We start from the raw sequence: 956,126 nt of genomic DNA on the forward strand, positions 1-956,126 counted from the left end.
GTTTTCAGAATGGGGCATTAACCAACCCCATTAAAGCTAGAGTGTGGGTAAAATTCCTGAAAAATCGAAATGCAGAGGACGATAAACTAACAGTATTGGACAGTCCCCCACTAGTGGCTCCAATTGATATATCACATGAACTTATTTTTAATAAAATTAAAGAGATAAAATCCTCACGAGCACACGGGCCCTAATGGACTGGCCAACATTGGTATAAAATCGCACCCCGAGTTTTGGGCCAGCCTGCTGGGAATATTATTTGAGAAGATCTTAAAATCTGTAAAATACCTTGTTCATGGCAAATGGCAATATTAATCCCTGTGTTTAAAAAGGGAAATAGACTCGACCCTAGCAACTATAGGTTGCTTTCAATGTTAGATGCCACGGGGAAGATATTTGCCTCACTTCAGCTAAAAGAGCTAACATTATGGGCAGAGGGTTCTGGTGTACTGTCCAAATTAGGGGTACTCCACCCCCCATAACATCATGATTATAGACATTTTACGGTCTAGAGCACTAAGAAGGGGGGGGCTGCTCTACTGCATGCCTTATATATAGACTTCACAGCGGCTTTCAATTCCATCCCTAGAAGCCGCTTGTGGTGGAATCTGAATCCAATGGGCTGTCCGTAAGGTTTACTATATTACCTAAGACTCCTGCATCAAAATAACTCAGTCAAATTGAAGTTAGACCAGGAAGGTCACACAACTGTTAACGTTGCCCAAAACAGGGGAGTAAAACAAGACTTTGTCACAGCACCTTTAATCTACAATGTGTATCTGTATGACATCCCTGAAGCAATATCTGCTGCAAGCAACTGCCCCCCTAAAATGAGTAAAGTCACTTGTCCCGTATTAGCGTACTCTGATGATTTGGTGATCTTCGATTACACCATCAGTGGGATACATAGATCAGCGGCTGCACTGTGGGAGTACGCAGAGGTTTATGGCCTTAGTATCAATTTAGGGAAAACTGAGGTTATGAGATACACAAATAAGAAAATATCCTGTGTACTACTTACAGTAGGCCTGGTGAATATCTCCTACGTTCCCCAATAGGGATATCTGGGTATTGATTTTGAAGTCACTGGTGATTATGTAGCTTGTAAACAGACGCGTACCATTAGAGCGGCGCAACTGACTGCCCTGTTCTATAGGTTCACTGTTAAACAGTGTGGTTTCACTCTGTGGGGACCTCGCCAACTTTATATACAAGCTTTTTCTCCGGCCTTAATATACGGGATGGAAGCCCTTTTGGAGATGGATCTAAAGTGGTTACAGGTGATTGAAGGTAGATTTTGGCGCTGTATTCTTGGCCTACCTCCCTGTATCCCAATGGCCATTATTAGACTAGAACTAGGCTTGATTTCTCTAAAGGCATTAGTACTGAAGAAGCGGGCCTCATTATACCTAAAAATGACTCGAGATTCTAGCAATGGATTGTTAACAGCTGTCCATCAGGGAATGGCTAGGGAGAATTTGGTTTGCACAACTATTGATCAGATGGCTAAATTGTTCCATGAAATAGGTTGGCAATCCAGGGCTGGTGGTCAGTCAGAAGAAGTACAAAGGGCTCTGTCCAAACGAATAGAGCTCTGGGAATGGATAGAGAACTTTGAACACCTAAGGAGCTTGAGAAGCTATCAATTTGTGCAACACAGACTATACGCGTTTAAGAAACCGCAGAGATATTTGAACATCTGTCCATCAGCCAGACTCAGACGGTTCATCTTATTACTCAGATTGGAGCAACTACCCACGATTATGATCATGGGAAGAAAAGATAAGATTGCTGTCGAGCTGTGAATATGCTGCCTATGCAAAGCTCAAGATCAGCTGAAAACGGCAAAGCACCTTTTGACTGAATGCCCTGAAATGGCTAGTACATTTAATCCCCTTTTGGGCAGTTATGTCCATGACAATAAGCATATTAAGGACAACCTTTTTTGGCATCATTGTATCAATTCCAATAGCATGCGCCTGCTGACGGCCTTATATACCATCTGGCTGAGAGTTGAAGTTAGTCTGGGCATTACACTTTAGGTCACTGATCAAGTAATTACATTCCAATTTTGTATAGATAACTGTGAGTTGTACATATGAACATATGAGGATGGATTTTATATGTTTTATTTTTATGTTATGATTTTTGTATTTGTATTCAGACTATGTAGTATTATTTTGTTATTCTAAAGGTTTTGTGTGAAGTTTATAATTTAAACTATATCACAATAAATAAATAATAAACTAATGTAGAGACCAGTTTACAAGAGCATATGCTGATAGCCTTGATTGAAACAAGTGGTTACAAAGGATACCACAGACATTCTGCCAAACAGGCGATGGCTACCTACCAACTAACAGTCCTCTGAATTCCCAGTACCCACACACCCTCGAATTCCGCATTCCATCATTGAAAGTTACAGAACTAAAGACATATATTAGCATCTTGTCAAAGAAGTGATAACGTTGTACAGAAGAGAGAAAACAGTATAATCGATAGAAGAAATTAATAGAACAGGGAATGGGAGCAATGGAGAGGAGGGCATATTGGTGATAGAAAATGTGTGTATACTCTTTGTTATTGGTGATAGAAAATGTGTGTATACTCTTTGTTATTGGGGCTTCAGAAGAAGAACCGCAAATCTGCCTGAAAAACTTTCAAATTTAAACTATTCAAGTAGGTCCTAAAATAGCTGAAAAATTCCGAAAATAACTCCACTAAAATAACTCTAACGATAACTCGTCTATGGGGGTACATGATTTTCAGTTACCCGGACCGATGCATTAGCAGATCTGTCTATTTTGTCTATGTCAAACATGAGTAATAAACAGTACAGTTGATCTTTTTGCCTACTGGTAAGTGTAGTATTTTCCCATTATAGAAGATCACGCATCCAAAAATGCAAAGTACATTTCGGACTGGTTGAGATTTGTATCTCTTTCTGGACAACTTGAGATCCCCCTCTCAGCCTCAGTCTATTTAATTCCTCCACGTGGTACTGTACATTTCTCTGTCCACATCTCTCCACATGTATTGAACTGCAAGTATGATCTCAGTATCTTTATGTTACAAAGAACAGACTTTTCAAAATATCAAAATGGCCAGTCGTGTCAGTGTCCACTTTTTAAGAGGCCGGCCCACCCGAACTGGTTTAATGAGAACATTCTGCAAGGAAACTACCAACAACACCAGTGTGGGTGAGAAAGGTCATCTAAATGTGTGCCTCTGTGATGCACATATTCAGATGACGTTTGAGAATAGGGTGAACCTTTTCTTGGCTCGAGTCAGGGGTGGGTTTGCACATCTAATGACCTACAATAGAAAAGGGGTTTTAGAATCTGCCCCAGCGTTTACAAAGCATCTGTAATGGAGATTCAGTTCAAAGCTAATATCAACAAGTGCAAAGAAGCTGTCTGATGTAAAGTAAATGAGTATGTCGTCCCTTCTTTTACCATGGGGCCAGGGCGGTGCATCACAGTACAATAGTCCCCCTGGGGGCGGTGCACCAAGAGAGGATCACACGGGGGATGAAAACCCCCTTATGGTATTAGGGACAACCATGTTCAGAAAACGCAGTATCCCTCTGCATTAGTACAACCCCTCTCCAATATTCAATCCTCCCCTCCTTCCTTTTGATTAAAACCCCAATATCTGTTATTGTGAAGTTAGTCAACCTAATATACTTGACAAGATTCAAACCTTAGAAAATCCAAAGTATCTTACATCTGACTCTAGGAGATGTACTGAGAAGAAGAAGATTATCAGGAGTCTAAGGATCACTACGGAGAAGTAGTTTGAGTGCTCTAGCTTCACAACGAATGTGATTGGACCAGAGCAACTGCCTTTCCCAGCACGAGAGTTTAAAAAACAGACAACTGAGATGAGAAAAGAAGAACGATCCTCCAAGGAGGAAACCAGCAAGCTTTGCAGGGGTGAACAGGATGAGAGCCAGCTGGAGGGAAGCTGAGGAAGGTCCCAGAAGCAGGACTGCTCACGTTACTGCTGTGTGGAACCTCCGGCCATTCAGAGCATCGGCAAGCACCCAGCTGACAGAACGCACAACCGGGAACAAGCAGACATCAGGAAAGCTGCTGCCGACAGCAACGAAAACCCGGACATGATCAGAGCCTCCAGAGATGGTGCTTTTGCTCGGGAAACGCTGCTACCTTTCAGAGGGAAGCAAACAGGTATGCGGGTTACCAGAGTGGTGCAGGAGGACCGGGGGAGCAAGAGGGTGAAAGCGAAGCCAGAGCTTGAGGGTCCCAGCCCCTGGGAACCAAGTACAAGTCTGTAACACGCACCCATATGAAAAACAGAAACAAAAACTAATTCAAATATTGCGAGTTGGGGACTCGCACCCATATGAGAAACTGAACAAAAGCCAAACTGAATATTGCAAGTATGTGACCCGTACCCAAAAAGAGATAGTCCACGTTGGGACTCTTGCTTGGCAGGAGAGTAAACAAAACAACTGTGAATGTTATGAGTCTGGGACTCGCACCCAAAGGGGAGAGTCCTTGAAAGGACGAAATCTTGGCAGGAGAGTATACTAAGCCGCAATGTATGTTGTGAGTCTGGGACCCGCATCCAAATGAGACATTTCATGAAAGGATAATTGCTTGGCAGGAGAGTGCACCAAGCAGTTATACTGCAAGTCTGGGACTCATACCCAAATGAGGGCAGTCCATGAAAGGACCATTGCTTGGCAAGGAAGTAAACCAACCCTTACTGAATACTGCAAGTCTGAGACTCTGAGCCAAATTAGATGAAGAAATTACAGCGCAACAAATAGCACACTTGGCAAAAGGAGTGTGCCAGGTTGGTACGATACAAAGGAAAAACATAAGGAAGGTATTCTTTTGGACTGCCTATTGACATTTGTAGAATCAACTATAGGACTGAGAGGCCCCAAACAAAAGGAGAAGAATGCTATAAGGAATTAAGGGAAAAGATAACGACCCTAAACCTTGGAGGCCTAAAGATTTGAACACTTCTTTATTTTGCCACTTTTTACCAAAGAGACTGGGAACTTTTCGAATGATTGGATATACAAAGAATATTTTACTTTAGGAAGAGATCATCCTTGCACAATTGGTTTATGTTATTAGTGTTAGGGTTAGAAGTAGGCTCTTTGAGATTAGAAGTAGGCTTTTTGAGATATGACAGTGACAGTCTTTATCATTTTGACATTCTGACAATTTCCTTAGTTTTCTTAGAGGCAGTAACCCCCATCTTAATTTTAGGGACAGTGCGGCCCAAAAACATGCCAACAGGGCCTCACAACGAGTTGGCCGGCGCTAATAGCACTACCGCCCAACCCCCCTGCTCTATTAGCGCCGGATCACAGGTTTGGCGGAAGGGTTATTGCCCATTCCCTATTGGGCCCATTCGGGAATTCCTCATTCCCCATTGGGCCCAATGGGGAAAATTTGCGCTATTACCGCCGGCGGATTTCCCGCCGGCGGCAATCGTGCCAAAAATCGGCAATTTTGCCACAGATTTCCACCCAGCTAAGAGCTGGGGGAAAATCCGCCAAAGCCATGACCTGGCGGACCCTTAAATGCAGCGATAATAGCGCTACCGCCACAGTTAAGGGTTACCGCCAGACTCGTGATGAGGCCCTGTGTCTGAGCCTTACTTCTGCACCCTGACACTGCAAACTGCATTGTCAGAGGCTCATTTATTATTAAGTGCATTTAAAAATGTTGTTACTACAAAAATTCTGCTGCTGCATTTTAACTTTGTAAGGGTGCAGAAGTAAGGCTCGGACACAATGGTGGAATATTTTTGGGTATAGAGTTTTATTAATCAAGAATGGTTGGAAAAACGTACTCCTATCCTGAAAGCCAAGAGGGGTTTTCCTGCCTCAAAGAAAACTAGTGTAATTGTCAGGATGTCCAAAACTAAAACGTCTGTCTCAAACCCTACCTCTGTCCCTAACACTCATAACCTAAATTAACTGTGCAAGGATATCTTCCCTAAGAAAAAGTGTTTGTTGTGGTTTCAACCAACAGAAGAGTTCCTAGTCTCTCTGGTAGCCAAAAATTATATAAAATAAACAATATTTTGAAATGCAAGATTCCAAATGCTAGAGTAGTGCTCCTTCCCCCTAGATTTATTCTTATCGTATTTCCCTTTGTTTAGGCATCCTAAACAATTTTCCCCTTTTGATCAAATGTGAGTAGAGGATTTGCTTCTTCGATTCACAGATATTTATCCCACCAATTGGCACACTGCAGTACCAAGCGTAGGATTCCTTTTATCATTTCCCGGATTCTTGAACCTTTTTTAATAAGATTTATTTATTTTAATTGTCATCACCTTACAGAATCAAGAGAGCAGTGGCGGCCGCTTACATAGGGCGGGGGGGCGCCGCCCCCCACCCCAGGGAAGCACGGCGTGTGCAGGGAACAGATGTTCACGTTCTGTTCTCTAGCTCTGCTATGCATCCTTTTTCAGCAGCGCTGCCTGCCGTGAAATCAAGGTAATAAATAAATAAACAATCGGCTGCTCCCAGGCTCTCTGCCGTCTTCATGGCTGGCTGGGCCTGCAGTAGAGGGGCGCGTCCCCTTTTACGCATTTATTTCCACTGTAGAGTGCCTGGAGCTCGTAGCTCCACGCACTCTACGTAACACCAAAGCAATGTAGATGCTGGCGGGGCGCTCGAGGGGTGGCCCCGCCAGTATTATTCTGTGCGCAAACAGCGCACCTGTCAGGACCTCCTTGGCAATGGGCACAGCAACAGGTTATACTGGAATGCCATTGGCTGCTTGTCAGCCAATGACATTCATCATGGCTGTGTGGCTGGGCGCAAGCGTGTGGTGACGCCATTAAGCTGCCCACCCAGACCAGAGAACAGAAAAGCAGAGCAGGGTCCACGTCAGACGGCCTACCTCTGCCTCCTGTAAGTAAGTGAGCTAACTTAACATGATGCCCACCCGGCCTTCATTCCCCCGGACAGTACTCCCAGCCCAGGGCCGTCCTAGTCTTCCTCTGGAGCCCTGCCCTGGGGAATGCAGGGGCCGGGCCTAGTTAAAGTTCGAAATGTTTGTGCCCACAGCCCGCCATTCCCCAGGACAGTGCTCCCACTCACAGACCGTCCTGGTCCTGGAGCCGTGCCCTGGGGTATGCAGGGCCTTGTTCCCCATGTCGACGCCATCGACGGTCTGGCACCTTTACTCCCATGCCCAAAGTGTTGTTTTTTAAGTGGGCTGATTGCCGCTCCTGCGTTAAGGCGCACCCCTGCCGTTTGCACGACCTCCAGCCTGATCTGAATGGGAGGGGGTCGGAGTCCCCCTCTCTTTCAGATCAGGCTGGAGGTCGTGCAAACGGTGGTGGGTTAGGTTTGTGGGGAGCGGGGGAACATGCTGGATAGGTTTGCGAATGGTGTGTTATCCTTTTGATCACAACAGTGTGCCATTGTGCGCAACTAGACCGAGGCACAGAAACACATAATTCTCGCCTTTACCCGGAGACCTGCCTTGACACATAATACATATCATGGTCTTAAAAAATAAATGTTAAGGTGATTTCTTTCACTGGCATGTATTACAGGAAAACACACATGAAAGAAATCACCTTGACATTTATTTTTTAAGACCATGATATGTATTATGTGTCAAGGCAGGTCAATAAACTGTTATTCCTCAGTCGCATGTAGACCAAAAGGTCAATTAAAATTGCCCTTTTAGCAATAAAAAAGGCAAATTTCCAGTGAAATGCAATAGCCAAATAACTAGTGATTAACATGCGGCCCCTTGATGCACGTACGCATTTAAAATACAAACCTTAAAATCTGCAATGGTTTTAAGAATGAATTTTGTGATGTGCTTTATCATCTATTTTATGCAGTGAGTACTAGTTTGTGGTTGCATATTAATTAATCATACAGGCTTCACATTATAATTCCCTCGAAAATGATGTGCATACATAGCATTATATTTAATATGCCCTTTCTGAGGAAGCCAGCTAGGGGAAGGCGTGGCGGTAGAATGGGCCATTTGCGAGTGTTTTAGATGTGACTCGATATGACTGGCCCATCCCTTATATATAAAAGAAAAACTCGTGCTAAATGTTGGCAACATGGTGGATCCCGTGAGATTTGGAATGTTGTATGGCATGCTTGGAGTATTGGCTCTGGACAATGCGTGATAACAATAACTGGCCCGTTTGATCTTCAGCAATCCTCAGTCTTTCTAAGAGCAATAATCAGGCAAAAGGGAATTAGCATGATAAGCAAGAACACAAATCAATCGCAGTCCTTGTAAGGCCGCCTTTGATTCCTTTGAACTGTCAAAAGATGGCAGAATCAAATCAAAAGTGCTTGAGGTTACGGGGTGATTTGTTCAAGAAGACATCACTCGAACAATTGACGCTGCTCGAGACAATAATTGGGTATTCAAAGAGAAAACAGTTCAAGTACCTGGGTGCTCATATTGACTCTTATGTCTCACATCCCTGCGCACCGATCCTTGCTGTTCCTCAACCAGCTCTTGTTTCTTGTATGCGTGTAGTGTCTCGGAGAGCTGCAAACCACCTTAAGGCGCCCTGTTATTGAAATTTGAACACAGTGGAATAATAAACCCATCTGGACTTCACAGTGCACCCACCTCTCCTGGGTTTTCCCTTTCACTAGGTTTTCTTCAGAGCTTCAGCTCAGCTGACAACTTAATATGTAACGTCCCATTGTTATATCGCGCTGCGCTCCATGCCAGGTTCTTCACGCTTCTAAGCATTGTAAAATGCCATCGGGCGATTGGAGGGCTGAGTTGGCCCTGCTGAAATGCAATCTTCTGTCTAGGCCGGGTGTTAGGTATTTGAGGCTGTGGATTGCAGGCTTTATGTTTGGGATGGGTGCTGTAGGCACGTGAGTTTTCTATTTATGCGCTATGCATTGACTTCTTAAGAATTTCTTTTGCTAAATTTGAAAGCCAGTAACAGAGTTACAAAATTATATTTTTCTATCATTACTGGATATGCCTACACCATAGTACCAGCTATTCTCAATACAAGCTGCTGTGAAATACACCATCACACGTGCACACGTAAGAATAATGTACCACCATTAGTATGTAAAACGTAATGCTTTTTTTGTCCTTTTTCTGTGGGTTTGAACAGTAAATTGTACATTTTGGAAGCCATTTTTCAAATATTTTCACGGGGGTGACCCCCCCGCACCACTCTTCATGTGGGTTGGGCTCGCTCGCTCACTAATTCGCCAGGAGAAATTTACGCCCCACCACCTTTCAAAGTCACCAGCCGCCACTGCAAGAGAGTACAACCAGAGAACAACATTAACAGTGCATGTGACATATTTCCCCCCTCCCCACTCTCCCAAACAAACAAAAGAGAGAAAATTAAATTGAATCGAATTCTAACAGTGGCACTTCGATACTGGGTACAAAGTACTACTCTCATAATCCATATCTCTGCATGACATATCACATTCTAAATAGCTCCTCTTTGTCCATCCCATCCTCATAGGCCCAGCTACCCCAACAACCCAACTCCTGCCCCCTGCTTCCATACCATTTCTCCTCTAATACGTCACAAGAGGCTTAGGCTCTGCATAAGTCGTGGCCCAAAATACAGCGCCTTCCAAAAGCAGGCTCTAGTTATCTTAACCGCGAGCCACAGTTGTGTACGACCCTTTTCTCAACCTCTCATGTGGGTGCGGGTCCAAGACTTGCAATGCTTTATACAGCTTGATCACCCACCTGCCGAATAAGTGTCCTCTCATGGACAGTCTCTCTTTCTCTCACAGGATCCCAGTCCCTCTTAATCTTTGTCACTTTAAACTTTGGTTTTCTCATATGGATCATGTTCGCAGACTCGCACTGGAGCTTATTGGTGGTCAGTCAAAAGGCCGAAAAAAAAATATCGAATGACAAAAATCTCGAAAAAAAATCTAATTTTTTATTTATTTATTTATATGTATTTTTGGGATCAGGTAAGTAAAAAAAAGGGGTAAAATAAAAAAAATGAAAAAAGGAGGTTGGGGGAACCCCCCATTTCGAAAAAAAAAGTATTGAAAAAAAAATGCGATTTTTTTTTAGAGATTTTTTGGTTCAACCTTTTTTTTCAATTTTTTTTTCTCGGTCTTTTGACTATAAACCGATCTTATTGTCTGCTTGGTTTACTTCCCTGCCAAGCTTAATACTTTTTCTTGTTGGCTTCTTTTATCCTGCGCGTCCCAGACACTGTTATTCTTGACTTCTTATTTGGGTGCAGGTCCCAGACTCGCACTGTACCGTTGTATCTACTGGGTTTGCTCTCCTGCTAAGATAACAACTGGCTCCCCTGACATCCCCCAACACTCCAATTTTACACAGAATCCCCTTTCCCCTCCCCAACGCTACACTGGTGCAATTTCCTCCTTTTTACTCCTCCAAATGGCTTTAGTTGCCCTTTTTGTTTTTGCATTCCCCGATATTATCGCGGTAATCGGTTGCATCAAGCAAAAAAAGAATGGCAGATTTTCATTTCAGAAAAGCCTCTCTGCTGCAAACCACCAAAGTTATAAGCCAACCAAAACATGGTGTTCCTGTGGGAAAGTCAACTTAACTCCAACTATGAGGGTCGCTACCGCAGACCAGACCTGCCAGGTCTCTGAGTTTAGCGCAGAGACTCTGGATTTCCACACTCTTCTTCGGGTCTCCGGAGAGGAGCATGCAGCCTCCTCGACTTCTGAGTGTCCCAGTAACTCCACCAATACCTCTATGTGGTTGGCTATAAAATGACCATTAGTGGCCAAATACATGGACGTGTGGGCCGAGACACTGTATGGTGCGGATATCCCACCCATATCTGGTGCTGCATCAACACACTGCAGTGTTTCGCTTTTTTTTCTACAACATGTGGGCAGGGGAATGTGGGTGGACTTTCACGCAGGTGTAGGCATGGCATCCTGTGACATATATCTCTGGGATTTTGGCTTTCAAATGTAGGCAGGTTTGCAGCAGACCCTGTGTCATATTCTATGTATAGGTTGGATAAAGGTACAGCATTATGATCTTTGATACCTCTTGGAAGGTGTGTTCAGTGGGGGTCTTTGTTGGTACGTGCACTGCATACATGCCAAGCCTCCCGATTTAAGTGGGAGTCTCCCGATTTTAAACTGAATAATATTGCACAATATTGCTATTTTTCACATTCTCCCGCCTAAAATAATTCTAGCCCCAATGCATGCCTATGGGGAAATTAATATCTCCCGAAATCTCTCATGAAATCTCCCTCCTAGGTGCCTCAGAATATTGGCATGTATGGTACCATGTGATGGAACAAACAATTTTGGCATTTATGTACGGTAGCAAAATGTAGCAATCTGGAATGACCCATTGGAGCTTCTATGAGCTGTGAATGTGGATATTTCCTGATAGTTGAGCACCTCAACCTCCTGATAGTTAGGGTTAGAAAAGGATGCACATTCTTAACCCATGGTCAAAGAGAGCCTGTCATATAGCTAGACAAAGACACAGTGAATACAAATACATACAGGGATTAAAAGAGGCAGAAAGTCCACACCATACCTCCACCGTCTTGCTGGGCCTTTGCCATCATGGAACAGAGACTACCAGTGAAATGGAGGAGCAGCACGAGTTTGAGCGACAGAGCAGTTCACTTCCGGTCATGCGCCAGAAAACAGGAAGTGCACTATCGTGCTGCATGCTGGGAAACAGATATTTTGTCAGGAAAGCGATGAATAGTTTAATCGATTTGTAGCACTGTCCCCATTTAATTTGCGTTCAGAATGTTAGATGTTTATTGTAATATCTGTTTAATTAATGACAATAAGGCGGCGTTAAGGGGCGTGTGTACTTTTACGTAATTTTGTCATTTGTTTTTACTTCTTACTACCGGCGTCCTCATTAAGGTTGCCTGCCTGCTTTTGTGATTTGAGTTGAGGCGGTTGTATGGTTGTGTTTGCGTGTGTGCCCTGGTACTAGCTTTTAACGGCAGCTTTTTTAAAATTAACTCCAGCTTGTGGAAAGGTTATACTATGCGTACATCCACAAGGCTTCTCTTCACCTATTTGTTTTTGAGTCACGAACACGAGATACTTTAAATTTAAGAACGGTGGTAAGGGCAATTAAATGCGTTGTTGGGGGAAATAATATTTTTTTTTATAAAGTTCTTTCTGGAATTCGATCTGCTTATATCAAATCACAATAGTCACTTTGTTATTTGTGGCATTTCGTTTTTTGCAAAATATTTTCAAGTGATACTTTATGTTGGTCCCTGAATCCGGCCGAGGCGTTGGCGGGAAACAGGGAGAAGTAGGCCCGCGTGTGTGGGCCTCGCTGCGCGGTTCCGGCAGGAGCAATGAAAGACACGAACACCTTTGTGTTGCTGCCTTGCCCCAGAACTTCCTCCGCGGCTCGGGGGCAGGACCTTTATTTGGGCGCCTTGCGTCACCGCGTAGCAGGACGCAAGGCGGATCTAACATTCCTACTTTATTATAACTGAACAATAAACACATTTTTTTTATTGTAACAATTAGTTATTTACACAACTTTAATTACAAAAATATTATAAACAGTTTCTTCATTATCTTCTCCGAACTAAGAACTTGTTGCCTCATCAATAAATTACATTTTGAAATTCCTCCAAATTGAAGTTCATTTTAACAAGGTTCGGCATGTAAAATATTTTCGAGAAAATGCACCACAGCGCAAGTTAATCTAACATTATTTCCAGCTATTAATGTATGCCACAGATTTTCAGTTTGTTGGACAGTTGATGTTAGGTGCTGAAGAAAAAATGATTGCTTGGGTTGACACATAGCTGCATTCAGTGATTGAATGTTTGAGCGATTCTGGTGCGTTTTTGCAGAACCTGCAACTGGCATCTGTTATTTCTTTTTGGTGTCTCCATCTCTTTTGTTTTGTAGATGTTAAGTCGTAGCCTTAGAAATGTATTTCGATGTGGTCTTGACGAAAATCTTGCTAAATATTTGGGCAGCTTGTCTAGATTATTGCATGTTGTTCCCAGATTGAGCGAAGTTGGCATAGCCTTGCCTTGCGCATTTCGCTATTTTTTATCCAAAGCCATCTTCTGAACTTCTTTTTAGCAATCTGTGGGGTATTTCGTACTGTTGCCCAAGAAATGTCAGTAATTGCTAATAGCTTTTTGATTTTCGTTGCCCAGATAGCTAAAATTCCTGCATATGGTTGTTCGCCAGATTCTTTCAGTATTTCATAGGCCGGTGCAGCGCTGTTCAGGTTCATTTTACGTAAAAGGGCAATAGATTTCCATTGAATCAGGCCGGCTAATGGATCTAAGCCGAGTTCATGCCTTATCGCCACCATTGAAACGTACATCGGAAGCGCCAACACTCCTCTCCAGAATTGTCCTTCCAGGGTTGCCCAAATGCGGTTGTCAATATTCAAGCCTGTCTCTGCCCCATATGTCAGAGCTGGGATGACTTTCTGACGATAGAAGGTCATGATAGGGATCAGAGTAAATTTGCCGTATTCATTATGCAAACTTTTGCCTTGTAGGGTGAATGCTGACATACGCTGCTTCAAGTCTACAATCCAGGCCTGTTATCTGATCGATTTATTTATTTGGACCCCTAAATATCGTATCATTTGTACAGAGTCAATCTTTTCACCTGCCGCTGACCATCCAAAACTCTTGTGCGATATTTTGTGCGCGGTGCCAAACGACATGATCTTCGATTTACTGGCGTTGATTTCAAGGTCGTTTGCTTGTAGATATGAGACCAAAGCCCGTAAGAGCCGCTGCAGACCAATTTTGGTTTGGTCAAATAGGACGATATCATCAGCATATATTGCATAACTTATCGGTTGCTTATTCAGTTTTGGTGGAAAACAGCGAATGTTGTCTAGCGCCTCAGGTAAGTCCGCAATATACAGCTTAAACAGCAGCGCTGCTAACGGGCAGCCTTGCTTGACTCCTTGAGATGTCAGAACCTTGTTCGTCAAGGTGCCAATGTTGTCAGTGCAAACTTTTATTGATGTTCCATTGTGGAGGGCCATGAGTGGCTGAAGTAGAGATGATGGACAGGACCATGCTCTTAATTTCCTCCATAATATTGTACGATTAATTTGGTCAAAAGCTTGACGCATATCTATGATGGCAACAAATATTTTCTTCTTATGCATCAGGGTTTCGAGCTTTAATGTGTTCACTATGAGAAGGTTGACTTCGGTACCAACATCTTTGGTAAAGCCGGTTTGCCGGTTGTCTAGTAGATTATTAGTTGACGCCCATGTGGCAAGTTTCAATTGTAAACAGGTGGCAAATATTTTGCCTATTATATCCAAGAGGGCGATAGTTGGCAGGATTGTTCCTATTGTCCTTCTTGAAAATCGGCACAATAACCGCGGCCTTCCAAGAGCTCGAAATTGCCTTAGCTACTGAGATTTCTTTAAATAGTTCCACAATGAAGTCAGCCCAGAGCTCCATTTTCTCTTTTATCATTATGTTCGTGAGCCCATCAAGGCCTGCTGCACGTGAGTTCTTTAGTTGTTTTATGCGTGAAATGATATTAGCTCTAGATTCGCACACATCCCAAGGTTCTGTTAATATCATAGGCTCTAATTTGACGTGTGACTATGTGTCTGCAAATACTTTTCTGAAATGATTTTCCCAAGTTAATATGGAAATACCATTTGCCAGACTTGAGTCTTGGGTATAATTTTTGTTTAAGATCTTCCATATGTCTCTGGATTTGCGTTGAATGATAAGACCGAGCATTAATTCTGCACGTTCTTGGTCTCTAATTATTTTAAAGGATTTTAGCCAATTTCGATATTTCATTTTACAGCAGTTGATGGCTCCTTTTTTATCGACAATTGCGCTATCTTTCCTTTTTATTTGTCTGATGTTCTTATGCATTTGTTTCTTTCGCTGATTTACCTGGGCACGAAACACATATTTTTTCTGTTGTTGCTGACACTTGTTTTTTTTCTTCTTTTAGAACCAAATTGTATCAGTAGAGGTGCATAATTAACTTTTTCGGTGAGGTTTTTTACATCATCCTTTAGACGATCGCTCAGCTGACAGATGTGCTGGTCTTTGATTCGAAGACGGTTCAATCCCTCATTCACCTCAATTGGACAGCTATATTGATACGATGTTGGTAACCGTTCCAATGCGCATATTAGTTCTATTAGGTTATGATCGCTGACTGTTTTGATTATAGACATGCTTTCCACTTTCGGCCAGAATGACGAGGAAATCCAGATATAATCGAGTGTTTTTTGACTTGTATCTCGTTGCCAGGTGGGTTTTGGGGGAATGTCCCAGCGGATGGTGCCATTGACCATCTCGCAATTTCTCATTTTCATTGCATCCATCCATTTGTCTCCTCTCGTGGATATCACACTGGATTGTGATCTTCTTCTAAGGGAGGTCTCAAACCATGAGAAGTTAAAGTCCCCACATATTAGAATTGTTATATCATGGTGAGATGTTAAACATGGGTCCATGATTGCGTCACTGATTTGATAAAACTTGCTGATGAAATCATTGCCGGATTCCAATAGAGGTTAATGACTAGTAAATGAGGGGGACGTTCCTTAACAGTAGATCTTAACTGTAGTTAGCCTTGTACAAAAATATTCGGAGTGAATGATTGTACCAGTTCCCAACCATAGGTGTTATTTATCATTGTGATCAGGCCGGAAAAAGGTCTCCCACGCTGATTTTTCCCTGCTTTATTTAACACAATAGTATAGCCATCTTTTGTCGGAGTCTCTCGGAGCCACGTCTCTTGGAGACAGATTATGAATTTATTTGATATAGGCGTTGGAAAGTCATTAAACAGATGGTGAAAACCTCTGGTGTTCCTGGAAGGTATCAAACATGTCTCTGAGCCAGGATTTGATGATGATTATGCTTATCGGGCTTTGTGAGATAAACTCGTCTTGCGATTTCCTCTTTCTGAGTAAATTTTGTTACAGACCCGGACTCTCTTACGGAGAAGTGACTTCTTAGCTCATCACGTCGATGTTCATTTGATGTATTGGGTTCCTTAATTTTGGGAGAATATTTAGAACTTCTCTCTGATCACACTTCGAAGCCATAGGATAGTAGCTCGTCCTTTGCCGCTAAAAGAGTTTTTTCCACTGCAACTGATCTAATATGCAAGAAAACCTTGTCAGCCGACTTTTCTGAGATGTATTCGACAATTAATATGTCTTCTGTGGTGATGGTACGTAATGTTGGAATGTTATGGAGTAATTTCATCACGTTACTTCTATTTAAATTTACATCACTGTCGTCGGGGAACAGATTTTCCACTCTTATTTTCCAGGCTTGTTGTACTGACTCAGTCTGGCGATTTTCATGCACCTTGGTGCTCGTTGATTTCTGTTTGTTCCGCTGTGCGGTAGTCATTTTGTGGTTAAAATTTTGAGGTGATTTACAGCCTCTCTTTGTAGGTGGGGTCTGCCTAGCATTAGACTGTTTAGGTAAAGGGCCCTTGCTGGACTCAACTGAGGGAAACATGGAGACTTTTCTTGTATTACACAGCTTTGGTTGGTTTGTTGTTTGTTCAACCAAGCTTTCTCTGGATTTGGACTCCTTCGTGCCTTGTGGCATGGCTACACTCCTTGACTTTCCATTCGAGGCAGGTGACTCGTCGAAATCGATGGAATATATGGAGAGATCGCATAGATCCACAGACGTCTCATCGTCTTCTGTTTGTTGGAAATCATGGTCTATTCTTGCCCGCTTGTTTGGATTTTGCTACTGATTTAAAGCTGACTTTGCATCATTGGACTGCCTCTGGGCTCTTTTTGATGTGCAATAACTGATTTGTTTGATGGGTGGCCTTGGGGTGCGCGTTCAAATAGAGAAAGCTTTTGAGGAGTCGATAAATTCCTGACAAATTGTTTGACATTAGTGGAACGTTTTCTGGTTAAATTGTTTGCTGTTTTTTTTAATCCAGATCGAGATTTTTTTGTGGTCAGCTTTGGTGCCATTGTGCTGTCGGCAGGGAAATTCTTTGCCGCGCCTGTGAATATATCGAAAGATATTTTTATACCAGTCGCCGGGGTAGCCAATGCAGCTGGAACCATGGTCGATGCTTCAGGCATATGTGGCGTGTGATGCGGCTTTGACTATATCAGATGCCTGCAGCACTTGTGTTGAATCAGTTGCAGGGATAATGTTATTTGTAATATCCCCACCATTGTTTGTATCTGAAGGGAGCAGCGAAGCTGTGGGAACACTCCTCGCGGCTCTTGTCAAAGCAGGGCATCCTTGGAGGTCTACGCTTTCCAATGTTCCAATCGAGAATTCCGACTGGGGCATCTTCGGTGGAGATTGCGCTGGAGCTAGCACAGGTAAGGCGATTTTCAAGGGAACGCTGTTCTTACTGCCAGCAGCTTTGCCGGTTTGTTGCTCATGAAATGGTTCCCTATTGGACTGGATATTGTGTCTCAACCATTTCATGCATTCCAACGTAACAGCCATGTGAGTCGAGTTATCCGTATGGGTACTTGTCATTAAATCTCCAAGGCGATATTGCCATTGTGATGAGGTCGCTAATTCTCTTTCGAGTCTTTGAGTAAGGACACCATTAAGGTGCTCCATCATGTCCACTTTGGAGATAAGGTTGTTTATTAGTACACCCTGATCTTTTATAGACTCATTTAAACTTTCTTACAATTTCACGAAAGGTATGAGGGCTAAAGAAGTGGCTGCTAAAACATTATTGTGGATTTGAATACCCGTAGCCACTGACAGGTTCGTTTTGTTCAGTTGTTCCTGTGCTGACTTTACAGATGCTGAGGGCAGCATTGTTTCATGCATCTGTTCACCCGAGGGCTCTTGCCTCATGTCTTGTTGCGGCAGAATCGCATCTTCTAAGGCGCTCTTGTGCATGTGTTTTGGTCTCACTGCTCCAGAGGCTTACAACGCATTGTCGCTGACTGCAGAGCTGCTCTGATTTTCTAGACTGTGCTGCGATGAATTTAGTAATAGAGCCCACTGTGTCGCGGGAAAACCAAACTTTGTCCGGAAAGGCGTTTCCACTGTAATGCGTCCATTCAACACTGTTTTAAAAAGTTTCTCGTTAGGTGTGTCCCCAAAGCTTTGTATGAGCTTTTCTTTGATGGAATGAAAATCTGCAGTTAGCCGCTCAGTCAGGCGAGCCTCACGTCCGACGAGGTCAAGGACTCTTGGTGAATTGCCAGATGGCATATACGACTTTTTTCCTTTTTGTATCTGTTGAAGCTGGGGCACTGCACAGTTTGTAAATTTAAGTGGCGTTCGCACCCTGTGTACTTTTCCGCTGCTGCCTATAATTGTATTGCCAGGAGGGCATAACAGAATGGGCTTTTCGGGGGTCGCTCTTCGGGCGTCGAGACGAGCGCTTCATGTCACTGAAGGAACCTGTGGTTTCACCGTTGTCTTGTGTCGATGGGTAGATGTGGACACCACATTTGACTGCAGACCTTTATTTGTTACTAGTATGTATTCTGGCTCAAGAAGCTTAGTTGGTGTATTCTCGTCCTGCACAATCTCATTTAGGATAATTGGGGGCACAAATATAAGATTAGCCTCATTTGAATTATCAGCAGACACTTGAATCTGCAGTAGCTCAGTGTCCGTGATATCAAACGGAGACCGAAACGAGGATCACGTTAGCCTCCAGTTGCATTTCCGTGTCCATTGTCGGTGGAACTGCTGAGAGGTTGAAGGATTGTGCTTGTGTCTTTTCGCACTTTGTGCAGTATGCAGACAATGTCATGGGATCGGAGGCATCAGAACCTTCGTATGCTCGAACATTTTTGCTAAAGGCAGCACACTCTGATAGGGCTTAAAATCGAGTCGGCGAGCACAGTAAACAGGGCTGAGAGAATTTTGGACGCCGACAAGCGCCGAATTCAGGATTTAATCCATAGCGTGCAAGCAGCTTTTTTCCTGCAATGAAAGTTTTAGTCATGTTAAATAAAGTTGACATATTATGTGTCATCGTCGCTGGGAGCGCTTGTTCAGAATATATAGAATATATAGCCTGAAACTGAGACTGGGACTGGGAAAGCTGTGGTAGCAGGATTGACGAGCCAGGTCTTACCTCGTCATCTTCGCTGTTCGCCGCAGCTGTGTCAGGACCAGAGCTGCTCAACGGCACTTGAGAGGAGCAGCCTAGCCGTTCATACTCGAGCCTGGATTTCTGCTTCAGCCGTGTTTGCGGACCCATCATGCGATGATTGCTGCTTCCACTCAAAGGGTGTCCGACTTCCACCCTGCCGGAGGGCCGTGGGCCTAGGGTGGACTGGGGTAGACTGGGACTCTCCTCGGGACACCGCGCGGCGCTCAGCGCACGCGTACACCTTTTAAGGTGGAATCACCCAGAGGGAGAAACCTCAGTTAAAGTGACAGTAATTAGAAACAGTCGTAGCACGTCTCTGCAGCTCCTCACTCGCACAGAGACTGGGGTAGACTGGGACTCTCCTCGGGATTCCGCGTGGCACTCCGCGCACGCGTACACCTTTTAAGGTGGAGTCACCCAGAGGGAGAAACCTCAGTTAAAGTGACAGTAATTAGAAACAGTCGTAGCACGTCGCTGCAGCTCCTCACTCGCACAGAGACTGGGGTAGACTAGGACTCTCCTTGGGACTCCACAATAAAAAAATATACACATCTCAGCCAACGGGCTGGCCCCCTTTCATTTAGTCACTAGTGGGGCTTTTTTCTACCACTCATAGTCTCTGAGTCTGGCTGGAGGCCGAGTAGTAGTTCTTAACCCATATCTTCCACCCCTGGGTATGGCCCCCTGTGTCACCTTGGGTGGCTCACCTTCATTGTCCTGCTCACCTGGTTCTGGTTCGCCCCACAGTTCATCGGCTCCTTCGGCGAAGCTTCCTTCATCACGTGGGATTTCCTGTCCATCATCCCTCGGCGGATCCTCTTCTTCTTCCGGGGGACATTCGCCGTCTGTCCACAAATTCCTTGGCACTACTTTGAACCATGACGCATTTCTCGTCACTTCTCTTTGCCCCCTTCTTGCAGTTATCATGGTGCCATGGTGTCTACTTATCGTCCACGGGGCTGCGTCATAGCGGGTGTCCAGTTTGGATTTGCAAGGGTTCCTCACCATAACCACTTGATCACCGACTCGGTGGTCAGACTGCCTGGCCCGCCTCTTGTTGCTCATGTGGGCGTTAGCTCCTGTCCTCCTTGTTTCGGTGCGCTCGTAGTTGAATGTGTCTGGGCTCCTGCTCGGGTGATATGGTATGGATGAGTTGATCATTGTGCCATACATCAGGTCGGCTGGCGGCATTCCTGTCGTGCTGTGTGGCGTGACCCTGTAATTCCATAGTAATCGGAATAAGTCCACCTGCCATGGGCTGGCGTTGACGCGCGACAGGCGTAGTACCTTATTGATTGTCTGCATGAAGCGTTCCACATCGCCGTTTGCCTGCGGCCATCGCGGCATTATGTGGTGGTATTGGATGTTGAGTTCCTTAAGGTATTTTTTTAACTCCTCCCCTGTGAAGGGTGGGCCGTTGTCGTTCCTGATTCTTCTTGGTAGTCCATGTGTCGCAAACATTTTCTCGATCGTGGGTATTACGACCTCTGCTGCCGTGGAGTTGGGTTTAAAGTGAAAAGACCAAAAAAAAAAAATCGAAAAAAAAGGTCAAACCAAAAAATCTAAAAAACAAAAAAAAATCGAATTTTTTCTTCAATACTTTTTCCCCCCTTTTTTAATTTTTTTTAATTTTACCCCTTTTTTTTACTTACCTGACCCCAAAAATACATATAAATAAATAAATAAATAAAAAATTCTGCCTTTTGACTGACCACCGTGGAGTTGACAATCTCGACCTCCGGGTACCTGGAGTGGTCGTCAATTGCCACCAGTAGGTGTGTGCCTTCCTGTATTTTGCAAAAGTATATGCTTATGGCGTCGCATCTAGCGGATCCTCGCACCGCCGACTAGATGGGCTCCGGAAATGCCCTGGAGACATAGGCAATCAGCATTTGTTCTCCCGCGTTTGTCACCTGCATGAGAATGGCCCCTAGGCCCACGGGGCTGGCGTCCACGTACAGTTCAGTTGGAAGTGCTGGGTCATAATAGGCCATGGTAGTGTCAGCTGATAGTGACCTTTTGATGTGCTCAAACACCTCTTGGCAAGCGGGTCCCCACTCACACTTCGTGCTGGCTTTTGTGAGTTCCCGAAGAGGTTCCGAGAGCGTGGCCAGGTTTGGGATAAACCTCCCACAGTAGGTGGCCATTCCTAAGAAACTGTGCACTTCCGTTGGCGTGGTGGGGGGTGTAGCAGCTTGGATGTCCGCCACTTTTTGGGGGTCCACTGAGATGCCTGTGCCATTGAACGTCTACGCAAAGAATAAGATTTTATCCCTCAGGAATTCACATTTTTCTTTGTGTATTGTCAGGCCTGCGCTTTCCAACCTGCCGAGTAGCATGTGGAGCCTTCTCATGTGTTCCTCTTTGTTGCTGACATTAATCAAGATGTTGTCGCTGACATTTAAGACTCCCGGTATGTCTCGGATCACCTCCTGTATTGTTTGCTGGAAGACCTCGGCAGCTGAGGAGATTCCAAAACTCAGGCACTTGTACCTGCGTAGACCAATACGAGTTGAAAATGTCGTTATGTACCGGGAGTCCCGGTGCAGTTTCAGCCGGTTAACACCGGCGTTCAGGTCGACTTTTGAAAATAGCTTGGACCCGGTTAGGTCTGCCACTATCTCATCCAAGGTCGGGGTGATATGGCCCTCCCGCTTGATTGATGCGTTGGGTAGCCGCATGTCTATGGATATTCGGACCTTCCCGGGTTGTTTTGGCTTTTTCGTGACAACCATGGGAGAGACCCATGGCGTGGGCCCCATCACTTCCTTGATGATGCCCGCTTTCTCCAGCGCCCTTAGCTCCTTTTCCACTTGGTTGCAGAAGTGGAACAACGTCCTTCTGTCTCGCACTGCTCTTGGTTGGACTGACTCATCGATGTGTAGTTTGATCGATTTTCCCTTCAGGCATCCTATGCCCTTGAGTAGGTTTGGGTATTTCTCCAGCACGTTCTCAACTTCTTGTGAGTCGTTCACTTCGCAGATAAAGTTTACCAGCCCTAAGTCCTCTGCTGTATCTCCACTCAGGAGGCATTCGATGCCCACATTTCATTTACCACATAGATTTTCGATTGCAGTGACTTTTCTCCGTGGCTGATGGTGGTTCGGAACCTGCCTACGATGGGCAGTGGGGTCTGGCACCCGTATGCAAATAGTAGCGTGTCTGTTGCCTTGATGTCCGGTGGGGGCAGTAGTGTCTTGAACGTGGTTAGTGGCATCACATTCACAGGCGCTCCGGTGTCTATGGTCATCAGTGTGTTTTGGCCCTGGACCGCCACCTGGCATTTTCGTCTTCTCAGCTTCCTCTTTGACGTGGTTTTTCCGTGGTTGAGGGCTGACACCAGGTAGACTTTCCTTCCTTTCTTCCACTTCTCATTCGCAACGTCCTGTTGGACCTGTGCTGCGTCATCTCCTTCTTCCTCTATGGAAGAGTTTTTGGTTTCGATCCGCCGGGCGTTGGGCTGTTTCTTCTTCTTTCCCCCACTCCTGTCCTGGGGTGGTTGCGGTGTCTGCTGTTGCATGCCTGACGATCTGATACCTTGGCATAGTGGTCTCTCCTGCCACATGCGCCGCATGGGGTGCCTTTAGCTGGGCAGTTGCATCTTCCGTGGCGAGGCCCTCCACACCACCCTCATTCTGTGGGTACCGGGGTTTGGGGTTGCCATCTGGGGTGCGTGTAGTTACCACCGGTCTCCTCCCTCTTGGGCTGGCAATTTGTCATCTGGGCCACGGTGGCCGATGTGAGGGCCGGCTGTAGTTTCTAGAGGTTTGTACCCATGTGTGCTGCCCTGGCGTGTGCTAGTTCTCTCTGACGGCTCAGTTCAAGGATTCGGGTGAGGGAAATGCCCTTCTCGCTCAGCACCATTCTCCTCAGTTTTTCTGATTGGATTCCGTTTATAAGTTGTCGTTTGATCTCCTTCTCTATGTCCGTGAACTTGCACGAGATTGCCAGCTTCCGGAGCCTGGTGTGATAGGCATCCAACGTCTCTTCCTCCAGCTGGATGGTTGTGCAGAATATGAATGTCTTGTAATCTGGATTGAGCTGGGGCAGAAAATGGGCCGTTAGGGCGTCCTTCGTTTGCTGGTAGGCATCAAGGCTGTCATTGATAGTCAGTGAATTGAAGATGCGTAATACTTCGTCACCCACATTTAAAAATAGGTGTGACCTCATTTTCCTCGCGGTGGTAATGTCTTTACACTCTATTGCCATCTCAAACTTTTGTAGCCACAATTGCCATCTAGGGCCAACTGATGATGGGTCAGTGTAGGGGTCACACGGATGGAGTGCCACCGATGATCCTCCTTGTGGGCGAGCTTGTGGCGTGGACAACGACAGGTTCGCGGCCAGTCTGAATGGTGTGCCGGGCCTGGGGGTAGATGTGCCTGTTGCCATGTTTTGAGAGTCACTTGCGCACTTGTGGGGATAGCTGTCTCACCTTGGTGTGCCCCTGTGGGAGTCCTCGGCTTTCCACGCATGTGTCCACGTGCTGGGCTTGGTGGGGTGCCTCTTCTCCCTTTTGATTCCCACTGCGTGGTGCAGGTGGACTCTGGCTCTGTGTAGCTGTGTCGTGGGGCCAGTCCGACGTTGCATTTGGAGGATGTAGGAGGAATGATGAAGAGTCCCCGAAAGAAGATATTTTTTTTTGGGGTGGCCGGGTTCCGTGTGCCCCCCACCGTGTTTCCAAAATTGTTTCCGTTGATCGCGGCTTCAAACGAAGCTGGGCGGCGGCGGCACTTGTGCCGTTAAGTTCACTTCCTCGTCGCCAATGTTGGATCCCTGAATGCGGCCCAGGCGTTGGCGGGAACCAGGGAGAAGTAGGCCCGTGTGGGTGGGCCTCGCTGCGCGGCTCCGGCAGGAGCAATGAAAGACACGGACACCTTTGTGTTGCTGTCTTGCCCCGGAACCGCCTCCGCGGCACGGGCGGGTCCTTTATTTGGGTGCCTATCATCACTGCGTAGCGGGGCGCAAGGCGGAACTAACACTTTATTTGACCCCCCATAGTTCAAATGCAGCCTAGGATATACATTTGACCAATACAGCACTTACTGATATAATTTGAAAACGCACACGATACTGTGCTACGTCTTAGCTACTCAGAGCTATCTAGTTAACAGATCTGAGGTGCTGCTTGGGCCATGTTGTGAGCGGTCCGGTATTTTCTGGCAGCCCCCGTAGTCCCGACCTCGCACAGAGCAACACACACACGTGTGCTTAGTTCGGGCTCCCCGGTCGGTCTGACGCGGCCGGGAACGCCCCATATTTTTATGCGGCACGCGGCCGAGTGCCACATCACTTGGCCGTTTGCATGTGTCCTTAAAGGGGCAGCACCACACTCCTTTTTCATAACAAAGCAAATATAGGTCAAATATGCACACAATATAGCATCACATTGCACACCACCAAAGGACACCTTTAATCACAACCACCACAGTCCCACGAGTCATTTCCAGCCCATGGGCTGGTCCCACAAGTTCAGGGGTCCAAAGCATAGTCAATCAGGTGGGCAGGCATCCCCCCCTCAACCCTCTGGGGATACCTCCTGCCCGCTTCCCGAGCCGGGTAGCTTTGCGGATGGGCCAGGCCACCGCCCTCGGCCAGCATATCATTGATGTCCCTTCGCTGCAACCCCTCCGACCTGGCTTCTCCAAATGTCTTGAAGACGCTGGCGTTGCGGGTGACAGAGGCAGTCCCATCTGAGGCTGTTACCATCGGGCCGCGAACCGCCACCACGTCCAACAAACCAGGCTCGTACATCAAGGACAACTTTCCTTGAGGATGTCTGTTCTTTACGAGTACTTCATCGCTGAGGACGAAGTGCTGGGGACAGAGTCCTCTTCTGACATTTTCCTGCTCCATCCTGATACTCCTCTCCCTTTCCATCTGCTCGTTGTCGATGAGTGCCAGCTCTCTCTCACCCACCTCCGGGATAAGACCCCTGGGACACCGCCTGCACATCGCCTCCACCGGGGCCACACCAGTGGATGTGTGTGGGGTGGCCCGGTACTCCTGCAGGAATTGATATAAAGTCCTCTGCAGGCCGTGCCCCTGACTGTGAGCGATGCGGAAAACCTTGTTTAGCATTCTCATTAACCGCTCCACTTTGCTGTTCGCCCTGGGCCACAGAGGAGTGACTTTGCAGTAATGGACATCATACTCCTCCATCAACTGGGCGAAATGATCCCCTTGGAAGGGTGGACCATTGTCCAAGCACAGCACTTGGGGAATGCCGTGGGTGGCGAAGATCTTTTCCATCGCGACGGCTACATTCTCAAACGCCACTAACTCGACTAACTCCATGATTGGCTCCCTCTGGGCTGGGGACATTGCTTGACACAGGCCGTAATGAACTCCTCGACCCCCCTATCCAGGTCTGGAAACCACACATTCTGTCGCAGGCAGGCCTTGGCCTTGGCTGTGCCCTGATGCCCCTTGTGCACCAGCTCAATTACCCGGGCAATCTTGCACTGGGGAGCCGCAATCCTGTCCCCTAGTAAGAGCAGTCCTGACTGCGAATGCCAGCTCGTCCTTAACCCTCCATAATTGTTTTAGTGCCGACTTCGCTTCCTGGGTCCTCAGAGGCGGCGTCTCGACCACAGACTTCAAGTAACCCTGTTGAAGAGCTGCCTTCAGCACGATGAAGCACTCATCTTCAGCTGCCGCCTCTCCAGCTCGTGAATCGGCACCAAGTCAGGAGTAGCCACTTCCACCACCAGTCTGACATGCTCATCAGCCTCCTCCAAACTGACGTTATTCTGTCCTGCAAGTTCTCCATGCGGATGTCTGGACAGATAGTCGGCTGCATTGTTGTTGCCTAACCGATATACCAGGGAGACAACATACTCAAGTAGTCCCAGCATCCAACTCTCAATCCTTGCGGGTGGCTTAGATGATAACCCCGCCAATATGGGCAGCAGGAGATTGTGATCCGTGACCACCGTCACCGGTCTCCCCAATACATAGAGTCTGAAGTGACGACACCCCCACAGGACCGGCAGGGCCTCCCTTTCAATTTGCGAGTACCGTTGTTCCCCCCCGGACCGTGCCTTCCTGGCATAAGCGACTGGCCGGACCTCACCGTGGGCATCAGACTGTGTGAGCACTGCACCAAGTCCAAATGGGCTGGCTTCCACCACGATTTCCGATTATAAGGACATGTCGAAAAAGGCCATGGTGTCATACATCTTCAAACGCGGCTTGCTCGAAGGGTACCCACTACCAGGCAACATCCTTTTTATTCATAGCCTACAATGGCTCTGACAGAGATGCAAGTTTCTTGATGAACCGGCCACAATATGTGACCATTCCCAAAAAGCTCCTGACTTCCGACACATTCTCAGGGGGTCATGCCTCGATGATGTCCTTTACTTTACAATTGTCTGGTGACACACCCAGCTCCTTGAACACAAAGTCAAAGAACTTGATCTTCTTCATCAGGAATTCCCATTTTTCCCTGTTCAGCGTTAGCCCCAACGATTGGAGTCGCTCGAGTGTCCTGGTCAGCCTGCCCAGATGCTCCGCCTCCGACCTTGCAAATACCAGAATGTCATCACTTATGTTCAACACACCCTCTGATTCAGCAAGTGCCTCGCAAACAATGTTCTGGAATACTTCATCCGCCGACGATACCCCAAAACCCAACCATTTGGAGCGGTAGAGGCCGCGGTAGGTGGTAAATGTAGTTAAGTATCGTGATTCGGGGTGTAGCACCACCTGATGGTATCCAGCCCTTAAATCAAGTTTGGAAAAATAACCGGCCCTATTGTGGGGGTGATGTGCCGCTCCCTCTTGATGGCTTTGTTTGGAAGACGCATGTCCACACATATCCGCACGGAGTACGGTTGTTTGGGTTTTCTGGCAATGACAATAGGAGATATCCAGGACATCGAGCCCTCCACCTTTTCAATAATATCCAGAGCAACCAGGCTGTACAGTTCCTTATTGACCAGTTTCCTCCGGTGGAATGGAACCCGGCAGTGCTTCAAAGAAATTGGTTGAATCAATTCATCAATGTGGAGCCTCAAAGGATCACCTGTCATGCGACCAATGCCCTCAAACATCCGACTGAATTTTGCTAGGAGCTCCTGCACATCTTCCACGTAGAAAGAGTAAGCAAAACTCACAATGCACAGTGCCTCTGCAGCTGCGCAGATCAGCAAGATGCTGCTGACTGTTGTGACATAGAAGCGGGCCCTGATGGACGACCCTCCGTGCTCCACATCAGCCAATAACGCCCCATCTAGCGGAATAGGCTGCTCACCACCAAATCCAAAAATTATGGTTGAATCAGGCACACAGGCACTCTTAATAAGAGCCGCAACCCTTCGATCATTTATCAAAGATGGCCGCCAAACCTCACGGTCATCGCCGTCCCCGCGGCATTCAGGATCAGAAAGAAATTTTAAAAAATGTCCCGCCGCTCACCGCCTGTCCCGGCTCGATATCCCACTCCGTCGCCACCGTTATGAGTGGTCCGGTATGTTCTGGCACCCCCCGTTACCTCCAACTTCGCACTTGTTAGAAAGGATATCCCTAGAAACAACCTTTCCTCTATAGTCCATGGAACCCCACATCTTTTGCATTTGATTCTGTAGCCTAATCTGACTTTATACAGTGGAGCACAGCCTTCAGCTAAACTCCACTGGGCTTTAGCTCATAGTTACAGAGGGCATGCCTCTCTTCAGATTCTTTCCCCAGTGGGATCCAATCTGAACTAGTCTTAGTTTCCGGGGATCCTGGGAACCTAGAGTAGCTGAGGCATATGTATCCATCCCTGATAATACAAAGCATTACTTTAAGAATAGTGTACTGGTAGATGGCCTAGACACCCCTGTCATTAGGGACACTGGAACCAGCAGAACTGTGGTATATTGCATATTGGTAAACCCAGACAAACTAGCCAGAGCTCCTCTGATGCCCACCATGTTGGCTGATGGACCCCCTCTCAAGTTCCCAGTTATGCCTGTAACTCTAGCTGTGAATAGTGGAGGAGTTAGGATACATGTGAAGGTGCAGAGGCAAGTCCCTGGGGTTTCTGCTGGGAAATGACCTCAGAGACTTAGGTCATGAGGGGGATACAGTAGAACAACCCAGCCTAAGGCTGCCCTGGTCTAGTCCAAGGCTGGGCCAAAGCCAAAGGGTAAGGGGCAAGGCTAAGGGAGTCAAAAAGCAGAAAGGAGGGAAAGAGAACGTTCCCCTTAACTCATCTACCACTAAGGTGGGGTAGTTGGCCAAGCCCCTGTACCTGGCGAGGAAGAGGAGTGCCTGAAATTCTCAAACCACGTAACCACCCTGAGTTGCAGATTTTACTTGCAGAAGGAGGTACTGATAGGGAAGAGTTTAGTAAGGGCCAACATGAGTGCCCATCTTTTGAAGCCCTCAGGAGACAGGCCTGGTCCCAGTTTAAGGGTGAGCCTCCTGGAAAACATTGAATGTATTAAGAAGGTGGGCTACTGTAGAGTGACCCTAAAGAATCCAGCGAAGGAGACCATAGGAGGTTAGTGGTTCCTCTTCAAGTGAGACCCTTTCTCCTGTAGTTGGCACATGAAGTTCCCCCTTGCAGGTCATCTTGGGATCAAGAAGACCAAGGAGATATTATCTATGCATTTGTACTGGCCCAAGATGGGTTTTCAGATAGAAAGTCACTGTCAACACAGCAACTGTGGGTCAGTTGCTGAAGAATTATGTGGCATATTCACTAGGGTTGACTTCCCTAAAGAAGCTGTGTCTGACATATGCAGCAACTGTATCTCTAAGTACATGCAAGCCATGTGGAAAGAGTGTGGGGTCTCCTATACGTTTTCATTTGCTTATCATCCATAGACAAATGGCTTAGTTGAGAGATTCAAGAGAACTATTGAGTATGATTGGAGATCTTGAGGAGCCCCAGATGAGAAAGTGATATCTCCTTTTACCATGCTTACTCTTTCCCTACAGAGAGGTCCCTCAAAAAGGTGTTGGCTACAGCCCCTTTGAGCTTCTCTTTGGTCACCCTGTGAGTGGACCACTAGCTTTAGTCAAGGAAGGACTCCAACGGTCAATACTAACATGGTAGACTATGTGCTAGGGTTGAGAAAGAGGATGTCCTTGCTGATGGCTCAGGGCAGTGACAAGTTGAAGGCTGGTCAGGCTTTGTATAAACTGGTATGACCAGAAGGCTTCACTTGTTCATTTTCTTTCAGGCCAAGAAGTCCTGATTATGAATACTCTAAGGCTAAAGCTTTACAGGATAAATGGCCAGGCCTTTACAAAGTTGCGTAGCAACTTGGTGAGGTAAGCTATTTAGTGGGTCTTGGGAGACCTGGTCAAGCCCCCAAAGTATTTCACATATATCGGCTAAGGCATTCATCCATAGGATTAATATGGCTGTTCTGCTCATGGCCTCTGTCCTCACCCACAGTGCCTGTGCACCTGGGCCTTACCTCTGACGACTACCTCTAGACCAGTGGTCTTCAAACTTGTTATGCCAAGCCCCCCCTGAGCAAACAATAAAATGTTCGGGACCCCCCGACCCCGCCCCTCTGTGTTGATGTTCTTTTTTTTATAGAGATAGCTGCGAATTATGTGATGTCCATACATGAGCACACTGGATTGTTTTGTATATGAGACTCTGACGAGCATGCCAATCAAAGAAGTTGCCTCACATTGTAAATCCACTAGGCCAGTGGTCTTCAAAAACTTTTAGCCTGGACCCCCTTGAGCAAAATTTGGGCAGGCCGGGCCCCCAAAAAAATGCCAAATGGACAGTATGTATTGCGCACCATCACTGCACCCTACTCCCAGTATAGTCCCTTGGCTCCCCCACCTGCTCCCATCACAGTGGCTGGGCTCCCTCATCCCACTCCTACCCAGTCCCTGGGCTCTCCACACACCATCACACACCCTGCGCTCTTCCCACCCTGCTCCCACCACTATCCCATGGTTCCCACCCATCCTGCTCCCACCACAGTCCGAGAGCCAGTGGCGGCTGGTGAATTTTTTAAGTGGAGGGGCATAACTATTTCCCCCAAAAATGCCATAGCGACTGAGCGCAGTGAGGGAGTCCGAACCAATGAAGGGGAGTTCGGGGGTTTTCCCCCTGTGAATTTTTTAAATAAAATAATGGGTTAAAATGTTGCATTGTAGAGCATTCTTTAATAAAAATGGGTAAATATCCAAACAGTTTGCAATTGCTGCTGGGGGGGGTTAGGGGGGAGGCATGACATGTTTTACTGGACATCTATGATAGATGTCCAGCTAAAATATATAGGGGTGTACCGAACTTCGGCTTCGAGTAAGTATTCGGCCGAATTCCGGCTGAAAAAAAGCTATTCAGCTCCGGCCGAATAGTTTCGTACTATTCGGCTCTTGCCGAATACTTTGACATTCTCATTTGAATACAATGCAACATGAACTCAGAAAGGCAAATATAGACTTCAGTTTGCAAAACTGAATAGAATTAGACCAGACAAATTGCTATCACACAGCTAAAAAATATGTTATATTGTAATCTGCTCTTTAGGACATGTTTTGTTACAGATTCTTAGACATAAAAGGTGCGCATCTTTTATACATAGCCTGCAACAATACAGGAAAATCTTTTCTTATGGCAAATGTTTATATGCAATGTGCACTTATTTCAGTTGGAAAAGACAAACTGAAATAAATGTGCATAGATACTTTCAGTACCTGTCATGTCACTTCCCATTGCATATGTCATAGTCCCCCCTTTTCTTTTTTTCAGGACTTGAGTCCTGAGTTTAACATTATCTGATATTTTATCAGCAATGATAAGTTGCATATGTTTGTGTATTGTCGAGAAGGCGTGGCTAGGATAAGTGAAAAGTGAGCAGCATTTGGTTGGGTGGGATGAATAGTTATGAGATGGAGTTCACGCATTTAAGATTTCCTCTTGATTTGTGCCCTGCATGAGCCGACATGAACCATTTTATAAATTTCTATGTGAGCTGCAAAGAAGTTTCTAAACTAGACTGCATCGACTTTGCAACTGGACAGAGAATGCAATGCATCTGATTCACAAAGGCAGTCCTTTTGCATTTGTGAAGCCTCCTACTTTAACTGGCACTGAATATGCAACAATCTTCAGTACATTTGGTCTCTTCATTTTGGTTAAATTTGCTTTTTTCTGGCTTTTATACTTTAAATAAAGATGCTACATTAATTACAATGAAGAGAAATAAAAGTATACAACACATTTAAAATGGTGCTTTATTTGTTTTTTTAATAGGTGTGTTTTTTGAAGTTTGGAACATGATTTACTAAATAAAGCAACTATTCGGCTTCATATTCGGCCGAATACTAAATATGCTATTCGGTACAGCCCTAAAAATATACCATCCCTGTCCCCTGGGCCCCACTAGGCCTAACACAGTCAACATGGTTATGTGTGAATGCAAGGCAATGGGATGCCAGGGGGGAAAGCATGGTATTTTGACTGGGCATCTATGAGAGAAATCCAGTAAAAAAATACCATCCCTGTCCCCTGGGCTCTGCAGCGCCTCAGAAGGAGAGCTGATTTTAGCATGTGGGTAGGGGGATTGTGAAACAAAGGCATTTAGGCATTTTTAAAATGCCTTTGTTGTGCAACCCTCCTTACCCCTCTATCCACCACTTGCCAAAATCATCTCAACGGACCAAAACAAACTAACACACACATTCATACAGCAATCACTCTATCATTCACACGAGCATCCATCACCATACACTCACACATAACACAAGCATTCACGCATCCATACACATGATTCAATAAAATAAATGAACAGAAACATACCTTCTGCATTGGCTTGCATGTGGATGCTGAAACTCCCTGTTCCAGGCTGCTCTATCCGTATGTGCGAAGAGGCGCAGCAGCTCCCCCTCGCACATATAGACATGCAATGCCCCAGCCAGCATTTCCAAGGAGTTATGCAATGCTGGCGAAGCAAAATGCCCCAGCTTTGCATAGCTCAGTGAGCATGTGCGGCTGGGGAATGAACTGAACTGTCAAAGGGAAATAGGGTTTCCCTTTGACAGTTCAGCCAGCCCAGGAGCACTCCCTCAGCTTGAAAAAGCAGCTAAGGGAGTGCTCATTGTTTCACTAGGCTGGCTCCTTAGCTCCTCCATATTGGGTGAGGGGGCCACTGGGTGGGCACCCCCTCGTCATTATGGATGAGCTGCCAGGCTCGGACTGGCCTACTGGCCTGTTCCCTTTCCCTTTGCCTGGTCGTGCTCTGAAACACCTGTGTACGAGCGCAATACAAATAAAATATCATATATCATATCATAGGGCAATGCCTGTACCAAAAAGACTAAATGCTAGTGTGGGCCAGTCAAAATGGGCCACCTTTTTGGCCAATGTGGGCCAGTTTGATTTGTTACTTCCCTACGAAGTTAGTAATTTTGACCATTGTTGCTGAATAAATATTCTATTAATATAACAATGTACTTACATTTTAACACAAAGCACCCCCTTGGGTACTATTCAGTCTATTAATGAATATCCATGTACAACTGCGGGCCACTTTTTCATTGGTGCCTGAGACAGTGCCATGCTTCAGCCCGAGCATGTGAGCCGCCCCTGCCAAATATTTTGTTTTTTAACATTTCATGCTGGACTATCACGGCCCCCCAGGGATGATGCCGCGGCCCCCCACGGGAATGCGCACCACAGTTTGAATACCGCTGCTCTAGACCAACCAAGTCTGGGCCAAAACCGAGATACGGGCAGTGAGTAGCAAAGTCACTTACCGTGGCCCTTTGTTCCTCCAAATGCATTTACGCTTTGAAGGTTCTTTTTGGCCTTCTTGTTGGCTTGTGTGGTATTTGCTTCCTAAAGCCCTCCGAACGTTGGGAACAGCTTTGTTCATCGTAGCAGATCCTGACCTAACTTTTGGAATCTGTTCACCCTGTCAGTTCTCTTTTCCTACGTTTTTCCTGCTCTGTAAGTACTTTGTGAACTGTACACACGACCGTGCACTTTTACATGCGCACTGAACATTGCTCACAAGTCTCTATTCATCTTAGGCCTGGACTTAAAAAGTTAGGGTTGCCATCTCTGAAGATTTCTGGTGCTACTAAAGTTATTCACCCTTTTCCTTAGCAGGTACTGGTGGAGTTATTAACTTTCTCGAAGGGACTCCAGTGACTGTATATAGATTACATAATGTGTTACTTGTGTGATGTTTTACTATTGCATTTCATGATTCATTTGTGTTTTATATTGGGCCTATAATGAATAGTTTATTTGTGTACACTACTGTCTAATTGTAATTCTTGGTGTTTCACTGTGTGTGATCATTGGAGACCCCTGATCACCTTCACTCTGATCTAGCTATCTTTCCAGAAGTGTCCCCCCGTTCATCTAACAAGTGTGGCCTCCGAAACATCTGTCCACCAGGGCAGAGTTTAGAAATCCTTTCTAACAGCACTCTATAGTTGTATGAGGTAATGAGAAGCCAAGTTTCTGGCAATACCTAGTATGAAGGATTAGCACTCGTTCAGTATGTGTGGACATTTGGGAAAAGGGAAATCTATACTTAGATTTGCACAGAGTAACTGTAGAGACCACTAGGCCCATCTTGCTTGAGAGGTTAGTAACGGGTGCCATACTTGATGTTTAGCTTTATGCAGCTCTCCTGCTACCCTTAGACTTGGGGCGCCTTGAAGCAATTATAATGTGGCAAGTGTAATAGAAACACTTGTGTATAGTCGTGTTATAAATGTCATATCATATCAAGTGCATTATTAATTAACAATGCATGCATGCTATAGCTGACACCTGCTTGCAATGCACCTTCTACTACAGCAGGGTGTTCCAGGGGCACAGGAGGTACTGCTAACCTAACACTGATTACAGCAGAATGCTTTGCAATCTAACTGCAGATGTAAGTGGCTACCTATTTATTCGACATTGCACAGGGAGATCAGATACCTTGACCAGAATCCCTCTGTGTGGTCCATATTCATGTGTACATATATAGCCCTTCATGCCTCTCCAATGCGCTGCAATAGGAGGTGTTTAAAGGCTTTACATTTATCGACCGCAGAAAGATAAAGGGCTGATTTAGCCCAGCCACAGGATTAGACCATTCAAAGTGCAGGCCAGCCACCAGGCCAGTGTAGCGGGTTGCATAGTCTAAAGTAGCTAGTATGTACGTGTTTGCCAGCCGGGAAGATTCAAGGAGACGCACGATATATACCCCAATATGGGAAAAGTGTACCTCTCTGATGGGTAGGGGTTGAAGGGGAGCTGGATCGGGAAGGTGTTGGGTAGTTTTCTGACATAATGTGCATGTTACCACAAAATTATTTTCTCTGCAATAATCCCTGGCCACTAGAATCTACTGACGACCTGTGCCTGGGTCTTAGCTGCCCCTAGGTTTCCCACGGTAAAGTGTACAATAACCCCTGTTTGAGGAAAAGGAAGGGGCTCTCTCCTGTCCTTCCTTCCTCTTCCAACACTACCATTTGAAAGGCCTCGTTTAAAATGACCTCAACTTCTTCAGCTTCTTCTTAGTCCGAGCCCGGTTGAGGGAGACTAGTTGAACGTGAATAGGGATCTCAACCTTGCTGAGGGTGATCCGGAGTGAACCGTGAGTCACCCGAGAAGGAATAGTTTTGGAAATACAACAAAAGGGGATCTGAGTCCGGCTGAGGGGGATCAAGGAAGAAACCTCCAAAATCGTTTAGTTACAAAAAGAAAGTAACTTTCTATGTTTTTGTTTTGCACGTCAGGCCCTCTAAAACAAGAGACTTTGATGGAAAAAGAGACCTGAACACACAAGGTCCTGATATTGGAATTGCCATTATATCCTCTTACCGCGGACACCAGAGTGTGGGTGCTTTTCTCAGAGTGAACCGCCTTGCCCATGCTGAAAACATGGGGAAGGAAGGCCAATGTGCCAAGTATCCTGATTATCATTTTGTGAACACTTCCTATTTTTTCATGAACTATACCCCTCACTATTTGTAGCTAGTATTAAGGATTGGCAATAGTTTATTTTAGTAGAGGCTCTTTTTTTGTTTGATATGACTCCACTAGGACTGTATTCTTTATTATTTGATTGTCGTAACTTGCTCCCATCTTAGATATAGGTTTAGATCAATAACACCCTTGGGATGTGATTAAACTGATAACAATTGAAATCCATGCTGATAATCTTTGCACCACCAGAAGAGGAAAATAGAACTGTTGAACTCCTATACTCTGACCGCGTATCAACGCTAAAAGAGGTTTTGCTCTCCTAACTACATATCCTGACTGGTCGACAGGATCTGTTCTTTAAATTTAAAACTCAAGTATTATTAGACACCCATCCTCTTTCCAATTAAAATATACAACAGTGGGATTGGATAATACTGAGAGTACGGCCGGCCCTTACCTTTATTAGACCCAGTGCTCTAAGACCCCCTGCCCCGGAACCCTTTTTGTTTGGTACCCAATTGTCTTCCATAGCAGGGCCATCAGGGTTAGAGATTAACCTACCAAAGTCCACTCCTTTGACCGAATCAGAATCAGACGACTTCGAAACCTTATCCGAGGGAGTCGAAACTTTTCTGTCTCCTTACACCCCCAGCAGAAATGGCCCCACAAACTCATGGGTACTAAAAACCTCTGTTTTGCCAGACAAATCAGTACCCCTCAGAAAATTCACTAAGTACTCATTTAGGCATTGGATGTTATTCACCGACCACCCTATTCTGTTTCCTCTTACATTTGTTCTAAGGTTACAAGGACCACCTGTTATCCCATTATTTCTTTTTACATCAAAATCTGCTATTATGATTTTTGTGGTCAGTTCACCCCTTATCTACAATTTGGAAGTTCACATATTTTCCCAAAACATGTTGGTCAATAAAGATGTAGTCTAGGGTGGACCTGCTTACACCCCTATGCCATGTGGCAGTATCTGTTGCATCCCCTATATGTATGTCATTTAAAGCAGTGTATCCCAATGCTCCCAACATAAAATTCGACTTCCTGCCTGCCCAGGCCTTGGTGTTATAAGATTTTGAATCCATAATAAGATCCCACGGGCCCTGCTCGCTTTCCACCTGTAGACAATTAGCATTCAAGTCTCCCGACAACACTATGTTCCCTGGTGCTGCACCTGCCTGCCAGTTCTCTATATAGTGCCAGATTTGGGACAACAAAATATCCAGAACAGCCACCCCCAAATGCCAATATATATCAGTCAGCAAAAGATTACATTACAGGTCTTTGTTACAAGCTGCAACGGCCAAAACACCAAAACGAAGATTTAAAATGTGCACCGCAGTGAAACCCATGGGGGATTTAATTGCAAATATCAAGGCCCCAGAGGGCCGACCCCCCACCCCCGACTGGGCTTGGCGGCATGAGAAAATACCTGGAACCGATCAAGGACAGGAGTGTTTGTTAGCCAAGTCTCCTGTAGCATAATGCAAGCTGCATTCCGTAATAGTAATACCAACTTCTCATTTGATTGCAGGTGGGAGTTTCCCCTAGTGTTCCATGATATAAGCTTCAGACATCCATCTGGCCCATCTACCGTGCAAAACATCTTTTTCCCACACTCCTTCTGCGTTGGTGGATAAATCACATATTCATCATGCAGCTTGCTTTCATCACAGGGAAGACATGACAGTAGACCAGTCGATATTATTGCAAATTTTCAATTGAGGACCATTCTTAATATTCCGGTGACACTGACCCTGCGTGTCAACTGTAATCATGAAATCTTTCCCAATTCCTTCTACAAATTATGAGGCCTCATTATCCTCAAAGTGTGATATGTTGAATCCCAACAAGTTTAATTCAGCCCTTTCTTGAGACCACAAGGTCAAAAACTATCCTTGATCCAAACTGCAAAATACAACTATCAACCGTATGGCAATCTAAAAACTCCACACTGGCAAAATCAAATGAAGACTTAAAGATGGATTTCAGAAATAATCATCAAAACTTTCCCACGATTCAGATAGATGGCAGACCTATCACCCAAAAAGCTCTTTAACCAGAGCCTGTAGTCACCCCCCAATCTCACAAATGCCCCCTTAGAGGCCCCACCCTATGTTTTCCCTTCCACCAAAATTCAACAATTGAGAGATTTTTCTAGGACTTTAGATGGTTTCATCACATGTCTTACACCCCCCACCCTAACCCTAAAATGCCCCATCGGCACACAGATCAATTCCTCGATCATTGAAATCAATTAGGGTATCATGTTCTGCTTCATTAACATTATGAATCCTCAGGTAGTAGCGGTAAAGAGAGACCTTAGGTGAGGCTGATATCACTTTGATTTCAACACTATCATCAAAGTAGGGCCCTCGCTCTATTGTAGCATCCATATACTCTACCAATATTCCCTTCCTGTTTCCACCAACCGGCCTCAATGCCTGGATTATCTGGGCTCCCAAGTCTTCAACCTTAACATTAATATCGGCCAAAATCAATGTATGTGCTTTCACTTCTGCCCAGATGTCATCATAAAAAGTTACAAATGAACTGAGAACCATATTAAGGGCGGACAGCGTGGGGTGTGACAAACATATTCGCTTGTCCACCTCTCTTAATGTGAAGTGCATCGCAGACCTACTTAACTCATTGAGTGACGTTAATGAGGGCACAGAGGGTGGATTTATAGGTATTCTATTGGTCTCGGCCATTAAGTTATTCTCAATTTAATGTGTTAATTCTGTAGGGAAACCTATACAGGAAGCATCACATGTCTGCTGGATTACACTGTTCATAATTAAACCTCTTGAATTGGCAGTAAATATCTCCCCATTGGATGCAGGCCCATTCTTCGAGCATGATTCGATCCGCTCTCATTTCCGACTCCCTCTGTTAGTATGAAGTCTGCATACTCAATCATGCTTAAATCATTAACATCCATTAAGCAAACCAGGTCCCTTTCTTTCTCTGAGAAATCCCGGGCTCTTTATCCGTGATCGCAAGACCGTTCTCGTAGGAGCAGCAACTCGGGAAGCAGTGCTCGCCATATTTATTTCTTAAAAAAAAGAAATCTATAATCCTATGGTCTGCTCCTGGTATTTTCAACATTGCGTTTGAAGTGCCACAAGATGATGCAAGTGGGGTAATGGGGTAGCCAACACCTGGCCCATCCTCTGCCTCTCCACAGAAGTAGGGTTCTCCTGTATTGCCAAAGAGGTAGTAGGCACATTTCCCAACTGGTGCCCCCCTTAGTGCCTTCACATGCTTAATGACCCATATCCCCAAGATTCAGTCTTAAGGTGGGCACAAGCTGGTCTTCTTCTAAGGACATCTTATTCAAAGTCACAAGAGCTGCCAAATTCTTGGTTGCTGACTGGGCGCTTTCATTGTCCTTGCATTTGCCTACCAGGACAGACAGGCTTCTCAAACCCTTGCGTTTCATTTCAGGTGTCTCCTAAGGATCCCTGTAGCAGATCAAAGGCGATTGCCGGCAGTTTCTGCCACAAAGTCTCCCCGTAGCAAATCAAAGGAAACTGCCCACAGTCTCTGCCACAAAGTCTTCTTGTAGCAGATCAAATGCAACTACCCACAGTCTCTAATTAGTCACAAGGCTAATTCAACAAATCAAACAGTGCAAACACAGGACTTGAGACAACTCGCCCAGTCAGAGCAGTTTTAACAATTGCTACGATCTTTACGAACGTAACAGCAGATCACAGGACCCTATATGAGTTCTTCCCTTAATGCAGCAGGACTTTATTCAGAAGCAGAGCAAATTGACCGCAGCTGTACACAATCATGGCAGGCCAAACCATCCTAGTTGATGTATTAATAAGTAGTAAGCACTTACTGCAGAAAACAGGGAGATTACCGCCACTGCCACTAGCACATCCCCCTTCCTGCTTTCTGCTGATTTCTGCCCACTGCTACTGCTACTTGATGCCACACCTCGTAGTTATAGTACAGATCCTTCCATGGAAAGTCGACTGCGCTGTTATGAGCATACTTACAATCATTCACGTCATGGGCGGTCTGCGCTAACTGCTAAAACTCTGCTGAACTCTGCAACGCTCTGCGCTATGCCAGGGTTTTTAAAGGTAGGCTCTGCCCCCCGTACGAGCGTCCAACATAGTAACAAAGCTGGAGATAATAGGCTAGAAAGACTGTGCTGACTGCTAAAACTCTGCTGAACTCTGTGGAATTTAATTTGTGTTGGAAATTTACCAGACTTACAGTGGGGATGGAATTATCTCAGGTGGGGGCACCCAAGGACAGCCTGGGCATCACATCCCCAAGGACGTAGTCCATCCACCTAAGGAGGAGAGTAAAACTTTTGAAGTGTTTACACATCAGCCCTTACAGTCACTGCGTGGATGGGCCACAGGTAACAAAACTGATACACCTCAGGGCACCTCTAATTTGTACGCATGTGAGAATACCCTTGAAAACTGTGAGATGGAGTTAGACAAGCGTTTAGGGGAAATGAGTGACACCAAGCCCGTGGAGCTTGAGAAGGCTGCAGGCAGGAAGGTGACCACTCAAGTCCACAAGAAAGCTAAGGCATTTGCACCCAAATCAGTGGCAACTGATTATGATAAACACAAGGAGAGAAGGTGCAGAGGTTCTGACCCTCCACCCAAGAAAGCACCCAAGAAATCCAAACCCAGACCTGTGGTAGGTCAACTCCCACCGGAACACAGAGTGTGGGCGCATCTAACACTGAGGTCCCCGCACCGTCCACAACCAGGGGTTATTTCCAGTTTGGAGATTTGACACAGAGAGATGGGGATCCTGCCTGCAAGTGGAAAACCCTAACAGTTTTTTTCAGACTGATAGTCCCCTAGTGGAGAAGGCCACAGTTAGAGTGGGTATCATAACGGGTGAAGTCCTACTAGGCCATGGAGTGGCTGAAAGTTCCTTCACTCTGAGACTCTGAGTGGGAACAGTACTGGGTCCTTTGAGGAGGCGTACGTTTCCGCCAAGACTCAGATATTTCTGGACAGTACATCCAGAAATAGGGACATGTCTTGCACCTTGACTGGCACTGCTTCTAGTGTCACAACCGTCATGTGAGTGGTGAAGTCAGGGCAGTACACCCAAAGACTAACTCTGCAGGTAAGAGGGTTTGATAGGCTGAATGACTATCTCTTGGAAACCGTAGTACTTAGATGGAGGAATGAAACCTCTCTGCACTGTGTTGCAGTCTAGAACTACATCCCAGTTGGGTGTCTGTTGGGTAATATCTTCCCTGACCCAGTAATGGCAGTCACTGGTGCAGCACCTGGCGAAGTGCTTGAGGGAAGTGACCCTGAGACATCCTCAAACAAGGAGTAGGTACAGGGTGGAGGTCCTAAACCGCTCCAACAAAGGGAACAGGTGAATAGTGAAAGCCCTTGCCTGTTCCACAAACAGAAGGTTTCCTCTGTTCAAGAAAGCCAGAGACTGGTCTCCCTGGTACCTCTTAGTTCAGGCCTGAAGTCCCCTGAGGCACCTACTCTTGTGGGAGATTACTCCATGGCCACAGAGGTGCCTATGGAGTTAGCACAGGATTCAGTGATCTCACCTCTGCCTACCGATATAGAGGAGATACCTGAGATGACATACAGGGAAGCTTCAGAGCTGAATTGCCTGCCAGAGCTGGAGGAGTTGTCTTCAGCTGGAGGCCCAGATCAGGTTGACTTTTGCCAGGAATAGCGACACTGTCCCACTCTGGAAAGTGTGTTGAGGTAGACAGATGAGCAGGTGCATAGCAGGTGCAGGGCAGAGGTCCTAAACCACTCCTAAAATAGGAACATGCAAAGACCAAAAGCCTTGGCCTATTCCAAAACCAGATACCGGTGCAAGATGAAAGTCCATGCCAGTTCAAAAATAAGGATCCCAGGAATTCTGGGGCAGGGCGTAGCCAGGAGTTGGTTGTTCACACAGGCACCAGGAGTCCCCTTCTCCTAAGTTTGTCGGGTGTCCATTTGTCACTCTCCCCGTAACTCCATTGGTCTCGTAATAACCCTTCCTCTGCAGCTGCATCTTCCTCATGCCCCACATTGTCTTTTTTCATTTTTTCCTCTTCGCCCTCCCAATCTAATTTGAATTTTATTCTTCCCAATAGTCATTCTCCCTTGTCTCCATTTGCTTTTCCTCCTCACCTCCTCCTCTACCAATCACTGAATAACACGCCCACCTGTTGGCACGTATTCTTTTGATGTCTGCTATATAGTTTCTTTCAGGCTGTGTGTGCAACTCCTCTCTTTGTGCCTCTTTCACCTTCTCCCAATTGCTTTCCCCTCTTCTTCCTTTTAAGTTTCCCGCCACAGGTTAGTATACCCTGCAACTGGTCGCAAGCTGCGACATAACCCATAGGGCGGGCGGTGAGCTCAGCCCGCCCCTTCCTACTGTCTCTTCTTCTTTCTTCAATGTTTCCCCTTTAGTCTCCTCATATAGTTTCCAGAGACCCAATATGTTTTGTCTGCTTTTTAGGTTACATACTTTATATTTAGTTAATTGGTACCAGAGCATATTTTTTTTTATCTTCCTGTCAAACGTCCCTTCCGATTGCCATGCATGGAAGCACTGTCCTGCAGTCTCCCCGGACCACTGGAAATTGTATTTTAATATTTTATCACGATGCTGGGCATTTTGCGACACATGTGGTCTAGGAGGCTGACCACATAAACCATTATTTTCTTTTTATTCTAATACCCTGTGTTCCCCCCTCCTCCTATTCTCACAAATCTTCCCTTTTTTTTATTCCCAATCACACCTCTAAACATTCACTCTGGCCCTCTCCACAGGCCCTAACAGACACTCCTCTTGTTCGCAATGGCCCTCTCCACATGCCCAACCATTCATTCAATGTTAGTACTTGATAGCCCTCTCCACACGCTCACTGTTCCTTAAGTTAATGCAAGAATGTCCAGTGTCTAACCATGCATCACTGGCACACTCCTGCTGTTGAAATGCAAAAGCCTGCTATTTTATACAAGATACCTCTTGGTGCTGACTCATCCACCACAAGCCCTCACCAATGAATGATTCTAACTACTACATGTGCGTCCCACTCTACAAAAGGAAACAACACTTGTACACCAATGACGCAACTTTACAATCACCTGCACTACGCACCACTCCTGTCTAACAGAGTTCGCCACACACTACCCACGCCTCCTGCTCTAACACAGGCGTGCCCACACCAGCGCCCACTCTCTATCGGGGGTACGCTTTAATATCTACACTACTATGGCCGATCATCATCCCTTCTCTGAGGATGCGTCCTATACACCATAAAAAGAATATATCCCTCTCTCTCCGAATGCATGCACTATTGTTCAGCATCTTCTTGCACCGTTATACTCACGGCCTGGATACTCTCAAGTGTCCCCTCTGTACTGAGCCTTCACCACAGGCTCACCCTTCCATGGGACGGCGCTCGGGACCTGGCATACCTTTTGTGAACTTGGCGTCTGCAGAGCCTCCTCAGTGATGCTCTGTGAACATTTATGGGTGTGCCGAACTTCGGCTTCGAGTAAGTATTCAGCTGAATTCCGACTGAAAAAAAGCTATTAGTCTCCGGCCAAATAGTTTCCTGCTATTTGGCTCTTGCCGAATCCTTTGTCATTCTCATTTGAATACAATGCAACAAGAACTCAGAAAGGCAAATATAGACTTCAGTTTGCAAAACTGAATAGAATTAGACCAGACACTTAGCCACAAGACTAGACAAATTGTTATCACACAGCTGTAAAATATCTTATATTGTAATCTGCTCTTTAGGGCATGTTTTGTTATGGAAGTTTAGAGATAAAAGATGCTCACCTTTTATACTTAGCCAGCAACAATACTGGAACATCTTTTCTTTTGGCGAATCTTTATATGCAATGTGCACTTTTTTCAGTTGGAAAAGACAAACTGAAAAATCTGCATATTGCATTTTACGATACATTCAGTTCCTGTCATGTCACTTCCCATTGCGTACGTCATAGTCCCCCCTTTCTTTTTATAAGGACTTGAGTCCTGAGTAACTTGATCTGATATTTTATCAGGAATGATAAGGTGTATATGTTTGTGTATTGGCGAGAAGGAGTGGCAATGATAAGTGAAAAGTGACCAGCATTTGTTCCTATAGGTCATGCCCATGGAGACACACTAAGAATTCACAATAGGTAGTGGAGACTAGTAGGCTCGGTTATGTCAGGCAGAGTAATAAGACCCCACCTAACATGCCTCCCAGAGGAATTTATGTTGGGTAATCTATCCAGTTCCAAAGTGGGCCAGTGCGTGAAAGCGGGTAAAGATAGGTGTGAGGACTCTGTATGAGACAGTCAGAGAGCTATACTCTGTTGGTGGAATTTGTAGGATGTAGAGTTGGGATAGTCAGAGAATTACTGGGATGGGCCAAGTCACGGCCGAGCCTTGAAGTCTGGCTTGGCTCCAAGTGGCAAACGTGGGCTGAACCGGAAAAATAAGCATGTAAGTCTTGCAAACAAAGACACCATTGCAAACACTCTGCTGGCATACAGTGCAAGCCCAGAAACAACAGGGAGAGCTTATAAAGCTAAGCACGGTACAACCTTGTTTGTCCTTTTAACCGTTAACAAAATCACATAGGGTAACACAAAAACAACGGTTTTATAGGAAAAAATGGTATTCAAGGTGCATCAAATGTATGCCAAACAAATAAGTGAGTTGAAGTGCTCACACTCAATTACATGAAAAGAAGGGCCACCTGACTCGGCGTACCTAGCCCTAAGGAAGAACACCCTGACCCTGACGGGGTGCCTCTCCCTGGGTTACGCGTGATGTATCGCCTACTAAAAAGATATAGAGGAGAGTACAGTCCCTCAACCTTCTATACTGGTGGCGGTGTCTGAGAACAGACACGAGTAGTCCAACAGGGACATCTAAAAAGTGGTAGACTTCAGCAGGTTAGGCAGCGTGCAACAAAACTGTATATTAGATCTTGAGGCTGCTAAAATGTGTGGATACAACCTGCGAAAAAAGGTCAACTGCTTATATTCCATCCAGAATGTATAACTTTAATGATTCCCGTAGGACATTGTGGTTGGAGTGTAAAGCAGTACTGCTGGAGACACCACTAGAGGGTGCAATAAAAACAAACCCAGCCTAAGGGCTGTAGGGCTAAAAATGGCTCTTGTAAAAAGGTGTAGCTCGCTCTGTGAGGGTGAGTGTGCTACAGTAAGCAATTTTTTAAAGAATACAGTCTCTTAAGTTGGTGTGGAAGAGATCACGGGTAGGTCATGAGAGCCCTCATGACCGAAAAAGGTCGACCGGTTTCGATGGCATGGGAGACCTTTTTACAAGAGCCATTTTTTAGCCCTACAGCCCTTAGGCTGGGTTTGTTTCCATACAGTGCAAGCCAACATTACTGGCATCCCCAACACCCCCCACAAGCATCCTCTTTGGGGCCTGCCACCCCCTAACACAAATACCATACATGGCATTCTGCCTCCCACTCCAACAACACAAATCCCCTACCTGGAATTCTGCTTGCCCATCCCTACCATAATAAAATGATATAAGTTATAAATCCCTGCATGGTCTCCCACCACCCCAGACCACAAAGAGAGATAACACCCTACACCTACTTGGAGCAATCAGACAATGAAGGCAACCAGAGCCAGAAACGGATTCTTCTTTAAAGAGAAATACAAAAATAAACTATCAGATAGTAGTGATTAAATTGCCTTTTTGTTCTGCAAAATATAGGACCATTCCTCTGAGATGGTTCCTTTAAAGCGTTTTATAATTTGGTTTGGCTAGTGGCAGTGGGCTGAACTCTGACTTAAAGCAATTCTCTAATCAGCGGATACAGTGGTAGGCCAGATTCTCGTAATGCAAGTATAGGAAAAGAAAGGATCATGTACTATATATAAAGGATCGTGTACTATATATGAAGAAGAAACAATGCATTAACTGGTACCAAGCGGTAAAGTGCATAGTGGTGACGTGGCCAAGTTGTGTTTTACAGTTTGTACGGCTCAGGTGTAAGGTAGTTTGACAGTCGGGTAAGACTATCCATATAGATACAGTGTAGGTCTACTGCAATGTACATACGTGATCCTCCTGGCCGTAGGTAGTGTGGCTCAAGCTCGTACAGCCACGGACAGGCACAGACAGGGGCCTAAGCGATGAGGCCTTGGCTAGGAGGGCCGGCTTTCGCCTGCCAGCTTCAAGTATTGGCAGAAGTTGAACTGGTGCAGGCCAGTAACAACGGTTGAGGTGGGTCAACTGGTCCGGTAACCCAAACAATACGGTTGCTACGATACTAGACCGGCGGCCATTTTAGCAAATGCAAAGGTGCTCTTATTTGGGGAATAAGTGTGGATTTTGGGGTGCTTACACGGCAGATGCGCACGATGCAGTCGGATTTGGGACCAGCAGAGGAGTCACATTTAGATGCGCATTATTTCCACAAATGAGAAGGAAATAAGTAGCGGACTCAGATAGCACGCGGCTTAGCTCCGGTGCTCACTTCAGGCTTACCTAGAGTGATAGGTGTGTGTTTGCTGCTCCTGCAGCAGCGGAGGGGATTACAATGTACGCACTCCTTGCCAACCGTCATTGGTATTAACCGTAACCATCTTGCATCGACTGGAAAGTATACTGTTCTGGTCACGTATGCCAGCCAGCCTGCAGCAGTAGTTGTTTGCCCCCTGCGCTGTTGACAAAATGTCAATGTCATTCAAACTTATCCCTAATCATGTTGTCTTAACCCTAACCTGATCTTTTGGTAAATCATTGTTGTATCTCACTGTAGCTCCCATTGTGCATGATAAGTTCAATTGGTACATTATTACTGTATGTTGTTGTAGTTCACTGCCCTCATTGTGTATGATAAGCTCAACCTGTACAATATTACAGCATGTCATAGTAGTTACTGCCCTTACTGTACATGAAAGGTACGCTGCCCTAGAGCCGCAACAGTAGACAGACACTCCAAGATGGACTCCCAAACAGTTGAGGCTAGCACAACCCCTCACCAAAACAGATTAGGCTCCCTACCAATCACGTTGTTAAGCTAAAAATGTCGACCCACCTACTGGACGCGCATACCATACCACCTTCCTGTTTCCTACCCTCGCTAGAGTATACATATATCCTAAGTAACATACAACCTAAAATTGCCCACGATATTAATAAAGGTAACGTTCCGACTCCTTCCATCAGAGTCATTACTCGACCGTGTCCGCTGACACACAAACAGTACCGACTAAGGTCTAGGTTTGTTAATTTCCTACATCAGTCGGCTACTCGGCTAGCTAAGCCAGCCCAAGACAGCATTCTCCCTAGACTTATAGCCACCCCACCTGAACAACCTCTACGATAGTCACACCCCACCACAAGTTGATCAGACTAATTCCATGAACCAACTGAGTCACCTCAAGGTTACCCCTAGCTGCCACCCCAACCTATTAGCCAAAATCTATGTTACCACAACCCCATCAACATCATGGCTGGAACAAACCACCTTGGCTACACCTACCACTATCACCAACAACCCTACTCCACAACACGTATGACCAACTCCTTTGCCTCTGGATCCTTCCCCTCCCCTCTGAAGCACTCCTTTGTGCATCCTCTTCTCAAGAAACCCACATCTGATCCTTCTTGTCCAGCTAACTATCGCCCAATTTCCATTACTCCCTTTCTTGGCAAACCCCTGGAAAAGTTGGCCATCTCTCAGCTTAACCTTCATTCCAATTCTGTTGGCTGTCTCCATGACCACCAGTCTGGCTTCAGAGCTGCCAGACGCACGGAAACTGCTCTCCTAAGCATCCGTGAAGATCTGCTCACCAACCTTGACTCTAACATTCCCTCTGTCCTCATCCTCCTCGATCTCTCTTCTGCCTTCAACACAGTCAACCATACCATCCTGCTCAACCGTCTCCGTGAAAACTTGGGTATCACTGATCAGGCTCTTGCCTGGCTGACCTCTTTCCTCTCAGATCGACCCTCCCAGGTCCAACTTGGGTCCTTCCTTTCATCTATCTTCCTCTCTACCTGTGGTGTTCCCCAGGGGCCTAACATCTCACCCTGGCTTTTCAACCAATTCCTGGCAACTCTCGCCCACTGCATTGCCATTTTCTGCTCAAATTTCCAGTGCTACGCTGACGACACTCAACTCATTTTCAGGCTGCCCTCTGCCACCTCCTCTCCCTCTCTCATCTCTGATTGCCTAACTGCCATTCAAGATTGGTGTGCCGCCAATGATCTTTGTCTGAATGCCAGCAAGACGGAAATCCTCCTCATCGGCACACCTTCACCATCCTTTCCCCTCACTCTCTGGCCGGCCTCCCTTGGCCCTCCTCCTACCCCCACCTGCGAGGCTAAGAACCTCGGGGTCATCTTTGACTCCACCCTTTCCTTCTCCGCCCACATCTCTGAGGTCTCTAAAAAGTCAAATTTCCGAATCCACCTCCTCAGAGGTACTCTGCCTTTCCTCTCCTTCCCCCAGAAGCTCATGGTATCTCAAGCTCTGGTTCTCTCTAGCTTGGACTATTGTAACAGCCTCTTTCTAAATCTACCTGCCTCTACTCTCCGCCCTCTGCAACTAATCGAGAACAGGAATGCAAGACTTGTCCTTGGCCTCTAGCCCTGGGATCGTATCTCTCCAGCTCTGAAATCTCTTCACTGGCTCCCAGTGGATGCAAGGATTAAATTCAAAACCCTCTGCATTGTCCACAAGGCTTTCTGGGGCCTGGGTCCAAAATACCTTCAGCTATCCCTCCGCAAATACTTCCCCTCTCGAGCTCTTCGCTCCTCTACTTCCAACTCACACAGGGTCAGTCGTTTGTCTAAGAAACGAGCTGGGGGTAGATCGCTGTCTTCGGCTGGGGCCTACCTCTGGAACTGCCTCCCTGCCACTCTAAAACTTGAGGAGAACCATCTCCGGTTCCGGAAGCACCTCAAGACCTTCCTCTTTTCTTCTGCCTTCGCTCCCCCTCTCCCCTGCTGATCTGTTCTCTCTTGGCACCGTGCACCTGGCCACCCTCTGTCTTTTGGGCCCAGGTACCTGCTCATCCTGTCACCCTCCCGCACTGCCTCCGGGCCACCCCTTGCACTGGGGTCTGTATCTGTACCCATACAGCACCCCCTTTTTCTTCCTGCACTTATCGGACCTACCCTGTCTGCTGCCTTAAACCTAGCACTTGCAAATTGCTGACTGCATTACCACTGTGTGTTGCCTTTATTATTTATTTATTGTTATTTATCTATTTCTCCTCTGCTTCGCACTTTCCACCTCTCCCCCTTCCATGCACTTTTCCCCTCCCCCCTCTCCCATGCACTTGCGCGTTCTCAATGTCACTGGGCCTAGTAAGTTCTCTGTTTTGTTCTCCCCTGCTCCCCTCCCTTGCCTTGTCGCGCTCTGAAACACTTGTGTACAAGCGCGATAGAAATAAAATATCAATCAATACCCAAAATACTCTATCGGTTAGAGTTAAACACAATACTGAAATGCCCCCCATCAAGGCACTCATTAATGCTAGATCAATCCTAGCCCATGCCCCAGACTTCACAGACCTCATCACATCAGAACCCCTAGACTTCCTATCGATTACTGAAACGTGGCTCTACTCAGCCACAGGTCCTGCTCTATCCCTGACCATACCTGACCACTATACGATCTATAGGACAGACCGAACTGGTTTCAAGGGAGGCGGTGTAGCCTTCATCACCACAAACCAACTACAAATAAGAGAATTACCAACACAATCATTCCCCTCATGGGAACTCCTCTCCATCAAGGTCTCACTGACAGCTAGTAGCACACTAACCATCCATCTCATATGCAGACCCACAAACCCAACAACTATCTTTGATGAAGATGTCATACAGCTTCTCATGTGTAACACCAAGCTTGGCTCCCAAATTATACTGATGGGTGACTTAAACTTAGGACTTAATGATCCCCTTAATGACAATGCCTTAGCCTCCTCCATCACAGCATTAGGCTTCCTGCTCAGAATCAATAATCCTACACATATCAAAAGTAGATTGGATTGGCTGTCAGACTTAAATTGCAACATCAAGATCCTATCTAACACACCACGACCCTGGACAGACCATCATGCCATCGTCTTCTCCATCCAGCAAAACACCCCGTCGGTCATATTGCCTCCCCTTGCTCCAGCCTCTCTTACTAGAGATAGACAAAATATCACTGCTGAGAAACTACTGCCCCTCCTGCACCCCATCATAGACTACCCTCATAACTCGAGCCTAGACCCAGCACCTCTGGTTGAGGCATGCAACCAAACACTACTAGTGGCTATCGACAAAGTGGCTCCATTGAGCATGTGTAAAGTCAAGCCTCTTAGCCATCTCAACTCATGGTACACACCAAACCTCAAAATCATGCGCAATAATAAAAGATCAGCCGAGACAACTTGGAAGAAAAAAAAATTCAATATTCAACAAAGAGTGTTTTGCCATAGCATCTAAAACATACAAACAAGTCATCCACCTAACCAAAAGTGAGACCTAAAATGACAGAATCAGTAAAGCTAGCTCGGGGACTAAAGATCTCTTTAGCATCCTACAAGAATTATAATCATATAATCACTACTGCCGCCCAAAGAATCCTGTAGCAAAGACACTGCCTGGTGCACAAATATAGAGAAAAATCTACTGGACAAAATAACCCTATTACAAGCCAAAATTGAATCAGAAGAAGATAACTTAAGGCCCAACAAAGACAATCAAAAGTGCCCTGCTACTCCTGTGAAACCATATAAGCTTTTTGAATTCACATCCATATCCATACCTGAAGTAACTAAAATCATCAAGAGTCTTAAAACGTCCAGATGCCAAGGGGATATCTGCCTGGTCACAGTGATGAAAGAGGTAGCAACTGAGGTTGCTCCCCTCATCACGTGAATAATAAACACCTTATTTGCATCTAGCACTCTCCCCTCCAACCTTATTGATGCAAGGGCCTTACCACTGCTCAAAAAACAAAACTCAATCCTAACATCCCGAATAGCTATCGCCCTATAACCAAACTACCGTTCCTGCTAAAAATACTGGACCGGACAGCCTACCTGTAAATTCAAAACCACATAGAATCTAACAACCATCTGTGTCTCCGCCAGTCAGGCTTCAGGCCTGGCCATGGAACGGAATCAGCCTTAGTCAATCTAAAAATTCAAATGAATGAGATTTAAGATAATGCTAACCTAGCGCTCCTTTTATTAGACCTTTCAGCGGCCTTCGACCTTGTCAACCATAATGTTCTCTGCAAACATCTTGCATCAGCAGCTCACTTCTCCACCAAAGCTGTACATTGGACTAAATCCTTCCTCTCTGACAGAACCATGAGAGTATTTGCCCCATCAGCAGCAGCAGATCCTGCCCCAGTCTCTTGTGGAGTCCCATATGGATCTTGCGTTTCCCCTACACTCTACAATATTTAAAATCACTTTTTGACCACCTGGATAATGATCAAGAAGCCAACAATCGCTAGAGGAAAACCATATCAGTAACCAAATTAGTCCCATGTCAGCAATAAAACACTTGGGTATTATTATCTATGCCAGCTGTGGTGAGATGGCTTGGATCTCAAACTTGATCTTGAAAACAAAGCAGTTAGCCCAAGGCTTGGTGATCATGAGAAAATATGGCAAATTTTCTCTACTGCCAGTCATTAACATTTACAATCAGAAGGTGGTTCCGACACTGACTTATGCAGGAGAAGCCGGGCTAGGGTTACCTTGGGAAATCTGGGAGAAACTGGAGAGCACATTTTGGAAGCAAATCCTAAGTTTCCCCAACGCAATCCCGATGGTCATGATAAGACATGAATTGGGCCTCTTTTCTCTATATGTGAGGATTGTCTAGAAAACATTAACCGACTTTGGTAAACTCAACTCTCCGTACTGCCCTCCACAATATCACATCATAAAAATGAAGCAACTGGGTATGAACGATCGGGTTCTAAATCAATGGAGCGATAAATGCACAGAAATCTTTGCCTCTTTACATCTCTCGGTGGATACTTTGTGCCACAATCCTCTTCAAGGTTAAAAGGGCCCTGTGGGCTGCAGACTCGTCAGATACAGAAGCAAAGAGATCTTCCTCCAGGATCCATACGCTATTGAGATTTCTCACTAGTCTTGTCAACCCCGGCCGGAGTACCTAAGAACATTTCTGAATCCTAGATACCGAGATCTCTTCTTGAGATGCCGCCTCAATGTATTACATATAAAGATTACACTATACTGATATGGCAGAATGGTCAAAGATGATAAATTCCGCTTATCTAATACCCAGGAGGAAACACTGCAATATTTAGTTCTTTTCTGCCCGGAATTAAGAACAGAGAGAACATTACTGCTGTATGAGAGGTTAAATAAGACTCTATGCTTGGACGCTGATGTGTGTTGGGAGAGCCTCTACGGGTGCGGGGGGCAAGTTCAGCAGTAACCAGGCACCTAGTGGTCTTTTTAGAGAGTGTTTTTGGTAGAAAACTGAAAGAATGTGCTCTTGACTAACTTCTAATAATGCGCCCGACTATTGTAAATAATGTTAAGAATTGACCTTCTTAGTATCGGAAATTTAACTGCAGACTAAAAACTCATTTGGAACTGGAAGGGAGAGAGGAGAGGAGAGGAGAGGAGGGGAGGGGAGGGAGGGAAGGAGGAAGGGAGCGGGAGAGAGAGAGAGAGAGAGAGAGAGAGAGAGAAAGAGAAAAAAGTATAGAATGCATTTAAAGTGGTGCTTGTGTTCAAGTTTGGAACATGATTTATTAAATAAAGCAACTATTTGGCTTCATGTTCGGCTTCGACCGAATAGTTGACAAACTATTCGGTTGAATACTAAATATGTTATTTGCCACAGACCTCGAACAGATCTGTGGTCGCCAGACCCGTGCTCCCAAGGAGGGCGGCCTCGATACCCTCAGTGATCCGGGGAAGACTGAGAGATCTCGCTGGGGCCTTCAAAAATTGAGTCACGGGAACACCAATTAGAGAATAATAAAAACCACATACTCAAAAAGTAGAGCAAACACTGGGCAAGAAGCAACGCTGTTTATTACAGCTCGGTGAGCACAAATCAAACAGAACAGTGGAAAGGCTCTTATCGAAAGGCTGATATCTGAATGGAATACGAACAGTCATTTTATACCAAGAAATACAATGGTCAGAAAACCATCGAAACACTTGCAAGTTGGAGAGTTCACTTTTTATTTGTTTCCATGGGATTTTATTGGTTCGTAGACATCATCTCCTCGAAGATTACATTGATCAGTGAAGCGTAATTGCAGCAAACAGTTTAACAGTTTTCCGTTACAATGCCTCCTCATGTGGTACCACATTTATTCACATCCTACCCAGGAACAATTCGTCATTACTGAAGCAACATTGGTCATCACCATTGAGAACAGAACACGAGACCCTGCAGATAGTGGGAAAGGGGACATTCACACGATACCTGTTACATAATGACCTTCGCGAACTCTGGGCTCTTCCGCAGAGCTCAAGAACTTACTGTCTGATTGGTCGATTCAGGAACGCCACTCCGTCCAGTGTTCCCTTCCCACAGCTGCCTGCCGATGTGCATTGGCAGTCATGTGATCAGTACACTGGTACAGAACCACCCTCCCCGTTGACATGTAGGGCGGCTTGTTTGGATGCCTGCCCTGTAATTACATCATCCATTTCTGGTTATGTTGATTTTCTCATAATGAGCAGCTTTAGCGCCACCCCCCTTTGCAGATCCCTGTCGTGTTAGTCACATGGTACAAATCGAGGTTTACCAGGTCCAGCCCGCCCGAGGGATTTCTCTCTACGTGTGTTTATGATGGTGCTATTTGTATCCTTCCCCTTCTTTAACTAATCATAGGATAGTATATTGCACTGTGTGTACACCCAATGCATTATTACCCCCAACTGTTCCTGGTAAAGCCCTTTGTACGGGGCACCTGCAGTTTAGAATACCTGTGTCATTTCCTCTGCAGATGCCCCCACCGCCACCTTCTTTACTCTCGCAGTTGGTAGGTGCGTACACACTTCTGGCACTGAATTAGAATGTTTAATCCAACTCCCTGAGCGGCAAGACCGGGTAATTTTCATTATGCAATTTAAGGAGTCATTTACATCTCATCCCATTCCATAAATAACTGTCCATCAATGGTCACTCAGCGCTGCAAAGTTATCTGCCAGAAGCTACCCCGTGTTCAGTAAAGCTACATTAAAAGCATTAAACCTCAACATTACAATATAGAAGAATTCTTAATAGAAATATGCAAGGCACCTATCATTCAGTCTGAAAGGACAAAAGAACACAATAGAGAGTGCATGTTTGATGCACAGATTACACATCAATCCAGAAAAGTATCTTATTTAGAAATGAAAGTGTGCCATTCTTCACAAAACAATTTCAAATACAAGGAAGGGGAACAACCCTGTGTGTGTTGAAATCAGTTAGTTCCATTAATTTCTCCTGAGTAACTATTTGAGAAGCTAGACAATGTTGTTGAGAGACACATACTTCTAAATATGATTTAGTGATTTGTTATTGTAGTGTGTTTAGGTGCTTGTTTATTATAAGCATATATGAATGCAGATTTGTGCAATGAAAGCACCAGTTTGAATCTTTGTATGACATGGGGTTTCATCATCTGAACTCAGTCAAATGATTACCATTATATTAGGTAATAATAATGCGCGCACCTGTGGAGTGCCCTGGCGAGTGCTGTTGGGCTGTGTCTGCTGTGGAGAAGTCTTGCAGCCCACTTACAGACTTACGTTTTTTGTGGACTTTATTTTGGACTATATCTGCCATTAAAAAGGATATTTTTCCTATTTTAAATAGGCCATACCTTCTTCCCGCCGAAAACGCCTTGAAAATAACAGGCTGCGCGCACCGGTGGAGAGCTGTGGCGAGTGCTGTTGCGCTGTTTGGCTGGCGGAGAGTGGTATGGTGTGGCCAGTGTATTATATAGTATATTGCTTGTTTAGAACTGAGCAGAAGCACGGTAAGGAGAAGCATAACCGAGCGTTGAGGGCAATATCTTATAAATAGAAATATTGTAGTGAAGTTACTTGATCATACTTTAGATTCAGGGTATGCCTGCAGCTTTAAGTATATACCTCCTGAGAAGTGAGGTGAACAGAGAATGTGTATCTAGATCTGCAGTGGCCATAAGGCGTATGAAAAAAGTGCAACCAAAAAAAGGATAAAAACAATACGTTGAGTGCCCAGATAAAAAACAAGGGAGTTGAGATTGGGATCATTGAAGCAGTTTGGGAGGAGAGAGGTGACCCAAGGATGGATCAGGAAAAAAATCTTAACTTTCCTGAAACTAATTGGTAAACGCAGCATTAGGATAACAAAGGTTCCGGTAATGGAGGGTAAAGATGTCATTGAGATGGAGGAAAATGTTCAAATGGATCCTATTGATAATAATTCTTTGCTAAACATGGTGCTAAATCTTATGGATAATACTATGGAGGGGTCCGGAAATGGGATTGCAGTAGATGGTGTGGGCTTAAGCGAAGAGATTGACCCCTTGACAAATATGTAAAGATCACCCAAATTGACTGCAATAGCAAATAGAGCATATGTTTCATCACCTTTTAGGAGTCCTCTTTATCCCCCGGTGTGGTGATAAAAATAGTAAATATGAACCAGAACACATTGGAACAATGAAATCCCTGTTTACCTTGTGCAACAACAATATATAATGAACAAAAAGTAATCAACAAGGATTTAGTGATTCTTGTGGTTGCAATACATACTATCACTAATAATGAGTTAAATTCTGGGGATGTGGATGATGATGAAGAAGTGAATAAGTCTGCTGTTGCGTTGAGTGAAGTTGGGGTTGTAAATGAAGATAACTTGATAATTACATTGCATGATGATGAAGAAGAGATAGAGATGGGTCAAAGAATGGACATATCAGGTGATAAGAGTTTGCTTCTGAAAGAGAATCCATAACATGAGTAAAAAATGTTAAACCTAAGAAAAATCATGCAAATATAAAAAAAAGGTTGATTTAACAAAAGCCATTCCGTTAGCTGGTTTGTTGGAAAGTATAAGGTGTGCAGAAATGCCTAAGACCTATGAACAAATAAAATACAAAAAAACAACAAACAAATATAAACTATTCTAAACAAACACAATTGTACACATGAGGTCAGAGAAAGCCTAACAATGGGGGCAAAAAAAGTAAGGCTACGGACCTAGATGAAAGTGAGGAGGAGTTGGGGGTGAGTTTGAAGATGAAATTTTTTGCAAGGTGATGATTTAAAATTTGAAAATTGGGAAACAGGGAATGATGAAATATATGAGAAACTGTAACGCTCACCTTGTATCCACAGGGACGCCACCCGACTGGACTGGACCGCTTCTGGGTTGGATTCACTTCCCCGGGAACTTGCTCTGCCGTGGGTCTATTCTGGAAGATAGGAGTTCAGTTTTAGCTACAATCACCTTCTCTCGGGACCCGCCTCCCAAGTGTTCCCCTTGCGACCCTCTTAGAGCCTTCCTCACCTTGTATTTCGATAAGGTGCGCTCTCTGTCCTGCTGTTCTGTGCAGGGGCACGTCGTGGCTGGGCACCTTTCGGCCAAGTTACTTCACTGGCGTGGGCCCGGGAGTCCAGGCCTGCTGCGACTCCACTCTTGAGGTAAGTCTTTAGTTCTAAAAAGAATGTGTGTCCACAATAGTTGTTGCCCTGTTAACCTTCTCCTTCTCTCGTAGATGCAGAAGGGATGATGAAGACGTTGAGCTGATGGAGAGGGCGGTGCTCGAGAAGGTAAGAAAATGCGCGAAGCGCGGCGCTATGAGCGTCCTTTGAATAAGGCTAACCTGTGCTATTCTTCCTTGCAGGTCGCCGAGAAGTTCCAGGAAGAAATGCGGCCAGATGGAAGCGGAGCGTAGGGTGGAAGATGTCCGGACCGTTGTTGAATCCAGGAGAGCTTCGGTACGTAAGTGGAGTCTGAGGGCGATGGAATCGGAAGACGAACGCTTACTAATTGTCCTCTTCTTGTCTCTCCACTCTAGGATGTTGCTAGTGGAAGATGACGAGCTCCAGGGAAGACTCTGGAGCGAATGAGGAGCTGGATGCTGAACGGGTAAGGAGGATTAATGGTGTTCTTCTTCTCCCTGTAGATGTAGGCCAAGGATGCTGCGAGCAGGTCTTGGTGAATGTCACGCTGCGAGTGCAGAACAACGCGAAGAGCGTGCCTCAGCTCGGGCGTGGCTTAAATAGCCAGCAGGTATCCCACGCCCTAGATGCTAGATTGCATGATGCAGTTCCACGCCAAACCTTGTGGGGGCAGCCATGTTAGTCCATTCCCCAATGGAAACTCCACCTGTCATATGGGCCTGGTGCCAAAAGCGCCAGGACTGGCTCCAGGACAGCCGATGGGAGCATGATTGAGCCCTTGGGGCCTTGCAGGAACACTGTGGCGAGGACCAGAGACCCTGAGTTCCCAGGCCAGGGGCTATGGTCATGACGCACTCCCCCCTAAGGCCCCTCTCAAGGCGGTTCTTCTGTCTGGTCCTGGCTTGGTGGGGAATTCTTGGTGGAAGCGCCGTATCAGACGTGGGGCATGAATGTAGTCACTAGGCTCCCATGTTCTGTCCTGCGGACCATATCCTTTCCAGTCCACTAGATAGTAGAGTTTCGTTCTAACGTACTTTGAATCTAGGATGTCTTTTACTTCAAACTCTGGCTCTCCATGAATTATCACAGGCCCTGGTGGGGTAGTTACTCGGGTTCCAGGCTGAAATGGGTTCAGAAAATATACATGAAACACCGGATGTATCCGCATGTGGGTTGGCAAAGTCAGCTTTACAGCGTCTGGGTTTATGATGGATTCGATGGGGAACGGCCCTAAAACCTGTGGGCGGAATGTTCGAGTTCCCTTTAGAGGCACATGCTTAGATGCTAGCCACATCATGTCCCCTATTTGGTAGTCGGGGGCTTTTTCGCAATGCTGGACTGCGTATTTCTTCTGATGAACCTTGGCGTGTCGCAAATATTCTATGGCTCTCGTGAAGGCCTGCGAAATGGTCGCGTGTAGGTTCTTGATGGCTGCCATTTACAGAGTCGTAGGAATATCCAGTTCTGACGTGCATGGATGTCTGCCATACACAGTAAAGAATGGAGTCTGCCCGGTACTGCTGTGTAGTGAATTGTTACAGGCATACTCGGCGATCCACAATAAATCCTTCCAATTCCCTTCCACTTGGTGAAGCATGCAGCGTAAGTATTGTTCGAGCGTCTGGTTCGTCTTCTCAATTTGACCATCCGTTTGTGGGTGATGGCTAGTGGATAATTGGATGTCTATTTGGGCCATTAAGCAACACTTCCTCCAAAAGTTAGACACGAATTGGGTACCTCGATCTGAAATCAAGACTGATGGGAACCCGTGCAGTCGTACCACGTGTTCAAGGAAGGAGTTAGCGAGCCCGGGTGTGTTTGGTAGACCTTTGAAAGGGAAGAAATGGGCCATCTTGGAGAACAGGTCTACGATCACTAGGATGGTGTTATAACCTTGACAGGGGGGTAGGTCGGTGATGAAGTCAAGAGATAACGTGAGCCACGGAGCCTGAATTGAATAACATCTTTACGCCACGTTGGCCAACAGTAGCTTCGTTTCACCTTGGCCAGGGTTTTGGCAATTCCCGGGTGGCCTTCCATGAGGGAGTCATGGTACTCCGAGATGACCTGTTCCTGAAGTTCTTTTACAGGCACGAATAGCCGATTCCTGTAGTAAGGCAATTGGTCCTTAACGCTACAGTGTTCTCCTCTTGAGCCCCATTCTTGTAGTTGCTCCTGAGTTAATACTTGTCGACTTCGTACAGAAACTCATCTTGAGTCATGGTGATTGTAATGCCTAAGAGTCTGTCTCCTGGAATGATGGCCACGGGGTCAAGAGGTGTATACACTAACTCATCGGTGCCCATGCGTGAAAGGGCATCAGCTTTGCCATTTTTGACTCCTGGTCGGTACATGATCACATAGACGTACTCCGCAAAGAAAAGGGTGCCGCGCAGTTGTTGAGAGGATTGAGCCTTCGCACTCTTCAGGTATTGTAGATTTCGGTGATCCATTATCACTGTGATAGTGTGTCTCGCTCCCAACAGATAATGCCGCCAGGCCTTGAAGGCTGCTTTTATGGCTAGCAGCTCCTTATCCGTGATGGCATCGTTGAGCTCACGTGGTGAGAATTTACGTGACCAGAAGGCCAACGGATGTAGCTGGCCGGTGTGTGGGTCCCTTTATGATAATACAGCACCCATCGCCATACTGGAAGCATCTGTCTCCACCACATACGGAAGGTCCAGGCGTGGATGTCGTAAGATTGGAGCAGTAGTGAATTTCGCTTTGAGTTCTTCAAATGCTTTTTCTGCCTCTTCTGTTCATTGGAATGTCTTGTTGCACTTCCTTAACAGCGAAGTGATCGGGTGTACTATTTGCGAGAGCCCTGGGATGAAACAGCGGTAAAAGTTCGCAAAACCTAGCATGCTCTGGACTCCCTTGAATGAGCTTGGGGCTGGCCAATTGAGGACGGCATCAACCTTGTGCATATCCATACGTATTCCTTTTGGAGTGAGGATAAAACCCAGGAACTCTACTTCCGTAACGTGGAATGATCATTTCTGAAGCTTAGCGTAGAGATGATGTTGACGGAGCTTGGTAAGGACGGCCCGTACATGCCCTTGCTCTGAAGCTGAATACACCAGGATGTCATCTATGTAGACTAAGGCGCAGACGTCAATCAGCACTCTTAGAACCTCATTCATGAAGTATTGGAATGCGGCCGGGGAATTGCACAGGCCGAACGGCATCACTTGATATTCATATAAGCCTTATTTGGTACAGAACGCCGTTTTCCACTCGTCCCCTTCTTTAATGCGCACAAGATGGTAGGCCCCTCTAAGGTCCAATTTCATGTAGATTTGGGCATCTTTTACTTGGTCTAGCAATTCCGGGATCAGGGGTACGGGGTAGCGGTTCTTGACGGTGACTTGGTTCAATGCACGGTATTCGATGCAGGTCCTCAATTCTCCTTCCTTCTTCGGTACAAAGAATAAGGGAGACGCTGCTGATGACTTTTGGAACACATCTTGAAAGTCCTGGTATTGAATTGGGAAGGTAGCAACCACACCTAAGACACTTATCGCACCTTCCTGAACGGATGAGCTGGCATGCTTACCCTTCCTTCCTTTGGGATAGCAGGTATGTGTGCAGTCATGGGAGAAGACCAACTCTCGGGCATGCCAGTTGATCCGTGGGTTATGTGCGACCAGCCACGGCATCCCTAGTATTAATCCGAACTGCGGTGCTTTGATGAGGTCAAAAGTGATGGATTCTCAATGGCCATCTTGACATAGGAGGGTGAGTTCAGTTGTACATTTGGACATAGGACCGGAGGTGATTTCGGTGCCATCTACAGTGGTTACAGTCTCTGTGCTGAGCTTAGAGCAGAGTGGGAGCCCCATCTTTGCTGCAAGATCCTGGTCCATGTAATTCCCCTCGGTTCCGCTATCAATGTAAGCTTCTAACGAATGCATCTTTGATGGCTGTTGATGGGTAATTAGGATCACGGGTAAAGCAAAATGGGAGGTCTGTAATTGGATTTCTTCGCTCGACAATTGGACCCCTACAATTGCCGGGCTTAGTAGTTTTCTGACTCCTCACTTGATTTCTCCTTGACTGTGGCTCCTACGGTTCTTCTTGGTGGTTTAACTGGACACTCCTTGAGGAAATGGCCTGCCTTTCCGCAGTACAGGCATAACTGCTGTTCTCACCTCTTGTCCTGTTCGGCTTTGGTTAAAGGGGGTCTAACCCCTCCTAGTTGCATTGGTTCTATGGCACCTTCTGATTCCCGCTGGGCATGATCTTTGGGGCGCACGAACATGGGGCGTGCATCCAATTTGCTTCGATCTGTTCTCCAATCTTGCAACTGATGGTCGAGTTGTACCACTAGATTAATGAACTCGCCACAGTCCTTGGGTGGGTCCACTACTTGGGCCAGTACATCCTTTAACTACCCTTGCAAGCCCCGGTGGAACAAGGTGGTTCTTTTGTCCTCTGGCCATTCTGCTTTGACCACCAGCCTATTAAAGGTGGCTATGTATGTCAACAGATCTTGGTTTCCTTGACGAAGGGACACAAGTTTGTTGTCCAAGGCCTGTCCATGGGAGCGACGGGGGAAGAGTTTTTCAGCTCCTGTTGAAAGCCCCCGAAATCGTGTAACAGCGGATCATCCTGGCTAATGAATGGCACCGACCAGTCTGCTGCACTCCCACTCAAGTAGGACAATACAAAGACCACTCGCGACTGGTCTTTGGGAAACCCCCCAGGTCTGCACAAAAAGTGGAGGCGACACTGGTTCATGAAGGTCGCGTATCTTCGGGGAACCCCCGAGAATTGCTCCGGTGAAGCTAGTGGAACTGCCCCAGGTAGGTTGATCTGAACCGGATTACTCGTGGGGGTTGGCATTGATGGGCTAATTTCCGAGCAATGGGGCTTGTCCGGCCTGCGATTGAAGGAGGTGTCTGCCAAGATCATCAGTTTGTTCTTTGGCCACAATTAGTTCTCTCCGCAAGGCGTTGGTTTCTTGTCAGGCTGAATGTACCTACGCGCGTAAATGCCCCAACAACTGAGCAAACTGGTCAGTTTCCGAGGTTTCTATACTAGGCGCCCGGGTGGATTATAATGTTTGGTCTTTGCGTTCTGTAACGCTCACCTTGTATCCACAGGAATGCCACCCGACTAGACTGAAGCGCTTCTGGGTTGGATTCACCTCCCCCGGGAACTTGTGCTGCCGTGGGTCTATTCTGGAAGATAGGAGTTCAGTTTTAGCCACAATCACCTTCTCTCGGGGCCCGCCTCCCAAGTGTTCCCCTTGCGACCCCCTTAGAAACTTCCTCACCTTGTATTTCGATAAGGTGCACTCTCCGTCCTGCTGTTCTGTGCAGGGGCGCATCACGGCTGAGCACCTTTCGGCCAAGTTACTTCACTGGCGTGGGCCCGGGAGTCCAGGCAGGCTACGACTCCACTCTTGAGGTAAGTCTTTAGTTCTAAAAGAATGTATGTCTGCAATAGTTGTTGCCCAGTTAACCTTCTCCTTCTGTTGTAGATGCAGAAGAGATGATGACGTCGAACTGATGGAGAGGGTGGTGCTTGAGAAGGTAAGATAATGCGCCAAGCGCAGCGCCATGAGCGTCCTTTGAATAAGGCTAATCTGTGCTATTCTTCCTTGCAGGTCGCCTAGAAGTTCCAGGAAGAAATGCGGCCAGATGGAAGCGGAGCCTAGGGTAGAAGATGTCCGTACTATTGTTGAATTCCAGGAGAGCTTCCGTAGGTAAGCGGAGTCTGAGTGCCTCAGCTCAGGTGTGGCTTAAATAGCCAGCAGGTATCCCAGGTGCCTCCAGGGCGGACCACGCCCTAGATGCTAGACTGCATGATGCAGTTCCACGCCAAACCTTATGAGGGCAGCCATGTTTGTCCATTCCCCAATGGAAACTCCACCTGTCATATGTGCCTGGCATCAAAGGCACCAGGACTGGCTCCAGGACAGCCGATGGGGGCATGATTGGGCCCTTGGGGCCTTTCAGGAACACTGTGGCGAGGGCCAGAGACCCGGAGTTCCCAGGCCAGGGGCTATGGTTGTGACAGAAACAAGTTACAGGAGACCCAAATAAAAAAAGATATTTTGCTGATGGACGTTTGAATGTGTTCTGAAATGAATACGACGGTCATCAAAATAATGGACACCTTTGCCTCCTGTTGAAGTCCATACTTGAACAGATAAAATGTGCTAGAATTACTGCATCAAATTCCTGATATAAAGGTGTTATTAAGCAGGGATGTAGCTCTGGTGGAATTACCTAGATCTGCGCACGACTCAAATTGGGTGATACTGCATTTTGTATCACTCATTATTGCTAAACCTATTATGATATATATGCAGGAGTTAAGGAGTCTGGGCTATGAGGCTTCAAAGATTATCACTAAAGAATCCACAAATGAGACCAAAAGAAATCTTTGATCTAGATAAGTTGGTTAACTGCATCATGGGAGAACTTACAAAACATCCAGAAATCAATTTAAATGGTGTCAGACCCAGAAAAACAACACTGCGACTGAGGAAATAGCTTGACTAAGGACTACAGCGATTGAAAATGTGAAATTATATCATGGAAGACTAGTGGCCACCATTAATTTTTGTCAAGATTGAAGGGTTTGAGGCATTTAATGGAGGCTGATGTATTTTCTTTCCAGGAAACATGGCTAATGAGCGATTTGGCTATTGTTGGATACTGTATACACTACAGTAGAAGGCAGTTCAAGGGGAAAGAGGCCGCCCTTTTGGTGGTTTGATTTTGGGTGTTAAAAATCACTTGACTATGGTTGAGCACAATGTGGTGGGAAATTCCCCTTATATACTGACAGCGATTGTGCAACTAAATGGTACTGCTCAAAATCAGTGGGTTTTGATTATTAAAGTTTATAATCCTCCAAATAACAAGTACTGTGGAAATGATTGAGGCACTAGAGAAAAAATTTGATGATTGGAGGTAGAACCACCTGAAGGTGTTATTTCTAATAATGGGGGACTTGAACTATCAAAGATTTAATAAAAATACTGATTGTGGCCTGGAACAGACAGTGCTATTTTATAGTGACTTAGGGTCTATGATCATATACTATTTGGATGATCGCCATTTGGTGAAGGATTGATAGTCTATATTAATCAGTGCAATTTTTTTAGATCAGTTGATTACAAATCAATGTGACAAACTGTCTAAACAGTTTACCTGGTCAGCTGGTGGCAATAAGTCATGGATCGATTATATACAGATCCCTGCATTTGTCTTACAAGTAATCGGTAAACTATATTTGATAAGAAATGGATTAAGCAATGATGTCATTAATACATTTAGTATATAATTGTAACGCAAATTGGGTTATAATGCATTTTGTATCACTCATTATTGCCAACCCTATTATGATATATGTACAGGACTAAGGGATCTGGGCCCTGAGGCCTCAAAGATTATCACTAAAGTATCCACAAATGAGACCAAAAGAAAAAGTAAAACAGACAGGAACTTTAAGGAAGATGGCTCGTCTGATCTAGATAAATTGGTTAAATGCATTGTGGGAGAACTTACAAAACATCCAGAAATCCATTTTAAGGGTCCCAGACCCAGCGAATACAACACCGCTACTGAGGAAATAGATTGACAAAGGATTACAGCAATTGATAAATGTGAAATTATATCACGGAACACGAGGGGCCACAATTCATTTTGTCAAGATTGGAGGGTTTAAGGTATTTAATGGAGGCTGATGTCGGAAATTATTGAGGCACTGGAGAAAAAAATAGACGATCGTAGGCTTTATTTATAATAATGGGGGACTTGAATTATCAAAGATTTAATAAAAATACTGATTGTGGCCTGGGACAGACAGTGCTATCTTATAATGACTTAGGGTCTACGATCATACACTATATTGATGATCGCCATTTGGTGAAGGATTGATGGTCTATATTTATCAGTGCAAGGTTTTTATATCAGTGATTACAAATCAATGATGTCATTAATAAGTTTAGTATAAAATTGTAAACTAACATTAAGGATGCAACATTTGGACAGACAACAATTAGTGGTGCCGGGAACAGAATAAATTGGTTGGGCAAAAATATGTATGAGTATAGAATGGCTTTTGAGAATCTCATTAATATATTTTTGAGAGGATCTGATTTCCGCCGATTTTGAGCTAAATATAAAGAATATACCACAAACTGAAGTGAAGGTAAAAAAGAAATTAATGGGATATCTGAACATGGGTGGAGAATATATATTCATCAGGTGTATATTAGGGTTGGATTATTTGGCACCCTTATGGTCCACCAAAAATTCCATGAGAGGAGCATTTTTTGGGAGAATGAAGATGTTGAAGAAATCATCTCTAATTAAAAAAACTATAAGTGCTCCAGACCCTGACGGGAATCCTAATTTGGTATATAAAAATGATCCGGCCTGTTGGGCCATTATATTGGGACACATCTATATGAACATTGTCCTAACGGGGACGACACCGATCATTTGGAAAGCCCCAATATTAATCCCCATATTTAAAAAGGGTGCGAGAGACAATCCAAAAAAATACAGGCTGTAAACCATGACGTATGTCTGTGCTAAGATATTTGCTACATTACGTCTCTCAGAAATGCAAAAATGGATAATAAGAAATAACCTCCTCTCAAACCAAAAGAGTGGATTCAGAAAAAACATGGGGTGTCATCTAGTCTATGGTTCCTGATCTATTTATTGCAAGATTGTCTAAAGAAGAACAAAGGTGCATTGCATATATGCTTTATAGACTTCAAAGCAGCCTTTGATACTGTGGACCGCATCCTGCTATGGCTGAAGTTGGAAAAGCTAAATATGAACCCGATGATCATATATTTAATTAAGGAATTTTATACAAGTACCAAAGTACAGATTAGGTTGGACCAGGAAAGTCTGCTGAATGAGGAAATAGACACCAATTTTGGTTTAAAGCAGGGATTCCCATTGGCACCAAATTTATACAATTTGTACGTCCTCATCTAGATGTTTATCATAACTTCCCCCCTAAACTAAATTAACAAATAAGTGCCTGGCTGTGCTACGCTGATGATACTCTATTAATGGATAAGACACAAATAGGCTTACTGTGGAGTACGGATGCACTATGTGATTACTCTGGGAGAAATAGACTGATCAGAAATCATCAGAAAACAAAAGTTATGGTAATCCGACCAGGCAAAAGGAGAAACCCAGGATGGAACTGGAAGATGGGGAATGAAAATATTGAAATTGTACGAACTTTAGTATATTTGGGTATGCACATCTCTGATTCATTGAAGATAAATGAAATCGAAAGATATGTATCAATGAAACTGGAAAAAAGATTTATTACAACATTGAACTTTATTAAAAGTAAAGGATTGGTACTCAATAGAAGGGTTTTTGAAACTTTGTAAAAATTCCTCTGATTCCTAGTATCTGCTATGTTTTAGAAATATATACGATGAGGGAAACTGAATGGATTAAAAAATTGAAGGAAAACTATGGAAAAGAGTTTTGGGCTTACCACAGAGTTCTTCGATGGAAGCTATACATTTTGAATTGGGAACTATCTCTTTAAGCACACAATGTAATATATCCAAGGAGATATTTTTTATTAGGCTGAAAAGCGACAATGTTTCTTGTGCATCTATACTTGTAAGTTTCAAAAGTATGTTACACAATTGCGATAGGGGTAATCCCCTGTCGAAATGGGTTCTGAAAGAGAATACATTCTTTGAGGAAATAGGCTATGAATTTAAGAATAGCTACCTATCTCATAAAATGAGAAAAGATTAAAAGCAATTGCAAATGTATGGGATAGAGATGCCTGACTTTCAGAGCTAGGAAAACAAAGGAAAATAAGTCTTATGTTAAACGGGGCTTTCAACCAGAAGGGGCCTGTGACATATCGTCCACTATCTTCTCTCTAGAACTCCTTCCACTCAACTGGTCTATTTAAAAAGAAATCTGGTAATGGGCTAAACAATAATGCAAAGAAAAACCTCCAAACACTGTTTAACAGGCGCTCCACACTGTATATTTTATTGGTCTTGGTGTTGCAGAAAAATTGTACTAGATGCATTTGTTCAAAAAGAAAAAAAGGTGTTGCCCTCTAGACGTGTTTCCACACTTTAATACAGTGGTTCTTCAGGAGGTAAGCATATCTATTTGTCTGGTGTGAACAAGAAAAGGAAAAGAAGAAAAAAATGGAAAAGCAATTCAATGTTTAGAACAAAGAAGAAAAAAATGGAAAAGCAATTCAATGTTTAGAACAAAGAAAAATTGTTGTTGCTTTCTGTCAGACACATTATCAAAGATATATCAAAATAATGTCCATAAAGAGATGGACACACTTAAAACAATGTGAATTGCATCAATATGAGAGCCGGACATTCATTCTTAATTTTAGGACAGACAAAGCTACAAAATAAAGTACATATACATGCAGGTTTGACAATTCAGACATGGGAAATGCTGAGTCAGCCTTGCTGGAATTTGTTATTGTAATCTTGCATATAACACAGGGCTCTGCAAGGAGTGCTTAACACACTGAGCAATCTTAACCATTGCAGCACTTGCCTTTATAAATATGTATTTCAAATTTGGCTATTACACATTATAATTATAATGTCCACAGAAATGTTAGAATGCAACAGTTGTGCTGTGATGAATGCACAAACGATGTATGCCACAGTGAACAGAGATCTCAGAGCAGAATGTACCACTCAACAACGGACACAAAATAGGTTTAGAGTCTCAGCAGCATACCATAAAATGTGCTATTTAAGTTGGGTGAACAAAATAAGGCACTTCTTTATATCAGGTGGGCTTGTGGGGTCCCCTCCAAGGTGGGGGCCCTGGGCAAGTGACGCTTTTACCCTCCCATAAAGATGTCTCTCGTCAGCACAAAGTGTAGCACAGCCACCACAGTTGATCTGTTTTGTTTAACTCAATCCCTAAAAATTGCTGCTGACCTTCTGGCCTCACTGAAGTTGACTCAACTTTGGCGGCATCCCTCTGAGCCCTGGTTTTCAGACATGCTCAAAGCTGCTCGCCTCAGTCTAAGGCAGGCCAAACGCGAGTGGCGCCTGTCTTATGGGGCCACTGAAAGAGCGGCTTACTGTTAGTCTGCTAACCATTAGCATGTCGCTATCCAGGAGTCAAAACAGGCCTTTTCTACCTACAAAATTGGCGCAACGCTTTTAATCAACGGAGGGAATTAATTTCAGTAGTTAAATCTCTCGCTTCAGCCACTAATCTCACAGCCTCAGTTGCCCCGACTCAAGAACTTTGTGAATCTTTATCCAAGTACTTAATAACTAAGATTGAAGGTATTCACACTACTATTCAGCTAGCAACTCAAAGTGTTGCCAGTATGGCCTCCATCATGGTCACGGTTGACCCCCCCCCTAAATGGTCCACTTCTCTATATTCTCATCGGAAGTCGTTAGCAACGCTGTGATGCGACTTAAATCAGCAGCTCCCTCTGAACCATTTCCGCTGGTTGTGGTGAAATGCATCTCTCCCGGCTTGATGACATGGGTCACTCAGCCCATTAACCTGTCTTGTCAGTCGGGCCGCATCCCAGTGGAGCTCAAACAAGCCACTGTCATCCTGCCAAAAATAACATCATTGGATCCCTCTCTCCCAACCAATTTTTGTCGCATCTCTCTTCTACGTTTGTTCATGAAATGGTTGAAAGCTTTGGTATCTCTCCTTCTGTCCTCATTCTTGGAAACCTCAGGAATTTTTGACCCCCTTTCCGTCAGGTTTCCACCCTGGGTCGCGGCATTGAGTGTCCTGGTCTACGTTATGTTATTGGGCATTTGTATATCGCCTTTTACCATTGGCATGATTCCAAAGCGTTGTCAGTTGAATGCCCTCAGGGACTGCAGTCCTTGTCAGTGGAGCGAGCTATGCAGTAAAAAGTGTTTGGGGGCACTCAGTATGTGTGCAGCCAGTGTTGAATAAGTGGGGTGTAGCTGCATACTAGTACTCTGTGTGGGGTTTGTGTGCGATCAGTAGAATGTGTGCAGCAAGGCCAGCGGACATGGATATCTGGCGGTGGTGTATGTGAATGAGATTATGTGTGCAGATAGGATGATTTCGAGGGGTATAGCTACATTCTAAAGACTGTTGAGGTGATTGTGTAGGCGTATAAGTATGTGTGCAGCTAGGCTGAATTATTGAATGAGTATTGTTGCATTCAATTGTTTGTTGGTGCAGAGGAAAGAGTTGGCATAATGGTGTTTTTAAGTGTCTGTGTGCTTTCCAATGGGGCCCTGTTCCCTGTTGAGCTTCCAGTGCCTATCGAGGTGGGGTATCTCCCTTTTGGTTTGGGCTGTAAGGCTTAAGTCCTCACTGTGTTTTTTGGGTCAAATTGGTTTGGCGAAGACTTCCGAGTGGTGACAGGCAAATCTGTCCCAACTCATGTCGTTACTGTATAGGTGCTAGAGACGTCCTCGGTTGGTAGATCTGCTAAATAGATTCCCAGATAGTTAGGATTAGCAAAATATAGGAACTAGATGGTCCTCAGTGTATAGTTCTGCTCAGGGATCTATTGATAGCATAGTGTCATGGACGACATGGCCAGGCTGGTTGACGATGGAGGAGTTGGATCCCTGATACTGTTAGATATTTCAGCAGCATTTGACACCGTGGACCGTTCGATCCAGCTGTACCGCCTAGCCATGGCTGGTCTCTCACGGCCTGTATTGGCATGGTTCTCTTCTTTTTTGATTGATAGGGGCCAAGCACTTTCTTTGTCTCCTTTCTATTCACCTTCTTGCTTCCTTTCCTGTGAAGTTCCTCAGGGCTCTGCATTGTCTCCTATGCTTTGTAACATTTACACTCATCCTCTTGTTTGTCCTGTTCACTCCTTCTGCCTCTGGTGCTACTCATATGCCGACGACACCTAGATCCTGGTTTGCCTGGATCTTAACCAGGCTGAGATGTCATTGTGCGTGTGTCGATGCCTGATGGCTGTGGGGAGTCAATGAACTGCAACTGGCTAAAGCTAAATGGAGACAAGACAGAGGTTTTGGTGGTGGGGTCTCCTCCCAATCTGACACTTAGGACTCCTTCTTTCTGGCCTTCTGCATTGGGTGATATTCCTGCACCGGTGATGGTGCTAATAAATCTAGGGGTGTTTCTCTCCTCTTCCCTCTCTATGGTCTCCCAGGTAGGTGCAGTATGTAAAACTGTCCATTTCCACTTGAGGATACTCCGAAATGTGTTACCATTTCTGCCACCCCACCTACGCCCTCTGGTAGTGGACTTATTGGTTCTTAGTCGGATAGATTACTGCAATACTTTTTTCCTGGCCCAACCCATGGATCTGGTCCACCGGCTACAACAGTTAAAATATCTTGCTGCTCAAGTGGCGACTGACTCCCCCTATGGTGCTCACACATCCCGTCTTACGGTCCTTGGTTTGGCTCCCAGTGGCCAGGTGAATTGAATTCAAATCTCTTTGTCCGGATCACCTTCCCAGGGAGCTAACTACCTCCAGGAGAAATGTGTTATGTATCTCACTGGGCGGGCACTCTGCTCTGGTTCAGCCTTCCTAGTTCCTGTTCTGAAATGCTGACTGTCCAGGGTAGAGGTTAGGTGCATCCAATACCATCTGGAATTTAGAAGCACCCTGAAAACTTATTTTTTGGTCTGGGTGCCTGCGGTCTGTTCTTGTTTTTCCTAGTGCCAAGGTACCCTTGGGTGGAAAGGCGCTTTACAAATTCAGCTAATAATAATAATAATAATAATAATAATAATAATAATAATAATAATAATATTGTGCTTAGGGCCTCTGCTTGCTTGGGCTCCCTTTAGTTTCGCCAGTATTTTGCTTTTCTATTTTCTCCGGCATTCTGCTCGCGGTCCTCTCCTCCTGTGTGATACGGTAACACTACAGGTAAGCGGAAGAAGCGCTGGTTTTCCTCTGTAATGGTTTTGGCGTCATTGGACAGCTACCCTGCCCACCATGAAGTCATTGTGGTCACACCACCACCGGAATACAGGTTTCCTTCTCCTCAGTTTCACACTCTGTAGCAACGCTGGGCTCCCAGCATTTTGCTCACATTCCGAGCAATTCTGAAAGTCATGGGCTCTGTGGCTCTCCTTAGCTCCACCTCTCTCAGGGCTTCCCCTGCATGCAGATCCGTCTCACTTCCTCCTCTCATCTTGGCATGTCCTCTCTTTGTAGCCTCCTCATATCAGTTAAATGAAGTTCTCCATTTAAAGAGACAGATCCTCTTTCTTGTTTGTAACAAAAGGTTTTGCTTTTGTCTTCAGCCAAGTCTCTGGATTTTAGCCTGTTCTTCACCTCTGAGAATCCCATGTATGCCTCCATGGGGAATGACTTGGGGAGCTTCTCACAGGCATGGGAATTCTTGTCCCCTAAGGGTAAATCTCCCCCATTGAGATCCCACTTTGCCAGACCCCTAAGGAGTATCTTGCAAAGTGGGCTCACCTACCTAGCCACAAAGGGGGTGGCTTCCCCTTGGGAGAAGGGACAAATACCCACAATTCCTCATAGGGTCGATAGGGGTCCATAGAGAAAGTTGCCTTAAGAGTAATATTTCCTAACACTTGCCCTCTCACCCCCAGACTAGGATCAGGGGGATCTAATCCACCCTGGAGGGGTCTCCTATTCCAGTCAGTTATACATTCTGGACAGTCCATCAGCATTGCCGTGTTCTGCACTCAATGGTGAAGTCAAAGTCTTGAAGGGTTATGGACCACCTGAACAACTTGTCATTCTCTCCCTCCATGTTCATTAGCCACATTAAGGGTTTATAGTCAGTCTGCACAGTGAAATGAGTCCCAACGAGGTTGGGTCTCAGCTTCCGAAGGGCCCACAAAATGGAAAACATTCCTTTTTCATAGTCACCCACTTTAGCTCTCTGTCCTTAAGCTATATATGTCCTCTGTATAAACCATATATACAAACGTCACCTCACCCATTCTCTCAATATTTTGGTAAGGACCTGACCACTTCCTTGTAAAGCTCTAGCGCTTACAGTGTTCATAATCAGGGTTTCTTGGCCTGGGGAAAATGCACAAGTGAATCTTTATGGTTATACCAATTTTTGAGCAAAGCCTGATTAACCTTCAAATTGTCATTGGCCTGAGCCATCAGTAAGGATATCCTGTCCTCAAGCATTGTTAGTGACTGTTAGGCAGAATCATATGCAGTACCCTTTGGGAACACCACACACAATTAAGACTACAAGTGACAGTACAAATTCACCTTAGGTACAAGCCTGTACTACACAGTAAAGTGGTAGCGATGGCTGAGCAGCCAGACTTATCTCAAGAGTAAAGTGAGCAGTATAAATAGTTAGACAAAGGACAGCAATTACTATGGTTCAAACAAAAACTGACTAAAAGAATATATACATTTATTTACACATCAGTTATAAAACATTTCACTATTACCAGGTGTTGAAAAATTGCAATCTTAATACACTACACCACACCCAATAGATTCTGGACAGGTTAAGCTCAAAATGAAGTGTGAGCAAAATGGGCACTACAGTAATTTAAAAGGGAGGGAAAGACAAAGTTAGACAAAAGTTTAGCAGCACCAACAAGTAAGTAAGCAGGGCAATCTAGAAAAAGTAACTACAGTGACGAAATCAAATCAAGAGGCCAGGGCCAAAGTCAATGGACCAAAGTCTTTGCAGAGGATCACACAGTTCAGAGTAGTTCGCGGTTATGTCTTTGCCAAGGGTTCAGAACAAAGTTGGTCGGACGAAAAGTTACTTTAAAGAATAGAGAAGGAAAAGCCCTCGGATTGGCAAAAGATTTCAAGCACTTTTACAGCAGTCGGACCGAACGAACGACCGGATTTGAACAGTACCTTAAATGGAGAAGAAGGATGTAGCTGAGGCGGACGTTCCTGGCAGGTCCTGCAGGCTCACGGTTCCTGAAGCGACTGTCGGACTGACACAAAGTAGGAAGACTGGAGAGTGCTGCACTGCCCAGGGAAGAAACCAGCAGCAGAGAAAAGCAACATTATAAAGGTGAGCTCCTTAAAACCCAAGGCGGGTCCGGTTCTCCGGCTATCGGTTCACTGTAGCTGTGCACAGCAAATTCGACCAGAGGAGGGAGGTCTGGCTTGCAGTTTGGCGAACTGGTTGTTCCTACCAGCTCAAGGGGAGAAGATTCCTTGCAGATCTTCCCTGTCGTCGAAGTTTGGAGATTCGGACCTGCAGCAGGGCTTCACCAGGAGGTTCAGTCATGGTAGAGGTCCTCTTCTGTCAGCTTCTCTTCGGTTCTCTCGATCCAGTGGCGACTCTCCCTTCTCAGTCCCATAGACCTGCTTTTTATGCAGTTTTCCCCCATTCACACAGCCTGGCTGTCAATCACATATCAGGGTGGCTGTCCCGGAGGGACAGTCACCACAGCGAATCACACAGAGTGCGACATGGGTCTCCAAGGAGACCATGTGCAGGGACTCTCAAACCCCTCCCTCACATCCTGTCCACCTCAGACATTCAGCGCCTAAGGAGGGCTTCTGTGCAGAAGCCTGCCAAAGGACGGCGAACAAAGGAACCAAACCTGGTTTGGCGTGCAGGGTAAAACACGAGAAAGACTTTTACAAAAAGAAATGGTGAATAAACCCAGCCGGAACCATATAAAAGTAAATGTGGTCCAGCGGGTAAAAGTTTGAGTCTACTAAGATAGCCTAAAACAATACCAAGGCTATTTAAAATAACCGCGGTAGGAAAAATAGGGTAGATACCACTGCCACCAGCCAAATCTTAATGAAAATGGAACTATTTTTTTTCATGAGAAACAGACAAAAAGGGATAACTATTAACCCTTTCCAGAACTCTATGTAAGATAGTTTGTACTGGGTCTGTGAATTTAAAAAGACTAATGAAGTCAATGGCAACTTTACGAGTTCTGGGAGACAGTAGTCAGTCCCAGAAAATTGAGTTTAAAGTGGGAAGTCTGAAAAAGACATTCCTGTGTCACTGCACTGAAGGTGCTGTGTAACACACAGTAAAAAGATGATGCCTATGGAGTAGGTGAGGCTCCACAGTCTATGAACACAAAATTGTTAAACACACACAGCAAAACACATGGAAGAGTGGGAAAAAAGGCTCACACTCTAGAAATCCAGCAAAGCTGCTGAGGGACTCAGCAGGTAAGGGAAATTAGCAATTCTGGAGAATTCTCCCTAACAGTGACAGGAGGAGTGGACATCTTCCATCCTTCCTTGACTATGGCCCGGGGGCCCCTGATAGGGTTACCAAACAAGCGTTCAAAGGAGCTAAAGCCAAACCCTTCTTGAGTTACATCTCTGTAGGCAAATAGTAAGCATGGCATCAGGAGATCCCTCTTTCTCCTCTTGTGCTCTTCAAGAGCTCCAATTATGCTTTTGAGAAATCTTTAAATCTCTCAACTGGGACATTGGTCTGTGGGTGATATGTGGATGAAAATGTATCCAACATCCCACATTCCTTCGACCTGGCCTGCATATACTTGTCCATAAAGTGACTGCCTTTGTCGGACACCTGCTTTCGGGAATCCAACCCTAGTAAAGATGACCATCAATACTATAGCAACTGACTTGACAGTTACTGTCTTAAGTGGGATGGCTTCATGATATCTTGTGGCATGATGAAGTACCACAATGATAAACCTACTGCTAGCGGATGTAAGAGGATCAAGGGAATCAACAATGTCAATCACTACCCTCTCAAATGGTATTTCCACTACTGATACTGGTACCACTGGAGCCTTGATATTTGCACCACCTTTGCCAGAAATCTGACAAGTAGCACAACTCCTACAATGACTTTCTACTTGTGCCCCCATCTTAGGCCAGTAGAAATGCATGCTCAACCTCTCCGTAGTCTTCTTGATGCCAAGACGACCTGCAAGGGGAACGCCATGCATCAATAGCAGGAGGAAGGGTCTCACCTGAAGGGGAACCACCAACCTCCTATGGTTTCATTCAGAGGAATCTGTGGGCTCACTGTATAGGAACCCATCTTCCTAATAAATCCTGTGCTTCCCAGAGGCTTCGCCCTCCAACTGAGAGCTGGCCTGTTTCCTTAGGCCTTCAAGTGATGGACACCCACGTTGGCCCTTACTAAACTCTTGCCTTGACTCTTCAGTTCAGGCTGATTATTGGGGTTAAGAATTTCAGGCAGCCCCTCTTCCTCATCAGGTTTAGGGTCTTGGCCAACTACCTCCACCTCAGTGGTGAGTTAGGGGGAATGATTTCTTTCCCTCTTCTATGTTTTGTTTAACTCCTTAGCCTTAGGTTTCCCCTTTGGCTTAGGCTGGGCCTTAGGCTTGGCTAAGGCAGCCTTGGTCTGAGACCTAGCGCGTGGGCATTCTGCAGTGTCCCTACAAGACCTAAGTCTCTGCAGTCATTTCCTAACAGAACCTTTCTAGGGACTTGCTTCTGTACACTTTCAGGCATCCGGACTACCCCACCATTCACAGTTAAAGTGATGTGAGGAAGGCATGGTATCAAACTGTAAGACAGACACAAGTGATCACAGTTCAAGGGTGTATATTTAACTCCCACTGGGTTTGGGAAACATCCATCTAATACTAAATCTAAAGATGGGAGCAAGCTACGACCATCAAATAATGATAATTCAGTCCTACAGGTGTCTTGTCAAAATAAAAGGGCCTATACTAATAAATGTATTGCCAATCCTTACTTTTAAATACGAATAGTGTGGGGAAAAAATTCTATGCAAAAAGAAAAGTGTTCAAAAAATGATAAGTCAGGATAGTCAAGCCGTTGGCCTCCCTTTCCCATGTTTTCAGCACGGGACAAGGCGGCGCACTGGAGTTTAGCACAGTCTCTTGCTTCTTTAGCACGAGGATGCAGTTCAAATCTCAGTATCAGGGCCTTCTATGTCAAAGTCTCTTTGCCATTCAAAGGCTCTTACATCAAAGGGCCTGATGCGACAAACAAACATTCAAAAGTTCCTTTCTCCTCAGGATTCTCATATACAACTTCTTGGGAGATTTCCGATTCACCCCGGGCTCCCCTCTGCCAGGTTCAGACCCACTTTAACACAAAACATTCAATTGGTCTACCTCTGCCGGGCTCGAACAAAATTCATGTACTTCTCCAAACTTTCTCCAATTCATCAAGATCGAAGAATTTAGACTGTGTGCAGGATTTTGCTTGACCCATCGCAGGACCACTTCGATTCACATTTATTGATTCTCTTTCAATTGATCTCCCTCCGCCGGGCTCAGACCCAATGTATCTACTGTTATTACTTCTCAGCTGGATACCTTCCAGAGACCTTTGATTGTACACCCACGTGGTGCCGGACCACTCCGTCTAAGCTTGCTTTAAAGCTCAATCACTCATCAGCAGTTTTTTGGGGCGCTCACCATACAATGTTGCTTAGCATCAACACAGACCGGTCTTGTATCGGTCTCCCCAATTCACCGACTGTGCTGCTTTCACTGAATCATCCGTCTTCTTGGAGCCAAGGTCAGTACCACAGTGGCTGGAGATTCTCCCCACCTTGATTACTGATGCGGGAAGGCCCTGGGTACCGCTGACACACAATTCAGGATTCTTCAGCCTGGTTTCCTGGTCTTACGCTTGCTGTCCTCAAGGTTTCGTGAAAGTAACAGTTCCTTGTGGAAAAGGTCAGGGGAACTTACCTCCTTGCGATCCTGTGTCGCTGTCTTTCTCCTCTCTTTAAACTGTCATCTTGAACTGCTGCTTCCTCATGTGCTTTGATTCACTCAGAGTGTGCTCTCGTGCTCCACCTTTTATCCGTGTGGTGAATTGTTATGGAGCCAGGTGTGTGTGTGATGGTCGGTAACTGCCTGACCTCATCTGACCATTGTATTGTGACACTGCTCGGGTGTTAGTCTGTTTTCTTTTATAGCGGGCTGTCAGTGAGAACGTTTTTGTGTTGTAAGGGGGGGTGTCGAGTTCCTTAATATCCTGGTAGGATGTGGTAAAGGTGTTAAGTGTTACAGGGACGGGGATACCGCACCTCACCATCCTGTGTCCTTCTCCCACTCCATAAAGACCTCTCACCCAGGTGATCCTCCCACACTGGTCCACCCCCAGGAACTGGATCCATAAGGGAGGGCATATCCTGGCCGCCTGGATGACAGATCCCCGGGGACTAGCTGGTGAGACAACTTCTGGTTTCTCATAGTGACAAGCATAACTGGAAACATGGGAGAGGGACCATCAGCCAAATTAGTGTGCATGAGGGATCTTTGGCCAGGCTCTCTGAATTTACTAGCGTGAAATAGACTGATCAACTGACCCCAGGGTCCCTAATTGCAGAGGTGTCTACACCATCTACCAGCACACTATCCCTGAAATAATAATCAATGTTATCAGGTAAGGAGGCATAAGCCTCAGCAACTCTAGGTTGCCAGGATCTCAGGGAAACTAAAAGGACCTCAGATCTTATTCCACAGGGTAAGGAATTTGAGGAGAAGGAGGCTTCAGTGAGTATGTCTTCCTCTTCATAAGGAAGTGCCAGATTCACAGAGTCACTTGCTCCACGAGCTAAACATGATCCACTGCATCTCTGTATGCAGGGAGGTTTAGAATGTCCCACTCTCATGCTTGGGATGGTAAGTCCGAAAACCTTTTCCTTGCTAATGTGACTTATTCCCCTTATTCCCCTTATGAAACCTTTTGTGGCCCTTATTGGAAGAGGTTTTATCAGGAGACCCACCCTCTACTCGTTTTGCTTTTTCCCCTCCTCATGCTTACCTGAAGCATGCTTATCATTGAAGGACACACTATGGGAAACCTACAAAACAGCAGAAATGGCCATCTTCTTCAGGGCACTAGCCATGTTTAGTAGCCATAAACGGTAAACGTGAATTTACACACTAAATATAATGCAAAAAATTACAAATGTATCTACAGCCACCTGCCTGTCTTTAAAGCTGAAAAAAAGCAGTCAATATTCTCATAAAGAGTCAACAATTGTATAATTGAATATAATAATCGAACATAGATAACAGCATGAATTGTTCAAACAACATATAATATTAGGCTTCACAAATAGCCAACATAGAAAACAAATAGAAACAAAGAAGAAAATGTTCTTAGGCAGTTGGAATGCAATGCAAAGCTCTACGCGTTTCGGGGAAACCCCCTTCTTCAGGAGCAAAGATCTGCAAATACATATGCATACATAGTTATAAGTCACCTCATAGTCTACTGAATGGTCAAGATTCTTAAACTAATCATACACAAATTGCTCTCTACACGTTGAACACAAACACAAATCAAATAATGTTGTACATAATCTTTTGATTTTTCATCATGGCTACTATATCACAATTAAACAACTGGTGTGACTCCAAAAAATGAAACTCAAAGTGAAAATCAAAAAAGAGGATAAAGAAACCTCAGATGTACCTTTTAATTGGGTTGTTTCCAACATAGTGTAGGGAATATTCATTTCACATATGTGCAGAGTGTGCACAGAGAACGGGGTCCATGCGGAATCTCCAGGCATCATCCGCTGCTTAGACAGGTCAAGTCAAATACTCCACGCTGCCAAATAAAACATAACTAATCAAGTAATGGCATCTTAAACAACTCAAACTAAAAAGATCAAGCTAAATATTCAATGCTTACCTAATTTCTAAAGTGCAGCGAAAACTTCAAAGAAAGCTTCAGTTAAATCACTGGCCAGAGAGTAGAACCCAGAATATAAATCTCTGAGTGATATATTTAACCTGTGCTGTCTCCTATAATCCAAAAAAATACAATTAGACCACCAAACAAAGTGAAAAACTGATTTGTGTAAACTATAGTGGCAAATTATCACCCTGTGCAAAAAACATTTACCTCAGCCTTTCCCAGAAAACCAACAATAAATCCGCAAAAAACTTAGAATTCTGCTTCATAAATGAGGCATCCAGCCTCTGAAGAATTCGTACTAATAAGCTGTTAAGACAAATAAGCATGCACCAACAAATGTCTATTAACCTTAACAAAAGTCAATGAAAACAAATCCAAACAACCATTCATCGTATATAAAAACAGCGCTCTAAAACTATTGCTTACTTTGTACTTCACTTTCCTCTCAAAAGGCCATGGGACCTCTCCTCTCTCATAGACCCGCACGGTCTGCGCATCGCAAGTGCAGTGAATATTTTCAATTTAAACTATTTCCGGGTATATGCGGTCACATGATGTTGTCACATGACTACAAAGTTCTTAACACTACCAACTCCAAAGTTTGTGAATAAAACGAAATTCCCTTCCACATAAATAATGACCTTAGATGCCGATGAGGTGTCCCTACAATAGGTATAGAAATTATGAATCCTCTCGAGTAAGTCCTCTAGAGCCGCGGTCACGTGACCAAGTCACATACTCCAACAGGCCGTTCCAACAGGCCCATCTATATAGACACTTATAAATGAAACCCTGCATGTACATGAAACAAAGGAATCTATCCTAATGTTTATCACAAAATTGAAGAAAAGGAGAAACCCAATTAACTGTAACCCAAAAAAGAAAAATGTCCATAGAAAAAAGACCACGAACAATACAGATTCAACAAACACAGTTAATGAACCACCATTCCAAACAAAGTCAATGTACCCCTGAACTGATTACCAAATCACCTACAGGGAACTATAAAATTAAAGATAATTAGCCCCAATATATAGAGAAAATTAAGATGAAAGTGACTAAAAAAGAAAAAAAATAAACATGGAAAAAAGACTAAAATAAAGAAATAATGATAATAAATAGAAAATAATAAAATCACATTCAAAACCACGTTCAATCCGAAAAAACGGGGATCAAACCGTCCAAAATGCTATAAACAATACCCTAACAAATGAAGTCCCACATTAACAGGAAATAAAGAGCTAGTAAGAAAAGTTCACACGAAGCTAGCTACCATAGCTAACTCATGCTGACAAGGATGCCTAATCAAAGTGACCAAGTGCGTTACATACCAGTTCGTAAGCCCGTCGGGACCTGGAGCGTGCAACAGACTTAATCCTTTGATGTTTTTCAGGATGTCATCTTTGGGGATCTTAAAATCCCACGGGCTGTGGTGTTCCAAGATTTGTTGGCTCGTATTTCATTGATTCTTAAATAGCTCCGTATAGTGATAGATCCATTGGCTCTCAGAGACCTGCGGGGTGTTGCAGCAGTGTTATTTATTAAAGACCAAAAGGATTTTGAGTTTTTTTGTGTCAAGATCTTTAACATCGCCTCAGCGTCATTTTGTAGAGATCGATTTTTATAACCTCTCAACCATGCCTTACATACTGATTTAGCTTTTTTTATTTCAAGCATGCCGCTTAGTGTAGAGCTCTTCTTAGCGTGTCTAAGGGCTTTTCTCAACGCCCTTTTTCTTAATACTATTTCAGGGTCGTAGATGTGATGATGACTGTGCCCCTGTTTTTGCATGCCAAAATTGTATTCGGTGTATTTCTCCAGTAATCTTGGATATTCAATTTGGTCGCAAGATGGTAGTTTGTTGTTGGTCTCGATGGCTGTTGCAATGGCAGTGATGTTTTCCCTGCTAATGCGCACTCTATTTCGACCATGTATCACACTTATCTTTGATTTCCAAGATTCTTTTTTCACGCACCCATACCTAAGATTTTGATGGTTACTAAATTGTGGTCACTCTGATCCATGGGAATCACAACTAGATCAGATATTTTGCCCACAATGGCATTGGATGCATAAATATAATCTAGGATCGAGGCCTTGGACCCTTGTGTCCATGTTGCAGCAGGAGGAATGTCACCTCTATTGTTTCCATTTAATAGGGTCAACTCACGGTCCTCCATCTCATCTTCCCATGCTGTTTTTATTTGATATGGGTCTTTTGGTTTTCTCTTTGAGCTGCTTTTTAGTACGATGTCAGATTTCAGCGTTACACATTCCATGTTCAAGTCTCCACATATAATTATGTTTGGGTCTGCACATGAGTCTGTTATGCAATCAATTTTGTCGCAGATTAGATCGAGGAACTCAGATTCATCCGTAGCTGTATGTTGCCAATAAATGTTTATAATGTGCAAGGTTATTACATCGTGTCCTGTACCTTTGTTTATTTCGATGGTTACAGTCTGCAAGTAAGGAGAAGGATTTGCAGATTTTGTTATTTTCAAATTTTTAGATTTTTTTTGCCATCGTTAACAGGCCGGACATCAGGCTACCCAGGTTTTGCTTGATTGCTGGATTCATAGCCAGTTCGAAACCATCAGCGAAAGGCAATTCGTGAAGCCAGGTTTCCTGCAAGCAAATTACATCCAGATTCTCGAGGACATGTGACGATTCTCCAAAGAGGTGGGCAAACCCTCTTCCATTCCAGGATCCCATCAGCATCGAAGTTGTCGCTTTTTCCGGTTGGCATTAGAGGTCATTACTGTTTTTAAGAGACCCAGGGAGCCAACTCCAGGTTCCGTGGGCAAGTCCATGTCCCTGACTCTACCATCTTTGTTGGTGCCTTCTATTTCGATTCGATCGTTCTGCGTGGTAATTTTAATTAGTTTCATGGGACTACTACGGGGAGTTGAGTCTGGATGTGGGTTTTTGGTTGGTGTGCCCGATTTGTCCGTCCGTGTTGGTCTGTGGAATTCCTGAGAGTCCTTCCCTTTCTGGACATCATAGGTTATTTTTCTTTTTTCTAAAACAGGTTCACTTGGTCGATTGATCTTTTGGCTCCTTGCCTGTAATAAAGATTTTGGCACAGAGACCTCTTTGATGTGGAATCCTAGGGAGTTTAGCTCTGATGCGCAGCTCCAGATTAAGTTGTATGTCAGTCTTGAGGGAAAATGCAGTAGAACTCTATCAGTTACCGACTCATCTACGAATTCGACAATTTTTATGACGTCTGTTGATACTGAACGTAAATTGGGGCTGAGCTAGCAAATGAAGAACATTACGTCAGTTCAAAATTAACAGGTCACCTGTCTTGAATATTCTCTCGATCAAAAGCCGGTTTTCGGTGGGAGTACTTTGGCTTGTGCTCGTCGGTGGCCGTCCTTCGTTTACTAGCGATCTTGTCTCCTTTCTCCAATCTTGAGGGAGGTTAAACTGAGGAGTATCAAGCTGTTTCGAATTTCTCCGCAGGTTCTCAACATTACATTTTTTTCTTTCAAGAGTAAGCTTTTCTTTTGCTTTACTGTCGTGTTCGTTTGAGAGGTTTGAAGGCTTTCAGTTTCTTCAGTGCACAGGCTCTTTTTTCCGCAATTGTCATGAATCCATTCTGGCCTCCTCAATTTGGGTGGACCTCATTAAGTTCAACCGAACAAGAGCTCTAAAAAGTACATGTTTGTTTAGTTCAAACACCCAGTGTAGGCCGTTCATGACGCAGCAGTTCCGGGGCCTTCTAGGACTGGTCATCTGAAGTGCAATTGATGTCTTCTTCACATATTTGGTTGTTTTCTATGAATTCAGTATCGGAATCGACCTCGTTTGTAGACAAGTTACCCAATAAATCGATTGTTCGCTCGTCCTCAGTTGTTAGATTTGAGGATTCGATTGGGATGTTCATGGCTTTAGATTGGACTTTCTCCACGGCACTTTGATTTTTAACAGTCGGTGTGGATGGGATTACTAAGTAATCTTTGTTTTTTTCTCTGCATCCATTATTATTACATTAAGGGCCTTGATGTTTCTCAGAAATTTGTTTGGTTTTTTTGCGCCCATGTTTTTGCTACTTTTTATGTTTTTTGTTTTTCTTAATTGTTTCTGAGCTTTAGGGGAATCCGTTTTTCTTACGGCATCTTCCGGTATTTCTTCTCGAATATGGCAAAGTTTTTCTTCTTTAGCGCTGGCCTGTCGTCGGTGTCATTTGGCGCTGCCATGTAGGGAGTTGAAGAGCCCTCTGCATTTGCTGACGTGGAGGCGACCGTGAGAATTTGGCAAACTGAGTCGGTTCTTGGAGCGGCATCCTCCGAGCAAGATGTTTCATTTCTCTTCATCAAGACAGCATTTTGTTGATTTAGAGGCTGGCGATCAATACCAACTTCAACCTGGCTAAGGGGTGGTTCAGGTAATCTTGGTGTTCTATTATTCCTGGTCAAGGCAGTATTGCTACAAGAACTACCCACTTCTGTGGACCGTCGACATTCATGGTTTGCTGTTTTTGTAAAATTAAGAGAGCTTCTCTGGCCAAAAGACTTTTGTCCTCAGAGTTGTTCTTCAGTTGATCTCTTAACAGAGTGTTTAACATTTCGTTTTTCTTAAGGTGATTTGATTCCTGTTGTTTCATGTTGAGCATCGCACCTTCCACCTCAGATATTTTAGAATTTATAGACACTAGCAGGCTATTTTGATCTCTACACGCTTCGTTTAAATGTTCATAAAGTTTTAACAATGGAGCCACTGTGATTGTCAGTGCAGAAATCAAGTTTGGTCTGAGATCATTTAGAACTTGCTCAACAAGATTTGTGCAGAGCTCCCGGTCGTTAGATGAGTGAGGTCTATTTTGCCGGCTAGGGGCTGGACGATGAATTTTTGGGAAGTCGCGTTCCATAAATGAAGAATGAGACGGTCCATCGTCGGAGGATTCGTCGGACGAAGTAGAGATATAATTCCGTCTCATTCTTGTTTTGCCTTGTGGTTTTTGCACTATGCTTTGAACGGTTTCCTTGTTACTCGGGAATCTTTTTTGTGAACATGATGGAAATGGAATCGCACAGGGGTTGAGTTTTCTTCGTTTAGATGGAATATTTGATTGACTCAAGCTAGCGAGTCCATTGTCGTTGGCTGTTGAACACACTGGGTGAATCACAGGCCCAAGGTCAGTATTTTCGTTGTTTTCATGTTCAGAGGCCAAAGGATTGGGTTTTGCATTATTTGAAATTGAGGCGTTTATTTCTTTCAGATTTTTAAGCAGTTGATCTGCTACCATTAGTGAATTGCAACATTCTTTTGTTTTCAGGAAGTCAAAACTTTCTGATAATGAACACGGCTGGCATGAGCCAGGATGAGTAGCACAAGGTCGGTTGTTGTCGGGTGACTGCATCAACTTCGAAGGAGTTTGAGGTGATGACAAGAGTAAGGGAGCATCGCGGGCGGCCTCCGAATGGACTCCCAATAAGGATGAAACATCTTCCAAAATGTTGGGAGGTATGCTTTTAAGTTGGAGCTTTAAATTCGGAGCTTTCGTAAAGGTCTTGTTGACATGTCCTTCTTGTATGAGACTCGTCACTATGCGCCATGTTAACGATTTTAGAGTAGAGATAGGAATTTTGCAACGAGACCGAGACCGGTTGCTCTCCATGGGTTCAGTCTCATTTACTTTGATTGACTTTAAAAACGTTTCCCCGTTGGAAAACAGAAAGGGAGATTCAGAGTCTTGTGTCCAGCAATCCCATTTCCGGTTTTCACAATGTGTAAAAGAAGCCATTTTGCGCTCTGTATTACCAGAGTTCAGCTTAGATAACTCAGTCGTCTGTGTCGGAAGTGGGAAGGATAGCTCGTCTATCTGTGCAGTCAAGTTATCAGTATGTGAATTGGCAGGTATATTAGATGAAACACTTGTTCGTGGAGTCAATCCAGGAGCCCTTGCTGGATCCATATCCATGTTCGAGACCACCTAAAAGTGTTGCAGGCGTTCGAAACAGGAGGATGCTTTTGCTTAAGTGAGGCGAGTTCGCCCCTCGTGAAGCTAGAGGGTCATTCGACTGCGGCAGTGATTGCCTTGTATGGAAGAAGTCTTAATCTTCCAAAGGATTATGGCCCTTTACTATATCACAGAGCGTAGGACATAAAACACTTTCCGCTTACTTGGTCCGACGATCGTGGTCAACAGTGTTCATATGGTCTTGAATCTGTGTATCTGCAGTCTTTTAAGGAGTACAAATCGCGGGACGCCCCCTGCGCACCAAAGCCGCCAAACAGCTAAACAGACACACACCAGCCCTTCTGTCCTCAGGGCTTACGCCGCAAGTGCGACGGGGGTGTAGCTATGAGCACAGCTGTTGGTCGTGTGATGTGACGTGCGTGAAGCAAACTCTGTAGACGGTGATTCGTGAAGCTTAAAGGAATAGGCGTCCTTTTCGCCTATTCACTTTGGAGACCGTTCGTTCGTTGAAGTGCAGGCAGGTGATGTTTGTGCAGCTTTTACACTGCTACAATGACGTTGTTCCTCTCACTCCTCTCACTCTGCAGAAGAGCTTGGAGATTCCACATGGACCCTGTTCTCTGTGCACACTCTGCACATATGTGAAATGAATATTCCCTACACTATGCTAGAAACAACCCAATTAAAAGGTACATCTGAGGTTTCTTTATTCTCTTTTTTGATTTTCACTTTGAGTTTCATTTTTTGGATTCACACCAGTTGTTTAATTGTGATATAGTAGCCCCGATGAAAAATCAAAAGATTATGTACAACATTATTTGATTTGTGTTTGTGTTCAACGTGTAGAGAGCAATTTGTGTATGATTGGTTTAAGAATCTTGAGCATTCAGTAGACTATGTGGTGTCTTACAACTATGTATGTATATGTATTTTCAGACCTTTTCTCCTGAAGAAGGGGGTTTACCCGACACGCGTAGAGGTTGAAATTGCATTCCAACTGCCTAGAAACATTTTCTTCTTTGTTTCTATTTGTTTTCTATGTTGGTTATTTGTGAAGCCTAATATTATCTGTTGTTTGAACAAAGCAAATGTATGCTGTTATCTATGTATGATTATTATATTCAATTATACAATTGTGGAAACTTTATGAGAATATTGACTGATTTTTTTCAGCTTTAAAGGTTTGCAGGGGACGGGAGTGTCTTTAAATTTAGACACTTTTTCTTAGTTCATGTTTAACACAGGCTCCAGTGTCAGGGCTTGTATTCCTCCCCAGCACTTTCATTCATTGTTTGATAAATAGGTGTGCTCCTATTGATAGAATGTTTTGTACCTGCTTGTCTTTAGGCACATATTAAAATAACAATCCCAAGTGTAAAGTACTAGCATGACACAAACGTATCCCCACTGCACTGCATTGTAAGATGCTGTATGCACTGTTAAAAAGTTACATGAAAAGGTAAAAGGACAAAGGGGAAACATAGTTTCCCAGTACTGATAGTCTGCAGAAGTGATCAGTTTCCCAATGACAAAATTAGCAAAGGGCCAGGGGAGTTAAGCTTAAGGCTTCACTTGCCTGTAAAATATCAGGACTAGTAAAAGAAAAAAGTGAAATGTTTGGTATTCCTAAGAATATGGAGGGAAAGTTGCCTTAAAAGAAATATTTACAGCAGTCATGTTTTGGGAGGCCTACAAAACAGTATTGCGAGGGAAAGCGATCCACAAAATGAGGACGAGGGATTGTAACAGAAAGCAAGAGTTAACTACTCTAGAAGAGTTGGTAGTGGAACTAGAAATAAAACACTCCAAGTATAAGTCAGAGAGAGTTCGGAGGGAACGAATTAGGCTTCAAGATATGATAAGAACACTTTTGGTGGACAAAGACATAATTCTGGGTAACATGGGCAAGGGCAGATTGTACAAGCACGACTAGTTAGGCAAGAAGAGGGAGATGAATGTTGGCTGTCAAACATACTCTGAGGGAGAACCTGCCTAGAGGGGCTGAGGAGATGGCATACACTTTTAAACTAAAACATTTATTTACGAAGCTGTACTCTAAAGGCCCAGAACGGGAAGAAACAGAGTTTGTATCCTTTCTGAGCGACCTCCAATTTAGGCAATTAACAGAAAATTAAAAGGGAATGGTTGGAGGCTGACCTGTTGTTATAAGAGATGGATCGTAATATACAATTTTAAGTTGGGAAGGTACCAGGCCCAATTCAGCTCCCGTTGGAGCTGTGGAAGACGATGGGGGATAAATTAGGTTAATCAGTAAGAAAAAGGTAGAGAAAAAGTTTCTTCAACAGTCACTTACTCTAGAACATTGCTACAAATCACATTTACAAAAAAGTGATATATCATCAATACAAAATAATTTCCCTTCACTTCGAAGGCTCAAAATCTTACCTATGGGTAAGTGCCCATTTCACAGAAGTAGTGTGTGCCCGTGCGGGTCGGGTCACCAATCTTCTTAGAACCTTTTCTTCGGAGGCTTGTCCAAAGGATTTAAGTTGCTACTGCGGCCCAGGGACAACTCTTATTTCATTCGGCTCTACAGGGTAAAAGACACACGGTATTCAAAAAGGGTGCCCCTTAAATGATAACTTCTATAGTTTTAGTCCTACCTTAAGGGCGTTAAAACAAGGCTGATAATAAGATTTTGAGCTTTGGAAGGGTAATGTGGGTGGATGATGACCCACAGTAATTTTAAGAACAACAATGAAAGATGTATCCTTATAAGATAAGAGTATCTTAATCAAGATAAATGAATGAAAATGTTTGGAATAGACGGAATTACCAGTTCCCGGTAGTTTGTGGTCTCTAAACCTTGCTAAATTGTAGTAAAATAGCAGGAGATTTCTGGCATAAAAAAAAATGGCAATTCTAACCAGTACCCCGTCTATAATTGATTTACAGGTTCTGGAGAAGCAAAACTGATTTCCCAGTAACTAGCCCATGATTAAACATATAACCCGACGGAGGACTGTTCGTACTAGTGTTCCCAGGTAAAAAGACATAGGGTCCACTTGGACAACTAGTTAGTGTCCTGAACATACAAGCAAAATTGCTGATATTTTGTTTTTTCTTGTTTCTATCAACATTCACGTCTCCAAACAAGTGAAAGTGACTTCATTGAAAGAAGCTTTTGTAGGTTTTTAAAAAAAAACTCCTTTGTGATGACTACTCCTGAAGAAAGTCCCAGAGTTTTCAAGAGGACTGAAACATGTCGAGTGTGTAACTTGGAGTTGTAACCAAGTGTACTATTTAAATTGAACATTTATATTTCATTGATAAAAATTAAAAGACAGATCTATCCTCTCATGATTTTTTTCATAAACAATTGATGTATGTTTACCTTTTATGTTTGGTCATTAGTATATTCAAATATGCTTGTTTTAGGGTTGTTTTATGTAATTTACTGTATTGTAGTTTCTACCTCATGAGATTTTTATATTTTGTATTGATGATTTATCACTTTTTTGTAAATGTGATTTGCAGCGATGTTCTAGAGTAAGTGACTGTTGAAGAAACTTTTTCTCTACCTTTTTCTTACGGATTAGTTATCACCTTCCCGAAATTAGGTTAGAGGACCATTTTTGTAAAAAGTGGTTATTTGGGCCCTCATAAACCCTTGTTTGAGTATTTCATAGTGGAAGTAAGTAAGTAAGTTATCATCTACTGAACATGTTTGTAAGTCATAGGGAGGATGGGATTTTCCCTAGAGTCCATAGAGAATGCAATATTATGATAATCAATAAGAAATGGAACCTCAAGGATTGCTGCAAGTCTTATACACTGATTTCCCTGCTAAATGCATAATTAGACACTTTGGCCAAAATATTCCAGATAGATTACAGAACATTCTCCCTTATCTGACCCACCAGGATCAAAACCGGTTCCGGCCAGAGTGGTTGACACAGTTTAACTTGGGCCAGCTCTTTGAAGCAGTGACAATGGCAGAGCTCCTACCCGAAACCTCTAATGTATTTCTGTCACTGGATTCCTATAAAGCTTTCGACTCTATTGTGTGGAACTATGTGTGGGCAATTCTTGAGAGGATGGGTTGTGGACCCAACTATGCATGATGGGTAAAATTGCTCTATGAATCCCCTATAGCCAGGGTAAAAGTTAACATGCATCTGTCATTGGAGAGGGAGACAAGCCCGGGCTGTCACCTATCCCCCTTCTGGTTTACTCTTGTGATAGATCCATTAGCTGAATAAGTTAGAGGTGATAAGGACTTACAGGATTCCAGTGGCCAGGCAGGCATAAGGACACAACATTGTTATTTAATGAAACATCCTCCTATGTCTAAGTAACCCTGAAAAGTCGTACCAAAAGCAATTGAGACGCTTGGCATTTGGAGAACTCAACAGGTTAACAGTTAGTTGGGACAGGATTCCAAGATGGCCGTGCTGGGGTGAGCAGAACATCCCCCCGAGCTCCCGCACAAAGCACTCACGACTGGCTCTGAAAGCAGCGAATCAGCCCTTGCCAGGGGTCACTGCTTTGTACTGGCGGCACAACGACGAAGGGAACCGGGGGAGCATCTCTGGACACTTGAGTTCTCGAACCCTCTGGCCCACAATCACTGCGGAGAGCTGCGGTCCTTGCAGCCGGCCGTGGGCTCCCCAGGCTGGAAAACACCAACGGGTGACACCAGGCTTGTCCCGCACGGGCCAAGCAGCGTGGCGGGTCGGCGGACCTGCATCAAGTTACTTGAGCAGGCATCACTCAGGATAAGCGAGGGACGGGTGGTGGTGCTACGATCCCAAGCAGACTGCTGTCTAGAGCGCAACCCCATGGCCGGGACACATCGCACAGGCCCAGCGGGACTGACAACAGGACTCAGCCTCTTCCACGCCAACGGCCACCGTGGGTGGACTTCCCCGAAGCTACAGGTCCACTGCACACGGGACAGCCCTGGAAGAGCCGGGGCACTCCCCTCCTACTATCTCCTCCTCACCGACAACACCCTCTGCGGTGGAACAAAGCATACCCCAGGGAAGATCTGCATCTCGCAGGCCGAGCGACTGTAGACCACCTTCCAGGGAGCGGTCCAGCAATGCCGAGGACCAGCTGCCCTGAGCTGAAAGGTCTTCTGGATCAGCACTCCAAGTGCTCAGCCTTCCCCTCTTTCTCTCCCCTCTGCACCATACTGGAAGAGTCCGGGGTTGTGGCGCTGCAGGCAGCCGCCCGGGCCCGAGGAGGCGGCGCAGAGTGAGTGCACCTCAGGAGGAAACAGCCAGGATTAGGCAGGCTACCAAAATCTGCATCCAGACTCGGCGGGATCCCCGGCAGCAGGAGATCCAGGCGTCCCGAACCTGAGATACCGGTGGCTGGTGGCCCAACTCGGCGTTCCATCCAGCCTCGAATGGGACACTTGGTAGGAGGCATCGCCGGGCGGGCTCCAGCTCACTCCGGCCAGGGACAAGAAGACAACATCCAGCAGCCCTAGGCTATGCAAGTCAGTTCAGAGAGGGGGCTCGTGCGACCCCTGGGGGAGGGGGCCTATCTTGAACTGGTGAAGCAACACCAACCTAGTCCAGCCAGGCCCCTGAACCCCAACCTGGGCCGAGGAGCCCCTGGGCGGCTGTGCAGCGGGGCACGGACCCTCTGCTCCTGTTCGACTCTATCCCACAAACTTTCAGGATCCGGGGGGGAGCCGTGACCCGACTCTCATAGGCTCTACGCTAAAACACAACGATACCTGCTCCCAGGCCGGCCTCACCATTCGAGAACAGTCTCCATACTGCAATCCCCGGGAAAGCCCCGGCGTCCTTAAGGGGGTCCCACATCACTATCAGCGCCTCAACGCATTGCTCCACTCAGTTCCAGAGCCATCTGGGGGGGCCAACTCAACAGCACATATTCATAGAGGACATCCCTCCACCTACTCACCAGCCCACGGCAACCAGGGAGCCACCTAGAAGACCCAACCAGCAGTCCGGAATCGGACCCAAAACAGGATCCCAGACAGGGTATGGCCCCTGGGTGTCTCAGCAACAGGAGTCCTGGAACGGACACCACTCCCGGAGGGGCGGCCCAACCCAGGGACTCATTACAGGCAGCCATACCAATATGGGCGCCCATTGAGCAGTAATAGTCCACAGTGATGTCCAGGAAGAGAAACAGGGACACCCCTGTCCCTCCAAAAATAGTAAAGAAGACCCAGGAGGGAACACTCGTGCAGATCTGGGCCAGAGACACAGACACAATGAGCGCCCATAATAAAACCGACTGGGGGCAGAAGCCACCACGGATGCCAGTGATGATGACCAGGAGAGACTGGTCACATACACCTCCCTGCTGGATGAAATAGTAGAGAAAATTACTGACGCAGGGCAGAAACAAATGGACACCCTGAGGGAAGGAATCCAAGAAATTAAAAGAGACATCAATAAGATCGCGAAAAGAATCGACACTAATAAGAGGGCTATACAGGAATGAACAGAAGACGCATGCAAGCAGGTACCCTATGGGAACCCTGGCAGTCACCACCCATAACCTTGAGCTCAGGGCCGAGATCTTGAAAACAGGTCCAGGCGTTCTAATATATGGGTTAAGTGCCTGCCAGAGTCTATCCCAAACCAAGAGTTGACCCAAGTCATGCGTTCCATCTTTAGTGACCTGTTGGACGCAGATTAGTCCACACTGCTCCGAAGACAACGCATTGCCCCGGTTTTGACGTACTTGCGGGCCCAACAGGTCCGGTACAGGTGGCAGCACCCATTTGCGCTGGGATTCAGCTGGCAAGGGAAACAGCATAAAGTAACAACTTGCAAGGAAGGTGGAGCTATTCTGGGCATCGAAGCTGACACTCAAGTACCGCACTCCTCAACACTCAGCCAAACTGGCGACTAGAGACCTTGGGAATGGACAAGAGTAGAACCCAATAAAACCAAGAATGTGGGGCGTAACTCCCTCGTGGAAGCCCAGACTCCTGAGGTGGACTGGGAACCAAACGAGGCCCTGGAAATAATTTTCAAAGTGGTCCCATGTTAACCATTTTCAGCAAGTCCAAACCTTTTCCTATGGATATATAATAGATAACCACACAAAAGACGCCCAGAGAGCAGAGGCCTACCAGGAAATCTCCAGAGTTCCCTGTATACCAGTCCACCCGTGCCAGACTCCAATGCGCATTCCCTCAAACCGGGGCAAGGAGAGTCGCAGAAAAGATTACCTGGGTTTGGAGGCGAGGCCCCGACATATTAGATAACCCTGCAAAGGGCATACATTGTTACGGTTTGCCAGTTAGAGCCACGTTGAAGATAGTCGAAAGCACATGAGCAGGAGGGATGGGGGGAGGGAGGGACACATTGTAATGGGAATGGGAATTCCTGCGTGGGGGCACGCTGGGCAGGTATTATGGTCTAGCTCTCATGACCACACGATGGGGGCTGGGTGCCAGCTAGACCTACCCAGCGAGGGGAAGGGGGGATCGGGGGAGGGGGAGCGGGACAGAGCATGCGGCTAGTCACGGAGCAGTTAAGGAATTGGGGAGACCTAGCAAAGGAGCAGGGAATAGCGAAGGGCTCATCTCCGGGAGGCACAGGCCCAATAACCTAGAGAATAAGCATCAAAGACCCCGACAATGGCACTGCCTAATTGATTAAGAATCCTATCGCTCAACGTTAACGGCCTTAATAACCCTCCGTTCAGGAATAAACCATTTGGGAAATGGTCTAGGCGTGAGGAAGAGGGGCATGAGGGGGTGAGCGGAATTAGTGAGTCATTGAGCCATGAGTTGAAGGAGTCGATGGTTAAAGATCCATCGGGGGGGGGTGTTGTGGGAGGTTTGAGAAGCAGGACTCAGGCTAGGTGAGGGAAGATCTTTCGTTTTTTCCAGCATTTGCGGTGAAGGAGGGCAGTGGGTTGGGGGGGCGTAAGGGCAGTGGAGAGGATGGAGAAATGGATGACAAAATGGTCAGACCAGATGAGTGGTACGGGGGGGCTAGATGTATCAGGTCATGGGAGCTGAAGATAGCATCTAGGGTGTGCCTTTTAGAATGGACTATACCGGTTGAGAGAGAAGACATTTTAGTTCCAATTTGGATGCTGAGTTGCTCAAGAGCTCCTTGGCACGACGGCTCACAAAACTACCATGAAAAAAGACTCAGAGATGTGGACTGATTTTGTGCACTTGCTTTTTGGGTGAGGGCAAGAATAGTGCTTCTGTCTTGGAGACTTGCAATTATAGTCCTGAAATTCAAGAAGGGCAATAGGGCCGACCCAAAGACCTATGTACCAATTGCTCTTGTTGATGTTGTTAGAAACGTTTTTGCTTCTATAGTGTTGCAAGGTTTAAATGAATGTAAAGAAAAGCTGGAAGAGTTGACATGTTTCAGTCTGGATTCACAAAGGGAATGGGGACTAACGTTAACATCTTCTTCCTTAACATTCTAAAGGGCAGGGTGCTGGAGAGGAGAACTAAAATCTATGTGTGCTTCATAGACCAAGCCCAGGCCTTTGATAGTATCAACCACACTCTCCTATGGTCCACACTGGTGAGTTGGGTATGCTCCGCCGACACTCTGGAGACATTAAAGCCGATGGGCCCGGATCTAAAGATAAGTGGCACTTTTCAACCTGATCTTCCATCTCGCCATGTAAATTGTGCCGTACCAAAGCCTACCATTAAGAAGTCCCCTTTGGTTTCTACAGACTGGTCCTGGATGGCACGAGCCCTCTTGTGGCAAAGCAGTTTGTAGCAACCCAAATCTACTATCAAAGAACAACCACAAGACCAGGCAAGTGTTACCCTAGCCCCCTCTCATCTTAGCCTAAAATTGGATTTATGGAACACAAGGGAGTTCGCTCACTTAACATTCCCAAGTGATATAAACTTGGGGGACTACGACCTGATCTGCTTACAGGAGACCTGGCTGAGGAAAACCCTGTGATTGATGGTTTTCAAACAACCATTGATCCTGCCACCAAGGGGAACACCGGTCGACCATCTGCGGGCCTCTTGACTGTGGTCTGGTCAGGCAGTCCTTTAAAACTTGTGAAATGTATAAACACAAATTCGCTTATCCAAGTCTCGGGTATCGAATGGGAAACCAAGGTAACTCGGTCAGGCTCCAAATTTACATCAAAGTTAACAATAAACAATGTTTATTGGAATCCCGTTCTGATCGACAGCGAAGTATTCGTGGGCCAATTTATTGGAGGTCGCCTATACTTACCATCAAGTAGCATATATCATTATATGTGGAGATCTCAATATACCAGACCTAGTTACCAACACACAGGGGCACAACTGGAATTTTGACGATCAACATCACACGAGACGTAATCTGTGGAGCGAGTGATCTTATGAATTCAAGAGACATGCACTTGCTTAACGGCAATTGCTTAGGTGACATTCCGCCCCAGCCTACATGGGAAAATATGGGCAGCAATTCAATTATAGACTATATCTACGTGTCAAAAAATGTCTTACTTTTTGTAGAGACATTCAAACTCATCAAGACACTATATAGTGACCAACATCTTTTGCTGCTCGACTGGAAGGCTATGGGTGCTAAGGCCTGGGATCAAATGTCCATTTAATTTGACACCTGCAATAGGGGGCTGCGTCTGAAACTTTCGTCCCCAAGGATAAGATCTTTAACAATAAACCAAGTCCGAGTTGAGGCAACAGTTGACTTGTCACCACTGTTAGAACAATTCTCATATTGTCCAAAAAAGGGCAATCTGGCTTGTAACCATAAGCACACTTTTAATGTGGAATTGGTCGCCCAACGCAAAGACTTGAGAAAGCTGCTACGTATAGCAGAGGAGTCAAGATCACTTGAGGCCTATCTTACTGCCCAGACCGCCAAGTCAAAGTACAAAAACTTGCTTTGCACATCGAAACAACAAAGATACCAACATGATGCGGAAGAAATGCTTAAAGCTCGGGCAGGTAAAGATCCAAATACATTTTGGGCATTAATCAAGGTCGAAGCGATATTAACAGCTGACCAATCTAACCCAATAAGTGAAGAGGCTTGGTCTACTCACTTTAGAACTCTGTATATGTCAGTTTGCAAGAACGAAGACCTCAACGAAACAAGTGATTGCCTATTGCCATGGATTACCCCTAATAGTGTCATTGACATCATCACACAAATTAAAAAGTTGAAAAGATCGATAGCACCAGGCCCGGACAGGCTGTCAAACTGTATGCTGAAGGAGTTTCCTGACGAATGGGCCATCTTCTTATCCATCTTGTTTGGCCAAATAGCTAGCTCTCATCAGCTACCAAGCAGCTGGAGGAGAGCGATAGTGGTCCCCATCCAAAAAGGGCGACAGAGGAAACCCAAAGAGTTATCGCTTTATAGCTCTCCTCTACGTCATTGGTAAACTCTAAAGCTCCTTTATTTTGGATTAGTTCAATCTGTGGTGTAGGGAGATCGGAGTACTAGATCAATTCCAAACTAGCTTTGTTAAAGGTTTGGGCACATCTATAAACATTCTCTTGCTGCAATTGCTGAAAGAGAACTTACAACCACAGAATCCCAAGATCTAATGGTCTTCGTGGACCTAGTCCAAGCATTTAACCAAATTAATAGATCCTAATTATGGTTAAAAATGGCAAGAAAGATTTGCCCGAAACCAATATTTCATCCAATCAAGGCCATGCATTCCGTCACCTCCCTAAAGATAAGATTGAATAAAGCCAGGACACTCTCTAACAAAATAAGAACTGACAGAGGAGTCAACAGGGGTGCCCTATGGCCCCTGCTCTCTTCAACTTTCCCTTCTGACCACTAGATCATTTCCCCCAAGGGTCAGAGGAAAGCAGCTACCCCACCTGTTATACGCGGACGATATCGTGTTAATCGACCAGACTCCAGTCGGGTTGCAACGACAACGTAACACTCTACTGCTATATCCAAAAAAATGACCACACCTGGTTCATCGATGGGGAAAAAAAATCGACCAGGTGCAATCTTTCAAATACCTGGGGGTCTGGCTGAGCAACTCGACTGTCAAACTATCTTGTTAGAGGGACGAAATCTCTGACTAGCCAAGCAACTGTCCTGAACAGAAAGTTTGGGCGGTTTTCAATCTTGCCAGCAGTGAAGTATTACTGAGCCAATGTGGTAACAGTTCTGACGTATGGGGTGGAAACCCTGTTCAAGCTTCCCGAATCCTTGTGGAACCGACTTGAGGGGAGTTTTTGAAAGAAAGTCCAGTGCATACCAATGTCTAACCCGATTTCCATCATACGGAGGGAACTGGATTTGAATTCTTTGAAATACACGGTGGACTGGAACAGACTTGCTCTGTTTGGGAAATGTCATAATCACTCACGCCCGGCCATTTTGGAAATGGTGCATTAGGAAATGTCTTCCAATACAAATCCATCTCTGACAAGATAGCATCTAACTATGATGCACCTGTTAGAAGAAATTGGAAGCTCCTTAGAGCAACTGTTGTCTAACCCGACATGGGTGAAAAATACCTCCAAATCGACTGGAGAGGGCTAGTAACTACCAGTCTGTAGCTCATCTTCCGTTAGAAGTACAGAGACAGAACACAGTCTGTGAGTACCTGAAAATGTTTCCAGATAAACGGGTGAGAGACCAATTTTTGAGAGCTCGCCTGAACTTACATCCTACGAATGAGATCTTAGCAATTCGCCGTCAGTTCGCAGAGAATCTCTTCGCCATCTGATGACATTTTGTCCGACCCTGAAGGATATTCGTTCAAGACATTTCAGACGTCTCTTCTCCGACTTTGAACTTTCCAACAATGAAGGATGGTGGTCGTCCGTGATGTCAGGAGGACAAAAAACCCAACATGCGATTGCGGTGGTGAAGTTTTTGACAGAGGTGTTGCCAGAGATTGGAACTGTCAAATACTTTTAAGTTATAAATTGTACATCGTAAATTGTATCTTTTTAGTCTTTGCTGAAAGAAATTGTTTACTCAATTTTAAAGCAAATAAATACATTTTAAAAAAAGAAAAAAAATGTTTTATGCTCCAACACTTCCCTAAGAATTAGACTGAATGGTGCCGGGCCTCTCTGAGAAGAGATATCGACTTCCAAAGTTTTGAAGCAGGGGTGTCCCTTGGCACGGGCACTGTTTGGTCTCTTTGTATCACACCTAAGGGACACACTAACGAAGGCTAGATGCTTCGCACCAATGGTAGGCGAGAAGCCATTAAGTAGGCTATTGTATGCAGTCAATCTGGTCCTTTTGGAACAGACGTCATTTGGACTTGAGCGTCAACTGAGTAAACTAATGGAATACGTACATGATAACGCCCTAGAGATCAATGTCCCAAAATCAAAACTGCTTATTTTAGAGCCTGCACAGGGGAGGAGCGGTAGGAGGGTGACCAACTGGAACAAGCGGGGATGTTTGGATAACCCAGGTGTATGTGTCAACTCTAGCAGTTTGCTGGTCCAGTACCGTTGTTACCAGACCAGCAAATTTATAATGAGGCCCAATGACATAAAAAAAGATGTTATTTCTCTTTGATGATGGTCATTCAGTTCTGTAAATTAAAGGTGATGGCAGTGCTGACGTATAGGTCAGAGACTGCCTTGTTTTTGCTTATGACTCTTTGGTCGATACCAGAGGGATGCTTTTGGAAGACAGTCCTGAGTCTCCCAAGGTCACTCCCTATACAAGTGGTCCGACATGAATTGGGTCTAGTGTCCCTCTATGGAATAGTGTGTTGGAAAAGCTTGTCCCAATGTCGTATGTGTATTGAAAAAAAAACAACGACTGTTATTCCAAACGTTAAAAGCAGCCTTCAACTCGGGTAAGGAAACTGTCTTGACAGAGTGGGATAAGGCCTTCAAAAGCATATTGGCAGTTTTAGACAAAACAGTAGATGATCTTGTGAAGAACCCGGTTAAAGTGAAAATTAAAGTCTGGAGAAAAGATTGGATTTGGACGCAGAACGAAAGGACGAAATTTCAATTGTTTTGCCATCGCGATCACGAAACAAAAGCATATGGAACGGTCTCGATGTATTTGACAAAATTCCCTAACATTTACTTTAGTAATCAATTTCTGAGGATTAGAATGAACTTATATTTCACAAAGGAGGTGTTAGCAGCACGTTCATGATCTAGGGAGTTGGCTCTTGATTGTCAATAATGCAAAGGAGAGAACGAGCGTGAAACACTAAAACATCTTCTATTGTCTTGCAGGGGATTAACACATGAGAGAACTGTGAACATGGAAAAATTTTATATGCATAACAGCACATCATCAATTGAGGAATGTTGGGCTGTTTTGATAGGCAGTGAAAAGGTTCGACGGGTTTTCGCCACAATACATTTTTTGAACATGATATTTTAAGAGAAATTGATTAGATATAATGTTCTCAGAGGCAATAATTGTGATGATGAAGTGTAGTGGTCTACCTTTATTTTAAATTGTTGCTTTATAAATTTAATATAGCTAAAAGGCTTGTGATAAACCAATGCTAATAAATAATAAAAATTTAAAAAAAATATGTATGTCTTGTGGTTCCTAATATGTAAGAAAATCAAAACAATTCTTTATAAAAAAAAGAAAATGTCTGTCTACTGGGTGATAAATTACATCCAGGGGGTGTAAATAAATTTCCCAGCTGCCAATGTGTTGCAGCGCTAAACCTTGGATTGTTTAGGCTCAAAATAGTCATCTCCATGCAAATTAACCACACAGTAAGAATATGTCCACAATCAATAAAGATAATAATGTTGACAAACTACTTCCTACATTTCCCACCTAACAAAACTCCTTCATTAAAACTCCTATCTCCAAAAATATACAGAAACAGAGCTTCTGTGCTGTCTCAGGTAGGATCTGAGATGCTCGGATGATGTTGGTGTTTTAGCTCATTCAAATTTACTTTTAATGTAAAATTAATTTGCTTTTAAACTGAGGAAAATAACTACGATAGTAGTATCAGAGTGCCTAGGTTTGTCCGTGGAGTTGCATACTGTGCCCCCTCGCCCTCACTCACCATAGGTATCCAGACATAGGGCCTCATCACGAGTTTGCCGGTAGCCCTTAAATCTGACGGTACTGCTGTTACCGCCAGATTTAAGGGTCTGCCAAATCACGGCTTCGGCTGATTTCCCACCAGCTCTGAGCTGGACGGAAATCCGCTGAGATTTTGACGATTTTCAGTGCATTTACCGCCAGCGGGAAACCGCCTGCGGTAAAAGCGTGAAATTTCCCCATTGAGCCCAATGGGAAATGGGGCATTCCCGAATGGGCTCAATGGGGAATGGGGATATCCCATTCCGCCAAACCTGTGATCCGGCGCTAATAGCGCTGGTGGGTTTGGCGGTAGAGCAAATAACGCCAGCGCTATTAGTGCTGGCGTTACCCTCCAACTCGTGATGAGGCCCATAATCTGATGGAAGAATGAAAATGAGTTAGCGGAACATAAGAGAATGGGAATGCCGCATGTAGATGCTACAAACACATCACAGGAAAGAATATTTTGTGATAGAATGCCTCTCAGTCCTGTAAGGTTGATCATGGTTCTGCAAAACAGAGGTGGTGAATATGTCCTAAAGTATTGTGATAATTGGGTTGTGTTTCCAGGCGATTTGGAGAATTGTGATTTAGTACAAAATGCAATGTTGGGTGCATGAGTGGCTCAAGAGTGTGCTTGGGTAATCCTGGAAGTTTGGTGGCTTATTTGCCCGTGTGTCTCTATACTTTGTACCTCATGTCAACCTCCAAAATATTTTTTTCTGTGACTGCAAGCCTGAGCCAAGGATGGCTTGAAAAGAATAGACTGTGCATAAAGGTCGATGTTTTTGATAAAATAAGGTAAGGTAATGAGTGGTCAAATTGGTACAGTAAAATGAAAAATGTACGTTGTGATGGACTTTATTTTAATTTACAGTGAGCGTATCTTTGGCAGTGAATCTAAAGTCCTCGGTCTGGTATGAGACCTTGGAAACATTTCCCCGAATTGCTTGGTATGGAGATTCACAATGAACCGAAATATGTGCATGTTTAAATTCACAGGCCCCACTCAAGAAAGCATTTCGAATGTGTTATAAAATGCACACAAGAGTCTCGACAGCCTTAGTTAGCTCTCATTCTGTGAAAACATTACACCCAATCAACATTACATATTAGAAAGATTTTTCATTCCCCTACTATCCAGCACTTTCCATACATGTTCTTAGATTGGAGTTTGTTTATATAATTAAACTGGTACTGGGACATTTTGGAAAGGCCCTATACTGAGATACAAAAAATATATTGTTTTGTAGTTTAATGTTGGACAATGTTAACTATAGCAAATGTTCTGAAATAACACATACCTTCAAACTGAAGCATTAACATTGTTTTTTCTCAAAATCCAGGTATTTCTACTGTTCCAAAGCCAACGGTCTTTTGTGTTGATGTATACCTTTTAGATAAGGTGATCACATCTCTGCAGTCATTGCCTGCCAGCTTTAGGTGGACAACTCTCATATGTGTTCATTTATATGACTCTCTCCATCTAATGAAGAACACTGTGGAAGCTCATGCATTATTCCATCTCATCAAAGTATATTCAGTTAGTCCAATAAAAGGTATACAAACTCAATATGCTGGTTTTTAAAACTGGACAAACATGGAAAAGCATTTTATTAGCATATTATCTTAACCATAGATGTGAACATAAAAAAAATGCATTTTTACCACTGGTTTTATAGGATTCTGCGTAGGAGCCACACTGAACATGGGCCGGCACCCAGACATGGGCAGAACATGCTCTTTTCTTGAACGAAGTTCTATTTAATGTGCTTGTCCTTGGGGGAATAGTGTGTCTTCTACAAGTGGAAGTGGTGCTTGTTAACAATATTGGAACTATTCTTCTCTTTCTGTTAGGGAGTCTTCAACAAATTAGGCCACAGCAACCGATCAAGCGTCCACCTATGCGCAAGGACAAGGTGGTCGCCTTAATAGTTTGCATCCTCATGCTGGTCATCATGCTTTGCTACCTCATCGCTGCAGGCATCATCTGTAAGTTTCCAATGCCTTTTCCAATGGAATCATTATCATTCTCTAAGGTTATATTCAAAGTTGTGTTACGAATAGCAATCAATTGCATCAGTTTCAAAATGATGATATTTTGTGGATGACAGGGATTCAGACTGCCCTATCAGCAATGATGACCGGCTTGTTTTCGGTTTCATTTGTTCATTCTCTTTTACAAAAGGACAGTTTACAGTTTTAAAATGTTCTCAAAAATATGAACCAAATAAAGCATAACGGGTGACAATAACAAAAATATAGCATGCACACCCGCTCTTTAAAATGCTTTATCAAATTTTGAAAGCTGGGTAAAATGATTCCCAATGGCTAAAAAAATGTATTATGCACATGTTCTAATATGTTGGAACATTTTTTTTTTCAAATCGTTTTTATTGGCCAATTGGCATTAACAAAACACAAATCGCATATTTTCTCATTTACATGCTTCAAAAGTCACCTTACGAGTTTTAGATGTTCTCCCCTACCCAAACAGAATTTTAACTTCTTCCCCTACATCCCCCCTCAACCCCAACTCCTGTTCCCCCCCCCCACGTTCTAACTTGGCCACAGGGTAAACTCAGCAGCTGTCTCTTTGAATCCCGTATAACCAGGACCATCCCATCATTTGCCCCACTATTGATTTCAAGTTTTTCCTCCACGTAGTTGATGCATTCCGCTATTTGGGGTCGTGGTTGAGGTCCACCAGTATTGGCTTTTTCCCCTTCTGCTTGTTTCCAATCAAAGCCTCTTCCCTCTTCCATTCCCCTGCCCCACACCCTCCCCCTCCCAGTTCATATTCCCCCTGTGGGGCCCTCCATGGGTCCCAGGTTCCCCTGTCTCTCCACCAGCTGAGGCCTCTCCGGGTCATATTTCTCTAGCAAGGCTGCCCATTCCACTGCCTAGATGGGGTTTGGTTATGTAATTGTCTAGTGAGTTGTTCCATCCTATATATGTCAAGGGCTTCCGAGGCCCATTGTCATTCACTTGGGCAGTTCCTCTCTTTTCCACCCTCCTGCTAAACAAGCCCTCGCTGCCAGCATTAGGTTATGTGACATAGGCGGGAGCGTGACCCAATCTCCCTCCTCCATTAACTCCAATCCAAACAGTACGAGTAGGGGGTCCAATGGCCTTGCCATCCCGTCCAAGCTCCTTATCCATCCCTGGATCTCCTTCCAGAACTTCTGCACTTTCTCGCATGCCCACCACATGTGCCCATGTACCCTTTGCCCACATTTCCTCCAACAGTGGGGGTCTGCTCCTGGGTACATCTTAGATAACCTTTCTGGGTCCCATTGGCACCTATATAGAAGTTTGAGCCTGTGTAGCTTAAATTGACAGGCCACCGATTTGCGGTGCGCCTTCACACACAGCCTTACCCACTGGTCTACTTCCATATCCACCGCCATATCCCTCTCCCATTTTCTCTTGTGTACTTCAATCTCCCCTACTTGCTCCTCTAAAAGGGCTTGGTATAATTTAGATATCAATCCACTCGTCCCTTTCTCTGGGTCCAACACCCTCTCCGTGCAGGTCAGTTCCCTCCTTCCAACCATCCGACATTAACACCCCTTTAAGCTGTAGGTACTTGAAGACAGAAATGTTCCCTCCACCCAAACTCTCTTCCAGCTCTTGTAGGTCTATGAACACATCTTTCTTTAGGACCTGCCCCACTCTCTCCACTCCCCCCTCAAACCAATCTTGGAACCTCTCATGGCTTGGGATGCGATCTCTAATCGGTGAGGCCCAAATGTGACTCAGGGGCGAGGGCCATGTCGTGACCCCTTCCATTTCCCTTTTAACTCTCCAAAGGGTCCAGAGTGGGCCTAAGATCCTATGTACCCTTACCCTTCTCGGAGTCCTTCGGCGCCCAGAGCCATTCCCCAAGTGTAACTGGTCTGAATAGATCATTTTCTATACCGACCCATTGTTTCTGTGTATCTTCCTGCAAATGCAGAACTAGGGCTCCGAACGGGGCCGCCCTATAGTATGTGCGCATTTCAGGTAGGCCCACCCCTCCCTTCTCCTTGGACTGCACTAGTAGTCTGTAGGCCACATTTTGCTTTTTTCCCTACCATAGGAACCTCACTATTCTTTTTTTATTCTGCGAAATGTAAATCTGGGAGTACTATTGGCAGAGCTTGGTATAGATATAACACTCTAGGGAGAAGTACCATTTTTAGCGCATTCAACCATCCTAACCACGAGATCGTCAGTTTCAACCAAGTATCTAGTTCCCCAAAGAGCTGGTATAGTAGGGGGGGAAAGAAGTTCTTCTCGTATAACGTATCCCGTTCCCTGGGTAGTCTCACCCCAATGTACTTTATACTATCCTCCTCCACCAGTGCTCCCAATCTCCCCATTCCACTCTTTGCTCCTTAGTCGTTTCTCTCAAGGAGAGCAGGACCGACTTATTCACATTTACCTTGAAACCTGACACTTTTCCATATTCTTCCAGTACCCGGAACACCCTCTCTTATCTCTGAAAGATATACCATTACATCGTCTGCATACATGCTTAATTTGTGGCTGTCGTCCCCCACCCGATGCCTCTTATTTGAGCATCCCTGCGTATCCTTTCCCCTAGTAGGTCCATCGTAAGGGCAAAGAGAAGGGGCGACAGTGGGCATCCCGGTCTCGTGCCTCTACTGCGTCAGAATTCCCTGGATTTTGTCCCATTCACCACCACCCTCGCCGTGGGAACCGAGCAGATCACCCTAATGGCTCTGCACATTCTGTCTCCCACTCCTATCTTCCTTAGCACTGCAAATAAGAAGCCCCATTTAACTCGGTCAAATGCTTTTTCTGCATCTATATTCAGTAGCGCATTGTCCCCCGGGTCCTCCCCTATATGTTCCATAAGGTCTAGGGTATTTCTGATCGCATCTGGGCCCTGTCTACCTGCTATGAATCCCATATGATATGAAAGCCAGCATTTGCTCAAATATGTTCTTGTCCACATTCAGGAGTGAAATGATACACATTGGGTTGGGTCCCTACCTTTCTTCGGAATGACAGATATTAGTGCCTTGCTGAATGTGGCCGGCGCCTCCCCTGTTTCTAAGATGTGGTTATACAATTTGACCATATGTTGAGACAGGACACTTGCGTACTTCTTTTAGAACCCGATAGTATAGCCGTCCTCTCTGGGCGCCTTTACGCTCGGAAGGCGTGATATCGCCGTCTGCACTTCCTCAGGTGTTATTGGGCTCTCCAAGTTTTCCACCTCTGGGTCCATGAGCTTATTCATATCTACCACACTTAGATACCCACTCACAGTCGTTTCCCCATTGGTTGCTTCCGATTTGTAAAGCTCTTAGTAGTACTGAGCTAAACCTTCTGCTATATCCTTTGGTGCAACCCTAATCTCTCCTGTGGGGTCTCCCAAATTGGTCACCCATCTCTCCGCCCTCTATGCCCTAAGTCTCGCAGCCAGTAGCGTGTCTGCCTTATCACCTTTTTCATAATATTTCTGTTTGAGGTATCTCAATTTCCACATAGTCCCCCCATCTCCAGTGTTCTCAGTTCTGCCCTCTTGCTGAGCATCTCCTCTCTAATCTCGTCTATGTTTCCCTCTGTAGCATGCATACATTCCTCCCCTTCCACTATTTCTTTCCTCAACCTCTCCTCCCTCAGATTTCTTTCCCTTTTGCATCTCGCCCCCTCTCTAATTAGCAGACCTCTCGGTGTCACTTTATCAGCATCCCAGACCCTCCTTGTGCTCACTTCCCCAGTATCATTTATCTCGAAATAGGCCGATATCTCCTTGGCCAGTTGGTCTGCAAAGAGGGGGTCTTTCCCAAGCGCCAGTTACTATCCCGCGTATGGAGGCCATCTATATCTAGGGTCACAAGCACCATATCATGGTCGGTCCTTCCCACTGGTCTAATTTCACTGTTCATCACCCGTGTCCCCTGATTCCTGTTTAGTAGTAGGTAATCGATTCTAGTGTATGTTTTGTGCGGGCCGAAAAAAAGGTGTACCCTTCCTCCGCGGGTGTTACTGTCTCCACACATCTACTAGGCCTTGTGTCTCAATCGCTCTTCCTAAGTACCCTAATCTTTCCTTGGCTTCCACTGGTGCATCCTCCCCTCTGGCTTTCCTGTCCCAGGTTTCGTTCGCCCAGGCATTGAAATCTCTCCCAATGAAGTACAAGTCTGCCTCCCGCTCCTGTATCATGTTGAGCGCTCTGAGTATAAACTGCACTTGTTCCTGGTTGGATGCGTATGCTGCTGCCAGTAACAATCTTGCCCCTTCCAAGGTTCCCTGTACTACCAGCAATCTTCCCTCCAGCAGGTTGGTGGCTACACATTAACCTAGTATGCATTGTTTATGTATTATAATTCCAACCCCCCCTTCTTGGATTCCCCCAATGCCCAGTGGACTTGTCCTATCTATCCTCCTTTCAGTGCCCGTTCATCCCCTTGTATTGAGCATGTTTCCTGCAGGAAAAGGACATCTAGGTATGCTTTCCAAAATTCTCTGACAACCATAGATCTCTACGTTGGGGAATTTAGACCTTTTACATTTAGTATACCCACCACCAGAATCCTATTAGCTTCACCTCACCCCATTTCGGATGCACCACTTTGCCCACCTCTTCCTTGTTAGTTTAGCCTGCCTTTTTACTCTTTCATTCTTCCCCTTGTCTTGGGGGCTGATCTCTTTGTGACCGCTATCATGTTCCCCGGGGCCATACCAAGTGTAAACTCTTAACAACAACATTTTAACCATTTTCAAATGTAACTTATGTTCTTTAAAGATTTTGGAGACGCCCTCTCTCCCACTGAGGGCCACCTTGGAGTGGAGATGTGCTCTTCCCTCCGGCATTTCTTTTTTTCATACTCACTTCTTCCTCCCGGAATTTCAGTCCTTACTTCTTCTGTCACATTGTCTGTTCTCTTTGGTTATTCTTCTGCGGTTGCTCTGGCAGTTTGGGTCACTTGTGTGGCGATGGTCCGTTCAACCACATGTACTTCCTGCCTGTTTGTCCTCTCATTTTCCTCTGTGGTCCCATCATTGAGCTTAGTCTTTCCTTGCTTGTGCTCGGTCCTTCAGGGCCCCTTAGCTCCATCTCGGTTCCTGCCGTGAGATGGCCCAGAGCTTGCTCTGCCTCTTCCGCGGATGTTATACGGTAGTCTATTGAGTCTACCTCAAATTGCAGTGAGAACGGGTAGCCCCACCTATGGCTGATACTTGGAGCCACTTTGTGAGGAGCCTACAGTTTCTGCGTCTCGAGAGAGTAAGGTTAGACAAGTCTTGGTAAATCGTCACCTTAGAGCCCTTAAAGTTCAGTTCCCTCCGCTGCTTTGCTCTATTTAGCACCTCTGTCTTGTCCTTATAGCTCAGGGACTTTGCTACTATGCAGCGGGGACCACTCCTGTATGGTTTGCCTCCTCTATGCGCTCTTTCCAGTTGCACCTGTTTTCCCCCATCTGCCTCGAACAGATGGTGCACCAGTGCCTGTACCTTCTCCTCCACTTGTCTTGGGGTTTCTCTAGCTGTTTCTTTCAGGCCCAGTATCTGTATGCTGTTCCATCTTTCTCTGTTTTCTAAGTCATCTAGCTTCAACATGACTTCCTCTTCCCGGCGCTCCAGCTCTGTCATCCTGGCATCCAGCTGCATTTCAACTAAGGCTGCATTAATTTGATTGTGCTCCAGGCTCTCCACTTTGCTTTCCACCATAGTCACTCTACTGGTCAGCTCGGTCAGTGAGGCCTCTATATCACCCCTGAGGGCCTTGATTTCCGCCAGTATATTACCTGAGTCTACCTTAGTCATGAATAGGGACATGTCCACTTCTGTCACAGTCCTCATCTCAGGAACTTTCCTCATTGTGCTTCCCGTGTTCCCTGTTTGTGGGGTCACAGTGTTCATTTTAGTCCCTTTAACGTTCAGTTCCATGGGTCTTCTCCAACCTCTCCTGATTCCACTTCTCTGCTCTCCCCTTTCTCTCTGTCGAGCATCCTTTTCTCTCCCCCTTCGTTCTGTTGTGGTCACATGCTCCTTCTGCTCACTTCTCTTTTCCGCGCTCCACTTATTCGCCGATCCCTCTGGCCTCTCCACTTTGATGGTTCCCCAAGTGTGGACTTTTTCAGTGGTGCTGCTCGCTCCTCCCCACCTGTTCCTACTTGCAGCTGTACGGCTGCACATCGGTCCGTCTGGCGGTCGGATGTTCTGTCTCTGGTTGTTTGCCAATATCCTTACCAGCTTGGCCCCCCTCTGTCCCATTCGAGTGTGACGGTGGTGTGGCTGCCTCTAGTTTTAATTTCCTTCAATTCCACTCAGTGGGACACGTAGGTTCGGTAACCCACGGCCCCCAGCCTCCACGGTGTCGCTACCGTTCCTCTTCTGCTCACCACCGTAGCGATCCAAGCTTCTCAGCAGGTGGCCTTCTGGTTGGGTTGTGTTTGGCCCTTACTTGTTCGATTTTCCGGGCTTCTACCACTCTCTGCGCTTTTCCTTCACCTTTCTGGGGTTCTACGGTCCTGTAACCTGCTCTATTCGAGTGGGGACAGAGCTCAGAGTCTGTACATGCTGGTTGGGGGTCTCCTTGCCACATGGGTGTCTTACTACCTATATCCCAATCTCCCCGATGTACGGCTGGGCTTCTTCGTCCTTCCACCCCACGTCTGTCCCTCTTCTCGCAGTACTCAGTCTTTTCAAGACCCTTTGATTATCCCTCTTCTGACATCTGCGGGGTATGTGAGTTTAGCAGTGCATGTGCAGTGTCTGGCCACAGTTACACTCTCTTGGGAACTCCAGCTCCTCCTCTCTGCAATATGTCGCTCTATGAGGGTTACACGTCTGTGCTGAGCACCAACGGAGCCCCCGCTTCCCACTGCCTCTGTCCTGTTGCCTTGCTCCGCGCTCCACTCCTTGTACTGCTGATTGGGGGGGGGGGGACGGGCCAGCTGCGACGGAATTGTGCCCACTGCGGGCCTCTCCCAGTGGACTGCATCCTCTTGGTTTGCCTCCCCCCCTCTTGGGCAGATCCCTTCCTCTCTCTCGATTATCTGTGCTCTGCATGGGGGGGCCACCTCTCACAGTCCTTACCTTTTCCTCACTGGCGCGTGACTGCCACTCTGGTCTTTCTTCTGGCGGGGCTGGCGCATCTCCCTGTTCCTTCCGCTGTATGCCGCACTGCTGCTCGTGTGACCGGGGCTCTCACTCTGCTCCCTCAGCGCGCAATGGCTTCCAGACAACATTCAATGCTCCGTTGGGTCTGCATTGGAGCTTCACTGCCCCTCTGTGTACCCTAGCTCCGGAATGACTCTCAGCTCCGGTGTGCTCACCTGGCCGTTTGGGGGTCCCAGCTATGCTGTCAATTTGTCCTCCTGCGAGGCCTCACCATTGCCTTGCGTCTCCGCCTCACGCCTCTGCTCGTGTCTCTTCGCTCACCAAGCCCAGTTCCTTCGGTGGTCCTCTAACTTCTAACGCTTTCGCCAACCTTCATTTACCAGTTTGCAGATGTATTTTAGGGATGAAGTACTCAATCTCATTGCTTTTATTGCCGGGGGAAGCAGGAGCTACACTTTCATGCAGCCATCTTCTCTGTGTCATGAAACCTCGGTTCTGTCCCCTCTGGTCTTCCTGGTCTATACGGCATCATACCATGGCGACCTTATAAGCCCCCCAACATGGCGAACGTCGTTTTCGGATCCGCGCTCTAGCTTCTGCGAATACCTCCATAGCTTGATAAGCACCCCGCCCCTGCAGTACGGCACGTGTCAACGCTTGTAGTTTCTGAGTTCTTTGGTCGCTGCTTTCTTTGTGTTTCCTGTTCGCCTACCTTGGGATCCCTGCTCAGTGATTCCATCCTGTTTCCAGCCTCCCTGGAGTGTTTGGGCCCAGCCGAGTTCTGTAGTCCTGCCGCAGTTACCCTTGGACCGCTGCTCCTCCTTCCTGGACTTCCAATAGCCGATGTTGCCTTTGGACCGCTGCTACTCCTCTCTGGGCTTTTGAATCCATGAACTCACTGCAGTTGATTCTGAACGCTCCTATTCTTCCCTGGGAATTCTGTCTTCACTTTGGACAGCTGAACAGACTACCCGAGAGAGTGGCGTCGGAAGAAACCTGTCCTTACCTCCATGACTTAGGTGGCCCGGTACCTAATACGCTTTACTGTTTGTTTGCTCTAATTGTGGTAACTTGTGCTTGCCGCTCACTTCCTGTCTGCGTGCTCTCGTCTCGTCTGTCTCCCCCTCCCCCCCTCCCTCCTACTCCATGGTGCTCTCTGTCTCGCCTATCTTCTCTAACTGCTTCTCCATTGACTATCCTGCTCTCCTCACTAAATCTGGTAGGAAAAAGTTTAAAAAGGACATCCTGGTCTCCAACCCAGGCCTCCCTATCGCTGACACCTACACTAGTGCCTGCTCTAAGGAAACTCTCACTGACATCCTCTTTTTCGTGCCTTCGCCTGACCTATGGACCCTTCATATGGTCTCTGTGCTCTCTTCTTTCTCCTCCTCTCCCATTAATGGTGGCACCCGTTGGGATGTCCTCTTGGCCCCCTTCCGCTCCTCTAAGGCCATCATTAATGTCTATGCTAATGGGACCATCTTGGTCCAAGGCCCTCAGGCCAACCTTCTCCTCTTTGATAGACGCTTCCCACACCTCATCAACTTCCTCTCCTCTCCTGCTGTCCCCCCTCCTCTATCCTTGGCTACCTTGCCTCTACCCTCCCTCCCTCCCTGCCCCCTCTCATGCTCCTTCTTCACCTCCTTCTTCAACACCTCCGCAGGGCGTACCTCTGATCTGTACCCCTCCCCGGAAGTTCTTCAAGGAGGGCAACCTTCTCCACATTGCCACTCTAAATTCTCGCTCTGCCATCAAGCACTCCTCTGATATCTGTCACCTTCTTGAGGAACTGGACCTCAACGTCCTCTGTCTCACTGAGACATGGTTCACAGCCAGCTCTGCCACCAGCTTTGACACACTCCTACCTGATGGTTACAAGATCCTCTCCATGCCCAGGCCTAACCGTGCAGGGGGTGGTGTTGCCCTTATCTTCCCTGAGTGGATTCCTGCCACTGTCACTCCTACGCAGACCTACTCCTCTTTTGAATGTCTTGTCTGCCGACTCTCTCTCTCTCCTAGCCATTCCCTTACCGTGGCTACTATCTATCGGCCACCTGGTCAGATTTCCTCCTTCCTCTCTGAGTGGGCTGACCTCTCCTCCTCACTCCCGTCCTCAACCACTCAACTCCTCTTTCTGGGCGACTTCAACATCCACCTTGATGCCTCCAGTCCCCCCACTGCTCTCTTTCGTGACCTCTGCGACTCTCTCTCACTCTCTATTCTCCCGTCTGGGCCTACTCACTCTGCTGGGCACACTCTTGATGCTCTGATCTCTTCTGACCTTCCCCTCTCCGTCCCTCTCTCCACTCCTCTCTCCTGGAGTGATCACTTTCTCCTATCCTCCCACCTCACCCTCCCTACCCCACACGCAAAGCCACCCTCTTCACTGCCACCCACCTTCTCGGTCATCCGACCCATGAAGCGTGTGTCAGTTGAGGCTTCGCTGCTACCTTCTCGCCCCCCCCGCCCCTTCGGCTGACTCCCACCCTAACACAGCCCTCTCCATGCTCCACTCTGCTATATCTGTTACTCTTGATATCCTTGCCTCCGTCATGAGAATCCGCCTGAAGCCCAAAGCCAAATGTAACTCCTGGTATGACTCGGATCTCGCCACCCTAAAACGCAAGTGCAGGGTTGCAGAGAGGAAATGGCGTGCTTCATGTTCATCCTCTGACAAACTGGCCTGCCGCCTGCTCCAAAGGCAGTACCGGCTCTCCGTTCTCACCAAGAAGAGAGCCCGTATCCAAGCCCGCATCTCTGCGGCATCTAACAACTCTGCCGAACTCTTTAAAATCTGCAAGGAGCTGGCCAACCCTGTTGCAGTCTCTACCTCTCCTGTCCCCTCCCAGGCCCTCTGCACTGCATTGGCCTCTCACTTCATCTCTAAAACTCAGGACATCCTGTCCTCGCTCTCCTCCTCTCACCTCCCTCCCTGCCTTCCCGGCTCTTCCTCTGGCCCTTCTGCAGTCACCCCTCCTCCCTCTTTCTCTGCCTTTCCACTTTTCTCTGCTGACGAGGTTTCCAGACAAGTCCGATCTATGAAAGTCTCGTCTAAACAGGTTCACCCCTGTTCCTCCAAAACTATCAAGGACCACATCGACTCCCTGGCTCCTGCCCTGGCTGACTTTTGCAACCACTCCTTCGCCTCTGGAGTCTTCCCTTCCCCCCTCAAGCACTCCCTTGTGCACCCTCTTCTCAAGAAACCCTCTTCCGACCCCTCCTGCCCGGCTAACTATCGCCCTATCTCCATCACTCCCTTCCTGGGCAAGCTCCTGGAGAAACTGGCCATCTCCCAGCTTAACCTCCATGCTGAATCTGTTGGTAGTCTTCATGACCATCAATCTGGTTTCAGAGCTGCCAGAAGCACGGAAACTGCTCTCCTGAACATCCGTGAAGACCTGCTCTTGAACCTCGATTCCAACACTCCGTGTGTTCTCATTCTGCTCGATCTCTCCTCTGCCTTTGACACTGTCAACCATGCCATCCTGCTCAACCGTCTCCGTGAAAACCTTGGTATCACTGGTCAAGCTCTGGCGTGGCTGACCTCTTTCCTTTCAAATCGACCCTCCCAGGTCCAACTGGGGTCCTTCCTCTCCGACATCTTTTTCTCCACCCGTGGTGTCCCCCAGGGATCTAATCTCTCTCCCTGGCTGTTCAACCAGTATCTGGCACTCCTTGCCCACCGCATCACCGCTCTCTGCCCTAATTTCCAGTGCTATGCGGACGATACCCAGCTCATTTTCAGGCTACCCTCAGCCTCCCCCTCTCCTTCCCTCATCTCTGACTGTCTGTCTGCTATCCAGGAATGGTGTGCCGCCAATGACCTCTGCCTTAATGCCAGTAAGACTGAGATTCTACTCATCGGTACACCCACTCCCTCCTTCCCTGCAGCTCTCTGGCCTGCCTCCCTTGGCCCCCTCCCTGCTCCTACCTGCAATGCAAAAAACCTTGGGGTCATCTTCGACTCCACACTCTCCTTCTCTCCTCATATTTCTGACGTCGCTAAGAAGTCACACTACCAGCTGCACCTCCTCAGAGGTATTCTTCCCTTCCTCTCCTTCCCCCAGAAGCTCACTGTCTCCCGAGCCCTGGTTCTCTCGAAGCTGGATTACTGTAACAGCCTCTATCTTAATCTGCCTGCCTCCACTCTCCGCCCTCTGCAACTCATCCAGAACAGAACTGCAAGACTTGTCCTTGGCCTCAAGCCCAGGGACCGTATCTCTCCAGGACTGAAATCTCTACACTGGCTCCAAGTGGCTGCGAGGATAAAGTTCAAAACCCTCTGCATTGTCCACAAGGCCTTCTGGGGCCTGGGTCCTAAATACCTTCAACTCTCTCTTCCCAAATATCTTCCTTCCCGAGCCCTTCGCTCATCCGCCTCCAACTCCCTCAGGGTCAGCCGCTTCTCGAAGCAACGAGCTGGGGGTAGATCTCTCTCCGCGGCAGGGGCCTCCCTCTGGAACAGCCTTCCTGCCTCCCTGAAACTTGAGGAGAACCATCTCCGGTTCCGGAAGCACCTCAAAACCTTCCTCTTTGCTTCTGCTTTCTCTCTCCCTCTCCCCTGCTGAACAGCTAATATTCTTCACTGAAACTGCACTGATTCTGCAACTGGACCACTCTTAACAGCCTCGGTCCTGGGCCCAGTCACTCTCCACTTGCACTGATGCCCTGGAACCCCTCTGCACTGCGGGACTGTCTCTGTATCCCTACAGCCCCCCCCCTTTTCCAGCACTTGTTCTGCACTTACCTTGCACTTGCCACCAGCTGGCCCTATTTATTTATTACTTTACGCCACCTACCTTGTACTGCACTTCCCCCCCTCCCCTTCCCCTTGCACTTTTCCTCCTCCCCCACCCCTGCACTTGCACGATCTGAATGACACCTGGCCTAGTAGGGTCGTTGTCTGTCTCCCCTTGTTCCTCCCCTCCCTGCCTCGTCGCGCCTTGAAACACCTGTGTATAGGCACGTTACAAATGCCATATCATATCATATCATGAGACCTGCACCTCCAAGAACGGCGGGAAGCTTGAACCTACAAAGAAGAGACACTCCAAGCCCTCACAGGTGAGCCCGCATACAGGTTTTGACAGTTTGACACGCCTACTACTTAACAGAAGGCCCGAGATGGATCCCACTGTGCAGGATCTTTTACAAGGAATGCAGGAATTATCCACAGAGGTCCAGAACCTTAAGGCAGAAAATGCAGCCCTTAAACAACTTGTTTTATCCGGGACTCAGCCTATCAGGAAAGTGCCTCGATGGGTGGCGTTGTGGATAAATATGATGGTACCCCTAAAATGCTCCGCTCCTTCCTGGCTTCATGTTTGGTGCACTTCACCTTTAAACATTATTTTTCCACTCCCAGGGCTAAGGTGGGTTTTGTCATAGCCCATCTAATTGGTAATGCCCTGGCCTGGGCTACTCCATTGGTTTCTACACGAGATGCATTGTTGGACAATTATGATGGATTCATTACAGCCATTAAGGAGATGTTTGACCGCCCAGACCAGGTCTATTCCGCACAGGAGAGGTTGCTGGAGTTCCAACAAGGTTCCCAGGACATGCTATCTTATGTTACTCGTTTTAAGCAGCTTGCTAAAAAAGCTGACTGGTCTCCAGAGGCAGGCTTTACCTTGTTCCGTCGTGGCCTGAATGAAGAGGTGAAGGACGAGCTGGCCAGGATAGCCCGTCCAGGTTCATTCCAGGCTCTTATGTATTTATCCCTACAGATCGATTTCAGAATACAGGAAAGAAAGGCGGAAAAGAAGAAATCACGGAGCCCTCCTCCAAAGTCATCTCCATTCGCTCCTGTGTCCAGGGAAGCCCCTTCTGCTGAGCCAGAACCTATGCAACTGGGGGCGATGAGAGGCCCTATGTCACCTCAAGAAAGAACCCGTAGGTTTGACACCGGTCTATGCATGTATTGTGCCTCAGACAAGCACTTAGTCAGGAACTGTCCTATAGCTCCACCTAGGCGTTTGGGAAACGCCAGCTCCCGATCCTGCCAAAGACCGCTCCACCCTTCAATCCCTGGATCCTTCATCAAGATGTAATTTGGTGGTTCTTCAGATTACCCTGACTCCTCCCACTGGAGTATCACATTCAGCCCTAGCATTGGTGGACTGTGGAGCTATGGCTATTTTTCTGGATGATGAGTGGGCCTTAAAGCACAACTTCCCAAGAGAATCCAAGGATATCATACAGCTAGTCGAGGGAATCAATGACTCCCCTCTATCTTCTGGACCAATTACCCAACAAACCATGAAAATCCTACTCTCAATCCACAACCATCAGGAAAACATACAGTTTGACATCATAAAGGCTGCTCACTATCCAGTGGTTGTGGGCATGCCGTGGCTAAAAAACCTAACCCCTACATCAACTGGACTGCCAGGTCTTTGTTTCTGGTTCTGTTTTGTTCTGTTTCTGTTCTGTTTGTCACATTGCCTTTCACAAGACACACGACCAATTGTATCCATAGAAAGCAGAAGATCTAACCATCCCCTTACCGTACTCAATATCAATCACGTGCCAAAAATCGATCAACCATTCTCTGATGTCTTTTCCTCGGCCATTGTGCAATCTCTGCCTCCTCACAGACCTGAAGACTGTGCCATCGATACCGAGGTGAACGCAATCATTCTCTTTGGCAGGATGTTTATCCAGTCGGAGTCCGAAAAAAGGGTCCTACGAGACTTCTTGGATACCAATCTTGCTAATGGAACCATCCGACAATCCAAGTCCCCAGCAGGAGCTTCTTTGTTCTTCGTACCCAAAAAAGACACCAAGGAACTACAACCCTGTCTGGACTATAGAGGATTAAACCAATGTACCCAGAAAGAAAGGTATCCCTTACCGCTGATATCAGACATACTGGAAGCACTTCGGGGTGCCGTGATATTCACCAAGTTAGACTTAAGAGGAGCCTACCACCTAGTCCGAATAAAAGAAGGCGATGAATGGAAGACTGCCTTTCGAACACCCTTTGGAGATTTTGACTATCTAGTTATGCCTTTTGGTCTCGCCAATGCCCCAGCTGTCTTCCAACGTTTTATGGATAGGGTTTTTTCAGATATGCTGTTCCTTTTCGTTATTGTGTATTTGGATGACATCCTGGTGTTTTCCAATGACCCAGTTCTGCATCAAGAACATGTCTCTGCGGTACTACAAAGACTAAGGGAACATCGATTGCTAGCCATACCTGAAAAGTGAATATTCCATGTTACCAAGGTACGTTACCTGGGTTTCGTCTTGAACCCTCAAGGGGTGGCTATGGTGTTAGTCTGAAAAAAAAGAAAATCCTAACCATCGTCTTGCCCCCTCTCCTGGGCACCCAGGCACCTGTCTAGACAATCTTAGACAACCTCCTAGGGGGTTATGGATCACTATACACCCCCCTGCTGCATTTGTATCTCAGGCCCTATGTGCACTGTGTTACTCCTAGATTACGTCAGTGGACACAAATAACATAAGACACAACACAAAGAAAACACATGAATCGATTCAATTATAACAATGAAATACATTTATTTATGATCACACAACTAAACATGATAATGCAGGCAATCCTAATGCAGACATTCCTAATACTATTGCGAATGTCTAATGTGCACCTTTTATACTTCTGGTGCAAAGCAAATCTACCCTGTAATAACTAGAAGCCTTACAGGCTTCTAATGCAAGCCTGTGATGCAAGCCTGTGATTCTAGTGCAGTCTAAATGCAAGCGTCGGCATCCATCTCCTTCACGCAGGATCAAATCCACACCAATCCACACCAATCCTTCACACTCTCTTTCTAAGCAATCCCTGTCTGATTTCCCCTTCTATCAAACCCAAAGCAATCAGTTTAGTCTAGGCCATAGACCATACTTCCCATTTGCTTCCCTTGGTCTCCAGCTCTGCTTGCCAGGGCTCTCCTCTATGCACGACTCTGCAATCAGCCAGTCAGTGGCAGGCCTCAAGATCTGGTAACTGCCAACTCTCCAAGCTCCCGATCTCATCAAAACCAACGGATTCTGCTGCACCAAGACACCTCTCTCTCATTGCATCTACATCAATCACCATCTCTCCCAGCAACTCGCTCCAGCAACTCCCCGCAACTCACCGCAACTAACGGGCTCTCCTCTCCCCCCCTTGGTTATACTCTTCCAATGATGCACTCATCCCCCATGGTTCCTCACATTCTCTAAGCTAAGAATGTCTGTCTGTCAGGGCTTAACAAATGCCTGTCCGTCTGTGTTTCATGTTCTTGTCACTGCGTGTGCTGTGTCAAAGTGTGTCAAAGTGACATTGGACATCATATCTCTTTCATGGCCATCTGTCTGTGGTGGAAAACACCATCTTATTCCATCTATTTCCCCATTCACTGCACTGTTGGCATCACAAAATTCTCTCTCTGTCCAGAAAATAGGCCATCTCTCTCTCATGCAAAAGGCACTCCTCCCATCTCCCCATGTCGCTCATAGCGCAGCCCCCACCGTTTTGCTGTCTCTGCGGCACACAAGCTGATAAGCCTAGGCCGTCTCTCCACTCGGACAAGGGTGACTTCTTATCAACCAAACTGTTTACAAATTCCTTCTTTCAGTGTTAACCATAACATCTTCGCGCTGAGCCCAGTGCAAACAACTTCTGTGTGTTTCCATCAGAAATGGCTCATAGGCCTCGTGCTAAATGCTTCCTAGCGTTTACTCTATTCTTCTCGCAATGCAAGCGTTACATAATGCAAACTCATTCTAAGTGCATACTCAACATGCATACATATGTGTCAAACATATCTCTAAATATGTAACTACAAAGCATAACAATGTGTCATACTGAAGCTCTACATGGCACTTCAAATACGTGCAAGTGTCATTCTATTGCAAATGGCAAAGTGGCAGTCTAATATATGGATAGTATAATGATGCCCCTTCTGCAATGTACAATGGATAGCTAAACAGGATGCAATCATTCTTAAAGGGATAATACTGGGTAACAATGAGTAATGGTTCTCTATCAATGGGTACTAATGGGTATTGGCTCTGTAACAAAGAGTACTGATTCTCTCCAATGGGTCTTATGATTCTCTAATGATAACAAGCCAGGAATCTCATTTTGTCAGATTCCACAATTTTCTCCTTTTATCGTTAGATAAATCATAACATAACATATGTCATAACATATAACATAGCAATGTGGTATGCTAATACCAAGCAAATTGCGAAAAAAGGAAAAAGCAAATATTCATGATGCATAAAAAACCCTTTTTTCAAAAAGCAAGCATTTCACTCTATAAACGGCAAGCTAAAATATCCGAATGCATAACTGCAAATATGTCAGAAATCAGAACAGCATAGCCAAATGTCAAAGGTCAAAGTCAAGGCAAAAGTGTCTACAAGCCAAAAGTGTGAAAGTGTCTCTACAAGCAGAAATTTCAAAATGAAAATGACAAGGCATAGAATCAATGCATAAGTACTGTTGATACAGGTGTTTCCAGTTCAATGTGTCAAGCACAAAATATGACAATCACTTTCACAGGTGTCAAAGGCAGTACAGATGTCAGTAGCCAAAAAGGCCAAACATTCCATTACAGATCAATGCATACATATCAGTGTATACATCAAGTGTATTGGTCATATAGGCAAATTCATTTATATTCCAGTCCAAGGTATTTCCAAGTTACTCATGAGGTATGTGTGTCCTCACAACCATGCACAATTCCAATTTCTAATGCAAAAGGTTTCAGCCAAGGAATGTCAACAAAAATGCAGTGTCAACGAAGCAAGTGTTCACAAATCGGATACTATGTTCACTAAGAGCATATCAGTGTGTTCAGCAAACGTTTTCAAAGTTCAGGTAGCAAAGCTCTCCACAGCAACAAAGTGTGAAGCAGCAAAGTGTTCAAGACCATTCAGGTTGGCCTGTTGAATAAATGGCAGCAAGCTAAATGGGATTTTCGCACAGGGCTCCAAAAAGACAGGAGCAAGCATCAAGTGTCGGTACCATGTGTGCCCCATTTGTCCCCATGGAGTGATCACACATGCCCTTTCACTTTTCAAAGGTAGCAACGGGAATACCGCGTGTCAGAACTTTCAATTGATGCAGATTGATGCATACTCTCCCTTTTCCCTAGGCCTTCATTCACATCATGAACAAAGGCGAGTGCAAAAAACAGGTGCACTCATTCAGAGTGTTTACAGGCCAATGCAGATGGTTACTCTCCAGTGCAATTCCATGCACATTGTCCCTTGGCATAGGCCCAAACTCCAGCTTCAAATTCTCTCCTTCCTCGCCAGGTCATGCTGTTGCCAGTATTCCAGCTCATGCCATGTCATTTCCATGCCATGCCAGTCCCATGCTCTTCAAATGAGGGACCAGCCAGCATTGAATGCAAGTGCAAATTTCAAAGATCAATGCTCAATCTTTTTCACTCAAGAGACAAAGCTTCACTGCTTTTCAAATGTGGATCAGGCCAGAAATGCTTTCAGAGCGTGTCTTCCTGCTCATTCCCACATTTTTCTCTTTCTCCTGCTCAGGCCCAAACTTGTCTGGTGCAAAAGGTAAGGCATTCCAAATGGATTCTCTTCTCGATGCAGATTACAAAAGCTGCTCACAAAGCAATTCGAATTTCTCCCTTGCTGCTGCTGAACAATCTTTCACTGCTCTTTCTCTCTCACTTGGCACAGGATGCTGCAAGGTGTATTCTCTCTGCACAGTCAGTCACAATCTTCACTTCCCATGGCAATAGGTGTCACGCCACAAAGTCTGTTTGGCAAGCAGATTTTCTGGGTACATTCTCAGAGCACAATCATTAGACAAGCCCACACCTTAAGGCCTCAAATCGGTCGGTCGGCATTCCCCAAAAGTGCTGCTTCAAAGCATACAAAAGGTCAGATGCCAATGTCTCATCGTTGCTGCAAACAAACAGCCATGATGCAAAGTCACATTTCAAGGTGACAAAAGCCAGTCTATTTCAAAGTCACAAGGTGTCAGCCATCATGGATCTCAAACAGACGGTCATCAAAGTCTGGTCAATCTGGTCTGGTCATGCCGGTTTCAGGCGTCATGCTGCTGCCAATCATGGTCTGGTCAATTCATGTGGCGATGCCATCTCGTCTGGTCATCAATGCGATCTCGATCTGGTCAAGGTGTCTCTAGATTTCATGCAAAGAAAACAAGGGTGCAAGTATCAGTTTAAATCAGTTTTCAGATCGTTTGAAAGCCAAAACACAAAACAGCATTTCTCATTGTGCGTTGAAGTGCACATCTAGTTCTTTACACTTTCACGTGTCTCTCAAAAGACATCAATGCTATCTCCTCTGTGTCTCAGTCAGTTTTATCAATGTGTCAGTGCATCTAACTATGCCTGTCTCTCCATGCTGTCTAACCATGCCTCATAATGCATGCATGCTTAATGCATGACTCCTGCAGTTCCATCCCTGTCCTTTTCAAAACAAAACAAAACAATCAGTTTCACATACTCCAAACATTTCACATTCAAATGCTGCACATTCAAAAATGTCACAACTGCATTCTCATTCAATTGCATTACACAAACATTACTTCTTGTGTCACTTCCATGTCTGCTAGCACTCTCCCATTTTTTATCATTAAGTATTCACAAAGTTAAATTACTACATGCTGGAAAATCAAATCAGTTTCATTCAAACAGCCTCTCTCATATACAATGCCATTCACATTCAAACAACATTCCTACAATGCACTGCTAACTCCTGCTTCAAATAAACAGTCTGCCAGTCCAGCGCGATCTCTAATGTCAACAAACTTCCTTTCCATGCACACATTTAAACTACAAAAATTCCAGGCATGCAAAGTTTCAAAACATCCACATTTAGCACGAACAGCGCAATTCACTTTCTGCTTCAATGCTATCATATTATCTATGTCATTAGACAATATTTGTTTCTCACTCGAAAACGTAGGCAAAGTACTGATGCAAAAACTGTCATTATTTCTTTTCAAATCAAAGATCTTCACATAACTACCTTCATACACATAACTCTTTTCATGCAAAGGTCTCTTCCATGATACAGTTTCACAATGCCTCAAATCTTCATAGGCAAAGCCTCTATGCATTCCTCTAGCCAATTCTCTAGGCACACTGCACATGTCTGTCAAATCTGCACTATCTCTCCCATTATTCTGAGGTAACTATCTCTCCCCACGAACAATATACATTACTCTAGGTACTATATTCCCACCCATCACTGCTCATGAAATTGATTTCAATGGGTCTGATTCTGCTTTCAATGGGTCTGAGTCTGCTTCTGGAACATTTTCCCAGTTACTAATCATATCTCTGAGACAATATATTACTGAATGCAAAACCACAATATATGGGCTCCTCTCTCTCATAGCTATGTCACTTTTCACTTTCAATACAATTGGTCCCTGTGATACATCCCAGGCCTCAAGCATGTTTTTAAGATGATTTCTTATTGCCTTCAGGTCACTAAGAAATGAGCTCATTCTGCAGTTTCAATTATTTCTCCCAATCTCACGACACCTCAGTGAGTTTACAAAAAAAAAACAAGTTCCAAGACATCTCCTAAACCTAATAGAACTAGTCTATTTCAACTCGCCAAAAATGTGTACACAAATCTTCAACCAAATGGGAACCAAAACCAGTTCAAATTTCACCAAAAAGTGTCAGTCTCTGCGGATTTCCAAACAAAGTACCATGAGCGTCTTCAAGAAAAAAAATCTGTTTCTCTCACTCGGTTCAAATAAATGTACATTTCAGCCAAATTATTCCCAATGGGGTAAAGTTTAAGAGTAAATAGACCGGAAAGCAAGTGAAGCGCAGAGCAGAGAAGAGCACTGAATTGAAACAGTGCATGCAGCATAGGTGGAAAGCTGCAGGGACACAGTACAGGGGCTGGGCACTGCAGGTAATACGGACAAGATTCGGGGGTTAATTTCTGCAGCGCACAAAGGGAAGAAGAAAACACACAGGTAGCCGGATTAGGATGCAGGACTAAGGCCCTCATTACGACCCAGGCGGTAAGCGGAAAACGATGCCGGTAAATGAATACCGGCATCGTTTTCCGCTAGGTCCGATTATGACCCGCGAAAGTGCAATTAGCGACATTGTAGTTTACGGTGCCGCTAACAGCACCAAGGTTGCGCGCACGCGACCCACCATGCCGTAAATACCGGCATGGCGCAAAGCTACGCAGATCACAAACCAAGCGGACATGCCCCTAACGCCATCGCCAAGACCGTAAAGTACCTTACCGCCATGGCGCTAATTCCGCCATCGCGAACCAACCGTAAATGGCCATGTGCAGTGTACCCAGCTGCCACAGGTGCACAGAATCAGCACAGGTGGAGGCAATACAGACTCTCCCAGTGTAGAAAGAGCACACCCCACCCCTACCAGCCCCAGTCACACTCCACAATGATACCAATAGGACTAGCAATGTTGGGGCTGGAGGACCTGATAGCAATGCGAGTGCTACAACTGCAACAACAACAACAACAACAAGCTGCACAGAGGAGACGCAGGAGGAGAGGGAGGGCAAGGCAGGGCCAGCAAGCCCCACCAGCACAGCCAGTGGCACCACACAGGCAGCCCCCAATCCCACGCATCAGAGCCAGTCCATTCAACCTCACCGCAGAGCAGATCCACACCCTGTACCGACTGGACCGGGACACCATCACCAACATTGTGCACATGATACACAACGACATCGTCAGCATGATAGAAACACCCACCGCCATCCCGCCCCTACTGAAGGTTGTGTCCGTGCTCCACTTCCTGGCCACAGGCACCTACCAGCACACAGTGGGCCACTTGCATGGCATATCCCAACCATTATTCTCACGTACACTGATCCAAGTGCTCGATGCCCTCCTCAAGCACACAGACGACCACATCTCATTGCCACGGTCTGCCCAGGAGATTGCCAACACCAAAGTGGGTTTCCATGCACTAGCTGGCATACCTGGTTGCATTGGTGCCATCGACTGCACCCATGTTGAATTGGTGGTCCCACATGCCATGGAGGTACCATACCGCAACCGTAAACTATTTCACTCAATCAACGTGCAAATGGTCTGCGACTCCAACAGGATCTTCACACATTGTTGTGCCCGATTCCCCGGATCAACCCATGATTCAATGGTCCTTCGGAACTCCACAATACCACGCTACATGGAGCGACATGCAGGCCCAAGATCCTGCCTACTCGTTGAGTCTAATGTCATGAGCATGGAAATGCGAAGTGTGTAGGTGATCGACGTACCAATGCATATTTCACCTGGCAGAAAGGGGGGGGGGAATGATGCATACGTCACATGGCTGCGACTAGCAGTAGTCAGATCATACCCTGAGGCAGCACTCACGTAATCTGACAACTGTATACATGATGCCTGATCTAATCAGCCCTAACATGTGAATGAAAGTGTACCCCAACCATGACACAACCATCTGCAAGTGCATCGTACGAAATGTGACCACACTGACTCCAAAGGAACGCACCTACATGCACGTCACCAAACACCATCAAATGAAAGGCCTGTCCCCCATAACTGCGCACAAAGGAGGCACATGTCGGACAGGAACATCAATGCACCACTACACAGACAGCAAGACCCACAAACTCCCCCCATTGACACCAGTGTTGTTCCCTGGGGTCATAATGAGCCAGACAGCAATGTTGCAATCATGTGAGCTTTGACATCACAGGACAGGTGCCAGGTCACATAAAGTAACGGCCTGAACGGACACAGTGGATGGGCACTCACAAGGCAATTGTCCCCCCTGCATTGTGTCTTGGCATGCAAAACAGTACATGAGAGCCATGAACATATACCGGTTGCATAGTGTGAATCCATTAGCACAACTAAATTTGGTGCAAAGTAACAGTTGAATGCAAGGCATGGTGGCGCGTCATGTTCAGAAAGTGATCTCATTCCTGACACATACATTGTTGCCCATTTACAGGTGATGCAGGCTATCCCCTGAAGAGGTGGCTCCTTACACCAGTCCGGAACCCACAGAACCAGCATGAGGAGGACTTCAACCGTGCCCATGCACATACCCGTGTGGTGATAGAGCAGGCCTTTGGCCTACTGAAGGCACGTTTCCGCTGCCTCAGCAGGTCTGGCGGGGCACTCCTGTACCGCCATGAGAAGGTTGCGAAGATCGTCATGGCATGTGTCATGCTACACAATATGTGCGTCAGACGTAACGTGCCTATGTCCCCTGACGCAGAACTGCAACCACCTGATGATGAGGATGATGAGGGTGGGGATGGGGCAGCACCTCAAGGAGGCAGCGATGCACAGGAGGGGCGTGAAATGCGTCAGAATCTCATTGACCAATACTTCTAGCACACACAGCGTGTTCGTGTAACATGTGGACGGCACTTGGGGCACTGTGTGTGTCTGGTATATGCACACTGTAGACTGTACAACAATAAAGCACACATACACAATGAGCAATGTCCACACATTTGGTTTGTGATAAACGAAAAAGTGTATTGTGCTTCTGAAAAGTTATGACACACCCAATCCCCCCTCCACCCTGAACACCCCAACACACCCAATCCCCCCTCCCCCCTGAACACCCCAACAGGCCCAATCCCCCCTCCCCCCTGAACACCCCAACACACCCAATCCCCTCTCCCCCCTGAACACCCCAACACACCCAATACCCCCTCCCCCTCCTCCCAGAAATCCCTGCAAAGGAGTGCCAGTGCCTGTGGTGAAGTGGGTAATGTTTTAGTGGTCCACTGGGCGGGCACTATTGGCAGCCCCCTGTCCCGGAACCTGGGGCCCCCCTGCCTGTACTCCTCCGGGTCCTGGATGACCTGCGGACGGGGCTGGATGGGGCCGAACTTGCAGCTGAGGAGGTACCGGCCTGCTCGGTACGCCTTGTGTCCATGATTGTCCGTATCAGTTCAATCATATTCCGCACTGCGGCTAGTTCTGTGCATATGTTCGTGCTTGCTGATTGGATGCTGCCTTGATGCTGTCAGCACACCTCTCCATGCCTGAACTGGCACCTCCACAATCAGCAACATGCTGCGTTAGGATTGACGCCAGTTGTTCTTGCCTCGCTGATATTTGGTCCAGCACCTGGCTGAAATCAGGCACAATGGAGGTTGCAATTGCAGGCCCAATGGGACTACTCCCCTCTTCCCCTACTCCCACTGGGCTTGGAGTGACTGGCCATGAACCTCCAGGGGATTGCCCCTGTGTGTCCTGTCCATGCAGGCTACATGGGGACAGGTGTGTGGAGGTAAGTTGGGTGTTGGGGGGACCTTCCATGTCATCATCCCCATTCGCCAGATCGCTGTCAGAACAGGCTGCGATGGCTGCAGTCTCCCCGACTGTACTGCTCCCCGCAGACACGATCCCCTCAGTGGGCGGCAGTGGTTGTGGGTCTGCCGTGGGGGCCATCATGTCCCTTTCCTCGGGGGGAATTGCTGCCCTGGGCTGTTCGGCAACAGGAATTTTGGCCTGCTATGGGTTGGCAATGGGTCCAGCAGAGGTGGATGGTTGGTGGCCTCTTCCCTCTGTCCTGGTCTTCTTGGCTGGGATGGTGCCACTCACGTCCCTGCCGGTGTCCGAGTGTGAGCCTGTGGTGGAGCAGAGGAGGGAAAGTGTTATTGATGGTTCAGCGGACATTGAGCAGGCATTGTGATGAGTGCCATGGTTTAGATGGATAGATGGTAGGCCGTGACATACAGGTTGTCTCACTTTTGGGTGGGTTGAGCATGCAGGAATGTGTGTGCCTGCTGTAGAGTGTACATGCTGCATGTGTGCAGGGTGTGGGTCTTCTGCTGATGTGTTGCGTTTGCCATATGGGGCGACATTGTGATTCCCATGTAAGTGTGATTCAGGGTGTTTTGCAAGGCTGCATTGGAGGCACCTACCTGTGTCTCCTGATGTCGGGGCTCCTCTCTCCATTCCGCCGACGCCCTCAATGCACTCTATGCCGATCAATGAGGCACATGTCTCCTCCCATGGCTGCATCTTCAGTGGGGAGTCTGCTCCACCGCCAGTTGCCAGTCCCAGGTTGCGGTTTGCTGACAGTATGCCCCTTACTCGGAGCCGGAGGTCATCCCACCTTTTGCGGCACTGTCTGGCGGTGCGTGGGGTGGTGCCTACGGCACCCACGCGTTGTGCCACGAGTTCCCATGCTGCTTTTTTCCGGGCTATGGCTGGTCTCGTCATCTCTGATGAGAAGACGACGTCTGCCTTCTCCTGCAGCGTTTCTGCAAGCATGGTTAACTCTTCGCGACTGAAACGGTCCTGCCGCTGCCTGTCGCAGGCTTGTTTGACAACTTTTGGCATGGTTGGGTGAGGAAATGGGTGGGTAATGGGATTCACAGGGTTTCAGGGTCGAATGTAGTGTGGTTGGGTAGGATGGCAATGGATTGTGTTTTTAAAGATGGCCGCTGTGCTCTTTCCCGTTCCGCCGCGATGACGCTACTTCTGGTTCCGCTTATTTGCGGTGACCGCTAATTACGGTGCCCGCTGATTACGGGGCCCGCTGATTACAGGGCCCGCTGATTACGGTCGGCGCAATGATGGGTGGCGGTAGGTCACCCAGCGCGGCATTAAATGCCGGTAAGGGCTGTTTACGCCATGGCGTAGTTTACATTACCGCCATGGCGTAATGCTCGTGCGCAATGGGTCGGAATATGGCGCTCTTTACGCCATTGGTCCATGGCGTAAACAATGATTACGCCATGGCGGTAATGTAGATTACTTACCGCCAGGGTCGTAATGAGGGCCTAAGTCGGTAAAGCAAGGCTTTATGAATTGGAGCAAAACGGCAGAAGAGCAGGGAAGAGTCACCGGCAAAGCTGAAGGCAGAACAGTGAGTCAGCAAGGCAGAGAGCCATTCCAAATGGTTTCCAAATGGGTCGTAGCTGCACAAGGTTCAGAATGTAATGCAAGGAGAGGGAGTTTAAGGACGTGGCAGCTTATAAGCAATGCTAGCTGGGAGGAAAGCCTGGGTGGCGCTCCATGTTCGGGATGCATACAAGCAGTTACAGGTTTTGTTAATGGAAATCCATGCATGGACTTTGGGAGACAAACTCCAAGAGGTTTTGTATAAATACAAAAGCATAATAAGTTTTGAATGTTGCAGTCTATTGAAATTATTATTTCTGCTTCCAGTCACAGTGAACCCAGTGTGCATGCAACTCAGATTCAAAAATAGAAACCAGAAATTGAGACGGGCACCAAGCAATGTGTTCACATGCGCTGGCCTAAAATTATTACCACGAATGTCAATCCTGCAGCATGTGTCTGGGCTAGTAACCTGGACCCAGGAGATTCGATAACATGAATGAGAGATATAAACCCAAAGAACAACAATGCGCGTGGACACAATGAATTCTGGACCCAATGTACAGAGTGATATTTGTGTAAAATTCCATAAAGCAAAGTAACAGCCAACACGTGTTTCGACCTAACACTAGGTCTTTGTCAAGGCTAACCGAGTCAATGTGTGTCCCTGGTAATGTATAGTATGGCCCGTTGGCCTATGCCACTTGTCCATCATAAGCGAATTATGTCTATCACTCAATCGTGTAGCGCAAGGCAGCTACTGGACAAAACGAATGGTTGTACTGTTGATATATTCTCAATCGTCACTGTGCTCAGTGCCACGGTGAAGTTCAGAAGAATGGGGAGACCGGTTGGCCCTGCAACCGAAGAACCGTCTCCCCATTCTCCCCATCCTCTTGTTTCGGGAGGATAGCTCAGGGGCAACGTGCTCGCCTTGGAAGCAAGACAAAACAGAGCAACACAGGTTTGATCCCCGGGTCCGCGCTTAGAAACCTCTGGGTTAAGCGCATTATAAATAACCTATCATATCATAACTACTGCACTAGCGTTTCTTCACCCTGCGGACTGAGCACAGTGACTAATGAGAACATATCGCAGTACAGTCGTTCATTTTGTATGATTTGTGAGGATTATGTTTATATGTGATTTAACGATCAGGGCGCACTAGACGTGTGTACCATGTTCAGCAGCAATTGGCCCCGCGCCTGCTAAGGCCCGGCGGGCCGTCCAAGCTGTTGACTCCATCTTGCAGGCTGCAGCATGGGCTGTGTGCTCACAGAGTACCAAAACTTGCTGCAGTGCACTCTGAGCTAACGGGCGGCACACACTGCAGCCTGCATGATGACGGGGAAGCTTGCCAGCAAATCTTTTTCAAAAGCGCCTGTCCCTCGAAGTTTATTTAGTTTCTTCTGATGAGGTAACTTGTCACAAGTCAACCTCTTGCTTGTAATGTGTACGCCCATGCCTCGGGTCGTACCGCACTCACACTTGCACGCAGTCATGCACACAAGAAGACACGGGACGCAATGTGTTCCGTTCCGCGTCCCGGCAGCAACTGCCCGCATGGGCGTGATTTATTCCAACGCGCATGCGCGTAGCCAGAACGAGGCTCGCGCATGCGTCAATTGTGACCGTCACGTCACATCCCTTTTTTTCTTTAATGAAAAACACAATATAACATCATATTCCAGCAACAGTGCAAACATCTAACACATAAACATTTTATCTTGCTAATTGGAAATCTCCTGTGACCTCGGCTCAGTCTCTCGAGTCCAGGACGTAGTCCTTGAGGTGAGCTGGCGGTCTGCGGTCTCTCCGCACTGGATACCTCGAGGCACTTGGCATGGTTTTGCTGGGACTGTCTCCACATGGGACTGCAGCCCTAGAGTCTGGACCCTCTGGGATCGCTTCGGAGTCAGGGCTCGCTCCTGGGTCAAAGGTTTCCGACGAAGTGTCCACCTTCTTGAAGAAGGACCTGTTGCGGGTGACCGTGCCACGTTCACAGGCTGCCGTCACCATGGTCCCTTTCACGTGCGTGACCTTCCACGGGTGAGGCTCATACGGCAAAGACAGTTTGCCCACTGGGTGACGGTTCCGGACTAGCACTGAATCACCTACACGCACTTCTTTGTCTTGTAGACCTCTTCTTTCACTTTCCCTCTGATTGGGGGCCTCGCGCTCCTCTCTTACTTTCTCGTTGTCGATGACAACTGGCCCTCGGCCATCCATTTCCGGTATCATGCCACGGAGGCAGCGTCCAAACAGTGCTTCTGCCAGAGCCACCCCGGTTGACTGGTGAGGGGTGGTCCGGTACTCTCTTAGGAATTCCACGAGCTTCTTCGGAAGGTCATCCCCCCCATGAGCGGATATCCTTAGCACTTTGTTCAAAGTATGCATAAGCCTCTCGGCTTCTCCATTGGCACGAGGCCACAGAGGCGATACTCTGCGGTGATGGATGCCTCTATCCTTGAGGTATTGGGCGAACAGACTGCCGGTGAAAGGGGGCCCATTGTCCGAGCATATTATTTCTGGGAACCTGTGGGTCGCAAACATTTTATCCAAGGCCCTGGTGGTGTACTCCGTTGCAGTGGATTCCACTACCTCCACCTCAGGATACCTTGACCATTGGTCTACGGCCACTAAGAAATACATGCCCCGACCTGTCGACCCAAAATCCATGTGGACCGTTCCCCATGGCTTTTCGCTCCATTCCATGGAGCTGATTGCCGGGGCCTTGCCCCCTGGAGCCGCTGCTTGACATGGCAAACACCTTTTCACAAAACTCTCAACCATCCCTTCAAGATCAGGGAACCACACCTTGGGCCGGAGCCTCGCCTTGCTCTTCACGACCCCTTGATGGCCAATGTGTGCTAACTCCAGGATGCGATTCCTTAGTGCCTGTGGGATCACGATTTGTCTCCCCCTCAGCAGCAATCCGTCATCCGAAATGGACAGCTCATCTCTGACCTTCCAAAGTGGCTGAAGGTCTTTTTGGGCGTTTGCCTGCCGCCTGGAGTTGTTTCTTAGTACCTCTCTCCAGTCTCCACTTCTCACAGCAGCCTTGATGATGTGGAACACCTCATCCTTGGATGACTCCGACGCTATGGCAAGTCTCGATAGCGCCACCGGTAACGCACCTTCCACCACGTCGTTCTTCTCCACACTCCCAGTGCTGGGGTGACGCGACAGGTAGTCCGCCGGTGTAACGCTCACCTGATTCCCGTAGAGGCGCCGGTCTTGACTGGTCGTATACCGTATCTTCAAAGGTGATGTGTAACACACGGCTGGCTCTTTGGGCTGGAACTCTGTGCACTGTATGTCTGACTCAAAGGGTAAGATGTCTGCAGATAGAAAATATGGGATTAAGGAACTGGGTTATTGAATGTCTCTCTCTTCTTCCCTTTCTCTTCTCCTGTAGAACCCCAAAGGTTAACGCTCTCACCTTAGGTAAGTGAACGCCGTGCTCTCCATCTGCCTCGGGGCAGGGTGCTGTAACCAGTTTCTTCATTGGATAAGGGGAGCAGGCCTCTTGACTTCAGAGGACTGCTGTCCGTCGTTTACTGCACGAACGGTAAGTTTCGAGTAATTCTAATGTCTTTAAAGTCTTTAGTAATGATGTTTCTTGTTTTGCAGGGTTCCGGCGATGGCGGATGACGGGCTGAAGTGAGTTGAAGATGGAGCCCGTGTGATGATTAGAAGCGCCTGGAAGCACGTAAGTAAGCACTTGTTGCCTGCTTCACAATGCACTCTAACTGTCTTTTTATTTTGCAGGTACAAGTTCGGAGCGGCTGCAGGGTGGCGGAATACCCACTGGGTTAGATGTGGAAAGGAGTAATGGCACGTGAGTATTAAAGTTCCCCAATGTCTTTAAACGCACCTTGTTTTGTCTTTCAGATGCGGGATGCAGCGCCGAAGGCCTCCAGAGCGTGCGAAGAGTTGGTAAGCTTTTGTCTTTCAGATGCCGGAATGCAGTGTGAAGACCTCCGGAGCGCACGAAGAGTAGGTAAGCCTTTGTCTTTCAGATGCCGGAATGCAGCGCGAGGCGCTGATGACAGCCGATGGACCAGGTAAGTGAAGAGCTGTCACTGAAGACCGTAATGCTAACCTGTTCTTTCTTGTCTTTATAGGTGTTGCTGAAGACTGGATTCAGGATGGTAAGCCTTTTTCCTTAGGCCCAGGATCAGATGCAGAAGACACGATGAGAGTTCTGCTGCAGAGGATGCAGAATAACGCAAAGCAAGATTCATCCATCGGTTGTGGTTTAAATAGCCTCCTGTAGTGCTTAGGTGTCTCCTTCCACAGCCACGCCTAGGTAAGAAAAGAGTTCCTGCTTTCCAGAAGAGATCCAGTGTTCTGAATCTAGGGAGTGGCTCCTGCCCCACCCAACAGGAAAAGTAGTTCCAAACAGAAGAGGATCAGAGGCTCAACTGGCAGGCAAGTAAGCAGCATGGTCTGCTGCAGGTAAGTCCACCCAAGCATTATGAGCCCGGCGCTTCCAGCGCTGGGACTGGGCATATTTATGAGCCTGGTGCCACTGTCGCCAGGACTGGGTCCAAAAGGTCCCAATTGGGACTGGTTGGCACTCGGAACCTGGGTTATGGATCTGCTTCCAAGGGAGTTGGGAAAACCCTGACCTTTTGGAAGCAGAGATCATGACAGTACCCCCCTCAAGGCCCCTCCCAAACCGGGCTTCTCCGGGGGTTTTGGCTTGTCAGGAAATGTTCGGTGAAATCTTTTGATTAGGCGAGGAGCGTGGACATATTCAGCAGGTTCCCAGGATCTCTCTTGGGGGCCGTAGCCTTTCCAGTCAATTAGGTAAAATAGTTTAGATTTGGAGATCTTGGAGTCCAGAATGCTTTTGACTTCAAACTCGAGTTCTCCATCAACTAGGATAGGTTTTGGAGATTTAGTTAGTCGGGTTTGAGGTTGCACGGGTTTTAATAGAGAGACGTGGAAGACCGGATGTATCTTCATGTGTGGGGGCAAGTCCAGCTTGACCGCTACTGGGTTTACTATGGTAGTGATGGAATAGGGACCAAGGTATCTTGGGTTGAATGTGCGTGGCCCTTTTAGAGGTAGATATTTGGTGGATAACCAGACTTGATCCCCTACTTGATATTGAGGGGCTTCCTTCCGATGTTGATCTGCTCCTTTCCTGTATTGTTCTTTAGCCCTTTGAAGGTGAAAAACAGCTTCCTTAAAGGCTTGGGTGATTGTAGAATGCAGGTAGTCTACTGCTGGTGTTTCAAGATCTTGGAGGGGATCCAACTCCGAGGTTCGAGGGTGACTGCCGTACAAAAGAAAAAACAGGGTTTTCCCAGTTCCCGAATGGACAGAGTTATTGTAGGCATATTCGGCTATCCAAAGGATGTCTTTCCAAGTTTTTTCAGTTTGTTGCAGCATGCAGCGTAAATACTGTTCCAGAGTTTGATTGGTCCTCTCGGTTTGTCCGTCGGTCTGAGGGTGGTGACTGGTCGATAGTCTCACATCAATTTGAGCCGACCGACAGCAACTTCGCCAAAAATGAGAAATAAATTGACTACCTCGATCCGAAATTAGAACCGAAGGAAAACCGTGCAGTCGGACGATGTTTTCGAGAAATTCTCGGGCCAGAGTTGCTGCTGTTGGCAAGCCTTTGAGCGGAATGAAATGCGCCATCTTGGAGAATAAGTCCACGATTACTAGAATCGTATTGTATCCGGAGCATGGAGGTAGATCGGTGATGAAGTCCATAGAAAGCGTATGCCAAGGGCGAGGTGGGATGTCAATAGGGCGTAAGAGGCCTGCTGGTCTTTCCTTTTGACTCTTGTTTTGGGCGCATACTCCACAGGACATTATAAAGTCTCTGATATCTTTTTTCCAAGACGGCCACCAGATGTAGCGCTTGATCTTTTCTGAGGTCTTGGCCATACCGGGATGTCCTTCCATTAAAGAATCGTGATAACAAGAGATTACTTTTTTCTGTAAATTTGTGCTGGGTAGGTATAATCGTTCTTGGAAATACAATAAGTTGTCCTTTACTGCAAAGTCCTTTCCCTGCAGATGCCAATTCTGTATGTCTGCTGGAGTTACAAGTTGCCTGGCTTTATCCTTAACTTCCTCTATGGATTCTGTGGCGATTACACCCAGAATTCTTTGTTCGGGAATGATTGGTACAGGTTTAGGGTTGATCAAGTGTTCTTCCACTCCCATCCGAGAAAGGGCATCAGCTTTACCGTTCTTTGTACCAGGTCGATAGGTAATTATGAAGTCAAACTCGGCAAAGAATAATGCCCAACGGAGTTGTCTAGAGGATTGGGCTTTTGCGGTTTTCAAATATTGCAGGTTTCGGTGATCCGTAATCACAGTAACGGTGTGTCGGGCCCCCAGCAGATAATGCCGCCAAGCCTTAAAGGCAGACTTGATAGCCAGAAGTTCCTTGTCAGTAATCGTGTAATTGATTTCAGGAGGCGAGAATTTGCGGGACCAAAATGCCACGGGATGCAACTGATTGGTTACCGGGTCCTTTTGTGATAGAACTGCCCCCATGGCATGGCTTGAAGCATCAGTTTCCACGATGTAGGGGAGTTCGGAGCGAGGGTATTTTAAGATTGGTGCAGAGATAAATTTAGTCTTCAAATCCTGGAAAGCTTGTTCCGCCTCGGTAGACCATTCAAAACGTTTGTTTTTCTTTAACAAGGCAGTGATGGGCTGGACTATTCGAGAGAATTCGGGGATAAACCTGCGGTAAAAGTTAGCGAAGCCTAACATGCTTTGCACACCTTTTACGGAGGATGGTGATGGCCATTTGAGAACTGCATCGACCTTCTTTGAATCCATACGCACTCCGCCAGGTGATAATATGAATCCCAAGAATTCAACTTCAGTCACGTTGAAAACACATTTTTCCAACTTAGCGAAAAGTTTGTGTTGACGCAATCTTTCGAGGACCATTTTCACGTGTTTCCGATGTTCAGATTCCGATGAAGAATAAACGAGGATGTCGTCAATGTAAACAACAACACACACATCTATGAGCTCTCTGAGGACATCGTTCATAAAATATTGAAAGGCGGCCGGGGCATTGCAAAGTCCGAAGGGCATGACCTGATATTCAAATAGCCCATACTTGGTGCGGAAGGCCGTCTTCCATTCATCGCCCTCTTTTACTCGTACCAAGTGGTAAGCTCCTCTAAGATCCAGCTTTGTATATATGCATGCTTTTCTGACTTGGTCCAGGAGTTCAGGGATCAAAGGTAACGGATATCTATTCTTAACGGTGATCTGGTTCAGGGAGCGATAATCTATACAAGTTCTAAGGTCTCCTTCCTTTTTTGGAACGAAGAACAAAGCTGAAGAAGCAGGGGACTTGGAAGGACGAATAAACCCATTTGCCAGGTATTGATCCAGGTATTGTCGAAGGTGAAGGTTCTCAGGCTCGGTGAGGGCATAATTTCTACTACAAGGAGGAGTAGATCCAGGTATCAGGTCTATCTGGCAGTCATAAGACCTATGAGGAGGTAGAGAGTTAGCCTGATCCTTCCGGAAAACATCTTGGTATTCTAGGTATTCAGGAGGTAACTGGGGAGTCTCTGAAGAAATTGCTGCCAGTGCAACACCAGGTGGAGGGTGACAAGTAGAGACACATTCTGGAAACTGGACCGTTCTTGCTCGCCAATCGATCAGAGGATTGTGTTTCTCTAACCAAGGTATTCCTAGAATAATCTGAAACTGAGGGGCCTTGATCACATCGAACACGATCTTCTCATGGTGTCCATCTTGACTTACTAGCGTCACCTCTTGAGTGGTATGCGTTACTGGCCCAGAGGCTATCTCCGTACCATCCACCGTAGTAATGACGTCCTTTACAGCCTTGGGACAAAGAGTTAGATTCATCCTCAAAACCATTTCATGATCCACATAATTGCCGATGGCACCGCTGTCGACGTAAGCTTCAATTGCATGTAATCGATCCGGATTATCAGGGCTAATGAGGACCATAGGTATCACGAAATGCGAGGTCACGGAACTGGTTTTCACGCTCGGCAAGAGGACCTCTATTCTTGTCGGGCGAGGTCGTTTCCCTGCTCAGAGTTTGTAACTTTGGTAACTGCAGCTCCTACTGCCTTCTTGGCAGGTTTCACCGGACAGTCTCGAAGAAAGTGCCCTGAGTTTCCGCAATAGAGGCATAATTGCAACTGTTTTCTCCTTTCCCGCTCCTTTTGTGTTAGAGGACCATTCAGACCCCCTATTTGCATGGGTTCCCCAGAGTCTACTCCTTTGGAAGGAGTTGGCGGTTTGGAAAATACTCGAGCATCAAACTTGGAACGTTCGGCCTTCCTGTTCTGCAGTCTGTGATCTATTTGAACGACTAAGTCTATATAGTCCGAACAATCTTGTGGGGGATTCACTACTTGGGCTAACACATCTTTGAGCTCTCCACGTAGACCTCTATAAAACAGCGTAATCCTTTTGTCCTCAGGCCATTGAGTTTCCACTATCAGTGATTACCTTGTCGCAACGAAAGAAGCTCATTGTCCAAGGCCTGCCCCTGTGAATGTCTTGCGAACAGTTTTTCCATACTGAGCTGAAAAGCTTGAAAATCATGGAGGACCGGATCATCTTGATTTACTAGAGGGATCGACCAGTCTGCCGCATTGCCACTAAGATACGAAAGCACGAAAGCTACTTTACCTTGATCAGTTGGAAAGGCTGCTGGCCGGCATAAGAAATGCAACCGGCACTGATTGATAAATACTGCAAACCTCTTTGGGTCACCAGAAAATCGTTCGGGCGGAGCCAGAGGTACATTCCCAGGTAGGTTGATCTGCACTGGATTCATAGAGGATGTAGAAGGAAGATTTCCCCCAGATGCGGGTAACGGGGTCTGTCCGGCTTGTGACTGTAGCAATTGTCTAGCGAGATCATCTGTTCGCTCCTTGGAAATAATCAGTTCCCTTCTTAGAGCGTTCGTTTCCTGACGGGCTGCATGCACTTCTGCCCTTAGTTCCCCAAGTAACTGGGCTAGCAGGTCGGTATCCGAGGTTTCCATAGCGCCTGGATGGGAGTTTTGTGGTAGGCTTTGCGTTCTGTAACGCTCACCTGATTCCCGTAGAGGCGCCGGTCTTGACTGGGCGTATACCGTATCTTCAAAGGTGATGTGTAACACACGGCTGGCTCTTTGGGCTGGACCTCTGTGCACTGTATGTCTGACTCGAAGGGTAAGATGTCTGCAGATAGAAAATATGGGATTAAGGAACTGGGTTATTGAATGTCTCTCTCTTCTTCCCTTTCTCTTCTCCTGTAGAACCCCAAAGGTTAACGCTCTCACCTTAGGTAAGTGAACGCCGTGCTCTCCATCTGCCTCGGGGCAGGGTGCTGTAACCAGTTTCTTCACTGGATAAGGGGAGCAGGCCTCTTGACTTCAGAGGACTGCTGTCCGTCGTTTACTGCACGAACGGTAAATTTCGAGTAATTCTAATGTCTTTAAAGTCTTTAGTAATGATGTTTCTTGTTTTGCAGGGTTCCGGCGATGGCGGATGACGGGCTGAAGTGAGTTGAAGATGGAGCCCGTGTGATGAATAGAAGCGCCTGGAAGCACGTAAGTAAGCGCTTGTTGCCTGCTTCACGATGCGCTCTAACTGTCTTTTTATTTTGCAGGTACAAGTTCGGAGCGGCTGCAGGGTGCCGGAATACCCACTGGGTTAGATGTGGAAAGGAGTAATGGCACGTGAGTATTAAAGTTCCCCAATGTCTTTAAACGCACCTTGTTTTGTCTTTCAGATGCGGGATGCAGCGCCGAAGGCCTCCGGAGCGTGCGAAGAGTTGGTAAGCTTTTGTCTTTCAGATGCCGGAATGCAGTGTGAAGACCTCCGGAGGGCACGAAGAGTAGGTAAGCCTTTGTCTTTCAGATGCCGGAATGCAGCGCGAGGCGTTGATGACAGCCGATGGACCAGGTAAGTGAAGAGCTGTCACTGAAGACCGTAATGCTAACCTGTTCTTTCTTGTCTTTATAGGTGTTGCTGAAGACTGGATTCAGGATGGTAAGCCTTTTTCCTTAGGCCCAGGATCAGATGCAGAAGACACGATGAGCGTTCTGCTGTAGAGGATGCAGAATAACGCAAAGCAAGATTCATCCATCGGGTGTGGTTTAAATAGCCTCCTGTAGTGCTTAGGTGTCTCCTTCCACAGCCACGCCTAGGTAAGAAAAGAGTTCCTGCTTTCCAGAAGAGTTCCAGTGTTCTGAATCTAGGGAGTGGCTCCTGCCCCACCCAACAGGAAAAGTAGTTCCAAACAGAAGAGGATCAGAGGCTCAACTGGCAGGCAAGTAAGCAGCATGGTCTGCTGCAGGTAAGTCCACCCAAGCATTATGAGCCCGGCGCTTCCAGCGCTGGGACTGGGCATATTTATGAGCCTGGTGCCACTGGCGCCAGGACTGGGTCCAAAAGGTCGCAATTGGGACTGGTTGGCACTCGGAACCTGGGTTATTGATCTGCTTCCAAGGGAGTTGGGAAAACCCTGACCTTTTGGAAGCAGAGATCATGACAGCCGGGTTATTGGTCCCTGGCCTGTACACGAGTCTAACCCCGTACTCCATCAGTGCCAACATCCAATGCTTAATGCAGGATGGGCAGCAATGGCTTGTGGTCTGTCACCACCACAACAGGCTTTCCCAGAATGTACAGACGAAAATGGCGACAGCCCCATAGGATGGCCAAAGCTTCTCTTTCGATCTGCGAGTAATGCTTCTCCGTGTCCGAAAGCGCTTTGCTCGCATAAGCGATGGGTCGCATGTCCCCTCTATTGTCTGGCTGCAGCAGCACTGCTCCAACACCCATGGGACTGGCATCCACAACAATCTCGGATTCCACCGACGGGTTAAAGTACGCCATGGTGTCTCCGTCAGACAAGGCATTCTTGAGGAGCTGAAAAGCCTCCTGCTCCTTCCTTTCCCACGTCCATACGGCGTCATTCCTGGTCAACGCCCTGAGGGGCTCCGACAGAGAGGCCAAACCTTTGATGAAGCGCCCGCAGTAATTCACCATCCCCAAAAAACTCCTCACCTCGGTGGGGGTCTGGGTTGCTGCGGCCTCTCGAATGTCTTTGATCTTAGCCGGATCGGGTGATACACCACTGGCGTGAAAAATGAAACCAAAAAACCCAATCCTGTCTTTGAAAAATTCACATTTTTCACGGTGGAGAGTAAGGCCCAAATCATCCAGCCTCTTCAGTGTGCACTCCAGCCTTTTCAAGTGTTCTGTCTCCGATTCCGCAAACACTAAAATGTCATCACTCATATTCAAAACACCTTTGAGGCCAGCCAGCGCCCCTCTGATGGTATTCTGAAAGACCTCAGCGGCAGATGAAATGCCGAAGCTCAGGCGCTTACACTGATAGAGACCTTCATGTGTTGTGAATGTCGTGATAAATCTGGAGTCTGGGTGGAGCTCGAGCTGATGATAGCCTGCACGTAGATCTAACTTCGAGAAAACTCTTGCGCCCTGCAGTTCTCCAATAATATCATCAAGAGTGGGCGTAATGTGTCTCTCCCTCTTGATGGCGGCATTGGGGAGACGCATATCTAAACATATGCACACCACTCCGGGCTGTTGGGCCTTCCACCCTCTCGATAATGTCCATCTGCATGAGCGAGCGGAGCTCCTCCTCTACCTTCTCTCGGAGGTGAAACGGGATCCTTCGATGCTTGCGAGCAGTAGGTCCGATGGTGGTGTCGATGTGTAGACGTACCGGTGAGCCTTCAACTTCCCCACACCCGTGATAAATTCCTGAGAACTTGCACAGTGGCTGCTCAATGTCCACTTGGTAGACCTCCCATGCAAAATGCACTAGGTCCAGGGCCTCCGATGCCGCACAGCTGAGTAAAGAATGAGGGCTCACGTCTGTGATGAAAAATCGGGCTTTAATGGTCTTGCCGCCTTTGGACACAGGTGCAACCAAAACGCCCTTGATTGGGAGTGGCGTGTCTCCGCCAAATGTGAAAATGTTCGCTGTCAAAACATCGAGCGCCGGTGGTCCCGGGATAGACTGGTAGTGATCGGACGCCAGCACACATACTGAGGCCCCCGTGTCGACTAGCACTTGTGTCGGTACTCCTTGAATGTCCACGACACACTTGGGTTGTCTCTTCTTTTTCGCCCCTGTTGCAATGCTCGAAATGAAGAACACTTCATCCTCCTCATCCTCCTCTTCCTCGGCCATGTTGAGCTTCTGCATTTCCTGTTCTAACGCTGCGATGCTCCTCTGCCCCCTCGAACTCCTGCCAAGTGCCCTGGCCGGGCCCCTCTGTACAGTTATTGGGGCGGGAGCGCGACACATCCGGGCATAGTGTCCCGGTCCATTGCATCTGCCACATGTTCTCGATTTGGCGTGACACTCCTCAGAGTGCAGCAGGTCATATCCGCAATATTGGCAAATAGACATCGCCCCTTGCATCGGGCCTGCTTCCTGGCGCTTCTGGCCCCACTTGGCTTTCGACGCCAACTGCCTTCCAATGGCAAATGCTTCTTCCGACTTTCCCGGACGCACCGCCGCGTCCTTTTTGGCGCCCCTCGATTCTGCCAGTTCATATGTTCTTCCGCTGTCTAAAATCTGTTGCATAGACCATCCAGGTTCCCTCAGCACTTGCCTACGTAGCTTGCCTGAGCTACAGCCTGGGAGGACCTGATGCCTGATCATAGACTCTTTGTTGTCCCATCGACAAGCTGTGGCCATTTGTCGCAGGCGAGCGCAGAATTGGTCAAGTGACTCTTCATCCCGCTGTTTTTCACCACTAAACAGAAATCTCTCGTAGTCCACGTTGGACAACGGAATGAAGTAGTTTTTTAGAGCAGTTTTTACAGCATCATAGGTGGTTACCTGCAGGTTGAGGGACTCATAAATACGCAGAACGTCCATGCCCGCTGAGTATAGGAGAGTGGCTGTCTTAGCGTTGTCATCGGTTTCCCCAGTTGCCGTAAAGTACATGTCCAATTTTTTTATCCACAACAACCATCTTGGGCCCAATTTGGAGGGGGGACCAGACGTGTCAAATTCTAGCATGGGTAACAAAGCCCCTTGTTGTTTCCTTACTGCCACTCTCGCTGTTTCTGCCTCGCCGTCACTTTCCGCCATGCTCAGAGGTCGCACAGGCACCTTGTGGTGATTCAGAGGTTGCAAACCTGACTTGGGTGAACCGTGGACGTACCTTGGGTCACTGCGTCATCATGGAATGTTCAAGTTGACAAGGGCCTTCCACTTCAGTTGCCCCTTGTGTAGTGACAACTAGTCCAGGTGCAGTCCTCCTGGATGGTGAGGACTGCCGAGTTTCCAAAAATTGTTCATATGAATTTTCAGGTATAAGCAGCGCACAAGCACCTTTTCAGGCTGCTACTGCCTCCTACCGTGCGTGAAAACACCTCCGCTGTGTTCGTGCCGGGTTCGTAACGCTCAGCGGTGTAGCGTTATGATGATTAACACGCGGCGGCGTGTCAACAAACGCTCCCCTTGCATCCGGCTTTGTCGCCAGATGTTATGTGTACGCCCGTGCCTCGGGTCGTACCGCACTCACACTTGCACACAGTCATGCACACAAGAAGACACGGGACGCGATGTGTTCCGTTCCGCGTCCCAGCGGCAACTGCCCACACGGGCGTGATTTATTCGAACACGCATGCGCGTAGCCAGAACGAGGCTCCTGCATGCGTCAATTGGGACCGGCACGTAACACTGCTGTGACTCTGGAGAGACAAACTCAAACCCTCCTCCTAGCGGCCCAATAGGCGCTGCGGGCCTAATAAGCACTGCTGATCCCTTTCTTTGTTAAAGCAGCGTGTTTAAAGTGGGTGCAATACTATCAATGGCCTATTTAAGACACCATTGTTGTGTTAAGAACTGCAAAGGGGCATTTTTATTGTGAACGTACATGCAAAGCAGCAGTTAGCTTTCCTCCAGCACAATTAAACATATTGCACAAAACCGTTTTAGCTATTTGCCTTATTTCTACATGTTTACATTTACCACGAGAAAGTGTTTAATTAGAATGTAACATTTTCCTCACATTATACATGAAGAATGCAAGTGAGCCATGAATATTTGCCCAGGATGTGACAGGAGAGGTTGTCATTCTGGAGAATGGAGGGGGTGTTTTCTCTAGTTCTGGCCCTGTACAGATTTTCAGGGCACAAGTCGATACATGTGAGTAAACAGCATCCGCCCCCTTTTTTCAACGGTTAGGCAACCCCGTCTCTATGTTTTTGAGACCAATATTACAAAACAAATGTGCTTGCTCAAGTGTTCTGCTACTAGGATTTCATACCAGGTTGTCCTGTTTCCAATGCAGACACCCACAAGAACAACTAAAAGTGCCATTAAAGCACATGTCTCTTTTTGGATTTTGTTATCGTTAAAATATTTTATTATAGATTGTTGGGTTTAAAAGGTGTGCCCCTTTTATACTTTGCTAGTGTAGTTATTGGAAATTCTCCTCTCGGATTACCATGTTTTCGCCGCTGCTTACATTATCTTGTGATGTCACGTCCTGTGACGTCACTTCCTGTGAAGTTATCAAATGCAAATGAAGGGGCCCTGCATTTAATTTGTCTTGCAAATCCTGCGGCCGGTCCTGTTACCAATTCTTTAACCCAGAGAAGTTGTTTTACTGATCCGCAAACAACTATGGAGAAAATATCGGTTGTCATTTTCACTGCGCCTATTGTCTGCCTGCGTTCACGATCTATGGTGTCTGAGTCCCGTCTAGTAGTGCTGACATTACTGCTTTATGTTTCTAAAATGTTTGTACGGTTGTTTCTTCTCCTTTCCCCCAAGCAGCATGTATACCCCCAACACCAGGCGCACAAATACATTTTTACAGAGGACCCCCGAATCCCTTTTACCTCTGCTACCCCTGAAGCCTCTCATAGTCCCTCCCATTTATACTTTTATTACCATACTGTAAATATACATGTTTGTTTAAAATCCAACGTGTAAATCTTCATTTTTACGTGCACTTTTTTATTCATACCTCATCGAATCGATGTTTTTTACTTTTGTTATTTTCGAAATTCGTAATTTTTACACCTTCCTTTATTCTCTCTTTATTTTTTTCTGCAGCGTAATCACTGAGCACCCATATTCTCTACTAACTATAAATGTTAACTATTCACCAATACCCTAAATATTATGCTAGCAAAAAATATAATGCTATGTTGTGGGGACTGCTACCCACTACAACGATCTAATGTGTGCCTGTAAACAACCCCCCCCCCCCTCCTCCCTGCTTCCTGAAGCTAGGTTTACCCAAAATAAAATAAATAGGGTAATGGTTATTTCGGTCTCCATTCTGAAAAAATGAATATCTTGGGAACCAACCAAGTTACGTAGCCAGGGTTTGTCTGAATAGTGTGGCCTGAAGCTAATGTAGTTGGCATTTACAGATTTTGAGTGGGTCTTGCCCGCTCAGGCCCTCCCCTGTCTCCACCTAAACTAAGCAACAATTGGTTAGTAAGAAAATAAATGTAGCTTTATTGCGGCGCTTGGGAATCAGAGATGGGCACCCCTGAGAATTAAAGTCAATGTTTCCTCGTGTATTTTTGAACCTCTCTATACACACACATTACGCGTTGATATAACAACATGGAACAGTGTTTAATGCCCTGATCCTCAAAGTAACGCTCTATTTCTTTAGATAGTCATTGAGGTCCCGTATCTGATACAATCCTTCGTGGGAAGCCTTCACACCAGAATATGGAATCTAAGTACTTGGGCGGCATTCAGGGCATTGCCAGCCCCTGCATGCCACTTTAAATGTTTACAAAGCATAGTGCAAAACTGAGTAAAACCAGGACTAATCGCCTCTGCGAAAAAGTAAACACCATCTGCAAATCAAACATTGCAGGTGGCTTTTAAAAACGGATTCCTATGCAATCCACCTACCCATTAGCATGTGCTAATCTCAGGCAGATTCCACAGGAATCCATTTTTTTTATTATTGGTGCATGACAATATCACGCAGAGTTGTGATCTTCCAAGATGGAGGGGGAACGCACAGCCGAGATGCACACTCTGCTTTGAGCCCCGCCTATGCTTTGGAAGGGGATGTAAATGGGCTGTAGAATAAAGGGGTACACGCATTCATTTTATCTTTTACACCTCCATGTAGCGTCCTGTCCGATAGTAAATGACCCCTCCTAAGTGTTGGCAAAATAAGGCAATTATTTTAAGAACTTGCTTTGTACTCTTTTATAATGTCTGTTGAAACATAATTAGAAAACAGTACTAACTTGAGCAAATGTTACTTTAGATCATCAGACTAAGAAATACACCTCAGGAAAGTCATCCCAACACTCAAATGCAAAATAACGTGACCATTTAGGTGAGTACTCTCCTATGTTGCATATGTAAAATACCGGTTTCTGTGTTAGCATTCTTGTTTGTAGAAGATGTTACAGTCCTATAAACAGACAGGACAATGGAATACAACTTCGACACAATTCAAGATAAAAAAAATAATGGTTGAATAGGTTATAAATTCTAAAACAGAAGATTCTGGTAGGTGAGGGAGATGACTTGCAGTTTCAAAAACACAGGCTTTCTCAGCAAGGGTGCACATGTGTAGTTTAATGGGTAGATTACTCTCTGGTGATCTTTATTATTTTGATTCTGATTTTCTTCATCATAGTCTTTACACAATCAACCTCATTTAATAAAATGTGGATGTTGCATGCAGGCGACCACCTTAGTTTGCACTTACGTGCATTGGGACCCCCTGCATGCAATTGTAAACATTCATAAGGTGGTTTGAAGAATAAAAGTGTAAAACCGAAGCAAAGTCAATTTTACTTTTTTTATTTTGGGTGAGCTATTTAATTGTACTAACATTGAAAACTGTCTCTCTTTTTAAATTGTCCATTACTCAGTAATAATATCTACTGCAGTCATAATAACAATGTTACATTTCTCTCACTGAGCAACAACATTATCAAAAACCGAGAATAAGGATTTAGCCATTTTCTGATTGTTGGTTATCATTCCAAAATAAAAAACAAAGATGATGACATTAAGGTTTAGAATTAATCTTAGCATCTGGCACTACTCTTGGCAACCTTCCAAACGATCGTTCCTCAGTCTGACAAGCAATTATAGAAAAGTGAAAGACTATATGCAAATCAAGCTTGGTCACAGCCCAGAAGGGGCCGTCCAGCTCAAAGTGTTTGGTCACATCTCTTTTACACAATACCAGAGCAACAACACAAATGTTTCACTCACACTGGGCGGTTTATAGTGACTTTTTCGAATGCCATATTTTCGAAATGCAATTTTGTGGGCACAAAATTGCCGGGAATTTTTTTTTTAATATTTTTTATTTTATTTTTGAAATGGGGGGTTCCCACCAACCACCGTTTTTTTAACACTTTTCTTTACGTACAAAACAAAAAAACACATATAAAATAAAAAAAAGAATACATTCGAGAAAAAAAATTTCGCCAAAACGTTTTCGACAAAATGGTATTTAGAAAATATGTTTTCGAAAATATGACCGGATACCACATTGGGCGCCATCAGTAAAGTGTAGTTTGGGTTTCTAGGCCCCGCAGAATCCGGCCCATGTTTGGGAATACCCATCCCACTCTGGATGACTAAAGCAAAACTAAAGATGTGATGGGTGGAAGGTCTAGAATGAATCTTAATGTCTAGCACTGCTCTGGGCAGACCTCCAGACCATTGATGAACAGCCTAGTGCACTCTTATTGGGTTTTTTCCCGAAATACTACTATGAGAAAAAAAGAGGAGGATCAATAGCAGCAACAAGGACACCTGCCTGCTTTGCATAAAGTCAAAGTGCATTTTGGAAACATAAGAATGACCACAAGTCTTATATTTCACAACTAGGTTTGAAGATGTAATGCTTGTACCAATAAGTACAAAATGGGCACTAGGCTTGGAACTCAATTTGTTTATCACAACACTCACGCTAACATTATAACGTTTGTAAACCTTTGTAAACAATTGTAAGCATGAACTATATATACTTATTCAGGCAACGTCGGGGTCTGTATGTGAGGAGGAATGGCTGAAACGTCTGTAACTCCATTTTGGTCAGGGCCATCCTGCATAGAATTGTAGAAGAGGATGGCCTGATGGGGGAATCTGGATTGCAGTGTAAGGATGGCTGAGCACATACTCAGTCACCAATGCACAGACATCCTTAGGGAATTATATATATATAGCATTGCTGTTCTGTCTCTGCTTGTTGCTGGTGAGAAAAGGAGGAGAACAAGCCTGGAGTGGAGGAGGAGGAAACAGCAAGAGGTGAGAGAGAGAGGGGGTATCTAGAGGAAGAGGTAGAAGACTGGAGGTACAGGTTGAAGCAGGAAGTGGTGGACAGAGGGTGACATCTGAAGCTAATAAAAAAGTCGGTGACAGCTGAGGTTGCATCTGAGGATGATGAAGAGGAAGTAGAGCACTGGGAGTGAAGGTGGTAATACTGACTTTACAAGGAAACTCCAGAAGCAGAGACAGTCATACGAGGGAGTGAAGCGAGAGTTGAGATGAAGTGGAAAGCTGGAATACATGCTTCTATTTTCTGCCAAGTTGGAACTGCTACAGGGTGATAAGGTGCGGTTCTGCGGAAAAGAAACATTGTGGTACAAAACCAGGAGCCAAAGGTAAAAAGGGGGTGGCCCCTACTCCTAAATTTGGAAGAAGTATTCAAGATGAAGTTTCTCTGGCGCATAATACCAGATCAACAGAGAGAATTGTTGAACGAAATGGTACCTTTGCCCTGACCTTGATTGGAGAGGAGGTTGCAAGGTAATGTACTGCGGGTTGCCTTTGCACTCGCCAATAAAAAATACAAAAGTAATCCAAAAAGGAGTGTACTCCAGGCAAGAAGTAACACAGTTTTATTCAGGGCCCCAGACAACGCTGGGATAGCAATATGCAAACAGAAGCCACAAGCCTGCCTGAGTCCCATCAGAAGTGCAGCATCTCGAGCGAGGGAGGTCAGGAGCCCATCCCCCTATTCCAAGCGGCAGCTTCTGGAGAAGCGTACACCCGCCATGAATACCCCGACGCAAGGGTAAGCCTGCTGGCCTCGCCTCTCCTGCTAAACTTGATTCTCAGCATCAAAAGCCCCAGCAGAGCTTCTCCCCACTGACCGCCATCCGTAGTTCACAGCCTGCAGCCTTCATCGATTGCGGCCCGTCTACCTCCACGAGGACAGCATTAAAATGGCCGCCCCCCACTTTGTGTACTGGTGGTAGGCAACAGTGATAGAGGAGCTCCGCGCTCTGATTGGGCCCACATCTACACATCACCGGCCCAGCACCACCGGAAAGCGCGCTGGCCTTCCTCTGAAGGCACCCTCTTAAGGCACAAGCCTGTCTGTGTCTGTCGGTGCCACCGGGTCACCTGGCCACGCCATTCTGCCCGACCTACAGCAGAACAATCCACGCACCCCCACGAATTCCCGTGATCCGCGGTAAGGAAAAGCGTGTTTCCTCATACCTTGCGCACCTGATCTAGGCGCTCACCCATTTGTCGTAGATTACCTGTAATCGCAGTGCTCAACAGCCTATTTCCCAAATCTGAACTAATCGTGGCACCTGCCACAAACTCACTGCTTGAAAGTGTTTTACTCAAATTCCTGTTACATGCATCGTACACCTGCACATGCAATATATATATATATATACACACACGTACACACTCTTGCTCATGTGCATCATCACTCTATGGCTCCACTGTGCACTCACTGGCCCATTGCTTAAATTTGGTACTAACCTACTCCGAGGTCTCTAGGCCTAGCTGCAGCCATCGATAGCCCAATGATTGCATTACTGCTGCCTGCTACCTTAATCTTGGAATAGCCTATGCACCATGTTAGGCCAGCTGTTTTAACTCTGAAATAACCTATGTACCCTGTAGTGAGGCCCACTGCCTTAATCTTGAAATAGCCTATGCACCCTGTTAGGACTGCTGTTTTAACTCTGGAATAGCCTATGCACCCTGTTAGGACTGCTGTTTTAACTCTGGAATAGCCTATTGTGATGCTGGGAATGCATCTGAGGGACAGGGCCTCTGAATCCTTGTCCTTTTTCTGTTTTTACCGTGTGTTCTGTCATGTTTTCTGCCCAGGAGTCCATGAGGGACTCCTGGCAGTGCAGCTCTCTCTTTTGGTTTGGTGAACAGACCCATGGGATACCCTTATGGCACCCATGGGTAGGGGTACAACCCTGTGCCCCTAGTGTATGTTTTTGGGCACCTGTGGGTGGCCCACAGAGCAGGGTATGGGCTGGTGGCAGCTCCATGCTGAACTGGACAGGTGCTCTGGGTATCCTCCATTTTGGGATACCCAGGCCCTGCCATTGGGATCAGTTGATTCCTGATAGAAACAAGATGGCCCCTGTGGCCTCTTGCTTTCTATTGCCTGTTGTCTTGTTTTTCCCAAAGTCCTGGGAAGCCCTGACTCTGTCCCTTCCCCCTGGCTGGCTGTTGGGTGGAAGTTCCATATATGGTGTTGTTGTGAAGGCCCAGCTAGACTGGCTGGAGCCTTCCCAGTGACTGTATGTTATGGGTACCTCCTGTGGGTGGGACCTGGGTGAATGGAGTGTGTGACCAATATGCACTTCTTGTTGTGGTTGTCTGGTTTCTGGCATGAGAGACAAAGACAGAGACAGCCCTGCCCGAAACTGGCCTGAATGCAGTGTGTAGTGTTGAATGGCTGGGTACTTGTCCCAATCCACATTCCTTGTTGTGAGTGTCTGAAAGGGAGGAGTGTGGCCTGAATGCACTGTGTGCCTGATTGGCTGACTGACTGCATGAATGCCCTTCTGTGTGATTGGCTGCTGTGTGTGTGCCAGCAGTGTGGATGAGAGACAGAATAGTATATCTGGGGACCTCTCACCACTGGAAATTGTTCAGAAGCGTTCAGAAGCTGAGTCTCCACTCAAGAGTAACTGGATTTGCTGATCCTCGACGTCCAGCTGGAAGAAGAAGACTTGCTGTGGCATTTGCTTCGACCGATCCGAAGGCTGTCGAAATTCGTCGAGGACTGACCCGAGAGAGGACCTGGCTAGGCGCCCTCTTCCCGTGCTCCGAGGGACCATCGAGCACCGCTGAATCTTCGCCGAAGCGCCCTGGAAGTCAGACCCTCGAAAGGCTGCCGACCCGAGACGGGACCGCCGAGGAGATCGAAGTGAAGCACCCGGACATCGACGCCGTCGAAGTCCATTGCCGTCGACCAGGGTTCGCAGGTCTGTGTAACCGCTGGAGGCCCGTCGAAGTTGTGTTGCCCAGCCGTGGGAACCACTTGACGCCGTGCCGCCGACGACCGGAGCCGTCCGCTCCTTGCCTAAGAACATTTGACTCGAAGGACTCCCTCGTCCGCATCGTCGACCGCTTTTGTCCTGCCGGAGAAAGTCGAGGATGACCAACGCGCCGAGGAGAATCCGCCGGTGGGTTTCCCGCCACCTCACGACCCCGAAGACTCGAGCGACTCGACGCCCTTGTTGGGCTACCGTCATTCACAATCTTTGCGGTCCAGAACTAGTGTCGCCGAGGTGCCCCGCACGCCTCTTCCTCGCAGGACGCCGACGCCTCGACGCCGACGAGCACCGCTCGGATCGAAGCCTGCCGCCTCATCGACGCCGTTCTACCCTGTTTGGTTGTCGGACGTTCGACGCCCCGTGTCTCCCGCTTGAAAGGGAAGGCATTCAAGAAGGGCCGTCGATTCCCCGACACCGAACACCGAGTTCCTCGACGCTTCTCGACGCCTCTCGACGATCCGTGACTCCTGCTTTAAAGGGGGTCATTCAAGAAGGATCTGTCGACGCCTCTTCGAAGAACTCGACTCCACCAGGTACATTGGGGGGGTAAAAACATTGTAGGAGAAAATAAGACTATTGAACAATATATGGACTGGGCTTGTGTTATATCTCTTTATTTTACAGGTTGCCCAGGTGGGGGGATCTCCACACAGAACTGTGTCCAGTAGCAAGGGCCAGTATTCTGCCTATTGTTTCAACCCTCTGTTATCTCTCCTCTCTCTATTGCTGGTTTCCTTCTTATTGATCTGTGTGCCATTTTAACAGTATTGTGAATGCACTTTAATGAGGTCTAATATTAGTGGTACCACTTTAGAATTGTAGATATTTACCATTATTGATTTTCCTGAGCACAAAGTGCGTTATTGTGATAAGTGTACATAACCTATGAATATTAATTATATAAAGACTGTGTTTTCAGTAATACAGTGTGTGGACATTCCTTTGTGGGGGCTTTGGGGATACACTGTACTTAAGAACCAGCCTGCATCACCTCCTGAGAAGCTAGGCCTTGATTGCTCGTCCATTGCTACCACAATCGAGAATCTTGGCTGGGGTCTTCTGTGCCTCTCCTCTACCATATAGAGAGCGGAAGTACAGACCCCCCCACCGGTCTTGACAAGCTGGTGGCAGCGGTGGGATGCTTATGGTTTTAAGACTCAGTGTATAACCGTGCCACTTACAAAATATCCGCACTTTATTAGATTAAGGTTTGGGTGTGTACCAAATAACTGCATTACAAGCAATGGAGACCATTGCAAATGGTAAATTGACTCGGATGAGCTTAGAGGCTCTCCAGAGTGCTTGTGAAGCCAGGGAGTTAGACTTTGTGGATAAGTCTAGGGCTGAGCTGATAGCTGCCCTGGTGGACTACCAGACTGATGGTGAAACCCTTGATGAAGGGGGGGATGCAACCAGTGAGGACTCTGCCCCTGGGGTTGTCGCTGAATCTGTTTCTGGGAATGCCACCATTCCTGCTGCCTCTGTTCCAAACCCCAGCAATTCCATGGAACTTGAGTTATTAAGGATGAAATTGGCCTTTGAATATCGCAAGTTGGAAATAGAAGCTGAGCTTAAGAAAGAGGAGCTGGCACAGCAAGTGGAACTCAAGAATAGGGATCTTGCGCTCAAAGACAAGGACACTGAATGTCAGAGAATCCAGCTAGAGAGAGCTAGAGTGGAGACTTCAGCTAGACCAATTGAGAGTGGCAGGTCCCCAGCCACCAAGTTTATGAAAGATTTGGTTGGTGTGTTTGTGGAGGGTTCAGATATCCTCCAATGGATTGAAGCGTTTGAAATGGCTTGTGCAATTCATGATGTAGATAAAAGAGATTGGGCTAAGTGTTTGTTAAGCAGAGTGCCTCAAACTGGATATGACTGTATTCTGAAGCTGAGTGTGGAAGAAAGGGGTCAGTATGAGTGTATGAAGTCTGCTTTGATTGCCAAGTTTGGCAAGACACCTACCCAATACCTTAAAAGGTTCAGGGATTTTAAGAAAAGAGAGAATGTGTCTTGGGTTGACTGGGTGAGTACTGCGCACATGAACATGATGGGGTGGATTGATGGTTTCAAGGTGAAGACTTTTGTTGAGTTGTCCCACCTCTTGTTTTTTGAGCATTTTTCTGAAGCCTGTTCACCAGAGCTGCGTCAGTATGTGGCTGACCAGAACATTTTGGACCCCTTTAAGCTGGCTAGGTTGGCTGACAAGTGGGTCTCCCACCGGGTGTCCCCTAAGGACTCCAGTGGGAAGGACAAGGACAAAGAAAAGGGGACCTCTCAGAAAGCTGAGGAGTCCCAAAAGCCATCACAGTCGGGTAAACCAAAACCTTCCTCTCCTAAGACCCAAAAATCTAATGGGGATAAGTCCTCTGTGGGTGGGAATAAGAGTAGTGGTCCACCTGCTGCAAAGCAGGCTCCCAGTGGTTCCAGTACCGTACCCCGCACTCCTGGCACTTGTTGGGATTGTGGGGCTCTGGATCACAAAAGGGGTGACCCCAAGTGTAAAGGTAAGGCACTTGGAGTACAGGCTGTCAGCCTGACCTACCCTTACCCCGTGTCTGAGGTGGAGGCCACTGTCCTCCCCTCCTCTACCGGAATCACATTTGGTGCTCCGGTAGAGATTTCCTTAGTGTCCCTTGGGGCCTGGGACCAGTACGCAGAAGTACTGGCAACTATCCCGCAGAACACCCGTAGGTTTTTGAGAAGTGTCCTCTTGAACGGCCAGCCTTCTACTGGTTTGAGAGACACTGGGGCAAGCATGACAGTGGTGGACAGGACCCTGCTCAGGCCAGAGGACTATGAAGGTGCTCCTCTGCAAACCACCAGGTTAGCTGGTGGGCCTCCCAAATTATCCCCTGTAGCCTTAGTCACACTCACGATTGGAGACAAGACAGCAAAGCTTCCTGTCCTGGTTCAGGACAATGTCCCTGCTAACATTCTGTTAGGAAATGATCTAGTAGAGTTGGGGTTGATCTCGGATGGTCTTCCCATGACTGCTGCTGCAGTCACTAGGTCACAGGTGACACCGGGTCTGGCTGTGAGTCCGGTACCCGAGCCAAAGGCGAGGCCTAAGGCAAGAAGAAGGAAGACCAAGAAGGCCACCTCTGTGGAGGGAACACCTTCTCTTCCTGCTGTTCCGACAGCACCCATTGGGATCCATGCTCCGGACGGGCTGGGTCCAGTGGCAAACCCAAACTCAACTCCTGTGGGAGAAGAGACAGAAGACTCTCCTGTGGGAGAGGTTCTCAACCCGGAGGATCATCCCGACCTTCAATGCTTGTTAGCTGAAGGAGGACCCTCCCGGGCAGACTTCTGTAAGGGACAGAGAGAGTGCCACTCTCTCGAGGGACTGAGGAAACAGGCCCTGTCCCAGGCACAAGGAGAAGTGCCTAAGACATTCCGGATTTATTGGGAGGGTGAGCTCCTTGTTAGTGAGCCCACTAAGCCTGAACCTGGTGCCCGCAAGAGGTTGGTGGTACCCCAGGTTTACAGGCCCTTCCTACTGCAGTTGGCGCATGAGGTGCCCTTGGCTGGTCATCTTGGGACCAAGAAGACTAAGCAGAGGCTCTCTGCCCATTTCTACTGGCCACGGATGGGAGTAGAGGTGGAGTCCCACTGCAGGACCTGCCCAACTTGTCAGTTGTCTGGCAAGACTGGAGGCAGGGTCATTGCCCCACTGCAGCCATTACCAGTGGTTGGCACACCATTTGAGAGGGTGGGCATCGACATCGTCGGTCCCCTTGACCCTCCCACTTCAGGTGGACATCGGTTCATCCTGGTCTTGGTAGATCATGCTACCAGGTACCCTGAGGCAATACCCCTTCGGACTGTTACTGCCAAGGTGGTTGCCAGGGCTCTCCTGGGCATTTTCACCCGTGTTGGATTCCCCAAGGAGGTTGTCTCTGACAGAGGATCCAACTTCATGTCTAGTTACATGAAAACCATGTTGAAAGAGTGCGGGGTAACCTACAAGTTCTCCACCTCTTACCACCCCCAGACCAATGGTCTGGTTGAGAGATTTAATAAAACTCTCAAGGGCATGCTAGGGGCTTTGGAAGAACCCCTAAGGAGGAAATGGGATCTCCTCCTGCCATGCCTGCTGTTTGCTTACCGAGAGGTACCTCAAGAGGGTGTTGGTTTCAGCCCCTTTGAGTTACTCTTTGGACATACCGTGAGGGGGCCCCTCGCCTTGATCCGAGAAGGCTTGGAAGCCACCCCTCCAGGTCCCGCCAAGCAAGTGGGGGACTATGTGTTAGGCCTCAGGCGGAGGATGACACAAATGATGGGTCAGGCAACAGCAAATCTCAAGGCCAGCCAGGAATTGAATAAGTACTGGCATGACCTGAAAGCTTCGCAAGTGGATTGGACTCCGGGACAGGAAATCCTTGTGATGGAGCCTACCAAGCCTAGAGCTTTGGCAGACAAGTGGACTGGACCCTTCAGGATCATCTCCAAGATGGGCGAAGTCAATTATCTGGTTGACATGGGAGCCTCTGGGGTAGCCCCCCAGGTATTCCATGTCAACAGGCACAAGCCTTTCCACAGGCGAGCGGAGGTCTCATGTCTCTTGCTAGCTTCTGGGCAAGAAGAGGATGAGAGTGAGCCCCTTCCTGATTTGCTGCATAGCAACCCTCAGGATGGCTCAGTGGAGGGAGTACAACTCTCTCCAGATTTGACAACAGAGCAGCAGAGGGCCTGCAGGGCTTTGCTCCAGCAGTATGCCTCTCTGTTTTCACTGACACCGGGCCTTACACCGTGGTGTAAGCACGAAATTGACACTGGTGACAGTGTGCCTGTCAAAAGCAGGAGCTATCGTATGTCAGATACCGTCAAAAACCACATCCAGGCTGAGGTCGCCAAGATGTTGGATTTGGGTGTTATTGAACCCTCAACCAGTCCCTGGTCCAGTCCAGTGGTCCTTGTCCCCAAGGCAAGTTCCCAGGCGGGTACCAAGGATTGGAGGTTCTGTGTGGACTACCGAGGAGTCAATGCCGTCACCAAAACTGACGCGCACCCATTGCCCAGGGCTGATGAGCTCGTGGACACTATAGGTGCTGCCAAATTTGTGAGCACCTTTGACCTTACCTCAGGCTATTGGCAAATAGCTCTGACGGACCATGCCAAGGAAAAGACGGCATTCTCCACACCTGAGGGACTCTACCAGTTTAGGGTCATGCCCTTTGGGTTGAAGAATGCCCCTGCCACCTTCCAGAGATTGGTCAACCATGCGCTCAGTGGGCTGGAAGCCTTTTGTGTGGCTTACTTAGACGACATTGCCGTCTACAGTTCCACCTGGGAAGAGCATTTGACACATCTGGATAAGGTGTTGCAGGCCTTGAAAAGGGCTAACCTCACTATCAAGGCCACCAAGTGCCAGATAGCTCAGGGGAAAGTTACCTATCTTGGTCATGAGGTAGGAGGGGGTCAAATCCAACCTCTCTCCAGTAAAGTACAGGATGTACAGAACTGGGAGACTCCCACTACTCAAACCCAGGTGAGAGCCTTTTTGGGCCTCACTGGGTACTATCGCAATTTCATGGCAGACTATGGAACCATAGCTGCACCCCTGACAGCTCTAACTTCACCCAAACAGCCTAGGAAGGTTAATTGGACTGAAGACTGTCAGAGGGCCTTTGATGGCTTGAAAGAAAGTCTGTGTAGGGCACCTGTGTTGAGTGCGCCTGACTACAGCCGACCCTTTATCGTCCAGACGGATGCCTGCGACACCGGAATTGGAGCTGTCTTGTCCCAGTTAGATGACAAAGGGAGAGAACATCCTATCATATTCATCAGTAGACAACTCAAGGGTAGAGAACTTAGGTGGGCTACTGTTGAAAAGGAATGTTTTAGTATAGTTTGGAGCCTTAGGCGATTTAGGCCCTACCTTACGGGGTCCACCTTCAAGGTCCAAACAGATCATAAGCCCCTGAAGTGGCTTATGCAGATGAAGGGTGAGAACCCGAAATTGCTCAGGTGGTCCATTAGCCTGCAAGGGCTAGACTTCACCATAGAGCACAGACCAGGGAAGAGTCACGATAATGCAGATGGCCTTTCCAGAAGGTATGTTGACCGTCTGGATGAGGGTGTCTATCCCGTGGGAGATTAGGCACCCTCCACCTCAGTCTGGGGGGGGCGACTGTGATGCTGGAAATGCATCTGAGGGACAGGGCCTCTGAATCCTTGTCCTTTTTCTGTTTTTACCGTGTGTTCTGTCATGTTTTCTGCCCAGGAGTCCCTCATGCCCCTAGTGTATGTTTTTGGGCACCTGTGGGTGGCCCACAGAGCAGGGTATGGGCTGGTGGCAGCTCCATGCTGAACTGGACAGGTGCTCTGGGTATCCTCCATTTTGGGATACCTAGGCCCTGCCATTGGGATCAGTTGATTCCTGATAGAAACAAGATGGCCCCTGTGGCCTCTTGCTTTCTATTGCCTGTTGTCTTGTTTTTCCCAAAGTCCTGGGAAGCCCTGACTCTGTCCCTTCCCCCTGGCTGGCTGTTGGGTGGAAGTTCCATATATGGTGTTGTTGTGAAGGCCCAGCTAGACTGGCTGGAGCCTTCCCAGTGACTGTATGTTATGGGTACCTCCTGTGGGTGGGACCTGGGTGAATGGAGTGTGTGACCAATATGCACTTCTTGTTGTGGTTGTCTGGTTTCTGGCATGAGAGACAAAGACAGAGACAGCCCTGCCCGAAACTGGCCTGAATGCAGTGTGTAGTGTTGAATGGCTGGGTACTTGTCCCAATCCACATTCCTTGTTGTGAGTGTCTGAAAGGGAGGAGTGTGGCCTGAATGCACTGTGTGCCTGATTGGCTGACTGACTGCATGAATGCCCTTCTGTGTGATTGGCTGCTGTGTGTGTGCCAGCAGTGTGGATGAGAGACAGAATAGTATATCTGGGGACCTCTCACCACTGGAAATTGTTCAGAAGCGTTCAGAAGCTGAGTCTCCACTCAAGAGTAACTGGATTTGCTGATCCTCGACGTCCAGCTGGAAGAAGAAGACTTGCTGTGGCATTTGCTTCGACCGATCCGAAGGCTGTCGAAATTCGTCGAGGACTGACCCGAGAGAGGACCTGGCTAGGCGCCCTCTTCCCGTGCTCCGAGGGACCATCGAGCACCGCTGAATCTTCGCCGAAGCGCCCTGGAAGTCAGACCCTCGAAAGGCTGCCGACCCGAGACGGGACCGCCGAGGAGATCGAAGTGAAGCACCCGGACATCGACGCCGTCGAAGTCCATTGCCGTCGACCAGGGTTCGCAGGTCTGTGTAACCGCTGGAGGCCCGTCGAAGTTGTGTTGCCCAGCCGTGGGAACCACTTGACGCCGTGCCGCCGACGACCGGAGCCGTCCGCTCCTTGCCTAAGAACATTTGACTCGAAGGACTCCCTCGTCCGCATCGTCGACCGCTTTTGTCCTGCCGGAGAAAGTCGAGGACGACCAACGCGCCGAGGAGAATCCGCCGGTGGGTTTCCCGCCACCTCACGACCCCGAAGACTCGAGCGACTCGACGCCCTTGTTGGGCTACCGTCATTCACAATCTTTGCGGTCCAGAACTAGTGTCGCCGAGGTGCCCCGCACGCCTCTTCCTCGCAGGACGCCGACGCCTCGACGCCGACGAGCACCGCTCGGATCGAAGCCTGCCGCCTCATCGACGCCGTTCTACCCTGTTTGGTTGTCGGACGTTCGACGCCCCGTGTCTCCCGCTTGAAAGGGAAGGCATTCAAGAAGGGCCGTCGATTCCCCGACACCGAACACCGAGTTCCTCGACGCTTCTCGACGCCTCTCGACGATCCGTGACTCCTGCTTTAAAGGGGGTCATTCAAGAAGGATCTGTCGACGCCTCTTCGAAGAACTCGACTCCACCAGGTACATTGGGGGGGTAAAAACATTGTAGGAGAGAATAAGACTATTGAACAATATATGGACTGGGCTTGTGTTATATCTCTTTATTTTACAGGTTGCCCAGGTGGGGGGATCTCCACACAGAACTGTGTCCAGTAGCAAGGGCCAGTATTCTGCCTATTGTTTCAACCCTCTGTTATCTCTCCTCTCTCTATTGCTGGTTTCCTTCTTATTGATCTGTGTGCCATTTTAACAGTATTGTGAATGCACTTTAATGAGGTCTAATATTAGTGGTACCACTTTAGAATTGTAGATATTTACCATTATTGATTTTCCTGAGCACAAAGTGCGTTATTGTGATAAGTGTACATAACCTTTGAATATTAATTATATAAAGACTGTGTTTTCAGTAATACAGTGTGTGGACATTCCTTTGTGGGGGTTTTGGGGATACACTGTACTTAAGAACCAGCCTGCATCACCTCCTGAGAAGCTAGGCCTTGATTGCTCGTCCATTGCTACCACAATCGAGAATCTTGGCTGGGGTCTTCTGTGCCTCTCCTCTATCATATAGAGAGCGGAAGTACAGACCCCCCCACCGGTCTTGACACCTATGCACCATGTTAGGCCGCTGTTTTATCTCTGGAATAGCCTATGTACCTTGTAGTGAGGCCCACTGCCTTAATCTTGGAATAGCCTATGCACCATGTTAGGCCGCTGTTTTATCTCTGGAATAGCCTATGTACCTTGCAGTGAGGCCCACTGCCTTAATCTTGGAATAGACTATGCACCCTGTTAGGACTGCTGTTTTAACTCTGGAATAGCCTATGCACCCTGTTAGGACTGCTGTTTTATCTCTGGAATAGCCTATGTACCTTGTAGTGAGGTCCACTGCCTTAATCTTGGAATAGACTATGCACCCTGTTAGGACTGCTGTTTTAACTCTGGAATAGCCTATGCACCATTTTAGGCCTGCTGTTTTATCTCTGGAATAGCCTATGTACCTTGTAGTGGGGCCCACTGCCTTAATCTTGGAATAGACTATGCACCCTGTTAGGACTGCTGTTTTAACTCTGGAATAGCCTATGCACCATGTTAGGACTGCTGGTTTAACTCTGGAATAGCCTATGTACCTTGTAGTGAGGCCCACTGCCTTAATCTTGGAATAGACTATGCACCCTGTTAGGACTGCTGTTTTAACTCTGGAATAGCGTATGCACCATGTTAGGCCGGCTGTTTTATCTCTGGAATAGCCTATGTACCTTGTAGTGAGGCCCACTGCCTTAATCTTGGAATAGACTATGCACCCTGTTAGGACTGCTGTTTTAACTCTGGAATAGCCTATGCACCATGTTAGGCCTGCTGCTTTAGCTCTGGAATAGCCTATGTACCTTTTAGTGAGGCCCACTGCCTTAATCTTGGAATAGACTATGCACCCTGTTAGGACTGCTGTTTTAACTCTGGAATAGCGTATGCACCATGTTAGGCCTGCTGTTTTATCTCTGAAATAGCCTATGTGCCTTGTAGTGAGGCCCACTGCCTTAATCTTGGAATAGACTATGCACCCTGTTAGGACTGCTGTTTTAACTCTGGAATAGCCTATGCACCCTGTTAGGACTGCTGTTTTAACTCTGGAATAGCGTATGCACCATGTTAGGCCTGCTGTTTTATCTCTGTAATAACCTATGTACCTTGTAGTGAGGCCCACTGCCTTAATCTTGGAATAGACTATGTACCCTGTTAGGACTGCTGTTTTAACTCTGGAATAGCATATGCACCCTGTTAGGACTGCTGTTTTAACTCTGGAATAGCCTATGCACCATGTTAGACCAGCTGTTTTATCTCTGGAATAGCCTATGTATCTTGTAGTGTGGCCCACTGCCTTAATCTTGGAATAGCCAATGCACCCTGTCAGGCCTGCTGCTTTAATCTTGGAATAGCCTATGCATCTTTGCTAGGCCTGTTGTCCCACCGTAGACCCCTAACATATCCTTAAGCCTAACTTCAAAACTCCTTACTGAAAATAGCCATCCCTAAAATATCATGCACGCAGTGGTTCTATCATCGGTAAGCGGACTTATCGCACTAATCCAGCTCCTCTCCATCACATACAGTGCTCGATCCGTGTACCACCATTAGCCAACAATGCACTGCAATCTGAAGGAAATTAAGGCAACACCTTTCTTACCTGCCTTAAAACCCAATGCCTTGGACTCAACCATCAGGCCCACACACTTCATAACAAAATTAAACTTAAACCTCAACACTCAAAAATGAAATCCCTTGAGTAGTGAGTTTATACCATCAACATTACCTATCAGGCATGTAAACAGATCCCAAATCAAGTTAAGACATCCAAGTCTTCCCTGCCTGACGCCGATTAGAAACCTCAGACTTAGCAACAGACTCCAATCATTATATCATGATACGGGAACTCATACCAAAGCCAAAGCGTCAAGCCATCCCTGTCCAACTCCAGACAGAAATGAGAGACTTGGAGCCAGACACCTAACCCCATCAAACACACCCTCATAAAAGGTACTATTGTACCCAGGAAAGTTCACACTTAAAATACAACCAACCATAATAAGTCAGCAAAACAACATAATCAATCGCACCTTTGTTAGGCAGAATCCTGTGCAGTGCCCTTAGGGACCACTACACACAATTAAGACTACAGGTGGCAATACAAGTTTTACCTTTGGTACAAGCCTGTACTACTATGTTAAAGTGGTAGCAGTAGCGGAGCAGCCAGGCCTATCTCAAGAGTATATGAGCAGCAGTAGAGATTACACAAAGGGACCACAATTACCTGTGACTGAAGCAAACACTGACTCAAGGTTTCAGTTAGAAACATATAAGCACATTTATTTGTTATAAACACAACACTTCTATTAAATTCAAAACCACACGTAAAATACACTACAACCAACCAATTCACTTTGTACGGCATAAATCAAGGTAAGTACCCTGTGTTTGAATGGACCGGTGTTATGAAATAAGTAACGTTACCGTGAATACAATTGCAATCACTTTTTGACAGTTCGGTCTACTAAATAAATGCATATCCGCAGCAAGAATTGCTACCGGGGCAAAAACACACTTAGCAAAAATCATAGGCAATACTTTTGTCAGGCAAACAGAATCGAAGAACACTCAGACAGAAATTCAAGAGTCAAGAGGCCGGAGCCAGTGTCAAGTGGAACTGGGTTCCTGTTGTCGAGGATCACAGTCGGACAGTTCACGATTCAACGTAGCCAAGAGTACTTAGATATTGTCAATGTTCGGAAGCAAAAGTTATAAGAAGGAGGGAAGATAAGGACAAGCCTTGTAGAACGAGAAATAGGGCTTCACCCAAATTCCTCAAGCAGGACACAGTACCTTGTTCAAAATGAAGAAGCTAGTGCCACGGCAGTTGTTCCTGGTAGTTTCCAGCAGACCCACGGTTCCAGGAGCTTCAGCAAGAAGGAGGACGATGAGGGGGTCTGCATCACACAGGGATGAGGTCGGCAGCAGCGATGACGAATAAAAGGGGCGCTCCTTAAAAACAGGAGAGGATCTTCAGGTGGCTAGCCGGACCACTACAGCAGTGTGCAGCGATTTTGACCACGAAGGAAATCCTCTGGCTGTAGAAGATGAGCTGGTTATCCCCACCAGGCTCAAGGGAAGAAGACTCCTGACTGGATCTTCTCTTAGTCGTTGAAGGGTAGATAGCTCAGGACTGCAGCAGGGCTTCACCGGGACAGGATAGTTGCAGCAGCTGACTTCTTCTCTGCTTCTCTTCGGTTCCTTGTAGTTTCAGTGGCGACTCTCTGACTTCCAGCCCATGAGACCTGCCTTATATGCGAAAACTCCCCATTCACACAGCCTGGCTGTCAATCACGCAGCAGGGGGGTTGTCCAGCCCGGACAACCACCTCAGCCAATCATGGAAAAGTGCGACTTGGGTTTCCTAGGATACCCTGTGCAGGGGGTGACCGTGAGAGAAGGGCCTCAGCGTCGATGTCCGGGTGCTTCACTTCGATCTCCTCAGCGGTCCCGTCTCGGGTCGACAGCCTTTCGAGGGTCTGTCTTCCAGGGCGCTTCCGCGAAGATGGAGCGGTGCTCGATGGTCCCTCGGAGCACGGGAAGAGGGCGCCTTACCAGGTCCTCTCTCGGGTCAGCCCTCGACGAATTCGACAGCCTTCGGATCGGTCGAAGCAAATGCCACAGCAAGTCTTCTTCTTCCAGCTGGACGTCAAGGATCAGCAGTTCCAGTTACTCGTAGAGTGGAGACTCAACTCCCTGGCTGGTTTAGGAGCACAATGGTCGCTTCTCAACCAAAGGTCCCTTCTGAACACTTTTCCAGTGGTGAGAGGTCCCCAGATATACTATCCTCTCTCTCATCCACGCTGCTGGCACACACTCAGCAGCCAATCATACTGCAGGGCATTCATGCAGTCAGTCAGCCAATCAGGCACACAGTGCATTCAGGCCACACTCCTCCCTTCCAGACACTCACAACAGGGAATGTGGATTGGGACAAGTACCCAGCCATTCAACACTACACACTGCATTCAGGCCAGTTTCGGGCAGGGCTGTCTCAGTCTTTGTCTCTCATGCCAGAAATCAGACAACCACAACAAGGAGTGTATATTGGTCACACACTCCATTCACCCAGGTCCCACCCACAGGAGGTACCCACAACATACAGACACTGGGAAGGCTCCAGTCAGTCTAGCTGGGCCTTCACAACAATACCATACATGGAACTTCCACCCAACAGCCAGTCAGGGGGAAGGGACAGAGACAGGGCTTCCCAGGACTTTGGGAAAACAAGATAACAGGCCATAGAAAGCAAGAGGCCACAGGGGCCATCTTGTTTCCTATCAGGAATCAACAGATCCCAATGGCAGGGCCGGGGTATCCCAAAATGGAGGACACCCGGAGCACCTGTCAAATTCAGCACGGAGCTGCCACCAGCCCATACCCTGCTCTGGGGTCACCCACAGGTACCCAAAAACATACACTAGGGGCACAGGGTTGTACCCCTACCCATGGGTGCCATAAGGGTATCCCATGGGTCTGTTCACCAAACCAAAAGAGAGAGCTGCACTGCCAGGAGTCCCACATGGACTCCGGGGCAGAAAACATAACAGAACACACGGTAAAAACAGTAACAGGACAAGGATTCAGAGGCCCTGTCCCTCAGATGCATTTCCAGCATCACAGTCGCCCCCCCCAGACTGAGGTGGAGGGTGTCTAATCTCCCACGGGATAGACACCCTCATCCAGACGGTCAACATACCTTCTGGAAAGGCCATCTGCATTATCGTGACTCTTCCCTGGTCTGTGCTCTATGGTGAAGTCTAGCCCTTGCAGGCTAATGGACCACCTGAGCAATTTCGGGTTCTCACCCTTCATCTGCATAAGCCACTTCAGGGGCTTATGATCTGTTTGGACCTTGAAGGTAGACCCCGTAAGGTAGGGCCTAAAACGCCTAAGGCTCCAAACTATACTAAAACACTCCTTTTCAACAGTAGCCCACCTAAGTTCTCTACCCTTGAGTTGTCTACTGATGAATATGATAGGGTGTTCTCTCCCTTTGTCATCTAACTGGGACAAGACAGCTTCAATTCCGGTGTCGCAGGCATCCGTCTGGACGATAAAGGGTCGGCTGTAGTCAGGCGCACTCAACACAGGTGCCCTACACAGACTTTCTTTCAAGCCATCAAAGGCCCTCTGACAGACTTCGGTCCAATTAACCTTCCTAGGCTGCTTGGGTGATGTTAGAGCTGTCAGGGGGGCAGCTATGGTCCCATAGTCTGCCATGAAATTGCGATAGTACCCAGTGAGGCCCAAAAAGGCTCTCACCTGGGTTTGAGTAGTGGGAGTCTCCCAGTTCTGTACATCCTGTACTTTACTGGAGAGAGGTTGGATTTGACCCCCTCCTACCTCATGACCAAGATAGGTAACTTTCCCCTGAGCTATCTGGCACTTGGTGGCCTTGATAGTGAGGTTAGCCCTTTTCAAGGCCTGCAACACCTTATCCAGATGTGTCAAATGCTCTTCCCAGGTGGAACTGTAGACGGCAATGTCGTCTAAGTAAGCCACACAAAAGGCTTCCAGCCCACTGAGCGCATGGTTGACCAATCTCTGGTAGGTGGCAGGGGCATTCTTCAACCCAAACGGCATGACCCTAAACTGGTAGAGTCCCTCAGGTGTTGAGAAGGCCGTCCTTTCCTTGGCATGGTCCGTCAGAGCTATTTGCCAATAGCCTGAGGTAAGGTCAAAGGTGCTCACAAACTTGGCAGCACCGATGGTGTCCACGAGCTCATCAGCCCGTGGCAATGGGTGCGCGTCAGTTTTGGTGACGGCATTGACTCCTCGGTAGTCCACACAGAACCTCCAATCCTTGGTACCCGCCTGGGAACTTGCCTTGGGGACAAGGACCACTGGACTGGACCAGGGACTGGTTGAGGGTTCAATAACACCCAGATCCAACATCTTGGCGACCTCAGCCTGGATGTGGTTCTTGACGGTATCTGACATACGGTAGCACCTGCTTTTGACAGGCACACTGTCACCAGTGTCAATTTCGTGCTTACACCACGGTGTAAGGCCTGGCTTCAGTGAAAACAGAGAGGCATACTGTTGGAGCAAAGCCCTACAGGCCCTCTGTTGCTCTGTTGTCAAATCTGGAGAGAGATGTACTCCCTCCACTGAGCCATCCTGAGGGTTGCTATGCAGCAAATCAGGAAGGGGCTCACTCTCATCTTCTTCTTGCCCGGAAGCTAGCAAGAGACATGAGACTTCTGCTCGCCGGTGGAAAGGCTTGAGCCTGTTGACATGGAATAGCTGAGGGGCTACCCCAGGGGCTCCCATGTCAACCAGATAATTGACTTCGCCCATCTTGGAGATGATCCTGAAGGGTCCAGTCCACTTGTCTGCCAAAGCTCTAGGCTTGGTAGGCTCCATCACAAGGATTTCCTGTCCCGGAGTCCAATCCACTTGCGAGGCTTTAAGGTCATGCCAGTACTTATTCAATTCCTGGCTGGCCTTGAGATTTGCTGTTGCCTGACCCATCATCTGTGTCATCCTCCGGCCTAACACATAGTCCCCCATTTGCTTGGTGGGACCCGGAGGGGTGGCTTCCAAGCCTTCTCTGATCAAGGCGAGGGGCCCCCTCACGGGATGTCCAAAGAGTAACTCAAAGGGGCTGAAACCAACACCCTCTTGAGGTACCTCCCTGTAAGCAAACAGCAGGCATGGCAGGAGGAGATCCCATTTCCTCCTTAGGGGTTCTTCCAAAGCCCCTAGCATGCCCTTGAGAGTTTTATTAAATCTCTCAACCAGACCATTGGTCTGGGGGTGGTAAGAGGTGGAGAACTTGTAGGTTACCCCGCACTCTTTCCACATGGTTTTCATGTAACTAGACATGAAGTTGGATCCTCTGTCAGAGACAACCTCCTTGGGGAATCCAACACGGGTGAAAATGCCCAGGAGAGCCCTGGCAACCACCTTGGCAGTAACAGTCCGAAGGGGTATCGCCTCAGGGTACCTGGTGGCATGATCTACCAAGACCAGGATGAACCGATGTCCACCTGAAGTGGGAGGGTCAAGGGGACCGACGATGTCGATGCCCACCCTCTCAAATGGTGTGCCAACCACTGGCAATGGCTGCAGTGGGGCAATGACACTGCCTCCAGTCTTGCCAGACAACTGACAAGTTGGGCAGGTCCTGCAGTGGGACTCCACCTCTACTCCCATCCATGGCCAGTAGAAATGGGCAGAGAGCCTCTGCTTAGTCTTCTTGGTCCCAAGATGACCAGCCAAGGGCACCTCATGCGCCAACTGCAGTAGGACGGGCCTGTAAACCTGGGGTACCAGCAACCTCTTGCGGGCACCAGGTTCAGGCTTAGTGGGCTCACTAACAAGGAGCTCACCCTCCCAATAAATCCGGAATGTCCTAGGCACCTCTCCTTGTGCCTGGGCCAGGGCCTGTTTCCTCAGTCCCTCGAGAGAGTGGCACTCTCTCTGTCCCTTACAGAAGTCCGCCCGGGAGGGTCCCCCTTCAGCTAACAAGCATTGAAGGTCGGGATGATCCTCCGGGTTGAGAACCTCTCCCACAGGAGAGTCTTCTGTCTCTTCTCCCAAAGGAGTTGAGTTTGGGTTTTCCACTGGACCCAGCCCGTCCGGAGCATGGATCCCAATGGGTGCTGTCGGAACAGCAGGAAGAGAAGGTGCTCCCTCCACAGAGGTGGCCTTCTTGGTCTTCCTTCTTCTTGCCTTAGGCCTCGCCTTTGGCTCGGGTACCTGACCCACAGCCAGACCCGGTGTCACCTGTGACCTAGTGACTGCAGCAGCAGTCATGGGAAGACCATCCGAGATCAACCCCAACTCTACTAGATCATTCCCTAACAAAATGTTAGCAGGGACATTGTCCTGAACCAGGACAGGAAGCTTCGCTGTCTTGTCTCCAATCATGAGTGTGACTAAGGCTACAGGTGATAATTTGGGAGGCCCACCAGCTAACCTGGTGGTTTGCAGAGGAGCACCTTCATAGTCCTCTGGCCTGAGCAGGGTCCTGTCCACCACTGCCATGCTTGCCCCAGTGTCTCTCAAACCAGTAGAAGGCTGGCCATTCAAGAGGACACTTCTCAAAAACCTACGGGTGTTCTGTGGGATAGTCGCCAGTACTTCCGCATACTGGTCCCAGGCCCCAAGGGACACTAAGGAAATCTCCACCGGAGCACCAAATGTGATCCCGGCAGAGGAGGGGAGGACAGTGGCCTCCACCTCAGACACGGGGTAAGGGTAGGTCACGCTGACAGCCTGTACTCCAAGTGCCTTACCTTTACACTTGGGGTCACCCCTTTTGTGATCCAGAGCCCCACAGTCCCAACAAGCGCCAGGAGTGCGGGGTACGGTACTGGAACCACTGGGAGCCTGCTTTGCAGCAGGTGGACCACTACTCTTATTCCCACCCCCAGATGACTTATCCCCACTAGATTTTTGGGTCTTAGGAGAGGAACGTCTTGGTTTACCCGACTGTGATTGCTTGGGGGACTCCTTAGCTTTCTGAGAGGCCCCCTTCTCTTTGTCCTTGTCCTTCCCACGGGAGTTCTTAGGGGACACCCGGTGGGAGACCCACTTGTCAGCCAACCTAGCCAGCTTAAAGGGGTCCAAAATGTTCTGGTCAGCCACATACTGACGCAGCTCTGGTGAACAGGCTTCAGAGAAATGCTCAAAAAAGAAAAGGTGGGACAATTCAACAAAAGTCTTAACCTTGTACCCATCGATCCACCCCATCATGTTCATGTGTGCAGCACTCACCCAGTCAACCCAAGACATATTCTCCTTTTTCTTAAAATCCCTGAACCTTCTAAGGTATTGGGTAGGTGTCTTGCCGAACTTGGCAATCAAAGCAGACTTCATACACTCGTACTGACCCCTTTCTTCCACACTCAGCTTCAGAATACAGTCATACCCGGTTTGAGGCACTCTGCTTAACAAACACTTCGCCCAATCTCTTTTATCCACATCATGAATCGCACAAGCCATTTCAAACGCTTCAATCCATTGGAGGATATCCGAACCCTCCACAAATACACCAACCAAATCTTTCATAAACTTGGTGGCTGGGGACCTGACACTCTCACTGGTTCTAGCTGAAGTCTCCACTCTAGCTTTCTCTAGCTGGATCCTCTGACATTCAGTGTCCTGGCTCTTGAGTTCAAGGTCCTTATTTTTGAGTTCAAGATCCCTATTCTTGAGCTCCACTTGTTGAGCCAACTCCTCTTTCTTAAGCTCAGCATCTATTTCCAACTTGCGGTATTCAAAGGCCAATTTCATCCTTAATAACTCAAGCTCTAAGGAATTGCTGGAGTTTGGAACAGAGGCAGCAGGAATGGCGGCATTCCCAGAAACAGATTCAGCAGAAACCCCAGGGGCAGAGTCCTCATTGGTTGCATTCCCCCCCTCATCAAGAGTTTCACTATCAGTCTGGTAGTCCACCATGGCAGCTATCAGCTCAGCCCTAGACTTATCCACAAAGTCTAACTCCGTAGCTTCACAAGCACTCTGGAGAGCCTCCAAGCTCATCCGAGTTAATTTGCCATTCGCAATAGACTCCATCGTTTGTAATGCAGTTACCTTGTACACAACTAAACCTTAATTTAATAAAGGGCAAATATCCTTTGTAAGTGGCACGGTTATACACTGATTCTTAAAACCATAAGCATCCCACCGCTTGCCACCAGTGTGAGAGAAGGGCCTCAACGACCGGTGGGGGGTGTCTGTACTTCCGCTCCCTATATGGTGGAGGAGAGGCACAGGAGACCCCAGCCAAGATTCTCTATTCGGTAGCAATGGTCGAGCAATCAAGGCCTAGCTTCTCAGGAGGTGATGCAGGCTGGTTCTTAAGTACAGTGTAGTCCCCAAGCCACCACAAAGGAATATCCACACTCTGTATTGGTTAGGACACAGTCTTTATATAATCAATATTTAAGGTTATGTACATTTATCATAATAACTCACTTTGTACTCCGGAAAAATCAACAATGGCAAATATATACAATCCTAAAGTGGTACCACCCTAGATCTCATTACAGTGCATTAACAATACTGTACAATGTCACACAGACCAATAGAGTGAAACCAGCAATAGAGAGAGGAGAGAAAACAAGATGGTTGAGCAGTAGGCAGAATACTGGCCCCTACCACTAGGCACAGTTCTGTGTGGAGATCCCCCCACCTGGGCAACCTGTAAAACAAGATATAGCACACGCCCAGTCCATATACTGCTCTACAAGTCTGATTCTCTCCTATAATGTTTTTACCCCCCCAATGTACCTGGTGGAGTCGAGCTCCTTGAAGAGACGTCGACAAATGTCGAGGAAATCACTGTTCGGCGACGGGGAATCGACGGCCCTTCTTGAATGCCTTCCCTTTCAAGCGGGAGGCACGGGGCGTCGAACGTCCGTCGACAAACGAGGTAGAACGATGTCGATGAGGCGGCAGCTTCGTCCGAGCGGTGCTCGTCGGCGTCGGAGCGTCGGCGTCCTGCAAGGCGGAGGCGTGCGGGGCACCTCGGTGACAATAGTTCTGGACCGCAAAGATTGTAGAGACGGAGGCCCAGCAAGGGCGTCGAGTCGTCCGAGTCTTTGAGGTCATCGGGTGGCGGGAAACCCACCGGCAGGTTTCTCCTCGGCGCGTTGGTGGTCCTCGACTTTCTCCGGCAGGATAAGCGGTCGACGATGCGGTCGAGAGAGTCCTTCGATTGAATGTTCTTAGGCAAAGGAGCGGACGGCTCCAGTCGTCGGCGGCACGGCGTCAAGTGGTTCCCACGGCTGGGCAACACAACTTCGACGGGCCTCCAGCGGTTACACAAACCTGCGAACCCTGGTCGACGGCAATGGACTTCGACGGCGTCGATGTCCGGGTGCTTCACTTCGATCTCCTCAGCTGTCCCATCTCGGGTCGACAGCCTTTCGAGGGTCTGTCTTCCAGGGCGCTTCGGCGAAGATGGAGCGGTGCTCGATGGTCCCTCGGAGCACGGGAAGAGGGCGCCTTACCAGGTCCTCTCTCGGGTCAGCCCTCGACGAATTCAACAGCCTTCGGATCGGTCGAAGCAAATGCCATAGCAAGTCTTCTTCTTCCAGCTGGACGTCGAGGATCAGCAGTTCCAGTTACTCGTAGAGTGGAGACTCAACTCCCTGGCTGCTTTAGGAGCACAATGGTCGCTTCTCAACCAAAGGTCCCTTCTGAACACTTTTCCAGTGGTGAGAGGTCTCCAGATATACTATCCTCTCTCTCATCCATGCTGCTGGCACACACTCAGCAGCCAATCATACTGCAGGGCATTCATGCAGTCAGTCAGCCAATCAGGCACACAGTGCATTCAGGCCACACTCCTCCCTTCCAGACACTCACAACAGGGAATGTGGATTGGGACAAGTACCCAGCCATTCAACACTAAACACTGCATTCAGGCCAGTTTCGGGCAGGGCTGTCTCAGTCTTTGTGTCTCATGCCAGAAACCAGACAACCACAACAAGGAGTGTATATTGGTCACACACTCCATTCACCCAGGTCCCACCCACAGGAGGTACCCACAACATACAGACACTGGGAAGGCTCCAGTCAGTCTAGCTGGGCCTTCACAACAATACCATACATGGAACTTCCACCCAACAGCCAGTCAGGGGGAAGGGACAGAGACAGGGCTTCCCAGGACTTTGGGAAAACAAGATAACAGGCCATAGAAAGCAAGAGGCCACAGGGGCCATCTTGTTTCCTATCAGGAATCAACAGATCCCAATGGCAGGGCCGGGGTATCCCAAAATGGAGGACACCCGGAGCACCTGTCAAATTCAGCACGGAGCTGCCACCAGCCCATACCCTGCTCTGGGGTCACCCACAGGTACCCAAAAACATACACTAGGGGCACAGGGTTGTACCCCTACCCATGGGTGCCATAAGGGTATCCCATGGGTCTGTTCACCAAACCAAAAGAGAGAGTTGCACTGCCAGGAGTCCCACATGGACTCCGGGGCAGAAAACATAACAGAACACACGGTAAAAACAGTAACAGGACAAGGATTCAGAGGCCCTGTCCCTCAGATGCATTTCCAGCATCACAGTGACTACACCTCTCCCTCACATTCAGCCCACCTAGACACCCAGGCGCCTAGAGGAGGGCTTCTTGGCAGAAGCCCGCCAAAAGACAGTGAACAAAGAAGGCAAACCTGGTTTGCCGCACAAAGTAAAACACAAGAAAGTGTTTAACAAAAAGAAATGGCGAATAAACCGCACCAGAGGCAAAAGAAAAAGTATTTGGTCAAGCGGCTTTAAGTTCGAGGCTAATACAATAGCCTACAATACTACCACGTTTATGTAAGATAACCGCGGTAGGAAAGTTTAGGGTAGATACCACTGCCACCAGCTAATTCTAAATGTTAAAAGAATGAAACAATGCTCTAGGAGGTACAGATAAAAAGGGCTAAGGATTAACCCTTTCCAGTACTCCATGTAAGATGGGGTGTACTGGATCTGTGGTAACATGATTAAGTAAAGTTAATGGCAACTTTACCCTTTTCTGGGGGACAGTAGTCAGCCTCAGAAATGGAGTCGGTGGGAAGTCTGCACGACAACCCTGTGTCACTGCACTGAAGGTGCTGTGTAACACACAAAAGAAAGTATCTACTGAAGTGGTGTACTCCATAGCCCACAATCACAAAAACAGGTAAAAGACACATAGCAAAACATGGGTAAGAGTGGGGGAAAAGCTCACACTCTTACCAAGTGGAAAGAAATAACTCCAGAGATCCAGCAAAGCTGCTGAGGGACTCACTAGGTAAGGGAAATTAGCCATGAAATGAGAATTCTCCCTAACAACCTTCCCAACTCAAGTCGGCACACAGTCCATTAAGGGCGGACTAATCAATGCCAGATCGCTGGCAGCACATGCGACAGACATTGCTGATCTAATCACTGCCGATAACATAGACTTCCTGGCCATCACAGAAGCTTGGCTGCGTTCTGCAGCAGGACCGTCAATCCTACTCGCTATACCAGACAATTACACAATTGTAAGAGAGGACAGAGTAGATGCCAGAGACGGCGGAATCGCCATCATAGCCAAATCAAACCTAAACCTTAGACTAGTCACCTCGCATAAATTCTCATCTTGCGAACTACTAACTGCCAAAATACCAACTGACAACTCCCATACCATAACAATCCAGTTAGTATACAGACTCCCAGGGCCTATAGGCACCTTTGAAGACGATCTGATGCTACTAATGACAGACAATGTCAAAACATCCTTCCAAATCCTAGTAATGGATGACTTTAATCTGGGACTGAACGACCCCAATGATCCCCAAACACTAATAATTGCCAATACAATGGCAGAACAAGGTTTTAACCTAAAAGTTACCCAACCTACCCACAATAAAGGTAGAGTCCTTGATTGGGTAGCTGACCTTAATTGCGACACCCTAATTACCGCCACCACTCCCCAGGCGTGGACAGATCACTATCTTCTATCATTTACCCTTCCAATAAACCTTGAAAAAATGAAACTAAACCTAACTGCACCTCCATGTCAGACAAGGAACAAAAACAACATCACAGTGGAGGCTATACTGCCACTTGTGCTCTCTACGCTAAATGCACCAGAGGACATCACCGACCCTAACAAACTAATAGAGATATACAATTCCTCCATGACCAAAACTCTGGACATCATTGCCCCGATCAAATTGTGCAATGGCAAACCAAGAGCGCATTTGAACTCTTGGTTCAACCCTGAATTAAAAACTCTGTGAGGGGAAAAAAGAAAATTAGAATCTATCTGGAAGCTCAGCCCCTCTGCTGAGAAACAAACAAATCTAAGGAATATATCTGCTAAATACAAGGAAGAAATATTGAGTACTAAACAGGAATCATTCAACAATAGAATTAATCAGGCCAGCTCCAGCACCAAAGAGTTGTTTGTGATCCTCAAAGAGATGGAGATGCCCATTACCCCAGTGGATCCATGCGTAAAGGACCAACTCTGGTGCACGAACATTCAGAATGCTCTCACCAACAAAATAACCACTCTGCAAAGTAAATTCTCTGAAAAATGAAAAAATGTACAAAACATAGGAAATATCCACAACACAAAACTGAATACCAATCCACCCCAGGACTTTAAATTTTCTAAAATCACTGCCTTGGAGGTACAAAAAATCATTGCTTCCCTCAAACCCACACGATGCCAAAGCGATAGCTGCCCGGCACAAATAATCAAAGATGCTGCTACATTCCTAGCACCATTCATATCAAAATGAATCAACGCCTCTTTTACATCAGGTATAGTACCCAGTAACCTATAGGAATCCTGGGTTCTACCCCTACTTAAAAAACAATCTCTGGACCCGACCATCCCCACAAATTATAGGCCAATTTCGACAGTCCCTTCCTTATTAAAGATTCTGGACAGAGTAGCTTATCTACAGATCTATAAATATCTAGAGACAAACCACCTCCTAGGGTCTCACCAATCGGGATTTAGACCTCAACATGGGACCGAAACAGCACTCATTGACCTAAAAGCACAGATTGATGAACTGAAAGACAATGGGAAAATGGCCTTACTACTATTATTAGACCTATCGGCTGCATTCGATTTGGTTGACCATAAGGTACTATGCAGCCACCTTGCTTCTGCAGCCCACTTCTCCCAGAATGCCATTACCTGGATACAATCTTTTCAAAATAACAGGACTATGAGGGTCTTCTCCCCCTCAGCAGCAGCCAACCCAATTCCCATCACATGTGGAGTCCCCCAAGGCCCCTGTGTATCACCGACTATGTACAACATCTTCACTAAGCCCTTGTTCGATAAACTGGATCGGCTGGGTGTCACCTACACCAACTACGCAGATGACACCCAGATCCTCCTTCAGTTGTCGGGTACTTATGAAGATGATGCAGCATTAGTGAAGAAAATATATCTCATCATTCAGGCATCGATGGCCACACACGGCCTCTGCCTGAATGATGACAAAATGGAATTACTAACTGTAGGCTCTACAGCAAACCTAAAATAAACAAACTCAGACTACACTTCCTTCAACATCAATGGAAACAAGATCCCAGTGGCCAAAGAGGTAAAAACCAAATGATTCTATCTCAACGCCACCTTAAATCTACATAAACCGATGAACGCCACGGCCTCAGCCACAGCATATACCGGGAAACTTATCAGGGCATGCAAACCTCTGCTCTACATGGAAAGCTGCATCACACTTGCCAGAGCATTAATTCTTTCCAAGTTGAATTATTGCAATGGGCTCCATCTGGGAGCCAGTATATATGTACTCAACAAACTACAAACTCTGTAAAACAATGCCCTAAGATCAGCTCTGAGCATCTCAGGAAGAGCTTGCATATCTGAAACAAGTATACAACATAAATGGCTGACAATCCAGGACAAAATTCTACTGAAAACGATGTCCTTCACCTATAAAGCACTGAATCATGCAGCTCCCTTGTATGTAACAGAAAAGTTTAAGTTAACTTCATCTACCTGAACTACTAAGTGTAGGGGAGGAGTGGTCCAAAAGAACCCCCTTGCCTACATCCCCACCCCAGGTGAGGGCCATGGCTCATCGGGCGTCCCCTCCTTACCACCAGGGCCCAGGTGGTGGATGGCTCACCTGCTGAAGACATTGCCCACACGTATTGAATTTAGCTAGGCCTCAGAAACCATTTTGTCTAATAAAGATGGTGTGAGCTTAGCGCACTGTAGCGCGGCCCCCACCCTCGGAGAGTTTCAGTTAACCCTGTTGCCGCAGCACCCTGGCAGATCCGCTGTGAGCCCGTTCCCACGAACAAGACGGACATGAGCTAGCGTAAGATATTAACATTGTAACATTTCACCTTCCGCAGTGCATCATTGCCCCCAGCATGACCCGGTCAGCAAGGCCTGGGTGATGGAGAGAACTGTAACATGGTCATCGGATGAAAGCAGAAAATTCCCAAATATTAATGCCAGGACTATTTGTAAAGTGTGTATTTCTCCACAAAGCTTCTTCCATTAAGGATGCCTGTAAAATATATAAACATGGTATAATGCTTGCTCACCTGATAATAGCAATAAAGAACCCCCACCACTGCAGTTGGGTGCTAACAATTAAGAAGCCTTCCAGGGGACTGTTCATTATGTGCATTTATGAGAAGCTTACACCCCGTGGACCCGCACAATAACCGAACTAATGCTGCTAGAGTACAAGGGAAGGCGAATGTAATCATACAGAGGGCTCATGTGAAGGACGCGTGCAAATATACTTGTCATGCGTATATGTCTAAGCCCCTTATGTGCTACTACCGCCACGTACGGTGGCGAGCCATTTTCTATGTGCTCCACCAACCTCGCTACTACCTCACTTACTGCAAAATGTATATGCATATAACTAAATGCTGTATTTGGTAAAACATAGTGTACGAATAAGGTGCTCAGACTGGCTATATTTGAGACACATTTAGTAAAATTGAAATGTACGTTTCCGAGTGATTCAAATAAGTATTATAGAGTGTTCAAATGTTTGTGATGTTTTTACCTAAAGTCGGCAACACACGAGGAAGATACCTTTTGTGAATATGTGCAAGGCCATTCCCCCTCCCACCCTGCAAAGACTGCCAAACAAGAGAACAGAGTCCCGCGCCGCACTGCTCCACCTCCCCCAACCAGACTGGAGCCGCTTCAAAGATTTGTAGTCCCCTCTGCAGCACCCAAGGCCACGGCCCGCCACCTGCACAGCAGTAAACCTCTGCCTGAATACACAAATCCAAAGGCGCCCCCTCGTAAACCCCACTACCCACCAGATCATCTTAGACTTATGGCCCTGTGCAATCAGGACACCCAATACTGTGGCAACGCACAGCGGCACATTCATAACAACATCTAACAAGACAGGAAGACATGTACCGCCCGTCCCATGCCCTGAAGCTTAGTCCCTCAACCTATGGCACCGGTCAACAGGACACTGGTAACCATGCCCTGACGAATGACCATCAGACCCCTCACAAGGTGCATTCCTCCTGTGTTGCATTAACCTGTAGAATAACCTATTGGAAGATTTACTAAAGAAGATAATATTGCAATGACTGAATGACTGCGGTGTGCATGGCCTAGGGCAAATAAGTCAGGAAAAGACATTCATCTCTGACACTGGCCATAATGGCACAACAACACCACCCGGATGAACTCAGCCGACCCGCCAGGCCCAGCCCAACCCACGAGGCTGACCAGTGACGTCCTCCAGCCAAGGTCAACCACATCGCAGCAGCGCCTATAGCTAGTCATCACCACCCAATCCCATTGAACTTGTGCCCCTTATAGTATGTAGGTTCTGATGACGTGTTTTGTAAATATATACGCCTGTCTTTGCTATTGTCAGACAGAGCGCTCTCGGAGTTTGCAGAGTTCTTTGCATGCCCTATTCTGATTGATAAACTCCCATTTAAGCTCACCCGCACTCTGTCTTGGCTTTATTCCCGACTTGGGAGAGTCCTTCATTGTCTCTCATTGGGGGGAGGATCGTGCTGGTTGGGGACGCTTGCCTTCAGTGGTGACCCCGAAAGCGTGATTATTATTATTTTTTCCCGACCTATCATTACCGTCCCCTTTTGGCACGAGAATCTCCGGTCGAAAAGGGATACGCACGGTGCGCCGGCTCCGGGAGGCTGCCCGCCAACGGCGACCGGTACACTAAGAAGTGCGCACTCAATAGAGAGAGGGTACGGGATCCCGGTTGAAAAATCCCCTTTGAGTACCACTCGCCGGAGCCGGGGCTGACTGTTGAGCGGACGGCAGCACTGCCTGGACGGACCCAGTTTCGGAGACTATCGGTTCAAGACGGGCACGTGAGTATTGAGTGCGAGCGATCGTAAAGGGAATGGAGGAAGAAATCTAGGACAGAGAACGAAGAGGGGTAGAGAAGGGGGTACGCAGATCTACTAAGGATCATCTTAAACTTTCTTTGCTTTTTCTTTTCATATGGCCATTAGGATTAAGAGGTGAATAAGAGATAAAAGTGACGGGAACCTAGCTCCGAGAGGGGGTGGAAGGTGGCGCCGCATAGTACTATCTTGACTAGTACTGGGAATATATGAAGAAGTGGATAATAAGATAAAAGTGTCTGGCAAAGGGGGACACGGAGAATATATTAGTGACTGCTATTCTTTCTATTCTTTTCTTTAGGGTTGGGGGGGGAAAAATAAAAGTGAAATCAGCACAAAACGTTAGAGAGAAAGTAAGAGACAGAGAGTCCTACTAGAAGAGGGAAGATCAGACCAATAAATATATATATATATATATATATATATCGGAATAAGACGGACAGGGACAGCCGGCTAGGAAGGAAAGGGAGGGCAGATTGAATTGTGAATAGAGTGTTACAGAGAGGTGTGTACACCTCGTGTGCGTCAGAAGATAATTTGGTGCCATGGGTGTGTAAAAATGGCTATAAATGTATAGTAATTGAATGGTCATGGTAAGTGTGGCCGGATAAAGCTTCTGAAAGACAAAAATGACAAGGTGAAGTGAGTGTGTACCTTTTTGATTTCCGGGTTAATATTGTCGAAATCACTGATGGTTTGCTCTTGTATGTGCCCCCCAAAGAGAATAGAATAGAGACTGTGTACAGCCAGTTTTGTATTGTGCAGGCAAGGAAGAGCATAAAGGAGCCCATTATTGAATGTGAAATAGAAGACGAAAAATCATATTGGTAATACGTCTACATTATAATTGCGGACACACAGAGACACACAAGTACTAGGAGGGCACAAAGATGGGGGCAGAAACACCCTTATCACATATTTGTAAGAACATACCAGGGTACGTGGAGCGAATTAAGAAATATCATGACCAATGGATAACAGAGCTGAAGGGAGAGGGGTTACCCCAGATATGGCCCGAGGGGGGGTCATTTGACAAAAGGGTTCTGGATATGGTGGCCACATGCATTTGTTTGAAATACAAGGGGAAACAGTTGCACAATAGGAGGGACATATTAGATCTCTGGGGGTTATTTGAAGAGATACCACCGCCTAAAGCACCAGCATTAAATCCTGAACTACCATCCACCACTGACAATTCACTGATGATACAGAAGGATGCTAAGGAATCACCAAATGTAGAGCAACCTATAGAAGTAATAAGCTTGTACCCGATATTAAACAAGCCTGTGCCCGCAGATGGGTACAGTGACCCCACTTATGTGCCTCCCCCGACAACTACTACACCCCACCGGCCAACGGCGTCCCCCCCGCCGTATGAAAGTACAAGGGAGCGAGCCCAGGCAAGTACACAGAGGGTGGACATAGAAAAACTAACAGATGATTTAGAATCAAGACTCTCAATAGCGAAAGATGAGCTCTCAAGGATAAAAGACATATGTGAACGAACAGCACTTAATACAGCAAGATCAGGGCGCACGTCTAGAGCACCAAGTGAGAATAGAACACTTGAAGACGGGTGGAAAAAAGGTGAAATACTGTTCAGAATTGAGGAAGAACCGACACGAATAATCGAAGTAGGGACACGAGAGGGACGTATTAATAATGAAGAAAGGCCTATAGGGGACAGAGAGGAACTACTATGTGATATAAGGAGCGATCTGGAGGAAAGCGACAGGTTGAGTATGGCAATAGGAGGGGAAAGCGAGAGGTTATATGGTGCATGTTCAATGGAAAGACTGGACGATGAGTGGACGGGATGATTGAGAAATAGGGTGGGGAAAATGGCGTCACTGGGAACATCAACAGCCAAAACGGGTGCAGATGCAACGACAAAAGGAAGGCTACAGCTCCCATTGATACATAGGGGAGGAGGGAGGCCGCATTATATCCCATGGGCTCAGATGGATAAGGCCAACTTATTAAAGTTATTGCCCCCGTTAACGGGAGGGGCAAGTAAGTGGATATACGCCTTTGAGAAACACACCGCTGGGGTACCCCTAGCAATAGGTGATGTGAAAAGTTTGCTTGTATCAGCAGTGGGTGATCCTGCCGACAGGGTATGGGTCAAGGCTGGTTTCCCAGGAGTAACATTAGGCTGCAACCGCCACGATGGGGCTTCCTTTAACACAGTACGCGCAAGGGTGTGGGATGCTTTACGGGAAACATTTCCAGATACACCAGATTTACAGTCAGTAATGCAGTGTACAATGAATGACGGGGAAGATGCTATGGATTACATTTTTCGAGTCCAAGCGATGTGGAGAGCAGAAACGGGTACACCCTGGTATCAATCGACATCTTTATTTTACTTTATTATAAAAAGAGGTCTCCCAAAAGAGGTGCAAAAGGTGCTCGACAAGATAGCAGGTATTGAAGCAAAGGGATGGCCTGAGATTCAGAGCATAATAGTGCACCACTGTAAGCGAATAAAAGAAAGGGAGAAGGAGGTGGCGCAGAAGAGATTGGCAGACTAAGCAAAACTAGTGCAGACAAAGTTGGTGAAGGTCGCAGCGGCTGTAGCCGCGCTCCCACACAGCAGGGAGGGAGATGAGGAGGAGGAGGGGCTGATAGCAATACAAGGAAGGATGGCAACTAGTTTGGCTGGAGCAGGACAGTGGCAGTGGAACGAGCAGGAGTCAGGCGGAGGGTCGCAGTGGCAGGAGTGGGCCCCTCGAGGAGGACGAGGTGGGTACAGGGGCCGAAGAGGTGGACCGGGGTACGGGGGAATGGGAGGAAATGGATGGCAGGGTCCTAGAGGTGCACAAGGAAGTTGCTGGAACTGCGGAAGATGGGGGCATTACTCTAGGGAGTGCAGAGCCAGACCCAACAACGGGTTCCAAGAGGTAGAACATTATGGCCATCCCCACCCGGGGAGCCCATATGGTCTTCCAATGGGACAACAACAACCGAGAAACCCAGGTCAAGAAAATAATGAGCAACAACAGGGACATCAGTATAGAACACAGAACCACCCACAAAACAATGACAATATGCAGTACACGCCAGGCAACCCTTTTGCGACAACAGCAAACGGGGCCCCCGCACCAGCACCCTATAGCGGCGTGTCAGTGGTTTCAGGGAGTATCTTCAATCAAGGGGGGCGATGAGACACCCCGCATAGGACAGCCCACAGAGAACACTTGCGTGTCCAGTTCTATCTACCACCTACGATGCATCAGAGGAACCATTGGTAGGGGCGCAGATAGGAGACAAGCAGTTCATATTCATGGTGGATTCGGGAGCGGAGAAATCATGCATTAGAGAGGGCTGGTTCCCGTTCTCTAACCGGAAGTTAGAGACGCAGGGGTTCTCTGGGGCTGTAATTGAAGTTCCTTACACAGAAGCATTGGACGTAAAGGTGGGGGGTAAGACCGTAAAGACACCTTTGCTGTATTATGAACACTCACCAATACATTTATTAGGGAGGGATCTCCTGAGTAAACTCAATATGACCATATCATTCACTGAGAGAGGTATAGTGTGTTCGACACCCGGAATATGCCCATTGCGTGCAATGTTGGTAGTACAAGCCCGCACGACCACACAAGAAGTACGATGGTTGCCGGAAAACGAGAAGATGTTTGTTGAAGGGCTAAAGACATTGGCCCTCATAATTCCAGAGCTGAGGAGAATGGACTGGAGGATTCCAGCAGAGTTCCTCTTTCGCCCCATAGTGTGCTGCGACACAGCACCAGGATCAGTGGTATCATTAGACTTGCACCCTGTACAGGTATCAGCGAAAAGGATTGTTGTGATTGGAATAGATATGGAAGGATGTGAGTGGCGTACAGTACTGTGCACGAATGCCAACATCGCCCTAAGAGACTTAACAGATGAGGATCTCTTTTCAGATGCAGAGGGGGATGGTGAAATTGTAATGGAAATAGCGATGCCCTGTGATATTTTGATTCAAGCAAGGGAAATCCCAGTTCAGCTGATGGCAGTGGTAGGCGCGCCGCCGCCATTCGTCGATGACGACATGAGGCTCGTATCAAATAGTTTGTGGACGACAGGCCCCCATGATGTAGGGCTGTTGCATGGAGTACAACCTCTGATAATAAAACTAAAGCAAGGAGCAATTCTACCCCGAGTGAAACAGTATCCATTGTCCCGTGAAGCTGAAGAAGGGATAAAAGAGACAATAAATGCACTACTAGCACAAGGGATAATAGTGCCTTCAAACTCCCCATGTAACACATGTATTTATCCAATCAAAAAAGCAATGGGAGGGTCTTGGAGGATGATACAGGATTTACGTCTCCTAAATGATGTAATTCAGAAAGAGTTCCCTTTGGTCCCGAACCCTGCATCAATATTATGCAGCATCCCAAAAACGGCATCACATTTCACAGTAGTCGAATTGAAAAACGCCTTTTTCTCAATCCCCCTGGCTGAAGAGAGTAGATACCTGACAGCATTCACACTAGGGGGAAAGAGATATGAACACTGCAGATTACCACAGGGATACTGTGAGAGCCCAAGCATATTCAACCGCATATTGCATGAAGACTTGGGAAACCTATCAGTTGAGAGTACGATCATTCAGTACGTAGACGATCTACTAGTGTGCGCACAAGACGAAGAAACATGCAGAAAGGATTCAACAACACTCCTGACTCTATTGGCCAATAAGGGGTACAAGGTAGACAACGAAAAGCTACAGTACTGCCTGACAGAGGTCTTATACTTGGGACAGCTAATATCAAAAGATGGAAAAAGAATAATCCCTGACAGGGTAGAAGCGATAAGATCAGTAGGAGAACCCACAACAGTGAAAAACATGCAGAAATTCTTGGGAATGTGCAACTATTGCCGAGCATGGATATTAGACTATGCAGCATACACGAGACCTCTACTACAAGCACTCAAGGAAGCACAACAGGAAAAAAAAAAATAGAATGGTCAGAAGAAATGAGTGCGTCATTTAAATCATTAAAAGAGTTAATTTCAAGTGCTCCAGTACTAGCAAATCCTGATTATGGACGCGAGTTTTACCTGTTCTCACACTGCAAGGGAACACTCATGACAGCTGTACTGACACAAAAGATGTCCCTAGGACACAAGCCTTTGGCTTACTATAGTGGTACTTTAGATGCCGTGATGCAAGGCCATTTCGCGTGCGAGCAATCACTCGCTGCAGCCGCGTTCGCGATTGAGAAAAGTGCCACAATAGTAATGGGATGCCATGTGACATTGTTTGTGGAACATTCATTATTTGCAATACTTGAGAGGTCAAAAAGCACACTGACAACACAGCGGGCAACAGCCTATGAGATCATATTGTCTAGCGCCAATATCCATGTGGTGAGATGCAAGACAGTGAACCCCGCAACATTCATTACAGAAGCGTGCACACTAGAGGACATGCAGGACCACGATTGTGCAACTTACACAGGAGAAAGAGGGGAGGACACAGTGGTGTGTGAGAACGCTCTGAGCGAGGGGGAAGTGTACTTCGTGGATGGGTCTGCATCGATTGACGTGGACACGGGAGAAAAACATGTTGGTACGACAGTGGTGAGGCTAGAAGACGGTGAGTATGAAACACTAGTACAGTACCGCCTCCCATCACATTACTCCGCACAAGCAGCATAACTGATTGCGCTCATAGAAGCACTACATGCAGCAAAGGGTTGCGCAGTGACAATATATACAGACTCAGCTTACATGACGACGACAGTAACATGGAGGTCTAGCAAGATGGGGGCGGAGGGGATTTCGACGGGCAGACGGAACACCAGTACAGCATGCAGAATTGCTGAAAGAGTTAATTGAGGCCCTACAAGACCCCACAGCGGTAGCAATAGTGAAGTGCCAAGCACATACATCCAACACAGATGTTGTGTCTTTGGGAAACGCGGCAGCGGATGCTGCCGCCAAGGAAGCTTCCTATTTTCAGAAATATGAAGCAGGTGAGTACATGCTGCAGCACAGGACAAATGAAGAGCTCCCAGAAGGCTACAACATGATGCCTATATCACAAATACTAGAATTACAGGAAGGAGCTAGTGCAGACGAAATATTGATGTGGACAAGACGAGGGTGCAGCAAGTCGGCGACAGACTTACTGTGGCGACAAAACAACTCAGGGAAAGTGGTAATGCCAATTAAGTTATTGGAAATTGCGTTTCAACAACTACACTTCCCTGCACACAATACCAAACAGCACATCGCAGCAGAAATACAGGAAGAATGGTTTGTGCCCTGTCTCCAGGAGCACGTATCTCGATTGACGCTGGAATGCACAACATGTCAGATATACAATTCAGGAATGACATTACGCACGCTCCGGGGAACAATTCCAAAACCCATTGGCCCATTCAGAGAGCTACATATTGACTACGCGGACATGGGAGAAAGGTGTAATGGGGCACGTTACATGATCGTGGTTGTATGCCCATTATCAAGGTGGGTAGAAGCAGGCCCATGGGCACGACCTGATGCCAAAAGCGCTGCAAACTTCCTAGTGAGGGAAGTGTTCCCGCGCTGGGGAATTTGTGATGTGATTCGCTCGGATAACGGCACTCACTTTGTAAATGAGCTTTTCAAGGAAGTTACTACATTATTGGGAATAAAACATAAATTGTGTTCGATTTATCATCCTCAAAGTAATGGCGAAGTGGAAAAGATGAACGGACTGTTAAAAGGAAGGTTACCAAAACTATGCTTTTCATTGAAAAAGAACTGGATTTACTGTCTGCCCCTTGCGCAATTTGAGCTGAGAAATCAGCCAAGCAAAGACCACCATTTGTCCCCTCACGAGATCGTGACTGGGAGACGAATGTACACAGCACACTCCCCACTGCGCGAACACTCAGATGCACACAGAAGCGCCGCGATATTGGGAGAAGAGTTCACAGACTATATGAAGAAATTAACAAGGGCAGCGCGCGCAATATCAAAGCAGCTCTCTCCACCCTTCACTAGAGAGGAGGGAAACATAACAGGGTCTGTCACGGAGCCTGAACAACAGCTACAGCTGATGCCGGGCGAATTAATTTATGTCAGGAGTTTTGTGCGTCGATGGAATGCACCACGGTTCCATGGCCCATACGAGGTAGTGTTCTGCACGCCCACGGCAGTAAAAGTAAAGGGCCTGAAATATTGGGTACACTTGACAGATGTAGGAAAAGCATATAGTTATGTGCAGGAGGAGGTAGATGAGGAGGCACAGACAACAGCAAACAATACAACTGAGCAGAATGTCTGAGTATGAACTTGTGGGTGTGTGGCAGTAATGCACCTGAATGGGAAAATGGCTGATAAGTATACTTGCATTTTTAAGATATTACTGAAAAAAAAAAAACGTTTTTTTTCCTTTTTGTCTTGTGGACTTATATGTAATTAATGAAGTGATCAAATTATGAAGTGTTTACACCCTTGTCTGTGCATCCCGGTCCCTACAAACCCTACCCGCTTCCGTTCCCTGTCAATATATATTGGCACTGATAGTGCCAACAAAATGTTTACATGCATGCACTTAATGCACTTGTATATCTCAAACAGGAGCTACCATGGCATCTAATGGCCAGCCTGCAACGGATAGACTTAGTAGAGTGAGAGAATTATTAAATGAGAGATGCAGATATTCGTATGAATGTGGATTATCTGTGTGCATTACGTTGTTTTTTATAATAATGTTTGGCCTGGTTACATATTGGTTTGTAGCGTTCATCTCTATCGAGATGAACGAGGGGGGAGGGATTAACAGCACTGGGATTAACAGCACTACTGGGACCAATACAACTGCAAGTGTCAATACTAGGGAAGGTGATTTTTTGGTATGGGACGGAACTAAACTTGTATGGGGTTATCATACCACACCATCCAATGCTGTCATATCAGAAAAGAAAGGGCTACAGGGTGGAATGCAAAATAGCACAGTGTCTCCGCCAAAGATGTCTAAGTGCAATGCTCGCAGTTTAAATGACCGAAACCCGTCTGCCATATCGTGGTTGTATAACGCCCCCACCAGCCAACCTGCCCCCATATTAAACGACCTGCAAGATAACGTCAAGGACGAAAAGGAAAAGATGCTAGCAACACACGAAATATTATATGATGCATGGGCCAAGGGTGGCGGGAATGAGAAAGGGGGATCTATTTTGTCCCTCGCCCAGGAGGCTGGGAAGTACATGAGGGACAAAAATAACAGACGAAAAAGGGAAGCAGGGAGGAGGAAGTATAATGAGTACTATGGGTTAGGACTGGATAAAATGGAAGACCCACGACACCACCACCAGACAAATAAATGGTATGCGGATATGAGTGCCACAGCGAAACAAACAACAAATGAGAGCTGTTATGTCTGCTCCCTCATTCCTCATGCTTCAGTTACACCCAAAGTATTGCTACCCAAAGAGTTGCCAATTATAGACGCCCAATGTCTCCTTCATCTCACGTTATGCAGGATTAAGAACACCTTCCAGGCACACGAAGTTACTTTTAGAATGCTGCAGAACGAGAAAACTTGCTATCCAAGGACGGCAGGGGTGGTATGTCTGGAGGAACCATTTCTTGTAATACAAGGGACACTTTTTTTGGACAACAAGTGGAAGGATGAAGAGGTAATGTGTAAAGCTGAAGCACTGAGAGGTGTGGCACCAGAGAAATTGCAATGGATAGACGAAACATGCACACCAGTATGGAAGGAACACATTTCAAAACTAACTTGGGTAACCGCCATTGAAAAACCCTTCAAACTACAGAACGAAATAGACTATGAACTATGTTTTAAAGGAGAGGGGAAAACCTCCATGGGGACAAACAAGAACTGTAGCAAGACCCTCACCATCCCAGATCTGAAAAAAGGGACAGAGGCCCTGATGGACACGTACTGGGTATGTGGTAACCAGGCATACCTGCACCTCCCCCCGTCATGGAGTGGCTGCTCAATGGCCACTCTGCACTCAGCCCTAATGGTAATACCAGAAAGCCACATCGATGGGAGTAAAAGGACACAGGAACGCATACAACAAAGTGCGGCCCAACCAACTGCGGAGTCACAAATGTATGTCCTGTCTTCCGGGAGCAAGGAAAAGGTGTTGACCCGTAACAGACGAGCATCAAACTACATATCAAAGGCATCATCAGAACTGTTGGCTCAGATCCCAGACAGATATCGATTATTTAGCTCCGCAGAAACATTCTTTGCCTCACTCATCTCAAGTGTCCAAGCAAGTGCAAACGCAAAATGGCTCCAGATAACACGCTGGGAATTGATTCAGCTGGCAAATGACACTGAAGAAGGGTTCAACGTAATAAAAGAACTAAGAGCTTTGCGGCTGATGACCATGCAAAACAGGTATGTCTTGGACCTGTTGACGGCAATGGATGGAGGTGTTTGCCGAAAAATCGGAAGTGCCTGCTGCACTTTCGTACCTTCTGAAGACGCAGAAAACGGCTCCCTGTCCCATGTGATCGAAGCAGTCCACAACCTAGGAGAAAAAATGAAAATGGAAGGTGGAGCAGAAGACAGCACGTGGTTCGATAACATCTTCTCCTGGGTCCCCCCATGGCTTGGAACAACTGTGAAATTTTTGATGCCAGCTGTGGTATTCCTCCTTCTAATTTTTTGCCTGTGCCAGGTGGGTCTTCGATGTTGTGCAACGCAGTGCCAAATGGTGCAATGATGATGGTGACAATGGGCAACACCCGTGGTACCATGCAAAACATGCAGGAAGTGCATGTACAAACAGGAACAGATGACACACCAAGATATCAGCTAGTGCCTATCTATCACGACAAAGATATCATAGATAAGGCGTGGCACACCACCATTAGAGAGCCCCATGTACTAGAATGGTACCAGGAGGTGTGGGTAGACTTGGCGGGAGATGGCGGATGTATATACCTGACTTGTACCCCAGATGAGTATGCCAGGAGAGGGGAGAGCTTAAGGGGGGTGTGCAGAGCATCGATGCCCATAAAAGGCACACCTGCATGGGATGAGGCAGTGATGGACGAAGCAGAATGTAGGAGACTGGAAGACTTAAAGTATTCGTTACTTAAGTAACGAAAGGGGGGAAATGTAGGGGAGGAGTCGTCCAAAAGACCCCCCTTGCCTACATTCCCACCCCAGGTGAGGGCCATGGCTCATCGGGCGTCCCCTCCTTACCACCAGGGCCCAGGTGGTGGATGGCTCACCTGCTGAAGACATTGCCCACACGTATTGAATTTAGCTAGGCCTCAGAAACCATTTTGTCTAATAAAGATGGTGTGAGCTTAGCGCACTGTAGCGCGGCCCCCACCCTCAGAGAGTTTCAGTTATCCCTGTTGCCGCAGCACCCTGGCAGATCCGCTGTGAGCCCGTTCCCACGAACAAGACGGACATGAGCTAGCGTAAGATATTAACATTGTAACATTTCACCTTCCGCAGTGCATCATTGCCCCCAGCATGACCCGGTCAGCAAGGCCTGGGTGATGGAGAGAACTGTAACATGGTCATCGGATGAAAGCAGAAAATTCCCAAATATTAATGCCAGGACTATTTGTAAAGTGTGTATTTCTCCACAAAGCTTCTTCCATTAAGGATGCCTGTAAAATATATTAACATGGTATAATGCATGCTCAGCTGATAATAGCAATAAAGAACCCCCACCACTGCAGTTGGGTGCTAACAATTAAGAAGCCTTCCAGGGGACTGTTCATTATGTGCATTTATGAGAAGCTTACACCCTGTGGACCCGCACAATAACCAAACTAATGCTGCTAGAGTACAAGGGAAGGCGAATGTAATCATACAGAGGGCTCATGTGAAGGACGCGCACAAATACACTTGTCATGCGTATATGTCTAAGCCCTTATGTGCTACTACCGCCACGTACGGTGGCGAGCCATTTTCTATGTGCTCCACCAACCTCGCTACTACCTCACTTACTGCTAAATGTATATGCATATAACTAAATGCTGTAATTGGTAAAACATAGTGTACGAATAAGGTGCTCAGACTGGCTATATTTGAGACACATTTAGTAAAATTGAAATGTACGTTTCCGAGTGATTCAAATAAGTATTATAGAGTGTTCAAATGTTTGTGATGTTTTTACCTAAAGTCGGCAACACACGAGGAAGATACCTTTTGTGAATATGTGCAAGGCCATTCCCCCTCCCACCCTGCAAAGACTGCCAAACAAGAGAACAGAGGCCAGCGCCGCACTGCTCCACCTCGCCCAACCAGACTGGAGCCGCTTCAAAGATTTGAAGTCCCCTCGGCAGCACCCAAGGCCACGGCCCGCCACCTGCATTATTTACAGCACAGCAGTAAACCTCTGCCTGAATACACAAATCCAAAGGCGCCCCCTCGTAAACCCCACTACCCACCGGATCATCTTAGACTTATGGCCCTGTGCAATCAGGACACCCAATACTGTGGCAACACACAGCGGCACATTCATAACAACATCTAACAAGACAGGAAGACATGTACCGCCCGTCCCATGCCCTGAAGCTTAGCCCCTCAACCTATGGCACCGGTCAACAGGACACTGGTAATCATGCCCTGATGAATGACCATCAGACCCCTCACAAGGTGCATTCCTCCTGTGTTGCATTAACCTGTAGAATAACCTATTGGAAGATTTACTAAAGAAGATAATATTGCAATGACTGAATGACTGCGGTGTGCATGGCCTAGGGCAAATAAGTCAGGAAAAGACATTCATCTCTGACACTGGCCACAATGGCACAACAACACCGCCCGGATGAACTCAGCCGACCCGCCAGGCCCAGCCCAACCCACAAGGCTGACCAGTGACGTCCTCCAGCCAAGGCCAACCACATCGCAGCAGCGCCTATAGCTAGTCATCACCACCCAATCCCATTGAACTTGTGCCCCTTATAGTATGTAGGTTCTGATGACGTGTTTTGTAAATATATACGCCTGTCTTTGCTATTGTCAGACAGAGCGCTCTCGGAGTTTGCAGAGTTCTTTGCATGCCCTATTCTGATTGATAAACTCCCATTTAAGCTCACCCGCACTCTGTCTTGGCTTTATTCCCGACTTGGGAGAGTCCTTCATTGTCTCTTCATTGTCTCTCATTGCGGGGAGGATCGTGCTGGTTGGGGACGCTTGCCTTCATAAGTCAACTAACACACTCGGCCTAATAGTCCCAAGATATAAATTACAAAAATCTGGTGGGACCAGCTTCTCAGTCATGGCTGCCCAGCTGTGGAATTCGCTCCCTCTACCTTTAAAAAGATCTAAGTCATTTGCTAACTTCAGAAGCAACTCCATCAAATGGCTAACCATGTCTCATTAGCCTTAATATTCTCCTCCACTATTCCGACTCTAAACCTCCAACCCGAACCTATGACGGGTAAACCTGAACAACGTAGTATCATTATGATTGTTTATGAGGTAACTCTGTAATTATGCAATTATGATTCTTATTTCGGCAAACCTGCTCTAAATATCATCTATATGTATGTAAATCTGTTTTTATATATCATCTGTATGTCTGTAACTTCTGCAACCGTTAAATGCGCCCAGATACACCCGGGTTAAGGTGCGCTATAGAAATAAATAAAACAAACAAAACAAACAGAACTGCATGAAAAGTGGCTGTCAAAGAACCGTCCTTAAGTCTAGAACTTTTATAATCATCTAAACTAATTAACATCAAAGCACATTGACACATTTGGTCCATCCTTTGAATGAAAGTCATTGGGCAAACATGTCAATCCCCTATATCGGGAACTACATTAGTCTGTGATGATTGGCTCCTGAAAATCTTACCACGCCACTCAAGACACCCACTGTGATGTCACATTCAAACCCCCAATTCCCACATCATGAAGCCAAAGCATTGAAACATTTGAGATGACCAGCGGATCTTTATTCATCTGCCGCCGATCATCCCCATCCGCTTCTCATGAAGATACTACCGATCATGACGCTGACAAGCCTTGACCAACCACAAGTTACCATTCTAATGCCGCATTTTAAGAACATCTCGAACTGCTCCCCAGGGTAAGTTGTGCTAAAGGGCAATTTAAAACCGTCATAGGCGCTCTGAAACTGCCAGGAGGCCAGTTTCATAACTAATATGCCAAATTATTAAATGAGGTTACGTTCCCTGCCTTTCCCCTGCACCTGTGAGCTTGGCTCTGTGACCTCAAAAGTATCATAAGTTACTAATTCGTTCCCTCTCGTACAATCCTAGGAACGTGTACTCTTGCAATGTGCTTTCAGCCCCTGTGGCTGCTAAGCAAATTAAAATGTGTGAGTTGATTTCTACTAAAGCAGCATGCACACTGTGAGGCCAGCTTACAGTACCTCGAGCTAATGTTAAACCCTACATACTTACCTGTAACCTATCTTTATCGTTTAAATGCTATCTAATTAAACTTCAATTGGTTAGAACATTTTCAAATCTTACACCTTTGATTTAACCTTCAGTGAGTCCCCCTTGCTGTTTAGTGTGCTATTCCGGCAAACTGACGTAAGCACACCTCTGTTCTGCACAAAGTTTGCATTTCCATTACAGGCTGATGACAGCTGGTCTTTAATTGCTGGTGTCAGAGCAGCAGTTTGCTAGTGGCACGACATCAGATTGCTGCAGAAAAGAGACTTACAATATTGTGCAAGATTAACAAAGACAGTGCATTGCATTAAAGTGCAATCGAACAGACTATCTGACGGTATGCCCCGTATCAACCTTCTAGCAGCAAACTGCTCCCACTCACAAGACACAAACACAGCAATGGTTCTACTGCAAAATAAGAAGACGAAATAAGGAGACAAAGGATTTTGTGATGCTGCTTAGGGGTGCAGGTACTGTAGTCTGGCGGTACTATTCTTGCAGTCCTAAATTAGGTAAGGAGGATATAGTGTTGACAGCTACGACAGGAGATGGTGGGAAAGCACTCAAGCAATGGTTGCGGGCTCTCTCTCCGGCCATATTGTATTGGGCACAGATCAAAAAGCCTCTTGAGACCTCAGTTTAGAGGAATTTCTAGATTTGGCAAAACAAATTGAACGCATGATGCATTATGTGAAAGAGTTGGACAAGAAGGGGGAGAGGATGAATGAAAGGAATGTGGCATAGCCATAATAGTCCCCATGTTCATCGGTTCAGGTTCATATTACACCATTAATAAAGCCTGACATCCGTGCCAATGCACATGGAGCAACACACACTGAAATTGTCAGAGGGGAGGGGTTTCAGACAACACCAATAGTGCAAGAGGTGGAAAACCCGAGCCAGAGTTTATGTGACTAAGGTGGTAGCGGACTTCTTGTTTGGTATGAACAGAGCGAAATGGGCATCTGTTTCCCAGTGTCCCTGGACATGTTTCAGTACTAGAAAGAAGCAACATCACTAAGGATAGTCACTGAGGATAGTTAGGCAGATGTTTCACTGCTAGGTTAGGATGCTTACGTGGTTTCCACTATAAGATCAAAATATGATGCTTACGTGGTTTCCAATATATGATCAAAATATGAGCTGACGCAGTACCCATAGTCTCACGAGTTAGAAATGTTCCCATTGGTCTACACAAAGAACTCGCTAAAGGACTGAAGAATTTAGGCAAGCAAGGAATAATTGAAACAGTGGAGGCTTCCAAATGGTTTTCTCCCATTGTAGTTTTACGCAAAACCATTTGAAGAATCCCCCTGTGTGTCAATCTGGGCTTTGATCAAGTGTATAGTAGAAGACAGATGTCTGCTTCCAAACATTGAGGAGTTGGTAAATCCTGTAGGCAAAGTAACCATGTTCAGCTCTTTACACTAAGCCTCAGCATAGCACCAGGTAAAACTTCTTTGGGAAAATGAAACGACAAAGTACGAAATTGAGGGGAACTGGAAGCTATTTGGCTCTTGCTTTTAGCCTAGAAGAGCCTTGTTAGCTTAACACCGACAGGAGCTACTTTTGGCTCTTCAGGCAAACTGGTGCTGAACAAGTATGCCTATATGAATTTAACCTGCTGTGTTTGGGACAATCTATAAATAAACATTAGGGCACATCTATATGACATTAAAACGAAATTTAAAGCATAAGAGGTCATAAATGTTGGACAAAATAGTAGGTTTGAATCTTATGTGGAAGTTATATTTGCAGAACATTATGTACCAGCTCATCCTTCCCCAGTGGTAGCTCCTGGTCACTGGTTAATGCTGGATACTGTAAGGGTGAAGAAGTACGAGTCTGACACAATGGTGGCATGGTGATTGGCAAAGGCTTCTATTCGGCCAAAAATAACCCTAACCTCCCTGACTCCAAGAGGGGGTTCCCTGCCTCTACTAAAGAACTAAGGAGTCGGTCAGAGTGTCCAATTAAATAAAAAAGAGTTCCCTGTTGTGTCATGTAATAGACCCGGGTTTTGGCCCGTCTGTCTGTCTGGGAACTACGGTAATTACAAGGGGCAGTTTGTTCTATTATTTAATATGGTCCGTGGCAACGGGAAAGCATTTTATGCTCTGAGCTGGTAAGTAGCACAAGGAACTTCTGGCTAATAGAGAAGGATCGGGTGACAGCCGTTCTGTCATAGTTCATTTTCTGCTGTTCTTGGGCCTTATTGAGGTGAGAGTGGACTATGGTTCTTACTGCTTCCATATGTTATGTTAGAGTTTGGGTGGATTGGGAGAATATTGCCTCCTTCCTTTCCTCTCAGATCTTCCTCAACATGTCCAGAACATCTCGTGGGTCTAGCCCGTAAAAAGGTTTGAAAGGTCAACAGCTGAAGGTGACTTGGGGAGCTTTTCGGATTGCGAACAAAGCCCAGGGTATCATTGTATCCCAATACCACCTGTCGGCCTCCACCTACTTCTTAAGGACACTTTTTAGAGTTTTTTTTAAAGCGTTGCACTAGCCCATCCATTTGAGGATGATATACAGATGTTCTAAGGGTTTAGATCTTGTGGGTTTGTCTAACCTCGACCATGAGTCGTCTCATAAATGTTGTCCCCTGATCCGTGAGGATCTCTTTAGGGAAACCCACTGGGACAAGAAGGGGATGAGATGTTTAAGTATCTGTTGCGAGGTGTTGTTTTGCATAGGAAATGCTCAGGATAGCAGGTTGCATAATCCAATATTACCTATATATCAGTTAGCGATTTTTGAAGGTTCTAAGGGTCCCACGATATCCATCCCAATACGGGAGAATGGCACTTCAATAATTGGGAGGGGTTGTAAGGGCTGGTGGAGGGCTGTGTGGGGTGGCCTTCTGACACAGGGTGCATGTTAACACAAAGTTTTGTAACGTCAGTGTAGACTCCTGGCCAGTAGAATCTGCGTACAACTTGCTCTGTGTCTTAGTGGGCCCCAGATGTCCTGATGTAAGATCGGCATGGGCGATTTCTAACACCGTCCTTGTCATGCACAACAAACCAGTCTCGCCACGATGCACCTCTTCGATTGACTCCCCAGCACACACTGTTACTCTCCCCGGGTTGCCGTCCACCTCCCGAGACATATCCACACTTAGGGTGCGAGGGAGTCGCCGTCACCAGCGAGTGCGGGTCGTGCGTAGAGGCTGGCCCGGTTTGTTGCCTCGTTTCCATTGGCAACTCCCATGGAGACTGCGCTCGGGATGGAACACCCGATCGCGGTTACTTCCTGGTTCCGCGACGACTTCCCGATCACGTGTCCAGAGTACCGCTCACGTGATCGGGAGTCGACGCACATAAAAACCGGGAAGTTCGAGTTTCTCACCGCTTCACAGCTGTTTCACGACTCTGTTCGGCGCTTGCAGATATCACGTTACTTGGTTACTTCGGATTTGGACTTTGGCTTATGAATCACGGACTGGCCTGCTTACTCCTCGATCTTGTCGCTCGGAACTGCACGGATCTCGGTACTCTGGACACTTTGCTTTGCTTAACGGATTGTTTACGGATTGCCCCTTTTTGACTCTACGATCTTCGGCCATTGGCTCTACGTGTTTTGGTTTCAATTGCTTTTCAAGTCACGGCAGAAACACAGGTACAGCCGGTACCTACCATCTGGGACACGGATGTCCGGATCTAAGGCACTCCCTCGCACCAGACCCAAGTTACCCCAGTATCATCCCTGCTGGGTTTAGGTAAGAGATTATTGCACACTTCTTCATACCAAGTACTGTGTTTGCCTGTGCTAATCTTAACTTCCTTTTAACAGCCTCTGGGGTCCTTGGCGTCATCAGGAACCATCAAACCACCTGTGGCCTCAAAGCTCGCACAGGGAGTTTATTTACGCTTCCCTGTGGGTGATTTGTGGACAGAGGCCCATTACTCTTCACTGCGCGGCAAGTCACGACAGACTGTGAAGCCGTTGCGTCGTGCAGTGTATGGAGCCTACGGCTGAGGACCCCGTGGCTGCCTTGGTACAGGCACTCACACTGCTAAGAGCGGATATGGTTGCCGCTAATGCTACGATACAACAGAGGCTATACTTAATCCAAAGCACACGATTTCCTTTGCCCGTTGATGCCGAGTTCGGGGAGGCCGCTGCTGCAGTACAACCCCCAACTACTCAGCCGATTATTCCCCAGCCTCCTATTGCCCCTGCAGCACCTCAGTTACCAGTACTCATGCCCACGCCTTTTCCCTTGGCCACCCCAGAGAGGTTCCACGGTGACCCCCGAAAGTTTCGTACCTTTATAAATCAGTGTAAATTACATTTCCTCTGTAGACCTCAGGCTTTTCCTGACGTCACCACTAAAGCGGCGTTCACCTTGTCCCATCTGGCCGGCACCGCGGCAGAATGGGCCAACCCCTTGTTGAAAAAATGACAACCCTGTCCTGTACGACTTTGAGCTACTAGTCACAGAAATGTCCCGTGTGTTCGACACACGTCACAAAGCCCAATCTCGGGACCTCGAATTGTTAGACCTAACTCAAGGGAAGGGTTCTCTCCTAGAATACATTGCCCGTTTCAACCAGCTAGCCGCTGAAACATCCTGGCCTGAACCAAAAAGGGCAGTCGTTTTCTATAGGGGGCTCAATAACACCATGAAAGATGCTATGGCCGTTGTCCGATCCTTGCCCACGACCAACACTGAGTTAGTGGACCTCGCGTTGCAAATCGACGCCAGACGTTCCGAGCGTCGGTTTGAAACAGGAAACCCCATTGCCCCCTCACCTTCCTCCTCCTCTGGTACAGGCATCGAACCCATGCAAATAGGTGGCATTCGCAGTCCCATCACGCAACTAGAAAGGGATCGCAGGAGAACCGACCATGCTTGTTTCTACTGCGGCCTAAATGGCCATTTTGTAAAGTCATGTCCCAGACGCCCTAAGCTCAAGAATCCGGTTTTTCCGAGTGCTCGGCCCTAGACCCGGACCGGCTCGAGCAGTACTTCCGTTTCCCCGGACAGGAACCCCGCCTTTGACAGGTTCAGGCCAGTGTTGGTACAGGCCACACTTAACCCTACACCCGATACCGCCCACGTTGTCTCGATATACATCGATTCAGGCGCCACGGGCAACTACATCGACATAACCTTGGCCGGATCGTTAAACCTACCTCTGATCACCAAGCAACATCCGGAGCCAGTACAAGCGGTGGATGGTACAGCATTGATATCAGGCCCTATCAAGCAACAAACCGCCCCTATCACCCTCATTATACAAAACACGCATCAGGAAATCATCACATTCGATCTGATTACAATGCCACAGTTCGGAATCATCCTGGGTCTTCCTTGGTTGCATCTACACAATCCCTTGATTGACTGGAAGTCGGGGCAGGTCCATTTTGAATCTGAGACGTGTCAGAATTTTTGTCTCACCGCTCCTGACGACACCGAATCACCTCCACGAGCCCTAGGGGCCATAGCGCAGCTCACACTGCACGGGGATGTCCCTGCGGCTCCGGAGCCTCATGTAGTGGTGGCAGTTGCCGTTGGTTTCCCTACAGAATACGGTGATTTCCAGGAGGTCTTTGACAAGGGTTCCTCGGAGGTGCTCCCACCACACCGATCCTACGACTGCCCCATTGACCTAGTCCCTGATTCCGCGATTCCCTCAGGACGCATCTACTCCTTATCTCCTTCGGAGGAACAGGCACTAAAGGAGTACATCCATGTAGCCTTGAAGGTCGGTCATATACGGCCCTCCACCTCTCCGGCTGCCAGCCCTATATTCTTTGTCCCTAAAAAGGAGGGCGATCTGCGTCCTTGTGTGGACTACCGCCGACTAAATTCAATCACCATAAAAAATCGATACCCAATACCGTTGATTACCCCATTACTAGACAGGTTAAGTCACGCTACCATCTTCACAAAACTCGATCTCCGCGGGGCCTATAACCTGGTCAGAATCCGCTCCGGAGACGAGTGGAAAACAGCCTTCTGTACTCGCTACGGATTGTTTGAATACGTAGTCATGCCCTTCGGGCTTTGTAACGCCCCTGCTACCTTCCAACGTTTCATGAACGAAGTGTTTCACGATTTGTTGGACGTGTGCGTGGCAGTATACCTTGACGACATCCTGATATACTCGCAGGACATAAAAGAACATATAGGGCACGTCCGCGAGGTACTGTCCCGCCTCCGCCAACACTCGCTCTACGCCAAACCCGAGAAGTGCCAGTTCCACACTGAAAGCGTTGAATTCCTGGGATTCCATATTACCCCTGGGGGTTTAGCCATGAACCAGTCCAAGGTCCGTGCGGTTTTGGACTGGCCGGAGCCCAGCAACATCAAGTCCCTGCAGTCTTTCCTTGGGTTCTCGAATTTCTACAGACGCTTCATCCAGGACTTCTCGTCTCTGGTAGCTCCCCTTACTGCCCTAACCAGCCCCAAATCACCTTTTGTCTGGTTGGAAGTACACCAAGCGGCTTTTAACGCTCTGAAGTCTGCATTTACAACTGCTCCTGTCCTGAAACATCCCGACCCAGAACTCCCGTTCATTGTGGAGGCTGATGCGTCCTCTTTCGCTCTTGGGGCGGTCTTGTCCCAACGATGCCCTCATTCGGGTCAGTTGCATCCGGTGGCGTTTCATTCCCGAAAATTCTCTGCTACGGAACTGCATTACACCGTCACGGAGAAGGAACTGTTGGCCATCAAAGATGCTTTCTTAGTCTGGCGGCATCACTTGTTGGGGGCAAGGCACGCAGTCATGGTGTTCACCGACCACCGCAACCTCCAGGATCTGGCCTCGCTGAGGTGTATTAACAGTCGGCAGGTGCGGTGGCATTTATTCTTCGCGGCCTTTGACTTCCAGATCAAACATCGTTCTGGGCTGTCCCATGGGAAGGCGGACGCCTTGTCTCGCTCTCCGGGTGGGGTGTCCTTACCTGTTTTCCCAGAAAACCTACTAAACCAACATGTAATTTATCTCTGCACCCCTCCTTTGTCTCTGTTAGACTCGATTCGCACATGGGTTTCGCTACATCCTGATCAGGTCACCGAGTGGGATCCGGTGTTTCATGAAGGGTTGCCGTATATCCAAAACAGATTGTGGTTACCTACGACCGACGCTCGCAATCTCGCCCTGGAATGGTCCCACGATAGCGCCATCAATGGCCATCCCGGACAAAAGCGCACGTTGGACATTCTCAGACGTTGGTGTTGGTGGCCCTACATTAAACACGACGTAGAAGGGTATGTTAACACCTGTGCTATATGCGCCCAGTGTAAGCACCGCAGAGGGCGTCCGGTGGGTCTCCTGCTTCCGTTACCTGTACCCCCCAGACACTGGCACACGGTTTCCATGGATTTTGTAACAGACCTACCCCGGACCAAGGGATTCGACACCATATGGGTGGTGGTCGACTCGTTTTCCAAAATGGCTCGCTTCATACCTTGTTCTGGTATCCCTTCTGCCCCAGCTTTGGCCGATCTCTTCTTTAAATCGGTCTTTTGTCTCTTTGGGTTACCCACGATTATAGTCTCGGATAGAGGGCCCCAATTCACTTCTCGGTTCTGGCCTGCTCTCACGGCTCTCCTGGGTATCGATTCCCGCTTTTCCTCCGCTTACCACCCAGAGACGGACGGCCAGACTGAGAGGGTGAACCAGGCCATGGAACAGTATTTCCGTTGTCTGATTCTGCAACACCAACAATCCTGGCTGGGCTTGCTACATCTCGCTGAGTTCTCATACAACAATTCCACACATTCCTCCACTGGCTCTTCTCCCTTTTATGTTTTGTATGGTCAACACCCCCGCACCTTACCTATCCCGGACCTGGCACCCTCTGACAACCCGGCTGCTGTCGCCTGTGCCCGCGACTTGGCGGCCGTTCAGGCCCAAACACTTACTCATCTTCAGGAGGCCCGGGAATCTATGAAGGCTGCAGCGGACCGTAAGAGGGCAGTGGCGCCTTCCTATGTCGTGGGGGACAGGGTTTGGTTCTCTTCTCGTCACCTTAGGCTTCCTGGTTGTCGCAAGCTGCTTCCCCGTTTTGTGGGCCCATATAGGATTTCTGCTGTGATCAACCCTGTAGCCTATCGCCTCTCAGTCCCTGCCTCCTGGCGCATTCACCCCGTCTTCCACACCTCTTTGTTGAAACCATGCCCGGCCCCTACTCGTCTCCGGTCTACGCCTGGCCCTATCACAGTGGGTGACTCAGTGGAGTATGAGGTTTCTGCTATATTGGGTTCTCGTGTGATTAGGGGTGGACTCCAGTATCTCGTGGACTGGGTGGGTTTTGGCCCCGAGGAGTGGTGTTGGGTCCCTGCTGGGGATGTCCATGCCCCGAGACTTGTTTCACGTTTCCACCGGGATCTTCCTTCCTGCCCACGTGGTCGTGGGCCATTGAGGGGGGGCTATGTCATGCACAACAAACCAGTCTCGCCACGATGCACCTCTTCGATTGACACCCCAGCACACACTGTTAATCTCCCCGGGTTGCCGTCCACCTCCCGAGACATATCCACACTTAGGGTGCGAGGGAGTCGCCGTCACCAGCGAGTGCGGGTTGTGCGTAGAGGCTGGCCCGGTTTGTTGCCTCGTTTCCATTGGCAACTCCCATGGAGACTGCGCTCGGGATGGAACACCCGATCGCGGTTACTTCCTGGTTCCGCGACGACTTCCCGATCACATGTCCAGAGTACCGCTCACGTGATCGGGAGTCGACGCACATAAAAACCGGGAAGTTCGAGTTTCTCACCGCTTCACAGCTGTTTCACGACTCTGTTCGGCGCTTGCAGATATCACGTTACTTGGTTACTTCGGATTTGGACTTTGGCTTATGAATCACGGACTGGCCTGCTTACTCCTCGATCTTGTCGCTCGCAACTGCACGGATCTCGGTACTCTGGACACTTTGCTTTGCTTAACGGATTGTTTACGGATTGCCCCTTTTTGACTCTACGATCTTCGGCCATTGGCTCTACGTGTTTTGGTTTCAATTGCTTTTCAAGTCACGGCAGAAACACAGGTACAGCCGGTACCTACCATCTGGGACACGGCTGTCCGGATCTAAGGCACTCCCTCGCACCAGACCCAAGTTACCCCAGTATCATCCCTGCTGGGTTTAGGTAAGAGATTATTGCACACTTCTTCATACCAAGTACTGTGTTTGCCTGTGCTAATCTTAACTTCCTTTTAACAGCCTCTGGGGTCCTTGGCGTCATCAGATCCGGCGAACCATCAAACCACCTGTGGCCTCAAAGCTCGCACAGGGAGTTTATTTACTCTTCCCTGTGGGTGATTTGTGGACAGAGGGCCATTACTCTTCACTACGCGGCAAATCACGACAGTCCTTCGATGGCTCCTGGGTACCACTATTTGACAACAAGGGGTCCCCACTGCACTGGTGTTACCCTGGTTCAAGAACTCCTGTCTTAGAAAAAGAAAATATCCTCAATTTTCCTCCCTTCTTCCTCAAAAGTGCTTCTGAGAAATGCTTCTGGCAACATGGGGGTCATTATACTGAGCGAAGGCCAAATCAGGGGTAGCCTTGAGTTTGTTGTTACTAGAGGTGGGTCTTAGAGTCTCAAAGACAGCTTCAGGTTCTTGGTCAGCTTCCCCAAAACCCTTGGTTCCTCTCCCAATGGTATCGGTCTCAAATACTTCTATAAACTTGGGAAACAAGGCATTCTCGAGGATGCCATGTACCACCTTTTCCCCTAGTTTAATGCAATACGAGTTTTTGATATTATTTTTTAGTAATATCTTGAAATCACATCTATACTCTGGGTCCACCACCCCAGCCATCACCTCCAGGCCATGTTTCCAAGCAAGCCCTGACTTGGAAGCCAATCGTATATAGGTACCTGGGGGACGGCCAAGACTAAATCTGTAGGGATTAACTGTGTCTCTCCAGGCTCTAGGGTGATATCTCGGCTGCTGGAGAGGTCAAAGCCTATAGACTCTTTAGTGGTGACAGAGGGGCATGTTGCTCACTCGCTCAACTTAGTGATTTTAAGGATCCCCCAGTTTGTGTCAACCAATTCAAATCCCACTCCTGGCACGATATGCAAGGGTGCAGAAGTACGTGTCTGACACAATTGTGACATGGTGATTGGCAAAGACTTTTATTCGGGCAAGAATATAGAGGAAAACTATTTCTCCCTAATTCTAAGAGAGGTTTTGCTGCCTCTACTAAGGATCCAAGCAATCAGTGGGAATACCCAAGTGTCAATATGTTAAGGGTGAGGATAAGATAACACACTGACGCAGTAGTAGAATTTACACTTAAGTTTTCATTAACTTTGACTTTCTATTTCTTAAAAGGATGCATGCAACCTGAAGACTCTTCAAGGGAGGACAGGAGTTTCTTCTCTACTCCGGTAAGTAGCTATAAAGAGTTTCTTTTTTCTTTCATATTTATTTCCACTTCTTATTCTTCCTCTTCCTCTTCTATCTCTTTCTATAGGCTTCTTTTCTCCCAAAGTCTATTCATCTGTGCTCTTTCTTTTGTACCTGTCTTTGTTAATAACACATTGCAATATTCAGACTTTGGTCTTCAACCTTAGCTTTCTTCCACTGTGTGGGCCGTAATCCGTTTGACAACGATATGCTAATTACTGTAGAAGGCTTCCTGTTAACCTCATTCATACAGTTCATATATCAGTTCTTAGATTTTTATGTTTGAAATACTTAATTGTATGTTGGAGGCCCCACGTTATTAATATATGGCAGTTCGTTCACCCGATTTGCCTCACGGACTTTGTTTACATTTGTTTACGTACTTTAATGAGGAAGACTCTCTCTCTCTCAAATAGATCCTCCCTCTCTGGGCGTTATCTTCATCCCATTCGCCATCAGCAGTCTCGCCTCTCTGCAGCTGTGCGGTACCTTCATCTGGCTCGGCTACAACAACCGCGTCCCTCTACAGCTGGGCGTTTCATCTGTCTCTGGGACTTATTTGCGCCCTACCAGTTTTTGTATTGGGAAAACTGTCAATAAGCTGTCAGCCATGTTTCAGTGACACGTAACAAGCGTTTTCACTGCGTCTCATGCGAAGTCAGCAACCCGCTTCCACTGAAGCTTTTCAAGCTACTCGAACAACACAATCTTCTTCTGTAGGTTATATTTAACGTTCAACTTTTACTATCATAGTGCAACGTTGCAACATTTTATAACTGTTCCAAAACTATGTCTTTTCCACTCCGTCAGTACGCCCACTCGTAACGGACGTTTTCCTCCTCTTCAGAAACTGTTTCTTAGCAACAACAACAAGACAGAAGTTTTAGAGAAAAGGACCTAACCTCTTTATCTCTGAATTTCATTGGTGGAAAGATCTGCCAGTCATTTCCCCATTCAATACATATGTATTCTTAACCTTTCCCACTGCTATGTATTCTGCTATTGCCAGAAACATCTTCACACCAAGTAAATGAAAAGAGTTCACTGTCGTGTCAAAATGCCTACTTCTATCCCTTCTACTTCTACAATTGGAACTAATAAGAAAAGGGTAGTGGATCTTCCTGGTTCAGAAGAATGACTCCCTTCTTCTGGACAATGAGCCACAGTTTCAATTGTAGGGGGAATTTTGCCTGTTAAATGTTTCCTTTCTCCAGGTTCCAATTCAAAAGAAAAGGTCCAAACTCCTTATTGACCAAAGTTGTGCTTCACTATTGGCTTCTGTGACAAATCTGTGGATGTCGTGCCTTCTCCCCTAGGGAGAGACGTTTCCCATGGGGCCAGGAAGTGCATCCACAGTAGAATAGTCCCCTTGGATAGGTGGGGTGCACTGGGGGAAGGATAACATAGGAGAGGAAACCCCTCATGGGATAAGGGACGACCATCCCCCGAAAGCCTGGTATATTTCCATCATCTGAAAGCCTGGTTTATTCCCCCTTTGCCACCCCTTCCTCTTTGCCAAAACCAAACCCTCGATCCCTTGTTACAAAGAGTGCTAATATCTTCTGTTGTTTAACAAGCCAACCTTATTCTAAGAAAATAACTAATGCACAAGAGAATCCAACTTGCCTTCCATTTATTTGTAATACAAGTACTGGGATGAAGAAGATGGCAAGGAGTGTAAAGAGTGATCCCGAGAACTGTGCTGAGCAGTCTAGTCTCTCGCTGAACCTGATTGGGACAAACTCATTCAAAATAGATGGGGGAAACCAGGTGAGGGAAATCCCCTCACCTGAGAGGAATTGCCAGCGACGCTGTAGCGCTGGCTGGAAGACAGGAGAGTCGAGCGCCGGTCAAGGTACAGGGAGAAGGATCAGGAGCAGTCCAGGACGTAGGGACTACATGTATCGTAGCCCAAACAACCCTACAGGCGTTCCAGGATCTCGGGAGCAGACAGCTGAAGAAAAGGTGCTCTGGGAGAAGCGAAGAGCACCGTGAAGCTGAAAGCGACAAAACAAAGCACCCAAACGCTGCCGGAGCCTCGTGCAGATGTTCCGCTCTTTGGAAGACGCGAACCATCCACAAAGGTACATGGGCAGACTGAGTGGGTCTTGAGGTATGGCGAATCCGGGGAGCGAGTACAGTGAGCTGAATGAGCCAAACCTGAGAAGATACTGCGAGTCTTGGACTAGCTAAGTAAGTGGGTCTGGGACGCAGATAGTAAAACAGACAGAATCCTATGCTTGGCAGGAGAGTAAACCAAGCTGTCACAATTCACAACTGCAAGTCTAGGACCCACACCCATATGAAAGCAAGAGAATAAGAGGGTCAGGGATCCTGAGAACCAAGGAGAAGTAGAGATAAGATGTATATGCTTGGTAGGAGAGTAAACCAAGATGGCACACCACTGGATGGTGCGTCTGGGACACGCATACTTATAAGAGCTTAAGGCTAAGGTATTTGTATTTGTATTTTATTGATTTATAAAGCGCCTTACCCCAAAACGCTGAGTGAACGTTATCTTCGAGAATACAGGGTCTGGGACACCGCAAGATAAAGAGTTTTGTGGCACATTATTGTGAAAGCTTATAAGGGGCCTGGGAAAGGAAGATACATCGCTTGGCTAACAGAGTATTCTTTTGGACTCTGGGAAAGTCTAAAACGATGCCAGGAACAGGGAAATACTTCATCTGGCATATGGAAGTACTGTTTGTGTTGTCAGACCATAAAAAACCCCAAACCTCTCACCAATCTAACGCGGAAATGTACCAACAGGAGAGAAATAAAAACCAAATGACCTCACTTGAACTCCTTACACCTTAAAAAAATGTTCCTACAAAAGCCCATTCTGTGATTAATGAACCTTAAACAAATAACCCAAATCTTGTCCAGACCCAGAACCAGAAACAAGATTATGATTGCCTTCATTGTGATGATGTGATAAACATAACAATGCAAGATAGACAGAGAAATGACCCCCACCCAAACCAGAAGACGCTAATAACCATCACGTCACGCATACCCAAACTAAAACGAATTGATTCTCATGGCATCCAATGTGTATATCCTGAAAAATGGACAGTGACCACCTAACCATTCGATCACAACTATTGAAAGAATATGGGTGGAAAAAACAGACTTCTTGCATCTGGAACTCATGCTAACGACCACCAGGCACTCAGTAATTAAGAGGAAAAAGCAACCTCTCCCCCCCAGACAAGCGACTAGGAATATATTTCATCAGCTTCACATAGAAAAAGGCATGATCTAACAGAAATTGGATCCCCTAATTATAAACTGTAAGGGAACAAGAGGAAATATAACAGGCGCTGCATATTTAGATAATCCCACTTCTCCAACGTATAGGACATCATGGAATTGGCTAAATGAGGCAACAAAGCAAACTACGCATAACATAAATCATTAATGCCGGATGGGCTGTATCTTACGCTCATTGAATATAGCTATATAGAATACTAGAGATTTCAGCCATCTCACCAATCCTACTGTTAACGCGCATTTGACAGTTTATGATGTGATTATTTTCCAGGAGACATGGATAATAAACAATCCAGTTTTGCCAACCTTCAACATAATAACGGAACCAGCAATCAAGCAAGCAAAAAGGGTGACTCATTATCCTCAGAGACCCTACACTATTGTCTTACATTTTTTGATGATTGCATATGGTTTCCTTTTTGTCGATTTATATAATTTTTTAAGTGTGCAAAGTTTTTATGCTCCGAAAGTCATTATCATTTTATGTTCACATTTGAAAAGTTGCTTGTCAACTAAAGCAAATTATTAATAAAAAAATTAATACAATTTAAAAATTGAACAATTAGAGGAAAAAGCGCAAGAGCCAAAATTCAGAGTTGAAATTAAAAGACAGTATTCAGCAGCTAAAAGAGGAGTTAGTGACACAGCAGCAAACAACTTTAGAGCGAGAGTCTCAAATTTCAGCACTGAAAGAGGAGTATCGAGAAGGTCTTGAAAACCTGAGAGTGAGTCAACACAAATTAAGCGAGCAGGTGGTTCACAATAGAGCCTGCTTACAGGACATTTTTGCATTTCAAATGCAGATTAAACAACAGAAAGATGAGAATAGCCCGTTGACCATTAGGGATGTCAATTCCCAGGCGCAATTCGATCAGATGCGCCAAAAACTGAGCACTCTGAAACAACAGAGAGAGCACCTCAGGGAAGAGAATAGCAAATTGTTTCAGGAGAAAGGTTTGTGTCAGTTAAGGATAGACATGGAGAAAAGTGAATTAGGTTCTCAGGAACTGACTGACATGAGGATAGAAAATAAGAAAATGAAAAATTAATGGAACATGTGAGGCAAGCAGAGCTTGACCTAGAGCAGGCAACACAGGTCAAAAGTGCACAAAGGGAGGAGATTAGTCTCCTATAAAAGAAGAGGTCTGAATATGCCCAGACAATACACACCTCACAGACGGAAAATGAGTCCCTTTGTGAGCAGAACAAGGGAGTCAGTGACCAGGTAGTGGCACAAAACAAAGTACTAGAAGCTACTCAAGCCCTGATATCAGAGTTGAAAACTCAGACCTCTATATATCACCAAGAGATAGGGGCTGAGAAAAACAAATCTGAGGGATTGGAAAAGGAGAAAGCCAAATACAAGCAGGCTTTGAGGCACCCCGACCAGTTAGAGTATGGAAAGGCACCATCCGATCACGGATTGATGAACTCTTTACCAGGGACCTCAAGCCAACTCACCACATTATATGCACAGGGTGCTGCTAACTTCATGCCTGCCAGTTTGTAAGAACAGGGACACATGAGGCAGGTGGACTCAACCAGGCCTAGTCCAACCGAGCTGGAAGGCCAGTCCTCATCAGACATTGACGGCTATTCATCTCTACACGGATGTAAAAATACCCTAGCATGTAGTTCTGACAAGGAGGGCTCCTATGATGAGAAGATCAGGTAGTTAGACTGGCAGAAACTAAAGTTACAAAGGGTCCACCTGGTCCGCTTTGCAGACCGAGAAGCACCAGAATCCATGCCTCAAAGGAGTATTTTAAAAATCCTTCACACATTGAGAGAGGTGGGGGGAATTCTCCAGCATACCCGGAAGAAGGGATGAGGAAGATGAGTACTCCCCTGTGCGAAAAGGGATGTCCAAGGGAAGGGACCCTGCGAGCCTGCAGCACAACAGGGGAGAAGAGACCAGACCCCGTCATTCTGGGAGGGATTCGCAGTCTCATAGAGGTATTGAGCGCCTAGAAGACAGGGAGTGGGCCACCAATAGTAGCAGCTCTGAGTCAGAGGGTGAGTGAAATCAGGTGCAGCAGAAAAGAAGGAAGGCTACCAAACAGAAGAGAGGTCTTGTAAAAGACCCAATTCGGCAAATAAAGGCCATAAAGAGCTTTATGACTCCCTACCACAAGAATGCCAAATACTCAGTATGGGAGCATCTAGAATTGTATGACCAAATGATGACGTCATTTGGTATCAAGAATGATCAGAATTGGGGCTTGTATCTCTCGTGAGGCCCTCATTACAGCTCAGGAGGTCCTAAGAAATCTGGCTTTGCACAACACGAGGACTGCTCACTGGGCAGTACGCAGTCAGATACATGAAATGGGTAACAAAGCTGGGAAAACCCTGGCGTGGTTGGAAAGGTTGGAAACGAGATACAGGAGCAGCGGGCATGTGCAGGTCATACGGGAAACCGGAGGGGAGCTGCTAACTGATGACGATGAGATTGCAGAGGCATTTGCCACCTTCTATGAACATCTCTACTCCCCCCAGGTGTCGGTGCGGAAACCACCAGAACTCTGTGCCTCCTATAGGCCAAGATCGCTCAGCAACGGAAAAGCCAAGGTTCTCGCCCGGGTCTTAGCCAACAGACTGTTAGGGTATATACACTCCCTCGTGCACCCGGACCAATGTGGATTTATGCCATCTAGATCCACCCGGATGAATTTACGAAGGGTACAGTTCGCTATTGACCAGGCAACCACGATAAAGGACCCACTTGCACTCTTGGCTGTAGATTTCGAAAAAGCCTTTGACTCGGTGGGATGAGAAGCCTTATGGGATATTATGGGATATGGGATATTATGGATCGCATGAGATTTGGGGCCAGTTATATGTCCTGGGTCAGAATACTACATGACTCCCCCGAAGCAGTGGTACGGGTTAATGGGACTTCTTCCAGGGCTTTTGTGTTGGGGTGGGGAACTAGGCAGGACCGCCCCTACTCCCCCCTGCTGTTCACATGCCATAGAGCCGTTTGCGATCAAACACAGGATGGCACGAGAATGGAGGGAATTCGCGTGGCCATGGGGAGGGGAAGACCGGGTCTCACTTTATGCTGACGACCTACTCATCTATTTGAGCAAACCAAGGACCTCCTGTCCGGTAGTATTGAATATCCTTACGGAATACAAGGAATTCTGTGGCCTCATGGTGAATAAACAGAAAATGGTTCTCTTTCCCCTCAAGGCGATCCCACAGTACTGCCCATATTCGGTCCCCATCCAGAGCTTAGAATATCTTGCCCTAATTCGGACGACTTCCTGCATCTTAACCTACAACCGGTGATAGACAGATTCCGAACTGATGTGATCCACTGGCAATCCCCTCCCACTATCACTGATGGGCAAAGTGGCCCTCTTCAAAATGCTGACACTCCCGGGATTCATATATTTTCTCCAGTTTGCCCCACTCCATATCCCCCAAACGATCTTCACATTCGTGGACAGCATCCTTCGAGGACTCCTATGGGGGGGAAAGCAACCTTGCATTGCCCTCAAAACCTGACTTTCTGGGAAGGGGGAATTGGTCTACCCTGTCTCTGTACTTACTACTGGGCTACATAGCTGGGAGTGGTGAATGAGTGGCTTCACAGGGACCCGGGGCTCCCACATACAGGGGGAGAGATTAGGATTATGGGCCCAAATACACCACTCCAAGTGTTATACAGGATGGAAAAGGAGATGACAGATATGCCCAGGATGACACAGCATTTCCGCCAAATCTGGAAAGAGACTCACCATCACAATGGTTGGGGCGGGAATCCAACACTGGAGCAACCACTATGGAGCAACATGCACATTCCCGAAGTCCTAAAAATGAGTCACTTTGCGAGATGGGAGGAGTTGGGTTACGGACCCTCGCTGATGTGGGACAGGATGGGCGCCTTTTGACATTCAAGGCCATGAAGGAAATGTTTGCGCTGCCCACTGGAGAACACTATAGACACCTGCAACTAACACATTCCATCCATGCCCAATTCCTCGTATTAGCTGAGGTCCTAAAGTGCTCCCCCTTAGAAGCGAACATTCTTCATGCCACAATCCTGACAAAGGTTACATCTGCACTCTACCAAGTGCTTACTGCTTTCGTGGCCCAGGAACAGTCCCGACTCTGCGAGAAATGCGAGAGGGCAGTGGGGCCGCTGGAATCTGAGGAATGGGTAGAGGCACTCATGTTACCACGTGATATAGGGATAGACGCAAGACTCTGCTTAATACAGTATAATATATTGCATCAGGCCTCCTACTCCCACGCAGCAATTGCAGATTCTGCTGAAAGAACAAGCATGGCCTTTACCGTGGTTTACATCTAAGCAGTGTATTTCTTTTTTCATATTTTTAAGAAATATAATTTGCTCCTTGAAACACTTGTGTATAGGCACGTTATAAATGCCATATCATATTTTATCAAGAAATGGCCCCGATTGATAGTTGACAACCAGGCTCCTTTCTTTAGGGCAGCACAGAAAAGGTCTTGGAGGTTAGGTTTCATTTTTGGAAAAATGACCGGCTCATGTGCCCTGCAAGCAATGGCCTTTTAATCTCAAACACAAGGCATTTTCCATGACATCTGATAAGGCACCCGGGCCTTATCCATATGTACTATGTTTCTTTAATTTCACAGTTTCAAAATACATGAGTATCGCTTCTGGATTGTCCATATGTATAGGGCAGTCATATGACCAAACCATGTTCGACTCTGAAAGTCTAGTGAGCGCTTTTCTCTGCATACTGCCATTTGGATGAGGAAAAACAAAAAGGACATTATTTTATTTCTTGTAAATGCGAGAAGCTTGATTTCAATTTCGATGACTGGAGCACAACCTGGTATTACATTGAAGATAATGTGTGCACTGCTGTCTCTTTAAGTACAAATGCAGCTCCCCATGGATTGAGTAATACAGCCTTGTTAGACCACATGTCTTTCTTTTCCTTGCTGAAATGCATTGCACATATCTTTGCACTTTTTAACTGCCAGCCCACTATGTTTCCTTGGTGATTTAAGCCTGTTTTGGTTCAATAGGTCTCATGTCTGACATCACCATTTCTGTGCTGGCCTTATACTTCAGTGGGCATTTACAAATGACTCTGGCCTCTTGATTTCTAGCGTTCAGGGGCTATATTTCACCCCAGACATCCCCCTTCTGCTCTTTGATTCCAATGAGATAGGTAAAAGAGCAAGGAGACAGCAGGGTTTCTGTTTCCTTGTGGCTTGGGTTCATTGCAGGGATCTCGGTTGGTCTGCACTCCACTCTTTTCGGATTTTGCGATTTGTTCCTGGACCCCTCCCTCTCCGGTAGCTCCACCTCCAGCCTGTAGAGGCAAGGAGTTATTTAATCTGCCGAGAATAAAAGAGAGGTTAAGTATTTCATACAGTACTAATTTTCCCGGTATTGACATGCAAATTGACAACAAAACAACAAGTTAAACCGTACATTTTATGTGACGTACACAATTCAGAAACTGTCACATAATTCTTGGCTTTTCCTGATAAGCATAAGTGGTTTACTCCCTGTAAATGTGTGATTTTCTCCATTCGGGTTCCCATTCCTTACCTTTATTCTTCTGATTGTTCCTGGGTTCTACCCTCACTGGGTTCTTCAATCAGTCGTAGATTCTGTCTGGGATGACAGCTTTTCAGCTGATTGATATGAACCCATTTCTCTTCCGTCTGTTCTCTTTTAGGGATGCAGATTTTATAGGCCGATAGGTGAGATTTTATCGTCAATTTCAAAAGCACTGCGCTAGGAGGGTGGGAACTTCCGCTCTTTGGTCTGGTTCCTTTGGAAATGTTACAGGTAGACCGTGTCTCCTACTTGGTACTCTTTCTTGGTGGTCTTTAACTCATAGTGTTCATGAGTTGTGGACGTGTTGATCACGGTCTGCTCTTGAGTTCTGTACAGCAGGTGCTGAGGTAGCACAATTTTTCATCCAGTCATGAGCTCGAATTGTGACATTTTTGTCGCAGAAGATGGTGTAGACCTGGTGGTCATCAGATGTCCCAACTAGCTCCAGAGGCCGCCACAAACTTCTTCAAGGTGCCCACAATCGTTTTATTATACCTTTCCACCCCGGTCCAACTCAATCCTTTGGGGAAGGTCGAAACAAGAGAATATGTGATTGATCATTAGGGCAGTAGCTGACTCTGCCTTGTAATTTGGAGTCGGAAGACATTACACCCATTTGGTAAACAAGCATGTCACGGTCAACATGTACTTGCTTCCTCTAGAGGAGCGAATCACTGGCCCGATGAAATCGACTTGCAGTTCCGACCAAAGCAGTGTCATTCCCCTTTTCTGTAGGGGAGCTCTGTGTGTGAGAGAGCTTGGCTGACACTGAGCACACACAAGACACCCCTTCAAGTATAGGTCGAGGTCCTGACCCACTGTGGCCAGCATGCGACCTCTCACAAGATTTCTAAAGTTGTATGAAACCCCCTATGATGGCAGTGGCCACGTCATGGGCGTGACATAACATCAGGCTTCGGAATGAGGTAGGTAGCACCCACTGGTCACATCCAAATATGGATCTCCATACCAACAAACTGTCTTGGATTCGGAACATTTTGGAAAACTTCATCAACACCCAGAGATCCTCTTTCTCCATATGATCGGGTTCTGTCTGGTGAAAATTCACGGGGTATTCAATATGTTGATAACATTTCCCAATAAACGGGTCCTCTTTTTGTGCCATAATCAAATCAGCATCTGGGGTTTCTTTACTCCACTGGGCAGTTGAGAGTTCATTTTGGGCATGTGTTTGGGACCTGGTGACAGCAGCGACCTGGATTTCCCCCAAAAGGGAATCTATTCCTATGAGATCCCTGTGGATGGCTCCGGTTTTGGACAACTGGTCAGCCAAGTCATTTCTAGTTTTGTCTGGTCCCTCTATTTTGGAGTGACCTCTGATCTTTTTCCAATAGATGGTCATCTCATTAGAGGTGACCAAATCATCAATTGCTAGGAGTAATTTCCCATGCTTGAGCGGTTTGCTATTTTCACACAGCATTCCTCGAATTTTCCAATTAATCAGGTGCTCCACGAACCCATTCCTGACATAATCTGAATCAGTGATTATGACCTGTTCTTTGAATTGGTGTTGCAAGACAGTGAGGATGGCTGGATGTACCGCCATCAACTCTGCCACCTGACTACTTCGGGACCTATTTTGTACCCAGCAGAGGGCTCTGGGACATCATTCCCCCAGGCATTCCCAATGCCAGTCACTAGTTCTTTTTCCCCATGATTATCAACATGGTAGGAGTGCCCATCCACATAAACTGTGGGTATCCCCTGGCACATGTCTTCCTCATTGACTTTGTGCAGGGAAGTAAGGTATGCCTTGGTCTTTAGACTTTCGTTCTCGAGACAGTTTTCTTGAGCACAGTCATGCAAGTCAGCCAAACCTCGCGCCAGGGGACTCTTCTTGTTTTGGCCATATCTGACCTCCACAGGAAAGCCTTGCATGGACAGAATCCAGGAAGTAATACTGGAATTACTCACATTCCCTGTTCGGATTCGGTCACTTTGGAGATATTGCAAGGGCTGATGAGGAGTCTCGACATTGATGTGCTCCTTCTGGATGAATGGGCGGAAATTCTTCAACGCCCACACCGTTGCCAGGAGTGCCTTTTCGCAATTGTTGAATTTTTCCTCCACGGAGGACAAAGTCTTGTTCGCATATGAGATTACTTTGTTGACCTTGTTGTGCTTTTGGTTAATACTGCTGTTAAGCAAGTATTTGAGAACCCCATCTCCAAGAAGAATTCCTTGTTCTTTTTGGGGTAAGCCAAACAAGACGCTTGGAAAAGGCTTCTCTTTAGTTGTTTTACTGTCTCAGATTGTTCTGAACCCCACTCCCACTTTACACCGGCCTTTAATAAATGGACTAAGGGTTGTGTGACCTCTGCGTAGTCCTCTATGAACTTTCTACTATAATTCGTGAGTCCAAGCAGGCTTCTTAGATCATGCAGAGTCGTTGGGTCTTTTAATTTCAATAATGCTTCCACCATTTTTGCCTGGGGACTGAGATCCTCAGGGTGATTTCATGCCCTAAGAAGTTAATGTAGGTTTTACAGCACTGTGCCTTCTGAAAGGACAGTTTTGCTCCGGCTTTCTGCAACTGGGTCAGAACATATTGGGCTTCATTACACAGACGGCGGTAAGGGTTTACCGGTACCGGTAAGGGTACCAGTGCCGGTAAAACCTTACCACCTTACCACGAGGTCCCTTTGTGGGACCCTACCTTAATGGCTGGTTTTACCAGCCGTTAAGGACGGGACCCGCAAAGGGACCTTGGAGGTAATTACGGTACCGCAATTTGCGGTACCGTAATTACTGCCTTCCCCATTCCCATTGATCCCTATGGGTGCAAAAATAGGAATGGGGAAGTGCCATGGTGAATGGGGAATTACCGCCCCCACACACCTTGGAATAGGGCGGTAATTCCACCATTCACCATGGCGGAATCGGTAAAATACCGGCGGCAACCATGGTGCTAATAGTGCCATGGTTACCGCCGTCCGTGTAATGAGGCCCATTGTATTTCATCTATGTGTTCCTCCACAGTTGAGCTCTTGATTAAGACATCATCTACATAGGCTAGGTTTCCCTTTTGCCCAAGTAGGGCATGGCCTTATGTAGGAAGATGTTACATTTGTTGCCAGAGTTTATGTATCCAAAGTGGGTTCGGGTCCACGTGTATTGCTGCCCCGAAAGGTAAAGGCAAGCTTGTACTGGTCTACCCTACTCACGGGTACTGTCTAGCAGCCGTTGGTCAGGTCCATGGCGATATACACCTTTGACCCTTGGATCTGGGCCAGTACCGGATCTGGGACAGTCCCTGATCGATGTAGGGAAGGGATCATCTTGACATGTGGTCCCGTTTATTTAACTCCCTAAGGTCTGCGCAAAAGTCTCCATTGGCCATTGGGTTTGAGTATCCCAGTACCGGGTTATTAAAGGTACTGTGGACTGGACGAATTATCCCACGGGATTCTAAGTTTTTAATAATCTCTGTGAGTGACTCCATAGATGCGAGAGGCAACCGGTATTGCTTCACAAATACGGGAGCCATCTCGGGATCCGTAGGTATGGAGGTTGAATGTATCTCTGTGCGACCACCGCCGTACGAATCCACGGCAAAGATAACCTGAAAATCCGAAAACACCTGTTTCTGCTTCTGCTCCTCAGTCTCACAGGCATCAGGGAGATTTATTTGTTCTTCAACCATCTGCTTAAAGCCTGGAAATACCTCAGGTTTGTCCATTTTTGCAGTAGGAAGGATATTGTCGTCAAAATTGTAAAAGTTATTTGGAATTGGTCCAATGATCTCATTACCTAAGTCAATAGAATAATGTTGGGCATAAACCGCCATTCCAATAAAGGTGTCTGCACCCAAAGTGATACTTCTAGGGTCGCTGTTATCCACCAATATTCGAATGGTGTCATGTTCTAGGTCCACTAGGGCCGTCGGATGTAAATACAAACCTTGCTGTTGGAGGTGATAATTCAAATTTATATAAGCTTCCTTGTTTTTGAGGTTCTGTCCTCGCTTAATTTTGAGGGGAATTGTAAATTGTCGTACCTGTCCTGGGATTGTGACATCTTCTCCCATTTGAACTTCAACCGCATACGGCAGCAATTGAGCTGACCGGAATGTTTTCTCAGCATTGTCAAAGCCCATGGGATCACCCACCAGTCGGGACCAGGCTTTGGAATTAATTAGGTCCAAATTAGTAGCAAATCGATTGAAAATGTCACTGCCTAAGTAAAAGGCATAGGGACATCTCTCACAAACCAACAATTATGTTCTATGCTTTTGTCGCAATTGAAATTGTTAGCATGCACCTGCTAGGCAGGAGATATTTGGAATTTGGAGTTTCCAGCCCCATTTCCCACTTATCAATCAACTTAAACATGGGAATGGTCTGATCTTTTGGGAGTTTCCTGTATAATGCTTCGCTGATGAAGCTTCTTCCGGTATTCAGACATATTTTGATGAGAACAGGCTCCACCCCCTCATTTACCTGATGGGGAAAAACAGCTGTTCACCTTTTTTCAGGATGTCGGTCAAACTTTGAGCTGGTTTTTTATCATGGGATTTTGGTTTTCTTCTGATTGTGGAATGGTATAAAATTTCAAGGTATTTCCTTCCAGTGTGGAATACCACTTAAAACTGGGAGAAAGGTTAATTTTCAAAAACGGAGAAGGGTTCCCATCCCCAGTTTGTTCTCCTACAGAGATGACAGTGTTGTCTGGGACTTGATTGTTCCTAAAGTGAAATTCTATTTTGTCGGACTGTTGTTCAATCATGTGGTATGTGCCATTTAAACTCACGTAATTTGTACTTTGTTTTAATTTGATTGGTGGTTAGTCTGAGATCAGAGGACCTTGTTCACGCAGTCAATCAGGGGTGATAACCTCCGAAGGAGGTCAATCCCCAGTAGACAAGGTGTGCCCTCTGGAGTGACGACTATCACCGGGTGTTTCACCCTATGTGGCCCAATTTTGCTCTCCAGACCAGCAGTTTCTTCGACGGAAATATTATTTCCATTGGAGTTTTGGAGTTGTCCAGGAAGAGGTGTGAGGGGACTTTGGTGTTTCCCTTCCCCTTCCAGAATGAATTTGGTCAAAGGCCTTTTTGGACAGGGTGGTGGCTTGCGATACAGTATCCACCAGCGCTGATAATGCACATTGACCCTGTACCGTGATGGAGGTATAACATCTTCCTTCTCTCTCTTCAAGGGGACAAAGAAAATGTGCATTTTGTGCCAGCTTGGCAGTTAATTCTTTTATATTGAACTCCGACACTGTGTGGTCTTGGACAATTTTCTGTGTTGGAGTCCGGGAATCTGTAAATATGATTTTGCACCCAGATATCTGTGGGGTCGGGAAGTCCCCTTTTTCCCCCTGATTCTTTGCTGCCCCCTTTTTTTCTGGAGACAGTTGCCCAAACCTGTTTGGGGGAGGATCCCTCATTGCTTTAAGGGTCGTCTGGGTGATATTTTTTGGATTTAATCATTTGTGGCTGTAGGTCAGTCTCCATACTTACCCAGTCTAAGTCAGGGTCTTTTGGGACCCATTTTTCCTGGGCAGGGATCCTCCATCCCTGAAAGAAAAGGTTTTCTTCCCTGAATCCTCCAGGGATTCTTCCCCTTCAAATGGGATGATGCGGACTTCCTCCACAAAGTGGGTTCTCTTTGGCTCTTGGTTTCTCCTACTTACCCTCTGTTCCCTAGGTTCCAGCTTTTCAGGGGTAGGAGATTAGTGTTCAGGTTCAGAGATTTCCAGGGGTTTTGTTCTGGTGAGAAAGGAAGGTTCCTCTAGGGCTTTGCATCTCCCCTCCCCGGACCTCCTCCTCTGGAACCTGTTGGTTGTCTGTGTTTTCTTCTCGTCATTGGTCTGGGGCACCAGACCCGGGTGTTGAGCTGTACTGAGCAGCAATTTCTATTTAAGGGCTCTGCTGAGCCCTCAACCTGCGACCCAGGCTTGTGTCAAATATTGGACCCGGCGCTCCAGTTGAAACAACCTTTCTGGTTGATAGGGGGGTCTGGATTCATACCTTTGCTGTTCTCGGAAAGGGTAGCTGTACCTTCTCCCAGAGTAGCTCAGGTATTGACAGTTTCCCTGATAAAACTCCATCCTTGGTCTCCCTTCTCCCTGATTTGGAAATCTATTGTCCTGAAAGCGGGCTAGAGAGAGGATGATTGTTCGGGAAATTGCGGTTTGAAGGTTATCTGGGAAAGAAACTGAGGTTGGGGGTTGGAATATTTCTTCCCTTCTGAGGGATGTTCTGAGGGATGTTTTGAGGGTGGTTCATGGGGCAGTATTTACCTGATTGGACCCCCCTTTGTGCTGGGGAAGTCCATACATACCCCAAAATGGGTCTGTTACCCTTATATATAGGGCTGATATAAGTGGCAGGGCCAAATGGCGCGTTGGCCGGATACCCTGCCTGGCTACCACTCGATTGGGTTGGATCAGAGGGTCTCCTCTGCCTCTCATTCTGCTTATTAGTATTAGCTGGAGTAGTATTTTTAGGCTCCCCATATCCAAGTCCAATATGGGGGTATTTTTCACCTCTGCCACCTTTGCAGCAGTGGGTGTGTTTGACGGTTTCTAGGGTTATTTTTGTTCTCAGAGGACATTTGTACTTCATAAATCCAGGTGGCCTGTTCTATCACCCAATCCAGGGTCCTACGTTCATGGAAGTCCCTTACCAGTTGGGTCATAATGTATTAGGGAGGGCATGGAAGTGTTAATGAACTCCCGGCTATTTGAGTTCACCCACCTAGAGGTCTGGGCAAATACCCGCTTCAGCTCTTGCACAAACTCTCTAGGTGCTTGGTCCTCTCTGCACTGCAGGTTGTAGGCCGCCTTGCGGGCCTCCTGTGGTTTCCTGTGAACAGAAAAATGCTTTAAGATAGCCGCCTTAAAGGTGGACCATCTTTGGTGATCTTGGTCCTCCAGCGCTGCAAAGAAGCTGGAGTATTCCGGGGAGAATGACCATTTGACGAACTCCATGAGAATTTTGATCATTCCTTTTTTATTTTTATAAATCTGTTTATTGATTTACAACATGAACCAGAAGAAAAAAAAAACAAAACAAAATAAAACAAAACCAGGTTGCATTGCAAAGGTACAGTATATCCGCAGTTGTAAGACAGTAACAGAAATGAAAATACACGTGTGCATGGTTCATGTTAGCAGGGGATGAGTGTCTCAGGTCACCGCGTGCCCAGAACCCAATGGATTCTGCGCCACAGGCGTTTCAGTGTTGAGTGTTCACACAGTTTCTGTCAATTTCCCCCAGACCTTCTGAAACTTCCCACGGCAACCCCTGGCATTGTAGATGCGTTTCTCTAAGGATGCACATCTATCCATTTCATTGACCCAGCGGCCAAAGCTCAGTCTCTCTGAAGAGCCCTACTAAGCAGTGTTAATCTACTTCCCCAGTCCCATTGCCACTGAGAGGAATGTCTTTTCATGATTGGTGGACTCCACTTCCCCCCAGATTCCCAGTAATACTAGCTTTGGGTCCTGCGGAACTGGGGACCCCAGTACACTAGAGATCTTGCGAATACATCTCTGCCAGAAGTCCTGTATCATACCGCAGTTCCACACCATGTGGAAGAAGGTTCCTTCTAACCTTTGGCATCTCAGGCAGTCTCCCTTGTCCTCTACAATTCCCATAACATGTCCATTAGTCGCTATCAGGGCCTCACAGGCCTTGAAGGGAGAGGCAGACATAAACATGAGCCCGCCACTGCCTAGTCAAGTGCCTGAGGGTAAATGCAACTTAAAAAGAACAAAGGGAAAGGCTGCAGTTGAATTAATAGAAAAATACATATTATTACATAAAAGGGGCAAATGTATGATAAACTTAACTAAACTTAATTTTGAAAATTTGATTTTGGCCTTCCCTTGATCCTGAGAGATTTGAAAGTTGGTGTGAGGGTGAAGGAAATAATTAACATATTTTTCACTGATATGGCTCCTGAGTAAATGAAGAAAAACTGTATCTCTGCATAGCAAGGGCGTGCTGACTTCAGATTAGCATCATCGGATTTGCCTTAAAATGTAGTCCTTAAAAATATATTCATACATGTAAAGATGTGAACAATTGGGGTACTTGCCATGTTGATAGATTTTTAGATTTTTGAACATGCCGAGCCTACCTGTCAAAGTGGGATGATGAAGCTTTCTCCTCCCACAGCTGTCCTGACTCACTACCCCATATCCTTGTCCCATTAGCACACAGGTGGGTAGAGAAAATCAACCAATCCCGTTTGCGGGAATCATGACAAGTTAGTGATGTCAATTGCCCTATAAAACGACCAGTTTGCAATAGAACTGGGCTTTTTAACTTATTCCGGGAGGCAACCTGCTGCTCAAGTCTTGCAAGAAACACCCCAGCAGAGAGGCCTAAATCTTGGAGTGGAGACTGGAACCAGGAGACATAGAAGCTGCCTGGGACCCCTTGGAGGATTCAAAGGAGACAATCCTTGACTGACTCCCTTGCTGTCCCAGTGGTGCCCTGCTGTTACCTGATGTCCATTCCAAGGCCTCTCCTGTAAGTAAAACTATCCCCAAAGCCATATATTGTGTAGGCCCAGCAATTACTTTCAAGTATTGTTCTAGTTATTTCCCCATAGCAAAATATCCTATTTGTTTGTGTCTATCCTTAGCATATTTAATTAAAGTAAATCAATTGATTCCCCTATAGAAATCACGGGATGGGTCTTGTTGGCATTCGAAGCCAACAAGCTCTTCTCAGTGTGTTCTGAGTCGATATAGACATAAAGATTTGCCAAAGGAATAAATCCCAAAATCCTGTTTCCACGTGAGTGTGCAAGGTGCAAAACAAAATTCCCCATTGATCCCCTTCATTTCAAATCAGAAGTGTGATGCCTGGTAGTGCCTTTGCCTGTGCAGGGTGCAAAACAAAATTGCCCCCTTGTTCCCATTGTGCTCTGACCAAAACCACAAAGCCCTGCCTGTTCTTTTTAGGTGTGGCAAAACGAATTTCCCATTGTTTTTCTTTCCCTCATATTGCATCTGTGATTAGAATTCCAAAAAACGACTTTCCCATTGTGTTCCCACTCTCTGCCATTGGTCTTCAATTCAGGGGGGGTCAAGTCTAATTGATGTTTGGAGGGTGGGGTTGCTGGGAGAAAAGTATTTTTTATAACGAAATTAGCATTCACTGTGTGTCTTGAATTGTTCTTTTTCTGTATTGGTGGGTGTTTTGAAATTACATTGTGACTGCATATCTCAGTATTATCTCTTCGGTGGTGCCTTTACGGAAGTCATTTTTGTTCTTGTGTTTCCCCAGCATTGGTGGCGGATGTTAGTCAGTTTGTCAAATTTGGTTTAAATATATTCATTAATCTATATTCTTAATAAACACCGGCCTGATTCTTATTGCATTGTGGCATCAGGTATTTGTTGGGGTTGAGTGCAAGACAGGTTGGAGGCCTTACAAAACTGTAACAAATCAAAATCATAGTGATTTATTGTGCATCACATTCATTGGGGGGAAAGGAACTCCCTGAGTTGAGTGTGACCACGTAATAAACAGCTACAAAATGTTAAGTCTCTTTTTTACCAAAAGTCTTTTGCCTCCGAGGACCTGATGCGTTCAAACGGACAAACAAAAAGTTCCTTTCCAAAAAGTATGTTGGGTGATGACTTTTCAGCCCTGGATTTCCCTCTTCCGGGTTCAGATCCACCAAAAGTTCCTAGCAATATCAGGACCTTTGGTGGTTAAGTGTCCTGCTTCCGGGGCCTGAAATATTCAAAATAATAAACAAAAGTTCCTTTTGGTTTGTACGTTGGGTGAGGGTTCTTCACCTCTAGGTCCTGCTCTTCCGGGCTCAGATCCCATTTGAATGTTAGCCTCCCTCTGTCAGGTTCACTATGGCTTGTATTCAAGGAGATTTCCTCTGCTATATTCATGTGTCATTGGGTGATGGCTTTTCACCCCTCGATCCCCCTCTACTGGGCTCAGACCCTTCTCAAATGTTTGCCTCCCTCCATCAGGTTCACTACGGCATTCACCTGTCGTTGGATGATGTCTTTTCACCCGTGGGTCCCCCTCTTCCGGGGTCAGATTCCTGTGGCATTCACAAGCCTTAATGTCTTTTTAAACAGTTCACTGTGGACATCTCTCTGTTGGGGTCACTCCGGTCAACACACTATTTGTTGGGACTTCAGACTTCGCCCCTTTCCATCGGCATCCCTCCGTTGGGTTCACTCTTGCTAACTCTTGCCAATAATACAGTTCTTTCCATTTTCTCACTATGTGGGATTCACCTCCCTTAGCTTTTCAATTACGTGTAGGTCAAAGACTTTTCAACTGTACAGGGGGTTTTGCTTGACCCCTGTATGACCACTTTGACCTTCTCCTTCCAGCTCTCCTAGGGCCTTCTGGTATCTGTAGTTTGAACAAACATCGGATCAACAGAGTCTCTTGAATGAGAACCCACGTGGTGCCACACCCCTCTGCAGCTAGTTTTCCCTTAATGTTAACAGTTCTTTAACATTAAGGGAAAACTAGCTGCAGAGGGGTGTGGCACCACGTGGGTTCTCATTCAAGAGACTCTGGTTTATCCGATGTTTGTTGAAACTACAGATACCAGAACTTTCCTTAATGTCCCCTTTTCGACTTTCGTTCAACACAGTTCGGTTTCTTATCGGCTCTCCACTCAACTCACCGGCTGTGATGAACCGCTTTCTTTTCTTGTCTCTGGAGTCAAGGCCGGTACCATGGTAGCAAGCGTTTCTTCCTATTCTGATTCTCATTGTAGGCGTGCTCTGTGTACTTTTAACATCTGCTGCAACACAGGCTGGCTATGGTTCACGGTTTTACAATTCCTTTCAGGAAGGCTTTGCAGGTCTGGGTCTGAAAGGGTAAGGTCGTCTCTCTTTCTTGCCGCCTTTCTCCTCCTCTTGAACTGCTGTGCTTGGATAGCTGTCTCTTTGTGCGGTATGCCTTGGACGTAGGGTGCTCTTGTGCTCCACCTTTTATCCCTGTGGGGAAGGAGAAGGCCCATCAGGTTTGTGTGATTCTGGTCAATTGCCTGACTTTGCCTGACCCTTGCGTTGGGAAATGTCAGGTAAATGGCTGTGGTGTTAGTCCGTTGTCTTTCGTGATGTGCGAAAGTGTCTGTGTCGAAAAAGGAGGGGGGGCGGGTGTAGTGTCTCTGTATCCTACGTGGCAGGATGAGGAAAAGGTGTTAGAAGAAGGGGATACTATAGATTGTAGATTGAGGGAGAACCCAATTACTCACTCCAATAGAGTGATCCTCCACCTTGATTTTGGGATATGAAATCTTTCATTAGCAGAAAGGTAGAAGCGAGGAGTTATCAACAGTTATTCCTTCAAGAACAAACCATTAGCAATAACATATTCAAACAATTTTATTAAGATACAGAAAGATTTAAAATTCTCATTAGATTAGGTCACAATACATAACACTTCTTAAAAAGAATTCTAAGACAACATATACATTTATATGTGACACTACAAATCTTCTGTATTAGAAGAAGAAGATGTTGAAATACATCCAATGTTTAAAACTGAATTTTATGTGAAGGAATTAATCCTTTTTTATTCTTCAGATCTATATGAGATCTCCAAATCAATTTCTCAGACTTGGTTATTGTTCAAAAACATTAACTCGGACATCCACCAGGGGGCGCCGAATGCTGACCTAGACCCGTGTTGCTCCGCCGGGACTGCCCATCTCCTTCAAGATCCTGCTGTCTTTTTGACTCAAACATAAAATAAAAAGACATATACCGAGGGGGGAGTGTACCTGCGTCACCCCCCCCGAAATCCTGACCAAAATCGGAGCAGTTAAAGACCTCCTCCACCGTCTGAAAGATCAGCCGCGGTCCAGGTGGAGGAGACCACGTGATAAGACCTGCAGAGGAGGAGGTGTCGGAAGCAACCCCGAACCACCTGCAGCCTTGGGAAGGCTAACAAGGGAGCCGGGGGCTTGGGGAGGACCCCGACTGAGCGGCAAGACAGGGGGATCCAGTACCCCTGAGACAGAGCTCAGGGAGGCAGACGCATTGCCCATCATCCGGGGCCCCGACGCCAGACTGCAGGTGGCCTTGCAGGACACGGCTGCGATCCGGCAAGGCCTCCCCTCCGTGCACCACCCTTGAGCGGTCCCCCCCCCCCCGGGCCCGCCGTGTATGCTGTGCGCGAGCGGCGGGGCCGTCCGGGTTGAGGGGGAGTCAGCCGGAGCAACAAGCGGGATAGAAGGTACGTCCCGGGGCCTGCGGGGAGGGGCGGACCAGGCTAGGTCCCAGATCCAAAGTGGGGGTAGCCACGCCAACAGGGCTAAAGACCCAGCATCAACACCAGCAGGGGCTGGAGGGGACGGGGACATACCCCGCCTGAACTGGAGGGACAGAGTTTGCTTGTGCTGCTCCCCGGCACTGAGGGGAAGTGAGGAGACCCACCGTGTGCGTTGCACCCTTGAGAAGGGCCCTCTCTCTATCTGCAGTGGGACTTACCTCCACGCAGTGGAGTCACGGAGGTCAGCACTGCAACCTGTCCCACAGCTTTGTTTGTCCAAGGTTGAGAGCAGTGACTCAAAGGACAGAAATAGACACGAAGGAACAGGGGCACGGTTTAGGACGTCTGCCTGTACCTGCCATCTGCCTCTGACCATACTCCCAGCAGCACTGGCCAATCTGGCCAATCGACAAAATATATGTATTTGCCTACACATTGACACCCTGGGCTGATCTGGGCTAGTCGAACCACTCCAGGTGCTGCACTTGAGGAAATCTTTTACGCCTGGGGGCCCTGCTGTGACGGGAGGGGGCCTGGGCAAGCCCTCAAGCACCCACCCCCGGGCCAGCCAGGTATGCACAGCGGACCCCATGAAAAGAGGTATCAAGGAGGAGGAACCGACCCCAGCCCTAATGCCCAGGTGAGGAGTGGGACAACCTAGGGTCCGGAAGGAGGCATAAGAGAAAACAGAAGGGGGGAAGGACCCCGAAAGACAACACAGGGCGCTCATCTGAAGCGGAGTCTGGACACTGGGACTACTCCCTGCCCACCGACTGAGCACAGGTTGAAACAAGGACCACCCCAGAAAGAAGGACAGGGGTCCATCCCGTGGGTCCCGGTCGACGGAACGCATCTGCATCCTGAGCGGCCTAAACAAGCCAACATGGGGAAAGACCTGCCCCGTAGGGGAACAACGCAGAACAAAATCGACAAATACACTATGAGTACCCCAGCACAACTCCCGGGACCGGTGAGCGAGGGGGAGGAGGAGGAGACAGCGAATGGGGGCATAGGCCTGACGCTGTCGCTCACGGACATCATGGCGGCAATCAGCGACTCCAGGACCTCAGTGGAGACAAAAATAGATGGCCTTGCCTCTGAAGCTTCCGTTGTGAGACAAGACCTAAGGAACCTGACGTCCAGGGTAGACGAAACAGAGAAACGAATATCAGATACCGAGGACACTGTTCAGAATCTGGGAAACTGTCTGGAGCAAATGGAGCAGAAAATCACCACATTGGAGACCAGAGCCGAGGACAGTGAGGGGAGGTCACGCTGCAAAAACCTTCGCATACTTGGCCTCCCTGAAAAAGAGGAGGGCCCCTCGATGGAACTCTTCCTGGAAGACTGGCTAGCAGACCTGATGGCCCCTAAAAAACTCTCCAAATTCTTCTCTATAGAAAGAGCGCACAGGGTCCCAGCTGGCAGGCCGATCCCGGGGGTCCCCCCAGCATGGTGATTGCAAAGCTAATGCACTATAGGGATCGGGATACACTCCTGCACATGGCAAGGGCAACCGGCCCGATCACCTACAACGGGAATCGGATTGGACTCTTTCCAGTTTACACAAGGGAAGTTCAGAAGTCGCGCAATCTTATGACTCCATAAAAAAGAAACTGACGCCCCTGGGCATCAAATATGCACTTTTCTTCCCAGGAACCTTTAAAGTATACCACAACAGCAAGGTGCATGTGTTTTACAACCCACGGGAGGCTTGGGAGTGGCTAGAGACACAGGTCCTCTCCACCCCACGCCTCGACGGACCAAGAAGAAACACACCCCGCAAATACAACAAAGGCGATGTTCACACCAGCACGTGGGGAAATAGGGGAAGTCGGATCTCCGGCTGAATTCAATCCTGCTTGAAATCTGACTGCGCACAAACAAGAACCATAAGAGAACCAAGAAGGGACCTTTGCATTGGCAGTCCCGGCGGGGACGTCGAAAGAAGATAGGAGCTTCCCACCCCCTTTTTCTTCTTTTTGCTTGGTTCTACCCCCCTCTCTCTCTGAGGGATTGTTCTTTCCTTTCCCACTCACGTTTTGTGGTACTGTAAGTTTCACGAGGCTGGGCAGGGGATTCTCCTGATCCCCCCCCCCTCTTGAGTGGGTTTTTATGGTTCAATTGGTTTGGGGAACAGGTGCTTCTGGTTGGGGGGGAAGTGCGGGGTGGGGGGAGTTTGGGGGTTCCAGTTGTTAAAGGGAAGGGCCTGATTACACAAGCTACAACTCCAGAGGTGGGAGAAACGGAAGCTCGGAGTAATCCAAGCATCAGACACGGGGGAGGCCGAAACATAGCCTTTAGCGACCCGCAAACACACGCTCATACAGACATGGCCCATGCTTCACAGTTTACGGTTTCAGGGTTTGCACATGTCGTACACATAAAGGATCTTACAACGATCGAGACAAGCGCACACCAGGACCCGGGGCACTCCATGGTAACGGGCACCACGGAAACACAGCAGACACATTACATCCTTCCGAATAACCCCACAATAGGAGGCAAGTGGCGGTAACACAGTTGAGACAGATATCCTTGTTAACCTGGAACGTGAATGGCTTGGGGTCGAGTATAAAACGAAAACTGGTATTTCAGTACCTCATCCGACACTCTCCGGAGATCGCATTTATCACAGAAACCCATCTGATAGGCACCAACAGAGGACTCTTTAGGAAATCCAATTACCCACACGCATACCTTGCAGGGTTCACCAGGGGCTCCAGGGGCGTCATGATCCTACTACATAAACAGGTTCCATTCAAGTCCAGAAAGGTGAGAGCGGACCCCTGAGGCCGGTTTGTAATAGTGCTGGGGGAAATGTGGGGTGAGACCTGGGGTCTGATAGCAGTGTACGCGCCTCCCACACTGACTTCGGAACTCCTTACCGAGCTCCAGGATAAACTGTTAGAAGAGCGAGCAGACTCGTGGGCAATCGGGGGGGGACTTTAATGAAGTCATGGAGGCAGCTTCCAATAGAACACACATAGGCAACAGGGCGGCGGATACACCGACCAAGCTGTGCACCTTCGCCGATGCAATCAGGCTATTGGATACGTGCAGGGCTCTACACGCATCAGACAGGGGCTATTCCTTCTACTCCAACGCGCATAGGTCCTTCTCCAGGCTTGACTATATCTTCACCCCGAAGACCATGGCACACAGATTACTATCTGCAGAATTTCTGGCCAGAGGGATTTCTGCCCCCCTTACTAATCAAACTCAAGGACACATTACACAAAGGGGAACCCAATTGGCGCTTGAACGCCTATCATCTGGGAATACCGGAAATAATGGAAGGGCTCACAAACAAAACGTCGGAATACTTCGACTTAAATGAAGGAGCAGTGGACTGTCCAATAACACTGTGAGAAGCATTTAAGACAGTCATATGAGGGGAAGCAATTCCCTTGGCGGCTGCCCACCGCAAGCGACAAACTGAGGCAATCTCCGAAGCAGAGACCCAAGTAACTAGGCGGGGGGAACAACTGCTAGAGGAGGCGACCCAAGAGGCGCATGATGCCCAAAGGACCGCCCAAGCGATTTTGAAGGACAGGGCCCTAGACAACGCTCGAACCGCCCAGTGTCTGGTCCAAAGCCAGATATATGAGCGAGGGGATAAAGCAAATAAGACCCTAGCCTGGCTAGAACGACGGGAACAGAGCAGAGGGCAAGTACGGCTATTTGTACTCAAGAAGGGGAAATGATAACGAGCAACTCCGGAATTGCGGATGCATTTGCAGAATACTATGAGGAACTATATTCACCACCGGTACAGGGACCCATACCAAACATCCCATTATTTTTAGACTCAGTAGCGATCCCCCACCTTTCAGGGCCACAGTCAGAACAGCTAGATACAGCCATTACCGAGGGCGAGGTAGGGGAAGCCCTCTCGCAATTACAGACGGGGAAAACCACGGGCCGTAACGGCTTCCCGGTGGAGATGTGGAAAAGATTGGGGGAGACCACAACAAAGCATATGCATGACATGTTCCTCCGCAGCAGGGAGCGGGGCAGCCTTCCCCGGGATCTCCGGAAAACGACTATTGTGGTGATCCCCAAAGCGGGGAGACCCCCAGAGAGTTGCGCCTTATATATGCCTATATCGCTAATAAACGGGGAGGCCAAAATACTAGCTAGAGTCCTTGCAAATCGATTGCTTCGGGTGATCGGGTCCCTAATCCACCCAGATCAGTGCGGATTCATGCCAGGTAAATCCACACAAATGAACCTCCGCAGGCTCCAGATCGCCCTCGACCGGGCAGCTGAGATCCCGTCTCTGTTGGCCCTCCTCGCGGTCGACTTCGAAAAGGCCTTTGACTCGGTGGGGTGGATCGCCTTGTGGGCCATAATGGAACGTATGGGTTTTGGACAACATTTCATGTCATGGGTCAAGCTCCTCTACACCCTCCCTGTGGCATCCGTACGAGTCAACGGGAGGACATCTAGTACATTCCCGCTGGGTCGAGGGACCAGGCAGGGCTGCCCCTTCTCACCCCTGCTGTTTCTCCTGGCCATTGAACCTCTTGCAAATAGGCTATGCACAGACACACAATGGACGGGGTTCGCCTGGCCAAACGGTGGGGAGGAACGCGTCTCGCTGTACGCGGATGACCTCCTACTATACCTAAGTAAACCCAAAACCTCATGCCCGATTGTGACCAGAACCCTGGAGGAATATCAACACTTTGGGGGACTGCGAGTGAACACACAAAAAACAATCTATTTCCCGGTCCAAGGGGGGGGCGATGCAATTCCAGAACCCTGCCCATACTCCACTTCGATACTGGGCTTTACCTACCTGGGGATACGGATTAGTGCAAAACAGGAAGACTTTCCCAGACTGACCTGCACCCGATAATGGAAAAATTCAACGATGACGTCACTCACTGGCATTCTCTCCCACTCTCATTACTTGGGAGGGCGGCGCTGTTTAAGATGTTGGCACTCCCGAGATTCCTTTACGTCCTCCAAAATGCCCCACTCCCCATCCAGACTGTACATTCAATAGGACCCTACGAATGTTACTCTGGGGGGGAAAACAGCCACGCATCGCACTAAAAACACTTCACCGCTCGGTGTGGGAGGGGGGAATTGGATTGCCCAACATCCGCACATACTATTGGGCTGCACAAGCAGGAGTGGCAAACGAATTGCTACATGGGGACCCCCACGCTCCCACATACTCGGTCGAGATAAGTGGCGCGGAATTCCCTTCGCCCTCACACATATTGTACAATGATGAAAAGAACCTAAGGGGGGTCCCGAGCGGGTCCCTTCACATCCACCGGGTCTGGAAGGAAATACATGATACATTGGCTGAGGCGGCAGACCAACCCTGATCCAACCCCTATGGCACAATGCACACCTCCCAGAAATCCAGAGAATGGGACACTTTGAAACCTGGGACAGAAAAGGGATATATACACTGGCAGATATTATTCAGGAGGGGAGATTGATAGACTTTGAAACTCTACAAGCGAAACATGGACTGCTACCTATGGACCGCTTTAGATACCTCCAACTCATACACGCTATCAACACCCAATTTAGGAACCTCACCGATATACCCGCCTGTTCTCCCCTGGAAACAAATGTCCTCCCACAACGCATTCCCTCCAAGGTCACCTCCACCCTCTACCAAGCAATTAACTCCTTTGGCTCTGAGGAACTCGCCCACCTTAGAGGAAAATGGGAACAGGACCTGGGTGCACTAGAGGCAGAAGAATGGGTGGAGGCACTGATGTCCCCAAGGGAAATAGGTATTGATGCGAAACTCAGATTGATACAGCTGCGAATCATACACAGGTCTTACTACTCCTGAACGCAAATGGCTAGGTGGGCAAGGGAGGAGGATACAATGTGTCTCCGATGCAAGAGAGCAGAAGGCACCTTTTACCACATGATTTGGGAATGTGGGGTGCTGCAGGAGTTCTGGACAGAATGTCTACTGCACCTCTCCAGGACATTGGGCGCTACAATCCCGAAAGACCCCAAACTCATCCTGTTGGGAATAGGAGGCGAGTCCAACCTGACGAAACATGAGAGGACATTTTTGGGGGTGGCCCTAGGGTCAGGCCAAAGACTAACAGCGGCCACCTGGGGTTTGGCGGACAAGATAAACATAGACCGGTGATCCACAAAATGGACAGATGTGCCTCCCTAGAAAGACGAATCTATAACGCAAGGGGGTGCCCCCTGAAGTTCCACAAAATATGGGGAAAGTGGGAAGATCAAATATAAAAACTTGGGAAAAGCGAGAGACTGTGCACCCAGTGCGCCTATCTGTAACGTTATTTATGGTCAACTATTGTGCTATGTGCTGCACGCCCCGGCAAAAGCGCCCCTGTTGTCTGTGTGTACTCATGTGGTTGTTTTTCTTGTTTTACAAAACCTAATAAAAAGAACATGAAATAAGAAAAAAAAAACATTAACTCGACATGTTTCAGTCCTCTCTATTGTTATGGGACTTTCATAAGGAGTTTTCGTGTCCAGAACTAGAGTTGTAATCACTATAAATTCTTCTTTCATTGAAGTCTTGTTCACTAGTTATAAGGTATGACTGTTGATAAAATACAAGAAAAGGAACAAAGTATCAGCAAAGAATGCTTATATTACTTGGGACACAATTAAGTTGTCTGGGTTACATTCAGATATAAAAATGATCTGAATATACCAGTGCGGTAGGTCCCTTCGTTCGGTTCACTATCCAAAATTTTAGACTGGTTTCTCGATTTCCGTGCAAACACTACTGTTCCTTTTCTCATGGGAACCTGTAAATTACTTACAAAAACTGGCCTTTTTTTAGGTTTTCTAGACCAATTTTCTGAGTTACTCAAACCATATAATCATGTTATATCTCTTGCTTTGAGAGGGTGTATACTAGTCATTTTGATATTGTCTCTATGATCCATTTAGTATTCTTTCAATGTGTACCTTGAAAAGGTCTCTTTATAATGCCATCTTCTTGCTGTTTTTTGTGGCGGTATTTTGCATTAACACTTTCTTGGGGGCCTGTGTTCTCTTAGGGGCTCTCTCGTTGAGTGCTTTCCAAGTTATCAGCTGTAGGTGTCTCACCTGCAGATTGAACGGTGGATGGAATCAGGACTGTCCACTGCTCTTCAAAGTCGGAGTTATAGTGCATTAACTCTTACGTCGATGAACCCCTGTCCGGTGGCGCATGGACGGTACGATCCACTAGATGGTTTGGTGAACCCTCTGATCATTGTAACTGCTACAGTTGAATAGATGTTCTTGGTTTAGTCTCAGTACTGCATTATTGTTTACATTTATATCTGTGACTTAATTCGGTCTTAATAAAGTCCTGACTAAAGTTATACGATTTTAAATTAGCTAAACATAGTGGCTTGATTCTGTGGTGGCCGCAATAAGTTGAGTTAAACAACTGAGGGTTTAGTGGTGACACGGGTGAAGCATGACTAGTGTGGCTACCCAGTTCCTAATATTCTGAGCGTGAAACAAAAAATATCGGTCCCTTTTAGATGCTTGCTAATGATTCTGGGACTACGAAAGTAGTAAAATACTTTCCCTATGATTAGGGATTTAGTTAGCGGTTCCGCGTTTTGATTCTTACCTGTTTATGTATAGAAACCTGATTGATTTCCATACGGCATTGTAGCTTTTAACTGCCGCTTCACTGTGTGAAGAGTCGTCACCGCTATGATGTCTAAGTAATGCTTTACGTTATCTTGAAGCGAGCGGAAAGCGCCGGAAAAAAACAAAAACGCTCCTAGGTCGTAGTTCCTTGTTGAAAAGAATCACTTCCTTCTTTAGTATTGGCGTCATAGTCCTTTTGTAGTGTTTATGCTATCAAGGTGACAGTGAGTTTATTTTTTAGTTAAGCCTTCACTCACATCTGACTAGTCTTAGGAGTCTTTTCTTTCACCCTATTTAGTTTGTTTACATATGGTTCAGCTGACAGTTCGCTTATTAGGTATAGAAAAAAGCACAATTTTTAGTAAGTAAAATCCAATACTTTAGCGGCGGCATTTTATCACGTCAATAGCCCTCCGTCTGTTATTGTGGTATGTAGGCTTCATATCTTTTGCCATTCTATTGCCTCATTGAGGCCTCTCTCAAACTTGAGCAGAACCACCTCTGGTTCCGGAAGCAACACAAGGCCTTCCTTTTCGCTTCCGCCTTCTCTCTTCCTCTCCCCTGCTGATGTCCAGAATGCTTCACGTACTAGTCACCTGCTACCCTCTGAACTCGGGCCCAGGCTTCTGCATGTCCAGTTGCCCTTGCACTGCCTACAGGCTCCCCCAGCACTTATGAACTGTATTTGCAACCCTACAGTCCCTTTTCTCTGCACTTATGAGCCACTAGCTGGCTGCACTTATTTAGTTACCTGCAAATCATACTAGTGGTACATAAGGCGCTATATAAATGCAAAATAACATAACATAACTTCTCCCCTCCCCCTCTCGGCACTTGCGTGATCTGAATGACACAAGGCCTAGTAAGATCGTTGTTTTGTCCTCCCTCTGTTTCCCCCTCCTTGTCTTGTCGCGCCTAGAAACACTTATGTACAGGAGCGTTATAAATGCCATATCATATGGTGGGCCTCATTACACGGAAGGCGGTAATCCAGGGTGCTATTAGCACCCTGGACCATGCCGGTAAATTACCGGCACCGCCTTGGCGGTAAGGGGATTTACCGCCCCATTCCAAGGTCGGTGGGGCGGTAAATCCCCCTTCCGCCATTGCCCTTCCCCATTCCCATTTCTGCCCCATAGGGCTCTATGGGAATGGGGAAGGCGCTAATTACGGCACCGCAATTTTGCGGTGCCGTAATAAGCTCCGAGGTCCCTTAGCGGGTTGGTTTTTATCGCCTGCAAAAAGCAGGCGTTAAAGCACCAACCCGCTAAGGGACCTCGTAGTACGGCGGTAAGGGTTAACGGTCACCGTTGCCATTAACGGTGACCGTTAACCCTTACCGCCGTCCGTGTCTCATCAGGACCAGACATGAATCAGATAAGAATGATTATGCCTGCAGGGTTTACACAGCTGCTTTTTCAGCAAGGTGGCTGTCCATGGAAAAGGGACAGACTTTATACAAGCCAGAGAAAGACAGTTAATGCACATTTCAAAGTGTGCCTTCGAAAAGACAGATTGGGAAAAAATAAATGTGAATAAAGTAGAATCTCCGGCAGACTTTCTGGTCAGACTCAAAGTAATTTTTACTGAACATCCAGGTAGAATAAAACCAACTGAGACTTAGGAAGAATCAGTGATGAATATCTTTGCTATGGTTTTGAAATTGGGTTGCGCCAAGCCCCAACGCGCCTGTATTTGAGTCGAAGTCCAGCCTATGTAAGGCTTAATTATTGACAGTCTTGTGTTAGTTTATACAAGAATGCATTTCTTTTTAGATCAGGTTATAAGTACAGTTATAAGTATCTTTGCTGGTTTATAGTCAAAATCTCGAAAACTAAATCTCGAAAAAAAAAGCACGAATTTAAAATCTCGAAAAAAAAATATCACATTTTTTTTTCAATGCGTTTTTTTTCAAAATGGGGGGTTCCACCCCCAACTCCCCTTTTTTTCATTTTTTTTTTATTTTACCCCTTTTTTTTACTTACCTGACCACAAAAACATATATAAATAAATAAATAAAAAAATCGATATTTTTTTTTTCGAGATTTTTGTTTCGTGCTTTTTGTCATTCGAGATTTTGTTATCGGCCTTTTGACTGACCACCATCTTTGCTATGGGCCTTCACGCAAATCTGTAACAGCAGCTCAAAATGATCTATGTTTGGTGGCAAACAAAACCTATATCTGAGCTAGCAATGGTAATGAATCACTGCCTTGTAGGATCCCCTACATACTCTGGAATGTCCACCCCAACACACTCAGAGCAGAACCTTCACTACTCACATTTCGCAAAACCCTCAAAACCACATTATTCATATAAACCTCTCTACTCCCTAGCGCCCCAACCATCCCTGCCCAGCTTACCCATCAGCCACGCTACACACCTGCTATACTTGCTACCTGCTAACTGCTAAGGTTTCTGCAACCCCAAGATGAACCGTAAACGTAAATATATACTAGCCTCTGTACCATGTCTGTATCTCCAAGATGAACTGTAACTGTAAATATATACTATCCTCTGTACCATGTTTGTAACTCCAAGATGGACCGTAAATGCAAACATCTATGTAATTACTAAGCCTTCCTTTGTAACCAGCAACATCTTTTATATGCAACAGCGCCACGATGCCCTTGGGTTGATGTGCGCTTTAAAAATGCGAATAAATAAAATGCCTTGAATGCCAACACCAAAAGAATCGCCAAGCGCAGACATCTGAAGGGAGCCGTTCTTATAGTATGAGCAGCATGGTGAGGGGTGAAGAAGAGGTAGAGTTGCAGTACAAGACCCACAGCGGATTCATTTTGTGAGTCCCACTGAATACCCCAATCAACGTCAACAGAAATTTCAGCCCCCACTTCCAGAGCACCCCCATTCCCAAACGCACCAAGGTTTACACTGATTATGTTAGTGCTCAGTGTCCCAAATTAAGATCAGTATTGAAACAGCCAGAGAGAAAGAATCTTGTCATGATACCTGTAGATCATGAGAGCCCCTATGCAGTAAAAGAACAAACTATTTCATGTGAGGTAGACACAGGAGCCATCAAATAAACTAAATGAGTTGACTCCTTCCCTGGCAACCCCCTGACATCTACCACAATTTATGCAGTAGGCATTTCTAACACACCAGTACGTCTTTCTTTTACTAAACAAGTATCCATTACTCTAGGACCTATTACTGACGAACATGCGTTTTTGTCAATCTCTGCTCCGTTAATTTGTTAGGTTAAAACCTCCTTTTTAAACTGAATTGTACTATTTATTGTACCCTTGGTAAAATATTCTCAGATTTCACCAACTACAACACTGATGCTGAACTAACAACACTCGAAGAAACCCCTTCACCAATATCTCAGGCCCCTGACTGCCTATCGTCTGTACATGATAATGAGATATGATGGATACATAATTGTGAGGAATTGACATCTTGCAAGTGTGTAGAAACCCAGGCTTTTAAAAATGTTTATTGATAAAATGGTGCAGGTAATTCCATCTCAGAAAGGGTCATGTGTTAATCGGAATCATCTTTCATAAGCTCCAGGCCAAAAGCATAGGGTACCTCTGTGCCCTGCTGAATCCGTAGCCTGATCTACAGCGCCTGCTCTACAATGGCGCAGAGCGGGTTCACGGAACATAGATGCCCATTTGGCAGCTGCAACTGACAGCCAAGTCCCTGAGTTGCAGGGGCTACATTTAACATATTGTGATAAACGTAGGTTTTTTTTTCACTTCTACTCCCTTTGGATACTCTATGCAGGTGGCCGGGAAAGGCCATCGCTTTTGGATCCTTGTCCTGGGGGTGGACAAGCAAGGGAGGATCGCCTGGATAATCGTCCTCAGGGATTGGAGGTGAGAGACCTATAGGTGAGACATGGTATTCTAGATCCTCCTTTTCAAAAGAAACCCCTAACCCAGAAGTAGTGATAGGATATTCTTCTTCTAATCCAATGATTTCTGAGACGTGTAAATCAAGGAAGAGCAAGAGTAACGATTGGATATTTAAGAATAATTCATGGTATCCCCATTATCCTCAAGAGGGTCAGTCTACTCTTTACCCAAACTTCATAGGTCATTGCAAAAGTGTTCCTCTTTCCTCCCCGTTTGAAGTACCTAATCATATTGGGATGAGGAAGAGGCCACTAGGAGATATGAAGATTACCTCCATTCACTATTCAGGTATTGACATGAAGAAGAGGCTAGAGGGCCATGAATTCACTAAATTGTGGTCAGGCAAGTCAGGCAAGGCAAACCCTTAGCCCACACCTGCAGCTTACTGATCACACACAGGTGTATAAAAACAGAGGCTGCAGGAAAGTTGAAAGAGAGGTGGAAGTCCTGGAAGGAGAAGTGAGCAAGTGTCTCAAGACCAGCTGGAGGAGGAGTTGGCGCAGAGATGCAGAGAGTCTGCAAGCTGAGGCAGCCAAAGGAAGCGTGTCAAGGGAGCCATGCCTCCAAGGAACCAGGAACCAGGAGAGTATGTGGAAGGGAACCGGGAGGCGTGTCATTCCCTTTTGCAGCAAGGATAAAAAGGTACTTGTTCCCCTGGGCTGAGAAAGGAGCTCTAGAGTGTCTGAGGGACAGGTGGTGGTGGCGACCGTGATCTCAGAAGAAGCAGACGATTGTTGGGGAAATCAAGAAAAGCACAACCGGTGAGTGAATTGCGTAGGACCGCAGGTGTCCTACGTAAGTGAATACAAAGTAACCAAGCACGTGCGTAAGGAAGAAAGACGTGTTTTTTAGAACTCTTGAATATCGTCAGTCTAACAATGAACTGATACTTAGTTTCCAAATGTTTGTGAGCCTGTAAATCCATTCTTGAAAGCTTCTGTCCTGAACTATAACTATTATCAGAAAATGGGCGCCATGCGCCTAAACGATGTGGGAGCACAATTAGAAATCTGAAAAAAACATGTAAAAGCCATTCTTATTGAACACTGCCTTGAAAGAGCAAAAGATATGTATGAAATGAGAACCGCAGTTATAACAAACTACTCAATTGAATGAAGTAAGAAGTGTGAAACTACATTCAACAAACTGTTTTCCACATATTATTTTGATCTTTGAGGGAAACATGAAAGCTCCTGTTTGCGTGACCTGTAATGGGTGGACCGGTGGTGTAAAACTGCGTCTTGACCAGAGAACATTTTTATATTAATCAGGAGGTTTACTGTGATAAAAACAGGAAACCAAATGCCATCATACTTGGGGTAGAGAGTCCCAAGTTGTGAAAGGCCAGTTGAAAAATGGCAAGAAACTTTTGTTTGAATTTAACATTAGGCTTGGGGAAGGGAACCCCAAGCCTTGGTATCTTAAAACTATGTTTTCCTGGAGTTGTGCCCAAGATACTTTGTTTATTTAGTGACAATGGACTTGGGGAAGGGAACCCTGAGTTTTGGGTGTCTTGGCACTGTGTAGCCCTAGTACTGTGTTGAACTTGTGAAAGGGCAACAGAACTGTATTTCTTTTGATGTTTGATGGAGAGCACGTTGAACTTTGCAATGAAGTTATGACCACTTGTGAAAGGAGACTGAAGAAATAAGCCATTGCTGGAAACGGCTCAACATGTTATGTTGGAATCACTATTTAGGTTATTGGTTGATATCCCTGCAGATTGTTTGTATTAGTTGTGAGGGCAAGTGTAGGATTTTAACACAAACAGACTTTTAAGTTGAACATATTGACACATACTTTTCCTTAGTTTCATTAGGTACTGTGAGAAAACAAGAAGGTGTCTCAGACACTGGTCCCAGGGCATCTGTCATGCAGGTGACCAGGACACGGCTATTGCTTTTGGATTCAGTTCCTGGGGGTGGATAAGTGCGGGAGGATCACCTGGAGGAGGGGCCTTCGGGGGGTGGGAGTGGGACACCCAATGGTGAGAAGCGGTATCTCCTTCCTTATAACACATTTACCCCATCCTACCAAGTAGGATATTTAGGAACTCCAACTCCATTCCTTTACAACATGAACACTTACTCGCGGACAGCCACCTTTGAGAGAAAACGACTAACACCCAAGCCGAATACCTGACGTGTCCCAATACAATGCTCAGGCAAGGTCAGCAAATTACGGACCATCACACACACCTGACTTCCATTAAGCTTCCCCAAACAGATAAGAGGTGGAGCACAAGAGTATACTCTGAGCGAGGCAAAGCACACGAGGAAACAGCAGCTCTGAGATAGCAGTTTAATAAGAGGAGGAAGACAGCAAAACAGAAGGGTATTGCAAGTAGGGAAGTTCCCTTGACCTTTTGGACAAGGAGCTGTTGCTTTCATGAGCCCACAAGATTGGAAAACGTAACACCAGGAAAACAGGCTGAAGAATCCTGCATTGTGGGTCGGAGATACCCAGGCCCATCTTGCGCCAAGAATCAAGGTGGGGAGAATTACCCACTGTGGTACTGTCCTTGGCTCCAAGAAAAAAGCAGCATAAGTGAAATCAACACAGCCGGGGAGTTGGGGAGACTGATACAAGACCGGTCTCTGTTGAAGTCAAGGGTGCAAGCAGCAACATTGTATGGCGAGCGCTGGTATGAACATTGCTCAAACACGTGTGTTAAGAGACGCGAATGACGTTAAACTGCTGATGAGTGATTGAACTTTAAAGCAAGCCATACAATACCTTTGACGGACTGGTCCGGCACCAAGTGTGTGCTCAAACAAAAGTCTCTAAAGTATCCAGCTGAGAAGTAGTAACATTAGATACATTTTGTCTGAGCCCAGCGGAGGGAGAGCAATTGAAAGAGAACGAATAAATGTGAATCGAAGTGGTCCTGTGTCACGACCTGGGGGAGTTGGCGTGTATGGAACCGCTGGAAGAGAAGTCCGCCATTGATTGTTCCATCACGTTCTCCACAACATCGTGTGTAGGTCTAGTTCTTTTTTGCTTCGCGTCCAGCGCCCGTTGTAAATACGGCCACTTCCGGTTTTCGGATGCGTTGTAACGTACCTAGGTTTTTGCTCCTGTTGTTGCCTGCGCTCCCGTGTTCGCCTTTCAGTCTCACCAGCCTGCCTTTTGTTCCCTCTGCCTTGTCGTCTCCCTCCTGTCTTGCCTTCGGCTGCTTGTTATTCTTTTCCCTCCTGCTCGTCTTTTCTCCCGCTCCTCTTTTCCTATCCAGTCTTCTCTTACCTTCTCCATTCTCGTTCTTGCTGCCCTTTCTGTCTTTTCATCCCTGTTTGCTTACCTGTGTACCGGATTCCTGGCCTGCCTTCGGATTGCTTCTGCTTCGCCCTTTAACATTGTTCTGCTTACCTGTGTACCGGAAACCTTCGCCTGCCTTTGGATTGCTTCTGCTTTGCCCACTAACATTGTTCTGCTTACCTGTGTACCGGAAACCTTCGCCTGCCCTCGGATTGCTTCTTCATGCCTTCCGGTCCTTCTCAGCCTACCTGCGTACTAACCATTACCTGCCTTCGGTCTTCAGGATCTTCACTGGTAGTGTGCTTCGGTGCCTGCTCGTGAATCAAGGACTTACTTTCTCCCATCCGTGTGATCTTCATTGGGGTTTTTTGTGCCTCTGGCTTTTTCCCCTTTTGGCAACCACGGAGGATTGCCCACAGCTCACCTATACGGTGACACTGTGGCATCCTTCCGTGGGCACACTTATCTACATAAAAAAAAGGAGAAGCCTGGACATAAAGGGAAGAAGAAGCCAGAAACCACGTGGAGAAGTAAAGGTTAGGAGGAAGGGGAGGGAGGAGAGACAGAATCTTCTTTTGAAGAAGAGGATATAACAGACCATTGTGACATCCTGCGATAGGTCAAGCAAAATCCCACACACAGTCGAAAGTCGTCAATCTTGATGAAATAAAGAAAGTTTGGAAAAGTACATGAATTTGGTCCGAGCACGGTAGAGGGAGACCAATTGAAGGTTTTGTGTTAGTGGATCTAAGCCCGGCGGAGGGGGCCGAGGGTGAATCGGAATTCACCCAAGAAGTTGTACACGAGAATCCAGAGGAGAAAGGAACTTTTGAATGTTTGTTTGTCACATCAGGCCTTCTGAAGTAAGGGACTTTTAATGGCAAATAGATTTTGACATAGAAGGACCTGATACTGATATTTGAACTGCATCATTGTGCTAAAGAAGCCAGAGACTGTGCTAAGCTTGAGTTTGCCGTCTTGGCCCGTGCTGAAAACATGGGAAAGGGAGGCCAACGGCTTGAATATCCTGACTTATCATTTCTTGAACACTTTTCTTTTTGCATAGCTTTGTTTCCCACACTATTTGTATTTAGAAGTAAGGATTGGCAATAGGTTTATTCGTATAGGCCCTTTTATTTTGACAAGACACCTGTAGGATTGCATTATTATAATTTGTTGCTCGTAGCTTGCTCCCATGTTTAGATTTAGGATTAGATAGGCATTTTTCAAACCCAGTGGAAGTTAACTTGAACTGTGATCACTTGTGTCTTACTTATTGTTTGATACCATGCCTTCCTTACATATGGTGTCAGAATTGGGATGCGACTCAATTGAGACAAATTGGGGAAAACAAAAATTCCAGAAGCTTAGTCATAGAGCCTCAGAACCCTCTATCGCCACGAAAGAATCCATAGGATTTGATATCTGTAGCAGCAAAGAAGCTACAATCCCTCCAGCGAAAAGAGGAATGATTCCCACAGACTTAGTCTTAACACCCCCTCCTGGGGGTATATAAGATTGTCTCCAAAATCTGACCTGCAAATGCAATCTGGATGATCCCGATTTCCGGGGAGACATAAAGTATCTCCTACAGAACCATGGTGAAATTCAATTTTTAATACATTGTGGGGACAAAATTGTACAGGGAATTCTTGGAAGGGCTCTTTTTCCCCTTTTTATAGAGAGTGAACCAGAAGAAACTGAGAGAGGTACCTTAGGCTTTTGGTAAGCTGATGAACCATCTATCACTGAGGCAAAAAGGGAAGAAGAACCTACTTACCATTCCTACCATCCTTCCCTACCTAGACTTTGACCAGCAAAATGATCTAGCACTAGCAGAGGCTTTCTTGCAGGTGATTCCTGAAGAGGAAGGATTAGAGAAGGGAAGTCCTTTAGACAAAGATTACTGTACAGAAAGGAAACCTCCACAGGAGGCCTAAGTAAAACTCAGTTAGTCATCCCCAAAACCCATCAGAAGATTATACTAGAGATTGCACATTCACTTTGGCAGGTGGGCAATAAGGACAATCTAAGATCCAGGCGCACATCAGTGGGAAGTTTTTGGCCAGATATCCATGCTGATATAAAGAACTACATTCAGACATGTGAAATATGTCAGAAAACTAGTACGCATATTCTCTTGCCAGCCCCTCTGAACTCTTTACCAATAGTAGAAGTCCCTTTCTCTGGGATATCATTGGACTGTTGGAAACCTCTAGACTGGGTAACAAATATGTCACCATAATCGTTGATTATGCTACCCGATACCCAGAGGCATTCCCCATGCAGAACAACACAACTCAGCAGATTTTAAAACATCTATTGCCATATTTTTCCAGGTATGGTTTTCCCAAGGAAATTCTAATGGATCAGGGATCCAATTTTATGAGCAAACTCATGGGTGAAGTCAAGGAATTGCTCCATATTGCCACCTTAAGAACCTCAGTTCACCACCCCCAAATGGACAGATTGGTAGAAAGATTTAACAAAATGCTTAAAATGATCCTAAGGAAGTTGGTAGACATAGAAGAGAAGGACTGGGATTGCATGATTCCCTGGGCCCTATTTGCAGTAAGAAAGAACCCTCAGTCGTCCACCGGATTCTCTCTTTCGTACTACTTTTTTTTCCTTATTGTATATGGTTTAACAAAATCTTCAAAATAAATGCATACATTATAAGCCAACCAGAAATACAAAAAACAATAATACTAATAATTATAAAAAAGGAAGAAGACAAATTAGATCAAAGATCTTCTATCAAATTAATCATATACATTATAAGGAATCGATTTAATAAAGCATGCAAACTGCTAACGCATCAGACATATTTAGTGAATTTAAGCATCTTTGTCACAGAGAATCAGTATTGATCCAATTTACTGAGTGGAACAACTTTCATAGATACCTCATACGCAAAATATTCAGATACGGGCAGACTATGATTGGATGTTTAGATGTTTCTATACTCTCATGGAATTTACAGAATCTGCAAAACTGTTCATCCATTTCATTCTGCCCTCTCCTTTCTAAGATCTCACTAGTTGGGAGCAGGTTCCAGCGAAATTGTAAGAGCACTTCTCTGAGGATAATGCAAGGGAACAGAATAAGATACGGAGGGAGTGTTCCTCTTTTTATATTTGTGTCTCAGATCGCTCATAGATGGATAACTATGACATTTATCAACAGTCTCAACCCAGTCTAAATCATACAGACGATTTTTTATCTTATTAGGGTTACCAAAAAAGAATTCTGTGTCCACATTCAACTCTTCCAAGATTGAGTTGCCATGTATGCGGAGAACAGAGAAAATATTTACTCTAGACTCCCTCGGGAGCGAGAACATAGCTTTACCTAGTGAATCGTATAACGAGGCATCCATAGGGGACAAGAGTTTCAAATATAATTGCAAGCAATTCCACTGTATTCGAGCTCTTAGAGAAGTTAACCACAGCTCAAATCTAATAGCTGCAATAGGAACACAGTTTGAATTCCAAATATTCTCCTCCAAACTTTAGCCTCTATTCAACCCAGCCATTTGGTTACCACCCTGAAATATAATTCAACGCCGTAGATAATTTTAGGGATACATTTCACCTCATAGAGTTTTAATGCCGGTTCGATCGAATAGGGACCACATTTTTGGTTCACAATCGCCAATTGATTTGACAGTAGAGAAGCCTTTTGAGCCAAAATGTGTTGAAGAATATGTGTAGAAGGACCAGCCGAAATAAATAAAAAAGTAGATCATACTGGTGGAGGGCGTGAGATTGGCCCCTTCCATGCTAGTGAGGCCATTTTCCTCCCTCTACTAAAGTTAAGAATTTTAGTCTTTGTAATTAAAAGGCCATTCTCTGCCGAAAATTCTGAAAAATCTATTAATAGCTTCCTTATGTCTATGTGTGGTCAAACTTTAAAAAATCCTCTGCGTAGGCTAACCATGTTATTTTCTCCTCGCCCAATTTAAGAGAAGCCAAAGAGGCCTTCCTTAGATACATTAGTACATCAAATGCATGCAAATTAAAGAGAAAGGGGACGGGTTTACAGCCTTGCCTTAGGCCGGACGGTGCGTACATAAAGTCTGACATAAGGCCATCTCTATTCAGATGGAACCTCACCCCGAGTTCTCATGAAGGGCCATAATAGGTTTTTACATGCCCCTCTGCATACTCCAAGAGCCCAGTTTCCACACAGGCGCCTACAATCCACTCGATGGAAGCCCCAGCGAAGGTCTGTCGAGGCTACATAGGTAGTAGCTGTTTTATCTGACCACGAACTTTCCTGGATGTACCTTACCACCAAACCATTAATATTGGTAGATTGTTCTCTACGAAAGCCTGTTTGAAAAATAGAAAACCTGTTCGCTGCATTAGCCCAGGCCTCTAGATGAGGCATCAGGAGGGATGCAAAGATCTTACTGTCAGAGTCCAAAATAAATATCGGTCTATAATTCTTTGTATCCGATCTTGCACCCCTCTTGGATAGAGGGACCACTATGGATGTATGCCAAGATGCTCAATTATGCTGTTAAAGAGAATTACAAGAGCATTTGTCCAATTAAAGGAATCAGCCCTTAAGGTACTATTAGCTAGGCCATTCGGGCTCGCCACCCTAGAGGGCTTACAAGATTTAATTAGGTCATTGACCCTCTCAATGTCCACCCTCAGCTCAAACTCGGCTGATACTTCCGTCATTTGTCTTTGTGGAGTCATGCCTCGGATGGTGCCGCGGCGTGCACTCAACCCGCACGAGCCCGGAGACGCTGGACACCCTGGCGGCATGCCCGCCCTTCCCGGTGTATCAAGGAAGGGGGAAGCCGCCGCGGACAGCCGCGTTGCTGGCGGCCGCGGCGGCGCTGCGGAAAGAGCCGCTATAGACAGCCGCGGCGAAGCCGTGAGAGAAGCCGCTGCGGACAGCCGCGGCGGGCCCGCGAAACACTCACCTGGGTTCCACTCCGGTCCGGGGAACGGGGAGCCGTGCTCGCGGTGGTGCCGGGACGCTCGAGAGCAGCGACCGGATCGCCGCCTCCGTGCTCCTTCTGATAGAGCCAGGACTTCATGTGGCTGGAGAAGGACGCCCATCGTCCGGATGCGTCCTTACACCACGCGGCCACGGCTGCATGGCCAACGTGAACCCTCACCACCTCAAGGGGAACGGGAAGGGCGACAGCCCGGGGCGGCAACCTTTAAGGGAGGCGGGACAACGTCCCAGGAACCAATGAGAAGGGGGTTAGCCCAGGCTCCCAGTGATTGGAGGGGGTTTGAAACCTCCTGTTATGATAAAAGGGCGCCAAACCAAACTAATGGGTTGCTCTCATTCCACAGGACACGGAGAAAGGAGAGAGGGGAGAACCAGAGTGGTGGGCCTATCCGGACACCTCAAGATAAGACCAGACCAGGACTAACGTCGTTATATTTTGGAAGGCCAAGACACCGGTGAAGTTAACCGGGAGGACTTGAGAATAATTCCCTTAAACATAACGCTATCCTTCAACCAGTGATTAAAATATTGTTTCAGCATCCACCTGTCTCCGAGCATAATTCCACAGTCTTTAAGACAGAAATTCCTGTTTTGCTTTCCCCAGAGAATAAAGTTAATAAAAATGGGTTCCCCAATCCTTCTCCAAGACTGTATTCGATTGGGAGAAGAGTAGTGGAAATCAAGACTGTTGATCAGTGACCAAAACGCACCCACATCTTTACTGACGGGTACCTGAAGCATGTTTTCTGCATCTCTTGTCACAAGTTCGGCTTTCTTTTGTTTACAGAAATTCTTAAACCTTTGTTTTATTAACCTATTTGTTTCAGCTTGCAGGGGAGTTGGAAGCCCACCACCCCCCAGTGCTTTGATTGTACGCCTCATCGCTGTTTTCCTATTGGTAAGTGTTTCATCATATACATGCAAATGTAGCCCTAATACTTCCCCCTCTTACTAGGTTCATCATTAGTTGTTATTGTTATTGTTATTTTGCATTTATATAGCGCCTTATATACCATTGGTATGGTCTGAAGGCGCTGGTAGGTTGAACGCCCTTGGGAATCGAAGTTCATATCAGTAGAGGGAGTACAGATAGTCAAAAAAGGGTGCGTGTGAGCACCGGGTATGTGTGCAGCTCATGCGGGATCCGTGTGATAGCTGCTTTCTAGCGATAGGTGTGCCGGTGGAGAGGTCAGGAATATGTGTTCGTTCTGGCAGGATTTATCCAAATCGGATGTGGCTGCGTTAGGCCTGAGGAGAACGCCTGGCTGGTGGGTGTGTAACCAGCAGTGATAACTTAGAATGATGTGGAGTGAGCACCGAGTGTTGGTATGAGAACAGTTATACCGAATGGTGTCATAGTATCTCTGTGTTCTAGTTGAGTGGTGGTGTAAGGAGAGAGTAAGCGTGGTGGTGAGATAAGATGAGTTATATGCCCTTTCAGACATTCTCTGCAATCTAAGTCATACTATATTCGTCACATGCTCCTCTACGCACTATCCTCCTCCCCACGACGCACTCACCCCACGACGCACTCACCCCATGACGCACTCATCGACACGACGCACTCACCCCCACAACGCACTCACCCCCATGACGCACTCACCCCCACGACGCACTCACCCCTACGATGCACTCACCCCCTCTACGCACTCACCCACTCTACGCTCTCGTCCCTTCTACATACTCGTCCCTTCTACGTACTCATCCCTTCTAGGCACTCGTCCCCTACCACGCACTCGTCCCTACTACGCACTCATCCCCCCCTACGCACTTGTCCCCAGTACGCACTCATCCCCACTACGCACTCATCCCTATTACGCACTCATCCCTATTACGCACTCATCCCCACTACGCACTTATCCTCTCTACGCACTCATCCTCTCTACGCACTTATCTGACTCCCGCGCTCTTTTTGCTCCCCGTACTCAACTGCTCCCCGTACTCATCTGTTTTAAGCACTCGTGCCTTTCACGCATTCAATAGCACTATCCTGTCCTATATATTCACCTCTACACTCATCTGTTCTAAACCTTCATCTGTTCTGTACACTCATTCACTCTGTATTCTTATCCAATCATATGTTCTATCAACTCATACGCTTCATCCACTTATCCACTCTGTACACTTATCCACTCATACACTCTAACACTCATCCGCCTTATCCACACATCCACTCATCTGCCCTATCCACTCATCAACCCTATCCACTCATTCTCTCATCCGTTCTACCTTCTCATTCACTCTATCCACTCAATCCACTCATCCGCCCTATCCACCCATCCTCTCAACCGTTCCATCCTCTCATCCACTCTATGCACTCATCCACTCTATCCATATCCACTCATCCGCCCTATCTACTTATCCTCTCAACCGCCCTATCCACTCATCCGCCCTATCTACTCATCCTCTCATCCGCCCTATCTACTTATCCTCTCATTCACCCTATCCACTCATCCTCTCAACCGTTCTATACTCTCATCGACTTATCCGCCTTATCCACCCATCCTCTCAACCATTCCATCCTCTCATCCACTCTATCCGCACATCCACTCTATCCGCTCATCTGCCCTATTTACTCATCCTCTCATCTGCCCTATCTACTCATCCTCTCATCAGCCCTATCCACTCGTCCTCTCAACCGTTCTATCCTCTCATCCACTCAGTCCACTCATCCATACTATCCATTCGTCAGGTCTATCCACTCATCCGCTCTATCCACTCATCTGCTCTATCCACTCATCCGCTTTATCCACTCATCCGCTTTATCCACTCATCCACTCATCCGCTTTATCCACTCATCCACTCATCCGCTCTTATCCACTCATCCGCTCTTATCCACTCATCTGTTCATCCGCTCTATCCATTCATCCGCTCTTATACACTCCTCCGCTCTTATACACTCCTCCACTCTGTGCACTCCTCCGCTCAGTGCACTCCTCTGCTCTGTGCACTCCTCCGCTCTGTGCACTCCTCCGTTCTGTGCACTCGTCCGCTCTGTACACTCCTCCGCTCTGTACACTCCTCCGCTCTATACGCTCATCCGCTTTGCACATTCGCTAGGTCTCAGCACTTCCATATTCATGCATTATTCATATTGACGTGCACTACATACTCATCAGGTTCACATACTTGTCTTTTCTACACACTTATCCCATTTACGCTCATCCGTTCTGGACATTCATCTGTTTTACGCAGCCCCAGCAGAGACTTGAAAACAGAGAATAGTTACGGCTCACAACTGACATTTTCATGAGTTACATTGTCAAAATCATGTTACAGAATGCATAGCAAAGGTTGTTTTAGACAAAGAGTCTAGTTTTGATGGCCTTGCTGAAGGTTGCATGGGAGTCAATTCCCTTGATGGACGGGGGAAGGGAGTTCCACAGCGTGGCTGCCATGTTGGGGAAGCTTGAACCGCCCGCTTTCATTCTGCGGGTGGAAGGTACAAGGATTCTGTTGGTATAGGACACTCTGGTGGGCCTAATAGGAGTGTGCAGGCTGATCCTTTGAGCTAGGTAAGGTGGAGCGTGACCATGCAGGCACTTGTGTGCCAGGGCGAGAGTTTTGAAAGTAATTCTCTCCTTGACGGGGAGCCAGTGGACCTTTCTTCTGGCCTCAGAGATGTGGTCCCGTCTAGATGTTCATCCATTCCATATACTCATCGGTCTACATATCCATTCGATTTCCACATTCATTCAAACTATATAGTTATTTGTTCTAAGTAATTCATCCACGCCATTTACTTTGTTCGCTCCGCATGTATTCTATCGGGAGTTTAAATCTCTTTCCTGTTCCTGTATGATTTATTCTTATTAACCATTTCACTGCTTGATCTACTTTATTAATTTAATTAAGTTTGCCCTTCTAGTTTACATTGTGGGTCGCTGTCAGATTCTCGCATCCGGTGGTTTGATGGATCGGTGTCATTGAGTTGCTGTCGGTCTGTTTGGGTTAGTTTGGTATGTGTTGTTTTTAGGGGAAGAGCCAGGTTTTCAGCAGTTTGCGGAACGACATTAAGTCCTCAGTCTGGCGGATGTGGGGTGGGAGTGAGTTCCATAGCGTGGGGGCCAAGGCTGAGAAAGATGATCCGCCTAACCTGATTGAGTTTGTCTTTGGAATGACTAGGAGGCCGGTTGAGCTTGATCTTAAGGTGCGTGGGGGGTTGTAGGGTTTTAGCTTGTCTTGAAGATATTGAGGTCCGGTTTTGTGCAGTGCTCAATGCGAGATGCACAAGGTTTTGAAAGTCACCCTTCGGGCTACTGGAAGCTAGTGCAGCGTTTTAAGGGCTGGGAGATGTGGTCTCTTGGGCCAAGCGCAAGAAGTAATTTGGCTGCCGTGTTTTGTGCCCTTTGGAGTTTATTCAGTTGGTATGCGTGGACTCCGAGGTAGAAGGGGGTTTGCGTAGTGCAGTCTTGATATAACGATTGATTGGACCGCGGAGAGTCTGTTGGGAAAGGAGAGATATGGAAAGATGCGCCTAAGGGTTTTAAGGTGGAAGTGGCAGGACTTTGAGACATTATTGACTTGGCGCGAGAGTGTTAGGTCAGAGTCAAGGGTGCATCCAAGATTTTTCACTGAGTTGGAGGGGGTCGGAGAGTCGCCCATGGCAGATGGCCAGGGTAGTGGATGTGGAAGAAGTTCCATGTTGCCACATACCATGATTTCCGTTTTGGAGGGGTTTAACAGGAGGTGGCTTTGGGTCATCCAGGGTTCTATGTCAAGGAGGCAGGAGGCCAGGTCAGGTCGGCAGTTGGGATTTGAGATCAGGAGTTTCAGAATTAATTGGGTGTCGTCGGCGTAGTTGTAGCACAGGATGTTGTGCGAGCGAATTATTGGTGGGACGGTGATCAGGAATAGATTGAACAGGAGGGCGGATAGGCACGCTCCTTGTGATTCCTGTGTCGACTGGTCGGGCTTGGAAGGTATAGTTGGAGAGTATCATTATTTGGTACCGATCCTTGAGGAATGAGGCTATCCATTTAAGAGCGGTTCCACAAATTCCTAGGGAGTGGAGGCGGTCTAGGAGGATTGAGTGATTGATTGTGTCGAAGGCGGCTGATAGGTCAAGAAGGATTAGCGCCGCGCATCCCGCGGAGTCTGCGGTCATTTTAAGGTCATCCCAAATTGAGGTTAGTGTGGTTTCAGTTCCGTGACGGGCTCTGAAACTTGATTGAGCGGGGTCTAGGAGATTGTTGGCTTCAACAAAGGCATTTAGTTGAGAGTAGGCCGTTCGGTCAATGAGTTTGGCAAGGAATCTGGTGTTTGAGATGGGGTGGTAGTTTTTTGGCTCGAGAGGGTCGAGTGAAGGTTTTTTAATTAGAGGTTTGACATAGGCCGTTTTGAATGCCAGATACCAGAGGAAAGGGAGGCATTTATAATGGATCTTGCATGTTCACCTGCGCAGGTGGAAGTGAGCATTTCTTTGAGGGTTGTGGCTGGGCAAGGGTCCAGTGGCGAGCCAGATGGTTTGCGGGCAGATAGAAGTTTTAGAAATTGCTCTGGTGATATTGGACGAAAGGATTCAAATGTTGTTTGCCTAATGGTCGCATCTGGGTAGGTGGCCGGTATGGGGAGAGAATTGCTTGGAGAATGTAAGAGAGCAAGATTGGTGGCTAGAGTCTTTGTTCTTTCGAGAGCTGTGGTGAAAAAGTGGAGGGAGAGTGAGTCGCACAGAGATTGTGAGGGAGTCGGGAGGGTCATGTTGCAAGCCGGATGGGTGAATTCAGAGATGATTTTGTGGAGTTCTTTGCTTGGGTTTTTGCAGTTTTGGATTCGGGAGTTGTAGTGGGCTTTTTTTGCTTTCCGGATTTCAGCCTTGTACTGGTAAAGGTGACGGGCCAAGGTGGCCCTAGTCACCTGGGTTTTGTCTTTCTGCCATTTGCGTTCTAGGTATTTATATAGTTGTTTAGTGATCTTCAACTCAGGAGTGAACCATCTGGGGAAGAGGCCACGGCGGGTTGATGGTTTGCAAGGGGGTGTGAGCCGCGTCAGAGATGCATTGAGCCATGAGTGAAAGGCGTCAGGGGTTAGTTGTTTGTTGAGTAGGCAGGTAGGTGGTGGAGACTGGAGGAGTGCGTCGGCAAGGTCCGGGACGATTATTAGTATTTTCCAGCATTTGCGTAGGTTCGGAGGTTCAGATTCGAGTACGGGAAGGCGTTCGGGTGAGTGAATGGTGAATAAGAGAATGAAGTGATCGGACCAGAGGATAGGGGTTGTGGGCTTTAAATGAATCAGGGTGTTGGAGCTGAAGATGGCATCAAGAGTGTGTCCTTTATAGTGAGTCGGGCCGTTTGTTGGGGTTGGAGGTTAATTGCGTCCAAACCGTCAACCAGAGAGTATGTCATAGGGTTGGTGGGAAAGTCGAGCCATATGTTGAAGTCTCCAAGAAGGGTGAGGTTGGGGTGGTTTAGTTGAAGGGTGGCAATAGAGTCGCAGAGGTTGTTTGCGAAATGTCTAACGTAGCCAGGGGGTCTGTAGATTATTAGGAAGCTGTGTGAGAGCGACGGGGAGAGGGATAGTCTAACGAGGAGAGATTTGCAGGATGGAATGGAAGGTTGGTTGTCAATGATTGAGGTGTGGAAGAGAGACTTGAAGACGAATGATATTCCTCCTCCTCTAGAAGGACGGTTCAGTTGGATGAGGGAGTATTCGGGGGGGAAGGTGTCATGCCTGCGCCATGGGCGCATACATTGGCGATCAATATGGACTAATTGTTATTCATTTATCTGCGGAGAACACTTGGATCAACCGTTGTTCACTTTTTGGACCCTGTTTCTCATTTGCAAGACTTTGGTGCTTTTTTATTTTTCCCAACAAACTACACTTACCACAATGCACTTGGCTATAACTATCTATTCCCGGACATTCCTATTCGTCATCATCGGAACTACAATCCCCAGGAGCCCTAGGGATCAGCTCTGCTTCCACCAGCTCAGGAACAGAGAGGGAGGAGGCAGATTGTATGCAGGTGTGCTGATCCAGGTGCGGCCAATTAGCCTGCCTCTGTGCTGGGCAGGGCGGTATAAAAGCTGCTGCCTGCAGGGGCTCAGTCTCTTGCATTAAGTGTCCTTCCAGCACCTTTTTGCTTCGAGCTATGAATTTTTGTATGCTGTTCCTGCTTACACCTGCTTTTGATCCAGTGCCCTGCCGGGCTTTCTGCATTGCAGCCTATCACGCTCTGCTGCCTTCTACCTTCTGCCCTGGCCCTTCCGGGCTCCAGCCTTGCAGCTGATGACGCTCTGCTGCCTTCTACCTTCTGCCTTGGCCCTTCTGGGCTCCCTGCCTCAGCCCTGCTCCTCTGGGTCTCCTGCCTAGCAGCCTGCTACACCCTGCTGCCTACAGCCCTAGCCTTTTGGGCTCCCTGCCTCAGCCCTGCTCCTCTGGGCGTCCTGCCTACAGCCCTAGCCTTTTGGGCTCCCTGCCTTGCAGTCTGCATCTCTCCGCTGCTTACAGCCCTTGTCCTCTTGAACCCCTGTCTTGCAGGTTGCTACACCCCTGTGCCTTCAGCCATTGTCTTTTGGGCTCCTTGCCTACAGCCCTTGTCCTTTGGGCTCCTTGCCTTGCAGCCTGCTTCACTCCGCTGCCTACAGCCCTTTTCCTTTGTGCTCCCTTCCATACAGCCCTGCTCCTTTGGGCTTGCTCCTTGCTGTCCTGCTCATCTGAGCTCTCTACCTTGCACCCTACAGTCCTCTGCAATCCACAACTGTTTACCTGCATTTATTACTTTCAGTTATTGCAGCCCCCCTGTTTCCTGACTGCTGCTCCCTTGCTTTCTTTTTCATTTTCAACCCTCAGTTCTTTATCCCTGTCCAATTCAGTTATACTGCTTTCCTTTCATTTCCTTCTGCTAGTTTGCTCATCGACTTCCCTATTCCTGGATTTGTCTGTTATTGTCTTCTCTTGTATCGTTTGCAGACCCCTTTGTACAGGGCTTGTCTGTTGGTTTCCGGCAAGCAACCTCTGCCCCTTCCCTTGTCTAGTTTTTGTGTTGCAGACACCCACAGCTGTTGTTCCCAGCCATGAGCAAACAGCGTGGGCCTCTGTTATAGCAAACTGTGCAGAAGGCTAGAGTTTTTCTTAAGGCCCGTGGAATACTCTTCCCCATATCTGCATACACCCCTAGAGGGAATCCATTCTTTTGTACCTTATTTCCTTGCTACACTTGCCTACTCTTTGTTCTCTTTTACTTTCAGCTGTGTGTGTACTTATCTGTCCACCTTACTTCGGCACAACCACCCAAACCCTACCTGGGTGCCCTGTGCCACTCTTAAAAGAGTGCCATCCGTGACAGAAGGCTTCGCTGGCGATTGGGGCGAAATTGTCCGAGAACCAAGTTTCGGTGATGAAAACCAGATCTGGTTTGTCCGAGGCGAGGAGGTCAAAGATGCAGTATCTGTTTTTTGCTACGGAACGGGCATTAAATAGGATGCAGTTCACATCGGGAGGCGAGGTTGGTCTTGGAGCAGGAGCGGAAGGTGGTGGTGGCGGAGAGAGAGGAAGTTGGGGAGGGGTACGGTGGGAAATGATCGATGGGAATAGTGGGCGAGCAGCGGAGTTGGCGGGTTTCGGGTGGGGATGGGTGGCTGTGTGAGTTGGGGTGCTCAGGTTTGGTTCGGGGGATTTGAAGGTAGGGTGTGAGTGGTCAAAACTAGACAGGTTGAACACGCCCAACTTCCATTCAAATGATGAAGTAGACATTAACCGCTTGAGTGAGTCATTTATAGAATCTATATTTCGAAGAGACCACCTGATTCCATTACGGCCGACTAAGACAGTGAGATCTATAGGTTTAGGGTTGAGATTGATTTTAAATGTGGCACTAACAATAAAGTGATCGCTCCATGTGTTTTTTTCTATGCAGAAATCTGAGCATAGCTCAAAGAGGTATTGGCCCACAAAAATTTAGTCTATTGTTGACTCACTAGTACCCCAAAACCAAGTAGAATTCCCCACCACTTGTTTGCCAATCTGACCATTCCAGAGTTTGAACCCCCAAGCGGCATCCACACTGAGCCATTTCAGCCCCTTCTGGGATTTTCATGCAGGATTTGTCAAGATCGGCATCACATCCCATGTAGTAGCTGTAATTTCAGGAAGAAGACAATCTGCATTTAAGTCACCCCCCAAGCCAACCTGCCGAAACGCCCTCTTTAACTGCCAAGAAGAAAGCAGGTAATTTAGGACACAAATAAACTCCTAAAAAGGGCCCATTCCACTGTGCCAGTAGATATTATGTTAACCAATAAAATGCATATTTTCTCTTCAGGACTTACCACTTCTACTGCTAATAGCCCATACATAGACTTTGAAACCTCACAGGCTGTTAAGCCCAATCCAATACGGATGGCTGTCACCAGGCCACCTGCAGGACAGCCCCCTGAACTAGCTTTTGCTGCCTGTGAGAAAATACAAAAACCATCTAACATAGTTGGAGTAGTGAGCCAGGTCTCCTTAAGGAAAATAACATAGCCCCTTTTCAAGGTCTCAAGGGTTTCCACATTAGTTAAAAGATGACTGTTAACCAGAGAATTCCAGGACAGCACTTTTAATTTTGTTACACCCAGCGTGAAGGTCCAAGCCCTCCTATCATCATCGTCCCCTCCTTTGGATCCAAGCTGGAGCCACAACGTGCCCGACTTGCCCACCTAACCCTTCGTAACCCCAACCTTGAGCCAACCACTCATTGTCATGATTAACATTGCCCCGCCCTACCGAGACTTTTAGCCAAAGGGGAGGGGAATTTGAGTCAAGTTCACGTCCCTGGACCACGTTAAAGCCCAACCTCTGCAGGTTTTCCCTCTGAGACAGTATCAAATCCATCACCACTCTTGAACCAAAATATAGACGAGCATGCTTTGTGTCCCCTCTGACTGGAAAGAATACTCTATCAATGTCTGTTGAAGACTGTAGTAGCCCAAGTTCAGCAAAAATCAAAAGCACATTTGAGCGATTTAAACATCAAGGAACTGAGTCACCCAAAAGGCTAGATAGATGAAGCACATTTCGACCCAAATAAGCCACCTTAGTCATGCCTGGGCCAAACATAGGTCAAGAGTTTGCCTCTCTCAGACGTTGGGGCTACTTAAGTAATGCAGAGGGGTGATCCACAGGTGGGCCACTCCTTACGGATGACCGAGCACTGTTAGGTTTCTCAGAATCCCGTTCTCATAATTTAGATTTCATTTTGTAAGATTCTTCTTTCCGCATAGGGAACAGTAAACCTGCCCCATGTGGAGGAATATTGCCAGACTGGGACACTCTTTTCCGGTCCGCAGGGATGTAAAGTTTACCAAGAAGTTTCCCCAGGTTGGAGGTAGCACCTTCTGAACAAGATCCACCTGGCTGGACGACCAGGGAGAAGAGGACTGGGGTTGGGTGATCAACCATCGATAGAAAATTAGGTATAGACTTGGTAAAGATCCCCGGAGAACCCACACCAACGGCCACCTCCGGGGATGTACAGTGCACTGAAAATGGTCCCATCTTCAGCCTCCCTAGTGGATTCATATTTTCCTGCAGCAATGAGGGAATTTCAGTGGGAGTAATTGATGTGGTGTTGCCCTTCAGAAGTCCATTCCCATCTGTCTGCACCCCCACGATCGTTGTTCCCCCCGAGTAAGCTGGGAGATGTATTTCCCATTGCCGGGGATTGACTTGGTGGAGGGCAGACCTGTAGAAAATCATCCCTTGCATGGGATACCCCTTGCAGTTGACACTCCATCGTGGTAGATAAAACACTAACCCCAGTTTGTAATCCTACCTCCGATCGACCATGGGGTCTAGTTACTATAATATTTCCTGCCACCTTCACAGGGGAGAACCTTCTGCATGACCGATTGGGGCCAGGAAATATGGATGCACCACTCTTACGTCTGTATCCACAATAGTATACATCTTGGCATCTCCTTCCAAAGAAAGTGGTTGAGCTGCGAAATCTCTTTGGAAGGTTACCTTCTTTGCCAACAGTGGAATTTTAAACATGCCTTCCTCCAACAGTGGTGTCAGGACCTGTAGTGGATTCTTTCTGCAAACTCCTACTTTTTTTTTACAAAATCTGGTAGGGAAAGATTTTGCATACATTTCCTCAAAGAAGAGTTTTTCTTAGCTGTGTATTTCTGCTTTTTAGTCCTCTTCAACCTTCCTTTCTCGGCCAAAACCTGCTACTCTAAGGATTTCCGTTCTACATCTGTTGGCCTACCCAAGATTATGGATTCACCACACCGCTATTTTCAATGTTAGTAGACTGAGAGGCCAGTATAGGATCTTCTAGAGGCGACTCCTCAATGACAATCACTCCGCCTTCGTTATCCCTAGGTATGGGAATGTTCTGTGGCTTCTCCAAAATCGCAGCCGGACCAAAAGGACACAATGTGCCCCAGGCAGGCTTCCAGATCTTCCACCTTTATACTAATGGAGTTCAACATTGTGGTGTGGCTTTTTACTCCCTCCCAGAGTTTGTCGTAGGGAAGCACAAAGGAATTCAACACCATGTTGAGTGCAGACAGACTATAAAATGTTAGCTTAACCATATCATCTGCTTCTCTAAGTGTGTGATGGATATGGCCACCATCTGTGTGCTCAGTAAATTCTGAAGGAACAGGGGAAGCTACACCCACTGCCTCCTGAGCCATAAAGTCAGTCAGGTCCGTTGGAGTTCTTGGACGCGAAGCTTAACAGGTCTGTTGATTCACACTACTCTGAGCTTCAGTAGTGTCCACTCCAATGGCCTCATCCGCGCGTTCAATGATGCTCATATTCATTAGCACATTCATCCGGTTGCAGTCTAGAATAGCTGCTCATCGAGTTGAATTTACAGCTCTTATTTCAGTGCTGGAACATAATAATTTGGGGAAGAAGTCTGTAATTATTTGCCCTTCTATGGATGACAGTATAGGCACACCGAGCTGATTGGTGCACTTTTAGAGTTCTTTTTACTGTGCGTCTTCATGAAGCAGGGTTGAGCTTCTTGGGTCATAGGGATATGGCATTCCATTATACCTTCGGATGAAGATTCCTTTGTGTTTGGGAGGCTTGCCTCCACACAGCGAAAAGAGGACAAGTATTCGACTCCGCAGTTACCCGTGAAAATGTTTTGGTGGTGAGAGAAGAAGAAGTGGGCTTCCTTGGGCACAACTTTCCCCTGGAAACAACATTAGTATAGGCAAAAACAGGGAGGCTCAGAACAGGATCGATACAGCACTTATGGCAGCAAACAGATGACAAACAGATGACAACGAGCCCTAGTGAGAGCTGGACGGACCTGATGCTGACGGTTTGGGGGGGAGTGTAGAGGAATACCTGTTGTGCGGATCTTGTCCTTCCTCTGTACCACCGAAGACCGCCAAAGACTCAGCGCCGACTCCGCGATGCTCCACGTTAGGAATGGGTATTTGTAGCTGAGCTCCTCCTCTCCACAACCAGCATAGTAGAAAGACTCAGTTCAATGCCTCCAGTATTGCCAAAGACTCCAAACTATTTTATGGTAGAGAACCAAGAGATGTCCTAGACATGCTCCAGGAGAATTGGGAGGAAAGAGAAGAGGCACCTATTCCCCTCTCACAAACAGCTACCCGATTGCAAGAGCCTATAAAATTTGTTTGAAATCTAGTCTATACTCACATGGAAAAAGCCCAAGCACAACAAAAGTCCACCTACGACAAAGAGGTAAACTTAAGATCTTTTTCAATAGGACAAAATGTATTAGTCCTCTTACCTACCTCTGAAAATAAACTTGTCTCAACGTGGCATGGGCCATATGAAGTATTAGAAGAAACAGGGGCCTGTACCTATACAATAGCCCAACCTGACAGGAAACAAAAAACGGAGCTCTACCACGTTAATCTCTTAAAAGAGTGGAAAGAAAATCCTTCCGCAGCCACTGCCTCGATACTGTATTGTTTGGTCCCGGAGGAAATAGGTTTTTTATTAATTCCCCAATCGGTTATCTAGTCAACAACCAGAAGACTTAAAAGATTTAGTCACGACATTCCCTGATGTATGTGAGAAACCAGGGAGAGTGCAAGGCACATATCATTACATCAGAACTCCAAAGGGAAAAGGGCTCCATTTGAAACCATAAAGACTCCCGGAAGCCTGTAGACAGATAGTGGTTGAGAAAGTAAACAAAATGCTAAGGGCAAATATTATCCAACCCTCCTCAAGCCCATGGTCCTCCTCTATTGTATTGGTCACAAAACATGATCATTCCTGGAGGTTTAGCATAGAATTCAGTCAGGTCAATGCCATCTCTGACTTCGATGCCAATCCCATGCCACGCATTGATGAATTGATTTATAAAACTCGGAAATGCCACCTTCCTATCAACCTTAGACTTAACAAAGGGGTACTGGCAGGTCCCAGTGGATGGACCTGATAAGGAAAAGACTGCTTTCTCAACGCCTCTAGGACTATTCCAGTTCAAAGTCCTCCCTTTTGACTTACCCGCCCCCCCCCCCCGCTACTTTCCAACAGCTTGTGGACAGGATATTACAGCCATAGTCCGATTTCTGTGGGACTTATATTGACGACAAAGTCATTTATAGTAAGACTTTGGAAGTCCATCTGTTCCCCCACTTTACTATTATGAGAGCCCTCAGAGTAGCTGGCTTAACTGCCCAATCCATCCAAATGTAAGCTGGTTCAATCAGCCGTGAAATACCTTGGCTTCTTTGTAGGGAATAACAGTGTCCAACCTCAATGAGACAAAGTGAAAACCATCCTATATACGTCCATGCCTAAGACCAAGAGAGACCTCAGAGCATTCTTAGGATTAACCGGTTATTACCATAGGTTTATCCCCAATTCCTCGGACAGAACAGCTATGTTGATAGACAAATTAAAAAAGCAGAGCCCCAGACGATTCATTGGACTGACAAGGATGATGTATGTTAAAACAGCTTGAAACAAACCCTATGCCAGAACCTGATCTTAAAAGGTAGTAGATTTTTCAAAGGACGTTGTGTTACAGACTGACGCTTCTCTTACAAGGTTAGGAGCAGTTTTTCCCCAAGTGTGTGATGGATTAGAAAACCCTATTGTATTTACCCAGTTGAAAACTCTTCCCACATGAAAAAAAACACTCTGTGTTAGAATTAGAGGCCCTTGCCATCAAACGGGCCATCACCCATCTAATATACTATCTTCTAGGAAGGAAGTTCACACTCGTCACAGATCATTCTCCAATGGTGTGGCTAAGCCAGCGAAAGGACTCTAACCCTCGAGTCATGCAATGGTTCCTTGACCTGCAACCATACTGTTTCACTGTGGAGCACCGAAAAGGTAAAAACCAGGGGAACGTCGATTTCCTTTCTTGGCTTCCCTGTGAAACAGATGCGGGTACACCGCATAGGGGAAGGGCATGTGAGAAACCAGAAGGTGTCTCACCCACTAGTCCCCTGGGATCTGTCATCCAGGTGGCTAGGACACAGCCATCACTTTTGTATCCAGTTCCTGGGGGTGGACCAGTGCGTGAGGATCACTTAGGGGAGGGGTGTTCGGGGAGTGGGAGTGGGACACCGGATGGTGAAACACAGTATCGCCTTCCTTATAACACTTTTACCCTATCCTATGAAGTAGGATATTTAGGAACTCCAACCTCCCCCTTTACAACACAAACACGTTCTCACGCACAGCCTGCTACGAGAGAAAACTGACTAACACCCGAGCCGTATACCTGATGTGTCCCAATAGAATGGTCAGGCAAGGTCAGGCAATTACAGACCTGACTTTCATTAAGCTTCCCCACACACATAATAGTCAGAGTACGAGAGCACACTCTGAGCGAGGCACAGCACACAAGGAAACAGTTCCAACATGGCAGTTGAACAAGAGGAGAAAGACGGCAAAACAGAAAGGGATTGCAAGGAGGGAAGTTCCCTTGATCTTTTCGACAAGGAGCCATTGCTTTCAAGAGCCCTAACGATTGGAAAGTGTAACACCAGGAAAACATGCTAAAGAATCCTGCATTGTGTGTCGGAGATACCCGGGGCACTCCCGCCTCAAGATTCACTGCGGGGAGAGTTACCCGCTGTGGTACTGTCCTTGGCTTCAAGAACAAAGCAGCGTAAGTGAAATCAACACAGTTGGTGATTTGGGGAGACCAATACAAGACCGATCTTTGTTGAAGCCAAGGTAAACACCCTTGAACTGTGATCACATGTCTCCGTCTTACTGTTTGATAACATGCCTTGCTTTCAATAGGGAAAACCCTCCATTGCATAGAGCACGTTAGGCCTTAATCCATCCTAACCTTTTCTATAATAAATTATTTTCCAACTTTGTATCTGTTGTCTGTCTCTCCTTCCATGATGCCAACCTCACAATATACACTCCTGTTCCAGAAACTACATAACTATGGAACTGCCATCCTGGTGGCATGTTGAACAGCAAATATAAGCCATTTCTGAGTAGGACGTATGGTGGCTAGCCCATATGTATACAAACAACCTCAATTATGTTATAGTTGTGTATCGCACAACTGTAAGCCCTGTGAGCCCGTCACAGATGTGTAAGGGGTGTGCGTATTCCCTGCAGCCAGGCTGTCTTTGCTGCTGCTGCCAGCAAGACTGAAGACTGAAGCCCACGGGTTGCCTCTCTTTGTTCCTTTGTGAGAGAGGTTAACACCCTCCTGCGAGGAGTCAGAATTGAGAACGGGGCACAATGAGGTCATGTTTTAACAAAAAGAAATGTATTGAAAAAAAATGGATTGGAAAAATACTGCTCTCGTCCTATGCTAAAGAGGTGTTTCCATGCCTGTAAACTAAAAACTAAGCAACTGTCTTTGTCAGGAAGTCAATAGCTAAAACTGTCCTTGTGTCAAAAACATCCTATCCTGACCCTCATATAACAAACAAAACACAAATGATGCAAGGAAATATCTCTAACTTGATGTTGGCAACAGGTGTTCAAAATCAAAAGTATAAGAATGACTACATTGAACATGTTCTCCAAGGTAAAGACCCCTGGATCCAGAGGTTGGTCCTCTTCTGCTGGATTCTTAGATAGGATGGCAAAAATGTCTCTTTGGATAACAGTTCCTTTGGGTCTTCACTGGACTCACAAAGTTCTTGTTTAAACAATAAGTTCTGTTACAGACTTTCTGATATTTAATTCCGTATCACCTGGTATATTCCCCTGCCAAGAATCTTTAAAAAGTTTCAGCTGCCTGGTATACCCGCTGGCCAGGACTCCTCTATTCACTTTCATCTTCCTGGTGTACTAGCCTGTCAGGACTTCTTATGCGTTTCACTGTTCTTTAGTTATACCACAATACCATATACCAAGTGGTGTCTGGTATATCTATCTGTGGCAACACTTGCACATCCTTCTCTCCCAAACTGGAATCTCATACATCTGTACTTGATTGGGGGTTTGCCTTTGTACTTTACTTTGTCCGATTTCAAACATTCTACTTATTGCGTGTAGAGTTTGTACTTTGCCTTGACTGCATTCAAACAACTTCTCTCTGTATCAGCACTCTTGTAGCAATCAAACATTGTTGGTACTTTTGCCGGAATGCTCCGTGGTCCCCAGCTGCGTTGGGCAACTGCACCATGGCTTGTTCTTACGGCGCATCTTTGTTTGCAGATGCTATGATATTTGTTGAGATAACAGCAGTATTGTAAAGTTTTGAATTAGTCACATTTTGCTGATTTAAACAATGGATTCTTGTGAAGCTTCGGATTTGTTAATGCCATTTTTGTGTATTTGTGAGTATAAGACAGGTATGCTTGAGTTGACTGTTGTATGGGCCGTAGCTTCAGCTTCGGTTGGAGGTAACGAGAGTTCCATTTAAGGGTGAGGCTAGTAGGTGTGCAAATTTGTGTTGGGCAAGCTAATAAGTCTGCATCAGATATATGGTCAATTGTCACCGCATCCTAAGTGTTTGTCGGTAGCAGATGCACAGAGTTCGTAGTTTGCAAGTTGGCTGTTTGCCCCGTCCGGGTTGTTTGGTTGCAGAATGGAGGTAAATGTCTTTGTGGATTGAATGAATAGGTGTTCCACAATCTGTTCTTTAGTATAGAGCGGCCAAAATTGCCTGATGTCAGAGCTTAACGATTAAGATCACTGTCCTTTTGATGTCTTATTTTTACGTCCATTCTTTATTTCTTCTGATTTCACGTCTGTAGGTATTACAAGATGTAAATCACCTGCAAGTTTGATGGCATGAAGCGGCATGGCCGATTTCAAAGTATAAAGTGACATGATGGTTTGGCTAAGGGAGAGCGATAAGGCAGAAATCGGAATTTTGGGCAGGAAGAAATGCAAGCGTGAGCGCTGTCAGCTGAACAGCAGAACAGCACTTGCAAAGCACTCCCACAATACGCACGCACATGCTCGGAATTGCATAGTGCTTCTTGAAGATGAAGGCAGAGCTTGGACAGGCTCAAAGTCAAGTAATTGATGTCGTGGAATGTGCAGCTCAGCTGATAGCGGCAATCCAGTAAATCCAATGAATCAGCAGAGAGAAGCGAGGCAGTAAGTACAGCAGAACAGCATTCGCAAAACACTCCAACAATGGACCCTTTCTAAACCCTCCCAACTTGTGCCGCGATTGCAAGGGCAAGTATCGGGGCTCATTTAGACTACTGTGCAGGGCATTGGTAATTACCAGGTTACTCACCGTAGTGACCACCTTACTCCTAGTCCATAGTCCCCTTTCCTCCATACTTGTGGGACATCTCTCCGTCCTGTGGGATGGGACTGGAGCACTTTGTAAAAAGCATCCACATTTTTTCCAAAAATGTGTCCCTCCTCTCTTTCCTGCATGGGGCCCGGCACGCGGCCGTAACCCCGCCCACCTTGGCTCGCCCCGCGCATCGCCCATCAGTCCTTTTCTATCGCAGGGTCCAAGACCCATTAGCAATAACAGAGGAACCTTATTAGAGGGGACGGCGGGCGGGCGTATGGAAGAAAGGGGACTATGGACTAGGAGTAAGGTGGTCACTACGGTGAGTAACCTGGTAATAGTCCTACGTCCCGTCCCCTTTCCTCCATACTTGTGGGAGATACCCAAGCACTCCTTACAGGAACTATGGGTGGATGGAAACACCCCTTACTGAAACAGGTTCTTTAGCACAGCCTGACCAAACTGAGCATCAGCTCTAGAGCTCATATTGAGGCAGTAATGCTTACAGAAAGCAGATGGGGAGGGCCTAGTAGCTGCTTTAGTGACGGACTCGCAGGGAACATATTTCTGAAAAGTAACCGCGGCTGCCATGCCCCGCACCAGGTGTGCATGGATACCTTTAGGAGGTTTCAGCTTTTGGACGGTGAAAGACTCCTTGATACAGACGACAATCCATCTTGAAATAGATGCCTTAGACGCCGGCCTGCCCTGAGGGTTACCGAAGGTCACAAAAAGTTGAGAAGAACTCTGAAGCTCGCAAGTCCTGTCCAGGTAGAACTTAAGAGCTCTTCGGACTTCCAGACAGTGTAGAACCCTTTCAGCCTCTGGGGCAGGGTTCGGAAAAAAGACCGGAAGGGAGATTGACTGATTCAGATGGAATTCGGTCACTACCTTCGGTAGGAAAGCCGGGTTTGTCCGAAGGACTACCTTGTCCTTGTGAAAGACCAATGCTCCACCGACAATGCCTGGAGCTCACTCACTCTCCTTGCTGACGTAAAGGCGACCAGAAAGGGTTTATGGCACAGCGCCGTAAGGACTACATTTAGGTTCCAAGGCGGGTGCGAACTACGAACCGGAGGGTAGAGGCATGTCAAGCCAGCAAAATGTCTCTTCACCACCGGGTTAGTTAGAGAATAAGAACACAGGTCTGTAGAAAGGTAAGCGGAAACCACTGAGAGCTAAGTCCTGCAAGACAGAACATGAACCCCTGACTCTGCTAGGGAGGATATGAAGGACAGCACAGTGTCAATCGTTGCCACCCTCGGATCTAACTCTTTCTCCAAACACCAATGACAGAACCTGAGCCATTTACTCTTGCATTGAGATCTGGTCGAGGGTTTCCTGGCTGCCTGGATAATGCGCATGTTATCCGCAGACAAACTCAAATGCTCTAAAGACTTGAGCTCAGGCACCAGGCTGCCAAGTTGAGCGATTGTGGGGAGGGGTGCCACATCTGTTGTTCCCCTTGGTGAAGAAGATCAGGAATTACTTGTAACCTGATCGGCGGACACACTGTAACGCTCACCTGACTCCCACGGAGGCGCTGGTCTAGTCTGGGTTGCTGTGGCCTCTTCGAGCGTGATGCGCAGAACTCGGAACACCGACTGAACAGGACCCTCAAATCTTGCTTGTCTCGCCCGTAGGAATATCCTTCTGCAGATGAGAAATGGGATTAACAGTCTGCAGAATAGTGTGCTTGCTCCTCCATTCCCCCCTTCGTTCTTCTCTAACTTCCTCCGAAATCCCCGGTTGAAGCTCACCTTATGGTTTGAAAGGATGAACTCTCCATCCTGCTTCTGGTGCAGGGGCGCGTGTTTGTCCAGTTACTTCACTGGTTTTCAGAATGGCGCTGGCAAAATCCACTTGACTTTTCCGAGCGGAACGCCGTAAGTATGAAGATTACAAAAGTTCAAGTGTAGAGCCTCCTTTTCTGTTGCCTTCCTAACCTGTGATCTGTCCTTTCTTTCAGGTGCAGAATGAAGGCGATGCGTTGAGGGATTGAATTGCTGATGGTAAACTCAGGTGAGTTAGCGATGGGGGCGATCCCTCTTAATGTCTTTATATTCCTCCAGTAATGTCTTTTGTCCTTTCCCCATAGGGGCCGGGGTGCGGTACCTGCCAACGAAGCGGCGCCGACCCGAAATGAGGAATGGTCCACAAACAGAAGACCGGTAAGTGTTATGGCGGAAAATTAGGCTTTCCTCATATGTTCCTTCTGCTCACCTTTTGTTTCTTCTTCTCTCCCCTAGGCGCAGAGATGTGGCGACCGGTACAGACAGTCGTGGTGGAGCCAGAAGAACTCCCGAGGACAGGTGAGTGAAGCGCGGCGCTGCAGCGAGCAACGCGGTGCTTTTAAATGAAAGTCTTTTCTCAGGAACGCTGGCGTGAAGGTTCCGGATGCAGGTAAGAAGTTTGATAAAATTCTTGGTTTTCACCTTTCTCTTCTCTTCTTTCCTTACAGGTGTTCCAGGATCGAGGCGGGCGTGGCTGGAGACCAGATGCAGGAGCAGACACGGTGAACGTTCAGCTGCTTGGATGCAGAACAACGCGAAGCGTGAGCTACTGTCTGGGCGTGGCTTAAATAGCCCCCAAAGTAGTTCCAGGTAAGTATCCTTCCCTGGCCACGCCCGAGTGGCAAAATAGTCCCAATGAAAAAATAGTTCCTTTCAGGTCTCAGGGAGGCCTGAATCTTGCAGCATGGTCTGCATCAGGTAAGTGCACAAAACACCTTCCTTTATGAGCCTGGCACCTATGGCGCCAGGACTGATGTCCAACATGAGCCTGGCGCCAACGGCGCCAGGACAGAGTCCAAAGAGCCCCTATAAGGGGCCGCTGGGCTTTTACCCGGGGGCATGATGCCTGCTCCCGGGGGTTCTGGGCCTGGCCTGGTGCTCTGGGGTTAGGCATCATGACACACACTGACAGGTGTTGAAGTTTTGAGAACCAAAATGTCATGATGCCTACCTCCAAGGAGCCAGACAGGGCCCGGCACCCTCAGAGGCAGGCAACATGTATACTAGGGAAGTCTCAGCCACCCCAGATAGGGGCTCTTTGGACTCAGTCCTGGCACCGTTGGCGTCAGGCTCATAAGGGATAACTGTCCTGGCACCATCGGCGCTAGGCTCATACAAGATATGAAGGAATAGTGTTTGGTGCAAACTTACCTGGCAGACCATGCTGCAATTTCCTTACCTGGCAGATCATTCTACAACTTCCAGATGAAAAAGGAACTACTTAACCACACGGGTGTGGCTGGTGGCAGGATACATACCTTCAGTGGAAGGATACATACCTGGGACTACTTGAAAGGCTATTTAAGCCACGCCCAGACAGCAAACCACGCTTTGCGTTGTTCTGCTCATAGCAGCTGGAGGCTCACCGTGCCTGCTCCTGCTTCAGTCCTCGACCACGCCTGCCAGCATCCTGGAAACACCTAAGGATAGAAAAGGGAAGAAGAAACAGGTGAAAACAAACCTTACCTGTTAAAGCTGCATTCCGGATTCAGCGCGCCAACATTCCTGCAAAAAGACATCATTTTGAAAACTCACTGCGTCGCATACATCTCGGCGCACTTCTCTTACCTGCACGTGGCGCCTTCGGCTCTGCGACGCCCATCCGGGTCTCCTGCAGCATTCCAGCACCTACGGGGAGACGAAAAGAAGAAAGCAAGGTGAGAAGGGAAAAAAAAACAAGAAGCACTTACCCGCCAAGTTAATTCTTCTTACCTTCGGGTCGATGCCATTCCTTGGGAATTTCAGCACCCCGGCCCCTTTGGGGAAAAAGCAAACATCACATTAGTGAATGCAAGAACCATAGCAAAAGAACTATTTTAAAACTTACCAGTTTACAGATCGGACTCAGCTTCTGCTTCGTACCGGCTCCATTTCTTCGGCATTCTCGAACTCCGGCCTCTAAGGAAAAAGAGACAGGAAAAGACAGTAGTGGGCCTACACCAAAACTCACCTGAAAACAGGTTTTCGACGGAAACCGCCCTCAGCCCGGAGTCTTCCATTACCTGCAAAAGAGAAGAGGAACAGTTTAGACTCAAACTTGCCATAAACATTTACGGTACTTACCGGAACAGACAAGCGAACTCGAATCTTACTATCCAGTGACGTAACTGGATCCCAACGCGCCCCTGCATCAGAAGCAGGATGGAGAGCTCGCCTTTTCAATCCCTAAGGTGAGTCTCCACAGGGAATTACAGAAGGGTTGTAAGGAGGGTGAGAAGGGGAACGGGAGATCAACACAAAACCCGCAGAGTATTAACCCTTCCTTTTCGCTCACAGAAGGGTATTCATCCGAGCCAGACAAGCCGGATTTGGGAATCCAGCCCACTCCATCTTCAGGGTGCTGAACATCTCCTTCGAAGAGGCCACTGCCGTCCAGACCACGCCCACGCCTCCGTGGGAACCAGGTGAGCGTTACCTAAACCTGGCCGGCCACCACGGAGTTATCAGTAGAAGAGAACAGTTCACAGAGTTCTTCAACTTCCAAATTGCTCGATGAACTAGGGGCAGAGGCGGGACAGCGTAAGCTCTCATGTTGTGCCATGGAACCTCGAGAGCATCCACCAGAGAGGAGGCTCCCAGCCCCCCTCTGGAGGCGTACTGAGGAAGCTTCTTGTTTACCGCCGTGGCGAAGAGGTCCACCTCCGGTGTGCCCCAAGGTTTATAGTGATAAAATCGAAAGTTAAAATCTCGAAAGTCAAAATGTAGAATTTTTTTTTATGGTGTTTTTATTCGAAATGGGGGGGTTCCCCCGAAACCCCCCCTTTTTTTTTTTAACCCATTTTTTTTTTATCGCGGACCCCAAAATAAATATATAATTTAAAAAAGAGTAATTTTACTTTTTTTCGATTTTTTTTTTCTGCATTATTGGCATTCGAGATTTTTTTTTCGAGATTTTGACTGACCAACGTGCCCCAACGCGATAAAATCCATGAGAGGATCTCTGCCTTCAACTCCCACTCGTAGCTGACCACTGTCCGCTGGCTGAGGGCATCCGCTGTGACATTCAACTGGTCTGGGATGTGCACTGCAAGCAGCCAGACCCCATGAAGCACAGCCCACTCCCAAATCTGGATGGACAGGTCCACGAGAGGGGGAGACTTTCCCCTTGCTTGTTTATGTAATACATTGATACCACATTGTCCGTTCTTATGCGGACCACCTTTTTGACAATGAGCGGTCGGAACGCCTTGAGCGCCAGAAAGATCGCCAGAAGCTCCAAATGATTTATGTGCAGGAGCTTGTCCTGAGGCGATCAGAGGTCTGAGACCTAAAGAAAATCTAACGTCGCAACCCACCCCAAAAGGGAGGAGTCCGTCGTGATCGTCACCATGGGGGCTGGGTCCTGAAACCCCGCGCCCACTGACAGGTTGCTGAGAGATGACCACCAGTCCAGGTCCATGGAATCCGGAATCATTATCCGCTTGGAATCCGGGTCCACAGCCTGATGCCAGGAACTCCGAAGAGCCATCTGAGTCCGTCTCATTTTGAGATGAGCAAGAGGAAGAGCCAGTACACACGAGGCCATGAGGCCCAGAAGCCTCTGGAACCACCAGGCAGACATGCTCTCCGACTGCGCAAACATCTGACACGTGGCCAACAGATCCGCCATTCTGTCTTGGTCAAATACTCTCGGCAGTCGATCGTGTTCCAACGAAAACCCAGGAAAGTCAGGTCCTGTGAGACCGTCATGGAGGATTTCCGCCAGTTCACCGACAGCCCAAGATGGAACAGGAGCTGAAGGAAAGACTGGAGGTTGCCCGCTGCTGCCAAAGGACAACGGCTGTGCAAATAGGGATACACATGGATACCCTGGAGACGAAGATAGGACGCAATCACCGACATCATCTTCGTGAAGACATGTGGCGCCGTGCTGAGACCAAAAGGAAGCACCCGAAACTGTAAGTGCTCCTCTCCCAAAGAGAAGCGGAGGTATCTCCTGTGTGGATTCCAAATCAGAATATGCATGTACGCATCCTGAAGATCCACCACGCTGAGCCAATCGCCCATCTGCAAAGAGGAGCGAATCTGGCCGGCCGTGATCATCTTGAACTTCTCTTGGGGTAGGAAAAGATTGAACTGGGAAAGGTCTAGGATGGGGCGCAGGCCAGCCTGGTTGGGTTTGGTTTGGGCACCGTAAACAGCCAGGAGTAAAAGCCCTCCCCTCGCTCCCCAAAGGGAACGGGTTCCACAGCTCTGAAGTGCAGAAGTTTCTGAACCTCGGCCTTGAGGGAGGGTGAGCCCGGCAGCTGAAAAGGAGGGTTGAGGGGTGCGGTAGGGGGTAAAGGCAAGCGGAAGCCCGCTCGAGCAACTGACAAGACCCATCTGTCTTCTGTGATGGTCTGTCACACCTCCCATTGAGACACAATGCGTCCTCCCACCGGGGTCTCATGCGAGCGTGGAAAACCCTCATTTGGCAGGCTTATCGGTGGCGGTGCCACTTGAACCTGATGAGGAGGCTGAGGAGCAGGAGAAAAACCACGTACGCTGTTGTCTACAGCGGTTATTCCCAGCAGGAGTATCCACTCTGCGAGATTTGCGGTCGAGGAAGCCCCTAAAACCAGAGGAAGGTCGACTTTGCGACAACGGTCTCTGGGATTTGAAAGGAGCTTTAACCAGAACAGAAAAAGCTCCTTACCATCGAATGGAAGGTCCAGTACCTTGTCTTGCACTTCCTTCGAAAACTTAGTGCCATACAGCCATGCTTGCCCCGAGGTATCAACCCCAAGCATCAAGCCCCGAGCCGAGGTGTCTACGTGATGAGTCGCAGCCTCCAGGAGATCCTGGGCCAAGACCCTGGCATCGGAAAGGCCCCCTCTGAAATCTTCCAACTTCTCGACCGGAATGTGCTCCTCAAACTCCGGCAGACCTTTCCACATTCGCATGTTAGCTCCCGCCAAAATCAATTCTGCATTGGCCTGCCTGAGCTGCAAGGCTGAATTGGCAAAGATTTTCCTCCCTAGGGAGTCCAGGAGCTTGTCCTCCTTTCCCAAGACCTGAGTAGCCATCGCGGAAGAGGATGCTGCAGGTCTGGATTACAACGTAGCCGCAGCCCCCACTGTGGAGGAGGGAGGCGGCCACTTCTTCCGAAGAATGCAGCCTGTACCTAGTGTCAATCTTTTTATTGACAAAAACTCCCGAGTGTGGCTTTTCCCAAACTCTTCGGACCTCGGCCAGAACGTCCTTCTGCGGGAACAGGCCGGTACGCTCCAAGGGAGACAAGGTGAACGCCCCAGAAAGCACGCCCTCCTGCGGAGCGGGTGCCTCGGGCACCGGAACATCTAAGTAACTCATCATGTCCAGCACCCGGTCATGGAAAGCGCTGATAGAGCGGGGAAGTTCCTCGTTGTCCTGATCGCCTTGAGGGTCATCTGACAGGTCAGGATCCTGCTGAGTCGTGTCAGGCACTGCCTTGTCCACTGGGGGCAAAGGCGGAAGAGCAAGGGGAGGCACCACGGGCCAGGGAGGCACCGGCGGAACCACCGGAGGAACAGGTGGAGGCGCAGGTGGACATATCTCCTTGAAAAGCCCTTTGAAATATTCCCTCATGGGGTCGGTGCGCATAAGCGCTTGAAATTTACCAAAAAAGGCGTCCTCAGGAGATTGTTTCGGAACCTGAGGAGGCCTCTCATGAGGTGGACAAATCCAGGGACGTAACGGAGAAGGGTGCCACACCGGCCCCTCCACCGACGTATCCACATAAATCAAGGGAGCCACCCCCGCGGGCAACAAAACATTGTGCGGAAGAGGCATCCGGGCGTTCCAATCATAAACTGGCCGGTAAGGATGCGCACAAGGGTCCTTAGGTTCACCCAAAGGACCGAACCCTACACCAGGAGCCAATGGCGTAGTTGTAGCGGTAGTACCTAAAATGGCCGCCGTGGTAGTGGCGGGAACGGCCACCATTTTGTCCTCATCTGAGGGGAACTGCGGCATGTGAGGAAGTGAGGCAGCGGTCCCCGTCGATGGGTCAGGGGTCTTAATTTTAGCCTTAACGTAAGGTACTATGGGCCTGGAATGTTTCTGCGACATACCAACCGCCAACTGAGCCTTCGAAGGAAAGGCCGCGGCACTGCCGGTAAAAGAAGAACCTTTCTTCTTTGCCCCCTCAACAGATCCGGTGTCACAAGAGCGGGAACGGTGAGCAACCGCTTTCACCGACAGGGCCTTGCTCGGCCCCTCAGAACTGTTGGTAGCCTTAGCCTCTGTACGAGGGACCTCGGACCTAGGCCCGGTAAAAGCCTTATTGGCACTGGCCTCGAACATCCGTTCGGTAACCACAAGCCCAACCAAGGCCTCGGGCGCACCCCGGTTTTGTTTTTGAGGGAAGCCGAAAGAGAGGCCTCAGAGCAAGCTCCGGTGCCCCACGACTCAGTAGAACTGGGTCTACAAACAGCCCACACAGGAGGGGCCTCGGAGTCTACTCCGGTGATCGCAGGCCCCTTACGGAGACCCTCGGAGAAAACTCTTGTAGAATTATTAGGCCCGACAGGCACCTCAGGGTGAACCCCGGTAACAGAGCAATCAACACTCCTCCCGGCCCGAGAGAAACCTGGGAAGGTATCCCCCGGTCATTGTGCTCTAAAAAGTAAAGAACTTACCGGGCGTTTCTTCTTCTCGTCGATGAACGTTGAAGTGCCCGGACCGAAAGGGAGTCACAGTAAAACAGGAGTCCCAACGGTGTTCCGGACCCAAACACTCTAAACAAAGATGGGGATCCGCTGTCGCGAAGCGACGGTGACACGATGAACAGTCTGGAAAATCTAGTTTAAAAGACATAGACAGACTAGTAAACGAATGCTAGCGAGAGCAGAGAGGAAAACAGGGAAGAAAATCTTCCGAGGATGCAAGTGCGTCCGGCCCCGATCGTGTGGAGAAAAGGGCTGATGGGCGATGCGTGGGGTGGAGCCAATGTGGGCGGGGTTACGGCCGTGTGCCTATCTTCTGATCTCGGACCCAGGTCCCCTCCCCTGCCAGTGGCACGTCTGCACTGCAGGGCTATCTCAGTATCCCTACAGTCCCCTACCAGCTCTTGACACCTGATGTCTGCACTTACCCCTGCACTACCTGGCCGCATTCTTTTACCTATTTTTATTTATTTTACTGTTGATCCTATGTATTGCACGGGTCCTTACCTTTTTGCCCACCGCACTTTTCCAATTCGCCTCTACCTGCACTTGCACGATCGCATTGTCACCTGGCCTAGTAAGATCGTTGTCTTTGTCTTCCCTGTGTTCCCCTTGCTTTGCCTCGTTGCTCCTTGAAAGACTTGTGTCTATAGGCGTGTTCTAAATGCCATATCATATCATATCCTGGTGCGGGGAACTTCCATGATGTGTTAGGACTGATTGAACTAGAATTTTGTGGGAGAGTATTTTACTCTCAGGGAGGGGTGGGGCAGTTATGGGTGTTAATAAAAATGATGGAACGGATTCCTGAGATGGGTGTTTGGGGGACCACCAGGTAAGTACCTTGACGTGATAGAGTAGGATTAGGATATTACCGGGTCATTAATAACATATGATTGGTAGAATCAATTGCATAAATGCCAACTCTCCCGATTTAAGCGGGAGACTCCTGTTTTTGTTAGCAAAAATGTTGCTATTTTGTATTCCCTCCCTTCTAAAATAACTGTAATCGAAATGCATTCGAATGGGGAAATTGCACTCTCCCTCCCAGCTGCTGCAAAATGTTGGCATGCGTGCAATCACACAGGCTCCTGTTTTTGTTGCGTGATGCAGGGCCGGCGTGCCGGTTGCACCGGTCTCACTGCTGGCAGTACTGGAAGCGGCGCGCACGTGCTGTTGTCGCTCCCGGCTCCGCGCAGTGCAAGGGCGTGGCGCCGAGTTCCTGCCGCCCAGCAGCGGGGGCGGGGCGCGCCTTTGCGCGTCCTCGTACACGGGCGCGGCCATCGGAGCGCGCGGAGCCGCCTTTTTGAATGATACACTTTGAAAAGTCTCCCAAAGGGAAGGAAGGGGTCCTCCGCTCCGCGCAGTGCCCTGAGAGCCGAGAGAGCCGGGCACCGGCCTGCAAGCCGCTCCACGCGTACGTAACCTCTGACCCCCACGCCGCCCTCACGCTCGCTTTTATCCATTACGCCCGCGTTGCGCAGGGCCGGAGACCCCGAGCGCTGGACTTCCAGAAACTTCCGAGCAACCCCCCACGCCCAGCGCCCAGTCCCCAGTCCCCTCTTCCTTTTCCAGATTCAAGGACACCTCTGTAGGCTGCAGCTTTAGAAGTCAGCATAATAAGTAGAGCATGGCGGCCAAACGCCCCTTGACCTCCAGAAACATTGCTCTCGCTTCCCCACCAATGCTCCCCAACTTTACCCCAAAATGTGCATCCACAGCGAGCCCCGTACCCTGGATCCACCCACGCTTTATCTCCGGCTCGGGCTGCTCGATCTCGCCGATTCATTATCTGCACCTAAGTTATACATTAATCCTGTATGTTTGTAAAGTGCATAGTGCTGGTGGACGTGGTCCTGATCCAAACCTTGCATCATGAGATCCTGCTACCGTTTATGTCGGGTCTGGGGAGGTCTTGTGTGCACAGTGTAAATATATAAATCTCTACGTTTGTAAACTCGCACTGTAAATACATCACTCGGAATGTAACCCAAATGCTGCCTAAAAATAATTCATGCAACCAGAATATACAGAATCACAGAGCAATGCACCCTGATTTTGTACATAAATCCCCCAATACGAAAGGTGGAGGGACTAACAGCCCAAATGTGGCATGCGGGCTACTTTGCATAAAGTCTAACGTCTTCTTGACATAAGAATGAAACCTTTTTTGACAAATGTCTCTGGTTCTGCATGCATAATGTTTGCTCCCACTAGCTGCTGGCTAGCAAGAATTGACTAGGTACGTGAGAAACGGTGTCCTGTATCTGTAGAATTGAGTGGACAAGTGACTTTTTCTGCTTGTGTAGTAACTTGCAGCATTACGTTTTTAGCCATGTGTGATAGTGACACAAGTTTGAAACCCTTCTGACCACTTCATATTCAAAGGTATTGGTGTTCGTTTCATTTGTCACACACAGCTCTCAATCTTGTATTCCTCCAGGGCGTGTGAAAGCACCTGATTTAGGTGGGTGAGAGCCCATTGAAGTGTACGAGCATGTGAGATGCTTAGTTGGGCATTGAACTAATTGCAAGGTGGGTGTCGCCCGCCAAACGCGTGAGTTTAGATTTATGGACACAACTCACCCTAGTAAAATGCTGGCAGCCAATACATGAGGTGTTTGCTGCTCTGTTTGAGCAAAGACTGTGAGCAAGAATCGTGTGAATTGCAGGCTAACCCTGCTCGCCTTGAATCCCTGATGAACACCATATGTTGCATCGTGAATGTATTTACACGTGGTTAGGTAAAGTAAAATCCTTGTAGTGGTTGTGAATGCATCAATGTAATGTTCGCTTTACTGACAACATATTAGGATGAGACAACACCAAAACACTCGGCTCTGTTGTGGCATGCACCCCATCACATTCTCCTACCCTTCTATCTTCTACCTGTAATGCTCCCTTGCAATTTATTTCCTAGGAATACAGCCCACCCCCCTAATTGCTTGCTCAATGGTGCATGCATTAGAATGCTGCAGACTCCGTGTTAGAATGCTGTACACATGCCCCCACCTAGTGCTATTTCCCCCTCACATCCGTGCACCCCCATGGAATGCTGCAAACACCATTTCTTTCTTGGACAACTTCTCCTCCCTCCCTCCACATCAGTCCCATAGAAAATGGATTCACCCTCTGCTCCGTGTCCTGCTGCACGCACCCCCTTGCCCATCTAGTAAACTACCTCTCTTCTATTTTACCAGATGGTGCCATTTCAGGCATTTGACTGCTGACTTTTTCTCAAAAAATACCTTTTTTTGGAACACTTTCCCATTCAAATCTTCATGTTGTACATAAGTTGAACATATTTAATCCACTTGTTCCCATTTCCCCCTCCCTCCACCCTCCCCAACGTAAAATCGGCCAAATGCATCAATTTTCCTCCTTGACACAGCTCTGACCAACAGTTACTAAAATGAAAGCCTATACCGAAATACAGTGAAAACATAAATCTGTTCAAGTTAGAGCTTGTAATCTTTAAGGGCAAGGAAGATCCCTATTCCTTTGAGATGGAAAGCAAATCAAGGTTTGCTGGAGTCTTGCCACTTGGTGCGCTTGCAATCTCTCCATTACCATCATTGTCTATATTTTATGAAGGGTCCTTTTTGCACCAAAATCCAGCAACAACAAATTTAGCTGCTGGCAGCGAAGAAGTTATCAGCTTACCCTTTAGGTTTTACAGTGGTTAAGTGTTTTTGGCCTGGAAGCCAAACAGCACCACTATCCAAAGACCTCTTTTGTGAAAGTTGGTTTCTTTGGGGAGGACCACCATAAATGTTGAAAGTGGACGATCATACGGCAGCCAGTCCAGCATTGCTTGTATACAGTAACCTTTTTTTTATAGTTTCTTGGGATCTAAGTACCATCTATGTATTTCCTTATGTTGTATGCAAATGGAGGAATGATTTTTCCCTTTCCCTGGAGGAATGAGTTTCCCTATCCTAGACGGAATCTCATTGCTCCTGCGCTTATTTTCCAAATCCTGTATGGTTATTTACCTCAATTTTAGCAGTTCAGTTCCCTCAATTGTATTATAGGCCTGGGATGAGCCTTCTCGTTCCCTGCAATTCCTCTAAAACATTATAATATTGTTAATTTCCCTTTCCCATTCCCATATCTTCTTGTGCATTACCCAGTACCAGCGCTGTAGTTATTCCATTCCCCTGTAAGCCAAACTATTCTTTGCACTCTCTGAAAGATTTTATGAAATTGTTCTAAAAAAGATCTCTCTGAGAAATAAATCATCTGTTGTGCATTTGGCAAAACTCCCCTGTTCTAGACCTGGAGTAAATATAGGATTTCCAAACAAAGGTGAGAAAAGGGATGGAAAACTCAACAAGCCTCACTTGGACGCCTCTCAATCCCACTCCTCTAATGATATGATATGGCATTTATAACACGCCTATACACAAGTGTTTCAGTGCAGAAGTAGTCAGTGGCATTACGTCGACTGAGGGGTGTCTATAATGCCTTGACAGCCAAATGAATTTCTAGAGACTCATACCAGCCACTGCTTCTCAGAGAAGTACATCATCCACTTTTAGGAATTCCCTGCCAGGAGATAAAGCCCCTACCGGCATGGTTTTCACTGAAGCACTGGCACCGGACTCCATAGGAATGGGAAATAACCGTACTGCCGCTGCCTGTAATATTCCGGTAGCACCAGGATGTCAGTTGTTGGTAACAGTGTTACGGGCCCCCTACGGCGGGTTTTACAGCCAACCTCGTAATGAGGCCCATTGTCTTTTCTTCACCTGATTGGTGCTACCTTGATGGCCTCAAATATCGTTGGCTAGTTTGGTATGTACAATTCTGTGATCCTATTAGATAATTCGACCCTAGGTATTTTACTAGTTTCTTGGGCTACTTAGTCTACAGTTCCTGATAAAATGTACTGCATTTCCTTTAAAGGGTCTAAGCTCATGAGTTCAGCTTTGAGGGCTTTGATTTTCAACCCTGACACAGCAGACACTTGCATTTTATTTTCTCTTGCACTTGTATTGTGGAGTCCGGAGGCTATGCGACAGAGATGAGCAAATCATTTGAAAATACAGCTGCTTAATGGCAGTTATAAATATCCAAATATTTACCATGTCTGGTTTTGACCTTGTGGCTTTTGAGATTATGCGGTTATGCATTCTCAAGCATTTGGTGTAATTGGTCTGCTTGGCTGTGGCTTTCATTACAAGGCCTGGGGTGTGCTGTCTGACCTGGTTGTATCAACAACCACTAACATGTTCAGTCTAGTCTAATAAGTGAAAGTAAGCCCATAAACGCTTGCACCAGAGACAATACAACCCGCTAGGGAAGAAAGGCCCCAGTTGATCTTGTAAGGATAAGTTTAATCTCATACGCAGATGAGAGCAACAGCAAAGAACTCTTCTGCCAAAGAGGGGTAGTAATATTTAAAGGAAAAACCATCATGACGCAATACATATGGTGTGAACCGGCGCGGCTGTTTAGATGCACCCTATACCAGTGCTGCCTTTATCCATATGGAATGACATTGGTCCCAGCCCATTCCGTCCATCTTCTATCACGTGGGCGCTGGGGGGGGCTCATCTTCTCGCATGGAAGGTCAGACAACAAATTAATTATACCCCTAGTATGCAGCTTGTTTATCACTCGCACTGTGCACTTGGCAGGCTTCAAAACGGACACACAGGAGGTTCCCAGGCACTCGTAACCTTCTCACATGCACATTTCACTCACTCCCTCCGTGCCATCTGGCTCAAAGATCTCCGCCCTCATTTTGAACTATAATTTATCCCTCCCAGCACCTCACAATACAAATCGCGATTATCGCTTCAACGACACACCCTGTCCATCGTCTTTGAACATTTCAGGACATGTTACTTGGGGGCTGATGGTCAAAGGGCACCTGGTGCCATGGAATTCGGGGATCTTAGGGTTTATATGGTCTATAACTCGTCACTCGGGAATGGGCTGGGTCACGCTTTGGCTAAAGTGAGATAACATGCACACTGGGTGCTGGCCACTGATCGTGGCCTTGTAGGCCACATTCCTCTTGGGTGAAAGACACATCTTGGCAAAACTTTCAAGAACAATGAACAACCCGTGTGGCAAGTGGGGCTGCAAACTGCCCTCATGGGAGCTCGGGCATGACTGGAGATTTCCGTTGCTTTGTGGATTTGGGCCTAGTGCCTGCATCGTCTACCTAGGAATATTAATATATACGCCAAATAGTGATGCCTACCGTGCCTTGGGCCACACCATATCAATACGCTATAATTGATGTGAGCATGGGGTCCTGCTGGACGGTAAAGCGTCCCTTTCACAACAAGTCATGTAAATGCAACCCTCCTTCCCCGCCAGGTCCTCCCAAACCTGTGTAATTTTCTGGATCAGGGGTTTGGGATAATGACAGTTGTATAAAGGATCAACTTTATCTCCATACGGGATGGGACACATTTCATACTTTGGGCCACCCTGTCAATGTTTTTTATTTCATGAGGTGCTTTTGAACCCCCAATTGATATATAATTCTTGCGCTATCAGGTGCCACAGTAGCACAGCATGGAAGAACCAGCTGACACGTGCAGAAAATGATCAGGATGAATACAATGTTGGGCATTAACATCTTCACGATTGCTCCTAGCCGTGATGGGGACAAGTTGAAAGTTGCCTAGCCAATCATTGTCCTGTATTCCTCCCTCTTTCTTCATACACACACCTAGGCCATGGACCGCTGCAGTGATGTGGGATGATTATGCATTTTCTGCATCTTCTGGAGGGACGAACGTGCAACATGAATCACCAAATTATTTGTAAACCCCACCCTCCATTGCTGTCAACATATCGAGCACATTGTCATAAGTCTTTGTGCTCGTAACTCAACCTTGATCACGTTGAACCAATTCTGTGTCGTTTGCGAGCTGGACCAGTTCCCACTGCACTATTTGCAGCCATTTGCCATTGGCTGCCACCTGTACCCCTGGAAGGAGTACTCGAGAAGCAAAGGATTATGCTGAGTTGAAAAGCCAATACTCTTGTGGTATTTCAGCAAGCAAAGTTGAAGAGTCTTTAGAAATGTAATTTTGACCGTTTCATTCTCTGCGTTTGCTGGAATTGTCCTTTTCCTAGCTGGATGTGAGGCTCTTGTGTGGGTGCCAAACTCTTATCTTCAGGTTGTACTGTGGGGAAACTAGTTGGCCCCTCTGCATGCAGAACTCCCCAACCCCCTGCAGGTGCTCTTCTGTGATGGCCAATAGTGCTGAATGCAATGTGGCGAGCGAACAGCCCCTCCGTGAAGCTGGGAGGTGCAAGTAAGCTTATCAACTACAGATCCAGTAGTAATCCATCAGTGCTGCTGTTCCTTTCTTCGTGTCTGCAATCAAGAGTTTTATTACAATGTTTACTTGTGCCAACAAAGACTGTACCCTTGCTGTGGGAACATAGCTTATATTCTTCTTCCTTGTGCACTTTCACAGGCTTTTCCATCATTACAATCCATGTCAGCTTTGTGATATGCTCTGTAAAGATTTGTGCACATAAGTTGACCAATCGTGCTATTCTATCCTTGCTATGTTATCAGTCCTTTTGCCAAGCAAAGTAGTGTGCTGTCCTGCCAGTTAATGACATATTTCCGCCCCTTCACAATCAGATAACGTAAATCCACACACTTGATGTTTCTTTCGTCGTCGGAACACTTTAAATCATTTGCAATTCCACACTGTGTGCCTGGAACATTTGTTTTGCAGTGCAAGATGAACCAGGCATTGTGCCTCTATAATTGGGACTGCTTGTGGCACTAACACCTTGGAAGCCCCTGACGTGTGTGGGATCAGTGAACACACAATGGCTCCCATTTACAGCATTTCTCCCCACGCCACTCATATCGAGTACTATGAATTTGAGGATATTCATCATCCTGAATCCTCTTGCATCAAAACCCAACGCTTGATATGCGTCATACTTTCATCGTACTTCTCTTTTCATTCTTCTATACACATTCTCCGGGACGGCATCCTTTAGTAATACTGTCAGAAATACCATTATACCGTTCCATAGCGGTAGACGACTCCCTACTTGTAAACAATGTACTTGTTCTCTGCTTCCTTCACAGGCGAAATGTGCATATTGGAGTCATTGAATCTGTTACCCTTATTATTATTTGTATTCACATTAGTACTAAAATTTATGTAATTAGATTTGTGTTATTACCATTTACATGTTTCGTTCCATTTGGATAATATACAATCCTACCCCCCCCCCATTCCTCCCCTTTTATAGGACCTTGCCCTATAATACACTCCCAGAAGTATCAGCAATATTATACATACTCCTCTGGCAATAGCTGACGCGCAATTATATACATATGTCCAGTGTCTCTAATTTGTGTCTCTACGCCTCGGGTCCCTACTTAACAAGCTATGTACATTAGTTGTGTCCATCTTCTCTCCTGAAATAGAAGCACAGACACACAAGACAATGAAAAAAGGTGGAGACATACAAGACGTTCACTGTACAAAAGAAAAAAACTGGGGAGAGAGAGGGGTGCAGCGCTAATATCTGATCCTTGGCCAGCCCCTCGGACGTGCCACCATGCCCCTGTCTCCTCTGAACAGGCCGGTAAGGTGCTTGGGGTACAGGTACTGTTAACCCTGTTCTCAATGCAACTGATGCACCACCAGGACCTTGTACGGTCCTTGAAACCAAGGATTGTTCCAAGGACGCATGAAGTTGTGAACATAGACTTAATCCCCTGGCAGCAGTGGTCTAGTCGTTATGTGCTCAGGATCTGTCCCCATTGTCTGCAGCATTGGGCGTCTCTGTAGTTGCAATCCTGGGAGGGTCAATCTGTTGGGAGGCACATTTAATGGCCCGAGTTAGTGTCGTCAAATATTCACTGAATTCCTCTCCTTACACGTCTGCAGTCCTATGCGCATCAGAACCCCTCCTGACAGGGGACACGGGTATACATGCGCCGTCCAGTGACCACCTCGTGAGGTGACAGATGATCGTTTTTACTTGGCTGCGTACGTAGAATGAAGAGGGCCAGGGGCAGACAATCCACCCAGATTTTCTTCAGTTTGGTGCACAATTTGGATAATTTGCTCTTAAGGAGGCCATTTATTCTCTCCACAATGCCATTGGCCTGTGGGTGATAATCGAACACATCTGATGCTTGATACCAAGCAGTGCTGTAACATGTTGGAATAATGCATTGAAGAAATGTGTGCCATTATCTGATCCCAAAACCTTGCACACTCCCCTGTGCGTGAAACCTTGCAGCACATTTGGCATCTGTGCACATGGCCATGCTTCCTCCCACCTTGAAAAGGGACGGACCATCACAGAGGTACCTAGATCCATTGCAACGCTCCCCTATATCAGCGTAGTCTATATGTGTATCTATATGTAACTCCCGGAATGGCCCAATACGGCGGGGCCAAGTGCCCCTTTAATCTCCGTAGTGCCATCCCTGTGCTATAAAGTTGACAGGTGGTGCAGCGGATGACCATACCAATGATGCTCTCCTGAATATTTGGTGTGAACCAGTGCTCCTTTATGTCTGCGGCTATGTGTTGTTTCAAACTATGTGACAGGTCATGCAATTGTTCAAATTCTACTGCTAGCAATTCCTGGGGAATCGCCGTCTTCCCCAAACTCTCCTGTCTCCATAACAGATCTGTCGGAGACTGCTTACATCCTCTCTGTGACTATAGCTCCTTTTCCCAGCCAGTCGCTCTTCCTTGTAGCTCAATAATCTGGGAGATGGGCAGTGCAGTATAAGGCACTGGATGCTCGTATGTCGGTGGGGCAACTACAACATACTCGGTTCCCCCTTGCAATTTCGTCTGTCCTGTGAGTATGGGTGGCGCATTTGACCACCGCCACAACAGATGGTTGTGATAACGTTTCTATCAGCATCTCTAATAGTGATGTGTGCTGCACTGTGGACCAGTCTGCCCTCCGAAACCCCCTCCTCTTTCAATGGGAGGGACCGGCATGTAACGTTGTTGTAATGTACACTGAGTCGGAATATATGGTAACCTGACGCCCTTACGACGTAGGCAACCTTTTCATGACAGTCATGTAATTCCCTCCCGCAAGTCGTACCACTACTGTCCAGGTCTGTCTCTGTCCTTCCTACTGATCAATTGTGGACGACCTGTCAACAAAAATTACCACACCCTCTGTCGGTGCACAATCCTTGGCTTTCAGAGTGTCCTCCTCCTCACCCTCTTATGTGACAGTCGTGTGCCAAGTCCACTGCCATAGGCATGTCTGTTAAAAAGGTGGCATGATTCACCGTCTTATGCCTAACAATGTGAATGTGGGGTTTTGAGATGATCATTTTATATACAGGGTGGACTTCGACCATTCTAGAATAGCAAATGGAGAATGTTCTGCATACATTGTTACTGAACACCCCATTGTGATCGCAAGGGGTTTTATTTATAGGAAAGGCTGTGGCTGCTAATGCTTGTTCTCAAGCGAACTGCCCTTGTATCACTGCATCCAGAGTATCACTATAATAGGCCAATGGCTTATGGCCACTTGTGCTCCTCTGTCAACACTGCTGTCATAAACTGACCATCAAAATGTGACAACAAATAGAATTCATGTGTATAGTCTGGTGTAGCCAGTACATGTACCGAAGTGATGACTTCTTTCAAATTGTCTAATAATTTCTGCCTTCCACAATAACTTGTGGTCCTTTGTATTCTGTGCTTCCCTTAGGATCCAGGCCGTGCAGTAATTGTACAAGCCCAGGAACCTCTGCATCTCGTTAGCTAAGGCGGCTCTGGGGGTGGTGCCTTTCAATGCTGGCCTATCGGGTACTTTTTTTTTCCTATTCAATGATATGAACTGCCCCAAATAAATTACTTCCTGCTTACAATATTGCAATTTGTCCTTCTTAACCTTGTACCCCTAACAAGCTGGTAATGTTCTAGTAAAAACAGAGTTTCTTCGACAATACTGTTCATTATAACACGCTAGCAGATCGTCCACGTACTGGATAATCGTGCCGGGCACCTGAATTTTCTCTAAATCGGCGTGCAGTTTTCTGTTAACTATGCTCAGGCTCTCACAGCACCCTTGAGGTAATCTAGAATGCTCGAACCTCATCTGACCCTGCGTAAATGAAGGTACCTAGACTCTGGATGGAGTGGAATTGAGAAAAATGCCTTTTTCAAATGCACCACAGTGAAATATGTAGCCTCCTTGGGGATGCTGCATAAAATCATTGCAGGATTTGGAAACACTGGAAACTCTCCCTACGTCATGTGGTTTTGTAGTCCACAACTGCGGGGCACGTGCCGTACATTTTCTTAGAACAATGGGAATGGAGTTACTACTGCTGTTACGGGACACTGCCCTTTTGGGTACTGTATCATTATGTCTCAAGGGATGCACATGCCCAGTATTTCACCTTTTTGTTGTTCTCAATCATTATCCGTCACCTCCTTTAGCGGCACAGTTCGGTCTACACAGAGCACTGCGTGCCACTCACAGCTGTACCTATCCATTCCTAATAGGACAATGCATCTGTCCGACACTACCAAACCCTGGATGAAAGATGAAATCAGTGGGCACTCGCAAAAACTGTTTGGCAATCTGGGGAAACGCCTTCACAAGCCCTGTGTTACCTTGAATAAACATGTCTGGTCTATGGGAATCCCGTGGATCACCGCCTCCCTTGCCATCGTGTGGATCATCGCCCTCACAGCGCGCATCCGAGGCGTAGAACATACTCCATGATCTGTAAAGGATATAGTCATGTTTAACTTACTGAGCATGTCCCTGCCCAGTAAATTAACTCTGGAACTCTCGCAGTATAGTAGGGCGCCTGTGCTACCTTCCCTCCCATCTTCACGTCCAACTCCTCAGTGTATGGAACCTTGGAAATCGCCCCAGAGAACCCCAGCATGTGAAGATATTTTCCGGATAGTGGAAAGTTGCCTTCCACAATACATGATTGTAGTTGTACCAGAATCCACCGAAAATATGAACTGCTTGTTTCCCATCTCTGCTCCACCAATGGTTCCTCTTCAGGGTGGATAGTCGCAAGAGCAAGTGCTCTCTGTAGGCTGTCCTAATCGAGACAGCCAACCTGACCTTGCTGGTCATCCACAGCCCCTTCGATTTGCAAGCCATCATTAAACTGCACCACGACATTGGAACCAGTCGATGCTGCGCCCACTCCAGGACTCTACACCGGTTTGGCACCGGAAGCACTCAGAGTCCCGTTTCTATGCCAAAAGTTATTTGAAGTAGCCATGTTACTCTGGTCCATTTTAAAGCACTCTAGTGACCTTTAAGCACTCCTTTCCTTTTTTTTATTTTTTAAAAGACCTCTTCACAAACATCTGCAGCAAAAACTTTGCCTGGGCTCATATTTGTCTACTTCATCTCCCACCGTATGCCCTCCCTGTCCTTGACTTACACTTTTGTTCTTCATAGGGGGTTACCACCCTTTTTTTTGCAACCCTCGTCAGAAGAGCAGAGCTCTAGAAGGGCACCATACTGAAGGCCTGTTTGTTTTTGTAGCTAGTACAATGTGATGCATGTAAGTTGGGTAAATTGGCAAATATAGGAAAGGTAGTCATCTTGCCAGCATTTGGTGCTGTGATCTAACGATATGAACACATGATTTCAGTAACAAATACTTGACGCACCTATTAATCGTCAGAACCGTTGTCGCTCCCACAACAAATAGCATTTTAATTAATTGCCCACAAAAAGATGAATAATGCTACAGAAGTTGTATTCTAGTGAATACCCAAACTGTATACACTATAGTGAACATAAGCATTACAATGAATTGATCTGACTGATGGGCAACATTGCAATATAAAAACTCCTGATGTGTTTCTAAGTTTTGGAAAACCGACTTGGCACGCACTACTTTGCTTGAGCCCACCCATGTGGGACCTCTGCCTCTTTTGCCCCTGTATAAAGAGGTTTGACCCATCCATAGCCTGAAACTGTATTTTACAATCTTTTAGCAACTGCAGCTACCTGCAAAATGTAGCCTGAAATGAAAACTTTAACCTTGTCTATAATGTCTTCCCCACAGTTCTAAACCTGTAGTGCTAATGCCACAACCTAATCAAACCTCGACATTTGATGACATGCAGTTCAACCTGTCTATGCCAGGCTACCACTGGATAAAGAGGAGGTAATGAATAGCCTCTAACAATAATAGGAGGTGCACATAATAAAATATGGTAATATCGCTACATATGAAACTCTTGGGTATGTTTCCATACCCGGCTGATGTAATTCATCAGCGTTAGAGGTTGCACTCAGCTGACCATATGGCAAACTGCACCTCTATGTGCCCTTCCACTTCAACAACAGCTGTCATTTTAACTTTTAACAAACAGAATGAGCACGCTTCTATGCGGTTACCTTCACCTTCCACTGTTGTAAATATTCAACATAACTTCAAGTTACTTCTTTACACACCCACTTCTCTTCTCAGGAGCATGGTGGTTCCACTGTCCATGAACCGTTAGTTACCGGCTCACCGTTGCAGTCTCTAAAGAGCGAAACGCTGTAGGATGAATGCCTCCTCACGAGCTAAACATGAAAAAAGTTACTGTATGTATATTACTGCACAGTCTTATGCCTTCACAGGGACTCTGACGAAATGTAACTTTGTTCCATTGCAAAGACACATCATAGAGGCCTGTGCAATGAATGGAACTTAAATACTGTTCTTCTACCGCACAATACAAACATTCTTTTCAAATTCTTAAGAACAATCACCTATATGTTTTAGCCTTTTCAATGACCATTAATGGGTGACACGGACCTATGCCCCCTTCCTGGAAGCGGTCTGTGGTAATTCTGATATTTAAGAAGGGGGACAGAGGTGACCCTATGAATTACCGTCCAACCTTTAAGATCTGTTAGTTCCTGTATCTCTAGAAGCCTCCGTTACTCAAAATCTCTAGAGCTAGTGTCAAGTAGGTATGTTTATGAATCCGTTCTCTCAGGTGTGTGTGTGTGTGTGTGTGTGTGTGTGTGTCTCTAGCTGGCATTCATGCAGGTGAGGGATTTTTATTCCAGGCTAGTCGCTTGTAGTCTGAAATATTTCACCCTTTGAAAATGTAACTTCACATATCCTGCTTTTGTGAAGGAGCGCCTTTGAGAACGCTACTACAGTATATTATTTTTCAACATCCTGCACTCCGAGCCAGGCAGGCTCTTGCTGACTCCCCAACTGCTTCCTGGAGGAGGCGGAGCTTGTGGGGTCAACGTGTGCTGTCACTTGCCTGCTGCCGTCCATAAGACTGCGCTCGAGTCACCCTCGCGGCGTTAAGCCCGGCGGGGACAAGCCCATAGACTGTTAAGCGGCTGTTTGGCGCGGTCTGTACGTGGTCCATCAACTGGATCGTAAATAGTTGCAAGTAGGCTCTACCAGGCAGCAGAGGGGCCTAGGTGAGGAGACATGGACTTGCGCGGGGACCAAAAAACTATGCAACTTCTCAACAAAAAAATACACTCACTCAGTGATAATTCCCCCCCCAAAGGATGCATCTGCTTCGCACATCCCGAATAAAAGTCCTTCGGGCAGAGTGATGAGAAACAGATTCGTGCAAGTGCAAAACCGAAAAGAAATGCACAAAAACTCAAAACCAAACCTGAGGGGCAGCGTGGAGAATAACGACAAAATCCACCTTAGCCCTTGCCTACCAGGACTGAAAACAACACTCACTGTCTCGGCACAACTGTGCCCCACTCACTCTGAGTGGACGCCTGGCCTCGTGGGGTACAATACTACAAGTTCGTAGGACACGGAGGAGGAAGGAGAGGAGAGCTACGAGGTTTCCAGTGGGGAAGATGTCCCCGTCTCTCCATCAAAGCCTTGGACATCCGACTCACCATCGCCTCCAACCCCCTCCAGGGCCCTGAAACAAACAACTGTAACAGTGCCCTCATCCTCAATTGCAGACGGAAGCTTACCTGTAGATTCTTCTCCGCCGCAACGGCTGTCATCGGCCGAGGTGTTGGCGGAAGAGATCCTTACCACTCAAATCTCCCCACCGCTGCTCGCTCCTGGCCCGCAAGCTGCCGCTGCGGCGAGTGAGATGGGACCAAACGGTGTTGAAGGACGCCGTGTGGCCGACCTCAGCTTGGGGGTCAGCGACGCCTCAGTGGGGGGGGGACCCGGTATTATTCCGTGCATTTACCCACAAGTTGTGGCCGGGGCGGACGAATTCAGGGACCAGAATCTAGACCCGTGTAAGGCACCGGAATCGAGGGAAAAGGTGCCTCGCCCTGACCAACTGGCGGAGCTTTGCCCTGCTCTGACGGAAAAGCTATTACAGAAGCACAGTACCTTAACAGAGGTGCCCTCTGCTGGTGCAGAAGACCCACCACAGTCCTTTCAAAATAACACACCGAATCTGGATGGAGAAACAATCCGTAGCCCATTGAACGCTTCTACAAATGATTTAATTCGACAAAAAAAGTGTCAGAAATGTACCAAAGTATCAACTGAAAAGGATACAATACTCAAAAGGATACAGGAGGTAGGGTCTTCCGGATCCCTGTTCACCCGACTTGATAGTCGTGAAGTCAACAAAGACCTTCCAAATGATACAACCCTCTGGCTGATAAAACAGGCAGAGCGATGGATCACTGGAAAGGGCGTGGGTAAGGTATAGTAATCCAGCCTAGGACAAATTAAAGTATCATGAATAACTGCTCCAATCTGTGTATGATGAATTAGATAATGACAGGAATGATCACACTGACCTGTATCTCTGGGTAGAACAATCCAGAAGTCTCTTGATGGATTTGAAATGAAGAACAAAATGACAGGGAAGGGAAAATTAGTAAGGGAGACTTATCCCGAACGGAACGAGGCTCACGCTAGATACGGGTTGAATTCACCACAGGATAGCGTCCAAAGTTCAGTTCAAAGTCACTTCCAATGATCCTTGAAAGGCTTCCTTCCCACTTTAGGGATCAATCCTTCTGTTAATTCCACAGATGCAGGAGTTAGAAGAAAATAGCGTTTGAAGACAACGTGAGCGTGTGGATTTACACGCGGGCAGGATTCGCGCAGCCTGGGCCAGCCGCGTGTGAAGACAACGTGCGCGTGTGGATTTACACGCGGGCAGGATTCGCGCAGCCTTGGCCAGCCGCACTTGAAGACGAAGAGCGCGTGTGGATTCTACACGCGGGCAGGATTCACGCAGCCTTGGCCAGCCGCGTGTGAAGACAACGTACGCGTGTGGATTTACACGCGGGCAGGATTCGCGCAGCCTTGGCCAGCCGCACTTGAAGACGAAGAGCGCGTGTGGATTTTACACGCGGGCAGGATTCGCGCAGCCTGGGCCAGCCGCGTGTGAAGACAACGTGCGCGTGTGGATTTACACGCGGGCAGGATTCGCGCAGCCTTGGCCAGCCGCACTTGAAGACGAAGAGCGCGTGTGGATTCTACACGCGGGCAGGATTCGCGCAGCCTTGGCCAGCCGCACTTGAAGACGAAGAGCGCGTGTGGATTTTACACGCGAGCAGGATTCACGCAGCCTTGGCCAGCTGCGTGTGAAGACAAAGAGCGCGTGTGGATTTTACACGCGGGCCGGATTCACGCAGCCTTGGCCAGCCGCAGTTGAAGACCGAGAACGCGTGTGCATTATCACGCGAAGGGATAGCTCCAGGAATCAGCGTGTGGCGGAACACACGCTATCGAAGGCCCAAAAGTAGCTGTAGGATTATGCCAGGATGTAGATCAGAGGTTCAGCTACACAACGCCAATAGAGACGATCAGAAGCAGCGAGTGAAGTTTCTACGCTGCTTAAATACGTAATACCGTAGTTCACGTGACGAAGCAAAAGTCACGTGAAGTTAGCGACGTGAAAAGTGTAAACGTCGTTTTCCCAGTAACGTATCGAATAGCCTTCATTTGGAGTAGAACGGTCTCGCTGTCCTACGAGCGTAGCGTCCAGCATGCATGACAAAAAGAGACATAGTCCCCGCACTGTTAAAAAAAAAAAGAGCATTAACAAAAAAGACTCTCAAGGAAGAGGGAGAACTCCTGAATCAAGACCGTCAACATCACAGAAAAGGGCCTAGAGCCATAGTACAAAAGGGTGATTCTGGTAAGCCATTTTTGCAAAACCCGTTGACGGCTCACTCACTGAGACTTTTTTTCTTTAAACAAGCAAAAAGGAAATTGGATTCTGAGATTGAACTCTCAGATGCCGAACTATTAGATGCCACATCCGAAACACCCTTAATCCCCTCAGTCTTAAAACAAGGGGAAAATACACAGCGACTATCTCCAGCCCTCGCAGAGCCCACCATCTGTGCTCAGGACCTTAACCCAGTACCTGAACTCCAGCTCCAAGGAAGGAGAGGAACAACACCCAAAATCCATCTTTCGAGGTACTCCCCTCCCTCAAACCAACCTGCTTGATGACGACGTTCCATTGTTCTGCCCAGAGAAGCCAGGACTTGGAAATGAGCTACTTACTCCGTCAATCAACGTCTTAATTACAAATGGACGTAACCAGAGAAGTCCGCACCTATCAACCCAGGCCCAACCAGTTTCGGCCCAGTTGGAGCAAAGAATAAACAATAGTGACTCCCCACTCAGAAGACCTCTATCCCAAAGTGGCCTCCAATATAATATCTCAACCTCCCCTCAGGAATGAGAGACCTACCAATTTCGGGACAGTGAACAAAGACTCCATCAAAAAAACCGGACCCTGTCACTATTATTTCAGCAATTAAGGTGGGTTTGGCCCCCTTTGTTAAGCTATATGAGTCAATCCACGACTCAATGAAAGACTCGCTAACTATAACAGCCGCAATAAACACCAAAATGATCTTTCTTGAGGGCTTCATCACAGCGCTAATCCAACAAAACGTCGAGAAAGAAAAACAGGATGCCAAATTCGCCCATCTTCAAAATTTAATTGAAGCCAATTTCAGTGTCTGCTCCTCACAAGAAGCACTCCCGACGGCCCAAAAGAAATCAAGATCGCCGCCAATTGCAAAGGAGCAAAAAACAGTCAATGTAACCACCTTTTCCTCCAAGGCGATCCAACGTTCTGACTCAAAACGCCAACATGGGGGAAAAAAACCAAAGACCAACTTAAAGTAGCGACAATTTTTAACATTTCAAAGCCAACTCTGCCAATTCTAAACAAAACAGCACCAATGCTCAAAACGTCCAAGGCGTCCGAAGGTTCAATTGACCAAAACCTAAAACCTATCAAGGGAACAAGAAATAATTGAACTGGACAATTCTACTGCATCTCTAGCTGATTTATCTGGAAACTTATCACTCTTGGATTTAACAACTCACATGGATCCTGAAGAAGCCCTCGACGCACAAGATGATACCAGCCCAAACCAAGATCTGCCAACCAATACGCCAAGTGTCACCGCTGTCTAGTAGAAGCCAAAAGAATTTCCTGCAGCTACACCTGAATCTCAGTGCCTTGAGGCTAATTTCTGTGAAGAATTAGCCAAAGCTCCTGTGGACCCGCGAAAGAAAGTTCACCAAAACGACAACCTTGCCACAGACAAAATCGAAATCCCTAGACAAAGGCAGAAGCCGAGAAAGGAGCAAAACAAGGCCGCATCACAAACAGACTCAATAACGACTTCGAGACTTTCCCAAGCTCGAATCTTCAAGATGGAGCAACTGGCGACCGGAAAAAACTTTGTGATACTTAACAGGAAAACCATCCTCCAGATCTTAGCCAAAATTCCAAAACTGAAATCCCTGGATACGGCAGACCTGGTGCTAATTGAACCCTATCACAGGCACAAGAAGGCAAAGGCGTATCTCCACGTCACAAAGGCAGCAAGCAGCAAACTTAAACCCGACGCGATTCTAACCTTGAAGGAAATGGGGTTTGACTTTGAGGAAATTACTACACAGCTATCACCTGATACAAGCATACACGCCACAAGTAGATCAATAGAAAACTATCCGGCCCATCCAGCGGGTGTAGAGGTTCAGACTATAAAGAAAAGAGATGACACGAACAGGAGGTATATGGAAAGCCGGGGAGATTCCTTTCAAACAAATCAAACTTCCAAAAACAACAACGTAAACTTTAAGAGGTCTAATCGCTCAGAATATATAAGAAAGAACGACAGATGGGTGAACAAGCGAAGGCTCAATTCTCTGACTGAGCAAAGCGCTGATTGGACCCATAACAAAAAACGTGAACCCGTTGGCCCATGGAGAGGGCTAAAAAAGGTGCTCAACCCAAATGCTCAAACATAACAACGAAATGCTGCATCAACGCCAACAGACAACACATCTAAAGAATTTCAAAATACCTCTAACCGAAAAGAAACATCTTTGTGCTCATGGAACACGAGAGGTCATGAACATCTAACTAAATCAAACGCATTTCACCTGGCCCAGTTCGACATCATCTGCCTCCAAGTGACCTGGCTGACGGATCTACCAACGATCGACGGGTACGACACACATCTCACCGGCAAGTAAGGGCCTGTTTGGCAGACCATCGTCCGGTCTTTTGACCGCAGTCAAACTGGCATCAGGCATCTCTATTAAAAAAGAAAAGGTAACGGAATCCTATGGTATTCTGGCACTACAAACAGAATGGACCCAAATAGAAAATTCTTCACGAAAGAAAACAAAATCCAGTTTAGCCATCATAAACGTCTATGGGAACCCGCAAAGAACAACCAACACAGAGTTCTGCAACGCCGTCGTCGGCACCCTAGATAAATTTACTATCGACCTGGCTACTGATCACATCCTTATCTGTGGAGACTTAAACGCGAGGTGCGACCAACTCACGAAAAAACTTCAATTGCGGCATCCCAAGAACGCGGTGAAGTATGGTCGACCCTCATGGACTCCAGAAATTTCCATAACGTGGCAGCTCTGCGTGGTCGTCTTCCAATGATTCCAACTTGGGAACGAACGTCTGGACACCTCAGCCACACTGGATTATATTTTCGTTTCACACTCCCTTCTTTCATCTATTGATTTCTACGAAGTCTACCGAACCAAAGCCAGTGACCACAATTTGCTGTCAATGAACTTCGCGTCAGCAAACACTCTGAAAGAATTCTATCCTTTTGAGTTGGAGGTTTCCCGAAACTCCTCCCGAATCCATCTCTCAGCAGCAAACATCAGGGATATCTCCCGGAAATTCGACGAGACAGATGTCAACAGCATAGCTAACAGACTAGGCCAGATTATCTCCCATTATTCGTGAAGTATAGGAAAAAACAAAGAAACCAAGTTCCATCGACAGAATACAAGACCCATGAATACGACCTACAAGTGGTGATGAAAAGAAGAGTAGTCCGCAAACTGAGACGTCTGGCCAAAGTTTCTGATAACAACAAACAAACAAGAAACCGCCATCGCGGCTGCAAAATCATACAAAACATGGCTGAAACATCATAAAGCAACAATGTATCAGAATGACGCGGAAAAAATGCTGAAAACCCTAATGTCTAAAAATTCAAAATACTTTTGGGCACTGATCAAAAACAAAAGCATCGAGTCAGCTAGCCAACTAGCAAATGTGATACCAGATCTGACTTGGACTTCCTTTTTTTAAGCCCAATTTGCTCCACTGCCTAAAACAACTTAAGAAATCACTTTCCCTATGGCGACACCATGGGTTGATCTCACAGATCAAGAAGAGCTTTTGACCACGATACTAAAATTGAAAATATCCAGGGCACCGGGCCCTGATGGTCTCACCAATATGGACCTAAAACAACATCCTAAAGAATGGTCCTTCCTAATCTGCAAAATTTTTAACCAATGCCAGGCCAAGAAACAGATCCCTAAAACTTGGACAGAAGCACTTATAGTGCCTATTTTCAAAAAGGGAAGTAGAGATAATCCATCAAACTATAGGCCTACAGCCCTTTTGGACATTATGGGAACATTTTTCGCAACTCTTCTTCTAGCCAGATTTCACAGATGGGCAAGACAGCTCCATGCCTTGACGAACTTCAAACGGGCTTTGTTAAAAACGCGAGCACAAGTATCAACATTATGATATTAAATATCATAAAGGAAAAAGTAAAGAATGGTGCATGAAAAGTTTTCATCGCATTTGTAGATTTGACACAGGCATTTGATAGAATTGGGCGTCATAAACTCTGGACAAAGCTACTAAAGTGGAACTGCCTGGGTGAAATTCTAGGACCTGTAATTTCCCTGCACACAGATACAAAGCTACGAGTTCGGCTCAACAAACAAGGCCTGATGTCAGAGCAATTTCCGTCAGAACGTGGCGTGAAGCAGGGGTGCCCACTCGCACCGGCCCTCTTTATAGCCTTTTTGGGAGACTATCAACACACTCAACTGGCAATAAGAGCTTTTCCGCCTAAAGTAGGAGACACTGCTATATCTAGACTTCTCTATGCGGACGATTTAATCCTCATAGATCAGACCCAAATTGGACTTCAACGCCAACTTAACAACTTGGCCAAATACATTGAAGACAATAATTTGGAAATAAACACCAATAAATCAAAAATCTTGATCATGGGGGAAAAAAGTGTTCAGCTGCAAGTCACTGGTTCTTGAACAATAAGAAGATAGAGATTGTCTCTAGTATAAAATACTTAGGAATCATGTTTGACGCAACACGCTCAGAAAAGGCTATTCATTTGGCCCTGTGGTCAAAAATAAAAACACTGACCACTCAGACCAAGCTTGTAGACCGGAAATATGGGAAATTTTCGCTCTTACCAGCGATCAAGTTTTATAAACAAAAGGTGGTTCTATCAATAACCTACGCAATGGATGCAGCTTTAAACATCCAAGATACAATTTGGCCGAAACTGGAAGGCTATCTGTGGAAAGCAGTTTTGGGCCTCCCGAAATCGACATCAATCTCAGCTATCGGGCGCGAGCTCGGCCTCTTATCAATAAAAGCTTCTGTTAAACAAAGCCAATTAAGACTTCTGTGCAAAATCATCTCTCCAGACGCCCTACCACTGTTCAAAGCAATCCGAAAGGAACTTATCCAAGGTAAATGTAAAGCGCTGAACAAATGGGAGCAAAAACTTCAAAAAATCCTGGCGGACTTAGCCTGTACATCTGAAGACTTAATCTACAACCCCGCCAAGATAAAAAGGAAAATAGCTCAGGAGGACTGGATCCAAACATGCGAGGCAGTGATGGCAAACAAATTGCTCACACACTTACCACCGACTACAAACCAGCTTAATAGACCTTTAAACTACTGTATAAAATTTCCAGAAAAAAGGCTCCAGAAACATTTCATGAGAATAAGGCTCAACCTCCTGTTAACCCAAGAAATTAAAGCTATTCGGACAAAATCCACTTCCAAAACATGCAGACTATGTCCAGAAACGCAAGAGGTGGAAACTGTAAAGCATCTACTACTGAACTGCGATAAAACGGCATACCTGCGTGAAGCTTTTCTACTACCTCTAATGCATTGCGCAACGCTTCGCGAGGAGGAGACATGGTGGTACCGTTTGGTCGCAGGCGAAAAGACGAAATGGTCCACGGCAGCGGTAAAGGTTTTGGAGGCAGCTCTTAAATTAGCAACGGAGAGTGCAACCTCTCTTGGTACTCCATAACAACGTCCCCTCCTACAATCTCTGTTGGGCTCTGCTGTCTTCCTTTCTCCTTTCCTCTTGAGAGACGTTTTCTTGTAAAAATCAAATTTTGTTTTGATTACAAACAAGTAAATAAAAAAAAAACTGTTCCTTGCCACTACACGTAACAACTATCTCAAAGCACCCCTACCCCTTTTGCTCAGTAAATTAGAGATTGGGTATAAACTAGTCTTTCACGTGTCCTTGTTGTTAGCTGGAAAAGCATTGTTATGATTTTCTAGTCCCACATGAATATCGTACATATATTTTACATGAAGCGTGTTTTGATTGGGATATGTTAGAAGGCTACTTCAAGTAGTCTAGCTCATGCCTAGGCCTATAAGAGCTTGTTGGCCTGCATTTCACGTGTTTTACCACATTGTTTGTTGCAGTCCTCATTACTAGTGCTCTAGTTTTTGGACTCTGTGAATGTGCTACCCTCCTGTTGAATTTCAGCGAATCAAGATCTCCATAACATTTGAAAAAAACATATTTCCATACCCCTGTAATTAATATGCAAATTTAATATCATAATGACTGAGACAGCAGGCCTCAGTTTGAACCCTCAGCCAGCCTTTTACCTGTGAGAATTGACTATGGGCATGTGAAACGATGTTTACATGAGGGCGAGGGACGTTTAATGCATGGCAAGTAACTTGCAACTTTGTATTTCCTACCACTAATGTACAGTATTAGAAATGGATGCCGAACAGTTGTTTTACTGTCAAATGCATTGTTTTGCAGGAATGTAAGCTAAAATAGATGCAGGATTAGGCACGACAAAGAAGAATAAAGTTATTCAGCATAAACCATTAATAAATATTACAACATTAAAAACCATATCAACAGTATTACAATTTAAAACCTTGCCCCATTTAAAACTCCAATAAAATGTTCTAAAAAGAACTTCATAGCTCTTTTTAAACCGCTTTTGTGAATATACAAACATCAAATAAAAAATCCATGTAATTAAAATACATAAATGGGCACATTGCTTGCCTGGAATCCCTAATTCCATTACTAATAAAATGCTTTCTGAGCCATTGTCTTCTAAGATGGTGGCTCCTCAGCCAGTTACTTCTTGCCAGTAGATGTAATCCAGTTAAATGGATCACTAAAATTAGCTTCCTGTGCTCCGGGGATCTAAAAGTGTTTAGAAGGCTCCCATCAGTGAACTTGTGACAACGAATATCATCAATGATAAACCACCAATTAGCTTCCACATACTTGCATAGTCTAGCCATGCCGCCTTATCTTTGAAAACTCCCTTGAATATGTCTAGGTTAACTTCGCCGTGGTCAATGTCCCATTGCCTCTACAGAATATTACCATATTTAAACCACAAGCACTTCTTCTGTGCTGGTGACATGCCTATTTCGGCAACTGCATTTAACCAGTTGGATTTCTTAATATTAAATCTATTCGTTTTGACAAGACTCCAAAAACCTTCTTATAGTGAGGACTGCAATACTACGCATCCCCAGCTCCGACCTTAAAGCATCTCGTGGTTTACTTGAGGCCAGTTGCTTTCCTTTAAAAAAGCTTTTTGGGCTGCGTCTAGTCTGCGTATCCCCATATTGAGCTATCATATAATGCAGATGAATGGACTTTGGCCTCCATTATGCTTAAGAATGTGTCCAAACCTTTCTCTTGTAATCTGTGATAGTCCTAATAGACCCCTAATACATGACTGAATCCTCTTGGCCATCATTGTAATGTGATATGACCATCACCCATTACCATGGAACAAAATGCATAGATAATGATATGATTCTTCTGCTATCATGTAACATTTATTGAACTTACAAAGCTCAATTTGCTTTTTCCCAACTCCACTAGCTTCGTCTTGGTTAAATTCAGTTCCAGGCCATGTTCCTCATCTGCATAGAGCAGGCTTGGTTGGAGTCCTCTCTGTGTGGTCAATCAAGGCCATGTCATTGGCATACAGTAGCACATCGTAACTGTGGCATTCTACAGTGTTCGAATCTGGTACCGCGATAAGTAAATGCAGTGAGATGCATGGAGTCTGGGTGTAGTGCAATGGAAACAAAATGTAAAAAATGTGGGCCTCTGCTGGAATGCTACAATGAATCACAGGATTTTGGACCAATGGATACTCTGCCTCAATTATAGTTGGTTATTTATAACACGCTTAATACCCAGAGGTTTCTAAGTGCGGTCCCGTGGTTCGAACCTGTTGCTACGCGTTGTCTTGCTTCCAAGGCACGCACGTTGCCTCTGAGCTATCCTCCCCCCGACAATATTGTTAAGAGGGCATACATCCTGTATAAACACTGCACCCCTCCTTTGGCTTTCTTGTTAGGATAGATAACAGTGTAGCAAGGTGATGTGCTTTCCTGTATTATGCCTGTCTCATGAATGCCCTCATCTGCTTCCTGAAAGGGGCACTGCTTCCTGAAAGGGGCACTGCTTTACTCTTGACAACTAGTGACTTATAGTACTAGTGCTCTTTTAATTTGATGAACTCCCCGAGCTCCGTTTTAGTATTCCTACATTATAGGGGTCTTGTTGTCCATAAGTGTTTTGGCACTTCTTTCCAAATCATCCTGCAAATGTTTTGTATTCTTGTTTGTTATGAGCCATCTGGGAAACTGCCCATTCTTTTATGTGTACTGGACAAGGTATGCTCAATTCAACCTCTACCTCTCCTTCCTCATGGTCTTTTATTGCAATCAATTCTGTGTCACTCCTTAAGGCATTGTGGGCTCAATGCATAATATTGAACACCATTCCATTTCGTCTTCCATTTCGTCTTCATCAGTGGCAACCAGTATGATCATGTCCTTCCATACCACTACTTCCTCTCGGTAAAGCTGTATGTGTGGGCCTGCACTGACGGAGGAGGGACACAGTGGCTTGAACAAAAACACATTGGACAGCCGAAACACCATTCGCCAATTCCTGGTAACCATCCCAACAACACGTGCACTCCATACAGAAACACCTCAGTGTGTGGGTATCCCTCTCATCGTGCTGTGGGCATAGTATGCTGTGATTAAGACTGTCACCCTAGCTGGGTACATTCCGGGTGTGGAGCACACCATCCCTTTCTCTGAAAAATAAATAGTGGCATTCAATTTGCTGAATAAGTACATACCCAGAATGTTAAGGGTATCTTTTGAATACAGTAGTGGTGGTACAATATTCTGTGACCTTATTGTCGAAGGAAAATCTTTTGTCCCCAAAAAGCCCTGGGTGGCCAAACATCTGTTAGATAATGGAAATCCTTCTTCCTTTATGCATGATCTGGTTGCTCCAGTGTCTATAAGAAAGGAACATTGCCTCTGTCCTATCCGAACTGCTACCTCTGGTTCCTCCTCAGTTACTGCTAGGGCAGGACACACTCGCACTCCTACTTGGAAAAAATGTATTGGCAGATGATGTGAAGAGATTACCGCCCACCACTACCACTCCGGTGTATTGGGTACAGTGTTCTGTCCCAGTAGTGTGACCCCCTTCTTATACTTTTGCTTATGCTTGCAGTATGCTTGCTGTACTTGGGTCTCCTTCCACCGTCCCACCCTGCACTTAAATTGTCCCTGGGTGGATATACCCTGTGGTTGTGTGGGTTGCATCTGTAATTGCTGCTGCAGCATCACCTGTACTTGCTGTGGTGCTGCTTAAGGTTGCTGTTGTTGTCCTGATTGTTCTATTAGTGGGCATATTCATGTAAAATGACAACATTTCCACATGCAAAACACTGTCCTCTAAACCGCGGTCCCATGTCCCTATACCCCATTCCCAATCCTTGTGTGTAATATCCACTCTCTGGTTGATATGAACTCATGTAACCGTTTACTCCACCTGTCTGCACAACCCCTGGCTGTTGCTGCACGTTTACAAATCATCTGCACCGTATCCCACTGCTGATTGGGTGGTACATGAGTGTACCCTCCTGGTTTCATTACCCTTGACACTGGGAACCCTTCTGCTGCACCAGTGAAACGAGAACTGGCCCTGTTGCTCCATGTTTATTTTAGCCAGTTCTTTTCTGAACTAACTTGTTAGCTTTTTGTTGCATTGTCAGCTGTCAACGTATCCTTCTCTTTGAGTATTTGCCTATTTTTCTGGTCTAAAAGTGACCAATACACCCCTTATCTCCAGGGCGGAGTAGATCGATGAGGAGTGGTGCAATAAACCATTAAGGCCTAAGGAATGAAGGAAACGTCCCAAGGAGGCCTGGGGCTTTGTGACTTTTCCCAACAGAAGTCCTCCCTTTTCCCTGAGGGTGGCCTCCACGAGGTGGTCCTCCCTCACATGGTCGGGATCGGGTAGCGGCTGCTGTCCCCTGGCCACATTTCGAGTGACTACCTTGGGGAAAGTAGTGAGGATGTCAATGGATTCATCACAGGGACCAATTTATGGAGTGGGCCCGTTACTAGGGTACAGGTCAGTGAGTTGAATTTGCAAATTTGGCCTGTGCAGCGGGGCACGTGCAGGGGGGCCCGCAGTCCCTGTTCTGCACATTGGTCACTAAGTAATTGGCGTGGGTGGGGTGGAAAGGCATGACGTCGTGGGGTTACTAAAGTGGGCATGTGAGGCTCAAAAACGTATCTCCGATTCCCAATTTTGTTGATGGGACGTGCAGCACTTGTGTAGATAACGCTTCTTAAGTTCATAGTGTTCCAGGTAAACCCATGGTGAAAAATCCAGGCTCTTCATAGAATCATGTCCAGATTATTATAAGAATGGGTGTTAAGTGGAGGGGCAGTGAAAGGGGAAGAAAACAATCCAAGATAAAGAAGTTGCAAATCAAACACTGCAGCACTGATAGTCCGGCTAGGTGGGCATAATGCATCTAAGGGGCAAAGTGAGGTGCTGGTACTTGAAACATCTCATTGCCGTTCCGTTGTGCCCCAGAGCTTCTCTGGCTATCAGATCATAGAAACTGAGTACTGTAAGGAAACAGAAATCCCAGAATAAATGTGCTTTTGAGATGCGGTGCTGCGGGAGACCCCATTATACTGCCACTGCCCTGTATTCTGACTGTTTATTCCATGTGCGAGACACTGCTACCCTTGGCACTCCATCTTCGGGTTGCTATCCATTGCCACTTCCCGTTCCTCCTAAGAGCTCTCTCCAACACTTACAGTCATTCTCATATTGTGTCTCTCCCATTCACTGTTGCTCTCCCAAGGCATAAAATAACCAGTGTCGCATATCAATTTGTTATGCAATTTTGTATGTTTGCTAATTAAATTTGCACTTGTGTAGCAAAGCTAGCTTTTTAAGTTGCCCTGTGCAATGAAAGCACAGCTGGCCCTGCATTCTGCTCTTACCTTCAGGGCTTTCTCAATTATTTTCTCTAAGTTCAAAGGGGCTAATGTAGAGACAGAGTGCAGAGGCCTCCAATCTAAGTGGCAAAGGCCTGTGTGGGAGTGCTAGGCAAGAATATATAGATTTGGCGCTTGTCGTTATTTGCACTATGCACCTTATGGAATTACCATAATTGTTGCCACTGCATGATGTGGTCTATCGACATGTTGGCACGTAAGGATTCCAATGCATTATTTACGAATAATATCATACTGCTAAATTGGAAAAAGTTTGGCGCTTGTTGCCTTTTGCACTATGCACCTTATTAATTGGAGAGCAATGAAGACAGCCACACTATCAGAATGACTGCCTTTTTAGTATGCATTATCTTGCTACCCACATATCATAGGATCCCAATGTACTGCGTAGTATAAGAACTGTGCTGCCGATTGTAAGCCAAAGATGGGACAACTTGATCATTAACCAACATAGCCATTGGTGCAATATGCATTGCATGAAAGGTTTCTGAGAAAGTCAATGCTATGCTGATCAATGAAGCCACTAGGCGTTAATCGCACATTGGGGCTGGGTGGCCCATAACCCTGTTAGTGCATTGTGCACTTGTTTGGTAGAACTGTGTCAAAAACCTTTAAATGTCTATGTGGCTGTTTATAATTTTGTGGCAAGTCGAGCATCTATATGACATTAGATTTGAAATGTCAGATACTGTGTTTTCAAAAATGCATGGAATCCCCAAAACAGAGGATACTCGAGCACAATTCAAAATATTCGATGCACAAGGGGTACTGTTGATGTGTCTTGTGTAGAAAAGCTGCATATAAGAGTCAAAAGCACTACCTCTGTCACATAAGGTGGCCACCATGCTTTTGCTAGACAAGATGTGCATTGGCTAAGGGAGTCCTTCTTCTATTTTGACTAAAATAATCTCCAGTGTTTCCCGTATGCTCTGCACTAATGTTTTAAAACTCACTGGTTGTTGGGGGCTTGCAGTTGTGAACAAGCGGCGAGATTTGCCGCGAAACGCGTCAACGCCCGAAAACGCGCACTTTTTTGCACTATGGGAGTGCCATATTTTGATGGCCTGTAATTTTAACTTTTAAATTTTGCTTGCCAAGTTGTAAGGATCCAAATAAAGAAAACTTTTTTCCTACCAAATAACATTTTTGAATCCGGATGCTTTATCAAAATGACTGTGAAGAGTGCCACTCACTTTGCCTGATGAAAATCAGTGCCCCAAAGATATATTTTTTTAAAATAATTGCAAACCAGATATAATCAGTATAATACTTTTATTAAGCTAACTATATCCTATATGACAAAGGCATGTATGTTATAACTTTTTTTATTTTTTTTAAAAGACATTCATGATTCCATTCCTAAAAATGTAAGTTGTTACGTAATGCATAATTGCAGTATTGCTATTGTAAAACAGTGCATTGTCTCAATGTTTTACAGGAAACTTTAGGTTTGTGTATATAAATGTCAGTGTCGACTATATTTCCTTTGTGTGGGAGTGAACACTTTTGAAAATGTACATGATCACAACGCCAAATGCGTTTAATGGCAAACCTAGTTCAGTGACCTGGTTTAGTACATCGTGCAACTGGTGCCTATGAGCTGATCCCTTACTCATTGACAGGCTAGCTTATCACCTGGTTGCTTGATACCAGCTACCATGAAAGTGAGATGGCAGCAAACTACAATATTCCACCTAGTTTGCCCAGTTGTCTGCCTGCTACGCCATCCAATCGGCTTAGTCTTAATTTCCTCTTGCATAATGAACACATAAGCTCACTAGATTTTTACGCAAATCAGTGATCAGTAGTTCATCCTTTCTGTACATCTATATATCTACTGCACTAGCATGCACTCTAGTTGGCCTCCAGTGCTTGCTTTGCTCTCTGATTAGGATTGTATTATATATTGACACCTGTTTTCGCAGCCTTTTTATCCTATCCAAAAATCAAAAAATATAATCCCCTCTGCGAGAACGAACCTGTTTTTGGAAGGTTCCCACTCGAGGGTCCGCAGCCACACTTTCGCTCACTGTACCTTTTCACAGAAGGGAAATATCCATTTGCATATCGGTCTTTGTCCCGCCCACATGGGCAGTCAAGCACCAAGTGCCATGGCAATTCTCTTCTGAACAAGAGGACCAACAGCAACCCCAGACACATGTTTCAGCCTTGTTGGGCCTGACCAGTGAGGTGGAGCTGTGCCTCTCTGAGCACAGTGAGCAAGGGGCCCACGTAGGGATGACCCTAGATAAACTAGGGTCACTAAACTGAAGTCCCTTAAACAATCAAAAAATATAGTCACAGGCGCCCTGCTGCGAGAACGAACACGGCTAAATGACCTGTTCTTTGGGAAGGTACCCACCCGAGAGTCTGTAGCCTTGCTCAGAAGAGAATTGCTATGGCACTTGGTGCTTGACTGCCCATGTGGGCGGGACAAAGACCGATATGCAAATGGATATTTCCCTTCTGTGAAAAGTACAGTGAGCTATATATTGAGCCACCATCTCACCTTCAGAACATGAGGGGCATTGCCTTACCCTCCATGTCCTGCGGGTGAAGGAGCACTTCAAGGAGAGGGAATCTCAGCTTGATGTTCAGGCATCTGAAGTGCGGATTAAGTTCACAGCTTCACCCAGTCCTACACAATACTTGTAATCAAGTTAACTTGCCTTCAGTGCTTTGGATTAGCTGGGGAGTCCTCAAATTATTTAACTGGTGGTGACTGATAGGTGCTTGTGATGCAGGCATGCTGTGCCATGCAGTAGCATCAATTACCTGCCACTGGTCCCAGGCTAATCTCTTTAATTAGCAATGGATTGCATGCACACACAGTGCAGGTGGAGGCCAGCTCACATGCACCCAATTCCTTACTCGCTACACCCTAATTAATACTCGCCAATTGCAACTGCAAATTAAGAACATTAGCTGTCTGCCAACTGTACACAAGTGAGAGAAGGTTGGGATGAGGAATTTTGGTTTCAGTTCAAGTATCTGGTTTCTCTCACAAATTACCTGCTGTCACTCTTGAGAAGCACCTAGACTGGTCTGTAATATTAATGCAACATATCTAAATGTTTACACTCAATCTTGGCAAATGGTAAAGTTTACATGAAATATATGCAAGTGGTACAGAAAACATCTTATAAAAATGTTGAATAAAAAGAACTCTACCCCCTTCTCATGGTTACAGCTCTGGTGTTAGCAGGGTGCAAAATGGAATTAAGGCAGGTTGCCTGCTGCAGCCGATGTACCTCCCATCCTTTGGGCTACAATGCCATTAAAATATGGCAAACTCAGAAGTGAAATTTGTAAACTCTGCCTGGGTAATAATGCTCAGTAAAGACAGTTGGAGAAGTTTCTTGGAATATTTTTGCTGTGCATTCTCACACCGGAGTAATGGATAAGGGCGACCCTTAACATTAATGTGTGAGAAGCAACAGCATTCCTCGTAGCTGCACAATGCAGGCATCTTGAAGTGGTACATACTGTTTACATAATTGCTGTTTGTGCAATTGTTCAGAATACCCAACTCTCCAAGAGTAAAATTGAGCAATGCATTGTGCGTTCCAGCACAATATTACCTTTGTGGTTTAGGGGCCTTGACAACTTACGTTTTAAGGTAATTTAAAATGTTTAACTCTGTAGAGTTAGTTGGACTGTACAATACATAGGAACATTTTGAGACTTGTGGGTATAGATATAGCTGTCCTGCTGTCGTTTGAAGTACTGTTTCACAGTAAAAGGCCTACCTTGTATTTAAAATAGAATTAATGTAAAGACAGTCAACTTGTACTTGTTCTCAATCTTCCAAGGTTCAAAAAACAGTTCCAAACCAAATTTGTACTCCTTTCTGGTTTCAGCAGTTCAATCAAATTGCTTTCCTTTGTTTCACTTTAGCAATCTCTTTTGAATTTCACACTTGGTTTTCCCTGGTCTAGGCACAGTTGGCAGATCACACGGTCCACCCATCACAGGTCGTGCAACAAGGAACTCTAGTCTTTAGCCCACACAGGTTCTTCTGTATCTTTGATGATTCACATTCATTTGACTTCTCCTTGTCAGCCTCTTGGCTTTGCCATAATGCGTTTCTTCCTTTGCCAGTCCTTGGCCTTGCCACAAGTTCACTACCTGGTGGTTTTTGTTCCTTCACAACCTTGCTTCCATGCTATCACTTTCCATACTGCTTCCATCTGGATCTCACACCTTGTGTTTGTTTTTCAGATCAGCAATGTAAGAGTTTTACCCACACTTGTTATCAGATCATAGTTTCGGCCAGAAGCTTTCACTCAGTTCAGCATTCAATATCTATGGTTTGTTACTTTTCCACTTGTACGTTATGGAGTTCTTATTTACTTGTCAACCCCTTACCTTGGGTTTAGTCTACTTTGCTCATTCTGCATTTCTTCGGTCGCTCACTTTGGTTTCCCCACAGCCTCCAGGAGCGCCCTGTTAGCGTGATCTTTTCTTTTCACTACAAATCCCTGATGTCTCCTCTGAGCAGCTGCACTTTCAGTTTCTGATCGTGTTTCTTCAACCACAAGCCCCACTTGCGCTGTAGTCTCTCTCCGGCAGCTCCGCTTCTTCTCTGTGGATGCTGTCCATTACGCTCCTTCTGTTCGCTGCATCCGCAGCTCCGGCTGCGGATCTCCAACCACGGAGGCTTCCACACTTGTGGCCTTCTCGCAGCCCGCCTCGCCCTTGGCTTTACAGCTTCCTGGGATAGTCTGCCGGCATCCTAGCTCTCCCACAGGACCCTCTCAGCTGCCTCCTCGCATGCAGGATTCCCTGCTTGTCTCGTTGCTGTCGGTCTCCTCCCTTGACCGGTTGCAGGTGCGAGTCCCAAATTGCACTTGCCAGACCGCAATTAGTGCAACATGCCTGACCCTAATGGTGTTCACTACTTAGTTGCCTCTTCCAAGTACTACAGTAGGGTGAATGTGGAGAAATAGGGGTAGATGTTGTAAAACAGCCCATGAAGGCTGATGGAGGGTGAGATGGGTCCTCATGAGAAGGGGATACAGTGTCTCGCCTGTGGATATTCTCTCCGCAGTCTCCAAGGACCTGCCACCCAGGTGATCCTCCCTCGCTTCTCCACCCCCAGGGTCAGGATCCAAAATCGATGGCTTTTCCCCAGCCACCTTAGAAGAGGATCCAAAGGGAGTAGGTGTGAGGATACCCTCATAAACCAAAATGGCTAAAATAATTAATGTTGTAGCATGCCTCATTTCACATCTCAATTACAGTGCTAGCATAAATGCATAAGGTGAAACTGAAGTGCTTTAGTGCGAGCTGTGTCCCAGCGAGTCTTGAAGCAGAAACCACAAGACTGCCTGTCTCTTCTCCAGCCCTCTGCGTCTTCTCTCTAGCAATAGCACAGCTTATTTGTAGCCTCCACAAGATATGTCGAATGACTTGCGCTCCTAAGTTCATCACTTGGATTTGTTACACATTAACCTGCACTGCCCAGAGTACTGGGATGCCTGAACAGTTGCATTTCATACCCCCCCTTTCCCCCCCTTCCCTCCCCTTATCCCTTTTTGGTAGCATTCCATGTACTGATTCCGATTCAGGATTCAAGTAAATGCTGCAGTCTTACTGCAAGCTTCCTGGCTTGCTGCTAGGAGCACTGGTTTCTGCTGTATATTTCTTGTAGCTGTACCACGTGGCTCTGTATTTTTAGGTTGGGCTTGTCCCAGCCTGTGTTCAGTTGTTATGTTTTGTCTGCGTCAATAAGCTTCAGGGTCATTTGGTGCACTTTATACATTTAGTAAAGTGAGTGTAATTCAAAAAGTATATGCAATGGGCAAAACCTACATTCTAGATCTAGAGAGAGATTCATCTCCTCGAATCTGCTATTGTTCCCCCCTCCTCATGTGAAGTTTAAAGGTACAGCTTCCTTCCATGATTTTTCTGTCATTTCTCTGTAGAATATTACTGACTGGGTTGCACAATAGAATGTATTGTTTCTTGGTTCTGACGGAAACTCCTTTTGATTCTCATACCTATAACGTCCCTCTTTATAAACCCCTGGAGTTCTATATGGAAACTGAGCTTTGAACCCATTACTTGAGGTTACAAATGGTACTGCATGATGTTCCCAATGTGTGATTTATCCGTTGTACAGGTACATATTTATAAAAGAAAAAAGATCATAATACCACACATAACATGTCTTCTGCTAGGCTGTGTAGATCCTCGATATTCTCTTCAGGATCTAGAAGTGCCCCAGGTGTAAAGATGGCAAGTTTAGCCCTAAGCATATCCCTATAATTCTTTTAATAAAAAAATAAATAAAATCTTCATTGTATTTGATATGCAACAAAAACAAACATAGCAATTTAATTAAGAACTTTAAATCCCATGTCCCACCCGATCCAACAGCATGTGTACAATAGAGTTCACCCAATCTCCAGGTTGCGTAGAGTGTGTGGACAGAATCCTTTCCTGAAGTCCATAACTATGGCCCAGTCCGTTGAAAATGTTGATTGTGTGCCCTGCAGAGTACATGACATCATTTGAGGGCTGTGAAGTGCCAGATTTTCAAAAACCAAAAACCAATCGTGCTCAGCCAAGGGTCTTTCGATTTCCACCTTTGAACAATGACCAGCAGTGCTGAGAGTGACAGGATTGCATATGCTTTCTTTACAGGTTTTGCCCATTGTTTCCATCCCGGTTCATGTAAGCCTAAGATCTCGACCCCGGGTTTCGCTGTGTACTAGTTTTGAATATCTTATGCATGCGTTGATCGATTTGGCTCCAGTAAGTTTGTAGTTTGCCACAGCCCCTCCATAGATGCAACCAGTCCGCCTAACCCCCACAGTCCCAACAATTGCGTACAACTACTGTCGAGTAGTACATGAAAGTGCACAAAATATTCTGCTACTAACCCACACAAAATGTGTAGTTAATTGTGTAACTGTACCTTTTGCTTTGTTTTAAAATCACTGCTAGTAGGCCTCTATGTTCACTGGCCTCCTTTTTAGATGTTTGTCCAGCATTTAATGAATAATTGTTTCTTTGGATTCACAATTACCCCCTACCCCCCCCCCCCCCCCCCTTTTTTCTGTGATCTCTTTTCTGGCTAGTATTTGTTAAACCTAGCTTATGCTGCACCCCGAACCTAGCTACAGTGCGTCCCGGAACAGGAGTAGCCTTTGACTCTTTCCTTCTCTGTGCTAATCAACTTGCCCTCTAGAGTCAGGTCCCCCTTCAACAAAAGAGGGTCCCGTTTACCCTATTTATCTCTTTCCCCCACAGTCCCTACAACAACAGCCTCTTTCTAAATCTGCCTGCTTCTACTTTCCACCCTCTGCAACTTATCCAGAACAGGACTGCAAGACTTGTCCTTGGCCTCAAGCCCAGGGATCGTATCTCTCCAGGACTGAAATCTCTGCACTGGCTGCGAAGTTCAGAACCCTCTGCATCGTCCACAAGGCCTTCTGGAGCCTGGGGCCTCAATACCTTCAACTCGATCTTCCTAAATATCTTCCTTCTTAAGCTCTCTGCTCATGCAGAAGTCATTGGCGGCACACCACTCCTGGATAACAGACAGAGATGAGGGAAGGGGATGAGGAGGCTGAGGGTAGCCTGAAAATGAGCTTGGTGTCATCCGCATAGCACTGAAAGTTGGGGCAGAGAGTGGCGGTGGGCAAGGAGTGCCCTCCTCCTGCTCCCACCTTTTGTGGCTAAAAACCTTGTTGTCATATTCGGGACTGTTTCTGTATCCCTGCAGTCCCCCTACCAGCCCTTGACACCTTACCAATGCACTTGCCACTTGTTGGCCGTTACTTATTATTGTTCTCATCTTTCTCATGTACTGCACTGTCCCTGTCCCCTTCCATGCACTTGCACGATCTGAATGACACCTGGCTTAGTAGGATCGTTGTCCGTCCTCCCTTTGTTCCCCTTCCTTGCCTCGTCGCGCCTTGAAACACTTGTGCATAGAAGCGTTATAAATGCCATATATCAAATATCATATATCATTTCATATCATGTTGATGGGTTTTGTAAAATCCCAGAGTGTAACCGTCTGGGCCGGGAGCCTTTCCTGTGGGGAAATGTTTTATTGCCCGTAGAATTTCTTCCTGGGTAATATCCGCCTCAAGGGATTCTTTGCCTTCGCTCGAGATTTGAGGTAAGGTGGAAGATAAGGGAATTCTGAGCGTAGATCAGTTTCTTGTTTTCCTCGTCGGGAGCATCCGAGGTATAAAGGTTCTTATAAAATGTGGCAAATTGGGCCGCGATATCTGGGGTGGCATGAAGTTTCTCGCCTGCATGTGATATGATTCCCGTGATTATGTGGGCAGCGGTTCTCTGCTTCAGTTTCCTGGCAAGTAGCCCATCTGCTTTGTTGGCCTAAATGTAGTATTTGTGTTTCAGTGCTAAGAGGCACCATTCAGCTTTTTTCGTTTGGAGCATGTTCAGCTGTCCTCTGATATGCTGGTGTTCTTTGCGCAATGTCAGCTGGCATTCCTAGCCATCCTCCCCATTATTTCCTGTAGGTTAGTTTCTAGTTGGGTCTCCACCACGCAGTGCTGGTTTTGCCACTGTGCCCGCAGAGCGATGAGATCCGTTCGCAGAGTAGCCTTAAAGGCATCCCATGTCATTGCTTCCGACACCCCTGAGTCCCCATTTGTATCAAAGATTTCCCTGATCTTCCACCTTCCCCTGAATGGCCAGATCTGTCAGAGCGACCCTCTGAAGCGTCCAGCGACAGAGACCCTGTCGGGGGAGATTACTCTTTTTATTGTCACAGAAGTGGTGCGTGGTGTGAGAGGGTGATTGGTAGTGCCGAAATGGCGTGAGTCCTGCCTTCTAATGTGGTAGACCCCTATATATAGTCTATTTGGGAGAGGTTTTGGTGGACGTGGGAATAGAACGTGTACCTTGGGTCCGTCCCCTTCAATGCTACCCACAGGTCCGTAAGTGCTAATTGATCCATCTTCCTCTGTCAGGCCGATGTCGGGGGAGCCTGTGGGCGGTGTGGGTTGTTGCTTCTGTCCCTTTCGGGGTCCCAGGCCATACTGAAATCCCTGCTAGGATTATCTCCGCCTGTGCCATGTCCTCGAGGACTGTTAAGGTTGCATGAAGAAACCCATCTTGACCGGTATTCGTGGCGTACACTGTAGCCACTATGAGTGTAAGACCATCAACTGCCAGGGTAACAAAGGTGTATCTGCCCTCCCTATCTACCTTTGTTGCTGTGATTTGTGCCGGGATACCGTTTCTGATCCCTACTAGTACCCCCCTCCTCCCCTTGTTTTTAACTCTGCATTCACCTCAGTCAGGACTCAAAACCCGCTCCACCAGAAGGGGTGGGCATCCGCTTTCCTAATGGGTTTCCTGAAGTGTTATGATGTCTGGTGAGAGTTGTTCTAGGAGTCTTTCTAACCTTTTCATTTCACCGGAGTGTTACGCCCCCGAATATTCATTGAGAGGATTTTAGTCTTTCCTACAAGTGTTTCGTGAGTGTGCCCGTATAGCTTCCTGGATCGGTGAACCCCCTGGGCTCGTCCCCAATTTGAGCCCGAACCCCACCCCACCCCCCCGACCAACCCAACCAATTTACCCTGGCCCATTCCTACCACCCCTGCCCTGTGGCGTGTCTCTACGCCCGTGCAACCCCCCCCCCCCGCCCCCAACATGAGTTGGGACCGGACCCACCTGTTTTCCCGGGCCCTAAGTACCCCCTTTGGATAGCAAAGAGAGCGGCGCATATGCCCCCATTCCCCTCCTCCATAGACCTTATAGTAATCATCTCACTTCTTATCACTGCGTGGCGATTGTTAAGAGTACTTAGTCAGCGTTTTGCCCCCGGTGTTATTTCCTTGGTTGGTATGTGAGACGGACCCTTCAGTGGGGGCCTGGTGCGACCCCTTGACACTTGTGACCACTCCCATGATCTTTGGCGTTGTAGGCGACCTGGTGGCCGCTACCCGTCTGTAGATTCAGTCTCATGTTCCAGATTCAGTAACCAGAGCCCTTCCTGCAACGACGTTACCCTTAGTTGTTTACCCTCTCACTGGAAGAGGAGACCAAAGGGAAATGTCCACCATTATCTGTTTTTCTTGTAGGACCTTTAGAACTGGCGCCATTTCTTTCATTTTGAAGAGGGTGGAGTGAGCAAGGTCCTCGTGTAGATGTAGTGGCGTGCCATTGTAATTGATCAGTTCCACCTGCCCGGCCGCTCTGACTATTGCTTCCTTTTGTGGGAATCTATCCATTGCGAACATGACTTAACTTTGCCTGGTCCCCTGATCCTGGCGCCTAGGGCCAACTCTGCGGACCCAGGCCATTGGAATATCACTTGCTTGGCCGTTTTCAAGAAGGGACTAAAAAATGTGTGAGATCGTGTTTTTCAGCTCCTGAGCTCCTGATCCGAGACCGTTTCTGGCAGATTCCTGACGCGGATATTTGATCTGCGGGATCGGTTCTCAAGGTCCTTGCATCATCGTTCGATGTTGTGGGTGACTCTAGCCAGTTCTTCCAGCGCTGTGTCCATTTTTTTTAGTATCCTCCACCACTTCCTGTAGGGCCCTCTCTGTTGTGTCTGTGTGGTCCCCTAGCTCCGTGATGTCCCGGGTGAGTTCATTAATAGACTGTTTCATTTCTTCCACAAAGGGAGCTTGCAACGCTAGGGTCATTTTGTTGGAGAATTGCTGGAAGCAGGCCTCCAGGTCCTTCTTCGTGGCTGCATTCGGAAGGGAGGGGTTCCTGCTGTGATAGGTCCTCTTGTGTTGATGAGAAGTCCTCTTCATTGGTTTCCTTAGACTAGCACCTGCAGTGGGCCCTCTCTGGGGTTGTTAACTGATGATTTCTTCTGTCCACCCGCCTCGCTCCTGTTCCCAGACATTGCTGGCAGTGGTTATTTTCCTCCCAAAGGTACTGGCCTGTATGTGCAAGTCTGCTCTCCCTCCTATCGTCTCTGCTTTTGAAGCTTGATGGAAGCAGGGTTGTACCATCACAGTAATGGCCCATTGTTGCCCTCAGGAGTCCCTCTCTTCCGCTGACAAATTGTTGGGGCCACAGCACCCGGGGACCAGGTCCTGGAGTATGGATCTCTGTCAGCTGCTCCTTCCCTGCTGTGCACCCTGGTGCCGTGTCTGGCCTCTGTGTGCCTGGGATGCAGCGCCACCTGGGGTCTGACATTCTCGATGTGTTGGGGGAGGTGGGAGGTCCCCAAAGGGCGACTGTAAGCCCCCAGTAGGCCACCCCACTGGTGTAGTTGGGTTCTTGGTGGGGGGGGGGGGTGGAGGGGATGGAGCCTGATAAGGCAGGTGTTCATGTTCTTTACCACCTGTACCGACCACTTGCAGCAGGCGCGTCGCTGCCGACTGTTTTTCTGGGAGGGGGGGGCGAGGTGTACTCACCTGTGCCGTCAGGGGCCTCCGTAGGGAGCTTGAGGATTATAGAATGTAATGTCGCGTGGGTACTGAGACCGAGCCATTGCGGCAGGCCGTGCTAGTGCTCCATCTGTTCCACTGACCCACAGGGATCATCCGCCCCGTTTGGTGCCTTGTATATGCTACCCCCACCACCACCCCATACCATCGGCATCTGGGATTCCCGGTTTACCTCCTTTGATGTTGATGACTTTGGCTTGCCTGGGAGCTGCCTTCATCCGCCGAGGAGCGAGTCGAGGGAATTGCGTTCTTTGTTTCGGCAGGCTCGCTGTCCATATTGTGGCTAAGTCTGGAGGTCGTCCCGGAATTCCTCGTTTGCGCGCCGGCTGTTTTGGGAAAGACTCCACCGCTCAGTATATCCTCATGGTACGGCGCAGTTAAAAGTGCTCTGCCCGGTAGTGGGTTGGCGCCCTGCGGCGGCTCTCCCGATCCTGACGCCGGGTGCCCGACTGTCGCGGGGAACACAGACCCAACACGGCACCCGCCCTTCTTGATTGTGTTTGCTGGGGTTGAACCTCACCCCACACCGGGATACTCCGAGCATTGGCCACTAGACTATCTGGCAGATGCTGCCTGAGCCGTATGCCACTGAAGGGGGACGGAGCGCACCTCCGCACGTACTCCTTAGAGCACCACCATCTTGGAATACCCCCTATACATTTTTGATATGGGAAGGTTAGGCATGACGAGAAGCAACGCATTGATTACAGATGCTGTGTATTTGTATTTGCAAAGATGGCCCATTTCAGCACTGGGGAACTCACAACCTGCCTACAGGTAGTGGATATATAACTATGGTTAGTCTTCTCTTTAGTGTACACTTTTATGCAATACATGTGAAGACGCCAGTGGTGTTAATTTAACCAGACTGCTTGCTGGGTGTTGACCTCCACAGTACATCATTGACGGGAGTTAAAAAGTGCCCAGTGGTAAGAGTGGCATAGAAAACTGAGACTTGGCCACATCAAAAAGTAGAATGCTGCCAACATTTTATAGATAGTCCAATACAGTCTCTGAATTTGCTGGACCAACCAAATGCTACTTTGATGCACGAAGGTCACTAATCGTAGTCTGATATTTAGTCCTTGAGTATAACTTGGCATGTGACCTTCTCGTCGTTCAGGAACCATTGGCAATTCTTCATGATCTGTAGTTCCCTTGGAAACATTGCAGTAACCATCAGGTGCTGGTTTCAAATGATCGATGCACACTTGACGTGTACCCTTCTTTGGTGGTAGGGCAGATATTCGCACTGTTTTGATCCCAGGACACTGATGACTTGACATGGCGGGTGGTAGTATGGTTCCAGTGTGGTTCTATCATGGATCTTCTCTAACAGCCAGTCTCCTTCTTTCAGGGTCGGTTCATCCGATGGATCTGAAATGGTCTCCTGGAGAGAAACTCTCAACCGTGTCGTTAACTGCATATGATCTGGCCTGGTTAAGGGTTCTGCAGGGATTATGTAAATCGGGCATATACATTGAGACGCCAAACAAGAGTTCATGAGGAGATGACGAGGCAAGTTGTTAATGACACATGTTCTTACCAGTTACCCCTGTAGGGAAGGGTAGGTCAATAGGAACCCCGCCCGACCATCACACTACATGTCCCACCCTGGTTGAGACCCATGACTCGTCGGCAGTCCCCCCGGCCTCCCGAGCCCAGGCGGCAGGGCGGCTGCTGGCCGACACGTGGGGCTGCACCATCACGTTATGTGACAGAGAATAGACTCCATCTTGTATTAAGGCATCTCCATTTTGCTAAGAAACGTGCATATCTAACCCAAGGCAGAAACACTGAACGCTGCAGAGTGATCCCCACTTGACGGTATACACGCATTTCGTCGCCTGTATTTACATCGTGGGACTTTTCATCGCCGACCCTTTCATCGCCAATTTTTTTTTTTTTTTAGGGGGGGTGTTTGTGCGGGTTGGGGTATGTTTATTTAAGTAAGGGAGGTTTGGGGGTGCGCAGCCCCCCCATTAAAAAAAAGTAATAATAATTTTGGTGATGAAAGGGTGGCGATGAAAAGTCACACGCTGTAAAATCAAGCGGCAAAATCACGTAGAACCCACTTGACGGCACTCAGAGGCCCACACTTCCCCCACCTCCCACTGCATGGCAGATCCGCTGAAGACTCGTTCTTACGAGTCTCCAGACGCGAGTGAACAACAAAATAAAACACTGTAGCTGTTGACCTCCGCAGTACATCATTGCTCCAGCTATGAACGAGAATACTAGGATGTAACTGAGATCAGCCCAAACCCTGCAGGCCCTGACCCCTGTACCAAGCCCCCCCCCCTAGCTATAGACGGCATGGCGCCTTGCACTCATACCCACCCCGAAAGCCCTTGCAATGTGCAGAAACCATTTATGTAATATGTGCCTTGTTGACTAACGTTCGTTGCTAATATAAAGGAGAATGGGTAAAGAGAAAGTTGTGCAAGCCATATTACATGTAATGAAGCGATATACAAAGACTGGACAGCTGATAACTGAACAATAACTTGTGTTGCTCCCCTAATACACTCTACACACACCTGCGTAACACTACCTCATGTTCGTATGTCAACTGTAAATGTGAAATGCTAGTATCCCATGTAAATACAAATACATATGAGTGCTTTTAGGAACCCCATGTGTTAGTCGCCCCTCACCCAGACGACAGTAAGACGGCCTCGTGCAAGATGCCACGCACGGAGCTGCAAGGCCATATCCCCCTCCCGATGCCCAGGCTCGCTCGCTCTCTCTCTCTCTCTCTCTCTCTCTCTCTCTCTCTCTCTCTCTCGAGATAGACGGTGTTCAAACAGCAAAGCCTTGCCTTCCCTTCCGACCCTGCTGGACCCGTTTCAAGCATCCGCCACCCTCCCCTGTGTCAGAGGCCGCCACAGCCTGACTCTGTGACTTACGAGCTACCTGGTCCTAAATCCCACCGCCCTTCAGGCACCGGTCACATGCCCCCCACAGGTCAGTAGTACCTCTGTCGACCCCGAGTTAATGACCCTAGAAAGGGGGGTGTACCAACAGATCATAATACCATCCCTCACCGAAATTGCCAAGGATGGTTAGTTAAGCACCCCCGCCCATGCCCCTGACTACGCCCATGGGACCTGATTGTTTTGAACCTAAGGCGCCTCCTAAACCGATGCATTATGACACTCCAGATTGCATATCAATGTTCCTGGCCATGTATTGATCTAAGGTCAGCGCTTACAAGAGTTGCAACTCAATAGGACATATGAAGTGTGATGAATGGGTGGGAATGTGTGGCAAAAGGGCAAATGTTAGCTTAGCTATCAATCGTTGTTACAAGGCATGTCCGGCCCAGCGCTACTTCCCGATGAGCCAAGCTGACCTTCCGCCCCACGTGGCGCAGCACCAACGTCCGCCAATCCTAGAGACGCAACTGTATACAATGTATACCACCTAGCCATCACCACCCAATCCCTGAGACTCTGTGGCCCCTATAGCTTACCTCATGCATGACGTGTATTTGTAATATAACTAACTGTCTTTGCTATTGTCAGACAGAGCGCTCTCGGAGTTTGCAGAGTCCTTTGCATGCCCTATATTGAATTATATAACTTGGTCCTGGCCTCATTCCCCTTCTGGGGTGTGTCCATTATTGCCTCTCACTAAGGGGGGTGTGTTTCTGGGGACACTTACATTCAGTGGTGACCCCATAGACGTGATTTCTTTTGTTAACTTTAAAACTGTCCCCTTGGCACGAGACGACCCCGCCTGCAGTGGAGACGCATGGCGCGCCCGCTCAACAGAGCCGCCCACCTACGGCAACTGGTACGCAGAGACGTGCGCACGCAGTTAGAGCGAGAGGGTACGGGTCCCGTTTCAAAAAACCCTTAGTACCGCTTGCCGGAGCCGGGTGGGACCATTGAGTGCGAGGCCACGCTGCTTGGACGGACCAAATCCGGAGTCTCGGATCAAGACGGGCACGTGAGTATTAAGTGCGAGTGATTTTAAAAGAGGAAAATTTTCAATTCTAAAGGACAAGGGGGAAACGCGAAAAAGGGAGTGGGGAATATAAGGGGAACTATCTTACTTCTAATACTTTCTCTTTCTTTGCATATGCCATTAGGACACTAAAGGGAAAAGAGGATGGGAACCTAACTGTGTAAGGGAGTAGAAGGCGGCGCCGCGTAGTGCTATCTCGACTAGTGCTGGGAGTAAGTGAAACTGTGAAAAGATAATCTAAGGGTGTCTAAATGAAGGGACACGGAAAATACATTAGAACTAGCTTTTTTTCTTACTCTTCTCTAAATTCCTCTCAATTAGGGGCAGAAACAAGGTCTTAAAAAATAATATATATACAAAGAAGTTGTGTGAGGGATAGAGGGGGTCGCCGTAGAAGGCGAAGGACAAGAGAGGGAGGGTGAATGCTATATGTGTATGCTGAGGTATGATGAATGTCTGCGGTGTGTTGTGCACATTGTATGGTTGTCATCTTCTGTAATTACGTGACACTGTGTAATTGCACTGTTTTTAAGCACTTTCCTAGGGGGGTACGGTCATTGTAAGTGTGGCCTGGTAAGATTTGACAAATCCACATCTTTCCGTTGAACAAAGTGAGTTGTTTATTGTAACGTGAAAGGAGCTGAAGCCACATGTACACAGTAACACACACATAGTGACAGAACAGACTAGTACAAACAAACAGAGTAACACTGACTTAGGCATGGGAGTGGAGACACCCCTAGCGCACATCTGTAAGAGTTTACCAGGTCATGCAGAAAGAATAACTAAATACCATGACCAACGGGTAACGGAGCTGAAGGGGGAGGGTCCCCCCCAGGTCTGGCCACAAGGAGGGTCATTTGATAAAAGGGTTCTGGACATGGTAGCCACCTGCATATTCCTAAAATACAAGGGGAAACAATTTTACAATAGAAGATAGATCCTAGATCTATGGCGATTATTTGAGGAAATACCCCCACCAAAGAAAATAGACACCACACTTGATCAACCCGCCCTCAGCGCGAGCAGAGAGTAGCAAGGAGGACGAGGGAAAAAGGGAGTCATAGAGGTGACTCGATTGCACCCACTTCTAAACAAACCCCCACCTGCTGAAGGTTAGTGATCCCACATACGTGCCCACTAGTACCCACACCCCCACAGCAAGACCAACTGCGCCACCACCATACTAGTGCCCCCAACCAAATGGGCAGGTGAGTACCCCCTCGGTAAACATATGTAAATTGACAGAAGATTTAGAAGCCAGACTCTCAATAGCAAGGGAAGAGTTGTCAAGGACACAAAGCCTATGCAAAAAAGGTGAGCCAAGTACAACAAGGTCAGAACGATTTTCCCGGTCACACCCCTTAGATAAGTCAAATGAGGAAGGATGGAAGAAAGGGGAGATACTATTCAGAATACAAGAGGAGCCCACGCAGATAGTAGAACTAGGGGCGAACAATATAGGAGGAAGTGTAGGGAGGGGAGGAGTGGAAATTGATGGGAGAGAGGAGCTGTGGTGTGACATAGATGAACATGAGCAGGAAGCTGGGAGATTGGGAATAGCAGCAGGTGGAATTTTAGTGGAATTGGAGGAAACGCCACCGGGGAGGACACTAGAGCCCGAATGGACAGGGAGGTTAAGAAACAGCACGGGAAGGGTAGCTATGGTGGGAAAGAAAGGAACAAAGGTGAGTATTGGTAGGATGTAAGGGGCGACTACAACTCCCACTAATACATCGGGGGGGGGTGCGGGGAAACCGAATTGCATACCTTGGGCACAGATGGATAAAGCAAATTTATTGAAATTGCTGCCCCCGCTATCAGGTGGAGCTAGCAAATGGATATATGCCTTTGAAAAACACACTGCAGGGGTGCCGCTGGCCATTGGAGATGTAAAGAGTTTACTCGTGTCAGCAGTGGGGGACCAATCAGACAGGGTGTGGACAAAAGCAGGTTTCCCTGGAATAACGTTGGATAGTGACAGACATGATGGCACTGACTTCAATACCGTGCACGCACGCGTTTGGGACGCATTGAGGGAAACCTTCCCAGAGACACCAGATTTACAGTCAGTAATGCAATGCACTATGAATGATGGGGATGAAGTTACAGATTACATTTTCTGGGTACAGGAGATGTGGAGAGCTGAAATGGGTACGCCCTATGACCAATCAACATCGCTGTTCTACTTCATAATAAAGAGTGGGCTCCCAAAAGAAGTGCAAAAAGCGCTTGACAAAACAGCAGGGATCGAAGCAAAGGGATGGCCAGAGTATAATAGTGCACCATTGCAAAAGAATTAAGGAACGAGAAAAGGAGGCGGCACAAAAGAGGCTGGCAGACGAAGCCAAGTTAGTACAAACAAAGCTAGTGAAGGTCGCAGCAGCTGTAGCAGCACTCCCACACGACAGAGACCCAGAAGGGGAGGAGGGGGGATTAGAAGCGATACAGGGGAGGATGGCTGTAAACTGGGCAGACAACAGGCAAAGGCAGTGGAATGGACAGGAGGAGTACGGAGGACTGCAGTTGCAAGCGTGGCACCCCAACAATAGAAGAGGTGGGTAGGGGGTGTGGACAGGGATATGGAGGTAATGGGGGACAAGGACCCAGAAGGAGGCAAGGAAATTGTTGGAATTGTGGGAGGTGGGGACATTTCTCGCACGAATGCAGGAGTAGGCCTAACCAAAGTTACCACGATGATCAGTATTACGGGCACCCCCATCCGGGGAGCCCATACGGGTTACCCCAGAACGGAGGACGAGAACAGCAAGACGAAGGAGGGCAAGAACAATACAGGGAAAGAGCCTACTACACTCAACAACATCCACACAGCAGTGAACACATTCCATACGCACAAAAAACCCATTTACCACGACACCTAACGGCGCGCCCGCCCCATATGGAGGAGTAGCAGTAGTTTCAGGTAACGTTTTCAGCCAAGCGGGAACAACTAGGCATCCAAAATAGGACGGCCCACAGAGAGCACTTGCCTGTCCAATCCTATCGACAACCTTCAATGCAAGCGAGGAACCATTGATAGGAGCAGAGATAGGAAACGGGCAATTCATCTTTATGGTAGATTCCAGAGCCGAAAAATTGTGTATACGCGAGGGCCGGTTTCCGTTATCTAATTGTAAATTGGAGACGCAGGGGTTCTCTGGGGCGGTGGTTGAAGTTCCTTACACAGATTTGGACATCACAGTGTGGGGGGAAAAACAGTGAGGGCACCTCTATTGTATTATGAACAATGACCCGTGAACCTACTGGGAAGGGATCTCCTCAGTAAGTTGAACATGACCATCTTGTTCACAAAAAGTGGAGGGATTGTGTGCTCAACCCCAGGGATGTGTTCTATGCGCGCAATGCTAGTGATGTCAAGAGCAACGTGCCCAGAGGTGCACGGCATACCCGTGGACCCAGATGTTCATTCATGAGCTAAAAACATTAGCAAGGGTGGTCCCGGAGTTGAAGAAGCTAGAATGGAGAGTACCAGCAGAATTTGTCTTTTGCCCAGTCGCCAGCCCCGAGATAGTGCCTGTAACAGTGATGTCAGTGGACATACATGCCGTACAAATTACAGCCAAAAGAATAGTTGTAATTGCAATGGATATGCACGGCTGCGAGTGGCGCACGGTATTGTGCATAAACGCTGACATTGCACTCCAAGATCTGCCAGATGAGGAGCTTTTCACAGATTCAGAGAGCGAAGGAGAAAACATAATGGAAATAGCCATCCCTTGTGAAATAATGATACAGCAAAGACAAGTGCCAATACAGCTGATGGCAGTGGTAGGCGACCCACCTTCATTCTTTAATGACGACATGCAGTCAATGCCCTGGCAGTTGTGGACAACGGGTCCCTGTGACGTAGGGCTACTGCACGGGGGTCACACCAGTAAAAATAAATCTGAAGCCAGGAGCAATTCTGCCCCGTGTCAAACAATACCCCCTGTCCCGAGAAGCAGAGGAAGGTATAAAAGAAACAATAAATGCTCTACTCGCACAGGGCATAATAGTACCCTCTAACTCCCCGTGCAACACATGTATTTACCCAATCAAAAAAAGCGAAAGGAGTGGCCTGGAGGATGATCCAGGACTTACGCCCACTAAATGGTGTCATCCAGAAAGAGTTTCCTTTGGTCCCAAATCCGGCATCTATCCTATGCAGCATACCAAAAGATTCATTTTTCTCAATACCACGCGCAGAAGAGTGTAGATACCTGACGGCATTCACCCCATGGGGGAGGAGGTATGAACACTGCAGATTGCCCCAAGGTTATTGCGAAAGCCCCAGCATATTCAATAGAATATTGCATGAAGATCTTGGAAACATGACTGCAGACAGCACAATAATACAGTATGTGGACGATTTATTAATCTGCAGCAAAAACGAGGAAGAGTGTAGAAAAGACTCCATAGCACTTTTGACATTTCTATCGCAAAAGGGGTACAAAGTAGACCAGGAAAAATTGCAATACTGTCAACGTGAAGTGCTGTACTTGGGGCAATTGCTATAAAAAGATGGCAAAAGAATAATCCCAGACAGAATAGCGGCTATTTCAGCCGTAGGAAGACCAAAGACAGTGAAAGACATGCAAAAATTCTTAGGGATGTGCAACTATTGTCGGGCATGGATATTAGACTATGCTGCATACACACGCCCATTACTCCAGGCGCTCGAAGAAGCACAAAAGGAAGAAACAGAAATACAGTGGGATTCAGAGACATGCGATGCATTCACATCACTCAAAGAACTCATTTCAAGCGCCCCAGTACTTGTGACCCCAGATTATGAACACGAGTTCTACCTATTCTCGCACTGTAAGGGGGCACTCATGACCGCAGTCCTAACACAGAAAACGTCACTAGTTCACAAGCCTTTGGCATACTACAGTGGGACACTGGACGCTGTAATGCAAGGACATTTTGCATGCGAACAGGCTCTCGCAGCCGCCGCGTTTGCCATTGAGAAAAGCGCTACAATAGTAATGGGATGCTCACTGACACTGTATGTAGAACATTCACTGTTCGCCATACTCGAGCGATCAAAAAGCACATTAACGACAGAGCCTCCACATATGAGGTCATAAGCGCTAACATACATGTGGTAAGATGCAAGGTGGTTAACCCCGCAAGATTAATCTCAGAGCCATGCACTGTAGAGGATATCCAGACACATGATTGCGCAACGTATCAGGGCGAGGACAGTGGCACAACAGTGGTAAGTGAGAACGCACTGACGGAAGGAGAGCTATTTTTCGTAGATGGGTCAGCTTCCATAAATTCAGAAAGTAGAGAAAAAAACGTGGGGGTGGCAGTCGTGCGAATGGAAGAAGGTGAGTACGAGGTCCTAATACAGCGGCGACTCCCGGCTCATTTCTCAACACAAGCAGCAAATTAGTAGCATTAATTGAAGCATTACGAGCAGCAAAAGGATGCGCAGTAACGATTTACACGGATTCAGCATATATGGCCACAACAGTACATGGAGGGCTTGCCAGGTGGGGAAGAAGAGGGTTCAACAGGGCAGATGGCTCACCCGTACAACATGCAGATTTTTTGAGGGAACTCCTAGAGGCATTAAAAGAACCCACAATGGTAACAATAGTGAAATGCCAGGCCCATACCAATAACACTGACTTTGTCTCTTTGGGAAACGCAGCAGCAGACGCAGCTGCCATTTGAGAAAAGAAAACACCGATGAGTATTTAATACGAAGAGAAGCGGAGGAAAGTATCCCGGACTGGTACAATGCCATGCCAGTGTCTCAGATACTAGAACTAAAGGAAGAGGCGCCTTAGGACGAAAAAGAGTTGTGGACAAAAAGAGGATGGAGCCAGTCAGCAACTGATTTATTATGGCGGAAAAACAACACAGGTAAAGTAGTGATGCCAACTAAACTATTAGAAGTAGCATTCCAGCAGCTACACTTCCCAGCACACAATGCAAGGCAGCAAATCGCAGCAGAGATAAAAGAAAACTGGTTTATTCCAGGATTGCAGGAACAACTCTCCAAGCTAACAATGGAATGCACAACGTGTCAAATATACAACACTGGCATGACTTTGAGAACACTAAGAGGAACGATACCCAAGCCAATAGGACCTTTTAGAGAGCTGCATATCGACTATGCAGATATGGGTGAGAGATGCAACGGAGCGAGGTACATGATAGTGGTAGTATGCCCATTTTCACGCTGGGTAGAGGCAGGTCCCTGTGCCCGCCCAGATGGGAAGTGTGCTGCAAAATTTCTCGTGCGGGAAGTATTCCCCTGCTGGGGAATTTGTGACGTAATCCGGGATAATAGGGATAAAGCATAAATTGTGCTTGATTTATCACCCGCAAAGTAACAGGGTGGTAGAAAAGATAAACGGATTACTGAAAGGCAGACTCTCAAAACTATGTTTCACGCTTAAGAAAAATTGGATGCACTGTCTCCCCTTGGCCCTTTTTGAGCTGAGGAACCAGCCAAGCAAGTACCACCATTTGTCGCCCCACGAGATCGTGACAGGGAGACGAATGCACACAGCACACTCACCCCTCCGCAGAAATTCAGATGCACACAAGTGCAACTGTACTGGGAGAAGAATTTAATGACTACCGGACTAGACTTCCTAAGGCAGCACGGATGATAGCGAGACAACTTGCACCACCATTCATAAGTGATGAGGAAAATGAAACGCATACTCCAGAGAAAGAAAGCCCAACAGGTCAGCTGGTACCAGGGGAGATGATATACGTCAGAAGCTTTGTGCGTAGGTGGAATTCTCCAAGATTTCATGGCCCATACGAGGTGGTGTTTTGCACACCCACAGCGGTGAAAGTGAAGGGCCTGAGATATTGGATACATTTAACAGATTTCCGAAAAGCATATGACAGCGTGGGGTCAGCAGAAGGTGCAGAGGGCCCAGATGGGGTAAATGTGCATGAATACATTTTTTTTTTTAAAAACGCAAAGAAGAGCATGCGAAATGTATTGAACTGACAACTGTATTATAATAATGTTTATGACAGTGTGTAAATAAGTATAACATTATTTCACTTACTCTCTCCCCTTCCTCACCCTGCACTCCTCTATCTCTATATCTCTCTATCCCTATATCTCTCACTCTAAAGTAACACTGAAAAGCGGAAAATGCAAAAAATAATTGCACTGTATGCTTAATGCGCCATTTTCTATGTTTCAACATGTAGGAGTAACCATGGCAACGAACAGGCAGCCTGCAACGATTAGCAATAGGGACACTAGGAATAGAAATGTTTTTGATTTACGAACATATTCATACGAATGTGGGTTGACTGTCTATGCTATTATATTTTTACACTCCTGTTTGGCTTGGCAACATGTTACCTAATAGCATTTATCTACATTGAGATAAATGAGGGGGGAGGAAATGGAACTAATATGGAAAATTTAAGCAAACCATTTAAGGAAGGTAACTATTTAATATGGGATGGCTTTCTGCTGGTATGGGGGTATGGCCCGCATCCAGACGAGGCGAAACATCAGAACGATACTAACAACAAGCCGACCATCCATTTGAAGCCCCAAAGCCACACCACAAATTTTAGTGTACATGAACTAAATGATCGCCACCCATCTGTTATATCATGATTATATGGCACCATTGCTACCCCACCCGCAACGACAATCAGTCCTCCCCGAGACAAAGACTACACCACAGAGAGAATGAAGGAAAATATTGAAATGGCTAACAAATTCATTACTCTGTATGAGGAATGGGAGAAGGAGGGGGCTGGGGAGAGGGAGTCCCTATTGCACGTAGCCAGACATGCTAAAACATTCCTTAACAGGAAGAAGAGGGAAATAGGTAGAAAGAGATATGACTTATACTATGGCCTGGGGCTTGACACGATAGAGGATCCCAGGCACCCACACCAGTCGAATAAATGGTATGCAGACATGAGCGCCACAGCCAAACGAACAACTAATGAAAGTAGCTACGTGTGCTCCCTGATTCCCCATGCCTCAGGCACACCTAAAGTCTTAATGCCGCAAGAATTGCCTCTTGCGGACGCCCAGTGTCTCCTCCATCTCACTCTCTGCAGAATTAAGAACACCTTTCAGGCACACACTGTATCTTTTGAAATGCTGCAGAACGAAAAAGCGTGCTACTCAAGACCAAAGGAAGTGGTATGCTGAAAGGAACCATTTCTAGTAATAAAAGGAACACTATTTTCAGAAAACAAATGGAAAGATGACGTGGTAACGTGCAAAGCTGAAGCACTGCGAGGGCTGCCAGCCGAAAAACTACAATGGATTGCAAAGACGTGTGCCGCGGTGTGGTCAGAACATGTGGCAAAATTGACCTTGGTGAGCGCTATAGAAAAAGCATTGAAACTACATAAAGAATCTCAAGTGAACTTTTCTTCCTAGGAGAAGGGAAAATCGACATGGGAAGAAACGCAAACTGCAGCATGAGCCTAATGATCCCAGACATGAAGAAAGGAACAGCAGCCCTGATGGACACTTACTGGGTCTGTGGCAAGCTGGCGTACATGCACCTCCCACCATCATGGAGGGGCACCTGTTCCCTGGCGACACTACACTCAGTGTTAATGGTAATACCAGAGAGCCACCTCGGCCGGGGGGCCAGAAAACGACTCAAGTTACAACTAACGCCTCACCTACTGAAGAGCCACCGCTGTATGCCCTATCAGAAGGAACCGCCGACGAAATCCTGTCCAGAAAGCGGAGGTCATCAAACTATATCTCACAGGCCTCCTCAGAACTCTTGGCACAGATCCCTGACAGGTACAGGTTATTCAGCTCAGCAGAAGGCTTCTTTGCCTCCCTTATTCCGAGCAAATGCAAAATGGCTGCAGATCACACGGTGGGAGATGATTCAATTGGCCAACGACACTGAAGAAGGATTCAATGTGATCAAAGTGGAACTAAGGGCACTGAGACTGATGACAATGCAAAACCGGTATGTCCTAGACCTGTTGCAGCGATGGGCGGAGGTGTTTGCCAAAAAATCGGAAGTGCCTGTTGTACTTTTGTACCTTCTGAAGGTGCTGATAACGGGACACTATCACACGTCATTGCCGCAGTCCACAACCTGGGGGAACGAATGAAGACAGAAGGTGGCACTGACCCAAGCACGTGGTTCGACAACCTTTTTTCCTGGGTACCTTCCTGGATGGGGCTTGCAGTGAAATTACTAATGCCCCTTATCGTGTTTTTATTGGTGGTTTTTTTTTTTTTTTTTTTTTTTTGTGTGCCAGTTGTGTCTTTGATGCTGAGCAAATACAGTCCCAAATGGAGCAATGATGATGGGCAATGCCGGAGCAAAGGCAGTGGCGCAACCGGAAGCACACGTACAAACTGGAGAGGCTTCAGAATCCAAATATAGAATGGTGCCCAAATATTACGACGGGGATATATTGGACAGGTTATATCATACCACGATAAAGGAACTCCGGATATTAGAGTGGTACACGGAGGTATGGGTGGACCTGGAGGGAGATATGGGATGTATATATATGACTAGCACCCCAGATGAGCATGCCGGAAGGGGAGAAAGCCTCCGGGGGGGTTGTGCCGAGCATGGATGCCAATAAAAGTAACACCAGCCTGGGAAGAGGCAGTGTTGGCTGAGAAAGAGAGCGAACGACTGGGGGAGGTAAGGTATTCATTACTTAAGTAACGAAAGGGGAGGAAATGTAGGGAAGGGTTGGTCAATAGGACTTCCCCCCCCCCCCCCCACTACATGTCCCACCCTGGTTGAGACCCATGACTCGTCGGCAGCCCCTCCCGGGCCCAGGCAGCAGGGCAGCTGCCGGCCGACACGTGGGGCTGCACCATCACGTTATGTGGCAGAGAATAGACTCCATCTTGTATTAAGTCATCTCCATCTTGCTAAGAAACGTGCATATCTAACCCAAGGCAGAAACACTGAACGCTGCAGAGAGACCCCCCACTTGACCGCGCTCACAGAGGCCCACACTTCCACCACCTCCCACTGCATGGCAGATCCGCTGAAGACTCGTTCTCGCGAGTCTCCAGACGAGAGTGAACAACAAAATACTGTAGCTGTTGACCTTCCGCAGTACATCATTGCCCCAGCTATGAACGAGAATACTAGGATGTAATTGAGATCAGGCCAAACCCTGCAGGCCCTGACCCCTGTACCAAGCCCCCCTGCTATAGACCGTGTGGCGCCTTGCACCCATACCCACCCCGAAAGCCCTTGCAATGTGCAGAAACCATTTATGTAATATGTGCCTTGTTGACTAACGCTCGCTGCTAATATAAAGGAGAATGCGTAAAGAGAAAGTTGTGCAACCGATATTACATGTAATGAAGCGATATACAAAGACTAGACAGCTGAAAAATAACTTGTTTTGCACTCTTAAATACACTCTTTACACACACCTGCGTAACACTACCTCATGTTCGTATGTTAACTGTAAATGTGAAATGCTATGTAAAAAAAGAAAGTATGATCATCAGCTAGTATCCCATGTAAATACAAATACATGAGTGCTTTTAGGAACCCCATGTGTTGTTAGTCGCCCCTCACCCATACGACAGTAAAACCGCCTCGTGCAAGATGCCACGCACAGAGCTGCAAGGCCATTTCCCCCTCCCGACGCCCAGGCTCTCTCGAGATAGACGGTGTTCAAACAGCAAAGCCTTGCCTTCCCTCCCGACCCTGCTGGACCCGTTTCAAGCATCCACCACCCTCCCCCGTGTCAGAGGCCGCCACAGCCTGACTCCGTGACTTAAGAGCTACCTGGTCCTAAATCCCGCCGCCTTTCAGGCACCGGTCGCATGCCCCCCACAGGTCAGTAGTACCTCTGTCGACCCAGAGTTAATGACCATAGAAAGGGGGGTGCACACACGTGTACCAACAGATCATAATACCATCCCTCACCGATATTGCCAAGTTTGGTTAGTTAAGCACCCCCGCCCATGCCCCTGACTACGCCCATGGGACCTGATTGTTTGAACCTAAGGCGCCTCCCAAACCGATGTATTAAGACACTTCAGATCGCATATCAATGTTCCTGGCCATGTATTGATCTAAGGCCAGCGCTTACAAGAGTTGCAACTCAATAGGACATATGAAGTGTGATGAATGGGTGGGAATGTGTCGCACAACCCATGTCGCACTGTATCCTGATAGGCTTGAGGGTCTCCCGCCAAGATGACCACTCCACTGTGTGAGTGACAGGTAGGCTGTATGAATGGGGTTCATTGTGCATAAAAGCAGGATCCTGAGGACTGGAAGAGCAAGACGTTGCCACTGGAACTACAGAACCGAAGGGGAGAGAAGCCACGGACATCTTCAGCACCTGCCCTACCAGTGAAGCCCTGCTGCAGCGTCTCACCACTTTTCTTGCACACGACGAGAGGAGATCTTCTTCGCAAGAGCCTTCTTCCCTTGAGCTGGTGGGACCAACCAGTTCAACAATTGCTTCCTCGGACCTGCCTTGGTCGAATCGCCAGTGCCCAGCACTTGGAGGCCGGATAGCCAGGCAGCCATCCACCCAGACCGCGATATAAAGGAGCGTACCTTTTTTTTCGTTTGGCAGCACCGCGGCTGGTTTCATCCCTGGGTAGTGCAGTAACTCGAACCTTCCTCCACGACGAGAGTCTCTCTTCCTCTGCTGGATCCCCCAAACTGCAGGAACTACCAGGAACAACCGCCCCCGCAGGAGCCACTTCTTCATTCAAAGGTACTTTGTCCGCCAGGCCTCCCTTTCTACGTGGTAGCCCTAAAGGTGTTTTTAAATCCTCTATTTGTTGGGTTGGCCGCCCTTTCGTCTAATATTGTCTTTCGCCTTGCATCTACCTTTCTGTCCGCTGTCTGTGTCAAGCTAACCAGTCTCTAATATGCCCTTTCTAGTAGCTAAATGGCTTAGTTCAGATTTAAATTTCCCTTTCATTTGAGGAAGTGGGTTTCTTCTATGCCCTACATCAGGGCTATCTCTAGAGATGTTCCCTTTTTTTCAGACTGTCTTTCTGGTTTCTTTTTTCTTTTTATACCTTCCCCTGGTTTCGTTACCAGGTGGTCTGTTAACTGCAGTCCATCACTGTGTCGCCAAATTGTTCTGTTTTTCTTGAAGGTTGAGTTGAGCAAGGCTATTATTCTCTAACCTGTCAGACTCCCGTATGAGTAAGGGCATTATAATTCCCTCTACTATCTGGTAGTTGCCTCATGAAACTGCCAGCCCTAGATTCATGGCAGATGCAGCTCATTGCCAGTTCATAATATCCTTCAGTATCAGTATAGTGTTTGTGCGGTTATGGATAGGGTGCCCATCTGCTGTGTGTATAGCCAGGTGTAGACTTCGCAGCTTTACAACTGAAGATTACAACCAGCTGGCAGTATCATTGCTGGAGACCTGTAACCTGCGGAAAAGCAGCTTGAAGGTGCCCCATCACCTCTGAAATACCATTTGGATAGGACTCCTACTTTGTGGACCTGTCCTAGCAGGGTTTTTAGTGTCTAATTGTATTCCTCCTCCTTCAGGTGGCGGTACCCGTGGAGGTTGTGCACCCAATGGTATTTGTATGGCATGTTAAATGCACAATTGCGAAAAGTTTTCAAAGTATGTAGTCAGCAGTTCATACGATTCTCTGTCATATGGTCGTCTGTTTAGGTGGAACCTAGCCAGTTGTTGGATGCTAAACCTGCATGCATGAGTGGACCGTGTCTGGAAACGCAAAGTGCCCCACACCAATTCTGATGGTCTTGTGTGTAAGGGTAGCTCTGGAAATACATACAGTCTATACTGTATCGTGGCTAGGTTTTTGATTATTTTCAATGTATCTAATATATTTCCCTCTACTCTACTGGGTGGAATGGACTGCATGTACGTAAATGGATGTTCTTTTGGCAATCCACTGGGTTGTACTACTGCTGCAGTGACATTTTTATTAGTTGCTATTACTCCTCCATCCTGGAGCCAGCGACTCACAGCTGTGCGGCAGATTGCGGGTATGGGGACATCTATATACACAGCTGCCATTGCTGTAGTTTTTCTAAAATCTTTAGAAGATTCGGTTTTACTATTGTGCTGACCAACCCTTTTGAAGCCTCTTCGGTCTACAAAAGTGAGGCATTTCAATTTTATATTTTCCCTCAAGCTCTTAAGAGTCAGTTTATAGGTTAAAGGTCATATTATGTCCCAACTGGGGTGCCACTTGTGTTTCACACTCCTAGTCTATAGAGCCCCACCCTGCCCCTGTGATCTTAGGGGAGAGCTGAGAACGATGTCACAGTTCTAGGATAACCTGCTCACTTGGCACTGCTTGGCTTTCCCCGAGTACGGCTTAAGTTGGCTAGACCGAACCTAATCAGTGTGGGCTCATAGGTACATGTTATGGCATTGTATTATATACACATAGACTAGCTGTTCTGCTATACACAAAGTGCATTCGCATGAATAGAGCGGTAGCACAGACATAAGCCAAAATGGCTAAAATGATTAATATTGTAGCATATAAATTCAACATGTCTCGTTTCGCATCTAAATCACAGGGCTAGCATAAATGCATATGTTAAAACGTCTTTCTTCATTCTCATGACTTTGTCCCAGTGAGTCTTGAAACGGAAACCACAAGACCGTCTGTCTCTCCTCCAGCCCTCTGCGTCTCGTCTCTCTAGCAAGAGCATGGCTTATTTATAGTCTCCGAGATTTGTTGGATGACTCGCGCTCCAGTTTCTCACTGGAATTTAGCCAAATTCTTCTGTGCATGCACAGCCCAGGGAGCACCATATCTGATACACTGGAAAATCCCAGAAGAGCTCCTTCTGGAAGCACCATATATGTATATATGCTTCAGCTGGACATTACGCAAAAAAACCTGTACATTCGAACTACTCCTATCGCATAACAGTAACACGTGACGCATTCAATGGTTGAAACGCTAAATCATCTAAAATAGACACATGGCATATTAGGAGCACTGGAACAATACCCTATTTTTTAAAATTTGAAGGAAAATGTGTTCATTCACTTGCCACCTTAATTCTATACATACAGATAGTACACCATTTCTCAATCGCTAAGAGTCTTATCACTAGCCGAAAGCTAGTAGCAAGTGCTTTTGTTTCGCTTCCACTCGGGGAAATAATGGAGCTTCTAACTGTGGCACTGTTAGAAGTGGTCCCTCTGATCGAGAAGTATCCCTTAAACTGGGTAGGTAGAAGCATGATATAGGCTCTGATGGTTCGTAATTATCGAGTATTTTTACTACGATTTTAATTTGTTGGGAGGGTTTGACTGGTTTTGGTGAATACATGTAGATGGTTCACCGCTTATGTGTAGGGATACTCTCACCACTCTATGCCACTTTCCCCATGCTCCATCCACACCACTCGCCTAAACTCCTTCCCTCAATGAACTTGCACGTATTCTGAGGACATCAATCCCCCTGTTGACACATCTTAATATGCAAACGGTTAGTGCATCTGCACCGCCCACCTGCTCCTATCTTTTCCCTTTCCTTAGAATTTGTATCCCTGATTCAAGGTCGCTCTTGTCTTACTGATCCTAAAAAGCCTTCAGCGGATCCAACCAATCCCGCTATTGGCTTGTATTGTTCTTTTGCTCATTATGGTAAAGTCCTACAATTGCTAGATGGTTATGATCTACCTAGACAGTAACCAACAGCGTAACCCTCTTCAGTCTGTTTCTGCACAGCAGCCATTCTACTGAAATGACCCTCCATCAGATCTGTCATTTCTTTCTCTATCACTGCCACAAATTCTCCTGTCTTGCAGTAGACCATGCATTCACTTCTTTGGACCTTTGTTGATTTTCCTAGCTATGATCCAGCTCTCGACTGGGTTTCCTCCTAACTCCCCCAGCATATCCTCTCCATCTCCGGAAACACTGCTGCCCGGGCCCAATCTCCCTCCATGTAGAGCAATCTAATGCTCCATTTTTGCTGCCTTCTGCTCTTCACCTTTCTTCCCCCCCCCCCTTGGACAACGTTTAGTCTTTGGGTGTTTTCTTATCACCCTTTTTTGTAAACGGCACTCAATTTATTTTCATAATCCTGAATTTACTGCAAGCATGACTGCCATTATTTGGCACTTCAAAAATAACCCCCCATGCGAGCCTTATTGCTGCGCTAGCTGCCTCCTTGGTCTTCCCCCACGACTCCTTCCTGAATGATCTGTATACTTCATCAAAAATATATGCCCACCCAGGTCTCCTGTCGAGATCTCTTCTGCTCTCCCACTTTATCCACCCCATGGGCGTCACCTACGCCCCCACCCCCATTATAATACTCGAAGTAGCCCTGTTTTGAGACCATATGTATCCTATATTAGACCAGCCTTTTTCGGCAATTTAATCAGTGTAGTGTTTGACTCTTTCTACTGTACTACATTATCAGCTGAGTGGTTATAAGCATTTTCCATACTGTTGAAACTTCAATTCGTTTTTTTCCTTTTTAAATGATTGATGGCAGAAATCTGAAAACCTTGTGAAGAAGCGATGGCTGCAATGTTCTCTGCAGAAGAAACTCAGCAACTCTTGCACAACAAGTTTGTGGCCATTCTCGGAGACTCCAGTAAGTGTGACCCTTGCTCCTTCTCTTATCTGTTGCATGTTTTTGTGTTTGGATATGTGTTGAAATTACATCCAAGTCCTTTTATGCTGTCTCTCTCATAAGGGTTCCACCCCAAATGGTTTTGTTCTCCCTTGGCTGCTTCACATCTTTTAAAGGATGGCTCGACAGGCATGGAGTCTGGTCTTTAAAACCATAGGTCAAAGTACAGTTTTGTGCATTAAAAGGTTTGACCTCCTGACACACTTTTTTGTGTGCGAATACCTAGTTGGTAATGTAGACCCATTTGTTTTTCGTTTGCACTTTGCCCAGAAAAGTCAACTTGTGGAACTGCATTTTACTGTTTTAGTCCTCAAACCAATTTTATTGTTGTAATGCAGGGTAGCCAAAAACTGTAGGCACTACGATATCAAGATTAATGGCACAACATTTTCCGACTGTATAAAGGGAGTTTGTTCCATGCTTTTTGTTAAGGTGGACACAAGATATGCCTCCCATCTTGGACTATTTTGAGTATGGTCAATGTCCAATAAGTTTTAGGATTTGGTTAGAAAACATTTTGTTGTTGGGTGAGTGCCACCTATAAGCCGGAGTACTGCTTGAAGGTAGATTGGATTTGAGGAAGAACCTACAGCTTATGGGTGTTTTGGTTACTTCCTCACCTGTTGACTGCCCATACTCCCGTTATGTCCTTTTTTTATTTCCGCCAACTACAACCTCCTCGGATTTCTTAAAGCTACATTTAGCAAGCAGAACAATCAAACATTGTTTTGTAAATCCCCGCCAGCGTTCTTTCAAATTGCTCTTCAGGGAGTTATTGTAACGCTCACCTGATTCTCGCAGAGGCGCCGGTCTTGACTGGGCGACTACCGTATCTTCAAAGGTGATGTGTAGCACCTGGTTGGCTCTTTGGGCTGGACCTCTGTGCACTGTATGCCTGACTCGAAGAGTAAGATGTCTGCAGATAGAAAATATGGGATTAATGAACTGGGGTTATTGGGGTGTCCCTATCTCTTTCCTTTTCTCCTCTCCTGTAGAACCCCAAAGGTTAACGCTCTCACCTTAGGTAAGTGAATGTCGAGCTCTCCATCTGCCTCGGGGGCAGGGTGCTGTAACCAGTTTCTTCACTGGATAGGTAGCGCAGGCCTCTTGACTTCAGAGGGCTGCTGTCCGTCGTTTACTGCACGAACGGTAAGTTTCGAGTCATTCTAATGTCTTTAGTAATGATGTCTCTTGTTTTGCAGGGTTCCGGCGATGGCGGATGACGGGCTGAAGTGAGTTGAAGATGGAGCCCGTGTGATGAATAGAAGCGCCTGGAAGCACGTAAGTAAGCGCTTGTTGCCTGCTTCACGATGCGCTCTAACTGTATTTTTATTTTGCAGGTACAAGTTCGGAGCGGCTGCAGGGTGCCGGAATACCCACTGGGTTAGATGTGGAAAGGAGTAATGGCACGTGAGTATTAAAGTTCCCCAATGTCTTTAAACGCACCTTGTTTTGTCTTTCAGATGCGGGATGCAGCGCCGAAGGCCTCCGGAGCGTGCGAGGAGTTGGTAAGCTTTTGTCTTTCAGATGCCGGAATGCAGCGCGAGGCGTTGGTGACAGCCGATGGACCAGGTAAGTGAAGAGCTGTCACTGAAGACCGTAATGCTAACCTGTTCTTTCTTGTCTTTATAGGTGTTGCTGAAGACTGGATTCAGGATGGTAAGCCTTTTTCCTTAGGCCCAGGATCAGATGCAGAAGACACGATGAGCGTTCTGCTGCAGAGGATGCAGAATAACGCAAAGCAAGATTCATCCATCGGGTGTGGTTTAAATATCCTCCTGTAGTGCTTAGGTGTCTCCTTCCACAGCCACGCCTAGGTAAGAAAAGAGTTCCTGCTTTCCAGAAGAGTTCCAGTGTTCTGAATCTAGGGAGTGGCTCCTGCCCCACCCAACAGGAAAAGTAGTTCCAAACAGAAGAGGATCAGAGGCTCAACTGGCAGGCAAGTAAGCAGCATGGTCTGCTGCAGGTAAGTCCACCCAAGCATTATGAGCCCGGCGCTTCCAGCGCTGGGACTGGGCATATTTATGAGCCTGGTGCCACTGGCGCCAGGACTGGGTCCAAAAGGTCCCAATTGGGACTGGTTGGCACTCGGAACCTGGGTTATGGATCTGCTTCCAAGGGAGTTGGGAAAACCCTGACCTTTTGGAAGCAGAGATCATGACAGTTATTGACTTGGTGGTGTAATAAAAAATCTCTTAACCAAGTGTTCAGCCACTTGATTAATAAGCAGTAAAGGGAGTCTTTGCACTGAAGTCCTGTTAAAAGAAAGCATTGGCATAGTTAAATGTGTTGGCTTATGTATAGCTATTACGCATTTGATGGGCAATGCTTTCATATTCTCTGGTATGCTCCCCTGTCTGCAGCTATCACCTTATGGGCAGGTAGTACCATTATGCACTTCCTGGGAAATGCCAATCCTTTGTCCACACAACCCAAAACTATTGGCTATGCCAATGCTTGTTTGACTGTTGCATCTGAAGAGGGGTGATGGCATGGCTGTTGCAATCCAACAGGTGTGATGGCATGGATACGTATCTTCCTTTTTTGTTTGGTTGTGCTACGATCTAGTCTCATCCTTTGTTCGAGGTGGTTGGACATTCCCCTCCTCACATTCTCTAGTTTTCAATTCCTTCGAATATCATTCTTCTCTGAACCTTACTCTTTCCTTTCTCACCATCTGTTGTCCTGGCCCTATTACTATCTTCTATGTTGACCTGTGCTCTTATCTCGCCTCTCTCCTCCCTTGTTCCTCTACATTCTTTCTATTGGACGAGTTTCATTTTCATCTTTCCTCCACACACACATCGCCACCTCTATTTTTCTCTATTGCTCCACTATCTACTCCTCTCTCTCACACCTGGTTCCTCTCTCCTTTTGATCTCATTTAACTCGCCCATCTCTTCAATTTATTACTCTGATCACTTAATCTTTTCTTCTTTCCTACTGCTGTATAAACCTCCCGCTTTTTTTAAATTTATTAATTATTTACGTCGTGACCTTAAAACTTATCTTCCTTTTATGTCATCCTCTCATCAAATAACTTTATTCTGCCATTAGGCCATCAAAGTACATTCTAACATAACAAAACAGTTAACTTAATATAACAATACATTGAATCAGAGAAAGCAATAAATCATTGGTTATGACCCCCCAAGTCCTGCTAGTGGCAATGGGTCTCAATATTTTGAAATAAAAAAAACCCTTTTTTACATAGCAATTCCAGACCCCTCGGGCCTCAAACCATGGTTGCCATTTGTCCTTTTCCCCAATGGTATATGAGCACCAGATGGAACAGGATTATAAGGAATATTTTCAGAGGAGTAGGTGGTACCGACCAGGGGGTGGGAGCTGGTTACAATTGTAACATTTGTGAACCAGCTGTGACGCCTAGTTCTATCCAAAACACCTTTGACCACTCTGGTCCCACAAATACCAGCTTAACGGAGTCACGGGGACATCACCCTCGTTGCGCTAACCATTGCAACTCTCTATAGCTTCCCTGGTCACAAAAACAAAACCCTTTACAGTATGTAGGGGTCGAAATTGGTATTTATGGAGCAGAAGCTGAAAGTAGCTCTTGGGTTTCATGGCTTTTGCTCTGAGCAGGAGTTACTTACCTGACCCAGGAGCTACTAAAGTGAAATGCCATGAATGCGTTCTTGCCATAGCGAATGTGCAATGGATGAGATACAAAAAAAACGATCCGCATAAGCACATTGGAGAAACAGATGTACGTATGTAATCATTTAACATTGCGAGATGCACTTTTGACAGAATAGTCATCCCGAGTGCTTAGAAAATCGTGTAAATTGGTCTTCTTTACAAACTGTGACACACACCCACAACTGAATACAATTGGTTCCTCTACTTTTGCCATATTGCTTTACAATTAATTCACTTTTACTTTGTGTGTCATGGGGCAATGTCCCTCTATGCTGCTACCTCTCACCTGGTCTTTACCTTATCTGTCTGCCATTATATCCATCGTTGTAACAGAATCATGGACCTCCATTGCTACCTCTTCTCTGCCCTGGTAGTTTTCTCTTTCTTGCTGCCTCTTCTTCGCTAAATGCTTGTGCTGTACTTCTGCAGTTTCTCTTTTTGGATGAAGATCTTGGATAGGGTTTGAAAAGTAACATACTGTATTTGTTTGCTCTTTTGCATAAGAAAAGTGCATTGGTGATATCTGATGGGTCCTGCCATGGGTCAGCATGGCAGGAGTGGGCTAATAGGGGTTGGGGGGCTTTGGGATTTCGACCAGCTTTTTATGGGAATATGGATCTCTCCTTGCATGGTCAAAAGGAGAGTTCACATAATCGACTATCTTGTTGGCTCTCATGCCAGATTCTGACAACATTGCTAAGTCTAGGACTTACGCAAAAATGTTCACTGCATACAGTAAGTGTCAGTAGCATCATTGCATTTTGACTAGCAGATGTTGCCATTATCAAACTAAAAAACTCATTTTGACTGCTGAAGAAATGAAGGCAGGGATGTCCCTGCTAGAATTCAAACCTATGCGTGCAGTTTGCACCTATATCTTTGGAGATTTACATACGTATACCTGGCCTCATTGGATGAACCCAGTTTACAGTAGTAAATGTTTATTCTGCACTCTAACGGTCTACATGAAAAGTAACTGTTGCAGTTGAACATTGCGTAGCCCGCTGAAACTGGTAAGGCAGACAACCCGCTCCTTGGCACCACTACTGTTTTTCCACAACAAGCGGACATCATTGACCTGTCGGCTTTAAACAGTTTTAATGTCATCAATACTTGAGGATGTGTTTTACTTAAGAGCAAGCACTGATTGAAACGCACATGGTCCTACCTAGGGTAATGGCACAATTATTAACAAATAAGAGGTGAGAATTCTTGGAGGAAATGAGCACCTCCTACAACCTTCGTGTTATCTGTTGTAGGTACCAATAGCAGAGTCCAATTACACACGTACTGTTTTAAACGATGTGGAGGAAAAGGATTAACAGCACACGTTGAGGCACTTTTGCAGAGTGCCCATTAAAATCGCTGCAACGCTTTGCATGCCGGGCCATCATGATGGCTCTCGGATGCAGCAGCTTCTAAATAAAATGGCCCTGGCTCCCATTACTGTAGACCCATAAGAATGCTGCAGTACACAATACAATACATTTTTAGTTTGGGCTATTAGGTGTCGCTTGCAACACCCACAGATAGGGAGAAATGGCATATGAGGAGGGATACACAGCTTATAGGTTATTTGCCCACCCATTGACTGCCCATGGCCATGCTAATCCCTATGGCCATTCCCACCCAATAGCTGCCTCTCCCCGCCCAAAACACCTCCTCACAGGACTTCTTTCATCTTGCTTTAATCCAGTCTTCTCATCAGGCTTGGCACTCCAATGCCTGTTAGGGGTTTTTCAAAGAAGTCTTCTGAGTGTTAATGACTTAATTGGAGCTCTAAACCCGCTACTTGTGTAATAAGCCTTTTTAAAACATTTTTTTTTTTGTAAATGTGTATTTATCGAGCACAAGTTTACAGTTTTGCAAATCATAAACCCAACATTAATGAGCTGCAAAACAGGTATGGTATTGTATACAACACATTCTTGGAACCAATCAATTGCTATCATCGTGTACCCTTTGATGTTCCAGGTGTTGCCAGAAGTCACCCCAAATGTCTTGCGGGCGGCTCACTGAAGGCTGACGTACATTTCTTCCTTGTCGTTGCCCAAATAATATCATTACACCAGTTGTCATACGTGGGGGCTTCCCTCCATTTCCAGCACACCAAGATAGCTTTTTGCCAATACAAGGCCAAGGTTGACCAGTTTGCGCTTCAAGGGGCTTCTTCACATATCCCAGTAAACACGTCGAGGGTTCCCATATTCAAGACTGACCCACCATTTCATCCAATGCATGACATATTGCGCCCCAATACACTGACCGTGCCTGACATGACCACAGCATATGTACAATACCGGCTTTCAAGGCGTTGGACCTAGGGCATCTCCCTTCAGAAGAGGGGAACATTCACTTAAGGTGGGCCGGAGGAAAATATGTTCTGTTTATAATCTTGAAAATAATTGTGCTCAGTGATGCATGCTTCGCTAACCTACATATTTGAGATCAGTGAGTGTCTGTCAAAGTGACGTTGAGGTCCATCTCAAACTTACCCCATATGTTCGCCATTTGTATGCCCCAAGACATCTGCGTAAGTTTGTAAAGCGCCGACACAGATTTTACCCTCGTGTCACACAAGAGTAAATAGTGAAGACACAGGTGTGATGCAGGTTCTTGTGGTAATCCAGGCCACACCAAAGTGTGAAGGATTCCAATCCGGCGTCATACACCAGACCAGGACCTTCGCACTTAGCCTTAGATGTAGTGCGCGATGAGAATGCTTTTTTTCCTTTTTCTACAAATTCGAATTGAGCTGATACCCATCCTGTCTCGCACCCCCTTTTACAAATACCATGAACCAGGCCGGTGGGTGGTAACACAATATTTATTTTAAATTCAAAGGAAATCACACAATTTTTATATTGGAGAGAAATCACCAATAGGGTGATAATCACAATGAAAACTACTGAAATACACTTGGTCAACCTTCTACAAGAACATATCCAAAGCACAAATGAATAGGAGCACTTTTTCAGTGGTACAACGTCCTTTCATCGCCTGCATTTTCATCCCCTGGCATTTTAACGTGCATATACCAACAAATATGCTCATTGAATTTTTTAGGGGGGGTGGGAAAGGGCAGATAAGGGTTTGGGTGGGTAGGCAATAGCCAAAAATAAGTGGGAGGGGGAAACTCCCATTCCCCCCCCCCCCAAAAAAAAAGAACCTTTCCGATGGAATGTACACATTAAAATGACAGGGGATGAAATTGCAGGCGATGAAATGACTTGGAACCTTTTTAAATTAGGATAGATGGCACCAGAGTTAGTTTCCCCTTGTAATGTTCCCTCAACCCACAATTATTCGAATTCTGAGTGGATAGAAAGAAGCAGCAAGGAGTCGGGGATATTATGCAGCAAACCTAATCCAATTTCAAAACCCTTTGCAATTGCCTAAATGACACTCTGATTTTGATAATTAATTGTATATGTGGTTAAACAATGAACATGAGACAAAAACCAAGCACTGTAGGGAGTAACAGCCTGGGGAGCGCCTAGTCTTCAGAAATAGGTCGATAGTCAACTGCAGCAGAAACAACATACGAGGTTCCCCTGGGCCTCTTTATAGTAATATCAAAAACCAAGAATGTGTATGTTGTGAGACAACGCAGGAGACTCCTGGATCAAAATATTAGAACATAGTCCTGGAGACCCCTGGATCAAAATATTAGAAAATAGTCAAAATCCTGAGTCTATAAGAAGTCCAATAGTCATCCAAATGATTGATTAGTGTTTTCCTGTTACAGCCGACACGTGTTTTGACCAATAGGTCGTCCTCAAGCCTGTAGTGATCATTTAAAATAGCAACATCGAAAATTGAAACAACAAATTTCAAAGGCCAAAGAGAAGAGAAGCATGGGAAGAAACACGTCTGGTGAGATTCAATCACCGAAAAGGCCCAAACGACGTGCCACCTTAATCCCATCCATGGATTCGGATGACTAGGACGGTACAACAACAATGAGAAATGAAAATTGGCGGAAATCCACTGAGATACCCCTGAAGGGAATAAACAATACAGATGAGACATCGACTTGTGTCGAAACAATAATATCGAAGCGAAGTCCAATTCTGATGTCTGCCGCAACAATAGCTGTTGCGCCTCTGATGACGCTGTACGAGAACCTAAATGAGAACTACAGAGACCAAACGACTTTGATCGCCCTATTAAACTCTAAAATGATCAAACTAGAGACAGACCTTAAGGAAATGACTTCTGAGATTTTGGTATCTAAACGAGGGAACGATATCTCATTAACAGCTCTAAAAGAATCCCTAAGAAATAACTGAAGATAAGAAACTCCTAGCAGAAGTGACAAGGCAAGCCCTTATGTTACTACAAAACGAACGAGAAGGTAGGAGAGATTCAAACACAACTCGAGTCTCAAAAACGGTGCAAAGGAGCCAGACCTTAGTGATCTTCCTAGAGACATTAGAGTCATCCGAGAAATCTGGAAACTAAGCAACCGTCTGGAAAAAAAAAAAAGAAGCGGAGAACAAGGCATCTCAACAGAATTGCTGTTATGATAAGGAGCTTGTAATAAGGTCTGAAGACAGTGACTGTGGAAGGATGGAGTGTCATAGCGTGGAGATTGCACAGAAAACAAGATCTAGCTCCTCGACTGTTTCTATGAAATCTACAAAAAAAGAGGTCGAGTACAGTAAACTGCAAAATGAATAAGAAGTAGATAAAGAGCAAGCTCTCCCACCACCCAATCCACCGGAAACGTCCAAATCTATCGACACAAATATGAAGAATCTGGGAAGTAATCCTGCAACTGAATCAGCAAAAAAGAACGAGGGGGAGTGGTATGATATATTTGAAAACCCGAAAATACGTTCGGGAGTGAGTAACGATAAGACATCAAAAATAGTTAAGCCAAACTCCAATGATTGCAACAAAAAAAAATAAGTATCAACAAGTACAAAAGAACAGGAACCCTCGTAGTTCAGCCAACTTCTTCAGAAACATTAAAGCATTGAACATAACCGTAAATAATCGACACTGAAGGGGAAAAAAAAAGACCGACAAGACCCAAAACGTGGACGACAAAATACAGCCAGAAAGCCTGATTGAAGACAACAGGTCACAGACAGGGAGCACAATTGAGCTGGATGCGGAAGACATAGAAGGTGACGAGGAGGAATTGTTGTACATGTCAACTTACAGCGTGTCTGATGCTGAAGAAAACAAGGATGACAATAGGGTCGTGAAAACTACCGAAAATGGCGGTAATACTGGACAAGATGATCGTGAGTCAGAGGTAATCCCGCAGGAACCATCCACAGAAGGATATGAGAAAGAGAAAGAAGATGAAATGTCAAGTAAAAGAGTGATTTCGTGGCCAGAAACACCCAAAAAAACTCAATTTACAGTAAAGAAAACTATAGAAAAGGTGGAAGACCCACAAATCTGTCTCACATTGGAAGAGAAAAGGTTGAAGAGTATGTTGAAGCAGAAAAACTTATAAGATCAGGGAAGTTAAAAAAACTCCCATATTAGATGAGCAGGAGAACACTATGCATGGCACTGAGTTCCCGAAAGAAAATCCACAACAATCTGCAAGAGAAGACCGAGTACCAAGAGGGAATGCCGAAGAGTCCGCTAAGCTAAGAAATTCTAACTTGATTGTCGGCACCAAAACGATACAAAAAAACCATCAGTATAGACTACTGGTTGAGAAAATTGACGGAAGAAAAGGTGATACCCCACTAAATCGATACACTATCCTACAGATATTCCAAAAAATACGTGTTAAGAGCAATAAAGAGTGCTTGGATTGATTGTGTGGAAATCCTGGTTGAGATGAACCAGAAATTTGTACTCTTACAAATCAATGACAAAAAAGATGCAGAATTGATTATGATGAGTGAGCGACAACTCCTGGAAGTTGGATATTAATTGTACGAAGTAGACTACACCCTAAGGGGAAGCGATGATGCAAAAACAAAAGAACCAAAAGTACAAAAAATAAACTAGAAAGATCTAGCGGCAATCAAAACAACTTTAAAAAGCGTAATCCAGGAGTGTGTGTCCAATGTCAAGTCTAAAGACACTGAAAGGGAGACTGAAGTAGTATGTCCTCCTGATGATATAAGGAAGAAAATCAAAATAACAGTGGATAATCGCTAAAAGTCAGGTCCAGTGAGCTCTAAAACCCCGGAAGTATATTCCGATGAGGATGAAAGGAAAAAATGGTCTTGGTTAGCAAAATCATTGAACTCACCAATGAGGAGCTAATGCTATGGTGAGGTAGGGACACTGGTGATAGCCCCGTGGAACACCAGAGGATTCTCACATCTTCTAGCATCTCCACCGGAAACGATACAAAAGGCTGACTTGATATGTTTTCAAGAGACATGGGTCACTAATCTTCCATGTGTGGACGGTTTTGAAGTAGCGATAAACCCAGCTATAAAACAAAAAAAGGGCGGCCTATGTCAGGACAACTGACTCTAATTAAAAGAACATGTGGACTAAGAATAAAATCAGCCCGTAACTTGTCACCTTTCCTTCAGGAGGTTTGCTTAGAACAAACAGAGCCCATAGAGAAGCTGATGGACCAACTATATATATAAAATATATATTGGAACACGACTCCAAAGCTCAACCAAAAGCTTAAAGACGACATCATTGAAGCCATAGACACAATTAAAATGGAAGATTCAAAGGCATCAATTATCCTATGTGGAGACTTTAATAGGAAACTCATTGACCTAGACCAACGAAGACCAGCAGGGAGATACTTAAAAATGAATGTTGGCTAGAAGAAATGGCAAATAGAAATCTATCAATGCTTAACGGAGCAACAAGAGGGGACATTCCAGCAAAGCCGAACTGGGAAAGAGGAAGTCAGCAATCCATTATAGACTATATCTTTGTCTCGGAGAATATACTACAAGAAATGGTCTCTTTCACAGTCACTAAAGACATCCAAAGTGATCATAATATTATATCAATGGAAATGGAGAAAAGTAGAAAAAAGGGAGCAATGGAGATGTGACATCTCAGTGGAACCTGGGCGCAACAGACTAAGGATAAAGAAACCAGATATTAAGGTGGTATCCGAACAATTGCAAAGATCCCAGGAGCAAGGCCTGATTGAGGCAATCGAATACCAGCATTTACTGGAAATCTATAAATCTAAAAAAAACAATGCTCAAAGGAACCAAAATTTCTCAAAACATAAGTACGACCCGGAGGTGGTGAAAAAAAAGAGGGAATTGAGAAACACATTGAGAGCGATTATTGCTACTAAAGGAGTTACAATCCAAAGCCAGTCCAAAAAAGCGAGAAACCAATACAACATCTGGTGTAAGTTACACAGAGCTAAGATGGAGCAAAACGACGCCGAGATAATTCTGAAGGCGCTGAATCAAAGGAATTCTAGGGGATTCTGGGCCTTAATAAATGAATCATCTAACTCAGAAAAAGCGATTATAACAAACATGGTAACGGAAAGGAATTGGGAGTGCCACTATAAAAATCTGTTTAAAAGAAGGAAAGGTACAAGTACAGTAGAGATCCATACAAAAGTACCATGGGACTTACAAATAGACAGAGTGGACATTCGAACCTCAATTTCAAACCGCAGTACATTTAGAGCCGCTGGACCGGACGGCCTCTCGAATGCTGAATTAAAAGAAAACATCGATGAATGGTTGGAATTTTGTGATATACTGTTCCAGGCGATAATAAAAGAAGGAAGGATCCCTGAAATTTGGGAATCATTGTTCCGATATTCAAGAAAGGATCACGGTCTGAGCCAGCAAACTATTTCCCTTCTTGACATTATAGGTAAAGTGTTTGCAACTCAGCTCCTTAAACAACTCACACTATGGATTAATCACGAAAAGATCTATGATGAGCGCCAGTCTGGGTTTGTAAAGGGAGTGGTTTGCAGCACAAACCTAATATTAAATCTACTAAAAATAGATGCCATTCGAACGGGCCAGAAAATCTATCTGGCATTTATCGACATGGCAAACGCGTTTGATGGAGTAAACAGGGAAATCCTGTGGTGTAATCTAAAAAAGAGAGGCTGTGATGAGTCTAATTTCAGCCATTAAAGAACTTTACTCCGACACCTATATTCAAGTAAGGCTAGACAACTAAGGAAATCTGTCAAATCCAATTCCCACTGAAAGGGGAGTAAAACAGGGCTGCCCATTAGGGACAACCCTGTTTAACTTCTACATCTCGGCAGTGGGAAAAGCCCAGGCGAACGTGATTTCATTTCCGCCAACCATCAATGGATTCAAACTGCATCACATCTTATACGCCGATGATATGGTGATCTTGGACCGTACACCAATCGGCCTACAGAGGACATTGTCTGCATTGAAGACCTACTCAGAAGAACTCGGGCTAGAGATAAATGCAGCCAAATCAGAAATCCTAGTCCTGGAGAACAAAAGAGGAAGGAAGTCTCGCAAGTATAGATCAAGTTGGTTCGTGGGATCAAAGAAGCTAGAAAAAGTGCAATACACAAAATATCTGGGCACAATCAACTCCAGCATAAACGACGAACCAATGGTAAAAATCCTAAATAGCTGCAGACAACTAACCTCACAAGGGATCATAATGCAGAAGAAATTCGGGAAATTCACGTGTGAGCCAGTGAGAAAATTTTACCAAAATAAAATCACCGATTTTGATTTATGGGGCAGAAAACATGTTTGGCTGTGACCACAAGATATGGTCTCGGTGCGAAGGTTTTTTCTGGAAGAAAGTCCTCCAAATACCACAAAGTACACCGACTGCGTGCGTTCTATATGAAGTAGGAATTTCCACCATGAACGTAAGGATTACATGGAACAAGCTATTGCTCTTTAGGAAAATGCACGATGAAGTGAATTTACCACCGTTCAAAATCCTGTTGGGAAACGAAACGGGTGAAAAAAAGTCTCCCCTAAGAGACTGGAAACACCAATGTCGAGAAATCCTCAAACGGCTAGGGACGGATGAGTCAACACTATGGAATAATCCAGATTTTGTAAAAAGAAAATTGCTGGATCTCGACTGGATCGTAATTGGGGAGAGAAGAGCCTGCCAAAAATCCATGATAAATCAACCAAAAGAAGCAAAAAAACGGAATACTCTTCAGAAATATCTGGCTCTGTCTCCCTGCAAGCACCTCAGAAAATACTATTTGATGTTTCGTTTAAACATTCTAGAAACAAAAGAAATTCTGGGGAACAGGCGTGCGATCTCAAGGGGAAATACTCTATGCCGATTCTGTGGGGAGAAAGATGAAAATTGAAAACATCTCATTCTAAACTGTACTGAACTAAACGATCAACGTGATAGTTGCATGGGAAAGGTGATGACAAATTACCAGACTCTGTCTGAAGAGGAATGGTGGAGACAACTACACTTGACTGAAAGCAAGTCACTGTTGATTGCAGTAATGCGATTTTTAGAGCTTCTGCAGAAGCACCTAAAAACGAATCCAGTGGTTGCCTAAACAGTGTCCTGCACAGTTCCAACCACTCTGAAAAGACTGATAAGAAAGAATAACTGTTGGCGCGAAGTTAGAGGAAATGATGGCAGAACAAGCCTTAAGAAGTAGAACAATTAAGGTGTTTAGTGAAGAATACTTAAGGACGATAGATGGAATGTTGAACTTATGTTAAGGACAAAGTTTTTCAAAAGTTTGTAGAAACTAAATGAAAATAAAAAAAAGAAACTACAATTCCATATGTTGATTGACATGCAAAATCATATACAGAAAAAAGCACTGTTGACAACGGAAACAGAATATATGTAGAATGACAAATATGCAGGATGCGTAAATACAGTTGTACATACCCAATTCTGAGTCAAAATCAGGCAGGGTGGGCAGAAACAGAAGGATGAGATGAGGAATTTTGATTATGTTCAATTATTTGTTAAACACTGTATCCCCAAATTAGTTACCATTGGTGTAGGTGTGGCATTTAAAGTCTTGAGTAGTCACCCAATGAAAATCAATGTAGATTGTCAAAATAGGAGAGAAAAATATGAGAGAACAATAAACAGCCCATGGGTAGATGGTTGTGCTGTCTAAAAATACAAGTATCATGAAAGAAAAGTGCCAGTTTCAGTCCCAATAAATCTTGTGGTTCCCTGTAATAGACCGATCGGCTACCCTTGGGTAGAAACATAATTATGTTATCAGCCAGTTTGTAGAAAGGTGTCTGAATGGTTTGCCTACAAAAGGAATGAGTCCCCTGAAAAGGCATATCCTTACCCTCGCGTTGCTTGTGTATGGCCTTTGAGTCCAGAAGTGTTGAGAAGAGACCTAAGGATGAGGGTCCATCCTCGTGAAGGCAAATTGGCCAACAACCGGTAAGTTGTCCAGTAACCTCATTAGATACCAAATTACTCCACGAGTAGGATCCAAATTGTACCAGTGAAATAATTACTGTTTGAGGGGTTCCTCATCATTATCAAGAAAATCTTACCTTAAAAGTTTAAGGCTTGAAAATGGAGTCATAGGTGATTCTTATTGGTAACAATTACATTTTTCTTCTAAGTAGAAGGTTCTAATACCTAAGGCACAGAATACATTGAGTTATATCTATGGAGAATAATATGGAAACAGAGTTGGTTGTAGTAAGGATATTATGCATGTGGCTACTCGCCTATAACCAGGCTGTGAAAGGGCTGTATCCTGTTTTCCTGGCTGTTGTCTTGATAAGTCGCCATTTTAGACCCAATTTATATTGTAAAGGAAGCGTGAGACGTCATACATTATGTATGACGTCACACGCATGCGTAAAAATGTCTGGAATGAGTGCTACACATCTTTACGTGGCACGTGATGTAGGGCGCAAGGCCGACGTCACCCGAGAGTGAAAGCTGATGTTCGCATGGATGTATCCATAAGCTTTGTAACAATGAACGTAGCAAGAGATGCAACAAATAATCAGGTGCCTGATGCACATGGTTTAGTTAAGCTGGAATAATAGTTCTATAGTCGCGGGAAACTTAATATATGCAATTGCGCATTGACATGCTTGTTAAAGGATGTAAGAGGCAGTTAACCAAGTTCCGTATAACATGAAGACGATCTGAGGGTTTCCCAAAGTTAAAAGCGACGATTGCAAACACCATTCCATTCCCAGTCTGAAAGTGCATAACCAAGAACTAAGTAATCTTGACATGTCACCGCACGAGACGTTGTTATTAAGGTGCCTAATACAGAATCTAGCTATAGAGTGAAACTATCATTCTTTTAGCACAGGTGTCGTATGAGGTTACAATACACATGAATACATGGTGTACAAGATCGAGAAAGTAAATAGAATTTACATAATTCCGTGAAAGACAGAGTGAAATTATTTAGAGCTACTCTAATGTCCAATGCCATAAATGCAAATGACCATTCATTTGAGACGGAAATGCACAAAAGGAATTGGTGAACAGTCAGTGTACGGATGGCTAGAAGGCTTATGCGATGACAGTAAAAAGTGTGTTGAATAGGCCCTTTGAATCTCCAGTGAATCTATGGCTTTGTGAATGAAGAATAACGCCCATATAGTGGAAAAGGAACACTAGAGAGTTTCTAGAAATGGGTAAATTTTGTGCATATTGTGAATACTGAAATTGGAGCTTAATTTGGGACTTGTATGGAAACCGGCATTCCCTTCAAGAGTCGGGTCAAATCAAACATTGTATTAATTCAGAATGGTCTAAAACCAATAACACATGGTCTATAAAAAGACATTCATCTCATGTTCTGAGTTAAGTCCAAGTTGGACACACCGTAAATTGCATATGTATTTGGCCTCGATTTGTCTAAACTTAAGTCGCAGGTCACCTCCTCTCTTACCCAATTGTGCCTTTCTCAGGCCAATGAATTTAGTATCATGGACATTGTCCATTTGGTGGCACTCCTGCCAATGGTAACTTTCTTAAGGCTTGAAATGTGTTCTCTAATTCTAGTACGAAGCTGTCTGATGGTGCTCCCTACATACACCTTCAGGCAGACGCAGACGATGGCATAGATCACAAATTTAGTCCGGCAGTTGATAAAATCATTAATCACGGTTCTGATGCCAAGTTGGTTGGTTGGGGAATTTGCGACAGTCTGGATGCGCAAACCTGCACATGGTACAGGTTCCCCATTTGAAAAAACCTTTAGCCAGTTGTAACCAATCTGTGCCCTTGGGCTTGGTATTAATCACAAATAAGGGACACAGTTTATTTTTGAGAGTTGGTGCTCTTGTAAAAACAAATGATTGAGAAAGGGCAAAATGTCCCTATCTAGTCTTAGAATCTCCCAATGTTTGTGAACAATTTTGTAAAGAACATGAGCACACATTTTCTAGATCGTTTTGTTGACATGTCAGTGTTTTTAGGTTTAAGCATGTCTGATCTGGATTTTTTTTCAATTTTGGTACAAGCCTTGGAAATGGTATTTTCTTGGTGACCCCTGTCCTTGAATCTTTTGGCTAACGGGTCACTTTCTTGTGAATATGCAATGCCATTACTGCAGTTACGGCGTGCCCGAAAAAAAGCCACAAGCTGGAATATTGTCCATGTCCAGTGAATTTAGGAGGGTTAGTCAGAAACTGGGCTAAAGAGGCGGAAGTTGGAGCCCGCAGAAAACGCTCCCATGTGCCCCGAAGGGTTTCCCGTAACCTAAAATATATAAGCATGGTAACATCGGTCTAAGGGCCTTGGCTGCATCCCACTTAATAAAATTGCCATCTAGCACAAAATCACCCAGGGAGTGGACCCATAGTTTCTCGAATTGAGTTTGTTAGGCAGAATTACATGCAGTACCATTTCGTCCACACATCCACCAACCCATATGATTTGGCTATATGGCCCGAAGTAGTGGCAGCTTCAGATGCTATCATTTGTGTGGTCATAGAGCGGTCCAGATCCAGGAACACAGCTAAATTAAAGTCTCCTACCCATATTATCTCATGTGCAGGACATTTATGGATCATGGCTGCGCAGTTCTAAAGAATTCCGGTGAATCCACATTGGGAGCATATATATTGATAAAAAGAATTTTCGACCCCAAAACTTTTACCCGCAAGAAAGATATAGCAGCCTTCCTCATCACATATTTTGTCATGTAAACGAAACTTCAATGACTGTATGTATTGCGACTGACGAATAGGAAGACCCATATCTATGTATCCACCAGCACGTGGCAGTGGGAGCGGCCCTTTGCGGGCAGTTGTCTCTTGTAAGCACAGAACATTAAACTTGTGCAGTCTAGCTTGGCTGATCACCAATCGAAATGTTTTACCTTTGGGAACCACTCTAATGTTCCAAGTTATTACATTTAGTGATTCAACCCCCCCATGATTATTCAAATAAATGCCCTGGCATGAAACGCCATGACGCAGCAATTGCTTCACGGATTGTTTCATACATGGAGAAACTGCAGAACCATATCTCTTGTGATTCTGTAGCCAAAGCATTGATCACGTAAGCACCTTAAATGTAAATTGGCAACCCTTGCCAGCATGCAGGCATAATACATGCCCCAAATAAACCAATGCACATAAAAAACAAGACGCAGTGGTTGCGGCCATACCGCTTGTGTAGTCGGCAACAAAAAAATGTTACTCTATCGTGGTGCCAGCCAATCCCCTCTCGGGTTCAGAGTTGGGGCGGACGGGTCGCATTACTAGGATGGATTCGTGCTTAAGTCATCGATTAGGGTCTCCCTGGGCCTCAGTAGGATCAAATAGCTCTGAGACAAAGCAGTCAGCCGATGCAGAATGGTAAAAAACCAGGTCTTACCATTGTGGACTATACAGAGCTTAGCGGGAAACAGCATAGCGTATCAGATGTCATTTTCTTTTGGAGCTTGTTCTTAACCGCCTGCAACAACTTCCTTTTTTTAAATTTTTTTTTCCTGAAGTCGGGGAACATCTTGATGATGGAAGACACAAAAAGGCAGTATACCTGTCCCTTGTGGTTCTGAGAAGGGTGTCTTTGTCCCTATAATTGAGTATCCTGGCAATGATGGGTCTGTCTGGTGCACCCAGAGGGAGGGGAGGTTTGGGGGCCGTCTCCACCTTGCAAGTTAGCTTATCAATTTTGGAGCCAAGATTGTGCTGTTTTTTTGGAGCAAGCAAAGTTTGATTCAGAGTGGACACATCAATAGTGGTGGAGGTCGAGGCTGCAGCAGGTGGAGTTAGGGGATTGGCTTGACGTGCAAATTGATCAATTGCTGCTTTAATTGTTCCCCCATCTTCTCAAATGGAAGCTGGCAACGAAAGATGACCCATACCAGAAGCCCTGAACCAACATTAAACCAGTTAGCGCACTGTAGTGTACCGGGTGAACCACCAGGGCATGGTGCCTATTACACCACCACCCCAGGTAGCACCGAGCCAGACCGCAGCAGCAACAGGGCTCTCCAAAGTGATGTGATTCCCACCAGGAGCTTGGCGGGGGCCTCATAGGCGTGTCCCGGATTTGGTCAATATAGCCAGGCAGGATGTGGCAGGATCTGACTTAGGGTAATCGGGCCATGTAAGGCTCAAGCTCCCGGGGGTGCTGGATCCCGCATGTATGTGTACTGATGGCACGGCTGCTGTATCCAATGTAGCACATCAGTGTGAATTCAATAAGTAAAGGAGTCCCACTTCATAGGATGGGTGCAGGGCCCAGAGCAGCCGTTTGGCCCGGAGCACAGATTGAAGCCTGGTGCTCTGCGGCCAGTCCAACACTCTGGGGCTAGTCCAGCAATCAATGGAGCACCTCCAGGACGGCGTCCGCAACTGCAGCGGATCCCGTAATGAGGGGCAGAAGAGACACATCCCGGCCCCCTGCGATTCTGCCGGGCGCAGGGCAGACACCAGCGGGGCAGCACGGAGTGGGGGGCGGGGGTGAACTCCCACTGTGTAGGACTCACCCGGAGTGTTGGCCGGGTGCCGCACGGTTGAACCTCCAGTCAGGTCTTCGGATATCTCTTCCACCCCCCCCCCCCCCCCCCCTCCCAGTGAGTGCACGTAGAGTCTTGTGGCAGTCCTTGGCGTTCGGTGCTTGCCCCACATCTGCGCCTGCTATGGCATCCACCTCCTGGCCCAGATGAAAGCTGCAGGGCCCGGACAGCGGTGGATGTTGCGCAGGCAAGCCACGAGGGATCAGGCAGCGCCTCATAATATTGTAAGAACAATGCCAGTGTTTGCAGCCCGCGAGCATTGCGGTAGAGTAGGATGTTGCAGGATATTGGATGTTGTTGAATACGAGCTCTCTCAGGCGGCGGCTATCTTGCAGCTGCGCAACAGCGGCCCCTCAATCCTGTTAGGGAGAATTCTCATTTCTTTGCGAATTCCCTTCAAACTTGGAGACCCCCAGCTTTTTTGCTGCACTTAAGAATTTCTAATTTTAACCCTTGAGTGAGTGAACTTTTTCTCACTCTCTCGTGTTTTGGATCTTGTGTTTTCACTGTTTTTGGAGTCTGACAAACTCCTTGGGCATCTACTTTTTGTATGGTGACACAGCACCTTCAGTGCTTTGTCACAGAGAAATCCTTTGAGATTTCTCACAAGGTTTAAATACCTTTTTTTGGGTGATCTACAGTTCCCAAGAATGGTAAAGAGAAACTGACTTTACCTACCTTTTCTCTTTGTAGGTCCAGCACACACCTTGTGGCGTGCTGGGGGCGGAGGGGGGATGGTTACCTAGTAGCCCCTTATCCTACTTTCTCATGTAACATTGTTATGTTACCCTCACTACTTTGGATGGTGGCAGTGGTTAAATGTTTCCTACCATTGTGCATTTCTACCGCAGGCTGAACCCTCAGCTGCAGTTCAGCACCCATGGGGGACCATTTTGTCGAAATGGCCCATCTTCTTTTTTTCATCATTTTCTGTTAGTGAGGTCTTTCTTGGGTTTTACTCGGTGCGTTGAGACAGGTTTGAGCCCTTTGATTGTCTTGCCTTTGGCGAGATTCAGCTCTGAAGCCCGCCCCTGGCTCCAGTGTGTCTGGAAGGACAGGATGTTAGGGAGGGTCCCGAAACTCCCCAGTCCTTTTGTCGCTAGGAATGCCTGAATGCAACCATTCCTGATTGGCTGGCTGGCTGGCTGGCTGGCTGTCCTTCAGTCCTAAAGAAATGGGCACTTGTTTAGAGGCCAGGCTTACTACTGGGGTACCAGAGAACCCTACTGATACAGTTTGTTGCCCTGATAGGGGAATATCTGGAACCCTTAAGTGGTCAATCAAGCATTTTTGCGCTCCTGTATCCACCAGAAAAGTGTGTGCCTTATCCCCTACTTTCATCTCTACGTAGGGTCTTTTGGGATCTATGGGTATAGGAGTAAGTTCCAGATCCTGCTTCGGGCTGTCCTAGCAAAATAAAATTTCATGGGATGTAGAGTCTTCAGAAAAATAAATGCTCCTAGTATTCTGTTGCACATCCTGATTATCCGTACTATTATCATACTGCTGGTTCTGAGAGAACTGATTTCTATTGGGGCCTTGCATGCCATTGCTGCGTGCTCTAGATAGTCTACTGAGTGTTCCATTTGCCTTCTGCTGGAGGATCGGACATTGTGCATTCCAGTGGGCCGCTTGCTTGCAATATGCGCGGTTGTTCACGTTCACATTTGTGGGGTAAACTGTCCTCGTGCATTCCCGCCGTGCGGTCCTCTTGCAATCTGTTGCAAAAGAACCCTAGTTTTGAAGTCAACCTTTTTTCTTCTCGATTTTTCTCCTTTTCATTGTTCACTCTATTCTCATAATACTGAGCCATATGGAGAATTTCTGATTTTGACTTAGTCTGCCATGCACTTTCAGAGGCAGTAATTCAAGACTGAATGTCTGAAAATAAGCCCACACACGAATTTATCAACAATCAATCTCTTTCATGGTTCCGTAGGAATAACAAGTCTTTCTGTCTCCTAAAGTGAAAACCGATGAGTTCAATACAGACTGTTTCCTTGTAGAACCCTGTAGGATTCTTCCTAATATCCGGGATGGACTGCTGAGAGTATTAACTTCTGCCGTGAGAATGGAACATGTACAAATTGTGAGATATTATGTGCAGGGGTTATCACGGGCGCACTGTCGACTTGAGCTATCTCTACTTGAGGCACAAGAGTAGGAGAAACTTCCCTCATTGTTAGCTGTGCCGTGGGAAACTCTGATAGTTTATTAAGGTGCAAAGCTAGGTCAAGGGATTATGAGGTCAGCGGCTTGTTAGAAAATGTGCATTTCTATATCACCATAATATCTGCGGGATAACCTAATTTCTTCTTTAAGCATTAGTCTTGTAAGTATTCAACCATAACCTGTAATACCTTTCGTTGAATGGAAGGAGAATATAGGCTAAAAGTGTCATGAATATTGATGGGTGAAATAGAGACACCTGAGATCCATCTAAGAGCGTCTCTCATACATATGCGCATTTCTTCCCTAGCTGTTTTTGGTGAAGGGGAAAAATCTTTTCTGGACAGAAGATGTTTGTCGCGCACCTTTTATCCAATTCTTATTGGTGTAGGCGGTCTAGTTAAATTTTAAAGAAAAAAATAATTTGGACATGTGTTCGCGCACTTGCAATGATGCGTCTCTAGTACAGGACAAGAAATTCAAATCCTTTAATTCCTGTGGAACAGCCGACTAAGATCGCCCCAAGTATAATCCCATTTGTTCTAGTATTACCTTTTTGTTTACGGATACCCCCATGATATGCTAGAGAGCACGAAGTGACTGATTCATCGCCCTCCTCTTCGTTTGTTTACGTTTATCGATAAATAAAAAATTAATCAAACACACATATAGAATATACAATAAAACAATACATTGGTGCTATTAAAATATACAGTCATTCAATGCAATTTATATAAAATCAAAATGCAACCCCTTGCCTTCTCAAAAGTCCCCTTCTATAATATTTTGCTGCCTTCAAGTACAGCAGTAAGACCGATCGCCTTCCTCTATATATGTCTCTGCCCACTTCCGCAAATCTTTCTTTCGTTCAGGAGGTACTGCAGTAGGGAGGTTTAAAGGTGCTAAACGCAGAGTGGCAGAAGTAGTGGGTGGCAAATGTTGAGTAAATCTCGTGCATTAGCGAGTGGAGGCTAACCATCAGAACGTGTATCAAGAGATCGTAATGGTGTCTGTGCTGGTGTGGGTGGTGATAGATACAGAGGTGGTGCAGTAGGAGGTGTTCGTCTTTCAAGCAATAATTTATCTATTCATTCATCAGACGCATGCTATTCTTTCGATGGGTATATTTTTGGTATTTCTAATTGGAACCCTCTATCCATACCCCTAATAGCCTCTTCTTGTTTTGTCAGGTCATGCGCTGAAGCCTTTTCAGCTTGGGTAATGTGTCTATGTGCACATTTCTCTCTACTTTTGAGGCGTTTGGTGGCTTCTTTTCGCCAGTCCCTAACTGCGTCAAAAGCTCCCGGTCTAGCTTTCTTCCTCAATTATACTGACTCCAAATTCTGTATTCTAGCGAGTTCAAAGCTCCCCAATTCCGACCATTGAAGGTCTGCTTCATGTCTGGTCTGGCGGCTCCCAACCCAACTTCAAATGCATATCGTACGGAGGTGACCCTTGCGGCAGGGCCGGCTGTCTTTGTTCAAAACCATTCGGTTGTCTCCTCCCGCAACAAAGTGTTGCCCAACAAGTCGACAACTTACTGAAACCAGGCATATTTTCAGGAAAACAATTACCTGGAAAATATATTGTGCAAAATATTATATCCAAACAGTTCCTGTTTGAAACAAACTCAATGATCCAAATTCAATCCCCCATCAAAATGAATGGACCCACGTTGTGGCTGGTGGTTTTCCCAAAAACAAAAGTCGCGGCATACAGTCGGGACTCTCGCTGCGACGACATCTGGGCGAAGCGGCAAATGGATATCACAGATTGCGGAGAAACTGAGTCTCCTGTGCAGGGGCCCATGGTCCTCGTCCGTGCACTTACTCTTCAAAAGCAATGGGTCATTATCGGGAGAAGCTTCACGTTCTGGACACCTTTTGTTAGTCTGAAATCTGAGCTACTGCAAATAAATGAAGAACACATATATTATATTTTCAGTTTATTTGCACTTTAAGCAGACTCCGATTCATCTATGCCTGCTTAGTCATAGAGAAGTTGAGCAATTTACATGGGGGGGGGGGCAGCCAGCTTTAAATACACTTCAAATCGGCTTTGGTTCATCGTATGCTGACAGTTCATGACCCGCAAAAAGTGGGCATTTGCTATGGCAACACTATGGCACCACATGGTGCTTAGCTCTGTCATTCTCTGAACAATTTACGGTTCTCCTAGCGGAGGAGTTCATCCTGTTCCCAGTACAAGTTAACATTCCTTTTGCGCCTCTATATGTTGACTTTTACTAAAAGGTAATTCTGCATTTCGGCTCGGTAGGTCAGTCTGTCAGAAATATACATGGCAAGAAATGTGCTCCTCTTAATCTTTAGTCGCACAATTAGCATTGGAAAGTCAGGAGCCCATAGCCAAGTCAAAACAATGTGCTCAGCATTTCTCGCATTTCTGTGCAAAGACACGTTTACCAGCCTCTCTCTCGGGCTGCAATCATTTTCCGCACACGAAATGAAAACCCAGAAACAGAGCAAAATAACCAGAAAGGAGTTTGAATGGCACACGTCAATTTGTGCGCCAATGGCTAACACAGAACAACAGAAAATGTATGCATTTTCACACTTCCTCTTCTCCTGGAGTTCCTTTTGTTGTGGTAGAGGTATGGTCTCCCTCGGAGGGAAGCCTTTATGCCTGCCTGAATGAAGTCCCGGGCTAGTGGCCCCTTCCCCGAAGAAGCCACAAAGGGGGGAAAAAGCCTCTTGAGGCAGAAAAAAAACCCTTGTTAGCGTGGTCTGAAGAGGACTTGCGGGTTGTTTGATTGTGGAGATCCGTATGACCGGTGACAACAAACGGGATCAGGAGAGACAAGTCTGTTTCTTAGGCTGGGATAGTATCTGCAGCTTTGTTCCAATGGGTGAGACCCTCCAACAAGAGACGGCCCAGAGATATCAACGGGAAAGTAATTTTCAGACTGATAGATGGGGAGTCCTTAAGGGAAGCAAAAGAGCCGAATGAGAGCCCACGGTAAGTAAAGGGAGAAGATGCTGCACCGTACAGTTGGGTACCCCACACAGCGCTGTGGTTGGATTAGGAGGCAGCGCTGTGGTTGGATTAGGAGGCAGCGCTGCCGCGCATGTCCAAGGGCGAATCCGGAAAGATCCCAGAACAGAAAAGGAGAAACCGCCGCCCGCAGCATCCGGAGAAGCCGGGGGGAAACTGGAGACAGAGAACACCACGTCCGAGACTGCAGAGAGCCAGGTATGACTGAGGCGTTGTGCGGGAACTGCAGAGAGGAGGAAAACAAGAGGGACAGAAGGGAAGAAAAGGCAGCTTGTGTCAACACATATCGTGGATCATTTATGCAAATGATCTAGTGTTGCTGAATCGGACGCAAATTGTTACAATGTAAACTAGACTAACTACAATGTTACATGCATGCCAACACACCAACGATTAATATAAAAAATCTTAAATCTGTAAGATGTGGAAGATCAAACGAATTAATCTAAATTGAAATGGGCTATAGGACACGAAATGTTGGCACAGGTAGAGTTAATGAGCTATCTGGGCATCCATTTTTCGAAATCATTAAGAGCAGCGGTCTGGATCAACAAATTGAAAGCAAAAATAAAGTACTTTTAACACACGGGTCGATCATCCATGCCAGATTTGGGAAATTAACGTTTATAGCAACTATAACATTCCATAAACCGAAAGTAATACCAGCAATAATGTATGGCAGTGAAACGGGTTTAAGTATTGCTAGTGAAACCTGGAACATTCTAGAAGGTTGCTTTTGGAAAAAGTCGCGCCATCTACCAAAGTGTTCCAATAGCAGCGCTAAGATGTGAACTTGGCCTGCAATCAGTCCTACTGTGGAAAAGCCTTGTCTTGTTTAGGAAAACTATAATGCAAGATGCAGCAGTACCATTATAAAATCCTATGTCAAAAAAACGACTGGTGCACAATTATGGCCGTTAGGAGAAGAGTGGCAGAAGTTATGCGTGACAAAGCTTAGTTGGATGCGTCAACAGACCTACTAATAAGAAACCCAGATGCAGTGAAAAACAAGGTAAAAGAAAACGACTGGATCACAACAAAGAGTGCTAGGGTGCAATATAAATCGTTTGCTTTCTATCCATGGGAGCCACGGGAAATTATAATAGACAAAACTACTTAAAGAAATTTCCCAGCACCTATCATCGGAACTGGTAAATACGGTTAAAATTGAACCCATATCAAACTAAAGAAATCATGTACAGGAGGAAAAAATTTGGCTACTCTGCTTTGCAGATTCTGTAAACATTTACATTTGATAGAATCTACCAAACATCTCCTGATTAATTGTAAAGGAAAAGAACAAACGATCTCGGACATTACATAAGAAATGCCACTTCACTGTCGCAAGATGAATGGTTGAGTCTCTAGCGGGTGGAAATGTGGGACGCATATGTGCAGGTATAGACTTCCTGGATAATAGTTGTGAAACAATGAAATTGGAAGAAAATGTGGACAGTAGTGATGAGGGTAACTATGAAGATAGTCGATGAAAACGGATTAGTTGGAGTCACGATAGACTAAAGGAAAGGTTGGCATGAGTTGCTATATGTGATGATTGTAACATAATGTAAAGGATGTGATTGTGTAAAAAAAGTTTGTTTTAAACCAAAACACACAATTAAAATGTTTCACGGTCCCTCATTCACTCTCTGCAGTAGTGGACAAAAGAAAACCTGTTGAAGGGAATATCATTCACCACCCCCGCAGTAGGACGGGCACTCTAACCACAGACTATCGCGATCAGGATGAGGAGCGCATTTTCTGCAACGTACTGCACACGCGGTGTGGACAGTCACTAGCAAACACATGAACCATTTAGTGCCACTAGTAGTGTTCAAAGCTCTTCAAGCTTTCAAATACCAGCTGAAGGGGAAAGCACTCCTATTCCCAAAAGACTTCACTACAGCCATGTTCTATATAAACAAGCAAGGCGGGGCGCACTGTCACAGCATTAGGGAACATCACTTCATGCATGTCCTCAAGCACTGAACTTTGCAGTTTGGCTCCTGAACTTGTCCTAAAACAGGCCTGCAAACCCAACACGAGACACTTATTTTAACAAGTGAAAACGCTTTGTCATTTGGTGCAAAACGCGCAACATCAATCCTATTGACTGTTCACCTTTTCACATAGTTCTTTACATGCTTTACTTAATCTATACCCGGGGTTAGTCTTTAACTCTCTTAGTTCGTTTAGCAGCATTCTCTGCATACACCACCCCAAAAGTATTTTGGTTGAAAGTTCCAGTAATTAAAGCCTTCATAGAAGAGGTTTAAAGATGATACCCCCCGAATTTCAAATCCAACCCCTGGATGGGACGTGAATGTTTTACTCGCGGTCACCCTTTTTGACCCAATGCATAACCAGTCTTAAACAGCTGACTTACAAGACTGGTTTCCTGTAGCCATTACATCAATAAGGGTTGGTGGACTGCAAGCCCTCTCAGTTCAAGGTCCATTTGTTGCTATTCATAAAGAAAAAGTGGTTTTAAGATGATATCCACATTTTTTTTTCTCCAGATTTTATCTCAAAGTTCAATGTCAATCGATCCAAACAACTTCCAGCTTTTGTCCAACATCCAACTAGTTCGGCAGCAAAGAGCCTCCATACATTAGATGTTAGGAAGGCTATCATGTATTACCAAACCACTAAGGAAATCCGACCAGTTCATTGTTTCCATAGCTGCAGGGTTGGAAGGGGATCCTGTCTCTATCCTATTTCAAAATGGATAGACAAATGCATAAAAATGAGTATTCTCTATCCCAAAAAACCTCCTTTCAAAGCCCTGAGCACACTCAACTGGAGGCACTGGGGCTATTTTAGATTTCATTGCAAATGCACCATTAAATGCCATTTGCAAGGCAGCTGGGTTTCACAGCTTCACACAGCCCTACTGTCTAGATGCACATTCCAAATGAGAATCTCTAGTGGACAAACAGCGTTGAGACCTCTTTTTGCTGCTGTACCGTCAAACAGCCCACCACCTTCTCCAGGTACTGCTCGCTTGCCTATATGCTGGCTTTTGAGTCTAATGCACCATTATTACAGCACTTCAAAATTGATATGAAGCACCAAATAACACTTGATATTATAATTATATTTTTAAAAAATTACATTTACGCCGGGGCGGGGCCCAACTATATTGACAGCTGCCCAAGTAGTACTTTAGTTTGAAATCCATCTTTCAAAGGTCTAATGTGCAAACATACATGGGGATAGCTTTACCGATGGTGAGAGTACAAGAACATATAGGATGAAATGACAAGGACTAGGAGGCATATTTCTTAAATGATTATGCGTTTTGAAAATGTACACTATTATATAAACCTTTGCCTGGGAGGGGTGTGTTCTGGCTTATTTTGAATCATTGTTTTTTTTTGCCACATATTGGCATCTGCAGCCCGTCAAAATAGGCCCTGCGTTTTCACTGTGCAAAATGATGCCCTCCTCTCTTACGGCACACGTGTAGCACTGTCTGTGTGGAGGTGGCCACATCTGAGAAGGCCATTCATTCGATAATTCGAATTCGATTGCAGACCTCAAATGTGCAATTGTCACTAGCTATTTGCAAGTGATAATTGACTCTTGGTGGGTTAGAAATGGTGTACCGTCTGTATGTGGAGAATTAAGAGGTCGAGTGGTTAGTATCTTTCTATTATGTCTCTTGCCCATGGGATCTTTTAAATGCATCTACATTGTCCCAGGCTCTTCTTGCATTGATCTCTGCATGCAGCCCTATTAATTTCAGGTTTCGTGAACTGGCTATTGCCCCTCATCCTTTGCTGACATGACTGGTGCAAGGATGTTTTCTGCCCTAGCAGATGAATACACTCCCAACTGTCACCTGCATTGTACTTAATTGGCTTTCCACTCCCTGCTTGAAGCCCCTCTTATCCCACACAAACGCATAACTCATTTACCCTTGCTGACTTTAAAGGAATAGTCAACCCTGCACTGTTTCTCCTTAAATCGTACACCTGTCCTCTCCTGCCACCCCATTGTCTCCTGCTGCCCCGTTGTCGCCTGCTCTCTCTCCCTTCTCCCCTCTCCCCATTGAATCTTTGTTGGATTCACATGCTTTCAATATTCCCTGCTGGGTATCCCCGTAAACCGTTTTCTTATAGCTTATAATAAAGCTTTTAAGTTCACTTTTGGAGCCCATCCATGTCCTTTTGGGTGCATTCCGCTCAGCCAATGGGACGTGGAGTGACGAGCCTCCACCCTGGAGGCCATCTTAGGAGTCCTTGATGCTTTCTCTCCTGGAGAAAAAAAGGAACGACCAGCATATTTCTTCAGAACTTTATAAAACTAACATCTATACAGCTTAGGGCTTTTTCCTTTCAAAATATAGAAGAAAAACAAAGCTCTTTTTAAGGCATGCCAGTCATGTGGAATAAAGAATGTTTATGAGGGACACCAGCATTCTGAATGTGTATATACTGTCTCTATCCAAATCACATTCAGGAGGATTGTGAAATGTCACCTTCAGCACAGAAACCCTTAAGGATAGAAAAATTAGACTAGCCCTTTGGCTTAATACCCAACTTCGGAGGCTGAGTCATATCGGAGTTTGGTGGAGGACTGAACAAACAACCTCACCGATGAAGGACCCAAACCATGACGGAACCGGTCTTAAGCACTTCGTCAACGAGGGCAACGCCCCCCGTTGTCGACCGAAAACCAGTCGACGGCACCACGGTCGTCCAAGACGCAATCATCGTCGACTGCCATCAAACCATCACTGTTGACCTTGTCGGTGGGAAAACAAGGGGAATCAAAATCTTTGTTGACCACCTCGTCTAAACACCTGTCGATTTGTTGAACGTGTCGGCTGCTTCACTGCTGTCCACGGAAATCCAAAAAACGTAGACTGCAATATTGACGGTACATGGAAGTCACCAGCACCATTGCTGTCCACACAGAGTCAACGGTGGGGGAGGTTGGAGCATCTTTGTCCGGGGACAGGCAGAAAGTCAAAATTCAGGGTAACTGAAGGAACATTGGAAAAAAGCACAAACCTAAATCTGGAGCCAATATAGGACGCCACACCAGTACAACAAGGCCCAATAGGTATTGAGCTACGCCCAAGGCCCCTGCACTCGCACTCGCCCAACGTCATGGAAGACCGGGTCATAATATTAAAAGGGTGTAACCATCACCACCTAATTCGCCCAGGAGAGACTCTGATCAACCTATAGCGTCCAAAGGTCCAGACCTATCTCCAGTCTCGTCGATTCTGCCAGACCAGATACTGGAGCACCATATTGATTCAGAATTGAACAGAATTTGAACAGTGATACTCACCCCACTCCTCTCGCACCACAGGAAGCTCCCAGGGAGCCGAGGTTACAAGAGTTACCAGAGACTACGTTATTGGCGCCGGTTGCATCTTCCCTACCAACAGAACCTTTACACAACCCACAGTCCCCGTTATTACAGGTCTTCTCTACTCTCCAATATCTACTTCAACAACTGGATACTAGGCTACCAGTGAGCCAGCTCCCCCCACAAGGCACCCGATGAGGCGCTGAACCCCGTAGGCCTAGCAGAACAACACTGCAGGACCAGGTGAATGAACCGAAAGGCAATACACCCACCAGGCGTACAGCCTTGCTGCAAAGAAAACTGCCTATCAAACCTATGTGAGACACAAGAATGAACAGGACCAGCAATGCCACCAGAACAAGAGGGGCTTCCCCAAGGTTGCAACATTGCCCATACAGTCCAGAAGAGGGAGAATGCGAATCCTCTACCACAGGCGATGAGGAAGGGAATAGAGACATGGATACCTCTACCTCAAAATCACTGCAGCCAGATAACTGGGAGGACACGGACATGGGTCTAAACCAAGAATCAGAAGAACCATTGCGTTAGTCACCACCCGATGACAGCATTTCACAATACGGTCCAAAAAGCACGTGAGGAATTCGGCTTAATAACCTCTGAGCAGAAAAAAGATTTCCTTTTTGATTTGATGCACAAGCGCATTAAGGCGATAATTATAAACCATGTTTTGGAAGAAGCACTTTTACTCATGACAAAACCCTTCTGCGGGCCAGTATTAAAACGCCGCTTGGAGAAGAAATGTAAGGCGCCAGAGGTATCCCCGAAATGCCTTACAGGCCAACCAACCACTGACTGTCAGCAGCGGGATGCAGAAAATAAAACGCTGAAGGGCACAAAAGTGCAGTACCACCTGGCCACAGCAGGAAACGAGACACATTTGGCAAGAATATTGTTGCCCACTGGAGCCACAACAATAAAAGTGGCAAATTCACTGGCAATAATCTCGAGTTAAGATTGCGAGGTGTGGAACCGGATGGCACCGCTGAGTACTTGCCAGAAGACCAAAGAAAACAGGCCTTGGTGCGAGCGGGGAAGACACCTTCAATCATGTGATAAATATTGCAGTAGACTTCCCAGAAACCGGTTTTAAACAAATCGGCAGTGCTGTTGTACTAGGGAGACGGGCATGGTTAAAATGCACAGATTTCAGAACAGATGTTGAATCAAGGGTACTAGACATGCCTTTAGAGGTAGACCCACTCTTGACAACACCCTTAAAGTGATTAAAACAGACACAGATGGGGAGAGGTCGCTTACCACCCTGACAGTGAGAGACTACTTCAGATGTACTACCAGGGGTATCGCCGGTCATACCCATACAAAGACTACAAGCAAGCTCCAACAATGTGACCGATAATATTCGCCTCTATGGGCAAGCAGCAAAAACAAGCTTCACTTCCATCGACCACAAACACCCACGGTCGAGTTGCAGCAAGTGGGGGGGGCAGCTTGCAGGACCATCTACAGCAATCGAAATAAGTTGCAAAACATCAGAGGGGCAAGGGCAGCTACTACAGATTCTTTGTCGTCAGAAAACCAGACAAAGCATTGCGACCAATTCTGGACTTAAGAATTCTAAAAAATATGTCAAGAAACAAAAGTTCAAAATGGTCACCTAGACTCGCTGGATCTCAAGGATGCATATTTTTACATTCGCCTTCGAAAAAGCCACAGCAACTTTACAAGATTTGTCGAGGGAACAAATCGCTCAATTCAATCCCGGTTGGTCTTCTCAAAGCCCCAAGAACATTAACAAAATGCCTGGCCCGATAACTGCGTTGTTCCGTTAAAGAGGATTCTGTGTGTATCCATATCTCGACAATTGTTTAGTACGAGTACCATCGCACTGGCCGCAGAGGTGGGATCAAGCAGCTGTCCAACACCCTCTCACGCCTCGGCTTTGCCAAGCAAATCCTGATTCAAGCCATCGGACACGCTAGTGTTCCTAGGGGCACAGTTTGACACACCGAGGGCTGGGTACGTACCGTGGTAGAGAACAGCATCAATACCGTGTCTAATCTTGAAATTCTACCTAGGCCTCTTGATCGCATACAGAACAATCATGCAACTACTGGGCACCATGTCGTCCTGCATTCCCCTAATATAACATTGCAGGTTACAAATGAGGCCGCTACAAGAATTCCTAGTGGAACAGTGCTTCCAGTTTACGGGATCATGGCACTACAAGTTGACGGTAACGGTGCACTCGGACAATTTACAGTGGAGGCTAACGCCATCTCACATCATAAAGGGAGTCCCATTCAGGGATCCACCGTTTCACGAAACCCTGATTATGGATGCTTCCCTCACGGCATGGAGCACACGTGCAAACCAGCTATCAGTAAAGGGCTGTTGGTCCCCGGCCGAGACGCAAATTCACGTCAAGATCTCAGAACTGAAGGCAGTAGCGCATGCCTGTCACCCGTTCCAACCAATGCTCAAGAACAAAGTGGTAAGAGTGATCGCAAACAACGCGACCACAATGTATTATGTGCGCAAACAGGGGGGCACAATGTCAAGGGCGCTCTCGAGAGAAGCCCAGCAATTGTCGCACTGGGCAAACATGCAACTACAAGCATTCCACCTTCCGAGAAAACAGCAGACCAACTGAGCAGAGCCAACGACCAGTCACATGAATCGAACTGGGGGACAGGAAGCTCCTACAAATCTTCAGTAAGTGGGCGAACACTGACCATCCATCTAGTTTGCCACTTGGGAGAACAAGAAAAGCAGATATCCTCACCATCGATCTCTAGGTGACACGTTTGCAATGCCATGGGAAGGAATCTTCGCCTCGCCTATGTGTCCACCCCTCACCCCTCTTCCCGATACCAGTGAAATGCAAGGTCCTATAAATGATGGCAGCATAGGTGCACGGTCATTCTCGTAGCACCAACATGGATGAGGAAACGGTTTCTCAGAGCATGTCCACCTATCCCAGGACCGACCAATCCCCCTGGGTCAGGTCCCCGACCTGCTCTGTGTGCAACCAGCTTGTGCTACATCACAAACCAGGAGTCCTCAACTTAAAGGCATGGCTCCTGACTTTAACGAGTTTTGACAAATCCCACTCGCGGAGCAATGCAGAAACATCCTAAAGGCCGCCAGGGCGGAATACACAAACTGATCTCATGTATACAAGTGGAATCATTTTTGCACTTGGGTGTTCCTCAACAATTGGACCCATTAGGTACAGAACCTCACCAGATCCTACCATACCTATTAAAATTAGCGAAAGAGGGTTTTTCACACGCATCCAATATAGTACATCTAGCAGCAATTCTAGATGCACCAGCAAGCAAGTTAAAGCTCCCATTTCCGGGACCCGCATTTTAAACACTTCATGAGAGGCCGATGCTGCACCTACTCTCCTCCAAAAGAAAGTGCCACCTCAGTGGAGCCTAAACATTGTGCCTTCAGACCTAATGAAACTTCTGTTCGAACCTATGGCGACTACAGCTATCTGGTAGACCTTCATATCTACGGTTTGAAAAGATAGTCTTCTTAAAAACAAATCCTGCGTTCATTACCAAGTATTGTCCACCTTCCACCTGCAAACTGAGGTAACCCTATCGGTTTTCTTCACAAACCTGTCTACACTAGCTGAACAATCCCTGCACTCGCTAGACCTTTGAAGAGTCCTGAAGTTCTACATAGACAGAACCAAGACTTTGCAACAAACATCTCGATGATTTGTGACTTTCGGCACCCCTAACAATTTCTAAGCAAGTTATTGCCAAATGGGTTTCCAATTCATTTTCGGCGGGGCACACTTGAGCCAATTAACCACTACAATGACCCGTATGTGTTCATTCCACTAGAGCAGTGGGGTCTTCGGCTTTGCTATGGGCGGGAGTTCCCCCGCCGGACATGTGCCACGCAGCAACCTGGGCAGTCCCACTCACCTTCGTCAAGCATCAATGCATGGAGGAACAAGGAGAGGCTGAAGCAAGGGTCTGAGGATCATTTCTACAATGCTTTTTTCAATAAGGTATGCCTTCTCCCGTTTACGTATCATATTGAAAAATGTTAACTGCTGTGGCAATCTATTGAAAGTACATGCATCCATGAAAGATTCATGAATGATCCACTGCTGGAGAAGGAGTAGGTTGCTTAACTGTAACTCTAGTTCTCATGCATTGGTATCTTTCATTATTTACAATACTTTTTATTGGAGTATACTAAAGGGGAATATTTTGGGTAAATAGGTTAAAGGTATTTATATAGCGCCCCGTCACCAACAGAGTTGGTCTCCAGGTGCTCAGGCGGATCTGTAAAGAAAGGTGGATGGGGTGGGTTAGTGGGTGAAGAGGGCGTAGGAAAGTGAGAGATGGTGTACTGTTGGCAGCTTCAGTTTGGTTTTCACCGTGCGCTGAGCTTGGGTGTGCAAATTCGATCGAAGCGGGACCTCGCGTGCTGTTGCGATCTATGTGTTGGTTGTTTGTTGTTGCGGTGTGGTGAAGTCTGTGCGGTTTGCTGTGAGAGGTGGTTGTGTTGGTTTTGTGTGAATTAAGTAAGCAGAAATTGGAGAAATTTAGTGAGTTGTATGTCTCATAATCCCTGTAGTTTAGTTTATGTATCAGGTAGTCCTACTGGGTTGGTATATTATCTCTCTTGGTTTAATGATTGTCTAGTTTCTGTGGTGATACTGTGGCTATTTCAGCAGATAAATTGACATAGTACCCCATTGTCCCTAGATCGATAGTGGGGTTTTATTATCATTACCCAGCTTTTTTGATCTATTTACGGTAGTTCATTGGGTAGTATAAACTTCTCTTCCCTTTTCTGACTGTCTAGTTTCATGGCCGGGGACGAGTTTGGCCCCCAGCTAGGCTGTTCAGCTTGGTGCACCAAGGGTGCGGGCATAAGTCCTGCTTAAGTGGTGCAGTTATATTATCTCTCCCCGTTCTTTGCTATGCATTACTGTCTATGTCCCATTGCTGCCTGTGCCCCCGAGGTTGCCAGGTGCCATTGCTGGGTAATACCCTGCTCTCCCTTCAGATTGAAAGATAGGTGTTCTAGGTACAATTGGTGAGGATTGTTTTAATTGATAAGTAGATATGTTACATGTCCATATATCCTTATTGATGAGGGTTGATAATCGGGTAGGTTTTCCTCTGTGCCTAGTTACTCAGTGTATGTCCTTATGGGCATTCTTTCTGGTTATGGGGTTTATAGCCATGATTTGAGGAGTTTCCTAAATTGTAGGTGATCTCTTCTATTCCTTATGTTCTTTCGTAGTTAGTTCCAGGTTTTTGGGGCAAGGTGAGAAAAGGAGGATCCTCCGAGTTTTCTCTTGTTGTATGATTTGGGTTCCAAATGGCTGTCGCTGCTGGATCTGACTGGCCTTGCAGTGTGGAGGACATTTAGTTTTCTTCTGATGAACTCTGCGCCTTGGTCGTGGATTGCTCTGTGGGTTATGCACATTGATTTGAACTAAATTCTCTGTTTGATGGGTAGCCACTGTAACGTTTTCAGCGCTGGTGTGATGTGTTCTCTTCGAGGTAGTTTAAGGAGCAGTCTGGCCGCCGCATATTGTGTGCGCTGGAGTTTGTTTAGGAGTCGTTCAGGGAGGACTAGATATAGGCTGTTGGCTTAGTCTAGTCTGGACATGATGAGGGCGATGACAGCAGTTGTTTTGTTGGCGAATGCGAGAAATGGTAGGATACTTTTAACCGATCGCAGGAGAAAGGATTTTTTGATTAGGGCATTTACTTGTGGTTCTAGAGTGAGTTCATTGTCCATCAGGACTCCCAGGTTTTTTTTATAGTTGATGATGGGGCTGGAGTTTCACCAAGTTCAGTTTGCCATGGGATGTAGAGGTTGTCTTCATTTCTTGTGGTGATCATTATTTCTGTTTTGCCCGGGTTGAGTTTGAGGTAGTTTAAGTTCATCCAGTTGTATATTGCATAAAGGCAGTTCTCTACTGTTGCGTTGTCTTCTTGTGGGTTTTGTATTTTGTAGATTATTTGTGTCGTCGGCGTAGTTGTAGCAGGTGAGCCCATGTCTTTCGATGATGTTAATTAGCTGTGACAGGCAGATGTTTTAAAGAAGTGGCGAGAAGGATGATCCTTGAGAGACTCCGCATGATGATTCTCGAGGGCTTGATTTGTAAGGTTTCATCCATATTGTTTGTTCTATTCGTTAGGAAGGATATGACCCAAAGTAAGGCGTTGTCAGTGATTCCGAATCCTTCCAGTCTCATGTTGAGGATGTTGTGGTTGACTGTGTCGAATGCTGCAGAGAGGTCTAGAAGAATCAGAGCGGTGCTGTTTGTGTCTGCGTTTGCCTTTAGATCATCCCAGATTGAAATAAGTGCTGTTTCTGTTCCTCTCATTGGTCTGAAGCCTACTTGTGCCTGGTTTAATAGGTGATGTTCTTCTAAGAAGTCTTGGGTTGTTCTGTATATGTTTCCTGGAGTTTAGCTGGGTACGGGATGTTGGAGATGGGTCTGTAATTGGAGAGGTCTTCTACATTTCCTGATGTGTCCTTGAGGAGTGGTTTAATTTATGCTGATTTGAAGGCTTGAGGCACTCTACCTGTTGAGATTGATTGGATGAGGATTCCATTGGTGTTCCTTGTGCGAGGATTGATTTGTAGATGTCGGCGGCAGTGATCCACTGGGGAGCCAGATTTGTTGCTTTGGTTTACGAGTTTGATGAGTCTCCACTGATGTGTGGGAAATTTCGGTGTTTGTTCTGGTGTTCCTTGCATCGGTCAGTGTCTTCAGCGTAGTGGTTGCATGGTCTGTTTTGTATGGTCTGTTGGATGGTCATAATTTTATTTTTGAAGTGGTCTGCGAGGTCTTTGCATAATTTCTTCGATGGTATTGGAGTGTTGTTGCAGCCGGGTGGGTTTTTTATTTCGTTTATAATTTTAAACAGTTCTTTTTGGGTGTTAGGTGCTTTGAGGATTCTGTTGTCGTAATATTTCCTTTTTGGTTTTTGTATTTCCTTTTTGTATGAACGGGTATGCTGTTGAAGTTTGATTTTTTTTTTTCGCAGTCTTTATGCATTTTGAAGAGCATCTACTCAGTAATACTAGTCAAAATTACTAGCCACAGAGTGAATTAACTGATAAAATTGGATCACATTGACAAAAACAAGTAGGCCACACTAGCTCGTTGGGGCCTGCACTTTGGGCATTGCCCTATTGCCATGCTGACATGTCGAAGCGTGAGATTATGCTGTATGTGTCGTCTAGGTAGGTATTAACTGCCATGGCTTGTACCGGATCTCCGAACCAATATTTTCAAATTTGCTGCATCTCTTGTCTGTCTCTAATAAAATAATTGTATTTCCTCCCATAGATAGTCCCGTCTAGTTCCATAACAGGCATTCACTTGTTGGATTCTGAGGTGACTTGGAACAAAAGAGCTTCCAGTGTGACCACCTGCATGTGTTGTGCGTTCCCTACGAAAATACGTGTTTCCAAATTCTTATGGACTATGTCCGTTTCAAGGGTATAGAAAACAACCAAACGGCACTTGGTTATCTCTTGTAAGGCTCAATTGTAGTCATAGTACATATTCATTTTAAAATATCCATTGTAGGGTTTTGTTGTTCATCAACCGTTCGCTGCTCTTTTTAAATCACTTCTGATGATTAGATGTGTGTTGATTGTATTGCCTCATGGTACGTGCTTATTGAGGAGCTACTCTGATGGGGATATACAGGAATCTGAGCCGCCAAGAGGCATAATGATTAATGTTGGTCCAAGCATAAAGTTAGTCCAACCAAATTGATTAGTAGACCTTTCTAAATAATGTTTTAGCAATCCGATGTGTAAAATTAGCAAATATGTATAGCTTTTCAGCTGTTCTGGTTCTTGTAGTTTTCCATTCAAAGTTCTAACCAAACACTTTGTGCTGAACATATTTATATATTTTTCAGGTTGGCTTATTTTTATTTGTTGTTAGTTTGAAGTCCTCTCTACAAACCAGAGTGTTTGTTTTTTTTCAAAACCAATCCTATTCCTCCCAACTAGAGCTTGAAAAACGTGGTTAAGCGCATCCACACTGGTCTCAAATTACAGCTTCAAAATTAAGTAAAGTGCGTGATCCTGGGCAGATAATTTTATTTCTCTGCGTTAATTGCCAAAAGTAGAAGTCGCCATATGCCAATCTTTAGACATAAAAAGTATACAAAACGGCTCACTACTAGTGCTGCTTCATATATAATGTGCACGTTTATATAATATACATCACTGATCTATTTTTGTCTTCATTTCACTATAGCAACTTCTTGTAATATAACTTACCATGATCCCCTGTCAAAGACCACATGTGGTGTCATTTTCTGTGGTCCCAATGCCAGTGTTTTCAAAACATATGCAAACGAGGAGAGCGGTTTGCCGTGTTTTGTCGCACAGAGGCATGACGATCATATACTTGGACCCACTTTTAAAGAAAGCCAGACATCACGTTAGGACGGAAGGTTGGATGTCAGCATGCACATGATCAAGAGCTCCCAACTTATAGAATGTACATACATTTAAAAAGTCTAGCCTACACTGTGCACGTTTGGCCGTGACCGTAACATCTGGCAATAACGGGTTAATGAATGCTTTCATCGATTTTAAGAAGGTGTATAAATTGTAACCTGTACAATCGCCGCATCACATACCCGAGCAGCGCAGCCTATGACATGCATGAGGAGTCTTAGCACTGCCTATCGCATCCAAGGTCACTAGTCTGAGTGGAATGCAGAGTTCATAAAAGGATCTCTTTTTATTTTTCATTAGTGTGCTTTAGATTAATCAACTTTTCACACACAAATACGGTATTAAATGCAATACTGTACATCTAGCCATCAGTATGTTCACTCCGGTTATAAGTTAATTCATGCCATCTTAAAACTACATCATTCCACCTAAGTATAATGGCTAATATACATGGTAGTCTAAAATTGACCGACACCAAATTAATGAATGTCAATTCTCATACCTATCCTTATCCTAAGCATTATGTGAGCTAACATAGCTCTTTTGTCGAGCTCTTTTTCAACCTCTTGTCACAATCTGATTATAGCGAGAGTAAGTGAAAAGCGATACCCTGCCATACATCTTTTCCAAAATTCATCTGTCCTAATTGCATTCAAATTATTAGCATACTTAATAAAGTGCAACTTACCAAACATTTAATTGCAACTTGTTAAAACATGCCTAATACATTCCATTTCTTACCGTTTACACAATCTGTAGCACCCAATTGTCACAAAGATATTGCACCATGCCCCGCACACTGCCCACACTCTCTAAATTGAAGAAATATTTGAGTTGGGCAAGGGAACTGACACAAATATCACTGCAGTTTTAAATGTGTAAAAGGCATCATCACAAAGGTATTTAGGCTCTTTAATTTCCCCACATGTTCATGGTTTATACACAAGTCCCATTTTTTAACCTGGATCTTAAACTCCTTCAACAGTGCTTCAGGGCTGTCCGCCCAATGTGGGGTCCAAGCTATTACGGTAAAGAGGATATCTTTAATCATGCAGACAGGCTATATTCCCACCCAGGCAAGATTAAAAAATAGGTGATTGTGATATGCTAAGGGCGGAGGGAGCCCTGGAGCTGATGGAGGTTTTATGACTTGTGTGCGGTGTTCTTTTGATCAAATTGTTTCTTTCCTTTTTAGTGCGTTTCTGTACACGTATTAGTATAACGTAAGGAGAGCGGCAGCTGCCTTCATGACATTTCTCTCCTGCATGTAAAGGTGATGGTTTGTCTCTGTCAAAAATAGAGACCATTGCCTCTCAGGCCATACCCATCCAAACAACTAATGCCAGAGTGTAAACCTGGAAGCAACAAGAGGTTGGGCATTAAGGGGCCTAGGGTTTGAATTTCCTTTGGGGCCATTGCAGAGTGGATCAGTGGTACTCCTTTCTTATGGGTGGAAGCAGCCCATAGATGGGCCTGGAGGTTGGCATGGGATAAGAAGGTAAAGCTAGATCCGTGACGGTGAGTCACTTTGATATCATGACCTCTGCTTACAGGTGTAGGCAGACATTAGTTGGTCCTCAGCTGACGGATTGGAGAGGTGATAAGCGTATGATATAGTGAAGGAACCAGCCGTATGGTGTTCTAGAATGGCTACTACTGTAATAACATGTTTCAGTAACAGCCATCATGGATGGAAGCGGGGATCCAGATAGCCTTTTGAAGTGAGTATTTTACTTGTTTAAGTTGGAAGGAAAACGATTTCAGGAACTAAGGTACAGAGCGTGGTATTACTTTTATTGTAATCATTGCTCCTTTGAACCTTGCTCTTCATGCAAATTAATGTCCAGCGTTACGTTAAAATTGGCTTTACTATCCTAATCATCCGCTTCTGACACTGCTTCCTAGTCCCACTGTCCTGAACATACCTGCATCTCTCATGGTGGATGCAGGAGGTGGGGTAGCGGGGTATGCTTAGCATGCTGAAGTGGCTGGTAGCCTTGTGTGTAGGCCTGGCTAGAAGCGAGGTGTCAATTAAAATGGCCATTGTGGAAGCCGGTTTTGTTATGGACGGATTAGCATTACAGAGCAAGGTAAAGGCTATTTGGATGGTGTGCGAGAAAGCAGGTGTTCTGGGGGTTCTTTGAAGTGAGAGCCTAGAGAGACTGATGAGGTTTGAGCAGGTGTTGATGGTTGCCTGAATGCCTTTTAAGAGGTGACAATAATAAAACCATACTGATCCTATCCAGGGTTTTGCGTGTAGGGTATTTTCATTTTTTTACATTTGTGGGGGAAAAACCTGTCCAATTTAACAAAGTTGAAGAGGTAGGACTTCCCCTGAAATACCCAATTACTGTGCCATGCATTGGATTTGAAAGGGGATCACTGTAATGTGGATACAGGGATGGGGAAAGTTGCTGTATAGACAACATGAAAGGTGGCTTCATGAAGCTCCAGGTGCAGGATAGAGAATAGGGTTTAGGAAGTTCTGTATGGGAAGGCTGACTGGAAGAGGTGAGGGTGGTTGTGATTGCTAAGAATAGTAAGTTCGCAGCAATGAATGTCCAGTCTAGTTCTCCAGCATGGGGTCTGCCATGGATTCACATGCTCATGAATATTCCCCGTCAGGCTGTGAATCCTCGGTAAAGAAAAAATCGGCATCAGTATCAGTTTCGTTTCTGATCTGTCTTTCCTAGTAGTAACCAATCACTGATCTCTGCGTCATACTAACCACAGCCAATGACTGCCCTCTACCTAAGCCCCGCCTCTGGCAGCCATCTTCAGATTTTTACGGCACGTTCAAGTGTTGGGAGTCCTCGTGCTTAGCTCTCGAGCTTTTACTGCGTGTTTCGCGCTTTTTCAGGTGAATTTTCACATTTTTTCGGTTAATCGAGCCTCAAGCTCCACCGTTTCTACTCCCGTTAAAGGCTACCCGTTGCGGGATTTTCCTATGCCCCTCAAGGGTGAAGATTTTGTCGAATCAACTTCTTGGAGGATTCCAGAAGATTCGCGGCCTACTTCGAGATGGCCCAGGATGCGAGTTTGTCGCCCGGACCCAAGCTGTTTCGCAGCTGCCCTGGATGCGGGCTGCAGAATGTGTTTAAGGAAGACAAACATTCGCGATGCCTCTACTGTCTTCATGGGGACAAGACTCATGTAGAGAAGGACTGCCAGTTCTGCAAGAACTTGTCGGAGCGGACCATGAGGGACCGTCAATCCCGTCTTGCAAGCTGGTTGGAGAAGGGCTCGACGGGTGAGAAGAAGAAAGGGTCCGAGCAGGCTTCTAAGTCCTGTGCGGGCGCCCCGACGACGGGGGCCCAACACCAGGCCAAGCGTCGCGAGTCCGCTGGCTCTGGGAGCGCTGAAAGGTCGGGCTCTTCGGTCGCCAGGCAGGGCGCACCTTCCCCGGCACCGTCAACCACGAGCCAACGCTCCGGTTCGGGGAAGAGAAAGTCCGAGATCCCGGGTAAGCTTCGGGAGAAGCCCCGTCCGATCTCAGAAGAGGGGGAGCGAGGCGTCGCCCCTCCCCCGAAGTGGAAGGCCCGGGACGCACCTAAGGTGGTGAAGGCCCCTACCAAGCAGGCGAAGGCCTCTATCGAGGCTATCGCGGTGACTCTTGCCAAGCCGGCAGAGACACCGCCAGCGGAGACTGCCTCCGGGACTAGAGTTTCCCTGCCGCCAAGGAGGGAATCCTCTTTTCAGCCCATCGTCGTGGCTGCCATGATGGAAGAAGCGAGGGGGGGCACTGTGCCCTCCTCGAGCTCAGAGTCGGCCTCGGAGGAGGAACTAACCGAGGCCGTGAGGAACCTCGAAGTCCAATTCGAGAAGGTTCGATCCCGTCAGGAAGATCCTCTGGAGATAACCGAGGAAGACGACGATGGGGAGGAAGAGCGGCCTTCCCTTCCGGCACAGCCGGATCCTAGGCCTCAGGATGGCTCGGCGGCCATTTTGTCTGCCATCCAGTCCTTATGCTCTAAGATAAGGACGAGATTCCCACGGCCCAGACCGGAGGACCCGCAACCTGGCCCGTCGGGAAGTCCTCAGAACAAACGACGGAGGACCCAACCCTCTCCTCCGCTCGCCCCCGTAAGGCCTACAGTTCTCTCCTCATCCTCCCACGAGTCGGGAGATGACGGTGCGTTGGGCTCGACGACGGATTCTGAGGGCGACGATGACGGAACGGGTCTCCCGTCGCACGGGCCTCGCCGCCCGACGAGATTGGCTCATTCCACGCCATGATCGCCAGGGCGTCCGAGTTGTTCCAGCTCTGCCCGGAGGAACAGAAAAAGGAAAGTTTCCTCTATCAGCGCCGGGAGGCCAAGAGGAAGACTGTCATCGCGGTGACCCTAATCGATGACATCTGGGAGGAGGGCCTGTCTGTTCTCAAAAACCCCTCCACGGCGCCAGCCAAACGGGACCGGTACGAGAAGAAGTACCGGGTCCCCGAAACCGCTCCCCTGTGCCTCAGGGCCCAGCCAACGCCAGACTCGGTCGTCTCGGCGGTGGCGAAGAAGAAAGCGGCGGGGTCAGGAGCCTCGACGTCGAATTCCCCGCCGGACGGCGAGGGAAAAGAAGTTGGACACCATGGGGCGACGGGTCATTTCGTCGGCGGCGGCGACGATCAAAGCGGCCAAACCCCTGGCGATCGTGGCCCGTTATGACAGGGAGCTCTGGTTTAAGATGGCCCCCATATTGGACTTCCTGCCGGACGACAAGAGGTCCGAGGCCCTGGAAATACTGCAAGAGGGCGAGGTGGCCTCGGACCACGCCATAACGGTGGCAACAGATATTGCCGATACCGGGTTCCGCCAGCTGGGCAACGGTGTTTGCCTACGACGACGGGGTTGGCTCTGGGCGACCAACTTCCGTCAGGACGTCCAGACCAGGGTGTTGGACATGCCGTTCGAAGGCAGCAACTTGTTCGGGAAGGTGGACGAGTCCCTCCAAGCCATAAAAACGGACACAGAGATGGCCTGCGCCCTCGGAGTCCTTCAGCAACGACGGCCCTTTCGGATCTCTGGAGGCAGACAGGGTGCCTCCAAGGGATCCAGCGGTGGCTCGTCATCCTACCGCCAGGCGGCACGCTCCTCGTCTCAGGAGGCCTACCCCTACAGGGGTCGCGGCAAGCAGGGAGGCCACCACCTCCAAGCAGGACTGAACCGGCCGTGGTCTCGGGCCCCCACCGAAGCACCCCGGTGGGAGGCCGGCTGACGAATTTCGTCGGCGTGTGGAAGTCCATCTCCACCGACCGTTGGGTGCTGGATACCCTGGCAAGAGGACACTCTTATCGAATTCCTGAAGTGCCCTCACGTTCCACCTGTGGCCAGGAAGGAAAATCACGTCCCGCAACTGCTGTTGGAAGTACGGGCGATGCTCAGGAAAGGCACCATCGAGCTTGTCCCGAAGAGGCTCCGGGGCTCCGGGGTGTACTCAAGGTACTTCCTCGTCAGGAAGAAGACTGGCGGCTGGCGCCCCATCCTGGATCTTCGTCGTTTGAACAAATACATCAGATCACAAAAGTTCAGGATGGTCACCCTCCAGCACATACTGGGACAGCTGGAGGAAGGCGACTTTCTATCGTCGTTGGACCTGGAGGATGCATACTTCCACGTTCCCATCCTCAAAAGTCACCGAAGTTCCTCAGGTTCGTCGTCCAGGGACGCCACTACCAATTCAGAGCACTGCCGTTCGGATTGAAGTCGGCCCCCAGGGTCTTTACCAAGTGCCTAGCACCAGTGGCGGCACGGCTGCGCCTACAGGGGATTCACGTCTACCCCTACCTGGACGACTGGCTCATCCGCTCAAGGACGAGGGAACTCGCCGTTGAACACACTGCGAGGACCGTCCAGCTACTCACAAACCTGGGATTCGCCATAAACTACCCGAAGTCCCACCTGGTGCCGTCGCAGGTGGCCCTGTTTCTGGGAGCAAAGCTCGATACAATGAGGCGCCTGGTGGCCCCGTCGGAAGAACGGACGAAGACCATTCTAGGCAAAGTGCAGCGCCTGCTAGCCACGGACGTGGCCAGGGTGAGGTCCATCAAGTCCCTCCTGGGGATGATGTCCTCTTGCATCTACCTGGTGCGCCTCTGCAGACTACGGATGCGCCCTCTTCAAGAATTTCTCGACACCCGTTGGATACAGGCGACGGGCACCTTCGAAGACAGGGTCCCACTCAATGAGGTGTTCCGGCGGGCGATTCAGTGGTGGGGCGTTCGAGCGCACCTCACGGCGGGCAAGGACTTTCAGACGCCGGCATACCAGGAGACGGTGACGACGGACGCCTCCCTGGAAGGTTGGGGCGCCCACACCGGAGATCTCCATGCAAGAGGCCTCTGGCTCCCGGAGGAGAGGCTCCTGCACATCAACGTCCTGGAACTCCGAGCCGTGTTCTGGGCTCTCAAATCGTTCCTCCCGTCGCTCAAGGGCAAGGTGGTGCAGATCTTCACGGACAACACCACGCCAATGTTGTACATACGGAAGCAGGGAGGCACCAGATCCCCAGCCCTATCCAAGGAGGCACAGGATCTGTGGCACTGGGCGGTCGCCCAGGGGATGTTCATGGTTCCCTTCCACCTGGCAGGAGAAAGTAACACCATTGCCGACTCGCTCAGCAGGGAGCTGCGCACGTGTCACGAGTGGGAACTGCGCCAGGATCAGGTGGATCAACTCTTCCGACGATGGTGCAAACCCCAAATCGACCTGTTCGCAACAGCGACGAACTTGAAGTGCAAGAGGTTCGCCAGCAGGTTTCCCCAGCCGAGAAGCATGGGCGATGCGTTCTCGTTCCCCTGGGACGGCCTATGCCTGTATGCGTTCCCTCTGTTGCCGTTGCTGCTTCGACTCATCAGCCAGCTCAAGAGGTCCCGGTGCAGGATGATCCTCGTCGCACCTGCGTGGCCGAGGCAGATCTGGTTCCCGGACCTTCTGGACTTGTCAACGTCCACTCCCATCAAGCTGTCGGCGGACGCGGACCTTCTCTCCAGAGAAGGAGGCGCCATCTTCCACCACGACCCGTCGTCGCTGAACCTGCAGGCTTGGCTCCTGCAGCGCTAGAGTTTGGAGGCTACGATATACCGGCCGATTGCAGAGAGGTTCTTGCAAAGGCCAGGGCGTCCTCGACTCAAATTCTACGGTCATAAGTGGAAGAGGTTCTCTATCTGGTGCCGAGCACAGAAGATCAACCCCCTACGGATTACGGCCCCTCAAGTGCTGCCGTACCTGCTATCGCTGGCAAAGGCTGGGCTAGCCCATGCCTCCATTAAGATTCATCTGGCGGGGATCTCCAGATATACCAGAACCACAGGACGGACGTCCCTGTGGTCCCATCGACTGGTAAGAGTTTATGAAAGGACTGTTCCGGTCGTTCCCGCCGGTGAAGGCCCCGGCCCCGGCGTGGGAACTTAACGTGGTGCTGACCAGGCTCATGGAGCCCCCATTCGAGCCGATGCACTCCGCACCTATGAAGTTTGTGTCGTGGAAGACTGCGTTCCTGGTGGCCATTACCTCCGCACGACGAGTGGGAGAGATCCAGGCCCTATCCTGCAAAGCACCGTACTTGACTTTCCATGCCTCGAGGGTGGTGCTTGGGACGCACCCCTCCTTTATGCCCAAGGTGCCGTCGGACTTCCATCTTAACGAGCCCTTGGTGTTACCTGTTTTCTTCCCGTCTCCTTCGTCGCCGGCCGAGAGGACTTTGCACTCGCTGGATGTGGCTAGAGCGCTGAAGTTCTACGTGGACCGCACAAAGAGTTTCCGGAGGACATCACAGCTGTTCGTGAACTTTGGACCTGTGAATCAAGGGAAGGCTCTCTCGAAGTCTTCTATTTCCAGATGGCTCTCCGGCTGCATCATGCACTGTCACCGGTTGGCTAACCGACCGCTGCCAGGCCGTCCGAGAGCCCATTCGACCAGAGCGATCGCTGCTACTACGCCGTTCTTATCTGGTGTGCCCCTGCTGGACATCTGCAGGGCTGCTACGTGGAGGTCGACGCACACCTTCACGAGATTCTACTGCGTTGATCGGGATTCCAGGGAGGTGTCCAGGGTCGGCCAAGCAGTGCTGCGCAACCGGTTCGCTTAAGGTGAGCCTGGTGAGGAGGTAAGAGATGCTTAATGTTGAGTTTTTTTGTATTGCTTAATGTTGAGCCTTTTACCACCCCCTGTGGTTGTGCATGTGTGTACTGCTATTTAATCTTATATTCATGAGCATGTGAATCAATGCCAGACCCCATGCTGTAGAAGAAACAAGTTACTTACCTGTAACTGTTGTTCTCCAGCATGGGTCTGGCATGGATTCACATGCGAACCCTCCCGCCTACCCCTCTGCGGCTCTTCACTTGGTCATACTGCCACTTCACGTGCTACCAAATCTGAAGATGGCTGCCAGAGGCGGGGCTTGGGTAGAGGGCAGTCATTGGCTGTGGTCAGTATGATGCAGAGATCAGTGATTGGTTACTACTAGGAAAGACAGATCAGAAACAAAACTGATACTGATTTTTTATTTACCGAGGATTCCCAGCCTGACGACGGGGAATATTCATGAGCATGTGAATCCATGCCAGACCCATGCTGGAGAACAACAGTTACAGGTAAGTAACTTGTTTCTTCAGTAGCGTCAATAAGAGTTAAATCAATGGCGCTGGTGACCAATACATTTTCCAATCTGTGCTAGTAGCAACCCAAAAACTTCATTTCACCCATAGCTGTCAAAAATTAAACTCTGGATTGGTAGTGGCCAAAATAGTTTAATGAAGGTTGGTTATGGATCGTTATAATGGTGTGAGAATCAATGATTGCTGGTGTTTATTATGAGAGAATTGAATGGAGGCAGTAAGAACTGAAAGTTAGAATTCATAGTACCTGAATGCATGTTGTAGGAGCCAATTGTAGTAAGGAGCCCAACTGGTGTAACATTTGGCCTGCTAACCTGTAGGGCTCGATGCAGCACTGCCTTATGGGGAGAGGCCTGGGTCACTGAGTGAAGCTGGGACCTAGGCTGGAGCCTACAGCGTGGTCGCCAGTAGCTTCCATGAGACATGCCTGGTCATTTCCCCGCTGCGCCAGCAAAACGAAACTAACCTAAGCTCAGGCCTGCTCCTTTTATGTCAAAAGTGGAAAGAATTAGTCGCAAGTACATGTAACACATGCCGGGCATACCCCTTTACACGTAAGAGGGACTGCCGTGCGCTGACGTTCTCCTGTGACGTATGCCTCCCAGAAGAGTGGGCAGTGGAATTGTGGGGTCTCAGACCCCACCCAGCTTAAGGAACTGCACTACTTAGCACAATTTGCAACAAGTACTGTGAGAATGCTATCCAGAGACTGCTTAATAACAGCCGTTTATGTGAGTATTTATAATGCGCCTGTACAGCAAACTGTTTCAAGGCGTGAGAGGGTATTGCGATTTTTGATTTGCAGCACGAATGAATGTTGCCTACTCATATCCATAGGGTGGACCAGGGTTTATTTCTGAGAGCACCATGTTTCGTGGCAGATTTCTGTTTAATGTGCTGGTCCTTGCTGGTCGATGCCTGGTATCTATCTATCTGCTGTGCATGCCTGGTGTTGTACTGAAAAATGCCCTTCCACATGCCCCTAGCCCTTATGTGCACGAGTACTCCCGCTCAATTGCTAAGAGTTTCCCACAGCTTGTTGTATGATTGTAGCATTGGCCTCGAGGTGCAGCGTTCCAGAGCACGGGCAAGCTGACGACTCGAGTCTGGAGCGAGAGGCAGAGCAGCGGCTTTGAAGTAGAACACAAGCCGTGAGGACGGTTGGCGGAGAGAGCTGAGGCAGGAGGCTGCCGTCAGTGGGGCTCATATGACTCCATCTTCTATCCTGCCCTTAATACTAATGTGTACACATCTATAATAATAAAATCTTGTTTAATGCTCACCCTGGTGCCGCCTACCAGTTTATTACAAGTTGCGACGAAGATCATGTAAGCCCCACTGCACCGTGACCGAATTGCGGACATCAGCGTACTTCTGTTCGAGGTGAGGGCTGTGTGTTTTTCCTCTGCGGTGCAGCGTAGCAATTGGCGGCGGTGCTGCGTTGAGACGCTGCATACACGATTACTCCCAGTAAACACATTTGCTAGTTCCTGTCTTGTCCATAAACACTGTTGGAAGGAACTTTCCTTATGCTCTGAACTTAGGTCGACATATGAACGCACGCATACTCGACTGAGAAAATTACATGGTTCCTGCCCACTGCCACCTGCACAGTATAGAGATGCATTACAATATAAACCAAATACTGTGCACTATGGATAAGAGGCGCAAGCAACTACCGAAGCATTACCAATAGCACGTGGTAAACACTCATCTTGAAATTCAGCTTGCCACCTAACGTTTACTTTTCAACGTTCAATAAGTTCACTACACATGGCCAGGATTAAACTACCTCAATGGCTACATTGTATCTCAGCTGCTTATTTTGAATGCCGCAAGGATTACCTCATTTCTGGTCGGAACAGATCAGAGTGTACACACATTTATATTTAGTCACAAACCTTGCCCCATCCAAGCATATCCGCTGTCACCATTCCAAAAGCCTTTTCAGCATCATCATTCAACATGGCATTTAGCAGTGTGCTGCCTCCTGCATTTTTCTTGCCCAAGGTGGGTGAACCCACCATCCCATGGAAAAGGTTGATAAAGTAATTTGAACATTATGCCAATGTTGTCTGTGGACAAAACTGCAGTGTGGAGAAGAGGAAGTCTCTTCTATTGCACTGTTTAGGTTCAGCGGGACAGGAAGCATTGATTTGCCAGAACTTCCTGAAGATTAAGGGGAGAATCTCAATGAATTTGAAAAGACAGTGAAAAGAATTGCCAAGCACTAAGAAAAACTCTATCATTCTTGAATGCTATAAATTTGGAAAGGGGATTCAAGAAGTGGGCGAGAGTGTAGAGCAGTACATTACAGATAGTTGGCAAGAACCTGTAATTGCAAGGAACCGCTGGATGAGCGCTTCATATGCTTGAATGCAATAACCCCAAATTAAGAGAGATTATGGTCAGAGGATGACCCATCATTAGATGTGGTATTACGAGTAGCGAAGGAAGTAGAGCACATGGATATGTGTCAAGATGCTAGAGCGCAGAATGAAGAACACAAATATCAGTAACGACGAGCCCAAGACAAATGTCTTGCATGCAAATTCTTCCAGTGCCAGTGAGAATATCACGCCGATTGAAGGATACCTTTGGGAAAAGAAGATGCCATCAAAGAGTGTGTGGAGCAGGTCGAATGAATGACGGGAGAGGAAGAATGTCATTTAGAGGACGGCAGACGAACATTCCCAGCAGGAACAGTCCAAGTAGACGTTTGATGCGATATAGTAGGTCATTGGGCGGATGATCGTGAATATTCTGCTTTGAGAATCATTTGCAAGCTATGCAAGGGAAAAGGACACTTATCAAAGTGTTGCAAAGTAAAGATGTCATCCACTAACTATATTGATGATGACCACAGCAAAGGAAAAGCAGAAAAGTGTGTATACATGATTTTTTGGGGTTGATGAGGATGAAAAGGAGATTGAAAGTCCTAAATCCCCTGTATTCATAGATGGCACAAAGACGGACATGATACTCTGGTGCGAAAAACACACTGCTGCCACAAAACAATTGGGATCAATCCAAGCATGAGTTCCTTCATGAAACAGACCTCAACCCCATGGCTTATGGGGGTGTAGCGATTGATATAATAGGATGGTTCTGGGGCACTTTGAAATTCAAGGAGAGAACGGCTAAGGGTAAGATTTACGTAACACGTAAAGGGAAGACCCACTTATTGAGTTGGACCCAGAGTGAAACTTGACCCAAATGTAACAGAGTCAGTGTTTGCTGTCGAGAAATGCAGAACACTTGAGTGCCAATGCTATGCAGACTTTGAAGGAAGGAGTTTTCCGTGATGAGATAGGATGTCTGCGTGGATTTGTTCACAAGATTCGGATGAAGAAAGATCGACCAGTGGTACAAAAGTTACGCGGTGTTCCTCTATCCATGAGAGATGAAGTAAAGGCGGAATTAAAGAAATTGGAGGAGCAAGGCATTATCGAGAGAATAGATGGGAGTGAATGGGTTTCACCCCTGGTGGTCTTTAGGAAGAAGACGGGGAAGTTCAGAATATGCGTTGATATGCGAGAACTCAACACATGTGTGATCCCGGAGTGGCTCCCGCTTCCTAATATTCAGGAGATAGTATCTACAATTGGCCCAAGCAAGTTTTTCTCCACATTAGATTAAATGTCTGCCTTCAAGTAAGCTACATAGAGAATCGAGAGCCCTGACCGCGTTCATTACCCCCAGACGGATTATTCCAATACAAGAGAATGCCTTTTGGACTCGCTTCTGCATCTTCAGTGTTCTAGAAGATTATGCATACATTGTTTGGGGTTGATGGAATCTTGTTTCCAAGATGATATACTTGTACATGCTGACAATCTAAAACTTCACAATGAAAGATTGGAACATGTGTTTAAAAAGCTCAATATTGCAGGTATGACCCTGAGCAGAGAGAAATGTAGAATCAACAGAACGGAGATTGAGTGCCTAGGTCACATTATTTCAGCAGAGGGAGTACGTCCCAGGAAACAATTAACTGATGCCATTGAGAAGATGCCCAGACCTACTTCAAAGAATGAATAGGCATGGCCGAATATTATTCTAAATGCATTCAGAATTTTGCAGAACACACCGGGTATGTGCGAACTAATCAATGGGAGAAGCACTTTTGCATGGTCCAATGAGTGTGATGACTTCTTGTCCCTCAAGACAGCTTTAAAAAACTTCAGTGGTGATCGCAAGACAGTTATTACTACTGACGCCAGCAATGTGGGTTTGGATGCTGTCATCACACAAGAAGACCATGGTAAAGAGTTCCTTATAGCATTTGCGTCTAGATTGTTGAAGAAAGCAGAGAAGTTGTATGCTACTATTGAGAAAGGCGGTCACCGTCAGATGGGCAGCAGATACATTTAGAAATGTTATATGGGGTACAGAATTTGAATTTCGCATATCACAAACCCTTGGTAGAGATTTTTACATCACAGGCTTTGGACAAGGTGTCAGGTCGCATCAGGAGGTGCAAGAATTCAGTTGTGGTCAAATGCGTACCTGATGTCAAGAACAGACCTGCAGATTGTTTATCCAGACTTACAATTGTAGTAGAGTCTGAAGAGGAAGATCTTGATGAGTATGTGGTTTTCAACATAGATTCTTCACCAATCCCACAAGAAGAATGGGAGGAAGCGATAAGGGAGGATAAGTCTCCCAACAAGCTGAAAGAGGTGCTACAAGATAATGGTGTGCGGGTTGAAAAGCCATTTTCAAGAATCGGATCTGGCACCCTATTGGAACGTTATTGATGATTTGAGTGTTCATGATGGATTGTTGATGCATGGAGACAAATCCACCTTTGAACGTTTCACCAAGAATCATAGATTTAGGCCCCGAGTGGCATCAAGGAATTATCAAGACCAAGCAAAGGATAAGGAACGACTAATGGTGGCCTGGATGTGACCTCCAGATCGAGAGATCAGTTCGCAATTGTATCCTTTGTTGTAAGAGTGATAAGGGGGTGTGTAAGTTCAAAGTATCCTATGCTTTTGACTGATGCCCCTGAGAAGCCATGGGCCAAGTTGGGCTTGGATGTGTTAGGCCCTGTATGTAGTGATGGTGAACAATATTTTTGTTTGGTGGTGATTTGATTTATTCACCAGGTGGGCTGAAGTATTAATGAAACCATGCATCACCGCAAGATCAATTGATTTCTTTTTTTTTTTTTTTAGATGAGATCAATGAACGTGATGAAGGGAGAATGTGTTGCATTAGCCTCGAGGTGCGGTGTTCCAGAGCACTGCCGAGCTGACTGGAGCCTGGAGCGAGAGGCAGAGCAGCGGCTTAGAAAGACAAAACGAGCCGTGAGGACGGTTGGCGGAGAGCTTGAGGAAGGAGGCTGCCGTCGGTGGGGCTCATATCACTCCATTTCTATCCTGCCCTTAATACTAATGTGTACATATCTATAATAATAAAGTCTTGTTTAATGCTCACCCTGCTGCCGCATACCACTTTATTACAATGATGTAGGCCGGGAGCGAATGGTCCCATCCACTCCACAGACCTGAGTGGTGTCTGCTATTCCCAAGTGGTATTTCCAGTCCACTTTGGTCACTCATCTTTCGAAGGCCCGGGAGGATAGCTCGGCGGCAACCCGCTTGCCTTGGAAGCAAGATGATGCGTAGAGAAACGGGTTCGATCCCTGGACGCGTGCTTAGTAACCTCTGGTAAGCAATTTTAAATGATGGCGTTTACCTGAGCGCAGGTAATTTTTAATGAATGGTGTAGTTCAATCCACATAAAGTACATAGGGCACATTAATATGAATGGTAATAAAAGGGGCATAATACAATGAAGTAGAGTATGGTCTCGTAAATCCTGTATATTTCATACCATGGCATTCGATGTGGAATTTTGGAGTGCCTTTCTAGGTATTCAACGATTTGAATGCCCCTAGTTTATTAATTGGGACAGAAAAGTTAGAAGCCAGGATTTCTCCAGCATGGGGTCTGGCATGGATTCACATGCTCATGAATATTCCCCGTCGTCAGGCTGGGAATCCTCGGTAAAGAAAAAAACCAGTATCAGTTTCGTTTCTGATCTGTCTTTCGTAGTAATAACCAATCACTGGTCTCTGCGTCATACTGACCACAGCCAATGACTGCCCTCTACCTAAGCACCGCCTCTGGCAGCCATCTTCAGATTTTTACCGCACGTTCATGTGTTGGGATCCTCGTGCTATTGCTCTCGAGCGTTAGTGCTATTTTTTCGCGCTTTTTCACAAAAACTTCGATTCTTTCGTTCAAAAGAGCCTCAAGCTCCACCGATCCTACATCCGATCAACGGGGACCCGTGTCGGATTCGTCTGTGCCCCTCAAGGGTGAAGATTTCGTCGAGCTACGCTTCGGAGGACTCCAGAAGCTTCTCAGGCCCGGTCTCGGAGATGGCCCAGGAGAAGGGAAGCTCGACGCCCGGAAAGCTGTTCAGGGTCTGCCCTGGATGCCAGCTGCAGAACGTCTTTAAGGAGGACGAACACTCTTTCTGCCTTTACTGCCTTCATGAGGACAAAACGCACGTGGAGAAGGACTGTGCGTTTTGCGGCAACATGTCGGAACGGACCATGAAGGACCGTCATCAACGTCTCGCCAACTGGCTGGAGGGTAAGAGCCCGTCTGGCGAGAAGAAGAAATCCGAGCGGTCTTCTAAGACCTTTGAGGGCGCCCCGGCGACGGGGGCCCAACATAAGGCCAAGCACCGCGAGTCCGCTGGCACCGGGAGCGCCGAACGGTCGGGCTCTACGGGCGCCAGGCAGGGCGCACCCTCCCCGGCACCATCAACCACGAGCCAACGCTCTGGGTCGGGTAAGAGGAAGGCCGAGCACCCGGCGAAGCTCCTGGAGAGGCCCCGGTCGAGCTCTAAGGCAGAGGAGGAGCGTGGCAGTGCCCCCTCCCTCAAGGATAAGGCGGTGAGCGCACCTAAGGTGGTGAAGGCCTTGATCCATCCGACCAAGCCCTCTATCGAAACGGTCGCGGCGGCCCTGGCTCAGCCTGTGGAGGCTGCACCAGTGGTGGCGTCCTCAGGGCCCAGAATCTCCCTGCCTCCTCGGAGGGAGTCTTCTTTTGTGCCCATCGATAGGACCCCCGTGAAACCCTCCGTGGGGAAGAAGAAGGGGGGGCAGGGCGTCGTCGTAGATTCGGCCTCAACCTCAGAAGAGGAGCTGATCGAGGTCTTAAGCCACGGCCTAGGCGTGGAACAAGGCCAGCCCGTCGGAATGGACCCCGACGCAGGTGACAACGACATCGTCGAGGATACCGACGGGGCCCCTGCTCGCCCGTCGGATTCCCCTCTGCCAGCGCCGCAAGACAACTCGGCGGCCATTTTGTTGGCCATACAGTCCTTATGCTCCGAGATAAGGACGAGGCTACCGTTACCGACGGAGGAACCTCTCCCGTCGGGGGATCCAGAACCGGGACCTTCTGGTGTTCCCCCTACCAAGAAAAGAAGGATCCATCCACCACCTCCTTTTCTACCGTCGCGCCCCGTCCAGCCCTCCTCCCCGTCCACCCGAGGGGATGATACGGGGACTGACACGGCAGCGACGGGTACGGACGACGAGGCATACGACGAGGATATTCCGTCGTCGCCTCCCACCAGGGCTTCTCCGCCCGACGAGATCGGATCTTTCCACTCCATGATCTCTAGGGCTTCCGAGCTTTTCCAACTCTGCCCTGAGGAGAAGAAAAAGGAAGGCTTCCTTTATCAGCGGCGCGAGGCCAAGAGGAAGACGGTCCTCGCAGTGCCTCTGTTGGACGACATTTGGGATGAGGGCCTTTCCCTCCTCAAGAACCCTTCCACGACGCCAGCTAGAAGAGACCGGTACGAGAAGAAGTACCGGGTCCCTGACACGGCCCCCCTATGCCTCTGGGCGCAGCCTACCCCGGATTCCGTCGTCTCCGCGGCAGCCAGGAAGAAAGCGGGGGGGGTGCGGCCTCCACATCGACTTCCCCGCCGGACGGCGAGGGAAAGAAATTGGATGCTATGGGGCGTAGAGTCATCTCGTCGGCAGCGACGACGATTAAAGCGGCCAACGCCTTGGCTATCGTGGCCCGCTACGACAGGGAGCTCTGGTACAAGATAGCTCCCCTGCTGGATTTTCTGCCGGACGACAAGAGGGCGGAGGCCCTGGAGATCCTGCAAGAAGGTGAGGTGGCCTCGGACCACGCCATCACCGTGGCGACGGACATCGCCGACACTGGGTTCTGCCAGCTGGGCAACGGCGTTTGCCTTCGACGTCGTGGATGGCTCAAAGCTACGGACTTCCGGCAGGACGTCCAGACCAGAGTCCTGGACATGCCCTTCGACGGGAACAACCTGTTTGGCAAGACAGTAGACGATTCCCTTCAGGCCATCAAGGCGGATACTGAGAAGGCCCGGGCCCTTGGAGTCCTGCAGCAACGACGCCCTTTCGGAGCGGCGGAGGCAAGGGCGCCTCCAAAGGTTCCGGCGGCGGTTTCGCTTCCTACCGTCAAGCGGCCCGCTCGTCGTCGCAAGAGGCCTACAGAGGACGAGGCAAGTCCGGCGGACCCCGCCGTCGTCGCCAAGGAGGTCAAGGCGGCAAGGCCGCGTCCAAGCAGGATTGAACCGGCCGTGGGGTCGGGCCCCCACCGAAGCACCCCGGTGGGAGGCCGGCTGGCGGGCTTCGTCAGCGTGTGGGAGTCCATCTCCACCGACCGTTGGGTGCTGGACGCCCTGGCCCGGGGCCACGCGCTCGAGTTTCAAAGAAGGTGCCCGCGCGTCCCCCCCGTGGCCAGGAAAGAACTTCACGTCCCTCAACTTCTCCTGGAGGTAAAGGCGATGCTCAGAAAGGGCGCCATCTAACTCGTCCCAAAGAGGCTTCGGGGCTCCGGAGTCTACTCGAGATACTTCCTCGTGAAGAAGAAGACGGGAGGATGGCGCCCCATTCTAGACCTGCGACGTCTGAACAAGTTCATCAAGGCGCAGAAGTTCCGGATGGTCACCCTCCAGCACGTCCTGGGTCAGCTGGAGGAAGGAGACTTCCTATCGTCGTTGGATTTGGAGGATGCCTACTTCCACATTCCCATCCTAAAGGGGCACCGAAAATTCCTCAGATTCGTGGTCCAAGGGCGTCATTACCAGTTCAAAGCCCTTCCCTTCGGACTACGGTCGGCACCCAGGGTATTCACCAAGTGCCTCGCACCGGTGGCGGCGCAGCTGCGCCGCGAGGGGATCCACGTCTACCCCTACCTGGACGACTGGCTCATCCGCGCCAAGACGAGGGAGCTCGCCGTGGTCCACACGGCAAGGACCGTCCAACTCCTCACGGACCTGGGATTCTCCGTGAACTACGCCAAATCCCACCTGGTGCCCGCGCAAGTCGCACTGTTTCTGGGAGCGAGGCTCGACACAGTGTCTCTTCTGGCCTCCCCGTCGGAGGACAGGACCAGGACCATCTTGGGCAAGGTGCAACGGATGTTGGTGGCCGACGCGGCCAAAGTGAGGTCCATCAAGTCCCTCCTCGGGATGATGTCTTCCTGCATCTACCTCATTCCCATGTGCAGGCTCCGGATGCGCCCGTTGCAAGAATTCCTGGATGCGCGCTGGATCCAGACGACGGGCAGCTTCGAGGAAAGGATCAAGCTCGACGAGAGTTTCCGACGAGCGATACGGTGGTGGGGCACCCACGCGCATCTGACGGCGGGCATGGACTTCCAGACCCCAGCCCACCAGGAGACTGTGACCACGGATGCCTCCCTGGAAGGGTGGGGAGCGCACACCGAAAATCTGCACGCAAGGGGACTATGGCTCCCGACGGAGAAGTCCCTGCATATCAACGTCCTGGAGCTCCGTGCAGTGTTTTGGGCCCTCAGGTCCTTCCTTCCGTCCCTCAAGGGCAAGGTGGTGAGGATCTTCACCGACAACACCACCACCATGTTTTACATCAGGAAACAGGGCGGAACCAGGTCCCCAGCGCTGTCCAAGGAGGCTCAGGACCTGTGGCATTGGGCCGTCGCCCAAGGGATTTTTCTGGTGCCGTTTCATCTGGCAGGGATAAAAAACACCATCGCCGACTCACTCAGCAGGGAGCTACGCTCGTGCCACGAGTGGGAACTACGGCAGGATCTGGTGGATCGCCTCTTCCGACGGTGGGGCACACCCCAGAACGACCTGTTCGCGACGGCGACGAACACCAAGTGCCGGAGGTTCGCCAGCAGGTTTCCCCAGACGAGGAGCATGGGCGATGCTTTCTCGTTCCCCTGGGAGGGCCTGTTCCTCTACGCGTTCCCTCCATTGCCTCTGCTAATCCGGCTCGTCAACCAGCTCAAGAGGTCACGGTGCAGGATGATCCTCGTCGCACCTGCGTGGCCGAGGCAGATATGGTTCCCGGACCTTCTGGACTTGTCAGCCTCCCCGCCGATCAAGCTGCCGGCGGACGCGGATCTACTCTCCAGGGTAGGAGGCGCCATCCTCCACCACGACCCGAAGTCGCTGAACTTGCAGGCCTGGCTCCTGCAGCGCTAGAGTTTGGAGGATACGACATACCGGCCGATTGCAGAGAGGTTCTTGCAAAGGCCAGGGCGTCCTCGACTCTTAAATGCTACGGACACAAATGGAAGAGGTTCTCTGTCTGGTGCCACGCACAGAAGATTAACCCTCTACGGATTACGGCTCCCCAAGTACTGCCGTACCTGCTGACGCTGGCCAAGGCTGGTCTGGCACACGCGTCCATCAAGATTCATCTTGCTGCGATCTCCCGATACACCAGAACCACGGGGCGGACGTCCTTGTGGTCTCATCGTCTGGTGAAAGAGTTCATGAAGGGACTGTTCAGATCGTTCCCGCCGGTGAAGGCTCCGGCCCCGGCGTGGGAGCTCAACGTGGTGCTGACCAAGCTCATGGGACCTCCGTTCGAGCCTCTGCACTCGGCTCCGTTGAAGTTTCTATCGTGGAAAACAGCTTTTCTTGTGGCCATCACCTCCGCACGACGAGTGGGAGAGATCCAGGCCCTTTCCTGCAAGGCCCCGTACTTGACTTTCCACGACACGAGGGTAGTGCTCAGGACGCACCCCTCCTTCATGCCCAAGGTACCGTCGGACTTCCATCTCAACGAACCCTTGGTGTTACCTGTGTTCTTCCCGTCGCCTTCGTCGCCGGCTGAGAGGACTTTGCACTCGCTGGATGTAGCTAGAGCGCTGAAGTTCTACGTGGACCGCACGAAAGGTTTTCGGAAGACGTCACAACTCTTTGTGAACTTTGGACCTGTCAATCAGGGGAAGGCTCTCTCGAAGGCTTCCATCTCCAGATGGCTCTCCGGCTGTATCATGTACTGTCACCGGTTGGCAAACCGACCGCTGCCTGGCCGTCCGAGAGCCCATTCCACCAGAGCGATCGCAGCTACCACGGCGTTCCTATCTGGTGTGCCCCTGCTGGACATATGCAGGGCTGCTACGTGGAGGTCGACGCACACCTTCACGAAATTCTACTGCGTCGACCGGGATTCCAGGGAGGAGTCCAGGGTCGGCCAAGCAGTGCTGCGCAACCTGTTCGCCTGAGGTGAGCCTGGTGAGGAGGTAAGATGCTTAATGTTGAGTTGATGTGATGCTTAATGTTGAGCCTTTGCCACCTCCCGTGGTTGTGCATGTGTGTACTGCTATGTATTCTTTATTCATGAGCATGTGAATCCATGCCAGACCCCATGCTGGAGAAGGAACAAGTTACTTACCTGTAACTGTTGTTCTCCAGCATGGGTCTGGCATGGATTCACATGCGAACCCTCCCGCCTACCCCTCTGCGGCTCTTCACTTGGTCATACTGCCACTTCACGTGCTTCCAAATCTGAAGATGGCTGCCAGAGGCGGTGCTTAGGTAGAGGGCAGTCATTGGCTGTGGTCCGTATGACGCAGAGACCAGTGATTGGTTATTACTACGAAAGACAGATCAGAAACGAAACTGATACTGGTTTTTTCTTTACCGAGGATTCCCAGCCTGACGACGGGGAATATTCATGAGCATGTGAATCCATGCCAGACCCATGCTGGAGAACAACAGTTACAGGTAAGTAACTTGTTCCATTCATCACATTAATACATTGCAAACTTGGAATCAAATATTCTGCACGTAGTTCAGGACAAAGTAACACTTTCTGTGCAAAAAGGACAACCTCTATTCGCATGTTTTGCTTGATTGGACAGTAAGCTAAAGTGAAGTCTAGTCTAGGCACAGTAGTCAAACAAATGTTTAGCAAAATTTGAAAAATGGCTTAAGAAGGTTGCCCCATTTCTAAACACACTGAGTCTTATTCGAAAACGTTTGCACCATGGCAAGTGCAGTTTGTCATGTTAAATGCACTAAGGCAAACATTTCCCTAGTGAAAAAAGGATTAGTTTTCGCATTTTTGCATTAGAACAATGTTTCATTAGTGTTAATACCAATCCGTATTCACACTAAGACCAACTTTACCCTGATGCAAAAATGCATTGGAAAATATTTTTCTTTTTTGCACTAAGGCAATTTTTGCCCTGGTGTTGGTACCATACCAAGCTGCGTTTTCTAATATGTACCATTGTGTTAAGAAATCGGGTAAACTTTGCCCTAGTGCTAATACTGTGTAAGTTTGCACTGGTGCAGTTTCTGTAATCTGGTCCCGGGAGAGCATGTAGGCCAACCTAATACGGCAGAATTGTTTTTTTTTTTTTAACTGCCTGGAGCTTACATGGGTCTTCAAAACCCCATTGTGTTGCGTCATATATCGCTGTAGCCCCAGCACGTGCAGTATGTGTGCCCTCCCTAAATTTGCTGCTGCATAGAGTCATCATCAGTGCCATTATCTTTTTGGCTCTACTTCTCAGATGTGCAAAGCCCCTTACATTTTTTTTTGCAAAACTACCATCCTAATATGATCGCGAATCTCCCTCCGATATGCTTTATTCACCTATTTTTATTGAAAAACACACACAGATTTGGTCGCATTAACTTTTAACTCTAATCCGGCCATAAAGTTCATGTATCTGCGAACACGTTTTTCTAGTGAACATTGTGTCCTAGCAATAAGGGCAAGGTAATTGGCATTCGGCAGACACCAGAAATAGTGGTTCTTTTGGAGCCAAAACCGTGTCCACTTTACCATCCAGCCAGTAGTTCTAGATTATTGCTATAAAGAGAAGAACGGCAACGATGCAAAAACGCACCCCTGCCTCAGTCGCCTTGACACCCTACTGCTGCCCTGTTTTCCCTTTTGTATAGTAGGGCTCCGTGACGAGGCCTTTTCCTCCCCCACACCTCGAATTTCCTAAAAAAGCAGCCTTCTGCTGGATCGTTAAGAATCTTACTTTGCCTTAAATAGGGACTGCATACCTTACCCCATTTTCTTGTTCACTTATTTCCACTGGATCAATCCATTGTGGCACACAAGTGAGTAGCCCCCCTCCTTGTGTAATTAATTTAGAATGTCATTTTTTGCGCATTAATGAAATCACCGTCAAACACGGCACTACGCGTTCAACGCTGACGTGGCTAAGCGCATGCTGTCACTCATTACGGACACTGACAAGACGTTGCAAAGAAAAAACAGACCTGACAAATTTTTCAGCTAGAGAAATTAATTGGACGCGAGATTTCACAGAAGCTGCATGCAACCACTCTAGTGGAGTAGTATAAATTCTCCAGCATGGGGTCTGGCATGGATTCACATGCTCATGAATATTCCCCGTCGTCAGGCTGGGAATCCTCGGTAAAGAAAAAATCAGTATCAGTTTCGTTTCTGATCTGTCTTTCTTAGTAGTAACCAATCACTGGTCTCTGGGTCATAGTGCCCCCAGCCAATGACAGCCCTCTCCCTAAACTCCTCCCCTGGCAGCCATCCTCAGATTTTTACCGCACGTTCAAGTGTTGGAAGTCCTCGTGCTATAGCTCTCGAGCTATTACTGCATTTTGCGTTTTTTCAAAGAGTTTAATCTCATTTTTTTTGGTCAATCGAGCCTCAAGCTCCACCGATTCTACTTCCGATCAACGGGGACCCGTTTCGGATTTTTCAACACCCCTCAAGGGCGAAGTTTCATCGAGTTGAGCTTCTTGGAGGATTCCAGAAGATCTGAGGCCTACCTCGTGGACATGGCCCAGGACGAGGGAAGCTCGACACCCAGATCCAAGCTGTTCAGCAAGTGCCCTGGATACAGAATGTTTTCAAGGAGGATGAGCATTTGAGATGTCTCTACTACCTTCACGAAGACAAAACGCACGTGGAAAAGGACTGTGCGTTTTGCAAGAATTTGTCGGAACGGACTGTGAGGGATCGTCGGATCCGCCTCGCCAGCTGGCTGGAGAAGGGACCAGCAGGTGAGAAGAAGTCCGAGCGGTCTTCCAAGTCCTGTGAGGGCGCCCCAGCGACGGGGGCCCAACAGAAGGCAAAGCACCGCAAGTCCGCGGGCACCGGGAGCGCCGAAGGGGGGGGTCTCCTCGGCTGCCAGGCAGGACGCACGTTCACCGACGCCATCAACCACGACCCAACGCGCTGGCTCGGGGAAGAGAAAATCTGAGAACTCGGGTAAGCTTCTGGAGAGGCCCCGGTCGCTCTCTAAGGAATCAGCCGAGGGGGAGTGAGGCGGTGACCCTCCCCTCCCCCCCAAGGTGAAGGCCACAAGCGCGCCCAAGGTGGTGAAGGCCTTGATTCACCTGGCGAAGGCCTCTATTGAGGGAGTCGCGGCGGCCCTGGCAAAGCCTGTGGAGGCTACCCCAGTGGAGGCGACCTCGGGGGCCCAGAGTTTCCCTGCCACCACGGAGGGAATCCTCTTTTCAGCCCATCGAGACCTCTGTGAAGACCCTGATGGAAAAAGAGGGGGGGGGCGGTGGCCGTTACGGACACGGATACAGCCTCTGAGGAGGAGCTGGTTGAAGTCGTGAACGGCCTCAACAAGAGGTTCGAGGAGGTCCGGTCCCACGGGAGGAACCCAGAGGAGGCGGACGAAGAGGGCGACGGTGGCGCCGACGAGGCTCCCGTGGAGGAGGAGCAGCCTTCGCACCCATCACAGCCAGTGCCCGAGCCTCAGGACAACTCGGCCATTTTGATGGCAATCCAAACCTTATGCACGGAGATGAGGACGAGGTTGCGTCTAACCCCAACGGACAACCCAGCAGAACCGGGCACGTCGGGAAGCCCCCAAACAAGCGGAGGAGAGTTCATGAAACCCCCTAACCTTTCCAGCCCTTGCGGCCCGCTCAGCCCTCATATCCTTCCGCTGATCTGACGGATGACACAGGAACAGATATGGCCACGATGGGGACGGTTGACGACGGTGGTGACGGGATGGGCCTTCCATCACCACTCCCTCGGGCCTCCCCGCCCGACGAAATTGGCTCCTTTCACGCCATGATTGCCAGGGCATCCAAGCTTTTCCAGCTCTGCCCCGAAGAACAGAATAAGGAAGGCCTCCTCTATCGGCGGCGCGAGACCAAGAGGAAGATGGTCCTAGCGGTGCCGTTGATTGACGATATCTGGGACAAGGGACTTGCTCTTCTGAAGAACCCGTCCACAACGCCTGCCAAGAAGGATCGGTACGAGAAGAAGTACCGGGTCCCCGATTCCGCCCCTTTGTGCCTTAGGGCACAGCCGACCCGGATTTGGTCGTCTCAGCGACGCCCAAGAAGAAAACGGCGGGGGCGACGGCTTCAACTTCAAGCTCCCCACCTGACGGCGAGGGAAAGAAACTGGATGCCATGGGACGACAAGTCATTTAGTCTGCGGCGGCGACAATTAAGGCGGCCAACGCCCTAGCGATTGTGGCCAGCTACGACGTACAAGATCGCTCCCCTGCTGGACTTCCTACCGGACGACTAGAGGTCGGAAGCCCTGGAGATCCTGCAGGAAGGTGAGGTGGCGTCGGACCACGCCATAACAGCGACCACGGACATAGCTGACACCTGGTTCTGCCAGTTGGGCAATGGTGTTTGCCTTCGACGGCGGGGATGGCTCAAGGCAACAGATTTCCGCCAAGACGTGCAAACCTGGACATGCCCTTCGACGGGAACAACCCGTTTGGAAAAACAGTGGATGAGTCACTTCAGGCGATCAAGACCGGCAGACGGCTCGGGCCTTGGGAGTTTTGCAGCAGCGACGGCCACCCTTTCGGAACGGCGGAGGCAGACAGGGTGCCTCCAAGGGATCCGGCGGCGGCTCCTTGAAGTACCGCCAAGCGGCCCGCTCCTAGTCGCAGGAGGCCTACAGAGGACGCAGCAAGTCAGGAGGATCTCGTTGCCAAGCGGGTCAAGGCGCAAGGCCGCCGCCAAGCAGGACTGAACCGGCCGTAGCGTCGGGCCCCCACCCGAGCACCCCGATGGGAGGACGGCTTCGAAGTACGTCAGCGTGTGGGAGTCCATCTCCACCGACTGTTGGGTGCTGGATGCCCTGGCCCACGAGCACACTCTCGAATTTCTAAAGAAGTGCCCCTGCATTCCTCCTGTGGCCAGGAAGGAAAATCACGTCCCTCACCTGCTGTTAGAAGTAAGGGCGATGCGAAAGGTGCCATCGAGCTCGTCCCGAAGAGGCTCCGGAGTATACTCGAGGTACTTCCTCGTCAGAAAGAAGACAGGCGGTTGGCGCCCCATCCTGGACCTGCGTCGGTTAAACAAATACATCAAGGCCCAAAAGTTCAGGATGGTCACCCTCCAGCACGTGCTGGGACAGCTGGAGGAAGGCGACTTCCTATCGTCGCTGGACTTGGAGGATGCTTACTTCCACATCCTCATTCTAAAAGGACACCGAAAGTTTCTCAGATTCGTGGTCCAAGGGCGGCACTACAAATTCAAGGCCCTGCCATTCGGATTGAAGTCGGCGCCCAGGGTATTTACCAAGTGCCTAGCACCAGTGGCTGCGCCTGCGGGGATCCACGTTTACCCCTCCCTGGACGATTGGCTAATCCGTGCAAGGACAAGAGAACTTGCTGTCGAACACACAGCGAAGACCGTCCAACTGCTCACGGATCTGGGATTCTCCATCAACTACTCGAAATCCCGCCTGGGTCCGTCGCAGGTCGCACTTTCTGGGAGTCAAGCTCGATACAGTGGCGCGATCGGCTTCTCCGTCGGAGGAGAGGACGAAGGCCATCTTGGGCAAGGTGCAGCGCCTGCTGGCCAGGGACATGGCCAGGATGAGATCCATCAAGTCCCTGATCAGAATGATGTCCTCATGCATCTACCTGGTGCGCCTGTGCAGGCTATGGATGCGGCCCCTACAAGAGTTCCTCGACGCCCGTTGGATACAAGCGACGGGCAGCTTCGAAGACAGGATCGCGCTCAACGAGGCTTTCCACCTTTGGTGGGGTACCCGCGCCCATCTCGCGGCGGGCAAGTGTCAGGTCCAAACTTGAATCTTCCTGCAGGAGTGATGCTGGGCCCACCAGACTCCCTAAGTCTGCCTGCCCAACAGTCCTTAAACTGATAAAACTACCAAGCTGGCAAATCCAAGGGGAAATGGGAATAGAGGAGAAAATAACAAAAGACAGATCTTCACTGACTGGCACTGTAGTTCTCTGTAGCTGGAAATACACCTCAGTGTCTGTGAGGTCTAGGAGACAAATCAATCCACTCTAGCTAAGTTTACTAAAATGTTACAACTCCACTTGTAGTACCTGTAGCCTATGCTTTATTGCTCATAGGCTTATTCAGTTAGTAGCTGAGCTGAAGTCTGGTAATCGGAACTCAATGTTTCCTTCTTCTTCTACTGTGGTAATATTTTCTTTAAGAAATGTCTGTTAGATCTTTTGTTGACTAATAAGCTTTTTCCAACTACTCAATTCACAATATATTTTTCATAAATGAACTTCTTAAAATACTTATTCTCGTATTTATTGCATATGGAAAGTCTGTTACTCGAATTAGTTTTTATAAACTTGCAATAAATTACGATGTCGAAAAAAATGTAACTTCCTTAAAAGATCGGCATTGCTGTAAAGAGTTCCACTAGCTGCTTACTTCCTGGAAAACGAACGTCAGCCGACACACTTTTCTACTCAATTGTCCTTCGAAACAATGCCTTCAGAACAAAAAAAAGTGACTTATTGTGCTCAATATTATAGTCCTGCAAAACGAGCACTTCCTGAAACGACGTCACGACGCTTACACGCGCTTTTAACGCTCATAAGGCTCCTAACTTCAGAGCTGCGCGTGGCGTAATACTTGAACCGAAAAATAACGCTCCCGAAAGAACTGCAGGCGAGAAAAACAAACATGCGAGTAGTACACGAAGAGTTACGCGTGCCTGGTTAGTAAATATTTAACGCGCAGTTGTTCAGAAAAAACACTTTCAGAAGCAGAATTGAAGCGTAACACTAAAAGTTCAAAAAGTAACACTGAATCTTATTTTCCTCAAAAAAGAATAAATATTAGCATTTGATTCCACACAGTCTTTTTCAAAAGTAATTCGAACTGAAAATCCTTGACATTAGACTTTGTAGATTTAAATAAACTTAGCTTGCTTCATCTGTACGACTTCTTCAGCTTCTTGGATAAACTTCACTTCAGCTTAGAATTAGTAGTAATTGGATATTCTAAAATCTTCTTGAAATACTAAGAATTAAATATACTTAAATATATTCTTTGCTAGAGCTAACTAAACTGCGACCTGTCTCAAAGGATACTAAAATGAAAGGCAGTTGAAAACTTGAAGCAACATTCCAAATGACCTCATAACTATTTAAACCAATGAGTGCTGCAGAAAAAACTCTCCATCTTGCTTTGGGGAGTCAAGTGATTCCTGAATATTTATACTAGTTCAATTGTCAATCCAAACATAACCCAAACATCACACCTCTAAGTAAACTACATTCAAAAGGTTTTCTGATGCTAATGATGAATTCTTAATTAGGTAATGTAAATGTGTAAGTCTATTTAATTTACCTTGGAATTGTAATAGTATGTCTTTTAAAGTTATGAACCCTTGAAACTCTAGAAATGTACCATGGAATCCTGACAGCAAGGACTTTCAGACCCCGGCACATCAGGAGACTGTGACGACGGACGCCCCCCTGGAGGGATGGAGAGCGCACACCGGAGATCTCCAACATCCTGGAGCTCCGAGCCGTGTTCTGGGCCCTCGGGTTGTTCCTTCCGTCCCTCAAGGGCAAGGTGGTGAGGGTCTTCACCGACAACATCACCACGATGTTCTACCTCCAGAAGCAGGGAGGCACCAGATCCCCAGCCCTATCTGTGGCACTGGGCCGTCGGCCAGGGGATGTTTCTGGTGTCCTTCCATCTGGCAGGAACAAAGAACGCCATTGCCTACTCACTCAGCAGGGAGCTGCGCTCGTGCCACGAGTGGGAGCTGCGTCGGGATCAAGTGGATCGACTCGCAACGGTGGGGCAAACCCCAGATCGACCTGTTGGTGACGAACTCCAAATGCCAGAGGTTCACCAGCAGGTTTCCCCAGCCGAGGAGCATGGGCGATGCTTTCTCGTTCCCCTGGGACGGCCTGTTCCTGTATGAGTTCCCCCCCCCATTGCCGTTGCTACTGTGACCAATGTTCCCTCTAATTATTTTTCTCTGTGCGGAACCGGTTGGCTGTTGTGCGCACATTATTTTCCATGTGCGCAACTGACTAATGCGGTAAGCCACTTTGTGCGCTACCGTCGCAGAAGAGAGTTTGGAAAGAAATTTCCTCTTCCCAGCCACTGCAATTCTTTAAAAATCTTACAACACTTTTTCCAAACACATAGGCTAAAATGAAATATGTCATATGTGATTATACAGAAAACTCAACCAGTCAAAGACTTCAATATCTGCCACAGTACCTTTCAAACTTACTTCTGCGCAGAGAAAACTGTCAGCCTCATTATGAGTTTGGCAGTAAGTGGTAAAGTTGGCGGCGGTAACTCCATTACCGCCAACTTTACCACTACGCCAAATTACGATTTTGGGCCGTGAGTAAAAGATTTACCCCAGAAAAATCCTGGAGGTAAATCTTCCAACTCAACCAAGAAATCGTTGGAATTTCCACTGCTATATTTCTGCCAAAAAGCCACATTGAGTCCAAGGGACTCAATATGAATGGGAATAACAGTAATTCGTTTGGGCGGTATTCTGGTGAATTTACACTGGGATACTGCCCCAAGTCTTAATGAAGCCCTGTATGTTTTATGCCACTGGAAAATCACTAATTTGTATTACAAAACACAGATATCACTTAGTTGTGTTCCCAGATATCTTGTGCAAACAATATTTATTCTTACAAAATGTTTCTTTGTATTCTGAGTTTTCAAAAAAAAGGGAATTTTATTCATGATGCGATAATTTCGTGGTCAGCCGATACGTGTTTCGACTCAAGGAGTCTTTATCAAGGCTGGTGCGTTATTGTTCATTGATCGTTAGGTAGGTTGGCTCTTGGTGGTGGATTTGGGAAGGTGGGTTCCACTCCTTGAATAGGCTGGCTTGTCAGCCTGTTAATGCTGCGAACAACGTCCCTGGCATTTGTGGCCTTCAAATATCTCTTGTCATAATTGATGTGGCTGTCAAGAAACAGAATACATTTGCCGATGGATTCATGGTAATTAAAAGCAATTCGTCAAAAACATGCTGAAAGGAGTCCAAGGGCCACTTTAATGAAGTAATTCAAGGTCCAGGAGAACAAGCTTCTAATAATTTGTTTAAGGATGATAATTGCATCAGAATAACCGCACCTTAGAATATAATGATCCAAACTTCCTGTGCCTCTGCTTACTATCCACATTACGTTCTCCTGTGGTAGTGATAACACCAGCTTTAGAGCTAAGATACATATGTACCATGCATTTTTACTCATTAAAAAAAGGAAAATATGCCTAACAAAAACGAGAAACAATGAACATATCATTGCTTCAACCAACAAAGCTCCACGGATATTTTTTTGATCTAGTGACCAGTGGCATTAATGCCCGATCTCAAAAGGAATTTTATGGGGAAATCTTTTAATAAGCTGAAAGTATCCCTATTGGCAAAGCTAATTAATTTTTTACACCCATAAAAATTATTTTACTCCAAGTAGGGAGCAAAATCTGATTAGAGCCCTGCTTGTACCCCTGACATAGAAAGGGCGAAATGACAGGAAACATAATACATAGTATAGTTTTGCCCACCCTTCCACACCACAGCCCAGATAAAATTAAACAAGAGCTTTACTGAGGTTTATTATGGAGCCCTGTTCAAGAAAATCACACACATATGCCTTTTAAGTTATTTGCATTAATTAATCAGAGATACAAATTATTTAGTGCCTTCTTCTTTAACTATGGATACCTCTTCTGTAATTCTTTGTGATCAGTTAACACGTGGTTATATTGAAAAATCCTCAGCGGACAAGCATAGAAAGAAAAATAAGGTGCTGTTGTCTAGATGGGTACTAGAATTTCCTATCCTTTAGCAAACACGCAACACAATTCCTTCAGTGTACTGCTGAAATGTCTGACTTGGTCTTTAAAATGTGCTGCTTTGTTCATCACCCACTTCCACCCATACCCTTCCCAGGTCCCTGTGCTTGCCTCCAATACTAGTTGATAGAGCACTGTAAAAAGTGAGGGATTGTAGCAGTAAACACTCACTGGGATATCTGCAGACCCACAATGCTTTGCAAGCAAGGCATATTTAAATGCCTCAACATATGATGTGCATTTTAAGAATGTCATGACTCTGCATGTGCACAATTATTTTGGAGTGCATACAAGATTGTTTGAAACATACCCCACCCTTATATCATTGTGTAGGATTACACAAGTGCTCATTGAAACAGTTTTTGCATAGAAGCGAGTTATAATGTAATATAATGTGTGAAGGTCTATGCCCAAAGAAAACGATGCAGATTGTGTGAAAATCATTCTCCTGCCTGAATATCTGGTGCCTTGATACCATGAACGATAAATCCCAGGCATAGTCCATACCCATTAACCCATGTAGGTTAAGTAAATGATATTAAAATGTTGCTCTCTACTTATAGGGCAATGTTAGTAAGGCAAAAGTAGGAGACGCTGAGCATCACATTTGTCTTTTCAAAATATTTAGAGGACACATTAATATTTGAGTTTCATAATGCGTTCACTTACAAAGCACTTGAGTGACATATTTACAAAGAAGAGAAAGTGTGGGATTTGGTTGCACATCCAAGTAGTGTAACGCTCACCTGATTCCCACGGAGGCGCAGGTCTTGGCAGGAAGGTGTCTGTAACACGAAACGTGATGTGCAGGATTCGGTTGGCTTCTGGGGTCGAACCTCTCCGCACTGTGTGTCGAATTCGAAGGGTGAGGTTTCTGCAGGTGAAATAGTATGGGGATTAAAGGTCTGGGTTGTTGAATGTCCCTATCTCTCTCTCCTCCCAGCTTGTCTGATGAACCCCCCTCCCAGGTCAACGTGCTCACCTTAGATAGGTGAATGCTGGGCTCTCCATCTGCGTCTAGTGCAGGGTGCCGTTGCCAGTTCCTTCACTGGTGAAACGTTGGCCTCTTGACTTCAGAGGATGGGTACCGTCGTTGTCTGCACGACCGGTAAGTTTCTGGACACCTTTAGTCTTTATAGTCTTTTATGCGTGGCAGTGAAGCGCCTGGAATTGCGTAAGTATGGCAAGCGCTCTTACTGTCTCTTTCTTTGTCTTTGCAGGCGACGATGCAGAATGAAGAAATCCGGAATTCGCCGCGTGCCGATAAGTGTAACACTGCTGTTGTCTTTGCAGGTGAAGATGCAGCGTGAAGAATCCGGAATGCACAGCGTGCCGGTAAGTAGAATAATGCTGTTTATCTTTGCAGGTGCAGATGCAGCGTGAAGATTCCGGAATGTACAGCATGCCGGTAAGTATAATAATGCTGTTTATCTTTGCAGGCGAAGGTGCTGCGTGAGACACGGCCGCTGCCGATGGGTCAGGTAAGCAAGCACTGCGTGTGAAAGTTTGTTCTGCTAACCTGTTGTTTCTGGTCTTTTGCAGGTGCTGATGTTGCTCGGGTACCAGAATGGTAAGTATAATTCTTGCAGGTTCAGGATCCAAAGAAGAAAGGCTGGAACAGACTCGGTGAGCGTTCTGCTGCAGATGCAGAATAACGCGAAGCACGTTTCATCAATCGGGTGTGGTTTAAATAGCCTTGGAGTGATGAGGCACCTCCTTCCACGGCCCGCCTAGGTAAGAAAAGAGTTCCTGCTTCCAGAAGAGTTCCAGTGCTGTATCCAGGGAGTGGAGCTGCCCCTCCCAGGTAAGAAAGTAGTCCCATTTCACCGAGGACTTCTAAGAGTCTGGTAAGTAAGCAGCATGGTCTGCCGCAGGTACGTCCACCCAAGCACCTTCACACCAATGATGAGCCCGGCACTTCCAGTGCCGGGACCGATGCTTCTGATGAGCCTGGTGCCACCGGCGCCAGGACAAGGTCCAAAAGGTCCCTGTGGGGACCGGCTGGTGCCTAGGATCAGGGTTAGGGGCCTGCTTCCAAGGACGTTGGGCTGATCCTGGCTCCTTGGAAGCAGTGATCATGACAGTAGCCTGCTTACTTACGTCAGTATCCGATATTTGAGCTGGTAGTTAGATTATATAGTGTGGGTGATGCTTTTGGTAAGGCACAATGAGTAACAGAAATTCTGGCGTGTGAACGTTATTCATGTTACAACAAACATAAAACAATTGGATGTAGGTGCACGTCTGCTAACCTTTCGCAGAGCCAACAGAGGAAGAGTCAAGGTTGTCTGGTAGTATCTTTTTTTTTTAACTTTGTTTTATTAGCATTTTCATAATATAACAAACGGGCATGAAACATTTACAGCAGAAAATTATACTTATGGCAGGCCCAATAACCCCCCCTCAACCCTCTCCCCCCGCGGACCCACCCGCCCCAAACAAACTAGTCCCATTTACGCCTACTTCTTTCAAGGAGACGCGTAGAAAGCACAATGTATCCGGAGCTTGAGAAAGAGCCTGAGCGTTGACGGCATGTGTAGCTGTATAACGTCCGCCGTCCCCCTGGGGCGTAGGCGCCCGTTCCTTCCATGTCACCACCCTGTGGATCAGTGAATGTCCCATCCCCAGGTCTGCTGTACCCCGTACCAGTTTGCTTGGAATGTGCCCAGATCATTGTTCATCATTGCCGTGAGTTTATCCATCAGGAACATGTTTTTAACCTTTTTTAGCCAGTCCTCCTTTGAGGGGGTCTCCGGGCTCTTCCATTTCTGGGCCAGGCCACCCTCCCCACCCTCAGCATTGTTTCCCACATTATTGGGTATCTGGCTATGTCCGCGTCCTCAGGGGGGGAGGCCCAGTAGCATTGTTAGAGGGTTTAGGGGGAGTAGTTCCTCCGAAACTTCAGCGATCCAGCCTCTAACCTCCACCCAATACGCCTGTGCTTTCGGGCAGTGCACTACATGTGCCCTCTCGTACCGACCTGGTCGCAACCCCTCGGGCATGCGGGGGACACTCCCATAAACATCTTCGACAACTTCGCGGGATCTCTATGCCACCCCTGAAGGATCTTGAGGTTGTGTTCCATGTCCACTGTAAATAGGTTCCCATGTAAGGCTATTTTAAATATCCTTGCCCAGGCGTCTTCAGAGATCTCCTCCCCCGCCAAGTCATTCCAAAAAGTACGGAATCTCCTCCTTTCCCCCAGGTTAACAGTGTTCAGTATTCTATACATCCCTGATGCCGCCCCCTTCCTGGTGGTCGCTGTGTCCAGTAATTTCTCAAAGGGGGTCAGCTGTCATTTCAAATTCTGGCCCCAGCATTGGTCGCATAGGATTCCCTTCAAGCAGAGATATTCAAATATGGTGAGGGACCCCTGCCCCAGGGCCTCTCTCAAATACTCATAAGGCAGAAACTCTCTTTCCCTAAACATTTGCCCCGCCCACTCCAACCCCGAGTCGGACCAGGACTGTGCGTTGCAGAACCCTCTGCTTCCCAGTTTGAAGGGGTGACCCATGAGCGAGGACATCAGTGACGGCCATGACGTTAAGTGAGCCATCTGGCGGCTTTCCTTCCAGATCGTCCAGAGGACTCCCAAAGTTGGGTAAGATTTAAGTCTATTCAGGATGAATTTGCTTGGGGCCCAAAGGAGGTCCCGAACCTTAAGCGGGTGATCATCCATGTCCTCCAAGTACGACCAATATGTGCCCATCCCCTCTTTCATGTGTTCCAGAAGTACGCGCAGCAGGGCAGCGCGGACGTAGAGTTGAAAGTCTGGCAGCCCAAACCCTCCCTCATCCCTCGGTAGGGTCAAGATAGCCTTTGCGGTTCTCGGGGTCCTACCCTGCCATATAAATTCACGCAGCGCGTTCTGAAGGACCCTGAAGGTTTGGTCGGGGACGTTAGTCGGGAGGGCGGTAAAGAGGTAAAGTAAGCGCAGGAGTATGTTCATCTTCACCGCCGTCATACGACCGTACCATGACAGAATCATTGCCCCCCACTAGGGATGTAACGGTATTACGGTATACCATTAAAGATACCGTGAACCAATTAATTGAACAATAATAACCGTCACATTGTTTATACCGGTATACCGTTCATACCGTTAAGTGTGCTTTTCAATCTGATTTGGAAACTGGGACTTTGGGTTGGTGGCTTTGGGGTTTATATATTTATAATGGATAATGTTTTCTAAACATATGACAATGGGGGATTTCCCTGGTTCTATCATTGAATTTACATATAATAAGTCACACTGCGAAATTTACTCATCTCTGTGGGTATTCCCTGCTGCCATACCAAAGGGTAATATGTCCATGATTAATGAACACCTTTTGGCCCGGAAGTAAACTAAAGGCTGTAACGTAAAGAGTGTGTGTGTGTGTGTGTGTGTGTGTGCGCGCATGCGCACAAGCGTATACTACCATCAGACTCCCTTGATCTGTGGCATGCAGGTTATCAAGATGGTAACATGTTCATCTTCACCAGTAGCCAGTGGGGGAGCTAAAACCCTAAATGACCACTTAAGAAAAGCTATTCAGTTTGCTTTGCCAGTCGCAGCAGGGCTCATCCCACCCCTCCTCCTCTCCACACGTGTGTTTGTGTATGGTGGAAGCAAGGGGTGGCATTTCAGTGGAAAGTATGTTGAAAAGCCCAATTCTGGCCCTGAGTGCCTGGTTTTGTTTGTGATGAATAATCTGACAATTTATGACCTTTTTAGAAAATATTTGTTAAGATTAGTTAACTCCACCTGCTATACCGCGATAACCATGATATACCGTCATTTGGCAAGAAGGTTACTGTACCGTTATAAAACTAATACCGTGACACCCCTACCCCCCACCTCCTAAGATCTGCAGTGACCCTCGACACAATGGGATCGTAATTGGCCTGGGCGAGGTTGGATAGGTCCCGGGTGAGAAGGACCCAGGTATCGGATGGAGGCCTTCCCTACTGTTATCCCTTCCAGGCTGACCAGGAGGTCCAAGACCGGGTCCAGGGATCTCATGGGGAGCAGGACTGATTTGGAAGCATTAATCTTAAGGCCAGATAGGTGCCCAAAGGCTGCCATCAGGGACAAGCGGGGGGGAGCGAAGATACCGGGTCCACCAGATAAACCAGGATTTCGTCCGCGAACAGGGAGAGTTTGAATTCCACTTCGCTTCTCCTTATCCCCCTTATGTCCGGGTGAGCTCTGACTGCAATAGCCAGGGGTTCCATGGAGAGGACGTAGATCAAAGGGGACAATGGACAACCCTGCCTTGTTCCCCGTGAGAGGGGGAATGGTTCTGACAACTTGCCGTTCACTTGAACCCTGGCCTTTGGGGCCCTGTATAGCGCCGCCACCCATTCCTTAATGTGTGTCCCAAAGCCCATTTTCCGGAGGGTGAGTTCCATGAATCTCCACTCCACCCTATCGAACGCCTTTTCCGAATCGAGGGACAGGACGCTTGCATCTAGGTCAGACACCTGGGCATAGTGGAGCAGGTCAATAGTTTTACGGATGTTATCTGAGCCCTGTCTTCCCCTGATGAACCCCACCTGGTCACCGTGGACCAGTTTCGGCAGGATCCCCTCCATTCGCCCCCAATCACCTTGGCCAGGATTTTTACGTCAATATTCAACAGAGAAATTGGGCGGTAAGAGGAACACTCCGCGGGGTCCCTGCCCTCCTTGGGGAGAACCTCTATGATTGCCTCCATCATGGAGTCCGGGTGGGAGCCCCCCTCCAGCACCGCATTAAACACCTTCACCAAATGGGGGGAAAGGGTCGAACGGAACCTCTTATAGAAGTAGACCGAATAACCGTCCTCCCCCGGGGAAGTGCCCACTTTCATACCTCGGATCACACGTTCCACCTCATCCTCGGTCACCGGACCCTCCAACCCCTCCGTCATCTCTCTGGTCAGGGCCGGAATCTGTAAAGAGTTTAGGAATCCTTCAATCTCCGCCTCACCCCCATTGTATTATGATGAGTATAACTTCTCATAGTATCGGCGGAAGGCCTTGCCAATGTGGGGTGTGTCGTGGCCTACCTCACCCACCTCGTTCTTCACTGCCTTCACCAATCTACTTCTCTGAACCTCCCTCAGTTTCCAAGCCAGGATCATGTCCGCCCTGTCCCCCTTTTTCGTAATACTTTTGTTTGACCAGTTGGAGACTTCTCTCTTGTGGAGGAGGAGATCCCTCAGCTGGAGCCTGTAGTCAGCCAGAGCGGCCACCTGAGCACGGTCCAAGGGGGCGGTGGGAGGGCCCCCCGGTTGGAGTTGGGCAATCTTCTCCCTCAAAACCCTTTCCTGGGTCTCCCTTTCCCTTTTTTGATCAGGACTCCCCGAAGGGTTGCCTTGAAGGCGTCCCATAAGGTATGCGAACCTACCTCCCCATTATCATTGAGTTCAAAGAAATCCGTGATGGCCTCGAGAACCTCCTGGGCTAGGACCTCGTCTTTCAACAGAGAGTCGTTGCACTTCCACCTCCCCCTGCGATCGCTTAACCCTCCCCTCACTACAATGATGCGGACCAGATCATGGTCGGACCAGGGGACGGGGTCAACCCTGTGGCCAGAAATGAATGGGTGCAGGATCTCGTCCACCAGAATGTAGTCTATCCTGGAAAATTACGTGTGGACAGCTGAGTAATATGTGAAAGAAGGGGCGTCTGTTCTGGGGGTCGGAATCGTGTCCATCAGACCCAGTTCTGAGTTGACCCTTTGGAAGTTACGAGCCATGATCTCGTCTGCCGCCCTGGAGAGCTGGGGACCAGCACGTTTCCTATCTCGGGCAGGGTCCAGGACCATGTAGAAGTCCCCCCCCCCCCCCCCCACCACTACCGTGCCCTGTACGAAATGCTTGAGTTTATCGCTCACCTCCTCCCAAAATTGCGCTTGGCCCTCATTTGGGCCGTTGATAACGGCCAGAGTGAGCGGGGCCCCCTGCAGGGACCCCCGCACTAGCAGATAGCGGCCCCCTGGGTCTTTCAGCGTGGCCTCGTTCTCAAAACCCACATTCCTCGCTACTAAGATGGCGACCCCCCTCTTTTTGCATTTGTGGGAAGCACTGAAGACCTCCCCGATCCCTCCTCCCCGCATCTTGGGCTCCTTCCCCCGTGGCCAGTGAATCTCTTGCATGAAGAGAAAATCGAGGTTTGCCCTTCTAAATTCCCTGCAAACCAGGGATCTCTTTGTAGGGGTGTTTAAGCCTCGTACATTAAGGGAGCCCACCCCCAGGGCAGGCAGACTATCAACCATGATCTAGAATTTCCTCTCTCATGATCAACCTTCCCATAGCTCTTCCCTGCATGCTCCCTTTAGATAGCTTTTTGTTCCCCTGCGCCCCCCTCTCCTACCCCTCAGGTGGGCCTAGAACCAATCCCCAACTGCCCCCTTCCCCAAACCCTAACTGAACAACCCCAACTTTTGTGTAGCCCCCCACCCCCCACCCCGGCGTCAAGCCAATTAGTTCCGCCAACACTGGCTTTTGGCCAAACCACCAGCCTGCCCACCTCGGCCAGGAAATCCACGTAAGAAGCTCATCCCCTTGAGCCCACCAAAACCCCCCCTCGGCTGTGTCCCGTGTGTGAACCCATCATACTTGCTGTTCGGTGGGACGATGTAAGTAGTGAAATCTCAGAATCTGCGCCCATCTGTCAAGGACCCGACTGGTCGTCCCGTTTTCAATCCACTGAGTCATTCCGTTCTCCCTTTGGGGAGGGGGTATTCATTTTCCTTAATTTCCTCGCGCCGGTGCGCCTTCTTCTTTCACCGGACAGGCCAGGGCCATTAGGTCTGCCATGCTCCGGCCCCGTTGGGCCCCTCCTGGGGTTGAAGTCCACTGTGTACTCCTGAATAGCCCCCCTTATGTCTTCTTCCGTAATCAGGGTCGAACGTTGGCCCATGTATTCAAAAGTTAGGGATAACGGGTAGCCCCATCTGTAGCGTATGCCCTTCTCCTTGAGCAGTTGCGTGAGGGGGCGGCACATTCTACGCTTAGCCAGCCTGTAGGCCGAGAGGTCCTGGTATATGGAGACCTGGGCGTTATTGTAGGTGATTTCTCTGGCCTTTCTGGCTTCCTCCAGCACTTTCATTTTCTCTGTGTAGTAGTGGAACCGGACCAAAATTGATTGGGGGGCTCCCGCCCTGCCCCCCGCTCTATGTACCCTGTCGAAGGTGGGTTCAGTTGTCATCTCTTCTGCGAACAAGAGGGTGATGATCTCGCGCACCACTCGGGTGACGTCCCTCTACGTTTCCCCTTCCATTTCGGGCACACCAAAAATTCTGAGGTTGTTTCTCCTCTCCCTGTTCTCGAAATCATCCATCTGCCGAGCCCTTTCCTCGTCCCTCTTCTCCAGGGCCTCCAGCCTCATGCATATTTGTACGTCCTGGGCTGCTGTTGACGATTGGTTGGTCTCGACCTGTAACAGTCTGTCCTCGACCTTGTCCACCCTTTGGTCCATTTTCTCAAATTCCTGGGCTATGTCGGACCGCATATCCCTGATTTCCTGTAAGATCGAGGCAAAGCCCCTTTCCATTGCAGCCGAGGACGGGGCTGCACCCTCCGAATGGGCCATGGTCCTCTTGAGGCTCGTGCACCCGCTGCCCCTTGCGATTTCCTGGAAGCGGTATCCCTGTAGGGCTTCCCTCCAGCTCACCTGGTGCTTCTCTGTGCTCTGCAGGCCAATGCTCCGCGATCCCAAGCGGGGGTGGGGAGTCCCCTCCGGCCCAGTCCTTGGCCCCCCATATGGGCCGTCTCGGAGGGGAGTGTGCTGAAGAGGGGGAGGCGCGGTCCGGTCACCCCTCGCCCAGTTGAGAGCTTCACTGATGCCCTCTGGGGTGCGTTGTGATCCAGGGGGGGCGGGCACACGCCCCGCCTGTCCACCGGCGGGCTCCTAACACCCTGGTCAAGCTCGTCGTGCCAGACAGGGGCCTCCTCTGGCCTCCCTGAGAGGGGGTGATGACACCTCGAGGGCCCTTGTGGCCCGGCCAGGATGGCTTTTCTCGTTGGGCGGGGGGGAGAGGGTCCAAGGCTCTTACCCCCAGCCAGTGGGCTCTTCTTATGAAGATGGGGGAGGGGACCACCCCCGGGCAGGCACACGCCCCACCAGCGGCAGGCGGGGGCCTCACACCCGGGTATACCCCACGTCGAGGTGCGCTGGCTCTGTGTCTCCAAAAAGGGGGGGCGGGGTGTCCAACCAGACAGGGGGGAAAGGTGCCACAGCTCCCGCACCCGACCCACGGGGGCCTGGCAACCCAGCCGAACCTTGTTCTCCAGAAAGTAGGGGGGTGGGGGGGCCACCTCTGGGCCGGCACACGTCCCACCCTCTGCAGATGGGGGGCCTCGCTCCCGGGTAATACCGAGGGCCGGTGGTGCAGTTTCTGTGTCTGGGGGGGGCAGCGTGTTCCGCCGGTGCTCTGCGGCCCCAGCCGGCGCCCTCCAGGGGTCCCGGGCCCCCGCGGCCCAGCCGCCACGTCCCTCGAAATGGCCGCGCCGGCCCGCGATTGAAGTCCCTGAGGGGGGGGGGCCAGATCCACACTGTCCACGTGGGCGGAGGGGGGGGGGGCACCGGGTCCCAGAATCGCCGTGTCGGGCCTCCGGGAGCCGAGGAAATCCCCGTCTTCCACCGCGCAAGGGGATCCTCGCGCGATGCTGTCGGGAGGGATGAAGGGCGGGGGGATCCCGTCCCCCGGTCCGCTGTGGTGTCTCTGGGCTGTCGGGGGGCCGGTCCCCGTCCAGAACGGTCCTCCGATCCAGAGAAGGAGGCCGGTCGTGAGGAGGGGGCAGGCCGAGTCGTGGGTCCAAAAGGACGTGGGAGGGGTCTGCCTCTCCTTCGGCTCTGCGGCCGCCTAGGCCGTGCTCTGTAAGCCGCCCAGGAGTCCTGATCTCCGGATCCCTAGGGACCCTGGACTCCGCTCTTTCACCTGGTGGGTACCCGGGGGGGGGGTCGCCAGGCGAATCCGTTGAGGTGGGCCTGCCGGGGGAGTCGGGGGGGCTCAATCCCCTGCGATAGCCCGGTCAAGACGGGAGCTGTGCACTCAGGCAGCCATTGCCTGTGCGCCCCCTGGTGGCCTCCGTCTGGTAGTATCTTAATGTAATCTCAGGCAGAAGTTATCATGGGTGGGCGGGGAACATTTTTGGTTAATGTGTGCAGGCATATCCTGGTTAGATTCTTCTGTTCATGGAGCCAGTTTTCATATTCATTTTTAACCTCTTGATTGTATTTTGCTGTTACAGATTTTAGGTGCATGGTAGTGTAATGCAAATTAGCAGAATATCAAGACTAGTTTCTTATTTTAAGAAAAAGAAAATTCAGGCAATTGCTGTGGCATGTGCCTTATTAAATCTTTTTGAATAGGTGAGAATTGTCTGTGTGCGCTGCTAAAAATCTTCTGAGCGGCACCCAGAAGGAAGCTGGGCAAGCGCACATGCGCACAGCTTAGAGGGAACATTGACTGTGACTCATTAACCAACTCAAGAGGTCCCGGTGCAGGATGATCCTCGTCGCACCAGCGTGTCCAAGACAGATCTGGTTCCCGGACCTTCTGGACTTGTCAGTGCCCCCCCCATCAAATTGTCGATGGACGCAGATCTTCTCTCCAGAGAAGGAGGCGCCATCCTCCATCACGACCCGGGGTCGCTGAACTTGCAGCAGGCCTGGCTCCTGCGGCACTAGAGTTTGGAGGGTACGATATCCCTGCGGAATGCAAGGAGGTGCTTGCAAAGGCCAGGACGTCCTCAACTCTCAAGTGCTATGGACACACATGGAAGAGGTTCTCTGTTTGGTGCCGTGCACAGAAGATTAACCCTCTGTGAATTACGGCCCCTCAAGTGCTCCCGTACTTGCTGTCGCTGGCCAAGGCGGGGCTGGCTCATGCCTCCATCAAAATACATCTAGTGGCGATCTCCCGCTACACCAGAACTACGGGACGATCATCTCTGTGGTCTCATCGCCTGGTGAAGGAGTTTATGAAGGGACTGTTCGGTTCATTCCCGCTGGTGAAGGCTCCGGCCCCGGCGTGGGAGCTCAACGTGGTGCTGACCAGGCTCATGGGGGGGCGCCTTTCGAGCCTCTGCATTCGGCACCGTTGAAGTTCCTGTCGTGGAAAACAGCATTTCTTGTGGCCATCACCTCCGCACGACGAGTGGGAGAGATCCAGGCCCTATCCTGCAAGCTTCCATACTTGACTTTTCACGAGACGAGGGTGGTGCTGAGGACGCACCCCTCCTTCATGCCCAAGGTGCCGTCTGACTTCCACCTCAACGAGCCTTTGGTGTTACCAGTTTTCTTCCTGTCGCCTTCGTCGCCGGCTGAGAGGACTTTGCACTCGCTGGATGTAGCTAGAGCGCAGAAGTTCTACGTGGACCGCACAAAGAGCCTTCGGAAGACATCACAACTGTTTGTGAACTTTGGACCTGTGAATCAAGGGAAGGCCCTCTCGAAGGCTTCCATTTCCAGATGGCTCTGCGGCTGCATCATGCACTGTCATCGGTTGGCAAACCAACTGTTGCCTGGCCGTCCGAGGGCCCATTCGACCAGAACGATCGCTGCTACCACAGCGTTCTTATCTGGTGTGCCCCTGCTGGACATCTGCAGGGCTGCTACGTGGAGGTCGGCGCACACCTTCACGAGATTCTACTGCGTCGACCTGGATTCCAGGGAGGAGTCCAGAGTCGGCCAAGCAGTGCTGCGCAACCTGTTCGCCTGTAGGTGGGCCTGGTGAGGAGATGAGATGCTTAATGTTGATAAAATGCTAGATGTTGAGCATTGCCACCTCCCGTGGTTGTGCCTGTGTGTAATGCTATGTATTCTTATATTCATGAGCATGTGAATCCATGCCAGACCCCATGCTGGAGAAGGAACAAGTTACTTACTTGTAACTGTTCTTCTCCAGCATGGGTCTGATTGGTTAGTGCCTATGTGGGTTTCGAGATGTGTTTGAAGGTGTGAACAGGCAGTATGGGCAAGGATTTTCAGAAGGTAAGGCACTGTGGTGATAAGGCGGAAGTTGGTGGGGAGGGTGGTGTCTAGGGATGGCTTTTTCAGGAGCGGTGTGACCCAGGCTGCTTTTGATAGGGTTGGGAATGCATTGATGAAATTGCCAATAATTGGGTGCGAGCAAGTCAGCGCACAGCTTGATGAGGTGGGCAGGGCAGATGTCACCAGTGCAGTTGGTGGCTTTGAGGCCTTGGAGGGTAGTGAGCACGTCTGTAGGGGAGACGGTAAAGTGGAAGAGGGGCGATTTGGGAGTGTGTGTGGGGTGGTGGCAGGTACCAGGGATTGTGGGGATGGAGGACAGCTTTTTTGACAATGGTTTTGTCTCTGGTATTGTGGATTTTGTTAACCAAGTCTAATTGTATAAGGGTACACCAGGCTTTTTCCTTTGGGAAACTGTCGCTCGGAGGAGCTGGGTTTTCAATCTCTGAGGATTTTGAAGAGCTCTCTTGTGTTGGAGCTTGCTTCATTAATTCTGACGTTGTAGATGCTGGCTTTTGTGGCCAAGATAGTTGTTGTATATGTACTGGCAATGGTGTTGGAGGCATCCTTATTGGTGAGCGAAGGGTTTTCTTGGGGGCGTTTGAGCTTGCTGAGGGATATTAACTCCTCTGTGAACCAGTTGTGGTAGTTTGTGCCTCAAGGGCGGCACAGATGATCTTGATTACCTCTTCTGGTTTTCTTAGCCAGCTGGCTTTAGCTGTCCTCCACTGACCTTTTCTTTTTATATAAAAAAAAACATTTTTATTTACCACAGTTCCTTCTGTGAACCTATACAGCCAGCTCTGAATGACCTTAACCCGACCAGCTTCTGCTACAGACATTCTGCGTTTCATAGGCCTTGGACTTGTTTTCAAGTATCTCTGGTGTAATGGAGTTCTGGTGTGGCTTCTTTGGTATCTGGGATAGGCAGACATTTCTTGTGTGTGTGTGTGTACGTGTGTGTGTACTCTTCTAGACACCCGCCACCCCCCCCCCCCCCCTATTGCCATAACATGCCTTACTGGTGGTTGCTGGAAACCACACCGGCAAAATTGTTACCCACCTTCATAATCCAGGGTGTGGTAACCCTCCTGCCCTCGATTTGATCCCTAAGGCATGCCCTGCTTTGTACCTCCATTGAGGTTTGGGCCTTCTCCCTGACCTCTGTGCTACTTTCTGACTGTCCCTTTCCTCCTCCCCCACCCTCACGTGCATGCGCTCCCAACTACCTTGCCTCTTCCCAAACCTCCTAATCATTTTAACCATTATTCCAGGCCCATCATGACCTCGATTTGCACCAACAATTCCAGCAGTATCTGTTGGCAGCACACTGTCCTCTTGCCTCATACTGAATGCCATAGCTGTGCCTCCGGTTTGCAGCACTACAGCAGATGAAAGATCCCTGGTGCCTCCCACATCAAGATCACAGTGCGAATTGTTGGCCAGCACTGCTTCTCGGTTTTCCGACTTCGCCATTTTCAACAACAAGGTTTCACTAATACAGTTTCCAAAAATAACAAATCAATAACAAAGTAAACTGTAAGTTGCTGGTTACATAGACACACAGTTGCTTTCCACAACAACAATTTGTCTTCATCCTTAATACGTGGAAGATAGTGTTTGAAAGAAAATGGCCCGCTGAAGAAACTCTTACATCTTCTAAGGTGCATATTGGAGCAAAGGCAGGAGTACGAAATTCAAAGAGAGGTTAGGGCCTTAGGGTTTCTGTCTGGCCGTGTGGCAGTATCGGCCCGTCTGACCTGAATACATATTCCCTTCCACTTGTGAGCTGACTCACAGGAGCCAACACGTGTAATATCAATTAGGATGTGGTATTATTAATAAGTATATTGCCATCCACTATGCCTAAACTCGGGCAAAGCTTATTCTTAGTTTACCTTGCCACCAGCATGGGGGGGTACTCATGCTCTTCGTTGTTTCGGTACCGGGGACGTAGCTTAAATGTCTCCCTGGTGCAGCAGTGATGTTTGTGGTTGTTGGGCGGTCGAGTTGGCATCTTTTTTTTAAATGTATTTTATTTGCATTTATTTCAGCACACAAAACCCTGAGGCTTCTAGGCGCTAGTTACAGAAAGTGTTACATAGCATAGCTCACAAAGTGCAAGAGTACACGTATGGGTTACAGCGTGTATGTGTACATACTGGATCAGCCTCTCCTCATGGTGCGTGGGGCTGTTTCGGGCATGCAGAAAGGTTTGAGAGTCAAAATAGGTAAGCAAATTCATTGTTGCGCAGACTCACCTCATGGTGTGGGTGGGGCGCTGCTTGATGTGTGCAAATGGGCAAAAGGTAGTATGATTGAAGCCGTCGCACAGATCATTGGTGGCAGGACAGAAGAGTGAGGTGCGCAAGGCTGCAAGTTGGCAGGTTACATTCCTGCCTTCCGGTTACTATCAATGGCTGCAAGTTTACAGGTTGCAAGTTTGTGGACCGTAGAACGGAAATCATTTAGAATTATTCAGGAACACAAATGCGATAGAAAACAGGAAAGTGTCTCTAGGAGGTGGATCTGTCATACCCTATGTGCTGGGTCCGGAAAGGTGGCGAGGCGAAACTCTCAGTGGACTCATATGAGAGTGGTAGTATAAGTCGCAGGGCCCCTGAAAGAAGAAACTGAGGGCTGCAGGCTCAGTTAGCAGTGCTATCTAAAGGATCTGAGGTCAAAGGTATTGAGTTGTGGCGTCATGTATTTGCACGACAAATGTGTAGAGGGAGTATCATGAGGTGACTCTCCTGATGAAAGGAACGTGCTGAATGCTGCTGCAGTGAGTAAAAGCGCGTTTGAGGGAATTGTCACCAAATGTAGAAATTTCGGCCAGGTTTGGATGGGAATTGGTACAAGTATGAAGTGACTAGCACCGCAAGCTGTATGAGGATGAAAGTGATGGGCAGGCGGTGGGGCAATGGCACATTGAGGGAGCGCAGGCAGTGTGACCCTTCAAGGTAGAGTTGTTGGAGGGTCAGGCCAGTGTAGGATATGCTGGGCTATAACTGTGGGACACAAAACCGGCAAGATGGGATGAATTCCTTGGACATGGCGTGCAAGGCTTACCTTGATTTTTCCAGGCTTCCTAGGTCGTTGCCTGGTGTAGATGTTGGTGAGGGACACTGCGAGAGAGAGACGCACACTTCACGGGTTGTCAGGAGAGCAGTTTCTGTGCTTCTTTCTGCTCTAAAGCCAGATAGGTGGTCATGGAGACTGCCTACAGATTCAGTATGGGAGAGAATGCCAGGAGTTTGCCCAGGAAAGGATTGATGGAGATCGGGCGGTGTGTTTGCCGGAGAAGATTGGCCGAGGGGGTGCACAAGTAAGTCCTTTATGGGGAAGGGAAGGTTCCAGTGGCAAGAGTGATTGCAAAAATCTAACATGGCTGTACTGAGTATGTGCTCCTTGAATGTTCTGGAGAAGCAGGGGAGCACCTGCTTTGACGAGACATTAATAGATTTGACTTGTCTAGAAACGTCGTCGGGAGTGAACACTGGAATGAGCAGAAAGGAGGAGAGACCCGTCTGAAGGGAGGCTTGGAGTGGTAGAGGAGGGAGTGGACAAAATTTTTATAGATCAGACTCGTCTAGAAACATTTTTGGGAGTGAACAGGGGGAAGGAGGAGAAGGGAAGAGGAGAGCCGGTCGGAGAGGTGCCTAGAATGGTAGAGGAAGAGGAGAGAGTGGACAGGATGTCCTGAGTTTTAGTGGTGAAGTGAGAAGCCAGTGCCTTGCAGAGGGCCTGTGAGGGAACAGAGAGGTGGAGATTGCAGCAGGATTGGACAGCTCCTTGCAGATGTTGAAAGTTTGGCCGAGTTGTTAAGAGGCCGCAGAGACGCGGGCTTGGATGTAACCTCTATTCTTGGTCAGAACAAAGTCTATATTACCTTCGGAGCAGGCAGCAGGCCGGTTTGTTGGAGGATGAGCCTGATTCCTGCCACTTTCTCTCAGCCACCGTACACTTGCGTTTAAAGGTGGCGAGGTTGGAATCATACCAAGATTTGCTCTTGGATGTGGGCTTGAGACGGATCCTCATGACGGGCATGGACATCAAGAGATTGAGAGATGCATGCTGGAGAGGGCTGTGTCGGAGGCAGTGTCAGCCACAGGTGAAGTAGGAGGAGAGAAAGGTGCAGCGAAAGCCTCCACTGACACACGCTTCATGGGCCGGATCACTGAAGGTGGGTGGCAGTGTAGGAGTCTGCTTCGCCTGGGGGACAGAGAGCGACAGGTGATAGGGGAGAAGAAAGTTGTCAGTCCAGGCGAGAGGAGTGGTTACAGAGGGGGATGTCGGAGGAGATAATAACATCCAGACTGTGCACAGCAGTGTGTGTCAGGCCAGAGGGAAGAATAGAGTAAGTGAGTCACAGATTACAAAAGAGCCCAGAGGAGGGGCTGGAGGCATCCAAGTAGATGTTGAGGTCTTTGAGGAGGAGAAGTTGAGAGGTTGAGGCAAGGAGGGAGTAGTAGAGGTCGGCCCACTCGGAGGAAGAGGGCAGCATGGCATGTAGCGGTGGCATGTGGCCACAGTAAGAGAGGCCAGGAGAGATAGCCTGCAGATGCAGACAGGCATTAATAAGAGCAGTAGTCCTGCATAGGAATGACCGAAGCAGGGATCCACTCCAGGAAGATCATGGCTATTCCACCTCCTGGACGGTTGGTTCTGGGTTTGGAGAGAATCTAGAATCCATTTTTGATGTGTCGAAACTCGTGCCATAGCTGGCCGGGAACCATGTTTTGGTGACACCGAGGTCATCCAGATCAAGTTCTTCAAGTAGTTGGCAGATATCAGATGAGTGTTTGACAGCAAAGCGAGAGTTAAGGGTAGTGACGTGGAGCAGATTTGAAAGACTTGTGCGTAGGGTTACAGGCATGAGGTACCCCCTGCGGAGGTGCCAGAGAGTGGGCAGAGAAGGAGGAAGGAGATGGCAGAGTAGTCGGAGAGGAAGAAGAGGGTGCCTGAGATTTGGAAGAGAAAGTAGGAGTTGGAGCAATCAGAGAAGCAGAGAAGGAAGTTGGTAAGATGATGCATGAAGCCTCTATCGAAAAGGAGGAGAATGGTCGGAGGGCCCTGGACCAACACTCTGCCATTCAGCTAGACATTAATGATGGTCTTGGAGGAGTGGAAGAGTGCCATGGGGACCTCCCACCAAGTGCCACCATTAATGGGAGAGGAGGAAAAAAAGAGAGTGAACTGAGACCATATGTGGGATCCATAGGCCTGGAGAGGGAGCGACAAAGAGGATGTCGGTGAGGGTTGGCCTGGAGGAAGAACTGGTGTAGGTATCTGGCAGCCGATGGTGAGACGCAATATCCATCCCCCTCTTCCCTCTTTCTACACAAACACTGGGCCGAGGAAGAGGGCGACTGAGAGTAAAGAGGTAAGCACTTCCAATCTCATTGTACATGTCCCGTTAATTCGGTCAGGCAAAGTCAGACATTTTACCTTAATCACATCCATCTGATACCCATTAGCTCCCCCCGCATGGATAAAAGGCGGAACATCATGACACACTCTGAGCAAGGTGAGACACGAAAAGGAGCAGATCTAAGCTAAGCCCTACCCACTGGAGCAGGATGACCGATCTAGGGACCAGAGCGAAAGATGGGGAAACCTGGATGATCCCTGCAGAAGGTTGTTGCCTCCGGGAAGGATACTCTGAGAAAGCCATACCCCAGACCAGAAGAAACCTGCATTGTGTTCCAAGGATGCCAGCGACCCTCCTGGGTGAATGTCAGAGTTGGGAGGGGGTGGCAAGCCCAAGCCTATGTCAACCTTGACTCGTGGATCAAAGCCGCAGAGACAGAAAGGAATGCACACAACCGGTGTGTTAGTGAAAGACATGAAAGGCAGGTTTGTGTCAATGAAAGATTGGAGCCGCAACTGCGTATGTCACAATTGAAGGTTGCGCGCATTCTGATAAAGCAAATCAGTAGTGAACGTTTAAGTTACTGATAACTTTGAAGCCAGTGATACAGAGAAGTGGAGTGGTCCGGTGAAAACAAATGGCCCACTTGAGTCTTTTGCAAAATGTTTCTTGTTATGAAGCAGTAAAGTGAAGCTCTGAAATGTGCAATGGTCAAGGTTAACCCTGATGATGGGGGGAGGGGGGGAAAGGGGAGAAACGAGTTAAAAAGGTGATTGCTTGAAGAGCTTTAAGAAAAAATATTTCTTTGAACTTTTCTGATTGTAGTATGGAACTCCCAAGACCAGGAGACACTGGGGCAAATAACAGAAGGGAGAGCTGAAGTGAAAGTCGAAGTGGTCCTGCGGTCATCTATGGTAAAAGCCTTGCACATTCAAAAGTCTTCGACATCACTCAAAAATCCGAGCATGACTGAGGGAAGGCAAGTGAATGACTGCAAGTGCTGTGATTGCGAGGTCGAGCCCGGCTGAGGGAGTTCTACGTTGAATCATGTAGTATTTGTTTGAAAGGTCCGAGCCCGACTGAGGGAGACCCATGTGAACATTTGTTGAACTGTGAAAGAACTTTTGGAAAACTGGAATAAGTGTCTTTAGCGTGCTGTCCCACATGGGGAGGAGAGCTGACTCGGCCACCTTGATCCTTTGTTAGAACACTGACTTCCCTTTGCATACACATTCCCCTTTACACACTTTTTGCGCTCAAACACCTGTGTACGAGCGCGATACAAATAAAATATCATATAAGAGATTGGGCGTGCATTTAGGCCATTTTTATTTTGACCTAGACTGACTAGGACGGTTTTCTTTATTATTTGATGGTAGAGACTACGACCATCATAGCTATAGGGCAAAGTAGGTGTTTTTCCAAACTCCAAGAATTTAATAAAGGTTTTGAAACTTGTAGCTCTTGTGTCAGTGTCATACTTGTGATACCATGCCTCTCTTACAGGAGTAAGAGGAGAAAGGCAACTACGCCACTAATCTACAACACAATGGTTGCAAAACTGTAGAGCATGAGGGGAATGCAAATATAGTACAATATACATGACGCACTAGTAACCCTGGTGGACCTAGCGGAGAATGCACACAATACAACAGGTATTCAAACTAGTCACAGCTAGGGGGAGCAGAGGGGCAAGGAAGAGGGGGGAGAGGGGAAGAAAGGACCCAGAATGTTGGAAAAATGCACAAGGAGACGGGCAGAGAGAAGGAAGCGCTTGGCCCAGAGAAGCAGAGCCTGAGATGTGGGTGGAGAGTGCACGTGGAGACAGGATGTGAGGCGATGGACGTGCAAGGCCGGGAAAGGGGGTCTGAGTTGTGGGTGCAATGTACACGTGAAGACTGGTAGAGCGGGGAAAGGACACGCCAGGCATGGGAGTTGCGTTCAGTGCAGCAATGCTATCTTCTTCCCTGCACCTTATTACCTTAAAGACACTGATGGATGGAGTGTCGTCCGCGCTCCCAATCTCTGCTGTTACCATCTTCACTGCCAAACGCCTGCGTCGCTCAACACTGCGGCCTCGTCATGCGAGGGCTTTGCCGCAGAATGTACGATCCTCGGTTCTTAAAGGCTCGGAGGTTTGGACATAGCGTTGCGTGCTACTTATCGTAGGGCAGTGTCTCCTGCGCACCTGCGTCACAGAACACAGCAGCCTTGTCCTGCTAAGGCTTTAAGCATAATGCACGGTTAAGACCTTAAATGTTTTTTAGCCTCACACATGGGCACTTTACAACATGAACCCAAAACAATGGTACCCTGAAATGTTACTAGTAAATGAGGATGAAGTACACATTCCACAAACACGCATTAAAAATAAATAATTACTGCATGTAATCCTTGAATAGAGTACACAATAAAGGTGTCCCCAATCATACTACTGGACACAAATCGACATGCTGGCCCAGACTGGGTCAACAGCTTCCCAAGCCAGATGACCTGTGGAAGGGCAGACTCCCCTTTACTGTCAGTTTGTAAGAGGTGGGTAGAACTTCAGCGGCGAGATATCCCTGCTGAGGTTAATTTTGTTATCACCCACAATTGGAAGTGAAGTTAGCTACATTCTTGTTAAAATGCAAACAAACGTACTGGTGATGTCAGTGAGCCTGCCCATGCCTGCAAAGTTTTAGGATAGTTTAACGTGATATAAGCAACGCTGTAAAGGGACCTGTAGTGACAATCAGGGTCACTGTTAACACACTACTTTAGTTAAAAAAAAAAAAAAAAAACCTGTAGCACACTTGTCTTGCTGACGTAGATGCTTATGGTGGTGTGAGTCAAAGGGGGCTGTGAGGATCTAAGAGTAAGAGACAGACACAAGGTGGCATGTTGATTGGCAAATACTTTTTTTTATAAACAAAATTAATGGGGGAGCTGGAGGAAATCCTAGCTATCCTGAAACTGTCCCTCTCTCAGCAAAACTAGCTAATGAACCTGGTCAGTGTCAGGAAGACCAAAATAAAGTTAGCCGTCCTGTGTTCAAATCCTAACCTGTCCCTCTACAATCTAAACTGAAAATAAGGTGACAGGGTGCCGTCCTGCAGCCCAGTTCAATAAAAGTTCCAGCAAAAGCTGTAGACAAAAGCAAACAAAGTTCCACAAGAATTAACGGTTGATCCCCTTTTACCCCCAAGGTCTTTCTAGCTTTATACAAAATGATTCCTGAATCTTCACTGGATAAAAATGAATCTTGTTTTTTCTTTTTTTTTTTCTTTTAACTTTCTTTATTGATTCACATCACATAGCATTGGTAATCATGCATTTCAAGACTGAGGTACCAAATTACAGTTAACATATAGTGCCTCGTGTCAATGTCCATCCTGCTCTGGAGGTGCAGTTTATAGCACTTTTGAAGGCTTTGACGAGCTGGGTAGCTGAAGAGTGTCTCTGAGCCCAGCTGGTTCAGTGCTACATTGCCGGCAGCGGGACGGTTTGGAGCATCGAACCGATGGATACGCGCTGGGGCCATGTACACCCAATGTAGTGTCTTCAATTGATCAGCTGAAGCCGTTTGTTGAAAGCCCCCCTATTTTTGTTTTTCACATGCCCTCCCACTGTTTATCTGTGAATTGGGCCCGGCATCCTCCTCCCATTTCAATCTACAGGTTAAGGTCTCTTGTGTTGTGTCCCTTTGTATTAATGTGTATAAAGTCGAGACCACCCCTCTGCATCCCGGTGAGCTCACTATATACCTAAGGAGTGGGGTGGTGGGTGACTTCACCGGGAACTCCGGAGACCATTCCCTGAAGGCTGCCCTCATTGTTAAGTACTGTAGCCTACATTGGATGCCGCCCCCGCAACCCATTTTTCCTTAAAGATGTCCTAGGTAACAAAGGAATCATACGGATACATATTCATTCGGGATCACCCTGCCCCCCCGCCACTCCCTGATGATGGCCTTGTCACAAGTCTGTGCACGTTCCACAACTGAATGCCCGGGTCAAATGGGGAAATCCACCCGCAACCTTTTCAAAGCTCTTCTCCATGCATGGATCGTACATGCCAGTGGGTCAAATTGATATTTGTCCACTACCCTGTGGGATACATCCGGACCCCCTGTAAGGAGAATGGTCATACCGAGCATTTTTCTATGTGCACCTTGAGGTAAAGAAGAGGCAGGAAGCCAAAAAGTATAACTCCACGTCTGGGGTACCCACCCCGTCCACCGGTAGGGTGAATGTGTCCCAGCTGATTCGCGGGTTCCAAGCTAGTTTGACCAGCTGGGTCTTCACGTCCGCAAAGTATCGGACCCCCGGCCACACTGGGACGATCTGAAAGATGTACAACAGTTTGGGAATCGCCACCATCTTGGCCACTGCTATTCTGCCAAACAGTGAAAGGGGGAGCTTACACAATTTTTCTACCTTTTACTTTCAGGGCCTGCAGGTATTGTAGGTGATTAACTGCCAGGAGCGTTTGAGAGTCCCCCAGGTATGTTACAGCCCGCTGCTCCCATCTATAACCCTCCGTATTAGGCGGTTCCTCAGTGTTCTCATTTAGTGGAAACAAGGTGGACTTCTTAACCTCAGGCCTCGATGCTTCCCCGAACTGCACCACCTCCTGTGACACTGGCGCGAGATTGGTCGCCGGGTCCTTGAGATATAGGATTGCATCGTCGGCGTAAAGCCAGACCCAGAGATCCATGTCTTTTCCGTAGGTGAGCTGCCATCACCTCAATCGCTGCAGTAAAAAAGCAAGGGTGAAAGCGGGCAGCCCTGCCTGGTCCCCCAACCAAGCGCAAGGGGCTTAGACAGCTTGCCTCAATCCCTATACAAGCATTCGATCCCACATTTAGCAGTTTTACTGCTGACAGGTAGTATGGTGGGGTACCCAGCTGGCGCAATAACTCAAACAAGTAGTCCCACTCCACGGAATCAAAGGCGCTTTCCATATCCAATAATACGGTCGCTGTCTGGTCGATCTCGGCCGAAACCGTGAATAGCCTACGTAGATTGGAGGATTCCCGGTAAAGCCCGACTAGTCTGCATGTGTTATTTGGGAAATATGTGGAAGACGGCGATCTGCCAGAACCTTAGCACATTTTTTTGTGTCTAGGTTCAGCAGTGGTATCTGGCGATATAAGGAGCACTCTAGGGAATCCTTATCTGGCTTCAGAATTAATGTGATTATGGCGTTCCGCGTTGTTGGAGGGAGACGCCCTGCTTTCATATCCTCCTCCCACATCTTCAGCATGTGTTGCGCCAGTTCCAGCCCCCACTCTTTGTAAAACTCGGCAGTGATGCTGTCTGTGCCGGGCGCCTTAGATGTGGGTAGGGCGCGAATCGCGATGAGGACCTCGTCCACGGTAATGGGAGCGTCCAGGGCCTCCACCGCCTCTTCACTCAGCACTGGGAGAGCTGCCTCCCAGATGCATCCCTCCATATCCTCCCTAGGCAGCGTCCCCTTTGAGGCGTATAAGTTCTCATACTAGATGCAGAATGTTTCTGCTATGTCCGCCAGTTTCACCACCCCTGTCCCTCCTGGTGCCCTCTTCGATGCTATATCTATGCTGCCTCTTTCCTGGCGAACCATCAGTGCTAGTAATTTACCTGGCCTACCCTCCTCTCCATATTTCTGGGCCATGACAGGGCGTGCGAAGTACTAAGCCTCTTTCTGCCAGGTCTTTTAATTTAAAAGCCTCCCAGATGGTGCTCATTGTGGATACTGAGCCCAGGTTCACACTAAAGTATGCCTTAATTAGATCATGCACTTCACCCCTAAACACCAAGTCAGACAGCGCTGCAGACTTAAAACGTTTTTCCAACTACCACCCAATGTTCTCCCCAAGACCCCCCCCCCCGTCCCCCCTTTGAACCACCCACCCCATAGGTAACATACCTCCCCCACCCTTTTACCTGCAACAACTGGTTTACCATGGTGCACTACCCGGGAACGCCAGACACCGCTCCCCAAGGGACCACTTAACTCCCCTGACCTCTGGGGGATATCGTCATAGCGTATTCACTTAACGCAGCAGGACTGATTCATTACATTACCGACTTTTCACATTTTCAAAAACCATCAGGGAATCTATCTTGACCCGAGCACCTTTTAACCGTGTTACAACCGAGTGCAGCCCAGACTGATATTCAAGTAGTTCAGCATGCCTAATTATCACCTCACATCGACCGGTGCCCCGTTGTCATGGGTCGGGGGGGAGGTTCTTTGGGAGTGGATCTATAAATTCATGCACTACCCCCTGGTCAGTGAATAAGTGGACCTGGCCACCATGTTGAACTCCCCCCTTGGATACATACAGCATGGCATACTGCATTCCCATATCACGATGTGCTCTCTTCACGGCCAGAAAGGAGAGATGGGCCCTCTGGACTGTAGGAGTGAAGTCCGGATAGAAGGAGATCCTGACGTTTTCGTACATGAGGTCTCCTAGTTCCGTAGGCCTTAGGATTATCGCATCTCGATCTCTATAGTTAAGTAAACGTGCCATGATCGGGCCTGGGCTTTGACCCGGTCTGGGGGCCATTTGCGACACCCAGTGCGCCCTTTCCACCAGGAATTGTGTTGACAGGGACGGTTCCTGCAGGACCTCCTTAATAAAACTCTCCATGAATTCCTCCATGTTGCATTGCAGAATCGATTCGGGCACTCCCACCACCCGATTGTGGTTTCTCCGCTTCAAGGTCCTCATTCTTTTCCTTGATCAATCTGACGTCCTTCCACAGCTCCTGAATGGCTTGCGCCGTCTCACCGCTTGTATCTTCCAGCGCCCCCACTCTGTGTTTGGACTCTGAGAACCGCTCAATTTCCTTCTCGATCTGCTCCTGCATCCTGTCCACATTGTAGGCCATCCCATTGAGTTTGGTGTTCATAGATGTGAACCCCGATTGATCTCTGCCAGGACCTGGTTCAGTTACGACTGCTGGGCCCCGTCGCTCGTGCTTGCGGGCGGCTCTTCTCCACCCAAGAGGGGCACCTTGTTGTGTTGTCCTGGAGCACAGACATCCTCTCACTACCTTTTTTATTTAGCCCTTTTTTCTGGGAGAAGGTCAGACGAGATTATCTTTTATTCCCTTTAGCCATGCGACTCGCTCTGACTCGCTCTCCATCTCGCAGCCGGGTGCCTTTTTCACAGTTATCACCTTCCGAGAAAGTTTCCTATTACGTCGCTACTGGCAGGTATCTCTGCAATGTCTCTCCGGGGTGGCCCTGACCTCATGCCTTCCTCGAGCCTATTGCGTTGCCGAAGGGTTATCGGCCCCTCCACTGTATGCCTCCTGCTGTTTTACTGCTCCCCTTGCGGGGCGGGGGGCCGCGCAAGTCCGTCACTGTAGGGCGTTAGCCCGGGTGCAAGAGGTGGTGTACTGAAGGGGGCGTAGGCGTGCTTTTGCTCCACACGGCCATCGGGTTGCCTCCCGTCACTCTCAGGGCGGCCTCAGAGTTGGGGCTTGGGCCGATTAAGTACCGGTACCTTCGACTGGGTCGGTCTTTCTATAAAAAGCGGTTTTATGCCCGATGGGTTTGTCGGCGATCTCCCCACACGGACAGTTCTGCGAGGAGACTACGAAAGTGCAGCCTTCTTGGTCTCGGGCACTCTAGCGTCCCCCCCACACCCCTTACAAATGAATCCTTGTCTGTAGCTGGAAGGCCCGCTTTCCCAGGCGCACCGCAACAAGAAAAAATTGCCTGGATTCTACCCCTCAAGCTGTGCTGAGCTCCTTAACCTCCTTTCCGCAATACTCCCATCTTGGAGAGTCCTTCCAAGTAGAGTATTCAACAAACGTTCTCACCGTCTGAGCTTAGTCTTACCCAGAGCCTTGCTTTACTCTCCTGCCAAGTTCCCTGAGTGTTGTGCAATTCAATCTTGTATTCCTGTGTTAGGTGGTGCCTTTCCCCCGTAAGGAACCCAGACCCCCTTCAAATGGTCAGTTCTGAAATTCTTTTTATCAGTTATGGCCCCCTTCCACAGCCTTGGTTTACTCTCCTGCCAAGGCCTGTCCAGACAGCTTATGTTTGCAAAGTTCGTATATATCTCCCTTTCCCAGTTTGGGGTTTGTTTTGCCAACGTGGGTCCCAGACCCCGTTCTGACAGTTCTCTGCATTCCCTGGACTCAGTAAACCCGGTCTCCACTCCTGACACTGGCTGCTTGTTTGGGTCTCAGAACCAGGTTCTACTGCTCGGGGCTTCTCTTGACTCGCCAGACAGTGCTTTGGCGTCCAACCTTCTCCCACAGGCTCATCATTACAGGTTCTGCTGTTCTGACTGCCCTGACTCTGCTCAGGCACTTCCTCTGCTCCCGTGGCTCTGCTTGGACTTTTCCAGCAGGCAAACTGTTCTTGTTCCGCATCCCAGCTCTCTCGGCCAATGGGAAGTGTTTTGCCCCGCCTCGGTACAGCTTCTCCAGCGGCATGCCTGGGCTACCGTCTCTCTCGGCTCTGAATCTCCATCTCTTGCATGTTGTCTGGCTGACGCACTTGAGTTTCTGCCGAGTGCAAGAAGGAAACCTTGTTTCATTCTCTCCTGGGTTCTGTATGAATTTGAACAAAATTGTGCGAACGAAAAGACTAGACCAAGCACCTGTGTTCACAAGTGCTCTGCACTACTCAGTGCCTCTTCCTCGTCTCGGTACCTTATTCAGCTGGGGTTAAACTGGATTCTCTGACGTCATGCGAGTCTTTGACCTCTACTTGAGAAATGTCACAAACGTACATTAATGTATTTAGTGAAGGAGTACACAAAGGGATCACAGGAAAGGCGGAAGGTTTAAAGTACTACTGCGTTATCCCTTCGTAGTCACTGCTCTCAGTGAAGTCCTGCTACCTGATGAGATCCTTCTGCTGAGTACCACCCCCAGGAGAACTATTGGGTAGTGGCCTCACCACCCTGTCCCAATGGGAAGGGGCTTCACCATCTAAAGCAGTGACAATACCTCGGGATTCGTCACAGGGCACATTGTTGAGTAAGCAAGGACACCCACACCGCCCATGTGCTAATGGCAATGATCAGTCAATTTGGGAAGCTGGTTTCTTTTTATGGGATCAAACTTGGTCCTCAGACCCAGTGCTGAGACACCTTGGTAGCTCTGCCTTGATCTACCCTCTCCCTCTCCTTGTCCTTACAGGTCCTTTCCTGTGGCTGTCAGCGGCAAGGACTTTTACTAAGTCATTGCACCATTTAACAGACTCTCAAGCTATCGTTCTGAATGTTCCAGGAAACCCTCCTTCTTAAAATAAGAATGTTGACTTTCCCCTTGCAACTTATCCTGAGCATGATGGGATGCTATTTGGAAGCCTGAGCCTACTCTTAATTTCAAGGAAAGCCTTTCTCGCAACTTGCACCTCCTGCCTCCGTTATAGGATTTAAAAAATCAGGTTGGTACAAATATTATTTTCTTCCTCAAATTGTATTCATTTTCTTAGCTGCTGCTGCTGCCCTTGGGATCGTTCCCTCTTCTGTTAGTTGGTATGTGCGAATCGGACAGTGCCCTCGCACACTAAGCAATTTGGCCAATGGAACTGGTTAATCGCACAATTATAGATAAAATTGACCAACTTAATGAGGCATGCACAGTAGATTGGTCTGAAAATGAAAAACTGACGCCTGCCTTCACTTTCTGGTCAAAATTAGTCAAATGGAGGCAGCACAAAAAGTGCATTCCTCTTGAATGCCTTGAGTTGCCAGCTGTACCTAGAGAAACTAATCTTAATTCACTCTAGAAATGTGATCTTGTTTTCTTGACGGAACGCAACATTAGCAGCCCTGTAGATAAAATATCAATAGCACACTTGACTGTCAAGCAGATTCTTCCACTCTGAATTGCTACTTTCAAAGCTCTCCTACTAAAAAGCAAAACCTATTACCATATATTTTTTCAGAGGGCACAGTTCCCTCCTGGACAAGGGGGCTGCCATGTCAGTGAGTGCTTAAGTCTACTGGGGGGAGCAATGTGAGGGCATGGCATTTCCCAGCACAAGGTCCTATTTTTATACCCATAAGAGTGTCCAGGGGCATGTTGATCCTCTGCAACGAAAGCATTTGCTGCACTACTAAGAACCTAGCTTCCTTTTTTTGGAAAGTGCTCTAAAATGCCAAGGCGTTCCCCCTTCGGAATTTGACATTGGGAGCCAGTCCTCAGTCTTGTCCAGTTCAAAACGCTGGTTAAAAACCCCCTGTCTCGGAGAGTCAAGATGGAAACAGACAAGGGCTTAGGGCTCTGCATAGGAAATCTGAAGGCCTTGACTGGGCTCTGACCTGTTGTCAAAGTGATCCACGCATCACATCTTAGTCCGGTGGGGATAGATCTGTTTGCACAGTGGTGGAGCGCGGAAAGCGCTGTTGCACAGCAGTCTTCCAATCATTCACTACTGGGCCACTAACCTACTGGCCTTGGGTGTCCCCACAATGTTATCTTTAACTTGCTTGATCCGAGTCTGGCTCTTAAGTACCAATACGCCCTTTCAATGACACTTGTTCACTCCCCTGAAACAGCTCATTACTCCAAATGGTAGAATGCCCTCTTTCAGAGAAGCGGTGTGTTCTCATCCAAATTACTGTGTACTCCTCTGCAAGGGAGCCTCACAGACCTCAACCTGACGCAGCATGTTTAGCTCTACTGCTTTTACGTTGTGAAATAAGAAATCATTGAGGGAATAGTCCTGGTCTTCAAGAAAACATTTAGGTAGAAAAATGACTAAATGAGATAATGGCTAGATTGTGTATACTGACCTTGCAGTATGGAGGCGGGAGTGGCTTTAAACTGAGGCACGGGGTAGGGGTATGCAAGGAAGCAGTTTTTTGCCTCTTATAGTATCCTGTGCTGAACAAACCTGCTTTCTCAAAGTCTTTCCTGAAGTATTTTCATCTCGCTGGAGGGCCAAACAGTGCCAAAATTCGTCGTTACAGTGAGTAACTCAAATTTTTACTGTGACTGTTTCAAATTGTTGTGCTACGTTAAAGTGGTTTCCTTTTTTCTATTTTTTTTAGTTCAACGGTCTGCTTACAAAGATTTGGTGTTGCTTTTGCAGACCAATGATTACCTCTCCACCTCCCAGCTGAGAGCAAAGGTAAATAAGCTCGTCCCTTCCGTTTCTTCCATTTAGTTCACTTATGGATATACAGAATTCTCAAATGTAAACCTGAATCACTGTATAGTGCAAAACCTTCCCCCCACCAACAGACTTTTATATTTTGCTTCACAGGATGACCTAGAGTGGGTTACCTTAGCTCAATAATACAACTTGTACAGGACTTGGGTTCATGAGAGTACACTTGATTTAAGTTTTATTAAAGGAATATACACACTGCCAGTAATACCCCTGAGGAGTATTTTGCGATTTCCCCATAGTGCTTAAATCTAAAAATTGTTTTAGACAGTGTGCATCCGCAGGCAGGTAAGAAAATGCTGGCTACAAATGACTGCTGCCACTTTAAGAACTTGCAAAGTTGTGGAACTTTTGCATCCTTATGCATCCCTCTGCACACCAGTCCCACCCTCCACTCCCACGCCACCAACCGCCACGCCCAGTTCCTATTTCCCGCATAACTGGAGTGTCCGAATTGCTCTACACTGTGACATCCCAAGATTCACTTTTGGGGTGGTTTGGTGCGTTCCCATTACTGTTGATACTTCAATGAAACCGAAAGTAAGAGAATACCACAAAACTGGGAACCCTATGAGTAAATGCAATTCCCATATAAACAGTTAATAAAGCATAAAAATTGCTATAAGCATTTTGTTTTGCCTCACTATCCAACAACTAATAGGTGTTGCTTCTCACTTTGTCTCAAAAATTCGATTACACAGTTCAGGGGTCTACGTGGCGCGCGAATGTAGATCTGACAGCGCAACCCAAATGTATGAATTAATCAAAGTGCATCAGGCTATATGTTTCGGCGGTCTTGTGTGGATATGTCCGCCTTCCTCAGGACCTTGTTCCCTGAAAAATGTAGGAGAGACTTCTAAAAGGACTTTGTTGAGTGCTTGCATTGAGTTCTAAAATTAGTGATCCATTTCGCTAGAATAATACTTGCCAGTTTACCTGTCATCGTTGTTGTATTGCTTTTGTTTCCCTGGTCCTTGGCGCAGTAGGGGTCCCCAAGACATGGTCACATACTTTGCCTTTGGCACTTCTCTCCTGAAACCTAAACTCTGCCTCGTTTTCCCCAGTTATATGTATGGGATTCTCTCCAAAGGCATTCACCTTAACAATTGCTTCTTTGTATTTGTATTTTGTTTATTTATATAGCACGCTGGGCGCAGAACACATTGTTTGAATTCAGACTCCCAAGTATCTTTCCCAATCAGATTTTAGTCGGCTCCACTATCTATTAACATTAAAACGTCGACCCCCCCATTAATGGTGACCAGTTCCCTGTAACTCATCCCCACCAGTGCATTCACCACTTGAATCGCTCACACCTGCATAGTATTCTGTCTGAATCTCCATTGTCACACTCGTTCTCTTGAACATTCCCTGTTTTGCTAGACGACCTGTAACACTTTGCCAGATGACCACTGAGTCCACATAGGCGACATTCTACGGAATCCACTGTGCACTCTTTGGAGTTGGCCAATTGCTGTGTGCTCCAACACGAAGCATCTTTTCTGCTGCTGTCCTGCATGAAGCTCTCCCATCCTTCCTATCTGTCTCCTTGAGTCACTGCTCCTCTCTCTGTAGTTCTTACATTTCAGAGAATCATTGTTCTTCCTACCACCTTGGCGATGCAAAGAGCTGTGTGCAACTTGCTTTGGTATGTCAATCGACTTATCAAGATTGGGGTCCTTTTCCATCCACAGTTCTTCTCTGATCCTGTCATCTGTGCATCTGGTCACGTATGTGTTCATGACCGTATTGACAGAACAGACGTGCGATAGCCAAACCTCTCAGAGCTGTAACATTGTCCTCTATCGGCTCTCCATATATCTGTTCTCTAGTTGCAAAATGATATCTGGCCAATATTTTGTTTTCTGTTACCTCGTAGTGTTGGTCCAACTTGGCAATGCTGATGTCAAAACTGTTCCAAGAGCTTGCATCCAGAGGTTGACTTGGTTCTGGTTTGAAAATGTCTTGCCCTGCATGGACTAAGCAATGATAAAGCAGTGCGTCCTTCCTCTCAACTGCATAATTCGTGCCATTTTCCTTCCAATCTTTCCACTTCACCATTGGTTACCCAGGTTGAGGTAAAAACTGTGCAGGCCGGGTATGTTGCCCATTGTCAAGCTTCCAAAAAGAATTAAGTGAACTGAGCAAGTTGAACAAGAGTGAAACGAGGTGCTACTCGTTTAACACCCAACTCCTGCTTGAGCAACCACAAGAGCTCTGTAGTGACCACTTGCACCTAATATGGTGGGGGGAGAGGAAACTATCACTGACCTCCCTTTTAACACAGAGGGTGTTTCAATACAGAATTACTCCGCATGGTGTAACGGGAAGGTCGCCTTTTGAGCTTTTAGTGGCAGAAAGCCCAACACTCCTTATACAAGGTTCGCTGAGGAGGTCCAATGTGGGGAGCGTAGAGAGATTGCCTATTGAAGTGGTGAGGCAGCGACATGTAGGTATGATTAGAAAAATTGTTGCAAATCCACCATGTTTGTACGAGAAGATAAGGTAAAAATATTGTTAGTAAGGTGATACGAAGCGACTTTCAGGCTTAGATGGATTACTTATTAGGTTTATTACAAGAACTTAAGACACAGTAACATAAGGATAAAGAGTATGGACTATATCAGCACTGGCCCCATCACCCAGGCAAGGGAGCTCCAACTGCCTGCCTCAGTATGGAACCCTCAGATAAACATTCCATCATTCACACAGCAACACTCCATCTACAGAGGTAGATGTCGTTCTCCAGGGAACATTCCCACATGGTGATGGCTAGGTTGCTTAGTGGAGGGGACCTGTTACCCCCCTGCTTGTTGACCTAGTACATGCTGGTGGAATTGTCAGTCTGAATGAGGACAGTCTTGCCACCAATCAGCGGAGGGAAAGCTTTGAGAGCTAGCCAGATGGCTTTCAGCTCCAGCCAGTTCATATGCGGCTCCTGCCAGGTCCAGCAGACACCATGCACACTGTGGTTGTCCGGAGTGGCTCCCCAGCCTTCTAGGGAGGAACCCGTGGTGATGATGACCTGCAGGACCGGCTGCCGGTAGGGCCTGCCCCTGCGCAGGTTGTCGACCCTGGACCACCATGTGAGGTCCGAGTGGGGAAACGGAGGAATGCTGACCGGCTCCACTTGGGAGCCCTTCTCCTGATTCCAAGATGCTGCGGGAAGCTCCTCATCCTGAGTCTCGTGTGGGGTACCGCCAGTAGGACCGCTGCCTTGATACCCAATAAGTGTTGGTACCACCAGGCCGATGTCACTGCCTGGGTAAGGAAGAGATTGGTGGCCCTCTTGATGGCCATGATCTTGTCCTCCGAGGGAAAGACCTTCTCAAAGCTCATGTCCTAGATGAGGCCCAGGAAGATGAGGCTCTGCATAGGTTGCAGCTAAGACTTCTTGAGTTCATAAACCCCAGATCATGGAGTGTGGCACCACCTCCGGAGCTGCCGCCCTGACAAGCCAATTGTCCAGGTACGGGTAGACGTGGCGGACCTGGTCCCTGAGGAGGGCTGCCACTGAATTCCCGATCCTGGTAAATACACTGGGGGCTGAGTGAGTTGATGCCAAAGGGTAGCACCTTGTATTGGAAATGGCAGCCCATGATCCTGAAGCGGAGAAAGGAGTGATGCGGCTGCCAAATCGGGACATGTAGATAAGCATCCTTCAGATCCAGGTAGCACATCCAGTCGCCCTTGTCCAGTGTCTCTAGTGCTGGTGTAACCATCTTGCATTTTTGAAGAGGGAGGGAGAGTTTGAGGTTGGCAGTCCAACACACCAGCCTGGTTTTTCTTCTGAATGGCAAAAATCCTGGAATAGAAGCCAATCCTCAGTGGGAGGCTGGGACTTACTCCACTGTCTGTCTCCCTACGAGTGACCGAACATCCGCCAACAGAGTTGCTGTCCCAATTTGTGGGAGTGGAGTGGAACAATTGGTAGGCAGTACCCCGTGGATACTACAGAGAGGATCCAGGGGTCCACGAATCTCTGGCGCCAAAACTGTGCATGAAATGCAAGCCTGCCCCCCCACCGGAAACACGTTGACCCAAAGGGACGCGTCATGCCTTCTTTACCTCTGAGGCTGTTGCGGAGTAGGGGGACTGGAAACTCCCCCACCCCCCTTTTGTTTGCACCAGTGCTGATTCGGAGAATGGTCAGGCTGTTTCGACCTCCGTTCTTGGAAGGCCCGGAACCCGCCAAACGCCCGCCCCATATCGGAGCGTTAATGCGACGGACTACACCTTGGGTGTGGCCTTCGTTAGGATAAAAACTTTGCAATTTGGGAACTGTTCTTCTTTTTATCTAATTCCTCATCGGTGGTGGAGTGAAAGGTCACTACCCTCGAATGGAAGTTCCAATATGCGTTCCTGGACATCTGGGTTAAACTTGTTAGCCAGAAACCCAGGCAGTCCTTGTGATGCGTATGGCCTGGCCAGAGGTGTCGATATTGGCCACGGTGGACTCCACAAATTTGGCCTCTGCCAGCCCCGCCTTGATGCATGCTTGGCTCTGCACCGGACATTCTGGAAGGAAATCGGCTATTTCCCACCAAATCCTCTGGTTAACAGCTACCAGCATAGCATCCGCGTTGAATTGACGCAGTTGTAGAGGCGTTGGAGTAAATCTTCTTTCCGTACGCCTCCAAGATCTTGTCCTCCTTGCCTAGCAGCGCCAAGGACGAGGTGGTCAAGAACAACTGAGGCTTCGAGTAGATTGATGCTGCAGCGATCACCAAAGAGTGTGGTTGAGGGTGTGCCCACAGCAAGAGTGGATCCCACTCCATCTGCCTATACTTGCCGTTGAGGCACCGATTGTCAGGCTTGGCAGAGTGAGGCTTGAGCTAACCCTTCTTGGCCAAGGCGACAACGTCCTTCTGCATTGGGTTCCCCGTTCTAGCCGGGGGGCGTAGCGTGAGGGCCTCTGCCAGAACCCCTTTCTCCAGTTGCTCAACCTCAGGTTGAGGAAGGCCCAAATATTCTGCCCAACCTGCAAGCAGTACATGGAAAGCCTTGGCTGACGACAGCGTGTAGGGGTCCTCCTTCTCGTTGTGTGTCCACCAGGGTGTCCGGTTGATCTGGAGCGGGTGGAGTAATACTGGGCGCTGTGGTGTAGGAAACAGAGCCGGTGGCTGCTGCAGAGGCTGGTATGGACCCGCCTGCACTGTGGGAGGTAGGGGAGCCGGAATTCGAAGGGGCAGCAGGTGCTGCGCTGGGGCCTGAGGCACTGGAGCCATAGGAAGAATTACTATGGGCGCTGATGGAGCGGCCGGAGGGAGCATGTCCTTGATAGCATCCCGAAGGATGGCCTCCCCATCTGGGGAGTTCACATCAGCGCCAGGTAAACTTTCGAAGAACCTGTCTTTGGAGGCTGAAGAGGTGGCAGGTGATATTGACGGAGTGGCAGGAGGCTGCTGGGGCTGAAGCGCACTCTGCCTCGGTTGCAGGGGAAACGTGCCCTGTGCTGCTGATGGATAGACAGTAGGCCACGTACTTGGTTGACACCAGTCCCACCTTTTAACTCGTTATCCCGCCTGTTCTGTTCCTAGGAGCAGCATCGCGCAGCCATCGTGGCTGGCGCGGCGGCCATTTTGTCGAGCTGCATGCCACGCCCCGAAGAAGTGGTGCTTGGCTCACTGGGTTCTGCCTCCTCCAAGACTCTTAGCGGTGGAGCATGAGACCTACCCTGCACGCCAGGTTGTGGCCTGGAAGGTGTGTTGCCCTCGGCAGAGTCGCTGGTAGTGCTGTGTGTTGGTGCCCACTCTGACATTCTGCCGGTATTAGGTCGTTGACCCTCTGGCGTACACCCAGTAAAGGAACCTTGCAGTCCCTCAGCACTGACCTCGGAAGTATCCTCCGACCCCTTGGCCATAAGGCCGATAGCTGGACTAGCCTCGGTACCTGTGCTGGTGCGAGATCCAGAAAGGTTCCTTCCACTCAGGCGGTTCCTTGGAAAGTAGTCGCCCTTACGGGTGCGATGGAAAACAGCGGCCCTTCCTTAGGCCTCGATTGATGTTTGACGAATTCCTTTAAGTCCTCTGGAGGCCATCTTTCGAAGAGCGCCCAAGTCCTCTGGAGGCGACCTTTCGAAGAGCCACCTAACTAGCCTGTTGTTCAGTGCGTGTGGAGTCTGCATCACACATGGTACAACCTTCCCAGCTGTGGTCTGGGCCATGGCAGCGGAGGCAAAGAGCGTGGGAATCGGATGTAGGGAAGAGCCTCTTGCAGGCTGGACACTTGCTGAAGTTGACTTGCGCTGGGGAGGAGCGTGGCGTCGGAGGACCGAGTACTTGATTGACAAAAAAGAAGACAAAAAGATAGAAGTATCCGTGGAAGAGCGCATGGTATTACATGGCCGAAGCCAAACCCAGGAGCGCTGGTGAAATCGTCCCTTTCCTGGGACTGGGGAGTGGCGTCGTTGGGCGGAGTCAGGTAGCGCATGCACTCGGGGAAGCATCTCTAAATTTAAAGAGGAAGGTTTTTTTCTGGTGAAAAAGGTTCCGTCTTCTGTCCCTGTCGAGGGACGCCCATACAGTATGGAGGAAAGGGGACTTGAGTACGTTGGTCACTACGGTGAGTAACTATTACTTTTTTCCAGCTAACCAATCAGGATTTCGGGTGAAATCATCCACTAGGCACAATAGTGCTAATTTAGTGGCCGCTATTGAATATTCATGGTATAGACTCAAACTGCTTGTTTTGGTGCATTTGTAGATTTTAGTGCCGCGTTCGATACCATGGAGGGAGGAAAACTGTGGATCAAGCTAAACACGTATAATACCGGCTGGGCTGCTATCCATGATCCAACATTTATACAGACACATCTGTGAGAGTGCAATTAGATGGCCAAGGGAAATTATCTGAATCTATAACACTGCGAGGAGTCAAACCAGGCTGCATTTTAGCGGCTACATTATTTAACCTGTAACTAGCTGACTTTTTGGCTGACCTGCATGTAACACCTTCAGATGATATTAAAATGAGCAGCCTGAAGTTAGGCTGGTTGGGTTATGGGGATGACCTCTTGTTGTTAGACTATACCCCCAAAGGTTTACAGACCAAATTGAATGCTGTTGATTGGTTTGCAATCGCGAATGGTCTAAAAATCTACATCAGGAAAACTAAGGTTATTACATTTTTAGGTGAAGGTTTATTAATAACCAACACATTGAAGTTGTAGAATGTTATAAATACTTAGGGGTCTTAATAGACCATAATTTGTGTTGGAAACACTGGAGCGAAGTGTATGAAGACTGCTATGGCATTGAGTCATTTTATTGGTCGACAAGGGGGTTTCTCTGTTAGCATAATCCTACTGCTGTATTCTGCTAAAGTTGTACCATGCTTACTATATGCTGTGGAAATTTGGGGAAAACATTTTAAAGATGCAATGAATAAGCTTGAAACTAAAATTATAAGTATTTTATTCCGAATGCCGAAATAGTTACCCTGTGAATGTAATTTGATGTGCATTAGCGATATTTTAGAATATAAAATTGCAATGCTATTCGTCAAATTGAGTACACTAGATAATACTTTTATTGTAGAGTTGATGAAATGTTTTAACAAAATGGAGAATCCTCATTTATGTGTTTATAGTCAATGCGAACAGTGTATCTCAGATGGGCAAAGAAAATGCCTGTTTGGCTTGAACATTCTCATGCAAAGGTTAAACAGCTGCTAAAAATGTCAATACTTGCAACTATAGCCAATAGCGATACATTTTTGGAGTTTTGGTTAAATGCTTCTAGAACACCTAAATACCAAGCTGCATTCCCTGATGGTAACACCATTAGGCGGTATTTACTCTTAAAATTCAATGGGTGTGATAAACTTGAAATAATGGGTGCAAAATGTGGCATTGCTAGGGACCAAAGACTATTTAGATTGTGTGGCACATCCCTTATAGAATCTACAGTACACATTTCTCAATGTGAGAGCCTTACCCTTGTAAGAACTGAATATCTGAAAGCATATGACAATACTAACAATACTGAGAATATGAATGAAATATGGGCATCTCTCTTACCTGGAAATAACCTGAATCTTATTTTTCACATGATGAATTTTCTTATGACTTTTATCTATTTTAAGGGAATTGTCCATCGGCACTCTGTTTTTATAGAAATGATTCGAATCTTATAATTGGATTTTGTTAGGTTAAATATATGTAAAGCCTTTGTTGGCTGTGAAGGTGTTAAATAAAATAACCTCATCTGATGTGGCCGGAGCGGAAGTGGCAGCCAGAGGGAGCCCAAGAGAGGGAGAGGAGAGAGGGGACAGGATGCCCTGAGTTTTAGTGGTGAAGTGAGAAGCTAGAGGTGTGCAGAGGCCTGGGAGGGAACAGGAGAGGTGGAGACTGCAGATTGAATGGCCAGCTCCTTACAGATTTTAGTTTGGCAGTATTAGAGGCTGCATAGACACGGGCTTGATTGTGGGCTCTCTTCTTGGAAAGGACTGTATTGCCTTCGGAGCAGGTGTTGAGCCAGTTTGTCAGAGGATGTGCCTGATGCCCTCCACTTCCTCTCAACCACGATGCACTTGCGTTTCAGGGTGGCAAGGTCTGAGTCATGCCAAGAGTTGCACTTGGAGGTAGGTTTCAGACGGATTCTCATGACGGGGGCAAGGCCATCCAGAGTTTTGGAGATAGAAATATGCAGGTTAGAGAGGGCTGTGTCAGAGTGTGAGTCAGCCTCGGGCATAGGAGGAGCAGAGAAAGTAGCGTCAGGCTGCCACTGACGCACGCTTCATGGGCCAAATGACCGATAAGGTAGGTGGAAGTGCTGGGGTCAGTTTCACCTGGGGGACAGAGAGCTTCAAATGAGAAGAGAGCAGAAAGTGGTCAGTCCAAGAGAGGAATTGAGAGGGTTCGAGACGGGGGGGGTGTCTGAGGAGATGAGACCATTCAAGGTGTGCCCGGCAGTATCGGGCCAGGAGGTAGAATGGAAGGAGAGCAAGTGTCACAGAGCTTGCGGCAGAGCACCGAGGAGGGATTAGAAGCATCCAGGTGGATGTTGAGGTCTTGGAGGAGGTGAAGTTGAGAGGTAGTGGCAAGAAGAGGAGAGATCAGCCCACTCGGAGGAAAAGGGGCGACCTGGCCAGGTGGCCTGTAAATTGTGGCCGCAGTCTGAGAGCAGAACCTGCAGACCAGGCATTCAAAGGAGGAGTAGGCCTGAATAGGAATGACAGAAGCAGGGACGCACTCTGGAAAGATCAGGGCTACTCCATCTCCGGGATGGTTGGTTTTGGGTTCGGAGAGGATCTTGTAGCCATCAGGGAGAAGCGTGTCAAAACTTGTGACAGAGCAGGCCATGAACCATGTCTCAGTGTGAGCAAGGACAACTAGATGAAGTTCTTCTAGGAGGTGGCAGATGTCCGAGGAGTGTTGACAGCAGATAGAGATTAGTGGGTACAGGCTTGAGAAACGCCCTGCAGAGTTGGTAGTGGGGCCTGAGAGTGGGGAGATTAGGAAGGAGATGGCAAAGTAGCCAGAGATGTGGCAGAGGAGCCTTAGAGGTGCTGGCAGGAGCAGCAGGAGAAGGAACGAAGTAAGTTTCGAAGGGATTGTGTCCTCCGACGTATTCCTTATCTTTGATGGATCATCTCCCAGCTTGCTGGCCTCGGAAAACTTTTTTCAGTAGAGGGCACTGCGCGTCGACGTCAATCGAGCCGATGTCCCTCGACAGCCTCTGTATGGGTGCCGACGGCATCACGCGTATAAATAGACTCGCGCAGCGTCCGTTGTTCAGCTACGTTTTTCTGCGCTTCGTGGGGCCTCGGAATATCGTTGCTCAGTTCTTCAGTCAAATATACTTCATTATTCCTTGTGAATACCGACTCGTACTCAATGGCTTCCTCATCCGAACCGACGACTCCACGGTCCGGCTTCAAAAAATGTCGAGACTGTGGAAAGAAAATGTCATTGACGGATCCTCACAGGATCTGTTTGTGGTGCCTGGGAGTCGAGCACCATTGTTTGGAGTGCGAGGACTGCATGTCCATGACGGCGAAAGCCTTGAAGGAGCGTAAGGAGAAGCTCGAGAGAGGTAAGGCAGTTAAAACTTCTTCAAAAATTTCCTCGGCAGAGTCGAGACATTCGTCTCCTCGCATCATAAGACATTCTCGTTCTAGGTCTCGAAGCAGTTCCCATCACTCTTCGAGATCTAAGCATTCAAAAAAGAGATGTCCAAGATCCCCTTCCTCGTCGTCGTCTTCCGTTTCCCCGAAAAGGGTCTCCTGCCCCACAAAACCTAGCTCTCAGGCTGAGTGGGAGGAATTCAGGAAAAAGATGCTTAGCGTCTTCGAGAAAGCAGCCTCAACCCCCTCGAAGACTGCTGAGGGTGATACCCTGGGTGAAAGACCCGAAAAATCAAAACGCTGCGAGTCGCAGCACCCGGCGAAAGAAGTTACTCGAGAGCGTCCCAAACCCTCGCGTAAAGGCACGTCGTCTTCGCCGTCGTCGAAGAGCCCTTCGACTCATAGATTTGCGTCTTTGACGCCATTATCGAAGGGTTCTTTGACGCACAGGTCAGTCGATTCGACGCCGAAAAAGGACAAACCCACGGCCACCTCACAGCCAGTGGCCATACCCAGAGCCTCGTTCACGAGAATGTCGTCGACAACCTCAAGTAGAATTCCGATACTCTCGAGTTCATCGAGGCCTCTTCCACCTTTCTCAACGCCTTTTTTTCCAATGGCTTCGAAGCCTTTAACGTCCGCATCGACTACGTCGATGTTTTCTCAGCCAATCATGACGAATTTGGCCCCTTCTGCTCTGGAAATGGGATTTATACCATTTTCAAGACATGATCACTCCAGAGTCTTATCTATTTATGAAGAAGGGGAGGATTCAGACCAGGAAAGACCTTTAGAGTTGCAGGAATCTGCAACTCACCTCTGAGGAAGGTAGGTTGAAAGACCTCCAAGAATCCTTACAGGAAGCAAGTGGGCTGGACACTTCCCCAGAAGTGGAATTTGCCAGACCAGACCCAGGGGAACATGCTGAAACCCCTTATAGAACCTTGATGGCAAGGATAATAGAGTTTATGGGGTGGTTTACACCCTCGCCTGCTTTTCAGCAAGACGACCTCACAGACATCTTGGTCAAAGGTCCACAGGAGGATCCTGTGGTGCCATTTCATGCGGCATTACAAAGGAGAATATTGGCAAACTGGGAAACACCTGAGGTAATCCCAGCGGTTAACAACAAATTATCAGCTAAATATAGGGTGTCTTCTGCTGACCCTGAATATTTATCCAAACACCCAACTCCGGAGAGTCTGGTTGTTCAGGCAGCTACTTCATCAGGTAGTAAATCGGCTTACCCTACTGTTCCACAGGACTGGGATGATAAGAGATATTAATCTATGGCCAAAAAAGTCTTTTCTGCATGTAGCATGGCGTTGAAATCCATCAATGCTACTTGTACGCTCGCAAGGTTCAGCCACGCACTTTGGGAGTGTGCTTCATCAGCGGCTGACTGCCTCCCGAAGGGAGAAGAAAGGGAAGCGTTCCTAAACATCATTAAGGATGGTAAAGACGCTGTGCGCGACTCCCTTCAAACTGGCATCGATTCTGCTGCCAGCATCAGCAGGGCCATGGCGGCAAGTACAACAACCCGGAGATTTGCTTGGTTGCGAATGTCTGGTTTTGCTCCAGATGTGCAAAGCAGACTCTTGAATATGCCCATTGACACGGATCTTCGTTTGGTAAGAAGGCGGATGACAGTTTAGAAAAGCTACAAACATCAAATGCAGCAGCAAAATCCCTGGGAGCTGCAATCCGCCAAACGCCATATCGCCCCTCAGGAGCCTCTTGGAGAGGTATGTCCTTTCGCTTCTATTCCGCTTTCGGAAATGGCAGAGGACAGCCGGTTCAAAGGGGTCAGAAGAAATTCACCCGAGGTGGACAGGGTAAAAATACAAAAGCAGCAGCAGGTACCTCTTTACCATTGGCACCTGCATCAGCCGCCTCTAAATCTCTCTGAGGACTCTCCTCACAAGACACCAGTAGGGGGCAGGCTAACTCAACATCTGACGGAATGGCAGACTATTACGTCGGATGCTTGGGCATTGGAGACAGTTGCCCAAGGTTACTGCCTGCCTTTTCTACGCATTCCTCAGTCATCCACCAGGGAACAGCTCTCGGAAAGTTCCAGATCCGCTCCTCTTGCAGGAAATTGTAGACCTGCTGGAGAAAGGTGCCATAGAACAGGCACCTGTAGCGGAGAGGAACAAGGGCTGGTACTCCCGCCCCCCCCCCCGTCCCCTTCCTAATACCGAAGAAGGACGGAGGACTGAGACCTATCTTGGACTTATGAGAATTGAACAAGTTCCTCAGGAAGGACAAGTTCAAGATGGTAACTCTTTCTCAGATCCTTCAGGCCCTCCAGCTCCAGGACTGGCTGGTATCTCTGGACCTTCAGGCGACTCATTATCAATTTCGAGTTCTGCCATTTGGGCTGACCTCCGCCATGAGGGTCTTCACTAAGCTAATGTCGGTAGTGGCTGCAAGTCTAAGGAGGGAAGGGATTCACGTCTATCCCTACCTGGATGATTGGCTGATCAGAGCTGTATCTCCGGAGCAAGCTCAGATCCAGTTAGATTATGTATGCCACTTCACAAACTGGGCTTTTCCCTCAACTTAAAGAAGTCACAGATGATACCATCACAGAGACTCCAGTTCATTGGAGCAGTCCTGGACACTGCCCTGGGAAAAGCCTCGCCACCAGAGGTGAGGGCTCAAGATATTCTGCAGATGGTCACCAGGTTTCAAAATGCCCAACGTCTCCCGGCCTTCGACTTTTTGAGGTTGCTAGGCCTCATGGCATCCTGCATCTTCCTTGTGCCAGAGGCTCGCCTGAGAATGACATCTCTTCAGTGGGCACTGAACTCAGTGGTCGCAATTCTCAGGGAGAATGACAGACCTCCTTTAGGTTCCGGACAACGTGGCTCGAGACCTTCAGTGGTGGGCCTGCCAGGAAAACATCTTGAAGGGAGAACTGTTTTGGCAACCTTGACCGGAGATAACAGTAGTCACAGATGCCTCATTCACTTGGTGGGGAGCCCATACCAACGACTTCACCATCAGCGGTCGTTGGTCTCCATCGGAGTCCAGACTACATATCAACCTGTTAGAGCTGAGAGCAATCAGACTAGCGCTGAAGGCTTTTCTGCCATCGGTACAGGGGACAAATGTCCTGATAAAACGGACAACAGTGGCCATGCACTACCTCAACAAAAGAGGAGGCGTTGGATCACTGCCGCTGTGCAGAGAGGCGATGCACCTCTGGTTTTGGGCAATCCAAGAAGGAATCTCTGTCGGCAGTTCACTTAGCCGGAGAGAAAAACTTGACAGCGGACGTTCTGAGCAGGCAGAGTACAGACTCCCACGAGTGGGAACTAGCTCAGGAAGTCCTTCAACAGATTCACCCTTTGGGGAACCCCTCATATGGATCTGTTCGCCACCAGCATCAACAGGAAGAGCGATCAGTTTTGTTCGAGGGAATTTCCCCCGAGAGGAGCTCTTGGTGACACGTTTGTATTGGACTGGGAGTTTCCACTTCTGTACGCGTTTCCTCCACACCCTGTATTTCCTCAAATGATCAGGAGGTTGAGAAGGTTCCGGAAAGCCATGATTCTTATTGCCCCGGACTGGGCCAGGAGAACGTGGTACCTGGACCTTCTGGACATGTCCATCTGCCCTCCCAATTCGTCTTCCACTCAAGGAGAATCTTCTCTCGCAGAAAGGAGGTCATGTTCTCCATCCAGACATCAGAACCCTCAATCTTCACGCTTGGTATCTGAAAGGTTGAGATACAAGGATTGGGACCTCCCTGATGACGTCATGGAGGTGTTGCTTTCGGCCAGAAGGCCAGCAACTAAGTCTTTATACCGCTGCCGTTGGAACAAATTTTGCAGCTGGTGTAGAGAAGAGAATATCAACCCCTTTTCATTTGGTACACCAACGGTGTTATCCTTTCTACTCCACTAGGCAAATTCAGGCCTTCAAGTTGGCACTATCAAGGGCTATCTCGCAGCGCTATCGATCTTCAAGCGCACTGCAGAGGCGCCATCGTATTTCAAATTACTCTTAGTAGTACAATTTCTAAAGGGTTTAACTAATGTCTATCCTCCAAGACCGTTCCTGGTTCCTTTATGGGACTTAAATTTAGTCTTGAATTTCCTGATGGGTACTCCTTTCGAACCACTCCACTCTTGTTGGCTAAGATTTCTTACCCTTAAAACTGTCTTATTAGTGGCTTTAACATCTGCTAGAAGGGTGAGCGAATTACAAGCTCTATCTCGTAAACCCCCTCAGACCATTTTTCATAAAGACAAAGTTGTCCTACAGGTGACGCCTAATTTCCTCCCAAAGGTGGTTTCTGAATTCCACATCACTCAGAAAATTACCTTACCTTCATTCTATCCGCCTCCCCATCCGGGGAAAGAGGAAGGAAGGCAAGGCTACATAGGCTGGACCCAAGGCGGGCTTTAAGCTTTTACATCTGCAGACTTGCTAGGATTAGGCAAGCAGACCAACTGTTCGTAGGTTACTCAGGGCACAAATTGGGACTACCAATACCAAAACAAACCATTTCCAGATGGATTATTTTGGCCATTCTGGAATGTTACAAACTAGCAGGGAAAGAGCCTCCTCAAAATCTTAGGGCTCATTCAACCAGGGGTATTGCAGCCTCCTCGGCCCTTCAAAGAGGGGTTCTGGTTCGAGACATATGTGCGGCTGCCACATGGTCTTCCACACATACTTCACAAGATTTTACAAACTGGATTCCTCCTCTAGTCAAGAGACTAGGTTTTGCAAAGCTGTATTACATTATGTTCATTCCTAAAAGGAAACATGGCGTTTTACTCCCACCTCCAATTACACACCACTGCTATGGGAGTCTATCAAAGATGAGGAATACGTCGGAGAACACAATCCCTTCGAAGAACAAGTTACTTCTTACCTGGTAACGTTCTTTCGATAGGATGTTCCTCCGACGTATTCCTTATCGCCCGTCCCATCCATCCCCGCAGTAATACTTCCCTTGTGGCTGCAGCTTACGCTCCTTCAAGGTAAAAAACCAATTCATGTAAAACCACTTAACGTCAAAACGGAACTGAGCAACGGACGCTGCGCGAGTCTATTAATACGCGTGATGACATTGGCGCCGATACGGAGGCTGTCGAGGGACATCGGCTCGAGGGACATCGACGTGCAGCGCCCTCTACTGAAAAGTTTTCCGAGGCCAGCAAGCTGGGAGATGGTCTATCAAAGATAAGGAATACGTCGGAGGAATATCCCATCGAAAGAACGTTACCAGGTAAGAAGTAACTTGTTCTTCTCTAGCATGGGGTCTGGCATGCATTCACATGCTCATGAATATTCCCCATCATCAGGCTAGGAATCCTCTGTAAAGAAAAAATCCGTATTGGTTTCGTTTCTGATCTGTCTTTCTTAGTAGTAACCAATCACTGGTCTCTGGGTCATACTGCCCCCAGCCAATGACTGCCCTCTCCCTAATCCCCGCCCCTGGCAGCCATCCTCAGATTTTTACCACAGGTTCAAGTGTTGGGAGTCCTCGTGCTATAGCTCTCAAGCTTTTACTGCGTTTTGTGTTTTTTCAGAGTTTAATCTAATTTTTTTCGGTCAATCGAGCCTCAAGCTCCACCGTTTATACTTCCGATCATCGGGGACCCATTTCGGAATTTTCTACGCCCCTCCCGGGCGAAGATTTCATCGAGTTACGCTTCTTGGAGGATTCCAGAAGATCTGAGGCCTACCTCGTGGACATGGCCCAGGACAAGGGAAGCTCGACACCCGGATCCAAGGTGTTCAGGAACTGCCCGGGGTGCAGATTACAGAATGTTTTCAAGGAGGATTAGCATTGGAGATGTCTACTGCCTTCACGAAGACAATACGCGCGTGGAAAAGGACTGTACGTTTTGCAAGAGCCTGTCGGAACGGACTAGGAGGGATCATCGGACCGGACTCGCCAGCTGGCTGGGGAAGGGCCCAGCAGGTGAGAAGAAGTCTGAGCGGTCTTCTAAATCCTGTGAGGGGTGACGGGGCCCAACAGAAGGCAAAGCACCGCGAGTCCGCGGGAACCGGAAGCGCCGAAGGCTCGGGCTCCTCGGCTGCCAAACAGGGCGCACGTTCACCAACGCCATCAACCACGAGCCAACGCTCTGGCTCGGGGAAGAGAAAATCCGAGAACCCGGCAAAGCTTCTGGAGAGGGCCCGGTCGATCTCGAAGGAATCAGCCGAGGGGGAGCGAAGCGGTGACCCCTCCCTCAAGGTGAAGGCTTCAAGCGCGCCCAAGGTGGTGAAGGCCTTGATTCACCCGGTGAACGCCTCTATCGAGGGAGTCGTGGCGGCCCTGGCGAAGCCTGTGGAGGCTAACCCAGTGGATGCGACCTCGGGGCCCAGAGTTTCCCTGCCGCCGTGGAGGGAATCCTCTTTTCAGCCCATCAATAAGACCCCCATGAGGACCCCGGTGGAAAAAGGGGGGGGGCCCGGTGGCTGTCACGGACACGGATACAGCCTCTGAGGAGGAGCTGGTTGAAGTTGTAAAGGGCCTCAACAAGAGGTTCGAGGAGGTCCGATACCACGGGGGGAATGCGGAGTAGGCGGACGAAGAGGGGGATGGCAGCGACAATGAGGCTTCCGTGGAGGAGCAGCAACCATTGCGCCCGTCGCAGCCAGTGCCCGAGCCTCTGGACAACTCTGTGGCCATTTTGATGGCAATCCAAACCTTCTGCACGGAGATGAGGACGAGATTGCCCCTAACCCCAACGGACAACCCGACAACCGGGCCCGTCGGAAAGCCCTTGTTAGGCAGAAACCTGTGCAGTTCCCTTAGGGACCACTGCAAAAGATTTAGGACTACAGGTTGTTGGCAGTCAACCAAATTGGTAGCTGTCTGTACTACCCAGATCTACCTGGTAGCTGTGGCTGAGCAGTCAGACTTCTCTCAAGAGGAGTTAGGCAGTATGCAGAGCATACACAATAGGTACAGGGACACAGTAGCACAACCAAACACTGATCAGAGCTTTGGTGTTAAAGTATATAATTATTTATTTAAAAGACACACTAAAATTACACTAGCACAAAAAGAGGTAAGTAAATTCAACACACAGTCACTATTACTAGATGTACATCCCTTATTCCTTATTAGACAAGTCTTAGTTAACACCACTTATTTCCAGACAGAGGTGAGCGCTTAACTATAGATGGCACTCCAATAAGTTTGAGAAAAAGGGAGGGAAAAGGCAGAAATTAGGAAAAACGCACAACTCAATACTTAAGAAGCACCCAGCAAGGCAGGAAAGTCAAAGTCTACTTGTGAGCAAAAAGTTCAGAGGTCAGGCTCCCTCTTAGAGAGAACAGACCACCAATGCGCCCAAGATCACACAGTTAAAAAGTCTTGAACAGTCTTGCAGGGAGTTCAGAAAAGAATTAGTTCAGTTCAGAAAAGTTCAGTTAGCCAGCCTAGGGCCAACCCAAGTGGTAAGTGGAGGCTTAAAGAGTCACCCCACACAGACCGTTGCGAGGGAGGCCAGGCGGACACAGTACCTTCAAAGTGGAGAGGATCCTCCAGCGGGGGCAGTTGTTCCTGCCAGCGGGTGCAAGTCACGGCGTCTTCCAGAGGAAGAGATGGCCTCAATGTGGAGGAAAGCTGAAGGTCGTTGCACTGTCAGGGAAGAAACCAGCCGTGGAGTTCTCCGGTTAAAAGGTACTACCCTTTTATTCGCGGTGGTGGAAAAACCGTGGTATCCCGGTTGCCGGGGTGCTTGGCACAGGCAAGGCGGCCACGAGTTGATCCGGGAAGGCTAAAAAAGACGGGCAAACTGGTTATCCCCACCAGTCAAAGGAAGAGGACTCTCTGGGCTGAAGATCTCCTCTGTCGTCGGGAAAAGTGGTGAGACGGTTCAGCAGGGCTCCACCGGTGGTGTCGTTGCAGGTCGCCTCAGCTTCTCCCTCTTCGGATTCTTTAGGTCCTTTGGCGACTTCTGAAGTTCCAGTCCCCAAAGCCCTGCTTTTATGCAGCAAACCCTCATTCATTTAGCCTAACTGTCAATCGAACATGCTAAATGGTGAGCCGGGCGGCTCACCACTTGGGCCAATCACACAAGAGTGCGACTTGAGTTGCCAAGGCAACTCAGTCCAGGGTGCCTAAGCCCCCTCCCACATCCCCTGTGGTACCCAGACAGAGCGGCACCACTTTTGGAGGCTTCTGTGGAGAAGCCCGCCAAAAAGTGGAACAAAGGGCCCGACTTGGGTTGGAGTGACGGAAGCGAACACAAACGCCATTTTGGAACCGAGTTTAGGCAAAAAATACCAACCAGTGATTTTATATTTTAATAAACCGGCGGTATGTTCGAGGCTATTTTAAAAAGTGGTAGCCTCGAACAATGGGAAAATCCCATAGAGCTATATTCGCGGTCGAATATAAAAAGTAGTATCCACTGCCACCAGCCAAAACTCGATCAGGGGGAACGGAGACGTGCCCCCTCGAACAACAGACCCCGTGGCAATTGAATTGCCCCGACCAGTACGTCCACAATATGGTGGTTTGTACTGGTGTCTGTTCATAATTTAGGACTAGTAAAGCCAATGGTGACTTTACATGCCCTGGTAGACAGTAGTCAGTCCCAGGGTATGGAGTCTGTTTGGGGGTCACTATGACACCCCTGGGTTACTGCACTGAGGGCGCTGTGTAACCCACATACCAAAAACACATGAAGCCCTATGGGGTAAAGGACCCCATAACCCATAAAACACATACAAAGGAACACCTCAAATCATGTCTAAGAGTGGGAGTAAAAGAATCTCACTCTTAGCAGGAGGGAAAAAAATAAAACCCAAAAATCCAGCAAAGCTGCTGGGGGACTCGCTAGGTTGGGAAATTAGCCTTAACGGAGAATTCTCCCTAACACTCGCCCAGACTAAGGGACAGGAGGATTTAATCCACTCCTGGATGAATCTCATACCTCTAGTCGATGACATACATCCTAGAGAGACCATCAGCATTTTGGTGGTGACACCCTAACCTGTGCTCAATGGTGAAGTAAAACACGTGCAGGCAGATTGACCATCTCAGTAGTTTTGGATTTTCCCCTTTCATTTGCATTAACCATCTCAAGGGTTGGTGGTCAGTCTGAATGACAAAAGTAGAACCATACAAGTATGGCCTAAACTTCTTCAGTGCCCACACAATAGCAAAACATTCTCTTTCTATTGTTGCCCACCTTGTCTCAGGATCTTTGTCATCCAGTTGGCCAAGGACTGCACCTATACCTACATTAGAAGCATCTGTCTGCACAATGAAAGTTTGGTGGTAGTCAGGAGCTCTCAATGCTGGTGCTTGGCAAAGAGCTTTCTTCGGGTTTTCAAAGGCCTGATTGCATTCCACATTCCATTTGACCTTCTTAGGGAACTTTGGAGAGGAGATTACATTCAGTGGAGAAGCTATGGTCCCATAGTTCTCTATGAAATTCCTGTAATACCCAGTGAGGCCTAGGAAGGCTCTCACCTGGGTTTGAGTAGTAGGTGTTGTCCAATTTTGCACAGCTTCAATCTTACTGAGCAAAGGCCTTATTTCTCCACCTCCTACCTCATGCCCAAGGTAGACCACCTTACTCTGACCAATTTGGCATTTACTTGCCTTTATGGTTAGATTGGCCTGTCCAGGAGCCTGCAAAACATGTCCTAGGTGGTTAACAGGTTCTTCCCAGGATTGACTGAATACTGCAATGTCATCCAAGTATGCCATGCAGAAGTCCTCCATCCCAGCCAGAACCTGATTTACCATCCTTTGGAATGTCGCAGGTGCATTTTTCAATCCAAAAGGCATAACCTTAAATTGGTATAAGCCAACTGGGGTAGAAAATGCAGTCTTCTCCTTTGCATGGTCTGTCAGGGCTATTTGCCAATAGCCTGATGTAAGGTCAAATGTGCTGAGGAACTTGGCTGAACCAAGTCTATCCATCAACTCATCTGTCCTTGGCAAAGGGTGGGCATCAGTCTTAGTGAATGCATTAAGAGCTCTATAGTCCACACAGAATCTCAATTCTTTGGATCATGCCTTTGGTACTAACACAACTGGACTAGTAGAGGGCTCTATTACCCCGAGATCAAACATCTTTTTGACCTCCCCTTTGATGTGGGTCCTTACATTTTTTGACATTCTATATCCACTGCTTTTGACTGGCAGACCGTCACCAGTGAGTATATCATGCTTTCCCCAAGGGGTCAAGCCTGGTGAAAGTGAGAACAGAGAGGCAAACTGATTTAACATAGCTTTGCACTCTTCTTGTTGCTCAGGTGTCCGATTTGAAGAGAGATTTACTCCAATCTTTTCGTCCAAAGGTAAGCCTCTGAGGAGATCAGAGAGAGCTTCACTCTCTTCTTTGTCTTCTGTTGAAGCTAGAAGCAAGGCTCCTACTTCGGGCCTGGAGACATACGTCTTTAGTCGCTTGGTGTGGAAGACTCTGGGAGCCTCCTTGGGATTGCCCAAGTCCTCTAGATAGTTCACATCTCCAAGTTTACCCACAACCTTGAAGGGTCCCATACATTTTTCTTGCAAGGCACTCTGCCTTGTTGGGATCATAACTAGAACTAGCTGGTCTTGAGTGAACTCAACCAGGTTAACCTTTTGGTCATGCCAATGCTTGACCAAAGCTTGTCCAGCTTTCAGGTTATCACTAGCTTCTGCTATCATTTGTGACATTCTATCCGGAGACCTATCACATAGTCAGTCACTCTGACTGGCTTGGGGGAAGGAGCACTCTCCAACCCCTCCTTAATCAGGGCCAATGGACCTCTGACTGGATGGCCATAAAGAAGTTCAAAGGGAGAATAACCTACTCCCTCCTGGGGGACTTCTCTATAAGCAAAGAGAAGGCATGGCAGTAGAAGATCCCACTTTCTTTTAAGGGGGTCTTCTAAAACACCTATCATGCTCCTTGGTTCTGTTGAACCTTTCTACCACCCATTTGTCAGAGGGTGGTAGGCGGTAGAGAACTTGTAAGTAACTCCACAGGTCTTCCACATGGCTTTCATGTAGTGGGACATAAAATTTGACCCCCTGTCAGAGATTACTTCCTTAGGAAACCCAACCCTGGTAAAAATACCAAGGAGGGCCTTAGCCACAGCCTGAGCTGTAACAGTCCTCATAGGAATTGCCTCAGGGTACCTAGTAGCATGGTCTACTACAACAAGGATAAACCTGTTGCCTGAGGAGGTTGGGGGATCAAGGGGACCAACAATGTCAATCCCTACCCTCTCAAATGGGACTCCCACAACTGGGAGAGGCACTAAAAGTGCCACATTCTTGGACCCAACCTTACCAGAAGTCTGGCAGGTATGGCAGCTCTCGCAAAACTTATCTACCTCAGCCCCCATCTTTGGCCAATAAAAGTAGTGAGAGCCTTTCCTTGGTCTTCTTGAAACTCAAGTGACCAGCCAAAGGAATCTCATGAGCCAGTTGCAAGAACCGTTGTCTGTTTTCTTGAGGCACTACAAGCCGCTTGTAGTCTCCAGGTGCAGACTCAGTTGGTTCACTGTAGAAGCGGCCATCTTCCCAGTGCAACCTATACTTCCCAGGCTCTTGACCATCAGCCGGAGAAGCTGCCTGTTGGCAAAGACCTTCCAGAGTTGGACATTCTCTCTGTCCCTTACTGAAGTCTGCCCTGTTGGGTCCACCTTCTGCCAGTAAAGACTGCAGCTTAGGATGGTCAACAGGATCCAGATCTCCGATGAGTTCTTGGCCTTCCACTAGCTCTTCTTCAGAGTCTAGTTCAACCACACAGGGTTGTACCTCCCTCTCAGCCTCAGCTGGTGGTGGAGTTACAGGTGTAACTTTGGACAACCCAGGGGAAGTCCTTGTTGGAAGCACTGGAGTGCTTGCTGTTGGCTGTTTCCTAGAAGTCTTGGGTTTCCCCTTTGCTTCTTTTTGCTCTTTGATAGCAAGTTGCATCTCCAGTGGAGTAGGAGTGATATCGATCTTCATCTCCTGGGGAGTACCTCTCATGGTTCTCTCCCTTGCAGGTCTAGTCATCTGCACAGCTATCCCAGCTACTATCGGTCGGCCTGATGGGTAGGTGGCGTCCTTATGGATTTTTGGTAACAGGTAGAAAGCTGGTAAAATTGGATTTCGATTTAAATGTCGAATCTTTATACACCAGTATCCCCCAGCGCGAATGTATAGATGTCCTAGCGACTTACCTCAATCGCAGAACCAATATGGAGCCTCCAACTGCCTTCCTACTCGAATGCACATCCATGGGAGCCACTTTTGCACCTGATGTAGCAAACCTTTTCATGGATTTTTTTGAAGATAAATCAATATATAACAGCAACAACCCTTTTAAAGACCAAATAGGCTTTTGGATCCGCTACATTGACGACGTATTTATGACGTGGAAAGGTAGCGAGACAGATCTGCAAGAATTCTTCTTCTGGCTGAATGGAAAAGACTCCTGCATCCAATTCACGATACAGTCAGATACAACTTCAATTCCCTTTCTAGATCTGAGAGTGTACAAAACATCTACCAATACCTTAGCTACTACTCTCTACCGTAAACCTTCGGCAAAAAATACACTTTTGGAATTCCAAAGTTTCCACCCAGCAGCACTTAAAGACAATCTACCCTTAGGCCAATTCTTACGCCTTAGGCGCAATTGCACAACCCGAGAAGACTACGACACAACAAGCAAAGATCTCTCACTGCGTTTAAAAGAAAGAGGATACCCAAGCCATATTATTCGCCAGGCAAAGAAAAAAGCGAAAAATAGGAGTAGAGACTCCTGTCTCACACCGACTCCCCGTGAAACCAACACAGAAAAAATAACCTGTGTCACAACCTTCACTCCACTAAGCAACCAAATCAAAAAAAGTATCTTGCGTCATTGGAACATCTTGCACACTGAGACCTTCAAACCTCTCAAACCTAGTTTTGCTTTCAAAAGAAGCAAAAATTTAAAAGACAGACTGGTCCACACATATACTGAAACAACTGTTGAAAGACAAACTACCCTATGGAACCTACCACCGGTAAAAGGTCATTTCAGATGCGGATCTTGCTCCATTTGTTGCTTAACAAAAGACATGAAATCCATTGAACTGAACGGCAAACCCTGGCTGTTTAACACTTTCACAAATTGTAAAAGTAAATGGACCGTGTACGCCATACAATGCCCATGTAAACTTTTCTATATTGGCAAAAGTAAACGAGAGATACGACAACGCATCTGCGAGCATCGTTCATGTATCAGGAATGGTATTCAAGATAAACCAATGGTATCCCATTTCCAAGAAAAGAAACACACACACAATGATATCTTCTGGTTCATTCTGCAAACAGCCAAGAACCCTTTCAGAGGAGGAGACAGAGACTTGGCCCTACGTAAATTGGAACAACAGTGGATATATCACCTTAATTCAGTTAAGCAGGGCCTAAACGTGGCCATCGAATGGAACCTATTCTTCAAATAATCTACCATTTCTCTCTATCCCCTGTCCTATTGTCCGTTAGGTCAGATTACTCGATCATGTGTTACTAAAAACAAGTCAGTACTACAATTACAAACAATGCTTCAGCTGTCTTTATCCTCATCAATAACTTCTAGACTATGCATGTATTGCATCTTTTTCTCTTGTACGATGACATGCCCTGTGCCTTTATGCAACATATTTTTTGCCAACACATTAAGAGTTTCTATAATGTCTCTTCACTGTTGTCTATCAATCGAATTAATTTATAAATGCTTTGAATTGTACCCACATGACTGATTGCTAAAATTTTTCTCAATAACAGCTTTTCCTTACAACAGTTTTTTGACCTTGCACTTGCCCTTTTGTGCAACGACATGACCTATGCCTTTATGCAACATATTTCTTGTCAAAGAATTAAAAGTCCTTATTGTTTACTAATTTAATTAATTCGCACCTACACGATTCTATGCTGTAGCTGCCCATCCACCCCCCCCCCCTTTTTACCGACATCCATGGAAAACAAAATTGAACTTGTTTCCTTTATAATTGTCTGACACTGCACTGACACGATCCAATGCTGCAGCTACTCATCTCACCATTCTATTGATATCCATGTGTGAGAACCAACCACAATACCTGACATACCTTTAACTCAATAACACTTACTCCCCTGTTTGCGACTCTTTCCATCGCGCATGCCCCGCTGACTAGTATCACTCACCGCACATGCGCGCGACCAGCTTCCCTGCGGTCCGATTACGCGCATGCGCAGTTTATAGCACCTCCTAGCTCCCCCAGTCGGAGACAGCTCATTCTTCGTGCATCGCTCTCGTCTCACGACCAGAAGCGCTACTTTCATCTGATACTCAGCCTCAGTTGGTAAGTTCTTACAGCCCTAGCTTCACCAACCGTGCGTCCTGGCCCCTTTTTTACTCAGACATAGGCTCTAGTTTCCATCAACTAGCGCCATTTTTATTCATTCACCAGGGACGGCCTCACTACACCGCCCTTTATATGTTAGTCTTTACAACATCCCACTGCAGTGACTTAATCGTGCACTGTTTATTCATTCATTTATCAATTTCTATTTCTATTTTATTTTGACCAATATGTGTTCGGTTGTGCACTTTAGGACACTTTTCCCTTAAGTAACTTTGTCACCACCATTTTTTCAGTACCATCAACGTTTGGACACGGCATTCAACTGTCTCCGCTTTACAGCCTCTTATGCTTACAGAGAACTCTTAAACAATCATCAGTTTTTGTAGCAAGGGACTCTTGACTATAACTTTCCATAATTGACCGGTTTAGAAAATAACTTCTTTAGTGCTAAGCTTTGTGATTAGTTGCGCTAAGGTATCTATAAGCACACTAAAATGTATACTCAATACAAATCCCATCCGCTGGAACGGATACGGCCACAACTGGGACGGATGATGACGACGGTGGTGACGACGGGTGGGCCTTCCATCACCACTCCCTCGGGCCTCCCCGCCCGACGAAATTGGCTCCTTCCACGCCATGATTGCCAGGGCATTCGGGCTTTTCCAGCTCAGCCCCGAAGAACAGAAGGAAGGCTTCCTCTATCAGCGGTGAAAAGCCAAGAGGAAGACTGTCCTCGCGGTACCATTGATTGACGATATCTGGGAGGAGGGACTTGCTCTCCTGAAGAACATGTCCACGACGCCTGCCAAGAGGGTTCGGTACGCGAAGTAGTACCGGGTCCCTGATTGCGCCCCTTTGTGCCTTAGGGCACAGCCGACCCCAGATTCGGTCGTCTCGGCGGCGGCCAAAAAGAAGGCGGCGGCGGGGGTCGTCATCCTCAACTTCGACCTCCCTGCCCAACGGCGAGGGAAAGAAGCTGGACGCCATGGGATGACGAGTCATCTCGTCTGCGGCGACGACAATTAAGCCAGCCAACGCCCTAGTGATTGTGGCCCGCTAGGACAGGGAGCTGTGGTACAAGATTGCTCCCCTGCTGGACTTCCTACCCGACGACAAGCGGTCGGAGGCCCTGGAGATCCTGCAGGAAGGTGAGGTGGCATCGGACCATGCCCTAACGGTGGCCACGGATATCGCTGACACCGGATTCCACCAGTTGGGCAACAGTGTTTGCCTTCGACGGTGGGGATGGCTCAAAGCAACTGATTTCCACCAGGACGTGCAAACCAGCATTTTGGACATGCCCATCGACGGAAACAACCTGTTTGGAAAACAGTGGATGAGTCACTTCAGGCCATCAAGACCGACACAGACTTCTCAGGCCTTGGGAGTATTGCAGCAACGACGGCCGGCCTTTCGGAACACCGGAGGCAGACGGGGTGCCTCCAAGGGATCCGGCGGTGGCTCCTCCAGGTACCGCCAGGAGGCCCGCTCCTCATCGCAGGAGGCCTACAGAGGACGCGGCAAGTCAGGAGGATCTCGTCGGCAAGGCCGCCTCCAAGCAGGACTGAACCGGCTGTAGCGTCGGGCCCCCACCTGAGCACCCCGGTGGGAGGCCGGCTGGCGAAGTTCGTCAGCGTGTGGGAGTCCATCTCCACCGACCGTTGGGTGCTGAATGCCCTGGCCCACGGGCACACTCGAATTTCTAAAGAAGTGCCCCCGCATTCCTCCCATGGCCAGGAAGGAAAATCATGTCCCTCAACTACTGTTAGAAGGGCGGGCGATGCTCAAGAAGGGTGACTTCGAGCTCATCCCAAAGAGGCTCCGGGGCTCTGGAGTATACTCAAGGTACTTCCTCATCAGAAAGAAGACAGGCGGTTGGCGCCCCATCCTGGACCTGCGACGGTTAAACAAATGCATCAAGGCACAACATTTCAGGATGGTCACCCTCCAGCACGTGTTGGGTCAGCTGGAGGAGGGCGACTTCCTATTGTCGGTGGACTTGGAGGATGCTTACTTCCACATCCCGCATTCTAAAAGGACACCGAAAGTTTCTCAGATTCGTAGTCCAAGGCCGGCACTACCAATTCAAGGCCCTGCCATTCTGGCTGAAGTCGGCACCCAGGGTGTTTACCAAGTGCCTCGCACCAGTGGCGGCACGGCGGCGCCTGCGGAGGATCCACGTCTACCCCTACCTGGACGATTGGCTCATCCGGGCAAGGACAAAAAAACTCGCCGTCGAGCACACAGCGGAGACCGTCCAACTGCTCACGGATCTGGGATTCTCCATCAACTACTCGAAATCCCACCTGGTCCCGGCACAGGTCACACTGTTTCTGGGAGCCAAGCGCGATACAGTGGCGCGATTGGCCTCGCCGTCGGAGGAGAGGACGAAGGCCATCTTGGGCAAGGTGCAGCGCCTGCTGGTCACGGAGGTGGCCAGGGTGAGATCCATCAAGTCCCTGCTCAGAATGATGTCCTCATGCATCTACCTGTTGCTCCTGTGCAGGCTGCGGATGCATCCTCTACAAGAGTTCCTCGACGCCCGTTGGATACAAGCGGCGGGCAGTTTCGAAGACAGGAACCCGCTCAATGAGGTTTTCCGCCGAGCGATTCGATGGTGGGGCTCCCACGCGCATCTCACGGCGGGAACGGACTTTCAGACCCCGGTACATCAGGAGACGGTGACGACGGACGCCTCCCTGGAGGGATGGGGAGCGCACACCGGAGATCTGCATGCGAGAGGCCTGTGGCTCCCGGTGGAGAGGTCACTCCACATCAACATCCTGGAACTCCGAGCAGTGTTCTGGGCCCTCAGGTTGTTCCTCCCATCCCTCAAGGGCAAGGTGGTGAGGATCTTCACCGACAACACCACCACGATGTTCTACATCCGGAAGCAGGGAGGCACCAGATCCCCAGCCCTGTCCAAGGAGGTTAGGATCTGTGGCACTGGGCCGTCGCCCAGGGGGAAGTTTCTGGTGCCCTTCCATTAAGCAAGAATAAAGAATGTAATCGCCGACTCACTCAGCAGGGAGCTGCGCTCGTGCCACTAGTGGGAGCTGCGTCAGGATCAAGTGGATCGACTTTTCCAGCGATGGGGCAAACCCCAGATCGACCTGTTTGCGACGGCGATAACCTCCAAGTGCCAGAGGTTCGCTAGCAGGTTTCCCCAGCCGAGGAGCATGGGCGATGCTTTCTCGTTCCGCTGGGACGGCCTGTTCCTGTATGCGTTCCCGCCGTTGCTGCTCCGGTTCATCAACCAACTCGAGAGGTCCCGGTGCAGGATGATCCTCGTCGCACCGGCGTGGCCAAGACAGATCTGTATCCCGGACCTTCTGGACATGTCAGCGCCCCCCGCCCCCCAGGCAAACTGTCGACGGACGCAGATCTTCTCTCGTGAGAAGGTGGCGCCATCCTCCATCACGACCCGGTGTTGCTGAACTTGCAGGCCTGGCTCCTGCAGCACTAGTTTAGAGGGTACGATATCCCGGCAGACTGCAAGAAGGTGCTTGCAAAGGCCAGGGCGTCCTCAACTCTGAAGTGCTACGGACACAAGTGGAAGAGGTTCTCTGTCTGGTGACGTGCACAGAAGATTAACCCTCTGAATTATGTCCCCCCAAGTGCTGCCATACCTGCTGTCGCTGCCAAGGCGTGGCTAGCTCACGCTTCCATCAAAATCCATCTCGCAGCCATTTCCCGTTACACCAGAACTACGGGACGGTCATCCCTGTGGTCTCATCGCCTGGTGAAGGAATTTATGAAGGGACTGTTCCGATCGTTCCCGCTGGTGAAGGCTCCGGCCCCGGCGTGGGAGCTCAACGTGGTGCTGACCAGGCTCATGGTACCGCCATTCGAGCCTCTGCGTTCGGCACCGTTGAAATTTCTGTCGTGGAGAACAGCGTTCCTGGTGGCCATCATCTCCGCACGATGAGTGGGAGAGATCCAGGCCCTATCCTGCAAGCCCCCATACTTGACTTTCCACGAGACGAGGGTGGTGCTGAGGATGCACTCCTCATTCATGCCCAAGGTGCCGTCGGACTTCCACCTCAACGAGCCCTTGGTGTTGTTTTCTTCCCGTCGCCTTTGCTGCCGGCCGAGAGGACTTTGCACTCGCTGGATGTAGCTAGAGCGCTGAAGTTCTACGTGGACCACACAGTTTTCGGAAGACATCACAGCTTTTTGTGAACTTTGGACCTGTGAATCAAGGGAAGGCCCTCTCGAAGGCTTCCATTTCCAGATGGCTCTCAGGCTGTATCATGTACTGTCATCGGTTGGCAAACCGACCGTTGCCCGGCCGTCTGAGAGCCCATTCGGCCAGAGCGATCGCAGCTACCACGGCGTACCTGTCTGGTGTGCCCCTGCTGGACTTCTGCAGGGCTGCTACGTGGAGCTCGACGCACACCTTCACGAGATTCTAGTGCGTCGACTGGGATTCCAGGGAGGAGTCCAGAGTCGGCCAAGCAGTGCTGCGCAACCTGTTCGCCTGAAGGTGGGCCTGGTGAGGAGGTAAGAGTTGCTTAATGTTGAGATTAATCAATGCTTAATGTTGAGCCTTGCCACCTCCGGTGGTTGTGCATGTGTGTACTGCTATGTATTCTTATATTCATGAGCATGTGAATCCATGCCAGACCCCATGCTGGAGAAGGAACAAGTTACTTACCTGTAACTGTTGTCCTCCAGCATGGGTCTGGCATGGATTCACGTGCAAACCCTCCCTCCTACCCCTCTGCGGCTCTTCACTTGGTCATACTGCCACTTTACGTGCTACCAAATCTGAGGATGGCTGCCAGGGGCGGGACTTAGGGAGAGGGCAGTCATTGGCTGGGGGCAGTATGACCCAGAGAACAGTGATTGGTTACTATTAAGAAAGACAGATCAGAAACAAAACTGATACTGATTTTTTTCTTTACCGAGGATTCCAAGCCTGACGACGGGGAGTATTCACGAGCATATGAATACATGCCAGTCCCATGCTGGAGAACAACAGTTACAGGTAAGTAACTTGTTCCTTATAAAATGCGGGAGATGCCTATCGAAAAGGAGATTGGGTTGAGGGCCCTGCACCAAGACAATGGCATTCAGATAGACATTAATGATGGGCTTGGAGGAGTGGAAGAAGGCCAAGAGGACCTTCTACCATGTGCCACCATTAATGGGAAAGGAAGAAAGAGGATAGAGAACAGAAACCATAGGAGTGATCCATAGGTCTGGAGAGGGAACGACCGAGGATGTTGGTAAGAGTCTGTCTGGAGGAAGCACTGATGTAGGTATCGGTGATAGGGAGGCCTGGGTTAGAGACCAGGATGTCTCTGGAACTTCTTCCTTTCTCAATTAGGGAGAGGGATAGGATAGGAGTTAGAATAGCACTTCGAGAATGGGGAGACCGAAAGCACCACAGATGGAGAGAGGGAGCCTGTGCCGTGCAATGCAGGATGTGCAGAGGGGGGGTGGAGGTGTCGCATAGTAGGAGCAGACCGGAACACTCAACAGTACAAACGATACACTTAGCAGGGTGGCGTACTAGAGAGTGAGAGCCTAAAGGACAGATCTCCGTACACAATAACAGTTAGGGCGTGGGGAAGAGCCTAAAGGGCACAGGTCACAGTACAAAAGAAACTGCAAATGAGAGGACCTAGAGAAAGACACAAAGTACGCTAACCGCTAGAAGGGGAGAGCCTAGGGTTGCGCAGAGACAGAGTAAGTTCTGTCAGACGGTGAGGTGGTAGTACGTGCAAAGGCCAGGAAGTTTAGTAGAGAGCAGTAGTGGCTACACCCCCTACCCACACCTTTCTTCTCTTTCGGCTGCTGATGGTCGACCACTGCATAGCAAGATTGCACTCTGCGCCGCTACCGTTCGTCGCATCACACCACAGGTTTGTCCTGCGTGGCCTTTGCCGCAGGGCATCCAATCCTCGGTTCTTAAAGGTTTGGATGCGTAGACGTAGGCGCAACATATTGCACATCGACGGTCGGCGTCTCCTGCGCACCTACGTCTCAAAACACTTCGGCCTTGCCCTGTGATGGCTTTATTCAGCCACGTCTGTCAAGGCTAAGACATCCAGAGTAGTTGCTTTAATAAGGTCTGCCAATTCTACTGCATGTTGAACCTATGATTGAGTTTTTAATATTGAAGCTTTCAAATTAGTTAATATTTATAAAGGAATTGCTAGAGACATGATTTAAACTGTCCTTTGAGAACTTGACAGCAGATCTGTTGCCACATCAAGCTGATGTAAAGATCAGCAGAAGTACCACGCAGAGTTCTGTCAAAGGGGCAAGAAGGGGTAGTGATAAAATGGCAGACAGAAAGAGAGCCAATGAGAACACTTTTGGCCTCAACGTTAGTCACTACCTCGGATGAAAGCGAGATCACGTCTGCATCTCATTTAGTAAAGGCGAGGCCAGCAGACAAGATGTTATCTAAAGAACATACAGAACACGAGGTGGGAAGCATAGTTCCCATCACTGCCATGTTAGCCGTGCCATTAGCTGGAACCGTGGAAGATGCAAGAATGACGGGCAAAGAAATCAAGTATGGAGTGCTCCTATCAGATGAAATATTTCTAATCGGCGAGTCTCTAAATGTGTTAACAGAACTGAAAGCCTGCCTAACCTGGTAATTAATGTGGATTTGGACAGTTGTACCGTAATTATCTGAAAACTTGAGAGGTTACTACAGTACTACCAAAGTCTATATTAAGAAATCCTGCAAGTATTGAGGCCTCTCACGTCCTGACTCTGAGCGAGCGGAGGACAATACAAATCGCTACGAATGTTGACAAGCAGTAATAGTCGCAAACTAGAAGTGACATATTCCTAAGCACGTAATAAGGTATACCACATCGTGGGGATTACACCCAGAGCATATCACAAAGATGTCGGTAATCAGAAACCAATACTCAATAGTCTGCTGAGCGAGGGTGAGAAATCTCAATCATGCACAAACCAGCACTTACCAGTTGCCTTGCAAACGTGCCAGCGCTATGAACGTAAAATCGGGCAAAAGGACTCTGGAGTCGTATTTGGAACGATCAAAGAAGGAGCACATTTATTGGCTGGTTGCTACCGGATAGCCTCCCATCAATCCGCCGTCCAAACTAATAATCCCACCTTCCCCCAGCTCGCCTTACCTTATATCCCCCCATGGTCTTGTCCCTTTACATTTGTCGTACATCAGTTTACATATCCCTGGCCCCCGTTACAACAATAGAACCCTCTGGTCCTTATTTGGTTTCAGCCTGTCCTCCGGGATCCGTATGGTTCTTCGCTTCCAGGTCAGACGCTCTAGTCTCATGATATCAGTTGTCATCCTCCTCGGGTGAGTGGTACAAGGCTCATGCTCCCCGACTCACATCCGGTCGAGAATAGTAACCCATTGTCCAAGTGTTCCTCTCCAATGTCCGCTTATAAAAAGAAAAGGAAACTGTTGGGGTACATGCATTTACAATACTGTAGGTATAGAATACGGTTTCTGGACTTCTCCCATATCATAGTCTACTTACCCTTTTTGATCAGCCATCCAATAGATTTTTTGGGTGAAATTTTACAGCACAAATCAGATTGCCTCTCCCTGGAGGCCATCAGCATGAAGAATAATTTGCCATACTTTGCGTATTTGCTTTAATCATATGTCTTTTGCAGGTGTAGGTTGAAACCTTTCTGAATCTACATGCAGTTATTTCCTCATTTTTTTTGGTGACCAGACACGTTTTTATTTTCTTGGATGAAGATTTTACTGTACTTTCAGTTTTTGTTCATCTTGTATTTGCAACATTCAAGTGTAAACATGCAGAATGTGCAAGGGCCAATTTAGTTGGTCTTCCCAGGGACATTTATTTTTTTAATGTTTTTGATGTATGTGACACAAATTGTAATGCAGTTTAAAAAAAATAGATTTTGTTTAACAGTTTGAAGCAGCAGAATACTCTTTACTTGCACTGCCTCCTGCACTAGGAGGAGGGCCTGCTGATGGACATTACACTGTGGTTGCTGTAGAGTACCATTTCCAGATCTTTCAACCTGAGTCCCCCAGCACTTTTTGCTGGACTCTTAGATTTTTTGACTGATTCTTCTGAGTGAGTGGGAACCTTTTTCCACACTCCCCCTTTCTTTTATTTTGATCATGGGAACCATTTATATCTAATTTTTTATTTCTTTGTGGAGTCATTTTCTTCCAATTCAAAAAGGGCTTCTACAATTTACTTAGACAACACACCACACTTTCTGTGCAGTGTTACTGGAGGCTCCTATAACTTTCCTGTGATGGTTTTTACTTTACTTGGCAAATTTCTAAGTTACCAAGGCTGGCGAATACTTTTTATATTGCGAGATCAGCACACCCCACCATGTGAGGAGTGCTGATGGGATCCAGCGTATCACTTTTCCCAACGCTCTACAACATGGAGTCTCAACAGTGTTGGCAGGCTTAATGAAACCGCCTTTTGAGCCTATGGCCACGTCCGACAAACTTAATTTCGTGGAAGTTGGCATTCTTGATTGCTATCACATCAGCTAGAAGAATCTCGGAACTGCAAGCGCTGGTCGTAGACACGCCATACCTAAGATTCTTTAAGGACAAAGTAGTCCTGGCAACTAATCCTATGTTCGTCCCAAAAGTTCCGACAGTGTATCACAAACACTCGTCCATTGTTCTCCCTACTTTCTTCGCCACACCATCATCGGCAGCAGAAAAAGCTCTTCATACCCTGGACGTTAAGAGGACTCTGAAATTTTACCTACATCGTACACAGGAATTCAGGTCTACTAGACAACTGTTCGTCGCATATGGTCCGTCGACGAGAGGAAAAGCAATCTCTAAACAAGGATTGGCTCGATGGGTCTCATCGACGATTGCGTTTTGTCACTCTAAGGCCGGAAGGCCACTGCAAGGACATCCTAGAGCCCATTCTACAAGATCGATGTCCTCCTCAACAGCTTTATGGGCAGGCATTCCGTTGACGGACATATGCCAAGCTGCGGCATGGTCAGTGCCCCACACGTTTACCCACCACTACTGCCTTGCCAGGCAGCATCCGGACGAGGTGCAGATGGGAAGAGCTGTCCTGCGCCATCTGTTTCAGTAAGGTAAGCTCCACGCTGTGGAGAATCTGTTGTCTACCTTTTTTAATGAGTTTATTTTAGGTGGGTAAGGTTATATGCGGTAACTTATTCCTACTGTACATATGCATTGTGTAGTATGTTGAGGGTATATTACATTACATTCTCACCGCCGTCTCAAGTGTTACTGCTATACAATCTATTCTAAGCATGTGAATCCATGAAAGATCCAATGCTGGAGAAGGGAATAGTTTCTTACCTGTAACTCCATTTCTCCAGCATTGGTATCGTTCATGGATTCACATGCGCCCGCCAACCTACCCGGAATGTAATGTATTTAATTGATAAATTTAACCCTTCCTACCGTGGAGGGGCCGAAATCTGAAGGGGAACCGCGGGGACGGGCCTCTTATACGGGGACGGCCTACGGAGCATGCGTAGGCGGGTCCTAAAAGGACGTAGATAGGACACAAAAGTGTCGGAAGTTTTCCGATTGGAAAAGGCTATATATGTGTACCGAGGGGTCCCAGTCTGACGACGGGGAATATTCTAAGCATGTGAATCCATGAAAGATACCAATGCTGGAGAAATGGAGTTACAGGTAAGAAACTATTCCCATCTCCTGCTGAAGCTCAGGAACCAAAAGTATTTTCCTGTTCCCTCTTTGATACATTCAACGATATTGCTGCAAAATTAGATTTCGCTTTCCACCAATCCTGGGGATCCTCTCTAATGTCCAATGTGGGATGATCTGCAGGGTGGCTGATACCACATCCATTGCATCAAGTCCTTCACCACTCGGTTCCTGAAAGAGGAAACTTCATCAACTTGACCTATTGAATGTTGGGCACTTTGTGCAGGCAGCAAAAGAAGACTATACTTCCTTGAAATATTGCATTAGTGGCCCATTGTCTCATTGGTAACCCTACAAGGGTTTCAACTGTCTTGTTCTACTTCCTGTAACGTGGTAATTCAACATATCTAGGCTGAAAAACCTTTGGGATCCCATGCCACTTCTCCCTCCATTCTCATCCATTTTTAAAAGTCTACATCACCTGTCTTGGACTTGCGCATAGTTTAGATCCATGTTGCCATGCAAACTAGCTGTCACGACCTTAACCCCAGGCCAAGGAACTCGGGCTCTCTGGCCCTCGCCACAGTATTTTAACATGGCCCGAAGGGCCCAATGCTGCCTCTCTTGGGTGCCCTGGAGTCAGTCCTGGCGCAGTTGGCATCAGATTCACACGGCAGATGTGGATTCAATATGGCAATGGAATAACATAGCTGCCCCCACAAGGTTCAATGGGGAACTGCAACATGCAGTCTAGCATCAAGGGCGGGGCCCGCCCCGAAGGCACCTGGGATACCTGCTGGGTATTTAAACCACACCCGATCTGAGGCACGCGCTTCACGTTATTCTGCTCTTGCAGCGTGACTTTCACTGGGTCCTGCTCAGCATCTTGGCCTGCACGGGCAAGAGGCGAAGAACCGCGTTGGTCATCCTTACCTGCCCAGCATCCAGCTCTGCCATCCATCCAGAGTCTTCCTGGAAATTCGCTATCTTCCTCCAGCAACATCCCTGGGAAGAAGGACGAGAATAAAACCATAAGTAAGCTTACTTACCAAGCTCTCCTGGAAGTCCACCGCCACACGAACATCGTCCATCCGGCGTCTGGTTCATTCAACCACTTTCTTCCAGGATTCTTCCGGCAACCTGCAAGGAACAACAGCAGAGGTTAGCCAACTTCCAAGGACGCTCTTAGCGCCGCGCCTTGCACACCATTTGCCTTCTCGAGCTCAGCCTCCTGTATCAGCTCGACTTCTCCATCATCCCTTCGGCGTCTGCAAGAAAGTAGGTGAAGGTTATTCAGAACATCTACAATTACAGACATTCATTCTTAATACGAAAGACTTACCTCAAAAGTGGAGTCGCAGCCGGTCTGGACTCTAGGCCCATGCCAGTGGTGTAACTCGGCGGTACGGTGCCCAGCGACGACGCGCCATTGCCCAGCACGGCAGGACGGAGAGCGCACCTTAACGAAACCCAAGGTGAGAAAAGTTCCAAGGGGAATCGCAATGGGAGCACGGGAAGGTGGGCCTCGAGGGAAGGTGTAGTAGCTAAAACCAACCTCCTGTCTTGTAGAACTGGCCCTTGGCAGCACAAATCCTGGAGAAGGTGCAGTGTTCCCAGAAGCATCCCAGACCAGTCGAGTGGCGTCCCTGTGGATAGAAGGTGAGTGTTACACTAACCCTCTAACTCAGAAGTGTCCATTGGCTCCATTAGTTTCTGCAAATCGAGGTTTTGGGGACTGTGACCTCAGTTTAGTGAATTAGCCTAAGGGTTGTATTCTGATGAACCCTTTAAAGTCTGAGGTAGTTCACTGACACGCTCCTGGTCTACTGAATGTGGTCAGCATTTAATCTCATTAAAGCTTGGTCTTCTATGCCTTCCTTCCAAACATCTCAGGTTCTGGTCTTCCCACAATTTGCATGTTTGTACAGTACCAACCAGAATTTAAGAGCACAAAAAAGGATGCAAGAACCTTGTGACAGGTTTTTGTTGTGTAGGGATGGCCTAAACCCCAGCAAGCGTTCAAGCTGTCAATCTTTGTATTCTGTCTTGCTTACTGTAACTACTCCATTCAAAGTTTTCCTGTCATGTATTACATGGGATATGTTCATAAGCCGTGTAGTCCTGTTTATAGTTTGGACACACATGGGATTTAAATAGGTAGTGTAAGAAAGGCATGGTATCAAACCGTGAAGACAGACGCAAGTGATCACAGTTTAACAGTGTTTATTGAGCTTTAAATGGGTTGGTCGAACGCTTCTCTAAACATAAAGCTAAGGATTGGAGCAAGCTACGACATCAAATAATAACCCAGTCCTAAGCAAGTCTGTAAAAAAAGGCCTATTATTAATAAACCTATTGCCAATCATTACTTCTAAATACAAAAGGGTTTGGGACAAAGGTGTATGCAAAAGGAAAGTGTTCAAGAAATATGTCAGGACGATTGAGCAGTTGGCTTCCCTTAGTCATGTTTTCAGAATGGGGCAAGGCAGCATGTTCGAGCTTCCCACACGCTCTGATTCTTGGCCACAAGGATAGAGTTCAAAGCACAGACATCAAGGCCTTCTTCCAAAGTCTCTTTTCCAATAACAGTCTCTTACTGCAGAGGGGCTGTCGTTACGAAGTATCAATGTCCCATTCCTGTCAGGATTTTCACAATTCTGGCTTAAAATGTTCATTATGGGTCTGCCTCTTCAGGCTGAGACCCCCTCTTTATTACAATATTCACTCGTTCTCACTTGTTTGCGCTTGGACCATGGATCTCCCTCGTTCGGGCTCGGATCCTCCTGATATCAAAAACGTACGAATGTGCGATGGATTTTGCTTAAATCCTTGCAGGACCCCTTTGATTAACTTCAGACACTTATTCTCGTCAATCTTCGGCGGGATAACCAGAGACTTTCGATTGAGCACATCCATGGTGCCGGACCACTCTGTCAACAGTATTGTATCTTTGTTTCTCAAGTTCAAACACCCATCAGCAGTTTAGATTTACTCGCGTCTCATCACACGTGTTTAAAAATGTTAATTCCAGCTTTTGTTATACAATTTTGCCGTTTGCGACCTTGAGTAAACATAAGCCAGTCTTGCATCAGTCTCCCCAACTCACCGGCTGTGTTGCTTTTTCTGGCAGTTCTTTGTTCTTGGAGCCAAGGATGAAACCACCATAGCGGCTGCTGCTGCTCCCCCTCCCTGCCTTGGTCGGCTACGCTGTAGGGCCTTTAGTATCTCTGTCACACAAAGCAGAATTCTTTTATGTGGTTTCCTGGCCTTATGCTTTCTGCTTCATTAGTTTCTTGAAAGTAACTGCGTCAGGCCAAAAGGTCAAGGGGTTTTCCCTTCTTACTAATCCTTTGATTTTGCTGCCTTTCACCCCTTGTTCAGCTGCTAACTTGGAACTGCTGTACCTTTTGTGTGCTGTTCCTCACTCGAAGTGTGCTTTTGTGCTCCGCCTTTTATGTGTGTGGTAAAGTCTAATGGAAGTCTGGTGTGAGTGATCGACCATAATTGCCTCACCACAGTTGCGGGACAAGCCATATACACTGCTCGGGTGTGAGTCAGTTTTCTCTGAGTTGGCTGTTTGTGTGAATATGCCGGAAAGGGGGGGGGTGTAAGGTTCCCATGTATCCTACCTGGTAGGATGGGGGTAAAGCTGTTGCAGGGGTAGGTGTACTGCGTCACGCCATCCGGTGTCACTGTCCCATTCCCTGAAGACCCATCACCAAGGTGGTCCTCTCGCAGTGGTCTACCCCCAGGAAATGGATCCAAAAGCGATGACCGTGTCCTGGCCACCTGGATGACAGATACCCAGGGACTAGCGGGGAGACAATTGTTTGGGTACACAAGTGAACACTGTAGGCATAGATTCTGGGCTGTGATCCAATTACTGTTTACTTTAGGTACATGGTCCTCTATGGTCCCATACATAATGAACAATATTCTGATTAACTCCTAGCCGCCAGATGTACCTTGACATGGCATCTGGTGGTCGGAGCAAGGTCAGATATTCCAGAGGCCTCAGGCCTGGAGTCTTCAGGAATGTGTTTTGATATTCTCGGATATCATGTTTTGATATCCACAGAGCATTCTGATGGATATTCTCTGGGAATATGAGTAAACCATCTGGAAGCTATAAAGAGAGATTCTGGGAGAGGTGAGTGAGTGCTGTTTGAGATGATCAGAGGATGCTGTCCGGCTAAGCTGAGTACCCAGCCTTATTGAGGAAGGAGAGTTGCGTTGCATTGCTCTGTTTACTGACCTGGGATTTTTGGCACCACTAAATTGGATTTTTGGAGGCTCCAAAAGTTTTTCTTTTTACTTTTGAGAGAACTATCCTTTTTTTAAGGAGCTGCATTGGGGAGCATCATGGACAATTCTGTGAACACTAAATCTCTTTTAAAGCTTTGTTATAGCCACTATAGCCCATGATGTTTTTTTTTTTAAGTGTTATTTTCCATTTGATTTGAGATTTGATCTGCAATTTTAGGCTTGTGCAACTGACTCCCTCCAGCTACAGGGCTGTCAACTCTACTGTTGAAAAGAAATCCTGGGCAACGCCCTCGTCTTGGAAGCGCAATGACGTAGAGCAACACGTATTCAAATCCTGATCCTGCACGTGGAGATTTTGCAGGAGAGTGTGAAAGCATTCTTCAAGTGTTCTTTACTGAGAATTCTTTCAAGAACATATGTGCAGATGAATTAAGCAGGGGAGGGGGGATCTATGTATGTTGAAGTATATGCTCTTCCAGTATCTTGTGCATGTTTCGATATGAAATGGGTTGGTTTAGCAGTAGTTCCTATAAATTAAATGGCTTTAGTAACTTAGTCCTGTGTGAATGAGCGAGTTGCTAGTCCATTGCAAGGGTTTGTCTACGCCTTGATGTACTGTGACCGGTATGTGCTTTTCTCTAACTCTATTCCTACCGCAACCCCTATTGGGGGGGTAGGGGAGGATCTAGCACACTCTCTTTGGAGTGGAGGTAGGGCTCTAGTTGTAGTAATAATCATTCTCCAGCATGGGGTCTGGCATGGATTCACATGCTCATGAATATTCCCCGTCGTCAGGCCGGGAATCCTCGGTAAAGAAAAAAACCAGTATCAGTTTCGTTTCTGATCTGTCTTTCGTAGTAATAACCAATCACTGGTCTCTGCGTCATACTGACCACAGCCAATGACTGCCCTCTACCTAAGCACCGCCTCTGGCAGCCATCTTCAGATTTTTACCGCACGTTCATGTGTTGGGATCCTCGTGCTATTGCTCTCGAGCGTTAGTGCTATTTTTCGCGCTTTTTCACAAAAAACTTCGATTCTTTCGGTCAAAAGAGCCTCAAGCTCCACCGATCCTACATCCGATCAACGGGGACCCGTGTCGGATTCGTCTGTGCCCCTCAAGGGTGAAGATTTCGTCGAGCTACACTTCGGAGGACTCCAGAAGCTTCTCAGGCCCGGTCTCGGAGATGGCCCAGGAGAAGGGAAGCTCGACGCCCGGAAAGCTGTTCAGGGTCTGCCCTGGATGCCAGCTGCAGAACGTCTTTAAGGAGGAAGAACACTCTTTCTGCCTTTACTGCCTTCATGAGGACAAGACGCACGTGGAGAAGGACTGTGCGTTTTGCGGCAACATGTCGGAACGGACCATGAAGGACCGCCATCAACGTCTCGCCAACTGGCTGGAGGGTAAGAGCCCGTCTGGCGAGAAGAAGAAGAAATCCGAGCGGTCTTCTAAGACCTTTGAGGGCGCCCCGGCGACGGGGGCCCAACATAAGGCCAAGCACCGCGAGTCCGCTGGCACCGGGAGCGCCGAACGGTCGGGCTCTACGGGCGCCAGGCAGGGCGCACCCTCCCCGGCACCATCAACCACGAGCCAACGCTCTGGGTCGGGTAAGAGGAAGGCCGAGCACCCGGCGAAGCTCCTGGAGAGGCCCCGGTCGAGCTCTAAGGCAGAGGAGGAGCGTGGCAGTGCCCCCTCCCTCAAGGATAAGGCGGTGAGCGCACCTAAGGTGGTGAAGGCCTTGATCCATCCGACCAAGCCCTCTATCGAAACGGTCGCGGCGGCCCTGGCTCAGCCTGTAGAGGCTGCACCAGTGGTGGCGACCTCAGGGCCCAGAATCTCCCTGCCTCCTCGGAGGGGGGAGTCTTTTGTGCCCATCGATAGGACCCCCGTGAAACCCTCCGTGGGGAAGAAGGAGGGGGGGCAGGGCGTCGTCGTAGATTCGGCCTCAACCTCAGAAGAGGAGCTGATCGAGGTCTTAAGCCACGGCCTAGGCGTGGAAGAAGGCCAGCCCGTCGGAATGGACCCCGACGCAGGTGACGACGACATCGTCGAGGATACCGACGGGGCCCCTGCTCGCCCGTCGGATTCCCCTCTGCCAGCGCCGCAAGACAACTCGGCGGCCATTTTGTTGGCCATACAGTCCTTATGCTCCGAGATAAGGACGAGGCTACCGTTACCGACGGAGGAACCTCTCCCGTCGGGGGATCCAGAACCGGGACCTTCTGGTGTTCCCCCTATCAAGAAAAGAAGGATCCATCCACCACCTCCTTTTCAGCCGTCGTGCCCCGTCCAGCCCTCCTCCCCGTCCACCCGAGGGGATGATACGGGGACTGACACGGCAGCGACGGGTACGGACGACGAGGCATACGACGAGGATATTCCGTCGTCGCCTCCCACCAGGGCTTCTCCGCCCGACGAGATCGGATCTTTCCACTCCATGATCTCCAGGGCTTCCGAGCTTTTCCAACTCTGCCCTGAGGAGAAGAAAAAGGAAGGCTTCCTTTATCAGCGGCGCGAGGCCAAGAGGAAGACGGTCCTCGCAGTGCCTCTGTTGGACGACATTTGGGATGAGGGCCTTTCCCTCCTCAAGAACCCTTCCACGACGCCAGCTAGAAGAGACCGGTACGAGAAAAAGTACCGGGTCCCGGACACGGCCCCCCTATGCCTGCGGGCGCAGCCTACCCCGGATTCCGTCGTCTCCGCGGCAGCCAGGAAGAAAGCGGGGGGGTGCGGCCTCCACATCGACTCCCCCGCGACGACGATTAAAGCGGCCAACGCCTTGGCTATCGTGGCTCGCTACGACAGGGAGCTCTGGTACAAGATAGCTCCCCTGCTGGATTTTCTGCCGGACGACAAGAGGGCGGAGGCCCTGGAGATCCTGCAGGAAGGTGAGGTGGCCTCGGACCACGCCATCACCGTGGCGACGGACATCGCCGACACTGGGTTCTGCCAGCTGGGCAACGGCGTTTGCCTTCGACGTCGTGGATGGCTCAAAGCTACGGACTTCCGGCAGGACGTCCAGACCAGAGTCCTGGACATGCCCTTCGACGGGAACAACCTGTTTGGGAAGACAGTGGACGATTCCCTTCAGGCCATCAAGGCGGATACTGAGACGGCCCGGGCCCTTGGAGTTCTGCAGCAACGACGGACGCCCTTTCGGAGCGGCGGAGGCAAGGGCGCCTCCAAAGGTTCCGGCGGCGGTTTCGCTTCCTACCGTCAAGCGGCCCGCTCGTCGTCGCAAGAGGCCTACAGAGGACGAGGCAAGTCTAGCGGACCCCGCCGTCGTCGCCAAGGAGGTCAAGGCGGCAAGGCCGCGTCCAAGCAGGATTGAACCGGCCGTGGGGTCGGGCCCCCACCGAAGCACCCCGGTGGGAGGACGGCTGGCGGGCTTCGTCAGCGTGTGGGAGTCCATCTCCACCGACCGTTGGGTGCTGGACGCCCTGGCCCGGGGCCACGTGCTCGAGTTTCAAAGAAGGTGCCCGCGCGTCCCCCCCGTGGCCAGGAAAGAACTTCACGTCCCTCAACTTCTCCTGGAGGTAAAGGCGATGCTCAGAAAGGGCGCCATCGAACTCGTCCCAAAGAGGCTTCGGGGCTCCGGAGTCTACTCCAGATACTTCCTCGTAAGAAGAAGACGGGAGGATGGCGCCCCATCCTAGACCTGCGACGTCTGAACAAGTTCATCAAGGCGCAGAAGTTCCGGATGGTCACCCTCCAGCACGTCCTGGGTCAGCTGGAGGAAGGAGACTTCCTATCGTCGTTGGATTTGGAGGATGCCTACTTCCACATTCCCATCCTAAAGGGGCACCGAAAATTCCTCAGGTTCGTGGTCCAGGGGCGTCATTACCAGTTCAAAGCCCTTCCCTTCGGACTACGGTCGGCACCCAGGGTATTCACCAAGTGCCTCGCACCGGTGGCGGCGCAGCTGCGCCGCGAGGGGATTCACGTCTACCCCTACCTGGACGACTGGCTCATCCGCGCCAAGACGAGGGAGCTCGCCGTGGTCCACACGGCAAGGACCGTCCAACTCCTCACGGACCTGGGATTCTCCGTGAACTACGCCAAATCCCACCTGGTGCCCGCGCAAGTCGCACTGTTTCTGGGAGCGAGGCTCGACACAGTGTCCCTTCTGGCCTCCCCGTCGGAGGAGAGGACCAGGACCATCTTGGGCAAGGTGCAACGGATGTTGGTGGCCGACGCGGCCAAAGTGAGGTCCATCTAGTCCCTCCTCGGGATGATGTCTTCCTGCATCTACCTCATTCCCATGTGCAGGCTCCGGATGCGCCCGTTGCAAGAATTCCTGGATGCGCGCTGGATCCAGACGACGGGCAGCTTCGAGGAAAGGATCAAGCTCGACGAGAGTTTCCGACGAGCGATACGGTGGTGGGGCACCCGCGCGCATCTGACGGCGGGCATGGACTTCCAGACCCCAGCCCACCAGGAGACTGTGACCACGGATGCCTCCCTGGAAGGGTGGGGAGCGCACACCGAAAATCTGCACGCAAGGGGACTCTGGCTCCCGACGGAGAAGTCCCTGCATATCAACGTCCTGGAGCTCCGTGCAGTGTTTTGGGCCCTCAGGTCCTTCCTTCCGTCCCTCAAGGGCAAGGTGGTGAGGATCTTCACCGACAACACCACCACCATGTTTTACATCAGGAAACAGGGCGGAACCAGGTCCCCAGCGCTGTCCAAGGAGGCGCAGGACCTGTGGCATTGGGCCGTCGCCCAAGGGATTTTTCTGGTGCCGTTTCATCTGGCAGGGATAAAAAACACCATCGCCGACTCACTCAGCAGGGAGCTGCGCTCGTGCCACGAGTGGGAACTACGGCAGGATCTGGTGGATCGCCTCTTCCGACGGTGGGGCACACCCCAGATCGACCTGTTCGCGACGGCGACGAACACCAAGTGCCGGAGGTTCGCCAGCAGGTTTCCCCAGACGAGGAGCATGGGCGATGCTTTCTCGTTCCCCTGGGAGGGCCTGTTCCTCTACGCGTTCCCTCCCTTGCCTCTGCTAATCCGGCTCGTCAACCAGCTCAAGAGGTCACGGTGCAGGATGATCCTCGTCGCACCTGCGTGGCCGAGGCAGATATGGTTCCCGGACTTGCTGGACTTGTCAGCGTCCCCGCCGATCAAGCTGCCGGCGGACGCGGATCTACTCTCCAGGGAAGGAGGCGCCATCCTCCACCACGACCCGAAGTCGCTGAACTTGCAGGCCTGGCTCCTGCAGCGCTAGAGTTTGGGGGATACGACATACCGGCCGACTGCAGAGAGGTTCTTGCAAAGGCCAGGGCGTCCTCGACTCTTAAATGCTACGGACACAAATGGAAGAGGTTCTCTGTCTGGTGCCACGCACAGAAGATTAACCCTCTACGGATTACGGCTCCCCAAGTACTGCCGTACCTGCTGACGCTGGCCAAAGCTGGTCTGGCACACGCGTCCATCAAGATTCATCTTGCTGCGATCTCCCGATACACCAGAACCACGGGGCGGACGTCCTTGTGGTCTCATCGTCTGGTGAAAGAGTTCATGAAGGGACTGTTCAGATCGTTCCCGCCGGTGAAGGCTCCGGCCCCGGCGTGGGAGCTCAACGTGGTGCTGACCAAGCTCATGGGACCTCCGTTCGAGCCTCTGCACTCGGCCCCGTTGAAGTTTCTATCGTGGAAAACAGCTTTTCTTGTGGCCATCACCTCCGCACGACGAGTGGGAGAGATCCAGGCCCTTTCCTGCAAGGCCCCGTACTTGACTTTCCACGACACGAGGGTAGTGCTCAGGACGCACCCCTCCTTCATGCCCAAGGTACCGTCGGACTTCCATCTCAACGAACCCTTGGTGTTACCTGTGTTCTTCCCGTCGCCTTCGTCGCCGGCTGAGAGGACTTTGCACTCGCTGGATGTAGCTAGAGCGCTGAAGTTCTACGTGGACCGCACGAAGGGTTTTCGGAAGACGTCACAACTCTTTGTGAACTTTGGACCTGTCAATCAGGGGAAGGCTCTCTCGAAGGCTTCCATCTCCAGATGGCTCTCCGGCTGTATCATGTGCTGTCACCGGTTGGCAAACCGACCGCTGCCTGGCCGTCCGAGAGCCCATTCCACCAGAGCGATCGCAGCTACCACGGCGTTCCTATCTGGTGTGCCCCTGCTGGACATATGCAGGGCTGCTACGTGGAGGTCGACGCACACCTTCACGAAATTCTACTGCGTCGACCGGGATTCCAGGGAGGAGTCCAGGGTCGGCCAAGCAGTGCTGCGCAACCTGTTCGCCTGAGGTGAGCCTGGTGAGGAGGTAAGATGCTTAATGTTGAGCCTTTGCCACCTCCCGTGGTTGTGCATGTGTGTACTGCTATGTATTCTTTATTCATGAGCATGTGAATCCATGCCAGACCCCATGCTGGAGAAGGAACAAGTTACTTACCTGTAACTGTTGTTCTCCAGCATGGGTCTGGCATGGATTCACATGCGAACCCTCCCGCCTACCCCTCTGCGGCTCTTCACTTGGTCATACTGCCACTTCACGTGCTTCCAAATCTGAAGATGGCTGCCAGAGGCGGTGCTTAGGTAGAGGGCAGTCATTGGCTGTGGTCAGTATGACGCAGAGACCAGTGATTGGTTATTACTACGAAAGACAGATCAGAAACGAAACTGATACTGGTTTTTTTCTTTACCGAGGATTCCCAGCCTGACGACGGGGAATATTCATGAGCATGTGAATCCATGCCAGACCCATGCTGGAGAACAACAGTTACAGGTAAGTAACTTGTTCCTTCCGGACGATTTACTTGCCCACGTAGTATTGACACGCCAATCACGAGGTTCAAAGGCAAAATGTTTATTTTGCATTCACATTCGGTCGAACGGGTCTCGGCAGCCCACGACGTGTGCACACAGACACTGTGAGGGGAGAGAGAGCGAGCATCCGTAGAGTATTCACATATTCACATACATAGTTCAATTCACAGTATTAAAAAGCATGACCCAGCCCCCTGGCACGTAACTCCTGAGCTGGGGTTCACGAACCGTCTACGTAATTCATTTTACCTAAACATCGAACATTCTTTGTCGCAGTTTCCAAGACGATTTACTGTCTGGGAACAGGGCGCATCTGCATGGGGGAGAATATTGCGTTCTCTACAACAAGGTGACATTCCTTGCTCAACCAGCTAACGCCATCTTGTTGCTGCTTTCTTGGGCTAAGGTCAGACAGTTCTAAAGCAGAGAAAATAACTGCTTCCGCGGAGGCGCACATACAGCCACAAATTTACTGCCAACTAGGAAAGGCACTAACGAGACTGGATGGCACCTGGTTTGCTGATTAGTTGTGCTCATGCACAGCTTCAAGGTTCTACAGTGTAAGACAAACAATACATTTTGATAGCTTTGCATTCCTACCTATGTAACCATCTCAAAGTTCAAGCCACGGCTTCTTACCACGTTCAGGCATAAAAATCAGAACATATAGAGGGGGCAGAGAACCGAGGAACAACAAAATGGCGGATAAATACATAATGGCTTCTAAGTCAGCATTTTCAGGTTCAATCGTTCGTGATATTACTGTGCGATGCGATTGTGCTTAGGCCAACATTTTATCAGGTGGTATTCTAGCAAATGTGTTTTCAGTGTGGAATTAAAGGTATGTATGTGTTCCTGAAATTCCTTGGTCCAGACAATCTCCAACTGCACTGAGTCTTTGATTTACTGGATTAACCTGGCCTAAAAAGAACATTTGTCTTGGCGAGACTGCATAATATTTCTGAGAATACTCTTATCATGAAAGACGTTTCTTTTGGGCTCAACTATTCAGGGTTCAATTTTAAACTGTCGGAACATTGGGCATTTAATGCTGTACTAATGTGTCTCAACAACGTACAAATGTGCTAACTGACACATTTCCGTTGTAGTTAACAATATGCATTGGGCTTTCCAGATCTGCATAGGGTAGGCTTAAAATGTATGAGGAGAGGGATCATGCCTTATTAGTTTACCGCAGTTGAACAAATGCATCTTACCCCACCAATGAAATAATGAAGTCGAAGGCTGGAACATTAGTGCAGTATCATGTCACTCGTCTAATGTATGAATTGCCGCCATAATGACCTTTTCAGTTTGTCTGGTAGAAAGGGATTTGCCACCCCTGTGTGCAGTAGGTTGCACGCTTCTGACCGAACATTCAAAGTGTTTTGTGGTCGTAATGATTTAACAGATGTCTTGTCTATAGACTAGGTGTCGCCCAGTGACCACTCCCTTTCTCACTGTCATGCAATGATGACTGATTCATTAGTTTCATTATTTGGAAACCTTTTGGGTTAATTTTAAAAAAGGAAAAAAAACCTTGACACTTGTTTCTGGTATCTCAAAAACCTACTTTGATTCTCACTCTACCACGATAATGTTATGGGGTGCCCATAGTCACCTTACTTCTCCCATCTACGTAATATTTGTCCGCTCTAGCGATTTTTTTTTTTTTTTTTATCTGCCCTTGCATAACCTTTGCCATGTCTGATCTCCTTCTTAGTAACATAACACTCAGTGACCTCCTCTGCGCCTAGATTCTGTGGACCTTTGTAAAGCCGCGATATGGATACACACTTTCACTGGAAAGAATATCCTAGTTGAAAGGGCATTGATGTAGACTGTTGGGGTCAATCTGAGTTGGGTATAATGGTGCACATTCTTTTGCGCAGGTGTATGGAGCGCACGCTGATTTTTCATCTTTTGCAGCAGCTGTTTTGGCACGTTGTAAACTTTTTTTTGCCGGGTAAACTGCTGAAAGCAAAATGAGGTGACTTTTGCAGATATTTTACACTGTGCAAGATATGAGAAAATGACCTATTCTGCCATTTTCGGAATATCAAAGTGCTAAATTCTGCATGATTGAGTTCAGCGTGTTTTTAACTGCATCCAACGCCTTTTTGGCCTTTTATGGGAATGCATACAAATTGTAAAAATATGAAGGAGAGACTAACATGGCAGAAAGTGGGCACCAACCACCTTTAGTTTTAAGCTAATCAATTCTTCTGTAATCAAGTACAATGAATGATAATTTGGTGCCGCCCAGATCTACCATTCACATTAGTGGGGAAAAAAACACAACCAGACAAAGCATCGATCATCAACTAAATGTAGACGCTTGGCCCTCAGAAATCGCTGTTGATATTTCAGATGAGCTATGGGTCAGGATATGCGCATTCACTAAGTCGGGGTAGATGAATACACGCTACACCGTGTTGCATTATACGCCCGAAAGGCTTAAGAGACTATATGCTCAGAATGACGATCGCTGCCCACGTAGTTAAGTGTTCATGCTAACCATTTACTTATGTTGTGGAGCTGTCCCAGGCTCTCATTTCTGGTAATCTGTATACTTTACGCTATCAGCAGGGACGGATACCCACTGATCTGCGACACTGTTGAGCGGCCTCTATGGGATCTGGTACGTGATTGGGGAACGTCACGAAAGATCTGTCCTGCACGTGGGCTGCATCCTCCGGCGATGGAAAGATAGATATCCTCTGCAAAAGAGACTTGCGGAGTGACCTTACCTGGGCTAATGACTGTGAGGAGTACTTTATCGCAATGCAACTAGTCGCCTCTATGCCCAAGGACATTTTCAGTGAGGTCTGTGGCTGTCTTGAGCAGTTATTGGTCTGTCATGCGTGGGTTGGGTTAATATTGAGCTTTGGGTTTCCACTTTCTCTGTGATGTGCTGATCAGTAATAATTTGCTTAATGCTGTACAACTGTTTTTTTTTCTAAATCTCTCAAGCGGGTTTTATAAATAAAGGTTAAAAAAAACAAAAGGTAGCCTTTTAGGGTTTTGGTTGCGCCCCTGTAGAACAAATGCTACACTCCAATTCATATATATCCGCTCTCAAAATGAACTAACTTGCTTTACTCCTTTTTCATCATAAATATATAAAATTCTACAGGGCAAAGCTCATCTCCTATGCTTAGGAACGTCATACTCTAAACTTGAGGGGTACTTCAACTTGATCTGAACAATATCAAACCGTGTCACAGAAAGATCTGTTCTGGCCTTCAAGTTTAATGTGACCTATTAGTCTTCATGCATATTTTATTGCATTTATTTATTGTGCTATAGTTTTGAATCCGATGTGGTTGGCTATGGGGCACCAACCTAATGGTCCCCAGCTTCTGCAATTAAATGTACCTTTTAAGTCCTACAGAAACGCCTATCGTAACACAGCATTTCATTGGGACGAAACAGTTATCGAATACGTAGCACATTTAATCAGTAACCGGAATCCACGATGCAAGGCAAAAGTGTATGGTTTTGCTTATTTTAGTGCAGTTTACGTATGGATTTAACTGGATTAGTGCTTCAACCCTGACCATGTCCCAACTCTCAGTATATCAGTCTGCCTCAGGGTTCAGTGAAACAATTGCACTTCTAAATAAACCAGGTGCTCACACAAGTCAAACCGTTTTTCTTCCATCTGGTTGATGTAGAAATATTTTTCTTCTTCATGGTTGCTTTTGAAGCAGGCATTTCAGCATATTTTCCTTTTGGGATCCAGCATTTCACTTAGCTGAGACTCTAGTAAGGTTCCCGTTTTCACAGCCAAGTCCTTGAATGTGTTCTAGGAAAGCATCCCCAATTGTGGGAAAATGTCAGGGCTGCTTCCCCGGACCAATGCAAAACTTTGTTCTTCAGAAACAAGTTCTAGGAAAGAAGAGATGTGAGTTTTTAAAGAATACATTTTAGTAGGTTTCATTCTGCCTTTCTTATTTTTCTTCAATTGGGTTGAGCTCTTATGACACTTCATATGTAAAGTAGGCAATGGTGATGGCCCACTCTTTGCTATTTGTGCTCTACGATCCACAATACAACTGCTGCCAGTGCCACAGGTGGTAATTCCCAGTCATATTGTTTATGACTGAAGATTATTTCTCCTAAAGTTTGGGTTCGCTATACAAAGTTTGTAATAAATGGGGGGGTACATTTTAAATGGCCTTTTTCGTTCTATGAATTCTGTTAAAAGTGACCATACAAGTGCTTTGTTTTTATTTTTCTAGGGTGAACTTTCCTTCGAACATGACCTTCTTGTGGAAGGTGGGAGACTTGGTGAACTCACTAATGGAACAAAATACAGGGAGGTTCGCCAGTACCGCACGGACCACCACCTGGTGCGTTACTACTTTTTGACTCGCGTCTACTCTGATTACCTGGAAAGTATTTTGTCCGATTTCAAGAGCGGACCTCAGCCAGATGTCCTCATCATCAATTCCTGTGTTTGGGATGTTTCCAGGTAAGGTGGCTGCCGGGTGGTACTTTTCTGAGATTTACATCTTTTTGATTTATTTTATTTATAACTGATTGGCAATGTTGCGCATTGACTTTTAGGAATGTTGCACCCATACACATTTGGTAATCCCAAGCCCATGTTTCCGGACTCACCAATTTTCAGTTAAAGTACACTCCCCCGGCATAATACCATTATGTCGTAACGCAAGGAACCATTTTCTTTTCACTCCGGTTTCAGTGGTTGATTTATCCCCCCCCCCCCCCTCCCAACCCCCAAAACATAAGATTTTGATGTGAGCTACCTGGGATGGCGCCTATATCTTTTTGTGGTTCCAAATTCTACACCTCTTGTATCCGTCCCAGACAAAAATAAATGGCTACATCCTGCTGGACCAAGCAAACCTATTACCCAAAATACCGGCCAAGTTGTTATTTCTAATTACTTCTTATGAAAATAACTTTACTTGTTTAATCAGAGGATTTATGGAAGCTTCAATTTATGTTGGCACTATTATTATGTAATAGCAAAATATGCATGGAGAATATCACTTCTAGAAACATCCAATTTGGGCATAGTGAGATTAAATGGTTTTTCCAGTATCACACAGTAATTTTAAAGATTTAAGCACTTGACCACATATCTTCCCATCTATAGTCCATATGAGTATTTAAGGTCTGAGTTTGAAGAGATTTATTAATCATTTTTATAGCAATGCCTTGAAAATGGCACAGGAGTATAGCTTTATTTTCCCACACATGCATGGAAGATTACAGTAGCAGCCTCCAAAACAAATCTCATTTGGGTTATAAAGTGTACTTGCTTGAACATGCAACCCAAAATAAGGTCATGGCTTGCGTTCTTATTTCGCATTGCTTGCATTGTTCCGCTGCCCTCCATTTGTTAGCATCTCTTCAGGGACAATGGTGTTTCCTCAGGCAACCCTGTGTCTGAGCCCTCAACCTCCTGATATAAAGCAGAACGTCATGGGGGAGCTGCTGTGATCCCTGTGCTTTGAACCATCCCAGGAAAAGGTTAGCCTTTTGCTGGGAAGGGTTTAGACAGCTTAACTTTCTTGCGAAGCAAGGGGGCGGGGGCATTTACCCTTCCTGGACGGCTACGTGTGAGAAATGGACCACATCCCATGAAATCGGGACAGTTCCGCAAATTACTAGACTATTGGTTACCCTATCATGAAAATGAGCGGTAAAATGTTCCTACGGGAGGACAGCTCGGCGGCAACGTGTACGCCTTAGAAGCAAGACAGCACGAAGCAACACAGGTTCGATCCCTGGGTCCGCGCTTGGAAACCTCTGGGTATTAAAGCACGTTATAAATACACAACTAAGACAAAAAAAAATATCCTGTAACAGCGCCTCGATGCCCGCGGGCTTTGTGAGCACTTTAAAAATGCAAATAAATAAATACAGAAACAGTTGCAAATAGTATGCACCCTTTCAACCCATTGCTAATGTTCCTGGGGTGCGAACCAGTTTACCAGCGAATACCCCAACTCTGTTGCTCACGCTAATTTGGGAGAAATAAGAACACACACAATGGAACAAATCAAAAGCCACCACCGACCTTAAATTAATTTTTTTAATGGCGGTGCCCCCCTCAGGAGTTCCCGCCTCCTCTGGCATGAAAAGCTTCCTCCACCACTGATGGCTACTTTTATTTTTCTCTACTGGGGGTGAGAAATTCCCTCCGCTCCCCGCCCCACCCCCCCTCCCATGTATGAACACGACCTCATCCCCACATCAAATTGGTGATTGAGTACATTTTTCAGAAGTAGTTAGGTTATATGCTCAGAGCTACACTTGTATCCAATCGGCAACAGTCACTCAACTTGCTTAGCTACCTTTGCAGCTTTCTGCTTCAGGATTGCAGACTCAACTATCGAATAATTCAACATCAGATGTGAATAACGGTTTCAGGGCAAAATCACTGCATTACCAACAGTGCCGTTCATGCTCGGGCCTTAAAAGCAATATGGTTTCCTCTCCTGTCACTGTGCATAGTATCGCTAGAAACTAAAAACAGTAAATCTACATCTCTAGGGGGCATATGGCGGTTCCTGCCCTGTTGCTTAAGAACTATTAGGGCAGTTGCTCTTTGTCCCCCTGAACATGGGACCTATGACCCTTACTGTTTATTAATGGGGTTACTCATTCTTTTTTTAAATAATGTTGCATAGCCAGTAGAAAAAATGAAAGGTGATCTTTGCCTTCTGTCCTAATGATGGGTCCCCTCCGAGACAGCAATAAACTGGCCTTGCCCAAGGCAATAACCGTGCACATAGAGAATACAGCCATGCATGCATGCATGCCATACACGCACGCACAACAGCCATGCATGCCATACACGCACGCACAAAAACATCATTTTTATCTGACCTGCTCATCTTCTTTCCCACCAAACTCTCCCAGCACCATCTAGCCAGCAACCACCAGGAAGGTGGGATTGCATTTTCAGAGTCATGGGCATGCCAACATTGCGGATGTCCTGGGCTGTGAAACTCAATGCTTCACGTTTAGTTCCACGAAAGGAGGCTGTGCAGGAGAGTCCACGCTTTCTGCAGTGTCCCAGCCAGAGTACACAATAGGCCAACCCAACCCAATGGGAGAGCTGTACACACCACCCAGCGATGGGCAATTTGGCACGTGCTCATTCGAGGGAGAGAGAACATGCCTGTCTAATGCAATGCTCTCATTCTACATTTGCTGTTGGCTCCTCTATAATGGGCAGACGGGGGAGGTGTGGAATAGGTTTCCGTCCATCCACCAGTTATGAACGATCCACCCCTACTTTCTTTTTGAAAAAAATGTTTTAATTTTTTTATTAACACTCCAAACACTACAAACGTTGAGGACATCCACAATTATGCTTCACATCATTATATTACAAATTAAACGTTCCGGTCCTCCCCCCTCCCGCCCCCTTAACTCGAGCCCCTGCTTCCATGTCACTGTCCTACTTATCTCCAGGCGTGTCTTCTTCAATTATCTCTTCTGTATAATCTTCACTATGGTCGGCCTGGGAGGGTCCTATCATCGATGCCACCAGTTGTCTCCATGCTATCGGGGGTCCCACCTCCTCCCCTCGCCCCCCTGCTGACTGCTTCGTACCAAGCAGCCGTTTCTGCCTCTGCCCACTTCATGAGGTCCACCCACCACATCTCAATTCTAGGCCGTTGGGCTGCCTTCCAGCACATTGCAATTCTCAGTTTGGCCAGGATATAGGCCAGGTCTTTCATCTTACTGATGTGCTTCAGGTTGCGTGGTCTGGTGAACCCCCCCCCCCAGCATGCATGCCCAAGCTGACTCCACCTCCAGCGTAATCCCTTTTTCCGCAAGGCGGATCTTCAGCTCTGTCCAAAACCTCCCCACCTCCGGGCAAGCCCAAAACATGTAGCATCCCAGCTTCCTCCTCCCCGCACCGTGGGCTTTTCTGTGCCACCGGGCCCCCAAACCTGGCTTTTCCTGGTGGTCATGTATGCCCTATGAGTAACATACAACTGAATCTGCTGAAGCCTCGCGTTTCGGGACACCTTCTTATGATACCTTTGGGCCCTGTCCCATTGCCCATCCGACATGGGTTCTCCTACCCCCTCCTCCCAGTCTCGCCTCAGTTGGAGCAGCTCTTTTCCCACCCTAGTCCCCAGTAGCTCATATAGACGAGATATTTCATGCCCACCCTCCGAAATATCATACATCGTCTCGATGGTTGCATCAGGTTGTTCCGTGAGCACTGCCTCAGGCCACCTTTCTCGCACCAGTTTAATAATTCTGGTATAAGTAATGTGTTGGCCTTTGTGCACCCCGGTGTCCTCCATTAATCTCTGAAAGTCTAGTGCCGCCCCCTCCTGCCATATATCCCCAAGGTAGCCAGGCCCATCGGTTCCCAGTATCTGCGGATCCCTTTTATCATTTGGGAGTCCTCCCCGCATAGCGCCACGAACGGCACCTGCAGAGAGAATGGGGTTGGGTTTCCCACTATTTGCCATGCTTTGCGCCATATTTCCCAGTCTAGCACCAACAGTCTCGCCATGCCTAGCACCTTTGGTCTAGGCAACCACACTGTCTCTCTAAGAAAGAAGGGGGCCGGGTCCTTATACAATAGCCTGGCTTCGTTCGTTTCTTCATCAGACAACCACCTGGCCACATATTGCAGCTGTCCCGCCAAATAATATATAAAATCAAAGTTAGGCAGGTTTATACCCCCCTGTCGCACGAGTTTTGTAGTTTCCAAAAGGCCACCCTGTTCCTGGAGTTGTGCTATATGAAACCCCTGCACAGGCTGTGGAGTTTGACAAAAAAGCGTTTGGGGATCACATACGGGATGTTTACGAAAAAATGTAACAATCTGGGCAGGACTACCATCTTAATCAAAGCCGCTCTACCCATCATGGCCAGGGGTAGTCTGGACCAAAAGCCCATGCTATTCTTAATACCTTCAACTGCCTTTACCGTATTGTGTTTGTGTTGCTTCTCCGTCGTTTGGTATATATTGATTCCTAAGTATCGGAACGTTTCGGTCTGCCAGGGTATTGGCAAGACGGTAGGCTCCTTGGCAGGTAGCGTCTGTACCTCCCCAGGGTGAACATGCTTGTTTTCTTGGGGTTCACTGCTATGCCCGAGACGGTGGCATTCCACCACTACTTAAGCTATGGACTGTTTTGCCCTCCTCTCCGTCCGCTATTACTTAGGGGTACATAGGCCACTGGATATGGACGATGCACCTGACAAGGAAGATTAAAAACTCAGACGAGCGATGCACTGCTATGAGGAAGACGCATGTGTTGGTCGCGGCATAGGTGGCACGAGTTTTGCGCTGCAACCATAAAATAATTTCAATAAGTAATTTTTTTTTCAGTGATTTTGCTTGATTTATTTAAAGTACAAGTATGACCATAGCATCCTTCGACTAAAGAGTTTGTTTACTGAGGCAAACTCATCCTGTATTCATGCCAAAGGTTCCATCAGACTTTCATCTCAACGAGCCTGTGGTTCTACCAGTTTTAGTCACAAACCCTTCTTTGCCTTGAAATGCATTGCTTTCGCTGGATTTTGCTCATGGTTTGAAGTTCAAGGATTCCCAGCCTTGCCTATCAAGTCTGATATCTCAATTTTATACCAACACTACAGTAGCCATTAGATGAAACCATGCAGGACTGTTGTTCAAGAGGATATCCACTAGTAGTGGACTAAAGCAAGGTTCCATTTTGGCCCCATTATTATAATAATTATATGTAGCCGATCTGCATCAGCCCTTGGCTACTTGTAGCAATTATCTCCCTAAAATAGGCAAGATTCCCATTGCCTGACTTTGTTACGCAGAGGAGAGTCCTGTTGGATACAACACCCATCGGGCTGCAAATATCTTTATCTGCGAAACCAATTTAAAAATCAATATGGCTAAGACTAAAATTATGAGGATCACTAACCGTAAGATCTTTGCATTTCATATGGTCTATAGAGTATTACTCTTCGTGTTGTCAATTTGAGGGAATCCAATGCCCATATTACCCCTAAGGCTATTGGTAGGTTTGCTGGTTATTCCCTAGAGTGAATGATTAAAATGTGCAAGTCCAATATTGTTCCTGGACTTATTTATGGCTTAGAAGCCTACTCCAATAAACCGTTAACTTGGTTGAAATCTTTGGAGGGTAAATTATGGAGGTTTGTGCTTGGACTTCCACAGTTTCTTTCGTGGAATTATTTGAAATGGAATTGGGTCTGGGTCTTTGGCTACCTTGGTAAAAAATAAGCGTATCCTATATCTGACATTTTAGGAAGTTGAGGGCGATTCCCTCTTCGGCTTGTTTACTGATGTGTGTGTGTATATATCTAATCTGAAGAGTAATCATGCATCCAAAGAATTTATCTCCTCTTGTAATTAATTTCATATTGTTATAGGTTAGACAAATGTCCAAGCATTGAATTGTGTTGACTGTGGCAAACCGCTTACTGAATAGGCATATGCCTGTGATCTATTAGTCAATGTTACCCATACATATATGGTCTAAAATATTGTTTGCAGAATGAGAGGCAGAATTTTCCTGAACTAGTTTCATTTCATTATATAATTTCTGTTTGATCAGGCCCTCCATTTTGTTATATCAAAACTTAGATTTAACTTCTTGCCCTCACTTACCGGTCCCAGGAAAACTTTCCCATTTCTAATGGATTGTGTCCTCCCACGTATTCCTTGTCTTATATTTCCAATATCCAGCGTAGCTGTTTCAAGTTTTTTCAGCAGAGGGCACTACGCATCGATGCCTGTTGACTCGATGCCCCTCGGAGGCCTCCATTTCAATGTTGTCACCGAAGGCATATATAGCGTGTGCAGCGTCCGCTGGCTTCAGTGCTGTTTTTCCACTCTAACGCTTTGGATACGGCATGATTCGTGCCTTTGAAAGAAATCTTCGAGAGAAATATTCATCATCGGTGTCTTCTAAAATGCTGTGACTGCAGGTCGAAGATGTCTGTTATGAACCCCCACAGAATATGCTTGTACCCACTCATCCTTCATCTGAGTGTGAGGACTGCTTGTGCATGACGTTGAAATCCCTGAGCGAGCGCAGAGGGAAGCTTGCGACAGGTAGGACCACCCCCGTAAACCTCCATCGAAAAGACAAACCTTGAACGAGTCGAACTGTTTCTCCTCGCCGTAAAGAAGTAAACCATCCTGTTCACAAAGTGGTTACCACCATTCGTCATCGTCGAGACACTCTAAGAAACAACCAATTAACAAAAGAAAGACACAGGGAACATTTTTAAATGACCCCAAGATTCGTCCCCCCATACAGGCTTGCGACAGCTTCTAAACAAAGGAATCTTGTGGTCTCTATGTTGTCATCCCCCGAAGGATAGACGAACTCCACTTTTCAAACAAGTACTCAACAAATAGATTTAACACTTAATTGTAATATTTTATTATATAAAAAAAATGTTATGCATACATTTCATAGAATCTAAAAACTAAGTGCTACGCACCCAACTGCTGTAAAACTGTTTGTAAACACTTTTCTGATGCGTGTTAATCTGCTTAGAATCACATGCTGTGCATATGGTCCGACATCCAGTGGTAACCGTGGAGTATGCATCTTGTATTTCGGGGACTGAAAGGGGACGTCATCATAGGCGTGTCTGAAACACTATCCCTATCCTGACGTGTATAGTACCCAAAATCCCTCACGCACCGAGGTCCCTCAGATTGTTTTTTTTCCACCCAGATAACTGGTCGCCCTATAGCGGAGCTCTTCATGAGACATTGTTTATCTTACCGAATTGTCGGTTTTATTCCCCGTTAAGTCACTTCACTCATCAAGAACATCTTTGACGAAGACTACGGGGGAATCGTCTACGGCTGTGGGTTCCGGCGCCTAAGATCCGGCGTTCGGACTTTCACATAGTCGGGCCTTCTGGCCGGCCTACACAGTAGGGAGAGTGGGCTCGGGGTTTTGCCATACTGTTATGTCTTTCCTCTTTCCCACTGCTTTCCTTTTTGGTCTGGTCACCCTTCCCTTCTGCTATGGAAAGGACTCCATTTAGATTCTGCCCTGTGTGTAGGGTCAGATATCCGTGGAAAGACGAGCACACGTCGTGTAACGCTTGTCTCCCCCTAGAGCACGACGAAAAGCGGTGTTTGGCGTGTAAACTCCTTAAACCTAAAACCCTTAAGGAGCGCCGGTTGAAGCGTTGGGCCGCGTACGGAATGTCACACGTGGAGCCTCCCTCCCCTGCCCCGACACCAGCCGAAAGTGACGGGGGTACATCGGATGACCAAACGTCCAACGCGGACATTATAGACCTTGAGGCAGACTATTCTAGGGCCGCCACGCCCGTCCCAAACCCTTCCAGGCTCGACTCCGGTCTTGCTACAGGGACCACACCCGGTGACGGGCATACAATCGCACCGCACAAAGCACACAACCCAAGCGCCCTCCTCGACATCTTCGTTGAAGGCAAAAGCGCCAGCGGGTCCGCCAGATACTTCGGCGGTGCCCACGGATCGGTCTGATCCGAAGCCTTCCCCGCATGCGCAGCAGTGCATGACTGGGCATAGCAAACATAACAAGGGCGCTTCTCCCCAAATTACACGCGCCGACGTTTCCTTACAAGAAACTTCGACAGTTTCCAAGGCCCGTACAGGCCCGAAAACTACGAGTAGGTCTCTACCCGAGAAGCCATCTGCTGGCCCTTTTGGAGCGGCGGAAGACATCTCCACTGCCGACACATCATCGGAGGCGTTTTCTCCCGAAGATTCGGTGACGATACGTAAGAGCATCAATAGGATTGCTACAGCGGTAGGCCTAGTCCCGGTTCTGCCCACAGTTATGGGCCAATACGCCGAAAAGTTTTCCACGGATTTGGAAGACGATCCCGAAGACTCTTACGAAGAAAGCCGGGTACCCCTCTCAAGCACCCTGAGGAGATCCCCTCAACGCCGTATGGCGGAGAACACGGTTCCTACTCAGCTAGGTGCATTTGGGTCATCCAAGTGGACCACGGAGCAATTCGAGGGGTGTATGGATCGGCTGGAGCAGTTTTTCAGGGTTTCTGATCAACCTCCGCCGAACGGAGCTCAGGTAGACCCTAACCCTCAAACACAAGATGTCCAACACCTAGATGTCGAACATCAGGTTGCCTATCAAGAAGATGTCCAGATGGACACGTATAGAGACATCTATACAGAAGAAGAGGAGTCCTCTTTTCTGGACAACTATGGGGAAGATCAAGGAACAACGGACAACTGGGACGACACCCAGCAGGACGATCACAACTCTGATATTGTTTGCCTCGATTCTCCCCCCATCCACCCCGATTCGACAAGCTTCCCTGGTGGCTGATCAAATGGCTTTCAACAGCATGTTGAAAAAAGCAGCGGAATTCTTTAAAATTGCCACGCTTGGAAGTCTTGCCCGAACAAGATTTTGCAGAGGACATTATTAATGAAAAGCCTCCGGCAAGCCAGTCTATCCCTCTCTTGAGCTCTGTAAAGAGACGGCTGGCCCCTTTCTTACTCACACCTGCTCAGACTAGGGCTGTGAACCCAAGGGTCAAAACTTTTCCGACCCTCTCCCACCGACCAGCTTTATATGGAAGGACACGCAATACCAGACTCGCTGGTGGTGACCAACACTCGCAAGAGAACAGGGGTTCCCCTTGCCACGGGAGAGTCACCCCCGGACAAGGAGTCCAAAAGGTTGTATGCCTTAGGCAAACTGGTTACGTCGGCGGCGGCCTATACCGTCCTGATTGCCAATAACACAACGTTACTAGCAAGCTACGTCGGCGCCCAATGGAACCTACTCCAAGAAGGCCTTCAAGAGGTTCCGGAACCAACCAGAGCCAAGCTTCTCGCCATTGTCTCGGAGGGCAAACTTTCCAATCAGAATGTGGTAAAGAATACCCTGGACACCGCAGAGATAGCAGGCAGGTCTCTCGCACAGGGTACTCTCCTAAAGAGGCACGCGTGGCTGCGCACGTCGGGCTTCAGGCCTGAGACCCAGGTATCCATTATCAACAAACCCATCGAAGAGGCCAACCTCTTCGGGAAGGCGGTAGACGATGCGTTGGAGACAGCCAAGAAGGAGCACGAGACTATTAAGTCGCTGCACCAGATTTCTCAGAAACCCTCTTCACAGAGGGGCAGTAATTCTCGGCGGTCCTTTCGAGGACAAGCCCGCGCCGCTCAAAACAACTTCGGCACGGGCAACTTCAACTCAAGTCAAACTGCTGCAAGCCCCACTTACTACCCCCAGAGAGGTCAGAAGCGCGGAAAGAATAGAGGTAGAGGCTCCAATTCCAGAGGAGCGTCAACTTCGGGTCAGAAATTACCACTAAGTCCAGGTCCCCTCCCATGTCTCCCTGGTCGGGGGGCGATTAACATCCTTCCTCAATGTATGGGAGGGGATAACTTCAGACCAGTGGGTTTTAAAGACGGTCGCCCACGGTTACTGCGTGGAATTCGCCCGACCTCCACAGTTCAGACCGCCGAAACATCAACGCCTTTCACCGGAACATCTGCAAATCCTGATCCAAGAAGTGGAAGCACTGCTGGGAAAGGACGCCATAGAAGCCGTCCCGATTCATCAGGTAAACAAGGGTATCTATTCAGTGTACTTCTGTCAGGGTTGGCTGGCTGGCTGAGTAGTAACTAGGAAGAGTATGTACATAGAATTAACATTGTGGTTGCCCAAGTCAAGATGGAGAGAAAGAAACTTAATCTGATTGGTTTGAGGAACAATGCTATGTTTGGTTTGTCTGGTGGAAAGGATAATGGTTGGATTCTTGTGAGGTGAGCAAGATTCTAAACTGCCTTTCATCCAAAGTAATTCAGTGGCTGGTTGTATTTTAGTTGAGCTCCTTAAGTAAGGCCTTTCAGAGTTCAGAAGATTTACTAAAGAAGTAAGAAAATCGTTGGCTGAGTCAGAGAGATCAAGAAGACATCAGGTGGGATTGTTCCTTTTTAAAAGCTTAAAGATTTTCACAGTGAACTTCCAGTGTTTATCAGTAACTTAAAGAGTTTAGAAGTTTAAAGCTTACTGAGAGAAAGAACGTTTAGTGTATTTACAATAAGGAGAAAACAATTGAAAAGACTGTGCTTGCAAGTTTTAAAGTTAGCTGTGCGAAAAGTGTTTGAAGACTGTTTAACGTGCGCGCAAGTCTTCATGACTTAAGCAACGTCGTTGGGAGCGCGTGCGTATGAGAGCGCTTGTTGGATTGCAATAGAGCGCGAGTCCATATTAACTGAGCGGGAGTAGTTTTTGGCGCGTGTATATTTTTCACGTGAGCGACGTTACGGAAGAGAGCGCGTGTTAGATTGCGATAGAGCGCGAGTCCATATTAACTGAGCGTGAGTAGTTTTAGCGCGTGTTTCGGTTGGCGATTGCGCGCATAGTTTTTTTAGAGCGTGCGCGTGTTTCACGTGAATTGTTAAAAATGCGTGTTTCACGTGCGCGTGTATTTGTTAAAGTACGCATGTACTTTTTAGCGCGAGGACAATTTTTCACGTTTTGTGATTTTGCGTGTTAATCGCATGAATGCAGTGAGAATTCAATACTTCAAGAAAGACTGTATTTCTCGAGTATTTGAAAATGTACATTTTATGGAGTTAAGTGAACTTAAAGTCAAAGAAGAATATCTAAGGTTGTAAGGTGTTTGCAAGAGTCATCTTCTTCAGAATATTAGAGACTGGAATGGCTAGTGACAATATGCACCGAAACATTACAAAAGTTTTCAAGATATTCTCTACAGACAATTAACCTCTAAGTTCTAAACAGAGGTGTAAGAGGTAAAGAAGTTAGCGTTTTTAAAAAAAAATAATTTAGAGAAAAAGCTTTATACTGATGTATAAGTAACCAAGTGTGTTTGTTACTACAGATACCAGAGCCTACCAGAAGGTTGCAGGGCTGCAGTGTCTCCGTTGTTATTTTATCCAAAATCCCCTTTCCCTTTCCTGGGGTTTTCAGCTCAGCTTTCACTTTAGGGTTGAGAAGTGAACTCTTGGTGAGGGTCTGTGGCGCCAGCATCAGCTCCTGTGGAATCCAGTCAAGCCGGACCCTGACAACTTCCTTGTACCCAAAAAGGATCTCACCATGCGTCCTGTTCTAGACCTGCGCCCAGCGAACAAGTTCATAAAGCCCCAGAAGTTTCGCATGGTAACATTGCAAGAGGTGATCCCGTTGCTGAAACAGGGGGACTTCATGACAACATTGGATATGAAAGATGCATACTTTCATATTTCAATGCTGCCAGCGCACAGAAAATTCCTAAGGTTTGTGATTCAGGACAAACCCTACTGGTTCAAGGTACTCCCCTTCGGCATAGCCTCGGCGCCAAGGGTGTTTACCATGGTCTTGGCAGTGGCAGCGGCACACCTGCGTAGACTTTCAGTTCCAGTTTACCCTTACCTCGACGATTGACTCATCACGGGGGACTTGTTCAACGTTTGTTTTTCAAACACCCAAAAAACAGTCGACCTACTGTTCAGCCTGGGATTTTCTATCAACGAAAAGAAATCCAGCTTAGTCCCCAGCCAAGTAAAACAGTTCCTGGGGGCTCTAGTTCGTACGGAAGACGGTCTAGTCTTCCCTTCCAGCGAGAGGGTTCAGAACATGCTCTTAGGTTCCTCAGTATGTAGCCAGTCGAGAGGTGACGGTACGCAAAGTTATGCGTTTGCTAGGAATGATGGCGTCATGCATATACTTGTTTCCCCACGCGCGGCTGCGCATGCGTCCCATGCAAGAGTGGCTCAACAGCCAGTGGTGTCAGGCCAGCGGACAATGTGAAGATCTGTTAGTTGTCTCGCCAGCCCTCGTTCTTTCTCTGCAGTGGTGGACGAGGGAGAACCTCTTGAAGGGGAAAACCTTCACCACCCCTGCAGTGGAAGCCACTCTCACGACAGACTCATCTCTTACGGGGTGGGGGGGGCGCACCTGCTTCAACAGACAGCTCACGGAGTGTGGTCCCCTCAGGTAGCGTCCAACCATATAAACCTAGTGGAGCTACTAGCAGTGTTCAAAGCATTGAAAGCCTTTCAGGAGCAACTGCAAGGGAAGACAGTGCTGGACTTAACCGACAGCACAACAGCAATGTATTACCTGAACAAACAGGGGTGCACTCACTCTCCAGGGCTATCCAAGCTGTCCCAAAACATCTGGATATGGGCTCTCAAACACAAGATGTTCATGATATCCCAACATGTTCCAGGGGAACTCAATCTTCTGGCAGACGTACTCAGCAGAGATTTTCCTCTGCCAGAAGAGTACGAATGGCGACTGCACGAAGACATTGTATCCAACGTCTTCGCAGAATGGGGCTTTCCAGAGATCGACCTGTTCGCTACTCAGGAGAACGCCCAATGTCAAGATTACACCTCCAGGTACCCCCAGAACCGATCCAAGGGGAACTGTCTCTGGATAACTTGGTCGGGGAAATTTGTCTACGCCCCCCTGCCCAACCCCCCCCCCCCGACTCCCCATCTGAACAAGATAGTACACAAGATGCACCAGGAACCAGTGACCATGATTCTGGTGGCTCCCATGTGGGCCCGCCAACCTTGGTTCGCGCACCTGATGGAAATGTCCCTCTCCCCACCAGTCAAGCTGCCCTGCCCGTGCAACATGTTGTCTCAGGACAGGGGGGGAGACTCTGCACCCATGCCCACAAACTCTGAACTTAGCAGCCTGGCTCCTGAGGTCATAGAGTTTGGACATCTGCAACTCCCTCAACGATGCATGGACAAACTGAGGGAGGCAAGAAAGCCCAACACACGTTCTTGCTATGCCAGCAAATGGAAACGGTTTGTCATCTGGTGCAGTTCCAAAGGCGTCAATCCCACCGATTGCTTGCCTTCACACATTGTGTTATATCTAACCCATCTGTTGGACTCTGGGCTAGTCTTCAATTCCTTAAAGGTTCACCTAGCGGCGTTGTCAGCCTACACCACGTCACAGCAGAAGGTGTCGTGGTGGAAAATACCTGTGATTAAAGCCTTTATGGAAGGGGTTAAAAGAATGGATCCCCCCCATCACTTGCCCAGCTCCTGGGTGGGATCTAAATGTGGTTTTAACGAGGCTGATGGGACCCCCTTTTGAGCCTATGCATAAAGCTAGTCTGAAAGACCTGACCTATAAGACAGCCTTTCTAGTAGCTATCACTTCTATCAGAAGAGTTGGCGAACTACAGGCCCTCTCGGTTTTGGACCTCTTTGTTACAGTCCACAAAGATAAGGTAGTTCTGCGCACACAACCCAGATTTGCGCCGTAATTTATTTCGAAGTTCAATGTGAACCAGTCAATCGAACTGCCCACGTTCTTCCAGAGACCTACTAACATGGCCGAAAGAAGCCTTCACACACTAGATGTGCGCAGGGCAGTCATGTTCTACATGGATAGAACTAAACCACTGAGGAAAACTAAACAATTCTTTGTTTCGGTGGCAGCTGGTAGAGAAGGGGACCCTGTCTCTAAATCAGCAATATCAAGGTGGATTGTCAAATGCATCACACTATGTTACACTCTTGCAAAGAGAGAACTGCCCTTCAAGCCTAGAGCACATTCTACTCGAGGCACTGGGGCATCCATAGCATTCATTGCAAATGTTCCCCTACAGTCCATTTGCAAAGCGGCAAGCTGGAGTTCTGTACACACCTTTACAAAACACTATTGCCTAGACACTCATTCTAGGTCTGATTCTTAGGTGGGACAAGCAGTACTAAGACATCTTTTTTCTACTGTTCCTTCTCACAACCCACCTCCAGCTCCGGATACTGCTCGCTAGTCTATGCACAGCATGTGATTCTAAGCAGATTAACAAGCATCAGATGACATGCATTACTTACCGTAAAAGCATTTCTGATGATTGTATCTGCTTAGATTCACATGCGCCCTCCCTGCCTCCCCGCTCGGGGTGGAAGGAACATAAGACTTCTTATTACTTTCTCTCTTCATGTACTCACTCACTATAGCCTTGGGCTCCCTCATGGCAGAAGAAATACAATCGGAGGGACATCGGCGCGTGAGGGATTTTGGGTACTACACATGTCACGATAGGGATAGTGTTTCAGACACGCCTTTGCCGACGTCCCCTTTCGGTCCCCGAAAGACAAGATGCAATATTCCGCAGTTACCACTGGATGTCAGACCATATGCACAGCATGTGAATCTAAGCAGATACAATCATCAGAAATGCTTTTATGGTAAATAATGCATGTCTTACATAGACTTTAAAAAAAGACATAAAAAAGAGACAGTACAATGGAGTCTGAAAATTACGACTCTCCCTAACACCTCACAGTGCAAAAAACTATTGTGTGTACCAGTCCGCTAAATTCCTAGCTATCTAAAACCTACAACTTGCCCTGTATCATGATAAATACTTCTAAAGAGAACAAAGACAGTCCCCATCTCTAAGGGTACACTCTTTTCTTATGCAATGTCCTTTATAAGTGAATCCTCATGTGTACAAACATGTGGTTCGTATCAATTCAATATTACATTGACATGTGTTGGTTCATATACAGCACCCTTAAAACACCCGACATGTTTCATTGTTCTTTATAAACAGTTGGTAATGTAAAAGAACTTCTTCAGTGTAATAGAAAGTAATTTATCAACAAAAAAAGCACAGGTTTAAACAGTTTTAAAACAGTACATTCAAACACTCTTTTCTTGTGGGATTCTTATCCTTAGGGGGGGACAAAAACAACGTTGAAGACAGCGTTACCAATAGCCGTTTTTCTATTTTACAAAAGCCAAGACCAATCCGGAGCTATCAATCTCCTACATGTGGCTCACCGTACTAGCATAAGTTTTGAGTACCATTTGACGGATAAATAGAATTGTCTTCAATGTAGACGTAAGACCTGTGGATATAAAACCACACCCATTGGTACACATCATACTATCCAAGATAACTCCAGCACATTGAACCAGTGTGAACACACAAAATCACTGAATTCACAACCAACTACCATGAGAGCCTTCTCACATTTATTAATTAATGACTAATGGCCATCTCACACCTCTACACCTGCTACATTCTCTAAGTTACCATGCTAGCGGTCTCTTTTTAGTTGGTGCAACCCCATTTCCATGCTATTTCAAACCTTGATTAAAACACATACATATTAGCATCCAGTGCTACAAAGGCTTAAATGGTACCGCCCTAAGTTTCACAACAATTTTATTTCATAAAGACTATACTCGCACCCCTCAAGCAGTAATTAACAACTTACCCTTCGTATTTAGGGTGCATCAATCTATGCTCTATCTTGACGACCGATTTTCAACTAGTATCCCAGTGTGATCACCAGAAACAGACTACCGGTAGTCTGTGCTGCTTGCTCCGAGGTCTGCAACAATGTGTGGGCGGTTTACACCTGCATACACAAAGGAAAGGGAAGGGACAAACACTGGTGGACGTGTTACTCCTTTGCGGCATTCGTCCTCGAGTGCATAAATGTGCCACCCTTGTCCATAGATAGGAATTATCTAACTATAACAGCTGTTACGGGAGAACTATGCCTCAAAAGGGGAACCTCGCGCATAGTGGGCCAGACGCTTCCTTCCTGCTTACCCGTTCGCGTCTCTCAATGCTCGCCTCCACCTGCACAACACGCTGGAGATCACCTGATCGTACGTGGTAGCTAGGCAACTGTTTAAATAGTCCTGACTCCGTCACCACAGCTGATCCCGATTGCCGATAGCAACTGTGGGCGATACAGTATTAAAGAGCGTCTTGCTCTACATTTACAGCGCATGACTGTCTAATTACGTAATTCTATGTCCATTGAAACCCACTCTTCTCCTCCTCTCTTACTATGGACATTAAAACCTTAGTGAAAAGGAGGGAGATTCGTGTTTGCAAATCTAACCAGAATTACTGGTACGTTTCGTGCGTGTCCCGCCTTTACCATGCTAATTATCCTTCGCTGTTACATCATTCGTATATCTCTCAGCCATAGTCAGCGGGGCCCCGCATAAATCGAGCCGTGGAGTACCTTCAATTTTACATTACATTACAGTACAGTGCCAGGCATTATTAAAGTGATTGAGCCCGTACCATTGTTAGTCTAAAGTGTCCAATTAACTGGGTTTGACCAATCGGGAACCGTCGCAGAGTACTAATATTCTATACTCTAAACAACATTGTTCCAGTCTATTGCCTCATGAAGTTCTATCACTGTAGAATTGCATAAGAAAATTAACCATAGTTATTTTTTCTGCTGTTTCTTAAATACAGGCTCTCCATCTGTAGTTGGTATCACATTTACTTGGCTTTACTTTATTTAATTTATATAGCGTGCTATGGGATACAAAGGCGTAAGGGCGCTTACGAGACAAAACAAACATCAATACATTCCTAGCCTAAACAAGAGATGATACAATCAATGTAGGTGAGTCCAAAACAAAATCTTAGAAAGTTTCAACAAACCAGGTAGCCGACATACATCAGATGATCAAATTACAAGTCGAGGGTCCTCTGGGGAAATATTTACAGCAATTGAGAAACGCAGGTAAGGAACTGTCCCCACAACCCACTAAAACGCAATCGCTGTTAGGTTCTGAACACCAGTCACTCTGGTTCATTCTACGCAAAATTTTTAAGTCTGAGCGTCTGATCACCCCTGGTCCGGTTCTCTGCCGCAATCGAGCCAGGACCTTATTGCGCAGACCTTCTCTAATCTCTTTTCCATCTTTTTTCCGAATGTTGTTTATAACTAATTTTTTTGATCCATGATGAAATCATGCATGTTCGTATCCATTATTGTTGGCATTTGTGCCTTTTTTAGACGAGCATTCCATGCGGGTAGAGACTCATGTTTAACCTTCATCGTTGTGGGAGGTTTGACCCCTTTTTGGTCAGATTTCTGGTCAGGGATCAAAAGGGGGAGCGATGTTTCATAAATTAGGCTATTGGAAGCCACGATGGGGTTTGTTATATTCTCCCTACTGTCCACTAATGACATGGTGGAATTAGGCGGCGCCTTGCTCCAGGCTTTAATTTGTATCGCTTGATCTTTTGTCTCCTTGGGTATTAGGACTTGACAGGCGTTGTTAACCTTCAATAGCTGTGGTAGGGCGATAGGACTGGACAGCCCAACTGTCTGTGAAGTATTATTTACTTTAGGCGGTCGCAAGACAGTCCACTTGAAATCATTCGGTCCATGGTTCATCATTAAAAAATGATTCACCATTGGGGCTGTAGTTACTTTTTTTTTATGCAACTCTTGTGCTCTGAAATCTGTATCTTGATCCTGCGTTTGGTCATTCCTATGTACAGTTTTCTTTAGGGGCACCTTGCGTATATAACATTACTAGTATTACAGTAAGTAAATGTCATATGTGCCCATGGTTTATTCAAGCCTATGTCTACTTGTGTCATCCGTCTTGTGAGGTGGAAATTCACACACTGACCACAAGGTGCTGGCCTGCCATTTTTGGTAAGCCCCACATTTCTGTTACTTTTCTGTGCAGGAACCCTTCTTGAAATATCGTTTCTTGTTAAAAGATCTTTCAGATTGGGCCCTCTTTTAAACGCGCATAATGGGCGTGCCAAAGGGCATTCTCCACCCTCTAAAATGTGCCAATTCTTCTTAATGATTTTAACTACTCGATTGGCCATCGGAGTAAAGGTGCTCACAAAAGTCAAATTGTTCTTTTCTTTAGTTCTCTCTCGGTACTCTAGGAGTGCCTTGCCGTTATTATTTGTGGACCTCTTCAGTGCCTGTTTTATTATTTTCTTTGGGTACTGTCATTCTAAGTTTATCACTGAGAGTTTCTGCTTCTGCTTGAAAAATCTCGTGTTGAGCTATTCCGTTTAGGGCGCAGAAACTGTCCAAATGGAAGATTCTCCCTAGTGTGACGGGGATGGCAGCTATCGAAGACCAACAAGGAATTGCGATTAGTGGGTTTATGGAATGGTTTCACTTTTAAAATACTGCGATTTGCATCCACCCAAATCGTGATATCTAGAACGTTAATTTCTGTTTCACTGTGTGGAAGTGAACTTTAAATAACGATTTTGGCAGTTAATCCATTCCAAAAATTAGTTGGAGAGAGACAGACCCATTCCATACAATCAATATGTCGTCAATATAGCGTCGCCACAAACCCAAATTAACAAAATAAGGGTTTGTGGGACTATAGATTTCCTGCCGTTCGAAACTTTCAACAAACAAATTAGCTGTTGACGGAGCTAGTGAAGAACCCATTGCTGTTCCATGGGATTGATGGTAAAGTTGGCCATTGAAACTGAAATCATTTTCAGTCGATGCCATTTTGGCGCACCACAAGATGAAACTATTAGGTGTTTGCCTTCTGTTCTGTTAAGAAACCACGCCATAGGTCGCAGTCTAGGAGTTCCTCTCTGGAACGGGTCGTATGTCCAACAAAAACAGCCTCCCTAGCTGAGTGGGAAGAGTGTAGACTAAAAATTATGAAGTATTTGAGAATGTGGCCTTGACCCCCTCGAGTACTGTCAAAATCCATGCTCGGGTCAAACGTATAAAACCTGTGCGCCTTCGGGACCCGGCAGGCAAATCTCCTTGAGAGCGTTCTAAGGATCCCTTGAGTCGAGAAAAAGTCCCTTGGAGAACTGAGTCATCGACACCATCGGTGCTGAGACTTGATCGGCGCCAAAAGATGCGTCATCGACGCCATCCTCATCAAAAGCCCATCAAGTAATGAACGCATCAGGCTTTGAGCTCCTCTAGGCAGTTAATGTCAAGGGTAGTTGAGTACATGGGATAGGCTAGACCAAGCCCAGTTTTCGAACAGGATGACCTGACTGATATTCTGGACAGGGGACCCCAGGAAGACCCAATTGTGCCTTTTCATGCAACTTTACAAAAGCACTTAACAACAAATTTGGAGGCGCCTGAATTGAATCCGGCGGTCAACGAGAAACTGACTTCTAAATACAGGGTGTGAAGCAGTGATTCCCTATTATATGTCAAAGCGCCCAACTTCGGAGAGACTGGTGGTACAGGCTGCCACCTCATCCACAAGTCAAAATGTCTACCCTAATATCCCTCCTGATGGGGATGATGAGCGTTACGACGCTCTAGCCTTGAAGATTTTTTCGGCTGTAAGTATGGCCCTTATATCTGTAAATGCCACATGCATGTTTGCTAGGTTCACTCCTACCCTTTGGGAGTGTATATACATGGCAGCTGACCATATACCCAAAGGGGAAGAGCGAGACAGATACTCTTACGTCCTGTCCCCTTTCCTCCATACTGTATGTGCGTCCCTTGCGAGGGACGGTAGACGGAACCTTTTTCACCTGAAAAATCTTCTTCCCCTTTAAATTTGGCGGCACGCGGGGGGCGCCCCTTGGAGCATGCGCTCACCTGACTCCGCCCACCGGCGCCACTCCTCAGTCCCCTTTTCCGCGCCAACTGGAACGGGCCGATTTCACCAGCGCTCCTGGGTTTCGCTTCGGCCATGTAATACCTCGCACTTCCCCCAGATATTCTTCTGGCTTTGTCTTTTTTCTTTTAGATACTTGGTCCTCCGATGCCATGCTCTTCCCCGGCGCATGTCGACTTAAACGGGCTTCAGCAGGTGTCCTGCATGTGAGGGACTCTACCCCTCTTCAGACCACCACGCTCTTTGCCTCCGCTGCCTTGGCCCCGACCACGGCTGGGAAAGTTGTTCCGTGTGTGACGCTTTGACACCAAGGGCACTGAAGAACGGACAACCTAGGTGGAGAGAGCTCTTCCAGAAGACACCTCCGGAGGACCTCGAGGACTTCGTCAAACATCGTTCGAGGCCTATTCAGCCTAATCCACAGCATTAACAAATACCACAACGTTGTATTTCTGAGACTGAAAGCCGCCGCAGTCAGAAATACAACGTTGTGGTATTTATGAATTCCGTGGTTTTCCCACCACAGCAATCACAAATACAACAATTGCAGCGCCTTTGCTTTTTGCCTTTCATTTTATGTTTTCTGGGCTTGGGGAGCATCGAAAACGTAAAATAAAATTGAAGGCAACCTACTCGTCTCATGTACAGCTCTGCTCTGGCTGCAGTAAGCAAACGCTCCCAGTAGGGAGCTTTTGCTGCTTGTTTAGTGCCGCCAGGGCAGAGCTTAACATGAGCTGAGGAGGCTGCCTGAAATGGCAAAAGGGATGCTCCCACGTAAACGCTTTAAGCCTCCTTTTCTCAAATGTTTACATTGGAACTTTCTTCAAAATGTATGTTTAATGCATGTTTTTGATTATTGCCCATCTTTTGGGACAAATATTTTTGATGGCACTATTCCTTTAAGCACTTGAACCTACCTCAGGCTAACCTGGAGATCATCCAGGGCGCCACAAGCAAAGCTCCCAGGAGTCGATATAAGAGCTAAAGTTGTCTAGATTCTGACATTGGGCCAACTCTTAAGGAGATCGACCCCCCCCCCACCCCCTTTAAGTGCTCATTGGATGACGTGCTCTAATTTTCGGCACACCTTGCTCATTCCGGTGTGCAGGTCGACACATGCCACACTTATCTGGCAAGCCATAGGTGCCTACAGGAATTCAGAGGAGGGTCTTTTTTCCTCCTCTAACCTGGTGGGCAAGCGACATCTGGCGGGCCTCCACAGACTCTACCCGCCTATTAAGAGGCTTCAACCCGTGTGGGACCTCAATGAGGTGGTGGGTGCATTGGCACCCAGACCATTTGAGCCAGTGGCATCCGCTGACGGCAGGCTGGTCGCCCTAAGAACAGCTCTGCTCGTAGGTCTCCCCTCAGCTCACTGACCCGGCGAGATCCATGCTCATGTGATCCCTACCCCACTTTTCACAAGGATAAGGTGGTCCTCTGGACGCACCATGCGGTCCTACCCAAGGTCTCATCCTCCTTCCACCTGAACGAGGAAATAGTCTTACCTACTTTCCTCGCCTATCCCAAGGATGAGCCTCAGGGTTTTGCATTGTCTGGATGTCAGATGTGCTCTGAAGTATTACCTGGACAGGACTAAGGTATTCCCCAAGTCGGATGGCCTTTTTGTCACCTTTGGTGATTCAAGACCAGGTTATCCGGCTTCCAAGGCCCCCATCTCTTGGTGGATGGTCGCGGCCATCAAGGAGGCCTGAGGGGCAACACAGGCCAGTTCAGGCTAATTTCCATGCCCATGCCATCAGGGTCAAGAGCGTGGCCATTGCATTCCAACGTCGTGTACCGTCGCAAGTCATTAGCAGGGCGGCCACCTCGGCCATCCCCTCGGCTTTTTTGCAAGCACTACTGTCTGGACGTCGCCTCTAGGTCAGACGCGGCTTTCGGGCAGGTGGTTCTGAGAAACATGTTTGCTTAAGGAGGGTCTCCTCTCCACCCTAGGGCTACATTCAGTTATAATCGCCCATACAGTATGGGGGAAAGGGGACGGGACGTAATTAATAGTTACTCACCGGAGTGACTAACATACTTAGTCCATAGTCCCCTTTCCTCCATACGTCCCACCATTCCCCCCCCGCACACGAATAATACTGGTGTCATTAGGCAATGTTGCATATTGTCGACGTGTCAATGGGGACTGAGGAGTGGCGCCTCAAGGGAAAGATTTATTTTTGTGAAAAAGCTTCCGTCTCCCGTCCCTCACATGGGACACACATACAGTATGGAGGAAAGGGGTCTATGGACAAAGAGTACGTTAGTCGCTACGGTGAGTAACTATTCATTTTTTGAACATAGCGTCCTTTCCATCCTTGACTATGTGTGAATCCCTCCAGACCGGTCTCGACTCCGGTGACAGTATCAGCAGAGCAATGGCAGCTAGTACAGTTATGCACAGGTTTGCCTGGTTAAGGAAGTCTGAATTGTACATCTAGAACAAATCTTGACTGCATAACATGCCCTTTGACGGCACACATTTGTTCGGTAGCAAGGCTGATGAAAGTCTGGAGAAACTGCATACTTCAAAGGCAGCAGCCAAACCCCTTGGTGCTGCGATTAGACAACCCCCAATTCGCCCCAGTGGTATGCCCAGGAAGGGTAGGTCCTTTCATCACTACTCCACCTTTGAAAGAGGCAGAGGACTGTCCGTTCATAGAGGCCAAAGAAGATTTCCCCTAGTGGACAGGGAAGATGTACTTGCACCGCCTCAGCATTGGCTACTTTGCCATCAGCTACTGCATCAGCTGCCCCAAAACCTTTCTGAGGACTTAGTTCACAAGACTGCAGTGGGAGGCAGACTCCCACAGCATCTGAAGGATTGGCAGGTTATTACTTCAGATGCATGGGCATTGGAAACAGTTGCCCAGGGTTATTGCCTTCCCTTTCTGAAAAAACATTTTTCATCCACCGAGGAACAGCTCTTTCAAAGTTCCAGATCCACTCTTTATGCAGGAAATATTTTCCCTGCTAGGGAAAGGTGCTATAGAACCATTCCCTGTAGCGGAGAGGAACAAGATTTGGTACTCCCTGTACTTTCTAATTCCAAAAAAGGACAGAGGATTGAGACCCAGCTTGGACTTAGAGACTTGGACAAGTTCCCCAGGAAGGACAAGTTCAAGATAGGTACCCTTTCTCAGATCCTTCAGGGCCTTCAGCTTCAAGACTGGATGGTATCATTGGACCTTCAGGATGCTTGCTTTCATGTGCCAATCCATCACAAGCACAGAGAAAGTACCTGAGGTTTGCCTTTGCGTTCTCATTATCAATTTTGAGTTCTGCCATTTGGGCTGACCTCCGCCCCAAGGACTTTCACCAAGTTAATGGTGATGGTGGCAGCAAGTCTCAGGAGAAGGGGATTTACGTCTACCCCTACTTGGACGATTGACTGATCAAGGCCAGTTCCCCAGAACAGGCCCTGGAACATCTCAGCTCCTCCTGCCACTCCCTTCACAGGTTGGGCTTCTCCCTCAACTTAAAGAAGTCTCACACGATACCATCGCAAAGGCTCCAATTAATTGGAACAGTCCTGTATGCATCCCTGGGAAAAGCCTAGCCACCAGAGGTGATGGCTCACGACATTCTGCAGATGCTCACCGAATTCCAGAGTGCCCAGCATCTCCCAGCCTTCAATTTTCTGAGTTTGTTCAGCCTCATGGCATCCTGCATTTTTCTGGCGCCAGAGGCTCGCCGGAGAATGAGATCTCTCCAATGCGCTCTCAGAACACAGTGGTCCCAATTCTCAGGAAGGATGTCGGACCTCCTACAGATCCCGAGCAGAGTCTCACAGGACCTTCCGTTGTGGGCCTGCCACGAGAACATTCTAAAAGGAGAACCCTTTTGGCAACCATGGCCGGAGATAACAGTAGTGACGGATCCCTCACTCACAGAGAGGGGAGCCCATGCCAACGATCTGACAATCAGCAGTCATTGGTCTATATCGGAGTCCAAGCTACCCATCAACCTTTTTGCCCTCTGTACGGGGAAAGAACGTCCTGATAATGACGGACAACACAGTGGCCATGTACTACCTCAACAAAAGAGGTGTTTTAACAACGTACCTATTTGCCCCCCCCCAAAGGATTCTGGACACGCACTAAAATTTTAATGACACGATTGATATGGGCAGGTAAACACCCTAGGATGGCCTATGATACTCTTACACTCCCGTATGATCAGGGTGGACTAGAATACCCAGATCTAAAGCTGTATTATCTGGCGGCTCAGGTTCAATATATGAATGGATGGGGGTCCCCTTGCTCCAAACCTTCCCCACGCTCTCTTGGAAAAAAAAGTGGCGAATCCGGACAATCTGTTGTGAATGACATGGGGATACCCGAAGGGGGTGCCTTGTGCCGAGGTCCAACCCACAGTGGTGACGTGTAAGGCATGGGAACAGATAACTGGTATGACCAACTCGGAGAACCATTACTCGCCTATACAACGTATCGGCATACCGCTCGCACGTGAGAAATCCTTCCAGATTCACCTACAAATGCTAGAGATTCAAGAACTTGGGGATCTGATCCACAAAGGCTGGTTGATCACATGGGAAATCCTTTGGGTGCAGGGGGAGTGGTCAGCAGTAACCCTACTCATGTATTATAGGATCAGAGAGATCCTCAGGTCCACACTGGCCCGAATTTCCCCTAGCGCCCCCACCACATCCCATACTGCAATATATACTTAACCCTTTGTCAACATAGAACCTGGTGTCAACCATATACAGGATGGCGAGAGGGAGCGGGGTGGAGCGAGGACAGAAGTACAGAGGAATCTGGGAAAACACATTGGGAAAGAGAATCGGGGAGAAACGCTGGAAACACTCCATATCCATAAACAACCGGTATAGACTAACCCACTACAAATGCCTTCAGGTTTATTACTCACCGGCTAGACTAAATGGGATTTACCCTGATATAGGCCCTGTGCCTGTAGGAGATGCAATATGGCAGAGGCGAACTTTACCATGTGGCCTGGGAATGTGTTCAGCTGAGGCCCTATTGGGGGAGGGTTCAGGAAGCAATGTCAGCAATATTACCATCGATCCAGACCTAAACACAGGAAGTATGGCTCTTGGCACTAATCGAGAAAGGCCCCCGCGGTGAGACCAAGTTACTGGCCACAGTGGTTGCCAGTTACCGATGGCCAAGACCTGCGGAAAGCGCACAGCCCCGAGATTTGCTGGATGGATGGAGACTATGAATATGTGTGAACAGAGGGAGGCTAGATATGCGCTAATGCTTCCCGACAGCAGCAGACCAATCGATTACTGGCCCCCCTTCCACCAATACTACACTGAGTGGAAACAAAGGGAACCCAAAGAAGGGATGTGCTCACCAGACACGAACACCGGGCATGAGAAGAGATGCCCCTGCAATTAACGGTATTAGATAAGGACAGCTAGTTACTTGACAAAAATTGCCATGCACATTGGAAATATCTACGGGTGAAAATGCAGAATCTCCATGATGCCACTAACAGAAGCTACAAGGTGCGATCTGAGACACTTGCGCCATATGCAGAACAGCATGACTCTGTAGTAGGGGAGGGACATGGGGAGGTAAGTAGTGAGTTAGTTAAGGGTCAGTCTCTTCTCTATCCTCTACCCTAGACTGGTGGCACAACAGAACTCACTAGAGACACTGGATAACATCTAGGGGCAGTTTGTTTTCTTCTGATAGGTTAATTTAGTGAGTTGCTGGCCATTATATACGTAGAAGTTACGAACAGAATTCTAAATTAAAGTAGTGTATACAATGTTTATTATGTTTAAAGGTTGATTTTATGAACTACACAAAAATGTTATGGTTGTGTGTGTGTGTATATGTATATATATATATATCTATATATCGAGGGGATTGGGTCCTCCGACATATTCCATATCTATGACAGGTAATCACCACAGCTGTGCTGCTTCGGAAACTTTTTCCTGCGTCGATGCGCCGTCGTCGAGGACCTCCTCCGACGTCATCCGATGTGATAAGTAGGATGCACGACGCCCGTAGCCTCAGTTCCGTTTTTTCCGTGAACGTGTTGCTTCGTGAATCTCGGTTAACACCTCGACTCTTTGGAGTTCTGTTCTTCTTGGTTCTTCGAACCTGTTCGTTTTTGTGAGAATCTACCTTCGTGTGAAGATGCCTTCTACTTCGTCTTCGACCCCGCGTCCGGGCTTCAAGAAGTGCGGGGAGTGTGGGTCCAAGATGTCGGTGACGGACTCGCACGACGCCTGCCTCTGGTGCCTCGGGGAGGCCTACGACACGGATGACTGTATCGACTGCCAGTCGCTCACGTCCAAAGCATTACGTGAATGTAAGAAGTTGTTGTCGGTAGGTCGTGTGTCCAAGCCCCGGAAGTCGAAGTCTGCGGGGCTTTCGACGGATGATTCGAGAGGAGACTCTCCGCGTCATCGTCGGAAGTCTCGTGGGTCTCCTTCTAGGAGTCGGTCTCGCCACTCCTCGGCCTCTTCGAGGCATTCTCGGAAGCGCCGACAGCGGTCGTCTTCCAGGTCCTCTTCTGAGGACTCTGCCCGGCACGTCGCTTACCCCACCAGCCGTGCGACGCCGGAGGAATGGGCTTCCTTTGGGAAGAAAATGCTGGCGATTCTCGAGTCGCATGGTACTAAGCCGTCAGCGCCCCTGAGTGGGGTCGGTCATGAGAGGTCGAGAGACACTGCTCGCAAGAGTGGTCGGCACGAGTCACGGGAGAGGTCCCGTTCGGACAAGGGGACTCGTTCTCGACGTACCCGTTCCAGGTCCAGGTCCCGGTCCTCGACGCGTTCGAGACAGTGTGCACCTGTGATGTCTTCGAGGAAGACATCGACGTCTGAGGCGTCGAGGGCGTCGACAGGCTTTCTCGAGGCTCCGCTCCGAGGAAGTCGTCGAAGGACACGCTCGGGGCTCCGGCTTCGAGGACTGTCGACACCGTCGATGCTGGCGGCGCTGCATCTGACATCGACGCCGATTTACTCGACGTCGACGCCAATCCTCTCGGCGCGTTGCCTGTTCTCTCGACGCCAGCGCCGATTCACTCGACGCCTTTCGAGGCCGGGGTGTCGGAGGTACCCCGTGGCACGGGGGAACCCCCTAGGAAGGCTCTGGTTAAGAGCAAGCACTCTCGGGTGCTTTCTTTTCGCCACCTGGAATATATTTCGGAGGTGGATGAGGATTCTGATGGCCTGGTTCCTAGTCAGGTTCCAGTTGAAATTGTCTCGGGCCATAGTCAGTTTGACGATTTGAGGCAGTCGCTGCATGAGGCCAGTGGACTGGACACCTCTCCGGAGGTGGAGTTTTGTAGGCCTGAGCCTGGCTCTCATGACGATTCCTCGTACCGGCGCCTTATGGCTAGGGTTTCCGAGTACTTGGGATGGTCTGCTCCCCCAGGGGAGTTTGTGCAGGATGATCTCACGGACATCCTTGATGTTGGTCCCCCAACTGACCCGGTACTGCCATTTTATATGGCTCTACAGAGAAGGGTGGCGGCGGCTTGGACTGCTCTGGAGAGTCTCCGGGCGGTGGGCAGGTCCTTGTCGCGAAAATACCGTCCAGCCAGTAGCGACCCCTGCTACTTGACAAGGCACCCTACTCTGAAGAGTTTGGTGGTACAGGTGGCCACGGCCCCGGCAAAGTAGGCGTCGTACCCTACCATCCCTCCTGATAGGGACGACAAACGTTTTGATGGCTGGGTGAAGAAAGTGTTTTCTTCTGGTGGTATGGCGCTTCAGGCGGCCAACTCCATTGGCCTTGTCTCGTTTCACACACACGCTGTGGAACTGTGTTGCGTTAGCGGCTGATCATATTCCCGAAGGGGACGAACGGGATGGTTTCCTTGCTATGGTCCAGGTTGGTAAGGATGCCATGTGAGTCCGTTCAGTCGGGTTTGGACATGGCTGAATGCGTCAGCAGGTCTATGGCGGCGAGCACCGTGATACGCAGATTTGCGTGGTTGCGGAAGTCGGGGTTTGCTCCTGATGTGCAGTCCCGGCTCCTCAACATGCCGTTTGACGGTGAACACCTTTTTGGCAGCAAGGCTGACGAGAGCCTTGAGAGGTTGCAGACCTCAAAAGCTGCAGCAAAGTCGTTGGGCGCTGCAGTTCGCCAACCTTCGCCTTTTCGTCCTATGGGACAGCAATGGAGGGGTGGTTCCTTTCGCTATTACTCGTCCTTCAGTAAAGCGAGAGGAGCTGGCAGTCAAAGAGGCCAACGCAGGGGTAACAGAGGTGGACGACAGGGTACCCGTGGTGCCAAGGCCGCTCGGGCAGTTGCCTCTTTGCCCTCAGGTAACGCTGCAGCTGCTACCACTCAGTCATGAGGCCATGTCCCATGGTTCGCCGGTTGGGGGAAGGCTGGCGCAGCATCTTGTAGAGTGGCGTGCCATTACTTCAGATGTGTGGGTTCTGGAGATCATAACCCACGGCTGTCTTCCTTTTTGGCACAGGCCTCGCGACAATCCACCGGGGAACCTCTCTTTGCAGAGTCCGGATCCGCTCCTTGCGCAGGAAATTCAAGCCCTGCTGGAGAAAGGCGCCATAGAACTGGTGCCTGTAGCGGAGAGGAACAAGGGATGGTATTCCCCTTATTTTTTGATTTCGAAGAAAGACGGGATTGAGACCCATCATGGACTTGCGCGGTTTGAACAAACTCCTCAGGAAGGACAAGTTCAAGATGGTTACACTCTCTCAAGTCCTCTAGGCCCTTCAGCTTCAGGACTGGTTGGTGTCTCTCGACCTCAAGGATGCTTACTTCCATGTGCCGATCCATCCCAAGCACAAGTACCTGAGGTTCGCGGTTGGCGACTCGCACTTTCAGTTTCGGGTTCTGCCGTTCGGATTGACCTCCGCCCCGAGGGTTTTCACCAAGCTCATGGTGGTGGTGGCAGCGCATCTCGGGCAAGGGGGGATTCCCATCTACCCCTACCTGGACGATTGGTTGATCAGGGGGAGCTCTCCCGAGCAAGTCCTGGATCATCTGTCCGTCACCTGCAACTCCCTTCACAGGCTGGGCTTCTCCCTAATTTTAAAGAAGTCCCATTTGACGCCAACACAGCGGCTCCAATACATGGGAGCAGTGCTCGACACTTGCCTGGGGCAGTGTTTTCCTCCCCAGGTGAGGGCTCTTCACATTCAGCAGATGGTGCACAAGTTTCAGCATGCCCAGACGCTCCCAGCGTTCGAGTTCTTGAGGTTGCTCGGCCTCATGGCATCCTGCATTCTTCTGGTGCCAGAGGCTCGCCTGCGGATGAGATATTTGCAGTGGGCACTCAAGATGCAATGGTCGCAGTCCTCCGGCAGGATGTCGGACCCGGTTCAGGTGACGCCCTCGGTCGCTCTGCACCTTCTGTGGTGGGCCGTCGAAGGCAACTTGATGAAGGGGGCTCCATTTTGGCTTCCCTGGCTGGAGGTGACGATCGTGACGGATGCATCCCTCACGGGATGGGGAGCTCATGCCAACGGGCTGACAGTCAGCAGTCGCTGGTCTCCGTCGGAGTCCAGACGCCATATCAATCTGTTGGAGCTGAGGGCCGTCGGGCTAGCCCTGAAGGCTTTTCTGCCAACTGTGCGAGGAAAGAATGTCCTGATCCTGACGGACAACACAGTGGCCATGCACTACCTCAACAAAAAGGGGGGGGGGGCAGGGTCACTTCCTCTGTGCAGGGAGGCGATGCAGCTCGAGTTCTGGGCCATCCAGCAGGAAGTTTCGATCTCGGCAGTTCATGTGGCCGGAGACGAAAACGTGACGGCGGACGCTCTGAGCAGGCACGAGTGGGAGTTGGCTCAGGAGATTCTCCTGGAGATCTTTGCCCTTTGGGGGACCCCTCAAGTGGATCTCTTCGCCTCCAGTGTCAAACGGAAGTGCGAGAGGTTCTGCTTGCGGGAATTTCCTCCAAAAGGAGCCTTAGGAGACGCGTTTGTGGTGCAGTGGTCATTCCCGCTGCTGTACGCGTTTCCTCCAGTCCCCGTCATCCCGCAAGTAATGCGGAGGTTACGGAAGTTCGGTTCCCGGATTATCCTCATTGCTCCGGCGTGGGCTCGGAGGATGTGGTACCCGGACCTTCTCGACTTGTCCATCTGCCCTCTACGTCGTCTTCCCTACCGAGACGATCTGCTCTCACGGGAGGGGGGGGTCAGGTTCTCCATCCAGAGGTCAGATCCCTCAACCCTCACGCTTGGCTTCTGAAAGGTATAAGGATTGGGACCTCCCTGAAGACGTGATGGAGGTGTTGCTCTCGGCCCGAAGGCCAGCAACAAAATCTCTGTACCGTTGCCGTAAGTTCTGCGACTGGGGCAGAGTTCAGAATGTGGATCCTTTTGCATGTGACATCCCCATGGTTCTGTCCTTTTTACTTTCTTTGGCCCACAGGGGCTTGCAAGTGGGTACCATTAAAGGTTACTTGGCGGCGCTGTCCATCTTTAAGCGCTCGTCTGAAGAGTGTTCCTACTTTAAAATCCCTTTAATTTCACAGTTTCTGAAAGGGCTCACTAATGTGTTCCCTCCGTCACCTTTCCTGGTGCCCGGTTGGGATTTAAACCTTAAGTTTTTTATGGGTGAACCGTTTGAGCCTTTGCATTCTTGCCCTTTGAGGCTGTTAACTCTGAAAACTGTGTTTCTGGTTGCGGTTACTTCCGCTCGCAGAGTGAGTGAGTTACAGGCACTTTCAGTTAAGCCACCCTTCACTGTACTTCATAAGGACAGGGTTGTCCTTCAAGTTCGTCCTTCTTTTCTTCCGAAGGTGGTCTCGGAATTTCATTTGTCCCAGAAGGTTGTTCTTCTGGCATTCTATCCTCCTCCGCATCCTGGTAAGGAAGAGGAGAGGCTCCATAGGCTTGATCCTAGGAGAGCTTTAAGCTTTTATGTTTCACGCATGTCCCGGGTCAGAGTGGACGATCAACTCTTTATTGGTTACGCTGGAAAGCGTTTGGGACAGGCTGTGACGAAACACTTTGTCTCGCTGGATTATTTTGGCCATCTCGGAGTGTTACCGCTTGGCGGGTAAGGACCCGCCGGCTGGCTTGCGGGTCCATTCTACCAGGGGTATGGCTGCATCTACTGCCCTGCAGAGGGGTGTTCCTATTCGCAACATCTGTGATGCAGCCACCTGGGCTTCTGTACATACATTTGTACGTCACTATTCCCTCGATTCCTTCCGGGGACAGGATCTGGCCTTTGGCAAGGCGGTCCTTTGCTCTGCTATTTGATTGGCAATTCTAAATTTTGATTCTAAATTCTTTCCCTCCTCCTTGCTCTGGTACTGCTTTGGGAGTCTGTCATAGATATGGAATACGTCGGAGGACCCAATCCCCTCGAAGAACAAGTTACTTTCTTACCTGGTAACTTTCTTTCGATGGGATGGTCCGACGACGTATTCCATATCGCTCCGTCCCTGCCTTCCCCGCTGCAGAATTTCTTTTGCGATTGCAGCTTACGTTCCGCAAGACTTTGTGTCTGACTGGCAGTTGACTAATGTCACACGTTCTGGGGGGAGAAAACTACAACTGAGGCTACGGGTGTCATGCGTCCTACTTATCACATCGGATGACGTCGGAGGAGGTCCTCGACGACGGCGCATCGACACAGCACGCAGACACCGAAAAAAGTTTCCGAAGCAACACAGCTGTGGTGATTACCTGTCATATATATGGAATACGTCGTCGGACCATCCCATCGAAAGAACGTTACCAGGTAAGAAAGTAACTTGTTCTCCTGATGCAATTGCTGCAGTCAACAATAATTTTCCAAAGTAGTATAGAATTTCTAGTTCTTACCCGGATTTAAGTCAGCATCCCACTCCAGAAAGTCTGTTCATTCAGACAGCAACTTCCTCAAGACAAACCACATATCTATCTATCCCCCCGATAAAGAGGATAAGAAGGTGGATGCTTGGGCCCCTAAGGTCTTTACCTCGGGTAGCATGGCTCTCAGGTCAACTAATGCCACCTGTACCCTGGCCAGGTTCACCCATACCCTGTGGGACTGCATTTCTGCAACGGCTGAACATATTCCAGAAGGTGAGGAAAGGGAAGGCTTCCTGAATATTGTCAAAGATGGAAACGAGGCAATGGGGGAATGTCTCCAGCCTGGACTGTATACTGCTGATGGTATCAGCAGATCCATGGCTGCAAGCACAGTGCTACGCAGATTTGCCTGGTTGAGGTAGTCCGGGTTTGCACCAGATGTGTGGGCCAAACTTCTCAACAAGCCTTTTGATGGCTTGAGGCTGTTGGGCAGTGAAGCTGATGAAAGCTTAGAAAAACTAGACCTCCAAAGCGGCAGCTAAATCTCTTGGCGCCTCCATGCGACAGCTTCAGAAACCTTATTCAGGCTCATTTTCCTGGAGTGGGCGTACTTTTCGGTACTACTCCTCTTTTGGTAGAGGAAGAGGACAGGCCATTCAAAGAGGCAAGAGAAATGTTGCTTGTGCTGAATGAGGAAAAAGTGCAAAACCAGCCTCAGGAACGGCATGTTTGCCCTCAGCCGCTCCTGAAACCGCCTCCAAATCACTGAGGCCTTATCACACAAAACCCTGGAGGCAGGCAGAATCTCGCAGCATCTGGAAGAATGGCGGGGCATTACTTCAGATGCTTGGGCACCGGAGACAGTAGCTCAAGGTTACTGCCTTCCCTTCTTACAAAGGCCTCAGGAGCATCCACTGAGAACCAACTCTGTCAAAATTCCAGATCTGCTCCTTTTGCAGGAAATTTTAACCCTGCTTGAGAAAGGTGCAATAGAACAGGTACCTGTAGTGGAGAGGAACATGGGTTGGTACTCCCCCCTACTTTCTCATTCCAAAGGACGACGGAGGATTGAGATCCATCTTGGTCTTAAACTTGAACAAGTTCCTGAGGAAGGACAAGTTCAAGATGGTAACCCTTTCTCAGATCCTTCAGGCTCTCTAACTCCAAGACTGGTTGGTATCTTTGGACCTTCAGGATGCTTGCTTTCATGTGCCAATCCATACCAAGCACAGAAAGTACCTGAGGTTCGCGGTTGGCGGTTCTCACTTTCAGTTTCGAGTTCTGCCATTCGGGCTGACCTCTGCCACAAGGGTTTTCACCACACTGATGTTGGTTGTGGCAGCGAGTCTCAGGAGAGGGGGGATTCAGGTCTACTCCTAACTGGACGATTGGTTGATCAGAGCATGTTCTCCCGAACAAGCTCAGGAACATCTGTCGATCACCTGTCACTTACTTTACAAACTGGGCTTCTCCCTCAATTTCAAGAAGTCTCACATGATGCCATCCCAAAAGCTCCAGTTTATCGGAGCAGTTTTGGATACTAACTCTGGCAAAGCCTCGCCTCCCAAGGTGAGAGCTCTCCACATTCAGCAGATGTTAAAGTTCCAAAATGCTCTGCATCTGCCGGCCTTCGATTTTCTGAGGTTGCTCGTCTTCATGGCATCCTGCATTTTTCTGGTGCCAGAGGCCCGATTGAGAATGAGATCCCTTCAGTGGGCCATCAGAACTCAGTGGTCCCTGTTCTCAGAGAGTATGTCGGATCTTCTGCAAGTCCTGAGCGCAGTTGCTCAGGATGTACTATGGTGGGCTTTCAACGACAACATCCTCAAGGGAGAATCTTTTTGGCAACCATGGCCGGAGATAACAGTAGAAACGGACTCCTCACTTACAGGGTGGGGTGCCCACACCAACGATAAGACAATCAGCGGTTGTTGGTCTCCATCGGAGTCCAAACTACACATCAACCTATTGGAGCTGAGGGCAATCAGACTAGAGCTGAAGGCCTTCCTGCCCTCTGTACAGGGACAGAATATCCTTATAATGACGGACAACACGGTGGCCATGTACTACCTCAACAAGAGAGGAGGCATAGGGTCACTATCACTGTGCAGAGAGGCAATGCAGCTCTGGTTCCGGGCAATACGAGAAGGAATCGCTCTATCAGCAGTTCACCTAGCCGGAGAGCAGAACATGGCGGCATACGCTCTGAGCAGGCAGAGCAGTCTCCCACGAGTGGGAACTAGCTCAGGAAGTCCTTTTGGAGATCTTCACCCTTTGGGGAACCATTCTGTTCACAACAAAGGTAAACTGGAAGTGTGAACAGTACTGCTCAAGGGAATTTCCTCTGAGGTTCTCTAGGAGACGCGTTTGTGGGGGACTGGAAGTTTCCACTTCTGTATGCGTTTCCTCCAGTCCCTGTGATTCCTCAAGTAATCAGGAGGTTGAGAAAGTTCAGGTAAACCATGATCCTAATTGCCCCAGATTGGGCCAGGAGGATGTGGTACCCGGACCTTCTGGACATGTCCATCTGTTCTCCAATACGTCTTCCCCCAAGAGAGGATCTTCTCTCGCAAGAGGAAGGTTGGGTTCTCCATCCAGAGATCAAGACACTCAACCTTCACGCATGGTTTCTTAGAGGTTGAGCTACAAGGAGTGGGATCTTCCGGATGACGTAATGGAGATTTTGCTTTCGGCCAGAAGGCCAGCACCAAAATCTTTGTACAGGTGTCATTGGAACAAATTCAGTAATTGGTGTAAAGATAAGGATGTGGACCCTTTTCAATGTGGCACCCCAATGGTGCTCTTTCCTATTGCATCTAGCCAATCTGGGGCTCCAGATTGGAACAATTAAAGGATATCTAGCTGTGCTGTCTATTTTCAAGCACTCCTCGGAAGAGGTTTCTTACTTCAAAATTTCATTGATAATTCAATTCCTGAAAGGGCTTACTAATGTATACTCTCCAGTCCCCTTTCATGTCCCAATTTGGGTTTGAAATCTAGTACTTGCATTTCTAACTTGTATACCTTTTGAGCCTCTGCACTCCTGTCCCTTGAGGCTTCTAACATTGAAGACTGTCCTTCTTGTGGCCTTAATATCAGCCAGCAGGGTTAGTGCACTACAGGCTCTCATGTAAACCTCCATATACTACTTTTTACAAAGACAAAGTGGTTCTTAAGGTTAAACCATCTTTCTTACCAAAAGTAGTTTCTGACGTCCACTTGTCACAAAAAAATCATATTAGAAAAAGTAAACACTACACCAAGCACACCTTTTTATGGAAAATGTTTTAGTTTCAGAAAGCGTAAGGTGATTTGGTCTATGGTTTAAGGTGAATATAGGTGCGGGGGAGAAGTGCTCTGCCTTGGTATCTAGGCTGGGAAATAAGTCAAAAGAGAATGTGATTTCCTAATTAGGAAATCTGCGTCCCCTGCACACTGTCAAATGAGGCCTGAGCCTAAATGCTGTTCGAGTTCGGAGGATAGGTAACTAATCAGGGCTCCCACTGGGGGAAACGCCAAAACAAATTACAACCTTCTATTTACTGATAATTGTGCAATACATTTTTTAGAAATTTCTGTCACATTAAATTCAAGGCAAAAAGGCGCCATAAAATTATACTTGACAACTTTGAGTTACATTTTCAATATAGTTTTTTATTAACATAAATGATGTAAGTTGGCCCAATGCGTTTCAAGTTTCAATTACTCTTCAACTGGGGCATATATTCGTTTTTTAATACATTTCTATTAAAAAAGGAAACATTTCAATTCTACAGTGTTGATAGACATCAAAATTTCTTTGACTTTCAAAGTTATGATTACTCAAAGCATATACATTTGGTCAAATTCCAAGGATTTAAATTCTTGTTCACTGGATGAATAGCCGTTTTGGGAAAATCTTTCCTGGACCACAATTAATTACATTCATCCTATCTTTGCAGGACTTTGAATAAAACATGGTTGGAGTGTTATAATCATAGTGGGCGTAATAATGGAAAAAAACATTTAGAACGCTACCCAACAAAATGGGTATAAGTAGTAATAATTCTTCTGGTTCAGTAGATACCAGTTGTCATGATAAGCCTGTCGGCATAGGTTAAATGGAGTAGTTTGCCCGATCTATGGAGGTAACAAATGTGTCAATTCTGATAAATGTTCAATAAATGTTAGTTGTTGAAAGCCATTCTTACTCTGAAGTTTGACTAAACCATCTTACCCTGTCTTGGTTCTTAAGTAAATTTCGGTATCTTGGCTGTTGTGAAAGGAAAAGATGCAGTTTTTGCTCCTACGTCTTAATTAAAAGGCATAGGTTATCTGCTATCTGACCAGAAAGCTGAAAGGGGGATAAAGGTAGATGGATTCAGACTAATAGGTAGCTAATATTATAAGCATATAAATAAGTTAAAAAGGTGTTGCACTTACTCAAGATAAGAACCCTGCTGGTCCAAGTGGAGAGGGAACTTGGTCTGGAATGCTTATTTGGAAAGTTATCTTCACGGGTGGTCTATACTATAACTAAGCATTAGGAAATGCCTTCCCTGTTGGAAACGAGATAAAAAAAAGGTAAGTATTCTAGTTCTTATATAGTTAAATATACAGTCCTCGTGGGTGCCAATGTACTTACTTATTTCTCTTCTTATTAAATGGGTCTTTTGGTAGAGTTGGATCCTGGGCTGAGTAAGCGGGAGCCACATCTGCCATTATGGGATTTAGCCATCATATTTATATGCGGCAACAAGTGTGACGTCACTCGCGCATGTGCGTGCGGTGTCACTCTTGTTTACTCTTCATTGTTGCGTCACACGCGAGCAACGCGGTAATTGTTGGTTTTCAAAAATAGTTAATGTTGCTGTTTCAGGAAAAAAACAGCTGTTGGTTGCTGTCACTCGTGGATGCGCTAGGGGATGTTATAAGAGGAGTTTAGATGATTGCTCCACATCTCGTGATGAACATCTAATGTTTAAAAAAAGGGGCGGATGTCCCTATTGAACAAATATATTAAAACCCTCACCTGTATGAGGGCTGTGCTGGGTATAGTAATAGGTTTACAGATCTAGATGCCTTGTCCACGTTGCCCAAAAATAGAAATACAAGATAGAGAAAATGTACTGTGTAGCTACAGGCATAGTTTTAGGTTTAATATGACGTTTAGGGCCTCATTACACGGAAGGCGGTAATGGTTAACGGTCACCGTTAATTGTAACGGTGACCGTTAACCATTACCGCCTTACTACGAGATCCCTTAGTGAGTTGGTGCTTTAACGCCTGCTTTTTGCAAGCGTTAAAAACCAACCCGCTAAGGGATCTTGGTGCTAATTACGGCACCGCAAAATTGCGGTGCCGTAATTAGCACCTTCCCCATTCCCATTATGCCCTATGGGGCAAGAATGGGAATGGGGAATGGCAGTGGTGGAAGGGGGAATTACCGCCACGCCAACCTTGGAATGGGGCGGTAATTCCCCTTTCCACCAAGGCGGTGCCGGTATTTTACCGGCATGGACCAAGGTGCTTCCATGTAATGAGGCCATAAGTCTCCAAGATATGTGGTGTATTTAGCAGGGAAGGATCCCAGCAATGGTAAATGGCAGGCAGCCGTAGAATGATTTTTAGAAACCATAGTTGTGGAAGAATTGGTTGTGGAAAAAATCGGAGTGGAAAATATCAGCAATAGGTCGTAATTAGGGATCATTAATCTCTTGTTGGATCCTGTCACCATACACTTTGAGATAGGTAGAGGAATCGGGTGACAGTTGGCAAAAAGCGATTTTTTTAAAACAAAAAAAAATTAATTTGTTTTTGTTTTTTTTAACAAAATAATACATATATAGGCCTTTTATACATACAATGTATTATTCAAATGGCTGAGTGAGTATACAATCTTCAACGGCTATGTAAACAACCCTAAAGCATAGTAACAGATTCTTTGGATAGTACATTTATGTTTGTGGTGATATATGCGAAAATTTCACATTAATTTCTCCTAGTTTGCAGTTATTTCTTTAACAGTGTTCAAGCCCTAATTGGGTAAGTCCTTTTGTAGGCTTTGTTATGACTAATCGGTCAAACATTAATTTAGTAAGTTCCCCTTGAGGTTGGCATAGATAAGTGGAGTAATTAAAGCAAAGGTCCAAAGTAGTAATCTTCATTCATACCCAAAGGAGTCATGAATCCAAAACAGTTCTCTCTGTGCTAATTGTTTGGGTAGATCGCCTCCTCTTGGGAGAAGATGTAAAACTTCTAGTATGATCATTCTTAGCTGGGAGATGTTATGATTCTGGTCCCTGTAATGTCTAGTCAGGAGATTTGATGCTCTTGGTCCTGATTAAGGACTTGTGCTCCGTCCATCTTTCTTTGGCTTTTCTATTCGTTTTGCCCACATAGTAGATGCCACAAGGGCAGCGGATGGCATAGATAACATTTTTGCTGCCACATGTTGCATAATGTCTTGAGGGGATTTTTTTTTGCTCGTGTTCGGATGTTGCACATGGTCACCTTTAATTATATTATTGCAGTGTTGGCAATGGAGACATGAGAATGTTCCCACTTTTTGTTGGATTAGAGTTGTTTGTGTGGGTTTTTTTGTTTTTTTTTTGTTTTTTCTGCTTTGATGAGTAGATCTCGCAAGTTTCTCTATTTCTGATGTAATGCGTTTTGCTCTTAACAGTTGGCTGTAGGGGAGATTCTCCTTCAAATGTTTCGGATGAAAGCTGCTGTGATGTAAGCAGCCATTAACGTCTGTCGGTTTCATGTACATTTTTGTCTTGAGGCCAAGTACTGATCTTTCCAGTTACATCCAGGAAGTTGACTGATGGTCTACCAATTTCAATTGTTAGTCTAATCCTCTCGTTGCAGCTGTTGAGGTATTTCCAAAATAGGAATAGTTCATTTTCTGTGCCCAGCCATATTCCAAAGATTTCATCAATGTAGCGTTGCCAACATTTGATTTTATCTTTCCATTGTGGATTTTGCAGTACAAAGGTTGTTTCAAAATGGTACATGAATATACTTGCGTACAATGGTGCCACTGAGGACCCCATAGAGGTGGCAGAAATGTGCAAATACAATTGACCATTGTACCTTAAGTAATTATTATAAAGTATGATGTGCATTAATTCTAACGCCAGTACTTTATGAATGTTGACTTGGTTGTTTGATAATAGGAACCATTCCAAAGATTCTATACCCTCTTTGTGTGGTATTGAGGTGTACAAACTGTTGACGTCCATGGTGAAGAGAATCAAATTATCTTCTGCCAAATTGATGGAATTGATTATGCCCAAAAAGTGGGTAGTGGCCTTGAGGTAAGTTGCAGTGTTTTGTACAAACCGTTGTAGTGCCATGTCAAGGTAAATGCCAATGGCTGAAAGATACTCTGTCCCTGTGACAATAGTTCTAAAGGGTGGGTCATTGGTGTTTTTATGGATCTTGGGTAGTCCGTAGAATACTGGGGTTACTGGAAATTTCTGTACCAGCAAGTCTGCTGTTTTATCTGTGATCCAGTCCATATCCAATGCTTTATCAACTACTGTCTTGATGATATCCTTGATTTTGAGGATGGGATCGCCATCTAGTGGCATATAGATTCTTGTGTCATTCAGAAGTTTCTGGCATCTTGTATTGTAGATGATAGGATCCATTAGTACTAGTGCTCCTCCCTTGTCCGCTTGTTTTAATGTTAGGCTGTTGTCCTTGGCCAGTCGTTTTATAACTAGCATTTGATGTTTGCATATATTCATTTTTCTGGGTTGTTCATATTTAAGCCGCCTTAGGTCTCTAGTAGTTTTCTGTTTGAAAAGATTGATCAGTGGATGGTTAACTTGAGGATGGAAATTACTTCTGTTTTTGAGTTCCAAGAATTTGTGTTTGGGTTGTGGTTGAAGGTTATCTTCAATATTGTGAAAGAAAACATTGAGCTCCATTTTGCGGATAAGTTTAAACAAATTTACCTCTTCAAAGAATGAGGTGGTGTTTGTAGGGATAAATGAAACTCCTGAATTCAAAGTTTGAAATTGGGTTGTTGTCAGTGGTTTAGAAGAAATGTTGATGACTAGATGTTTTATTCTTCTGTGGTGGTTTTCTTCTTTCCTCTTGTCTTACCCCTAAAAAAAGGTTGGGAGAGATGTTGTGGTGGTCCTACTGGTGGTGGTACTTGTTCTTCTATTGTTGGAGGGTTGGTACTTGTAGATGGTCTTTCTTACAGCTCTCCACTTGTGACTTCACTGCTGTCTTTATTGTTGTTTGTGGGCTGTGGATGTGTTACGCTCACCTGGTATCCACAAGGATGCCACCCAGCCGGTTTACTCGCTGGTATGCTTCTCAGTTTTGCCCAGATGTGGTCTGCGGGGAAGGTTCTGTCTTGTGGTAGTTAGGCGTGCTCTCCGTCCTGCCTTCTTTGCAGGGGCACTTTGTCTTTCGTGGGTGTGTGCGGTCCAGTTACTTCACTGATGCCGGCCCATTTGATATCGTTCAGGTAGGTCTTATTGCTGTTCTTTAGTATTGTTGCTATCCTGCATGCCTTTCTTTGTTTTTCTTCCCTTAGGAATGCAGAGCTTCAGCGCGGCGAACTGGCTTGGTTGAGCCCCGCTGGTAAAGGATGGCGCATTAAGAGTGCTATGATGCTGTAAGTAAGCGCTATGCGCAGCGCTGCAAAGTCTTGCCTTTGCTAACCTGTGTTTTCCTTCCTTGTAGGTCGCGGTGTTCTTCAGCGCGAGTGGAATGTCCGGAGTGGTGCCAGCCGAGAGTCGACCAGCCAGGTAAGCCTTTTGAGCAGTTCGTAATTTGTAAATGTCTCTACTGCTTTCTTTAATGTTGCCTCTATCTTCCTTTTTCAGGTCGTTCTGTTCCGGAGGCGTGCAGATTCAAGGAAGCTGTTCTCAGTAGCTGCGAGTGTTTAAAGATGAAGACTGCAGGTAAGATGCTGCTGCTAATGATGTTCCTTTTGTCTCCTTGCAGGTTCTGCTTCTCCGAGGGAATAGCTGGACATGGTGAGCGTCACGTTGCAAGCTGCAAAGTAACGCGAAGCTTGTTGTCTTGCTCGGGTGTGGTTTCCTCATCCTTTCATCATCAGCTCGCCAGTGGTACATCAAATTTAAACTGAACTATCTCCTAACACTTGAGATGCTACGTCCTCAACTGAACATCACCCATGAGTTAAGAACTTGCAGACTTTGCACAGAACAATGCACACAGTGATGTTATCTCTTAGTAATTGAGTGCACTGCATTGGCCGAACATAGAATCTTGCTTTTTAAATCTCATGTAAATTCGACCTCCATGGTTCATTGCACATTTTGTATGCACTACACTAATGACAAGGACACACGTCTCTTATTTCAGCTTTGGTACATTTTTTAAAATACTTTTTTAACGTACTCGCAAAGGCTATGGCAGAGGGCTCGCCATTAAATGAAGTTTTATGAGTGTACGGAAAACATTTCTTTTTTAAAACTATTAGGGTATTTCGATGATTTGTGGATTTCGAACAAATGTATGTATGTTAATTTTTAACATTAAGTAATTGGTCAAGTTTAAATGTGGGTATGTTGTGTAAGGTATTATGTTTACCATAAACGCACAAGAAAGGTAATTTAATTTGCTTAATAGGATTACCCATAACCCGGATGTTCCACTGCTTCAATCTTACATTCTTCATTTTAGTTGACTCGAGGGTTATGGGCCCAGTTCTTTTGTTCTCCAAGCATAATGTGTAGCCTTCGGGGAATCACATTGCTGAAAAAAGCCTCCATTCCTCAAACCACTAGTCGCATCTCACTGCCTTCTTTCACCAACTCCCTTTTTTTTCTACCCTCTTCAAACTCTGAAAAATAAATGTAAATTGAAAACACTAAATTCAGAAACGGACCGAAAATGCCTATAATGAAATTAAAGCCATTGCATCTGGAATGCCCCCAAACTGTAGTTGGATTCCAAACACCCATTTAACGATGGAGGGGTCTCCAGGATACCGTGGGTGACCCAGTGTGTTTAGCCCTCTAACTTCTGCCAAAGATCTTGGATAGAGAAAAATAAAATTCCTTGGTCTCCTTTTTGGAGCATTCAATTTGCAGTTCCCGTCTAAGCTGTAATTACCTTCCGATTTCAGTCTTCCTATCTTCCTGCAAGGGTTTTTCTGAATTGGGACGTTTTAATATTTCCATCTTCGAATTGTTAAGCGCCGAGTGTGTGGTCTCTTTTACTTGTTTTGTAATTTGCTGAGTGTCTTCATTGGCTATCATTTTGTGTGTGCTAATTGGGAATGTAATGGCCTGATCGCTTTCCTTCATGCTAGAATGTTTTTTTTCTGCTCCTAACCTTTCTTTCAGGCGCACCTGTGTTTTCGCAGTACAGCTTTCCTTGTTCTCCCACCAGTCCCAAGCTTCCTGTGGAGAATGGCAAAGCCATTGCTTGTTGTCTTGAGTGATCCTTATTTTTCTAGGGTACATGAAGGTGTACCAGACATCGACTTCTTCTTATGACCCTTTTCCCATCCTCAAAACTATGCTGCTCAACGTTTTTTGTGTACTCTGGGAACACCGTAATTGAGTGCTTGCCTTTCCTCATAGGGCCCTTGTGTCTCGCTGCCTGGCTGCCTTGAAAAACGTACTATGAAAAAGGTTTATCTGCATTGGTATCTTTTAGCAGTAATGGAGATTATACATATGGAATATGAAAATGGATTGCGCCTTCTCAACCTCTTTGGCTGTTATGCTGGTGAGTCCAAATGAGGTAGTTGACTATAGATCTGATGCAGTGACAGGTTTTATAACTGCTGTTAAATTCCACAGAGGATTCCCAGCTTGGTGACTAGGACTATATCCAGCATGTAAAAATTGCATGCTGGAAATATTCTTGGTCACCAAGTTGGGAATCCTCTGTAGCATTAAGGCTAACAATGCTGGAGCACTAGAGTTCTCCGGCATGGGATCTTTCATGGATTCACATGCTGTGAATATTTCCTGTCGTCTGGCTGGGAAACCTCAGTAACCTTTTAATATAGCTGTTTTCCTATGGAAAACTGACACTTTGAGTGTCCTATCAATGTATTTATGGGTGCTTTGCTTACATCAGTAGGACGTTCCTTATAAACAGCACCGCCCTTGTGGCTTCTCTTCAGATTTCAACCGTCTCCAAACTGTTGGGATCATCTCTCGTGTTTTTGCACTTATATTAGCTACGCAGCTTCCCTGCTTCGTTGTGGTTTTGGTCCATGTTATCTGTGGGACCGAAGACGTCGTTCTGGCCTTGACAGACCTGCGGCCTCAAGAACGTTTACGAGGGGGATGGCCATGCAGACTTCTGTATTGCCTGTGCCCCACCATTAGGTGGAGAACTGTGAGATTTGCCGGGGGTTCTCCCAGAAGACGCTCAAGGACTGGAACCAGAGGTTGATTTTCTGGTTGAACGAGGAGGCCTTTCGAGGTTCGGAGGTTGGTTCAGCCAGCGAGGCAAGGCGGCTTCTTCTCCAGTGAAGAGGTCTCCTTTGCGCCAGAGGGCGCAGTCTGCAGAGCCACAGCCTAACAAGCTGCGTACTGGGTCTGGCTTTGGATTTTGGTAAAAGCGAGGAGTCTGTGATGAAGATGCCGGTGAAGTCGGGCTTGGGGTCTGGAGGGCCCGCTCCAGATACACCTGCACCATGTGCTGAGAAGTCGAACTCTTCTCATGACCGCCCAGATCGACCTGCGGATCCTTCGCGCTGGCCCTCTTCTTCGAACAAGGAGAAGTTGAGGATGCATTTGAAGGACCGGCGTTATTCGCCGTCGAGCAAGGAATCGACCAGACAACATTCCAGTTTGCTGTCCAAGAGGCCATCTACACTGACAAAACCCAGGCTGCCGGAGGAGCCCTTTATCCCGACAACTAGCTTGTCGACGACAGTGCCCCCGTCAACGACCATCTTGCTGGTTACGATCCCTTCGTTCACCCTGTCCATGTCGACCCCCGGCTTGGGCCGCGCTGACGTCTACTGCGCCCACGACTACCTCGTCGACTGCTGTTTGAGAGCATGGCGCCACTGAGTTCTGATGGTCTGCTGGTGACCAATGGAGGCCCGTTTGTCACGACCCTCGCCCAAAATCCCCTCTGGCAAACCCATTGGCCAGGTGGAGTCAGGACTCGGCCTCTAGAGCCTGGCATCCTCCCCAAAAGCCCTCATGGGGCCAGTCCTGGCGCCTATGGCGCCAGGCTCATACACCATGAACAATAATGTTCTTGGGAACTACTTTATTGTATTGTCAGCCAACATGGAGGCATCCACATAGCTTCGTTCCTAAGAACCAATCAATGCGGTCTAGTGTTTTGGGTGTGGAAGCCTAGGGACTACTTTACCTGGACTATTTTGTTGGGGCTATTTAAACCACACCCGAGCAAGACAACACGCTTCACGTTACTTTGCAGCTTGCAACGTGATGCTCACCGTGTCCAGCTATTCCCTCGAACCTCGGAGAAGCAGAACCTGCAAGGAGACAAAAGGAACATAATTAGCAGCAGCATTTTACCTGCAGTCTTCATCTTTAAACAGCTACTGAGAACAGCTTCCTCGAATCTGCACGCCTCCCGGACAGAATGACCTGAAAGAGGAAGATGGAGGCAACATTAAAGAAAGCAGTAGAGACATTTCTCCAGCATGGGGTCTGGCATAGATTCACATGCTCATGAATATTCCCCGTCAGGCTGGGAATCCTCTGTACAGAAAAAATCAGTATCAGTTTCGTTTCTGATCTGTCTTTCCTAGTAGTAACCAATCACTGATCTCTGGGTCATACTGCCCCCAGCCAATGACTGCTCTCTCCCTAAGCCCCGCCCCTGGCAGCCATCCTCAGATTTTTACCGCACGTTCAAGTGTTGGGAGTCCTCGTGCTATAGCTCTTGAGCTTTTTGCTGCGTTTCGCACTTTTTTCAAGGAGAATTCTTTTTTTTCCGTTTAAATAGTCTCAAGCTCCACCGTTCCTACATTCGATCAACGGGGACCCGTTTCGGATCTTTCTACGCCCCTCAGGGGTGAAGATTTTGTCGAGTTACGTTTTTGGAGCATTCCAGAAGTTTCCGAGGCCTACCCCGGACCTGGCCCAGGACAAAGGAAGCTCGACACCGGGAAGCTGTTCAGGGCCTGCCCTGGATGCCAGCTGCAGAATGTGTTCAAGGAAGACGAGCATTCTTGATGCCTCTACTGTCTCCATGAGGACAAAACGCACATGGAGAAGAACTGTGCGTTTTGCGGGAACATGTCGGACCGGACCATGAAGTCTCGCCAATTGACTGGAAGGGAAGAGCCCGTCGAGTAAGAAGAAAAAGAAGAAATCTGAGCGGTCTTCTAAGTCCTGTGAGGGCGCCCCGGCGACGGGGACCCAACAGAAGGCTAAGCACCGTGAGACCGGGAGCGCCGAATTGGTCGGCCTCCTTGGCTGCCAGGTAGGGCGCACCCTCCCCGACGCCATCACTCACGAGCCAACGCTCTGGCTCGGGTAAGGGGAAATCCGAGAACCCGGCTAAGCTTCTGGAGAGGCTCTGGTCGATCTCGAAGGATCAGACGGAGGGGGAGCGAGGCTGCGACCCTCCCCTCCCCCCCCCCACCCCCCCCAAGGTGAAGGCCTCAGGCGCACAGGAGGTGGCGAAGGCCTTGATTCACCCAGCTAAGACCTCGATCGAGGAAGTCGCGGCGGCTCTGGCGCAGCCTGTGGAGGCTACACCAGTGGAGGCGGCCTCGGGGCCCAGAGTTTCCCTGCCACTGCGGAGGGAGTTCTTTCATGCCCATCGAGAAGACCCCTGCGAAGCCCCCAGCGGAAAAAGAAGGGGGGGCGTGGCCGTCATGGATGCACACAACCTCCGAGGAGGAGCTGATCGAAGTCTTAGGGGGCCCCAACAAGGGCATGGAGGAAGCCCAGCCCATCGGGAGGGATCCCAACGACGGCGTGGCGAGGTTCCTGATCAACCTTTGCCCCCTTCTTTTCCGGTGCCGCAGGACAACTCGCCGGCCATTTTGTTGGCGATACAATCTTTATGTTCGGAGATAAGGACACGATTGCCCTTACCCCCGACGGAGGAACCGGAGCCAGACCCGACGGAGGAACCGGAGCCAGGCCCGGCAAGAAGCCCCCCATATAAGAAGAGGACACATCCTCCACTGCCTTTTCAACCATCGCGGCCTGCTCAACCTTCGCCCCCGTCCACTATCCACGAGGATGACACGGGTATGGACACAGCCGCGACGGGTACGGATGATGATGACTGCGGTGACGACGGGACGGGACTCCCGTCTCCCCCTCTTCGGCCCTCCCCGCTCGACGAGATTGGATCCTTCCACGCAATGATTGCCAGGGCATCCGAGCTTTTCCAGCTCTACCCAGAAGAAAAGAAGGAAGGCTTCCTTTACCAACGGCGCGAGGCCAAAAGGAAGACGGTCCTCGCCGTACCCCTTCTGGATGACATCTGGGACGAGGGTCTGTCCCTTCTCAAGAACCCGTCCTCGACACCTGCGAAGAGGGACCGATACGAGAAGTACCGGGTCCCAGACGCGGCCCCTTTGTGCCTTCGGGCACAACGACCCCGGATTGGGTCGTCTCGGCGGCGGCCAAAAAGAAAGCGGGGGGGGCATCAGCCTCTACATCAACTTCCCTGCTGGATGGCGAGGGCAAGTAGCTGAACTCAATGAGACGGGTCATCTCGTCTGCAGCGACGACGTTCAAGGTGGCTAACGCCCTTGCGATTGTAGCCCGCTACGACAGGGAGTTGTGGTATAATATCGCCCCCCTGTTGGACTTCCTTCCGACGACAAGAGGGCGGAAGCCCTGGAAATCTTACAGGAAGGTGAAGTGGCTTCGGACCACACCATAACGCTGGCAACGGACACCGCTGACACTGGTTTCCATCAGTTGGGCAACAGCGTTTGCCTTAGACGATGAGGATGGCTCAGGGCGACGGATTTCCGCCAGGACGTGCAAGTGTTGGACATGCCCTTCGACGGGAACAACCTGTTTGGGAAAGGAGTTGATGAGTCCCTCCAAGCCATCAAGACAGACACGGAGACTACCCGGGCCATGGGCGTGCTCCAGCAATGACGGCCGTTCTTTCGGAACTCCGGAGGCAGACAAGGTGCCTCCAAGGGATCTGGCAGTGGCTCCTCTACGTACCGTCAAGCGGCCCGCTCCTAGTCGCAGGAAGCTTACTGGAGACGTGGTTGGCGGCCGCCGTCGCCAAGGAGGGCAAGGCGGCCGCCAAGCAAGATTGAACCGACCGTGGGGTCGGGCAGCCACCGAAGCACCCTGGTGGGAGGCCGGCTGGCGAGTCCATCTCCACTGACCGTTGGGTGCTGGACGCCCTGGGCCAGGGGCACGCCCTCAAGTTCCAAAAGAAGTGCCCCCGCATTCCGCCTGTGGCAAGGATGGAGAACCACGTGCCTCAACTGCTGTTGGAGGTAAAGGCGATGCTCAAGAAAGGTGCCATCGAGCTCGTTCCAAAGAGGCTCTGGGGCTCCGGAGTGTACTCAAGGTACTTCCTGGTAAAAAAAAACGGGGGTTGGCGCTCCATCCTGGACCTACGATGACTGAACAAATGCATCAAGGCACAGAAGTTCTGGATGGTCACCCTCCAGCACGTGCTGGGGCAGCTGGAGGAGGGTGATTTCCTGTCGTCGTTGGATTTGCAGGATGCGTACTTCCACATTCCCATTCTAAAGGGGCACCGAAAGTTCCTCAGGTTCGTGGTCCAAGGACGGCACTACCAGTTCAAGGCCCTCCCGTTCGGATTCAAGTCGGCACCCAGTGTGTTCACCAAATGCCTCGCACTGGTGCGGCGCGGCTGCGCCTGCAGGGGATCCACGTCTACCCCTACCTGGACGACTGGCTCATCAGAGCAAGGACAAGGGAGCTCTCCGTAGAACACGCAGCGAAGACCGTCCAGCTGCTCACGGACCTGGGATTTTCCATCAACCTTCCCAAATCCCACCTGGTCCCGTCGCAAGCCGCCCTGTTTCTGGGAGCCAAGCTCGACACAGTGGCGCAGCTGACCTCACCGTCAGAGGAAAGGACGAAGGTCATCCTGGGCAAAGTGCAGCGCCTGCTGGCCACAGACGTGGCCAGAGTAAGAGCTATCAAGTCCCTCCTCGGAATGATGTCGTCCTGCATATATCTCGTGCGCCTTTGCAGACTTCGGATGCGCCCGCTGCAAGAGTTCCTCTACGCCCGCTGGATCCAAGCGACGGGCAGCTTCAAGGACAGGATCACGCTCAACGAGACCTTCCGTCAGGCGATCCGGTGGTGGGGCACCTGCGCTCACCTGACGGCGGGCACGGACTTTCAGACCCCACCCCACCAGGTGACGGTTACGACGGATGCCTCCCTGGAAGGGTGGGGAGCGCACACCGGAGATCTTCACGCGAGAGTCCTTTGGCTCCCGAGGAGAAGTCGCTCCACATCAACATCTTGGAGCTCCGTGCAGTGTTCTGGGCCCTCAGGTCTTTTCTTCCGTCCCTCAAGGTCAAGGTGGTGAGGATCTTCGCCGACAACACCACCACGATGTTCTACATCCGGAAGCAGGGCGGAACCAGATCCCCAACCCTATCCAAGGAAGCCCAGGATCTGTGGCATTGGGCCGTCGCCCAAGGGATGTTTCTGGTGCCTTTTCATCTGGCAGGGATAAACACTACCGCTGACTCAGCAGGAAGCTGCGTTCGTGCCACGAGTGGCAACTACGCCAGGATCAAGTGGATCAACTCTTCCAGCGATGGAGCAAACCCCAGATCGATCTGTTCGCGACGGCGATGAACTCCAAGTACCAGAGGTTCGCCAGCAGGCTCCCCCAGCCGAGGAGCATGGGTGATGCTTTCTCGGTCCCCTGGGACGGCCTGTTTCTTTATGCTTTCCCCCCGTTGCCGTTGCTGCTCCGGCTCATCAACTAGCTCAAGAGGTCCCGGTGCAGGATGATCCTCGTTGCACGGGCGTGGCCGAGACAAATCTGGTTCCCGGACTTTCTGGACTTGTCAGCGTCTCCATCAGTCAAGCTGCCGGCGGACGCGGATCTTCTCTCCAGAGAAGGAGGGCGCCATTCTTCATTACGACCCGGAGTCGCTGAACTTGCAGGCCTGGCTCCTGCAGCACTAGAGTTCAGAGGATACGATATCCCGGTTGACTGCAGAGAGGTCCTTGCAAAAGCCAGGGCGTCTTCGACTCTCAAGTGTTATGGACATAAGTGGAAGTGGTTCTCTGTCTGGTGCCGTGCACAGAAGATTAACCCTCTGCAGATTACGGCCCCTCAAGTACTGCCGTACCTACTGTCGCTGGCCAAAGCTGGGCTAGCTCACACCTCCATCAAAATACATTTGGCTGCCATCTCCCGTTACACCAGAACTACAGGACGGGCGTCCTTGTGGTCTCATCGACTGGTGAAGGAATTGAAGTTCCTGTCATGGAAGGCAGCATTTCTCCTGGCCATCACCTCCGCATGGCGAGTGGGAGAGATCCAGGCCCCATCTTGCAAGCCTCCATACTTGACTTTTCACGACACAAGGGTGGTGCTGAGGACGCACCCCTCCTTTAGCCCAAGGTGCCGTCTGACTTCCACCTCAATGAGCCCTTCGTGTTGCCAGTTTTCTTCCCGTCGCCTTCGTCGCCGGCCGAAAGGACTTGGCACTCACTGGACGTAGCTAGAGCGCTGAAGTTCTATGTGGACCGCACAAAGTTTTCGGAAGACATCACAGCTTTTTGTGAACTTTGGACCTGTGAACCAAGGGAAGGCTCTCTCGAAGGCTTCCATTTCCGGATGGCTCTCCGGCTGCATCATGCACTGTCACCGGTTGGCTAACCGACCGCTGCCCGGCGGTCCGAGTGCCCATTCGACCAGAGCGATCGCTGCTACTACGGCGTACCTGTCTGGTGTGGACATCTGCAGGGCTGCTACGTGGAGTCGACGCACACCTTCACGAGATTCTACTTAGTCGATCGGGACTCCAGGGAGGAGTCCAGGGTCGGCCAAGCACTGCTGCGCAACCTGTTCGCCTGAAGGTGGGCCTGGTGAGGAGGTAACAGTTGCTTAATGTTGAGTTTATGTAATGCTTAATGTTGAGCCTTTGCCACCTCCCGTGGTTGTGCATGTGTGTACTGCTATGTATTCTCTTATTCATGAGCATGTGAATCCATGCCAGATCCCATGCTGGAGAAGGAACAAGTAACTTACCTGTAACTGTTGTTTTCCAGCATGGGTCTGGCACGGATTCACATGCGTACCCTTCCTCCTTCCCCTCTGCGGCTCTTCACTTGGTCATACTGCCACTTTACGTGCTACCAAATCTGAGGATGGCTGCCAGGGGTGGGGCTTAGAGAGAGGGCAGTCATTGGCTGGGGGCAGTATGACCCAGAGATCAGTGATTCGTTACTACTAGGAAAGACAGATCAGAAACGAAAATGATACTGATTTTTTTTTCTGTACCGAGGATTCCCAGCCTGACGACGGGGAATATTCATGAGCATGTGAATCCATGCTAGACCCATGCTGGAGAACAAAAGTTACAGGTAAGTAACTTGTTACTTCCAAATTACGAACTGCTCAAAAGGCTTACCTGGCTGGTCGCCTCTCGGCTGCCACCACTCCGGACATTCCACTCGTGCTGAAGAACACCGCAACCTACAAGGAAGGAAAACACAGGTTAGCAAAGGCAAGACTTCGCAGCGCTGCGCATAGCGCTTGCTTACCGCATCATGGCGCTCTTAATGCGCCATCCTTTACCAGCGGGGCTCAACCAAGCCAGTTCACCGCGCTGAAGCTCCGCATACCTAAGGGAGAAAGAGACATTTTAAACAAAGAAAGGCATGCAGGGTAGCAACAAAACTAAAGAACAGCAATAAGACCTACCTGAACAATATCAAACTGGCCGGTGTCAGTGAAGTAACTGGACCGCACTCGCCCATAAAAGACAACGCGCCCCTGCAAAGAGGCAGGACGGAGAGCATGCCTAATTCTACCACAAGGTGAGGAGAGGGCGCCAGAGGGACTGAAATCATACAGAGGTTGAGGGGGGGGGGGTACTTACCCCAGTTGGTCTGTCTTGAACACAGTTCTCCTGTATTTTCAGGCAGAACCTTCCCTGCAGACCACATCAGGGCAAAGCTGAGAAGCATACCAGCGAGTAACCCGGCTGGGTGGCGTCCCTTTGGATACCAGGTGAGCGTAACGGAACGCGAAGCCTACAATAACAAATCCACCTGGGCGCCATGGAGACATCAGAAATGGACCAATTGGCCCAATTACTAGGAGAGCTTCTTGCTGAGGTTCATTCTGCCCGACAAGAGACTAATGGCCTTCGGAGAGACCGAATAGTGACCAAAGAACGCACTGAAGAGATTAGCAGGCAATACTTACAATCACGGGCAGGACAGACGCCTCTACCTGGAAGCAATCCAACGATGCAAAACTCTGCCATAGCACCCACTCTGGTACAGATCACGTTACCTGGAACAGTGCCCCTGGCACCACCAGAAAGGTTCTCAGGCGACCCACGGAAGTATGCAGAATTCATCAATCAGTGCCACCTTCATTTTCTTTGTAGGCCTGGAGCATTTCCAAACGGCCAAGCTCCGGTAGCTTTTGTCTTATACCTGAGTGGTAGTGCAGCAGATTGGTCGGTGCCGTTGGTAACCCATGACGATCCTCTGTTACATGACTTTGGGGGTTCCAGAGAGAAATGGAAAAACGTTTTGCTCGCCATACCCAGGAACAAGCAGTAGACAATGAACTTTTGTCCCTCCGACAGGGGAATCAGGACTTGTTAACATACATTGCTACCTTCAACAGACTGGTTGCCGAAGCTAGGTGGCCAGAAAACATAAGAACCACGTTATTCCATCGTGGCTTACGAGGCGAATTTAAGGACGTCTTAGCCCAGGTGGTTGATCCACCCAGAGACTGAGCAGAATTCATAAATCTGGTCGTGCAGCTAGACCACCGGTTGCAGGACCTAAAGGCAGACCGGTCTAAGACGGACCCTCGGACCGTGTGTGTTCGACCAAGGGAAAACACACCCAGTGTACCTGAAAATGCTGTAGAACCCATGCAGATTGGAGGGATACGGCCTCCATTAACAAAACAAGAGCGGGACAAAAGAAGACAACGACAACAACTTTGTTTGTATTGTGGGAAACCAGGACATTTCCTGAAGGACTGTCCAGTAAACCCCCAAGAACAGCAGTCGGGCCGCAGAGAAGGATGAAGCTTAGGAATTGGAAATCTACCAAGCTCGACAAACGTAGAGGTCAGTTTGTCGAGTGAGAAGAAAGAGTTGCTGACTTCGCACTTTGCAATACCAGTGATCTTAATTAACCACCACCAGTCATCAAGAATGCATGCCGGTGAAGCATACATCGATAGCAGAGCAGTTGGAAATTATATTGATCAAGAACTGGCAGCAGAGATGGGGCTTCCTTTGTGTTCTAAAGCCAACTATGGACAAGGTAACCACCGTGGATGGGACAGAAATCGCTTCCATACCAGTAACCCAGTGCACAGCCAGGGTAACCTTGCTGTGCCAGGACGGACATCGGGAGTCTATTTCATTCAATCTCATCAAGGCACCTCAGTTCAGGCTAATACTAGGGATGCCATGGCTGGTTGCTCACAACCCTTTGATAGACTGGCGGGCACGAAAATTAACCTTCCCCGGTGACTGCTCCCCTGCCTGCTATTACCATGAGGAGAAACCCGACGTCTGTATCCCTATGACTCCCGGAGCGACAGTATCAACCCTGGGAGCAACTAATACCTTGCCAAGTGAATACCATGATTTCCAGGATGTTTTCCGAAAGGACCAAGCCAATACATTGCCGCCACACAGGCCCTATGACTGTCAGATTGACCTTGTTCCTGGTGCACAAATCCCTTGCGGCAGGATCTACGCTCACAGAACCAGAAAACCTTCATTTGAAATCCTATTTAGACCAGTACCTTGCAAACAGATTTATCCGTCCTCCGAAGTCCCCCGCAGCCAGTCCTTTGTTCTTCGTACTGAAAAAGGAAGGAGACTGTATTGACTACCACGCATTGAACCAGATCACCGTGAAGAACCGCTACCGCTTGCCACTTATCCCTGTAATGCTAGATCCAGTTAAAGATGCCCAGATTGACAAAGCTAGGTCCCTAGCCAGATTGGGTCGGTTCTATCACTGCAAATTCAGGACATATTCCTTCAAATCAACAATTTCTATAAACAAAAAGTTGTTCCCATATTGATTTACGCTGGCGAAACCCTAGCAAACAACCAAGGACTGAAATGGCACCTCTATGAAGCAATATTCTGGAGAAAAACACTGGCATTACCGAAAAGTTTCCCCATGACAAGGATCCAATTTGAATTGGCGTTGCAGTCATTACAATCCATAATACTATGGAAACAGATGGATCTTTACAGAAAAATAAGTCATGAAAAGATTCCAGCGATAGAAATATTGAAAAGCAAAAACGCACTGAACGCAACGGTTCTCCAACAATCGACCAGTAAGATCAAGTCTAAAATGGACGCCGAAGGCATTACCGAAGAAACGCTAATAAACAGGCCACAACATGCAAAACTAACGCTACAGAGGAATGACTGGATAAACACCCTCAGACCAAACTATAAACGCCACCAAGTATGCGAAACAGACATAAGAGCCCTACATGAACTTCCCCCATACCTGACCTGCTTTCCAGATCGACAGACCCGAGATCTCTTCTTTAGGTTCTGATTGAACATCCTACCAACTCAAGACTATTTGAGTATCGCTCAACAGACAGAAATTAAATCCGCAGATTGCCGTTTCTGCCAGAATGAGGGAACCAAAGAGACATTGACCATATAATTATGATTTGCCCAGGACTACAAGAAAAAAGAAATCTATTCAAAGAATTCTTCAGAATATAAAAAAAAAAGATGACCACAAAAGAACGCTGGAACCAACTACTAAAAGGCAATGACAAACCTCTAATTTTAACGGCCATCAAATTTTGGATTGAAATCGAAAAGAATACGAAAAGCTAAAAAAAACATAAACCCATGGCAATTTTCTGAGCGATTCTTCAAAAGACCAATATAATGAAAAGTTTGGTTTACCAAACACCATTTAAAAAAAAAAAAAAAAAAGGCCCAGATTCATACCAAATTCGACCTTCGGAGAGCGTACCACCTGGTCCGAGTCAGAAAAGATGAATGGAAAACCGCCTTCCGTACTAAGTACGGCTTGTTTGAATATAAAGTCATGCCCTTCGGGTTATGCAACGCTCCTGCGGCATTCCAATATTTCATGAATGACGTCTTCAGGGAGTTAATTGATGTGTGCGCCTTAGTGTACATAGACGACATCTTAGTATACTCAGCCTCGGAACAAGATCTTGTCACACATTCGTTCAGTCTTCACCAAGCTCCGTCAACATCGCTTGTTTGCAAAGCTTGAAAAATGCTTTTTTCACATTACCGAAGTAGCATTTCTTGGTTTTATCCTTACTCCAGGAGGCATCAGAATGGACGTGCACAAGATAGATGCCATTCTGAAATGGCCTTCACCGACGTCTCTGAAAGGGGTACAAAGCATGCTGGACTTTGCGAACTTCTACTGTCAGTTCATCGCAGACTTCTCTCAGGTTGTGCACCCAATCACAGTACTATTACGAAAAAACAATAAAAAGTTTGCTTGGACCGAAGAAGCCTTTCAGGAACTTAAAGGTTTACCTCTGCACCAATCCTGCGACATCCTCGTCCAGACCTTGAAACTGATGCGTCCAGTCTCGCAATGAGGGCTGTCCTTTCACAGAGAGACCCGGAAACCGGCCAGCTACATCCTGTGGCCTTCTGGTCGAAAAAGTTCTCACCTCCAGAGATTAATTATGCCATCGCAGTCAAGGAACTCCTGGCTATCAAATCCGCCTTTAAAGCCTGGAGGCACTACCTTCTGGGGGCCAGAAACACCATTACAGTCATCACAGACCACCAAAACCTGCAATTTCACAAAACAGCCAAGGCCCAGTCCTCGTGCCAATTACGGTGGGCCCTTTTCTTCGCTGAATATGATTATGTAATCACATTTCGACCAGGAGTCGGAAACGAAAAGGCAGATGCATGGGCATAGATAAAATAGTATTTCTGAAGCTTGTGGAATCTGCTTAGATCACATGCTGTGCATAGGCCGACATCTAGTGGAAGCTGCGTAGTATTAGTTTGTTTTTCGAAAATGGGCGTCGACACAGGGCGTGCCAGTAATACTATCCCTAGTGTGACGTCCACTGTACCCATGATCTCTCACGCGTCTAGGACCCTCAGATTGTTTTTTTCCGCCATACTGGTCGGAAGCATCCCGCGGAGTTCCCTGGCCTTAGCCATAATTTTGCAAAAATACATATTTCCCTGTTTTCTACCTCCCAACGTAGAGTCACCAAAGTTCGACACTCGATGCCGACCGGAGAAGAAAACCACCGTTGAGAGCTGCATGACGGACTTGGGCCTAGGAAGGCCTCTGGCGTCAGCCCGGTGGAAGGCCTCTGGCCTCGGCCCCTACAAGTAGGCAGGGTAGGGCGCGGCCAAAACTCGCAAAAGGCTCAAACTGTTCCCAGGGGCAGGGTACACCATGGAATAACAACAACCGGCAGTCTACCCAAGGTTATGGCAGGGGTAGCTAGAGGGGATGTGGTAAGGGTAGAGGCAGCCCCAATAGAGGCGGCGGCAGGCCTCCAGCAAAACAGTGACGTTCCGTTTAGGGTCCCTTCTCACGCATCCCCAGTAGGGGGACTGTGACAATGTGTATGTCCTAGTCCTAGGGTCTGCTTTACTTTTCTGTACAAACTGGGACTCTAAAGCCCTCCAGAGACGGAGATACTGAACCAGGAAGTGAGCCATGTAGGACCTTTCCTCTAAAACCCTGTTTTTCGTTCCCTAGGAAATGGTGGGTGACGAGGAGGAGGTCAATCCCAATGGTCTCAGCTGGGCATATTGAGGAAGCAGCTGATGTGATAACGAGATTGGGAGAGTTCCAATGCGCCGTTGCGCGGAGATAAGTTATAAAAGTTAAGTTGAGTTATTTATTGTTCAACGCAGAAGCGGAGAGCGGAGTATTAACAGGAAGAGTTATATAAAGAAATACTACCGCGTGTCGTAAGGAGGCGCGGACCGCGGCGACCTGCTCCTGACCAACGGAGTGAGAGGAGGAGGGAGACGTTCTTCACGACTGGAACAAAAGGTGATTTGCCGACTCCGGAGCCGAGGTTTGAAGTCCGGAAGAGGCGGGGATGAGAACGAGCATTCGTTCGCCGACGGAGGGGAAAACAGAAGACTCAGCCCGCAGGTAACGCTCCGTAACGAGGGGAGGAGTAAAGACCTATGACCTGGTAAGAGGCTGACAAAGCGGGAGGATCGTTTGATTATCCCATAAGAGGGTTGAGAAGTGAAAGGGCGAAGAGAAATCCTTGAAGAGTCAGGCCACACGAACTTTATACACGTATGTGCAACAAAGGAAATAAGGGCTTAACTATGTGGGAAGCCAAATGAAATAGGAAAGGCCACCTTACTGAAAAGTGTAACGAAAATGCACATTTACACAATAAAACAAGCGAACATCCACACAAATGAATAGTGAAAAGAAAGAGGACTCTAGAATATATGGTGACGTGCTGAAAGGACTTTTAAACTGAAAAGGAAGCCAGCCTTGACAATTGAGAAACAGAAAAGCCAGCAGGCTCATGCAACCTTACTGAAAGAAATAAACTATACATGGCTAGAAGTAGAAAAAGGGAACATAGAGACCATTGAACTTTATTAGCCCAGCCACAAGGTAAACAGAAGAGGAAAAGGGAAGATCCTTTAAGAATGGAAACCAAAGAGCCAAAGTGAAACGTCAATACGAAGAGAAAGAGGAAAAGCAAAGCAAGAGAAAAAAAGGGAAAAGAAGAGAGGAAAAGACAGAAGTAAAGACAAAGATAAACAAATAAGACCTCGAACAGACTTTCAGATAGAACTTACCTTTTCAATTCCTGGCCAGCCAGACAAGACGACCCTCTCCTTGAAGATTGGCGGAACCTTGCAGAAGAAGTATCCTTTTTTCTGGCTTTTCTGAAAAGAAAAGAATTTGGTTAATAAAGAATTGGGCTCTCTTTCAGTCCAAAGAAAACTACTTTTGGCTGAAGTCTCATAATTGTTATTTCATACCATCGAACAGTTAGGTTGTCACAGGGACGCATTACCAACTTCACCCAAGCTTGGGTGGGAATCACATTAGACAGATGGGTGCTGTCCAGTGTCCGCATGATACTGCATAGAACTGTTAGAGCGTCCCCGAAACCACCCTCCACGTCAAAAAGTACATTCATTAGACCACCAGAAGATCCTCCTCGAAGAGATCGCCAATCTTCTCGCAAAGGACGCAATCGAACTTGTCCCGGGACACCAGGTGAACAAGGGTATTTATTCAACTTACTTCCTTGTGCCAAAAAAGATTTGACAATGCTCCCAGTATTGGATTTATGGCCTGCAAACAAGTATGTCAAGCCCCAAAAGTTTTGCATGACTACTCTTCAAGAGGTAATCCCCCTCCTAAAAAAAAAAAACGGGGGATTACATGGCAACATTGGACATGAAAGATGCCGATTTTCATATTTCCATGTTCCCAGCACACAGAAGGTTCTTGCTCTTCAAGGTGGACAGTCGGCACTACCAGTTCAAGGTACTGCCCTTCGGTATAGCCTCGGCTCCAAGGGTATTCACCAAGGTACTGGCGGTGGCGGCGGCACACCTACGCAGGGAGGCAATCCCAGTGTACCCTTACCTGGACGACTGGCTCATCACGGGGGAGACCCCAGTAATTTTCAGATCAAATATTCAAAGAACTATTGACCTCTTCGAATTGGGTTTCTCCATAAACGAGAAAAAGTGAAGTCTGGCGCCAAGCACCTCCAAACTGTTCCTAGGAGCTGTCCTAAACACACAAGAAGGGTTGGCCTTTTCATCAGAGGAAAGAATTCAGAATCTAATGCTGCAAATTCCGCTATATCAGGCCGGTCGCCAGATAACGGTGCGTAAAGCGATGCGTTTGCTGGGCATGATGGCGTCATGTATTTACTTGGTCCCCCATGCGCGCCTGCGTCCCATGCAAGAATGGTTGGCGAAACTGTGGTCTCAAGCAGGTGGTCAGTGGGATGATCTAGTGGTCGTTTCGCCAACACTTGAACAAAGTCTTCACTGGTCGACAAGAGAAAACCTGTCAAAGTGGAAACCCTTTTATGATCCCGAGATACAGGCTGTAGTCACAACAGACGCATCCCTGTCAGGGTGGGGAGCACACCTTCTCCACCACACAGCTCAGGGTCTCTGGTCTCACTCAGTGGCCAAGAATCATATCAATCTGCTAGAACTTCTGGCAGTATTCAGAGCTCTTCAAGCGTTCGAGCCCTACCTGTTAAACCTATCGGTGCAGATCCTGACAGACAGCACAACAGCAATGTTTTACCTGAACAAGCAGGGACGGACTCCTTCGCCAAATCTGTCCAAGCTTGCCCACAAAATGTGGATATGGGCACTCAGATGGAACATCTACCTGTCATCTCAACATGTTCCAGGGGATCTCAATTCTCTGGCGGACGCTTTGAGCAGAGATTCCCCTCCCAGAGGAACACGAATCGTGTCTACACAGAAATCGTAGAAGACCTCTTCTCTCAGTGGGGTTTCCCCACTATAGACCTATTCGCCACAAGCGAAAAAAAACAGTGCCCAGGATTCGCATCCAGGTTCCCCCAACCAGACTCCCAGGGGGAACGCCCTGTGGATGAACTGGTCAGGGATGTTTGCGTACGCTTTTCCACCAACCCCCTCATCAGGAAGGTGGTCAACAAGATGCACAGGGAATCGATGACGCTCGTCCTAGTTGCTCCCATGTGGGCGAGGCAACCGTGGTTCCCACACCTACGCAGACTAGCGGTGTGCGAACCTATCAAGCTCCCGTGCTGGTACAACCTACTGTCCCAGCACCAAGGTCAGACAGTGCATCCTCAACCCAACTCAATGAACCTGGCAGCATGGCTCCTGAGGTCGTAGAGTTTGGACATCTCAATTTACCTCAGAGATGTATGGACATCCTAAAAGAATCTAAGAAGCCAAACACCGAGGTATTGCTACTTTGACAAATGGAAGAGATTTGTTATCTGGTGCCAGAATAAGCAAATCAACCCAGTTGATTGCACTCCTTCCACTATAGTCACCTACATGCTCCATCCTGCTGGACGCAGGGTTGGTATTTAACTCACTGAAGGTACACCTGGCAGCTCTATCAGCTTACACCACCTTGCATAACAAGTTATTGTGGTGGAAAGTACCAGTGGTTAAAGCCTTCATGGAAGTTGTGAAGAGACTTCACCCTCCAATTTCTAACCCACCACCAGGGTGGGACCTTAATGTGGTTCTTGCTAAACTCATGGGCCCTCCCTTCGAGCCCATGCATAAGAGCAGTCTCAAACAACTGACATATAAAACTGCTTTCTTGGTAGCCATTATGTCTATAAGAAGGGTCAGTGAAATTCAGGCTCTGTCAGTGCAGGATCCTTTCTTTACTGTCCATAAAGATAAACTGGTTTTACGAACACACCCTAGGTTCTCACCTAAGTTTATTTCAAAGTTCCACGTGAACCAGTCCATCAAGCTTCCGACTTTCTTCCAGGACCCACAAAGCTCGGCTGAGGTGAAACTACACACCCTAGATGTACGTATGGGGGTCCTATACTATGTAGACAAAACCAGACCTCTAAGGAAAACAGACCAACTGTTTGTCTCCGTAGCTACAGTCAAAGAGGGAGATTGCGTCTCTAAAGGTGCCATCTCTAAGTGGATTATAAACTGTATCCAGCTGAGTTACTCCCTTTCTGAAAAAAACTCTGCCTTTCACGTCAAAAGCCCACTCTACAAGAAGCATTGGGGCCACTCTGGCTTTTATTGCAAATGTACCCCTTGACACCATATGCAAAGCAGCTACCTGGAGCTCTTTTCACACTTTTACTCAGCACTACTGCATTGACCCTCATTCCAAGACAGATACCCAAGTGGGACAAGCGGTTCTAAGACATTTATTTGCTCATGAACCTTCTCACATCCCACCTCCTTCTAACACTGCTCGCTAATCTATGCACAGCATGTGATCTAAGCAGATTCCACAAGCCTCAGAAGGGATACATTACTCACAGTAATCGTATTTCTGATGCTTGTATCTGCTTAGATTCACATGCGACCCGCCCTTCCTCCCCTCTGAGAGAAGGCGCATGGATGCTTGTAGTCTTATCTTTCTATCTATCTGCTTGGACAATCTGTACTCGCGCTACTCCTCATGCTACCTCATGTCAGAAAAAATACAATCTGAGGGTCCTAGACGCGTGAGGGATCATGGGTACAGTGGACGTCACACTAGGGATAGTATTACTGGCACGCCCTGTGTCGACGCCCATTTTCGAGTTTCGAAAAACAAACTGTAATACTCCACAGCTTACACTAGATGTCGGCCTATGCAGAGCATGTCAATCTAAGCAGATACAAGCATCAGAAATAAGATTACCGTGAGTAATGTATCCCATCCAACTTATGACCCAGTACCTATTATACCTGAAGACAAACTCTTTGGTATCACGACAGCCTTTACACAAGCAGAACTACGAAAAGAAACCCAACGGACAATGAATCCTGATGCCTACCTCGCATGGCAAACTCGAGGAGAACAATATACCATCAAAGACCATCTACCCTTTTTTAGGGATCGCCTATATGTACCCAAGAAGGAATTACAACAGCATATTATTTCAAACTATCATGATTCACTGATCGAATCGGATCGCCAAAACCCTAGCTAAGGTGAAAGAACTTTTGGTGGCCTACCTGGTGTAAGGACATGATTCAGTATTTTCAGTCCTGTGGTGTCTGCACACAAAATAAATCACAGAAACAAACCATCTGGTCTCCTACAACCATTGGACATTCCTCCAGTTCCATGGCATACTCTTTCCCTTGACTTCATCACTGATCTACCTCCAAGCCAAGGGTTCAACACCATCCTTGTAATTGTGGACTTATTCTCGAAGATGGCCCATTTTATTCCTCTCAAAGGCCTCCCAGACGCAGCCACTTTAGCAAAAGTGTTCCTGAAGGGCGTGGTTAAGCTACATGGCTTTCCTTTGGTTCTGGTCTCTGATCGAGGCTGCCAGTTTGTTTCAAACTTCTGGTAAAATGTGCCAGTCACCATCCCCAAATGGACGGCCAAAACGAGAGAACCAATCAGACACTCGAGCCATATTTACAGTGCATGCTGCACCACGAACAAAGGAATTGGAAAGACCTACTATGGATAGCCGAATATGCATATAACAATTCTTTGCATTCAAGCACGGGACAAACGCCCTTCTATACCCTTTATGGCAGACATCCACGTACCTCTGAACTAGACCTTCCAGCCAGCTTGGAAATGCCAGTGGTAAAGACTCTACACACAACCATTTCAAAAGGGCAAAGGAACACCTTTTTCATGCCAAAGAAAAACAAGAGATTCGCCGACCAACACCTGAAAAAGACCCCTGATTATCAAGTAGGAGACAGTTTGGTTAGCCGCTAAATTTGTACCCATCAAGGGAACCCAGACATTTCATCCCAGATTCTTGGGGCCCTATACCATTAAGGCAATTAACCCAGCAGCCGTGAAACTGGATTTACCACCTAATCTACACATCCACCCGGTATTCCATGCGTCCCTCCTGAAACCAATGCAACCTGGCACACGGATTGGGACACCACCTAAGCCCATACTTGTTGACAGAGAACCAGAATTCGAAGTCAAAGATATCTTGGACTCTAAATACTCTAGGACCAAGCTATATTATCTCGTTGATTGGAAAGGATTTGGACCACAAGATAGATCCTGGGAGCCCAGTGAGAATATCCACGCACCACATCTAATCCGGAAATTCCATCGGAACTTCCCAACCAAACCTGGGCCAGACAGAAGGAACACCATGGGAGGGGCCTTAGGGGCGGGGGAGGTAAAGTGCTGTCACGACCCTCGCCCAAAACCCCCTCTGGCAAACCCATTGGCCAGGTGGAGTCAGGACTCGGGCCTCTATAGTCTGGCATCCTCTTCAAAAGCCCTCATGGGGCCAGTCCTGGTGCCTATGGTGCCAAGCTCATATACCATGAAAAACAATGTGCTTGGGAACTACTTTATTGTATTGTCAGCCAACATGGAGGCATCCACATAGCTTGGTTCCTAAGAACCAAGCTATGCGGTCTAGTGGTTTGGGTGTGGTAGCCTAGGGACTACTTTACCTGGACTATTTTGTTGGGGCTATTTAAACCACACCCGAGCAAGACAACAAGCTTTGCGTTACTTTGCATCTTGCAACGTGACGCTCACCGTGTCCAGCTATTCCCTCGAACCTCGGAGAAGCAGAGCCTCCAAGGAGACAAAAGGAACATCATTAGCAGCGTTTTGTCTGCAGTCTTCATCTTTAAACACTTGCAGCTACTGAGAACAGCTTCCTCGAATCTGCACGCCTCCTGGACAGAATGACCTGAAAGAGGAAGATAGAGGCAACATTAAAGAAAGCAGTAGAGGCATTTACAAATTATGAACTGCTCAAAAGGCTTACCTAGCTGGTCGCCTCTCGACTGGCACCACTCTGGACATTCCACTCGCGCTGAAGAACATTGCGACCTACAAGGAAGGAAAACAGGTTAGCAAAGGCAAGAGTTCGCAGCGCTGCGCATAGCGCTTACTTACCGCATCATAGCGCTCTTAATGCGCCATCATTTACCAGCGGGGCTCAACCAAGCCAGTTCGCCGCGCTGAAGCTCCGCATACCTAAGGGAGAAAAAAAGAGACATTTTAAACAAAGAAAGGCATGCAGGATAGCAACAAAACTAAAGTCAGCAATCGGACCTACCTGAACAATATCAAACGGGCCGGTGTCCGTGACGTAACTGGACTGCACTCGCCCATGAAAGACAACGCGCCCCTGCAAAGAAGGCAGGACGGAGAGCACGCCTAATTCTACCACAAGGTGAGAGGGCACCAGAGGGACTGAAATCATACGAGGGTGGAGGGAGGATACTTACCCCAGTCGGTCAGTCTTGAACACAATCCTCCTGTATTTTCAGGCGGAACCTTCCCCTCAGGGCAAAGCTGAGAAGCATACCAGCGAGTAACCCGGCTGGGTGTGGTGTCCCTGTGGATTCCAGGTGAGCTTAACACAGTTCCTTTTGGGGGAAGGGGTGCTGTGGCAGTCTGGGCCTGGCTTTGCCCCATTTCTCCTTTTGCAGATTCTTTAGCAGGATCCCTTGACCAACGACTTTGCCTCGAGTCCGGAGGACGACGCTCGCCCGTTCATGGACCCGTCTGTGTTGGGCGTCAGGCCTGTGGTGGCATCCACGTGGGGTGGCCGGAGGGCTGTTCCGCCTCAGTATCAGTTGGTCAACCCTCACTCCCTAGTCTCCATGCAGGTGCTGGGTTCGCTGCAGTCGCTACCTGGACAGTTGGATGCCTGGCTCCCAGTGTCTTAAGCCCCGATGGGGCCCTTGGGGCAGGATTTATCAGCGGTTCCCAGGCCATGGAATTCTCCCCCAGTTCGGCTGCCTGTTCCGTCGCCTACGGGATGCACTCCTCCTTGGAGGGACCCGGAAGGAGAGCTGGAGTCGGAACCCGATAGTGTTCCACAAGACACTCTCTTGATGATTTCCTCATCGCCCAGGCGGGCGGATACCTGGGATACGGACCCAGAGGTAGGACCTCCGAGCAGCCCGGCACAGCATTCTCCACCAGGTGATGTGGGCGCTTGACAGGAGTTTTTTGCTCGTCATATGGAGAAGAGGCGGAAGGTGGTCTTCTCTGGCCGCCATCTTGGACAACATCTGGCTGGAAGGCCTGCGCACAATGCGCTATCCTTTCATTGAAACTGCTGTTAAGGGCCGCCTGGAGAAAACATTTAAGGCGCCCGAGTCCACGCCAAGGTGCTTTCTCCAGCATGGGGTCTGCCATGGATTCACATGCTCATGAATATTCCCCGTCGTCAGGCTGGGAATCCTCGGTAAAGAAAAAATCAGTATCAGTTTCGTTTCTGATCTGTCTTTCGTAGTAGTAACCAATCACTGATCTCTGCGCCATACTGACCACAGCCAATGACTGCCCTCTACCTAAGCCCCGCCTCTGGCAGCCATCTTCAGATTTTTACCGCATGTTCAAGTGTTGGGATCCTCGTGCTATTGCTTTCGAGTGTTAGTGCTATTTTTTCACTTTTTTTCTCAAAAAACTTCTATTTTTCGGTCAAAAGAGCCTCGAGCTCCGTTTCTTCATCCGATCAACGGGGACCCGTGTCGGATTCGTCTACGCCCCTCAAGGGTGAAGATTTCGTCGAGCCACGCTTTTGGAGGACTCCAGAAGTTTCTCAGGCCCATCTCGGACATGGCCCAGGAGAAGGGAAGCTCGACGCCCGGAAAGCTGTTAAGGGTCTGCCCTGGATGGTAGCTTCAGAATGTCTTTGAGGACGAACACTCCCTTTGTCTTTACTGCCTACATGAGGACAAGACGCACGTGGAAAAGGACTGTGCGTTTTGCGGCAATATGTCGGAGCGGACCATGAAGGACCGCCATCAACGTCTCGCCAACTGGCTGGAAGGGCAGAGCCCGTCGGGCGAGAAGAAGAAGTCCGAGCGGTCTTCTAAGACCTTTGAGGACGCCCCGGCGACGGGGGTCCAACACAAGGCCAAGCACCGCGAGTCCGCTGGCGCCGAACAGTCGGGCTCTACGGGCGCCAGGCAGGGCGCATCCTCCCCGGCGCCATCAACCACGAGCCAACGCTCTGGTTCGGGTAAGAGGAAGGCCGAGCACCCGGCGAAGCTCCTGGAGAGACCCCGGTCGAGCTCGAAGGCCCCATCGGAGGGGGAGCCTCCCCCCAAGGAGAAGGCGGTGAGCGCACCTAAGGTGGTGAAAGCCTTAATCCATCCGGCCAAGGCCTCTATCGAGACAGTCGCGGCGGCCCTGGCTCAGCCTGTGGAGGCTACACCAGTGGTGGCGACCTCGTGGCTCAGTCTCCCTGCCACCGCGGAGGGAGTCCTCTTTTATGCCCATCGACAGGACCCCCGTGAAACCTCTGACGGAGAAGAAAAAGGGGGGGCAGGAGGTCCTCGTGGATTCGGCCTCAACCTCTGAGGAAGAGCTGATCGAAGTCTTAAGCCACGGCGTTGGCGTGGAAGAAGACCAGCCCGTCGGGAGGGACCCCGACATAGGAGACGACGATAACGTCAAGGGTGCCGACGGGGCCCCTGACCGCCCGTCGGACTCCCCTCAACCAGTGCCGCAAGACAACTCGGCGGCCATTTTGTTGGCTATACAGTCCTTATGCTTGGAGATAAGGACGAGACTGCCGTTACCACCAGCGGAGGAACCGCTCCCGACGGGGGACCCGGAGCCAGACCCTTCTGGGAGCCCTCCCCCTAAGAGAAGAAGGATCCATCCTCCACCTCCTTTTCAGCCATCGCGCCCTGTTCAGCCCTCCTCCCCGTCCACGACTCGTGGGATGATACGGGGACTGACACGGCTGCGACGGGTACGGACGACGAGGTTTACGACGAGGATCTGCCGTCGTCACCGCCCACCCGGGCTTCCCCGCCCGACGAGATTGGATCGTTTCACTCCATGATCGCCAGGGCATCCGAGCTTTTCCAGCTCTGACCGGAAGAGAAGAAGGAAGGTTTCCTTTATCAACGGCGCAAGGCCAAGAGGAAGACGGTCCTCTCTGTACCTCTGCTGGACGATATTTGGGATGAGGGCCTCGCCCTCCTCAAGAACCCATCCACGACGCCGGCTAGAAGGGATCGGTACGAGAAGAAGTACCGGGTCCCGGACGCGGCCCCCTTGTGCCTTCGGGCACAGCCGACCCCGGACTCGGTCGTCTCCGCGGCTGCCAGGAAGAAAGCGGGGGGGGGCGTGGCCTCTACGTCGACCTCCCCGCCGGACGGCGAGGGAAAGAAATTAGATACAATGGGACGCAGAGACCTCTCGTCTGCAGCGACGACGATTAAGGCGGCCAACGCCTTGGCTATCGTAGGCTGCTACAACAGCGAGTTGTGGTACAAACTGGCCCCCAGAGGGCGGAAGCCCTAGAGATCTTGCAGGAAGGAGAGGTGGTGTCGGACCACGCCATTACGATTGCGACGGACATCGCTGACACTGGATTTCGCCAGTTGGGCAACGGCGTGTGCCTTAGGCGGCGTGGATGGCTCAAGGCTACTGACTTCCGTCAGGACGTGCAGACCAGAGTCTTGGACATGCCGTTCGACGGAAACAACCTGTTTGGGAAAACAGTGGACGATTCCCTTCAAGCCATCAAGGCAGACACGGAGACGGCCCGGGCTCTTGGGGTTCTCCAGCAACGGCGGCCGCCCTTTCGGAGCGGCGGAGGCAAACAGGGGGCCTCCAAAGGTTCCGGCGGCGGATTTTCCACCTACCGTCAAGCGGCCCGTTCGTCATCGCAGGAAGCTTACAGGGGACGAGGCAAGTCAGGCGGACCCCCCGTCATCGCCAAGGAGGACAAGGCGGCAAAGCCTTGTCGAAGCAGGATTGAACCGGCTGTGGGGTCGGGCCCCCACCGAAGCACCCCGGTGGGAGGCCGGCTGGCGAGCTTCGTCAGCGTGTGGTAGTCCATCTCCACCGACTGTTGGGTGCTGGACGCCCTAGCTCAGGGTCACGCGCTCGAGTTTCTAAAGAGGTGCCCGCGCGTCCCCCCTGTGGCCAGGAAAGAACATCACGTCCCTCAACTTCTCTTGGAGGTAAAGGCGATGCTGAAGAAGGGCGCCATCGAGCTCGTCCCAAAGAGGCTTCGGGGCTCCGGAGTTTACTTAAGATACTTCCTTGTGAAGAAGAAGACTGGTGGATGGCGTCCCATCCTGGACCTACGACGACTGAACAAATTCATCAAGGCACAGAAGTTCCGGATGGTCACCCTCCAACACGTTCTGGGTCAGCTGGAGGAGGGCGATTTCCTGTAGTCGTTGGATTTGGAGGATGCCTACTTCCATATTCCCATCCTAAAGGGACACCGAAAGTTTCTCAGGTTTGTGGTCCAAGGGCGTAACTACCAGTTCAGAGCCCTTCCCTTCGGACTGAGGTCGGCACCCAGGGTGTTCACCAAGTGCCTCGCACCGGTGGCGGCACAGCTGCGCCGAGAGGTGATCCACGTCTACCCCTACCTGGATGACTGGCTCATCCGAGCGAAGACGAAGGAGCTCGCCGTGGAGCACACGGCAAGGACCGTCCAACTTCTCACGGACCTGGGATTCTCCATAAACTACGCCAAGTCCCACCTGGTGCCCGCGCAAGACGCACTGTTTCTGGGAGCGAAGCTCGACACAGTGTCGCTTCTGGCCTCTCCGTCGGAGGAAAGGACGAGGGCCATCTTGGGCAAGGTGCAGCGGATGCTGGTTGCGGACGCGGCCAGAGTGAGGTCCATCAAGTCCCTCCTCGGAATGATGTCTTCTTGCATTTACCTCATCCGCCTGTGCAGGCTCCGGATGCGCCCGTTGCAGGAGTTCCTGGACGTGCGCTGGATCCAGACGGGCAGCTTCGAGGAGAGGATCACACTCAACGAGAGTTTCCGACGAGCGATCCGGTGGTGGGGCACCCGCGCGCATCTGACGGCGGGCATGGACTTCGAGACCCCTGGCCACCAGGAGACAGTGACCACGGATGCCTCCCTGGAAGGGTGGGGAGCGCACACCGAAAATCTGCACGCGAGAGGCCTTTGGCTCCCGACGGAGAAGTCCCTTCATATCAACGTCCTGGAGCTCCGTGCAGTGTTTTGGGCCCTCAGGTCCTTTCTTCCGTCCCTCAAGGGCAAGGTGGTGAGGATCTTCACCGACAACACCACCACCATGTTCTACATCAGGAAACAGGGCAGTACCAGATCCCCAGCCCTGTCCAAGGAGGCGCAGGATCTGTGGCATTGGGCCGTCGCCCAAGGGATGTTCCTGGTGCCGTTTCATCTGGCAGGAATAAAAAACACCATTGCCGACTCGCTCAGCAGAGAGCTGCGCTCGTGCCACCAGTGGGAACTATGACAGGATCTAGTGGACCGCCTCTTCCGACGGTGGGGCACACCCCAGATCGATCTGTTCGCGACGGCGACGAACTCCTAGTGCCGGAGGTTCGCCAGCAGGTTTCCCCAGCCGAGGAGCATGGCCGATGCTTTCTCGTTCCCCTGGGAGGGTCTGTTTCTATACGCATTCCCTCCATTGCCGTTGCTGATCCGGCTCGTCAAACAGCTTAAGATCACGGTGCAGGATGATCCTCGTCGCACCTGCGTGTCCGAGGCAGATATGGTTCCCAGACCTTCTGGACTTGTCAGCGTCCCCGTCAATCAAGCTGCCAGTGGACGCGGATCTTCTCTCCAGAGAAGGAGGTGCCATCCTCCATCACGACCCGAAGTCGCTGAACTTGCAGGCCTGGCTCCTGCAGCGTTAGAGTTTGGAGGATACGACATACCGGCCGACTGCAGAGAGGTTCTTGCAAAGGGCAGGGCGTCCTCAACTCTTAAATGCTACGGACACAAATGGAAGAGGTTCTCTGTCTGGTGCCACGCAGAGAAGATTAACCCTCTACGGATTACGGCTCCCCAAGTACTGCCGTACCTACTGACGCTGGCCAAAGCTGTACTGGCGCACGCGTCCATCAAGATTCATCTTGCTGCGATCTCCCGATACACCAGAACCACGGGGCGGACGTCCTTGTGGTCTCATCGTCTGGTGAAAGAGTTCATGAAGGGACTGTTCAGATCGTTCCCGCCGGTGAAGGCTCCGTCCCCGGCGTGGGAGCTCAACGTGATGCTGACCAAGCTCATGGGACCTCCGTTCGAGCCTCTGCACTCGGCTCCGTTGAAGTTCTTGTCGTGGAAAACAGCGTTTCTTGTGGCCATCACCTCCGCACGACGGGTGGGAGAGATCCAGGCCCTTTCCTGCAAGCCCCGTACTTGACTTTTCACGACACGAGGGTAGTGCTCAGGACGCACCCCTCCTTCATGCCCAAGGTGCCGTCGGACTTCCACCTCAACGAACCCTTGGTGTTGCCTGTTTTCTTCCCGTCGCCTTCGTCGCCGGCTGAAAGGACTTTGCACTCGCTGGATGTGGCTAGAGCGCTGAAGTTCTACGTGGACCGCACGAAGTGTTTTCGGAAGACGTCACAACTCTTTGTGAACTTTGGACCTGTCAATCAGGGGAAGGCCCTCTCGAAGGCTTCAATTTCCAGATGGCTCTCCGGCTGTATCATGTACTGTCATCGGTTGGCAAACCGACCGCTGCCTGGCCGTCCGAGAGCCCATTCCACCAGAGCGATCGCAGCTACCACGGCGTTCCTATCTGGTGTGCCCTTGTTGGACATCTGCAGGGTTGCTACGTGGAGGTCGACGCACACCTTCACGGAATTCTACTGCGTCGATCGGGATTCCAGGGAAGAGTCCAGGGTCGGCCAAGCAGTGCTGCGCAACCTGTTCGCCTAAGGTGAGCCTGGTGAGGAGGTAAGAATGGCTTAATGTTGAGTTTGATGTAATGCTTAATGTTGAGCCTTTGCCACCTCCCGTGGTTGTGCATGTGTGTACTGCTATGTATTCTTTATTCATGAGCATGTGAATCCATGCCAGACCCCATGCTGGAGAAGGAACAAGTTACTTAACTGTAACTGTTCTCCAGCATGGGTCTGGCATGGATTCACATGCGGACCCTCCCGCCTACCCCTCTGCGGCTCTTCACTTGGTCATACTGCCACTTCACGTGCTACCAAATCTGAAGATGGCTGCCAGAGGCGGGGCTTAGGTAGAGGGCAGTCATTGGCTGTGGTCAGTATGACGCAGAGATCAGTGATTGGTTACTACTACGAAAGACAGATCAGAAACAAAACTGATACTGATTTTTTCTTTACAGAGGATTCCCAGCCTGACGACGGGGAATATTCATGAGCATGTGAATCCATGCCAGACCCATGCTGGAGAACAACAGTTACAGGTAAGTAACTTGTTCCTTACGTCCTAGCCTACTCTGGAATCGGTGGTGTTGGCGGCTGCCAGTCGTAAGGTGCGTAGCAAGCATAGGCGCGCGACTCCCACGGAAAATGAGGGCCGTAAGCTGCATGCCATCGATAACGTGTTGACGCTGGGGGGCGACGACGGTGAAGGCGTCCAATGCATTGGCCATCATGGTGCGCTACGACGGTGAAATGTGGCACAGGTTGGTGCCTCTGCTGGACCATCTCCCGGAGCAGCAGCGAAAGGAGGCAATGCTGCTGGTTCGTGAAGCCGAGGAGGCTTCCTATCAGTCCATTAATATTGCGGTGGACCTGGCGGAATCTGGCTTTAAGCAGATAAATAATGGAGTTGTCCTTTGGCCGCAGGCATTGTTGAGGTGTACCAATTTCTGACCTGAGGTACAGCATAAGGTGGTGGACATGCCTTGCGAAGGGGAGCAGCTGTTTGGGGAAAAGATTGATGAGTCCCTCAAGAATATTCGGATACGGCGAGGTCCCTGTTCGTATCATCACTTTCGCTCCTTAGGGAGGGCCTCGGGTTGTACCAGATTTGCGGGGTCTCGCGACGAAGGCTACGGTTGCTCCAGCTATTCCTCCCAGGGATTTCGGCGATCATATCAGTCGACTCAGTGCTCCAAAGACTATCAGGGCCAGAGGAAGAGGGGTTTGTCATCCTCCACTGCGAGAGGCCGGCAGTCCAATCCTCAATGACTGCCACAAGGGCAGTCGGCTGGAAGGGTGAGTGGTGCAATATTTTGACGAGTGGCGTTACGACGGACCGATGGCTGCTGGATGTAGTCCGGTATGGCCACTCTGAGTTCCGGCGTCCACCGCTCCCTATTTCGCTGGTGACTGTGTTGCAGCCACATCTCCCAATCCTGCGGCAGGAGGTCCCCCTTGTGCTGCAGAAAGAGGCTGTATAAAAGGTCTCGGCGTTGGAAAAAGGTCAAGGGACCTACTCCTGTGTTTTCTTCATCAAAAAACCAAATGGAAAATGGCACCCCATCCTGGACCTACGGCCAGTCAACAAATCTGTCAAATCCCAAATGTTCAGATGTTAACGTTGCAGGACCTTATTTGAGCAGTGCAGCCTGGAAAGTTCCTGGCGTGGTTGGATCTAGAAGACGCTGGTTTCCATTCCCGATGCACCCCAATCATCGCAGGTTTCGGCTGTTTGTAGTCCAAGACGAGCATTTCCAGTTTCGGGTTCTACCCTTTGGGAACAAAGTGCCTGGCTCCGGTGGCAGCTTACCTCCGCAGGGAAGGACACCATGTTTACCTTGTTTATCAGCAGGCGTCAGTCTCTCCTTGCATCCATGTTCCTGTTAGTGTCTGGGCTTTGCAGTCAACTTCGGCAAATCTTGTCTGACTCCATCCAGGGACTTGGTTTTTCTATGGGAGCATTTCCATTCACCGCTCAATCTGGTGAAGCCTTTGGGGGAACGGATAGGAAAGCTGTTGTCTATGGTGGGGTCCTGGGTGCCAGGCTCATTGGTCATGGTTCGGACTTCCTGCATCCCGTTCATCCTGAATTGTCGGCTTTTCATGAGGCCAGTGCAGGAGTTTTTCACTTCAAGATGGTCTCAGATCCTGGGTTCCTGGACGGACCAGCTCCTCATCTCCCAGGCACTGGTCGAAGCCCTACAGTGGTGGACCCGCTCGGACAACCTGGTGAGAGGTATGCTCCTGGTGGAGCCGCAGTTTTGGTATACGATGGTGACGGGCGCTTTCCAGGTGGGTTGGGGGGCTCACCTCATGGTCTCGGAAAGAGGCGTTGTTGCACATCGTGTTGGCTTTGAGAGCAGTGCACTGGGCACTGAAGTCTTTTGGCCTCTCATTCAGGGATTGGAGTTCTGACGGACAACACCACAGCAGTTTTACCTCTGCAAGCAGGGGGGCACACATTCCCAGCCTCTGTCCAGGGAGGCTCAGGCAGTTTGGCACTGGGCCGTGGAGCATAAGATTCAGCTGGTGGGTTACTATTTGCCAGAGGTGTAGAACGAGCAGAGACTTGATTCAGGTGCACGAATGGCGGCTGCGGAGCAACCAGGTCGCAGGGATATTTCAGAAATGCTGGACTCCCTCGCTGGACAGATTCGCCAGCCCAGACAACAGGCAGTGCACTCTCTTCGCCAGCAAGGTGGCTCATCAGGACTCAAGGCGGAACACTTTTTCCTTCCCGTGGACGGGGCCTCTTTTCATACGCCTTCCCTCTTTCCTCTGATCAGGAAATCGATCCAGATGGTGCGCAAGTTTCCATGCAGGATGATTCTGGTGGCCCCGCTCTGGCCCAGGCAGACCTTGTTCTCGGATCTTCATCTAGCAGTGGACGTCCCTCTTCATCTGGGGTAGGAGGTGGATCTTCTGTCGCAGAACGAAGGACTGGTGTGGCATCACGACCCGGGCTTCCTCAGCCTTGCAGCGTGGCTCCTGACCATGCCGAATTTGGACACCTGAAGGATTCCACGGGACTGTCTGTGGATCTTGGAGGAGGTTCTGTGCCTTGTGCTCGCGGCAGCCAAACTTGCAGCCCTTGAAGGTTTCTCACCACAACTTCTGCCTGATCTACTGCTGTTGGCAAAGGAGGGGCTGGGGTTGTCTTCGATAAGGGTCCACTTTGCAGCCATCTCCAGGTTTACGAGGCGTGCAACTCTGCTCGGTTTAGCGACTAGTTTATTAAGGAAATGCTTAAAGGCCTTTTCAGGACGTTTCCCCCCACAGAAGGTTTGCTCCCGTCTCGAGCCTCCACTTGGTTCTTTCGGATCTCATGAAACCGCTGTTTGAACCTATGTACACGACAGCGGTGAGGTTTCTCACGTGGAAGGTTGCTTTTTTAGTGGCCATTGCGTCAGCTAGGCGGGTTTACGAACTTTAGGCTCTGGTGATCATTTTCATTAGGATGGTACATTGGCCTTGCCCACCTTCTTTCCAAAGGCTTCCACTCCAGCGGAGTAAGCTCCATTCCTGGGGCTGTCAAGAGTGTTTTGAAGTTCTATTTGGACTGGACGCACTCCTTCAGGACTTCGAGACAGCTGTTCGTGGCTTTCAGCTCATCCAACAAGGGGAAGCCGATTTCAAAGCAGGGCCTTTCCCGTTGGTTGTCTTCCACAATTTCCTTTTGTCACAACAAGGCCGCCAGGCCATTGCAGTCGAAGCTCAGGGCCCATTCTACGAGTTCCACGGCATAGTCGTTGGTGCTGTGTGTGGGCTTTCTGCTCAATGACATTTGCCAAGCAGCAACATGGGTGGTGCCGCTCACCTTCACCAGACACTACTGTCTGGGTCAAAAGCATGCAGAAGACGTACAGGTGGGGCGTGTGCGGTGTAGGGGAGGAGTGGTCCAAGGGACCCCCCTGGCCTGCATCTCCACCCCAGGTGAGGGCCATGGCTCATCGGGCGTCCCCTCCTTACCACCAGGGCCCAGGTGGTGGATGGCTCACCTGCTGCTGACATTGCCCGCACGTATTAAATTTAGCTAGGCCTCAGAAACCATTTTCGTCTACTAAAGATGGTGTGAGCTCAGCGCGCTGTAGCGCGGCCCCCACCTTCGGAAAGTTTCAGTCCTCCCTGTCCCCGCAGCACCATGGCAGATCCGCTGCAAGCCCGTTCCCACGAACAAGACGGACATGATCTACCGTAATACACTAACATTGTAACAGTTCACCTTCCGCAGCGTATCACTGCTCCCAGAATGACCCGGGCAGCAAGGCCTGGGCGATGGGAAGATATGTAGAATGGTCATCTGATGAAAGCAGACAGGTACCCAAATATGAATGTAAAAAACCACTTTTAACACATGTATCCTCTCCATACAACCAATTTTACTAAAGAAACCTGTAGAATTGTGTAATTATCGTACATGGCACCAGCCGTGAAGGACCCACACCCCTGCAGGGGTGTGCAAATGATAAAAGCATTCCGGGGGATTATTCTTCATATGTATCATTGAAAGCCGTACACCCCGCGGTCCCGCGCCATAACTGAACTAATGCTGCTAGGGTACACAAGAAAATGAATGTAACCATGCCAAGGGCACATGTGAAGAATGTGCGAGAATGCACTCGTTACGCGTGTATGTCTAAGCCCCTCATGTGCCACCACCGCCACGTATAGTGGGGGGTTACTTTCTATGTACTCCACCAACCCTGATACTACCTCACCTACTGCACATGTATATGCATATAACTAAATACTGTAGTTTTTAAAACATAGTGTATGAATAAGGTGCCCAGACTGAATATAATCGAGACACATTCAGCAAAGTTGAAATGCATGTTTTAAAGTGATGTGAATAAGTATTATCGAGCGTTCAAATGTTTGTGATGTTTTTATCTAAAGTTGGCAACACACGAGGGAGATACCTTTGTGAATATGTGCAAGGCCATTCCCCCTCCCACCCTGCAAAGACTGCCAAACATGAGAGCAGAGGCCTGCGCCGCACTGCTCCACCTCCCCCAACTAGACTGGAGCCGCTTCAAAGATGCGTAGCCCCCTCTGCAGCACCCAAGGCCACGGGCCGCCACCTGCATTATTTACAGCACAGCAGTAAACCCCTGCCTGAACCCACACTTCCAAAGGCGCCCCCTCGTAAACCCCACAACCCACCAGATCATCTTAGACTTATGGCCCTGTGCAATCAGGACACCCAACACTGTGGCTACACACAAGTGGCACATTTACAACCACATCTAACAAGACAGGGAGGCCTGTACCGTCCGTCCCATGCCCTGAAGCTTAGCCCCTCAACCTATGGCTCCGGTCAACAGGACGCTGGTAACCATGCCCTGACGAATGACCATTAGACCCCTCACAAGGTGCATTCCTCCTGTGTTGCATTAACCTATAGAATAACCTATTGGAAGATTTACTAAAGAAGATAATATTGCAATGACTGACTGATTGCGGTGTGCATGGCCTAGGGCAAATTAGTCAGGAAAAGACATTCATCTCTGACACTGGCCGCGATGGCACAGCAACACCGCCCGGATGAACTCTGCCAACCTGCCAGGCCCAGCCCAACCCACGAGGCTGACCAGTGACGTTCTCCAGCCACGGCCAACCACATCGCAGCAGCACCTATAGTTAGTCGTCGCCACCCAATCCCATTGAACTTGTGCCCCCTATAGTGTGTAGGTTCTTATGACGTTTTTTGTAAATATATACGCCTGTCTTTGCGATTGTCAGACAGAGCGCTCTCGGAGTTTGCAGAGTTCTTTGCATGCCATATTCTTATTGATAAACTCCCATTTAAGCTCACCTGCACTCTGTCTTGGCCTTATTCCCGATTTGGGAGAGTCCTTCATTGTCTTTCAGTGTGGGGAGGATCGTGCTGGCTGGGGACGCTCGCCTTCAGCGGTCCTCCATCGCCTGTTCCAGTAAGGTAAGCCCTGCAGCTTTGGTGGTTGTGTTTTATTGATGCTTTCAGTCTTGCTTACTGCCAATGCTTGGTTGCATATTGTGCTTTGTGGTTTCCTGGGACAGGGGTTTTGATTTCCTGTTCTGCACCACTAGCTTTTCTTACTGCTATGTAGTCTATTCACAGCATATGAATCCATGAAAGATCCAATGCTGGAGAAGGGAGTAGTTTCTTACATGTAACTACATTTCTCCAGCGTTGGTATCTTTCATGGATTCACATGCACCCTCCAGACAACCCCTTCAGGCAAATATATACGTGAGAGTTGCCTCCGTTTTGGTGAGGTTAAAATCTGAAGGGAAGATGCTGGGGCGGGGCTATTTATACTGGACGTCCCTCTGGTGCAACCAACGCACCCATAGACGTCGAATGACACTTGAGTGTCAGAGTTTTCCGTAGTGAAAACGGCTGTATTAAAGTTACTGAGGTTCCCAGCCTGACGGGGAAATATTCACAGCATGTGAATTCAATAAAGATACCAACGCTGGAGAAATATGGAGTTACAGGTAAGAAACTACTCCCTTCCAGGTTAGTAACGTTACTTTGTTGTCATTGCTCTGTTAAAATCATTGTATCCTTGTAAAGTAGGGTTCCGCAACCTTTGACTCTTCAGATGTTTTGGATTTGTACTGCAACTCCCAGTAGCCCCAGCCTGCATAGTGAATGGTGCTGGTTCATGGAAATTTTAGTCCAAAACATCCGGAGAGCCGCAGGTTGCAGACTGTGTTAATTTTATTAAACGTTTTCAACATAAATATTCCGGTTACTTTCGAAGTAGTAGTGTGTTTTCAAACAAAACTATGGTACATGGTTACCTCGTGTTGGCTAAATATTTGCTCTTGTCTAACAGGTATGGTGCACAATCAATGGAAGATTACAAAGTCAACCTGGAAAAGATGTTTACCCGCATGGACGAGGTACTTCTTCCAGAGTGCCTTATGCTCTGGAATATGGCAATGCCTCTTGCCCGCAAAATTACTGGAGGCTTCTTAATACCTGAGGTACAGTAAAGTAGCCCTGCTTGATCTGTGGTCAGTAAGGTTGCAGCATGTAAATGAGCATGTTAGGCTTGTACAAATAGTTTGCAGACTACAGAGAAAATAAACCTAACCTGCTACTGCTTCCTGTTCCATTTACTCCATATTGTTGGGAATTAACTCCCCATGGGGGGACAGAGCAGGATGCAGGGCTGCATTGTCAATTGAAAATAAAACAAGAAAGCTTGGATGAGTGATTTGGTTATTTATACGTTTGTCGGTACTGCAATGGTGCGAAGAGACTTGCCAGCTTATGCATAGAGGAACTAAAGTGCTCCATTCCAAAGGCAGTGAGCAAATTCACCATTGCACAGGCATCCCATTAAGGTAACTTGTTACGCAAATAGGTGGCATCCATGACAAACTTCTCTTAAAACATATGCATGTAGCAATGTTTGTACATGTTAGGGAGAATTCTCATTTATGGCTAATTTCCCTCACCTAGTGAGTCTCTCAGCAGCTTTGTTGGATTTCTAGGATTTATTATTTCCACCTGGTAAGAATGTGAGCTTTTTTCCCACTCTTACATGTGTTTTGCTGTGTATTTCTACTTTTTGTGTGATCTTGGGCTCTGGAGCCACACCACTCCATGAGCCCCAGTTTTTGTGTGTGTTGGGGAGAATTCTCTTTTAAGGCTAATTTCCCAAACCTAGTGAGTCCCCCAGCAGCTTTGCTGGATTTTTGGGGTTTATTTTTTTCTCCTGCTAAGAGTGAGACACTTTTTTTTTTTCTCCCACTCTTAGGCATGATTTGAGAATGTCCTTTGACTGTAAAGGTGTTTTATGGGCTATGGGGTCTTTTACTCCATAGGGCTTCATGTGTTATTGGTATGTTATACAGCACCCTTCGTTCAGTAACACAGGGGTGTCATAGTGACCCCAAAACATAGACTCCATACCCTGGGACTGACTACTGTCTCCCAGGGCATGTAAAGTCATCATTGACTTTACTAGTCTTAAATTGTGAACAGAACCAGTACAAACCATCATATTGTGGAAGTACTGGTAGGGGTAATTTGATTGCCACTGGGTCTGTTTTCCAAGGGGGCACTGTCCAGTCCCCCCTTGTCGAGTTTCTGGCTGGTGGCAGTGGATACCACATACAATATTCCACCGGAATATTTCCTATGGGATTTTCCCATTCATTTTAAAAGCATCACTTTTTGGTGCAATGTTAAAGATACCGCCGGGTTATTTATTTAATATTTATTCCCCCGGTTGGGTCTTTTTGTCAGGACTCGGTTCTAAAATGCCGTTTGTGTTCTCCTCTGAAACTCTAACCCAAGTCGAGCCCTTTGTTCCACTTTTTGGCAGGCTTCTCCACAGAAGCCCTCCAAATGGTGCCACTCTGTCTGGGGTCTACAGGATGTGTGGGAGGGGGATTAGGCACCCTGGACTGAGTTGCCTTGGCAACTCAAGTCGCACTCTTGTGTGACTGGCCCAGTGGTGAGCCGCCCGGCTCACCACTTAGCATGTTTGAGTGACAGCTAGGCTGTTGAATGGGGGTTTTTCAGCATAAAAGCAGGGCTTTGAGGACTGGAACTTCAGCAGTCGCCACAGGACCTAAAGAATCCGAAGAGGGGAGAAGCTGAGCCATCTACAACGACGACACACCCTGCTGTACGAACTCACCACTTCCCCGACGACAGAGGAGATCTTCTTCCAGGAGGGTCTTCTTCCCTTTGAGCTGGTGGGACCAACCAGTTCGCCTTTTTCGCCCTTTTGGATCGTCTCGTGGTCGAATCGTCCATTCCAAGCACCCCGGCGGCCGGATAGCCACGCTTCACCAGTAGCGCGAATAAAAGGGTCGTACCTTTTTAATCTGGGAAACTCAGCGGCTGGTTTCTTCCCTGGCAGTGCAACGACCTCCAGCTTTCTTCCTCGTCGAGATCATCTCTTCCCCTGGTTGAAGCCACGACTTGCACCCGCTGCCAGAAACTGCCACCGCTGGAGCTTTCTCACCATTTCAGGTACTGTGTCCCGCCTGGTCTCCCTTGCAACAGATTGTCCAAGGTGTCCCGTAAATCCTTGACTTTCTAACTGGGTTGACCTCAGACCTGCTAACTTTGCCTTTCTGAACTGATCCAACCTCTTTTGACTTTTCTGCAAAGACTTTGCGAGCATTTCCAGTGTGTGATCTTGGGCACATTCCGCCTTGCTCTCTCCAAGAGTGGGCCTGGCCTATGAACTTTTTGCTCTACAGTAGACCCTGCCTTTCTTGACTTGCTGTGGCTTCTTAAGTGTTGGTACTGTCTTATTTTCCTACTCTGCCTTTTCTCTCCCTTTTTAAACAAATTATTGGAGTGCCATCTACGACTATGCGCTCACCTCTGTTTTGCTAAATAAGTGGTGTCTTAACCTAGACGTGTTGAATAATTAACTAGGGAGGTGTATATACTTATAGTGACTGTATTTGAACTTGCTTGATATGAGTGCCATTGTATTTTCAGAAGTGTGTTTTTTTTTTTTTTTTATAACATGTTTTTATTGAGGTCTCAACAATTGCAGTGGCACTTAACAAACACAATATATTGTAGCATGCATAGCAGTATTGTTATTAAACAAATAAATAACAGTCGTCGTTTAAACAGTTGTTTCAGTATCAGAAAGCATGTCACAGAGGTATGACCTGAATGGGCCCCAAATGTCTTTCGGCCTGCTCATACTTGGTTGGGACATTACAAATTGCTCCTCGCATTCATTGATGTAAGTTAGTTCACGTAAAAAAACGTCCATGGTGGGGGCAGCCGTGCTCTTCCATACCTTCAATATACATCTTTTAGCTATTACACACGACACATTGAACAATCTTCTACGCTTTTCGGAGCATTTGCCTATATCCCCAAATAAGTATTTTTGTGGGGTCAGGTGCGGGGGAATCTGTGTGACTTCGTTTAGCATTTCCGCAACTTTCTCCCAGAACCGCATCACAACTGGACACTCCCAGTACATATGATAGGACCCCGCTGCCGGAGACCCACACTTGGGACATTTGCCTGGGTCGTCTGGTGTGAATGTAGCTATCCTGGCGGGAGTGTAATGCAGTCTGTTTAGGATTTTAAATTGTATTTGTCGAAGCCCGGCATTAAGGGAGACTCGTTTTGTTAATGCACAGTATCTCGCCCATCTTTCTTCTGTTATTGGCGTTTTCATGTCCATTTCCCATTTCTCCCTCGCCTGGTTTACCACTGCGGAGTGAGTCTGTATTGCCTTGTAAAGTTTGGAAATTCCCAGCCCGTCCCGCGATGTGACCGACTGCACGCACGGGTGGGAAGGGGGTTCATCTGGGAATGACGGCCAGCGTCTATGATACGCTGATCTCATTCGATAGTACTGCAATGTCCTGAGCTGCCCACCTCCCATGCCCCTAGTGAACACCTCCAGGGTCACGAATTTCCCCTCTAGGTACATGTCGCCTATTTTCATCTCCTTGCCAGGGTCCCAGGCTTCCTGTATATCGGTATCGAACGTGGGGGGGAGGCCAGGGTAATTCCACAGGGGCACCTCAGGGTTATACAGATTCTCTATTTTCAGCCTTTTGTATATCGCTCCCCAGGCTTTTACTGTGCAACTCACAGGGTCGAACTCGCAGGAGTCTTTATGTCTGGTGTTGAAGATCACTGACCCAATGTTGGTGGGCTCGGTAGTGTATTCTTCTATTTGCGTGTGAGGGGAGTTGTCAGTCATCGTACCAGTACTTTGCAAATTGTGCTTGTGATACAGTATAATAGAGCTCAAAGTCTGGTGCAGCTATTCCCCCCTTCTCATATGGTTCTGTCATCTTTTCCCAGCTAATTCTGGCTGTCTTCCCGTCCCACAGAAAGGACACCACCATTGAGCGAAGTCTAGAGAAGAATTCTCTCCCCGGCCATATGGGGATATTTACAAATAGATATAACAATTTCGGTAGTACAATCATTTTAAGAATGGCAATTCTACCATGTAATGAAATTGGGAGACGCCTCCATGTCTGCAATTTAACATGTAGTGTGTGTAGCACCTGATCGTGATTGTCGATGTATAATGTTTGTTTATTGCAGGAGACTAGTACACCAAGGTATCTGATGTGATGTGCAGACCATTTAAGGCCACAAATATGAGCCGGGCATCTTGTGGAAGGGGTGAGCGGGAACACTTCTGATTTGGAGTTGTTGACCTTGTATCCAGAATATTCTGCAAATTCGTTGATATCTGTCATGATGGGTACAATGTTTTTGTCAGGTTCGCGAACATAGAGTAGCGTATCATCCGCATATAATGATATTATTTGGGTGGCTCCCTTCAGTGTTATGCCTCTACTATCGTGCCTCAATCGTATCGCCGACGCCATGGGCTCAATTGTTAAAGCAAAAAGTATAGGGGAGAAGGGGCACCCCTGTCTGGTACCCCTGCCTAGTTCAAACAATTGAGACATGGTTCTATTTGTGTGTACTTTCGCACATGGAGCTATGTAAAGCAGTTTGACATATCGGATGAAATATGGGCCAACCCCAAATGCCTCCAACACAGAGAACAGATATTCCCAGGAGACCGAATCAAACGCTTTCTCAGCGTCCAGGGATATCGCCACCGCTTGTTTGTTCGGGTTGATCTGTGACATTATGCCAAATAGCCTACGCAAATTGAGGGCGGTGGACCGTTGGGGAATGAACCCGCTTTGATCAGCATGTACTAGTGTTGGCGTGATGGGTAGCATACGGTTTGCCAGCACTTTCGCAAAGATTTTGGCATCTACGTTTATTAGGGACAGGGGTCTATAGGATGACATGTCTTGTGGCGGGAGGCGGGGCTTGGGCAACACAGTTATTATGGCCTCACGCATTGTTTGTGGCAAGGTTTGTTTACCCAGAGCCTCCCCCCATACCTCCAGCAGGACTGGGACCAGTTCTTCCCGGAATTCCTTGTAAAATTCCACTCCCAGGCCATCCGAGCCCGGCGCCTTACCAGACGTGAGCCCCTTGATCGCCTCAGTGAGCTCCTCTGCCGTGACAGGTTGCTCCAATATGAGCCTGTTTTCTTCTGTGAGTTTAGGGAGATCCAAGGCAGCCAAATAGGCTTTGATCTCATCAGGGGATTTCCTATCTTGGTTCATGTACAGTGTTTTATAGAACTGTACAAATTCATCATTTATTCCCTGTTCACTTGTTACCATCACGTCTTGCGCCGTGAGTATCGACGCAATCGGGGCCACATTGTTTTCTTGCTTGACAAGATTGGCCAGCATTTTCCCAGCCTTGTTCCCCTCCCCGTATCTCCGGGCTCTGGAAGGGGCTGCTATATAGTGAACCTCCCTTGTTGCCAGGTTATCAAATTCCCTAAGAGATTTATGTATTTCAGCAAGGGTATCTCCACCATGCGTCCGGCCATAAGTCTCCTACAATACGGTTAGTTCCCTTTCCACCCTCTCCAGGTCTCGGCGTACCTCTTTCAGTAGGCCCGTTGTTTTAGATATTAGGACCCCTCTTGCCCACACCTTGAATGCTTCCCAGACTGATGAGATATGGTCCACAGACCCAATGTTGTTTGTGAAGAAGTCGGCAATGTCTGTGTGTAGGCCTTCCACTAAGATTGGGTCTTTTAATATACCAGTAGGCATTCTCCACCTCCTAGCCGGCTTAGGGCACCCCTGATAATAATTTCCATGGTCACCTGGGAATGATCAGACAGTGTACGGGGGAGGATTTCGCAACTCTGCAAGGCGTGTGAAGTGCTTGAGGGGATAAACCAATAGTCGATACGTGACTCACTGTCATGCACAGAGGAATAGAACGTGTAACGTTTGCTTGTTGGATGCAGCACTCTCCAGGCGTCCAGCAGGGACAGCTGCTGCATTATCTGTTTCAGAGCTATCGACGTCCTAGATGGTGGTCTAGGTGTCTTGGCTGACCTGTCCAGGGCCTGGTCCAGCACAACGTTAGTCACCTCCCCATAGTATGTTTGTTGCTTCATGCTTAGCAAGAATTTCAAATATATGCAAGTAAAAGTCTGGATCCTCAAGATTAGGGCCATAGGTATTTACCAGGGTTATCTGTTCGCCAGCGATTTCCCCCCAGACCAGCACATATCTGCCCATCGAGTCCAACAGGTGGCCTTTTTCAATGAACCCTAGCGATTTGTGAATCAGAATGCTTACCCCCCTGGATTGTGAGGAGTAGTTTGTGGAAAACCGCTGCTTACCCCATTTCACCAGTATTTGATCTTTAACCGTGCCCTGTGCATGCGTTTCCTGAAGCATTAAAATTTGGGGCCCGTGCCCACTGACATAATTGCCCACTTTTCTGGCTTTCATTGGATTGTTTAGGCCTCGGACATTCCATGTCATTAGTTTAACCTTTAGCCCATCCCCCATTATCTATGTGTGTGGATTGTGTTAAGTTTCGACAACCATAGATGCACATGCATTCAGGACTGAAGCGGTGCCAGCACTTGTGAGACCGTTTTCCAAACAAACTACAACCTTCAACTGTGCACATTTCCCTCCCAGACTGAAACTCGTCTGGGCGGTGATCACAACAAAAGAACTTACCCTTTAGCCCTATCCCTCCCACCACCCACATCATCTGCCCCAACTTGACGATGAGCCCAAGTAACTGATTGGAACGTTCCTGAGGGTGCATCGTCGCAAAGCAATGCTCAGCCGTCTGGCCGCCCATGCGGGAGACTCTACGGCCCGATTACATCGGATTTCGGTTCAGTTTAGCTGTGCCGACAGTGTAGTGAAAAAAGAAACACATTGCAACTAGTAGGGGGGTGTCTCATCCATCCACCGGATCGCCTCTACCCTCACCCGGGCAGGGTCCTGCATTCGGGTCTCTTGCGCGGTCTCTTGGGGGCAGCGGAATGGAGGCCTCGACGTATGCCAGTGCCTCTGCGGGGTTTTCAAAGAAGTGGGCACTGCCACCATGTTGAATTCTCATTTTTGCAGGGAATATCAAGGCATATGGTGTATTACGGAGTCGTAGTTGCTTTTTAACCATCTCGTAGGATCTGCGTTGTGCCTGTACATTTGCAGAAAAATCCGGATATATATGTATTCTGTTGTCTTCATGGTGTAGTGTCCCCTTTTCTCTTGCTAATCGGAGGATCACATCTCTGTCCCTGTAGTTGAGGAGACGCGCAATGATGGTTCGGGGTGGAGCGCCCGGCTTGGGGGTTGGTGCCAGGGTGCGATGGGCCCTTTCAACGAGGAAGTGATTGGATAGGGAGTCTTCCCCTAGTACAGATTTCAATAGCTCTTCCACCCTTCTCTCCATGGAGCCCTTGCCAAACGACTCTGCCACTCCAACAATACGGATGTTGTTTCTGCGGGATCTGGATTCGAGATCCTCGCACTTATTCTGCGTCTTGCGGAGTTCTGTCTGGAGTGAGGCTATGTCACGACCATGTTGTGCGAGCACGTCTTCATTTACACCTATCCTGTTTTCTGCCTCTGAGATGCGTGCACTTTCCTTCTCCACTCGCGCTTTCAAGGAGCCAATCGTCGCCACAATGTCGTCTAATTTCACATTGACTGCCAGGAACCCATTCTGTACAATTGTGGCCAAGCGGTCCAATGGATCTGTGCGTTGAGCATCAGACGCTTGTGTTGCCCCTCCTGGTGTCTCCTGTTGTTGGGAGCTTGTGTAGGAATCCATTGGGCCGGTCTTTCTCACCCCCGCAGTTTTTTTTTCAGTGCGGCCCATTGGGTGGCGTTGCAACTCCTAGGGTGGATTGTGCTCTCCCACGTCTGTATGCTGCCGGCCACCTATGACCACCAGCAGCGGTTATGTTGCGAGTTATTGGTGCACCGCGATGCAGGCTGGGGGGTGGGCACCGGGGTGTACAATCTCGTCCCTGGGGCGCTGCGATGGGCCTCCGTGGTCCCCGTATGTAGCAAAGCCTTGGCCTTGGGTATGTTGGGTAAGAGGTTTTGGCGTTCGGCCGTCGCCTTGTCTTTACCCCTCTATCAAGGGGATCCAGGAGTACTTCTGGCCTGCAGCTTCTCCGGCTGTCTACTGCCCTCCTCACCCGGGATGTAATGTAGTGCCCCCACCACCCACACCGTGCGGGGGTGGATGAGTATTGGGATTAAGCGGTCCTCCGGACCTCACTGTTCAAGGTGTATCACAGCGTGTATGGGAGCACGGGGTCTGTTTGGCGTCCAGGCGGATTTTGCTGCCGTCCGACAGCGCAGGGCGTATTTGCACCCGGGGGGTCCCGTGAATAGGATGTTTATTCCTAGCGCCTCGTAGCGCTCCTCAGTCTATGATGGAACCTCGCCCCAAAACTGTATCGTTCGCCCCCGCTCCCGTGGCACGGATGCTCCTTGCGGGGGGTGCTGGCCCCCTGTATATCCACCTCCCTGGTCTGTCCACTTACTTAACCAGCTACGTCCTAGCTGGGCTTAGCCGCGGGCGGGACCGGATTCATGGGGCTGGTGTCGTCGCAGCGTTTCCTCGCTTGATCTCTCCTGCGGCCTGAAGTCCGGAACGAGGGGGTCTGCTCTCCCACCGCCGATCGGTCCAGTGGGAGAATGAGTGGTGCGTCGCCGTCCTCGGGCAGCGTCCGTGTTCGGGCAGGTTGCCCCTCCCCCACCAGGCCGCTCAGCCGTCGCGAGCCCCGGGCTCGAGTGTGAATCGCTTGGAGCCCACCAGCGGCCAGGCCTCGGCTCTACAGGCGCTGCCGATACAAACGATGACCGCTTCGCCGTCCCGTGGTCCACTCACACAGCCTTTGCAGGATGTCTTCCAAGGGCATTCCGCGGCAATATTCTGCAGTAGTGCGTCGGCCAACGCTAACCTGGAAGGATTAAATAGTGAAAAGGATTTCGGTCGAGCCGGAGCTCTTCACCTAGGCGGCCATCTTAGCCGTGCGCAACAGCGCCCCCCCAGAAGTGTTTTTTAAATAAATAATTATATACTTTTATACCAAAGCTCTGGTCAGTGTTTGCTTGTTCTACTATATTTTTAGCCCTATTGTGTATACTCTATATACTGCCTAACTCTTCTTGAGGGAAGTCTGACTGCTCAGTCACAGCTACCAGGTAAATCTGGGTGGTGCAGACTGCTACCAATTGGGTTAACTGCTTACTCCTGTAGTCTTAAACTTTTTGCAGTGGTCCCTAAGGGAACAGCACAGGTTTCTGCCTAACAGTGTGTTACACAGCACCTTCAGTGCAGTGACACAGGGTTATCTTTGAGACTTCCCACGGACTCCATTTTTCTGGGGCTGACTACTGTCCCCCAGAAACTGTAAAGTTGCCATTAACTTTATATAGTCACTTTAAACTACAGACCCAGTACACCCCATCTTACATGGAGTATTGGAAAGGGTTAATTCCTTCTCCTTTTTGTCTGTGCCTCTTGGAGCTTTGTTTTGCTCTTAACATTTCGACTTGGCTGGTGGCAGTGGTATTGACCCTAACTTTTCTACCGCGATTATGTTATATAACCGTGGTACTGTTTTAGGCTATTGTATTAGCCTCAAACATAAACCTGCTTGACCAAATACTTTTTATTTTGGCTCCGGTCGGGTTTAGTCGCCATTTCTTTTTGTTAGTCTTTCTTGTGTTTTACTTTTCATGCCAAACCAGGTTTACCTTCTTTGTTCGCCGGACGTTGGCAGGCTTCTGTCCAGAAACAGGTGGGCTGAATGTGAGGAAGGGGTTTAGTAACCCCCCTGCACAGGGTCTCCTTCGAGACCCAGTTCGCACTTTGTGTCCATGTGGCTGAGGTGGTTGTCCGGGCCGGACAAACCCCCCCCCCCTGCTGTGTGATTGACAGGCAGGCAGTGTGAATGGGGGATTTTGGCATAAAAGGCAGGACTCTTGGGCTGGAAGTCGGAGTCACCACTGGAACTGCAAGAACCGAAGAGAAGCAGAAAAGAAGACTGCTGCTGCAACTCCCGAGTCCCGGTGAAGCCCTGCTGCAGTACTGAGCTATCTACCCTTCAAAGACTGAGGCGATCCAGTCCGGAGTCGTCTTCCCTTGAGCCTGGTGGGATCAACCAGCCCACCTTCAACAGCCAGAGGATCCTCTTCTTGGTCAAAATCGCTGCACACAGCTGTAGTGGTCCGGATAGCCATCTGAAGACCCTCTCCCGTTTTAAAGGAGCGTACCTTTTATTCACCATTGCTTCGCTGCTGCTGGCCTCATCCCTGGGTAGTGCAGATCTCTCCAGATGTCCTCCTTGTCCCCACGACTGAAGCTCCAGGAACCGTGAGTCTGCAGGAGCTACCAGGAACAACTGCCGTGGAACCAGCTTTCTTCCACGAATAAGGTACTGTGTCCGACTTCGAGGAATTGGGGTGAACCCTTCTTCCTCACCAGAGGCTTGTCATTTTCTTCCTTCCCTCTTATAACTTTTGCTTCCCTTTTTGACAATATCTAAGTACTCCTGGCAATCGTGAACTGTTGTAAACCGTGTGATCCTCTGCAACGGGACCCTTGTTCCATTTTTGACACTGGCGCAGGCCTATTGACTTTTATTTACTTGTTAGCGTGTCCTCTGATTCTATTTGCCTTGACAAAAGTATTGCCTATGATTTTTATCCCCCATTCTCTTGTGTTAATTGATGTGCTAAGTGCGTTTGACTGCGGTTACATTTCTTCCTGCGGGTACGATTTTCTTTCGTAAGAACAAACTGTCATTACTGTCAAAAAGCGATCGCGTATTATCCTACGGTAACGTCTTTGTTTCACAACACCGGTTTGTCAAAATCCAATGTACTTACCTTGAATTGATCTGCATAATGGGAATTGGTTGTGTGTAGTGTATTTCAAGTGTTTTTTTTTTTAAGTGAAGTGTTTTGTGAACAGATGGTTTAAAAATAAATGTACTTATATTTTTTAACCAGAAACCTTGAGTCAATGTTTGCTTGAGTCACAGTAATTTTAGTCCTTTGTGTAATCTCTACTACTGCTCATTTGCTCTTGAGATAAGTCTGGCTGCTCAGTCATTGCTACAACTCTATCTGTGTAGTACAGGCGGGACCAAAGGTGAAATTGTATTGCCACTGTAGTCTTAATTGTGTGCAGTGGTCCCTAAGGGCACTGCATATGATTCTGCCTAACAGCACAGGTGAGCTTTGGATGGTTCCACCATGCATAGTATTTTTAGTGCCCAGGTGGAACCTTTGCTATCGTTACTTATTTCAAACCCACAAACCTGTTTCGAAAGTGGTCTTCAGGTTGTGACCAATTTTACTGACCTAATCGGCTTAAAATATAACCAAATTTCATGGAGAAAAGGCCCAAAATCTTTCCGTTAATGTTCTGTTTATTCATAGCTACCCTTTTTACTGATAGATTAGATCAAGTGCCTTTTAAAATACACCATTTTCCACTACATTTCACCAAAGAGCTTAAGGAACTTTTCTCCAAAGCCCCAGTGATGAGATATTTAATTCTACCTTGTTTTTTGAGCAGGTCAATGGTCACTCAGGATCCTGAAAAGTTGAGGGGATTGGACCTTAAATATCCACATGTCAAGTTTTCCTTAAATGGTCCAATTTTTGACCAGTGTTACCGTCCAGATATTCTTACATTACACCATTTTATAGACAATGTCCTGTGAGAGGCACCCAAAGATCTGTTAATTCTTGGCCTGCTTGTACCATTCTTACAAACCGTGTGCCTAAAAATGCCTCTTTCCTAATTGTCATAAATATTCTTTGTAAACACAAAGAATGTCTCGGCAGGATAGATCAGGGGCAACGTGCTCACCTTGGAAGCCAGATGACGCTGAGCACCGGGTCCGCGCTTAGAAACCTCTGGGTATTAAGCGCGTTATAAATAACCAGTTATAATGTATATTATAATAAGCCACTACAGATTGCCTGGTCTAGATTTGCGCCTGCTCTAGATAACCATTTTATAAAACTGCACATTCGTGTTCTATTTGTATTAAGTTTATTGCAGTTATAGTGTGTGCTGTAAATGTTTGCCACAAATTGAACACTACAATGTTCTATCAAAGTACAGATGTTGCTTACCAATTCATTAGATACACAAATGTTGCTCATTACCCACAAAAGATTGCGGAGGGGGGATCCCCCTGTCTTAAAACATGAGTTTTGTCTTGTGTGAATATTGTGTGCAAACACCCCAAAAGCGAAGGTACCATTGGGACTGGTCACGGCTTGTAAATACTCGTACATACCACAACGTTCCAGACGTTCACAGTTTGCTCTATCCATCTAGCTTATGCTATTCTTTTTTTTTTTTGTAAAAATGTTACCAAGGCAGGACAATTTACAAACAACATCGCAGAAGGGTTTTACACCTTTTTGACAATTCCCTTTAGCTCATTTTATCCCTCCTCTCCACCCCTCCCCCCCGGTCCCCAGACTCCATTACCCCCGTTCCCGCATTCCGTGGGACTGTCCACCGCCTTTGCCACTCAGGCGAGCTCCTGATCCCTCAGAGCCCATCGGGTGTTGAGCGGTTTAAATGTTAAGGCGGGGAATCGTTGGTCGTACTTCAGACATTGTGAAAACGATGCAGAACGCCCGCCCTCCCCGCTGTCACTTTTACCACCATCAGGTTGTCCCATAGTTTGCCCCACCAGTGGGCCATGCAAGGGCCGATTGGGGACTTCCAGAAGTGGGCTAGCACAGTTTTGCCTGCCAAGAGGCATTGCCTTACTAATTTCACTCTGTTTCCGGAGCGGGGGTAAACACCGGGGGTCGGGACCCCCAGAAGGACTGTTTCAGGTTCCAGGGGGAGTGTCATTCCAGTAATTTGTTCGATCGTCGTCAGGCACTGTTCCCAGAATTGCTGAATCTTTGGGCAAGCCCACCACATGTGGTAAAAAGAGCCTGGCTGGGAGCATCCTCTCCAGCAGGAAGGGTCTACTCGTGGGTTCATGTGGTGTAGTCTAAGGGTGGGGGGTGTCCGGGGGGGGGGAGCACCATCGCAGCATGAGCTTGTATGCGCATTCTTTGTTGGTCACACAGGTAGATGAGGAGTGGGTACGTGTCCAGATGTCCACCCAGGACTGGTCGTCAATCGGGTGACCCAGGTCGGCCTCCCATTGGGCCATGCCTCGTGTTCTTGCGCTTAGGAAGTCCCCCAGGAAGCGTCTGTACAGGGTTGAGATCCTGCTCCGGGATGGTAAGTCCTTCAGCATCAGTTCAAGGGGGGTAAGGGGGTGAGTGGCAGCCCGGAGGGTCTGGGGGTGCAAGCACCAGTAAGTAAAACTGTCCCTTTCCTGTAGGTGGAACGCTGCCTTACATTGTTCAAATGTGCGGGGTGTGTTCCCGGTGTATAGCTGTTCAAGGATCTCAAGGCCGCCGTCGATCCAGTTCTGGAAGTTTCGGGGGTTCGTCCCCAGCGAAAAGTTTGGGTTATGGAAGACAGGGGAGAGCGGGCTTTGTCCCCTTGGGATTCCTTTTTGTTTCAGGGCCCAGTCCCATGAGCTTAGCGTGTGTTTGGTAGTTCACAGGAGAGTCTTCCAATGTTCTCTCGGGGAGGGCTGGATATGTGGTAGGAATCGCAGGGGGGAGCGGTAGTTGAGCTTGCTCCAGTTCCACCCATCTAGGACGGTCTGTGATGATCTGCCAAGCATGGATGTGTGCTAGCTGTTCTGCTTCACAATAGGCCCAGAGATCAGGAACCCCCAGTCCCCCCAGTCTAGCGTTGCCAAGGAGAGTTTTGTGGGGGATTCTGGCTTTCTTGCCTCTCCATATAAACTTCAGCATTTTCTTCTGCAGATCTTGGAGAGCCCGTTTTGGGATGGCACTGCGAGGGAGGAGCAAGCATAGAGGAATCGCGGAAGCAGGTTAATTTTTGCAGCTGTGATCCATCTCATTAATGAGATTTCTTGAGTGGACCAGTGCTTCAAGTCTCCTTCCAGTTCTCGGAATAATCTGGGGAAGTTTGCCTGTTATGTCTCTCCTGGGTTTGCTGTAATATGGACTCCCAAGTAGGGGATGGCTTGACTCTTCCGTATGATCGGGCATAGCCTGGTTAGTGTCTCTTGTTCCTCCCGGTGGAGGCCAATGCCCAGGCCCACTGACTTGGAGAAGTTGACAGTAAAGCCGGTGACCATCCCAAAGTTAGCTATTTCCGCCAGGGCGTGTTTAGCTGAGGAGTTGGGATCTGGGAGCGTCAGAAGAACATCGTCGGCGTATAATGCAATTTCGTGTTGGGATGGACCTACTTGTGGACCCTTGATGAGCTTGTTCCGCCTGACTCTTTGGGCAAAAGGCTCCATTGTTAGCGCGAAGAGAAGGGGAGATAGCGGTCAGCCCTGCCATGTCCCACTGGTCATGGGAATCGGGGTTGATAAGGAGCCATTGATCCTTAGGAGGGTCTTAGGGGATGTATAATTGGCCATTACCATAGACTGGAAGGTTGGCCCAAAGCCAAAGACCTCCAGGGTGAGCTTCATGAATGACCAGTCTACCCTGTTGAATGCTTTGGTAGCATCCAGGGCCAACAGTGCAAGGCCCTGGGCGTTTCGGTGGGCGATGTCTACCAGGTTCAGGGTTCTCCTAATGTTGTCCCCTGCCTCTCTGTTCAGGATAAAGCCCGTTTGGTCGGGGTGGATTAAGGTCGGAAGGATGTGTGACAGCCGGTTGGCCAAGATCTTGGAATAAAGGTTAGCGTCTATATTCAACAGAGCAATTGGCCTGTACGAAACTGGGTCTCTTGGGTCCTTCCCTGGCTTAGGTAGGATTGTTGTAGACTTCTGCATTGAGGGGGTCACCGAGCCTGCTTCCTTAAATGATTTAGTGTTACCATAGGGGGGGTGGGATCAATTGAGATTTGAATACTTAGTAACATTTTGAGGAGAAGCCGTCTGGGCCCGGGGCCCATGTTTTAAGGGCTTTAATGGCCTCGCCTACCTCCTTGTCCGTGATCGGTGCTTCTAGGGTCTCTCTCGTTGCGGCGGGCAAGCGTGGCAGGGATGCCCCCGGTAGGTATTCCTCCTGTTTGGACCGGTCCCGTGAAGGTGCAGTCATTACTTGGGTTAGGTGGTCCATTGCCAGCCGTTGTTTCTCTGATTCAGAGTAATACATCCTCCCTTGTGGGTCGCGGAGCCCCGTGATGGTGTTGGTTCATCTCGTTTTGGCCAGTTTGGCTACTAAAAGCTTGTTGGCTTTATTGTTCTTGGCATAATATAATTGCCTAGTCTTGGCAATTAGATGCGCGGTGTGTTTGGCATAGTGGGCCTCTAGTTTCTTTCTTGCGGACGGCTCGTTGAGACCTGGGGGACCACCCCTTCCTTTTTTCGGCCTCCTCTGCTATTTGTAGTTTCTCTTCAAGGGCTTGCCGGGTTTGTCGACGGTTCCGGTAGAATGCCACCCCGTGTGCTATCAGGGCTCCCCTGATCACTGCTTTCATTGCATCCCAATTATTTGCGGGGGGAAGTGTCTGTGGCAGGGTTTTCCTCAAGGAAATAGCGGTTGCGATCCTGTCCCTAACCAGCATGTCATTAAGGATCGGGTCGGAGAGCGACCATCTGCATGTGGGTTTGGCTCAGCGGGGACCTGGGTTCGGAGCTCCATGACTATTGGTGCGTGGTCCGATAGGATTATTGGGCCGATGGAGACTTTGTTGGCGTAGGCGAGGGTTTGGGGCGAGGTTAGGTCAATTCTCGAAGGTTGGATGGACATGGGAGAAAAAGGAGAAATCCCTCTCGGTAGGGTGGAGCACCCGCCATGAGTCCACCACATCTAGGGTTCTGAGTAGACGTAAGAGGCTCAGGGCTTGCATGAAATCTCCCGGCGAGGGGGAGTGAGATTTATCTTTGGTGGGGTCCGGCACTCCATTGAAGTCTCCCCCCATTATTGTCTGGCCTTCCGTGAAGCCCGAGAGGGCGGCGCCCAGGGAATCATAGAAGCTTGCTTGACCCGAGTTGGGCGCGTATACTGAGACAAAGGTGTATAGTTCTCTCAGTAAGAGGCAATTAACTGCCATGAATCGTCCCTCTGGGCACGATATTGAGTCCAAGATCTGGTGATTTAGGTCTTTTCTGAAGAGAATTGCTGTGCCCCCCTTCTTAGATCCTCCTGAGGCGAGGAATTGATGTGGGTATAGACTGGATCGTAGGTGCCCAAGTCTGCTGGGAGGAGGCAAGTTTCTTGGAGCATTGCCACCCCAGCTTCCTCGTCTTGTAGTTTCTGAAGGATTGATTTGCGTTTAGCAGGGGAATTCAGCCCGTTAACATTTAGCGAAAGGCATTGTAATGTCTGATGTTCATGGGCCAGGGGCCCAGTTGTGTTGAGTTCCGGCGGGAGGGGGCCGGAGAAGGGAGTGTCAGTCGACATCATAGGTGAGGGTTAAGTGTGTGTTGTCCTGCTTTTGGGGTTTTAACAGGAGACCCCAACGGGAGGACAACTTTTTAACTGGCGGGGTGGTCGGCATTGTGAGTGCAGCCAAACTCTTGGCCAACGGGGTCAATTGAGTTATTAAATTAACTTGGTATTCCAACGACATAGAGATGGAACGTGCCTTAGAATGGGCATGGGCCATGGGGGAAGCCCACTGTATTGAGCAGTAATAGTCTTCGGCTGTGTCGGAAGTAGGAAATCTTTGTAGAGGAAGGCAGAGCGCCTAATTTGACTGTGCGGCAATGATTCATGTGGTGTGGCCGGAGTGCCATTTACCTCCTCCTGTTTCGGGACGCTCTTGACTATGAGGACCATCTAGGCTGTGGGGAGAGGGTGGGTTTCTGGTTCCCTGTCGCTTCTGAGACCGCTGAGGTGGCCTCTATGGGGGCGGATGGGTGCATGATCTTGCTGGCATTCTCCAGGTGGCTAATCTTCCGCAGGGTACCGTTGTATGAGAATTGCAGGGCTGTTGGGAAAAGCCATCTATACCGGACCTGACGTTCTTGAAGGAAGAGGGCTAAGGGTTGGAGTGCTTTTCTCCTCTGGAGAGTTAGGAGCGAGAGATCTTGGTAGATCTGGAGAGGTGAGCCCTGAAAAGAGAGCTCATCTTTTGAGTGGCTGATGGAGGAGATGGCCTCTTTTGTGGAGAAAAAATTGACCCTGGTGATGACATCTGGAGGGAGGTCCGACTCTACCCCCCGATGCAGACGCAGTTTGTGGATGCGGTCTAGCAATAATAGGGATTTATCCAGTTGTGGGAGAAGAGCTTGGAAGAAGTCCCACCTCATATTCTGCAAGTTGTTTGTCCGGGACCGAGGAAGGAATACCTCGGATCCGAAGGTTGTTGTGGCGGGCCCTATTCCCCAAGTCTTCTCGCTTGAACTCCAGGATTTCGCACTTATCTTGAAGGGCTCTGACTGTTTGTTGAATTTCGCTCAGCGTGGTTGCTTGGTCCTGGGAGCGGTCTTCGATCTCCCCTAGCCTCTGTTCCACCTCAGCTACTCTGTTGTCGGTTTGTTCCAGCTTGGTGGAGAGTTCTGACATGCAGGACCTGAATTCGGCCTTAATGTCTGCCATGAATGCTAATAGGTCGCCTCTGGTGGCTGGGGGATCGCCCTCCTTTTGATGGTCTTGCAAGGTGGGTCCGGCAAGGTCGGTGCCCCCCCCCCTCCTATCTTGGGCTGTAAGCATGGTGGCAATGTCCGTGTTTTTGCTCGCTTTCGTTTGTTTGGACGTGGTGCCAGTTGTGGGGTAGATGCTATGTTGGGGCGGCACAGTTGTGTTCTGCCTTGGAGGCACTGCTTTGGGCTGGGGAGTGTTGGTTCTGGAGCCCGATAGCGAGGGTCTCTCAGGAGTGGGAGGTAGAGTCGAGTGAGGGGGAGGTGGGCCGGGGCGCCCCAGGAAGTGAGGGTCCGAGAGAGGTGCTGGTTCTTGGGGGATAGCCGTGGTGCCCCAACCGCCTGGGCCAAGGATTGGGGGCCTCTCTAACAGCCTGGGGGGCCCGAGGGGCCAGGGCCACCGCTTGGTGGCTCTGAATGCGCTTGGTGCAGGGTGGCCGTGAGTCTCTGCCTAGGTGCTGGTTGGGGGGGGGGGGTTTGGTCCTCAAGTAGACCGCAGGCGGGTCCCCACTGCCACCCTAGGATGTGGTGATGACGGCGCGGGGCCCTCCAAACGGCTGGGGGGGGAGACAGATCTCCCGCCTCTTCGATTGGGGGGTGGGAGGGCACTGGTTGGGGGAGTGGGCCTAGGCGCCCCCGTGGCTGGAGGTGGAGGCCTTATGCTGAGCCAGCACCCACTGGATCAGTGAAAAGAGGGAGAGCCGTAGTTCTTTTGCTCCTTCAGCCAGGGGAGTGGAGCCAGGATGGAGATGGGCCGGGACACCCCCGGAGTCGGGCCTGCAGGTCATGCGGCGGAAGGCAAGGCACTCTCCAGCGCGGAGCGGCTCGTAGCAGAGTTTGGGAGGAGGGGGTGGGGAGAGCCGGAAAGAGCCGGTGTCAGCCCGTTGCTCCACCGGGGAGAGGACAGAGATCCCCACTCAGGCAAGAAGCGCCTCGGCCCCCACCCCCCAGTGGGTCCTCCTGGATGTGCGCCGCCTCCCCCGCAGGGGACCGGATTCTCCTTCTAAAGAGGGGCTGAGCCACGCGATACTGCTTCTTCCGGCGTTGAAGCTGTAGCTTGCTCTTCGATCCGAGGAGCCCAGAGGGGCACCGCCGACCCCGCTGCGTCCCACGCCAAAGGCCAGTGTTGCCGCCGGAGCAGCGCAGGATGAAGCGCAGTGTGCCTCCCCCCTCAGTGTCGGCGTGCGCCCCCAAAGGCTGCGTGTCCCCGAGTTGGGAACGCTGGAGCAGGGCGGCAGTCCTGGGGGGTCCTTAAGTGCTGGGGCCGCATCAAACTCCCTCAGCGCCGTCCCCGGATGCAGGAGATGAGGGCGCCCACCATCTTGGATTTTTGTGGCCGTCCGGGGCTGCGGGCAAGCAGCGGAATTGCCGCGTCTTCGAAGAGCGGTATGCTCTCATCCCTGGCCCCTCAGTGCCCCAGGAGTTCCGATGGCCTTGGATGTTATTAGGGCCCCGGCAGGATCACGGGAAGCCGCATCTTATTGATATTACGGCAGGCTTCGTACGGCTGGCATCAGGGGAGCAGCCACATCGATGGTGCTCCAAGCCACGCCCCCCTCGATTATGCTATTCTGAATACACCACTAGTCGATAGTTTTAAAGGATGAAAGTAATCCATGCAGTGGATGCATTTGGAAAATGTGACTGGTGTGTGTTAATCTACTTGCACCTTAAATACACACTAATAGACCAATGCAATAGGAATGCGAGTTGTACACTAGTACCACTTCCACATCAGTCAATGCGTCATGCAAGTCAAAGGGTCATGTTTTATCCTTCTGAAGTGTAGCAGCTAGTCTACAAATGTGTTACCTACTCTATGCATGCTGATGTAATATGGCTATGCTAGCACAGAGGCCCTGGCATTACATACCCGTTTAAAGCACAGGTTTCAGTTATCCATTTTATTGATTAAGTTATCCACAGAACACATTTTAAAAAAATCCAGTTTTTCTCAAAGGATGAGTGAATATGTTCTTGGGGGCCCGCACACTTGATGCAATTGGCATTGCTAATGGGATACTTTTCAAATTGAGTTTTCTCCCTGCCATTTGCCTAGTCCAATGATATGATATGATATGATCTGGTATTTGTAACGCGCCTATACACAAGTGTTTCAAGGCGCGACGAGGCAGGGAGGGAGGGAAACAAGGGGAAGACAGACCAACGATCCTACTAGGCCAGGTGTCATTCAGATCGTGCAAGTGCAGAGGTAAGGGGAAAAGGAGAAAGTGCAGGGGGAGGAGGTGGGGGGGAAAGTGCAGTACAAGGTAAGTAGCGTAATAAAATAATAAATAATAAATAATAAATAAAAGGGCCAGCTGGTGGCAAGTGCGAGGTAAGTGCAGAGCAAGTGCTGGGAAGGGGGCTGTAGGGATGCAGTGACAGTCCCACAGTGCAGGAGGAGCCAGGGAGGCAGTGCAAGTGGAGAGTGGCTGGGCCCTGGACCGAGGTCACAGAGTGGCCCAGATGCAGGTTTAGTGCAGACTTCAGTGGGGAGTTTAGCAGGTTTAGCAAGGGAGAGGGAGAGAGAAGGCAGAAGCGAAGAGGAAGGTTTTGAGGTGCTTCCGGAACCGGAGATGGTTCTCCTCAAGTTTCAGGGAGGCAGGAAGGCTGTTCCAGAGGGAGGCCCCTGCTGCGGAGAGAGATCTACCCCCAGCTCGTTGCTTCGAGAAGCGGCTGACCATGAGGGAGTTGGAGACGGATGAGCGAAGGGCTCGTGAAGGCAGATATTTAGGAAGAGAGAGTTGAAGGTATTTAGGCCCCAGGCCCCAGAAGGCCTTGTGGACAATGCAGAGGGTTTTGAACTTAATCCTCGCAGCCACTGGGAGCCAGTGAAGAGATTTCAGTCCTGGAGAGATACGGTCCCTGGGCTTGAGGCCAAGGACAAGTCTCGCAGTTCTGTTCTGGATAAGTTGCAGAGGGCGGAGAGTGGAGGCAGGCAGATTAAGATAGAGGCTGTTACAGTAGTCCAGCCTTGAGAGAACCAGGGCTCGGGAGACAGTGAGCTTCTGGGGGAAGGAGAGGAAGGGAAGAATACCTCTGAGGAGGTGCAGCTGGTAGTGTGACTTCTTAGAGACGTCAGATATATGAGGAGAGAAGGAGAGTGTGGAGTCGAAGATGACCCCGAGGTTTTTAGCTTTGCAGGTAGGGGCAGGAAGGGGGCCAAGGGAGGCCGGCCAGAGAGCTGCAGGAAAGGAGGGAGTGGGTGTGCCGATGAGTAGAATCTCAGTCTTACTGGCGTTAAGGCAGAGGTCATTGGCGGCACACCATTCCTGGATAGCAGACAGACAGTCGGAGATGAGGGAAGGAGAGGAGGAGGCCGAGGGTAGCCTGAAAATGAGCTGGGTATCGTCCGCATAGCACTGAAAGTGGGGGCAGAGAGCGGCGATGCGGTGGGCAAGGAGTGCCAGATACTGGTTGAAAAGCCAGGGAGAGAGGTTGGATCCCTGGGGGACACCACAGGTGGAGTAAAAGATGTCAGAGAGGAAGGAGCCCATTTGGACCTGGGAGGGTCGACCGGAAAGGAAAGAGGTCAGCCATGCCAGAGCCTGACCAGTGATACCCAGGTTATCACGGAGACGGTTGAGCAGGATGGCATGGTTGACAGTGTCAAAGGCAGAGGAGAGATCGAGCAGAATGAGAACACAGGGAGTGTTGGAATCGAGGTTCAGGAGCAGGTCCTCACGGATGTTCAGGAGAGCAGTTTCCGTGCTTCTGGCCGCTCTGAAGCTGGATTGATGGTCATGAAGATTACCAACATATTCAGCATGGAGGTTAAGCTGGGAGATGGCCAGTTTCTCCAGGAGCTTGCCCAGGAAGGGAGTAATGGAGATTGGGCGATAGTTGGCCGGGCAGGAGGGGTCGGAAGAGGGTTTCTTGAGGAGGGGGTGCACAAGGGAGTGCTTGAGGGGGGGATGGGAAGACTCCAGAGGCGAAAGAGTGGTTGCAAAAGTCAGCTAGGGCAGGAGCCAGGGAGTCGGTGGTCCTTGATGGTTTTGGAGGAACAGGGGTGAACCTGTTTAGACGAGGCTTTCATAGATCGGACTTGTCTGGAAACCTCATCAGCAGAAAAAGGTGGAAAAGCAGAGAAGGAGGGCGGAGGGGTGGCTGCAAGAGAGCAAGAGGAAGAGCCGGGAAGAGAGGGAGGGAGGAGAGAGGAGGAGAGCGAGGACAGGATGTCCTGAGTTTTTCAGATGAAGTGCGAGGCCAGTGCAGTGCAGAGGGCCTGGGAGGGGACAGGAGAGGTAGAGACTGCAGCAGGGTTGGCCAGCTCCTTGCAGATTTTAAAGAGTTCGGCCGAGTTGTTTGATGCCTCAGAGATGCGGGCTTGGATAAGGGCTCTCTTCTTGGTGAGAACGGAGAGCCGGTATTGCCTTTGGAGCAGGCGGCAGGCCAGTTTGTCAGAGGATGAGCATGAAGCACGCCATTTCCTCTCTGCCACCCTGCACTTGCGTTTTAGGGAGACGAGATCCGAGTCATACCAGGAGTTACATTTGGCTTTGGGCTTCAGGCGGATTCTCATGACGGGGGCAAGGATATCGAGAGTATCAGATATAGAGGAATAGAGCATGGAGAGGGCTGTGTCAGGGTGGGAGTCAGCCAAAGGGGGAGAAGGGGGCGAGAAGGTAGCAGCGAAAGCCTCAACTGACACGCGCTTCATGGGTCGGATGACCGAGAAGGTGGGTGGCAGTGAAGAGGGTGGCTTTGCCTGTGGGGTAGGGAGGGAGAGGTGGGAGGATAGGAGAAAGTGATCGCTCCAAGAGAGAGGAGTGGAGAGAGGGAGGGAGAGGGGAAGGTCAGAAGAGATCAGAGCATCAAGAGTGTGCCCTGCAGAGTGAGTAGGCCCAGACGGGAGAATAGAGAGTGAGAGAGAGTTGCAGAGTTCGCGGAAGAGACCAGTGGGGGGACAGGAGGCATCGAGGTGGATGTTGAAGTCACCGAGAAAGAGGAGTTGGGTGGTTGAGGACAGGAGTACATTTCCCATGATACTAATTGGGTGTAAAGAAACATTTGCTTTTTTGATTGTACACCGTTGTTTTTTTTTTTAGACCATCTTGTTAAATATGTAAACTTGTGATCCTGTTTAATATGGAAAAGAGTATTTGTTTATCTGATATCGTTTGGAATAAGTAGCACTATAAATGTTGGGGAACAATAGGTATGTGCCAATTTTATTGCGCACATAAAAGCTGTTGAAAGGTTGTACGTGCTTTTTCGGCCCTGCTTCTGATTTGAATAAAATAGTTATGACCGTCAGTTTGCATGGTGTTACATGACAAATCGCTTTTTGTCCGTCTTCCTTTAGCTTCAGTACTTGGATAAAACATTGCGCAGGGACATTATGGAAGCGAATTTCTACAGTGCTACTCTGGCGGCTTCTCACAAGTTTGACGTGCTAGATCTGCACTACCATTTTCGATTTGATAGCCAGAACCGACTGAAAGACGGGGTTCACTGGAACCAAATTGTCCACCGCAAGATAACACAGCTGCTGCTTGCTCACCTTGCGGATGCCTGGGGTGTGACTGTACCAAAAAGGAGTGGTCTACCAGGTAAGATGAACTTTAATATAAAACTATGTTTTTTTTTTTTCCAAAACTATTTTTGGGGTAGTTGCTAACTGCAGTTTTGCTTCGGGGGTCAATAGTCTAATTTCCAATATGCACAGGATATTGGATATCAAACAGTTGCACATGTCCCAGCCTCTTCATGTTTGTCTTTGTCAGTATAATTGGCTCAGTTGTACGCAAGTCCTTGCAGTCGAGGGGTTTGCCTAGCAAACCATGAATAGAATCGCCATCGGAGTACACGTTGAGAGCAAGGGACCACCAGATGTGGTGGTGCGATTTTATGTGTATGAAAGACCAACAGAATGTTTACTTGTGGGAATATAGAAATTGCATATACATGATTTTCTGTTCTTCCAGAGAGTTTGATGTGCTATGCAGAGGAAAACTATACTCTTTTGTGCCAGAATCCAATGGAGGAGGGGCTGTAAAAAAGGGATAGGGTTGTTTTGCAGCCTTTCAATGAAAACAGACTAACTTTCTGAATGAACCGAGACAAAACCAGAGACGCCAATATTGAAGGTGATTGCATAAATGAGTGGCTTAGTTACTGCCACAATCTTCTGCATGAATGCAAGTTCTAGAGGTTTTGCATGAAGTTGCTAACTCAAAACGGACACAGTAATCGGTTCAAAATGAATATCCAAATGTTGTGCCAAAATGCCCTATTCTGCAAACAATTGCCTTGATTATTTATTGTACTAGTCCAAGTAATTTTGGCATTTAAAGGATTTAATTGATGGATTAATGTTTATTAAACATGTGCAAATTAATCCCGTTAATCCTGTTTAATCCCTTTTAACCTAAAAAAAAGACCTGCTTATATGGGGAACAAAATCTTCCCCGTTTATGGATGGGGTTGATGGCGAGAGGTAAAATCGGCAGAAGAGCTGTCTGCTGCAAATAGGCAGGAGAGGCTGGTATTATGCTCTGTGCCAAACTCATTGTAAACTCAGTGTTTCACCAGTACAGGCTTAGTTCAAAATCTCACCTGACAAGCATACATCATGGTGTAACAAAGGAAAATAAAAATATGTTGCACAAATAAGTCTTCTTTCCACCCCAAAGTAAAAGATGACGTGCCAAGGTTTAGGCCATGGAGCAGATCTTATTGTCTCAGGGTGTTGGGCATCTGAAAGCAGTTTTCCTCTTTCTTTCAATGCAGTTAATAACCATTTAGTATTTTCCTTTTAAACTATTTAAGCAAGCATTGGGCACATTGGCAACTAGACATTCATTATAATGGGCAATGCATTAAAATAGTGTCTGGCTTTCTTAACCATGCAGTCAAGCTTATGAATCTGCTTGTTCCTCAATCCATGCACCTTCTGACTTCTTCAGGAACGTGGTCTCTGGCTTCTTCTTTTTAGGGTGAGGATAGCTCGGAGATGCTTGATTTATCAGTACCATTTGATACCGCTGAGCATAGTATCCTTCTTACTTAGCTCTGAATCAGCAGGAACTTCTGAACCAGCCCTAATTTGTATTAAAATCAAATCCCAATATGTTACTATGAACCTTTTCTTTAGTTTCTACTAAGTTACCGTAGTATAAACTATGATTGATCTTGAAGGTTCTAAGCTTTTCCTAGGCTCAGCATGACCTCCTAAAATGCATCCATAACCAGCCAGGCCCGACTAACCTCATTGGAAGAGTTTGAAGCATCCTTTGGCCTTTCTACCCTAGCCTCTGTAGTGCATGCAATGTTTTGCAGGAGTCCGTATTGTCTATGCCGCCTGCTGTATCCGAGTAATTTGGGAATTCTTCCTTCCGTTGTTTCCATGGTATTGGATGGCAACCAGGAGTTTGTACAAAGTTTGAAAACTGTGCAAAAATGCACATTACTTCAGAGTTAATCACAGGGATCCAGTAAAATTGATGTTTTTTGAGTTGCACTTGTGCCGGTTCTAGTGTTCTCTTGCCTGTGGAACCCTCTAAACCACTTTTTATTATCTTTTAAACAATGCAAAATAGTTTAATCGCAGTGATTCCATCTGGGAGGTAATTTTGCTTGGTTCCTCTCTGGCGCCACCATAGCTGCCCCCACCTTGCACAGTTCTTAATCTTCATAGATGGTTTCTCTGGGATTGGCTAGACCAGTGCAATTCCCCATGGGAACGTCTGATGGACTTGTTGGCACATTGGCTGCACTCTGCGTTTGTTTGCTTCTGGGCAGCATGCTTGGTGGTTGTGAGGACCGCGAGGGATGCTGGGCCATGTTAAAGGTCAGGGGGGGGGGCTACAAGGTGCTGCTTCATCTGTCAGGGGCCACCAAAACGAGAATTAAAGTGGTAAGAAGGCACACAGAGGGAGCTGTACAAGAAAACATTTGGTCAATGGAAAAGCAAAGGCTCGCACCACTCCGCACCTCTCGTCCAACTGACCAGCATGCAATTCTGCATGGTAAGCATTCCAGGCCTTCATAGCAACTCTGCAGGATGCATCGTGGGATCTCACAATAGTGGACCCTCGTTACCTGGATACGAAAGGAAAACATAGTAACCCATATTAACATATTAAGAAAAGGTACACACCGCTTGGCTATTGTTACAGGTGTGTTGATTTATTCATTTACCACTGAAAATCCTGTAGGCAACAGGCCGCTACAAAGAAACACACAACATGAAAAAGCAGACTGGACAACCTGAGGAGAAAAAAGGAAGCGGTCCGGGGGGGGGGGGCGCTGTGTAAGAGATTTGTTTGAACAGGAAGGTTTTCAATTGTTTCCTAAACCTTTGGTAGTTTGTTTCTAGATGTAGATTTAATGGAAGTGAGTTCCAGTGTAGAGATGTCAGAACGATGAGCGCCCACGGCCTCTTGCTCTTTTTGGCTCTAGGCATGGACAGTAAGCCACCCGATCCTGAGCGGAGACGACGCTCTGAGGCGTACCGTTTCAAATTCTCCTTCAGGAATTCTGCAGCATTACCAAACGCACATTTATGGGCCACTGAAAGTGCTTTAAAGCGAATTCTGGCTGACACGCTCATCCAGTGTAGTCCTTTTCTGGCCTGTGTGACGTGTTCTCATCTGGGAATATCACAAACTACACAAACAGCGTTGTTCTGTAGTATTTGGAGTTTCCCTAGACTATTGCTGTTTGCACCGACCAGGAGAGCATTACAGTAATCCAAGCGGGGCAGAAGAATAGCCCTTACCAGGGAGGTGCGGGTGATTTGGGGACAGAAAAGGTCTGACATACCTTAGCACTTTCAGATTTTATTGAGCGCTACATATGATGCTGTCTACTTGGACATCTGAGCTTAGAAAGGCATCAATGATTTAACCTTAGTTTGGATTTTATCTAATTTTTCTCAATGGTCAAGTGGGAGTATTCTCGAGTGTAATTTAGTTCTTGCTTGTGTGGAGCCAAAGATCCTCAGCTTGGTTCTGGCAGGGTTTAAATGCAGACAATTTTAGTATAGTCAGCATTTGATATTGATTTTTATTTCTATCGCGCTCGTACACAAGTGTTTCAATTTAACAAGATTGTAGATGATCGAGAGTCTGGTAGGGTCAGCAGCATGATTTCCACTCGGTTCCAGGAGAAGTTGGGTATCATCCATGTAATTACAGAAGCGGACATGGGCTGCAGTTAGATTACTGAGGGCTCTGAGGTATAGGTTGAAAAGGATCGGAGACGGCCACGCACCCTGGGGTACCCCGAAGTGAATTCGCTCCGGGCTTGAGGAGGCATCGCCCCAGCACACACGTAAGCTTATGTTTCTTGGAACATTCTCCGTGGGAGGTGGTAAGACTGTTCAGGAAGCGCCTGTGATCACCAAGTCAAATGCGGCCGACAAGTCCAACAAGACAAGTAGGTCGGGCTGGCTCTTTTCCATGATGTTCAGCATGTGGGATTGGAGTGCTATTAAAGCACTTTCTGTGCCATGATGGACTTTGTAGCCATCATTTTTATGATGAAAGATCTTGGCTTTTTCCAAGTGCTGCTGCAACTGGACTGTGGCTAGTTTGTCAATGGTCTTTAGTGAAAAACGTGAGTTTGTGATTACATGCAGATTACTCTGGTCTTTTTTGGCAAAGACCAGGTTTTTTAAGCAGAGTCGTAACGGCCACCTGGTTGAGACAGTCGGTTATGTTGCTGTGGCGAGTTGACAAAGCGAACCAGGAGGGGGGCGAAGAGGTTAGAGTTTTGCAGAATCAGTTTGTAAGGGAGGACCTCAGCTGGCCAGTGGGTCGGCTGCATGGAGTGAAGCATCCCCAGCATTTCAGCCTTGGTTATGTGACTAAAAGCAAAAGGACTGGATGTCTTTTCTAGAGAGGTAGCCTTCGCAGGAAGGTTTTGTAGTATCTTTTCGAAATTTTGGTCGGTGCAATATCGATCTCATTTGCAAAGGCCGACTGAACTCTTACAATCTTCCTCAGTCGGAGCAGATGAGGGACGAGTTGTGGGTTTTGAAGGTTTCTGTAAACATTGAATAGCTGCTTGGAGTTTTTAGCAGCCTCGATTTTATGATTGTAGAAGTTGCATTTGCTTTATAGATGAGGTAAATTCCAAATCGGACTACTCCAATGCTCCTTATTTTGGGATCGCTGAATAGCAATTAAATAGCCTTCAATACATGCAAAATTCAGAGGTTCACCTTATTAATAGTCTTCAAGTCCCGTTCTTTGTTGAATTTTAAGCTTTCCCTCCACTGGTGGCTAGTTAGAAATACTGTCTAGTCCCGGGAGGATAGTTCAGTGGCAACGTGCTCACCTTGGAAGCAAGATGACACAAAGCACAGATTCGATCCCCGGGTCCACGCTTGGAAACCTCTGGGTATTCTGGGCGCGTTATGAATGGGCAACTAAGACATACTCCTGTAACAGCACCTCAATGCCCCCGGGCTGTGTGAGCGCTTTAAAAATGCAAATATATAAATAAATCGTTTTTAAATGCCTACATAGCCTTCTCCCCCCCCCCCCTTGTTAGTAAAGATCTGCTTTACCCACGAGCATGCAATCTCTGCTCTCAAACTTCATGCTTCCAAACAGTTCCTAGAATCCGATCTAGAGGTGGTTGCTGATTTTCCCGTCGACCGCCCCTACCAGTGGAAATCTCTCCCTTACAGCATTAACACACTCTCCTCATTATTGGCTTTTCACTAGGCCGTGAACACATTTATTCTGCTGATTATACAACTATGAATGGCCTACATTGAGTAGACTAATCCGCAGCCAGATGCAGTTTGGCCATTGGCTTTGAGCGATGTAATTCCACAAGTCTACTATTTGGCTCATCCAAACCATCCTGATTTCCTGGCCAGCATATTCTGATTAGTGGGTGTTTAAAACCTGGTTAGCCTAGCCGGACTTGTAGGCATTATTTATGTTGATCAGCTGTTTTCTCCAAGATATTCTTTTTCGTAGGATAACATAGGTTTTCACAAAATGTACCCTGCATATAGTTGCAACAAACTTGCAGTGCTCCACTAGACGAGTGTCCTCCCACTGTTGGCCTCTCATCTAGCTTTAAAAAATGACTATGGCTGTAAGATGGTTTTCTCAAAAAGTTTACATTTATAGTCTAAGATAATGGCTCATTGTAATAACAGCCAATCAGTATTTGCTTAAAAAAAACTGACATGTATGACTAAGCATTTTATCTTGCATGCCGTGTTTTTTTTTTAATTGGCAAATTGTTACTTTTTATGTTAACATAGTTTTCTAAAAAAAAATAGGAATTTAACGTTTGTGAATGGAAAATGAATGTTCTGTTAGTGAATGTTAACATTTAATTTGTGCTGTTCTTTTCACGGTAAAAAATAAGCAGATCGTGCCTTGTCAGCATGCATCTGTTCATTTTACCTTTTGAACATGAAGCAACTTATGATTCAAAAAGAGTAAGACAAGAATAGAAATGTAGCCTTTTTGTGGGTAGTGTCCTCCTTTGCCTAGTGTACATAGAAAAATTGTATTTTAAACAGAACACGTTTACTGCAGTCCACACAATTTTCACTCGCCACTAGCCTTTAGCTAGTGATCCAAGTCTTGGGGAGGGGGGGTTCTGTGAGTCTGGGGGTGTGTGTGTGTATTTTTGTGTTGACTTCAGTCTGTGCCAATTGTAATTGAAAAGGGTTTCTGACATTTTCTTGCATTTGCAAGTAAGACACAGTTCTCCCATATGTGGATATGCATCTCTGTATTTAAATCTTGCCAGTCAATAAGCATACATGTACATGGGTTTCAAGCATATAGCTTGCCTCGTTTTGTTAAGCTGTACAACCTGAGAATTATTTATACAATGTGAGACAGTCTGTGAGCTGTGCCAAGTTCTGGATACCATAAGACAGGAACTCCTTTCTTAGATGGACCAGTCTTGAAAAGCCCCCAAACGATATTGCAGTGTCGAAGAGAAAAGGAGAATAGCATTGAACATGTAAGAGAGAATTCCAGCTTGTAGGATATTTTGAAGGTTTCCTTGTCGACACACCAGCTTCACAAATCAGAGTTCACAATGAGTGACCATTACTGCACAGTTGTCAAAAGGGGTGGCCATGAATTCTGTAGTAATTTAAAGAAGATTCTGCGATTCAGTTACTCGTTGGAAGACATGCTCGGACTGCTGCAGCCTGCTTTGAGGGAGTGGACAGGGAATCGTCAACAGTCCTAGATAATAATCCAGGAGCTGCTGTAATCCAGAAGATATGTCGAACTGCTGTTGTCATGCAGGTGTTGGAGCTGCTTGTTGAGATTCCACCATCAAGGGAAGGTTTTGAATCCTGAGTCCAGTGCCGGAGTAACAATGGTTCAATGTTGAGATGAGATGCTTCCGTAGGCGGTTTTAGTCATATCCAGGAATCTTCTCCCCTGCTTCCAGGTGAACTGGTGGAGAGGAGTAAGACTTGGAACACCAACGCTGATGGCTACAATTGTTGACATGAGCAAGTTTGGATGTGAGCTGTTTGATCCAGTGGAGGAAGTTCCTTTGCATCAGCAAAACCCTGAAAACTCAGATAAAGGCTGTTCGGTTGAGAGAGGATGAGATATCTTGGGAGTATGGCCCTACCCCTGAAGAGAGGAATAGTTGCGTCCCAAACTCACCACCCGAAGGCAATCTCATCTTCCAAGGCCTCATGACTGTAGATGTGAACCATCTACAACTGCATGTTCGTGGTCCTCTAGTGGAGGATTTCTTGGTGACTGCAAATCATCATGAGTCAAGTTGTAGTGCTAATGGTGGCCTATATCTGGTGAATTGTTTAGGGCACCAGCGTCTTCACTCCCGGTGGTCAGTTGTTTAAAGAAATGTAAGGCTGCATTCTCTGCACCATTGTTCTTCTAGAATCTGCCATATCCTTGTTCAATTGTGCCTATGGGGCGGGGGTGGGAGGGAGCCATAAGACCATCTCCTCTGGGTCTATATAGTATTTCAAACTGGATAAGGTGAGCAAGCTTTACAGTGCATGCAGAAATGTGATTGTGTTATCTGCTGGTTAGGACCTATCCTGTATCGATACAAAAGAGACGTGTAACTGGGTCCTTCCCAAAAAAGTGTGGCAGAATCATTTGAGGAAGGCCTCCTAACTATAGGCAGAAGTAGCGAAAACTCAACTTCCCATCTACAGTCAGTGTCTGCGCATTGAGTACATGCATGAACACGTTGACCCCAATGAGGCAAATTAAATTGGGGAAATGTTGATTGGATGAGTTAAATGTTTTTTTAGCAAGATGGGGAAAGGCAATTCAGTGGGTAAGGGAAAATGGTCAGACATGTTAACTGGCTGCTTGTTTTTTTAAATGTTTTATTTTAGTGAGTTGTTGGAACGCTGTTCACACAGTTGTTGGCCAAAACATTGAGTTGTGTTCTTGCCTAGCACACTTATTTTTCTGAACATTTGCCAACTTGATAAAGCAAACATTAACATTGTCTCAACTACTTTGCAGCAGGGATTGATCCCATTCAACTATTTGCGTTGCGAGACAATCTTATGACATGCTGTGGTTTGAATGTACACATTAGTACAGTTATTTCACTGTAAAAGTCAATATCCAAACAGTTGCTGTCTTTTAACAAGTCTGAGTTTAGTCTCGTAACACAATTTCTTTTCTTCAGATTTGGTTACTTTACAGTATTTCATGTCTCATCACCAGTGTGTAAGTGATCCTGTAAAAGAAAGCCAGGTTTTTGGTACTGATAACCTATCAGTAATACTACATTGTTTTGTTTCCAAGAAATGCTGCTCTACAAATATGCCCTTAGATCTCTGGTACAAAAGTAGCTTTCTTTACTTCAGGGCAATCCGTGCAAGTAGCAGGGATGTTCCCTTACATGTTCCTCTGGACAACCAGACTAAAATAAACACTCCTAGGGAAAGGGCTTGGTGCACCGCTTTGTTAGGGAAACAAAAGGAAAAAGGTGACATAAGGTCCCATAGAACCCAACTGACACAGAGCTCTGTTAGTTCAAAGCAGGTACAAAGCTTTTAAGGAAAGAAATAGTCACTCATGACGTAAGCAGTATACAATGCTATCCCCCATTCTAATTGGCTGCCTCCTATATACATTCTACCAGTCCGCCATAGTCCCTTGACCAACTGGCCACATCCTAATCTACCCCTGTTCTCCAACGCATGGCTCTCCTAGTTAGTCACCTTGGTTCCCAGCTACTGGATTGGCCATTTCCCATTCTTACCCACTCCAGTGGCCTTGCCACATGGTGTGCAACTGGTCCTTCGCATTAGCCTTGTGAACAAATCTCTTTGAAATAATAGTTTGCAAGCATGCCGCGGGGGCTCGGGGGGTTGTGGTGGTGGCCGGTGCCCTAAAGCTAGGCCAAGAATTTTAGCAGCTCGGTTCCTCTAACTTGGCTCCCATGCATTTGTATTTTCAGGACGGGCCTACCGTTGCTCTGCTGTTCTCATTCCAGTCTGGTTTTGCATACCCCTTAATACAATTAAACAATCATCTGTTTACCTCAATGCCACTATTATTAGCTTCACTACTCGGGCTTGGGAAAGGGAAAATGATTCAGACTCTTACTTGTGCCGTGCTGCTACACCTCCAACAGGGAATCCAAAATGATAGTATTCACTTCCAATATTGTGATGCTTTAGTATTTCCCGCACCCTGGCCCTGTGTCTACGCCATTATTGCATTCTATTTCACTACTGCTACACAATATCACCCGTGTCCTATACCTAGGCCTACTGCTATAAAACAGGCATTCATTATTCCCACTGGCGGTCTCCACCCCCATACAGCCACGCACGTTCACCGTCTCGTGCGCTATTATATTACATTGAGTCTGAATCGTTTGGGCGGGCATGAGAGATGTAAGTGCAGCCCAACAGCACCTATCTCCGGTTCTTAGATTCTTCTGCCAAAAAAAACTCTTGCTCGCTCCATTGCAGGGCGTAAAGTGGATGCATATGGGCTCTGTCCTACTTGTGTGGCTTGAACTCCCTACAGGACGAACTTTCTCAAGACTGCTCTGCAGCAGCTTCTGGCTATGGCAGTGCCTTTCATAGGTGAAAAGACCTAGGCAATGTTGCCTGCGGTGTGGGCCGCACACCCTAATATCCCGTTGGGATTCTTCAAATAATGTATCTTGATAATCCAATGAAAAAATATATTTGGTGCATAGGTTGTCAGATTTATTCATTAATCTTCAAAAGTTATTATCATTGCTTCTCTATAAGCAAAACATCATCAAATGGCCAATGCATTTTGGACTGAATAGTCCTTCATCGGGGCCTTGTCTAATTAACATAATGGTCCAATTCAAAAAACAATCAGTGTTAATTGTGACCGTAATCAAAATAAATTAAAATAAGAAAAGCAAACATAACATATCAGATTGGAAAACATCACAAATTCAAAATATACGTTGTAACAAAACAGGGTACCCACATACATGAAGGCAAGACATACACGAAAAAAAGAGAAAAAAATACATAAGAAATCATTGAACATGTTTCACCACAATATACAATATAGTTATCACCTCTAACGTGTGCTTACCACCTTGTCAGATAGCACACTTAATGATTGTGATGGTGTGTATATACTGGTAACTGCGTGCTCTTCAGGCGAGAATAATTGTGCTTCCCGAGTGATTGTTGCATCTGTTTATCATGATAGAAACCATGTCGGTGTTAGTAACGTAATGCTGAATAATGAGACCGTGAGTGAGCGCATGCAGAAAAGTAGTTCTGACATACGACGAATGATTCACGAGCATCTGACCTTTAACAATGTTGTTTATTGACGTAATTCCATGCGTTCCAAATTGCGGCGAAGCCGCTGTACTTCGATTACAAGTGTACACCTGTACACATAAACTAACGTTACTAAACTGGCATTCATTCTGAATGCGCAGAATGGAACAACCCTGTCTTCGGATGGTCTCACATACCTTTTGTGTCCCGCTGAGGCTGTCTCACGCTGACTAACGCCCGTCTGCTGTATGCTGACTAAGTAAACACGGTTATGTGCTGTGATAGCGAGGCTCCGGTTGCTGTAGTAAGTGACTCACTCAATATGGACGCTTGTTCATACGGAAGCGCCATGTTATGAAAGGCACTCCGATAAGTGGTAGAAACTGTACGTGAATGTAAGGGTGGAGATTGAACTCTAAATATTAATGCAGATATGACTGCACAGTGTTGGGACATCATAAATAAAAATGTGAAAATATTACTAAAATGAAAACTTGCCGAGAAAGAATTCAAACGAGAAGTGTATAAGGCAAAGAATTCAAATGAGAAGTGTATAAGGCTGTAACCCATAAGTGTCATGTAAGGGGAGAGTTGGCATTGTGCAAACTGGAGTGCATAGTGCACTACGGTACGCACAGAACCTGTTAAACAGATTGTAGAGATACTGGTGGAGGTAGAGGGAGAATTGGCAATGTGCAAGCCGGAGTACACTGCGGTCTGCACAGAACCTGTTAAACAGAAAAGAGAAATACTAGTAGAAGTACTAGTAGAGAGTGTGGTAGTGTGCCTTGTATGTGGTAACTCTAACCATGGTTACATTTCACAAACATAAATGAAATGTAACCATAGTTTTGTAAAACTACAAAAGGACTAAAAACCAGAAAAAGAAAGTGATAAAGATCAGATTAGGAATATGTCTCGCAGGCAAGATCTTGGAGGCACACATGTGCATAACAAAAAGTAGTTCAGTCCAGTAAATGATCTTTAAAGTTATTTGTTTTATAGAAAGCAGTTCAAATCAAATTCCTCATTTATTCCTCTAGGTGATAATGTTTCCAACCGATCTATCCAATATGCCCCTCTTTGTTGTCGTCTTCTTTTAGGATCAATACCTGGTTGATTGTGGTTCAATACCTCTAGTATTTGGAACCTCAATTGTGCTGTTGTGTGGTGTTTCTGGTCGAAGAGTCTAGCAACTGCTGAGTTTGTGTTCTTGTTGCGTATGCAAGACTTATGTTCATTCATTCTGATTTTCAACTTGCGTCCAGTTTCACCTACATAGTAAAGTCCGCATGGGCAGCGTATACAGTAAACACAGTTCTCGGTATTGCATGTTCCAAAACATCTTAGTTGGATTTTTTCTCCAGAATGGGGATGCGATACTGTGGTCCCCTTGATGATATTGTTAGTTATTGCAATTCAAGCACGGGCGTGTTCCTTGTTGTTTGTGCTTCTGATGTATGTCTTTGTTGTTTTTGTTATTGACCAGAAGATCACGTAGATTGCTGGTGCATTGGTATGCAAACACTGGCTTAGTCTGGAATAGTTCTGATGTACGTTCATCGCTGGTAAGTATAGCCCAATGTTTGGTAATGCATCTCTTTATTTGTGCCCTTTGGGTGGAGAATTTGGACACGTACACTATTGTTGGAGCCTCTTTCTTTGCTCTTTGTTGAAGTGTGCTGGCTCTGGTCTTAACTGCTACTTTGGATGTTGCTTCGTCTAATTCTTCATGGTTATACCCTCGGGCGAGTGATTTGTCCTGCAGTCTATGTAGTTCTTGATTCAATTCATCTTCATCACTGATGATCCTTTTGAGGCGTAACATCTGACCGTATGGTAAGTTGTGTAACGTGTTCTGCAGGTGGAAACTCATGCGGTGTAGAAGGTTGTTCCTGTCTGTTGGTTTAGTATACAATGAGGTGGTGATCCGTTGTTGGTTGACTTGAACTTCCACATCGAGATAATGAATGTTGGGATTGCCTATTTCGGCCGTGAATTGTATTTGTGTCGATCTGGTTAATTTAAGTAAAGAAATCTTTCAATGACTCTCTGGTTCCCTTCCATATCCCGAAGATATCATCAATATATCATAGCCATACTTTCAAATGTTCATTCCATTCTTTTTTATCGAGGATATGTTCAGTTCCAAAACGGTACATAAATGCATTGCCATACGAGGGGGCCATGGTGGCCCCCCTCGCGCAATGCCAGATGTCTAAAGATAATATTAATTATCATAGGTAAAGTAAGAATTCATGGAGATAAAAGTAAGCAGAGTCAGGATAAATTCTTTGTAAACTCCTATGTTTCCTTCCTGTAATAGAAGCCATTCTACTGCTGATTGTCCGAGGTCCTGAGGTATGCTGCTGTAAAGACTTAACGTCTTTGGTGAACAGGATGTCGTGCTCTTCTAGTTGAATCTGTTCCAAGATGTTTAAGAAATGAGTACTGTCTTTAACGTACGTGGTTGTTTTTTGTAAGATCGGTTGTAAAAAGTAATTGATGTAAGTACCCAAAGGTAGTACTCCTTTCGAGGTGATTGGGTCCTCCGACGTATTCCATATCTATGACATGTAATCACCACAGCTGTGCTGTGCTGCTTCGGAAACTTTTTCGGCGTCTGCGTCGATGACGTCGATGCGCCGTCGTCGAGGACCTCCTCCGACATCATCCGATGTGATAAGTAGGACGCACGACGCCCATAGCCTCAGTTCCGTTTTTTCCGCGAACGTGTTGCTTCGTGTTTCTCGGTTTAAACGCCTCGACTCTTTGGAGTTCTGTTCTTCTCGGTTCTTCGAACCTGTTCGTTTGTGAAAATCCTTCTGAAGATGTCTACTTCGTCTTCGACCCCGCGTCCGGGTTTCAAGAAGTGCGGGGAGTGTGGGTCCAAGATGTCGGTGACGGACTCGCACGACGCCTGCCTCTGGTGCCTCGGGGAGGCCCACGACACGGATGACTGTATCGACTGCCAGTCGCTCACGTCCAAAGCCTTACGCGAACGTAAGAAGAAGTTGTCGGTAGGTCGGGTGTCCAAGCCCCGGAAGTCGAAGTCTGTGGGGCTTTCGACGGATGATTCGAGGGGTGACTCTCCGTGTCATCGTCGGAAGTCTCGTGGGTCTCCTTCTAGAAGTCGGTCTCGCCACTCCTCTGCCTCTTCGAGGCATTCTCGGAAGCGCCGACATCGGTCGTCTTCCAGGTCCTCTTCGGAGGGCTCTGCCCGGCACGTCGCTTACCCCTCGGGCCGTGCGACGCCGGAGGAATGGGCTCCCTTCGGGAAGCAGATGTTGGCGATTCTTGAGTCGCAGGGTACTCAGCCGTCCGCGCCCCCGAGTGGGGTCGGTCGTGTGAGGTCGAGAGACACCGCTCGCAAGAGTGGTCGGCACGAGTCACGGGAGAGGTCATGTTCGGACAAGGGGACTCGTTCTCGTCGTACCCGTTCCAGGTCCCGGTCCTCGACGCGTTCGAGACCGTGTGCACCTGTGAGGTCTTCGAAGAAGGCTTCGACGTCTGTGGCGTCGAGGGCGTCGACAGGCTTTCTCGAGGCTCTGGCTCCGAGGAAGTCGTCGATGCCGTCGACGCTCAGGTCGTCGAGGGACACGCTCGGGGCTCCGGCCTCGAGGGCTGTGTCGACGCCGCCGATGCTGGAGGCGCTGCATCTGACGTCGACGCCGATTTCCTCGACGTCGACGCCGATTTCCTCGACGTCGACGCCGATTTCCTCGACGTCGACGTCGACGCCGATTTCCTCGACGTCGACGCCGATTTCCTCGACGTCGACGCCGATTTCCTCGACGTCGACGCCGATTTCCTCGACGTCGACGCCGATGCCGGTTCTCTCGACGCTGGCGCCGATTCGCTCGACGCCTTTAGTGTCGGAGGTACCCCAGGGCACGGGTGGACCCCCTAGGAAGGCTCTGGTTAAGAGCAAGCACTCTCTGGTGCCTTCTTTTCGCCACCTGGACTATATTTCAGAGGCGGTTGAGGATTCTGATGGCCTGGTTCCTAGTCAGGTTCCGGATGACATTGTCTCGGGCCATAGTCAGTTTGACGAGTTGAGACAGTCACTGCATGATGCCAGTGGACTGGACACCTCTCCGGAGGTGGAGTTTTGTAGGCCTGAGCCTGGCTCTCGTGCTGATTCCTCGTACCGGCGCCTTATGGCTAGGGTTTCTGAGTACTTGGGATGGTCTGCTCCCTCAGGGGAGTTTGTGCAGGATGATCTGACAGACATCCTTGATGTTGGTCCCCCAACTGACCCGGTTCTGCCGTTCCATATGGCTTTACAGAGAAGGGTGGCGGCGGCTTGGACTGCTCCGGAGAGTCTCCCGGCGGTGGGCAGATCCTTGTCGCGAAAATACCGTCCAGCCAGTGGCGACCCCTGCTACTTGACCAGGCACCCCACTCCGGAGAGTTTGGTGGTGCAGGCGGCCACGGCCCCGGCGACGCAGGCGTCGTACCCTACCATCCCTCCTGATAGGGACGACAAACGTTTTGATGGCTGGGCGAAGAAAGTGTTTTCTTCTGGTGGTATGGCGCTTCAGGCGGCCAACTCCATTTGTGCCTTGTCACGTTTCACGCACACTCTGTGGAACTGTGTTGCGTTAGCGGCTGAACATGTTCCCGAAGGGGATGAACGGGATGGTTTCCTTGCTATGGTCCAGGATGGTAAGGATGCCATGTGAGTCCGTTCAGTCGGGTTTGGACTTAGCTGAATGCGTCAGTAGGTCCATGGCGGCGAGCACCGTGATACGCAGGTTTGCGTGGTTGCGGAAGTCGGGGTTTGCGCCTGATGTGCAGTCCCGGCTCCTCAACATGCCCTTTGATGGTGAACACCTTTTTGGCAGCAAGGCTGACGAGAGCCTTGAGAGGTTGCAGACCTCTAAAGCTGCAGCGAAGTCGTTGGGCGCTGCAGTTCGCCAACCTCCGCCTTTTCGTCCTAGTGGACAGCAGTGGAGGGGTGGTTCCTTTCGCTATTACTCATCCTTCAGTAAAGCGAGAGGAGCTGGCAGTCAAAGAGGCCTATGCAGGGGTACCAGAGGTGGACGACAGGGTAGCCGTGGTGCCAAGGCCGCTCGGGCAGTTGCCTCTTTGCCCTCAGGTAACGCCGCAGCCGCTCCCACTCAGTCGTGAGGCCATGTCCCATGGTTCGCCGGTTGGGGGAAGGCTGGCGCAGCATCTTGTAGAGTGGCGTGCCATTACTTCAGATGTGTGGGTTCTGGAGATCATAACCCACGGCTACTGTCTTCCTTTTCGGCACAGGCCTCACGACAATCCACCGGGGAACCTCTCTTTGCAGAGTCCGGATCCGCTCCTTGCGCAGGAAATTCAAGCCCTGCTGGAGAAAGGCGCCATAGAACTGGTGCCTGTAGCAGAGAGGAACAAGGGATGGTATTCCCCTTATTTTTTGGTTTCGAAGAAAGACGGGGGATTGAGACCCATCATGGACTTGCGCGGTTTGAACAAACTCCTCAGGAAGGACAAGTTCAAGATGGTTACTCTCTCTCAAGTCCTCCAGGCCCTTCAGCTTCAGGACTGGTTGGTGTCACTCGACCTCAAGGATGCTTACTTCCATGTGCCGATCCATCCCAAGCACAAGAAGTACCTGAGGTTCGCGGTTGGCGACTCGCACTTTCAGTTTCGGGTCCTGCCGTTCGGATTGACCTCCGCCCCGAGGGTTTTCACCAAGCTCATGGTGGTGGTGGCAGCGCATCTCGGGCAAGGGGGGATTCACGTCTACCCCTACCTGGACGATTGGTTGATCAGGGGGAGCTCTCCCGAGCAAGTCCTGGATCATCTGTCGATCACCTGTCGCTCCCTTCACATGCTGGGCTTCTCCCTCAATTTAAAGAAGTCCCATTTGACGCCAACACATCGGCTCCAGTACATCGGAGCAGTGCTCGACACTTCCCTGGGGCAGTGTTTTCCTCCCCAGGTGAGGGCTCTTCACATTCAGCAGATGGTGCACAAGTTTCAGCATGCCCAGACGCTCCCAGCGTTCGAGTTCTTGAGGTTGCTCGGCCTCATGGCATCCTGCATTCTTCTGGTGCCAGAGGCTCGCCTGCGGATGAGATCTTTGCAGTGGGCACTCAAGACGCAATAGTCGCAGTCCTGCGGCAGGATGTCGGACTCGATTCAGGTGCCGTCCTCGGTCGCCCGGGACCTTCTGTGGTGGGCCGTCGAAGGCAACTTGATGAAGGGGGCTCCGTTTTGGCTTCCCTGGCCGGAGGTGACGATCGTGACGGATGCATCCCTCACGGGATGGGGAGCTCATGCCAACGGGCTGACGGTCAGTGGTCGTTGGTCTCCGTCGGAGTCCAGACTCCATATCAATCTGTTGGAGCTGAGGGCCGTCAGGCTTGCCCTGAAGGCTTTTCTGCCGTCTGTGCGAGGGAAGACTGTCCTGATCCTGACGGACAACACAGTGGCCATGCACTACCTCAACAAAAAGGGGGGGGGGGCGGGTCACTTCCTCTGTGCAGAGAGGCGATGCAGCTCGAGTTCTGGGCCATCCAGCAGGAAGTTTCGATCTCGGCAGTTCATCTGGCCGGAGCCGAAAACGTGACGGCGGACGCTCTGACCAGGCAGAGCGCGATCTCTCACGAGTGGGAGTTGGCTCAGGAGATTCTCCTGGAGATCTTCGCCCTTTGGGGGACCCCTCAAGTGGATCTCTTCGCCTCCAGTGTCAACCGGAAGTGCGAAAGGTTTTGCTCGCGGGAATTTCCTCCAGAAGGAGCCTTAGGAGACGCGTTCGTGGTGGTGTGGTCATTCCCGCTGCTGTATGCGTTTCCTCCAGTCCCCGTCATCCCGCAAGTGCTGCGGAGGTTACGGAAGTTCGGTTCCCGGATGATCCTCATTGCCCCGGCGTGGGCTCGGAGGACGTGGTACCCGGACCTTCTCGACTTATCCATCTGCCCTCCACGTCGTCTTCCCTACCGAGACGATCTGCTCTCACGGGAGGGGGGGGGTCAGGTTCTCCATCCAGAGGTCAGATCCCTCAACCTTCACGCTTGGCTTCTGAAAGGTTGAGGTATAAGGATTGGGACCTCCCTGAGGACGTGATGGAGGTGTTGCTTTCGGCCCGAAGGCCGGCAACAAAGTCTCTGTGCCGTTGGCGTAAGTTCTGCGACTGGTGCAGGGTTCAGAATGTGGATCCTTTTGCAAGTGACATCCCCATGGTTCTGTCCTTTTTACTTTCTTTGGCCCACAGGGGCTTGCAAGTGGGTACCGTTAAGGGTTACCTGGCGGCGCTGTCCATCTTTAAGCGCTCGTCTGAAGAGTGTTCTTACTTTAAAATCCCTTTGATTTCACAGTTCCTGAAAGGGCTCACTAATGTGTTCCCTCCGTCACCTTTCCTGGTGCCCGGTTGGGATTTAAACCTGGTTCTTAAGTTTCTTATGGGTGCTCCGTTTGAGCCTTTACATTCTTGCCCTTTGAGGCTGTTAACTCTGAAAACTGTGTTTTTAGTTGCGGTTACTTCCGCTCGCAGAGTGAGTGAGTTACAGGCACTTTCAGTTAAGCCTCCCTTCACTGTATTTCACAAGGACAGGGTTGTCCTTAGAGTTCGTCCTTCTTTTCTTCCGAAGGTAGTGACGGACTTTCATTTGGCCCAGAAGGTTGTTCTTCCGGCATTCTATCCTCCTCCGCATCCTGGTAAGGAAGAGGAGAGGCTCCATAGGCTTGATCCTAGGAGAGCTTTAAGCTTTTATGTTTCACGCATGTCCCGGGTCAGAGTGGATGATCAACTCTTTATTGGTTACGCTGGAAAGCGTTTGGGGCAAGCTGTGACGAAACAGACTTTGTCTCGCTGGATTATTTTGGCCATCTCGGAGTGCTACCGTTTGGCGGGTAAGGACCCACCGGCTGGCTTGCGGGCCCATTCTACCAGGGGTATGGCTGCGTCTACTGCCCTGCAGAGGGGTGTTCCTATTCGCAACATCTGTGATGCAGCCACCTGGGCTTCAGTACATACATTTGTACGTCACTATTCCCTTGATTCCATCCGAGCACAGGATCTGGCCTTTGGCAAGGCGGTCCTTTGCTCTGCTATTTGATTGGCTATTATACATTTTGATTCTAAATTCTTTCCCTCCTCCTTGCTTTGGTACTGCTTTGGGAGTCTGTCATATATATAGAATACGTCGGAGGACTCCAACCCCCTCGAAGAACAAGTTACTTTCTTACCTGGTAACGTTCTTTCGATGGGATGGTCCGACGACGTATTCCATATCACTCCCGCCCTGCCTTCCCCGCTGCAGAATTTCTTTTGCGATTGCAGCTTACGTTCCGCAAGGCTTTGTGTCTGACTGGCAGTTGACTTATGTCACACGTTCTGGGGGAAAAAACTACAACTGAGGCTATGGGCGTCGTGCGTCCTACTTATCACATCGGATGACGTCGGACGTCGGAGGAGGTCCTCGACGACGGCGCATCGACGTCATCGACGCAGGACACAGACGCCGAAAAAGTTTCCGAAGCAGCACAGCTGTGGTGATTACATGTCATAGATATGGAATACGTCGTCGGACCATCCCATCAAAAGAACGTTACCAGGTAAGAAAGTAACTTGTTCGTTGCTGCCACAATTGGTCTGCCGGATGGGTTGATCAAACTCTTGTGAATCTTTGGGAGTAAATAAAAGTGTGGTGTTTTAGGTCGGGAATTTTGCAAATATTGCTTGGTTTTGCATGTTATCATTCCTAATTCCTCCGCTCTTGTGAGTATAGATTCTAAGTCAGTTCTGATCCTATTGATCGGATCATGATCTATTTTTGCATAAATGGTTCGATCATTAAGTTGTCACATGCATTCCTTTTTGTAATCCTCCGTGTTCTGGATTACTAATGCGCCTCCTTTGTCTGCTGGCCTTATAGTGATCTTTCCATCTGTATATAATTCTCTAATAATGGACATTTCACCTCTGCTTAAGTTTTTGTACTTGGGTGTACCGAAATGTATTTTCTTAAGGTCAGTAAGAACCATTTTCTCAAAAATGTCTATTGAAGGAACTGTGATGGGAGCAACAAATGTGCTCTTTGGTTTGAATTCAACTAATTCTTCTAAATTTCTTTCATACCGATGCTCGTTTTTCGATCGCAGCAAAAAATACTTTCAATTTTAATTTGCATATAAGTTTGTGTAACTCCACCTTTGTATTGAACAAATTCATGCCGTAGGTTGGTACAAATTTCAGGCCTTTCTGTAATACTCTGTTTTCTTGGTCACTGAGAATTCTGCTGGAGATATTGACTACTAAGTTGTCCGCGCTTGATGTCTCGTCTGGACTGCCTTTCATAGGGCCACACCCAAGATGACTCGAGTCCTAGAAGCAGATAGGTAGGTGGACCAGGACCATTTTGAAATGCTCTCCTTACAAGACTAGAAACGCCAGCACTTATTGAACAGACACGATTGGAGTATAAAAGAGGTGTCCAGCCTCAGTAAGTTGTTGGTAATTCAAAGGAATCAGTGCATGGAAAGCTGACAATTAAGGAATATTTTGGAGAGCAGTTGCAGAATGAGTTGGGCCACGGCATCCCCTGGAGGTCTGACCTACCTGGCAGAGCCAGTAGGGCACTATATTCCTTTAAAGCCTGATCCTGGCTGCTACAATTCTGGGTTTCGCTGTTAGACCATCCCATCCGAGTTTAATGCTTGATTTCTTGGTTTAGTTGAGCATAATTCACTGTTTGTGAAATTATATGCAGTATACATTTTATTGAAACATGTAAATACAGTAACGCATGCATGTAACCATCTGAAATGGAGCGTGGTTCTGTCGAGGCCTCCTAAGTCTTAGATTTTCCTACTAGCCCCACAGAGACACATGTTCCTTCCATGTTGCACCTAATCGCTGTAGGGCCCCAAAAATGCCTAGGAGAAACCTCATGCACATGACTGGCTTGGAAAAATATATTGCCTTCACGGCCACAGCAGTGTTGAAGGCTCCCAAGCACGCCACAAAACATGGAGCCGAAAGGTGGCAGTTGAAAAGATGATCACTTGTAAGTAACTTTTGCCATATTTTCTAGATCACCGTCTAAGCACCCCCAAGGTTGCAGGACTTAAGCGATGGTTAAGGAAGTTTGTGAGGAAAAGGAATTGAAAGGTGACATCTGCAGGATGTTGATGATTGGTCTTGTAGGAGGTGAACATAAGTCACCAAAGTGCCATTGAGTGAGGGGTAGATGGGCAGAACATGAAAACGAGAGGAGAGAGCAGGGATAAAGGTGATGATATGGATATTGTTTGCAAATGGGTGGTTGAACCCGAAATGGAGATCACTTGATACTTGAACTCCCACTGGTATACGTGGGTTTGGTGGTGTGTGTGTGTGTGTTGTTGGAGATGCAGAATGGCCCAAATGTTAGGAAGTGTAATCTCTACTAGTGCAGTGTATTTTATGCTGAAGTGTGATAGGTTAAGGACGAAAGGGGTGGTCAACTGTGTAAAAGGCTACTAAGACCCAAAGCACATGGGTAGGGAAGGGTTTGTGGGTAATGGGCTATAGTAAGAATATCTGAAACATTGGCTTGTGTAGAATCCGTGGAGTGATAGCTTTGAAAACCAGCCTGGAGATGGTCACAGAGATCGAATAGGTGGTGACCTGGTTAAGGGCCACTTCTCTAAAGGCTTTTCTCAGTTTGCTCAGTTTTCTGGGTCAACAGAGGGCTTGTTGAGTACAGGGACAGTTCTGGAGTGGGCAGGGGACATGCCACTTCGGAGGTAGGAACTGGCAAGGGAAGCAACCGACTCTTTTGAGGAGAAAATGGTTGCACGTGGGCATAAGATTGAATTTCAGGAGTTCATGTGGGGGAAAGGAGCCAGGAGGTGTCTCGACTAGACAGGATTGGAGACTGACCCAAAGGCAACCTTGCAGGAGATCTCGACTGAACGCAAGTGGTGTTAGTTACATGTTTCATGTTGAACACACATCTTCAGGTTGATCTAAGGTAGCAGGGATAGAAATGTGAGTCTGGTAGTGGCGTTGTAAAGGAGTTGTGAAGGCTTCAGGGTTTGAAATTGAGAGCTCAGCACTGTTTAACTCCTGCTGGTAGTCCAGAAGAGCCTGGTTAGCTTTATAACAGCTACCAGGAGCTACTTTTGACTCCCTTAGCCAACTGATGCGGGACATACACATCTACTTGAATTTATCACTGTGTGTTTGGAACAATCTATAAATAAACATGAGGGTACATCTTTTTGACATTTATAGCATAGGCGGTTGTATATAATGAACCTGGAAGCCACCATTTTGGATGAAATGTCTTTGCCAGTTTTATCACGGTTGCTAGACACTATGGACCAAGATTATGACTCCCTAAATTTCAAAATGCAAGAGTTCTGGATGATTTCGAAAGAGCTTGGTGCTGAAATAAATTACATAGGGTTGTAGCAGTTAGACAACCTTCTAAGTCCTAGACATCAGGGGAAGTCATATGGAATTCTAAGTGGGGAAGGAGGGGGACATTAGGCCGGAGGACAGTGTTGGCCAGCAGATCTCGAAATGCACTGATTGGCTCTTGGCTCCTTTACCTGAGGATAGTATAACAGACTTGGCATTATTACCCTATACTAATAAAAAAAGAGAACGAAGGAGAAATGTTTAAGGGAGGAGATCCTTCTATCAGTATATATGTTGGAAATATTAAATTCTGAGGATGAGGGAGATGGAGCCATGAGAATTTTGAGTAGTAATATGAACAAGCCACCTCTCCCTGTGCAAAGGCCAAAACAAAAAGGGGCAAATTGATAATCAAAATAAAAATAAAAACTGTAAAGCCCCACGTAAGCAGCAAAACAAGGGCTGCGCAAAATTCCTGAGGCAATTGAGATTTAAAGTAGATTTAATTAGGAACTGGGGCGGGGGTCTGTAAATGAAAATGAGGTTACCTCTCGGAAGGAGGAAAAGAAAACAGACAATTCGATTGGTTGGGAATAAAACTAAACTTGAAGGCCCTTTAACAGGTCAAGAGGTATCTGTAGAAATGATTGATTTAAAAAAGAAAATGGAAAAATGAACACATTTTTTTACTTTAATTTTTACTCTGAATTTTGGGAAATTTTACTAAAATTTAGGTGTGAGGTAAAGGTAATAGTTAAGGGGGAGAGGAGAAGAAAGGGGGTTCTGTGCACATTATAAAAAAAAAAAAGAAAATGGTTATTTCTGTATTCAATCATTTCATGGTAATCCGGTGAAGGTGCCATCACACATTATATGAAACCTGTGAGTGGTTGGCAATATATCTGTTTACCCAAGTTTGGGTGTTTTTGAAGAGACGGTCCCAAATGTGTTCGTGCAGGAAGAAAAGAAGAAAGTTGGATAGTGGTCGTCTCTGGGAAATGTTGTGTAATGAGACTCACACCTTAAAATGCTCAGGGGGGTGTGGGAAGTCCTGCTCTCTTCCTACCTCGGTTATATCAAAACATTAAGGATAGGCGGAGTCGCAGAACGTGTGTCCAATGTTTCGTACTTTAGAAGAGAAAAGGAGGATACTCCAGCTTTAAGATGATCCTGTCTTTTTGCTAGTCTTAACAAGATTGTCATTCAATGGAGACCCACTTCTTAGAAGTTTTCCCAAACGTAGTGGACAATATAATTCCTAAACATAATCTCAACAATTCCTGTTAGTCCCAACTAAGGCTTACCCTTACAGCCAAGTTCTTCAATTATTGGCCAACACAAGTTCACATGCGCTCTTGAAGAGAATTCAAACCTTGAGCTAGCTTTCTTTCCCAGGTCTGGTCTTGCAGGGTTACTCCTGGTTCTGGATTTTCCCAGAGGTGTGGTTTCAGACTTGGATTTATGGTTCTTCAGCTTTCACCGACGTTTGGGCTGCTGTGAGTATTTTCTCTTGCCCCCTCCCCCCCATCATTCAGGGTCTTTTTCAGACAGACTTTCTTATGCCCTTCTACTTGGGGCTTACTGTTTCTTGAGCCCCCTCCCAGCATTCAGGCCGCCTTTCACATTACAGTGGCCCATGGATCGCTATTCCTCTTCACCACTTCTAGTGATGCGTGCACTCATGGTTCACAAGTCTGCACGCACGAATCCTTAATCCTTGGGCTAACTTTCCCCAGGTACCAGTCTCCCCTCTGCAAGGGAGTGACGAACAGCACATCTGCTATCTCCAGCTCGTCCTTGCTACTGATGATCCTGGCTTGCTTTTATACTTCACGACTAGTGATTTTTGAAATAGTCTGAGATTTGTGCAGCTCAAAAGACGTTTGTTGGTGCATGGTGTCATCAGCGCCATCGTCTCCTGCAGCTTGCCGTAGCCCTGCTGCTTTCCGCAGGTGATTAAGTAAGTCTTTATAAGGTTGCCGTTCTGTGTGATGTTTGGACCGCTTTGCTTTAGCCTGCTGACATGTGTGTCCAGTTGCGTTTTCAGGAGTGCACCCTTTCTCTGTCTACCTTTTGCGCGTGTAATGGACTCGCTCAGGATTGTTTTTAACCATGGAGGAGTTATTCCCACAAACCATCGGGTTCCGGTCAGTGGTTTGCTGCCTTCTGATCTCCTAATGGAGAATTACCACGTCTCAGATGGGGTGAGGAACTAGGGGAGCCCACTCCATCCACCCACTTGGAGTCACATTGGTCAGTGGCCGGAACAAACTCACTGCCCTCGGCCCCTTCAGAGGAAAGGATGTGGGGTGACTAACTGACCGTGATGTTAAATTTGATATTCATCTCGTTCTAGTATCAGGACAGTAGAACATTGTATCCTCCGATAACCCGTGGCAGCAGTTACCTTGGAACTGTTCTCTCCCGTCCACATTGTTGTTCTTGTTCAGCTGAAGAGCAGAGATTTCCAACAGATATAGGTTTGACTTCGGGCCTTGATGGTTTATGTGCAAAGGACAAACTATTCTTATGTGGAGCACTGCAAAGAGCTTTCAAGCAGCGAAGATGTTGATTTAAAGATGTCTTTAAACGTTTTTGGTTCAAATTATCTAAGGTCACATATATTTCTTCTGCCTGTTGCATTTGTACTACATGCATTGTTGCCGAGTCTCTCCTGCATTTTGATATCTTACTCTTTGTGCTATTGCTTTTGTAAAGCATGATCAAAGTTTCAGAATTTATTTTGTACCTTTCTGATTTGGCAATGTTGAATTTGCAAGCTTTGAAAAGCTATTTTGATCGATTTATGTTTCTATTAACGGACAAGCTTCAGAAAACGTTTTCTTGGATCTTGTGGATGAAGTTATTGTGTTGCTGATGTTTTATTTAAAAAAATGTCATGTTGCAAAACATAAATTTAAGCTGTTTCCAGTTCTTTTATCCCTGTAGTCTAACCTTCTGCGTTTCTCGGCGTATAAAATGAGTAAACCATTCTGGTCTTTAAAATCGACCAAACATTGGGCGCTTAACGCTGATATCTACAAAAATAGCTGTGGGTTTAGATAATTTGGCGCGGCTTCCCCTTTTCTTTCTTGTTGGCCTGTTGTCAACATAAGCATGTTTTCAATATAGCAAACACAAATTGTTAACCAGGATTGGCTTCTCCCCACTCTGCAGGTTCCTGTCCGAATGACAGCATCGACGATGTTATCAATTGGCTTGATGACGACGATTCGGATTCAGAGAGTGGTAAACCTTTTATCTGCACGATTTTGGGGGGCTCCTTGCATACATACGTGGGGTTTATTAATTAGCAGCCCTTTAATGGTGGCTTTGGGAGTTATCCCGCTGTAAAAAGAGAACACAATGTTAATTGGTCACGTGTGTGCATGCTGTGCAATTTCTGTGGTGCAGTGACTCCTTGGAAAGTTGGTTTTGTTTGCCCCATTCTGTTAAGTGGGCATTTTTGGGATCAAACCGTGCATGTTTTAATTGTTGTGAAGCATATTTGGCATATATACTCACTCCATTTTTACACTGCTCTTGTACACAAATGAATGTTTGAACGTTTGTTTTTTCTCTTCAAGCCATATATTCGGCTCTTTTAAGCATACACTATTGTAAATATAGCAGACATTTGTGCAGGGGCCAGTGAATGCTATTTTCGTTTATACTTTTTCCACCACATAATACTTAAGCACTGAAGAATGTCTTGTCTGTAAGAGTCGGAGCCACTCGGTGTGCTCTTTTCAATCCATTTAAATTCGAATCATTGTCGCTGAAAATTTGAAACCTTGAATTTCAGAAGGTTGGTGGGACACGTCGAAACAAGGTAATTAATTATGCACGAAGAGATGACATTGTTAATCTGTCTGGCGAGGAGGAGAAGAGGTTTTAAAAAAGAATGCAAACTTTTGAAACCTGCAATTTATTTTTAAAACTGAAATGTCAGCCATGCGGCTGGAGCCCATTATTGAAACCATGAGGGTTCACGAAGTGGGCGTGTTCCTCGGGAAAAGAGAACAGCTTATGACTGATTATTATTAACATAGTTTGTTTGGTGCCTACTTGAAAGGCAATGTACCACAGGGCCATTTGAGTGTGTGAGACCGAGGTCCGCCCTGCCCCACAACTCTTGACACCTGTGCAAAGACTCAGCTCTTGCAGGCCCCTGACTCAGGCTCCCACTCTACGTTTTGTTCCTCTAAACATGTTCAGAAAGGAAGGAAGAGGATGTTTGGGTTCTGACCTAGTCTTCTGGTCTTGGATTGACCCACACCGCCAAAACTGTGTTGGAGGACCCCAAATGCTGATCCTGAAAAATGTTTTTTTGACTAGGCCTGCATGTGTTCCATTCCCTGTGTCCTGGACTCCAGTTGAGTTAGTGGACTATTCGGTCGGCCATTTTGGATATTTCATTTAATACCTAAGCAGAGCCTTTTCCAGCACCGCCCATTCTGGAGCCAGTCTGTCTGCTGCTTCTTCCTTCGACCTTGTAGGCTTCTGGACTTGGGATAGTCGAACGCAATTGCCACAACTGATTTCTTTGGTTCTTGCCCTGTGTGATCCTCTGCTCGTGTGCCAGGCCTCAGTATGCTGAAAGTACCCTGCCGTCCAGGAGCAGTACCTGATGACAACCGATATTACCTGCTGCCCCAGCGAAGGCTGAAGACCTCTGTCGCGATTATGAGGAAAACGTATTAACCCTAAGCCATGTGAGAAGAGACCCGAGATCAGTCAATTTGACTTTCACAACTAAGTTGAAGGAGTGGACCTCAGGTTTCCCTCTATCATAGCATCTGAGCCATATGAACAACAACAAAACTTGCAATGCATGAAGCCATTTTCAAGGTAACAGTTTGATGTGACCTAATGCACCAAGAGGCAGAGAGAAAAAGAAATCTGGCATTGGATTAGCAAGGTTCAACACGCACCACTTCTGCATTACTACATCTAAAGTAGTGAAGGAATACTCTTCGTACACAAATACATCTTTTATTTACAAGCTCACAAGCCAAAATGTCCCTAACAGAGTCCACAGCTCATTAGAGCATGAATTGAAGCACAACCTGCTTAGACTCTTCACCTATATTCACTAATAAACCGTTTTCTGTCTGCTAGTATCACCATATCAACTGTTTATAGGGAGATTCACATTCCTTTTAAAACATTATACATCTTATATAACAAGTCAAAGCATCAGCATGGAAGTGGATATAAGAAAGCAATGCATGGATGAATGCAAGATCAGTATACCAAGTGAATGCAAATACGTTCAAAAACGACCTTTAAAATAAAAGCAATGATCTCTCTCTCTCTCACACACACACTCGCACACACATATGATCCACCCCAGGTCTAGCAATGGAAATTTTTATAATTTCTCAAACCTAATATTTAGTCATCTGTGCAACAGCCAGATACCCCTACACCCCATGCTGCAACTCTGAGTCCAAGTTCTCTCAGCACTACCACTACATATTCCACTAGCATCAATAACTTGGTACTTGTCGATGCAGTATATTCCCCAAGAATCAATAACAAGTACTTGACATGCTATATTGCGCAAGCGTATGGACAACAATTCTTTGCAATAAGGCGTCTCCCTGGCCGCCTTGCTGTCCACTTTCCAGCAGGCTATGTAATCTGCATTGAGCATAATCATTCTAGATGCTTAAAATAAAATTAACCTTTATATGCTGGCACACTGAATGACATTTTCTATGCTTAAACTGGGATGTCTGAAATGCACACCCTTATACCAACTAAAATACATGTATATGTTGCAATCTGGCTGAGCTGCTTAACACCTTACTAGCTTCAATTAGCTGAATGGTTCGATAAATGCTAACTCGATACACATCGCTCTGAAATATAACATTGGAAAGCATTATTGACCTGTGTAGGGTGATTTCCCCCCGCCCCCTACAAAACTAATAATCATAAAGGTACCTCTCCTGTCTATTACCACTTACAGGAACTGAAGTATAAATTATATCATAATGAGGCAGCTGCCTACACCAACAAATATGGTAGTTTCTATCTTCACAAGATACTATTAGTATACAGGGAATGGTTGCTTAACCCATTCAGGTCATACATTCTCTACCTAGGCCGCTAAAGCTCAGACTGTACATGGTCTTTGAAGAACAAACGGGATGACTCCCATCGCCCCTGTGGGCTGCAATGGGTAGAATCCTGATGAACCTCTGGTGTCACAGGTACCAAAACCAGCCCTTTTGAACTCTGCTGGTGCTGTCCATTTTAGTGCTGCTCCTTCCAATACCACATGCCTCTTGCTTGCTTGAACCTGGTCTGAAACATGAACCCTAAAACATGCACCTACTGTGCACTTTTTTCAAGAGTATGTGGACGATTGGGAACGTCATGAAAGGCAGCACTAAAGCATCAAATTGCAGTGGGAGACCCAGGGTCTACTTTATTATCACCACACTAAGCATTGGGCATTCAAGCCTTCAGTGCTTGTACTCGCCCTATAATAGTGCTTACTTTGCCCACTAATAAGGGATCCAAGAAGGGAGCGTGCCTTATGCAGGGCAGGTCTTTTAAGTGTTTCAGTTTGACCTTGAGTGCATAATTAATACCATTTGTCTTGTAATGCCCACACTTTGTAGAACGTGGTAAAAGTAGACTGTTGCATATATGACCCAGCCCATTAATTCCTTTTTTAAATTTGTCACATGATTTATTTCAGACAATTTACGGAATGTAGCTGCATCATCTGATTCTTTAAAATATTATTTGCAGAATTCACACAAATTAATAATTGCATAGAATCATCATAAAACATTGACCATTAAAATATAGCAAAAATAATACAGAATCAAAATCAAGAACCCCATTGTTACAAATTCAATTCAAGGCAGTTCATTCCTTTCATCAATTGAAAAAGGAATCGCCATTATTGCATTCAATATTTCATAAATACACCCCTCATCGCTAGGGCTAACAATATATGGGTCCCTGATATTATTCTGCTCCAAAATCGCAGGTATGTATCATTCAGCTCCTGTTCAAATCGCATAAAATGCCTGTTTCTATAATAGTTTTTGTTAATTCTGTTCTTGGGTATCCACTTTTCCTTTCTCTCTACAAAATCTCTCCTGCACATGAGTCTCAAATATTGTTTCTTGCACCCATAACCTCTAAGGTTGGGTACAAATTAAACCAGAGTTTCATAAAATTGATTCCCCATTTGGGGCGTGGGAATTTCTTAATCTACTCCCCTGGAAGATTATAGCGTTTCTCCTGGAGTGCTGGATGTCTAAATAGGACATCATTAGTAATGGAATCCCTAGTTGCGCACCTGTCCTGTTACCATATGGATTTTTCTTTTTACATCAAGTGGATGAGATTTAAAGGTCTTTCTGCCTAGATCTATTTTTGCCAAATGGTTCTCACAATCCAGCACCATTGTGAGAAGTGAGTACAGGTATCACTCATAATTACATTCAAATGAATGAAAAGAGATTGTTTTGGTGGAATTACGACTTTTTGAAAGAATTACGTTTTTCCATTCCATAGGACAAAGGGAGATTATCCCTACTGGCCCACAATTCGGTAACTCGTGGCCATATCCAAACCGCTAGTTTCTGCAGTCCTATTCCTTGATGCCAATTACCTCTGTGTCTGTATAGTGGTGCACAGATTATTTTGGCCTTATAATACTTAAGAGCTGGTAAGAGGGAGAAGCGCCCATGTTTGCAGTTCACTTTTTCCAAATGGGTTACGAACATCCCACATTTCTTAGTAAGGTTTTCAAAATGCACACCTTATGGGGCCAATTGTGTATCCCAAATAAAGATGACATTCTACACACTTCACACTTTGCCCGTTTAACTTCTGTTTCAATGTATGGACCTCTTGTTCGTACAGATCATCATTGTGTGCTTGTTAATTTCAAGTTTATTCATTCATGTGGGGAGTGCTCGACAGACCAAATAAGAAGGTTGCTGGGTGACGGAGCTCCGATGCGCTTCCGATGCGCTGGGGCCTAAATATATCCCGCTATAGAAGTAGGAATGCGGCCTGCAACACCGGGGCACACGGACCGACTGGGCACCCGGAGACCGGCCTGTGAGCCTTGATTTTTGCTGTGTGTTCCCCGATGGCCTGCAGCAGTTGTCTTTTCGCCTGCCAGCCCTTACACTGTTGGAGGGTGGCTGGCGAACACCATGTGATGAGCTTGGATCTGTGCAGCAAAACCAAAACCCAAGTGAGGCTACCAGATGCTAGAAGAGATGGACTGGAGTGCGGTACACTGCCAAAGTGCGCCCTGCAGCAGGACCTGTGCTGCAAGTGCATGCAGGCTTTCCTGTGCCTGAACTAGGGATCAGATGCTTGCTTGGAGACCTGAGGGGCTCGACGGAGAGCAGAGTCACCCCCTTCCCGACTGCCATTGGAGTGCTGCAACACAGAAACAGCAAGGCTTTCCTTGGCTCCTGGGAATGGGCAGAGGAAACTAGGCAACTGAGGCCTGGCTCCGGGCTTCCCGGTGGATCTGAAGGTCCGGCGAACCCTGCTGGGGTGTGATGGCCACGCACCTCTCTGCCCTGTGACTAAGTGTGCTGAGGGGGCGAGTTGTTGACCTGCAGGGACCACTCATTTCCCAGACCCATTTGTGGGACAGCAGAGCTGCGGGACGCGCTAACACATGCTGTGAAAGTGCAGGGCAAATATGGAGCACTGTAGGAGGCTGTTTCCATACAGTCGCCTGAACAAACATGGCCTATGGTGGGGACGAGCAGCACTCGTTATGGGATCAGTAAGATGCCACTATGCACACCTGCAGCGGCATTGAGCGCTGGTAGTGTGTGGTTGACACCGGGCATTCTGCAACTACCCATCCACCTGCTCTGTGCCATAAGTTCAGAGGCCTGCTCTGAGGCCCCGCTGGTGCTGAGGAGGCTGCGTCTGACAAGCGGCGGGCTTCAGGTGAGAGGGGCTTTGAATGGTGGGAAGCTGCGGACGCCCAACATGGAGTACCTTCTGGAACATGCTCACAACATGAGCCCGAGTGCCGGACAATCCAGCACCTTCTGCAATGTGCATAGTGGGCAGTGAGAGATGAGGGCAGCACTTTACCTGCACTGGAGACCACTACGGTGCAGGCTGCGCAGAACACCCACGCTGGCTGACTAAGGAGTCTCCCTAGGCCTTTGCGGCCTTGTAGTCGACCTGTGGCCGTAACGGACCCAGACGGCCCTGAGGTTCTTTGCTGCCACTGGATCGCTGTCACCTGGAGCTCGCACTGGCCACTGCTCTTGCTTGGCATGCATCTGTCTGTGCCTGATCCCACTTCAGACAGCGTTAAAGATAAAATTCCTGCTGGCACCCCATTATTCCGCTCGTCTCGTAGGCACTCCAAGATGGAGATCCAGACCCAGCTACAGGCAAAATTGTCTGAAATGAAAATGATTTGGTAGCGGGCGCAGAAAACTACAGCACTGTCCAAGATATCAAGCGGTACGGCAGGATGTTCACATCTGGCTGAATGCGCAGGCGAAACGGAATGAACCACCGACAACAAGCAGCGCATTGGAGGACAATTATGAGACAGCTGCCAGAGATCTGGACGGCTTGCTTGGGGTGGTGCAGCGCCTGCGAGCCAAAATGGAAGACCAGAAAAATAGGTCCTGGCGCAAGATACTCCACCAGGTGCGCCTCTCAGAGCATACTGAAGGCACAGACCGGGAGTCCTACAGCTTCCTAAAGGAGAAACACTGCATTGAAAACCAGAGGAACCATATCCCTAAACCTGCTGTGGGAGAACTTCCACGTAGTATAACTTTATAGTTTTTCATTTTATAACACACTTAATAGCAGGGACCAGTTTCTAAGTGCAAGTCCGGGATTCGAACCTGTTTTGCTTCTAAGACAAACACGTTGCCGCTAAGCTATCCTGCCGGCCTGATAAACTTTCAGCAGAAATTGACCATACTAAAGGCGTACCTGGAAGCAGGGACAGTGACAGTGGGCAGCTCGGACATTCAGATTTTCAACGGCTAGTCCATTGAGGTTGCATGCCACAGGAAGGGATTCAATCCCCTATTTGAGGCACTAACTGGCACAGAGCATCGATTCTATCTGAAATATCCGGCTGTCTGGTGCAACCAGCTTGAATGACAGTGGCACGCATTTCAGAACCCAGAAGAAGCCTGGTGCTTTCTAAAGCATCAGGCCCTGGTGACCACTGATGTGGATGGCGGAGACGCACAGGCGTACCAACCACTATCACAACACCAGTCGCGGCTGATGGGGAGATGGAAGTGTGCAGGGTGAAATACAAGTATGTGGAACATGCATGGTGGATTCTCACCAATGAATCTAAGCGAGCCAAGGGTGTTTGATTTTGAGTGAGCTCCCCTGCTGCTCCCCTTGCATGGGTGCTGACTGGGACCCTTTGCTAATACTCACTGTTTCCTTGTGCCTTGCTTCTTCTGCCAGACTGTTGCATGCACATTCCATCTTAATCTTAATAGAATGCACATTGCTTGCCACCCAGGGCTCATCTGAACCTCCCCCGGTTCTTTTGTGCTCTAACAATGCACTGATTTGGTAAGATTACCAGCGTTTCCTTATCAGGGGCACTGGTATGCGTGGCAAAGAGAGATGGACTGTATTGAGATGTAGATCGCCACTCCCAATGTTTTCTTGCTTGCGATGTTTGTGGTGTTTTTATTGTTGGGGTTAATTTTATGTATATGCCTCTGTTACTGCTGAATTAATGGTTGGTAGTGTTGGCGGCTAGGCTTATATCGATCATCCATTAGGATGCGATGACCACACTCGCTCACATTTGGAACACTTAATATACAAGGACTGGGCCATCCACTTTAAAGGAAGCGGATGCTCAACTACATGGGGGATATCCAGGGCGACCTAATATTTCTACAAGATACACATCCCAGTGGAGCCAAATATGCGAAACTGAGCTGCGGCTGGGTAGGGCTGCGCAGCACTCTCCCTGTCAGGGGGTGGGAAACAAGGGGTTTCAATACTGATCAATAGATTCACCCCCTTTCAGGTTCTTTATGCAGACAGACAATGAAGGACGATATATCTTGATCGAGGGCTGCATTCAACAGACGGTTCTATTACTCCACATATACGCACCCATGACTTACACGCCAACCTTCTTTACACGCACCTTCACTGTATGCACATGCTATGTGGGAGCTCTGACAGTGGTGGTGGGAGACTTCAATGTCGCTGTGGACCCGCTGTTGGACCGTCGGAACACACATACTGCTTTAGGTCGTGCTCCCCATAAACTTGCCAACCTTGGCTCCATTACGGATGATCTTGGGCTCAAAGATAGCTGGCAGCTTACACACGAAGGGCAGAGGGACTACACCTTCTATTCCAACCGGCATGGTAGGTATTCTAGAATAGACTACTGGCTGGCCCCTTCCAATAATGCACACCTGATTCAAAAGTGCAATATACTTGCCACAACCCTATCGGATCCTGCGTCAGTTCCTGATGTCCCACGGAGAATGCCGCCATGGTGGCTGAATCTAAGGACCCTGGAGCATCTAGAGGGGTATGTAGACCTGTTTTGGCAGACTAACATGTCCCTGTAGTACAATGCACACGACTGCTGGGACGCCTTCAAAGCCTATATGGTTGGACTGTGTATCTCACGATGGTCTCACAAGCTAAGACCTGGGGAGAGCGGGAGGCGCAACTAAGGGGTGACATTCTCGACTCTGAGCAGCAACATAAGCTGATGCATGACCCCTCAGACATACACGCACCTACTCAAGCTTCTGGCAGGACTTAAGCAGATATCCTCTACCTGTGCTCAACAATCAATCACAAGCTGTCAGACTTTCTTCAGGGAAGGTGATGGACCTTTACATCGTATGGCACTCACACTGCGCAACAAGCAAATGGCGCATGTCATACTCAATCTGGGATCGGGTGGGGACCCTACGAACGGGGGATGAGAACATAAATGCTCAGTTTTCAGAATACTAGAGCACGCTTTATGCAAACCCTGAATCTCATGAGGCACAGCACATCAGTGAATAAAGATTTTCCATAATAACAACATACTAAAAAGTCTTAATTCTATTAAAGACACGGAGGCGAGCATTATGCTTCCCTTTCTTTATATATTTAAAGTATTTTCACATATACAGAAAATATAAACATAAATTTAACAGTGGAATGACAAAAAGTGGTTTATAAAACCTGTAAACGACACAAAACTACATTTCCCACAGGCCTGAGAGAAAGTCCAGTCCAATGTCAGCAAACATGTGACCAGCATCCACCAACGAGGTAACAAGTCCACACATAAACAGTCTTGAATATGATGCACTTCCTCTTTCGAAGCTGCGAACTTGGGCGACAGAAAATTCGGAACTGTAGTGAACTCGTAGTAGTAGCTAAAGGAGCTCTAAATTAGGCGGATTTGTCGGCAGGTGCTGTCAAGAGAGAGAGTTAGATCATGTATATTACAACCCTAGTTCCCATAGAGGGAAGGGAGAGAAATACGTTATGTTATTCCAAAGAAAACAGTCATGCATCTGAAAACATATAACAATTATCAGCGCAGATAAATGGTCATTGGACCTGGTGTAACCCGATTTCTCGCCGGGTGGGATAATGCTTGCGTCCGTGTCTTGAATAGAATTGACTTTCTAGTACGTTATTATGGAAAATCTTTATTCTATGTCAAGACCGGAGGCTCCCATTATGCTAGTTTAAAGCTTACTTACCACAATAGATGCCGGCTGTTCTACTGGTTTAGGTAGAATTGCTTAAATACCAATTCGCTTGACCAAACCGCCATTCTCATGATATCTTCTAGTCGGATCCCGACTTGAAAAGCTTTAGAAGCCATTGCTCCTCTCACGGAGTGGGCTCCGAAGTGCACGGTATCTATACCTGCCTGGGTTAAAGTCCACCGCACCCAGCGTGCTAGGGTCGGAGCGGAAACTGCTCTGAGGTTTACGTAAGGCTATTAACAGCTGCCCATCAGGGGATGTCCTGAGAGGAGCCGTAACCTCCTGGTAAGCCTTGTGGCATCTAAGCAGAGCTTGGGCTGATCCCTAAAGGCAGGGTAGGAAATCACTCTGGAGTTGCACTTTGTCCTTCTATGTATGTGGAATACTATGCCGTCGGGTGAGAAGGTTCTGCCCGCCAGATTGAGGGCTCTGACATCAGAAACTCTCCTACAATAGACGAGGCAGAGGAGTGTAGTGAGCTTACCGGATATGGCCGTGCGCAGGGCTTTAAGTGGGCCAGGGCCTGCCGGGGCCGGGCCCTGGCAGGCTCCGAAATTTCGTTTTGAGGCGGGGCCCTGCCGGGGCCCACTAATCTCCCCTTGCAGCCCCAGCCACTACACGAAAAGGCTTTTTTTCTACAGCCTGAAGCTCTCGCTCGTGTGCGAGAGCTTCAGGCTTCAGAAAAAAATGCCTTTCAGCCATAATGGTGGCGCCGCACCTGCGAGGCATCCCTTTAATCAAGGGATGCCTGTGGGCCGGCGCCACCATTATAGAGAAAACGTGAGGCCGCTGGAAGCAGAGGCCTTGCTTTCTAAATACTGAAGCTATCGCGGATTCGCGGGAGTTTCAGTATTTAGGAAAAAGGCCTCTGCTTCCAGAGGCCTAACCCTTTCGACCTTAATGGTGACGCTGCCCCTCCCCAGCTGGCGAAGGGCAGCGCCACCATTAAGGCTGAATAGGCGAGGTGCTGTCCCCTGCCAGGCAAGCCTATAGAAAACAAATGCAGAGATCAGCACCCTCTCCCCCATGGGGAGAGGGTGCTGATCTCTACAAAAGGCTGCCTGGCAGGGGTGCCAGTAGCCCATTGAGCCAAGGCTTGTCAAGGGGGCGTGGCCTCACGGGCCAACAGGACCCCCGCTGTTAGGCCACGCCCCCTCGATGAGCCCCGGCTCGATTTGTAGTGCCACTTAAGGCACTGGCCGTGCGAGATAACTCCTTAGTGTTAGGGAGAATTCTCATTTTATGGCTAATTTCCCTTACCTATAGAGTCCCCCAGCAGCTTTGCTGGATTTTAAGGGTTTATTTCTTTTTACCTGCTAAGAGTGAGATTCTTTTTCCCACTCTTGGGCATTTTTGCTATGTGTGTTCTAGGCTATTTTTGTGTTTAATGCCTATGGGATCTTTCTCAACCCCATAGGAACCATCTTTATCCACATGTGTTACACAGCACCCTCCGTGCCATGACACAGGGGTGTCATAGCGACCCCCAAACATAAACTCCATACCCTGGGACTGACTACTGTCTCCCAGGGCGTGTAAAGTCCCCATTGCCTTTACTAGTTGATTGTTATGAACTTAACCAGTACACCCCATCTTAATATGGAAGTACTGGGAGGGGTTAATAGTTTTTCACCTATGTTCATTTTCGAGAGGGTACCTTTAAAGTCCCCCTCTACAAAGTTTCTGGCTGGTGGCAGTGGTTACTACCTTTTTTATATTCAACCGCGAATATTTCTCTATGGGATTTTCCCATTGTTCGAGGCTACCACTTTTACTGACGGCCTCTAACATACTACCGATTTATTATATTAACTTTACTCCGGTAGGTTTTATTTGCCAGAACTTTGATGAAACTTCTTTCTCGAGTCTTACTCCATTTTCCTAAGCCAGGTCGGGGATCCTTTGTTCGTCCTTTTGGCGGGCTTCTGCCAAGAAGCCCTCCTTTCGGCGCCACTGAGTCTGGGGTGGGTCTGTTGTTTGGGAGGGGGAGTAGAACCCCCGGACAGAGTCGCACTCTAACCTGATAGGCTGGAGGGTCTCCCGCCAAGAAGACCACTCCACTGTGTGAGTGACAGCTAGGCTGTATGAATGGGGTTCATTGTGCATAAAAGCAGGGTCCTGAGGACTGGAAGAGCAAGACGTCGCCACTGGGACTACAGAACCGAAGGGAAGAGAAGCCAGAGACATCTTCAGCATCTTCAGCATCTACACCACCGGTGAAGCCCTGCCGGATCGTCTCGCCACTTTTCTTCCACACGACGAGAAGAGATCTTCAGCGAAGGAGCCTCCTTCCCTTGAGCTGGTGGGGTCAACCAGTTCACCTATCGCACCCTCTGACCTGACTTGGTCGACTCGACAGTGCCCCGCACTTGAAGACCGGATAGATAGGCAGCTATCGACCCGGACCGTGATTAAAAGCAGAGTACCTTTTAAACTTTGTTTGGCAGCACCGCGGCTGATTTCATTCCTGGGTAGTGGAGCGACTCGAACCTTCCACCTTCCTCCACGACGAGAGCCTCTCTGCCTCTCTTCCTCTGTTGGACCCCTCGACCTGCAGGAACTACCGATGACCGCCACCGCAGGAGCCACTTCTCCACGTTTAAGGTACATTGTTCGACCAGGCCGCACTTTCTCCGTGGTAGCCCATAAGGTGTTTTAAATCCTTTAACTACTTGTGGGGTTGGCCGCCCTCTCTCTTAACATTGTCTTTCACCTTACATCGACCTCTTCAAATGTTTTCTACTAAAGACTTGACTGCAGCTACAAGAACATTTTTGCTCCTAAGCTCTTGGTCCTGTACCACTGACTCTGGCTCAGGCCTATTGACTCTGGCTTATTTGTTAGATCTGCTCTCGCTAGATTAGTTTTCAATGAGAAATGTGTTGATGCACCTAAATCTTCTAAACCGCTCTTCCTTCCTACTGTTTTCACTTGTGGAGTGCCATGTTGCTCAGTTTTCATTCACTTGTCTTTTGGTTAAAGTGTTACTGTGCATTACTTGTTACAAAACTTCAGGGAAGTGTTGTTACGGGGTGTCTGAAGATATTTCGGTTTAACTTGTACTTTCCCTCCCTTTCATTGAATTGATAGAGTGCCATTTGTATTAGGTTTTCACTGTGCCGCAAACTTGTCTGCAATTGAATAGGGAGTTGTATATGCTTTCTTTTGACTAAACTTAACTGACTTTATTAACTGTGATGTATGTGTTGACTTAGAAGTGTATAAAATAAATATATATTCTCTTTTGAATACAAAACTTTGGTCAGTGTTTCCTTGCTCCATAGTACTGTACTACCTATTGTTTCAACCCTGAATACTGCTCATCTCCCTCTTGAGATAAGTCTGACTGCTCAGCCACAGCTACCAACTAAATGTTTGTGGTACAGACTGATACCAAAGGGGATTTATTGCTCTCACCTGTAGTCCTAATCTGGGGTAGTGCTCCCTAAGGGAACTGCCCTGGATTCTGCCTAGCACTTATTATCTGGCCAAGATAGAAAGAGGTTCAACATTTTGACGTCCCAAAGTTTACCGTAACGAGACAGAGGCGGAGCAGTAAACCTAATACCCTTAAGGAGCCTGCAGACTAAATGGTGTTCACCGGCTGGAATTCCTTTTATGGGGTCGTGGCCTGCTGAAATAGCAGAACGATGTGCGAAAATCGTTCTGTAGGCCAGACCCTTTTCCACTAAGGACGCTAGGAAACTGAGAATTTCTTCTAAAGGTGCCGAAACTGGATGTAAGCCTTTGTCCTGGCACCAGCTTCTCCAGGCGTTCCATGAGTTGGAGTATCTTTTGAGAGTGGGCGGGGCACAACTCTCCACGATGAGGCTGACTGCCATGTGGGACATGCCTGGAACTCTCCACCTAGACCTGAAATCCTCCAGGCTGCTAGGACCAGAGACCCTTGGAGGAGGAGAGGGTGACGCTGTCCTGCAGGATTCAGTAGGAGATCTGGAAATTGGGGTAGAAGGATTGGAAAATCCGTAGAAAGTTCCAGGAGAACTGGATACCAGATCTGAGAGGTCCAGACCGAGGCTATAAGAACCAACTGTGTTTGTTCCTGACGGGCCTTCACCAGGGTCCGTGTTATGTTGAAGGGGGGAAAGGCGTAATGCACCCCTTCGATCCAATGTTGGAGAAAAGCATCCGTAGCGGCCACTGCTGGATCTGGATTCCAGCTGAAAAATACTGGTAGCTGAGTGTTCAGGCGTGAGGCAAATAGATCTTTGGACATGGGACCCCAAATCTGCTGAAGCCGAAGGAAGACTTCTCTGTCGAGCCTCCAGTCGCTGTAATCGACTGTGTTCCGGGAATACCAATCCGCCACTACATTCGTCAGGCCTGGTAGATGTTCCGCTGTGACAGAAATTCGGTGCTCTAGGCAGTAATGCCAAAAGTCTTTGGCTAGTTCCGCCAGAAGCCGAGATTTGGTGCCACCCAGATGATTGATGTATCTTACTGCCGAAATGTTGTCCATTTTGAGTAAAATACAACAGCTCACTCTGCCTTTGGTAAAGGAGCGTACCGCGAAGGAACCCGCTAGGAGCTCGAGGCAGTTTATATGCATACCGAGTTCCTGGAGTGACCATGTCCCTCCTGTGGTGACTGGACTGCATCTCGCTCCCCAGCCGGAACGACTGGTGTCTGATTCTATCACTATGTCTGGAGCGGATCCGAAGATCGTCTGGCCGTGCCAGGCCTCCATGTGTACGATCCAACCAGTTGAGCTCTGTTCTTGCCTCTGGTGATAGTCAGCCGTTGTAAGAAAGGCTGTGTCTTAGATGCTGCCCCTTCAACCTCTGGAACTCCCGATAGTGTAGGGGTCCTGGAAAAATAGCTTGGATAGAGGAGGAGAGAAGGCCCATCACTCTCGCTAAGTCTCGGAGAGATATATCGTCCCTCTGCAGGAGTCTGCGGATCTCCCGTTTGGTAGAGTGAATCTTGGACGCCGGAAGGCGGAGTTGAGCTGTTTAGGTGTCGATGACGAAACCTAAAAACTCTAGGGTTTTGGATGCGTGGAGGAAAGATTTCTCCCAATTTATAAGGAAAGCGAGACTGTGTAGCAGGTCTATGGCCAACTTGGTCTGCTGCTCTACCAGAGCTTGGGATTGTGCCATAAAGATAATATTGTCTAAATATATTATCAGTCTGACGCCTTGTTCTCTCAAACGTGCCACAACTGGCCTCAGGAGCCTGGAGAAAGCCCACGGAGCTGAAGAAAGACCAAATGGAAGGCTTGTGAATTCCCAGTCTGTGTCCCCAGGACAATCTTGGGTAGCTTGCGTGGTCCTGATGTATGGGCACCACAAGGTACGCATCTTTCAGGTCCAGCCGCATGAGCCAGTCGTTGGGTCTCAGAAGGTCCCTGAACATGTGAATACCCTCCATCTTGAAGTGGCGGTAAATGATAAAATCGTTGAGGGCCCTGAGGTTTATCACTGGACGTACTTTCTGTTTTCTGCACACTAGAAATATGGGGCTGAAGAAACCGCCTAAACTTGTGTAGGGGTGAATCGCTTGCTTTAATGCTAAACTGTGAATTTCCTTGTCTAGTTCTACCTCGTCCTGTTTGGACATTGCGATTGGACTGGGATGGCCTACCTGAAAAGGTTGTGTGAAGAATTCTAGGCGCATGCTGTGTACTGTATCTCTGACCCAAGCGATCCCTGACAAGGAATCCCATGCATGCGCAAAAAGAGCTAGACTCCCTCCTATAGGCACTAATGGCGCGGGCCCTGTTATAGGTAGACTGACCTGAGGTCTGTTGCTGTACAGGGTATCGGACGGCTCTCCTCCAAACGCGACCTCTTCCTCGCCCTCTCGAAGGGAAGAAGGTGTCTGAGCGATCCTGCCAGGCTTGATGGTCCCTGGATTGCTGAGGTCTTCGGTCAAAGAAGTATCGGCCGGACGAGCGACCTCTGTCTCGACCGGCCTTGGCAAACATTTTTGAAGAGAAGACTCTTTTAATGGAGGATTGTGCCTTGTCTAACGCAGTAAATGTGCCCACGAATGTTGCCATTTCCTTGACTAAGGATTCGCCGAAGAGCAGACCCTGGGCATCGGCCCCGGACTTGGTTTCTGCCAACTCGGATAGTTTTGCGTCTATTTTGTGAAGGATATCCTTGCGGCGCTCAGCTGAAATGGCACAGCTAGTGTTGCCCAGCAGACAGATGGCTCGTTGAGCCCATCCCGATAGAATCACTGGATCAATGGGATCACCTGTGGCTATGGCTGCTTCAGCCAGGTCCATCATTTTCGCTAATGGACCTAAGACGTCCAACACTCTGTCCTGGCAGGATTTCCAGGTGCGATCTATGCCTTTTCTTGAATCTTTAGCATTCTTTCCGAGGAAAGTGATCATTTTGGAGTCTAACTCCGGTCTCAGGGCGATTTTTTTTTTTTTTCCAGGATTACCTGGCGTGGACACTCTGCTTTAAGTCTTGCTCGCACTTCTTTATCTAATGGTTTACGCAGCCTATCTTTGATGTACTCCAATGTCCTTGGGGATGGCTCCCAGTCGGACGATCTGGGATGTACCAAATCTTCCGGGGAAAACATCCCCTTAGATGGATAATGCTCCTTAAGTGACTTTTTAGGGACAGGGGTTGCCACAATCCCTGAGGTAGAGTGTCGCGACCCTATTGATTGATTATCCTCATTGACAGAGAAGGGAGACAAACTGTTGTCATCATAACCCTCTTGGTCAAAGCTCTGTTGGTATCCCTCCGGGTTCGAGGGTCTGGTGCCCCTGTTTTCTTCCTCTGGGCAAGAGGGTCCATCAGCGGAAGGGGTTTCCTTCCTTTCCAAAATGGCCTTTTTCAGCCTTGAGGGAGTCTGAAAGGGCAGCAGTGGCTGATTCTGGCTGGCTCGGGGGGGGGGGTCGTAGAGTCATTACTCAGGCGAGCCGGGATACACCCCCCCCCCCCATCTGAGAGGTGCTTCCTTTTCTGAGTTCTTTTCTTTGGCAGGGAGTTCTCATGCAGCTGCTCCTCTACATTGTCCAGGCGCTGCTGGATAGGCAGGAGCGTGTCTGAAATAGCTTCCTTGATGCTAGTCTCCACCGAGGAACTTAGCACCTTCTCTAAGCTGTTTGGCATCGCCAATTCATCAATTTCATACGCTTCTTCCTCATATTCAGGTCAATCCTGGTCCTCTTGAGTGAAGCTGCCATGTTGTAATTTGCACCTCTCTACTCCCTGATCTTTTTTTTTTTTTTTTAAATTCTTCTCATGAAATATATATACTTAGTGTGTGTGTGTGTGTATGTGTATATATATATATATATATATATATATATATATATATATATATATATATATAAAATTTATTTTCTCTTTTTGAGTGGGCACAGACTGCCCTCTCTCAAAGCCCACAGTATGGGGATTCTCTATATATAGCCCTGTGAGAAAGGGCTGTGTCAGCTTTAATTATCCCCAATTGTCTTCTTTTTTTTTTATGCTTCCATAATGTAGACTCTTAATTAATCAAGCAAGTGAGGGTGAAACCGCTTCTGGCGCCCACAATCGTAAATTCATTATGACACGTAACAAAATACGATCGCGAGCGCCAGAAAACAGAAGAAGGCACCTGCAAAGGCAGACATGCCCTCAGGTGACCGCGGGTGGTACCGCGGTCACGCGAAGATTAGAGCCGCTGCTTCCACGGCCTGCTTATCTCGGCGCGGGTCGGGGAAGCAGGCGGAGAGACCGGGCGAGGGCTCGCGAAGGCAGGTCCTTGTCGTTGTAGCTAACGCGGCTTATTAAAGCCAAAATAATATATTCTACTTCCGTGCTGTGCTCTCCGACGCCAGCAGGAAGTAGCTGGCGTCGGATGAACAAGCCCTTCAGCTGACGTAGTGCGTCGAAGACAAATTTGCCCTTTAAGACAAATGGTACGACGCACGGCGGACTTGGGTATTAATTAAGAAGCCTAACGTAAATAATCATGCAATAACATGCAGGCAATACATATTGACAATCAAAACAGATTGAATATGATGCACTTATCTCTTGCTGTGAGCAGCAAAGAAAGAGGACATGCATCATATTCAAGACTGTTTGTGGGGTCTTGTTACTTCGTTGGTGGATGCTGGTCACATGTTTGCTGACCTTGGACTGGACTTTCCCTCAGGCCTCTGGGAAATGTAGTTTTGTGTTTACAGGATTTATAAACCAGGATTTGTCATTCCACTGTTAAATTTATGTTTGTATTTTCTGTATATGTGAAAATATCTTGCTGCTGAGCGCTTTCTTTAAATGTATAAATAAAGAAAGGGAAGCATAATGGGAGCCTCCGGTCTTGACATAGAATTCCCCGCAACGTGTCACTACCCAAGATAAGTGCACTGCTGGTAGATAATCTTGAAGCCCCAAATACGGTGACAGATCTTGTTCGGGCTAGCCAATCCCTCATGGCTGGCAAGGAATTGGGCCCGGAGAGGCTGCCCATTGACTTCTATAAGGTGCTGGCTGACGGATTGGCGCCAATACTAGAAACTGTATTTGAATGGATTGTATTCTCCAACAGATTCCTCATCTTTGATATGTCGTGTCCAAAGCTCCGCTGCTTCAAAATGTTTTCGACAGAGGGCGCCCTGCGTCAATGGTGTCTGATCGAAGGGTGACGTCATCGGATTTTCGAAGTAGCAAGCACAGCGCAAGTTGCCTCAGTTCTGTTGTTTCTGCAAATGTTTGCTTCGTGAAACTCTGCGCGCCTGGTACTTTCTATTATTTTCTGTGAAGTTCTTCGATATGTCTTCATCTTCCACTCTGACGACACCTCGGTCCGGGTTCAAGAAATGCCAGGACTGCAGATACAAGATGTCCATCACGGATCTGCATTGTGTGTGCCTGTGTTTCCTTGGCAGGGGCCATGACATGGATACTTGCTTCAAGTGCCAGTCGAAGACTGGAAAGGCCTTGTGGGAACGAAAGGGGAAGCTGTAGGTAGGCAAGGTGTCCAAGCCCCATAAGTCCCGACCTGCTGGTGTACTCCTCTGCCAGAGATTCTGATGAGGGTGAGGCTCCTTTTGGTCTCCAGTTTAGGATCCATAATGTACCAGAATGCATCATCTCGGCGCAGAGTAGGATGCAGGATCTTTGTGATACCTTGCATAATGCTAGTGGTGTAGACACTTCTCCAGAGCTGGAGTTCGGCAGGCCAGACCCTGAGGAGCATGCCGACTCCTTATCAACCTCGTGTCGAGTGTGTTTGGGCTGGTCCAGGCCTATTGCCTACTATGATCAGGATGAACCTTAGGGACATTTTGGATCAGGGTCCTCCTACAGATCCCATTTTGCCATTTCATGTGGCTCTGCAGAACAGGGTGGCCAAAGATTGTGAAACCCCAGAGACTAATCTGGCAGTAAACCAGTCTGACAAGAAATTACCAGCCCTCCAGTAACGACCCCGTCTCTCTGTCATCTCACCCCACGCCTGAGAGTCTGGTGGTCCAGGCAGCAACGGCTACCTTGAAACAGGCTGCGTACCCTACCATCCCTCCATATAGGGACGATAATCGTGTGGATGGATGGGCGCGAAAGGTATTTTCAGCTGGTAATATGGCATTGACGGCAGAGAACTCCTCTTGTGCCTTGGCAAGATTTTCGTACACACTGTGGGATTGCATATCTATGGCGGCTGAGCTTATTCCTGAAGAGGAAGAAGGGGAAGGCTTCCTGGCTCTTAAGGACGGCAGGGAAGCCATGTGTGAATCCCTTCAGTCTGGGTTGATGTTGCTTAGTGGCAGCAGGTCCATGGCTACGAGCACCGTAATACTCAGATTTGCGTGGTTGTGGGAGTCGGGTTTTGCACCAGATGTGCATGCTACACTTCTGAACATCTCACCTTTTTGGCAGCAAGGTTGACGAGAGCCTTGAGAAGCTGCATACCTCCAAAGTAGCCGCCAAGTCTTTGGGCCCTGTTTTTCAGCAGCCTAAGCCTTTCATCCCTGCTGGACAGCAATGGAGGGGTAGATCCTTTCGTTACTACTCGTCATTTGGAAGGGTGAGAGGAATGGCCAACGTAAGTTTCCTCATGGTGGACAAGGAAGAGGTGCCAAAGCCGCTCAAGCAGCAGCCTCTTTGCCATCAGGCTCTGCTACTGCTGCTTCAAAACCGCTCGGAGGCCTTTGGTCACAGCTCACCGGTGGGGGGCAGGCTGTCTCTGCATCTGGAAGAATGGCGAGCCATTACTTCAGATGCGTGGGTTCTGGAAACAATAGCCCATGGGTACTGCCTTCCTTTTCTACAGAAGCCTCACGACAATCCACTGGGAGTGAACTCTTTGAGGGTTCCAGATCTACTCCTTCTGCAGGCGTTATTAATCCTGCTAGAGAGAGGTGCTATAGAACCAGTGCCTGTAGCAGAGGGGAACAAGGGCTGGTACTCCCCTTATTTTTTGATTCCCAAAAAGGACGGGGGACTGAAACCGATTTTGGACTTGAAAAAGTTCCTCAGGAAACACAAATTCAAGATGGTCACTCTTTCTCAGATCCTTCAGGCTCTCTAACTTCAGGATTGGTTGGTGTCATTAGACCTTCAGGATGCTTATTTTCATGTGCCTATCCATCTCAAGCACAGGAAATACCCGAAGTTCGCTGTTGGCGGCTCGCACTATCAGTTTCGAGTCATTTGGTTTGACCTCCGCCCAGAGGGTGTTCACCAAACTGATGGGGGTAGTGGCAGCATAATCCAGGAGTGGCGGGGGGAATTCACATCTACCCTTACCTGGACAATTCGCTGATCAGGGCGTGTTCTCCCGAACAAGCCTTGGATCATCTCAACATCACCCGTCACTCCCTTCACAGACTGGGCTTCTCTCTCAATTTCAAGAAGCCCCATATGACTCCTTCCCAACAGCTCCAGCACAGCGGGGCTGTCTTAGACATGTCCTTGGAAGTGCTTGCCACCCAAGGTGAGGGCTCTAAACATTCTCCAAATGGTAACCAAGTTTCATAATGCCCAGAGTCTTCCGGCCTTCAAATGCTTGAGGTTCTTTGGCCTCATGGCATCCTGCATTTTTCTGGTTCCAGAGGCCTGTCTGAGAATGAGATCCCTTCAGTGAGCGATCAGGACTCAATGGTCCCAATTCTCAGGCAAGATGTCAGATCACCTTCAGGTGGTGGGCCTGCAAGGAAAACCTCATGAAGGGAGAACCTTTTTGGCAGCCATGGCCTGAGGTAACTGTAGTGACGGACGCTTCCCTCACTGGGTGGGTAGCTCAAGCAAACGATCGGACCATCAGCGGTTGTTGGTCCAAACTGCACATCAATTTTTTGTTGGTACAAACTGCACATCAATTTTTTTGGAGCTGAGAGCAATCAGGCTAGCATTGAAGGCTTTCCTGCCGTCTGTACGGGGGAAGAATGCCCTGATAATGATGGACAACACAGTGGCCATGCATTACCTCCACAAGAGAGGTGGTGTAGGGTCACTACCACTGTGCTGAGAGGCAATGCAGCTCTGGTTCTGTTCAATTCACGCAGGAATCTCCCTAGTGGCAGTTCATCTAGCCGGAGTGGATAATACAGCGGCGGACGCTCTGAGCAGGCAGAGCAGTCTCCCACGAGTGGGAACTAGCTCAGGAAGTCCTTAAAGAGATCTTCGCTATTTGGGGAACCCCGCAGGTGGATCTGTTTGAGACTGGTGCCAACCGGAAGTGCGAGCAGTACTGCTCAAGGGAATTTCCTCGGGGGAGCTCTAAAAGAAGTGTTTGTGGAGGATTGGGAATTCCCTCTACTGTACGCATTTCCTCCAGTCACCGTCATTCCTAAAGTTAAGACCGTTCGGGTCCCACTTGATCCTAATGGCTCCGGATAGGGCCACGAGACTGTGGTACCCTTCACCTTCTGTACATGTCCATCTGTCCTCTGATGCATCTTCCCCAAAGAGAGGATCTTCTCTCGCAAGAGGAAGGTTGCAGTTCTCCATCCAGACTCTCAACCTTCATGCATGGTTTCTGAAAGGTTGAGATACAAGGATTGGGACCTCCCGGATGACGTAATGAAGGTGTTGCTTTCAGCCAGGCAAGTTTCTGTACAATTGCCGTTGGAATAAGTTCTGCGACTGGTGCAGAGAAAATGTTAATCCTTTTCAATGTTCAACTCCGGATGTTCTATCCTTTTGGCTTTCTTTGGCCCACAAAGGTCTTCAGGTGGGAACCATTAAATGTTACCTATCAGCGTTCTCAATCTTTTAAGCGCTCTTCTGAAGAATGCTCTTATTTTAAGATTCCTTTTGGTTACTGAATTTCTAAAAGGGCTCACAAATGTGTTACCGCGTTCAATGTTTCAGGTTCCGATTTGGGACGTTAACTTGGTCTTAAAGTTTCTAATGGGTGCTCCATTTGAACCATTGCACTCCTGTCCGTTGAGGTTCTCCAGCATGGATTCACGTGCTCATGAATATTCTGTCGTCAGGCTGGGAATCCTCAGTAAAGAAAAATTCAGTTTCACTTCTGAGCTGTCTTTCTCCTAACAACCAATCACTGGTCTCTGGGTCATACTGTCCCCAGCCAATGACTGCCCTCTACCCAAGTCCCTCCTCTAGCAGCCATCTTCAGATTTGTACTGCACGTTAGAGTGGTGAGTGTCCTCGTGATTAGCTCTCTGGCTTTTTACTGTGTTTTTCCCTTTTTCTTAGTTTTCTCTAGTTTTTTCGGTCAATCGAGCATCAAGCTCCATCGATCCATCATCCGACTAACGGGGACCCGCTTTGCAGAACTTTCTACGCCCCTGAATGGCGATTTATCAGAGATTTCTCTTCTTGGAGGATTCCGGAAGATCCTTTGAGACCTACTCCGCGTGGACATGGCTGAAGATAAAGGAGACTCGACGCCTCTGTTCAGGATTGGCCCTGGATGTGGACTAATTAACCTTTTCGTGGACGATGGGCACTCTCTGTGCCTTTAATGGCTATATTCCGACAAAACACACGTGGAGGAGACCTGTGCGTGCTGCAACAATATGGTGCCTCGTAACATGAAGGACCTTCACAAGCGGCTCTCCGAGTGGCTCCAGACGAAGATCTCCGGGCAGCAAGCCTCACCCAGCAAGAGGAAATCCGAGTGGTCTTCTAGTTTATTTATAGGGCGCGCCATACCCTGGGGCATCAGGGCGCACAAGACATGAATATGCTCAACTTAGTTACAGGTACATGTTAAGTAGGAACAGTGCAGGGTCATCATACAATTTACAGTAGGCGGATATATACAAGGCCGGATCTAGGTCCAGAAACAAAGTTTTACATGTGCAGGTATTCTTGAGGGGAATATAAAATAATAATATATACAGTAATAATATACAGGCACCAGGAACATTCCAGTGCAGGAAGAAAGAGGCGAATACAAATAGCCTGGTAATGGGGTGCAGGTAGAACTCCAGGTTAGTTCGCCAGTGGATACAATCAAGTCAGGGTAGTTGGGTGTCATTTGCTCTCAACCAATTGATCAAGTTCTGTCTAAATTTCGCAAAGGGCTGGGGTTCTCTAATGCCATGGGGGTAGTGAGTTCCACAGATGCGCTGCCTTGACTGGGAAGCTATGTCCTCCTATAGTAGCAAGTTTAAATCGCGGGACTTGTAGGCAGTTAGCGTTCGCTGTGGGTCTGTTTGAGGTTCTTAGATGTAGCCTGTCCTTGAGGTAGGGTGGTGCTTTGTTGTTGAGGCACTTGTGGGTCAGGGAGGCAATTTTCAGTTGAATTTTATCAGAAGTGGATAGCCATTTGAATTCTCTTCTTACCAAAGATATATGCTCATTTCTGTTAATCTTGAGAGCTGCTCTCAAGGCATTATTCTGGAGGACCTGGATTTTATGTATGGTCTGTTTATTAGCCCCAATGTATAGTCCATTACAATAATCCAATTTGGACAGTATAAGGGCTCTGGCAAGTGTGATGCAACTGTCTGTAGAGAGGAATTGTTTGCTGGCTCTGATGAGTTTGCATGTGTATGCAGTAGCTGAGGCTAGAGAATTAACTTGTTTAGTAAAGTTCAAGGTGGCATCTAGGTAAAAGCCTAGGGTCTTCACTTCCTTTGCTACTTTTATGTTATTCCCATTGATAATGAAATTGGCATAGTCAGGGCTGAGTTTGAATATGTATGTCGGGGTGCCTAGGATAATGAGCTCAGTTTTGTCATCGTTCAGGCAAAAGCCGTGTGTGGCCATCCATGCCTGAGCGATGCTGTAGATTTTATTCACTAAGGCCAGATCCTTGACGTAGTCTCCTGAAAGCGGAAGGAGGATCTGGGTGTCATTTGCGTAATTGGTGTAGGCGATACCCAGATGATCCATTTCGTCAAAGAGCGGCTTTGTGAATACATTGTAGAGGGTGGGTGACGCACAAGATCCTTGAGGTACACCACATGTTATGGGGATCAGGTCTGCTGAGGCTGATGGAGAGAAGACTCTCATAGTTCGGTTACTCAAGAATTACTTGATCCATATTATGGCCTCTTTAGAGAAGTGGGCTGCATAGTCTAGGTGGCTACATAAGACTATATGGTCGACCAAATCAAATGTCGCTGAGAGGTCTAACAGGAGGAGTAGGGCTGCTTGGCCATTGTCTCTGCATTGATCTATTTGGGCCTTGAGATCGATTAAGGCTGTCTCAGTCCCATGCTGTGGACGGAATCCGGATTGGCGGGTTCTGAGTAGGTGGTTAGATTCAAGGAAGTTTTGTATTTGCATGTATGCCACTTTGTCTAAAGATTTTAGAAGAAAGGGCATGGTCGTGATGGGCCTGAAGTTAGTGGGGAATGGCCGGGTCAAGGGTTTGCTTCTTTAAAAGTGGCAGTACCCAAGACTCTTAAGTTATTCGGTACAGTGCCTGTGGTAAAGGATGAGTTTGGTTATGAATGGCGATAATTCTCTCGCAGCATCCTTAATCAGTTGGGCAGGGCATTGATTGCCTTTAAAGTTGGACGGTTTAAGTTCCAGGATAACTTTTTCTACCTCAATGGTCGATACTGTGGAGAAGCAGAAACCCGATTCTAGTTTGGGTTTTGGTGGTGGTGCTATAGGCTGCGGGATATGAGGCGTAAGAGATGCTTTTTTGAGGGCAATTTTAGTTTGTAGGTTGGCTACTTTGTTGGTTAGGCCAGACTGTATGCTAGAGCACCATTCTTTATCCTTGGTACAGTTTTCTTGGGGAGCAATAGGTGTTTCCAGTTCTTTCAGAATGCTGAACAATTCTCTGACACTAGATTTAGATTGACATATTCTGGTATTATACGTTTCCTGTTTGGCTAGTAGGATGTCTTTCTTGTATTGGGATGATGCCTTGGCGAAGTTAAGTTTATTTTCGGCTGAAGGAGAGAGTCTCCAAATAGTTTCAAGTTTTCTTTTAATTAGCCTGAGATGAGGAGTGAACCATGAGTTAAGATGTTTTTTCTGTTTACTGTTCCGTAGTTTGAGCGGAGCTATGTGGTCAAGGGCTGTATTAATAGTTTCATTAAATTGTTCAACTAGCACATTGGGATCCATATTGACTGGGAACAAGTTCAGTTGCGGTAGTATGATGGGCAACAGTTTTTCTGCTGTCATAAGTTTTTTGTTCCTCATGGGCATAGGAGGGGCAAGTGAGGACAGGGCCGTGGCACAGTTTGTTGCTACTGTAAATAATAGATGGTGGTCAGTCCAGATCTGGTGTACAGTATCTGTGATGGTTACTTCACAGTTGTGTTCCGCTATCCAGTCAAGGATTCGACCTTTGTTATGAGTGGGAAGGTTAACTTTCTGGGTGAATCCCAGTTCTTTTAGGATCAAGGCAGTAGCTGTTGACTGGATGTCCTTAACATAATTGTAGCCTAGGTTGAAGTCCCCTAGCACTATTGTTTGGGAGGTGTTTTTTAAGTTATTGGACAGGGTTGTAGAGAGATCCTCAGCGAAGGTTCCAATAGGACCTGGAGGTCTATAAATAAGGAAGAGGTTTAATGTTTGGGAGCTAACGGTGGCAATTTTGACCGTGAGGCATTCGCAGGATTTCATAGTGGGGGTTGTGGTAATTCTCATGTCTAGACTGATCTTAGCTATGATAGCTAGACCTCCACCTCAAGAGGTGTCTGTCTGCTCGTAAGATGGTATAATTGTCGGGCACTGCTAATGATAGGGCAGGGCCTGCCGCATCATGAAGCCAAGATTCAGATAGCCAGGAAATCGAGGTTGTCTGCGAGAATGATATCTGAGATCTCTGTTGCATGTGCGTTCTAAGACCTTTGAAGGCGCTCTGGCAACGGGGGCCCCACATAAGGCAAAGCACTGCAAACCCCGGAAGCGCCATTGGGACGGGCTCATCAGCGGTCAGGTCGGGAACGGCATCTCCGGCACCCTCCACCGTGCGCCAACGCTCCAGGTCAGTGAAGAAGAGAACGTCGGACCATCAAGAACTTCTGGAGAAGTCCCAGCCGACTTCGACGGAGAAGGGGGAACAGGGCGCTGACCTTCCCCTCGGTGAAGGCCGCAAGCGCACCCAAGGCCGTGAAGACCCAGATTCACCAGGTGAAGTCCTCCCTGGAAGGAGTGGTGGTGTCCCTAGCGAAGGCCCCAGATGAGGGCTCGCAGGAGGTGGCCCATTAGACTAGAGTTTCCCTGCCTGCTCTGAGGGAATCGTCTTTTTTACCCATTGAACAGACACCGATGAAAACGATGCCGATCATATCCCCTAGACCATCCCCCGCTGGTCGAGCAGAAGGGGGTGGGCCCGGTGGTCCTGTAAGGCTTGGACATCTCCTCTGAGGAGGAGCTTTCTGGTCTGCAGGCCGTACTTGATAAGAAGTTTGAGGCCTGGTCCTATGGGAAGGACCTCAGTGAAACAGATGTAGAGGGCGGCGAGTATACCGACTAGCAGCAGGACGGTGAGCACATCACGCATCTGCCACCGCTCCCGTTGCAGCCACCACCACAACAACCTCCACCACCGGACGTGTCGGCAGACATCCTACAGGCACTGCACACCTTGTGTTCAGAGATCCGGACAAGGATGCCCCTGCAAGGCATAAATTAGTTTTCAAAAATTGATTAGCAGATTTTGCTAATTAAAAATGTTTTGATTAGCAAATGAACTAATTTGATTAGCAATTTTGTACTAATATTGAATGTCACCAGAATTAGTTGTACCCCAAGATATAGAATTAGCAAGAATGCAGAAATGATTTCTATGTACCTCTGATGTTATACTTCAGTGCAATGTTTGTAAAATGTAAAGGTTCGCTGCAAGATATTTTTAGAATAAAACATTGGGCTAGGCTTACCTCTCAGGGCCGTTCTTATCAAGTGGGAAGGTCCTCTCTGCCTAATCTTCCTCTACACTGGAGACCAATTCCTACAAAATAGGCTAAAAGCAACTCATTTACCGGCTACCCACAACAATGCACACTCACTCTGGAGGGGGGGGGGCCTCGAAAATCGACAGCCGAACAAATGCCAGCGCAGCCACTTGCCAACACCCAGCCCAGCAATCGGGGACAGCGTTGGGGCCTTTCGCCTTTACAAACAAGTGAGGCCTCGAGCCTCTTTGGGGGGGGGAGAGGTCCAGCAACTGCCCTCATGGTTCCAGTCCGCAAACTGGCCAGTGTAAAGCTTCCTACTGGCTCTGGCTGCTTGCCTCGTGAAAAATAAGGCAGCTAACCTCCATGCACCACTGCAGGCTGCTCGGACTGGCCTATATAGGGCAATAGGGCCATGGCTTAACCAAGAACGCAAAATGCTTGTGTGGGCCCATATTTATTGGGTCAAAGTGAGCCACCTTTTTGGCCAATGTGGGCCAGTTTGATGAGTTACTGGAGTCAGTAACTCATCAAACTGGCCCAATAGTTTTGACCAGTGTTGTTGAATTAAAATGTACAATTTGCCCCACCTCCCCCTTGGGATATTCAAACAATGTCACAAAAGGAATTAATTCACTGTGGAGCACTTTTTCGGTTGGTGCCAGAGACAATTGTATGCCCCAGTCCGACCCTGCCCCACTGTTTCCACCATCAGAAGTGGGGAGGCCGGTGGGCACACTTCAGAGTCCCCTCCACGGTTCTATATCTGGTCCTGCACCCTGGCATCTATTATGTGCCCTTATTTAATGCCCTTCACTGTATGACCAGTGGCGTAGCTAGGAGGGGTGGCATTGTCCCTTGTGCCCCCCTACCTAACCTGATCAAAAACAACTAAGGTGAATTGTCCAATTTCGGTACTGCAAAATTCATGGAAAACTTTGTATTGGTTCTTGGAGTTTACATGCAAATGCCTTTTGTCCAATGCAATTTGGGTGGTTGTGAAAAGGCAATTTAATGAAATATGCATATTTCAATTTAAACCGCAAATTTCTGACGTCACATCACATTACAACAGAGTTTACCTTTTGACATGTGGGCAGAGCGCAGTTCTGTGTGACTCACTGTGGGCAGGGCATAACTCTCAGGAATTTTTGATATTCAAACGTAGACTGGTATGGGTGCTGGGTGTTAGAGAGCGCCTGCTCTGACACCCAGCACCCGCCGTAATAATGCTGCCTAATGCTCGTAGAATTACGTCGGGTGCTGGGTGTTAGAGAGCGCCTGCTCTCTAACACCCAGCACCTGTTGTAATAACGCAGCCTTGTGCTCGTAGAAGAGGCCTTCTACGAGCACAAGGCTGCGTTATTACGGCGGGTGCTGGGTGTCAGAACAGGCGCTCTCTAACACCCAGCACCCGCCGTAATTCTACGAGCATTAGGCAGCATTATTACATACGGCCGTAATAACACAGCCTTGTGCTCGTAGAAGGCCTCTTCTACGAGCACAAGGCTGCGTTATTACGGCAGGTGCCGGGTGTTAGAGAGCAGGCGCTGTTTAACACCCAGCAACCGGAGTAATAACGCAGCCCGAAGAGGCCTTCAATGAGCAGCAGGATGCGTTAAGGCAGCAAGTGCTGGGTGTAAGTGTCTGATGATAATATTTCACCCGCCCGTTCGGGCGGGAGAAATATTATTCTCAGCAACTTTCTAACACCAGCACCTGCAGTAATAACGCAGCCTGCTGCTCGTAGAAGGCCTTTTCAGTGGTGGCTCGTCATCCTATCGTCAGCCGTCCTGCTCTTCGGCTCAGGAAGCCTACAGGGGCCGCAGCAAGTCTGGTGGAGGCTGCTGTCGTTGCCAAGTTCCCCAGGTGACGCGCCCACGGCGAAGCAGGATTGTAACCGGCCGTGACTTCGGGCCCCCACCCGCGCACCCCGGTGGGAGGCCAGCTGGCAAACTTCGTCAGCGTGTGGAAGTCCATCTCCACCGACAGTTTGGTGCTGGACGCCCTGGCCCATGGGCACACCCTGGAATTTCAGCGCATTCCACCGGTGGCCAGGAAGGAAAACCATGTCCCTCACCTTCTGCTGGAGGTGAGGGACTTCTTCATGCTGAAGAAGGGCGCGATGGTGCTCGTCCCAAAAAGGCTCCGGAGTGTACTCCCAGTACTTCCTCGTCAGAATGAAGACTGGCAGTTGGAGACCCATACTAGATCTCTGCCGCCTCAACAAGTACATCAGGTCCCAGATGGTTACCCTTCAGCAACTTCTGGCATAACTGGAAAAGGGGATTTCCTATCGTCGCTGGACCTGGAGGATGCCTATTTCCACATCCCCATTAACAAGGGACACTGCAAGTTTCTGCACTTCGTGGTCCACGGGCCGCATTACCAATTAAAGGCCCTTCCCTTCAGAGTGAAGTCAACAAGGGTTTTCACCAAGTGTCTGGCGCCAGTGGCGGCGCGGTTGCGCCTGCAGGGGATTCACATCTACCCCTACCTGGACATTTGGCTCATCCAAGCGAAGTAGAGGGAGACCGCCGTCAAGCACACGCGGGGGCTGTCCGGCTACTCGCGGAACTGGGGTTCTCGATAAACTTTGAGGTCGTGCTTGGTGCCATCGTAGGACGCGCTGTTTCTTGGGTCCCAGCTCAACAGTGTTGTGTCTGGCATCCCCGTCGGAGGAGAGAATAGCAGCCATCCTGAGCAAGGTACAACGGCTGTTTACCCTGAAGATCGCAAGGGTGAGGTCCATCAAGTCCCTCCGCGGCATGATGTCGTTGTGCATTTACCTTGTGTGCCTGTGCAGGCTACGGATGCGACCACTGCAGGAGTTCCTCGACGCCTGTTGGATCCAGGTATCGGGAAGCTTAGAGGACAAGATCACGCTCGATGCGATTCGGTGGTGGGGTGTCCGCGTGCATCTGTCGGCGGGCGTGGATTTCCAGACCTCCCACACCCTCATCAGGAGATGGTTATGACGAACGCATCCCTGCAGGGATGGGGTGCGCACACGGATGTCTCCACGCAAAAGGCTTGTGGCTACTGGAGGAGAAGTCTTTGCAATCAACTTTCTGGAGCTACGGGCCGTATTTATGGCCCTCAAGTTTTTCCTTCCGTCCCTCAAGGGAAAGGTGGTGTGGATTTTCACAGACAACACCACCACAATGTTTTACATCTGGAAGCAGGGGGGCACCAGATCCCCGGCACTCTCCAAAGAGGCGCAGGACCTATGGCGATGGGCCGTCTCACAGATGTTTCTTGTCCCATTTCATCTGGCAGGAGTGAAGAACACTGTGACCGACTCTCTCAGCAGGGAACTGTGCTCGTGCCACAAGCTGGAGCTTCGGCAGGAACAAGTGGGGCTTCTATTTCGACAATCCCCAGCTCGATCTGTTTGCGACAGCGATGAGCAAGTGCCAGATGTTCGCCAGCAAGTTTCTCCAGCCGGGGAGCATGGGGGATGCATTCTCCTTCCCCTGGGACGGCCGGTACCTCTATGCGTTTCCCATGTTGCCGTTGCTTCTGCAACTCCTCAATCAACTCGACGGTCCCGGTGCAGGATGATCCTTGGCGCACCGGCGTGACCGAGGCAGATATGGTACCCGGACTTCCTGGACATGTCGGCGTCCCCTCCAGGCAAGCTTCCGGTGGACGCAGATCTTCTCGCCAGGGAAGGAGGCACGATTCTGCACCACGACCCAGGGTCGCTGAACTTGCAGACCTGGCTCCTGCAGCGCTAGAGTTTGGTGGATACGATCTTCCCTCATACTGCAAGGAAGTGCTTGCCAAGGCCAGGGGTTCGTTTACACTGAAATGCTATGGACATAAGTGGAAGAGGTTTGCCATCTGGTGCAGCGCACAGAACCTTGACCCTCTATGGAATATGGCTCTGCAGGTGCTGCCGTATTTACTGTCGCTGGCCAAGGAAGGGTTGGCTCATGCTTCCATCAAGGTTCATCTGGCGGCTATCTCCCACTACACCAGAACCCCGGAGCGGTCGTCGTTATTGTCAAACCGCCTGGTCAAGGAATTCATAAAAGAAATGTTTAGGTTGTTCCCGCTGGTGAAGGCCCTGGCTCCAGCGTGGGAGCTCATTGTGGTGCTGACTAGGCTCATGGGTCCCCCGTTTGAGTCTATGCATTCGGCACCGCTGAAGTTTTTATTGTGGAAAACAGCGTTTCTTGTGGCCATCACCTCCGTACGACGAGTGGGTGTGAACCAGGCCCTCTTGTAAACCACCTTACTAGACATTCCTCGAGACGAGGGTGGTGCAACAGCAACCCCATACACATGTTTCAGCCTTGTTGAGCATCATCAGTGAGGTGGAGCTGTGCCTCTCTGAGAACCGTGAGCAAGGGGTCCACGTCTGGATTCCCCTGGTAACTTAGGGTGAGACTCAAAGTTCCTTAATATGCAAAACAAAGGGGGGTCTGGGAGTCTCTGAGGCCCAACTAGGCTGAAGCACTTGTCTGGGGTTGCTGTTGGTACTCTTGTTCAGAGAAGAATTGCCTAGCATTTCGGTGCTGGACTGCCCCTGGGCAGGACAAAGACTGATATGCAGGGATATTTCTCCTCTAAACACTTGGTTGAGACTCTTCCAGGGGCCATCCACCCAAGAACAAGTCAATGGGCCGTGTTCGTGCTGGTAGAGAGACTCCCAGACCCCCCTTTGTTTTGCAAGTTACTTACCTATAACTGTTCTCCAGCTTGGGTCTGGCATGGATTCACATGCGAACCCTTCCACCTACATCTCTGCGGCTCTTCTCTTGGTACTACTGCCACTCTACGTGCTACCAAATCTGAAGATGGCAGCCAGAGGACGGGCTTAGGTAGAGGGCAGTCATCATTGGCTGGGGGCAGTATGACCCAGAGACCAGTGATTGGTTGTTAGGAGAAAGACAGTTCAGAAGTAAAACTGTGGTTTTTTTTTTTTTTTTCCTTTACCGAGGATTCCCAGCCTGACGGGGAATATTCATGAGCATGAGAATCCATGCCAGACCCATGCTGAAGAACAGTTAAAGGTAAGTAACTTGTTCCTTATGGACCTTTAAGACTATTGTATTGGTTGCTCTTACATCTGCACGTAGAGTGAGCGAGTTGCAGGCACTTTCTTCCAACCCATCCTTTACTGTATTCCACAAGGACACAGTTGTGTTGAGTCGGCCCCTCTTTTCTACCTAAGGTAGTTTCAGACTTTCATTTGAATCAAAAAATGTGTGCTACCTGTCTTCTATCCTCCTCCACATCCTAGTAAGGAAGAGGAAAGGTTTCATAAATTGGACCCTAGGAGAGCTTTGAGCTTTTATATTTCCAAAATGTAAGAGTGGACAACCAGCTCTTTGTGGGGTATTCCGGGCACAAGCTAGGCCAGGCCGTCTCTAAACAGACCTTATCTAGATGGATCATCATCACTATTCTAAATGCTATACTTTGGCAGGCTAGGACCCTCCGGAGGGCTTGCATGCTCATTCAACCAGAGGCATGGCTACGTCGACAGCCCTGCAAAGGGGTGTCCTGATTAAGAACATATGTGATGCTGCAACGAGGTCTTCCATACACACGTTTACTAAGCATTATTCCCTGGATACTTCCCATGCTCAAGATGTGGCGCTTGGCAAGGCATTGCTTTAATCTGCCCTTTAATTTCAGCTTTACAAAATGTTTCACCCTCCTCCACTCGTGGATACTGCTTTGAGAGTCAAATATGAGGAATACGTTGGTGGACACAATCCATTTGAAGAACAAGTTACTTACCCTTGGTAATGTTCTTTCGACTGGATGTTCCTCATAGCCCTCCCGACCTGCCCCTCTGTAGAATTTCCAATGCTATTACAGCTTTTGTTCCAACAAGGCTGAGTATGGTCAGCCCCGATTTGTGGCCACTTCTGCTACATGAGGATGGGGAAAGTGCGTGCTACTTATAACATCCAAAGACATCACTCTTGATGGAGGACTTCAAGGGACATTGCCTCTATGCAGGGCATCCTCTGCCAAAAATGTCCGAAGCAGCCAAGCTGTGGACACTACATGTCAAAGATGAGGAATACGTTGGAGGATCATCCAGTTGAAACTAACTTGGGTAACTAACTTGTTCTTCTCCAGGGCGGGCTAATAAGGCACTCTCCTGCACTGCACATAATGTCGCCTGCTAACGTCATGGTAGTCCATAAAAAGGTTCGTGACCTGGGGGATTGTGGTTCTTATCGACCCATCTCTTGACACAGGCGTGAAGATTCTTGCAAAGTGTCTGGCACAACGTATAGAGGGTATCATCCTTCTTTTGATCAATAAGAGACCAAACAAGCTTTATATGCCATAGCGACTCTGCCGATAATGTGTGATGGCTGCCTCACATCACAAATCTAGAAGACGCTGACCTCACCCTAGACGCTGAAAAGGCATTCAATAGTCGCATGGGACTTTGTTTTTGGGATAATTATGTTTATTTTATTTATATAGTGCTTTAAGCCGATGGGCTGTACATTATAGCAACAATACAATAACAGTAGAAGCAAATACAAATATATGTCAAACCATCAATACAGCAACTAGAACAATTTGCCAGCAGAGATAAATGAGGGAAAAAGGGGTGTAGAGGGGAATGGAGTGGGGAACAGGAAGTGAGATAAGTTGAAGGCGAGAGAGAGGGGGGGGATAAAGAAGAGACATGGTAGGGATAGAGAGACATGATGATTATGAAGAGGATAAAAGACGGGTGGGGGGAGCGAGGGCAGGGGAGGATCAGAGTATCAGGAAGGGGAGTGGAGAAGGAGAGATTTTAAGGAGAGACGAAAGGAGGAATAGGTGGGGATGGAGCGGAGCAAGGAGCGAAAACTAGAGGAGGCACATGGGGCAAGGGAACAAGGAGAAGGAAGTGATCTGCAGATCTGAGGGAACGGGAGGGAGTGTAGAATGAGATGAGAGAGGAGAGATAAGGGGGAGCAAGTTCATGGAGAGATTTAAAGACGAGACAGAGGAAGTGGAATTTGAGTTTGGAATGAAAGGAAAGCCAGCCAAGCTGTGAGAGTGAGGAGGAGATGGAGTCATGAGGTGGGAGTAGACCGAGGGTGCGGATGGCAGAGTTGTAGAGGGATTTTAGGGGGGCAAGATGAGAAGCAGGGAGTCCGAAGAGGAGAGAGGAACAATAGAAAAGATGAGAGAAGAGAAGGGAGGATATTAAAAGTTTAGTGGCGTGGAAGGTTAGGGTGGAACGTATTTTGCGGATATTGAAAAGGTGGTAGTGACATGCACGGGAAGTGAGAGATATATGGTGGGTGAAGGAAAGGGAGGAGTCGAAGTGAATGCCAAGATTACGAGCATGGGCAGAGGGAGGAAGATTAGTGGGAGGAAAGTGAATAGAAGGAGGGGGAGACGGAGGAGGAATGGTGTTGGAGGGAAAGAATAAGACTTGAGTCTTGTCTGTATTAAGAGAGAAAGTGGGATGACATCCAATTTTTAATGGCAGTAAGACGAGAAGAGCGCTTAAGATGGAGGTCAGGAGTGAAGGAAGATAATGAGGAAAAGCTGGGTGTCATCAGCGTAGAAGTGATGAGAAATACCGATAGAGGAGATGATGGGGGCGAGAAGCGAGGTGTAAAGGGAGAAAAGAAAGGGGCCAAGGACAGAGCCTTGGGGTACACCATAGTCCAGTGGGAGCATAGAAGAGGTACGACCGCCCCAGGATGCGGAAAAAGAGCGATGGGAGAGGTAAGAAGAGAGCCAGTTGAGGACTGAGCCTTTGAGTACAAGTCTGATTAAATTACTATGCACCAACTCGATGGCCTCAATGGTCACAAATGGGATCACACTTGCCCCCTTCACTCTGCATACAGGCATGTGCCAGGGATGCCCCCTGTCTCCTCTCTTGTATGCCCTCATCATAGAACCTCTAGCGACCAAGCTTCACACGGATCCTGGATGGTCAGGCTTGCTGAGGGGGGCTGGAAAGACACAGAATATATATATGCGCTGACTACCTACTTGTGTCCATCAGTAACTGCACAATTTAGCTGACACGGCTTCAGTGTTTATTGCAAGAATTCGGCCCCATGGCAGGTTACACAAATAATTGGGCTACATCTGTGATCCTCTTGTTGAGAATGGATATTCCATGAGACCCTGGGGACGGGGAGGGGGTGTGGAGGTTGCTTCCCTAAGGCTTCAATTACGGTGCATCAAATACCTTGGAGTAAACATAATCGCTACCCTGAGCGAGACGTTGGAAGTAAATTATCCCCCGTTCTCTACAAAATTAAGCAGGTGGGATTCCTTGGTCCTGCCCTTCAGACAGGACAAAAGCTCTCAATGAACACCCTGCTGAAGCTGATCTATCTGGCCATTATGCTGCCCACAGCTCCCACACTGTCAATGTTCAAATAATTAGATGCACACATTTCCAAATGAATATGGTGGGGCACGAGGGCACAACTTAAGCTGGAAGTGCTGCAGGCCTCCAAAGCTGATGGTGGTCCGGGGGGAGGGGGCTGGCTCTCCCATCATGGAGGGTATACTACTAAGCTTCTCAAGTGTGCTGGGCCAAGCTGTGGCTTAATCCGCACAATGCAACCAGCTGAAAGGCCCTGGAGCTTTTGCAGCTGGTTCCGATTTGCCATCTGAGGTCCTTGCCATCCCACCCCCCAAGCTACCTGGCCGGATTAAGAAGCACCTAATTATTGGTTAGATGCTCGCGCTATAGCACAAGATGAGGTCGGCATATGACACGCCTGTTCATACTGCACCGGCCTGGATCAGTATCAGAGCATCTTTTGTCATACAGACTTGAAATTATATTTTATTTATATCACACTAGTACTTGTTTCAGAGCGCGACCAGGCAAAGGGAGGGGAGCAGGGGAGAACAAAAACAACTATCTTACTAGGCCCAGTGACTGGGAAGGGAAAAGGGGGGAAAGTGCATGGAAGGGGGGAGAAATTGAAAAGTGCGGAACAGAGGAGAGAACAGAATAAATAAGTTAAATAAAAGCGATAAACCGTGGTAGTGCAGCGGGCAAGTGGCAACTCGCTGGAACTAGCCATGCCGACCGCATTTTGTGCGTGCCTCTGTGAGTACCCGACACAGCGCCTGGCAGGACAAAAAGCCCCTGCCGACGCGTAGTAGATGACATTGAAACCTTGCCTCCAGACCCAAATGGACTGATCGCCTGTTACAGGGCGCGCCTAGTCGTTGGTGGACTGCAACATATGTGATGGTTTGGGGGAGAGGGCTCTTGACCTTTCCCTTGCTCTCAGGTGAATGAGCAGGTCCGGGGGCTAAAAGGGCCTTATCCAGAGGGCCTTTTCTGTTGCGGGCCGGCTTCCGCCAGCCGGCGGAAGTGTGCAGGCAGAAATGCTTGCCTCGTTGCTTAGCAACAGTTAATTACAAATTTAAATAGCGGGCAGCGGTCATCTTAGTGCGGCGGCTCTGCAGTCAGCTGTGAGAAGGGTAGAGCGCAGATCACAGGCTCAAATGCAGCTTGGCAGCTTGCTCACCATATATATGCAGGGGTACTCATTCTCCTGAATGTGATTCTATCATTCCCCATATGTGATTCTTCGGTTGGGGGAGTCGGGCGACGCAGCTCCGGCAGCTCTCTCAGCAGGGTCGTGAAGCCGGTGGATGGTGTGTGGGAGAGGGCACCTGCTCTTAGCCCGCTCCCAGGTGAATTTACAAGCGAAGATGATTGAGCTGAATAATTACCTGGACAGTACAGCACATTTGGGGAATAACATGTGTTATCAGCACACGAGAGGTGGGAAAAAGAACCTCTGAGGAGAGTTGCTATGTTTGTGCTCTCCTACTCTATGCTATGGGGAAATCCAAGATATTCATAGCTATAGAACTAGCAGTGTAGACAGCTCATTGCTTGACTCACCTTGCTCTCTACCATGCAAGAGTTTATTTCCAGGGACGAATGGCATCCTTGGTATGGGTTACCGAATGGTCAGCGCCAGAAGATGATTAAACGATCACACACCAGAGATCATGTGATAAAATACGAACAGCCTGGAATGAAGGCAGCAGTAATCAGATGGGAAATAAACAAGAAAAACATTTGCCAAGGAAAAAATGATGAAGAAATAAGATGATGCAAGAAGAGAGGCCAGATGCAAATTTGGCGAACAGTGCTTTCTCCAGATGGATGGGAGGAAGGCATAGTTGTATGCAGAGCGGTGGCAGTAATAAGACATCACAAGCCAGGTATAGATTGTGTGGAGAAGGGTTGCAAACCTCTCTGGCCGAAGCTTGCAAAGTTGCTGACAGGTCGAGGAAAAAGGAGGCCTGTTGCAGATGGTGCCTCTGGCTAGCGCAGAGCTATGCTACAGAAACAATGGCACAAGAAAAGTTAGAGAGAATCAACCGTGTGGTCGAATCTTCGATGTACCAGGAATGAAGGATGGAACAGTAGTGATAATGGACCACTACTGGGCGTGCGAGTCAAGAGCATACATGAAGCTGCGTTCTATAGTGATCGTTCATGTTCCAGCATTGGTAATTCCAAAAAGTGACCTGAACATTGGAGAGTTCTCAAAAGCAGATGCTCACCTGAGAAAGAGATCAGCTGAATTTCTCAATCGAACACAGAGCGAGAACTACTACTCCGCAAAATCGATAGCAGCCTTCAATGACATGCCATATGAACACAGGTTGTTTCGCCAGACTTCAGCAGTATTCATGACAATCTTCATTCCAGGGATCCAGACGATGGCAAATACCAAATGGTTACAGATAACCAGATGGGAGCTCCTGCAGACTATCAACACTACCATAAAGGAATTCAATGCTATCAAAGAAGAGCTGAGACCCATAAGACTGATGACTCTACAGAACAGATATGTCTTGGATATGATTACAGCCATGAATGGAGGTGTTTGTCAAAATCAGAGAATCATGTTGCACATTCATACCTTCTCACGATGAAGAGAATGGGACCTTAACTGAGGCCATAACGATGCTGACTAATTTGAATGTCAAGATTGAAGCTGAAGTGGAAGATATTGCAGATGACAGCTGGTTTGCATCTATCTTCTCATGGGTTCCACAATGGATGGTGAATATTTTGAAGTTCCTTGGAGCCTTGTTGGTGATGATTATGTTCGGATTCTGTGTGGTCAGAATAATAATCGCACAGTACAAAAAGACTGCAAAGAAAGCAGTAGGACTCAAGATCGTGAAAGTCAGGGTTTGGACCAAAAGAGCTCACAGATGAAGAAATAAGAGACTATATAAAGGCCAGTATTCATGCAACTGAGAGAACAAAGTCCCCATATCTGAGAAACCACAAGAAGTATGTGGGAAGATGGATCTACTGCAGCTTAATGGACAATGTAGTCTCATGACCTGGAGTGTCAAACATGTGAAATCGGCAGGATCTTTGAAAGGTGTAATAAAGATATGGACTCCAAAGAATCAGTTTTTCAGAAGAGGATGTGAAGATTGATGGGAGAGTGGTAGATGAATCGCCCAGAGGGGCGGGGGGAATGTAGAGGAGGAGCCAAGTACCTCTACCAGAAGTCCCACCCCCATTCTGCCTATATGTTGGCAGCCAGAAATTGCAACATGCACAACGCCAGTAATGTTCCCTATACTGCAAAGTGTCTTTGAAACAAGGTATCCATTGAGAAAACCCTATAATGTATCCGCAGAGAAATTATAACTTTCTGAAGGAAGTTCCAGAAGAAGTGTGAAGATGAATGAAAGAGAAGATTGTTGACGTCACATGAAATCAAAATGACGCACCCAGATGAGATGTCAATAAAGATGAATAGACCGTATAGAATCTGATGGTGAAGTAAAGAATAAGCAACATTTTGTGAGCAAAATGAAGATTGCACGCGCAAGAGCACTGAAGAAAATGCAAAGCCGTTTTATAATTATACAGATGCAATAATTCAAGTAGACTAATCAGGAAGGCTGGCTATACGTAGGGAATAGACTGCAGGCGGTGCCACCAATATTATATATGCGTGTATAGAATGTGGATGTTCCATGACACACTTTAGCAAGCAAAGAACCCATCAACAAGAAGGGCTGAAAGTGTGGCACAGTTGAATAGAACAGTTAATGCCAAGCGAAGATTCAAGAAGGCTTGCCTGGCCCATTGTCAAGAGTTTGGGCCGCCAAGAGTCTGGTTATCTATTTGAGACGATACTATGAACGTGAGAAGTAAGATGAGCTCCTGTTTCAGGTGCATGAAAAAACACTAGAAGTGCCAGGTTTTATTCATTTAATAGAATTAAATGCAGCGGAGCTCAAAACATGGTCTCCTGTCATATGGCCGAGATTAGAATAGACTTTGGGAGAGCTACACAGAGGAGAGCTACACAGAGACCATAAGATGTCCATGCTCCCACTCCCTTCTATTCTCAGGCACAATAATGACTGCAAGACCAAGTTCAAAGAACTAATTGAATAGCAGACAGTAGGAGTGATGATGGATGTTGGGTTAATTGAGTGGGGAGGCATGACCAAGCTAACCCTCCAGCACCTGGGGTCCCAGCTTGCGTGCTGCTAGGGAGTGGAATATTCAAGAAGGTTACAAGCGTGCCTACCAATTATAGAGGGCCACGTATCAGAGAGCACTATAGTTTGAAAGCCAATAAAACGGTGTGTAGTTTCATGACACTGAAGATGATTTGCACTAGGGGTAGGTATAGCTGTCCACCTGATCTTAGAGACCTAATCCCAGTCCAGTACCCCATAGAAAGTATACTTGGACGTTCCCTGTCGACCAAACACAAACCCAAGTAGGGTTTCTTATTTTGCTACGTAGTATGACCTCACTCATGGCAAGTTGTTGCTATATAATTGTTAGGCGGAATCCTATGCAGTGCCCTTGGGGACCACTGCACACAATTAAGACTGTACTACACAAAGAGTGGTAGCAATGGCTGAGCAGCCAGGCTTATCTCAAGAGCAAATGAGCAGTAGTAGAGATTACACAAAGGACTAAAATTACTGTGACTCAAACACTGATCCAAGGTTTCTGGTTAAAAATTATAAGTACATTTATTTTTAAACCATCTGTTCACAAAACACTTCACTTTTTTAAAAAAATAAAACCACACTCCAAATATCCTACACACAACCAATTCCCCTTGTGCAGATTAATTCAAGGTTAGTACATTGGGATTTGACAGACCGGTGTTGTGAAACAAGGACGTTACCGTGGGTTAATACGCAATCCCTTTTTGACAGTAATGTCAGTTCGGTCTTACGAAAGAAAAGCGTACCCGCGGTAAGAACTGTAATCAAAGTCAAACACACTTAGCACCTGAATTAACACAAGGGAATAGGGGATAAAAATCATAGGCAATACTTTTGTCAAGGCAGATAGAATCAGAGGACACTTTCTAAAAAGTAGATAAGTCAATAGGCCGGCGCCAGTGTCAAATGCAACAGGAGTCCTGTTGTCGAGGATCACAAGGTTAGAACAGTTCACAATTCGAGATTGCCAGGAGTGCTTGGATATTGTCAAAAGGGGGAAGCAAAAGTTATAAGAGGGAAGGAAGAAAAGGACAAGCCTTCAGTGAGGAAGTAGGGTTCACCCCAATTGCTCTAAGTCGGACACAGTACCTTATTCGTTTGAAGAAAGCTGGTGCCATGGCAGTTGTTCCTGGTAGTTCCTGCAGACTCGGGGTTCATGGAGCTTCAGTCGTGGGGAGGAGGAGGATGTCTGGAGCAATCTGCACTACCCAGGGATGAGGCCAGCAGCAAAAAAGCAACGGTGAATAAAAGGTGTGATCCTTTAAAACAGGATAAGCTCTTCAGATGGCTATCCGGACCACTACAGCTGTGTGCAGCCATTTCGACCAAGAAGAGATCCTCTTGCTGCTGAAGGTGAGCTGGTTGATCCCACCAGGCTCAAGGGAAGAAGACTCCAGACTGGATCTTCTGTCGTTAAAGGGTAGATAGCTCAGGAATGCAGCAGGGCTTCACCGGCACTCGGCGTTGCAGCAGCTGTATTCTTCTCTGCTTCTCTTCGGTTCTTGCAGTTCCAGTGGTGACTCTGCCTTCCAGCCCAAGAGTCCTGCCTTTTATGCCAAAATCCCCCATTCACACAGCCTGGCTGTCAATCACACAGCACGGGGGTTGTCCGGCCCTGACAACCACCTCAGCCAATCGACACAAAGTGCGACTTGGGTCTCCAAGGAGACCTTGTGCAGGGGGTGACTAAACCCCTCCCTCACATTCAGCCCACCTAGACACCCAGACGCCAAAGGTTCTGGACAGAAGCCTGCCAAAGGTCAGAAGGTAAACCTGGTTTGGCGCGAAAAGTAAAACACAAGAAGGACTTTAACAAAAAGAAATGTCGACTAACCCCGACCGGAGCCAAAAGAAAAGGTATTTGGTCAAGCTGGTTTATGTTTGAGGCTAATACATAGCCAAAAACAGTACCACGTTTATATACTATAATCACGGTAGAAAGGTTAGGGTAGGTACCGCTGCCACCAGCCAAGTCATAATGTTAAGAGAGCGAAACAAAGCTCCAAGAGGGGTAGGAATTAACCCTTTCCAATACTCCATGTAAGATGGGGGTACTGGGTCTGTAGTTTTAAAGAGACTACATAAAGTTAATGGCACCTTTACATGTTTCTGGGGGACAGTAGTCTCCCCCAGAAAAATGGAGTCCGGGAGAAGTCTCCAAAGACAACCCTCTGTCACTGCACTGAAGGTGCTGTGCAAAACACAAAAAAAGTGGGGCTCATGGAGTGGTGTGGCTCCAGAGCCCAAGATCGTACAAAAAGTAGAAATACACATGGCAAAACACACGTAAGAGTGGGAAAAAGGCTCACACTCTTACCAGGTGGAAAAAAAAATAAACCCCAGAAATCCAGCAAAGCTGCTGAGGGACTCACTAGGCGAGGGAAATTAGCCATAACTGAGAATTCTCCCTAACAATAATTGTATTTTTTCATGAAAATCGGGGAGAATGTTTGTGCGGTGTCCGTAGATGCCCGTTGTACTCCCTGTTTTAGAAAATGGTTATTAAAACAGTTGATATTTTATAACTTCCTGAGTCGACCTGGTTATTGATGTACGAGTAAGATCTGCATCCCCATTCATCAAAGATAGTGTTACCTCGTCTTAAAGGACCTTCGGGTTCACTTCCACTATTAAACAAAAAAAAAGCACCATCATGAATTAAAGCGTACAAAGTTGTCACATTGCGCTTTACTTGAGTTTTGGTTTATTCCGACAAAGCTTGTGAACAATAGAAGAAGTCGTCTGCTTGGCAAAATTTAACTCCTACGATGAGCGTATTGCCAAATCCAATTCTCGTATGAAAGAACTCTTTTCCACACTGAAAGAACTTGAGTCCCCAATAGATACACCTGACATCTGTACCAAAGATAAATCTTGGTGTACAGACATCCAACATGTACTGGCCAATAAATTTGTTACGCTCCAAAATAAAATTCAGCAGAAAAAAAGAAGTGCTGAGCATACAGCGCTGACCCAACACTCCTGCACCCAATGCTTCACCACCGGCTCACAATAACATCATCAATTTTTCCAAAATGTCTACCCTAGAGGTAGAAAAAATGATCATGTCACTAAAGCCCTCTAATTTGAACGGTGATATCTGCCCAGCACAATTAATTAAAGATGCCGCTAGAGAATTATCCCCATTCATCACCAAACTGATTAACGCCTCCTTTTCCTCTGGCACTATCCCTGCCAACCTTGAACAGTCCTGGCTGCTCCCTCTACTGATGAAACAGACCCTAGACCCACACATCCCCACCAATTACCGGCCCATTACCATTACCACAGTCCCATTCTTACTAAAAATATTGGCTAAAGCTACCTACAACCAAATTCAAAAACACCTGGAACAGCATAAACTCCTTGGTAACAGACCATCTGTCTTCCGCCCGTTATACGGAACAGAAACAGCCTTAATTGACTTAAAGACCCAAATAGACGCGCTGCGAGACAAAGGGAAGTCAGTACTTCTGCTCCTACTTGATCTCTCAGCCGCATTCGATCTGGTCAACCATAAAGTCCTCTGCCGACACCTTGATTCTGCTGCCCACTTCTCCCCGGAAGCCATCAATTGGATTAAATCCTTCTTGAGCGAGAGAACCATGAGTCTTCTCTCCCTCAGCAGCCGCAGACCCCACCCCCATCCTGTGTGGTGTCCCTCAAGGCTCCTGCGTCTCCAACTCTCTACAATATTTTCACCAAACCCTTGTTTGATGATCTGGCCCTTCTGGGTATTACCTACACTAATTACGCAGATGATACCCAGATTCTCTTCCCGCTTTCTGGGGATCACAACAAGGACACGAAGCTAGTGAACAAAGTATACCTCATCATCCAAGCATGGATGGCCACTCATGGCCTATGCTTGAGCGATGATAAGACCGAGTTGATAATTCTGGGTTCTCAGGCTAACATCAAAAAACTAGGTCAGGAATTTCCCTCATTTAATATTGACGGGAACTCTATTAAAGTATCCAAAGAGGTAAAAACCCATGGCTTCTACTTGGACTCAACATTGTCGTTTGATAAACAGATCAAATCCCTGACATCCTCCACAGCTTACACGTGCAAGCTACTCAGAGCTGGCGAGCCCTTCCTCTCTGACGATAGCTGCTTGATCCTGGCTAGAGCTCTAATACTCTCCAGAATTGATTACTGCAATGCTCTTTACAGTGGTGCTAATAATACGACTATCCATAAACTCCAAACCCTACAAAATAACGCCTTAAGAGCAGCCTTAGGTATAAACAAAAGAACCCACATCTCCCCCCTTAAACGCCATCACAAATGGTTATCCATGGCCATTAAAATACAATTGAAGACGCTATTGCTGACCCATAAAGCTCTTAACAACGCTGCCCCTATCTGCCTTAAAGCTAAGTTTCAGATAAAAATCGTTCAGACCAACCAGAGCCGGCAACTCTAATTGCCTGACCATACCTAAATACAACCTCGCCACTATTGGAGGCAATGGCCTCCCTGTAAAGGCTGCTAAATGCTGGAACTCCCTGCCTCAAAACTTGAGAGTTGACCAACCCTACTTACACTTCAGACAAAATGTTATAAAACACATTATCGCTACAGACCCTTAGCCCCTGACTTGTTAGGTTATGCCAGTTGCTCCAGCTCACCTGCGTACCTTAGTGATACACAGAGGATCTGACTAAGCATTGCATATTTCTGCACACTGCTCATGTTTATTCTTGCAACTACAAAGGCCACCTCACCTCTGTATATATTTTCACATTCTGTATACTCTGTACCTATGTAATTTCTGTGTATATTTGTGTATATTCAATACATATTTGTAACTATGTAAGCTTTGCATCTTCATACTGCGCCTTTTTACCTACGGTCTGGTGCGCATAACAAATGAATTAACAAACAATATTATATTCATGAATTTGGAACGGCTGAATTTTTTTTCGCACCTTAAATTGCGCAGCGGGAAATTCAATCAAAACAAGGCCAATTCTAGTGAAGTGGACGTGCTGGGGTTTCTGTGGCCTCAATGTGTAGCTTGCCCATTGCAACACACACTCTAGCTTCTCACTTGAGTTGCTTTTGAGGCCCGTCACTAGCGCCTATGAACTCACCTTGGACAATGGCGCATGGTTTAAAAGAGGCCTTGTCATGGCTAGACATGAGCAGGCGCTACTGGGCTCATTTAACTTCCCCCACGCTGGGGCAAGTGACTGTGAAAGCATGCTCCATTCAGAAGTGCTCTTGCATGCCATATATAATGTGTTAGCAATGCGAGTTAAACATGCATCAACTTTAACAGTTATTTGCAAGAAAAGTGCTTCCAAATCACAATCCAATCCAAGGTAAAGGAACTACTCACATCTCAGCAATAGACTGTCATCGACACCTAGCATTGCACCTGTCTCATTTGCATTGTATGCAGCCTGTGCTTCAAAGATGTGATGCATTTATTCTGTAACTAATTGCTGCCTCATCCAGGTCCAACTTGTAACCCGGTCCCTCACACTAACCGCCATATTCTCTCCTCTGTCTGCACATTGAATGTGCAACCTTCTGTAACCACTATTGATCCGCATGATAAAGCGCCCAGTTACCCCAGGGTTCGGCTGCACTATACAAATAAACAAACTAAACGACTGAACTCCCCTACTATTCATGTATCTGGTATGGTAGGCGTAAATAACCCGACTATGGTCAAGCTGTGGCTTTCAGGTTTTGCAGGCGGTTCTGCCTTTGTATTAGAGGTACTTTCGGGGGCAATAGATGAAGCGGATTCTGCCAGGGATGTCGAGATTGAATGGTTTGTGTGTGGTGTGTTAACAAGGGATTGAAAATTGGCACTAATGCGCGAAGTGCAATGCCTCTAATGCCACTGCAAAGCTTAACAGTGCTGCTGAAAAGAAATGCGCGTGCAGTTGTTCGAGTGGAGTTGCTGCCTGGCCTGCTGTCCATGAAGGAGCTGCGGATTTCCTTTTTGCTGTTTTAGTGATTACCGCGGATTGGCTCGGTAAAGACTGAAGTTTCAAGACATATATATATATATATATATATATATATATATATATATATATTTTTTTTTTTTTAACGGACTCATGAAGGCTAACGGCTGTTGGCAACTGCGAGCAACTGCTAGCAACTGGCATTCATTTATTCATACTTCTTTTTCCTTTGTCGCAACAGCGTCTGCCCCACCTCCTCTCCCAGAATTCCACATTAACTACCTTGCACGCGTGTTTGCGTGCGCTCCGTTGCAAAAGTGCAGTTGTTCAAGTGGAGTTGCTATCTGGCTGTCTAGCTGGAGAGCAGGCGACGGGCGGAGCCCAATTCCGGTGAGACTTTACCGCTTGTAGTTTATTTTTTAACATTGACTGTGGCACTATCATTGCAATGCCCCAGACTACATATACTTTGAAATGAGGTATGCCACAAGATTCTGGCATGGATGCCCCATTTGAGAATGATAGCGGGCCTCTTAAGAAATTTCAATCAATGTCAACCAACAGAACCACAAAAGAAATACAGCGCTCATTGTCTTTGTCGTCAGATATTCGACAATTTTGTCTAAATTATCTGAAATTCAAGGCTGCCTCTGTGAAAGCCATAACAGTGAAGTTAGGGACTGTGGCAGCAGGCATGTCCGTTTCCCACTCGCACATTCTAGATGCATTAGGTATGTCTTGTATCATAAATCAGGATGCAAGTGACTCCACCATACAAGACACTTTTGAAATAACTGACTCTGCGTTGGCCTCTGCTTATAGCAGCGGCAAAATTCTATTTACACAAATAATCCCTGTGAGTTTTAGTAATCCCCCTCTAAATGAGGGTGTACTGGATGACTTGACACAATTGGCTCCCCCAACATGCTCAGTACTTGCCCAACAAAAACTTCTAGCCGCGCATAATGCGCTATTAGTTACCAGGGAAATTGATGATGACATGATACATTTCATGAACACATCAAATAACACGGGTCAAAACACAAGACATAATTTATATTTGCTCTAATACGGGTGATCTAGTTCAGTTAATGGAAAAGAAAGATTATCCTATTGCATGAAGAACTACACCTCTCGTTACTTACAGTAGAGAACGTGTTCAAGGCCAGCAGCCATGAACTATCAAAATCACTGTAAAGACTGGAGGGGGGTGTCTGTACTTCCGCTCTCTATATGGTAGAGGAGAGGCACAGAGGACCCCAGCCAAGATTCTCTATTGGTAACATAGTCCTGGCTTCTCAGGAAGGTGATGCGGGCTGGTTCTGAAGTACAGTGTAGTCCCCAAGCACCCACAAAGGAATGTCCACACACTATATCAGTTAAAACAGTCTTTATATAATTAATATTCAAGGTTGTGTACACTATCACAATAACTCACTTTGTGCTAAAAAAAATCAACAATGGTAAATATACAGTTCTACAGTGGTACCACAAATATTATCAGATCTCATTAAAGTGCATCAACTATACTGTCATAATGTCACATAGATTAATAAAGAGGAAACCAGCAGTAGAGAGAGGAAGGAAAGCAAGACGGTTGAACAATTGGCAGACTATTGGTCGCTACCTTTAAACACAGCTCTGTGTGGAGATGCCCCCCACCCCCACCCACCTGGGCAACCTGTAAACCAAAGATGTATCATAAGCCCAGTCCATATATTGTTCTATGAGTCTTATTTCCCTCTACAATAGTTCTACAGCCCCAATGTACCTAGAATTGTAGCGTTCGTTGATGGGAAAGCCCTTCTTGAGTGCCCTCCCTTTAAGGCAGGAGTCACGGGTCGTCAAACGTCCGACGGAGAACAGGGTGAACTATGGCGGTGAAGTGGCAGCTTCGTTCCTAGTGGTACTTGTGGACGACGGAGCGTTGGCGTCCTGCAAGGAAGAGGCGTGCGGGGCACCTCAGTGACTATAGTTCTGGACCGAAAAGAGATGAAGAACTGTGGCCCAGCAAGGGCGTCGAGTCGTCAGCGTCTCTGTGGTCTTTAGGTGGTGGGAAACCCACCGTCGGATGCTCCTCGGCGCATCGATGGTCAGGTCTTCTCCAGCAGGATACAACGGCGACGATGCGGACGAGAGCGTCCTTGGGTTCTAAAGTTCTTGGGCAAATGGGAGCACAGCGGCTCCGGTCGGTGACGGCGGTCGTTGACAGTGGCGGACAACAGTCCGGGTGCTTCTCCTTTGTGATTCCGCGGCGGTCCCTGTCTCGGGGTCGGCAGCCTTTCGAAGGTCTGTCTACCAGGTAGCTTTGTCAAAGATCAGCTGATGCACGATGGTCCCTCGTAGCTCGGGAAGAGGGCGCCTTACCAGGTCCTCTCTGGGTCAGTCATTGGAGACACAGCAGCTTTCAGATTGTGAAGGAAAGCAACAGCAATTCTTCTCTTCCAGCAGGGCTTCAAGGTCAAGCTTCAGATACTCCAGTTACTCGTCGTAGTAGACTTCAGCTTCTGAACACGATTCCTAGCAGTGAGAGGTCCCCAGATATACTGTTGATCTCCCATTCATTCCGCTGAGTCATACTCAAGCATTCAATCACGACTAAGTGCATTCATGCAGGCAGGCAGTCAATCAGGTGCATAGTGCATTCAGGCCATTCACTCATCTCCAGACAATCACAACATGTTATGTGTATTGGGACAAGTACCCAGCCATTCAACACTCCACACTGCATTTCATGTGCCAGTTTCGGGCAGGGCTGTCTCAGTCATTGTGTCTAACACCAGATACTAGACACCCACAACACAGAATGCGTATTCGTCACACACACTATTCACCCAGGTCCCACCCACAGGCGTACCCACAACATACGGTTGTTGGAAAGGCTCCAGCCAGTCTGGTCAGCACTTCCCCACACTACCATATATGGAACTTCCACCCAACAGCCAGTCAGGGGGAAGGGACAGAGTCAGGGATTCCCGGCACTTCGGGAAGATCAAGGTAACAGGCGATGGAAGGCAAGAGGCCATGGGGGCCATTTTGTCTCCATCAGGAATCTACCGATTCCAATGACAGGGCCTGGGCATCCCAAAATGTCGGACGCTCCGGGCACCAATCAATTCAGCACGTAGCTGCCACCAGCCCGTACCCCGCTCTGTCGGTCACACACATAATCTGGATGATGAATCCTTGTATAACGCCCCTCTTAGAATCCCCCTGACCCCACTGAGCCAAGAAGTAGGTTTGTTTTGCAAATTAAAAAAAATGTATTTGAAAAATTAAACAATAGAGATATCACACTTTTAAAATAAATTAATATTGATAGCACACTTGTGAATGAGCAGTAATCCGCAATAGGTAATCCTACAGTAGGACAGTTCTTGGTTACTTATGAATAAGAACAGAGGACTAAGGTAGCAGAGAATGCTTCATATGGTTCAAGAAAATGCAAGGTTGGACAGAAAGCAACACAGAAATATTTTGATATGATTTCAACAAGAGATAATGTGATCACTTTTTCTTTTGACAATTCACTCCCCCGCCCCCTCCTTTATGCAATATAAGGAAATGGAAGGAGAGCACACAGTCTTCAAGAATACCAACAAAAATGCAATACAAAGTTCCAATTCCCCCCCCCAGCAAGCTCAGAGCACCAGGGATGATTTTTAAACACAGGCCCAAAATACTTTAATGTGGTGGCAATGAAGTGAAAAATATGCTAAAAATGCTTTTAATTCCCTCTAGAGGTTCAGGGTGAGTGAGAGATGCTTCAAATTTGTTCAAGATCACTTTAGCAATGCTCTATGAATGATTGTCAGGTTGCAAACGAATTTCAGCAAAGGAAAGCAAGAAGAAATTTGAGCCAAATCGCAAATCGCGGCACTTTTTCCGAGTGTGTCTCGCTTCTAGCACAAACGGTTCAAGAGATACGGACTATTTTGTGAAGGTAGTTTTTCAGAAATTAAACAATGATTCAAAACGGCAAAATGACACTTTTACAGGTTTAAAATCGGAGAGGGGACACACGATTCTATGATGCAGTTCTGGACAGGCTCAAATATTTTGAATCAGATTAATTTAAGCTAAGAGATTGGTTTTGCACAGTTCTAGCTGGGTACTCGCTCCTAATTTTGGAAGGAATGGGCCTCGTCACGGATCTGGTCAACAGGTTGGACTGGACTTCTGGGCGGTTTCTGGTACTGGTTCTCTGGTTCTGCTCACAGTGATCTGGTCTGGATCCGGTCTGCGGTTCTGGATACAGCTCTGCTTTCTGGGTGTTTCTGGCACAGGGTTCTAGGCCAGAATCCGACAGCTCAGCCCGGCAGTTTGAATAATTTGCAAATGATTTTGAGGCCTGCTGATAAAGGATTCAGCTTGTGGATTCAGGCCTCTCTGCTACAAGTTCTGGAGTCTGGGTCAAAGTTATGGTCTCTGGAGATTGATGGATTTGAAGTCTGGAGTCTCCGTCAGCGTGCTGCGCAGGAATTCAGTTGAAGGTTGGAAAATGAATGTCCCTGTCTGGCTTCCAGTGGCTCTTTTTATGTCTTTTGAAAATGGGTGTGGATGCTAACTTTCTTTGCCCAACCCACTCACGATTTGATAGGTCAAAGATTCGTCTTTGACCTTATTTGGGAAGGGAGCAGTGAGTTATCTTTATGGCATACAGAAAGAACACTCCCCTTTGCTTTTACCTTAGAAAATCATTTTCATAACTAAACACATTTCCCAGATAAACAAGTGGTTGACATTACATGTAAAGATTGCAGATGACTTAAGGTACATTCTTGTTCAACTCTGATCTTCCTAAGAACTTGCATTAAAAAATGACAACTTATTTTCGTTTTTAGTTGGTTTACCAATATCGGACGTTTACCAAAAATGGCACAAATGTACACCGCCTTTCTACACATATTCCAGTAAATTTCCATGTCTCTACCTTAAACCCAGTGTCTGCAACATGAATAAATTGCGGGGTTCGGTCCCAGAACATAGTACGGAATTGAGTTTAGACTCAAATTGTAGGTACATTTTCCATTTTAAGGATCTCCAAATTGTACATTCCTGTCATCTGGTTAGAATTAGTTATCAGTGTTTTTATAAAAACATATATTTGCCTTCAATTCACAAAAAGTGTCTGGCCCGCCTGTCATGATGCCTACCCCCGGAGCACCAGGTCAGGCCCTGCACCCCCGGGAGCAGGCATCATGCCCCCGGGTAAAAGCCCAGCGGCCCCTTATAGGGGCTCTTTAGACTCTGTCCTGGCGCCTTTGGCGCCAGGCTCATGTTGGATATCAGTCCTGGCGCCATTGGCGCCAGGCTCATAAAGGAAGGTGTTTTGTGCACTTACCTGATGCAGACCATGCTGCAAGATTCAGGCCTCCCTGAGACCTGAAAGGGACTATTTTTTCATTTGGACTATTTTGCCACTCGGGCGTGGCCAGGGAAGGATACTTACCTGGAACTACTTTGGGGGCTATTTAAGCCACGCCCAGACAGTAGCTCACACTTCGCTTTGTTCTGCATCCAAGCAGATGAACGCTCACCGTGTCTGCTCCTGCATCTGGTCTCCAGCCACGCCTGCCTCAATCCTGGAAAAACCTGTAAAGAAAGAAGAGAAGAGAAAGGTGAGAACCAAGAATTTTATCAAACTTTTACCTGCATCCGGAACCTTCACGCCAGCTTTCCTGAGAAAAGACTTTAATTAAAAGCACTGCGTTGCTCGCTGCAGCGCCGCGCTTCACTCACCTGTCCTCGGGAGTTCTTCTGGCTCCACGGCGACTGTCTGCACTGGTCGCCACATCTCTGCGCCTAGGGGAGAGAAGAAGAGACAAAAGGTGAGCAGAGGGAACATATGAGGAAAGCCTAATTTTCCGCCATAACATTTACCGGTCTTCTGTTGGTGGATCATTCCTCATTTCGGGTCGGCGCCGCTTCGTTGGCAGCTACCGCACCCCGGCCCCTATGGGGAAAGGACAAGACATTACTGGAGGAATATAAAGACATTAAGAGGGATCGCCCCCATCGCTAACTCGCCTGAGTTTATCATCGGCAAGTCAATCCCTCAACGCATCACCTTCATTCTGCACCTGAAATAAAGGACAGATCACAGGTTAGGAAGGCAACAGAAAAGGAGGCTCAACACTTGAACTTTTGTAATCTTCATACTTACGGCGTTCCGCTCGGAAAAGTCAAGTGGGTTTTGCCAGCGTCATTCTGAAAACCAGTGAAGTAACTGGACAAACACGCGCCCCTGCACCAGAAGCAGGATGGAGAGTTCATCCTCTCAAACCATAAGGTGAGCTTCAACCGGGGATTTCGGAGGAAGTTAGAGAAGAACGAAGGGGAGAAGGGGGGAGCAAGCACACTATTCTGCAGACTGTTAATCCCCTTTCTCATCTGCAGAAGGATATTCCTACGGGCCAGACGAGCAAGATTTGAGGGTCCTGTTCAGTCGGTGTTCCGAGTTCAGAGCATCATGCTCGAAGAGGCCACAGCAACCCAGACTAGACCAGCGCCTCCGTGGGAGTCAGGTGAGCGTTACACCGCCCCTAAGAACTGGGTGAGTCAGGGATCACATGTCTCTTCTTCCAGGCACAGCTCTGTTTACAGTCCACAGCCAAATCGGCATATCCCGTTCAATTGAAAGAGACTATTGTGTTGGGTCCTGCAGGCTGGAGGTGAAACCGCTTCCTCTCAATTAACAGGGCCATGTGATATCCTGCCTCCTGGTGTGGGTCTCTGGGGTGTTAAGAGTTCTCAGGAAAGGCATGTCTTTTGAACTTTTAATTACATAAGACCCCCTTCTGTTCACTGCGCAGTTCTGCAAGACAGCTCTTCTGTCAGGATTTATAGAGCGCCAGCGCCGGTCAGTGTCCAATGCCAGTACTGCACCTATTTTTGACAGCTGTCTTGAGTTAATACATTTCAAAAGGAAAGGATTTTACTTGATAGTATATGATCCTTGCTTGACATGGCGTCGATGTGGATCTGCAGTAGAGTAAAGTAAAACACTCAACCATAGTTGGATTTTTGTTTGATGGTTCCAGGCCCATGATCTTAGCAATTTTTGACATTAATAAAAACGGGTTTTGAACAGAACAATCTTTCTTTGCACTGGTGGGTGGCAGGTCAGGGGACCATTTTTCTGTGCGCAAAACTGCATGGTTCGCCAGGATTCTGGCGCAAATGTGGGCTTTTCCGCCCTCTTGCATTTCCTAAGCCCACAGCACCAAATGTTGTAGCATAATAGTCCAAACGTGGGTCAGGACACTCAACAAAACATACACCTCAGAGTAGGTCATAACAATCTTGGAATAATAAGCATGCAAGTCTGTTATCGTGGAACACGCGTGGTCATAGACACTTCATTAACACTCAATGTGAGGAGTTGATTGACTACGACTTAATTGTGCTCCAGGAAACATGGCTCACTGTGGAGCCGGTATGGGATTTACATAACGTTCTCACAGTTCCGACCATTACCAATCCCATTGGCCGGCCCATGGCAGGTCTCTTTGCAGCCGTTAAGAAGGCAATGAATGTTAAGATTCAGCCATGATCAATATTTACTGGAGCAGGCAACAAGTGAATTCAGAACTGTTCTTTGAATATATGAATAGTATCCTGGATGACCTATTATTGGACATTACTGTCAGTTATACTCTAATCCTGGTCGATCAGAACCTTCACTTAATCGCTCGAAAGCATATTCCCATCACATTTAATGAACTGCGTTGGACAAAGCTTATGAGGGAAAGGACCTACGCTATGTTGAATGGGGCTATTTCCGGAGAACACCTCTCCCCTCCCCCCCAGTCAACTGGCGCAGAGGAACGCCATCAGCCTCCTTGGATTACATTTACTCTGACACACAATTTCTAAACATTGTCGAATCCTTAATTGTCAAGGAGAATAACCTAAGCGACCATAACCAACTGTCTCTCGGACATGGCCTATCCAAAAGGGAACAAATAAAGTCGAATTTAATGCTCATGCAGCTCCTGTCACTGTCAACCAGGCAGGCAATCGTATAAGATGCACAGATTCCAAACTAGTCCAATTTGATTTCATCTTTCGTAATGATATTGGGGATTCTAATGTGAACGAGGGTAGATGTTATGTAAAATCTATGCAGATGTTTTTGAGGGAAGGATCAGTAACCAGCAGTGTAGAGTCAAACACCTACATGCTTTTGATCCCGATTTTAAAAATAAAAGCGCAGCTAAGAAAAGATATACAGCATTTAAAGAAAGATCATACTCAAGAGTACTAATCGGATAAGTCATTGGAAATTACTATATATAAACTGGTTATGTGGACGAAGGGCCAAACAATACCAGATTGATGGAGAACACATGATGACCGAAATTGCCCTCAGGTGGCATTTGGTCTTTGCTGAATTCTGCTCTTTGTAACACCCAGATGTCCTCCCAACATAATCCCATTACAGAAGATACGTGGACGGAATATGACCCTGCTGTTTACCAGACACCCTTTCCCCAGATTAATCTGGACCTGGGTGAGGCAAACTTGGACCATGCTTTTGCGTTTGATAAGGACGATATATTGCATTCCATAGCAAATCTCAGTCGCTCTCGAGCTGCTGGGCCGGATGGACTTCACAATTGCATGCTAAAACAATATCGCAGGCATGGTCCTCTATCCTATGAGATCTATACACACATCTTGAAGATCCAAAATCCATTATCTTGCCCATATTTCTGCGCTGCGGTTTGGATCTTTGGCCAACCGCTGCCATACTATGTAAACAAAAGTTGATAACCCAAGACGAAATATTGTGTCACTTATGCCACTTGGAGAAAGAAACTATAAGACACTTATTGGTGGACTGTGTGAGCTTGCTAGCGCTGAGATGTACGAATTTTAAACATCATTTTGAAGAATATGTAAATTTAACGCATGCTAAATTATGGTATGCTTTGTTTCATTCAAATCAGAAATCTATCAGATATGCAATAATTAATTTTCTGAATATGTTAAAACCGAAGGAAAGCATAAAATAGCCATGTGCCTAAAGGAAAATCAAAAAATGACTACGCACTTTTAGTATACTGTAGAAGAGGTCCCTCCTACTGGTGTAAGGAAGGAAAATTCCTAATGCAATATTAATTGGCGTATGATATGATTTAGTCATCTCGGTGAACACTGACCTGATATCTACCTGTATGTGTATCAATTAGTGTTATTTTAAATGTATTAATCAGTGTGTTTTATTTTCATATTTTATATTATGATTTATCTTTTTTGTTATTTGTTGTTTTTTAATGTTGAAAGGTTGACATGTTCAGCCAAACAATAAATATATTTTTTAAAAACAAGGAGAAATGCGCCAGACACACACAATGAATCTGAGAAAATGTAGAAGCCATACAAACTTCCATAAAAATGCTCCCGTATGTATTCAAGTGTTATGCACTCTAATGCACTCTAACATTGCCAATGCTTGAGTACATAAAACGGGTCTTCCTAATTCTGTGTATCTTGTAAATGAGCCTGATGGAGAGCAGATTGAGTAGAAGGATTGTGGTAGCCCGGGGTTGTGGTTGACTAGCAAGGTTTGCTATTTTTTGTTTTTTATAGACTAACCTTTCCTACCTTGTTAAAGAGATTGTGAAAACTTACCACGTGGATCTACTTCCCAACATTCCTATTTCACCTGCTGCTGGAAAAATGATCAGTCCTCCATTCCATTTTGGAGTACATATTTGACTGTTTTGATAGGTTTCAATGTAATGCAGCCATTGTTTTTAAAAGGGGTTGTGACGTGTTGTCAAGTGTATACGCTAGTCACTTCCCATTTCTCTTACCATGCGGTTATGGGACCTTTTCTGTGGGTTATTTTAGAGGAATTTCATTTATGGTTCAATCCAATATTCTCCTCTTTGGACATGAAAACTGCCCTGCTTCTTACCCCTGTCCAGCATACTTGAACATTCTGACACACAGAACATTCACTTTGCAATGTTTCAGCCAAACCGACCAGGCGATGCTAAGTCAGTTTCTTTTTGCCAGTGGCCTGGTAAGTTTGGCGTGTGGATTCTGAGTCCTCCCAACCTCCTCCTACTTTTCCTTCCCACTTTCCATCTCACCTTCCTGCACTCAACTTTCTACTCTCCCGCATCTAGTCACTGTCCTTGCAGACAGTCAATCTCAGTAGCCCCAGAATTAACTAACAGGGTATAGGTTTGGGGCAATAGCCATTGCTGTACCCAAACAACCTTCATCGTTCAAGGAAACACTTCAAAACATTTCAAACCCAACCAAATGGACATTATTTGGTACTTACCAGTATTGTGCCACACAACCTTAGTCGCCTCCAGCATTTTGTAACCCGTTATGTTCTTACTCCTTTTCACTCTACTCGGCCCAAGAAAGCATATGTTAGTCTACATGCGTTAAACTTTATACAATCACTTCCTCATCTTCCTGTGTGTTTTATGATGCATCATGTATTCTTGCTTCTGTCTATTCCTACTTTTCCCTCTTCGTCCCCCCGCTTTTCATGATGCAATCTGGATGCCCAACCTGCAGATACGCCTTGGTGCTAGAAAACCACTGGCGCAGTAGAAATACGATTTGCTTTACAAGTACATACCCTTTAACCGCTCCCACAGTCAGACCCGCAAAACCGAAACCACCATGCATACTATGGCGCTCAATTTTCTAGTTGTACAATATTGGCTTGCCCTAGCCATTCAGCAGTAGTGTGCGTCCAGTTCAGTGATGCACAAAGAACAGGTTGCCCCGTAAACTGAGCTGTTCCCCAAAGTATCTATATTCACTCTGATGCCACCTGTCAATCTAGCCGGACAAGTGAAGCAAATGTAAGGGGCTGGAAAGGGGTGGTATTTATGCCGGTTATTCCCAAGCAACTCAGAAATTTCTAAGAGGGACCAGGTGCCCCCATGCCTGAATAATCCCAGAGTTAGGTTGGCAGGGCCGACTGAGCACTCGAGCTACAGTGGCGGGCTGTATTCTCAGCACAGAACCTAAATAGTGAAGGCCACCCTTACGTGGCATGGTGGCCCAGAAGTGACCGTGCAGCATGGAAGACTCCCTCCCTGCTCCTTGCCCTCAGTGCTGTGAGGTGGTGTGTAATACGCCCATCCCCTTGTAAAGGAACCTTGAGCTGTGCACTGATCTTTATGGCACAGAAAGCGGGCTCCTAAGAGCAGTATATGATGGGCAGGTATCTCTAAGATCGGATCTGGGGCTTTCAAAGTCGCTGGCTGCGGATAAGGCGAAAGAAGAGGGAAGGAGGGGGAGGTGCTCCTTAGTTCGTGAGTTCTGTCAATTCGTCCCCATTTCGTTGGTCCAACGGTTTATGCATATTTTGTCTGCAGAGCCCCAGGTGGCGGCCGTTAGTCTCTTATCCGTCCCCAGGGCTACTCCCAGGAATGCTTTTTCGTATTTGGTGAAGTCTGTTTCTCCCCACACCCCCAGCAGTATCCATTTGGGGTCCTTAAGTACTGGGGATCCCATTATTCTGGTGAGTTTATTAACACATGTTTCCCAAAAGTCTTGTATGACATCACACTGCCAGACCATATGAAAGAAAGTGCCTTCTGCTCTTTTACATCTAAGGCAGTACCGTCTTCTCTCCCCGCCCCCCCCCCCCCAAACTGGCCATCATTGTTCTAGAGCAGTATGACCTGTGGAGTATTCTGAGCTGTATCGGTCTCAACTTAGCGTTGATGCCTATTTCCTGAGCAAACATCAACGCCTCCACCCTTTCTTCAGCCTCTAAAGTGCGGAGGTCTCGTTCCCATTTTCCTTTGAGTACTGTGAGTTCCTTGGTGCCGAATGAGTGGAGTGCCTGATAAAGGGTGGAGGTGACCTTAGTAGGTATGTGGTCCGGGAGGATGTATATTTCCAAGGGGGAACAGGCAGGTATGTCAGTGATATCAGGAAATTGGGCGGCGATAGCATGTGCGAGTTGAGCATATCTGAAGCGGTCCATGGGTTGCAACCCATGATGCGTGTTTAATGTCTCAGTCTACCAGTCGTCCTTCCTGAATAATATCAGCCAGTGTAGATAACCCTTTCTTCGCTCAATTTCTGAAACATCTGTTTTTCGGGGAGATGTGTGTTATGCCACATGGCTTGGATCAGTGTTGCTCTATCGCCCCATCCAATGTGTCTGTGTGCCTCTCGCCAGATGCGGCGGATGTGGAGTGACCCTCTTGGTACTGCGCCAAGATTCTTGCTATAGTATCCAAAGGGGTTGGGGCCAGCTGTCGGCACTCCTTCCTACCCGGATGTGCGGGAGCCTTGGGTCCCCGTGTAACCATTTGTTTACTACCCGTTTGTTAAGCCCAGTAGTAGATACGGATGTTTGGTAGGCCTATCCCACCTTCCTACACAGATCATTGGAGCGTTTTGAGCGCAATGCGGGGTTGTTTCCCTCCCCAAAGTAATGTGCGTAAGGTCCTTTCAATGGTTGCAAAGGTGTCATTGGGGATGGGCAGTGGTGCATTTTGGAGTACATATAGAAGCCTTGGGAGCGTCGTCATCTTAAAAAATGCAGCCTTCCCCAATAATGATAATGGGAGAGACTGCCAGTGCGTAACAATGTTCATGAACCTTTGCACCACCGGTTGTAGGTTAAGTCTGGAGAAGTCGTCCAGTGTCATGCTGACCCGTATGCCCAGATACATGAAGTCCTGTATCGAGACGGCGTATGAGCAGGGTTCTGGGATAGCTTCGCCCCCCCCCCTCCCCTTGAATAGGGAAGTATGTTGTTTTTTGTCTATTTACCTGGAGTACCCCAAAGTGTTGATACTCTGCTAGGATTTGGGACACAATCGGGCAGGAGATTACTGGATTGCCAAGGTATATAAGGAAGTGGTTCGCATACAGCGAGACGCGTTCTCCTCCCTTTGGCCATGTGAACCCGGACCAGTGTGTGTCTGTTCGGAGTCCGATCGCTAGGGGTTCGATTGCGAGAAGGAATAATAGAGGTGAGAAGGGGCAGCCTTGCCTGGTCCCCTGGCCCAATGGAAACATCCTGGATGACTTCCCATTTACCCTTACAAATGCTTCGGGGAGAGTGTAGAGGAGTTTGACCCATGACATGAATGTCTGTCTAAATCCCATCCGTCTCATGATTTCCCATAGGGCACCCCACTGAGTCGAAAGCCTTCTCGAAATCGACGGCGAGAAGGGCCAAAGGGTCCAGGATCTCGGCTGCTCCGTCTAGGGCGATCTGGACTCTGCGCAGGTTCATTCGTGTGGATTTGCCCGGCATAAATCTGCACTGATCTGGATGAACTAGGGATTCGATTACAGCATTCTATTGGCTAACACCCGGGCTAGTATTTTTGCCTACCCATTTATTAGTGATATGGGTCTATATGAAGCACAACGTTCAGGTGGCTTCCCCACTTTGGGGATTACCACTATACAGGTTCTTTGGAGGTCTGGGGGGAGGCTGCCTAGTTCACTACTGTGATGGAACATGCGGTGCATGTATCCCGTTGGCGTCCTGCCCAAACTCTTCCATACTTCAACAGGGAAGCTGTTAGGGCCGGGAGTCTACCCTGTTTGTAGCTGTGCCACCGCTTTAGCCATGTCTTCGGTGATGTCAGTATCTAGCCATTCGGTCTGGTGCCTAGTGAGCTGAGGGATCGTGATGGAGTCAAGGAATTTCATGGCGTCTGGTGTGGGTTCTTGCTCTGTGAGGGCGGAGGGGTGGGAGGGGTGAGTACAGTTGCTCGTAGTAGTTGGAGAAGAGTCGCCTGTCAATATTTCCCCACTGTCAACCTGGATGGCCTGCACCTGTCTTTTGCTTATCTCTCGTCTCTTTAGCCAAGCTAGGGTTTTGCTCGCTTTATCCCCCCCGTTCATAAATCTGTCTCCGGACAGTCCAATGGGCCGTCCGAGAGTTTTCTAGAGCTGTGTTTTTCAGAGCCTCCTGGGCTGTTACTAGGGCCTCGTGCACAGCGTAAGTCCCTTCTTCTAGCAGTTGTTCCTCCCGCCTGACCACCTGGGCCTCTGCTGCGGCAATCACCTGTGTGTCGCTTACAGTGGGCTGCCACTAGGAATATCATTCCCCCCCCCCCTTGTAGACCGTTTTATATGCTTCCTACTTTGTGATTGGACATTCTACCGAATCTTCGTTCAGTTCAAAATATTCCGATGTCTTATGGGCGAGCCCTTCAGCTATCTCGGGGATTCCTAGAAAATAAGTGTTCAACAGCCAAGTGGGTTCTGTTTTGTGTTGTGTGCCTTTTAATTTTATCAGTAGGGGGGAGTGGTTGGATATTTCTCTCGCCAGGAATTCTGCGGATACTAATCGGTGGGTCATGTTCCTGGGAATGAAGACGTAGTCAAGTCTGGAATGTGATTTGTGTGCATTGGAGTAAAACGAGAATCCTGTGTCCGAAGTGTGTAATGCCCGCCACGTGTCCAGTAGGCCTGTTGCTTCAGTAAAAGAGTATAATTTAGTCGGGGTGTCTCCTGCCCTGTTGCCCCTGGGAGTTCTGTCTTGAGCAGCCACCATGACCTCATTAAAGTCTCCCCCCGCCAAGGAGTCTGCTTGCTCCTCTGCCATTACAGTTGGCAGCTCATTAAGGAGTTCAGTTGTTAGTGTGGGCGGTGCGTATGTTGCCACAAGGCCCCAGGTCTCCCCCTGGATGTCTCCCAGGACCACCACAAATCTGCTCGGGGGTCTGTTCTCACTTTTTTTTAGCCAAGAATGCAATTCTTTTGTGCCAAGGAATCATGGCGCCCCTGCAGCTTCTGGTGAACTCGGCCTGGTATGTGTGTGGGTAGTTGGACCTTTTAAAGAACCCGCAGCTAGTGCCCAGAACTGTGAAATCATATCTATGTGTGCTATATGTGGGAGGTAAGACAGCTTTTCTATCCCCCAAAAGTCTTTTGTCTTATCTTTTCTGGCACAGCTGTGTTTCTGGTGTGTAGTTTTAGTTCGAGGGGAGGAAGAATTCAAGTGAAAATATCTCAGTAAGTGGTCCGTGCATGTTCTCTGCATTATAATATCTTTCTTATGCTTCATCTTATTCATGCCAACAAGGTTACACTAGTCACTCCCTTCCTGTTTCTATTTGGTTTGCGTCCTACCAGGGTGCACTTAGTGTTGTATCCCTTTTTTTTATTTCGGTGTTGCTGACACTTGGCTTGGTCTCAATGAGCTAACTTAAATTGGTGTTCTTATAGGTAGCTGGACACATCAGTGTTTACAGTCATGCACGTTCTGCAGCTTCACCAGTCCAGTAACAAGAAGAAACAACCAGCATTGGCAATGCCAAGTTAGGTCTTTTGCCTAGGCATGTGGAAGGCACTTGCTAGGCACATCCGTAGTGATATTGACTGGCCATTGATGGTAACAGGTGCAAGTACCGGAGCATCTAATAGCAGTGCCTGGCAAATGCCTGGTACCTATACACAAGTCAACATTGTTGGCTTTGCAAATGCATGTTTTTATAGAGCCCACACCAAAACTGGCAGGTCACTATAAAAATCCACTGATGTTTTAGAATTCCCTAAATGATTGTTTATGCTGTAATATTTCCCATATTACAAAGTCATGTACCTTATGAATAATGCAAAGGAATGTGCGTGTTTGGAAACCTATTCAAAAGTGCTTTTAGGAAAGTGGTCCGTCTGGTCATTGCTTGCAGTGAACGTGTCCAGAAATCGTGTAACACGTCCCGTAGAGTTGTGGTTGAGCAGCTTCTGCTTTCGTGTAAGAACATGCAGTGCAGTTATTTTTGTTTCGTTTTATTTCTCTTTCGACCGTTTCAGATTTTCCTTAAAAACATGACAAATTACATAACGTAGCTTTTCAACTCTCCTCAGGTTCAAATGTATTTAACAGTGATCGTGACAAAAGGTGCAATGCCAAACGCATCCCATCCTTAGTGTGCAATTATGAGCGTGACAGGCCGCACCATAGGAGGCCGGCGCGGCCGCGCACTGTGAGAGGAACCCAGAGCCATGCCGCGCTCCAGTCTGGTAACTATTCCGGCTGCTTTGAGCGGCACGTGTCCGGCTTCCACGTTGCACAGTGGTGGTTTGGTGGTGTAGATGTGGCGACTATGCTGTGGATACTGCACTTTTCACTAAGAATAAATCGCAGCACGTTAATCTAATCTTAATATTAATCTTCAAATACTATCAGTGTGAACTTGAGAGTGCTCTGTGTTGGCTCCATCATGACCACTGCACTTTATTGGCCACCCACCAACCAACCAACCTTTTCATTGTTAGCCAGTTTGCCCTTTCTTTGATAGCCAGTGTCCATTTGGAGTACCATATCCTTCTGTTTTGTCTCTCTCAGCATTGTGCACAAACCTCACAGATGATCAAAACTAATAAAGCTGCAGAAAAGGCCATCCCTGGGACACGTCATTTGTTGTGAAACCCATGTAACACCCAAGCTTTCATACACATGTTTGCATTTTTTGGGATCTCTTCGGCCATACATCTCATTGTTTTTATTCTTAACTGGCTGGTTAGAATGTTACTAGCAACCGTTGCTAATAGCATGTAAGGCTGTCCTGAGTATCTCCCCCCTTGCCTCTAGCTATACCCACCACAGCTCTCCTTTGCAACCCCACTGTCTGCTTTGGCAGGTGAGATGCTGATTTGAAATGATGGTTGGTGCCCAATAGTGTGTTCTGTGATAATGAGACTGGAGCGCTTGCGTGATGCTAATGTCCGTCCGGGGCATAATGTGGCTCAAATCAAATTGGCAGCACTTAAAATAAATATTGCAAACGTTGCTCCTGAAGCATGTGAGCGTATAAGGTTGCTCTGAGCATTGACTGAGTGCGCATGTGCGTGCGCCTTTCAGGATTATTACAGTTCAGTGACCAGTTCCTCATCAAGTTGATGCCATTGGTGACACATACACACCCCTGGATGGTGAAGGGTGTATCACGTTATTTACATATGCATGTCACATCACCAGATAAAGGCTCACTCACTTTGGTATGTTGACTTTAGCCCCCGGCTTTGCTCGCAAAGGGAATGGTTTTTCTAGTGCAATCAATAAAGGGATGCAAGTGGGGGACAGGATTGTGCCAGATTCTAGATCAGCAAAAATGGAGACAGAGGGCTGTTCTTGTTCAGAGGTCCTTTGAGTAATCTGAAATGGGCGACTGCTGGGCATCACCAGCCTTCTTTTGCGATTCATCAAGCTCTTGTCTGTTTTTGTAGTCGAGGTAGTTGTCTGCATCTTTTGCTGTCACAGTTAATGTACTTGTTGTGATATATGGGGAGATGTTTGCTTCCTCTTGGTATGATTGATGCCTGCTTGTCTGAAAGGGTATGTTACTAGGATACTAGGTGCAATGTTGTGGATGCATGGCTGGGATGTCATTTGAGTGATGTCAGGGCGGAGATTATGTAGTCTGCCGAGAGCCTACTTTTACTTTGTGCTGCAGGACGTACTTGGCTGTGACCTGCAGCTTGCAAATGAAAAGCAAACAAGACATTTTTTTTCCGCACCTGACCCGAAAGGAGTAGATTTGCTTGGTGTGACTTTGAAATGTAGCACGTGGTTCAACAAGATTGATTTTAAATGCTGGTCTGGAACTCTTAAGGTTTGTCTTTTGGGCATCCCCGGTTCTGATAGATTTACATTGTAACAAGTAATGTCAGTGTTTATCGATTGTGAACATTGTTTCCCAGTTCCTATCAATGATCGATTTTTCATTAGGTCGGTTGCTCAAGTGTGAGTAGGAATTCAACATTGAGACTCCAGAATGCAGCGTTTCTCAATGTAATATTTGGCACTAGGAACTTTGCTTGTAAAGTTTTCAGAGGGACTATATTCTCAGTTCACATTATTGACTTTGACTCAGAATTACAGTGTACGATGCTTCTTGATGCTTGCTTGGAAGTGTTCCTTCAATTTTCATTTCAAGTACTAGGTCACTTTGTATTTTTTGGCCAAATTGCTTTCAAGTTCAAGCAAACCTGCCTCCAAGTTTCAAGTTCTGTTCGTTTACTTTCTCAATGGATTCTCTGAGATTTTCCTCCAAGTTCTAGAGTTTAGTGTTTTTTAATTCAATTGAGACTCTGCATCCTGCTTGAAAGGTTAAGCATTTCTCAATTCTGAACATTTCCTGATGGAGCTCTAATCTCTGACTTTTTACACTCTTAAATCTGAAATTTGCAGACGATCTGTTGAGGCGATATTAAACGAGGCATTGCTCTGACCCGGTCTGTAACGACCCACCGCCCAAGTAAAGGGTCAGAACGAAGCAATCAGTTACTTTACTATTAATGTGCTTACATTGTAACTGTTCAATTTTTACAGTGTAGTGCCTTGGCTGTGAATCTTCAACCAAGACTAGAGGACTACCGTCCTGCAAACTGAGAAATTAATTTCTTTTCAAAAAGCTATCTGCTGTAGCTAGGTCCAACTCGGGGAACATCTTCTAGTGTACACTAATTGATTTACAGTGATGGAGATTTAAGGAAAAGAGGACATGACCGGATGTGGCATATCTGCATTTTTGTCACATAGTCCAAATGTCCCCTAATTAGAGTATTATTATATTCAGCTGGAAGGTTCGGGGCAGTAGTCGGATGGTGTCCTGTCTCAGGATGTCCCGTAGGAGTCACTCACTTTGGAGGTAGTACTGCTCTGAAGGAAATAAGAATCCAGGTACTTTCTGCACTTTGACTGTGGTGAGTTTACCTGTAACAACTAGTTGTGAGATCCTAGCCAAAGCAACTCGGTGGAATCCGTCTAGTGATGTACAAAATTCTATTCCAGCACCAGGGCCCACACAAGACCCCTGTCGGGAGCTGGATGGAGCCCCAATCATTCCTGCCACCCAGCAATTCCCTATGCAGCACACTGACCAAACTTCATGCAGCCATTGCCTGCCTTGCTGCTAGGCCACTTGTTGAGTTCCCGTGCACTGTGCAGCTCCCTTGCCCATCTCTTCCCATGGCACTCAATCTCTCCTGTATTCTCCAACTGCTATTCTGTCTCACATGCTTCCTCTTTCACGAAGTCCGGAAGAAAAAAGCTTTCCTGGACCCTAACCCAGGCCTTCCCATTGCTGACACATATGTCAATGCCACTACCAGACAGACTTTCACAGACATCCACATCACTGTCCCCTCACCTGACTTAAGGACGACTCTCCATCTAGTCTTCACTCTTTCTCCTCCTCACCAATTAATGGTGGCACTAGGTCGGAAGCGCTCCTTGAATACTTGTTGTCCTCTAGGTAAATCATTAATGTCTATCACAATGGCACTATTCTGGTTCAAGGCTCTCAACCTGCTCTTCTCCTCCTTGACCGGTGCCTGCCTTCTCTCAAACTTCCTCCCTTCTCCTGCCACTCCTTTTTCTCCACCCCTCATTTCCCCACCACCACTGATGGGAGTACCACGCCTCTGTACACCCCCTCTGAAAACCTTCAAAGGTGGTAACCAGCCTCACTTAACAACTCTGAATGCCTGCTCTGCTGTCCACTCATCCGACATCTGTCTCCTTCTCAAAGACTTTGAACTAGACGTCCTCTCTCTTATCGAGATGTGGTTCAATGCCAGCTCTGTCACTGCTCTTGACACACTCCTTCCTGAGGGCTACAAAATCCCCTCCAAACCTGGACCCAACAGGACTGGAGGTGTAGAGGCCCTGATCTTCCCCGAGTGGGTCCCGGCTTCCATCATTCATACCCAATCCTACTCCTCTTTTGAATGCCTCGTCAGTAACAAGCCTACAATCTACAGACCCCCTCACCCCATCTCCCTCTTGGAATGGGCCAACCTTGCCTCATGTCTTTCAACCTCTTCTTCCAAACTCCTCCTTCTTGCTGGCCAACACCCACCCCGACTCTCCTGAATCAACCTACTCTCACTTCCAGGTTCTGTGTGACTCCCTCTCTCTCACTATTCTTCCTTTCGGCCCGACTTGCGCTGCTTGCCTCACTCTTGATGCCCTCATCTCTGGTGACATCCCTATCTATAATCCTATTACCACCCCATAACCCCATTCCCCCCCCCCCCCCCCTCCCCTGGTCTGACCACTTTCTCCTTTCCTCCTATCTGGGGCCCCTTGGCCCTCTATCACAGCCACCCTCTGCACTACCAGCTGCCTTCACCATCATTCGAGCAATGAACCGAGTGCCAGTTGCTGCTTTTGTCTCCACCTGCCTCCCCTTCCGACCCTCATCTGCATCTTGCCATCTCCAACACTCCTGACATCCTTGCCCCCGTCATGAGGATCTGCCTAAAACTTCCCACCAAGAACAACAGCTTGGTACAACCCCAATCTAGCATCTCTGAAACGCAATTGCAGAGCAGAACCTAAGTGGCAGTCCTTGGGCTCATCCTCTGACAAACTGGCCTGCAGCCTTCTCCAAGGGCAATATTGCTTATCTATCCGCTCCTAAAAGCAGGCCCACATGCAAGGCTGCATCACTGGAGCCTCTTACAACACGGCTGAACTTTTCAATATCTGCAAGGAATTTGCCAATCCACTTGCAGTCTCCACCTCTCTTCCTCCTTCCCAGGCCCTCTGCACTGCCTTGGCCTCCCACTTCACATCCAAAACTCAGGACATCCTGTCCCCACTCTCCCCCCATCTCCTACTCCCCCTGCTGCCCTTCTTCCTCCCTTCTCCTTCCTGCCCATAACACTGGATGAGGTCTCTAAAGTGGTCAACTCTATGAAGTCCTCCTCCAAACAGGTGTTCTGCTCCTCCAGATCCATTAAGGACAACATCTCTCTCGCCCCGGCAGTTGCAGACTTCTGTAACCACTCCTTTGCCTTTGGCGCCTTCCCTCTATCCATCAAGCATTCCCCTGTGCACCTTCTTAAAAAAAAAAGTCTGCGGACCCCTCCTGCCTGAATTTCGCCCTATCTGTACTACCCCCTCCCTGGGTGCACGCTTGGAAAAGTTGGCCCTCCCCCAACTGACCCTCCACATTGATCTTGTTGACTGCCTTCATGACCACCAATCTGGATTCCGGGCATACAGAGGCACAGGAACTGCTCTCCTGAACACCCGTGAAACCATGCTTGGAAATCTTGACTCCCTCTCCTGCTGTTCTTATTCTCCTTGATCTCTCCTCTGCCTTTTACACAGTTAAACATTCTTTCTCCAGCATGTGGTCTGGCATGGATTCACATGCTCATGAATATTCCCTGTCATCAGGCTGAGAATCCTCAGTAAAAGAAAGTTTCACTTTTACTTACAAACCGTATTTCTCCTTTAAACCAATCACTGTCTTCTGGGTCATACTGGCTCCCTTCAATGACAGCCCTCTCCTTAAGCCCCTCCTCTGGCAGCCATCTTCAGATTGTCACTGCACGCTTCAGTATTGGGATTCCTTGGGTTTGCTCTGTGAGCTACATCTTTTTTTTTTTTTTCCTTGTGTTTTCGACGGAAAAAGGTTCTATTCTTGTTCCAAAAGAGCCTGTGCTCTTTTCTCCATCGACTCACAGCGGAGATCCGTTGTTGGTGAATTTCAGCGCCCCCTCAAGGGCAAAGATCGTCGCAGTTTCCAGAAGGCCATGCGACCTACTTCGCGCCCTCCGAACATGACGGAGAAGGAGGGAAGGTCCCTCTTCAAGCACTGCACCAAGAGCGGGCTACGGAACGCGTTTGTGGAAGGCGAACACCTAAAATGCTTCTACTGCCTGCAACCGGACCATAAGGAAGTGGAGTGCGAGATATGCCCGAGGTTCTCCAAGAAGACGACAAAGGACAGGCACAGTAGACTGGTGGCGTGGCTTAACGCTAAGACCTCTACACCGTGTCCCGAGCAGGGTCATTCCTCACCCAGGACCGGCAGTTCCAAGGAGCGGTCTTCTGAGTCCTTTGAGGGTGCCTCATCCATGGGGGCCCAAGACCAGGCCAAGAACCGCAAGTTCGAGTCCACTGGGGTCGCCGCGGAAGCGGGTCCCAAGGTGGATAGGGCACGATGGACGTCACCCTCCGCCTCCATTTACCAGCTGGCAATTGAGATCCTCTTCAAAAGGAAATCTACCCTGGCTAAACTGCGGGAGAAATCGGAGAGGCCGCGGAAGGAGGAAAAAAAGGCCAAACTGCCCAAGCAGGCCCAATCGGCATAGGCCATGACTTTGTCGACTATCGAGTTGGTGGTAGTTGCTCTGATGACAACTAAGGGAATTAAGAAAGTATCCCTGCACCCCCCTAGGCGCGACACCGCCGCAGTGACCAGAAAGGGGGGGCGACCGGCTCAGGCCACGGTTCATGCCCCACAAGGGGAGAAAAAAGTGAGTGCGAGGAGGCACCGAAACAGCCCTCCCAGGCCGTGGCACAAACAATGGAGGTCTCGTCCACAGATGCCGAAGACCGGGACGGTCCACCTGAACGTGTAAGAGGACTGAGGTGACAGTGAAGACAGCGCAGGGCCTAGTTTTTCGATATCGCCAGCTCAGCCGAGGCATGTGTCTCTGGACATTCTGTCGACTCTTCACACCTCGGTGTCAGAGATCCAGAAGAGTATGCCACTGGGCCCGGTTCCTGTGGTCCACCAGGCCCCCGTTCAGCCTCCAAATAAGAGGAAGCATCATCCGATGCCCACATTTCAGCTTCCATAGCCGCGTCGGGGCCCTCCCGCAGACCCAGAAATGGGGACCTGGACGGACAAAGCCACGACCGCGCATCACTATATTGTCGTGCCAGGCGATGAGTCTCTGCATTTGGATGCCTAGGGCGTCCCCACCGGACGTGGTGGGGCCGTTCCATTCCATGATTGCCAGAGCCTCAAGCTTTTTCAGCTGATGCCCGAAGAAACCAGGAAGGAGGGTTTCATGTAACAGAGGTGCAAGTCCAAGAGGAAGACAATCATGGTGGTGCTCCTTCTTAACAACGTGGAGGACGAGGGCCTGGCTCTCATGAAGAACCCTTGCATGGCTCCAACCAAACTGGATGGACTGTAGAAGAAGTATCGGGTGCCGGACTCCGCACCCAAGTGCTTGAGGTTGCACCATCGCCAGATTCGGTGGTGTCAGCGGGCGCGAGGAAACCGTTGGCTATCCCATCCTCTTCGGTCCCTCCCGACAGCGAGGGGAAGAAGCTGGACTCCATGGTAAGTAAGGTGATTTAAACCGCAGCGTCCATGATCAAGGCAGCTAACGCACTAGCGATCCTAGCCTGGTACAACAGGGAACTGTGGCACAAACTGGGCCCTATTCTGGAGTTCCTCTCAGACGAGAAGAGGATGGAGGCAATCTTTTCCAGGAGTTGCGTTTGATCACGCCATTACAGTGCCGTTGAACATTGCCGACACAGGGTTCCGGCAGATGGTGTTCGTCGACAAGGCTGAATGAAGGTCACGAATTTCCAGCAGGAATTCCAGGTGAAGGTATTGGACATATCCTTCGACACGGTGCATACTTGTTTGGGAAAGTTGCCGACGAGTCGCTCCAGGCCATCAATATGGATACAGCCTGTTCCTTGGGAACTCTCTAGCAGAAGCGCTCATCTTTTCGCCCCTCCAGGGGAAAAAGTCGAGCAGGTCTTCCAAAGGTTTCTCCTCTTCGTACCATCAGTCTTCCAGATCCACGACCCAGAAAAACTACAGAGACTGTTCCCAGGCCTACGGTAGCGGAGGACTGTTAGGCAGAATCCTGTGCAGTTCCCTTGGGGAACACTGCAAGAAGATTAAGACTACAGGAGTAAGCAGTAAACCCAATTGGTAGCAGTCTGCACCACCCAGATTTACCTGGTAGCTGTGGCTGAGCAGTCGGACATCTCTCAAGATGAATAGGGCCAAAAACACAGTAGAGCAAACAAACACTGACCAGAGCTTGGTATCAAAAGTATATAATTATTTATTTAAAACACACTTTAAGAAATACACTAGCACTATAGTTCAAAGCAAGTTCAAACACAATCGGGAATAGTATACACACCTCCCTTAATAATTATTAGACAAGTCTAGGTCAAACCAACACTATTTGTAAAAACAGATGTGAGCGCGTAACTTAGATGGCATTCCAATAATTAAGTGAAAGTGAGAGAGAAAGACAGGTCATGAAAATAAAACAGTTCCCAACACTTTTCTAAGACCACAGCAAGTTAGTGGAGGCAGAGTCTACTGTAGAGCTAAAGTTCATAGGCCATGGCCACTTTAAATGGAGCAAGGCGGAATGTGCCCAAGATCACAGAGTTTAAAATGCACGCAAGTCTTTGCAAAAATGTTCAAAAGAAGTTGGGTTGTTGCGAAAAGTAAAGTTAGGTCTGGGGGCCAACCCAGTTGGAAAGCCAAGGATTTAAGGGTCGCCTTTAGCAATCTGTGGAAAGGGAGGCCAGGTGGAACACAGTACCTTTAAAAGTGAGGAAACTCCAGCAGTGGCAGTTGTTCTTGGCAGCGGGTGCAGTTCGTGGTTTCGACCAGGGGATGAGAAGATCTCCTCGACGAGGAAACTTGGAGTGGTTGCACTGCCCAGGGATGAGACCAGCCACGGAGTTGCTCGATCGGTTAAAAGGTGCGTTCCTTTTACGCGCGGTCCCAGTGGTGAAGCTTGGCTATCCGGCCGCCGGGTGCTTGGCACTGGTGATTCGACCAAGGGACGTCCTGGAAGGCGACTGGCGAACTCGTTGGTCCCACCAGCTCAGAGGAAGAAGACTCTCACAGCAGAAGATCTTCTCTTATCGTCGGGAAAGTGGTGAGGTCGTTGCAGCAGGGCTCCACCGGTGGTGGTGTCGTTGCAGATTGCTCAGCTTCTCCCCTCTTTGGATTTCTTAGGTCCTGTGGTGACTTCTTATGTTCCAGTCCCAAAAGCCCTGCTTTTATGCAGAAAAAACCCCATTGAACAGCCTAGCTGTTTCACCACTGGGCCAATCGGAACAGAGTGCGACTTGGGTTGCTAAGGCAAGGCAGTCCAGGGTGCCAATTCCCCCACCCACACATCCTGTGGAACCCAGACTGAGTGGTACCAGTTGGAGGGCTTCTGTGGAGAAGCCTGCCAAAAAGTGGAACAAAGGGCCCGACCTTGGTTGAAGTTACATAGACCGACACAAATCCATTTTGGAAAAGAGTTCTGGCGAAAAGACCCAACCGGTGATTTTATATTAAATAAATAAACCGGCGGTATTTTTAACATTGCACCAAAAAAAGTGGTGCGTTTAAAATCAATGGGAAAATCCCATGGGAAATATTCTGGTGGAATATTTCGCATGGTAACCATTGCCACCAGCCAGAAACTCGACAAGGGGGGACTGGACAGTGCCCCCTTGGAAACAGACCCAGGGGCAATCTAACGCCTTCCAGTACTTCCACAGTATGATGGTTTGTACTGGTTCTGTTCACAATTTTGGACTAATAAAGCCAATGTTGACTTTAAATGCCCTGGAAGACAGTCAGTCCCAGGGTATGGAATCTATGTTTGGGGGTCACTATGACACCCCTCTGTTACTGCACTGGGGGTGCTGTGTAACACACATACTAAAACAGATGATACCCTATGGAGTAAAAGACCCCATAGCCCATAAGCACACAATAAGTCAGACATACCTCAAATCATGCCTAAGAGTGGGAGGAAAAGAGTCTCACTCTTAGCAGGAGAAAAAAAACAAACCCCAAAAATCCAGCAAAGCTGCTGGGGGACTATATAGGTTTGGGGAAATCAGCATTTTAAGAGAATTCTCCCTAACAAGGACAGCGTTGCCGTCGGCCACAGGGCAAGACGCTGACTCCGAAATAGGCCTGAACTGGCACAGGGCAGGACACCGGGTCAAAAATAGGCCTGAACTGGCCAGGATGACGTGCCCCAATGCATGCACCCTGGTGGGTGGCCAGCTGTCTAGGTTTGTCGGTGAGTGGAAGATCATCACCACCGACAGATGGGTGCTGGATGCTCTCGCCCAGGGACACATCCTGGAGTTTCAATACAGGTGTACGCGGATCCCTCTGGTTACCCATCAGGAGAAGCAGATTCCACAGCTCCTGGAACAGTTACGGGCAGTGCTGTAGATATGGACGATAGCTAGTCCCCCAACTACTCTGGGACTCTGGCGTCTATTCCAGATACTCTCTGGTCAGAAAGAAGACTGGGCTGGAGACCCATCCTAGACTTGCGCCGTCTCAACAAGTCCCAGTTCAGGATGGTAACGTTGCAGCACATGCTCTGTCAACTGGAGGAAGTAGACTTCTTGACGTCTCTGGCCCTGGAGTACGCCCATTTTCAGCTGCCGGTGGTTCCGGATCTTCTCACCAGAGGTGCAATCCTGCATCCCAACCCAGGATCGCAGAACCTGAGGGCTCGGCTCCTGCAGCCCTAGAGTTTGATGGATAGGAGTTGCCTGTGGACTGCAGAGAAATCCTCACCAGGGCAGCGTCGACTTTGAAGTGCTAGGGTCACAAGTGGTAGCGATTTGCCGGTCGCAGACGTCTACCCCACTGAGGGTCACATCCTGACAAATTCTTCCATACTGGCTCTCCTTGGCCAAGCCCAGCCTGGCTTGCGCTTCGATCAAGGTGCATCTGGCGGCTTTCTCCCGCTACAGCAGGTCACCAGGAAGCTTTTTATTGTAGTCTCACTGACTCATCAAGTTGTTCCTTAAAGGACTTTTTCGTACTTTCCCACTGGTGAACGCTCCAGCCCCGGCGTGGGAACTCAACGTCGTTCTGACTAGGCTCATGGGGACTACTCAAGTTCCTCTTGTGGAAAACGGCTTTCCTTGTGGCCATCACCTCTGCCAGGAGGTTGGGTGAGATCCTAATGGTGGCCTGCATTGGAAAATGTCCTTGTTAATTCAGGAAGCTGTGCCATGGTTGAGTCCAATGTAAGAATGATAGTGTCTTGATTTTTGGTCTGGGAGTCGATAGGCGATAGGTTTGAACCAGTCCGTGTGGGCGAGCTCTGCCACAGCTACTGGTTTACTGCATGCGCTGGTGTCCGCTGATAGTTTGCAGGGTTCCTTGCGGACATGTTGTACCAGTTTTTGCGCATAGTGGTTCTGTCTCCGAAACAATCTGGTGCCTGGAGCTGTCTATCTGAAGGCTCTGGTGGGCTGTCACTGTAAAGGGCATCTGTCCCAACCTTTTTTTAAGTTATGGCCCGCATTTGTATGAACAAAACTGGCCAGAATCTTCATAATTGGCTATGGGGTGATGGACAGTGGTACTGCCTAACCATATAAGGAGGGGACATGAAGTGGCGCCCACCCAACTGCCGTCTCCCTCTGGGGTAGGAATGGCTCTGGTTTTCACCATGCTCTGCCTCCCACCCCAGGCTCAGAGTGGTCCCCATCTCCTGTTGACAAGGTCCTCTAACTGACCTTGTCTCATTCTGCAATTCCTTTTAATTGTGTCAAAACAGTTACTTTCGCAAATGCGAGATTGGAATTGCTAACATCTGTCTTCAGTCCAAACCTGCATGCAACACAATATGGAATTGTGCCCTTGATCAGAAGAGAAGTAAGGGGACTTTTAAGCCTGATTAATCAATAAGTGGGATTTTAAATTTTGCTGCCTATGTTTCGAGGGGATTGGGTCCTCCGACGTATTCCATATCTATGAAGGTAATGTCCACAGCTGTGCTGCTTTGGAAAATCTTTCTGCGTCCTGCGTCAATGTCGTCGATATGCCGTCCTCGAGGACCTCCTCCGATGGCCGATGTCACCAGATGTTATAAGTAGGACGCACGATGCCCGTAGCCTCAGTTCCGTTTTTTCCGTGAACGTGTTCGCTTCGGAGATCTCAGCGCGCCTTGACTCTTTGGAGTTTGTTCTTTGAACCTGTTCGTTTTGTGAAGTATTCTTCGTGAAGATGTCTACCTCGTCTTCCACACATTCTTGAATCGCAGGGCAATGGTCCGTCCGCGCCTCCGAGTGGGGTTGGTCGTGATCGGTCGAGAGACGCCGCTCGCACGCCTTCGGGCTCAGGTGGTCGGCACGATTCGCGGGAAAGGTCCCGCTTGGACAAGGGGAATCGTTCTCGTCATGCCTGTTCCAGGTCCCGGAACTTGACGCGCTCGAGCCCGTGTGCACCTGTGTGGTCTTCGAAAAAGACGTCGACGCCAGTGGCGCCGAGGTTGTCGATGGACTCTCTCGAGGCTCCGCCTTCGAGGAAGTCGTCGGCGCCCAGGTTGTCGAAGGACACGCTCGGGGCTCCGCCCTCGAGGCCGGTGTCGAAGTCGTCGATGCTGTTGGCGCCACATTCGACGCCTTTTGAGCCAGCTTTGTCGGGGGTTCCCCGTGGCACGGTGGAACCGCCCAGAAAGGCTCTGGCTAAGGCAAAACTTGTCTTTATCCCTTTGTCTGTTCCTTTTTTCCAACCTTTGGAATATATTTCTGAGGTGGAGGAGGGTTCTGATGTAGGTGACGTTCCTGCCTTGGTTCCTGATGACCTTGTGTCGGGGTCACAGTCAGCTGGAGGAATTGCGTCTGTCGTTACACGACGCCAGTGATCTCGACACCTCTCCGGAGGTGGAGTTTGGGAGGCCTGAGCCAGGCACGCATGCCAAATCTTATCGGCGCCTCATGTCGAGGGTCACCGAATACCTGGGTTGGTCTGCCCCACCTGGGGATTTTCAGCAGGATGATCTGACTGATATCTTGGATCAAGGTCCTCCAACTGACCCTGTGCTGCCAATTCATATGGCCTTGCAGCGAAGGGTGGCTGCGGCTTGGACTTCTCCAGAGAGTCTCCCGGCAGTGAGGAAGTCCTTGCCGAAGAAATATCGTCCAGCATGTGGTGACCCCGGCTACTTGAATACGCACCCTACTCTGGAGAGTTTGGTGGTGCAGCCGGCTACGGCCCCTGCAAAACAGGGGTCGTACCCTACCATCCCTCCTGATGGGGACGACAAGTGTTTTGATGGCTGGGCGAAGGGGTTTTCTTCGGAGGGGTATGGCGCTTCAGGCTGCCAACTCTGTTTGTGCCTTGTCTCGTTTCACGCACGCTCTGTGGAACTGTATTTCGTTAGCGGCTAATCGTATCCCCGAGGGGGAGGAACGGGATGGTTTCCTGGCTATCGTGCAGGATGGCAAGGAAGCCATGTGTGAGGCCGTTCAGTCGGGTCTGGACATGGTTGATTGCGTCAGCCGGTCCATGGCGGCGAGCACTGTGATACGCAGGTTTGCGTGGTTGCGGAAGTCTGGGTTTGCTCCTGATGTGCAGGCCTGGCTCTTCAACATGCCCTTTGATGTTTCCAACCTTTGGAATATATTTTGGCAACAAGGCTGATGAGTCTTGAGAGGTTGCAGACCTCGAAGGCTGCAGCGAAGTCGTTAGGTGCTGCAATCCACCAACCTTTGCCTTTTCGTCCTAGGGGACAGCAATGGCGGGGAGGTTCCATTCGTTATTACTCATCCTTTAGTAGATCGAGTGCAGCTGCCAGTCAAAGGGGCAACCGAAGGAGTGCCAGAGGTGGAAATCAAGGTGCCAAGGCCGCGCGAGCTGTTGCCTCGTTGCCTGCAGGCAACGTCGCAGCCGCTTCTGCTCAGTCATGAGGCCATGTCCCATGGTTCGCCAGTTGGGGGAAGGCTGGAGCAGCATCTTCTAGAGTGGCGCGACATTACTTCAGATGTGAGTTCTGGAGATCATAGCCCACGGCTACTGTCTTCCTTTCCGGCAAAGGCCTCACGACAATCCACTGGGGAATCTCTTTGAAGAGTCCGGATTTGCTCCTTGTGCAGGAAATTCAAGCCCTGCTGGAGAAAGGCGCCATAGAACTGGTGCCTGTAGCGGAGAGGAACAAGGGATGGTATTCCCCTTATTTTTTGATTTCCAAGAAATACGGGGGATTGAGACCCATCATGGACTTGCGCGGTTTGAACAAACTCCTCAGGAAGGACAAGTTCAAGATGGTTACTCTCTCTCAAGTCCTCCAGGCCCTTCAACTTCAGGACTGGTTGGTGTCTCTAGACCTCAAGGACGCTTATTTTCATGTGCCGATCCCACCAAAGCACAAGAAATACCTGCGGTTCGCGGTTGCAGACTCGCACTTTCAGTTTTCGGTCCTGCCGTTCGGATTGACCTCCGCCCCGAGGGTTTTCACCAAGCTCATGGTAGTGGTGGCAGCGCATCTCAGGAAAGGGGGATTCACGTCTACCCCTACCTGGACGACTGGTTGATCAGGGCGCGCTCTCCCGAGCAAGTCCTTGATCATCTGTCCGTCACCTGCCACTCCCTTTACAAGCTAGGCTTCTAACTCAACTTAAAGAAGTCCCACTTGACACCAACACAGCGGCTCCAGTACATTGGAGCAGTGCTCGACACGTCCCCGGGACAGTGTTTTCCTCCCCAGGTGAGGGCTCATCACATTCAGTAGATGGTGCACAAGTTTCAACTTGTCCAGACGCTCCCGGCGTTCGATTTCTTGAGGTTGCTCGGCCTCATGACATCCTGCATTCTTCTGGTGCCAGAGGCTCGACTGCGCATGAGAACTTTGCAGTGGGCACTTAAGATGCAGTGGTCGCAGTCCTCCGGCAGGATGTCGGACCCCGTTCAGGTTCCGTCCTCGGTCGCCCAGGACCTTCTGTGGTGGGCTGTCGAAGGCAATCTGATGAAGGGGTCTCCTTTTTGGCTACCCTGGCCGGAGGTGACGATCGTGACGGACGCATCCCTCACGGGATGGGGAGCCCATGCCAACGAGTTGACAGTCAGCGGTCGTTGGTCTCCGTCGGAGTCCAGACTCGATATCAATCTGTTGGAGCTGAGGGCCATCAGGCTTGCCCTGAAGGCTTTTCTGCCGACTGTGGAAGGTAAGACTGTCATGATCCTGACGGACAACACAGTGGCAATGCACTACCTCAACAAAATGGGGGGCATGGTCATTTCCTCTGTGCAGGGAGGCGATGCAGCTCTGGTTCTGGGCCGTCCAGCAGGAGATTTTGATCTCGGCAGTTCATATGGCCGGAGACGAAAACAAGACGGCGGACGCTCCGAGCAGGCAGAGCGCGATCTCTCACGAGTGGGAGTTGGCTCAGGAGATTCTCCTGGAGATCTTCGCCCTTTGGGGGACCCTTCAAGTGGATCTCTTCGCCTCCAGTGTGAACCGAAAGTGCAAAAGGTTCTGCTCGCGGGAATTTCCTCTAAGAGGAGCCTTAGGCGACAGATGCGTTTGTGGTGGAGTGCTCCTTCCCACTGCTGTATGCGTTTCCTCCAGTCCCCGTCATCCCGCAAGTACTGCGGAGGTTTGGTTTCCGGATGATCCTCATTGCTCCAGCATGGACCAGGAGGACGTGGTACCCGGACCTTCTCGACTTGTCCATCTGCCTTCCACGTAGTCTTCCCTACCGAGACGATTTGCTCTCACGGGAGGGGGGGGTCAGGTTCTCCATCCAGAGGTCAGATCCCTCAACCTTCACGCTTGGCTTCTGAAATGATTAGGTATAAGGATTGGGACCTCTCAGAAGATGTGATGGAGTTGTTGCTTTCGGCCAGACGGCTCGCAACAAAGTCCCTGTGCTGTTGCCGTTGGAGGAAGTTCTGCGACTGGTGCAGGGTTCAGAATGTGGATCCTCTTTCATGTGACATTCCTCTGGTTCTGTCTTTTTTGCTTTCTTTGGCCCACAGGGGCCTGCAAGTGGGTACCATTAAAGGTTAACTGGAAGCGCTGTCCCTCTTTAAGCGCTCGTCTGAGGAGTGTTCTTATTTTAAAATTCCTTTAATTTCGCAGTTTCTAAAAGGGCTCACTAATGTGTTCCCTCCGTCGCCGTTCCAGGTGCCCGGTTGGGATTTGAACCTTGTTCTCAAGGTTCTCACGGGTGCTCCATTTGAGCCTTTGCATTCTTGCCCTTTGAGACTGTTAACTCTTAAAACTGTATTTTTGGTTGCGGTCACTTCCGCTCGCAGAGTGAGTGAGTTACAGGCACTTTCAGTTAAGCCACCCTTCACTGTGTTTCATAAGGACAGGGTTGTCCTTCGAGTTCGTCCTTCCATTCTTCCGAAGGTGGTGTCGGAATTTCATTTGAGCCAGAAGGTTGTTCTTCCGGCATTTTATCCTCCTCCGCATCCTGGTAAGGACGAGGAGAGGCTCCATAGGTTAGATCCTAGGAGAGCTTTGAGTTTCTCCATTTCTCGCATGTCCCGGGTCAGAGTGGACGATCAACTCTTTATTGGTTGCGCTGGAAGGCGTTTGGGACAAGCTGTTACTAAGCAGACTTTGTCTAGATGGATTATCTTGACAATTTCTGAATTTTACCGCTTGGCGGGTAAGGACCCTCTGGTAGGCTTACAGGCCAATTCAACTAGGTGTATGGCTGTCTCTACTGCCCTGTGATGCAGCCACTTGGGCTTCGGTCCATACTTTTGTAAGTCACTTCTCCCTTGATTCTATCCATGGACAGGATCTGGCCTTTGGCAAGGCGGTCCTTTACTCTGCAATTTGATTGGGCATTCTAAATTTGTATATTCTAAATTCTTTTCCCACCTCCTTACGGTGGTACTGCTTTGGGAGTCTGTCATAGATATGGAATACGTCGAGGACCGAATCCCCTCGAAGAGCAAGTTACTCTCTTACCTGGTAACGTTCTTTCAATGGGATGGTCCGACGTATTCCATATCGCTCCCTCTCTACCTTCCCCGCTACAGAATATCTTATGCGATTGCAGCTTACGTTTCCGCAAGGCTTTGTGTGGTCTGGCTGGCAGAAGACTGGTGCCACACGTTCTGGGGAAAAAACTACAACTGAGGCTACGGGCGTCGTGTGTCCTACTTATAACATCTGGTGACGTCGTATCGACCCAGGACGCAGACACCGAAAGATTTTCCGAAGCAGCACAGCTGTGGACATTACTGTCATAGATATGGAATACGTCGTCAGACCATCCCATCGAAAGAATGTTACCAGGTAAGAGAGCAACTTGTTCTTTTGTAATGTAAAAATAAATTGTGTGTGAAACTGCCTGCTGTCTGGTCTCATTGTTTTTAAACGCACACTGTTTAAAGATATCCATGGAAAAAGCATGCTTAAAGTATACTTTAAGTATTTCCATAAATGATGAGGCAAGGTGTTTTACATTATAAAGTAAGCTTCTTCATGAATTATTCGTCCCAGCAAAAACAGGTGTAGGGAGTACAATTTGCGTGCACGTTTTTTTAAGAGGGACAGTTTTCTTAGAAGTCAATACTTTCCCTTAAGCAACCTGTACTTCGAATCCAACTATTTACAGTGCTGTCCCTGCATCTTGGGGATATCTGTGCGGATTACCTGTTCTAGGGTGGAGACATATCTACAGTACATTACTTGACAAAAACATGAAGTGTTTATTTGAATGTTTTATACCGTACCAAAATGAGGGTTCAGATTGGGGACTGGTTTGAAAGCTGGCTACTAACTTACTGCTTGTGAAGACTGGGATTGAATAGATCTTTGAGAGAGCTTTTTTTTTTTTTTTTCTTCTCTTGGACTTGAGCTCTTCGAGGTGGGTTGTTTAATTTTGTATATTGCGGAAAGCTGTGTCACTGGATAGATGGCCAGTGTGTTAGGGTTGCATTCCCCATTGCGTCTGCTATAATGTAATCAAGCTGGATGGGTGGGATTACTGATAGAAACAGATCTTCAGATGAGTTTGAAGTCCTTATAGTAAAGAGGAAAGGTTTATAAATGCAGGAAGTTACTTTGTCTTCCACTATCTCTAGGACTGGGATTAAAAGGTAATTGTCGGTAGAATGGCAGTAAATTGGTGCATTTATTAAACTAATGTTACCAGATGGAGAGAACATGTAATGAATAACAACATTACAGGCTAGTGGGAGAGTATATCTGAGACTGTAAAGGGGTTTTAGGAATGGAGCACGTTCTGCAGTACAGGTATCCAACGGTCTCTATGGAAGTGGTGACTAGCGTGATCACATAAATTGAACAAACTTGCAAGAGATACCACAATCAACCAGGATGAAATGATAGAAAGTTGGGAGAGCAAATACATTTTCATCAAACATCACACTGGCAAATGAAACATGCTATTTTTGTTTTGTTAGCCTAATGTAACATCAGTGGCTCTCTCTCATAACTTTGTTGACATATCAAATAAGCATGCACTCAATTACTGGATTAATCTTTGCTACAATAGTAGATTTTGTGCTCTCCAGTAGTTGGTGTAGCATGCTTACCATAGTGATTGGTACATACCATGTCCCTTTTCTAAAATCATTTATGGTATGTCGACTCATTTCTAGGTTTCTATCGGTGTGATTTTGCAGAGGAGCAAGAGATATCGGTAACATCAAACTGCGGTAACTATTCTTGTGTGAATGGGAACAGGTCACATCTTGGTTAACTCTGGTTAAATGTGAACACCTCTTTGGACAGTTGCATGTTTCTGGGTAGAAGTTCTGGTATGATTCAATTAGGGCTGCACATTTTTCTCCCATTGTGTGTTTAATTGAATTGGCTTTATTAGAATCCTGGGCTTCCTATTATTGTGAATATAGGGTACCACCATTTAGAAGCTTAATGCCACCATCCTATCCACTACTCGTTCGCTAAAAATGCCTTGAACCTGACCATATACTCGGTGCCTTTTTAAAGTTTTGACAAAATGATCTCCTGAAATTGAGCTTTGCTTAATTTTGTTCATTCTGGGTGGTTCTCTGTTTGAAACTTGTTTTGCGGTCTGTGAAGTACTTGCGATTAACATTTTTGGCATCTACCATGTGCTTACTATGGGAAAGCATAGCATGCTTTATTTTACATTATTGCATGCTCTGGATGATTTGTGACCGGATGAAATGGGTGTGCCGACATATTGTAGAAAAGGCTAATCTTCTGGGCTATTTGTAGAGCCCCTTAGCATGCAGTGGGTGGCTTTTAACTTTGACTGTTTTTTCCATGTCCCTTGAAACCGTAGACTGAGGCTGTTATGCTCCACAGTAGTCCTTCATATGGCAGTCTAGACCTCTCACCATCTTTTACCAAGCTGCTCTGGTAGATTTTTAGGATGTGCCTAAGATTTCACAATCTTGAAGCTGCATTACTTTTTCTTTTATACTGCGATTCAGAAGGCACTTGATGAATTCCAATGTCTTGTATGCAGAGGACTGTTTAAACTGGGTGGTTATGCCCAAATTGATGCTTCTGATTCACGGGAGCCCGCTCGGGATGTCTGTCATTTCCAGTGGAAATTTTTATGTATGTTAAGTCCATTGGCAAATGGGCAGCACTTTTATATCGCACTTGCATACACACATGCACTAAAAGCAATCAATGGGTGAAATAACCAGAGATTACGAGTTGGCATCCTTGGCAGGTCAGAATGTTTTATTAAAGAAAAAGTAATAACTTCTAACTTTCCTTAAACTATGGGTGTTCCCTACCTAACAAACTAAGTAAGGTGCGTGTCCGTCATTGGTGACTGTCCCAAATTCTATTCAGTCCACTTTCCAACACGAATCTATCATGACCCTACCACTATTAGAACAACTAAAGCACATGAGAATGACTCCCTTCTCCTGTGAACTGAGTTTTCCCCAATTCAAGTCAGTATAGAATTTGTAGTTCTCCAGCATGGGGTCTGGCATGGATTCACATGCTCATGAATATTCCCCGTCGTCAGGCTGGGAATCCTCGGTTTGCCAGTCCCATGCTGGAGAACAACAGTTACAGGTAAGTAACTTGTTCCTTCTCTTTTAGCCACATTATTTAAATTATACGGTTGAGATACTAGATTCTTCAAGGTTTAGTTGCTTTTCTCAGCTTTCCTTCACTCGTTTCTCCTTGCCTCTGGTTCTATTTGTTATGAGTTTACTTTCCTGGGAGGGATCAGCACTTTTGTCTGTATTTCACTTAGGTTCCTCCAGGCACTTATTGTCAACTTTTTTACCTTGACTCGGATGAGTATGAGCGTTCCAGTAATGATACTCACTCTCTTCGGTCCTTCTCCCGTCTTCCCGTTTACCTGTATTCTGTGGGCATAACGTCAACTGGTTCCTCAATGGATTGTGGATTTCTTCTGGTTTCAGACTGCTTCTAGCCTTCCGCGGGGCACTCCGGACTGCTGCCCTGCTCCTCCGACGTTCGATGTGTTCTGCAACTGTGGTACCAGCGTTTTTCATGGATCTATGCCACCACTTTTCCTCTGACGACTTAGGAAGCTCTTCAGCATGTCCCCTCTACAGTTAGGTGTTCTGCGACTTTACCTATTCCTCATGCATGCAGTGGGCAGCTTTTCTCCCGTATCACAGACTCCTTCAATGGGTGCTTTGCTCTTTTCTCAGCAGGTCTTAGCTAGCTAACTTGAAACTCCTGCGTACTCCCATTCCGGGGCTCGTCTCGTAGCTTAATGACTTGCTCAGTTTTCCTGGTTCCTTGTCAAGGACCTTCTCCAATTTCAGATTCAGACTGTTTCCAATGATCTTCTTCGTCCCAGTTTTCCTTAAGTTTCCTATCATAGACATTACGGAGGTATTTGGTGACCAGAACACATCTTTGCTTGTTCTTCAGGTCTCCATTCATAAGATGTTATTGATGACTGAGTACTGTGGTGAGGGAGTTCTTTGTAGGAACGGCAGTAATTGTCCGCAGCAGGGGGAGTCTCTCCCAGTGAGGTCTCATTTGCCTCTACCCCTAGGCAGGCTATTGCATAGCGGGCTGACCTCCCTAGCCTCCCAGGAAAGGCCCCCCAACCCTTGGAAAAAATGACATAATCCTGCGATTGACCACACATCACAGTGCCCCGTTTAAGTTATCCTCTTTGTTTGGTATGCCCAGACGTGGGTCCCGTGCCTGCTGGGCCTAGAGACCCAGGCTAATCCTCACTGATGAGCCCCAACAAGGGCGAAACATGTTTGGGGATGCTTGTGTTCTCGTGCAGAAGGGATGTGGCCTAGCAGTTCGGGCTGGACTGCCCCTTTTGGGGTGGGGCCAAGCCTGATTTGCATATGGTCTTTCCCTTCTGTAATGGCTTGGCAGGCGAAGAACTGTGGTCTGGAAGGTTGCCCAGAGCATTGCCAGTGGTTACGATTCATTCTAAACCTTCCAGCCATCACCTCTTTGTTTTTGCTGTTTAAGTTATAAGCCGAAGCGGCATGCAGGTCAGTATATAAGCAAGTTTGTAGGTCTACTTGCTCTGATTTGGTTTCCAACCTTGAAGCTGTTAAAAAGCAAATTTCATGTATTTATTCTGAAGAATGGGGTCTTACATGGATTCACATGCTCATGAATAATCTCCATCGTTCTGCTGGGAATCATCAATAATATTAAAGCAGGTTCACTTTCAAGCTAAAACTGCTCCTTGCTTCTATAGCCTATTGCTGTCACTTTGGGTCATACTGCCCCAGCAAATGACATTCGTCCTCCTGAGCTCCACCTCTGGGGGCCATCTTCAGATTTTGACAGCGCGTTCTCGTGTTGGGAATCCTTGTTTCGCTCCTTGAAATTCGATACCATTTTGTTTATTTTTGCGAGAAATCGTCGATCTTTTTCATCTTCAAGACACGTTGTGACTACCAGTGGCCAGACCCTTTGCCAGAGGAGATCCTGGCCCATTGAATCTCACCTGCGGGCGTGGCATGCCTCTGCTTGGCCTTTTGTTTCACACCATGATGGATGCCACAAGCAAAAGCCTCTTCAGGGCCTGCGAAAAATGCAGCGTGAAGAACATCTTCGAAGATAGGCACCTCAAGTGCATCTACTTCCTACATCCAGACCACGATGCGGACGGATGTTCGGTATGCCGGGGGTTCTCCAAGACATGGGAGGACCACCATAGGAGGTTTGTGGCGTGGATATGAGGAAGGGAAGGCCTCTGATGCAGCCTCTGGGCGTAGCCCTGCTTCTTCCAGGGTCGGGAGACCCAAAAGCAAGCTCCCTCTGACAAAATAGAAAAAGGCGAGATCTTTTGAGGACACTTGGGGAAGGGGAGGGTGGGGGAAATGCCAAAAAAGGTTGCCACGGCTATGGGACCCAGATCAGAGAGCTGCTGGTCACAGTCAACTGTTAGCCTACCATCAAGCGGGCAGGTGCCATCTGTGAAGAAATCACTGACGTCGCAGCCAAGCACAAGACCTTGTCAAAGGGAATACTGTCTAAGCACCTGTCGGTGGCTCCACAGCGTCGTAGTCACGGACCTTGTCGAGGGACCCCTTCACCTCCTTTATCAGGGCCTTGCTCAATCGACGGCCGTCCCGTCGACTATTACCACATCAACGACTTTGTCTCCGAAGACTGGTCTTCCGTTGACAACTTTGATCACGTAAAGGGTTTCGTCCACTACCATTGCCAGGATGACCGTTACCACTCCCAAAGTAGCCTTACCGCCTTGGACTCTGTCAGCGGCCCCATCGACTCCCCAGTGAACAACAGAACCTTTTCCTGCTCGACAGGCTCTAGTCATTGCCTCTTTTCAGAGGGGCTCGGATTTGGAGAGATGTATCCAGCTCTCAAATTTCTCTCTATGACCACCAAGTTGCACCACTTTTCACCCTTTAGTCACGGGAGGATAGCTCGGGGGGCAACAAGCTCGCCTTGGAAGGAAGACGACACGGAGCAACACGGGTTTGAACCCCCGGTCTGCGCTTAGAAACCTCTGGGTGTTAAGCTTGTTAAAATTAACCTATCATATCATGTACCCCCTGAGACCTCCCGGGATGCCGCCACCACCACCAATACCACAGTTCTGAGGAGGACCTGCAAGAGGGTGGTCCGGGGAGCCTGATCCCCTTTTGCCATTGGCGCAGCAGGGACCGCATCTCAGCCATTTAGCCCTTCACCTCATAGCCCAGCACTGGCTCCTGCACCAAGGATTTCCTTATACATTTTGACCACTTTGCACACGCTGTCTGAAATACAGTAACGTCTACCAGCTGCTCCCATACCTGCTGCAGCAAGGAGCCCTCTGTGGCCTTCCCGAGCCCAGCTAACGCTGTCTCATCCAGCACCCGTTACCCCTCATCCATTGCTGATTGCACCTCCTGTGGTGGAATAAGCAGCCCAAAAAGAGAATGTTTTCCTAGTAGGAAAGCTTCGTCCCCTGAACACTATCTGGAAGGCCAGAGCCTAATGATAATTAGAGAGTTAGGTGGAAGAGTACATATTGTGTTCTCCCATGTGGGAAAGCATACAAGACAGGTTGCCACCCTTAGTTAGCAGAGATGTAAAACATTTTTAGGCATTTTAGATATATTCGGAATTTCACCAATAAATTAAATTTCACAACTTCAAAGATAAATTCAAAAACAATACAATTTATTATTCATACAAAATAGTTGGCCCAACGCGTTTCAAGTTGCAAAGACTTCATCAGGGGCATGCTTTCTTTTTCAATAAAATTTCTATAAAGAAAAGACACATTTTCAATTTAAACAATATTTTTAGTTTTCTAAAGCAACTTCAAAAAACAACTCAAATTTGAAGACGTCTCTAAATTACAGAATGACACCCAATTCCTAGTGTTAAAGTATGTAATGCATAGTTCTTTTGGACATCCTAATGTGAAAGTTCTTATGAACAAGGATAACCTAACATTTGTTTATTTCTATGACATGCTGCCATATAATCTTACCCCATTCAAATAGCCAAAGAAGATGGAATGCCTTGAATGGCCATTGGTGGTATTTGTTTTGTAGTTATTTTTTCAAAGCTTTTCACTTTTTCTTGACCAGGAGAAGAGTCCCAGTCTGGATAGCTATAGCCAGAGAAAGAAAATCGCCATCTAAGTATACATAATATTAGTTGCTAGTTTGACAAGCCTTAGTACAAGTAAAAGACACTTGCAGATCATGAGTCTTATAGTAGTCCAAAAGTTGGAGTGACCAATCAATTGTCACTGTATATCCTTTCTGATGTAAAGTCCATTGGAGAAAACTATTCATAAGTCTGCTTCCAAGGTGGATGCCCTGTGGAGCCAAGAGGGAGGAGGTAAGTATGCTATAATTTAAGAGAAGTTTTAAGCAGATTTTTGCCCATAATTAGAATTTAACTGTGCAGCCAGGAGAGAATAGGTGAGTATGCTGTTTAATTATTTACAAAAGAAGAATTACAAGCTATTGGTTATGTCCAGTAAACTTACTTCTGTTTCTATTTGGTAGATCCCAATGAGGAGCGGCTTCCAGTCCGGCAAGAGCTGAAGAGGCGTCTGCCATTTTGGATCGAATAAATGTCTTTATATACATTTGAGCCGTCTGGCAATAGAGGCATCGGTATGTTCCTGCTTCTCCAGCATGGGGTCTGGCATGGATTCACATGCTCATGAATATTCCCCGTCGTCAATCCTCGGTAAAGAAAAAAATCCGTATCAGTTTCGTTTCTGATCTGTCTTTCTTAGTAGTAACCAATCACTGATCTCTGGGTCATACTGCCCCCAGCCAATGACTGCCCTCTCCCCAAGCCCCGCCTCTGGCAGCCATCCTCAGATTTTTACTGCACGCTCAAGTGTTGGGAGTCCTCGTGTTTAGCTCTCAAGTTTTTTACTGAGTTTTCACGCTTTTTCAGGAGATTTCTCATTTTTTCGGTTTAATCGAGCCTCAAGCTCCACCGTTTCTACTTCCGATAACGGGGACCCGTTTCGGAATTCTTCTACACCCCTCAAGGGTGAAGTTTTCGTCGAGTTTACACTTCTTGGAGGATTCTTGAAGATCTGCAGCTTAACTCAACGGACATGGCCCAGGACAAAGGGAGCTCGACGCCCGGATTCAAGCTGTTCAGGGACTGCCCTGGATGCGGATTATATAACGTTTTCAGGGAGGACGAGCATTCGCGATGTCTACTGCCTCCATGGGGAAAAGACGCACGTGGAGGAGGACTGTGCGTTCTGCAAGAACCTTTCGGAACGGACCAAACAAGATCGTTCCCGCCTCGCCACCTGGCTGGAGAAGTGTACAGCAAGTGAGAAGGCGAAGAAGAAGGCTGAGCGGGCTTCCAAGTCCTTTGAGGGCGCCCCAGCAACGGGGGCCCCAATAGAAGGCCAAGCACCGCGAGTCCGCGGGCTCCGGAAACGCCGAAAGGTCGGGCTCTTCGGTTGCCAAGCAGGGCGCTACTTCCCCGGCACGTTCGACCACGAGCCATCGCTCTGGTTCGGGGAAGAGGAAGTCCGAGAACCCGGGTAGGCCGATGGAGCGGACCCGGTCGATCTCGAAGGGGGAGCGAGGCATTGACCCTCCCCCCAAGGCGAAGGCCAAGGACGCACCTAAGGTGGTGAGGGCCTTGATCCACCCAGCTAATGCCTCTACCAAAGTGGTCTCTGCGACCCTGGCGGAGTCGGCTGAGACTACGCCAATGGAAACGGCCTCTGGGCCCAGAGTATCCCTGCCGCCGCGGAGGGAATCCTCTTTCCAGCCTACCGCTAAGTCCCCCGCGCCCCCGGCTGAAAAAGAGGGGGGGGGCCGTTGGCCGTAACAGAATCGGAATCCGCCTCTGAGGAAGAACTGGTGGAGATCGAGAGGGGCCTCAACCAAAGGCCCATAGGCCTCAACAAGAGATTCATGAACCTCAACGAGAGGTTCGAGAAGGTTCGATCCCAGGGGACGGTGCCTGCTGACGTGATCGAAGATAGCGACAAGGACGACGAACAGGGCCCAGTGGAACGGCCATCCCGTCCGTCGCAGCCATTGCCCGAGCCCCAGGATAGCTTGGCGGCCATTTTGTTGGCAATCCAATCCTTATGTACTGAGATAAGGACGAGATTACCACGGACCCCGACGGAGGATCCAGAACCAGGCCCGTTGGGGAAACCCTCCGAACAAGCGGAGGAGAGTCCACCCCTCGCCACCCTTCGTGCCCGCGAGGTCGGTGGACCCCTCATCCCCCTTGCCGGGAGAGGATACGGATACGGATACGGGGACGGACGACGACGGCGATGACACAGCAGACATCCCGTCGTCAACCAGCCTGCCCCCCTCCCCCCCGCGGGCGTCCCCAGCCGCGAGGTTGGCTCTTTCCATGCCATGATAACCAGGGCATCCGAGCTCTTCCAGCTCTGCCCTGAAGAACAGAAAAAGGAGGGGTTTCTGTACCAACGACGAGAGGCTAAGAGGAAGACTGTCCTCGTGGTGCCTTTACTCGACATCTGGGACGAGGGGCTTGCTGTCCTCAAGAACCCCGCCACGACACCCGCCAAGAGGGACAGGTACGAGAAGAAGTACCGAGTCCCCGATGCCGCCCCATTGTGCCTCAGGGCCCAGCCCACACCGGACTCGGTCGTTTCGGCAGCGGCTAAGAAGAAGGCAGCGGGCGCAGCGGCTTCAACTTTCACTTCCCCGCCCGACAGCGAGGGTAAGAAGCTGGACTCTATGGGACGACGAATCATCTCGTCAGCGGCGACGACGATTAAGGCGGCCAATGCCTTAGCGATCGTGGCCCGCTATGACGGGGAGCTCTGGTTCAAGATAGCTCCCAGGCTAGATTTCCTGCCTGATGACAAAAGGGCGGAGGCCCTAGAAATTCTGCAGGAGGGCGAGGTGGCGTCGGATCACGCCATTACGGTGGCAACGGGCATTGCCGATACCGGATTTCGCCAACTGGGCAACAGAGTTTTCCTCCGACGAAGAGGATGGCTCAAGGCGACAGACTTTTGCCAGGATGTCCAGACCAGAGTGTTGGATATGCCGTTCGACGGCAACAACCTCTTTGGTAAGGCGGTGGATGAGTCTCTACAGGCCATCAAGACCGACTCGGAGACGGCCCGTGCCCTTGGGGTGCTTCAGCAGCGACGCCCCTTTTGGAGCTCTGGAGGCAGACAGGGTGCCTCCAAAGGATCCAGTGGTGGCTCCTCCACCTACCGCCAGGCAGCCCGCTCCTCTTCCCAGGAGGCCTACAGAGGTCGCAGCAAGCAAGGGGGTTCCCGCCGTCGTGGCCAAGGTGGCAAGGCCGCTTCCAAGCAAGACTGACCCGGCCGTGTGGTCGGGCCACCACCGAAGCACCCCAGTAGGAGGCCGACTGACAAAGTTCGCCAGGGTGTGGGACTCCATCTCCACCGATCGTTGGGTGTTGGACACCCTGGCCAACGGGCACTCGCTGGAATTCCTAAAGAAGTGCCCTCGCATTCCTCCCGTGGCCAGGAAGGAGAATCACGTCCCTCAACTGCTGTTGGAGGTAAAGGCGATGCTCAAGAAAGGTGCCATCGAGCTCGTCCCCAGTATGCTCCGGGGCTCCAGAGTATACTCAAGGTACTTCCTCATCAGGAAGAAGACAGGCGGTTGGCGCCCCATCCTAGACCTGTGTCGGTTAAACAAATACATCAAGGCGCAGAAATTCAGGATGGTCACCCTCCAGCACGTACTGGGACAGCTGGAGGAAGGCGACTTCCTATCGTCGCTGGACCTGGAGGATGCTTACTTCCACATCCCCATTCTAGAAAGGCACAGGAAGTTCCTCAGGTTCGTGGTTCAAGGACGCCACTACCAATTCAGAGCCCTACCGTTCGGATTAAAGTCGGCACCCAGGGTTTTCACCAAGTGCCTGGCACCAGTGGTGGCGCGGCTGCGCCTGCAGGGGATCCACGTCTACCCCTACCTGGACGACTGGCTAATCTGGGGAAGGTCAAGGTAATTCGCCGTCGATCATACGGCGAGGACCGTCCGGTTGCTCACGGAGCTGGGGTTCTCCATCAACTACCCCAAATCCCACCTGGTTCCTTTGCAAGTAGCACTGTTTTTGGGGGCAAAGCTCGATACAGTGGAGCAATTGGCCTCCCCTTCAGAGGAGAGGACCAAAACCATCCTGGGCAAGGTACGTCGACTGTTAGCCACAGACATGGCCAGGGTGAGATCCATCAAGTCCCTTCTCGGGATGATGTCCTCATGCATCTACCTTGTACTCCTTTGCAGACTTCGGATGCATCCGCTACCGGAGTTCCTCGACGCCCGCTGGTTTTAGACCGGGGGGGGGGCTGCTTTGAGGACCGGATTCCCATCGACAAGGAGTTCTGTCGGGCGATCCTATGGTTGGGCACCCGGGCTCACCTCACGACGGGCATGTTTCAGGAGACGGTGACTACGGACGCCTCTCTGGAGGGTTGGGGGGGCCCACACCAGAGATCTCCACGCAAGAGGCCTTTGGCTCCCGGAGGAGAGGTCTCTTCACATCAACATCTTGCAGTGTTCTGGACGCTCAAGTCGTTCCTCCAGTCCCTCAAGGACAAGGTGGTGAGGATCTTCACCGACAACACCACCACAATGTTCTACATACGGAAGCAGGGAGGCACCAGATCTCCAGCCCTATCCAAGGAGTCCCAGGATCTGTGGCACTGGGCCGTCGCCCAGGGGATGTTTCTGTTTCCCTTCCACCTGGCAGGAATAAAAAACACCATTGCCGACTCACTCAGCAGGGAGCTGCGCTCGTGCTACGAGTGGGAACTGCGCCAGGATCAAGTGGATCGACTCTTCCAACGATGGGGCAAACCCCAGATCGACCTGTTCGCGACGGCGACGAACTCCAAGTGCCAGAGGTTCGCCAGCAGGTTCCCACAGCCGAGGAGCATGGGAACCCTTGGGACGGCCTGTTTCTATACGCGTTCCCCCCCGTTGCCGTTGCTGCTCCGCCTCATCAGCCAACTCAAGAAGTCCAGGTGCAGGATGATCCTCGTTGCACTGGCGTGGCCAAGGCAGATCTGGTTCACGGACCTTCTGGTCTTGTCAACGTCCCTGCCAGTGGACGCGGATCTTCCTTCCAGAGAAGGAGGCGCCATTCTACACCACGACCCAGAGTCGCTGAACTTGCAGGCCTGGCTCCTGCAGCGCTAGAGTTTGGAGGGTACGATATCCCGGCTGATTGCAGAGAGGTTCTTGCAAAGGCCAGGGTGTCCTCAACTCTCAAGTGTTACGGTCATAAATGATAGAGGTTCTCTGTCTGATGCCGTGCACAGAAGATTAACCCTCTGCGGATTACGGTCCCTCAAGTGCTGCCGTACTTACTGTCGCTTGCCAAAGCTGGACTGGCTCACGCCTCCATAAAAATACATCTGGCTCTCATCTCCAAAAATACCAGGACTACGGGACAGGCGTCCTTGTGGTCTCATCGCCTGGTAAAGGAATTTATGAAGGGACTATTCCGTTCATTCCCGATGGTCAAGGCTCCTGCCCCGGCGTGGGAATGTGGTGCTGACAAGGCTCATGGGAGCCCCATTCGAGCCTATGCATTCGGCGCCCTTGAAGTTCCTGTCATGGAAGACAGCGTTCCTCGTGGCCATCACCTCTGCACGACGAGTGGGAGAGATTCAGGCCCTATCTTCAAAGCCTCCATACTTGACTTTTCATGACACAAGGGTAGTGCTTAGGACGCACCCCTCCTTCATGCCCAAGGTGCCGTCGGACTTCCACCTCAACGAGCCCTTGGTGTTACCAGTTTTCTTCCCGTTGCCTTCGACGCCGGCCGAGAGGACTTTGCACTCGCTGGATGTAGCTAGAGCGCTTCAGCTTCAGTTCTATGTGGACCGCACGAAGAGTTTTCGGAAGACGTCACAGCTATTTGTGAACTTTGGGTCTGTGAATCAGGGGCAGGCTCTCTCGAAGACTTCCATTTCCAGATGGCTCTCCGGCCAGGCAGTGCTGTGCAACCTGTTCGCTTAAGGTGAGCCTGGTGAGGAGGTAAGAGATGCTTAATGTTGAGTTGTATTGCTTAATGTTGAGCCTGTTGCCACCTCCCGTGGTTGTGCATGTGTATACTGCTATGTATTCTTTTATTCATGAGCATGTGAATCCATGCCAGACCCCATGCTGGAGAAGGAACAAGTTACTTACCTGTAACTGTTGTTCTCCAGCATGGGTCTGGCATGGATTCACATGCGAACCCTCCCACCTATCCCGCGGGGTTTGGGGAGAGGGCGGTCATTGGCTGGGGGCAGTATGACCCAGAGATCAGTGATTGGTTGCTACTAAGAAAGACAGATCAGAAACGAAACTGATACTGATTTTTTCTTTACAGAGGATTCCCAGTCTGACGACGGGGAATATTCATGAGCATGTGAATCCATGCCATATCCATGCTGGAGAACAACAGTTACAGGTAAGTAACTTGTTCCTTTTTGTTTGATGAATGTTGTTTGTAGTGTTTTTTTTGCCTTTGTGCTTTGATCAGTTGGTCCCGCAGGTTTTTTCCCCCATTTGTATGCCATCATTGGAGGATCCGGAAATAATTCTTGTAGGGTTTTATCTGACTTAATCAGGTCCCAGTTTTTATGTATTATTCTTTTGACCTGAAAACTTTGTCTAGAATATTTCAATGAATCTTATCACATTTTTGGGATCTGGTTTGCTGTTACTTATAAGGAGTTCTTTTCTTTCCTGTGATTCAGTTCTTGTTATGGCTTTCTGTATCGATTGGGATACTAGTCACATTGTCCACTGTCAATATTCTTTGTATTTATTCTTATGAGATTGTTTTTTTGATGCTTTTACAAAGATTGTATACCCATCTAGTTGGGATAGCAATAACATAATGCCCTAGGATTGTCAAATAGGCTCTGAGTATGAGTCATTTGGATGATTACCATGAGAAAAAAGAAAAATTGATTACATCAAGATATCTAATTTCAAATATTCTTATGTACAGGCATGTACCTAGTGATGACTCTATCTGTTGCTATGTGTTATACTTAACTCACTATTGGGCAAACACCCAAATTCATGCAGGCATTTCTGCCTACCTGGAACAGGCAGACAATGTATCCCGCTTCAATATAACAGATCAACATGAGTACTTTATGTTAAATATTCAACGTAATATTCCAGCTAGATACTGGTAGTCCAGTGGACCTTATGCTACATCTGCGCTACTTCCAATGGTGCCTCTCGCTCTTCCGCGAGTGTCATCACATGCACAAATAAACCTAGGTGAAGTCACTCGCGCATGCGCGTATGACGGCACATAGTCAGAGTAATATTCAAATGCGGCACGCATTTTCCCATTAAACCACAGTATTCCTCACACGTTCGCGAGCAACGTAGCACACAGAGAAGAATGACACCATTCTTCTCTGTGAGCGATACTTAATGTGACACGCATTCTTTCTATAAAAATACTACAGCGTAGCTCGCGCATGCGCGAACAACGTCACATACCTAGGAGAATGACAGTGACGTCACTCGCGCATGCGCGAATGACGTCAGACGGCTCAAATGTATATAAAGACATGTATTCGATCCAAAATGGCAGACGCCTCTTCAGCTCTTGCCGGACTGGAAGCCGCTCCTCGTTGGGATCTACCAAATAGAAACAGAAGTAAGTTTACTGGACATAACCAACCAATAGCTTGTAATTCTTCTTTTGTAAATAATTAAACGGCATACTCACCTATTCTCTCCTGGCTGCATAGTTAAATTCGAATTATGGCCAAAAATCTGCTTAAAACGTCTCTTAAATTATAGCATACTTACCTCCTCCATCTTGGCTCCACAGGGCATCCTACTTGGAAGCAGACTTTTGTGAATAGTTTTCTCCAATGGACTTTACATCAGAAAGGATATACAGTGACAATTGATTGGTCACTCCAACTTTTGGACTACTATTCATGATCTGTAAGTGTCTTTTACTTGTACTAAGGCTTGTCAAACTAGCAACTAATATTATGTATACTTAGATGGCGATTTTCTTTCTCTGGCTATAGCTATCCAGACTGGGACTCTCCCCTGGTCAAGAAAAAGTGAAAAGCTTTGAAAAAATAACTACAAGACAAATACCACCAATGGCCATTCAAGACATTCCGTCTTCTTTGGCTATTTGAATGGGGTAAGATTATATGGCAGCATGTTATAGAAATAAACACATCCAAATGTTAGGTTATCTTTGTTCATAAGAACTTTCACATTAGGATTTCCAAAAGAACTATGCATTACATACTTTAACACTAGGAATTGGGTGTCATTCTGTAATTTAGAGATGTCTTCAAATTTGAGTTGTTTTTTGAAGTTGCTTCTAAGTAGAAAACTAAATATATTGTTTAAATTGAAAATGTTTCTTTTCTTTGTAGAAATGTTATTGAAAAAGAAAGCATGCCCCTGATGAAGAGTCTTTGCAACTCGAAACGCGTTGGGCCAACTATTTTGTATGAATAATAAATTGTATTGTTTTTGAATTTATCTTTGAAGTTGTGAAATTTAATTTATTGGTGAAATTCCGAATATATCTAAAATGCCTAAAAATGTTTTACATCTCTGCTAACTAAGGGTAGCAACCTGTCTTATATGCTTTACCACATGGGAGCACAAAATATGTACTCTTCCACCTAACTCTCTAATTATCATTAGGCTCTGGTCTTCCAGATAGTGTGCAGGGGACGAAGCTTTCCTACTAGGAAAACATTCTTTGTCCTTTTTCTCCAGCCTAGGTACCAAGGCTGAGCACCTCTCCCCCGCACCTTTACTTAACTCAACATTTCTTTCAATATTTTGATAAAATCTGTATGACCAATACGCAATAAGACTATTCACAACAGGGTGTGCTTAGTGCGTTGCCCACTTTTCCGGAATAAGCAGCCCAGACAGATACGGATACTGTCATGACCCAGGATCCGCAAGGAACTGATGAGTTTAATGACTATGTTCCCACTGATTGGATCCTTTAGGGACACGCAGCAGACGAGATTGGGTTGTTTCATTTCCATGATCTCAAGGGTGCCGAAGCAATTCAACCTAATGCCTGGGAGAAGGAAGGTTTCCTTTTCGAACAATGGGAGACCTCCAAGAGGACTATCGTTACAGTTCCCCTGTTCGATGACATTTAGGAAGATGGCCTGTTGGTCATGAAGACCCCTAGAACAACTCCTGCGAAGGATAGTTTGGAGAAGTACTGGGTCCCGGACCCTGCCCTAAGTGCCTCCGATCCCAACCTTCTCCAGACTCTGTGGTCTCTGCCGCCGATAGGAAGCGGTCCTCCAACCTGTCTTCCTACTATATGGATCCTCCTGACCAGGACAGTAAGACGCTGTATGCAATTGGGAAGTGCACCATTACAACAGCAAAGTCTACGATCAAGGCCTCAACGCCGTAGCCATTCTCTTGTATGAGTTATGGTACAAGTTAGGACCCGTCCTCGACTTCCGGAGGACAAGTAGGCCGAGGCCCTGGCGTTGTTCCACGAACGCGAGGTAGTCTACGATCATGTGATCACCATCGCCCTGGACCTCGTTAATTTGGGTTTTCGCCAGATGGGCAATGGAGTGGCCCTCCGCCGCCAGGGTTGGCTCAAGGAAACCAACTTGTGCACGGATGTGCAAACTAAGATAGTGGACATGGTATTCAATGGTGACAACCTCTTCGGGAAGGCAGTGAAAGACACCCTGCAGCCCATAAAGACAGACACCGAGATGGCACATTCTTGGGGCACTCTCCAGCAGAGGCAACCATCCTTCTGCTCCTCTAAAGGGAAAGTCTTGAGGTCCTCCAAAGGGTTCACCTGGCTCTATCGCCAGCCATCCCGTTCTACCAACCAGGAGGCATATCGAGGACGTTCCCAGGCCTACGGAAGTGGCAACCGGCATGGTCACTCCCATCCAGAATGCAGACGCTGAAGACCTTAACTGTGCCACGGCATGCACCCCCAATTATGCACCCTATTGGAAGGCCTGTTATTGCAATTTCCTGATCAGTGGCCAAGTGGTCTGTAATCTGCCCCAGCAATGGTTGGCCCCAGTGGCAGCGCATCTGCGTTGCAAGGGAATCCATGTCTATCGTTACCTGGATGATTGACTAATCCGATCCCGCTCTCACATGCTGGCAATCCAGCACATCGCAGAGACCATCCAAACCTTTACTTCTCTTGGATTCTCGATTTAAACTATTAGATGTCCTGTATAGCGCCATCTCATAACACGCTATTCCTGGGAGCCCGCCACAGTACTCTTGTGTCTAGCGACTGTAAAGGCCATTCTGGGAAAGGTCCAACGGCTACCATTGGCTTTCTTTGCCACAGCCCGGTCCATCAAGTCCATGCTGTGGATGATGTCCTCCTGCATCCATCTAGTTCCCTTTTGCAGACTACAGATGAGACCACTTCAAGAGTTTCTGGATGCCAGGTGGCAGCAAGTCACCAGCGTATGGAACAACAAGATCAGCCTCAATTGGGAATTCAGTCAGGCCATACAATCTCTCGCCAGGTCAGATCCCTGCATATCAGACGACGGTCACAACTGACAACTCTCTGGAGGGTTGGTGAGTCCATATGGGACATTCTCATGCCAGAGGCCACTGGCTCCTGGAAGAGAATGTGTTGCACACCAATGTCCTGGAACTGCAGGCAGTTTTCTGGCTCAAGTCTTTTCAGCCTCCGCTCCAGGGGAAGGTGGTGAGGGTCTTTAGGGACACACCACCACCATGTTTTACATCAGGAGATGGGTTGGGACAAGCTTCTCTGGAGGCACTGAATCTGTGGTGCTGGGCGAGCTCTTAATGGATGTTTCTCGTCCTATTTCACCTAGCAGGCGTTCAGAACATCATTGTGGACTAAGCAGCGAGCTGTGGACCCAACACAAATGGGAGCCCCAGCAAGCATAAGTGTCGCGTCTCCAACGAGTGTGGACTCCCTCACATCAACCTCTTTGTGACAACTACCAACACCAAGTGTCTGAGGTTTGCCAGCAGGTATCCTTGCCACGGAGTCTGGGGGATGCCTCTCATGCCCTTGGGAGGGCCACTTCCTGTACGCTTTCCCGCTTATTCCTCTGGGCAACACACTCAGTTGCACTGCAAGATGATCCTTGTTGCACTGGCGTGGCGCAGGCAGTTCTGGTACTCAGACTTTCTCCATCCGTCGGTGGTTCCAGCCATCAAACTGCCTTCACTTACAGACCTGTTCTCCAGAGGATGGTCAATCCTGCACCACGACACAGCGTCTGAGTCTCACGGCCTAGCTCCTGGCACCCTAGAATTTGGACATTACTCCCTGTCTTTGGAATGTAGGTACATTCCAGCCAAGGCCAGGTCCTCCTCCCGCTTGCTACAAAACAAGTGGAAGCGCTTAACAGTGTGGTGGCGGCCAGATTCCTCAGCTGCACATGATGGGGCCACAGCTTCTTCCATACCTGCTCTTGCTTGCCAAGTCTGGCCTTGCCCAAGCATCGAAGGTCCACCTGGCCGCCATATCCCGGTACATCTGGGCTACAGGCAAGCTCTCCTTGTGGTGGCACCAACTTGTTAAGGAGTCCCTCAAGGGCCTCTTTAGAAAATTGCCTCCAGTGAAGGCTCATGCCCCTGCGTGGGAGTTGAATGTGGTACTGTTGAAACTGATGGGTCCTCCGTTTGAACGTAGGCATTGTTCCTCCTTGAAGTTTATCATGGAAGACGGCCTTCCTGGTGGCAATCACTTCGGCGAGGCAGGTTGGGGTGCTCTCCTGTAAGCCTCCATATATGTTTCTTCATTCAGCTAAGGTCGTTCTGCAAACTCATCCTTTATTCATGCCACAGGTCCCGTCAGACTTTGATCTAAACAAGCCTTTGATTCTCCCAGTTTTCTTCGCAAAACCTTCTTCACCTGCTGAAGGATCTTTGCATTCCCTGGATGTTGCGCATACCTTTAGGTTCTATTTTGCACGCACCAAGGACTTTTGAAAGACTTTACAGCTTTTCGTCAGTTTTGGACCTGTGGGACATGGGAAAGGCCCTGTCCAAGGCTTCAATCTCCAGGTGGCTCTCCGGCTATATCGTGCATTGCCATTGTTTCGCAAACAGACTGCTTCCGGCTGGCCAAGACGCCATTCCATCATAGCCATCGCAGCATAGATGGCATTTCTCTCTGGTGTTCCTCTGTTTGACATCTGCAGGGCTGCTACGTGGAGGTCTACCCACACCTTCACAAGATTCTACTGTGTTAACAGGAATTCCAAGGAAGAGTCCTGGGTGGGCCAAGCGGTGCTTTTCAGCCTGTTTTCATGAAGTGAGTCTGTTCTGGGGTTAAGTGTATTGCTTCTGTGAGCCTTTCCACTCACTGGGGTTGTGTATATGTACTGTTGTGTAATCCTATTCATGAGCATGTGAATCCATGTAAGAGCCCATCCTAGAGAAGGAACATGTTAATTACCTATAACTCCTGTTCTCCAGCATGGGTCTTAAATGGATTCACATGCAAACCCTCCCTCCTTCCCTTCTCTGGGTTTTGGTTCCTACTGCCACTCCACATGTGACCAAATGGGCGGACCTTAGGAGGATGAATGTAATTGGCTGGGGGCAGTATGACCCAAAGTGAGAACACTAGGCTATAGAAGTGACGAGCCGTTTTGGATTTAAAGCAAAACTGCTTTAATATTACTGAAGATTCCCAGCCTGACGACTCTGAATATTCATGAGCATGCGAATCCATATGCCACCGGATGCCGGGCTGACGGATTGTTGCACTTGCATTCTTTAAAGCTAACGGATCAAACTGATTTTCGAATGAAGTGATCTAATGGGTATTTTTTCATCGCTAGCACCTATGGAGTTACTTTGCTTCATGGTGCAACCATTTTCAGTTTTATACATCCCTTCTTGTATTTCTGTGAGGCTGTTTGTGACCTTTGCTGGTTAGAAAATTGGTGCTTTTCCAGTAGGACTGAGCTGGTAGTCGCATGATCATGCCAGCATCCTTAGAATTGATGCTGAACATTAGGGTAAGATTTCAATTGGTGGTACCCAATATGAAAAACACAAACATTTGGCGCTCTGAATTCTTTGTAACAATCAACCTCTCTGAACACATATTTTCGAGGGGATGGGGTCCTCCGACATATTCCATATCTACAGCTGTGATGCTTCGGAAAATCTTCGGCGTCTGTGTTGATGACGTCGATACGCTGCCCTTGAGGACCTCCCCCGACGTCACTGGATGTTATAAGTAGGACGCACAACGCCCGTAGCCTCAGTTCTGTTTTTTCCGTGAATGTGTTCGCTTCGGGAATCTCGGCGCTCCTCGACTCTTTGGAGTTTTCTGTTGCTTATTTGAACCTGTTTGGTCTTGTGAAGTCTTTCTTCATGAGTATGTCTACCTCGTCTTCCACACCGCGTCCGGGCTTTAAGAAGTGCGGGGACTGTAGGTCCAAGATGTCGGTTACGGACTCGCACAACGCCTGCCTCTGGTGCCTCGGGGAGGCCCATGACACGGATGACTGTCGACTGCCAGTCGCTCACGTATAAAGCCTTGCGGGAGCACAAGAAGAAGTTATCGGTAGGTAAGGTGTCCAAGCCCCGGAAGTAGAGGTCTGCAGGGCTTTTGACGGACGACTCGAGGAGCGACTCTCCGCGTCGTTGTCGGAAGTCCAGTGGGTCTCGGTCCCGGAGTCGGTCTCGCCACTCCTCTGCCTCTTCGAGGCACTCCCGGAAGCGCCGTCATCGGTCGCCTTCCCCGTCCTCTTCTGAGGACTCCGCCCGTCGGCGGGTTGCTTACCCCACCAAGTATGCGACGCCGGAGGAGTGGGCTTCCTTCGGAAGAAAATGTTGGGGATTCTCGAATCGCAGGGTACTGGTCCATCCACGCCTCCCAGTGGGGTCGGTCGAGGGACACAGCTCTCACGCCTTCGGGCTCGGGTGGTAGTCAAGATTCGTGGGAGAGGTCCCGCTCAGACAAGGGGAATCGTTCGCGGCATGCCCGGTCCAGGTCCCGGACCTCACCTCGCTCGAGACCGTGGAAGACGTCGACAACGGTAGACTCTTTCGAGGCCCCGCCTTCGAAGAAGTTGTCAACGCCATCGGCATCCCGGCTGTTGAGGGACACGCTCGGGACCCCGGCCTCGAGGACTGTGTCGACGCCGATTCACTCGATGCCTTTTCGAGGTTGTGTCGACGGGGGTACCCCAGGTCTCGGTGGAACACCCTAGAGAGGCTCTGGCCAAGGTCAAGCATGGCTTTGGTTCACGTTCTGTGCCTTCTTACCACTATCTTGAGTTTATCTCGGAGGTGGATGAGGGCTCTGATGATGGCATGGTTCCTACTACAGTGCCAGACGAGATTCTCTCGGGCCATAGCCAATTTGAGGACCTGAGGCAGTCCCTGCACGATGCTAGTTTGCTGGACACCTCTCCGGAGGTGGAGTTTTGTAGGCCTGAGCCTGGCACTCATGCCGACTCCTTGTACCGGTGCCTTATGTCAAGGGTCACCGAGTACTTGGGATGTCTGCTCCCCCGGGTGAGTTTCTTCAGGATGACCTTACGGATATCCTCGACCTTGGTCCACCAAATGACCCGCTACTGCCGTTTCATATGGCTTTACAGAGGAGGGTGGCGGCGGCTTGGTCTGCTCTGGAGAGTCGCCCGGCAGTGGCAGAAAATACCGCCCAGCCAGTAGCGACCCCTGCTACTTGTCCAAGCACCCTACTCCGGAGAGTTTGGTGGTGCAGGCGGCTACAGCCCCGGCAAAGCAGGTGTCATATCCTACCATCCCTCCTGATAGGGACGACAAGCGTTTTGACAGCTGAGCGAAGAAAGTGTTTTCTGAAGGGGGTATGGCGCTTCAGACGGCCAACTCCATATGTGCCTTGTCACGTTTCACGCACACTCTGTGGAACTGTTTCCTTGGCGGCTGAACATATTCCCGAAGGGGACGAACGGGATGGTTTCCTTGCCATGGTTCAGGATGGCAAGGATGCCATGTGTGAGGCCGTTCAGTCGGTTTGGACATGGCAGATTGCGTCAGCCGGTCCATGGCGGCGAGCACCATGATACGCAGGTGTGTGTGGTTGCGGAAGGCGGGGTTTGCTCCTGATGTGCAGGCCCGGCTCCTCAACATGCCCTTTGACGGGGAACATCTTTTTGGCAGCAAGGCTGACGAGAGCCTTGAGAGGTTGCAGACCTCAAAAGCTGCAGCAAAGTCGTTGGGCGCTGCTGTTCGACAACCTCTGCCTTTTCGTCGTAGGGGACAGCAATGGAGGGGAGGTTCCTTTCGTTATTACTCCTCCTTTGGTAAAGCGAGAGGAGCTGCCAGTCAAAGGGGCCACCGTAGGAGTGCCAGAGGTGGAAAGTTAGGTACTCGAGGTGCCAAGGCCGCTCGGGCAGTTTCCTCTTTGGCCTCAGGCAACGCCGCAGCCGCTTCAGCTCAGTCATGAGGCCATGTCCCATGGTTTGCCGGTTGGGGGAAGGCTGGCGCAGCATCTTGCAGAGTGGCGTGCCATTACTTCAGATGTGTGGGTTCTGGAGATCATAACCCACGGCTACTGTCTTCCTTTCCAGCAGAGGCCTCAAGACAATCCACTGGGGAATCTCTTTGAAGAGTCCGGATCCACTCTTTGCGCAGTAAATTCAATCCCTGCTGGAGAAAGGCGCCATAGAACTGGTGCCTGTAGCGGAGAGGAACAAGGGATGGTATTCCCCTTATTTATTTCCAAGAAAGACGGGGGATTGAGACCCATCATGGACATGCGCGGTTTGAACAAACTCCTCAGGAAGGACAAGTTCGAGATGGTTACTCTCTCTCAAGTCCTCCTTCGACCTCAAGGACGCTTATTTTAATGTCCTGATACATCCAAAGCACAAGAAGTACCTGAGGTTCGCGGTTGGCGACTCTCACTTTCAGTTTCGGGTATTGCCGTTCCGATTGACCTCCGCCCTGAGGGTCTTCACCAAGCTCATGGTTGTGGTGGCAGCGCACCTCAGGAAAGGGGGGATTCACGTCTACCCCTACCTGGACGATTGGTTGATCAGGGCACGCTCTCCCGAGCAAGTCCTGGATCATCTGTCAGTCACCTGCCACTCCCTCCACAAGCTGGGCTTCTCCCTCAACTTAAAGAAATCCCATTTGACACCAACTCAGAGGCTCCAGTACATCAGAGCAGTGCTCGACACGTCCCTGGGGCAGTGTTTTACTCCCCAGGTGAGGGCTCTTCACATTCAGCAGATGGTGCACAAGTTTCAGCTTGCCCAGAGTCCCAGCTTTCGAGTTTTTGAGATTGCTCGGCCTCATGGCATCCTGCATTCTTCTGGTGCCAGAGGCCAGGTTGCGGATGAGATCTTTGCAATGGGCACTCAAGCTCCAGTGGTCTCAGTTCTCCGGCAGGATGTCGGACCCTGTTCAGGTGCCATCCTCCGTCTCCAAGGATCTTCTGTGGTGGGCCGTCGAAGACCATCTGATGAAGGGGGCTCCTTTTTGGCTGCCCTGGCCAGAGGTGACGATCGTGACGGACGCATCCCTCACGGGATGGGGAGCTCATGCCAACGAGTTGACAGTCAGCGGTCGTTGGTCTCTGTCGGAGTCCAGACTCTATATCAATCTGTTGGAGCTGAGGGCCGTCAGGCTAGCCCTGAAGGCTTTTCTACCGACTGTGCGAGGAAAGAATGTCCTGATCCTGACGGACAACACAGTGGCCACGCACTACCTCAACAAAAAGGGGAAGGCGGGGTCACTTCCTCTGTGCAGGGCGGCGATGCAGCTCTGGTTCTGGGTAATCCAGCAGGAAGTTTCGAACTCAGCAGTTCATCTGGCCGGAGACGAAAACGAGACGGCGGACGCTCTGAGCAGGCAGAGCGCGATCTCTCACGAGTGGGAGTTGGCTCAGGAGCTTCTCCTGGAGATCTCCGCCCTTTGGGGGACCCCTCAAGTGGATCTCTTCGCCTCCAGTGTCAACCGGAAGTGCGAAAGGTTCTGTTTGCTGGAATTTCCTCCAAACCGAGCCTTAGGAGACGCGTTCGTGATGGAGTGGTCATTCCCACTGCTGTACGCGTTTCCTCCAGTCCCTGTCATCCCGCAAGTACTGCAGAGGTTACGGAGGTTCGGTTCCTGGATGATCCTCCTTGCACCGGCATGGGCCAGGAGGACGTGGTACCCACACCTTCTCGACTTGTCCATCTGCCCTCCACGTAGTCTTCCCTACCGAGACGATCTGCTCTCACGGGAGGGGGGGGGTCAGGTTCTCCATCCAGAGGTCAGATCCCTCAACCTTGACGCTTGGTTTCTGAAAGGTTGAGGTATAAGGATTGGGACCTCCCTGAAGATGTGATGGAGGTGTTGCTCTCGGCTAGACAGCCAGCAACAAAGTCTCTGTACCATTGCTGTTGGCGTAAGTTCTGCGAGTGGTGCAGGGTTAAGAATGTGGATCCTTTTGCATGCGACGTTCCCATGGTTCTGTCTTTTTTGCTTTCTTTGGCCCACAGGGGGTTGCAAGTGGGTACCCTTAAAGGTTACCTGGCGGCGCTGTCCATATTTAAGCGCTCGTCTGAAGAGTGTTTCTATTTTAAAATTCCTTTAATTTCGCAGTTTCTGAAAGGTCTCACTAATGTGTTCCCTCTGTCGCCTTTCCAACTGCCTGGTTGGGATTTGAACCTTGTTCTCAAGTTTCTGATGGGTGCTCCGTTTGAGCCTTTGCATTCCTGCCCTTTGAGACTGTTAACTCTTTTTTTCCAATACGTTTTTATTAACCATTTGTAATTCATACAACAAAGAGCAATACCAGGAAAAAAAAAAACAAACACAGAACATCCAAAAACCCCATTAACCCACCCCACCCCCCCAGATTCTACATGTTCTCTAAGCGGCTATGTTCGACAAATAGGAAAACGAAAATAAGTAGCACAGTTCAACCAAGAAGGTCCGATTCATCTTGAGGGCTAACTATGCCCAACAGCTCAATCGCCCTGGGGCACCAGGCCCGGCGAGCTCCCGCCTTTAAGAAGGACAACAGGGCGGCCCATTCCGAGTAAAACCTCAAGTGCATGGCCTGAAGCGCATAGGTGAGCCACTCCATTGCCACCAAAGCCCACAGTTTAGCCACCCATTCGTGTTCTTGAGGCGGGTCCTTCCAATTCCACTTCCTGGCCAGGACCATTGCTGCCGACATCATTATCACATATAATTTGCGGTCGGCCTTGGTGGACAGTGTGGCAAGCATTCCACTTAGGCCCACTATGTCACGCCCCCCAACTCCATCCTGCAAAGGACCCAACACCTGGGTTATCGCCTGCCGAACCAAAGTCCAAAAAGCAGCCAGTCTCGGGCACTCCAACCAAATGTGAGCCCAGGAGCCCACTTCGCCACACTCCCTCCAGCAGAACGCCGAGTGCATGGGGTTAATCTTGTTTAACTTAAGGGGGGTAAGGTGCCATCTAAGTAGAAGCTTCAGCCACATCTCCCGGATTTGAATAGACCTAGCGAGCTTCGGGATTTGGGACCACAAGCTAAGCCACTCCTGTTCCCCTACGCCAGCCCCTGTATCAGACTCCCATTTACTCATACAGGACCTGGAATGTAGTGCCTCTTCCCGTTTTATGAGCTTATAAATGGACGAAATCACCGCCCTGTCCCCCGAGTTAGTGTCTAAATACTTTTCAAATTGGGTAAGAGGGCGCGAACCCTGGCGTTTTACCGATGGGTGGGAGATCCAGTGCCTGAACTGGAGGTATGAGAATCGCTGTTGCTCTCCCACACCAAAGTCTTTCTTGCATTGCTTGAAGATTTTCACCTCGCCATCGACGAGCAAGTCTTGCAGCATCCTACATCCCCCCGAGAACCATGGATCGAAACACGGCGCGGGGGTGACAGCCGGAGTGAATTGCGGGTTTCCATGCAGGGGAGAATACGGAGAAGGAAAGGTAGTGATATGAGCCCTACGGACTGCCTGATCCCATGCATCCCCAATCGCCGATGTTATAGCGCTACAGTACATTCTGTGTGGCCTATCCTGCTTCGGTAACCACAAGACGCCCTCCAGGTCTGCACCCACCACCGCTCTATCCATTGGTCTCCAGACTTTGCCCCTGTCGTTGGTTGTGCAGTTGTGCAGCTAATTAGTAGACTCGAAAATCTGGCTGCCCTACACCCCCTCCACCCCCCCTATCAGGCAAGGCTTTCATGATGGTAGCCGCCACCCTCGGGCGCTTTCCTCTCCAAACAAACAGACTAGTTATTTTTGCAAAACCCTGAAGAAGGATGTAGGGACGTGTACCGGTAGAGTGGCAAAGTGATACAAGATCAGGGGCCGGATTGACATCTTTGAAGCGTTGACTCTACCCAACCACGAGATCTCAAGGGGGCCCCAGTCCACTAAATTAGATTTCAACTTCTGGAGGAGCGGCGGATGGTTCACTACTTACAATTGGTCCACATTCTTGGTCAGATAGACCCCTAAGTACTTCGAGGATTCTACCCATCTGTATTTGTGCACCTTATCGAGGTCACGGATCTCAGAGGACGTCAAGGCTAAGTGAAGAACCTCAGACTTGTGGACGTTGACCTTTAGGCCTGCCACCTTACCAAACTTATCCAGCTCTCTTGCGACCGCCTGCAAAGATAAGATCAGGGAGGTTAATGAAAAGATCATATCATCGGCGAAGGCCGCGATCTTATGGGCCTCGTCTCCGAATGGGATACCTTTGATGTCCTCAGCTGCACGAACCGCTGTCAAACGGCTCCAGGTGGAGGGCATACAGAAGCGGCGACATCGGGCATCTCTGCTTGGTGCCCCTTCCCACACATATCGGTGCAGTAACCTGGCCATTTATCGCTAAGCGTATGACAGGATTTTGGTAACTAACCCTCAGCCGCACTATAAAGCCCGCTCCGAAACCCATTCGCTCCAGGACCGCAAACATGAACCCCCACTCAACCCGATCGAAGGCCTTCTTGGCATCGATTGCCACCAGAAGGGCTGGAATATTCTTTTTCTGGGACTTTTCAATCAGATGCGTGAGCCGCCTGACATTATCCGAGGTTTGTCTACCCCGTATAAAAACCGACTGGTCTCCCTGAACTAGTTTGGGAAGAATAGACTCTAGACGGTTGGCCAGGACTTTAGCATGAATTTTGTCGACAACGTTCATTAATGCTATGGGACGATAGGACGCGCAGTCGGTCGGATCCTTACCCTGCTTATGAAGCAAGATCACCTTAGCTTCGTTCATGGATCCGGGGAGATACCCCGAAGAACCTATGCAATTAAATAGTTTTGTGAGGACGGGAATCAAGACCTCCTTGTGGATCTTATAGAATTCTGAAAGGAACCCGTCTGGGCCCGGGGCTTTACCTGATGGAAGGTTATTAATGACCCTCTGTACCTCATCTGCTGTGATCTCAACTTCCAGCGCGTCTCTGTCAACCTACGACAACCGTCGGACGGCAATCCCCCCGAAGGTATGCCTCTTGCTCTACGATCTGAGGAAAACTCGAGCTATAAAGATCAGTATAGAGTTTAACAAATGCCCCCTCAATGTCAGTACGTCGTGAGTCAGCCCCCCCCCCCCCCTCAACTTTTATTTTTAGAATGATTCTGTCCCCGGCCTCCTTTCGGAGCTTTATGGCTAACAAGCGATCAGCCTTATTGCCCTTAACATAGAACCTCTGTCGGTAACGGAAAAAGGTTCTGTTCCACCGCTCTGGTTTGTATGAGGTTCAGCTGACTGTGAAGCGATCTATACTCTTTTTTTTTTGGTGGCGGCCGACTTTCTAAGGCTCATGCGAGACATTACCTCCTTGAGCCGCTCCTCCAGCTGTATCTCCTCAAGCCTTAATTCCCTTTGCCTTCTAGCTTTGATGGCGATGATCCTGCACCTGATCGTGGCCTTCAATGCATCCCACCAAATCTGAGGAGTTGAATCCTCCCATTTATTTTGGGAAGCGTACTCCCCCACCGCTCCTCTATCTCGCGAACCAGGAGAGGGTCTCGAAACAGGTAAACCGGGTATCTCCACTTCCAGATGGCCGGGGGGGTCTCTAGGCGCCGCCAGCGATGGGGTTAGCGGAGCATGGTCCCCCACAATGATCGCGCCCATGTCCAGTGCCAAGGCCCTTCCCAACAGTGGTTTTGAGATCCAGACAGTCTGTCCGCGAGTGTGACCTATGTACATGTGAATAGAAAGTATACCCCTCCGCCGAGCCATATAGTTTGCGCCACGTGTCTACCAGGGCCAAATCGTGCATTTTCCTCAAGTCCCGAGACGGGCTCCCCCCGTTTATCCCATGTTGAGGAGCTCCTATCTTTAACAGGGTCCCAGGCTAGGTTAGAATCCCCCATTAGGAGGATATTCCCCACTGCAAATTTCCCCAGGCGCGTAAGGGCTTTCTGTAGGAAAGGGTCCTGAGCCTAGTTGAGCGCACATAAGATTGCCACCGTAAAGGACTGGCCCTTACCCTCCAACACTGCAAGATACCGACCCTGGTTGTCCTTCTGGATGTCTTTTATGGTCATTTCTAACCCGTCCCATATGGCCAGTAAACCCCCCCCCACCCTCCCCTTCTTGCTAGACTGTGTAGCCTGAACCAAACGGGAATACCCCCAGAACCTAATCCTATGTGAATCCTTCGTTTGTACATGAGTTTCCTGCAATGCCACTACGTGGGGCTGTTCCCGCCTAAGGAAGCGCTTAACTTTTCCCCTCTTTATATGGGAATTAAGCCCATTCACGTTTAGTGAAATGAATTTCAGGGTGTTGACATTAGCCATCTACCTGTGTCGAGTTGGTCTGGAGTCTCCCCGGGAACCTTCTCTGCCTTATTCCAAACGTTAGGAGCCTCAAAATCTCCACCATGAGACCGGTTTGATGGCACTCGAGTCTGAACCTTGAATCCAGAACTCCCCCCCCCCCCCCCCCCCCACCAACCCTTCTAGGCGGGATCGGCTGGCACTCAGCCCCCCTCGTACAATAAACACAAGAGCCAACCCCAATACCAGACCCAGAAAACACCCATGTGGGAAATCCCATTCCAAGAATGCCAGTCCCACCCTTCCCCAACCCGCACTCCATAGCAACATAAACCCCCAGCCTAGCCCGACCCCTTACACAGCTTCCATTAGGGCCCTCCCCGGCCTCTACTCAAAAACTTGTTAAACCTGTCAGGCTGCTATGACACCACCGGGGAACCACTCTGCCCGGCCCCATCTTCAGGAGAGCATTCTTTAGCCTGTCGGTCGGGACACGGGCCCGAAGATCTCTTCCGACCCCTCCTGCGCTTAGCTGTAGACCACTCCCCTGGTCTGCGCTGAGACTGCTGCTCTCCCTCCCCCCGCGTGGCCAGGCCCTGATTGCAGGTTATCTTATGATGAGAGCACTGCCAGGCGAAGGACAAACCAAATGGATGGGCCCATCTGTAGCTGATCCGCTGAGATCTGAGAAATGACAAAACAGGACCCATTCTTCGCCTCTTTATAAGCGTACTCCTCGCCAAGTCATGGTACAGAGCGATTTCCTGGCCATTATAGGTGATTCGAGCCGCCTTTCTCGCTCTCTCCATAATTCTCGCCTTTGTCGCATAACTGTGGAAGGCTACCAACACGTCCCGAGGTCTGTATCCCGGATCCAAGCGTCTTGGACCCACCCTGTGGACCCTATCAAACTGCATGTCAAAATCCAGGGTGACATCCAACAAGTCGACAAATATTCCTTTCAACACGGGCGGGAGGTCTTGGTCTTGGATATCCTCTGACAGTGATTTCACTCGAATATTCGCCCTTCTGGACCTGTTCTTGCAGCTCCAGGTTTTGTGTAGCCAATGTCTGAAGTAGGGTAACCCCCTTTCTCAAATCTTCCGTCAGGTCCTGGATGGCCCTCTCGTTGGTGTCAATTCTCTCCTCGGCCTTGTTGACGTCCCTTCTGAGATCGCCTAGGCTTTCAGCCAAGTCCTCGCGTAGTTTGTCCATCTGTTGTTGTCCGCCCGCCGTGATCTTCTTTAACAGCTCGCCCATTAGGCGCGAGAGTGATTTCTGGGTTAAAGGTGTGTCGGGGCCCTCTTGGGGGGGCCCGGCCGAAGACCCGGCCAGCCCCTGAATCGAGTCCCGAGCTTCCGTGGTATCCATGTCCTTAGGCCAAAGTTTCATAAGGGGACCATCTGTGGCTTTCCTGGACATCTTTCCCTGGGTAGGGCATTCCTTCCCCCTGTTCCTGGACATGGCCAGCCCAAGTGGTAGACAAGAGAGAACAGTAGCAACTACCTGAAAGGCACCCCCTGGACAGGGGCAGCACAGGAGCCAGGACAAAGGCCACACGGGACCCGCAAACTCCTCCGGGGCAACCGAGTCGGGGATGCACAGCCCCACCCAGCGCCCCCATTAGCCGGGTATACTTCCCGCAGCTGGAATCCCCGGCGGCAGTGGGGCAACCCCGAAGCGACTCCCCTCCTGTGGCACCAGAGGTCTACCACCGGAGAGCACAGACTGTCCAACCCCCTCCAATGCTCTCCGATCCTGATGCAGGTTGCTGAGGGTCCGCAGGGCAGTCCACAGAAGCAGCCCCCCAGCAGGGACCCGCAGCCAGTCCACTCGCCCAAGTCCAATATGGCCAACCGGGGGGAGGACCCCCCCACCGCCTCCAAGCCATCAGGAGCGAGCCTCCAGGCCCGCTGCGCTCCACACAGGCGGCCCCCCCCACACGGGCCCGAGGGGGGGGGGGCAGCACAGGCCTGCAGATCTTTTGGAGCCCGGGGGGGCCGGCAGCAAACCCCCGGCAGGATGCCCGCCCGGGGCCCCCGAGGCCCGCCGCCAATCTCTGGCTCTCCTCCGGTCCGCCACAAACACGCCCGACAGGCGCCGCTGCAGATCGGGTAGCGGTCTGCCCCCAAGCCACTGCAACCTCAGTCCTTCATGAAACTCTGGGGGCGACCACATTCCCCGGCGGACTCCCGCCTGGGGCTCTCCAAACAGCTCCACTGGAGTCAGGCACCACCTCTTCCACTCCGAACAGTCCCGAGGTCACACTCCGCCGCGGGCCCAGCTCCGCCGGCCACGACCTCAGCAGGGACCCGGCTCTCGGACCCCCGCGCTCCTCCCCCGCGACTCGGGGAACCAAACTCACAGGGAGCGGAGGACCGACAGGAAATCGCCAGTGGGGGTGGTCTAGAACCCCCGCGGGACACCAGCTCCTTCCCCGCACAGATCAGCGCCTGCTCGCTGCGCGGCTCTGCAGGCCTGGACCCATGGGCACTCGCAGCACCAGCCGCTAGACGCTCACCCGGGGCTCGGGTCCCCACCGGGGTCACACCAGCCACTTCAGGGGGGCCGACAGCCGCCCGTTCCGATGCTGGGGAGGGCCGCTAGATCAACGGGGAGGCAGCATAAATCAGTGCGGGTCCGGAGCGCAGGGCGGTGCGTCCTCCCGACTAGGCGGCCATCTTGGAACTCGAGACTGTTAACTCTTAAAACTTATTCTTGGTTGCGGTCATCTCTGCTCGTAGAGTGAGTGAGTTACAGGCACTTTCAGTTAAGCCACCCTTCACTGTGTTTCAGAAGGACAGGGTTGTCCTTTAGAGTTCGTCCTTCCTTTCTTCTGAAGGTGGTGTCGGAATTTCATTTAGGCCAGAAGGCTGGTCTTCCGGCTTTTTATCCTCCTCCGCATCCTGGTAAGGACGAGGAGAGGCTCCATAGGCTTGATCCTAGGAGAGCTTTGACTTTCTACATTTCACGCATGTCCCGGGTCAGAGTGGACGATCAACTCTTCATTGGTTACGCTGGAAAGCGTTTGGGACAAGCTGTGACGAAACAGACTGTCTCGCTGGATTATTTTGGCTATCTGAGTGTTACCGCTTGGCGGGTAAGGACCCACCGGTGGGCTTATGGGCCCATTCTACCAGGGGTATGGCTGCCTCTACTGCCCGACAGAGGGGTGTTCCTATTAACATCTATGATGCAGCCACCTGGGCTTCGGTACATACTTTTGTACGTCACTACTCCCTCGATTCCATCCGGGGGCAGGATCTGGCCTTTGGCAAGACGGTCCGTTACTCCGCAATTTGATTGGGCATTCTAAATTTCTGTTTCTAAATACTTTTCCCACCTCCTTGCATTGGTACTGCTTTGGGGGTCTGTCATAGATATGGAATACGTCGGAGGACCCAATCCCCTCAAAGAACAAATTACTCTTACCTGGCAACGTTCTTTCGATGGGATGGCCTGACGACGTATTCCATATCGCTCCTGCCTTCCCCGCTACAGAATTTCTTATGCGATTGCAGCTTATGTTTCTGCAAGGCTTTGTGTGTCAGACTGGTAGACTGGTGGCACACGTTCTGGGAAAAAACTACAACTGAGGCTACGGGTGTCGTGCGTCCTACTTATAACATCCAGTGAGGTCGGCCATCGGAGGAGGTCCTTTAGGGCGGCAAAACAACGTCATTGGCGCAGGATGCAGACGCCAAAGATTTTCCGAAGTAGCACAGCTGTGGTGATTACTGTTATAGATATGGAATACGTCGTCGGACCATCCCATCGAAAGAAAGTTACCAGATAAGAGAGTAACTTGTTTTTCTTCCACAAAAAAATCAATTTATTGGCAAATATGCAGCACCTAGAAATGGTTAAGGGTTTCACAAAGGCAGACTGTTTCCAATGTCATTGACCTAACTACCCATAGTGACGGTGTTGCAGATATTTATGTTGACATTAAAAGCGGGTCACAGCTAATTAATTAGTTGCTTCACTCAAAAGCCCATTCGCACCGGACCATTTCACAGCTATTTTCAGACGTTAAACATTGTAATTGTAAGTCTGAGTTTACTTTGTATCTGAAGACGTTTGGGCACCTTGACTGATGCCGTAATAAGTTCCTAAAGCCATGCCGTGGCCAGGCTGTGCTCTTTGCCAGTCGCCCATTGGCAAGATGATCTTCAGAAGTTTGGCTGTCTACAGTGATTTTTATCTGCACATGTGTTTAAAATGAGAATGTGACCACTGTGCTTATTTTAAGTGTTTTTTTTTCTTCGCAAAATTTGAAAGATCTGAGCCAATACTGTAATTTCATGCCCTCCTCTGGAGGTACTCAATGGAGAAGTACTGATATCTGGCGCTTGCTACACGTGCCAGTTTGCAGGAAGAAATTAAGTTGATGGCGGAATTGTCAGGAAACCGCTTTCTGCCATCCGCTGTCACATGTTCGCTTTCAGCACAATGTTGCTATGTTGTCAATACATTTGAAATATCTTATATTGTTTTGTGGTGCTCGAATCCATTTTTACATGTTGTCTAATGTTTCTTATTGTACTCGCTCCAATGCTCTTTCACTAGCAAATTGCCTTGTATTCTATGTTTCTTTGGGAGGTGGCTGCAGATTTCAGCTTAGGCCCCAGTTGTCCAAATGATTATTTTAGTGTATATACACACGCAACCCTTACTTTACAGGACAGAAGGTGCGCCTTTATATCTCCTTTCCAGCAAATTGTTGCTTTCCTACCTCCAGTTGTATGTGTTGGTTGTGTTTTCATTCACACTCTGGCTTTATTTCCCAGTGCTGCATCATTGAGACAAACATTTTTCTGGTTTTAAATGGGTGCCACTTCTGTATTGATGGTCCCCTCAAAATGGAACAGATATTTAAAAAAGTGTCTGGGACTCGGGAGTGTTTATTTATAATGTTATAGTGAAGGACCCAATCTATATACTCCCCTCCCCGACTCTGCTGTCTCCCTCCCATAGTAAACGGTATTCGGTTGGTGGAGCTAATGCTCCTTGGGTGGGTTCTTGCAATCTCGAGTACTTGCAGAGCAATGAAATGGCCTCATATAAAGATGATATTGGAGTAATGTGTGAGCGCCTTTGGACAGGGTTTGTATTCAGTGTCATGTTTTTCCTCAATTGATAATTGAAAGAATCCTTCACCTCTGAGCACGCTCGGTCCCACTTGATCTGTTCACCTGCGGATGTGATATTCAGAACAAAATTTATCAGGTTCAGGGTTGTCCTACTCAGATTAGAGATTTCATGCAGTTAATAATAAGGTTCACTACCTTTTTTATTAGTGTCCTAATTTTTCACATGCAATTAGCTTTTATAGAACTTCCACGCTGCATGTCACAATTGCACCTTCCCACACATGATCTTCTAAATCTCTCCTTGTTGTGGAGACTAACGTGTGCTGTTGACAATTGGGGAAATGTGAGGTCATTTGGGATCCTGACAAAGGGTAAGGAAAACTTGACTGTTCTAAGGGAGCATACAATATAGTCCATCTAAGCTCCATGATTTCATCTTCGGTTGGTATTGCATAGCACAGTTCTCCAGCATTGGGTCCATCATAGATTCATATGCTGTGAATATTCCCCGTCGTCCTGCTGGGAACCCTCGGTAACATAGAGCGGTTTAAACTTAAACTGAAAACTTTCAGTGACTTTTGTGCTCTTAGTCATTTTGGGTCATACTACCCACAGCCAATAGGAATACCTCCCTTAAACCTCTCCCATGTCGGCCATCTCCCGATGTTTTAACGCACGTTAGTGTAAGGAGTCCTCTAAATTCATTGCTTCAACATTTCTATGAATAACCTTAGATTTTAACTTCTTTTCTACGAGAGAATATTTTTCGACATCTACTTGATGACAGGTGGCGCCGGTAATCTTCAAAGCTTTGTTTGCGCAGTTGGGCCTACCTCATGGCAGCTGAATCCACGAGCCTGGTCAAGGCCTGTGTCTGCTGTGGACTGAAGAATGTCTACTTGGAGAATCACCATAATAAATGCCTCTACTGCCTTCCTCCTCCCTATGCAATCAAGGACTGTGAAATTGGCCCATCGTTTTCCAACAAGACACTGAGAGATCGTCCTTGTCCTCTTGTCGTGTGGCTCGAGACGCTGGCTGGGCCTCTGACTCTGCTTCGGTATGCAATCCTGACTCGTTATGGCAGGGTAGAACGGCCCAGCGGACCATCTCTGATAAGAGGTCTTGGTCGCACAAGGTCTAGGCCACCAGCAAAAGGAGATGCGATGATCCTTGCACAAGGACCATTGTTCACCAAACGTTTGTGCCCAAGGGGTGTCTACAGGAAAGGAGAGCGAAGGCCTTTTGCATCGTCCCAAGGAAGGGACCATGTCCATGTCGAATCTGGTGGCCACTTCTCCTTCAGCGTCGAAAGCTGGCCCGTCGTCTAGATCAGAGGCAAGTATGTAATCGTCGACGACCAATCCTACCTTCCAGGACGTCTACCCCTAGACCATCAACGCTGTCCACAGGCCCCACGTCGACGAAGCCATCGCCCATGACTAGAACGACAACGTTGTCAACAAAACCTGTGACAGCTGCGAACACGACTACTACATTGAAGACCTTGTCGACAGCAAATACGTCGACAGAGGCAAAGCCCTTGTGGGCGGGGGGGAAAAAGTGAATCTTCCCATTGCGTGGTTACCACTGCCATTGACTATCGCCGATACCCATACCAGCACAGTCTCGGCCTTAACAGCTCGTCCACAGGCTTCATACCCTAACCTTGGCGTGGCCGTGTTAATAGGTGCCATTAAATCTGATCCAGGTCCTTCCCTATTAGAGAGGGTAGAAGAGCCAGAGTTCGAGGTCATCATGTAGCCACCATGCACAGCATCACCTCCAGAAGGCAGTCAAATTCACCACAGAGAAGCAAACCTGATCAGATCACCACCTTTACCTCCCCTGCATTTATCTCGGGCACAGGACAGTTAGCCTGTAATGCAGCCAACTCCAGTACTGCATCCTCAAAGAAATGTCACTGAACATTTTATCTACCTTGACCACACTGGTGGCAACCTTACAACAGCTGCCTGCACCAGCCCCGGTTCCGATATCATGAGTGTCCTCATGCAGATGCCCCGGGCATTTCAGGGAGATGGATGACATCCCTTCTTCCCCTCTCCCCCCCCCCCCCCCAACCAAGGCCTTGGATGGCATGGCTTTACAACAGCATTCAGGACCTGTACAATTCCACTTGCCTTTCCACGCGTTCATCCCACACTGATGAATCTTACGATTTAGTCGGAGGTGATGGGGAACCAGATGAAATTCCTGAGGGACTCCCCCCCCCCCCCCCCCCCCCCCCTCCCCCCCCTGATGAGGTGGGGGCCTTCCACATGCTCATGTGCTGAGCAGCCAAATGTTTGGCCTTGCACTAGAGGAGCAGTGAAAGGAAAGTGTGCTGTACCAGCGCAGAGGGCAGGAAATCTGTACTGTCCATCCGCTTTTGGAAGATTGCTGGGAGGATGGCCTGGTCACCTTGGCGCATCCTGCTACTGCCCCGGCTAAAAAGGACCGGTTTGACAAAATTTACATGGCCCCAGAAAGCGCTGCCGCCTGTCTCTGCACCCAACCCGCGCCAGACTCTGGATGTCTCTGCTGCTGCCAGGAAAAAGTCGGCTAACCCATCGTCGTCCTTCTCTGTCCCTCTGGAAAAGGAAGGCCAAATGCCTTAACACCTTCGGCAAGAAGGTTATTATCACCGTAGCCACAACATTCAAGGCATCAAATGCAATGTGCATACTAGCACACTATGATTGTTCGCTATGGTGCAAAATGAGTCCCCTGCTACAGTTTCTGCCTGAAGGCAAGAAACAAGAGACCATTGCATCTTCCGTGAGGGCGAATTGGCTGATCCTGTTTCGCCATTTTGGAAATGGAGCAGTTTTATGCAGGCAGGGTTGGCTGAAGGCCACAGACTTTCAACCTGATGTCCAGACCAGGGTTATTGATATGCCCTTTGACGGACCTGCCCTTTTTGGTAAAAAGGTGGATGGAGCCTTGCAGTCCATCAAAACGGACACATAAACCACGCTCTCCGTGGGCATGCTACAGCAAAGGCACCAGTCCTTTCATTCAAAGGGTGCTATGGGCAGGACTCTGAGAGATAACCGCTCCACATAGTCTTCCTCCTCTTACAAGAGCCCATACTCAGGAGACAGCACAGAAAGAATTGCAGTCCTACAGGGGTTTGCAACAGTGCCGTGGCTCCTCCCAATCTAGCAGCCACTCCGGCAAACCGACATTATCCCAGGGCCGGGTCCACCTGCTTCAGCTCCCCGGGGCAGGACGACTGTCAAGGTTCGTCAAAGAATGGGCAAATATCACAACTGACGAATGGGTGCTATGCCTCCTCTAGCGGCCACTTGCTGGAGTTTGTAGACTATCCACCAGACATTCCCCGCACACAAACCAGGAGATTAGAGTTGGCCATTCTGGAGAGGCGAGAGGAAGTAGGTCTGGTGAATCTAGTGATAAGGTATTGAGGAGCTGCTTGGTGGAGACATTTGTGAGTCAGGGAAACCGATTTGAGAAATATATTGTCTTTAGTGGATAGCCAATTGACGGATCTTCTAGAGTCAGAAATGTGGGCTTTCTTCGGGATACTGAGGGCCGCTCTTAGGGAATTATTTTGAAGGATCTGTATTTTGTTAGTGATATATTTGTTGCAGCCTACATATAGTGCGTTGCAATAGTCCAGCTTGGACAAGATCAACGCCCTGGCTAGTGTGATGCAATTGGATGGAGAGAGAAAAGGTTTAGTTGTTCTGATGAGTTTGCATGTGTAGGATGTGGCGGATGCCATAGCATTAACTTGTTTTTTGAAGGTGAGGGTAGAGTCTAGGTAGAAGCCGAGGGTTTTGACCTCCATGGCTACCGTGATCTTATTGTTGTCAATTACGAAGGAGAAGTAATTTTGGTCCAATTTGCTAAGATTATGTGGCGATCCTAGAATGAGGAGTTCTGTTTTGTCATCATTCAGGCATAGACCGTGTGAGGCCATCCATGCCTGAATGGTGAGGTACACTCTATTGACGAAGGCCAAATCCTTGTCATAATCCCCCCGTCAGCGGGATGAGGATCTGGGTATCAGCATAATTGGTGTAGGTGATACCCAGACCATCTAGATCATCAAAAAGAGGCTTCGTGAAAATGTTGTACAGTGTCGGGGAAACGCATGATCCCTGGGGCACGCCACAGGTGATGGGCGTTGGGTCAGCTGCTGCTAGTAGGGAGAAGACTCTCATTGTGCGGTTATTAAAGGATTGGATCCAATCAGTGGCCTCTTGACAGAAATGGGCTGCTTTTTTAAGGTGATCACATAAGATCTCATGGTCGACCAGGTCGAATGCAGCTGAGATCAAGAAGTAGCATTAGTGCAGTCATACCCGATCTCTCAGCTCATCTATATGTGCCTTAAGGTCTATGAGTGCGGTTTCGGTACCATTTTAAGGCCTGAAGCCCGATTGTCTGACTCATAAAAGCTGGAAGTGCTCAAGGTGGTGTTGAATTTGTTGGTATGCTTCTTTGTCGATGATTTTAAGAAGGAACGGTACTGTGGTGATGGGGCGGTAATTAATGGGAGTAGAAGGGTCTAGATTCGGTTTTTTGAGCAAGGGGAGGACCCATGATTGTTTCAAATTGTTAGGTACGATGCCTGATGTGAATGACGCATTTATTAGTTTGGTAATAAATGGTGCGAGATCACGAGCCGCATCCTTGATCAATTGTGCAGGACATAGGTCCCCATGGCAGTTCGATGGTTTGAGAGTGAGAATGACCTTTTTTACCTCTTTGGTAGATACTCTATGGAAGTTAAATTGGGGATTGTGCGCATGGGGGTGTGTGAGTAGGGTGAGTCTTTTTAGGGGTGAGACTACTAAGGGTCTTTTCGGGGGTGAAACTACTAGGCTTAGTAGAAGAGAGCAGGGAATCTTTTTTGGTGTTTCTTTGTCTTGAGGGAGGAGATTTTGTTAGCTCAGGCATTTTGTATACCCGTGCACCAGTTTTTGTCCTTGAGGCACGAGTCAGGCGCTTGGACAGGAGATTCAACCTCTTTTAGTATAGTAAAGAGCTCTCTGGTGTTAGATTTGGCTTGTAGGATTCGGGTGCTGTAGGACATTTGTTTGGCCAGGATAATATCTTCTTTGTATTGGGAGGCTAGTCTACTCAGGTTATTCTTATTTTTTTCCGCGGGATGTGATCTCCAGATTTTTTCGTAGCGTCGCTTTTCCTGTATGAGGGCTTTAAGATGGGGAGAAAACCAAGAGTTGATGTGTTTTCTAGGTTTTCTCTTTTTCAGTTGCAGTGGGGCTATGACATCAAGAGATGAGAGCATGACTTTGTTGTATATGTCTACCATCATAGCGGGATCTGTGTGGTCCGGGATGGCGTTCAAGGTCTGTGCGATCAGTGGAATCAGATTTTCAGGGGGTAATGTTCTTTTTATTTCTAGTCTGGACAGCTGGAGCTATACTGTCAATTTGCGCTGGTGTCGCCTATAGGTTAAACAAGATCAAGTAATGATCTGTCCAGGGCTGTGGAAGTATAGAGGAGATCAGGACTCGGCAACTGTGCACAGCTAGTCAGTCCAGAGTTCTACCTTTGGTATGAGTGTTCTCTGTGATCTTCTGGGTAAAGCCCAGTTCCTCTAAGGTATTATTAATTGTTATGGCATTAGCATCTGCGGGGTCACTAAAACCCAGGTTAAGGTCTCCTAATAAAATGCTTTGTGAGGAGTTCTTCAGATTATTGGATAGGCTGTTTGTAAGGTCTTCTTCAAATGACCCTAGGGGGCCAGGTGGTCGGTAAATAAGGTTAATGGAGATGGATTGTGTGTTGGATATGGTTAGTTTTGCAGTTAAGGATTCGCAAGATCCTGCATTGGGAAGTGTCTCAATAGTCGGGGAATTTAGTTTTAGCTATAATGGCAAGACCTCCGCCTCGAGAGGTGGTACGATCAAGTCTTAGTAGAGTATAGTCATCTGGAATGGCTAGCATAATTGCAGGGCCTGCTGTTGGGTGTAGCCAGGATTCAGTAACAACTAATAAGTCCAGGTCTTCGTTGTAGAGTAGGTCTGCAATGTCTGTTGCGTGGGCTACCATGGAGTGGGCATTTATCAGTGCTCCCTTAGTCCCAGGTTGTGCTGGTTTTGACAGTGATGCAGAGGATATATGCGTGCTTTTCTGGGCGCGAATAGACTCGCGATAGTCTGTTTAGTTGAAGAGGGTGCTGGGAGGGGCTATGGGGGCTGGTAGTAGCCTTGCTGTGAACTGCTTTAGTTAGAGGGTCATAAAGCCTTGGGAGCCTTGCACGTAATTTGAGGTTACTTTGGAGGACAGTGCAGGGTGTGGTGATCATGTCAGTAGGTTTATGAGAATTAGGTGGGGGCTCGTGTGCGAGTAAGTTAAGTGGTGTGGTCGGGTATTGGGAATTCATAGTATAGAGAAGTAATCTTAGTATCACAGTATAGAGCGTATGGAGATACATTGTATGCGTGGGCAGGATAGGATTAATGCAGGGTAATTGTTGGTGGTTGGCATGCAGTCGTATAACACCTAGGTCTGAGGAGGCAGCAGTTCGAATGCCGGGCAGTAGCACAACTATAAATTCAGTTATAGCACTAAAGTCTGCTAAACAGCAGTTCAATACATGGGCATTAGCACCTCTAGATTCGATTTTACCACTAAAGTCTGACAGGCTATATGCATCTATCAGAGGTAAGCAAAATGCAGCTTTCAAAATACAGCTTTTAATGGCAGGCTAAATGCTTCTATCAGAGGTTAGCAAAGTGCAACTTATCAAGATACAGTTTTCAAAAGCCGCTTTCGAGGGTGGGCTGAATACATCTATGAGGATGCATTTTATAGGTGTGTAACGTGTAGATACGAATTTGTTAAAAGCAGACACGAGTGGGTGGGCATTGGCTCGTGGGTGATGGACCATAGTAGTCAGCTGAAATGCATATTTGCTTGGGCATGTAGAAAAACGCAAAACATTAGCGAGCAACTAATATGCATGCATCAGTTTCCTAGATGCAGGTTCAGTAGGGCAGGAAAAGGTCAGCCAAGGAGTAGCGCATGTTAGCAATCAGCGTATCGTGCTAGTAGAGGAGATAGGCACATGATAAATGGATGCATAGGCGGGGTCGAGCACAGCCTTATATGGCACACAGTATCAAGTCAGAGTTATAGCGCGTATGGGATGAACAGTACTTGGGTACCTGAGAGGTGCTGCTATATGAGTGTTCAAGCGGGCAGCAACGGCAGGTCCTGTGTGTTGTTAAGGGTCCAAGGTGCATGTGTACAGCAGTGTCGAACTTTCGTGTGGTCAGGGAGGGGCTCCTGCCCGCTCCGAGGGGGCCTCCTGTAGTGGAAGGACAGGGGCAAAACAGGCGCTTTTCATGCATCGCTTCTCAGGAAGGCGCCGGCTTCCACCTGCCGGCGGATGTACGTCGCTGAAATAAGGTTGCTTGTTGCTAGGCAACCGATCAACAACATTGTTTATTAAAGGGGAATGGGTAGAACAAGAACATGAAATATTGCACGCTAGAATGATGCTGGAGGGTTACCTCTGCAAATGGTGACATGTGGCAGGATAATGGGCTGTTAGATCAGGCCCTGGCACACTTTTACATGACATAGACCAGCAAAGATGACCAAATTAAAATGGCTCAGCTCACAGCATACATGTATTTACATATGCTGATCATGGAAGAAAGACACCAGAGTAGTGTGGCCTCTGTGCAAAACCAGGCTGAGTTTTGAATCCTACCCTAAAGAGCTGGAACAACTGGAAGCGAAAGCTCAACAGAGCCAAAACCTAGAAAATATTATTGAACAGTTAAAAGATGAATTGAAAGCACAGCACCGAGAAAATGGAGACGGAGAGGCTCAATATTCTGCATTGCAAGGGGAGTATAAAGAATGTGTTGAAAATCAACTGAAAGCTGAAAACAGCCAGTTCATTATTATGAGTCGATTCTCAGGTTGAGTTTGATCAGATGCACAAAGATCTGAACACCTTGAAACAGCAGAGAGCAGTTGAGGGAAGAAAGTAACAAATTAAGTCAAGAGAATAGTGCCCTGTTTCAGGAAGTGCGGCAGTTAAGGATGGACGTGGAGAAAAGTGAGTCATGCTCTCAGGCACTGGCTGACAGTACGTTACAAAATGCATAATTAACTGAACATCTGAGGCAAGCTGAGATTGAACTAGAGCAGCCAACACAGGCCAAAATTGTGCAAGGGGAGGAAATTGGTAACCTGAAAAAAACGCTCTGAATATGTGCAGATAATGCAAGTCTCACAGAAGGAAAATTAGTCCTATTGTGAAGAGAACAAGGGACCTAGACTGATTAATGGCACAAAGTAGAGTGCTGGAAGTCACTCAAGCACTGGTGTCAGAATAGAAAACTCTGGTCTCTGCATATAGCCAAGAGATAGGGACTGAGAAAAACTAATGTGAGAGGTTGGAAAGGGAAAACGCCAAATACAAACCGGTTTTGAGTCACCCTGAGGGTATGGAAAAGCGCCTTCCAATTTCAGAGTGATGACTGCGTTACCAAGGACATCAAGCCAACTCACCACGTCATACGTACAGAGTGCAGTTGACTTCATACCTGCTAGTTTTCAAGAAAAGGAAAAATGAGGCAGCTAGAGTCAACAAGGCCTAGTCCAACTGATCCAGAAGGTCAGTCCTTATCCGACATCGGTGGCTGACCAATTGAAAAATACCCTGGCATGTAATTCTGACCATGAGGGCTCCTAAAATGAAAAGATTGTGGAGTTGGACTGGCAGAAAATGAAGTTACAAAGGGACCACATGGTCCACTTTGCAGAAAGAGAAGGACCTGAGTTTAGGCCTCAAGAGTTTTTTAAAAACCTCCACACATTCAAGGAGGTGGGGGGAATTCATCACCGTCGCTGGAAGGAGGGATGAGGAGGATGAGTACTCTCAAATGTGAAAAGGGGGGTATAGGGGAAATGACCCTGGGGGCACGTAGCACAACAGGAGAGAAGAGTCAAGACCCCGGAATTCTAGGAGGTTTTCCAAGTCTTAGAGGTAGGAGGCGCCTAGAGGACAGGGAATCGACCACCAATAGCAGCAGCTCTGAGTCAGAGGGTGAGTGGACTTGGATGCAGCGAAAAAGAAAGTCGACCAAACAGAAGAGTTCTTGAGAAAGACCCAATTCGGCAGATAGAAGGCCATAAAGAGCTTTGTCTCTCTGCCATAAGAACGCCAAATATTGAGTATGGGAGCATTTTTGGTATTAAGAATGATATAAATTCCATGGAGTTTGTCAAAGGGACATTTTTCCCCTGAATACTCCAGCTTCTATGCTGAGCTGGAGGACAAACATCACCAAAAATGGTCCACATGCAAGGAGGCAATTTTAAAAAACGTACCCATTCATAGAAACCCTTGGGAGGCCCATCAGGTGGCATAAAACCTGCAGTGTGGGGAAGTCCAAGGGCCTAGAGAGTTTGTGCAGGAGCTGAAGCGAGCATTTGCACAGATATCTATGCGGGTGAACACCAATAGCCGCAAGTTCATCAACGCATATTTCCATGCGCTCCCGAAATACATTCTGACCCAACTATTAAGGGATTGCCCTGAGCGTAAGACCCTGGATAGGGTGATAGAACAGGGCACCTGGATTTATGAGGTCTAAAAGCCCTCTGATAACAAAAACCCTAAAAATCCCAAACCATCAAACCTATCCGCTGCTGCAAAGGTGAAAAGTATTTCCACATTGGACTTGGAGACAGGGGTAAGAGGAGGCTATAAATACTCCAACCAACAAGCGGAATGAGAAGCAGAGGAGACCCTCGCATCCAATCCAATTGGGTGGTAGCCAGGCAGGGTACCAGACCAATGCTCCATCTGACCCGGCCACCTATATCCGTCTAAGATACAAGGGTAACATACCCATCATGGGGTATGTATGGACTCCCCCAGCACACCGGGGGGGGGGCAATCAGGTAAGTACTGACCCAGGAAACCTCCCTCAACTTCCCTCAGAAATACTGCACCCCCAACCGAAGTTCCTTTCCCAGATACTCTTTGAAACCCAATTTCCAGAATAATCCTCCTCTCTTCCCGCTTTCAGGAAAATAAATTCCCGAACCAGGGAGAAAGGAGACCTAAGATGGAAGGTTATCGGGGAAACTCCCAATACCAGAGCTACTCGGGGAGAAGGGACAGCTACCCCTTCCGGGAGCAGCAAAGGTATGAATCAAGACCTCCCTACCAACCAGAAAAAATGTCACAACTGGAGTGACGAGCCCAACAACTAACTCAAGACCTGGGACGCACGTTGAGGGCTCAGCAGAAACTGCTGCCCAAAATAACATGACACCCGGGTCTGGTGCCCCGGAGCCATGACTGGAAGAAACCTCTGACAACCAACAGGTTCCAGAGGAGGCGGCCCAAGGTACAAGGGAAATGCGAAGCCCTGAGGACGCTTCCTTTCCCAACGGAACAAAACCCTTAAAACCTCTGAGCCTGAACATAAATCTTCTACCCCCGAAAAGCTAGAACCTTAAGAACAGTGGGTAAGTAGGAAAAATCGAAAGTCAAAGATGGCCCACTTTGTGGAGGGAGTCTATCATCCCTTTTCGAAGGAGAAGAATCCTTGGAGGATTCAGGGAAGAAAATCTTCTCTGTCCGAGATGGTGGCATCCCTACCAAGGAAAAATGGGCCCCAAAAGACCCTGATTTTGATGGGGTAAGTATGGAAACTGACCCAGAGCCAGAGCTTTTTTATCCCCACACAATGTAGAGGATCCAGAAATCGGAGAGATCCTCTCCCCAAACAGGTTCGGGTAACTGTCTCCAGGAAAAGGGGGACAGCAAAGAATCGGGGTGATTTCCCAATCCCACCTGTTGTATTCCCATTTTTATTTTTACAGATTCCCGGACTCCGACACAGAAAACTGTCAGAGTTCACATGGTGTTGGAGATCAATACAAAAAAGTTAACCACCAACCTGACCTAGAATGCACATTTTCTTTGCCCCCTTGAGGAGAGAGGAGGACGATTGTATGCTTCCGTCAAGGTACAGGGTCAGTATGCATTATCAGCATGGGTGGATCCTGGATCCCAAGTCACCCTCCTGTCCAAAAGGCATTAGATCAACTGAACTCCGGAACGGGGGAAGAGTTATCAAATTCACCTGACACCTCTTCCCGGACAACTCAAAACTTTGATGGGAATGATATTTGCATCGTAAGGACTGTGGATCTGGAGATACAATTTGGGCGACATAGGGTGAAATATCCAGTGATAGTCGTGACTCCAGATGGCACACCTTGTCTCTTTGGGAATGGCCTCCTTTGGAGGTTATCACCCCTGATTGACTGTGTGAAAAAGCTCCTCTGGACTTGGGACTAACCGGCAAGTCAAACTAAAACAAAGCACAAAAAGTGAGTTTGAATGGCCATGTAATTGAACAATTGTCTGTCAATTTAATTTCCAGAACATTTAGGTCAGAGAGATCACTGTTATCTCTGTAGGAGAACAAACTGGTGATGGGAACCCTTCTCCAATCTTGAAAATCAATCTCCCTCCCAGTTTTAAATGGCATTCCACACTGGAGGGAAATACTTTGAAGTTTTATACCAATCCACAAAATGAGGAAAAGCCAAATCCCATGACAAAACATGATGAAAAACCAGCTCAAAGTTTAACCGACATCCAGATAAAGGGTGAACAGTTGTTTTTCCCACTCAGATAATTGAGGGGGGGGGGGCGTTCTCCCCAGAGTATGCCCGAATAATGGAAGATGCTTCATCAGCGAAGCATTATTCAGGAAACTCCCAAAAGATCAGACCTCTCCCACATTTAAATTGATTGATAAGTGGGAAATGGGCCTGGAAACTCCAAATTCTAAACATCTCCTTAGTAGGTATGCTAAAATTGTGCATTGGCAACAAAAGCATAGAACATAATTGTTTGGTTCTGAGGGATGTACCTTCTACCTTTTACTTAGGCAGTGACATTTCAAATCGATTCGCAATTTATTTTGACCCCCTGGGGTTCGACAACACTGAGAAAGCATTCTGGTCAGCTCAATTGCTGCTGTATGCAGTTTGCTCAAGTGAGAGAAGAGGGCACCATCCCAGGGCAGGTGTGACAATTTACAGTTCCCCCTAAAATTGAAGTCGTTGACAGAACCTCAAAGACAAGGATGTCTTTTATAAATTTGATTTCTCGCCAACAGCAAGGTTTGTATTTACATCCAACACCGCTAGTTGGCCTAGAACACACCATTCGAATATTGATGGATAACAGCTACCCTCGAAGTATCACTTTGGGCACAGACATCTTTTTTGAATTGCCAACATTATTCTATTGATTTAGGTAATGAGATCATTGGACCAATTCCAAATTACTGCCATTTCGATGACGGTATCCCCCCGTAAACGATCTTCACCAGGCAAGGGGGGGAATTTCTTGGTGTACTCTTCCTGCCTTATGGTGTGGAAGAGGTGACCTGTGACATCAGGAAGGGTGAGGTGGTATGAGGTGAGACCGGGGAGCAAAAACTGAAGCTCAAACAGGTATTTGTCAATTTTCAGGCTGGATTTGCAGTGGATACATATGATTGTGGACGCACAGAGATGCATTCAATCACCATATGCATGGACCCCGAGATGGCTCCAGTATTTGTGAAGCAATACCAGTTACCTCTCGCGTCTATGGATTCACTCAAAGAGATTATTAAAAATGTAGAATCCCGTGGGATAATTCATTCATCCAATCCACAGTACCTTTAACAACCCAGTACTGGGGATACTCCAACACAAAGGCGACTTTGCGAAGACCTAAGGGAGTTATATAAACTGGTCCACATGTTAAGCTGGCCCTTTCCCTACATCGGTCAGGGACTGGCCTAGATCTAAGGGTCTCAAAGGTGTGTATACTACCATTGACTTGACCAACGGTTACTGGACAGTACCTGAAAGTAGGGAAGACCTTTACAAGCTTGCCTTTACCTTCGGGGGGGGGGGAATATACGTGGACCCGAACCCCCCTTTGAATACATAAACTCCAGCAATGAATTTAATATCTTCCTACATAAGGTCATGCCTGATTTGTGCAAAAGGGAAACCTGACCTATTCAGATGTCTTAATCAAGAGCTCAATTATGGAGGAAAATACCGGAAATACGCTATGTTCTGACCCAGTTGCAGAAAGCTAGTGCAAAACTGTCCTTTCAGAAGGGACAGTGGTGTAAGACCCATGTAAACTCTTAGGGCACAAAATCACCTCAGAGTCCCAGTCCCCAGGCAAAAAAAAATGGAAGTGTTTTTGAAATTGAAAGACCTTACTACTCTGCGAGAACTAAGAAGCCTTCTTCGAGACTAATAAGAGGTCACTCGACCCTTGGTCCATTTATCCAAGGCCGGGGTCAAGTGGGAGTGGGGTCCGCAACAATCCGAGGCAGTAAAACAACTAAAGAGAAGCTTTTCCCAAACCCCTAGTTTGGCCTACCCCATAATGAACAAGGAGTTCTTCTTGGAGACAGGGTTCTCAGATACTTGCTTAACAGTGGTATTATACCAAAAGCATCTTGTACACGAGCAAGAATGTGTCCCCTGTGGAGGAAAAATTCAATGATTGTAAAAAGGCACTCCTGGCAACGGTGTGGGTGTTGGAAGAATTACTGCCCATTCATCCAGGGGGAGCACATCATAGTGCAGACTCCTCACAAACGCTTGTAATACTTAAAAGCAACCTAAACCGAACAGGGAACGTAAGTAATTCCAGAGTTACTTCCTGGATTCTGTCCATGCAAGGCTTTCCTGTGGAGTTCAGATATGGCCAAAGCAAGAAGAGTCCTCTTCAAGGATTTGCTGACGTGATGACTGTGATCAAGAAAACTGTCTCTAGGATGAAAGTCTATTTACCAATGACAATATGGAGGCATACCTTACTTCCCACAAACTCTGAGGAAGACACGTGGCCGGAGGATACCCAGTTTGTGGATGGGTGCTCATACCATGTTATCAATCATGAGGGGAAAATGATTTACTGGATGGCATTGGGAATTCCTGGGTGAATGTTGCCCCGGAACAGTCTACTGGGTACAAAATAGGTCCCCGAAGTAGTCGGGTGGCAAAGTTGATGGCGGTACATCAAGCAATCCTCACTGCCGTGCAACACCAACTCAAAGAACTGGTCCTAATCACCAATTCAGATTGTCAGGAATGGGTTTGTGGAACACCTGATTAATTGGAAAAATTGAGGCATGCTGTGTGCAAACACAAACGGTAAAGCAAGGGAAATACATTGTTACGCTCACCTGGCTCCCACAGGGGCGTCGATCTGAACTGGACAGCTGCGGTCTCCACCTTTGTGACGTGTAGTGCAGAGATGACAGACTGGACTGGCCAATTTAGCTTTGTTTGCTTGGCCATTAGGAGTATTCTTCTGCAAATGGAGAAAAGGAATTAACCACCCGTGGAGTTGAGCGTTAACCCCCACCCCCGATTTTCTCCCCACTGATCAACTTTAATGTCCCCTCTTATAGTCTCACCTGATGGTTTGGAAAGATGAGCTCTCCATCCTGCATTGAGCGCAGAGACGCGTAGATAACCAGTTGCTTCACTGGGTCGAAGGAATTGGTGAGTTCCAGAACAATATTGACTCTGAGATTTCCAGCGAGACGCCGCAAGTATATAGTTCGCAAGAGTTCAAATGTCTGACTTTCACTCTTGTCCGATTCCTTGGAGGTTGCAGCTTGACCCTAGCGAAGAGTTCCTCATGGCAACCGGTAACATTCAGGTAAGGATTTGTATTATCCAACACAGTTTGATAAAATGTCAGTATGTAACCTGTTGCTTTCTCCCTTATTCAGGTGCTGAGAGAAATTATGAAGTATCGGGGAATAATGCCTCCGGTGGTAAAATTAGGTAAGTCTATTGTGGTGAGAAGGATTCCCCTCGTTTGTCCTTTTGTTTCACCTTGCTCTCCTTTTGTTCCCCTTAGGGGCTGGGGTATGGCGAAGATGCGGTGGAGGCTGCGCCGACCCGTGAAGAGGAATAGTACCCTCGGCGGTAAAATCAGGTAAGTCTATGGGGGGTAACTAATATTGCCTCTGTTTATTCCCTTGGCTCACCTTGCTGTTCTTGTGTTCCCCTTAGGTGCCGGAGAGAGGCGGGAACACGTAGAAGGATGCGGTGGATAGTGAAGATGCTGTGAAAGCCGGTGAGTTCAGCGCGGCGCTGCAGCAGGCGAGGCGATGCGCATAAAATAACTTCTTTCTTCCAGCTCAAAGACGCAGTGGACCGGGAATTCAGGTAAGGATCAAAGGTATTGCTCTTGTTCTAACCTTTTCTTCTCCTTCCTCCCTTTTTCTAAGAGCTCCAGACTCGAAGTGGGTGTGGCAGAAGACTGGATGCAGACTTGCAGGCACGGTGAGCGATTTTGCCGCTGGATGCAGAATAACGCGAAGCGTGTGCTGCTCTTCAGGCGTGGTTTAAATAGCCCCCAAAGTAGTCCCAGGTATTCCTCCCCGACCCCACCCGAGTAAAATAATAGTCCCTAGGTAAAGTAGTCCCTTCCAAGCTTCTTTTGGCTTGGAGCTCTTGCAGCATGGTCTGCATCAGGTAAGTTTGCAGCATGGTCTGCATCAGGTAAGTTTTAATCTGACTCTCCATATGAGCCTGGCGCCATAGACGCCAGGACTGCACCCAAAAAAGCCCCTAGCAGGGGTTGTTGGGCTTGCCTAGAATAACTTGATGCCTTCTTCCGGGGTTGCTGGACTTGATCTGGATCCCCGGGGGTAGGCATCATGACATACATTCAATCCATTGATGATCTGGTAAACTCGAATGACATGACCATCTAATGGAAAAAGATCAGAGGCCACTCCAAAATAGAGGGACCAGACAAAACTGGATATTACTTGGCTAACTAGTTGGCCAAAACCAAGGCCATTCGCAAGAATCTCATAGAAACCAAATCCCTTTTGGGGAAATCCAGGTCGCTGGTGTCAGCAGGTTCCAAACCCATGCCAACAATATCCTCTCAACTGCCCAGTGGAGTAAAGAAACACCAGATGCTGATTATTGGGAAATGTTAACATATTGAAGACCCCGTGAATTTTCCTCTGACAGAATCTGATTATTCCCGGGAAGGCGGATCTCCGGGTGTTGGAAGTTTTCAAAAATGTTTAGAATCCAAGATGGTTTGTTGGTATGGAGATCCATATCTGGATGTGGCCAGGGGTGGTACCTACCTCATGCCGAAGCCTGATGTTAAGTCATGCCCATGACGCGGCCACAGCTGGTCATAAGGGGATTCGTACAACATTAGTAATCTTGCACGAGGTCGCATATTGGCCACACATGGGCTAGGACCTCGACATCTCCTTGTATGTGCTGACTTTGAGCAGAGTTCTTTCACACACAGGGCTCCTCTACAGAAAAGGGGAATGATGCTGCTTTGGTCGGATTTGCAAGTTGATTTCATTGGGCCAGTGATTTGCTCCTCGAGAGGAAACAAGTGCATGTTGACCCTAACATGCTTGTTTACCAAGTGGGTAGAATGTCCTCTGGCCCCGAATTATAAGGCGGAGACAGCTGCTGCACTAATGATCAATCATATCGCCTCTAGTTTTGGCCTGCCCCAAAGGATTGAGGCGGACAGAGGAAGTCGGTTTACCTGCGAGGTCATGACCAAGATGTGGGAGATACCTAGGGGTAAAGAAAATTCACCATTGCCTACTGCCCAGCCCCAAGCGGGGAATTTAAGGGTACAATAAGATCTTTTTGGGCATCTTAAAATTCGTGGCAGACTTTGGACCTAGTTGGGACATCAGATTACTGCTTGTCCTTATGGCCATAAGGTCTATACCATCTTCTGCCACAAAAGTCTCCATTTGAGCTCTTGACTGGACGAAAAATGGTGCTACCTGAACTGAAAGGTCTGTGCCTTTGAAAATTTGAACTCCAGACCTTTGGCTGGGGACCCCTAGTAGGAGAAGGCCTGGTTTTCAATTTAAATGCTAAGATACACAAAGTAGATCGAAATTATGGGATTCACATGTAACCTGACGAGCATAAATGACCATTAAGGTCAAACCTCCCCATAAATTGTGCATTCGATCCGAGCAAAGACCTTTGAAGCTCGGGAGGGCAAGGCAGAACCACATGGCCTGAAAAGGCAGATGGCCCAGTCATGTGATCTGGAGAAACTGCTTGGGTTTGATCTGAATATTAAACTAGAGGTCCCATGTAATGCATGCCATATGTTTAACTTTGAACACATTTTTCTAAATAAAAAGAGAACCATGCGTCCCAGAGATCCCCGCCCGGGTTCATATTAAAGGGTATGAAGAGCCCGCCTGGACCATATAAAAATTTGTGTGATGGATGTAATGTAAGTTATGATCAAAATTATGATTCTGGAATTTTCATACATCTGAGGAACTTGAAATGTTGATAGTGATATGCACTAAAATTAATGTTGGAAGTATGTAGTGTCAGAGGTGTAATTAGTACGGCTCAGTAACAAAGTGTTAAAAATGATAGCTTAAAATGTAGAATCTAAAAATATATAGATTCATTTAGTTATCTCAGAAAATAGCATAACTGCCATGTTAGCTTTTCAGAACCCAAAAAGGTAAAGCCCACCTGTCATTTTGAAATGATGTATTTTTACTCCTCCCTCGGCCTACATCATATCCCCCCCGCCCCCTCCTGGTCCTATCAGCAGCCAGTGGGCATCTTGGTGGGAGGTGAAGGGAGGTGAAGGGAGAGTGTTAGCCAATCCTTACTATGGAAATTATGATAATGTAGGGGTGTCATAAGCCTTATAAGAGGTCAATTTTGCTTCAAAATAGGGCTTTTCTTCTTTATTCCTGGAGGCAGTCTACTTCTGGACTCTTGCGAGGAACAACCAGCAGAGGGGCCTTAATCCTTGCATTGGCGAAAGTGATAGTGAAATCTAAAAGCTAGCTGGTACCCCCATCGGAGGAGCCAAAGGAGGTCTGGGTACAAGAGAAAATCCTTGACTGTAGCCCTTGACCTACTTGTGCTGTCCTCAGAGGAGCCCTGCTGTTTCCCTAGATAATCCATAATCAAGGCCTTCCATGTAAGTAGATCTATCAAGTGTGGGTGTGGGGAACGGTCAGCCTGAATCTCCATCTCGCATAGCGGGTAGGGGGGTGGTACTGGGAAGACCTGTGGCACATTTTATTAAATCCAATTCAAATTAATTCCACTATAGAAAATCACCCTTCCCATTTGAATTGTGTTGGGAACAGCCTTTCTTAATCATGTCCATTAAAGTATGGGGATGGCACATTGAATTGAAGTTAAATCAATGAATTCCCATATAGAAAATCACGGTATGAGTGTTAGAGTTCGCAAATAACAAAGTTCATGCGCGGTGTGTTAGATCAGTATAGACAATAAAGTACTTGGGTGAATCTACCTTTCTGAAATCCCTGTCTTCTGTACAGACGTGGGGTGTCCATAATCCCAAAAGAAGGAACCCTAAAACGCTGCCATTCACGTGAATGTAAAGTGAGAAAAATGGAATTTGTGCCTCCCAAACTAGAATCCCAAAGCGCTGCATGTCCTTTGAATGTGTGCTGAAAAACAATTTCCCATTGAGTTCTTTTCCCAACCTTGCTTTTCAAAGAAGACCCCAAAACGATTTTCCCAGTGAGTCTTTCTCAAACATTGCCTTTCTCAAAATAAAGCCAAAACGATTTTTCCATTGTATTGTGAATGTTTTCTATTGGTTAATTCGCAATTAAATCTGATGTAAGTGGTGACTTCCTATTTAAATATTCTACCTGTGTGGTTTTAATAACGGAAAGTAATTTGGAGTTGTGATATGGTGTAGTGCCACAGCATTGGTGATTGAGGTTTTGGTTGCTATTCCATTTTGTCAAACCTTAAATATATATATATATATATATATATATATATATGTGTGTGTATATATATATATGTGTGTGTATATATATATATATGTGTGTGTGTATATATATATATATATATATATATATATATATATATATACACACACACATATACTTACGATACACGGCCTGGTTCCTAGCCCATTGGTGGTATAGAGGGTATTTGCTGGCGTGTGGTGCGAGACGGGTTGGAGGCCTCACTAAAGCTGAATCTGTATAAGCGCTTTGCTTGCGCACCACCTTGCTTGGGGGAGGGGGCTACTCCCAGAGTTGAGTGACCGACTAATTAATCGGGACTCAAAGCCAATGTCTTCAGGAGGAAGTAGTTTCAAAACTCTGCATACGGACACCTGCCTGCGGGGTGAGCTCACATGGACCAACTACACGTCAAGGGGCTATGGACTCCCCGGGAGGCATCTCCATATATAAATGTACTCTAACCCAGAGCGGTTCAGTGGGCACTCAAATCATTCCTCTTGATACTGGAGAACTAAAGGGTCAAAGTCATCACAGACAACACCACCACAATGTATCTTCGAAAACAAGGAGGAAAGAGATCCAGGACATTGTCCAAGGAAGCTCACCTAATATGGCACTGGGCCACTGCCCACAGGATCAGCATTCAGGCATTCCACCTTCCAGGGATACAGAATCAGGGTGGGGTCAGCCTCGGCAGACAAACGTCCCAGAACCACGAATGGGAGCTTGACTCCTCGACACTGCAATCGCTGTTGTAACACTGGGGTTGCCCAACGGCACACCTATTTGCCACGATCCACAACAGAAAGTGTGCCAGGTACGCCAGCAGGATACCCAGAAGCGCCCAATGGGGAAACAAGTTCTCTTTTCCATGGGACAACATCTACGCGTTCCCACCGTTCCCGATCCTATGCAGAATAATACAGAAGATCAAGAGGCACTCCAGCAAGGTGATCCTCATTGGTCCAGACTGGCCTCGTCAGACCTGGTACTCCGAAGTGGTTCAGCTGTCCAGGGAAAAACCAGTCTGACTCGGCAAACGCAAGGCATTGGGAAAATTCTGCACGACAAACTCCAATCCCTTCGCCTGACGGCATGGCTCTCAACTTCGCATCGTTCGGAAGCCTGAACATATCACAAGTATGTAGGCAGGACCTGGCGGCGGCGAGGGCTTCAGCCTCTAACAAATCATACCGCCTGATGTGGAAGCGATTTTGCGAATGGTGCGAAACCGAGCAACACCAGGAAGGGCTAAACCTATTCCGCCAGAGGATGTACTGCCATATATGCTAGGCCTGGCCAAACCAGGCCTTGCCCATACTCCATTAAAGTGCACTAGGCGGCCATCTCTAGGTACAACAGATGCGTAAATGGCATGTCCCTCTATGGACGCAGACTGATGAAACATTTTCTCAAAGGACTTTTCAGAGGTTTTCCACTAGTTAGACTGATATCACCAGAATGGAGCATCAACATCGTGCTCTTTGGGGTGGTGAGAATAGTTTGAACCTATAGGAAAGTCAAATCTGGGTGTATATGGTATTGTTCTGTGTCCACAAAAGTAGCCCACAACTTGGCATGCACAACTTAGCCGTGTGCACTCCCTAGCTTCTCAAACTGTATGCACTCCCTCGCATCGTAAGTCCTAGCATCCTGTTCTGTTCCCACCCTCCTGCATTTCCCTTCCTCTCGCATCTCAGCCCTTCCCTCTTAGATCTATTGTGTACTATTCTGGCATTACTTTGCATTGCCTGCTTTCTTCTTCTAGGTTCCTGTTGTGTTATGTGCCTTGTTGACTGTATTGACTTTCTTTGCTCTCTACGGTTCTTGTTATTGTGTTGCTATCCACGGTTTGTGGCATCGCATTGCAATTGCCTGCATGCTTCACTTTTAGGTTCCCTGCTGACCTCTGTGTTTTGCTTTTGGTTCTGTACTACATCTGCATTCTCTACTTGGTTCCCTGTTGTGCTCATTTCTTTCTGATGGTTCTGTACTGCATCTGATTTGTACGTCCATTGTTTTTGTTCTTTGTTGTGCACCACCCTCCTTTTCATGTCCCCCCCTTGCCTCCCTCCTGTCTCCCCCCTGCGTGACCTCTCCCACATCCCATGCCTATGCTACCCTCTCCCTGCCCCCACCCCTCTCTTTCCTTCCTGCATTCCGTATAGTGCCCTCTTGTCTCACCTATCTTTTCTCACTGCTTTTCTATCGACTATCCTATCCCTCTCACTAACTCTGACAGGAAGCAGCTCAAAAGGGACATCCTAGTCTCCAACCCAGGCCTCCCTATCACTGATAACTATACCAGTGCTTCCTCCAGACAGACCCTTACTGACATAGTCTGTGGTTCCCTCTCCAGGCCTATGAACCCCCCTCCCCCCATATGGTCTCTGTTCTCTCTCCTTTTTCCTCTTCTCCCATTAATGGGGACACCCAGGTGAGGCCCACCTGGCCCCCTTCCACTCCTCTAAGACCAACCTTCATGTCTACTTAAATGGCACCGTCTTGGTACAGGGCCCTCAGGCCAATCTCCTCCCCTTTGATAGACGCTTCCCGCGCCTTATCAACTTCCTTTCCTCTCCTACTATCGCTTCTTACCCCCTCTCCGGCTCTTATGCCGCCTCCTTCCTCTGCCACCTCTTTGCCACCCCATGCTGCTTGTCTGGCACCCTGTTGCCTCTCTCCTCTACCACACCTCTGGCACTCTGATCTCCCTCTCTGACTACCCTGCCTTCTCTTCCTTACTCTTTTGCCCATCCTTGGGCACCTCCAACACTTCCGCAGGGTGTACCTCTGGCCTGTACCCATCTCCGGAAGTCCTTCAAATGTGGCAGCCTGCTCCACATCGCTACCCTCAACTCTTGTTCAGCTGTCAAACACTCCTCTGCCATCTCCTGGAAGACCTTGATTTGGATGTACTCGGTCTCACCGAGACTCGGTTCACAGTCAGCTCTGTCACCAGTTTCCACCCTCTCCTTCCCGATGGCCGCAAGATCTCTCTGAACCCAGAACTGACCGTTCCCGTGGGGGTTGATTTTCCTGGGGCCGGCGTGGATCCCTGCTTCTATCATTCCAATGCAGCACTACTTCATCTTTGAATGCCTGGTCTGCAGGCTCTGCATCTCTCCTGGCCTTTCTCTCTCACTGTGGCCACTATCTACGGGCCGCCTGGTCAGGTTACCCTCTTCTTCTCTGAGTGAGCCGACCTCTCCTCCTCACTCCTTGCCTCTACCTCTGAACTTCTCCTCAGAGACTTGAACATCCACCTGGATGCTGCCAGCCCTTCTTCAGGAATCTTTCGCTAACCTCTGCAATTCTCTCTCTATTCTTCCCTCTGGCCCAACTCACTCTGCAGAGCACACTCTGGATGTTCTGATCTCCTCAGACCTCCCCTTCTCTAACCTTCGCGCCACTTCTCTCACTTGGAGTGATCACTTTCTCCTTTCTTCCTACCTCTCTTTCTCTTTCCTGCAGGTCACGCCGACTCCAGCACTGCCAGCTACCTTCTCAGTCATCTGACCCATGAAGCACCTTTGGCTGACTTGCACCCTGACACATCCCTCTCTAACCTTCATCTCTCTATCTGGATGTCCTTGCCCCTGTCCTGATGATCCGCTTAAAGCCCAAATGCAACTTTTGGTATGACTCCGACCTCGTCACCCTAAAACGCAAGTGTAGGGTGGCTGAGAGGAAATGGATGGCATCTGGCACATCCTCTGACAAACTGGCCTGTCGCCTGCTCCCAAAGGCAGTACAGACTCTGTCCTCACCAAGAAGAGAGCCTACATCTCTGATGCATCTAACAATTCTGCTGAACCTTTCAAAATCTGCAAGGAGCTGGCCAATCCGGTTGCAGTCTCTACCTCTCCTGTTCCCTCCCAGGCCCTCTGCATGGCCTTGGCCTCTCATTTCACTACTAAAACTCTGGACATCCTGTCCACCCTCTCTTCCTCTACCTTTACCACTCGTGGCCCGTCTGAGGCTGTTTCTCCTCCTCTTTTCTTCACCTTTCCCCTATTCGCCGCAGAGAAGTCCGAACTATGAAAGTCTCGTCAGAGCCGGTTCTCCCCTGCTCATCCAAAACTATCAAGGACCACATCAACACCCTTGCTCCTGCCTTGATCAACTTCTGGAATCACTCCTTTGCCACCGGAACTTCCCCTCCACTTAAGCACTCTAGTGCACCCACTTATAAAGAAGCCCGCTGCCGATCTTCCTCTCTGGCTAACTATCGCCTGATCTCCATTACTCCTTTCATGGGCAATCTTTTTGAAAAGCTGGCAATCTCATAGATTAATATGCATACTGAATCTGTTGGTTGCCTCCATGACCACTAGTCTGGCTTCAGAGCTGCCAGAAGCACACAATCTTGCTCTCCAATCTTGACTCTAACATTTCTTCTGCCCTCATTCTCCTTGATCTATCCTCTGCTTTTGACACGGTCAACCATGCCATCCTGCTCAGTTGCTTCCTCAACAACCTTGGTATTACTGATCAGGCTCTGGCCTCTTTGACCCCCTTTCTCACAGACCGACCCTCTTGCTTCCAACTGGGTTCTTTCCGGTCTTCTATCTCTCTATAACACTTACCTCTGGTGCCCTGCAGGAGTGCCTGGTCCAGACTGTTCCGAAGCGTTGCCCCCACTGGATAACTCTGCTATGTTGAATGCCCAAGCCACTCCTTCCCCCACTGGTCCGCTGAAGAACCAAAGCCCAGGGAGCAGTGAGGTTGAGAGGGACCTGGTAGAACTCGGAGCCTCTGGTAAGATGTGCGAGGGGGTCTGGTTGAAGACCTAGGGGTAAGTAAGTGCAGATATTCAGTATATATCCCCCAGCTTTCTCGCCACCTCTTCCTTGTGTTCCCCTTCGATAGGCTGGCTGGCGCGCAGGCGGTTGTGCTCACCGTTTTTGGATGAAGGCAGGCTGGGGATATCAGGTAAGCATCAGACTCCAGTTGCTTCACTGTGAGTAGTGGTCCAGTCCAGCTGCAACGCACTGGATGCTGAAGGTATGGAGGGAAGTCTTTGTACAGCAATGCTTTGTCCCTTTTGGAGGCTTGACCAGCCTGCGGCGCGGAACGCAGCTTGTTTCGTGCTGTTCGTTCTTGTCGGGTGGCCCGGTGCGCTCTAACAAGTCTTTCTTTTCCTTTCTACGGGTGCAGGTCTCTCAGAATGCCTTTGCTTGGGTTGGCCGCTGCATGAAGAATGAGTGGAGCGTCTGATCGCCTGTTAAGGTACGTTTGTGCTGAATTTGGAACTCCGGTGGGATTTGACAGTTGAATTCAGTCTCTTACTATTTGTTTTCTCGTTTCGTGAGCTGCAATTGCTGCGGACCTCGCTCGACTATGATTCCAAGTGAGTATCAGTATGGGAGCTTGAAGTGGAATTCTTACTATGAAGTCTGCGATGATATACAGCTGCAGGTGAGTCAAAGCTACGGTTCCAAGTGAAATTCAGGACAGAAGCGTGAAGCGGAACTCTTACGATGAATAATGGTAAGTATGGCTGCCGATGAGTCTGTGCGTGCACCGGTAAGCTAAAGTCTCTGTGCACGTGGAATACAGGAGCGGTAAGCATTACACTGCTCTGGTAGGTAGCCGAAGAAACGCTAAGAACAGGGTGTAGCCTGGGGTGTGGTTTTATAGCCTCTGGCTGCACCCTGTTAACACTAGACCACCATGGATGTCAGATCTTTGGATCTGTTGGGGGCCATCTTAAGTTCCATATTAGGATCTAAATAGCGGCCATGTTGGTGTGGGTCAAGGCAGCTTCCACTAAACGCCTGCGCCAGCCAGCCAGCCACCCTGTATGTCCAGCTTCTTCTACACTGTCATGAGAGGATGTATCTTGTGTCCTGCTGTTTGCTTTGTGACCTTACTGGGATCATGGGTCTAACCTCTCCTTGGCTATTCAACCACTACCTGGCACCTCTTGCCCATTGCATTGCTACTTTCTGCTCCAATGTTCAATGTTCTGCGAATGAAACTCAGCTTTAAGCTCCCCTCAGCCACCTCTGCTTCTCTCAAACCAGATTGTCTGGGTGCAATTCAGGATTGGTGTGCCACCAATGATCTCTGCCTTAATGCCAGTAAGACTGAGATTCTCCTCATTGGGACCCCCGCTCCCTCCTTTTCTCTCTTTGCCTCTCTGTCTGTCTCTCCGTCTGTCTCTCTCTCTCTCTCTCTCTCTCTCTCTCTCTCTCCCTGGCCGCCCAGTCTGGGCCCTGTTCTTGCTCCTTCCTGTGAGGCGAAGAACATTGGTGTCATCTTCAACTCCTCTCTCTCTCTCTCTCTCTCTCTCTCTCTCTCTCTCTCTCTCTCTCTTTCTCTCTCTCTCTCTTTCTCTCTCTCTCTTTCTCTCTCTCTCTTTCTCTCTCTCTCTTTCTCTCTCTTTCTCTCTCTCTCTCTCTCTCTCTTTCTCTCTCTCTCTCTTTCTCCTCACCTGTGACGTCTCTAAGAAGTCATATTGGCTGCACCTCCACAGAGGTGTTCTGCCTTTTCTTATTTTCCTCCAGAAGCTCACTGTCTCCAGAGCTCTGGTCAACTCTAGGCTGGACTATTGCAACAGCCTCTTTCTAACTAAATTCCTGACTCTACTCTTCGACCTTTACAACTTATCCAGAAAAGGACTGCAAGACTTGTCCTTGGCCTCAAGCCCAGGGATTGTATCTCTCCAGCTCTGAAATTGTTTCCCGCCTTGTCACGTTTAGAAACACTTGTGTACAGAAGCGTTAGTGCCACATCATATCACGGCTATTACGTTAGCTAAGCAGGTGTCTGAGCTGCAAGCCCTCGCAATCAACCATACTTGCGGTCCCAAAACGACAGGGTGCTTATCAAGACTGGTGTAAAGCACTCTATAAATAAATAAATCAAATGAATCCATCAAGACAAACCCACGATTCGTTCCCAAAGTAACCACGGATTTTCACAATTCAGTGATTCCCGTACCAGCTTTTTTAGCAAGCCCTCCTCACCGGCAGAGGTGGCTTTACACTCGCTCAAGCAAGCGTTGAAATACTACATTGACAGGACGAATAGAGGCAATCCTCTATCCAAATCTATTCAAAGCAAAGCAAGGTGGATCTCGTCGACCATTGTCTTCTGCCACAGGTCAACAGGGAGCTATAGTGGCTTTGGCGGCATGGTGTTCGGGAGTCCTGATCACAGACATTGCCAAGCGGCCACTTGGTCAGTGCTGCATACTTACGAGGCACTGTTGCCTGGAGAAGCAGCATGCCGAAGAAGTGCAGACATGGTTGAGCACATAGACCTGGAAGGTGTAACTGTGAGGGTAAAAAAGGAATACTATGGCGGAGTGAGCATACAGATGTGGCGTTCGTGATCAGGCCTGAGGGGTGTGCAGAGCTGAGCTGGTAGACGGGTCAAAATATGGAAGGCAGGATTTATGGGGTGATCTCATCCCTTGTGCATTATAAATTTGAAAATGTTTGTCTGTGTTTGTTAAATGCTATAAATATTTGTTGAAATGGAGATCTGTGCATACAGCATTCCAGAAGCTAAGCAGCTGCTGTCAGCCGGTTGGGTGTCGCTGCGATAGGTTGATCATATTGCAGTGCTGCCTTTGCTGGAACTTGGTTGGGACTTGCACTGGTCTCGAGTCAGTCGCGTGTCCAGACTTGTTCGACTAAGGTGGCCCAAGTTGGGCACTGCCGTATGCTTGGCTGGCATGATGTACTAGTGCACACACTACTATTAATCCTAGTTCAGGGTAATGGGGCTGCACCTGTGGTGGCCAATTAGATTCCTGGGGTAGCACGTGCCACCCCAGGCCACACCATGGGAACGCCAATGTCTCACTTACTGCACTGTCTGAGCTGTATGGAGTGAAATATGAGTGGCAAGAGGTACACAACACCCCTAGAAATGTGATGCCCCGTTTGCTAGAAATAGCTTTATGTAGGGGTCTTATTAATAAACAAAGCTCTTCCATTGCAAGTTAGACTGTATATGTTTCAAGTGAAATTTGGAAGTTACATTGTTTTCATGACGTAGGCACATACTAAGGATGGAATTTTAGAAATTCTGTCCCTAAGGGGGCAAAAAGGGTGGGCGAATTTTCCACGATACCTATATCTCAAAAATCAAAGCTGTTGGACGTGAAAATGAGTGTTTAGATTCTTCTTCAAAAATAGAGAAACACGTGTTTTACCTTTTTCTGAAAATCCAGTTAAGGGAGGCAGAAAATGGGGTGAAATATTTTTGAAGGATACACATCTCCCAAACCGAAGATGTTAGAAAAGTAAAAATTGACATTTTAAATATTCATTATTAAGTACATTTACGTGCCATAGTTCTTGCTCCTGAAAGACACCAACCTGTAAAAAAAAAGTGTGTACAGTTTGAACAAAAAAGATTTAAGTTACTTACCTATAACTATTGTTCTCCAGCATGGATTCACGTGGTCATGAATATTCCCTGTCGCCAGGCAGGGAATTGATATTGATATTTTATTTCTATTGCGCTCGTGCACAGGTGTTTCAGAGCGAGGCAAGGGAAGGGGGACAGGGGAGAACAAAAAGAACAATCTTACCAGGCCCAGTGACATTGAGAAACGCTCAAGTGCATGGAAGATGGGGTGGGGAAAAGTGCATGGAAGGGGGGAGAAATGGAGAGTGCGGAGCAAGGAGAAACAGATCAATAATAAATTAATAAATAAGAAAGGCAACAAACAGTGGTAGTGCAGCCAGCACGTGGCAAGTGCTAGGTTTAAGGCAGCAGACAGGGTAGGTCTGATAAGTGCAGGAAGAAAAAAGTGGGGGGGGACTGTATGGGTACAGATACAGACCCCAGTGCAAGAGGTGGCCCGGAGGGGTGGCAGGTGAGCAAGTGCCTGGGCCCGGAGTACAGGCGGTGGCCAGGTGCATGGTGCAGAGAGAGAACAGATCAGCAAGGGAGAGGGGGGCCAAGGCAGAAGCAAAGAGGAAGGTCTTGAGGTGCTTCCGGAACCGTAGATGGTTCTCAAGTTTTAGATTGGCAGGGAGGCTGCTCCAGGGAAGGCCACAGCCGAACAGAGGTCTACCCCCAGCTCTTTTCTTTGAAAAACTGACCCTCAGGGAGTTGGAGGCAGGGGAGCAAAGAGCTGGAGAGGGGAGGTATTTGCGGAGGGATAGCTGAAGGTATTTTGGACCCAGGCCCCAGAAAGCCTTGTGGACAATGCAGAGGGCTTTGAATGTAATCCTTGCACCCTCTGGGAGTCAATGGAGAGATTTCAGAGCTGGAGAGATACGATCCCAGGGCTTGAGGCCAAGGACAAGACTTGTTTAAAGAAAAAAGTTTCACTTAACTGTATTTCTCCTCTAAATCACTTTCCTCTGGGTCATACTGTCCCCATCCTACGACAGTCATCTCCCTAAGCCCCGCTGGCAGCCATCTTCAGATTTAGTTTGCATGTAAAGTGGCAGTATAACCGAGACGATCCTCAGAGGTGACGGAGGGAGGGTGCGCATGTGAATCCATGCCAGATCCATGCTGAAGAACAATAGTTACAGGTAAGTAACTTAAAACTTCTCCAGCATGCGTTCGGGCATGGATTCACATGCTCATGAATAATAAATACATTGCGGTACAACATTACACAACCACGCAAGGTGGCAATGCTCGACAAAAGCAATTTAATCTTACTTCTGGAACAGAACTCCTCAAGCGAACAGGTTGCGTAACACTGCTTGACCGACTCTGGACTCCTCCCTGGAATCCCTGCTGACACAGAACATCGTTAAGGTGTGCGTGGACCTCCACGTAGCAGCCCTGCAGATACCAGAAGGGGCGCACTAGACTGGAAGGCCATCATCACAGCAATCGCTCTGGTGGAATGGGCTATCGGATGGGCAGACAGTAGTCGTTTCGCCAACCGATGTCGGTGCGTGATGCAGCTGAAGAGCCACCTTGAAATGGAAGCCTTGGGCAAGGCCTTCCCATGGTTCAGAGGACCAAAGGTCACAGACAGTTGTGAGGTCTACCGAAAACTCTTCATGCGTGTCACATATAACTTCAGAGCAGGAGCGATAACCAGCGTGTGCAAGGCCCTTTCTGTCGGTAATGAAAGTTTTGGGCAAAAAAAACAGGTAACACCAAAGACTTGCTTAGGTGGAATTCCGACAGAACCTTCGGGATGCATGAACGAGTGGAGAGTATGCAGCACCACCCTAGTTTCGTGGAAAGTCTGGTATGGTTGCCTGCAGGATAGGCCCTGGATCTTACCTACACTCCTGGCAGTGGTGATGCCCACAAGGAAAGCCTTTTTCCACGAGAGGAGCTTTAGTGGGGCCTAATTCATAGGATTGAAGGAAGCCCCATGAGCCTTGTTAGAACCATGTTGAGGTCCCAGGTCGGCACAGGAGCCTTCACCGGCGGAAAAGATCGAAAAAGTCCTTTGGGAAATTCCTTGTTGAGTCGGTGGGACCAAAGTGATGATCTTTCTGGAGACCTGGTGTAGCAGGAGATACCCGCCAAATGTACCTTGATAGAGTAGTGCGCTAGTCTGGCCTTGGCCAAGTATGGCAGGATCTGCAGGACCGTGGGGTAATCTTCTGAGACTGGCACCACGTAGCGAAACGCTTCCATTTGTTACTGTAGCACTTCAAGGTCGACAAAGCCCTGGCCTTGGCGAGGACCTCCCTGCAGTCCGCAGGCAACTCATAATCACCAAACTCTAGGGCTGCAAGAGCCAAGCCCTCGGGTTCAGCGATTCTGGGTCGTGATGAAGGATTGTGCCTCCTTCTCTGGTGAGAAGATTCTGGGCCATTTGCAGCTTTACCGGAGGAGACGCTGACGGACTGAGATGGTCCGGATACCTAATCTGCCTCGGCCAAGCCGGGTCGATGAATATCATCTTGCATTGGCACTGTCTGAGTGTGTTGATGACTCTTAGCAGGAGAGAGAACAGGGAAATGTGTACAGAAGCAGCCCATCCCACAGGCAGGAGAATCCACCCCCAGGCTCCTCTGTTGGTGGCATCTGCTGGCAAACTTCTGGCACTTGAGAGTTCACTGCTGTCACAAATAGATCAATCTGGGGCCTGCCCCACTTGATGAGTAGGGGATCCACCTGATCCTGACTAAGCTCCCACTCATAGCAGGAGCCCAGTTCCCTGCTGAGGAAGTCTGTAATGGTGTTCTTGACTACTGCCAGGTGGAGAGGGACAAGGAGCATCCCCTGTCCAATCGCCCAGCGCCACAAGTTCTTTGGAGAGCGCCAGAGATAGTGCCCCCACCCCCGTGCATCCTGATGTAGAAAATGGTGGTGGCATTGTGTCTGAAGATCCTCACCACCTTCTCTTTCAGAGACGGTAGGAACGACTTGAGGGCCCAGAGCACTGTCCGTATCTCCAGGATGTTGATATGAAGATCCTTCTCCGGCAGCCACAGGCCTCTGGCGTGCAGACGTCCGGTGTGCGGTCCCCAACCTTCCAGGGAGGCGTCCGTGGTGACTGTTTCCTGGTATGGTGGGTTTTGAAATCCAGTACCATAGGTGATGGAGCAGACGCCCCACCATCTGATCGCCCAACTGAACTCGTTGAGCGAGATCTTGTCCATGAAGCATATGGACACCTGTATCCAGCGGGCATCCAGGGATTCCTGCAGGGGTCGCATCTGTAACCTGCAGAGCCGGAAGAGGTAGATGCAGGACAACATAATGCCCAGTAATGACTTGATGACGGCAGCCGCTGCACCTTTCCTTGAATGGATTCTAGCCTCCCCTTCGAGGGCGATGCCAGTAAAGCCACTTTCTGATGTTTGTTAATCTGCTTAGAATCACATGCTGTGCATAGGTCCGACATCCAGTGGTCACTGCGGAGTATTGCATTTTGTTTTTCGTAGTCGAAAAGGGGACGTCGACAAGGCGTGTCTGTAACACTATCCCTATAGTGACTTGCGCTGTACCCACAATCCCTCACGCATCGAGGTCCCTCAGATTGTTTTTTTCCACCCAGCTACTGGGTGGAAAAACCTTTATGCAGAGCTCTTCGAGAGACATTGCCAAATAGTTTCTTCGACCTTTGGTCGTTTGTTATTAATATCAATAACGTACATCCCTCCCTCGACGCAGAGCTGTTTCTCCGCCGAGCAAGATCTTCGACGGAAGGACAAGCGGAGGGGATCCTTCGGTGCTGCCGAACACGTGGCCTGGCCTCGCCGGCCATACACCGTATGGAGAGTGGGGTTGTGTGGTCTTTCTTTCTCTTTAAGAATGCCTTTCTCTTTCCCCTCCCTCTTTCGAGGTCGTAGTCCCACTTCTTGCCCTCAGCTATGGAGAGGATGCCATTTAGGTTTTGCCCGCTTTGCAAGGGTAAATATACCTGGAAGGATAAGCACAAACGGTGCAACCGTTGCTTACCCCTCGATCACCAGGAGGATGGCTGTGCGGCCTGTAAATTACTAAAGCCCAAAACTCTAAAAGACCGCAGGGTCAAAAGGTGGGCGGCCTACGCCATGTCTAGGCCTGATTCCTCGCCCGCTGCCGCCGCCGCCGAATATGACGAGGACAGTGACTACACGCCCCCGTAACAGAGGTTGTAGACCTCTCAAAGGAGCGTTCACGCTCCTTGTCCGTCCCCGGCCCCGACAAGCCCGGCTCACGCCCAGCTTATGGGGATGAACACCCCGGCGACAACGACGCACATGGAAAAACACCAAAGCATACCTCCCGGCACGCATTCGTCAAAGACGAAGGCAGCCATAGCGCCAACGGGGGCGCCAGGCCCACTGGCGTCTTCCGCCGACCGTAAGGGTCGTCAGCCCTCCCCGCCACCGCCTCCGCGACTGGGCATTCTAAAAATAAGGGCGCTAACACCAAAACATCCGGCGACGCGCATCGTAAGAGCGCTCACGTTGCCAGCAAGGACTCGACGAGCAGGGACTCGACGAGCAAAGACTCGACGTTACATAGCGAATGATCGCCGAAAGCCTCGCGCGCATAGCATCTAAGGACGGCCAGAGACGTACGGCGAGTGAGATGCCGAAAACCGCGCACAAGGTCAAAGATATGCCGAAAGCACCGGAAAACAGATCAGGCCAGTTCCCGACGCCGACGGAAGGCCCTAGCCAGCGAGAAGGCTACTCAGAAGGCGAAGGCTCACTTTCTTCTACGTTATGGGACAGAACCAGACCACTACAGGAGGAAGAAACTCCTTTTTCGTTCCCAGACCGTCCTGGCCGACCTCAGTGGACCACTGAAAGGTTCCAGACATGTATGGATAAACTAGACAGGTTCATACCCATCCCACAAGACAGGGCACCCAAGAGACCAAGGGAGGCACCCCTGGAGAGTCCAAGGGCTAAATACCAGAGGTTTTATAGCCCCATACAGGAGGACATCTACTCTTACAATCTCACTGAGGAAGACACCTTCCAGGAGGAAGATGAGTTCACCTATGTTGAAGACCAACAAGAAGAGGAAGGTTTTCACGAGGACACTAACCTAGGTGAGGAGGGATTCCAGGAGGACACAGGCGAGGGCGACCCAAATCCCTGGCAGTCACCACCTAGGTCTATAGACACAGGCAGTAGCAGTATAGTCATCAGGTCTACTGAAACTACACCAGTCAGGAACCCTTCACCTGTTGATGATCAACCCACCTTCAATGCACTGCTGAAGAAGGCAGCAGCACATTTTGAAATTGAAACTGGGGAGGTCACCCCAGACACCTATTTTGTGGAGAGGATTATCAAGGAAAAAACTCCCACTAGCCAAATTATCCCCATCCTCGCCTCAGTTAAGAGACGTATTACCCCTTCTCTTTCCACTGCACTGGTGAGAGGGGTCAATCCGAGGATTGAGAAACTGTTCTCTCCCTCTCAATCAGACCCATTATATATTAAGGGTCACTCAATCCCAGACTCCCTGGTCGTCACCAACACCAGGAAAAGGGCCGGAGTCCCACTATCTACCAGCGAGGCACCCCCAGATAAAGGGGGGAAGAAGCTTTATGCCCTAGCTAAGAGAATCACCACCTCTGCAGCATTCTCTACCAGAATTGCCAATTATAACACACTATTGGCAAGCAAAGCTGATGCTCAATGGGGAAAGCTTAAACAGGACTTTGAAGAAGCTCCCGAACCCCTAAGAACTTGTTTGCTGGCTACAGTTAACGAGGGCTCACTGGTCAACAAAGCATCGTCAAGAATACCCTCGATGCAGCAGAGACGGCTGGACGCACTTTGGTACAAGGTATTTTGCTGAAGCGTCACGTCTGGCTTCGCAATTCCGGGTTTAAGGCAGAAACACAAGCGTCCCTTATTAATAAGCCCATTGAGGAGTCTAAGCTCTTTGGGAAAGCAGTGGGTGACGCGCTGGAGAACACGAAGAAAGAATTTGACACAATAAAGACCTTAGACCAAATTTCTAAACCCCCTAACAGGCGGGGATTTGGTAATGAGCGCTTTTTCCGTGGCCAACGCCAGCAACAAAAGCAGTATTCTGCCAGCAACTACCAAGGAAATAGTGGCCAGTACAATCGGAGGGGTCAACGCTGTGGCAAAGGGAGAGGCTGGGGTTCCACCCCCAGAGACTCCCAAGCCACCAACACCACCAAGTGAAGTGAAGATTCGCGTCCCCTCCCATGCAACGCCGGTCGGGGGCCGGATAACATCCTTTCTTCCAGCATGGGAGGGAATAACATCAGGCTGCTGGGTACTTTCCACCGTAGCCCGCGGCTACTGTATAGAGTTCAACAGTTCCCCAACATATAGACCCCCGAGGGGACGCCGCATGACACCAGAACACCTCACCATCCTTCTCCAAGAAGTGGACCAATTGCTGGAAAAAGGAGCCATAGAGGTTGTGCCTATATCTCAGGTAACAGAAGGTATTTATTCAGTGTACTTCCTTGTACCCAAAACGGATCTAACCATGCGCCCTGTATTAGATCTGCGCCCAGCAAACTAGTTTGTCAAACCCCAAAAGTTTCGTATGGTGACCTTACAGGAAGTGATCCCACTGCTATCACAGGGAGATTACATGACAACACTGGACATGAAAGATGCATACTTTCATATTTTAATGTTGCCAGCGCACAGAAAATACCTCAGGTTCATGATAGAGGGCAAATACTACCAGTTCAGAGTGCTACTCTTTGGCATAGCATCTGCACCAAGGGTATTTACGAAAGTACTGGCAGTGGCAGCGGCCCATCTGCGCAGGTTATCCATCCCAGTATACCCTTACCTCGACGACTGGCTCATAACAGGGGATTCTTACGAGACATGCTTCTCAAACACCCAAAAGACTGTAGACCTTTTGTTCCAACTGGGCTTCTCCATCAACGAGAAGAAGTCCAGCTTAGACCCCAGCCAAGTCAAACAATTCCTAGGGGCTCTAATTTGAACAAAGGACGGCCTCGTCTTCCCCTCCAACAAGAGGGTCCAAAACATGCTGTTTCAGATCCCCCAATATGTGGCAGGTCGAGAGGTGACGGTGCGCAAAGCGATGCGCTTGCTAGGAATGATGGCGTTGTGTATTTATTTGGTACCTCACGCGCGCCTGCGCCCAATGCAAGAGTGGCTCAACAGCCAGTGGTGTCAGGCCAGCGGACAATGGGAAGATCTAGTGGTGGTCTCGCAGGCCTTGGTTCTCTCGCTACGGTGGTGGACAAAGGAAAAGCTTATAATAGGGAAAACCCTTTGCCACACCCGCGTTGGAGGCCACTCTAACCACGGACGCATCCCTCACAGGATGGGGGGGCTCACCTATCCCATCAGACTGCTCACGGAGTGTGGACTCCGAGCGTAGCATCCAAGCACATAAACCTACTGGAGCTACTGGCGGTGTTCAAAGCACTAAAAGCCTTCCAAGAAAACCTACAAGGGAAGACAGTGATGGCCCTTACAGACAGCACCACAGCCATGTACTACATCAACAAGCAGGGGGGCACTCACTCTCCAGGACTGTCCAAGTTGTCCCAGAATATATGGAAGTGGGCTCTCAGACACATGTTCCTACTGTCACAACACGTACCAGGGGAACTCAATCTGCTAGCAGACGAACTCAGCAGAGACTTCCCCCTGCCCGAAGAGTACGAATGGCGATTGCACGAAGACATCGTTTTAGACGTCTTCACGCAATGGGGATTCCCCGAAATAGACCTGCTCGCAACGCTGGAGAACTCACAATGCCAAAGTTAAGCCTCCAGGTACCCCCAGAACCAGTCCAAGGGGAGCGGTCTGTCGATTCAATGGTCAGGGAAATTTGTTTACGCTTTTCCCCCAACTCCCCTTCTCAACAGAGTTGTGCACAAGATGCACCAGGAACAAGTCACCATGATACTAGTGGCCCCGTTGTGGGCCCGGCAGCCATGGTTCGCTCACTTGATGGAGATGTCTCTATCTCCCCCAGTGAAACTTCCCTACCCACACAACATGCTGTCACAGGACAAGGGCAGGACACTGCATCCATGCCCTCAGAACATGAACTTAGCAGCCTGGCTCCTGAGATCATAGAATTTGGACATCTACAACTCCTGCAGAGATGTATGGACATCCTCAGGGAAGCCAGAAAACCTAATACTCGCCACTGCTATTCTAGCAAGTGGAGAAGATTTGTCATCTGGTGTAGAGGAAAGAGCATCAACCCAGTTGACTGCTCTCCCACACAAATTGTTCTGTACCTGACCCATTTATTGGATTCAGGTCTAGTGTTCAATTCCATTAAAGTCCACCTGGCGGCACTTTCTGCATACACCACTTCCCAACTTAGTGTCGTGGTGGAAGATCCCAATTATCAAGGCTTTCATGGAAGGGGTAAAGAGAATACACCCTCCAATAGCTAACCCAGCTCCCGGATGGGACTTAAATGTGGTACTTACCAAACTCATGGGCTCGCCATTTGAACCCATGCACAAGGCAACTCTTAAGGACCTCACTCTTAAGACTGCTTTTCTAATAGCTATCACCTCCATTAGGAGAGTAAGTGAACTACAGGCTCTTTCTGTTCTAGACCCTTTCGTAACAGTTCACAAGGATAAGGTGGTTCTACGCACACACCCAAGGTTTGCACCAAAATTCATCTTGATATTCCACGTAAACCAGTCAATAGAACTACCAACGTTCTTTCAAAACCCTTCCAACTTGGGAGAAAAAAGTCTGCAAACACTGGATGTACGCAGAGCTGTCATGTTCTACATGGAAAGAACCAGGCCACTGGGAAAGACTAATCAGTTCTTTGTCTCGGTGGCAGCAGGAAGAGAAGGAGATGCAGTCTCAAAGTCCTCTATATCTAGATGGATTGTTCAATGCATCCCTCTCTGTTACACTCTTGCTAAGAGAGAACTACCCTTCAAGCCAAGAGCACATTCTACTCGAGGCACTGGGGCATCCATAGCATTCATTGCAAATGTTCCCCTTGAGTCCATCTGCAAAGCGGCTACCTGGCGTTCTGTGCACACCTTTACAAAACACTACTGTCTAGATGCACACTCTAGATCTGACTCCCAGGTGGGACAGGCAGTATAAAGACATCTTTTCTCTACTGTTCCTTCTCATAACCCACCGCCAACTCCGGGTACTGCTCGCTAGTCTATGCAATGCATGTGATTCTAAGCAGATTAACAAACATCAGAAGACAATACATTACTTACCGTAAAAGCATTTCTGATGGTTGTATCTGCTTAGATTCACATGCGCCCACCCTTCCTCCCCGCTCGGATGGAAGGAACATAGACATCTTTCTACATCTCTCTCTCTTTTCTGTACTCACTCACGTATAGAAGGCTCCCTCGGGGCAGAGAAAATACAGACAGAGGGACCTAGACGCGTGAGGGATTGTGGGTACAGCGCACGTCACTATAGGGATAGTGTTACAGACACCACTTGTCGACGTCCCCTTTTCGACTACAAAAAACAAAATGCAATACTCCGCAGTGACCACTGGATGTCGGACCTATGCACAGCATGTGAATCTAAGCAGATCCAACCATCAGAAATGCTTTTACGGTAAGGATGCATTGTCGTATTTGGCGTCTAGGAACAGCGTGTACTTCGGTGAGTTGACGGAGAATCCCAGATCCGTCAATAGCTGGAAGGTCATCTGTGTTTGTCAGCCAGCTCCTGTGAGAGGGCGGGAATCGGCCAGTCGTCCAGGTACGGGTAGATACATGGTGGCCTGTAGATGTAGATGAGCCGCCAATGGCGCCAGGCATTTCGTGAACACTTTGGGGGCTGACTTCAAGCCGAAGGTTAAGGCCTTGAACTGGTAGTGCTGTCCCTGCACCACAAAGCGTAGAAACTTTCAAAGTTTCTTGTGAATGGGAATGTGCAAATAGGCGTCCTCCAGATCCAACAACGTCAAGAAGTTTACTTTTTCCAGTTGACAGAGCACGTGTTGCAACGTGACCATCCTGAACCTTTGGGACTTAAGGTATTTGATCAGACATTGTAGGTCTAGGATGGGCCTCCAGCCCCCTGTCTTCTTTCTGACCAGAATGTATCTGGAATAGACTCCGGAGTAACTAGCTCTATCAGCCTTTTCGAAGCATGGCTTGTACCGCTTCCAGGAGCTGAGGGATGTTCTGCTTCTAATGGGTAACCGGAGGGATCCGCAGACACCGGCGGTGAAACTCCAGAGTTTGTCCTAAGGGGAGAGCGTCCAGCACCCATTGGTCGGTGGTTATCTTGCTCCCGTTGCTGAGGCACCCCGTCAGCCGGCCTCCCACCGGGGTGCACGAGTGGTGGCCCGACGTTCTGGTCGGTTCCGGCTTACTTTGTCACCTGCGTCTTGCCCTGCGGACAACAGCGACACTGTCCTCCGCTACCGTAGGCCTGGGACGGCCTCCGTAGGCTTCTTGCATTGAGGATCTGGAAGGCTGTTGGTACGATAAGTAGAACCCTTTTGAAGACCTGCTCGACTTTCCCCTAGAGGAGCGAAAAGACCGAGCAGTGCTGCTGGAGTGTCCATAGGGAACGGACCATCTCTGTATCCGTTTTGATGACTGAGATTTGTTGTCGTTGACCTTCCCAAACAGATTCTCTCCTTCGAAGGCAACTCACGCACCTTCGCTTGAACCTCCTTATGGAAATTTGTGACTTTCATACAACCTTGGCGACTGAGGCATACACTGTTGCCCATTTTACCGGAACCCTGTGTCTGCGATGACCAATGCCACGGCGATGGCGTGGTCCGACGCCAATTCCCCTTCCTGGAAAAGAGCGATTGCCTCCCTCTTCTTAACGTTGGGGAGGAACTCCAGAATCTGCCCCAGCTCGTACTACAATGACCCTGTCGTACCTGGCCAGGATCGCCAGTGCGTTGATGGCCTTGATAGTGGACGCTGCGGTGTAACTCGCCTTATTTCCCATGATGTCTGTCCTTTTCCCCTCGCTGTCCCCAGGGACCGAGGACGGGTTGGCTGACCGTTTCTTAAAGGCCTCCGATACCACCGAACCCGGTGATGACTGTGACCTCAGGCACTTGGGTGTGCAGTCCGGCACCCTATCTTTCTTCTCCAGCCTATCCCGTTTGGCTGGAGCTGTGCAAGGTTTCTTCATGAGGGCCAGGCACTCTTCCAAAATATCGTCCAGAAATAGCACCGCCATGACCGTCTTCCTCTTGGCCCTGCGCCTCTGATACAAGAAGCCCTCCTCCTTGGTTCCTCGGGCACCAGCGGGAATAGCTTGGAGGCTCTAGAGATCATGGAGTGGAGCTAACAAACCTACCTCGTCCAGTTGGGACACTCTGTGGAGCATTCAAATGTGGTGATTCACAGTCCGTTGCAACAATATGTTTGTCATTATCTGTCCTCGTGGCTGTTCCATACCCGTGTTTGGGACTGCTCGGGGAGAAGGTACCTGACGTGGTGACGGAGGTTGAAACGGGGGCGTCAGGTGACGCATACTCTTTGCTGGAGGCTAATCAGGGACCTGGGAGATCACAGGTACCGGAATCGGAGGCATCCTCATCTGGATCTCTGGCACCTAAGTGTGTAGTGTGGACAGAATATCCAAAGCAATGTCCCTCGGCTGAGAAGGCAGAACAGGAAAATTAGGCCCTGCAACGTCCTTGTGGTTCGTATGTAAGGACTCCAGATCTTCGTCTCTGGACGAGACCTCCATGGTTTGGGCAACAGCCTGGGGGGCTGTTTCGGGGCCTCCCGCCACTCCTTTTTCCCCCCTGAGGGTCTTGAACCGGGGCCTGTGCCGGTTTCACACCTTCTGGCGTGCCTGCAGACTTTAGAGGCAGTAGAGGCATTGCAGGTGCTTGTCCTCCAAAAACACATTCCATAGCCCGCATTTGGTGCAGGGGCTGAAGAGAGACCTTCCCTTCTCCTCCGTCATGGTCGGAGGGCGCGAAGTAGGCCCGAAGGCCTTGTAGAATCTTTGGTGATCTTCGCCCTTGAGGGGCGTGAAACTTCACTGACAACGGATCCCCGCGGTCGGCCGATGAAGACGAGAGCACACAGGCTTCTTGCAAACAAAAATAGAACTTATTTAATCAAACAAGACCTACAAATAGCTCGGAGAGCAAACTGGAGGACTCCCAACACTGAAGTGTGTGGTAAAAATCAGAAGATGGCTGCCAGAGGAAGGGCTTAGGGAGAGGACTGTCATTGGATGGGGGCATTATGACCCAGAAAACAGTGATTGGTTTAGAGGAGAAATACAGTTAAGTGAAAGTGAAACTGCTTTTTCTTTTACTGAGGATTCCCAGCCTGAGGATTGGGAATATTCATGAGCATGTGAATCCATGCCAGACCCCATGCTGGAGAACTCGTGTGTCTTTTAAGAACAATTGTACCAAATCCACGCAAGCGAAGCCGCGGGAAACAGCCAGTGCTTAAAAAATTAAAGGTTAAAACAAAGAAAACTGTACTGCAAAGAACATGGTCTCATAAGAAGCCCCAATGAAGTGGAGCGTTTGTGTTTGCCCACTTACCAGGAATGAGAGCAGGGACGCTCATACGGTGCTTTGTAGGGTTCAGATTTTTCAAATCAAGAACAAATGATGTTGGCTGGGCTGGGACAGTGATGGGTGCTACCTCACTCCTTGCACTACATACACTGCCTCTCTCTGTCCTGTCTGCTGCCACGGTCGTGTGCTGTGGGCACATTCAGCACCCGGACCAGCCATCAGCAGCTATGGACATCTGCTCCAGCAGATAGCACTGCCGGAGCCCGGCTCAGCACATCTGTTTCAATGTCAGCTGGCCTGGGCCACACTACAGCCTCACACCTTGTGCTGTTAACAAGGCGCTCAAGTGCTGGCAGCAGCAGAGACTTGCACAGTGCTGGGTAAATACATATGCGGAGCACAGTTTGAAAGAAACTGAAAGATGAGCAACAAATGTGAAATGGTCACACACCTTGGCTATCAGCTGGATAACTGAGTAGAAACCAGTCCCATAAGAAATCGACACAATTGAGGGTCCGAGGATTGTGTATGATTAGACCGAAGATGAGTAGGCCGTCTACACGAGAAGTCTGTTCTGTATATAACGCTGCAAGTTCTCCCTCTCCCCAGGTGATTGATTTAGAGTTCTATATTCTAGAGGGAGAAATATTGGCAAGTGGTGCTGGTATTTGGAAAGGACCTTTTACTGTTATGCAAATGAACTCTAGTGCACGTTCTTTTTTATCAAGTGAGACATTATATGCAGATTTGCCTGCCCACTATGTGGCCGTTTTTTAGGTAGGACTTACTAATATTTGTTTTCTTTAGTACTCTGTGAGGAGTTGTTCCTTTTTCAGTATTTTATTTGGGCAGAGATCGGGAAAAGATGGAATCGATTTCATAATTGTGCACATCAGTTTAATTGACATCCTGCACAGATGAGCAGGCAAGCTTGCCGCTGTTCCATCAGCGCTTTGTGCTGGACGCTGTAACTCCATATGGGTTGTGAGCAAAGTCTGGTAGGTGTTCATTTTCAAAACCGGTTTTGTTTTCCCGGCTCCTGAAAAAGAGCAACATTTTTGTTTTTGTTCCAATTGTTTTTAAGAGGTTTACATGCAGATACCCCCATAACTCCACTATTTTCTCCCTTGCGATGTTTACCTGTAGATGCTAACTGTATGATACAAATGTCAGTATAAGGTTAAAAATGTGTCAATTTCATTTCGTTTTTATAAATGCAAGTCAATTGAGTAACCCATCCGTCTCAAAGGGGTGTTCTCCAAATAGTGGCTGTCATGTTAGGAAATTGCAATAAGGCGTGCCTGGGAAAGCCCGAGCAAACAGAAGTGTGTGCACGTGGACCTCTGAAGCGAAAAGCTTCCAAGGACATGAGAGAAACTGCCAAAGAAAGTAACTGCATTTATAAAATAAATACTGCTTCGTGAATCCATAGTAAATGACCATTAGTGGCTGCAGTCCTTCTATTTAAGGGGTACATTGATCCGTGTCACCTAAGAATGTAAAGCTGTATTGCAGATTAGCTAAATTTACTTGTGGCTCTTCAACTCCCAACCTCAAAAGAAAATGGAGGTTGTAGTGCCTTCTTTGGAGTGTCACTATGGCCATCTTCCTCCTCCTTTCCCAGCTACTTCAAAAGGTGCTTGTGAATCACGATTCAGTCATTTTCCACCACTTCATTTAAATACAGTAAAACGTATATGATTGCGTTCCTTTTCATTGCAATATCTTTAGAACTCATCTGCAGTCATATGTTTAGGCAAATAACGATTCAGGATTTCTTGTGTGTGTGCGCGTGTGGCGTTATTGTATTTGCAAATGTGCAGGCACTGTAGGAACTTTTCGAAGTGCCCAAGATATTTCACATATCAGTTTCTCGAGAGAGAAAACCGATCGCAGATTAAATAGTTTTTTACAGGGGCTTTTCTACCCAATTAGCTGTTTAGTGACCATTGATTCTGTGTCCAGTTGGCTGAATACATTTGGCAACAAGTACTCAATTTAGGAAGAGAATAGTGTGCCCTGCACGTTGGCAGTTACATTGTGATATCTGGCACTTCTGCTCAATCCACTGAGTGATCTGAAATTCCTTGGCACACACTTGCATCCTTCTCCTATGGACTCTATACCCTTTTCCCCCACCAGTGGCAAACGGTCTACGAATTGCTGAATAAACATTTCCATCGATTTCTAATTAATATAATGCTGTTGTTCAAGCTGGAGTACTCTGCCTTTGAGTTGTACCATGCTTTTTTTTTTTTTTTACTATTCAGCTTACTTTAATAACAATTCTCACCCACCTGGTCTTCATTTTAATAATTACTGTCCTAAATCTACCCTTGAGGTGATTGTATAATTCAGTCTTACACAAATTGGAAGTGCTTCTACAGAATTCTCCAAGTATCACTAAAGAGAACAGTCCAATTTGGATCCCATTTAGTTCAGTGGTACTCTGAAATACTGACGTCTTTCGAATGGATTGTGTCCAACTTATTCCACATCTTTCACATGTAATGTCCACAGCTGTGTTTCGGAAATTTTTTCGGCAGATGGCGTCCTGCGTCAGTGGCGTCGGGTCGATGTCTCTCGAAGGCCTCCGTTGCTGGTGACCTCACCGGATGTTATAAATAGGACGCATGGCGCCCGTAGCCTTAGTTCCGTTTTTTCCGCAAACGGGTTTGCTTCGAGAACTATGCGCGCCTTGTGTGAACTTATTCGAAGAAAATGTCTTCATTTTCTGCCCCCCTCCGACTCCGAGGTCTGGGTTTAAGACATGCTAGGACTGTAAGTCCAAAATGTCGATTATGGACCCACACTGCATCTGCTTGTGGTGTCTGGGCGAAAGTCATGATACCGACGACTGCTCGAAGTGCCAGTCGTTGATTGCCAAGGCCTTGCAGGAGCGTAAGGGGAAATCCTGAAAAGCTACGGTTATTTCCACCGACGATTCGAGGGCTTGACTCCCTTCGTCGGAAGTAGTCCCGGGGATCTCGATCCCAGAGTGGGTCCCGCCCCTCGTCTCGGCACTCCCGGAAGCGGCATCACCAGTCGCCTTCGCCGTCCTCGTCGGATGATGGCTCTGCGATGAAAGTGGCTTGTCCCACTAAATCATCGACTCTTGAGGAATGAGAGACATTCGGGGAGCAAATTCTGGCAATTTTTCAATCCCAGGGCGCAGTTCCGTCCGCGCCTTCGGAAGAAGCCATCAGGGAACAGTCTCGGTCCATTGCTCGCGCGGCTTTGGGCCTCGATACTCGGCGCAATAAACATCGGGAACCGTCAAGGTCCCGTTCGGACAAGGCTCCGGTGGATCGCCAGAGACGTGCCAGATCCAGGTCTCGGTTTTCGTCCCCAGCAAAACCGCAGAAATCTGGAAAGGGCTTGAGGTCGACGTCACCGCTATGTCCGTCGGGTGCAGCTGTCGGAGCTTTGCCTTCGATCCAGCCCTCAGAGCCTTCAGTGCCATTGTCGGCGCCCTCGATGCCTTTGGGGCAATTTGGCCGGAATTCGCCGGTGGACGCCCCTCGTACTGTGGATCCTCGGAGAAAGGCTTTATCCAAGATTGTGCAGCCTGTTGTGGACTCCAGGGCCTCTCCTGTCACAAGGAAATAGTTCTTTCATTCTCTGCATGATATTTATGAGGATGAGCAGAGGTCCGATATGGAGCTTGAGGCTGTTGAAACTCATGAGGCTCAAGACAGGGTCCTTTCTGAAGAAGTTGGAGGAGTTGCGTCAGTCGTTACATGATACCAGTGGCCTTGACACTTCTTTTGAGGTGGAGTTTGGTAGGCCAGAGCCTGGGGCTCATGCTGAAACCTCCTATAGGAGGTTGATGTCTAGAGTTAGAGTATCTCGGGTGGTCCGGTCCTCCGGTTGCATTTGATCAGGATGACCTGGCTGATATTTTGGATCAGGGTCAGTCCACTGACCCTGTGTTGCCTTTTCATTTGGCATTGCAAAAAAGGGTGGCGGCTACTTGGCAGACCCCGGAGGCTCTTCCGGCGGTCAACAAGTCGTTAACTAAGAAATACCGCCCATCCATTAGCGACCCCAGCTACCTATCCAATTGCCCCACTCCCGAGAGTTTGGTGGTTCAGGCAGCTACGGCCACCTTGAGGCAGGCGGCATACCCTACCATCCCTCCTGATGGGGACGACAAGTGCTTCGATGGTTGGGCACGCCAGGTATTTTCTGCTGGGAGTATGGCACTGATGTCGGCCAACTCCACTTGTGACTTGGCAAGGTTTTCACACACTGTGGAATTGTCTCTCTAGCGGCTGAGCATATCCCTGGGGGTGGGGGGAGAAAGGGATGGGTTCCTTGCTCTTGTGCAGGATGGCAAGGATGCCATGTGTGAATCCCTTCAGTCTGGGTTGGACACGGCTGATAGTGTTAGCCAGTTCATGGCTGCGAGCACTGTGATACACAGGTTTGCGTGGTTGCAGAAGTCTGGTTTTGCTCTGGATGTGCAAGCCGGTCTTTTGAACATGCCCTTCGATGGCTCTCATTTGTTTGGTAGCAAGGCTGACGAGAGCCTTGAGGTTGCAAATTTCCAAAGCTGCTGCTAAATCTCTGGACGCCGCTGTGCGCAACCTCTGCCTTTTCGTCCTAGGGGACAACAGTGGAGGGGGGGGGTTCCTTTCGTTACTACTCCTCTTTTGGTAGAACAGGAAAAGCCGCTAATCAAAGGGGCCATGAAAAGGTACCCGTGGTGAATGGGGAAATAGAGATGCCAAAGCCGCTCAGACAGCTGCCTCTTTGCCTGCAGGCGCTGCCACGGCCGCTCCAAAACAGCTATGAGGCCATGGTCCGTTGTTCGCCATTTGGGGGAAGACTGTTGCTGCATCTGGAAGAATGGCGAGCTATTACTTGGGATGCGTGGGTTCTGTATACAATAGCCCACTGCTACTGCCTCCCCTTCCTAAAGCAGCCTCACGACAATCCACCAGGGAATCTCTTTGAAGCTTCCAGATCCGCTCCTTGTGCAGGAAATCTTGACCCTGCTGGAGAAAGGCGCTAAAGAACTAGTGCCTGTGGCGGAGAGGAACAAGGGATGGTATTCCCCATATTTTTTGATTCCAAAGATAGATGGGGGACTGAGACCCATCTTGGACTTGTTGGTTGAACAAGTTCCTTAGGAAGGACAAGTTCAAGATGGTCACTCTTTCTCAGGTCCTTACGGCCCTTCGACTTTAGGACTGGTTAATGCCTCTGGACCTACAAGATGCTTATTTTCATGTGCCGATTCATCCAAAGTACAGAAAATACCTGAGGTTTGCGGCTGGAAACTCGCACTTTCAGTTTCAGGTCCTGTCATTCTGATTGACCTGCGCCAGAGGGTCTTCACCAAGCTAATGGTGGTGGTGGCATCGTATCTCAGGAGAGGGGGGGGGGGGTTCACGTCTACCTTTACCTGGACGACTGGCTGATCAAAGCGTGTTCTCCCAAATAAGCCTTGGATCATCTCAGCCTCACCTGCTGCTCCCTTCACAAGCTGGGCTTCTCCCTAAATGTCAAGTCACATATGACACCTTCCCAACAGTTCCAGTACATCAGGGCTGTGTTGGACACGTCCTTGGGGGAAGTGCTCGACTCCCAAGGTGAGGGCTCATCACATTATACAGATGGTCAACACATTTCAAAGTGCCCAGAGTCTTCCAGCTTTTGAATTCTTAAGGTTGCTCGGCCTCATGGTATCCTGCATTTTTCAGGTGCCAGAGGCCGGACTGAGGATGAGATACATTCAATGGGTTCTCAAGATGCAGTGGTTGCAATTCTCAGGCAAGATGTCGGATCCCGTTCAGATTCCACTCTGTCTCGCAGGATCTTCTATGGTGGGCCAGCTAAGGGAATCTGATGAAGGGGGAGCCATTTTGGCAACCATGGCCGGAGGTGACGGTGGTGACAGACGCTTCCCTCACAGGATGGGGAGCTCATGCCAACAATCTGACTGCCAGCGGTTGTTGGTCTCCGTCGGAGTCCAAACTCCACATAAACCTTTTGGAGCTGAGGGCCATCAGGCTGGCCCTGAAGGCTTTTCTGCAGTCTGTGCGGGGGAAGAGTGTCCCGATTATGATGGACAACACAGTGGCCATGCATTACCTCAACAAAAAAGGGGGGTAGGGCCACTCCCGCTGTGCAGAGAGGTGACGCAGCTCTGGCTCTGGGTGATACAGAAAGGAGTCTAACTCTTGCCAGTTCATCTAGCCGGAGAGGAGAATGCGGCAGGGGACACTGAGCTGGCAGAGCACCATCTCCCACGAGTGGGAGTTGGCTCAGGAAGTCACTCGGGAGATCTTCGCCCTTTGGGGAACCCCTCAAGTGGATCTGTTTGTGAACGGTGGCAACTGGAAGTGTGAGAGATTTTGCTCAAGGGAATTTGCTCTGAGAGGAGTCTTAGGGGACGCATTCGTTGTGGATTGGTCATTCCCACTTCTGTACGCGTTTCCTCCAGTTGCGGCGGTTCAGATCCCACATGATCCTCATTGCTCCGGATTAGGCCAGGAGAGCGTGGTACCCGGACCTTCTAGAAATTACCATCTGCCCGCCACGCCGTCTTCCCCACAGAGAGGATCTTCTCTTGCACTGGGGGTGGGCTTCTCCATCCAGAGGTCAAGAGACTCAACCTTCACGCTTGGTTTCTGAAAGGTTGAGATATAAGGATTGGGACCTCCCGGATGATGCGATAGAGGTGTTGTTTTCGGCCAGGCGGCCGGCAACCAAATCCCTGTACTGTTGCCGTACATTTTGCAACTGGTGCAGTGGAAACAATGTCGATCCTTTTCATTGTTCCATTCCGATGGTTCTTTCTTTCTTTGGCCCACAGGGGTCTTCAAGTGGGTACCATTAAAGGTTACCTGGCATCGCTGTCTATTTTCAAGCGCTCGTCTGAAGAATGTTCTTATTTTAAGATTCCTTTGATTTCCCAATTTCTAAAAGGGCTCACAAATGTGTTCCTGCCGTCCCCCTTTCAGGTGCCGGTTTGGGATCTGAATTTGGTCTTGAAATTCCTGACGCGTGCTTCGCTTGAACCGCTGCACTCTTGTCCTTTGAGACTGTTGTCTTTCAAGACGGTTTTCTTGGTTGCAGTTATATCTGCTCGCAGAATTGCCGACGCTTTCATCTAAACCACCCTTTACTGTTTTCCACAAGGATAGGGTTGTACGGAGGGTACGTCCTTCCTTCCTTCCTTCCTTCCTTCCTTCCTTCCTTCCTTCCTTCCTTCCTTCCTTCCTTCCTTCCTTCCTTCCTTCCTTCCTTAGGTACTGTCTGAGTTTCATCTGAGCCAGAAAGTGGTACTTTATGCTTTCTATCCTCCCCCCTCATCCTGGTAAGGAAGAGGAGAAACTTCATAGGTTGGACCCTAGGAGAGCTTTGAGCTTTTATATCTCTAGGATGTCCAGGGTCAGAGTGGACGACAAGCTTTTTGTGGGATACACTGGACACCGATTGGGTCAGGCTGTTACTAAACAGACCTTGTCCAGGTGGATTATCCTCTTGATTACGGAATGTTAGATTGGCGGGCAAGGACCCTCTGAAGGGGTTAAGGGGTTGAGAGCCCACTCCACTAGGGGCGTGGCTACATCCACAGCCCTGCAGCAAGGCATTCCTATTAGGAATATTTGTGACTCAGCAACGTGGTCTTCCATCCACACCTTTGTCAAGCATTACTCACTGGATAACGCTCCTGGTCAGGATATGGCCTTTGGTAAAGCGGTGCTTTATTCTGCCATCTGTTTGGGTATTCTAAATTCTCCCTGCTCCATTCACTGATACTGCTTTGGGAGTCTGTCAAAGATGTGCAATACGTTGGAGGACACAATCCATTCGAAGAACAAGTTACTTACCAACTGGTAACGTTCTTTCGACTGGATGTTCCTCCAACGTATTCCACTCTCCCAGCCTGCCCCTCTGAAGAATTTCCTATGCTATTGCAGCTTGCGTTCTTGCAAGGCTATGTGCAGTCAATGTGGAATACGTTGGAGGACACAATCCATTCGAATATCCAGTTACTTACCAACTGGATGTTCCTCCAACGTATTCCACATCGCCCTCCCAGCTTGCCCCTTTGAAGAATTTCCTATGCTATTGCAGCTTGAATTCATGCAAGGCTATATGCAGTCAAGCAGTCGTTGTGGAAGAGCATGTTACACGTTATGGAGGCAAAAGCAAAAACAAACTGAGGCTACGGGCACCGTGCGTCCTATTTATAACATCCAGTGATGTCACCCTCGACAGAGGCCTTCGATGGACATCAACCTGACACCACCGACGCAGGATGCCCTCTGCGGAAAAATTTCCGAAGCAGTGCAGCTGTCGACATTACATGTCAAAAATGTGGAATACGTTGGAGGACCAGTCGAAAGAACGTTACCAGTGGTAAGTAACTTGTTTTTCGAATAGAGATAAGTGTAACCCAAACTTGTACACACGTTTTGGATCTTCGCCACTGAACTTTTTTATGTTGCACCAGCAGAACCACTTCATCTGGATTTCAGCTGACTATCCAATATCTCCCCTTAAATTGAGACGCTCTATTTGATCTCATTAACTCCGTTCCCCAACTGTATTGGAGTGTGCCTGTGGTGTTACCTCAGAACTACCAGCATTAATCACAGCCGACCGACTGTCACAATTTCTACTAACGCCTCATTCCTATGCACTCCTTACCTTCACTCAACTATCTCTAACCTATAGTGAAATTGCTCTGTATTCGCTTCCATTTTTACCCAGTATCCTAAACATGGCTGATAGTATCAAAACCACAGCTTCATTGGATAATTCACCACTTAATGCTAGCATGGAATTTATTTTACAAGAACTTGGTAACATTCGTTCCTCTACCGCCACGCTAGATCTCCTCTCCTATCCAGAATGTGCTTAAAGGCTTCAAAGACATCAAGTTATTCACAGGCAGACTTGATGAAGCAGAAGAAAGAATTAGCACTGTTGAAGATTGAGTAGAAGGATTGGAAAATATGCAAACAAAACCTGTGCAATTGGAAAGTGAAGTTACACGGTTAGAAGATAGGAATCGCAGGCATAACCTCGGCTTCTATGGCATTCCTGAAAAACTTGAAGGTGATGACCCGATCAACTTTCTTACCAAGTGGATCCCTTCTACCCTTGGGATCACCTTTTCACAGGATTAGACCTCGCTTTTCCAGAAACAACTCATCACCAAGAACCTTTATCGCGTGTTTTCTTCGACACCAACAAGCTCAGTAAACTCTTCTCTTTGCCAGGAAGAACTCCCTGATCCTTTTCCATCCAAAATAATAATCTTTATTTCCCCCGATTTTTCCAGTGTTACCCAAGTGAAAAGGAAAAGATTTCTTGACAGGAGACCCCTCCTAAAGTCCCTTACTATCAGATATTGTCCGTTAGATCCAGCAGAAATGATCACCATCCCTGACGGACCCACTAAAGTATTCACAGACCCGAATGAACTTCACAATCCACTTAAAATTAACTCTGATGGACACATCAGCTCTGGTTCCTGCAACTAACACCGTTGGGCAGAATCCTGTGCAGTGCCCTTGGGGACCACTACCCACGGTTAAGACCACAGGTGGTAATACAAGTGTTACCTTGGTACAAGCCCGTACCACTACTAAGTTATAGTGGTAGCAGAGCAGCCAGGCTTATCTCGACTGCATATGAGCAGTAGCAGAGATTACACAAAGGGCCCACAATTACTGTGACTCAAGCAAACACTGACTCAAGGTTTCAGGTAAAAAATATAAGTACATTTATTTTTAAACCATCAGTTATAAACACAACACTTCTATTAACCTTTAAAAAAACCCACATGTTAAATATACTACAACTAACCAATTCACTTTGTATAGTATGTCTCAAGGTAAGTACCCTGTGTTTGAATGAACCGGTGTTATGAACAAAACACGATACCGCGGATAAGGTTGCGATCACTTTTTGACAGTTCGGTCTACTGAATAAAAGCGTATCCGTGACATGAAATGCTACCGGGGCAAAAACACACTTAGCACCTCAGATACCCAGAGGGAGTTGGAGGCAAAAATCACAGGCAATATTTAGGTTAGGCAGACAGCATCGAGAAACACTCAGAAACAGGAGTTCAAAAGTCAAAGGGCCGGAGCCGGGGTTAAGTGACACCGGAGACTTGTTGCCAAAGATCACACCGTTAGACAGTTCACGATTGAGCGTAGCCCAAAAGTACTTTGATATTGTCAATGTTCGGAAGCAAAAGTTATAAGAAGGAGGGAAGACGAGGACAAGCCTTGAGGATGAAGAAAAGGGATTCACCCAGTTTCCTCAAGCAGAACACAGTACCTTATTCCAATGGTGCAGCTGGTGCCCTGGCAGTTGTTCCTGTTGGTTTCCCGCAGACCCACGATTCCTGGAACTTCGTTGTGAAGGAGGACCTCTGAAGGGGGTCTGCACCACACAGAGATGACGCCAGCAGCAGCGACAACGAATAAAAGGTGCGCTCCTTGAAAACAGGAGAGGCTCCGTAGGTGGCTATCCGGACCACTACAGCAGTGTGCCGCGATTTCGACCATGACGGAGATCTCTGTCTGAAGATGAGCTGGTTATCCCCACCAGGCTAATCTCCTCTTAGTCGTTGAAGGGTGGATAGCTCAGGACTGCAGCAGGGCTTCACCGGGACGGGGTAGTTGCAGCAGCCGTCGTTCTCTCCGCTTCTCTTCGGTTCCTTGTAGTTCCAGAGGCGACTCTGACTTCTAGCCCAAGAGACCTGCCTTTTATGCGCAAAACCCCCATTCACACAGCCTGGCTGTCAATCACGCAGCAGGGGGGTTGTCCAGCCGGGACAACCACCTCAGCCAATCATGGCAAAGTGCGACTTGGGTTTCATAGGATACCCTGTGCAGGCGGTGACTACACCCCTTCCCCCACATTCAGTCTACCTAGACACCCAGGCGCCAAGAGGAGGGCTTCTCTGCAGAAGCCCGCCAAAAGACAGTGAACAAAGAAGGCAAACCTAGTTTGCCGCGCAAAGTAAAACACAAGAAGGACTTTAACAAAAAGAAATGGCGAATAAACCCAACCGGAGCCAAAAGAAAGACTATTTGATCAAGCGGGTTTATGCTTAAGGCTGTTAAAAAAGCCAAAATTATTACCACGTTTATCTAATATAATCGCGGTAGAAAAGTTAGGGTAGATACCACTGCCACCAGCCAAGTCTAAATGTTAAAAGAGCGAAACAATGCTCAGGGAGGTACAGACAGAAAAGGGGTACAGATTAGCCCTTTCCAGTACTCCATGTAAGATGGGGTGTACTGGGTCTGTGGTAAAAGTGACTATGTAAAGTAAATGGCAACTTTACCTTTCTCTGGGGGGACATTAATCAGCCCCAGCGAAATGAAGTCAGAGGGCAGTCTAAAAGACAACCCTGGGTTACTACACTGAGGGTGCTGTGTAACCCATACAAGAACAGAGGCACCTGGAGTGGTGTGCTCCACTGCCCAAGATCACACAATGAGTAACAACACATAAGCCAAAACACATCTAAGAGTGAAAAAAGGATGTACACTCTTACCAGGTGGAAAAAATAAACTCCAGAAATCCAGCAAAGCTGCTGGGGGACTCACTAGGTGAGGGAAATTAGCCCTAGAAGGAGAATTCCCCCTAACAAACACAACCACATCAGAGCCTCAATCTTCTTAACAAGCTTTCAGAGTCCCCAAAAACAAACACGTCAAATACACTGCTAAAAGAAGCAGATCTACTTCTTTAATTCCATTGGATATTCCGTCTATCTCAACTCATCTCACGGACACATCTAGATCTCCAATTAATTCCATTGATTCTTCGCTTGCAACAGTACAAACCTGATTAATCTCTGAAACTGGGATGCATCATTTCATTACCTTGTCAGCTAGTTCAATGTTTTGATGGCGCTAATGTTTATACAGCATGTTCAAATCTTAACAATGTCATTCTCTCATCTGCTCTCTCTGCTCTTCGCTGTGCTTATTCCATTTCCACACTTTGGCATCTCCTATAAGACTCTCGACCGTTCACTTTTCATCCTACATCATCTCTACTCTTATGCCAATACTTATTCATTGATGTCTATTTTTACTCATCTTATACATTATCACTTGCCTTAACTTCTATTATTGTCTTCCTTCCCTTATGTTTTTGTCCTTTTTCCCCAAAATTACAAGTACTTTCAACAATTCCTATTCCATAAATATCTTACATTTTGTTTATGGTTGTATTTTAACAATTATTAACTTTATGCAATGCATTTCATTTTTGTCAGAATGCTCTTTATCCTTTCCCACGTCTATTAAGATCAGAGGGTTGGACATCCTATTAAGCTTAACAAAATTTTTTTCAATTAACTAAACAAAAGTCTGATATCATGTCTCCAAGAAACCCATCTAAGTTGTGATGGCGAAAACATTGAGATCAGAGCCCCCTGTATCAGTCACACAATTTTTACCCCAAATTTTTCCATCCACGTTCAGTAAAGATATGGGACTATATGACATATTCTGATATCTTTCCCCTCCATTGGGATCACTGTTATTATTGCCTCCCTCATGGACTCCGGGAGAATCCCCTTTTTAAAGACCTCATCGTACACTTTAAGTTGTGGGGCTTGAAGGTCTATAAATTCTCATAGAACCCCCTAAATGCCTCGTTGATCTTTTCCTGGGTACCCACCATTTCCCCAGTTTTAGTTTTAATTTGGGTTATCCCCCTCCTTGGGCCCTCTCGGTTTATCAGCCATGCCAGTAGCTTCCCAGCCTTGTCTCCCTCACATTGTAACCGGATGTCCCATCTGCCATTATCCAAGTGTTGCAGGGCCGTCAGTGTATTGTGGTAATGCTCCAGGCATGGTGCCAGTCTATCTCTGACTTGAATCCCCTCTCCCGCTTCCTTATCCAACCCCACCACCTGTTCCTCCGTTTGGCGCAGTGTCTCCTGTAGTCGCTTTCTCATCCCCATCGTCATGGAGAGGCATACCCCCCTATATTTGCCTTAAAGGCCTCCCAGAGCTTTTCCATCGAACCCATTAAACCTTGTTTTAGCTCAAAGTAGGTTTCAATCCCCTTTCGTAGCTCCCCTATGAACACCCCATCCTTCAAGGCATCTCCCTGCATTCCCCATAGCCGATATGGGGGTCTCCCACCTTTCCCTCTTAATTTGACCACCAATGGGGAGTGCTCCGAGAGAGTACATCCTAGATATTCTGGGTCCTCAAATCGGCATTAGTACTCTCTACCCGTCAGAAGGTAATCTAGGCGTGAGTACGACCCGTGTACCTCTGAATAGTATGAAAAACCCTTCTCACCATGTTTCTCCAAGATCATCCATTACCTTGTGAAGGGACCCCACCATCTGTTTCTTGCTCGGACCCCTCCCCCAGTCCCATCTAGGCGCGGGTCTAAGTGACAATTTAAGTCCCCACCCCACAGTATCATTTATCCACTATAGGCCCCAACCATACGCTGGACCGAAAGGAAATATTCCCGATCTATGTTCGGAGCATAGGAATTCACTAAGCAAATCCAGTTTTCTTCCCACATAGCCACCACCATCACTGTTCGCCCCACGTCGTCTTCCAAGACCTTTTCCACCCGTAACTGAACTCCCCTTGCCACCCAGATCAACACTTCTCTTGCCTGGGTCAAATAGGACGTCCCCAATAGCTGCCCACCCCACAACATTCCCATATCCCCTTTTCCCATGTGCGTTTCCTGAATCAAAGCTAGTTGTATTCCCTGGTGTTTCAGAAATTCCTCCACCCTGTTTTTTTCTGCCTAGAGCCCAACCCCCAAACATCCAAGTGCCAATCTTCAATCCTCCATGTTCCTCCATGTTATTACTCCCTAGACCTATCCCAACCCTCTATCCCAAGGACCCGTATTAAAGGCCATTTCCCCAATCCCCTACTCTGCGCCCCAGCTCCCGTACTGTCTCCCGGTGTTGGCTATCACCCCAGTCACTGTGATCCGTGCCATTCTTATAAGACGCGTGATACCTGACCCCAACTTGGTATCATAAACTGCAATTCCCCCTCTCTCCTTCCCACTACCTCACCCCTCTAATCCCCAAACTCCCCAACCATAACTTGTGGGTAGTTCTGGGTTGCGCTCCCTATGCCGGCGTCTCACTGCGTCATGTCCTCCTCTTACGCTGCAATTCCATTTTGAAGTCTGGGAAGATGCACAATTTTGTGTTCCTTATTTCATAGAAGCCTACTCTGCGGGCCTCTTGTAGGATGGCGTACCGGTCCTGGAAATTCATGATTTTGGCCTCTAACTCTCAGTGATGCGCCTGGAAGCAGAGCCCACCCTGTGTGCCCTCTCTACTGTGAAAAACGTGCATAGGCCTTTGATCCCCAATACCTTCAGGATCCGATTCTCCATGAACAGCTCGGCACTGGGACCTTCTTCCCTCTCAGGCACTCCAACCAGGCGGATGTTGCAGCGCCTGTAGCAGCCCTCCGCTCTCCTTTCCAAGGTCCTGGTCGCCCCCACAAGGCTGCCACCTGTTTAAGAAGTTGGATGTTTTCCTCCACTGTGCTGACCCTCTGCTCCACTTCCGTGACCCTCTTGCATACTTTCCGGAGGTCCGCTCTCACCAGGGTGACATCTACTCCCACTTCCTTGATCCAAAATTCCGAAATTGTTCCCTTCCAGACGATTTGTTCAACATATAATATTCCCACATCTGATCTTCCCTTTCATACTTCCTTAATAAAGTCAATCACTAAATCCTTACCTACTTTTAATCAGAAATGCCCCTTTTCCTTTCTAAACCTTTTAATTAATAATCACTCCATTAAAGCCTCGAAATTGTATGTATTTCTCAATGACCCTCCCTCTCCTAATTTGCTGAATCTGAATACCGTCAGACAATGGGAAATTGACTGGAATCTTCAGCCCTCCCCAGATAAATGGACCAAAATTTGGAAAGTTTGTCAGTCCACATCCCCTGCAGCCAACCTTCCCAAACCTACGTTTTATTTCCTCTGTGCCTTCTTACCCCTTCACCTATTGCTAAGACTTCAGATAGTATATCCGATAATTGTTGGTCATGTTCGGAATCAAATGCAGACTTTACTCATTTAATCTTTAAATTTAAATATGTTCATGCTTTTTGGTCTAAAGTTTGGTCATGTATGCCATCAATTTTTCACTTAACAGAATCATTAAAGCTCGCTAATATCATGATTGGATCTATAATCAACCTTGTTATAAGTCAAATTGATTCTTCTTCCTTGTTTAACCTGTTCATTGACCTTGCTTTTCAAAATATTACATGTAATTGGAAGAATGCTACTAATCTGTCGTACACTGCCTGTTGGACTTCTATATGCTCCATTCATTGTATAGAACAATGTCATGCTTCTACGTTTAAGTGCATACATTTAAGAGAAAATGGAATAGGTTCATACTGTATTTGAATCCTTATAATGAAATAAATTCAACTACTTTAGTTTGAACCTCCTCCCTGACTTTTCGTTATATTTTCATGTTTCATGTTTGTGTACTGTTTCCCCATGTTCTGTTTAATTCGTTATCATATTCAAACAAATTATATGAAGCCGTTATTCTAACATGTTTCTCTTTAAGTTTGTCAAAATGTATGAATTTTGATTTTAAAATGTATATAGTTTAACATGACAAGTTATGTCATTGTTTACAATAACTAATTTAGCTTGTATTTTATGCCTTTATCCAATTCTATCAATAAAAATATTTAAACAGAAGTGTCGAGACACTAGCCTGGTATGCAGGTCAATACCATGAATGCCAATTCTCCCTCTGCATACAATACACTTGGCTAACTACTGGCGAATTTTCACTCGCCAGTGGCTAGTGCAGAGATTAAATGTTATGACCTGGCTTTAATACAGAGTCCACTGTTTAACCTATTACTGAAGAAGGGGCCTCTGCAGCATTATCTTCTTTGGGGAGCATTCACGCTCTTTCAGTGAGTGAATATCCAGGTTCTATGAGGTTTCCTCGAGAAAGTGTTTTGAGGCACATTTACCCGATTTCTTTTTTTTCTTTTTTTTGTTTTTTACGCATTTATCTGCAAAAAAGCAGGGGAGGAGGAGAACCCACTCACCTTAATAAAAACCTAACCCCCATCTACATTTGCGGAAAACTGTGAAAGAAAAAATATCAAACTGGGCCTGCGAACAAATAGGCTATACCAATATCAACCTGAAACATAGATTGCATGCAGAGCATTCTAGTAGTGTCCCAATAGAATGCTTCACTCATCTTGTGCAAGTTAATACAGAAAGTAGCTCACTGCTCTTTGCACAGCACATTGGGTTCAGAATGGGCCCACTGCATTAAATGGGTATGGTAAACTGCCCTTCCACACCTTCCAGATAGTCCGGCATCCTATAAAATACTGACCTAAAATGATGGGCGACTTTGTAGTTTATTTGGGATTAGTCTAAACTCAGTTTTACAGAGGCCCTGTTTTGATACCGTGTGGGAAAAGCAGAATTCAGAGCTCTATAGACTGTAACTATTTCTCTGGCCTTTAATCTGTTTCATTTTCTTGCAGCTGTTTGAGACTGTGGGACATTCTACAACTTCTGTTTGCAGAAGTATAGCATTGATCTCTAAGCTCTAACCTGGTATATTTCTCTTCCAGGAGCTTGGTACGATGAGAACAATGACCCATGTGCCCCACAGAGGTATGCTAATGGGTTGTCCTATCAACAATGGCATACTGAGAGTTTCAACAATTGTGCCCCGCCTGCATACCATGGTGCTGATAATATGGAACCATATTTCTATGATGACAGTCCGGTCCTATGCAGCCGCTTTTCTCCCGGATACACACATTTTGAGGAACGGATAGCCCCTGGTAGGTTTTGGAATATAATATCAATTGTAAATTTGAACACCTTGTGTACAGAGTGTTCTTAAAGTACAATGGGATTGTGTACCACACCATGGCTAGGCCTGCACTTAGTTTGGTGAAATCTGCTTTATGAACTGGTTGTCTTGGATCAGCATTTATATGGAAAAGAACATAATGCAATATCCTTTTCCTTTCATGACTTTTATCATTGCCATATCTGAGGATATGGAGCCATATATTGTTGCACGTGTAACCACACTATGGGTAAATATTTTGGCCCTGGTTTGTACTCTAACACTTTTAACAACTTTACTTGGAGGACTGCATTGACCACCTGACGTCTGATCCGAAAGGTTGTGTATGGGCCTGACTTGGTGCGTGGGTCTTCTGTGCCACTCTGGGATACTAGTCGCTTGATTCATTGGAGTATGGTCCTGGTGTAGCTTTGAAAAGCAATACCTTTAAACTCTTCTTGAACCCTGGAATCCTGTACAGATTTCTTATGGGCCCAAATGATTTCCAGAGTCTGGTGCTTTGCAATTTGATAGACAGGCCTCCATTGTGTTAGTTGAAGATTACAGATGTGAGAATGCTGTATGGCGAGGGGTTGACTTGTCTCAAGCTTTTGTATGCATGCAGTCTTTTGCATGTGTCAGCATTATATATAGTAATGGAATGGAACTAGCAGTTCTTCTTTATGCTCTGCTCAGGTGGTTGTTATCTGTTCTCATAGTCCGAGTTTGGATACTTCCTTGAAAATTAATTGGACTTCTACAATTTATATTAAGGTCTAATGTCCTCAAAGCTCTTACTGTTTCAATATAATGGGTGGCCTGAATGACCAGGACAGTTTTTCTGGGCATCACATACTGGACACTTGCTTTCTTAACTTTAATGGACTCCTTGCTCCCACGGATTCCTCATCTATATCTATCTTCCAGCAGCAGCTTGTCGACGCTGCCTGATACCTCTATGCACCCCGCGCTGGACATGTTGAGACCAATTTATATAGAGGTGTTGTGACCTCAGTTCCTTTTTTTCCACACGTTCTACTTGCTTTAGGAACACCGCTTTTACTTGGAACTTTTCTAATTCTTCACAATGCTGAATCTGGCGAGGTCTTCGGGATTCAAACCCTACGTGGATTGCGGCCGTCAATTGTCCGTTCCGGACATGCGCCGTAAAAGCCTTTACTACTTTGGTGAAAAAGGTGATAAGCAAACCTGGCGAAGATGCAGGGCACGAACTGTAGAACCAAGGAAGGCACCCTGTCCCTAAGGACAAAAAGAAGAAAAACCCATAAGCGGTTGATCGGTTCTTCGTGGCATCATTCTTAATATTTGAAGAAACAGAGCTACCGCTCCAAGCTTTTCTAAGAGCAAGAGGCCCCGCAGGCACCTTTTTCCACCCAGTCCTTAACCCCAGAGGAATGGGAGGCATTCGGGATGATGAAGCAAGACGTCTTGGCCCCTGCGGCTTAGACACCAGCGGTCACAACATCAGCTCTGTCTGCTTCAACCAGGCCGACTGACCAAACCACGCTTGGAAAAACTGCCAGGGATTACGCCATTAGATGCAACAAGTTTGCAACCAAGGGGCACATTGTACCGTCTCCGGTCCTCAGTCCCCTGTCTTGATCCCTGTACAGCGACGTCCGAGTCGTGAAAGAGTTCCTCCCACTCCACAGAATAGCATATATGTCTCAGTTAGAGAGTTAGAGGATATTTGTGAGGAAGGAGGATCTGGTCCCCTCTGGTCTGGAGCCCTTTCACCCCAGGGATGTGAGACTTCCTAGAGGAGTTTTACGAGTAACAGGGTGACTTGGTGAACCTGGAGGATGACTTGCAGGAGGCAAGTTGCCTGGACATCTCAACAGAATTGCACCTGATCCCTGCTGCCACTGCTGGACTGATAGCAAAGGTGGTTGACATTTTATGGCTGTCGGCTCCTCCACGTCCAAAGGCGCAGTACCATCTGACTGACATCCTGGATGAGAGTCCAAAAAAGAGACTTGGTTGCCTTTCATTCGCGGGCCAGTGATGGAACGGTGGGCCAAACTGGCTTCAGTTCTCACAGTGGACTGCGACCTAGCCAAGAAGCACAGGCCAGCTACTTCTGGCCCCCATTTTCTTTCTGTCCTTACATCCCCAGATAGTTTGCTGGTACAAACCACTACTTGGAATTTTACAACCAGCTCTTTTCCATCTTTGCCCAAGACCGGGAGAGAAATAGATTAGATCCATTGGGGTAGGACGATTTTCAGCTCCTTGAGCCTTTGTCTCTAATGTGTAAATGCCTCTTGAGCTTTGGCCAGTTTACTTTTGGCTTCTGGTCACTTCAGGCCAAGGTGTCAGAGCACAACCTCGAAGGGAGATGCAGGAAGGCTATAAGGCTTTATCAATGACTGCCTGGAAGACTCGCACCAGATTCTGCCTGGCATGCACACAGCAGACTGTGTCGTAATGTTGATGGCCACCAGCACAGTCCTGCAAAGGTTTTCTTGGCTAAGGACGTCAGGGTTTGCTACTGACATCCAAGAGAAACCTCTGGACCTGCCCTTCGATGGCATGAACTAGTTTGGCACTAAGGCAGAGTCCCAGAAATTCCAAGCTTCTAAGGCTACCACCAACTCTGGGTTAGCAGTGGAGCAACTGTGATCTGAGATCTTGGTGTGCAGGAAGGAGTTTTTTTGTAAATTTATGCCCAGAGCGGTCGAGGCAAAGCATAATCGGGCAGGCAACTGTGGCTTCATCCTGATGGGGTTAAGGGCTTGGGTGTGCCTAGAAGAGGCGCTTCCACCCCCACTTCAACCCCCGGCACGACGACTCTCTGAAGTGGATTTCTACCATCTGTCCCTTATGGGAGGCAGAATATCCCTGTCTGGCGAGGAATGGAGAATTACCACCTCTTACGCCTGGCCCTTACATGCCCTCTAGTAGGGATACTGCCTCCCTGTTGCCTCTCGCCCTCCAGAACACACCCCCATTGCCCTTGTGCCCGGTGTGCTTTATAAATAAATAAAATCCAAATACCAATCCTTGCCCCTGGAACCTCTCCTACTGGAGGAGTTCCGTCAGCCTCTGGCTAAAGGGGGCCATGGAGATGGTACCATGCTTGGATTGAGGCAGGAGTTGGTACTCCACACACTTTCCCAGTCATTGTGCTGGTTCTCACAATGATATTGATTGCTCCGGACTGTGCATGGAGAAAATGGTACCCGGAGGTGCTGGACATGGCCATCTGCCCTCACTGGCATCTATCGCAGAGAGCGGACACCCACTCGCAACTCACAGGGTTGGGTACTGCACCACAAACCTATGTAGTCTGAACCATCATTCCTGACTGCTGAAAGGCTGAGGCAGGAGTGGGATTTGTTGGACGTCGTTCTGGGCGTTCTCTGTGCTAGAAGACCTGCCACCAAATTCATTTGACTGAAGGTGGTTAAGGTTGTCTGCTTGGTGCTGGGAGCGGTATCCTTTTTAGTTGCTCCACTTCCTCGTGTTGGATTTTCATTTATCTTTGGCCCAGACGGGATTACAGATTGGTACATTAAAGGTTTAGCTTGCTGCCATTTCGGTTTTGCAGAGGACCCCAGAGCAGGGCTCCTTTTTCACGATCCCCAGTCATTTAGTTCCTGAGGGGTCTTTCCAATATGGTCCCCCACTTCGGTTTGTTCCGGCATGGGATTTAAATTTAGTGTTGTTTTTAATGTGTGCTTTGTTTGAGCCCCTTCCAGGACTGATCACACTTATGCTGATTTTCTTTGTTGACTTAACAAATGGGCTCCTGGTTTTGGAACCTACTTTGCCCAGGAGGGCTAATTAAGAAACAAAAATACAAGTAATTAGGTTGGGGTATTTTCTTGAGCACTCGCCTTTCCCCTGTCATCTTATGTGTCTACACAAAGAAATCAATCTTCCGTGACCAGTTCTGGAAAAATCTTGATTTTATAAAAGTTGCATGGATCAACATTCAATGTGGTGTGAAAGACTTGAACATCAGTCGGCATTCAGCCGGTCATACATAAAAACAAACAACAATAAAAAAATGTACACAGTTGGGAATACAATTGCTTGTGTGAAGAGAGAGGTTTTAATCCTTTGCTGTCAATACCTAGAAAGACAGTAATATATGGGAAAAACAAGTGAACATTTGTGACAAAGAACAATAAGTGATAAAACTGCTTCTTTCAGAGGTCAGCGCTAGTACACTGAGGTTTTTGGAAAAATGTGTCTACACCGGGGTGTTTCAGTCGTCTATGTGGGCTTGCTTTGCCTCATCTTTTGCACGGCCTTCTTCAGGATGGGGTGTTGTATGAACCTGATGTTCATGCTATGGGTGATTGTTGCCACAGGCTCTTTGATGGGGGTCTAATCTCATCTGTAGATGTCCCCTTAGGAGTCTCTAAATAAGAGGCTTCAGTCTTGCTGGTGTAAACGAAAAACATTCGTCTTGCCTGGCCCAGAGGAGGTATCCTGGCGGGTGGAGACGCTCGTTAGTAGTGAGCAAATCCAGACGAAAGGTGCTTCCAGGCCCCCGCGCTCAGTGACTCAGCACCCTGTGTGGACCTTTCGTATGGATTTGCACACTACTAACGAGATTGCATTTACATTTAATTTTATAAATCACAAATTTCAATCTACAGTTTTTCAGTGATTTTGGTCTTCATTCCATATGAGTCTTTGAATACATTCGTACTGTCTAGTGCATATTGGCACATGGAACATTAAGAAGATTAGTATTGTCTGTTCTGCTTCCGTCAGACATGCGGGCATTTTGCCCATCAGGCATTTATGGGTAATAAGGAGAATCCTAAAAGATACCCTAGCCCGAATCGGGAGCCATTGAAGACTTTTTCTTGCCTCTGATAAGTGATCTCTCCTCTGAAGGCATTTAACATCTCTCACCGCCCCATTTTGTATTACCTGGAGTAGTTGAAAGTCAGATTGGGGGATGCCCACCAACAGGCTGTAACAATAGTCCAATTTGGATCCTACTATGGCCCTAGCTAGAGTATTCAAATCTGAGTATTCATCCATCTGTGACCCCTTATTTCTTTCGTAAATAAGGGGTCACAGATGGCGGAAAGGTTTGATGAAATAAGAAGCAGAGGAAATGGAGCTGTTCACCTGGGCCTTCATGTTCAGATTTTTGTTCAGGTAAATAACCAGGGTCTTCACCTTGCTAATATCCTCAATACAATTGTCTATATTGAAATTGTTGTAAATGGAACTCAAGTTTTACTTCTGATCCTATGATAAAGAGTTTGGTTTTTTGAGCTATTAATGGCCAGGCCATTTGCCACCATCCAATTTTGTATCCTTATGTATACTTTATTGATCTAGATTTTATCCTCGTGATGTGACCCAGAGAAGGGGATGACCTATTGCGTATCATCCGCGTAGTTTGCAAATATGATCCCTTTGTGTTCAAGCATTTTAAAGAAGAGAATCCTGAAGACGTTATAAAAGCAAGGGGAAACCGCAAGCTCCCTGCAGAACCCTGGATAAGCGAGTGGCGGGATTTGCTTCTGCCAAGTCACTTGCGACTCTCACTTGCCTATCCCTCAAAGAATGAGATCCATTGTGTTGCTTCAATGGAGAAATTGGCATTAACCCTTAACCTGGTGGACAGGATGGACTGGACCACCAGGTCAAAGGCTGCCGAAAGGTCGAGGATCATAAGTAGGGCGATTTGACATTTACCCATGCCATGGAACAGATGAGATTTTAGGGCTACGAGAGCCGTCTCGGTTCCATGATTAATTCAAAAGCCTGATTGGTAGTTATGAAGAATTTGATTTTGCTCAAGAAATATGCAGATTTGGTTATAAGCAACTCTGTCCAAAAATGTTAACAGAAAGGTGGTAAGTAATAGGTCTGTAATTGGACGATGTTAATGGACAGAGGTTAGGTTTCTTCAAAAGTGGGGTAATCCAGGCATTCTTTGTTATCAGGAACACTGTTTGAGCAAAAGAGGCATTAACAAATTTGGTAAGTGCTGGAATCAAAATAGGGGCGCACACCTTGATCATGATAGAGGAGCAGGGGTCTCCTTTACAACTTGTACTTTTGAGTTGAGCGATAGTTTTAGCCAGTTCTTCTTCAGAGATGGCCATAAAATGGAAGGTAGGCTGCTCCTTATCCTTAATGGCAGGAGTGTAAATATTGTCTTCCAACTCTTGTTCACTCTGAGTTTTTTCTCTCCTCTGTTGACTCTCTAATTTTTTCAAATTTATTAAATACGGCCTGTTGAATTTCCGTGCACCAAGAATCGTTTTTGAGAATAAGACCCTATTGTTGGGCAATCACATACCCCTGTTGGGCCAGGTGTATGTGATTGTTCCTTTTAATATTTTAAAAAGTTCTTTACTGTCAGATTTGTTGTTAACTAATCTAGCGTTAAGTGACTCGTTTTTGGCTGTGAATATGGCTCGTTTATACTCAGCCGCAGTGATTTTATATGCTGCTAGGATGAGTGGTTCTCGAAGTTGACGCCAAGCATAAAAAAGCTTGATTTTCTTAGATTTAAGTTCCTTAAGATCGTTATTAAGCCAGGCATTTCTCTGCACTATCGATTGAGTTTTTATCTTGACTGGGGCGAATTTCTCTGTGGCTGAGCCAAGAGAGTTCACCAAGGTGGCTGAAATTTCTTCCGGGTTGTCTCTATTTCCAACTTTATTATTCAGGGCAAAGGCCCAAGCACTCAGTCTCTCTCTTCAGGTTTTTCTGACTTCTAATAGCCAGGGACATTTTAGGCTGAGTAGCTTTTTTTATTAAAATATGCAATCTGTGAATGAAAGCATGTACAAAAATGGTCCGATCATGGCCAAGGCTTCACTTCTATGTTGGTCAGATTCATGTTCAGGGACGAAACCCAGTCCAGGGTATGTCCTTTAATGCGAGTAGGGTCTCTAATACAATGGGAGAAACCCAGTGAGTCGAGTGTGCTCCATCACTTTAGCGATGGAGTCCGTATTGCAACGCAGCCAAAGACTGAGATCTCCAAGGAGAACTAATTTGTTATTGGGTTTCAAAAAAGATAATAGAAGACTATTCATTAGAGCTGGGAAGGTAGGATCTGAAGTGGGGGCTCTGTAAAGTAAGAGGATGTTAAGTGTGGTTTCAGCACTGATGGCTACTTTGACCAATAAAAGTTCAGTTCCTCGGATGGTATCAAACTTTCCCACGTTTAAAACTTGGAACTAATAATAAGAGCTACACCCCCCCCCCCCCGCCCCTCTATTCTGCACTCTATCCTGCCTAATCATGTGTTAGCCCTCCGGGATAGCTAGCGCCAGAGCGGGGGTCGGCCGCTTCATGACTCCAAGTCTCCGTCAAGGCGCAGACATCTAGATCATACTCTTCAATAAGGGCAGCCACTTCTGTGGCATGTTTGAGGAGTGACCTTGTGTTAAGTAACATGTATTTTAAAGTGCACTGGGGAAAAGATATATTTAAGGGGCCTTCACATGGCACTAAAATGGGCTTGGACTGCTCAGAGATATCATGTGTTGTGTGATTTTTATGAGGAAATGATATAGTGACTGGAGCTTTCAGGTGCTTGGCATAGCATTAGATTGTCCCTCGGTAGCAACTCAAGCGCCGTTCCACCCACGTGGACCTTAAAAGCAACTTCACGTGGGGGCGTGGAGATAAAGCGTCACATATAGCAATTGAGTTATCCGTATTGCAGTGCAGCCTGGACTCAATCTTTGAAAGGTCTGGGTGCACTTGGACCTGTAAGGAGAGCAATAGGGCAAGTCTCAGTTTGCGTATATTTCATTTTCACAAGGTCTAGGGTAGCCTGGTGCGTGTATCGTGCATCTAATTTGTCTCTGGCGGTCTGTATGGCATTCAAAATGTCCGTAATTCCCATTTTAAACACTTACTGCAATGTTGCGAGTGGGGTGGCCTGACTCCCGTAACAAACCGGAACAAACTGGCTCCTACGTGCCGGCGCTTACACGCCTGACGTGACAGTAAATACTTGCACGAACGACAATAAAGCAGGGATTTGTAGTTAGTGACGAGCGGCTTCTTTCAGAAGTATAAAGTTAGTAAAAACAAGGCGATTGCAAGCAGGAAATTAATGCGAGCACTGCCCTACCAAGTCTAATAATAAACTAGTTTTCAAATGTAGGTAAGATTTAGCACAAGTAAGATATTTAAAATTGATATAAGAACAAGTAAAATCAGAGCCTTCTCTCTGTTAATCCTTCCTATTTGGTTTTCTCCAAGGAAATGGCCACATTGAGAGTTTAGGCCCTCCTTACTTTCAAAGGGGCTCTCTGATTTCCATCTTTCTCAAAAGATTCATCTTCCAGTCTTCTTTCCTCCATTTCATCCTTCCGAGGGAGATGAACGTTTCCATCTGCTGGATCAGGTGCGGGCCCTCAAGTTCTACATCTCTCGGACAAGGGAGAACGGGACTGATGGCCAACTTTCTATTGGTTCCATGTGTGCCGGACCTGGCTGGGCTGTTACTAACCAGACCCTGTCTCAACGGATCATTCTCTACATCTCGGAATGCTATAATCTGGCCAGTAAGGAGGTCCCTGAGGGTCTCGGGGCTCACTCCACCATAGGGTTGCCCGCCACCTCGGCCCTCTAACGTGGATTACCAACCGGCTACGTTGGCTTCCTTGCAAACGTATGCCAAGCTTTGTTTGGATTCTGTCTGGTCAGGAAGCTCGTTTTCGCAGAGCTCTCCGGAGTTTCCTGGTTTCAGTGGTCTCCTTGCTTCACTTCCTCCTTCAGGAAATTGTACTGCTTTGGTGTTCTGCCATAGATGAAGAATCCGTGGGATGAAGGAGTACTTTTCCGCTGCCAGGGAACGCAGCACAGCTCCGTCCAACACCTACGCGGCGGACAGGACATTGGAACCAGTATATATAGAGGTGCGTGCCCCGTGAACTAATTACTTAACTTTCGGTAATGTTCTTTCTTACGGATGTTCCTTCAGATTCCTGATCGCCCTCACTAACTGCCCCTCTTGGGGTAGCTGGTGCACCTTCATTCTGGGGTACCTCAGCATCAGCGTGCTAGGGAAAAAGGTGGAACTGAGGTGACTGGCCACGCACTTCTATATACACTGGTTCCAACGTCCTGTCCGGCGTGTAGAGGCGTAGGGCGAAGCCGTGCAGGGTTTCCTGGCAGCAGAAAAGGTTCCGAAGGGCAGCTGGCGCTGGGAGATGGATACTGTAGATTAGGAATACGTGGGAGGTACGATCATCAGAAAGAACATACCAAAAGGTAATTAGTTAATTAACCCTGACCCCCACGGATAGCCACATCATGTTGAGGTGGCAGAGGATCTGTGTAAGATTTACAGCCTGCAGAGGAGAATGGGGGGAATTAAAGGTGGGATTGGTGCAGATTCTACTGAGGTTAAGACTGCCAGCGATGGCAATAGAGGTGAAGTGCTGAAGTTTAATTTCACATCAGAGAAGCCACAGATTGCGAGCCAAGGCAGAAGGACCTGGGCAAAGAAAAGCAGGGATGTGGCATTGGAAGCCAGGAGACAGATGCATTTTGTTTTAAAGGCGTTGACCATTATGCACCATCCAGTGTAGCATAGCAGCGAGCCAATTGAGAATGCAACAATACAGATATAAAATCTGTTACTTGGAGGTACGCGTACTCCTACCTTCTATGTTCCGCACATAGTGCTTGTATTCATAGCTGTCAATTTTGGTGAAGACCTCTGGGAAGGTATCTCGGGGATGACCGCTACGCCTAATGGGAGTCAAAGCTCCACTTGTGACATCTACCATTTGCTGATTTCTCCTAATAGTTGCTTTTCAAAAGTCAAGCCTCTTTATTCACCGATGGGGGTGTTTGATTTTTGAGGAATATGGCCTATTGTTAAATATGAATAGTAATTATAGTTCAGGGCTTGAAATTAAGATTGGATAAACAGGAGCTACAAGTAGCGCCTGGGTATCCAGCAGTAACCGTTCACCAGGAGCTACCACTGGGGAACGAGGAGCTAGTACATAGCGTTACGCAAATCTAACTTTCACAAAAAATTCAAACATAATTGTATCCATTATTTATGACCCCATATGCTTGAAATGTCATATAGATGTGTCCTAATGTTTTATAGACTGTCCCCAATGAGTTAAATTCACATGGCTGTTTGGTATCAGTTGGCCTGGGGAGCCAAAAGTAGCTCCTGGTAACTTTTGTTTAAAAAGAAAAATCTATTTTTAAAAAAAAACATTTTATTGAAATTTCGATCAACGTGAAATCCATCACATAATGTAAAACAATAATAAAGCAGTAACAACCGGCAAGTGTCAATGCATCGTAACTTCCTTTTAACTAAGTAACAGTATACCTGTTGCTCATAAAACCATTCACACGCAAGTACACAGGTTAGGGGGAATTAGCGTAAGTCTGGAATTTAGGAAAAGAGAAAAGAACAGAAGGAAGCAAGAGAATGAAAAATATGAAAAGATTCTCTATACACTTTAAGTACACTCTGTCTAGGTCATATACATCAGTGGCATTGTCACGGATTCAGAGGATATTTCTCAACTCTTGGCTGTAAAAACATGTGTTCCTTTTCGGCTACATATTCCAAGAATGGCCCCCAAACACGGGAGAACCTGGGGCCTTACCGAGGGGAAGGGATTTGATCGCGCTTTCAACTTCCTGCGCAGTTATTGGTTGCTATAAGGGGCCGCATAGGGTTTGTGCGACTTGCGGGAGTTGTTCGTTTGCTATGAATTTTTTAGTGGCTTGTAGGTCCCCGGCATGCAGGGCTGCCTGTTCCCTAAAGAAATTCTCAATGTGCAGTTTGCCGTCCTCCAAGGAGACACATCTGCCTGTACTATCTCGCAAGGTATCTATCCTATTTAGTTTTGCTTGTTTTTTCAGTTTAGCTGCCAATAATGTATTAACTTTATTCCCTTTCGTATAAAAATATTGCTTAGTAAGCAACATATGATACGCAGCCCTCGCCGTATGGTGTGCCTCCAACGCTTTCTTAGCTATTTGTAAATCTCTCGGGGAGCGCCGCAAACCCTTATGTGTATTGCTTCGAGCCTGCGGGTTTCTCCCTCCAGTTGAGCCTATAGCACCCTTCTGGCTGTTCAATCAGGTGCCCCCAATTACTGTCTTGCCAGCATCCCACACTGTCGCAGCCCACATTGCAAGTATCGTTCTCCCTAAAGTAGAAATGTATGGTTTCCGCTATGTGAGTTCGGATCGGGAGATGGTCTTATAAGAGATCATTTAGTCGCCAGGACGGCTTCTGGGGTGGGGTTGCTTGGAAAGGGGAAAAGTGTTAATCTCACTGGGGCATGATCGGAGAAAGCTTCTGGGAGTATTTCGGTATCTGTCGCCAGGGGGATTAGCGTATCAGAAAGAAGGAACATGTCTAATCTAGAGAACCCCTTGTGAACTACTGAAATATAAGTATATTCCTGTTCTTCCTGATGGTGGAACCGCCATACCTCAATAAGTGAGTGCTCCTGCAGTAATGTGGTAAGGGCTAGGACATTTTTCTTGTCATTGGCCGTTGGGGGTAGTGCCTTATCAACTAAGTGGTTGATCGGTGTTATAATCACCGCCTAAAATTATTTCGCCTTCTGCATGTTCCATCATGGATTTAGATAGCATTGCAAAAAACAAGTCCTGCTTAGCATTTGGAGCATATAGTGAGACCAGGATCACTTTGTGTCCCCATAGCATTGACACTACCAAGATAAACCTTCTCTCCCCATCCTGCACCACCTTCAATGCTTTTAAGGCAATGTCCTTGCACACTAGAATGGCGACCCCACGTTTCTTGAAACCACTAGAGGCAAAACATTTTGTGGGCTAGAGCTTATTATTGAGGCAAAACTAGTCAGCGGGTTGAAGGTGGGTTTCCTGGAGGAACAAGAGCAGCATCTAGGGCTGGTAATCTATGAAACAAAGCGTTGCGTTTTAGGGGAGAGTTGAAGCCTTGGACATTGAGGGTAATGCATTTAACGTCTGGGGTCGCCATTCTGAGATCGCTCAAGCTTTTGTGATATGCTGAGTGACATTATTCCTCCCCGATGAGGGGAACCCCCAAGTCGCCGTTTTCCCCCGGCCTCCCCAAGTTTACACCGTACATGTTTGTAGCAATATAACGTGGTCTGAGTGGGAGACGGGGGGCCAGATGAGGATTCCCCCCCTGGTGCCAAGAGTTGCTCTGTGACTTACAAGTGGCAGTGGGTGTATGGGGCCATAAAAAAGGCCCAGTGGTAGTGTCTCAAAAAAATAACGTAAAGAAACAGTAAAAAAAAAGACATGTAAATCAATACAAGTGAGGCTCGCAGCAGCCTCGAGTTCCTAACCAAAATTAACAAACCGTCAACAGTAACGTGCGCCATTCGCCTAGGGCGCCCAAATCTTCTATCCTACAAAATCTTTGATCCCCATGAGTTCCAGTTGGTGTCTGGCGTTCGGAAAAGCGTGCTTCATCGATGGCTGCACTCTGCCTCTGGTTCATGAGTGGGCACTGCCATGGCTCTCCAGCGAGTCAATGATAGACCGTGCAGCGTCGAGGCTAAGGGATGAAACGAGGCGATAGCAGGACGTCAGGCCGACAATGCCTCCCCATTTCCTGATTCTGCATGTAAAGGCGACCAAGGGCTAGCGGCTCTCCTTATAGTACTCCAGTCATAGAGTATCACCGCTTTACCAGCTCTGAAGTAACCATATGGGGCTCCCCTGCTTCGGCTTTATTAATTACTACCCGTCAGCGTGGCGTCCCCGGGGTTCAGTTGTTCTGTGGTTATCATCTCCCGGCGAGGGGGCAGGGATTTTCCTCCCGGCAAGGGGGTGGGAGGGCTCCGGCATTTTCTGTATATCCATGTCATCCGTGGTTTCCGTTTCCTGGTGTGGGGCCGTCCCAGTCGCCACCACCCTCTGGGCTTTCTCCACTTATCTTTTGGCGTGGGGCTTGGGTCTGGATTTGCCCACACCTGGGAGCAAGGCTCCGAGGTAGCCTCGCTGTTTGCTCCAGCCATTAAATCCTTTGCATCGTCATCTGAATAGATTTTGTAGTGCTGATTGTCGAGGTCTAAAATCAGTTAGCATGGGAATCCCCAACGATAGCGAATCATTTTGGCTTGCAGCCAGGCCGTCACCCTCTGTAGACATCTGCGGCTTGCAAGGGTGTATGGGGAGAGATCCTGGAATAGTTGTAATGTTGATCCACAGAATTGTAGTGAGTCAGTCTTCCTGGCCGCCGCTATGATATCTTCTTTCTGGCGGAAGAACTGCACCTGGATAAGGACATCTGGGAGCAGGTTCCTCTGCTGGACCGAGGAGTATACACAATGGGTCTTATCCAGAATCAGTGCCTCTGAGGGCGGGAGGCCCAGTAGGGTCTTAAACAGAGCGCTTACATAGTTGGGTAGCTCTTGATCCGAGATTTGCTGAGGGGTACCACAGAGACGCTTATTATTTCTCCTTGAACTATTTTCAAGGTCAGCCTGTTCTGCCCAGATGTGTTCTAGATGTTCCTCAATGACCCTCACTCTTTCTGTGAGTACCCCACTATCGTGCGTCTGTTCACATGTTCTATTTTCCAGCTCATTGACCCTAGCTTCAAGGCCTCCAAAAAGGGCAGTTAGGTCGGTGAGTGATCCGGCCAGAGCGTCCTTAGAGGTTTTGATCTCTGATTTAATTTCTTGGGTAATGTCCTGCTTGAGGGCCTTCAGCATCTCCTCAGTCGCTTCTGGAGAACACCATGTCTGGGAACTGTAACACCGCCGGGGCTGGATGGATGTCTGCTGCCATGATTTGCGTCCGCGGGGCAGTTGTCGGCTGTGGTGTTAAGAAGGCCTTGATACCTTGCGATTTCTGCTTCCTCGCAGCTTTAGGCCTTGCCGACAGCTCAGATGCTGGTGTTTTTACATGCCCGTGGCATGCCTTCGTGTTTGGGGGCCTCCCAGGAGCAACCATTGAACAGTTGTAGCGGGTTGGACTGGCCTGATAAGGGATCTTCCCGTAATCCCGACCGCAGCAGAGGACTGGGCTTGTATTTGCGTGGTCTGTGGCTCTCTATGTATTGCTCGCACTTGGCCCATTTATATTGTTGCTCCCTGATATACCAAACGTCTCAAGACGATGAAGAGCTTCCCTTACTTGGGATCTTGCGCTTGCAGCAGGTTCAGCTCACCCATAGGGGCCTATGCATGGGCAAACCTTCACAGGGGGGACCCAGAAATGCTGAAGGTTGAACGGTGATGGCGCCGGAGTTGTGGGAATCTCGCACAATTTGTCTAGTCTCCGGACAGGGGGTCCCCTCCCGACCTAAGCTGCCCAGAAGGGTGGTGCCATTATATCTGTGTCTTGCGGTCCCCTTTTGTTAGTGCCCTCTAGCACCCTGTTCCGGCCACTGATGGCGGATACTCAAACTCTCCGGGGTTGGGGAGAAAACCTCACCCCTTCCTGGGCTTAGCCAGGCAGACCCGCCTCAATTTGCTTCAAACTATATATTCGCCTGCAATTAGGTGTCCCATAGGTTCTATAGCGTAGATGGCCCTTCCCCTTATCTGTTAAGCTTTGGAAGTCCAGGAGGCGAGTGGCGAGGGCACAGAGGCGCGACGTCCCCTTCACTGACTTGGGATCCCGCTTCGGGCCCAGCGCCAGCTGGGCAATTAGTGGGGAGTATAGAGGGTCGACCCGCGTGCTTAAATAAGCTGCCACTGTTAGTGTGTTCGCCTCCGCCTGCCAGTCACAGGCCGTTGCTCCCGCTCCTCCCCCTCGCGGGAGCTGGGGCCGGGCGTTCCGCACAGCACGGTCCTCCTGCCGAATCTGTTATGCAGTCCCGCTCCGTACCGCCGCCGCTCCACCCCTCCTATTTTGGCTGCAGGGGAACAGAGGGGCTGCAGTAATTAATGCACAGTCACAGGGTGTTCTGCTCCACCAGGCTCACGGCTTACCCTGTGCAGGGGATCAATATCTCCTCTCCACCCCGGGGGGCGTGAGCTGCAGCTGCAATGTCCTCTCTGCTGTCCAAGGTCTTGCAGGTATCTCAATGCCAACTGGGAAACAACGTGGAGCACTGAAGGATTCGGTGCCTCCAGTGCGCTCACTCCCCCATCCACTCGTCCTAGCTCGCTACCACCGCCACTCCTTTCAGCAGGCGCCGGGGTCGGGCAGACCGCACAGAGCTATCAAGAGGTTGCGGTAGGGGCACGCTGGGTTCTTGGCCTCCTGGGCAGTCTGCCTCATGCCCCGGCTCCTCCTTTCCGCCTTCAGGCGCAGCCAAGGCCAGGCCTCCGAGCCCCTGCCGGCATCGAATCACTGCCGCTCACCAGTCTCTCCGCCGCACAATCCCCTGCTGACTTCGGGGTAACAGAGCACCTACGTTTGTTATGTGCGGCTCAGTGTATCCTGCCTCGACAGGATCCCGACTTGCCTCCTGTAGAGGATCACCATGTCGCCTTCGTTGGGTGCCGCCATTTTGTTCCGAGAGACGGCGGGACAATCGCTGGGGATTTCCATCGTTCCGCGGCTAATGCTGTTGCTGTTTTCAGCCCTCGAGCCGCTGCATGTCTTGGGCAGCCAAAAGTGTTAAAACAGTGAAAAGATCTCGTCTTAAGATGCCGGCATGTTGCAATTTGGGCGCCCTGTAGCAGAGCTCGTGGCAAACGCAACCTCATGGCGTGCTGCCTAGCCACGCCCCCTCCTGGTAACGTTTTTAAAGCTAACTGCTAGCCTAAAAGCAGGAGCTAAATAGCTCCCGGCTCCCTTAGATTTCGAACCCTGTAGTTGCTATGATAATAGCTCCTAAATGGCTCTTGTCATTTGTACACTATGGAGGAGCTGTGGTAACTTTATGCACTATAGGGAAGTCCTTACTAAATAGAATAAAATATTGTCCATCTTAATGACACACAAGTGATGAGTAGTTTACCAAAGAGTCATTCCCAACTTCATTAAATGTCTTTTCTCTCATTGCTGGATGGGAATTGGTTGGTATCTTTCCAAATCATGGCCCAATGCACCATACATTGTGAGCCCCCTACATAGACAGCGTTTGCTAGATTGTGTTTGTTGAAACAATCTCCAAGGTCGTCAATTCTGGAGGATTTTAATCTGTTTGTCTCAGTCTGGCCTATAGACATGGTATTTATTTCCTTAAGTTTTCTTGGTTGTTGCACCATCTAATGCACCACATGTGTATTGCAAATATTCAACGTGCATTTGGTCAGACAACTTTCTCATATGTCATGTTAACCTTGGCAAGAAAGTGTGATACCTTGAAACGAGAGGGCCCTTTATACAGATGATCACATCACTAACAAGACAGTTATTATTGATGCACTAAATATTGGCACTCTTAAATTTCATAGGGCCTATGACCAGTATGCCTTTTGGCATAGAGCATTGCTGTTAGTAGAATTGGAACACAAACACACGCTACTCCATGGTTCAATTGGATAGAAAATGAAGCAAGCTAACGTATTGTAATACAATCATAAAAAAGATGTAGGACTGTACTTGTTTTTAATCTGATAGGAGTCATTGTTAACTAAAATGTTGTTTTGAGCATACTCTAAGGTAACAGCCAACCAGTCTACCTCTTTTCGCTTAACTCTTCAGCTCATTCCCCAATCATTGTTTTCCTTTGAGAAAATGTACTTGAGGCAGAATTTTGCTTTTGACGGTTCTGCTGTCTCATCTTATTGTGACCCCAACACTTTTTTTTCCTTTAATTTCTCTTTGGTTTCCAGGATCTTTTTGTGGTCAGACTTCTACCGAAGTGCCCCTGCAACTTCAACCCGTTTTTTAGTATATTGTCCCATGGTAGTGGTTCTTGCTCGACAATGACTTCATCCTTGTGATGCTGGAAATGCATTGGAGGGAGAGGGCCTCCTTGTCCTGTACTCCCTTGTGTGTGTTCTGTAATGTTTTCTGCACAGGAGTCCAGTTGGGACCCCTGGCAGTGCAGCTCTTTTTGGTTGTGGTGAACAGAGACCCTTGGGATACCCCTATGGCACCCATGGGTGGGGGTACAACCCTATACCCCTAGTGTATGTTTTTGGGCACCTGTGTGTTGCCCACAGAGCAGGGTATGGGCTGGTGGCACCTCCATGCTGAATGCGACAGGTGTTCGGCGTATCCTCCATTTTGGGATAACCAGGCCCTTTCATAGGAATCAGTGGATTCCTGATATAAGGCAAGATGGCCCCTGGGGCCTCTTCGTTTCTGTTGCTGGTTACCTTGTTTACCAAAGTCCTGGGAAGCCCTGACTCACTCCCTTCCCCTGACTGGCTGTTGGGTGAAAGAACCATATAGTATTGTGGGGTAGTCCTGGACAGACTGGCTGGAGCCTTCCCAGTGACTGTATGTTTTTGGGTACATACTTTGGGTGGGACCTGTTTGTGACCAATATGCATTTTATGTTATAATAATAATCTATTATTATTATTAAAGTTGAAACTTGAAGCCTTAAAGCCCAGCTGGAAGAAGAATTGCTGCTGCATTTCATTCATCGAAATCAAGCAGCTGTTGAGTCTGTCGAGAACTGATCTGCGAGAGGACCTGGCTAGGAGACCTCTCCCCGAGCTACGAGGCACAATCGTGCAAAGCCTGTTGCTTTTCATCGAGGTACACTGGAAGCCAGTGTAGAAAGGCTGTCGACTGGAGAAGAGGTCTGCCGAGAATCCTGAAGAAAAGCGCAGGGACATCAATATCATCGAAGTCCATTGCCGTCGACCGGGGTTGGGAAGACTTTCTTGACCGCTGGAAGCCAGTCGAGTCATGTCGCCCAGCAGCGGGGGCACCTTGACGCTGTGCTGCTCGATGACCAGAGCCGCGAAGCTCCACCTTTGCCTAAGAAAATTTAACGACTGAACGTTGAGGTCGCCGGCTACCGAGGAAAGTCCTCCAGTGGGTTTCCTGCCACCCAAACCAGACCAAGACGTCACAAGGACACTGACTGAGTGAAGATCTGGGGTATAGCCCGTGGTAGAGTCTCGATTGCCAAAGCTATCCCGAAGTACGTTCTTCGGCTGCAGCACAGACAGGCCGCAGCACCGCAGAAGCAACTCCCGACACCATCCATGACCAAGTCTTATTTGCGGTACCGAACACTTTGCATCGAGAAGGACTGCATACCTCATCTTCCCAGGACTTCCACAAACGATCATTGAAGAGCACCACGTAGGTCGAAGCTGCTGTCTCGATGCCAGTGTTCCGCTTTTCTTAGAGGACCTCGACACCTTGTGGGTCCTGCTTTAAAGGGAGTCCACTCTCGAGGGATCCGTCGGCAAACCGTTGAAGAAACTCTTGTATCTCAGGTACTTTGTGGTGGTTGAACATTTTGGCTAGGAAGCAAGACTTCTTTAACATTAATGGACCTGGCTTCTTAAGACTTGTATTACTGGTTGCCAGGTGGGGCGATCCACACTCCGAATTGTCTCTATAGCTAAAGCTAGCATTCTGCCATTATTTTAATTAACCTGCCTTCCTTCCTTATGATCTATGTTTATGCACCTTGCTGCATGATTCGTATGCTACATAACTGTCAGCAGTTTATGCGTTTTAAAGGAATCTATAGCTAAGTGTGGTACCATATAGAAATTGCATATATTTGTCATATTAGAATGATCACAGTACAAAGTGTTATTGAATTGTGTATAAAATCTCAACCTTATTTTTATATAAAAAACTGTTAGCACATAACATAGTGTGAGGACATTCCTTTGTGGGGACATGGGGACTCCCTGTACTTGGGAACCAGCCTGCATCACCTCCTGAGAGCTTAAGCCTTGGTGGCTCGTCCGTAGCTACCAAATGAACCTTGGCTGGGGTGCACCGTGCCTCTACTCCGCCATATAGAGGGCAGAAGTACATACCCCCCCTCCAGTCTTTACAATCCCCTTGCATTGGTTTTAGGGAGTAGTCTAGTGACAGATTTTTTCTTTGTTACCTGGAGTTTTAGGCCCAAAGACTAGGATTTTAGTTGGCACTGTTGATTTTATGTGCATTTTTAAAGTCCTTCATTACATATCAATGCTGGATGGCTGGCTTGCTGTGCTACTGTCTACAATGTCGGAATGCAACAGTTCCCGCAACCTTTCCTCCCCCTCGTCACCTGGTGACGTGGGTAGCTCCAACTTTCTTCTCTGAGGCTTTTGGGAGAGAGGCTTTTTCCTTTCGTGCAGATATGGTCTGCCTCGGAAAGAAGCCACCGTGACCCAGAATCTGGGACTCACCGTGACCCCCCTCCGTGACAGCCAACAGGGGAAAAAGCCGTAGCAGAAAAAAACCCTGGTAGGAATGCAGAAAGTCGCTGAAGACACTCCAGCCACATACGAAAGTCCAAGGAGGAGATGCAGGCTGAATCGGGTCCGGAAGAGAAGCGCCACAGAATACCAACAGCTTGAGGGCGGCTGAGCAGGCAAAGGTAAGTAATCCAATTGAGGGAAAAAAATAGACGGAAAATGAAGTTAGAATGGCAAAAATTAAATAACGAAAGAAAAAAAAGGGGAGGGCTCAGGAAGAGAAAAGGAGAGTGAAAATAAAGCCCTCAAGTAAAAATAACAAAGGACAAAGCAGGGGAGAAATCACAAATGAGGAAGCCAAAGGGGGGCAAGGGAGGAGAACAAACAGGCAAAGTAAGCAGAAAGCCTAGGGGAACGCTGAGGAGCGCACGCAACGAAGAGAAATCACTAAATGTTGCAACGCGCCGAGCCGCTCTGCCGCTGTGAGTAAATAGGAAGCGGCGGCGGCCATCTTGAAAGAACACTAGACCGCACGTAAAGAAAAACGTGGCGGAACGGTCTAATGGCGGCCCAACTTCCATCCCTCAACGGCCTCTGGCCGTGACATTACACTCCTGCTTCTGGAAATGCCTTTTTAGTTTTTACATTTGAGGCTGCTTGTGTACCTTTGTCTTTTCTGTGACTGTAATGAGTGTATGTGGGTAGTACTATGTATCTAACCTAATCTTGCCTTTTGGGTGCCATGTTGGTTTGGTTATTTACATTTAAGTCCTTTTTTTCTCTCTAGGTCTAAATATATTGTATATTTTGTCTTTGTACTTACCATGTTACTCTGCACTAGAAGGTTAGGAATATTGTGATTGTTTGCGACATCTCGTGGTTTTGATAATGAAGTGAATGTAATGTTTTACTGGATCCAGGTTGCTCCCACCCCCTTCCTTAGTGTGGAGGGGGACCCTGGACACAGTGGCTGTCCCCAGGTAGTGCACTAGCATGTTGGTGGAAGGTGTGGATTGGGTCTTAACGGACCCCAGCTTCAATGGTCTGGTACCTACTTCAAGCTGATGGTTTTTATATGCGACTAGAAATGTATATGGCTTTCAGTATGCCAGTATTTGGTATTTCCTTTGACTAACTGTGTGGACTAACTGAACTTTACTACCAGTCTTCCACTACTCCCTGCCCTTTTGAGATGAATCCTGACTGCTCTGCCTTGTATCCCTTTACAGAGGTATGGCTTCCCGTTTTTTCTTTTTCTTTTCCAATAAAAGCTCGACTCAAGGCGATTGCTAGATCTCATCACAGCTATAAGGGAGATGGCAATCTTACCAACCAACATGCGAGACAAGTTGTTTGTTATATGTGCAACACTTTTTTAAAGGCTTTTGTCTGCTTGACAAGTGGACCGTGCAGGAAAGCTCTTGCATTGTTTGGCAAGCATTGGTATCGGCCATCTTAATTTGCCCATCTGTCCATGAAGTGGCAGCAGTGTGCAGCTTTGCTCATTTCAATTGAAGATAAACACTTTTTGGTTGTTTACATTTTATTATTTGTGTATTTATTGAGACCTCACCTAGCTTCAGGAAGCAACGGCACATTTTACAAATCATAGGGAGAAAGGTGCAGTGAGGGAATCGGAGCTACAAGGGAGCGGGTAGGGTGGAGAAATTGGTAGCAAGGGATCTACAAGCCACCGGGGGTGGAAACAGTCGGGAGCCGATCACTCAGTCTTCGGTGTGGAGGGTGTGGACTTGGGTGTTGGGAAGGAGCCATTGCATTATGTTCATTTTCTATCATGTCAGTTCCTAACAGACAGTGGGCCTCATTCCGAGGTTGGAGGTAACCATGGAGTAAATAGCTCCATGGTAAGCAACCATGGAGCTATTTACTCCATGGAAATCCGGCATGGTGAATGGAGTAATTACCGGTCCATTCCAAGGTTGGAGGGACCGGTAAGTCCCCATTCACCATACCGGTTCCCCATCCCTGCCCCCATAGGGCTCAATGGGAATGGGGAAGGAGTAAATTACGGCACCGTAAATTACAGTGCCGTAATTTACTCCAAGGTCACTTTGCGGGTCCCGTTATTTACTCCTGCTAAAAGCAGGAGGTAGAGGGACCCGCAAAGGGAACTCGGAATACGGAGGTAAGTGTTAACGGTCACCGTTGCCATTAACGGTGACCGTTAACCCTTACCTCCAGCCTCGGAATGAGGCCCAGTGACCTTTCCTAATTCACGAGTAAGCAAAAATTAACAGCTTTCACTGATCGACGGATCGTGGATCCTGCCAACATAAATATCTCATGCAGAGGAGGGGTATGGTAGAACCAGACGTCAATACAAAGCAACTTTCTGCTCTTCTGGAGAGGCGTGTTAGTCTACGAAGTGCCTAGACACAGCGTGAAACTACTGTCCATAGGTTGAGGCCGGAAGGGCTAAGACAGCCGTGGCATGTGTTGGGGGAAATCTGTGAGACATTCGCTTGAGTCCCATAAAGGACACCCGCGGCTCCCTTTGCCACAGCAGACATGTGGTATAAGCTTCTAGATTAGTCGCTGACCTTTTTAAAATGCAACCTTTACTGTGGGGAGGAAAGCAGTCCTGGTACGGTCGTGAAGCAATTGAGGGCAGTGGTGAGGACCTTAGCCAGCACACACTGCTGCCTTCCCTACACACTCAGCAGCATTAAGTTTGAGTTACAGGGGATCTTGCCTGGCAAATGACAGCAGGACAAACCTAATGAATATAGGAAGTGGTGATACTAGAGAATTGGCTAACTGCTGCACAAAATCAGATGGAAGGTTTTCATAAATTTGGGGTTTTCTCTTTTAGCCTATATGCCTGTTAGGCAAAGTTTGTATGCAGTACCCTCTGGGAACACTACAAACAACTCTTGACTACAGGTATAGGAAACCCAACCTTTGGTATGAGCTTGGAACTACACAGTTTTAGTAGTGTTGTGCAGCCAGGCTTATCTCAAGAGGGGTCAATGAGAGCTGTAGTGAAGTTACGCAGAGATTTACAGTTACAAGTAGTCAAACTCTTATGCTCAAGGTTTCTTGAATAAACAATTATTAATGTATCAGCCAGTTAGAATAAGCCTCCTTCAGAAGGGAGCAATATAATAACACCCAAATACACTTCATGAAATGCACACTCTTAATATCTCTAAATCAGTAGATACCCTTTTGGGGTGGCCCACAGACACTACCTACTCTCTCAGGTGACTTCAATTGCAAAGGTGCTGGGGACATTAATATATCACTGTTGATCATATGGTAAGTCAAAAGGAAAAGGTTATTTAGAACATACAAGAGACCACAAATATTCTTAAGCAGGCAAATACTTTTGGATCCCCCCAGAAAGAGTCATTCAATAAAATAGGCTTGGCCAAGGTCAATGGGCGAAAGTCTTAAATAGGATGAGGCACCTCTGGTAGGTGAATGGGAAAGTATTTGCACAATGTTTTAGAAGTCTTTGAAGAAAAGAAGAATTACATGTAGGGCCACAAGCTGATTAGACTTGTGAGTGGTAGAAGCTGCAGGTAACAGGTAAGTTCTCTTAGACTTTGTAAAGTACCTTTAAAATGAAGAAAAGATGCAGCAGACGACTCCTGTTCCTGTGCAGCTCTGCCGGTCTCATGATCCTGGGCCTTAGTCGTGGGGAGAAGAGGGGGGGATGTCGGGAGACTCCTGCACTACAATGGGATGGTCCAAACTCGCAACCAGCAAACTTCACTTTCAGTGGCTGTTCAGTGTTTCAGCTCCTTGCGTCTACCGCAAATGGCAACACTGCGGTTCCTGGCTGTGGCAATGGACTTTCCTTGCTTCTGGGGGTCCCACACTCTGTTGAGGGGGCTCAGGCTAGGTCAGTCCTGCTTCCTGGGAGTCTGGAGGTTCTTCCTGGATTTCTTGGACAGATTAAAAGCAACGCACACAATCTGGTGTTCCTCTCCCTGGCTGTACGGTTTCCAGCAGCAACTCTGTGGAAATTCAACCAGCTCTGAGGTGGATGTCCAGGGGGCTTACTTTGGAGTTCATTGGTCCCACCAACTCAAGGGCCGAAGTCGTCCTTGCAGGGGCTTCTCTGTTTATGCGAACTTGGCGTTTCGGCACAGCAGCAGGGCTTCACCGGCAAACCAACTGTTCTTCGGTTCCTTTGTCCAGTAGTCGACTCTGCCTTCCAAGCCAAAAGCCTTGCCTTTTATTCAGTTCTCTCCCATTCATTCCAGCCTAGCTGTCAGTCACCCAGCAAGGTGTCTGTCCTTGCCGGACAGTCAGCCGGCCAATAACCACAGAGTGCATTTGGGTCTCCTAGGAGTCTAAGTACAGGGAGTTTCGGGCACCTCCCTCACTTCCTGCCTACCCCAGACACCCTGAAGCCAGAGGCGGGCTTCACTTGTGAATCCCGCCAAAGGCAAAGTGAACAAAAACCAAACCTGGTTTGGCACGCAGAGTAAATCTCAAGAAGGACCTTTCCACAATGAAATGGCGAAAAAAGACCGGGCCATTTTGACAAAAATGGCACCTTTAAGTGCTTTACTGCAGTTGCGAATGCAGCCCACTGTAAATGCACACAACATTAGTTCAAATGAAACCACTGCCACCAGCCATTCAGTGACAAAAAGGTAACATAAAAAATATTAAGTGAGAAGCTAGACAAAGGGGAAACTAGGTAACCTCTCCAGCACCCTATTGTAAAATAGTGTGTGCTGGGTCTAGAAAGTTGCAAATGTAAGTAAAGTCAATTTCACTTTACGGCTCTTGGCAGCAGTAGTTTATCCAAGAGAAGGTATGTAAACCTTTGGGAAATCTGAAAGACCTCCCTGGGCCACTGCACTGAAGGTGCTGTGTGACCCAAAGTAAAAGATGCCTTTTTGTCTGACTCAACAACCAAAAGAAACGGTGTACAAAATCACATTAGAATACAAGAGTGGGGATAAAAGGTCTCACTCTCTCCAGGTTAAAAAAAAAAGTCCTCAAAATCCAGCACAGTTACTGGGGGACTCTAAGGTGGAGGGAATTGGCACATTTCTGAGAACTCTCCCTAACAATGCCTTGGACAAGACTTCAAGGTTTACTACTGAAGGGTGTGATATTCACATTGATATATTCCTGAACTGTCTCAGTCAGTATGTGGCATTCTTAATCATATGGAAAAAGTGCCTTCTCGTCCCTTCCATATACTGTTTATCAAGTAAGGACATTGGGGTTGACTGATTACTTTTCTGTATGAGTGTGTATGGTCAGAACCTTCTCTTGGGGAAACTATTGACCTGTGACCTGCAAAGCACAACCTCTGAATCTGATTATTTTATACAGGCTATTTTCCTTTATAAATTAGCTCCTACTCCTTGCAAAGCGAGGGCACAGCGCTGCAGTATGCTTCACGGGCTAGCTTTGCTGGATCTCGCTCCACAAAATGCAAATATGGCTAGTACTGAAATTCTTCTTTCCCATAGGGTTCTCCCCCTCACCCCACGCCCCCATCTTTCACGGACACTTCAATTCTAAATGCAGTGGTAATAACTTCAGAGCACCACCGTCAGGATTTAGAAGAACATTTTGAAGAAGCATTCATGACAGTGCGGTAAGTATTTTCTTCTGAGCCATGTGTTATTCCGGACACAAACCTTTCACGCTCTCCCCGCTTTGTTTGTGACAGTTCCGCCGAAACCATCCCTCACTTTTACCTTTACCGAAGCTCCTAATACTCCAGGTCCTGCCTTACTTACATGGCCTAAATTTCACCTCCTCTCATTTTGCAAAATCATATGAATGCTTATCAGATGAATTTCGGGAACAGCGAGTCACTCTCACTTCAATGGCTGCTAAATTAGCATTCTTGGAAGGTTTCATTTTCGGTTCTATTAACAAAATTCAACAAACAATTTCATGTCTCTGCAACGCCAGCTCTGTCTTCAACGCCCCCTCTACAGGGGCAGTTCTGCTCACTTCCTTCAACGTCAAATATGGTAGGAGACTTGGGCAGATGGGAAAACATGCCTCAAGTTGATAGGACAAACGCTTCAAATATCACGCAAAACTAATTTGCCTATCGTGATTCAAGACACACAATCAGATGCTGCCTGTTGCGGAAAAGAAAGGGAGTTGTGCCAGTCTTCACAATTGTATAACAGAACCACCAACATAAGTTTCGGCTTATCTTATCCAGCAAAGAACTAAAAAAATATCAAATCCACCAAAGCGTACAAGGCGGGGATTGCAGAAATTCTTGAGAAATCTTATAGCAAAAAAAGAAAGCAACCCTGGTGCCTGTGGAAGAAGTTGCAGCGATAGATTATAATCATGCACCCTCAACCTCAAAAGTGGCTGCGGAAGAGGTAAAGGCAGGAGCCTTGCAGTCCTCTTTGAAAGGCAAAGTTTTAAAAGCTAAAATATTAACATTTCTGCTCCTACAGGCAAAGGCTCTATCAAGTTCTTTCTGATGCGGATGCCCAAAATTGAAGCCGATGCTCGAAATTCCAGAGCAACTAAATTTGAGTGATCTTTCAGTTTATTCAGATATAACTTGCGAACGGAAACCACTGGAAACTATTATTCCTCCCACAACACCTATGAATGTTGACGCTTTCTTGCCTGTGGGATTGTATTGCTCGCTCAGAGTGCACGGACAGTCATTAATCACCAGTGCAATTACAGAGCCAATACTTTAAACGCAGGTAGACGGAAAGAATTGCAACCACACACACGCTTAGAAAATAATGAGCACTTATACGGCTATTTATTCAAAGCTTGGAAGCAACAAGTGTTAACACAGTAATAAATCACAGAAGAAACAGAGAATTCAAAAGAAAATACATCACCGCGGGCGTAACTGGATCCCTCATCTCGCCAGAAGCAGCTGGAAGACCCCGATGACAGCCAGGCCGTGAGCAGAACAGCCCACAGGTATGCCGGACGGAAGCGTCCCCCTCCGACTGAGGTCTCGTCTGACCGTTAAGGGGTTCCGCATATATGCACTCCTCAAAAAGGGGTGGTAATTTCTCGAACCTTCTGGCAACGCACTTGCGCATTGATAGGCAGCCGTTGGTTGCCAGCTGGGTCAACCAACAGTAACCTCAAGGAGCAAAGTGCTTCCCTCCTCTAAAAACAAGCGCCACGGAAAACAGTCCCATTACTCATAACAAGACATAACAAAGCTAGCTTTCCCAGCAGAATGTCCTTGACTGCATACCAGGTTTGGAAAGCATGTTTTCTTCAGCATAGTAAATCTAGCTCTCAGCAAAATGAGTACAGCTTTTCACTGTGGCATGAAGTAAATATCCATTATGGCTCTGAGTGGTCCCAGAAGACACTGCGCACCAGCGCCATTTTTTAGCTCGAGCATAACAGGGATCTATTAAAAAACCACTGGCCCTAAAACCCTTGGAAGCGATCCTTCTTCCATGCTGTCCTCCCAGTCAGTTAGTTCCCGAGGCTCCTGTTGGGAGTTCAGGAATTAATCTGCTAGCTGAAACCCAGTTTATCTGTGGACAAGGGTTCTGGGATAGGGCAACAAGGAAGCTGTTCTAAAGGTCAACTACGTTGTCCCTTCAGCTCTCTCCAATAGCTAGGGAAAGTAATCCATCGCCTTTCCGGACTATTGATGAGAAAAGAATGAAGATCAACAATACTGGAAAATGCAGTTAAGTATCAGCCTATTGTATCCTTCAATAAGACATTACCTTGCAATTAAACCTATGGCAGAGGAAACTCTGCTTTGCTAGTAGAGTCAGTGGTGCCAAAAGAGAGCACGTCAGCCTGCTTAATAGACACTGCATTCTTGGAAGACCTGATTATATATTTGGAACGCATCTTTGCCGATGGTGAAGTTTTCCCATTAAACCAACGACATATCTTATCACTATTCTGGGAGATACCAAATCTCGGCTTAATAACTGACATTGAGGATAGATTGGATTTGGTGAAACTTTATTTCCACTCCTGCATTATTAGAAATGTAATTCTAGCTGAAACGGAAGTTCTGAAAACCTTGGGTTATGATGTGCTCCGTCGACTTAGAAATCCTTAAATCCAGATCCACGCTACTCAGACCTTTGTGGCCATGTTTCAACACACCAGCCCCTAATGATGAGCATAATTAACGCTGGTGAAACAGTGAGACTGGTAAATGATAAAAATTCAGCCTCTTCTAATAAATGCCCATCGTATGATGGCCCACTAATCCCCAACTCATTACATAATGGTTGTTCTTCGATGGCAACACTGCGATGAAAACAGTGTTTGTCCGTGGCGTCTTGGAGCTGTCGGGGCCATGCATATTTGGCATCAAATTTTGAATCTCGACACCACGATTTATTTATCTGCTTGCAAGAAACTTGGCTTGTGGACCCCCCATTGTTGGATGGGATCACTCTTTGCTCGGTAGAAGCTAAGCAGGATGTTGGAGGCCGCACGTATGGGGCTCTTTTGTGTCCATTAAAAAATGGCCTGTGGTATACAATGCCACAATTACAAACACACCGAGATGACATAAAGCTGGTTAGACTAGCATGAATTGATAGTTCTTTGCTGCCATGTTTTTGTCTGGTTATTAAATATATTTTAACCCAAAATCTGCAAATCTTAAACTGTTTTTGGGAACCCTTTTGGATTTCAGGGAAGGGGACGAGGATTGTTATAGTACAATTATTCTTGGGGATTTTAATAATGAATGCTTTGACCCTGGTTATTTGCATAGTGATCGAGTGAACACTTTATCAGTAAGGAAAAAGGGTGCTGTTTTCTGCGATGAAGAGGTCATGGGACTTGGTACTTGTGAATGGTAATATGGGTGGAAACGTACCACCATGATTTACAAGGTCCAATGTGTGTTCCAATTCAATTTTGGATTATATTTGTCTATCAAAAGACTTCAGTTTCCTATGCTTTAATTCTGAAGTGCTGGACCGTCAATCGAGTGTTCATTGTTTGTTGTCATTAGATTTGGCCAGAGATGCACACTGTTGTTTTACTGATAAACCTGTTTATTTTGTCATTGGAAGTCTCCCCAAGAAATAATGTTTTACTTGGAAACCATCAAATGCTAAACGCTTTAACCATGCAATCCTTAGTTGTGGCGTTATAGAGAAAAGACCTACTCCTGAGTCCCCTTTACTATGACCAAGTAGACCAAAGATTGTTGAAAAACGTGATTACCTCAAAAACTCTGGGTCAGTTGTCCTTTAAAGAATTGTCCATATAAGCACTTTGATTATATGGTTTTGTCAAAAAATGTGAATTGCGAAACCTGAAAAGATGCCTAAAGAGAAATGATCCTAATTATAAAAGAGCATTACATTCTTTGAACCAAATGTACAATCATTTCTTAAAGGGCCACCAGTACACAGCAGATGCGGAAACGATGCTTAAAAGTGTCTACAAACAAGATATGGGTTCGTTTTACTGACTTATTATGGCACCTGGTACACAAGCTATTATTCAACTTTAATCAATTAAGGCAAATGCTTGGCAGGCCCATTTCTATAAACTATAGTCTTTGGTTGGGGTCCAGTATCTGAAAATTAATATTGTGCAGAAAAGGTCAGACTGCTTTCAGATTGACTTGATCTCTATACAATAGTGCATCACTTTAAGTAAAATCTACATTGCCCCGTACCCTGATGGGCTGGCGAGCGCCACACTCAACTCTAATGTACAACTGTGGTCTGCCATATTGTGGTGTCTGTTTACTAACATTCTGTCGTCAAATTCTTTGTCAACGTCCTGGAATGGTGCTTTAATTTTACTGATCTGTGAACGTGGTGACAAAATGCTTCCTAGGAATTACCGTCCGGTATCTCTTTTGGATTCCTCTAGTAAAATCTTCAGCAGCCTTATATTGCAAGAGTTACAAAATTTGGCCAAATCATTGGGCTGCCTTGATGCTTATCGATCAGGTTTTAGACGTGAGGCTGGTACCATATTAAACTGTTTAATGTTAGGTTTTTTACAAACCCATTGTAAAAATACAGAGTAATATATTGTGCTTTTTTAGATATCACTCAAGCTTTCGATTGCGTAAATATAGCAATTCTATTTGGAAAAATTGGGGTATCCGGCAGGGCTCCTAAATATCCTTGTAGCACTTCATTCTAATACTAAAATAAAGGTAAGATTAGATCAAGCCGGTAACACCACTGATTGGATAAGGACTGAACAGAGACTACTCCAAGACTGATTAGCTCTTCTTTTTTTATTTAATATTTATAAATGCAGCTCTGGCGATATTTTTAAAAAGATGAATACAAATACCCCTAAATTAGGCAAAACACAAATAAAATATTTGGCATATGCCGATCTTGTCCTCAGCGACCTGACAGCAATAGGGTTTCAGCGAGCTCTAGCGGATCTTAGTCCATATAAAGCAATCAAAAATCCTGGCCCTAAATTATTCTAACCCTAGGAAATACATTTCCACTTTTCTCTTGATTGGGCTCGATTGGAATTAGTAAAAAGCTTTAAATATTTTGGAATTAACATTCACACAATAAGGACAAAATCATTGCATTTAAAAAACACAAGAAGAATGGCCATCGGTGCGGAATTACGATTGATAGATACAAAATATGGCCAATTCTCTTTAGTCCCTAGTCCCAATGAAGCTTTATGGTGCAGAAACAGGGCTCATAACTCCAAATTGGGATACATTGGAGGCCCTATTGGGAGGCCCCATTGTGGAGAAAAGCATTAGCCCTACTTCAGGGGATTCCTATTAAAACCCTAAGGCATGAACTGGGTTTACTCTCGCTTTGCAATTAAGGACAATTTCTAATTCCACCTTAATACTCTATTTATAAATCTAAATCTGGCGAAGATGCATGTAAAGTACAATCTACATGGAAGCAACAAGCTACTTTGATTTTAACTAACATTTGACTATTGCAGGTTTGTCGCTGAATCCTGATACAGTTGAGAAGAACATTTTAGAGTGGTACTGGATTGAAAACTGGGCGAGGGCCATGAATTATTAGTTATTTTATCATCCAAAATGGAAGATAAGATATTTCTATACTTTACCAGCTTATTTTAAAACGCATACCTAAAAGTTATTGAAAGGAGATGAGATTTAAATTAAATCCTTTCCCTAATAGAGAGGTGGTAGGCATCAGAGTATGCAGTCTGGGTCTGTAGTGGAAACACTAAGACAATTTTTATTGAATGTAATGAACTACAGATGATACGTCTTGAAATGTTTGGGGGCTTTGTGTACCATGAACCTATTTTAAATACTGATCTTTGTTTGGCGGCGCTGTTGCGCACGGCTAAGATGACCGCCTAATTCGAGAGCCCCACGGCCCGAGAACTTCCGCATGACCGAAAACGTTATGAGGTGTACTCTACCCCGACACAGCAGATTCCCAATTTGAAACCGCAGGGCAACAACTTGCTGCCATCAGTGGGCGCTTCGGGAGGTTCGTGCGACCAGGAGAGGCTGTGGTAACGGGTCTCTCTGGCACGGGCCGGGCCGCCTTGACTGCGGCACCCTGTCCTGTTTGATCTGGCCATGCGTTGATGAGCGACAGAGGCTGGTCTTTGATATGATATGGCATTCATGCGCCTATACACCAGTGTTTCAAGGCACGACAAGGCAAGGGAGGGGGAACAAAGGGAAGACAGACAACGATATTACTAGGCCAACTGTCATTCAGATTGCGATGCAGCGGTGGCGAGGGGAGTATACACTGCTCCCGTCTGGAACCGATGCGAACAAGGCCAGTGTGTGAGACGTTTGGTTACTAAGGTGGGAGGGGCTCGACCTGATCCTGCAATGACGCCTGTGGTTGCCCTCTGAAGAGTCAGTGGCCTACACGGGTGGATGGTCTTCCCTGACCTGTGCATTACTTTCTTGCTGGAACTTGTGCAATTGTTTCCTTCTGGAACCCATAGACCTGCAGCTGCAATCGGTACATCTATATTTCGCCCACCCAAGTGCACTGCCTGACTAGCCACGGCTCACTGCGTTACACCATGCTGAAACCATCACAGCACCATTACTGCGGTTGATGCGGTGTGCTCTGCAGGATGACCACAAAACGATTGGCAGTGCCCACAGCACTGTTACTGAGGCGCATTGGCGGTAGTCCCCTGCAAGACTATTTTCTGTTGATTACTGAGTAGAGACTGGACTTGCACTGCTCCTGGGGGTGAGGTCCTAACCGATATCGTATTGGCGCGCTGGTGAACTTTTTCTGTGCCTCCTCACACACAACTGCTGAAAAGTCGGGTCTTGCTCCTTGGGTCATCTGTAGGGCTCCTGAAGCAGGCCATGATATGATGAAAGGAGCTGGCAGAAAGCAAAGTTCTAGAAGTATGTTTACCAAAGCCACACCCAAGCATGCTGAGGAGACTGTGGGTGCTGCTGGGGGAGAAACGGAGCATGGTGGGCCCAATGAAATGCACCATATGATGGAGTGTACGAGAGAGGAGTTCACTGCCATACACACCAAGCTGGATGACATGAGCTATTAGTGCTATCTAGTTTCGAATGGCGAAAATGAACCTTTGTATCATGGAAGCCGAAACAAGGGTGGGAACAGCAGAAGACTAAATGGTGGCTTTGAGGGTGGATGTCAACTCGCTCACTTCTCAGTTGCAGTCCAACAGGAGAGAAAGACCTTTCACGGCTGTTAAGAAGCGGCTTCGCGACCAGGGTTTAAAATACGCTATAGTATAACCAGCGAAACTGCGCATTGAATGCAGTGACCGTGTATTATTTCACCCTACCGGAGGAGGATATAGCAGAGTGCTCGTGGCTGAGGTGCATCGCCGATACCCTTTGAACAGTGAGTTGTGAGGGCTGTTAGGTGCCCATTGGTAAATAAGAGTAGACGTTTACCAGAGATGACTCTTGTTCCTGTTGCCAGACAATCTAAGCAATGCCACTCTAACATATATCATTACTGTACCACTCTGTTCCATAGCAGTTAAAATTATTACACTCTGAAATGTTTTCTAGAATTCTTGTGTTAAGGTCCTGCTGAGGCCCAGGCTGTCACCTGTGCACAGCCCCCCCATGCAAAGATGCAAGTTCTGTTTGGTTGGAGGATATGGGGGAATGCATTCTTCTGATTGGGAGGGGGATGGGAGTGGGTGGTGAGATTGGGAGTTTAAGTTACAAAATACGGTGTTGAAATGTCAACGCTCTTGCAAAGTGGTCTGGCAGTGCGCACTGCAGTGCTTTTCTGGTCCAGCCCAGATGGGTGATATGTGATTTTATTCAATGGCATGGGGGTGCATAAGATTCGCTGTATACGCTGGAATGTGAGGGTACTGAGGAACCCAGTTAAAATGCGGAAACTGCAACAGGATGCAGAGCGACATAAAGCTCAAATTGAAATTATCCAGGAAACACATGTGGTCGGTGCTGCCTGTGCTAGATTTGCCAAAAGCAGAGTAGAGCGGTGATGACAATCATAAATCGATACAGTATGTGCATAAAAATGCACATGTCCTCTAGGGTGATGCGTGTTATTGTACGGGGCACTGAAGGGTAGAGAAGTGGTGTTATTGAATATCTATGGCCAAAATGTAAACAAGGTATCCACAAAACTAGAACCTGAATTGGGAATCAAGACCTCGAATCTTCTCCTTCTTCGTATCACACTCAAATTTGAGTCACATTTATTCTATTACTTCGCCTTTGGAATTATTCCGTGGTTATAAATGTACATTTTAGCTAGTTGCAAAATCGAAAAAACGCAAATAAAAAATGAATGTTTATTTGGAAAACAACACAGAAAACAAACCAAAATGTGTGGAACCCTGAAGGCAATACTCAGGAATGTATAACCAAAATGTAGACCACCCAGAGTTTTATACTGACATACTGGATTTTGTGGCTCATTACCCACTGGTGCCTGTCCTGTGGGGGAGGGGTTTAATACGGTTTCGGACACAGATCTTGACAGATCCGGGAAACTGCCTAGGCAACTCACTAGGGCCGCCTTGGTGGTACAGACTGCTATGGATGCATTGGGAGTTGTAGATGCCTGGAGATTACTCAATTCAAATTTGCACATTCCTTTTACTCATCGGTGCACGGCTCCCACTCTCGCATAGACATGTGGTCGATATCCGGCGCCATGCTGGGGGCAGTTTGCGAGGTGGACATATTGCCTAGAACCTTCTCTGACCATTCCTTGACCACGCTGACAGTGGGAGATGCCACTTGGTCTAGACCTACGTGGAGGTGTAAGTCCCAGGCGTTATTGGGTTCAGTGTTTAGATCTGACCTAGAGAGACACATTCAGCTCTACTTTGAGGAAAATACTGGATTGGTGAACACCTACACTGTACAGTGGGAAGCTTTTGAACCATACATCTGTGGTATTGCTATGGCCGAAGAGCTGGGGATTTTGAAAGTGATAGAAGATTTCAGAGACAGTGTTGCCACGCTGCACCGATTGGAGCAGGTGTACGCCACCTATTCTCAACCTGTTGTCCTAGGGGATATTCAAGCCGAATTGGACAACTTTAGGGCACATGCTGATAGGGAGATGCCATTTTTTTGAGACCCCAAGAGCTGCACGGAGGGACCGGGAAGGAGAGCACGCAGGCAGGCTTTTAGCTAGGGTTATTCGACAGACGAAGATAGTCATCACATACCTTACGTGTGGGGTGCCTCTGGCGAACTGGCACACACAGTGCCTGAGGTGAATCAGATATTCCACGCTTTCTACACCAAGTTGTATGCAAATGTCAATGTTGGCCTCCCCTCAGACATAGTCATTCCTAAGCGTGCTCCCCCTAACTGAACTGTCTAATGAAGCCAGGGAAGCTTTAGATCAGCCCATGACGCCGGACGAAATTTCCCATGCTATAGATGCTCTCCCTAGCGGAACGGATCCGGGGCCAGATGATCTATCAATACTGTTCTATATACAGTTTGTTGTATCTGGTTTCCCAACTCTGAGATGTGGGAAGAGGTATATACCTGAGGAGTACTCCCACCTACACTGAGGGAGACAGTGATAATGGTATTGCTGAAACCTAATAAACTGGCTGAGCAATGGCGGTCGTACAGGCCCCTTTCGCTGAATAACTCGGACGTGAAAATATTTGCCAAGGTTATTGCCACCAGGCTAGCACATTACATGACGTGCATAATACACCCGGATTGATCCGGTTTAATTCCTGGTCGGTCTTCGGCGATTAACCTGCAGTGCCTTTTCAATGTCCTCGCTCAGATTGACCCTAACGTTCAGGCAGTAGCAGTGGCTCTTGATATCCAATAGGCCTTTGATTCAGTGTAATGGCAGTTTATGTGGGCGGTACTTTCTAAATGCAACTTTGGGCCAAGGTTTCTGGCATGGTTTCAATTACTATATTCATATTCATCCCCGTTTGCTAGGGTTAGAAAAAAGGGATACTTTCACCCCCCATCATCATTGCTAGAGGGACTAGGCATGGGTGCCCACTGTCACCCCTGCTATTCGCCATAGTGATTGAGCCGCTAGCAGACTTGATCCACCATAAACACATTCACAGGGGATAAGAATATCAGGGGAAGCTGAAGTTAAATCACTGTATGCTGACAACACAATAATATACGTGAGGAATCCCCAAACTCAGTTGTCCCGATTATGCATGATGTGATGACCTTTGTTTAAATGTCAGGATTGCGCATTATCTGTGCTAAACCAGAACTCTTTCCACTGACGGATGTCATGACTGCACCCCAGGACCTGTTGGGGTTTGCTTGGCCACCTACGGAGATGAAATATTTGGGAGTGCTTGTGGCCAGAAGCTCCTCTATATTGATAGCTTACCAACAAGTTACGAAGATGGACACGGCTGCCACTCACCATGTCCTCCCGAAACTCTTGTATTTTCTAAAACATACCGTTGTGGCCAGGAGAAAATACTTCAAAGAGTTGGGCGCAGAGGTTGATGCTTTTATATGGCATGAAGGGACCCTGTGTCTCAAATGGAGCACACGGTCTAGACCCTACTCACAGGTGGGACTTGCAACCCGCGACTTTGAGAACTATTGGATTGCGGCTCAGGTGCAGTGTGTCTTATTGGTACACAGAAGACACTACTTACCCACATGTTAAGATCAAATGGCACACAGTGGGGCCTTGTGACATTCGCTCAATAGTGCTACCCCCGTAGCTCACGGATCAGTGTGTGTGAACTCGGTAGCGTGACTGCATATGCATAGAGTCAAATATGGAAGCTACTGGTTGTCCGTCAATTTCATGGTGACTTCCCCTTGTGGAGCTGTTCCCTCACTGCCTAGGGTGACTGGAATGTGGCACAACAGTGGGCCCTGGACGGCTTTGAGTCCCTGAAAGATGCATATATTATGGGAAATGTGGTTACTCCCTAGAAGGTGCCTGGTCTCTTGCGGAGACCATCCTCACGCTGGCTGCAATAGGAGGTTCTTTGTTGAGCTGTCAGGGGAGCGAAGCAGAGACAGAGGGATTCCCGATATTACCTCCAGATGAACCTCAGCTGAGCTTCATAAGCTCATAATGAATACAAGTGGCATGCATAGCCAACTGTCTGGACTGTATGCTATGTTACAGACTCTGGGAAATGGGCCCTTGACCAAGATACGAAATGCCTGGGCAAGAGACCTCAATTTAGACCATGCAGACGATATCTGGGAGGAGATGTCTACAGTCTCGTAAAGTGTCTCTTAACTCTAGATTCTGTTTGATTTTAGTTGCTTCATAGGTATCACTACACACTGGCTAGATTACACCTATTCTCCCAGGCGAATTCTGCAATGTGCTCCAGATTCCATTTGAGTGAAGCAGGTTATCTCCATATGATATGGGACTTCCCGAGGCGGAGAGACTTTTGGGATGTGATATACAATGTATTATCGGATATGTTTGAATGGACCATAGAGGCAACCGCACTGCAATATTTGTTCCACAGTTTTGTCCCACTGGGACAATGTTTTCATAAGCTGGCCAGCCTTTGTATGTTGCTGGTAGTTCGCTGTATACTGCTAATGTGGTTGAACCGACTTGTTTGTCAGTGGCACAATGGATACAGGTCATAACATGGGCTTCAGATCAGGAAGAGCACTGGGCTCTGCTACAGCCAGTGGGATGTTAGCCGGTAGATATCTGGATTCCCTTTCAATCCTTTTTAATATGAAGGCATTGGGCTGAACAGGATACAAATGCCCTGTCAAATTGACAATAGCAACCCCTGGTCACGTCTGAGAAATATCATTAACTCTGTTTTGGCTGGCATTTGAGTCATTTTACGCTGATGCTCCTTTTATGTTTAGATATATATTTTTTTTTTATTTAAAGCTTTCAGCGTAAAAAAATACAAACTTTTGCTTATAAACAAATGTTTTCCCTCATCCACATACACATTATGTTTAGATGTTTCCAGTCTGTTGTACCAATGTATTCAGTGATGCTGCCATGACTGCTTTGTAATATCTTGTCAAGCTCTAATAAATAAAGGTTTCAAAAAATATATATTTCGAATGGATTGTGTCCTCCCAAGTATTCCTCATCTTGTGATAAATCGTTATCTCCAGCTTCGCTGCCTCGGAAAAAAACAATTCTCGGCAGAGGGCGCTGTGCTCGAGGTCGTGGCATCGATTGTCCCTCGACGTACTCTGTACTCTGTCGACGTCACCCATGGTATAAATAGCTCGAGCCGCGCCCGTTGCTCAAGTTTCGTTTTTCCGATCGCTTCGCTATCGAGAATGGCGCGCTTCTATTTTCTGTGAAGAAAATGTCATCTTCGACACCCAGAACTGGGTTTAAAAAGTGTGCAGATTGTGGATCTAAGATGTCGATCACCGATCCCCACTGGATTTGTCTCTGGTGTCTCGGTTCCAGTCACCAAACCGACGACTGCGGGTCCTGCCAATCGATGACCGAAAAAGCTCTTTGTGAGAGGAGAGGTAAACTGTCGGTGTGGAGGGAGGCCTCAAAAAAGGTTTCATCTAAAAGACATAAGAAAACGACTGATTCTAAGGAATCGGATCGACATAGGCACTCGAAGAGATCTCGATCTAGGAGTATATTGAGACACTCTTGGTCGTCATCAAAAAATGAAGAGGAGACATAGATCTCCCTCTTCTTCTTCAGAGTCGACCGAAGAAATTTGTTGTCCGACTAAATCGGATTCTCCCAGTAAGTGGGAAGAATTCCGCAAAAAGATGGAGGTTTTCGAGAATGCGGCCCGACCCCCTCGACAGACCCTCGAAAAGCCATACCCCTAAAGTCGCTCCATTGGACGACAAAGAGAAGTCCAAGGCTACCATGGCCAAGACCAGTAGCGTCGAGGAATACAAAAAACCTCGAGTCGACGTAAAACCGTCGAAGACTCTTCGAGAGTCGGGCACATCTCCAGTGCCGTGTAAGAAACACAAGTCGTCAAAGTCTTCGACAACTTCGTCAACGCCCTCAACGTCGATAATAATAACGCCAAAGCCAAATGCGTCATCAACGCCATTATCGAAGTCCTCTTCGAAAACTTCGAGGGATTTGCCATTTTCTTCAAAGCAGATGGAAGAGGAAGAAAGGAGATTCACTCCTTTGCCTAGGTCAGACTTTTTCAAATCTATGTCAGCAATCTATGAAGAGTCTGCTTCAGAAGAAAAGGTTTCTCCTTTGGGAGTTACTTATGGTACAAGACAAGTTCCTGAGGAACTTATTGACCAGGAATCTATAATGAGAGACCTGAGTGATACTCTACATTCTGCCAGTGGAGTTGACACATCCCCAGAATTAGAGTTCACCAAACCTGATCCTGCAGAGCATGCAGATGCTGGGTACAAGGGGTCTTAAGATCAGGGTAGTTGAATATATGGGTTGGGGTAATACTTCACCCATTTTTTAACAAGATGACATGACAGATATAATCGTCAAGGGACCTCAGAAAGATCCTGTTCTCCCTTTTCACAGGGCCCTTCAAAGAACTGTGGAGAAAAACTGGGAGAAACCAGAAACTATTGCTGCTGCAGATAGCACTTTTCCAAGAAAATATAGACCAGCTGGAACGGATCCTGAATATTTGAATAAACATCCGACTCCAGAGAATTTAGTCATTCAGGCAGCATCTACTTCAAAACAAACTGCTTATCCAACTATCCCTCCAGATAGAGAGGATAAAAAAATTGATGCCTGGGCACGTAAAGTTTTCCCGTCAGGCAGTATGGCACTTAAGTCGGCAAATGTCACCTGTACCCTAGCCAGGTTTACCCATACCCTGTGGGACTGTATTTCGGCGGCGGCTGATCATATTTCGGAAGGCGAGGAAAGGGAAGGCTTCCTGAATATAGTCAAAGACAGAAAGAGGCAATGGGGGAATGTCTCCAGTCTGGATTGGATACTGCTGATAGCATCAGCAGATCCATGACTGCAAGTGTTGTGCTACGCAGATTTGCGTGGCTGAGGAAGTCGGGATTTGCACCGGACGTGCAAGCTAGACTCCTCAACATGCCCTTTGATGGCTCGAGGCTCTTTGGCAGAAAGGCTGATGAAAGCCTAGAAAAACTTCAGACCTCGAAAGCGGCAGCTAAATCACTTTACGCCAGCCTCTAAAACCCTATTCCGGCTCATCTTCCTGGAGGGGTCGTTCTTTTTGTTACTACTCTTCATTTGGTAGAGGAAGAGGACAGGCTTCTTATAGGGGCAAAAGAAACTTCCCTCGTGGAGCACGAGGAAGAGTTGCAAAATCAGCCTCAGAAGCGGCATCTGTACCCTCAGCCACTCCTGCAGCCGCCTCCAAATCCCTCTGAGACCTTGTTACACAAAACACCAGTGGGAGGCAGGATCTCTCAGCATCTGAAGGAATGGCGGGGCATTACCTCAGATGCTTGGGCACTGGAAACAATAGCCCAAGGTTACTGCCTCCCCTTCCAAAAAAGGCCTCTGAATCATCCACCGGGAGCCAACTCCGCCAAAATTCCGGATCCGCTCCTGTTGCAGGAAATTTTAACCCTGCTAGAGAAAGGTGCCATAGAACCGGTACCTGGAGCGGAGAGGAACAGGGGTTGGTAGTCCCCATATTTTCTCATCCCAAAAAAGGACGGAGGACTGGGACCCTTCTTGGACTTGAGAAACTTAAACAAGTTCCTCAGGAAGGACAAGTTCAAGATGGTGACTTTCTCCAGCATTGGATCTTTCATGGATTCACATGCTTAGAATATTCCCCGTCGTCAGACTGGGACCCCTCGGTACACATATATAGCCTTTTCCAATAGGAAAACTTCCGACACTTTTGTGTCCTATCTACGTCCTTTTAGGACCCGCCTACGCATGCTCCGCAGGCCGTCCCAGTATAAGAGGCCCGCCCCCGCGGCTCCCCTTCAGATTTCAACCGTCTCCAAAGTAGTGGTTCTCCTCGCGTTGTCTTACTATTTTGTACAAGGTTGCATTACTGGAATTTGAGTACAGAAAATGTCATCCGTTTCAGGAAAAGCGCTGTTCCGCCCATGCGCGACGTGCGGCTTGAAAAAAGTTTACGAGGGGGACGGACATATGGATTGTATATATTGCCTCCACCCTCATCATTCGGCGGATAACTGCGACATATGCAAAGGGTTTTCTCAAAAAACCCTAAAAGACTGCAGTAGTCGACTGGTGGCATGGCTGAATGATGGAGCGGGGGCATACCCCCCTTCGGAGGTAGGCTCCACACAATCGGCGAAAACATCACGACGCGCTACCTCGTCGGAACCACCGGCGAAGAAATCTCGACCGACGGAAAAAGAGTCGTCTGGAAGTCACTCAACGAGAGACTCCTCGTCAAAGAAATCATCATCAAAAAAGCATGAAAAGAAAGGAAATCCTCCTCGGGCGATCATCATAGATCGACCACGAGTCGAGAGTCGAGTAAAAGCAAGCAAAGTGTGGAAAAGGCGGGTCCGCCAAAACCACCTGCTAACTCACCGTCGTCGACGGCGGCCCAGTCATCGGCCTCCATCCTGCCACTTACGCAGGTGGCCTCCACCGCACCGACAACGACAAAATTTTTGATCCGATCCCCCCCGGATACTTTACTACAAGAACAGGCTGTGTTGCTGTCCTCGGAGGACGAGAATGAGAGAATAGCTGGCCCAGCAGACCTAGGGCTACGAGTGGCCGACAAGTCGTCGACGAGGGGATCCGTTATACCGGTATCTGCCCCTCTTCTCAATCCTCAATCTGTTTTGTCGTTGGAAATTCTGTCCACGCTTCAGTCGTTGTTACAGTCGTTGGACCAGAGACTACCTCAGGCAAACCTACCACAGGCACCCGTCGACGAGCCGGGCCCGTCCCGTCGTCCGACGCACCTACGCACGCCAATCTCAGCGCTGGCACAAGAGGAAGGTGAGCAGCCAGATTCGGAGTCAGACAGGGGAGCCATCTCAGATATCTCATCACCCCCCTCCAGGGATCCAACCTGGGAGTCAGAGGTGGAGTTGGAAACCCCTAGAAGCCCAGCTCACCCGTCCCCTCCGGACGACATTGCGTCATTCCATTCTATGATGGAGAAGGCATGCAAAGAATTTGGTTTGTCCCAGGAAGAACAGAAAAAGGACTACATGGGTAAGAGAAGGAGGTCTGTGTTCTCGATACCAATACTAGACCATTGTATGGAAAGAGGGGTTGCAGACAATGCGTCACCCGTTTTCAGAACCGGCAGTGAAAGGACACCTGGAAAAAAGTTTAAGGCTCCAGAGTCTACCCCCAAGTGTTTATCCTCCCAACCAACGCCAGACTCGGTGGTGTCGGCGGCAGCAGTGAGGAAGGCGAAGGCCCAGCACAAGTGCGTGGCGACTCCTGAGAACGAAGCGAGACGCCAAGATGCCTTTGGCAAAAAAGTGCTATCCGTGGGAGCGACCACAGTAAAGGCAGCAAACTCTCTGGCAATTTTTGCCAGATACGATAGGGAGATGTGGCACAGGCTAGCTCCGTTGCTTGATCATCTTCCGGAAGAGCATAGGAAGGCAGCGATGTTACTCGTCCGAGAAGGTGAGGAAGCCTCAAATCATGCAATAAACATTGCGGTGGACCTCGCGGAGTCAGGCTTCAAGCAAGTCAATAATGGGGTCGTATTACGTCGATAGTCATGGCTTAAGTGTACCTACTTCAGACCAGAAGTACAATACAAAGTTTTAGATATGCCCTTTGAGGGAGACCTTCTTTTCGGTGAGAAGGTGGACAAAGCCCTAAAGGGAATGAAAGAGGACTCGGACACGGCACGTTCTTTAGGTGCCCTCCAGAGTGGCAGAAACTACAAGTCTTTTCGTCCCTTTAGAGGGGCTTCAGGTAATTCAAGATTCTCGGCATCTGGAGACAGATCCTTTGGCAGATCAGCTTACCCCTCCCAGGGATACAGACGTGCCTCCCAAACGGCAAACCGTCGCCGAAACTTCCAGACTTCCAGGAAAAGACCATCGTATCCGTCGTCGTCGAGAGACCAGCAAAATAAAGATCAGCAGTGACATACAACACACCGTTCTGGGGGGAAGAGTTTCAGCATATGCCGACGGATCAATGGGTGCTGGATACTATAAGAAATGGACACTCTCTACAATTCAAACACAGCCCCCCGCAAATTCCACCTGCGTTCTCCGCTCATTCCTATCTGAAGATACTGCAACAAGAGGTAACACTCATGTTAGCAAAGGGCGTGATAGAACTAGTTCCAACATCACAGAGAGGTCAAGGAGTCAAGATATTTCGTCGTAAAAAAGCCGAACGGCAAATGGCGTCCCATTTTAGACTTACGCGATCTCAACAAGTCTTTAAAGAGCCTGAAATGCAAGATGCTCACTCTGCAGGAAGTGATCCGCGCCGTTCAAGAGGGGGATTTTCTAGCGTCCCTGGATCTACAGGACGCGTATTTCCATATTCCAATGTGTCGGAAACACAGGAAATTCCTAAGATTTGTAATAGGGCGGACTCACTACCAGTTCACGGTTCTTCCTTTTGGGGTCAAGACCTCCCCCAGAACGGTCACGAAATGCCTGGCTCCTGTAGCGGCCTGGCTAAGGAAGCAAGGCCACCATGTATACCCATACCTCGACGACTGGCTGGTAGGGGGATCCTCCCCGGCGTCGACCAACACAAGTTTACAAGCCACCATGCAGCTTCTACAACAGCTGGGATTCGCCATAAACTTCGAAAAATCCTCTCTGCAGCCATCGAGATCGCTGGTATTCCTGGGGGCACAGTTCGAGACCCAGTTAGGACTAGTCAAACCTTCTCTCGACAGAACCTCAAGACTCGATCAACAAGCATGCCGACTACGGCGAAACACCAAGATCTCAGTGAGAAAATACGTTTCGGTCCTAGGGGCCATGGCATCCTGCATCCATCTGGTGGAAAACTGTCGCCTATTCAGGAGGCCAGTCCAGGAATTCCTCGCGGACCGATGGACGCAGGCTCAAGGATCGTGGTCAGACAAGATAACCATCGACGACAAGCTGCTTCGGACCCTTCAGTGGTGGCAGAGTTTCCACAATCTGAACAACGGCGTACCCCTACAGGAGCCGGAGTTTCAGCGAACCATAGTCACGGATGCGTCCCTAACCGGATGGGGAGCTCACATGGGTGCTCTCCAAACGCAAGGTCGCTGGTCTCCAACGGAGTCACTCCTACACATAAACGTGTTAGAGCTCAGAGCAGTACGATGGGCCTTGAAGGCATTCCTACCACACATCAGGGGCTCGCGAGTACGAATACTGACCGACAATACAACTGCCATGTTTTATCTGAGGAAACAAGGAGGGACGCGATCAAGAACTCTTTCCATAGAAGCCCAGAAAACATGGCATTGGGCATTAAAGCACGAAATTTCCATCGTGGCTCATCACCTTCCAGGAGTGAGGAACTCCCAAGCAGACTCCCTCAGCAGAAGCATGACCCAGATACACAAGTGGGAAATGGACACAGTTCACCTGATGAAAGTTTTCGAGAAATGGGGTCACCCCCCTCTGGACGCCTTTGTGACCAAAGACAACAAGAAATGCGAGCAATTCGCAAGCAGATGGCCTCAAGAGGGCTCCAGGGGGGAGGCATTCTCCTTCCCATGGACGGACATGTTGCTCTATGCTTTTCCCCCGTTCCCCCTCATACGAAGGACAATACACTGGATACGCAGATACAATTGCCGGGTAATTCTAGTGACACCATACTGGCCAAGGCAACCCTGGTTCTCCGACCTGCTTCACCTGTCGCTGGAACATCCCATAGGGTTTCCCAAAGCCCCGAACCTACTATCCAGGGAAAAAGGCACGGTGTGGCATCACGACCCGGACAGTCTCAACCTTACAGCCTGGCTCCTGTCTTTTCGGAGTTCGGTGCCTTAGACGTTTCGGAGGATTGTCAAAAAATTCTGCAAGCGGCTAGAGCCCCTTCTACAAACAAATCCTACTCCTATAAGTGGCGGAGGTTCTGTGAATGGTGTAGGGGACAACGGCCTACAATCGTTGTCGGTGACGCCGGAACAAGTTCTACCTTACCTGCTCCTCTTAGCGGAGAGGGGATTATCCTTCACATCGATAAAGGTGCACCTCGCGGCCATCTCCAGGTTCACAAGGAAAAGGCAGTCGTCTCCTCTATTTAGCGACGGACTTGTAAAACACTTCATGAGGGGTTTATTTCGAGCTTTTCCCCCGGAAAAACGTTTCCCCCCGACTTGGAGTCTCAACACAGTATTGGCAGGCTTAATGAAACCGCCTTTTGAGCCTATGGCCACGTCCGACATAAAATTCATTTCGTGGAAGTTGGCATTCTTGATTGCTATCACATCAGCTAGAAGAATCTCGGAACTGCAAGCGCTGGTCGTAGACCCGCCATACCTACGATTCTTTAAGGACAAAGTAGTCCTGGCAACTAATCCTATGTTCGTCTCAAAAGTTCCGACAGTGTATCACAAACACTCGTCTATTGTTCTCCCTACTTTCTTCGCCACACCATCATCGGCAGCAGAAAAAGCTCTTCATACCCTGGACGTTAAGAGGGCTCTGAAATTTTACCTACATCGTACACAGGAATTCAGGTCTACTAGACAACTGTTCGTCGCATATGGTCCGTCGACGAGAGGAAAAGCAATCTCTAAACAAGGATTGGCTCGATGGGTCTCATCGACGATTGCGTTTTGTCACTCTAAGGCCGGAAGGCCACTGCAAGGACATCCTAGAGCCCATTCTACAAGATCGATGTCCTCCTCAGCTTTATGGGCAGGAATTCCGTTGACGGACATATGCCAAGCTGCGGCATGGTCAGTGCCCCACACGTTTACCCGCCACTACTGCCTTGCCAGGCAGCATGCGGACAAGGTGCAGATGGGAAGAGCTGTCCTGCGCCATCTGTTTCAGTAAGGTAAGCTCCACGCTGTGGAGAATATGTTGTCTATGTTGTTATTTGAGGTAACTTATTCCTACTGTACATATGCATTGTGTAGTATGTTGAGGGTATATTACATTACATTCTCACCGCCGTCTCAAGTGTTACTGCTATACAATCTATTCTAAGCATGTGAATCCATGAAAGATCCAATGCTGGAGAAGGGAATAGTTTCTTACCTGTAACTCCATTTCTCCAGCATTGGTATCTTTCATGGATTCACATGCGCCCGCCAACCTCCCCGGAATGTAATGTATTTGATAAGGCTAACCCTTCCAACTTTGGAGGGGCCGAAATCTGAAGGGGAGCCGCGGGGGCGGGCCTCTTATACTGGGACGGCCTGCGGAGCATGCGTAGGCGGGTCCTAAAAGGACGTAGATAGGACACAAAAGTGTCGGAAGTTTTCCTATTGGAAAAGGCTATATATGTGTACCGAGGGGTCTCAGTCTGACGACGGGGAATATTCTAAGCATGTGAATCCATGAAAGATACCAATGCTGGAGAAATGGAGTTACAGGTAAGAAACTATTCCCTTCTCAGATCTTTCAGGCTCTCCAACTCCAAGATTGGTTGGTATCATTGGACCTTCAGGATGCTTACTTTCATGTGCCAATCTATCCAAAGCACAGAAAGTACCTGAGGTTCGCGATTGGCAATTCTCATTATCAGTTTCGAGTTCTGCCATTCGGGTTGACCTCCGCCCTGAGGGTTTTCACCAAACTGTTGGCGGTTGTGGCAGCAAGTCTCAGGAGAGGAGGTATTCACATATATCCCTACCTGGACGACTGGTTGATCAGAGCAAGTTCTCCAGAACAAGCTCACGAACATCTTTCGATCACCTGCCACTTCCTCCATAAACTGGGCTTTTCCCTCAATTTCAAGAAGTCCCACATGATACCATCCCAGAAACTCCAGTTTATCGATGCAGTCTTGGACACTTCATCGGGAAAAGCCTCGCCTCCCGAAGTGAGAGATCTCCACATCCAGCAGATGGTAACAAAGTTTCAGAATGCCCAACATCTACCGGCCTTCGATTTTTCTCAGGTTGCTCGGCATCCTGCATCTTCCTAGTACCAGAGGCCAGGTTGAGAATGAGATCCCTTCAATGGGCACTCAGAACTCGGTGGTCCCAGTTCTCAGGGAATATGTCGGATCTTCTGCAAGTCCCGAGCGCAGTTGCTCAGGATCTTCTATGGTGGTCTTGCAACGAAAACATTCTCAAGGGAGTCTTTTTGGCAACCATGGCCGTAGATAACGGTAGTGACGGACGCCTCACTCACGGGGTGGGGAGCACACACCAACGATCTGACAATCGGCGGTCGTTGGTCTCCATCGGAGTCTAAACTACACATCAACCTATTGACGCTGAGGGCAATCAGACTAGCTCTGAAGGCCTTTCTGCCCTCTGTACAGGGAAATAATGTCCTGATAATGATGGACAATCCAGTGGCCATGTACTCAAGGGAGGAGGTGTAGGGTCACTGCCACTGTGCAGAGAAGCAATGCAGCTCTGGTTCTGGGCAATACGAGAAGGAATCTCTCTGTCGGCAATTCACCTGCCGGAGAGAAGAACACGGCGGCAGACGCTCTGAGCAGGCAGAACACGGTCTCTCACGAGTGGGAGCTGGCTCAGGAAGTCCTTCTGGAGATCTTCGCCGTTTGGGGAACCCCTCAAGTGGATCTGTTTGCCACCGTGATCAACCGGAAGTGCAATCAGTACTGCTCAAGGGAATTTCCTCAGAGGAGCTCTGGGAGACGCATTCATAGTGGAGTGGAAGTTTCCACTGCTGTACGCGTTTCCCCCAGTCCCCGTGATTCCTCAAATAATCAGGAGGTTGAGAAAGTTCAGGAAAACCATGATCCTAATTGCCACGGATTGGGCCAGGAGAACGTGGTACCCGGACCTTCTAGACCTGTCCATCTGCCCGCCAATACGTCTTCCGCAAAGATGATCTTCTCTCGCAAGAGGAAGGTCGGGTTCTCCATCCAGAGGTCAAGACACTCAACCTTCACGCATGGTTTCTGAGAGGTTGAGATACAAGGATTGGGATCTTCCAGATGACGTAATGGAAAACTTGCTTTCGGCCAGAAGACCAACAACAAAATCTTTGTACCGATGTCGCTGGAACAGGTTTAGTAACTGGTGCAAAGACAAAGATGTGGACCCTTTTCAGTGTGGCACCCCAATGGTGCTCTCTTTTCTACTACATCTAGCTAATCTGGGGCTCCATATAAGAACAGTCACAAAGGATACCTTGCTGCGCTGTCCATTTTCAAGCGATCCTAGGAAGAGGTTTCATATTTCAAAATACCGTTAATAATTCAATTCTTAAAGGGGCTTACTAATGTATTCCCTCCAGTACCTTTTCATGTACCAGCTTGGGACTTAAATTTAGTATTATAATTCTTGACTTGCATACCTTTTGAGCCTCTGCACTCATGTCCATTGAGGCTTTTGACTCTAAAAACTGTCCTTGTGGCCCTATCAGCCCGCAGGGTTAGCGAACTTCAGGCTCTCTCATGTAAACCACCATATACTATTTTTTATAAGGACAAGGTCCTTAAAGTTAAACCTTCGTTCTTGTCAAAAGTAGTCTCGGACTTCCATTTGTCACAAAAAATAGTACTACCAACTTTTTATCCTCCTCCTCATCTGGGCAAGGAAGAGGAGAGATTACACAGACTAGATCCCAAGAGGGCTCTTAGTTTTTACATCTCTAGGATGGCTAAATTGAGACAAGATGACCAACTATTTGTGGGTTATACTGATCATAAATTAGGCTTATATGTAACAAAACGGACCATTTCCCGCTGGATCATATTAGCCATAGTTGAATGCTACAGATTAGCGGGAAAAGAACCACCAGATGGGATACGTGCCCATTCTACAAGGGGAATGGCTACTTCTGCAGCTCTAAAAAGGGGAGTCCCGGCAGCAGACATTTGTGCAGCTGCAACATGGAAAACAATGCATACTTTAGTCAAACATTATTTTCTGGATACTGCCTCCTCTAATGAGGGTTTATTTGCCAAGGCAGTTCTGCATTCTGTCCACAAACTGAAATTAGTACTCCCACCTCCAAAATTGATACTGCTAATGGAGCCTATCACAAGATGAGGAATACGTGGCAGGACACAATCCATTCGAAGAACAAGTTACTTACCAACTGTAACGTTCTTACGACTGGATGTTCCTCCCACGTATTCCTCATCGACCCTCCCATCCTACCCCACAGTACAGTTTACGTTTTCTTACACTTTCCTCTCACGAAGAATGTCTCGGTCATGGGACACGCCTGGGTGTTCTATATATATATATTCGAAAAAACAGAACTGAAGCAACGGGCGCGGCTCGAGCTATTTATACCATGGGTGACGTTGACAGAGTACGGAGTACGTCGAGGGACAATCGACGCCACGACCTCGAGCACAGCGCCCTCTGCCGAGAACATTTTTTTTCCGAAGCAGCGAAGCTGGAGTTAACGATTTATCACAAGATAAGGAATAAGTGGGAGGAACATCCAGTCGAAAGAACGTTACAGTTGGTAAGTAACTTGTTCTTCTTTTTTGTTCTAGAACTTTTAACTAGACATGAAACCATCTTAAAAATTGTAATGTTTTTCTTCTTGCATTGTGAACAGTAATTTTGTATTAATGTTTGAAAAAGTGTTAAATTGAATACTTAAACTTTATTAATTTGCGTGGAAAACTGTATGTCGAATACGTTAACATATTCACTTGATCAATAATCAAGATGCAAGATTTCCGTTGACGGTACACTGGACTGAGAAGCACTCACTGGAAGAGAAGAAGCTGAGATTTCTTGCCATATATCACATTAAACCGCTAGTTCGTGGGGGTGACAGAAAATTAATTTGGGAAGATGGGAGCCAAATACACATGCAAATTTAGTTCTACTGTACATGGCTTGAACTCTGACACAGAATTACAGGTCGTCTTGTGAATCTTTTGGAACATACTTCTTTAAATGTGATATTATCTTCCAATCTTAGACTTTATTGAACAGCGGCATCTAGTATAACAGAATGACTTGTACTGATTTGTAAATCCCATTCCCAGGAATAGTAACCAATTGCAGCCTAGATTATCCGACATGTCATTATTTAACGCTTGATGAAGGTATAATTAATGTGCTGGTTAGATCTCATTTGTTTCTCTAGTCAGGTAAATTATTTAAATTGGAACCACTAGTCTTAACTACTTTTTGAGGTGATGATTGAAGGGTATTATGCCACGTTAATGTGGTATATTATGCCACGTTAATGTGGTATATTTGGCCACGAAACAATGCATAACTATCTGATGTCTCGTAAAAAATAGAGCGAAGTTACATTATGATTTGTATATACTAGATTTAAATGGCTTTTTCACATGGATGTATTACTTGAGTCTAAACCCATAAACCAGTTTACTAACAATATTTCTTATGCTTGTGAAGCTGCTTAGAATCATATGCTGTGCATATAATCCGACATCTATTTGTAATCGTAGAGTATTGCATCTTGTTATAGTTTGAAAAGGGACGTCGACTTGGGTGTGTTTGTAACACTATCCCTACTGTGACATGCATTGTACCCATGATCCTTCATGCTTCGAGGTCCCCCAGATAGTTTTTTTTCGTCCATACTGGTCAGGTGGTCGGGTGCATAATCCATAGTTTACTATTATTCAAATTACAGTTCAGCTTTTGACGTACTTTCAACTTCCCTTCGACTCTCTACCTCTAGACTCTCGAAGAGTGGCTGCGGCCTTCGCCATCTGGCTTTGGCCTTTGGCAGTAGGGGGGAGTCTGGCGTCTTATTCTCGACATTCTTCTTCATTAGAGAATGCCTTTTCTTGGCCTTCCCTATACTTTCCCTTATCTGGCTGCTCTTTTCTTTATATCTGATGGAGAGAACTCCATTTAAAAGTTGCCCTTCCTCTAAGAGGACGTTCCCTTGGAGGGACACTCGCGAAGTGTAACAGTTTGCCTCGTGACCATGACGAATGGCGTTGCAAACCTGTCGAGACTAATCCTAAAATGCTTAAATGCCACACTAAGCGGTGGGCGGCCTGCGCTATGCAGACCAAATGCCGTTCCCCCACTGGCGCTGTTGTCAGACCAGGAACACTCCAGCAGCCACGGCTCCAGCTCGAATTCCAAAGAAATTATAATGGAGTCTTCGGACACCCGCATGCCCGTCCCCAGCCCCACCAGGCGTGTCAAACTCACTGCTACTGGGGTTCTACCCACCAGGGTACTCACACGAAGGCTAACGCACAAATCACGGCCGATCCTCGATGGTACCGTTGAAGCAGATTGCACTTACAGATACGTCACAATCCACGACAAAACCTAGAAAAACCTACCTGTTTTCAACCTGTTGCACTTCTGCCTCGGCGTGCAGCGCATGGTTCAAAGTCTTCAACTTCTCATGGTGCTCCTCCTAAATCTTCTACAGCCGTTTAGGACACATCAAAACTCATGTCGATTAATTCAAACATTTTAAACTAAGGGAGAAACTTTCTAAAATGTGTAAGCAAACTGAGCACCATGATACTGGGACCCAGGCTTCCCTTCCTGTTTTGTCACAAGATAATGTACAAACCTCCTCCACTTTGTCTTAGTGTCCCCCAGTCCTGTTCAAGACGAGGTCGTTTTTCCACTCCTGATATAGGGACTTGCACAAGGCAGAGATTTGAGCAGAGCATGGAGAGAGTGCCTGAATGTATTTCTCCGAAAGATCCCTTTCCCCCCAGACGACAACCCTAGGCCATTTAAATCATGTAGACTTCAGACCCCTGCTAGTCAAACTGTCTCACCCCTACCTAGACACAATGATCCTTCAGGTGATATTTTTCTTGATTAATTTGATCAGGATGAGGATTTATATTATGTCCCAGACCAGGGAGACTACATCCAGGATCCTACTACCCAGGACCCAGACACCTGGCTCGATGACAATAATAATCAAGGGCCTTGCCCTACAACCCCCACTCATGAGGCAGGGCTATACAATATATTTGCAGACGCTACTCCTGTTGTGCAGCCTCGAGATGCCCCCATTGATGATCAGCCGCTGTTCAATAATCTCAAAAAAGCAGCAGAACATTTTAAGCTCCACACTCAGGAGGCAGTGCCTGACCCTGACTTTGTTGAGGATATCCTTGAAGGGAAAAAGCAAGTGAGCCAATCTATTCCATGACTTAAATATGTAAAGTAGCGGATTTGCCCTTCTCTTCTCACGACTTCCTTGACACGAGCAGTCAACCCACGGGTTCAAAAAATGTTTAGACCTGCTCCCTAGGAAACCCTGTACATTTGCGGACACTGTTCCTGATTCTCCTGTTGCTGATTCAACCAGGAAGCATTGTCTTCAGCTGAAGCTCCTCCCACAAGGAATGTAAGAAGTTGTATGCCTTGGGCAAAAGGATCACAGCTTCAGTAGCCTATACTACTCGTACTGCAAACACTATTTTGCTTGGCAGTTTTACTGACGTTCATGGGGGTTTTGGTACAAGAAGCCTTGCAAGTGTTCCTGAGCCAGCCAAGTCGCAATGGCTCCCTATTTATTATTCAGTAGGTCAGTCGAGGCTGGCCGCATCTTTGCTGAAGGGACTCTACTGAAGCGCCACACATGGTTCCTGAACTTTAGGTTCAAACCTGAGACGCAAGCTTCCCTTATTAACAAACCAATATAGTAGTCTTCTTTATTTGGGATAACAGTTGACAAAGCACTCGAGACAACCTAAAAACTGCACAAAACTCTAAAAGTCGGTGAATCAACTAACCACCAAACCGTACCTGCAGCGTGGGGTTTTCAACACCCGCCAGTCCTTTCGATGGCAGTCCTTTTTTACAGGCCTCCTACACCACAGGGGATTCACCCTGGTACTCAACTCAAGGTTCACCAAGCACCTATCACTCCACTTAACCATGTTTTTCGCCATGGCAAAGGAAGAGGTAGGAATGCAGCCGTCTGAGGCTCCCCTATCCCTGCCAACTTATGATCGGATAACATGTTTTACCCAATCATGGGAGGGGATTACTTCAGACATGTGGGTGCTCAAGACGGTGGCTGCTAACCACCGTCCTGCTAACACCTCGGTACCACATGCCAAAAACTAGGTGAATGACCCAAGATCTGCTTGAAGAATAAGGAGATGAAGTGGAGACCCTGATGCAAAAGGGAGCGATCGAACTTGTCCCTGGTCACCAGGTAAACAAGGGTATCTATTAAATATACTTCTTTTTACCCAAAAATGATCTGACCATGCGCCCTGTATTAGATCTGCATCCTGCAAAGTATGTCAAGCCTCAAAGGTTCAGGATGACAACTAGGCAGGAGGTGATTCCACTGCTAAAGCACAGGGATTACATGGCAACCTTGGTTCAAAATAGGAAACACTAGTCATCAATTCAATGTCCTTCCCTTCAGCTTTGCCTCAGCACCAAGCTGCTGCCACTACCAATGTTCTGGCAGTGGCAGCAGCTCACGTACAAGGACAGTCCGTTACGTTGTACCCTGATCTAGATAGCTGGCTTATATCAGGAGACACACGTCCGGCTTCTAGAGAACCCCCCAAAAGACTATAAACCTACTCTTTCAGCTGGGGTACTCCATCAATAAAAAATGAAGCCTTGTCCCCAGCTATGTAAACAATCTTCTGGGTGCTCTTATTTGGACAGAAGACCGACTTCTCTTCCCCTCCAACGAGAGGGTCCAAAACATGTTATTCCAAATCCCTCAATATGTAGCGATTTGTTACATAACCTTACGGAAAGCCATGTGGCTTATAAAAATGATGGCTTCCTGCATTTTTCTGGTGCCACACTCGTCTGTGTATACGTCCGATGTAAGAGTGGCTCTCGAGCTAATGGTATCAAGCAAGCGATCAGTGGGTCGATCTAGCGGGGGAAAACCTTGTGGTGGAGAAATCATTCACCACCCACTGAGTAGATGCAACTCGCACCACAGACTCGTGGTAAACATAGCAATGTGTTAGAACTAGCATTGTTCAAAGCCCTAAATGATTTCCAACAACCCCTGCAGGAGAAAACCGGTCTAGTCGTGACAGATAGCACCAGGACCATGTTTTACGTAAACAAGCAGGGAGGCTGCCCAAACTGCCCCAAAGTATTTGGATCTGGGCACTGTGAGAAACCAAAGGGTGTCTCATTTGGTAGATCCTGGAGACGTCTCTCAGGTGCCCAGGCCTTGGGGGTGGACTAGTGCGGGAGGATCACTCGGGTGAGGGGTATTCAGGGAATGGGGGTGAAACAACCGATGGTGGGACGTGGTATCCCCCCCCACACCCCCTTACCCATACCTATGACCCTTCCTGGGTCGAGGAAGAGGGTGATTGAAAATAAAGAGGCTAACCCTTACATAAAACGTGTCGGGCAAAGTCAGGCACTTGACTTTAATTACATACAGCTGATACCCATTAGCTCTCCCCACACGGATAAAAGGCGGAAGATAGAGACACACTCTGATCCAGGTGGAATACGAGAAGGAGTAGAACTTCTGGGATGAAGGCAAACCTACTGGAGCAGAGCGACCAACTGAGGTGTGAGATCTGAAGGTGTCTCACCCGCTAGTCCCTGGGGATCTGTCATCCAGGTGGAGAGGACACGGCCACCGCTTTTGGGTCCAGTTCCTGGGGGTGGACCAGTGTTGGAGGATCTCCTGGATGGGGGGCTTTCGGGGAGTGGAAGTGGCACACCGGATGGTGAGACATGGTATCCCCTTCCCTGTAACCCTTTTACCCCATCCTAGCAGGTAGGATACGTAGGGACTCAACCCCCACCCCCTTTTCTGACACACACACTTTCTCACAGGCATCTCACTGTGAGGGAAAACTGACTTACACCCGAGCCGTATACCTACCATGTCCCACTACAATGGTCAGGCAATTTCTGATCATTACACAGACCTGACTTCCATCACACTTTCCCACACAGATAATAGGCGGAGCACATAAGCACACTCTGAGCAAGACAAAGCACACGAGGAAGCAGCAGTTCCAAGATGGCAGTTCTATACAAGGTGGAGGACTTCGAGACCAAAGAGGATTGCAAGGAGTGAAGTCCCCTTGACCTTTTCACCAAAAGACTCTCATGAGGCTTTGAGAAAAGGAAACGTAAGACATAGAATTAAAGCTGAAGAATCCTGCGATGTACCCGGGGCTCTCATGCATCGATGGTGCAAGGCGTTTGCCACTGTGGTATTGTCGTTGAATCCTATAACAAAGCAGCACCAGTGAAGTCAGCACAGCCGGTGAGTTGGGGAGACTGATACCAAACCAGTCTGTGTGGAAACAAAGGTTGCAAGCAGCAACATTATATGAATAAAATTTAAGAGAACAGCATATGAATCATGTGTGGCAAGCATGGAAAATCGAATTAAAACAGCAGAAGAGTGACTGAACTTTGAAGCCAAGGCACAATATCGTAGACGGAGTGGTCTGGCATCACGTGGGTGCGCATTTGAAAAGTCGCTTTTAGGTTTCCAACTGAAAGGTAATGAAAGTTAAAAGAAAAGGACGTGTGAAATAGAAGTAGTCCTGCAACGGGTCAAGGCAAATCCTGTGCACATTTGAAAGTCTTTGATACTTTTTTTTTTTTTAAAAAACGATTTTATTGATTTTATTCAAAAAACAAAATAACACAGCAAACCAAACTTACAGTGGATGCATAATGTCAATTACAAATGCACATAAATTGTTGTATTCCAGCCCACTGTATTCCCCCGTCCCTCCAACCTCCCAAGCCTACTCCCCCACGGTTCCAGTCTCCACCTCTTGCGGTGGGGATTCCTCTTCGGCGGAGCTCATTGAGTCTCCATCACTTGGTCCATCATGCGAGAGCCCAAATAGTTAAGTCTTTGATACTCGATGTAAAATTGACATTGGTCAGAACCTGGCTGAGGAAGACTAATTGTGGTAAAGGGATCTGAGCCTGGCTGAGGGGGATCTGGGGTGAACCGTGAGTCACCCGAAAAAGGAATATCCTACAAACGTATAGAAGGGATCTGAGCCCGGATGAGGGGGATCCAAAGTGACAAACATTGTATAGAACGGATCTGAGCCCGGCTGACGAGGATCCAGGGTGAATAATGACTCACCTAAAGTGAATACTTGTGAGAATCTAAAGAGGAAAGGAACTTGTTTTTTATTTGGTTACATCAGGCCCTTCGAAGTGAAGAGACTTTGAGAACAAGGAGACTTGTGCGTCGAAGGTCCTGATGCCATTGCCTGAACTATATCCTCATGCTAAAGAAGCCGGAGATTGTGCAACGCTCGAGTGAACCACCTTGTCCTGTGCTGAAAACGTGGCTAAGGGAGGCCAACGACCTGAACATCCTGACATATCATTTTAATAATTCTTTCTTTTCCATAACCTTGTTTCCCACACTATTTGTATTTAGAGGTAATGCGTGGCAATAGGTTTTTTTTTAATATTGGCTCTTTTATTTTGACAAGACGCGACTAGGACTGCATTATTTTTTGATGGTTGTAGCTTGTTCCCTTCTGTAGATTTAGGATTCGACCGGCGTTTATCACACCCTTATTTGAAGTTCAATAAACACCCTTGAAATGTGGTCACTTGTGTCTGTCTTACTGTTGATGCCAGGCCTTCCTGGCAGAGAATAAAGAAAACTTGAAGTTCCCTGCAGGAGGTTGTTGCATCCGGGAAGCTGTGAAGGAAACGCTGAGAGAGCCAAATCGCACACAAGAAGAAACCTGCATTGTTTCAAGGACGCCAAGGACTCTCCCAGGTGAATGACGGAGTTGGGGAGGCGTGGCCAAGCCTGCTATTAACCTTGACGCATTAATCCGCTGCAAAGACCAGAAAAGAATGCACCCAACCGGTAAGTTATTGAAAGACATGAAAGGCCGGTTTGTGTCAAAGAAAGATTGAGGCCGCAACAGTGTATCTCACAAGTGAAGTTTGCGCACCTGCTGATGAGATGCAAAAGAAAGCTAGCCAGTGATGAACTTTTGAGTGGCTGATAATCGTGAAGCCAATGATACAGAGTAGCAGAGTGGTCCGGCGAAAGGAAGTAGCCCACTCAAAATTATCTGCGAAAAGGTGAATGTTTGAAGAGAGATTTCTGTTGAACTTTTGTGCTTATGGTACTGAACTACCAAGAGACACTGGGGCAACTAAGAGTGTGAGCTGAAGAGAAAGTTAAAGTTGTCCTGTGTAGGTCTATAGTGAAAGCCTTGCACATTTGCAAGTCTTCGACATCCGTGAAAGGTCCAAGCCTGACTGAGGGAGACCGGAAGTGTGATAAGTTAGGGGATGGAAACCTCTAATGAATGTGAATTATGCTTGGGGAAGGGAAACCCTACAAGTGTGATTGAAAGGTCTGATCCCGACTGAGGAAGACCTATGTGAACATTTTGTTGAACTGTGAAAGCAATTCTGAAAACTGGAATGAGTGACTTGAATGTGGAAGGCCAGGCGGGCCTCGATCCACATTTTGAACTGCCTTGTTTTTGAGAACCTAAGCTATTCAACGTGGGGAGGAGAGCTGCCTCAGCCATCTTGATCCTTTGTTATAACACTGATTTATTGTCATGGTCATGAAGTCAGGGGCACAGGCATGCAGGGGTTGCATGCACAGGAGACCTGGGTGGACACTGTCCTGGCGCATTTGGCACCAGGCTCATGAACAGAAGTAAACAAGAACATCCACATCCATAAAAAAGCTTTTATTATGGACATAGCACTTCAGATGCATTAACCTTGAACATTACATCCATTAAGCAGGATGCATTAACCTTGAACATTACATCCATTGAGCAGCCCCAAGTATATTCTTTGGTGTGGCTGCTAATGGATTGCCTTCGCACGTGCTCTCTCTCTAGGAGTGGCAGGGTGTGGCTGGTAAGCCGGCCCTAATGGGCGGGCCCACTATCTCGGCTATATAAGCTGCCACGATCCTCTAGACAGACGCTTCGTTTTATTCTGCACTTGCAAGCAGCGTAACGCTCACCGTCGCCTGAGGTCAGACTTACCTTTAAAGATCCTGCTTCCTGGACATCCTGCTTCCTGCCAGCATACTTACCAACCGGGGGAAGCTGTTCTTACCTGTACATCTCTTCGGCGAACCAAGTATTCATCTTTACACTTTCTGCAACGCCGAAATCTTCATCTTGGCACCGCAGCACGACACGCTCCATTGTCTTAGGGAAGTCTGTTTGTGGAGTCTCTCGGAGAGGTAGATGGGGCGGCATTATTGAGAGATTTATGTGTAAGCAACAGGGTTTTTAGGAGAATTTTGTCATTGGTCCGGAGCCAGTTATTCTGTCGTCTGCGCTCAGAGATGTGGTCTCTTCTGGAGATGCCCAATGCCGCTCTAAGGGCATTATTTTGTAGGGTTTGGATTCTTCTAATGATGGATTTCTTAGAACCAATGTAAAGGAAGTTGCAGTAATCGAAGCAGGACAGATCTTTACCTAACTACTCTCTTAGACTCAGGACTACATTTGAACTCACTAAAGTTCCACCTTGCTTTCCTTTCTGCTTACACCACCTCTCAAAGCAAGGTTTCCAGTTGGAAAGTCCCTGTAATCAAGGCTTTTATGGAAGGGGTAAAAGACTTCACCCCCCTGTTTCTAATCCAACTGCCAGATGGGATGTGAATGTCGTACATAATTAACTGATGGCCCCTCCTTTTGAGGCAATGCACAAGGCTAGTCTTGGTTCGCACCTAGAAGACTGCTTTTCTGGTAGCTATTACCCTCCTAATTGAAGTAAGTGAACTGCAAGCTCTCTGTTCAAGACCCATGTGTTACCATTCATAAGGACAAGGTGATTTTGTGCACACATCCATGCTTTGCACCTAAATCAATCTCCATATTCCATGTAAATCAATCAATAGAACTTCCATCATTCTTTCAGAATCCAACTCTTTCAGCTGAGAGAAGTCTCCATACACTAGATCTTAGGAGAGCAGTGATGTACTGCCTCAATAAAACCAAAACCACTTTGGAAGACAGATCAGTTTCTTGTCTTCATTGCCACTGGTAAAGAAGGGGGATCCTGTCTCTAAGTCGGCAATTACAAAATGTCTTGTTAAATGTAACCAGATGTGTTGCTCTCTTTGAAAGAGTTTTACCTTTTTTTACGCCTAGAACACATTCTACTCGATGCACAGGAGCTACTATAGCTTTCATTTAAATATTCCTCTAGATGCTATTTTCAAAGCAGCTACCTAGAATTCTATGTAGAATGTACCCTTTTACACAACATTACTGCTCAGATACACATCCTAAGACTGATTGATTCTCAGGTGGGTCAGGCGGTGTTAAAACATCTTTTTGCCACTGTTCCTTCGAACATCCCACCACCATATCTGGTACTGCTCGCTAGTCTATGCACAGCATGGTATTGTAAGCAGATTCACAAGCATCAGAAGACATACATTGCTTACTGTAATCATATTTCTGGTGCATTTACATGCTTGGATTCACATGCGCACACACTTACTGAACATGGACATCTTACTCCTTTTCTCCATCTGTACTCACTCGTGCATTCTCTTCAGGCTCCCTCATGGCAGAACAAAAAAAAACAGGGGGACCTCGACGGGTGAGGGATCATGGGTACACTACATGTCACAGTAGGCATCGTATTACAGGCCCGCCCAGGTCAACGTCCCTTTTCAAACTATGAAAATAAGAGGTATTACTTCGCGATTACCGCTAGATGTCGGACTATTTGCACAGCATGTGAATCTAACAGATACACGCACCAGAAATATGATTACGGTAAGTAATGTATGTAATTTAAATCTAAACAAACGCACATGTTGCAGCCGGCACACATTGAAAATTGGATATATTAATCAAATAGATCTAACAGTTTTGCAGCAATAGCTTGGAGACCTATGTTTCTGTTTATGGTCCTTTCTACTGTACATAGATCTACCAGAAACCAATTGTCGCCCATTATTTTTCGAATCTAGGGTGGACTTTCGTGCCTTGAACAATAGAGCATGAACCAGTCTTTCCTCAATATTATTTAGCTCAGATATACAGTCCCCAAAAATAGTCAACTTTTCAATGAATGTATCCCTTTTGTGTTTTAACAGGTTTCCATAATTGCTGTCTGTGGACAGGACCAGAACATGTAGCTGAGCACTCTCTCTTCCTCAAAAATGCTCATTCTAGTATGAGTCATCTCTGGGCCATGGCTATTACAGCCATTTCAACGTAGTCACCGCCTGTTATAGAATTGACAATGGGGTGGAATAACAGATCCTTTGTTGAAAAGTCCCATTTCTCCAACCAACTGCAGCACCACCTTTTAGCTATCACCACTGCACAGTACCTCTGACTCCAGGCTTAGTCTAAATAAACCAATTCTACTATTCAACTACCAGACAACAATACTTCCACTTCCCCCTGGTCTTCAACATGGCCCACAAAGCACATTCTTTTGCTGAGGTGGAATTGTGACAAAATACTCACTTGTCACCTATGTGACTTAATTGAAATTTCACTACACCATTTCCTGTGTTTTATTGCATAATGAATAATATCACATTGTTAAAAAGGATCTTAGTTATTGAGTAGGATAGCCAGCAACCTATTCTTCAATAGTACAGTAAATTGTGGCTCCGTCCTTTGGTCACCTATCCCAACTAAACTCTGCAATTACTTTTCACAGTAATTATTAGACCCCCTCATTTGCACTGAATAAATGTCACCAGGGACAGATCATAGAATTGGCATGTTTTATGTTTTCATCTATTTTTCTAATGCTTCCTCCCCTCCATCTATGTATTTTGTTGCATTACAAATTGTAGCACGGTTGAATACAAAATTAACTGTTAACACTGATCTGTTTTTTTTTTTTTTTTTTTTTAAAGTAGTTGGGATGGACGAAATTACCACCGGCGAAACAATTGGCAAAATTCACCAACAACTCGTCCTGCGGGCTGAGTGTTTACATATTTTATTTTTTTAATACATTTTCGCCCACTGAAATTGTGCACCCCCATGGGGGAGGGTCCAAAGCGCGCACAAAAAGCTACATTTCGTAGAAGAAAAAAAACAACCTGTGACATTCTTTTTCAATAAACAACATTTTGAAAAACCTAATTTAGTGCAGGAGAAGGGTACTGTTGTATAGTGATTAGATGCTTTAGTATAGTGACTAACTGTTGTTGGATGTTGCCGTCCCTTTTCCTCCATTCTGTATGGGTGTCCATGAGCTAGGGACGGGAACGGAACCTTTTTCACCAGAAAAATAACACTTTCCCTTTAAATGTATACGTGTGCACCTATGGGAGCATACACTCCCTCAACCCCGTCCACCGACACCACACCTCAGTCCTCTTTTCTGCATCGATGGAGTGGACTGCTTTCACCAGCGCTCCTCGTAATTCCATGTGCTTTCAATAATCTGCTTTGTTTTTCTCTAATATTCAGGTTTTGGGAACACTGTCCACCGGTGCCCTGTCTGTACCCGCCGTATGTCGGCCGTGGCTGGCTTCAGCAGGTGCCCCCCATGCAACGGTTCCTTTCCCACTTCGGATCCGCACATGGTCTGCCTCCGGTGCCTTGGGGAAGACCACAGATGGGAATGCTGCTCGGCGTGCAACGCTCTCATGCCCTGGTCCTGCAAACCGGCTCATACAGTGGAGAGATATTTTCCAGGACTCCACCGGAGAGAATTAAGCAATACGTATGCAGGAAGACCAAGAAGGTAGGCGTACTCTTTTCAAAAGCACCCCACAGAGATGACTCGATGGGAGGGGTCAGTCGGACCCTCGTACCGGCAGGAAGGACACCAAGGCTCTTGTAGCTACCGGCCTAACAGCCGAGGGGGTCTAAGGACCCTACCGGTTCTGCCGCCGAGAAGCCTGCTGGCTCGGTACCGGGGTACACCCAGATGGGCTCAGCTCCATTACTGGGCACATGCATGAGGGGGCGCCTACATGCAGCGCAGACAACACTAGTGGCCCCTTGGCTGGGGGCCAACAGACTACCAGGCCCACACCTGAGGTGCAGAGTGGGGCAGACCCGATGCGTTCAGGCATGCATGCCGAGTCCCGACCCGCGTCGGCCACGGTCCCATGTGCAGCAGGCATGGACAAGATGGCGGCACATGCAGACAAGATGGCGGCCAGGCCAGACCCCCAACGGCGGTAAACGATCCCTTACCAGGACAGAAGCCAGTCAACCGGGGAAACTGCAAAGGTGCAAACCTATGGCCAGGGCGGATTGGGTTCCTATGACTCCAGTCGCTTGGACCACTTCATACCCGGCCTTCACAGGGCAAGCATGGTACAGTGAGGACATGTACATAGTGTCGAGGCAGGCAACAGGTCTTTATGCTGTCGCCGATGCAGGACCACTCGCAGCCATCCTGCAAAGATAATTTCTTCAATACGTTTTTGACCCTTACAGTCTCTGCAGATGGGGAACAGTCTTAAAGGCATAATTCGGGAAATTCTGCCGCCCACACTGCCTCCGCAGCCGGAGCCTGCGCACCCTGCACCTGCACCACCACCACCACCGCTGGCCATGCCTCTGGTAGCTCTGGACGCAGCGCCTACACCAGCAGTTTCTGCGCCTGGGCCAACTCCATCGGCAGACCTAATGCCTGCGGATCCAGGGGCCCCTTTTAATGCAGGTGACAAGCAAGAAACCGATGGGGAGCAACAGGACAGGGCATGTCATGATAGAATCGCTGGCGGAAGGGCACCCCATCAAGGCGGAATCCAGATCTGGCATCCTGTTGCAGAACGACCTGGAGGCTCTGGTGAAGAAGCGTTGGTTTAAGCACCACTCCATTCAGCCAGTAAATAAAAGGCAAATTGCAAAATGAATGCAAGTGGAGGGTGACACTCTGCTCTTGTCGGTTCATCCCAGCCACTAAGACCTCTTGGACGAGCACCTCAACTTCAGCACTACTAGGTAAGGAAGAAAAAACCGTTTGAGGCTTATGGGAAGAGGGTTTACTCAAATGCAGGGCTCCACCTCAGACAGGCCAATGCTGATGCCATACTGGCTGCTGCTAATCAATGGCTGTGGAGGGAAATTGCTGACTTCCTCCCAGACATTCCAGCAGAGAAACCAGCCACATTCAAGGCAGGACTCGCCGAAGCAAAACCAGTGGCACTGAACATTATGGAAACCACGGTGGTGCACATAGATGCTGCTATCAGGGCAATCTGCATGGTGATGGACATGCGAAGGGCAGCCTGGCTTAAGAGACCAGGTTCAACCCTGACGTTCAGGACAGAATTCCTGTCTCCTATAACTGCCTTTCGAGGGCAGCGACTTGTTCCAGTCCACCACTGACGGCCAAATCCTTAGCCATTCTTCCCAAACCAGCAGCCAAAACCTTCACTCTCGCTCAAACAGAGGATGTTCGTTTGGTGGTGTCTGGGGTTTCCAGGACTGCCAGGCTACCGGACAGGTCACCTAGCCAACATAGGCGAAAACGCCAGAAGTCTTCGCACAATGGCTTCTTTCAGTCCCCCTCCCAGTCATCTGCCTCAACCCAAAGAAGCAATAACCATTCGTTTCAGATGCACAGCACCCCAGTTGGGGGCAGGTTGATGTTAGGCAGAAACCTGTGCAGTTCCCTTAGGGACCACTGCAAAAGACTTAAGAATACAGGTGTTTGACAGTAAACCCACTTGGTAGCAGTCTGTACCACACAGATTCACTTGGTAGCTGTGGCTGAGCAGTCAGTCTTCCCTCAAGAAGAGTTAGGCAGTATATAGAGTATACACAATAGGTACAGAGATACAGTAGCACAAGCAAACACTGACCAGAACCTTGGTGTAAAAGTATATAATTATTTATTTTAAAGACACACTTGTAAATTACACTAGCACAAAGAGGTAAGTAAATTCAACACACAGTCACTATTATATATATATATATATATATATATATATATATATATATACAACCCTAATTACTTATTAGACGAGTCTTAGTGAGAAACACCACTTATTTTCAGACAGAGGTGAGCGCTTAACCTAAGATGGCACTCTAATGAGTTATTAGAAAGGGAGGGAAAAAGGCATAGTTATGGAAGCACACAAATTTCAATACTTTTTAAAGAACCACAGTAAGGCAGGGTAGGCAGAGTTCTACTGGAGAGCAAGGAAGTCAATTGCAAGGCCCACTCTTGGAGAGAGCAAGCAGAAGGGGTCCAGGTTCACACAGTGGGGTTATGCACAAAGAGTCTTGTAGATAGTTTGCACACAAAGGTTGAAATTAATGTCAGGAAAAGTTAGCTTAGTTGTCCCAGGCCAGCCCAGGTTGGAAAGTCGAGGCTTTGCTGTCACCCCGAACAATCTGTCGCAAGGGAAGCCAGGCGGGACACCTTAAGTGTGAAGGAAACTCCAGCGGGGCAGTTGTTCCTGGCAGCGGGTGCAAGTCGGTGTTTCGTCCAGAGGAAAAGGAGGTCTCGCCGTGGAGGAAAGATGAAGGTCGTTGCACTGCCAGGGAAGAAACCAGCCGCGGAGTTCTTCGGTTAAAAGGTACTACCCTTCTCTTCGCGGTAGTGGTAAACCGTGGTATCCCGGTTGCCGGGGTGCTTGGCACAGGCAAGGCGGCCACGAGATACGTCGGGAAGGTGAAAAGACAGTGAAACTGGTTATCCCCACCAGTCAAAGGAAGAAGACTCTCCGGCGGGAGATCTCCTCTGTCGTTGGGAAAAGTGGTGAGACGGTCCAGCAGGGCTCCACCGGTGGTGTCGTCGTGGCAGGTCGGCTCAGCTTCTCCCTCGTCGGATTCTTAGGTCCTGTGGCGACTTCTGAAGTTCCAGTCCCCAAAGCCCTGCTTTTATGCAGCACACCCCCATTCATTCAGCCTAGCTGTCAATCGGCCAGCTCACCACTTGGGCCAATCACACAAGAGTGCGACTTGATTTGGCAAGGCAACTCAGTCCAGGGTGCCTAAACCCCCTCCCACACCCCCTGTGGTACAAAGACATAGTGGCACCACTTTTGGAGGCTTCTGTGGAGTAGCCGGCCAAAAAGTGGAACAAAGGGCTCGACTTGGGTTGGAGTCACAGAAGAGAACACAAACGCCATTTTAGAATCGAGTTCTGGCAAAAAATACCAACCGGTGAATTAATAAATAAATAAACCGGCGGTATGTTCGAGGCTATAGGAATTAAATAATTAAAGTTGGTAGCCTCGAACAATGGGAAAATCCCATAGAGATATATTCGCGGTCGAATATAAAAAGTAGTATCCACTGCCACCAGCCAAAACTCGATCAGGGGGGACGGAGACATACCCCCTCGAACAACAGATCCCGGGGCAATCGAATTGCCCCGAATAGTACGTCCACAATATGATGGTTTGTACTGGTTTCTGTTCATAATTTGGGACTAGTAAAGCCAATGGTGACTTTACATGCCCTGGGAGACAGTAGTCAGTCCCAGGGTATGGAGTCTATGTTTGGGGGTCACTGACACCCCTGGGTTACGGCAAGGAGGGTGCTGTGTAACCCACATCAAAAACACATGAGACCCTATGGGGTAAAAGACCCCATAGCCCATAAAACACATGGAAAGACAAAGGAACACCTCAAATCATGTCTAAGAGTGGGAGTAAAAGAGTCTCACTCTTAGCAGGAGAAAGAAATAAACCCCTAAAATTCAAAAAGCTGCTGGGGGGACTCACTAGGTTTGGGAAATTAGCCTTTACAGAGAATTCTCCCTAACACTCAGCCCTGCACAGTCAAGCTTGGCAAGGATGCTTTATGGACTCATGGGTGATTTTGGTAGTTTCCTAGGGCTTCTAGCTTCGCCTACCATCGCCCACCCCCTCCCACTGATCGGGGCTCCTTTACTCTTAGCAGAAATAGGTTCCTTTGTGGAAACCAAGGCGGTGAATGGGGTTCCTCTTCCTCAGCAGGGGCGGGGCTTTTATTCCTGCATCTTTGCTATTCAAAAGAAGAACCAGGCAGGCCTGCGAGTGGTCCTAGATCTTTCCTTCCTGAATCTGTACCTACCGCAGCCGAAGTTTAAAGTGGGCACGCCTGCTCTTATAGCTGTGCCCGCTCTCCCAGCATAGCGCATCCTTCTCAGCATTGCTCCCCACGCAACCCAGGCCTGCTTCCCTCCTCTCCTTCCTCTTTAGGATCCCCTGAGCTGCAACCAGTTATTGTTCCCTGCTTATGTCTCTGCATTCCACGCCCTTTCGTACTGTGACTATTGTATTGTCATTCTACTGCATTGCTTGCATTTCCACTTCAGGTTTCCTTGGGTTACCAGTGTTTACATATTTTGTTTTGTAGGGTTACTATTGTATTGTTTACGTGCTGCATCGCTTGCATTTCTCTTCTACCCCTCTAGGGCCTGTATGACTACCAGCTTTGTATTCTGTACTGTACTTGCATTCCCCTTGTATTCCATTGTTTATTTTTGTTGCTTGCACTGTTTTCTCCACTCACACTAGGGCCCTGCAAGGTTCCAGTGTTCTTGTTCTGTGGTGTACGTACTTGTTGCCCTCTCTTTTGTGTGTGACCCCCCCATGTGCCTCTCTCCTGCTTACCCTAGTGTGTGACCCCCCCACCCCTCCTACTTGGGTTCCCCCCTGCTCTCTGCCCGCAACCTCCCCTACCTTCTCTAACTGCTATTCTATCCTCTATCCTATCCCTCTCACTATGACTGGTAGGAAGAAGCTCAAAAGGGACATCCTGTTCTCCAACCCAGGCCTCCCTATCGCTGATACCTACACCAGTGCTTCCTCCAGACAGACCCTCACTGACATCCTTGTCGTTTCCGTGCCAGGCCATTGGACCCCCCATATGGTCTCTGTTCTCTCCTTTTCCTCCTCTCCCATTTATAGTGGCATGCGGAGAGATGGACTCCTAGCCCCCTTCCACTCCTCCAAGACCATCATTAATGAGTACTTAAATGGCACCGTCTTGGTCCAGGGCCCTCAGGCCAATCGCCTCCTTTTTAGATCGATGCTTCCGGCATCTTGTCAACTTCCCTTCACCTGCTATTCCTACCTACCCCTCTAGCTCCTCTGCCGCATCCTTCCTCTGCCACTTCTTTGGTCACTCTTCCGCCTCCTGCCACCTCTCCGGCATCCTCTTCTTCCTCATTTGATTACCCTGCCATCTCCTCCTTCCTCCTCTGCCAATTTTTGGGCACCTCCAACACTTTGCAGGGCGTATCTCTTGCCTGTACCCCTCCACGGAAGTCTTGCAAAGGTGGCAATCTGCTCCACGTCCCTACTCTTAACTCTCGCTTTGTTGTCAAACACTTGGTCCATGGTCAGCTATGTCATTAGTTTTGACAAACTCCTCCCTGATGGCTACAAGATCCTCTCCGAACCCTGAACCAACTGTCCTGGAGGTGGGGGGGGGGCGGTACCCCTGATATTCCCAGAGTGGATCCCTGCTTCTGTCGTTCCTACGCAGACCTACTCCTCATTTGAATGTCTGGTCTGCAATCTCTCTCACCTGGCCTCTCTCACTGTGGCCACCATCTAAGGCCACCTGGCCAGGTCACCTTCTTACTTCTGAGTGGGCTGACCTCTCCTCCCTCCTTGCCTCTACCTCTCAACTTCTCCTCCTCGGAGACCTTAACATCCTCTTGGATGATGCTAGCCCTTCCTCTGGGCTCTTTTTGCGACTCATGATGCGTGTGTCAGGGGCTGCTTTTGCTGCTACTTTCTCTCCTCCTCCTACACCTTTGGCTGACTCTCAGTCTGACACAGCCCTTTCCTGCCTTCATTTCTCCATCTCTAACACTCGAGATGCCCTTTCCCTGTCCTGAGGATCCGTTTGAAGCCTGCATCCAAGTGCAACTCTTGGTATGATTCAGACCTCGCCACCCTTAAGTGCAAGTGTAGGATTGCTGAGAGGAAGTGGAGGGCATCAAGCTGCTCTTCTGCCAAACTGGCCTGCCACATGTTTAAAGGCAATACAGACTGTCCTTTCTAAGAAGAGAGCCTATAGCCAAGCCTGCGTCTCTGCGGCATCGAACAACTCTGACGAATTTGTCACAATCTCATTTCACCATTAAAACTCTGGACATCCTATCCGATCTCTCCACTTCTTCCTCTTCCTCTCTCTCTACCATTCCAGGCCTCTCTCCGGCCGTATCTCCTCTTCCCTTCTCCTCCTCTCTATCGCCCCCGATCTCCATCACTCCTTTCCTGAAAAACCTGGTCATCTCCCACCTTAATCTACATTCTGAATCTGTTGCTTTTCTCCATGACCACCAGTCTGGCTTCAGAGCAACAAAAAGCCCGGTCAACCACGCCATCCTGCTCCATCGTCTACCTAGTTATCTCTGGTCAGGCCCTAGCATGGTTGACCTTTCTCACAGGTTGACCTTCCCATGGCAAACTTAGGTCTTTCCTCTCTTCTGGCTCTTTCTACTTGTGGTGTTCCTCAGGGATCTATCCTCTTTTCCCGGCTCTTTAACCACTATCTTGCAACTCTAGCCCAGCACATCTCTACCTTCTGTTCTAACTTTCAGTGTTATGCGGATGACACCCAGCTCTCCTTCAGGCTGCCAAAAGCCTCATACATTCTTGTCCGCAATACAGGAATGGTGTGGCTCCAATGATCTGTTAATGCCAGTAAGACTGAGATCCTCCTCATTGGGCCACCTGCTCGCGCCTACCCTCTCTCACAATGGCTGCCCACCCTGGGCCCTCTACCTGCACATTCCAGTGAGGTTAAGAACCTTGGTGTCATCTTCGACTCCACCCTCTCCTTTTCTCCTCAAATCTCTGATGTCTCTAAGAAGTCGCACCTCCTCAAGGGTATTCTTCCTTTTCTCACTTTCCCCCAGAAGCTCACTGTCTGCAGACACCCGGTCCTCTCTAGGCTGGATTACTGCAACAACCTCTTTTAAAAAAAAATAATAATCATAATAATTGCTGTGATGTTATTTGTTGTACAAGTCTGTTTGGTGTTGTGTAAGGTTGGTTTTAAACCAAAATCACAATCGGGACAATAGACAAATGTAAAAACAAGGCACTATATATACATAATAATAAAAACATTCAAAACAGAGGGATGCCATCCGGACCAGGAGCCTGTGAATGTTTAAGATGGTCTATAGCCCAGATTATGTCATCTTCATCCAATGGGCAAGTACCCCAACTGATCTAATCCAAAGAAGGATCTTTATATTCATTCAAAGCTTCAGTTAAGAGGTGTTTCTTCTCATAAAAATCAACCCAGGTGTGTTCTGTAATGTGGAAACCCATAGAGATCCCCTTTAATCCCAAAGTGCTATTAATAGTGGCCCAAAATGTGCCTTCCCTGCCATTACATAGTTGTTGCAAAATGGACTAATTGTCCTTAACTTGTAAATCCATCTTCAGTGATATAACCAAGCTCTTGTATTTTTGACACACTCTTCCTCGCCATGATATATTTGGCTGAGGTCAACCTCTGCTTCTTTAATAAACCATGTTATTTCATGTTAGTCTTTCCGACTCCATGATTGTCATTAAAGATGTGCATAGACTCACCTCTGCATCCCTGGGATTTCCTATGTATTGTTGTTCTCAAACAATCCATAATAATCTTATATGGATCATTCTCACCACTGCAAAGAACTCTCTCATAATCTATGTCCATGGTTCATGAGTGTATTAGTCAGGGGTCTGATAAACCTCCCCTGGCTGGCGATAGACATGTAAAATCAGATCTCAAATCAAAATGACTGAGGACAAGATCTAGGGGGAATGACAATAATAAATGATCACCCTGGCCTCGATCTATAAGGGATTACTGGCCACATTTTGCCCTGGGGCCCTTGGCTATATAAAAATAATCAATCCTAGAAGATCTAGGAATCCTATGCCAGGTATAGACTGGAAGTTCAGTAGATGACTGACTCTAGGTAAATCAATCCCAATCCCCACGAATCGATTCCAGCTAATCCCTCTTTGTACGTCACTAAGTATGTAAGAAGGGATAAATCTGCCACTATTGTAAACCGATCCCTCTGCACAGTTTTCATTGTAGTCCCCTCCCAAAATAATAAGATTGTCATTTCCCCCAATGAACCAACCCTCAATAAGTGAATAAGTGCCACAAGACTAGCCTGATCCGACTCCGACACTGCTTGGGTTCCAATACATATTAATTAGAAAATGGAGGGTTGAAATGAGTTGGGGGAGGGGGGGTGGTTAGCTTAACCACCACCAGCAGCCATTCTGAGTGGAATATCTCATCCACCTGGAACTCTGAGGGTCAGAGGCTTCTCCAGGCAGAGTATGGGGGTAGATCTCTGTCCTCGGCTGGAGCCTCCCTCTGGAACCGCCCCCCTGCCTCAAACTTGAGCAGGACCTCCCAAAGTTCCAGAACAACTCAAGACCTTGCTTTTCGTTTCCGCTTTCTCTCTCCTCTCCCTTGCTGATGTCCCTGTCTGCTGTGCATACTGGTTAACTGGCCACCCACTGAACTTACGGGACCAGACTCCTGCACGACCAGTTGCCCCTCCACTGCCTTTGGACCGCCCAACCACTTAAGGGACTGTATCTTCAACTCTACAGTCCCCCGACTCTCTGTACTTATGAGCCACCTCCCGGCAGCACTTACAAGTTACTTTGCACTCTCCCCCTGCATACACCTGCGCCTTTGTGCTCTGAATGACACAAGGCCTAGTAAAATCATTGTTTTGTACTTCTGTCCTCCTTTCCTTTCGTTGTGTTGTTGCGCCTAGAAACACTTGTGTACAGATGCGTTATAAATGACTTATTATATCGTAGCTGATATGCTACTCCCTCGGGGTCAGTCGTTTAAACAAAAAAAAAAAAAAACAGCTGGGGGTAGATCTTATGCTGGGGCCTCCCTTTCCTTTGGAACAGCCTACCTGCTACTCTGAAACTTGAGGCAAACCATCTCCGGTTCCGGAAACCACCTCAAGACCCTCCTCTTTGCTTCTGCCTTCGCTCCCCCCCCCCCCCCCCCCCCCCGGCCCCTGCTGATCTGTTTCTTTTGGTACAGTGCACCTGGCCACCCTCTGTCCTCTGGGCCCAGGTACCTGCTCACCCTGCCACCCTCCTGCACTGCCTCCGGGCCACCCCTTGCATTGGTGACTGTATCTGTACCGATACAGTCCCCCAAACCCCCTCTTTCTTTTTCTTTCTGCACTTATCAGACATACACAGTCTGCTGCCTTAAACACAGCACTTGCCACTTACGGGCTACACTAACACTGTTTATTGCCTTTATTATCCATTTATTTTTATTTCTTATCTGTTCTCCTCTGCTCCGCACTTTCCACTTCTCTACCTTCCATGCACTTTTTCCCCTGTCCCTTTCCCATGCACTTGCGCGTTCCCAATGTCACTGGGCCTAGTAAGATCGTTGTTTTGTCTCCTGTTCCCCTCCCTTGCCTTGTTGCGCTCTGAAACACTTTTGTACGAGCGCCAAATAAATCATATCATGCAGGGGGGAACTGGACGTACTCCATGGATCTGAAGGACGCATATTTACACATCCCCATAGTGTAGTCTCATCAGGCCTTCCTCAGGCTCCAGGTCATGTGGTTGCACTTTCAATACAATGTGCCGCCGTTCGGCCTGAATTCCGCGCCAAGGGTATTCACAAGACTGATAAACGCGGTGACGGCCCTACTCAGGTCGGAGGGCCTCCATGTATATCCTTACCTCAACTACAGGTTAGTCCGAGGGGGGGTCCCCGGAGCAGGTCAAGTACTCAGCGACCAGACTCATGACTGCACTCTACAAACTGGGGTTCGAGATGAACTTCCAGGAGTTTCAGCTCTGCCCTACACAAACAGTTTTTTTTGGGGCTGCAGTGGGATACTCTGAAGCAGAGGGTGTTCCCCACAGGGGAGAAGGTGGCGCTGATCAAATCTTCTGTTGCTCACTTCCTCAGCAGAACTATGGCCTGTTGGTACCAGCACCAGCTGGGAGTACTGGAGACATGCCTCCTGGCTATCCTTTACACCAGGCTGAGAATGAGGAGGTTGCAGCTGCATCTTCCGACATTTTGGGATCAGAGGTCTAGTCATCGGAGAGCCTTGGTCACTATACCTGCTCACCTACAGCAGGACCTCACGTGGTGGTATCAGGATGTCCAACTTCATGGTGGGCAGACCCTTCAGAACGCCTCCAGCGGATTATACTAGGACTATGGATTCCTCACTCCAAGGGTGGGGCGCTACCCTGGGGACCCATTCGGTACAGTCTGTGGTCCAAGACGGACCAACAAAATCACATCAACTGGCTGGAAATGATGGCCACTTGGCTCGCACTCAAGGCATTCCTCCCACTAATCAGGAGCAGTGCAGTTTGAATTTTGACGGACATTTCTACCTGCATGTATTACCTCAAAAAACTGGACAAACCAGATCCCTGCTTCTATGGATGCTAGCCTTCAGCATCTGGGAGTGGGAGATTGCGCAGGACATCTGGATCTCAGCAGAGCATCTGCCGGGAGAATCGAACCTAGAGGCGGGCAGACTCAGTCGGTTGGCCTCAAACAACTGAGTGGCAACTGAACGAGAGTCTCGAGATTTTCAGCCAATGGGGTCTCCCGGTCACAGACTCGTTTGCGATGAGTTCAACTGGACTTGTCAGCAGTTTGCAGCCTGGGGGGGGGGGGAGTGGGCACGGCTCCCTCAGGGACGCGCTTCAGATCCCCTGGGACGGGATGTGGGCGTATGCATTTCCTCCTACCCCTCCCATCCACAAGGTTGTTTGCAAGATCAGGCAGGCCCAGCGGCTGTCTCATATTCTCATAGCACCTCAGTGGCCGGCCAGGCCGTGGTTCTCAGACCTTTGACAGCTGTCAGTCCAGCCAGAAGTGCCTCTCCTGTTTGGGAAGGGCCCGCTTCTTACCCAGCAGGACGGAGCCATCCTTGACTCCTACCTGGACCGGCTACCCCTAACAGCCTGGTACCTGAGCAGGTAAGTCTTCAACATCTCTGGCTGTCTTTGGACAACCTCGAAATCATCCACTGAGCCAGGAGTCCGGCTACTCAAACAGTACCGAAGAAAATTTACCGGGTTCTGCTTCTGGTCCAAGGAATAAGGAGTGGACCCGCTATATTGCCCACTGGACCAGGTGTTGTCTTTCTCGCCGTACCTAGCCAGATCAGGGGTCCAGATTCACACCTGCTGGACATACCGAACAGCCATCAGCGAATCCAGGAACTTGGACAAGTTTACTTTCTCTTCTGCCAACCCAGTAGTGAAAAAGACATCTGGTGGGATTAACCAGCCTGTACCCGCCTGTCTGGTGCCGGCACCCAGTCTGTGATATTAACGTTGTACTTGGCACCCTCGCGCACAAACCGTTTGAGCCCATAGCCACAGTGGACATCAAATAGGTCATGGTCAATACAGTGCTACTAGTGGGGTTTACTTCAGCTTGCGGACTTCGCGGGATTCAGGTCCTTGTGGCTTCAGTGCCCTACACTGTTTCTTCAGGAAATGGTCTTGCTCCGCACTGACCCCAGGTTCCTCCCAAAGTTGGTCTCCTCCTTCCAAATTAACGAAGAAATTGTTCTCCCCACTTTCTTTCGAAACCCCAAGGAACACGCTGAGAAGACTGTTATCTCAACCGAACCAAGGCCTTTTGCAAGACGGACACCTTATTCGTCACATTTGGCTGGTCAAGGCCTGGACAGCAAGCGTCCAAAGCTTCAATAGCTAGATGGATGACTGCAGCCATCCAGGAGGCGTAAAGGCTCAGCACAAAGAATCACCAAGGTGTATGCACGCTCACGCCATCAGGGCCAAGGCAGCGGCTGTTGCCTTCCAGCGTCACATACTGTGGCAGGTGATTAGCAGAGCGGCTACACGGGCCACCCCATTGCCCTTCTGCAAGCATTACTGTCTGGATACGAGTGCCAGGGCTGACGCAGCATTTGGCCAGGCTGTCCGCTGTAATCTGTTTGCCTAGAGTGTCCAGCTCTCCTCCGCAGGGTGTTGTATCAGTGGTAGTTGCCCATACAGGACTGAGGAAAGGGGGCGGGATGTAGGAGTGATTAAGTGTTACTCACCAGAGTGACTAACGTACTCCTAGTACATAGATCGCTTTCCTCCATACGTCCCTCCATCCTTCCCCCTAATAAAGAGCAGAGAGGTTCAGTAAGTTTAATACAGCTGATGCGGCAAAGCGTGCTGAGGTGTGGCGCTGGTGGGCGGGGTTAAGGGAGTACATGCATACATTTAAAGGGAAAGTGTTGTTTTGGTTCCTGTCGCTAGCCGAGGGACGCCCATACAGTATGGAGGAAAGGGGACTGTAGACTAGGAGTATGAAGAAGAGCCTCAAGTGGATAGTGAGGTGGAGGAGAGAAAAGGGCCCATTGTCCCTTGGGAGGGTCTGTTTGAAAGGTAGGTGGTCAGCCACGCGAATGCCCTGTCTGAGTCCTAGGGTATCATAGAGACTGTTTATTAGGCTGGAATGGTTGACTGGGTCAATGACAGAAGAAAGATCGAGGAGTATGGGAACAGATGGAGTGTTTGAGTCCAGGTTAGATTTCAGGACTTCATGGGTGTTCAGTAGACTGGTTTCTGTGCCTCTGGATGCCCTGAAACCGGACTGGTGGTCATGGAGGCAGCCATCCATTTCGGTGTGGAGTGTCAGTTGGGGAATGACCGCTTCTCCATGAGTTTTCCCAAAAAAGGGGTGATGGATATAGGGTGGTTGCTGGGCAAGAAGGGTCAGCCGATGTCTTTTTTAGGAGAGGGTGCACACGAGAGTGCTTAAGGGGTTGTTGGAAGGAGCCAGTGTTAAATGAGTTGTTGCAGAGGTCAGCCCATGCAGGGACAAGAGAGGCAATGTTCTTGATGGTTCTGAAGGAGCAGGGGAAGCACCTGTTTAGAGGAGACTTTCCTAGAATAGACAATTCCAGAGTCCTCGTCTGGTGCAATGGGAGAGAAAGAGGCAGCATTCTAGAAAGCGCCGTCACCGGTCGCCTTCCCCGTCGTCCTCTGAGGTTGGAGCCGCGAGGAAAGTGGCATGCTCGACTCAGGAGGAATGGGCTGCCTTTAAGGAGCAGATGTTGGCAATTTTCTAAACGCAAGGCACAGTTCTGGCTGCGCCTTCTGATGAAGCCGGCAAGGAACGGTCTTGTTACGTGGCTCGCACGCCTTCGGGCTCGGGTCCTCGCTGCGACTCATCGGGAACCTTCGAGGTCCCGTTCAGACAAGGCTCAGGATAGTAGCTAGAGACGTGCTTCCAGGTCTCGGTCCTTGTCCCCAGCGAGACTGCAGAAACCTGCTAAGGGCTCGAAGCCTGCGTCGACTCAGTCGGCGCTGTGTACATCGGATTCGGATATCAGGGCTTTGCCTTCTTATCAGCCCTAAGCGCCGTCGGCACTATTGTCGACACCAAAGCCGTTGACGCCTTCGGGGATTTTTGGCTGAAATTTACCGTTGGAGTTCCCTGATATGGTGGATCCTCCAAGGAAGGCTACTGCTAAGTCTATGAGGCCAGTGGTGGACTCCAGGCCCTCTTCTGTCCCAAGGCAGTGTTTTTACCTCCCTCTGGATGACATATATGAGGAGGAGGAAAGGTCTGACTTTGAGGACCCTGTTGAGCCTGATGTGGCTCATGTCTTTTCTGGAGACAGTCAATTGGAGGAGTTGAGGCAAATCCTTCATGATGCCAGTGGGTTGGCTACTTCTCCGGAAGTGGAATTTGGCAGGCCTGAGCTGGGGCTCATGATGAGTTGTCTTACAGGAGGCTCATGGCTAGGGTCACGGAGTATCTTGGCTGGTCCAGTCCTCCGAAAGATTTTGTACAAGATGATCTAACTGACATTTTAGATCAAGGTCCGTCCTCTGGCCCGGTGTTACCTTTTCATTTCACTTTACAGAAAAGGGTGGCGGCTGCTTGGCAGTCACCGGAATCTCTTCCGGCTTTTTACCAAATCGTTGACAAAGAAGTACCGCTCTTCCGTTAGCGACCCCAGCTACTTACCCACTCACCCCAATCCCGAGAGTTTGGTGGTTCAGGCGGCTATGGCCACCTCGAGGCAGGCGGCGTACCCTACCATCCCTCCTGATAGAAGGCAAACGCTTCAATGGTGGGGCTCGCAGGGTATTTTCTGCGGGGAGTATGGCGTTGAAATCAGCCAACTCCACTTGTGCCATAGCAAGGTTTTCACACACTCTGTGGAACTGTTTCTCTAGCAGCTGAGCATATTCCCAAAGGGAAGGAAAGGGATGGGTTCCTTGCTCGCGTGCAAGATGCCAAGCGTGCCATGTGTGAATCATTTGTCGGGTTTGGACACGGCCAACGGTGTTAGCCGGTCCATGGCTGCGAGCACCGTTATACGCAGATTTGCGTGGTTGCGCAAGTCGGGTTTTGCACCAGATGTATAAGCCAGTCTTTTAAACATGCCCTTTGATGGCACGCATTTATTTGGCAGCAAGGCTGACTAGAGCCTTGAGAGGTTTCAGACCTCAAAAGCTGGTGCGAAATCTTTGAGCGCAGCTGTGAGTCAACCTCTGCCTTTTTGTCCTAGGGGACAGCAGTGGAGGGGAGGTTCTTTTTGTTACTACTCCTTTGGTAGAACGAGAGGAGCCGCCAGTCAAAGGGGTCCACGAAAAAGTACCTGTGGTGGTCGGGGAAATGGAGGTGCCAAAGCCACTCGGGCAGCTGCCTCTTTGCCTTTAGGCACTGCTACAGCCGGCCAAAACAGTCATGAGGCCATGTCCCATGGTTCGCTGGTTGGGGGTAGACTGTCTCAGCATCTCGAAGAGTGGCGAGCCATTACTTCAGATGAGTGGGTTCTGGATACTATCGCCCATGGCTACTGTCTTCCCTTCCTAAAGCGTCCTCCCGACAATCCGCCAGGGAATCTCTCTTTAAAGCTTCCGGAGCTGCTCCTTGTGCAGAAAACTTGACCCTGCTCGAGAAAGGCGCTATAGAACTAGCACCTGTAGCGGAGAGGAACAAGGGCTGGTATTCCCCATATTTTTTGATCCCAAAGAAAGACGGGGGATTGAGACCCATCCTGGACTTGAGTTGGTTGAACAAACTTCTCAGGAAGGACAAGTTCAAGATGGTCACTTCTTTCTCAAGTCCTCCAGGCCCTTCAACTTCAGGATTGGTTGGTGTCTCTGGACCTACAGGATGCTTACTTTCATGTGCCGATTCATCCCAAGCACAAAGTACCTGAGATTTGTGGCTGGTGACTCTCTTTTTCAGTTTCGGGTTCTGCCATTCGGATTGATCTCTAATGGTGGTGGTAGCAGCGTATCTCAGGCGAGGGTGGATTTACGTCTACCTCTATCTGGACAACTGGCTGATCCATGCAGGCTCTCCAGAGCAAGCATTGGAGCACCTCGGTCTCACCTGCCACTCCCTCCACAGGCTGGACTTCTCCCTCAATTTCAAGAAGTCGCATCTGACTCCGTCTCAACAGCTCCAGTACATCAGGGCTGTGTTGGACACGTCCTTGGGGAAGAGCTTGCCTCCCAAGGTGAGGGCTCATCACATTGTGCAGATGGTGGACAAGTTTCAACATGCCCAGAGTCTCCCGTCTTTCGAATTCTTAAGGTTGCTCGGGCTCATGGCATCCTGCATCAGAGGCCAGGTTGAGGATGAGATCCCTGCAATGGGTCCTCAAGATGCAGTGGTCGTAGTTCTCGTGCAAGATGTCCGATCGGTCTCCCAGGATCTTCTGTGGTGGGCCAACGAAGGGAACCTGATGAAGGGGGAGCTGTTTTGGCAACCGTGGCCGCAGGTGACTCTAGTGACGGATGCTTCCCTCACAGGATGGGGCGCTCATGCCAACGACTTGACCGCCATTGCTCGTTGGTCTCTGTCGGAGGCCAAACTCCACATCAATCTGTTAGAGCTGAGGGACATCAGGCTAGCCATGAAGGCTTTTCTGCCATCTGTGCAGGGGGAAGTGTGTCCAGATCATGACGGAAACACAGTGGCCATGCATTTCCTCAACAAAAAAGGGGAGTAGGATCACTCCTGTTGTGCAGAGAGGCAATGCAGCTCTGGTTCTAGGCCATCCAGCAGGGAATTTCGATTTCGGCAGTTCATCTGGCCGGAGATGAAAATGTGGCGGCAGACACTCTGGCAGGCAGAGCACGATCTCTCATGGATGGGAGTTGGCTCAGGAAGTCCTTCTGGAGATCTTCGCCTTTTGGGGAACCCCACAAGTGGATCTCTTCGCCACCAGTGCCAACCGGAAGTGCAAGAGATTCTGCTCAAGGGTATTTCCTCCGAGAGGAGCCTTAGGAGACGCATTCGTAGTGACTTGGTTATTCTCACTGCTGTACGTGTTTCCTCCAGTCCCCGTCATTCCGCAAGTGTTACGGAGGTTCGGTTCCCACATGATCCTCATTGTTCTGGATTGAGCCAGGAGAGCATGGTACCCGGACCTTCTAGAAATGTCCATCTGCCCTCAACGCCGTCTTCCCTACCGAGAGGATCTGCTCTCGCGAGAGGGGTGGTCAGGTTCTCCATCCAGAGGTCAGAACTCTCAACCTTCACGCTTGGTATCTGAAAGGTGAGCTATAAGAATTGGGACCTCCCGGATGATGTGATGGAGGTGTTGCTTTCGGCTAGGAGGTCAGCAACAAAGTCCCTGTACTGTTGCCGTTGGCATAAGTTTTGCGACTGGTGCAGAGGACAAAATGTTGATCCTTTACAGTGTTCCATTCCTATGGTTTTGACGTTCTTACTTTCTTCAAGTAGGTACCATTAAAGGTTACCTGGCGGCTCTGTCTATATATTTAAGCGCTCATCTGAAGAATGCTCTTACTTTAGTATTCCTTTGATTTCTCAATTTCTTAAAGGACTGACTGTGTTCCCGCCGTCTCTTTTCCAGGTGCCGGTTTGGGATTTGAATTTAGTTTTGAAATTTCTAATGGGTTCACTGTTTGAACCTTTGCACTCAAGACAGTTTTCTTGGTTGCGCTTGCAGAGTGAGTGAATTGCAGGCACTTTCCTCTAAGCCGCCCTTTACTGTGTTCCACAAGGACAGGGTTGTACTAAGGGTACGTCCTTCCTTTCTACCGAAGGTAGTATCTGCATTTCATTTGAGCCAGAAAGTGGTTCTTCCTTCTTTCTATCCTCCTCCTCCTCATCCTGGTAAGGAAGAGGAACGACTCCATAGGAGAGCTCTGAGCTTTTATATTTCTAGGATGTCCAGGGTCAGAGTGGACGATCAACTCTTTGTGGGATATGCTGGACACCAATTGGGCCAGGTGGTTACCAAACAGACCCTGTCCAGGTGGATTATCCTCACCATTACCGAGTGTTGCCGATTGGCGGGTAAGGACCCTCCTGAAGGGTTGAGAGCTCATTCCACTAGGGGCGTGGCTACTTCCACAGCCTTGCAACAGGGTGTTCCGATCAGGAATATTTGTGTTGCAGCCACATGGGCTTTTATCCACACCTTGGTTAACCATTACTCCCTGGATACGATACATGGTCAGGATATGGCCTTTGGTAAGGCGGCTCTTTATTCCGCCATCTGATTGGTTACTCTAAATTCTTTTCCTTCCTCCGATTTCTGGTACTGCTTTGGGAGTCTGTCAAAGATGTGTAATACGTTGGAGGACACAATCCATTTGAAGAACAAGTTACTTAACTGGAAGAGCGCAGAGGCCTGGGGGCAAATTTGAGTACTGGCACGGGAGCCTTATACCTGTGTGGCTCTGGAGGTGCAACAGGTGACCAATCAGCAAATATAGCAGAGTTAGGGAGAGAGGGGTTAGGGGGTAGTAGGCAAGACGATAGACAGGGTTAACAAGGGAGAGGGCGAAGGGTCGGTGAATGCAGTGAAAGGTCTGTAGTCCCTTATTTGAAGTTTGATGCTAGTTAGTAGAAACAAAAAACTGCCTACAAAAACCCCTTTCAACTTAATGTTGCTGCGTTGTTTGATTGAAGAGTGTAAGTTGGGTTTGCAGTGGTTTTTATGTACTTTCTATAAATGTTTTATCTCCTCTAAAAGTGTCGTCTTTCTCTTTTAAAGGATTATTTCTTAGAAAATCACTACTTCCCTGTTATAAATGCCTTGAAGACACCCCCACATACCTTGACCAAGTGTCAGGAGTGTGAGCTCCCAAAACTTCTCCGTTGCCTTATACAAATTGTCACAAATACGATGTTTGACATGAGCCAAGTAATTTTCTATCTAGGAAATAAGGCCACTTTGTGGATGATCTCACAGTGTCCTCTTAAAGGACTGTCTTGAGCATGATTTGTGCGGCGTGTTACCGATTTCCTGCTCTGTAATGTGGGTGTCTTCATACACGTTTCAGACGATTCATTCAGCCTGTGCCTTAGCTGCAAGTTAGGTTGGGCTTTTAGGATCTCTGTCCATGCCAGGAGAAGCAATGTTAGTCTCCTCTTACTGTGGTACCTATATAGGGGAGCACACTATTCCATCGGGTTATTCTATGTTGCGCTAATCATGTCTTCATCCTGTATGCCGTCATCCTGTTGGTAGAGGCATACCAATATTTCTTTAAACTTTCATGATGTCTTGTACACTGCAAATGAATGCTGGCCATCTTTCTCACTTCCCCAAATATTCTAGGATTGGAGTTTATAATATAAAGTTATACCCCTCCTAGAATATTTGGGGAAAGAAATTTAGGAGTAAGGAAAAAAGTCTACTACCTGGTGATGTTTTCCAGGCTACATTATCATATGGAACCGAGTATGTAAGTGGATGAGTGGTTTGTTGTTATGCTGCACACACTGGGCCTCATTACGACCCAGGCGGTAAGGGGTTTACGGCAGCGTTAACAGCGCCGACCCTTACCGCCTGATTACGAGGTCCCTTAGCGCCCGGGAGCTTTTAACACCTGCTTTTAGCAGCTCCATGGCTGCTTTTAGCAGGTGTTAAAATCCATGGCGCTAAGGGACCATGGAGTTAATTACGCCACCGTAATTTACGGTGGCGTAATTAACGCCTTCCCCACTCCCATTATGCCCTATGGGGCAGAAATGGGAATGGGGAAGGGTAAATGGGGATTGGGGACTTACCGCCCCGCCAAGGTCGGAATGGGGCGGTAAGTCCGCCAACCACCATGGCGTAAACATAGTTTACGCCATGGTGGTAAAGTCACGGCCCAGGCGGTAACTTACCGCCTGGGTCGTAATGAGGCCCACTGTCTTCATTAGAGTTTGAGGATCCTGTAGACATCTGTGAGGTACATACTTGATGTACTGATCAGCTGCACGATGTGGTATTGTGTTTCAGCATTTCACTAAATATGCAGACATCCACTGCAGCAAGCGGCTTCAATGGCCCGAGTGGATATCCCAATTGACAACCATGAAGGGCCACACCCCATTACTGAATACATACATTGGTAAGGGCAATAGTTGAGCAGTGGCTTTATTTTCAATGCTACAAATGCAGATCACAGGTGGTGTAATCGTCGGCACAAGCCGTGCACGCTGCAGAATCTTAGGGCGTGCTATGTAGGATTGGTGAACGTGGAGCATGTGCTAGAGGTTACAGCATTAAGGCCCAGCAGCTTGTTTATGCTGCTTTATTAGCTGACCAACCCCTTTGGGGCACTGGAGAAACTTTGCGACAAACCTTGAAGGTCTTACACTGCAGGACCTTAAAGCCCAGTAATCTACATTGGGCGTTGCTATGCATTGTGTTTACACCGTGACAGTTGTATGTGTAATAATAATAATGATGTTGCTGCTTGTCATACTGCAACAGCCTTCCCTAACCGACACTCGCCTTTACTCTGCAGCGCATAACCAGCTCCCAGCATTCTCGTGACAGCAGGGCAGTCCTCTGCAAACGTTGACTGGGATCTTGTTAAACTGTGTTGTTTCAACATAGATGTAAAGCTCTAAGCTGTAGGGGTAGTTCTATTTTGAAGGTTGAGCAGGTAATATTGAAATCCCTGCTTGTAACTGGTTCCGCCCATATAAGGTACAGTGCAGGATTCAAACTGCAGAATCAGGCCTCCAAGTGAGAGGACTTTTTTAGAGAATGAACGCAAAGTATGTTCACATGAGCATCTATAGGAAAGTAAAAATACATTTTTAATTTTAAAATAGTCATGCTTCATATTGTCCAAAGATTCTTTTGTAGCTAGCAATTTCTATGAATGAAAAGAAGCCTTTTACCTTACACGCGGTCTTCACATCAGACGACACTGTAGCAGAGGTCCTATAAGTAAGGCTTAGCTGCAGCCCAACTTCGCATAGTAAAGGACTGAAGATTGTTAGAAAGATTATTTCTGATGTTTGTTAATCTGATTACAATCACATGCTGTGCATATGGTCCGACATCCAGTGGTATCAGCAGAGTATTGCATCTTGTCTTTCGAGAATCGAAAGGGGACGTTGACACGGGCGTGCCTGTAACACGGCACACGTGACGTGTAGTGTACCCATGATCCCTCGCGCGTCGAGGTCCCTCGGATGGCTTTTTTCCGCCCAGCATACTGGTCGCCTTATGCGGAGCGCGTCCAAGACATTGCCTGTTGTCCCCTCGATCTTTGGTCGAATAGTTATATAAAATAATTCAGATCACCCTATCCGTCCCTTAGTTCAACGGCTGTTCCAGATCTCTGCCAAAGACCTTCCGAACTTCGATGGACAGTGAGCCAGTGTGGCGCTGCCGACCACATGGCCAGGCCTTCCGCCGGCCTACACAGTATGGAGAGTGGGGTCTGGGTGGACATTTCTGTACAATCTGAGAATGCCTTTCCTTCCTCTTTCCCTTTTGGTCTTCGTCACTCTACCCATCCTCAGCTATGGAGAGGACTCCATTTAGGTTTTGCCCCATTTGTAAGGGCAAATTTCCCTGGAAAGATGAGCACAAACGGTGTAACCGTTGCTTGCCGCTCGATCACAATGAAGTAGGATGCACGGCTTGTAAGCTCCTCCGCCCTAAGACATTAAAGGAGCGCAAAGTCAAGCGGTGGGCGGCCTACGGCTTGTCGAATGCTGAGTTCTCTCCCGTTGCCGCAGCCACCGAATGTGATGACGGCAAGAGTGACGATCAGACCTCCGAACTGGCTCAGGCACTGCTATGGGGAAGTCAATCTCCGGCGACAAAGACGAACATTTACACAGCACTAAACACACAACCCCAAGTCAATCTTCAGCCAAGTTGAAGAAGACTTCAGTGCCAACCCGAACCTCTGGCGGCACCTGCCGATCGTCTGGATCGGCAGCCCCCCCCGCAGTCGTATATACGCCTAGCGACCGGTACATCAAAAACAAAGGGCACTACCCTTAATATACCAGGTTCTGTCGCGACGCATCACAAGAAGGCGTCTGGCGACGACAGGGTTCTGGTTCAGCCGAAGAAGGCGGTCGCCGAAGACAAGGCCCCGGCACCGCTGAAAAAGACTCCTTCACAATCGCAGGCTGAAGCTACGTGCCTCCCGCTGCAGAGGACGTCGCTGACAGTTTAGCAGGGATTGTTTCTGCCGATTCTCAGACGGCAGTCAAGGGATTCTTCGAGGCCTACGGAAAAGGCCAAGGATCCTTCGAGATCCAAGAAAAGCCTAAGGGGAGTACCGGAACCCTCCCATAAACCGAAAGAGAGGCACAGGAACGTCCCACCTCTGTCGGTCCCCCAGGAGGAGTTCTCGGAGGGCGAAGAAGGGATGTCTTCGACGTTGAGACAAAAATCTCGACGTTTTACAACAGAACAGCGTTTTCCAGACCCTTTTCCACCTCTAGACCATTCTAGGTCTTCTCTTTGGACTAGAGAAAAATTTGAAAACTGCATGGAAAGGCTGGATAGGTTTGTTTCCCGTTCAGAACAACCCTCACCAAGAAGGCCACGGGATGAGAGCCCTTTAGACCCTGTAGCAAAATTCCCAAGGCTCTTTTACTGCTCTTTATAAGAGGATATATACAACTAGAGGACATACATGTTCCTATAGGGGGCTGGGAGAAGAACCCCGATATGGGTGTACCTCAACCATGGCAGTCAGATCCACAAGATCCGGATGCCCTATCTTTGTATTTCCCCAACCACCCCCAGTAGACATCCCTCGCCAGTGGATGATCAATTGATGTTCAAGGTCATGTTGCATAAAGGAACAGTGCACTTTAAGATTGCCCCAGATGAAGCTGTCCCTGAAGCTGACTTCGTGGAGGACATCCTCAGAGAAGCCGCCGGACAGCCAGGCTATTCCCCTCTTCAATTCAATTAAACGTCTGGCTCCCTCCTTATCAACACCTGCTCTCACAAGAGGTGTTAACCCAAGAATAGAAAAACTCTTTCGTCCTCCTCCCTCGGACCCTCTTTATAGCAGAGGTCACTCCACCCCCAGACTCTCTGGTGGTGACTACTACAAGAAAGAGGGCAGGGGTCCCTCTGCCAGCTGGCGAGGCACCCCCTGATAAGGAAGGTAAAAGACTTTGCGCCCTTGGGAAGAGGGTCATGGCGCAGCAGCGTTTTCAACACGTATTGCCAACAACACAACCTTATTGGCCAGCTACGCGGTTGCTCAATGGGCCTTACTGCAAGATGGCCTACAGGAGGTTCCCGAACCACTACGAACTAGTCTCCTGACCAGTCACTGAGGGAAGACAAGTGAACCAAAGCATACTTGAGAACACTTTGGATTCTGCAGAGACGGCTTGTCGAACCCTGGCTCAGGGCACACTCCTGAAGAGACATGCGTGGCTACGGATCTCTGGATTCAAGCCAGAGACGCAAGCGTCACTTATAAATAAACCCGTGGAAGAATCCAGCCTGTTCGGGGAAAGTGGTCGACAAGGCCCTCGAGACCGCAAAAAAGGAGCATGACCCACTAAAAATTCTAGACCAAGTTGCACTGAGACCCAAATTCTAGACCAAGTTGCACTGAGACCTTATACAAGCCGAGGATCTGGGTCCAGAAGGCTTTTTTGTGGCCAACGCTTCCCTCAACATCAATACTCCTCGGGAAACAATTGGAACTCTCCACAGTGAACCAGCGGATACACCACCCCGTATCCCCAAAGTGGTCAGCGTCGTGGCAAATGAAGGGGCCGGAACCCTACCCCCCCAGAGGCTCTCTGTCTTGGGTTCAAAATGACCCGAAGATTCGGGTCCCCTCCCATGCCTCCCCGGTCGGGGGCCGGCTAACATCGTTCCTTCAGGAATGGGAGAGGATAACTACAGACCAGTGGGTGCTAAAGACCGCAGCCTACGGATACTGTATAAAGTTCAACCGGTCCCCAACATTCAGACCTTCACGAGCAAGACTGACACCAGACCATCTTGGCGCATACTTCTTCAGGAAGTCGAGCCACTACAAGAGAAAGGAGCCATAGAAATCGTAACTCTGTCACAGGTAAAAGAAGGTATTTATTCAGTGTACTTCCTTGAACCCAAAAAGGATCTAACCATGCGCCCTGTTTTAGATCCGTGATCAGCAAACAAATTTGTAAAGCCACAAAAGTTCTGCATGATCACTCTGCAGGAATTAATTCCCCTGCTATCACAGGGGGATTACATGGCAACGCTGGACATGAAAGATGCATACTTTCATATTTCAATGCTGCCAGCGCACAGAAAATATCTCAGATTTATGATACAAGACAAGCGTTAGCAGTTCAAGGTACTACCCTTCGGCATAGCATCTGCACCAAGGGTATTTACAATGCTACCAGCGGTAGCAGCAGGACATCTGCGCAGGCAATCCATCCCGGTCTATCCTTACCTCAGCAACTGGCTCATAACAAGGGACTCTTACGAAACATGTCTGTCAAATACCCAAAAGACGATGGATCTTTTATTCAGTCTGGGATTCTCTATCAACGAGAAAAAATCCAGCCTAGACCCCAGTCGGCTCAAACAGTTCCTAGGGGCTCTATTTGGAACAAAGGACGGCCTCGTCTTCCCCTCCAACGAGAGGGATCAACACATGTTTCAAATCCCTCAGTATGTAGCCAGTCGAGAGGTGACGGTACGCAAGGCTATGCGACTGCTAGGAATGATGGCGTCATGCATCTACTTGGTTCCTCATGCGCGCTTGCGCCCAATGCAGGAGCGGCTCAACAGCCAGTGGTGTCAGACCAGCGGACAGTGGGACGATCTAGTGGTTGTCTCTCCGGCCCTCGTTCTCTCTGCAGTGCTGGTCGAGGGACATCCTCTTGAAGGGGAAATCTTTCACCAGCCCTGCAGTGGAAGCCACTCTAACTACAGACACGTCTCTCACAGGGTGGGGAGTTCACCTGCTTCAACAAACAGCGCACAGAGTTTGGTCGTCAGACATAGCATCCAACCACATAAACCTGTTGGAACTGTTGGCAGTGGTCAAAGCACTAAAAGCTTTCCAGACACAACTGCAGGGGAAGACGGTCGTGATCCTCAGACAGCACCACGGCCATGTACTATCTGAACAAACAAGGGGGCACTCACTCTCCAGAGCTGTCCAAACTGTCCCAGAACATTTGGAAGTGGGCTGTCAAACACAACATGTTCCAGGGGAACTCAATCTTCTAGCAGATGTACTCAGCAGAGACTTCCCATTGCTCATGGAGTAAGAATAGCGATCTGATGTGTATAGGCGCGTTATAAATGCCATATCATAAGTGTTTTACACAGAGACATTGTTTCCAATGTTTTTTGCAGAATGGGGCTTCCCAGAGATCCATTTGTTCCCAACTCTGGAGAACACTCAATGCCAAGATTATGCCTCCAGGTACCCCCAGAACCGTTCCAAGGGGAACAGACTCTGGATAAAATGGTCAGGGAAATTTGTTTACGCTTCCATACTCCACCCCCCCCCCCCCCCTCCCCTTATCCGCTGATGCCCCTTCTCAACATATGGGACCGCCAACCCTGGTTCTCTCATCTGATGGAGATGTCCCTATCTCCTCCAGTCAAACTGCCTTGCCCATACAACATGTCACAAGACAGGGGAGACGCTTCACCCATGCCTGCAGACATTGAACTTAGCCGCCTGGCACCTGAGGTCATAGAGTTTGGGCACCTGCAGCTCCCTCAGAGATGTATGGCCATTCTCAGGGAGGCAAGAAAACCGAACACTATATATTGCTATTCCAGTAAATGGAACGGTTTGTCATCTGGTGCAACTCGAAGAGCATTAAACTGCTCTCCCACACACATTGTTTTGTACCTTACTCATCTACTTGACTCGGGCCTGGTCTTTAACTCTATAAAGGTTCACTTAGCTGCGCTTTCGGCCTACACTACATCACAACAGAAAGTGTCATGGAGGGAGTGACAATAATTCACCGTCGCATTTCTAACCGGGCTCCCGGATGGGACCTAAACGTGGTGTTTACTGCGCTTATGGGGACTCCTTTCGAGCCCATGCATAAAGCAAGTCTCAAAGACCTCACCTATAAGACTGCTTTTTCAATAGCTATTGCCTCCATTAGGAGAGTAAGTTACCTACAAGCGCTCTGTCCTAGATCCCTTTGTAACAGTTCACAAAGATATGGTGGTTTTACGCACTCACCCTAAGTTTGCGCCTAAATTAATTTCTAAGTTCCATGTGAACCAATCTATAGAACTACCAGCATTCTTTCAAAATCCTTCAAGCCTGGGAGAAAAAACCCTACACACACTGAATGTACGCAGAGCTGTCATGTTCTACATGGAAAGAACTCAACCACTAAGAAAAACTAATCCGTTTTTTGTTTCAGTGGCGGCAGGAAGAGAAGGAGACGGTCTCCAAATCCTCTATCTCGAAGTGGATTGTCAAATGCATCACACTCTGCTACAGTCTTGCTAAGAGAGAGCTGCCATTCAAGCCTAGAGCACATTCTACTCGAGGCATGTGGGGCTTCCATAGCATTCATTGTAAATGTTCCCCTTGAGTCCTTTTGCAAAGCGGCAACCTAGAGATCTGTGTGCACCTTTACAAAACACTATTGCCTAGACACTCATTCTAGGTCTGATTCTCAGGTGGGACAGGCAGTGCTAAGACATCTTTTCACTACTGTTCCTTCTCACAACCCACCTCCCACTCTGGGTACTGCTTGCTAGTCTATGCACAGCATGTGATTCTAAGCAGATTAACAAACATCAGAAGACATGCATTACTTACCGTAAAAGTATTTCTGATGGATGTATCTGCTTAGATTCACATGCGCCTTCCTCCCCGCTCTGATGGAAGCAACATATACTTCTTACCACTTTCTCTCTTTTCTGTACTCACGATAGTCATAAGGCTCCCTCTCGGCAGAAAAAATAAAATCGGAGGGACCTCGACGCAAGAGGGATCTTGGGTACACTCCACATCATGTAAGGATAGTGTTACAGGCATGCCCATGTCGACGTCCCCTTTCGATTCTCGAAAGACAAGATGCAATACTCAGCGGTTACCATTGGATGTCGGACCATATGCACAGCACAGCCTGTGAATCTAAGCAGATACAACCATCAGAAATGCTTTTTCGGTAAGTAATGCATATCCTACTAACCTGCAGAACTTTGGGAGTTTTGAGTGAAATGGAGAGAAATGTTGGTTCTGTATCAGTACCTTATGACATCTATTTCAAAATAAATGTTTTGTTCTGCAAAATTTCACTAACATTAAGACCTTAACTTGACATGTTTTACCATATTGCAGGTCCAAGTTGTGGTCCAAATGGGATGCCTTTCCGCAACAGTTCTTCCAACTTCCCAACTCACAACTTTGGCAACTTTCCACACCACTCTGAGTATTCGCAGGCTGAGCGACGGCATGGAAATGAAAACTTTGTGATGAGACGGCCTTTAAAATCGAGAGAAGTGATGGCCCCTTACTATAGACCTCAGAATTACCGCAGCTACAGATACTAAAAGGCGTTTGACGGCAGACTGCAAACCGTTTGGCAGAGGATTCTCCAGTTTTGCATCAGCTTTACTTTGCACTTAGCATTGTGTGCTCCTTAGGAGAGTTAGGGCGAGTTGTGTGTACGTGCCTCCAAAGATCTATCAATGTCTACCAGCATTTAAAAACCTCTAGAGAATAGATTTCTTCTCTTTCAGGTTAAAAAAAAATCCTGTCCGACAAGTGGAATGTTTTAAATGAGGGTTTGCTGACTGTGGCAATTCCTGCCAAACCCACCCACTCCTGCAACCTTCGCTTACCGTTATTTTTATTTTTTGAGAAAAAGAATGAAACACTTTGTGTGATTGGAAGCGGAAACTGCAAGTGTGCTACAGCAGGTCAATGTAGAGGCCGTCTCCAGGTCCGGCTTGCTGGTCTGCAGACTCCAGATGATCCTTTCACTTTCAATCGTACAATCAAGTCTGAATGTAGCTTTTCTCAGTAAAAGGCATACCTTCCAAGCTGTCATGAGTAAAACGGACAGGGTGTAGGAGTGATTATCTTCGCATCCTCCATTTAAATTACAGAAATTAGCAAGCACTACAAAGTAGGTCTTGGGATACAGGTCAAGAAACCACAAACATTGCGCTAGGAACAGGGATCATTGTATTGTCCAGAATTGTTTTATAGTGTCGCCTGTCGAGATGTAAATGTTTTAATCTTTAAAAAAAGCAATAAAATGTTGCATGAATTTGTTTTAGACTCCATTTTTAATAAACACCATCATTCCTTTTTGGGTAGTAAAAGGCCTCTCAGTCATGATATCTAGTTTCAGTTATGACTACTTCAATAAAACTAATAGTACTCTAGTCTGTAGATATTAATTATTCCTTTCTGAACTTGCTATTCACCCCACAAAATACCAACTCTGGCTGACTGAAGGTTCTTCCACAGGTTCTCTGCTATGAAACAATCCCCTAACATCTGTCGGTGGATAAGTGATTGCTGGCATGAATCAAACCACTAATACGGCACACTGCCTTATGGTGGAGCAAGCAGCACACATATATATATGCAAATATATATATATATATATATATATATATATATATATATATATATATATATATATATGCAAATATATATTCCTGGAGCGAAAACTATTGTTATAATTTGACTTGTTAAACTGGCAGATGAATGTACTTTTGTACTCAAGTGATTTTAGTAGTTATAGTAAATTGTTACCATTTCAAAAGTGCAGTTAGTGTATTTTTAGTTTGTTTCCACTTACCTGGTGCTTGCCAGAGTTTGGTCTGTCTCCTGCTGATGGATGTTCCGTGCTGCTGCAGAGCCAAAATAAGATAGGGGGGCCGTATAGTTAGAGAACTGATGTTGCCCCAGTTCAGGAGAGAGTTATGTGCCTTTGTACAGCTCTCTGTGCGTAAATTAGGGAAACTAGGGAAGGGATCTCACGAGTGCTGCATGCCTCTGCAGCCACTCGTGATCAGGGCACGGGAAATGGTCCAAGGGCTTTATATAGCAGCCAGCGTAAAGGGTTTGCGCCTACCATTTACCCTAGGAAAAAAATGAACAGGTTGAAGGCACCCCCGTCTCATTTCCGTGAAATAGCACAACATGGTGCCTCACCAAGACACTGTCTTTCCCTATGAGGCTGTTAGAGTAGATTTCCTTTTTGAGTGAAATTCTCTCCACCTGTGAGTCCCCCAGCACTTATTGCTGGAATCTTGGTTTTTTAATATAATCTCCCAAGTGAGTTGTGACCCTTTTCCCCCCCCCACTCATTCTTTTACTCTGTACTTGGAAACCCCTTTTTTTAAATCTCTTTTTGGTACTCTTTAATGGCGTTATGCTTTTCTCCATCTATTCTGGCATCTACATTTGACTATTGCAGCGCAACGCACTTCTGTGCAGTGTTTCTGGAAGCTTCATGAGCTTTCCTTTTTATTTGACCTGGTTAACTACTGTTACCAGGGCAGAGGGGAGACCCTTTTTGTTCTTCCTGTTTTATTTTGTCAGATCAGCACACCCCACCTTATGTGGAGAGCTGAGGGGAACCATTGTCTCCCTTTTCTCTCTGTTCCAGTAACGTTACTGTTACAAGTTCATCTGACAGGCTGGTGGCAGTGTACCTTTTTACATGCCTTTTTGGGCTCTTTTACCGCAGGCTGACTTCGTAGCTGCAGTAGAGGACACTGGTCACCATTTGCCTAAAATGGTGGCTGTACTTTAAGCCCTGTTCATGATGACTCGTTCTTACTTGAGCCTCCTTCTGCCTTCTTGGGACCTCTTGATGGGTCTTTTGTCTTAGGCCTGCCAAGGTTCACGGAGTACCTAAAAGGACAGGAAGTTGGGGAGGTGACCGACTCCCCTAGTCTTTGTCCTGCAATGTGCATGCCTGGAACCAGTTTGAACTCAGATGTTGGCTGTCCCTGTAGGGACAGCCACCCCCCAGATTTGCATGAAAGGCTTAAATGGTGATGGATGGGCTAATCCAGTTTTCTTGCATAAAAGGCGAGAGTCCTGGAGCTGAACCCGAGTTGACCACTGGACTGAAGATGCAAAGAGGAATTTGTAGGACGACGTCCCAGCAACTTCAAAGCAACCAAGCCATTAAGTGACCGCTGAAGATCCAACCCCGAATTCCGAGCGGCAGGGAAAATCTCTTGAAGAAAACTGCCTCTCCTGGACTTGTGGGCCTAACCAGTCTCAAGGCCACCTACATTTTGCCATCCCACAAAGAGATGTGACCTTCCCGGGATGCAAACTCCAAATACCCTGAGACCTGTGCCATTTTGCAGTGAAATGTAGTGTGAATCGCGGTTCTGGCTGAAACCTTGTTGGCATCCTTCTGGGCAGTGACTTTTTTCCTCTACTAGACGTACCCTCAGCTGACCCGTGGACCGAGAACCAAAGAGAATTCTGCCAGATGACCACTGTTGCTGACCCGAAACTTATGCAGGGCTCCAACGCACCAGTGCAGCAAAGATCCACTGCTCGAGAGCATCCATCTGTTCCCTCCAAGTTCTTTCTTCAGCTGCCCAGGCCAAGAAACCCAAACCTGGGTCTCCTCACCTTGAGGACCGACCTGCTGCACCAAGTTCTTCATTAAAAAGGGACGGTCACAAGCTTAGGTACTTAACTTGGTCTTGCTGCATTGTTCTTGGAGGGCTTTAGTTAAGCTGTTACTTGCACCCTGATACCCGCTGGGTGAATGACCCATTGGGATATAAATTACCAAGCTGAAGGAGTGAAGGAGCCGACGACAACTCCTGTGCTCAGGTGACTGACAGGACAATATGTGGCCCTGAAGGAGGCAGAGATCATCATAGTATGGGGAGAGGACCCCAAACGACACTAAGGAATAGGGTGTACACCCTGAGTAAGGAACCCTCTAGCCACTGAGACCAGGCAGGGTCCATACCCCATATGGGGCCTGCCACAGACAGTGGTCCGGACTCTGGTCAAAAAAGGTCTGCGGCCCTGCGAAGACCTTAAAAGGGGGGACATTGGTGGGGCAAGAGCGACCATGCCGCCACACAGGCAGAGATGGTGTGAGGCCCACGCACGGCAGTCAACCCACGAGAGCACACAGGAAGAAACAAGGACCACCTCAAGATGGAGTGCTGGGGACCATCCGCCCACTTAACCCACGCAGGGGGCATACCGAAGGGCAACTGAGGGCCTACTGGCCGTGATATGCACCGGACCAGCGGGACACATCTGCACCTTGAGCCGCCTCGTCGGGCTAAAATGGGGAAAGACTTGCCCCTTAGGGGAGCAATGCAGAATAAAATCGACAGATATACGAGTACCCCAGCAAAGCTCCCGGGACCGACCAACGAGGCGGAGGAGGAGATGAGTGGGGGCACGGGCCAAACGCTGTCGCTTACAGATATCATGGCGGCAATCAGTGATTCCAGGACCTCAGTGGAGACTAAAATTGATGGCCTAGCCTCTGAAGTGTCCTTTCTGAGACAAGACCTAAGGAACCTAACATCCAGGGTAGGTGAAACGGAACAACAAATATCCGACACAGAGTACACCGTTAAAAATCTGGGGAGCGCCTGGAACAAATGGAGCGAATAATCACCATGCTGGACAACAGAGCGAGGACAGCGAAGGAAGGCCCCGCTGCAACAACCTTCGCATACTTGGCCTCCCTGAAAAAGAGGGAGGGACCCTCCATGGAACTCTTCCTGGAAGACTGGCTAACAGACCTGATGGCTCCTAAGAAACTCAAAATTTTTCTCTATTGAAAGAGCGCATAGGGTTCTGGTGGGCAGACTGGCCCCGGGGCTCCCCCGCTCATGGTGATTGCAAGATTTATGAACTATAGGGATCAGGCTACACTCCTGCACATGGCGAGGGTGACCAGCCCGCTCACCTATAATGGCAACCGTATTGGATTCTCTCCTGACTACACGAGGGAGGTTCAGAAGTCGCGGCAATCTTATGACTCCATTATAAAGAAACTGATGTCCCTGGGCATCAAGTACGCACTTGTCTTCACGTGTTTCATAACCCCCGAGATGCCTGGGAGTGGTTAGAAACACTGGTCCTCTACCCCACGCCCTGACAGATCGAGAGGAAGCACCCCCACAAGAACAACAAAAGCGACATCCAACCCTCGGAGCAAACCACACCAGTATGCGGGGAGGCAGGGAAGCTGGGTCACCGGCCGAGATGGGGCCCGCTTGAAATCTGATTGCGCTCAGAGACACCCGTAAAAAATCTGGAAGGGACCTCCGAACCTGGCAGTCCCGGCAGGGATGTTGCGAAAGGAAAACCTCCCCCCTGCAATCCCCTGGGGTGGGTTTCCACAGGTTCTGTGGTACTCTACACGAGTTTGGGTAGGGGGTCCTCCTGAAGGCACCCCCCCCCGCGCCCCTCCTCCCTGAGTTGATTTTCATGGTTCAATTGGTTTGGGTGACTGGTGCTTCTGGTTGGGGGGAAGTGCAGGGTGGGGGCAGTTTGGGGGTTTCAGTTGTTAAGGGGAAAGGCTTAATGACACAAGCAACAGCACCCAAGGTCAGTGAAACAAAAGATTGGAGATATCCTTGCACTAGACACAATAGGGGGTCGAAACATCGCCCCTAGTGGCCTGCTTATTCACATTCATATGGACTTGGCCTCTGTTTTACAGTTTGTGGTTCTAGGGTTTGCACATGTAGTACACAAAAGCGATCCTACAGTGAGAGAGACAAGGGGACACCAGGGCCCGGAGCACCTCACGGCAATAGACACTGGAGATACATCACATCCTCCCAAATAACCCCAGAACAAGAGACACGCGGACGTAACGCAGTTGAGACAGATGTCCCTGCTGACCTGGAATGTGAATGGCTTGGGGTCAGGGTATAAAGCAAAAACTAGTACTTCGATCGACACTCCCCAGATATCACATTCATCACAGAACCTCACCTGATAGGTACCAACAGCGCATTCTTCCGAAAATCTAACTACCCGCACACATACCTTGCTGGGTTTTCTAGGGGAGCATGACCCTTTTGCATATACGAGTTCCATTTTAGACCAAAAAAGTGAGAACGGATCCTCTGGGCAGGTTTGTGATGGTACTTGGGGAAATGTGGGGAAAGGGCTGGGGCCTCATAGCAGTGTATGCGCATCCCACGCTGATGGCGGAACTCCTTAACGAGCTCCAAGTCATAATGTTAGAAGAACGAGCGGACTCGTGGGCAATAGGGCGGCGGGGGGACTTTAAGTCATGGAGATAGCTCTGGATAGAACACACATGGGCAACTGGGTGGCAGATACCCCGACCATACTGCGCACCTTTGTTAGGGAGAATTCTCTGTTTAGGCTGAATTTCCTAACCTAGTGAGTCCCCCAGCAGCTTTGCTGGATTTCTGGAGTTTGTTTTTTTCCATCCTGCCAAGAGTGAGACTCTTTTCTCCCACTCTTGGACATGTATGTGTGTAATTCCTTTGAAATGTCAATGTGTTCGATGGGCTATAGGGTCTTTTACTCCATAGGGTCTCATATGTTTTTCTGTGTGTGTCACACTGCACCCTACGTGTTGTGGCACGGGGGCGCCCTAGCGGGTCCCCACACCATAGACTCCATACCCGGGGACTGACTACTGTCTCCCCGGGCATGTAAAGTCACCATTGGCTTTACTAGACCTAAATTTGCTAACAGAACTAGTACCAACCATCTTATTGTGGACGTACTTGTAGGGGTAATTCGATTACTCCTGGATCTGTTACTCGAGGGGGCACTGTCCCGTCCCCCCTCGTCGAGTTTTGGCTGGTGGCAGTGGAAACTACTTGTTATGTTCGACCCCGAGCATAACCCTATGGGATCTATCCCATTGTTAGAGATTGATACTTTTTCTCATTCATCTCTAACGTACCACCGACCTACTTATCTTAAATAAGTTTATCGAGTGGTATTTTCTGCCAGAACTCGGTTTGTAAAATGGCGTCTGTGTTCGTCTCTGTGACTCCTAAACCAAAGGTTGAGCCCTTTGTTCCACTTTTGGCGGGCCTCTGTACAGAGACCCTCCAAGGTGGTCTGGGTTACCTCAGGGGTGTGGGAGGGGGTTTAGACACCCTGGACCGAGTTGCCTTGCCAACTCAGGTCGCATTCTGGAGTGATTGGCCCAAGTGGTGAGCGTTCCCGCTCACCACTTAGCATGTGTTGATTGACAGCTAGGCTGAATGAATGGGGGTCGTCTGCATAAAAGCAGGGCTTTTGGGACTGGATCTTCGGATGTCGCCACAGGACCTAAAGAATCCGATGAGGGTAACGCTGAGCCGACCTGCACGACGACACCTCCGGTGGAGCCCTGCAGAACCGTCTCACAATCTCCCGACGACAGAAGAGATCTCCCTGCCGGAGAGTCTCTTCCCCTGGCTGGTGGGAACAACCAGTCTCTTTTGTGCTTTTTATTCGCCCCAGGACGCAGTGGTCGAATTGCCCGTGCAGAGCACCCGGCAACCGGATAGCCACTACCCCTGTACCGCGAACGAAAGGTGGTGCCTTGTGACGGAGCACTCTGCGGCTGGTCTCTTCCCTGGTGGTGCACCGGACTACCTTTTCTTCGACGACGAGAGCATCTCTTCTCTTAGCCAAGACCCATCGTGCATCCACCACCAGGAACAACTGCCCCCGCCGGAGCTGCCCTCCACAACAAGGTACCCTAACCGCCTGGCTTCCCTTTTCGATCGGTCCGAGTGAGGTGTCTGAATCCTCTCCGTTCCGTTGGGTTGCCTCCAAGCTTTGCTCATTCTTTGTTCGGAATTGGTTCTACCTGTCGCTAAACAATTTGCTAACAAAGACTTGAATGCATCGTCAGTAGAGACTTTTTGGGACATCGTGCCTTGCCTCTCAACGAGTGGGCCTAGCCGCTGAACTTTATAACTATCGTGATTATTGCCTTCCTGCCTTGCATTTTTATCCGCTTCAGTGTGAACCGTGTTGACTTCATGACCTGCCTATCTTTTCTCTCCCATCCTAACCAAATATTCGAGTGTCATCTAGGTTGAGGTATACACCTCTGTCTGAAAATAAGTGGTACTGTTAGAACCTAGAGTTGTCGATATTGTGTTCAGGGGGATTGAGCGTTTTCCATTCCGCAGAGTAATTGTGCTTTGATTTGTTTGCCGTGGTTTGCTTTAGTGTTTTTCATAGAGGTTCTGTTATAAATAAATAACTTACTATCTTTACACTAAGTCTAGTTGCGTGCTTACTTCTTTTGCTGCGAAGGATTGCCCTATCTTGTATACTCCCTATACTGACCAACTTTTCTTGAGAGAAGTCTGACTGCTCAGCCACAGCTACCAATTGAATCTGTGTGTTACAGACTGCTACCAAGTGGGTTCATCGCAACACCTGTAGTCCTAAATCTTTTGCAGTGGTCCCAGAGGGAACTGCACAGGTTTCCGCCTAACAACCTTCGACAAAGCGATGGGGCTATCTGATACGTGGAGGGCAATCTACACATCGGACAGGGGCTACTCGTTCTATTCCAACACCCATAGGTCCCTCTCCAGACTCGACTATATCCTCACCCTGAAGAACATGGCCCAGTGACTATTGTCTGCAGAATTCCTGGCAAGCGGGATTTCTGACCATTCCACCTAATGATTAAACTCAAGGGTATACTACACAAGCAGGAACCCACCTGGCGTTTGAACGCCTATTATTTGGGAATACCGGAAATAATGGAAGGGCTCTCGCATAAAATGTCAGAATACTTTGATTTAAATGAAGAAGCAGTGGACTGTCCAATAGTAAGGTGGGAAGCAATATCCTTGGTTGCTGCTCACCGCAAGCGGCACAACGAGGCAATCACTGAAGCAGAGGCCCAAGTAAGCAGGCGGGAAAAACTGCTAGACGAGCGGATTCATGAGGCGCATGACGCCTTAGTGACAGCCCAAGCAATCTTGAAAGACCGGGCCCTAGATAATTCTCGAACCGCCCAGTGGCTGGTCCGGAGCCAGGATATGAGCGGGGGGGACAAAGCAAGCAACACCCTAGCCTGGTTAGAACGACAAAGTAAAAGGCAAGTACAGGCTATTAAAACTCAGAATGGGGAAATGCTAACGGGCGACTCCGTGATTGCGGAAATACTACGAGGAACTATACTCTCCACCAGCAAAGAAATCCATAACAAGTACCCCCTGCTTTTTAGACTTGATCACGATCCCCCACCTCTCAAGGCTACAGTCAGAACAACTAGACGCAGTCATTACTGAAGAAGAGGTAGGGGAAGCCGTGACACAATTACAGACTGGGAAAACCCCTGGCCCCAATGGTTTTCCGGTAGAGATGTGGAAAAGACTGGGCGAAACAACAACAAAGCACATGCACAGCATGTTCCTCCGCAATATGGAACGCAGCAGCCTCCCCCAAGACCTCCAGAAAAGGGAAACCCCCCATGAATGCTGTGCCTCGTACAAGCACATATCTTTAATAAATGAGGAGGCAAAAATATTAGCCAGTCTCCTCGCAAATAGACTGCTTGGGCGAATCTGGTCCCTAATTCACCCAGATCAGTGCAGATTTATGCCGGGTAAATCCACACGAATGAACCTCTGAGTGTCCATGTTGCCCTTGACTGGGCAGCCGAGATCCCCAATCCGTTGGCCCTCCTTGCGGTCGACTTTGAAAAGGCCTTTGATTCGGTGGGGTGGGACTCCCTGTGGGCCATAATGGAACATATGAGATTCGGGCAACACTGTCATGTGTCAAGCTCCTCTACACCCTCCCCGTGGCAGCCGTACGAGTCAATGGAACGTCATACAGGACATTCCCGCTGGGCCGGGGGATCAGGCAGGGCTGCCCCTTCTCGCCCCTATTATTTCTCCTGGCCATGGAACCCCTTGCGATTAGGCTACGAACAGACGCACGGGTGGGGTTTGTTTGGCCAAAGGGAGGTGAGGAACGCGTCTCGTTGTACGCGGATGATCTCCAGATATACCTTAGCAAACCAATTATCTGTCCGATTGTGACCAGAAACCTGGAGGAAAACCAACACTTCGGTGGACTCCGGGTAAACACACAAAAAACAATTACTCACTGGTTCGGGGGGGGGGGGGAGGGTGAAGCAATTCCAGAACCCTACCCATACTCAATTTCGATACAGGGCTTCACCTACCTGGGTATACGGGGTTGGTGTAACACGGGAAGACTTTCTCAAACTAAACCTGTACCCGATAATGCAAAAGTTCGAGAATGACGTCTCCCACTGGCACTCTCTCCTATTTTCACTACTCGGGAGGGTGGCACTGTTTAAGATGTTGGTGCTCCCGAGATTCCTGTATGTCCTCCAAAATGCCCCACTCCACATCCTGGCCGCCACATTTGCAGACATTGATGGGACCCTACGTACGTTATTCTGGGGAGGGAAACAGCCACGCATTGCACTAAAAAAGCTTCACCGCTCGGTGTGGGAGGGGGCCATCGGATTGTCCAACATTCGCATATATTACTGGGCTGCACAGGAAGAAGTGGCAAACTAGTGGTTACATAGGGACCCTTTGCTCCCACATACCCGGGTTGAAACAAGAGACACCGACGTCCTTTCCCCCTACACATACTATGTGATGACAACAAGAACCTAAGAGGGTTCCCAAGTGGGTCCCTTCACATCCACTGAGTCTGGAAGGCAATACACAGACATATCGGTTGGGGGTGGCAGACTAACCCTGTGGCACAATACACCCCAAAATCCAGAGAATGGGCCACTTTGAAACCTGGGAGAGAAAAGGGATATCCGTACTGGCAGATATCATTCATGAGGGGCGATTGATACATTTCGAAACTCTACAAATGAAACACGGATTGCTACCTATGGACCGCTTTAGATATCTCCAACTCACACATGCTAACACCCAATTCCTGAGCATCACCGACATACCCACCTGCTTTCCCGTGGAAACAAATGTCCTCCCACACCATATTCTTTCCAAGGTAACCTCCACCAGGCAATCAACTCCTTTGGTTCGGGGGAACTTGCTCACCTCAGAGAAAAATGGGAACATGACCAGGGTGCACTGGAGGCGGAAGAATGGGTGGAGGCACTGATGTCCCCACGGGAAATAGGCATTGATGCTAAACTCAGGCTGATACTGCTGCGAATCCTACAAGGGTATTATTACTCCAGAACACAAGTGGCCAGTTGGGGAGGAGAGGATGATACAGAGTGTCTACGATGCAAAAGGGCGAAGGAACCTTCTATCACATGATTCGGGAATGTGGGGTGCTACAGGAGTTTTGGACAGTGTATTTACTGCGCCTCACTAGGATAATGGGCGCCACAATTCTGAAGGACCCCAAACTTATTTTGTTGGGAATACGGGGTTGAAACCGACTTCACTAAACACGAAAAGTACATTTCTGGGAGTGGCACTAGGGGCGGTAAAGAGACTAACGGCTGCCACCTGGGGCTTAGCAGATAAGATAAACATAGACTGGTGGTCCAATGAAATGAATAGATGCGCCTCCCTAGAAAGACGAATATACAACGCAAGGGTGTGCCCCCGGAAGTTTCAGAAAATATGGGGGTAGTGGGGAAGAATACGCATCGAACCCCACCTGGTGGGTAGTACACATCTTCTGTTCCTATCGTGTCACTGTCAAATGTTATGCTATGTGCCACGTCCCCGATGATGGGACTCCTAATATCATTGTTTTCTCATGTAGTTGTTATCTTGTTTGACAAAACCTAATGAAAAGAATTCGGAAAAAAAAGCCCTCATATCGGAATCGAATGAGCCCAAAATCCCACCCAACCCAAAAGGTATACGTAAGCGAAGAAAGGGAAAAAAAGAGAAAAAAAAAGAAAATGCCTGGCTAAACCAACATACGAACCAGGAATGGGGACGGGGGGGCCAGATAAATGTAAGGGCATAGACTCAAACATCGTAAAGGATGGTATCCACAAAAGCCCTCTGCACACCCAATTCCTCTACAAGAAACTTAAGCACAAGAAGATCGAAGCATTATATTCTTTGCAAGTGACGCTTGGAGCACTCGCCAGATTCTTCTGCACAACACAAAAAAAAGGGCAACCACAGCAACTGACAATGGCGATATCTCAGATGCCGACCTTCTGGAGGGAACTATGGATGGCACAGAGACACAATCAGAGTTCCCAAACCAGTCGTAGTCTACCCACATCCAAAAACCAGAAACCTATAAGGACCTAGTGGACAAGATCTTGGAGCTCAAAAAATGGCAAGTGCCGACTCCTCCTTCCAAGGGCCTATTTGGTTAAAAGTTAGGCACTGGCAACATCTCACAGTCCAACCTTCTCGAACAGCAAGAGTCCATTTAGGCTAACAGAAACAACTGGCTCTATGAGCCTTATGGACATCCGATTAGCACAAGATCCAGAGACAAGCGAAGAGAGACAAAGAGAGGGCGAACGATTAAATGAAAACAAAGCTAATCACACACCCAGCACCAAGTATAACTCAGCTGTATCAGGATGGACTAAAGACACTGAGCCCCTGATTCAACCGGATGCACCAAAAGATGGTCCTACTCACACGAAGCCCGACCAAGAATCCCAAACGATTCCAGGGCTAATAAAGCCACTAAGACAACAGAAAAGACTTAGCAAAACACTGGGAGAGGTGGAAAGCGACATGAGACAAAAAAAGATGGACTTATTCTCCATCATGTCGACTTTAACAATAGCCCTGGCTCCCTTTACAAAACTATAGGAAGCCTTGAATGACACCTTAAAAGATCTGACAATAGCAGCATAAACCCGGACACTATTAACTTTCTTGGAAGGCTACATAACCTCAAACAAAAATAAAAAACTGGTAACCAAGGACTCTGCTACGCAAACTCAGGACCTAACAAACACATCTCACAAAGAGTCCTATTCTCAAACTGACCTCTTACCACTGAAAACATTCTTCTCGGCTTCAAACAGTTTGGCTCCTAATAGCTTGGTCCGCCTAGGGAAAATGACGACTGCTCTGTCTTTGTCAATCCCTCAACCTCAGGAGTCCAAATTGCAAAATCACAAACATATCAAGGTTCCCAACACATTGAACTCAAACGAACAGAGACCAACTCAAGGGAAAAAAAACCTGTCTTCCTGCTAATTTTCTCCAAAACAGGCCTCGCGAAAACGGCTGCACAGTCCAGGACTTGGACCTTAGCATCCAAACGGACAAGGACCCACCTACCGAACCTCCCGGAGAATGACAAAACGACTGTTGTCCCCAAAGTTTCGCAAAATGCCAACACTAAAACAAGTGGAGCAAAACTTTGGGAACAGAACTGGAATTATTGGACGCAGATCTACTCAGCCCCGGGGTATCGGGGTCAACCCACGAAACAAAGAGCACTCCCAAAGAACCAATATCTCCAACGGAAAGCAAAATGATGGCTGCTGTTCTAAACCTTTCTCAACACTTGATGGAGGAGCCTGAATTAGAACCAACTGAAAAACCGAGTGCTAAAAGAAAAATGGGCATATCCCTCCCCAAAGCTCACCATGTCCTGAAACGGGGAAAAAAAACTAGCAATCTTAGACCAGAAGTCTCCAATGTTTTTCACACTGGAGGACAAAAAAAAGAGGACGCTAGCAAAAAGGGAGGAACGAAGGTCACAAAAAAAGACCACAATTAACATCAACAAAGCCAGAGGAGAGGCGTCCTACAGATCATTCGCAGCCCCGAGCTAACACAAAGATCACGAGGGCTAGATCCATCGACAAAGCCTGTGGGCATGCCAAGCGGTTGGCACCAAGATGGAGATCAAAGGTCCACCTAAACCAAAGGTCTAGAAGCCTATCTAGTCGCACAAGAGATTCAAGCAAACAACGAACCACAGAAACAGGAAGTTATAGATGCGAGAAAAGAAGGAAACTTGCAAGAACAGATCAACAAATACGCGCTCCTTTCGACTAGAACGAATACTGAAAGATGGTGACAATATCATCCTGTATCGAAAGACGACACTTGCTCTATTGCATCGTATTCCTTCCTTGAAGAACCTTTCCTCTGATGATATCTTCATTGTTGGGTTCACGAAGGCTTTCTCGTCGGACAATGTATACCTACATATCGAATCCGCAACTACAAAAAAACTGCTGAGAGACGCAAGAACTAAACTGAACTTTCAGTTACAACTTATCTGAAGTCAAACAAGGTGACGCAGGAGAACAGACAAGGCGACCTAGGTCTAAAACAAGAAGTAGCTCGCCAAAAGGAAAATCGGTGTTATGGCGTAAAACAGAACTTGGGTCACCCGACCGCTTACGAACCTTGAACTCCAGGAGTCTACAAACTCAGAAACCTGAACTACTCTGGACACACAACTGGTTCAAGACAGGAACCGTAACAGATCTAGTCACCCGTCGACTGCAACAACCGGTCGTAACAACTCCAGAGAGAACAGGTACCAAGAAAAAAAGGACTTGCCTTACGAACCCAAAGAAACAAAAGAAGATCGGATCAGACAGTCAAACCTTAAAAAAATACACAGGGATGACTCACTGGAGAATTAACACACATCACTGGGCCCCCAGAAAAACTGGATGATGACAATAGAGCACGAAAAGCCAAGACACAGACACCTGGAAAAACTCAAAGCCATGCAACATAGTCTGAAAGATGACGAATTGAGAAGCTGGGCTTCGCTTCCAGAGGTGCTGGCCAAAACCCATAGCTCTTAGCAACGAAATTGCTTGTCAAGTCCATTAAAAGATTACACACAGGGATACCGAAGAGCCAACCAAATCAACTGATCATGGAACACACGTGGCTTTTCCCACTTAATGAGCATCTCAGACGTTAATCTAGAAACATTCAACCTTTTGTGTCTCCAAGAGACATGGATCACGACTTGAATGCCGCCATAGAAATAACGGTAAGACAAAACTCTACTCAAATTCACAAGACCACTACAGGACACGTCGATGCAAACTCCGTAGCTAGAGGAATTAACTGGGAGGCTATCATGAAGGCGTTTGATGTGCGCAACTTGCATAGCCTAGGAAGCCAAATTAGCCAACCTTTCCAACCTTGGTATTAGCAGGCTGCAGCGCCACCTTGGACCATATATGACTCAAGAGATTTACTAGGAAGTGTAACTTCATTTGAGGTAATACGCACAACAAACAGCGATCATGACATCTTGAAGGCGATATGGGAAACTGACAAACCAACTACTGTACCGAGGTGGCTACAAATGGGGGCAGCAGTGGACATAAATAAGGGGGGAAACCGCCTTCGACTGAAACCATCGGCAATATCTGAAATCACAAAGCGATATTTCCAGATAAAACCGCTGGACAAGACGAGCACGGATTCGGCAGTAACAGACTGTCTGCTCTTGGTGTCCTATCAATGCCCAAGGCTTGGCAAAAAAACGAACCAGTCTCATCACCATAACAAGAACCAGGTATTGAAAGCAAAAAGAAAAGAAATGCGGAAACGGGTAAGGAAGGCAAAGAACTTTCCCTCGAAGACCAACAAAGAGGAAGCAAAGTCGGCCACAAAAAAGTACAAAAATTGGTTTAAATCCTATAAAATCTTGATGTACCAAACGAATTCTGAAAACATGTTAAGAAATTTAAGTGGCAAACAGCCAAAAGCCTTCTGGTCTTTGCTATCAGCTGAAGGAAGATCAAATCAAGATGCCCTATTAAGTAGTGTAAATGAAAAAAACTGGGTATCTTACTTCTCAAACCTGTTCGGCCTATTACCGTCAGTTGGGCAGGAGACCGAAATGGAAGTTGACAACTGGAACATTGAACCAGGACAAGCTGGTCATTGCACACAAAATCGCCAAGCTGAAACCTTCTAGATCCCCGGGTCCAGATGGGCTTTCAAAGTTGGACCTGAAGGGAAATATCGATGCCTGGGCTATCTTGATAGCTGAAATAATCAAGACAAGTGCAAAGTCAAAGACGATTCCGCGATCGTGGAAAACATCAAACGTCCCGATATTCAAAAAAGGGGATCCGAAAATTATTCGTTCAATTTCCTTGTTGACCTTCATTGGGAAAATCTTTGGATCGTGCCTTCTGGATAAATTCAAAGTGTGGTTATCAACATCGGAAGGCCACAACCCTTTTGAAACCGGTTTCACAAAGAACTTGGGAACAACTGTCAACATAATGTTACTTAGCATCCTCAAGGCAAAGGTCTTAGATGGCTCTCCAAGGTTATTCTTGGCCTTTATTGACTAATCTCAAGCATTTGACAAAGTCAACAGAGGAAAACTCTGGGAAAAGCTGAACAATTCCAGTTGTTCAAAGTCGATATTGGCCCTGATAAAAGAACTACACAAGGACACTTCTATGATAGTGCGCCTGAACGGAGCTGGTCTTCTCTCAACGACTATATACACATATAGAGGCGTCAAACAAGGCTGCCCACTGGCCCCCGCCCTATACAAAGCATACATGGGAGACTTGTAACAGGCAGAAAAATCAATTGGAGCCTTCCCACCTACGATGGACAGCGAAAGAATCAGCATACTGCTCTACGCGGAAGATGTTATTCTAATCAACCAAACAGCGGTAGGGTTGCAAAGAAAACTGGATGATCTCTTAAAGTACCTGGTATCTAACGACCTAGAGATCACCACGAATAACACCAAAGTATTGATCCTAGAGAAAACATCTTAAAGAACAGGAACATCATCCTGGGACCTAGAGAAAGATGGCCTCGAAAAGGTAAAATCCTTCAGATACCTGGGCGTCACATTCAGCAGCAGTCCACGGGAACTACCTATGCAAGAGACTGTTCGACTTAAAATCTGAAGCTTGACAAGCCAGACGCTACTGGTAGATAAAAAGTACGGTCGATTCTCACTTAAATCAGCATTGATCTTTTACAAATCAAAGGTTGTACCAGCAATTGTTTACGGTGCGGAAGCAATTCCGGCAATTCCATCTGACATCTGGAATAAACTAGAAGGCTTGTTTTGGAGAAAGGTATTGCATCTTCCAGCCTCAACACCGGTGGCGTCAATCAGAAGGGAATTAAGCCTAACATCACTGAAAGGTTCTGTAGACTTAAACGGACTGATGCTGTTCAGAAAAATCAGAACTTCCAACCAAAGAATATATGCGATTATTTTGGAAGAAATTAACAAATGGACAAACAAGATGTTAGCTTCATGGGCTGCAAACAAAGTCTCTCTCTTAGATGATATTGGAAGCTCTGAGGACAAACTACTCAACAACCGAACTAAAACAGTAAACAAATTCAAAGAAACTGACTGGTGCAAAACTTTGGAGAGTGCAGCGAGCAACAAGCTAACATCACACTTGCCAATCACTGCACACAAACTGAACAATCTAGCAAACTATCTGGTCAAGTTTCTAAGCAAGAGGCTACGCTCGACCTTGATGCGATCTTGCTTCAATGTTCTGAAAACGAACAAAATTGTTGCAATAGGAGACAAAACCATGGCCGACTCATGTCGGTTTTGTGATCAGGGAAACTCAGTTGAAATACTGAGACACTTGTTGCTTACATGTCCAAGCCTGTCAACAAAAAGAACCACTCACTTAGGACACTTGTATACATATTTTTGCAGTTTGGATGAGGAACACTGGTGGTCTTATTTAATGAACGGCACAAACAGAAAACCAGTGATTGCAGTGGGAAGCTTCCAGGAGAGCAAAGAGTTGGACAAAACACAACCAATCGCAGTCAACAGTGCTGACAAGAAATAAAAAAAAAAAACTAACTGGATTCAAAGCAATCAAACTGTAACGCTCACCTGATTCTCGCAGAGGTGCCGGTCGTGACTGGGCAACTACCGTATCTTCAAAGGTGATGTGTAGCACCCGGTTGGCTCTTTGGGCTGGACCTCTGTGCACTGTATGCCTGACTTCAAGAGTGAGATGTCTGCAGATAGAAAATATGGGATTAATGAACTGGGGTTATTGGGGTGTCCCTATCTCTTCCCTTTTTTGCTCTCCTGTAGACCCCCAAAGGTTAACGCTCTCACCTTAGGTAAGTGATGCCGAGCTCTCCATCTGCCTCGGGGCAGGGTGCTGTAACCAGTTTCTTCACTGGGTAGGTAGCGCAGGCCTCTTGACTTCAGAGGACTGCTGTCCGTCGTTTACTGCACGAACGGTAAGTTTCGAGTAATTCTATTGTCTTTAAAGTCTTTAGTAATGATGTCTCTTGTTTTGCAGGGTTCCGGCGATGGCGGATGACGGGCTGAAGTGAGTTGAAGATGGAGTCCGTGTGATGAATAGAAGGGCCTGGAAGCACGTAAGTAAGCGCTTGTTGCCTGCTTCACGATGCGCTCTAACTGTCTTTTTATTTTGCAGGTACGAGTTCGGAGCGGCTGCAGGGTGCCGGAATACCCACTGGGTTAGATGTGGAAAGGAGTAATGGCACGTGAGTATTAAAGTTCCCCAATGTCTTTAAACGCACCTTGTTTTTGTCTTTCAGATGCGGGATGCAGCGCCGAAGGCCTCCGGAGCGCACGAAGAGTAGGTAAGCCTTTGTCTTTCAGATGCCGGAATGCTAACCTGTTCTTTCTTGTCTTTATAGGTGTTGCTGAAGACTGGATTCAGGATGGTAAGCCTTTTTTCCTTAGGCCCAGGATCCGATGCAGAAGACACGATGAGCGTTCTGCTGCAGAGGATGCAGAATAACGCAAAGCAAGATTCATCCACCGGGTGTGGTTTAAATAGCCTCCTGTAGTGCTTAGGTGTCTCCTTCCACAGCCACGCCTAAGAAAAGAGTTCCTGCTTTCCAGAAGAGTTCCAGTGTTCTGAATCTAGGGAGTGGCTCCTGCCCCACCCAACAGGAAAAGTAGTTCCAAACAGAAGAGGATCAGAGACTCAACTGGCAGGCAAGCAAGCAGCATGGTCTGCTGCAGGTAAGTCCACCCAAGCATTATGAGCCCGGCGCTTCCAGCGCTGGGACTGGGGATATTTATGAGCCTGGTGCCACTGGCGCCAGGACTGGGTCCAAAAGGTCCCAATTGGGACTGGTTGGCACTCGGAACCTGGGTTATGGATCTGCTTCCAAGGGAGTTGGGAAAACCCTGACCTTTTGGAAGCAGAGATCATGACAGTACCCCCCCCCTCAAGGCCCCTCCCAAACCGGGCTTCTCCGGGGGTTTTGGCTTGTCAGGAAATGTTCGGTGAAATCTTTTGATTAGGCGAGGAGCGTGGACATATTCAGCAGGTTCCCAGGATCTCTCTTGGGGGCCGTAGCCTTTCCAGTCAATTAGGTAAAATAGTTTAGATTTGGAGATCTTGGAGTCCAGAATGCTTTTGACTTCAAACTCGAGTTCTCCATCAACTAGGATGGGTTTTGGAGATTTAGTTAGTCGGGTTTGAGGTTGCACGGGTTTTAATAGAGAGACGTGGAAGAGCGGATGTATCTTCATGTGCGGGGGCAAGTCCAACTTGACTGCTATTGGGTTTACTATGGTAGTGATGGAATAGGGACCAAGGTATCTTGGGTTGAATGTGCGTGGCCCTTTTAGAGGTAGATATTTGGTGGATAACCAGACTTGGTCCCCTACTTGATATTGAGGGGCTTCCTTCCGATGTTGATCTGCTCCTTTCTTGTATTGTTCTTTAGCCCTTTGAAGGTGAGAAACAGCTTCCTTAAAGGCTTGGGTGATTGTAGAATGCAGGTAGTCTACTGCTGGTGTTTCAAGATCTTGGAGGGGATCCAACTCTGAGGTTCGAGGGTGACTGCCGTACAAAAGAAAAAACGGTGTTTTCCCAGTTCCCGAATGGACAGAGTTATTGTAGGCATATTCGGCTATCCAAAGGATGTCTTTCCAAGTTTTTTCAGTTTGTTGCAGCATGCAGCGTAAATACTGTTCCAGAATTTGATTGGTCCTCTCGGTTTGTCCGTCGGTCTGAGGGTGGTGACTGGTCGATAGTCTCACATCAATTTGAGCCGACCGACAGCAACTTTGCCAAAAATGAGAAATAAATTGACTACCTCGATCCGAAATTAGAACCGAAGGAAAACCGTGTAGTCGGACGATGTTTTCGAGAAATTCTCGGGCCAGAGTTGCTGCTGTTGGCAAGCCTTTGAGCGGAATGAAATGCACCATCTTGGAGAATAAGTCCACGATTACTAGAATCGTATTGTATCCGGAGCATGGAGGTAGATCGGTGATGAAGTCCATAGAAAGCGTATGCCAAGGGCGAGGTGGGATGTCAATGGGGCGTAAGAGGCCTGCTGGGCTTTCCTTTTGACTCTTGTTTTGGGCGCATACTCCACAGGACATTATAAAGTCTCTGATATCTTTTTTCCAAGACAGCCACCAGAAGTAGCGCTTGATCTTTTCTGAGGTCTTGGCCATACCGGGATGACCTTCCATTAAAGAATCGTGATAACAAGAGATTACTTTTTTCTGTAAATCTGTGCTGGGTAGGTATAATCGTTCTTGGAAATACAATAAGTTGTCCTTTACTGCAAAGTCCTTTCCCTGCAGATGCCAATTCTGTATGTCTGCTGGAGTTACAAGTTGCCTGGCTTTATCCTTAACTTCCTCTATGGATTCTGTGGCGATTACACCCAGAATTCTTTGTTCGGGAATGATTGGTACAGGTTTAGGGTTGATCAAGTGTTCTTCCACTCCCATCCGAGAAAGGGCATCAGCTTTACCGTTCTTTGTACCAGGTCGATAGGTAATTATGAAGTCAAACTCGACAAAGAATAATGCCCAACGGAGTTGTCTAGAGGATTGGGCTTTTGCGGTTTTCAAATATTGCAGGTTTCGGTGATCCGTAAGCACAGTAACGGTGTGTCGGGCCCCCAGCAGATAATGCCGCCAAGCCTTAAAGGCAGACTTGATAGCCAGAAGTTCCTTGTCAGTAATCGTGTAATTGATTTCAGGAGGCGAGAATTTGCGGGACCAAAAAACCACGGGATGCAACTGATTGGTTACCGGGTCCTTTTGTGATAGAACTGCCCCCATGGCAAGGCTTGAAGCATCAGTTTCCACGATGTAGGGGAGTTCGGGGCGAGGGTGTTTTAAGATTGGTGCAGAGATAAATTTAGTCTTCAAATCCTGGAAAGCTTGTTCCGCCTCGGTAGACCATTCAAAACGTTTGTTTTTCTTTAACAAGGCAGTGATGGGCTGGACTATTCGAGAGAATTCGGGGATAAACCTGCGGTAAAAGTTAGCGAAGCCTAACCTGCTTTGCACACCTTTTACGGAGGATGGTGATGGCCATTTGAGAACTGCATCGACCTTCTTTGAATCCATACGTACTCCGCCAGGTGATAATATGAATCCCAAGAATTCAACTTCAGTCACGTTGAAAACACATTTTTCCAACTTAGCGAAAGGTTTGTGTTGACGCAATCTTTCGAGGACCATTTTCACGTGTTTCCGATGTTCAGATTCCGATGAAGAATAAACGAGGATGTCGTCAATGTAAACAACAACACACACATCTATGAGCTCTCTGAGGACATCGTTCATAAAATATTGAAAGGCGGCCGGGGCATTGCAAAGTCCGAAGGGCATGACCTGATATTCAAATAGCCCATACTTGGTGCGGAAGGCCGTCTTCCATTCATCGCCCTCTTTTACTCGTACCAAGTGGTAAGCTCCTCTAAGATCCAGCTTTGTATATATGCATGCTTTTCTGACTTGGTCCAGGAGTTCAGGGATCAAAGGTAACGGATATCTATTCTTAAAGGTGATCTGGTTCAGGGAGCGATAATCGATACAAGTTCTAAGGTCTCCTTCCTTTTTTGGAACGAAGAACAAAGCTGAAGAAGCAGGGGACTTGGAAGGACGAATAAACCCATTCGCCAGGTATTGTCGAAGGTGAAGGTTCTCAGGCTCGGTGAGGGCATAAATTCTACTACAAGGAGGAGTAGATCCAGGTATCGGGTCTATCTGGCAGTCATAAGACCTATGAGGAGGTAGAGAGTTAGCCTGATCCTTCCGGAAAACATCTTGGTATTCTAGGTATTCGGGAGGTAACTGGGGAGTCTCTGAAGAAACTGCTGCCAGTGAAACACCAGGTGGAGGGTGACAAGTAGAGACACATTCTGGAAACTGGACCGTTCTTGCTCGCCAATCGATCAGAGGATTGTGTTTCTCTAACCAAGGTATTCCTAGAATAATCTGAAACTGAGGGGCCTTGATCACATCGAACACGATCTTCTCATGGTGTCCATCTTGACTTACTAGCGTCACCTCTTGAGTGGTATGCGTTACTGGCCCGGAGGCTATCTCCGTACCATCCACTGTAGTAATGACGTCCTTTACAGCCTTGGGACAAAGAGTTAGATTCATCCTCAAAACCATTTCATGATCCACATAATTGCCGATGGCACCGCTGTCGACGTAAGATTCAATTGCATGTAATCGATCCGGATTATCAGGGCTAATGAGGACCATAGGTATCACGAAATGCAAGGTCACGGAACTGGCTTTCACGCTCGGCAAGAGGACCTCTATTCTTGTCGGGCGAGGTCGTTTCCCTGCTCAGAGTTTGTAACTTTGGTAACTGCAGCTCCTACTGCCTTCTTTGCAGGTTTCACCGGACAGTCTCGAAGAAAGTGCCCTGAGTTTCCGCAATATAGGCATAATTGCAACTGTTTTCTCCTTTCCCGCTCCTTTTGTGTTAGAGGACCTTTCAGACCCCCTATTTGCATGGCTTCCCCGGAGTCTACTCCTTTGGAAGGAGTTGGCGACTTGGAAAATACTCAAGCATCAAACTTGGAACGGTCGGCCTTCCTGTTCTGCAGTCTATGATCTATTTGAACGACCAAGTCTATATAATCCGAACAGTCTTGTGGGGGATTCACTACTTGGGCTAAAACGTCTTTGAGCTCTCCACGTAGAACTCTATAAAACAGCGTAATCCTTTTGTCCTCAGGCCATTGAGTTTCCACTATTAGTCTATTGAAAGATGCAATATAAGCCAAAAGGTCTTGATTACCCTGTCGCAACGAAAGAAGCTCATTGTCCAAGGCCTGCCCCTGTGAATGTCTTGTGAACAGTTTTTCCATACTAAGCTGAAAGGCTTGAAAATCATGGAGAACCGGATCATCTTGATTAACTAGAGGGATCAACCAGTCTGCCGCATTGCCACTAAGGTACGAAAGTACAAAAGCTACTTTAGCTTGATCAGTTGGAAAGGCTGCTGGCCGGCATAAGAAGTGCAACCGGCACTGATTGATAAATACTGCAAACCTCTTTGGGTCACCAGAAAATCGTTCGGGCGGAGCCAGAGGTACATTCCCAGGTAGGTTGATCTGCACTGGATTCATAGAGGATGTTGAAGGAAGATTTGCCCCTGATGCGGGTAACGGGGTCTGTCCGGCTTGAGACTGTAGCAATTGTCTAGCAAGACCATCTGTCCTCTCCTTGGAAATAATTAGTTCCCTTCTTAGAGCATTCGTTTCCTGACGAGCTGCATGCACTTCTGCCCTTAGTTCCCCAAGTAACCGGGCTAGGTGGTCAGTATCCGAGGCTTCCATAGCGCTTGGGCGAGAGTTTTGCGGTAGGCTTTGCGTTCTGTAACGCTCACCTGATTCTCGCAGAGGCGCCGGTCTTGACTGGGCAACTACCGTATCTTCAAAGGTGATGTGTAGCACCCGGTTGGCTCTTTGGGCTGGACCTCTGTGCACTGTATGCCTGACTTCAAGAGTGAGATGTCTGCAGATAGAAAATATGGGATTAATGAACTGGGGTTATTGGGGTGTCCCTATCTCTTCCCTTTTTTGCTCTCCTGTAGACCCCCAAAGGTTAACGCTCTCACCTTAGGTAAGTGAATGCCGAGCTCTCCATCTGCCTCGGGGCAGGGTGCTGTAACCAGTTTCTTCACTGGGTAGGTAGCGCAGGCCTCTTGACTTCAGAGGACTGCTGTCCGTCGTTTACTGCACGAACGGTAAGTTTCGAGTAATTCTATTGTCTTTAAAGTCTTTAGTAATGATGTCTCTTGTTTTGCAGGGTTCCGGCGATGGCGGATGACGGGCTGAAGTGAGTTGAAGATGGAGTCCGTGTGATGAATAGAAGCGCCTGGAAGCACGTAAGTAAGCGCTTGTTGCCTGCTTCACGATGCGCTCTGTCTTTTTATTTTGCAGGTACGAGTTCGGAGCGGCTGCAGGGTGCCGGAATACCCACTGGGTTAGATGTGGAAAGGAGTAATGGCACGTGAGTATTAAAGTTCCCCAATGTCTTTAAACGCACCTTGTTTTTGTCTTTCAGATGCGGGATGCAGCGCCGAAGGCCTCCGGAGCGTGCGAAGAGTTGGTAAGCTTTTGTCTTTCAGATGCCGGAATGCAGTGTGAAGACCTCCGGAGCGCACGAAGAGTAGGTAAGCCTTTGTCTTTCAGATGCCGGAATGCTAACCTGTTCTTTCTTGTCTTTATAGGTGTTGCTGAAGACTGGATTCAGGATGGTAAGCCTTTTTTCCTTAGGCCCAGGATCCGATGCAGAAGACACGATGAGCGTTCTGCTGCAGAGGATGCAGAATAACGGAAAGCAAGATTCATCCACCGGGTGTGGTTTAAATAGCCTCCTGTAGTGCTTAGGTGTCTCCTTCCACAGCCACGCCTAGGTAAGAAAAGAGTTCCTGCTTTCCAGAAGAGTTCCAGTGTTCTGAATCTAGGGAGTGGCTCCTGCCCCACCCAACAGGATAAGTAGTTCCAAACAGAAGAGGATCAGAGGCTCAACTGGCAGGCAAGTAAGCAGCATGGTCTGCTGCAGGTAAGTCCACCCAAGCATTATGAGCCCGGCGCTTCCAGCGCTGGGACTGGGGATATTTATGAGCCTGGTGCCACTGGCGCCAGGACTGGGTCCAAAAGGTCCCAATTGGGACTGGTTGGCACTCGGAACCTGGGTTATGGATCTGCTTCCAAGGGAGTTGGGAAAACCCTGACCTTTTGGAAGCAGAGATCATGACACAAACTTGTAAAAACTGCTAAAACGCAGTTAAATCAAGTATAAAAAAAGCCACATCAATTTGACATCATGCATGTGTCTGCACTGTGTGCCCAGCTCAACTTTGGAAGGGATTTCTGTATTCCGGTCAGACAGCCTGCCCCTGCCAGCCTGCAGGCAAGAGACTTAATGGCAGGGCCTCGCCTTTGACCGTTGAGGTCTGGTAACACCTATCACAAGCAGTACAGCCTACCAGCAGGAGCTGTTCTGGGAAACCGAATAAAAGGTAACACCATTCCACCAGGATGAGACATAGCAAAATGGTCTTTGATTCTGTTGACAAGGGAAAGGGGTGGAGTTAGTGTAGCCAGAGGGCGCTCAGCATAGTTGGAGGAAGATTGCACGATCTTGTTTCTCTCTATACCGCTTTCCGTCCTGTCTCCTCCACTTCCTTTAGCACATAGCACTTTGGGCATGATGTCAGAAGGCAAAGACCACTTGTCCAATAACAGGCATTGAACCCCTTAAAGCAAGCTTGCTTTTGTCCAATCCCTTGTGAAAATGTGCCTATAAAAGAGGGTGGCTCCGACTCCTTTGATTCACTTTGGGACTTCAAGATGCAAGGAAGGATTTATTTGGACCTCATGTGGGAGTCCATCTTTTCCATCACTAATTGCTTTGAACGAGTTGTCTAAGCGGAGATGAGCTCTGCTCCCTACTCACTCCCAGGGCATATTGTCACTGACTGTTGCTGACGACCAGGACCCGCCACTCTGCACCAAACCTCCCTGCGACTGAAAAAGCAGAACCTGAACAGACACATCCTGCCTTAGAGCCCTTGCAGTGGGTCTCACTGCAAGGGCTCATCTGGAGGACTAGATCAGCCAAAGCTCCCTTTTCTCCAGCATCAGACTGGTCGAAACACATGCAACCGTGTTCACTGCTTTTGAACAAGAGGCACTCGCCAGTGCTGCTTTTGGCTCCCCAGAGAACTTTGAACTACCACTGCATCATTCCTGTTGCGCTAGCTCACCGCTGCATTGTGCAGGTGGAGCACTGGAACGGTTAGGCTTGAAAAACCTATTCAACGCTATGAACAAGCTTGAACCGCCACCGCTTCGATTCCTGCATCAGATCACTAAGTTCACTGCATCGAAAATAACCACTTGGACAGATGGAGCATTGTGTCACTTGCTGACCCAAAACTGCAGTTACCGAACAACTCGACCTACGATCCAACCCTTGTGGGCTGTCCGTACCGCAACACCCTAACTGTACTCGAGCCACACAGAGCTCCCGTTTGAACAACTAGATGCAAGCTTGCTGCTTGAACCAGCACAGGGCTGCAACCAAACCTGGTTCAACCTGCACTGCAGAACAGCTTGAAGCCTGGTGTGACGCTGTAGAAACCGCCTAGAAATTGCAATAGTGCTATTGCTCCATTCCTTGCCCACTGCTTCAGTTCCTGGGCCATAGAGACTGGTTCGCTCCTGTTGACACCATTTTTTCACTGAACACTGTATACTTTTATATTCCTTGTGGTTGATTGACTCTTCACACTTGTTTCATTAGCCAGAGTGCTGCATCTTTCTTTTGCATGTTCTGCATCTCTTACAGGGGTGGTTTTTTAAAATTATTATAGTGTTTTTAATAGTTCCTGGTACATTGGTGTCTAAAAGTGTATATAGAACCTTGCTTGATTATTCCTTCATGTTTAACTGTTATTTTTGCTGTTCGGGTTGCTACTGGATCACATTCACACCCCTTATGAGTATACAACCTTCCCGCAATCCATGTTATCACAAAAGGCAAAGGTGGTGTATTTCTTGGCTGGGCCTGTTTGAGCTTCATGATTGGGATCACTATTGGTTTGTAGAAGTGTTGGGGTGGAGTAAGAGGTTTAGCCACTACTAATCCTTGACTTCTGCACTGCTGTATATATTTCGACACAATATCTTTTGACTGCCATATGTATGAGGTAAGTTCATTAAAAACGAGTTGTACCCGGTTTATCATATGCCCATCTAGCGCACTAGCTCATTGCACTTTATTTCTTGATCTCTAGGTGAACATAGTGCTGTCTGCACTTTTATGATATGGCATTTATAACGCGCCTGTACACAAGTGTTTCTAGGTGCGACAAGACAAGGAGGGGGAAACATAGGGAGGTCAAAACACCAATCTTACTAGGCCTCAGTGTAAATGAGATTGCGCAAGTGCAGGGAAGTGTAAAGTGAAAAGGGCCGAGGTGGAGGAGGATGGAGAGAGAAATTTAGGTAACTCAAAAATGCAGCAAGAGTTTGGCTCAGTGTAGGTAGCTCTAGAAGTGCAGCCAACGGGTGGCTCATATGTGCAGAGAGAAGGGACTGTAGGGTCGCAGATACAGACCAAAAGTGCTAGGGGAGCCGGGAGGCAGTGCAAGTTGCAACTGGACATTCAGGAGCCTGGGCCCAAGTACAGAGGGTAACAGGTGACCAGTGTGTGGAGCAGTTGGGACATCGGCAGGTGAGAGGCGTGGAAGGGAGAATGCCGAAGCGAAGAGGAAGATCTTCGGTTGCTTCCAGAACCGGAGGTGGTTCTGCTCAAGTTTGATTGAGGCAGGGAGGCTGTTCCAGAGGGAGGCCCCATCTGAAGATGGAGATCTGTCCCCAACACTCTGCTTGGAAAATTGGCTGACCCCCAGAGAGTTGGAAGTGGATGAGCAGAGAGCTTGACAGGGGAGATGTTTAGGAAGAGAGAATTGGAGGTAGTGCAGTCCCAGGCCCCAGAAAGCCTTGTTGACGATGCTAGCGCTTCCTTAGCACTGCATGACATCTTCCGCTATCATTCCTCTTAAACTCACGCAAGCTATGGCTTCCTTTCCACTGTCCTCTCCTAACACCATGGTCACCTTCCCATTTCATCTTTGGACACAGACTGCCAATCTAAACCCAGAAAAACCTTTATAAAATAATTAGCAACCTTAACTCTGGGCTCCCTAAAACTCTCTCAAATCAACATCCAGTCTATAGATATTTTAATCTTCTCTAACTATCCTGGGAGTCCTCTGTTTCTCCACCTCCTCCCCGCCACTACCTTCTCGATTGTTGAGCGGCAAAGGATTGCATCATTCATAGCATCTGCCGCCCCGCCACTATATCGCAGAAGCGAGAGTAGTACATAGTTTATGGCATCTTCCCCTTGCCCACCTTTATACTGCAAATGCAAGAGATGCTATTCACTAGGAAAGCGCAACCAAACATATCCTGGAACAGTAGAAGAAGAGATGAATCTGCGAGCTCAAGAAGATAAGACCATGCTGCAACTGAATATTAGAGCAAGTGATATCACTGCCAAACTGACACACGCAGAGGCACTGGACATGAAGCAGATATGCACTCACCATGAAGAAACGCAGACATTAGGTCAACCTGCATTTAGCTCCAAGAATATTACCTGTACCATGTAGACATTAGTAACATTACTTAATGTATTCGCTGAACCACAAGATGATCCAAGTACATGTAAAGCTTGCTAAACATGAAAATGCAATGGGAACGAGTGGCCATTTTGAATTAAATGGACTGCAATACCACACTTGAGTGAACTGGGAAGCATCGAGGAAACCTCAAAGCTGCTGGGAGCTTTCAAGGGGGTCCATGGTGGTGGGGCCATCAGATAGTCGTGACCAAGGAAGAGACTAACACCTATGTAAATCTATATGTAGACGATTTCCCCCAACCAATTACAGATGCCTTGTATGGTTTTTTTTAACTAAGATTGTGATTTAAATCATGATGTATTTTGAGGTTAAAACCTGATGCTCTCTATTGGAGAGTTGGAAGTGCACTGGAGACCGGTGTGTTTATTGCTGTCCCTGCTGTATATGGATTGTTAATAAAGCAGAACTTTGACATGTGCCTTGACTGTTTCCATTATTAGGTGTGGGATTTCACGGCCTGTCTGTTCCGTTAGCACTGGGGATTTCCAGTCTACCTTTAATATGGTAGCGGTTTGAATGGGTAAATTCCAGACCCTATTATCTACACCCCCTGCTACAAGCCTGAGACTGTGGAGTGACCTGTGGAGAATGGTGAATCACATGTGAACTGAGATGGTCAACAGGAGCCCCCTAAGAGAAAATCGTGCCCGGTCATGATGGGTGCCTCGTGGGGCGAGGGCGCAATGGTCGATTGAGGGATCAATACCGAAGGCTTCGGCCAATCCACAGATATAAGCATAGAGCATCGATTTGGCAAATGGAGGGATTGGTCTATGTATATTTGGGAATTGTGAGGTGCTAAAGTGTTTGAGAGGATACCTGTAGCAAGGTTATAGAAGGTGGCACACTAAACTTTGATGAGGTTTTGAGAGTAAAGATATTTCCCGCAACACCAGGTGGCGCAGGTCGCTGGCAGGTGGACAGACCGGATTGCCCACAACCAAGACGTCAGACAAGCCTTTCAGTGGTGGGGAGTGTGCCAGCACCTTACGCAAGGGGCTGTGTTTCCGGTTCCCCCATTCGAAGCTACAGTCACCACGGATGCCTCTCTGGACGAATGAGGTGCTCACACTGGGCAGTCTCACGCCAGAGACCTCTGGCTCCCGGAGGAGAAGGATCTGCACATCATTGTTCCGGAGCTGTGGGCTGTATTTTGAGCCCTCCAGTCTTTCCTACCTCTTCTGCAAGGACAGATGATAAGGATTTTCATAGACACCACCATGTTCTACATCCGGAAGCGGGGCTGGACTGCTCACCTGCCCTCTCCCTGGAGGCAAAGGCCCTTTTACACCGGGCCATTCTTCAGGACAGGTTTCTCGTCCTGTTTAAACTGGCGAGCATCAAGAACACCATCGCAAACTCCCTCAGCAGGGAGATGCAGTCCTGTCACGAGTGGGAGCTCCAGCAGACAGACGTCACGTCCATTCAGCATGTGGGGCCAACCCCGGATCAACCTCTTTGCAATAGCAGCAAACTCAAAGTGCCAGGCTTTCGCCAGCAGGGGAGCCTGGAAGATGCGTTCTCGTTCACATGGGAGAGCCTCTTCCTCTACATGTTTGCTCCAATACCTCTGCTGCTGCGTTTGATCAACACACTGAAACGGTATCGCAACAAGATGATATTGATCGCCCTGGCATAGCAGCACCAGATCTGGTACCTGCAACTGCTCCATATGGCATGGTGCCAGCCATCCAGCTGCCTCCTTCCTGACCTTTACGGAGAAGGAAGGATACTACACCACAACCCAGCATCACTGAACATCACAGCTTGACTCCTGCAGCACTAGTGTTCAGACATTATGACATTCCTCTGGAATGCAAGGAGTTCCTAGCCAAGGCTTGTGCGTCCACTACACTATCGTGTTATGGCCACAAATGAAAATGCTTCATTGTGCGGTGCAGGGCACAAAAGATTACAAATCTGCACATCACTGCCCCTCGGCTACTGCTGTGCCTGTAATCTTTAGCCAAGGCCGGATTGGACCACGCCTCCATCAAAGTGCATCTGGCGGCCATTTCCCGGTACATGCAATCACCGGGCAGGACATCGCTGAGGTCTCACAAGCTTGTCAAGGAGTTTCTCAAAGGCCTCTTCAGGACTTCTCGGTCAGTGAAGGGTCCTGTCCCGTCTTGGGAGCTCAATGTCGTTCTTACTAAACTCATTAGAACCATTGCATCAGGCCCCCTGAAGTTTTTCCTGAAGTTTCTCTCATGGAAGACGGCTTTCCTGGTAGCCATCGCCAGCTGGGTCGGGGAGATACAGGCTCTTTCCTGCAAGCACCCATGCGTCTTTTCATCCTGCGAGGATGCTGCATACGCTGGACCTTGCTCGTGCCTTGAAGTTCTATGTGGCATGATCAAAGGATTTTTGGAAGACATCACAACTCTTGGTAAACTTTTGACCTGTAAATCATGGGAAGGCCCTGTCAAAGGCTTCCATATCCAGGTGGCTCTCTGGCTGCATCATGCGCTGTCATCGTCTGACCAACAGACCTCTTCCAGGACGACTGAGAGCCCTTTCCATTCGAGCCATCGCTACAACAACATGGTTTCTCTCTAGGGTTTTCCTGCTGGACGCTTGCAGGGCTGCTACGTGGAGGTCTACACACCTTCACGAAATTCATCTGCGTTGACAGGATTCCAGGGAGGCACCCATAGTCAGCCAGGCAGTGCTACGCTACCTGTTTGTCTGAGGTGACTCTATTCCAGGGGTAAGTGGTTGTACTTCTGTTGAGCCTTGCCACCTCCCGTGATTGTATATTGTTGTACTGTTGTGTATTCATTATTCATGAGCATGTGAATCCATGCCAGACAACATGCTGGAGAACAGTTACAGATAAGTAACTTGTTCCATCCTCTCTCCATTACACCTGACCCACAAGAGCAACCACGGGTTCGAGTGACCATAGGTGACGAGATGTTTTCCTTCCTTGTTGATACAGGAGCGACCAGGTCCTTTGTCGGGGAAGTATCCAATGTTGGGCATTGCCATGAGTGCACAGGGTTTTTCTCAGGCTACAAATTTGATTCCTTTTACCGACGACTTACCTATCACTAACGGAGAACAGTTCCATGCAACTATTCTACTCCCACAAGACACCAGTTAATGTAATGGGAACGGGTATGGTGAGCAAGATTAACATGGTCATATCCTTCACTGACCAGGGGATAGGTGCTCCACCCCAGGGATTCACTATGTAAATGCACAAGAATTCATATCAGCATTTCTTTGGCCAAAAAGCACAGCGGGCGTACCAATGGACCCAGAAATATAAAACTTTATGGGGTACAACTTTTGCTAGCATGGCTTCCTGGGATATTGAGTAACATATTGTGACTACCTGCAGAATTATTATTCAGACCAGAAGTACCTATGGATGAGGAGGAAGGGTATGTTTTTCCACTAGAACTAGAAGCACTCGTAGTGAGAGAAGAGCAGGTGTTTCACAGGATTGATGACAGAAGAAAAGCAGGGTGTGCAGTGATGGATATTGATGAAGGACACAGACTGACTGATCTGAGAGATGAGGAACTGCCTAGGGACGATGGCTCCACTGATGAGGTAGTATTTTACATAAGCCTCACTTATTGGGTGAAAATTGAGAACAGAAGTGCCACAGAGAATGGCATTGATAAAAAAGACACATTTCTTTCGAGAAGCCTTGGTACAAGTACCAAGTATCTTGTGGACCATCAGTCCATATGACATTGGCCTACTGCAAGGAGTAGGTGCAATTAAGATTAAACCGAAGCAAGGAGCAATTATTTTATGAGTTCACATTTGGTACTGTTTCAAAGAAGCAGATGAAGGCTTTTATGACAGTTTCCACTTTAGTACAACGAGGAATATTAGTGCCATGAGCACCCCCTGAACTTTGCCACAATATTGTGTAATATTCCATCCACAGCCAAATATTTTACAGTGATTGATCTAAAGAATGCTTTATTTTCAATCCCTCTTCATGAAGAGTCATAAGATTTGACTTTGTTTTCGTATAGAAATCAGAAGTGGAAAGACACTAGTTTGCCCCAAACGTACTGTGAGTCCCCATCTATATTCAACAGGGTCCTTCAGATGGACCAAAGGAACGTACACCTTGACATTGTAGGGATACAGTACGTAAATGACATTTTGGTGTGCATTGAAACAGAAGAGCAGTGCAAAAGAGACTCCATACAGTTGATGACAGTCTTGGGAGAAAAGGGTTCAAAGTAGATTAGGAGAAATTTCAATATTGCAGGACGAATTCTTGTATATAGGGCAATTGATATCCCAAGAATGAAGAAACATGACCCCTGAAACAACAGAAGCAATTATGAAAACACCTCAATCAAAGATGCCTGAGGATGATGTAATCATTTTCTCGGCCTTTGCAATTACTGCAAGACATGGGTCTTTTAAGTGCGGCCAAGTACTGTAATCAAACTACTTAAGGAAGCTCAGAAAGATGAGTGACATAACCTGGACTGGAGAAATGACAGTAGTATTCAAGGAATTAGAAAGGGCCCAGCACCCCTTCTAGGAATTCCTGATTACAGTGCAGTATTTTTTCCTATTTTCCCATTCAAATGGAGTAGTAATGACAGCAGTTCTCACTCAGAAGGCAACGCTAGGACACAAACCACTAGCTTATTACAGTGGGATCTTGGAATCCATTGATGGGCCATTATCCCTGTGAGCAATCCTTGGCGACGGCACCATTTTCAATCAAGAAATCTGCCAGTATTACAATGGGATGTTCAGGTCACATTATATGTGGAGCATGTCCTATTCGCCATTCTTGAGAAACGCAAAAGCATGTTAACCACACAGTGAGCATCTGGATATGAGGTGATCATCTCAAATCCAGCAATCAAAATTGTCGGATGCAGAGTAGTGAATCCTGCAACATACATAGCAGAGCCAGTGGAAGAACACATGCACGATTTCACCAAATGCACTGAATACTATGATGATATACCCTATGTTAGAGAAAATGCTCACGGAGGGGAGGAGTTCTCTTCGTTGATGGTTCTTTGTCGATTGACAAGAACTCAGGGGTCTGGGAGAAGACATACGGGACCGCAGTGGTAAAAGTAAAATAGAATGGCAGTAGTGGCGAGCGCAAGATTGCCTTTCCATTTTTCTGCACAAGTGGCAGAATTATTGCTTATTGAGGCACTTGTAATGCATGCGAAAATAAGAGTATTCTGACTCTGCTTACGTGGCGTCAACTGTACACGCAGGACTGTCAGGTTGGAAGAGGCAGGGCTTTCTACACGCAGACTGTGCAGCATGCACCATTATTGGATACGCTCATAGACGCACTACAGCTACCATCGTCCATCGCTGTGAAGTACATAGCCCACAGTAATGGGGAGGGGGATTTAATTTCCTGCGGCAACTAAGCCGCCAATATAGCAGCCAAAAAAGTAGCATATTTTCCTGACATATGAGTTTGACACTGCACCTAACAACAAATTCATGCGAGTGCGCAGCCTGGTCATGAAAGAAGGTTTTAATGTCTTGCCCCTAGCACAGATCACTGAATTGCAGGGACACGCTCCACCAGAAGAACAGGATTTCTGCAAGTAGAGGGGGTGCCAACGGCCTTCTCAAAGAGCAAATTGCTAAGCTGAAAAGGACCCTGAAAAAAGAATGGCTCCATTGCCTACCCTTAGCCCTATTTGCATTACGCAATAAGCCTGGCTCAGACCACCACCTGACTCATCAAGAGCTGGTGGTGGGACACCGTATGCATCTACCCTTGCTCGTCCCACTAGAGTGCAAACTGATGCCCATGGTGCTGCTGGTGTTCTTGGTTCTAAAATGTGTGAGTATCTGGATGCTATGACGGTGAGTGTTGCGTTTATGTCCAAAAGCTACGAGATCGGCAAGGGGGGTCTAAGAAGGAGGAAAACAATGAAGACATAAATACCATGGCCCTCATTACGACCCTGGCGGTAAGGAACGGCCATTACTGGCATGGCGCAATTAACGTGTCCGTGCTGGCCAGAGACCGCTAAAAGCGGCACATTACGACTTCTCGGGCATGAGCATTGCGCCATGTAATCACCGCCATGCCGCTAAAGGCCGTAAAACCCCACTTACCGGCATCGTATGCCGTGCAAATAGCACCTCTGCTACCCTAGCCATCGATATTACCGGTCACTGCTAATAGCGGTGACCGCAAATAAGCGGATCCGGAAGTTGCGTCACCACACTGGAACGGGAAAGAGCACGGCAGCCATCTTTAAAAACACAATCCATTGCCATCCTCTTCAACCAGTGGACACCTGACCCCCACAACTTCCACAAACCTTTTCCAACACCCATTCCACATCATAATGCCTAAAGCGCTTTTCTACGGAGGAGTTAAATATGTTGGCTGGAACCCTACAAGAGCATGCCGATGTAGTCTTTTCAACGGAGATGACCAGACCGGCGCTGATGAGAAAGGCGGCCATATGGGCCATGGTAGCCCAGAGGGTCAGTGCAGTCAGCACAACTCCCCGCAATGCCAGACAATGCAGAAAAAGGTGGGACGATCTACATCTCTGCGTCAGGAGTATACTGGCGGCCAGTAGGAATCTGGGCATGGCGACTGACGGAGGAGCTGAGTCGCCCATCAAACTGCAGCCGTGGGAGGAGATATGTGCCGCAACCATAGGCACAGAGAGCATAGAGGGGGTCGGAGATATGAAGAGAGGAGCCCCAACATCAGGCGACGCAGGTAGGTGCCTTAAATCCAGCTATGCAAAACTCAACACAAAGAAGTCCAGATGTTTGTGAAGTGCAATGATGCCTAACAGAGTCCACACGACACATTAGCACAAGACTGCCTACAGGCAGTGCTGACCTCCACCTTGTACACATGCAGTGTGCACACCCTTTCTGTAGCCACCCACATGCCTCCATGCTTCTACCACCTAAGAGGGAGACAACCTGTATGTCACTGCCTCCAATGTGCACCATCTAGTAATCAAAATGAATGCCGCCATCACAATGCCTGCTCAATGTCTGCAGACCCATCACTAACCCTTTCCCTCCTTTGGGCAGTGCCGATGAGGACACAGGCACTACACCTGCCAAGAAGCCCAGGTCCGAAGACCCAAAACACTGTCCCTCCACCTCTGGTGCAAAAAGCAAAATCCCACAGCACATCACAGGCCACGGCACTGATGTGCAGCAAGTCAAGCACTACGGCATCACCGACTACAACCATCCGCCCAGTGGTGTCTACTGAAGGCACTGGGTCCGCAGGAAGCAACACCATTGTTGAGACTGCCGCCACCGCAGGTAGCTCAGACAATGATGAAGGGGATGTCGATGTTGTCGTGGGTTCCCCCACTGACCCCCTGCATTCCTTCAGTAGGGGTGGGATGGTGGTGCGTGTTTCAATGAGGCTGACTATGTCGTCTTGTATCATTTCCACAATGCTAGTGATGGTGTCCCGGTCCAGGGGGGACAGGGTGTGGATCTGGTCAGCGGTTAGGTTGAATGGACTGGCACAGATAGGTGGAATTGGGGGGTGCCTGCGTGGTGGCACTGGCTGTGCTGGTGGGGCATGCTGGCCCTGCCTTGCCCTCCTCCTTCTCCTCCTGCGTCTCCTCTGTGCTGCCTGTTGTACTTCTTGTAGTTGTTGTTGTGGCACTTCCACTGCAATCAGGTCCTGCAGCCCCAGCATTGCTAGTGGTGTTGGAATAATTGTGGAGTGTAACTGTGTGTGGAAAATGATCCTTTTGTGCTTGCCCAGTCTGTATTGACTCCACTTGTGCTGATTGTGTGCACCTGTTGCAGCTGGGAACACTGCACATGGCCATTTACGGTTGGTCCGCGATGGTTTTATTAACGCCATGGCGGTAAGGTACTTTACGGCCTTCACAAGGGCGTTATTTCCATGTCCGCGTGACTCGTGAGGTTCACACCTTAGCGCCATGGTGGTATTTCCGGCATAGGAGTCGTGTGCCCGCGCCCTTGGCGCTTTTAACGGCACTGTTGATTATGGTGCCGCTATTAGCGCTATCTCGGGTCATAATCGGCCCTAGTGGTAAGCCATGCCGGTAATCCTTTACCGGCATCGTTTTTCACTTACCGCCAGGGTCGTAATGAGGACCCATGACTCTGTTTAAGCCCCCTGCCCTGTAGCGTGGCGATAAAGTCTTAATTAGGAGTTGTGTGAGGAGCCTTGCTTCGAAGGTCCCCTCCGAACCTCTTTAAGGATGTCACCGACTGCCGTAGGAGTCCAAGGCAGGCAAGCTTTGCTCCACCTTGGTGACATCAAACCCTACAAAGAAGAGACACCTGCCGCCAGTCCCTGAAGGTGAAGAAGAGGTGACGCGGATGTAGACGCAAGGAGCAGGCAACAACCAGCAGACTAAAACAGACCCACTATCTTTCCCTGAATCAGCGAATCAAGTGACCTTTTTCGCCCCCAATGATTTTACTTCCATAAATAAAACGATAAAGCACTTTAAAAAGAAAAAAGTCATTTGATGTTGCCATTAAAAATTATGCTGTTTGCAATTTTCTCATGTATAATAGAAAGTTATTGTGCTTTTAAAACAAGCCACGTACCACTAGTCACTCTTTTGGTGGATCCAAAGACCAAGTTTATTTTTGAAAGAATTCTTCAAACTATAGTTGTGAGATTTCTCTCGCAGACAACAGCATCTTGAAAATAACATGGAAGATACAGCGAAAATAAAAAATAGGCCTTATTAATTTTGTGAAATATTAGCTTTTGGCATGCAGACCCCTTAAGGCATGTGCCACTTTGCAACACGCTGTTACATTAGCAATACTGTTTGTAGCTACATTTCTTCACATTCTGCTGTCTCCATTTCTTCATTATTATGGTGTTGCAAGAATTGGTCCTCTATAATGTATCCAAGCCAGTGTATAACAATGTGAACCCCAGTCCCACTTTAAGAGGTAGTCACCAACGCTTTTCTGTTGCCACTATGGAGATGAAAAGAAATGCTGAAAATGATTACCACCATATAAATGCATACATGACTGAGACTGCCCAGGTGACCAATAATATGTGGTATTAGCACATGACTCGTGTGGATAGAGACAGCTGATGGACAGTAGTACACAGCTACTATGTGTATGTTTCCTCATTCCCTACACCATGAGCGCTTCTTGGACATTTGTGGCCACAGAAGTACTTGCATATGATGCACATTGCCTAACATACCTTGCTCTGTGCACAACTAGGGGGCAATCCGAAGGAAGATGGGCCCTTTTACAATGGATGTCAAAGACCGCATTCCCCTATGAGGATAGCTATATAAAAACAGGCTATGATGGACGACCCATAGATGAAAAATAAGATGATACAATATGTATTAGACAGCCCAAATAAAGGAGACTCTACAATAGTAGATCAAATGTTGTAGCATAGGAGGCACCAGCTATTAATATATGGACTGTTATTTACTTCAACAGGATGGGTTGAAGGGATGATGGAGTGCAAAGCACAAGCACTCCTGTCTGTACCAGTAGAGGTGGTGTACACTGCAATGATGTCTCAAAGAATGGACCTAATATTCCAAACTGCTCACATGGGTAGAGGATGAAGAAGGCCCTGTGCCCCTAATACCTGTGAAAAATGCCACATTATGTTTCAGGAATACTGGCACGGTGAAAGTAGTGGAAGACAAAGGGTGCAAACACATTTTGATGTTCCCGGGATGAAAATGGATACCGCCATATTGATGGACCACTATTGGGCCTCAGGATCCAGAGTATACATGAAGCTGCCCCAAAATTGGGGCGGATTATACTCACTTGTGTGATGAGCATACCCCGCAGGATGCACATTTGAGAAAGAAAAGGTCCCTCACCCTCAACGAACAAAGAGAAGTAACTGTTTCTCGGATAAAACTGAACAGGCATAGGACGACATACCAGACGAGCATACAATGTTCCGGAGAACAGAAATGTTCTTGGCATCTCTCTTTACTGCCTGGATACAAGCTGATACAAATGCTAAGTGGCTGCAAATAACCTGCTGGGAGCTATTAGAAACGATTAACTCAACAGTGAAAAATGCATTAAGGAGATGAGAGCCATAAAGTTCATGGCCCTCCAAAACGTGTATGTCCTTGATTTTAATTACAGCCATGGAGGGTGGCATATGTGCACAAATTGCACCGTACTGCTGTACATACTCATGATAAAGAAAATGTAACCCTCACAAGGCCATAACATTGTGAACGGTCATCCATTCTAAAATGGTAGGAGGTAGAAGTGCAGGATGATGACTGGCTCTCTTATCTATTCTCTTGGATCCCCTCCTGGCTAATTCTTAAAAAAATACTAATATTTGGATTCTGCATCCTGAGAATAGTCATAAACCAATGTAAGGTCCAAGGTGGGGCCATCAGGTAATCGTGACCAATGAAGAGACTAACACCTATGTAACCTATATGTTGTCTATTCCCCTAACCAATCCCAGATCCCCATAGGTTTTTGTAACCAAGATTGTGCTGTGACATCAGTCATGCTGTATTTCGAGGCTAAAACCTGAGGCACTCTATTGGAGGGAAGAGCTGTGTGCTTATTGTTGTCCCTGCTTTATATGGATTGTTAATAAAGCAGAACTTTGCCATTTACCCTGACTTTTCCGTTATTGGGCGTGGGATTTCCTGGCCTGTCTGTTCCGCTAGCACTGGGGTTTTCCAGTCTACCTTTGCTCGATCACTAACCAGGGTGAACCAGATGGCACTTTAAACCTGCCTCCTCTCTCCAATATTGCATGCCACATTTACACCAATGGCATCATCATGGCACAAGACAACAAGAAGAACCTACTCTGCCCTCCCACCGATAATGAACCTCTTATACCCCTTCTTTCCTACCCTTTAACTCTCCCCCAGCAAGTTACTACCCCAGTCATTCCCCACCCCTACTGTCGACTCAAGTGTTGCCTCTGCCCTTGGTAGATCTTTCCTGGCTCCTGCCCACACTACCTTTTCATCAACACATCTGCTCTGCATTTCCTTTCCTGTCCCAGCTAATAATGTCTTTTCCCTGCAAACATGTCTGATCATCCCTACTTCAACATTTCCTCTCTGAACAGCCGTTCGATCTTCTCAATTTACAGCCAATTATGTAACCCTGTTGGAATCCCTTCTGCCTCAGGGCTACAAGAACCTAGTCAACAATAGATCAACTAAATCTGGTGGTGGTGTGGCCTTGTTCAATAGGCTTCATTCCTACACCTGCCCCTTTATCTTTTGAGAGCACTGCCCACACATTAGTGTTTAACTTAAACCCTGTACTCAACATCTATACCATCTGCAATCACCTAGCTCTTCTACAACCTGGAATGGGCCTGCTACTTATTTTGGAAGACTGCATCTGACTGGACTACCTCACCAATCCCCAACACCTTTTTCATCCTCTCTCATCAACTCTTTCCTTAACCTACTGGCCATCGGGCCCTACACGCCAAGGGTGTCCTTTACATGATTGCCACCTCTGACAACCTCCACTCCAGCGTACAAACTCTCCGGCTTCCCTAGATTAGCCCACCATCCTCTCCTGCAGAAACGCTAACTTCTACTATGCGAAGCTCAGTTGCCCAATCTGTTGTTTTACCCTCTCTCGAGTAGAGCTTTGTGATCGGTAACTGCTCAAGCCTTTGCCCAGTCCTTTTCCATGCCCTGCAGCAACTCTGCCTCTGCTTGAGGTGCTACTATCTATCTTCCACTGCAAACCCACTCGCCTTTTAGACTTCTTGGTTGCACCATCCAAAAGAACGTTTAGACTTCATCATTTTCAACATTATAATACACCGCAGTAGGGACAGTGCCCGAATGGTATAAACAACCAAACATCGAAGAAAAGAAAAGGATTTGTCATGGAAGCATGGTTAACAGTGAACATAAATTTGGAGCACAGACCACCAATAGGACAAAGAAATATGAAACCATAGGTTCCCAAAAATAGGTACATTGATGACATGTTATATTAACAAAAAATATCAGAACAATTACCATTTAATTGATCTGAACGGTTATGCAACGCTAAACATGTGGAGGTGAAGCCATGTCGCTATATGGTGGGATAAGCGCCCCTGCGGGAGAGCTCATATCTTTTCCAGCACTGCTATTTCCCATACGATTTATTGTTCAGGTGACATGTTTGCTGCAATTTTATCACTGCATAACAATTGTGGCCCCTCTGCCTGTTTCCAGCTTCTGGCCAATGCTATGTGCGCAGCCACCAGTAGGTGAGTAATCAGCCAAGCACTGGGGCCACTCATGGGGTAGATTGCATCCACTTGTGCACAACGCAGGAGCACTAATGGATCTGAGAGTAACAGGGAGCCTGTGATATCGTTAATTGGGACTAATGCCTCCTCCCAAAACTTGTGTGCCTCTACTCCGTGACACCAAAGATGCAGAAAGTCCCCTTTCAGACCGCAATTCTTATAGCACAGTGAGGAGACTCATCAATATTATGGGATGGAGACTTAAAAACCACTGAAACACAATTATGTAAGCATTCTCCTTATTCACCACGTTGATGGACCCAATCCTCAAGACCCACCTGCACTACCTACTCTCACAAACTCTCCATACCCCGCACCAGGTGCACCAGAGCAGGCGGTGCTAGCTTCCCAGTCACTGCTGCAAAAAACTGGAACAACTTACCACTCTCCCTAACATATGAGCACTCATTCTGGGCCTTCCGGAAACAACTCGGCTTTGCTGTTTTTGGACTATGATTTCCTGGCCTAACTACGAACTCACCTTACACAGACTTTCTTTCTGTAATACTGTAATGTGCAACCAGCGCCTTGATGCCCTTAGGCTTAATGCGCTCAACAAATAAAAAAAATACAGGTCTCCAATGAGTCGATCCTTTTACCATCTGGGTCAGCTCACATAGCAAGCCCTCTTTATTTCAGCTAGCAACTGCTGGAGATGCGTTCTGGTAGCCAAAGCCGACCAACTCATGACGCCACCCTCACCCACCTCTTCATGTACCTGGGACCCAACAGTGCGCTTCTGCTCTTTGATCTTATATTGGTTATGTATCTGCACATCACTGCTTTTGAGTGTTTTCAGGGACGACATCTTGATGGAAGGCCCAGAGACTCAATGTCCTGAGCTACCTGTGCAGAGACAGTCACTGGTGCGTACTTCCTCAGGACCAACAGGCTATGTACAGGGCTTTACCATGTAGTACCTACCCCAGCAGGAGCAGAATCCCTGTCTGTCTTTAAATGGTCCTGGGACTCTGTGCATCCTGAACTGCCTGTGCAGTGGTAATTACCAGTACGTGCTTCCTCAAGACCAACAATCGTAAGTGTAGGGCACTTCCATGTGACGCAGTCTGTACAGAAAGAGCAAGCGGTCACCAGCCCACACCAGTGAGATTGGGTCAGCCACGTGCCCATCACCAGTGTGGCACGCCGCCCCACAGGCAAGGGATAAGTTCCTGCGGCCGGCCCGCAGTAGGATTAGGAGAGGGATCCGGCAACATAAGGGCAGGGCTCGCAGTGCGACCGGCTCACGCTCTGATAACATCAGGTTCTCCAGAGAGAAGACGGTTGTCATCTTGGCTGAGGCTCGCCCGGCATGTGAGGCTTACAATCATCCGAAGATGCTTGCAGCCACGATTGGAGAGCTGCAGTCGGTGCCGATCCCCAACGTGACCAGGTGACCCCCAACAGTTGGGTGTCGTGTATGTGTAGGGCTGTAGACCCCTATTTCGCCTAGCACCCCTTCAGAGCACGTCAGCCTCCCCTCTTTCCCCCTGAAAGCTAACTCTTACAGGAGCTGCCACTCCTCTTTTGACGCAGACTTTACCAAACCCTTGTCTATATTGGATTACTTCAGCTCTATCTAGTACAAACTATTCAAGCTTTTTTACCCCCAAATGACGGCCTCCTCTAACCAGCCATCCTGGTTGCACCCTGAAGGGAAACGTCCACATGTTAGTCACCGATTTTACCACTTTGACCAACACCTCTGTTGCATCCGGTCAGGGGCACAAAGAAACCTACCTTTAGGGAGGGACTAAGTGGTGCTGGGAGGGGCCACTTCAGAAAATAGGCAGGGTAAACCTGGAGGCTCCACCCCCACTGTAATACCCCCTTCGTCCCCCTCATAGTTTGGTGTGGGGACCAACTATCAAATAGTACATTTTAATATGCGCAATATGCAGGAAGTTTTTCGTGAAAGTAGCAGCTTTAAAATGTTTACTGCATTTGTTCAAGTATGTTTTTCTGTACAAACACAGTAAAACTTGAACACCGCCAGTTTTGGGAAAGGCGTCCCTCACCTCTCTGCCTAACCAAATGCAATTGCGCATATCCAGGGGTGCACCTAGGCTACAATTTAGGCGGGGGCTTAACCTACAAATGTTGGGAGAGGTGCTAACTTCAGAGACGGTGGGGAGTGGCAAACTTACTTGTGTAGGGGCATCTAGCGTCTACGCATTGTAATGAGACTATTCTAGTGCAGCTTCAATGTTACAAGCAATTAATACTCTCCTTTAATCCTGAAAACACCCACTAAAGGACTGCGGTGAGAATTGGCTCACTCCCTTGCCCCCTACCCTTCCAATCACTCTTCTGTCATGTAAGTACTAACCTCACATCACGATTTCAATTGCCTAAAAATGTATGCATGTGAATGCAGGTGCTAACAATGAAATGCTTTACGTAATTAAGGTTTTCAAAAAGCACTTCAAGGGATCAGACCTCTGGTTCTCAGCATTTCATAACATATCCCCAAACCCATAAGATCATCACTCACTCAAGACTCTGCTGTTCTTTCCTGCATCTGCCGGTCAGCACCGTCACTCCTGATGCGCGTCACAATGCCTTTTAAATTACATACAAAGCTTACATTAGATTGCAAAACCACAACTTCTTTGAATAAAAACAGTTTGCAAGTGAGGAGGCAAGTTCAAGTAGAGTCTGCGCTGCATCTTGTGCCAAGAAAGTTGTTTATTCATATTAAAAGTGCTGTATTCAGAACAGTGGTGTAAGTGGAAAAAAGGAACTAGTGGTACTCTGCATCCGAAAAGGAGGGAGTGGGATGGTGGGAGATGTGGAGGGTAGGACTGTGCCGGGTGGGGTTTGACGTTTGGTTTAAGAACATATGCGAGAGAGAGTGCACACCTTTGGGTAAGAGGTAAATTTGTTAATTTTACAAAATAATCGGAGCCAAAAACGCTCACACAACTTGTCAATCTTAAAGGGTGCTGGGGAGAAAAAAACTGACTCTGGTTTCAGAAAGTCACATATATCATTGAAACAAACAAAGTTCCTATTGTCAAATAGGAACTCCCGTCCCCTGCACACCAATTGGTATTGGAAATCAAAATTCCCAACAATATTTAAATAACTTGAGTAATTCAAATCAGTTTTGTCTTTAGGTAACCAATTTTTGTTGTGACAATTGTTTTCAAAATCATTCAAGGATACATACAATCAAGAATGTTTTTAATCAAGAATCAAAATAGGAGTTCAATTCACTCAATAGTATCAAATTATATTAATCATGAGCTCTATGCGTTTCGAGAGTGAACCTCTCTTCTTCAGGAGCAATACATCATATTTTTAACAGAATAATTTCAGTGAGAATGCTTTAAACAAAAAAATTAAAGTTTAAAGAAACTTTAGTTTGTTTGACGTTTGGTTTGCCATTTACAATATATCTTGTTGCTTTGTGGCTAGACTAGACATTGCCTGGAATAATAAACAAGCACTGCCAAAGCCGTCAGTTTAGGCTTGTGTGCAAGTATTGGATAGGCACCGATATAATGGTATTACCATGCGATAAGATAGCAATGGCTGAAAAATTGAGTACTTACATAGGCATATGATGGCATTAACTGGCAAATGCCTTTCTAATACCTCAACCCAAAACTGTTCTCTATGTGATTGCTTGTTTTTAAAAGGAGTTCAGTGCATAGAACATATCTAAATCAAGTGGCTGAAGGCACACTTGGTTGAGGCTTTTTTATTACACCAGAAGCCATTTGAACTGTAATTAAGGCATTAACTCTCAGAAGACTGCTCAGAAATAACCTTGGAAGGCTACTGTTTGATGTTACTGCTTGATAAAACTAGCTCAAAAAGATCCCATGAGGATGTATTGTGGGAGGGGCAGCTAGTGGGTGGTATTGGCCATATGAATTAGCATGGCCATGGGCATTTAGTGGACTGGTAAATAACAAAACACCCTCAAGCTGTGTGTCCCTTCTCACAAGTTGCCTCCCTCCTAATTGTACTCCAGTTCAATAGTTTCATCTTACAGACAAAATTAGAAATAGAAAACTAAGTTACAAGTTAACCCCTCTGCTCAGTTGCCCCTCTGGTCCTTGGCTTCTCTGGTGAACTCTCCTCTGGTCCTTGGCTCCCTTGCGAGATGGACCTTTTAGTTCATCCCTCCTTTTAGGCTTTCGGGTGAGTCAGTGGCAAAAACAAGAAGCAAAACGCTTCAATATTCTGTCAATTGCACAAACATGTACCTTTGCTACCTGAAACACACTTAACTGCTCCACACAGCAGACAAAATATCTAAAACCTTCCCCGTATAGAGCCATATATTTTAAGATCTGCACACATCAATGTTGTAAAAAAGCAATCTTGGCCTGATCCCTCTGCTGCTGCATTATCCCCCTAACCTATTTCTAGCAGATCCTGAAGCTCCTAGAAAGTGTGAAAATGGCAGGTGGTGTGCAATGAAAGACTCAATATCATAGCATAACAGGACATAGCAACTTCAGTGGCTGGGAGCAACAGTGGCGAAAATGTAATGTTGGTTCAACCACAGTTAGATCGTTATACTAGAATCTCTGGTGCCCTGACTGTCTGGTGAGACTTTGTCTAGCTGTCCAAGTAAGTGATACGAGACTGTGGGAGGGCCAGTGCAGCAATCATGCAATTCTATGTGACTGTATTAGAGCCACTAGCCAAGGAGCACCAGGGTACACCAATGTGCCCCGTACACTCATTAAAACTATCCTATTATAAGGGTGTATACGTAATCCCTTATAAGCATTGAAATGGTAGCAGTTGAAGTCAGGGTGAGATTCCATCATTTGCCCAGGATCACACAGCAGGGATTTTAACCCACTCTGCAATTTAGGCACGGCCACCTTCTTCCACACTTTACTTTGAACAAATATTTAAGTTTTGGGTGTCATATCCTACATTAATACTGTCCTGTAGAGTTTACTTACAAAATACACAAATTGCATCGTAAAGTATATAAATCCTTATAGCAGCATGTTTAGCCAAAATAATATCAATGTATCTTTATTTTCTACATCCTGAATGCAAAACTGTAAGATGCAAAATATCTATTTACCCACTTTATTTTCAGTGCTTTAAGGCACACAATAATAGAAGCTGTAATAAACTAATTTAGGTTTGGAGATTTGTCACAAACCTCCAGCGTGGTATTATGTTTATGTTCCTTTTATTTGTATAGCGCTCCAAACCCAGAGGCAGAAGGGCGCTTAAAGAAGACGGTTACATAGTGAGATATATACAGTTTCAATATACAGAGTTCACAAGCACAGTTGAGCAGACAGAGGTGCATATACATATCTGGGGGGTATATGCTATTCTTTAATCAAGAGCCAGCCGAAGACCTGGAAGGACTCAATAGTTTTAATGTTGAGTGGTAAGGTGTTCCAGAGTTGGTAGGCAAGTACTGTGAAGCTGGCACCTCCCGCTCTTTTTAAGGAGAATCTAGGCACTGTCATGCATAAAGTATTGGAGGATCTAGTGGTTCTCGTGGCGGGTTTCATGGTAAATTTATTAGTGAGATATGGTGGGGCTAGATAGTTTAAAGCCTTGTATGTGAGGCAGATGGTTTTCAGATCAATATTTTGACGTATGGAAAGCCATTTACATGATTTTCTAACAGTGGAGATGTGCTCTGGCATGGGGTTGTTGAGTGCTGCACGTAGTGCGTTGTTTTGAAGTACCTGTAATTTGTTAATGACAGATTGGTTAGCACCTAGGTACAGGCTATTGCAATAGTCCAGTTTGGACTGTATGAGGGCTCTGGCAAGGGTGAGGCAGTGATTGGGTAATAGGAAGGGTCTACTGGCCCTAATAAGCTTGCCAGTGTAGGCAGAGGCTGAGGCGATCATGTTATTTTGTTTGGTGAGGTTGGAGTTGGCATCAAGGTAAAAGCCGAGAGTTTTCACACTTTTAGCAATAGGGATGTGTGACCATCGATAGTGATGTTGTTGTAATTAGGGTTAAATTTAGACAGATTACTGGGAGAGCCGAGAAGGAGGAGCTCCGTCTTCTCATCATTCAGGCAAAGGCCATGAGAGGCCATCCATGCCTGAATGACGGAGAATATTTAATTAATTCGGGTGTCGTCCTCATGGTAATTGCCTGTGATGGTGAGGAGTATCTGGGTGTCATCTGCATAATTCGTGTAGGTGACACCCGGACAGTCCAGTTGGTCAAATAGTGGCTTTGTAAATATGTTATACAAAGTGGGGTAGACACAAGAGCCTTGTGGGACCCCGCATGTTATAGGGATAGGGTCTGCTGCAGCTGTTGTAGAGAAGACGCGAATAGGTCTGTTCGCCAAGAAGGATTGTATCCATGTGACGGCAGAGAAGGAGAAGTGAGCTGCAGTGGCTAGGTGTCTGCAGAGGATTTTGTGATCTATCAGGTCGAAGGCCGCTGATAGATCTAAGAGGAGTAGGATAGCGGCATTACCTTTGTCTTTGATGTCATCAATCTGACTTTTGAGGTCAGCAAGGGCAGTTTCTGTTCCATGTTGAGGTCTAAAGGCAGATTGACGTATTCCTAGTAGTTGGTTGGATTCTAGATATTCCTGAATTTGAAGGTAGGCGACTCTGTCCAGGATTTTTAAAAGGAAAGGGACTGTGGTAATGGGTCTGCAGTTGGTGGTTATGGCTGGGTCTAATGATTGTTTTTTTAAGAGTGGGAGAACCCATGAGTGTTTTAAGTTGCTAGGGACTGCGTTGTTGGTGAAAGAAAGGTTGATATGTCTAGTGATGAAAGGGGATAGATCTCTAGCTGCATCTTTTATGATCTGAGCGGGACAGCTGTCTCCTTTGCAGTTTGAGGGTTTTAAGGAGGTGATTATTTTTAGAACTTTTGCCGTAGTTACTTTCTTGAACGTGAAGACCGATTTGGTATCGATGGGCGTTGGTGAGCTGGGGTTGGTAGACTTATTATTGGAGAGTTGTTGACGTTTGTCCTCAATTTTAGTTTGGAGTCCTATAATTTTGTTGTTAAGGGCGTTTTGGATGCTGGTGCACCATGGTTTGTCTTTCATACAGGTGGATTGGGATTTTCTAGTTCTTTTAGAATTTTAAATAATCCTTTAGTGCAGGACCCTGCCTGATCAATCCTAACGTTGTATGCGTCTTTTTTGGTACTAATTATTTCACTTTTGTATAAGGAAGATATGTTCGTGAGATTTGATTTATTCTCCGCAGGGGGATTGGTTTTTCTTAGGAGTTGTGCCTTAGCTTTCTCTTTTCTGAGTAGCTTGAGTTCGGGGGTGTACCATGAGTTCAGGTGTGCTCTAGGTTTATCTTTGCGCAATTTCAAAGGGGCAATGGTATGTCATTGAAGGTGTCAATCAGTAGGTTTAGATCAGCGTTGGCTGGAAGTGCGTTGAGAGTGGACAGGACCTGGGGAAGTAGGGCCTCAGCCGTAATGTTGCCTTTGTCTCTGGTAGGACAGGCAGGTGCTACATGATTAGTGTTGATTTCAAGCAGGATGAGATAGTGGTCTGTCCATGCAAGAGGTTGGGGGTCCTTACAGTTTGTGTTGCAATTGTAGGTCGCTACCCAATCGATAATTCTGCCTTTCTGGTGGGTGGGGAGGAGATGGGTGGGGAGGTATGGTTCTAAGAACATTCAACTAAGGACATCAAAGCAAATCTTACTTTTTAGCATATCAAGCTATTAGACATGATGGGTATGAACATATATTTTGAAGGGTGCTTTATTGTGTTGCTTGCTTTAACTGTCACAGTTTTGCAAGGTGACTGGTGGTCTTTCAGTTGGAAATTCACCACCCTGCATAAGAAATGCTATGCTGCTAACGTCAAAAGGAATGTGTTGTCGAGTTCATTACGACAATGGCAGCTGAACCAGGGATGCGGCCTGTGTGTCTCTCTGGGTGTGTGGGTGTGGGGAGGGGACTGTGACTCAGGGAAATGTGCAGTGCTTGATCATCCGATCCGAGCAGATTGTAGATTTCCTTCTGAAGAAACAAAATGCGCTCAGGAACATGTTCTGGACTTTGAACTGTTAAAGGCTCTGCACGAAAGCCCTGCCCCTCGGATCACATTTCAGGTGGTGGCGGGGGGGGCGTAGCCCAATTAGCTCAATGACATTGCATGCCTGCATCTGGCTGCATTCAATCTCCTCAAACTCTGATTAAATGACTGATGACCCAATGGTTCTTGGAAACCACTGACCTATTGTAAACAACCCCTTGTAAATGTGCAATCTTGAGTGTGGCCGAGTGTTGTTGCAGTTGGAACGGTCTGTTTTGCTTTTGAGCTCTACCGTGGTGGATCCTGAGACATACTCAAGATATCCATTGTTATTTGAAATGCATGAACCACTTTTCAAACTTCTCTACATTTGATTCTGCGTGCCTGGGAGTATTCTGCTCAGATACCTTAGTGTATCTTGCTGGATCATTACAAGATCCTGCCCACAGCGCAATAGCGAGTGTGCAGGTGAGTGTTGTGGCAGTTGGGTGGTAAGGTGGTTTCCGCCCTAATTATATTGGACTCTTTTTGTCATTTTACACTTTGGAAAATCTACTAACTGCCAGAAAGAGCTTACCTAAACTACAAAACGTTTAAATTATCTGTTTTGCTTATACCCCTTTTATCCCCCTATGTACTTTATTCGTAGTGGGAAAGAAATGGCTCAGCCCACGCTAATTCATCCTGCTCATATTTCTGATCACGACATACTTCTGGCACTTAGTTTACCTCTGCCCCGACAGAGAATTGCCTCCGAGCTGCTTTACTGGAAATGACCTCTTCCCCGCCTCCAGCTCAGGGCGAGGTTTGTCAATTGGTCCTAAGTGGCTGCCTCATCTAATGAGGCCGTTTGGGACCCCGTGGTGTCTGCCGAGCTTTTACTGGTACCAGTGGAGGTTTATACCCATAATGAGGGCAGCTTCATGTTGGATTCTTCTCCAAATCTCCCTATCGAGCAATCTTCGAATGCTGTGTCGACGTCCTCCTCTTCATCGGACTCGTAACACGTGCAGTCGTGTGGTGTCTTCTCTGCATACGGTCCAGCGCAACAAAATGGATGGTTCACATTCAGGGATACTGTCCAGAAATAAACCAAGTACTTTGTTGTTAACTATCCCTGTATGAGGGACTAAAATCGGAAACTCAATCGCACTCTGTTATGCTGGAATCTATTTTATTTAAATTTGAAAACTTGAATGTGCGAATTAATTTGAAACTTTTTTGCCTTACCAAAGGGGCCATTTGTTCAATCCAGGTGCTGCTACTAAGGTCATGCCTGAACAACCCATAGCCTCATCATGGGACCGTGTTAATGGCACAAGGGGTTTGAGGGATGAAGCGGGAAATTCAGTATTGATGATGGATGACTCTGGGTACAAGGTACAAGGTTGGTTCGGAATGACCGGAATGACACAGTGACGGCTACGAATGTTTCTCCCGTGCGTTCTATCTCACAGGCTTTTGCTCCTGTGAGAGTAAATTTAGGTTTGCCTGGGTGGGGGGGGGGGAGGTGGGAGTTGGAGGATGAATCCGTTCTTGAGGCTCATCCCCCGATTAATGGTTCACGAAAAGGTCCCTTTAAGTTGGGTGGTAAACAGACTAGGAAAACATGCCATTCAATAGGCTGAATAAGCAAGCTGCTAAGAAATGTCTTAATTGTTTTCTAAAACAGTCCACTTCTATAAGAAAACCTGATGTGAGTGTAATTCTTACAGGTGAGGTGGCTGAGAATGCCAGAAGTAGGGGTACATTTAATGAAAGTGCGAATGACTGCATGATAGTACCAAGCTGCACCTGCAGCTCTGCCTCAGAGGTTGTAGGATGCCTCTCCCTTCAACCTCTAAATAGGGACCAGGTTGCCACATGTAGAGTGATGCAATTTCAAGCTCAAATCAAATTGGTGAAATAACAAAGGAAAATGAGTCACTCTAGAAACCTCAATGTGTGACACAGAGTGTTCTGAAGGACGCCAAGGGTATAGATACTGTAAATGGCAAGGATAAGTGTTATACACAGGGCCCAGTAAGAACTCATGAACAAGGGTCACACAAACGTCTTGGTTCCTCGGGTGACATGCCCCAGATGATGAACTTTAAGTTCACCTAAATAGTGTGTTACATGAAAACAAACATATTACTCTTAATGGCACTAACATTCTTCGATTCATGCATGCTATACCTTCCCTGAGTACTACTTAATCACAGGATACTGAGAACGTATTCTTCTTAGATCCTTTTCGAACTGACAAGAGTGGAGGTTGTATTGAAATCAAGAATGGTACTTGAAGCGGTAATGAATGAACTTAATACCATCCGTACATTCGGATTCGACCTTACACCCTATATTGTGAGGGGTACTTGTTGGATCGGATTGATGGATGGTGTCCACTTTAACTTACCTTCAAGAGAAATTGTGTTTACCTTGGCTTTAGATCATGGCCAGGAACATTGGGTGCTGACCAGTGGAAATGGTCGGATGACTGAGGCTCAGTCTAGTAACTGGTCATGGCTTGCGGGCACTCTGAATAGCAAAGAAGTGGACTTTGTCTGGCATACCTCCCAACATTGGTATACAGTCCATATTATTCATGTTGTGGAACACCTGTGGCAACAACCACCTCGTCACTAACCCAGCGGTAGGTGCCTTTATAAAGTCCAAAATGATTACAAACCTACTGCTTAATGGAACCTCCTGTCATTGATGGTTATGACTGTCATTTTCATTCCACCAAAAAGGGCCTTCTGGGTGGCCACCCGCCGGGAGGGTTGCTGGCCTTACTTAAATCTGGTCAGTCATACAAAACCATAGAGAGCACAAATCACACATTTGGTTTTACAGTGACCCACATTAGGTCATCAATTTGGACCAATTGAGATGGTATTGCATGAAAATACCATTATCGGATTTCGGTTGTACCAAAATTACGTGCAGCAGAGAATGGCGAACATTTCGACCATTCGGTTTTCATTATAGCGAACAATGGTACCAGGAGTTGCGGGGGTGCCCCTGCACCCTTGTTCGCTATAAGCAATTCGGGGGTGTCCCCTGCATCCAAAACAAAGTTTTGAAAAAAAAGAAAAGGACCCTACAGCGCCAGACCCCATCCACGTAAGTGAAGACTCGCCAGCACACAGCACAGTGTGCTGCCAAAAGGTAAGTAAGGGGGTGGGGGTAGCGGGGTATACTAAGGCAATTTTAGCTGTGAGGTTATTTCGAATATAAACACTTAGAATTCGACTTTCTCATCTTCGAAACGTTCGTATTCGAAATAAGGTCCATCCATTGGGGGAATTTAAACATTTTTAACAACCGTATAATAAACCCAATCCATGAGTGGCTGGATAAATGGGTATTTTGTTTGATTCTCCTCTCTGGAGATTTGAATTAGAACTACTATTAGAGGCCTCAAAGGGAAGGACTATTACAGTTAAGTTTGGGTAAAGGCACTTGTGGGAGCTAGATTTGTGATGTTGAATGGGGCTACCACGGGTGATGTACCAAGTCACTTTACATGGTTTACTGCTCTTATGTTGACATTGGATTATATATTCACAAGCTCAAAATTGCTTGAAAAATGTAGATATATGACCATCCTTCCCACTGAATTCAGTGATCATTGAGTGCTGAACGTGGAGTTTGAACTGAACAGAAGTAACAAAGGAGAGCGGTTTCAGGCGGCTACTGGTACCCATCTAAACGCTCCAGAGGAATAGGCTTAGTTGGAATCCTCCTAGTGTACTTCGTGTAAATCTGAGTTTCTCAAGATACCTACAAACCATTTCTGCTGGAGAGTGGAATGACTGTTTTTCAATTGAGATTTTTTTATGTGAATTGGGGACCTAATAGATACCTGTATGTTTAGATCTGGTGCCCCTACGAGGGTGGTTTTGTGTAATCACGCACACCTATATGACGTAGAGGTAGCAACAAGAAAACAACACATGCAAGCACACCGTAGAACTATTAACAGAACCACTACACTACCCGTGAAAGCAAGAAAGGAGTCTATCAATAAAGTTAGGTAGTCTTATAAAAATTGGTTGAGGTCCTATTGTGCCTTTAGATGCCAAAGGGAAGTGGAAAAAATGCTTCCTAGCCAATAAGAACACTCAATCTTTATGGCGTTTGCTTAATGATTCAGTGAATCTCTCATTAGGACGAGAGGCCAATCAAATCATTGAAGAACTATGGGTATCCTATTACTCAACTGTATTTTCCAACTCTGCGGAGTGTGAGTCACGTGGTAACTTATCAGCTTTCGACTGACACAACCTGGAAGCTCTCGGTTTCTCCTGATGGGATTGAGGAAATCATTTACTGAATCAGCTCCTCTCAGGCGCCAGGGCCTAATAAGCTATCTAACCTCCTATTCAAATAAGACCCCTGCATGTGGGCTGAAATTGTGTCTGTTCTTTTTTAACAGATTTCCAAGACATTCATCTTCCCTGCTAGGTGGTCATCTACGCATATAGGGCCAGTATTTCAAAAAGGAGTAGATCGGACTCCAAGAACTACCAAACCACTGCAATCCTGGATGCGGACAGCAAGGTCTTTGCAGCCTTGCTGTTGGAGCATCTGGAGGATTGGCAAACATGGCTCGATTATAATCTCCAAATGGCAGATGGGTTTCTGCAAATCCATGGGCACGTCATTGAATGGCTTTGTACTGAATTGTACAATGAGTTGGGTATGGCTGATTAAATATGACTGCATATTTTGGCAAGTATTGATGTTTCGGCAGTGTTTGACTCTTGTCAATAGATCACTCCTCTGGGCTAAACTACATGGCTGGGGGATTACAAAAGGTCTGTTATGGCACATTTCTGGTCTTTATGAAGGGTCTAATGTGCATATCTGTTTGAACCATCAAGGTCTCCTCTTCTGAGGTATAGACACCTTGCAAGAGGTGAGGCAGGGTTACGTGTTATCTTGTATATGTCTGACGTTGGAGAGAGTTTGCTGTCGCCGGCATTTGCAAGCCCTAAGATTGGAAACCTTGAAGGGATGTGGCTTACATACGCTGACGACTTTGTAGAGGAGTAGCCAAGTGCCTCTATCGAAAGTCCTGCCCCCATTTTGCCTATATGTTAGAAACTGGAAATTGCGGCGTGCGCAACGCCAGTAACGGTATCTATATCGAGAAGAGTTCATGAAACAAGGTATCCATTGAGAAAACCCTATATGTACCTGCATAGAAATGACAGTCTTCTGAAGGAAGTTCCAGAGGGAGTGTGAAGATGAGCGAAAGAGAAGGCTGGTGACGTCACATGAAGCAGAAATGATGCACCCAGAAGAGATGTGAAGAAGAGTATATAGACCTTATAGAATCAGATGGCAAAGTAAAGAATTGAGCAACATTTCATGGGCAAAATGAAGATTGCACGCACGGAAAGCACTGAAGAAAATGCAAAGCCGTTTTATGATTGTACTGATGCTGAGACGCAAGTAGACTAAGTAATCATGAGGCGGGCTACACATAGTGAAAAGACTGCAGGTAGTGCCCCCACTATATATGTGTGTGTATAGAATCTGGATGTTCCATGATGCATTTTAGCAAACTAGGACCACATGAATAGAAGGCCTGAAAGTGGAAGATTCGAGAAAGATTGTCTGGCCCAGTGTCAAGGGTTGGGGCCGCCAAAGAACCTGGTTATCTATTCAAGAAGAAACAATGAACATGAGAAGCAAGACGGGCTCCTGTTGCGTTGTAGAGGAAAAATACTAGAAGTGCCAGGTTTTATTCATTTAATAGAATTAAATACAACTAAGGTGCTCAAAACACGGTCTCCTGTCACATGGTCAAGTTGGAAATAGACTTGGGGCGAGCTACACCGAGACCAGAAGATAAAACCATGCTCTCACTCCCTTTTATTCTCAGGCACAGTGATCTGATACAAGCCCGAGTTCAAAGGACTAATTGAATGGCAGAAAGTAGGAGGGATGATGGATGTTGGGCTAATTGGGTGGGGAGGCATGATCAAGCCAACCCTCCAGCACCTGTACTACCAGCTTGTGTACTGCTATCAAGTGGAATATTCCAGAAGGGTACAAGCGTACCAACCAATTGTAAAGTGCCACATCAAAGAGTCCTATAGTTTGAAAGCCAAAGAAACATATATTTTTATGACACAGAAGATGGCTTGCACTAGGGGTGGGCATAGCTGTCCACCTGATCTCAGAGACCCAATCACAGTCCAGTCCCCCATAGAAAGTATACTTAGATGTTCCCCTTAAGCCTATCACATCCCCCAGTAGGTTTTCTTATTTTACCACATAGTATGAGGACACTTATGGCGAGTTTTTGTTATAAATATGTGTTTTTTTCATATGAAATATTCAGAGAATGCCTGTGCGGTGTCTGTTGTACTCCCTGTTTTAGACAATTGCAATTAAAACAGGTATGGTTGAGTCAGTCTGATTATTGATGCATGAATAAGTTCTGCAGTCCCATCCTTCTTAGATAGCGCTACCTTGTCTTAAAGGGCCTACGGGTTCAACTTCCTTCTATTTGATTGCACACAGAGGGTCCTACAGGGTTTGCTCAATGCTGTCTCTAATTTCGCAAGGATTTACAGCCTAAAAGTTAATCCACAAAGTTATTCACTGTACTATGCAGAATTGTGATCCTAGATTTAGTTGGATTTTGAACTCTGAGCCGATTTAATTGGTCAACCATTTTATCTAGTTGAGATTTCTAAACAAAAAAACCCCACAAAAGCAGCTCATTAGTGAACAACTTAAAATACGTATGACTGCATTATTGAACCAGTTGCGTTGAATTGACTTCAAATATGGTAAATGTCATTGTATCCTGTAATTGAATTTTTTCGAAAAGAAGATTGTCCCTAAACTTTGGTGGGATTGAGTTGACAGACTTTTGCATCCTGGACTATTTGTCTGTCCGAGATTGGTGTGGAGGAAGATATGAGCTCAGAAGTTCATCCTTAAGAGCCAGGGCTTGTTGGAGGTATCTCTGCTTGTACAAAAACAATTGTTTGTCCCACTAAGAACTCCTTGTTACTGGATTTGAAAATCATACTGGAAACCTTGGGGTACAAGTATATTAATACCTTTTCTTGCTTCCTTCTTGTGTATCACAACTTTTGATTAAGATTATGAATAACACACTCTTTTCGTTGTCAGATTACTAATCATTCTAATGCAAACACACCGGTTAGTGTTCTGGGAGTTTATAGCTCAGTATAAAAATACATTTCAGAAATCACCGTCATTAGTCAATGGTCTAAAAATACACTTCAGATATCAGTATCATTAGTCAATGTTCTCAATGGCTTGAGTCAACTGTGCGTCGCCCTTAATCTGGGGACATCATAAAGTCTGGTCGACCGGTTTCAATGATTTATCCTTCCATGCATCATCTTCTTCAGGGCCAATTTCTTTGTTTGTTTTGGCCAAATCTATGCACCCATCGGATATAGTGCAGCAATTTCTGTAGGGCAAGAGAAGAAATAGTCAAGGTGACTTCTCCCGTTTTATAGGCTGGGTTTTGGCATGAAAAGAGAGTGTTATTCATAATCTTAATCATTTTTATCAGAACTCACATTGAGTTAATCAGACACAGTTCCCAGAGGGCGATTAAACTGTCACTAGTGTGACGCATAGTCCCACGTGACTGTTTGACTAACCCAAGCATGCAGCTTGTGGGATAAGGAACACTTGCTGCATTTTTAAATTTCTTATATGGATATAAGATTGTGAAGGCTGGCGAGACGCGAATAAAGTATTATATACAATACTGAATGGAGGGTGCAGTGATGTAAAACACAGTATCACACAAAACAGAACCAGGCTAAGCTTCTTTTGAGCTAATTACTTAATATACTCTTAATGTGTAGCCCTAACACTCTCCTTAAACGGAAGAACACTCTTTGCCTTTTGTGGTGCTCTCGGGCCCTAGGGAACGATGTGGTGCCGCCTATCACAAAAAGGGATAGGTAAAGAAAAACTTGCCCTGTTCCTACAATGGGTTACGTCAATTTCAAGCAAATTACTAATGAGTTGTTGTCCTTCTTAAAGAACACAGCTGCAGTAACGACCCGCCAATAGAGACCACTGCGAACACCGAAAGTGCTGCCTTTCGGACACTGCTTGGTTCCTTTCTTCTCACCATCGACGTCCCATTGACTCCTTCTTCCAAAGGAGGTCCATCATCAAGTGATGTCAAGAAACTCCACAACTTCGCCTGCCAAGGCACCCAAGTTACTGTGACGAGAAAGTGCATCTTCCAACCTCAGGAATCATCCAGGGGTCCCAGATTCGTCTTGGATCCTGTTCTCCTGTAACTTGCCAGGTACATTGGGGTAGTGGGTTCTGTAGAAAAAGAAGCCGAGCATTGTTGATCACATTAGGACTGAGCTGTAATATACAAGATAAACTACACCTTAGCGCTTCCCTTACAGGTTTCCCAGGTGGAGGGAGGGGATACTCGCACAGTATTGCCTATCTACTTTAAAGAAAGTATTCTGCCAATGTCCCTAATCTAACCTGCCTTTCTACAGTAGTATCTATACCATTATCCAATGCTTTGATTCCTATGCCTTTTAATAAATGTCAGCAGTTGCTGAATTTTAAATTGAATTTAAAGTATGTTGTGGTACCACATAGATGTGTATACATTTATCATTATTAGGATAGTGTTACCTGAGGACAAGGTTTGTTCTTTATTGATGTATATATTTGCTTGAAACATATTTTATATAAAAGAACTGTGTTATTACAAAACCATGTTTGCATTCCTTTGTGGGGACTTGTGGATTCACTGTACTTAAGAACCAGCCTGCATCCCCTCCCTTGACTCTCAACCTTGGTTGCATGTCCATTGCTACCACATAGAGAACCTTGGCTGGGGTGCTCTGTGCATCTACCCTACCTTTATAGGGGGCAGAAATACAGATACCCCCCTCCAGTCTTTACAACGTGCCCCCTTCTAGAATGCTCCATACGGCTACGGTTGCTACTGACGCCTCTCTAGAAGGTTGGGGGGGCTCACACAGAACAATCATACGCCAGAGGCCTCTAGCTCCTGGAGGAGAAAGACTTACACATAAACGTCCAGGAACTATGGGCGCTCTAATGAGCACTTGAGTCGTTCTTCACCGACACCACCACCATGTTTTACATTATGAAACAGAGCGGGACGTGCTCCCCCGCCGTATCTCGGGAAGCCCAGTCCCTGTGGCGCTGGACCGTTCCTCAGGACATGTTCCTTGTCCCTTTTCACTTGGTAGGCATCAAAAACACAATTACGAACTCGCTCAGCAGGGAGTTGTGGTCCTGTCACGAGTTGGAGCTTCAACAAGGTGTCTCGCCTCTTTAAGTGGGGTCTTCCCCAGATCGACCTCTTTGTGACAGCTGGCAACTCCAAGTGCCGGAACTTTGCCAGCAGATATCCTCAGCCGAGGAGTCTAGGGGATGCCTTCTCATTCCCTATGGGAGGGGCTCTTCCTGTATGCCTTCTCCCTGATTCCGCTACTGTTACGTGTGATCAGCACACTCAGACTTTGCCACTGCAGGATGACGCTCATCACACTGGCGTGGCCAAGACCGATCTGGTACTCGGACCTTCTCCATCTGTCTGTGGTTCCAGCTATCCAACTGCTGCCACTTCCTGAACTCATCTCCAGAGACAACGGATCAATCCTGCACCACGACCCAGCATCACTGAGCCTCACGGCCTGGCTCCTGCAGCCTTAGGGTTTGGCCAATATTCCCTGCTGTTGGAGTGCAATAAGACCCCTCTATGTTGTTTTGCTACGGGCACACGTGGAAGCATTTCAAAGTGTGGCGCCGGTCACTGACAATCACGCCACAGCAGGTGACAGCTCTGTGGCTACATCCGTACCTGCTCTCACTGGCTAAAGTAGGCCTGGATCACACTGCCATCAAAGTTCATCTGGCTACCATATCCCGGTACACACACACTCCAAGCAAGATCTACCTGTGGTTGTACAGGCTTGTCAAGGAGTTTCTCACGGGTCTCTTCAGGACTTTTGCTTGGTTGAGGGCTCCTGCCCCGGCAAGGGAAGTGATCGTGGTACTGTCTTAACTCGCAGGGCCTCCGTTTGAACCAATGCATCTTGCCCCTTTGAAGTTTATATTGTAGAAGACTGTTTTCCTTGTAACGATCACCCCGGCCCAGGCGGGTCGGGAGATTCAGACCCTCTCCTGCAAGCAGCCATACTTGTCCTTTAATGCTACTAGAGTTGTGTTGCAGACTCATCCGTCCTTCATGCCAAAGGTTCCTTCTGACTTCCATTTCAACTAGCCTTTGGTTCTACCATTTTTCTTTGAGAACCCTTCTACGCCTGCTGTAAGGGCATTGCATTCTCTAGACATTGCTTGTGCCTTGAAGTTCTATGTAGCACGCATGAAAAACATCTCAGCTTTTCATAAATTTTGGACCTGATGGATCACTTCCAATCCAGCTGAGAGCCCACTCCACCAGAGCCAGCGCAAGAAACGACAACGTTTTTCTCTGGTGTTCCTCTGCACGGCATCTGCAGGGCTGCTATGTCGAGGTCTACCCACACCTTCACCAAGAATCTGGGGAAATATGTGAATACCTGAAGCGTCATTTGTCATGTGAACAAAGCTAGGGTGTTTATTATTTTTATTTCAATCCTAGCGGAGAAGTGGATAATTAAAAATCCACCTATTGGCTTTTGTCATACTTGTCCCAGCCCCGGGAACTCTGCCTGCCCAGGCATGCGCAGTTTGGACTACTTTGAGGGGCTTGCGGTGGTTCTAGGTGAAGGCCACTTGGGCCTCCATCTTGGACTTGACCAGACAATGGGTCCTTATTAATTTCCATAAACACATCAGGGATGGTGGCACAATGGCCATCGTTGGAGGATTTGAATGCCGGATATCGTCAGACCAGAGCAACTGACCCCCGGACGGAGACCATGTGATGAGAGGGATCCCGATGAAAACTTCAGACAGACTAAAGTGATCAACAAGAGTAATTGTGATGTCATGGGGGGTGGGAAAGGTCAAGCAGAAGTGATGCATTATGAAAGGGGCCATACCAGGTAGAGATATAAGGGGACAGTGAGATTGAAGCTGGTTGGGTTCGATTTGGTGCCGGGCTGGTCGGGTGCTGTCCGTTCATTCGGTTTGCAAACTTGAGAATACATGTCTCACTTTATCCATTATCTATCATACTGAGTCTCTCATTTGATTATACAATCCTCTTATTGCTCCAACCTCAACACTATGATCCTGTGTGGAAATCACATTTCCTTAGTTTATTAAAAGGCCTAAGTCTTGATAGAATATCACACTAAGCCGTTAGATTGGAAGGATAATTCAGCATTTTGTCTTAACTGTCCTAGTTTGGACATTTATATAATTGTATCACTTATTTTAAAATCCAGTGTCCAGATATGTCTGAGTAGATGGGATGTGGAGGTGGGGGCCATTGTCATTACCTGGAAGAGAGTAGTTGGTGGTGTGGTTGAAGGGAAAGTCTGTCAGGAGGGATGTTTTAGTGGGGTGGCCTGGAGCTCCTATTTGTTGCTAGACACTGCGTGGCCACGATGAAAGATGTCTGGGTGAGGAGAAAATCTCAATGTGGCAGTGGCAAGAAAATGTCATGGGCGAGATGGTGGCCTCTTGTTGGTGTGCTTGCAGGGATGGGATGGTGATCGAGGTTGGTGAGTCCATAGATGGCACACAGTGGGATGGTTGGGCTGTGGATATGTAGGATGGTTGAACAGCACTTGCAGAGGATGTCATATTCGTTGCGCTTGATGATAGCCTACTTTTTCTTTATGCAGTAGGTTATAACATACGGAGTGGGTAACCGGGAAAACGTATGGAAGCAATGTATAACCATGCTTGTGGGTGGGGGACGAAGGCAAGGCTGGATCGGATGGGACACCATTTGGAGGGTCCGTTAGGAGAATGTTGCCTCTCCAAAAACCAAGAGCTTTTATTAATTTTAGAAGAGGGGTAGAGGCGCGAATGGCACTGTGTATTAGAGAACTATATAAGGAGAATGAACACTGAAAAGCTAGATCGCAAAATTAGTGCAATTAAAAACATTTCTTTTTTAATCTTTTTTGTAGAGTATGCTCACAGTTTTGTCTCAACATTTCCCCTCTAATTGGAAAGGGTCACATGCAGAATCAAACCAATGATCTGTACCTCAATATGGACTCGAATCCTCCAGCACGTTAAGCCCCATTCTAGCAAGCACATCTTCAAGATGCCATGATTTTCGCTATGCCATTTTCTTGCCAGCTCTGAATTATTCACTCTCCATCCAGACACTCCCCTTAGTGTCTAGCAGCAACTAGGAACTCAAGGCCACCCCACTTGAACAACTCTCTTGACATTCATTTCATTCTCCAACACCTCAGCCACCCAATGAACATGTCCCCTCACCTCCACATCTCATCTACTCAAACATATCTGGATGCTGTAATACAAAATAAGCGATAAAATGTACAAAGGTCCAATGTAGGACAATGCTCTCCTCTGCCCCCATCCCCCAATCACCTGCACAGACCCTATTACACTTGAATGGTCTGACCACGCCACCATCCCACTCACCCATTCAACTAGGGCCCACAAAGGTGTCCGAGTAAATGCTCCCTCGCTCATCACTGCTCCTTCAAAATCTTCCCGGTCAATGAGCTAGAAGCAATCCGTGGAGACTTCCCCACAATAGGAAATGCCTTGGTCCTCCTAGAATTATTCTACAACTCTGCTATGAAACAGGTGGCCACTCATGCCCCTCTAAAAACCAGCTGTGCTAAGACCAAAGCACTGCCTCTTAGGATACCCCATGAGCGTGCCTCGTACAAACTTATCAGAGTCCTAGAGAAACGTGGTTCAAAAACCCTAACACTGGATACTTCATAAACCTCCAATCTATCTGCGCCTACTGTAGGAATCTGATTATCGAGGCCAAAGCTGCTTAGTACAGCATCATTGCAGCATCTTCTAACGGGAGCAAAGCACTCTTTGAAGTAGTAAAGCATTTTACCAATCCCTCACACAACCCACAGGTGCCAGCAACTCGGGAGAAATGTGACTGAATTAACAACATTTGAAAAATAGCCAAAATCATTGAATCAACCTACAACATCAGCTGCCTCTGCAGGCACACTGCCCTCTGGACTGAATTCTCTCCTCTCCCTTCCCAGACCTAAAAACAATTGGTTTACCTCCTACTTCTCAGGCAGACACCTGGTGTCCAAATGAACACGTTGCATTCTAACCGACAGTCTACTGTGAAGAACCCCAAGGCTGCCCTGAAGCTCTGCTTTTCGACTGCTCAGCATGCATCCTAACTGTTTGATCACCACCCCATCCGTGCCCCCTTGTGACTGTCTTTTTTTAATATAATGGTTTTGTAGCTTGTTGCTTATTGTCACTCATTTTGAACTTTTGCATGGAAGACTATAGGCACACTGCTGAAAGATCCCGATATAGCCATCCACCAATATTTGGACGATAGTTATAAATGAGTAAGGAACCCACAGGACATCAGTTGTTTCCTAGATTTACTTAGCCATCATCCAGTTCTTGATGTTGACAGTTTACCTTAAATTTAACCGAGCCAAGAACAAATGTGTCCTTATTGGTCCACATGCTAAGCAGCACCTTGTTCATCAATAGTACAATGATATGCCCTAGAAGGATTCGATCCACAGCTCTCGGATTCAACTTAATACATAGGCTTCAACATTGACAACAGACTGTCCTTACAGAAACACATAGCCAAGAAGTCCCACGCGGCCTGGTTCTAAATCTCCACCGTTCATAAAAACAAACCCTTCATCCCTCTGCAGATCATCCTGACTGTAGTGCAGGCGCTTGGGAACTCTCAAATCAATGGGGAAATGCCATCCTGTTAGAGCTCTCAGTTGCTCACTTTGCTGCCCTAAAAGCAGTGCCCCATGTCGGAGCATGTCTTATTATGGGTCTGTGGAAATTTGACTGAATCACCCCATCGTATGCTAACTACATTGGCTTCCTCTGCAATCCAGGATACAGTTCAAGACCGCCTGCATCATCACAAAGCAGTCACGAGTAGCACACAAGTGCACCTGGCGGTTAAGCTCAACATACCTGGTGGCATACTCTCTTCGTGAAGCAAGTCTACCAACCAGCTCGAATCACAACTCGTCCACAAAGAGATGACCCGCAAACAATCCTTCTCTTGTTATACACCCACCTTCTGGAACTAAATCCAGTTATTGGCTGGTATTGCCCCACCAATTCTATAGTTTCGCAAATCTCGACACCTGATAAAGCACTAATCGCAGTGGATGCACCGACTGCAACTCACAATAGTGCACTACTGTTAAAAGATGCCATCCCAAACACTGGCTGTCCCACACCCTGTGCAGCACTCTGCTGTTCACAAGCAAGTTCTGCGAATTAAACATTAAAATAAATACAGTGCTTTCATATCCATAAAATTAGATGGTTATCCTTCCATCACGTTGGTTTAATGTGACTTTTCTATGGAAATGTCAGCTTCTCGATAAAGGAAAAGTGATATCTACTCTAAATCAAGCAGTTCTAAGTTATGTACCTTTGTCAGCTTCCTAATTTTTGTTGTCAGAGTCCCAGTAGTAGTAGTAGTAGTATCATAGCTATAGATAGCCCCTGGAACCGATCAGACACTGCCTAAGGCCCCTGCACTTTCCACACACCTCTATAACTTGGTTGCTTCACAGGATAGTCTGGTGGCTGCACTGATGGTTGAAAACATCTGTTTTCTGAAGGCTGAGCTCCTTCATGTAAAGTTTTCAGAAGTCTTAGACTGTTTAGACCCAATGGTGTTCACGTGGTTGGTCTGAAGCATCACAGATTCCCTCACAGCGTCTTGCTCTAAGCATGTGTGATGGACGTGCAGTGGCATGATTTATAACTTGTCGAAGTTGCCAGGCAATTTAAATTTGTAAAGATAATTCTTTTTACTTTATGAATTTAGGTAGCTAATAACAGCAACATATTAAGAGCAATCTGGGCACTGTAGCATTTGAGATGGTTTATACCAAGTCTCTGCTTTGCCCTATCCATATTTGCCCTCGTTCTGCTCTATATATTTAGTTTACTGTATTCCTCTGAATGTTACCCATAATATATTGCCAGGCTTTCACTGCTTATTGCCAGGCTTTCACTGCTCCAAACACCCATCCTATCCCTCTCTTCTTTCATCTTGGAATCCATCTTGTAAGTATGTGCTGGCCAACAGAATGAATACAAATTTAGGTATGTACCTAACCATGTATTTGTACATGTGTGTAATTTGTTCAACTGGAAAATTATTTATAGACATGCTTACAATTCCAAAAACTATATTCAGGGATATTGATGTAGGTTTAAATATATTCGATGTGCACACCTGTGTGGGGTACCTCAAGCCAACTGGAAGACAGCCTTGGTTGTCAGTTATGTCAACTGGGGAAGACTGAAACAGTCCTCAGTGAGGTCATAGAGTTGTCCACTTGTTCCTTTGGGTCCAATGTAATGGAAAGTGTATAAATGGTAGTGGATTTTGAAGCGTACGTCTGGCGTTGCCTAGAGGAACCACATGTTGCTCTGTTATGTGTTCACAAAACTGTGCTGCTATTAAGATTTAACTAACCAACCTCATCAAAAATAGTCCTGCGTCTGTTTTCTACTGCACCATTCCCTTAAACTGCCTATCCTCAGTCTGGTTACCCCCTGGTGACGGCTCAATACATGAACCTCCAGACAATCCTGTGTGCTCTAGGACATCTACTGTGGTGTGTTGGTGAAATATAAAAGCTTTGTAATATAACATATCGATTGTGCTTACTCTTTGAGCATTTCTCATGCCCTTAAATGTTTGACTGCAGCAGCTGTGCAAACCACAGCATGTGTATTCTATCTGTTGATCCAAGCCAGGATATAGTTAAAATATAGTTAAAATCACACCATTGAATCAGCCTTAGCAGTTCTCGGATTCAACATGACAAATTTCGCCCAGACAAAACTCCCAGCAAATTGTGATTGGATTGTTTGCAATGATCAATGATCACAACTATTACTTATCCACTGGAGACATGTAGTGGAACTCGAGTCTGGAGAAAATAGTCACTGTACTATTAACTTTACACTAAGAATCCAAGACCCCACATGGCACATACCAGCCAGGTTTTCACTTCTGCCACAGTACAGACACTATATTGGAGGCTAGTTTGTAATCTATTAGGCCAAGGCTCTGTCAGTATGCTGATTATGCTCTATGTATTTGGAGACTGATATCCAGTGCTCCACATAATTCTCCAGCATTGGTTCTTTCATGCTTTGCATATTCTCCCTTGTCAGGCTGGGAATTCTCAGTTACACACTTCCTACTGTTATTTAAAGTAAAAAAACAGTGCGTTTTGTAGTCTGTCCCCCTCTATGGGTGCTTTCAATCCCACCCACGTGATTCCAAGATGGCGGCTGACGGAGGAGGACGTGTGTGAACTTCTCTCCCAACTGGGCTGCATTAAAAGCTAACAAATAAAGCAACGTTGAGCAGATTAGCAAAAGTCCCCTCAGAATTGAAACAAACAAGTGGTCTGTGGGCCATACCAGGTTCTCGGCACGAGAAAAGCGCAGCAGAGAGAATACCGTTACGACTCCCGCTGAAGGAATAGGCAGGCAGGCCCTGCAATAAGGAAGCCTCCGGAGCCAGGTGAAAGAAAGGCAGAGACACCAACACCCTGGGGAGAGGAGAGTACAATTCCCCGAACACGGAGAGAGTGCCCCACAGCGATGAGCTATGCGCCGGGGGATGCAGAGTGAGAAGCGGCGGATGGGCAAAAGGGGGAAACACAGGAAGTGTCCCCCCAGTGTACATCATCTGGCAGAGAAGGGGAAGGTGGGTCTAGACTCCATCAAACAGGGCCGGAGGCATAAAGGACAAGGGGGACCAGCGGATACAGAGCGGAACCCCACCCTGTAACAGCAGAAGCTTGGCAGGCTAGAAAAGGCCCACAGACTGGAGGGAAGTACAAGGAGAGGTTGGGCCCAAAGCAAGGAACGAGGCCATAAGGAAAAAAACCTGGGGAAACTAAGGAGAGGCCGGAACATGGAGAAGGGCCCCCTCTCAGAGTAACAGTGAACCCCAAAGGGCCAGGACTCTGAAAGGAATGGGGATATTTCAGCGATAACAAGTGCATCCCAGTAGCTGAAAGGTGATGGTGAGCAAGACAGTAACTGGGGGCAGCTACGGGGAGAGACTGTACCGCCAGCGCAGAACTTGACCACGAAATAAAGTACAGGGTATGCTAGGGAAACCACAACGGTGCCCACATGTCCAGGACAAGGGGGAAGGTGGCATTGGCAACCCAACAGACACCTTAAGTAAGCCAAGAATGGAGCATTAAACAGCTGTGGAGCTCAGAGAACACAACAGACTAGAGAAGCGGAGGAACCAGCCAAAACTCGCAAACACCAGGGACAAGACCAGAAGGAGAATGGCGCTCTGCAAAGAGGACATGCAGAGCTGGCTTAAAGAGTTCCAAGATCAGTTTATGGCCTCCTCCCAAACACAATTTCAGACTTTGAAAAAAGAAATGAAACAATCGGAGCAGGAACTGATCGTTGATGTAGCCAAGCTGGAAGAAAGGCCGTACACACTGGAAAAGGAGGTACAAAATATGGAGGAGACCAGACACAAAAACTTGGATGCCCTGGAACATCTATCACGCCTATCTCATAATCTGGAGATCCAGTGCGAGGACCTGGAAAATCGCTCACGGATAGCCAACATCAGGATTAAAAACTCGCAGAAACAGTGGAGGATAAAGATCTGAGAAGTACAGCTCAACAACCTTTTACAGACATCTTGACAAACAGTGCAGAAGAAGTGGTTCAGTTGTGCATCGAGTAGGCCCGCACAGAGCAGGAGACCCAGACGCAGGTCCAAGATACATACTAGTGGCAATATACTCCTAAATTCTGCGGAAAGCGAGGACGGTGGGTCAAGTTCGAATAAATGGGGAGGAAGTACAGCTATACCAAGACCTGGCACAGTCCACGCTGCAAAAGAGGAGGCAGATGGGCCCAGTGGTGACATTTTTGGCGATAAAGCAAGTAAGTTATAAATTGACATTTCCGTTTGGCCTACTCTTCACATGGGAAGGACGACAGCATAGAATTGCGACATGTGAAGAGGGAGCACAGATTTTTAATCCACAAGAAGAAAGCAAAGAGGGCAGCGAGGAACAGCAAAGAGGAGGCAGAGGACGCAGAAATCTGGGAATGGAAAACAGTGACGAAAAAGGGAAAAGTGAGAAGAAATGAAAAAGAAATGAGGGTTCACAACTGAGAACAATAACTGTAAAAGTGAGGAGAACAAAGGGGAAAGCGGACACAAGCTACACCCCGGGAAGGGGGTAAGAATTTAACACGTATTCATAAGCATGCGGCCCAAGAGGGGTGAGAGGGTGACATTTGGAATCCTTAGTGGGGTTTAGTATTCCCCACTATGACTTCTCTGGGACGTTTTGAGGGCCAGGCACGACGGACACACCGTCCAAGCGGTCATAGGGACCTGGGCCCTCCTCATGGGAATGGAAGGGAAAGGATAGGGTGGATGACACCAAGGTGAGGGTTGTTGGTGAAAGTTGGGAAACAAGGGGGAGCATAGGGGAAACATGGGGGAGTCAACAGAAGGGAAAATGGAAGGGATAAGGAATTGAGAGGTAGGGGAAGAAAAGATGGAGAGCACTAAAATGAACGATCTTAAGGTACTTACATACATTGTAAGGGGACTGAATACCCTGGTTAAGAGGAAAAAGGTGGACAACTTTCTGCAGGGGGAAAATGTATCTTCTGCAGATATCTAAAGAAGAGAGGGGACGGTTTGAAGAAGAGCTAAGGGAAGAAGAGGTCAAAAAGGCCATAACGGGACTATCATTAAACAAATCCCTGCGCCTGATGGATACCAGGCGACCTTTTATAGAAAATATCGGGATATCCTGGCCCGCCCCCTTATGTAATTGTTTATGAACAAAGCCAAACTGGTGGTGTTCCACAAACAGGGCAAAGATCTGAAACTCCAAGGGTCATATTGTCAAATAGCGTTAATAAACCTGGACACAAAACTATGCACAAAGATATTAGCAAACAGATACATGCTACCAAAATTAATAGGACAGGACCAATCGTGTTTCATACCATCTAAGCAAACATTTGATAACACTTGCTGAATAAGCCACTTACTAGAGAAGATAGGAGTGACACAACATCCAGCAATTTTTGTGTCATTGGACGCAGAAAAAGCATTCGACAAGGTTGAATGGTACTTGTTGTTCCACATACTGGAACATAAGGGGTTTGGGGAAAAATTCATTCAAATGGTGTGTGCTAATTATAGTTATGGGACTCTGCAATTGCTTACAGTGAAACCATCCCCATTCTATTCGATGTTCGGGAACCAGGTATTTTGGCCAGGGGTGGAAAAGGGGGCATTCAAGAAATGGGAAAGAGTAGGCTGTCAAAAGATATGGGATATGTACCAGGGACAGACCCTTAGGATGTTTGAGGATTCTATACAGGAGCTAGGTTTGATGGGGAATGACCGGTACAAATACAATCAATTGAAACACTGGCTGACTAGGAGGCAGATACGAGACAGCTGATACCATTTGAAAATATATAACACCCCACTCTGGGTCAACGAGTTTAGTATCAAATCTTAATAAATACCTGAATGACCAGGAAGAGCTTATTCAATGGAACTACATGTAGAAGTGGGAAAAAACCCTAGGGGAGACAATTTCAAAGAAACAATAGGGAGTACCTATGGTGGGCCATCCCAAAACGAACTCGCTCCATTCAGGTGATGTAAAGTGTATTAAAATCCTCTTACAATGGCACAACACCCCTGAGAGGATTCATGCAATGTCCCCCCAGGCATCTGATCGATGTTGGAGGGGATATAAGGCAGTGGGGTTTGGACACATATTTGGAGGAAATGTCCAGTGTTGCAACCATTCTGGGATGGGTTGAAAACCCAAATACAAGGGATGTTCCAGGGAGTAGGGCTGTTGGGGGACACGATCCTGATGTGTGGGGTGAGGGAACCAGGCTTGAAAACACCCACAAAGTACAGAAACAGGTATTCATGATCCTATAAATAGCGACATGGTTGGTGATAGCACAACGGTGGAAACTGCAAGCACCACCCACACTCCTGGAATGGCTGCAGAAAGTCTGAATTTTGTATCATTGGAATGGCTAAAGTATAGGATTCAGGGAGATCAAGAGGGATTCGAAAAGGACAGGGTGTTGGTATTGAGCTATCTGCAAAGAGACTACATGGTTCCCACACAAGATCAGGATACTGGACATATTGGGAATCTAAAGGAAACCATACTACTTAAAGGATGGACTACACTTCAGGGGAGGGGGCGGGGACAGGGTAAGTTGACTGTTCAATTTATTTTCTTATATTGTATATTAAGAAACTAATATAAATATGTTTTAAAGAAAGAAATTGTCTACGCACCATCAACAAAATCCCACAGCTCCTCCATGACGTTGTTCGGTTATGTCATGGGCTTTCTTTCCTGCTTTATCCTCACTGGATGGGACGCTTGTGGGCATCGACTAGGTATTACTTTTTTTTGCCAATGAGCAGCATTCTGACACAGATTGATGTTGCAACTACGTAAACGAGGATTCTGGGCATGACCACGGGGAATATTCAAAACATGTGAATCTATGAAAGATACCAATGCTGGTGAACTGGGATTACAGGTAAGAAACATACTCCTTCCATACTGCCTTCTACACATGACTAATGTCTTGCCTTCTACACAGAGGTGGTTTGAGTCATCCTAGTCTGACTCCAACCAAAATGTATATGTAGGAAATCTCTCGTCCAAATGGAATCCTGTTCAAGCAGAGGAGACTTGAGTTTCGCCCTGAAAGACATCATTGGAGGAGAGCCTTGGCTCCTCTGTTATGTAATTACAGTCTGAAACTGAAATATTCTTTTAAATACATTTCATTTTTTTATACTGCACTGCCTATTTTTTTGCTCTGAATAGTGTGGTGGGATTGCATATGTGTCGGTATTGGTTCGGTGTGCCACGTCTGAGTCAACCTCTAGCCAAAAATACTCCACATATCCTATGCTCCATGTGTGGGTATCCATAATGATGCAGTACAGTGCGGAAACAAATACACAATGGGCCTCATTACAAGTGTGCCGAACTAGAATCAACGGTGTTGGTAGCACGATACCGGCACCATTTTCCAGACCAGCACATTCTGACCCACAATGGTGTAAACACCATCACCGCAAAGGGACCTCCATGGTTCTACTGCAACCGGTAGCACTGTGACCGCAAACAGCAGGACGAATCGCCGGATGTCCCTGAATTACCGGCATGCCGGGAACATTACAAGTACCACGTACATGGAAATACTGCCATAAAAATTACGTTATCACTGTGACCACTGCGCCTGTATTACCGCCACCGCGGACCAGGCGTTAAACAGTGCCAGGTATGCAGAATTAGGCCAGCTGCACATCATTGGCCACTGGGAACCTACAAAAGGGCCACACCCAACCCACCTCCCAACACAACCATGCTGGCAGCCGGCCTAGCAGCAATTGGGATGGGGAACCTGCTTGCAGAAATGGAGTTAGAAGCAGCACTGAGGCAGAGGAGGAGGCGTAAGGGCAGGAGGCAAATGAGGAGCCTTGTGGCCATCCCAAACATCAATGTACGTACAGCAGGTACCACCCTGCAGGCACCCACCAATACACTGCATCAGGGTGGGTCACACCCTGGAGCCTGACCTAAAGTCAAATCCACACATTATACCGGCTTGACAGGGCCACAATAATTTCAATTGTAACACTCATCAAAGAAGACATCAGCAGCATAATCAACATCCGGACTGCAATTCTGCCCTTGATGAAGGTAGTCTTGGCACTGCGCTTCCTTGCAACTGGAACATATCACACCGTAGGGGAGCAGCATGGGCTGTCACAACTTTGTTTTTCAAAGGTACTCTTCCAGGTACTGGACCTGCTTCTGTGCCATGTGTCAGACCACATTGCCCTACCCCGAACACCTGCACAGGTCAATGCCACCAAAGTGGTCTTGGGTGCCCTTGCCGGCATGGCCAATTTCATTGGTGCATTAGACTGCACGCATGTGGAGTTGACTGTCAGACATGCAATTGAGGCGGTCTATCGAAATCGGAAGCAATTTCACTCCCTCAATGTGTAAATGGTCTGTAATGCACAACAGCTAATCACGCATTGCTGTGCACATTTCCCGGGCTCGATTCACTGATATTGTGGAACTCTACGTTGCCGGGGTACACAGCACGTTATGCGGGAGAAAGCACTTGGCCGTTCGTTATGCATGAGATGGCACCTGCCCTTTGGGGGAGTAGAACGACCAATGCATGACCTCTGTGAAGTGGGGTCGGGGGGTAGAAACCCACCACAGTGTCCCTGGGTGTTGGGTGAGTATAACAACCAATGCATGACCTCTGTGAAGTGGGAAGTAGACACCCCCCACAGTGTCCCTGTCTGTTGGGTGAGTAGAACGACCAATGCATGACCTCTGTGAAGTGGGGAGGGGGGAGTAGTTACCCACCACAGTGTCCCTGGATGTTGGATGAGTAGAACACCAATGTATGACCTCTGTGAAGTGGGGGGGGAGTAGACACCCACCACAGTGTCCCTTGCTGTTTGGTGAGTAGCACGACCAATGCATGACATCTGTGAAGTGGGAGAGGGGGAGTAGACACTCACCAGAGGTCATCTAGCTTGCAGCTGCTAGAGGTAAATGCCAGTATGCCAGGTCACGGTTCAAACATACACTGGCCAATTCATAAAACCCCTAGACATTGAGTGGCACACCATGCAATGCCAACATGTGAAAGGAGTATCTCCACTGGTGATGAAATAGTAGGTGCACCCAGGTGGTCGATGGCTAGTCATCATGCTTTGCTCAGTATTGAATTTATTTGTGTGGGCTGCGTCTGCCTGACGCAGATTCTGCGAGCACCTTACAATACATGAGGCACCTAGTACATAGGAACACATAACATGAATGCGACATGTAGTTGCCTAGCAGCACATCATGAATGTAGACATTATGCCAAACAGTCTCTATAGGAATGTGTGACCCAGGTGTGTTATATTGAACATTTGAAAAAATACAACTTTGCCGGGCCGGAGAACAACTGAGGCAGTATGCTTACCGCCACCGTAGTTTCCGGACCAGCAAAGTACAGGTCTGCAGATGTGTGCCGTCCCGTCTCGCCCGTCCACACAGTCTGCCCTGGTGGGCGGAATGGCACCCGGCCGCAGACTGTCACTGCAACACCGGCACCGTTATTACACAGTGCCGGGGTTTCGGTGGTCTCCATTCCCATTGAGTCCTATGGGGCTCAAATGGGAATGGGGCTTAACAATTACTGCCGCCTGACTTACTGGACTGCCGGACCTGTAATGAAGGTCAATGTAACATATTACACATTGAAATCTGTGGCCTGTACTATGTTGTGTGCTGCTCTAATACAGAGACTGTGTACATGCTATCATTGGGAGTAAAAAAAACAACAGCACATATATACTATCACCTTACTGTCACTCCCATGCAGGTGATGCCAGATACCCACTCACACCATGGTTCATGACACTCATCAGACGACCTCGGAACAGGCATGAGGAGGCCTACTAAAACCGGGCACACATACAGACACGGGGAATGATAGAGGGGACCTTTGGACTGATGAAGGCCAGGTTCCACAGCCTCAGCCGATCCGGCAGGGCATTGCTCAACAGCCCCGTAAAGGTAGGCAAAATCGTGCTGGCATGTGCCCTGCTGCACAATATGTGTATACGCAGGAACATTCCACTGTCACCAGACATGGACCAGCAGATGAGAATGAAGACGATTAAGACGATGATGATGGGATGGGTGTACAACGAGGGCTGGGTGCCATGGATAGACTACATGCACGGGGAACACTTATTGCCAATTGTTTCTGATTAATATCAACTGCACATGTAGCACATCAGTTTGTAACACTTACATTAAATGATTGATGCACACACAGAAGTAGATTGTCCACTCGTAGTTCTGATTTGCAGCCCAGTGTATTACACATGTAACCACCCACCTCCCCAATGCACCCACCGCCCAGGCCCCAGCTATCTATTCCCACTGTGGATCAACCCCACCTCAGCAATGTACCCACCCACTGCCCAGGCCCCAACTACCTATTCCCACTATGGACCAGCCCCACCCCCCAACGTACCCACCACCGCCCAGGCCCAAGGCACTATATGGCAACATGTGAAACACTGTTATATCACACTACACTCTATTTTTTCCCATGCTTGGGCCCAGGGGTGTCCCTTGGAGTTGGCCCAGACAGCCGCCCGGACCTCCTCCTGGGGCTGCCAGCCTGCGAGCTGGATGGAGTGGTGCAGGTGGAGGGCATAGAGGGGCTCTCTGTGGTAGGCAGCTCATGATGGCCTGCAGGGCTAGCAACATAGTTTCTGCAATATTGGACTGCACGCTGTTTCCCCCACATGTCCGTCGGTTAATCAACATGTTCGAAGTGGCACAACGCCCAATGGCACGGACAACATCTGCGGCCTATTTGCTCTCCTGTTGCAACCGGGATTCCTCGTATTGGAGCCTGGACTCCTCCAGGTGTCGCTCCACCAATGCGGCAGCGTGTCCTGCCGTTGCTCTATGCGCTGTAGACGGCTGGTTAACTCCTGGAATGATGGTGTTGGGGAGGGCATAGGAATCCTGATGCTCATCGGGCTGAATTTGCGCAGTTGATCTGCGGTGTGGGGTTCTCATCATTCCCTGATCTAGGTGTATCACCAACAGGTCCCTCTCAAGTGCTGTCCGTGCCATCAGACTCGGACAGGTCTGGTGGCGGTGCTGCACTTCCTGGTGTACTTGCTGTGGCAACAGGGATGTTTTGCTGGGGTGTGTGCTGGGGTGCTGGCGCTGCAGGGATGTCCTGCTGGGGTGCCTGCTGGGGTGCTGGCGCTGCAGGGGTGGTGGTGTCTTGAGCGTGATGCACCTGAGCCATCCTTACCCCACGGGTGTACGAGGTGCCTGCACCAGATGTCACATTAAGTCTTGGGCGATGGGCATGTCCAGTCGCCCTTGACGTCTCTGGTTGACCCCCATCGGTCTCAGATGATGTTCCTGTAGGAGATTGAAAGACATGCTGTTGTCACAGGATGTGTATAGTACAATTACATGCAACACACTCCTCAAGCAACATCACATTGTGGTTACATGCGTTGATGTGTGCTGCGTTCATGTGGGTGTGTATGGGGTCATACTTGGGTGCACGCCATCTGGCTGGCTTAGGGGGGGCATGGCAGTACTGGGTGTGCTTGGGTTGATGCGGACTATGATATGTGGTTTTCTTTGCATTGCTGTGGCGGGGCGGGGCAGGTTAGGTTTACCGTCATTCACAATCAAGTTGTTGCACTTTCTGTACTCACCAGCCTCGCCAGGTGTCACTGCTGCACTGACTCCCTCGATGTCTTTGAGGTGCAGCACGCTGCTACACTTCTCCTCCCACGGTAGCTGCTTCAGTGGGGAATGTGGACCACCTCCTGTAGCACTGCAATGTTGTCTGTTGGGTGCCAGTAGGTTGCACACCATCATGCGCAGGTCATCCCACCTCTTGTGGCAGTCCTTGACTGAACGGACTGTGACCTTCTGTGCCGCCTCAGCCCATGTGGACTTACGCCGGAGCTGCGTGCTGCGCCTTTGATCTGATGTGAATAACTCCCCTGCATTGTCAACTATGTGGTCGACAAGCAGGGTGCGTTCTGCTTCGCTGAAGCAGGGTTTGCGTTGCCGACTCACTGGAATCCTGGAAGACATCTCCCTCAGTGGTTCTGGTCAGACACTGTAGCTGGATGGCTTCTGTAACTAGAGAATTGCAGTGGATTGTGATTTTTATAATGGCTGCTGCCCTCTTTCCGGTTCTGGTGATAACAGTGTTTCCGGCTACGGTGTTTCTGCTTCTGCGTAGGCGGTGCAGCTATGTTCGGCATGCATGTGGTGGAGGCAGATGTACCGCCACAAATGGTGGCAGTACATCCCTGTCTGCCGCTGTTACCGTGACGGCGGTGGCTCCGGTTCCGCACGTTGATGATGCGCGTGGCCACCAAGCTGTAATTCAACCTTGTTTCCGCCACCATGCAGTGACGGAAATGGTACCATCGCCATCAAAGTAACACTGTTTTTTTTTTACGCCTAACATGTAATGAGGGCCAAATGTCAGAGGCAAACAGTTTATTTTTATTTAGTCACCTATCTGGGGACAACTACGGTGGGTTAGCTGATCCCTGAACTCACTAAGTGATGGGTCATATAAAAATAACTACTCACTTTTCTCTTATAAAGTCTAAGGAACAACCGCTACAACTGCCCTACGTGCAACTCCATGTTTTATGCAATCACTGAGAGAATGTACAGTTTTAAAGATATATTATGGCTGTACCCCACAGATTGTCAGCCAGAGGCACAAGCAACGAATATAAATTTGCCTCTGGACATGGAACTCCTTTTTGGTAAGCCGGTAGATGAGACTTTCCAGAGCAGAGTTGAAGCTAGGCACACAGTTGTCACAAGCGGTAAGGCGCTTGGTGGCCATAGTGATAATGGAACAAAGGTTCTTCAATTTGAAAATATGATGGAATTCACAAAACATGTTAAAGGTACACCCATTTGCAATTCTCCCTGCTCAAGATGCCATCGCTAGACTTGTCAATGACTGGATGGGAAGCACACCACAAGTCACTCTAAGTTGAGAGCAGGTGGACTTCTCACAAGGGGCAGTCCTAGATTAACCTGCTAGAACACATGGTAATTTCCCTTGTGTTAAGCAACTTTCAGATACAAGGTAAGAGCGTCCTCATAAGGACAGACAAACAACTACAATGTTTTACATATACAAGCAGCAGTGCCCCCATTCGGGGGCTTTGTCCCAACCTGCACTGCTAATTCTGCACCGGGTCGTGAGTAGAAAAATATATCTTATAGCCCAGCATGTCCCATGTTTGGATTGTTGTCTGGCAAACCATCTGTGCACACAGATACTGCAGGGACACAAGTGAGCTTTAAACACAAGTTTAGCCAAGGAAATCTTCACACAATTGGGTTCTCCAAACACATGTATTTGTAACAAGTATCAATGTGAAATGCATGTAAGTACCCAGAACTAGGATCATGAAGCAATGCACTGTAGAGGGATGTAGTTGGTCACCTTTGCATATATTTACCTCCCTCCACCTCACCCCCAAAATCACTAATTCACAGGACAGTGCAAAAGATGCACCATGAGAGCATGATTCAAAACCTAATGACTCCAAACGTTGCGAGACACGCGTAGTACTCATCTGCTTCACAATTGAACCAGTGCACAATCTCCTAACACAGCAAAACCAGCAGATCGCACACCCAAATCCAATGTCTCTGAATTTAGAAGCCTTGCTCCTGATGTTATAGTTTGGACTTTTGCAATTTCCACAAAGGTACATGCATATCCTTAGAGAAGCATGCACATGTTGCCAGTCAGCAGTTATAACAAAGCAACATATTTGATATTACCCAAATTGTTCGTTTACAATTGTTCGAATTAACAATTGACCGAATTTAAAGGGTCACAATTGACCTTTTCACAATTGACCGAATATATATATATATATATATATATATATATATATATATATATATAGGGGTTTTGGGGGGTTTGGCGTTGGGTAGGGGGTTGTGGGGGGTTTCCGCCACATATATGGTACAATTGACCTTCACAATTCGGTCAATTGTGAAAAGGTCAATTGTCATTCGAACAGTTGTAAAACGACGAACAATTCGTATACAACCGTGTTGGGAAGGGAAAGCCTGTAGCTTAGAGACAGAAGTTTGCATCTTGTTATTTGACCAAATATAGCTCTTGAAATGGAAGATACTCGCCTATGTCCTACTTCTGACCCGCCACACTTTGCACTCAAACCTTTGTCCTCTACACCAAGAGTGTGTTCTACTATGTGAAAAAGAGCAAGTCTCACAATCTTAGCTAAGGTTCCTCTGCAAAATTCCAAAGGGACACCAGAATATGCACCTATAGTTCACAATCTGAATACAGTTGGGAAATGTACAGTGGTCCCTCCGCCCAAACCTTGTCATTAAGTACCCGATGTGTTTCAGCCAGGGCAGTGAGTCTGCCCCTCCATACACTTGATCTCCTCGCAATCCTGAGCCAGTGGCCAGTGACTTCACCATGGGTTCAGATCTGATACCGCTAAAACTTAACACCTGCTTTAATCGGACATTGAGGTAGCCACAAGGAATTACAGGATTGAGTGGGGACATTTATTTCAGCCACTTGTACCTGCATTGAAGTTCCCAGCAGCTCACTCCTATGTAATGCACCCATGGCAGTCAAAGCCTGAATTGCGAATAGAGGGACGTGGAGATTTTGTTCCAGGGTTCTGCAAAAAACCTGCAAATGCCCCCTAATCGCTGGGTAAAACAGGAGATGACTTTTATGACCACAGGAAGCCACGACCCTACAGAGGGAAACCACAACATTAGGCAATCAAAATGAAGGACTAACTTTAGCTTTACCTTGCACAGGGCCTGTGGTTCAGTGGCCTCCTGGCATCCTGGGTAAACAGCTTGGGTTTACTGATAATTAATAAGTGACCTCTTTGCCTTTCAGTAGGTATCGAAGGCCCTGAGTAGTGTCCTAATCATCAGGTTGTGTCATCTTTATAGAGTAGTGCTGGAACATCCCAGGGGCCCATCTTGGAAATCTAGCCCCTTGCAGTCATTAACCACTCACCTATGTAATGTATTAAGATATTAAGGATGGTTTGGGACAGATCCCCTCCTAACACCACTCAGTTGCAGACCTCCATGTTAATGTCCAAATGTCATCTTTATTGTGATCTGGTGCAGCCCTTCACAGGGAGTGCCAAAGAAGACCTCTGTCAGCAGTGTTGAGGCATGCTATTATGATGGATTGCAATCTGCAAGTGTGGGAAAGCCTGTTTTTTTGTATTAAAATAAAATTGTGCAGGTAATTCTGTATCTTAAATAGAGATCTGCTACTATGATGCCCCTTTCATAAAGCTTCATGCAAAAAGAAATATATGTACCTTTGTTGCACCATCTCTAGACCTCTGCAGCCCCTGCTCTCCAGTGGCACAGGGCAGGTTCAAAGATCACATGGGAATTCTTCACAGCTGCTGAGACAGTAACTTTGTGCAGACTGTGTTAACATTTTAACTTCTGCACCTCTGAACTAAAATATACTTACCTTATAAGTCTGGTGACTGGGTAATCTCTAACAATAAGCCATACCAGGCCAGTGATGTCACAATGTGTATTTATGGCTAGCCAGGCAGCCTGCACTGCTCCAAGTGAGACAATAGCTATGATGCTGTCTTCCTTTGATTCCCTAGCAGAAAGCGTAACACCTCCTCTCGGTGCACCAGGGCTTTACCTAGGAGATCTCCTGGGAACTGTGCTTAAACAGACGAAGGCCAGCTTCACACTAGTGTGCAGCATAACAGAGGGCCTTTGAACTCAGCAGGCCTGGTAAATGGGTAAATTTGTAGTGCCATAGAGGGGAAAGGTGGACCTGAGAAAGGGTGCCACTATCTTGATTTTCTGTTGAGGCTCATTCCCTTCCCGTCCCCTACATTCCCTGCAGGACAGTACACTCAGGGTATGATGTTATAGGCCAAAGGTCACTTGTTACAGCAACCAGGATTGGACCCCTTACAGCGAGTTTGATTTTGTCCAATCCCCAATGAAGGGGTATCCCACTCCTCCCTCGATTCATCTTTGGACTTCCAAGAAGACCAGAATTAACTTGACCTCAATAGGGAGTACATTCCAAAGTACTATAATAGTGAGATGAAGATAGAAAGCTTCCAAGACAAAGTAAGCCTCTGCCACATAAGTCACTTGAGAACAGTTGAGGTGATGTGCTGTGGACAAAAACCTGACACTTTGCGAGTTACACTGGATCCAGGCTACTAACTGAATGGAAAGTAAACCTTGTTGGTGCCAGCCAGACTCCCTGGTCTAGCAGAGCAGAGCAAGAAGGACTTCCGTGGAACCCTTGCATTATGGACTCCAAATAAGCTGAAAGCTGCTAGAATCCTGCTCACACAGCTTCAAACCGCATTCAAACACCGTCCTTTCAAACCGACACAGGACCTTCAAACTGCTTTAAAAAAACACGTTCGTTGTCAAGTCTCCTTCATAATTGCACAGTTGCTAAATACATGTCCTACGATATTTAAGGTATAAATCTGCCGACTGAGCACAGTGTGCGGGAGTTCAGTTGGAGCAGTGCGACTCAGAGAGACGAGTCCTATCTCCTACCGGTTGCTGTGAGTCCTGCTATACTCTCCCAGAAACTGTGCTTGTAGCAAACGTGTCCTCATCCTAACCGATACTGCAGATTGTGTGACTTTAAGAGCTAAAGAGACACTAGTCATTTCAGAGGTGGACGGGGGATTAACTGACCAAAAGGTGCTACAATATATGCAGCAAAGAAACCACTCCACTCGACACCAAAGTAATGGTGTTATTGGAGGAGGCACCAGCGGCTAAGGATGATCCTTTTAAGAGCTAAAATGACAGGGTTTTTCCTGCATAAAGGAGGAGAATCTATCAGTCAAGCACTACAGGCCGCTAATGAGGAAGCCCCCATCGCTAGCGCACATACTGGCCAGAACACAGATGTAGGGGAGGGAACTGACATGATGGATATTTCATTAATAGATGCCTGCATCATTTTGGAATATGAAATCTCTGCACTTCCAGATCCTTCCACAATTTAAGTGCGCCCCCGGCGTTATTATTCATCCATTCATTTGAATGACCGCACGCAAGGAAATGCATCGACTAGAGGGAGTTTAGGGACTCAGTTCCATTTCCATGCTCCCATAGAGAAACTATGATCATTCGACAGAGCTTTCGCAAATCTTGGAATTGGTCCAGGACAACCAACTTTAAAAGGGAGGACAGAATCATCTATGTTCTCCCTCAGTGGAGCATTTAGGTGCCTTTACACCTAGAAACAATGGGAGTCTGCATACCACTGTGAGCGTATCGCCTATAAAGTCTTCAGTTGGTCAGATAAATAAAAGGCCGGTGGCTAGAGGTAAAGCTGCTGCCACTAAGAATTATAACAGAAAGCAGTCCAAAACCTCTAAGCAGGAGTTAACTGCATCGAAAAAAAACATACATTGCTATAACACCACCCACCAAACCGGCTCGAGGGAAGTCTTGAGAAGAATTCTGTAGGTTGCTCAGACAAAATCTCAACTCTATTCCTCGCAAGCCGGTGTAGGTAAAAGATTGTGAGGCAGGAGACCTTGTAAAAGGAATGCAAAGCATAAATCTTTAGCAAATCTTCAGACTAATGAATTGGTAAGGGACCAACCGGCAGGCCAAATCCTTACAAATACTATCTCTCTGTGGGATATACCTTTTTTGTCGAGTTAGAAGGGCTCAACCAATAATGATATTTAACAGTTTGCGGCAAGGAAGGCCAAAGGTAACAAGGATCATCAATTACAGATCCAATGATAAACACAATCACATCGGAGCCATGCAAACCCAGGGCAAACTCTTGCTCAAATCATTCTTGCACGAAAGGGTCGAGGGGGATCACGACACCACCACGCCATTTTCACTACCTCTCATCTTCCCTCAGGGGCAGTACCAGCATCTCGAACCTTCGATTTCACAGCAGCTGGGGAAGAGTGTCAATCCAAAGGAGCCAAGTCCTGGGAGGGCTCCGACCGTGCACCAACGTCCCCGCAGAGACCAGGTGAGTGTAACAGAACACGAAGCCTCTCTGAATCTCTGCCTTGACATTATGAATACCTCAGAGACTGACTAGTTGGCCCAATTGCTGGGGGAACTACGGGCTGAAGTGCATGCCTCCAGACAAGAGACATATTCCTTAAGGAGGGATTTAATTGTAGCCCGAGAACGAACCGACAAACTGGCAAAACAGGTGCTTCAAACCCATGCGGGGCACGTCCCTTTACCTGGAATCACCCCAACCCCTTCGCCACCATTACCACCAGTTCAAGTGGTACTCAACGGGGGCTTTACCGTTAGCTCCACCTGAACGGTTTACCAAGGACCCCAACAAATATGCCATATTTATGAATCTGTGTCACCTTCACTTTTTGTGCCGTCCTGGGGCCTTCCCTAACGATAGTGCCAGAGTCGCTTTCGTACTTTCATATTTAGGAGGCAGCGCAGCCTTACCACTAGTTAACCAGGATGATCCAGTACTCCACAATTTTGGGGAATTTCAACGGGAATTGGAAAAGTTGTTTGCGAGACACACCCAAGGACCGTCCCTTGATAACGAACTGTTGTCCCTAAGACAGGGAAATCATGATCTGCTGACTTACCTAGCCACCTTTAACCGCCTCATTGCACAAACCAATTGGCCAAAAGCCAAGAGAACCACAGTATTCTACCGAGGACTACGTGGGGAATTAAAGGATGTTATAGCCCAAGTGGTCAACCCTCCTGAATGCTGTGCAGAATATATTAATCTGATGCTGCAACAGGATCATAGATTACAAGACCGAAAAATGGATCGCACAAGAACTGAAGGGAGGTCGGTTTATATGCAACCCAGGGACAGTCAAGTCAAGACTCATGAAACCACCGAACCCATGTAGATCGCGGTGTTATGGGCCCCTATATCTAAGGCAGAAAGAGAAAAAAGGAGGCAACAACAACTTTGTTTATATTCTTCGGGATTGCCCAATAAAACCACCCAAGAAAACTGCAACGGATAACAGCAATGACGAACTAGACCAGGCCCCGGAAACCTCCAGAGCCCGGCAAGTGTAGGGGTCCACTTGTCGAGCGAAATAAAGAAGGTAATTCAGACCTCGCATCTAGTCATTCTGGTACTCATAGCCCACCATCAGCAACCATCAAGTTTACACGCCTTGGAGGCATATGTTGACAGTGGAGCTGTGGGTAACTATATTGATCAGGATCTAGCCGCACGAATAGGACTCCCTCTTCGGCAGAAACTACAAGCGTAAAATGTAACGGCAGTGGATGGCTCCCAATTGTCATCTGGGCCAGTAACGCAACACACCGATAAAGTTATGCTGATGTGTCAGGACGGTCATCGGGAAGACATCTCCTTTGATCTTATTGGGGCATCACAGTTCCAAATGATCCTAGGAATGCTGTGGCTAGAAACCCATAATCCCAGAATAGACTAGAAAACACGAGTGCTGACATTTCCGCAAGAATGTGCCAAAACTTGCTACCCTAAGGACCTGCAGAACCACAAAACCAAGGCAAAAGCGCTTCTGGGTCTAACTGTACACATGTCCTTCATTGTCACACTGTAATTATGTAATGCAATGTATAAGCAACCTGTAACCAAGCTTTGAATAACCATGCTGCTCATGCGCCCTCATCCCCTCGGGTCTGGTGCACAATACAAATGAATAAACTAAACTAAACTAAACTAGCTGGTGCCTTACCCCCAGAGTACTTGGACTATCCAGACGTATCCAAAAAGAACAAGCAAATACCCTGCCTTCACATAGACCCTACGACTGCCAGATCTACCTGCTACCTGGAGCTCAAATCCTATGCTGTCGAATATATGCTTTAACGGAGCAAGAAAACCAACACCTAAGAACCTACCTTGACCAATACTTAGCTAACGGATTCATCCGCCCATCTAAGTCCCCTGCTTCCTCAGCACTCTTCTTCGTACCCAAGAAGGAAGGTGACCTTAGAACGTGCAACGATTACAGGGCATTGAATCAAATCACGGTTAAGAACCGATACCCTTTGCCTCTAATCCCCGATTTACTCAATCAGGTAAAGAGTGCTCGAATCTACACTAAGCTGGACCTCCGAGGTGCCTATCACCTTGTACGTGTTAAAAGTGGCGACGAGTGGAAAACAGCATTCCGGACCAAATACGGACTTTTCGAGTATCAGGTGATGCCCTTTGGATTATGCAATGCACCAGCAGCATTCCAGTTCTTTATGAACAATGTACTTCACAAAACTATTGGATGTCTTCGTTCTCGTTTACATTGATGATATCTTGATCTATTCACAGTCTAAGGAAGATCATGTTGGCCATGTAAGAGCAGTGCTGGCAAAGCTCCGTCAGCACCGACTGCTAAATTGGAAAAATGTTCCTTTCACGTTACGGAGTTCACATTTTTAGGCTTCATGCTTACTCCACAAGGAGTTCAATCACTGACAAAGAGCTCCTGGCAATCAAATGAGCCTTCAAAACCTGGAGACACTACCTTTTAGGGGCAAGACACAAGGTTACTGTCATCACAGATCACCTTAACCTGCAATATTTAAAAACTGCCAAGGCTCAGTATTCTCGCCAACTTCGTTGGGCGCTATTCTTTGCGGAATACGATTTTGCAATAACTTACCGACCTGGAGTGCGTAACGGAAAGGCAGATGAAATACACATGGCAAAACATGGGTAAGAGTGGGAGCTCACACTCTTACCAAGTGGAAGAAATAACTCCAGAAATCCAGCAAAGCTGCTGGGGGACTCACAAGGTAAGGGAAATTAGCCATTGAATGAGAATTCTCCCTAACACTCACCCCCCCACCCCGAGTCTAAGGGACAGGAGGATTTAATCCACTCCTGGATGGTGCTCCTACCTCTAGTCGGTTAAAAGCATCCTAGAGAGACCATCAGCATTTTGGTGGTGACTTCCTGCTCTGTGCTCAATGGAAAAATCAAATCCTTGCAGGCAGATTGACCATCTGAGTAACTTTGGGTTTTCCCCTTTCATTTGCATCAGCCATCTCAAGGGTTGGTGATCAGTCTGAATAATGAGGGTAGATCCATACAAGTATGGTCTAAACCTCTTCAGTGACCACACAATAGCAAAACATTCATGGTCTATTGTTGCCCACCTTGTCTCAGGATCCTTTAACTTCCTGCTGACGAAACAAATCGGGTGCTCCCTACCTTTCCCATTCAGTTGACTAAGGACTGCACCTATACCTACATTAGAAGCATCAGTTTGTACAATGAAGGGTTGGTGGTAGTCAGGAGCTCTTAGGACTGGAGCTTGACAAAGGGCTTTCTTCAGACCTTCAAAGGCTTGATTGCACTCCTCATTCCACTTGACCTTTTTAGTAAATTTGGGAGAGGACATGACATTCAAGGGAGAAGCTATGGTCCCATAGTTCTCTATGAAGTTCCTGTAATACCCAGTGAGACCTAAGAAGGCTCTCACTTGGGTTTGAGTAGTAGGGGTGGCCCAGTTTTGTACAGATTGTACTTTGCTCGGCAATGGCCTTATTTCACCTCCTCCTACTTCATGTCCAAGGTAGACCACTGTACTCTGACCAATTTGACATTTACTTGCCTTTATGGTCAGAAGGGCCTGTTCCAGAGCCTGCAATACATATCCTAGGTGTTCAATATGTTCTTTCCATGTAGGGCTGAACACTGCAATGTCATCCAAGTATGCCATGCAGAAGTCCTCCATCCCATTCAGAACTTGATTGACCATCCTCTGAAATGTAGCAGGTGCATTCTTTAGTCCAAAAGACATTACTTTGAATTGGTAGCGGCCAGCTGGGGTGGAGAATGCAGTTATCTCCTTGCCATGGTCTGTCAGGGCTATTTACCAATAGCCTGATGTTAGGTCAAATGTGCTGAGATACTTGGCTGCACCAAGTTTGTCTACCAGCTCATCTGTCCTAGGCAAAGGATGGGCATCAGCCTTTGTGACTGCATTTAGAGCTCTATAGTCCACGCAGAATCTCAACTCCTTGGATCCTGCCTTTGGTGCAAGCACAACTGGGCTAGACCATGGGCTAGTAGAGGGCTCTATAACCCCAAGATCAAGCATCTTGTTGACCTCATTCCTTATATGGGTTCTTACATTGTCTGACATTCTGTATCCCCTGCTTTTGACAGGCAAACAGTCACCAGTGAGTATATCATTCTGGCCCCAAGGGGTCAAGCCTGGTGAAAGTGAGAACTGGGAGGCAAACTGATTTAACAGTAATTTGCACTCATCCTGCTGGTCAGATGTGAGACTGGGAGAGAGATTAACTCCTTCCACTTGCTCATCTAAAGGTAAGCCTCTGAGGAGGTCATGCAGAGGTTCACTCTCATCCTCCTCCTGAGCTGAAGCTAGAAGCAAAGCTCCTATGTCAGGTCTAGAGACATAAGCCTTCAAACGGTTGGTGTGAAAGACTCTGGGAGCCTCTTTAGGATTGCCTAAGTCCACCAGATAGTTCACCTCTCCAAGTTTACCCACAACTTTGAAGGGCCTATCCATTTGTCCTGCAAGGCCCTCTGCCTTGTGGGGACCATAACAAGAACAAGCTGGTCTTGAGTAAACTCAACCATGTTAGCCTTCTGGTAATGCCAATGCTTGACCAGAGCCTGACCAGCCTTCAAGTTATCACTTGCCTCTGCCATCATGTGTGACATTCTCCTCCGGAGACCTATCACATAGTCAGTCACTCTGACTGGTTTGGGGGAAGGAACACTCTCCAACCCCTCCTTAATCGGGGCCAATGGACCTCTGACTGGATGGCCATAAAGAATTTCAAAGCGACTGTAACCTACTCCCTCCTGAGGGACTTCTCTACACGCAAAGAGAAGGCATGGCAGTAGAAGGTCCCACTTTCTTTTAAGGGGTTCTTCTAAAGCACCTATCATGCTCTTCATAGTTCTGTTAAACCTCTCCACCAACCCATTGGTTTGGGGATGGTAGGCAGTTGAGAACTTGTAGGTGACTCCACAGGTATTCCACATGGCTTACATGTAGTGGGATATACAATTTGATCCCCTGTCAGATATCTATTCTGGTAAAAATACCAAGTAGGGCCTTAGCGACAGCCGGAGCCATAACAGTCCTCATAGGTATGGCATCAGGATATATAGTGGCATGATCCACTACAACCAGGATAAACCTGTTGCCTGAAGATGTGGGAGGGTCAAGAGGACCAACAATGGCAATCCCGACCCTCTCCAAAGGAACTCCCACCACTGGGAGAGGCCAAGGGTGCCACATTCTTGGCTCTACTCTTGCCAGAGGTTTAGCAAGTGTGGCAGCTCCTGCAGAATTTGTCTACTTCTGAACCCATTTTAGGCCAGTAGAAGTAAAGAGAGAGCCTTTTCTTGGTCTTCTTAAAACTTAAATGACCAGCCAAAGGTATCTCGTGGGCTAACTGCAGAAACTGGAGTCGGCTCACTAGAGGTACTACAAGTGTTTTGCAGTCTCCAGGGGTTGACTTAGTTGGTTCACTGTAGAAGAGGCTATCTTCCCAGTGCAACCTATACTTTCGAGGCTCATGAAAAAACATTCATCAACCACATTTATGCTGGCTTAGGTCTCTCTGATGGTAGGGGGTTCCTGACCATTCACAAGAACACTATCTTTGTAATACTCTTTAGTATTATTTGGGATCTAAGTTCTGTTGTTCCCAAACACCCAAAGACACTAAAGAAACACTAGCTGAGACTCTCATGGGCTCATCAGCTAGTAACTGAAAGTTTCCACTGGCTATAGGTACTTCATCCACCTGGGAGAAGGCTAAGGAGACAGTGTGGACCCCTGAAGGTTTACCCTTACATCTTGGATCCCCTTTCACATGGTCAGTTAACCCACCATCTGGGATCCCCTTTCACATGGTGAGTTAACCCACAAACAAAGCATTTTCCAAATGCTCTCTGGAATGGGGGTTTGTTCTGACCTCCATCTGGTTTGAGACCAGGTGGTACACTAGCCTGATTCGGTTTCCCTTGTGGCTTACCCTGGTTATGTTTGGGGCCCTCTTTTGGATGGGAATTATTGGAATTCTCTTTGTTGTCTTTCTTTGGCTGCTTTCCCTCATTCTTTTTCTGAGTTACCCCCGAATCCTCGTGAGTAGCCCTGTTGGCAACCCGCAAGTCAGCAGCCTTAGCTAACTTCTTAGGATCTATTCTAAGTGCTGTCTAATCTCAGGGGAGCAGACATCAAAAATAGACTCCAACATTACAAGATTTCTCAAACCTTCATAAGTGTTCACTTTGTAACCCTTAACCCAACCATCTAAGGTTTTCAAACATTCACACACCCAGATAGCCCAAGGGGTACCATCATGCTTTTTGATGGTTCTAAACCTCCTAAAATACTGGGAAGGGGTCTTTCCAAATCTAGCTATTAATGCTAGCTTCACACACACATAATCCTGTTTATCCTCCTCCCCCAACTCCATCACTTGCAACAGGGGGAAGCCTAGCGAAAAGCCAAGGTATCAGCTGATTCCCTGAGATACCTTGAATCCCATGATTGTACTCAAACATTGCTAACCAATCCAAAACATCAAGTTTAGTCTCATACATACCAATCATTTCCTTTGGCATACGGGGTCTCTTAGGGCTGGAAGACCTAGAAGACTCTGGGAGAGAAGCATTTTCTAAAGATAATTTCTTCATTTCTAGTTCATGATTCAGCTCCATTTCTCTGAGCCTTAATTCTTGATTTTTCATGGCAGTTTGTGGTTCAATACGTTTCACTTCTAATTCAAGTCTCATTTTCTCAAGTGCAATAAACTCATGAGTAAGTGTAGGACATTCTGGGTATCCCTGTGGACAGAGTAGTTGTAGGGTTTCCTAACAAGGACTCATCTACTTCTTCTAAATCAACACTCTCGGAATCAGAAACATCAGTACCCACATTTGCTGGAGGGGTAGGCCCTTCTGACCCACTCTCCAGACTTTGTTTTCCCATTAACTTTGCAATCAATTCAGATTTTTTCCCTTTACCAGAGAGACTCCTCTCCCTACACATGGTTCTCAAAACCTCAGCAGTATAGTTTAAGAGGCCTTCTTCAGTGTAGCTTTCCATATTTGACATGATAGAGCAGTTAAATAGAATTAGTGGTGTTTTAGCTTTGTGGTTAGTTGAACCCAAGCAATAGCAGCACTCTAAGTGTAATCACTCTACTTCCAAATCCTCACCGCTGTACACCAGTGTTAGGCAGAATGCTGTGCAGTGCCCTTAGGGACCACTACACACAATGAAGACTACAAGTGGTAATCCAAGTTCACCTTTGGTACAAGCCTGTACTACTATGTTAAAGTCGTAGCAGTAGCAAAGCAGCCAGGCCTATCTCAAGAGTATATGAGCAGTAGCAGAGATTACACAAAGGGACCACCATTAATGTGACTCAAGCAAACACTGACTCAAAGTTTCAGGTAAAAAAATATAAGTACATTTATTTTTAAACCCTCTGTTATAAAACACAATATTTCTATAAATTCAAAACCACACGTAAAATACACTACACACAACCAATTCACTTGGTACAGTATAACTCAAGGTAAGTACCCTATGTTTTAACAGACCAGTATTGTGAAACAAAAGACGTTACCGGGAATACATATGCAATCACTTTTTGACAGTAATGAAATTTCGGCCTTACTAAAGACATGCGTATCCCCGGCAAGAAATGTTACCGGGGCAAAAACACACTTAGCACCTGGGTTAACCAGAGAGAGTTGGGGGAAAAAATCATAGGCAATACTTTTGTCAGGGCAGAGAGAATCAGAGAACACTCGTTGACAGAAATACAAGAGTCAGTAGGCCGGAGCCAGTGTCAAGTGGAACCAGGTTCCTGTTGTCGAGGATCACACAGTCGGACAGTTCAAGATTCAATGTTGCGAGGAGTACTTAGATATTGTCAACAGAGGAAGCAAAAGTTATAAGAAGGAGGGAAGATAAGGGCAAGCCTTGGAAGAGGAGAAAAGGGATTCACCCTAGTTCCTCAAAGCAGAACACAGTACCTTATTCAAGGGAGGAGCTGGTGCCACAACATTTGTTCCTGGTAGTTTCCTGCAGACCCACGGTTCCTGGAGCTTCTGCATTGGAGACGAGAAGGAAGACATCTGGAGGGGTCTGCACTACACGGATGAAGCCAGCAGCAGCGACGTTGAATAAAAAGTACGCTCCTTTAAAACAGGTGAGGCTCTTCAGGTGGCTATCCGGACCACTACAGCAGTGTGCAGCAATTTCGACCACGAATAGGATCCTCTGGCTGTGGAAGATGAGCTGGTTGACCCCACCAGACTCAAGGGAAGAAGATTCCGGACTGGATCTTCTCTGGTCGTCGAAGGGTAGATAACTCAGGACTGCAGCAGGGCTTCACCGGGACAGAGTAGTTGCAGCAGCCGTCTTCTTCTCCGCTTCTCTTCTGTTCCCTGTAATTTCAGTGGCGACTCTGACTTCCAGCCCAAGAGTCCTACCTTTTATGCGAAAATCCCCCATTCACACAGCCTGGCTGTCAATCACGCAGCAGGGGGTTTGCCCAGCCCAGTGGGAGCTCACACTCTTACCAAGTGGAAGAAATAACTCCAGAAATCCAGCAAAGCTGCTGGGGGACTCACTAGGTAAGGGAAATTAGCCATTGAATGAGAATTCTCCCTAACACTGATGATGGGGAATATTCAAGCATCTGAATCTATGAAAGATACCAATGCTGGAGAAATACAGTTACAGGTAAGTATCTAAAACTCTCTATTAGCTGAAAAATGTGTAGCCGTGGGCCATGCCTAGTGATCAGTTTACCCGCTGTTTGCCAGAGTAAGGGCCACCCTGAAGTTTCAAAGCAAGGCAGAGAATCGTGGTGGCAAGGCAATTCTTGAAGAAGAAAATCAAAACAGCCATACAAAACATGTAGAGCTATACTACAGAATGAATGAACGAATGAATAGCGCTGATGGTAACCGTCTATTATGGCTGCCTTAATGCAATTCCCATTATAGAAGGGGAAATGTCCATTTGCCAGAAATACCCACTCCACCACATTACTACTCACTATGAACATTTCTGGATGTAATTACCACTGGTGGTAATAATAAACCTGTCTGAATTGCGTTACAGCTGACAATCCCAATTAAAGCAATAGCTGCATTTACCAGTCAAAGGGCCTCATCACGACTTGGGCGCTAACGGTAACGCTATTAGCGCGGGCGGTATTAGCCCTACCGCCGAACTCCCCGGCACTAATAGCGCCGGATCACGAGTTCGGCGGTAATGTAAGTCCCCATTCCCCACTGAGCCCATTCGGGAATGCCCCATTCCCCATTGGGCTCAATGGGGAATCTTCGCGCTAATAACGCCGGCGGATTTCCCGCTGGCGGTAATAGCGCGAATTTTCGGCGGATTTTCCCCCAGCTCAGAGCTGGGGCGAAATCTGCCGAAGCCCTGATTCGGCGGACCCTTAAATCCGGCAGTAATAGCGCTACTGCCGAATTTAAGGGTTACCGCCGAAGTCGTGATGAGGCCCAAAGACCAGATTTGTATTAGTCTAATAAAAGTACCACCCATAACTAAATGCTGCTGTGTAAATAATGTGTCATGCCTGTGGCCAGACACTTGGCAGGCACTGGATGTCTGCGCTTTGGGGTTTAGGCCTATTCGAAATGCTCCGAGTGATGTACAATAATCCAGGTTGTTGTGTTGAAGTCTCCTTACCTTCACAGTAATTTGGTAATATCTTTACACACTAATATTAACGCTACATATGGTGATCCATTCTTGTATGAAATGTATATCATATTACAGTGATATTGTAACCATATTTTTCATAGCGTACTGAGGAACAATGCTATGTGATGCCACTGCCTGGTTTGTCAATGGGTGAAAGATAATGTGCCATCACTGCCTGTGATGTCACTTAGGGTATGGGGTCACATTACATCACTTCCTGTGACGTCATCAGAGGTCAATGGCTGTGTGATGTCACTTCCGCCATTTTTGTGAAATGATGTCCCTGTCTGAGGGCCGAGTATGATGGTCTGGAAACCCGATGATAGAGGTGTGGAGGCCAAGGATAGGGGTGAAAAAACGGTCTGGAGGCAGAGGATAAGGGTCTGTGGGGCGAAGAAAGGGGTAAGAAATGGGTCTTCTGGGGCCAAGGATAGGGCTCTGGTTAGAGGACTGGGCACAAGGATAGGAGTCTGGGCACAAGGATAGGGGTCTGGATAGTGGTCTGGGGCAGAGGATAGATGTCTGAGGGCTGATCAAAGGGGGTCTGGAGCCCGAGAATACGGGTCTGGGGGTGGAGAATACGGGTAAAGAAATGGGTTGGGAGTGCAAGGAAAGGAGCATGGGTGCTGAGGATAGGGGCCTGGGGGCCGGAGGTTAGAAGTCTGAGGTTCAAGGATAGGGGTAAAAAAGGGGTCTGGGTGACAAAGATAGGGATTTGGAGACCGAGTATAGGGGTCTAGGGAACAAGGATAGGTGTCTGGACAGGGATCTTAGGGAGGAAGTAAGGTTCTGGATTGTGGTCTTGGGGCTGAAGAAAGGCGTCTGAGGACTGAGGATAGCAGTCTGGCAGCTGGGAGAAGCGGTTTGGGGTAGAGACAAGGGATAAAATAAGGGACTGGGGCAGAGAAAGGGGTTGAAAACGGGGACTGGGAAAATACGATTTGTATGTTAGGTAAGCTATTACCAAAATGAAAATTAACTGGTGTTACAGAACACCAATGGTTTGTGTTACATACACTTCCATTAATGCATATACGAACACAGATTTCATTTTTAAAGCATTGCTGTGCAAACTAGCCCAAACAAAATCCTTCACACTTCTGTAATTCCCTGCACAAATAGATTGTGTATAGCCCCATTGTGCGGGAAAAGACCCAGTGTGGCAACCCTATGTCTTTTCTCCTTCTCATGCTTGAGAAGGGCATAACAACAGTGCAGCTGACTTCAACACCCTAAAGCACTGAGAACAGACGACCATATTGGGATCAGGCAAAACTCTCTGATTAAATTACATTACAGGCCTACAATATTCCACAGGCAGGGGCAGCAATCTTAGAAACCAGGACATGTTTTCTTAGAGGGGTAGGGTTGAGGGCCGGTAAACTTTGCTATTGAAAGGGATGAAAGCAAAGGAGCTTGTGATTGGCACAATCATTAAAATACATCTTCTGATGGGTTTATATGGCTACAGGTGACAGACATGAACACCTGTGATATGGCAAATTCATGCCTGAGCATTGCCACTTACCATGCCAACCAGATAACCTGATTCTCACCATACCTCCTTCTCCCGATAGGTGTGAGTGTGACAGCTAAGATGTAAATGAGAGGTGTCCTTGCAATGTTGCAAACGAGACTGGTTTCAAAAGGGGAGGCTGTTTCGGGAGGAGTGTGAGCAAGGCTGGAAGAGAAACAGGGAGCAAGTCGGTGATAGAGGGGGAGGAAGAGAGATGAAGGGTGTGTGCAAGAAAACAAGGGTGCTGCGGGAAAAGGGTGTATGGGTGAATGCGTGCTGATTGTGGGAGGATGAAAATAAGTTCAGGGTGTGTGACACAATAATTATAAGGGTGAGTGATAGGTAAGGAGGGTGCAGGAGAGAGGGAGTGTTAGGTAAGAAAGACTGGTATACAGAGTAATAGTTCATGGTTGAGAGAGTGTGCGGTGTGGAGAGTGGTATAGGGAGAGGTTGACACGGAGAAGGGGCGAGATAGAGTGTGATAGAGACAGGGTGTGTTCAAGATTGAGATGGGTGTATAGCAGAGAAAGGGAGTGCAGTAAAGAGGGTGGAGAGCAGTAAACAGGGAGTGTAGTAGAGGGGTGTGAGTATGTTAGAGAGGGGGAGAGTGTGGTAATCCAAAAGAGTGGGTGCGTTAGACAAGGGGAGTGCCATAGAGAGTGAGCATATCAAAGACAGGGTGTGTGGTACAGAGTAAATACATAAAATACAGGGTGTGTGGTACAGATAGGTAGAAAGAAGGAATATGGTAGAACTGTGGTAGAGGGGAGGGTAGATGAGAGATGGTGTGCAGTAGGGTGGTTGTACACGAGAGGGAGTGCTATTGATGAGCAGTAAGGTAGAATAGAGTGGCGAAGTACTAGAGAGAGTGTGGTAGAAAGAGGTATTGTATTGTATTAACGCGCCAAGCCCATGGGCATCTGGGTGCATTTCTTACAGAAGGATATAATACGTTATTCGCAGTAGCATATAGAATTATTTACAAACACATAATAGGTACTCACAGGTGAGTATTTACAGAGTGAGAATATGAGAAAAACATTGACAGAGTGTGCTGGTATGGTTGCAAGGTATAACAATCAAACTACAAGTTCGTTCAGTTTGAGCCAGGTTTTTACCTGATTTCTAAAAGTAGAGAAGGAAGGTTCGGCTCTGAGGGTAGCTGGCAGGGATTTTCACATTTTGGCTGCAAGGACTGGGAAACTACTACCTCCCACTTTTTGGAACTTGAACCTCGGAATAACCAGGCAGTTAGCGTATGAGGATCAGGTAGGCCGGTCTGAAGACTTCCAGGTAAATTTGTCACAAAGGTTTTTAGGCGCTAGATTGTATAAGCATTTGAAGGTAAGTGAAAGGGTTTTAAGTCGATTCTTTGGGATACACTGCGTCTTATCTCTGAGATGTGGTGAAATCGAGGGTGATTAGTTGCTGATCTGAATGGATTATTTTGGAAGATATTGAGCTTTTTTAGGTTATGTTGGTTAGTACTGAGTTATAGAGCATTCCATTAGTCAATTCATTATAAGACTAGGGCCCTAGCTAGGGTAATGCAGTTACCTGTGTTCAGAAATTGTCTGTAGGCATTAATTAACTTGCACGTGTATGCAGTAGTGGAGGCCGTCACGTTAATTTGTCTGGTCAGTGTGATGGATGAGTCAATGTAGATACCTAATGTTTTTACATCTTTTGAAACCATGATATTGTTACTGTCAATATTGAAGGAACTGAATTGTGTGTCAAGTCTATTAAGTCTGGCTTAAGTGCCTACAAGGAGCAGCTCAGTGTTGTCGTTAAGACATAGGCCGTGTTTGGCCATCCAGGCTTGGATGATTTGATAGACATCGTTTAGGTGTTTAGAGTCTCTATAATAGCGCCAGAGATGGGTATAAGGATTTGGGTGTCGTCTGCATAGTTTGTCTAGAAGGCACCCAAATGGTCTAGGTCATCAAAGAGGGGCTTGGTGAAAATGTTGTAGAGGGTAGGTGAGGTGCAAGATCCTTGGGGGACTCCACAGGTGACAGGGATAGGGGTAGCAGAGGCGCAGGGTGAGAAAACTCTTGTAGTCCTATTGTTTAAGAAGGACTGAATCCAAGTGGTGGCTTTGTCCGAGAAATGTTCTGCAGATGAGAGGTGATTACATAAAACGTGTAGTCCACTAGATCGAAGGCCGCTGATAGATCTAGTAACAGGAGTGCCAAAATGCCTTTGTCTTTTATGATCTCCATTTGAGTTACTAGATCTAAAAGGGCAGTCTCTGTGCCATGTCAAGGTCGGACACCTGATTGGCGGAGTCCTAGTAAGTTTTTACTTTCCAGGTGATGCTGGATTTGTAAGTAAGCCGCCCTGTCCAGAATTTTAAGGAGAAAGGGAACAGTGGTGATGGGTCTGTAGTTCGTTGGGATGTTAGGGTCCAGAGTAGGTTTCTTTATAAGTGGCATGACCCATGCATCCTTCAGATTAGTTGGAACTGTATTGGCTGCAAAGGAGTCATTGACTAGCGTAGTGATAAAAGGCGCCAGGTCTGTTGCTGACTCTTTAATAATTGATGCTGGGCTGGCGTCGCCTAGGCATCTGGATGCGTTCAGGCTCATGATTATATTCTCCACGTCCTTGGTGGGCAGAGGTGTGAAATAGAACAAGTCGTTGTTGTCGGGCCGGGTGATTGAGTAGGAATAGAACAAGTCGTTGTTGTCGGGCGCTGGGATGTGTTGGTAATCAGGCTAGTTTTCTTTTTCAACTATTTTTGACTTCAAGAAGCTCGATTTTGTCAGATCGAGCTGTCTGAATATTGGTGCTCCATGTAAAATCTTTAGTGCCGGATACTGGTGGCTCAGACGGGTTTTCAAGTTCTCTGAGGATGTTAAATAATTCTTTTGTATTGGATTTCGATTTAGAGATTCAGTCATTGTAAGAATCGCGTTGAATGGATGATAGCTGATTTGTAGTTGGATGAGGCTGTAATGAGGGTCTCTTTGTTGGTTACTTTGGGAAGGCTTCTCCATGATGTTTTAGCCGCTCTTTTAGTCTTACGCAAGGTTCTAAGGTGTGGGGTGAACCAAGTGTTTAAGTGTGAACGCGGTTTAGCCTTCCGCATTTTTAGTGGAGCGATTTTGTTAATGGCTTTCAGAATGGTGGTGTTGTATAGGTCCACTAATGAGGTCAGGTCGTCGCTAGAAGTAGCGAGGCTAGTTATGGGCTGGAAGAGACAGAGTAGTTTTTCAGCAGTTATATTACGTGTATTTCCTGATAGTCTAGGAGGAGCCTGTTAGGCAGAATCCTGTGCAGTGCCCTTAGAGACTACTACACACAATTAAGACTACAAGTGGTAATACAAGTTCACCTTTGGTACAGGTCTGTACTACACTGTTAAAGTGGTAGCAGTAGCGGAGCAGCCAGGCTTATCTCAAGAGCAAATGAGCAGTAGTAGAAATTACACACAAGACCACAGTTACTATGACTCAAGCAAACACTGACTCAAGGTTTTTGGTTGAAAAGTAAAAGTACATTTTTTTTTTCTTTTTTATTATTTAAAAGTTTTAATCAAGTATATCTTGATTTTTCAACATACAAAATTAACATAACGTATTTAAAATTAAAAGAGAACATATGAAAAATAAAATTGATATTAACAAGAATTACGTCCATATGCAGATTTACAGAGTTAATAACAACAAACTAATTAGATACAGATTTATACCTAATCACTTTAGACAAAATAAGAGCATTAAAAAAAAAACAAGTAATAAGATAAATCCTGTAACTAAAACCTGATTAGTGAACTTCCTTCAGTGTGACTTTGCACACTAACTTTGCCTTTAAGTCCCAAACTATACAAAAAATTCAATATTGCATATCTAACAACTTTCAATTGACTATTAAATAGGAGAGACCAGCAACGTGTTTGAGACATGGTCATGTACCCAGTAAATAAATGTTCAAAGTGCACAATTCTTTTTGCTTGCAAACTTTGGCATTCAACACATAAGTGTTGCATTGTTTCAATGGCTAATTGACAAAACCGACACAAAGCATCGTCTTTTCTGATAATTCTGCGATGGCACAGAATTTCTTTTACGGGCCAGATATTTAATCGAGATCTTAAATAATCATCCCGCTGTCAGGAATGTGGGAACATCATTAGGTAACTTTCTGTTTCCCCATAGCGCTTTAAGGCAAATGGGTTTTTCTTAAACTTTTTGTATAGGAGACATGCAGATCTTGTTTTTATCCAGTCATCCTCCCATATCCGTTTTTTTGCCTTAGTGGGATTGCCTAGCAATAGTGCCATTGAAAATCCAATATTAATAATGATTTTTTCTGCTTGATTTCTCCAAGACACTGCAAATGGATCATCAGATCTTAAAAGGGAAATAGCAATCATTCCTAACAACCCAGGCTGATTAACACTCAATATGCATTTGCGATACAACGAGCATAGCCTCCACTTATAGATGGCATATAAAGACAGGAGTCCTAGCTCGTGTCGCAGGATGCAAATGGGTTCTGACAATGGGAGGTTGAGAGCACGCTTCAAATAGCATCCTTCCATAATGGCCCAGTATTGATATGATTTTCCCAAGACAGCCTCTGAACCATAAAGAATTACCGGAATACATTTTTGTCTATAATAAACCAATAATGGTACTATTGAAAACTTACAATATTTACTCCTTATTAGTCTGCTTTGTGATATAGCCGTCGTTAGACGCTGTTTTAGATGTTGATGATTCGGATTCTTATCTGGTGAGTTACTTATGAAGACCCCCAAATAGATGTAAGAGGAAACTGAAGACAGGTTGACATTTTGTAAAGGCCATTTGTAGGTGGCTTTCCTTTGCATGCTTTTGCCAAACTGCATAACCTTTGTTTTACTTAAATTAAAGGAAATACAGTTCTTTTTAGTGTAGGTATCCAACGCACACAAAAGTGCCCGTAATCCTTTGGGAGTCTTTGAGAATAACACCATGTCATCAGCATAGAGTAGATATGTAACATTAACCCCATTAATTTTGGGTGGATCTGCCACAGTTTTACTGAGGTCTACACCAATGTCTGAGATAAAAAAAGTAAATAAAGCAGAAGCTAGCAAACAACCTTGTTTCAACCCACATGCAGTCTTAATTGGGTCAGACAATAGTCCCTCACTAGAAAGTTTGATTTGTATCGAGGTATCTGTATGTAAGTCAATTATCCACTTGACAATTGACCAGGGACATTTTTTATCCATAAGTTTTTTAAAAAGAAGTTCACGAGGAACAGCGTCAAACGCCATTTTAAAATCTATAAATGCTGTATAGAGTGGCTGGTGTTGGTGGGAAGCCTTCTGAATAATACTTGTAAGGGTAATAACATTTATAGTCGTCCCATTTCCAGGCAAAAATCCTGTTTGGAAGATGTCTCGATAGTTATTTTCTTCCAACCAAATGTTAAATCTATTCAGGATTAGTCGGGCGAAAATTTTCCCAGGACAATCCAAGAGTGCTATGGGGCGGTAAGCAGCTGGGTCATCACGCTCCCCTTTCTTAAATATGGGCAGAATGATGGACTTCTGCCAAGATTTAGGAATGACCCCTGTCGAGATGACTTTGCTAAAGATCTGATGAAGGATCATTGCCCATTCTTGTGGGTGATCTTTAAGTGTGCTATTATGGAGACCATCCGGGCCTATTGCCCTCGAGCGACTCAAGTTTTTAATACATATCAGTATATCATTGACGGTGATGGTAAAGAAATGGGACCAGCCTAGGGAGTATGTCTTTGGAATCAAGTTCGAGAAGGACGATGCATAAAGCTTTTCACAGTAAGTTTTCCAGATTGCATTTGGAATAGCATTTATTTGAACAGCATCCTGTGTTCTATGCGTGGCCTCATTTAGGCAAGCCCATATACCACTAGTGGATTTCTTAATAATCTGGGACATCATGGTTTCCCCATTTTGCTGATAGCGCACAGCTCTCTGACCCTTTAGCCATGTTCTATAGGATGCTTTTAATTTTGTTTTCAAAAGCAAACGATGGATTATAGGGACAAATTTTAAATTACGTAGGTCTCTTCGCAATTCAGCTTTCTTAGACTGTACTATTGGGTCAAAGGGATGACAATGTTTATGACGAACACTCAGGTCTGGCAGTTTTACCTGCTTAAACAAATGCATTACTGTAACATAGCAGTCCGTTGACCCAGAAGACCCAAGCAGGGCCTCATGCAACTGTTTTAGTCGATTTCTATTCCATCTCACTCGCGTACCGCTGTTATTTACAAAATTTGGATAGGGATGGGTCTCAACCATAGGCGAAATTACAGATGATGACCTAGAATTTCGCATAGTTAGCTTATTATGATCACTATGGTCGGTTGCAACCACTTGCATAGATTGTACATAATTTAAAAATGTCTTATGGACAAAAACATAGTCAAGTATTGGCCGTTGTGACCCTCTACTCCATGTATACTCAGCAGGGATATCCCTTACGATGGCACCATTCAGCATTACAAATCCTCTCTCGTGCATCATATTTGTCCAAGTTAATTCATCATCAGTATGTTCAGTATAAGTTTGTGATAACAAATGGAGATTTAAATCCCCTACTATGATGGTTTGACAAATGTTACCTTCAAAAGTCAGGCGATCGAGAATCGAATTTAGTGACCCAAAAAAAGATTCTGCGGTCATATTACCTCTGCTCCAATAAATGTTGACAATAACCAAAAGCTCACCACCTCTCTGGAGTCTAACAATTTGAAAATATGAGGATGGAGAGACTAATTTTTCACTTACAAAACCTGTAGCTTTCTTGACTGCAAGCAATAGACCACCACTGGGTCGACCTCTATGATGTTGAATGGCCGGAGTTATAATTACATCATAGGACGTCCAGATGGGGCAGTCAACAAGCCAGGTTTCCTGTAAGGCTACCAGATCATAAGTTGCCAAATCTCTACTAGCAAGGTCAAATAAATGCTTATGGCCTCTCGTATTCCACGAGAGTGGGCTACCTGTACCGGCATTATATTATGATCTAGCAAAGTAGTCCTGAAATGCCACCATTCGTGGAGCAGAGTTTACAATCTGATTCGATTCTCTATTCTTGATAGACTGATATGTCCTGATTTGAGCTTTGTCCATCACATTATTTGTTATAAAAGGGTCTTGATACAAATTAAAACCCAATTCATATAGGACTGTTTTAGATTGCCACAATATATTCATTACAATTGTCGATTGAAGATGGATTCTTGCTTCAGAAGGGTCATTTGTATTATTAAATTCAACCAAGGTTATATCTGTTGATGATATATCAGACAGGGACGGGATTTCACTGCATATGTTGAAAATGCTAGCCCGATTTAATACATATTTGGGATAAGGGTCTTCGCGACATCTAATCACTAGGCAATTAGACTTGGACTTGACTTGTGGTTTATTACCATCCTTGAAATTCATATTGTGGGCTTGAGCATTTGTCTGGAGACAAAGGCTTGATGGCATATCATTTCCTTGCGCTATTCGATTGCCCAACTGCGCCGGACCCTTTAATAACTGGCTCACGTCAGGATAACGCAATGATTGCATACCTCCAGCCCCTTGGCAACTTTGGCTGGCTTCGCCGATATAAGCTGCAATCGAAGATTTTATGATATCTCGAATGTCCTGGGTCTGAATGGCAGCTTCAGGCCGCGACATCTGTTCATGTATTTGCGAGATGCCATGTTGTTGGGGCAAGGAAACACCCGAGACATCTACTGATTGACGGGGCAGGGCTGAAAGCTCGGTTCGGCCAGAAGAGTCAACTTGCAATGGAAGAAAGGGGCCTAATTTTGTATTCACATCATTTTGTAGGTGGGTTTGACTAATTATTACTGTTTTTGGATTTTCCACTAAAGCAGAGGTCTTCTCCACATTAAAACCCTTAGTTACCATGGAACTTACACTGTTCAAAGGTTCAGTAGAAGCCCCGGGTATGTCTGACATGTATGATTTGATGGATGTTCTAATTTCCTCTCTGAGTACCGCTAAATTCACTTGACTCAGAAGCCCATCACTCCCACCCGTGGGTGGCCTGGTCTGTATGTCAACTTGTCCCACATTACATGGTCCTACACCATCGAAGTTATTATCACTGGGGTCAGTATTATTTAATGTTTTTGAAGAATTAGTGCACCGTGCCGAGTCTTGGGCACCCATGCCAGCTGAAATAGTGACCAAATCGTCCAGGGGCCCGTAAGGCATGAAGGTTTGAATAGCTTCTTTGGGGCCTGATTTTACCAAATTGTCTTTTCCAAGTTTTGCAGTTTGTTCACGTCTAGAAAGGGCTTTGATGAACTTACGGCCTGCAACCTGGGAACTAGCACCTCTGCCTTTCGTAAATAGTTTTCTGGAGGCAGTGGGCAGCGGGTCAGTAACTACCGCCGATGTTTTAGTTAGATTCATCGTAATAGGTTTAGATGAAAAGAATGTATTGTTTGGCAATACTGTGGTAGGTAAGGTCTCTTTCTCCTTGATCTGGCCATCAGGGTCATGGGTAACTATGCTATCAATACATTTGCTGAGATTGTTTTGTACTGTATCTCTATTGGATATAGATGGATCAGATTCGGCAACCATTTGCCCGGCTGGTCGATTACAACCATTGGGATCTACCTCACACAGACTTCGGTTATTTTCTGTTTCAGACAGCACACACACTTGTATACAATCAGCATTCATTATGCTACATGAATCAGGCCGATAGCCTTGAACAGTCTCAACATTGGACCGCAGGGTCACTTGCTCGACAGGCGTTTTTTGTGAAAGCACCGCTATACCATTACTGCATTGCTCTAGTAGGATGGTTTGATGATTGAGCTTACCATCTAGTACTTCGTAAAGTTTCGCTAATGCAAGCAACGCAGTATTCATGGCGCTAAGAGTATTATTAAGCGCCGGGGCTTCTGGAAAAGAAAACCGCTTGGAGCAGTTCTTATTAATGAAAAAGTCAGACTCTCGATGGGGTTCCTCAAACCTTGTCCTTCGAGGAGTCGGAGCAATGAAAGAGGGCGATTCATCAATACAATTGGAGTTAGACATTTGATTATTGTCTGGGGGGGTTTGGTGACAATTTTCAGTAGGCTTCACCCCTCCTCCAGAATTGCTTACCTGGTTTTCTGGCCCCATTGTATTATCTGGCTGTAATTGAATTAGATCCCCAGTATTTGAACAAATGTACATAACATCAGCTAAGGGAGAGCTCGGTCCTCCCGAAGTGTTCACAAATTCCATGACTTCCATGACTTCCTCATCAATTTCCCCTGGTCGAACAAGCTCCTCATGGACAGCACACAAACAATGTTGGGCTGCCACTAAGCAACAAAAGGGCTCCAACATTGGCTGCGTGCACACATCAACCTGGGGCCGGGACTCTCCACCACCCTGAGGATCATCCAGAGTACAGGCTGTCACAAGAGTCAAATCAGTCACTTCGCTTGAAAGATTGGGGGTTACATGCACATCAGCGACAATCAATGTACTAGGGATTTCATTCATATTTTCGACTTCAACAACACCAATGGATTTTACATGTGTGCTAGTAATGGACAAAGGTCCAGAACTATCACTCACACTGGCCTCAGCCAACACGCTCTCTAACCCAGTCTCCGAACATAATGATTGTATTGGGGTCAAAGGTGGCGGAGGACTGGTTAACACACACACATTAGACCCACTCTCTAGGCTGGACAGGGTGTCTTGGGAATAATACAAACGAATGTCAGATGAAAGTGATATTGAGCGCTGGAGATTATGCTTTTTGCGGTTTAGTCTAGTATTAATTTTGTTCGCTGCCATTTCTAAATTAAATAATTGGCCAGGATTAATTACAGGCATGCCTGATGTTAATTTGAATTTTTTTTTACTGACCGTAGTTGACATAATATGTTGGTGATCAACTAATTAGGCAGAGCGAGAGAACAGCCGCAGCACGCTTGCACGCGAGACAGCAAGACAGCCCACTCAGCAACCACTCTTGCTAAACGCGCGCGCTAAACGCGCAGCGTTGATGGTTTTGGAGAGGTTGCTGGGTAAGGGGCAGGCAGGAAGTCGAGATATGACCCAAAAATCGCCAATGACATGGACTGGTTACACAATGTACTATGGAAAAACAGAAAAAATAATAAAAATGAGCCACTATTCACTGAATAAAATCAATCAATTCCTTAGTAGACCCTTTTAAAAACAATTTGTACCAAAGTTCCAGTTCCACAGAAGCAAACAAAGTCCAATCCAAAATCGATCTTTGCACAGGACACAGGACACAGGAACAGCGTGGGAGACAGCAAGACAGTCCACTCAGCAACCACTCTTGCTAAACGTGCGCGCTAAACGCGCAGCGTTGATGGTTTTGAAGAGGTTGCTGGGAAAGGGGCAGGCAGGAAGTCGAGATAGGACCCAAAAATCGCCAATGACATGGACTGGTTACACAATGTACAAAGTTCCAGTTCCACAGAAGCAAACAAAGTCCAATCCAAAATCGATCTTTGCACAGGACACAGGACACAGGAGCAGCGTGGGAGACAGCAAGACAGCCCACTCAGCAACCACTCTTGCTAAACGCGCTAAAAGTACATTTATTTCTAAACCATCTGTTGGTAAAACACTTCACTTCTATTAAACTAAAATCACACGAAAAATACACTACACACAACCTTTGTACAGGACAACTCAAGGTAAGTACCTTATGATTAGACTGACCGGTGTTGTGAAACAAAAGACGTTACCGGGAATACATATGCAATCACATTTTGACAGTAATGACAGTTCGGTCTTACTAAAGATACGCGCATCTGCGGAAAGAAATGTTACAGGGAAAAACCACACTTAGCACCTGAGTTAACAAAAGCGAGTTGGGGGCAAAAATCATAGGCAATACTTTTGTCAAGGCAGTCAGAATCAGAGAACACTTGCTGACAGGAAAATAAAAGTCAATAGGCCTGTGCCAATGTCAAGTGGAACCGGGTCGCTGTTGTTGAGGATCACACAGTCAGACAGTTCAAGATTCAGCGTTGCCAGGAGTACTTGGATATTGTCAACAGAGAAAGCAAAAGTTCTAAGATGGAAGGAAGACAAGGGCAAGCCTTGGATGAGGAGAAAAGGGTTCACCCTAGTTCCTCGAAGCTGGACACAGTACCTTATTCGTTGAAGAAGCTGTTGCCACGGCAGTTGTTCCTGGTAGTTTCCTGCAGACTCACAGTTCCTGGAGCTTCAGTTGTGGGGACAAGAACGAGGACGTCTGGAGTGAGCTGCACTACACAGGGATGAGGCCAGCAGCAGCGACAGTGAATAAAAGGTGCGCTCCTTTAAAACAGAAGAGGCTCTACAGATGGCTATCCGGACCACCACAGCAGTGTGCAGCGATTTCGACCAAGAAGAGGATCCTCTGCCTGTGGAAGATGAGCTGGTTGATCCCACCAGGCACAAGGGAAGAAGACTCCGGACTGGATCTTCTCTTGTCATTGAAGGGTCGATAGCTCAGGACTGCAGCAGGGCTTCACCGGGACTCGGTAGTTGCAGCATCCATCTTCTTCTCCGCTTCTCTTCGGTTCCTTGCAGTTCCAGTGGCGACTCTGACTTCCAGCCCAAGAGTCCTGCCTTTTATGCGAAAATCCCCCATTCACACAGCCTGCCTGTCAATCACACAGCATGGAAGTTGTCCGGCCCAGACAACCACCTCAGCCAATCATGCCAAAGTGCGACTTGGCTTTCCAAGGATACCCTGTGCAGGGGGTGACTACACCCCTCCCTCACATTCAGCCCACCTAGACACCCAGGCGCCAAGAGGAGGGCTTCTTGGCAGAAGCCCGCCAAAAGACGGTGAAAAAAGAAGGCAAACCTGGTTTGCCGCGCAAAGTAAAACACAAGAAGGACTTTAACAAATAGAAATGGTGAATAAACCCAACCAGGGCCAAAAGAAAGACTATTTGTTCAAGTGGGTTTATGTTCGCGTCTACTAATAGCCAAGAACAATACCACGTTTATATAATATAATCACGGTAGAAAAGTTAGGGTAGATACCACTGCCACCAGCCAAGTCTAAATATTAAAAGAGCAAAACAAAGCTCAGAGAGGCACAGACAAAAAGGGATAGGTATTAACCCTTTCCAGTACTCTATGTAAGATGGGGTGTACTGGGTCTGTAGTTTTAAATAACTGCATAAAGTAAATGGCAACTTTACCTTCTTCTGGGGGACAGTAGTCAGCCCAGAAAAATGGAGTCAGTGGGAAGTCTAAAAGACAACCCTGTGTCACTGCACTGAAGGTGCGGTGTAACACACATAACAATGGATCTCATGGAGTGGTGTCCTCCAGAGCCCACTATGACACAAACAGTAAACTACACGTGACAAAACACATGTAAGAGGGAAAAAGGCTCACACTCTTACCAAGTGGAAACAAATAACTCCAGAAATCCAGCAAAGGTGAGGGAAATTAGCCATAGAATGAGAATTCTCCCTAACAGAGCCAAGGCCCTATCTACATTGGGCTGGTTGTCATTCTGTAAGGAAAAGAGAATAGTGTGATGATCCGACCAGGCGCATGATTGGTTAGAGAGGATTTTGGTATTGCAGTTGATGTCAGTGATCTAGTCTAAAAGTCTGCCCTTGTTGTGGGTAGGTTGGGAGATATGTTGTGTGAAGCCTAGCTCTGAGATACTGGGCCTCATTACGACCCAGGCGGTAAGTTACCGCCTGGGCCGTGACTTTACCACCATGGCGTAAACTACGTTTACGCCATGGTGGTTGGCGGACTTACCGCCCCATTCCGAGGTCGGCGGGGCGGTAAGTCCCCAATCCCCATTTACCCTTCCCCATTCCCATTTTTGCCCCATAGGGCATAATGGGAGTGGGGAAGGCGTTAATTACGCCACCGTAAATTACGGTGGCGTAATTAACATCAAGTTCCCTTACCGCCATGGTTTTTTACACCCGCTAGAAGCAGGTGTAAAATCCGCCATGGCGGAAAGGGAACTCGTGATTGGCGGTAAGGGGTCGGCGCAGCTAACGCTGGCGCTAACCCCTTACCGCCAGGGTCGTAATGAGGCCCACTGTTGGCAATGGTTAGTGCATTAGCATCTTTAGAGTCAAGTAGGCCTAGGTTAAAGTCTCCCAGAAGCATCACTTGCAAGCTTGGCTTTAAGTTGGCTGTAGAAGTAGGGATATGTCTTCCTCTAAGGAGGATAGGGGACCTGGAGGTCTATACATAAGGTGAATGGTAATGGTTCACGTAGGCGACAAGGGCATCTTGATAGAGAGGAGGTCGCCCCGATGGGAAGGTTTGGATGGGGAAGGGCCTAAGTCCTAATGTTGTTTTAGCAATAAAGGCAATGCCTCCACCTTTTGAGGAAGTCCTGTACTGCCTGATAGAGTAATTGTCCGGAATGGGCAATGAAAGCAGAGGACCAGAAGTTAGCTGGAGCCAAGTCTCTGTAATAGCTAAGACGTCTAGGTCGTTAGAGGTGATGAGGTAGAATGGGAGTGAGTATGGGAATGTGATAGAGAGAGTATGGTAGAGAGATGTGTGGTAAAGAGGATGAATGTGGAAATGACAGGGGGGTGTGCCAGAGAGAGGAGAGTGCAATAGAGGGAATGGTCCGCAGATGGTGATTGAGGTTGATAAGATTGAAGAGCAGATTGGTTGAGGTAAATTGTCTAGGGCCTGCCACCCAAATGAACTGACCAACGCTATTCTAAATTCCAATCCTCAGTTGTGGGCGATAGTGCTAGCCTCCCTTTTTAAAGATACTGTTCTTAAGGGAACGTTTCCGGAGTCTTGATGTACTGGCCTGCTAGTCCCTATTTACAAGAGGGGGGCACAAGAGAATCCCAGGAACTATAGGCCCATTACACTGTTAGATGTAGATAGCAGGATTTTCACTTCTCTCATTTTAAAAAACCTATAGGATTGGACCAAGTTCATGGGTCGCCCGACAAAATTGCAGACGGGCTTCCCTTAGGGCTGCTCAACAAGTGTGAATGGCCTGGTGGTCCATATAATACAAGAAGAAGCATGCCTGGGGAAAACTGGCAGTACCTTTGTGGCTTCAATGGACCTCTCAGCGGCGTTTGACCGGGGGAAACTTTGGGCCAAGCGCGTAGGATGGGAATTGCCGGGGTTTATTGAAGCTGTTAATAGGGCTTCATGAAAACTCAGGAATTAAAGTGCACCTGAATAAGGATGGTGATTTTTCAAGAAACACCAAAACTACATCTGGTTTTAGACAGGGATCCGTTTGGCTCCCTGTCTTTTTAATCTATACGTTTCAGATGTTGGAGATTTTTTACAGGGGAAATGGCTGGCTTCTCCACGGCTAGGATCTTTGAAAATCCTGTGGATTATTTGTGCAGATGTGTTTTTTATTTTTTTCAAAATGGAACTTTAATGGCATTTTTAATAATACACTTTCAAGCAGCGCAACCACCCCTCAAAAAACCCAGCCGACATAACCCCCCTCCCAACAATTGACCCCAACCCCCCCCATGCAGCAGTTGCCACTCAACTCCAATATAATCATATCAAGGGTAGTAATGCCCTCTGGATAGGACAGTATCAGGGTCCTTGGGGTGGCTGTACAACTGTTACGTAGTGAGTCACCCTTTCCATATAGCATCCATATAGCAGGTGCGTAGGCTGGGCTAGCAAGCATCCTTGCACTCCACCCATGCCGCCCATCTCGGACTTGTATCACCCATCCTCCCCCTGTGTTATTCACCGGCCATACTTAAGTCTTGTTGCCCTAGTCTGGGTTAGCTGGGTGGGTCACAGAGTGGAAGATGGTAGATTCAGGAGGAGGCTATTGCGATAGTCAAGCTTAGAGAAAACCAAGGCTTGGGTCACATTGAGCCTCTGGGGGAAAGTGAGAAAAGGGAGAATTCCTTTAAGAAGGAAGACCAGATTGTGGGATTATTGTCAATATCCTGAGTGTGAGAGAGGAAGAAGAGAGAGGAGTCGAAGATGACTCCAAGGTTTCTGGCTTCAGAAGAGAAGGCAGGGGGGGAGAGCCCAAAGAGGAAGGCCAGAGTGACATGAAGAAGGAAGAAGCATGGGCCCCAATGGGAAGGATCTCAGTTTTAACGGCGTTGAGGCAGAGATCATTGGTGGTGCACCAGGAATGGATGGCAGATAGGCAGTCAGGGATGATGGAGAGTGCAAGAGGATCGGCATGGAGTTTAAAAAAGAGCTGTGTGTCATCTGCTAGAACCCTGGTGGACACCACAGGTTGAGAGGGAAGTAGGAGAGGAGAAAGTGCCCAGGATGACTCCCCTGGGATAATGTTCATCCTATTTTAACTACAAGGCAGCTGGAAAAGAGAGTATATACATTCATCAGAATTGGGCTGATTAATGTGGTCCTCGAGAAAGCAAGGAGTATCTCCCAGAGCCAGAAATAGCAGCATATCCAAAAGTAGCAAGTTTGCAAGTGCCATCAGAGGTCCCATATACCGCTGTACCAGTCACTCAAATAATTGAACTGCAGGCACCCCAGGAAGAGAAATAGTTGTGGCAAAAAAGGGGATGTACTGTGGGTGGGCAACTGCAAAAGAGGGAGCGAGGAGCAGAACATCCTGTTATTTGTAATGCGAAGAGCAAGATGTTATGCCACCAAATCAAGTCCAGTGCTGGGGAGGTATTGCTGCGGCGCCTACGTGTCTGGTATCAAGAGGAGTGAACTATTATTTTAAAGGGTCAATTTGACCTGGAAGTTGTCCACTGAGCTCATGCTAATGACCAGGTGCACACCACATGACTTGGCCTATGGGGCGGGTAACATTCCAGGTAAGTTGCCAATCCAGTAGCTGGGAACCAAAGTGATGGATTAGGGGGACCGTGTGTTAGCGGTAGAGGTAGATAAGGATGACGCCCATTGGTCAATGACTTGTAAGGATTTGTGGGGCTGACAGTCATTTTGGCATTAATCCAAGTTGGGACTTCTTTAATTCCCATGATGCTCGATGGCACATTCAGGGCACCTGTGCCGCCGGATCTTGATAAGTCACCCCTGCCTGTGTCGTGATGCTGATAGTTGAAGAACCTTATGCAAGTGCAAGACGTGTCATGAACTGGGCGGCATGTCACTGATTTTTTTTAATAAGAAGGCCGGCGAAGTGGCAGTGAAGTCCGAGCGGTGTGGTGGTGAGAACAGCGCAGGCAGTGCAGCTCATTTGGGGTAGAGGAAACTTCACCTGCACTTCATCGATCAGGATCGCCGGAAAGGCTCCCCAGACATAAGATAAGTACTCCGCCATAACCCGCAAGCACGCACCGCAGCTCTTCTATAAAACGATGTGGTTTTCTGATATTGTGAGCACACGCAGGTTGCATGGATTAACATTTGGTTTTGGGTATTGAAAATGCTGGCAGAGTATGCTGCCAGGGAAGGGTAGGGTGATTGAGAACATCTGTGTTGTGGGATTGAATGATCACAGGCAGGCACTGTAAGGCAACAGTGTGCACCAGGCCATAACACAGGGACAGACTGTATGTGTCAATGAATAAATGAATATGCTGGGGGGAGAACAGTGTGTTTGGAGGGCAACAGAGCTTGCTCATTCATGAATGCTGGCTCGGAGAACAAGCTGTGTCTTCACATGTTCTCTGGACCATGCAACACCAAGCTACCTAAGGCTATGTGTGTTATCAACCATTCTTCTTGTCTCATGTTTTACTCGTGGCATTTTTATGTGTTTCATCATGTTTTAATTATATTGTTCACAGTGATGCTTTGTTAATGTAGGAGTTGGATCAGACTAGAGACCAGACAATTAAGAGTGTATGGTAGAAAGGTAGGAGATTAGTTAGTGTGTATGCAAGTAAGCAATCACTCAGATGCTACGTTAGGGAGTGTCGGAATTTTGATTGTATGAAACACTGCAAGGTTTCCCCTAAACTCCTCCTACCTATCCATTACGCTTTCTCTCATCCTCTTTCCGGTGTCCCTTTTTTCCATCCTACCTATCCACAACCACCCCCTAACCCTCTTTCCCCTGTTGGCTGTCTTGCAGTGACACCTGTAATTACAGAATGAGGAACCCGTGCCATCCAAGGTGGGAGGGTCGTACTCCATTTTGGCTTCCATGGAGGTAATGGAGCTCTGTAGAATGCTGCAAAGGAAGTCATTCCAGACTGGGGTGGCTGAACCAGGCGGAGCTCTGAGCTGGCTTATGCAGGGCAACCCCCTGCCAGAGCCGCGGAAGGAAGCCTCCTCCGCCACTTCACCCCCCGCACAAAGCCATTGACAGGGGTTCCCTTGCTCCTCCCCCCAAGAGGTAAAGCTAACATACACCGGGGGAACAGTCTCGACCGGAGGCGAAGGGGAGCAGCTGCGGCATACACACATCAGGTGCTCAACACTCACGGCGGGGCAAAAGTAACCAAGCTCCAGCCCCCCACAGGCTCTCCCACTTGCTGGAGGAACTTTCTCCCCCACAGCAGGAGGCCTGTATACCAGTGGAGGGAGATAGAGCGCTGCACAAGGAGATTACAGGCCGGAATTTAGAGCTCTAGAGCCCATTTGATCAACTGACCTGACAGGCCATACCTGATATATCCACCATGTTACAACCGCACAACAAGGGCAAAAAAACAGAGACTGGACGGCCTCTGACCCACTCGCCGGGATACCGGCAAGGCAATGGGCTACAAAAGATGACATCCAATCAATCTTGTCAGATATTAAAGTTGAATTCCGGAATTGCATGTCAGATATGTTCTCTAAGGTGGAGCATCTGGACAGTCGGTTGAAGGAGCTAGAACATAGGGTCAGTGAATCGGAGGACTAGGTCCTCGATCATGCAACGCAGGTGATGGATCTAAGTAGGAAACTGCAGACCCTGGAGCAGAAAGATTAGGGCATAAACCTCAAGCATGAGAACATCGAAAACAGGGCACGCAGGTACAACATGAGTATTAGAGGAATACTGCCACAATCACAGCTCAAGTCTTACCAAACTATGTGAGAGACCTCTTCCAGACCCTCCTCCCGGATTGTAACAAAGCATTGCTGCTACTAGAAGGCACCCACAGGCTGTGGGCCCGTAGGGGTGTCCCCTCAAGTACCCACCAGACGTGATCACCTGGGTTCACTTCTTCCCTACAAAGCAAGAGATCATGATGGTGAGCCGGATAGCTGGATACAGGGCGACTTAATCTACCAAGGGACACCAATACAAATCTACCAAGACTTGGCAACAGCGACAGTGCAAAGACAAAGGGCCCTCAGGCCTCTGACTTCGGTCCTCCAGGCCCGGAATATTAAATATCGCTGGTTGTTCCTGGCCACCCTTCAATTCACATTCGAGGGCCAGTCCCGAACCACTCACTCCTTGGAAGAAGCTGAAGTAATCCTGATGGGAGAACCCTGGCGCCGCAGGAAGACCTCACAACTGCGTCATCCGGAGGTAGGGCAGGAACATCCCCGAAACCTCGACGAAACACCTGGGTGAAAGTGGCAAATGGATGCAAAGCAGGGCACTCCCAGTAGCAAGCATGACAAAATCGAACGAGCTCACCCACCAAAACCTTTCACTACATTCTTCAGTGAGTACGCCTTGGCTCGCCATGATATGAGATTGATGGAGTTTAGTTGTTGTTTTACAGTTTAAGTTTTTGGCTTTAAAAAAGTTGAAATCCCGGTTGCGACGAAAGCAATAAAGATCAGGACACTTGTAGGCAGATGAACGTCACTGGAACCCGAATCCCTCCCCGCTTCCGGATGGGACAGAACCTCGAGGGACCTCCCCACCTCACCAAAAACGTTGCTTCGTAAACATACAAGGCCTGAATTCTCCGAACAAATGCAAATCAGCACTCCAACGCCTGGGGGATTTGGCCAGCTCAATAATTTTCCTCCAAAAACTCATCTGATCTCGGCAGACTTCCTTTGCCTGCGGAGCAGAGCCTATCCGAAACAATATCTGGCGTCCATCATCTCCAAAAAGGGTGGCAATGCAATTCTTTTGGCAAGAGACATCCCATTCACATAGCTGGAGGTAATCAAAGGCCTCGAAGGGAGATACGTGGGCATT

At 47.5% G+C, this 956,126-nt stretch overlaps 1 protein-coding gene across 3 annotated transcripts; it reads left to right on the forward strand.

Moving 5' to 3' along the window:
- Positions 1-263,715: 263,715 nt before the first annotated feature.
- LOC138516894 (PC-esterase domain-containing protein 1A-like) lies at positions 263,716-846,632 on the forward strand. 3 transcript variants are annotated; one of them, XM_069632347.1, is made up of 11 exons: positions 263,716-263,838; positions 321,143-321,244; positions 417,123-417,202; positions 466,541-466,773; positions 542,686-542,836; positions 565,613-565,859; positions 590,556-590,627; positions 651,644-651,799; positions 669,919-669,975; positions 758,427-758,642; positions 845,699-846,632. In XM_069632347.1, the coding sequence occupies exons 2-11, from the start codon at positions 321,169-321,171 to the stop codon at positions 845,908-845,910; spliced, it is 1,500 nt and encodes a 499-aa protein (XP_069488448.1). In that variant the 5' UTR covers positions 263,716-263,838; positions 321,143-321,168; the 3' UTR covers positions 845,911-846,632. The 3 variants fall into 3 exon arrangements, with proteins under 3 accessions (XP_069488448.1, XP_069488449.1, XP_069488450.1); XM_069632348.1 differs by lacking the exon at positions 669,919-669,975; XM_069632349.1 differs by lacking the exons at positions 651,644-651,799; positions 669,919-669,975 and having other exon boundaries at positions 263,734-263,838.
- Positions 846,633-956,126: the final 109,494 nt, after the last annotated feature.

This window comes from Ambystoma mexicanum, chromosome 6q (genome assembly GCF_040938575.1).
Source record: "Ambystoma mexicanum isolate Mex_15411 chromosome 6q, UKY_AmexF1_1, whole genome shotgun sequence".
NCBI lineage: Eukaryota > Metazoa > Chordata > Amphibia > Caudata > Ambystomatidae > Ambystoma > Ambystoma mexicanum.

Coding starts and splice junctions, on each gene's coding strand:
- LOC138516894 (XM_069632347.1), top strand. CDS start 321,169: ATGGCTGCAATGTTCTCTGCAGAAGAAACTCAGCAACTCTTGCACAAC. Junction 466,774..542,685: donor TGTGTTTGGGATGTTTCCAG/GTAAGGTGGCTG, acceptor CTTGTCTAACAG/GTATGGTGCACAATCAATGG. Junction 669,976..758,426: donor ATCGGTAACATCAAACTGCG/GTAACTATTCTT, acceptor TTTCTCTTCCAG/GAGCTTGGTACGATGAGAAC.